At 41.4% G+C, this 923,705-nt stretch overlaps 10 protein-coding genes, 2 long non-coding RNA genes and 1 other non-coding gene across 35 annotated transcripts; 7 read left to right on the forward strand and 6 right to left on the reverse strand.

Annotated features, from left to right (window-relative positions):
• Positions 1–113,714: 113,714 nt before the first annotated feature.
• SPOCK1 (SPARC (osteonectin), cwcv and kazal like domains proteoglycan 1) lies at positions 113,715–519,360 on the forward strand. 2 transcript variants are annotated; one of them, XM_077924543.1, is made up of 12 exons: positions 113,715–114,008; positions 114,565–114,732; positions 239,699–239,744; positions 338,468–338,582; positions 381,386–381,518; positions 433,538–433,652; positions 489,743–489,859; positions 497,950–498,171; positions 506,447–506,509; positions 508,731–508,868; positions 510,831–510,911; positions 511,158–511,251. In XM_077924543.1, exons 1-11 carry the CDS (start codon positions 113,730–113,732, stop codon positions 510,905–510,907), a joined length of 1,473 nt encoding a protein of 490 aa, XP_077780669.1. In that variant the 5' UTR covers positions 113,715–113,729; the 3' UTR covers positions 510,908–510,911; positions 511,158–511,251. The 2 variants fall into 2 exon arrangements, with proteins under 2 accessions (XP_077780669.1, XP_028573933.2); XM_028718100.2 differs by lacking the exon at positions 510,831–510,911 and having other exon boundaries at positions 511,158–519,360.
• On the forward strand, positions 237,397–237,606 carry LOC114593093 (small nucleolar RNA U3). Its single transcript, XR_003705591.2, has one exon. It is a non-coding gene; the product is annotated as a small nucleolar RNA U3 (small nucleolar RNA).
• On the reverse strand, positions 514,355–615,495 carry LOC114591295 (uncharacterized). The gene is made up of 3 exons (XR_013391916.1): positions 614,488–615,495; positions 611,491–611,576; positions 514,355–514,414 (listed from the first exon to the last, which is right to left on the reverse strand). It is a non-coding gene; the product is annotated as an uncharacterized LOC114591295 (long non-coding RNA).
• Positions 615,496–621,809: 6,314 nt separating this feature from the next.
• Positions 621,810–666,927, reverse strand: KLHL3 (kelch like family member 3). Of its 7 annotated transcripts, XM_028718105.2 has the most exons (16): positions 666,782–666,927; positions 665,039–665,249; positions 653,731–653,844; positions 649,807–649,913; positions 645,931–646,052; positions 641,667–641,829; positions 639,561–639,670; positions 637,268–637,384; positions 635,949–636,098; positions 634,416–634,533; positions 633,383–633,580; positions 632,590–632,727; positions 630,943–631,071; positions 630,277–630,417; positions 628,849–628,992; positions 621,810–627,806 (listed from the first exon to the last, which is right to left on the reverse strand). In XM_028718105.2, exons 1-16 carry the CDS (start codon positions 666,894–666,896, stop codon positions 627,778–627,780), a joined length of 2,106 nt encoding a protein of 701 aa, XP_028573938.2. In that variant the 5' UTR covers positions 666,897–666,927; the 3' UTR covers positions 621,810–627,777. The 7 variants fall into 7 exon arrangements, with proteins under 7 accessions (XP_028573938.2, XP_077780670.1, XP_028573937.2 ...); XM_077924544.1 differs by lacking the exon at positions 666,782–666,927 and having other exon boundaries at positions 665,039–665,481; XM_028718104.2 differs by lacking the exon at positions 666,782–666,927 and having other exon boundaries at positions 632,626–632,727; positions 665,039–665,346.
• Positions 666,928–675,990: 9,063 nt separating this feature from the next.
• HNRNPA0 (heterogeneous nuclear ribonucleoprotein A0) lies at positions 675,991–678,632 on the reverse strand. The gene has a single exon (XM_028718109.2). It carries the CDS (start codon positions 678,320–678,322, stop codon positions 677,414–677,416), a length of 909 nt encoding a protein of 302 aa, XP_028573942.2. The 5' UTR covers positions 678,323–678,632; the 3' UTR covers positions 675,991–677,413.
• Positions 678,633–681,624: 2,992 nt separating this feature from the next.
• LOC114591299 (neuropeptide Y receptor type 6-like) lies at positions 681,625–696,351 on the forward strand. Of its 3 annotated transcripts, XM_028718112.2 has the most exons (4): positions 681,625–682,840; positions 686,184–686,239; positions 688,517–688,629; positions 691,510–696,351. In XM_028718112.2, the coding sequence occupies exon 4, from the start codon at positions 691,554–691,556 to the stop codon at positions 692,637–692,639; it is 1,086 nt and encodes a 361-aa protein (XP_028573945.2). In that variant the 5' UTR covers positions 681,625–682,840; positions 686,184–686,239; positions 688,517–688,629; positions 691,510–691,553; the 3' UTR covers positions 692,640–696,351. The 3 variants fall into 3 exon arrangements, with proteins under 3 accessions (XP_028573945.2, XP_028573947.2, XP_028573943.2); XM_028718114.2 differs by lacking the exon at positions 686,184–686,239; XM_028718110.2 differs by lacking the exon at positions 681,625–682,840 and having other exon boundaries at positions 682,849–686,239.
• Positions 696,352–733,847: 37,496 nt separating this feature from the next.
• On the reverse strand, positions 733,848–740,363 carry LOC114591302 (uncharacterized). The gene is made up of 3 exons (XR_003705230.2): positions 739,842–740,363; positions 736,474–736,574; positions 733,848–735,347 (listed from the first exon to the last, which is right to left on the reverse strand). It is a non-coding gene; the product is annotated as an uncharacterized LOC114591302 (long non-coding RNA).
• Positions 740,364–743,378: 3,015 nt separating this feature from the next.
• MYOT (myotilin) lies at positions 743,379–776,951 on the forward strand. Its single transcript, XM_077924547.1, is given in 18 exon segments — positions 743,379–743,524; positions 744,609–744,681; positions 744,784–744,922; positions 746,959–747,021; positions 747,752–747,893; positions 750,206–750,229; positions 751,264–751,383; positions 752,460–752,721; positions 761,541–761,661; positions 761,663–762,135; positions 765,104–765,260; positions 767,324–767,425; positions 770,753–770,802; positions 771,584–771,716; positions 773,602–773,809; positions 774,641–774,806; positions 775,534–775,667; positions 776,348–776,951. Coding segments are annotated over 18 exon segments (2,619 nt in total). The 5' UTR covers positions 743,379–743,448; the 3' UTR covers positions 776,524–776,951.
• A 4,301-nt stretch (positions 776,952–781,252) lies between these two features.
• PKD2L2 (polycystin 2 like 2, transient receptor potential cation channel) lies at positions 781,253–811,128 on the forward strand. 2 transcript variants are annotated; one of them, XM_028718126.2, is made up of 15 exons: positions 781,254–781,669; positions 782,640–782,741; positions 784,431–784,564; positions 787,211–787,467; positions 790,814–791,035; positions 792,001–792,229; positions 794,842–795,012; positions 796,061–796,242; positions 796,986–797,106; positions 800,067–800,168; positions 802,832–802,908; positions 804,089–804,143; positions 804,471–804,550; positions 805,628–805,748; positions 811,012–811,128. In XM_028718126.2, the coding sequence occupies exons 1-14, from the start codon at positions 781,618–781,620 to the stop codon at positions 805,728–805,730; spliced, it is 1,887 nt and encodes a 628-aa protein (XP_028573959.2). In that variant the 5' UTR covers positions 781,254–781,617; the 3' UTR covers positions 805,731–805,748; positions 811,012–811,128. The 2 variants fall into 2 exon arrangements, with proteins under 2 accessions (XP_077780676.1, XP_028573959.2); XM_077924550.1 differs by lacking the exon at positions 794,842–795,012 and having other exon boundaries at positions 781,253–781,669.
• On the reverse strand, positions 808,879–865,553 carry FAM13B (family with sequence similarity 13 member B). 6 transcript variants are annotated; one of them, XM_028718119.2, is made up of 25 exons: positions 865,276–865,552; positions 863,396–863,483; positions 851,437–851,542; positions 850,602–850,791; positions 848,510–848,722; positions 846,989–847,163; positions 845,734–845,875; positions 844,235–844,398; positions 837,680–837,721; positions 835,732–835,878; positions 834,898–835,024; positions 831,800–831,864; positions 830,771–830,825; positions 830,298–830,445; positions 827,444–827,509; positions 825,894–826,101; positions 818,347–818,479; positions 817,678–817,759; positions 816,657–816,886; positions 815,851–815,934; positions 814,509–814,604; positions 813,671–813,754; positions 813,352–813,524; positions 812,711–812,812; positions 808,879–811,208 (listed from the first exon to the last, which is right to left on the reverse strand). In XM_028718119.2, the coding sequence occupies exons 3-25, from the start codon at positions 851,452–851,454 to the stop codon at positions 811,091–811,093; spliced, it is 2,862 nt and encodes a 953-aa protein (XP_028573952.2). In that variant the 5' UTR covers positions 851,455–851,542; positions 863,396–863,483; positions 865,276–865,552; the 3' UTR covers positions 808,879–811,090. The 6 variants fall into 6 exon arrangements, with proteins under 6 accessions (XP_028573952.2, XP_077780675.1, XP_028573950.2 ...); XM_077924549.1 differs by having other exon boundaries at positions 851,376–851,542; positions 865,276–865,551; XM_028718117.2 differs by lacking the exon at positions 863,396–863,483.
• Positions 865,554–865,653: 100 nt separating this feature from the next.
• LOC114591306 (thymosin beta-12-like) lies at positions 865,654–879,916 on the forward strand. 5 transcript variants are annotated; one of them, XM_077924551.1, is made up of 3 exons: positions 865,654–866,099; positions 877,594–877,701; positions 879,540–879,916. In XM_077924551.1, exons 1-3 carry the CDS (start codon positions 865,955–865,957, stop codon positions 879,575–879,577), a joined length of 291 nt encoding a protein of 96 aa, XP_077780677.1. In that variant the 5' UTR covers positions 865,654–865,954; the 3' UTR covers positions 879,578–879,916. The 5 variants fall into 5 exon arrangements, with proteins under 5 accessions (XP_077780677.1, XP_077780682.1, XP_077780679.1 ...); XM_077924556.1 differs by lacking the exon at positions 865,654–866,099 and adding an exon at positions 868,531–868,867; XM_077924553.1 differs by lacking the exon at positions 865,654–866,099 and adding an exon at positions 876,698–876,804.
• Positions 879,917–888,603: 8,687 nt separating this feature from the next.
• On the forward strand, positions 888,604–897,726 carry WNT8A (Wnt family member 8A). The gene is made up of 6 exons (XM_028718131.2): positions 888,604–889,194; positions 889,313–889,346; positions 889,558–889,696; positions 891,261–891,386; positions 891,718–891,860; positions 894,370–897,726. Exons 1-6 carry the CDS (start codon positions 889,124–889,126, stop codon positions 894,937–894,939), a joined length of 1,083 nt encoding a protein of 360 aa, XP_028573964.1. The 5' UTR covers positions 888,604–889,123; the 3' UTR covers positions 894,940–897,726.
• Positions 897,727–908,702: 10,976 nt separating this feature from the next.
• Positions 908,703–918,699, reverse strand: NME5 (NME/NM23 family member 5). 4 transcript variants are annotated; one of them, XM_028718133.2, is made up of 6 exons: positions 918,541–918,696; positions 917,748–917,909; positions 914,208–914,413; positions 912,805–912,905; positions 909,699–909,817; positions 908,703–909,163 (listed from the first exon to the last, which is right to left on the reverse strand). In XM_028718133.2, the coding sequence occupies exons 2-6, from the start codon at positions 917,874–917,876 to the stop codon at positions 909,083–909,085; spliced, it is 636 nt and encodes a 211-aa protein (XP_028573966.1). In that variant the 5' UTR covers positions 917,877–917,909; positions 918,541–918,696; the 3' UTR covers positions 908,703–909,082. The 4 variants fall into 4 exon arrangements, with proteins under 4 accessions (XP_028573966.1, XP_028573968.1, XP_028573967.1 ...); XM_028718135.2 differs by lacking the exon at positions 918,541–918,696 and adding an exon at positions 918,294–918,533; XM_028718134.2 differs by lacking the exon at positions 918,541–918,696 and adding an exon at positions 918,237–918,533.
• Between the last annotated feature and the right edge of the window lie 5,006 nt (positions 918,700–923,705).

Raw genomic sequence — 923,705 nt, forward strand, 5'->3', positions numbered from 1 at the left:
AATTAGAAAGCAGCTTGCTGCATTTCAATGATGCTAAACATACATATTTCTTATCTGAATACGTATGACAGAAAATGTAACGCTATAAGACTGTCCAGATCTGTCCGTGGGGAGTCTGAGCAGAACTTTCTGAACATACTATCAGAGAATAAGAGTAGTCCACTTGAGAAACAGGCTGGTGGTATCCAACCCTAAACCAGAAACTGAAAAATTATCATAAAACAAGAAACAAAATCAAGGTCCAATATATATTCTGTAGTACCTAGGACAGCTCCCAAGCAGCAGACACCCTGCTCCAACAATTTCCAAAATCATCAAGAGCCCCTATGTCACCCATCATTCCAGCTCCAGGTTATAGTCTTTATTTGAGGAGCAAAGATCTTTATATAAGCCCTATATGAAGGCATCCCAACACCATGTTGACTGAACAAGCGGGGAGGGACAGAGGGATGACTACACTGCTTCTGCTTTCTGTGTCCTTGGAGTACAACAACGCCTCTTGCTAGCCTGCATGGAGGACGGAGAGATGCAGGTGTCTAGAAATGGCCAGCTTTTCCCTGACTGGAATGTACCCAACTGTACAAAGTTAAAAGGCCTATCCATTGCTCTGCCCACTCTGACAATGCCCATCACTGGCATTTGGTCCCCAGAAAGATGCTTGTGGCTCTTAGTCTGAAAAAAGCTTCCCTATTCCTGCATTAGATAAATGTGTGTAGATATGTTTATCAATGATGGGTAGCTCTGACATGGTGATAAATACCAGGGCCACAGCTGGAGACAGTGCCTGGTGGTTGGATCCAGCCTAGGCTATGCTTAGTTGTTATATTCTAATTTAGATTAGAATGGAAATGTGCACAATTAAAAAACTTTTCTGCTCACCTGCTGCTATCAAAAGCTGTCATTGGGAATGCTTTTGAAACCCAACCCCCCCCCCCCCAATAAAACCCCTTCGAAGAGGCTTTAAAGCAAATTCTCAAAGCAACACATTTCTGTGTTCTAGAGACTCTTCTATTAAGGAGATAATTGGTTGGGGGTTAAAGAGAAGAAGAATGTCTTATTCCTGCGGGAGTCTGCTGGCAGGTTTCATTTTAAATAACAGTCAACAACAACAAGGCTTCATGTTTGCCAGCTGCCTTGTAGAAAGAAAAAGACCCATCAAGATTGGTTGTTCTCACAGGAAAAAACAATGTTCTTTTGTTTTATACCCTAAAGTTGAATCAGATTGAAAGAAAAGAAAACGATTATGTTCCTGTCCTTCTTACCTGTCATAAGTTAGCAAAGAAAACAAAATTATGCTCATAGGTCAAAAAGGGAAGAGCAGGGGCCAAGCATGAGGCAAAACTGAAAATGACTAAACTAAAGACTAAGATATGTGCTGTACATAATGCTGTTCTCAGGCATGAAAGAGCAACAGGCTCTTATGGGACATATCCCTGAAATATTTTCTCTCACACACAACCCTCTTTTGCCATGGCAGTTGCACTTTTTACTCAACTCCACAGATTTTTACTTATTGTGCCCCATGCTAAGCTGGCTCACTGCATGCGTCAGGAGTTGGCTCCATCTTCTTCGCACACCATTGCAACAGGACAAAACGAGGAAGATGGGATTGTGTGCTAAAGATATCAGTCACAGTGATCCACAGTGTTCAGATCATTAACATTCACGCAACTTGCAGAATACATGGCCCTGTGGCTAAAAGTTACCGTGCTATGGGGTGGTGGTGTAGATAGTTGATGCGTACCAAAAGGTTGGTGAGAATAGCAGAGTTTAATATTGAAAACTCCACAATGTATTCCACAATGATTTATGAAGAAAGATGCATGGTATGGTATGGTATGGTATGGTATGGTATGGTATGGTATGGTAGCTAGATCAGTTCTCATGTTATACTGGGAGGCAGGCATCCACAGGTGAGTTCTCCTTGACTCATTTCAGAACTAGGCTTGACACACTGAACCCCAAATCCAGAATTCAGCCTCTATCCTGAAACCATCAATATAATGGGATCCAATGGCTGGTGCCAAATTGTCCCCTGCAGATCCTCCAGCCAACTCCTGCCCAAACAGTTTCTTCCATTCCACCTACATAAACTTTTCACTAGAGGCTTCTCTTTTCATCCCTCATTCCCAATCTGCCTATTTTGTAAGCTGCTTTGAGAACCTGATGGTCAAGAGGCAGGATATCTGTTATATAGGAAAGGGAAACATGAAATTCAAGGTGAAGAAGAAATTTTAGGGGAAATCCGTAATGCAGGCAAGCACTTCAGACTGGTTAAGTTTATATTTTGACCAAAGCAAATATGTATTTTGGTGATGTCACTACTTGCGCAAGGATAAAATTGCCCATTGGTTTCATCACTATCCCATCAGAATCTTATGAACTCCTGACAATGGAACAACTTATGCAATAGAGTGTAACTCATTGATGACAGTAATATAGTATAAATCTAACCCAGGGAGAACCAAATACGAAGCCAGGAACAGCACCGAGCCTAAAATATCAAGTGAAAGATCACCTCTGCCCATATATGCCTACCCAAACCTTCAGATCCTCTTCAGAGACCCTATTCCAGGTGTCCTGGCCAAGTGAATTTAGGTAAGTGGCTACCAAGGTGACCTGGAGAGGCTGACCTGGAGCCTTCTTAATTGTATTTTCAATGGCATGTGAGGATCTTTATATTTACCCAGGCTTTCTAATTGTGCTTTAATAGGAGGCTATTTAATGCCATCTCTGTAGTAATGAAAATATTTTATTGCCTTTTATTTCACAGGTTGGTTTGAATCATGAGATACTGCATTTTAGCACTGTTTTGTTTGAAGTCACCCCTCACGCTGCTTATTGATATGAGGCTATATAAATGAAATGATTAATAATGGTGATGATGATGATGATGATGATGTAACTAAGATATTAAAATATTGTGTTGGATTCAGATTTAGTCATGCTTAGAGTAATGCACTGACATCAATGATAGTTAAAGTAGTCATGACATGAAATCTGATCGAACCCACTATTCTTTTGGGAGGTTTTGTGCATTTATCTCAGTCTGCCAGTCAGTGAAATAAGCTCTGCTGATGTTGCTGCATTTGCTCTAAGAACGTCATTGTCCTAAATGGAATATATGCATCAATATTCATGGCATAATTTGAATCCTGTATTAAGCAGAAATTCAGTACTCAATTACGCAGAATAAATAATACTACCATTTTGCATATATTGTTGGCATAGCTAATTTGTCTCCTTCTGAGAATTTGCAATAAGATTATTATCCGAGCCTTCAGCTTCATGTAATATTTATTTACTGTTCCTTAGCCCTTTGTAAATCACAGGAATGGCAAACACATTTCAATACCAACATGACTTTATACAGTTGTCAGAGGGGGCACTAAAGAACAGTAAATCTACCAGTCACATACTATTTGTTCATGATTAATTCATATTTTTGTAATTCACAACATTCTTCTTAAAATTTCATGAGACTATAAGGCAAAGACAAATCATGTAATATTGTAGTGTGACTGTAAGATTGTTTTAAATACATATGAAACTGACATGTTTTTAGTCAGAGCAATCATTTTGAAAATCTGAGCTGTTGATTTAATTATTTTTATTTAATATTCTATTTGCCTCTGAGAGCTTTTCTATGACTTATAAAAGTTTAAAAGGTGCATATTTGAATGTTTTCAGGTTGTGTTGTGCTTTTTAAGCAAGTGCAACTTGGAGCTTTGATATGGAAGAGCAAATCTTCAGTTTGGCACATCAAAAGAACAGCAATGAAAGATGAGAGGGGTTTTTGGAGGCTTCCCTGGTTCAATAAAGTGAAAGCATTTAAATTGTGTACAATTTTTGCATTTTTATAAGTCATTGAAAAGTTTTCATATCATGTGGTTTTTATTTTTCTCTTCGTTAACACCTCATGTTTCTAAAAAAAGTCCTATGATGACATTGGCTAAAAACAAATTTGTGTCACATATCTTTCAAATTATCCAATGTATATTAGTAAAGATGTGCAAATTTGAGGACCAGAAGATGCTCAGGTTGAGATCTGACCACAAAATTGAATATTACTTAAGTCAGAATGTCTGCTGTACTCATGTCCATTGTCCCCCATGTGATTCAGAACCTTGATTGTGCAGGCTTCTGGAGCAAACTTCCCCACTTCTGATCTTCCTTCTCCATCATGTTGAAGATGGCAATGGATCAGAGATGGTACAGCGAGGGAGCACTGTCATATTCCATGCCCACGCCCCCCATGCATGAGGGGGAAGATGTGGATAAGGCAGGGGTAGACTTTGGTAATCTTCCATAATACGCACCCTGTGCAAGGTCAAAATTTGCCACCCCGAAATAGATCTTCTCAGTTATGGATCTCCTCAATTTTTGGCCCCCTCAGCTCAACACCCTGTGTGAAGGAATTGCCCACACCACCCTAAATCTGGCACAGGATAAGGTTATAGTCACGGTGATATCCAAGATGCAGTTATCAAGTATATGCCAGTAACTTCACAATAAAGCTGACTGCTTTATAGGCTGCAACCCAGTGCAAACTTATCTCAGAATAAACCCCATTCAAAACAATGGAACTCAGGCTGCAATCCAAAACCTGACAAGTCAATGCCAGGGCTTTGTGGATTAGTGGGGCTGCTGCCAAATCCTCAGCGCTGCCACTCACAGCGGCTTGGTTGGAAGGCAAAGGATCTGGAGATGATGCAGCAAGGGAGTCTGAATGAGGGCTGGTGCCTTCACATGACAGCAGTGGGGCTGAGGCTCCTCCCTGCCCCAACAGAGTTCTACCCACACTTGCAGCAGGATGAATGAGAATCTCTATGCTAGGGAAGTGATGCTGGGGCCACTCTATGGGCAGATGACTGCAACTATCAGCTGGGCTGGACTGAGGGACATCTTTGCCCAATCTAACCCAACAGCCTGGTACAATGAGGGTTTTAATGGAGTCCTAGTTCTGAGTAAAGGATTGCACTAAAGATATTTTTATATTTATTTATTGCCTTAATTATCCTTTCACTGAAAGCCCAGGAACAACATAAAAAAACCAAAACACGTCAAATAGAAGAATTAAGGATCAATTAATCTAAGAGTCTCAAAACCTGTAGCCTATCTACGGCCAAAATACAATAGGATGTGGACATGTCATTGCCAGTAAACTAGCCTTTCACAAAACTGTCTAATTTATAGGACATGGTGCGTCAGCAGCAATATTATATTTTGGCTGTGAAAGAGCTAATGGTGTTGAGGCTCTCCATTTAATCCATCCCTAACCCAGTTGATTAAAAGAACAGATGCACATTTAAACAATTAGAATTGGACTAAGGTCAGTGATGAATGGAGTGCTGCAATGAAGTCTCTTTGACTAAGCTAACGGATGCACACAGCCTTTGCGGTTAGTTATGCAAATTTCCAGAATTTAAAACTGTATTCTGGAAGGCCGCATTTCATCTGAATGGCTTCCTGGCCTGTGAGAAGCATTGCAGCACTAACTTAAGAGGGGAGGGAATCCCCACACATCAATAAGCAATATTGGTAGTCATAAACTTCCGAGCAGAGTTAATAAAAAGCCCTTTGTCCTCTCCAGTGGTTTTATTGTACAGCAAATGAGCATACTCTTTTGTTGCTCACAAAACAGACCATCTACATAAGTGTTCTATTTGAAATTCATGCACTTGGAACAGCTGGAATTGTGTGTGCATATGCCCAGATAGATACTCTGTCACAAATCAGCTCTTCATTGAGAAGTTGAGGGGCACTGCCCCTTATTATTAAATTACACAACCTCACACTTATCTCATTTCCTCACTAGATGGTTTTAGATAATCCTACAACTCTTCAGGCAATCCTAACTATCTATCATCTTTCTAATATTCAAATATATTTAAATATAATTATTTAACTGATTGATTAGTTAAAAGGCATATGATTAAGCATCTAGGCATTCTTAATCAGTTGACATATGCGAGAATTATTACCCATCTTGATGATGTACTAAAATATGCCAGATAATTTTTCAGAGTAAAGCTGCCTTTATATTTTACTTATTCGGGAATATAGCCATTTGTTTTTAAGCATTTAATTATCTTCTCATTGAAAGCTCAGTATTTGTAACAACATTTTAATGTATTTGTAACACGTTTCAGTGTTGAATCATGCATGAATTGGGCTTTCATTTATCAGCTCAGGGATCATCTTCTGTGGCTGTTAAGTACTGTACTTCCAAGTATGACTTTTCTACACCATTTCTTATTATCAGTGATGCCGTGGGAGGGGGGCACAGCTGCAGGGTGCTTTTTCAGAGCAGGAGGAATGCCATTATCTGCCAGAGAGCCCCACTACAATTTTTTATTGTTCTTCAGCTTTTGATAGCTTTTAGGCAATATCACGATGAACTCCTGCACTTCAAAATTTGCCACTACACCACTGATCATTATTGTGCATTTAAACATCACCTCCCCTCTTCCATTCCCCAAAGTATTCTTTGCAGAATAGACCGAACAGAAGGAAAGGTTTGGATTCATTTGCTGTGTCTTCTTTCAAACTATATTAAGAATTGGTGGATCAGATGTTGCATTTATCATGGATGTCATTGCAGGGCTGAATTGCAAAAGGCTCTTAAGCCACGTGCTTTATTGCTGATGTTGACTATGGGCTTTGGCAACAATCATTCCATAAAAATTAAAATAAATGTAATTTTGTAAGCTGGTCAGAAAAAGGTCACATATTTCAAGTAGCTAATTGGCATTCCATCCTATTTTATTTATTTATTAAATTTATACCCCACGCTCCCTCCCAAAGGAGGGCCCTGGGCTGCATTTAGCATGGTCGACAAATCTCTGGTGATGACTCCTTTATTAAAATTAGCAGTAATAAAAAAGACAAGCATTGAAGGATATCCATTAGAATCATTTTGAGAGGAAGGAAAGGCCATTTCATCTTCATATCCTTAGGAATTAAAAGGCAAATCCATGTTCTGTCTGGCAGAGCCCTGACTGAGTTGGACAAGCAGTAAATCTGGCTGAGACTCAGGCTGGCAGACTTGAAGCAGCCAGATGAGAAAACAGGTCCAGGACTTGGTCTTTCCTCTTACAATAAGTTGTTCAAACAGATACTCTATTTTAAAGTCTGAAGCTGTCAAGATCCAGGTGTAGCCTCTAATCCTGTCACCTGGCAAGCGCTGAGTCAGCCAATGGCAGCAGGGGTAGAGGAATGGGGTGCAGTGGGTGTGGGCCACCCCAGGTGTCACCACTGAGGGGGTGACAAAATGCCAGGCGGCACTCACCACGGAGCCTGCAGCGCACCTGAGCCATGTGTCTCTCCTGGGAGAGACATGGTGGCTTGGGCATGCACAGCCTCCGCACTGCCCAAACAGTCTGCCGGCTACCTACCCCACCCAGCTGTAGGGCAGCTGAGTAGGAGGAGGCAGGCAGACTCTGGAGGCCCTGCAGTGTGCCCCACCCCTATGGGCGTCTCACCCCAGGCGCCCGAGCGGCTTCCTCTGCCACTGAATGGCAACTCTCGCTTCTGGCCAGGTGCGTGGATGATGACCAGCTAGAGAAAATAAGATCCTAGTGGCTCCACCTTCTTGAGATCTGCTATTGTGAGCAGTGAATAAAGTGCTTAAATCTGCCTGCCACTAAATAATATGTACAGTGGAACCTTGGTTGTCGAACGTTTTGGCTTTTGAGTGCCGACAACCCAGAAGTAAATGCTTACATTTTCAAATGTGCATCGGAATTCAAATGGCTTCCAAGGCATATTTTTAAAGAAATGCAGAAGAAGAGTTTGGATTTGATATCCTGCTTTATCACTACCCGAAGGAGTCTTGAAGCGGCTAACAATCTCCTTACCCTTCCTCCCCCACAACAAACACTCTGTGAGGTGAGTGAGGCTGAGAGACTTCAAAGAAGTGTGACTAGCCCAAGGTCACCCAGCAGCTGCATGTGGAGGAGCGGAGACGTGAACCCGGTTCACCAGATTACGAATCTACCGCTCTTAACCACTAAACCACACTGGCTCCCCAGAGCAAGACTGGGGAACCTCAGCCCCAAGAAAGTTGCCCATGAGGGCATGTGACCCTTGAAAAAGGTTCCCCAGTCCCTCTGCAGAAGGAGTCAGGACCAGTTGTCATGAATTTAGCCTGGGATCAGAGTAGGAGTGAACAGAAACTAAAGCACTGGCACCAGTTTTCAAAAGTGTTTATACATTTTTATACATTCTAGAGCTATCAGTCAAACAGCACATTCACACATGCCCTGCAGCAATATAGTAACCAAAGGTAGTTGCTCTGACTAATGAGTGGCCAGCCTAGTAGTACATAGAGATGGTGCAACAGGAGAATGTTGAAACTTCCCACTGCCCCTTTGGGTGCTGCAGAGATCTTCACCCAAAGATTGCTCTGCCTTCAAAGTTCTTGCACTTTCAGCTCAGTCTTATATCATGTCGCACAGTCATGAAAATTTGAGTTAATTCCTTTTAAAGCCATCCAGAGTTGGTTGCCATCACCGCATCTTGTGAGAGCTGAGTCCACATGTTCACTTCTTTTTATCTATCCTGTATCTGAGACTTTAGGTCAAGCTGGTTTCTCATTGCTCCACTTGACTTTCCTCTGTCACATATGGCTTGGCTTACTTGTTTTGTCTTTGAGAGCCATTTGTTTCATAAGCACCTTCTGTGGAGAACCTGCTCCCTCTTGTGGTATAGTGTACTATGGCTTTGGATTGTGTACATTCATTGGCAAGGGCTCGTGGATGTCAGAGAAGACTTTGTCTTTGGTGCTTGAGAGACTTTCATGTTCCTTCCAGAAGGTAGATCCAGTCCTCAGAGGCACTTTATCTACAAACTGCATTCAAATTTCTGGTGGCCATCTGTCAAATGTTTTCTTCATCCCTGCTTTAAAATATGAATATCTTCTATGAAAAATTTGATTGCAGTTTTCAAATCACTTATGCCAAGAAAGTATTTTGACTGATTTTCCCCTAGCTTGATTAATCCAGGGGCTGGTAGCCTTGAAATGTTGGCCTAGAGGCACGGCAGAGATCCGTGAATTACTGGTGGCTCATCAGTAATTCACTGCATGCCAGCCTTAGGTTGCTATACTAAGAAGTAATCATTGCTTTTACCTCTAGGAAGATGGAGTGCTGCTGTAAGAAATGCTGGAGGTAAGTAGGAAACCTCAGGCCATGACAGATGGCAAGCATGCAGCATAGAAAGTAATTTACTCCAGGAAAATGCTGTGCACAGTGTAATGTGTGTGTGTACAAGCTCTTGGTCCAACAAATGCAATTATGATTATGTTAAGAAAAATGACAATAACTAGACAAAGATCATACTGCCTACCAAGGAATCAATCTAACTCAGACAAAAACCTTTCAGTTCACTTCAGTGGGCATTTTAATCATCTTCAGGCATTAGCAGTGCATTCCAAATATAAGCCCAGATGTTAAAGTGCATCCTACAGAAGGAGGGCTCCGATAACATAAGAATATAAAGAGGAGTAAGATTTCACAGGGGGGAAAGGATGGTTAGTGAAGTATTCTGGAGACAGAAGCTGAAAGGCTAGAGTCCTAGTGGCTTGTGGAATATTGACTTGCCATCTTCACAGTTTAATGAAAAACAGTGACCTAGTGATGCCCTCAAAACACAAATATGCTCAAATATTTCAACATCAGTCACAATTACCAATTATATGAAACAATGAGCGGATAGGCTAAAAGGGGTTGTCCCAGACTATTTGATTCTCATTGTACTGCAGATCTATTAAGTGTAAAAGAGATGCAGGTGCCATTTATGGGCATTTGTAAGTGTGTGTGTGTGTGTGTGTGTGTGTGTGTGTGTGTGTGTGTTAGTGAAATTAAATGCATATCCAAGCAACATTTGTACATTTAAACTCAATAGAAGAATAGAAGGACTACCTTGTATCACCCCCCCCCAAAAAAAGTGGCAGGTGAACCACCCTCTTTTTACCAGATGTTCATATGGAGGGAGGAGGAGAGAGAGAGAGAGAGAGAGAGAGAGAGAGAGAGAGAGAGAGAGAGAGAGAGAGATCAATATATCACACACAATACCCAAAGTTAGAAAACCAGCATGAGTGTTTTGGGACTGAGATTTAAACTAAGGATTTCTTTAATTCATTGTAGTCTCTGAAATGGTTGCAAGACTCTTTGATTGCAAAACCTTTTATTTGAACTCCAATGCTTTGTAGAAACTAATTGGCACTAATTAGTGTGATCCTTTTATCTTACTCCAACCAACACAAATACTCTTCCCTCTTCAGCAGTACTATAAGGGACTAAGGAAGAGGGGCCCATTCATCCATACTGTCTTTAAGGACTACTGTTGTTGTTGTTGTTGTTGTTGTTGTTGTTCTTGTCAAAATAAATTTCAATGCAGTTACTAAAGTCCTAGAGCCTCTTGATTAAATGCTTCAGCAAACAGAAGCTGTATTTCCCATAGCCAGAAGCGACACTGCCTTGTTGTGTACCTTTGAATTTATTGATCTGAATTGGCATTTTGAAATTGTTGCTTCCAGAAATACTTCCCTCTCCATGCTATAAATCTGTGCGGATTCTAGGATATTGAACTTCAAACCACCAGGTTGAAACACAAGGATTTTGCTTTCTATATGCCACAACCTTTCCTATATTTTCCTGGTATGTCTGACTCTGTTAACAATACAGTGGTACCTCAGGTTACAAACACTTTGGGTTACAGACTCCGCTAACCCGGAGTTAAGGACTTTACCTCAGGATGAGAACAGAAATGGCGCGGCGGAGCGGCGGCAGCAGGAGGCCCCATTAGCAATAGTGGTACCTCAGGTTAAGAATGGTTTTCAGGTTAAGAAGAGACCTCTGGAACGAATTAAGTTCATAACCAGAGGTACCACTGCATTGTGATTTTACACTAATACATAAAATATCAAGTATAGTAATCCTAGTTGTGGTGTTCCCAGCAGTGCCCCCGAGGCTCCATGCCCAGTGCGAGCAAACTAGTCACACTTACCTAAATCCACCTCTGTCCCTCTCAGGTCAGATCCTGCTAGAACCAACCCAAGCAAGAAAACTGCAGATGGGGTACAGATGGAATCAATGTACTTCCACAGCAGGATCAGCCCTGAAACTTTGTGTGCTTTGGTGCACTCTGAGTCTTCATTGACTCACAAAACATATGTGTTATAATCAATGTGCAATACCATTGCAGCTATTTAGAGAATGGGGGCCACTTGCTTAATCTTGTCCATATGACAGACAATGCTAGCAGTTGGCTGGGTCAGGCATTGAGGACCATATTGCATTAGGAACTCCAGCTTGTACAGAGTTACAATGGTACCTCGTGTTGCATAACCTCCAGGTTACTGAATCTTTGGGTTACTGCCGCGGCAAACCCGGAAGTAGGTTTGCTGGGATATAACGCCGAGGCCTTGTGTCTTCCCCCAATGCAGCATCACCCGGGATTCTTCACTCTGGTCTCCCGTCATGCTGATGTGACCCATATCCTCCTGTGTCATGAGCACACAACCAGCAGAGTCCAAAATAGAAACGTTAGCCTTGAGGTGTAACATCTAATCCTTATTTATTGTAACAAAATCAAACATAACAGTACAAACAGTACAAAATAAACATGGCTCCTCTTTCTCTCTCTTCCTGGGAGAGAACGCTGAAACAAAGCATCACTGTGAGAGAACAGTGGGAGGAAGGGAGCAAACAGCGTATCTCCCTTTCCGCTTCTATAGCTTTAACAATCAGCAGCTGTAATGCATTACATACAGACACGTGATCCAACAATCCTATATCTGCAGCATAGTGAGGGGTGAAATTCTAACAGGGTTCGCACGTGTGCTGAAGCGGTCCTCTGGTTACGAAATTTTCAGGATACAGCCAGGTCCCTGGAACGGATCCCATTCATAACCGGAGGTACCACTGTGTTTAAATTATCCTGACCAGCTAACCTGCCTCTTCCTCTTCCTCAGATTGGAAGGACATATGTCCACAGTAATAATAATAATAATAATAATAATAATAATAATAATAATAATAATAATACCCCACCCATCTGGCTGGGTTTCCCCAGACACTCTGGGCGGCTCCCAATCGAATATTAAAAACACAATACAGCATTAAATATTAAAAACTTCCCTAAACAGGACTGCCTTCAGATATCTTTTAAAAGTAGGATAGTTGTTTATTTCCTTGACATCTGATGGGAGGGTGTTCCACTGGGAGGGTGTCACTACCAAGAAGGCCCTCTGCCTGGTTCCCTGTAACCTCATTTCTCGCAGTGAGGGAACCACCAGAAGGCCCTCAGTGCTGGTTCTCAGTGTACAGGCTGAACAATGGAGGTGGAGACACTCCTTCAGGTATACAGGACTGAAGCCTTTTAGGGTCATATTAGGTTACCTGCAATTAACTAAAAAGCAGAAAAATAAACTCTAGTTGGAAGCGATCCACACATGTCTTTTTCCTCATATTCTTTCTCTCTCTGGTGTAAAAACATGCATTAAATACTTAAGTATCTGTAATGCAGGCTAATATCAGCTATATATTTTTAAAAATCCCCATTTTACAGATTGAGAACTGAGGTTGAGAAATACCCGTTCGCCTAACTCTTCAACAGATGTTTCAATTCTGGCAGTTTAATCAAAGTCTGCCCAGCAGTTTTAAACAGTCTGGTATATAGTAAACAATCCATTTGTGCTGCTTCACTGAGTCAAGTGCAATTTTTGAACCTCTGTTCTTAGCATTTCAAGACCTTGTCTAGGAGCAGGGAACATTTACGTAAGAAGGGCATCATTGTTCCTTTGTGCAACCTTTAAAGAAATCTGCAGTGGTTTTTATCATTATTGCTTCATGGAACTCGGCTTTCTGAAACCATTTAGCGGCTCAGAGTTATGGCAACTCCAGATCTTTCAAGGAAAAGTGAATCAGGAAGGGAATGGCATTTTCTTTAGAGTTGGCAGCAAGTTTTCCCAAGCCACTTCCAATGAAAAAAATCAGGGGCTCATAAAAAAATCTGCCTGAAATGGCCATCTTAAAAAAGAAATCTTGAGCCAAAGTGGAATTCCCAATTTATCTCCAATTCCATTCTCACAGCCATCACCCTCCCGATTGCTTTCTTTGGTAATCTCAGTCCCCAAAGCATCCCCTTCCTCTCTCTTCTCTTACCTGGCAAGCATACGAAGTAAAGAGGAGGGATGTTTGGTCTTTCCCTCTGGCATTCTCATTACCACCATGCCTGGGCACAGCAAAGGGGTCTATGGGACACAGTAGTAGCCCTTGAGAGAGAAATAACTGCCATGACTCATACTTTGCACCCTGGTGTGTTGTTCATGGTGATGAGGAACAAAAGAATAGAAAGGGAAGTGGAGAGTATTTCAAGAAGTGGGGTTGGCATAAGAGGCGTCTTGAAGACAAGATAGTAGTGTGCCATTTTTCCAAGTCTCCAAATAGCTAGGTAAAACAAGTCTGAGTTCTTTTTCAATATTATTATTTTTTTGGGGGGGGGGGGCGGGGAGCTCTGGTCATTTTCAACTTTCTCTGAGGTGAGTGGGAAAGCTCTCACCCATGTCTAATTTTCTTGCCATTTCAGTTCAGCAAAGTCTTCCACCACTATCTCCTGACAGCTTCGGGCTTTTAAATACCAATGTGAAGGCATTGTGAAATTGTCGTTTATAGTTTTCTAATCCTTGCTGTTCTAGGAAAAGCCTGACTGATATAGAATGAAGAGCAGGCCTGTCTATGAAGTCCTGTTGCACATATTTGCCACTAATGAGACAGTAAATGTTTCCATCGGTCTTGACATATAATGAGCCTATTTAGTCCAGCACCCTGTTCTCACAGTGACTAACCAGATGTCTGTGGGAAGTTTGAAAGCTAGACATGAGTGCCACAGGGTTCTCTCCTTCTGCAGTTTCCAGCATCCATGGAGGCAGAGAATAGCCACTATGGCTAGTAACCACTGATAGCCTTATCCTCCATGGATTTGCCCAATTATCTTTTAAAGCCATCCAAATTGGTGGCCACCCCTATCTCTTGTGGGAGAGAATTACATAGTTTAGCTATGTGTTATGTATGGTATGGCATGTGATCTTCTAACCAAGGCAACAAGGAACTGAGCCAAAGTCTTCTCTCTGGCTAATATAGAATAATGCTTTGCTATCTTCTTCCTCCCATTTTAGTTCATTGGGAAATAGTGAAATTAATCTTTCTTTCAAGTTTATTTTAATGGATGTCAGTTGTTAAGCTTAATGATCTGAAATTACCTGAATCCCTGGAAGAAGTCCCATATGGGACAGTGCTAGGTACCTATGCATTGCCATTTACATGGTAAGACCGGATTCCCCCAGCTCACCGAAATAAATACACAAACACAAGAATATTGGGTTAATGGGATAAATAAAGCCACAACTTTATTGGTTACAGATGTGAGCGGTTTGGCTTAGGCAATTAGGTGAAGCAAGACTATAAACCAGGCATGTTGAAAGTCTGTTTTGGGGGCCTAATCCGCCCCACTGGTTGGTTTAATCTGGCCCCTGTGGCAGTTTATTTCCTGGGGTAAAATCCTAAAAAAACTCAACAACTTTAATCCTTAAAAAGGTCAACAACTTTGGTTGGCCCTTTGGTTGGCCCTCACAGCCCTTCACTTCATCAAATCTGGCCCTCTTTGAAAAAACTTTGGACACCACTGCTATAAACTGTCTCCTGCCTGACTGCAGGAAGTCTCTTTTAGCGTCAACCACCAGAAAGGGGGGGGGGGAGTCCTATGATTTAAGAAGAGGAAGAAGAGTTTGGATTTGATATCCCGCTTTATCACTCCCCTTCAGGAGTCTCAAAGCAGCTAACATTCACCTTTCCCTTCCTCCCCCACAACAAACACTCTGTGAGGTGAGTGGGGCTGAGAGACTTCAGAGAAGTGTGACTAGCCCAAGGTCACCTAGCAGCTGCATGTGGAGGAGCGGAGACGCGAACCCAGTTCCCCAGATTATGAGTCCACCGCTCTTAACCACTACGCCACACTGGCTTTCTGATTTACATCAGTTGATCCCCCGCCCCGCCCCGCCCCCGCCCCCATCACCGCTGGGGTCGTGGTATGGCCCTAGCCCACGCCCAGGCTTCTGACAGGAACCATACCCCCAGATCCCTTTAACGGGATACCCATGACATGGAGGGGCAGGCGGAGGCAACAACCTCCCCTCCCATAATAAGGCTTACCTTAGAAAGTTGTGATGATTGCTACTAGGTAGGCGAAAACCAAATGGCGTGCCAATTTTGCCAAGTGGAAAAATTCCTACCTGGCCCCAACAAACAGGCAACTCACATAAGTCATAGCAAGGCCAATAGTCAAACCAAGCAAGAAAAGAGGGTGGGTGGGCTGGGAGATCCTGAACTGGAAGCAGTGGAGGCCGTCTCCCCAGCTGCGCCACGGTTCAATCATGGGTAGCCACGCCCCCAGGCAGCCCGATTGGCTGGCCGGGAACGTGATGCAGCCTGGGATGCCGCTGACGTGGGCTGCGTACCTCCACCCACAGCCGAGTCGCAGGAAGGCCCCAGATTCCCACCCGCAAAGCAGCCCTCCAAAGAGGGAGAGCTGACTTATCTCAACCTCCAGGCTATTAGAAATGTTTCTGTATGTTCCTTATTTACTCTAACATCTTCAGATGACAGCAGTTCACTTACAAAACCCTCTATAATGACTGTGGGTGGTTGTGTAAAAGATTGAATCTTTGTGCAGTGTTTTGTTTCCTTTCTTACCAAAACTATTTTTAAAAAAGCAATGTTTGCTTTTTTAAAGCGACTGAAAGATTGTAGTTTAAAAAGAAGTGAGGGGGCTATATTGATCCTGTTGGAATCAGAGACCTGTTGACCTCTGTAATGTGCTTATTGGGCATCTTGATACTTTTCTTAATTGCCTCACAGAATGTGATGAAGTGGTGTGGTACTAGTAAAGAGAGGATTCAAATCTACAGCCTCGGTTTTCTGAAATAAAGATGTACATTAAGGGTCATTTTCCTTAGTTATTTCTGGCATTCTTAAAAAAGATACCATTATAATGAGTCAAATTTAAAAGGCTGGTTCAGCTGGACTTCTGGGGGAGACTTCAGTGTGATTGGCAGTAATGAGAAAGCTCTTCATAGGAGCTGCTCTTTTTCCTTCCTCAGAGCACAGTTCTTCTGACAAGGGAAGAAATATTCAGTGTGACACAACATGCCTCAATGTGGCTGTTACTGAGTGTGATCACACATCTCCATGTGGTTGTCACTGCTGCTTAATGTCCAGAAAATGACCAGTTATGGCTGAGTGTCTACATCTGAACTGGAAGCCTTTCCCCAAATTTCTAATGGGTGATGAGGGATATGCCCTTTGAACTTCTTAAGATACATTTTCGCTTTCTATTATTTTATTGCATATTCTCCAAGCTAAAGCCTTCCAACTATCTTGAACAGAAAGGAGGAGAAGACTCTGCCATTTACTTTTCATTTGCCAACACAGCCTCGCCAAGGTGCTGTGTATTAGAAGGAGCTACTGTAAACTTGATTCCCAAACCTACAAATAATGTGTGTGTATGTGCTTTTAATGGGAGCAGCCATTTTTGTTTCTTTGTTTCGGTGCAAAATACGTTTTGCACCAAGAAGGGGCACAACAATTCCTTGAATCAATCAATCTTAAACTTATTTCAATCTGCAGGTGGTGTGGTTTTAATTTCATTGTGGCTTTTACTAGTCATGAAGACTATTTGTGTCTGCTGTGTCAGAGGTCATGTGCCACTGAATATCAGTTACTGGGGATCATGAATGGTGAAGTGTTGTTATGCTTGTTTCCTGCTTGTGGACTTCACATAGGCATCTGGTTGGCCACTATGAAAAAAGGTGGCTGGACCAGATGGGCCTCTGGTCTGATCCAACACGGCTTGTCTTACGTTTATTGACTGACTTAAATATTTCACCCACCCAGTGGCGTAGCATGGGGGGTGCAGGGGGGCCAGCCGCACCGGGCGCAACATCTGGGGGGCGCGCTCACACTCGCAGCTCTCTGCCCGAGTGTTAAAATCCATGGGTTAGGGGGTGCAAATTACTTGCCTTGCCCCGGGTGCTGACAACCCATGCTACGCCACTGCACCCACCCACCCACACTCACACATACAGATCTGTACAGATTTGCCATTCATGTCTTAGGGTCATATATTTATTATTTCTGGATATGCCTGGATTGGGAACTTTGTAAAATGTCCCCCCACCTCACTACCATGTACTCTCTCCTCCTCAGTTTCTCTCTGTCCTCTTGTCCTTGATTCTTTCTTCCTCACTTTCCATTAACTTATTTTACACCTTTTTCCCACATTTGCTTCTTACCAGAGTGCTAAACCAATGACTTGCACCTCCAAGTCAATATTCTGAGCCACCCCATTTGAAGGGACCCATGAGTGCACCCATGAGGAATGTTTAATGGGGGCTTGCAATCTCAATGAGCTACCAGCAATTCCACGTCTCAATAAGGATAGTCATACATAAACATAAAGTAAGAATGCTAATAGAATTTGCCTTTTTGGGTGAGGGGTCTTTAATCATGATGCCACACAGAGCCCACTAATATCCAATCTGTGTCAGTTAGCTGCAAGCCTTTTTGGTTTCAAAATTCTGGTCTTCAGGAAAAATAATAATCAAAAACCAAAAATAAAAAGGTGGCAAAAGCTTTTAGCAATGTGGTCCCTACAGAGAGTGACCCAATGACATCAAAGATAGTAAACAGGAAGAGAGGTTTGCCCATCCTTAGAAATAAGCCTCTAAAGCATTTAACTGCCACAAGTCATTTGAGAATGATGGCCTTACCTTTTACATGTCCTTCAAAGTTAAAGGTTTCAAATCTAAGAAGTAGAACTTTGCTTCAAAGTACTTGACAAAGAGCACGTAGCTAGAGGCAGAACACACAGGTCTATGCTTATCTCCTCACATCTTCATTTAACAGATCAAAGGGTCAGTGATGGAGGGCTGGCACAGTGTATGACTCCAGGGCAGGAGTGGGGAGCCTGTAGACCTCCATCTATTGATAGTCTAAAATTCAGATCAGCCCAGATGAGCATAGTCAATGGTCAGGGATGAGGCACATTGGACTCCAGCAACATCTGAAAGGCCAAGGGTCCCCCACCCTTGCTCTAGAGCAGGGTTTCCCAAACTTGGGTCTCCAGCTGTTGTTGGACTACAACTCCCATCATCCCTACCTAGCAGGACTGGTCAGGGATGATGAAAATTGTAGTCCAACAGCAGCCAAAAAACCCCAAGTTTGAGAAACCCTGCTCTAGAGCCATACAGTGGTACCTCGAGTTACAGACGCTTCAGGTTACAGATGCTTCAGGTTACAGACTCCACTAACCCAGAAATAGTACCTCGGGTTAAGAAGTTTGCTTCAGGATGAGAACAGAAATCGCATGGCAGTGGCGCAGGAGGCCCCATTAGCTAAAGTGGTACCTCTGGTTAAGAACAGTTTCAGGTTAAGAAGGGACCTCCAGAACTAATTAAGTTCTTAACCCGAGGTACCACTGTAATAATATTGGAGTGTATTGTACAAGTCAGAAGTTGTGGAAGAGGGTCCATCTGTGTGAGGGATACAGCTACTCACGCTTTCTGAAGCAATATACTTCCAACAGTTCAGATTATAATTGTACTGGTGGGTACCATCACAAAAAGCAGTACACAAGGACCATCACATCTCTCTTTCTCGTTCTCTCTCTCTTTCTCTCTCTCTCTCTCTCTCTCTCTCTTCTGCCCATGGCAGCCACTTGGTGCTAGTACTCACAGTCCTTTCAACAAGATATGAGCAAGGATGCCCAAAGGATTTCCTGGGCCCAGTACACTTTGTTTGGATCAGCCCCCTGCCCTGTCCAGCAACCTATTGCCAGCCCATTGTGACCCAGACCACAGGACTGACTCAGGCTCTATCCACTGATGTCAAAATATCTCTCATCACAGGATGGGGAAAGATGCCTTAAACCCCACATTACTCTCTGTTAATTTTCCACTCTTTTCTTGGAAACTCTTGCTCTTTTTTCTGGGTGGACAATGGTATGAGTTGTTTTCAGAGCATTTTCTCTCTGCATCCTCTTGTTCTTTCCCTTTGACAGTATTCACTGGGAGAGCATTTACATGGTGGACAGGCTGCAGACATGCCAACAAAGAATCTCTAAAAAGATAGTGAAAGTATCCTATTTATCTCTAAAAACCATGGAACAAAGAAAAGGGAAGGATAGATCTAAAAGACACTACAATTAATGGTGTTTGAACTAACTTCACAAATGCTACTTTGGAGAGCTAAAGGATGTATGATTCTTGTAATCCCACACTGCTACAGCTATACCTCTGATTAGAAGCAGCACAGCCTTTCTTCTTCTAATCCCTTTTTTAATAATCAGAACAGTCTCAATTCATCCTACAATAAAGTACAGAGTGTTAACACATTGCCCAGCTCTACAGGGAACCTTCCCATGAGGAAAGTGGACTTCTGCCACATGCACACACACAGGCACAGAGAGAGAGAGATTTCTCCAAGGACAGACCTTCAAAGCAACATTCTAGCAAAGCAATGGAGAAATGCTACATTGCTGTTCTAGATGACGTGTATTTAAAGGGTTGGCCCTGGAGAAACTTGAAGGGGGCAAAATAAATGCCCTGGGCCGAGGGAAGCTTGTGCTTTGAAAAGACTTCTCTTCAACTCAGCCAGGGACAAATAGCAACAAATACAGTGGTGCCTCAGGTTACAGATGCTACAGGTTACAGACGCTTCAGGTTACAGACTCCACTAACCCAGAAATGGTATCTCAGGTTAATAACTTTGCATCAGGATGAGAACAGAAATCATGTAGCGGCGGCGCAGTGGCAGCAGGAGGCCCCATTAGCTAAAGTGGTACTTCAGGTTAAGAACAGTTTCAGGTTAAGAACGGACCTCCGGAACGAATTAAGTTCTTAACCCGAGGTACTACTGTAGAGAAAACCCAGTAAAGGTGTAACCTCCTGAAAGTGAAAGAGGAAATGGTTCCCATTCTGTTGTGAGTGGACTGACATAGCAAAACTGTTTATTCCCCAGTTGCGTTCAGACCTTAGCTATTGAATAGAAGGAGAATATGAACCTCAGATTCATTTTGTATGTGAGTATTCTTGACTAGAGTGGAAAAGGACAATCAATTAAACTAATTTTAGGCAAGAAGATAGAATGGAAATTCTTAAAATAAAGATTTAGAGTGTAATAAGAGCCTGTCTGGACTCTTGATAAAATCATGAGATTCTCAGATCACATCGTGCAAAATGAAATGAGCTCAGCAATAAAGGAATTTGACTGCTAATCTGAGCCCTTCAGACTGAATGGGATGTGCTGTCTTGGCCACAGAGAGATGTGGGACAGTGGATGGCTCTGAATTTCCAAACCTTTCCAGTTGTCCTGATTTAAGATCCAAAGAAGTTCACATCAGGCTGCTTAGGCTTTATTCAAAGCCTCACATTATCACAAAACATTACCCATAAACACAATCAAAATAATGTTATCCAGATCCATAACTATCAATATTGGGCTGTACTCAATGTGAGACCTACTCAAAGTACACCCATTGAAGTTAATGAACACGACTAACCTAGCTCATTAATTTCAGTGGGTCTGTGGTGGGAAAACTTAGATGGAATCAACTTACTATTGCTACTCTGAAGTAAGCAAGGGATATTTATAGATGACCCCAATATTATTATTTTTGAAATCGATAACAGGGTCCAACAACTAATTACATATCCTTGTTCACTATGTTATTAACACTAGAATATGCATTGCATGTTTAACAGTGTGTCAATCAAAGGTCCACAAATCAAATGATCAGAAGGAAGCTAGAGTATAACAATTCAATAACAAGGGTAATGAAAAGAATGTACGAAGGAAAATAAATCAGGCCATTCCTCTGCATTAGTTTTTTTTTAAATGTAGGGTACAATCTAGTCCCTTCTGTGTATCTAACAATAGACTATGCAAGCAAGTGCAGAATCATGTTCCTGATAGAAACCTCAAAGGCTAGCAAACAATATAGCAGACCCAAAATGCAGGTGCACAAATAGCTCCCTTTGGTCTTGTTGTTGGGTCTTTTGTATTTTGCCTCAGCTGCCCTTTTGACATCCTCTGGGGTGTTTCTGATCATAGCCGGTCTTATCTGCCGGCTGCTAGGCAAAAGGAGATGCTAGTTTGTTTTCTAAAAGTCACCCAAAGATTTCAAAATGGCCTGTTTTCAGCATTGTACTCCTGGCCTCCACTGCAAATCCCCTCAGCTGCATTTTGAGGCTATATAAAAATGTCATGCTGGGTCATACAAATGGGTCACCTTAGTTGACATTTTAGTGTTGGTAAAGAGAGGAGACTAGCCTCAACCTATTTGGGAATCTAGATGCTCTCCTTGGAAGTCCTGAACCTCATTTCAAGATATGGAATTGTTGAGGTTGCATATTAGCAAATGTTACTTTGAATATTCCTACTATGAAAACTAAATGGCCTTGATGATTCCTGGCTCAAATGAAGCTGCATCTATGGACAGTGGCAAATCAGCTGCTTCAGGGTGGTTCACCTCAATTTGCCTTCATACACTCTGAATTCCCTTCTTAATATATGGACAAAACTTTTGTCTCTCTGGAAAACATATTCCGAAAAGAAGTTTAGGCACACACATTTCTGAAGAAAGCAGCTGTTTTCATTGTGGGGAAAGGCTCCATTGAAAGGCTCTATTCAGCAATTCTCCAGCCACCTGTAATGCCAAACTCTCGTTACAACCACCCAAATAAAATAGACCAATCAGCCTTATTCAGGTAAGATTCAATTTTGTTTCTTCATTTTTCTTCATGAAGCAAGGTCTCCTTTTATTTAAGTAGAATAGCAAGAAATCATTGCTTGTTTGCCACAAAAGAGCCATGGCTTTAGCAAAATCGTATCATTTTTTAAACAAATCATTAAATTCAGGTTTTCAAAGGTGAGAGTTCTTTTTTGGCACAGACTGTTAGAAAGTAACTGTTGCATGCTTATTATTTTTTTAAAAGGTTATGATTATTCAGAATTGGGTTTGTGTCATGGCTACTTGGAGATCCAGGTTGCCAGGAAACTCAAAAAGAAGCAAGCAAGCAAATCAAATTAAGTGACTTTGGATCCAGACTAGCTGATCTGAGAAGGGACAAATTCATTTACAGAAGAGTCTTCAACACATTGGAAGCACCTCATATTTGTAAAGTAGTGGGGAAATTTTCCCAGATTCCCCCTACTCCCTGCAGCCGCTCCCTGACACCAACTACCAATGAAATAAACAAAAAACTATGAACTGAAGTGCTGATTAATGAGTGGCAGGGAGCTGCCTGGATTGCATTAGCAGATGGTTTTTGCATGCCCAAGAGCCCAGGGCACTTTGGAGCCTTGAGTTAGTGAGGTTCCTTTGACAGTGTCAAGAAGCTGAGCCTTTATTGCTACAGGCCCAGTCCTGTGGAATGTTCCTTCTGATGCTGATGCATTGACATGGCCGCCAATGTGTTTCCTGAAGAAATGACAATTCACCTCAACTCAAGGTCTTGTCTTGATTGTCTTGAATAGCAATCAGTACTAAAATCAAGAGAGGCTATGCTCGAGAAATATGAACGACATGGAAGTGATTAAAGTGTTTGTCAGTTTCCAGGAGAGCCTCCTTCACTTTCCTTCCCATGGTTATGGTTCCCAACAGCTATTATTTGCCAGATCTTCGTTTTCTTTCTTTACAGTGTAATCCACAACATGCTCACTATCCAGTAACTTATTCAATATATTACCGTGAGACACAATTCCTACAAAGTGATAATTCCTACAAGATGACTGTTATTGAAGTGATAGTTGTGCCTATGAACAGAAAAGTAGAATCTCAGACCGAATTTGGAAAAGTGGAAGTAACCTTTGATATTTCATTGTCTCAGTCCTATAGATCCAATATTTCAAGAAGATGAGTGTCAGACTAAGCTAAGAAAAAGGTTCTTCTCCTTCCCAATGCTGAAAGATGTACAAGTCAGGATGACTTCAGGTGCCCGGGGCTAAGTGCCATCACCATGTGCGTTATGTCATCATGCTCCCTGGCATGCACATGCATGTCATCACACTGATGTCACTCACACATGCTGGGGGCACGATGATAGTTGCACGGACACCAGGGGGTGTGCATGTGCAGCCACACCACACTTTGTGGGCGCCCTGTCCTCTCATTTAAAATGTTGTGGAAGCCACAGCACCCAGGGCTCTTGGGACCAGGTGCCTATGGTCACAGCCTTGGATTCAAACAGAGATCTGGCATCTCTCTCTCTCTCTTTCTGTTTTTCCAGTCTGCTACTTTTGCATCTAAGGATGTGGGTGGCACTGTGGTCCAAACTACAGAGCCTAGGGCTTGCTGATCGGAAGGTTGGAGGTTCGAATCCCTGCAACAGGGTGAGCTCCCATTGCTCAGTCCCTGTTCCTGTCAACCTAGCAGTTCGAAACCACATCAAAGTGCAAGTAGATGTTGTTGTTGTTTAGTCGTTTAGTCGTGTCCGACTCTTCGTGACCCCATGGACCAGAGCACGCCAGGCACCCCTGTCTTCCACTGCCTCCCGCAGTCTGATCAAACCCATGCTGGTAGCTTCGAGAACACCATCCAACCATCTCATTCTCTGTCATCCCCTTCTCCTTGTGACCTCCATCTTTCCCAACATCAGGGTCTTTTCCAGGGAGTCTTCTCTTCTCATGAAGTGGCCAAAGTATTGGAGCCTCAGCTTCACGATCTGTCCTTCCAGTGAGCACTCAGGGCTTTCCTTAAGAATGGATAGGTTTGATCTTCTTGCAGTCCATGGGACTCTCAAGAGTCTCCTCCAGCATCATAATTCAAAAACATCAATTCTTCGGCGATCAGCCTTCTTTATGGTCCAGTTCTCACTTCCATACATCACTACTGGGAAAACCATAGCTTTAACTATATGGACCTTTGTTGGCAAGGTGATGTCTCTACTTTTTAAAATGCTGTCTAGGTTTAAAAATGCTTTTTAAAATGCTTTTTAAAATGCAAGTAGATACCAGGGATTAAATGCATCTGGCACCCACAAACTCATAATGTGTAACTATAATCCTCAAATGGCCTCTGGTGGGTTTTTTGGGTTTTTTATGTAACCAAACTTTTGAGCCAGACTTCATACTAATGATGATTAATACATTAATAAGTGCACACAATAGCTGGAGGCAAATCATTGGTGCAAAGAAAAGGACAGAACTGTGGGTGACGTTTGCTGTTAACATCTTTCATGTCATGTGTATTCATGTTTGACTCCAAAACAACCCCCCAACCAAACACACACACACACTCCAGTGTAGCATTCTTTCATACTGCAGTACATAAGTTAGAATCAAAAAGCAGGAATGAACAAAAAGGTAATCAATTACCCCACCACACAGATTCCATACATCAGAAGTATTAGAGGTAAGTAACATATTTCTGCAAACAATAAACAAGAGTAAACACTGCATTCCATTCCAAAGTGCCCAACGAGCAGATTCCTCCATCAAAGTTGAGGAAGTGAGTCAATGAGTCATGCCACATTGTACAGAAGGAAACAAAGTCTCTTGAAAGATCTCAAAAGCCCACTGCACAGTAGCTTTCTGTGCTGCTGCCCCTGCTCCGTGAAATAGCATTTCTGACAAGATATGGTGGGTACAGTGGTACCTCAGGTTAAGTACTTAATTCGTTCTGGGGGTCCTGAAACTGTTCTTAACCTGAAGCACCACTTTAGCTAATGGGGCCTCCTGCTGCTGCCACGCCGCCAGAGCACAATTTCTGTTCTCATCCTGAAGCAAAGTTCTTAACGGGAAGCACTATTTCTGGGTTAGCAGAAAGGTGGAAAAATTAAAATGTACTATTTATATAATTTGAGAACGCATGAAATTAAAACTTTTCTAAACATAAGTCTGTGTTTAAGTTATCTTAGGCAGCCTCTCTCTTCTAGGCAGGGAAACACAAATATTACTTATGGGGTTAAATTGGGGAGCCATGAGTCATTCAACTAAATGGAATGCCTCATGTTGGAGCAGGAGAAGAAGGCATCCCATGAAGATTTAAAAGATCTTTATAATATCACTTTTAAAGAGGTTCAAGATGAGTGATGTCTTACCAGGTTCATCCTCTTCACTTCCCACCATGGCGGGGGCAAGCTCGGCCACTGGCTGTGGCTATGAGAGAAACAAAAAACTTTGGGGGTGTTAATGCTGTGAACCCCTCCATCGTAGGCTAAGGTTGTGTGTGTGTGTGTGTGTGTGTGTGTGTGTGTGTGTGTAAATAAACCATATATCATAAAGACATCACATTATTCACTCTGCCATATTTCCAAACCCCTGAAATTTCACACCACTTAAGAGACTGGGATGACGTGAAACAATATGACACATTGTCTAGAATTCTTCAAAGTTTACACAGTAGATTTTAATGCATATTAGAGCCAGAACATAATGGGGGGGAAAGGGGGGGTGGCATGACTGATTGACTTTAAGACATTCTTAGATGGATATTTGAACCACCTTATAATTTAGGGGAGGGGGGATATTAGGGGAAATACCCAGAAATTGACAGTGAATTTTATAATTGTAGTGTGTTCGTTGTTTACACAGGGAATATTCAATATGGGATTTAACATCTGCATTCTAATGTACTACAGTACTTAATGCAGAAGTATTAAAGCTGCAATCACACACACACACACACACACACACACACACACACACCCCTGGCAGTAGATACCACTTAATGCAATAGGGATTACTTTTGCTAGTGAGTATAGGATTGTAACTGAAGCCTCACGATAGGCAAGCTCTCTCTGGTTTACTTCAGTTTTCAGGCAATCTGAGGCTTGGAAAATGACAACCCAGCTCCCACCAGCTATCCCCATCCCCCCAAACACCCCTGTTATCCTTTACTTGCTCAATGCAAGCAGGAGTGGATATTTAGTTCTCCTGAGGGCTACTGCAATTATGCATTTTGATACAGGTGAGTGCTGAATTCATGGACTTGTCAAGCTCATTTGAGGAGGAAAAAAATTACCAGCATCTCTAGTTTAGCCTTTTGCCTACACATAACAGCTTCCAATATATTCCACCTAGATCCATTTTTGGCCACTAAAAGGATTGATAATGTTATTTGGGGGCAGGGGGGAGAGGAAAGAACTAATTTATAATGTATTTTAGCTTGGCTCAGCACAGAGAGATGCTGTATTTCAGAGAAATAGAAATGAAAGAAGGAGAAAGTTGTGAAGGCTGAGATAAGCCTAAAGGAAATAGTTATGGTTTCTTGCACAAATAGTACTTTGCCCCTATTCAGAACAATAACAACACTCTTTTCATAGGTCGCAGCAAAAGATCAGCCGAAAAGGCTTAACAAAGACATGTGCCATGATGCTTCCAATTTTAATAAAACCAACTGAAGTTTTTCTTTATCTTTTTTAAATAACTAAAAGAATGTAGCCAGTAGATGTTATCAAGCAAAAATCTGGAGTATTCTGTACAAACAGAACTCCTTGAAAATTTATTTCCTATAACTATAAGTATGCAATATATATAATATATTTATAGTATTATATTCTATTTATATTTTATTTATAGTATAGTATCTTTTTAATAAGAATAAAGAGAAATAATTGGACAGTAGGGATATAACATTTATATACGCTGCAATGAATATTCAAAATGAGATTAACTGCAGACATGAGGGCATATTAGGATTCCAGATGAATGCCAAAAATTATAGAGTTACACTAACAAATGTCGGCAGCAGACAATGACCTTTAGGTGATATGCACATTCACTGATCTTTCAGTGCTATATCTTTGGGCATTTCCCAGATAGATAAATGATAGCCAGTACTTCCTAATGATGGTTGACCTTGTCTATATTTCACTTGAAAATATATATTGGCTTATGTCTAAAGGGGTCTCATGTGAGAAGAAAAGCATATCTGCTTGTGCCTGGTTCCCCCATCAAATTTCCTCTTCCTCCTGTAGCTTCAGTGCCCCATCCCACACCACCCCAGAGGACTTTGCAAGCAACTGAACTCAGGACTTAGCAAGGACCTTATAGGCAAAGAACATTCTCTGGGCTCAGAGGATGAAAACTACTTGCAACATCTGATAATACTATGTATGTACATAATGTGTATGTGTTGGCCTACTAGAGATAACTCTGCTAAACAGATGTTTCCTTTGGTGAGCTTAGCCACTTCACTGAGCACCCAACAGAGGTCCACTCAATCTTCTCTCGATCCAACTCACAATTAGCAATTTTTTATATGTTAGTGCATGGCATGCTATGACAGAATTTGAGTATCAGGCAAGTAGCCAGGCAACAGAAAGCTGTTCTTCAGATTCATAACCCCCTGCCTAGCCCAATATGGTCCCATGTTATTAATAACTCATTCTCATGCAATGAGCTACATCATTTGTGGACATAGTCACATTTATTTAGGTGAACTAATCTGGTCCCTGAAACAGCTTACAAATTCATAAAACAGATGCAAATATGTTTGAAAACCAATTAAAATAAACCAAGTTGACGACTGATTTAGGCTGATGGTGACTAAAATGCTTTTCACTTACTGGAGCATAAAGAAATGGCAACCACACTATGAAGTGATATGAGAAGCACTCATTGACTTTCAGGTAAGCGTGCTCTCAAAAACATAGCCTTACAAGAAAAGTGCATGCAAAGTATGGCAGTTCTTAAAATATGAAAAATTTGCAATCTTTTCTATTTTGCTTGCTGTGGGAAGAAAATTATAATTAAATTGAAAAAGAAAAGATTGATTCCCTGCCACATTGCATTTACAGTGTAATAGTTCTGCAAGCCTCTCAAGTCTTCTAGGCCATATGTAAACAAAATCCATTGAAATGCAAGCCTGATGAATCAAAAACATCAGGTTATAGCATCCACATTAAGGAACATCCCACTAGTAATTACCCTGCCCCTGCCCTTTCTCTTCCTGCCCTGCCTATAGATACATAGAATAGGGGAAGACGTGCAGGCAAAATGAATACGAAGGGGCTTTGCCTAAGCTTCTCTGATCAGACTGAGCTAAGATTAGAGATTGCAGAGCTCTCTCACTTGAGCAGCTCAGGCATTTGCCAGAGCTGTGTGCTGCAGGTTAGCTTAGGAGTTTCATAGTCCCTCAGAAAAATAAGCCTTTGGATGCTTTTGCACAGCTACCTCTCAGCTGTGATTTGTCTCCAGAACTTGGATGGAAAACAGAGGCTCACCATTCATTTTCAGGCAATCTGTAAAGCTGTGAAAGGTTCACTTTCACTGACTATACAAATGACAGCAGAAAAACCAAAACTCACCTGAGTTGTAACCATCACCTTCATTTCAAAATACAGAGGGAAATAAGTTAATATACTGGGAAGAACTTGTATGGGGTGGCCGCTGTGGTACCCTCCAGCTGTGCTGAACTGCCAGTCCCATAGCCCCAGCCAGCATAGCCCATGGTCAAGGATAATGAGTGTTGTAGTCCCAGCAACATCTGGAGAGCATCACCATAGACTTGTAGAGTTGGAAGGCACCACAGGAATCTGTAGCCCAACACAGGGCTCGAACCTGTGACCTTGAGATTAAGACTTTCATGCTCTACCGAATGAGCTATCCCAGGCGTGCCTATCACTCTATCTCTCTCTTAGCTTAGAAATACTAGAATGAAGTAAGGGTGGGTTAGTTGGTTAGGACATCATTGTTTGACCACTATTTATTAAAATATTCCTTTCATGTATCAAAGTATTATTCATCATTTAAAACAATGACAAATATATACACCATAACAGCACAGCAGTAAGAGAAATAACTAGCAAGATAGTTCATGATCAAGGGTCTGCAAATGGCTGGGTAAGAATAAAAACGTCCCCAGTTTCTGACAGAAACACATCGCTAGAGGTAAAAAAAAAAAAAAAAAAAAAAAAAGGTAAAGGACCCCTGGACGGTTAAGTCCAATCAAAGGCGACTATGGGGTGCAGCGCTCATCTCGCTTCAGGCTGAAAGAGCCGGCATTTGTCCACAGACAGCTTTCTGGGTCATGTGGCCAGCATGACTAAACCGCTTCTGGTGCAACGGAACACCATGATGGAAGTCAGAGCGCACAGAAACACTGTTTACTTTCCTGGTGTGCTTTCAAACTGCTAGGTTGGCAGAAGCTGGGACAGAGCAAAGGGAGCTCACCACCGTCACATGGATTCAAACCGCTGACCTTCTTATAGGCAAGCCCAAGAGGCTCAGCGGTTTAGATCTACATCGCCAGAAGGTTCTCACTTAGACCTGTGTTTTGGCGAGGAAGTTATATTTTCATAGAATAGTGGGCCTGCATAGTATCCACAACTGGTACCTAGCATTTTAGGATTAGAACCACTTGTAAGATTCAGCCCCAAACATAAAACCTTTGACTTTGCAAATAACCTCTTTGCAAATATATATATATATGGTAAAGGTAAAGGTACCCCTGCCCGTACGGGCCAGTCGTGTCCGACTCTGGGGTTGCGTGCTCATCTCGCTCTAGAGGCCGTGAGCCAGCGCCGTCTGAAGACACTTCCGAGTCACGTGGCCAGCATGACGAAGCTACAGCTGGTGAGCCAGCACCAGCGCAGCACACGGAAACACCGTTTACCTTCCTGCTATAAAGCGGTCCCTATTAATCTACTTGCAGTTAAGAGTGTTTTCAAACTGCTAGGTGGGCAGGAGCTGGGACCGAATGGCGGGAGCTCACCCCGCCGCGGGTATTCGAACCGCCGACCATACGATCGGCAAGTCCTAGGCACTGAGGTTTTACCCACAGTGCCACCCGCGTCCCTATATATATATATACTGATCACACACACATACACATACTGCTGGGTATATATGGATTGGAGAAAAATATATTTAGAATGACAAGTCTCAGAAAAGCCATACTTTTGGTATTTTATAGGAGAATGCTAATTCATAGTTTATAGGGAAGAAAATTAGGCACTAAAATAATTTTGCTGAAAAGAAAATATGCACGGCCAAAAATATAATTCACAATACTTTTGCCAACAAACGTATTACAGACAACAGTACTATGCCAAAACCATTTAAACGCCACTCAGTTCAAAGCCAAGCAAAAACTCATGATGTGTTTAATTTGCCAGAAATTTAATGAGCCAATACCGGAAGCTAATATTATCTATTTAAAAATAGAGAAACGGTCATAGTGGCAGGGGCCCTACCACTGAGTTGAGAGTCCTCTCTCTAATAAAACATGGTGACTTTATCAGACTGTCACCTGGAGGCAGCCATTTCATTAAGTACCTCAGGGGAAGAAAAGGGAAGCAGGGCTTGTTCCACCAGCTTTGTTGAAAGAACAGCTCCATCAGACACCTCCTACCCCAGAACCCCTGTGCCAGTGTGTCTTTAAAAAAAAATTAAAAAATCTGTAAGTTTCAGGCAGGGACTGTCTTGTTTTAATTATGTGTAAACCACTCAGGGAGCCCTTTTTGGCTGATGAGTGGGGCACAAATGCTCTACATAAACAAATATTTCCAGGAGTTGAAGCTCAAATAATTTTTATGATAACTGAAAGGAACCATCTGCAGGGAATGGAGTGGAATGCTGTCAGATTTATATTTTTCCACTTTTAAAATTCAACATTAATTTTTTTATTTAAAAAACCTGCACATTTTCTTGGAATAATGCCCACACATCTTCTTGGTGTACTAGTACATAAAACACTCAGACATGCACAATGCAATAGTTCCCCCCCACACACACACACACATTATCTATAGCCTATTCTGAGGAGACAATCCTAGTAGGGTTGAGCCCAAACTACTCACTGTTTTCCATGAGCAAGTTTGAAATAAGCACCATTCTTTGCACAATTCTCTCTTGTCTAGAAGGTGCTGGCTTGTTTAGGGAACACTGCTTCCACTTTGAATTGATTTTATTTACTATTGAACGATATCAGCATATTTGTTGTTGTTGTTGTTTAGTCGTTTAGTCGTGTCCGACTCTTCGTGACCCCATGGATCAGAGCACGCCAGGCACTCCTGTCTTCCACCGCCTCCCGCAGTTTGGTCAGGCTCATGTTTGTAGCTTCAAGAACACTATCCAACCATCTCATCCTCTGTCATCCCCTTCTCCTTGTGCCCTCCATCTTTCCCAACATCAGGGTCTTTTCCAGGGAGTCTTCTCTTCTCATGAGGTGGCCAAAGTATTGGAGCCTCAACTTCACGATCTGTCCTTCCAGTGAGCACTCAGGGCTGATTTCCTTAAGAATGGATGCGTTTGATCTTCTTGCAGTCCATGGGACTCTCAAGAGTCTCCTCCAGCACCATAATTCAAAAGCATCAATTCTACGGCGATCAGCCTTCTTGATGGTCCAGCTCTCACTTCCATACATCAGCATATACTCAAATCTAACTGGCTAGGTAATGCCATGATATCATCAAGTTCACCACACAATGCCTGATTGCCTGGGATCACCCATGTAAGTAATGTAAGGAGGAGAAAGAATACATGGCTTGGGGAAATGGTGTCTAAGGCAGAAGAAGTGTTTCATGTGGATTTGGAAGATAGCAAACTGATGATCTGGCCAGCAAGGAGAGGGCCTCTCTACCTATGAGCACCATATTGTCCCTTGTCTTCAGTCTGCTGAAGCAGGACATTAGTTGGTGGAGAGGAAACTGTGAGGAACTGAACACCATCCTTTATCCCCAGCTCCACAGAGAAGGTAAGGCATGACCATGAGAGTGGAGAGATGGGCAAATCTGCCATTATACGTTTCTCATTTTCTTCCAGTCTTAAGTTCAGTTCTCCACATTTCTGCATCAATCCACTTTAGCAATAACAATAACAATTTATTATTTCTATCCCGCCCATCTGGCTGGGTTTCCCCAGCCACTCTGGACAGCTTTCAACAGAACATTAAAAACAGAATAAAACTTCAAACATTAAAAACTTCCCTAAACAAGGCTGCCTTCAGATGTCTTTAAAAACCATACAAGTCCTCATGAGAATTTGTTAGCATTTTAGTGCAAATCTATGCCTATATTCTCATATTTGTATGCCGTTTTGCCCAATATACACACTTTTTGAAGCAATTTCCCCCTAATGTAATGGATTTTGTACATTATTTCCACTCATATGTGCATTCCCCTAATAAACACTTTATTGCATAAATTATTATGCTGGAAAACTGTATCACAAAATTTGGAAAACTGAATTTTGAAGGCTCACTATGTTTCAGTTTGCACATTGTTTCAGAAAGCACAGATTAGGTAGGTTTGTCTTAAACTCATAACCAAGCTGAAGGAGGAAAGGAGAAATGTGGGCGGGGAACTTACAAGAGGAAGGGGAGATGAACTGGAAGAAGGGGGAAGAGGCTAGGTGAGGAAAGGTGTCAGTGGGAACAGGCAAGAGAAGGATATAGTCCTTGTTTGTCATTATTAATGAACATGAATTCCTGTCACTTGATTCTTAATCCTTAGCTGTAACGCAGATAATCTTCAACTAGGAAGCAAATTCAGCTGGGCAATGTGCTCCGACAATAATTAGACAAGATATCACAGACTTAATTATGTCTGGTCCCAGATTCTCTTTAATGTTTAAACATAAAATATACTTTTAGACAGAACATTTTATCTGTGTTACTTTTGGGGTTACTCCCAATTCCAACTTTCAAAAAGACCTAAAGGGCAACACTAAAAGCAAGAAACATGACCATAGAACTTATTTGGAAAATAGTACATTTGCTACTGCTGCTGCTGCTGCCTCTTGCAAAGCAAACTGCATGGTCAAAGAGCAGGCGTTATGGATAATTAGTGTAAAACCAGAATGCTATTTTTGCCAAAGGCTCTTCAGGGTAATTAACCCCCTTGGGGCACTTTAAATTTGAAAGCTATCTTTGCTCGCAACACTGTGTGTGTGAGCGTCTGTGTGCACAAACGCATAGACACACTTGGGGGTGTGAAACTGCTTGCTGTGCTCACCAACTGCCCTGGCATTTCCCCTATTAATCCCCCACAGTTTCCTCATCCCATTGCAAGCTACTAAACATGCTATTCATTTCCCCAACCCCATTTCTGAAGCCACTTCTCTCATCTGTCCTGCAATCCTAAATGGCCTCGGTCCCGTATACCTGAAGGAGCGTCTCCACCCCCGTCGTTCAGCCCGACACTGAGATCTGGAATGGATTCCGTTCGACTTCCAAGGTACGACTGTATTTATTTATTTATTTTAAGAAACCTCCTGTGAAGCAACTTATTTCCTTTTATCTTTGGGCTTTTGTGCGTCATCAAGTACACAAGTTATCCAGATAATATTTATAGTACTCTCCAGGTGAGAAAATGATTTTTGGCGAGCCTTAGGAAAAGAAACCCAGCAAGAAAGATGCAAGCAAACGCTTGATGTTTTGCTGTAAAAGCTTTCAATTACTTTGTTTGTGAGGCATAAAGTTTCAGAAATGTAGATTTATGAAGAGCAACAGCCAACAGTCATGCTAGAGCATTTAATTTCATTTAGAGATTTGATGAAGGAAGGTGAACAGAGTAACACAAACAACCACTACGTTTATTGTGATATATGTGGCATTATCTTTCTATGGCATTAAGAAACATGACCTACCTGAAAATCCATTCTAATCCCTAAACTGATATCCCTAGTCACCCTTTAACTGTATCCTGTGCAATAATTTCTTCTGTACCACTGCATTTATTTGTAGAGGGAGGGCAGGAGCTCAGTGGCATGCAAGATGTCTCAGGTACAATCCCTGGCATCTCTAGGTCACTTCTGCCTGAACTCTGGAGGAGCCGCTGTCACTCAGTGGAGACAGTACTGAGAGCAGTGCTTGGAAAAGTCATTTTTAATAGCAGCTGGGACTCGTTCCAGTTCACCCTGTGCAAAAAAGGAACTAGCTCCAGTTTGTCCTTTTTGTAAAATGAGCATGTTTATCCAAATGTTCTCCTTAAGCTTATAAAAAGTTCATCCTTGGCCAACTTATGTTGCTTCAGCTTTTAAAGGACACCAGAGTTTTTAACAGGCTTCCCTATCTACTCAGAAGTAAGTGCTATTGAATTCAGTGGGCCTAACTCCCAGGTAAGTGGTTTTAGGATTGCAGCCTTAGCAAAGGGATCAGAAGGTGGATTGCAGCAATGATCCACCTCCTCTTTCAAATAGTATAATCTTATGTGGCTGGCATTTTGAACAGTACAGTACTGTAGTTCATTACTAACACTTGAACATATGTAACGACCCCCTTTGATGGGGCACTTCTGGTGGTTCTCCAGGGCCCTGAGGTTTGGTAGGCATCTACTACGGATTGAGCCTTCAGTGTAAGTGCCCCAGTCTGCTTACAGCTTTGGTGGGGACTGTCCTTGCTTTCTTCCAGACATTTTCTGAAAACTCCACTGTTTAGGGAGGCCTTCACAATATGGCTTTTTCTTTAAACAAAACAGTACCCATTGATGGTTGCAATTATGTTTTATGGATATTTATAGACTGTTTTATTGTATTTCTTTTTTTAATAATCATTTTTATTAAGTTTTCCATTTTAACAATCCAATCCAATCACATTAATTATTCCAAATTATACAAATATATATCATAAAGTCCAAATGTTTTGCCAAATAATAATTTTTTTGTTGGGGGTTCCCATACTTCGAGTTCAGTGGGGTGCAATCATCTCATATTTCTGCTGCTTTTAGTGTTCACCACAGTCCTATCTTTCAATCTTCTTGTTATTATCCTTCTTCTTCTTTAATAGCCTCTGAGATGTTTCCACAGGCGAGTTAAACTAAACAATATTATGCTTCTGTGTGAACCTTGTATGACTCTCCCTTTATTTTATAGCTGGTAAGTCTTTTGTTTGCAATAAATCCTCACACGCTGGTATTTATACCGAATCCATCCAAAAGTCCTCCTCGGGTGGCAGACGCCATCTTTTCTCAATACCGATGAAATAGAATCTAGGCGTTTGCTCATTAATTTTCTCAGAGAAGTTGCACCATACATTAGCCTTTCCAGGGGAGGTTTGCCAAATTGAACTTGAAATGCAAACATAATAACAAAGTAGTAACTCGCCTCCCCCTGTGACTATCAATCTTTGCAACATAGTCTGTCTCATAATGGCGGATCCCGATTAAATACTGCAGCACAGGATAGCCTTTTATCTAGACTGTTTTATTGTATTTCACTTGTTGCCATCTGCCTTGTTATATTTTACGAAAGAGAGGATTGTAAATTTTCAAATGAACAAATGTCCTGTGCCTTGCAAACTATGTAGATGTGGGCAATACAATAAAATAACACACACACACACACACACACACACACACACACATACCCCATTCCTTTGAAAGCAGACACAGATCCTATTTAGTTGATTAGTTATGGGGGAGGGGAATTGTAAAAGTACAACTTTCAACTAAAACATTCATGAGCTTAAGACAAAGATAGGCAACGTGGTCCCCTTCAGCTGTCATTGGGCTCACAAGTCCCACCAGCTCCAGCCAGTATGGCCAGAGGCCAGAAATGGGAGTTAGCTCCACCTACCTGTTGATTTAGGGCCCAAAAAGTGCCCTCACTAAACTTGTTAGAAATGAAAAGCCACCCCTTCAAAAACATTTTTAATGCGGCTGAAGAAAGAGATAATATTCATGGCACATCCTGCCATCCATGTTTTCAGGGAAGAAAAACAGAAAAAGTTGAGGTCACATCTGTTCTTTCTCTTGGCAGATATTCTGTCAAAGTATACCGCAGCTGAGGGGAATTCTTCACACTGAAATCAAATTAAAACTGGCTTTGTGATGGTTTGTTCCCCTCCCCTGCTTTCATTTTTCTTTCTTTGCTTTATATGTTTCCAGATTTGGGAGGGATTTTTCTCCCCCTTTTTACAGCATCCTGGAAGTTATCCAAGGAAGAGAGTGCTACATTACTTCATAACCATTTCTTCATTTGCTCACTAGCTGATTCCTCACCCTACACACATGCCCTACATATCTGACCCTCATCGATCATGTAGGAAGCAGATGGGTGCCTTGACAAGTATATTCTTTATCACCAGGTGAAATGGACATTGATCTATCTATAAGCAGTTCTCCAAAAGGAACACTCCACGAATGGGGGCCCACAAAATCTATTTGCAGATACAGAAGGAAATACAGTAACTGCTGCCTGAAGCCGGGAGGCTGAGCTAGAAACAGAGAAGGCAAAATCTGAAGCAAGATACAAAACCCAAGAATCTGCTATTAGTCTGCAAACTCCATTGTCACCTGTTTAGATCCAAGGGGAGATTTTGGGGGGGGGGTGCATCTCATAATTGGCAGCTAGGAACAGCTTTTTAAAAAGTCTCCTTCGTGTTTATTTCAGAGGGTATTATGGGAATTTGGTGGATTTTGAGAATTATGCAATTTTGGTACAGCTGACAGGTTCAGTGTGGTCAGGAAAGGAGATAAGCAAAGGTTATCCTCTCAGACTTCTGTATAGTGTAGAGCCATTAATACGACTGACTTCTTATGGAAGACCAGAGCAAGAGGCTATGGGGAAAGTTGGTCTTTAGCCCTGGCAAACACAATTAAAACTGACATGCAGCGTACATTAGTAATGCAGGATCTTCTTCAGTAAAAGAATAAAAGCTTTACTGAATTAAAATAAACTTGTTTGCAAATAACAGCATAGTGAACAGAAGGTTAAACTAGCTTCAGAGCATACACAGAGTTACTGAGTCACACAGAGTCTCCATTGAGCACAGGCTCCACCTACAGACAAACACACACTGACAGACTGACTGACTGAGTCTGCCTGCAAGCAAATACAATACTTATACAGAGAATGAGTCATCCTCAAGATGAGTCACAATGATTCAGCATGCTAAATGATTCTGCAGCTTTTCAGCATTTCACAACATTTCTAGACTCCTTTACTGCTTCTGCTCTCAAATACCTTTGTCACATGACAAAAACATCTTAATAATAATAATCATCATCATCCTCTGGCTGGGTTTCCCCTCTAGGCGGCTCCCAACAGAATACTAAAAACACGCTAACCAGCGAAACCAACGAAAGCGAACCAGGACATGTCTGAGCCTAGGTTAACCCCTGTTGGATATTTGCTCATAATAGAATTAGCCTAAGCGTGGAGTTCCCTTGGGCCATGTCACAGTACTTGCTTGGAATATGTTCATGAAAAATGTGGAAGTACCACTGAAAGCCAATTCTTTTAAAACCTACAAGTGTATCACACATCAGGAGGAAATCAGCACAGTTCACCTTCCTTTTTTCCAGGCGTGATGGAGAATGTGGCCTGTTTGATTTGAAATTAATACAAAGCAACAGCACTAGCTGAATAAGTTATATATCTAAACTGCTGGATCTTCTAGCACCCCCAAATGGAATCTTGAAACAGCTGCATGGAGCTAGGTTTATCAGCAAACTCATCTCCTTCAGCATATAGGAATGAACAACATATTCACTCCTATTCATATTATTTCCTCTCTCAAAATGCACAGATGCCTACACATATGCACATGTATTGAAAATTGCATATACATCTTATAAAATCACAGGGGTATTGAAAAAATGTTTTGTTGAAAGGTAAAGTTTCATATCAACCCTCTTTGACTTCAATACAACACTTTCCTGTTGTGACTGTCACTGAGTCACTCCTTCTCAGACAAAGCTAATATTATATCTTACCTGAAAATAAGGTGATTGGAAAAGTGTTCTCTACTGAACTTTGTTTTTATGTCTTCAAGGTTATAAACAGGAACTGCAACAAATTATTGCCGTGCATCTCCGGATCTACGGAGGACTTCTGCTCTTCAAGGCACATATGCATATCTAAAGTAGGAATAAACTACTACCTTTTCTTCCCTTGTATGGCCTCGTTTCACTTCCAAATTGATAGGCATTCAACCACCTGAGGTCGTTATTAGAAGGAATGATATACAGTTTATGAACTGCGGGTTTTTGTATTAGAATCTTATTTTTTTAATGTTTTATATGATTTTTTAAAATGATATCGTGTAGTTATGTTTCTTTTAAAAAATGTAAGCCACTTGTAGACCTTGGTAGCATGTTTGGTGATGTGCAACATCTGAAAATCGGAAGGCTTTGCTTTAATCGCCACTGTTGGGCTATGTAAATGGCTTTAGTCCACTTGGGAATCTGGTCCCAATAAAGCAGAACAGCAAGCTTGCAATTGTCTCACTTCACTGTTTTACAACACAATATCTTTACCCGTCATCATTCTGCAGGTTTTATTTACTTATTTGTAACTAAGAAATTTATTAAACAACAATAATGGGGAAGGTCCAAATTAACATTAGTGGACAAGTTGGGGAGTTGGCATTACTGCACAACCAGAACTGTAATAGTACAAAACAGTATACAATAGGTTAACACTTTTGCCAACCCCAGGTGCTACTTTGATTTCGCTGTTGCACTGCCATAGGAACAGGGCTTCATCTAACAGACTGGGTCTTGCGCTCGTGAGTTGCCACAGTTGGATCTCTAAATGATGATGATGGTGATGATGATGATGTCTGGGCAAAAGCATCTTCACTCACACACTAGAGTTGGAATAAGTATAAAATAAATACATCAATTCAAGAATACACAGAAAGGAACATGAATGGAACATGTCCAGATTATTAGCTGCCCATCCAGAAACCTGCCTTACTTAGTGAAAGGAACATGCTAATTTATGCTACATGTTAGCAAATATTCCTCAAATGCATTCATATCATTTTATTCTTACGCAGAGATACAGCTTGCAAGGGGAAGCTACTTTCATTCTGGAAAGCCGAAGGGATGAGAGTACATAACTATGCTATAGATTAAAGTCAATATTAGTCACAATCTTGTAAATGCACATAGATCCCATGAGGATGAAGAGTAAAGCAGAGGAAAAGATTTTAAAGGTTCTGTTCAGTCATGGGTATTTGAAACCCAGGAGTCTTATGTGTTTGCTTCAACAGATTGACTGCTGGTGTTTAAATAACCTTGTGGTTCATTTATTGAGGGGGAGGGGGAACAAGAAATGTCAGGAATGGCTGAAACTGGCACAGCATATATATGTATCTTTTTCAGCTTCAGTTGACTAGTCCACATCCAGTCTATCACTACCTCTACACACAACAGTGCAACATCTGCACAGCCCCACACAGCAAACCAATCGCACTGATTATCCCTTCCTGTGGTTTTGTATAGATGTTAACCAGTAGAGGAGACAACGCTATAGTGCAATTGCCACGGAGCTAAGCAGGAGTCTCCCATTGACACTGTCCAGAGCAGAGTGAAGCAAAACCAGCAATATCACCAAGATACCATGGTCAGCATGACCAAAAGCTGGTATGAAATCAAGGAGAATAAACTGCCATGATCCATGGGGATTCCTACCACCAGTTAAGAGTCCAGTCATGAATAGATCAGTTGCTTCTCATTCCCCTAGTTGGTCAGGAAAGCACAACGTGGATGTTTGAGGCTGAACACCTAATGTCCTATACTTGGCTTCAAGTGACAAGAAAGGAGATTCCAGCTAAACACATGGAAAAACTTTCTGACAGTAAGAGCTGTTCGACAGTGGAGCAGACTCCCACAAGAGGTGGTGGACTCACCTTCCTTGGAAGTTTTTAAGCAGAGGTTGAATAACCATCTTTATGGATGCTTTACCTGTGATTTCTGCACTGCAGGGGATTGGACTAGATGACCCTTGGGTCCCTTCCAACTCTATGATTCCATGAACCTCTGGCCTACCTGGCAGCAAGTCAGTATGTCAAGTCCCCAGTCCAGGGTCAATCCACGGCTGCAAAGTCCCGCAGAGATTCTGGAGCATCCAAGCTGAGGTCCCTCAACATGGGCAGTTGAGCAGACACAGCATTCAGCTCTGCTGCCCTTTTATACTTTGCATACTGATTGCAGCATCTGGGCTCAACGTGGCATGTGACCCTCACCTGTCCAAGCCAACTGGGAAATCACACACCTCCTCCCAAAGCTTGCCAGCCCCACCTGGCCAGGATTGTGGGCCCTTGCCTGCCTCTGCCTCCTAGGGAGCACCTCCCGCTGCTCCTTACGCCTTAGCGTCTGTTGTGTTCAGAGAGAAAGTGCCCCTCTGGCACTGGTGATGAGTCCTGCTGCTCTGGTTCCTGTGCACTGACCCCCATCCCCTTGTCATCCTCTGTCACCCTGTACTTCCTACACCAACCTTCCTATCCCCAGCTTGCCCCAGTCCCAGCTACACCCCTCCCAGCTAACCTCCTCTTCCTCCTCCCCCCTGTTCTGCCAGTTCATGACATCCAAGTTGTACTAGCAAAGGCCTGGTGCAACTAACTGAGTTTTATTTTTTATTTTTTTATAATGCTTTTTATTAACTTTTAATTAGAGCATGCACACACATGACACTTAAGAAACAAACTAAAAAAACACACACAAAACATCCATTCATTCCACTAAGTGGGGGTTGGGTCCTCGAACCACAAACTGTTTCTTTCTCATTTCATCATTTCTACCCTTCTCCATATACTATGCTTGTAGACCATAATTTATTTTGCCAAAATTACTCAAAACAAGTCCAGGTTTTCATTTGGAGGCACTGTTTTTTAAAGTAATCTCTGCATTCTTTTTGAAATTTTTGGTTAGGCTGTCCCCTAATTGCATCCGTCATTTTTGCCAGTTCAAGAAAATCAAATAGCCTGTCTTGCCACTCTTTTTTTGTTGGTACTGTTTCACTTTTCCAAATTCTTGCAATTAATATTCTTGCTGCCGATGATGCGTAAAGGAAGATTCTCTTATTTTCATTTCGGATATCTGAGTCTAATATGCCCAATAAAAAGGGCTTCTTGGTGTGTGTTTTTATAAAAGTTTGTTTAAATATTATTTTTTCCATAAACAGTGTCCCAGAAGCTCTTAATTTTGTAGCAGGTCCACCACATATGAAATAGCATCCCTTCTGCTTGGTTACCCCTCCAGCACATTTTAGATCTTGTTTTGTACATTTTGAATATTTTGCTAGGTGTCGTATACCACCTATAAAACATTTTTAGGAAATTTTCCTTTATCGAGTGCAACTGACTGAGTTTTATAGCAGGTCGTCATTGACTAGAAACCCCATCTCTTGGTGGGGCCTCCTGGGCAGTTAAAGGGCTGGTGCCTATTTCTGTCGCTTCTTTGAGCTGATGGAATTTCTGGCTGTGGGATCTTCACTCAAGGTTCTGCTAAACCTTCAAGGAGTCTGAGGACCAGCCTCAGAATCTGATGACAGATGGGCTCCACCTCCTTGTGGGGACGCATTGCAGGCCAGCCAGCAAGCCTCCCCCTTAGCATGGGAGGCAGGACTGTGTCCCACCTTACACTGGGGAAGCCCGGCCACACCAGATAGCCAAGCTAATCAGGCGTCTTGGCGGCGTGGCCAGGGCCAACTTAAACCATTGTGCGATGCTGAATCTCCCCTTTTCAGCCTCACGCAGGCATTGGAATAGCAAGGGGGGGAGGTGCAGCCATCACCTGCCCCTCCGTGCTCAAGGGTATTCCGTTAAAGGAATCCTGGAGTGTGGATCTCGTCCAAAGCCTGGGGAGGGGCTAGGGCCATGCCAGGACCCCATCGGGAACCTGGGGGATGCTCAATCCACATTGGCGGGGCTCCCCCTACTGGTGATTTACCCTTACCAGACTCCCTGCAAGGCAGGCAGGAGTCAGATATAGTCTGCTGAAGCCAATGCCTAAATTTTGCCCATTAACATTAACCTAAAATTCTGTGTCCTTGTGTCTTTATTCTCATGGGGGTGCCTTGGGGCTTTGACACACAACTATCTTCTGCATGTTCAGAGGAGGGGAGGTGGGCAAAAAGCAGCATTTTGATTCATATAAACCAATATATTAACAGTACAGTGCATATTCTACCAGCACCAAATATTGTATTTTATTTATATATTCAATTTCCTTTTGCAGCCATTTTAAGAGTGACCCTAAAATGTATTCTGATCATATTTATCAAATTTGTTCGTGACTTTTGTTTTCTCGTAGTCAAACAAGGACATTTCTCTAACAAATTCTCCACAAAACATTTTGTATTGCACAGGGTTTTGCTGCCCTCTCGTGTTGGGAATTAGTTTGGAGATGTTTCATGCTAGAAACGCATTCCAGTGGAGAATTGGGGCTTCTCTGCAAATACATCTTAAAGCCACTCACTCCCATTGCACTTTTTTCCAAAGTTCTACTGCGATTTTTGCAAATATGTGGTGCCAGTGTCCCATCACTTTGGGAGAAACAAATTTTGAGGACTCAGAAAATTGTGGCTGCATCTAGAAAGGGAATAGACAGCTAACTAGCTACTTGCCACTCTTTATTCTCTTCCCCCCATACAACTGTCATAGTAGATTCTGCTTTCTGAGAATCAGAAGGAAGAAATCGGGGAATATAACTCTTAATGAAGAGGAGTGAAACTAAGCAAAGTCACGTAGAGTGCACTTCATTTAGCAGCTGATATTAGTGGGCAGTGGAAGGGGGAACTTCAGATTTACATGCACACAGAGTTGCTGCCTCTATTGTCTTGCACTTCAACATGGATCATGTAGTTTTCAAACTACTGCCCTATTCATGCATTACTCACATGTAGCATATTCGTGTGGTGAAACGGGAGTGCTGCTGGTCCACTCCCAAATTTGTGCACCTGAGCTAGCCATGCTTCCCAATAGCCACATGGATCTTTAAAAAAAAGCTATTAAAAAACCATTATACTGTATAGCGCTAAATGCAATTTTCAATTGACTGCTGTACACTGCCACCTGCTATCACATTTTTATAACACATTTATAACGTTATAACTCACCAGTATAGATTAGTCCACTGAGTGCAGATGGCTGCGCATACATGGAACTCCACTTGACTGAGATACTCAGTCACACTAACCTCCTACTAATATGTAGACCTCCATAAGTAAGCAGTTGCTCACACACAGGAAATCCTTGAAAGTCATTCAGCATGAAGTCACTGGAAGGCAAGACTAGCTTGGGGTGTGATGTCAGGGATACGGACAACAGAACTACCCCACATCAACACCCTGCGTGTAAATAATATGTGGATAGGACAGTCATTCAGACACATACATGATTTGGTGGCAAAAATGAACATTTTTGTCCTATGAATGATAATATCACATGAGATCATTCTGTGGGGAATAGAGATGATTTCATGTGAATGGAAGAAAACTGCAAGATACAGATGGCATGGCACAGATGTCAGCAGAACGCAAATTATTTTGCATGAAAAGCTTAAACTTTTGGTATTCTAAGAATTATGCTGCAAACCTATCAGGTGAATGCATTATGGTGGGAGGGTTTCTTCACTTTATTTTACTTCTATTGAAAGACAGAAAGGATGGGAGATGGTTCAGTTGCTAAATTTTATTAGGCCAGATGGGGCACTATTTCTTCATAGCTAAAGATTTGTCAAATCCCTATTTATATTTTATACATAAAATATAAAACATTTGCAATATGGGAATCCACAACTGTTTGCTAGATTGCATTGCTTTAAACTATGTAATTTGAGTCCCCTCTCTCTCTCTCTCTATATATATATATATAGTCAGTACAACAGGGTGATATGTCTTTTGAAATTGATATTTCCCTCTAAGACAAGCATGTAGTCAGTGTTTATGTAGCACCACTGAATAAAAATATACTAACTAAATTTTTTTTTCTTTCCCACCATCCCATTGCAAGAACGGCTATTTTTAGGCTTCTCAATCTTCAGGTGTGCAAAGAACATTATTTCACTTCTGTAGACACTGCCGCAAATTGACTGCTGACTCATAAAGATGCATGGTTCAGCCCAAATCTCATCTTATTCCTCTTAGTAGTTACTGCATGCCATTAACTGGGGTAATATGACTCTCACAAAATTGCACTGCATTGCTTTTGTATTTGGGGACAAAAGGGAAGGTTGTGATGGGGAAAGAATAAGGGATCAGGGAGATAGTTCCACCAGTGCAAGCAGAAATGCCCTGGTGGAATGATTTCCTTAGTGCTATGTTGAATGCAACCATTAGCTTCTTAGCCTTTATAATTATGTACTAATAGCTAATAGGTATGTACTAAAAGGGACACGGGTGGCGCTGTGGTCTAAACCACTGAGCCAACCTAGCAGTTCGAAAGCATGCCAGTACAAGTAGATAAATAGGTACAGCTGCAGCGGAAAGTTAAATCGCGTTTCCGCGCGCTCTGGTTTTCATCGTGGTGTTCCATTGCGCCAGAAGTGGTTTAGTCATGCTGCCCACATGATCCGGAAAACTCTCTGTGGACAAACACTGGCTCCCTTGGCCTGAAAGCAAGATGAGCACCACAACCCCATAGTTGCCTTTGACTGGACTTAACTGTCCAGGAGGGACGTGGGTGGCGCTGTGGGTTAAACCACAGAGCCTAGGACTTGTCGATCAGAAGGTCGCCGGTTCAAATCCCCGCCATGGGGTGAGCTCCCGTTGCTCAGTCCCTGCTCCTGCCAACCTAGCAGTTTGTAGATAAATAGGTCCAGCGGGAAGGTAAACACCGTTTCTGTGCGCTGCTCTGGTTCGCCAGAAGCGGCTTAGTCATGCTGGCCACATGACCCGGAAGCTGTACGCTGGCTTCCTCGGCCAGTAAAGCGAGATGAGCACCCCAACCCCAGAGCTGGTTGCAACTGGACCTAATGGTCAGGGGTCCCTTTACCTTTACCTATGTACTAAATGCTCCAAGATAGCCAACAACCATGAAAGCCATCAGCAAGCAAGCAGTTAAACTGCACAGTCTAATATGGCAATCTCTTCACTTGACACAACACAATGCTACTAACATATCATCATTGTAATATGTCACTTGAAGCATTAACAATTCCACTTTAAAAAAGAGACCCTACGGCATCCATATACTTTGTCCCATTGTCTACATATTGTTTTTTCCACACCCATTTAAAATAAGTACAATGTATTGCTGTGTCACGAAACTTTGAAAACCTTTTCCCGATGTGCTTTATCGACTCCTGTCCCTGATTGTTACTCATTGTTAGCAGTCCTGTCATGGCTATTAAATGATTGGGCTGATCCTCTTGGCTTACATTAAGTTAGCACTTAAGATCAATGAAACGTCTTGATAATTAATCACTTCAACAATGAGAACCACTGTCAAATTAAGCTTTAATCTCTTACAGCTCGAGCCTCGTAGTCCTCAGCACTCTTAGCTGCCACTCTTCACACACAATTTCATTGTCTTCAAATTAAAATCTTTATCCTTTCCAGGCACAGTAAAGTTCAACTATCTTCAATCACTTCAATTTTCGTGATAAATTAGGCCAGAATCCTTGTTTCGAAAATGTCAGCCTATTCAAATATCCCTGTATTTTAAAATAAATAAATAATAAAAACTCCCCTCAAGGGTATATGTAAGACAGTGGACAAAGATTTTGAAAACCTGGGTTCAAGGCTTACCTCAGCTAAGCTTTTATTGTGCAGCCTTGAGGGAATTGCTATTTCACAGTCTTAGTCCCACATCTCTAAAATTGGAATTATTATCCTCACAAATAGGGTAAAACTCTTTGCATAATAATGCCACAATATTGAACATGTTTAGTTGGAATAGAAAGAACTTTATTTCAATTAAACCTTATTTCATGCTAGTACTATATAAAGTACAATACTACAATTTGTACATTAACAGTACAATCTTTACTATACAAAGTTATTTCAGCACTGTCTCTCTAATCCAATTATATCCTAGTCTTCCATAGCTGTCAAGTGTCCCTTATTTGAAGGGACAGTCCCTTATTCCAGCGCCATGTCCCACTGCTGTCCCTTACAGATGGATGTCCCTTAAATGTCCCTTAAATGATGTCCCTTAAATTTCAAAGGAAGCAGCTCCTCTCCCTCCCTCCCTGCCGGCCAGGGAGGAGGGAGGCTCCAACTGTGTTGCTTGGTGTGTTGCTCACCCAATAAGAAGTCTAATAACGACTGGGGGGTGGAGCTTGCATGCCTTGTGTGTGGCTAGTTAATGCAAGCTGAGGGGTTTTTTGAATGCTGGACGCCATTTTGTTCCACATGCTGCTGCAAACCTTGCAGTGCAAAGCCAGGCCACGGAGCCATCTTAAGTTGAGGCTGCATAGGCCTTGTGGTGCATGTGATTCAGATTCTATTCAGTTGAACCTCTGGTTACAAAGTTGGTTGGACAGTGTTCTCGAAGCTACCAGCATGAGTTTGACCAGACTGCAGGAAGATTGGAGTGCCTGGAACAGGTGAGGCTGCAGGTCCCTTATTTTGGCTGCTGGTCCCTTATTTTCAAGGCTGCTGGTCCCTTATTTTCAAATCTGCAAGTTGACAGCTATGGTCTTCTGTGTAACAATCATGTTCTGGGTGGCTTTAAACTTAAAGCAAGAACAGTAACACAACATTTTGAATTCACATAATTCCTTTATTCACAACAGCTGCACTGCTTGCCTGTTTATTTCTGGGACCAATTCAAGGTGCTCACATTGGTGTTTAAAACCCTAAGTGACTTAGGCCCCAAATATCTGAAGGAGCACCTCCTTGCCTTCAGGAGCACTTTAATTTTGCTTTGGGTTTCAGGTGCATTCTGGGGAAGGGCATTTTGGCTGAAATTCTGAAGGGGAAGGGGGGGAAACTTTGGGATTTGGCTTTGGGGTGTGGCTTTTTACCTTGCCTTTTTCATGAGAAAAACTTTGGGATTTGGCTTTGGAGTGTGGCTTTTTACTGCTCCCCTTGCCTTTTTCATTTCTTATTTTTGTATCTCTACTGCAGTATAGTGACACTAGCAGAGCTCTAGTCACTGCTGCCACACTCACGGTAGGAGTCAAAGTTCTGCTGCTGCCATCCTCCCACCAACTCAAACAGCTGTAGAACAGCAGAAACAAGGGCTCTGGGCAGCCTTTTGAGCAAGTGTCAAGACGCCTAAGCATCTTAAAAGCTTTTATTCCTTTCTGCCTTAACTGTTGGGTACTTGTGAGAGAGGCAAAGGGAGTATAGCTTCTCTGAGAGACCAAATCACAGCAGAGAAGCTGGGGACCACACAATTGAGCTCTGTGGCCTCAGCAGGCTCCCCCCTCCTAGCTGATATCCACGGCAATGCAGCAGTAGAAAGAGTTTGCGTGCGCCTCATTGAAATGGATTGGAAATATTCCTTTACTTGAAGAAACTGAAGTGATACTAAACTTCCCCATGGGAGCATTGGGGGGAGATTATTTCACAGGGGAAGGATCTCATGCATTCTGAAAACTTGTGGGGGGGCAAGGAAAGGGGGGAAGTGCAGGGGGAGGGGGTCAGTTCCGGTACAGTGGTACCTCGGGTTACAGATGCTTCAGGTTACAGACGCTTCAGGTTACAGACTCCGCTAACCCAGAAATAGTACCTTGGGTTAAGAACTTTGCTTCAGAATGAGAACAGAAATCATGTGGCAGCGGTGCAGTGGCAGCAGGAGGCCCCATTTGCTAAAGTAGTGCTTCAGGTTAAGAACAGTTTCAGGTTAGGAATGGACCTCCGGAACGAATTAAGTACTTAACCCAAGGTACCACTGTACTTTTTCCAGGAACAAATGCTGCAGCTACCAGTCTGTTTTCCACTGTGAGAGGGTGATTTAGATTACAGAAAGATGTAGAAGAGGACTAAACGGTTTCACTTTCCTTCCCAGTGACCCTGCCTACATCCAGTTTGAGTCTTCCTGCTATCTCTTATACATTATATCAGAAAGTCCTGGATCGCCAGCATAATACCCTGAGACTGGAAAATTATGTATTGCCAAGGGAGTTCATGACTGAGATCAGATTAGAGGAAGCTCACAGCTCAGAACGCCGCATATCAGCTGTCCTGTGAATCTGAGTTTATCTGATATGGCTTTTCTCTATACATACCAAATTCAAAATTGATTGATTCATGTGCAAAAGTGTGTGGTTTGTCTTCCATCTCGAGACTCAAGTGATTTGGAGGTCAAACTGCTATCTTCCTTTAAACAAATGAAGTTTAGTATGATAATGTAATTTATTTCTTTGTCCAATCCAGTTTGCCTCCTGGGCGTTGAATTCTTCACCCACACGTAGCACCATTCTTATTCAACTTCTGCCACTTTTATTTAAATCACCTAAATGGAAGAAGCACAAAGGAAGTTAACGGTGTCTGTTAACTCAATGAATTCAACACCAGCTCCCTTGAAGGAATTCTGGATAGACAGAGTGGAATGGAATTGTAGGGGGAACCTACAAATGTGGGAAAACCTACAAGCTACATTCTGACCTCAGTTTCCTACAACATGGGGATTGGGGAAGGGTGCAGGGGTGGAACATCTGCTTGGCAAACAGAAGGACCCAAGTTCAATCCCTGGTATCTCTAGATACTGCTGTAAGAAATTACTGCCTGAAACCTGGAGAGCCACTGCCAGTCAGGGTAGACAAGTATTGGTGGCACTGTGGTCTAAACCACTGAGCCTCTTGGGCTTGCCAATCAGAAGGTCAGTGGTTTGAATTCCCGCAACGGGGTGAGCTCCTATTGCTTTGTCCCAGCTCCTGCCAACCTACCAGTTCAAAAGCACGCCAGTGCAAGTAGATAAATAGGTACCGCTGCAGCGGGAAGGTAAACGGTGTTTCCGTGTGCTCTCTAGAAAGCTGCCTGTGGACAAACGCCAGCTCCCTTAGCCTGAAAGCGAGATGAGTGCCACAACCCCATGGTTGCCTTTGACTGGACTTAACCGTCCAGGAGTCCTTTACCTTTGACCATTTTTTTAAATAAGGCAGCTTTCTATGATCCTACTATATTAAACATTTCTCAGATTCCTGTAGTGAGCATGGTTATTTTCAAATACCAATTTCACCATGTTTTTATTTTCAAAATTGCTGTTTAACGAGCCATCTAATGATCATCCTGAACCATATGAGGAGTGGTGTGCTGACACAAAATGCCCTCGTGTGGAGCAAATAGCTTCTGTTTCATGAGGGCACGTTCTATAGGCAAGCACTAATGAAACAGAACAGCAGAGGGCACTGTCAATCCATAGTTAGGAGCCATTTATGCTAAGTTGATTTGGCTGGTCTTTCTCAACAAAGCTAGAAGCTTAAGATTTTCCCCAATTAAAAGTATCTTAGGTTGCATTTGCAGCAAACTGGAGTGATAGCAACAGGCTTTCATTATGTGTTCAGCAAACCTTCAAACCTTCATCTGTCTATGGTTTGTCCAGGGGCTTGCAGAGCTGAAGCAGTCCAGGTAAACATTCTGCAATCGGAACACATTTCTGACCTTCAAAATACCTGAGAATTCATGGCATCCGATTCCTCAGAGAGGCATTAAAATTGTTCAACTGACACCCTGAATGCTGAAATCAGGTTTTGATGCTTCAGTATTTGCATTTTTATGCTGCAGCTGGGAGTAAGGTGAGAGGTGTTATTATACAGGTGCAATGACACAGTAAGCAGAAAATATATCACTGCTTTCATCAGATTTTGCACATAACATTACAAGCACACACACACATACACCTCTGGTCTAAAAAGATTTGAAAAACTATGCACAAGCCAATGCAAGTAACAAGCATTAAGGATTCCGGATGTGGTGTATCTGATAGGAAAGAGGATGTGACTAAAAGTCAGAAACACCAGAGAAACAGAGGCTACTGGAGCTTTTCCTTTGCCTGATTGGATCTGGATTTGCATTTTGTTTTAGGGGAACCCAGTTTCACTTGAAAATATCCGATGCTAGCTGGACTGTACAAAACTGACTTGTAGATATGGAGGTCTCAGATTTCCCACCCCCACCCCAGCCTTTGTTGCCAGGCTAGAGAAATAAGAAACTGGTCAAGAGGGCAGGCATAGGAGAACAATTAGCAGTAAGCTACTACTTGGTGGGGACACAGGTGGCGCTGTGGGTTAAACAACAGAGCCTCTTGGGCTTGCCGATTGGAAGGTCGCGGTTCAAATCCCCGCAACGGGTTGAGCTCCTGTTTCTCCGCCCCTGCTCCTGCCAACCTAGCAGTTTGAAACCACATCAAAGTGCAAGTAGATAAATAGGTACCACTCCGGCGGGAAGGTAAACAGCGTTTCCGGGCGCTGCTCTGGTTCACCAGAAGCGGCTTAGTCATGCTAGCCACATGACCCGGAAGCTGTCTGAGGACAAACGCTGGTTCCCTCAGCTACTAAAGTGAGATGAGCGCCGCAACCCCAAAATCATCCGCGACTGGACCTAATGGTCCCTTTACCTTTACCTTTACCTTGTCTTGGTAACCTAATTATAGCCATGTGACCTTGGGGAAAGGGCCACTGGGTCCTCCATTGGCAGTGACATCCATTGATGTGGAGGGGGCAGGGGCAGGAAATCACACAGGCCATGGGGTAAGCTATACCAGACATAGAAGATAGGCTAGTGGCCCGACACAAGGCTGCCATCTTCAGCAGCAGCCGCACAGCCATTTCACCCAACTGCACCAAGGTGGTTATTGTATGGATGTCACAGAAAGTGATATAGGATCTCTCCATTTGCATTTTCTTCCTGCAGTGTCCACTGGTGGGTATTAAAATCCTATAAATCATAGCAACATTTTTTTTGAAAAAAGCCACTTCAGTTTTAACTCACATATACCATATTTAACAAGAACCCTGTCATAAGCTCGTATTTATGGATGTAGTCAATAAAAATCAGTTGGACGTAATTGATAGCTCTACATTCTTATTGTGTTTAAATTATGCAATTATCAATCCTGGCCTCTGGGTTGCTATTAAAATGTGCATAGTAAATGGAGGAGCTGCATATCATGTTGCCGTGTCTTTCCTTGACAGAAGAGCAGAACACTGAAACAAATGGATTTAGTGTGGCTATTTTCCCCTTGCTACTGCCTCCCGCAAAGGGAGAAGGAAAGTAATGCTGTTGGCCAGGCTTTTGTTCTCTATGATAAAAGTTTAGCAGCTACCAAATTCTGCTGAGTTTAATGTCTTTGCTCCCTGCCTGAGCTATTATACAGATCTGAATTCCATTATTAAATATTTTTTTGTGCAGCTAAGGGGGCAGGGAGGGAAATGTGGACCCAGGCTGGCATTAGCCATATCTCAGGTAGGCTTGGCCTATCCCATCGTGCAAAGCCTGAAAACGGCTAGTGAATTGGCTGAGATAATCTTAGTGGTCACTAATAAGACTTATTAGGAACCATCCCACTGATTTTTATGGCTTGGATCCAGGCTTGTTCTTCTATTGACAGAAGGGTATTTGAGCCAGCAGAGACTCCAACTGAGAGAAAGGTAAAGGAGTTTGCCACACGCACTTCCTATCTCTCGCATATTCCAGAAGAACCCTCAGCCTCCAGAGCAGAGGTGTGATGAGGCTGAAGGAAGAAAGAGTTATCGACAAAAATCACTTCTACCCTTCCATGAGAGGGAACATCCCATGAGCTGATCTCTGGATCCAAGCCTGCATTTTTTAAAAATATTTTGTGCATTTTCTATCTGGCTATTGTACACAGCACTGAAAATAATAATAATAATAATAATAATAATAATAATAATAATAATAATAATAATAATAATTTATTATTTATACCCCGCCCATCTGGCTGAGTTTCCCCAACCACTCTGGGCGGCTCCCAATCAAGTGTTAAAAACAGTACAGCATTACATATTAAAAACTTCCCTGAACAGGGCTGCCTTAAGATGTCTTCTGAATGTCAGGTAATTGTTTATCTCTTTGACATCTGATGGGAGGGCGTTCCACAGGGCGGGCGCCACTACCGAGAAGGCCCTCTGTGTGGTTCCCTGTTGATAAATATTTATAAAACCAGGATGCAAATGGTGGAAGAGTTGAACTCAAGGGATTAGAGCAGGCATAGGCAAACTTGGGCCTCCAGAGGTTTTGGGACTACAACTCCCATGATCCCTAGCTAACAGGATGATGGGAATTGTAGTCCCAAAACATCTGGAGGGCCGAGTTTGCCTATGCCTGGATTAGAGCATGAGACATACAGCAGTAGATGCACTTCATTGTCCTCCTTCCTGCATGGAGTTTGTTCTCTGAGTGTCAGAACAGAATTCACTTCCTGGGGAAGCATAACTTTACCACAGTCCTAGTTTGTTTAAAATGCTTAGGGCTCGGAATGCCTCCCAACAGGCCTACTCTTTGACACACAACTGTAAAAAATGAGGGACCAGAAAATGTGACTGTGAAAGAACAGTTATCCCTGCCTTGCCTAATATTTATTTTATGTGGTTTTCATAATGTATCAATTGCCTCGTCAAAAATACTGCCCCAATAAAATACGTAAAACCTATACGATGAAACATAATAAAACCAGACAAAAACAACTGAGTATATTCTCATAAAGGAGCTCTTAGCCCAAATACCTGCCTAAAGAGGAAAGTATTCATCATTTACCTAAAAAGAAACTGGCTCAGGTGGGCCTCATTGGAAGAAACTGCCAGAGAAAAAAAGGCAGGTAACCTGCTGTCACGGAGGAGCAATATTTCCATTGTCCTGCCTGCAGTGAGCCCAGCTTCTGGTATGTCACTGTAGTGCAGATAATGCTGGTTTGCTTGTAGGTGGCATCTTCTAGTTCTTTACTACCCTGATTTTGATGTAGAACATTGCTTACATGTTTTTTTAAAAAAAGTGAAATTTTCAGTGCAAAATCTGAATTCCTGCAAAGTTTATTGTTCCACTTCTAAATATTATCAAGGACGTGCAGTGACTTCAGACAAAGCTGAAGCAGGGTGTTTCGGAGTGTTTCTTGGTCTGTCTGAGGTAAAGGTACAATGTGCACTTCATCATGCATTTGACACCAAAAAAGAAAATGCTACAGACAAATGTCTGCGCAAAGCAAAACTGGTATCTCTAAGGTTACCATATAAGGGAGACACGGGAGGGGGGTGTAGAACAAATGCTCTTCTGAGAAGAGGGCAAATTCTGTTGTAACTGACAGGTCAATTTTATAATCAGAGGGGATGATTTACCCAGACTCTTCAATCCCAATGCTTTGGGGAAGGGATGTTGATGGAAATAAAACAGCCTCTTGTTCACTTTGCAGAGTTCTGCTGCAGCCTTTTGTTAACCACTCATCATTCCAATCTAGTTCCTTATTTATAACCCATTTTCTTCCAAATAGTTTTTTTAAAAAAAAAAAATTGACAGATTCCTAATCTAGGAAGAACTTCTTTCATGTCTGCTGTTTTCATAACAATGGGAGAGAGTGAGTGATTCCATTTTTAACCCCCCAAAGAGAGGCTGACGTGAGCCATTTTCTGAAGTACCAAATCAGAGTCCTTGCCAGATCTTGTGGTCATTGCACATCCCTATTATTCTTCTGTAGGTTTGCTCTGCCCCACATTCTACTTTGCCTGTCTTCTATTTTACATGGAGAATCCTTTTTTTTTTTTTTTTGCCAGATATTCAGATTCACACTCTCACACCAAAGAAGCCCAAGCTGAAACAGGCAAGGACCGAGTGAGAATTCACCTGGCAACTGCCATTTGCTTCTCTGGCCTTGCTCACATTGCACATATGACTGCATAGGAATGCACAGCCTTGCTTGTCTCGGCTGTATGAGCATTCTTGCAGATTACTGTATCTGGAATGAAGCTATCAAGAAAAAAACAACAAGTGGCACTTTTAAGTATTAGATTAGGTTGATCTTCTGATTGCTCAACTTGTATATAAATTATAAAATATTTTAAAAGAGCAATATTAAGTCTAGAAATCACAGTTGTTTCATTGTTCACTTGCAGTTTTGGCTTTTTTTATGAAAAAGAAAAACATGGACTGAGCTCAATCTTTATGTATTGCACTAGGTAATAAGAGATGGAAGTGAAGGGTAGATATGCAAAGGAAGGAAGCTTTCTCTTCTGCAGTACCAATGGCAAAGGAGAGATAGAACCATCCTCCTCTTTGTTTTTTATATAGTCATGTATGTTAGATCCACTACAGTGGTACCTCGGGTTAAGTACTTAATTCATTCCGGAGATCCGCACTTAACCTGAAACTGTTCTTAACCTGAAGCACCACTTTAGCTAATGGGGCCTCCTGCTGCTGCCGTGCCGCCGGAGCACGATTTCTGTTCTCAACCTGAAGCAAAGTTCTTAACCTGAGGAACTATTTCTGGGTTAGCAGAGTCTGTAACCTGAAGTGTATGTAACCTGAAGCGTATGTAACCTGAGGTACCACTGTATATGGTGCATTGCTCTCTTAAACTAGCTGATCTGATCCCTCCCTCACTATACCCAGGCACGCAGCCCTGCACTGCAAAAATAAACACAAAAATAAACACGCACAAAACAGGCTAACAGAATGTCTAGTAGAAAGCTTGAGAATGATGATGCTTCCAGACACTAGGGTTACAGTTTCTGCACTGCGCTACATACACTTCATCCCACATGTATTATTTGGGGATCTGCAGATCAGATATTTCAATGGTCTATTGAAGCATTTCCCTTCCGTCACTGTTCTTCAGATGCTCTGCCCACATAGAAACTGTCGTGAAGTAGTGGTCCTGTGAGCAAGTATCGCTGGGTGGGGCCCCTCAGGCAGGTGGTAACAATTAGTTCCCCAAGTGGGAGCATGTGATGGGGATGGCTGGTTGCTAGCATTCCCCAGCCCCTATAAATCTTCAAGTTAACCTGCCAGGAGAGGCAGAGAACACGCCGTGCTTTAGACTTGCTGTTTGATGTTCCGTAGCTGGTGCCAAAGAAGAAGCCAGGAAAGTCTGGTAACCCGTTTGGTGCCTGCGTGTGATTGATTAGTAGCTTGGAGGGAAGACTCGGGAAAGCGACCTCCTTCTTGACAGAAACTTCTAAATCTTTCTTTCTTCTGAGAAAGCTATGTGATAAGGAATTTCTAGTCATATATACCACAAGTCTTCTTTGAAACCTTTTGTATGTTTTCTTTAGCTTAGCAGCATTGAACAATAATATGGAAGCATACAAATTTCTTTAACAGATCTGACTTGTTGAGTCCACTGAATATAGATGTTTCCAACAGCAACCAATACAGTTTCTGTATATAATGTGTAGAGTTTAGAATGCGAAAAACATGTACACAATTAATGTTTTATTGGGAGATGCCAGTATTTGTACATAAAAGGAAAAAGCACAGCAGTTGAAGACTAAAAGACAATGGGAGCGCATTGTCAATATATCTTTAGCTTCACATGTTTTGTTTTTGTCTATTGTCTCTTCAAGGAAGATGCAGTCACATAGAAGAATGCAAAGTAATTTTATTAAAAGCCTTTCAAAACAGTGTAAGGCTCCATTTCATTCAGTAAATAATCAAGTAGTCCATACGTTCATTTTGCAATAATAGAATGTAGCTTAATACTGTCTTTTGAAGTCTATCGGAGCTGCGTATGCTGTTAATCCATAGGAGGTTGTGGACTCTCATTCCTTGGAGGTGATTAAGCAAAGGTTGGATGGCCATCTATCATGGATGCTTTAGTTAAGATTCCTGCATTGCAGAGGGTTGGACTAGATCAGTGTTTCCCAACCTTGGGCCTCCAGCTGTTTTTGAACTACAATTCCCATCATCCCTGACCACTGGTCTTGCTAGCTAGGGATGATGGGAGTTGTAGTCCAAAAACAGCTAGAGGCCCAAGGTTGGGAAACACTGGACTAGATGACCATGATTAAATGATTCAAACAGTTTAGATTGGGGCTGCCATACGTGCAGACATTACCGAGATTTCCAAGGCAGAATTGATGTTCAGGGGTGATTTCCAAAAGGCAGCGCTTTGTCCTGGGGTTTATCTAAGAAAAGCTCAACAATTTTGGGGCTGCTCTGGTTTTTACTTAGTTCAGCTTCCATTTCCTGAATTTGCAGGTAGAAATTGACCTAGCCCAGAAACACCTGTTTTCCTATTAATCATTTAGAAGCATGAACATCAAATACTTCTGGCTTAATTAGTTCAGGGATCTGAATTTATTACCATATGAATCCATATATACTTCTTCACAGATTGATATTACTTGGCAAAAGTAGCAGAATGGGACAGCATGAAACATTGATTGAGGACTGTTCAGCTGTCACCGTCATTAAAAAATAAAATCTCAGCACGAAGACTGGGATAATATCTTACTCTTCAAATGATCTGAGAGTCAACAAGGACCATTACTGTAACATACAGACATGTGAATCAGTATCCTTGTCGCATCTGTCTAGCTAACTGCCTCTACCCTGCTGCACCTTGCTTCATAAAATAAACACAAAGAGGAAATTAACCAGCAAAAAGTATTGTAGCCCCTTAAAGACTGTGACCTAAATAGAGGTGGGCACACTTGAGCCATTGTTTTCAATGGGCTTAAGCATGGGATAACTCTGTGTTGGATTTAAGCCAGAGACTTAACCACAAATTAACTACAACATATTCAGGACTGGTGATGGAAGTGAGAGCTGGACCATAAAGAAGGCTGGTCGCTGAAAAATTGATACTTTTGAATTATGGTGCTGGAGGAGACTCTTGAAAGTCCCATGGACTGCAAGAAGATCAAACCTATCCATTCTGAAGGAAATCAGCCCTGAGTGCTCACTGGAAGGACAGATTGTGAAGCTGAGGCTCCAATACTTTGGCCACCTCATGAGAAGAGAAGACTCCCTGGAAAAGACCCTGATGTTGGGAAAGATGGAGGGCACAAGGAGAAGGGGACGACAGAGGATGAGATGGTTGGACAATGTTCTCAAAGCTACCAGCATGAGTTTGACCAAACCGCGGGAGGCAGTGGAAGACAGGACTGCCTGGCATGCTCTGGTCCATGGGATCATGAAGAGTCGGGCACGACTAAACAATAAGAACAACATTCAGGACTGGTGAAGTTTTGGGTGCAGAGGGCTCCTGCTGCTCACACATCTACTTGGCGGAGCCTTCCTCTAGCATACAGAGCTGCTAGCTCCTTCCCTTGATGGACAGCTCCTCTCCATTGGTAGAGCAGTACAGCTTCCACTGGCTCCTCAGCCTCTGGCCAGCTACTGAATAACTTGGTAACAAATTTATTATGACATAAGCTTCCAAGTCCAGAACACCAGAGGAGTATGTTTTTCAGGCTGCAAAATTGTTGGCCTGCCTGGCCAAGGAGTTAGTGATGCTATGTCCAGCTTTTGTCATATTGCAGACCACTAGTGGGAGAATCGCTCATTTGAATGCTCCCCTCTTTATTAGATTTTTTAAAAGTAAAGTATGCTACAAGAGTATTCAATATAATATCCTTTAAAAAAAACCATTAAAAGTATTGTTTTTCTTAACATTTTAAATGTTGATGTTCTCTTATTTTCTAATTTATGTGCATGAATATATATATATAGAGAGAGAGAGAGAGATACAGTTTTATCCCTGAAGTCTAAAGCATTACTGTCTAATTCATGGGATCCTGATGATTCTACATCTTGCTCTGTGAGTCAAAACACGTATTATAGTTGGCATGAAGATACCATCAAGAATGGCTTCTCCGTTTTGCCTGCCTGGTCCATAACATTTGAACATACTGACTGCCTGAATTGCTCTCATGATATTCTGAATTTATATGAAGCCCAAGCTACTAGCTGGAACATGAAATACTGCCAGACAAACTAGCAAGGGCTACTCAGAATGATATATTCTTCAAGTGGGGGAGGGACCTTTATAAAAGCAGTTCAAAAATTATAGCAATAAAAATGGAGCAGTTTAAAAGTTAATCTGAAATTTTGCACAATATAAGCAAGCAACTGCAGTGATACCAAGTGCTCAGCTTCCACATCTCCGGCTGATGAAGTCGAATGCTCCAGTGGGATTCCTGGACCAGCCCATCTATTTTTCTCTGTTTAATTTAGTTTAGCCTTTGCTGAGCAGACAATTGTTCATTACAGAATTAGACAGCAAACTGATTTAATGTCATATCCCACTGAGCAAGCAACTGAGTGAAGAAATTACTTAAGGCAGGCAAAGAGCCTAGCATTTGAACAAGTTGGTGTTGTTCAGCAAAGGTCAACTTAAAATTGCCAGAGGCCTCTCAGTGGTTTTCCTGAACTGCATGTGAGACAACTACATTGAAAACGAACCCAAGTTTGTAGCTCTGTTGATAAATCGTGCCTAGGATTGCCAACGTTTTCTTGGCATGGCTGCTATACCTTTAACAAGCAGAAATTCACCAGGTTAAGTTTTCCGACTGCTACCCCTACACACTGGAAATCTTTTGCTTACCACAGAGCCATTAAATGCACAAACACCCTGTTAGGAAAGAAGTACCTTATTATGCTTTTTTTGGTAGTTGCCTCCCCAGGGTTGATGTAAACAAATCATTATAAATGGCAGAATTGTAAAAAGCTTCCATTTTGCATCTCCATTTCTCTCTTTTGTCCAAGCTGAAGGCCATTTAAGAACTCTACTGGTTATCATCTGACGGGCAGCAGACTCTGTATGGCATGTGTACTGGACTCTTGAGTGGCATCCTGTCTCATTCTTTGGACTTGCCCTGTGGCGCACTTGCAAAAAGGTTGGCCAGCTCCACAGATGTATGTCAAATATCTCCTAGGACTACAGCTGTTAAAGGCAAGGGAGATCACCGTTCGAGGCCAGATCTGACACCTCTAGAATAAAAAATATATGGTCAGTTCCCCAGGGTTCATGTAAACAAATCAGTATCAATGACAGAACTGAAAAAGCTTCAGCTTTGCATTTCAGTTCTACCTTCTGGTCTCTCTGAATTCATAAATTGTGAATCCCATTGGCCACAATCTGGCAGCAAGAAATTCTGCTGAACACTCTTAGTTGGAAATAAACTGCACCCAATAACTGAAAATAATTTTAAGCGGCCAGTTGGAGCCTGGAACTCACAGCACTGATGCATTTTGTAATTTCAACATTTTGGGCCAAATCCATACATGAGCCACTAGCTATCTAATTTTATGCGTGTATATATTTGAAATATTTATATCCCACATTTTAATTTCAAGAAAATTCATGAAGTAGGTTCTTTAAGAACACAGCAAAGAAAGGTCTAACATTCAATAAAATGCAAACTCTGTTAATTGAGCAACCTGGCAGAACACAGCACAAGAGAATAACAATAATAACATCAACTATTCATCTACATACCAGACAAAGACATTTGACTTGGCACTGAACACTTTATAGGTTAGGCACCAGAGCTACTGTTTCTGAAGCCGGTGTTCCCCAGTTTGACATCACTGCCAAACAACATCTCATAGGATCAGAGAATTGTAGAGTTGGAAGGGATAATGAGGATCATTTAGCCCAACCCCCTGCAAATCAGGAATATGCAGCTGTCCCATATGGGGATTGAATTTGCAACCTTGGCATTATCAGTACCATGCTCTAACCAACTGAGCTATTCAGGTCTTAACTGGGCAGGTTCATACATGAGAAAGTATTCCTTTAAATGCCTAGCTCTCAAGCAGTAAAGAGCTTTTCATATCAAAACCAGCACTTTGTATTGTACCAGAAACACACAGGTAACCACTGAGGATCTTTTCACATGATTAAGATATGTTCCACGTGAATAGTTCGAGTCAATATTATTTCCACAATATTTTGCATCAATTGGCATTTTAGCAGACTTTGGGCATCCCCATGGAACATGCACTGCAGTAATCTATTTGCATGGATAAGTCATCAGCAAGGGCATGGATAATTAATCCTGCTATCTCTATCCTGGAGGGGTTATGCTAGCGAAAGGTGCTTTGTATATCACAAATGTCATCTGGCAATCTAAAGTAAGGGCTGGACCTAACAACTGTGAACAGTTCAAGCTGTTAACCTGCTCTTTGAAGAAGAGCACAGACTCATCCATTATAGGATGAATGCCAACTCCCTGGTCAGAAAAGTCAACCACTGAAACAGACATCTGGAGCTTCAGGTTATTCACCCTCATCCAGTCCATTACTGACCCCTGCTCAGAACAGATCTGAACCATTGCTTCTGTGAACATTTGTGTACATATGCTTTAGCAAAATGTGCCCCAGGATCCCCTTGTTGTTTCTGCTGTTTCTGCTGGGTTTTGTGTATTTCTTCCATGTCTGGGGCTTGGTGACACAAAAGACTCACCCCTGGCTCAGCCTGTGCATATTGGGTCTCTCTGTGTCCACATGGCATGCAGCCACTTCCAGCAGTTTTTCCAGGGGCACTGCTAGCCTTGTACTTCATAGCAGCATAATGCAAGTATAGGATTGCTCTGTCTATTATCTTAAATGAATGTGGAATATTATTATCTGAGGCTAAGATCTAAGCAAATGTACACATTGAAAAATATGTGCGCACAGACAAAAATGCACCTGCACTTTTGCAAACAAATATTATGATGCTGATAGTCATTTTTGACAACATGGAAATATACACAGAAATAACAGGGAAAGTCTGTCGGATTGCAAGAATATACAAAGATGATCTTGACTATCAATAACCTTCCCTATCAAAAGATTATAGCAGTTAGTGAAACTAGGAAGAGGTTCTACATTATGTACAACCTACATAAAGGGATTTAATTGATGTCATATTTTACTAGGAAATATAAATCGACAGATTAAACATTTATGTCCATTAAGCAAATTTTTTGTATTGTGCTCAGCGGCATGCCAGGCTTTGGTAGAGGATGCAATGGGAGTCAATTTCTACAACAGTATGATATATGATGTTTACAGTAGTATGAACAGGAAATGAATTAATAAAGGAGTCTAGGGGTTTGGATTTTAAAATTTAACAGAAGGGCAAATTTGTCTCAAGCTTTGCCTTGCAAAGTAGAACACAGCAGTTGCTCTAAGACATATCAGTTCCGGCATGGCATATGCAAAAGCCCACATGGCTATCACGAATCTCACAGACCATTTTGTTTGATTGTAATTGCATGAAAACCAATATAGGAGTACATCAGCATAAAATTGAATTAGTGCCATGGTAAATCACAGACATTTCTAGGTGCATGCATTGGTGATTAGACAAATTTTTGCTGCCTCTAATGGTAGTGATAAAAAAGAAAGTCTTGTTCTTAGAACCCAACTGTGCACAAGCTCCTAGTAAAAGGAAAGATAATAGACTTCAATTAAAAATTTAAACAGATTTCTTATTTAATGCAAACCATCTGGTACATGATAATACATGCAACGTGTCTGGAGATAGAAGAGATGGACTGGGCCAGATTCTACAGAAGCATTCCAACCACTTACTTTACCTCCCAGTTTTACTGTGCAAGAACATTAGACTAAAGCTGTGCTAAATACTTTGGGAATAAGTGGGGCATGTGGTGCGAGTTCTCTGGAAAGGGCTAAGTCAAAGTCTATTATGGTTCAGCCTTGTCTCAAACCCCAATCACCATGTAAAACAGGAATGGAGAACTTGTGACCCTCCAGATTTCATTGGACTTCATCTCTCATCCTCCCTGACCATTGGCCTTACTAGCTAGGGCTGATGGGAATCGGAGTCCAACAACATCTGGAAGGCCATAAATTCCCAAACCCTGATGAAAAGCTTAATTACATTGCTATATTTCTTTCCACGCTTAAGTCACTTTCTATATACTGATGTATATTTCATCAGTGATAGAGTTTAGAAATGTGATTCCTTTGTGAACACAGTTTATTTGTGCCAGGCAAATAAATAAGAATCACTCCTGTTATGTTGGCATGAGAGCAAGGGTCACATCGATTTTAGCCTGGGTTTGTGGAGGGTGAGGATTATCTCCTGCTGTAGTGATTATTTCATACTGGATGTGCTCCCAATTTTGTTTTAAAGACATTTGTTTTGCGTGTTGAGGTCCACCAAAACCCCCCCTTCCCAAAAACTCACACATCACACATAATTTTTGTTTAAGGTTTTTGGCATAATTTTTTTGGCCACAACTTTATTTAAATACAAATTGAGAGTGGTTGCTTAGGCATTGGTTATGACTATCTGTCACCCCCCCGCCTTGGGTGACAGCACTGACTCCCTAGTCAGTCCCGGAGGAACAAGGGACAGAGTCAGCTGGAGCTGCGTCACAGACCCTCAGCTACTCCGCGCTTGTCCCTTGAAGCTTACGCGGCCCGCACCCTGCCGTCAGGGTTTGGACGAAGGGGATGGTAAGCTTCAGAATTCCTTTAACGGAATACCCGCCAGCAGCAGCATTGGAGGGGCAGGCCCAGCCAATCCGTACCCCTCCACCAAGCAATTTTTAACCAATGCCTAACCGCCAACCTTACAAGTTGTGACGATTTGCTAAGCAGTAGGCAAAACCCAAAAGGCACGCACTAATCAGCCGATTGGAAAAATTCCTACTGGGCCCCCGCACCAAGGCGGACGACCCCATGACAGGCAGAGCAAGGTCAAAGCGCAAGCCCAAGCAAGGGAGGGCGGGCGGGAGATCCGGTGTCCACAGCAAAAGAGAAAGAGAAAGCTGTGGACCCTGCTTATAAAGCCTTTGATCCCACCCCTAAATTGGCAACATCCAAATTGCCCTAGTAACAGCCACCTCAATCTGCTCCCAGGCCTCTGGTCATCCAAGGCCTGTTCACTAACTTAGGGTTTTGTTCGGCCCCAACCGCAACACGTGCTCTCTTTTGATGTGAACACGCTTTGCGTGTTGAGGTCCACCAAAACCCCCCCTTCCCAAAAACTCACACATCACACATAATTTTTGTTTAAGGTTTTTGGCATAATTTTTTTGGCCACAACTTTATTTAAATACAAATTGAGAGTGGTTGCTTAGGCATTGGTTATGACTATCTGTCACCCCCCCGCCTTGGGTGACAGCACTGACTCCCTAGTCAGTCCCGGAGGAACAAGGGACAGAGTCAGCTGGAGCTGCGTCACAGACCCTCAGCTACTCCGCGCTTGTCCCTTGAAGCTTACGCGGCCCGCACCCTGCCGTCAGGGTTTGGACGAAGGGGATGGTAAGCTTCAGAATTCCTTTAACGGAATACCCGCCAGCAGCAGCATTGGAGGGGCAGGCCCAGCCAATCCGTACCCCTCCACCAAGCAATTTTTAACCCATGCCTAACCGCCATTCGAGCCCTTACGCTCGCCGCCAACCACTCACAAATCAAGCCACACCCTCAACTTGGACACCAAAGCATCCAACCATGCATCATTCCCCACTGGCGAGAGATGAACCCCGTCATCCCTATAAAACTCAGTCGCCCGGAATGAAATACGAGGGTGAGGGATGATGAACCCGCCCAGGTTCACCACCAGCTTGCTCGCTGCGGAATTAATCCGCTTCCTTGCACGTTCCGTGGCAGCAGGGCAAGGACTACCTCGCCAAATGCGGCGTTGCAAAAGCTGTGACCAGATTAACTTAGAAGTCGGCACCAGTGCCGCCAGCTCCCCCAAGTCCTGTAAGATGGCTGTGCGCAGCCCGTAGCAGGAAGAGGAAACCATATCATTCTCCCCGAGCTGCACCACGATCGCCGAAGGAGGGCCGAACTGGAGGACACGCCCTCGCATGAGAGGTAAAAATTCTCTCCACCGCATCCCCCTTCTGGAGATCCAGGACACAGATACGTGCTGCGGGAATCCCAGGCCTTCGCCCCGTCCGGACTGGCGAGCTCTGTCCGCAGCCCAGTGCACAATACTGTGCCCTACTACCCAGATGTGGATAGCAGCCCGACCTAGGGTAAAACACACATATGTAAGTACACAAGAACTCATTTCCGCACATAGACCTTGAACGCGTCCGATCTCCATCGACCCAGGTCCTTAATCCTTTTAACCGACAAACCCCAGTGGGCAGCGGTCGTGGCAGCTCCAATCCTAAAGGAGTGAGGGGCAAACTCCGAAGCTGGGAGGCCGCAAGCCGCAACAGCTTTTCGTAACACACTGGTAAACTGGTGTCTCGCCAGCGGGCGGCCATTTTCGTGAACGAAAAGGGGGCCTTCACCGCCGGGACGCAAGGCTAAGTACCTGGTAAGGTCTTTTACTGGGCAAGGGCCGCTTCCACCAGTTGCAGGGAGCGTAATAAAGGCACCCCTCCCCAATTGGTCCGTCTTTGAGTTCCTGACGTTAACCTGCAGGTCACGTGAAGACACGCTAACGTCCTGTATCAGCAAGCCCCTCGAGCCTCCGTCCCGCTTAGGCTCGAGAACCACTTCACCGACCCTTAGGGCCCCAAAGAAGGCTAATGAAAATGCTGCCGAGAATAGCCGAGCTTCAAATTTGGACCAGCAGATGCTCCGCAGTTTTGCGCGCATTTGCGCCAGCAATCCAAATGTAATGGGGCGTCTGGGAATGGGCCTGGCAGGAGTGAGACGCCCCCATCCCTCCAAGGCCCTACGGACTACAAACTTCTGACATGGGTCTTTGTTAAAATAAGCCTTGCTAAAAAAGGAAATCGCTGCTGAGTGCAGACGAAGGGTCCTAGCCGCACGACGCATCTGGAACAAATGCGCCAGATACCGGAGCACCTGAGAGGTGGAATGGGAGTGGATCACTTCCCCAATAGACTGCCCATTAAACAATAAGAAGTCAGCCCAGGCCTTCTCATAGGACCTCAAGGTAGAGGGTGCAACAGATGCAGCTACTCCCTGTAAAACTAAATTCTGCCAAGGTTCCAGAGATGATCCGGGAAAATTTCCGGACGGTCTCGAGCCACTGGCACCAGGGACCTGAATCGCTGCATCTGAAAACGGGACAGAGCATCGGCAATCTCGTTAGAAATTCCCGGGACAAAACGAGCTGAAAATACAATATTAAAACGCAAGCAATGCAACACGAAGGCCCGTAGGAGGGCCGAAACCCTGGGGGAGCGTGAAGACTGCTTGGCCAGTACATTCACCACCGCCTGGTTATCAGTCCAGAAACAGATACGATGATCCCTGAAATGCTCGACCCACAGGTGCACTGCCACTACGATGGGAAAAAACTCAAGAAAAGTTAGATCCCTAGTAATAGCCTGCCCCTGCCAGGCGGGCGGCCAGCGCTCAGCGCACCATCTGCCGTCCCAATACAACCCAAAACCCAAAGACCCAGCAGCATCAGAATGTACCTGGAAGTCGTTGTGCAGGTTCAATGTGTCCTGCCACAAGGACACCCCATTGAAGTCCTCCAGAAACTCCAACCAGATATGAAGGTCAGCCCGTACCTGACTAGGAAGGCGTACCCTATGATGCGGGGCCTGCAACCCCGAGGTAAGTTTGGCTAATCGGGAGCAAAATGGTCGTCCGGGGGAGACCACCCTACACGCAAAATTTAGATGGCCCAGCAACGACTGGAGCTGCCGCAAGGTAACCTTTTTTAAGGGCAGAAGATCGTGAATAACCTCTTTCAACTTGATTATCTTCTCAGGCGGCAAGCTAGAAGTTTGCGCCACAGTATCTAACAAGATACCCAAATAAGTCAACTGCGTGGAAGGACCCTCGGTCTTCCCAGCGGCTAACGGGACGCCCAGATCTTCCGTTAAGGAAGCAAAGGCCTGCAATAACGCCACGCAGTCCCCTGTATTGTCTGCCGAGGCGACCAAAAAATCATCGAGGTAATGCGTGACTCCGCCCAGTCCGGTCTTTACACGCAAGGCCCAGTCTAAAAATGAACTGAAACACTCAAAAGCCGCACAGGCCACCGAGCAGCCCATGGGCATGGCCTTATCAAAATAGAATCCACCCTCAAACTGAAATCCCAGCAACCAAAAATCGTCGGGATGAATCGGCAGCAGCCGGAAAGCCGATTCTATGTCGCATTTTGCCAGTAAAGCGCCCCTCCCAAATTTCCGTATCATCTTGATCGCGTGATCAAGAGAAGCATATTTCACCGAACAAAGCTCCGGGGGAATCACGTCATTTACTGACGTGCCTGTAGGATGAGAGAGATTATGGATTAGGCGGAATTCCCCCGGAGCTTTTTTGGGAACCATGCCCAAAGGTGAAATGTGGAAATTGGGAAAAGGCGGAGCGGCAAAAGGACCGGCCATGCGACGCAAAGCCAATTCTTTCTCTATTTTTCTGCGTGCTACTTCTGGCATGTCCCTGATCGACTTCTGATTTGCCGGGTTCCTGGCCATTGGGGTGGAAACTACCGGGATTCTAAAGCCTGCGGAGAAACCCTCACGCAGATAAGACGCCGCTTTGGTGTCCGGGTAGGACTCCAACAATGATAGCAACGGTTGCAACCGCACTGGGGTGTAAGCTAAGGAGGATAAAACACTACTTTCCTGCTCCGGCAGCGGGGGCCTGGGCGGCTGTTTTCGGAGGCTGCTGGGAGCCCCCCCCCTTTCGAAAGGGCCGGCGACCCCCTGCGCACGTGGATGCGGGATGATTCCCAGAGCACCTGTCGCACGCATGCACGTATTTACAAGGGTGCCTTGAGCAAGTACCCTTATTAAAATCCCAGCAGAACTGCTTGCGGCCCAACCTAGCCGGGGCGGGCCGAAACTTCTGCGGATCAGGCAGCTTCTTGTCAATACGAGGGGCCACATAAGTGGTCCATACGTCCAAATCTTTCCGATCCCAGCGGGCTGTGGGGATCTTGGCGGCCCTACGTCTGAAGTTCTGATCGTAAGACAGCGCAGCGGTCTCACCGGCCATCGTAAAAGCCGAACGGACGATGGACAGGTATACCCACAGGTGCAGGGATCGCCTAGGATAAGCTGCCGACACAACTCCAGCAAAAACCTGGAAGCTATCTAACCACCTTTCAAAAGTCCTGTCTGCTTTTGGCAGGACCGACCGCTTCTTGGACACCGGCAGGCCCTTGTCCAAGGGCTCCTGACCTTCGAGCGGGGGGGCAAGGCTGAAAATATCGACATAGCGGCCATCCAGGATTCGGGACCGCAGTTTGGCAGACAGGTGGGCCCCGGGGATGATGTCCCTGGCTGAATTGGTGGAGACTTTTACGTCAGGCACCAATGCCCCGTCAAGGCAATCCTGAACTGCCCCATACTTGGCCCTATGGGAGTTGGCCCTCCGCTCCCACACCCATTTTGGGAGCCCAGAGGTCTCGCCAAACCCCCAATATAGCTTAAGCGACGCTTCCTCATCGCTACTGGAACTATGCGAGGAGGTACCTGAGGAAGAGGATGAGGTGCCTCTATGTCTCTTCTTGGCACGCCTCTTGGAGCTCCTCTTGCGGCGACGCATCCCGCCAGTCGATGACCTTGGAGGAAGGGGAAGGCTATCCTCCACCGAGGATTCCGAAAAGTCAGCCTGTTGCACCGCACCTGGGGTCGACTGACAAGAAATAGACTGTGAATGGCGAGGCGCTCGCAACCCCGCTACCGGAGACCGCGGAGGCGAACCCCCAATGCGGTCCCGAGCTGTTCCCCTCCGGCTGGCCCCCACCCTGGAACGGCTACGACCCCTTGCCGCAGTAACCTGCAACGCAGGCAGGACCGGGGTGCGTGCTGTTTGGCTACCACGCAACAACCCCCCGGCTAACGACGTTCCTGCCTCATCTTCGCTAGATGACGCCGCCGGAGACGAGGCGCCTAAGGTAGGACTCAATATTGCAGAAGATGGTGATGGGGTAGGGGAGCGACGGAGCAGACCATCCATCTCGGACTCCACCCTCGCCAAGGCCTCTGGGTCACCCGCCAGGCTGTTGACCATGGACTGGATGCGCTGTAGAGACTGGGCAGGGCGCGGTGAGCGCAGCGCCTGCGATGGGCCTTTTATGGGCCGCTTTGCAGCAATAGCAGGGCCAGACTTCTTCGTTGCCTTCTTTGGCGCCATTCCTGCTGAAGCTTGAACAGAAAATCAATTACAGGAAGGGTTAAATCCGGACCGACTAAGTAGCCTAATTGAAGGTAAGAGAAGAATAGAAATAGATATGTGTATATATATATATATATATATATATATATATATATATATATTTAAATAAAATTAACAATAATAATAAATTAATAAAGGTTACAACGCTGGAAAAAGAATTAATCAAAGGAATTAAGGAGAATCAGCAGGTACGGTAATAGCCCCAACGCCGCAGGCGTAACAACAGGGCTTATGCCAATATAGGTACAGAAGCTCCTAACAGCAGGCAAGCAGGCACCCTGCAATACCAAAACCGCCACTAGAGGTCACTGTGGAGCGAATTCACAAATTACAGGCAAACCCTGCAGTTACACCTTCTGGCCACCAGCGGCCACTACTGAGCTGGAAAGCTCACTGGAAGGAGCCAGGGGGTCAGGAGGAAAATGGCGTTCGCGCCAATTCAAACCCCAGAAATGGAGGGCCTCTGCCCACCAAGGGGACCGGAGGCAGGCCAGCAGGGCCTAGACCGCTCCAAGCCCCCAAGGCCCTCACAGCCCCACGCACCCCCGCACTGCCTGTGCTGGATGGGGGGGGGGCGCACCGGCGCACCGGCTGAAGCGGGAGCCCGGGGGAAGCCGCCGAGGCCGCGCAGGCCCGAACTAGGCCGCCGCAGGCCCGATCCCCGCGCCGCGAGGAAGCAGCGCGGAGCTGCAGGCCCAGCCGGGCCCAAAGGTAAGGCAGGGGCGGCAACGCGGTTAAACCCACCCCCAGCCGGGCCGAACCCGGCCGCGGCACGCAGGCCCCCGGCGCCGCCGCCCGAGGCGGCCCGCGCCGCGCCGGCAGCCGGAGCGGGCCCCCGGGGAGCAGAAAACCCGCGGACCGGGGCCGCAACTAGCCGGCGCCCGCAGGCCCGGGGTCAAAGGCGGCCGCGGACCGCAGGCCCCGACCAGGCCGCAGCGGGCCGCGGGCGATCCCGCGCCGCCGAAGGCGGCAGCGACGCGGCGCGGTAGGCCCGGAGAGGCCCGCAGGCAGAAAGCGCGGTGGGGAGCAGCCGGGGACGCAGTGAGGCCCCCCGCCGGCCGGGCCCAGCTCGGGAGAGAGCCCCCCCAACTCCGGCACCGGCCCTTGGCCGGGCGGAGCAGCGGACGCCCCCACAGGCCCCGGGCACCGTGGTCCACGGGTCAGGGCCGGGAGCCTCTGCCCAAGGCCAGGGAGGCCGTCCAGATAACCGGGCCCCAACCAAGCCGGGCCCTGCGGGGAGGCCTAGGGGAAAATTCCACCCTCCCGCCCGGGCTAACGGCTCAGCCGAGAGCGGGCCGTAAGCCGCCCAGGACCGGGAGGTCCTGCGCCCCCCCCACCGGCGTCCCGAGGGCCACAAGGAGGAGGTAAGGGAGTATAATGAAAGGAGAGATCAAATTAATTACCCTGGAATAGCTAAGGGGATAAATCAAAAAAGGGGGGAGGAAAGAGAAAGAAGGGAAAATTGGTTATACGACCAAGGTCTCTTGCTGGTTCACTCCGGTGCTAGAGATAGATCCGGTGTCCACAGCAAAAGAGAAAGAGAAAGCTGTGGACCCTGCTTATAAAGCCTTTGATCCCACCCCTAAATTGGCAACATCCAAATTGCCCTAGTAACAGCCACCTCAATCTGCTCCCAGGCCTCTGGTCATCCAAGGCCTGTTCACTAACTTAGGGTTTTGTTCGGCCCCAACCGCAACACGTGCTCTCTTTTGATGTGAACACGCTTTGTTAGCAGTTATTTACACTGATTCAGAAATGTAATACAGGGGAACATAAGGGAGGCAATTTTTGGATTTTGCAGGGCAGTAGCAATGGTGCTATCTGCCAAAGCACCAGGATAATGGATGGGTCCTCCTTACTCTGGCAAGTGAGTGAGGTGATAATGAAGCTTTCACATGTTCTGCTGTTTGTGATGCATATTGGTTGAGATACATTAGCATAGAGGAAGCCAGACAATGAGAACAAAACAATATACAAACAGAGGCTGGGTACCTATTTCATTTTATTTTATGTTCCTACTTCATGCTAATAGTTTAAATTGCACATCTATTTGATGGGATACTAGGAAAGGTCATGACCCTTTGAATTATAGCTAAGCAAATGTTTGAGTTCCACACAATCTAGGTTTCTCTAACCTTGAGACTAATGGGTGGAAATGTGTTTACTTATGGCTGCAGTGCCTCAGGCATTGGAATATTCCTTCATCAGGTCTCTAGGATGGCCAATTATTTTATTTTATTTATTTATTTTATTTTGTTAGTTAGTTTCGTTAGTATGTTAGTTAGTATACTGCCCTTCATCTGAAGATCACATGGTGGTTTACAACATAAAACTACAAAATGGTAGGGTATAACAACAACAACAACAACAACAACAACAACAGACCAATAAACCAAAAAAACCCCTCCGACAAACACATTTAAAAGGCCATAGATTGCTTAACCAGCTCAAGGCCTGGATACAGAGAAACATTTTTGCCTGACACCAATTAGTATGCACACCTTGCTGATGTGATTGCATTAGGAATGACAGGGGGGAAGACACCTTCATAGTCAGGATGCCTCATGTATCTTTGCATAATGCCCAAGGGTTACTGCTATGTTCTATGCTAATGGACAGCAGACAGGATACACTCCTGCTTGCTCCTGCCCTGGGTTTCTAAGTCCAAGATGAAATGGAGATTTTAGCAGCCAAGGTATTGTATAGATACTTAAAATGAGAGCAAGGTTGCGCCTCTAGGTAACATGTTAGATAACACAACTTTTTCTCACTATAACATGTTAGAAAGAACATTATACTTTCACTGGCCAGTCACACTTCAGAAGTTTTCTTTTTGACATTTGTATTCTGCCCCTTGTCAATCCAGTCCTTAAAGGGTTAAATGATATGGTCACGCTGGACCTGAGATGACCAAAGCCTTAGACCTCACATGCAAGCAAACCCTAGGCTCAGATTGTGTCTGGGAACATGCTTTTCAAACAAAGAAGCTATGAATGCTAAGTATGAGCTTGTGGTGAAAAATCACACTGTGGTTTGATATGCATAGATGTTGCGTGCAGTGAAGCTACTGAGAAGCAGCAGAGGTTATTTGGTTAAGACCTAGCAGGTGCAGGTAAGGAGACAACTGAGATAAAAAACAACTCAGAAGCTGTTAAAAGACAGTGGGGCAAGAATGTCTTTAACTTGACAGTGCCATGCCACAACACAAATGATCTTATGTTCAAAGAACAATGACAAGGCTGGCGACAAGACATGTCATCAGAGGCTCAACAACAATAAGGGTTATATAAGGGTTTTTTGTTGGTTTGAAGGTTTTTGCCAAAAAATAAAGCAAGATATCTAAGCCAACATCAATGCATTTTGTTTTGACTTTGTTCAGCGGACACAAAGTAAGGGGACACTTTTCTGCAGAATAAAAGTCACCAATTGTTGTCCGCCTGCCAGCCACTATGGTACTGGTTGCTCAGTACCATAAATGTCATGATGGTGTGAAGGAAAGATGGGTCTGTTATGGTCCCGGTTGGATTTTGATTTGTATTGGAATACCCATACGATTCATGAGCTTTGGAGCAGTCTCCTTTGTGCAGTTCTAATGTGACTAATGACAGTAATATTACCTGGCCAGTTTTACTCCAAGCATCTCTGCAAGCTTTGTGCCCTGTAAATTTTACTTTTATGGCATTTCATGCTTCTACACATTGCCGCCAGAGCTACCTGCAGCATTTATTGCTTTAACAACATTTTCAAACACTCTGCCAGAAACTAATTGGCTTTCAATGTCACAAAGTAAACATGGCAAAGGCAAGTTAAGGAACATCAATGTCTAACAAATAAGCAGACAGATGCATGGATCCAGAAAAACCACAGTGACATTTAATCATATTAGAAAGAAAGAAAGAAAGAAAGAAAGAAAGAAAGAAAGAAAGAAAGAAGGCCTATCATTTGCTAAGTGTAAAGGTACACTGTGGAGTTGACTCAGCTCATATTGAGGGTTCCAACAGGGGCAACTTTGAAACTATAGAAGTCGTTTTCTCAAGAGACAGTGGTGGCAACCAACCTAGATGGATTTCAAAGAAGATAAGATAAATTCATGGTGGAGAGGGCTAGGCTCTGCCTCCACAGTTGAATACCAATTGCTGGGAACCACAAGAAGGGGGGGGTGCTCTTGAATCCTGCTTGCAGGTTTCTCACAGTCATCTAGTTGGCCACTGTAAGAACACTGCAATGAACAGGCAAATGTTCCATATGGGGATTGAACATGCAACCTAGGCAATATCAGCACCATGCCCTAACCAATTTAGCTACCAACCGAGAAACATGCACATACAGTGGTACCTCAGGTTACATACGCTTCAGGTTACAGACTCCACTAACCCAGAAATAGTGCTTCCCGTTAAGAACTTTGCTTCAGGATGAGAACAGAAATTGTGCGGCAGCAACAGGAGGCCCCATTAGCTAAAGTGATGCTTCAGGTTAAGAACAGTTTCAGGTTAAGTACAGACCTCCAGAACGAATTAAGTACTTAACCGGAGGTACCACTGTATACACACACACACACACACACACACACACACACACACACACACACAAGCAAAGCTGGATGGCCACTTACAGATCACCAAAATACGTCAAAGACAGCGTATACACAGAGATACATATTGAGAAATAATTTCTATATTTTAAATATAAAAACAAGGCATCTCGCTATGTTGTGACTAGGTTGCCTGGGTTCCTGCTCAGCCTGCTTGCTGTGACTTCCAGCTCCCTGCCACTCTTCCTTCTCACGGTTCTTTATCTTTAAAACAGACTTCGACCAGAGAGCCCTTTAAAGAGAAGAACTCCTTCAAAGAGAAGACTGTCCTCTTTAAAGTAGGATATATGACCATCCTAATTTAAAGCATGCAGTTCTAACTGGGGAAACTGCCACTGTGACAGACAAGGTCTGAAAAGCTACATTAAGAAAGGCTAGCAGGTGACAATGGGGAATAGTATGCTGCCTTGGAGCAGAGGAGCAGAGTTCACATTCGCAGAATGGGGCTATTCCATCTGCAGTTCTTGGCCCTCTCCCATCCCCAATCTTTGTAGTGAGGAAGGGAGGAAGGGACAGTTTTATCATTTATTTAAAACTCTTCGCTTTCACCAAAAGAGGAGAAGCTTCAGAAGCCAGAGGTTTACTGGGAAATTTCAGCTACCAAAAAAGAAAAAACTTCAAAAAAAACTTGGAGGAGATTTCAAGTTAACTTAACAGACCAAACTGACTTCTATCTAAGCATGTTGTATATTTTGTGTAGGCTTTTCGTAACATGTCAAGCAGTGGCGTAGCGTGGGTTGTCAGCACCCGGGGCAAGGCAAGTAATTTGCGCCCCCTAACCCGTGGATTTGCACCCCCTAACCCGTGGATTTGCGCCCCCTAACCAATGGATTTGCCCTAACCCCAGATGTTGCGCCCGGTGCGGCCCGCCCCCCCTGCACCCCCCCACGCTACGCCACTGATGTCAAGACATCATTATGTGTTATTGGGCAAAAATCCGCTGCCACAAATGGAGGGGGAAACCACCCTGCTTTTTGATACTTACCAATCCTAAGTGATGAACTTGGACAAACATTCTGTAACAAAGGTTTGTGATATTAAATTAACTTTATTTTTCAAATAACTAATCACTCGATCAGCAAATTCTAGGGGAGTCGAAGTGGATGAAGGAAGGAAAGAAAACAGGTAGTTCACAGCTTGCTACCTGTGACAGCCAATAATGTGGTATATTGGGAAATAAGAAGCTGAACAATGGCTGAGTGGCCTAGATGCCTTTAGCATTGGGTGCTTGGAAGAGGAGGCATGGATATGGTGATGCCAATGCCATGCAGGTATGAAGATGCTAACAGATCAGTAGCATCTAAAGCAGGTCTGAAGTTCATTCTGGCTTATGCCAGCCGGAAAACAGTGCATGGTGTTAGCCTAGTAGCTGTCATTCCACTGCCACCATCTCCTGCCACCTGTTAGAAAGGGTATTGGTCTTCCTAGCTGCTGTCTAGCAGCAGTAGTCTCTTACTTTCTACTGAACCATGTATGGGCTCCTGCCGCTTGCCAGTTTCACAGAAGAATGACTAACACCAAGCCTAGAAATGCAATCTGCTTGTCCATCCTACATCCTACTTTCTAAAGTTGCTCTGAGAGTCAAAGTAGCTGGTGACAGAGGCTGCCATTAGAACAAGGCCCACCATTGTGTTCACCAAGTTCTAATTTGTAGAATGTTAAAAATTAATTTGGCAGATTTATCTGTTCAGCTGTATTTTGTACATGAACTACAGTGGCTGGTGGATGATGCAAATAATTATCTTTATATCAAGATGGAATATGCAGTCTGTAATGTGTGTGTGTGTTTAAAAACTATGGTCTCTACATATGGAATGTAAAATTATTTTAAAATGCTTTATAGATGGAACTGTTTTTAAATGTTCGTACACTTTTCTTCTTTTGTGGTTGTAATTGTTTTATAACTTGCTATTTTATTATTGTAGGGACGCGGGTGGCGCTGTGGGTAAAACCTCAGCGCCTAGGACTTGTCGATCGTCAGGTCGGCGGTTCGAATCCCCGCGGCGGGGTGTGCTCCCGTCGTTCGGTCCCAGCACCTGCCAACCTAGCAGTTCGAAAGCACCCCGGGGTGCAAGTAGATAAATAGGGACCGCTTACTAGTGGGAAGGTAAACGGCGTTTCCGTGTGCTGCGCTGGCTCGCCAGATGCAGCTTGTCACGCTGGCCACGTGACCCGGAAGTGTCTGCGGACGGTGCTGGCCCCCGGCCTCTTAAGTGAGATGGGCGCACAACCCTAGAGTCGGACACGACTGGCCCGCACGGGCAGGGGTACCTTTACTTTTACCTTATTTTATTATTGTAGTCAACCCTGGAACTTTACAGTAAAGGACAGGAGAAGAAGAAGAGTTTGGATTTGATATCCTGCCTTTCACTCTCCTTCAGGAGTCTCAAAGCGGCTAACAATCTCCTTTCCCTTCCTCCCCCACAACAAACACTCTGTGAGGTGAGTGGGGCTGAGAGACTTCAGAGAAGTGTGACTGGCCCAAGGTCACCCAGCAGCTGCATGTGGAGGAGCGGAGACACGAACCCAGTTCACCAGATTATGAGTCCACTGCTCTTAACCACTACACCACACTGGCTCTCTAATCTAATCTAATAAGAGAAATAAACAAATACATACATACATACATACATACATACATACATACATACATGCAAACATTCATACATACATAAAAAATCTGAGGAAAAGATCAGTTACGGAGATATAGAGTGCAAGAAAGGAGGGGCCATGATGAAAATGGGGCTAGGAAAATTATTTTGAAGGACCTAGGCACATAAGGGACTTTGTAGTGAGGGGAGAAAGGGAGAGTTTTGATCATTTATTTAAAACTCTTCACTTTCACCTTTCCTTGGTGGGGAACAAAAATAAAATCAGAAATTAGCATTTAAGATATCCCTTACAAACACTAGAACACTAACACTTTAAATCAACAGCAGAAACAGCAGCAGCAATAAAAATAAATAAAAAATATGCAAAGTTCCAGAGACAGTTAAAGTCATTTTCATAAAATTTATGACCCAAAGGCCTTCAGAGGTTGTGTGTGTGTGTGACAGTTTGATTTGTGAGCTGTTGTAGGATTTCCTAAATTAAACATGGTATATAAATGGACCTAATAAAATAAATAATGAATAATAAAATGGAAACTTTTTCACTGATTTATGAAAGGCCATTAGAGAGGAGGCAAGGTGGACAATTGAATAGACAACTACTTTGAGAAGGGCTGTAGTTCAGGGGCAGAAGGCCCCAAGTTCAATCCATGGCATAGCCAGGTAGGGCTGGAGAGACCCCTAACATAAAAGCCTGGAGAGCCATCATCAGCCAGTGTCAACAATACTGAAGTAGATGGACCAATGAAGCTTGCACCTTAAAGAACTGCAGAGTTCAGAACATTCAGCTAGGTGATGTGTCTTCTGTAACAGAAAAGGCCATGCCTCTAAAATTCTTCTTTCTGTGCAAATGCAGAAGCCGTCTCTGCCAGAGGGTGCATCTGTAAGAAAACCCTAAGAGACCCAAGAGGATAGTGTGTAAATGGACAGGGATTCATAAACTGATTTGAAGCCAAAGCTACCAAACAGTGAGGCACAGCAAATCCAGAGTCTGGGAAAATCCTTAAGCAGGATGTTTAATTGCTGTGGACCCATAGATGGGCTCTTAACCACATGGGAAGCCATTTGTGTGAAAAGATTTTCCATGTTGCGTCTTTCACCATCAAAACTATCTGAAAAGGAAGACATTTGCTGGCATGGGAGAGCAGTTCAGTGGTACCTCGGGTTAAGTACTTAATTCATTCCGGAGGTCTGTTCTTAACCTGAAACTGTTCTTAACCTGAAGCACCACTTTAGCTTATGGGGCCTCCCCCTGCCGCCGCGCCGCCAGAGCACAATTTCTGTTCTCATCCTGAAGCAAAGTTCTTAACCTGAAGCACTATTTCTGGGTTAGCGGAGTCTGTAACCTGAAGCATATGTAACCTGAGGTACCACTGTACCTTCAAATAAATTGTTTCCCAAACGGTCAGAAAGACACCCAGTTTGGGTACCAGTGTAACACAGGGATACATCACAACTGTTTGCTCTTGTTTTATTCCACAGTTTCAAGTTCCCCTGCTGAATATGTCTGGTTAAGCATTTCCAAATCACAGTAGGATAAATGCTGCTGCAACTGTTTTAATTCTTGTAATTTTCAGTAGATTACAGCTAGTAGCAAATAATTGTAGTTACTGTACTGCAATACTACAATTTCATGTTCCAGCTAGCAGTGTTGTTAACATTGGCTTTATTATATACCCTGTATTCTTGTGCAGTCTCCGAAAATCTAATAGTAAAACAAAAATCCCAGGAAGGCACATACATTTCTATAAAGCATCGGCAAAAGCACAATACGGCATGAAAACCTTCACCTGAGATGCTCTTAATACACGTGAGAACCATGATTTATTTAAAAAATCTAGTTTGAAAAGCTTTATAAACAGATACATTTATTTTTTTTACAAAAAGAAGTGGGCAGCTCATTTCTATAGTGCATTTGTGACTACTTTACTGTCATAACTGCAAGCTAGTGTATATTCTATACTTAGTAAACAGTGTCAAGAGTCATGACGTAGTCAAGATGATACAGGTATGTTTAGATCAATTGTACAACCAGTCACAATGCTGGGCCTGAACAACTTCCCTGCCAACTGCACAAGGGAAGCGCAATCCATACCCATATCCTTCCTTGGAGGTTTTTAAGCAGAGGTTGGATGGCCATCTGTCATGGATGCTTTAGTTGAGATGCCTGCATTGCAGGAGGTTGGACCCCATGACCCTTTGTGTCCCTTCCAACTCTAAGATTCCATGATTCTATGAAGTATCACAATCATGGGGAAGGGCTGTAACTCCCATTGTAGAGCACTTGCTTTGTATATAAAAGGTTCCAGGTTCAATGTCTGGTATCTCCAGGTAGAAGTGGGAAAGATACCTTTTCTCTGAAACTCTGGAGAGCAGCTGATGGTCTGTGTGGAAGTGCTAACCTAGATGGATCAATGGTCTGACATAGTACAAGGCAGCTTTTGATGTTTCCTAGTTCAAATCCATATCCCCGTAGGCTATGTAATTTCATTTTCTTAACTGGAATAGCTGCTTACAGTTAGCATTCCCAATACTACTCAAAACTGACATATATTGGCATCTACATAATTGAAATAAGTGTTTTGCAACAGTTCGTTTCAGAATTCAGTATAGTAGCTGTGTTGAAGCCGCAAACACAACAAAGGCAGAAACATCACGACACCATCAAATGCAAGAATGCGGCGTGCATTTGATGACATAGGGCCTTGCCCGCAAAAAGATTGTGGTTAAATACATTTGCTTGTCTTTAATATGCCACTGATTGGTACTAAAGGGGGAAAATGGGTGAAGGTATCACACAAATCCTTATCACTGAAGAAAAGGTAGAAAAGGTATGTGTGGAGGGTCACATCCAGTCAAAGCAGTGGGATTTGGTGGAAATGGAAGAGCTCAGATGGCATGAGCTGCTATCTCCTGGTGTCAGATTTACACATTCAAATGATGTGTGCAGATTACAGATAACAATACCTAACCAGCATCAATGGCCATCAGAGTTGGGATTTGGAACTTCTTATTTCCACAAACTTAGCAAAATAATTTTTTTCTGCTCAAGGTAGTCCAAAGCTTCATGAAAATAGAATTTTTTAATTAATTTACTTGTCATAGAATGCTTTTCATCACATCCCGATCACTAGTGGTTTCCAATATATTCATAAAACACAATTAAGATTATCACAATTTATAACAAAAACAGTGCAGTCACTTCTAAAATCTGGTGCATGCTAAACAAGTCTTTCAAAAGCCTGTTAGAATATTTATGTTTTTACTTGGTGGTGGGAAAATGGCAATGTGGTGCTTATCTGTGCTGCCAGGAAGACGGAATTTCACAGTTGGTGTGTCAGAGAGAAACTATGCTGTACTGTGAATGCTGTACTGTGTACCTGCTGTCACCCAACCACCACCAAGCTCAGATTGCAAGTTGGCTGATATGGGAACAGGCACTTCATCAAGCATCTCAGCTCAGGGCTTTATAGGTTAACATGAATACTTTAAATTTGGCCATGCAATGTATAGGCAGCCGGTGCATGTCCTGAAAAATGGGTGTCATATGTAGTGCTGGATCAACCAGTACTCTAGTGGCAGCATTCTACATTAGGCTCCATTTTTTAGACCATCTTCAAAAGAATCGGGGGAGCAGGTTTATGGAGGTTATAACACACTCACACTTCCTGGATTTACTCACTTTTTTCTAAACAAAAGAGGCCCAATTGTTGTTATCGTCCCTCGTAGAGATCACCTGTTAGTCACATGACATCATAGCAAGATTGATGGATTTGGTAGGTTTGGACTTGGGAACTCCATAAGCTGTAATATAACAGTGTTTCAAAGGGGTGTGATTCATGAGAGGGCCGTGCTTTGCTGATACAGTCATGATTTTCACCTTCCTCATGGCAGTAACAACCAACCAAGTTGGGCAAACAAATGTGGGACAAGAATGCCATCTGACTAATACCAATTGTGCCTGTTTCTGATGGAGAAGACTTGTGGCTAATCACAGTAGGTGTAAAGCTTTTTGACCAGGAACAGAGCAGTACCAGGTATAGTTAGGTATATGGCCTGTGATTTGCACAATACAAAACTTACACAAATATATATATGCACATAAGTGTGCACTTTTATCAGGTATCCAGTTCCAATTTCAGATAATGTATTGTCTAGGCTTGTAAACATTTATTAGAGGTACATTAAGTAGGTAGGAATTTTAGTTGGGATTCTGAAATGTAGCCTGTTATTCAGAATACATGAATCTGCTGTATAAAACAGTGAGAAGATGGCATTTTGCATGGTTTTTACCTGCCATTTTCCTATTAATTCTAGGCTGCTGGGTTGCTTTTCTGGTTCCCTTTGCCTGAAATAAATATGCTATGAGATTTTCTTCCAGGCTGCAGGTATTTGTATGCTCAATCACGTCTAGGGAGAGCAATTATTCCTAAATATGGTAATAGGCTCTGTGAAAAAAGCTTCAAATAGAGGAATTGTGCCCTCTTTTTTTGCTGGTTACACACAAAAGAGGTTAGGAAGAGGAAAAATTACATTTCACACTCTGTAATTTTGTTAAGTGTTGCCAAAAGCAAAAGCCTTTAGCAGTTTAATACTAAACCAAAATTAACCTTATTTATGGCAGTTTTAAATTAAGTAATTTGAGGAGAAGGTTCTTGTGTGATACATCCCTGAAAGCACTGTACCAAATGTTCTTCTGTTGGTCAAAAGTGGTGGATGAATATCTATCCAACAAACAGCACTGCATTATATGAAACAGATCTTTTCCCATTCCTGTTTGCTGACATAGTTCCCCTATCTGTTGCCTCTTTAGTACCATCTATTTCTTCTAATCACTGGGCCTTCTTTGTCACAGAATAGTTACATGAGTGAGCAAAGCCAACGGGGACTATGCAGTAAGTAGGACAGTCATCATGCTGTGTGGCCATCTCAACATCAAGCCAATTGAGAACAAGTGTGATCCTTCCTGAATCAGTTACATGTGTAATCCAGTCCATTAGGGATCACACAATGAACAGGACGATGTCACAACACTATACAGTGGTACCTCGGTTTTCAAACAGCCCTGTTAAAAAACTATTCGGTATACGAACTCTGCAAAACCGGAAGTAGGTGTTAGCGAACTTTACCTCGGTCTATGAATGGAAGCCGAACGGTGGAAGGGCACCGGCGGCGGGAGGCCTCATTAGGGAAAGCGTGCCTTGGTTTAAGAACGGCTTTGGTTTAAGAACGGACTGCCAGAATGGATTAAGTTCGTAAACCGAGGTACCACTGTACAGCTAATCACATTTCAATAAAGCACAATTCTGAGGGCAACACGGCCAATACAGAGTTAGGGCAATGCTTCCTGAGTATCTGGAACATTTTCCTCTCTTTTGTCACATGAAAAAAATTACTGAAAAGGGGGACTTTTTATTATATCAAAAGTGTTCACAAAAGTGCCTTCCCTTTTCATCATGGTTCTTTGTTTTGAGCTGGTCTTCATCTGAACACAGCTCACATAAAACTTTTATTTATATGCATGTTTATTGAGATCTAAATAATGAATTAATATTGCTCTGCAAAATGCATATTTTCTGTAAATTCATATGATCCTTTTCTAGGGTTTCATATTTGGGGCTTGACAAAGTTCAACTCAGATTTTGTCTTCATTTCCAGAGACTTTCCCTTCATATCATTTGATCATATTGTTTGATTTCCTTCATAACCCTTGATATTGTTTTCAAATTCTTTTTCTCTGTGTTATTTATTTCTCTCATGCTGCTGAATCAAACACATCCTCTTATGCATTAAGCTGAGGTGCTTGAACAAACTGGGCCAGAGTGAAAGTTGTCTATTATGTAGAAGAAAGCCCATCATCTTGTTCAGTACAGCTGTAAATCTGCATAACTGGCAGCACAAAACAAGGAAGCTAACTCTACCCAAAGATGGAAGGGGAGGTTAAATTCATTGGCAAATGAGCTTGGTGTTTCTTCTCCTACAGATGGGTAACCTGACGCAGAATCTTTTAAAGGCATTTGGCTCCAATCACAGTGCAAGGCAGTGGTATAACTGTGAAAAAACTCTTTAGCAACAAAACCACAAGCTTGGTGGGCATACATTAGAGTGCCCTTTCAGCGGTGGTTCCACTTTTGTAGAAATAAACTCCAAATGCTATCAGACAAACCACATCCTTGTGAATTTTTTGAGTGGGCCATGAAAACATACTTGTTTTATTGAATTAGCACTGTTAGCCACATCAACCATAATTTAGTGTAAAGGTAGAATACAAATATAATACATTTTTAAAAAATTACCACAATGTCTCCAGGAATTGTAGTTTAGTTTCACATATCCTTTACTACCCCATAGGGCCAGCCATGCTTAGAGTTCTTGGTAAATTCAGTGATTCTCCCTGCCCCATAAATACACTTGGGAACCAAAAGCATCTGTGTAGGATAGAAGAACCCTGGGAAATCCAGGGCCATCTTAAGCATATGCAGCGCCGGGGTGCAAAGATTCGCCCAGCACACACACACCCCACTCCCGGTTGCCCAGTCCCAGGCACGTCAGCGTCTTGCTGGCTCAGTAGCCCCCGAACTCACGGCACAGAGCCGCCCGCAGCAGAAGAGCCCGCCATGGCGCTCTTCCCCAGACTCTACTCTCAGGCTCCGGACTCTCAGCTCTCAAGTAGCTACACATCAGCCTCAAAATCTTACTGACTGAGAGGATCTGCAAAGAGGAGTGGGACAAAATACCTCCTGAGATGTGTTCAAATCTGGTGGCCACCTACAAGAAACGTCTGACCTCTGCAATTGCCAACAATTGTTTTGCCACCAAGTACTAAGTCATCTTTTGCAAAGGGATCAAATACTTATTTCACTCATGCCACTGAAATGAACAGGACTTGCATTCAAGTCATCTGAATATACAAACCACCTAAATTTGAGAATTGGGCTTAAATATAACTTGGTGCCACTGAAGTCTTTGATATTAAGGTGATATAGAAGCTAGTGGATCTATAAGGCAACTGGCCTTGCTATTTATGTGTGTCTCAAAAACATACTGATTAAATAGATGAAACGATTTGGAAGAGAGTATTTGACAATTGCTGCCGAACACTGTAAAAGACTGCATCCAGGAAATCTGTTGCCAAAGGTACTGCAGCATTCTATCAATATCCTGGGATCCAATTTCTATTATTGTTAGAACTGTTTTTCCGTGTTATCCTAACTACACACTGGTGAAGCAAGCGTTGGTACTAGACTATGAGACTGATGTTTTTTGAGAAAATGTCCCTGGTTCCCTTTATCAAAGGGAGAAATGTTAAAGCAAATGTTAAAAACCATACAGTTATTCAGATTCTTTAATATGGAAGAAACCCATGAAAGCTTTCAGTTTGGTAGAAAGCTATCTATAGATTAGACTTGGCAGTAAAACTTCTCTAATAACTGAGGATATATTGGTCAGTTCCACATTTTATTGTCCTTACATTCATAAGCTGGCACCAGAGTCCTTTTACTTAAATGTCTGGACTAATGGATCAGTCCAATTAATGTTTTTATTCTCCTTGAAGGGCAGGCTAATAACAATTAGATTGCTTTATTCCTAAAAGACAAATTGAGATCTGCAATGTGCCTCTATATAGTCATAAACAAAATGTCTGATGTCATCACCTTAAATATCGGGAAAGAGAGACATTGGCGTCTATTGTAGCTCTTTTTGAAACTAGCTAGCATTTCCTTATGTTAACTGAACCCTTCTACAGTAATAGGTATTAATTCAGCAATGCCTATTGTTCGAGACAGGCTTGATTAACTGTCAAATCCCATGCTGCTGATACCAAGTCCGAGGCTCCTTTCTCTGACAGTTGAGCTCTTAACTTTTAAGATGAATGGAAAGTTTAAGAGATGACTTCATGTACCTACCTCGGGACCAAGAGCTGGAAATGGATATTTTTTCTTGCTAAGAGCCAGCCAATAGCATAGCTGTGGAGCAAGAGGCCACTCCATCTGACTTCAAATGACACAACAGAAAATGTCTCTGAACATTTAAAGTACTATTTGGACTCAAAAGACATACTCAGTATCCTAGAGAGACTAATTTAATTGCCCTCTGCTGATCTACTGAAAATGCCTTAGCCTGGGAAAATCACATTCTAGCCTCTGAGGCTTCATGTATATTCTTTTTTTAAAAAAAAATATCCATGCAATATCAAAGGAAATGCCCAAAAGAATATATATTCTGAGCATGCGTTTGCTAATATCAGATTTTTCTGAACAGGATGCAGAAATTGCTAGGTGAATGTTCTGGGCTTGCATTAGACGAGAGGTCACATAAAATGATGGGTTCCTTCAGCCTTAAAAAATCTATGAATACATTTATCTAAGGTTCCTTGCAATTTATATTCATGGTGAAATTTTCCCAGAGTCCGGTTTTGATTCAAAGGGGCCATTTTCACAGTTACAATGTGATTTAGCAACAAGAGGCACTTAGGCTTCCTACGTAAGGTTATATCAGGTAAGAAATTGTATGCTGCGTCTTAGCATTTATGTCTTTTTCAGCACAATCCCATCATACATGTGTTTATTTGGAAGTAAGCTCAGAGTTCATTCAAACTTACTGCCTAGTACCACAGTCTTAGACACATTGTAGCACATCCTGAACAAACCCCTAATGTATCTGAAGAAATCCTTTCAAGTGTTATTTTTATCGGCTTGTGATTTATTTTTTTCCTTATTGGGACCGCTGAGGGTGTCACCAGTTGCTGTAATCAAACCATTATTATTTTATTTTCAAGTTCCTATTCTAGTTCAAGTCAGACATATACTTTCAGAGAGTGATTCACCATTATGTTCTGTTTTGGGAAACAATAAAGATTCGGTCACGTTTGGCTTGACTCCCTGACAATGTGAGCAGCTGAGGAATATTGACTTCCACAAGAATATATTATTCACAGAAAGATGACAAAAGAAGGGCAGCTGAACCAAGAAATTCACAATGGAAATGGACTCAGATGGAAAACTGTGACACCTAGGATAACCCCAGATTCTGACTCTTACCCACAGCATACTGCAAATACTTCACCCCACACTCATGGGAGGTGATGCCAAAGGGGATCGTCCTCTGTGGTGGCACAACAATACGCCAGCTCAGCCTGGTTCATGTTTGTATTAAAAATTAAGAAGAAAAGTTTATTATATGTATAATGTGTGAAGTATCATGTATGTGATATAATATATAGATTCTAAGGATTGCAAGGCTGCTGGAGAAGGGAAAGTATTGAACAAAGAATATCACTTATATTGTTACATTTGGGAACTCCACTATGCTACTCCTTAAGATGGTTAACCTAGCACCCACATGACTTTAAAGAATTATTTATAATGCCATTTTGGTAGCAATTTAGATTTGCTTTATGTAAATATACGTACGATAACAAAAGTTACTGCAAAATATGTCCCATCTATTCAAAGTTTAATAAATGAAGGTCTGTTCATCATCTTATGAAATATCCAATAGAATACACTTTTTTCATATTATTGCTAAAATTAAATCAATTTTCCCAACTATGTTTTACAGTGCCCTAGATTAGAAATTTCTATAGAATTTTTTGACATTCAAATAGCGGGAGACAAAAGAAAATAGCAAGTGACTTGTCCTTGGAACCAAACATAAGGCTGCAAATAATAGCCTTTATTGTCTTTCTGTATTCAGACATCACCTTCCAGTAATTTACCAGAATCATTACTCACTGGATGAATCATTAGCTATTGGAGAAATGTTGGAAAGTGTCATATATTAAAAGACAAATTTATAAGTTAGAAACAGAGCTTTAGGATATCTGAAAATGTAATCAACATAGATTGAAGATATGTAATGTCATATATTGTTACAGCAAAAACTTCACATCTAATCTGATTTTAAAACAAACAATTTCTCATCCTAAAGAATAAGTATGGTCAGTATAGTCATGTGACCTGAGAACCCAGCTTAAGTTAAATTGGCAAAAAGGGTGGTGTGATGTTTAAAGGTTTGTTTTCCCTCTGTCAGACTTATGCTGGCTTAGCTACCAGTAACCCTGTGAGAAAATGGAGTTTGGATCTGGTGTATTTTTGCCTTGGCTTAAATAACTTTATATAGGTATAAGTATAGTGTACAGGATATCCCTGTATTATAAAACTTGACTACTTCAGTAACCATTTTTTTAAAAAATCTGATGATCAGCTGGTTAGTCTTTTGCTGTCAGCAATCACTGGATGCATTTCATTTGTTCAAACTGCTAGGCTATTCCAACTGTTTTACAAATTAATGTGGATTTCCATTGCCACTTTTTATGTAGCAAAGTGATTACAGTCATCACAATGTGAAAAATCCACTTGCCAGCAGGGATGTGATGAGATTATCAGTGTGCTTAGACAGACCCTTTGTTCAAAATTCATCTTAGTGTGTGTTTGCACAGTCAATTTTGACAATAAAGGGCACATTGAAGTGAATTATCCCTAGCACACTTTAAGTTTATTGTGGATGTGCCCTTGTCTTCTGCAAATAGATTTTATGTTCTTATGCAGGAAGTTATTCTGTAAGGTCCTTTATTCTATTTAGTCCATTTTATAGACTGCCCTGTGAGGGCTCTGAGAAGTTGATAATAAAACAAAATAATTAAATGATGTGGTCAGTCTTATATTTAGTTGGATTTTGAAGCAACTTATTTTTATGTTTAAGTTTATGGTTGAAATATAATTATGGCATGTTTTCATAAGAAAGCAGCTTAACCATACTAGAATGACAGTGGGGGAATTGTCACCAGCTGACTTTTTCCTGGACAAAATAATTATGTGAAGCTAGTCTTATACAGTACACCATAGGAGTGCTTCACATATCTATCATCCAGAAAGCTCCTCCACAGACTTACCATCAAGGCAAGTGCATGATGGAACATGTGACACAGAGCACCTGTATTTCACAGGCCTTTCACCACTAAGGGTAAAGTAGTGAGGGATCAGGAATCCACCATATGGACGCATGCATGCATGCATGTATGTATGTATGTATGTATGTAGCTACCATTCTACTTATGGAACACTTATTAGAGGGAAAGCTCCTGCACATTCTCACTAACAGAAGTTGGCCAAATTAGAGTTTCCAGCTTGCCGACTTTGTCTCTCAAACTGTTGAAAAGATAATTCCTTGCAATTGCTTTCCTGCACGAAGTGACATTTGTCAAATTTAGGTAATGTGACAGCATAGTTGCACCAGTCTCCAAGCTGTATTGTTCTTTAGATGCTGTTCTTTAGATGCCCATTCCCACCATCTCCTACAGCTAGCATTGTTTCTGAGATTTAGTTATCTCCTGGACATTAAATATGGACAGCTGGCTCTGCCCTGAATATATTCTCATGATAACATCCATGGATCTTCTATATGTGCATGTTGACTTGCCAGTTGTTATTCTGATTCACCAAGGTGCATGTTTTTGGCAGAACATATGTCTGGAATACAGATGTTGACACCTGCTGAATCAGGCTGACAGCACATCTAGTCCAGCATCCTGTTCTCACAGTGGCCAACCAGATGACTGTGAGAAGCCTGCAAGCAGGACCTGAGCACAAGAGCCCTCTCCCCTCCTGCCATTCCCAGCAACTGGTATTCAGAGGCATATAGCCATTAAATTATGGTGCTGGAGGAGACTCTTGAGAGTCCCATGGACTGCAAGAAGATCAAACCTATCCATTCTTAAGGAAATCAGCCCTGAGTGCTCACTGGAAGGACAGATCCTGAAGCTGAGGCTCCAATACTTTGGCCACCTCATGAGAAGAGAAGACTCCCTGGAAAAGACCCTGATGTTGGGAAAGATTGAGGTCACAAGGAGAAGGGGACGACAGAGGATGAGATGGTTGGATAGTGTTCTCAAAGCTACCAGCATGAGTCTGACCAAACTGCGGGAGGCAGTGGAAGACAGGAGTGCCTGACGTCCATGGGGTCACGAAGAGTCGGACATGACTAAATGACTAAACAACAACAATAGTCATTAACAGTGGAGACAGAACAAAGCCATCACGACCACTAGCCATTGATAGCACTGCCCTCCATGAATTTGTCAAATCCTCTTTTAAAGCCTCCAGGTTGATGGCCATCATCACTGCCTCCTGTGGGAGTGTGTGGAGAAGTAATTTCTCTCTTTTTTTGTCCTGAACCTTTCAACATTCAGCTTCATTGGACGCTCACTAGTTCTTGTGTTGTGAGAGAGGGAGAAAAGCTTTTCTCTATCCACTTTCTCCATGCCATGCATATAATTTTCTATCATGCCACCTCTTACGCACCTTTGCTCTAAGCTAAAAAGTTGCTAACACTGTAGCAATTCATCATAGGAGAGTTGCTCCATCCCTTTGATCATTTTTGCCATCCTTTTCTAGAAGATAATGTAATAAGTTGAAGAAATAAAATGCTTAAGAGAAAACTGGCAAAAGAATGACTGGAGGAGAGGTCCAGTGTTCCAGAGAAAGGGATGGTGAAGCTACTGCGTAAGGTAGTACACTTGTACACTGGGGCCTCTGTGGGAAGCCCATGCAATAGTAATGCAGGTGGGTAGATTGCCTGTGCAAATTGTTTGATAAATATTGTACAGCTCTCAAGCTTTCTGGGGGCAAAAGGAAAGGAGCTACAGCTGTAGAAGCTCAAGAGAGGTTCGAGAGAGCTCAAGATGCCCAGCAGCAAATTTCTGCAGGAGAAGAGCAGATAGACAAATGCTAGACAAAGAAAAGGACGCTTATTGTGTCAGAATCAGTTGTGAAAGTATATGATAACAGGGATTAAAGAGCATCTTATGAAAGCACAATGTGTTGCTGGGGAATTGGAGCAGCAGAATGAGAGTCTGCTCAAACAAGTTTCTCAGATTGCTGGACTAAAGGAATTAGTTACGGAGTTAACACATGAAAAGCATGTTCCATCTCCCCCGTGTTCTTGTGAGCAGGGAAGGAAGAAAATGGAACAGCATTGTAAAATTGTAAGATGTTTGTTTAACTGGGATTTTATTAAATATGAACAATTCCTTGAATTTAAGAATTTGAGGGGTTAGAGTGTATCTTTTTCAGCTTATATGGACACTTCAGTCCAATTAGAGAAATTGGGTATATTGGAAAAATTAATATATCAATATGCATTAACTGAATGGCCTAAAGTAATAGGTTTGTTCAACATAATGGATGTATCAGTTTGCAGTCAAAAGGAATGAGGGTATTGTCCATGTCATAAATCACATTATCTCTAGCCTAAGTAAGAATCTAGAACACTTATTGGTGGCTCTGGAAAATGATCTGTCTCCAACATTTTTGAAATATATCCCAGTTGGATAAAAATAAGTATACTGGATGGAATAATGTATCTGCTTCTCAGTATCAGTCTGCGCATGAAAAAGCCGTGTGATTTCTTTCTTTCTTTTTATTCAGATGCATTAACATTGGCTGGGGCAAAAAGAGCACCCTACTGGCAAAAATCAAAATATTTCCTGGAATATTTTATTCCCCAGTCTCTTTATTGGTTTTCAAAAAATAAAACTCTTTCTTCACACTTAGACCTGCACCACTGGAGTTTTTTGTTAGAAAGAAAAATTACCCAGACTCATGGCATTGGCTGGGACAAAAAACAGATCCCCACATGTAAAATTCAATTGGTTTACTTCCTCCCTCCGCCTTTTTTTTTTTGGGGGGGGGGGGTCCCTGTACAGAATGATAACTGAAAACAGTAAGTGGCTGAAATGTAGAGACATTGCTTGTTACTGGACAGGACTATACTGTGAATCTACTACTTCTCTGTCAATTCCAAAACAAGAAGTGCACTCGGGTGTAATTTCACCCTCAAAGGTCTGAGCCAGGGTATTAAAGAGCTGAGTTAAATGATAATAAATAATAATAATAATAATAATAATAATAATAATAATAGGAAGTGCAGAAAGGAAATTGATCCTCTGTCAAGTGATCCCAAGTATGCACTCTTGCTTAAGTACATAAGACAAAAGTACCATGCTGTGTCAGGGCAAGGACCACCTACTACAGTATAGTGTTCTATAGTGAAACCAACAGGTACAAGACTGTCCTTTGGGAACTGGTCTTCTGCTAGATATTGGTCTGCCTTCTACCCACCTACTCTTTAACTGGCCAACTAAAGACCCCCCCAACAGTGCTGTGTCTGTTTTTGTATTCGTGCCAAGCAGAACCTTCTGACTAATCATCAGGTTCTTCCAGTGATTCTAAATCCTTGTTGGTCCATAACTAAGGACCATTGATTCTGAAAAGAGTGGTCACTAAAAGACTTGCCTCAATTTGGCAATTTTCCTGGCCTCCATTAAAGCAGGATTTTACCGTTAACTTCCACACACACAAAAACTGTGTTGAAAACCTTAGCTGCTTCTCGGAAGACCGCATCTTTTTGTTTGCTTCTAGCTTCAGTCAAAAGTAAACTGCCAGTTTATCATCTCACAAAGTTAACCCTTGATAACAGTATATTGTTGTTATTGCTTATTGCCTCACAATCTAATTGTTTCTTCAAAGCATGAATCGGAGGTTCAGACACAAGGAAGGAAAGGAAAAGTTGGATTTTCACCATAATATACAGAGAGAAGGGACGCGGGTGGCGCTGTGGGTAAAAGCCTCAGCGCCTAGGGCTTGCCGATCGAAAGGTCGGTGGTTCGAATCCCCGCAGCGGGGTGTACTCCCGTTGTTCGGTCCCAGCGCCTGCCAACCTAGCAGTTCAAAAGCACCCCCGGTGCAAGTAGATAAATAGGGACCGCTTTCTAGCGGGAAGGTAAACGGCGTTTCCGTGTGCGGCTCTGGCTCGCCAGAGCAGCAATGTCACGCTGGCCACGTGACCCGGAAGTGTCTCCGGACAGCGCTGGCCCCCGGCCTCTTGAGTGAGATGGGCGCACAACCCTAGAGTCTGTCAAGACTGGCCCGTACGGGCAGGGGTACCTTTACCTTTACTATACAGAGAGAAGTTGAGTGAGGACTTGGTAAGAAAGAGAGAAATCTAAGATAAAGTCAAGACCTCTTCTCTAGTCAGTGAGATATATGGGCATTGTCAATGAAGAAGGTCTTTTCCCACACACAGTGTTGTTTCCCACAGGCATCTGGGTGGCCACTGTGAGAATAGCATACTGGACTAGATGGGCCATTAGCCTGATTCTGCAGACTTGTCTTGTGTTCTTAACCAGAACTTGTGTTCTATTTTATAGAAGCCAAGAAGATACATCATAGGAACATAGATATCCAATACTATAAATGCCTACTCAGAACTCAGTCTCATTGTTTTTTCATTGTAACTTACTCCTGGGATTTGACCCTTTCTTAAATTATTATTAGGATGCAAGCACCAAATATTGAGAGCCACAGTCTCTGCTAAGATCAGAAATGGGCAAAATAAAACCAAGTGGCATTTCACATCCTGTCGCAATACAAGTGCAGCTTTAATATGTAGCTTGATATATAACACTGATGGACATAAGAAAGGTAATATATTCTCAGACCTATCTCTTTCTTTTTCATTTAATAGTAATAAATGGAAGTGAATTTAGTACTACTTAGTTTACAAGTCACATTTAAATGTATCTTCTGAGAACTACTTTCCTATGAAGAATGGAACATTTCATGGTTTTTCCCTTAAAAACCAGGAGATTAATTTTCAGCAGTCGGTGTAGGAAAATGTACAGATGGTTCCTTTCAATTACACACAAAAGCAGTATTTTCCTCTCAACTGCTCTAAACTTTTATACAGGTGTATCTCAGATGAGAAATGACAATTCTATGCATTACTTTCAGTCCACATTTTTGAATTCTGGGCCTGAGTGACCTCTAAAATCAGAAAAAAAGGTCAAAACTCTTGCATGAGGTTTCTATTCTTTTTTTGCTCAAGTCTGCATTCATACATCCTTAAAGAAAAGCTTTTCAGGTATTGTGAAGTCTACAGCAAGGCTTTTCTGTGTTTGTAAAGACAGCCATAAAACTGTAGGGGGCAGAGATTGAGGCACTATCCCTTGATTTATAGCTTCATTCTTTTCACACAAAGCTCACCTCACTTAAACATAAAAAATGAAATAAAAATCAAGTTATTGTTTAGAGAGCTAGCAAGCGATGGATAATAAGGAAAGCATGTGGTAGGACACAAAACATATTATTGCAGTGTTTCTCCAGCTTCAAAACAATAACAGTTCTGGTTCAGGAACCAACCAATCTGAAATGGGAGCCTTGTAGCAAAGTTTGGGGTTCACAGATGACACCAATGGAAGTTGGTCCATTTGGGCAGGTGCGATACTGTCCCCCCAACGTCAGTCTTCCCTCAGCAATCCCCGACCCACCTGCCTTCTTTCTTACAATGAGTCCAAGAGGTGACACTGCATGCAAGCTTCCTCCTCCTTAGTCTTGGTGTTGTCATTGTGGAACTCAACAAAGAGGAGGATGGGCCTAGGGGACTAGAACTGGCTCTTTCTATCATTTTCTCTGACTCCACCTACTGTTGCTGTCCCTTGTGGCCTTCCACCTTAGTTGTTAAATGGGCACCAGTCGCCACTGGAGGACATTCCCCCCCCCTTCATTTCCAGCCTCCTGAACCCTTCCAGTTATGTGCTATGTAGCGGTAAAGGCCTTAAGATTGGAGTCGCCAGCTCTGAACCTGACTGCTTTATTGTAACTTAACTGGAGGGGAGTAGTGAGAAGATTTTTAAACTCATGGTGTGAGGGATTCAGGGCAGTATCCTGCTAAATAAAGGCACAAGACTTTGACTTGCACTATGAGACTTTCAACCCTTCTCCTCTGCTTGTGTGCCCCCTGCACCATCTCTGGAGGGCTGAGGAGTTCTCCCTGGTCCAATTCCCCCTGTCAAATTATTGGCTTCATTGCCCTCCACACACTGTGTGCTGAAATTTTGCAGCAAGAAATCTTCTCTGTTTGTATAGATCCTGGCATGATTTAGAACCCTGTTTCCTCTGCCACATGATCAGGAGAGGATACCTGAACTTGCCTAGCTTCTAGTTTCTTTAGAATATTTTTCCTGCAGGGCAGGTGAGATCTTTCCATTTTTTTAAAAAAAAACAGGGAAATCCAAGATAGGATAGGATAGTTCCTATCTTTGGCATTCACGGCGAATCAGTAAGTTGCCTCACCAGACATTGCGGTGAATAGCATCAGGTACTGGACTGATTTCACTCATCCAATCAAGTCAAAGCGGAAGAACTGATGTAAAGTCTGAAAACAATGAGAAAGACAGCATTCATTATGAGTGCTGTTATATTCAGCTTGCTCTGAAATTAACATTTCCATGGAGAATACAGCAAAGGCATTCTACAGAACCAGTACAGTATAAAGAACCAGTACACAACCCACAGAAGCAAGGAAACAGTATAACTTAAAGGATACAACATTTGGTCCTCAACTGCAGCAAAGTGATCTCCTTCCCAGGGCAACTTGCAATTCAAGAACAGACTGGTATGGTAACAGTTAATGTTGATGCAGCAAAGGAAGCTGGAAGTTGGAAACAAAATCTGTGCCAGGGGTGGGGGGGGGGGTGAGGAATAGAGTGGAAGTCCATAAAAGAGATTTTGTTTAAGAGAAAACATCAAGCTGTACAAATGATAACTAAACAAATACCAGATGGTGGATGCATACGACTGGATTTGCTTTTTCTTTCCCTAAGATTTGTGGTCATTGTTTCAACAGGAATATTATGAATGTTTTCAGTACAAGCTTTGTGCATATCTGACAGCATTATCTGATGAGACTCTGACATCACAAACAAACCAGTGTGCTCATTAGCACCAATAAGTTGTCATTCAGAGGACAATTAACTGTGCTTTAGCTAGAGGTGTCTTTCTGCATATAATTGCAGAGACTAAGAATGATAATTGCTATGACATGAATGTAATGTAACTTACATGCCAAGAAGATAGAACAGTGCACCCCTCTGTCTCTGGCCATTTAAGTCAGTTATTACAGTGCTAGGGTATTCACTCTGGTACTGCCCATTCACCAGGATCTACGGACCAGGACTTCCTGCTTCTTCCTTTGCCTGTGCAGCATCCAGAGTGTGAGCCTTTTCTGCCCTGGCCTCAAGCCTTTGGAATCCCCCCTAGTCCATTGTTCCAGTTCTCTAGTCGATTACATTTTACTTTGATATTATTTAAGAAAATGTATGATGGCTAAGCTTTCTTTTGAGCAAAGGGACCATAATGTTTTCTTACTGTGTCTAGCAAGAAGATTCTTTATAATCAGATGTTATGAGAAATGAGGTGCCTTCAGTAATAGTAATAATAATAATAAATAATAATAATAATAATAATAATAATAATAATTTTTATTTATACCCCGCCCTCCCCAGCCAAGGCCGGGCTCAGGGCAGCTAAGAAGCAATAATAAAAACAAGTTGAATGAATACAACTTAAATACAACAATTAAAATATTTAAACATTAAAATATTAAAATGCAGCCTCATCACAGGAGGAGAAAGGAAAAAGGAAAAAGAAAGAGGGGGAGGGAATCAAATTGGCTCCAAGCCCAAGGCCAGGTGGAACAACTCTGTCTTACAGGCCCTGCGGAAAGAAATCAGATCCTGCAGGGCCCTGGTCTCATGAGGCAGAGCGTTCCATCAGTGTTGAAAAGGCCCTGGCTCTGGTTGAAGCTAATCTAACTTCCTTAGGGCCCGGGACCACTAGGGTGTTGCTATTTATGGACCTTGAGCCTCTCCGTGGGGCATACCGGGAGAGGCAGTCCCGTAGGTACGAGGGTCCTAGGCCGTAGAGGTTGGTCAGTTAGGGAAATGGGGCAGTGCCCTGCCAGCCTCAGTCTGCCCCCAGTGAATCCAGTGGGTAGAACTGCCTATCAACTTTCCTTCCTCTTTTAGTCTCAGAGTTGCTCTTGTAGAATCCAGTAGTGAGGAGGTTGGGGACAAAGATAATATTAGTTGGCTCTGTCCATCATTGGTGGTGCTTGTCACTGGCTCTGGCTCCACCTACAATTTGGATTTCTTGCTTTACACCCCAACAGTCTCAGTAGGCATCAACCACCACTGGGTGCCTTTAAGGATTTATTAGATCAAACACCAGAGCTTTAGCTGTTTCTAGCCCGTACCAAACACATTTGGTACTCTGCCTCAAAAATCTCAAAAACACAGTGATAATAAACTCTTACACTAACAGGGAAACAGGGAATTTTCAAAAGGCAACCAGTGGAGAAACCCACATCAATAGCTATAGATCAGCTGTAGAAATGGGTTGCATCACGTCACAGTGCTAGTGAGTATAAATCTGGATTAGAACTGCAAAGTATGCAAAACTGGGCCAAGGGATGTATAGGGCTGACGTTGCTATTTGCTACTAATTGCTACCATTATGCAGTGTTGAGAAGGGCATAGAAAACAGACGTACTTTGGAAATGAGTCAAGAGACTTGTGAGAGAAAATATGGATCCACCCTTCCTTCCAGCCCCCACCTGCAACAATATTAAGAAGACGAGCATTAAAATAGTTGCCAACCAGCTCACATGCAAATATCCAAATTACTCTAATTGGAATGGCATTCTAGAAGAGTGTAATGACTCCCTGAATTGGATGTACTTAGGCCTAATAGTCACAAGCCGCAAACGAGCTGGCAAATTTGTGTCTGCTAGTGGACACTCAATGACTAAACTTAAATAAATAAAAACCCTGCACATGGACAATTAGATACCAAGGAGAAGTGTTCTATCCTAATATTAAAAATAGTCCAGTAGCACCTTAGAGACCAAGTTTGTTATAGGTATAAGCTTTTGTGTGCATGCACACTTCTTCAGATACCTAGTCTTCCCTCAGACATACCAATGCCGGATTTCGCCCCACCTTGGAAACATTTAATCATCGCCACACCTGTATCTGAAATGGTACAGTCCACATGCAGAGCTCACACTAACATGCACATCACTAGCCCTGTGAGCAGCTTTCAGCAGTATACATTGCAGCCCCTATCCAGCTGAGGGTTATATATGCATGGAAGTAGGCCTTGGTGTATGTGTGGGAATGCTATTGGCATTCAGTTCCCCTGCCATGGTTCAGCAGCTGGAAACATGTGTTTTTAGCCCTTTTTAAAAAGTGGAACTCTCGCTAATTGGGTGTTCTGGGAAGATGGATTCCATCTCTCTCATTGCCCCTTCTTTACCAAACAGCTAATTGGTGGGATTCTAACCTATAAAAAAAATAAGAAAGGCTGCCTGCTCTGGTTTGTGAGTGCTACATTGGATTGAAGTTATAAAGTACAAGTGCATATGTGTGTACTAAATGGAAGAAGATATCATCCTTGGAGAACAGTTCACATATCTTTTTTTTTTTAAAGAAAAGCTCTCGGAATCAGAGACTCTATTTCTTTTTATTTTTCTATTTTCATGTTTTTCCATGATGTACAATTACATTGCCAGTAATATGCCCATCATTGTGATTCATGAGACATGTCTGGAGGCAGGGCTTTTTAGTTCAATGATCCCTGTGCTGCTGCTCTAAATCCATTCAGGGGGCAGAGGAAAGCTACTTCTAAGTTAAAATCAAAACCATCAGGAGATCAGAACAAGAATCTCTTACATAACAGATAGTTTGACAGTAACATGTCCAATTAATGTGAAAGTTACTTGAGAACTATATTTCTTGACTGGGGCCATACATTATTGGTTATTTCTTTTTGTGTGGCTATGGCACATTTCTGCAGGAAAAAGAAAAGAAAAGAAAAGAAAAGAAAAGGGAAATTGAAGGCTCCAGAGGCAGGTTGAATAAAATAACTTCCTGGGACACTTTTTCTCCCAGTCATAGTAAATAACATCCCGGACATTTTTCAATGTTCATTTTTCAATTAGTGCTGCATAGCAATGGTTGTGTACAGAATTGTACAGAAAGACGAGCAATTTCATATAAAGTTTCAAAGGGTGGCACAAGGTAGGCCTGAAAAAGTTTGCTTACCAGCTTGTTTAGATTCCTTCTGTTACAAAGGTCTTCCAATAACAGAGCAGAGACTATTCACCTTTTAGGTTCATATGTAGAGCGGGAGGGGGGACAATTGCAGCACTGTTTGTTCTTGTTGGTTTGCAGGATTGTATGTGTTGTGTCCATCAACCATGTCAACGCAAAATCCTGTTTATTTTGAAACAAGCTGGTGATTCCCCAAACTGAGAAAGGTCATGTTTTCCTGTGGGAAACAAAAGGGAAATCTCCAAGTTAATTCAAATTATAAAGAATGATATATGTATACCGGGGGGGGTGTTAAGAAAAAATGATCTCTATATAATAAAATTGTAAGGATGTTGTCAGAACTAAAGCATGAAAGCAGAAGAACAGGAAGGGACCCCGGGTAAGCAGTGTAGGTGTTGGGTAGCCCAGCTAAGCGGCAGAATGAACCCTTTATTTGTACACACACCTTCTCTGGCAGAAAAAGACAGGTAATTTTGAGGTACATATGTATATAGTTTTATTGCTACAAATTGTCTGATTATGAAATGCTAATTAATTAACTGGCAAGGATCATAACATGGATAGTCAAGCTGTAGTGTGGGTGCCATTTTGTAATGCTGCACTGTGAGTTGGGAAGGCCGCTCCCTCTTTAGGCTGATTCCACCTGGCCCAGGGGGCGGGGCCCAGACTGACTCACCATCGCAACAGCTTAAGAGGCCTCAAGAGGCATCGGGATACCACTGCTGCTGCTGCACTGTGAGTTGGGAAGGCCGCTCCCTCCTTAGGCTGATTCCACCTGGCAATTTTAAAATGTTTTATAGGGGGATTTACTTTTTACTTTGTCGTACCACCGTGAACGGTGGTTTTTATTGATGTATTTTTATTGATGTATTTTTATTTGTTCCGTTGTATTTTGGTTTGGGGTTGTATATTGAGTGGGGTGGGGATTTGTTTTGTTGGTACAATTGTTTTTGGTCTGTTTCATTTTCTATTTTGTAAATGGAGGTTGGGATTGCTACCGTAGTGGGGCGAGGGAGGTATGGCGGTGGGGGCAGATGTCATAGGCGAAGGGGATCGAGATACGGATATGCTCGTACCTCTTCCAATCTGCGCCCCATCCCGAGGGACGAAGGTAGGGTGAGCAAGGATTACTCACCTCCGTCACTGGTGTTGTACAATGCCAGGTCTATAGGCAACAAAACCGCCACCCTGCGAGATTTCTTCATCTCGCAGCGGGCCGACCTGGCTTGTGTGATGGAGACCTGGGTGCGCGAAGGGGATACTGTTACCTTACGAGAGATGGCGCCCCCGGGTTTCTCCGTCCTCCACCAGTCGCGGACTGTGGGCCGGGGGGGAGGGGTGGCATTATTAATCCGAGAAGACTGTTCTTTCAGGGCTCTACCATCGCCATCGATCCCCGGCATTTAATGTGTTGGCCTAGTGTGGGGCTCCGAGGTGAGCTTGGCTGTCTGGCTGGTGTACCGGCCACCTAGCGCACCAGCAGCCACCCTGTCAGGCCTGCTGGAGGCGGTGGCCGGCTGGGCATTGGAGTTCCCTAACCTATTGGTATTGGGGGACTTCAACATCCATGCTGATGCCATTCCCTCCTCACAGGCACTGGACCTGGTGTCTTCCATGGCGACACTAGGGCTCTCCCAGTTTGTGTCGGGCCCCACACATCAAGCAGGCCACACGCTGGATTTTATCTTTGGCGCCGGTATAGATGTGATCATGTCTCCTGCAATGAAGGTGCCATGGTCTGATCACTACGCACTGAAAGCCAGGATTGATTTTCCACCCCCACCCTGCTTAGGTGGTGAGCCAATTTGGGCTCGCCCGCAGAGGCTGATGGACCCTGATAGATTCCGTCAGGCCTTGCGGGACCTTGATCCCCCTGGCGACTCATTGACTGAGCTTGTTGAGGGCTGGAATACCCAGCTCCTAGCAGCCATCGATGAGATCGCACCTAGGCGCCCTCTGCGACCCCGCAGAAACCGGGCTCCCTGGTTTACCGAGGAGCTTCGGAAAATGAAGCGGGACCTCAGACGGCTAGAGCGAGTATGGCGGGGTGCCCGTGACGGAGCCTCAAGAACATCTTATAGGGTTTTTATGAAAACCTACGAGATGGCAGTGAAAGCCGCTAAGAAGTCCTACTTCTCGGCCTCCATTGCCTCCGCTAGCTCTCGCCCGGCGCAATTATTTAGTATAATTAGGTCTTTAATGTCCCTTGAAGGACAGCCAAATTTAAATAACAATTCGACACACAGCTGTGAGGCATTTGCGAGCTTTTTTGCGGAGAAGGTCCTGTTGCTCCGCCATGACCTCCCTGCCAATTTGGATACAATAAAGGAACTGGAGGCCCCTCGACTGTCCTCGGGTCCAGTATTGGACCACTTTGACCGGATATCCCCAGCCGATGTGGACAGACTCCTCCAAGCTGGAAAGCCCACCACCTGTCCTCTGGACCCATGCCCGTCTTGGCTGATTAGAGCGTGTCCAGACGAGGTGCGGGCCCCCCTGGGTGATATCATCAATTTGTCCCTTGGCACCGGGATATTCCCAGGGGAACTGAAGGAGGCAGTGGTGCGTCCACTCTTAAAGAAAACATCATTAGATCCTCTAGATCTATCCAATTACCGCCCGGTTTCAAATCTTCCATTCCTGGGTAAGGTGATTGAGAGAGCGGTTGCTGAACAGCTTGGTAGGTTTCTGGATGAAACATCGGCTCTCGATCCATTCCAGTCTGGCTTCCGCGCTGGTCATGGGACCGAGACGGCTCTGGTCGCCCTAACAGATGATCTCCGTAGGCAGCTGGATCGAGGCGGGTCAGGGCTGCTGATTCTTCTAGACCTGTCAGCAGCCTTCGACATGGTCGATCACGAACTCCTGGACCACCGCCTTGCCGACGTGGGGATCCAGGGCACAGTCCTTCAATGGCTGCGCTCGTTTCTCTCTGGTCGGGGACAGAGGGTGGCGCTTGGGGGGGGAATTGTCATCGCGCCACTCCTTGGTGTGTGGAGTGCCTCAGGGTGCGATTCTCTCCCCGATGCTTTTTAACATCTTTATGCGCCCCCTCGCCCAGCTTGTCCGGAGTTTTGGGCTGGGCTGCCATCAGTATGCCGATGACACCCAACTCTATCTGTTGATGGACGGCCACCCTGACTCGGCCCCAGATACACTGACCAGATGTCTGGAAGCTGTGGCTGGATGGTTACGTGGGAGCCGGTTGAAGTTAAATCCTTCGAAGACAGAGGTCCTTTGGCTGGGACGGAGTGATATGGGATTGAGGGGGCAACTCCCATCTCTTGCGGGGGTGCAATTAGTGCCAACATCATCCGTTAAGAGTTTGGGTGTAATCTTCGATACCTCCCTCTCTATGGAGGCGCAGATTACAGCTATAACAAAGGCGGCATTTTTTCATCTCCGCCAAGCTAAGCAGTTGGCTCCTTATCTCTCTCGCCCTGACCTAGCCACTGTGATCCACGCGACGGTCACCTCCAGACTGGATTATTGTAACTCGCTCTACGTGGGGCTGCCCTTGAGACTGACCCAGAAACTCCAGCGGGTGCAGAATGCCGCGGCGAGACTCCTTATGGGGTCTTCGCTGCGAGATCATATCCATCCGGTATTATACCAGCTGCACTGGCTCCCGCTGGAGTACAGGATCAGGTTTAAGGTGCTGGTTTTAACCTTTAAAGCCCTATACGGCCTAGGACCCTCGTACCTACGGGACCGCCTCTCCTGGTATGTCCCACAGAGAAATCTACGGTCTGCAAATAAAAACATCCTAAAGATCCCAGGCCACAAAGAGGTTAGGCTGGCCTCAACTAGAGCCAGGGCCTTCTCGGTCGCGGCTCCAATCTGGTGGAATGCTCTGTCACAAGAGACTAGGGCCCTGCAGGACCTGACATCCTTCCGCAGGGCCTGCAAGACAGAGCTGTTCCACCAGGCCTTTGGTCAGGGCGCAGCCTCACCCCCTCCTCTGGCAATTGGCAATATGCACAGAATTTGGCTTGATGGTTGCCATTAATTTGATTTTAATTTAATTTGATTTAATTAATTTTATAATGAATGTTTTAGAATGTCGGATTATTTTGATTGTTGTTAGCCGCCCTGAGCCCAGCTTCGGCTGGGGAGGGCGGGATATAAATAAAATTTATTATTATTATTATTATTATTATTATTATTATTATTATTATTATAGGCACAGACTGAAAGAAAACATCCTCTTCTGTGGGAGCACACCTTTCTATTAAGAAGCTAGGTATGTAGCTTGGCACATCTTTTGGAGCATGTTTGTTTGGCCAGAAAAAAATACAGGTTTATATAGCTGATTACCTCATAAACACTGGTTTGTTCCCTTGGGATGTAACAACAGAAAAAGAATACTTAATTCTTTGAACAACCAATTTAATATGCCAGTTTCAGATAAAAATTCTATATACAATACATTTCCGGCTTTTGAGGGTTTTATTTTGCAGCCACTACTATATTTCCACAGCCCTCTGTTTCCTTTGCTTTTCATGCCAACATGTCTAAATTTCATCAGGATTTAGTATTTTAAAACCGTGCCTTCTAATCATGTCTCATCTTCCTTGTATTGTAATAGATGGTACATGCTGATCGCCATGCCTTCCGCAAATTAAGATTTCCAGCTTTTGAGCCCTCCAGATTTTGTTTGTGGCATTTTGATTGGCTCATCAGTATTCCTAAGCCTTTTAGACTGTCTTTGTTTCTCACTCTTTGTGGCCAAGTTTTCCGTTGCGAGGGACAAAAACAGCAATGGGAAATGGCTCTGGTAATCACAATACTGTTACTTCTTTTTCTTGATTTAGCTCATTGCGAAGTCTATCACAATAGCAGCGTTGCTGAATTCAAAACTAATGGTGGGCTCTCAGCCTCACCTGAAGAGATCCTCATCTCACAGTAATTGACATTCTCAGCACCTGCGTTCAGCATGGTGGCACAACTGGTGTGGTATTCTGGCATATTTATTTATTTTAAACATTTATATCCCACCTGTCCTCACACAGAGTTCCAGGTGGCTAACAAAGGCAAGTTAAATCAAATAGGAGTGAAACAAAAAAAATGGACAAAAACAACAGAGGGGGAAATGTAAACACAAAATAAAAAGTAAAATCAAATACGGTTATTAAAACAATTTCATCAAGCAGTTTCAGCAAGGTAAAACAATTCAGTGCAGAAACTGAAAAACCATTTTTTTCTATGAAGGGAAGCTTTTGACAACCCAAGAGAAGACCATGAAAGAAGGAGGGAAGGGAAGCCTCCCTAGGAAGGGAGTTCCAAAGCCTGGGATGGTAAACTGAAAAGGCCCCCTTCCTAATCCCAAGTATGCATACTTCAGGTATAGACAACAGAACATCCAATGAAGATCTCAATAGACAAGTGGCAGGATCATATTGGAGTTGGGCTTTTGAATTAACCACACACAGTCCCCTTAATGATAGTCCAGGCTCCTCGGTCTCTCTCTGCCTTTGGACTAGGACAAACCTTGTTGCAGACTCGTGTTTTTAAAGTCCTGCCAGGGAGCAACATATATAAGCCTGTTATGTTGTCAGCTTTGTGCAGACCTGAAGTTCAGCAGACCACACAATGCAGACCTGAAGTTCAGCAGACCACACAATACGAATGTTTGTCATTGCCCTTTTGATGATGTCTGTCAATCCTTTGCAGAATCTTGGAGGAGCAAATGACTAACAGTAAGATCCGAGCCACATATTGTTCTGGGTTAGTGTTAAAATATTATTAGTGCATCACCTAGAGAATGTAATATATGTGTGGCATCTAATAAATATTAAAGAAATTAGTGTGTAAGAGAACAAATGGACCTTGACGGGCCAAGCAGTGAAGAATAGCATCTACTAAATATTTTTGAAAGTGGTTTGTCTGTTTGTCCATCTGTTCTCAATAGGTTCAGCTGCCTCTCGAGAGATCATTCAAAACTCAGGGTTCCTGTGGTGGTGGTTTTCATCCATACTGGGCAGTAGGCCACCATTTTGGCTCAAAGGGACTTGATAAGAGCCAACAAACTGAAGCTCAATCCAGATAAGTCTAAGGCACTGTTAGTGGTTGGTTCCCTAGACTGGATAGATGGGGAGGTGGCCTGTTCTTGGTGAGGTTACACTCCCTCTGAAGGAAGGAGTATGTAGTTTGGGTGTGCTCCTAGATCCTTTACTGTTGCTTGAGGCTCAGGTGGCCTCGGTGTTGCGGAGTGCCTTACATCAGCTTTGGCTGTGCCCTTAACTGAACAGGGATAGACAGTTTGAGCATGTTATACTGATCCTGTCCTGACTGCACTGGCTGCCAATTACCATATTTTTCCGTGTATAAGACTAGGGGTTTTTTTTTTAACCAAAAAAATAGGTTTGAAATTGGGGCCCGTCTTATACACGGGTAGTGCTGGGGGGATGTTTTCTTAATTTGGAGTCCCCCAAAATAGAGGGCGTCTTATACACGGGGGAGTCTTATACACCGCAAAATATGGTAGTTTCCAGGTTTTGACCTATAAGCCTTTAAATAGCTCAGGTACTGCCTCTCCCCACATGAGAACAAGTCCTTTCTGTGGTGGCTCTCCATTTGTGGATTGCTCTCCTCAGGGCGGCTTACCTGGCACCTTCATTACATATATTTAGGCACCAAGTAAAAAAGGATCTCTATAACCTGGCTTTTGGATAATTAATCTGTGGCCTTTTAAATTTGTTTGTGGGAGGGGTACTATTGGTTTGTTTTTGTTTTTATGTATTCTGTGTTATCTTTTTGTATTTTTATATTGTGAAGTGCCTTGTGATCTTTGAATGAATGGCAGTATATAACTTTAATAAGTAAAATAAATCTTTTTGGGTGTGACTTGGGTGTTTTCTTGGCATTATGGACCCAAACTGCACCAATTTGGATGCTTCTGAAGATATTGGTTTGACATGAAATGATGCAACTCTGCCAATTTGGACGCCTCTCAAGAGGGTTCCTGTTGTAGAGGCAACAATATTTGTCTATGTTTGGATGCTGGCTGCCATTTCAAAGCAAGATGGCAGACTGAAATGTGACTTTGGTGTAACTTCACCCAATTTGGCATGACAGTAACAAACAAGGTTTCCCAAGGTGGAGGAGGCATTTTTTGACTACATTCTGGAAGCTGTTGGATGCACTGGGCTTGGCGTGTGTGTGTGTGTGTGTGTGTGTGTGTGTGCATAGCCAACACACACCCCATTTCACATTTTGAATGTTGGAAATCCACATTTAGAATGCTGTAAATGCAGTAGCTGGAGCGTGGAGTTTAAAAATCACAACGTTTTGGGGTTCTTCTCATTCCCAGGCAGTGCCGGGTACTTCCTATTAGTAAGAATATAAAAGGAACCGCGCTGGATCAGACCACGGATCCAGCTCCAAAACCCTGTTGCTCACAATAACCAACAAGAATCCTCTCCGAAGCCCACAGGCAGAATGTGAAGCTGATTGCCTTCTCCTATGTTACTTCCCAGTAGCTGATATTCAGGGGCGTATTGTGTCTGAAACTGGAAGGTGCCTGAAACCAGTGATACTAGTAACCACTGATTGACTGCAGTGCTAATTCAGCAAGAAATATGGATATGTGCAGAACCCCACTTTTAAACCTGTCTGTCAAAGTAAATGGATTCAAACTGTCTGGCACCCTAAACCTGAACACAAACAGAAAATGTTTTTGTAGGATTTTGAAGTGTGTGATTTGCCCCTCCTCTTGCAAGCGGCCTCATGAACATGCAGTGACACAAATCCACAGTTTATATGTTCCAGACTGCTCCTTGTTGGATCATAGCAGGTTGGTCCACAATTGTTGCTAATCATTATAATTCTGAATTATTATTTTTTAAAAAATAAAATAAAAATCAACTTTAGTATTTCATTACTAAATAACCTGCCATGGTAGAAATGATAAAACAAGAACAACAACAACAACAACAACAACAACAACAACAACAACAACAACCACCACCAGTATATCAGAAAAGTCCTTTGGAAATAGGCACTGATTTATTCTTTCTTTCTTTCTTTTTTTAAGTAAGCATCACATCTTCAAGAGGAGCAATCATAATTTATCCTATCCTACCTACCCAAGGTACAATGAAATACAGTGAGATACTGGGGAAGATGCTCACAAATGTTAAGTGATGGATGAAAATAATGGGAACAATTTAACAAGACTGACTCAGATAGAAACTGGAAAGGGATGCAATTCAAGTCACAAAAGGACTTGAAAAAATAGGCTGGATTTCTTTAAAAAAAACTTAGGGTGGCATTCACCTAACAAACCCCATCAGCAGAATGCCTTCAGGGAACAGATATCAGCCAATTGATTAGAAACGGCAGAAATAACTAAACTCAGTGGTGTGTACAGTATGAACAATGGAAAAGATATTATGAGTTCAGTGTCTGACATACATTAGATCAAAGTGCCTTCAATGAAATTATAAATTAGATTAGTATTATAGCTGTTTGAACTTCTCAGGGGGGGATACTACTTTTACTTTTATTTATTGTTAGTATTGCTGAAATGTTGGTTAAAGAATGTTTGTTTCACAAGTACAATGAACCAGGTAATATCCAAATCATAAACCTTTCCTAAGAAAAGAAACAACAACTTTGTTTTTAAGTAGTTCAAATATTAGATTTTCTCAACCAGACAATCATAATTCATGACAAACAAGCAAAGCAAGTGATGTAAATGTACTATTCAAATACTTAAATTTGCTTAATAGCTAATGCAAGACGAGTTTTCTTAAGTGTTGCTTAGCAATGGATTAAGATACTTCATTCAGCATATTAAGGCAGGTTTGGGATAATAAAATTGTCTCCAAAAGAAAATAGTTTTTAAGGAGTTGTTCTTTAGTACTTGGATATAAGTTTTATTTATTATCCATTGCACCATAGCTTGTAAGTACTCCTGGATCCAACGCTGTCATGGGAGACTCAAGTAGCCTTGGAGCTAAGTGTTGACTTCCAGCAACAGCCCCTTTTGCACAGAGATGACTTGACCCCTGTAGTCCATGCACTGGTAACCTTCAGACTGAACAGTTACAATGTGCTCACCTTGGGCTTGCCCTTGAAAATGATTTAGAAATCAAAATGCAGCAGCAGCAGAAGAAGAAGAGTTTGGACTTGATATCCCGCCTTTCACTCCCCTTAAGAAGTCTCAAAGTGGCCAACAATCTCCTTTCCCTTCCTCTTCCACAACAAACACTCTTTGAGGTGAGTGGGGCTGAGAGACTTCAAAGAAGTGTGACTGGCCCAAGGTCACCCAGCAGCTGCATGTGGAGGAGCGGGGAAGTGAACTGGGTTCCCCAGATTACGAGTCCACCACTCTAACCACTACACCACACTGGCCTCCCACTGGAATCCCAGCCAGATTCCATTTAGAACTGATATAGCTGCACTGGTTGCCATTTTGTTTCTGGGCCCAATCCAATGTACTCACATTTGTGTTTAAAACCCTAAACAACAAATATCTGAAAGACCATATCCATCCATATCGACCTTCACAGATATTAAGAGTCACAGAGGCTGTTCTCTTGGTAACTCCACCACCCTCAGTGTGGGGAGTGGCAGTAAGGGAGAGGGCATCTAGATGATGCATCTAGCATCTTTATGGTACAGCTTCTGCCATATGCTGGAGACACACCTCTTTACTTTGGGCTTTGACATTTCGAGTATTTTGTTCTGTGGGTCTCCCACCCCTTTTGCTGCATTAACATTGTTCTGTTCCACTTGTTCCAATGGTTTTGTGTGATTTATAACTTATAACTGTATTTTCTATGCTGTAACTTATGGTGAAAGGTGGGTAAGAAATCTTTAAGCCCTTTTCAAGCTTCTGGGGTATTTTACATTCAAGAAGCATATAAATTTTATGAAATAAACAAATAAAATTGTAGTGTGTTTTTTAAAAAAATAATGATTGTTTTATGTAAGCTTGTAAGCTGCCTTGTGAGGATTATGCAGTGTCCTAAAAATATGTAAATAAATTAAGTATAGGCTTGATGTAACATATAGTTTGTCCCTGGAGGATAGAAGAGGCTTCCACTGACCTCCTACTTCAGAGATTGGGACCCTGGACCCATCTGAAGTTTGATGGTCTGGGATGATGGTAGTCATAGTTCAACCACCTCTGGAGGGTCTCGGCTTCCCCATCCCTGTCCTATGGTGACAGCTCCCTCACATGCATGGCTATGCCCGCATGGGGATCGTTTTACATGACTGTAATTTTAATTGAACCAAAAGCAACTCACCAAAGTGATTAATAGATTGTCTGGCACACACAAGCGTGCACAGACACCACCAACCAAATAAAACTTAGAATCTGCAAGCGTAAATCTATTCAGCAATTTCAAGTCTCTTAAATATTCATTAGAATGGATGCCAAGCTCAACCCGTGAAGGTGATAAGTGCTTTGGGAAACTGTCCAGTGAGAGGTGGGGATGGGTTGCGATGAGTTCTGTTATGTATAGGAATCCCTCAGAAATCAATTAAATCGTCCTAAAAAGGGCACTCAAATGAACCAGAGAGGCAAACCAACAAAGTAAAGTTACAGAGCAAGAGGCTGGTGTGTGGGAAAAGCTAAAGAAAAGGAAGGATGATCATATATGGAAGACATTAACTTCTCCTTCCTCTGCCACTGCTTCTGTAACATGTACTAGATAAATAGGGCAGAGCTCTTCAGCATCAGTGTTTTTTTTTAATGGTATTGGGGAGACAAACATACTCTGAGAAGAGGAATGAATGGTAGCAGCCCTTCCATATCCTCCACCTGTTTTCCATACCCCTTGCACTGTTCAGAAGCTTATTTAGTATGCTGGAATAGTGCCATCCATCCTAGAACAGCAAAAGGGCTCATGCCACACTGCTCTGGCAGAAGGAGAAGGTGCTACTTTGCACTGTTACTGAGGTTGTGTCACACAAGATGCTCTGCTTGAAACTTTGGCCAGCCACTCCCAGTCAATGTAGATAATATTGAGCTAGACGTGCCAATAGTCTGACTCAGTAAAAGACAACCTCTTGTGTGCCTATGTTTCAGTGTCTATTGAAATCATCTGAACAAATTAATCAGGGCTAACCTAAGAGCCCATTGATTTTAACGGATCAGGGCCAGTATCTTTAAGCCACTGATTTTGCTTGGTTTCTATGTGGGCTGGTTGAAAAAAAAGTTAAGTACTGCTCTTGATGTCAACAGGAGGTTTAGGATTAAACTATATGGTATGTTGGACCTTTGTGTTTAGAGTTCACATCATATATTCCTTTTTCTTAAAACCGGCACTAGAGGGTCAATTCAGATTAGGCTCACCAGCTGAAGCTGATTGAAGGCACTCAGTGCCACTGAGGCCCCAAGAGCCCCAAGCAGCCATTCCCCTACACCAAGGCCCTAATCCAGATGAGTAGGGAGAGCCAGTGTGGTGTAGTGGTTAAGAGCGGTAGTCTCGTAATCTGGGGAACTGGGTTCACATCTCCGCTCTTCCACATGCAGCTGCTGGGTGACCTTGGGCCAGTCACACTTCTCTGAAGTCTCTCAGCCCCACTCACCTCACAGAGTGTTTGTTGTGGGGGAGGAAGGGAAAAGAGATTGTTAGCCGCTTTGAGACTCCTGAAGGGGACTGAAAGGCGGGATATCAAATCCAAACTCTTCTTCTTCTTCTTCTTCTTCTTCTTCTTCTTCTTCTTCTTCTTCTTCTTCTTCTTCTAGGGGAATTTGTGGGTGATTTTACAGAAATGAGATTACTTTGGGAGCTCTAAAGTCAGAACAATGTTACATGTAGTAGTCCATTGAATACATGCTCTAATGCTAATCAATGGGAATTCATGGTATTTAAGGTTTGGGTTTGGAATTATGCCATTTGATCAGTTTTGTCTCATTAATTGCCAAATGATGATCTGACACTGACCATGCCATGGCAAAAGCTTCATTTGGAAATGCCATATAGTAAGAGTCTATATAGACTCCGCTGAAGATAGTTAATTTTAATACAATCATTTCATTCATCTTGATATGCATTATTATGCACAATTCATTTTATCTTGGTTTATGCTATTTCTGATGAATGATGATCAACTTAAATGACAACACACTTTTTCAGTTCTGCTCAAATTACAGCTGTTGCTGGATTGGGATGACATTGCCAGGATATCACTGTAGGGCTTACATCGCTATGAGCAAACTATTTCCACATGCCATACATTTCTAAAAGTGATGTCTCCTGTTGGTACTGATGAGATTCATTAGTAAGCTCATAGGGATCAATGGTGTACTCCCTTAACATCTAGTCTGACTCATATCAATAAGACTTTCACAGATGTTCTTTATTGGTTGTACCCTGTTGTATCAACAAAAGAGCACTTTTTTGCTTTGAAAAAGTTGCACAGAAATTTGGCAACAATTTACATTCATTTATAACAACCTTTGCATGGTTTCCAACTTTTCCTCCCCAGTGCCCCACCCCCCCACCCCCGCCGCATGCACCCAGCCAACACCTGTGTTGACTTCAAGCTTGGCAGCTGCAGTAAAGTCTTAAATTGGATTTTTTTCCTCAGGTTATTATAACTAATTAAGGCTAATGAACTGTTTGCAGAATCTGCTAATTTGGTGGAGTCCAATTTTGCTGCTCCTATTAAAGTCAATGGGATTTCTCCCACTGGGCCATTGGGAGTATGCAATTTCAATACGATAGTATCTCTTACTGCTGAGTACAGGGAAAATCTGCAAAGTCTAATATATGGTCAGTGGTTCTCTGTTCTGTTAGCACGTTACTTTTCATGCCAAGTGCCATTTTTCTTTAGTTCTCCTTTAATTGTGTGGATATGGCAGACTCTTGACAAGATCCATGTCCTTCGACTGTAAAATATCCTTGCACAGCCATATGGGACTGAAAGCATGCCTGTCTTAACATTGTGGAAGCTATGAATTAAGTCCTTTTCACTGCCTGCTGCTTTGTTTAAAATGTGCTTCCAACTTCAGAGCAACAGACAGATAGGGGAAGAATTGCAGCTCAGTGAAATGTGGAAGACCATCTAAGAAACATTTCATTGCCTCATAATCATTTCCAGTAGGGGATAAATGAGCTTTTCTGTATTGCTCTGCATCACAGCTAACAATGCTGAAGTTGCAGTCTTGGAATGGGTGTGGGGTGGAACCATAGTATATGAATTCGTGCAAATGTCACAAATGGAATATCTACGCCCTGTAGTCCTGAGATCCAATGATGTGTGCATGTAAATAATGTGTGCATGTAGGTTAAAGTACTGTGGGGCGGGGGGCTAGAGCTAATTTTTTTGTGTTATTTCAGAAGTGTTTTCATTGCTAAAGAAACAACTCACTTTTAAAACCAAATACTAGCGTGTCTGTTTAGAAGTGCAAACTACTACAATGAAAACAATTACAGTAATGGAACTGTAGCAGAATATGTGGATCTCTCTGCTCTACTTGCACAATCACTTTTTTGAGTCCTGGTATGGTACTTATTTTTTGTTTTTGTGTTGGTGGTAGATTGGGGGGGGGACCCCAAACATAATTTGGCCCAAATGCCATATTTATTTGGTTGTGAATCTTAGCCTGGGACAAACAACCCTCTCCTGGCACCAACGAGCAGAAAAAAGCATGCCTTGCTGTGGTGCATTTCCAATGTCCAGAAGGGGTGTGAAACAGCTTCATGAATTGTGTACATTTCCTACCCATAAATTACATTCCCCATAACAGGAATGCTCCTTGAAGACCTGAAGACATTACAAAAGTCACTACCCATTCCCCCACCCCAGAAAGTGTTATTCTTACTGTCTTTCCTTTTCAACAACTGCATTTCATGGAATTACAGTCATGTCTGACTCCCGAAGAGTCAGATACGACTAAACAACAACATTTCATGGAATTGTATTTCATGGAATATTAGTTTCAGCAGCCTGCCACTCTATTATGATATAAGTAAGAATCATGATAGTCCCCTGCCAACAGGAATTAGGTAGGATTAGGGCTGTATTAAGCAGACATTTTATCCCTTTAGGGGGCATATAAAAGGCCATGGTGATTATCAGCCGGTTGAAGGTGCAAGTGGAAAGATTTTCCAAGGAGGCATTGCTTCCTGGCCCTTCAGTCTTGCAAGTGGCCAAGGCAAAAGAATGAAATGAGGAAGTTCAACCTTCTCCCCATTTAGACCCAGACTTTGGGAACATGCCCTCCTCCCAAATCTTTTACTCACTGAACACCCATCCTTGAACATTGCTTTTCATATGTGCCTTTCATATTTGATACTCTGATATAAATCTCTGAGTGGTGCAAGATTCCAAAGGTTCTAGGCACTTACCTAGGATTTGTGTTTCCTTTTGGATTGAGGCCCAGAGGAGATTTTGGCATCTTTGTGATATATGGTTTTTTTTAACATCTATATATACAACCCGAGCCTACGATGGAGGGGTTCACAGCAAGGTCTTGTTTCTTGGATTCAAACAGAAATCAAATGTTGCTCTGAGTCTTTCTCGGAGCTTTACTTCTAGGTCACATCACTCCCACACCCAACTCCAAACTCTGGCTTTGTCTGTTGAGGGAGCAGCCATTTGTCATCTCCTACCAGAGTCCCTTTATCCCCCATCACCTCACCAGAAAGCTATGACTACAGGGTACAATGAGTGCCCTGTTCAATGCCTCCCCCCTCCTGTCACAACACTCTTCCTGCAACTCTCTTTTGTGCTTCCAGCCCCTCCAGCATTGTTGTAGCTACTTTCAGTAACTACAGAGAAAATGGCACATGCTAATCTAAAAATTGAAACTATCTACAATATACAAGAAGGGAATATACATTGCTGTGCACCCCCTGAATTATAATTATGTTTCAGTTAGAGCTTTGGTTGGTGGTAAATATATTATTAAATCTACAGGCAAGGGTTTATATTTTTTTACTGCTACTGTAAGTAATAAACAGCTGTGATATACTGCAGCTGTTGAAGGATGTGAAACACTGTCAAAGATTAAACCTAGAATTGCACACTTAGTAGGATCAAAACGGATTAGAAGCATTTGAAATATGGAATTATGGCATAATTAGGCAAATGGGAACACATCTTTCTTGTGCAAACATAATCCATGTTGCAATGTTCAGAATATACAAGCGAAGCACAAAACTGTTTGGTAAACTTGATAACTACAGTAGAACAGTAGGGTTTCCAGTACCTTGAAGGTTATGTTTATATGTCACCCCCAGAATTTGCACCCTTTAAAAGTCCCAAGCCGATTATTTCATTAATTGCCCACATGTGGCTCAGATCTATTTTCCACCTCCACAATTCAAATGCGATGTATTGCATTAGGCTTATGTGGATCAATGCCACCGTCCTGCTCATCCCTTCTTTTCTTGAAGTAAATATCATATTACACACCTTGTTTAAACTTCAGAGCTTCTGGGACTGGGTGAGGCCTGGAGCCACTCATGCTAGAGGGCATAACAGCAGGTGTGTAAGCAACTCCCATAGCTGCAGCTGTCATTGCCATGCTTTGCCACAACCCTACCTTGCCTTTGTTGGAGCAACAGAATATGTTTGCATGGGTGTGACTGTACAGCACAGGAGAACAGAATTAGATTGGGATCTACTTGGCATTTTCAACTTTCAAATTGGGACTATACAGCTTGGGACAAGGATCACCTCTGATATGCCCAATCAACAGCTTCAATGTGTACGTGAGAGCATCCTGCAGATACCATCTTTGTAGGAGGTCTATTCCTCACAGTATAGGAATTGGGTCCTTGGTGTTCTGGCACCTACCCTTTGGAATTCCCTCCTGTTAAATATTAGACAGCAGCCTCCTCTGTTGTCTTTTGACTTTCCTCTTCAGAAGAAATTGTTCCCAGTCTGCACCAGTAATGGAAGTATGTTTAAATGCATTACCATTTGCATATTTGCCACCCTGATCTTCCTTGGGAAGAAGGGTGAGATATAAATTTAACTATAAACAATGTTTTCAACAATGGATCCAGGTGCACAGCCTGGGAGTCATTTTGGACTCACAGTTGTCCATGGAGGCACAGGTCAGTTCTGTGCCCAGGGTCTACCAGCTCCATCTGGTATGCCAGATGAAACCCTACCTGCCAGCAGACTGTCTTGCCAGCATGTTACATGCTCTGGTTATCTCCCGCTTGGACTACTGCAATGTGCTCTACATGGGGCTACCTTTGAAGGTGACCCAGAAACTACAATTAATCCAGAATGCATCTGCTAGATGTGTGACTGGGAGCGGCCGTCGGGACCATATAACACTGGTCTTAAAGGATCTACATTAACTCCCGGTACATCTCCAAGCACAATTCAAAGTGTTGGTACTGACCTCTAAGCCCCAAAAGACCTCAGCCCAGTATACCTGAAGAAGTGTCTCCACCCCCATTGTTCAGCCCGGACACTGAGGTCCAGTGCCGAGGGCCTTCTGGTGGTTCCCTCACTGTGAGAATTGAGGTTGCAGGGAACCAGGCAGAGGGCCTTCTCGGTAGTGGTGCCCACCCTGTGGAGAACCCTCCCATCAGATGTCAAGGAAATAAACTACTATCTAACTTTTAGAAGACATCTGAAGACAGTCCTGTTTAGGGAAGTTTTTTTAAAAATATTTGATGTTTTATCATGTTTCTAATATTCTGTTGGGAGCCACCCATTCAGATGGGTGGCATACAAATAATAAAATTATTATGAATTACTATTACCCTCCTCCCAGCTTCATTGCTGAAATAAAGGCTTGGGGAGTGTATTTTGTGGGTAGAAAGACTCGATCACTTGTGATACTGAAAACAAAACCCTGGTATGTGTACAGAGACACCCTATTCCTCAATTCTAAATATATGTGAGAGCTGGACCATAAAGAAGGCTGATGCTTTTGAATTATGGTGCTGGAGGAGACTCTTGAGAGTCCCATGGACCGCAAGAAGATCAAACGCATCCATTCTGAAGGAAATCAGCCCTGAGTGCTCACTGGAAGGACAGATCGTGAAGCTGAGGCTCCAATACTTTGGCCACCTCATGAGGAGAGAAGACTCCCTGGAAAAGACTCTGATGTTGGGAAAGATGGAGGGCACAAGGAGAAGGGGACGGCAGAGGACGAGATGGTTGGACAGTGTTCTCGAAGCTACAAACATGAGTCTGACCAAACTGCGGGAGGCAGTGGAAGACAGGAGTGCCTGGCGTGCTCTGGTCCATGGGGTCACGAAGAGTCGGACACGACTAAATGACTAAACAACAACAACAAATATATGTTCAGTCCCTGCTTGGTGCCTTGCTCCAGTTCATGGAGTTAATATGTCTGTCTCAAAATAGATCCCACAAGCCCTAATTCTGCTTATCATTGCTATAGAGCAATGTATCCCAACCTTGGGTTGCCAGCTGTCTTTGGACTACAACTCCCATCATCCCCAGCTAGCAGGACCAGTGGTCAGGGATGATGGGAACTGTAGTCCCAAAACAGCTGGAGCCCCAAGGTTGGGGAAACTCTGCTATAGAGAAATCACACCCACTGCTTTTTTCAGCCCTCAGTTCCTGCACTTCTCAGGTGGGTGCTATTTTGCCATTACAAGGGAATGTGTGACTTCCGGCACCTCTTTTTCTAGAACAATAGCACCGACCACACGAATGCAAGTCTCCCATGCAGGTGCTGAGCTCAACCGCTTAGGCCCCCAAAGTATTTTGGGTCCTCAACACAGAGCTTCTGCAAACCAACTTCGTGGCAACTAGACCTCAACGACACACACCTGCATTTACAAGCCCCAAGCCTTGAGAGTCTGACCCCTGGGGCAAGAGTGTTGCAAGACGCAGAGACGGTTAAAGAAGCTCTGCTGTTGCACACAGTACTTTTGCGTTGACGAGGCAGCGAGCAGAGAAAGTGCCAACATTTTCGCCAGCGGACGCCTCTGCAAAGGAGCTAGCTAGGCCCCGGGATGCAGCCCAGCCGGGAGGAGCCGGCTCCTTTCCTCCTCCGCCAGCCGCCGCCGCCATTCCACCGATCGGTCAGCAAGCGGCGCCAGATTTCGATGATTCACGCCGAGCCGGCGAGGAGGCACGCGCGCACACACCGCCCGACACTTACACAAGCGCACACAAAGCGGCTGGGCGAAGCTGGAGCGGGGCTCCGACGCCGAGCCAGCGGGGAACGGCGGTGCAAAGCTAGGCGGAACGGGTGGCAGCGCGCGGAGGACGGCAAAGCCCTCTGGCCGAAGGTGAGTGCGCCTGGAATAGCTCGGCAGGGAAACTTGCAGGCTGCTTCTCGCGCCGCCCTCGAAAGGTACCCGCGTCTCCCTCAGAGCGTCCTTTGCTTCCCTCAGCCCGAGGGGCGGCTGCTTTCCTTTGGGGAGGAGGCGCAGGGAGGTGCTCCCAAGGTAGGTCAAGCCCGTGAGGAGAATCCCTACTTCTGCCACTCAAACTTTCCCGGGAACCCGCCGCCCTCCTCTCCCGGTAGGACTGCTGCTGCTGCTGCCTTGGCAGTTTTGGTTCCATCTCCAGGTTCCTCTGACGGAGCGCCCTGTGCGGTGGAGCTGCTCAGGAGACCATCAGCTGCGTCTCCCATCAAATGCGTGGCTCACCCGCCTCCCTTGCCCCTCCTAGAGCTATTAAGCCGCTGTGTTTTGAACGCTTGCCTTTTTCTTTTTCTTGTGGACTGATTGACTGAGACAGGTATTTGTCCCTGTTCTCCCCCCCCCCCCCACCACCTCCTCACCACCTTTCTTCTCTTCCTGCTTTCTCCCTCTCCCAACCACCCCGCACCCCGTTTTGCAGATGCATAGGATATTGGCCATAGTTGTTTGGTGTTTTCTGCAAGTGGAAGGCAGGCATCCAGAAATCATCCCCGGGAGCAGCAACAATGGCAATTTCTTGGACAATGACAAATGGCTGAGCACTGTTTCCCAATACGACAAAGATAAATATTGGAATAAGTTCAGAGATGTAAGTACTCCTGCTTTCCCCCCTCCAAGCTGGTCCTTAGAGACCCCCCCCCCTTGCTAGGGTCTGTCTGATGGTTCAGGTGTGTTGTTTCGGTGGGGTCAGAGGGATGGGTATATCTTTCAGTATATGTCAATGGTTGCTGTAGATTTGGAAGAAGATCCTCATCCTTTAAGATCAGCCGTGTTTCCGTCTTCTTACTATTAGTATTCTGTATATGTTTGGTTAAGGACTCATTTTCTTGGTCTTCAGTTTTTCCTTAGGGCATAACTTTCAGAGAACTTTCTGTGTGCCTGTGTTAAGAGATTAGTTGCTGTTAAATGCAACCTTCTGGGGGGGGGGGGGGAGGATGCGAAACTATTTACCCACTCAAGCCACAAGGTGGTAAACACCTGAAGCTCTCTTCATGCACATGTGGCAGGAGACCAAAGCAGAAGATTCTATTATCTCAGTTCTGCTCTCAGGGGTATTTGTTATGGTGTCTGTATTTCTCTGCCTTGGCATACTAAACATTCAGGAATGATTTCAGCTAACGTTGTTACTCCAGTTTATGGATTGTGCTGAAACTTCATGCATTTGTATGGGCAGGGAAAATGTATTTCATAAGCAAAACTTTAGGGGAAATGAACACTTCGAGAAACAATTCCATTGTGGTTAACTGCCCCAGGATCAGTAAGGGGGGGGGATGTAATGGCTTTGTTACTAAGGCTAGGTATTTGAGAAGCTTCATGTAACCCATTTAGAAATGTCTAAAGGAATATTGTGGTAAGCTATTAACAGATACCATTCCATTCCCTTGCAGTTGGTATAAGCAAGGGCATTCTGCCAAGTGGATTGTAGGGAGATGGCTGGGAAGAATTGGTCACCTGGTATTCTAAAAACAATGAGGCAGATTCACCGCAACATTTATCTGCTTATGTCAGGCCTTATGGGAAAAATAAGACCAGATTCTTAAAAAGATGGCATTTACTTGACTATGACTATTGCAATCTGTTATTTACTGCAAGCAGTTCTCCAATTGAGTAAAGCCTCAGTTCAGTCCCATGGATGCTATTTTCATTTTTATTCAACTTCCTTATATATATTAAACAAAATTCTAAGTATGCATTGAACCATCAGTGATAAATGTATCTAAGCTGGAGGAGGTGTTATGATTCAGTTAATGTTTCTGACTGAAGGAGGATTGATCTTTCTGGTCAGAAGTCAACAGGAATTTTGCTATTGAGTCTAGTGGGTTTGACTTGCAACCTTTTTAAGAATTTTATTTAATGAGTGGCCTTCTGCAGTCTCTGAGCGGATTCTCCAGGAGATGGCAAAAGATTCTCCACATCTGCTCATTTCAAACCATCACTATGCTTGGCCTGTGGTTGCTAACTGGCAAGGGGGAAGTGTGGTCTTTATCTGCCCCCTTAAGAAAGGTTTTATGTGCAGAAAAGAGAAAATTATACTTTCCATGGTATGAAACTAAATATATTTAGCAGTATGTAGGAAGCAGCAAGAGATAGCAGTATAGCTAATGGACTAAGTCCAAAAGTTGGCAGCCCTTTGCTTAGCACACATCAAGTATACTAGTAAGGAATACAGGTTTATTTTGCAGAAAATATGGGGAAGGAGATAAGTAAGGTGTGTAACACATGGATGCTACATTTATCAGTTTACATATTTATTGACCATCCATTAACAGCACTCTTGGAGTGGCTTGCAGGTGGTTCAAAACAACCTAACATTTAAAGAAGTTATAACACAAACACCAGTACGGAAACCAGCACAAAGCATTTGAAAAATATTCCTTCCACATACTTGATAAATCAGCCTTGCAAATAAGTCCACAGCAGTTCCTAGTCTATTAACCTACCTGCTCAATAATGCCATATAAGTAATTATTTTATGGCATAACCATAACCTTCCAGGGTGAGGGGTTGGATGGGGGTTATTCCAATTAAGGGCTTATCCACTCTTGTCCTGCTCCTCCTCCCACCCTCCAGGGGAAACTGCTCTTTAGTGCTCAGTTGGAGTAAATGGCAATTTGGTTTTTCTCTGGATTGAGACTTGTTTGGTTTTAGCACTAAAGAGCTGATTTTTCTCTGTGAAAGGAGTAGAGCAAGGGGAAAACCACTCAGATGTATGCCTAGAAAGTGCGGGTCAAACAGAAAACTGCTTGGACCAGTCCTTTCTAGGCATGGGACAAGTAGAAGTACAATGGAATGAGTAGAAGTGTGAATGAGCACTTCACTAACAAAATTATTACCTACTTGATCATCTTGTCGCAATTTTTATTTGCCATAGCATAGGTGAATAGGCAGGTGGACTAGTCTTGATGAAACTTTCTAGTTACTACATTTTATGTATTCCCACTGTGATTTTTGAAGACCAAAAAATAGTAATTTACATAAGCACATTTAAGAGTTGGTACGGTTTAGTGGATGCGAGTGAGCTGGGAAGTTGACCTGATTGGGTTCAACTCATTGTTTAGATTGGATTTGGATGTTTGAATTTTTCTTTTAAGTAAAATTACAAACTGATTTTTGAAGTTTCCTCTGTTTTCAAAGTGGTTTGTTGTAAGCTGGCCGAGAAACACAAACACAAAATGCATTTTGCTTTGCATCTCATTTTTTAAATATATCTTTCATTATTCTTCTCCACACCTCGTAGAGGAGTATGCAGTAGTTTTGGCTGTTTGATTGGTCCAGTATGCTGTGCTTGAAGAGAGCTATTTATTTAATATGACCCATTTTCCTCAGAGATGAAAGGAGGTAGCAGAGGCATACTCTACTATGACATTTGGGCCATTGAAATGAGCATTACCCGGAGCAGCTCTAACTCATGTCATTGGGCCTAGCACACCAGAAAACTCGTAGATTGTTTCTTAGAATGTCAGGAGAAGATTGCTCACCAGTCATCATCCTTCTTCTTGAAGAGAAGTGCACATTACTCAAATTCTGCATGGCATATATCTTTAAAAGGAGATTTGAGTACCTCAACTCTGGCAGTAGTAATGCTGTCAAAAGATTATTTATCAAAAGACAGGAAAACATTAGGGTTTAGTATGTAGGTGAATGGCCCTGTGTGTACTAAATCTTAAAACCGCATAAGTAATTAACAATCATGCTTCTTTCATGACTTGGATATTTGGTGTTTTGAGCTACCATTTGGGGAATTCACTTCGTCAGAATAAGAAACTTAAGTTGCCAAACTAGATGTGCTGGGAGGTGTTTTTGCTTCAGTGAATGCCCTTCCATGAAAACATATGTTTTTCCCGATCCTATGAGCCAGCACATTTGCTTACCTCTGCCCTCAAGGCAACGAAATGTACTTTGGTGCAATAGAAGAGAAAGGAAGAGCAAGCCATCTCAGATCCCTGTGGAACGTTGCTTCCCCCTCAGGAACGGTTAACTAAATTTCATAAGGGATGTTTACACATTGAATTCAGCTAGTGTACAATCTCAGTATGCAGATTGTTGAGCTGTAGACTTGTTCATGCAGTTATTTGCATGTAATGCTTAACAAGTGCACAGTCTCTGTACCTGGGTAAATAATACCTGCACAAACCAACAGGCTGCACACTCTTTTACTTAAATGCTTGTGCATGTGTAGAAAAGGCTTTTACCTGGGTTCAGGGTAACATGTGAACAAACCCATGGCTTACCATTATCCACTTAAAGTCATAGCCATCTCTTTTTACTATCCTTTTAGTCTAGGCCTGTGAATTTTAATTATCCCACCACAATTGCAGTACTGTAAATAAAACCACAGTTTCTAAAATAGCACCAGGGTTCCAGTATGAGTTGTAATATATGATGCATTATGCCTGAGCAGGGAACTGCAACAAAAGTAGGGGCCAGGGGTTATGAAAGCTGGTTCCTCTCCAAGCATCCCTGTCCCCAACCTTGAGGAGGAAGGTCTGAAGGGTGTTTCTATCATCAGTGCACACACACACACACACACACACACACACACACACTTCCTTCTCAGAAATAAAGGGAGGACTCTCTCACCAGATAGCAGGATGTGCATTGGCTTTTCTTCTCTTGTGTCTTAAAGGCATTTTGTCATTAGATTGGGGAGTCTACTTCAATTGCCTGGGCTCCACCATACCTCTGTCTTGCCTCAGCATTCTAGGATGAAAACATTGGTATCCAGCAAGGAGGATGTTAATAAAAACATACATATCCTGCAAGAGGATATTGGCTAAGAGGGCAGTTTAGCACAGCACTACACCTCACCCCCAACCCCCCATCGCCAGCTAGAATCCAGAGCTTTCCACTTCCCCAGACTGGCACTTTGTGTTAACTTCCCCTGTTTGGATCAGTGGACTTTTCTTCTAGGATATGGAGAAGGAATGGTGTTTGTTGCCACTTTTTTTTAGTTTAGAGTGAATGTGATCCACTTCCATTGAGTTCCAGACCCTCCAAGTGTCCCTATTTTCCAGGGACAGTGCCGGATTTACAGAAGCCAACCCGGTTTCTTATTTGATCCTGGAATGTCCTGCTTTTCCTTAGGACATCCCTATTTCCATCAGAGAAATGTTGGAGGGTCTGGAGTTCTGGTGGATCAGAATAAAAAATACCCTTCCATGCCAAAATTTAGCAGAGCAGAACCCATTCATACTTTCAAGAGAGAGCATCATGTTTTATTTTGAAGGCCACTTCCTTGAATATAATAACTCAGTGGTCAGCAATCCAAATCAGATACATTTGGCTTCAAAATAGGAGAGCAACTCATGGCAGGAAATCTAAATTAATAGTACAGCAATGCTTTAGCAGGAGTGATAATAGGCTTCTCCATTTGTTTTGTGCTCATAAATCAGTATTTGATAAATCAATTTGGAATAATGAATTTTAATCCAAGGAACACATATTCTGCAACTTGTGTATGCAAGAGCTAAGAAAATATTTAGACAGAGAATATTTCTAGCTTCCAAATATATATATATAAAAATTGGGGAGTCTTAGAGCATGCATTAAGAAAGGTGTCATGGTCAGTGCAAAACTGAAAAGCTTGAGTGATAACAGCAGAAACCTTGCAAATGTGTCAGTTTAGTCACATGTATTCAAATATTTGAAGATAAAATAGTCTAGGTTTGTATTTGCTTTATAATGCTCATATAGAATAAAGAATATGTTTGGCACAAGTTTTTAACCCAGTAATCATTAGCAGTGAAGATGTAAATGACCCACTGAGATCATTAGAAATGTTTTATTTTTAAAGCAGTTGGATTGTAGCCACAGAGGTCCAAGCAGTCAAATGATTATGTATTATGCCTGCATATAGATATTTTTCATATCTGTATTTCCTGCTGCTAGGTTATTGACATGCCAAAAAAAGTGTTTCTTCATATTGCAATGTTTGAAAGTAGAAAATACATTGGGTGCAATGGCTTTCAGGGAGCTTTCTTTTATACAATGAGAAATGTTGAACTGAATTATGAACAATTACAGTTATAGAACTGGACAGGGTTATCTCTGTATTTGCCAGTATGTTTTTAAGGTAGTTTTCATCAGCTTGGGCTGCATTTTAAAAAATTATGCCCATGTTTCAAATTTGTCTGTCATCTTAGAAAAAAAGTTATAGTTTGCTTTCTGGATGTTGGTTATAGGTACCAAAAATAGCCAAGCTGCAGGGAACTATAATGATGTTGAGATCATGCTATCTTCATGTTGTGGATGGAGAAAGAAAAAGAAATATTTCAGCTTTTGGTGAATTGTTGGGTAAAATAAAATGAAGAAACTTGACAACCTTTATATGGAAGATGGATGCCTTCGAGGATGATAAGGGGCAAATGGGCAAATTAGATCTTAGCCAGATGTGCTTGAGATGTGAATTGTTTTTAGATTGATGAAATCCTAAACCCTTGTTAAATAAGCAGCCTCTGGGCAAAATTCTCTTTTTCAGTAACATTGGCAAAACCTAAACAGAAATGAAACAGTATTGCCAAAAGCACTTCTGTGTATCTCCTCATTAAAAAGTTGGTAAGAGACAAAACAGGTTTGGAAAACAGACCCACATTCTAGTATACAACAGTGTAGCTGTGGGTTTGTATAGCTATAAAAGAGTCAGCTTTTGAAAGTACACTACTCTATTGGGACTTGATGTTGCCCTCCTGCCATGTATTTGTGAAGAGACCATTTGATGTAGCAGCTGCAATATTAGGTTCAAGTATGAGAAACTTAAATTCATATCCCTGGAGAGCAATGAAGTTCCAGTGATGGTTATAATAAGTCACTTTCTTATTCTAAGGTCCTTTCTGGTCTTTTAAAGAGGCCCTGATACTGTCTAGTTTTGTGGAAAAGAAGCTTCCCACCCTTCAGGGCCATCTACACTGCTGCCCCTCTTCTGGGTAGATGTTCTGCCTCCCTTACAACTGTACATAGAGAATAAATCAGACTGATAACCTCTTGCTGAACATATAATCCCATGTCATCCTGGTTTCTCTTTTCCTCTGCTCCCTTTGCTGACCTTTGTTCTTAATTTAGATTGTAAGTTCCTTGGGGCAGGAACCTGCCATCTTCATTTGTTACTCTGTAATGCTCCATGAAAAAAGCAGGTGGCAAAATATTATAGAACCAAGAAGGTAATATGAGGCTGGGGCTTAGTGCAGCTTGGGGACATCCCCAAGCTGTGCTAGTTCCCACTTTGCATGATCCATTGACCCCTAGCTGAGAGGAGAAGTGATGGCATTATTACTTCCTAACTTTGCTGAATGCATCGTAACATATAAAACAGGTATAGCAAAACAAGGGAATGCCTGCAGGCTGAGCTGGTTTCCGCCTTGCATGTGACGGGGCTTGATTTTTCTGTAGATTATCGGAGGTGGGGTAAATTTAGAGATCAGTTCAGAACCCAGAACTAACATCCGGAGGGATTCAAGGAACCAGAGTAGAAATTTCAGTAAATGGGATGCGGAAAGGGAAAGCAGTACATCATAAAAATTAAAAACCAAGCACTGCAAGCATTTGAGATGTTAGCATCCATCTGTCTTGAGAGACAATGGGGTGTGCCTCCGGGGGTGAACTCCAACTGCTATGTTAGCAGCACCAAAGTGACCTCCCTGTTGTGCAAGCCTGGGCAGTGTGTATGGAGGTCCTGGGCTGGTGTCCAAAGGAAAGCAGAGCAATAAGTTTGGCACCAACTTGGCTGCAGGAGAAGGAGACATACAAGGTGCCATCCAACTGTTTTAGGGACTCTACTCCAGATTTGTGTAGGGTTTACTCCTTAGCCTTTTCTTCTCCTGAAGATATCCAGGAAGGCAGCAAAGGTTTAGGATCAGAATTTTCCTTCTCTTAGAAGGGCTACCTTCCCAGGCTGACAAGCTTCATCTCCCCTCCCTTCCCTCTACAGTCCATGCAGAAATTGACTGTTGGACCCACTGTTGATCTAAGCTGCTCAATCTTCCAGAGCCTGTTTTCACATTCATGGGAAGTCCATAACTCGCTGAGGGTTTGAGATCCATCGGCTACCCTCACCTGGTTTAGCCAACTTGTTTAAGCCCTTTCCTGGGGTGTAGGTGTGTTGAATGGTGATAGCTTCTAGAAGACACAAGTGAGATCTGAGTGCAGGGTGAGTACCAAAGGTGGACAAACTACCCCAGAAAGAGCACGATGTGTCCCCTACCACACGTACTACCTCTCCCCTAACCATCCCATAAACCCCATAGTTTATGAACATGCCTGATCTCATCTCAACTTGCAAGCTAAGCAGGGTGCTTGGATGGGAGAAAACCTGAGAATACTGGGTGCTGTATGCTTTTATCTCATGAAATGTATGTGTTATATAATCTTGTTAATTAATTTGATCTAGTTTAAAATGACCTAATAACAAAGTTACTGTTTGTCCAGGATGATATAAAGCAGAATTTGGTATGCTACCTATACTTTTCAAGATCTCGTATAGTTAGCATACCAAACACTGCATATCTAATTTATTTTTTATATATACCCCTTCTCTCAATTATTTCCCAGACATTATACTCACCATGTTGTTAACCAGTGTATCTAAACCTTGATTTCAGTTTTACCAAATTACTTGCCCCTTAAATTCCTGAATATTGTCACTTCTTTGTTATTGCTTGAAGAACTTTGTTCTGCCAGTCTGACATTTAAAAAACTGAATGTTCATTTGAGCAGGGTTGCTATTCCTTAGTGGGATTCAAGGGCAAGTGGCATTTTAAGAGGCAGCTTATAGTTAAAATAATTCCTAAAGTTGTGCAGCTGAGGCTTTGTCAGGGAGGCATCTTGGGTTAGTAGACCAGTCTTTTATCTGTAACCTAAGCTGTTTGGTTTGTAATCCATTGTCGCAGAAAATCAGTCTCATTAAATGGGCGCAAGTGACTTAAATTAATTTGTGGAATCCTATTCATATCTACTCAGAAGTAAGTACTACTGAGTTCAGTTGAACCTACTACTCTTAGGTAAGTGTATAGTATTGCAGCCTTAGTTTCCTTAATGATCTACAGTAAGCATCATAAATTCACCCCGCTCCTTCAACATATTGAGCCCTTCCTCTGTGTTTTCTCAGAATGCACACATTTTAACATGGGTATGAAAACTTTTTCTTCAGTATTTCTCCCAGGCTAGGACTCTGGAGAGTAAGAGAGCAGATGATAGATGTATAAAAATGTCCTTGGTAGTGTAAACACTGAAGTCAGTTCAACTGTCTCCTTGTTTGGTGTGCTTGCTATATGCTTGTAGCGGGGCAAGAAGAGGACAGCGAAAAACTTTTGAGAGGCATTTGCAATAATATTGTGTTGTATCCAACTAAACTATTATATGCCCAGAACAACTTTTGCAAGGGCAGTGGAACTATCCCTCTGTCTCTTGCCCCTTCATTCCCCAAAAAATTCTCTCTGCAGTTTTACCCAACCTATGGAGCAGACTTAGAGTCCAGGGGGAGCAGAGGGAGGGGGTGTTCTTTTGTGCTTGCAGAAGTCATTCTGTGCACAAAATGATTTAGTTTGGATATAAGCCAACATTATCACGGCACTATTGGGCAATATGTATTTATATACAATCTTACGTTTTTGGCCTGCTGTCTGAAATTGTCCTGTAAATAATTTGAGATTGCGATGAAAACCACAAATCTCTATTTTGTTAGTTTGGGGATATGTTCTTACAGAAGGTTCCACAGCAAACTCTTAGTAGCACCTTTTTTGCTAACAGAAGCACATGAATAATCCCCACACAATCAAGATTTTATAACTTGGGTATCCCAAGTGATAGCCAGCTTTCCCAAACCTATTATACTCAGAACATCCTGACCTGTATAAGAATTCTATTACTTTTCTAGTGCTCTCATATGTACCAGGATGCAATATACTGTCTCTTAGATTTCATTGAAGCTTTGCAAAGCTTATTCATTGTGCTATGCAAACACTTTGGTGTAGCTATGAGTAATAATCATAAAACATAGAAAAGAGATTGCCTTGTAAAGATAAGAAAATGAAAGATAATAACAAAATGAAATTGAGAATAACATTTTCAGTGGAGGTGTGCATTCCGTCTTCCAAATGTAATTGTATTAGACTTGGGAAACCTTGTTTCATGCATGCTTATCCAACTTTCTTCTCTTCCTCAACATAAGAAAAAATAATAGTTACGGTGAAAACTGGGACCTCCTGTTATAACACCTAGGGGGGAACCTTGTGACCCAGAGTGTATTTGTAAATCCACCTAGGCTTCTTGGAGCTTGGGTTTTAATTCTCATGTAGATAAAGTTCCCATACTGTGGTTTAACTATGCTCAGTGGAAACAAAACAATGCCAAACCAAAACTAATGAATCTGGACTGCTTTCACCAACCGTAGATAAGATTAAGCTCAATTTAAAGTTTGGATGACGTGCTAAATTGTGGTAAATCTAAATGGAAAAAGAAGCTCTTGAATTCATTGCCGCATGGCAGTTGTTGTCCATCACATCACGCTGACGTTTAAGCTTCATTCTCGATAGATGAAATCAGATATAATTACATTTTTGTAATTTTATCACTGTATTATATGTTCATACTTTTTGGAGAGGGTTAAAGATGCATTTCATTATTGTGCACATGTTAGTAGTACTTTACTATTTTTTATTTTTTTTTGCTATTTCCAAATTCTAAGTTCAAATGTGGATTTGCAAATCCTTCTTTCTCTTATCAATATGACCTAGGCCTCCGTAGCTTCTGAGTGCTATCCAACTAACATGTCCCATCAGTGCAAGAATGTCCCTTTCTGCAATGGAATTTCCCTTTCACTCCTTGCAAGCCTCACACCCTTGCCAAAGCTGTTCTGGAGGGTAAGGGGTAGCAAGAAAAACAGAAGATTGCAAAATTTGAACCTGAGAGTCTTCTGCATGCAAACCATGTTCTCAGTGGCTGAGCTATATGCACCCCCTGCAATGAACTACTGTCCCAGTTGAAACTGAACTGACAGCTTCTCATTTCTAAGGCATACTTTCTTGATTAGGGACATTCCCATGGAATTCTGTATTAAACCTGAATATTTGCTCAATATTTTAACAGCAAGGCTTATTTTTATTATCTGATCCTTTGTAAGCTTAATATCACAGATGTATCAACCTGATGCCTTGCCATCCTCATTGTTCTGTCCTCATCTGCTGCTTTTTATATAATTGGCCACAGAGGACCTTGTTTTAGCTTTCTGCTCTCCATTATGCTTATCATGCTATTATTGAATGACTTTCAAGGTAAAGTCTTGTACAGGTTTTCTCGCCCTTCAAAGAGAACTGTTGGTTTCATCATTTAGTTGTTATAGAGCATATAGAGTTCAGCTTTATATAGTTGGTACATAGAAGTAGTTTTAAAAGCTGCTTACCTTGTCATCCACCAAGGTGAGCATGACTAGCTAGTTAGTTGTCCCTCAGGTTTCATGCAGTTAGTTGTCACTCAGGTTTCATGCAGTTAGTTGTCACTCAGGTTTCATGCAGTTAGTTGTCACTCAGGTTTCATAAGCCTGACTCATTTAAACTTAGAAGTCAGGCATTTAGAATTTCTGTTCCCATGCTGTGGGACACTGTTCCAGTAGACATTCAGCAAGCATCCTCACAGCTGACTTTCAGGTGTTTTTTTGATGACCTTTCTTTATGCCAACAGGCCTAATTGTTTGTTTAAATTTTCTTAAGTCAGGCTTAATGACTTAATGATATTTTGTATTGTTTTCATAGTTTATGTTCCATTGTATTTGTGATTGCTGTGCACTGCCTTGACATTTTATGAATGGCAAGTTTTAACTATTTCTTGTTTTTGATGCCTGCATGAGACCATGGAAACAGGTCAAACACCCAACAGGTCATGATACATAGCTATTGGGATGCATTTGGCTTCATTCCATACCTCAAATTGAAGAATAGGGTACTAGGAATTGCATCCAAGAGAAGGAAAAATATCTGCATAGCATATTCTAAGGCCCAGCTGCTACAAGCTGAATTTTGCATATATAATTAATGCTGATATGCATTAATTCTTTCTGTAATCTGTAGGTGATCATTATAAAGCGCTTTGATCATAAGATGTACCTTTTAAATAATATGTATTGAATCATTAGTTTTAATTTCAGTACATGCTTTTACAGTACAGTATATTGGCCAATTAAAACTTGTCCTGGAAAACTAGAGCTTTTTCACTTTTTCACTTCTGTAATAAAGTACTGGATGATCACTGGAAAAGCAGTGTGTAGTATTATTATCCCATGTGTCTTTGTAATTATAGGTGTGGAAGTGGTTTCCTTTTTTTGTGTGGTGTACAACGTAATCATCAATGAGCAAATACCTGCAAAATAACTAATTTTCTTCAAATCTTCAACACTTAAACCAGGCATTTCATTTCACACAGCATGAGGATCACCTGATCTAATCTTTAATAGTTTTCCTCCAGTTCTTACGTATTCCATACTGAAGTTCAGTGAAGTGGACACACTGTATTTATTAGTTTTAAACTGCAGTTTAAGATTGCAAACCACAAATAGCTCATTCTGGAATGATCCCAAGGAGTTAATTTGGAATACACCATAGAAGAAATATATTGTCATTGTGCCTTCCAAGTGACATTTAGTTTGATCTCCCTTGTGTTTCTGAAAAATGTGAAACCTTACAGGGACTACTCTCCTTATTTCTACCTGTCCCAAAACTGAAACATCAGCAGGAGATGTACAAAACCATGCTAATCAAACCAACCCACTTGCAGATGTAGACTGACTAGTTTATGCCTAACTCTCCTAACATCTGTGTCTACTGCACAAACTGTTATGTTGGCATTCAGTAAGTCCAGTTGCTTTCATCTGCAGTTTTATTTCTCTACAGATGGAATAGGATGCTTTGCTAACATTTTAGATCCACAGTTGTATATAACTCAGTGCTGAGCTTTCACAATGATGATTATTCCAAATTTTGTAGAAACCACTAAATTTGAAGGAGAGCTGTGTGTGTCATAAATTAGTTTTCTACATTTAACTTTATAGCCATGTGTAGGCGTCCTGTGCAGTTACTTGGACACATTACTACATATACAAAACTTAAGAATGTACTATTAACAATAACTCATAATTTCCCCTTTTTCAGTGATGGGTGGCATAAACATGTTTTAAATAACTAGAAATTATCTAAATTAGAAGTTTTTGAATACAAACATTTCTATTAACTGTTGCTACTTCACCACCCTCTTATAAATTATTGTGTTTGTGCCCTTAAAAATGTATGTTGGTCCCTTTACCATATATTTTCTTTTAAAGAACTTGAATTTTTCAATAATGCACCCTTTTTCCTGCCTGGTTTTGATGCCACAAGGAGCTGTCCAGTGCTGAATAATTCTACAAGCACCTCATTGAGTTACTGAGGAAAGCCAGATTGTACAGGGTGAGTCTTTTTAAAAGAGGCCCCGTGGAACATGTGTACTCTGTATCCACTGGGCCTCTTTTAAAGGACTCACCCCGTATTACCAGAAGAGTGCTTTAATGTAACCCAGTCACTGACTCCTAGGTATAATTAGCATTGTCCTTGGTATCCCCCACTCCACTACCATGTAGGAGCGCCTTAAGCAATATTTTGCTGAATGCATGTCAAACACCGCATTTTTATCATGTCGTCTCTCCCTAGGAGAGCTGCACAACAACAAACAACTTTAATATTAGTCCCCTCTCATTCTGTCTTGCCTGTCTAGGCTTCACTTTAAATGGAGAACTGCAAGTCCATTTGTGGAAGGAGCACATGTTAAATTACTTAACATTTTTGCTGAGGTAATGGCAAAAGTTTGTTACATTCGTAATCAGAAATGGAACAGATGGCAAAGTCCTAGTTTTACCCACTAAACATTCCAATAATACATACTTAGTTTACGTTGCTTAGGTTTATACAAAGACAAAGCAGTGCTTTAAAACAGATACAAAGTACTAAAAGAAATACTTTTGGCTAATTGACTGAGCAAGCCAGATCAATGTGCATAAAATATACTGCCTTGTATAAACCACCGTACTGGCAGGGTGATGAGAATTCACACTGTGAGGGTGGGAGTGGAGAAGCAGTAAGGATATAGATGCTGAGGGCCAGGATCTAAGAAGCATTGGGAGGGACAGAGGTATTCAAAGCAGAATAACTCATCTTGTCAACTTCCAGTTGTTTTTCTTCACAATTGTGACAACTAGAAAATTGAGCAACCCAGATTTTATTTAGCTAACTTTTACTGTATTTGCTTATTGGAAAGTGATCCTTTTTTGTCAATTTTGAAATTCTTAACAGTTTCAGAGAAATTGGGATTGTATATCTGATGTTAAAAACATGTTAATAGTGCCATTATTTGGCCAACCTCTAGCCAAAAGTTGTTACTTTTGTGTAATGCAGAATAGCAAAAGTTTTCAGCTTGGTCTTGATTTATCAGTGATATATTATAATGTGTCTACTTCCTCCTTTTGGGAAAACAGAAACATTTATTCTCATCTTTCCTGTTTTCACATTAGCTCTTTAAAGCCAGGAAATGTGTGAAGGAGTTCTGTAAGCATTTCACAGTGATACTAGTTCTACATAGAAAGCCAGAGGGCAAAACAAAGTGGTTTCTTTTGGTCCATGTAATCTACTTAGAAAGCAGTTGTACCCTTACGGGCACAATCACAAGGGTCCATGTGAGCTACTGTTCAGGAAGATAAGATTTTAGATGCAAAAGCTGTGTAGTGATTAGTTGTGAGATGGTCCTTTGTACAAATTTCAAATGGGGGAAAAATGAGTTTTTCCTCCCTTCTGTGTGAGAAGGAGAACCACTCTAAAGTACTCTATTTCTCTAATCTAACAGATATATTATTTTTATATCCTGAAGAGACTCGATGGATTATTGCATCCTGCCCTATATTGCCAGGATCAGTTGGTTTTATTTTTCCAATTTCTTCTTGGTTCACAATCAGATGGCTTCAAAAAAAGCCAAAGATAAACGACATTTTGGATGCTTATCTTGTAAGATAGCTTATATTTATCTTCAGGCTACAATGAATAGAGCATTCTGATAAACATAGCAGTCATGTTTTATACTGTGCTTTCATTCCTTGGACTTCTAAAGGAGAGAGAGAGAGAGAGAAATTTTGACAAAACAGGGACGGCATCTTCAGGTATATACAATTAGAACTTCTAAGTGTATAGTATATATTTCACTTCCAGATGAATAATATTTTCTGATGCATGCCTCTGTTCTGTATGTTGAACTGTAAATTTTGATGCTACATTGCAGACAACATCTTCTGTGTGCCACTAGTAATGTCCTGTATTTCTTCATAACCAGAATCACAAGAAATGCAGAAGCAGAAATATAAGAGTTACAGTGTTGGGCAGGAACAAAGTTATTCTATCTCCTAGGGCAAATTGTTAGAAATAGTGGTCAGGGATGGTGAGAGCCAGCAACATCTGGAGAGCATCAGTTGCCCTATCCTCCTTTTGTGGAATCAAAGTTAAAAATAAATACCACATACTTTAGACAGCAGCTGAGAAGTTCAGCTCAGCTTTAAGAGTTTTGTGAAGTCTTTTAAAGTAACAGTGCATGACAAATTGCTCTAGTTTTGCATGGTGTTCATTTTTGTCTTTTATAAACATATCAGTTTATTTTATTGAGCTTGCAGAACTGGTGAATAAGTGAACTGATTCTTCTTAATTCGCTTTTTGTGTAAGCATTAAAAATATGTTTGAAATAATAAGAAATAGCTGCTTAGATGTTTTATCACACTAGCTAGGCTCTCTATGAACACCAGAACTAAGCCTGTGAGCTAGTGACTTTTTTCATACCCACTCAATATAGGAATGGGCATATTTCTGCAGTATGGTAAGAGTAGCCCTAGATTGTATCCTACTAAATTAGTCGTGTTCATTAATTTCATTGTGTCTACTCTGAGTAGGATTTCTGAATTGCAAGGACTGTGTCTTGGAGTTTTCAATTGTTCGCTCTAGCCTGGGATCCTATGCACAGTAACAGCTAAGAGCAATTTCCAAGTAGGCATACAAGACTTGTGTTATAGCTACCCTCTTCTCAAACTTTTATTACTTGCTATTTTCTCATGAAGCATGAATGTTTACATGTTGAAATAGGGGTCCAAAGCTAGGGAACTAATATTGGCACAAGTACTATATGAATATATTGTATATATCATATAGTCCTAAGTGAAGCCAATCCCTGCCAAAAGAAGGGTTGGCAGTCAGAGTTGAATTTAAATTTGGTGTCAAATGCAAGCCCTGCTTTAAGCAGGAATCTTAGCAGCCCTACCTTGGTTTCAAGCCATGGCTGCAGTTGAAGAAAGGAAGAATCAGCAGTGCTCTTAGTGTTTGAAATTTGCCACCTGACATCTCATGACATCAGGTGATTAGGTGGCCCTGCCCACCTGTCAAAAGTGGCCTGTGGAGGGTGGGCCGGATCTCCCCTCTGACCTGTACACTGGCACCAAGGATTGATTCAGATATTCTTGAAATCACTTCTTCACATTTCCTTTTCTTACTACACAGATAGGCAGCTGTGAAGCACAACATCATCTCTTTCTTTTGGGTTATGTTAGCTAGAAGCGCATTTGGAGCAAAAAAATTGAAAAGCCTTTTCACATCTGAGTGTCCAACACAGAGTTCCTCTCGGCTATATACAGTCAGTTACAGACCTAGGAATTCCCAGTATCATGACCCTTTTATCGATCACCATACTTCATGTTATTAGTTTAGTCTGTTTGTGAACAAAGAACACTTTGCTAAAGGCTAGAAGGCAGGGTTTGTTTGAGAGTTGCTGAGAATATCAGGTTTTTTAAAAGCTGGCTTCCCATCTGAGTTCTTTTTCTTTCTGTGCTTTTACTTTGCTCTCTTCCTTCTTCAGACATTGACAAGGCCATCTGAGCTCATGTATCGCTGTGGGCTAGACTTTAAACTGCTTCATGAGTCAAGTACCTTCAAGTTAATAGTCGTTAACTTAAACGCCTTCTGCACTATTTGGGGAGACAGCATAATCGTTTCAACACACTTTTGGTCCTGTGGTAACCCTCAGTTGTACAATTGCATTCTAAATGTTTTCATTTGCTACTTTGCAACTCATCCAAGCTCTGAGCAACTTTAAACTTAGGGGACACATTTTCAAGCAATTTGTTGTCAAGTTCATACTTTAAGAGGGCAACCACTGCACTGAAATATTTTGAACTGTCTGCTGTTCTGGAACTTTCTTATACATTTAAATGGTCATTTCCCTTAAATCCAAAAATCAAGGTGGGTACTACAAATGGATGTAAATTGTGTTGCAGTCTGAGGAGGAAAGAATAGTGCATTCCATATTCAGTCCCTATCTTTTAGTACAGAAGCAATCTCTACATGTATGTAACAGTGTACAACATGCTGATGGAGGTAAAGGGCAAGTCTGAAGTGAACTTGAGAATTAGATTAAAGTTTGCTTCAGATCTAGAAAATGGCTGAGAGAGTCTTCCTTGGTAGTGCATCATTTTAGTCCTGACTCCATGAGGCATAATACCATCTTCTGCCTCTGATTTATGCAGGCTAGTATGTAGGACTGTGCATGCTAACACCCTCCATAAGATGTGATTCCTCTGTAATTAATTATTACAGCTATTTGGAGATAGACTTTCTGACTTTTGATAGACCATTTACAGTTACAGAGCAGCATAAATGACTACAAATTGTTTTGGGTCCACCCAACCTGTTCTGTAACAATTAGTAGCTATCTCAACTTCATCCCAATTCAGCACAAATCAGTACAAGTTGACCTGATTTGGTTTGTGAGTTGGTCAAATCAGTTGCATAGCCACAAGACAATTGCCTGCATGTTTAGGGGTTGTTGTTGGGGGGGGGGTTGCGGGGGGGGGAGTAGGTGGCAATACTAACGTGGAATGGCAGGCAATGTGTCCAGTGCTAGGGGTAAGACCAAGGGTGCAGTCTCGCTCCTTAGTACTTGCATGGTGCCCCTTCATGTCTTTAATATATTTAGGGGCCTTCTGTGTTCTTATGGACAGATGACATTCTTATGCAACCTTTAATCGAATAAGATTCTAGGACAGTGTACAATACATGTAGATCACAAGCAGAAATCCAAATATCCTTTAAAGAAAACCCCAGAAAACATTGAGGCATTGCATATAGTTTAATAATGGATGTATAAATAATGTATAAAAACTTGTAAATCACATATACCTCTTCTGGGAGGGCATTCCAAAGCCAAGACACACCATTGAAAAGGATGTATAGAGGACTTAAGGATTTTATCCTTAAAACTAATTTTCTAATATTTAAGCTACTGTTATTGGCTATAAAGATCAAGAGAGACATCTTTAAAAGTGCACTATCCATCAGACTCAGATTAAACTCAGAGAGCTAGAGATGCAACAAATTAAATTGTAATTTATAAGCATCTGTAGCTGCCCTTTAGTTTTGCCCAGTTCTACCAGCACACCTGTCCTTCTAAGAGCAAAAGTCACTGGTTGACTTTCGTTTCACACCCACTCAATACCCTAAAGCAGGCTTGCCATTGCATCCATTTTCTTTTAGGCAAGTTCCTATAAATATTCAACAAAGGCCTCCAGTTCGTGTTAGCAAAAAACTGTCCCCCCTGGAATTCATATTACATTGTCTGGGGAACTTGCAGTGTGTTGTAAAGAACTCTGATGAGGATGAAGTTCAGGCTGCTAACTCAAAGGGAGAACCATCAGTATCATACTTGGGGACCTCCTGGCCACAATGCCACCTTCCTCTGATTCAGATAATGAAGACTCTGCAACACCTGTCTCCCCCACCCTCGCAGAAGTAAAGTACTGCAGATTAAAGCCCTTGAACCTCTCAACTCCTCTAGCAGGTTAGAGCCTACCACACTCCAGGTCTGGTCAGCCTACGCAAAGCTTCAGAATCTGTGTATCAAGCTTCATCTGCCATTTCCAGGCACTACTTGCTATAATGGAACTATCACTCACCTGTCACCGATGCAGTAAGAAGGACATGATTCATTGTGGATCCATTGAACTTTCTTTGATGCTTCCTTTCTGTGGGCATTCTACTAGGTGGTAATGATATGTGTATATTTCAGAATAAAGTTGATAATGAGAGAGAACACAAAAGGAAGCATTTGTTGTTCTAAAAGCATCAATCAAGAAAATATTAGGTGTAGCTTTTTAAATGCTCTAGGTAGCCTTGAAATAATTTGGAAGTTAATGATATATGCCAAATGCCAATATTACACAAGACCCACTTTTTATTTCTGAAGACAGAGAGGGAGAGTGATTGGCATCCTAATGAGAGTTGAGCTCTCTTATCTCTTGCAGCCCTGTGTACACTGCTGGAACTGGGACATATGCTTTAAAGAGATGTCTCATATTTTGAAGGACATTCCTGTTAGCAGAAAAACAGTGCACCATAAAATATTCTAGTTTCCTCTTATTTCAGAAAGCAGCTACTCTGTTGTAGCTCATCAAATATTTGTGCCATAGATATCCATGTTGTAAAATGTTTTGTTCACATTTTAAGCATTTAGCTCAACAATAAACCATGTCTGTATGAAAGGGAAGTGGCACCTGGTTGAACATTCCACAGGAATACTGAACCTGCAAGGGCTTGAACAAGTAAAATTCCAAAAGTGTATTCATAGTGCTGGTGAAGGTGGGTAGTTGTTGCCATCCTAGGTAATAGGATTGGTGCTGGAATTGTTGCTCTGGTAATCATTTTACATTCTTTCACCTGAGCAGAACCCTATTTAGAATATGTGTTATCAGCACTTTGTTGTTGGGGTGCAGCCTTTAAAAGGATTACCCCATAGCAATTTGGAAATGCCCTTCTTGAGCCTTTAGCTTTTGTAAAGTCAGCTGCGGTTCTGAAAATCCTAGATGAGGTCTTCCATTTCTATCCTATCCTATACTGTACTGTACTGCACTATACTATATATACATAGGAAAAAACCAAAGCAAGAAACAGTATATGTGAAATATGCTTTTATTGTATTATCTCTCTGTTTTCTAAGATGCCTTACTTTGTTTCCTAAGGTTCTACTGTTCTCTCTTAGAGGCATTTCAGTAGTTGACTTGAAAAAAAGAATCCTCTCTCCAAGAAAAACACCTTTCAGCTTGTTTACAGTGGGAGTTAATGGTTCTTAAACACACACACACACACACTTTCCCCCCTTTTTTGACTTCTTTTAAAATGAGCCAACATGGTAACATCAGTTGAGTCATTCTCTGAGTCACATAACTAATCTTTGTTAAGCAAAGCTATTTACAGTACTTGTTTTACAGTATTTGTCTCACTTGGCAAGAGCAGTAATAGGGCTCTTATTTAATGGCGCTTGGCAGTGGTTTTCAACCAGTGTGCTGTGGAACCGTGGGCTTCCTTGAATGATGGTCAGGGGTGCCACCGGCAACACTGACCTCTGTCTCTGGCAGGTGAGGGAGCCCAGCCAGCCAGTCCACCAGTCCTTGCTGTTGGGAAAGGACAGACAAGTCCCAGGCCCCTGTGGGACATTGTGAGGAGGCACCTTTCTTTGGGGTGGGAGGCATTTAAGTTTTTAAAGAATCCAAGAGAGCCCCTCGGAACTCTGCAGGCAGTGTTCTAGACACATTGAAAGGTCTATTGCATGGGTAGGCAAACTAAGGCCTGGGGGCCGGATCCAGCCCAATCACCTTCTGAATCTGGCCTGCGGACAGACCGGGAATCAGCGTGTTTTTACATGAGTAGAATGTGTCCTTTTATTTAAAATGCATCTCTGGGTTATTTGTGGGGCCTGCCTGGTGTTTTTACATGAGTAGAATGTGTGCTTTTATTTAAAATGCATCTCTGGGTTATTTGTGGGGTATAGGAATTTGTTCTTTTTCCCCCTTTTCAAAATATAGTCCGGTCCCCCACAAGGTCTGAGGGATAGTGGACCGGCCCCCTGCTGAAAAAGTTTGCAGATTCCTGGTCTATTGGGAAACTTGTAAAGGTCCATTCATTGATAAAAACAACCACTAGAAGGAAAGGCTGGTGTGAATTTTAAAGGAAAAATGCAAACAAGAACACACACTACTTGCCCACCTCTTAATTATTTTAAGGGAGGAAAGAAACAAATCTCCTCTCCCCCACCTTAAAGGACCATGGATGAAAATTTATCTGTTTTACTTCCCTGACAAAAAGATTATTGGCCTATTTGTCTGCAATTTGGCAGGCTTCATTGATTGGGGAAGGGTTCCTGTGTCCATAACTTTCACTGACTTTGGTCAAAATGTGGAAATGTATTAGCTATTTTTAGATTCCTCAATATACTGAATGGAAAAACACAGCTTGTCTTGTACAAACAGGCTCAGAACTGATGTGGAGACAGCATGGAGTGACTCAGAACCAGAATGGAATTTTTTAAAAGTACACAGGTGGAGGTCATATTGGGCATACTCCTAGTATACACAGTTTAGCAAAGGTGTGCTTACAAACTCTAATGCAACTCGCACTTCTTTAATTAGTCTTGGGCTGCACTTGATTATTTGGGTTTTTTACTAAGAGCAAAATGTGGATACCTGATTAAGATGCCATATGTACCAGTTTATGCAAATAACACCTCATGTGAACTGTTTTCAAAATTTTATCTCTCTTCACATAAAATTAAGTCAATGTTATTAAACCATTTATTTGAAATATGGCAAACCTTATGTGATACATTTTTAATTCTATGTTCATGTGATCAGAGTGGCTTAACATATAAAGACAGTCATTAAGAAAGTGGAGCTAGACTAGTAAATTTCTGATTGGCTACATTGGCCACTGACATCAGAGATGCAGCAGATCTCATGATTGGACCAAACACCCATTTTAGGATTTTCTAAGATGAAAGACATGCCTCTGAAGCTTTTACTGGTTTCAGATACGCCCCCCTCCTCTGAATAGGTGAGGCTTTACTCTGTCCTTGTGTTCCTGAAACCATCTGATCAGGAAACCAAGGATACTGTCTCTCAGAATCTCTCTTCTGCAAGGAATTTTGCACATGCACTGAAACCCAAAAGTCAACTGGAAAATGATGCCACAATTCTTTCCTTTTAACTTAAATGGGCTGAGAAGCCCTGTGGGGACTGGTCAATTCCATTTCGCTAAATATATCCCATGATGGCTTTTCTATGGACTGAAGTGTCACATATATTCAGTCCAGCAGCATTTCAGTGCACAAAAATGAGATATGGAGAACAACATGACTAGATCACAAGGCATCCTAGAATGAACCGATTGAAAAATATTACTTATTACTGAGTAATTCTAAAGTCAGAAAATGAAGCAAGTGGATATTTTTCTCACTGCAACATATTTCAAGGCAGCACACTGAAATGGTAATACATATTGGCCCTAAATAACCTGCTGTGGAAGTTTCCATAGTGCATTGCAAGATATATTCAGTCCTATTGTACGTGCATAGGATGAAGGCATTTTTAATGACTGAAGAAAGAGCTTGTTAGCTTTTTCACGAACTTTTTTGGGTGGTATATGAACATGCAGAGATCTGCTGCTGCACTGCTTTTGTTTTATTTGAACATATTATATGTAAAGTTATATTTCATCTGGTTGAAAAGTTGTGTGGAAAGAATGTGACAAACGGCAAGAACTGAGACATGGCTTTGAAACTGTGCTCTGCAACTTAAATGACAAGGGAGTTGAAGGTGTGCTAAAGGAGGATAGGGAGATTGCTGATAAGCTGAATGAATTCTCTGCACCTATCCTCACAGCAGAAGATATTAAACTGTTCAGGCTGTTAAAACAAAAAAGGGGGAGGGAAAGAAAAAAGAAATTGCAAAAGGAAAGGAACAGAGTGAATAGGTAGTAAAATGGCAAATGCTGTTCATTGTAAACAAGTGTAAAGTGATACATGTGCTTGGGGTTGGGGGGGTGTTAATTTCACATACAAACTCACAGGCTCTGAACTGATGACAACTGATGAAGAATGAGACCTTGGGTTTGTGGTGGATAGATAGATGAAGATGTTGACCATGTGTGTGCAGCTGCAAAAAGAAAAGGCAAAGTCCATGCTAGGAATCATTAGGAAAGTAATTAGAAATAAAACTGCCTGTATCTTAAGGGCCATTATACAAATCCATCGTTCAACTCCATTTCAAATACTGTGTACAGTTCTGATCACTTCTCCTCAAAAAGAATATTGTAGAGTTGGAAAAGGTTCACGAAAGAGTAACCAACAAGGGGATGGAGAAACTTCTCTGTGAGGAAAGGTTGGGGGCTTTGTAGTTTAGAGAAAAGGAGAATAAGAGTAAACAGATGTGTACAATATTTAGCATGACATGGAGAAAGTAGTAAGAGGAAACACTAGAACTCCTGGACATCCAGTGAAGCTGAGTGTTGGAAGATTAAAGACAGACAAAAGAAAGTACTTATTCATGCAGTGCCTAGTTAAACTGTAATTTGCTTCCACAAGAGGTAATGATGGTTTCCAAGCTGGATAACTTTAAAATATGATTCGACAAACTGATGGAGCATAAAGCTATCAGTGGCTGCTAGTCATGATACAGCCAGAGGAACATGCTTCTGAATGCAAGTTACTGGAAATGGAAGGGTGAAAGAGTACTGCTGTAGTCAGGTTCTGCTTCCAGGCTTCCCTTGGGTTTCTGGTTGGCCACTCTGAGAACAGAATGCTGGACCAGGCGGGCCTCTCACCTGATACAGCAGGGCTAGTCATATGTTCTTACTTGCCATGATTCCACTCTGAGCTGACCGATGTCTAAAAGAATATCTGGGTGAGGGAAGGGGAAATGGAAATATGAATATCCTAAATGTCAAATGCAATGTTTCATTTAGAATTCTGTGTATGTTCTGGAGTTAGTATAATCTGTATTAAACCCCAAATCAAGATTTTTGTCTCTATTGTGTGCATGTGCAAAGTCATACATTTTCAATGCTGAGAGCAAATTAATCAGAGCTCTCTCTTTTTTGGAGTTGAGGGAGAGAAGCATGTTTAAATAGGTTACTGAAAACATATTTCACTTGTTGTTCTTATTGAAAATATGATCAAACGATGAAAGGCCTTCCAACAAGCTTCATTTCGTTTTCTAGTTTTTCTCCAAGGAGCCCATATAATTAGTTCCTTTTTCTGTGTACAGATAGAAAGCTTTCCCCTGGAGCTTAAAATGCACTGTGTGTTATTTTATCCTGGGTAACAAGATACTGTTGCAATTCCTGTAAGCATAACATGAATGTAGCAGCTTATTAAAACAATACATAATATAATTTCATCTATTAAGAAACACAAGATAATTTATTGTTATTGCTGCCCTAGATGCAGTTAGGACAGCATGGAGCATTTATGGTCTCTGCTGGACAAGTGGGGGAAGTAGAATAAATCTTCACAACTGTTCATTTAATGGTCACAATCAATCATTTAACTGTTCTCCCAGATAAGGCCATTCTGGACCACAGCTGAGACTTGCATACACAAAGATATACCTAGAATCTGGCCACCATTAACTGTGAGAAATGTTATGAGTCATACATTGCCACAGAATTTGCTTCCTCTGATTTCTGGGTGCTGGGGGAGTAAAGAAATGCTGTTTATCATTTGACTGGGACTGCCCCTCTCTGTATGATAAGAGGGATCACGTGATTAGTTAAATCGGTTCTCTGTTCTTCATTGCCTTTTGATTCAATCCTTGGGACTTCAAGAAATGGTTATTATTTTTTAAATGTAACACTTGCAGACTTTTATCTATGCTTCTGGCTAGCATCTACTTTAAGCAGAGCCAACATTAATAGTAGACTGGTAGCAGAAGCACAGACTGCCAGACCCTGAAAAGAGACACAGAAGCCAGCAAACATCGCCACTCATTGCTGTCTTTGTTCTGCATTGTGCACATTATCAGACATATGCATAATGAAGTTGTTCCTCTCCTGCAAACAATAACAAGCAAAAGGGGACAGTGTGGTATGACAATGGCACTTTTAAATATAGGAGCCATCATCCTATGACTTTGCAATACATTCAGCCTCCTCTGTCAATTGAGAAGAAGGGAGAGGAGATGCTATGTTGGAAAACATCACTGCTTCCGTTCATGGGAGCCAAAGCAATCTTCAGCTGCAGAAATGAGAGGGAAAGTAAAATGTGCCACAACTGCCGCCAAAGTACTGGATGTAGCCCTGGCTGGGAACATAAAATGCAGCTGCTCTGCTCACTCGTCCGCCACATGGATTGCTGGGAAGTTTAAATAATCCCCTGGCTGGGCGTAATGTGTGGCAATCAGAGGTGATGAAACACTGAAGAGCCAGTTTCCAGATTCCTTCTCTGCACACTGAACCTAGAGTGCCAGTTCCTAGAAAGGGACACTTTTTAGAAGTAATAAATACAGGGAAAGAGGCCCCAAAGACCATACAAATCTGGAGCCAGTCCTCCATTTAAAGCTGTACCATTATAGTTTCTTATTTACAGTACCATTTGGGGCACATTATTAAAAAACGAGTACCTGTGTTTTCAAGTGTTGGATGCTGAGTGGCATTAACTAAGAGCACAACTGATGAATGTGCCATTCCCAGCTAGGCTCACATTTCTTCGTTCCCTGCCCCATTACGCTTTGTGTTTTTGTTTGTGGCTGACTTGGTATACAGCTGTCCATGGTCATTCAAGTGTGTGGTGAGCTTCTTCCTCCTTGGTGTAAATAGATAACGGCTAAACACAAGGGGACATGAGTGACACTTTCCATAACACAGTCCTGGGGTGTCATTTACACAGAAACAGTTTGCTTCATTTGAAGAAATCCTCTTACGGATTTTTTCTCTCTCCGCCTTTTGTCATGAAGAATGCTATGTGGCATTTGCTGATACATGACCCTGCATGACAGTGGAAATAACGTGCTGTCGGGTGTGATTAATAATGTGCTGCTAAGCTCTATACAATTAAATGTTGCTACTTAATGAAATATAGTTAAAACCTGAAGCCAAAATCTAACTACTTTTGTGAAATGCTTTCATGACTCGGTGTGTAAAATGTATAAAGAAAAAGCACATTTCAGCCCTAGAGAAAAGAATTTGCTAGTCCCTGGCTATGATGTCATCTATATTTTATGTTCCACCTTTAGGGATGCTACCTTTTGCATCAGCTTATAGCTAACTGAACTACAGTGTGTAGTGAGGCTGAAATTGATAGTGGTTGTGGCAGCTGGGTTAGTACCATATTTTGTATAGCAGCATTTCCTCAGCCAATGATGGGTAGAAGTGAGGCTATTGCAGCATCATGGCTACTACTAACTATGGAAAAGCCTCAGAATAATGGAGCTATAAACTTGGAAAGTGCATCTAGGAGTTCTCTAATTTACTCCTGCCCCCAAGTACAGGGTTGGCATTTATCGGGGTGAGTGTCTTTCAATACCCTATGTAAACCTAGTCAGCCCCAATTCAAGGCAGTAATACTGTCTGTTTTCAAGGCGTTCCACCAAAACACATCACATTATAGTAGATTGGAACAAGCTGAGGTAGATAGTAAAGTTAAGTAAGGTGTTAGCTAGGTATATGTGCCATTAAAGTTCAGGGTTTTTATACAAATTGCTAGTTTGTGGGATTAAGAATCCAGTGGGTGAGGTAGGGGGCATTTTAACCCTCTGCATTCTTCTTGGGCCCCAATTTGGATTGGCATTCATGGCTGCGATTTGTATTGGGGGTGGGGGCTCCCATTACTTAACATGTTTAAAATGTAACTTCTCTGAAACAGTAGATTTAGTGATGTGCAAATAAGAGTGCCTTTTCTTGCAGAAATATGAGTATTAGGGATTAAATGGATATCCCCAACTCTCTGGGTTGCAGCCATAGTTTTCAGAAGGTGTACAAGCATTTCTGTAATGGTCCCAGGACCCATTTATTTCTTCCATTGGACCACAATAACTCCTGCCTGCCAGGAGGTGCATTGTCTTTCTTGACTTTCTTGAGTGCCAAGTGAAAGAGTTTTTATTCTGATAACTTGATGAGGGTTTTTTCCTCTGCTGCTACTGCTGTTTGTAAGCCATATTTTTAAAAATGATTTTAGCAGACAGGCAAGACATAGATATCTTAATAAAAACTAGTATGAATTATATTTTAAAAACCTATGGAATATTTGGTCACCTGAAGAGTTGTCGTTTACAGAAAGTGCATGCGTTATTGGATTGGCATCTACAAATCTATTATATTGCAAGATAGCTAGCTTAGGAATGGAGACATGTATGCACGTGAAGTCATGCAATGGTTTTCTGTAGAAAAGAAATTCTAAACACTATGTAGCATTTGAAAGGCCAGTGTCTTTCCTAGTTGAAAACATTATCACAGGCAAAAAGTGTCAACACTGACCTTGCCATTCCTGTCTATTTTCCTTGGGGCACAAGGGTATGAGCACATTGGAAGGTGTAAATTAATGCTCCTAGCACATGCTGAAAGTTTAATGTAGGTCCCTGCCTCTGTATTTGGTAGATTCCTGAAAAGGCATAGTTAGTCAGCTTACGGCATGACCTCACTCCTACTGAAGCTAAAGGCAAATCTCCTACTGGCTTCAATGGTGTTGGATAAAGCCTGCAGAATTGATTTCCTATAGTGCCTGCGGTGCTCGGAGTTGTTAAAGAAGCTATAGAGTTTGGCACATTGTTCATGACTGCAATACTAAACATTTCTGAAACTCCCTATAAGAGAATCTCTTGCTTTGTGTTTTATGGCTTTCATGTAGAATTCTACTCTTGATGAAATTGCCTGAAATGGCCAGTAATTTTAATCAAGCAATTTAGTGTCAAATAGGCTGCGGCTTAATCCAGCATTCATTTCTGCGTGCATGCGCAAGCAGTCCATATAGGACTGATTTGGGATTTAACTTTAAAACTGTGGAAATAAAAAAGCTGCATCTTGCTGTTTAGGTTAACTTAGCAGTTGTAGAGTTTGCAAATGAATGATGGAACTGGTCATGTTCCTGTTGGGAAAAGGCTCAGCTGGTATATCAGATGCTCTGGGGGATTATTCATTGGATAATCCTGTCCAGTTGAAGATCTTGCCAGAACCCTGGTGTCACTATGGAATGATGAGATTAAATGTACAGTTGACACAATTGCTCCTGAATGTCTTCCCCGGTGCTGTGGTGCCAAAGTGGCTACTTGCCCCACCCTCTAGTCTCTGCTTCTCAATTTGTATTGTATTATTTTATGTACTGTGGCTTGCTGTTGTTTTATTGATTATAGTTTAGAAATTATTTATTGTAACTGTTGAGTGGATTTCTGTTTAACTTTTATATGTTGATATTATTATTTTATACTATTCTAATAATTGTTGAATGTTACTTTTTTGATGTAGGTTGCTTATTTTAAAGTTTTGTTTAATTATCACATTTTTGTATTGCATTAGATTGTTATAAGATGTACATTTTTTGTTTCTTCAGCTTGTAAACGGCCTTGAGTACTGTAAGATAGAAATACGGTATACAATTAACGATGGTGATGGTGATGGCAGTGCAGGCAGTGAAGAAGGCACATTTTGCAGTTTGCATTGCATCTTTTAGTAGCCGGCCAGTGAAGCTATTTCAGACTGTGCAGAGGTTATTGACTTGCAGTGTGGTGGAGGAACCTGTGGAGCATTCAAGGAACTACTGTGACCAACTGACTACAGGTTATTAGGATAAAAGTCACTTGACTTCAGAGGGGGAAAAGCTACCCCCTTCCTCGGGAAGATGGTTGAGAGGCTTGTAGTGGGGCAGCTACAGGCATTCTTGGAGGACACAAACCATCTAGACTCATTCCAATCTCAGTTTAGGCTGATGATACTTAGCTCTCTTTATCCATGTCGTCTGAATCAGGAGAGGCTGTGCAGACCCTGGACTAGTGCCTGGATGCAGCAATGAGATGACGGAGGAACAGCAAGCAGAATTCAAGCAATGCTTTAATGATACAAGCACATCTACCAATAGTGGGAATTTGACATAATTCTAGAATTGGTGTTCATATTTTTTAAAATTCCGTTTCATAGTCTAGTGAACTGCATCTCTGGTACTGTTCCTTCTTGCACAAGAAATTATTAACCACCTAGTTAGTTGTCACGCTCTAAAATATGACTGAATAGTAAATTATACTCCTGAGATTAAAAGACAACTTGATGTTCCACTTACACCCCTTCATGGGAAGCATTTTAAAAAAATGGTATAATAAGTTTTTAATCAAATACAGATTAACAGACATCTGAAAATGAATCTAGGGAGAGCCTTTAAAGTCACCTTCATTTTTAATGGAGCTTGGCTAACATTCAGCACCTTCTGTATACAACCAGAATAAGATAGGGAATGAATATTCAATTTAAGATTTATTTACATATAATTCCACTCAGATGGGATTTAGAATTGCTCAACCAGACACTCCTGTCAGATAGCAGCTAAAACCTGTCAGTCTCAGCTGTTTTGATTTGATGCCTCCATTTCCTAATCATGATGTGACTGTGCAGCAGTATGTGGAGTAGGATTTAAATTTTAGTGAGAAGGATTAAAAATTTGATTTTAACTTCAGGCAGCTGAAATCTTGCTTTATATCAAAATATTTGAAGCTAGCTTTCAAGCAAGATTTCTAGGAAGTGCCATGTATATGGAAACGTGATCCAGACCAGAGATCTACATAGATGATAAAAATCAGGTCAGAGATGTATCTAAATCTAGGCATACTTAATGAACCTGACATAGTACACGAAGGCAGGGATGGAGAACCAGTGAGTCTCCTGATGTTGTTGGACTCCAGCTCCCAGCAACCAAAGCTGTCATGGCCAGTGGTGAGGAATTGTGGAGGTTGTAGTCTGGCAGCATCTGGAGAGTCATAGGCTTCACATCTCTGCACTAGGGTTTCCATAACCAAGAGTGTGTCTGTACTCTAAATGCCCAGCTGTGTTCTGCAATGGCATCTGCTGGCTTGTTTCTTACCAGTTCCTCCACATGTTCTTTTCCCTGCCCCTTGAAATAAACAGAATGCTTATTTTTGTTGATGAGTTTTAGAACTCTTCTCTTCTGTCCTCCACACTCTGATTCAGGGAAAAACAAGCTGTTCTCGTTTATTATTGCTGACTATGTTCAGGGTAGGGGATGCGGGTGGCGCTGTGGGTTAAACCACAGAGCCTAGGACTTGCCGATCAGAAGGTCAGCGGTACAAATCCCCATGACAGGGTGAGCTCCCGTTGCTCAGTCCCTGCTCCTGCCAACCTAGGAGTTCAAAAGCACATCAAAGTGCAAGTAGATAAATAGGTACTGCTCCGGCGGGAAGGTAAACGGCGTTTCCGTGCACTGCTCTGGTTCACCAGAAGCGGCTTAGTCATGCTAGCCACATGACCCGGAAGCTGTCTGCGGACAAACACCGGCTCCCTCAGCCAATAAAGCGAGATGAGCGTGCAACCCCAGAGTCGGTCACGACTGGACCTAATGGTCAGGGGCCTCTTTACCTTTATGTTCAGGGTGTTCTTAACTGCTCCCCGCAGTGTGTTTTCTAGATGCAGTGATGGGAGTAGATATAGGTTGAGCACAGAGATTTCATGAGATCTGATGTTTCCAGCGCAGAATGTCATGGGAATAGCTGCTTGCAAGGATTTCCAACCCATTACCAGAAACAATGGTCAACTCAGTATGGTCCACATTTGGTTAGGAAAAGCAGCTCTCTTGTTCACTTCCCTCTCCTATCATGCTGCTACAAAATAGTTCTGGAAGAAAGAGGGCTAAGGTGAGCCTTGCAAGGGGAAGAGGAAGGAAGCTGGTTGTAATGAAGACTGAAAAGAGAACCGTTTGGAATGGACTAGGCAGGGGCAAACTTTGGTCTTTCAAATTTTCTGGCAACACACCTTAAGACTTACTGACTGAAGGATGCATAACTAACTCATCTGCAAAAGAAATGTGAATGTGTGTATGCATGTGTTCTACCCTTATTGTTGTATATGAAACTTATAAACAGTGTCATGGCTCAGCAAGGATACTAATAGTCATAAATTGTCCTGCTTTATATATTCTACATTATATTAAGTGTGCTGGACTGTGAATTCAACTCTTGCATGCATAGTAATCCACGTCAGCTCTTGGTAACAGCTGTCACTTGGTGGAAGAGATCCTTTCACCTCCCTTGTCTCTGATTTTGTGCTGATGAAGCACAATGTGCCAGCCATCTTAGCTGGGTGCATGCATGCAGCCCACTCCTGTGTCCAAACTTCTCTAGATCAGCCACATAGACTCCCTGTAAAGGTAAAGGTAAAGGTACCCCTGCCCATACGGGCCAGTCGTGTCCGACTCTAGGGTTGTGCGCTCATCTCACTTAAGAGGCTGGGAGCCAGTGCTGTCCGCAGACACTTCTGGGTCACGTGGCCAGCGTGACGAAGCTGCTCTGGCGAGCCAGCACCAGCACAGCACACGGAAACGCCATTTACCTTCCCGCTATAAAGCGGTACCTATTTATCTACTTGCACTTAGGGGTGTTTTCGAGCTGCTAGGTGGGCAGGAGCTGGGACCGAAAGACGGGAGCTCACGCCCCCACGGGGATTCGAACCGTCAACCATACGATTGGCAAGTCCTAGGCACTGAGGTTTTACCCACAGCGCCACCCGCGTTACAGTATGTAGTCGAGAAAATGAAATGAAGGGGACTGAGGAAGGAATGGTTTGGGTTTTTTTAACCCAAGTTGAAGGAATTATGAAATATGCCCAGGACCCCCCTGCTTTCTCGGGTCTTCAGGCACATTCCAGAAATAAGAGAGGTGGCATTGTATGCTCCATAATGTGCTCAGCCTATTCTTTACCCGTCTTCCATGTCTGAAAGCCTCCCATCATGCAGAGCAATATCAATAGCTGGAGGGCTCTAGAGTGGATGATGTAAAGTGACTTGAGATTTTCCCAAGCTGAGCTGAGACTCCCCAATCCCCACTCTCCGGAGTGCTACAAGGGCGATAATATCTGCTCAAGCCTGAAAATAGATTGAGGAATTCATTTCAGATGCCCCCATCTAATAAGAGATTCGTTAAAATAGAGTGAGTTGAATCCATTCTTCATAAAAGCTTTCTTGCAACAGAACCTAGTGATTCCACTCATCTGTAAGGTCATAGTAACATCACATACAAAATGGCGGGGGGGGGGAGTTTATATACTTCTTAATAGTGGTTAATTAACCCTGGAGAAAAAAATAATGTTGGCAATCCTATTGAGGGTACAAAAGCTAATCAAGTGAAATAATTTTCAAGTTGGTGATCTTAAAACTAGAACACAAATGTCCCTTCTCCTCTGGGTGATGATTTTATTTTTCTGCAAAGTTCCTTCTCCTTTTATTTTAGAGGTCATCAAGATTGGGTTTTAAAACCAACACACGGATCAGCAAATTCCCCATTTGGAACCTTCTGTCTGGAAGTGCTATCGGATCTATTTAATTAGGTTTCAGTACAACATCTGTAGCACCAGTAAATTCCAATAATTAAGCTCCATGATTTCTTCTGTATTATAAATGTCACTAAAATTGCTGTTGCAGAACAGATAATTTCTTTTTATAATTGGAATTTGTCATGAATTGTTTCCTCACTTACCGCTATTACAAGTTACAAATAATTCTATATAATTGGACTCCTTTTATTATTTTAGTTTATTTCCTTTTTGGTTTTGTATTTTAAATATATAATGCTTTTCTGTGTTCCTATCGTCCAATGTGCCCCCTTTCCTCTACTCTGTACAGCGTGTTGGTGAGCTGCCACATTAAGGCCTGCCTTGTAGATGAGCTAGAGTAGAATGGTTACTGCCACCTGGTGGTTGCTCTCTCCCAGTGTCCCAAAATATTTGCAACCTATCAGGAGTGGAATTAAGATCTTGGCTATTAAAATGGGTAAAACCTTTTTTGTGAACCGCCCTGAGACCTCCGGGTATAGGGCAGTATATAAAACAAACAAACAAAAACAAACAGACAGACAATTAAAACAGTTTATTATTGATATTTTGAGGAGGGGGGGACATGAAAAACATTGGTGCATGGTTGATTTCTCTTTTTTAGATTTGCATAATTGGAGCCAACATCTGTCATTCATGGACTAGGAAGCTTCCTTGTCAATAGCTCTCCAGAGTTTCAGACATGAGTCTTTCCCCCTGGAAATTGCAGAAATACATTTGGGAGTTTCTTCAAGCAAAGCATGCCCTCTACTGTTAAGCTATGCCCTTCCCCAGTGATTCGTATGATGTTGAAATCACAGTGCAGTCATCTGAGTTATTTCCTTTTGCCAAATGCAAAGAATACAAAGCAATTTCTGGTTCTTCTTTTTCTTATTACTCTTGCTGTTTTATGCTGCCCAATGGAACTAGAAGTTCTGCTTGTTTACCAATCCCTTTCCAGAGCCATTTTAGCTCATGGGGTGAGGAATGTATTTAGTGAAACACAGCAGTAGGTAAATCTGTGCGTTGAAATCAAATAATAGTAACTCCAGATGTAAGTTGAAGTCAACTAATATCATCTCCAGTCAGCATTACCAGTAGTCAGGAGTTGTAGTTCAGCACCATCTAAAGCAGCCTATTTCTAAACAACTGGGTCCCCAGATATTGTTGGACTACAACTCCCATCATCCCTAGCTAGCAGGACCAGTGGTCAGGGATGATGGGAATTGTAGATGACTGTATTAGGGGACTACAGAAATAAGGAAAAGAAAGGCATACAGGCAGGAAATGTGCAAATGGGTCCAGCAGCGGTTGGGGGCAGATGTAATTTCTGGAAAGATTGCGGCAGAACAAAGTAACAGTAAAGAGTCCAGGGTTCTATCTTATAATAATAATGGGCAGAAGCTTTCCAGAGTTTTAGATAGGAGCCTTTTACCCAACCGTCCAGGGACCGGACCTTGGAAGTTTTACAATGTGCTCTATGCTCTATGAGTGAGCTGTGGCCTTTGTTGCTAGATGAGGCACAAATCAAAGACTCTTTAAACAGATGGAGCCAGTCTTGTGATTACTCCCAATGCCTATGTGATATTTCTGCCACAAGTACATGTAAACTTTCTTCTAGGAGACTTTTCAGGACTGAAAAATGTATTTCGAGCATGGGATACAAGATTTCCCAGGATTTCCCTGGAGGGGCTGAACTCAGCACATTAAAACAATAGAATAGAACGAGAAATTCCATGGGGAAAGAGAGAGAATTGTAGCTTTTGAAGGGGCCTCATAGGTCATCTAGTGCAACCCTCTCCTGGCTCTACTGGTCCATGTGATAGTGCAACTGTACTCCTTTGTAAGACATTGGAATGCCAATGATGCCCAAAGGCTGAAAAAAATGACTTTTGCTATTTTTTATTTGAGCTTTCTCAATTTTGTGAGGATGGGTGTTATGATTAGATGATACAAATATGTAAACTAAATAAGTTGAAGCAATTGCTGTGATAGAAACTTAAGACCGAGTGTATCCAAATCTTAAATTAAGCTCTGTGTCTAGCAGTGCCAAGTCAGTAATACGCATTAAAAGAAAATATTGATCAGATCCTTTGATACGATATGTTACATTAAGATTTATGTTGGATTTTTTTCCTGGCAGGTTTCTATTAGTTCATTTTGCTGTGATAAGAACTTACACAAGACTGTGGCAAATAAAAAACACACCATCCAGATCAATAAAAGCATTAGTAATAAATGCAACTCTCCTGGGTGAGCTAATCCATTGCGCTACACCAAAATGAAGTGTTGGTTGGAATATATTGGCCAGAAAAAGCGCATTATAGACCAATCAATACAGAAGCCCTCCAGATGCATCAGCTTAACATTAAGTGCTATTATTGGCCTTAATAAAATATGTGATACTCTACAGTAAATACTGGGATAATGTGGTAGTAAAGCAGGTCTGAACTCTGGAAATCATTGTGCCTTAAACCTAGAGCTTATGATCTCCAGGAAAGTTAGGAGTGATCACTCCCTGCCTACAATGGTCAGTGGAATCAATGAAACGGAGGAAGGTTTGGCTGGGGTGGGTTCTGCTATGGATCCTGCTTTGAAAATCCGGAAGTATACAAAAGCAACAGTGGGTCTGATGCCAGCTAGGGATCAGCAGCTTTGAGTTGCTATGTGCTGAATGCTAAAAGTGCTGACACTAAGACATAATACATAATTCTAAGGGAGCCTACGGTGTGTGGTATGCATTCCTGTGTTAATAAGGTTAGTGATGTTATTAGGTGTTTGTGGTTGGGTGCCAGTTTAGTACCTGCCAGTATATATTTATGGCTTTTGACAGCATGGAGAAGAAGGCTCTTCTTAAGTTATTTCCCAGTTGCCCCTGAATAGCTTAGAAGAGTTAGATAATCTAATAGTTAAGATACCAAGAAGAATATATGTTCATCATTTGGCTGCTCTGCAATGTGTTGTCAGTTGTATAAGAAAAGACAGGAATAATCCTTTCTGCATGGTAATTTGCAGTCCTGCTATATTCTAGAACATATTTCTGCTGTGTGTTCCATTAGCAGTATCATTCAAGTATCACCTCAGTGCTTAATTGTAGCTCTTTATTTTAGCAGTCACATGCTGTTATTTGAACACAGTAATTATTTCCCAGTGGAGTATTGCTAATATAACAAATGCAATTTCTAAACAAATACAGTCAATATTTTTCATCTCCTTTACGAATTTTGTCACTGTCTAGATGAGGATAATCAAATTCTTTCAGAAACATCAAGATTACTGCTAGTTTATAATATAACTTCCATACCATGTAATGTTGCAAATCTTGCATTCCTCCAGATGGCATCCTGTTTTAAATTGCATTCAGGAAGCTGCTTCAGTAAACTCTCCAGGTTTTGTCAGCAGATCATAATTGTTGCTGTAATGGAAACTGCTCTTGGCTATTTTATAGTATTTTTGAATTTTTAAACTTGGAAATGGCTTTGAGACTTTTTTTCTATGAAAATGATGACTAAAATTGAATAAATAGAAATATAATCAACTCAAACTCTTTATTCTATTATTATTTACTTCTGCTGCAGTTTGCTTTTTGAGTCCAAGTGTATTATGGTAAGGTAAAAGGTAAAGGACCCCTGGATGCTTAGGTCCAGTCAAAGGCGACTATGGGGTTGCGGCATTCATCTCGCTTTCAGGCCAAGGGAGCCGGTGTTTGTCCACAGATAGTTTTCCAGGTCATGTGGCCGGCATGACTAAACCACTTCTGGTGCAAGAGAGCACTGTGACGGAAACCAAAGTGCACAGAAACGCCGTTTACCATCCTGCCGCAGTGGTACCTATTTATCTACTAAATTAGTGTGCTTTCAAACTGCTAGGCTGGCAGAAGCTGGGACAGAGCAGTGGGAACTCACCACCATCAAGCGAATTTGAACCTCTGACCTTCCAATAGGCAAGTCCAAGAGGCTCAAGTGGTTTAGACCACAGCTCTGAGCACAAACATTCCACCCATCATAATGGGAGGCATGTCACTAGAAATAAAGAGTTCTTTTATAGGCCATTTCAAGTAGACAGCGATGTCTGTTTAATTCAACTAAATGTAGAAATACTTTGCTATCCATGTTTCCTAATCAGACATTTAACAGCATTCTAGTCATAATTGAACTAAATAATCATATATGATCTTGGCAGGCAATTTTACTTTAACTGATGAATTTTGAGGAAAAGAAATTTGAGCCTCTGTAGTTGTTATCTGTGCAGGAAATGATCTGCAAGTGGTATGTAGTCCAGATTGCACCTTCATATGGGGGGGGGGAGAGAAGGGGGGGGAAAGAGAGAGAGAAGAGAACAAACATATGAGGCCAAGACTCACTAAAAACCATGGTTTGTGACTGCATCTAAACTGGGCCTAAATGTCCTATTTTGAATCTGTTAAGTAGTTAGAAAGGGTAAGCAGCTCAAAATCTGTCTTAGTATCAGATATAGCTGTTGGTTAATAGCTGCAGTGGATATGTAGCTTGCCATTTTTGGTATAGATGGACAGGAATGTTTCCCAGCTGCCTGATCTTTTGATGTTGAAATGTCATCCAGGAGCATTCTTCTCAAGCCTGTATGTGGGCTATTGGTTCAGCTTCACCTCCTGCCTTGAGTTTTTTATATCTACGTCTGAAATTGTCTCTAAAAATCTTTGGACCCTATTTATATGTATATAGTACGCTTATTGAGAAGTCAACTGCAATGCCATTTCACAAATGCAGGCGCACTGAAGAACAAATCTGAAATGGCTCCTACTTGCACTAACAGTTACTTAGTTTCCGTACTGTTTAAACTTGATCTTTGGCAACATATCAGGTCCTGGCCTCATTAGTATCTGACAGTGATGTATGTTGATACATATTGGTTTCTGTTGTATTTAGTGGGAAACATTTATGTTCTCACCCATGATCACTGAACTCTTGATATAAGAAGGGTTCTGGTGCTACTCCAGAGTCCACAGGATACACTGCCAGTGTGTTAATACACAGTATATGTTTCTTCAAATTAGAAGATAGCAGCTGCATTTGCAGCATGTCTGTTAACTTACCTAAGCATTGGGCATGGGTAATAACATTGTTTAAATTATTAAGCCTGAGGAAGTTGTGTTAAATAAATACATATCTTTCCTATGCCGATTTTACTTGAGAAGTATTGGAAACATTTTCAAATATGGTGTTCACATCTTTCTTATAGCCTGAAGTACGTCACATAAAGGTGACGTTAAGCAGAAGGCAGTGAGCCTTAGGATGGCTTCAAGATTAAAGAAATTAATTGCTTTTACAGAGGGTCATGACGTTGTTACACTTGATCAAAATATTCATGTACTAGAGGAGTATATGATTTTTATAATCTGGCTTTTGTACACTGTGGGGAAGCAGGGAAATGAGGGCAGCAACAACTGATGCAAACTCAACCTATGGTAGAGGACAAAAATAATATTTATGGAAGCATCACTACCATCATTATCTTCATCATCATCAGATTTATTTTAAAGAAAAACTGCTGAAAGCAGCTCTTAAGAACACTGAGGACGAAAAAGGAGGACCAGTTTCAGGAAGCTGAAGAGTATTTCAATTTTTAATAAACGCAAAACACTTTAGATTATTGAGATTGGTTCTCATTTATTTCTTTTGTCTTTCATATGTTTCATTTTTGCAAGCGTTTCTCAATCTATATTGTAGGTACATCAAAAATATAGTCATAAATACATAATTTCCACAAAAATAGCATTATACACCCACATTAGCAAACTATTCATATTAATAGCTAGGCACCTAATAATTTAAAAAGAGCCTACTGGATCAGACCAATGACCCATCTAGTGCATCAGCCAGATGTCTGTGGGTATCACCTCTAGCTGCAGTAGCTTCTTTTGTGGCTAGAGAAAGATGGGGCTATGATCTTCTAGTTCAGGTGAAAATGGGCAGGGACAAGGTCTTCAAGGACTCGGTACAAGTCACTATTGTGCATAATGTGTTTTGAGTACAGCATGCTCTTAACTGGAGGGAACTGCCGCTACTTTTCTCCAGAATCAGGAGCTGCTTCCCCTTCTGTGATAAATGCTTCCATAAGGCAAGGGGTGCTTCCATAAAAGAGTCTTTCAGCTCCACTGAGACTTTGCTTTTTCATAATTATCTGGAAAAAAATTAAAATATACACAGGATTTAATATAATGCCATATTACATATTTCCCCATAGCCAAGATCTTTCTATAATTACTCGAAAGTTTTCCATTCAACCACATTCCTCAAAACTTCAAATAAAAGACCAAGTTCCTCTAGAATAGCCCTTCATCACATATGTTCAAATGACCATTAATTGTTAATAGGAATATATAGTTTATGCTTGCTTTACTGTTCAATGTATTAACCAAGAACTGGCTTTAGATGACACTTCGGTTTTATTTGAAAAGCTGTGTAGTTCTAGAAATGGTTATTATACCTATTGTCGCCTTTTCCTCATCTCCAAAGTGATGACTCTGTGTATGTGCCACTGTATTCTGCTCTGGTCAGACCTCACCTGGAGTACTGTGTCCAGTTCTGGGCACCACAGTTCAAGAAGGACACTGACAAACTGGAACGTGTCCAGAGGAGGGCAACCAAAATGGTCAAAGGCCTGGAAACGATGCCTTATGAGGAACGGCTAAGGGCTGGGCATGTTTAGCCTGGAGAAGAGGAGGTTAAGGGGTGATATGATAGCCATGTTCAAATATATAAAAGGATGTCACATAGAGGAGGGAGAAAGGTTGTTTTCTGCTGCTCCAGAGAAGCGGACACGGAGCAATGGATCCAAACTACAAGAAAGAAGATTCCACCTAAACATTAGGAAGAACTTCCTGACAGTAAGAGCTGTTCGACAGTGGAATTTGCTGCCAAGGAGTGTGGTGGAGTCTCCTTCTTTGGAGGTCTTTAAGCAGAGGCTTGACAACCATATGTCAGGAGTGCTCTGATGGTGTTTCCTGCTTGGCAGGGGGTTGGACTCGATGGCCATTGTGGTTTATTCCAACTCTATGAGATTCTATGACTTACTGATTTTTAAAGAAATAAAGTGACAGCTCAGAATTTCAGGGGGTGGATTCCTATTAAAAAATTGGGTGAGGTATGGGTCAAAACCAAGCATAATTAATAAAATGTACCGTACATTTCTGCCTCCCCCCCCCATGTTGCAAATACTAGTATTGTGCCCAAAACCTGACCTCCAATTTTTTGAAAGTTTTCTCCCATCACCCCACAGTGAAAGAGGCTTTGTTTTTCCATTTCATTTACAGAGGGATTTCCAATCATTAGAATATCAGTGGAGATATACTGTATTTTTCCGTCTATAAGAAGCCCCCATGTATAAGACGTCCCATATTTTGAGGGACTCGGATTTAAGAAAATGGGGGGGGGGGAGATGTATCTGTGTATAAGACACCCCCTAATTTTTGACATTTTAAAGGAAAAAAACCTAGTCTTACACACTGAAAAATACGGTACTTTATTACAGTACAAGCAGGCCAGTGGTAGAGTGTGTGCATTTCTTATTCATTTATTTATGTTGCAGGATTATTTTTTGTTCCCAGCAGCATTGTCTCTGAATTTTTTTTCCTTTTGGTATTATCATCAACATCCAACAACCAACCAAGTTGTCAAAGTACTGGTATTTCTCTAATTTAACCGAAGTAACAGCCTGGCCCACACAACCAGGAACTGCATCCATCTGTTCGGGTTTTTTATTATTATTATTAATCTTGTAGAAATATTTTTATGATGCTGGCATAGAAAAGGAACAACAAAAATTTCATGTGGCTTTTCACCGATACAGGATTTGGAATAATTGTTCATCATTAAAATGTTGGTAGCAAAATGTCTGTTTATGGCGTTTGGCATCCACACTGTGTGTGTGCACATGCTCGGGAAGATTTCCAAAGCCAGATGCACAGGCCTCTGTGCACAAAGTCCCCTTGCATTCCTTTCTCTGAGTGTGGTGTTTGCGAGTGAAGCTCCTTTAAGGAACAAGGAGCAAAGGGGTGTGGAACAGCAGAAGCTGGAAGATTAATCGTGATGGAATTCTTTAGTATTAAAGCAAAATAAAACATTTGTCATTTGCTTACAAGTTCCTAGCTTTGTTCTTTAATACAAGGAACAACACAGTGCTGGAAGCTGGGTCATTTTTGCATCAGGGTTGGAATGTGTTTTTCATTTATAAGGGAGAACTGGAAGGGTCATAATCAGACACCCTCATGAGAGGGGTGCTTAAATGAGCTTTATAACCATAATTTGCATAATCATATCCCTTTTTCTAATCCTTGGTGATGCACCAAAACACAGACCGTACTTGCATTTCCCGCTGCTTCCCCATTCCATTCAGTACATTACAAGGCAGGGCCTGTGTATCTTTACCACTACCCTTTTGAGCTTTCATTACTTGCCTCTGTGTGTTCGTATTTAGAATGTTTTATATACGAATCTGACTTTTAAAATGCAAAAGCATGATTGATTGATTGATTGATTGATTGATTGATTGAAAGTAGTACTTCAGTGGACAGCAGAACAATACTTAAGCTTGACAAAAAAGTATTACTCTTATATGCTTGGCATAAGCACTGAACTTGTTATGTATTACTTTTGTGCCTTACATTTCAATGATTACAGTATGAGAGGTATTTTGTACAAGTTCAATGTGACAGCTGTGGCTGTAGCAGACTATGCTCTTTTGCTGACCCTCACAGATTTATGCCAGAAGCTGGTTAACTATGTTCTTGGATGAAGTAACGGCAAATCTTTGACCCACAGCCAAAACAATAGGTACTGTAGATTCAGAAAAATAACTTGGGGATGTTGCTTAGAATAAATGATTGTGTTGCATTAGATGTGCCAGTTTAAATATCAAGGGCTGCTTTAGTTTGTCTTCTCTCAGACTTCTTACTTTGTAGCAAACATCACTGTTATACAGCCTGTTTGTGATCCCTCCATTTCATAACCTTAATGTCATCGGGCCTGGCTGCCTGGTAATTTTATATCCCCAAGAGGAAGGATTAGACCAAATGCTCAGTGTTTCATTGAACTTATTCATATGGACTGCTGAAACAACCTTTCTCAACCTAGTTCCTTATAAATGTTTTGGACTGCATGCCCCATCCTCCTTGACAATCAACCTTGTTGACCAAGGTGGATGGGAATCTTAGTTCAAAGCATCTGGAAGGCACTAAGTTGTGGAAAGCTGGCCGGAAAGACTGAGTGCACATTTAAGCCTTCTTGATTGAGGAATCAGGAAAGGCTCCTGCTCACATGAAAACCTGTGTTTGATCAGCTCCTCATGCATAGGTTTCTTAACTGCAGATGTGGGAATCTGGGCAGGCCAGCAGTGCAGCATTTTCACCAGTGGTTATGTGGTGCACCCAAGGCTTTTTTTTCAGCTGGAACTCAGTTCTGGCACCTCTCAGATGGGCTCCATTGCCATTATAAGACAACAAGGGAGGCATTCAGGTGAGCTCCAGTACCTCTTTCTCTAGGAAAATAGCACTATTATACACACATGAAAGGAACTTGTGACATATGCAATTCTCTGTCAAGAAAAATGTAAGACAGCACAACATTTTGCAAGCTATTTTATGTCAAGCTTTACAGGATTTCAGACAGAAGTGTTTCCAAGTGCTGCCCGGAGGTGCTAGGAATTTAACCTGAGACCACCTGCATGCAAACCCTGTGTTCTGCCATTAGGCTAAGGCTCAAAAATTGAGAGCTTTTGCTGGCTCAGAGCTGAGTGCATCATCCAAGTGGGACTATGTCCATGGTGTGTTTATTTGACAAGTTATGTTCATGTCACTAGGGTAGATTTAAAAGGCATTTGTAAATAGATGCAAAGGAGGTGTGTTACAGCACACATGTTTTAATGGCTGTAGAGGAGCTCAAATCTGCTTGCCATATCTCAAAAGTATGCTGATATATTATTTTTATCAAATTTCTATCATTATAAAATATGAGACAAATGAAAATATATAAGTTATGCAATCTTGTTATATGTATATTTACTTGGAGGAAAGTCCCACAGAATACAATGGAGTACTCATTTTGCTTTGTTGCATTGTGTATTGAATGTGTCTGATTAAGGCAACTATCATTTTACCCTTGGAGAATCATCAGTCGAAGTTCATCGTATATCCAGTGCTCTTGATAGTTCTTTTTGATATTCTTTGCTTTGGTTTGCCAACATTTCAGGATCAGATGCTGCCATTTGCATAATAGATTGTATAGCTTTTTCCTCTCAATTGGCAGTTGCAAGCATCATTATGTCAAATGCCACTTAGTGGAGCTTAAAACTGATTTAGCATGATTGAAAGCCCAATCTTGATATCAAAGATGTGGATGTTTTTGTAAAATGGTATGCTGATATTGCTTTGGAAAATGAATTGAGGCACAATTTTTCAGTTTCTCAATTTGCTTATGGCAGTAAGTAGCAAATGACAATACTGTGCTCGATTCATTTTACAAAACTAAGTGTCATTTTATTATCATGTCTCATGTTTATTAAGCTACTGTTAATAAAGCCTGAACCATTTTGCAAACCCATTCATGCACTATTCAGGAAGCAAGCCTTCAAATGAGTCAGTAGGGCGTAAGACAGTCATTTGAAACAATGGTGATGTAAAGGTTTGTGTCTACTGGAATGCTTAAGCTTCGCTTGGTAAATGGAATTGCTAAGCATAGATTAGCTGCATACATAATAAACAGTAGATAAATTGTGTATGGATATTGAAGCAGGCATATTTAAACTATTCCTTTGTCTTCTCTCTGTGAAATCATACAGCCATTACATAGTAATGTATCTTGAGTCTCAGAACATTCTTCACACAAAATAATATCCATAAAAAGGAGCAGCCTTTTTTTTTTAAAAAAAAAGTCTAAGCTTTTAAACTTTTGAATGCTCAGTAAAACATTTTCTAATAGTCTGAGAATTCTCTTTGAGGCAAAGATGAATCTGTATGTTTTAAATCTGTTTTATAGTTTAACAACGTTAGCATTATATTCAAGATAAGAAAATCTTTTCAAATGCTTACTATATCTTTGTTGTGATGAAAAGGTTATATAGGCTCACTACCAACGTCTGGTGTACTCTGTGTTTAATTGTTTTGGGACAAGGCCTGCAACAAAAACATAGTTCTTCTGATTTTAAAGGAACATGCTAGCATTTCGCCCCCATACCAAGAAGGAAGACTCAAGACAACATGTTGGGTGGTTTTAAAAAAGCTTATGTTTTATAAAATACAATGAATTAGAAGATTTGCTGGTTAGCCAACTAACTAAATGCAGGCAGAGGAATCAACGATTACATGTGAGGAACGTATCCCTCATCCTCCAGTCATGTGAGCTACCAAATTATTTGCCCCCCCAGCCAAGGATTGGGAGAAGTTTCACCTTGCTAAGTGAAACTTCCATAATTAAAGTTCAACCTGTGCACCTGGGCCCTGCTGTCCATTGTTTACCATGGTGCGCAGGTCAGGCCCTAATGGCACCCCAAAGCCTCAGACTATTGAGTGATGACTGAAGGCTTCCCTTTATCCTCATAATGCCTAAGGTTGGCAGTGAATTAAGGTTTTACCTGCCTGCACTGAATTCCAAACAGCCAAATTTTGCCAGATCAACACATGGTGCTGTAGTGTGAAGTCTGTGAAAACAGGGAGACCAAATTGCTTATCAGGGGTTCCCCCAAAATTCCTACTCAGCCCCAGAAAAAAGGCATCTAGGCAAAGCTCACACTATAGAGGGAGGGAGGGTATTGCAAGGCAAAAAGAGAGGGAACAGGGAATGGAGCAGCCTTAAATGTCAGGCAGTTCTGGCCTTTCCCTCTGGGCACTCTGGCTGGCCCATGTAACTCACAACCCTCTCCCCGCAAGAGAAATCAATTTGAGACTCTCTTTGCCCCCACTGAGAACACTATGACCATACATGTTCTATTTGCCTGACTGCTGTCGTGTAAATGTTGGCTAAAGGTAAAGGTAAAGGTACCCCTGCCCATACGGGCCAGTCGTGTCCGACTCTAAGGTTGCATGCTCATCTCGCTCTAGAGGCCGTGAGCCGGCGCCGTCCGAAGACACTTCCGGGTCACGTGGCCAGCGTGACGAAGCTGCTCTGGCGAGCCAGCACCAGCGCAGCACACGGAAACACTGTTACCTTCCCGCTATAAAGTGGTCCCTATTTTCTTGCACCCGGGGGTGCTTTCGAACTGCTAGGTGGGCAGGAGCTGGGACCGAACAACAGGAGCTCACCCCGCCGCGGGGATTCGAACCGCCGACCATACGATCGGCAAGTCCTAGGCACTGAGGTTTTACCCACAGCGCCACCCGCGTCCCTAAATGTTGGCTACTGTGCTACAAATGGGGAAGTAATACATTTGCCAAATCCAAAGGTATAGAAGGTACAGAAAGTGTGTTTTGGGGGCTGTAGCTTTGACAAGCTACTTGTGCATTGCTCATTTGTTTCCACAGAGTTCTCCAACTGCATAAATCTCCTGGCTTGCAGAGATGAGCTCTTACCTACTTTGCTTCTCCCTGGTCTTTTTAGCTTAGCAAGCTTCAACTTAGTGTGTCATCCAAACACAGGATAGCGTTTAATCTCTCACCTCATTGCCCATGGTCTTATAGCCTGATCATAGTGGTTCCTTTGTCATTTGAAGGTGTCCTTATACTCTCACCACATGGTTGTCCTTGGAGATTGGCATCCTTAACCTGAGAAGCAATAGATACAGGATTTACAGGGACAGGTAAATAATTGGTTGGTTTTATTGGAGGAAGGGCAGGCTACAAGTGTAGTAAAGCAATTTCTTCTCAAGCTATAGTTTGTGATCTGTCTAGTTGGTAAATCCCATCAGATTATCTGATGGACCTGATAGCAGGCTGAGTGCAAAGAACAGCCAAGAGGTCCATACTTTTCTATCTGCAGTTCTTGTCTATCAGTGCCTCCAATCCATTTTGGATGTCATTTGCAAACAAGGAGAAAAGGGAGGGGAAGCAAACTGTACACATTTATTGGAAACCGAACCACATTTATTGGTTCTGCTCCATACTTTCCAGTCATTACAGAAAATTTCAGATGATGCTGTTACCTAGTGATATATTTTACATCCCTATCAATCTGTGCCGGGGTGACTAACCTGTGGCCTTTCAGGTGTTCCTGGTCCACAGCTCCCATCATCCCTGACTGTTTGTTGGTCATGCTGGATGGGGCTGATGTGAGTCTGACTCCAAAAAGTATGAGGGTGGGGGCACAGGTTAGCCACCCTTGATCTATGCAAATGAGACACATAGAGCTGTCTTGTTACTGCACAGTTTTGGAACTCAGTGTTTCAGCTGTGGGTTGACTAGATGTTTTCTGCAACTTTTGAAGTGCTTTCATGTTTCCAAAGACATATATAGTAGATAGAGATACTATTGCACTCCACCCCAGTTTCTGTGCAGTGCAAGGTTCCAGGGATTCCAGGCATGCCTTCCCAGGGTTCGTGTTTTCTTTTGGGAATGAGGCACAGCAGAAAATGTAGTGTCTTTATGATATATGGTTTATTTACACATATATACAACCTGAGCTGATCATGGAGACACGTACAGTATTGATACTCTCAAGAGGGTCTTGCTTCTCCCATAGCTGCAGCCATGGATTCAGACAGACACCAACCATGGCTGTGACTCTCTGCAGCTGGCTTGACTTTTTCAGATTGCAAACACTTCCCCCTGGGTCACCTCACAGCTAACTCTGAAACTACTTTTAAACTCTGCTTTGTCTTCTTATCTAAACTATGAGTTGAGGGAGGGGCCCCTCCCATTTTCTATCTGGCACAGAGTCCTCTCTTTTTGGCTTTCCTAATGGCTCATTAACTTCCCTTTGTGTTTCTTAATGGCTTGTCTCCCATGTGATTTCCTGACACAGGGATCTGGCCTGGCTTATCCAGTTTTAACACTCTAAACATAAATTAAAGTCTGGCATTTACTTAATCCAGGAATTTAGGGTGTCTGGCACACAGAAACTCATATCAATACATACCATTTAGCCTTGGCCAATCACTGTGCCCCAGCAGCAAGTTTTACTGTAGTTTCACAAATATTCTTAAGATGTTTCAGAAAGTACTCAAGATTTCAGGTACTCCTTTGATACTGCAAACCTTAAAGGAGTGAAATTGTTCATAATCAAACAGTTTTCTGGGAGACAAATTTTCTAACGTGTTAAAGTTATGATTTACTTTTCAAAAACTATCCTAGTTGGAATTGAAGGGAGAGAGAGACAATCAATTGCAATGTTATGCCACCTTGTCAGCCTAAATTTCAATTTATACTAAGTTCCTTATTGCACTTGACTTGATTCATTAGTACTTTATCTATTGCTTCAGAGATATCTATGCATATGTCATCTGTGAAGTTCAGTGTTCTCACATGATATCTGGCAAGCTTTCATTTTGATAAAGGAAAAGGGCATTATTAAAATACGTTTCAAACTATGATTTGTCCATTTTAAAACGATCAGCTGCAAATCTGGTGATGCAAAGTAATTTGATATTGAACCTTGGACATTGCTTCCCAATATGCAAAAATTAAATGATTCTGTTCCAGGGCAAACTAACATCACCAAGAAAGAGAGATGAGTGAGTGCATAATTTATCATCCCTTCCTTTACCAAATATACTACTTACCACCTGTAGGTTAAGAATTCTCATGCTACATTAAATACCTTGGTCACGCAGGACCTTGTTTTGGTGTTGCAGCAAAAACTGCACAATCTACTCTTAAATTTGCCATTATGTATTTATTATTTACAAATTACAATTTTCAAAATATTAGTTTCTTTTATTTGCAGTTTCCAAAATGCACAGTGGCCTTTAATCTAGTCCACCCTTTCTCAACCTTGGGTCCCCAGCTATTGTTGGACTGCAACTCCCATCATCCCTGACCACTGATATTGCTAGTTTACAATGATGGGAGCTGTAGTCCAGCAGCATATGGGGACCCAAGGTTGAGAAATCTGCTCTAGCAACATCAGTAGAACTGAAGCTTACTTCCAAAGTTTCTTTCAAGTTCCTTTTGGCAAGCTGGTGCCAAACATATTGCTCTGCTTTCCTTTGGACCACATCTGTGAGGCCAAGAGGGGAGTTTTGTCTTCTCAGAAGCCCAGGACCTCCAAAGACATTGTCCAGGCTCATGCCCCAGAGTGGTCACTTTAGTGCTGCTAACACAGCAAAAACAATGCAGGAGGCCACAGTTATGAGTTACTGGTCAAATGCTTTATCACATTTCAGATTAAAATTGTATATGATGAATGTGGCAAATTTGTTGACTCTGAAGTAAGCATTGGTGTAGTGCCATGATTAAAGCAAACAAAATGTTGCAGGCTGACGTGTATGTTTTGGAAGGTTGCTTCCAATTTGCAGACCCTGGCTTACAGATTGGCAGTGTTATATCTGTCTCTTACCACAAACTATATTTCAGATTTTGCATTTTTTAAACTTCCCTTTTGAATAAGTCTTGTGTAATAAAATAAGAGGCATTTGCAGACACAGGCTCAGTGAGCCCGGGTTCACCAGGGTTTGGAGGTGTGAAGTTATCAGTAATGACCTGGGAATGAAATGGCCCCAACTTTTATTGATTACAGACAGTGGCGGAGGAACCCTCTCTGACATCCGAGGCGGCGCAGACCATACAGACTGTGCATGTGGCCTGCACGCTTACCATACAGGCTACGCATGCGCAGCAGCCCATATAGACTGTGGGCACCTTCCGCCACTCTACAGTCGTGGGGAGGCAGGGGCCATCTTGTCACCCCTCCCAGAGTGGCACCTGGGGCGGCCCGCCCCCCTTCCTACGCCACTGATTACAGATGTATGTAGACTTTGGTATAGGCAGCGGGTATGTATCCTGAATCAGTCCTATCCAGTTGTTGGTTGATTGCTCCATTAGGATCAATCCTGCTTTAAAGGATTTTCCCCCTGACATGGATCAAATGGGGCAAACCTGCCAGGCCATCACTTGGAAGAGTGTTATGACCCATTAGCCCCTGTCTGGGCCTTCAGACAGAAGTATCCCCATGGACCCTTTATGGCGCTGTGGGTAAAAGCCTCAGTGCCTAGGGCTTGCCAATCGAAAGGTCGGCAGTTCGAATCCCCGCGGCGGGGTGCGCTCCCGTCGTTCGGTCCCAGCGCCTGCCAACCTAGCAGTTCGAAAGCACTCCCGGGTGCAAGTAGATAAATAGGGACCGCTTACTAGCGGGAAGGTAAACGGTGTTTCCGTGTGCGGCTCTGGCTCACCAGAGCAGCGATGTCACGCTGGCCACGTGACCCGGAAGTGTCTCCGGACAGCACTGGCCCCCGGCCTCTTGAGTGAGATGGGCGCACAACCCTAGAGTCTGTCAAGACTGGCCCGTACGGGCAGGGGTACCTTTACCTTACCTTTAAAACCTTTGTTCCAATTTAACTAAGGATCCAACTTAGGCCTTTTCCTCCGAAAGCTGTGACAGTTGCTATGAGGTAGGCAAAACCCCCAGATAGGCCCAATTTATATGCAGGCAAATTCCTCCCTTGCCCTGAGTACAGCAACTGATTAATTCCACAGCATGATCATGCAACAGCACTCTCCGCTTACCTCCAGAGAGTGCACAGATATACAGAGTGGGCAGGTGGGATATATGGCAAAGATGCATACCTGAGTGGAAACAGGCTCCCACAGGTCTGTCTCCAAACACTATGCCCCCCCCCCAACCATCCCTGATCAGCCATCTCGAATTTGAACTTTTGGTGGGAAACCTCCATGACTAGCCAAGGCTGAAGACGCTATCAGTCATGCAGCAGAGGATCCTCAATTCTTCTGCAGCTGTGCTGGACTGCAACTGCCCCTCCAGTGTTTTTAAGCTGCTTGTTCTCAATGCACTGAGGCTGCCATTATGAAAAGCAAGTCAGTAAGAACCTTCCCATAACTTCTTCGTCTAGATTATCACTTCTCAAAGATACAGAAATCACTCTTTATTTCTGTTTGCCAGAAAACTTTGAGACATTACATTCTGTTTGCATTTCCAACAGATTGATTACAGTTGACAAGTGTTTGTGATTATCAGCTTAATCTAAAATGAACCTTCCTATCAAAATAACACAAAGGTAAATGCTCTGACAAAAAATAACTAAAATAGACACACAGCTTTGGCTTGGTTGCTCCAGGGGAATATGCCATGCATTGAAATTACGTTTCAAGAGAAAAGAATGATTGTGATAGGAATTTCATTATTATAGAACAGAACCTAATGGGTTTATACATGATGGGGAAATGCAATATCTTTCATCTAAAGGTGGGTGACTTTACCACATCAGCTAAATGTGAAAAAGATGCATGTTGTGAGGTTAAGCATCTTGATTATGGCAGTCTGTTTTGCAGATCTGAGAAAAAGCCAAATAATGAGTCCCTTACATCTGATTTATTTATTTTAAGCAATTCATTCTTGCTTGCTTGCTTGCTTTTTTCCTCTTTGTTTAGTCCTTGAGCTCTTTCTGAGCTTCCATATTTCTTAATTTCATGCCTTGTGATGACTCTTAGAAATTTGTTTTTTAAGTCACCCAGTTCATACGTTTACTGAGCTGGCAATAGTCTTTCTGTGTTGAAAGGACACGTACTCTCATTCCTCTCCACCAGTGCTTCCCAAAAGTTCCTCTTACAGGAACTGCAAGCTAGCTGCTGTTCAGGTCCAAATTAAGCAATTTCTATTTTGCATTTGGCCAATATGCTTTCAAGTCTGAATTCACAATAACCGCTGTATGGAATGGCTCCTGGCCAATATGTGTGTTTTATGGTGGTTTGTAGCAGTGTGAAAAAAGCAAGGTCCTGTTTGTGGTAGCATCTGCATAGCAACATGGCACCATTGGCTAATGCATCAGGCAGCCACAGAGCAACTGCAGTTAGAGCTAGATAGCTTATACTACAATGTAATGTATTTTAAACATACTGTACTTTTTCCTGTATACAAGGTTGGCTGCATTTTTGGAGTTGTTCTTGTGCTCGAAGAATAGCTTGGTTAATAACTGCAAAATATATGACACCCTCAACTTTGGGGTTCAATAAAGGGTCATTTTGACCCCACCCTTATTTTTGGCAAAACGCTTGTGGCTTTTAGGCTTCTAAGTCTGTATATGATCAGTTGAGCTGAGAAATACATATGGTACTTATGACCTTCTGGTTTTGCACTTTAGTATTCAAATGGTCAGGCTTCCGAGCTTTTATTGGTATCCACATAACTGAGAAATGTAATCTTTCAGGTTGCTAAATGTAAACAAGTTAATAAATCGAGGAACTGCAGGCTCAAGAACTATTCAGAGGAAGAAACATGTAACTAACTCTGTCTTCCTGCTTTGGAAAAATTGATTTCTCTAAAAAGTAGATGTCAGCAGATGGGCCACACAAATTAAATCCAGTTGAAACAAATCTACATTGATAATTATACAAATCCCATATAAATTAACCAGTGAATACTTTGTCTGCTTTATTTCCAAAGATATAATGGCATGCTGGATAACATTTTATCCTAATATCTTTTTTTAAAAAAGCATCTGTAAGGCCAGACCATGGAAGCTTGCCTCCAAACCCAAGTAATACAAATACAAGTGAGAGATTCAATGGCCTGTTCTTACTGCTGGAACATAAGAGTATACTGGGATATAACATTTGTGAAACTGAACTTTGTATAGTAGATATATTAAAAAATTCAGATGATTAATGCTGCTGTATTTGTTCAAACAAAATGCCATCTAGTCATTTTAATATTGTGAAGTGATTAAACACAGGATTCTGTTTTTTCTTTAACATGCTCTGTCTCCTATGTATATGAGTGGAAATTAAACAAAGAAAATGAACTTAAAAGAGATTTTTTAAAAACCAGTCCTATGAATATTCAAATAGGCAGACCAGAGAGAGAAAAATGAGCTGACTTGTTGGAGAAAGTCAGCATGTGGAAAAGGAACAACAGAGAGAAAACTGAAAAGGCAAACATTTCATTTAAATTTTTCTGTCATCTTACTCTGCCATCTAGGGAACCAGTAAGGCCAGCCTGGACAATTTCGATTTCCATGCCGCTGCTTGGCTCTAATTAGAGAGCTCCTTTTGGCTCACATTAGATTGGTTCAGAAATGAGACAAGCTATTTCCCTGAAAGTTGAGGCATGGCTCTGTTAGTTTCTGAAGAAATCTGAATTCACCAACTTATCCTGGGGGAAACCCTTCAAAGGAACCCTTGATGTAAAACAACAAAGATGCTTCTCAGTTGCTTTGCCCAAGGCAGGGGTTCCCAAAGTGTGCTCTGCCGACCACCCATGGTTTGTGAACTTCATTCAGGTGGTCCACGATGCGCTTGTAAAATTGTTGATGATGACAGGAGATGGCATATCCATCATAGTCTATGGAATTCAAATCTCCCTAAAATACAATATACAAAAAAATAAAAGCAGCAATATAAATACAATTTAAAACCATACAGCATCTTGCATAGTGCATTACAATTGATATACTGTAACAGGCACAAAAATAATTAAGTAGAGAAAGTTTATGAACCACTGGCCTGAGATTTTTGTATTAATTACTCCACTTTCAGAATAGATTCCAGATCAGTAAAAAAATAAATCCTCAGACAATCAGACTCACAGTGTAAGAGACATGGGGGAGAGAGAGAGAGAGAGAGAGAGAGAGAGAGAGAGAGAGAGAGAGAAACACTTTGTCACGTATTTTAAAAGTTACATTGTACAGCTGTACCATGGTTCTCAAGCACAATCCGTTCCGGAAGTCTGTTTGAATTCTGAAAATGTTCGAAAACCAAGGCACGGCTTCCAATTGCCTGCAGGACATTAGTGTTCCAAAGAACATTCGAAAACCAGAACACTCACTTCTGGGTTTTCAGTGTTCAGGAGCCAAAACATACGAGTACCATGGCGTTTGAGAACCAAGGTAGAACTGCATATAAGAGTTAGTTGGGATGGTTGGGAAAGTTGGTGGCTTTGAAAGTCACGTTAAAACTTCAGCTGCATGCTCTATGGGGTCCCACCAGGGCTCAGCAGTCCCCATCAGGGTTTGGGTACTGATACCTCTTCTGCGGTTTTGATTGGGGGCAGCTCTTCAAAGTATTTTGCTAGATAGAACAATGGAATGAGCCCAGGGGTGCCAACGTGAATAAAATATTTGAGGGGGACAAGTAAGCCTCACCCCTGCATAATCAATCACATGACACAGTGCAGGTACACCATTGGAATGGCAGTGCCTATCAATTGGGGGGGGAGGTGGCCCCCTCAAGGGGCGAAGGCTCTTCAGCCCCTAGGAGTTGGCTCTTTCGAATGAGGTTGCCCAGGAATGAAAACTGGAGTTGGAGGGTAAAAGCATGAGAGCATTGGGACATGAGCAGAAGGACAGTTTTGAGTCTATTAATTCTCATCAGCATTGCCAAGTCCCCAAACTTAGTTTCATCAGTGTTGCTTGTCATAATAAAGGTATCACCACCACCATATCCCCAAATAAACCAAGTTAGTGCAAGTTTCTGGTCCCATCACCTCCTGGCAAATAGAAGGGGAAGAAATGGAGGCAGTGAGAGATTTTACTTTCTTGGGTTCCATGATCACTGCAGATGGTGACAGCAGTCATGAAATTAAAAGACGCCTGCTTCTTGGGAGAAAAGCAATGACAAACCTAGACAGTATCTTAAAAAGCAGAGACATCACCTTGCCAACAAAGGTCCGTATAGTTAAAGCTATGGTTTTCCCAGTAGTCATGTATAGAAGTGAGAGCCGAACCCAAAGGGTGTTCATCAATGGTTCCTCTTCATCCTGGAGAAGAGTGACTAGTGGGGTGCCACAGGGTTCTGTCTTGGGCCCGATCTTATTCAACATCTTTATCAACGACTTGGATGATGGACTCAAGGGCATCCTGATCAAATTTGCAGATGACACCAAACTGGGAGGGGTGACTAACACCCCAGAGGACAGGATCACACTTCAAAACGACCTTGACACATTAGAGAACTGGGCCAAAACAAACAAGATGAATTTTAACAGGGAGAAATGTAAAGTATTGCACTTGGGCAAAAAAAATGAGAGGCACAAATACAAGATGGGGGACACCTGGCTTGAGAGCAGTACATGTGAAAAGGATCTAGGAGTCTTGGTTGACCACAAACTTGACATGAGCCAACAATGTGACGCGGCAGCTAAAAAAGCCAATGCAATTCTGGGCCTCATCAATAGGAGTATAGCATCTAGATCAAGGGAAGTAATAGTGCCACTGTATTCTGCTCTGGTCAGACCTCACCTGGAGTACTGTGTCCAGTTCTGGGCACCACAGTTCAAGAAGGACACTGACAAACTCGAACGTGTCCAGAGGAGGGCAACCAAAATGGTCAAAGGCCTGGAAACGATGCCTTATGAGGAACGGCTAAGGGAGCTGGGCATGTTTAGCCTGGAGAAGAGGAGGTTACGGGGTGATATGATAGCCATGTACAAATATATAAAAGGATGTCACATAGAGGAGGGAGAAAGGCTGTTTTCTGCTGCTCCAGAGAAGCGGACACGGAGCAATGGATCCAAACTACAAGAAAGAAGATTCCACCTAAACATTAGGAAGAACTTCCTGACAGTAAGAGCTGTTCGACAGTGGAATTTGCTGCCAAGGAGTGTGGTGGAGTCTCCTTCTTTGGAGGTCTTTAAGCAGAGGCTTGACAACCATATGTCAGGAGTGCTCTGATGGTGTTTCCTGCTTGGCAGGGGGTTGGACTCGATGGCCCTTGTGGTCTCTTCCAACTCTATGATTCTATGATTCTATGATTCTATGATTCATAAAGAAAGCTGATTGCTGAAGAATTGATGCTTTTGAATTATGGTGCTGGAGGAGACTCTTGAGAGTCCCATGGACTGCAAGAAGATCAAACCTATCCATCCTGAAGGAAATCAGCCCTGAGTGCTCACTGGAAGGACAGATCCTGAAGCTGAGGCTCCAATACTTTGGCCACCTCATGAGAAGAGAAGACTCCCTGAAAAAGACCCTGATGTTGGGAAAGATGAAGGGCACAAGGAGAAGGGGAAGACAGAGGACGAGATGGTTGGACAGTGTTCTCGAAGCTACCAGCATGAGTTTGACCAAGCTGCGGAAGGCAGTAGAAGACAGGAGTGCCTGGCGTGCTCTGGTCCATGGGGTGACGAAGAGTCGGACACGACTAAATGACTAAACAACAACAAGTGCAAGTTTTGCAAGCTCAGGGTGAATCAATTGATTGAATCTTAACAGCATATTAAATTGTGATGGTTAAAAGATACCTTCTGGTAGAGCATTCTTCTTTTATGAACCTAAATATTAGTTCTTTGTATGGAATCCCATTTTGTCCAACTCTGAGTAATATTCAGAATATTTTTTTGTGAGTTGGGGAGCTTCTTTCTTATGTGTTTCACAAATACTGGTCATCCAGAGCTCTGGATAGAAATCAGGATAAACTCTGAGAACTGTAGCAAATCACCCTGGCTTGCCCCCGCAGTTGAGGAGGTTGGCGCTGCGCAACATGCTGATGTGTCATGTGCATGCTGTGCAGTGTGTGAGCATGACATGAGTGTGTTGCACGGCTTTCAGGTATGTTGTGTGCATGTCACCATGGAATATCGAGGGGGCCCAGTCCCCTCCTTGAAAATTTCGGGGGGGGGGGAGCCCCTCAGAGTCCCCTAGATACCCCCTCCCTGAGTGTAACACATCTCTTCCAAAAACTCAGTTCTTCTTAATTGATATTGCTAATTTCACTCATACCTCTTTTTGCCAATCTCATCCACACCTCTTTTATCGCTTGTATTTCTTTGGCTCAAAGAAGTATGAGGCATTTTACAGGCTGTGTTGGATTATGACTTCAGGGAAGAAGTTTAACTTCCCTTCTAATTTGCATGCTTGCAGCTGCATCGGTTATAAGGCTTTCTAGGGCTTTGGATGTGACTTCAGGTCGGACAGAAAATGACTTGAACTGTTTAATTGAAAAAGGCCGAAATGTTCTTGTCTAGTTTTTCTGGTGCTACTTCCTTCTGTCCTTAGCTATAGCCCTTATTGCCCTTGCACCTGTTCCTGGTATCCACATTTTTTATTGTTGTGCAGCCGTATTTTTGGTACTTCATTTGATTTTGATTTTTGCGAGCCACTTCGGGTTTATTTTTGGAGAGAAGAAGGATATGATATAAAAAATAAAGTAAGGTTTTTTTTACAGCTATGCATATTCAAAACACGTCAGAGCACAGGAAGTAGCAGTCGTGCCTATAGGAATAAGTGCAGCAGGAGGAGACCAGGTGTCTGTTTAGGCTTTTTGGAAGTCTAAATATTAGAACACAGAAACAAATATTCCAGAGTTGAAAGCAAGTGCAGATGCTGGTGCTCATGCACAGCCAGCCTTGGATGTAAAACAAATGGGCAGCTACACTGTATTGCTTATGTCTGTACAGCTTGCTGATCCATTTTAATGCTGTGACTTCCTTTGTGTTCAATACATGCAGTGTTTGGATAGCTGTCAAGCAGATGACTGTAGTTCAGTTCTCTGCATGGTGAGTTTTCATTGTATCATGTTAACTCTTTGGAATTGTTTGGGTGACTAAGCTTACATCACACCGAGACCTACACAGATGTTTGCTGGAGACCTTTGTCCATGCTGTGGTTTTCTCAGCTGCTAAATATGAAGCAATTAGTACCGACCGATTCATGCTTTTTAAGTACTGCCTGAAAATTCAGTTAAGGGGGGATACATTTTGGGGGGAGTGTAAATCAGTGGTGCAGCAGCAGTTTTAATAAGGTCAGCTGTAATGTTACATGAATTGATCCAGAGGGGGTGGGAATTGTGTGAGTGACAATATGCATACTAAAAAGGGGGCTGTATAAATATTGTTGAATTCCAGAAAGGTTTTAACATGAATAAATTTCCATGAAAGAATACCTTGCATCTTCTCTGAATGAGGCTAGTGATTCAGCATCACAAGGCAGAAATAGATTTCTCTCTATATGCAAAATTTCCAGTAATCTGGACTTCAGCATTCTACATGCTTACTCTTAAGAAAGTAGACATCCTTAGAATTGTGCTTTAAGACATGACCAGAAGGGCAGGGTGGGGCTATACTGCATTGCATAATTGTAAAGCAGCATGCAGAAATCGAATTTTGAGAGAATCAATCTACAGCATTCATAGGAGGTGAAAACAATAGCTGGGCCTAGTGATTTTGAATTCAGTGTTGCTCCATTGACTTGAAGGAAATTGACAATATTTGGGGCCATTCATAGCTTGCGCTAAAGATTTGTGTCAACGCACCTAATGGTATTCATATTTTATTGTTGCTGATCAAGAATTATTTCTCACCTTCATTGTATTTCTTCTGATTTACAGCAGCATGCTAGTGTGTTCCATTCAGTATTGATCAGGCTTGTATCTCAGAACCCATAAACAAATTAAAATCCATTTGCAACCCACCAGCTATACCTAAGAAGTGCCATTGTGCAGCCCATAAGACAGGTGGCTCTGTCTTGCTGTGACACCGGCATTCTTCAAAAAGTTGTCCATTGTTGAGGCCACAGCCCCTCTTTCTCTGGGAAAGGTGAAATAGAAGCCTCATTACTATGGGACCCTACTATGTAGTTTTTTAACTGGGAAGTTAAAAAGAACTTAAATATGACCAAGTAAGTTCCTTCTTCAGCTAATGGGCATGTCACTCAATCATTCTCTTTGTCAAGTTGGCTAGATTTGTCACCCCAAAATGCCAGTCATTGTTATGATTCCTTCCTTTTAGTGTTTTTAGCCAATGAATGAAGAGGCTAGTCTCTCCCCCTTCTCCCTCTCTCATCCCCACCTTTGGATACCTATTGTTCCTGTAATGAAATTGTTGTGATTATCTCTTACATTGGAAGCTAGATTTTCTTTAGCAATTTAAATCAGTATACTTTGTGGCCACCAAATAATTTATGGATTTGGTTAGAAATGATCAGCTGGACTATTCTTTTCAAATAGGCTTTTAACCTCCAAGGGTAATGGAATTTACCTGTGTTTATGTTAGATAATGGTGCTGATTTCTTGTTTGTATTAATCTCTGCCTTCATGGTTGTGTTTAAAGGTAAAGGTAAAGGTACCCCTGCCCGTACGGGCCAGTCGTGTCTGACTCTAGGGTTGTGCGCCCATCTCACTTAAGAGGCCGGGGGCCAGCGCTATCCGGAAACACTTCCGGGTCACATGGCCAGCGTGACGAAGCTGCTCTGGCGAGCCTGCACCAGCGCAGCACACGGAAATGCCATTTACCTTCCCGCTAGAAAGCGGTACCTATTTATCTACTTGCACTTTAGGGGTGCTTTCGAAGTGCTAGGTGGGCAGGAGCTGGGACCACAGACAGGAGCTCACCCCGCCGTGGGGATTCGAACCGCCGACCATGCGATTGGCAAGCCCTAGGCGCTGAGGTTTTACCCACAGCGCCACCCGCGTCCCTCCACAGCGCCACCCGCGTCCCTTGTGTTTATTTTTAATTAATTCCCCACTTTAAGGAAGAATCTGAATCAAAAAGTAAGTAGACAATCCATAAAATAGCATTAACTGTTAAAGCCTTCACAGATATAAATACCTCAGCCAACCTATTTATTAGGAACATCAAAGATTAGGTGGTTGCCCATCGTATGTTCTATATGTGTTCTTTCTTGAATGAACAGAACCTCTGGATAGAGCAGGAACATTTTGCCAGTGTGTATTTTCCCCCAACTCACTTTAGCCTCCAATTCACAGGCTTTTTGTTTTCACCTCAAATAGCAAATGCCTGAGCTAAAGATCCACCTACATCTGTAATAAATAAAGCTATGGCCATTTTCAATCCAGATTGTATTTACTGGATTGAGGGGGCCCCACTCTGACTGCTATTGCAACCATCTTGCCCTGATAAGCTACGTTCTACAAGATGTGTCGTTTTAACGTTATGTTTCCTAACCTAGACTCCTTTGGGAGGAAAGGTGAGATACAAATTTAATAAATTTGGCACTAGCAAGACTCCCTTTCTCTGTGTCTCTCTGAGATACGGTTTGTTACTTTCAAACTTGTACCTTCCCGAATACACGAAACCAAGTTCTGAGTAAACCTGATATAGAAAGTTGCATGTTGAAATGAAAATGTGCAAGCCAAACTGCACCTAAGCTGCAGAGTTTCTGAATGCTTGTCACATGTCTACTTACTATTGGTTCCCAGTGGTCTAAACAGCCCACTGGATTCAGATGAATTGCTTACATTTTATTAAGTCTGGCAGTTCTGTATTTCACCATTGATTAGATGACCTAGGAGCACTGTAGGTTGTCGTCTGCGGATTGAAGAAGGATTGGCGCTGCCTGCCAAATTAGGCTGAATTGCTGGGAAATATCAATGTATGCTTCCAAGGATTTGACAGAAATTAATAAAGTCAAAAGTTTATTCAAGGTAGTCAGTAACATAATGAGAGCTATTTATTTTCTTTCAGTCTAAGCAAAGCAAGGCACTATTTTTATTGGTGTAAAAAGCAGCATTTAAAAGTGACTGTCGCTTATTGTGAGCACAGTGCAATAATAATAATAATAATAATAATAATAATAATAATAATAATAATACCCCATCCAGCTTGGTGGCAATAAACTAAGCTAAGCAATATATCCCTCTTTGGATGACCTGATACATTATTCCCATTAAGAATGGAGATTTCAGTACCTATATTGAAAAGAGAAAGAGCCCAAAGTGTAATGCCTCATTCTTCCCCATATAATGTTACCAGTGATCATGATGGAGCACATTTTTTTCTAAACAACTGTGCTATATGAAGTTAACATACCCTAGAACTGCTTGGCAACTTTGAAGAATATGAACTTGACCTGGCATAGTGATTTCTTTTAAAACTTGAGTCCTCTAACTGCATTAGTTAAGCACAGGATTCTTAACCAAAATGCCATATTTATTTTGTGGTTCGAGGACCCGACCCCCGCGAAGTAAAATGAAGACACAGGGACACGTGATATAAGGTTAATGGGCTAGAAAAAGGCCACAACTTTATTGATTACAGCAATGAAAAGGTATTGGCTTAGGCATTGGATCGCGAAACAAGTGGGTTTATTCACCAGGGGTTCATCACCTGTTGATGCTAATCCAACTATAGGCTCACCCCGATGTCACCGAGGGTCGTGCCATGGCCTCCCGCCAAGCAGGCTTCGGACGGAATACACGACCGCCAGATTCCTTTAACGGAATACCCCTATAAATTGAAGGCATAGGCGATGGCCACACCTAGCACTTCGACACACCACAACACATTATTCCAATGCCTAACCTACCCACCAATACCACCAAAAAGTTGTGACGATTGCTACGAGGTAGGCGAAAAAACCAAAAAGCCTAATGCCAAATGGAAAAACTCCTACCAGGCCCCCCGGGCAACCGGGGCGACCAACCTAAGGTCCATAGCAAGGCCAATGCCCTAAGCCCTAACTCAAAGGGAGTGGAGGGTGGGTGACTCGCACAGGACGACGAAGAGAAATGAGGCCGGAGGAGAGGCTGGCACTGCAGCATAAAGGCTGCTGGACACGCCCCCCCATGGCACCTGGTTGGACGGCCGCCGGGGGGGGGGGAGCGTGAGTGCCAGCCAGGTGAGCTGGAGGCAGGGGGCAACGCCCCCTGCTAGGAGCGGTGTTCGGGCTCCCGTCCACAACCACTCCCCTCTCTTTCAGGGAGGAGAGTCTTTCCTGTGCTCTGAAAGTAATATTACAGATTTGTTTAAAGCAATGGCCTAAACCCTGTTCCATTACTTACACACAGTAGCATCCACACTTTTAAAAAACCAAATGTTTCTGCAGTGGAAAATATTGGGACTCAGTCACCGAAACTGCATTTTCCAAAATTCACAGCTTCACTCATACAGTTAACAGACTCCCAAACCTGTTCCTATGGTAAAGGATCAGGTGTGAAATGCCTCTCTGCTATGCATAGCCTGTTGGCAATCTTTGAGGTCACCAACCTTGTGGGCCTGTGGGCACATGTAGCATTCTGAGAGAGAGGAATTGTGGGCATCCAACACATTTCACCCCCTCTTTCTCATGTAAGAATTAAGAGGCCCACTTGCCACCTCCACACACATACTGCACACAAGTGCATAATATTACACACACATGCAGCACACACCATGCATATACAGATGCAGACACACAAAACATGCATGCATTAACTAGACATACAGATATGCTTACTCAGTCCCATTCCCTACGCCCAAACAGGCTTTTAAAAAGTATTTTAGCTTTTTCAAGGCTAATGGGAGGGTGACCTTTCCCCCCCCCCCCAGCTTTAATCTCCACAACAACCCTCATAACAAATGTGAGCTTAATTGATGCTGGGGGGTTCAGTTCATATGGAGGGGTCTCATCTAAGGAGTCATGACTCCACCCCCCAAAACAACTCCTTTTCAGGGGGCCTTTTTTTGGGCACAGGTGGGGAGGGCACAGTCTCAGAATGCATCCTTTGCCACATTCTGGCATGAATCTTCAAGCCTATTTTCAGCAGGCAGGAAGGCAGGTGGAGAAGCACTAGGGTCCTCTCAGTGTGTGTATGTGTGTGTGCATGCCAACAAACTTCACAGAGGTGGTGTGTCCCCTTGCACCACTTGAGACAAAACAGGAAATGCTGCCCAGCTCTGCCACCACCACCACCGGCAATGTAGAAACAGCTTCAGCATCTCATGAGACCTTGCTGGAAATCAGCACTGAAGCCAGCACTGCTTCTATGCCACCAACAGATGTGGTCTGCAGGGGCACTGCCTCAGGGACTTCTGCTGCCCAAAATGGCTGCTTCAACCCACCTCATGGGTGAGCCAGGCCTGCAATTTTAATATCTGTCAGTAGGACTTGGGAGGTGCATGCATCTCAGAAAGAGACTTGGAAACCTTGTGATGCAAGAACCAGGTTCTAGGTTTTCATTTCTTTGACTATCATTTCAGGGATCATGGGGTTGGGGGGAGGTCTGTGTTGTGTGTGTGTGTTAAAGTGAATGTCAGTTCAGAAATGTGCCACCCACATTTTCCTGGGTCGCTTCTGCCCCCTGTTGACATCTGTCTGTCTTGGAGAACAACAATGGAGGAGTGTGCCTTTGGGGACTGAAGTCAAAGCTTCTGCCCCGCAACCTAATCTTACATTGCCCGCACCCTATCTTCCCACTGATGAGCTGAGTAGCAAGGGGACAGTGTGGGTCTTCATGAAAACAGCAGTCTATCCTACTTTTCACCACTGTCAGTTATTCCTTTGGCTGATGTGGCCAAGGATCAGCCTCTGGAACACTCAGCTGTAAGTTGTGAGTGATTTGCGCGGCACTTTGGGGATAAAGTTGCTCAGCTCCATAGTGTGTTAGATATCTTGAGTAAGCAATCAGTGTGCGGTACAACTTAATGTTTAGGCTGCAACAAACAAATGTTGATGCAGTCTAAATGGGAGAAAGCAGGTCTAAAGTACAGTGGTGCCTCGCAAGACGAAATTAATCCGTTCCGCGAGTCTCTTCGTCTTGCGGTTTTTTCATCTTCCAAAGCACGGCTATTAGCGGCTTAGCGGCGCTTAGCGGCTTTAAGAAAAAGGAAACAAACTCGCAAGAACTCGCAAGACGTTTCGTCTTGCGAAGCAAGCCCATAGGGAAATTCGTCTTGCGGAACGACTCAAAAAACGGAAAACCTTTTCGTCTAGCGAGTTTTTCGTCTTGCGAGGCATTCGTCTTGCGGGGCACCACTGTAGTGTTGTTTGGTTTTGTTGTTTTTTGGTGAAACCTAGGCTTATGCATGTTTACTCATAAGCTCCACTAAATTCAGTGGGGCATATTCACAGGTAAAAATTACAGCTTCTTGAAACTTCTTTCTAACTTTAAAAATACCACTTATTCAGTGTCCTTGAAATTACATGACCCATTTATTATTAATTTTATACATTCATTTCACACACACACACACCCCTGGGATTTCTTCCAATATAGATCTCATGCCATAGACTCCCCAGCTGACAGGCTGTAAATAGTCTTCCTTTGAGGCTAATTGGCTATGATAGACAATTTTTAACCATCCATTCCCAAAATGGAATCTTAAGAAGTAGTCCTCTATTATCTGTGTTCTGTATGCTTTGTGATAAGTTTGTCATGGGGAGAACTGACAAGAGTGCCTATTAAACTGAAGTTCAAAGTATAGAGATCCTTCATCTGATCCTGCAGTTCTTGAACATTTTAGCCAGGAGGTATAGGTACAAACCTTTTGCATTCTTCATTTTTTATCTTCCATGGCAAAGTTTCATTAAAGCAACTGGAAAGGTATATCAGAATTTTTCTATATCAAAATATGAAGGGGAAAAAACCCTAACCTCTTACAAGGGCTTGTAGCTTCTGCACAAAAAAATAATGGTATGATAAAAGGTGTCAGAACAGGCTGGCGCTAGAGTTGAAAGAGTGATTAGAAAATAGTAATTCTAATCTAAAGAATATTCAGCGTGTTCTGCAAAAGAGGCTGCAATGTAACGTGTATTACTTTTCATATCTTCAGGAGATATACCTGCATATAAAGTCAAGCTAACTTTATGGTGATCTTAACAGCCAGAATTAAAGCACGTTCAGGCCTGTGGTATGGAACACTGTGAAACAAGTGGTTCTGTGTTTCTATTCTGATATCCACATTAATTTTTACACAGTGAGAATGTATTGGGCATGAATATAAAATATTTGAATCATGCTATAGCGATTATAAAACGAGAGAAGGGGATTATTCTCTTATTGCCAGCAGAATAACTTTCAGCCACCACAGAATATCTCTCTCTGTTTGTGTGTAGCGATGTGTATAAATGGAGGGACCCAAGGTGTAAATCGAGAAACCCAAGGGAACATGCTTTGGGACCGCATTGTGGTGAAAAGTGGTTCGTTCGTGTGTGTGTGTGTGTGTGTGTGTGTGTGGAGTCTTTTGGTGCAGTCCTACTGGAAGCATTTTTCTGATTTGCTTATGTGTCAGCTATATGTGTTCTCTTGTTCCTTCTGTCATAGCAGGAAGAATCAACACTAGTCCTGCATATTATCTGAAGCTTGGTCCTTTTGATTTGTAGCATTGTGTGCTCCAGACATAAAGATTGTAGCTTATGCTCCCTGAGAGCTGCAACACTGCAGACTTCTGAGACAGTGTGTCTCCTCAGTGATAAACCCACAGACACTGTTGCCAGAAATTGACTGTTTTCTGATCCATAGTTCTCACAGAGATGGTAATCTTGTCTCTGGGCTGAACCACTTCAAGCTGCAGGTGAGACCTCAAGCAGAACTGGGACCATGAAGGGGCTTTAACTATTTGCCTATGCCTTGGTCCCAATCTGAATTGCAGGTGTTTCTGACAGCTTTTTACAGTTTGAGGAAAGTGTGAGATAAATCCAGCCTCATAAAACCAACATACTTAACTCTAATTAATGCATGAGGGGATTGAAACCATAGAGTATGCTGTCCTGAAAGATTTAGCTAAGTAACGCCTTTGGGAGGAAGGGCTGCCAAACTTTTTGTTCTCCTACTTTCCACAATTCTTTTTTTTCTACCATGTAACCAACCAGTAAGGCTGTCTGAACTGGTTGCTCCAAGCCCAGACCTCATGACTTTGGTAAGCCATCTTTGTATTTCTATACAAATAATTTAGAAACATTTACTAATTTTGAAACTAATTTACCAATTTTGAAACTAAGTTGTACTACCTGTCTTTTCTTGCTGCTATATGGAAAAGCACATGAATCTGATCTTTGCTTCGTTTGTAAGTACCAGTAAATCATAATTAACTTACCAAACATGTGGTCTCTTCTGATGCTAAGGGAAAGTGGGAAGCTTTGGAAGAAACTTAGAAGGGGATATTTTAAATGTCTAACAGCCTATATTTCCATGCTTTACTTTGCTGCATGTTTTGTGATTTTAAATCTTTGCTGGAGTTTCCTCACCAAAGAATACTTGTCCCAAACCTGGATTTAGGCACCCAGGGAATTCCCCTTTTGTTCTTTAACCAAATTCACTACTAAAAACCAACAGAAAGTTCCCATCAACGGAAGCTTTTATTCCATTGCAAATAGCCTAGATGCCCCCCCCCCCCGCCACACCACAATGTGGACCATGGATCAGAATCATGGTGTGGGCAGAGGTCTAAAGCCTCCTTTTAATAACCAGGGGGGGGGGATGCATGTCTTGGCTAAAGATGAGAATAAAGTTTAGTCTAGCATGGCCCTAAATTTCTTCTTCTTTGCCAGTTTTTGTATTTCTTCTCCTGGATTTCTGCAGTGTCCTTCTAGAACAACTTATGTAATATACTCTTATATATTGAAAATAAATTTAAAAATTATTTGTTTTCTGTGAGCCAGACAGTAGATGTTATTGATCACCAGAACTGATACCTCTGTGGTGGATTTCCTGGCTTTTACCCATTTTGTAGCATGAATTAGGGCTGCCCCATCATATTCGTGTCCATGTAACAGGGATTGGGACTCGTAAGAGGATGATAATTTCTACATTGGCTCTAGTCTAGACATTCCTGAGTTTGTGATAAATTGGAAAGTTACATGAGACCTGATTAGAGTCTCAGCCAATGAGTGTGAAACAAAATGGGTGAACAGAATGCAGTGTAATAATCTAGACAGAAATGTCAGATTCTGGGAATTACAGCAAAGCAATGTGATATTTATGTAGCGAGCATTTTACTTGTATCACTGGGCTGGATCAGCAAAATATTCTGGTCACATGATGTCTTTTGCAGCTTAACTTATGGGGGGCATGAGGAAGCTTTTTGTGTCTTCTGTCTTCTATGAAGCATAAGATATCTGCTTTGAAGCAAAAATTATATTGTATGAAAGTCTCTGTTGAAGATTCATTCAGGGATTTTCATGCAATTCATTAAAAATTCCAAAGGACCGAATGTAGGTAAAGACAGTAAGAGGCTTTTGTGATAATTATCAGGGGAAAGAATTTTAACATTATAATTAACTATGGTGTGATTTAAAATAATTTACATTTGGGTTGTGAATAAATGGTTCCAGTAGATGTACTTTACTATCCATTCTTTTTATTTGCATTTTCTCCCAAGAAAGAAGAGAGTAGAACATTTCATAATGGACTGAACTTGGAAATTGTAACATAGGTTTCTCCTAAAAGCTGGTAGTTTAACCATTAATTATAAAATTAGAGATTGAACTATCCTTTCTTCCTTTACTGTTTGCCTTCAGAGCTTTCTCTTCCTTTGTAGCGGGGGTATGCAGAGAAATAGCAGGTGGGAAAGTTGTCAACCTTTTCTTCACCTACCACTTCCCCCTCTCAAAGCACATAATAGTGACACTGAAAAAGCTCTGATTTATGTAGGTCAGACCTGGCCTGGATCATCTGTAATCTACCAAGCCAAAGGCAACTCACCAGCCTTGTACTGTGGCCTGTCAGGTGCTGGACCACTCAGTTGCTTGTCACCTGAGAGAGCTAGTAAAAACAGGAGGATTATCAAGCCCCAGCCTGCTTGCCCGGTGGGCTGCATTGGCCTTGGTATGCAAGCTTGTTACTGGTTAACCAAATTCTGAGAGAGTCAAAACACAAAGCAGAGTTATGCCTAACCAAATTATAATTCACGAAAAGCCTGGAAGAATAACAAAAAGTCTTAACTGCCCACCTAAAATATAAGTAAAAAGGAGAAGTCTAAATGTCAGTTAAATCTTAAAGCTCCCTTGAGTTTGATGTGAAGATAAAATAGATAGGCGGAGAAACAAATCACCAAGCTCAATAGCAATAGATTTATTTAGTGCCTCTTATACTCCCCTGCCTCCAAGGAGTTCAGGGATTGATAAATAATAAGCAAATAAGAATTATGCTGGATCAAGCCAAAGGCTGATCTGATTTGTCAGGTTTCTCACAGGAGACAACAGTAGGGCTTTAACTAGGGGTACAAATAAAGCCCTTCATGGGCAGCAGCATGGTGTTTGTAGGTGCTGGGTTGGTAGCCCCCAGACTACAGCCTCCCCTAAGATTGGCAGTGAGTGAACCCACTGGGGATCATTGGGGAGGCGTGCATGATTAGTAAAGAAAGAGGGACCTCAGCAGCCTATTCTCTAGACTGAACCATTCACTTGCTAAACTAAGCCAAGAGCTAATGTTTGAGGACAGAGGAAGAAAGCATTGAGAAAAACCAGCCATAAACACTGCTGTTATATAATAATATGTACCACTTCATTACTGTTCATTACTTTGAAATTATTTTTAAATTTAATATTGGAGCACCTTGAGCTCCCCCATCTTAAAAACACATTTTATGTTTGAATTTTCCACTATATCAATGACTTTATATTCATTATCTTTAAAGGGGGTGGGGATCATCGGGTTGTCTTTATTTTTCTTATGTATTTTGTGTTTTTCATATTGTGATTTTATGTTGTGAACTTCTCTGAGATCTACGGGTATAGGGTGGTATACAAATTTAATATAAAAAAATAGTAATAACAATAATCTCCTGTAACCATATGGATATGGTTTTTAATTCTTGCTTTTAAAAAAATTGAAGTTCAACTCAAGTTTGGGGGGAAATTGACAGTGTAATACTTTCCCAACTATATTTTCCACATAATTGGCAAAAATGACTGGCTTATTTGCTCTCCCCCTTCCTGTCCACTGATTTAGCAACAAATTATCAATATCTTCTCTGGGTTAGCTTTTCAGCTGACTGTGTATTTGCCTAATGTTGCAGTACAACTCAATTTTTTCTATCTGGAATTGTCAAGTATCTTAGTGATCCTGACACAATCCGGCCCACCTTAGTTATGCGCAAGGAGGGCTGGGTGCAGACGCCTTCAAATGGATGCCTGGTGCTTATCATGAAGGTCTGCATACCATAATAATGGCAGACCCTTCCATCCCACCCAGCGGGAAAGGGTGAGAATGACCTCGAAAGTTGTGTGAATGAGCTATATTGGAATTATTCCTATGAGAGATAGTCACATAAAACTTCATTATAGGATAGCAACGATTTCTAACTTAATATTGGAATACTTTGATTTGAGCATTGCGTAGAGCAAGCCATATCTCTCCAAAGGGGTTGAATTTCTTTTTATGCTAAACTTTTCAACATTAATTTTAACTTCAAAAGTGTCATTAAGGAAGTTGTAATCAAAGCTATGATTAAAGTACAGAAATAAAAGATGGTATCAAATATTGCTATGTTCGCATAGATGTTTCTATTTTAGTTATGAATATGTTTGATAGTAAATAGGGAGCAGGAGGCTCAGAATCCCTAGATGGGTCCCTAGATGGACATGATTTCAGTTTATGTTTAATGGACTTACATGCACATGGCCCCAGTCATGGGTAGTCCTGCTCTTCTCTTCATATCAAATATAATTTCCTTTTCACTGAGTAAGAAGATGCTATGGAGAAAGAAATCTGTTTTCCAAGAGTTCCCTCCCAGGTCATAATGATGCTGAAGGTAGTGTCACTGTTGTATTGTCATTGACCCTTTGAAATTGTAGTTGGTTTAACTTGCACCAACTATAACTGCAAATTCAGTGCTGACCACACGCCCATCACCATCTGCAAAGAAGAAGCAATTGCGATAAACAATCAGGAGAATTCATTAGCCCAAGTAAAGAAGATGCTTGGAAAAATAGTTTGTTTGATCAGTTAGTTCTGGTTGGTATATTACATATCTGTAAAAAAGAGTTTCATTCAATGTATGGGGTTGAATTTTTGCACCTATAAAGCAGCTGACTTGGGGCAGCTGGTCTGCTGAACTTTGTACATCTGTAAATTTTATTTAGGATACTGAGCCAGAGAAATGTTCTCCCCCCCCCCTTTTTTTTAAACATGGCACTTAGTAATACAGCTGAACATTATCAAAAAGGAAATTTTGTCCAAGTGTAGTACAGCAGACAACATTTTATTTGTTGGAGAAAGCTTCTCTTATAGAGATTTGGGTTGCTCAAACTATGTACAAAATAATATTAAGATTTCCCCCTTGATTAACATTGATTACCAAGAAATCATTACAGTGCCAGAGGCAGTTTTCTTACATTAATAACTATTTTATATTTAATCATTAAATATCTGCCTACAGGACAATGTGCTCACATACACCATTTATATGATGTAACAAACAATAGCTTTACACAAACATTTAAATCATGATTAGCTTTAAGCAGCTATTTCTATTATGTTCTGCCTTTGCTGGATGATTGTGTAATCTTAGTGGTGCCGTTCAGCAGCTTTACTCTAGATTTTACATTGGTGTAAACAAAGGAAGCAGTTGGTGCTGCTGTTTTGACACGGAAGTTTATAAGATTTGATAGGACAGCCCATCACAACTGTGAGACAATAGTAGTGTTGTCAAATATCTGAAGTCGATTTGTTTCCTTGTGTGATGCCAAAGGGCATGCTATCCAGTGGTATCTGCAACTATGTTAATGTTGGAGGGGTGTTGGTTACAAATGTCTCTCTTTTTTGTAATTTTTACTTGCGGTCATGTTTAGATGTCTTCCCTAGCTATTTAAAATCTATTGGGTTATATTCAATGCTAGTCCTGCTCATAGTAGACCCATTAATGTTAATCAACATGACTAATTTAGGTTCATTAATTTCAGTGGGTTTAATCAGAATAGAATTTAGTTGACTACAATCCCATTTTGACAACACTGTAGAGAACATTATTGCCCAAATAAGCATCTAGGGCTGGTAGGAAGCATAAGTATTGTTCGTAATTGTTCACAGATTACCTGGATAATGTTGAGTATGAAAATATCAGCCAGCATTACCAGCAGGCAGAGGTGTAAGAAATAGTAGTCAAGCCATATTTCGGATTTCTATAGGTTTTCACTTTCTCATCCAAGGCCTATCTCCCCTGGCTTAAATATATTTATCACTATAAATGATAGTGGGAAGCAGGTGGCGCTGTGGGTTAAAGCCTCAGCACCTAGGACTTGCCGATCGAAAGGTCGGCGGTTCGAATCCCTGCGGCGGGGTGCGCTCCTGTCGTTCGGTCCCAGCGCCTGCCAACCTAGCAGTTCGAAAGCACCTTCGGGTGCAAGTAGATAAATAGGGACCGCTTACTAGCGGGAAGGTAAACGGTGTTCCGTGTGCTGCGCTGGCTTGCCAGAGCAGCGATGTCACGCTGGCCACGTGACCCGGAAGTGTCTGCGGACAGCACTGGCTCCCGGCCTATAGAGTGAGATGAGCGCACAACCCTAGAGTCTGGCAAGACTGGCCCGTACGGGCAGGGGTACCTTTACCTTTTTATAAATGATAGTAAGAATACAACATAGCTGAAAACTATGGAAGGAAATGCTCTCTAAGAGAAAGCTGACAAGGAAAATACTTGATCCTATTGTGTGCCTGATCAGTCATTGGGAACAGAATAAGACCAAATTGGCCTAGGTTTGTTTTAAAATTGGATTAATTTGGGACATTTGTTCTCCATATTAATCTTATTTCAGGGGATCCTTTCTTGCACAGGATGTCTGCCAATCCCCGTGCTGTTTAACAATATCTAGTAATCATAGTATAAAAGCACGATAGTGGAATTGCTCAGAACCTGGGAATATGTGAGTATACAGATGAGAATTGGGGTTTTCCCCACATTCCTTAGGAACAACTGTCAAGAAATCAAGCTTCCACATCTTGGCCACTTGTATGGAGCTCTGTATAGCTGAGTATGCACTCTACAAGATCTGACCCTCAGGATTGTTTTGCAGCCATCAGTGGAATTCTATATCCAGTAAACAGTGATTGAATAAGATTTGACATTGTCCTTTGTGTTTGTGTAAACACACAGAAGGTCTGGAGATGTTGCACAGCAGGGGAGCTGAGCAAAATAATGCTGCCTGTTCAGGAATTATTATTATTTTTCAATATGAGGAAAACATCTGATTCTGACAGCTTGTCTTCTCATAAAAGGAACAGTCTAGAATGAGGCTACAGGGGCAGAGATGAAAAATCTCTTCCCACCTTGTGTGGGCAGAAGGGACATGGATGGACGTTCTGCCATGTCAAAAGTGGGATTTCCCTAAGAATCTATGCTGGGGCTGATGTTTTTGAACTTGTTCATAAATAAGGTTGCCAAGTTCACAAATCATGCTACAGAATCCAAGGCGGTTAGAATAAAAATAAGAAAAGATTGTTAAGAGCTCCAAAAGGATCTCTCCAAATTGGGTGAATGGCAATAAAATGGCAGGTTTTGGTCAGTGTAGCTGCACATTGAGAATGGTGAGGGGTGGTCTTCAATGCACATAGGCAGTGTAGGGTCTTCAGAAAAACTCAGTGAAAACATAAATCCAGCGTGTGACAGCTGTGAAAAGGCAAATCCAATCCAATCACTCATTAGGGAAGGAATTGAAAATAAAACTACCATTACCCTAATGATGTTATACAACTCTGTGTTGCAATGGCACTTGGAATATTGTCTACCATTTTTGCTCCCTCGTCTCAAAATGTACAGATGGAAAGGAACAATCAAAATAATCAGAGTGACTTCTATATGAGGAAAGCTTATAACTTTTAGGACTTTTTAGTTAGAAAAAGTGAGCGAGAGATGTATAGAACTATGCACAGTATGGATAAAGTGGGTAGAGAGATGTTTTTCTCCTTCCCATCCAATGAAGCTGAATCTTGGAATTTTCTTCACACAGAGTATAGATAACTAAAGTTATTCTTGATCACAAAATGCGGTGGTGGAATTATACAAGCTCATAGTAGATAACTTGACATCACACCGTGTGTTTTCTTGTCAGATGTTTCTAGGAGTGAGAGGAGGCAATCTGTGTTTGTTGCTTTCAGCGACAGCTGTGCATTCATCTTATTTTACTTCTGTGCATGAAACACAAAGTGCATGTACATCTGTGTGTACCTATCTGATGCTGTACATAGTTGCCAAAATCCTTAGTAGGGATGTTCACCCTTGTTTGAATGCTTTCCAGAAAGATTGATGTGAGTAGGGCTGTGTTGACCTGGCTATAAAGGCTAAGAACTTACCTTTGGGTCCAGTGAAGGGGAAAATGGCAACGGAAGTTGTGATTGGCATTCCCAGAGATCTGGTGGATCATGTTTTCCCACCAGGAATGGGATTGGGACAATCAGTCCCAAAATCTCCAGCAGTAAAACACTATTTACTTTTCTGCTCGGGAGAAGGGCACAGTTCCATCCCCTTTCTTATCACTTCCTCTCATAAGAGGGCCCTCTCCCCAGATGAAATTTTGTGAATAGCAGAATTTTTCTGCCAGGGATTCTGGGACTCGTAGTCCCAGTCCCATGTCTAGTGGTTTAAGCAGACTTTGGGAGTGCTCAACTCTGCCATTGCTTGGGAAGTGGAGTATGGCACAGCAGTGAAAAGGTCCTAAATGTTTAACTTACAAAACATGTGCAGCAGTGACTCCACAGGTTTCTATCAGACGCAGGGATAAAAGAATCCAATAAACTATTTGGATTCAACATCTTTTGTGTCTCCAGGACTTTTAAAAGATACTATTGATCTTTACCATCAGACACCCAGGCAATCAGTCATGTGCTGACAGTCACACATATGCAAACTAGAAGTTATCATATCTAGCAGTCTGCTCCCCAGAGAGATATTGATTTTGACTTGGTTTGGAGAGTTTTCCAAAGATACCCTAACAACTTTTCTTTTTTCATGCTGTAAATGATCTGTGTGGAAGGGACAAATATGCAGAGCTGGACAGCGCAATGCTTTCAGTGCTATCGACATGCTTGTAAAACCTCAGGCCCGGGAGGCTAGTTTAAAAGTGGTATTGATTTTTTTCAGGAAGGTTATTGAAGTCTTAAATGCTTAACTACATTCTTTCCATTCAATTATATTGAAATCACCAGTCTTAACAATTAGCCAAGTTGGTATTATTAGCTGTTGAGAAAGATTTATACTGAATCCACTGCACTGTCCTTCACATAACATCAATAGTATGTATATTTTAGCCAAAAGTGTTTCAAAGTATACCATCCAACCAGGGTAATGGTCTTAAAAGCAGCACAAAGAGCTCCCAATGTATTTTATTCTATAGCGTTCTAAAGCAGTTGCCTTGTGCACATTTCTTTCAGTTGAACAGAGTGCAGCTTCTGAGTAAACATGCATAGCACATGGCTTTAAATGGGAGTGTTCTTAAATGTAATGTTTTCAGCATAGTTGTGGTAACATGAAAGAAAAGAGAGTAATCTCTTGTTCATTCATCTTTCAGTATCATTAAGTATTCAAATGCATTCACTTTTGGATAAGGGACTGGAATATGAACTGCGGGTTATATTATATTAATTTAATCAAGCGAAAACGCCAGTGCCGTATTGATTTCAGTGGGCTTTGGGTGGCTCCTATCAAAAGTGACAATAATGAAAATGTGTCACTTTCTACAAGCAAGGATAATTAAGTGCTGTAAATCATTGCCAAGAAAGATTATCAACTCTTTGCATTGATTATTAGATGCCTGTTTATAAAAGATTAATTCAGCATTCAAACAGTACAAAAATTGAGTCTGCAGATATTGGCCGGGATTCAGTGCTCTCTGACCACCAGCACAAGGGCTGTTGCATTAGCATAAGGATGGAAGTAAAGGTTGTACAATATGAAATGCAGTTGCATTAGCAGAAGCTTGCTGCACAGCAACTTGAGCAAGTGGAAGTACTTGGAACTACAGCAGGACATCATGTTGGGCATAAGGTGCAGACCATTCCACTAGTGCAACTTGAAAGAAACATCAGTGGGTGAGGACAGTAGCTCTCAGAACTGGACCAGAATCTCCAGCATCCACACTCCTCCAGCCTGAGAGATCAAACAGCCATTCTCTGACCCTGCTGTTGTGTGGCCCAACTAAACTGTACTAGATTCTGTGCCATTGGGGTCAAATTCAATGACTGTTAAGGCAGTCAGTGTCTCATTAACCAAAGAAGCTTTGCTCATTGTGAGGAGCTGGCTAATCAGATGGAGTTGCAGCTTTATCTGAGGCTCAATCTAGGTTTGGTGTTGAAACCACATTCAATCCTGCTACCTGATGCTTCAGCCTGTCCTCTGCATTGCTTGCTGTGTCATTGTTTTGACTGACTCACATCAAACCGGGATTTGGCTTGGCTTGGCTTGCTTCTCTGGAAATTGAACCTTGTCATTCTCTACCTTGCCATGCTGGTTGTGCTGAATCCAAACCAGTCCATAGCCCTCACCACTAGAATCTCAAATGTCCAACTGAACCCCCCCACCCAATGCTGGTCTGAGGAGTCCCAAATGTTTCTAACCAACTTTATGCAACCAGCCATTCTCCCGATTTCTGGGAAGGGTGCTGCTTGGGGTGCTTCCTACCTTTTGGGGGGGGGGGTTGCTGCTGGTCACCTTTCCAGATGCTAGAAAAGGGTGGGGGGAAACACACACACAGAGAGATTTCAAAAGAAAATAAATCTATGAGAAAAGTATATGAACCATAAAACAGAGACATAATTTTGAGAAAGGCACCCCCTCCAATTCTACATACATATATACCCTGCTTAAAAACATGCAGACAGACTAACCTGTTTTATTTTAAGGGGTGATTAAGCAATTTTTCACATTATTGCTTATGAACTGTGATTCTAAAGCAGTATAATTTTTTCTGTGGGATTATTTTTCTTTTCCCCTTGGTATTTGGATATTGTAGATGTAGGTTTATTGTTTGTTCTCAAGTTGCTCTAAAAATACTCTTTTTTAATTAAAAAAATCCATATCAACAGCTATATAATCGCATTTGGCTCAGTTAGCTCAAAGTGAGAGCCAGATACAAACTATTTGAATTGAACTGTGGGTTTTGAAGCTACACTGATAAGGCTGGAGTTGCCTTCTATTAGAGGATGATAAATCATTCAGGAGAAATCTCAAGTTAGTTTAAACTAAGTCACGTAGGCAGTAGATTTGTTGTCAGAGAGAGAAGAGCTTATCACTAAAAGTGGGTTGAGAGCTGAAGCTAACTGTCTGCAAGTTGTAAAATGAAGCAGCAGCTCTTACAGTCCAAAACCTTGGAAAGAGAGGAAAATACAAAGTTTTTAAGCATGCCCTCAGTCTTTGAGGTTGTGGTGAAGCGTGTTATTTTCTCCTCTAATATGATATTCTCTGCAGGACAGCCGTAGCCCCAGGGAAACACACCAAACACTTAATAGAACTTAATCCTTGGAGAGTAGTTCAAGGTGGTGACACAATTCATTTTGCATTTTCTCCCCAATGATACATGGAAGTTTGTATGCTGCTAAAATTCATGCAGAGCTGTTTCTTTTTTTATTTTTTGCATTGTGACTGAAGGCATGATTCTGCAAAATGCTTGAGTTTCTCAGTAAACCTCTGTCTATAAGTTGTAGTGACATCTATAAAAGTAGCTGTGGGAGCCGAATTACAGGTTTTCCAGTGTGATACACTGCCTAATCCTGTATGGGCTTCTTGCTCTCGGGGGGGGGGGGGAAGGATAGATGATACACCACACATAAGCAGCAGCCTTACATATTCCACTTTAATCTGTTGCTCCTCCCATGATATGGGCTAAAACTCAACATGAGTATTCAATGTTACATATTTTGTTATAGTTATCCTGTTGTCATACTTATTCACTTAAATTGAAATAAACACAGCACTTCCACCATTTATTTATTTATTTATTTATTTGTATGTTAAATTTCTCACCTCCCTTTCAGCACAAGGTCCAAGGGCAGCTTACAACAATATAAGAATACAATATCATTTTTGTCAAACATGTCTGTCAGGGGCTCAGGAGCAGAGGCACAGGAAAGGGAGGAAATAGAGAGCGAGGGGGAGGAATCCGAAGGAAATGTTAGCGATGACAGCGGTCCGAGGTCTCTGAGTCTTTCCAGCAAATCAGAAGATTCACAGAAAGGGGCTCCCATGGTCAGAGCAAGGGGTGTGCCTAGGGGGACACCCCAGGAAGAAGGGGCCAGAGGGGACTCAGAGAGCAGCAGTTGGAAATCAGGACCAGCTTCCCCACCAGAGCGCAGTAGGGGGGAGGAGTCCCAGGTATCGGGACCAGGAGGCTCACCGCCAGCGGGAGGAGAGGAGTCAGGATTGGCCACGCCTCCATCGGAGAGCGAGGAAACGGTCAAGAGGAAGGTGGAAGGCTGGGCGCGCGCGCCAAGTTCAAATGTACAGGAGGGCGGCGCAGTTGGCAGCCCGGATAGGGAGGCAGGTCCCAAAGCCCGCCGAAAGGAGGGGGAGGAGTCAGGGGGGTCAGCGTCAGAAGAGTCCAGAAAGGAGGAGACCCCGGGGGGCAGAAGGACCCAGAGGAGAAAGAGACGGAAGAGGTGGAGTAAGGTTAGAGTCTTAAGCTGGTGTACAGGGGGTGGAGACTCAGATGGAGCTTCGCCGGTCTAGCCTCTAAGACGTAGAGCTGGGGCGCTGCGGCTTGGAAATGGAAACTGTACTTCAATAAAAACTTTTGTACATTACTACCGGCTAGCGTGGGTCCTCTGTGAGCTGGGACCTGGAGCCAGCTCTGACAATGTCTAAAATGTTCTGTTTCTTCCACACAATAGCAAATGCTTCCTGTCCCAAATTTCCGTCAGTGTTTTATAATCTCTGTACTTCTGATGGTGATCTTGCAGCTGCCAATATGAATGTTAATGTCTGGCAGGTATCCTCGCTGTGCTCTGCCAATCGTATTGCGGAAATACAGTGGTGCCTCGCAAGACGAAAATAATCCGTTCCGCGAGTCTCTTTGTCTAGCGGTTTTTTCGTCTTGCGAAGCAACCCTATTAGCGGCTTAGCGGCTTAGCGCTATTAGCGGTTTAGCGGCTTAGCGGCTATTAAAGGCTTAGCGGCTAAAAGGCTATTAGCGGCTTAGCGGCTTAGAAAGGGGGGGGGAGCGGAAAAAAATCGCAAGACTCGCAAGCCGTTTTCGTCTTGCGAAGCAAGCCCATAGGGAAAATCATCTTGCGAAGCAACTCAAAAACGGAAAACCCTTTCGTCTAGCGGGTTTTTTGTCTTGTGAGGCATTCGTCTTGCGGGGCACCACTGTAAGGTTTAAGCAGCTCTGGGACTATATGTAAATAGGTTTCCTTAAGTGCAGGAATGCTTGTCTGGTGTTGAATTTTACACCCCTTCTTCACTTGTTCAGTTGAGAGGATGGAATCATTTTGCTTAATTCCAGAGAAGGTCATTAGTTTCTTGTTAAACTTTGTTAGTCTGTTTTTATTTTGCTTTTTGCTATGGGGGGGGGGTTCTGTTTTTGAAAATGAAATTTCATTTTTAAATAAATGTTGTATTATAAGTACCTACTTCCAACAATGCAAGACTACAATATAAAAATCAGTTAAAACAAATTATATTAGATGAGTGTGTGTGTGTGTGTGTGTGTGTGTGTGTGTGTGTGTGTTTCAGCTGTCAAAGACCTAGGTAATGATTCACAAATTGTCCTGTGTGTGACTGAGTTCTGTTCTAAGCCAAGTGAAGAGTGCTGGGTGGGTGCTTCAAAGGAAGAGGCCATGGGCGTATCCACAGAACAATTTGAGAAGCCCTTAAACATGTACCTTGGAGTCCATATCTCTCTCATATCTAAATGGGCCAAACATTTATTACTATTTTTACAGCCTGGCATTATTCTCCTCCTAATGGTTAAACAATAAAACATGGGTTTGTCTGAGTTGCTAGGCTATACCTTGAGTGGAAAGCAGGCAGTATGGTGTATGTTTTAGTATTGTCACTATAGTATTACCCTAAAATATCAGGGCTCTAAAATGTGCAAGGAGCCTATACAGATTCAGCAGACTCTGCTGATGACGATTGCCCTCTAGTTCCTGGCTAGGGGATAGCAGTGGTGTCAGCAGGGTGAGTACTTGTCTGCACTTCCTTTTCCATGTAATGTTAATCACATGGATAAAGGGGCTCCGGAACATGGCTATTGTCTTCGGCTCTCAGTGGTTATCCTACTGTTAAAACGAGGAAGATAACTAGAACTGACCTTCTCTATGCCTTGCATTGTTTTAAGCTTATACTGTGCCACTTCTTATTCACCTCCTCACAAAATTGTCTTAACCTTTTAGAGCTTTTCTCATGTGGAAGACTTTCCATGCCTCCAGTTATTTTTGTTACCCTTGCCTGAACTTTCTCCAATTTGCCTCTTCCTCTCAGAAATGGTGTGACCAGAATTCAACACAGTACATTAATGTCAAGACTTATTAGTATAATCTTTTTTCCTTCCACTCAGTGTAGCAGAACACTATGGCTTGTTTCTGAAATCATTGTCTTTGTTTAAAATCAGAAGAAACGCCACCAAAGTCTGTTGAGTAAATCTGATGAAGGTGGGTTCAGTATCAGCTTCTTCTTGTCTTTAAATAAATAAAATCTGCCCCAAACTCTTCCTTAATATCATTGTCATGTGGAGTTAAGAATGTATCCTATTAAGGCTATAGGAACCACATATAATCTTATGTAAGTTTTTCTACCTAAGGCTTCCCTGTAAGTCCCATTGAAATCAAGGGGGCTTGCTTTTGATTATTTGTGTATCGGACATGCAGTGAATGGATCAGCCTACCTCTTTCACTAGTGGAAAATTTGCATTTGGTTGTCATTTGTGGGTAATTGTTTCATCTCACACACCGAATGTGCATTGATGAGTACAAGCCTAGATTTGGCCTTGCAAGTGTCCCATACCAGACTTTACCAATCTGGTGCCCTCCAGATTTTTGGGCTGCAAGTCCCATCAGCCCCAGTTCCATTCACCAAGCAGCTGAGAATGAGGACAACAATTTGAAGAGTAGATTGAGGAAGTATGTACTATGTAATAGAACCAGTCTTAATTCAGGTCCCATCAGTTTCATAACAAAGTCCCCTATAATATGCATTTACAGTGGTACCTCTGGTTAAATACTTAATTCGTTCCGGAGGTCCATTCTTCACCTGAAACTGTTCTTAACCTGAAGCACCACATTAGCTAATGGGCCTCCTGCTGCTGCTGCCGCACAATTTCTGTTCTCATCCTGAAGCAAAGTTCTTAACCCGAGGTACTATTTCTGGGTTAGTGGAGTCTGTAACCTGAAGCGTATGTAACCCGAGATACCACTGTATTTTCTACAATTCAAGCAATTCCATTTCCACGACAGCTCACATAATTTTATCAAAAGAATTAACATCAAAAGATGAAAATATATTAAAGCTCTGAAAGAGACAGCAGTATAAAAAAGCAGATTTTTTTTTTAAAAAAAATTCTTCCGAATAGTAAATGGCAACATCATTTATTTATTTATTTACAAAATATGTTTATGAATAAATTGTGATGCTTTGAAGAAATAGAGCTGTGTGTTATCAGTACGCTGATAACATTGTGCTCCTAAATTCTGACGGCTTCTAAATGCTTCATATAGATGTTAAATAGCATTGGCGACCAAATGTGCCCTCTGGAATCCCATAGCTCAAGTGCCCCCAATGAAATTCTCTGGACTTGCCCATGCAGATAGGAATGAAACTACTGCAGTGCAGTGCTTCCAAAACTCATCCCACACCATCAGTTCAGATGGAAACCATTGCCGGTGATATCAAAAGCTGCTGAGAGAGTAAGAGTAGCACACCCCTCTTGATTAAGGTCATCTATCTGGGCAAGCAAGACTCATTCAGTCCCAAACACAGCCCTGAACATAGGTTGAAGGGGGTCCAGTTGTTGCAAGAGTTGCTGAAAATGTACCATAACCCTCTAATATTTGATGGTTAGAGATGTTTAGAGAAGCTAGATCATTTTTTCTTGGCAATAGCACAGTTATCTATCTCTCTCCTCTTCCCCCCACGCAAGATGGTTATTATAATTATCACTATCATCATCACTGAAATAAACTTAAGATAGCAGAAGAGTACAGGTTGCCAAATGTATTTATGTGAAAATCAAATTTGGCCACACATTTTCATCCACACAAATGAATCCAAAAAAATCAAATCTCCACACAAGAGACTGTGTGCCTTTTATGCTCTGGTACCAACTTTGCAATAAGTTTTGAAACAAATGAGCCATGTGTGCAGAATTAAATTTGAGGTTCAGTTGCTTTAAAGCAAGCTCCTGACAGGGAGTGTTATTTGTTTTTTATAAGCTTTATTAATAAGTAATCTAATAAGTAATCTAAATGAACATTACAGTATTAATTCTCCAAAGTACCTAATGTGAAATTATTAAATACACCATAGCATTACTTTACAGTTATATATTTATAATATTTATTCTAGCAAATACAAGACTTGGTAATAATAATAAATACTTCAACTGATGACCAGCTTGTTCTTCATTTAATCTCCCTCCTTTTCCTGGATATTTCTTCACTGCAGAACATCATGTGTTGTCTATAGGATACTTGTGCATCCTGTATGCTAATAAGGTTCTTAAAACAATACTTGCAAAGTAGTTTTGATGTTAAGAGATTGCCTTTATTTCTAAACCATAGAAAAGAAGTTAACTTTAGCAGTGAAAAGTTTTTTCCCCAGACTCCTCCAAATAAAACATTAGTCTTTTATTCTGTGGTGGTGTAGAAGGATAATACTGTGATCATTCTACTAGGTAATAGACTTTATCATTACTGGAAGCCAGTTCTTTATAAATTCATTTATCAACTCCCTGCACCCTCAGAGCTTTCCCCTTCTTATATCTCTGGGAATTAAATTTAGTTATAGCTGTGGTAATATTGCTTTCCTCTGTACATCATTTTCTCATGGTGGGAGAAGATGTTTATTCAGTCAAATAAAAAAGTGGTTTTCTGGCAATACGGTCAAAATGCAATCACCAAAATAACTGTGTGATTGATGTGGATTCCAGTTCTAATATCTAAGGGACAATGAAGGCCTGTAGTGAGAACAGACGCAAAGCTTATTGTTCCATCTTTCTGACCTTTATGCTGAGATCCAGCACTCAAATGTCAGAAGGCTTGGAAAAGACCGTCGTCAGAGATTTTGCTTTATATTTTAGCTACATTTTCTACAGAAACGGTGGCAAGGGTGGATATGGACTTTTATATCCATTGGTATTGGTGCAATCCTTTCAGCTGAGGATGGATCAAGGTTTTATTGATTTGCCCTTGAGAATATGTGTCAGGAGTAGACCAACAGAGTGGAAATTAGTACACACTCTTCTTCATAGTCCTAGTCTTTGATCGCCTCTTAAAAAATCTAGGTTCCATTTCATTTCTCTATTTTTCTTAACATGATTTGTATGCAACTTAACCATCAAAGCCCTCTTACACGAAGCAATAAAAATAAATGTTAAAAGTATATGTTAAAAACAAGTTGACACGCCTGCCTCCCCCCAAAGAGAACCAGCAGTTGCATTCACGATGTATTTGGGAAAGTGGTTTCTGTCAGTCAATCTTTTCTCCATAGCCTTGGGCACCTTTCGAAATATTGTCATCAAACTTGGTACAAGGTTTCTTGAGCTATAGTCAAGGTCTTGAGCTATGATGTTGGATGCCAGCTGCCATTTTGAATCAAGATGACGGACTAAAATGTCACTTTGGCGTGACTTAGCCCATTTTTGGCTTAGGTTCAACCACCTCTTGTGTTATCACCAAACTCATCATGAGGGTTCCTGAGGTGGGGGGTAACAGACTATGTTTTTGTTGGAGTGCTGAGCACCGTTTTGAATCAAGATGGCAGACCAAAATGCAACTTTGGTGTGACTTTAGGCATAGGTTCGGCTGCCTCTTGAGATATCATCACCAAACTCAGCATGCGGATTCTTATGCTGGGGCTGGGGGTCTTCATTGATGTTTGGATGCCAGCCACGACTTTGAGACAAAATGAGACTTTGGCGTATCTTCACCCATTTTTCGGCATGATGGGTCCAAATTCACAAATTAAACTATGCATTTTTTAACAACATAGTTTTTGGTTTCTACAAATTCCTGGGCAATGCTGGGAACTCCCCACTAGTACATAAAAATAAATAAATTGCATGCTAATATATATGTCAAAACTTCATATCTGAGTGGACTTTTAATTGGGTTTTTAAAAAGTTTTATTAAGATTTTAGCTATTGTAATGAATGTCTATCAATAGGTACCTTCTATTAATTTGTGTAATCTTATAAAGCCAAACACGCGGCATGAGCACATCTATATTTCTTTTTTGTGTGTACTGGCACTTGCTGCCATTCACTTATGCTGAATTTTCAGCTCCCATTTTACTTCTTTTTTTCATGGAATTCTTTCATGGAATACCATTTAGTTCAACACTTTTAAACATGGGACGCAGGAAGCTCCCATAAAGATGCACCCTTGAAGTGTTTATAGGAATGAGCAACTTACAGACTCTGCCAAGTGTGCTAATAGCCCTTTGTTTGTTGTTAAGACACATTTTACAGTTCATTTGATTTTAAGTATTTCCTGAATAAAATGGCTTTTTTGACAGGTGTATAATAGAAATTCTTCTCATATACCTGAAGACAGGGCAGCTTTAAAATCATACCTCAAATTGACACTAAAGCAAAGAAATTATTTTCATACCTTTTTGACATGGCTTTTCACTTTGGAATTGAGTCAGCTACCTATAAGCATTCAATGAATTGATAAATTATTGCCATGCTATTACTGTCAGTCATTGCTTTCTGGTGCAGCTGCATATATAAAGATAAATGAGCGATTAAAACAGACTTGCTACTGCATTTGTGCTCTCGTGAAATATATTGTTTGTTACAGCTTTAGGATATCCGGCTTCAAAGTGCATTTCAGATTTTCTTGTCGCTTTCCCGAGTTCTTTATTTGAACTTGCTAGCTAGCCCTTTGTTTTCTACATCTTCCCAGATTGGCATACCAGCTAGGACATGAGTGGCCTTCAAAAAAATATGGCATAGCTTTTAACAAAAGTGTTCTTGTCTAGCACTCCAGCCAGCCATGCTGTCCTTTAGGAAATTCTATTACATGGTTTATGTTTTCTATTCCATCTAACACTAAACATTCTACAGTGGTACCTCGCAAGACGAATGCCTCGCAAGACGGAAAACTCGCAAGAAGAAAGAGTTTTCCGTTTTTCGAGGTGCTTCGCCAGGCGAATTTCCCTATGGGCTTGCTTCGCAAGAAGAAAGCCCATAGGGAAATCTCCGGGGACCTCTTTTAAAATGCTGGCGGTCGGGAGCAAAAACTTTCGCCCACCGCCGGCCTTCAGAAGAGGTCCTGACCTCTTCTGAAGGCCGGCGGGGGGCAAAAGTCTTTGCTCCCCCCCGCCCGCCTTCCCGGGACAGCAGAGACTTCTCCGCTGTCCCGGGCGATCTTAAAATGCTGGCGGGCGGCAGCGAAGCCTTCGCTGCCGACCCCCAGCATTTTAAAAGCCCCCGGGACAGCGGAGACTTCGCTGCCGCCCGCCAGCATTTTAAAATCGCCCCGGGACAGCGGAGGCTTCGCTGCCACCTGCCAGCATTTTAAAATCGCCCCGGGACAGCGGAGAAGTCCCCGCTGTCCCGGGGGCTTTTAAAATGCTGGCGGTCGGCAGCAAAGCCCTCCTGTCCCCGGAGCTTGCGGGGCGGGAGGTGGGGAGAAGGGCTTTTCTTCCCACCGCCAGCCTTCAGAACAGCCTTCTGAAGGCTGGCAGTGGGAAGAAAAGCCCTTGTCCCCCCCCCCAGCCTTCAGAAGAGGTCGGGGGACAGACTGTCCCCGGACCTGGTCTGAAGGCGGTTTCCATAGGAACGCATTGATTGATTTTCAATGCATTCCTATGGGAAACCATGCTTCGCAAGACAAAAAACTCGCAAGAAGAAAAAACTCGCGGAACGAATTAATTTCGTCTTGCGAGGTACTACTGTATATGCTAGTCAGCATGTTTTTGGGCTGTTCTTTGCTACCTAAGGTTTTTGTTAAAAAAAAAATTTCTGTACTTCTGAAAACACCTGGGTTCACACAACTCACTGATATATCCCTCCATCTCTAACTAATCCAGTTTTTGGTTCATTTTTGTCTGCACTCACTACCTGGGTTCTCTGTTGGAGAGAGTGATATTAAGCTGTTAAGCACAAGGTCCCCATTTCAAATCCAGTTGCTGTGTGCAAAGTCTTATTCAAATCACATACTCTCAGGTTCAACCCTCCCCACATACAATCTGTGAGGTAGGGGCTGTAACATATCTGCATTACTGTATGTAACTTAGATTAATTAAGTCATATCAGTCTAACAAATAATATTTATTAACAGGCCAATCAAATCACATTAATTCCAAATCACATTAGTTCCAAATTATACAGCCAGATTTTTAAAATTTTATTGGGGGTACCCATACTTCGAGCTCCGAAAGGGATCCAAACATCACTCTTGTTGTTGCTTTAATTACACAGTTCTGTCCAGTTCTGTCCAGATAGTCTCTTTGTTATTTTCCTCATCTTCTTGTTGTTATCATATATTCCTTTCTTTGTGATCTCTGATAATCTTCACAAGCGGGTTGAAAACAAACATATCCTGTGTGGATTTTACACTCTCCAAGAGCCATATCACATAAAGGACAGACACCATTTCCACACCTCCACAAAAAACATTCCCACAGTCTGTCCGTTGATTTTCACAGGCCCGCGAAACTGTATCTCAGGGGGCCCTGCCAGGTCAAATCCACATTCCGATAACCATACATTCACATTCCGATGACCATGGTCCTCCTCCCCCTCGTCCTCCTGTGAGCAGGCCTGTCTTAACAAATCTCCATTTGAAACTGCGTCACAAAGCTTTCTTTCCATCAAACGTTCCCACCAGTCCTCTCTTTGATCAGTAATTTATTTCCACACAGTTCTCAATCTCCTGCTTGTGATTAGTAATTTGCAATGATTCTTTCTCTCTGGGACGGAGGATTATTAGGTACTCACATAAGACAAAAAAAGAAAAGTTTTTCCTCCCCCCCCACCCCCGCTTTCTGTTTCGCTCCGACATACCGATCTTTTAATGATGAGTCTTCACTTGATTTATTGTCCAGCCCGTCGCTCTGCTCACAGAGATCCCATTAATCATCAGTCTTTACTTCCGATCTTCACTTGAAGTATGTGCATTTGCTTCTGTTTCCAATTATATATTTCGAGTTGATGCAAACCAGTGCGCGATCAGAGACAGTGTCCGGGAGAGCCAGACCCACCTAAGGGCTTCATGCCTAGTGCTCTCACCCCATTCTTTCGAATCTGGGGGTGAATTATGGGCACAGCAGGCAAGGCAGTCCCCCCCATTCCCTTGGGGGGTCAAGGGAGGCTGCATACTCCCAAAACAGCCTCTTAATTACCTCATGTGGGTCGGAGAGATGTTATTGTCGGCCATCTTCCAATGCGCCCCCTGGTGGCCCCCAAGTCATATCAGTCTAACTATTACTTTACCGCATAATCAAAGGTGGTAAACTCTGGTCATCAGGATTGGCACATTTTTTCTGACCTTGATTCCATTTAAGCCCATTAAGCTCTTCTCTATTTACTTCATACCAGAAAAAGCTTCATCTACTAAATTTCTGTGTGTCGTGCTACTTTTGAAGTCAGGCCAGTGAAATGTGTCTGGCCAGTAAATAAAATACTTTAGAAGCTTTTACACACTCAAGGGCTGTGGGGGCTAATGTAATGTACACTGATGCTGTCTAAGTTGACATTGAAACTCCATGGCAGATATTCTCCAAGAGGCTCCATGAGGATTTTCTCAGATACTTGAACTCACTGTGCTGACTGTATATATTCTCTTCAGCACAGGTTGGCAACAGGCCAGGAGTACTACTTTAATCATCAGTAAACATCTGCCCAGCATTACTTCTGGTACTTAATGTAGTAGATCCCATATTTCAAAATTACTTTGATATCATAAATCTGTGCCACAGTTTTTTCTTCCAGTTTATAAATACCATCTGTGATATTGGCACCTTAATTTGGATTCAGCTTAATTTCCTCACACAACTAATATAATCAGAATGTGATTAATAATAAGACATTAGGAATGATGATGCTTCCATTATTGCAATTATGTATTTGTCAGCATATATTAGTATCGAAAACTACATTGTTTTGTTTCTTATGTTTTCACCTGGCATTTTAAATAAAAAGGAGCAACTATTTAGAAATGTGCAGAAGAATATAACAGGCAATAACACCATTGGATCAGATGATTAAGTAATGTATGACTCAAAAATATATAAGAACTAAAAGACGGATGCTTTTACTTGACAGGTTTCAGAAGTGGAATATATTTCTGCTCCAAAATCTGAAGTGAAGCAGTGTGGAATATTGGTATTTTATTAACATACTAACTCATAACTGTCAGGTGTCTTTGAATAAGCAAACAAAAATGCACAGAAACTTAGAGAGTGGTCCTCGAATCTTATATAAATCATTGGAACTATTGTGAGGGAGAAATGGACTGTATTATGGTGAATACTTGTTGAAATTGACTGCTTTGAAAGTTAAAGTTATAGAAAGACTAGATTGAAGGCTAAGTTTGACTCATCCAAAATGATCAGCAAACTGAAATATCAGTCCTAGCTTAATCCATGTTCTGTCCTTGGGATTTGTCTGAAACTGAACATTTCCTTTCTCCATGGGTTTTGAGGTGACAGAATTGTTTACCAGAATTATGCCAGGATCTGTTTCATCAACAAAACCTCTGAGCAAGTGTGATGAAGTGATTAAAGTATTGGACTAAGTGGTGGGAGATCAGGGTTCAAATCCCCACTTAGCCATGAAGCTTGGTGGGTGACTACATCATTCATAGGGCAGGATTTGCCTAACAACTTCCAGGGCTTTGGCTTCTGCAGTGGTGCTCTCCCCTTTATTCCTGTTCAGGCAAACCCCCAGAACAGTGTGGTGATGGAGGGGGTGTTGTGCCATCTGGCGAGTTGCAATGCTTGTGCTGATGGGAAGTTCATCATAGCATCACATTGAAATCTACTCAGTCTCTCAGCCTAACCTTTTCTCACAGGGTTGTTAATGGAGAGGGAGATGAACCATGTCTACCACTTTGAACTCCTCTACAGACCTAAAAGCAGGTTTTGACTCCATTCCCAAGTTTAACCTTATTGTTGATAAAATACTTTTCTCTCTTATTAATGCTCTGCATAGTAATGTTGTCATTGTTACAGTTAATGAGCCAGGATTGGTGATATATGGTCAAACCACCTTGCCCCAGTGAGCAACCTGACCTCTGAATTCTGCACCAGCTGAAGTTTTCAAATCGTCTTCAGAGGCAGCCCCACGTATAACACATTGCAGTCAAGTAATGTAGAGAGTCCTAGAGTATAGACAACAGAAGTTAGGTTATCCCTGTACAGATAGGGGTGGAGCTGCGTTATCAGCCAAAGCTAATAAGAGGCACTCAGTGCCACCAAGGTCACTTTAGTCTGGAGCAATAGCAATGGATCCAGCAGTACCCCCAAGCTTCTTACCCGCTCCCTCAAAAGAAGTGTAACCCCATCAAGAGCAGGCAACCTCCCATCCATCAGCTCTCAGTAACCACCCATGAACAGTGCCTCAATCTTATCTAGATTGAGCTTCATTTTATTGGCTCTCATCCAGTCTGTTACTGAGGCAAGACAATGGTCCAGCACACCCACTGCCATACCTGCAGATGTAAAGATTCAGAGCTATGTGCCATCAGTGTGTTGCTGACACCATAGTCCAAAATGACCCCATTCAGCGGTTTCATGTAGATGTTAAACAGCATGGAGAATAAAATCAAACCCCGAGGAACCCCATATTGAAGGCTCCCTGGGGCTGAAGACCACTCCCCAAGTATCACCCTCTGGAAACAACTATCTAAGTAGGACTGGAACCACCACCAAGCGGTGCCACCAACCCCTAGTTTGGACAGCCGCTCCAGAAGGATATCGTGGCTGATGGTATCAAAAGCCACAGAGATGTCAATGAGAATTAAGAAGGACACATTTCCCCGTCTCTCTCCCAAGAGAGGTCAGCATACAGGGCAAACAAAGCAGTTTCTGTGCCCAAACCAAACCTAAACACCAATTGAAATGGATCTAGAAAATCAGTTTCCTCCAAAAGCACCAGGATCTTGCCCCCAATTCAGAACTTTGCCCAATAAGGTGAGATAGGCAACTGGCTGGTAATTACTTAGATTTTCCAAACCCAGGGAGGGTTTATTGAGGAGTGGCTTTACCTCTGCCTCCTTCAAACAGTTCTTATATACCTGGATATAAGAAACACAGATAGATGAGTATTTACACCAGGGCAGAATCCAACCCAGATTTTAACCCGGCACATTTTAAGCCCATAAGATTCAATTGCCAACATATAAGGGATGAATATATTTATTTACAGGTGGAACAAGTGTCCTGAATCAATCAACAGCTTTTACAACTGATTGTAGATTCACAAATAAAATAATAAGTAACATTTTTGGTGCAGTAAATTACAAAATCAAGCCAATTAAACAGAATGAAAGAACATGAAATAATCTGCTCTTTTGAAAACAGTTTGGTACAGTGTGAAATAACAAGGTGGATAAAACTGAAGGGGAACTGTGATACATGAAAGCCCATCAGTACATGAAATAGCAAGTCAGTTGATAGCATGTGCACATTATGCTGAAACTAAGTTGTAGTCTAACAGGAACGACACGTTCAGAATATCCTGCCATTACATATCCACTTTTTTGGATTAATGCCCTGAATTTGCAGCATCACACTTTAGCAAACTGAGAATTTCCATGGAAAAAATACTCATCCCTACCATACCTTTATTTGATAATGCCCCATGAGTGAGAGTTACATTGCCAACAGGATATTTAATCGTAGTACCTATTTACACTCAAAACTATAATCGGGATAGCACTTGTTTTTGATGTGTGTTTTCAAATCACATTGTCCCTAAAAATTAATTAATTAATTAATTCCTGGCTAGCACTTCAAAATATGCTCATATTTATAATAAATTTTATGGGCATATGGTATGTTTGAACAAGCAAATTGACAGCAGGTAGAGCCAGCCTCTTGGGAAATTGACATTCTTAGCACTCTCTTATCTACAAAGCGTGATTGCTTGGATGGTGATGCTGTCTGAAGATAAAATACACTACAGTACTGTGGGTAAACTAGCATGGGGAAATGTCTCAGCAAAAAAAGCCTAAAATAAGGAAGTGGGGATCCTTCTGAAATTATGTTATCTGGTTACCATTATTACCATTGTAACAAATGTTAAAGAAATCTGTACTCTGAAAAGGAGAGAGTTCCTCAGAATCACAGAGCTTATGTTTATTTCCTTTTCTTACCCTGCAGCAAAAATGCTTCGCCAATAAATTTTAGCACGTGAATGAACCAGCATTTTGAGTTGACTCTGGCATGACTGAATTACAAGGGGGAGCAATACTTTATTTTTTGATCAGCACTTAACCCATCACATTAAGTATAGTATGTTCTAAGAATGGTACGTTCAAAGTAATGGCAACAGCCTTGCTACTAACAAGCTTCATTCTGAACTCATTCATTTAACCCAGGGGTTGTCAACCTGGTCCCTACTGCTCACTAGTGGGTGTTTCAGGATTCTAGGTGGGCAGCATAGTTGTCAACCTTCCCTTTTTTTGTGGGAAATTCCCTTATTCTAGTGCCGTTTCCCGCTACTTCCCGCTGCTATCCCGGATTATTAGATATCCCGTAGACTGTCCCCGGGACCGGTGAGGCTGCTGATCCCTTATTTTCAAGGCTGCTGATCCCTTATTTTCAAATCTGAAAGTTGACAGCTATGGTGGGCGGTTGGGGGTTCTACGGCACAAGCTGAATCCTTCTTCCATCGAGCACTGGTGGGCGGTAAAGAAACTTTACCATCAAGAAAGATTCATTAGTGGGAGGTAGGTATAAAAAGGTTGACTACCCCTGATTTAACCCATTGTTAGATCCAAAGATCCAGGGATTCAAGTAAGGGGTGGATGAGTGGCAGATGTGGCTGGCAAATTCATTTCTTAGGCCCTAGCAGTCTTTATGTTTTCTTCAAATCTTGAAAGAGTAGCTATATGAAGCCTGCTTACGTTACTCTCTTACGCTACATAGAATGTGGTAGACATTCTATCTGGTGATTCTATAGCTCAGTGGCAGAGGTTATTTGCATGCATATGGTGGCAGTTAAAGGCTGCACAATACAAGGGCTATGCAAGTGGCAATGCTGCTAAAGAGTCATTATAAGGTGGTTTCATACCTTCGAGCCAAATACACATCTGGATTTTTGTCCCCAATTTTGTATGGAATGACCATCCACACTGGGCTAACTACATCTTTTGCTAATTTATCACTGGAAACCTTTTCCTTTTAACGTATGGGTGGGGGGGGGGGAAATGACCAGGTCCATGGTTTGATCCTTTTACCATGAATGAATAGTTATGTGAACAATTTAAAGGAGTTTTCATAGGGCTTCTGATTTATGTGCTGCTGCTGCTGCTTCAGCTCTAAGAAAGTATAATACCAACCCTCTCTGAGCATGCTGCATTTAATTTACTGGCTTATTTATTAATACAATTAGTTTTGTGTTAGTAATGACTAACTTGAGATGGATTCAGGTTGATACTAATTTCTAGATCAGGATAGCATAAGTTATGCATATTCAGTGCTACCACTCAGATCCAGATATTTGTATTAATAAATTCTCGCCGTGAGATAATTGGTTTGTAAAACATTTGATTCAACTAACAGTTCTGTATTCCAGGGTGAAGAGCTGCATTCAGTGTGTTTCTTTGCTCAGTACATTGGGTACATTATTTGAACAGGAAACTAAGGAAGATGCTTTTCACACAAAACTGAACTGTTAAATATCTTCATCCTTTTCGACTTGATTCAAAGTATGTAGGGATATTTTTGCATCCAACTATAAAAATGCAGACAAAACAACTTTTGGATGAAATATGTGTTCACGAACACATTGAAGTTAATGTTAATAAAAGAGATGGTAAAGGGATTAGGGAATCTATTGAGTAAGATCAACAATTAAAATTAATAGTGATTTGGCAGCCACAATCAAAGAACCCATTCACAGTTCAGTCAAAGTTCTCAATTTGTACTTATCACATCTAATCCTCTCATCCAGGTATATGAATGACTGGAACTTCGAGACATTAAACCGCTTGAGAAAATGACTCCAAAAAGATGGCATAATTTGGCTAAGAAATGGTTTGATTACTTTGGCTAAGGATCAGACTTTAGTAGTGAAGAAGGCAGAGAAGGTTGGAACGATTTTATTATTAGATAGAGAGGATTATTTTAAAGAGGTGTTTAGACATTTGCAGGATGATTCCTATTGTAAATTTATTACCGTTGATGCCACTAAACATATTTCTTCTATTATTACTACCATAGTGATTGAGGGGCACTATGAAAACACACATACATTTCTTCAAAATACACATCCTCATGAACCAGTTTTTTTATATTTTTCCCAAGATACATAAACCTGGCTTTCCACCACTGGGGCGCCCCATTGTTTCTGGATCTGATTCAGTATAACAGCCTTTGTCTCAATATGCCCCTTTGTTTTTATAATATCTTCATATATAAAAGACAGAAATATTTTTATAAATAAGGTATAGAGCCTGTACATTCCAGAAAATGCAATCCTTGTCTCTATGGACATTAATTCTTTATATACTAGCATTCCACATGATGAGGCCCATGCTTATTTTCTTTTAGAACTGATGGATATGATTCAAGAAAAAAGAATATATATATATATAATATCAGATTTACTTTCAGATTAGAGGATGGCCATGGGTTCATTTGCCCCAGTGTGGCCAATTTATTTCTGGCATTTTTTGGAAGATAATGTAATTTGTGTTCCTATTCATAATCCCTTCTGTGTTAATATTTTATTTTACAAATAGTGTATTGATGTTTTTTATTCCCTTTTTGTAAATGAATAGCTTGCAAGACTTTTAAAACTGAATCAACACCGTTCATATCAATCTAAAATTTTCCTTTCATTCAGATCAACATAGTATTTAATTTCTAATGATGCTGAGGTGTACAGACATCATAATCAATTATGAACTTTCATCAAGCCCACAGACAGGAACTCTCTCTTGGATTTCACATACTTTCATTCACTTCAGTGATGCGGAAATTTGCCTTATGGACAATAGCTTTGTCTTAATGTAACTCCTCTAAAGAAAGGGATTTTGCCACACACACAAAAACAAGATTTAAACCTCCTTCCCTCACTCTGTTGGCCTTAATTCCATTCCATGGCAAACATGCTTCAAAGCCCTCAGCTGTGTCTCCTCTAGAACGCAGCAAATGTCTAGGCATTTGTCTGGCAATTTAAATACCAAAAGCTGGTTCGCCCTTCCACTTCTCCTTTGTATGCTAAGCTTTACCAACTATATCATCCCTCTTCTAGTTTACCGCAAAGTAAATCAGTGGCTTTATGCTTGCTCTCTGTCTGTGAAATAATGTATCTCCTCTAATTTGTTTATCGTATAACATTTACTAATTCAATATTTATTTTGATGAATAATTGTTTAATAGGGATTTAATTGCTCACTTTCTGTATTTCTGTGACTACCACCACCTCAACCAAAGGACATTTCCATTACATGTGCAGGCCTTGGTTAGTTACTATGAGTGAACTATACAAAACACTGAGGGAAGGAAAATTCCAGTGCCAACAGAGTAAATTACACTGTGCTCCCACCATGCTGGGGCTGAGCTCAGAAATGATTAATGTAGTATAGATTTTGTACAGCAGGCCAGAAGGGGAAAGAAAATAATCCCTTCGTTCTCACCAGGAGTCACACCCCTCTGTTCGGTGTGTTCATCCACACTTTGACTGTCCAAAGGATACAAAACAAATGGAGAAAAGGATATTGATCACAATTCTGTTTAACTTCTGTTTAGGGAAGTTGACATTAAAGTTTCATTACGGAAAGTACTAGAACCACAGTTGCAGTCCTGCACATGTTTTTGTGTGTTGAATGTGCAAGTTGTGCATGTGGCCACTGTGTGGTTGATTTACGCCCAGGATGTGTAGATTTCAATCTGTTTTGTTATATATCACCAGATATATGGAAGATACACATTTCTTTAAGAAATCATTCCGCTTTGATTTTTTTTCTTTCCTTTTAAACTGTCTTCTATGTTACCAGTAATTCTACAGTAATAAGAGAAACACACACTCTCTTCCCTTACCCTAATCACATATTAACTAATACGGTTAGTCTTTGTCTAAACTTAAACCACAGATGTGGTGCATTTCTTAGTACATCCCACAGGACTGGGAAAGCTCATAAGACCCTGGGTATAAAGAAGACTGGGTGAGTGCAGGGGTTCAAAATTAGATTATGAGGTTTGCAGTAGTGTTGTCTGAGAACCATTGTGATGTAGTTGTATCTGTATCTAGTATAGTGCCAACTTGAAATGCCTTCCCCGGTTTTGTCGTTCCTATTCAAAAGCTGAGAAGATCAGTAGAGAAGGTAGATTTGGGCGTTTTTTCAGGAATCCTATAAAGTTGGGACAGGAGGTACTGCATTCACACCAGTTGGATTCAGGATGAAACAATGCTTTTTACCCTCATTCTGTGACTTTCTGAGGGGAGAACTGGGGGAGCTAGGCATTGCCATTACCAGAAAAAGGTAACACTAGTGGTATCTAAAAAGGGGAACCAGGGGGAGCAGTTGCATGAAATATTTCACCTTGCCTCCATTTTCATCCCTAAAGCTCCACTGTTGTTTAGCTCTAGTAATGATCCTAAGAGAAAGCAATGAGCTTTACCCCCCTTTTCTTGATATAATAATATAATAGAATTTATATTTTTCAAATACAATAGAAAGTGGGAAAAGATTAAAAACACTGCCAGCTCACATTAAGAATAAGAATAGTCTATGAATTCCAATTCATAGAATAGTAGATTACTATAAGCATCTTATATGTCCAAATAGGTATCTAAATGAGTTTGATTATTATAAGCCATGCTTTTGAACACAGAATTCTTACTGTCGTAATTTTAAATATTAAAATCTGTGAATAATAGTTTTTTAAAATAATTGTTTGACACTTAAATGTAACTCTTGCCAAACTTTTCCTACCAGATATTTTAGCAATTTCCCTATTTCTAGTAACATATGTGTGTTTTGTCTATCCAATAATGTATGGAACTGAATTATGTAACCTAAGATTATTTTGACAATGATCCACAATTTGTATTCTTTCTGTTCCTTGAGACAAATTGCCAAGTATAAAAAAAATCATTTCGGCTTTGTTGATTTTTTTATAAAAATAAAATGCACCAGAGTAAACACAACTTAATATAATACTGTTACATATTTCCAGTTCATTGCTTTCATTATTGAGAAATAAGCAACAAAGTAAAGCGTACACTGTAATCCTAATCAAAAGTGAAATCTTGAGTTTATTTTCAGATTCAATATTTCTGTTTAGCTTTCCACACAATGCATCTACATTCTTTGAGGAGTGGGGTGGGGTAAGCTAGAAGGGTCCCCCCCCACTCCCATCCATTACTGGTATCAGATTGCAATTTAAATGAATTGGGTTTATGGATGGCTGCAGAAACTGTCTTTATTCACACTCCATAAACATCCATCAGACACTCTGCAGAATTTTACTGCAGCAGTAGGGGAAGAGCTAATCAGAATCACCCAGTGGAATGTTATGATAGGAAAAAGAGAAGAATAGATTACATATTTATGTAGTCTCCAGAAATGCATTTGGACAGAGAGAGTGCTTATAATGTAGTCGGCACTTCCATTACACGGCCAGCCATCCTAAGCAATAATTTGTGAGCTAACTTCACTGGAGTTAGATGTGGGATATTTTATCTCAGGTGAAACTTCTGTTAAACTTGGGACATGGATTGTCCTGAACGTATTGAAGTTTTAATGAGTTTCCTCCATTATATTAAAAATACAATTTTAAGAAGGTGACATTTCATACTTGTAAAAATAAAGCAAGTTCTCTCCATCCGCTCTGCTGAAAGATCAGCTTCATCAGCCTTCTCCCTCAACTATCATCTACAGTAGTGATTCCATTAGACTGTAGGGAGGGGTGGCGCTGTGGTCTAAACCACTGAGCCACTTGGGCTTGCTGATCAGAAGGTCAGTGGTTTGAATCCATGTGACAGGATGAGCTCCCATTGCTCTGGTCCCAGCTCCTGCCAACCTAGCAGTTTAAAAGCACACCAGTGCAAGTAGATAAATAGGTACCGCTGCAACTGGAAGGTAAATGGCATTTCCGTGTGCTCTGGTTTCCGTCAGTGTTCCCTTGCACAAGAAGTGGTTTAGTCATGCTGGCTACATGACCCAGAAAGCTGTCTGTGGACAACCACTGGCTCCCTCGGCCTGAAAGCGAGATGAGCACCGCAACCCCATAGTCGCCTTTGACTGGACTTCAGGGGTCCTTTACCTTTTACCTTTTTAGGAGCGGGAGGGATATATGACTGTAGGACCCCTCCCTCAAATCTGATGAAACCTTTGGTTGTTCCTCTACTTCGAATACCTTCGTTTCAGGGACTTCCATTTCTCTCCCCCCCCCCCCCCCCTTCTCAATTCCCTTTTCCATTTGTGTTGTGTCTTTTACATCATAAACCTGAAAGAGGTAACTGCCTTTCTACTAAGATTTAAGAGTTGCTTTGGAAGCCTTTCTTAGATAAACAGCAGAATAAAGATGCTTGTTAAATAAAATAGATCAAGGAAGATTGTAGAATTTTATATTCAATTCAAAGAATATTGGGGAGAGAGAAATCTTTCCAATGTTTTTAAATATCCAAAGACTTAGTGTTAGTTCACACGTATGGCAATCCTTTCAAAAGTTATTATTTGTTACATTTCTTAGTCGCTTTAAAAACACACACACAAAGGGACCCCAAGTGACCTACAACAATAAAGTTTTCCTTCCCTGAACTGTTGTTTGAATGAATTTCAGAGGGATGAAGTAATATTTACACAGGTAGTATATATGCTGGTTTGTATACAGTATAAGAGGGATGCGGGTGGCGCTGTGGGTTAAACCACAGAGCCTAGGACTTGCTGATCAGAAGGTCGGCGGTTTGAATCCCCACAATGGAGTGAGCTCCCGTTGCTTGGTCCCTGCTCCTGCCAACCTAGCAGTTCGAAAGCACGTCAGAGTGCAAGTAGATAAATAGGTACTGCTCCAGCGGGAAGGTAAACGACGTTTCCGTGCACTGCTCTGGTTTGCCAGAAGCGGCTTAGTCATGCTGGCCACATGACGCGGAAGCTGTACGCCGGCTCCTTCGGCCAATAAAGCGAGATGAGCACCGCAACCCCAGAGTCAGCCACGACTGGACCTAATGGTCAGGGGTCCCTTTACCCTTTACCTTTTATACAGTATAAGACTGTGGTAATCCTTGCAGTTCTATCACAATAGAGGGAATTGGTGCAATCTTGTGTAATTGTGTATAACTACATAAGAGCATAAGAAGAGCTTGCTGGAGCCATCCAAAGGTCCACCTAGTCCAGTGCTCTGTTTTTCTCAGTGGCCAACCACATGATTCTTGGGAAGCCCACAAGTAGGACAAGAAGGCAATAGATGTCTCCTGTTCCTGCTCCTCAGCAACAGGTATCAGCTGCTTGATGATTACAAGTAGCCATCATGGTTAGAAGCCATTGTTAGATTTTCTTCCAAGGATTTATCTAATCCCATTTAAAAACTGTCTAAGGTACACACAACACACACACACACACACACACACACACACACATTGGAGAAATAGCTCTGCTTTTATGAAGGTCCCAGGTTCCATCCATGGCATCTCCGGGTGGGCTTGGAAGAAGCTCCCTGCCTAAAAGCCCGGAGAGGCAGTGCCAGTCAGTGTGGACAGTATTAAGCTGGATGGACCCAATGGTCTGTCTCAGTGTAAGGCAGTTTCCTATAAGCTGAAGAACACTTGCATGAAAGAAATTAAACAGTAGAGTCACATGTGAATTAGCCTTGAAGGAGGTTGGAATTCTATAATCCAATGACAGTTTAACAGGTGGCTTAATAATGATCCCCAGTGCTGCAGTCCTGAATTCAGTGAAACTTACTTCTGAGCAGACATGTATTTACATTTAAAAATCATTAAAACTTAAAAAAAACATGGAAGCTGAGGACAAATACATTATTTTTAGAATTGAAACAGGGAGTGTAACTTCACATGTGCTGATAAATTATGATCCTCCATCATTTTCAATCTTTTGATCAAGAGCTGTTTTATGTTGAAAAAGGATAATACTTTAGGCATATATAATTTTGTAAGTGATGTAGTCAGAAAAATTACCAACTTCCTTCCTTCCTGACATTGGGGGGGGGGGGGGGACAGAGCTGGCAGGGTTTTAAGAGAGTTGTGCCTTTTGATAACATAAATTTATCATGGATTTTTCAGTGAGTTTAGACCAAAGTAGTATTGATATTTATTCACACAATTAGCAGTTGCATCATTTTTGCATGTGAATGAATCATAGAATCATAGAGTTGGAAGAGACCACAAGGGCCATCGAGTCCAACCCCCTGAAGTAGCATCTGCCAAGGAGGCAGTGGTCCAGATCAGGTTCACAGGATAGGCTTTGACATTTTACCACACTCTCAGTCTTTACTGATCTGGATAAGCCCTCCCCAACCCAAGTTGTGTTAGGGAAACCAATCACATAATTGCTAATTGAGTGAATAATGTCAGGTCTAATTTGGCCCTAAGAAGTTGAGACGTAAACATGTTCAGCAAAGTTTGTCACCCTCAAAGACACAATCTAAACTATTAAGGGCGTGTTTTTTAAAGAAGTGTTGAGCTGGTGAATTCTTTTGTACTGCCAGGGAAGTTTTGCCACTGAACTAGATCAAAGTGGTGATATGTCAATGTTGCGTTTGTATTGGAAATCCTACCTTAATGGCATTGTAATTGAGTGCCTCTTGAAACTGCATATGCAGCTATCCAAATGTTACTGTTTACTTTTAGGATGACCCTGAGTAAGAAGACCATTTGCTAATTGGCTGAAAATATTGGCCAAGAGATTGACTTTTCTCAGATCTGAGGCTGCATCAGAGGGTGAGCATTGCTGTGTATAATTACCTCAGCAAGACAACATGCAGCTCAGGACACATGAAAATGAATTTGAGTTCACTTACCAATTTGCCCTTTTGACTGCCACAGAAAATTACATACAATTTGGCATGGCTGGTGGCCTTTTTAACAACATAAAATCGAAGTAGCAAAGACATTACTCTCCAGAATAGGAATTGCACTAACAAATACATAAAAACAAAAAGCTGAATGGCCATTAAGGCTCTAATGGGTACTGCTTTTCTTGGGGAGCCATCTGCATTTTAAGCCCCAGTTCAGGAGACCAGAAGCACACAAAAGCTAACTTGGCTGGCTAGAATTGTTGCAAATAGTCTCCTCAAACAGCAATAAAGGTAAAGGTAAAGGTACCCCTGCCCGTACGGGCCAGTCTTGACAGACTCTGGGGTTGTGCGCCCATCTCACTTAAGAGGCCGGGGGCCAGCGCTGTCCGAAGACACTTCCGGGTCACGTGGCCAGCGTGACAAAGCTGCATCTGGCGAGCCAGCGCAGCACATGGAAACGCCGTTTACCTTCCCGCCAGTAAGCGGTTCCTATTTATCTACTTGCACCCGGGGGTGCTTTCGAACTGCTAGGTTGGCAGGCGCTGGGACCGAGCAACGGGAGTGCACCCCGCCGCGGGGATTCGAACCGCCGACCTTTCGATTGGCAAGCCCTAGGCGCTGAGGCTTTTACCCACAGCGCCACCCACGTCCCTCAAACAGCAATAATCAGCTTGATCAGCTTGAAATAAAACAACAGCAGTAACTCTCATCACTGGTGTGGAATGGATAAAGATAATCCACATTCCTTGCATATCACATAACCCCTAAACTTCAAAATTTTCCAGTGGTTCCATACTTCTTGACTAGAAGTGCAAGCAGTAGCAGGTGGCATAGTGGGTTGGTGGCACTTGCCTGAGAGCTGAGTTGCTGCTGCTTACTGGGAAGAAGAATGGGAGGAGAAAGGCAGAGGTTGGCATGGCTGAAAAAGATGACCTGACACACTGGCTAGTATGCCTACACCACACTGACCTTCCTCCCTCCCCTCTCACCTCCCTCTCCTTCCCAGGAAGCAGCAGCGGTGTTACTATCAGGAGGCCCCCTCACCGTCCACTACTGAGTGTAGGTGAATCAGCCAGGTTATATGGAATAGCATTTAGAGGTCATGGAGGGGAAGGGGAGGGGAACACCCTCTTTGCAATGTTTATGGGACAGTTCAACTAAAGACCTAATTAGCTGATGAGAACTGACTGTTTTCTCTTGGCAAGCCCCTAATAGCACCATTTTATTCAGAAAGGCACAGAGTAATTTGACCAAAACAACTGCTGAGTGTCCATCCAGATTTCTCAGCAAATACTAATGATGCCATAATCTATGCTGCCCACATGCTGCTGCAATAGTTAAAGGCTCTGGTATTCCCATTCATAGTAGTTTATATGAAAACTGCTCCCACATCAAGATGCATTAACAAGTCAATATGCTCTTCAGCTTACTTTAAATTCCAGAAACACAGGTTGTTAGATCCCTGTGCAAACTCAAATCTGACAGTAGTTTTCTACTTTTGCACATTTAATCTTCCATCAATTTCACTGCTCTCTGAATATTTCATCCAAGCTGAAGACTTTATCGCACAAGGAGCCTGAGATAGCTTGATATTATCTCATGGGAACACCTCGCTATTGCCTGGTTTACATCAAAGTGCACTTGATGAGTATTATGCCTTTGACACTGTGCAAGAGCAAGGGACACAGCACAGTCCCTTGTGCAAGTTCAAAGAAGCTGAAGCCTTTGACTCTTCACACTGAATAATATGTACTAGCAGAACCTAGTTTTTTCTCCATTCCAGTACGCAACAACTTAGTTTCTCAATTTCAGATAAAGGTTTTCCAACCCACCAGTCAGAAATGCTTCAGCTGAGGTTACAGTTATCTCCAATCACAGAGAGCCTCAGACTTTTTTTGTTGTGCTGTCAAGCTAAGATATGTTGTTGTGTGGGGTGAGTGTTTGGCCAAGAGGATTTTGCTTCATTTTGCTCTTCTCTTACCTTCTCACATTCACAGTCATAGACATTTGCAAAATATACAATAATGTCACAGAGTCATGCTTTGAAAGCTCATCTTTTTTATCCAGCTGCTAGGACTATGGCAGCACTTTATATGCTATCTTAACTAACAGTGTGCCCACCTTATGTATGTTGCTATGAATATATTCTGCAGTGGGTTGTCCAGAGCCACAGGCCCAAAGGAGAGCCTGTTCGAGTGGTTTAGTACAAGGATACCAAAGAAGAATGCCAAAGACACCAAATTGACCAGTTCTAATGCTTCATTAACGAAAAGTGTGAATTTACAACACAGCATGCAAAGCCCTGCTTCTGTTATAGACTCAGGATGGACACAGAAGCAGTAGGACTCTTACATGTCTTAACCGCGAAGTGCTAATATATTAAGCATTACTTATACAAAAAGCAAGCTACATAAGCTGCTCCAGTAGCCCAGTTAACTCATGCCTGGAATAGAGGCCCCTCCCCAATTCTCATCCATCTCTTGGATAATGGAATAGCTGACAGGCAGGCAGCATGAGAAGCCTCTCCTTTCCCAACTAACTGAAGAAGCTACATCTAAAGTGGAGTCCATAGAAGCTCATGCTGTAAAGAATTTGTTAGTCTACTGGTGCGTCCAGACTGTTGCTGTTTTCAGGTGGAATTCAATCATGTACCAGCAAATTTAGTTTGTGCTATTATAGCTGGTTTGGCAGTCATCTTGCACAATCAATCTGCTTCCCACCATAACTAAAAGGAAAGGGATGGGGAAATATACGGGAAAGTGTGGGATAACAATTGCTTGATGCAATGTTATATAACTTCCCCACAAACAAATCAGAACAAATGCTCAAGTAAAAAGCTGGTGTCATCTGACTTCCTTGCAAACTATAGGGTTGTTGTTGGTTTTTGTTGTTTCCTATTTAATGCTCTAGAGTGCCACTTACAAATCATAAAATGGCAGTTCTGCAAATGGTCCCTATATGTAGCCTAAGCCATTTACAACAACTTACTCAAATAAACAAGTTAAAAATCAGATGGTACCTGACATTATTTGGCTTCTGGATTTTAGTGGTCTAAGGGTGATGGAGAAAATTAACATATATAGCTGAGCTGCAAGTTGAGAATGGAGACTGACTTAGTAGATAGGAAATGCAGAAAAATAAACTTTGTTATGCTGAGAAAGAGACGTCGCCTTTCCTATCCTACTCACATCCTCAGCCTTTACTTATGCCAGCCCACGCAACCTTATTTGCATTTCAAATATCTGGATGCACTAAAGGCAGCTAGACCTTCCAGCGTCACAAATGATGGGACATTTCAACTAGCAGGTTGCTGACAGCGAGTTCAGAAATTTCCTTTAAGGCTTTATTTACATTTGATTAATGCGCCTCACAGTTCTGACATGACAAGGAGTAGATCTCTTGGATCAGCTTTCAGGCTGTCAAGCTGAAACGGAAGCTTAGTGTTTTTCTTTCGGCATACTGCAGGTTCTTGCAAGTTTGGCTCTGCAATGATACTGTTAAATTTTGGGTCAGCACAGGAAAAAACGTACAGGGGAAAATTGGTGTATCCAAATTGGTCTTTCTTGTACAGTAGTAATATTCCAGGATATAACCCTGCTGCAAGGTTGCTGGCAGCTATCCGTGTTATTACAAGCTCATGCAGTTACAGAATTAAAACATTTTGCAGGTCAGGAACCTAGCAATGCCTTACTCCTGGTCAGACAACTTTCCTTTGATCCCAGCATTGTCTACTGGCTGGCAGTGGCTCTCCAGAGAATTAAGTAGAGGTCGTTCACACCACCTACCACCCAGTACAGTTAACTGGAGAGCCTAGGGATTGAATGCTGGGATGCTGTGCATGCAAAGTATGTGTTCTACCTCTGAGCTATGGTCCTTCCTGATTTAATATTACATTTAGAATGCAATTGAATGCTCTCAGATTATCCAAAGGAAATATCCGGCATTGTGTAAATTAAAGACAATTTTGTATCATTAGACTTTTTAAACTAAGAATGCATTGGAGGTTCTTACAATTCTTACTAACAAACGGTAAGATTTTTAAATGCCTGGTTCTTTTTTATTATTATGGATTGCTTTGGGAGGTCATCTTACCTGCAGGTGACTGCAGGCTCTCACTATTTTGTGGGCAGGATCTAAGTGCAAACTGGAAAGTTAGTTGCATAAAATTCCAATGGATTAATGCACTCTGTCACTCTAGAGCACAAATCTACTGGGGGCATGGAAAACTTTGCTGTAAGGAAGGTAATGGGAAAATGCACTGAAAAGTGTGGGATGAATGATTATTGAGAAGACATGCAAACGCTCATCCAGCAAATCGGGATGAAGGCTCATTGTTGTATAACCACCCTTTATACAAATAAAAATAAATGCTCCATAAAGACCAGACATAGGCTAGTCATTGCACAAACAAATCAGGATGATTGCTGAATAAACAGGTCATCTGGAACAGCCCACAGATACATGATTAAAAATAAAGTAGCATCACATTTCAATAGCATTCTGTAGTCTGCCAGGTTCAATTTCTAATGTGATCATTGCCTCTCCTTATGATTTAATTTCAGTTGCAGGGGCAGGGGGCTTATCAGCATATTTACATATACACTCCTGTCATCATGACGGGAAAATGAACAGAAAGCCCACGGCTGCTGCACTGATAGGCGTTGTCATTGAGAAGTTAAAGGGAGGGGAAAGGGTACCTGCTGTCCTCTGTGAAGGTAAATGCACCTGCCATATCCAAATCAGAGACCGATTTTCCACCACCCCTCTTAGGAGGAAATGAACCCCCACCCCTGTCTACTTTGCTGCAGCCCTAGTTTCATCTCTGCTATTCACAATCTTTCAGGTGGCAACTGTGCAATATGCAACCCCTGCTTAAGGCCAGAGAACTGTGTACAAATATGTACAAATATAAATGGGGGGGGGTCTAGAAATCTTATAGTTACCCTTTCCTGACTTAATAATTTCCAGAAATCTCAGGTACATGAAGTAGCATTTTGGTGTATTTGTTTGAACTTATTCTTGTGAGTAAGTCTTGGTAGAAATATCAAGATAATTTTCCCAATATTTCGTTTTCAGATTTGCAGCTTATTAGTCCATTCTTTGAAGGATGTTTGGAGATAACAATATGAATTATATCACTTTGAGTTAATCCCTGTTTTGTTTCTAGTGGGGAGAAAGTTCTTTATGATCATAAAATTGTATTGTGGAGGAGCAGAAATTAGCATATGTACAGATTAGCCTGCAAGATACATCAAGTCTCTCTGGTTTCCATCAAACTTCTATAAACATCTCAAGGGTTTGAAAAGCTTAAGAATATTAAGCCTGCAACTGCAAACTTTTAAACTTATCTGAATAGTATATTTCTGAAACTTTTTGAACTCATCCATATGAAATGCAGTGGGGACAATATGATACAAACATTTTCAGTTGTGAAGGACTAGTTGGCTCTAAGTAATTAATAGACACATTGTTACCCTTCATTTAGCTAGTTAAGTGTGTGACATCCTATTCTCATCTAGATCAGGATGGGCAGTTGAAGAAGTTAGGATGTAAATCAAGGGCTTACTATCTGTCCCTAGTCACTAGCTAGGCATCACTGTTCTGTCTAACCAAGAGGCCGTTTTCCATTCCCACATTGGCATAGCACTTCCTTATCCTAACATCCATCAAGTAAAGAAGCTGGAACTGGATACAACCAGCACACAGCACATTTGAAGGTTAAAGCAAGAGGTAGCCTAGTAGGTGGTCACCGGTTGGGCTACAGGTGGAGGTGGAAATTGTGGGAAGCAACCAGTAATTTATTTCCTATTGCTCGGAAGCCAAAAGAACACCTAGTAATTACTAGGCAGCTTGCACTCTACACTTACTTTCTCTAGATAGCCCCTGTCTGCTTTCTGAAATAAGCCTGCTCCTGGAAAAGAACTGGCTTTCTGATTCTGCCAGCTGTAACCTGTGTTGCAGTCAAGCGCCCGCGGGGGTGGGGGAGCCTTGCTTAGAAGCTTTGTGGTTGGCACTAGCAATGCACATAGGAATGGGCAGATATGTTTTGGTCTACATTAACCCATACATTCATAATCTGTGGTTTTTTAAAAACCACAGAGACATTTCTGTTAAAATATGTTTCAGCATATTTTCTCTCAAAATACACATCTCTAAATGTATTTTGATGCAGTTCCTGGCTAAGAAAATGTGTTGGAACATTTGTGAAGTGTGAAAACTAATGGATGGTGAAGTTCTGTTCCGCACTTCAGTCTGGCCCCTCAGATCATCATGGTTTCTAGAAAGTTCATCAAAGATCTCTAGTTTGCAGTGATGCTGTAACAGCTTCATTTGCACATTTATTTCCACCATGTTTGGAAGAGTTTATTTATCTATTACATTAATATCTCAGGATAGTGTGCATGAGTCTCCTTCCCCCTCAGCCATTTTTATCTTCACAACAGCTGTGTGAGGTAGGTCAGAGTGAGAGGCAGTGACTGGACCATGTATGGTGCATTATACCCCTTTAACAAATTGTCTTATTGGTGTGGCATTGACTTCCTCTGTGGTTCATTTCCTCAACTCCATTCTAGAAAGGAGTTCCTAACTGTGGTTACTCGTGACTATGATATATTGGGAGTAACATGCTGTTTGAAGTACAGTGGTACCTCAGGTTACATACGCTTCAGGTTACATACGCTTTAGGTTACAGACTCCGCTAACCCAGAAATAGTGCTTCAGGTTAAGAACTTTGCTTCAGGATGAGAACAGAAATCGTGCTCCGGCAGTGCGGCGGCAGCAGGAGGCCCCATTAGCTAAAGTGGTGCTTCAGGTTAAGAACAGTTTTAGGTTAAGAACGGACCTCCGGAACAAATTAAGTACTTAACCTGAGGTACCACTGTAATTGCATGGCAGGAGCTATATACATGGTCCTAGCGTGATGTAAGAGCAACCAGGAAGATTGTATTAACCACCCTGGTGAGAGAACATATGAAGTGTGTTTTAATAGGACAACTGCATATTAGTGTTTACTATGTTTTGCTAAAAATAGAAGAATCAATTGTTTCAAGCCCTAAGTGTAAGTTAACAGCTTATTAGAATTCCAGGCTTCTCATGTTTGACAAGTTCTGCTGCTGTTAAATATCACATTCTCACCTTTGGATTTTCAACAGCTGTTTTGGTTTGTTTGACACACCTCCCGATTTTCAATCTTTTTTGCAGGTAGTAACTATAATATCTCAAAAACAGGAAGACATTTCTGTCTTTATAACTTCAAGTTGAAAATTGCTTCTTGGTGATTTGGGAGCTCTATATTCTCTTGAGCAATAGCTATCTGGTTAGGAAGCCTTCTGAAATAATATTTTGTTTCATTTGATTTCCTTGTGTCAGAGGTCAGGCTATGCTGAGGAGAAAGGAAACACTGACCTTTTATCACTGAAACACAGAGGAATGTATTCTGGAAAGTTCAACAGAATGACATTTTTTTCTCTGTGATCAGACTTCATTGCTTGTCTGTACTGAATTAAAGAAATGTGCAACTTTTGTACAAGGAAGCTGTTTTTAGTTGTTGAAGAGCTAAATCTCCACTTTTGTTGCTGTTTGCTCTGTTTTTTTAAGTTTAATAATAATAAGAATAATAAGAATAGTTTATTATTTATACCCCGCCTATCTGGCTGGGTTTCCCCAGCCACTCTGGGTGGCTCCCAACACAATATTAGTAGTAGTAGTAGTAGTAGTAGTAGTAGTAATAGTAGTAGTAGTAGTAGTAGTAGTAATAGTAAATACTACTACTACTACTACTACTACTACTAATAATAATAATAATAATAATAATAATGTGATAAAACATCAAACATTAAAAAATTGCCTTCAGATGTCTTCTAAAAGTCAGGTGGTTGTTTGTGGGATTTTGGAGTAAGTATTTTGTATATTGTGAATACCATCCCTTTCCTGTGTCCCTTTGGTTTGCCGGGTTTTTATCTGGAGGTTTTGTGCTGCGTGATGGAGCAATGGGTGATGTGCCAGGGGAATTTGTGGGGATGGGGTTGGGGACAGTTTACCTACTTCTGTTTTCCATTCTTTAAGCATGGTCTGTGTGAACCTGTTTAGTGTTGTGGGAATTTTCTTTAGTTTGTTTGGGAGTTATGGGTATGCTGTGGTGCAGGTATTTTCAATTGTGTCCCTCTCCAGGTGTACCCATTGTTTTGTCTCGTCTTCTAGTATATACGGGATTATGTGGCGTACTTGGTTGAAGACTGACTCAGTTGTGGATCAATCTCATTGCTATGCCTTATTAACTAGGCTAATATAAAAATAGGTGAAATTAAGGAAGCTTTTTCTTTTTTAAAGAGCAAGAATTTATTATAAGGTTAAGTTAAATATATATATATAATTTGTCCATAGACTCTTTATTGGATGAGATAGTTTTTGTTGATTTCTCTTCATACCCTTGCACAGTCTCTAATGCTGATTAGGAGGGTTCATTCTTCATCTGGAACTGTTTGGGGCCACTGGGGAAAGAGGAATTGGTGAAAATTGATCTTCCTCCATTGTTGGTGCAAGTCTGCTAAGTGCAACGCTTGCTCCAACTTGATAAGACTCTCTTATGACTTGTTTTTTACCTGGGTAGATAATCTAACTATTCAGTAAAAAAAAGAAAGATAACAATACAAACAGAATATTGGGCTATACTTCCTATACAATGATGTGAAATCACATATATTTTTAAGTGGTTGATTTATTCCAGCCAACATGGTTCTGGACATTTTTGTCTTTACCCCATTACCCTGACATTTCTACACATACATTAACTGCATTCTGTTGATGGAATATCTGGGATGCTATTGTATTATTAATGGACGTATATGTGGGCACCGCCATTCCCAGTCTTGAATGAAGAAATGGGGTGTCCTTTTGACCCTGCTAACAATGGTACGAGCATTCATTCGGTTTTGTCCTGATCACTAACATGAAAAAGTGAAACTCCCTCCTTTATCTTCTTTCAGGAAGATAACAGGGAACAAAAAAACCCATGTTATGTCTACCACCCAAATGCAATGTTTGTCCATATTCAGAGGCCTAGCTAATCTCCTATCAAAATTGTGGTCTTGAGCATTAACCACTTAGCCAGTCATTTTCACACTGAATACAAATTGAATTGTCATTCAATAGCTGCAGCTCAAAGGATTGGGAATTACCTTTATACTCTGCAACGTAGAGCGCTCATGAGGAACAGACTATGATAAAAGTAGGTAGTCATATTCTACTCCCCTCTCCCCTCCCCAATAAAATTGAATCTGTCTCCACGGTAATTCTGCTCTGTGGATACTAACAACCTTTGCATTTGAGTCTCACTGCAATCATTATTGTAGTTTAGTGGTACATCCACTGAACCAGTATATTATGCTTTTTGTCTATTTATCTTATTTTTATTTCCTCTTTATTGACTATTCTAGCAAGCTCTTTCAAACTCAAACACTGTTCAAGCTTACAAAAAGTTTATCTTGGGAATATTATCGCTTCAAGCAGATGACACCATGCAATTTTATGGCTTATAACTTTTTGTCATTCATTATTAGTCTTCCCACACAGGTGCTACAACAGACACTGCTAATACATTTCAGTTATTTTCTGCCTTGCAATTTGAAAGTCCAGATACGTATCAGCAAGTGCGTATAAATATACTTTCGAACGTTTGGAGGCCAGTTCACTTAATTCACCTATCTGGAATTACATGTGGTAGATATTCGGATCAACTTCACACAGTTGGAACCATCAATTTCTACAAAGAATGATAATTTTTGATAGCGCACAGCCTAAAAATAATAAAAATAATGGTAACATAGGTGAAGTCAACAAGCCAGCATTACAGCGGCTGCAGTAGGCCAGTACAGTTCCAGGTGATCTAGAGCCAATCGTGATCACCTTTAGCCATTCTTGTTTCTCTTTAGACCTTGAAATATTGACATGGCCCTTATTTGTTTGACACAACCACAAGGTTTTGTGTTAGCCCAAGCTTCATCTAGATTCCTAAGGAGCATGGCTGGAGACTTCCTCAAAGGCCAGGGGTGATGGTACTGCATGAAAAACAAATTTAGCAGATTAAAAGAACTAGCATATTGATATATACTTCCTTTCCTCAATGTGATTGGGAACCTACTACCAAAAAAGATGGGAAAGTGCTTCTTCTGCCCATAATCACACATATTTATGTGAAGAGAGGCCTCCCTCTATTTTATGACAACTCACTGTGTGTGGGAGAAGAGGAGGAGTAGGGAATTGTGTACATGTGTTCACATGTTAGTTCTGGTGTCAGCTCTAGATGAATGGACAACAATATGGCAGGCATTAGTGGTACAACAACAACACATGAACTGTAAAGTACTTCATGGAATGAAACAAAAAATAGTGATTTCACACAATGATTCAAGATATAAAGCTTTGTCCTCACACTCTAGGATAAAAAGGTGTTCCTTCCTGTATGAGGTAAATTGCCTTTTGCCACAAAAGTGAATGTTAAGGAGTGAGGCTCAACTAGCATCCTTAAATAGACCAGCATGCTACCTTATGATTGGTTCTTCCACAAGATCCTGGTATCCCATTACCACATTCTTTGAGGCTGCTACTTAACTCTTTTGAGGGCAAGGAGACAGAACATTCTGTCATGCAGCATGTGAAAGTCTGTGTGGCTGTTAGTGTAAGAACACAAAGACTGAGGATGCATAAAAAGAAGGCATAAAGGGAACACATATACAGTGGTACCTCGGGTTAAGTACTTAATTCGTTCCGGAGGTCCGTACTTAACCTGAAACTGTTCTTAACCTGAAGCACCACTTTAGCTAATGGGGCCTCCTGCTGCTGCCGCGCCGCCAGAGCACGATTTCTGTTCTCATCCTGAAGCAAAGTTCTTAACCTGAAGCAGTATTTCTGGGTTAGCGGAGTCTGTAACCTGAAGCGTATGTAACCCAAGGTACCACTTTAGTAGCAGGAGAACCAGTATATTCAATTGGAAAAATAGAAAAATCTAATTAAAGGAAGTGTGTGTGTGTGTGTGTGTGTAAGAAATTAAGGCCACAAATAGAGATGTGGCAGAGTTTGGAAGCAGTGAAGTTTGGGAAAGAATCTGAGCAAAGAAACCAGTTGATATAAAACTTCAATAGTCTAAATAAGAACATGGTTTTAATTTACTCTTACAAGGCAAGATAATAAAAACACTAGCCTATTCCACTGAGTCCCCCCTTTCATATCTCTTATGGCTTCCCTTTATTTCTCCAGTAGGTATCAACCCCAACAGAAAGCAGTGGTCATGGGCTACAAGTGACTATGGTTCAGTCTCTTATCCAGTTAGTATGCTAGTCTGATTTCTAATCAGCAGCAGGAAGAAGTTTATTAACTGATTAGTTTCCTGACTCAGAGCAACCTAAGTATTCAAGTACCTTCATCAGATTTCTAATATCAGAGTTTTCTACTATCAGTGAAGCTCTGTATAATTATAAAATGTGTGGAGTAGTACTGAGTGACCATAGCTAAAGATCCTTGAATCAAATTTGCTTTGTGTACTATTCTACACGCAAAGTTCACATGTGAACCTGATACTAGTTGACTGTCATCTAGAATTCATAATGATCCAGCTATTGTTGGAAGTTTAAGATTGTAGTTTCCTGCTGGATAATTTGTTGCTGTTTATTGATGGAGGAGTTGGGTGGGCTATCTCTGTGCAAATTCCCATACCTTTTCGTTTAAATTATTGGCATGGTGTGCATGGTGTGTTCTTGTCTCTGACATGGCTATCAAAAAATAAAATGGATTCCGCTTGTGCTACTTGTATTAATACAGTAACATGGATTCATCTTGACCAATGTTTTACTGCTAAGCTTTCTGCTGGGAAGTTTTCAGGCATACAAGGAATCTAGGCATCTCACCTGCCAGAAGCAATAATTTCTGTGCAGATTTGTGTTAGGGGTGGCACTGTTCTACCTATTAATTTTGAGATGATGATAAGGTGATAATGACAGAACTTAGCATGATATTAAATTTGTGAATGGATGTAGAGAGGCATTAAAAGCTACCCAGCAAAGTCATCTAGACAGAGCAGTAATAATATTATCAAACTTTAGAGGAAAATAAGAGGAGGAAAGATATTTATTAAGTATATTTTCAGCCTTTTTGATGTGTTCCAGTGGTTGGTTACAATATAATTGCACAAGAACCATTCCAGACACTTAAAGATACACCATTGAAAGTTCAGTCATAAGAACTACCAGAAATGCAGTGATGGCATAAGTGAACAGACAAATGAATAGGTCCTTGCCTGGTGCCAAAATGCCAAAAGCATATATGATTCTAGGAGAGGTTATTCCAGAGTCAAAGTGTTACCACAGAGAAGTCCCAGGTGATGAACTGATGTATTTCCCCTCAGTGGTAGGACCCAGGCATGTTGATACAAGGAGAGGCATTCCTTCAGATATCTGGTTCCCAAACTGTTTGGGAACTTCATTCTGGAAGCAAACAGGCAGCCAATGTAGATCTGTCAGGATTGGTGTTATTGTTAGGATATTTCCGTTCCACCTTAAAAAGGGAGCAGGTTGTTGTGTCACAGCCTGCGTATTTCCTGTTCACAGGAAGTATATGTTTTGTATATGCTTTCGTTTTCTCTCTGTGCCTGAGACATTGAAGCAGGCAGTCATGTTTTTTCTTTGTTCTGACCAACGCTGAATAAACTTGTAAATATGCTCTCCTGAGTGCATCTTTCGCTATGCGAACTCTGCTGATAGAGCGTGCACGAGCTCTGGAATGTGGCAAGCTATTTCTGAGGCCTCGTGTCGCTAATTGACTGATACTGCGTATCTACGGGAGATCTACGGGAGATACAGGGGGTTGGACTCGATGGCCCTTGTGGTCTATTCCAACTCTATGATTCTATGATGGATCATCCAGCATCGGCGTGGGGGCATGATGGACTTTGTCTCCCTGGCAGTATCCCAACAGTTATATGATCCCACTTCTGAAAGAACTCGGGAGAAACAAAAGGAATTAAGGGTTGGTAGGGACATTGCCAATCGCATGGTCAGCAGTTCAAATCCCCGCGGCAGGGTGAGCTCCCGTCTTTCGGTCCCAGCTCCTGCCCACCTAGCAGTTTGAAAGCACCCCTAAATGCAAGTAGATAAATAGGTACCGCTTTATAGCGGGAAGGTAAACAGCGTTTCCGTATGCTGCGCTGGTGCCGGCTTGCCAGAGCAGCTTCATCACGCTGGCCACGTGACCCGGAAGTGTCTCCGGACAGCGCTGGCCCCCGGCCTCTTAAGTGAGATGGGCGCACAACCCTATAGTCGGATACGACTGGCCCGTACGGGCAGGGGTACCTTTACCTTTACCTTTTAGGGACAAGGACAGTAGTGATCATGAGACAGCATCACATGCTGGAAAGGTGCTGGTGAGTAGAATAGCAAGCAGTAACTTGGGGAGCTATTCATCTTGGAATAGATTGTTACCTGGCTATTGCATTAAAACCCTTGAAGCATTTTCACACACACCCTCCTTTCAGAGTACTGCCTTCTACACTTTCTCCTTCCAGAGCTGGCATTTTTTCAGGCTCTTCATCTTTCTTACAGTGTGTTCAGCACTGGCCAAGCTGAAAGCATAATTCATCACTGCCATTACAGAAGACAGTGAGCCTTGGTATTGTGAGAAAACATGAGTTCACACCTAATAACGGGCTAAAAAAGATTAAATGAGATTTCCATTCCAGGAGATGGAAAGATATAAATTTAATATTAAAAGCAATAAGTTAAGTTGGGAAATAAGATTCAGGAATAATTCAACAGCTACAAAAGTATTGTCTGATTATGTAGTTTTTATGAGCTATCAAAGTTAAGTATTCAAGCGACAGTAGCTATGGTGGCAGGGTTGTTGTTTTTCAGAGGAAAGCATTTCTAATTAAACATACTTGATAATAAGACTAATTCAGTAAGCATGATGAACTAAGCAGGGGAATTGATCATGTATCTATGATAGCCATGGCTGGCAGAATCAAAGTGGATTTGGCAAGCTTCTGCAATGAACTCGCTTCCAAAAATAAAAAATAAATATGGATTTATTTATTTTTGCTGTTAGGTCCTGTAAGCTCTCCACAGTCAAATCTCAATGAATATTCTATAAACAGTAGCCAGTTTATCACCTCCACACAAGCTTTGTGGAAACAAATCAGAAGGAATGCTGAAAGTGATCTAATTTGCAAAAGTGACAAATTATAGAAGGAAAGCAATGGTAAACTGTTACAGGAAAAACAACAAATATTCCCGTGATACTTTAAAAACTAACAAACATGTCATAGCAGTAGCATTAATGGGCCAGAAACAAGGGTGGGGGAGAAATTAGATTCAGTTTGCATTTAAAGGCGGACGTACCTAATTCACACTTAAGTGAACTGAAACATAGCCATCCTTTGAAATTCACACTTCTCCAAATTTTGCAGGGCACTTTTCCAACCCAAGTAATATGTACAACAATTCATATACTGGGGTAAAGAGTGCGTATAAATGCATATATTAGTGAAAGGGATGTGAAGAAATGTGTATAGTAGCAGAAATTCGCAATAAATTGTTGATGATTTTCACAAGGACTTTCCTAAAAAAGAAAGAAAGAAAACACAAACCAATGTGGAAATGTGGAGAGGTGAACCCAAGACTGGTAAAATGAAAAATTAGAAAGACTGAAATTGACAGAGTCACCCATCCCTAGCTGGAGCCTGTCATAATATGTCATAAGACTGTTGGCTGGTTAAGGAACTATATTCTAGATCAGAAAAGGTTGCCCGTCTTAGTTAAAGTTTGAAAATATGTTTTATATTGTTATTCAATGTGGGGGAAACACCCTACTAGTTTAATATGAAAGTTAAGTTTATCTCATGTTGGCTCAAGCTCTACAAGGCCAGGAAAGTGGAAGCTAAGGCTGATGTCTTAACAACAAACAACAACAACAACATTTAACTGCTAACCACATGGCATCTCATTTTCAGACTGGGAGGAAGCCTTTAAATGCCATTATGTTCAGTAGGCTAGCACAGACAAATCTGGTCCAGATCTGGAAGCTACCTTCACAATCCCAAAGCTCAGGCACATAACTGATAGAGGTATACTGGCTTCAGGACCACTTAGTCTCTCTTTCTTTCTCGCTGTTTCAGGATCAGTTAAAAATAAAGATTACACTTTAAAAACTAACAAACATGTCATGGCATATTTACTCAGTCTCTCATGCAACTAGTTAGTGCTTAGGATCCTTACAAGTACGGATACAGTAGCCCAGAAGTTTTTCCAGTTTATTGAAAGAAGCTGGAGGTAGGAGAGGAAAGAGACACCAGCAAGTCATTGCCTGTGTAAATGTGTGCAAGTGAATAGAAATGACCATCTGCATTCAGAAAGATTTAATTCTGGATAAGTCTGCTTAGGGTTGCACTTTATTCTTCTTATGTGAGATCTTATAGTTAAATTGCACAGTGAGAACAGTAGCTTGTATATCCTTGTGACTGTAAGAAGAAAGTATTGTGTGATCTAGCAATGCATTTGCTCATTCTGCCGCTGCCGCAGATCATATGTGAACACATCCTTCTTGCAAAGAGAACAAAAAGTAGCTTTGCAAAATAACAGTGTGCTTTGTGCTAGGGGAAAATGTCAAAAATCAGACAGAATGCTTGTCATCCTTATTTTGCGCCAAAAATGAAACTTACCATTTTGAAGTGTCTTCACCTTTTCTGTCCATCCTGGAGAAATATGCTCATTACTGTGTTGTTGCTTTTACTGTGTTGTTCCCTGTTTAGGGGAGTTTTTAATGTTTAATGCTGTATTTTGTTTTTAATATTCGATTGGAAGCTGCCCAGAGTGGCTGGGGAAACCCAGCCAGATGGGCAGGGGTATAAATAAATTATTATTATTATTATTGTTATTGTTATTGTTATTGTTATTGTTATTATTCCTTTTAATACATCATGTAGGAAATACCTCCAAAGGAGGAAAAAAAATCTTTTCCCCATGGTCTTCATGGCATCCATATTCATATGAGATCACTTTTTGCTACTTTACTTACTGGAGAAGTAAAAAGAGACAGGAAGAGTCTTGTGAGTAATGAATATTCACAAATTTTTGAATCCTGAAGAATTTTCAGGCAGAAGTGATCTGAGCGCTGTGGTGGACAAGGAGCAGCACATGCTTCGTATGCCAGGTTCAAAAGCCAACATCTCCTATTACAGCAAGTAGAGTTGGGAAAGATCCCTATCCTGGGACCCTGGAGATATAGACTATAAGCCTGACTCTGCATGCATCTTCATCTGATTAGATGACCATGAGTCCAATTCCTAAAAATCCCTGCATCAAATAACCATTCATTCCATGGTCTAGAGTCATTACCATTTTTAAGTCTGTTTCATATCATAAAACTGCTCTGATAGAACATAGATAGAACATAGATAGTGCTATATGTTTAGGTAAAGTGCATGACAATGGTACTGTATTGTTCAGAGTGTTGTATGATCTTTGATGAAGGAAAAATTAGGGCCAGATTCAACTAACACGTACTAACAGAAGTTAATGCAATAGACCTTTCCCCCTCTCTCCTCTCTTGCGCCCCCACAGCTCCCCCACATCTGCTTCAAAGGGTCAGAAGAATCCCAGAACAGCATGCAGGAGAAGGAGAGAGGAGATCGTCTCATTGGGCAAACATAAACGTTTGCACTGATGAGACAATCTCCTTTGCATTAGTCAGCTCCCCCTTTTAGGAGGGGTTGCTTTGCGGGTGGGAATCCGGGTCCTCGCAGCAACCCTGGAGTCATATATTGGTCACCTAGTTGTCGGGGCCGGGTATGAATTTTTCCACTTGGCAAAATTGGTTTTCGCCTACCTAGTAGCAATTGTCACAACTTTGTAAGGTTAGGTATTGGGTAAGCCTTATTATGGGAGGAGAGTCTGTTGCCTCCATCTGCCCCTTCTCGTTAAGGGGATCCCGTTAAAGGGATCTGGGGGTGTGGTTCCTGTCCAAAGCCTGGGCATGGGCTAGGGTCATGCCATGACCCCATCAGTGACCCTGGGGGTGCTCTTAATTTATGTACATCATAGGGCTCCCCCTTTCAGTGGTTGACCCTTAAGAGACTTCCTGCAGTCGGGCAGGAGTCAGGATATAGTCTTGCTTCACCCAATTGCCTAAGCCAAACCGCTCACATTTGTAACCAATAAAGTTGTGGCCTTATTTATCCCATTAACCCATATACTTGTGTTGGTGTATTTATTTTGGGGAGAGCTAGGGGGTCCAGGGCCTCGCCACACAATATTGTAGTCCATCCTTAAAGCTGAAATTTGTGTGCATTTTTAAATATTTGTCTATCACAAACAGCAGAAATTAGCTGGTCATTTATACAACTCCTTGAAAAACTTTCCACTTAGTGTTTTCAGTTATCTCCATTGAGGTAGAACACTTGTAACACTAAATGTCAAAATGAGATAAACTGGTTGTACTTGACTGGTATTTGTTTCCCTATAGATTTTAACCAGTGGGGCTTGTAGTTCTTTGTGGAACATAATTACAATTTGATTTATAATTTAACTTGCAGGGAACCATGACTTCTGGAGAGCACTCGTTTTATCTGATATTAATTATTCTCAAAATGATTAAGAGTTAAGCCAATAAAAGCAAAATTTTGAGTTGCTTCCATAATACAAAGCAAAAACTATGGACACATATTTCATTACTGGCCATTGTTACCCTTGTTACTTGCTCTGGGTAGGTCAATAGTGAATGAGGTTTTAATTTTATGTTCTTCTTTGATCTCATATATTTAGATATCATTCATGGGAAAACCAAGAAATTACAGGCCTGTTAAAGTCTGTCGTTACATTAGTGAAAGGCATTATAAAATCTCAAATTCTAAGTATATAGGCCTTGCTGAGGACAAATCAACATGGTTTCTGTAAAGAGCAGTTCTGCTTCATGAACATCTTTAGGGTTTTCTTAGAGAAGAAATGGCAGCCAGCAGCCACCAAAAGACCTAGGAGTGCCATGAACACGTTCTCCAAACAAGCAATGAGCCAATGGTGGTTCCAGGGAAGTTCTCATCCAACTAATCCCCCAGTTTTAAGCTCCTCTAGAAAATGGCTTTGGAAAGACACAATTTTCAGGGAAGATAGTATAGGTGAGAGGAGGGATACTTAACTCTTGCCCCATACATCACTTCTTCACCACAGTGGCTGTCTACCTAGCTAGGGTTCCCAACCCATGTCTTTGTTAGGGATATGTGAACACAGTCTTGCTCACCCCCAAAATCGATGAGAATTTTTAGGGTGTTGCTTTCGGATGTTGAAAGAAAAAAACCAATGCAAGAATGCTCAAGAGCATCAAATCTTATAAACCTTTAAAATCACCTTGACATCATAGCCTTAGGCTGTTCTGCAACTTGACTGGGCCTGAGAGGGTTTGTATATTGGACTGCTACAGCTGGGGATCCCATGCTATCCATAGTTTCTGCTTTGCAGAGGAGAAGTAGCCAAGGTTTGGACTGTCAGTTTCGCCTAGTTAGTGAAGAGACAAACATTTTATCTGCGGGAAGAGTCCATAATTTTAAAAGGCCTCGGAAATGAAGTATGTTAAAAAGGAAGAGGCTTAGAGGAATAGTCTGGTTAATTATTAGATCCCAAATAAGAGAGACTCAGTGTCATACTGTGCAGAAATGTATGATTTTTATCTTCATTGTTTAATAAAGTAAACAAAATTTATATATTTATAAACTTATGAAAAGCAAACATTTATACATATAGACACATTCAAATGCATACCCAAAGCATCTTCAAACTGATGACTCTACTAAAATTTCGTAAGCAACTGAGGTGCAGTAACCTCAGAGATCTTGATTCCCCCAGATCTGTACTGCTATCCAAAATCGTCCCTGCCATATATATTTTGCATTATCTTTTCATGTGCACAAGTAGTATCACCTGACTTCCAACTGCCTTGGCAAATGTATCAGCATGTCTTCAATTATTCCTTCTGCCAAAGGGTGGATGGAGGGATTACAAGAAATATCCCAATAGTATATGCAATCCATTCACTGTGGAAACCAACCTAATTGAATGAATATTCTCCACCTCCCAAGAGACAGGGCAGAAAATGATAGCTAGGAAAATTACAGTGTGCTTAGAAGGTTGAGAGACTAACCTCTCTTACTAGAACAGGCTCAACTGGGAAATCTCCATTTGAATTAACAGGGAAAATGTGTAATTTGCTGGTACTAGAGTTTGCTTTAAATGGGCATTAGACCTTGGGGAGATGTTTATGGTATAGGCTAGGTTGGTTTCAACAAGCAGCTGCTCCAACCTTTCTTTGATGTTGAGATAATTTTCAATATTACAAAGCAAGGACATCAAAAAGCACAGGTGTAACAAACAGCCTCAACAAAGATGGATGCTGGGTATTGTGAATGATATTATGTGTGTTCTACTAGATAAAGTTTTCACTGCACCCACACAGTAGAGGTCTACAGTTAACTGTTTGAGGTAGCATTCATGTTTTAACAACAGCAAGGTGTTGTATTTCCGTGAAAGCTACCCAGTGACAACTCACTTTCAACTCGGAGGTTCAAAGCTTGAGCAGGCATTTATGGAACAAAACTATTTTTTTATTTAATTACAGTCAATGAATGTTTAACATTTTCTGGTTTCAAAAGTGTGGCACAAAACTTAGTTTAAAATACAAACTCTTTACATAGGAACTTTTAAACAGCAGTCTTTTACAAACCAAGTCACAGGTAGACAACATCCCCCCCAAAGTCTATCAGTGTCCTAACCAGCAACACCCACTCATCCTTTTCTTGGATTTAACTTGCCCTCGGGGAATGAAAACTGGGTTGCCCTGCCTAGCTAACTGCATTCAGTTCTGATCCCAACTGTCCATACTGTTAGTCCCTCTCCCACTGAGAGTCAAATCCCTATCTTTGAGAGCCAATTCACTATCTGTCCCTCCTGACAGATACGCGCTAAGAAGACCGCTCAGACAGAAAGTCCCTATCTGCCTGTTAAACTGTCAGCAGCTCATTTAAATTCCACGCTCACTCTCCTGATTGGCTGATTGCCTCAGCTGCTATCACTGCTTCAGCTCCTATACTGTTATTGATCTACCTGGAAAGTAATGGTCAGCTGGCCTTGGTCTGCCGTTCCAGGACACTGATGCACAAAAGGCCATTTCTTGCCATTTACTTAATGCAAAATTAAGATTAGCATTTCAGTCCCCAAATATGAGAATGTATCGAGAGTAGTACACTCGCTCTAGAGCTCTTTTATTCATCTCATTGCTGCTAGATTAGTGTACAATGGATAACTGCAATTTATCCAACATTTATAGTCCTATTTAGCTAATGTTTTTGCTATTCATAACCTAAGCATTTTATGTAAGCTTCCTTTTTTTGACAAGTTTGCAAAACATCTGTGAAATGTGTTCCTATGTAATAAAGAGTTTACTTGCTTCAAGGAGTTTAATTATCAGGTTTATAAAGCAGAAGTTAAAAAAACAAGAATGAGATTCTGGGTGGAGTTGCATAAATTTGGAACTCATCAAAGTTAATCTGAGAAAGTAATTTTTTGTGATTTGATTTGACTTTACTTTGGTTGTGATCTCTATGTCTAGGATAGTTGCAGGAGAAGTTAAAGCTAATTTCACCCTTCACATGGTAAGGGGCAAAATACAGGCTGAAATCTTTTTAAGCAATCTATAAGCTGTTCCAGGGGCCTTTTTTAGATGAAGAGTGGAACAAACATTATTTTAATAAATGCTGATGGTGCTATGCCACTTGGTATGTGTACATTGAACATTATTAATGCTGCTACCCACGCCCACCTTCAAAGCTTTCACTCTGGTGTCTTACATTAGCAAGTATAATAATGTTCTGAAGACAAGTGTGTGAAATACAGGTGAAACTCGAAAAATTAGAATATCGTGGAAAAGTTCATTTATTTCAGTCATTCAATTTAAAAGGTGAAACTAATACAGTGGTACCTCGGGTTAAGTACTTAATTCGTTCCAGAGGTCCGTTCTTAACCTGAAACTGTTCTTAACCTGAAGCACCACTTTAGCTAATGGGGCCTCCTGCTGCCGCTGCGCTGCCGAAGCACGACTTCTGTTCTCACCCTGAAGCAAAGTTCTTAACCTGAAGCACTATTTCTGGGTTAGCGGAGTCTGTAACCTGAAGCGTATGTAAGCTGAAGCGTATGTAACCTGAGGTACCACTGTATATGAGATAGACTCATGACATGCAAAGTGAGATATGTCAAGCCTTTATTAGTTATAATTGTGATGATCATGGCGTACAGCTGATGAAAACCCCAAATTAACAATCTCAGAAAATTAGAATATTAAATGAAATCCGCAAAACAAGGATTTGCAAATAGAGCAATCCTTCCCAGCACCCAACACCCAAAAGCTGCTGAGAACTTTTGAAAGAAAACTGTCACTAATTGATGTGCAAAAGTCGAGAACGGAACTTAAGATTCGAAAAATGAGAAAGTGAAAGAAACAAAAATGGACAGATTCTCCTATCCCATGCTATGACTGAGCAAGAATGAGTACTGATGCCATAATGCACTTGGACTCAAAAAGCCAACTGCAGTAAAAGTAAGTCAAAATAGAATAAATAAGAAAAGAAGAGCTTGGGAAAGGTAGGCACCAAGAGTTTGGGTGTATTGATTGGAATGAGGAACACAAAAGAAACCTCCAGAGAATCCCACCAGAACTCTTCCTGCATCCTGCTCCTTAGAGACAGAACTTTCAAAAGAGAAAGAAACACTGAAGAGCAAAGCTCTTTATTTCATCAGCACCTCTTCTTCCCAAAGGACTGTGATTGAAGAGCACTGCTAAAATTATTCCCTCAGATTACAAAATAGATTTGTAATCTGGTTTGGAACCCTCCCTTTCACATTTCCCCCCTATAGTAAGCTTAAATACATAGTTTGACTTTTGAGCAGATGCACTGTAATTGTGTCTTTGACACCCACAACCCCAAAGCTTCAGGGGACATTGCTTTGGTTAAGGGCATGTTGGACAGATCCCGCTTCACCTTGAACAAAATTATTATCCCTCCAAAGCATTCTGCTTGGGATTCATCTGGATCCCTGCACACCACTAAGATTAACATATTCTTCATATAGCTGATTTATAACTATTGATATACTTAGTAGATAGCCTACAACTACTAATATTGTTTAAATTAAAGCTTGTTGCTGCATTGCAAACGTTTTAAAGAAAATTTTAAACATTTAAAAATTGTATGTTTCAATATATTACAATTTATTTCTTATTCCCAATGGTTTATAATCCTCTCACCTTGCTGGTTTCATTACATAAATGTTACATGTCTAAATAATATGTACTGTTGATGTAAAGGTAAAGAAAGGTAAAGGTGGTCTGTGGTCTAAACCACAGAGCCTAGGGCTTGCCAATCAGAAGGTCAGCGGTTGGAATCCCCGCAACGGGGTGAGCTCCTGTTGCTCGGTCCCAGGTCCTGCCAACCTAGCAGTTCGAAAGCATGTCAAAGTGCAAGTAGGTAAATAGGTACTGCTCTGGTGGGAAGGTAAACGGTGTTTCCGTGTGCTGCTCTGGTTCACCAGAAGCGGCTTTGTCATGCTTGCCACATGACCCGGAAGCTGTACGCCGGCTCCCTCGACCAATAAAGCGAGATGAGTGCCCAACCCCAGAGTCATCCGCGACTGGACTTAACGGTCAGGAGTCCCTTTACCTTTACTAGTCACTTGTACTAGTGAATTAAGATTCCAAATGCTCAGATGGGCAAAGACCCTACTGAGGCCACTACTGATCAGTTACTTTTAGGGAGTATAGTTCTAATAGTAATTAGCATTGGAGGGTTTTCTCCCTCCCCCTACCCTTTCTAACTTCACAAAACATAGGACTTAAAAAATTCAGGTCCAGGTTTATCCACAACTATGGCAAAATCATTCGACATATAACATTAAGAGCTCATGAAAGATAAGCTCATTTCTGTTTAGTTTGCCTATACTTGTCAAGCATGACATTTTATTACAGGTTGTTTTTTTTAATAGAATTTTCTTGCCTACAGAACTGTATATTTATTTAGGTAATGGAAATAGCTAGATGACTTGCATTGGAATTTAGAAAGTATACATGGATATTCTGATTTTAAATTTTGTCTTGCATCAAATGTATCTTTGAATTGTTGGGGGGGGGGACTGAAAAATGTTTGCATTCTTTCCCAATATGTAAATTCATTCTTTTATGTTTCCTCATTTATTATGCTTACGTCATCAGGAAGTTGAGGTATGTTTGCTTCTTCTTGTTAACAATTGAATACCTAAGAGGTACTGCATGGCATTTTATATACAGTCAACATTTTAAATAATGGTTTAGCCTCTTTGTTCCAAAACTTGTTCATTTTCTGGTCTCTGGTCTATGAAATAGACTGGAAAGTATTGAGCAATAGTTTGTTCTGTTTGGAAACTATATCAGGTGGTATTCCACTTAGCTTTCTTCAGAGTAGACCCACAGAAATGAGCAAAATGTAGCTGAATGCTGCCCATTAAACTTCTGTATTGTCATCCCTGGTTTAACATCTGGGTACAAAATGGCTCTAGGCAAATTGATCCAGTTGGGAAGGAAGATCAAACTGGTACAGGCATTTAATCACACAAACTTCACTAAGTGAGCGCACCTTGGACTTTTCCAGTGCTCAGTTAATAAAGCAGCAATAGCACAATAAATGTCGTTGTTAAACTTTATTTATTTAAAATATTTATAAAGTGTCTCCCATTAACATAGTATCACCACGTCAGTGTACAAGAAAGCATGTCGTTTTCTACATGCTAAAAGTTTATAGATCAGAGGTTTCTCTAAAAACAAAAACAAAACCCCCCACACTTCCCTTATCTATGTATTTCTCCCCCCCCACACACACACACAAACATGCTTTTATTCCTAAGAGACTTTGAGTTGTATTGAACATAGCATTAAAACTAAGGTTCCATCAGTGCCCCTCCTCCCCCTGTGTGCTCCCTAATTCTGTTGTTGGAGTTCCCCCAACTTTCCAGAGCAGAACTGGGGGTAGCATTATCATCACACTAGATGGAATCGTTGTGCTGCCTTTCCCTACAGTGCAGTGGGTTAAATGAATATGTTCCTCTCAATTTAGATAATGTAAGTAATGAATAGCTTGGGGAAGAAAAGACACTTAAGAAATACTAAAGCATTGTATTTTGTATAGGAACAAATTAAAAGCAATTAAGCTTAAAGCGGGGGTCAGGTCTAATAATACTTTTTGTGAGAGTGAAATATGCTTCTGCAAGTCATTTGTTCAGTTGAGCAGTAAAACTTCATAGTAGTGAATCCACTGCATTAGAAGAAGCTCTGGGATGCAGAAGCTGCTAAAATAAAATGGTGCTATTTTAGAATATGTACATTGAAAATATCTTCTTATTCTTAACTAGCTGTCATTTCCTGCTCCGTGTGATTAGATCAATTTCCCACTCCAGCTCACACTTTTTATATACCTCTCTGCCCTTTTGTAAACCGCTTTGAGGTTTTATTACAACCAGGAGATATGTAGATCTTATGGAAGGGGGGAAAACCCATTTGTATCACCTTCAAAATATGCCTAATGCCATATAAATTAGCAAGTTGCGCACAAATTAAGCAAGCTTTGTCTGTAGGCTTGCAATCTAACAAAAAGGCACGATGATATTAGGGAGGAAATGGAAGAACGGTATAAAGGGGTTGAAGAGCAGCAGTTGGGAGAAGCAAGAATGTAAAGGAGTTTTTACTTCAATGTAAAAGAGTCAGCTGTTAAATGGAAGAGCACTCCAGGGAACGAGAAATGGAAATAGGTGGGGAATAGAAAAAGTGTACTTAGGTTTAACTAGGAAATTGGTACCTTTAGAGTGAAGGCTTTAGGAAGAAGTGTGTATAGAAATAAGAGATGATAGAGAGGGGAAAAGATAATGCAAAATTATTTAAATACAAGTAGCTTAAAGCACTGATGAGAAGGAAGAGGAACCAAGTGACAGGAGCAGTATAACCAGAGTGGGGTTGGGAATTGCATGAGCTGAAAGGCAAGTAGAATATATTAGGCAGGTGGCAGAGTTGAATACAGACTATAGAATTTTGAGAGCAGAAACAGCAGTACCAACAAGAAGAATGCTACAATTTATCTGTGCAGAAAATGGAGGAAATAATAATGACCATGAATAAGTGCAGTCTACTTCATTTGGTAGTGAATGGTTTACCTTAAATGTTAAGACTTTGAAAGACCATGGACATATGGAGGAAATGAGAATGCCTAGATTTTAAGCTTGAGGAGAAAAAACAATATGAACACGCGCAAGAGAAAGTTCTGCATAAGAGGAAAAATCAGAAGCTCAATTTTGACCCAAATTAAGTTTGAGAAAATGGATATTATTCATATGAATACAAGGGTATCAGAAAACCGCAGGGGGTTGGAACATGAAAAGAAGAAATGGTTTGGGTGTAGGTGAGTATAGTTGCAACTCAATATAATGTGGTATGTGAGAGGAAATAAGCAGATAAAAGAGCTAAAAGGGTGAATGTCAGGGATGAAAAGAAAAGGGCCCAGTACTCAGTTCTTTCAGAAAGGATAAGAGGTGGTTAAGCAGAACCATTGTTAGAAACTCTGAAGTAATGACAAGAAAGTTACTGCTTAACTCCAATACTCAAGCAAGCAATGGAAGTGGGTCAGTCAGCTGGACTAGAGGCTAAAGAACCAGAAGCAGGAATACAGAGAAGAGATATTGCTGCAATAAGATTACTAGAAATAGAAGAGAGAGAGTGAAAAGAACTAAAACCAATTTGAAAACGACCTATGGAAAGACTATACTTTCTAGAATTATCTCTGTACTGTCAAACAAGGGCTGTAATCAAAACATTTGGCCAAGTGAACTGTGAGGAGCAAACCTTTTCTGAGCTGGAAGCAAGTGGGCAGTGTTGCATTCATCTAGCTGTTACTTGCTATTTTTTGACCCTTAAGCTTTTTTTTCCTCTAAGAGGGTTGGAGGAAGAGAAGATAGGCTGAGCGGCTTTAAAAAAAAAAAGTGACAACATTTGGAGGAGGGAAAGTAAGACATTGGAAAAGAGCAGTATCCTCAAGAAAGAGAGGAACAATGAGAGAGAGTGGGGAATGAGAATCAAACACTTTTTGTGTGTGTGTAACAAGGGTAGACTTACAGGAATGAAAAAGAGAACATATAGAGAATAATTGCAAATATGCAATAAAAAGGAATGCTAGGGCAATGGATGTCAGGAAGCAAGAGAAAATTGAGTGAGCGACATGAGTAGTAAAGTGGAAAGAGAGAATCATGAAAGACAAATATGAGTGAATAATCACAGAAAAAGAAGCAAATAAGGAAACCTCAGCCAATACAGGAGATGAGGAGGAGGAATGTAGATGGGGGTAAAGGGAATGGATTTTTAAAATCTGTTTTAAAATGCTTTCACCAAAAACTTCTGGAGGAAAGGATGAAAGGAGCAAGTGAAGAAGTTATACAATGTCCACAGCAGCAGGGGACTGAAATGGAGAGAGAGATGAAGAGAAGCTCTCAGAATCAATTGACTGAAGGTTGCAAAAGGGACAAGTAGCAATCATTTTGCTTCATTAAGAGATAATAATTTGTTTTTTTATTTGAACAAAATGATGTCCAATATTAGTGATACTCAGAGTAGGCTCACTGAAATGAATAGATTTTATAACTTAAATCCATACATTTCAGTGGGTCTACCCCAGAGTGTATTGGATATAATCCAAGATCACTAAAATTACCACGTGCAGTATGACTAGACAATAGCAAGGCAACTTTAATTCATTTTTTAAAATGTAGATAAATGTAGGGGATGGGTAATGTACTAAGGTTGACTAGTTAAATGGTTAAATTCAAGACAGCTCACTAAATCTTTTGCTTGTTAAGTAGTTGAAAATATTGGGTTTTTAAAATGTCATTTGCATGTCACCCTTCATGACTTCTTTATTACCCCAGAGTGCTTTACAGGAGAGGATTACCTAGTAAAAAAACAACAACAAACCTGTAGTATTTTTATCATCTCTAGCACAGAAATATGAGGCCTACTCCCAGTCAATTCTCTCCCATGCAGGATATGCACACCCAGGAAGAGCCATTTGCCATGCTTACAAAATCTGGTATTGTGAATTGGAATCCTGATTGTGCATCTTGAGGAGGAAGAGGAGACTTAGCTGATAGCAGCCAGTGTGTGGCCCTGTTGAGAAAGGAAGCAACCTCTGCCTCTGCTTGTCTTGTGCTCACTACTTGCACAATATTACAGTTCCTTATGCATAGCTCTTAAACAGATGCCTTACCACAAAGGCCAGTTTCACAGATTTCATTTGTAAATATGTTGCTAGTGCTGATTTCTACATGCCACAGACAGAGGAAAGGTCACTTACCACTAACGTGTGTTATGGGTAAAAGAACCTTTGCTATCAAATTTAGTCACTGCAATTCATAATGCCTTTGCTTTGAATATGAATATCAGCAAATTAAAAAGCCCAGCTGTAATATGAAGCATTATTACTTCCAGACTTTTCCTCTAACTCAGATATAACCCAAGTTAACCCTCTTCCTTTCCCAATCCATTCCAGGTATAAATTTTGGAGTGGAGTAAGGGAGAAAAGTGAGCTGGTTATGGGGAAGGATTTCAACTATGTCATTCTCCACATTATGTCATTGGGTGTGCGATGATATCCTGAAAAAGTTTGGGATTGCACTCAAAAATAACCAAGCTCTCTGCTGACTTTAAAAGAAAATTGGTTGGGCTAGAATGAGCCCAATTCCAAATGAAGCCAAGAGGAGTTTTCCCTTCACTGGTTAGGCTTCTTTGAAATTCCCTGGATATATACACAACCCTGGAGCCACTAAGATAGCACAGTATTTTGAAATATATCTTCATTTTCTGTGTTATATTTTGTGTGTATATGTTTGAAAGCAACATTTAAAAATTTTAAACTTTGTTTTATCTTGAGGCCAAACAGTAAATGGATTACAGAAAAAGAGTTTGCATGTTTGTTTAACAAAGAAATAAATAAAAGACTTGCCCAAAAGAATACCTACGTTTCATTTTAACAGTTTAACTGTTTTCACTCCTATTTTCTTCCCTTTAGGATGATTATTTCAGAAACTGGAATCCAAACAAGCCTTTTGATCAAGGTAAAAGAAATATTATATTCACTCTATAAAATTGCTTTGTTTTATAAGTATCAATATCCATATTGCTTGGTTTCCGAACAACATATCTTCACCTATTGGTTTAAAACAGCTACTGACAGGAGCAGCCAACCTGGCTTATTTCATAGAAATTGCTTACAAGGGTACCTGCACATTTTGCTTCACAACTTCCTTTTCCAGGAGTGCTAGAACATTAAAAACACTAAAGAAAGCAAATAAATCTTAGCATCTAGATGCTCTGCCGAGGAGCACCAGTGAAGGCCTTCACTGTTATCATAGTGACTGTAGGCGCTAGGTTGGTGACCCCAGATTAAACAATAAAGTTCCATTCATTCAACTATACGGTAGTCTCACTGAATTCATATTATTACAAAGGGCCAAAGTAGTTGCAACATGGAATTAGGATCTTCTGTGATACTTCTTTTACTCATTAGCAGCCCAGTGGGAATGCTTTGAAAACTGAGAAAGTGGTGCTTTGGAAGAGAGTGTCTAATTTACTGTTGTGCCTTTCCCCAATATAAATTACTTTCCCAAGAAGACTGGTGCTTCGCATGTTCTGTAAAGATCTCATTTTTCCCAGTAACCTTTCTATGATCTCTCATCTGTATTGGAATAGTGTTGTGAAAGTAAAAAAAATAATGCACAGCAAAAAACCATGCATATTTGTTATGTTTTGTGATTCTTTCACTTGTAATATCTTTAAATACATTTTGTTAAAGTTGCCAGTTTATGATGAAACAATTGTGCCAAACATGGCTTTAGAATTTCAGCAGCATCATCTGCTGTATTTTCATTTTTCTTGCTACATTTCTGTTCTTTTTCCTTTTCCCTTTTTTGTGTGCTTGTGTGCAAGAGATATTTTAGCTTGCTTCCTCATCTGAAAATAAAAGGTCACCGTAAACAATAGTGTAATGCTACCCCTGGAAAGACTGCTGTTAAATGCAATTTTTGTTTCATTGTGAGTGCAAAAAAATCTCCCACAGCAAAGAGTACACCCATCAAATGTGCTAAAGGAAAAGGTGTCAGAGCTGTCTTGCTCTCATGTGCAGTATACAGAAATAAAAGAGTCAGTGCTGTGATGCAGTACCATATGTTGGCAAGGAAATACTGGTAAAGCGTTGATGAAATCTATCACTCAAGAAAACAATGTTACCAAATGATGGAATCATTAACCTAGCAGACCAAAACTCACCTGCCTTGAGGAAAGTAAAATAGTAAAGGAATATCTAGCCTGCCATTACTCTATAAATTCATATAGCCCAATAATAACCTAGAATCATAGAATAGAATCATAGAATCATAGAGTTGGAAGAGACCACAAGGGCCATCGAGTCCAACCCCCTGCCAAGCAGGAAACACCATCAGAGCACTCCTGACATATGGTTGTCAAGCCTCTGCTTAAAGACCTCCAAAGAAGGAGACTCCACCACACTCCTTGGCAGCAAATTCCACTGTCGAACAGCTCTTACTGTCAGGAAGTTCTTCCTAATGTTTAGGTGGAATCTTCTTTCTTGTAGTTTGGATCCATTGCTCCGAGTCCGCTTCTCTGGAGCAGCAGAAAACAGCCTTTCTCCCTCCTCTATGTGACATCCTTTTATATATTTGTACATGGCTATCATATCACCCCGTAACCTCCTCTTCTCCAGGCTAAACATGCCCAGCTCCCTTAGCCGTTCCTCATAAGGCATCGTTTCCAGGCCTTTGACCATTTTGGTTGCCCTCCTCTGGACACGTTCGAGTTTGTCAGTGTCCTTCTTGAACTGTGGTGCCCAGAACTGGACACAGTACTCCAGGTGAGGTCTATAACCTGTCTATAACGGTAACATATGCCTGGATTTGTAAAGAATATAGAGCAGCACAGTATATTCATGATCCATTTCTAGTCAGATCAGTTTTGGTAAATCACAGATTCATGGAAGCCACAAGTACTTTAGGAAAGGTATTTAATAAATTCTGATTGGCTGGAGCACATAGAGATTCTACATGTGGGTAGTTTAGAAGTTTATCATAGCATCTAGAATTTCCAGAGTCTCTACAGCAGTTTCTCAAACTTTTAGATCATCCTCCCTCCTTAATGCCTGACTCTGGCTTCTGACCCTTTTATCTTTGTACTGTCATCTGTTGTACAGATGAACATGCCAAGATCCTTAGTTATAACCTCATTTATACGGCCTGTTGCTGCTGCTTGTGTTGATCTGTGGGATACTAATCTGAACACTGGCACTATAAGAGGAATAGAACATATCTCTAATCCTATCCATAAACTATAGTCAGGAAAATACCGTTAACCACAAAGTGACTACTCTCTCTAGCTCCCTTCTTCTCAAATCATATTAGGATGTTAGGAAAGTGGGGGTGCTTTCACAGCCCTTGCGTTCAGTCCTCTGTCAGGGATATATAATGCACCCAGGTCTTGGCTGGATGTCAGGAAGGCATTACTTGCTTAATGAACATACATATCCATGTTCTCTTCAAGGGGGAAACCACCATATTGAGAACCCCTTCTATACAGGGTTGTGCAGCAGATTCTTTCCAGATCTCATACGGAGAAGATAATAAGGCACATTAGCAGTCCTGCTGGGGTTGTACATATCAGTTTCTGCCAGTTGAGTAAAAAGCAAAGAATTTGCAACCATTCACCTGGAAAGTATAGTTTTAAGTGCATATTATAAACTGATGGGTACCACACCAGATTTCTAACAATGTGACGGCCACATTTCTCCCTTAGAACTTAACATTTCTGCTGCACCTAACAGCACGGCAGAAGAATACCATTCTGCACTGGTGTCCTGAAAACCCTTAAATAAGAAAAGAAAAAAGCTGCTTGAAATAGTTTTTCATTAAGACTCTGTTACTAGCAAGGAGAACATGTGGGACAATTAACCTTCCCTGGGTCTTGCCTCATTAAAATTTTAGCAGATGCTATTGATCATCTTTACACTGCATGGTGTCTACTGCAAACAAGCACTGCTGGCACTCTGGCATATATAAGAGGACAGCTTCCCAGGCTGGTGACCAGCATTATAAAGCATGCAGTTTTGTAAATTACTATGCAGTAACCAACCAGTTCCATTACAAATTTTAAAAATCCATGACATGTCACTGGCACATTACAGACAGATAGTATTCTCTTCCATATTTATTGCTGTATTATGTGATGTACATCACAGTAGTTACTGTCCAATATGTGTCTGATGAAGTGCTAAAAGTATCCTTGAGATCCAATCATTTCTACAAAAACAGCTGGAATGTGCTGTTGTTCTGCCCTGGAATTTATCTCCTGTGTGTTTCTGGATGCAACTTAAGAACAATCCACTCATGCAAGTTTCAGGTTTGCCACTACAGGAATACCAATGCAATACATCTCTGTTTGGATTAGATGTTCAACAGAATGTCTGTAGCCTACCTAAATCCCTCCTTAAGCCTTGTGTTTCCAGGATTTAAATTTGTTTTTTGTTTTTTTCCCCACTGTTGATTGGCAAAGGAATTACTTTCCTCTGTGGACATACAATGATTTGAATGTGCAATTCTTAATGCATAATTATCTCGTTCATGCAAAGAAGGTATTTGTGAAAAGGACTCGCCCATTTTCTAACCGGTACATAATCTCAAGCTTCCCGGCTGTATTATGTGGTGATTGAATGTGCGTGTGTAATGGTGATGTGTGTTGGGGTGAGTTCAGGAGGGCTCGGTTTCATTCTTTACTGAAATGTGACCATTTTATATAAGTAAGCCTTATGCTCCTGCATTGCATTGCTGGTTTTTATTGTCTTGTATTTCCTGGGATGCTAATGTATTTGTGCTCTTGGAATTCTAATGATGTCAAGTTCTCTCTCATATTTGTAATTGCCTTACTTTCAAGCTGCTAATCAGTTTGCTGTTATTGTGAACGCCACGTTTCCTCTCCAGGGCTTCTGAAGCTAGTCTGCACATTTTCTCCCCCTCTCTCTAAAAATCCAAAGCACAGCTATTGCACTCTGACATATAATCAGTGACCTGTTTAAAATTATTGATTTAAGCTGTTCAGAAATCAGACTTCATAAAGTGGGCAGTTTTAATACAGATAATTGACTCTTGGCAGTTAGGTCCTGTTACCTTAGGCCAAAATAAAGCAGGGCAGGGAATGATAGTGTTGTTGATACAATGCTACACAACATACACCTCTGTATGTCCTAATTGTTAAGAGATTCATGTCAAAGCCTCCATTGTTAGATGGGCCAAGTAATCCTTCTTCCATAGTTTCCCATCATCAGAATACCACTCTGTGAGCTCCAAGTACATGTGAAATGAAGTCAGAGAAAAGGGCCCCATGTCATGTGTCTTATATGGGGTTTTATATTGGTGGTAGTGTGCTGTGAGTGGGAGTTGTTATGCCATATCCTGTGCTCTGCCACGGCGATATTGGTAGGATGGAAGGTGACTGGAGGTGGCTACTTTGTTTTGGGAGGTAAATTCCTTACACCAGGTTGGCAGCTTATCTAAAGCTTTGCAGCCATGTTCTGGGTGCATAGAAGATTTTGCATAAGTGTGCTCTTACGCTGTCCCATCCACAGCTCACCCCAATTTCATCAACATACTTTCACTGGTGAAATAGCTCTGCAAGCAGAGTATTCTACAGGTATGTCAGAGGAGTTCTACTGGCAGATCTGTCAGGACAGTATCATATTTCGAGTTCCACCAGCATAATTAGGCTTCTGCCACTTCGCAATATACCTCTGCTGGTGGATCGGACTGCACCCTGAAAGTCTCACATAATTGATCAGTAATCAGCAGAAGTACGTAGTTCTAATATCAAAGTCTGGGTTCATTTTAATGCTGGGAAAGTGTATTTTTGACTGCTCGCTGTGACTAGGAAGTAGGATTGGGGGATAGGAATTGCACAGGTGGCAGGTTTGCCAACTTGAAGTCTTATTCCTGAATTTAAAGTGGAGGGGAGAAAGATATTGGCAGAACATGTTTATAGTCATAAAATGGAAGGGATTTATAGCCAACAATTAAGCTATTAAAATAACCATTAGGATTCTATTCTCCTCTGAGATTACAATATTGACTCACTTTTCTCCCCTTAGAGAATGCAGGAATTCTTTCACTTGATATGTGAGGACTTGACAGAGAATGAGAGAACAGGTACACAGGCAGGAGGATGAAAGAGAGATTTTTCTTCCACTCTTAGCCCCGTAGACTAACAATGGCACCCAGTAGAGATAGAGAAAACTCAAGGGTTGGAAGCTTAGAAGCCGCAACACTCTATGCTCTTTTGCTCTTGGACGTAACACATTCAGAATTAAAGATAGCTCCAGGGACTGGAAAAGAAACCAACAATCTGTACTTTGTCCAAAGCAGTTGTGGATTTGAGCCAAAAGAGAAGCGCACAATGGAGGTTTCTTCTGATATTATGGAACGTAGCAGTTACAAACAAATGCAGATGGCCCACACTTTCTCCATGCTTCCACATCTTTCCTTCTTCATTCAGAATAAAAGGTTCAGATTTATATTGTAAGCCACTCTGTGATCCGTGGTATAGAAATGAAATAAATAAATAACTTTTCCAAATGAGAATATGCCTGTACCTGCCCCTGAGAATGGAGGGAGAATGCAGAAGTTTGGCTTTGCATGATAAAAGAGAAGTGCAGGGTATTTGCACTCCTCTCTGCCTGCCACCCATGTCCCATGATGATGGAGGTTTACTGCCTGCTAAAATAAGGAAATATGTACATAGGCCACAAATGCACCCCTGATTGCCCATTGGCAGGAGGTGTGACTTCACTGTCTTATTTCTTGTTCCTAGAAGAGCAGCAAATACAGCTTAGCTGAAATACCACCGCTTGCCCTTCAAGTCATTCCAGAACTTGGGTGTTGTGTAAATGTACCATATATCCCAGTTGTGCAGCCTGAGCCCCCCCCCCCCCCGCCCCGCTTTTTTGCAAATAGTGTCCTTCCTGTCATTTTTACTATAGCTGTTCTGCTACTGCTCACTGAACTACATTATAGGGCCGGCTCTCAAACATAAATAAACCCATTAAACATGCTCTATGGACTTGAACAGTTCACCTTGTTACATTTGAGTCCTGATCCCTACAATTATTTCCTCTCTTTTTTAATAAGATGGTGTCAGATTTTAAAGAAAGAGCTGTAAAAGTGGTTGTATACCTTTGCTACATACTTCATAAGTACAAGAGAAAAAGTCAGTAGGTGTAGCATAACAGCAACATTTCAGTGTAATCACTATGAGCAACAACAATAATATATGTAGATTATAGAGTGTTTGGCTCTATAAATAATAATACAGACCTTTGCCCTATCCTCAATTCTCAATGCAGTAGAGGTGATAAAGGAAGAGGAGTTGAAGGTGAAGGTAAACAAGGGAAGGATATGTTTTAGTTCAGTTATAGGTACTTCAGCTTCACCACACTAGAGGATAAGAACTAAGAAGTTGTGCCAACAAAGTTGTTGTTAAGAATAATATTTATATCCTCCCCTTCCTCCTGAAGGAGCTCAATAAACACATCAGTGGTAGAACAATACAATAAAACAAAATGAAAACAATCCTTGATTAAAAACAATTAAATATATCTGTATAAAATAATTACAATACAGGTGCAAATCAGCATAAAGATCTCCATTTAAAAGGCTAGTTGAAAGAAGAAGGAGATTTTTTTATGAAGGATTGGAAGGAAGGATGTCCCATCAGAAATGTGTTCATTCTTATCAATGGTTAACTGTTGAAATGTTAAGTTAAAAGAACATATATCCAGCACAAGAAATCTTACATGCCACTGTAGCAGAGGTTCATTTAAATTCTTAACAGATTTGCAGAATCCTAGATATGCAAGCAGATGCTGTTAATTTTTCTGGTAATGTGCACCAATAAAGAATAAACATTGATAGCCTTAAAATCAGTGAACCAGTTTAGAATGGTTTATAATTTGTTTGCCATATGGCATTTTAAAAAGCATCATTACCCAAAAGGCAGAAACACTGGAAGTAATGGGATGCTTTTTGTACTGCAGAAATATGCTTTGAATTAAAAAATACTGGTCTCACTGAATGACCATTATTATTTCTAATAAGCAAGCAGATGGATACACTGAAAGAAGAAAACCTGTCTCGTAAATGAGACTATATCCAATTTCTCCAGAATGTTGGGTGCAAGAGATTATAGAACTGCCAGATATAATAGATGTAGGAGGTGCAAGTGTCATTCACCTATTTGGCAGGACCTTTCGAACTACATTTCCCATATGCTCCACGGCAGTTTCTGAAATTGCTCTAGTGAGGGTATACAAACATTTGTAATTAACCCCGAATAAGCAACCCAACCTCTCAAAGTTCACAGTTACATTAAAGCAAAATATCAACTTAAAAATGGCATGGTGCATGAATCTTCATTAATATCTTATTTCTGTATTGACTAAAAACCAAGGATAGCATAAATGAAAAGGCTTGATGTCACAATGGGTCTCAGTGGTTCAGCAGAATTGGCTGCTTTCATAAAGAGATCTCTGAGACCCAGGCTAGACATGATACTAATTCTGTGAGCGGTCTTGGGACTGAGGAAGGGGAAGTTTAAGTCTTTCCTTTCTTGCCATAGTCCTGACTCAGTGACCCAGTTTTGCAAGTAATGCTAATGCTGAGCCAAACCCTGTCTCAGAGTGAATGAACAAATGAGAGGCTTACAGAGTGATGTCACAGCTGCAGGACTCCTCCCCACAGTCTGCTACCACATGACCCAAAGCTAAACAATGGGTTGGCTTAGTGTTACTGAACCAGGCTTCACCAACATTAATTGCAGGGCTCCATCCCTTAAAAACAACTTAGAGTCAAACTAGGCATGGCAGTCGCTCAATTTACATGTAAAGCTAAGGTAGATCTTGTGCATACAGGCTCCCAGAGAGGAGATTATGACGCCTTTGCTGCTCCTCTGGTCCTCCTGCTGCTGTGAGCTAAGTCATAGCCATTAGTGTGTTACCTGAACCCAGGTTTGTGGTTTTGTCTTACACAGTCTTTGCTTGCCAGCTTTCTGTTTGATTGAATGCTGAACTCTAGAGGATGCATAGCCAATGTAGTACCCTCCAGATGCTGTTGAACTGCAACTCTCACCATCCCTGGCCATTGGTCATGCCGTCTGGGGCTGATGAGACTTACCGACTAACTACAGCATTTGAGCACATCGTTTCTGCTACTCCTGCTCTAGAGCCTCTACCCTTAAGGAAGACCAACCAGTTCCCAATACCAATATTCCAACTGATGAAAATCCTCATCCATTGTGTTTATGGTATTCTGATTAGATCCACTAAGTTTGTTTTGGTATAAGCTTCCGTGTGCAGGCACACTACTTCAGATACTTTCAGATGCTACTGGACAATTTTTTTTTTCTTTTCTCCGACTGCGTCAGATCAACATGGCTACCTACCTGATTAGATCCAACATCTTTGTATCCTTTTCATGGACAGCCACTCCTATTCTTTTTACCAGGCCAACTCGTAACTCCTTATTTCTTGCTATCTGATTTTCCACGCCCTGTCATCAAAAATTATTCATTGCCTTTTAGCTCTGTGTTTTGTGTAGGAAGCAAATTCCATCTATGCATTCAGGTCATTCTGTCTTCTTGTTCTCTCGTGTGTGGAAGAGAAGAAGTGGCTGGCAGACACTTTGCGCCCCGTTTGCGGCACCTAGAGCCTTAACCCTCTGTGCCTCTTGACACCCACAGCTAGGCAGTACAGCTGGTACTGCCTAAAAGGCCCAAGAATACCAAAACTGTTCAGATATTTAAAAGGCCAGTGGGCATGCAGTGTAGTAGATTATTCTCTCTTCCGGATATTGTCTTTTCCCCAAAAAAAGGGGGGGGGACTGTTCTCAGACACAGGTATACACTATAGTAGCTCATCCTTTCTATTTTCACATGATTCTTTTATCCAAGAAGGAAGGATAATCATCAGAGATATCCAAGCATCCTTCTGCACAGAAACTCCTTTATGCTTCAGCTGAAAAATAAGATTCATTCCTCTGCTCCCTTGTTCCATTGGTATGCTAGCTGGTTTCTGGGCAGCCTTATATAAACTGGTGCATGTGAGACAGCAATATGCCCACTGGTCCAAGGAAGAAATGTTTCCAAGAAGCACAATAAGGTATTTAGCATTGTATCAGCTGGGAGCCCCTGGCATCCGTGTACGATCATTAAAGCTTTTATCTACAAACACCTGAATGTAGATCAGTCCTTCCACTTTGCCATATGAAGTAAGAATAGGACCCACATCTTCCTAGTGTCTGACAGCTGAATTATGACCCACAAAATGGTTTCTCTCAGTACTTCTGGGGGGTGGGGGAGGGAGAGAAAGAGAAAGATGATGACTGGAGTTAATGAATATCCTTCCAGAAGGAGATAATGAGAGAATTGTGATGCAGGGTAAAATCATGGAACCTGCAATTATTTTTGAAGGCTTCAATTTTCGTTTAGCCCTAGCCAAGATGTGCTTTTTGAGAAGCCACTCATAAATCCATTTTCTGGAATTGTTTATTTCTGTATCTATTTTGCTCCCCATAAATGTGCAGTTTCCTAAAATCTTTCTGTTATTTCTGTTTCACTTGGCAGATTTTCTGTTTGGCCACTTATACCATTCCCCTCCCCCCAATACTCTGGGTTTTGACATTTATTAATAAGAGTGATTGCCCAATAAATCAGCTTTATTTTAATAGTGCTTGAATATGCAGAGAACAATAACTGAAACTGTGAATGAAATGAAGTACTTAGCATTAGAAAATATAGTTGGAATAGCTGTAGGCTCTGACAAACTACATATGAGCAAAATCTATAAGGATGTCTTCCTGTATTATTTAATTCTTCAGTACACCATATCAGAATGTCTCTGTGTTTGACTTGCCATCAGATTTGTAATTCAGTTTGACAGAGCAATCCTAACCCCAGCCAGGCAGCAGCAGGGTGTGACCAAGCAGCACAGCCTCTGCTGCATCCACCACTCTGCCGCTTACACTGGGGCTGGGGTAGAAGACAAGGCAGGCAAACCAGGAGCAGACACAGCAGCTGAGCCCAATGATGGCATGGGGTGGCAGAGGATCCAGCTCTGGAGCCAGGGGATCCTATGTTGCCTTCCAACATGCTCTGTTTGGGGGAATTCCTACAGGTTGCACACTAGGGAACAGAAGACAGCAGAGCTGTTTGGGGCTGGGTAGAGCAGGGGTCGGCAAAAATGTTTAGCCACGGGCCGGTCGACTGTCCCTTGTGGCGGTCCGGAGAAGCGGCACCAGTGGGGGGGTAGCTGGAAGAAGAGGCGACGGGGGCAAGTAGTCCTCTCCCCACCCCCCAGCCCCAGCCACTGCGCTTACCTTCCCTGGGGCTGCCGCCGCCGCCGCCGCTTCTCGTAGGTAGGCAGAGCGAGCTTGTCCGCTCCGCTCTCTGGGCCACAGGAGCACCAGGACGGCAGTGGCGGAGGGAAGATGAGCGGTGCGAAAGGGCTGGATCCGGAGAAGGGCTGCTTAAAATGGCACTCAGTCAGCTTAGCCCAGCCCCCTTCCTCCTCTAGGCAGGGTGGGGAGAAGGAAGGAGGGAGGAGGTGCCGCCGTGGTGTGGGAGGAGGAATGGAATGGCGCAAGAAAAAAAATGGCGCAGCCTGAACGAACAGAATCCCCACGCCGATCCACAGACAGTCCGTGGACCGGGTCCTGAAAGCAATTTGGCCTGATCCGGCCCACAGACCTTAGTTTGCTGACCCCTGGGGTAGAGGGAGATTTCCACCCCATCAAATCCTGTGATAGCAGGAAGCCATGAGTTTAATTTCATATGGTGGTGGGATAAAAAGTTGGGGGGAAATCAGGATCTATAGGGTCAGGTTCAAATGATGAATTTCAGCAGCAGAAGTCCACACAATGACTTCTGCTTGTGCAGTGGGGCTCCCCACCCCAGAGGTATAGGATTGCAATGTAAATATGTATTGTATACTGGTGAAAATTGAATTAAAGTTGCAATTAGGAAACATTAAGCACCAGTATTGAAACTGTCAGGCACCGGTATTTTGAGGAGTGTAATAATATTGCAAAGTATTATTGGCATCATCCAACCAAAGTTTATAAACAGCTTATGCTTAACCCTGTCATTGAAATTAATTGAAATTAAAAATGCTTAATTTTGGCTGTCTCAAGATTTATATATTCAGATGAGACACAAGATCTGTATAATTTGTGTTAACTTTCTGCTTTGATTTTTACATTCAATTTTCTGTGTGTGACCTTACTTAACCCAGAGTGTCTGTGTCTCAATTTGCTCATAATTAAAACAGAGGCTAATACTTAGGCTTGCACTCAGAAATAAAACACTGTGAAGTAAAATACTCCTGTTAAGTGGAGGGACATTATTTTAATGCTGTGCATATTTTTAGATTATAGATTCTGAAAATAGATGAAAAGCCTGATTAGAAACACAATGGTAATTTTAAATACCTAAATTGCCTTTGTGTCACACAGTATGGTGTGCTATAAAGATTTATTTTGATTTTTTATTTATTTACTGTCTACATTTTTTATTAGAACAATAAATGAAGAGGTGAAATGATTTGGATGGTGAGGGAGCCAACATTTCATTTAATATCATAACCTGGCAAAAATCCAGCCTGATCTTGATAGATTACCTTAGTCATTTAGTATGCCTTTCATTGCAAAATACACCATTACCACTTAAATAAATTTGCATTTTTTTTTCTTGAACTAACAATGAGAAAATAGCATTTTTTAAAGTATTTTTGGTGACAACTTCTGCAACTTTCATGTTGCAATAATTTGAAGTGTCCAAGGAAAAGAAAGGCAAACCAAGATTACAAGAAAAAGCTCGGATAACCCTTTCAACTATTAGACGTCCAGGTGCTATTTTAACACAGTGCAATTTGTTTTAATGCAAGCAGTAATGACGATAACTGCAAATCACTGCATCAAGAAGCTTTTAGAGACTGAGCGCATGAAACAGAGGTCAAATGTTCTATTTCCCGTTGTGAATTTTACATGAGTTTAATACATTGGCATTTTCAGTACTGAAACCTGTGAAATACTGGCCAATACTTCAAAGGCACAATCTAATAGAGCCTCATAAAAATTGGACTTTAAATGTGCAGATAATTTTCCTCTTATATTTTCATTTGCATGGACCACATTGCATGTGCAAATAAAGCGTTTCCCTGCTTTCACATTCATATAAATGTATCCATTGAAGTTTTGTCCTCTAATATGATCAGTGCAGTTAGTGTCTGGAACACAGAGGAGGGAAAGAATTGGCCGCTCCGACAGCATTAATGGTGATATCCGTCTTGCCCACAAAACAATGGAGACTGCCCGTCCAAACTAGGTGCGCATCTGCCCATTTCCCTACTCTCCTCTCATAGAGAAGTTGAGTTTGATGCCAGCAAATAACACTGTGGGTTCCCAGAAGAAGCAGAATCACCATGTTGGATAGAGGTACCTGGACTGGGAAACCACCGCTCCCACCCACCATAACTGGACAAAATACCAACATAAATCTACTGTCGCTTTGCTTCTTAAAGCTCCAGACAATACACAATTTTTGTAGAACATGCTTGATAAATTAAGAGTGTTGCCACAAATGTGTAGCATGGATAGATTGTGTAGTGCATTATAAATGAACTTTTGATCATATTATTACTTAAGAAAATGCAGTAAGTCACATTAAGTATTGCACTCAGTGGGGTATACAATTAGCTCAAAGTGGAGATTCATGATGTGTTTATCTTGCCATAGTTGCAAATATTTTTATTTTCAAAAAACAAATACACAATGGACTTCATCCTGTTCACAGGATAGGTGGCCAGCAGAAGAATTTCTTGCATGGAACTGCCTTCTTCTCATGTAACCCTATCTTCAAGTTATAAAGTAATGTGGCTGACAGTGAAATCTGTGTCATATTATATATTTAAGCTGTATTTAGAGCTAAGGGAAAGTTGGCAGTTCTCAGTAGTATATGGATTTTATGTCTTATAAGACTGTGGCTCAATACAACTTCAAAACAGACACTGCCTAAAATGTTTGTTTCAAAGCAGTGCATTTCCATTGTCTAGTACATATCAAAAGCAATGCACAATCTCCTCAGGATCTGATATGCAGTTGGTGACTCTTAAGAATGCTGGCCTGTGATGACAGTTGGAAGACCCTGGTGCATAATATAGAAGGGGCATTGCCCATAAGCTGTCCATCTTCTTTGATGATAGATAGCATCCTTTTAGATGCATTTTAATTCCATTTTCTCTGGTGGCTGAAGAATCTATTCCAAGATTGGCAAGCCCTGCCACAGTTTTTCCATCTGTGTATTTCATTGGAAAAACCATGAACAATGCTTTGCTTTCTTGTGCTCACTTCTGTGCTAAAACTGTAGGGGTAATTTCTCATCATAATTTTGAGTGCCAGCCCAGTGCCTGTAATGCCAGATGTTTCTGTTACTCGCCAGACTTTTCCACTCATTGGTGTCAAATTCTTTTAAGTCACTTTTACAAACATCCTTATATCAGTCAGAGCATTGAGGTCTGACTGGCTGGGCCTATGGCAGGTGTATAATTGCTTCAGAACATGCACAAAGTAGAGAGTTGTGAAACATCCCAGAGAAATTTCACTAGAAGACCAGCTTGCATACATCCTGTTGCTCCGCCATGACCTCCCCGCCAATTTCGATACAATAAAGGAACTGGAGGCCCCTCGACTGTCCTCGGGTCCAGTATTGGACCACTTTGACTGGATATCCCCAGCCGATGTGGACAGACTCCTCCGAGCTGGAAAGCCCACCACTTGTCCTCTCGACCCGTGCCCGTCCTGGCTGATTAGAGCGTGTCCAGACGAGGTGCGGGCCCCCCTGGGTGATATCATCAATTTGTCCCTTGGCACCGGGACATTCCCAGGGGAACTGAAGGAGGCAGTGGTGCGCCCGCTTTTAAAGAAAACATCATTAGATCCCTTAGATCTATCCAATTACCGCCCGGTTTCGAATCTTCCATTCCTGGGTAAGGTGATTGAGAGAGCGGTTGCGGAACAGCTTGGTAGGTTTCTGGATGAAACATCGGCTCTGGATCCATTCCAGTCTGGCTTCCGCGCTGGTCATGGGACCGAGACGGCTCTGGTCGCCTTAACAGATGATCTCCGTAGGCAGCTGGATCAAGGCGGGTCGGGGCTGCTGATTCTCCTAGACCTGTCAGCAGCCTTCGACATGGTCGATCACGAACTCCTGGACCACCGCCTTGCCGACGTGGGGATCCATGGCACAGCCCTTCAATGGCTGCGCTCGTTTCTCTCTGGTCGGGGACAGAGGGTGGCGCTTGGGGGGGAATTGTCATCCCGCCACTCCTTGGTGTGTGGAGTGCCTCAGGGTGCGATTCTCTCCCCGATGCTTTTTAACATCTTTATGCGCCCCCTTGCCCAGCTTGTCCGGAGTTTTGGGCTGGGCTGCCATCAGTATGCTGATGACACCCAACTCTATCTGTTGATGGATGGCCATCCTGACTCGGCCCCAGACACACTGATCAGATGCTTGGAAGCTGTGGCTGGATGGTTACGTGGGAGCCGGTTGAAGTTAAATCCTTCGAAGACAGAGGTCCTCTGGCTGGGACGGGACGATATGAGATTGAGGGGGCAACTCCCTTCTCTTGCGGGGGTGCAATTAGTGCCAGCACCGTCCGTTAAGAGTTTGGGTGTAATCTTCGATACCTCCCTCTCCATGGAGGCGCAGATTGCAGCTATAACAAAGGCGGCATTTTTTCATCTCCGCCAAGCTAAGCAGTTGGCTCCTTACCTCTCTCGCCCTGACCTAGCCACTGTGATCCACGCGACGGTCACCTCCAGACTGGATTATTGTAACTCGCTCTACGTGGGGCTGCCCTTGAGACTGACCCAGAAACTCCAGCGGGTGCAGAATGCCGCAGCGAGACTCCTTACGGGGTCTTCGCTGCGAGATCACATTCATCCGGTGCTATACCAGCTGCACTGGCTCCCGGTGGAGTACAGGATCAGGTTTAAGGTGCTGGTTTTAACCTTTAAAGCCCTATACGGCCTAGGACCCTCGTACCTACGGGACCGCCTCTCCTGGTATGCCCCACAGAGGAACTTACGGTCTTCAAATAAAAACATCTTGAAGGTCCCAGGCCACAGAGAGGTTAGGCTGGCCTCAACTAGAGCCAGAGCTTTTTCGACTGCGGCTCCAACCTGGTGGAATGCCCTGTCGCAAGAGACAAGGGCCCTGCAGGACTTGACATCTTTTCGCAGGGCCTGTAAGACAGAGCTGTTCCACCAGGCCTTTGGTCAGGGCGCAGCCTGACTCCCTCCTTTGGCAATCTCTACAAAGCTTTAGTCTATGGTTGCCATCAATTTGTATTTTAATTAATTTTTAGAATGTATTTATAATGTTGTACTGTTTTAGTGTTGTTAGCCGCCCTGAGCCCGGCTTCGGCTGGGGAGGGCGGGATATAAATAAAATTTATTATTATTATTATTATTATCTAGAATTGGCATAGTGAGTACTGTGTCAGATTACAAATCTTATATGGTTCCATTGACCTAAATTTACAGTACACAAATTGGGGCGTGTGAATCGTGTTTCATACTATGTGCTTTATCAGTGAAAGGGCTAGCAAGACATAATATTTGAGAAGCTTTGCCAGAAACAATGTTTTGCTGTATTTTTAGACCTTAAAAAATGAAACTGTATCAACAGTTTGGTGCCAGCCTTAATGAATTCCGTCTTTCTATATTGTTCTGCAGGCAACCCAACTTCTGAACTGCCAGGGCAAATGCTTGTGTTCTGGTCCGCCAGGTGTTCCAAAACCATTGTTTTTGTCGGAAGGCAAGGAAAAGCATACTGGTGAACTATGACTAAAAACATAAGAATCCTGTCAGTTCAGACCAGTGGCCCATCTAGTCCAGCATCCAGTTCTCTCATAGGCCAATAGGAAGCTTGGAAGCAGGAAATGAATGCAGTAATACTCTCCTCCACAATGGAGATTCATGGTTTTTAGAATATATTTGGTGTGGTGGTCTACAGTTGTGCAGGGTATTCTAAAAGCCCCAAAGTGTACATCTATTCATGTCACATGTGTGTACCCTGAAGTCTTGTAATATCTGAAGTTGCTTTAGGTCAGATTTGTATGATATTTTTACTGAAGTTTCTTTTCCTCCCTCACAACTCCTGTACACCCTCAATCCCAAAAGAGATTCACATCTCTAAATAGGTAATGTACTTTTATGGTATAGCCCATTCCTGCTTGCTAAAAATGCCCACATCAAAAATACTTTAGTGTGATTCAGGAAAGAAATGTGAGATTAATTTTGCAACATGTTCCTTTAGTGGACTTGCTCTTATTTTTTAAAGAAGTTTCAAATTCAGTATTAAAATATTCAATCATTGTTTCATTGTAAGACACTGAATAGTCTAAAGGCATATTCTTTACCTGACATAAAAAAATATTAGTAATAAGCTTTACTCGACTTTAGGTTTGTTTTGTTTCATTTTCCAAAGTGAGGAAATTGTATGATGGCTTTGAATAGGGATGTCACAAGATTTCAAAGAGAGGTGCTCTAATAGGCCATGCTTTTAATGTTCATAAGAAGATTGGGTCTGATTCATGGTCTACTGCTAGCTGGGCTCAATTCATTCCCTAGTACTAAGAATCACCACTGAGGACCCGCTTGGTCCACACAGGGCTATAACATTCTGCTGTCATTTACCTGTCAGGGATCCTGGGACAGAAAAGTTTCATACATGTTCAGCTGAGCATCTTTAGTTTTGAACAGCCTGAAGTGCTCTGGGTGCCTATACAGTGAAGTAATTTCTTCAAAGCCTAATATAATTCTTTGGGCAGTTTATTTTAGTTCACAAATGCTTTGTTTTGTTTTTGTTTTTGTTTTTATTATTTATTTTGATCTTGTATTTTTATGCTGTGAACCACCTTGAGATCTATGGATGAAGTAATAATAATAATTCATTCATGGATGGATGGGGATTCCTCATGGATCCAAACAGCCACCTGTAATCTCTGGGTCAAATACATTGTGACTGGTGAATCTTTTTCAGCCCAAAGGTCACAGTCCCTTCTCAAGGTCATCTGCCTGTGGTGGGTGAGGGCCAAAGGCAAAAGCGGGCAGAACAGTTAATGTAAATTTTAGTTTTCTGCAGTCGGTTGGCTTGAAGAAGAAGAAGAAGAAGAAGAGGAGGAGGAGGAGGAGGAGTTTGGATTTGATATCCCACCTTTCACTCCCCTTCAGGAGTCTCAAAGCAGCTAACATTCTCCTTTCCCTTCCTCCCCCACAACAAACACTCTGTGAGGTGAATGGGGCTGAGAGACTTCAGAGAAGTGTGACTGGCACAAGGTCACCCAGCAGCTGCATGTGGAGGAGCGGAGACGTGAACCCGGTTCCCCAGATTACGTGACTACCGCTCTTAACCACTACACCACACTGGCTCTCAATACATACACACACACCCTTTGTCTTTCACCCAGAGAAGCAAGAGGCATTCTGAGAGTTCAATTATATATTCCATCCAGGCAAAACCAGTTTGTGTCAGTGTGGGGTATGGCCTGGAGAGAATTCTGAGGGCCAGAGCTGAAGGTCTGCATTTGGCCCCTGGCCCTGAGGTTTCCCACCATTGAAATAAATGCTAAAGTACATGATACATCTGTATTAGTTACATTCAGGCTTTCTCATGTGTCAGTTTCTCAGATCAGATACACACAATCCCATTTTGTCAGTTTTCATTTGTTTGAATTACGAAACATCTAGTGATCTGCTTAAGAAAAACTGGTTAATCTTTAATTCACATTATTTTTCTCTAGTTGCCTAGTCCCGTTAGCTATTGTACTGGCAAAGCAGCTTATGCTTGAGAGTCATGGGTCGCCAACACAGTGGAATAGCTGGTGTCCTTACAGTGACACTTTCCCTCATATAGCTCCCAGGGCATATATTGAGCAGGTTAACCTTACAAAAAAGGATGCAGGTTGAACAAAGAGGTCACTGGAGCACTAAATCTTCATGCCATAGTTTCTTAGTCGTCTCCTTGCTCAGCAAAGACAGTACACACACTCTGCCATTCCTCAAAGGTTAATATTGTGCTGTACGTTCAAGACGTAAGACATGGCATTCAAAACAATTTTGAGAGCTAAGGTTTGGCTCAGATAGCACACCAGCTTGCTATCTAGACATGGAGGTCATATGCAAGCTTAGTGGCAATGGTATGCATTTAGCTGTACATATGTTCACAGTTTAAGTTAAAGGGCAGTCATTTGTGGTCATGACTAATGGTCTCAAAATAATAAGAAGTGCAATTTAAGGATGCTCAGTGTAGATCATTATTTTCTATCCACATTCACTGTCATGTTTTAAAGGCAATATTCACTTCAAAAAATGCTATAATTTAATGCACTGATGGTGATGCTGATTCAATTTTCTGCTTGTATAAATATCTTCCAAATCCCTTATTATGAAAGAACATGGTTGGCCCTAGGTATAAGAATTCTTTTTCTAATCACGGAAGCAACCAGAACTAATGATTTGGTAATGACTCTGTCATTTGATAAACTGATCAATCTGACCTCATATACTGTACCGTGCCATTGTGTGTGCATCAATTAGTAGAAGGCATTAAATAAGACAAGATCTGTTAGTACTAAGCAGGATTAAAGGATTATTTAATGGGAGAGAAGCAATGAGGGTGAAATTATTTCAAACAATGAAGAAACCAGCTTGCTGAAAGCTAGGAATTGTAGCAAAACGTTGGTGAAGGCAATGACTTGCTTAGGTTTGAAGACAAACCTAGTTTTGATTCACTCATGTGCAATACCTTTTCTTGTAAGAAAAACATAGCAAATTAATTTTGTTCATTAAAGTTGTAATGAAGAAAGTGTATGATCATCAGTGTGTAGCTGTCAGGGTGGTACGTTCCTCTCTTCACCGCAATCACCACTTCCACGAGGTGAGGTTTTATGGTCTTTATACACAAGTATTTACAAAAGTCATTACAAGCTCATCACCATCAGTCTGAGTCGGAGAGATCAGATACCCCCAATGATTTACGATTCCGTTTCCAGCATCTAAAGTGCGGAAACTTTACAACTCTTCTTTGACTGTGCCTCTTTTCCTCCTGCCTGGCTCCAGCAAATGTAAAACTCCCTACTCCCTCCAGCTCAGAGCTTAACCCTTGCGGTGCCTGCAAGACTGCTTGCTCATCTGCCACTTCTTCCTGCTTCTCTGCCTACACCAACTCCAACGCTTCTCTGCTGGGTCCTGCTTCCCCCCACTGGCGGAGGAAGAGGAGTGCAGGGGGAACACACCACCCCCGCAGCACGATCCCGGTGGGGTGCCATCGCGGCTGCCCCTCCCTCCACCTGTGCTGGGCACCACGCCCCCGCAGGTGGTGTGCCATGCCCCCAGGACGCGCACCACGCCCCAGGACTCACACCCCGCCCCGCCCCTGCCTGCTCTCCGCCCCCCCCAGTGCCAGAGCATAAAGCTCCGCCACTGCTTCCTCCTCCTCTGTACCCACACTTTCCTCTGCTGCTTCTGGCTCTTGCCAAATGCTCTCTTCCATGTCTGGGGGCTCTGGGAGCTCTGACTCAGCCCTGACAGTAGCAAATGAACTATTAACAGGAAAACATACTAACAGTGAATTCACCATTAAATTTACATCATACAGGTTTGATACACAGGGAAGAGATCATTTAATTTTACATTTGTTTGCGGACCATTGATTCACCTATGCCAACTTATATTCACATAGTGATAGTACAAGCATAATAAAGTGATATTTCTTAGCTGTGGTTACACACGTTTTTTCATCCAACTCTGCCCCAGAGCAACTGATCCCCTGCCAAGTTAACCATCATGGGGCAATTGAAATTCAAATTACCCCTGCTTTGTGCCATGCCTGGCTGCTGGACCTCACTGTTACCAGAACAACAAGGAGGTGCCAGCCTGGATTCTGTGCTTTATTCTGGCTGGATAAGCAGTGGCAGCAATGGAAGTAGCATGGTGAAGCCAGGCTGAGCCAGGCTGTCTGTCTTGGGCAGTCACACGCCTTCAGCCACTGTCGGGACATCCCAAAAAACTGCACTAGTAGTGGCCTTATACTGCTGCTGAAGGGTTGCATCAGAAGGAACAGGTGGAGAAATAATAACATGGCATCCCATTTGAGCAAAGGACTCAATCAACACATCCTTGGCATGGAGAAAGAAGAGGTGCAGGTGTGCATCAGTGTGTTCTGCGGCCAGGGACCTCAAACTCCCACAAGCACTTTCTAAAGGTCCCCTCTCATTGATCAGATACTTTAATTTCCTCTGGATTCATTACTTTAATGTGCAGCAAAGCTGGATCTTGTTTTGTATGGCTCATAGTTGCTGTGAGTAGCAGTTCAGGGGCAGATACTAATTCCTGAATCTCTGAGGAGATTAATGTTATAATATCCCATTGCTTAATCACGATGCATCTTACTGTGAACAGACATAATCCTGCCTATTTGGCAGGCTGGCTTCACATAACCATATTTCTTTCATTTGTTTTTCAGCTAAAGGTAAAAACAACTTCTACCGTTATTTAGGAAAAAGCTTAAGAATGTATTTCACTCAAGAGTGAGTAGCCTGACATAGGAAGGCCAACAAATAACTGCTTGAATTTTAGGAAGAAGTCTAGTTACTGTAAAAAGAACTGGGAAGAGAGGATTTTGTGTGTTTGTTTGTGTGTGTGCGCGCGCGTGTGTGTGTGTGTCCGTCTATCAGGAATGTTTTAGTTCCAGGTGCTAACTTGTGGCTCTCTGTATTTTGTTGGACTCTGAACTACAACTCTCATCGCCCCTGATCATTGGCCATGGGGTTGGAGTTGACATCTGGAGGAACAGAAGTTCCCCACCCACTTGACTGTTTACACCTTAAGCCTGAGATGAGAACCATGTGAATCACATTGTGCCTGGCTATTGGGCTTCTGTATTGCCATAGCAATAGTAAGCAGGAGTCCCTGGTAGACTACTTCACTAGCAACAGCAAAGGCATTATAGAGAAACAGAGCTGGGTGACTGGCAAGTCGTATCTTTTAGAGCCACCTGTGACACGCCTTTTGACCACTCTACCCCAGTTAAGAAAACTAGCTGTGAACCAAGAAGCACTTGTTTTAAATCTCATATTCAGTCACAAGCAAGGGCCCTGCCTTTGGAGAAGCAATGTTTCTCAGTTCCCTGTATGTAGTATGGAGATAGTAATACCGTACACATGTGGCAACTTATAAGGTTGTTTATAAAAATGACTGGTGCAATGTATGTAGAATACGGAGGGTCTCGACAGATTTAGCAACATTAAGACTGTTGAAGCAACCTAAAAGTGAGGAATAATAATGTTATAATATCCCATGGAAGCTAGAAACACTTGACCTGCATCTGTTTTACAATGATATAAATTAGAGCTGCACAAAATGGTCTGTTTTGATTGTTTGACCCTATGAAGGTAGGGAGCAGTAATATCCTCCTCCAAAAAAATCCTTTTTAAATGTGTGAATGTTTACCCCTTCCCCCCCAAAAGGTGTTTGCTGCCGTTGTTTCTCTTATCTGATGTTCCTTTTTCTTGGTTAGCATTTATTTCTCCTTATCAGAGTGATCTTGAAAGTCCTGAGGTCATGGAGTAAATGTCCTGGCTTTCAAGAATGCTGTTCAGCCAATGAGGTTTGGCTCTGTGCCAGCAACACAGAGGGCAAGTGAAGTTAGCTTAAAGAGAGGGCAAAACTGCCTGCACATGTATGAATCTGAGTAGTCAGGTTACTGACAAAAGAAAGAAAGACAAGAGAGTGAAAACAATGTTCTCTGAATAGTTTTCGGTACATCCCTCAACAATCCTTTCTAAAAAAACATTAAAGGGGAGGGCCGGTGTCTTTCAGTACTGGCTAATTTTTTTCTTCTTCTGAATGCTTCTCCTCCACTTCAGCTCAGCTGTGTATAGAGCAGCTTGGTCATATAAAGAAATCTGGTACTAAAGTACATTGGGACTTGTCATTTTGGAGTAACTAGTGATATAAACAAGCACTGGTTCTTCACATATTTAGAAGGCAATATATTTTCTAGGCCAACAGAGTATTAGCCTTTTGTTACTTGCAGTTGGATGTAACACAGTGCTTTGCCAGGGAAAAAAACCAATCTCCCAATGGAACTAATAAAACAAAGTGAAATAGCTTGAATATTATCACGCAGTTATGCTCTACTAGATACCTAGAAAAGCAATTAAAGGGACGCCATCAATGAGAGGACCCATTGGAATGAAAATGAAACCCAATATTACCATTGTTTACCTTAAGCTTCTCTGAACTGAAATTACTTTTTGTTGCTTCTGTATTCAGACACAATGACAAGAGCAATTTAATCTAATTTATGCCTTTTCAGAGGTTCCCGAAGGGAATGTTCTTGTTCCCAATCAGCCTTAGATTTATTCATCCATAATAATGAATAGTACTGTGGTCAAAAATGCATCAATTTTAATACTGTCTTTCATTTCCAAAGCGTGCCACTTAGAATTTTTTCCTCCAAGGCTTTCCTCCCTCTTTCTCACCACCATTTATGGCTTTATTGAAAGTCTTCCTGTAGAACGCAATGTATGTTTTTCATGAAACCGCCATTTAGTCCTGAAGTGAGTGATTTACATTCTATAAAAGGTTGCTGGTGTAAATAGCAGGCTCAATGGAATTAGAGTTGCAACTGAATTTAGCCTAAATGAAATACAGAGCTCCATCAAGACACAATTATTTCCCAAAATATGAAGTAACATGAGCTATATCTGTCCTACTTCAGAGGATTCAGACTCGCTTCTTTTGCACCTTTTAATTTGTTGGGGTCATTGTAGTGATAGAAACAAGAGATCTGATCCAGCCAACCCAATGAGGAAGAACATTCCTGTGCTTTTTATTTTCTTAACTTACTGGGTTTGCCAAAGATGAAGCACAGCAATTAAAGCTTTGGAAGAAGGCATTGACCCAAAGGAATTTTTCTGTATATTTTACAAGATCATGCAGACTTCAGATAACACAGACACATATTCCCAAGCAAGGATTCCTAACTGCACGGTGCTTGGAAGCAAAGGTAGCTTTAGTGCAATGTTTGCTGGGACTTGTTCCACTGTCACTTTAGAAAATGCAGAATTAGTTTATACATAGTGTAGACAACTGTGGAACTTTAAATATCCAGCCTTAATGCAAAATTGTAGATAGAGAACATCCGTTATGATTATGAACATTTAATATATTTCTATTAAGTAGTACTATACTGAAAATGGCTGGTGTATCTCTGAACGATTCATGAGTCTTGCCTTATCCAGTCATCATCTACTGGGACTTGGTCTTTTTGCCACATCTCAACATCAGGAGTGAATTGTATATTCAACCCTATTTCAGAGATGCAGCAGGGTTACCTGCCCTCATAGGATATATTTTGCATGCCAAGACTTTCCTCGTCTTGCCTCCTTTCAGTTTGGAGGCATGGTCACAGCCACCCAGAGACAACTTCCTTTCTGTTTCCACTGCCCAAGACAGAAATCTCAAAAGCTCTCTCTCTCTCTCTCTCTCTCTCTCTCTCTCTCTCTCTCTCTCTCCCCCCCCCCCTTTCATGTGGGGTCTGGGTAGAAGTCAGATCCAGCAGAATGAAAATAGATCATCTTGAATTTGTATGATTTCACACAGAGTCCGACCTCCCCCAAATCCACCATTAAATTAAAGTTTACGCTTGTAGATTGGGGGTGGGGCAGGGTTGTTGAGTGGACTGTTTATCTACCCGTTGCTAGTTCCTATTAATTTCCTCACTATTTCAGTTCCCACGTGGGAAGAGATTTAGTCTTTCCCCTCCCCCTTCATTGGAAAAAAACACAAAATAGTACCACTCCCCTAGAACAAATAAAAGATAAAACACTTTCAAAATCCTGAGTGAAGTTACATGTAATTTGGTCCTAAGGATTTGGACTACTGGACGTTTTGTACCTGTCTTCAGTAGAGAAGGCAATCTTGAATGTTATATCTTAGACACTAGGAATCACAAGTGACTTGTGTATTCTCTCTTCGCTTGTTTGTAGAATCACAAGCAGAACTTGTGCATCTTCCTCCCTCAGAGTACATTTTAATTCAGGTGATGAGCAAGAGCAGCAGCACACATTCCTGCTTGCCCTGCAGGAAGACAATACCCAAAGCTTCTCTGAGAATGAATTCTTTTGCCTGGGTACTAAAATGGAAACTATATTTTATGAAACAACTTTAAAAGAAATGAATGGTAGTGAAGGAGTAATAATAACACTCCTCAGTTTGCCTGTTGGTAGCTCTGCTGTGATATAGGTTTCCTTTTGTTTGTTAATTCCTGTAAAGTACTAGTTTGGGAAAGGTATCACTCCATCCTTGAACATGAGTTAAGAATTTGAGGTATGTACCAAGCAGTGTGCTGAAGTGGCATTGTTAGTGTCTGTAACATACCTCACAGATCTTTTGTGACGGTGAGCACAATCAAATTTTGTGCTATATAAATAATAAACAGTGGCAGTACAGAAAGGAGGCCTCTCTTCGAAATGCTCTTATAGAGCAGTCAAGTGTTGACTTGATCATCCTGAATTATTTACAGCCTGAAAGCCCGAAAACTGGAATCCAAAATCATACATAATGAAATTTAGCACAGAACTTGTTGATATATGTTTTGCATTTTGTGAACTGCAGCCCCCCCTTAGTAAAATAGGGTTGTGTGGTATTTTTCACCTGAGCACGTGCTTCAATATTTATTCTTGGTATGCTTTTTGTAATCAGACCTGCCAAATAAGTGTTGACACCCATAGAGTATCTGTTTAGTCCTAAAGGCAGTGCTCTCTCTCTCTCTCTCTCTCTCTCTCTCTCTGTGTGTGTGTGTGTGAGAGAGAGAGAGAGAGAGAGAGAACACTTTAATTTGTGGCTGCTACATAATGACATTTTGAAATATGCAGTGGCATTTCTGCTTGGTTGCTTCTCATCATTTTGTTTCCTTGACATGAAAAATAAAAGCTTACTAACTCTGGAAAGAATTAGCATGAAACGTGTCCATCAATCTCCATGAAGAAGCATTATGCTGTAGAATTATATTAACTTTGAAGTAAAGGTGGCATAATTGAACAGAAATGTGTGGAATCACTGATACCTGTATAATGAGAAATTCTCTTCAATACCATATTTGCTCTGTCCAAAATTTAATTAATTCTTACCTTGCATCTTTCTGTTGTTATACTTTTATTTTTTTATATAAAAAATACATCATTCCAATATATAAATGTTATATAAATGTTTTATGTTGTGAATAATTTTACTTTTTAGTATATTACACATTACTTCCTTTTTGGATAAGAGGGTCCAAATTTCCATATATTTTGGAAATGAATTTTAGATTATTAGAGTGGGACAAAAAAATTTCTCAACTAGTCTTTTATCTGATCTACCTTCCTGTTCTGGGAATCAGATATAGGAAAGGAAATAGAGCAATGGGAAAAGATTTGTAGCTCAGCATTTAAACTGACCATATGCATTATATTCCTTTATTTACTTCATATGTCAACAGAAACCTGTAAACAGTTTTCAAAGTCCAATGAAAGAAATCAGCATAAGAAACACAATTTCCACATTCTAAACCAAACAATTCTACAACTAGTTATAGTAATAACATTAATTATATATTAAGAATTGTACATTATTAGGTACAAACTAGAACTGTGAAGAAAAATTGTTTCTACCCAGAATTCATGAAACAGACAAGTAGAAATATTTATGTTGAATTTATCTAATTGAATTCTATTTCATTTAGAGGGCTCTTTGCTGGTTCTCCTTGGGCAAAAAGGGAGGTGCTAAAGATGACTTTCCTGAGGACATTGGCTAATAAGGAAAAGAGTAATAGCTAGGACCTTGCTCTTTCTGGTTGCCTAGGCAACACAAGAGAAGGTTACTCTCTGCAATTCGTGTGCAGTAGAACTGCAGGCTGCAGCAGGAAACTAAGTTTGTCAAAGGCATTTCAGACTCACAACCACAAGTGATTCTGAATCATACTTACTTGGGAGTTAGTGGATTTACATGTGAGTAAATATTGTTCCTGTTGTAGATTGGGGTTATTGGATGGATAGCACGGATGACCCATGTGTTGAAATTTTCACTTAGGTACAGTCATTCAACTAGCCAACTTTGGTTGACTTGGTTATAAGAAACTCTGAAATAAAAAATAATTGTTGTTAGAAATTCATTTTCTTCTTTTCTGATTCCTTTGCTTACAGTTTAAAATGCAATACTTTCTTGACAACTAAACTTTCAAACAGGAAGAAAGTGGTTTTGAGCACTTCTAGCCATGGTGGTAGTAAAAGAGATGGTTTGATTCCTAGGCACACTATTATTTTGAAACCTAAATAAATAAATAATATTGTAAAGCCAATTGGCTGGCAGTGAAGTTGATTACTCTGGAGGCTGTAATCTTGAGGTGACTGGTGTCCATTGGGACTGATAGGGTGGAAGGCAGGAGCCAATGTCAAGCAGAGCCAACTAATTCTAAACTTCTCCCCATCCTCCTCCCTGACAAGTTCCACAAGGGCAACACTGAAACACTGAAGGACAGAAGCTGAGAGGCAGTGCTGTTAACCTGGACTAGTTGCAAGCAGGTAGGCCAAGCCAGGTGGGGCTGACTGGCTGAGGAAAGACTGAGTATGTGGGGCAATGCCCCATTTTTCTTAATAGAGCAGCCTCCTGTGGCAGATTTCCTCAGTGAGATGGGAGCTAGGCAATATGACCAAGTCAGGTTGCTGGTTTTTATTATTATTATTATTATTATTATTATTATTATTATTATTATTATTACAGTGGTGCCTCGCAAGACGAAAAGAATCCGTTCCGCGATTCTCTTCGTCTAGCGGTTTTTTTGTCTTGCAAAGCAACCCCATTAGCAGCTAAGCGGATTAGCGCTATTAGCGGTTTAGCGGCTTAGCGGCTATTAAAGGCTTAGCGGCTAAAAGGCTATTAGCGGCTTAGCGGCTTAGAAAAAGGGGGGGGAGCGAAAAAAATCGCAAGACTCGCAAGACGTTTCCGTCTTGCGAAGCAAGCCCATAGGGAAATTCGTCTTGCGAAGCGCATCGCAAACGGAAAACCCTTTCGTCTAGCGGGTTTTCCATCTTGCGAGGCATTCGTCTTGCGGGGCACCACTGTATTATTACTATTATTATTATTATTATTATTATTATTATTATTATTATTATTATTTATACCCCACCCATCTGGCCAAGTTTCCCCAGCCACTCTGGGTGGCTCCCAATCAATTGTTAAAAACAATACAGCATTAAATATTAAAACTTCCCTAAACAGGGCTGCCTTCAGATGTCTTTTAAAAATAGGATAGCTGCTTGTTTCCTTTAACCTTTGTCAACTCCTGCCTACCTACCATTCAGGGGTGCTATATATGTGGTTTCATATCATATAAATCAGCAGCAAAGGTTCTTGATATTGGAGTTCCTTTGACAACTTATTCTATGATCTAGATGTAAACGAAAGGTGAGGTACAATGGAAACAAAAACTGTATTTTTATTAACAAATACTCAATGAGATATAAAGCTTGACATTTTCACTATTAAGGCACAGTGCTTATTTTTGATCACAAGTTGTCTTTCAGGTTTAAACAAGAACTTTTCTTATAAGTCTTCACAACAGAACTGTTGCTATTAAATCTGTTCCTTCCTAGAATGGCTGTCTGCTTTTACTTCCCTAGCCAGGCCCCATCTGCCAGTTCAACAGCTTTAACATCACACTCTCCTGATTGGTCGTTTCTCCTCCTTGCCATGATTGGCTAAGGGTCTCCAGGAGGACAACCCAATGGTCTGTTTGTCACCCTTCCATTTCGAGATGCCATATATCCTGCTAGTAATCCTTGTGAGTTGCTTCTAGCTAGCAAGTTTGTTGGTGAGCTGAGATTAGAATTTGGTTCATAGCTCATGTGCTTAACCACTGTGCACTGCCATTCCACAGCTTCACATTTCACTATAGCTAGATATAGTTCTTCATCCTTTTATTTATTATGTACAGTCCGTAAGTCAGTATTTCTGTGAAATACCAAGGTGATTAATTGTGGCGTAATTTATTGTCTACATCCAAATAGCATTACTGTATTGAAGCTTTTTCTGCAAAGGCATCACATTCTTAAGATACCAACTTCCATCTCATTGTCATTGGTTTTGAGAAGTATAGATGAATGGTGCCTTTATCCTAGTGCTGCATGGCCTATTGGAAGAGCTTGGGTGCTTCATCCATTTCAAGATCATGCTTGCGGGCTCATCTTCAGACGCAACTGTGTGTTAAAATTCATGAGAACTGCCTTTTAAGATTGGTTATGCCAAGAATGTGAATGCTGACTACTGTGCAAATAATTTGGAATGAAAGATTACTTAGCTTGACTATTACCAGCTTTGTTCCCATAAAAGGAGTGTATTTTATCTTAACAGATTGCCGGACAAATTGTTAGACTGATGAAAGCTTTTCCTGTAGGCAAGTGTGGAGTTTATATAAAATTTGTAAGGGCTATGAAATGTGGAGCAGCAAAATACTTTGCAACAAGCATATTGATGGCATGGCATATATACCTAACAGCGATCCCCAGAATAGAGAGTGAATTTGGGATTATAATTCATTTTAGGTTACTATGGGTTAAAGATTTCCCTCTAAACCCAGTGTAAAGAGAGAGAGCCTACTCTGACTATGAAAGCTATGTTCATAAGGTTAATTAGGGTGCAGTTGAAAGTGTGCTAACCTGCTGTCAACATTTGCAGACTGTCTTCAAACGAATTCACACAAGATTGGCCTAAAATAACCACATGACTCTATCATATTTCTGAATAGAACGAGATCTTCAGACTCATGGGTTAACCACAGAGTCTGTCAGAAGGGCAAGTGGTTTCATCATATGTCATGAAACTGTATATCAGGCTTCCTCAAACTCGGCCCTCCAGATGTTTTTGGCCTACAACTCCTATGATCCCTAGCTAGCAGGACCAGTGGTCAGGGATGATGGGAATTGTGGTCTCAAAACATCTGGAGGGCCGAGGTTAAGGAAGCCTGCTGCATATTACATGCATGTTAGTATATAAAGCCCGTGAGCACTTGGGACCAGTTTTCTCATGGGATTGCCTTATCCAATATAAGGGTAACCACTTTGATATGCAGAACTGACGCCTGTAAGAAATTGATAGCTACTGTTTAGCTACTGTTGATTTTAATCATCTTTTGAATATTTTTAATACAATTTTTTTCACTGTTTTTTTTTTAAAAAAAACAATAATTACATTTTATTTTATTGTAAACCATTTAGATTGAATTTATTTACAATGAAACAATTTAAAATTTTTGATAAATAAAATGAGAGAGGTAAATCAGGGACAGAGAGGAGAGAATCTTTAAGGGAGCTGCATCTGGAAAAGCTTGCACATGAAAAGTGTTGCATGCAGTATCTGGGAATCTGCTGAACATATCACACAGAGTAGAGGTCAATAGCCATTTATATTTGTGTTTGAAGCATCTAAGCAAGAAATGAATATATTTATAGATTAATGAGATTGGAAGCAGGCAGCCTGCTTGAACTATTCTTGTCTCCTGCATTTACAAGTGTCTTTGTGTATAAAATTGACTGAGCATGTGAATAGTGGATCAGGCTCTCTCTGGCTTACATGTGTTGGGTGTCATGTTTTCTCTAAGCCTAAGATGCACCGCTTTGGTTATTACCATTGTTAAAATGCTTATCAGCGATCATTCAACAATCATGTTTCATTCCAGCCCATGTGTGTCCTGGATGCTAAACACGGCTGGAACCAGGTTTGAGTCAGCAGTGAGGAGAAGCCTCAACCATTTTAATTTCCCACCATGCCTTGTAGGGTCATTAGACTGGATGCTCCGGGACACTGTGGAATTTTTTAATGATGGCTTAGAGACACCTGGCAAAAGGACCCAAGGACAGATTCAGTACCCCTGTTGGGATACTGGGGACCTGTCATCTGCCTGTGGATGCCAGTCTTCAGCAAACCTCCCCTGGGTCGCAGCTTATGTTCCTGCTACTACATCACTGAATGTGTATGTACCTTTCTACTTCACAGGGTGCCTTTCAGCTAGAGTTTATATACACCTGTAAAGTACTCTGGGTAGCAGGAATTGCTAAATGCAATTTGGGCTTATGTGAGCCTTCTGAACACAGCACTGGGAGCAAAATATTTATTTTGATGCCATGTAAAAACAACAACACATATTTTCAGGCTTTTAGCAGCTGGTGGATGAAGTCATTTCTGAGTTTGGATGCTGCTAATTATGAGCATTGTTTTAATGTTTATGTTTATTATGTATTACATCTTGTATTGCCTTATTCTGATGTAAACTGCCCTGTGATCATTCTGGTGAAGGGGAAAATAGAGATAAATTCAACATTGTGCTAAGTCAGTTGCTCTGTCAGGGCAAGCATTTCAGCTTGCCAGACAGAATGATCCCCCTCTCACCCTCTCACGACACACACCCCAAGCCAATTTGGGGGGGTGCAGGGGGCACGAGGGGGAGGACAGGGAAGCCCCCCTGTGCAAGCAGAAGTCCTACTGATGGGACTCATTAATTGAATCTGCCCATAAATAATATATAAATCAATCTATAGCTATGTGACATTCAAATTCCTCAGAATCTCTTCCTATTTTCACACAGATATCTGCATCTGCTCTGACTGACAGTAGCACTAAAGCCTTTGGAAGCATTTTATTTTATACATTATGTACAGTAAATCGGGGGTGTTGTTTTGTTTTGTCAGATTCAATCAAGGCTAATGGTATGTTATCTACTTCGCAAACTGGGAGAAGAGTCTCTTGATACTTGACTAAACAAATTGTTATGGAAATTGTTTGTATTCCCTGCCTGGGGTAATGTTCTTCTTCTCCTACTTGTACTAAGTAAATTTAGAGTGTTTTATAGAAAATGCAGAGGGAGGGGCATTTCTTTATGTTTTAAAATACCATACTATAGTAAGCAATTCATTCACAAATTACACAATGCTGCTTTCAATATTTCTACCAGGAGGTTTGCAGAGTGTTGTTTTTGTCTTTTGCAAATTTCACTTTCTGCAGTGAATGCCATTTGTGAGCTATTCTTCTGTTATTGTTGGGAGTATGAATTCCTTACTGAATGTATTGAGAAAGCTGCAGCCTTTCCATTTAACCGGGGTGAACAGAATGTTAATAGAATGATCTTTGGAACCATGTCTATCTATGATGAATCCATTAACCAGCTTATGCTGCAGAAAAAGAACTATAAATGCTATAACCTTGAGGGTTCTCACTGTTGTTGTTTTGTTTTTCCCCTTTCATATTTCTTTTCTCATAAAGGCTTAGAATACTATGCTTATTGTTGCCTGTTTGTTAACAGAAGTTAATGTTGCGTACAGTGTCAGTATTGCATGAATTACCTTCTAAAATGAAACATCAGCTGGGTAGATAGTTACCCAGAGAAATAGCAGAGGGGAATTCTCCATCACCACATAGTGGTGGTAGAAAAGTGAATAGACTGAAGTCCATGGGCTCACCCATGGAGCAATGAGAAAAGCACAGTATTGTTTGCCTAGAAGTAGTGCTTAGGAAAGGTTTGTTCCATTTATGTTTGGCAGAATTTCACAGAAGTAACTTAAGGCAGTATTGAGAAAGCCTTATGATTACTGACTTCTTTCCTTTAACCCACATACCATCTTGCCATAGTACAAATATTTTATTATTTTTAAAAAAGAACCTGTTATAGTTTTCATTGTGGTTTGGGAGCAGGGGTAGTTGAGTCAGGCTCTTGTCAAAGCTCATGGGTTTGCTTGCTCAGCAATCCTTCCAAATGCTTAGCTTTAGAAGTAGCAGTTGAAATGTGGGGGGAAAGTACATAATGAATTGCTACGGTCCTGATGTGGTATAATGGGACTGTACAACACCTGACTGCAGGTAGAAGGATTTTAATGTTTTCCCACATTTTACCTTTTTTTAAAAAAAAAAAAGCCCCCACCCCACCCAAAAATGGGGGCACGTATTTGTTATAGCACACGGTTGTAATTCTTAGTAGCTATGATAGCAAAGCAGGGAAAGTCATGGAGATCAGACTATCCTCAGCAGATTAGCCCTATTTTCTGAATCTTGACCCAAATCCATTGGAAATTCCATTGTTGTATTGCTTCAACCACAGACTGTAGAAAGATGAAAGTGTCTAGTGTTCCCTCTACAGCTGCATAGAGGGAAGGAGAATATTTTCTTTTAAAACTTTGCAGTGGGGAAACTCCCTCCTAAGACCTGTGCAAAATGCGCAGTAGTCCCCCCCACCCACCCTGTAATCCTTTTGTATTTCACATAGTTTACAGGCCCTCAGCAAAGGGTTTCTGCAGAGGGTACCTTTTCAGGTCTTTACTACAGGCAGATCAGTCATCCATATGTGATATGCATAATACAGGTCCATTCTCAGCACAGGAGGGAATTTGAGTAGCTAGATCCTCAGACACTTTTAACCAGATGTTAACACTACTCGTTCCTGAGCTTTAATTTTTTTCAAAACGGGGTGAAGAGTATCATAGTCTAGCTTTCCTGTGCTACTGCAAGCTGTCGATCACAACTCCTGCACTAATTGTTTTTTTAAAAACAAAAACCATCAGGGGGGAGGGAGCCCCACCTTTGGAAGACTGAGTGCTTTATAGATGTAGAAGCCAGTAAAATCTCAGGGACAACCTGAAATTCAGACCAATGTAGAAAGAAAAATCTGTGCTGTAGTTGCTGAAGGAGAATAATATTCCATTGCTATTTTTAAAACAAGTTAGGAGCGAAACGAGGCTTTATTTCACCCGCATGAAAGCCTCAGTTTGGTATACACACACACCTGGCACATTTGCGTACACACACACACACACACACACACACACAGAGGCTGGGAGCCTCAATGGCACCCTTCTGGAGCCTCCACCCAGAGCAAAAAACCTGGGTAGTCCCCCACCCCCAGTGATGGCACCATTTAAAATCTGATCATCTGGCTTTCCCAGGCACTTGACATTCACACTTGGTAATCAAAGTAAGCAAGAGACGAGTCATTGCCCATGTTGTTTTCCAAATAACAAGCATTCACGAATCCCTGTCTTATGGATGAATGGAAGTGTAACAATGATAATCTTTTTTGAGAAAAGTGTGAGGCAATATTCAGATTGCAAAATCACACATATTCGTTCAGAAGGAAACAAAAACAAGAGAAGGTTAATGTTAAATGGAGCTTTCTTGCCCATGCTTAATCAACAGACTTAAGACTTCCAGTCTCTATTCTGCCACCTTATTAAAGAGAGAGAAGAGGGGGGATTTCCTAGTTTCATTGCTAGATTATGGGACATTCAGCTTTTTAACCATTTTACATGTGTAATGGAGGAGAGATATTTCAACTTCCCAAATCTCAAAGCATATAAGAGCATTTACTTTTATCTCAGACTTCATAGTGGTTCCCCAATGTATGTATAAACAATTGTATAAACAATTGTCTATGTATAAGCAATTGTATTGTGTGTGTTAAATTATTACTAGTTTCTTGTTGGTACTATATAAGCACACAGAATATTTCGAATAACAGTTTTTTTAAAAAAAAGATTCTTGGTACAATCAGTGTGGGAAGTACTCTTGAAGCACCAATGTATTCTTGTGCATACATTGGATTGGGGAGAACATAGCATGGCATGGATGCTTATTCTTCAAGCAGGAGATGAAAAAGTGGGAACCACAGATTGAAGGTGCCAACAGAGAGTAGGGTGACAGCAAAAAGGGGACTGAAAATGAGTGACATAGGCTGTTTGGTAGAGAGATACAACTATATTAAATTAGACTAGAGCAGGCAGGGAAGGGAGGTCAGAAGCATATGCAATTCTGAGGAGTGAAACAATTGATCCATTAGTCATTTGAAATGGAAATTTTAGTTATGATAATTCCAGCTACTGTACATGTAGAATCAGAAGCTGAATGAAGGTTTGTCTCAATTTTGAAGGAACTAAAACTCATACAGTTCTGAATGTTTATGACACTGCCTTTTCAGGGGAGAAGTTTCCCAACAAAACAAAACTCTTTTCTATTACTTGGGTTGCACCTATTTCCCCTCTGATCTCCTGTTGTACAGTTGTGAGTGTGGAGCAAGAAACTAATTCCCATGATCAGAGCAGCAGGATATAGATCACATTGGGATATAGATTCCAACGCACATCATGTTCTGCACTGCATTGTTCTCAATAGAATCCATACAGTGGTACCTTGGGTTAAGTACTTAATTCGTTCTGGAGGTCCGTTCTTAACCTGAAACTGTTCTTAACCTGAAGCACCACTTTAGCTAATGGGGCCTCCCGCTGCTGCCGCGCCACCGGAGCACAATTTCTGTTCTCATCCTGAAGCAAAGTTCTTAACCCGAGGTACTATTTCTGGGTTAGCGGAGTCTGTAACCTGAAGTGTATGTAACCTGAAGCTTATGTAACCCGAGGTACCACTGTATTTGGATTTATTAATTTTATTCATTTCATAAAATTTATATGCTGCTTGATTGTAGAACAAAAACAACAACCCTCAAAGTGAATTACACAAAAACAAACATGATTCATGTTCCTGTTTAAGAAGTGTGGATCTAAGCCCCTTGACAGGGACACATCTTCCCCCTGGATGCCCACGTTTTATAGTTTCACAGTTTTCCAAGAGATGCAGAAAATCATCAAAAGGGACTTCTTAGAATGTACACAGAATGCTGCCATTCCATTTCTGGTCAACATTAATTAGAAATCATGTGCCACTCTGAAAAATCTGACTTCAAAGCTTTAAAAATATATCTCAGATTTGTATATTTTACAGTACGAACCTTAGAGAGCAGTGATATTTCCAAGCATGCCCCATTTTGCTGACAAATAGCATTAGGTAGCAATGGCTCTGGTAGAACATTTCAGTTTGCTGCTTGAAGATTTTAAGAAGTAATAGGAATAACAGTGGTTTGTCTTAATCTCTTTGATTTAATCTGATTCTGTTAAAATATGTTGTGCCATCAGTTGAGAATTATATGAGGAGATGAAATTCCAGTGTAAGGTTTGCAGATAGTAGTGTTACCGTTGAAACACGAAGGTGACCTTGGTCAAGTAAAAACTGCTGACAGGAGAAAAAATCCTTGATGTTGACAGTGATCTACAGGAACTCTTATTTAGAAGTTTTTATTTTTCCTTTTCTTTGGGGTAGCTGAGAGCAGTATTGCGCAAGAAGTGAATGTATTGGAACAGGTAGCCTTGAAATTTTATATAACCATACAAAGAAAATTAACTGCTCCAAGGGCACTGCAAATTTCAGGCTGGATGTGGAGTTTTTATCCAGTATGGGAGAATGTAAGCAACTCTTTCTTGGGTAAAGGCTTGTTTTAAAAAACAGAAAAAGCTTTTAGGTTCTGTCAGGGAACTGCCATCGGAAGGACAGGAGGTGCAAAGGCTCACTGAGGTTGAGAGAGACGCAGCAGCTGAAGAGGGAACCAGTAGGGGGAGAGGAGGAACTCCAAGGGAAAGTGAGTCGGAGGGATGGCTCAGAGACGCTTCCAGCGAAAACAGTGGGGAGGTCTCAGGACCTCCTATAGGGACACCCACTCCTCGCCGGAAACTGTCACGCCGAGAGTCCAGAAGACGTGTTTCCGTTAAGGAGCTTTTATGTTGGAAACGATTCCGAAAGCAACCACTTTCGGATTCTGCTAGCGACTGACGCAGCCATGCTGGAGGGGCTCCGTCACAGGCAGAGGTTTGAAAACCTGATCAAACTCTGAGGGACTTGCATTTTACGCACAAGCAGCTCATCATCCCATCACAGCAATCCGAAAGTCCTCGAAAGCCAGCTTGTGCAGGGAGAGGCATCATGAGCGACCCAGCCAGAACCGGAGGAGCAGGAGCAGCTGGAGGGGATCCAAGCCTGGAAGAAAGGTACAGGGCGTTGGAGATCCAGCTGGCGCTGCAAACGGCGAGGCTCGAGGAGAGGAGGGCTCAGGATGCAGAAAAGGGAAAGGAGAAAACCACCCCGCTCGCCAGAAAGGTGCCAGGATTGGTGCAGAAGTTTGGGGGGGATCCCAGGAACTATCATGCCTTTAGAACAGAGATGCAATATGCTCTCAACCTGCAGTTTGATGACTTCCCCGACGAGGAATCGCGAGTGGCTTTTGTGATTGGCCATCTCGAATCGGGAGCGAAGGACTGGGTTAGACCCCTGATGGCAGTGAATAATGAGATTCTAAAGGACACGAGGAAGTTTTTTCGCGCCATGGACCTGATGTTTTCCAGCGACATTGAGCAGGGAGTGGTGCGAAGGCAGTTAATGGCTTGCAAACAGGGGAGCCGATCTGTCCGTGAGTACTGGACTGAGTTTACCATGCTGATCCATAAGTTGGGGTGGGATCTATCGGCGGAACCCATCCAGATGCTTTTCGAAGAGGGGCTTTCTTCGGGGGTGAAAGATGAACTTTCCCGGGCGCCCAGGGCGGAGTCTATGGACCAGCTGACCAAATCAGCGCTGGCCATAGGAGCACGCCAGGAGGCGAGGGCTTTGGAAAAGCAGGAAGGAAAAGGGGAACGTTGGAGGGATTTCCGCATTCCAGACATTCCAGAGCCACCTTTCCCGCCGGCAGAGCCGATGGAAATTGGAACAGCGCGGGCGCACGCAGTTTCAAATCCCAGTGAAGGGCGGAAGAAGGAGGGGAAGAGCGCCAAGAAATGTTATCTCTGCCAACAGCCAGGTCACTTTGCCAGAGTCTGCCCACAAAGAAAGGAATGGCAAGGGATGGCAGGAGCTGTTGGGGAAAAAGAGGAGGAAGGCAAGGAGCAAGTAAAAGCCAACGCCTGGCTGCCACCGTCGGGGCACAGCAGCCAGGCCAAAGAGCAGTGAAAGTGCCCACGCCGGAACCTCCAAGACCTGCTTTAGTGATAGAGGTGTTACTAGAGCTGCCAAACGGACACCCACTAAAGATCAAGGCGCTTTTGGATTCAGGCAGCTCCTGTAATTTCATGAGTAAGGAGTTTGCAGCTGAGCACCAGATACAGACCATCCCTTTAAGTAACCCCTTGCAGGTGACCACGATTGACGGCAGAGAGCTGTTGGGAGGAGAAGTTAGCCAACAGACTGTCCTGATGATAATGAGGGTGGCAAGGCACACCGAACGGATAGCGTTTAACGTGGCCACCTTGGGAGGAGCTCCCATCATTTTGGGGATGAGCTGGCTGGCGCTACACGATCCGCTAGTGGGCTGGCATCAGAGGGTGGTCTCCTTTGGGTCAGCGCATTGCCTAGAACACTGCAAAGAGGGGATGGTTCCGGGAGGAGCCAGAGTCACCCTAGCCGGGATGGAAGTAACGGACAAAGGGAAGGTGCCCCCGCAATACGCAGATCTGAGCAACGTATTCAGCGAAAGGGAAGCAGACAAACTGCCACCGCATAGACCCTTTGACTGTCAAATGAATCTACTCCCTGGGGCCCAACTCCCAGTGGGCAAGCTGTACGCCATGTCAGAAAGGGAGATGCAGGAGTTGAGGGAGTTCATTGACAAAAACCTGAAACGAGGTTTCATCAGAGAGTCCCGAGCGGTGGGGGGCAGCCCAGTGTTTTTTGTGGACAAAAAAAACACAGATAAGCCGAGGCTTGTAGTGGACTTTAGGGCCCTGAATGCAGTGTCGGAACCCCTGGCTTTCCCTATGCCCCGAATTGATGACATTTTGACCAGGGTGAGGAAGGGAAAGATTTTTACAAAACTGGACCTGCGGGGGGCGTACAACCTGATACGCATAAGGAAGGGGGATGAATGGAAGACCACCATGTTCACCCCTTTGGGAGCCTTTGAATACCTCGTTATGCCCTTCGGTCTACAAGCAGGCTCGGCGTGCTTTCAAGCCTTTATGAACCACGTCCTGGGACCTTTGCTCTACAAGAATTGTGTGGCCTTTTTAGACGACGTGTTGGTATATTCGGAGGATGAGGAGCAGCATGTGAGGGACGTTCGAGAAGTGTTGGGCAGGCTGCAAGCCAATCAGCTGTGGGTGAAACTGGAGAAGTGTCAGTTTCATACCAAAGAGGTGGAATTCCTGGGGTACCGCTTGTCAGACAAGGGATTGGCAATGGATCCAGGCAAGGTCCAAGCGGTACTGGAATGGAAGACACCGAAGACCAAGAAGGATGTGCAAAGATTCCTGGGGTTTGGGAACTTCTATCGGAAGTTCATCAAGAACTTTGCCCACTTGACGGCGCCCATCACCGACTGCCTCAGCAGCAAGAAGAAATTTGTTTGGACGGCGGAGGCGGAGCGAGCATTTGAAGAACTGAAAAGGGCTTTCGCCTCGGAAGAACAACTTCTGCATGTGGATTTACGAAAACCCATGAGAGTGGAAACCGATGCGTCCGACCGGGCGGTAGGGGCGGTGCTTCTTCAACCGGGGAGGAGTACGTCGGAGTGGAGACCATGTGCCTTCTTCTCGCGGAAGCTGAATAAATCCGAGAGGAACTACACGGTGTATGACAGGGAACTACTCGCCATTCACGAAGCGTTCCGGAGGTGGAGACATTTATTAATTGGAGCACAACACAAGGTGCAAGTGTGCACCGACCACAAGAATTTAGAGTATTGGAGAACGGCTCGAGTCTTCAACCAACGACAAGTGAGATGGGCACAGGAATTCTCCAAATTCCACTTTGAAATTTGTTATGTGCCAGGCCCAGAAAACGTCAGGGCGGACGCTCTCTCACGCAAACCAGAGTATTTGGAGGGGGAGGGGGCAATCGAAGAGAGACATGTCATCCCTGAGGACCGCTGGGTGTGTGGGGCGGCGCTGGTGGGGCAACGAGAACTGGTAGAGGAAACGGAAAATGATGAATATGCCCAGGATAAGCTCAGAGGTCTCAGGGGGGAGGGCGAGAGCCCCGGAGGTTTTGAGGAAATAAATGGGGCATTGTATTACAAAGGGGCACTGTATATACCTGAAGGTGAATTGAGGGGGAGAGTACTCAAGCAGTTGCACGATAGCCCCACGGCGGGACATTTTGGGCAACACAAGACCATGTGGTTGGTTACCAGGGAATTTTGGTGGCCCAAGGTGAGGGAAGATGTAAGGGAGTATGTAAGAGGGTGTGACCAATGTCAGCGAGCCAAAGGGGAAAGAAGGGCGCCGGCAGGGTTATTAGAACCATTACCCACGCCAGAACGGCCTTGGGAAGCGGTATCGATAGATTTTATGACGGATCTGCCGAAGTCCAAGGGGAAAACAGCCATCATGGTAGTAGTAGACCTGTTAACTAAGATGTGCCACTTTGTAGCATGCTCACATGCAGTCACAGCGGAAGAAACCGCGAAGTTGTTTGTAGAACACATCTTTAGGTTGCACGGCGTCCCCTTGAGGGTGATCTCAGACAGGGGCAAACAATTTACTTCCAGGTTCTGGAGGAAGCTCATGAGCTTGCTGCACGTGGAAGTCAATTTTTCGACTGCCCGGCACCCTGAAACCAACGGGCAGGCGGAAAGAGCAAATGGCATCCTCCAACAATATCTGAGGTGTTATGTCAATGACAGAGAGAACGATTGGGTCGAAAAGTTGGCGCTGGCAGAATTTGCCTACAATAATGCGGAGAATGTGTCCACAGGGATGAGCCCCTTTTTGGCTAATTACGGGTGTCACCCCAGGGCATTTCCAGGGGATGGAGGGGAGAGATGGAGCGTCCCAGCGGCCGAACATTTTGTAGAAGAGATGGAAGCGATCCATCGTCAGCTCCAGCTCAACTTAGAAAGGGCCAAGGCACAATATAAGAAGCAGGCAGACAAGAACAGAAGGGAAGGTGAAACCATAAGGGTGGGGGATCAGGTGTGGCTGTCAACCCAAGGGTTGCCGTTCAAAGGGGGTTGTAAGAAATTGAGACCCAAAAGATTGGGACCCTTTGAGGTCATTCAGCAGGTCAACCCAGTGGCTTTCAAACTCCGGTTGCCCAACCACATGAAATTGCACCCAGTGTTCCACAGGTCGTTACTGTCACCGTACAGGGGGGGACGTGAAGGGGAGCACGCCAGGGAACCCGCCTTGGAAGAAAGGGAAAGCAGCAACCATGTAGCGGAAATCCTCGATTCCAGGTGGAAGGGAAATCAGGTGGAGTATTTGGTGGCGTGGGAAGGGGAACCGGAGTCAGAAAACACCTGGGTGACTGCAGGGGAGGTCAATGACGAGGTTTTAATAGAAATGTTCCACCAAAGATTCCTGAGGAAACCTCAGCCTGTAGCAAGGTTTAGGAGGGAGTATTTTGGCACCACCGACGAGGAAGAGGAACTGGAAGGATTCGCGGATTCGGAGTTGGAAGAGGGAATGGACTCCGATGACGAGGAGTACCGAGAGACCAGGGGCAGCAACAAGTGGAGGGAAGTGTTTGAGACTTCGGAAGATGAGGGAGGTTCTTTCAGGGGTTTTACCTCCTCACCGCCCATAGGGGAGGAGACGGGAGGGGGTGAAGGGGGCCCTGGAGGGGAGGTGGATGTCAGGGAACTGCCATCGGAAGGACAGGAGGTGCAAAGGTTCACTGAGGTTGAGAGAGACGCAGCAGCTGAAGAGGGAACCAGTAGGGGGAGAGGAGGAACTCCAAGGGAAAGTGAGTCGGAGGGATGGCTCAGAGACGCTTCCAGCGAAAACAGTGGGGAGGTCTCAGGACCTCCTATAGGGACACCCACTCCTCGCCGGAAACTGTCACGCCGAGAGTCCAGAAGACGTGTTTCCGTTAAGGAGCTTTTATGTTGGAAACGATTCCGAAAGCAACCACTTTCGGATTCTGCTAGCGACTGACGCAGCCATGCTGGAGGGGCTCCGTCACAGGCAGAGGTTTGAAAACCTGATCAAACTCTGAGGGACTTGCATTTTACGCACAAGCAGCTCATCATCCCATCACAGGTTCATTCAACTTTTTTATTGTGTAAACATCCTTGTACAAGTATTATTTTTACTTCAAGTGGATGGTTAATGTATCCTCTTTCTTAACAGTCACAAGATAAATTTGTTCTACTTGTTTGACATAGGAACATGCCTTACATTTGAAAAATGGGAGGGGCTTTTGGGCACTGTGACTAATATGATAAGTCAGTGTAAAGCAGGGATGCAATGTTAGTGGACTACAGCCTCCATTGTCTTTCACCACCAACCATGCTGGCTAGGACTGATGGGAGTTGGAGTCCAACAACAACTGTAGGGCCACAGGTTCTTTACCCCTCATGCTCATTTAATCATTTAAGCGACAGGAGACAGAAATACAGTTTTCTAGCTATATGCAGTTCATATCAACAACAACAACACTCAAGATTATAAAGTTGATAGATCTCCACAGTAAGATGCTAGAAATGTTAGATGGTGCCACAGTAATGGCATTTCCACCCCAGCCTGTCTCTGACAATACAAAATGCTAAATTGGCTCAGTATGACTTGCTAAGAAGATCACCCAACCTAACAAGGACCTAAAATTTTGAGAAGTGGAAGTAAGCCATTGTTCCTGTCCTTTGCCAGCTAAATGTGTTTTTTTTTGGGGGGGGGGACATTCTGTGAGGCAGTAGGAAATCCTAGTGCCTAATACTAGTTGGGGTTTTCCCTAGGTTTAATCAAAACAATGGTTTTTTTTGCAGTAGTGGACAATATTTGATAGTATCAGTAGCAGATGGTGTCTAACATGTAACAATTAGTAGCATCCTACAGCTGCTGGTGCCTTATATAAAACATGCAGCAGCATTCAGTATTTGACAAATCTGACACCTTGATCTAAACAGATTTTAGTAATATTTATATTGATAAAACGTGACTTTCAAATTTAGATGGCAAAGTTTGATTCTGAAATTCAAATGGAAAGGAAAACGTCGTAATTTGAAAAGCTGCTGCATTTTGAAATTTGGCATGTTTGTTTGTTTGTTTCCAAAATGCCTGTAACGGTGATGGAAGCACCAGCAGTCTCACAGTTGGCTTTGTAGCTGGGCTGCGAATTATTGCCTGGAAATTCATTTCTATAATATATACTATTTTAAGCATTGGCAGCTGTAACTACATTGTCCTGATTACAGTTTGCCACTGTTTATGACTTCTGTAACACCAAGAGCCTGCTGCTCTCTGTGCTGCTGCTTCCTTTCTTGTGTAGCTAGTGTGTGGACTGCAAAAGGAATCAGCATCTAGAACTGTCAGTTCAGTACAGCACTTTTCAGTAGTATTCACTTAATCAAACCCAGTGAAGTCTGGCTTCAGGAGGATGAATATGTCTCTCAAAGTGACAGTGTACTAAAATTCCTTTTCATATCCTGACAGCAGCATACATGATGGAGCAGAATTGAAAGGCACCCCCTGATGTTCTCTCCACTTCTGTCTTTTTCTTTTTCTTTTCTTTTTTTGAATTCATTTAATGTGTTCTGTTCTGATATTATAGCAATCTTTAATTTGTACCTGGTGTTGTTATAAACATAATTTCTCAGTATTCTTTGAAATGCCACTCAGATGAATCACAGAGGTTGCATTTTCTAATAAAGAGCCAAAGGTTTATATTTGCATACACAATATTGTAGCAAATGCTTTAAATGTGGAAATTGTAATGAGTAATCTTTTAGACCCCTGAATTAAGAGCCTGAAGCCCCAACCCTGAAATATTTACAAACTGAGATTGAATCATAACTTTCCTGCTGAAATCTTAAAGAGATTGAATCATAGTCTTTTCTTCCACCATATAGATTTGCAACAGTCATATTGTGGAAATTAATCACTGAAGCCCAAATCTTTAATCAATTCAGATATGTATGTGGATGCCCCATTGCATTGTATTGGGCTCCTCTGTGAATTATTGTTCAAACTCTAGCTCAAGTTCCAATCATATTTCTAATAGGTCATGGTTCTGAATCCATCACACATGCTCAGTATACAATGACTGAAATACATCTGAGCAAAAGAAGAATTCCTGACTTCTTTAGCCAGGCCCATCCAGCTTCCCCTGACTCATATGTCCTGCTAGTTTATCACCACCACAAAATGTGGTGCACAAGAAGAAGGAGTAAGATGACTTTTGGACACACATGTATAGAAAAAAGAAACTCTCCTTAATATAGAAAGTCAACCTTATGCAAATCTCCTTTGAGGGAGATACTGAAAATACAAAGAAATATCAAGTGTACACACGCATCAAATGCATGCACGATAGGGCTAAAAATACAGCAAGAGAATAAATGGCTCTATGAATATTGATGAATTGTCAACATTTGAAAGTTGCTGGACAAGTGGTTCAAAAGGAATAAGCCCACTAAACTGGAAATGCTTGTTTTAGATGTCTCATGCATATTCAATAACTAGATGTTTAATCAACTAATCAAAGCACTTCAGTAATTGAATGTTGATTGCCTGATGCACTAAGGGGGAAAGTCAGCTTTCCAACCATGGCTGAAGGTGGTCTAATAACTAATCATAGAAAGAGTTCTTTTTTAAAAAAAAAATTAGTTCTTACTTGTAATACAAATATTAACCTTCTAAAACACCATCCTCACCTATTGACTATTAATGTATTAATTTCCCCTGCTTTTTAGAGGTTCAGAAGTCACTCCTGCATTTGTATTATTGGGAAACAACACAGAAGCTTCATTACAAATGTAGAATCCCAGAAATAGGCATTCACAAAGTTTATGAATTGGGCAGAGAGACATCCAAAGCGGGATTGGGGGAGAGGGAACTGAAAGTTGATGAGTCCTACTTTGTATGCAGCAGTGGAACAGAAGGGAGTGTTGGGTGTTTTTCTTTCTCCCTTTTCCCGCAGGGTTTTCATTCTGGAATATTGCTTCTTTCATTGGAAACAATCCACCAACTCCTTTGGGTCTGTGCTCTTCTCCCAGCAGAGTTTGCGGGAATAATTTTTCAGGTTCCTGGCACTTGTGTCATGGGATCTCACAGGCTTCCATCTTGCCCCACCCCCCATTCCATTTAATCACAGTGTGAAGCCACCAGGAAGTGTTATCCAAAGCCTTGAAATAAAATATCAGCAGTATTCAGACAATACATAGATCTGTTTTTCCATGTTATCTAATGCAGTTGAAGCAATGAAAGGGTCAAATTGTTGACAGAGCTCAGTAGTGTTCTGGTGTGGGGAGGGCAATAAACAGAAGCTTAAACTTGATAAGACATGGACATTGTGAGTAGAAGCCAGGATTCATTTGTCTGGTAAGGAGGTGAGGTTCAGATGGGGCTGCACTTTCCTGTAAGATCAGGTTTACAGTTTAAGAATAATAATTGATCCAGCTCTATCACTAGAGACACAACTGTATTTGGTGGCAGTTTTTGCTTTTTTCCACCTTAGACTGGTAATCCTGCTGCAATTTCTTCTAGACAGGAATAGTCCGGTTAACAGTGTTCTAGTATCATCCCAATCAGACTAGTGCAATGTGTTGTGCCTGCAGTTACCCTTAAATACAGTTCAAAGGCTGCATTTAGTTCGAAATATGGCAGCTAGAATTCTAACTGGGATGGCTCCCTGGGAACATTCTACTTTATTTCTAAAATGAATTCAATGTTCTTGTTATATCCTTTAAAGTCCTTCATGGCTTGGAACCTAGAAACCTGAAGAGGTGTTCTCTCCCATATCAACCTGCACAAGAGATAAGATCTTCCACTGAGGCCCTTCTCAGGGTGTCACTGCCATAAGCAAATAGCAGCAAGAGCCTTTTTTTTCCCCGTTATAGAATTTTCTCCTCAGGGAAGTTAATCTGGTTACCTACATGGTGGTTGTTTGGGCACTAATTAATTTTTTTTTCCTTTTCCGAAACATTTTAAATGAAATGAAGTTTTTAGATGTCATGGATTAGAAAGCTACCATATATTTTGAACATTAAGGGTGGAATTCAGTATTAGTGTCTTATAAGTGTTTCTCCAAAAGCAATTGCAGACGGCACATGGGGTGGGGGTGGGGCGCCCTGTTGCGTAAGTGCAAGGCTTCCACTGACAGGGCTGGTTAGGTGAATCCCACTCTTCATAACTGGATCATAACCGTTGCCAGAATTGATTTAGAAGCTGTAGCGAAGTTGTGAAGTGTTTCAATTGGGGGGTTGTGATTGATTGGGTGTGTGCTTTCTTTTTATTGTAATTTCTTCTTTTGAACCAACTTAGGATGTATGGAGGTCTGTTTGTAAAAAGAGTGAGATACAAATATGTTTCATAAATAATTCCTTTTGATCCATATTATGCAGAGGCTCTAAAAGCTCATTTTAACCAAGCTTTTATGAGTAAGCTGGGCTTGCAGCAAACTGTGTGTGTGTGTGTGTGTGTGTGTGTGTGTGTGTGTGCGCAAAATATACATGCATATACAGTAAGTATTATACCCAAGGCCAACTTTTCTAACTGTTGTATTAGTTTTGGTATTGCTGGCTGAATTGAGTACACTATTGCATGCAGAAGTTTTCAATAATGCTTTGCATGCTAACAAGGGAAATATTAAAATTCCCATAAAAACAAATTGAAATATACTAATGTTGCATTTTTGATAAACATTAGAGCAAGGGAGCATGCAAAGTCAATTCAAAAACAGATCCATGCAGCAGGGGTCCCTTTTAATGTTATATAAGGGTGATGAGTGTGCATGATTTCTGCTGTGAGTACCTCGCTTGTGGGTGTGCTCAGGAAGACCTTAATGTTGTTTCTGTATTAACAAATATTCATCACTGGCATTTGCTGTTCAGGAATAATTATGCTTCCGTTCTTTGGGCGCTTTCAGAAATCACTGGTGAATCATGCTACATATTCCAGTGATGCTACCATATCTAAGGTGGAGGTTCAGACAGCCTAACAGTCTATCAACATTGGTTTGATTCTTTGACGAAACAAGCATTTAACAATAGGATCACAAGAAATAATCTAGCAATGCAATCATAACTCTGAAGGTGGGAATACACAAGAATATTACACAGTAATAGGGATCAAGATTTGTCACATGAATTAAAGTATGCTTTGTGTTAACTATGTAAACAGATGCTATCTTAGCCACTGCTTAGTGACACAAGTTTCAAAAAGCCCCCTGTTAGGAGCAGTAAACCAGTTATATCAAAGTTCCTCTCAAGAGAACACAATAAATATATTTATTACAGATCGGGGAGAATGTGGCCCTCCAATTGTTGCTGGACTTCAACTTCCATCCCTGACCATGCTGGCTGGGGCTGATGGGAGCTAGAATCCAGCAACATCTGGAAAGCCGTAAATTCGCCAGTCCTATTGAATTAGGACCAACTAAAATGTCACAAATTCACATTCTCTATAACTCCTCTAAAGGAGTGAGAAATTGATTACAATAGAAAATCCCAAAGCCTGTAACTGACTCAGAAACAGCATGGCCTCTGCAGGCAGCATGTGCTCTACTTGATAAGGTTCCATAGGAATGCCAGGCTGTCCTAGAATCATAGATTGTAGAGTTGGAAGGTATCCTAAGGGTCATCTAGTCCAGCCCCCATATAATGCAGGAATCTCAGCTAAAGCATCCATGGCAGATTACCATCCAACTTCTGCTTAGGAACATCCAAGGAAGGAGTCTACAAACTCCCATGGGAGACCGTTCCACTGTCTAACAGCTGTCCTGTATGAGGCAGCACTGATGTACGAACACACAAGGGCTAGCTAGAAAGTCACTCATGCATGCATAGAGATTTTTGTTTTAAAAAACTGACTATTTATTTTTGAGGAGGGTTGTTTCATAACCCATTGGGATAAACTGTTGACTCAGTGGGAGGTGGTTTAAGATCTGCACCTTCCAGAAACATTCCGTGTTTTAGCATATTTTGACTTTAAAAAAAACCAAACCAATTGTTCAGCATTTCAATATGACATTCAGTTTGTTTACTCCCCTTAGCAGCTTAGTGCACCAACTCTCTTCTGCCTTACATCTTCCTGCAACAAAATAACTCCCTTAAGGGAACAAAATATAAACCAGTCTTATTGTGAACATATATATGCAACACAGAGAGAATTCATCAAAGGCAGTAGGATTCAAAATATTTCTGTGAATATCTAGACACCCAAGACTCAGACACACAATGAAGACCTGTAATCACTCCTCTTAAGGGGGGGCATATTACAATCTGTGAAAATCTTCTGGGTTTTGAGCAAGGAAAGCAATAGTTTCTTTGGTATTTATAATAAGAAAAGAAGTTCATAGTAAGAAGACAATGCTCAAGAGCTGTGTGTGTGTGTGTGTGTGTGTGTGTGTCTGTGTGTGTGTGTGTGTACATGCACTTATTTATATATAGTGCCCTTGGTGCAACTTTACGTAGTTTCTTAAGCAGAAACACAAACAAGTCTCTGCCCTCAACCAGGGTATAATCTGAAACACAGAGACAATGGGGATAGAACCAAGGGTATGGAAGAGACACAAGGTTTGGAAAGCATTTTGAATACCACTCCTGTGTTTCTCATTCCTCCTGTAGACAAAAATAGGTATAGATATATCATAGAAGGACCTTTCCAAGTTCTCTCCAATCAGATTAATGCAGTTGGTGACATTTATATAGCACTTGAAAAATAGACAAATGTGCAAAGTTCTGATAGTTATCTTTTAATACAGCTATTTGCCCAAAAGGATCTACAAAGCAGGAAGAGAGTCCTGGAAGAGAGGGGGACTTAAAGAAACTTCCTGGTATTCAATTTTCACAGTTTTCTGAATTTTAGAGATAATTCCCTCCCCTGAAATAGCACTCTATGGCAGTAGCCTGTTTATCCCTTTTAAGTCACAGAACTTGTCATCTAATGTAATCATGGAGATATGTCTTGGGGCAGGATTTGTGCACCAAGGCCAAACTTGTGTTGCTGTAGTTTCCACTCCAGAGCCTTAAATTAAACAAGTTTGAGTCACGTTAAAGGATTCCAATGTAGCAAAATAAAATGAAATAAAATGAGGAGCATAAGAAAGAAAGACAGGTTTGGAGTGATTCAGGGTGTTTATTGCATAGACAAGAAGGAAAGCATTTCAGCTGGAGTAGAATTACTTGTCCAAAATTGCAGTAATACTGATGAAAAGTTTGAACTGGGTTGCAATTGCGGTGAGCTGACTGTGTTATCATTTAATCATTGTGGATTAAAACACACATATGTTCTTTTTTTCTCCCAACTGGTGGTCACAGCCAGGTGGAGATTTCATCAGGAGTCCCAGTTCAAGACAAGAGTTCAGGTTCAAAGTAGCACCATGGACAGCAATGAGTGACACTGAGATTAAATACAAGGAGAGTCAAATGTTGTTTCAGAAGCAGAAAGCTCTAGTTTGGGACTTAAATGTAGCTTGGTCTGGATTTGCCTCATCTGGAAGAAGACTCTTATAGTTAAAGAGGTCTTGTCTGATGTATTAGCCACTGGCTCTGATGGCATGGGAGAGTCTGTGGGGAGATGGGCTCCTCATGAGCTGGAGCTTCTAGAAAAGTGTGGTCAGCCAGGTCTGGTGCTGAAGGAAATAACCTCTCCATCTCAATCACCTCCTTGTGGAGAATCTTACTCCAGAGCCATGACAGTGTAGAACATACCAACCTTTCTCTATGCAGCCATGTACCTATGCATTATGGTTCTTATTGTTATTATTTAACAGTCTATATATATTTTTAGTGATCAAAATTTAATGGGAGTGAAATGTGAGCCTTTCATTAATGACAAATTATCTCCACTGTCATTTCCATTCTAGCTGTGGAGTATAAATTCCTTCTGTTCTGAGGAGGAGAGAGGAGTATTTATTGAATAAGCCAAAAAGGTTTCACGGCGTGTTTTACAGCTTTTTCCCCTCAGTTTCCCTCAGTTTATAGTTTCCCCCCTCAAATAGTATTCATTTTTACATGCTTCGCCTCTTCATTCCCACTGTATCTTACCTATTGCCTCCCTCATTATATTCCAGTAACATGTGGAAATACTAATAATTGTGTTGTTGTGACTCAGTAATATACATTGCCTATCAGCTGTAATTGTTTGTTTGGTGGTGGCATCTAGCATCTGTACAGTGCAACGCTATACATGTCTACCCAGAAGCACTCACATAAGCAAGTAACTGTAAGGAACTGACAGGACAGTGGGGAAGAGGAAGAGAGGTGTAGCCAGGTGAGGGGTGTAGCCAGGACTGGGACACACCAGGGCAAGCTGGAGATGGGGAAGAAGAAGTTGGTGTAAGGTTACCAGATTTTTTTCAATGAATCCGGGGACACTTTTCAACTTCAATTGATTTTGTATGGAGAGTGATTTGTAAATCCAGGGACTGTCCCTGGGAAATGGGGGCGTCTGGTAACCTTAAGTTGGTGTAGTAAAAGTACTCATGGGGTGACAGAGGATGATGACAGGATGGGGGTCAGTGCGCAGCAACCAGAGCAGCAGGACCCATCAGCAGAGCCAGAGGGGCCCCAGTCTCCATGAACACTCTGAAGTATGGGGGCAGTGGATAGGACACTTCAGGCAGCTGAGGCAGGCAAGGGCCCACAGCCCAGCTCCCTGTAATTCCTCAGCTGGAGTAGGCTTGGACAGGTAAGAGTCACGTGGCTCATCAAGCCCAGATGCTGCCATCAGCATGCAGAGTATAAAAGGGCAGCAGAGCTGAGGCGATGTGTCTGCTCACCTGCCCATGTTGATGGACCTCAGCCGGATGGTGCTTTGGTTTGGACTTTCAGACACGTGGATTGACCTTGAACTGGGCACTTGACTGACTGATTTGCTGCCAGGTAAGTCAGGGGTCCAGGACAACAAAAAAACTTCAACACTGGACCAGGAATGGTAAATCTCAAGTTCACATAACTGGACAGCCCTTTGGGTGTCTCCATTAGCCAAGACGTTAGTGTGTGTACATGTGTATTTGCCATCAATTACTGACTGCAAACATTTCAATAATAACACCCTTTGTTGTTCAAGATAGAATAAAATACCCCCCCCAAAAAAATCCCAACTGTTCTTTGTAAGAGATGAAATTGTGAAATTTGTGTGGGTGTGGGTGCCTGTGTCTGTCTGCCTTTCAGCATTCTTTGCTCAATGTATATTCATCTATACATCTAAACAATGCTTCATTAATCATAGATGGTCTAAATGTAGCGCTCCATTTTGTTGTTTCCCTTCTACTATGAGTGTCATTTATTTTCATTAAACTTTTATCTAAATGAAAAACTATCCTTTTTCATTTGTGGATAGTTGAGGAATTTATTTGTTCCAGTAAAACTAGTTTAAAAGGGAGAAATTATAACCCTGCTATTTCTTATTTTTATTAATATTTATTAATATTTGCATAGAGTTCCTATGCAACTGTCCTGCACAGTCTCTGACGTGCAAGATAGAGGCCATATTGTATGTTTGATTCACAGTCATATATCTACTCAGAAATAAGCCCCAATGAGTTAAATGGTATGTGTTAATAGGATTAGCTAGATGAGTGTTAATAGGATTGAAGCCTTTGAGTTGGCTCTCAGTGTGCCAGCATGCAAATAAGAGTTGCACATAAACACAAGACTTATTCACAAGAGCATAAGCTGAGGAGGAGCCATCGTCATGCATTTGTGACTTAATTGGCATTCTGCTTGTGTGAGTAAGCTGCACATGAGAACACTGCTGCCCTCTCTGTGTACCTTGGGAACTGAGTCTGGCTTAATTGAATTGATTCTGGCAATTGCAGAATAGTAAACTGTACCAAACCCTTTGAATACAAAAGAGCATTGTGCCTGTCAGAATAGTGAAGACTTATTTTCTGTTGTAGGGTAAAACTTCTATGTTGGTTTTTTTTGTGTCAATACTCACTGTTTCACACTACCCATCATATAATTCCCAGCTGAAATGGGAATTGAAGGTTTTATATTTGACCCATTTAGAATGGGCTTATAAGACAGCTGCAATGGAGGAGTGTGTCTTTGGAGGTGAAGTTAAAGCTGTTGGAAGGTTACAAGAGAGCCAGTGTGGTGTAGTGGTTAAGAGCGGTGGACTCGTAATCTGGTGAACCGGGTTCGCGTCCCCGCTCCTCCACATGCATCTGCTGGGTGACCTTGGGCTAGTCACACTACTCTGAAGTCTCTCAGCCTCACTCACCTCACAGAGTGTTTGTTGTGGGGGAGGAAGGGAAAGGAGATTGTTAGCCACTTTGAGACTCCTTAGGGTAGTGATCCCCTTCATGGGATATCAAATCCAAACTCTTCTTCTACAACACCTGCTTTGGCTGTAGAGACCGATACATCCTGTTGTGCTGCTGCAGATGCACCATGATGTTTTTTCTCTCTGTGCCCCTCCCAGCGGTCATTCCTCCTCTGGTCATTGCTGTGGTTACATGACCTGTCTCCAGGCATTGCAGTCATTTTCTTGACTGTTGGTTCAAAGGCTTTCTTCATGCCTTCATATATTTTGCAAGTGTTTCCTGTGTCAGCAGTGAGCTGAATGCTCTGGCACAGCTTTAGCCAGTAGTCATTGGCACACTGTCTGAAAACCTTCTTCTTCTTCTTCTTCTTCTTCTTCTTCTTCTTCTTCTTCTTCTTCTTCTTATTATTATTATTATTATTATTATTATTGGACTCATTGCATGTCTAGGGCTTGAAACAGCAACAGTACATTAAAAGCATGCATAATAATGACAATCGGCTGAATTTTTTGAAATGAAACCAAAGAAATATGAAAATCCAACTCTACCTGGTCAACTTAATCATAGGAACTAAAAGTCAGACACCCTCACCACCACTTTAGGAGAAGGCTAAGACTGATGTGGCCACATCTCCAGTAGATGATAATTTCAAAGCTGAGGGCCCACCACCCTTCACTGAAGTGTCCTAGATCTCCTAACAGTAAGTATGCTCAAGAAGGGTGCTCCTGGCAGAACGAAGATTGTGATGAGGAATTACTGCTCAGTCCTATGCAGTGTTGAGCAGACATAAGTCCATTGTAATACTAGAAATGTGTCTGCAAGTTGGAAGTTATATGGAAACCACTAAGTTCTTAATAGCGGGTCAACTTTATGGTGCTCTGTTTTTCTAAGGTTTAGTTGTTCAAACTGTTGACCCAAGAATTGCAGCCGTACAACATATTTCTTCTTTGTATTTTAAGATTTAAATAAGGAAGTACTCCGTGCACACACAGTCTAGTATAACTTATACACAAGCATACGAGCAGGCTGAAAAAGACAACAACAGACAGTTTGACATGCCTGTTTGCTTCTCTATTCCAGTATTTTAATCCTGCAACTAGATAATTGAAATTGGAGAGAGGGGAGCACACCAATGCTTGAGCTTTCTTCTTTTTATTTGTGTTACTTGACTGTAGGGCATAGTGGGAACAAATAGGGCCTCATACGCACTAAACATGATAGGACTCCAAAGTGCTAGGCAGGCAGCTACCCAACTAGGGTAGACTTCAATTAGCATGCATTATCCAGGGTTGTAAGAACTCTTCACTTTGGCAGGAGCTCAGACATTCTTTCTTTGCACTGGGAATTTGCTCATCTTTTTCAGAGACCGTTTAATGAGCTTTATTCAACACAACAATACAGAAAACAACTGTTCATGCTAGCTCATAAATAGATGGAAAACCAAGATACAACACAATAATTTTTTGGTTTTCATTTCCCCTTAGTTGAAATTATATTCCATTTAACTAAAATTACATCAGTAGGTAGAAAATATTTTGGACGAATGCAGAAACTAAGAAAATATGCATTTAGGTAAAATAAGTATTTAATCCAATTTAGAAAAGCAAACTTTCATGATATTTATACAGATTCCTTTCTACTTATTTTGTCTTTCCCCCCCCATGTCAATAGCTACAGGGTTAATGTGGTGTAGTTTTTAGAATGCCAGGGTAGGCTTGGTGGCACCTGGGTTCAAATCCCCACTCAGCTTGGAAGTCCATTGAGAAATCTTGAGCAAGTCATTCTCTCTCAGCCAAAACCTCCTTCAGCACAGTAGTTGTGATGATAAAATGAAGGGGCAGGAAAAGACTCATATAGACCACTTTGAGGTCTGTGAAAGAAAGGTGGGATAAAAAATATAAATAATAAAAATTAAAATAATGTACAGTGGTTCCTCGAGTTACAAACGCCTCAGGTTACAAACGCTTCAGGTTACAAATGCCACTAACCTGGAAGAGTTACCTCGAGTTGAGAACTTTGCCCCAGAATGAGAATGGAAATCGTGTGCCGGTGGTGCAGTGGCAGCAAGAGGCCCTATTAGTGAAAGCACGCCTCTAGTTAAGAACAGTTTCAGCTTAAGAACGGACCTCCGGAATGAATTAAGTTTGTAACTAGAGGTACCACTGTATGTTATATAAATACATCCATAATCTAGAAGTCTGAGAAATATATTTTATTTATCAACTTCTTGAGTAGCCTAAAGTCTTCACGGTACCACATTATTTTTTGATAAGTCCACTATATGATTTCTTTCCAAATTTTATATGGATGATGAGAAAACACCAGTTTTGTAATCTAATGAGTGCAGTCATGCCGCGGTACTTTTCTGAAAGATTTCGTTAAGTGATTATAATTCCTTGATCTGCCAATCTGCACATCAAAAGAATCTGCTTTGTTTAAATACTGTATCTACCAAGATTAATTTAACAGAACAGGTGAGGAAAGACACTCTACAATCTAGTAATTTTTAAAACTAGTTTGGGGGCCTGTGTTAAAATCTCCAACAGCCCCATTTTTATCTAATGCTAGATCAGCAGCTGCTGTGGCAGCAGAATCCCCAGATGAAAGGCAGAAGAGATAAAAGGAAAAAAAGAATGTTTATTAATTAACTTCAGTTATTTAATGGGCTACTCTTCCAATTCACTCTATCTAAAATTACTGGCATGTATTATGGTCTGCAGATGGGTCGACTGAGGGTGTGCATATGGCTGTGAATTTCTAGCACATAGATCATTATTTTGAGCATGTTGAATGACTGGATTCTGGGAATGGAATTGTCCACAGTTGTTTAATACAAAAAGGAACATAACGTGGTGCATTGCATGAATTGTTGCAATAATTCACATAAAGCTCTGTAAAGATTCACCTATACTTCTTTGTGTATAGGTGATCTGATTTGAAGAAAAAATACTCCCAAGTAGTAGTCATAGCCATAGTAGTAATATAATGCTTACCATTAGATATTGATAAAATAATAAAATAAAAAGTATAATAGTATGACAAATTCTTCACGCCACTGGTGCAAAATATCACATTTTAAAATCAGCCTATGTTTGCCACTCCCCTCTCTCTCTTCATTGCCTATGCAAAAGTTGAAGGAAGGGAACTCTGACACATTTTTTTTTCATTGATTATTCTTGGAAAATGAAAAGGAGACATTGACTCTGCCTCTGTATGCAAAATTGAGCCATTAATTCTTTTTATTATGTTTTATTTAAGATTTGGTGCTACCTTGACCTTGTGTTGGCCTTCTGTGTATAGAATTAATTGTATAAAGATCAAGTGCTTAGTTTACCTCATTTTAATTCAGAAGTAAACCAATATATCCAACCATTGCTATAAATATAGAAGGGCAGTGTAAAAAATCTGACAAGTATTGAAGAAGCACATACTTAGAAGCATTTTCTTCTAGAGAAGGTGTATAACAGGAACACAGGAAGCTGCCTTATATTGGGTTAGACCATTAGTTGTTGCACTCACAGAACAATTTCCATTTGAACAATTTCCTTTCCTGACCCCACCCCACCCCTTCAAATCTGCCCTAAGGGCTCCCCCAACCCCCCAGAGCAGATCTGAGGGTGTGTGGAAGGAGAAAAAGTAGAAGTTCTGTTGTGCAAATAGAAGTTGTTTGCAATTGCAGTGACTTAGTTGGATACAACTCTTAGGCCAGTGGGAATTTTTAAGTATGTGCAGAATTAGGCACCCCTGCTGCTGAGGGGTCACCAGGTTCATGGTATACATTGTTAACTAAGAGGATACCTTTGAAATGTGACTACAAACAATTAATTGATATTGTTGAATTCAAGTATTTTAATATCATTTATTCTACTCCCAAGTAAAGTCAATGGAGGCTGATCAGATAGAGTGGAGATCAGTAGCCTTCACTGGCAACCTGAGATGCCAGACTGAGATACCTTCCCCACTCCACCTTTTTTAAGTAAGTATTTTCCCCTTTTAGAAATAAAGTTGTGATGCACAACGTGCAGGCAACCTAAGCTGGGGGTTGCCAACCCAACTCAAGCAAAGGGATGAGTATAATTATTATTTTTGCTCTGCAGCCAGAGCACTTGCAGAGGTTGGAAGGCCCCAGTCACTTCCATCTCCCCTTGGCTATGATGTTAACTCCTCCCTTCTTTTCTGGAGGGAAGGATTTCCTTGGGCAATTTTTGCAGGACGAACATGGAGAAGAAAGAATTGGCAAATGTTGAGGGTGTGGGGGAGTGCTGAGGTTGGTCCACTTCTGTTTTGGCTACCCATGAAGAGAGGAGCTATGAAGGGCTTTGCCTGTCTTGTCTTCTCTTTGCTTTTCTGCCCATGGAAATGCTTATTGAAAAGTGGTTGGGGAGCTGGGAAGAGAAGCTTTCTTGTTGATGGAGAGGCTTTTTGAAAATCAGGAAGAAGTGTCAGGCCTCTTTTCCCTCCTCTTTGCTGCCCACATAATAGGGAATTGCTGGGCTAAATCCTGTATACCTAGTATGTTATCTTTACTTGCACAGTAATTTTTATAGAAATAGAGTAGCATTCAGAACTGATATCATCATGTGAAGTTTAAAACAGTAATCTACTGCTTCTTACCACTAAGTAGCTCACAGCTCAATCTGTCTCAGAAACCAATATACTGTAGCAAATATGGAAGTTCATTTTGCTTATCCTCAGCTTTCCTGCAGTACTAAAAATTAAGCTGACAAGGTAACAGCCGAGTTAGTCCTTTCCTTTGTTGGTTATTGGAATTAATGGCCTCAGTATTTTTTTCACAGGGTCTTCAGAACTGGCAGTATGCTTTTGCTCTGTGGGATTATCTTGTTCTGAACAGCTTGTTTAGCACTGATAATAGGTATGTGTGTCTACAGAGTTGCCACAGAGGTGGTAACGTGCCTCTTGGTTTTACAGAACCTACAGTGACTGGAGAACTTACTGGGAATGAACAACATTGTTGAACTATTGGTTCTGTGATTTCTTTTTGCTTTGGCAGTGTCTTGTCTGTGAGTGCAGACTCAAAACTGATGCCTGAGAAATGTACTTCCGCATTGCGGTTAGCAATTAACATTGTGTTGCCATTTAAACACAGCAAAAAAATTCAGAAAGTTGTGAAGTGGCTTCTGATTGCTCCTGCATGACATGACATGTTAGTGTTGTGTTCACTGTGGCTATCTGATGCTGTTCTACCCAATTGTGATCCTACTTTGCACCTCCAAGAAATTAGAAAGGAACTCCTAAATGTTAAGTAGGAGGCTGTTTGACTAACCCTAGGAAAATGCACGAGGTACTGGGTGAAAAGTGCAATATAAAAAAAATGTATGAAGTCAAATCAAATATTTATTGCCTGCTAGTAGCTAGGTGCTGTACATCACAAGACTTCACCAGTGAAGATCAGTGGTGCTACTAGAATTTATTAAACTCGTTGTGAAGCATCAACCTCATAGCATATGAAGGCTTCTGAAAAACTAGAAGGAAGCAATCCATCAAGCAAAGCTGCTGCTGCTCAACTTCCACCATGCAAGTTCAATTTAAAACTAATAGGACTTGTATGAAAATTGAAAGTTCAGTCCATCTTCCCCGGGGCTCCTAATGGTCTCCTGCCCAGAGACTGATCAGGCTGCTGCTGTGGAAATTTAGATGGCAAGCTTTTTGGATAGGAAACTGTTGTTTTATCTATATTACACTGTAAACCAAAATTTACAGTGATATAATAAGAACTCAGCATGGTTTGAGCATTTCTCCAAGCTTACCAACTGAGGTGGCTATGAAAAGATTGCCTTAGAAGGCCACTCGTAGACCATAGCACTTAGGCTCTTCTACCTCATCTGTGAGACATGATAGGCAAGAACTGAAATATATTGCAATACTGCAGAGAAGAGTTTGGATTTGATATCCCACTTTATCACTACCCTAAGAAGTCTCAAAGCAGCTAACAATCTCCTTTCCCTTCCTCCCCCACAACAAACTCTGTGAGGTGAGTGAGGCTGAGAGACTTCAGAGAAGTGTGACTAGCCCAAGGTCACCCAGCAGCTGCATGTGGAGGAGCAGGGACGCGAACCCAGTTCACCAGATTATGAGTCTACCGCTCTTAACCACTACACCACACTGGCAGAGGTATTCATCTCTCAAACAGACATTTTTTACTTACTTATGCACACATATGTTCTCTTTCACAGATTGTTGTAGTTTAGTCATTTAGTCATGTCCTACTCTTCATGACCCCATGGACCAGAGCACGCCAGGCAGTCCTGTCTTCCACTGCCTCCCGTAGTTTGGTCAAACTCACGTTGGTAGCTTCGAGAGCACTGTTCAACCATCTTGTTCTCTGTCATCCCCTTCTCCTTGTGCCCTCCATCTTTCCCAACATCAGGGTCTTTTCTAGGGAGTCTTCTCTTCTCATGAAGTGGCCAAAGTATTAGAGCCTCAGCTTCACGATCTGTCCTTCCAGTGAGCACTCAGGACTGATTTCCTTAAGAATGAATAGGTTTGATCTTCTTGCAGTCTATGGGACTCTCAAGAGTCTCCTCCAGCACCATAATTCAAAAGCATCAATTATTCGGCCATCAGCTTTCTTTGTGGTCCAGCTCTCACTTCCATACATCACTACTGGGAAAACCATAGCTTTAACTATACGGACCTTTGTCAGCAAGGTCATGTCTCTGCTTTTTAAGATCCTGCTAGGTTTGTCATTGCTTTTCTCCCAAGAAGCAGGCATCTTTTAATTTCACAACTGTTGTCACAGTCTGCAGTGATCATGGAGCCCAAGAAAGTAAAATCTCTCACTGCCTCCATTTCTTCCCCTTCTATTTGCCAGGAGGTGATGGGATGGGACCAGTGGCCATGATCTTTGTTTTTTTGATGTGGAGCTTCAGACCAAATTTTGCGCTCTCCTCTTTCATCCTCATTAAAAGGTTCTTTAATTCCTCCTCACTTTCTGCCATCAGAAAATATAGGCAGAGTACATATCTTCAGTGTTGTGCTGTAAATCAGAAACCCAAGCCATTAAAGGAAAGTCCAGCTCACCTTGTTTTGTAATAGTTTGGTGTTGACATTCTCATCTACTGTCCCCCCCCCCTTTCCGAATTACCATACTTTTACTGTACACACGTACACACATATATGTCTGTATATAAGTACTTCTTTAAAAAAAAAACATTTTTGTGGGTTTAAATGTGCTTTATCAGTAAGTTTATTCTGTAATCTGCTTAGGGAGTTTTGTGATTAACCAGTATATATATTTTCCTAAATAACATAAATAAATGTCAAGTTGTGAAGAGATGGGAAAAGGGAAATGACAACCAAAGCATAAGCCAAGAATTGCTTCTAAGCTGCTCTTGTGTCGCTGGTATGCATTATGGGAAGCGTAAGGAGGGGGCTTCGTCATGATTTGGAAGATTCAATTGTTTCATATCCATTATAGTTTCCAGTGTCCCTATCCACAGTGAAAGGTCAGAGCTGTTGTGTTTATCACAGAGACATTTCTTGATTCACATCAGGATTTCAGAATGCTCTGACAGACTAGTCCACCACATGACTTAAAGTAGTCTGGCAGTGCAGTGGGTTTTCTGGAAAGAAGAACACCAGTCTGCATGTTGCCTTACACAAGGAAATAGAACTACAATACACAATGTAGTCTGAATCCAGATTCTTATTTCTACGAGTTCTGTGCCTTGAAATAAACAGGAGCGTGCTCCAAAACCTGCATTACAGAAAGCTGGAGTGAAGCATCCAGGAGCCGGGAAGGCTAAATGATTGAAACCCTGAACAGAAACAATTTGTTGCAGTCCCACTTGCAATTTTGTAAAGTTCAATAATCCCAACTTTCATCACCTTGGCTCCTCAAGCCAAAACAAAACTCAACCTCATTATTTACTTTCCTCATAAGGAAGGGACTCCAACCCCTCAGTCATTTTGGTTTCCCTATTCTGAACCCTATATATCTCTTCAAAGATAAAATATATTGAATATATAAAGGCAGACATATACAGAGGAGAGAGGGGCAGGCAGACACAAAGTGCTTAGGGCTATGTTGTTGAGGTTGGTTTTTATTTAATGCTGTTAGTAGCCTTGTGAATTTTGTAAAGCAGGACACATGTTTTAGGAGGAAAGTATTTGTTTTAACGGCACTGGAATACATGTTGCTTTATTTTCAACATTACGTTCATCATTTTTCAGTGCCACGTCATACTGGGTTGGTGTCTGCAGTGAGCTCTGCTGCTTGGATAGCCACGGCCAGCTCAGATGCAACTGTGTGTATGTGGGAAGTTAGGTTTGTTTGGGGATTTTTGGTCTCAGTATTCTTCACTTAAACACACTGAATCTCATTTGTTTTATCCATTCACCCAATTTGGAAAGGTCATTTTGAAGCTCCTAACGTCACTTAGGGAATAAGCTGTAGCTCAGCAGGTACAGCATATGCTTTGAATGTAAAAGGTCCTAGATTCATTTCCTGGCATGTCCAGGTAGGACCAATGACTGTCTAGAATCATTGGGAGACACATAGACAGTACTGAACTGGAGGGGTCAATGGGTAGGACTCAGTGTAAGGCAGCTTCCCATGTTTTAAATATACTGAGAAAATTGTTGTCATCCACAGACTTGAGTGTCTCACTGCTCACCCCTGACTTGAGACAATTATGAACTGGTTGAACAGCGTCTGTCTCAATAAAGATTCTTGAAGGACACACTATATCAGCAAAGCAGATGATTCAGGGGATTAAAAGTCTCTCTTGAAACTGAATGTCAAAAGCCACATTTAAAAGTTTTCAGGGGTTGTATTCTGAAATGTTTGAGTCTGTGTGGACTTTCAAAATATTCCCTTTTAAGAGTTACTCTGGTGAAATCTGAATGATCTGAGAAAGAAAAAAGGAACTGTGTAACTGGGCAGATTTTTCATACGACAAGTTATTATCTTCTCTCTGCTTATGCAAATAGATAAATAAAAACCTGACATCCTCTGACAATATGAGAAAGTAAGCAGAAAATTCAGCTCTGATGTTGATGGTTAAACCTGGAATCAGAAGCTTAATGGAAACAGAAATGTATTGCACTTCTTTTATGATGACCTTTTCATAAGTCTAAAGTAAATGAAATACTCTTGCAAAATTAGGTATATGCTTTTCATTTGCAAGAAATAATGGAGGGAGATGCTTTGTCTCCTGTTAATAACTTTACTTCAGTCTCCATTGTGGAGAATTAATGGAACACCACCGCAAGTTAGGCGAAAGTACTTGATTGTATACAAGAAAGTGACAAGAGCTTTTCATAGGGTCAGTGTTTATTGAATGGAGAGCAGTATGCCTCAGCTTTACATATAGAACCATTCTTGGAAGCATTTAGAAATATTGTGGTTAATATCAAGCAATGTTGAAATTGTTTATACAACCGTTTACCACAGCCATTGTTATCTGTAGCTTTGACATGAGTGAGGCGTGTTTAGTTGCCTCGTGTATGTATTTAGAAAAGCATTTATATCCTGCCTATGGCCCTAATAATTGTAAGTATAAAAAACAGACAAGTCAAAAAGAGAAAATACCCTGGAGTCGGAGAGATGGTTACGAAACAATTTTAAAGAATTGAAATAGGAGGAAAATGGAGCCCACTTTGAAAGGAAGATGCATGGGGGACCAGTTTGACCCTGGGAAGCAAATAGCTCTTATAGGCCTCAGTGTCGGTGTAGCCAGTGTGGTGCCCTGCAGGTGTTGCTGCTCTACAGTTCCCATCATCCCTGACCATTTCCCATGCTTGCTGAGGCTGATGAAAGTTGAAATCCAGCAACATCTGAAGGGCAGCTAAAAGATAGGCTGCTCCAGTGGAAGAAATCAAGAATCTTGCCATAGGGGGAGTAGTAGGCAGGAAAGTATCTCTATATCAGTTTCACACTGTCTTTGTTGGGATGAAGGAGGAAAGGGGGAATTTCTGCCTGTCAGCCTTACAGGCCTGACAGGTTTTATGGCAAGCCTTAGCCTAGACATTTTTGATCCAAAGTCAAAGCCATGGTAGGAGTAGCAAGAAGAGGAAGAAATTGGGACGTCTTCCATAACTTGCGGCAGATGCAAAGAGCTTTGTGGGCTTGGCACACAGAAATGTGCACAAGGCAAGGCAACAGACAAAGAATCACTTCACAGAGAGACACAATTTGATTAGAACTTTGATTTGATCGCCATTGAAATCTGGGTAGAGGTTCTTTGCCAAGCAGCAAGAGTCATATAACAGACATGGAATTCTATTCAGAACAACACAAAGAAGAACACATCTCAAGGGGAATGTGTTGTTGATGTTAGAATTAAGTGGGTTGTAACTGCTAAGATAAGTTTATATTCAGAAGCAGCAGGGAGGGGAAAATGCAAACCCATCTTAGCTGGTACAGAAAAGAAATGCAAATGAGATGAAATGAATTGCCTTGAAAGATCTAGATTCCCCGTCCCCCCTCAAAAATAAATAAAAATATTGAATGTAGTTCTGATATGGCAAAGTGAATTTTGTTCCCTCCTCTACCCATGTAAGGGAAACACATTTTTTCTTTTTTCTTTAAAAAATATAAATGATCAGATGTAAGAAATGAAAGAGCGGAGCCAAACACTTCCTACATTTTACAGCCACATTTGTGGGAGCAATTTAGAAGCGGGTGGTGGACAAAATGGTAACAGTGAGAAGTTCTGTTTCCAGTGATTGGCAGCTGGTAGAAGACATCAGGGCATGATAGTGTGATGATGAGGCATAGCTCCCAGCAGTTTTTGAGTGGGAAATGACAACCACCTGAAGCAGTACTTCTTACTACCACTGTGCTACAGGCACAGTGTCCCCTTTTCTCCCTTATATCATCTCATTGGACTTCAGCCAATCTGGTATTCCTGCTAGTGCATTTGTGCCAGTGGCGGATCTTGGAGTCTCACATTTCAGTGGCACCCTGTGCGATGGCAAAATTCTGCACCCCTCTGCCTCTCATGCTCCATTCTAAAACATAGTTGTGGCATCCCCGGTGGTGCCCACAGTATGAATGACTATGCCTCTCTCCCTGTCCATCCTAGTATGCTTCAGTTACTCAGGTGGCTGGAGAGCATGTGTGTGGTGCTGCTGCAGCACACTATCTGCTTCTGTTTGGAAGCCTAAAAGGATGTTTATCTTTGCATAACTGGATGTGGGACAATGGCTTTAGGTAAAAGAGAAAACCTTGTCCCTTGCCTCTACTGATGGTCTGACTGGGGATGTTTTTGTCTAAGAAAAAACACGTTTATTAGTTAATGGAAAAATCATTTGATATGTGTGAATAGCTAATTATCTTTTTGCCTTTTATGTTTTTAATTTTTAATTTTTCTTATTTCCAAGACACTTGCAGCCATTAATAATTTAAGGAGTCTCTGTACAATTGTGGAGGCTTACCTGGCAGGGGGAATACGTAGGGTTGTGAGTTTGGCCTTCTGATTACTGTGAATGGATCTATCACTTTGTTTTTGCCTGAAGTATCACCTGATTGAGGCCTGCGTTTGACAAAAGAACTTGAATGTTCCATTAAGGGCTGTGGATGTCTCCTGAATGGGTTATTCACCTGCCAGAGCACAGTCTCAGCCCAGTGCTGTTGCAGTGTAGATTTCTGTGAGATCATATAAAAGCAGTTTCAAGTTTGGAGATGGGGGGAATGGTAGTTGATTAAGCCTGAATCGTTTTAGGGTTCAATGTTCCTTGTGCCCTCCCTTTCTCAGTGGAGATCTGTCTATCAAAATCAAATGATTTTTATTTATTTAGAATAATTTTTAATTTAGATCCCTAAGCTGTGTATAGAAAAACAAAAGAAAAGAATTCTCACCAGTATACAAGCAAAAAAATTAAAATCATGTATATATCTAATAAAACAAGTATGCTGAATTTAGAAAATTCAGTGGCAGTGGCAGGGCATATGTTTTGTATGTAGAAAGCTCAAGCCCCAGTCCTTAGAATTTCAAGGTCCATTGGTTTTATTCTTCTTATGTTCATCATATCGGTGCTATTTTCTCCTCATAAACAAGTTTATGCACATTTGGTTAACGTACACATTTTTTGCAAACAATTTATCCTAATATAATGCAAATTGTACATTGTTTTCATCAATCTTCATTTTGTGCATACTTTTAACTAATATATGCATTTTCCTAATCATTGGTTGGTTGGACAACTGCACAGCAAGATTTAGATAAGTGTGAACTTTGAAGGATGGTTATAATTCAGTTTTTGTATTGTTTCAGAATCCCCGCAGCGGGGTGCGCTCCTGTTGTTCGGTCCCAGCGCCTGCCAACCTAGCAGTTCGAAAGCACTCCCGGGTGCAAGTAGATAAATAGGGACCGCTTACTAGCGGGAAGGTAAACGGCGTTTCCGTGTGCGGCTCTGGCTCGCCAGAGCAGCGATGTCACGCTGGCCACGTGACCCGGAAGTGTCTCCGGACAGCACTGGCCCCCGGCCTCTTAAGTGAGATGGGCGCACAACCCTAGAGTCTATCAAGACTGGCCCGTACGGGCAGGGGTACCTTTACCTTTACTATTGTTTCAGAAATTGTGAATTTGATAAATTCAGCTTTGAATGCAAACTGAATCAAATCTATCCCCCATCCCTAGCTGGCACCCATGTCACTCTTACCAATATACGAGCAGCAGCACCATTTTTTAAAATCCAAAAATCACTGTCTAGAGGGGTCAGCAAACTTTTTCAGCGGGGGGCCGGTCCACTGTCCCTCAGACCTTGTGGGGGACCAGACTATTTTTTTTTGGGGGGGGGGAATGAATGAATTCCTATGCCCCACAAATAACTCAGAGATGCATTTTAAATAAAAGCACACATTCTACTCACATTCTACTCTACTCACACGCTAATTCCCGGACTGTCTGCGGGCCAGATTTAGAAGGCTATTGGGCTGGATCCAGCCCCCAGGCCTTAGTTTGCCTACCCACGACTTGGTAGAAAACTCTAGAAAACTAGACCAGGGCTCATAATTAGGCCCAGCATTGGTCCCAATTTGGCCCACAAGACCATTTCCCCCAAACAATGCCGATCTGTTCCATAGCTGATGTCATTTGTGGTTTCAGGTGTGGTGCAAGTATGGATCCAGCTACAGGGGAAACGTCAAGAGCTTATAATGAGCTCCCAAGTCTTCTCAGCAAATAGGGCTTGTTCCGGTGTCAATTAGCTGACTGGCACTGACAGTGAGCCCCACTGGGACCAACTGTTCTAGGGAGTGTCCCATTGGGAACTCCGAGTAAAGACAAGGAGACTCAGTGTAGGTACCGAACTGCAGTCAGTGAGTCCCTTTGAAGGCACACTTCCATTATCAATGCTGTGAGTTCTGCTTTTTCTGTTTGCAGGCATGGTTTGCACTTTGAAGGTGTGTGTGAATCCAAGCCATGGCTGCAAATAGACTTCAAAAGGACTCATTGGATCCGTAGATCAGCTGAGCAGTGCTTCCAGTGATCTCCTTTGAAGACACACTTCCCAACCCAAGCTAATAGATAGATATTAGTATTATGTGACACTGATACTGGTATTAGTGACAAACGCTGTTGGGGGTTTTTTTAAGTCCCAAGGTGAGTTTGAAAATACTCTCCAGTTACAGTGGTACCTCGGGTTAAGTATTTAATTCATTCCGGAGGTCTGTACTTAACCTGAAACTGTTCTTGACCTGAAGCACCACTTTAGCTAATGGGGCCTCCTGCTGCTGCCGCGCCGCTGGAGCATGATTTCTGCTCTCATCCTGAAGCAAAGTTCTTAACCTGAAGCACTATTTCAGGGTTAGTGGAGTCTGTAACCTGAAGTGTATATAACCTGAAGTGTATGTAACCCGAGGTACCACTGTACAACAATAATTACCCCCACCACAACAGATTTGATGCTTAATTCCTTAAGACTATGTATGGGAGTTGAAGCCTATTTTTCCTAATGTAGATAGGATTAATAATATTTCCCATCTTTTTAATAGGTAATGGATAAATTCAGTATTTTTATTTGGCATGCATATTACTGCAACGTGCAAAAATAATTTCCTCAGCAAAATGCCTGTCATAAAGCAATATGTCTGCTTTAATAGCTAGGCCATGTAAAGTTTGTAAGACAGAACATTTCTGAACCAAGGGAAAGAGAAAGATGAATGCTGGAAATCTGAATACAGATGTGAAATGTGAATTTTTCAAATGTAATTTTAAAGTTTTTATTATTATTACCATCCATACTCATCTCTGGCATTAAATACGTGTGTCACTGTGTAGTCATAGTAGCATTAATATTTAAAGCATCAGGTTTTTTTAAAAGCTGCTTTACTGCTGCAGAAAATGTCTACTACAAGTGGTACCTCTGGTTAAGAACTTAATTCGTTCAGAAGGTCTGTTCTTAACCTGAAACTGTTCTTAACCTGAGGTACCACTTTAGCTATGGGGCCTCCCGCTGCCGCCGTGCTGCCGCCGTGCAATTTCTGTTCTCATTCTGAAGCAAAGTTCTTAACCCGACTCTTCTGGGTTAGTAGAGTCTGTAACCTGAAGCATCTGTAACCTGAAGCGTCTGTAACCCAAGGTACCACTGTACTGTTGTACAAGCCCCCATACAAATTAGCAGTTAGTATCTCACTGGTGAGGAATGACACTTTCTCTCCTCAGATGTTTTCCAATGACTATTTCCTCACTTTGGCTGGGGAAGGTACAGACAATATCCACAACTAAACTTTGGCATTGTAGGAAAGATTCTCTCCTGCTTTTCCTTTTAACCTGTGGTTGTTGGCTGACTGGAATTGTAGCATTTGCTGCTTGACTGGCAGAGCAAGACACAAAGTATGATTTGAAATTGCTTCACAGTACATATCTGTAATTAATCAGTGGAGGGCTCTGAGCTCAGGAGTCCAGTCAGCATCTCCTTTAAGATTTACTGTGTCACATTCAGAGCGCTATTCATATCTCTGGAGGAAAACAAAGGTTCATCACACAGTCTCTTACATACCTACACCTCTCTGCACACTATAGCAAAGCAAATAGGTTGAAACTGGGCGCACATGGGGTTGGAAGAAGGCATCAAATCCTGCTCTGAGCTGTATTCGTTACAACTGGGGCTGTTTCCATTCTGCTGAAGTTTAGTTTCTGCCAAATAGTTCCCATGCACTTTGGTTTTTCATCTCACTTCCCACTGTTAAAAATATATTATGCAACTAGTTACATGATTTGCATTACTTACATTCATTTCATTTAAAATAAAACATGAAAACAATGTTTCTAAAAGTCATTAATTACCTTTCTTGCAGACTTAGAAACCCCCCAAAGTTCTTTCTTTTGGAATTCTCTGTAATCGTGGGAGCCTGGGCCGGGTGGTTAGAAAAGAAAATTTGAAGAATAGATATAAAGCCAAGGACTGAAAAGTTGAAGTAAAGGAACAGAAGACAAAGGGGAAATATGAGCAATCAGGGACGTGGATGAAATTGTACTTTAAGGTCAGAGTCCCACTCATGTCTAAGAAATGGGAAAGTCAAAAGAGCCTTTTAGTCAAGACATGTTATGCAGCCACCTTGCTCAAACTATGCAAATGTGGGCCTGGACACTGAGAAGCTGCCTTGGAACCCAATATATGCTACCTTCATTGTGGAAAAAAGGAAGTTTATACATGTACTAAGTCAGTGAAGAAACCTCCCACGCAATTAGGTATGTCCTGGGACTATTTTGTGAAACTGCTTTCCACATGGTGCAGGCATGATTCTAGGGTTGCGTAAGCAGAACCACAGCTCTAGATGAACTGATCAGCAGGTGACAGGGCAGAGATATCCACCGGAGATCCTGGAAAGGTGGTTTTAAATGTTTTAAAACTGTAGTGGTTTTATCTGTTTTTATAACGATGTGCTACTGTTGTAGCCTGTCATAGGGCCTTAAGGTGAAGGGCAGGTAAGAAATCATATATATAAATAAATATAGCTATCAACAATTTTGTGTGCGTTTTTCATTCCTTATGACAATGAACCAATCCAAGGGAAGAAACCCCCTTACCAACATTATCTAAACTGCAAGGTAAATGAAATGCCTATAAATTCCTTGTCTCCACCGTAGAGGTAATACAGCCAACCTCTCTATAATTGGATTCACTTCATGGCAGCAGAGATAGCACAGAAATTTTGTTAGTATTTACCTTTGACTTATCAGCTAATGCATATTAATACAGGAACTGACTGAACTCATCCTGATTTTTCTTTTCTCCTTTAGGCCTTATTTCATTATCAGTGAGTTTCACTGGCACTGCTTTAGTAAATGTTCTTCTGATGCCTTTACAGAATATTATATATCAACTCCACTCTGTCAGTATAGTTTTGGCGTTTGTTTAACAGAGGCTTCCAATAGCTAGGCTCTGATTTGATTTCCACCTTCTAGTTTACCCTGTCATTAATAGGTAATGGAATAAGAAACAATTATCCCTGATGACTGATGATATGATAAATGAAGGTAAGTTCACACAACTAATTATCACGTGTTAGTTTATCAATTATACAGTGGTCAATGAACAGTTGCCCTCTCGCTTCCACTCTTTTTTTCCAATATAAATTTAGAAGCGCAGAGAGATTCATACTGGGCAAAAGGAATACATGCAGATAGTACATTCTTCTGGCAAAACAAGTGGGATAATGAAGCCTTCTATTGTATTTCAAGAAATCTAAGCAATTTTTTCTTTTCAAGAGAGGGCAAGGATAGAACGAAATATATTGCACCCCTCCTGGTCTCCTTTGCAAATTATCAGTGAGCAATCTGAAAGCTCTTTTTTAAAGGCTAAGATAATTTCATCTAAGTGTGTTATTGAAATGCCAGTTTCCATTACCAGCAGCAGTCCTGCCCAGAAACATTGTGAAGGGTATTTTAGCATGTAATAGCACAGGTGTTTTAGCTTCTTAAATTTGCCTTTTAAATTGCATGAAACTGGATAGCATCAAATCTTTAGGGCTGTATCTGCACCCTTCATTTCTGAAATTCAGTACTTCACATGTTGCTACAGCGCACTATTTACTGTGCATTATCAGCATTAAACGCAGCATAGTTTCACTACCATTTTCAAAAAGAGGACCTAGGTGTAAAGAATAACTGATTCCAAAGTGATAATTCTAATCTGTAATACAGAAGGCTCGTTGGAGGCTAGAAAACTTGCATTGTTGCCCTAAAGCTTTTCCCTTTACAAAAACAAACAGCCACCTTTCACTGGGAATGGTATTTCCTTACATCTGAATCCATACGCTTCCTAGCCTGGTCTTGTATCTTTTTGCAGTCATTGTGTAGAATGTCAAAACAGGCATGGGGAGAAACATGTGCCCGTTGAAAAGCACATGTTTTTCATGCAGAAACTCCCATGTTCAGTTTCTGGCATCTTAACGAAAGGAATCAGGTAGGAGGTAATGGGAATGACCTCTGCCAAAGATCCTAGAGAGAGGCACCACCAGGGTAGATGGCCAAGAAATCTGACCTAGCATAAGAGGGTCAGAAAGATTTGAAGGCTGTGATTTGGTGAATATATTCTGAGGCTGGTTATGATTGTGTACATAGCATTTCAACTCCATGGTAATTGGTAACATGTTGGTAATGAAATGCGTGTACACAGTGGTTGTTCAGCAAGTATCTGGGGTGAGTAGCTATTGTGTGAGCAGCTTAAGACACAGAAATGATAACACTGCGTACCCTCAGTTTGCAGGTGCTTAGGACAGCTGCAGACAGGAGAATATTTTTCCAGCATCAACCAAAAAAATTATGATGGAAAGATGCTCTGCAGCCTAGAAATTCTATTAATAAAATGTAATACAACAGCAAGAACATATGGTACAATAAAGTATATTTCTTTTCCCAAATAAAGTTCTAGAGCACAGGTTAATACTTTATAACTTTCACCTTTTAAATATTTAGCTGATACGATTCTTCATATTTCAAATGAATTTATCGCTAGTCAGTATGCTAAGCCCTTTTATGATACATGTGGAATGCAAAAGCCTAAGATGTATGATGTAAAGAAAATGTTAACACGCTGTTAATTAAGGCCGGATCTTGAAGAGGGGCTGAATGTCTCTCCGCTGTTTCAGTGGGAACCAAAGGTGCTCTGGACATTCTCCAGCCTGACACTGAGCTGCCTGGAAATGAAAGTTCAATTTATATTAATGAGGAAAATTGTTCTTTGTGCAGTACATCAAGATGATAATCTGTAATTTATAGAATACACTGTGGGCAGGAGCATACAAATTTGAGGGCTATCAAGATAGCCGCCTGTCTCTCCATAGTAGTGGCTGGAAAGTGCAGGGTGGGGGAAGCTTATTGACAGAAGTTATATCCCATTAACAACTTCGGCTACGTGCCCGTATCCTTTTATTGCTTTTAATTTTCCTGATGTAGTCTGATAGCATTCAGCAGAATCAGACCAGGACAATTTCCAAATCACTTTCTCTGGCTTGAAAGCACACGTTGAGAGCTCACTGCACTGTGAAGGACATGTTGGGAGCTCAGCCTTTTTTATATTAATGTCAGCGTACAAACTAATCAAATGTTGGTATCGAATCTTGTCTGCGCTGGCTTGCTCACCTGCCCTGTTGCTTCTGCTGCCCATGCTGCCTTCTTTGGCAAGGAAGCAAAGCAGCAGCAGGCCTGCTATTTAGCTACCTTTTTGGTCCGTTGAGGAAACTATGTTTGTGTTCTCAAGTCTGGAAAATGTCTAGCCTGAAGCCTGGCGAACAAAAACATGCAAGCAAACTAAGCAAGGCCTCCTCCCATATACAGCACCTTATCATGAGCCGAGGCTAACCAGAGACTTTAATGCAAGTGTTTTGTGGCTTTGTAGTAATGGGGAGGAGGATTGCCAATTCTGCACATCAAGGTCTTGCATATTTCAACAATATTGTACCCCTTATCATTATTTCGTTGTCTGTTTCCCCCTCACACACACTTTGGGTCACAGCAATGGTTATCACTATAGCTGTGGCTGCTGGTAAAGAGGAACAGATTCTATCTAATGCTGTTCCACTTGTGCCACAGACTTCCACCTGTGCAATGTAAGTTTTCCCTCCTCTGCAGCTCCCGTTGTCACCACCATACACCCTCAAAATATGCTTCAGAGTGTTGGGGGACCCTCCTGGGAGATTTGGGGGGTACAGGAGTGTTGGGAGAGCGCTCCGGGCTATCTGCAGCCTCCCCCCCCCCACCTGGATCTCCAAGCATCCTCCAGTGAGCATAGCCCTGGAAAAGGCATCCAGTGATTTATGCACACTAGCCTTCTGGCTGAGCACAGCAAGAAGAATGAAGCATTGTAGTTCTAAACTACTATTTATTTAGACTATATTGCACAGACAGGGAATCAAGGTGCTCTCTCTCATCCAGCTCTGAGAGAGAACAGGCAAAAGTGAAAGTACAACACAAAGTACATACAGATAGGACTATATCCAGTTCTCACGCTTCCTCTCAGACAGACCGTGTGATTTCCACTAATCACAAAATGCAGCCTCGGCGGAGTGAAATTGCTAACATCTTCCCCCATTTCAAGTAACCGATGCTGCGTAGGCTAACGCACCAGTAAGTGAAGTTAACATACAGTTGTCATACATATAGTATACCCCTGTAGTACCCGTTCCACCTTTGGAACTCCCTGCGACCAGATTGGTCTTGAGTTTGACCTCCTTGCACCTCTGGTTTCCTCCCTTCCATGGTCCTAGAGCCTTAGCTAACGAGAACAGGGAAGGAAAGAGAAGTCTTGTTGTGTGAGTGGAACTCTGTACACATAGCTTTAAATGCAGCCCAAAGATATGAGAAATCCAGGTTCAAAACTTTTTCACTCTATAAAGGTTCACAGAAGAAATCTGGATCAGTTCATTGTGTTGCAGCCTAAAAAGCCTGCTCTGTGCTTCAAATTGTAGCTAGCATGTGCAGGCAAATACTAGGCACCATAAACTTTGTGGAGATGTAGAATATAGAAATAGTTGTAACACTAGTCATATTAATAGTAGTATGCGACTAATCATTTCCATTTGCTGCATGTACTGGGAGCAGTTAGAAGTCCATACGGGCTAGGTGTATCTATGGCTGCAACGTAACTGAAGTTCCCAAACCTATATTAGTCTCCTACTTCATAAAGTCATCATGAGCAGCAAATGAGCAAAAGCTATGTTAATGGAACCCACCCTGAGTCCTTGGAATAGTGTGGGAAAGAAATTTAAATAAGGTATAAGTAACAGTCAGGTTTACAGACTCTTGATTGTATGTTGGGTCTGTGAAGTGGTTTCAAGTGAATCACAGCTACTTGTGCAATCAGATAGGATGTTTCTTAGCGTTCTAAGGTCTTATGTGACTTGGATATATGCAATGAAAACAAAAGGTGTTGAATGCTGTTCACAAAAGTGCAGCGCAATAAGCATACCCCAAGCTTTCGAAGTATTAGAGATAGGGAGTGAAGGTCAATCAACTCACTTTGCATGATCAGTTATGTTCCTCCAGTACTCTTCTTCTAATGGTTGAAGCACTTTCAGTTTTCCCCGTCTTTGTCTTCCCATTTTGAAATGGTGACTCACCCGCTAGGTTGGTGGAGCACAGTATGTACGGCCCTAAACCATTTACAAATGACAAGACATATGTTGGTGGCTGTTTAATTATCCTATTTCTGTGTTGCTCATTGGAGATTTGCCTTAGGAATTTTAGTTATTTCTGTTAGATGAACTGATATTTCACCTTTCCTGAGGGCCTTTATAGGCTGTCATATTGTTTGGTGCTGTCACTTTGCATTGCATTAACTGTCCTGCTCTAATTTCCAGTCCTATCAAATTGCTAACCCCCGTCTCCTCCCCACTGTGCACATCTCCTTGGCAATATCAGTAAGCCCTTTTAAGGCTGGCTATAAACAGCCATGTTTTGGGACTACTTAGCTCTGAATAACATTTCCAGAACTGTACACTGCAGAGGCTGCTGTTTTCTGTTTTACGTTGCTGCCTGCAACATATAAAACCTTAAAATAGATAACCTGTTGCCCTGAAAAGTAGGGAAGTGAAGGGATTCATTTAATTTTGAAGATCACTAGACTAGCATACAAAAGGATTAAGTCTGTGTGGGAGTATACCTGTACAATAGCCGTACACAATAGGAAAAAGGTCAAAACCAGCCAGCATAATTGATCAGCGCAGTCAGTGAAATCAGCACATAATTGTTTATTAACATGTTGAGAGTTTAACAAGTACCCACTGGAAAAGCTCTCAGAATCTTTCATTTGGTTATACATAGTAGTTGGGGAACGGGGAGGGTAGGAAGAGATCAGACCAGTTCAAAACACTATTATCTGGCTCTGAACACTACTTACATAACTTAACATTAAAAAGTAACAAAATAATGTTTTTCTTCTTCCCCATCTTGTTTTAATTCAAAGTCAGTGGTCCCCTCGGGGCAGATGTCAAGGTCCACACTTTGCAGAATGAACAGGAAAGCATCCAGTAGCACCAGGCAAGGCACACCACATTTTGAACTAACATGTATTAGCATCTAAAGAGCCCCCGCTTCCCCATAAAACCATAAAATCCAGAGTCTAAAATTACCTAAGTACACCATATTCAAATTGTACTGAAATCTGTATTCCTAGCATTTACATTCCTTTGGGACTCTCCATACTAAATTGTTCATCATTCCACCCCCCTCAAGTAGCTGCATTCAACTTACATATAACCCTCTTCTGAAGAAACACTTTTAACACTTCAGTTTTAAAAACACAGTGTGAAAGTGGATCTCTCCTCTGTGTTCTGTGCTTCGCTTGTTCCCTTTTGAGATCATGGTAATACTTGGCAGGAATCAGCATTGCGTGCACAAGATTTAGCATCAAATCAATAATGCAGAAATATTCTTACACTGGAAATTAAGTAGCTTGTTTAGTAACCTCATGCATGCAGAGTTTTCTGCCCACCTACCACAGTATATAATTCTCATCTGAAGAAACAGCTCAGGTTTGCACCATGTTCCTCAAGCCTCATGTGAACCATGCACAGACTCAGCATCAGCACCCAGCACAGTCAGACTAATGCAGTTGTCTACATGTTCTGGGGCAGTGGCCCACAGTGGCTCCCACCTGGGCTGGTGACAGCCTCTTTTTAATGAACAAAATTTTAATTGACCCAGGATTTAGCAAAAGTATTTGGCAAGTCAACTACAGACTCTGTGGCTATCTTTTCCTTTCCAATGCCTCTAGGTCACACCCCGAATATGTAGCGCGTGGCAGTGATTCTCCACTGCTGACCAGTCTGTGCTGACCATACCCACCACGAGGCAAAGAAACAGCTAAAGATGCCTTGCCATCTCCACCTCCAGTGGAGAAGAGGTGCAAGGACCAGAGGATGATGGTAGGAGCCTTAACACCGCTTCTGGGCAAGCTGGACAGGAGGGAAACACGCCCTTGCCATTGCCCATCCTGTGCAGTAGTTTGGGGCGCAGAGAGGGGAGGAGATGTTTGTGGGTAACGAAACTCTTATGTTGGGGGAGGTCCAAAAAAAGACCACTCCCGGATTCTGCTATCGATTTAGCCAGACATGAGCTTTGGGGCTCTTCACTGTAAATAGTTAGCACCAAAATAAAGCCTGTAAAACACAGGTCGGAGTCCTGCCTAGTTACTCTAGAGCAACTGCAACAGCCCCCTGATAATGCCACAGGGTCCACAATGGTGGCACTCCTGCATCCTTGTTGCCAAAAAGCCTCTGCAATGATATTCTATATGGTTGGCTTACCTCCAAATCCCTTCATAAGTGTGACTCTGTTTTCATGCCACAATACAACAGAAAGCTCTATAGAGCCTGCGCTTTTACTCAGCTCACAAACAAGAGTCCCCAAGGAAGTGCATCTTCCTAGGTGATGTGTGAGAAGATATTTTCATAAAAGTTGGAAGATACTCATGGCAGATAAAGTTTGCAATGTTCAATCTCACTTGGAGAAGAAGCATCTAGGGAAATCTTTGTTATAAGAACCATGTTCTTGAAATGCTTAACCCCAAATAATTATCTAGATATTTAGACAGTTCGTCACTAGCTGTAGGTTGTGTTTGAAAAGCATTTCACAGTCTTTATGGTAGATAAATACACTCACATGATGTTAACAAAACAAGAAAGGGGTAATAAAGCAGTCCTTTGGTCAGAATGTATGCCTTCTGTCACCTTATTTTTTGGATTGAGAGTATACCACAGAATCTTCCTAGCTAACACCAGTCTCTTCTTGGAAATAGACAAATGACTCTAAAGTGACTGTGTTGTTGGAGAGTCTATTATATTTGCTAAGAAGTGTGGTTCCCCAGCTGACAATTCACCTTGCATTATAGACTATAGGTACTGTCGTAATCTTGTGGATGATGAGAAAAAAACAAAGCATGGAGATTTGTGGCTCATTTTAAAAACTACAGGGCATGAAATTGATACTCTTATGAGGAACAGAGAAAATCCCTCATTAGCTTCTGTATGTCGGTGCAAAGCTTACAGTGGCTTTATTGTTTACTGATGTGTTGGTGGGGTTTTTTTATGCATCTTCACAGTCACACTCTTAGACATTCCACAAGGAGCAATACTTGTGAAGGATTGACATTTCTCCTTGTTGTGGTTCGCAAATGGTTTAATTTTGTTTTTATGCAAGCAATAAACATGGTGGGAGAATGATCATTACATAAATAGTTCCATTGAACACTTACCAGGTCAGAACCTCCAGAGACTTGTTTTACAGTGAAAATGTTTACACTACAGACCACAGGCGACTAAAGAGGAGTCCTTGCATTTCAGATGGCCTAAACATATTGAGGTTAATCAGAATGTCCTGGCTTTACATGCCAATAAAGTGGCATGAACAGTTTGTGGATCAAGTGCTTAAATTCTGAAGCAATGCTTTAAATATATCTTCCGGGTTGTCCACTCAGACATACATTCATAGCTCATATTAAACCCTAGTGCTCATTCTGAAACATAGTAGAAATTGTGACCCAGGATTGCAACCTGTCTTGGATGGGGTTGTGCTCTCTCTGAAATATCAGGTTTGCAGTTTTGGAGTGCTTCTGGATCCCACATTGCTCCTGAATGGCCCAATGGCTGCTGAGGCTAGGGGTGCCTTTACCAAAGCACAGCCAGTGCGCCAGACGCATCCCTTTCTTGGGAAATCAGATCTGATGCATGGTTACATATGCCTTACTAATATCTAGGTTAGGTTACTGCAACACACTATCCATGGCCCAGCCCCTGAAAAGTTCAAAAAGTGGCAGTCTGCATAGCCGTTATCACACCAGTCTTGTTACAGTTGGGCTGGCTGGTGGTTCATTTCCATGCTGAATTCAGAGTGCTGCTTATTACCTACAAAGCCTTGAATGGCTTGGGAGTGAGGTGTTTAAAGGACCACCTCTTCCCACATAGACTTTCCCATCATTTGTGATCAGAATTGTAGTCCAGCAACACCTGGAGGGAGCAACCTGTGCCCTAATTGCACCTGTCACTACTAGATTCAATAGAATCTAGTATTTATTTCTGAACACTCAAGTCGTTGCTAGGATTTCTTTTTGAAGATGAAGACAAGAACTATACTTAAAAGTAAACCTGGGATTCTGAAGGTTCAGGCAGAGATCTCAAGGATTGTTGCTGCTTCTTCATCAAAATGGTTCTTGTAATCACCCCACAATCCTTAGTTGATTTCTGTGCAACAGAAGTGGCGCCTGTATAATGTGTGTGTGTGCCTGCACATAAAAGATATACGTAGTTAAAATGTGGGCCATGCCAGAAGCGGTGAGAGTGTTTAGTTCTGTTGCACTAAACAAAATTCAAAGACAGTTTGTTGAATTCTATAGACCAATAAGGATTTAAAATTATTGATTGCACTGAAAGATTCATATGATTCAACTCCAAGACTTGTGAATGTTGATTTTCCCTCTCCCAGTGGCTCAGATTATTCCAAGATAAGATTAATGAACATACCTATGTTGGGCCCAGAATTTAACGGGTGTTTTCCAAGTGTTGCCTTCAAGTACTTGCAGAAGCTTCACAGATTTTGTGTGACCTTGGAGAAAATGCTTGCAAAACACTGATGTGCCTATTGAATTCAATGGAAAGAGACAGTGGTCTCCACTAATTTCAGTAGGCAAATTTAAAGAAGTGGCATGGCCACGAATAACTGTACCACCCCTCTTTCACTTAGAATTTTTAGGAGTAGGACTGCTCCTTGCATTTCACCATCCATTTTCAGCCATGGAGCATGCTTAAACCTGCCTTTTGAAATCTGTATATTGATTTAAACAAACTGGCATGCCTGGAAGCAGCTGGTGGGAGGAAAATAGCAAACAGACAAACCCAAAGATGATCATGTCACAAGGCTCTTCATTGTCAGGTCGCTGCACCCACCACCAGCCATATTTTTGGAGCTGCAATCTTAAAATCATTTGCGCCTTTGTGTATCTATCAATTTCAATCTGAGAGCACTGCAGCTGCAAAATCAGCTGCTATGGGGTAAAAAGAAATATCCCAAGGGGGTCTTCGGTGGTGGGTTGCTTTTTTCTTTGCACCTGGTGTTCTCACAGCTACAGGCTTTGCAGCTCTAGGGCCAAAGGTGCTGGCAGGCATTGTCAGCAGTCTTGATCTTAGGCTGCAAAAGGCAGCCAACCCCAGCGCAGCCTTGGGGAAGGGGAGACTGGCCCACGATGGAGCGCAAGCAAAGAATAGATAAGCAATTTCTCTGCCTCTGATTACAAAAGACTTTGAGAGCAGCACCGTTGTTGGAAAATGGAATAGCATTTTTTAAAAATCTTGAGAGATCCTTCCACTGACTATCTGTGAAGCTATCTTTACAGCAGAGAACAATGAAATCAAGAAAAATAAAACTATCATATATTATTGCTATTTTTGAAAATACCTCAGGAAATAAGCCTAAAGCTCCAAACTGACCACAATGGAGAGTAAAATTGGGCTGCAGGACCAATTGGCATGCTGTCTCAAACCCCAGAATAGAACCCCACCCCATAGGCACATCATGAAAGAGGGGATGCTGAGATCTTCCTTCTCCTTCAAAATGAGGGATTTCTCCCTTGTATTATATAAGGTGGTTATTCTTGCTGTACACCTATTAGTAGGAATGGTGTACAGACCCAAGTCTGTTCTATCTTATTTCTTCATGTGTTCTAACTCAAGACTGCCTGTTCTATTCTATTCTATTCTATTCTATTCTATTCTAATAGATAATATCAGCTGTTGAGAGGAATGAGTAGCACATGGAGCTCCTCCCATTGTACATTTTGAAAATAGTGTAGCATTTTCCCCTGGGAATTATGGGATCTGATGACATCCCATTTCTCCCAAGGAGATTGTACAGAAAACAAGCATGACTACTCACACAGCTTTATGTGGGCTGTTTCCCAGTACAATCTTCCTGGGTATCGTGGGACGTCATCAGGACCGATTGCTCCCAGGGGTAATTGTTGCATTATTTTCAACAACCATAATCCATGGTGGCTGGTGGCTGGTGGGGCTTGTAGTGCATAAGACAGGGGGACTTATGAGGCTGCTGGTTCAGGCTAATGAACCATCTGGTCCAGCATCTTGTTCCCACAGTGGCCACCCAGATGCCAATTGGAAGCATGCAAGCAGGACTAAAACACATCAGCACTCTCCCATCCTGCAGTTTGTGGCCAACAATAAGTGGAGCCAGAGCCAGTAATAAGTGCAACCACAGCTAAGGATGGGCTGAGCAGACTAATTCTTATTTTCTCCCCATCCTGCTTCTTGCTGAATTCTACAATGGCAAAGAGCCCTTTTGGGTGACTGGTTTTATCTGGCGAGAGGTGGCCATTAGACAACCTCATCATGCAGTCCATCAGGAGTGTGGATTCTGAGGTGGACCTACATCCAATCTACATATTGGTCTGGATGGTACAGGTGAGATGAGTCTGCTGAGGAAACTGAGCTCACCAATTTCCAGCCCCATCCCTACCTATAAGAGTGCTATAATGCAAGATCGGTCTTTGGAGGCTTTCTGGCTGCCCTAAAATGACTCAGAGCATTAGTCTATTTAGCTCAATACTCTTTACACACTGAATGATAGTGCCTATTCAGGGTTTCAGATAGGAGTTTTCCACAGCCTGAGCTGGAGATGCTAGAGATGGAACCCAGGGCCTCTTGTGTGCATGTGCTTTGCCACTGAGCTGTGGTTCTTCTCCTTACTGTGTTTAATAGAACAGAAAACATCAGTTAAAATGTCCATGAGTAGCATATACAACCTTTGATTTTTAAAGTCATCTCTTAAATTGTAAAATATGGGGATATTTATATCAAAATATATATTACCTGTAGAAGTTCATTTGGGGTTCTGGTTCATTTGTTTTAAATGAGTTGATTGTCCTGATCAAATGTTACATTATTTTCTGTCTGACAGATTTCTGTCTATCAATTATATCACAATGGCATGTTAGCTCTACAAGGTCTGTATTTTAGTACAGTGATTTCTCTAAAAAGTGACCGAAAATGAACCTGGAGAAGCAAGTTTCATCCCTGAAGAAACTGGATTTTTTTTACCCAGTATATTTTTTTTATTTATTCCTATATGCATACAAGTCACAAGCATAATAACGGCAGCACTTTGGCCATGTATAATAGCTGCTTTAGAAAATGTCATTAGAAACGTATGGTGCAAACTTTGAGCAGAAGTAGTGGGGTGGTGAAGATTCTGTGCTCCATCTATGAAGAGAGAGATCCATAGCATCCTATCTCCACAAACAGAAAAAGTAATGCTTCTGAGGAGAGGAGAGTGCTGTTGTGCTCAGTTGTTGCTCATGGATTTTCCATAGGCACCTAGTTGGCCACTGTGAGAATGGGATACTGGACTAGATGGAGCAGTGGGTTGATCCAGCAAGCTCTTCTTATGTTCTTAACCCCTTAGCTGCCACTCAGCCTCACCCCCTGGAAGCATAGGCTTGCTCCCTAAAATATAAGTTCTGTTTAGACAAAGTTCAGATCCACCTTATAGGCCCAGGTTATTAAAGAATGAATCTAGATAAAACAGTGGTGCCTGGGTGATTTAATTTTTTTGTGGGGAAGATCATCCTCTGGCTCAAAGATCAGCATTATTCATTTCACAAAATGTACCTTGGATTCAGATACATTCCTTGGCCGTAAGAGTATTTTTTATATGTCACTGGAATAATTTGACTCATCGTGGGACTTCCAGTTGTGTCCTATGTGGAGTACTGCATATGCCTAAATCAATTGAAATGTATGTGCTTGCACATGCCTAACTCTGTATGGAATTGAGTGGTAGTTCTGCTGCATCATGCTAGAGAGAAAGAGACCGGGATGTGTGAATCATTTCTTCATTCATGAAGATTTCTAAAGGATGCTCTTATTTCCATATAAAAGAAACATGATTAATCTTTGAAATTTCCCCTCTCATTTTTGCATTTGGTTTTCTCAGTGAAGACTAAAATTAACATAATGTGGAAACAAGTCTTTAATTGTTGATAAAGGAAATAAAATGCTTCCCCACATTTCCTTGGTAACAGGCAGAAAGCTATGATGAATTATCATGGCTCTGAGCTCTGCAGGGGTTTCTCAGCTGTTTTGTATAATTTCTTTATCAGTAACTGGCCCTGGTAACAGAAACTTGGCTTTTATATGTGGTAGCATGGCAAAAGGTGCTCTGTGAGAACTCAGGTATCCTACAGGTAGGCATTATTTCTCTTATTTTAAATGTGGGAGGAAATGAGAGGCAGCAGTCCTAAACCATACAATGGAAGAAGAGAAGCAGAACTTTGAATGGATATTCTGCCACAGTGAACTAATACTTTATTTCTAACAGTTCTGTCTTATATTCTCTGCCAATGTGGGGGTTGGTAGAGGCAAAGTAGCTTGTTGTGTACATACTGAGATCCAAAGGACAAAAATAAAATCAGGTTTGATGCCCACTTAACCTAGCAGTTTGAAAGCACACCAGTGCAAGTAGATAAATAGGTATCGTTGTGGCAGGAAGATAAACAGCGTTTCTGTGTGCTCTTGCTTCCATCATGGTGTCCCGTTGCATCAGAAGCAGTTTAGTCATGCTGGCCACATGACCCAGAAAGCTGTCTGTGGGCAAACGCCGGCTCCCTCAGCCTGAAAGCAAGATGAGCACTGCACCCCATAGTTTGCTTTGATTGGACTTAACCATCCAGGGGTCCTTACCTTTACTAGGGAGGGAAATCAGTGATCTCTAGAGACAAAGGAGAGTGGACTATAAAGTCATTGAACCCACCTCCAGATTCAAGGACGTACTTGGAAATGTAGGTATATAACATTAAAGTGGATTAAAGTGTTTTGTTGCCCTAGCGCAAGAAATCCACTTTAAAAAAGAAACAAACCTTTTTGCATTTAGGAAAGTGACAAGGAATTGCTTTGAGAAGCAATGGATGAACAAATGATCAATACAAAGCCATAGAAACACCACACAAGCTAATGAGGATGGATGCTAATTGTCATATACACGCCCCACAACAAAGTGGAACAAAAGCTCAGTAAAGACCAGATATGGTCTAACCTCCTCAAGCAAATCAGGATGAATGTTTAATAAATAAGTCACCGGGAGAAACATTGAGTCTAGATACATAACTTCCTTCCTAAGTCAACCGCTGTTCTCTTCCCATTTCTTTTCTGGCAAATTGGCTGGATACTTCCCCATTTGAAGCCCCATCCTCTCTTTTGTACTATTTCCTTGCTAGTCAGATTGAGCCGGTTCTTCACTCAGTTTCTGTGTTGGGTTCTCTGGAGATTTCCCCGCTCCCGGTGAGGCCGCATACCTTACAAGAGACTTGTGCTGCATATTTATGGCATAGACAAAAAGTAACAGTTCAAGATGCTTTCCCTGCCCAGTGAGACTAGAAGCTCTCCTATACTGCTTTCCCAAGAGGACTGAGTAACCGCCTCTATTAGATGCTAACAAGGTGAAAAGCATGTGAAGACCACCAATTTTGTTCTCACTATTTAGTTGGAAGGAGGGGGCCAGAACCAGAAAAGCACCATTGAAAGAAGGTGAAATATTACAGTTGCCCTGGATGTAGTTGAAAATATAACACAACCTATCATTATACCTAATTGCTTTTGTAATTCTGAGTGTGTTTTGGATGTATAAGATTGATTCCCTGAATGGAAATTACAGGCACAGTAATAACTATACCACATAGCTTGTCAACTCCCTATGCAATTCCACTCCGCATATGTGACTCAGCCTTTAGGGATATGAATTTTCAAAAGCTCATAGGGACTGTGGTGTTTACAAGGAAACAGCCTTATTATTCCTGCTGAAGTTCAGATTCATAAGCTTGATAATTTGTTGCTTAATTTTCAGCAAATCATAATGGGCTCAGGTTTATTAATGAGGGCTCTCCCCCCCCCCCCCGGGAGACATAGTCTGCATGCAAATCTGAAAATTAAACATTCATGTGGTTCATATGTTTTCAGTAGATATAACGATATAAATGGCTACTGCAGAGCTATATTGTAGCTCTGGTTAGGATCTCTTATTTAAGAATGACAAAGAAACTATATAACCAAAGTAATTTATTCCAGTTACAGTGTATTATAACATGAAACTTGCAAGCACCTGAATGCAGCTCATTTGAATGCCTGCTAGCACCTCCCACACTCTCTCTTATTTAAGAACAATGAAAAAAATGATATAACCCAAGTAATTTGCTCAAGTATTGCAACATGAAACTTGTAAACTCCTGAAAGCGCCTTATTTGAATGTCTGCTAGCTCATCCCACACTACATTTTAAAATTTACCAGATATGGATGCAGACATGAACAGCTAAGTAGCAGCAGCAGCAGCCTTTCCCTGCCCTTCCCACCCTTAACCTTTTTAGACATCTAGTGTTATAAAGAATTATCCGCAACTTGAAAGTTTGCACACTGTCTTATGACATTTCTGTTCCTTCCCTGTATGGGGTTGGGGAGGGGGGCACATTTGCCACACTCTCCACCCCTGAAAGAAGGAGAGATGAACTCTTCCACAGGAGTGACGTGAGCAACCGCGTAGGGGTGATTTGCCCTATAGAAGAGAAGTAGAGATCAGACTACAGTGGTACCTTGGGTTAAGAACTTAATTCGTTCTGGAGGTCCATTCTTAACCTGAAACTGTTCTTAACCTGAGGTACCACTTTACTAATGGGGCCTCCCGCTGTTGCCGTGCCGCCGCCATGCAATTTCTGTTCTCATCCTGAAGCAAAGTTCTTAACCCGAGGTACTATTTCTGGGTTAGCGGAGTCTGTAACCTGAAGCATCTGTAACCTTGAGGTACCACTGTATTTAAGCCCGCTCCACCACATGTTCTCCCCTCTTCTCACTGAGTCAGGTTAGGGAGCGTGTGTTAGTGTTTGGCCCAATCTAGGCCAATGCCTAAGCCTTACTCTCCTCTCTCCCTATTTTGAACATTATCTTATGACATTTTGATTGGCCTAATAAAGGTATGGATCTAATGCTGCTTTGGGGGAGATTTCTTATGGGCCAGCATGTCTACCATTGTTCTTAGTATAATATAGCTTAGTCAGGCATTGCAATCTTAGTTGTCTAGTTACATAGGTTCCATCTCACACCAAAGATTGTGGGTGCCCACAACGTCAACTTTGCCCATTGACTTTGAGGGGGCCTAGTCCCCACCAGGTATTATTGTGGGTGCTGAAGCACCCACGGCCCCCTGGAGTTGGCTCCAGTGTCTGATTAGGATTGTGTCATGGCTGGGAATCTCAAAAGACCTTTTGTTAGCTCATGTCTCCTAATAATCATTGAAGTTGCTAATTGAAGAATGGTACCGCAGTCTGACCAAATGTAGGTACATGTAACTCGTTCGGTTTTCAAAGGAAGCTCAAGCATGTGCTTTAATCTCTAGCATTTATATCAGTGGGGTTTAGAAGCACAAAACTTTGGTCAGACCATGCCCTGCGCATCATATTTAATGGAGCATCAGAAGCATATAATTATCATAACTGTCTTCAGCAACATTGTGGAGTGTTCTCAAATGATTTTTATTATGACTGATGAAGTGGAGCCTAGCCCATGGAAGCTTATGCTACAATACAAATGCTAGTCTCTTAAATTCCATGGGATTCTATGTTGTTATTAGGGTTGCTTCTCATATTAGCCCTAGTCCAGGCATCTGCACATACAGCTATCAAAGAAAGTGGTCTGCTCTGAAAGCCCTTGGTGTGTAGGGAAAGGTCTGAATTAATATTTGCCAACTTAAACTGATAGCTGTTGCTCAAGGCTACGGTCTTCTAGAACACTGGTCTTCAGCTAGTGGATTGGGACTCGCCATTTTGTGGCCTGCTCCAAGGTGGGTTGTAACAAGAACACTACCACCATGCAGATGTATGGTAAAATATTACAAAATTGGTCTCCAAATGCATGTTTGTTTGTTTGTTTGTTTGTTTGTTCAGAAAGTCCTAGTTCCTGGGTGTGAAAAAGTTCAAGATACCTGTTCTAGAGGATGCATATGTGGAGCTCATTTAGCTCAGATGGCAACATGTCAGTCCTGAATTCTGGAGGTAGGGTTATGGTATTTAGTGTATTCCACATATTCCACATGGTACCCTGTTGCATGCAAGACACAATGAAGCAACATGATTCTACACAGAGCCCTCCTTCTGGGCATGAAGTGATATGGCAAGCTTTTAAAAACATGGGTGTACCCTTGAGAATCATATCTTAAAATATGAAAATGAAGCTCATGGAGAAATAGACAAACTGGTATGAAAAGGCTCTGACATGAGGAACAGGCTTAAACTCCAGCCTTTTAAGTAATTCCTCATTTGTATTCTCCATACTTTGCAGAGTTAATAATTGGGTAAACAGCCAACCACTGACCTTGTTTCAAATCTATTTAGTTTCAAACAGAGTTTGGCCTTGAGCTTATCAGGACATGTGGCATAGCTGCCATAGAGGGAGAAGCATCCAAGAACAAATTAACTCTCACAGACAGCAACTGGGACTTAAGGGACCAAGATGCTACAGATGTCAGATTATAGATTATTAGTCTAAAAAGAATGGTCTTTGCATCCATTCGTTAAATGTTTGCATTTCAAACCTCATCCTTGTTGCATCCTTTAGTTTTAAAGCTAAAATATACTTCAATAGATGCTATTGTATTTCTTTGTTACATTTTCAAAAAGTAGCATTTCCAACTAACTTGATAGTTGCAGTACAGTGATTTAATAGTCAAATTAAGGCAGCAATTCTGTTCAGCCTAACAAGGGAGTATGACCTATTTGACTTATTTATTAGTAAACATGAATAGGGTGGGGCTGTATGACTTTTTTCTACTGTTTTTGCTCTTTTCGTGTAAATCTGTTTCACATAATCTGTTAACCATCTTGGAACACTGAAGGGGCAAGGTTTGTACAATTAAACAACAAGACAGCTGCAGAGAAAGCAGGATCCATCACTTACCCATCAACCTCTGACAAATACATGGGGTTTTAGCCAATGCTGTGTGAACAGAGTTCCGCTTGAGCAATCGGACTTCCTCTCCTTGTGTGTCCCTGAATCCTGCTCTGGAGGGTCTCCCAGCCCCCTGAAGCAGTTTTTGAGGGTGCACAGATGAAGGGGAAGTCCCGTGGCACAAGCAGGTCTGCTGTGCAAGTGAAATAGTAGCATTGGATTGCAACCCACTGAATGTAGATACCTTCAAAGCAGAAATCAGGCCATCCAATTGTTTTCAAAGTTCTGTTCTGAAAGTTGGGCTCTTTTCAACGGCTTGACATCATACGCCACTGGTTTGGTGATTCATGTCTTGTTATTGGAGACAAGGAACTTGTTTCATTTTATCCAGGTGCACTTACATACAATGTGTTTCCTCTGAGCCTTGTTCGCTACTTCTCTGTTTTGACATGCTGATTAATTTTCAGGATGTGAGGAAGATGTGACTCTTCATGAGATAAACTGAAGTGTGTGCCACACATTGATGTACTTAGACAAAAAAGGACCACAATTTTGCAAGGTGCATGTATTCTCAGTAAGTCCATAGATTGCTTGGACGTCCCCGTAAGGATGTCATTTGCATTCTTGAAAACATTAATATTATTAATGCACATAAATGTTCATATCAGCGTGAAATTCAGGACCATATATTTGTCATATTCATTGGTGTTTATCTCAGGCATCCAGCCTGGTGTTTTATAGCCATCACCTTTTATAGCTGCCTCTCATATACCTTTTATCAAACAGACTGTTATTACTTAGGTTTCTTATCACAGTTGGGAAGCAAATCTGCCCAGTCCTTTTACAGTATCTTTAGCGTGGATATCCATCAGCACCTTCATACTTCAACAGTGAAAGGTTATTTTGGAAATGCCAATGTAAATAAAATAAGTGCATTTTTCCTCTCTTTCTTACTGTTCATATGCTATACTTTATGTAAAACAAAGCACGCTGCAGAAAATGAGTAACCCAACAACTTAGTCTGTCTATGTTGCATTCAACATACTGCTGGGTCAGGGTCCCATTAGCCAAAGGATTACTGCTAGTGCAAAGGGACTTCTCCCTTTCCTCCCTCCACATGCCCCCTAATTCTGTTCTAAGGGTTCCTCCAACCCTCCAGAGCAGATTTGGGGGACGTATGAGGTATGTGCAGCAAGAGGGAGGAGTCTCATTGGACTAGCAATACTCCTTGTGCTAACAGGACAACTTAGTTGCATACCACCTTCTATTTTATTTTTATTTTTTACAATGTGAAGTTTACTTACTTGAAATTAATTCCTTCGTGTGTTCTGAAGCATTCATATCCATGATCATACATTAGCTGGATCCATTTCTATATGCAAATGACTATAAGCAATAATGGGCTGGAGAGTGTTAATCAGAGCCTCTCCCTTTACAGTAAGTGGTACCTCGGGTTACATACGCTTCAGGTTACAGACTCCGCTAACCCAGAAATATTACCTTGGGTTAAGAACTTTGCTTCAGGATAAGAACAGAAATCGTGCTCCGGTGGTGCGGCGGCAGCGGGAGGCCCCATTAGCTAAAGTGGTGCTTCATGTTAAGAACAGTTTCAGGTTAAGAACGGACCTCCGGAACAAATTAAGTACTTAACCTCAGGTACCACTGTATATGTGCTGCAGGAGGGGCACTGAGAATTTCTTTTACTAATGAAGCAGGATGGTTTATACCAGGATTTGTAGAAGGAACATACAAAAACTTACTTATATGCAACTTATTTTTTCCTCTAATTGGTGCTACTAAATAGCATTTTGTAAAAAAAAAAAAAGAAACCACTATATACTGTGACATTGCTATTGAGATCTTTAGATTACTTCTTCATCAAGCTCCATGTAAACTGTAATCAAGGCCAGTGGCGTAGCGTGGGTTGTCAGCACCCGGGGCAAGGCAAGTAATTTGCGCCCCCTCTGCCCTAGGGGAGAGAGCTGCGAGTGCGAGCGCCCCCCCCCCCCAGATATTGCGCCCGGTGCGGCCGGCCCCCCCTGCACCCCCCACGCTACGCCACTGATCAAGGCAATGTCTTGACTTACTAAAAGGCATTAAAACATGTTTGAATAACTAACTATTGACTGCATTGCTGAATGCTTGTTAGGACAAAGGATTAATGGTTTGGTCTTAAGGGTTCTGTTCCCTCTTTGTCACTGGCAATGCTATATGTAGGTCTTGCTCCCAAGAAGGTTATAACATTGGATTTTAATAGCATTTTAATTGGGCATTTCCTCTTTTTTTATCATTGTCCTTCCAAAGATGTCAGGATTCATTTGGCTATAAATACAAATAGACTGGACAGGGGGACATTTTTCTCAAGACCGCCAGTATTCTGATCAGCTTTTATTTTTTCACCAAGGCAATGTAAACTTTTCCTAAATCAGCTTCTGTGGAGCACCTACCCAAACAAAGGGGAGTTGTTTAAGAGCTTTTATAGGGACTGGGACCCCATATATTTGGCTAGTTTGGGGTACATGCCTTTGCAACTCTAGTGACTGACATTTTCAGACTCTGCTGATATTACTTGTTTTCAGACTGTATTTTTATTTCACACACAGCTTTTCCTGGTTGCCTGAGTACTTTGGGACACAATAAGCCACACAGATAACTAATATATTGTTCACAGATTCCAGACTAGATTGAGGGGAAACTTGAGCCAAACAGCCCTTGACAGACATGTGATTCGCCATAAGTAAATAATAATAAATAGTGTCTGTTTCTTTCCCATTTTTAGAGACTGTTTCTCAGTGACAGGGATTTTCTCACCTACTTATTCTTGTTAACTCATAAGGTGTCCATTTGCATTAGTTGCTCTATGTGGGCAAGATGGCAATATACACAATGCAGATCTGTACTGTAGGGCAGGGATGGGAACCTCAAGTCCTGGCGCCAAATGCAGCCCCAAATCCAGTTTTGTGAACCCCCAGGCCACAATCTTCATTGACCCTGCTCTGTGGCCTCCTTGGGTACGTTTCTAATCATGCTTCTTGCTTGCCTCAAGAGGGGAGATGTGGGGCAACTGTAGAAACCTCTTTGCATGGCTGGAAGATAGCCTGCTGCACCAAGCTGTAAGTCACACCCCCATTGCCCCATCACCTGAAAATAAGGGTGTGGTGCCAAGGAGATAGACAATCACATCGTGCATCCATAGCAGCAACCAGATGAGAAATGACTGCTGGGAGGAGCATGGGGAAGAAACACTGTGGTGCGTCTGCAGCAGCACAACCATCATCTGCCCCAGCTGTAACAAAACATGTCTCTCCCGCATTAGTCTTTACAGCCACAGCAGGTGCTGGAACCATCCAACAGCTTGACCTCACCCCCAAATGTACACTCCTCCATTGTCTCTCGAGACCGACAAATGCCAACGAAGGGTGTGGTGCCAAGCCCCACCCGTTCAGACACACCACCTACAACGTTCTAAATACATTAGATGTTTCCACAAGTACAGGAGACTCCCACTTCAGATCTTCATCCTTCAGCTTGTGGAGGGCTATGATGTGCTGTAGTGTGCATGTGATTTTCAATCCCTAAATAGAACTAGAGTAAAAGCTGAAAGCTAGTTGTGAGCACTGGGCGTGAGCGCTGAGACACACTGGGTATGTGGGTGACGCTGTGGTCTAAACCACTTAGCCTCTTGGGCTTGCTGATCAGAAGGTTGGCGGTTTGAATCCCCGCAATGGAGTGAGCTCCCATTGCTCTGTCCCAGCTCCTGCCAACCTAGCAGTTCAAAAGCACACCAGTGCAAGTAGATAAATAGATACTGCTGTGGCGGGAAGGTAAATGGTGTTTCTGTGCGCTCTGGCTTCCATCACGGTGTTCCGTTGCACCAGAAGTCATTTAGTCATGCTGGCCACATGACCTGGAAAGCTGTCTGTGGACAAACGCCAGCTCCCTCAGCCTCAAGCAAGATGAACTCCGCACTCCATAGTCGCCTTTGACTGGACTTAACCATCCACGGGTCCGTTACCTTTACCTTTTTTTTTTACCTTGGGGGTCTGATATGAGGTAGCAGGTCTGGTGCCTACTGGGAGTGAGTATGCTGCTTGCTTCCACTTAATTTCTAGTTGTATATTTATTAATAAATCAGTTATTACAAAAAATGCCATAAGCTCCTGATAATATTTTCTCCAAAAAGGAGGCCAAACCCGAGGAGTGTTGCTCCTGGAACATCTCAGAGCTCAGGGAAATAGGGAGTGTGTAACATTATTTTCCTTCAGTCATTTCTGAACAGATGTTCTTTCTTTGTCTTACACCAATAACAATTTCAAAGGGATTATTTGAGGCAACTCTTCTTGACATTTCATTATATAAAAGTCCTTTTGCTTTGGAGTGATCATGCTAGTTACAGTAGGGCAATATTGAAAACAGAGAGTGTTTACATAATGCCATATTACCTTTGATTGCCGGCTTTTAAAGAAAAGCTATACTGTATCGTTGTGAGCTGGATGGATTTTCTTAATAAAAGGATGGCTGTGAAGCAAAATCAAGTTCATAAATCATCTTGCAAGTGTGTTATAAAGTTCCGTAGAATTGTGCCTCTATCGCAGAAAGCTTTTGGGAGTATTTATTTGTTATCACCCTCACATGTATGAAGAATAGATTTGCTGTGTTGTGTGTTTAAAACATATCCTAGAGCTACAATATACTCTTAATATGCGAGCCCTCCAAAGGATTTCTACTATCTTGACTTTCTCTCAGGTCTTATGTCTGTCTTTATAGCAGCTATATATAAGCATGAAATATAATGGGAAAGTAGTTCAAGCACTGTTGTTAGCTCTTTGTCCAGCAATGATTTGTATTAAGTTACTCATTTTGCAATAGGTAAGGGACAAAGCAGCCTGTATTATTCATAGCAAAATGTTCTGCTCTCTGGATCATAAGAAGGCAAGACAAGTAGGGGTCTGAAATGCAGCTCGCATTGTGTGTGTATGTATGTGTTTCTATTTATTTATTTATTTATTTATTTATATACCTACCTATAACAAATTCTGGTTGGTAGTTTGTTAAGGACCTAGTACGGTTGTTGGCGTTTACTTCCCAATTATTTCGATAGCTCTGAGAACGAGCTGCAGAGGATTTATAGATTTAATAAGGGGCTTAGAAAGCTATGAATAACAAAAGGTCAGCTGGAAAACACTGAAAGAAGATGCTCTCCCTGCATTTCACCCTTTAATACTTGAAGCCAGAAATTTGCTTGGATAGCTTGGCTTTGGACAGGAATTTGAAACACTGTACATAGATGGAAGAATCTTTTAATCTTGCCTTGGGTTTAGCTGACCTTTTGCCTGCCTTTCAGCCAGTGTGGCCTCTCAGCAGGTTTTGGTAGCCATAGAAACTCTATATCAAGTGAGTTGTTGACCTTGATTTAAACTTGCTCCCAACCATGACATTCCTGTGAAATGTTCTTAATTCCTCTCATCTGTTGTGAAAATTTGTATTGTTTCATCTTGGTCAACTTAGTGAAATTTCACAGGCCTGGCAAACTCTTTATGTTCCCACCAAAGAAAAAGAAAGTTCACATTTTCAGGGGAGGTGTTATTTTTATTCTTTTAATTCCTTTTCTGCCCTGCCACTAGCACCCTACACAAATATATTTTATAACCCATTTTATGACCCACTGTGTGTGTGCATGTAAACCAGGCATAGGCAAACTTGGCCCTCCAGGTGTTTTGGGACTACAACTCCCATCATCCTTGGCCACTGGTCCTGTTAGCTAGGGACGATGGGAGTTGTAGTCCCAAAACAGCTGGAGGGCCGAGTTTGCCTATGCTTGGTGTACACAGACACACACAAACACCCTGATACCAGCTGAATGACATATGTATGGGAAAGATTTGTACAACTGGCACTACCCATATGGTGCCGGTTCTTTAAACATTACCACAGAGCTTTGGGATGAAGCTATGGAAGGGTGGCTGCTACATAAGTTCTGAATCACAAAAGGGCACCAAAAAAACAATTCTCAAGCCAAGAGAGAATACACATTTTAATATTCTGAGCTCCTTCCATACTGAGCAGAAGAAAAGTATTAAAAAACCACAGTTGTAACAGACTCCTGTTGGTTGAAGGAAATATTAACTGACTCAAGGATGCAGTCAAAACCAGCTCCCCAGGAGAGCAATTTCTTCAAGATTTGGGGGGCGGGACCCCATGAAGGGCTTCATACTACCTCACAATTCATGTACAGTTCATGTACAATTCATGTACAGTTTCTTAAACTGTGGGTTGCCCTCTCCCTGCACACAGCACTTGCACACATATATAAGATTGGATCCAATATACAAGCAGAATGGATATTTGCTCATGCCACAGCATTTTGCCTTTCTTGCCTCCTCCTCCCCTGCAGCCTCCCATCTTGGGGAACACTCTGGGCAGATTCCGGGGGCAAGAATGTCTGCAGAAGGGAGGAGGATAAGGTGAAATCCCATTGCACAAGCAGAACACTGAATCCAGCCTTTAGTTTACTCCTGGAGCACTTACAGTATCGCTCATGTGAGAGCGCATTAAAAGGAGTCAGTCGCAGGTTAAGGACTCTGTAGACCAGTTGCTTGTTCACGTGACACACAGCACAAGTATTTTGCTTCACTGCATTTTTTTTTATTTTTTTTTACTGAAAATGTTGCTGTATTTCACGAGCAAGCAGAAAATAAGCATGTAATCGTAGCCAAGCAAACCTGTGTGTTTAAAAATCAGTAGGCACAATTCAAATCTCCTACTGGGGCCTCATAAAAAACATAAAAACTTTACAAGGTAAATGTGTCTTTCCAAAACGAGCTGTCGTTTTTAGTAAAAAGTGAGGTGCATACCTTATTTATTTATTTATTTATTTTATTCAAATCAATGGTTATATTCCCATTAAAGAATCTGCATGAAATGATCAGTCACATGCCTTGACTCCAGGCCTACTTATGCAAGCAAACGAAAATTGGATTGGGAATGACTCAGCTTCTGATGGAAACAGACTGCTCTTCTGAAGAAAACACCACATCGTATACTGAGTGAATATAGAACAGTCTGTGCATTCCTCCATTTTGCAAACATATGTCCTTATGTTTCTCTGTCAGTTTTAGTGAGAATCACCCACAGAGAGAGAGACAGCTTACAATAATTTCTAAACACTGCAGGAATCTTCTGCTCGGATATTAGATTATATATTACACCCTGTTGTCTCTCAGAATTGTTTCTACAAATTATGTATCTTGACGTGGTAGATGCAACTCCAGCATATAGGTATGGCGGCTTCTTTGATACCAGCATACAAATGAAGGGTGGATGGGTGTGGAAACGTTGCCTTGTTTGAATTCTGTGGAAATGAATTAATAAATTCTGAGTCACGGTGGTAAAGGGCGCTTCCTTTGAGTGGCGTGGCAAAATTTTGACTATTCTTTCATAAAACTGAAGCGCAGCAAGGAAACTATCCATGTAACATCACCACTGTGAGCTGCTGTACCACCTTATTATAGCACTTATTTGCATTTCTCTTGCCAGGTCTTCATGAATAAATCCTTCATGCTCTTGTCTTCCTTCCTTCTCTTCTTCTTATGCGCCGAGATTTGCAACTGTTCGCTTCAAAGCTTTCACGTTCAACGCTTTAGGACACAAAGAACTGTGATGACAAAATACAGGATTTGTTTCTCTTTAATCTTTTTCCCATGGGTTGCCTTCCCCTACAGATGATGAGCATCTGCTCCTAGAAACTGATTAATGGCACATGATCCATCATTAACATATTTCAGAAAATGTCTCTTATACTGTTCACAAGGCAGATGGGATTGAGGTGTTGTCTCTTAAAAGAGTGACCTAGCGTAATCCTTTAAGGTGCTAAAGAAGTACTATCAGTCCTAGGAAGTGTTCAATGCTCAAATAATCAGAAAGAAAATACCACCTTTTGGTTTTTGTGCAACCCAAGTTAGTGGAGCTAAGTACCATGGTGGTATGACAGTTTGGGGTTTTTTTTTCTTATTCTGGCTAAGCAATGGGTAAGCCAATATGGTGCCCTCCATAAATTGTTGAACTACAATTTCTGTTATTCCTGATCATTGGCTTGGTGGGAGCTGGAGTCTAGCCATATCATTCCTAACAATGAGGAGAATCAGAAGTTCATTTGCTTACCATGATAATGATATGGAAATTATTTATGATTCAAGTACATAAGTAAGTTATAGCTCTCTAGTTCATTCTGCATAGGCCCAAGTACTTTGCTACTTTGAATATAAAGAAATCTGTCCTAAACTACAGTGATACTTTGGGTTACATACACTTCAGGTTACAGATTCCGCTAACCCAGAAATAGTACCTTGGGTTAAGAAATTTGCTTCAGGATGAGAACAGAAATCATGCTCCGGCGGTGTGGCGGCAGCAGGAGGCCCCCATTAGCTAATGTGGTGCTTCAGGTTAAGAGCAGTTCCAGGTTAAGAACGGACCTCCAGAACGAATTAAGTACTTAACCTGAGGTACCACTGTATAGGTGAAGCATTTTTTATTTGGCTAATTTTTAGCTATTGTTCTTTCTATCCATGAGAGGAGACAAGTGATAAATTTGAATGTTGCTATGCAGCAATGAATCTGAAGTGCTGTGATGAGTCAGCAACGGAGGGTTTTGTTTCCAAACTCTTCTTACAGCTAAGCTGAACCTGTGTTTACAAGTTCCTTCAAATTATACATAAATGTTTCCTTAATGGAAACTAATGGAAGGTTGGCACTTAACCCCATAATGAACTTCTGATCCACCTTCTCATTACCTTCTCCTACAGACTTAATTGTATTAAGGTGCCAAAACTATTGACACTTTTTAAAATGTTTATTTTGAAGACTTCCAGTGACTTGTGCTAAATGTACCATATTCAGTACACTTGAACCAGTTGTGCTCAGTTTACCCAGCCTACATTTCAAAGGGGTGTTAATGCAGAACACTATTGTAGTTCTAAATACCTGAGCCAACACTGAGCAGCTACAATACTCAGCTCTGGGGGAGGGGACTGAGGAAATTGCTAATTGTGAGACAGTCATCTGCAAAGTTAATATTGGTGATAACTGAGCTGAAATGCGGAACAAACAAAGGTTCCAGTGATTGTTTCTTAGGTAACTATTCCAGAATAGCTGCAGACTTTGCTAATGTGCATATGAATGTGGAACTTGGGGGCCGCTCTAGTAAGTGCCTTTTCTTATAAAAGCAATGTGTGCATTTGTGCTTGTGTATATATTTCAGATTTTTCACATGTGTATTTATTTATGCACATACTTTCTCCACCATTTTATGTGCCCACTCCAGGTGCCTTGACTCAAATGCTTCCATTTTGCCTCCCTGGGAAGGAAAGCTAATAGAGATGTAGCTAACCAGGCAGATCAAAGTTTAAAAATTTCCCACTGAAATGCTCCACTGATGGACAAGTGTGTGGCCCCTGTCACTATTCAGCTAGTATGGGACCTCCTCAGATCATAAATTCCAAGCCTTTCTCCTGTTCTAACCAAAGCCCTTTTGAATTGGCCATTAGAGTCCTGAAAAATTAAATGACACTATACCATAAGTACCATAAATCCCACTGCAACCTAGACAGTGGGAAATAGCTCTCCTATTTCAGAACATCAGGCCTATTGGATCATGCCATCTAGTTTAGCACCCTGTTCTCACAGTGGTCAATCAGATGCCCATGGGAAGCACGCAGGCAGCGCCTTTGTTTTCTGTAACTCTTGATTAAGCACCAAAACACACACTTCTCCTGTATTTGTGCAGCCAATATTCACAGGACTGGAACCCAGACAAAAATGGATCTAGATAACCCCATCTTTTCTAAAATCATCTACAGCTGAGCCACATGATGAGGCACTTCATTCAAATAAATCTTGACTGGCCAGTAGTTGGCCATATGAGAAGAGTCCACTGTTTTAACTGGTTGAACCATTTCTTCCTTCAGTGCTGGCATTTTCTCCATCCACCCATTCTATTCTGTCTTGGCAAAGCTGGGCAAGTGTTGAGAATGCAAGTCATCATACTTCCTAAGGACAACAAAACAGTTATCTCTGTTTAAAATAGATCCTGAACAACAGGGCAAGCAGACTCTTCAGATAGCAGACATTGGGCCACAGACAGCTGCTCGTGTCCCATCTCTGACACTTCTCCCAATTGAATTGTGCAAGCTCTGAAGAGTGATTTGTGTTGAGATGCAGCAACGAGCCTTCTTTGCTGATGGGCAATCATTTTGCTGCACCGCTGCATCAGGAGTGATTCAGTGAGATCCAGTCATGCGTGATAGCGAGACAAATTAAAAATTCCCCACCCCAGTGAAGTCTGACATTAAGGACACAAGGTTCAGAGCAGTAAATTATGCAAATAGGTAATGGGTAACCTCCTTTGTGGGTGGTGTATTTTGGGCTCACAGGAGCAATTATTCAGTGCAATCCAGTGCATGTCTACACAGAAGTAAGTCCCACTGAGTTAAATTAAGATTATTCCAAAGCAAAAGGGTAAGCCTGCCTTGAACATAGTGGGACTTAATTCTGAGTAAGCATGTTTAGGTTAGCACTGTCAATTACTAGATTTATTCCTTAACAGCACCTTACCTTGTGTATTATTGCTTTGGATTGACAGTTTAAACAGTTCATCCTGATGGGTTCTTCTAGAAATTGGGGGGGGGGGGCAGGGTTTGCATGCGTAAACAGCAACAATATACAAGATAGTGATTATGACAAAGTAACTGATTATGTACATTTTACACTATCAGCTGATTGTTGGCACTTGCAATGCCTGACTTGATAGCATGCCTTCAAAGACCATTTGCAGCCACAGTTTGTTCTCCAGCTAACTCTGCAATTGGAAATGAAAAACATCTGTTAGATGGCATAGTTTGAGTTCAAGCCACACCTGAAAATGGAGTACTTTCCTATCTCTTTGCAGATATGGTTTAAATGCAAACCTGCAAACAGACTTCAAAGGGGTCCTGTGCAATTAGTGTTAATCAGCTCCAATGGTGCTGAGAGCAACCTCCTTTGAAGTTGCCACCTGACACCAGGCTTTGACAAATGGGAGGGCCCGCTCTCCTATCAAATTTGCTATTGGGGGAGGTAAGGATCCAGCCCACCAGCCAGGCCCAACTCCACTTCTTTGTGAGCAAAGTTGTTTGTAACCCAAATTTCTGGTCTTTCACCTTCTATTTTACATTGCCTGTCACGCCTCATTTCCAATGCTACCTGAATTTTGAGTATCTGGTGTATTGTGTCAATATGACTTTAAGACTTTCTGCTGAAACCTGCTTGATGTAGATATTTACTAAAGGGCTAAAAATGAGGTAGAAAAGGGAAGATATTAGTAAAGGATGGAATGGCATCTTTCTGAGCGGTGGCAGAATGAAACTTGGCTTGAGAATGGTTACTGCATGAGATTTGGCTCCAGAACATTTCTCACAGGGTCAGATGATCAAAGTCTCAAATGGTTTCATTCCTCTTTCTATCCACTACTAATTTATCCTTGTCAGACATAATTTATCCCTGTGCCTCATAAGCATACATCTGAGAGCATGCAGTTTTCCCCTTAAGGATAGATGAAAGCCAATGTGAGGAACTCATTCACCTCTGTGAAATGCTGTGAATATGTATCATAGGTGGCAAAGTGCAGCTATTCTGCATATTAAATTGACATGTAATTAGATTAATTGGTGTGACTCTTCTGGGATGCCATGCCATGGCTAATATGTATGTGGTACTTCTTCTGAAATACTATTTGCACAGTTTTAGAGCGACAGAAAAGCATTTCTAAAATTTATTGGAAGATGGCTCTCAGTTAATCAGAACATGAATTTATGCACTCTTTATGGCTCAGCAGATATATTTACTCAGAAATCTATATAGAATGTCAGAAAGAGTTAAAGATTTCAGTGTAGCACTTAATGTGGGGAAACACATTCTAAAATGCTTGAAAGTGAGACAAACCATTTCCATGCCATGAATCCCATTTTTCCAAATAATAAATTGTATTGAAAAATGTAGTAGAAACTTAGAAATATTACTGTATTTACAATAGTTCTCACCTCAACAATGAAGCTTTAGAAGGCCATGGAGGGCGGACTCTCGGGCCCTCTCCTCTTTTTTACAACAGAGGGACAACAATACTGACCTTTCAAACATTATTATTCTAAAGATAAATGAAGTAATAAAATGTCAATTGCTTCACGCTGCACAATTTCACTAAATAACATGAATGGGAAGCAGGACCATACTGCTGTCTCTCATTGAGTGAGCAGCCCAAAGCCTAATAGAACATGCAGCACGTTAAGCCTTCTACACTAGACAGCGGTTTGGGAGGGTGGCAGAACAACCACCAATGCCTGCTTGCAGACCACCCGTCACCCACTTGTCCACTGCCCACCCACGGCTGCAATTCAAATGAAAGCCAGGTGCAAGCCCATGGACTTCATCCTACATAACTTCATTCAGCAGGTGAGGAGGAAGCAGCAACACACCTGCTGACATCAGCACACCTGCTGGCTGTGTCTTCCAGTGTCCAGACATTTGTCCAGGAGGTGATAAGAGTTTCGGAATGCACTGAGGAGTCTTTCATACATTCAGCCATGCATTCATAGACTTACACTGACAGTGAACACATGGACATTGGAGGCAGAGCATGCAAGAAGGATGCCGTGCGCGCCTGGTGCATTCAGTATCCACACAGGATGAGTGTATTTGAAGCAGCTTGGATAGAAATTGGTCCAATAATAATACTGCCCTTGAGTTTCAGGCACTTCCCTTCTTCTACCCTTCTGTTATGTTCACATATTCATGCTGCATACACAAAAGGTTTATCATAAGCTAAATGGGACATTTTCATAGGAGCCCCATCTAATTGTTGGCAGAACATCAGTGGGCTGCTTACAGTCCCTCGAGATCTTTTTTTGGATGTGAAAAGGTTTTAATCCTTGTGTCCTGGCAAAATTCCAGATTTGTAATTATTTTTCTTTCTGTGGAATTAAAAAGACAGCCTGCAGTTTAACCACGATATGACATTTATTAATTCCTTTGAATCTACATCCTGGATCGGTGCTGCCTTGCTCTGCCGAGATGGGTACCCAGGTGTAATTGTATTTAACTGGCAAATGGAGCGTCATCCGCATGTGTGTACAGAGAACTTCAAAGGTTCTTTTGGATTCTTTGTGAGTTAATGTTTAAAGGTGTGATTGCTGCAATAATGATAGTATCTCTATTCTACACTAGTATTTGCATGTCACGCTGGCACTAGCTAGATCTGGCATGCTGTGTTTTTGTTGATTTTAGAATTATGCTGAATACAAGAAATCACACATTGTAGTAATACAAGATTGCTTCTATTATATGGGGCTGAGCAATCACTACATGTCCTGCTGCACAGTAGCAATCATTAAGTAGTTGGCTGTACAATTGTTATTTCAATAGATAACTGTGGCATTTTGCTACGGTCCAGAGTTCCATGCATGATAGACTGGTGATATTCTAAGCAGTATTCTTCTTTTTAAAAAATATAGAGTGATCTATCTAAAAATAGTTTTAAAAATCTATTAGGTTGTGGATGTTAAAATCAAAGGAACAATGCATAATGGATACAGAAAGCAGTTTTTCATGCCAAATATTTTGGAGTCCAGGGAGAATTGTTATTCGGCACCTAGTTTTTCATGCAACCTGTTTTTGTTTCTGTTCCTCACCCTGAGCAGTAGGGAACCACTACTTTTTTATTTATTTATTTATCATATCAATTGCTATTGGCTCTGTACTTATCTATGATCTAATAATAAATAGTTATGTCCCACTTAAATGGTGGCATGGGGAGGCAAGAGGTGGATTCATCCAGCTGTGTACAGTTCTGTGATTCTGCAGATCCAAGCAAAAGTCTATGTAACTAGCAAAAAAACCTGTGATGTTGCAGTGGTTAGAACACAGGGCCTGGATAACAGATCTATGTAGCTTTGAATCCTAATTGGATGGCTATAAAGTACATTGGACTGTATCTGAGCATAATCTTTCTTGCAGAGTGGTGAAGATAAATGGGGTAAACATTTTTACACTGAAAAGTGTTTCCTCATGAGATGCTTGGCTCATTATTTTGGCTAATGAGGGAAGTAAGATAATTTTCTAAACTATTTCTTTGTATCTTGCTTTTAATAGCTCTTGATCCTTCCAAAGACCCATGCTTGAAGGTAAAGTGCAGCCCACATAAAGTGTGTGTCACTCATGACTACGAGACAGCCATTTGTGTAAGTCGCAAACAACTGGTACACAGGTAAGAATGTTGTGATTTATAGTTTCAATTAAACAGCTCTGATTGGTTTTCAGAATATTCTGGGAGCTGAACCTATCAGTGTCCTGATGTACTACATAGCCAATGTCACTGAGAGGAAATGAAGCTCCTGATTTGGGAGAGAGAGGAAAGAAGGAAGAAGGGAGGCTTCCCCATAATTGAGACAATCAGATGGTTCCAGTCTTGATAGGTTGTGTGGGTGGTTTCATTTTCTTGTAGCAAAACAGGAAGAATTGGCTTGGTTGCTTGAACCACAGGGGCCCAGTCCTTCTCTCCCTCGACACTGTTCACCCTGCACAGTAGGCAAACACTATTTGCAACTCTCAGAAAATTATCATGTTTTTTGCAAGGGTCAAAAGGACCAGTGAAAAGTCTCCTCGGTGCCACCACTGTGAGTTCAGGTCTAATTGCAAGTGTATGAGAAAGAGGCTTCTGAGAATAATATAAAATATAGAATAATATAGAAGATAAAATGTAAGGATGTCCATGTGTTACAAGAACTCGATCCTGACAGTATTAAGTATCCAGCAATTTGTCTCTTATATTGACTCAATGCTGCTGAAGCCTTTGTTATGGACCAAAGAGGCAAATAGTGCGAACGTGTGTGCGTGTATGCATCTGCGTATGTTTTAAAGATCTGGACAAGTTCCCAGATAAAACATCTGTCCTCCTACATTGCAAATCAAGGCCTTCTGTTGAGTAGAGAGGCAGCAGGCAGCACTGACAACTGCATTTATCCCAAAGAAGTGGAGCTAATCTTTCTTTCTTTCTTAAAAAAAAAATCTAATTCCACTAGTTAGTTAGCTCCCTGTGGCAAATAGAAGCTGCAAAGTCATTTCTCCCATGCATGCTAAACTATAGTCGCTTCCCTCCTAATCTACAGGGTGTTCCATCCAACTGTGCCTAAAAGGAAAATTTAGGAAGGGAAGATACTAATCATTGCAATAATTTCTTATCCTTGACCACTTTAAAGAGATGAAGTAGCATTTGGGGCGTTCTGTCTCCTTTTTAGGCTTTCTGGATGGGTTTTAACAGTGTGTTATTTTTAGTTTTTTCCTTCCTGTGTGTGTATATATATATATGTACACACACACATATATAGACACCATTTGCATTTTCTTTTAAGATTTGTTGAACATAAAGTCTATAAAATTGAACAATGTGTCATTAATCTTTTTTTAAAAATCACCTATACATACCCATGCTTCACTCTTTTATGTTCATGCTTTACCAGAATGTTAATTAAGAGCTGACTTGCGTCCAAGCACTCATTTGGGGGCAGTTTTTCCATGTCTGACCCTTTCCTTTTTATAGCCAAGACAAGGTGAAATGGCGCATGATTCTTGAGGCATTCCTCATTTAATTCTGAGCAACATACAAATGAGTAGCTATTTATGGTTTTTATATTTATATTTATATTTTATTAAATTTGTATCCACACTTCATCCAAAGCTCTCAGGGCAATTCACAGCATTAAAATACAATATCAAAACACAAAACACATAAGAAAAACAAGAAGAGAAACAAAGTAAACCCCGCTGCCACCATCATACTCACATATACACACATGAAAGAGGCTGGTTGAAAAGGCACTTTTTTGCCTGGCACCTTAAAGGTGTATAATGAAGGTGGCAGGTGAGCCTCCCTCAGGAGAGCATTCCACAAGTAGGGAGCTAATGCAAAAAAGTCCTGTTCTCATGTAGCCACCTTCTAGACCTCTCATGGAGGAGGCACACAAAGAAGGGCCTCCAATGGTGATCCAGGTCAGTCCATAGGGGGAGAGGCAGTCAATCCAGCTGGATGCTTGCAGAAGCCCAGCAGCAGGACTCGTCAATTGTCTTCTCCCATTGTTGTTTCCCAGGAACAGTTATTCAATGGTATAATGAAGCTGGAAGTTCCACATAGCTATCTTGAGCCATAGCTACAGATAGATGCATCCTCCATCAACCTGTCTAATCCACATTTAAAGGCATTTACCACATCTGTGGAAGCAAATTCCTTAGGTTCATAGGCATTGTGTGAAGAAATACTTTAAATGTCCTAAATCTTTGTTTCAATCTATTAAAGCAGTGGTTTTTAACCAGTGTGCCGTGGCACCCTGGGGTGCCTTGAATGTTGGTCGGGGTGCTGCAGGCAACACTGGCCTCTGTCCCTCTTTCCTTCCATCCCTACATTGATGCTGTCTCACGTCTCTGCCTCCCAAAACCTTGCACAGCTGTTTGTTGCAGCAACCCTGGCTACAAACTCCCCAGGCGAATGGTGTCTCTGAGGGTGCTTCCCAGGCCCCTGTGGGGCAGTGTGAGAATGCACCTCTCTTTGTGGCAGGGGCGGCAGCTCAGAGACAAGGAGTGTTAGCTGGACTGCCAAGGAGAGGGGAAAAGAGAGGAGGCTGAGGGAACACTGCACAAGGAAGGGTTCAAAAAGGGTTGAGGGGCTGCCAGCTCTGCAGACAGGGGGTGACATAACTGGGCTCCTGAGCCCCACAGGGGTGCCACAGAATATATGTAGTTGGTCAAGGAAACCGTGGACCCAAAAAGGTTGAAAGCCTCTGTATTAAAGCACTATTGGAACTGCATTCAAACAACCAGGTAGGATGCCGAACCTCCTTCTCTTCCTTTGCATGTTTGGGAAGGAGCTTAGAAGCTTCCCCTTCTAGCTGTAGTAAATAATACTTGGCTTAGTTCTCTTAATGTAGCAAACTATGGTTAGCGCAAACCATAGTTTCCCCTCAATCCAGGATCCCATACCCGGATCAAACCATGATTTGCCATACTGCCTTGAGAGCTAACTATGTTCTGTGCAAATTGCAATTAGCTGTATTTGGACAAAATTGTAAATTTATTGTTCGCTGAGGCATCTAAACTCTCATCACCTGTGAAGGAAGAGTAGGCAAGTGCCTGCAAGCCCAAATCTTACTGCTGCACATTATTATACCGACAAACTATGATTCGTTATTACATCCAAATTGAGCCTCTAACTTCTACACCCCAAGGGAAAACTTGAGAGTGGCTCTGTATCCCTTCGGGAGAGCTTTTGAGGCTGAGCAGTACAGGAAGTGATATTCCCAGAGAAGGGCTGAAGTTCAGTGTTACAGCATGTGTCTTGCATACAGAGAGCCCCTTGTTCATTCCCTGATATCTCCAGATAGGCCTGAAAAAGTTTTTCTGTCTCAAACCCTGGAGAACTGCTGTGAGTAGCTAAGCGTAGACAGTCATGAGCTAGATGTATCAATGTTCCTATTCATTTCCGTTAAACCTGTACATACTTCTTTTTCATCCACTGTGTATGGGAATGTTGTAATTCTAGTTACACCAACAAAGGCTGGAGCTTCCCTTGCCTGTGGAGACATTCTATAAATTTCAGTGGCTCAAAAGAAAACAATTCTGTAAACTACTGTTATTGGGATGTGTTTGCCAATGTACAGTTTCTCTAGCTACACTCCAAGTTACAAGAAAAAGGAGAGTGCTCATAACTACATTTTTATTTATACTGCTATGTTTTGAGATTTAGAGCTCTTTAAACTTTTGTTGCTGTAGAGTTGGTTTTAGAACCCAAAGAGAACATTCAAATATTGGATTCATCCCTTATGGGGGAAAATATCATCAGATTTCTTTGTAGCTGGGGAAGAGTGGAGAGAATATATTCTGGTTTCATTAAATGAACATATGAGCAGTAACCAGTAAGCATTCTTCCTCTCCGGTCTATCTTATAATACTTCCTAATTTACATGAAATTTGCACATGTACTGGAAGTGCAATGCAGGCCAGGACTGACTTCAGCATTTTAAAAGTTCTTCTTTTATATTTATAATAAATTCCTTGCAGTAGGTTCCATACTTTACCATTAGTACTCACCAATTGTACATTTAAAAGTATCTGATTATGGTTTATATGATCAGGAGAAAGTTGATCTGGAGGTCAAGGAAAAATGTATTACCAGACATGAAAAGAAAAGAAGAGAAACATATTGAAAAGCAGAAAGATGTATAAAGCACTGAATCTTTTGCCTATTTTACAAGATGGCTAGACAATTTATTACTATGCACTGGAGCTTCAAAGTTTATGACAAAGAAATAATAGCCAGCTAGAAATATCAAATATTTTGGTTCTTTCTCTGCTTATGGAAAATTGCAATAACATGTCTGTTGGGTAGGTTCTGTTTGGACCTATTTTGCAGCAGTTTTGTTCAGTCAAATGCCCTTGAGAATTTTATTTTTAAAATACAAGAAATGGTGTCTGCAATTGCCCCATTTGAAAGTATGTCATTGGTTGAATTTTAACTGTTACAGATATAGTATGTTAGTTGTTGTACATTTCTGCATTGAGACATGAATGAGTTCAATAGTAGGCAACGTTGAAGGTGTTATTTGAACCAGATTGTTGATTTCCTTTAGAAAAATACTGCTAGTGGAGACACCCTTTTATCAGTTCACTTCCAGAACAGCTGTAGATACATATGCTGCTGGTCTGGATTCCTACACACTTTTTGGGGGAAGTGAAATTTATTTCTAAGTAAAAGTATTTAGATTCCAAATTTAAGAATTTGTTTGAATTTTCTGATATTCCTTAATATTATCTGAGCTGTGCTTCACAATGTTTCCAGCAGGAGTGGGCAGAAGGTAGATCAGTTTGTAGATTTCTGGGAGATTTGAAGTCACTCAACAAGGATTTCTGACTCCAAAATGTCTAACAACTGAAACATTTTTATTCCAAATTAGAAATGTTTTTATTCCAAACATTTATTCCAAATGAAATGAAGAAAGCTTTGGGGGAAACCTAGAATGGATTTTTGTGTGAAAGGGCCATGAGCTCAGTTCTGGTACTGAAGACAAATTCTTCAGAGGTGCCCTGTTCCTTACTTCTAAGCCACTGTTTTGTTTTACTTGGCTTCAGCTGGTTTCAGCCTGGGGTCCTGGGGAAAAATAAAGTAGATCCCACAAGCAAGAAGTCCACTCACCCCTGACTTACAGTGTAATTGCCTTTTATTGTCTAAAAGTCCCTTTTCCCCAAGTCTAATGTGTTATCTTTCTATCTGTGTCTGAATGCTTTAGCTTATGCCGGGGCAACTGGGGAGTCCTTTAGGATGCAAGCCTCAAATCTACTTTTCTTTCATCTTAAAAAAAATAAAAATGTCTCTGGCAATTAGGAAGTCATTTCACTGTTGTACTGTGGTACAGTTCTACTGCATTGCAACAATATGACTGAACAAACATCCATGTTTTACAGATTTGGTAGCAAAATGCAGTACATGCCCCAATATGAATGTTTGTGATTTCTAAATAGTTGTAGCAGGTCTGTGGAAAGATGGCACTTCGTTGTGCAAGATCTTTCACTATTAGGGCTGCTTTGTGGAACATTAGCCAGTGTCCTGTGCTGTAGCAAACCAGAACTTTCTATCCTAAGCAGGGTGGGCAAGACTTTGTATGGGGGAACTAGATGAGAAACAGTAAGTTGGGCAATTCTTTAAGTGGGAGGCCATGTGCAATTAAGCCTCACCATTGTGAATAATCACAATCTTTTCATAAGGGGAGAGATGTGTATGTTGTTACCAAGTATTCATTTTACATGTGCCCCATGCCTCTTGGCTCAAGAAATCGCAATACTTAACCGGAAAGCTTGCAAAGCAGAAGCACAAACACCCAGGGCAAGAAAGCTTCCCTTGGCATTTAATGACCTTGATGAAATTGATCAATGGAATGCACACAGTGGGTATGCAAGCCAATGCCTTTCTCTACTGCCTAATCTCTGGCCAAATTAAGCCACCCCTGATATTTCCCAGTTTACAGTATAAGCTTAGCACTGGGGCTTACTTGCAGGTAAGTGGGTTTGTAGTCTTGGTCATCTTCAATTCCTGAAGGAGGAAATGGCATGCACCAGCGCCACTGGAAGGCACATGAGTACCAAGTAGCATGTGGGTCATTCCACATCATTACAGCGAGGTCATGTCACCCTCCATCTCGGATGTTGATGAAATTTGGTGTACACCCTTCCCATATGGTTGAAAGAAACCCCCTTAATTTTTTTCCCCTCTATCTCAAATGGTTTTAATTTTATAGCACTTCAAAGTTTCATTAAATCTGTGTTGTCTGTCACTCTTGAGAACTTCGGCACAAGATAACCTTGTGTACATTTTATTTATTTATTTCTCCATAACCAATGATGATCACGTTTCATCAAAATCTGAGATGGTGGGTGACAAAACCCTTGTTTTTTGCATTGATTTGATGTGGAATACCCATTAAGGATAGGATCCTCCGCTGTAAGTAGGTACATTGAATCATTTCTACACCACAACATTCCTTTGCCCTCAGCAAGAAAGCAATAACCATTTGGTGTACATAACTTTCGGGCCTCCCAGTACCATAGATTCTCCTCTTCCTTTGTTCTGGGTAAATTCCTCTCCTTATGTAGTCTAAGCTTTAAAACTTCTCTTCTTTGAGTCTTCAGCATAGAGACTATGAGGGATCTCCACAGATTTTTTCCCCAGTCTTAGTCAGCCTGCCTCCCCCTCCTAGTTTTCTCCACAGTATCTCTTCTTCCTTTTTGTTGCTCTATGTTCTGTTCACTTTGGGCCTGAATTCTTCTCTCTAAGCCTTCATCAAGGGATGTTCTAGTTTTCTTTTACCCACTGTCTCTTTCCTCCTCTATTCCTCTAAGCAAGTTAAGCCAAGCCTGCTCCCAACCAGCACTGTTTAAGTCTAACCTCTAACTCCAGTTTAACTCCTTGCATGCCTGCCTGGTGTCTCTTGCCCTCGTTGCACCATTTGTTTTAGACCCTTTCCTCTACTGGCTTCTGAAGTTAAACCTGAGATTGCTGCTCTAATTTTAAGCTGCCAGCATATCCATTCTTTTCCTTCTGAAATAGTTTGCATACCAATCAATCTTTTTTCTAATGTTGTAATACATTTCTACATTATTTAATTCCAAACACTGAATTATTGTCTGGCTGATAAATCTCCCTGATGCTAGGGTGTTTGGAAGTGCCAGAAATAAAACTGCTAGCACATTTTGCAAAGCTAAGCAGGGTCTGGTATGGTTTCAAATTGGATGGTGGGCCACCGTGTTGAGATTCCTGCATTGCAAGGGGTTGGACCAGATGACCTTCTGGGGTCCTTCCAGCTCTCCAATTCTATGATTCTGTGTTTCTAATGTTAATGTAAGTGTAATTTGCCCTATTGTACATCCAAAGATATATGTATCTGTTGAGTGTAGTATGCTTTGGATTCCATGTACATGTGTAGAAAGGACACGTGATAACGTCTGTGCATATGCACTTTTGCAAAAAAAAAAAACCAGTTACGATATTTTTCCCTGTATAAGATGCCCCCATGTATAAGATGACCCCCTATTTTTTGAGCCCAAAATTAAGAAATAAATAATCGCAACATTCCATGTATAAGATGACCCCCAATTTTAAACTTTTCGACAGTGGAATTTGCTGCCAAGGAGTGTGGTGGAGTCTCCTTCTTTGGAGGTCTTTAAGCAGAGGCTTGACAACCATATGTCAGGAGTGCTCTGATGGTGTTTCCTGCTTGGCAGGGGGTTGAACTCGATGGCCCTTGTGGTCTATTCTAACTCTATGATTCTATGATTCTATGAAACTTTAAAAAATTGGAGGGAAATATAGTCTTATACAGTAGTAGCTCGGGTTACATACGCTTCAGGTTACATATGCTTCAAGTTACACACACCACTAAGCCAGCAATAGTGCTTCAGGTTAAGAACTTTGCTTCAGGATGAGAACAGAAATCGTGCTCCGGTGGCACGGCAGCAGCAGGAGGCCCCATTAGCTAAAGTGGTGCTTCAGGTTAAGAACAGTTTCAGGTTAAGCACGGACCTCCAAAATGAATTAAGTACTTAACCCGAGGTACCACTGTACATGGAAAAATGCAGTATGTGCTTTTATGGGAGCAGGTAACAAGGTGCAGTAATGATCTGAACTCACTTGTGAACCAACAAATAAGAAAACCCTACCCTCATGAAAATCCCTGACCCTAGAGATGTAGTGCCAGTTTTGACAAGAATAATAAGGAAGATTTTACCCATCATTGCACTTAAAAATCTCTGTTGATTATCCCAAAATATCCTAGAAAGAATATAGGTCAGTAGTTGGAGCACTTCAGTGTTTTGCTTCCAATAAGCATTCTCCCTTCTTCTTCATTCAAGCTCTTACTTGTCCGGCTATCTTCCCTAGCCATTATCTTAATATTAATCTTAACAGTTTGCCCATTTCAGAACTCAGTAGATAGTTGTCATGTTATCAGTGTGTTGTTAACTGTAGCTGAGAAATCCACAAAACTGGTTCTTTGATTTGAATGCTTTTTGTCTTTCCCCCTGTTTTTGTCTTATTATCATCAAGCTCTTAAGAGCGGAAAAGGGCAATGTGAACTCCTTTCACACTGGGGACATCACTGTAAATTAGTTGTAAGTAGATGGTTGTCATAAGTGTCTTCCTTTGGACAAATCTTGAGAGACCACTACTAAAGAGCAATAAAAAGGTTATGCTAGTAAATATATGCTAAGATTCTTTTAGTGCATCCTTTCTGCTTAGGGAGAGAATTAAGATTACACATACTGCAATAACTCTGACATTTTCTTGACTGATGAATGCTTCGTTGAGCAACCTTCATGTTTCATTACTGCATGGTTTGACTACATTATTATTATTAATCATTTCAAAATAAACATCACCCATCACACCTATCAGTTTCCAGCATGGGCAAAAAGTGATACAAAGGCAGTCATGACATAATCTTGAAGGTTCTCACCATTTTAAATTGCACCAATTCCCTGTATACCCAACTCTGCATTTCTTGGCTGTAAAAACAACAGCTGTCCAGCGTGACTCTTCCTTAAACTAGAGACCAGACGTGATGCTCTAAGGCAAGGTTGAAAGAAGCATTGTACAAGGCCTAGCAGAAAAGCTCCAGGCAAAGGCATTCCTTTTCGCCCAGCCCTTTGGCAGATTTAACAGTCTATGGCCTTTTTAATGTGTTGTGGGGTGTTATTGTTTTGTCATTGTTGTTGTCTTATGTATTTTGTGTTTTTATACTGTAAACCACCCTGTGAAGGTTGGCATATAAGTTTAATAAATAATAATAGAAAGAAAGGTATTGGTATATTAGGCACCATTATACACTCCAATTATTTGACTTCCACCAGCATTCAAGCCAGTTGCATTTTGTACCAGCTGTGGATTCTGAACCATCTTAATGATGATGTTGTTGTTGTTGTTGTTTAGTCGTTTAGTCGTGTCCGACTCTCCGTGACCCCATGGACCAGAGCACGCCAGGCACCTCTGTCCTCCACTACCTCCCGCAGTTTGGTCAAACTCATGCTGGTAACCTCGAAAACACTATCCAACCATCTCAAAGTGCATTGTGGTAGTCCAGCATAAAAGTAACCAGGGCATGTATAACTGTGCAAGATCCACTTTCTCTAAAGAAAGTCACCATTGGTGAAACAGCATAAGGCTCTGATACAAGGTACCTCTGTCTCCCAGTTTCCTAGTTCTTTCCTCAGCTAGACTATCAAAACTTATCTTGAGGGTCACAAAAATGTAACTGATTCCACTATGTCAATTGTCAGCTTTGACCCATTGGGTCAATTGACTAAAATGTTTCCAGCAAGAAGAGGGCTTCCATAATTCCATGGTTCGTTGTGATAGGGACATGCTGCCTAAAATTCCCCATAATGTTTTTAACATATTGATAGTTGTAACAGTTGTGAGTGGCATGGGGGAGTGTTGTCACTCACCTGCCCTCCTGTTGGCTGCATTGCTGCTGCTGACCAGAAGCAAGGAGTAGGAGCAAGGTGGCAGTGAGGTTGGCGTGGTAGTGCAAATGCACCACCACTATGCCAGCCTCCCCACCATCTCACCCTAGCCTCTCTACTTCCCAGTAAGCAACAGCAGCATGAATGTCCAGAGGTCAGGTGAGCATCATGCTACCCACTACTGAGTTATGATAACTGTGATGTAGCTGGCAGTGATGCTGAACACAACTATTTATTTTTATTGTTTATCCATGACTAAAATTGGCTGAGCAATTCACTCAAAAAGAAATTGTTATTTAATGTTCACAAATGACCACCAATGTTGCTTCAATCATTTTTTATTTATACAATAATCTACTTACGAGAGTTTCTAAATTTATTGCTTTCCCCCCTGTAAAGCCTCGGGACATGAATGTGTTGAGCAGGAAAGTCTTTTTAGTGCTAATAAAAGGCATGCTTTTATAATATTGAAATTGAAGTTTACAGGGAAGGGATTTTTATTAAAGCCTTTCTTCAATTCCTAACATCCATACTATATTGGTGGGAAAGTGTTAAACGTACAGCCTTTTAAATTACTATCTTTGGGCAGATGATATTACAAACTCCTGTAGCAGTATAAATTATGAACACAAAATATTTCATTCATATGAAATATGCAGATTACCCTCTTTAAAATATTGCAGTTCCTTTCAAGGTGGTCAGTATATAAAACCTTTTCTGCAGCTTTTTATCCATTATGAATTAGGAGTTTTCTTCTCATATCATGTTAAACATAATCAGATGGTAACAGACCTTGATTTCCTTTTTTTAAAGTGGAATCTACAGAGGAGTGTTTTTATCTTTTTAACCACTTTGGAAAGGTCATTCTTCCTTTCTACACACAGGCCTAATTTGCCCAACTGTTTCGTAAATTCATTCACAAACCATAACATGTGTGAAGTACCAACAATGGAATCTTGAACATTCTACATACCTATTGTTGGAACATCTTCCATTAATTTCTGGAAGGCTTACTTCTCCTCTGAGGTATGGTTGGTGGTATCTCTCTTTGCTTTTTGACACCAACCGAAAGTATGTTAGTTCAATCAGGGATTTATGGAATTGTTTAGTGTCCAGACTAAAGCACTAAGATGTATTTTAGTGGTTCTTGCTCCTCTGATCTGTCCCCCCCCCTCCATTTTATTCTATGATGGTCCTGTTGCTAATATCCCTTTTAACTGAAAGGTGATAGAGGGGGAGGTTCAGCACATGGGAATGGGTGTGCATGTTGTACTCCTTAAAGTTCAAACCTGCACCTAAACAGATGACCAAATCTAACAGGGGCATGGCAAAATTATGTGTGTTTTGATATGGGAAAGGCAGATCAATACTCCATTCCTATAGCCATCTTCCCTGCATTTACCAAACAGCTGAACATACCAATTATGAATTTGCCCTCACTTGAGATCACGTGTTCAAGTATCCCCAAAGCTAAGTTGGTAGTGATCCAAATACAAAAAGGAACATAACAAGATCTATGTGTGTCCTGATGTTTCAGATTCCCCATGTCTCCAAAGCAGCTGTTGTCATTGCCTGATATACTGCCCCCAAATTCAGGGGTGGGTGGGGGTTTAAAAACTGATTCCAACACAATAAACAGAGATTTGTGTTACCAAACAACAACAAAGCTGTAGTGAAGTATATCCATGCAAAGGATCATTGACATCAAAGGCTCAAAACATAGATACCTTTAACACTGCACATTCAAAGGTCATGAGGCTTTCGACAGGCCAAGCAGGAGTCAATTTAGGCTTCAGTCCTGTAAACACATACCTGAAATGAAGCACTGCCAAACTAAATGGGACTTACTTCTGAGTAGACATATGTAGGACTGTGCTGTCAAGTGTTGTAACACTAAATAATTTAGTGCAGACCCGGAGCTGTTGGACATGCAGAGATGCAAATGAGAGTCTCCTTCTCGGAAGGTGGGTAATTGTGCTGCATCTGGAATGATTGAATGACCCAGTTATAGTTTATGCAGAGACGTGGTACAGCTTCCCCTGTCAGTGGGGTCTTATTTTATTTATTTATTGCAGGATACTAGCAGTTTTCTAACAGTAGAGCAGAGGAACAACTGGCTTAAACATAGGAAAATCCCAACAATGAATGCTTTATAAAGAACGTGGATTAAGCAGGGGTGGCCCAGCCCTTTTCACCACCTTAGGTGAAATGGGAAGCTGCCATACACATCACCACCACAGCCTTGCTTATTGGGGTTGTGCTGTGGCAACAGTAGCTTCCGGTGAGATCTCACAAGAGAAGATCTCACTGGAAGCCACAGCAGCAGCTGTGCAACCCCAATGGTAGCAGAGGTGGGCAGGAGCAGTCTTCTATCCAGCTTTGCTTGCCAATTATTTGCTCTTTTAAGTCTTGCTGTGGTCCTGATGCAAATTCCACCCACCTACAATCTGCTACTTACATTACGAGAAAAGCTTCATTGATGCGTACTGTGACTTCGCTCCTGATGCAAGTAGCAGCTACTAGGGGATTTTTTTTTTATGGAGACCATATTGTAGAAGTTAAGCTCCCCCTCTCCATTCCTTGTGGTTCTATTGCTTCTCTTCCAATACCATGCTTTAAAAATCTTTGCCTTAATTGCAGTCACACTCTTTTTAAAGTGAGTTTTCACAATGTAATCTGATTCCAAGAGAAGTATCATCCAGCAATCACCAAACATTTCTGCTTTTAAGTATGAGGAAAGGATGTGTGTACATTGAGTGGTTAATGTGCATAACAACCGGTCATTGTGCACATTCCCCAGGCCCCTATGCATAATGACTGGAGAATGTACAAAATATATTCACATTCTGCAAGGCCGGTTGGAGAGTCTGTACAGAATTCCCTCTTGATGGTCAGACCATGAGTCCTGGTGAATGTGCACAATGACTGGTTGTTATGCATATTAATCGCTCAACTTACTTTCCTACTAACACACATATTCCTCTGGGGTTGGCAGTGTGGCACCCTCCAGAAGTTACTGGATTCCAGTTCCTGTAAACCCCAGTCAGACTCAGGGAAGATGAAATCCAAAAGCAACTGGATTGTTTGTTTGTGCACACACACATTCTACAAAGCTCATGGTAAAATCCTGAGTTGTCAATACTAAAATAAAAGGATTTAATGCAACAACATTTTTCTGTTTGACATATGTGGTCTTACCACATTTATCTTCTAATCTGTTACTTCCTAGTACTTTCATTTTTCAGTTTCCTCTCATCTCCTTTTCAATTAATAAGCCTGCAATTGCCTGCTTAGCATTCTGCCAAAACTCATCACGAGTTCAACCCACAGATTTTCAATTTAGTCATTTTCTATCAGATTAATTTGACCAATGAACCATGAATGACATTATTTATGGGCATCAGCCATATAAGTGCAGTCTCTTTCAGGCTCTGAGCTTATGGGTTATATTAATGCTGGTCTAAGATTAAACCACATGGATTTGCTTGTTTAAAATAGATGCACTGATATGCCATTGTTTTAGTTATAAATTATTTCCAAAAAGGTCACTAATCAGGTCTGCACCATGGTCAAAGAAATGCACCATGTTTCACATTTAGGAGAAATAGATAGTTTCATACTGTGAAGTCAAAGAATGTTGAACATAAACTTTACAGGATCATGTGTGCCCTTTTTAGCTCCTTGGGGCGATAAGACACTGCTGTCCTGATAATTTCAATGCTAACCTCTTGCCATCTGCAGCAGTGGCCATGAAACAGAGCTAGCCAGAGGGCCGTCCTCCCGTCCTCAGTAAGCTACTGCAGCAACAACAGGTAGGGTGCAAGAACCCTCTGTTCTACAACCTCTGCACCTTGCGGTACAGTTATTCAATATGTATTTTCATGCTTATGTAGTTTGCTGCCACCGCCTGTTGATCTGTATGCACAAAGCAGCTCACAACATATCAAATGAAGAGCAATAACAATTTCAAAAAACATATTAAGAGCAATTACAATTAATCATAATGCCAATAGTGCATCGATGTGTGTAACATTCTGTAAAGCAATACCTACTTTAACAGGCTGAAATTAAACAGGGGAGAACATAAAACCTAATAGAGGAATAAAAGCAACAGCACAGATGGTCCAAAATAACTTCATACCACTAGGCATTCCACAAAGGTTCACAATTAGCTGACCTGTGTTAGATGGCACTTTTCCGCTCTTTCACCAGCCATCTCTTCTACCAGTTCATTCCCCATTTCTTACTGGGGGAATAAATATTACTCCTCCCCCCCCCTCTCAAGCCCCACATAGACTCAGTTTTGTTATTGCTCAATCTCTCTTATTTACTTTGCTAGTTAATTAGCTGGGTGAGTCCTTATTCTCTGAGCTTCCAAAGTAGTTTGTAGAAAGAGTAGGTCACAAATTATCATATGTAATCAATGGGTGTGTGCGTGTAAAATATATAGGTGGGTGATGAGCATTTCTGTCTTCTCTCTGTCACCAGATATCATATCTTTATCTTATCCATACAGGAAACCTACTACTTGCTTATTTTCCCCCCTTTTGCTTCAAACCTAGCCAAAGAAACTTTTAAGATTGTTTTTAACTTTTCTTGCAAGCCTGAATTCATTCTGAGCTTTGGTCTGCCTGACCTTCTCCTTGCAACTGTTGGCTACTCATGTATACTCTTCCTTCATGATTTCCCCTTTCTTCCATTTCTTATACATGCCCTTATTAAAGCTCAGCTCATTTGTGAGCTCCTTATGCAGCCACACTGGTTTTTTTAGATGCCTCCCACTTTTCTTTCTTGCCGGAATTGTCTGTATTTGTGCCTACAATATTTTGCCTTTAGGAAGTTCCCATCCATCTTGGACTTCCCTTTCTTTGAGTATTTCTGATCAGGGGCTCTCACCTAGAAGTTCCTTAAGCTTGTTGAAATCAGGCTCCTTGAACTCCAAAGTGCATGTCCAACTACACTTAGCTTTCCATTGCTTCTGTATCATGAAACACAAGAGGACACAATCACTTCCTCCCAAATTTTATGGTACTTCTACCTTATCAATCAGTTCTTCCCTATTGGTGAGGAGCAGGTCCAAGAGAAATGATACTCTTGTTCCTTCTTTTACCACCTAGGAAATGAAAATGTCAGTGTGGTAATTGAAGAATTTGTTGGTCCTTACATTCCTGGCAGAGTATGAGTTCTAGTCCCTGACACTACAGCAGCTCTCTCCCAGGCCGTGTCTCTTGGTTCTAAGCACAGCATGAGGCAGCACTCTGGGCCTCCCCCCCAATTTCCTCTGCTAAACACCCTCGCAGATATCCCTGTTTACAAGTCCTGTTCATGATCTCCCATAGGATCAAAATCTGTGAGCTACCCTTTCTGATAGTTGCAGCTAAACTACTTTGAAAGCTCAGCAGAGGAGTCTTGATGATTATGAGCTGCTGTTTGGAAGTGGGTGGGAGGGGAGAAGCCTGGTGGATGCCCAAGGAGCTGCTGTGCAGACCCTTTCTTAGTGAAACAATAATTGGTTCCATGGCATCTAGAAACATGCCTGAGAATGCTTAGTGATGTGCCCATTGGGGCCATTTTGTAGATTGGTTCCCACAGGACACTTCATTGTCTTCACAGTAAATACTCTCTGACAGTTCATCTTGGAGTCCCTTTGATTTTGTCACCATCTAACCTGCCTAGGAGCTGGGGACTTTGCAAAGAAATGACTGCATCCCTATAGTGTAACAATAAGTGTCAACATGACCCTATACAACCTGCCTTTAAACAAGTGTGTGTGTGTGTGCGCGCGCGCGTGTGCGCTATTCCTACTGCTAGAGGCTTTTGTAGTTATGTGCAATTTTGTATTGATGCGTTCCTTGTTGAAATGGAAAATAAGCTACTCCATTACTGTGTTCTTCAATGGGGTCCAGCTGTTTTCCCTGTGATGAATAGCATGGTTTATATATATTAATTACACATATTCATTTAAAGAAAATACACATTTCTGTGTGATACCTTATTCTACAACTCCCTTGCATTTAAGAAAGTGCTTTTGTCTCCCAACAGCTGCCATCAGGAAATCAGTCATTTTGAAACTAATCTGAGCCCAAACAAAACTAGTTTTCTTGTTTCCTAAAGTATTTGCCTTTTCATTTTTTTGTTTTGTTTTGTGTACTCACTATGACTAAGAAAAACAACAATGATTGGTGTAGTTGTGTGTTTTTTTTGGGGGGGAGCACATTTATAAACCAGCCTGAAGACACTTAAGTCTTAAAATTACACTCTTAAAATGCATTTTGTTTCAGCTTGATGCCTGTGGCTTGGTTGGTAGTAGCCAAGGAAAATGCAATAGGATTTAAAGGCATAAAGGGTGATAAGAGTTGCAGAACTGGTTTATCATGTATCTATTGAGAACAAGATTTTGAAAAGCAACCATGGCAAAATGACAGCTCGAGGAGAAGCACTGGAAAACCATGATTATTGGTCAAATTACACGTAGGTCCTACTATCCAAATGCTCATTATATGAAAATTCACTTATCTAAACACAAGGAATTAGTACCTAAACCTCACTATACACACAGCAGATTCAGCTATCTAAACAGCCGGACCTGTGTGTAGTGCTGTAAACTAATAAGGAGCCTTAAACAAGCCTTCCTTTTTTTGTGTTTTGCTGGTGTGCAGCAGCTGTTTTGCCAGAAACAATAGTGGGAGGGAGGGAAGGAAGAGACCAATAAAAGAGCATTTTTTCACTTTATTGCTTGCCTTTTGCAAGGTTTCAGAGCATTTTCCTGGGGTTTCCTGGGGTTTCCTCATCATTTTGGGCTCAAAGTTCCATGGTCAGGAACACATTAGAAATTTCTCCATAGGAACCAATGGAAATTGTCAACTCGTTGTGCAAACGCTTTTCTAACAATCACATTCCAGCCATGCAAAAATACTGAATGAAGGCCTAGAGGAGGCCAAAGTAGGATGTGGCCTGGGGAGAATCCTAAGGACCAGATCAAGGCACTTGGAGGGCCTCATTTGGCTCTCAGGGCTGACCCCCGTTGTTAACCATTCAAAATCTGTGTGAGTACTTTATATGAATGGTGTTTGAATGGTTGCATGTGATGATACAACGAGCTGCATTTAACAGTAATATGCTAATTTGATGCAACTATTTGTTTGAATGTATCCTAAAAGGATGTTTAAAAGTTTATTTTTAATATACTTTAGTTCAGCCATACTGGGGCTAGTCAAACTCAATCGACAATACCCAGCACAGCTGAATTCCAGGAGCTTTAGGATAATTAGAAAACTTCCCCAGGAAAAATACAACATGTCCTTTGTTCCCAGTTGCAACTCTTTCTTTCCTATTGTACACATAAATGTATGGTATTTACTTGTGTACATTGCAGTGTCTCCTTTATTTCGTTCACTTGCATAGAAAAGCTCAGCCAAAGCCTTGAGAAAGAAATATTGTCTCCTGACCCCACAAGATGCAAGGAATTAAGATAGCTGTGAGCCAGACTGGATGTGCATTAATAGGCTGCTGGTTGATCACTATGTCCCTGTTTTGCAAGCTACTCGTGTGTGCACGAATAGCTTGCAGAATGCAGACCATGTTGTAGCATATTGCAATACTACAATGTATTATCAAGAGATACTCCAAATGAGAATTGCGGTTTTCTTCCAAAACTGAACTTTTAATGATTTGCCATGATACCTTTGTTCTGTTGAGCCTATCATAGTTTATACCATAACAACAAGAAGAAAATCCTAATAAAGACATTACATATCTAGGATGGCAGTTTGGAGTGTTGTCTTGTTAATTTACTTGACCTCTATCATTCGGCTTTTGATTACCAGACAACCTATCTTCTTTCATTAACAATCTCCCCCCCCCCCCACAAATCCTGAATAATTACCTGTTATCAGTAGTTACCATCAACTACCAGGGACTAATTAATGTCAGGAGTAAGTCAGGGTGTTTAATTCATTCTAGAATTGTATTTTATGCCAATTCACTGGGTGTCAAAAAGATTGCTTAAGAACTTTCGGTACTAAGTTACATTACTCCCACTAGTAGCACAGTAGTGGGACTTCACAATGCCTAGAGATGTCAAATGATGATGCAAGCAACATTTGACTTTCTGAATGATTTCCTATGCCCAACTCTTTTTGCACCTTAATACTTGTTTTGCTTTTGATGCTTGGGTTTTCCATTTGCAGCCATCTAGTTCTACAAGAAGTCTGTTGTTGTTTGTTGTTTAGTCATTTAGTCGTGTCTGACTCTTCGTGACCACATGGACCAGAGCACGCCAGGCACTCCTGTCTTCCACTGCCTCCCGCAGCTTGGTCAAACTCATGCTGGTAGCTTCGAGAACACTGTCCAACCATCTCGTCCTCTGTCATCCCCTTCTCCTTGTGCCTTCAATCTTCCCCAACATCAGGGTCTTTTCCAGGGAGTCTTCTCATGAGGTGGCCAAAGTATTGGAGCCTCAGCTTCAGGATCTGTCCTTCCAGTGAGCACTCAGGGCTGATTTCCTTCAGAATGGATGGGTTTGATCTTCTTGCAGTCCATGGGACTCTCAATAGTCTCCTCCAGCACCATAATTCAAAAGCATCAATTCTTCGGTGAGCAGCCTTCTTTATGGTCCAGCTCTCACTTCCATACATCACTACTGGGAAAACCATAGCTTTAACTATACGGACCTTTGTCGGCAAGGTGAAGTCTCTGCTTTTTAAGATGCTATCTAGGTTTGACAAGAAGTCTAAAAGATGTCTTTTATTTTATATTATTATGCTTCTTACATTGTACATACTTCATACATTTACCAAGATGCTGCTGTCGCTGAACTTACAGTTGTCCACAGGGATATTTCCAGCAGCTGATTACAGGTGCCCTGTATCAAATGCTTCTGAGCAGAACAAGGTGAACATAGCCCTAGATGCAGCCTGCTGCAATCCATGAGAGCAAAGTTGTATTTACTCCGGTCCTTCTAACTGATGCCTTCCCCTTCCATTGCCCCAAGGTGATAAAACTTACCTTCACCCAGGCAAAGGGGATTGCCCAGTTTTACTTTCACATTGAGAAAGTGTCTGAGACTCCCAAACACCAGCATCCCCACTGGGAAAGAGAAGCTGCTTGTGCCCAGGACTACACATGCTGGGAGCTGAAGTTCCAGTTCTCCACCACATCAGTAAGAAACTGATGCACTGCATCTGTCTCCTCCTTCACCTGCCCATATGTACATTTCTTTAGAGAGAGTTGGAAGCAACACAAGTGCTGTTGCTACTTCTTTTGCCTTTGGGTGATTTGGGTTTCCTTTGGGCAAATGCAGAGGTGATGGTGCAGTCCTAGTGCTCTAGTCTTTAAAGTTAAGGGTGTGTAGTAAACCAAGAACAAGTGTTACAGATTGTGATCATCAGTAGTTTTGCATTTACATGTGTGGCATGTAATGTGGTTTATATATTTATTCCATTTCTACTTCCCTTTCAATGCAGAAGGATCTCCAAAGCAGCTTAACGCGACAATTAGAAATACTGCTATGCTATTCACAGTCATTAAAATCACTTCAAAACACAAATTCCAAAACCTGTAAAATGAAGGGTTGTTTTTTTTAAAAAAAAAGCAGAGGTGTCCACTAAGTGCACCAACCCACTATGCATGAAGTAGAAATGTTGTCATCCTCCACAACACCTGGATAGCTTCGCAGGTGCTCTTAACCAGGGAGTTTTACAGATAAGGGGGAGCCATTTAAAAAACTCTGTTGCTTGTAGCTACCTTCTGAGGTACAGAAACCTGACACAAATAAAATAAGATATTATTGGTTGGCCATTAATATAGTGGGAGATTTGTACAGAACTTATTTGGCACTTAAACGATTAAAATTAGTGAATTTCAGAGCCTGCCAGAAAAAGACAAAAGCGCACTGAAAAGTGGAGGCTCTTTTTGAAAATAAGAAAAATGAAAGCAAAACTAAGCAGATTGTTTTGTCTTGGCTCTAGCATTAATGCCAAAGATATAATGAGATAATAAATTGCTGCAGAATTTGAGCTATATATAGAACAGAAAGAGCTACTCTAATCCAGAATGCAGCAGCCAAACTGGTGACTGGGAACGGCCGCCGAGACCATATAACACCGGTCTTGAAAGACCTACATTGGCTCCCAGTACGTTTCCGAGCACAATTCAAAGTGTTGGTGCTGACCTTTAAAGCCCTAAACGGCCTCGGTCCAGTATACCTGAAGGAGCGTCTCCACCTCCATCGTTCTACCCGGACACTGAGGTCCAGCACCGAGGGCCTTCTGGCGGTTCCCTCACTGCGAGAAGCCAAGTTACAGGGAACCAGGCAGAGGGCCTTCTCGGTAGTGGCGCCCTCCCTGTGGAACGCCCTCCCACCAGATGTCAAAGAGAACAACAACTACCAGACTTTTAGAAGACATCTGAAGGCAGCCCTGTTTAGGGAAGCTTTTAATGTTTGATGTATCACAGTATTTTAATATTCTTTTGGAAGCCGCCCAGAGTGGCTGGGGAAACCCAGCCAGATGGGCGGGGTATAAATAATAAATTATTATTATTATTACTTGAACTTCGTCAGTCTGCAAATGGACTAAAATAAAGCTCTGAGGGAACACAGAAGATACAGCAAGTTGTAAGACAGCACATGTTGGAAGAGCTACCTGAGTGACAGGAAGACAAAAACCACAGAGAGGAACAAGACAGGTCCAGGGGGTGACATTTGTATAAAAATGTTCAGTCAAGATAACTACGATATTTTTTTGTGCAGCAGAATGGATCAAGTCATGCCTTTTGTGACAACATTCCAACTCATGTCCCTCCTCACCCATCCCCTATTGCCCGTGGTTTCTATTAATGATCAAGGCTAAATACGTGTTGGAGTTCCTTTTTAGCTTACGACTGAAGGGCACTGAACTATACAAGTAAATATAAGAAAGAGAAACCACCTTCCTTCAGACATCAAAGACTTATCCTGTGTCTTGGAAGTCCTGTGCAAGTTTCAGAGGAATTATTGGCATAGTCTAACCCTTAGGGAGAAGTCTTCACAACATTGGTATTTAGGCTATTCTAACTTGCTCAGGTAATCAGGCGACATTTTGAGAGGACATAAAAGTATTATTTTTCCTAGGAGAATTTGAGCAAATTATTTCTGAAAAGGAAAATGAACACGCAGCAAAGTTTCCCAAAAAGCTAGTCAAAACTCACTACAAATAAAAAAGAGAGATGTTTTCATGGAGCCCAACTCTGAGCTTCTTTCTTAAGCTGAAAAAAATTCCAGAGGCAGTTTATAGAGATCAGCTCTTTCCCTCAGGTTTACAATCTAAACAGCATGAAACAAAAGAAAAGGACTTTAGAAGGTAGGATAAAATGTTTAATACATGGCATTTGATTGCAAGATCATTATAAAAAATGTTTAGAACATAATTTTAGAGAATTTGCAAAATTATATATTTTGTACTAGTATCACATCACAACAAGTTATAATCTGACATCTGTATACACACACACACACACACACACACACACACACACAACCTAAACACAGTTTCTTTAATGTAAATATACTGAGTGATCTAGCATCAGTCTTACTCATTGTAGACCCATTGAGAGCAATGGACTTCATTGAAGTGGGTATTTTCTAAGTATGAGTAGCACTGGATATCACCCATAGTTCATTTTGAGAATTGAATTACATTTTACTTTTTTAAAAATGGGATAAGTGGGCTGTTCTCAATGTAGCGCTACATTAATGTTCCATCAGCACAAAGATTTTTGCTTGCACAATGTAACATTCCTTCCCTCTCCTTCCCTGCATGCCTCCTAAATCTGTTCCAGGAATCCCACAACACCCTGGAGCTGATCTGGAGCGAGCATGGGGTGCAGAGAGCAGGGAAATCCCATGCATAAGCAAAAAGTATTGTGCTGATGGGATGGGTTAGTTGAATGCCACCCTATGTTTATTTAAAAAAATAAAATATTACATGCAACTTTCCCAACATTTTTCCAAAACAGCTTACAGTGGTACCTCAGGTTACATACGCTTCAGGTTACAGACTCCGCTAACCCAGAAATAGTGCTTCAGGTTAAGAACTTTGCTTCAGGATGAGAACAGAAATCATGCTCCTGCGGCGCGGCAGCAGCAGGAGGCCCCATTAGCTAAAGTGGTGCTTCAGGTTAAGAACAGTTTCAGGTTAAGTACGGACCTCCGGAATGAATTAAGTACTTAACCTGAGGTACAACTGTACTTGGCACACAGGGAGAGAAATGCAGTTGTACCTCTGTGTGGAAATAATATATATTTTTGGTAGTGGACAGAAATTGTTTTTCAAATATCCTTATTGTTTAGTGTTCTGTAGCTTCTTGAGAATGCAGTGTTTGCCTCTTTAAGGCAAAGTGTCAGAAAAGGCAAGCATTGGCTAGGACTTATTTAAGCTCATTATTTGTTTCACAGTGGTCTGCGAGGGTGCCAGATATTATGCAGCACATATGAAATGAAATATTTGGTTTCTTTCTCTTAAGAGCTAAGAGCACTTTTGTTTCCTAATTGTTCTGGGATTCCAAAACCCCTTTCCAGTTTAATTCATGCCAAAATTTATAATTCCTGAAAGTAGCTGGGGGAATTTTTCACATGTGCCCTTTACCTTAATCAAAAAATGTGTTGTGTGAGATTTTTGTAAGCTTTATTCCTTTTTTTAAAAACTGCATTGGTGAAATTGTGCAAATGATATGTATCTCCATCTCCATTATTTTGGGTTTTGTATTGCTTTGTTTTAGCGGAGGGAAGAATAGGCTTTGTTTGGTGGGCTTGGCTTTTATAAAATCTTACTTTGAAACAACTTCTGTAACCATCCCTGATTAAGGATCACCTTGTCAGTCCATTGGAAGGTCTTGAATAGGGATGGAATTTTCTGAAAATCTCGATGTCAAGCTGATTCACACTGATTTATTTATTTTTAATTCTTTAAATGGGGAAATGAGCGTGCTGTGGGCCAAAATTCTAAATGCATTTGTAGATTGCCCAGTATTATTCATATTGATTCTAATGTAAGGGTAAAACAGAACAGCCGTCTCTGGCCAAATGGCCAAGAATGTACTAGCAACAAGGGCAAGTCTTCGACAGAGATGTATTCTAGTTGCCTTATGGTGTTTGGGAGTTCAACTCCTTTCTCCCTGACTGTTGGCCCTACTGGCAAGGGCTGATGGAAGTTGGAATCCAAAACATCTGGGTGCCTTATGGGGACGACTGCCTAGTTTTTGGTATGCAGTGGTGGTGTTTTAAGCCAGCAAAAAAAACAAAGCTTCCAAGAAGCAAAGTACTATCCAAAACCTTTAACAAAGTTGTTGCTTATGCTTTTGTGGCAGCAAGAATATGTTTACACTTTGTAATGGCGTACAGTGCCTCAGGTTACAGACGCTTCAGGTTACAGACTCCGCTAACCCAGAAATAGTACCTCAGGTTAAGAACTTTGCTTCAGGATGGGAACAGAAATCGTGCAGCGGTGGCATGGCAGCAGCAGGAGGCCCCATTAGCTAAAGTGGTACCTCAGGTTAAGAACAGTTTCAGGTTAAGAATGTACCTCCAGAGCAAATTAAGTTCTTAACCCGAGGTACCGCTGTATATGGTAACTATTCATAATAATAAGTAACTATAATAACTTACAATTTTATGCGCTGCATTTTGTATATTTGGCTACATCATGGCTGATAGGTTAGACCAGTATTCATTTACAATGGTACCTCGGTTTTTGAACGTCTCCGTTGAAAAACATTTCGGTTTTCGAACGCCGTGAACCCAGAAGTAAATGCTTCGGTTTTTTAACATGCCTCGGAAGTCGAACATGCCACACGGCTTCCGCTGAGTGCAAGATCCTGAGGCCTAGCTGTCAGCTATTGAGTTTTCAGTTTTTGAACGTTTCAGAACTCAAATGGTCTTCCAAAACAGATTACATTCGAAAACCGAGGTTGTGGGCTTCTTTGGTTCCTGATGATGGTGGTTGTAAGCTACCACTTAGTGATAGGAGCTGGGAAATACAGTGTGCCCATGCGCCCCTCCATGGGACATAATGTTCAAATCACACTGTTATGAAATGCCCCTGGTCAAATTATTGCAGACTGGTAGAGTTAAAACAGAGCACTTTGACTTTAAATATTAACATTTCTCCCATCCCGCAGGTTCTTCTGAAATTCTAAGCTCCCCTTGCTATTTTTTCTACATTTTTGTTTTTGAAATTTTCATTAATGTTAGTATAAAAATAGCAACAAAAAGAAAACAGATTGTATTTTTTTAAATGTATGAAGTCCAGGAAGGTTGTGAAACTGTGTTGTATGTTCAGTAGATCGCAATGGTACAAAAGAAAACAAGGCTTTTTCCCCCCAGAGTGGGGGCGGGGGTGTTGGGCCAGTGCCCCTTTAATATTTCCGTTTATCTGAGTATGCATGATACAGATCAGAAATAATTAATAATAATAATAATAATACAAATCAGAAGAAAAGATATTGCATGGAATGGTAATATTATGATCCTTTGAGCAAAGTAACATCCTTTTGAACAGAAAAAGTTTTTAAAGAGTCCAAAGCCAGCAATATACCAGCTGCTCCCATGACCTTCAAACAGCCTAGTTTCAGTCCAGAAAACAGCACCATTGGCAGGATGCAATAACTAGAAGGGTGTTTACATTAGAAAAATGGGCTCATAACACAGCAAGTCAGCACTGTGATAATAATTACTTGTCAAATGTTTATCTGGATAGCTACTTCCTTAACAATTGTAAAACCTTGAAGATAGATGAATAGCCCCATTTGGCCTTGCTTGCTGAGGAGTGCTGATGCTGAAGGATGATGATACCCTGCTTGCTAATACTATCGGAAATGTTTTAGTTCTTCTACTGGGAGGTCTGGGTGGCAAAGTTTCAATGAGCAGCAGGTGGGAGGAGGGTGTGGGTGCTAGTTGACTCCACAAGCTGACATAGATGCTTTTATTGTGCTGTATTTTGAAAGATGTAGAGAGCTGGATGTTGTCCTGACAGGAATGAGATGGAATGGTCCCCGTGGGGCTGGAAGTGCTCATTGACAGCAGTAGGGAGGAAACGATCACCCTTCCTCAAGGAATGCCCAAAGCAGTGCTTAATTCAAAGCGTATATAAATTTAATAAATAACTAAACATAAATAAAAAGCATGGCAATTTGGTTCTATTTGCACAACCCTGTTAATTTTTTCTTACTTACACTTTGCAAGAACCAAAAGCCTTTTTTTTATAATCTAACCTTAGCATAGCTCTGTTGGACTGAATTACAGTGGTACCTCGGGTTACATATGCTTCAGGTTACAGACGCTTCAGGTTACAGACTCCACTAACCCAGAAATAGTACCTCGGGTTAAGAACTTTGCTTCAGGATGAGAACAGAAATTGTGCTCCCGCGGCACAACGGCAGCGGGAGGCCCCATTAGCTAAAGTGGTGCTTCAGGTTAAGAACAATTTCAGGTTAAGAACGGACCTCCGGAACGAATTAAGTACTTAACCCGAGGTACCACTGTATATCTAGATTTTAAATGTGCTTTAGCAGCTGTGCCTGATGCTCTATCACCTATGAAGTAGGAAGCATGAGTAAAGTCCCATTTAGAAGTGTCTTCTCTAAGTAATCATTATGTGGGCACATGGCTTCTGAAATGCTCAGCTCTCCAAGTAGCCCACTGGGGTGGAGGAGCTCAGAAACTGAAAAGGTTCTGCACCCATGCCTTAGGTCTTTAGGGATACACTAGACAAGGGCACAACTCTCTTCCTTCCCTCACTTCAGAAGTCATCTAAAATGCATTTCCCCCCCTGCTGTTCTTCACTCCTACAAGTCTCATAGCTGAGTCTGGCCTTTACATAACCTTACCTGTTGAGAGAATGCCTGTGTTAAATACTGTTATAGCCCTATTAGACAAACAGGTGTGATTTCACTGCTATTTAAGAGCTTTCAGTAGAAGTGGATTTGGACCATCTATTGAGGCACAAACAGAACAACCAGAGCGATAATCAGGGGTCTTCTCTTGTCAAGGCTGTTCTCAGTCATTGTGTATACTCAACAGCAAGCCAACAGGCCTGCAGTTTATTATTTCAGATGTTTCTGAGAGAAAACCAAGGGAGTAAAAGCAATCACTTGCCTGAAAGCGTGTAAAATGGCAAAATCATTAATTTCATTCAAATCACAGAAATACCATTCAAATCTTCTATGCTGATGGTGAAACAGCAAGACAAATCCTCCCATTTTTGTTATTATTCTTTGCAAATGTATATAATCCAGGTGGGAAATGACTAATTTGTGCCATTCACTTTACAGTGTTAAATGAAGGGTTTATGTTTCATTCAAAATCATGCTTTATTGCTCACAAACAGAATACAGGTGGAGATTATTTTTTCCTCATGAAATGATATCTGTGCAGAGGGCTCTTACAGCAGCTGTGGATCTATGCTGCATTTATTTAAAAATTTAGAAGACTATTAGAATGTGCCTTACCCCCCACTGCATCAGTAAATGTGCAGAACAGTGATGTAAGACGAGAACATAGCTTTGACATTTATCCGAGCAAATTCAGAATCTATCATTTCCTCTGTTGAAATCGCAAGAAACCTCTTACACAAGGTAAAGGCAAAAAGAGGCCAGGGACTAGTGGTTCTCCTGTTATGATAATAAGTTCCTTTCCAGGAGAGAAGAACACTGTGTGCACAAGGAGCAGACACGTTAAACAAACAAACAAAAAACATTGCTGTTTTTTTAACTATGAATCATTTCACTGGCAGTGAAATATTTGAATTCTACTTTGACTCTCAAAATATTTTAGTAGAAGTAAATATTTAGTGGCAGTTTTGCTCAATTTTTATTTATTTTTTTACAATTCTCTCATTTGCTTTTATACACAAAGGGTGCCATCCTGTCCACACTTGCATGGGAGTAAGTCCCACTGAACTCAATAGGACTTACTTCTGAGAAGACATTCATTTTCTTTTTTTATCAAACCCTGCCCTTTGTTGTAACCTGCCCTGGGGTCTACAAACAAGGAACACAAAATTATTAAATATTAAAAGGAGTTGAAATAAACTTTCCTTGACCAGCAGTCTGTGGCCCAGGCATGTACTGTATCAAAAGCATGTCAAAAGACCCACCTTTTCAGTTTCTATCTAGAGCTAAGCCGGGTTTATACCAACCAAATGTCCCTGGCAGATATGTTCCAAAACTGGGGTGCTATAACTAAGAAGGCCCTGTGTTGAGTTATAGCTCATCAAGCGTCTCTCACAGATGGCACTGCCATCAAGGCCTTATCATCAAGTTATGGGGTGGTTGATACAGGGAGAAGCTGCCTCATAAGTAACTGAGTCCTAAGCCGTGTAATACTGTACAGCATTTTATAGACTAAAAGTAGTGTTATGCCACTAAATTTGCCCTGCTTTGTGCTTTTCCTCAATCAAATGAGACAAGGAATTGCATTTGAATTGATAATTCTATGTGTGTATACACACACACACACACACACACACACACACTGAGTGGAATGCAGAATTTTGTTCTATTTACCTTACATTCAAGGTTGTCATGGAGTGTTTGTGACTAATGACCTTTCTTTCGTTCTATAAACCTCCACGCGGTAGCCTTCTTGGGTGCTTGCATTTCCTGAGGAAATCCCAGGAAATCCTCAGCTGGGTTTTCACATAAGCACAGGAAAGCAGGAAGGCTGCCAACTGTGTTCCTAACAGTTGTTCTTTATTATTTTTTAAATAAAGCCATTTTACTTTTAAGTGAAGCCTTTTCTTACTAGAAATCAGTGTGGGAAGATAGTTTATAGAGGTTAAAAGAAAATCAATCGGCATACAAGATCAATTGGTATCCAGCATCCCATGCTTCAGTTAAAGCCCAGGGAAAGATGCCATGAGGTAACCCCTCCCATGAAGCTTTTTCCATTCAGGGATATTGGGCACCTGGGGAGGCTGCAGAATGGTGGGGTAATGTTTAATGGAAACATTAAACATTGCCCATGGCCACTTTGCAACAATAAAAGTCAGCTCAACCCTGTACCCACCAAAATTCTGAAGAAATTCAAAGGAAATTTGAAATCATCCCGAGACAGAGGGAGAAAATTTGAAGTCTCTTCCGCAGGGGAATTGATGATGATGTTGATGATGGAGAAACTGGACAAGATGTTTCAATACAGCACTAACTATAAAACATTGAATTGGGCTCAATTGGCAGTGAGTGCAAATGTTGTGGCACTGCATGTGTGCTCTTTGAAACTCTTTACCACTTATATTCCCATTGTTTGTACAGTGGTACCTCTGGTTAAGTACTTAATTCGTTCCGGAGCTTCGTACTTAACCTGAAATTGTTCTTAACCTGAAGCACCAATTTAGCTAATGGGGCCTCCTGCTGCTGCTGTGCCACCGGAGCATGATTTCTGTTCTCATCCTGAAACAAAGTTCTTAACCTGAAGCACTATTTCTGGGTTAGCGGAGTCTGTAACCTGAAGCGTATGTAAACCCAAGGTACCACTGTACTTTGAGTAAGCATGCATCAATAGGTCACATGTGTCAATATTATTTTCATTGATTTTAGCTTGGATAAAATATTGGAACAGGTGTGGAATCAACATAGGACATTATTTATATATTTAGACTTTTCCAGCATTGGTACATTTTTTCAGAATTGTGGCTATAAAATAGTTTTGATTGTTGAACTGGTTTTGCTACTCTGGTTTCCTGCATACTTAAAGTTTTGGCCAACTACAGTACATTGTTCCGCGGGGGTTCCCCCCCCCCCCCCCTTTTTGATATTCTTTAAATTCCCCATCATTTTAAGTTTAGGAATAGAGCAATAGCCCGTCCTTCAACATTTCACTTTGCTGAAGGCCAGAGAGACCAAACCAGGTTCACGTCTGTCTCTTGGAACAAAAGAAGCTGATTGCAGAGGTGTCACCAACTGGTGCAACCCTCTGGCCAAACCGGAGTAATTCATAAGCTACTTAATTCACAAAGTTGAATGCCAATGCTAAATGCACTGTCTGTAGTCTGAATCCCTTTTTTAAAAAGAAATCTTTTAAAAAGAAATCTTAATAACCATTTTTAGAAATAGATTTACTTGTCTTCCACAGTAATCCCAAAGTCAAAATAGCTTTGCAGTTTGTTCACTTTGATTCCACGTTAATCACTTGTTACGTTTTAAAGGTCAATATGTAACTACTACTATTACATCTCAGAACACTAAAAAAGGCTTTGTTTACACATATTAGAATTAGACTCACTTAATATTTAAGTGTTCCTTTTTAAGGCAGATTGAATTCTTTTAAAAAAAGCCAATGTAATTACAATTTTAACCCCCTTAATTGCTGCTTCAATTACTGATTTGGCTATTTTGAATCACCAGCAGCATAATAAAGAAAGTGGAAAGGTTGTCTGTGGATATTGTTTGTCATTTAAAATTATAGTATAATGGCTCAGCTCTTCTGTATCAGAGTCATTATGTTGAGGATGAAATTATTTTGCTTGTTAAAGCTTAATAGGCTCGTGTTACATGATAAGCTGTTTTCTAGAACACATGCACTTGGTTTTGTTTGTTTGTTCATTCCATATTCCATATAAAGGCATTCTATGTAAAAAAAACTGCAAGTCTCTACTTGTGGGCAGATTTCAAGCCTGCTACTGAATAAATTATAAACATCATACAGAATAGATTGTCTGAAGTGTTGGTCTGGAATTTTAAAGATGTTTTCTTCATCTTTTCTTGAACGAAATCTTAGTCTGGACCTAAGCTGAAGCACAGTCAGTTTCTTCCCTTGTTAGACAAAATGAAAGAACATATCAAAGAACAGAAAATTGCATATTAAGAGCATGGTTTTATTTTATAATTTTTTCTGCTACCTGCTTAGCTGGAAATCTTGGGGGAAGTGCTCTTGTGGTCAAATCCTCCTTGTGAGTTTCCCACATGCATCCAGTTGGTGACTGTTAGAACAGGTTTCTGGAGTAAATAGACCATTGGCCTAAGCAGGCATGCTCTTCTCATGTTCTTACCCCAGTTGGATCTCTCTTGCAATAATCCTGCTTTTTAACTGAGTAGGTGTCAGGAGTAATGTTTATTTCAGTATTTTGGGGTAGATCTGGAACTGAAATAGATAGTCAGCTATCTAATTTTCCTTACCCATTTACCTCCTGGGTTGCCATGCTAAGGATGAGGGATATGGAAGTCCAAAGGGCTCCTAGAACACCATATGTCTGGTCAAATGATGTGCACTGTGGAAGAGAAAGGAACCCATACCCACTTGGCCCCTGCCCATTCAATAGGCTGAGATCATTTGCAACTGGGAGTTCACTGGGAGTTCAGACGAGGTAGAAGAAGGTCCAGCTCCAGCAGCTGCACAGAAATCTGGACATAAAAATAATTATCTGCTTGACTGTTTGTGCATGAATTGAGCAGATAATGTGAATAAATTCTGTGAATGTTGCCATCACGTCTGGCTTGATGATTAAGTCAACATACATGAAAATGCCCCATCATCTTGAATGTGGAGTCATGTAATCTGTCAATCACCATTTCATTTGTGATTGCTGAACTCATTTGAAATTTCTCCAGTGTGAAATGACTTCTCCTTAGGTTTTTTTGTAAATAAATAAAAGACAGGTTAGAAAGCTTCATGGATAGAACAGACGGGAGAAAGAAACTAGAAGTACTGTCTTTGCTGGGGCAAAGCAAGCTGTTAAAACAGTTCCCTTACTCCTTTAAACTGCAAAGGGAGTAGTGTTTCAGCAGCTTGGGTCCTAGGAGTGTGGTAAGCAGGGGTGGACCACCCCGTATGACCACCTGAGGTATAATGGGAATGTGCTCCCCCTTGCCCACCACCCACTACCACACACCACCTCACCTGCCACCCTGCCCTGCCTGCCCCACCACTTCTACTACTGCTGGAATGCCCCCCTCTTGCTGAACTTGCCAAGAGGGGGGCATTCGGCAAGACTTTGCTGCTCATCTTCTCCACCCCAGAGGTGGAGAAAATGAGTGGCAAGGCCACATGCTGGAGTGCCTCCCTCTTGCTAAACTCTGTGTGAGGACAGCTGTTCTAGCAGCACTGGAAGTGGTGGAAAGGGCTGGGTACCACCTCTTGCACTTTTGCCACCTGAGGCAACTGCTTCTCCCCACTTCGTGGGTGGGCCAGCTCTGGTGGGGGAGGATATAGAAGATAGATGCAATGGGAACTGCCTTGTACCATGTCAAGCCATTGGCTTTCCAGGGATTGAGGCAAGATTCTTTCCTAGCTCTACTGTATGTTCCTGGGGGTGAACCTGAGACCTTTTGCATAGTAAGCACATGTTATACCACTGAGCTGCAGCCCTTTAACTCTAGGCTTTGAGCGTGTCTGCTTAAATGCATGCTTTCTCTGTGATCAATTCCCTCTTACACTTTGGTAGAACCACTTCCTTCCATGATTACCTGCTGAGCTGCCAAGCTAAGATCTGTCTGCCAACTTTTCTCTGCCATTAGTACTCACAGGCCTCTGCACATTTTGTGGATAAAATATATCTGCATACCTGGGAGGCCCCATGATATGTATAGATCTCCTTTCTTCTCATTCCCTCCTTTTTGCAGCCAGCTTATTGTCACATGGTATTTCCTCTTTGAAAACATGGGGTGTGATTGTGATCTGCATGCAGTATACCTGTTCAACACTATATCCTCTTTCAGAGATACTAGGCACCTCAGAGTCCTTTATCCCATTTCCAGCTGGGTGAAAACACCCACAGCAGAAATCTCAGGCACTGCCTTAGTTCTTAACTGCTATACCTTATTATATTCTTTGTTGATTAGTAGGAAGGTGGTAAAGGTATAGCACCCCATCAAAATATTCATGAATTTGAAAATAAATTGCATGGAGATAAAGGTTCGTATGTTTCTAGTTGCTCTTGAAACTTCCCCACCTCTTCCCCCCCCCCCTGCATATTGCAAACATTTCCCCACTGAATAGAAAATGCTTTCCTTCACTATTCACTGCTGAGCCTGCTGCGGAATTACAGTAGATTCTTTCAACTGTGGATCTTAAAGCAAGGATTACAGGCTGTTAAGTTTTTCAGCAAAATAGAACTTCATTTGCCTTGGCCCAAGATGTTTCAACACATTTATTCATAAGCGGGATGATTGGCATACCAAAGTAGAGTCACAGTGTGTATTTGCCCTTCCATTGAGAAGAGATTTGCAGTGTCAATTTAACTGTAGCCGACATTTCAGTCGAGGTTTTAATTTGTTTGTTTGGGATTTTGAATTGCTGTTAGGGGTTATACTCTTGAAAAGCATCCCTCCCCCCCAAAAATATTTTTATTCTTGCTCCATAAAGAAGAGTATTCACTTATTCGGTTCAGCAGCTGGTATGGTGTACCTTCCATACTCTTCCCATCAGAAATGTTGTTGTTGTTTAGTCGTTTAGTCGTGTCCGACTCTTCGTGACCCCATGGACCAGAGCACGCCAGGCACCTCTGTCCTCCACTACCTCCGCAGTTTGGTCAAACTCATGCTGGTAACCTCAAAAACACTATCCAACCATCTCGTCCTCTGTCGCCCCCTTCTCCTTGTGCCCTCCATCTTTCCCAGCATCAGTGTCTTCTCCAGGGAGTCTTCTCTTCTCATGAGGTGGCCAAAGTACTGGAGCCTCAGCTTCACGATCTGTCAGAAAATAGATCCCATCATTTCAGAAAACTATATTAACACAATTAGAGTCAACCACAATGAAGTAAACTGCGTCTAACATACTTTGACTTGTGAGTCGAGGCCCCGTCCCCCACTTTATGATGAAATAGGACACATGGACACCAGTATTTTAGGTTAATGGGCTAAAAATGGCCACAACTTTATTGGTTACAGAATGTGAGTAGTATTGGCTTAGGCACTGAATCTGAACAGACTACATTTGACTCCTGCCCACTCTGCAGGGAGTCACACAAGAGTTAACAACCTGTAGGGGGAGCCTGTTGATGCAAATCAACTGGAAGCTTTCCCCTAGAGTCACCGGAGGGTCGTGCCATGGCCCTAGCCACCACCTGGGCATCAGACAGGAACCATGACCAACAGATTCCTTTAACAGAGCACCCATAAAGGGGAGGGGTAGGTGATGGCCACAGCCTCCCCTCCAACACACAATGCATTTTCCAATGCCTAACCACCTAACCTTACAAAGTTGTGACAATTTGCTACGAGGTAGGCAAAAAACCAAATGGCTGTTGCCAATCTGCCAAGTGGGGGGGGGGATCCTACCAGGCCCCTTCAACAGGCGACCAACCGAGGTCCCATAGCAAGGTCAGGTGTGGAATGCACGAGAACAGAGGGAGGGAGATCCATGTGTGCAGGAAACAAATAGGCTGAGCCACAGTCCCGCGCTCGTTTAAGAGCGGCAAACCATGCCCCCCCCCCAGCCAGCCGTATTGGCTGGCTGTGGGCCTGACACAGGCCAGGGACTCTCTGTGATGCAGTGGGCCATCCACGCCCACTGCGAAGCGTGGGAAGCGAGACCCGCTCACAACCTCTCCCCTCGGGGAAGAGGAGAGGCTTTGTTGGCTAAAGTTTACCTAATTGACTTCAGAAAGAGTGGTTTAACTGTCAGAATCAAAAAATGTAAGTGTGTTTTTACTTTGGAAACACAAACTGTTGTATGTTACTAAGGGCATTCTTGTTGCGTAATGTAAACTCAGCTGGATCTGGCCTGCCAAACCACAGGAAGTGGTCCCACAGCTTTATCTCCAGATCTGATTGGGAGATAACATTTTAGAGTGATCTCTAAGTAGCAGACAGAGTGCTTTATCTCTCAGTTGGATAGGGAGATAAAAGATCCCTTTAGAGAGGTGCCTTCTAAGAGTAAATCCCATACACAGCCTTCCTCGTCCTCAGCATCTTCAATATCCATATCTTTGCCAGACATCTGAGTTATCACAGAATTGTAGCCCCTCTCTTGCAGGGCACCTGACTGTGGCAAGCCAACTGGGCACATTGAGACTGCTTCCCCCACCCTGGCCAAATTACAGCATAGCGCCTGGTCTTTATTAGTTGCCCAAGGACTAGTAAAATTCTACCTTCATTGAGAGAGGATGAAGGTATCAGGATATGCCTTAATTTTTCTTTCAAGAACTAATGTTCGCTTTTGAGGCAGCTGTGAAGAGGGCATCCCAAGTCACAAGCCCTTTGCATTGTTTCTTTATTCTCTGTAAACTGCAGGGGCAGATCTTCAAATTTAGTGTTCGACAGTGGAATTTGCTGCCAAGGAGTGTGGTGGAGTCTCCTTCTTTGGAGGTCTTTAAGCAGAGGCTTGACAACCATATGTCAGGAGTGCTCTGATGGTGTTTCCTGCTTGGCAGGGGGTTGGACTCGATGGCCCTTGTGGTCTATTCCAACTCTATGATTCTATGATTCTAGTGAACCACTCAAACCACTCAAAATGACTCTTAAAACTGTATTTCTAAATGACAAGAGGGCCAGAGGAGCAGAAAAATGTTATTAGCACTAAGATTCATCTCCTATTAAAGGCTACTCCTGAAAATGCCTCTCATATGAGTGTGAATGGGAAATAGCATGAGGTTTCAGCTGGGGTGTGACGAGAACCTATGTAGAGACAGAACTAATTAAACTATCAGTGAAAATACACCAAATTATTTCAGATAGACTGAAGTCAGGTTTTTATTGTTTTGATTATATTGTGATAAATCAAAAATTACAATGGAGGTGCACCCATAATAAATTGAAGAATTAGCATGTAGCATAACAAAGCTGTCAGGTTCTGGCATATGAATGAGAAGGCGTCATCAGAATGCACTACTACTGGCTTGCCAGTGATGGGGTAGACAACAATGCTATGCTGTTTTAAAAAGAAAAAGGCCAAAGCTTTATTTGGTTGTATAATGTTATGTGTGTGAAAGAGAGAGAGTAAGAGAGCGCTCCTACCAGTTACCTGCAACTGTATTGCAGAGGTGAAAGGAGGCACACTCTGCCCCCTGCCAACAGATTGGTGACATAGGACCACAGACAGACCACATCCTTGTATTTCAGGAAGAACATCATGGCAAAGGGAAGACCAAACTAGTCGTATCCATTGTGGCTTGAAGCTCCCATGGAAGGAGCAGCCTTGGCCCAGTATACCTGAAGAAGTGTCTCCACCCCCATCGTTCAACCCAGACACTGAGGTCCATCTCCAAGGGCCTTCTGGTGGTTCCCTCACAGCGAGAAGTGAAGTTACAGGGAACCAGGCAGAGGGCCTTCTTGGTAGTGGGGCCCACCCTGTGGAATGCCCGCTCATCATATGTCAAGGAACTGGGATGAGTAGTACTGGTGGCACAACCCTGACCCTTTAGTTATTTTCTCTGGATAGGTTGTCTGCACAAGGCTACTGAACCAATGGCTTGTGCTGCTGAAGCAAAACAGTGAAGAAGCTTCTAGGATCGACAAAAGCCATGGGATGCAGTTCAAGCAGGAAAGGAACCATGCTTCACACCTGCTGGAGTGGCACATATTTATTTAAATCTTTGTTTTACAGCACCAGTCATGAAAATTCATAGAGGGGGAAAACAATAAAAACAACATTCAGTAAACCAAAACAAATTACATCAATAAATCAGTGAAAGCAACAGTCCCAGTAAACGGCCACTAAAATAAGCACAACTACCCTGAAAGTAAATAGTGTTAAAGATGAAAGGTCCTCTGAAAAGGGACAGCCTTCAACTGCCCCAAAAAAAAAAAAACCTAGCAGGGAGGAGACTAAATGAATCTCTTTTGGAGGATACTTCTAGAGCATTGGGGCTGATCCTTCTAGACTCCCCATAAAATGTTGCTAAGTTGATCCCAGAGAACACAAAACGAAGAAGAGATAAGAAAAGCATGCTTGCTTCTTAATTAGGTTTTCACAGCCATAACCACTGCATGCTGACTCTAAATGTTTACATTGTTTTTATCAATCTGCAATGCCATGGGTACATCCTTGCAATGAGTGTGAAACTAATATGGAGAAGTTTTGGGTGGGAGAAACCTAAGTTAAAATCCTCATCCCTTCCCTGCCAAATTGCATGTTATAGCAGATCTTGAGCTGTAGCCATAAATGGCTGGCCAATGCCATGTTCTTCACTGTTGCATTTCAGTGTTATTACATCATCTCAACATTAATTTACCAGCCTCTCGTCAGCAGTAGCCAACAAACTGGAGAACTGGGGCAGGGCAATGCAATATGTGACAATGGGAAGACTTGGGGTAAATGTTGGGTTCATTTGCCCCTGTTTGCTGTAATATGCTCACTGAGGTAACTTGGGGCCCAACCCTACATCCCATAGTCACCAAGAAGTAAAAGATGCCTCTTAAGTGTTTTAAAAGTGGGTGAGAAGTAAATTGTTCAGCGTGAGTAATTGCACTTATCAATTGGTATTTCCCTAACTAACCTTTGCTTGTTTCTCCTTACACTCACATAGCCATTATTTCCTCCTATTTTTGGCATGCTGCTAGCTGGCTTCTTTTTGTTGTCGTTTGCTTTGGGGTTGCAAAAAAGCCTACGATTCAGCAGCACAGGCTTTTCTCACATACTTTCTTCCAAGATCCATTAACCACTCCCCCACCACAGTTTGACATAATAGGAAATCCAGCTGTGCAGGTGGGAAAGGAGGAAAGACAAAAGAACTCTGGGGAAATGGGCAGCAGAAGACCTAGTTGTTGAGTCTCTCAATCAATAAATGTAAAGATATAGCAACAATTTCCAGGTTGTAACTGACAACCCTAGTTACACTTTCTGAACTACAGCTAATTAGGTCTTGGTCCAATAAATCATTTTAAAACATACATTTTTGCACAATGTGTCTCTCTGTTTCATGTCCACATAGTAAATTATTATAGGTATGAAAATGTTACAGGCATTAACATTGTTACAGGCATTAACATTTTCCAGCAATCCTACATGAATTCTATTTACTACCAAGAACAGCCATAACTTGAACACTATCTCTTTAGAGAGACGTACAGCAAGAACCCTTCTATGGGTGTTTAAAATCTAGTCTTTTTAAACCTGTGAGATAATATGAATGCTGCATAGGTGATAACATCCCCAGGCAGGCAGAAATAAGATAATAAAAAATATTTTTTTCTGTCTGGGTTCTGAATGCTGGCAGGTCATACTTTTGACTCAAAGCACATACGCTTCTGGAACTGAGCAAGACAGAGAGATAAAGTTAAAACGAACACACGTCTCTGTCAAGCTGAAAAGACAAAACGTTCATAATAGAAGCCACTTAAAAGATTTGCAATGTATTTTTTTCTTTTAAAACCCTGTTATTAATAAATTGAAGTTGCTTATCAGACCATTTCTAACAGCTAGAAGAAAGTGAAATCTTGAGAAAAGCCAGTTTAGCTGATAACCATATTTTATACTTTATTTTAAATCTGAAGGTTTTTAGGGTTGAGAGCTGTTTTTCTGCCACCAAGTACTAAGTATAGATTTGGTGGTGGTGGTTTTTTACCTTTTCACTTCAAAATGATCTGATTTGTATATTGAATATTTTATGAACTTGTGGAAGAGGGCTGTGCAGTATTTCTGCTGAGAAGTTCTGGGTAAAATGACTAGTGGGTTGAGTGTGGAAATTAATACCTCACATTTGCATTTGCTATATCTTAACATAACCTAAGCCCAACTTATGTTGTGTGTTGGTCTTTTGGTCTAAAAGCCCAATAGGGAATGCAATCCAGGCTGTTAGAGCATTTGGCAGGCTTCTATGTGATATAAAAGTTAAAACAACGATATATTTTTAGATGATCAATTCAGACTCACGTCATAAAACTAGCACCTGCTATGCAAATTGTTCCCCTCGGGAAGTTGGCACTCTTATTTTTCCTCTTCCATAGCCAGTCCTCATTCAGCAACATTTCCCTCGCATTTTCAACTATAGAGCATGCCATAATAATATCCATCCTTGATTATTCTTTGGCATCTACGGAGCCGCATTAGCAATCACATTGATGGATTAAGTGGAACACATGAATGAAGAAGCAGACAATATTAACTAATTGCAGTTGTTGAGTAGATGGGAAAGAGATGGATGTGGCGTAGTAGGACTCAATCGATCATCAGCTTGAAGGAACAAGTAGAAGGTTATGACCCCTCATGGTTGGACTTTTTGAAACAAAAGCAATGTTGAACACCTCAGGGACTAAATGCCTCTTTCAACTGGTTTCTAGTTTTAGGGCTCTTCCAGACAAGTTGCTCATTGAGCATTCATTCCTCTTTGGTTACTTAGAGGTAATATGACATTGCTGTCATCCCACACTTTCCAGTTCATTTTCCTGTCACTTTTCTTACCACAGAAATGTTGTTGTATGCAAGAGGGCCAAATTTGCTTTAATTGCACAACTGAAATTTGCTGGCAGAGTACTGAATATCATCTACAAAAGAGTATAGTCTGAAAGAAGCCTTAGACTATGTTTGGAAGTTAGCACTTTCACAGCATGTGTTCAACCAAATAGCAACAAACATGTTGCTTTAAAAAAAACCAAAAAACCATGCAAAGCATGACACTGCTCAGTAGCCATCTAACCAGGGCATTTCATTAGAATAGAAGATGAACTTGAATGCCACCTTTTGAAATGTTCAAGTTAATTGGCAACTTAATAATCTGCAACCACAGCAACTAAAATTTATTTTTTTTAACCAACCCATAAGATGGAGTTGTTGATTTCTTCTTGCAAGATTCTGTACAGAAAAACATATGTGCAAGTTACACAAGGGGACTGTGTGTGGGTTGCACATATGGCTTGCAAACTTTTCTTCCCCCTAATGCTCCTGCTCCTGTGATCTCAGGTCCCTGGTAGTCACAGCTTCTTGTGCTTTTGCCTCCTAGCTATGATTATATGGCATGGTTTTTAAGATACTTAATTTTTTGCAAGCATTCTTTCGTGCAAAGATGTAGACATATTGTAATATTTGGGTAGCATCACTGTGAGCTTTATGAATTTGGACCCACCCGATTTCACAAATCATTTGCAGAAATTTTAATATGTATACCTCACCCTTTTTGGTTCAATCCAGAGTATTTTACTATTCACCTATCTTAATTAATGAGGAGTTAGTTTGTTAAGGAAAGTGAACGCATTCTAGAAGATTAACACTGCTATATACTGACAGAACTGGTTTTTGATACCAAGGCTTTGATTGCAGGCTTCTCTGTCTCTCTCTCTTTTTGGTTGGCTTTTTTATTTTATGATATCGTGATGGGGTTGCTTCTGTAGATGCAAGCTTCCTAATAGTGCTATTTATCACTGTGACAAAGGCTCAAGCAGAAGAAAGCTTTAACTGAAATGAAAGAATAGCATTTTTATTATTTTAGCAGCTGAGTGTGATATTACAAGAGAGTTTGAATTGTGCAGCAAATTGCAAACTGAGGCAAAATTGCTTTAAAGAGCATCCATATGTGTTTTCTAAACCATGATAAAGGCATTCGGTGATGTTTTAAAATGTTTTCCTTGTCTCGGCTAAACTGCTCTGATGTGCTTTCATATTAGGGCAAAGCAGTGGGATTACTATTTCTTCCAGATGCTTGAGGTAGAATTTATATATTGTTATGAAATCTAGAAAGCCAATAACACATGGAGCTACTTCACACATGATATTTACAGTCCCTCAATCATGGTTAAAGGGGTGGGCCATTAGACCTTGGGAGGCCCTCTGTCCTTACTAGAGCATATTCCCTCCATATGCCCTCCTATCCTTACCCTTGATTAGGTGTAATGTTAGCCAGGGCTTACTCTTAAGTAGGATTCAGGTTCATTATTTCTATTTTTTAACACAAAAACAAAGGGCTGATTTTTTACGAAAGGGTATGAGACATACAAATGGACCCTGAATGGGCGTGTCGTAAAACAAGTTAGTAATTGAAAATACTTGAGAATTACTTTTCAGTCCACTCTGTCCTGGTCACTTTGAATTCAAAATATTGCATTGAGTGCATGGACTATTCCAGTGGCGTTGCTGAGGTTCTGCTGTGCAAAGGATGGTGAGCATATACTTTTAGTTTGAAGGTGCCCCCAAAATGAAGGAATTACCAAAACTATGTACATAATCCAGGTGTGCATATTAGGAATCAATCAATCAATCAATCAATCACAAAAGAGGAGAGGACACAAACTATTTTTTTGAGATCTTTGGTGCCCCAGCAGTATAGGCTTTTTCTATATTCGTCCTCAACAGATTATGACTGGCTTTTTTCTTGATAGCTCAACTTGCTCCTGGATTCAGCGACAAAGTCAACACCATCTTCTGTCACTTGGGTTAGAAAAAGCAACCAGCTACATTAAAGAGGCTTCTAACTTGCAAAATTTGTCAAGTCTGACATATTGGGGGTGGGTTTTTTTCACCACTGTCCTTTAGAACCTAAAAGAGATAATTGATTTGCTAGGTATTTAGCAATTTTGAATATCCCTAGGTAACAGAAGAGCATTTCCATGTGCTGGTTCAGTGCTTTGCTATCAGCATTTAGGGTCAATTTGCCAGGCTTGCCTTGGCACTTGACAGTTTGTCCCTTGCAAAAACAGCTCAATTGAAACAATAGCTCATGTCCTCCTATACTGTAACTTTTATACAAAGATACCAATCTGAGCTAAAGCTTTTAGAAGGAATGACTATAGCAGGCACCAAATTGACAATAGACATTATCTCTATTTATAACTCTTTCTGATTATTCATGGATTTTCTTATACTCTCATGTTAAAAGGTGCATGCATGCATGTATTGTCTTGATAACTGTATGTACTGTATTTGATGTTATGATTTGTAGACCAGATATACTGAAAGCGATCATAGAAAAGCACAACCTAAAACAATATAACATTTAGTAACCTTAATAATACTTAACTAGCACAACTATGCAAAATATAAATGAATCTTAAAAACAGAGTTGGCGTTACCCTTGACAATTATTTAAAAGGCTTCTATCAGGAATGCCAGTCCTATTTTTTAGGTGTTTATATTTAATTTTTAGATATAAATATAATATTTTTAAACAGACATTTATATGGCACTTTGTTCATTGAATGCCCTTTAAATTTAATTCCATAAATCATGCAGTGGTTGATTTTTCTTATTTCTCTTGGGCAGGATTGGTAGCCAGCTTCAGAACAATGGTTTCAAATCCTGTGTAATGCTAAATTCTGCTTGGCACCAAGACATTGTGGATATGCTTGTATGCTAAGAAGGGATACAATTTTATTTAGTTGACCGTGATAATTTGATGGACTGTAAAATAGCAAATGTACAAAACTACTAAAACAGAGGAATCTTAGTATTGTGCAACTGCAACAGATCGGAGGGTGGGCACAATGTCAGTGGACATTGGACTGCCAAGTGTCAAATTTTATTTTATCCATGGTGTTATTCACTCCTGTATGAAAAAGGAGGCCATAGTTCTCATGGTGATTCAGGGGTAGCAGCGGCTTTCAATATCACAATATAGAATCTAAAATCCGACAAGTTAAAAAAGACCCTAGATCTGAAACCCCATAATATAACAGTTAAAGTACTGAAGAGAAGAAGTGAGAACATCAATGACACAGTCAAGATAGCCATTCATTTTTGAAGTTTCAGATATCCAGAGCATATCCACATTGCAGGCTTTTCAATAGCTTTAAAAATGTTCATAATCCAAAAATGGGCACATTGCAACGCACAAGGAAATGTGAACATTGTAGTAGACAAAGTCATAGGAGTGACCTCAGCTGTGCATTGCCCCATTTTAGAATATTTCCTATGAGATTAAAAAAAAAAAACCAGCTTAACAATATATTCCTTAAATAGCAGGCCACTGGAAACAGAAATATAAAATCATAGTATCTAGCTCACTCATCAACTGACTGAGCTTCTCCGTACATACCAACTTTAATATTAAGCTAGTTGTCAACATTGGTTATACTGAATGGGGTTTTCTTGTTACTTTTCATTTTAGAAGAATCCCTAAAATAGTTTAAAAACATATAAAGCTACATTGTAAGGCTGTCTTCCTAGCTGAGTATTAGCAGCCCTGACTGGCAACTGCAATCCAGGGTGTCAGGCAAAAGTCTTTTCTCACCCTACCTGATGATGCCAGAATTCAAATATGGTGCTTTCTGCATGCATGTCCTCTAATAACATGTTAGGGAGAATGCTAGACAAAAAATGCTTCCACTTAAAATTGTAGCTCTCTATGCATAATCTGTTTCGGACGCGGGTGGCGCTGTGGGTTAAACCACAGAGCCTAGGACTTGCCAATCAGAAGGTCAGTGGTTTTAATCCCTGCGATGGGGTGAGCTCCCATTGCTCGGTCCCTGCTCCTGCCAACCTAGCAGTTCGAAAGCACATCAAAGTGCAAGTAGATAAATAGGTACCACTCCGGCGGGAAGGTAAACGGCATTTCCGTGTGCTGCTCTGGTTTGCCAGAAGTGGCTTAGTCATGCTGGCCACATGACCTGGAAGCTGTACGCCAGCTCCCTCGGCCAATAAAGCGAGATGACCGCCGCAACCCCAGAGTCTGCCATGACTGGACCTAATGGTCAGGGGTCCCTTTACCTTTACCTATGCATAATCTTAGCTTCACTTTCCCATTCAGTACATCAATCTCTTATCTAAAACATATAAAATACATTCTGGATATCCCTATCATCCACATTGTTATTACTGTACCTTAAATTATTGTTGTTGTTGTTGTTGCTGGTGGTGCTTTTTTGTTATTATATGCTGTTTTTATGCTATTGCTAGTTTTCATGTTTATGATTTACTTCTGTCTCCTATGGCTTTTATTGTTTTTCTCATACAACCAATAACAGTAATCATTTTGTTATATAACTATTGGAAATAAACAATATTGCTTTGCCAACAATTATAAATTCACCCTTTAGCTGGCCCTGAAATGTGCTTAGGCAGAATTAGATCCAAAAGGATTCCATGCACAAAATTTAGATTGTTTTCAGGCTTTGATTTGGCAGAGACTTGTCTTAGTTGTCTATCACATTCACACAGACCCCCACCTTCTCTTCCAGCCTTCGGCAAAAGAAAGGAAACCTTCCCCAGAGGCACTGGAATGGACCAGCTAATTTAGTAAAATGCAAGCCATGCCCTCTGATGCATGCCAGTGCGGTTTGTGGCTCCAATGGACATACTTACACAACAAAGGTAATGACAAAAGCGCTTCTGTCGTAATTCGGGCATTTGCAAAAGTACCATTTAGGAATGTGAGCTTTCAAACCCAAGCCGTTTAATGAAACATGTAAGACTGTGAGTAAGGAAGGCTGTTACCCTGATGCTCCTCATGTCAACTGAAAGTGCCAGTAGTTCAAGAGAGTTCCTCTACACCCCAGACTGGAAAGTGAAAGGGGGTCCACATTTAGAAGCATTTTTTAACGGTATTGTAAGATTGCCAGATTGGATGCCAAACTTCCTGCACAATGGAAATAACGTGGATCTTGTGTTTAGAGTGTGCAGAAAAAGCAGTAACAATTGATTGAAGACACCTGTTATGTGAATCTGTGGCTTTATGTTTCCCTATATTTCCTTTTCTTTATGGTGTAGCATAACGCATTAAAATGAACGATGTGCACTGCATTTATATCACTCAATGCATGGTTGTTAGAGAGTAAAAACCTTGGTGGGAAGTGTAACATTTGACTTTATAGTGAAAATATAATTCACTTGGTGTGCTGCATAGGTCATATATATATTCTAAACCAGTACACCAAAGACATAGCTAAAACACTAAAGGATTTCCACATCTGAGAGCAGATAATGCAGTCAGTGGATATTTTTTATTGGCCTGATTATTAACGCCTTAGGTGTTGATTTGGTTAAAAAAAAATCACCTCCTTAGTCATGTTTAATTCAAGTGTTGATACCTCACTTTTTAAGTGGAATTAAGATTTTCATGTTTTGTTCTTTGCGGTGTACTATGTTGGATTAATCATTTATTCATACATTCATTGCTATAGACATATAATATACCCTATTCACAAAGGTTTTGCTTGGATATGATACTTTATGATAACAAGTCTGAAAACATAAATATAAAGAAGAAAAGATAAAATGCATCAGTATATACCATATAAAAAGTGCCCCAAAGGGCTGTAACTGTGGTGACCTAACTCACTTTAATGTATATTTAGCTCCTACATTGTATTAGCAAGTACCCAGGTGATAAAAATTGCATGATCCATGCACCAAGGATTTATCATCAATATCAAGATAGAGAAGTTTGGCTTCAATTGTGTAAAGGAGATGCCGTAACAGAATCAAGCGGATGCAGTAGGTGAGGGTGTGAGAAGAAATGTGGGTTAGAATGAATATATAGTGATGGGGGTGGTTACCATGCGGCGTGGTCTGTGTCCGGTCCAAGGCTGAAGCGGGGTCCAAGGCAGGGAGTCGGGCATGGTCAGGAACTCTGGCAGAAAGCAGGACAGGGTGCCGGCAGGAACAGGTAACCAACGATGTTGCTCCCGCAATCTGGGACTGGGCTGACTGGCCTTTATCTCCTCTGAGGCATAGGGCAGCCCCGGTCCACAGGTGACTCGCCTCTCCTGGCCTGGAGGCGATCACTCCTCCTGCGAGAACTTAGTTCCCTCCGCCTCTCTGCCCTAAGCCTCTGCAGCTCAGGAGAGGCTGGAGGGTTACTGGACCCAGAGACAACCTCACCTTCCCCTACCGGGGCTGGGAGAGGAGCACCTGCAGGCAATGGGTACTCGATCACCTCCGGAGCCAGAGCGGATTCAGCTGGTGTCTGCTCCTGAGGATCCAGCACAGGTGAGGGCCCTTCAGATTCAAGCCCCTGCCCTGGCTCAGCCTGCCCTGGAGGCGGGGACTCCTTTACAGGCTGGGATTCCTCAGGTTCAGCCTCTGAATCCAATTCCCAGGCCATCACACAGAGCCAGAGAGGAGCAGAGCTAGGGGAAAAAACCTTAGTTTTTGAATTAAATGCGGAACATGACAACTTGTGGAACATGACAAAGAGGCAATTTGACAATTGTGGAGAAGCTGAGTTATCCATAGTGATAAGACAGACTAATTTTGCCAAGATATGCTCAATCAAGCACCAGAGGGCAAGGTGTATATTGGGAAGTTTCATTGGCTGAGCTAGCACTTGGCTGTCCATCTAGGTTAGATGGCAAAATAACATCTGTGAGCTGTGTGCACATGTGTGAATGTTTCCAAAATATTAGAGAATATTTAATCATATATAACGAGATAATCCCAGAGTAACAATGAATTATTGTACTTGAATATGTGTTCTACATTTAAGGGAGCAGTCATAGCTTGGTGATATAGCGCACTCTTTTTATAGGTTCAGTTCCTAATATCCTCAGTGCCGGATTAAACCCTGGGGAGGCCCCTGGGCAGTCGAAATCTCGGGGGGGGGGGGGGCTTGCAAATTATATCTGAATACTTTTTGTAATTTTATTTCAAGAGCAAATAAATATTATTCTGATCCATTGTTGCAGAGCCCCTAATAGGCCCATAGGCCAGTGCCTACTCTACCTATTTGGTAATCTGGCAATGAATATCCCCAGCCAAAAGTATGTCCAGTACCAGGACTGGAAAATGTCTTTTCCAGCAAACCATGAGAGTTTCTGTCTGTCTGGGGAGGCTGTTCTGAGCTCAATGGACCATTGGTGTGAGTAAGACAGCTCCATATGAACCAGCACTTGCTTTCATATGGCACTTATGTATGCACCAACTAGATTCTCTGTTACTGATTCCTTTAAGTCTTCTTTCAAAAATACATTTCCATTCTCTTGTGATTATCTTGCTCTTCCATGCTCTTCTTAGCCACTTAGAATATGCTCAGATAAAACAAAATGGGATTGACTTGATAAATCCATGGTAAATGCCTTTTATTGTATATTCAGTCAATCTGTTCCACTGGCTTATCATGCCTTTACTGCATGATTTAGGCTGAGCCCCAGATCTTTCAGAAGCCCCTTTGATTATTTATCACTACATCCAAATACTTTTTTGATCCACAGCCATTGATATTGTTAGTTCACTAACCTTCTCTGGCTCAGTTTTGATTCTGCTAGTTATAATGAAGACGTCTAATGCCTCCTGCTGTTGCCTATAGCTGTCTGGGAAAGGCAGGCTCTTCCACCCCTCATTCCACTTTGAAAGAGATCTAGGTAAAATCAGTGTGTGGATAGGAGGCCAGCATCTCACCCATTGGCATCATTTCCTCCTTACCTCCTATATTAGGTGCATAGACTTGACAAGGTACATGTGCAATTATACCCAGCATGCTTGCAAGGTAGAGATTTCACAGGGTATAGATTTTCCATGCACCTTGTACATACATATGCTCTATTTGAAGAAACATGTGGAAGGTGGGGTCAAGAATAAATAATTAATAATTAATAATTAATTAGTGTTTGGTGATTGGTGATTAGTAATCCCACCACACCCATCTGATTAGGTTGCCCCAGCTATCTCCCAACTCCCCACATATTCATTCTACTGTGTTTTTATCTGTACAGGACTTAAGTCTTTTAATAATGTGTTTAAAGAATAATGTCCTATAATTCCCATTTCAGTGGTTTGTGGTCCCCACAAGGATTGTAAGGAAACTTATTTTGACACCAGTTTCTGGAAAATGCGGCATGGATGACTCTGTTTATTTCCCCCCAGTAGTGTACTATACGCCTTCCCATATGCTGGGCAATTATAGTTTCATTGGCTTTCATTTTAATCAAGTCCAGAATTCTTCTGCTATTGCTATTTTTTTCCTCCTTCTGTTGCATGTTTCTAGCAGGTTTGCTTGAAAATTTGGGTTGAAGTTTCTGCAGGTGACAGTTATAATGAATAGCAATTTCTCAAAGGATATGTCAATCACAGCTACCAAACACAGGATTCTTTAGACCTTTATACTACAAGGAAGTGGTCCATTGTCAGAGTGCTTTCTTGTAATAGTACTTTGTTACAAATGATGCAAAACAAACATGTATCAGGTTTCACAGCTTGACTTGGGTAACATTAAAAATCTCTGACTCCAGTTTGTTGTTTCTTTCAATATAAACTTTTCATCACTCACCCAAAATAAGTAGTATTTTTGTGCAGCACTTCTCTTGAAACCAGTTCTTTCACATGTTTATTAGTAAATCATAACAAAGTCTTAGATTCTCCAAAAAAATGAGCTAAAAGTCAGAATAGAATAAGAAAATTTATAAGAAATAATAATGCATACAAAAGACTTCGCGGTTTGCTTGTTCGGAGATTTCTAAACCACCTCTGAGGGTGTGTGGCCCTCACAAAGCACTGTACAACATTCTGCCACAAAAATATATGATATAAAACCATCTGAATAAAGCAATGTTTCAGCCGCGTTGTTTAAAACATGATACTACATAAAAACCACTGTTCCATTCCAAGTGACAGCTCAGCAGTATAAGGCAAAAGTTTATGTTCAGGCAAGCCGAACCAAGTAAGGAATAGTAGGGCAAGACTATTCACTGGCACCCCGGTACCGGTCAAGAGTCTATCTGATCCAGAACTCACAATTGCCCCTAGGCAACCTGAAGTGCCTCAAATCATTGATGTCTCACTTGGGCTTTGCATAATACCTACATCCACATGTTGCAGCCTGTCTTGATCCCTAATTCTTCTCATATTCCACTGCATTTCTATGGTACAACTTATAAATTTTGTAAATATGCAGATATATGGGGATGAGAATGTTATATCTACCACCACCTCAAGTAGGAGGGAAATCTTAGAATCATAGAATCATAGAGTTGGAATAGACCACAAGGGTCATCGAGTCCAACCCCCTGCCAAGCAGGAAACAATCTTTTGAAGTAGAATGCCTGCTTACACTCATAGAGGATTCCCTCACAATTTAAAACCCAGTTTTCCAGTGTTCTAAATGTGTGTGGAGCCTCCATATGCACAGCAGTTTCTCTGCATCAGAAAATGACCCTCCAACTCATGGAGAGTGATCTGAGGAGTGACAGAGAGGTAGAGCATGTTCCTATAGTGTTTACGGAACTCATTCAAAGGATGTCTGAAGTGTGCTCATGTGTCTGAGATTCTGTGCAACAGACAAACTCCAGCTCTCTTCCCAGACACAGGGCGGCAGCAGAGTTTGATGAATTGTCCCGGACTTCATTCTGAATTTCAGAGACCTGTCCCATGATCCTACCCCATAGGGCAGGCCAGGGTTCTTGCAACCACAACATCTTGATTAGCAACCAATGATCTCTGTATGTACATTTTGGTCATTGCACAAATTTTCCATTTTCTGGGTGCATAATTTGGTCCTTTTAGTTTTGTGGAAACCTTAGTACGCCATAGAAGCCAACTTCTACCCTTTGCTGTTTGAAAATTTCTGTGTTTGTAATGAGTAAATGGTTTACCAGGGCCATTCTCTAAGGAGAAATGTAAAACTGACAAGTGTAATGCAGGATTCCCCCCCCCACACACACACTCTAATGTTACCCACGTGGTTCTCAGCAGTGCCAGCTTTTATGGGCTTGGCATTTATTTCAGCTGTTTGACTTCACACAAGGTTTCATTTCCCAGGCAGTCTAAATTGTTTCAAGCAACTGCTGTGAAACTAAAGGTCAAGATTTAATGTCCTAGCAAATAAAACGTTGATGATTGTAAGTAATTATCAGGAAATTCTAATGCCTGCCCAAAATTTCAGGGAATGTTCTAGGCCTCAGCAAGCAAATGCCTTAATGAGCTTTACAAAATTCAGAACAGCAAAAGTGGCATTTGTGGATTATCATTGTTTTGAAATGTAACACAGAAGACACAATGCATCTGACATAATAGAGATAACACCGTCGTATCGTATAGCTTCCATGTGTATCTAGAGTGGAGAAAATTAGTTGTCCTCCAGAGGCCAAACTTATCAGAAGAGCTAAGAATTGGTGTCTTGGAACATGATTTGCAGGATCCCCTTTGTTGTCTGTTTGTTAGTCCCCACACCCCAGGAATATAATGTCAGAATGCATGAATATCCACAAATATAAAGGATTTATCCAAAACAAAGTTAACACAAACAAAAATCAGAAGGAAGACACCATGGGACATCATGCATCTCCAGGGTACGGTTTCAGCATTACATTTATTGCATCTATCTGAACTAGTCAGTTATTTCCCATAAAGGTGCTATAAAATCCAGTATACCCAAAACATCATTTTTTTGTGGAATCAGTCTCGGTTTTAAATCTAAGCACTACTTATTCTTCGTAGGACAATAAAACTGTGTGGTCCTTTTAAACTGGAATGCCAGTACATTACATGACGGAGTGGGTTTATGATAACCAAAGCCACTGTCAGATGAATATCAGCTCTTCGGTTGCTTTGGCTGTCCACAGCAGGGCAACCTTTTATAATAAATGGCCACAGTGTTTCTGTTTTCAAGCGCTCCCGTGGCTCCTACTGTGCTGTCAAAATTATTGCACAAACTGCAATCACACAACAAGCCACCACAGAGTCTCTTTCCAGTTTCAGCAAAGGTTGAATCTCACCAGCTTGCAGTTCTGTTGAAAGTTGTTGGCCAGAGGGGACAATGATATTTGTGAATTACTGTGTTCGTCCTTGTTCAAACACAGAGTACCTGGGCAGCTGCATGTAACCCAATTGTCAATAATGACGGCTGCATCCCAGCACATTCCCATTCGTCATTCTCTGGTAATGATGGATGGCGATGTTTGTACCATATTTTGTTGCTGTTGGTTGTTGCAGATTAACACCAGTAATAACATTTTGGCTTGCGGTTCACTCACTGGCAATCCAGCTTTTGTATCTGAAAATTGGATTTTGGATGCTTTCTGTCATGAAGCTGTAGAGCACACGGGTTGAGTACATAATAGCAAAACAAAACAAAATTCTGATGCCAGAGACTGACTTTATTTTGTACAATAATTATTATTTCAGAACATTTATGATAATTTTATAGAATTCTCCGCATTGAAAGTCTGGCACAAGTGTTAATTACAGTCTCATATAACGAACCAAAATCTGGACTTTGATATGCTACTCACAATAACAGTAGCAAGTCCTCCAAACCATTGGTGGCACCAGAGGGGGCGGAAATGATGGCTGCTCCCTGTGGTTATTTGAAGAACACTCAGATTTCACATACAAATTGTAACTGGATCATAAACTTGAAATTAAAAATAAGGCTGCCATTCTAAGCATGCTAAGTAAACAAGGCATATTTCACATTGGGGCAAAGTTTGTTCCATTCAGTTACCTTTTCACACACACACCCTTTCTGGTGCCACCATTCTCAATATTGTACCACAGTGTGGATTTCCAGTTCATTTGGATAATAAGGCACTGAGACTCTGCACTGAATGGAAACAATGTCTATTAATGATAATGGCAGTAAAATGGAATTGCCAACTCAATATAGCATTTGCCTGGAACAGCAGGAGATCCAGGGAAAGAGAATTTAGCATACATTCCTGCTGTGTATTGTATGATTCTCAAATCACATCCCATGATGCACGAGCTAGCAGGGTTCTAAATTCTAGAAGAGGAGGAAATTAAGAACTGCAAAGTATTCCTGGATTATCTCCATTTCCTGGACTTTGTTTGTGACAATATTGGGTGTACATCTTGGGTATAGCCTCTTTACTAAATTCATTTCAAGACGTTTTTATAGTTAAATGACACATTGTGGTTGTAGAGTTCACTTTAAAGAAAGTAATCTAAAAGATAAGAAATGTAACACAATGCAGTTTGTATTTTGTAGCTCTTTCCAAGCTACAACTTCTCCAGTACCCTTACAAACTTATGGCTATTCTTTAAAGAAGACATTCCCCTTTCCTCAACAACAAAACAAAAAAAAAAACCCATAAACATCTGTCGGCAGCAGTTCTATTCCATTCAGTGGAACCTACCCACCTATATCTGATATCACATTCAAAATTCATATTCTTGCACTTCTAAACAGACAGTGCACTAATTGTCAATTTGAAGATACCCAGGATCATAGCCCTATACATCTTTGAATTGTCAAGTTCTTAGTACACCGAAATCATAATTAAATTAATTAGACACTGGGGAAAGGCTGGGCGGCTTATTACTTCTCAGCTTGACCTTAAACACATTTTTTGTGGAAACGAAGACCTGGGCAAATGACATTAAAACTAGTGATGGTGAACATATGGAGTGTGAGAGCGGGGCTGTGCCTTCTGGCCCTTCTCCGAATCTCATGGTGTGGATCTTCTTTATGGACCGAATACACAAGTTGTATCCTATCACCTGCCCAGGGCTGATGCTTCAATGGAGCTTGTTTTTAAGGAATTGGATTTAGGATCAAAGCCTTTCCCTGCTTGTTGCAAGAATCATAAACCATACAACTGATGTTCAGGCAGAACTTTATCTTGTTCTCTGGCATCACACCAAGTACCAATTCATAGCATTTCCATCATACTCTTCACAAATGAATTACGCCAGCAAATATTCCAGGCCTCTAAAAGGAATATGTAAGCAATTAGTTAGCACTTTTTCCTGAGCAACACATTAAGCAGAATAACTGCGTAGCTGCCACTTTTACAGGATGTGTAATTAAGCTAGTTAATAAAGCAATTACCTGAACATGACGATGACTGTTCTTCACTAATCAGAAAATGAAAATAAGGGTAATCTTAAATTACCAAATACTTCCTCAGTGACTAACAGCCCTTTCAGTGATTGGAAGGTACACATAGGTATAATTATTGTGCCTCCAAGTATGTACATTGTTGTTTGGCAAATTTAATTAAATGATTGTAAACAAATTAATCCAATTATCAAGCCTCTTGTTTGAAAATAGGAACAAAAAAATGCCTACTGTTGTCATAGCACTCACTAATTCGGCAAGAAAATTGGAGGCAAGCAGTGTTTCCAGAAATTTGGGAGGGGAGACGATGCAGTAGTTGATGCCTTAGTGAACCAGTGAATTTGAATTTCTCTTTGCTTTATTGTATTCACCAATGGTCACCTCTACACTGTCACTATTTTATGAGAGGGATTTAGTCACATACCGGACATTTAGGTTTTCACAGTTAAGTGGCTTAGAATGTTTCTGGTGTTCTAGCACAACAAATCCACTTTAAAAAAAAACCTTATGGCAAAGAAAGCGACAGGAAATGAACTAAAAAGTGTGGAATAACTATTGATGGATGAGAAGTCACATAACCTCCAAGCAAACAGATCAGGTGGAATGTTCACTTAACAGGTTATCAGGACAAGCTATGCGTCTGCATATGTGACTCACTAACAATGGAGAACCTGCTTAGTCCATGATAGGCATTAATGGCCAGAATCAAAGGGAGATTGTGCTCCTGTATTTTTAATGGCGTGTAGAAGAGGGGAATTCCAGTAGTTGCAACTTTGCTCGCCCCAGGGGTGGATTTAGGGCTGTATGAACAGTGCACATGCACTGGACGCAGTCTCAAAGCCAGATAAGTGACTCACTGGGCTGGGCTTTGAGAAGGAGGCGTGAGGCTCTCACAAGGTCCTAGAGTCCTCCCCCTCCTTCCAAAAGCCAAGTTAGTGTTTTCCTGCCTTTGGGAAGGCAGCACAAGGATGGGGGGAGTGCGCCACTGCTTACCCAGCATGGCAGATGCATTTAGTACCTGTAGGAGTTTAGTGTTAGACAACTATTTGTATCTCTTTCTGCCAAAGTCACAACAGCCAAGTAAAGCTGCTTCTGTTCCTAGACTGTACTGTATCACCCAGTTTACAAAAAACACACCCATAAAGCAGACCTGGGAAGCAATGAACTGGTAGAATGCTCATACAGTGGTACCTCAGGTTACAGACTTAATTCGTTCCGGAGGTCTGTTCTTAACCCGAAACCATTCTTAACCTGAGGCGCGCTTTCGCTAATGGGGCCTCCTGCTGCCGCCGCAGCACGATTTCTATTCTCATCCTGGGGCAAAGTTCTCAACCCAAGGTACTACTTCCGGGTTAGCGGAGTTTGTAACCTGAAGTGTTTGTAACCCAAAGCATTTGTAACCTGAGGTGCCACTATATTTATTAATTATAACAGAAGATATTCAACCTGATTAGGCAAATTCAGAAAGCATGGGCAGGTGAGGTTCTGTGGAAATCTGGTAGGTGTCCTGCTCTGGCTCTAAAACACACAAGCAGAAGCTCTCTCTTATAAGGAAGGAAGGAATATTTACTCAGGCAGGTAAGAGTGCAGCTTAGCAGCAGACACATTGCTCAGGAATCATGGTTTAGGAGCTCAGGAGCAGGGCAAGAAGTTCTGAACTGGAAGAAAATGACAAAAATATCCTGACAAGTTTCCACACTCCATCTGCCAAGCTTTTAATGATGAGTGCTCACTCACCTTGTGGGGATATCAGGATTGCAAAGATGTACACATGCTCATAAACTTCAACCTTTACTGGCTGGTGGAACACAACGGTACGTAAGGGGTATCCACAGAACTTTTCTCAAGTTAGTTGCAACCCATCACCAGTGTGGAGGGGAAAAACCACACTCACTCCCTAATAACAGTGACATGTGACCAAAGGTGCAGTCAGTCAGTCAGTTTCAGATTAAAAACATCAAAGAGCAACTGTACCACTATAGAAGAAGTACAGAAAGGCCCTGACTTCTTAAGTCCCTCAGTGACACCAAGCTTTTTCCCTAAACATGATGTGCCTGCCTTTTTATTCTCACCACTCAGAACCCCCTATCAAATCACAAGGTTCTCAGAATTCCGATATCTCATGGGACTATAACTAAAGACCAATAAGTTGAAATGGAATGGCCACTGAATGATCTATCACACTTTGCCCTTTTTGGTTTCTACTGACCTCTTATCAAAATTGGGTTCCACAACTGTTCTAATGGAAAATCTGAAAAGATTCAGCCTCCTCTTTAGTAATTGTATCAGCCTAGCTGTTTCTTGCCAAACTGGCAACTGAAGAACCCCTATACAACATATCTCCTTTATTGAGGTGACTTATATGCTAACCATATAAGCATATGCTAACCAGTTTTTATATCATAATATTGTAACATTGACTTTTCTGCTCAAAATGACAGCATTCCACCTCACTAGGCATAGGGAATAAAATTTCCAGTTTAATGTCTATTCCTGATGGATCTCCACAGTGGATTTAAGGTGGATCTATTAGATCTAAGAGTCCATGAAAGTAAGCGGAACTTCATTATCTTAAAATATCCCAAATATAAGACCACTTGCCAGTTCAAATCTTTATTGTTTGTAGCAAACCTGCTTTATTTCCTCTTTGCATTCTTAGTATTTGTTTGCTTTAGTATGTAATAAAGATTTCAATTGCCCTTTTCTGAGGTCCCAGATGTCTTTCTGATTTTGTTGTTGTTAAGATTGGCGTTAAGGTTGAAATTGCCCAATATTTGAGATCAAGCTTGATCAAGGTAGCTGAAACTAAAGAGGAATCTCACTGGGATGATTAAGTCATGCTAGGCTTCCTTCTGTCAACTCTAGTTGCTCCTGTCTTAATGTAATAATCTAGTGTATGCTTCACATGTCATCCCCCTTCTCTTCAGCTTTCCTGGGCGGCTAACTCACAAAGATCAAAGACAGAGCACACTATTAATCCATTGAAAGATGGTTGAGGAAGTGCTGACACAGACAATAATAAACTATGCATTGCAACGTTTGACACTGTAAACAAACATCACCATCATCAGTGTAGCTGCTATAGCTTCCAAATAAATCTTGCAGCATTCCTTCAGGCTGTTTTTCACATCTGGATTATCGTGCTTATGTAGCATGATGAGTGTAATGGCACTCAGTAACCCAACTTCTCATTTGAATTGGACCAAATTATTGCTTTTGTTGTAACTGGAGCAGCTCCATCACCCCTTTAGCATCTCACCAGTTTATACCAGAAGCATGGAGAAGGCAAGTTCTTTTTCAAGTCATCCTGGAGAGAAGTGCCAGCCTCCCCCATGGCTACCAAACTGAGACCCAATAAGAGGCAGCTAACAGTGACCCAAATGAGGTCCAGCTGGGATGCAAGGACTAATAACAGGAAGTGCAGGTCCGTCCATTCAATTTGAAAGGTTCTACAGCATTATTGAAAATTGTTTCACCATATCTATATCTCTGTATCTATCTATTGATCGATCAATCAATCAATCAATCAATCAATAGTAGATAGATAGATAGATAGATAGATAGATAGATAGATAGATGATGGATAGATGATAGATAGATAGATAGATAGATAGATAGATAGATAGATGATAGATAGATAGATAGATGATAGATAGATAGACAGATGATAGATAGATGATAGATAGATAGATAGATAGATAGATAGATAGATGATAGATAGATAGATAGATAGATAGATAGATAGATAGATAGATGATAGATAGATAGATAGATAGATAGATAGATGATAGATAGATAGATAGATGATAGATAGATAGATAGATAGATATAGATGATAGATAGAGAGATAGATAGATATAGATAGATAGATAGATAGATAGATAGATAGATAGATAGATAGATGATAGAGATAGATAGATAGATAGATAGATAGATAGATAGATAGATAGATAGATGATAGATAGATAGATGATAGATAGATTAGATAGATAGATAGATTCGATAGATAGATAGATGATAGATAGATAGATAGATAGATGATAGATAGATAGATAGATAGATAGATAGATAGATAGATAGATGATAGATAGATGATAGATAGATAGATAGATAGATAGATAGATAGATGATAGATAGATAGATGATAGATAGATGATAGATAGATAGATAGATAGATAGATAGATAGATGATAGATAGATAGATGATAGATAGATGATAGATAGATGATAGATAGATAGATATAGATAGATAATAAATAAATCTACTGAAGTAATAAGCAGTAATATCCAATAAAACAAAGGGTTACTTGAGGATGGGATACGTTGGAAGAAGAAAAATATTACCGTACTGGTGAATGAAGCAAACTATAAGCTTCTAAATGCTAATGTGATAGTTAAATGGAGAGGATGGGGTAGCCCAGCATTATTAGTTTCCAAAACTGGGCTAAAATGCTTTGTAGTTGTGAGAAGATCTGTAGTTGTGATTTTTAGAAATATTTTACTTTCATGTTCGAAAGTGCCTCAGACATATGCATCTGGTTATATTAGGGGGCTATTATGTGAATTCTCGTCATTGCATAGTTTATATTGTTTCCTTTCCACTTCCTTTTCACCTGGCTTTTGAGTAATTGCTAAATTGGAAGGATTTTCACCCAAGGAACCAGTAAGATTCAGTGACATTCTTCCAATGTGTTTCCAGAAATTTAAAGAAGTAGCTCACTTTCTCCCTCAGATACAGTGGTGCCCCGCAAGACGAATGCCTCGCAAGACGGAAAACCCGCAAGACGAAAGGGTTTTCCGTTTGCGAGTTGCTTCGCAAGACGAATTTCCCTATGGGCTTGCTTCGCAAGAAGAAAGCCCATAGGGAAATCTCCGGGGACCTCTTTTAAATGCTGGCGGTGGGGAGCAAAGCCTTTCCCCCCCTCCAGCCTTCAGAAGAGGTCCAGGAAGGCCGGCAGGGGCCGAAAGGCTTTGCTCCCCACCCCCAGCATTTTAAAAGCAGTCCGGGATAGCAGGGAAGCGCTTCCCGCTATCGCGGACGGCTTTTGAAGGCAGGCGGGGGGGAGCAAAGACTTTCGCCCCCCGCCGGCCTACCCCTGCCTACCTTCCCGGGAAAGCGGAGAAAGGCAGCGCGTTTCTCCGCTGTCTCGGGAAGGTAGGCAGGGGGGAGCAAAGACTTTCGCCCCCCGCCGGCCTTCAGAAGAGGTCCAGGACCTCTTCTGAAGGCGGGCGGGGGGCGAAAGTCTTTGCTCCCCCCCACCTGCCTTCCCAGGGGATTTTAAATTGCCCCGGACAGCAGAGAAGTCCTCCGCTGTCCCGGGCGATTTTAAAATGCCGCCCGCCAGCATTTTAAGATCGCCCCGGACAGTGGAGAAGTCCCCCGCTGTCCCGGGGTTTTTTAAAATGCTGTGGGTGGGAAGAAAAGCCCTTGCCCCCCCCCCCCCCACAGCCTTCAGAAGAGGTGGGGGGACAGACTGTCCCCGGACCTGGTCTGAAGGCGGTTTCCATAGGAACGCATTAATTGATTTTCAATGCATTCCTATGGGAAACCGTGCTTCGCAAGACGAAAAACTCGCAAGAAGAAAAAACTTGCGGAACGAATTAATTTCGTCTTGCGAGGCACCACTGTACTCAGCTTAGATGTGAAAAATTCGGCAAATCCTGCAGCCAATTACAATAATGGAACTCTTTCCTATTTCCAGATATATATTTTAAACAAAAACTGATATTTTTGAAAAGCAGAAACATTGTTAGAGATGCCTGTGTTTTGTTTGGCATTTAATAAGTGTTTCATTTTATATGCTGAAGAGGGTCTCCCTACTCTCACACTCAACATGCAGTCTTTGGCAATGGAATTTCTGTTCTCTGTTGTGACTTATGATCCAAATAGTAAAAACTGACTGAGTGCAGACTTTCCCAGACATTTAGCATGATCTAGAAAAAGAATTCGCCATACAGAAGCAGGCTTCTTCTTATGCATCTCTTCCTAACTCAGAATGGGTATAAATAATATGCGTATTCAAATTATTGGAATACACATCTAAGTGTGAATGCCATCTATTCACATTTGCACTGCTTTTACTTGAGTGCACAGTTCAATGCTTATCACCATCATGGCAAAACTAGTTGTGTGTAAAATACCAATACTAAAGAGTGACTAGAGCAGATCAGGTGATAAACCTTTTTATTAAAAATAAGAAGTATGGAACTATCTAAATTCAGCATCTCCAGCCCCTTTGTATATGCACCTGGTGCTGATAAATTCAGGAGTTAATATGTGGCTAAGGAGGAAGGAAAATGGTGGGAGGAAAGATGGACGAGCCAACACAGGAAATTGATTAGTAGAGAGCCAATACAGTTCCTATTGATTAGTAGAGATCAAAGCTAGACACCTACAAAAACAAGAGATACGGTGGAAATTTTGAACTTTGTGTATTTTAATTGCAAAATGGAACAAAGCCAGAGTCTAGAGATGATTCTAAACCTAAATCTATGTCCTTTATCTGTTCATATATTGAACCCTGGCAGTAACTTGTCACAGGATAGTTAAAGAGGAAAAGGTGCCTTACGGCCAGTCCTTAGATGAGCCATTCATTTTAGTGCTGCCAGAGAGCTCTTGTCCAGATGATGTGTGTAGAAGTCTGGTTTTGCCTGCCATCTCAGTGTCTTCATAAAAAATCTGAAACACTGGAGCAATCTATTTAAAGAAAAACAAAGTTTTTGGAGCTATAGCAGCTACTCCATTTAGTAGAGAGTTTTGACCAATCCATCATCAAGCAGGAGGGCTGTGATCTTTGCCTTCCCTCTGCGCATTTCATACTATGGCATCCTGCAAGGATTGACAATATTATTAATGTATCATTATTTCATGCCTTGAGTATGGCTGTTGAAATAGTTTTCCTCTGAAGGGAAAAGGATCCCTTCTGTAACACACTGCTCAGCGATGACAGGTACCATTCAGCTCTCTCATCTTCACAACACCCCAATGCTAGCCTTTAAGTCCAACTCTGAATGTGGGTGTATGTGATAATACGAACTAAGCAGCCACCTGATCATTGATTCCTGGTGTTAGAGGAAAGCTTGTTTTCACTGGTTAGATGCTTATTGTCATTTATTTGCCAGGACTCTGCATACTCCTTGCATATGCATTGTGGTGGAATTAGGTACCTTTTCATCATTCCTTTCTTACTCCTTTTCAAGCCCTTTTGTTTGTGCAAAAATGCTTGGAGGTATAAATAAAATGTCTTGTGCGACTTTATAAAACAAGAAGTGTTTCTAGAGCTTAGCAGATAGCATTTCAGTGCCTTGCTGTACACATGACTAGTATTCTTCCATAACTCTTCTTGTGCTGTCTCACCTCCCAGCTACTTGATTCCCCATCTCTTTCCATTCTCTCCTCCCCAGTATCCCCTTCTACTCTTAACATCACCAAAATATGAACCCTAACAGACTTGTTAACATCACAATTAAAAAATTGTATTTACGCATTATTCATTCATTACTGTATCTATACCCCAACCTTTCCTACAAGATGCTCAAAGTTGAGTCCATAGTTCTCTTCATTTGATCCTCACAACAACCCTGTGGGGTAGGTTAGGTGACTGAGAGAATGACTGGCCCAGTGAGCTTCATGGATGGCATTATCCACAGAGGCAGCCATTACTCAAATAGGTATATCATAAGACAGGCATAGACAAACTCCGGGCCTCCAGATGTTTGGGACTACAATTCCCATCATCCCTGGCCACTGGTCCTGTTAGCTAGGGATGATGGGAATTTTAGGCCCAAACATCTGGAGGGCCAGAGTTTGCCTATGCTTGTCATAAGACACCGACCCAATTGCACCCTAATATTTAATCAGTGTCACTGATTAAATTCTAGTTAGTTCTGGCTAGGGAAAAAAGTCATGGGTTTTCCATGAAAGACATACCCAGATTTGGTTGCAGTTTGAAGTTACATTTTCCAGCTGCTTATTTTGGACTTCCCAAAGAAGGATGTAAGACCTAAGAGATCCCCTCATAGAAATTGCTTGCTGGAAGTTTGAAATTGCAATAAATTCATATCCCCTCTGTGAGCCTATGTTTTCTCCACTTTGTTTTGATGCTATAGCCTGTTTTCACTGCTCCTACTGTACCACTGAATGAGTAGATATGTTGACAAAGGCATGCATGCATGCATAAATGCACCCAGCATTGACATCATCATTGGATTGATGGACCAATATATCTGCAAAGCATTATATTGGAATTGTGGTCTTGTCTGACAGTTTCCCTTTAATTATTTGTCATGAGTTCCACCATCAAACTTTATGTAGCAACATGGGTTAAATTCTAATGACAGCATGTCTGTCAGCAAAGTGGAATGTACATAACCTTTTCCTGACCTTGTCTAACACATTATTTTCATGTTTTTTCCCCTTTGTTTTTTGTTTGTTTGTTTTTTGGTGTTAATGTTGCATAGACAAAGCAATTTATAGATTTTTCCCCCCTAGGGTGTTAAGGAATAGGTTTCTTACAGTTAGTTTTTCTTGTGTGGTTAAGATGTTTTGTCAGTTTATTGATCCCTGCTTTTTATTCATAAACCTTTTATTTTCAGAGGCAAGTACTTTTTCACAGTTGCCTGGTTTTAATTGTGATCAGGAAGCCACAGTATTTTGAAGACAGTTTTTCTAGTAAATTGCAAGCCATCATCTTTTTGTATTGAATTAAAAATTAGAGGACTGTAATACAAAAGGAATACCCATGATATTTTATGTGCAGTAACCATTGCTCTGCTTGCTGTGCATGTATTTTAGTGTTGTAACTGCCTATCAGAGTATTTGGACATCACAGGTGTGGAATTGAGGACTTCCGCAGGGCTAGAGAGGATCTCTGCCATCTCTACCAACACTAGCCAAGGATTGTACATCGCTGGCAGTAGAAAACAGCTCATATGCACAGCCCTTCACCAGGGAGGGCTGGAAGTTTGGATGTCTGAATAGAAGTAAATGAAACTTGGGCACACTTTTGACACCCCCAGGTTTTCTCTCACCTGACAATGCCATGGATTCATTGGGCAATGGACTCTGATGCACCTGAGTCCCCCCTTGCCACTTGGGAGGGGAACTCTGTTCCCATCCTTAGCAGCCCTGCTGGTTCATTGTGGATACCTACTGACATCTTAAATATATACCTGCTCTGTCTCGTTAGCATCATATCCGTGGGCAGTGCTGTTTTTCTAGAAAAAGAGGTGCCAGAGCTCACCATGAACTTCTCCCTTGTTCTCTTAGAATGACAATGGCGCCCACCTGAGAGCTGCTGGATCTGAGCTCCAGTGAACGCTTGCTGGAAAAAGCCCTTGGTAGCAAAGAAATGGCCATTAGGAAGAGACTTTGCATGGAAGCAGACTTGATCCTCACCCGATGCTTAAGTAAAAATGGCTGTAATTGAGGGCACAGGGTTGAATTGAATGCTGTCCTACTCAGAGAAGACTCGCTGAAATTTATAAACATGACTAACATTTCCCACTTCTACAATTTCCTTTTTGAGGGGAGACAATCAAAACAGCACACAGTATCAGTGGTGGACTTTGCGCCTTAACATTTCAGCAGCGTGCTCTGCAACACTAAAATGTGGTGACACCCCCACCCCCACCTCTCACCTTCTATTGCTCATCATTGTCTCAGTATCCCCTGCAGCACCATCTCAGCTCAGCGCCCAGTGTGGGCGAAAACTGGTCGTGCTCCCCTCAATCCGCCTCTGAAAGTATTCCAAATTTAGTCTCACTATGGATTTGCATAACAGCATTATGATACTGGCAGTTTTGTTTTCAGTCCTGTTCCTAATGATCCCTAACATGGAATTTGCCACAGCTGTTGCACACTGGGTCAACATCTTCACCTAGCTATCCATCACAGTGTTAGAATCTCTTCCCTGGATCCCATTAGCATATATGTGGAGTTTGGAATTTTGGGTGCCTTTGTGCATCATTTTGCATGCTTACATTGAATTGCATTTGCCCTTTAAGTGCCCATTCACCCAGTTTGGGAAGATCCTTTTGGAGCTCTTCACATTCACTTTTTGCTTGTTTTTCCCCACCCTGAACAATGCGGTGTTAGCAGCAAACGTGGCCATCTTTCTGCTCACTTGTAACACCTGGTTATTTAGGAACAAGTTAAAAAGCACAGGTCCTGATACTGCTCCTTGTTACCTCCCTCCATTGTGAGACATATTGCTCCTGCACAGTAGGAATAAGCAGTCATCCATCACTTTGTCGGATGGAACCATCCTCCTTCTCCTCCCCTCTTTTGGAGGTTTTCCTGACCTCCCCAGAAATCATTGTGGGGTGTGGGAGGGGAGGGGTGAAAGCCCCATTAGTGGGAGTCCTTGCACTGACTTCCACTAGTAGGGCTCAGTGGTTGAATTCTGCCCCCTGCTTCCAGTTCTTGAACTAGTTACTAATCTATAAGAGACCTGCCTTCTTATCTGCTAAGCTGATGAGTCTTTTGTGATGGAATATATGCAAAATATGAGATAGTGAAGATCATGGAAAACTCTTTTGGGAGAAGGATAATATCTCTGATGCTCACATGCTTTGCACAATGAAACCCTGACCTATTACCGCTAAATAAGCAGTATACTGTTATTGATAACAGGAATAATAGTGTTAGCAGTTCTGGAGTTTCTTGCATAGTATCTTCCCAAGCAGTTGTTGCTGTTGTTTTATCCACTTCATTTATCCACTGAACAGTATTACTGGCTGTTTCCCATAAACTTCACTCATGATGGCCTCTTTGGGTTTATTTGCCCAGTGGCAGTAAGAAATATTAGATATTTAGTGGGAGAGAAAGCATAATTATAGGATTTGTTTTGAAAGGCATGGAAGAGGTGTGCTCTGAATGACAGCAGGCAACGTGCTTCATAATAACCTTCTGCATTAAAATTACAGTAGTTGCACAGGGAGAAGAGGCATTGAATAGGCTGTGCCATGCTTACTTTGAATTAGCATGTCAGTAATGATGGATGGAGCAAACAAAAAAAATTGACCTGTCACGTTATGATTATGAGCCGGAAAGCCTTAAGGCATTTGTAATTGGCTCCAACCAGCAGTGTTAACAAAGAGGAATTGGAAAATGAGATTATTAGGGTGATATGATCTTCTTTACATTTTTAGTATGCAAAAAAGAAAGAAACTGCAAGCTACTTTTTTAAAAATGTAAGCCATAAGGCTCACAATTGCAAACTCTCATTCATTCCCTTGAAAAAATAGAAATAAAGGAATAGTGCCTTTTAAGCTGACAGTTTAGACCATGAAAAATACATGAGCTACTGGAAACTAAGACGCTGGGCCTTATTCTGAAACTGTATAGGAAGTTGGCCTAAACTTCTCTTTGCCCATACTAGGATTGATATGTGTTCATTTTTTCTATACATTATGCATCGTTCTCCAGAGGGTCTCTGTGGGTTTCAGTGTCAATGGAAATGACTGTTTTTCACTTGGTGAATTTTCAACATACAGCAAAGAAAGTAAATGTGTAATGCAATACATGCCCCCAATGCAAGAAATAAGCATTGATGTTAGAATTAGCATCATCACATTCCCTGCCTAAAATATTTCTTTTAAAAAATAGTCCATAAATATTGAGGGCTAGATTCAACTCCTCAGTTCCATTAGAGGAAGCCAGTTCAAGGATTCCTAGCAGCATAATAGGGCTTCCCTCCTCCTTCCTCTGCATGTCTCCTATGCGTCCCCCAAATCCACTCTGGAGGGTTGAGAGAACCCCCAGGACAGTACATAGGGGAAAGAAAAAAGAAATTGTTCCATTGAGAAAGCAGAAATCCCTTAAGCTCTACATTGAATTCTACCCTGACAGTGTATCATGCAGAAAAGAATAGAAACTAAGCTTTGGGCCACACTTGCGTGAAAGTATCTTGTACCAGGTGGCATTGACTTGCAGCCAATACTTCATTTGGGTACAGAATACTGTCAGGCAAAGTGCCCCCATGCCAATCATAGCAAATATATGCAGGAAAAAATATGGAACTGAGGTGGGCACCCCACAAGCTAGACATCATGTCTGCCATGTTTTTCATTCTAAACTAGGTCTTCTGTGCCATCAAAGTGGACATTTCTGTATGACATTTCTGTATGAGTTTCTTCAGAAGCCTGTTACAGGGACTGGACATGGGTGGCTAACCTGTGTCTCTCAAGATGTTGTTGGACTCCCAGCACCTATCAGAGCTAACCAGTATGACCAATGCTCAGGGATCATGGGAACTGGAGTTCAACAACTTATGAATGGCCACAGGTTGGTTTCACCTGCTTTAAAGTCTTGGCGTGGATTTTGTCTTTTTGTTGTTACAGTCTGCCTTGTTCTGGAATTTCCCCCTAGTTATAGATGTTCCTACAGCTGCAGCAACATTCCATGCAAACCAGCTGGAAGAGATAAATCTCAACACACACGCACTTTGTGACTATTGCCTAATTTCTGGGTAACTACAGACTCATTTGATTCAGATTCAGTAGGGAGAAGCTGATCCTAGATGCTATTGGTGCAGGAACAGTGGTCCACACAGCATTGTTACTTTCTGATAACAATCCATGCTGCTTGGCTGTACTTTCATAGCTTACTTGTAAATAAAAGCTTTACAGATCTTTTTTCTATTTGTAACTGAAGCTGCCCTCACCTCCTATATTGGAGCTGTTATTCCTCTCTGACAAAGGGGAGCTGCATGCAGGTTGCTTACTCCAGCACTTGATCTCTCTGCCACAGCAGACGTGAACTCAGTATGAGGCCGGTATGAGGAAGGTCATAAAAATGTGTTCTTGCTTCCCCACCTGTTTATCTGATGCAAACAAATGTATTTGTAGGAGCAAATTATTCACAGGGTTTGGAGGAATATGCAGAACAAAGATCTCTTCCCGCAGCAGCAGAACAATTCTCTCTTAAGAATATGTTCTTTAGAGCATCTTTGAGAGCCTAATCCAGGAAAGATGACATGAGGACTGTAACATACATATGTAGCATGCGCATCATCAAGCACTCTTGGGACTAGGTAGAAAAGCACTTAGGCTTGATTAAGCAGAGGAAAGGAATCTGTGCATTTGTGAGCCACTTAGCCTTACCTTTTCTTCCTATCAAGATAAAGCTCATTACCTCCACAGCATGCTGCCTCTCCATAGGTTTGGAATGATACTAGATAACTCCAGCAGCACAGCCAAGTGTTTTACATCACAAGCAAGTGCTGAAGCGGCATTTTCTGGCTCCTGAAGTTAGCAAATCTAAAAAGAAACACCAATAGGTCTCCCCAAGGGCAGCTACTGCCATTTCACACCAAAAGTAGCAATCTTTAAAAAATCAATAGGGTTTTCTTAAACACTGGAACAAAAATTGAATAGAAATATCCTTCAAGTTATTATTAATTTTATCCTTCAAATGTTTTATACTGCTGAACTGGTATTGCTGATGTCTCCTGTAGCCAGATTCCTTTTGTGGGGGGGTGGGCCAAGGAATTCAAGTGGGTTTTATAAAAGGGTTCTTAGCCTACATAGCAGCATTAAACTGAACAACGAAGCCAAAGCCAACAGATTTTAAGCAAGTCTTTCTTTAATTTATGGGTACATACTGATCCCTTTGGTGTGATTACTGTTGTAAATTAGATGAAGTGGAGAAAGGCAATTTTATGTTGATAATTCAAGTGTAAGCTAAGTTTTCCTATTGTCATTTGCACTGTGTGCTTTGCAATCTTGGGCTGGACGTTGGCTGGCTTAGCAACTCATCAGAAGAAGGTAGGATTCCATTCTCATTTTTCATTAGTTGGGTAATGGAATGCAATTTGGCACAGCTGGCAGCTTCTGCTAAAGAAACGTCCTGTATTAAATGAGAATGGTGTCAAAAGGCCAGAAAGAACTGCAGTGCTGTAACAGCTCTCTGCAGAGAAGCTTGCATGTTGTATTTTTCATATATTAATATTTATTACTGACTTCACATTACTCTGGTACCCAAATACTCAGCAAAAAATCACAGAGAGCTTTTCCCTCTCTTAACATCCCAGGAGCAAAGGGAACAAAACATATGAGCATCACCAGAATAATTAAGAGGTTAAAGGGAGGCCCTTTCAAGAGTATGAGGGCATTCCTCCTTTAATTTGATCATTCCTCAGGAGCACCTATATTTATTTCCAACTTAATGATTCTGCTTGGTGAACGAATATTGGTTTAAACAATTAATTGGGTTTGTATGCCAGCCATGCTTACCAAAGCCACAGTTCCAGCAGTAACAGTATCCCGGCTTTAAAAGATAATTAGGTTTTTTCAGCTATTGATCCCACCCTGGGCCTGCCAAGCTCTGCCTTTGACTGTCATATACCTCCAGATTTATACCTGCCTCCAGCTAGGAATGGATGAATCTGTCAATCCGGTAAGCCTTGCAGCCATGATCCATTCCCATATGGCCTGCTCAAATTCTCCTCAAAACCATTGCCCAGATCTGCCTCAGGAGACCAACAATGTGCAAATCTGCAGCAGTTTGCTGTGGAATTGCAAAGCAACAAGGGTGGCAATGAGATAGCATGCTGTTTCTATGAGAGCCTCTCTCCGCCAGTTACGGGGTGCTCTCCTCAAGGAAGTTTACCTGGTGCTCGCTCTGTCATTTGTCAGCAGCAGGCAAAAATATTTTTGTTTCCCCAAAGATTTAGGCTGTGTTAATGGTCCAGCTTCTGCTCCTCATTCATCAGTTGGGTAGGGGTGGCTATTCTGAGTTTTAGGTGATTTCAAATGAAAACATTTAGTATACGTTTATTGTTTTTACGGATATTTTATTCTGTAGTATTCTGTTTTACTTCTCATGTAAATCACGACGGGACTCCTTTTGGTTGTGTTAACTAAGCATAATAAACTAAAGTGATGAAGGTGACTCTACTACTTACCTTCTGGTTACTGAAATAGCTAGTAAGGGAAAGGCGTTTTTGGACCTATGTTCTACCTTAGTTCATTATTCATCTATGGAGAGTGATTTCCTCTGGATATTTTGAAGATTCCTGCTGTGTAAAGAGGAACTGACCTTTTGCCATCCACTTCAAGCTTCTCACAGAATCAGAGCTTGCAGTATTGCATGCTGGTGCCCTTGGCTAGGGCACAGACAAAGAGATCTTTGAGCAGACCTAAGCAATTTTCATCTCTCTCCCCCCACCCCACCTCAAACTGAAACAATAGGAAGAGAAGAGACAGGAGACTACTGAGATTATACAGCTTGAAGGTAGGCATGCCATCCAGAACTGCTTTAGTTGTTAATTTCATGCCTGTAGGCAGCAGCATTTTCTAAGTTGGTCTTGGTTGATTTAACCAGCTTGGATAGCACTCGTTGGCCACAAGCCTGCACCTTTGATGTGTGTGTTCTTTTTGTGACCAAGGGAATATTCACAATGGGTCCTCATTTGAAGCAAGATCCATCAAACATGTGAAACAGTATTTGAACTGAAGCATAGCTCTCCTTTCAAATTTGCACTCGGCTCAATTTCGGTATGCAGTTTGCCAGTCAATATTTACAAAAACGCATACATAGGAGGAAACTGCTTGCAGAAAAACGTGTACATCAATCAGAACTGCATCTAAAATGTGTCTCTTAACAACAACAAAATGCACTAAAATTATTGTTGGCATCCATCTGTCTTGAAAGACAATGGAAGAGTACACCTTTGCAGGTGAAGTCAAACTGTTGGAAGGTTGCAGCGCCTGCTGCGGCTGTAGAGACATATTTTGTTGCATCTGGGGCAGATGAAGGCTGCTGTTGTTTGCTGTTTGCAATAAAAGAATAATGTGTACATTAGTCAAAACCGCATCTTAAACCACTGAGAACTGAATTTGAGATCCAAAAAAATGAGAAACTGGGATAACTGAAATTGACAGATGCTTCTATCACTAGTCATCACCACAGGAAAAAAATATATTCCTACACATGTGGGATCTGAGCTTCAGTGATGGGCACATATTCCTTTAATACTGCTGTCTAAAACAGCACTCTTACTCTGTTCTCTTCTCTAAAACTCATTTTCTTCCTTTTTGTGTGCAGATAAATCAGAATCCTTCCACAGATAACTTGTTCAGCTCACATTACACCCACTTCACCAGCCATAAAAGAAAATGCCTTCTGTCAATATTTGTGCGTGTGTTTTAAATACGTAGACTTTTATGTAAATGAGTAAGTTTTAAGGCAATGTTGTAACTACATCATACATTCTGCCTATCTACAGCTCTCGTCCTTTTCATTACTTTGCTGAAAGTGCAGAGCATAATGCAAAAATAATTAAAAGAATCTCCTTAAATATCATCATGCAAATGTAGCTTGGCAGCAGCAGCGTTTTCTGTAAATGACGGAAATTACTGCAGAAAGCACAGACGTTGTTGCACGCAGTGACGGGGTTATTACTGAGACAAAATTGTCGCACACAGAAATGTTGTTCATTTTCATCTTATGTCTCTCTGAAATGTCTTGGAGCTGTACTTATTCTTGGACCTCAATTTAAAACTCAGGTTTACCAAAGGAAAAGGCTACATCTCATCTGTGGAATTTATTTCTACATTGACCTGTGCTATTGACCCTGCCAAATGGGTATCACAAATCCACTTTAACACTTTAGTTTTAGTGGAGCCGAGTGCTTGCTCTTGGTCTGGGGCAAAAGGTTGAAGGACTTTGTACAGTTCTTGAAAAGAGGTGTCCAAGCTGTTTTAAAAGGTTCTTTTATAGTTAAAGAAATGATCCTTCCTCATTTTCAAAGTCCTGCTAACGGTGCAGGTTGTAAGCACATCTGTAACAACAAAAACAACAGTCGTAGTCAGAGCCACAGTAGTAGTCATAGGGAAAAAGAAGCAGCAGCAAATATATACTAGTTTCCCTGCGGATTTCAAATGCTGCACATACATTATCTCACATCAACCCTCTGTTGCATACGAAAGAGACGGGGTTGAGAAACGGAGGTTCTTGCCAAAGGCAATCTAGTAAGTTTGTGGTTCATGTACGGTTGAAAGCACGGGCTTCCTGGCTCACAGCCACTGCAAATGCTGTTTGGGTTAGCAACTTTTAAAAGGAGGGGAGGTGGGAGTAGGGAGGTATATTTGAGATTTCCACCGCACTACATGAAAAGACTGAGGCCTGCACTAATTTGTTTCTCTGTACCTGAACTTTACCTACAAAAGTTCATGGTAGCTCCCAAACAAGAGCCTCAGCATATGCTAAAAGATAAACTAAAAGTAACTGATCACAGCAGACCAAGAGTTAAAACAGCAACAATAAAAATCAAGTGTTCAGTTTTTAAAAACAGCATTAGAAAGCCCTCCCAAGACAGCATTGCTGACCAGGGGGTGAAGTCAGATCTATAAGGAGGAAAGGCCTTAGTATCATAGAAGTGTAGGGTTGGACAGGGTCCCAGGGTCATCTCATCCAACCCCCTGTGATGCAGGAATCTCCGCTAAAGCAGCCATGACAGATGGCCATCCAAGCTCTGCTTAAAAACCTCCAAGGAAGGAAGAGTCCACAACTATCAGGAGGCTTGAGGCAACCAGAGTGGGGGAGTCTAAACACATCCAAATAAGGACTGATTATGACCCATAGTAATAGAACATTGTGTTTATTGAAAATGAAAACTGGGAGGCAACGGAAATGGAAGTGGTTGGCTGGAAGTAGCAAAGGGTGGCCACAGCAGCAAGGAGGCTGCAAAACTCTTGATCTGCTTGTCAGGGAGGCTGTTTGCGAGAACATGCAAGGAGCTCAGAGCTGGGTGAGGTGGAGAGTAGAAAGCTTTCTGTCTCTTCCTGCATTGTCCTTTTTGCCATTCTTCTTCATTTTCCTTCTCCAAAAGCAAGAAGCACAAGTAGGCAGAAGAAGAGACACGTGCATACAAAAATGTGTGAGAAAACCCATCTCATTTTCTGAATAGGTCATTTCCTGAGAAACTATTGTTTACATGTCCCCAGCTTTAGGAAAAGAGAGTTGCCCATAGAAATGAATGTGAAAATCCAAGATTTTAACATAGCTGAAATTAGACATCGGTGCATCTATCCCCCCACCCCACCCCAAAAAACACCTCCCAAGATGTAGCAGGAAAGATACGAGTTCCATGTATTTCTAAATCGGTTCTTATTTAGTGTGATGTTTTTTCCTTAAATAGCTTTGCTAATGCAAATTCCAAAGAAAATGCAGTTCAGTGTTTCCATATTGTAGGTTAGGGCATGCAGTGTAGTTCACACTGAATACTGCAGATCATGTGTGGAGTGCTTTATAACCACCCTTCAGAATCACCCATCTCTTTATGCTACACCCCGTGTAACATAAAAAAACATCTGGCGAGTACAAGACAGGGGAAGACTGGGACCTGGAGTGCTTAGAGAAAGGCGAGATTTGGTTGCTGAAAAATGAATTTGCTATTCACCAGAAACTGGCAACCCAACAAAATTTATTAAGACCAATATTACTAGAGTCAAAAGTATGCGTAACATTCATGAAGCTGCTCCCATTTCCCCTACTATGACCACATGCTAACATTTATAAAGATTGCTTTGCCTGTGAGTTAGTTTTAATGTAGTTGCAAGCAGAAGTTAGTAACTGAATATGATGTGTTGCTATTACTCCCTTTAACTGCCTCAGAAACTGCCCTGTTAAAGATAACATATACAGGGAGATAATTGATTGAATTAATTATGTGTAGGAATTACATGATTATGTGAGATAGCAACATCAGTACTATTTATTCGTTTTGAATACAGAATATCTGGAGCCATTAAATGACATATTGCATCAAGTTCTGTATTAATTTTTAATCTCATTTGTAGAGAGAAAGCACATACCTAGGACTGCATTAAATGCCACATAAAATTCAGTGGAGTACTTAAAGTCTGTGGTAGATCACGGTTTCGTATTGTTAATGGCCTTTACCCTGTAGATGTCAGATGTCCACTTTTTCTAAGGAAACCTAGTCTCTCATCCATAAGAGAACTGCTCACTGGAAATTCCAATTTTAAAGTCATCATGTGTAACATGTTTGAGGGAGACATGTCAAGGAGCAACATGGTGCCAAGAGGGGTTAAGCGCAGTTGTTGATGGAAGCATGAAATCTGACGATTGGGCATTTTTGTAGAACACACACACACAACCAATTTTGATTTGAAAGGAGCTGAAGTGAAAAAGCCATTTGAGCCTCTGCAGTCTGTTGGAATGAAACACAATCAGGTCACAATCAGGAGAAAGGATATCAGTTGCAGACTGCATTTTGCCTAGTTCCTATCTATAGTATCAAAATATTTCTTGTAAAGCCACACAAATGAAAGGCAAATGGCCAAAATCTATCATACCAAACCCTCTTCAGGAAAGTGCTCAGGTTTTTTTGTTTTTATTTCAATAGGTTTTGTGCAGGTAGCAACAACAAAACAACAACATAATAGGTTTCGTAATTCAGTACTAAAGTGTCTTTCGTTTCATTTTTTTTATTTGTAAGGCAAGGGTTATACTCTTCCCCTAAAAGTTGTCACATTTAATTTTTACCACTAATCTGGTACATCTGAGTATTTTGCAAAAGTGTGAGTCATTTTGCGGTATGTAAACCCTTCAGTGCCCCCGTCCCCATTGTTACAAGGTTTAGCTGCAGTTTTTCTAAAGAAATAATTATAGTCTAAAAACGTATAGATGAGAAACGTATTGTGCAATGTGATCTATAATTATTAGTGATGGAGGCAAAGTTCAAATTGGAAGAGCTTGGAATACAAACTCCCAGATCAAAATGCCTCAGCTAAACACCCTTTCAGATATTTTGCCTTTGTGTGGTAATCAATGTGTAACTAGGGCAAGCCACACTTCCTGTGTTGTGGACCATTCTGGCCTCATCCCAATACAGTGGTGCCTCGCAAGACGAAATTAATTCGTTCCGCAAGTTTTTTCATCTTGCGAGTTTTTCGTCTTGCGAAGCACGGTTTCCCATAGGAATGCATTGAAAATCAATTAATGCGTTCCTATGGAAACCGACTGAAGTACCTTCAGATATTCAGACGATGTCTGAATAGGGGAAATGTGCCTAGACATTCCCTCTTCATACATTGATGCTCAGTGTGTGGACATTGTCACCAGCTAGTTGGGCCCTGCTTGGGAATTGGTTACAAGCTTTTGTCAAAATTTCTGATACTGGCAAATATTTTATTCCGTTTATTACCTCAAGAGATGTAGATACAATTTGATTTTATAAAACAAACACCCCTCAAATATGAGCTGAGCTTAGATCCTTCCAGATCTAGTCCTGGGCCCACCAAGCTTTCTGACTGTCAGTCTTCCCCATTCCCCTTCTTTTCTCCCTACCTTACCTAGCAAAATCTTTCCTGATTCTCCTGCCCCTCTTTCTGGCTTTTAGAATGGAAAAAAGAGTTCTCATCCATTAGATATGATGGACATATACATGTATTAGCGCTATGTATATAAATCAATAGCATTCTACCCAAAATACACAAGGTTATAGAATTAGGAGGATGTCATGAAGAAACCAGATACAAGCACAGCAAAAGATATGCTTTGAGTGAAAGACACCTGGAGGCACTATCGGTGGTGTGTAAGTGCGTTGCTGATGGCTCCTTTGTGAAAGATAAGAAGAATCTGGTTTTAAAAGATTCTTTTGAATTCTTGGGGCAAGTCCTGCTAGTGGAGGCCTGTGCAATGGCTTCCACTTGCACAGTGGCACCCCCCCTTCCTCTGTGCACCCCATAAACTGTCTCTGGTGGGTCAGGAGAACCCCTGGAATAGTGTGCTTGTGGGGCAGGGAAAGGGGATCATTCCATCCGGCAAGCTGAAATACTTGTGCTGACAAAAAGGTTACCATACTGTTGCACTGAATTCTTTCCTTGAACCACATGTATCTCAGTAATGGTGTCAGTTGTACTATATCTTAATACAAGTTTTAAAACAAATGTGTTTTTTAATGCTTAAAGAGTTATCTTCCCAACAATTTTGTCACCATTCCAGGAACCCCTGCACGAGACCATGTGTGCCCATGTGCCCCCTGGGTTAAAAGCAAAACAAAACATTATTCTTCTTGAGTCCTGGGTGTCTACGATGTTACTAATATAACAGGAGCAATTTAATTTGCCCCAGATAAAATTCCACAGAATGGCAGAAAGTTTCCTGGAGTCATTAGAACAATTTATATAGTCTGCAAAAACTTTGGTGCCTACTTCATTTTTATGTAAATTCAGCATGTACGCTTTTCAGACTTTGGTTTCAATGGTTTCAAATGACACATTAGTTAGGGTTGCCATATTTCAAAAAGTAAAAACCAGAACACCCTGAAAATGTTTTTTACTGTCTATCTATCTATCTATCTATCTATCTATCTATCTATCTATGGACTTGCCTAAGATCCAGGACATATTCCCCCAGGACCTCAATTCCGCCTTTGAAATCCTGGATGTATGGCAGCCCTAACATTAGTTTGGTAGGACCTACACTCACTTTGTAGCCTTCTGGAAACCAGTTCTGTGTATAAAGAGGCACAGAACTGGCTGGCTAAAACTTCAGAACCTTTGAAAACTATGCGCCTTTAGCTATTTTTATTTTAAAGCTACAAACATCATGGTGTAGTGATACTTTGATCTTTGTCAAAGGCTTGCCAGCAGCTTCCCTTCATGCAGGAATTCTCATTATGTATCACAACGCGGGCTCTGGTTCAGCAAAGTGGTCCTTTGCGTGGACAGGCGGAGTCCCGAGATCCTGCACGGTCCCCCCGTCATGTGGAATAACGACTCAAGACAACGTGCTATGGGATTAAATTGGCCACAACTTTATTAACTTTCAACTGTGGGTAGACCTTGGCTCAGGCATTGGGCGTTCTCCCTCCCCGGTCCCCAGCCGGGGACCTAGGGAGCATCAGGGTTATCCAGTGGGGGGGGGGGATGGGCCGGCTCTGGAGAACATATGTTCAAGCCTGGTCTCCTTGCCAACGCTTCCCCCAGGTGGGATTGGACAACTGACTGAGGTAGGCGGAGACCTCCAGGTATCCCACCTGAGGGAAGGCAAAGCCAAGCCTCTGCTGTTGGAGCCGCTCCAGATCTAGGGGCTGCACGCGTCCACGCAAAGGGCGCCCCCCGTTTTAAGCGGGGAGCGGTCATTCAAAAGCTAGCAGGTGTGCTTCATACATAGTAGTCAAGATTTGGGTGTGCCAGGCAAAATGAGTCAATGCAGGAAAAACAATTAGACCAGAAATAATTAATCAGCGCAGCTGCTCAAGAAGTTCATCAGTCACAGATTGCCTTTGGAGCCAACCCTTTTAAAAGTGTATTCAGTGTTAAGGGTGATGTTGTGTGCAATTTTGTGCATCCTTTGAATCACATAGTGCACTTAATCTCCCAAATAATGTAAGCTGCTCCCCACCCCCACCCCCATGTTTTAGTTAAAGGGCAAGAGAGTTAAATGAGTAACAGACGACTTACATAAAACCTACAGAGTTTTCAGTCATTCTCAGTGCAAACAAAGACAAGAGAAGAATACCAAATGAGAGATAAACTGCAGAAAAAGTCAGTCTTGCATTTCAAAATGCATGTGGAATTCAAGCAGGCATTGAGCAAGACTTGGATAAAGAAGGGGGCACCTTTGGGCTGAATGCCAAACTCAGATGGTTCTCAATCAGGATATCAATTTCATGCAATATTTGTTGTTGGCTCAAGTAGTGGGCAGAATTCGTACACTGAAAAAAATTCATTCAAATTACGCTTCAGTTCTTTTATAACTTTTATGTTGGCAAAGCTTTGTAACAAATTTAAGCCTTACTTAATGTGTTACACATCATTGTCATATGTTTTCTATTTCTATTCCTTTTTTTTTTGTTTGCTTCTGCAGGTTAAAATAATCATGCACATTTACAGAATGGTGATTTGCATCCCTCCACATCTAATCTGACCTTGGTAATGGTACCTAACAGATATATGGCCATCGCCTGACTTCTGTTTGGGTTCAGCCTTATATGAGCACTGAATTGATTTTATGAATAAGGGCTTCTCTTTTATCTATTTCAAAGGTGGATGCATTTTCAAATGTTTACCTGACGTTTTATCTCACATATGCATAGTCGAAATTGTTTGTTTATGCTGTGTATGGGTGGAGAGCTTGAAACGTGAACCCCTTCTGCCTCCTGAAAAATCTGGCTAGTCAACATTATTAATTAATTTTTTTATGCGCATGCTTAAAAAGGATTTATGTTGGTTAACGTTGGTGGCATCAAACCTAAAGAAACAGAGAAGCCAGAGCAGCATAGTTTCACATGAGCAATTCAATACATTTTCCCCCTTGTATGCACCTTGCTGTGCATTACCTAGGCATGCCGGTCATTTAATGAACACTATCTGAACCACAATCATTTTTACCTAGGTAGATCTTTCAGCTTCTGTGATTTTGTATTTTGTGGGAGGGGTGTGTGAAACATTTGGCTATTGAAGTGAATTGACTTTGAATATGTAAATAGGCTCCCCAAACACACATATTGTCAGCATGAAGCATGCAAATGAGACCTGCATGTTCTCTTTCCGAGGCTTCCTAGGAGGTAAATATTTGTAAGAGTTGCCTTGTTTGCTTTATTTCATTCACATTTAGCAGCACAGTGTTTTATCTATACTAGAAGAACTGGCCTTTTCCACTTCAAGGCATCTATTAATATGTATGAAGTCATTGAACATCTTATTGCAATAAAACATTTTTAAACTTCTGAGCCTTGGAGTTCTTCAGCAGATAACATCTAAGTCCTACTAATAACTTTTTTGCTAATTCCCAACTGTTTCTAAATTGTACAGTAAAAGATATCACATGTGCAGACTGATATACAGGAGACTGGAAATATGTGGAGCCCAGAAAGCAGTAATTCTGATACAATGTTAATTTCTGACTAATTTAGACTGTATGTTGTACCACGATTATAATAGCCTCTCATTAGAAATGCTGTTAGGTACAGAGTCTCTGGGCAAATTTAGTGTCTTGACCCACAAGAAGAGAAAGGGTAGCAAAAATGAATTGCAGAAAGGCTTTACAGTGGTACCTAGGGTTACAGACGCTTCAGGTTACAGACTCCGCTAACCCAGAAATAGTACCTCGGGTTAAGAACTTTGCTTCAGGATGAGAACAGAAATTATGCAGCAGCAGCACAGCAGCAGGAGGAGGCCCCATTAGCTAAAGTGGTGCTTCAGGTTAAGAACAGTTTCAGGTTAAGAACGGACCTCCAGAACAAAATGTGGTGTAGTGGTTAAGAGAGCCAATGTGGTGTAGTGGTTAAGAGCGGTGGACTCGTAATCTGGTGAACTGGGTTCGCTTCCCCGCTCCTCCACCTGCAGCTGCTGGGTGACCTTGGGCCAGTCACACTTCTCTGAAGTCTCTCAGCCCCACTTACCTCACAGAGTGTTTGTTGGGGGGGGGGGAGGAGGTTGTGAGCCGCTTTGAGACTCCTTAGGGTAGTGATAAAGCAGAATATCAAATCCAATCCAAATCCAAATTAAGTTCTTAACCCGAGGTACCACTGTAGTTTAGCAAGGATGCATGTTGCAGAGTACCTTATAAGAGCAGTAGACATCATCAAACTTCTGGGAATCAATAATGTGCATTTCCAAACTCCGCAAATAGCTCTGACTCTTTAATCCTATCCTCTGTGTATTCAGACCCATGCAGACCTTAAAAACTGCTTGCCGTATGGCAGTGCAGAATTTAAGAAGAGACCTACAAACAAACACACCAGGCCCTCCAAAAACTACACATATACCGCCACCAACCTTGAGCTATGAAAAAAAAACCTTTTTGAGGCTTTCAGACTGATAAACAAGAAATGTGTAGTTGTCATTTATGTGTCAAATTGCCCAAAGAACACAAAGGCGTAGAGTGAACTAATGGCATGTCTTGTACAACCTTGACAAAAAGAAGGTTAATGAGAATTCTAAAAATATAATGTAAAAAATAATGTGCAATAATCCGAGTAGAGCCTACAGGGAACCAGAATAAGCCATAGTTCAACTTGCTTACAACTTTCATCACCTTTTGGGAAATATCCTTCAAATGCCACCGTATATCTTCTTTGAATGTATCATTTGGAAATATTCAGCTGTACCACACTGGAATTCTTCACCACAGAGATAAGAACAACAGCAGTAAAAATGAAATATTAAAAATGGAGACACTTACAAGATTCCTGGTATCTCTGCAAAATGTGGCTGTATGCACATTTAGTATTGTCGCCACATAGGACCAATAAAATGAAATTGTGCAATCTCAGTTAACATAAAACACTCCTTTTTGTTTTTTAATCTGATTCTCATAAACCTGCATAAAAGTAGTGGCTTGTGCCCACTGGAACTGGTAGGTCATTAGGAAGGAGACAAATAGCAGATGTCAATGACAGACAGAACCAACTAATTTTATCCCCATCTTCCTCCGTGGTGGTCTCTACAAATGGACTGGATGTAAGTAAGGAAGCAAACAGCAGAGGACTGGCTGCATTTGTCAAGGCAAAGCCCCATTTGTCCTAATGGACCACCCTCCACAGCTACTAATATAGGAAAGAATGATATCACTGTGGTGAAGGGGCAGGATTAAAAAAAACCCCAAAGCCAGGAATTGAGGCTGAACCAACAACAAATGGATTGGTTCATTCATGAAGTAGTAGAAACAGAGAGCAGAAGTGATCAAGGTCTGCATTCCAGAGAGGCCTATAGACCCGGGCATGGTCTATAGGCCTCTCTGGAACCACTGAGCCTCTTGGGCTTGCCAATCAGAAGGTCGGCAGTTCAAATCCCTCGACGGGTGAGCTCCGGTTGCTTTGTCCCAGCTCCTGCCAACCTAGCAGTTTGAAAGCATGCCAGTGCAATTAGATAAATAGGTACCACTGTAGTGGGAAGGTAAACGGCATTTCCATGCACTCTGGTTTCCATCACGGTGTTCCGTTGTGCCAGAAGCTGTTTAGTCATGCTGGCCACATGACCCAGAAAGCTGTCTGTGGACAAACGCCGGCTCCCTCAGCCTGAAAGCGAGATGAGCACCGCAACCCCATAGTTGTCTTTGACTGGACTTAACCGTCCAGGGGGCCTTTACCTTTAGACCTTTAGACCCAGAACAGGGACCCTGTGGCTGTCCAGGAGTTGCTGAACTGCAACTGCCATCATTCTGACCGTTGGTCATAATGGCTAGGGCTAATGGTGGGAGTTGGGAGTCCAACCCCATCCGGGAGTTGTGTGGGCAAGGTCTTCCTATCACTGCAGTAGACTTTTTACACATGTAGACTTCACACATGCAGATCCATTACACATACACATGTGTGCCTCCATCACAAAATGGGTGCATCAACAAGCACTGATTTGCTTCTAATGAAATGAAAGCTTGTGCCATAACCATTTGTTAGTCTAAGTGTTACGTGGCTCTCTCTTGTTTTGCCACAACAGACTAACCCAGCTGTCTTCTTGGAAATATCACAAAGCATCTCTGATCAACCGTGGAGCTTTAACATCACCTCAAACATCACAGTTCTAGACATTTAGCTCAGCATATAACATGTGAATATGATTACCATTTGAATATGATATTCAGCTTATCACATGAAAGTGTGTAGGTGTTTTCAGAGCTGGCCTTATTAAAGGGGTCGGATGGGGGGGAGTAGAGGGGTAAAGCATGTTTCTCCAGAATTTCCATATTAAGCATATGAAAATGTTGTAATTTTGGATGAAAAATGCAGTTAAGAAGTAAGCATGCTTCTCCTTTATTATATGATTTTGAACCTGCCTCTAATAAAAACAAAACAAGCTTCTCTAGATCAATTATCTGAAATCATTGTGAGTTGTACATCAATTTCATTATAGTACTTTAGAAGTTTTGGAAGTTTTGTGGCAGAGCCATCCATTCTGGCAAAGTTTTGCAAGGCGAGGATGGATCATAAAAAATCACAGAAAGGTGCTTTGCGATATATGGCCCATTTCACACAAGGGACATACGTCTCTTCTTTTGGGAGTTCAGCCGTGAAATAGCAGGAGATGTTCAGCTTGAAAAGTATATAAGAAATTGCCATTGAACTATTGGTTAATATTTTAGTTAGCGTGTTCTCAAACTGTGAAATAAAGGTTAGCGGTAGTCATTGTGTGGTTGTTCAATTAGAGGAACTCATCAAAAATAAGAAATTATTATGTAAATTACAAAATTGGGAAGATGCTAATATGAACATTTATACCCATATTTTTCTCCAAAATGCCTAAAGAGTAACCAGGGATTAAAGGGATCTCTACTAATTCTTATTTTTTCACACCTGTGCCCTGTTTGCCTTTCAAAAAGCTCAGAACACTTTGCATATGCCATCACGGCAGTCCTAGTAGTGCTCAGGGTCAAACTGCTTGCTTCTGAATACTAGTTAATGGGGAACATGAGTGAGGAGGTTCGAATGTGATGCTCACGCCTTGCTTGCAGGCTTCTATAGGCATTTGGTAGGCCACTGTGGGGACAGGATATTGCACTAAATCAGCTTTTGGTCTGGTCCAGTAGGGCTCCTCCTATGTTCTTAAGCATATTTTCACCAATTACACTTGTGCTTTCAGAACATTCAGACCCTGTATGCTACTAATCCTTAAAACCAGTGCTTTTTTCCCTTAAAAAAAATGTTTAGGGGTATTCTCGTTTTCCTACTCATATTGAAATACTGCCCATCAATGAGGCCAAACTTAGATTCACAAAATGTTTAGGGGTATGCATACCGCTGTATCCCCCCAGAAAAAAAGCTTAAAACGTTAGTTGATTTCACCACTCCATTGTTATGACTGGGATCTATGGCCTCCCCGCTTGCTAACAATGTTCTCCGCAACTGGTGTAGTGTTTTGTCTAAGACTTTGATCTTTGGTCAGATAAATTCCTGGTTCAGCTCTTCCTTCCACCAACCAATCTTTGGAAAGTTATTTTCTTTTAGCTTTACATCAGCAATATGGGGACAACAATTGTTGTTAGAATTGCTCTGAAGAATCTGAAGTGAGATAGATGATAGAGATAGATAGATAGATGATAGATAGATAGATAGATGATAGATAGATAGATAGATAGATGATAGATAGATGATAGATAGATAGATAGATAGATAATAGATAGATAGATAGATAGATAGATAGATAGATAGATAGATAGATAGATAGATAGATAGATGAATAGATGATAGATAGATGATATAGATAGATAGATAGATGATAGCTAGATAGATAGATAGATAGATAGATAGATAGATAGATAGATGATAGATAGATAGATAGATAGATGATAGATATAGATTGATAGATAGATAGATAGATGATAGATAGATAGATAGATAGATAGATAGATAGATAGATAGATAGATATAATAAGCATAGCAATTCTATTTTCTATCTACAGACTCTAGTTGCCTGCATATCTTTTCTATGAACCACCCTGAGACCTCCGGGTTTAAGGCGGTATATAAATTCAATAAATAGTAGTAGTAGTAGTAGTAGTAGTAGTAGTAGTAGTAATACCAATGCAACTCCAAACTATGTGTACCCGCAGGGAAAAAATTTAAAAAAACATACCGTATTTTTTGCTCTATAAGACTCACTTTTCCCTCCTAAAAAGTAAGGGGAAATGTGTGTGCGTCTTATGGAGCGAATGCAGGCTGCGCAGCTATCCCAGAAGCCAGAACAGCAAGAGGGATTGCTGCTTTCACTGTGCAGCGATCCCTCTTGCTGTTTTGGCTTCTGAGATTCAGAATTTTTTCTTCTTGTTTTTCTCCTCCAAAAACTAGGTGCATCTTGTGGTCTGGTGCATCTTATAGAGCAAAAAATACGGTATACTGTTGGGAGAATGTTGTTTTATTTTCTCTTCCAGTTGACACCTAAATCACTACTTAAGCAAGATTGGGTTTTCTACTTTTGTAAAATTGGTTTTTAGCAGGCACACAATTAATTTTAAAGATCAATGTATTTTTTAATTACCAGCTGTTTGTTTATGCCTAAAGCTAGTATAATTTAAAAACTGTTGATAAATGGGGGTCATGTAAAAGTGGACAAGGATTGATAACTCTGCCAACATCATTTGTATAGCTAAGACTTATACATAAAGTTACTGGACAAAGGAGTATTTAAGTGACATAGCATGGTGTACGTAAGTGATAAAACATGAGATAGTGATCAGAGGACTAACCAACTTAGGCTGCCCCACTAGCAAAAATTCTGTTATATGTAAGCTCCCATATGGGAGTGAATACAGTAGTCAAGGATGGCAGAAAAGGAATGCACATAGGTGGTCGAACTGTTTCTCGGGTATCTATTGACTAAAAATTAGACATGTAAACTTTTTGTGATGTAAAAGATGAAGTTCAAACTAATGAACAGTCTATGGAATGAGGTGGCCTTGCATTGCAATTAACAACCCCTGAAAGTAGTACAACTTGTGTGCTTCCTAAACACTAATTTCATATTGTAAGAAAAGATCAAATGAAGTATTTTCAGACTTAGCTAAAACCAATGCCATGAATATGGCAAAGGGGATTAGCTGTGGTTGTTTTGTTTTGGAACTAAAACAATTTGTAAAGCATTTCTCTATGGGTTTCAGTCACAACTCATCCATTTTTTTCCTCCCAGACATTTAGTGTAGACCCGTAATGTGTTGAACTGCATTTTGCTTGTTCTTGTTCTTTTTTGCAGATTTTAATATTGTGCAACATGAAGCAACTGGATGCATAAAAACTGACTCTTAGTGGAATGAAACATTGCCCAGATCCATTAGATATTATTCAAAACTTTACTTGCAGAACTTTCTTCAAATAATACATCCAAATAATACCATACAATATCAGTGTGCATGTTTGGCACTGGCTCATCATCTTATAAACAGACCTAGAAGCAAAGGTCTCTATCCTTACAGCCTCCATTTTGCCTGGAGCTGTATTCACTCTCAGAGAGTTTCATGTACAAAGCCTGGGAACAAAGACTAAAGGCAACTCCCTTGTTTGCCACAAACTTTAATTTTAAAACTGTTCATAGTTCAGCTTGTCAGCCTTTTCAGTAGTGGACAGCAGTATGGAGCAGCAGCACTTAACTGACCTCACAGTGGGTGGGTCACTGTTGCTTACCCAGAGGCACAGTGGGAGGAGCAAAGTGGTGGGGGAGGTCAGTGCTGTTAGAATGCAGCAGTAGAGCCAATATGACACTCCTGCTGGGGTGTTTGCACAGCACCAATCTCCCTGTGGCTCCTCCCACTCTCCCAGTAAGTGGCAGCAACTCTGCTGCCAGGAAGTCAAGTAAATGCCATCTGCTTTTGTGTGTCGTTTCATTGGCTGCCAGTAGTTTTATTCCATAACTGTTTACTCTGAATTAAATGTTGCTTGTTCAGTTATTTTTGTAAATACAGGGATTTTAAATGCATTGGATCGGCAAATAGATAAACTGACCTTGTTTTTAAACAATCTCTCCTATTAAATAGGCTGTGAAATGGAATACAGTCAGTTTCCAAGAGCATTTTGCACAAAAGATGTTCATTGAATGTGCTCAGAAAGTAACTTTTGCATTTCCCCTTGTCCTTGAAAGGGCATATTGCTCAACAGTATTTTGTGTGCTGGCTATTATTTCTGTCTGTGGTGCTTTTTATTAGAGTGGGAGGTTCTACTGGTATGGCACACCCAGAGTAAATACCTATCGGTGATCTTACAGCAACTGCTACAAGGTTTGTTTGTCTCCAGACATATGCCTCCCAAGACTGTATCCTTTCTATTTCAGCAGTGCATGCTTTACTTCAGGCACGGGGAGAACAGCTACAGGTTAACAAATTATGAAAGGTATTCCTGTTGGCATCCATCTGTCTCAAGAGACAATGGAGTGTGCCTCTGGGGGTGAAGCCAAATTGCTGCTTTAGCAGCACCAAAGTGACCTCCCCAGGGTGCAAGCCTAGGCAGTGTGTATGGGGATCTTGGACTGCCCAAATGCCCCACTGATGTTGTTCATTTAGGTATAGGTGTTAACTAAACTATCACCCTTGACTTTATTTGCCTATTATTGGTTCCATCAATGACAGACAATATTGTATGGGAGTGTAGGGCTCAGTAGTACAGTGAATACTTTCCATGCAGAGGAAGGACAGTTCAGTCTAGCATTACAATTTTTAAGAAAGCATATTGTGGTAGCAGGGGTAGCAAACATTGGTCTGACATCTTGGAGAGTTAGTAGCTGCTAGAATCAACATTACTTGCTAAGAAACCTGACTTATCTATTCAACCCTTGTCCAAAAACATAGCTTACTTTACTAACACCTCTGGGTAAAAAGTTGACCCCTTAGAAATAGCTTGTTCTCACTAATTGGAAAATGATCTCATGACTTGCACCTGTGCTGAGTCTTCAGCAACAATGGCAGTTAACTAATCAAAAGATACCTCAGCTGTGAGACAGAAGGCTCTCTCTAAAGTTTTGGAAGGTTACAGCTTGCTTGTACCTTGATTGGGTAGGAAGGCTTAGCTCAGTACCTAGGCCAAACTTTTTCTCTTCTTGTCTGGTGCCTCACACTTTGATTTCTGACACCTCTGGTTATGTTTCTGTGCGGTCCGTTGCTCTGAAAGGTTTATATTAGAGCCGGGTAAGTTATCTTTATTGGTTTTTGCTCAGTTTTGGCATTAACAAATGTACTCCTAACTATCTCTGTTTTCTCACTGGTACACAGTTTCTTTTTATGCTGCTTTTAAAAAATCATTTTAAATCCATATCTTCAACTCTTGTGTATTTTCTCAGTGAAGGCCTTGGCGCTGAGTCCAATTATCTTGGCCTCTTGGTCAAACTGCTACTGTGGAGCTTTTGTGGGCCTGAGGCTCAAGGACAGGAAGCCTGGTTTTTAGTTTGGGTAGCTGTGAATCTCAGCTGACATCTGGTAACATCTGGGAGCCTCCTGGCCCAAACTGTGTTTTACATTGCAGGGTTGATTCTTGATTCTGGTTACCTGGCAAATGAACAAGGGCTGGTTCCCAGGGTTTGGGGACCCCAGTAACCACACACACACACACACACACACACACACACACACACACACACTGCCTTTAAAGAGTATGATCTACACAGGCTTTTGCCTTGGAGAAACCAAACTGGTAATTAGAAATGTTAAAATAGACCACAGTCCGATAATAGCAAAGGAGTTTAAAGCAATATTTAAATGAAAGAAACCAAGTGCACTAGTTACCCATTATATAGTAATCAGTATGTTGGGAAAGAGAATAAGTACTCACATGTGAAAGTAGCAGAAGGCAGATTATTAGTCAGTTACATTATACAACCCACAGGAATCTGGTATGTGTTTTCAAGCAGGAAACATTGGCCCTTGTGTACATTCATTCTGCCTGAAGAAGTACCAGAAGATCATAAATAACAAAAGGGCATTTCTCTTCCTTAGAAGTGTGAGTTATGAAGTACAATTGCTGTTCACCTTTCACTGCTTGTTGAAAACTTATCCATTCACTCAAGCCTTTGTGTGGACTGATGCGATACATGTTTTAGAAATTGACTGCTGCTGCTTGTTAATGAAATAGTTGGCTGCCAGTTGTGCAAATATTTAGTTGAGTCCAGCCATTATGCTTTGTGTTTGTAAGGAGTCTTTGCCATCTTTTGTGTGGTTGCTTTCCAGTTATTTATAGCGTGTTATCATGTCCCCCTCAGTCCTCTTCTCTCATAAAAGGACTGTTGCCCACATTAAATGTTTTGTTTGCAGGTCATCCCAATGGGGGAAAAAACCCTGCTGAAAACTGAGAGGATGAGGAAAAATGTGATCGAAATGGTGAGCTGCTGCTCTCCTGCACAATGCTTGAGAGTGTGGTCAGACATTTGTATTACTGCGCTTTTGATCCCTGGCCTTCAAGCTGATAAAATCTAGCAGGAGGAGGTTGACTGGATGGATCCAGAATGGGTTCATGCCTTGCTATGGGAGGGAGTTTTGCCTACCACCTTGAAAGAGGTAGTGCAAACTCTCGTAAAGTGGTCCTCCATGGATCTGAAGGTTTTAGAAAACTGCCAGCCAATCTCTAATACTCTATTACTGAGCAAAGTTATTGAGAGGGTGGTGACCAGCCGGCTGCAGGTATGCCAGAAGGAAGTAGAGTATCTGGACCTATTTCAGTCTGGTCTTAGGTCTATTTTTGGCACTGAAACAGCATTGGTTGCCCTTTGCCAGTATATAGATGGGGAAGTACGACCCTGTTGGTTCTCCTTAATTGCGCCATGTGTTTTCATACCATTGACCATGGCAGCGTTCTGGACCATACCCAGCTGGGACAGCAGCTGTTCCACTTTGCCCGCCTGCCCAGGGACCTGGTCCCTGCAGTACTCTCTGCAGTCCTCTTCGCTTCTGTAGCAGCAGCAGTCCTCCAAGTGGGGGAGACAGCAGTCCCCCCAAGAGCCGCAGCAGCAGGAGTCTCTGGGTGGGGAAGTTGGCAGTCATCACTCCCAACAGCCACCACAGCAGCAGCAGGAGGAGGAGGAGGAGTTCTCTCTGGGTGGGGAAGACGGCAGTCCCCACCGAGGGGTTGCAGGGTCAGGTGGATGGAATCCAGGGCAGGCAGGCTTTATAACGCTGCCCCAGCAGCTGGACCATGACCAGCTGGAGCAGCAGCTGCTCCCACTTTGACTGCCTGCCCAGGGACCTGGTCCCTGCAGTACTCTCTGCAATCCTTTTCACTTCTGTAGCAGCAGGAAGGGTAGCATTTTAATGATGTGATGAGAACTGATATGTGAATTGATTTAACGTTCCCCAAATGTGATGGCAATAGCATGTTAGTCTATATAGCCTCCTTCTGAAGAGGCTGCCTGGCCCTGAATCAGTTTAATGCTTTGGTTAAAAAGCTTTATTAAGTACCTGCTGGATTTTTAAAATCTCCTTTGGACTGGCATATCCTTGCTGTTACTGTGCACACATTTTTATCATAAAACCAATGTGATTAACTGAACTTCTGAACATTTCTGCTTCTCCCAGAATGAGCTGATCCTCCAGCTATTGCTCAGGACAATTTATTTGGCATTAAAATAGCATTTTATGCTTGAGCAATCCATCTGCTGGGCCCAAAATTAGCTGATTCTGCTAGGTATAGATGAGCAGTTTTATAGCACTCCATGATTACATACTTGGTTTTCAGCCCTGCTGAAACTAGAACAACTGGATGTTTCAACCAGTCTGTCAATTGTGGGTCTACATGCCCCCACAATCACTAATGTAACAGAAGCCTGCAGAAATCCAGGCTTTCTTGTGAAATCAGGAGAGCACTTAAGGACATATATAGGAAACAATAAACAGTGCTCTCTAGGTTAAGTTAATGCCAAGCTCACAAAATTCAAATAGATTGCTGTTCAGACTAAAAACTACAGAGGGGAACAACTTAAATCACAACAAAACAATAGGTCCTACAGTTCAAAACTCTGTGAGATTGTTTGATTTTCTTTTACCTCATCACATGTTAAAACTAGAAAGTGTATTCCCAGAGAGTAAGGGGAAATTTCCATTCACCGCTAAGCCCACAACCTTTGTTTCTACCAAAAAAAGCAGGGGTGATATAAGGAAAACAGTAATTATTGTTGGTTCTGCACATTTCATAGCTGATAACCAGAAGTGTAGAGACTGTTGCAAAAGTGTTTAATCGTCCATTTATAACTGGAGTTGCAAGCATTCTGTTTGGAAACCACCATCCATTTCTTTGTGGTAGTTTGCATGATCCTGTGTCAGATTTCTGACCATAGCCAGAAGTGTAACAGGTTCAAGAGCTGTTGCTCCAGTTTCTCTCTGGATCATCTTATTGTTACAAATAACAACTTTGGAAGTGGCGCTGACTTGATTCTAAGAGTTCCTTAGCTCATCCATACACAGATGGCTGGTGGCAGCACAGGAAAACATGGCATTGGGAAAGGCAAGAGGCAAGAGTGGGCTTGTTCAAGAGCTGCAGTCACAGCCACAGCTTCTCACAGGTGCCATCAAGGCAGCAGCAGTAGAGCAAGTCAGGAGGTGGACTTCTCCAGATTTGTTTCTAGGAAGACTGCCTAGAGCCTTGCTCAGTAGACATTTCCATGGGGAGCATGGTGATAGTCAGGACCATGCACTCTGGCTCTGAACTCTTTGTTAGAAGGTATATGCAAATTGGTTCTGTACACAGTGTCAGCCTGTACACACAAAGGCTTTGTGAAGAAGTTCAGTTAAATTTGTAGAGGTCAGATCAGCAGACATGATTCACTAACACATTTTCATTATCAATTGTCATATGAAAATGTGTTTGTGTCTGTATATAGATACACACAGATGTGTACCTGTGCACACACACTCACACCCACTGCTGATCTGGTTAGGTATGTGCTAGTTGTGATAAGCCACCCCAGAAATTCAAAGCCTGGAAATGCTGTGCTCCAAGGCTTCTCCTGTCTTGCTGAAATCCAATTCCGTAAGTCATTTCCACCATCACCGCCCCCTACTTTTCCTCCATCTGCCCTGGAGACAGCATCTGTGAATCTATCAGCAGCCTATTTTAGGCAACAAGAAAGGCCATGACAATATGGTCACCTGCTGCCTCTTATTTGGTAGTGACAGCAATGCCTACACAGGTGTCCATGCCTCCAAGGGACCCATTCCTACAGATATTTTGGTGACTTCGGGGGGTGGGGCGGTTAGCGGAATTGTCTTCCCACCTAAAAAATGCACTCAGTTCATTGCCAAAGGATGTCTTTTGTCAATATGTACTGAGTCTCCTTTATGTGGAAGCTTTCCTAATGTATACTGTTTTCCTAGCTGCTTAAGAATTGCTAGACTGCAGTGTAAATATGCACTGAGAGGGAAGTTTTTAATGTGTATTCGTTTACACAACAGTCAATAATGGTCTTTCATGTCAATTTACATTTAGATGCTAGTAAAACTGGTATTTCTGACCTAATCAGCTGTAAAATCTGCTTCAAAGAGGCAAATAACATCCACTTTAGAAAGCAAATTTAACACCCGCATTTCCCAGATGGCTAAATACATATTTACACAATAGACTGTGAATGTTAATTAGGGGGTCTTGGCCAGACCACCATTGCCAGATTTAATGCCTATTAATATTAATGGCAGTGGTGCATATTCACCTAGAGAACAGTGTTCTTAATTAGAACAGTGACAATTCCAGCCCAATGGAGTTCCCTGGCTGAATGCTCCTTTAGTTACATGGATGTAAATCTCGTTTAATATATTTAATAAATGGGAATAGAATGCAGCATTTGGAAGACTCGTGCATATTTATTATTCATTGTTTACTCAATAATAAGTCTTTGAAGCTCTTTACATAATATAGCTAAAATACATTAAAATGCTAAAACATATACATTGCAGTTAAGGCAGCATGCTGGCCACCTCAAACCTGAGTTCAGAAACAGCAATAAATAAATAAAGAACTATATAACATGTGAAACATTTGTCAGTACTTTAAATAATGCATCATTCTCATGTTATAAAAAGTAGTCTTCACAAGTTCAAGTAGTAAACCTGACATGGGGAAAAACAGTACAGCAATTATAAAGAAACATTTCCCATTTGCAAGAGAGTGTTAAAAAAAAATCAGTGTTTTTAATTTCTGCATTATTTTTTAAAAAACAAGGAAACCACATTGTTTCTTGCAGCTATGTATTCCATGGCATCTTCCCCAGCCCCATTTAAGCCAGAAACATCAGAAGAGAAAGATTTATAATGGAAACATCGATAGAACTCTAGCAGACAGTGCTCAAATACATGTAAACAAAATCTCTTTCTAAAAGGGATGTCTGAATTCCAATTGATTCTAATTATCTGCTAAGAGACACAGAAAAGAAGGAAAGATTAGGGGAGGATGACAAACATCTCTATCCTGTAGTTTCAAAATTTCACAGCTTTTTCATGTAGCAGATGAGTAAAAGAAAGAATTTTTTTTTAAAATCATTAGTGTTTGCTGCTGATATATTAAGCACACAGAAAGAAGCCAATATATTGAAAGGAAACAGAAAAAAACCCATAAAACAAGTTGCATGTTGACACCATTCTTTTGTGAGATTTAAATAAGACATATGCTATAAAACACAAGCATGTTGTAGAACATTTTTAGTTTGAGGTTTGAAGTTGTGTTATTCTTGGCGTACCATTTAGGGAGAGGGCGGGAAGCTTAAATAATATTGAATTGAATAAATAACCTTTATTGATCATGCTCAGCAATCTTCTGGGCAACCCTAAGACATGAAAATGTAGACAAGGGAAAGTATAAAATTCAAATTTGACCCCATGGGCCTAGAGACATTATCAAGAGAGGGAAAGACTAAGCTGAATTCACATTCAAAGGAAGCAGCTACTGACTTCTTTTGGAGATAATGGCAGTCCGCTGGGGTCCTACAAAAGAGAGAAATATAAAATAGCGAGGAATAAATGTTTATGGTGTTACTTTATATTTCCCTTGAAATGTGAATATTTATGCAAAATGCATTGCTGTAGGTTTTCTGCAAATGAAAATTAAATCATCACACATGTAATGTGGAAGAATCTCAGGGGCCCACTTTAGCCAAAATACACTCTCTAACAACTTGCCACGCAGACTCAACTGTTAAACCTAGCACCAGAATTTTCAAGGGCTGATTTCTGTCATGTTCTCCCACCCCACATGTATTTTATTGTATCAATGTATATTTGGCAGCAAATACAGCAGATGATTTCCTCTTGTAGTAAAATGGTTTTGGAACACTTTGGTCTTTGGGGATCACTGTGAACAAATGTAGCTTAAAGCAGTACTGCATTTATCCATTGAAATGTGCCATAGGAGAAGTACGGCATCATTATGGAACTTCAGACAAAGACGTGTTAGCTATCACACTGGTATGAGGTCTATGGCTAGCTGTTTCTGTTTCTGTTCAAACATTGCCGTGAGTTCTATTGGAAAGAACAAGAATTATTCTGCCCGTTTTCTTCTTAAGTTGTAAAACAGGGGTTGTCAACATTTTGGGGCCATTGGGCACATTGAAACCACAGAATCTGTCAACTGGCATCAGACATACCCTGCAACCATGCACACACAGACTCATTGCAATAAAACTCCCAGACATGCACTTATTGCAACCACTGAAATACACACGCACACTGCAACTACACATACACTAACTCCCCCTCCCCCAGCAGTGGTGTGGATATTTTCATTCCCCCCCCCCAAAAAAAAACACCATAATGGGCATAGGATGATCTTCCTGGAGAGGGCAGGTGCGAAAGGGAGAATTACCGTCTTTTTCCATCTATAAGATGCCCCCTATTTGGGGGGTCTCAGATTTAAGAAAATGGGGGGAGATAGCCTAGAGTATAAGGTAAAGGTAAAGGTACCCCTGCCCGTACGAGCCAGTCTTGACAGACTCTAGGGTTGTGCGCCCATCTCATTCAAGAGGCCGGGGGCCAGCGCTGTCCGGAGACACTTCCGGGTCACGTGGCCAGCATGACGAAGCTGCATCTGGAGAGCCAGCGCAGCACGCGGAAATGCCGTTTACCTTCCTGCCAGTAAGCAGTCCCTATTTATCTACTTGCACCCGGGGGTGCTTTCGAACTGCTAGGTTGGCAGGCACTGGGACCGAACAACGGGAGTGCACCCCGCCGCGGGGATTCGAACCACCGACCTTTCGATCGGCAAGCCCTAGGTGCTGAGGCTTTTACCCACATCCTATTTTTGACATTCTTTTTAAGGAAAAGAACCTAGTCTTATACACGGAAAAATATGGTAATCCAGCAGCAAGGCCGCTCCACTTCCCTGTGGAGCGGTGTTGCAGGCAGGTCACATGCTATTACCGTGTACAGCGGGGCGTGTCAGTGCCATAGGGGAGTTCCAGCCGCATCACGCCCCCAGTCGAACAATCTGGTTGGCCGTGGGGCGTGGCTTACCTTATTTAAGCAGCCACATGGCCGGGGGATCTCCCTCTTGTTCCTCCTTCCTTCGCATCTGCTTAATGCTTAGGTCTCTAAAACCTGGTTCATGGGAGGGGAGGTTGTGACCATCACCTGCCCCTCCTCTTTAAGGGTATTCTGTTAAAGGGATCCGGGGGTGTGGCTGTCATCCGAAGCACGGGTATGGGTAGGGCCATGCCATGACCCCATTGGGGACCCTGGGGGAGCTCTCAGTTGATGTACATCAACAGGGCTCCCTCTACTGGTGGTTGACCCTTACTGGACTATCTGCATGGCAGGCAGGAATCGGATATAGTCGGTCAATTCTGGTGCCTAAGCCAATACCACTCCCATTCTGTAACCAATAAAGTTGTGGCCTTCATTAGCCCATTAACCTAAAATACTGGTGTCCATGTGTTTTATTATTCAACAAATGGGGGAGGGCCTTGACACACAATTCTCCTCCATGCACACTGCTACAGCAATTGGACTTGAAAAAGGGAAACATCAGTGGCAGACTTTGGGCTCTCAAATTTCAGCAGCACCTTATGCGACACTAAAATTTGTCCCTCTTGCTCCCTTCTACAGCGTTCTTGTGGCACCCCCTGCAGTGAGGTGCCCAGTGCTACTACATCATCCTAAAACTACCTCTGAAACCATTATAATATTTTTCTCAAGTCTAATTACAGAGGGGAGGAGTGAAGGGGGGAATTCAACCGGGGTGGGAGAGTTCATCATTCCCTTGCTGAAATTTCTCCTCCTTTGATGCAATTAGTCTTGAATGAGACCGTTATATATTGGCTCATGTTTATATCCTTCCCACAAAAGTTTTGTTTTTATCCTGACCTTTTATATCTTTTTTCTTGTTTTCTCTCCCCCTCCCCCCGAGAATGTCTTTGTCTTCCTCTTAAAATGCCTTGAGTAGCTTTGTTATTTTTAACATTCAAATATCCTTCTTCTTGTGAGTGGATTCCAGCATACCCCGTGATGTCCACTTTAGGGTAGTTGCGTGTGGTTCTGTTGTAGCCACACTTGTCAGAACCATGCAGGCAAGCAAAATATCACAAAGTATCTCCTGAACAAAGCCTCAAGCAGATAGCTGGCTGTGTCAGTGAATTTTCTAAATCTGAAGGACAGAATATCATAGGGAGTATGCAATCACCAGGGTCTTCTGAAGTTCAGAAAGAGCCCAGGAGATAATGTCATTGGTACAAAACGTTGTCAGAAGATAATGGTCTCCTGCTGCTAGATTAAAGCCTGGGAAGACTGAGCCCTCTTAGCAAAACTACACACAGGCAGAACCAAGCTACTGATGGTATTTTCAAAGTAGGAGGCATTTATCTTGTAACAACATCCTATTCCATTCACTCTGCTCTTTTGTTGTGGCAGAACAGAAAAGAACTGTGTCATTGTTGAGAATATGCCTTGCTGTTTTCTGATTGGTTCATCTTGCTTTCCAACCTTGCCATGATTCTTGGGCTGCTGTCCTAAGCATGCTTAAATGGATGCTTAAACCCCAATTTAAATCAATAAGGCTGCATCCTTAAACACATGTAAGTACTAAGGAGTAAGCCTGACTGAACACAATAGGACTGACTTCTGAGTATACCTATATGGGATTGCACTGTTATTACTGTCTTCCAAGCATTTTAATACTCTACCTTTCTATTTGCAAACACAAATTTATTTCATGTGAGGAACTCAATTCCTCTGAATATGATAAAACAAAAGGCATCTCTCAAACATATATCCTCTGCTCAGCTGAATTTTATTATCGAGAATGTGTAAATACAAACAACCAAATACCACTGCTTGAAAAGGAATAGCACTGGTGGTACTTTAGTTATTTACAGACTAAATAGGCAGGGCATAGTTGAGTTTGGCAAGGGGTGTTTTTTATATCCAATATCTCCACCTTACACCAAATATTTCAGCTCAGTGCTGATCTGTGCTCTAATCAATCAGCCATGCTCAAGAGTACAGTGGTGCCCGGCAAGACGAATGCCTTGCAAGGCGGAAAACCCGCTAGACGAAAGGGTTTTCCGTTTTTGAGTTGCTTCGCAAGACGATTTTCCCTATGGGCTTGCTTCGCAAGACGAAACGTCTTGCTAGTCTTGCGATTTCCCCCCCGCTTCCCTCCCCCTTTTTTCTAAGCCGCTAAGCCTTTAATAGCCGCTAAACCGCTAATAGCGCTAATCCGCTAAGCCGCTAATAGGGTTGCTTCGCAAGACGAAAAAACTGCTAGACGAAGAGAATCGCGGAACGGATTCTTTTCGTCTTGCGAGGCACCACTGTAGATTATTGTTATGCTTTATATACCGTTTTAACTTTCAGGAGCATTCGGTACTAAATCTACAGTATGCTGCGTTGAAACACTGGATCACTGATGAGCTCTCTTCCAGGGTCACCAGTCTGTAAAAATAACAGATTGTAACCTTTTAAATTTTGCACAAAAAGGAATATCCCATGACTCTCCTCAATGGAACCATCACACCTATTTATGTATTTCATAAGATTTATACTCTGCTTGTGTTCCTTTCTTTAAAAAAAAAAAAAAAACCAGTAAAAATCCATAAAAACAACTCTAAATCATTCAAAACAATTTATAGGATCAGAAATTGACTTCATTCTTTTTTTAAAAAAAATCAAACCAGAGCAATAATTAACAGCACAACCCTATGCATATTAGCTTGAGGTAAGCCACACTGAACACCGTGGAACTTATTTCTGAGTAAACATAGGATTGAGTTGTAATAATCTAAGCCTGAAATCCTATGCATACTTGCCTAGGAATAAGTTTCATTTAACTCCTTAGGACTACTTCTGAATGGATATGCATAGGATTGTGTTGTTAGACTCAATTTGGATTATCTTCCAAGTAAGGCAGTATTTTTTTATTACCACAAACTGGATTACACTTTGAAGATATGGATAGTAGAAGTACAGTGTTTCTGCTCATGAAGGAGTCCTAATGCTGGTATGTTAGGCTCAGACCAAGTCTTCCTCTACTTTTGTTCTAATCATCATCCTGACTTATTCATTGCCCCCAATCTTCAGTTTTTATATTAGGCTTGTTGTGTTAGGTCAAGACGATTGGCTAGCATGTGTTTTGTTTTGGTTTTTGCCTAATAGTATAACCTGTTAGTGGCTTTTATTAAAAGGGCTTTTTTGCCACATATGTTAGTCAGAGTGCCTTTTGCATATGCTCAGCATAAACCTGTTGTGAGGGAAGATTAAGTGGAAGGTGTTGAATGGAATGTTGGATGAAGTGAGAGTGAGTGACAGGCATATTTGGGTCGGTTAATAAATTATACTTTGTGGGTGTGAGAAAGCCATAAAAAGGACTGGGGAAAAGGAGAAGAGAGAGATATAACAGTGTATTTTCTTTCAATTTATTTATTTTATTTTAGGTTTTGTTGTTAAGGGTTAATGCATTCCATCAGTATAATGAAAAATCAGGGGGCAGTAGGTTCTACAAATTTTTTTGGTTTAAAAATGTCTCAACAAATATATTTGAAACTTGCCAGTACAAGAAATGAAGATTTGAGGACTCTCCGTTACAAATTTGGGGTAGAAAATATAAGAAATGGCTTATTCTGAATGAGTTAAAGGGTGTTTTTCTTCTACAGAATTTGCCGGGGTTGTTCTCCATAAAGATTTCTTCCTGTGCACTGTGTGCTTTGGAAAATGGGCTGCTGATTTAGGTCAAAAGGAATGTCTAGTATTTGCTTTTACCTATGAGTTCTGTAATATTAATTGTTATTAAAAATGCTTTTTCCTGGCCAGTGTTAGTCAATGGACCTGTTATTCCATTGTTGCTAAGCAGCAGTTTTTGGCCAATCTTAGCCTCTGAAGTACAAGATTCTCATAGAATAGGCCTCACTCTTGAAGAGCTTACAGGTCAGGTGAGCCAAGAGGTGAGATGTTAGGTGTGAAAGGACAGGGAGAAGAAATCACAAGAGATGAGTAAAAATAGTTTGTGAGGCATGGAGGAAGGGGAAATGTCTTTAAGGTGCACAGTGACTGGGTTTCTAACAGGCAGCTTAAAGGCCCTGAGGAGTCTTCACACAAAAAAGGAAAAGATTTAGGTGGTAACACTGTGCTGTATCTACTGAATTTCTTTGTTCTCCATTCCAGCTTTTAAAGACCAGCATTACCAGTGCTGGCCACCACCCACCCACCCTGCAAATTCAGGCCTTCTCCTGCACCTTCAATAACTATAGAATGTGCAGAAATTGGCTAGAGTGGTTGTAGGGCATGGACACCAGCATTGTACTAATTGCACTTGTAACACGAAGGTAGTGGTGAAGATGGAACTAACTACAGAACTATAGAATACCATACCATTTCAATCTTGCCTAAATTACACACCTGCAGCTTAGCAGTTGTAATTTCCTGACATTTTGGAGCTTGTGTAAAGATGGAAAGCCCTTAACACAACATATTAAAGCAAAATATTTTTCGTTTATTGAACAAACACTCAAAGCTGGAATTCTGCCATACCATGAAGAGGGAGAAGGAATCCCAGTGAAGTACAGTGATATGCTATTGGCCAGGCCCATGGATGATCTTTGGGAAATAAGCTCTTTAGGAAACAACTGCCACCTCAAAGGTCCTAACTATTTGGCAATGTGTAATTTCTCTCTCTCTTCCTCCCGCCTCCATCCACAATTGTTTTACCTCAAATGAAAGGCCCTTGTTTTGTTTTTGTTGCAATTACAGTGCAAGTTGGAGTTTCATGCGTGCACATCTGGCAAAAACATTGCAGCTCGCTGTGAAGGGCCTTGCCCATGCCTTCCAGGACAGGAAAGTCTAAAGCACAAGGCCGAGAAAACTGGTGAGTTGATCTGTTGACTTTGATATGAAATGTCTTTCTAATTACATTTGCTGTTGGTATGCTGTGCAGTCCAATCCATATTTACTCCGAAGAGAGATCCACTGAGTTCGGCGAGAGTTACTTTCAAGCATATGGCTGTTGGATTGCAATCTATGTGGTGGCAATAGAATTACAAGTCCTGGGGCTCTTTTGTTATGACTTGTGAAGAACGTGGAAAAGGCCTCTAGCCCAAGCTTTCTGGAATCCTAGATGAGTGATTTTTAAATATTGAATGGGTCACTGGAGCCTTGCAGTTGAATTGAAATGCTGCTGCAAGTTCATGTGAAGGGTAGTTCATCAGAAGAAGGTGGAAGGAATGTGTGTAACAGCTTCGTCAGTGTGGGAACCAAGGATTGGGCTGTGGAGAGAGAAAATGCAACTTCCTATTGGTAGAACCCTCTGCAGAAATTTTCTGACTTTTTTATAGCATTTGTCTTTGACTGGTGTTTTGGGACATCCTATACATGTCTAGAAGAAAGTCCTATTAAGTTCAGTGTGGAGCTTACTCTCATGTAAGTTCTGTAGTATAAGATTGCAGTCTGAAAGTGGGTTGCAGCACTATCACCATGCAAATAAATGTTTGAAAATTAGGAGGTGGGTCACCAAATGCATGTTTCAGCTAAAAGCAGCCCCTAAGTCTACTAAGAGTTAGGACTACTGTTCTGCATGAGTTCTAAGAACACTTCTTGTTTCTCAAACATTCAGTGTTTCTCACTTTGCGAGACGCCATCAACAGGTGTGTTAAAAAATGCTAACTGGGCAATCAGCAGAGTGGCTAGCCCAGAGACCATTGTAGCATTCCCAGCTGGTGGAATAGAAGAAAACAGAGTGTCCATGTCTATCCTAAGCCTTCACTTATTGCCACCTCCACCAATAGCCTCTGGTTTTCCTCTCTCACATCACTAATGAGCCCAATGAGGACACATGCCAGCCCTGTTTAGGTTTCTGAATCATTAACATGATGAGGGTTTGTGAGGATGAGCACACTGGCGAATGACCTATCATTGCCCCTTCGTCCTACATTAGTTCAAAGAATAACTTCTGGGTAAGGAGATTTTTCTACTCATGTAGGTTCCTTGTGTGATTCAGAACCCTGATTTTCCAAGATTCTAAATTGCGCACTGAAAATTGTAGAAAAGCAACCTATATCTAAAAGGATATCCTTATTGTATTGATATTTTTTATTGTTTTTTAGACCCAAGGAAGATGATATTATGCTGCAGCTATTGTTCTAAATAACAGCATTTAATTTGGCTGCTCCTCTTAAAGAATGCATCATTATTTCCCCTGCTCACCACATTTTATCAAATTTTGAGAAAGCATTTTCCATGGCATGGTCACCCAATATTACACATGTGTTTAGGAATCCCTGATGTGGCTGGGATAGTTTTGGAAAAAACCTCACTGATAAATTGCCACATTTTTATTTTCTTTTTTTCTTCTCTTAAACAAATACACATGCACACCCATTGCCTCACATTATCTGCTCTCTCTATGCCCTTTCACATGCCCTTATCAGAGGCTGTATCATATTAATAAATCTCCAGTGACATTTTAAGCTCACAATTTCATTCACATAACAGAATAAATTCTAATAACTGTTAGGTTGATAAATGCAATTTGACAGGATGTACGTATTCAGCAGGGCAAGCTTTTGTTTTGCTTGAATCTCTGATTAGTTAATTCTGCTGTGCAGAGCACATTGTGATGTGTTCACTCTCTTTCTGGAAACACAACTTCTCAAGTGATTGAGACAATAATTATTTTGGAGTTGGTTCTCTTAATGACCATCCTGTATGTTACTCTCATAATTAGTGCATGTGTGTAACTGATCTACCCATTTTTCCAATCACTGTACTGCTCTCTTATGTGGCCTGTGGCCAATGCAGGTGTCAAAATCCACACCCATGCTGTTTTCCAGGTACTTGAAGGAGGACAACCATATGTAGTCCAGTTCTAAGACTAAAATCAGGTTCCACCTAGCTAAACGGATTGGGCTTTAACTGATTGTCCCAAGGACTCAAAAGTGGCATGGATTGCTAGGCCAGCTCTTGTGGTAAATTGCAGTGGTAGAAATGAGGGCCTTCTTTCCACCCCTACTACAACCAATGTGTTCTGTTGATTCACCGATGCCTGTAAATAATTAAAGTTATGACCTAGTGATATTCCAAGACTGGGGCCTGCCTCTTTCTTGCCAATCACAATACAAGGGTGTTGCTTATCTCAGCCATCTCACAAAGGTGTCAGGTTTTCTTCTTCTGGCAACCAAGGTAGGCAGCAGTGACCAGAAGCAGATTGGCTAGTGGGATGGAGCTACAGCAATAGCCTCCCAGTAGCACTGTTGTGGCTCCCTACCAGAATGGAGATGGTGAAACAGTGAGTGGCACCAATTCAACACTCCTGCCACTATGCTCTCACAGCCCCAACCTCAGTTCTGCCTCGCTCTCCCTTCTTCCAGTAAGCAACAGCAATGCCACTGCTATGAGGCTTTTTCTCCTGCTACACCCACCTCTTGCAATGGAGGTGCCCACACAGATCAATATTGCTGCCTCTGCTGGCTAGGGAAAGCAGATGGCTGCTTCTTTTGAATAACTAAGAACTGTGGCAGTAAGAACTGTAACGAGCATCCTTATCTTTGAGAAGGGCCAGAAGGGCTCAGTGATGGAGTATCTGCTTTGCGTGCAGAGTGTCCCATATTAAATCTATGGCATCCATAGATAAAGCTGGGAAACGCAACTGCCTGAAACACTGTAGAACCACTGCCAGTCAGTGCAGACAATATTGAGCTAGATGGACCAATGGTCTGCTCATGGAGGATATATTTCTCTGGCCCAAACTGCTGGGATAAAAAAAAACTTGATGAGGTTATTGCTGGTGGTTGTGCAATTCCTGCATTCTAACATTGCCTTTGAGACCTAGCCTCTGCCCACTTGCAGTATCTCCCTGATCACACCCACCCACCCACTTATGCACAGAATATTTTATAATGTCTCTCCCTATAAAGCTAGCAATTTGGTGTCCTGCCTTCAGTTCTGTTATGTAATTAGCATGGTCCAGTTTGTGCTGAGGTAATGTAAATAGAAAGTCTCTCAGAGATTAATTTATTTTCTCTATAAGAGTGTCAGGTACAAAATTCCTTTAACTGAAATTTGCTGACAGGTTATGCAGTATTTCCATCACTTATGAGAAGCTGAATTTGTGAAATCTATTCAGACATGACCATATTGCTAAGCAGAAATAAAAGAAGGCAGTGCTGAAACCGGTGCTTCAATAGAGGGATGTTAGTGGGAAACTACTGAACAGAATTACAGTGCCAGGGTTCTGAGCAAAATGGAAGTATGCCTCACCAAACTGCTGCATAAGCTTTCTTAATCCATTTATATGAGTTAAATATATGTAATTTTAAACTTATAATTTCCAGGCTTCCACTTTGTTCTGCATATGTTCACTTAGTTGAGCACAATTATGATTCTAAGTTAAAAGTATAAAGAAACATTTTATCTCCAGGGTGCTATTAGATTAGTCTTAAAAAAAACACACCAAAAAATGCCATGTGAATGAAAAACACAGAGAGCAGTATCGGTGTGGCTTACCTGGGGTGGGATCTCAGATGATATTATTGGAAAATGTTTGCGATTTAAGCAACCACCATCTTACGGATCTTTCCCTTCTACTCAAAATTCTATTGTGCAATTTTATCCAACCCATGTGGCTTCTTAATTCATGTGTTTTTCTAGTGGCAAGAGATCCCACTATATGAAAGCAGCTAACACAACTCCCAGCAAGGCAAATGGGGCCTGACAGGTGTGCTTTGAAATAAAACATTGCTTTTAGTAACTTAGAGCATCTCCATGGAGCATCAGATCAAAGAGTCAGAGCTTCAAACTTAGGGGTGCAAAACAGCCTGATGGCCACCTTCCCATGGCCGCAGGCCAGTGGGGCAGCAACAGAGGCAAAAGTGGGCATAGGAAAGAATGTGAATCCTACCTTTGTACAGTAGGCTAGTTTCTATACACACTTACATACCCTTCTCTGTCCTCCAATCAGGCAAGCACATTCCACTTTCACCTTGATGAGAGGTCAGTGGCTCTGGTGGGAAGTGGCAGCAGGATTTGGCATCCTTATTTAGAATCTGAACGGATCCACCATCGCAACTTGTGGTATGGCACCTTGGCCATACCAAGTCTAGTGCTGATGGTGCTGCAGAGCTGGCAAGGACACCATGAACCTGACATGGAGCACCTGCAATCCACAAGTGCTTCCTGTTGCATGCCAAGGGGTGACAGGAATGGAGAAACAGGACCTTGGACAGTACCATTGCAGGCCATTACTGCTAACATTTGATGTGTGGTGCAGGAAATTCGGTGTAGCTCATTCATTTAGTCTGCAGCTTTCCTGGGAGTAAGGAAACCAGTATGCCCTGCATGAGACAAGATTATATAGCACTGGCCTGATTTAGCTGCAGAGACCCATACTATGAATGATTTGATTGGAGCTAAATTTGTAAAAATTATGCTGCACATCTTTCATGGGTCTCTTTCAGGATCTATTTTGCAAGCCCCATTGAGTTGAATGGAAGTGTATTAGCTGCAGTGCCTGATTGATTACAGTTCTGGTCTGAAGAAGGGTAAACTGGTCTAATAATTTCTTTAATAATAGCTCCCTGTTAACATCAGCACCCAGTATCACTAAGGCATTCACATCATAATAATCATTTCATTTGAATTATAAGATGGCAAGAAGGAAAATTAAAGGACGATTTGTCACTGTAATGATATATGCTCTCTGCATTGTCTGGTATTCTGCAGTAAAATCTTTGAAGAGACAAGCAAATTGTATTCTTTGGTCCCTGTGTTTTGAAAATTGGATTTTGCTCAGTTCTCCAAGAAGCAAAACCCTCATAGTGATGCTGTATTACAAATGGCATATTTTTTAAAGTGAAAGCAAATGTTTAATCCACATTCTCTGCCTGCCTGCCTGCTTGTGGCACACAAACTTTGAAGTTCATCAAAACATGGGGTCTGTGCTTCATTATTAACAACAGCACCAGGCCTTACAGTCTGTTCTGGTGACCATTTCCAACTCAGCTGTTGAAAGATAAAGTTTGATTTGTAATCAGCTCTTGTTAGCTGCCCTTTCAGACAGTGTGCCCCTGCTTCCTGCAACAAATTCAGTACAGGAAATATTTCCAGCAAGGCAAGGGAATGAATACTGAAGTCTAAAGCAAGAGTCTGTGGTCATTTAATAGTGTTGGAGAGGTTCTAGTCCAAGCCTATGTGCTAAGAGAGAGTTAATCACAGAGCAGTACTTGCCTCCCTATCTACCCACAAATCAGCACCACAGTGTGTTGCAGCGAGAGAAAATGGAATTGGGCAGGGTATCTCATGAGTGACAGTAAATATTATGGAGCTGGTCCAAAGTTCCTTGGTTGCTCTGATTTGGTATTCATTCATTTATTAAACTTTTTAAATTGCCCTTCAACCAAATGGATCCCAGGGCAATTAACAAGATGATAATGAGACACCAACTGGAAAAAAAAGTTAAACGAATTATTGAAACAACACTGCAAGATATAGCAGCAAACATAAAATGGAGCTTAAAATCCACAACCTTCACAACACTGGACATTCTAACCAGTTTTCATCAAAAGCCAAATGAACAGATGTGTCTTGATGCATTGTCAGAAGCCCAGGAAGAAGGAATTCCACAGCCAGAGTGCCACTACAGAGAAGGCCCTGTTCTGTGCAACCACATAAGGGACAATCCCTGCTGGTGAGAAGAGAAATGCCCCTTCTGCTGATCTCAGATCCAGATAGGGGAAGGTGTTGCATCAGATCCCAAACTAATGTGACCTTCTTAAATTGAGCCCAGTAGCATTTAGACAGCCAATGCAGATATATCAAAATAAATGTAACATGATTCCACACAGATGTGCTAGTCAGCATCCTTACAGAAGAATTATGCACTACCTGAAGTTTTTGGAATGTCCTCAACCCCACATAGAGCACGTTGCAGTAATCTGGATATTAGAGTGTTGAGTAAAGACTCCTCAGGTTTTCCAGACCCAGGGCCCACCTTATCACATTCGTGTCTCTAAGTCTTCTGCCATTATGGAAAAATGAGAGTTCTAGAGAGTTCTTCATGTGCTACTGGAGGGAAGCAGATGAGCATCACTGAATAAGTCTCTTACTGGCAGTGTTGCAGCTTCTGTTGAACTACTGTAATAGCAATTAAGCAACAGAATAAATTACTTTGCCATTGGTATGTTTGTTTTGTAAGGCTATGCAGTGGTGCCCCGCAAGACGAACGCCTCGCAAGACGGAAAACCCGCTAGACGAAAGGGTTTTCCGTTTTGGAGGCACTTCGCAAAACGAATTTCCCTATGGGCTTCCTTCGCAAGACGAAAGCCCATAGGGAAATCTCCGGGACAGCGGGGAAGCGCAGCGCGTCTTCCCCACTGTCCTTGGACCTCCTCCGAAGCCTGGCGGCGGGGCGGGGACACCTCCTCCCGCCGCCCGGCTTCGGAAGGCTGCTCCAAAGCCGGGCGGCGGGGCGGGAACACCTCCTCCCGCCACCCGGCTTCGGAAGGCTGCTCCGAAGCCGGGCGGCGGGGGGGGGGACACCTCCTCCCGCCGCCCGGCTTCAGAAGGCTGCTCCGAAGCCGGGCGGCGGGGGGGGGGGGGACACCTCCTCCCACCGCCCGGCTTTGGAAGGCTGCTCTGAAGCCAGGCGGCAGGGCGGGAACACCTCCTCCTGCCGCCCGGCTTCGGAAGGCTGCTCCGAAGCCGGGCGGCGGCGGGGGGAACACCTCCTCCCGCCGCCCGGCTTCGGAAGGATGCTCCGAAGCCTGGCGGGGGGGTGGAGAGGTTTTTTAAAAAACCCCGGGACAGCGGGGGACTTCTCCACTGTCCGGGGCGATTTTAAAATGCTGCCGGGCGGCAGTGCTGCCACCCGGCAGCATTTAAAAAAACCCGGGACAGCGGGTTTAAAATCGCCCCGGGCGGCGCGTTTCTCCGCTGTCCCGGAGGGCTTTTGAAGGCAGGCGGGGGTCGCAAAGACTTTCACCCCCCGCCCGCCTTCAGAAGAGGTCCTGGACCTCTTCTGAAGGCGGGCGGGGGGCGAAAGTCTTTGCTCCCCCCTGCCTGCCTTCCCAGGGGCTTTTAAATCGCCCCGGACAGCGGAGAAGCCCTCCGCTGTCCCGGGGCGATCTTAAAATGCTGGGGGTGGGAAGAAAAGCCCTTGTCCCCCCCCCCCAGCCTTCAGAAGAGGTCAGGGGACAGACTGTCCCCGGACCTGGTCTGAAGTCGGTTTCCATAGGAACGCATTAATTGATTTTCAATGCATTCCTATGGGAAACCGTGCTTCGCAAGACGAAAAACTCGCAAGAAGAAAAAACTTGCGGAACGAATTAATTTCGTCTTGCGAGGTACCACTGTAAAATTGGCACAATTGTAATTGGCACAAGTACAAAGCTACAGTTGTAGTTTTGCTGTTTTCATTTTCTTTTGTTTCTCACAACGTTTTATCAGAAGGGGAACAGAATGTGTATTACAATAAATTTCACAAGCATCTATTGTTATCACAACTTCAGTTTGAGGCACTAGGCAAAACTTTTTTTTTTTTAAGCTCTCAAGCTCTTAAATAAGTGACATTTCAGTTCCATAAAGTTAGCGTATAATACAAGAAGGGGCAATACTGTAAATTAAGCGATGACCCTTAAAGAAGAAACAGCTGGCAATCCCAAAGGAATTTACCTTGGCAAGTGCTGAATTTTAAAATGGCAGTCAGTGTACTCGGCAATCTGTTTTTATGCCCTTCTGTAACCTCTGCCACCAGACTAACCTATAACAGTACTTCCTATGTCTTTCTAACTTTGCGTTCTTTAGCGTGTCTAGGTGGTATTATACTATACTTTTTTAAAATACCAGTTTCTGTGTGTATTTCATTTGTCCATGGATATATGCAATAATTCAGCAACAGCAGTCTTTACGACATAACATTTATGTGACTACAGCAACAGCAGTAAGTGGCAATGGGGCAGTTTCCTCCATTGCACCTGAGGGCACCAGTTATGGGGGTGCAGGACAGGCCATGTGATACATACAGCTCTGTCCTCTGACAAGAGAGTACATCCAGGGGGTTCAGGAACAACATTCAGAGGGCAGTGCTTGCCACCTAGCATCTACTATCTGAGATGGTTCCTTACTCTGCCTAAAGGTAGGCCCAGTCCAGCACCTTCCTGTTTTAATTCATATCAGGAAAACGGGGGGAAAGAAGCATTTGGGCCATACAGGTCTATGGCATACCGATCTTCCAACTTCCTTTCTGAAAGTCCAGTCATTGTAGAATAATGCAGATACAGCTTATATTGACAACTTCCCCTCTAAATGTTACACGCTAAAGTGCACATCCTGTTCACAGTGGAGTGACTACCCTATTGTTTGTGCTCAACTACCTGTCTTCTCCTCTATTGAGTTGCAAGTCAGCTACATTTTATGAGCTAATCAATGACAGTTAACTCATTTCCATTCAATTTCAATGGAATTTCTTTAATCAGCATTATTTACCTAACATCCATCAGAATATAGTAAGTGGTTGTGCTGTATTTCAGAACCAAGAGAGAAAAAATTTCCCAGACATGAAATCGAAATGTCATGAGCTTGAATACTGCAGGATGACATAAACCTTTAGGACTTCTGCTCAGAAAACTTTGACAGCCCCTAGAACAACAGCTTTATCTTTCTTTTTTTAAGAAGGAATTATAGAAAGGAGGAAGAGGAGCCTCCAAGAATCTATACATTCAAGTAACCTACACCAACTCAAGCTAATTCCCCTTTCAATACCAATACTGTAGTGAAGAACTGTAAAGCAAATTTCTGAACAGCCAGTGCTTGGACCACAGTTTTAAATCAAAAGAGCTTTAATAATCAGTATGACTCAGTAACATGAGTGTTATGGCAGCCACCTGTCTTTCACTTCGAAATGCCACAAAACCTCTTAACCCCCACCCAACTTTCCTCATGAGTTTTGGAGATTTTGCCCTAAAGCCTCCCTAAAAGCTCCTATTAATAATGTATTTGAGTCATATCTTCAAAGGACACCCTACAGATTTAAACAGCGGCCCTTCTATTATACTGCTTTGGCATATGTGGGCTGTTCATGGCTTTCCAACTTTCTCTTTGCCTCACTTTTTTCCTTTTTTGGCTCACATTTGAACGTAATTGTTAGAGACTATGCAGAGACCTAAGAATAAAGCTCAAGGTCCTCAAAATTCTTATCGCTTCAGTGGGGTACATTTTATAAAAAATGGTTCCCAATTCCAGCACATTATTAATGCTCTTCATGCAGCTGTAACTTTGTCTGTGCCTGATGCGGCACTCACCGATATTATACCAAATTGTTGGCAGATCATAATGTTAATTTGAAAACAAATGCTTTAAATGCTCTTTCTCTAAGTATGTGCCATTGTAGATGTTTTATTCTGGAACGCTGGCTGCCTAATAAGCTTTATTGCGTTTCGAAGCATAAACCTGGAATTGATCCTACTCTTTGTAATGCTGTTTTTCCCAGAGGGGATATTAATACTTTACAAAAAGAAAATAAATTAAAATAGGTTTGTTTACTTTCAACAGCCCATCAAAGGAGCTGTTTCACTTGGTATGAACGGGATTGTCTTTTACACGAAGATGAAATAGAGAGCCAAAGTGTACTTTTCAGGGGCCATTTTGCATATTGAACTGTCTCAAAGTTATTCACAGTAAGTTATAAAACACTTATGTAAGACTAGACTAGGGGTGGACAAACCTGTCAGTCTGGGTTTTTCTCCATTCTCTCTCTCCCCCCCTCCCCCCAGTATTTGGGGTAAAAGCCTGTGTACTGCAATTTTGCCTGCTGTATATGTATTTTGTGGGCACTTTTCATTAATACAGTGGTACCTCGGGTCACAGACGCTTCAGGTTACAGACTCCGCTAACCCAGAAATAGTACCTCGGGTTAAGAACTTTGCTTCAGGATGAGAACAGAAATTACGTGGCTGTAGCGTGGCGGCAGCAGGAGGCCCCATTAGCTAAAGTGGTAACTCAGGTTAAGAACAGTTTCAGGTTAAGAATGGACCTCCAGAACGAATTAAGTTCTTAACCCCAGGTACCACTGTATACATTTTCAGTATGCATTGTTTGGGTGGAGGACTAGAAAACATGAAATTCAGAGCAATGTGAATTCAGGAACCAATGAAATAATAACAATAACAATAAAGCTGCTCTAGGGGTTCAACCAATTTCAGGGGGAGCAAGGCCACTGGGGGGGGGGAGAGAGAGGAGAAGTCTTTCTGCACTGGTGGAAATCTGTAAGCAGGTTTTAGATAGCAGGACTAGTTCATTGATTCCTGCCCATAATATTTAGATTGGGCTCAGAGTATTATTGAAGATTAATTTCAGAGTACAAGCTTTCATAATTAAAACAAACCTGACTATTCATATCACTTCACATGTTGCATGTTGCATAAAATGTTTGGAATGTGGCAAATCTGCTCTAGGAAATACATTATCATACTATTGGTGCACACTGCTCAAAGAGCATTAACTGGCTCTGACTCCATGTTGAGTGTACACTCAGTGGCAAATCTGGGTTCTCCTTTGCTTCTGTGAAAAATGGTCCCTCCCATACCTCCCAGAATTGCTTCACAATTGCTTTCTTCAAGGGTATGTTGTAGAAGGTTTTACAAGCAGAAAGTGGGAATGCAAAAACATAGTGTGTATTAAGTTATGTGTTCCTAGAGATACACTTGCAAAGAGGCAGGGTTGATTGTGTCTCCCTTCCAAAGGAACACTAGGCATTTACTTGACTTATTGGTAAAAGATTGGAGATTGTGTGTTCAAATACTTCAGATGATCCACTTTCCTGTAGGCTCCACTGAACTGTGATTCTGAAAAGGAAAAGGAAAAGGAAAAACACTGCCTGGTTAAACTGCAGGTGACAGTCTTCTCAATGACTCTGCTGATCAATGGAAGTAGTAGCAAGGAGTATTAAGCCTTTTTCTGTTTCAGTTGAGCCTTATTTGAGCAACAAGGTCTTCCTGATCCTTGTTGTTCCTGATCCTTGGTTATTCTTAAGTGATGACTCCTCTTTGATTCTGTCTCCTGATTTTTCCTACGGTTCTGATATGTCTCCTGATTTGTCTGCTGGCTCTGACTTGCTCTTCAGTTCTAACTCTTGGCTGGGCCCATGGCTCTTGGCAGACTGTATATGAAAGACAGTATATATCACATACCTGAGAACAGTGATGTTGCTGCTAGGATGTTATCAAATATTTTGGAAGAATGTGCATGCGTCCTGATAAACAACAACACCGAGGTTATATATAAGGACAGCTGAGATTCCCAGTTGTCACAGTTCCTACAATGTCCTTGGGAAGGTGTCATGGCCTTATGCTCCGGCCAGCGATTATTGTAATAGAATCAATATGATGGTAGAGACCTGAGCAGAAAGACTATTTAGAACAGATTTTATTAAAGCAAAGCATAACACTGTGATATGATAAATTTTAAAATCGTAAGTTTTGTAACTTTAAAAATAATTTATGCTGCATATACACTTTTTATGGCTCAGCATCTGTTCACATTATAACTGCTTCAACTCACAAAATTGGGGATAACAAATTCTGTACCGCTTAGGAGTTGACTGATCAGTGAGTTACTCCTATTGTCTCTCATAATGATGATATTTTGATGCCAGCTCATCTCAACACTGGAAGATTTGAATATTAAAATAATACACTGCCAGTTTGGGGGCACGATTCAACTTCATGAAGATGGAAGCAATTTTGATCCTTCAGCAAACAAAATGCCTTGTTAGGCCTCAGGATTTGACCTCCCCCCCAGAAATTTCTCAAATGATGAGATTGTAATTTACTTAAGCAAAGTTGATAATCATGAAACTTCTCAAAGGCATAACAAAGACAAGATTATCAATTGACTCTTCTTATCTCGTTGCCATTCATGGTTTTGTTAACAGTACACATACTGAGTAAGAAACATCATGGCAGCTGGCATGGAGAAGGACTATAAATTATGTCAGCCCACAGTACCACGCGAAACAAATGAAGACAAGTGAAACTAAATGATTCCAAGGGTTCATACAAACTTTACATTTGTCAATAAGTCTGAAGTTGTTATTTCAAGTAGTTTTAGATTTAGATTAGTTATGGTCAGAACAAGACGTCCAAGACGAACAAGACTGTTTTCTAGGAGAGGATCATTAACAAAACAATTCTATTGTCAGGAGCCAATCTGACATAGACTCTGAGACCATCTCATCCAAGGAAGAAGCTTGTGACTCCATAGAAAGCCCCAGAGAGCTCATTAAGCAGCTCAGTTCACCTTGTGTTATGGATACCTTGTCTGGGACCTGAAATAAGCCCCTACACCATGTCATGGGTCCAGAATTTCCCTTTTCATGCATGCACACAGGACCACAGGTGCTAAGATGGAGCACGCCTCCATCAGGAGCACGCCTGCCCTGGGCAGTGCAGGCATATTCTCCATCGCTGCCTATGACCAGAAAAAAATCCTAAGGAGGCGGACAACAATGCTGCAAAACAGTCCAGTAAGGACTGTGCATGCTCTGTGGGCAAAGAATGTCAATTGAGTATTGCCAGCTTTTGGGGGGGGGGGGCAGAAAACCATGGCGGAGGGGGATGGAATGAAGTGGCTGGAGCCCTTGACAGAACTGAAAGGAAGTATCCCCACACTGCAATTTTTTGTGGCAGCTCCCAGTTGCACTGCCAGATTCCAGTGTGCTAGATAACAAGAGTGTGCACAGCACAACAGATGCGAATAAAACTTAGTTCATATTATCTTAGTGATGTTAACTCATGGATATAGGCACAGAACCAATTTAAGAATAGAAAAGGAGCATACTGGAGCTGACATGCTAGTTGCCTGTTTCCAGGGGAGTAAAGTGGCCCCTTTGTTGTGGAGATTAATACGTACTATTCTAAGACATTGTTTGCATCTATTATTTCTGTTGGCTGGTTTTTGATCCCTAAAGTACTGGGATAAAAAATGCACTCTTCTTTGCTTGCGAGCACTTCCAAGCGCAACTGACAACAACATCCCAGTGAGTCGCTTATTTCAATTCTGGTATTTTAACTTAACTGAAGGAGTACCACAGCTAATGGAAATATTCCCCCAAGCCTTGGATTATTGTACACGCCAACTTAGCAGCCTCAGGCTCTGAAAATATGGTTTGAATAAAAAATAATATTTTAGGAGTTTTAATACAGGCAATGATTAGATGTGCCTTGCCCCAGCAAGCAGCTTCATAATTTTCAAGTCAATTTATTTTCCCTGATAGAAGGCTTTGAGTACTGTGTGAGACAGTTCTTCTAGCAATAGAAAAAAGCACAGAAAGATGGAAAACAATATGGACTCTGAAGCAGTGTCTGTAATGTTGCATGGATTATGCATGGAGCTTTGCCCTAGTGGGATATTATTGTAGAGATTTAAAACAATCCTTCATGCCCTTCAAAGAAAACTACTTTAATTCAGATTCTTTGCTCAGTGAGGTTCTCTGATGTTAAATCCGAAAGGAACATGTTTATCAACTGTTTTGGTGGGTGCAGAGGCAGGCCGGGGCCGGGAGGATGGTAGGGAAATGGCTGTTCCATTTTTCACTGAAAAGCAGTCTCATGTGTGAGAGCTTTTAAACCTTTATTTTGAATCTCTGGACACAATGCTAGAAGTAATGACAGAAAATAGTGCTTTTGGTGACTTATGCATGTGTGCCTACTCTATGGAATACTAATACATGCAGCATATAAGATATAATTAGCAGGGCTGCCTGGTTAATTAGTTTTAAAATGTATACAGTATATATGCATTTTTTAGTTTTGAAAAATGTATATATTGCTAATATATTCCCCCTTCCCTTTAGTTTTAATGTATCTATGTTGGGGGAATTGCAAGTTGCTTTGGGTTGCCCTGAGCAAGATAAAGCGACTAACAAATTTAATTAATAATAACGCATATATAAAACATTGATGAGCGAGTATAAAATCACAGTTAAATCTGAGAAAGATATAAAAGCAAACCTCTTGTGGGAGCTCTACAAACCTTTACATCAAACTTGCCCTTTCAGAAGAAAAGAGGGTAGCCATCCCTACTCCCCCAAGCGGTGAAATAAAATATGATAGTCAGTTTTCAAACAGCTTGTCAATCTCTCCTATACATACACAAGTTCGTTCTCTGCTTGAGAGATAACAGAACTAGATATGGTTCAGTCTGTCATATTCTGAGAAATTGCTGTTCGTCAGGCCCTCACACCTGAGGTGCTATCTCTGTTGTACTATCTAAGAGAAATATTTTTAGCTAACGATTCATCTCTGACTCTGGACTTCAGCTGCAGTAATGTGAGCAGAGGTGCCTGCTATACAAGGAGACCTGGTGTAACTAGTCTGAGAATCAGAGAGATTGCCAGATCATCACATTCAATCATTATGGCAGAATTGCTAAAGGATAAGACTAGGGAAGCAGACTTCACTTTTCTTCAGCTAATTCTTCACTCAGTACCATAGTACCGTTTACCTGACATAATGTTTTCCCTCTGCGGAAAAATAAAATAACAGAATGCAAATGAACATGAGGGAGGGATCTGTGATCTAGAGCAGGCATCCCCAACCTTCGGCCCTCCAGATGTTTTGGACTACAATTCCCATCATCCCTGACCACTGGTCCTGTTAGCTAGGAATCATGGGAGTTGTAGGCCAAAACATCTGGAGGACCACAGGTTGGGGGTGCCTGATCTAGAGGCTAGAGTGCTTCGTGATCTCTCCTTCAAATCCATGTGGATATTGTGCTCCTCCAGTGAAATGATTTTCCCAAAGAAGAAAAACATTTGAAACAGAATCAGTCCACAGAGAACGATTATATTCCCATGAGCAATGCCATGTGTTCTTAACAGCATAGCTACAGTGGGTACTTCTCCCTCTGAAAGAATCCCATGTGACACCAGCTCACCTGGGAGATGATGCTATGGAGCAATTGAACTTATAGCCTTGGAAAATAGCTGTTGTTGATTCTCAGAAAGCAGTGCTGCAAGTTTAAAGTTGTAGAGCAGGGCTGATGATTGTTACAATTGTGCACATACATCAGGTTATCCCTTTAAAAGTGTTTCTTCGTGAATAGCCTCCAAAAGATAGTTTCAAAAAGAAATATATGATCTATCAGCTCAGTGTACTTGGTGCAGATGTGTCATGTTTAGCAATTTACATTGAGCACAGCATATTCTTAGATTAATCTCTGTGTGTGTGTGTGAGAGAGAGAGAGAGGGGGGGGTCTCTAGGCTCGTCAGAATTGTGGGATAATTGCCATTTGTTTTTCTCCTTCACCTTTTTGCTCTTTTGAAAACAACTAGCATTCCGCAAGGGGATTTCAGTGATGAAAGGTGAAGTGAAGACTCCACTGGCAATTGGATATTTTGGCTTAGTAGAGTCATTGCTGCTTGAAAGAGAAATTGGCTTCCCTAGAGAACATGTGGGCAATAAAGAAATAAAGTCACAGATGAGTTTGTATAAGAGCACATAAAAACTCACCCCTTTTGTCATAGTCATCTATGTGGGGAAACAGAGAACTAAATGGCTCACTAGTAGCATGACCGTTATATTTGTTTAAGTCATTTTACAAATCCACACCTCTTTTAGAAGTGTTTATTTCCCTGAGGAGACAAGCAAAGGGTTCTGTCTTACAAGTCAAGTATGCCAGCCTGTAACAGGATTAAATGGAGCTTTGCTGTTGGACTGAAGTATGAAAAATGCCCTTAGCATTAGGTCAGGATGTGAGGAAGTACTCTGGAGAAATCAAGCTGACCTGGGGGCTACAATTTTAAGCCTTGCCAGAAGATGTCTGTTTGGGCTTTCAGGACTGCTTAAGGAAGTTACGGATCTAAAAATTCCCTTGGTGATTAGGTTAAATATGCCTTTGATAGTCCAACTGTTAATGTGCTAGTTTGTAGTAGCAAAATACTAGGTAGTTAACAATTCACAAAGATGTGATCCTGTCTTAATTATCCACTGGGTTGTCTGTTGGTGCCTATGGCTTTAAATGCTCCAAGGCATTTGTTGGATGCATGCTTTCCTGATCTACTGTGGGTCTTTTTTGCCCACCCCCATGGTCAGCAAGAACGTGTGAATGGGAAAGAGGATAGGCAAGAGCACTTGAACAGATCTGTCCCAGAAAATCTCAATGTTGAACTAACCCAGGGAAGCGTTTCGGATTCCCATCTTGCTCCCTGATTGGAACAAGAAGTGATTGTACATATTACCGTATTTTTCCGTGTATAAGACGAGCTTTTTTGACCCAAAAATGAGGTTCAATTTTTTTTTTTTAAAAAAAAAGATATTTATTAAAGTTTCCAAAGTATTACAAAAAGAAAAAAAAGAAAAAGTGAAAATACAAAATAAAAACAGTTAAAAACAATTCAATCTTTCCGTATCTTATCTTTCCTTTGCTTGTTTCCCAGACCTCCTCACACCTCCCTTTTTTGTATTCCAGTTCAATTTATTGGTTCAGCAAATCCTTTCCCTCTTTGTTTTTATCCTAATCTTTAATCTTAATATATTATAACTTTAGATTATCACCTGTTAACAATCCATTTTTGCACATTCCTTTATAACATTACTGCTAAAAACCACTTAACTTCAATCCAACATCATTCTAACATTCATTAATTTTGCAGTATTTCTGTAGATAGTCTTTAAATTTCTTCCACCAACTCTTCTCCATGGTCTTGGATTTTGAGGTTCAAAATTTAGGGTCGTCTTATACACGGGTAGTGCTGAGGGGGGACAGGTGAATGATTTTTTGGCACGAGCCCAAGATTGTAAGCAGCGATTGGCCACTTGATTGTTGGGGGGGATGCCGAAAATTACTCACCCACCAGAACGCAGCACACAACCGCTCATGTCGCTTACAATTGCCACTTCCAATCTTGGGCTCGCACTTAAAATCTCGGGCTCGCACTTCGTTCCAGCGGGTGAGCAATGTTCGGCATTTGCCACCTGATTGTTGGGGAGGGGGGGTGCCGAAAAGTGTTCACCCGCCAGAAATCAGCACACAACCGCTCGCGTCACAGCTGCCCGATCGCTGCCATTAGCCCTCCCAAATCCACTGCGGCAGTCAATAGACAGCTGCCCTTGTTGCAGCAAGCGGGAGCGTGATTGGCAGCTGCTGGCAGCGATCAGGCAGCTGATAGGTGCTTTCTACGACACGAGCTCCAAGTGACTGTGGAGGCCAATTCTGGATCCACACGTCCTTCCACAGTGGGGACATTCATTTTTGGGTGGGAGTTGATCACAGTGTGGATTTGCCAAGTGTGCCTTCCTCCTAGCACGTTTCTTCCTTGCGTCCTGAGTTCGAGTGTCTTCAAAGCCCATGACACCTTTGGTAAAGGCTGTTCTCCAACTGGAGCGCTCGCAGGCAAGTGTTTCCCAACTGTTGGTGTTTATACTACATTTTTTTAAAATCTGCCTTGAGACAGACTTTAAACATCTTTTGTTGACCATTACGCTTTCCATTTTTAAGTTCAGAATAGAGCAGTTGCTTTCGAAGACGATAATCAGGCATCCGCAGAACATGAGCAGTCCAATGAAGTTGATGTTGAAGAATCATTGCTTCAACACTGGTGATCTTTGCTTTTTCCAGTACAGTACACTGGTATTAGTTTGCCTGTCTTCCCATGTGATGTGTACAATTTTTCGGAGACACGGTTGATGGAATCTTTCGAGGAGTTGGAGATGGCATTTATAATGCAATGTTGAACACATTTTATTGTCTGCATGCAACATCCCACCCTCCTCCTCCTGGCCACTTCAGGCTCAGAAATTGTGTTGTTTCATGCCTGCACCCTACTCCACTCCACTTCCATGCTCCATCTCCCAGTGTTTTTGGTTTTGCAGTCACTGTGTTTTTTATGTACAATATATACATGGACTTTTGTATGTAATAAATCAGGCTTTTAAAAAAAGGAAGGAAGGAAAAAGAGAGAGAGAGAGAGACTGGATGTACAGGAGCAGCTGATGAGTAAGTTGTTGCTTGATAAAAAAGAAAACAGCAGTCCAGTGTGAGCAAAGTTTGATCACACCAGAAGCATTTGTGGCAAGAGAATGTGCTTTGAAGTGACAGCTGTGTTACTCAGCCATATTCAGGTGGTCTTGCCAATATTAAATTCATGGGTTTTGAAAGTACAAAATGGCACTATTTCCTTCAACGGGCTTTGTGAAGGAATGTAACTTTTCAGTTATTTCTTAATTCTGTTTTTGTTTGTAAAAATGGTTGTCTTCAGTTAGAGCAGGAGTGGGGAACCCCCAGGCCTCACTAGACCATATCTCTTCCCCCAGGCCACACCCCTCACTGGTCCAGATCTGCACCCTCTCAAGTGTTTTTGCCTGGCTAGAATGTGTTTTTGAACTAGGTGGATGGTGGAGAAGCTATCGGACATGAAAGTCATGCACAACATGTACTGAAAAGACTAGGTCACTCCTTTCCTGGGGAATCAAGCTAATCTGTCCATCCTCAGTGAATTTAACATGAGAGACTCCTATGCAAGAGTCAGAAGCCCCCCTTCAAATGAGCCCCACCATTTGGTCCCTCCCCAACTTCCCATCCCCACTGGCTCCATCCTTGCACATCGGGTAGAGAGTGTGAAGGGAAGAACATAAACATATTCAGTTGAATGTGCATTGGCTCCTCCATGCAGTTCAGAGCCCACTGTGATCAGGCCTCCCAGACAGATACAGTGTGATCTGGGTACCTCTTCAGACCTTCTGCCCAATGTATGAAGGTCTGAGGATGTTGATGGAGCTCCACTCCTCCTCACATACCTTCTTGGAATACAAAGTGAGGTTAACTTCTGAAATAGCCTGAAGCAGACTGCAGCAACAGTGGCTTATGACCCCAAACTATCAGAATGCACCAGGCGTTTAGAGCTCTTATTAGTTAGCTAACTCTGGCAATGCAATATTGTAATGTGGAAGGTGACCTTAGGAATTGCTATGATGGAGTGTGTCAGGTGCTGTAGTGCAACTATCTAACTAAGTATGGTTTTACCCTTGGGTTACATAGGCCTTCAAACATTGTATAATCAAATAATTGTATAATCAAACATTGTATAATCAAACCCATACAAATATCCAGTGTCATTTTTATGACTTATGGTTGAGGAAACTGTTTACTTGTCTATGCATTTATTTGTTATCTTTTTACCCTGCCTTTCCTCCCATTGGAGCCCCAGGTGGCATACATATTGTATAAAATATATAGTATTTGGAGGGTTGGTGCATGGATACAGATAACTGAGGTGTGTGTGTGTTGAGACAAAGAGACAAAGCAAATGCCATTCACAAGCTGCTGTGGGTACTGTATGCTAGAGGTATATAGGCACAATATATGTGGTTGCTCTGCTCTGAATAGTACTTTAGGTTTAGAAACCAAACTCCTTCCTTTTTGTTGGAGCTAATCAAGCCTAAACTGTCCCCAAAGGAGCCAAGCAAAAATGGAAATGAGAGAAAGGTGATTAGATGTTACCGTGATGGTGTACAACAAAAGCTGATAGCTATCAGAAGGAAGGATGGATATTCTGCCATCACTACTTCAGTACAACAATAAAGGAAATCACAGTGAGATCATATAATTATGTTGCTAATTATATTGTTTCTCATGTTAGCAACACAGAAATCTGTGCAACATAATGTATCCTGGATAAAGGAATTGACTTGGAAAGGAGCCAAATGCAGACAATATTATAGTCATGTTTTCTTTTTCCTCCTGCCACTTTTATTCTGTTTCTTTTCTTAGTACTATGAACCAGTTCACACATGAGAAGGCCCAGCCATGGGTGCCTTGGGAGTGTGCAGGTCCCCCACTGGGTTTGAAGCCGGGCCTACAGAGAGATGCCATTCAGATGAGTTGCTGCCTTCATATCAGATATAGATAGATACAGATATGCCCTGATTTTTGCAAACCAGGGTTTCTCATCAAGAATAAGTGCAGCTCCATGTATTTCACCCATGGTGTATATTGCTTTGCAAATGTACCACCTTTTAATATAATTTGAAATAAAGAAGGCATTCCAGAATGAGAAATTCTGAAACAATAACAAAACAGTAATACTGTAATATTGTGTTCTGTGAAGCTGTGTGTTCTCTGCCTGCCTGCCTGCCTGCCTGTCTTTCTCTCTCTCTCTCTCTCTCTCTCTCTGTGTGTGTGTGTGTGTGTGTGTGTGTGTGTGTGTGAGAGAGAGAGAGAGAGAGAGAGAGAGAGAGAGAGAGAGAGAGGCAGGCAGGCAGGCAGAACCTGACAAGTCGACCCAAAAACTCATTTGGTACCACCTCCCTTTTTCCTCAGTAAATGTCTGTGTAAGCCTCCAAAATTCTTCATTATGATATGGATAGTTAGATAGCAAAATGAATAAATTAATAAAGGCAACATGAAAGGAAAGAAGGAATTGCTGTACAGCTGTATTTTTAACCTTCCTGGAAGACCTGAATTTATGATCAGTATACTATCCAGTTAATGTAATGCAACAGGTGTGGGGAACCTTTGTTCCTGAACTACAACATCGTTGCCGGCCATTGGCCATGTTTTTTCTGGGACTGATGAAAGTTGTTGTTCAGCAAATTGGTTCCACTTCCAAGTGGGACCGGGTTGCTCTCGGGCCACCAAGTCCCACCCCCGCCTCAGCGTGGTGCGGGGTAGCGTCCCGTGTCACACTGAGGGTGTCCCGGCCATGCCATTGTTTTTTGGAGAATGCAGTAGAGATCTCAAGGCATCACCTGCAGGTCAGCAAATGTCCCCGCTTCCCACTATAGTAATACAAATAAATAAGTAGAAGCTTTGTGGTGGGTGCCCATGTTCAATGCTGCTGCTTCACATATGTATGCTTTTATGTGTGCATGAAGCCACAACAGTCTACACCAAGCATCCTGATTTTTAAGATGATCTGCTTGACGTGAATGTGAATGCCCATCATGCAAGTAAAGTTCAGGAAGCTGCAGAGTGAGTAAATAATGATGTGTGCTTAAGTTCCCTGGATGCTTATTATTTATCTATTTAATATGCTTTAAACAGCCTTTTGAATATGTAATCAGGGAAGCCAAAGAGAGATTAAGGGTGGACCTTTCCCCTTCTTTCTATGCATGTACATCAGGTCATTTTTTTTAGCACTTGCTCTGAAGCACTTATCCCACCCACACAGCTGTTGACCGTGGCACTGTTCACATTGGCAGTTACCTGGAGGTGATAAGAGAAGCATCCCTAATTATACCTGTCAAAGTGCATGAGGCTAAGAGTAATCTCAAAACACGTTCTAAAAGGATGAGGCCTTCCTGTGGCTATAATATGCACTCACCATTCAGTAAATAGCTGCCTTTGTGAATTAGGATGACATTCAAGATCCTCAATCTGCCCCTGAGCTGCCTCTCCCTCTTATTTTCCTTCTAACCCATTAAGACAGACGTTAAGCAGTTCTGAAATGCTGTGTGTGAAAAAAGGGCACACATTCTAGGAGCAAATTGCAGGGTGTCTTTATGACCTCAAAGGTTCACTGCTGTCTTTCTCTTTTCATCTCAGACATGAATGTCATCATTGTAGGGATTATGCTGGATGACAGATTTACCTGCTTAAATACAGAAATGCCGGGGGAAAGAAATAACAGCCTGTTTACCCATCAATTTAAAAGCAGAGTGTGTGGAGATTTGTACTTTATTTGAGCCAGATGTGAGGTTCCTACCTGTACATGATTTTTATTGAATGTTTATAATTCAGGAGCAATACCTATAAGTAAGTAGAAAAGAAAACCCAGTTTGAATGAAACTCTTCAGTGATTGTTTGTCTTGATTGTGTGACAAGTTTCAATCAATTGCCTTCAGTTCCAAAAATATGCTTTTGAGTTGGGGAGGCAATCAAGAGCAGTGACAAATGTGCTTCAGGGAGGGGGGGAATTTGTTTTGCAGGGTAAATAGTTGTGTAGAAAACATAATATTGCTTTGTTTACCAGCCCTGCTCCAAAAGCTGAAATTGCTGAGTAAGGGGATATCAGTTTATTTAGCATGTGGTCCATTCTCCAACACAAAAGTGTTTCCAGGGTAAAAAGAATCTAGGCTTCCCATACGTCAGGAAAATTCCTGATACGTCCCTGTTTTCAGGTGTAAAAATAGCGTCAGGGGGGAATTTTGGCGAATGGGCAAATTGTCAGGGAAAACCTGGATGTATGGGAACGTGATGGAAAAAGCAGCGGAAACAGCCCCCAAAACTTAAAATCACTATTTTGGGGAGAGGTTCCCCAAAAAAGCTCAAAAATTGGGGGGGGGGTCTTCCTAAAAAAAACAACCTCAACTTTTCGGGTGTCAGGAATTTTACTTCTGGAAAAAATGGCAACTCTATAGAATCAATAACATCAACATAAAATCTCATGCAACAACATAAACAGGACAGAGTAAGACCAGCGGGTTAAAACACAGATGATGAAATGACTCAGCAACGGTTTTAAGGGGGCAGAAATGACATCAGAAATGACATCTAAGGGGGCAGAAATGACATCAAAGTATGTGTCAGACACACATCCCTGGAGAGAGTGTTCCCTTAACAAGGCAATGGGGATGCTTCTTTTGGTGTTCCCCATCTTTCCCCCTGAAAATGCGCAAGGTATAATGCTGTTCTGAGGAATGCCGAGAGGATGTCCATCACTGTCATGAATAATAAGTAAAAAGGACTGCCCCCTGTCACCACAAATGATAAACCCGTCCCTAAATTTCAAAGAATTTTGCTCCCCAACCAAAAAAATAATCACCAGTTTCAGGGATTCCTGAATTCCCCTGCTTAGAAGTTCTTAAGGGAGAGCTTTTTTTCTGAATCCTAAGCCATATTCACCCCATGCATTTAAAGTATCATCATACCATTTCAACGAGTCATGGCTTTCCCCAAAGAATTCTGGGAGCTGTATTTTGTCAAGGATGCTGAGAGTTGATAGGAGACACCTATTCCTCTCACAGAGTGGTTTGATGATCAATCCATCTTCCCAGTGAACTCTGACAATTGTAGCTCTGTAAGGAGAATCGGGGCCTCCTAACAATTCTCAACAGCTTTAACAAATTACAGTTCCCAGAATTCTTTGAGGTAAACCATGACTGTTTAAAATTGGCATCATAAATGTGTGGTGTGAATGGGACCTTAATGTATATAATAAAGCTTGTAGCACAAGTGTGGTTAGGGATTGATGTTAGTCTTGTAAAGATTTGGTATTTCGATTGTACACTTTTCCACTTGTTTCCCTCAGACTGCTAAGGCTGGGGGGGAGGGGAATGACCAGGCAGTCAAACTGCAGAACCGTGAAAAGGTCATATAATGAAATGTATAATGTATTTAGTGCGTATTACGCAGCTGTCTTCCCCTGAATTTATGGAGGGTTTAAAAACCTCTTGCAACAAAGATCATAATGGGAACTGAAAATGCCACAACATAAATTGATTTTGTGCTAATGATTGTGACAAGAGTTGAAAATAAATGGATGCAAACATTACCTTTTACACTTAAAACCTGTCTTGAGACATTATGTAAATGTAATTGCATGGCCTGCTTCATATCGCTACTGCCCTAGCTTTAGAGATAGAGAGATATGCACACATACACACGTCTATGCAAAGAGATAGGGTGGGAAGAGATGGTTTTCTCATGGGTGTCTGTTTGGCCACAGTGAGAATACGATTCTGGACTAGATGGGCTGTTGACCTGATGCAGCAAATTCTTCTTATATTCTTATGGATTTATAACATCAAATCAAACAACTTGAAACTACTCACTCCTCTTACCAAGAGGATATAACATGCTTTGGTGTATGATGGAAGACTAAATTAAGAAGGCAAACTCAAGTCTCCTGTGGGCTCAAGATCCACGCATGAAAAAATTCGATAATATAGCTTTCCCCCATTCATTGCATGGAGCAAGTAGCAGACCGGTCAGTTGTGAGGATTATGAGATTGTGAGTGTGCATCTCCTTTGTCTATTTATTTTAGCAGTTTACTTCCTACTTCTTTCCAGGGTGGCTTACAAAGAGTTAAAATCACAATGTCTCAAGGCATTACTTGGGCTTAAAGCTTAAGTTGCTTGAGCTCATTATTTGAGCTCTGAACTCAATTGCAGAGAACAAAGGCTGTATGTGTGCAAAAGGGGGCCACCTCCCATTTCCTGAAATGCCTATGTGCACTGCCTGTATCTGTGTGTGTATAGGTGGGAAGCCCTATGACATTCTCCAAATGTGAATGCTGCACATCATCTCCTCACAAATAATGGTTAAGCAGTAGTGGGACATAAAGGCCTCTTTTTAAAATAATGTTAACCATTGATGAGATATAGATAGAGAGATACTTCAACTGTCTTCTAAGAGACAAACTAGTAAAAAGGTGAATGGTGAAGGTTAAACCTCGTGTGTGTGTGTGTGTGTGTGTGTGTGTGTGTGTGTGTGTGTACAGTGCTACCTCTGGTTAAGTACTTAATTCGTTCTGGAGGTCCGTTCTTAACCTGAAACTGTTCTTAACCTGAAGCACCACTTTAGCTAATGGGGCCTCCTGCTGCTGCTGCGCCGCCGCTGCACAATTTCTGTGCTCATCCTGAAGCAAAGTTCTTAACTCGAGCTACTATTTCTGGGTTAGCGGAGTCTGTAACCTGAAGTGTATGTAACGTGAAGCATATGTAACCCGAGGTACCACTGTATAGTCATACCTCGGGTTGAAGTAGCTTCGGGATGAATATTTTTGGGTTGCGCTCCGTGGCGACCCAGAAGTAACGGAGTGCGTTACATCCGGGTTTTGCCGCTCGCACATGCACAGATGCTCAAAATGCGCGGAAGCGGCAAAACGCAAGCCATGCACACGCAGACGCGTAGTCGCATCTTACGTTTACTTCAGGATGCGAAGGGGGCTCCGGAACGGATCCTGTTCATATCCAGAGGTACCATTTTGTGTGTGTGTGTGTGTGTGTGTGTGTGTGTGTAGATATAGATTGCGTAAGATATGCATATGGTCAGAATGAAAGCTTTCAAGCTTCAGCAGTAAGTGCCACATTCAATTTCTTATGTTCAGGGAAGAAATTGTTACAGGAGTGGTAATGATGGAACGGGAGGTGGGGGAGGGAAATATGACAGTTAGATGAAAATTACCACATTAAGATTTCCCCATATCTGCATTTTCAGCAGAACCCTTTGAAACTGAAACAACTAAATCATATGAAGAGCTATGGGATTTTAAGTTCTCTTGACTGTGCTGTGCTAATTGGAAGGCTTTATGAAAGAGAAAGGGAAATAGACCTATCTGGAAAATGAGCATACAGTATTGTTGAATAAATAAAAATGAATAAGGCACTGTTGCAGTAAATTTAAGGCCTTCTGCAAAAAAAGGGGGGGGTTGTCTTCTTTAGGCCAAAATGATGAGAAATCTTGTGCTACCACATGAAAACAAGTTCATAATCAATGCAAGCTTGAGTGCATGTGAATTCAGTTGCCTTATACTACATCAGCCACTGGTCCTTTTAGCCCAATGAAAGGGGTCTTTCCCATCATCTACGTCTTAAATCTTCTTTAACTGGAGATAGTAAAGGTAAAGGGACCCCTGTTGCGGCGCTCATCTCGCTTTATCGGCCGAGGGAGCCGCGTATAGCATCCGGGTCATGTGGCCAGCATGACTAAGCTACTTCTGACGAACCAGAGCAGCGCACAGAAATGCCGTTTACGTTCCCGCCGGAGTGGTACCTATTTATCTACTTGCACTTTGACGTGCTTTCGAACTGCTAGGTTGGCAGGAGCAGGGACCAAGCAATGGGAGCTCACCCCGTCGCGGGGATTTGAACCACCGACCTTCTGATCGGCAAGTCCTAGGCTCTGTGGTTTAACCCACAGCACCACCCGCATCCCTTAACTGGAGATACCTAGGATCAAATCTGTGAGCTTATGCATGCAAAGCATGAGCTGCCTCACTGAGCTAGAGCCCCTACTCTTTACTCTTAGAACGGTAGATGAAAACCCTTTCTAAGCATCTCAGTGCTAAGATTGGAGATAAGCATCTATCTGCTTTTTAACAGTAAAAGGTAGCATGTGGAGGCTCATTTCCAATTTTAGGCAGAGACCTATCTATGTGCTGTGGTTCCACAGCACTGCACTCAAGAGATAACCGCCTGCCTGCTCTTGGTGCTGTGGGACCACAGTGCTAAGTTCAGATATAACTCTCTGCTACTACTTTAGTGTCAAAGACCAGGCAGAGGCTTATCTCCAGTCTTGTCACTATAGTCCAACAGCACTAAGATTAGGGAGAAAAGCAATGCATCCCAGGCTTTGACCATAAAAGGCAGCATTGCCACCCATTCCTAAAGCTAAAAGGTAAAGGTAAAGGACCCCTGACAGTTAAGTCCAATTGCAAACGACTCTGGGGTTGCAGCGCTCATCTCGCTTTACTGGCTGAGGGAGCCGGCATTTGTCCACAGACAGTTTTTCCAGGTCATGTGACCAGCATGACTAAGCTGCTTCTGGCAAAACCAGAGCAGTGCACAGAAACACCATTTACCTTCCTGCCAGAGCGGTACCTATTTATCTGCTCGCACTTTGATGTGCTTTCAAACTGCTAGGTTGGCAGGAGCTGGGACTGAGCAATGGGAGTTCACCCCATCGCAGGGATTCAAACCGCCGACCTATCAGCAAGCCCTAGGCTCAGTGGTTTAGACCTAAAACTAGCAATGGCTAAAGAGCTGGAGAGGTAGCACAAGGCTAGCTTTTTGCCACTACTATCAGATGCTGCAAAAGGCCTGTGTGTCAACTTCCTAAGTGTATAAACAACTGAGAGGTTGAGGTGTGCTAAGTGTTATTATGTTTTAATCCGTAGAGCAACATTGTAAAATAAGACAGTATTGTTATTCTCTGTAATGCCAATAGGAGAACTGAGGCTGGGAGAGAGTGGCTTACCTGAGGCCATATAATGGGTTTGTAGCACAGGTAAGATTTAAACTAGAGACTTCCTGATCTGTAGCTCAGTCTCTTGCAGTGCAATCCTAAGTGTGTCTACTCAGATGTAAGTCCTATTAAATTCAGTGGGATTTTGTTGTTGTTGTTGTTTAGTCATTTAGTCGTGTCCGACTCTTCGTGACCCCATGGACCAGAGCACGCCAGGCACCTCTGTCCTCCACTACCTCCCGCAGTTTGGTCAAACTCATGCTGGTAACCTCGAAAACACTATCCAACCATCTCGTCCTCTGTTGCCCCCTTCTCCTTGTGCCCTCCATCTTTCCCAGCATCAGTGTCTTCTCCAGGGAGTCTTCTCTTCTCATGAGGTGGCCAAAGTACTGGAGCCTCAGCTTCACGATCTGTGAAGATCTTCACGATCTTCACGATCTGTGGGATCAGTGGGATTTACTTGCAGATAAATGGGGTTAGGATTGCAGCCTTAACCACTAGATGCAGCACAGCACACTACTATATTATTAAATTCTGAAAACATGCATTGCCTGAAAAATTGGTTTCTGTTCATGATAACATTATAGTGTCAGAATCATTATGCAATGAGGATGTAATGCACAATGATCCTATGCAACATTCATTTCCATGTGCACCCAACCCAAATACAGTACCATAATTTTAGTGGTAATTCTACGTGTTAAAATGTTAAAAAGACAATATCCCATATGAAGTTTTTCACTGCCTTCATTCTGAAGCTCACAGAGAAGCAGTCATCATTAGAGGTTTTTGACTAAGGCCAAGATGAGAACAACCTTAGATCAGAAACCAAAGAAACAGAGACCAGAAACAGAATAAGCACAGTGAAAAACATTTCTAAGTGGTGCCATATTATTCTTTATTTCCTCATTATTTTGCCATCTCCTTGAATTAAATTCATATTTCCCATAGGAATCATACCAATTTAAATAATCATTCCTTAGTTGAAGTCATGCAATTTCATCCTATTATTTTAATCCATTCATCTGATTACCAAAGTAGAGCTGATATTCAGTTTCCTTGTGTTACTACTGCAATCCAGTCACTAATCGGTGATGCCTGTGAAAGTGCTAATATTTTGCTCTATGAGATTGTAGCAGATAATTTGTTGTTCTGATTTTCATAGACAGATGAATATGATAAAAGGGTAACTTTCTCATAAAATGCCAGCATGTTTGATGCGGCAGACACATTTGACAAGTAAACAGGACACCTGATTTATAGTACACCATGTGGAACTTGCTGTGATTAGACTTTTAATGATGATAAAATGTTTGTGACTAAGACACAAGGAGGACAACCACATATTTTATTATAAACAAGAGCAAGCAGCAGAATCTGCCCACATCATGATATCTGTAGCAAGGCTTATTTTCTTCAACTAAGTTTACTCATTCAAGAAATAACATAACATGCTTAAAAGAAGACATTTTTATTGACATTTATCTTGCCTAGAAGATACCAGATTTCTCTATAAAGAATTCATCTCACATTGTGAGCTAGATAAAATAAATTAACATGAAGAGGTTTTAGTCAATGCATTATGCATTGCTCAGATCTGCAGCCAGAATGCCAGTTTATACTTTTGCTAGTGGAAGGGAAGCTCTTTGCTTCTTAAGTGACCCACATAAGAGACAGTACCCTCAGCAAACAAGCCTCAGCCGTGGTTTACACATACACAGTTGTACCTTGGTTCTTGAATTTAATCCATTCCAGGAGTCCCTTTTGACTCCCGAAATGGTTCAAAAACCAAGGTGCAGCTTCTGATTGCGTGGCAAGTCCCCTCCCCCATGTGAAATGAAGACACAGGAAACATTATTTAAGGTTAATGGGCATAAAAAGGCACAACTTTATTGATTACAGGAATAGGAAGGTATTGGCCTTGGGCAATGGCTCCTATCGACTCCGCGGCATGGAGACCGGGAAGGGTTATCCACAAGCTGTGGGGGTCCTGTTGAAGTACGCCAACTAGGATCCCACAGGTGTCACCGCTCGGGGGTGTGCCGGAGGCCCTTACCTCCCTAGGTTTCGGACAAGGCAACGCCCCCCGGAGTCCTCTACCGGACTACCCCTTTCATTGGGGGAAGGTGATGGCGCTTCCTTCCCCCCCTTCATTTGCATAACAATTACCCCTGCCAATGCCTAACCGCCAATACCGAGGAAGTTGTGACGTTTGCTACGAGGTAGGCGAAAAACCAAAAGGCTGGAAGTGCGCCAAATTGGAAAAAAATCCTACCAGGCCCCTTGCGGCGACCAACCGGAGTCCATAGCAAGGTCATAGCTAACTAAGCCTAAAGGGTGGGTGGGATGGGAAAACCGGTCAGCTGGAACGGGGCAAAGAGGGCGGACCCTGGTCATGCCTGGCCTTAAATGGGTGAGGCCGCGCCTCCCTAGCCCACCGATTGACGGGCAGGGCTGCAGGCATGCCCGGGGATTCCCTTGCTCTCGCGGGGGCAAAAGGCCAGCCCCCGCGTGTGTGGGAGGGGGTAGCCCACAACCCCCTCTCCTCTCCAGTTCGGAAATGGCTTTGGCTGCAGGAGCCACATCGGACGTTCAGTTTCCAAAAAACATTCACAAACCGGAACACTCACTTCTGGGTTTGCGACATTCGGGAGCCAATTTGTTTGACATCTAAGGCATTCAACTACCAAGGCTGTGTTAAAATGGATTGTAGCATGAGACTAAAAGTGGGGACTTTTGTTTTGGAATGCTCTCTTATTCCTTGCAAGAAGATGTAGATATCAGGGGCCTCTGTTGTAGCCATTTCCTTGTCCCTGCTGTGGTAGTTTACAATTTATAGACTGATGTTACTGTTAATGCAGGGACATATTTAGAAAAGTTATATCCTGCCTGAAGCCTAGTTTTGCTTTCCGCTCTGCCACCTCAGGACTCTACCACCTCATTCCAGAAATTGAGGGTCCCAATATAATACATATGCAGTTGACATGCAGCTGCTCTCTCTTTTTCTGGACCAGTGTATAAGGATAGTTCAGAAGTGAATGTGGACAAATTTAGGCTTAATCCAGACAAGTTAGAATTGCAGATACCAGGCAGAAGAGTGAGCTGTTGGGTAAGCTCTGTTCTTCCCTGCCTTTGCTCCATTATGAACACACATACCAGGCTCCAGTTTCAGAACAGATTCTTACTAGGGATTCCTTTCATTAACATATACTGGTGTGTGTTTTTCTGGAGACCTTAACATGTGGGACACAACCTGCCCAACTAGAAATATACTTTGCCCCTTCTGTGCCCTCCTTCCAGAACCGATCTTTTTTCCATGGTGCCACCACTACCTCCATCACTTTCTCCCTGGCTGTCTGGTATAGTCAAGGGAAGGACACCTATTTCTGCTGAAGGTGATGCCTGCTCTCAACTTAGGATAGGGGGTCCAGAAAAGTAGCCAAGGGAAACTAGCCTTGTCTCCTCTGGTGCCTCATCTCCCATTGCTTAATATAAAAATACAGCTGTTCATTGATTTCCCCATAATACTCACTGGGGAAGCATGAAACTTCAGTTTTCTGAACTGGGGTTCTAAATTGGACCTGCAGTGAAGTAGGCAGCCGTCAAAGTGGTTCAAGCCAAACTGAGCTGATTTCTGAATTGGGAGACCTAATCATATTTGTGGTTGGTACACACCCCAAATTCCTACCCCACCTCTAATAAATCACCCAAGCTTAGTTTTTTAAAAAAAATTAAAATCATCCCAGGACCTGGAATATCTGCTAAGTTACATGTTTGTTTGGCAGCCCCCTGTAAAAAAGAAAATCCATTAAAAGAAATATTAAAATATTGCTCTGCTCAGCATGTGGAAATAATGGCTTTCTGCCTGCTACCACAGCCAGCCAGTTGACTTTCTGCACAGCCAGGTAAAGAGGAAGGTAGTTATTTGTTTGTAAAAACAAAGGCTGGCCAATCCACACGCTGCACATCTGGACAGGAAGCGCTGTTAGTCTAACCACCAGGCAAATCAGGATGCATACTGAACAAACAGATTGTCTGGATGAGCCTTAAGTATTTTGACCATGACAAAGTGGATGTGTGGAGCATTTCCTGGCAGACACAGTTCTGTGGATCAGTAATAAACCTCTTATTGCCCAATTATCATGTACCAGTTGATCATTGGTATTCGCCAACTGCAAATACAGGATCTGAAAAAAAGCAAACCAGCTGTTGTCCTGCCAGAGTTTGTGCCAAGGATTGGAATACCATTCGCTTGGAGTCATCCCATGCCCATGTATAAAGCACCACACACTCTGGATTTGTTCCTCTCGCTTTTGGCCACATGAGAGGGGTGAGGGAGGCAAATACAGATGTAACTGGATAACAGGAATGCCACCTGTCAGGAAAACCATTTGAATGCACTGCTGCCATTTGTGTGGTTTGTTATTGGTCCAATTCCCTCCACACAAAAGCTTCAAGGGAGCAGGGAGACCTCTGTTTTTATAGTAAAATTTGAGCAACTGTAGTTAATTTCAGGCTTAGCTTCCCTAGCTTTATGCCAGTGTAGAGGTTCCAAGGAAATGAACTGTCAAATGTAATTTTTGTCTATCTCTTAAAGGGGGAAAAAAAGCTTGATGGAATTTTATGCTTATAGGATTAATCTGCCTAGCGGATCAGCCATACAACACAATTTTAATTACACTTACCATCCTTCACTGCATTCTTTCATTCTCTGGCTGAATCGTATCAGAGCGAAGGTCTGTGAGATGTGTTGAGGTCTGCTAAGCACCAAGTCTGAAAGTTTGCTTTGTCATTGTTTTAAATAAATAAAACTCACACTGGTGTTTTAGAGAGCAGTGGCAATTATATCAAAAGATGTTGCATATGTGGCAGACACAAGCTACATAAACTACTACATGTTTTCCTTTCCTGAGGGGGTTGAGGATACTGAAGAATCACTGGAGAACTTTCAGAAATGAATGACAACAAAGGAAGTGCAGAAGTGCTGAAGCAGACCAGAAGCATGTTATGGAAGATAATCATTGCCAGTTGTTCATTATGTATCATGCTATGGTTAAGTGAGTTTTATTGCCTTTATTTGCATTGTAACTAGAATTTTCCTGGTCGTCGCATGTCACTGCTGTATCTTTCCAGTATCTAAATGTAAATCTGTTCTAGCTGCCTTTATCAATTCAGTTTTTTTTTAAAAAAAACCCACATAGGAAACAAATGAAGACTTGTCACTTAAGATAACTATGAACTGACAAGTTTTTCTACACACATCATTTGCCATGTAAAATATTGAGGTGGCTACATTGCAGATGCCTCACTTAAATGCTGTTGCCTCATAAGCAGATAATTTTGTAACTTCATTTTACAACTGAACACACCCATACAAATACAATGACTTTTTTTTGTTCAAACTGAACTGAGAAAACATAGGCAAGGAGAATATTTATTTCTATGTAGTTGTGGTATTTCTGTCCTGCAACTTCTGTGCTGTGGTTTTTCCGCAGTCGGTACAATGTACACCATACATTCATAACATACATTTAATGCACATATAAAGTACATGAATTTCATTTAAAAAACCTGGAAACTGTAGTTTGTGAAGGGTGCTGGGAATCATAGCTATCTGAGGGGTAGACAACACTTCCCAGGCTTCCTTGCAGGAAGCCATCTTTGTTAAGTGTGCTTTAAATGTATTGTGTGGATATTAGGCCAATCCACACGGTTTTTCTCTGATCACATTAAGGCAATGTTGTATGTATGATAAGTTTGTTATTTCTCAATGTCCGTAGTGTAGAGTCTTTATGGGACCCCACCTAGAAAATTATGTCATCATAATATTTTATAGTGCCTTGGTTCGAATATACTGCTAGGATTTGCCTCATGTAGCGTCTGAGCATGCTGAAAACCTTTGTACGTGCTCAGTAGGGATGGTTGAAGCACCTGCCCTTACTCACAGGATAAGCAACCTGAAAAAGAAAATATTTAAGTTCTGCAAGTGGTTCTTCAGTATCCTTAACCCCCTCCAGAAAGGAAAACATGTAGTAGTTTGTGTTTGCCACATATGCAACTTCTTCATAAATAACTGCCACTGTTCTCTAAAACACCAGTGTGAAGATTTTAATCACCTGAAACAGGTGTATGCCTTGTCTAAGGTAACGTCTGACTGCAACTCCTAGTGATGCCTCTCCATGTACCAACTTTTCTCCTTGCCTAGTAATTTCAGTTCCCCATTTTTGCGGGACATCTGAGGTCGCATTCTGTGGTTCCCACTTCATGTACAAGAGTGCACTTGTATTTTTATATCAGCTCAGTACTTCTCCAAATTTGCCCTTTGCCCTGTATTCATCTGCCCCTAGTATCACTACTTATTTTCCCCCATTTTAGCTAAGTCTCCCCCCCCCCCAATCAGCAAGCTTGAACTTTGTTCTTCCTGGGCATCTTCCTTTGAAATCCAGTTTGTCCCTCTTGCCAACAGTTAAAAAGAATGTTTAAGATCAGAGTTTCAATATATCAAATAAAGCTTTCCAGAATAGGTAGGGGTCTTAGTGTCCTACATAAAGCATAGGATTATGAGAACTGAACAAAAGAAGAAATGTGTAAGGCTATAAAAGGTTTTTCTTCTGAATGGAAATCTTGGCATGTCATGTCCGAAACAAACTATACCAGTCCAAAGAAGGTCTAACTCTGTGGCATGCTTTACTGAGAGCTGTTCCATTGCACTCAATGGGATGCACTGTTGAGTACATGTGCTTAGGACTGCAGCCTTAGTCTTCCAATTTTATCTTTTAGGCAATCCTACTGTTTGCTTTTCCTGCTAAAATCCTCTTTCTTATCAGTGTGCCAGTTCTGCTCATTTTGCACACCATCTGGGGATCAATACTGAGTCCTAGTACAGCTTTTTTTTGCTGCTTAAAGCCGCCAGGAAGCTAATCTACAGGAACAGTCAAGGATTTCCTGAGACATAGAGGAATTCGTAGATGCCACTAAGGCTGCACAGGCTCGTGCTTATTTTATTTGTCTACAAATCTCTCTGTAGTTCTCAGCCATTGCTTTCAGAGATCATTTTTGATGCGTCATGAGCAGTGGACAGATGGTCTTTTCAAGTGCAGTGCCTAACACTTCATCAGGTCACGTTTCCAGTGATCTCATTGAGCCATGGGTTGCACAGTCTTTATTGCATCTCCCAGCATAGGAATTAAAGGAACTGGCTATTCATCCAGCTCTTGGGAAGCAATAGTGGAAATACTGTAACAGAGAGAAGGGCAAAGAGATCAGGACTGTACAACAACAACAATCATAATATTGTTTGTGCAGTGTAAAATAAAGAGATGTGTCATAAATGTGAAAAATAAATTTTGTAGAAGACGTTAAAAGCTTTTGTGAAGGTACACTCATATGTTCAGGTAAAATTACTTTTCCTTTTTTTAACTACATGCACTCTCTTGCCACCAGTAGCACCTTGGTTGCTTTGTTCTTTATTGCAGTGTGTACACAGCAGCCAGATGTGACATCTTTTCACATGTGCAATCCTTAGCGCTGTGAGAATTAAGACCCCTGATAAACTGGCCACAGAACTGCAGTGCTATATAAGCGAATTAGCATTTCAGACAGAATTTCATTCAGCCCTGCCAAAGTGGTGAGACCAGCATCCGAAACAAAAATTGGTTTACTGATGCCAGTCTCCAGTGAAGATATCTGACGTTGATCGCTCCTCGCCATGCCACCTGTCTGCTTCCTGTGTGCCTGGCTTCCCTTCTTTGGGAATCTCCCTTCAATGACCACTGAAAGGGGGAAGGCTGGCGAGGTGTAAACGGGAAGGTTGTATAAGCTGTGAGCCGATGGTGGTTAGCAAAGTTCAGGGGGTTCAATAGGAGTGGAAGGTAGAAAGGATTGATGGGCAATGTGAGCAGGGCCACATACATAAAGTGGCATCAGGTGGTTTATAAAATTGCATTGGCAAGTAATAGACGGGTGCCCGATCTCCCTCTAGGAGCGTGCAATCTAAACAAGACAATGGAAAAAAACAGAAGAGGGAAAAGAGACAAGGGTAATGAAGGGTGACTTGAATCTACTTCCTATACAGCACTCCTATACTCTTCAAAGTCCCATTGAACTGAGTAGTGCTTCTGAGTAGACATGGAGGGGTTAGAAGTGCAGAAATCAAAGACATTTGCAAACAGTTCTACATTCGTAGCTTCATTGCTTCCAAATATATCACCATTTCTGAAACCAGTAAAATGTTTTATTCGTAGCTGATTTCTCTGTATCTGTGTGGCTTTTTAGATTTGGGATTGCTGGCTTTTCTAAGAGAAGTGAATTTATAAATGCTGAATGGGAGAAGCCAGCTGCGAGAAGTCACAATTTTGTTTGTTTCTGAACTTTGTCACCCTGAGCAATCTGTCCATTTGGAGAGGGCAGGATACGAGGTAGATGGGTTATTTCCCTTTTATTCTTTCATAGCAAAAGGTCAGAGGACAACAGTTCTAAATGATAGGATGAGAAATGTCTCAATCTTCAGACCATTTTTCCAAAGTAATTTAAAAATGCTGCGCTCAAACTTCCATTGACTTTTATGGATTTTGTTTGATTTATGTAGACCTAGCTATTCATCTTCCACTCAGCTACTTTGCCCAGATTCTGACAGTGAACTTTTTTTACACTGGTCCCTTACATAATTAAGGAACAAGCCTGTTGTCTTCAGAACAGTGTGCAAAAAATATATTGTAGATATCAGTACAGTGGTACCTCAGGTTAAGAACTTAATTCATTCTGGAGGTCTGTTCTTAACCTGAAACTGTTCTTAACCTGAAGCACCACTTTAGCTAATGGGGGCCTCCTGCTGCCGCTGCGCTGCCACCGCACAATTTCTGTTCTCATCCTGAAGCAAAGTTCTTAACCCGAGGTACTATTTCTGGGTTAGCGGAGTCTGTAACCTGAAGCGTATGTAACTCGAGGTACCAATGTATAGCCTTCTCTTCCCTACCAAGCTCTGTCTGCAGTAGGCATGGTGCAGCATCATGGCTTGACCTTCATTTGAGGTTAGGGCCCACAAGCACCAGCTTATTCCTTTGCAACCACCACATGCATTCCCTACCCCCAGCCCTGCTCAGTTGCACATCCCCAAAATTCCTCCCACCTGCTCCACTCATAGAAGCCTCTCCTGTTAGCCACTGTACAATTAAATGAAAACCCAATGCATAGAAGCAATATACCTCTCAATACCAGGGGCTGTTTCCCTAGTCCCTGATTGTAGGTCTCCCAGACACCTTTAGAAATAATTGCAGTAATTTAAATAGAAACACAGCATATCTCACTGTGGTGACTTGTGGGTGTGTTCAGTGTGCTGACCAGGTCTTAACTGTTTGTGGGCAATTTCAAGGGCCCTGCTCACTCTTCTTCTGGCTCTTTATTAGTAAACCAGACTTGGACCTGACAACCCTTCAGATGTCAGAGGTGGGAACTACAAAGGTCAGTGGTGATGGATTACAGGTCCCATCATCACTAACCATTGGGTTCCTACATACAAATTTGCCATATGGCTGTACCCAGGATGGCCATGTGTCTTTATAGAGGACTGTCCTCTATTATTTGTTCTCTTATTTCAGGTATGATGAACCTGCACCCCCTACAGATGTTGTTAAAATTCCAACCCTAGCCCGTAGGGTCTATTATTAAAAATGATGAGAGCTATAGAGACACTGGTTTTCCATCCTTGTACTACAGACTTGCCAGAGAAGGGCTGACAAAATATTGAACTATGGAAGAACCCTAAGAAACTGGCTAGTATCTAGATCTAATAGAAAGAAAGGCAGACAAAGACTAGTATCATAACAGACTATGAGATTGCTAGTTGATACTAGTGTGTTTACATTCTGTGCACCAGTACATTGTTAAATTTGTCCTCCCCCCAATATTCAGCTAAATAACTATTTTGCTTCCACAATGTATACTCTATAGGTGTGTGTGGAGGATGATCCTAATGAGATCTGCTGACTGATTTTTTCAGTTTGCTGGCTTTTTCCATGAGTTAAGAATCAGGGGTCTCCAGCCACTGCCCTCCAAGCTGAAACCTTGTCAACATTATCATCACCATTATTGAGTCCCTTCTTCTTTCAACCCAGTTCACATAGTTGATGGAGCAAGGAAATGTTGTTTGCCTGCCCAGATGGGAATTAAAATTATTGAAGATACCACGCGGAGCTACTGTTTAGAATTTTCTGAATTTATACCAATTCCATATGATGAGGCAGCACCTCCCATCTGTGATCATCTGGCATGGCTGTTTGTTTGTTTTAATTATTGTTGCCTAGATGCCTCCCCCCCCCCCCAATAATTCATTCCAATACTTGAAGTGACAATCAGCTGACAGTTTAAGGTTCATGGAATGCAAACCCCATTATATTTGGTTTAAAGTGACAACTGACAGAAAATTGTATTGACAGGCCATGATAGAGTGTGATTTCCAAACAGGAAGCAGTCATCTTGAATTAATTAATGATAATATAAGTTAATTTGGAAATTTTGGTGGTTCACAGTTCCCTGTCGAAATGCTTATCTGATTTTGCTTGCAGCGGTTGACTTATTCTGAATGAGATGTTTTCTCTTATAATTAAACTAAGAGATGCTGACACTTAAAGAAGTGGTGTGTTAGTTGCTGTATCAGCACTATAAACACTATAACATTTTCTATTCTTGCCTTGCAAGGATGTGAGCTCTGTATTGGTAAAGTACATACCTCAAGGATTTCCAGTTTTGCCATCAGGTCTAACTTTACAGGTGTCTGTCTTTGCTGGGGGCTTTTAGCATCAGTAAGGCTCTATACATGTGTGGATTTTTGCTTCTTAAAGACCCATTAGAATCAGTGAAGCATCACAAAGCCTTAAAAAGCTGTTGGGTTGCTTAAATGTTAAAAGTAAAAAAGAAGAAGGTGTGCAGAGTGTTTGCTGTAGCAAGAAGTGCTAAATGAGAAAAGTGTAGACAGAAAGTATGTATACTCCAAAGAGGACTTTAAATGATCTATAGCATAGTATATAAATAAGACAAGTTAAGATCAGATGTCTCCCTTTCAAGACCTTTTTCCACTACGGTGCTATGTGTTGGTTTACTATAATGGCATTTGCTGTAAGTTTATAGCTGTCTCCAAAATTCTTTTATCATGATTTACATATACACTTCTTTTTCTTTGCTATTCTTCTACATCCCTCTTGAAAGGGGAATGAACTTTTGAAAGAGGTATGAATCACTGTTTTTCCCCTGATCCAGTGGTTCCTACAGAAGTCTGAGTGGAATCACTGTTTCAAAAAATAAGCAAGAATAAACTTTGGCAGGCTGCTTAACACTGAGCATGAACTTGTCTTCATCAAAACCAATCTACACTTATTTTATTTTGCTGTACAACAAAAGCCCACTCTAGGTTTCCTGACGTACATTAAGAAACTGATTCAGTCCCTGAGATGTGCTTATTTAGTAGTGCTGAAGTTCATCTGATCAATTAATGGATAATTTTTTAAATCTCAGTTGACAACCTGCTACAACTGTTCATTAACTAAGGATTTACTGCAGGGATTTTCAACTAGCACAAAGCTCTTCCCATATAGAGGAACCTCCAAGTACCTGGTGTGAAATCCCATGAACGAATGGAGAGGATTCTGTGCTACATGTATCTCAATTCATATGGGGTGCTAGCCAAGGTCTGTCCACCCTTACAGTTCCCCAGGCAAACAGAATGTTCCCTCCTACAACTTTATAGTAGTACTGGGAAAGATGGCGAATGGTGAAATTCTTCACAAGCTTCCAAAGAATCCTAGTGCTCCCTTGGAATACAGTTTGAAAGGCCATTTGCAGAAATGGTTACTTGTCTTCTATGAATCCCCATGTAACGATGTTACTCTTGATGGTAAGTAGCATCAGCCTGAGTCCTTTTGCTGCCTTAAGTGAACAAGATAGCTGTGGAACGCCCTCCCATCAGATGTCAAGGAAATAAACAACTATCTGACTTTTAGAAGACATCTGAAGACAGCCCTGTTTAGGAAGTTTTTAATGACTGATGTTTTAACATATTTTTAATATTTTGTTGGAAGCCGCCCAGAGTGGCTGGGGAAACCTAGCCAGATAGGTGGGATATAAATATATTATTATTATTATTATTATTATTATTATTATTATTATTATTATTATTATTTCCTTTCCCTTCCATATACAGACACCAATTCTACTGGCAGCCGAATCTGGCAATGGTTCAGCATCCATCACCACATTTGAAGGCAACAAACACTAGCTTCGGGAGCACAAGTTAAGCCATGTGACACACACAGCTCCAACACCCTCTTGTATTTTTCCCACTGCTTCACAGAGCACCTGCTCACTCAAAATAAATTCTACAATGCAGTGGTGATAGCACCAGCGTGCATCATGTGAACAGAGCAAAGCACGCACATGCACAATGCTTGGCCTGGAGTGGCTGCCTCTCTGCCTACTAACTGTTGAAATAATGAAAGTAGGCCAAACAGGTAGACAATTCTGGCCAGCAATAAGGGAGCATCGTTGCCACCAGGGCAGGAGGGTAGGAACAACCAGGGAGTGTCATGTCCCCAGAGATGGACTACTTCTTTTCAGAGGATAAGACCATGGCTTCAGAGGAGGTATCAGAGGGGAAGGCAATGTGTGTCACATTGAGCTCCTTGGAAGAAAGAGGGGATGTAAATGTAATATAAAATAAAACTTTGTTCGCTAATCATATTTTCTAAGCACTCACAATTCAGTTATTGCTACTTTATACTTCCAAACTAAGGGGAATTAATATTTCTAACCTGTCAAGTAGAACAAACATCATTTTACTTTCATAATAAACACAATATGAATAGAAAGGAAAGTCTGAACTCTGTAATAAAGTCCCACTTAAAGCCACAGTGTGTGATTTAGTTCTCACACGCTGAATACAGTGAGCAGTGGAAGAGGCAATCTGTGCCATTTAGAGTAAGAAATAACTGAAATGTTTTACCTAGGCATTAAGGTTTTTTAAAAATAATAATAATAATATGAAGCGGATAATTTGGTGTCATTACAAAAAGCAAAAAGGCTTCTTCCATTTAGGAAGTCCAGACACCTTAGAATTCCTGTGCCGGCTGTATTGTTCAGTTAATACACAGTGCAAATGTTGTACAACTTCTAATGCATTTCTTTTCTCCACGCCCCCCCCCCCAATAGCTGAAATATTATCATTTGGATCAAGGGAAACATTAAAGGCCGCTGGAATTTAGTAAACTGGACAAGCCTTAATTGGTTTAATAGGTAAATGTAATCCACTTTCGCAAGCAGGTTCTCTTTCATTTCTCTTACAGTTCTAGTGCTATTTTGTCTCCCCTAGCGTTTCTTCCGGCTGCTTTTAAAGCAATTTGTTCTTTAGATGGGGAAAAATACAGGGCAGTTTGGCATGCCATATCCACATCAGGACAATGTGCAGGCACCTTTTAAGCAGCAGGGACAGCATGTATGAGAGTAGCAGATGCTTCCCCCTTTTTACCTATGAAAAGGTAGAGGCTGTATGTGATTGTAAGAATATGCCTCTTGACTCTCTTTTTTTATGGTGTTTTGGCACCATTTGAAGACTTGGCTGTTTCTGCTGGTGTTTGACATACCTGGCCGAGACTATATTATCCCCCAAGGTATGTTTTTAGCTATTATGTCACCTTTAATAAATAAAAGCATATGGCTAGCAGGACGTGTGAGTATGGAAGACTCTTGTTTTTCTAAGTGTGTAAATGCAGTGAGATCCCCAGTCAGTCATGGCTAAGCTATCCAGTGCCAGGGGTGTTGTGACATGTTTTGCTCCCATCACAACAATGTCAAAGGGCACTGACTTTATGGCTGCCATTCACTCCTATTGAAAAACGTAAAGGGGAAGCATCAATAGTTTGAGAGGTAAAACTGTTCTCTTTTCTTCTCTCACCTGAGGCAACTGGCGGAGGTGATTTCCCCTCTAATGTATGGCACATCCTATTTGAACGATTAGGAATGCTTTTTCTAATCTTGGAAAAAGAACTGGGACCCATAGGAAGCATGCAGCTACAGCCCTTGAAACTACAGCCCCTCCCAACTGTGGCTAAATGCTCCTTTGATACACTGTGCCTTGTTCCATGTTGTAATGCTGGCTCATGAGAGGCTGCTAGGAAACTGTTTGCATGCCTTGGTGCGGGAGCTGGGCAAATCATGTTCTCTTCACTGAGAGCACGTGTTGCAGTGAGATCACCATAAACTGCCCTTTGGTTGCTGGGGCGGGTATGTTTGGATAGTCACAACTACCCGATTGGTTCCTCGGTTGCTGGGGCAGAATCTGGTCAATGGGATTTCACAAATAGTAGCCGGGGAGCCTCTTTTATACCACTGCACGTTGCGTTGAGCTTCCTCTTTTTCACACCCACCCTCCCTCCCTATATTTAGGGTTTTTCTGACCTTGCTGTGTCATTTGGTGTCATCTGTTTTGTAGCAGGGGCACGGTAGGAATTTTGCCATTTGGCGGATTGGCTGTTGCCTCTTGGTTTTTGCCTACCACGTAGCAAATCATCACAGCTTTGTAAGGTTTGCGGTTAGGCATTGGTTAAAGGTGTTCTTGGAGGGGGTGTGGCTTGGCTGTGGCCTGCCCCTCCAATTGTGGTGGCGTGGGTATTCCGTTAAAGGAATCCAGGGACTCGTCTTGCTTTTGCCTGACCCCTGAAAAGGTGATAGGGCCATGCGAGAGCCCCTGGGAGCATGTTGGGGTGATCTTGGTACTGCTCCCAGACCAATCGATCTCCCAGGGTGTTTACCCTTATTGACCTCTGTGCTGGCAGTTGTCAGTTCTTCTCCTGTCCTGGACAGGTTCAGATAGTTTGGAACCAATGCCTAAGCAAACCACTCACAGCCTGTAGTCAATAAAGTTGTGGCCAAAATTATGCCCAAAAAACTTAAACTAAAATTTGAGTCCTTTGTGTCTTTATTTGAGGGGGTTTTGGGGGGGTCTTAACACGTCATATCACTTCATAGCTCTTTTAGCCCTATAGCTCTATGAATCTGTTCCCAGCTTTGTGTTTCTACATTCTTGTGGGTCGTGCAGTGATGTTGTCAGAAAATGAAGATATTCTACCTCAATAGCCCCCTTTTCCACTGGTCCTCTAGTGCATTCTTTTCCCTGCTGTTGCTGAAAAGGTACAAATTGCAAACCATGTGGAACCCAAAAGCCAGTCAGTCAAGACTTTGAATTCCTTCAAGACTTCCTGTAATATAGTGTATTGGGTGAATAAATCTGATAAATGGAACTACCCAGGCTTAACATCACTTTAGATATACAGTGAAGTCTTATAAAAATCCACAATTATTTTTTTAAAAAAAACTGTTAAGTACATACACTGCATGTCACTAAGCTGTTAGCAGTTAAACAGCCTCGGCCGTAATGCTGATGATGTATGCATAATGTAAAAGTTTTATCTAGAGCTCAGAATCCTTCATTATAAAAAAATGCCTGGCTGGACCTTTTACAAGATTTGTTAATTACAAACACTTTGGGTGCATTGATCCATAACCACTCTGATGAAATAATTATTCAGAACAGTACCTATGAGGACTGACAGGAGACTGGCTTGAAGAACCACACACGATCTACATTTAAATGAGGGCTGTTGCCAAGCTCCCAGAACACTGCTCTTTGCTTGCATTTTCTTTCAATAACTACAGTTCCAACTATTTAATTTTCTCTAGAATGACTAACGTTTAAAGTGGATTAGTTGCTTTTGCTGAAACTGTCTTGAATCCATGGACAGTTCACACACACACACACACACAGAGAGAGAGAGAGAGAGAGAGAGAGAGAGAGAGAGATTTCTGGCTGTACAGTTACTTATTTGCCCTTCTGTAGATGAAAGCAGTTGTGCAAACATCAAAGGAATTGTTTGCTTTGTTGTTGGGATGGTGTGGGTTATGCTAGGGATGTAATGAGGTACATGTTTGGGCACCTTACATTTCCTTTCAATGCAGTTGTTCAACCAGTGGGGATATTGTAGTGCTTGGCTATCAAAAGTTAACTTACTATCCTGCTCCTTGACTTGTCAACTCTGTCAGACTTGCTAGAGGTCAGCTCAAAGTCTTGGTTCTAAAATGCTCCCTTTATTAATGGTGGAAGGCTCAACAGAGAGTTTGCTACAAGATGGTGAATACATACGTTGGCATAATAAAAATTTCCTTCCAGTAGCACCTTAGAGACCAACTAAGTTTGTTACTGGCATGAGCTTTCATGTGCATGCACACTTCTTCAGATACTTCTTCAGATATGTTGACATGTAAGTGTTCAAAGAACTCTGCACCATTGCAGTCAATAACATTAGCAGCTTAGCCAATTGCATACAATTGTGATTTTAAATTGGCCAGTGGAGATCCAGATTGTTGTAAGGAAAAATGGGGTGACTCTGTTCTTCCTCATTCCTGGAACATGGACAAATGGCTAAAATCACCACAGTAATGTTGAGGGTTGGTTGGTTGGTTGGTTGGTTACATTCAATAGGTATATTATATGAAATAAATAAAATATTTCATACTTCACATTTAGAGAGAGGACAGTTATAAGAACAGAGGTTAATTACCTCTTGCATACATGCTAGAACAGATAATAAGAACACAACACAGCACTAAGGTGTGTAGAAGGTGCTGTGCTATTCTTCTCAAAGTGAGACAACAAGGATTCTTTACCTAGTGTATTTGGCTGTTGTCTGATCTTTAAGTATAGGTGTACCTGAGAGTTCTAGGGAAATTATAGGAATTTAAGTGTCAGCTCAGTGACACTCGGGCATCTCTACATTTCATATAAGTTTACAACTCTCCTCAAATTTGTAACCTGTACTTGGACAAATCAGGTATCCCCTTGTGCATGCACTCTCCCTCTGATAGAATATATGGAATGGACCCTACTCTCTTTTGACTCCTCAAAACTAGCTTCTTTTAAAAAAAATCAGAACTTCTACATAGAAATAATAGGAAATTGAGGCATAGTTTGTGGAAATGTTCTAAGAAAAGAACAAACTATGGCTGGAGAAGACAATGGATTGGATCCAGACTTAGGCTGCAATTCTAACTTTACCTACTCATCCTGTGTTGCACAATGAGCTTCCATTCTATGTGTATGTTGACTAAAATGTATTAACAATGACTTCAACTTAGTTTTTTAATGACAAAAGCAATCCATTAAATAAATTAAATCTTGGAATCCAGAAAATCAGTGCTAGGCCCCTTTAATAGTAAGGAAAAAGAATACTGTTATTAAGACTTTTTCAGGATTTACATAACCGTTCTTATTGGTGCATGTGGCTGCCCATTTGCAGGATAGATTCACACTTTAGGGAATGTGATGGCCTAGACATAAAATTATGGTAATGATACGCAAGTAACAGTAGGTACTGCACCAGGTAGGAATTCTGATCTCCTCTGACATTTTGCTTTTTAATCTCCTCACCAGATGTCTACTTTGTTATTAGCCCACTAGCTGAGGATCGATTTGCTTGCTTTGGATGCCTGTTTTGTTAGGAATCCTGACAGCCAACCCACCTCCCAGGGCAACACTTCCTGAAGCTGTTTATTTTTCTGTCAGAATAATTTCCATGTCTGTGTAGCTATGGACTTAAAAAAAAATCAACTGTTTTAAATGAAAACATAGTATCTATGTAGATTCCTAATCAACAAGCTACTAGTCACTTCTCTGGTTCCTGGGAGAGAAAATCATTAGGTGATGATTTCATCATATTAATGTTCTTTGCACTGTGTGTCCTCTGCAGCCAGCATAGGCTTATGTTGTTCTTCCTTACATGATTGTAACATAGACACAACTGCAAGCAAACACAGGGGTCAGGATCCACCTTCCTTTGTACAGCACAATTATTATGGATATTTTGGGGCCTCAAAAGCAACTAAACCACTTAAAGGACACTTTCTGCGTCATCTTTCAAAGTCAGAGCAGGCATACCCTTTCAGCACAACCACATATCTCTGAAGATATGTGCAAAAGCATTATCAGAATTGCCACTAATACATTTGTCTCCGAGACAGTGTCCATGCATAGCAGAACATACCTAGACATGAAGTGTGCAGAGACAGAGGGTTGTTCCATGTGTTTTCAGAAATAATAATATTGTTTTATTATTTGTACCCCACCCATCTGACTGGGTTGCCCCAGAAGTGAGTGATGTGTTGTAGATCACCCCTCTCTTTGAAATGTTTTACGGAAGAGAGTTGTGATTTCAGCAGCTGGAAACCTCAAGCTGCAGCCCCCTTCTGCCTTAATTTAATTTGCCTTGATTTGAATGCAACCATGTCCCTACTGTTTGCATGTCCTGTCTTTGGGTACAGCATCAGAATCGTGCTTGCTTAGGAGCTGCTCTTCAAAGTGCCCTGCCAGCAGAAGCTTCATTCATTTCAATTTAGAAGGAACAGCAGGGTAGAGAGATTCTTTGTTCTTTCCATGGAGTTCTTTCCATTGCAGCTCACGAGGGAGCTGCGTTTTCTCCTCATTTGCACACACTCATTGCCTTTCTGTCAGGTTTTCAGAAAATTGCAGGGAGGATCCATTGGGACACCTCTAAATGCTGCCATCCCCATGATGCCCAAGAACACCTCATTTTCCTTTTGAAGTCTGTCTCTGTTTTCACATTTCAGAGTAATTCGCTGTATGACAACATTCTACTTTAATGAAGCCCTGGTGGTAGGAGACATGATAACATTCAGCAGGGAACATACAAATAAAAGCATAGAGGACGCACATAATATAAAATCAAAATCAGCTGGGCATGCAAAAAAGCTAATGGAGGAGAAAAACGGTTTTTGTAAGCATATGCTGACTTGCAACTGCCTCTTTTCATCTTGCTGGAGCCAAGTCGAATTAGATTTATGTCAGTTCAGCAAAGATCCCTTCTGGGCAGCAAATTGGGGAGGGGGAAAATACACACGTGTGTTGATTCTCATCTTAGTTGGCCACTTACATGTTGGATTCTTAAGACCTATTCCCAATTACACAGCTTCTGATCTGTAATACACATCTGCCTCCTTTCTAGTTAAGTATGATACCTTTATTCAGACTGTTCCAAGTTCTGAGTGATATTTCAACTAAATCACAAAGCAGGAAATTACTTAAAAATGACAATAATTCAGCATCCATAACCACATAGATCCTGAGACAATTACTAATGAGTCTAAGGAAAGAGAATAAGCATATGTAAAAGGGTGAGACTTTCAGGTTCCTTTAATTACCACATATATTATTAGAGAGAAATGAGTCTTTGTATATCTATATGTAATGCTGCATCACAATAAAAAGGGCATTTATCTTCACTGCATTCTTATTGAGGAATGCACCTGCATGTTCAAATAGTTACATATAACATTTGCTTCCAAGTTCTGTTTGCAGTCATCCGCATATTAACAAATAGCTTGGAAGCTGAGCTTTGAACAGCTAATCCTCTGTTATTCCAGTACTTAAGTTAAGCCAGCAATGGACAGACAACCTGTGACATTCCAGATACTATTGGATTCCAACTCATCCGAGCCCCATCCAGCATGGCCATTAGTTAGAAGTTGCCCACCCCTGCTTTAACCTTTGCTGTTTTATCTAGCAGTCCTCTTCCCTAATCCCAGATCTGTGGGAAGGTGGGAGCTGGCTGTCCTAAGGGAATGGTGCTGTGTGTGCTTCAATACATGCTTTCCTGCTAGAGTGCAGGCTTATAGACCAATGCTTGGATCCAAGGCCATCTACTGAGGTCTAGCTATGTAAATCAAGCCCATTCTTCTGGATGGAAATGCACCTAATAGGATTGGTAAACTCTGCTATGTTCCAGTATATCCCTATAAAAGTAGTGTGACAGTGTTTGAGGAAATGTTGGGGACTCCAACAGGGTTGCTGGTTCCAGTCTCAAGACAGATGGTTTACTTTATATTCCCTGATGAAGTGGGGAGCTCAACTGATTCAGATTTGTCTGTTCCTTTTTCATTTGTCCTTTCCTGAAGCCCATTGTTATTTCAAGCTGAGTAGAGAATAACCAAAAGGCCTGGGACAAATGGCCTTGGCAAGCAAGCAGTTGTATTTGGTGCCTGTGAAAGAACAAAGCTTTGATGAAATGGACATGTATGATATGGAAATGCAAATATTTTTTGCCTGTTCATTTGAGGATTATAGGGCTAACCTGCAATACCTAATTTACCCTGAGACTCAGATGAGAAAACAGTAGAACTCCATTGTGTGAGGGATTGCAGGCACATTTATTGTCTGAGAGGCTCCACGACTTCTTGTTGCCCGCTGGGTGAAACTTATGATTGGCAGGAGGCGGGTGGGCAAATGCTCTATTAACAGGTAGCCAGGGTTGGTTAGTTAGTTAGTTAGTTAGTTAGTTAGTTAGTTAGTTAGTTAGTTAGTTACAGGATTAGTTCACTCAAGAGACAAAAAAGGCTTATGTAGGCTCAGAGAGAGTGGAGCAAATTATATGTACCAGGATTAGAGGACAAGATTCTACTCTAGGATATGCAATTCTAAAGATGGAGAAATAATCATTCTTAACTCTTGTGTTTTTTTTTCCCCCATTGGGAAATACTTTCTGTCCCTTTAACACAAATTTTTCATAAGCCAGTTATCTTTTCTTATTTTAACACCTCCATGCATAGAAACCATAAACTACACCACCTTGAGATGCCTAAGGGAAGTTTATAGGTTGATTTAAAAGGGGCAAGAGTGGCTAACAAGAGAGGTGTACTACCTTTCCTCAGATGGCAGGGGCCCCAGAATGGCTGTGAGGTGGCTGTCACAGTGCCAAATGCAAGTTCTGCTGGGATTGGTTCCACTAGGCAGCTCCCAGTTGGAGCTCCTTTATGTGTGTGAGAGAGAGAGTCAAGTTCCCAGGGTGGAGATGCTGTTAGATCCATCCCTTACTCTAGATCAGGCATAGGCAAACTCGGCCCTCCAGATGTTTTGGGACTACAACTCCCATCATCCCTAGCTAACAGGACCAGTAGTCAAGGATGATGGGAATTGTAGTCTCAAAACATCTGGAGGGCCGAGTTTGCCTATGGCTGCTCTACATCATAGGTCTTCAACTAGTGGGTCATGGCCTGATCTGTGGTGGGTCACAACTGCAGTGCTACAACCAAACCAATATATTGCTAAAAACCTTAGTGAGTCCTCAAATGCATGCTTGGGCTGAAAGTTGGTCCTGGGTCTCAGAAGGCTGAATATTGCTGCTCTAGATGCCACCTGTGGCACAAAGTGCCTTTTCCCATCTTACAGTAGTACATAGCTGATGATCACTTTTGAAAAAAGAAAACCTGACCACTGTTATCCGCACCCTGTTCAAATCCAGATTAAACTACTACAGTGCATTCATGCCCTGAGCTGCCTTTGAAATTGGCTCAGAATATGGCAGCTAGATGGTTGGCAGGTGCTGGTAGCCAGTTAGAAACCACACCACTAGTTTTAAAAGAGTTGCGCTGGCTTCCTATCTGAACACAGCTCAGAATTTTCCTTTTAACCTGAAAAGCCCTATATAGCTTGGAACCCAGATTTCCAAAGGCCCATATGCTCATCTTTGAACCACATTCTCCAGAGCCCCCCCCCCCCGCTTTGTTCGAGGTGATAACTAGGGTGGTGACTTGAATAAAAGGCCTTTTTAGTGGTAGCAACTCAGCTCTACAATGCCCTCTCCAAGGTTTCTATCCAAACACCTACCTTCATCAATCTGAGGCACCAGGTTAAATTTAAAATAGTATGCAAATGTGGATTTTCATGCCAGTTGTTTTTAATGCACATTAATGCGGAATGTAATGGAAGAGATTTATGAATGAACACAGGAGAAAGTGATACAGATTGGAAATAAGATGATTCATCCCTTCCAGCTTGATCCAGTTTTCATGCTAATTTATTTAGATTTATATGTTAAGCATTGTGGTCATGAAATAAAATTACTTTGAAATTAAGCATGTCAATGCTCACATTAAAAAACCAACATCCTGTCTTTTCTATCTCACAGTTCTCCATCTTTCATTTATTTTCCTTTCTTGGCAAGTTGATTCAGTCTTTGCCAATTATTTTTTCCTGTGGTTTTTAAAATGATGCCTGCACACCACATACACATCTTAAAGGATCGGCAGATGACATGGATCTTCTCAATATGCGATGGGCTACAAGCCAATGCAGCTAACCCAGGAGTAAAGCATTATAATGCCATACGCATGATTACACATATTATACTAAGTAAACAGCTCAGATTAAAATAAATGATTTGGCTCCGTACAAGTACAGTTGATAATTTCATATTTGCTTACCTTTTTGCTAAGTAAATAAATAAGCACATCACAAGGAGACTTGCTTCATTTCCCATGGGTAGGTAATGAAAGAAACAAATTATGAAAACATCTAATTTTTAAAGGAATTAAAATAACAACAATAACCAGCTGGGATCTAATTAATTTCATATGTCAAACGTATTTGAGTAGAGCTGCATGAGTTTCATTCTGCAGTTTTATTCTTATGAGCTGCCACAGAATTCATCATTAGTTACATTGAATGAAAAACATTGAATGAAACCACAGCAGTGTGGTTTTTTTCACTGAGCCATACATGCAGAAAGGTCCCACTGAAATTCAGAAGTCTAGCTGAGAGGGCAGAAATGAGGGCAGAGAGAGTTTCTTGTGTTTCTCCTTCCTTTTCTGTTTTGTTTTGTTTTTCCAGTGGAAGGGAAATAAACTGCAACAATTCCTGGGCTGGGTTAGCATAGGTTTCTCCTTGGATTGAGAAGGAGTTGGATCCAAGTCCATCCCACCAGATCCTCCAAGTGTCCCTATTTTCCAGGGGTGTCCAATTTAGAGAAGCTGTCCTGGTTTCTGATTTGATCCCAGAATGTCCCACTTTTCCTTATGATGTCCCTATTTTCATTGGAGAAATTTTGACGGGTATGGCATTATTCAACCCCTGAGCCGTCTGAAGGCAATCCTGTATCGGGAAGTTTTTTAAATGTTTAACGTTTTATTATGTTTTTATATGTGTTGGAAGGTGCCCAGAGTGGCTGGGGCAACCTAATGATATGGGGGGGGGGTATAAATAGTAAAATGGGATTGTGGAATGGGATGTCCCTATTTCCATCGGAGAAATGTTGGAGGGTATGCAGCACGTCCCTTTTCCAGGCCTACCAACTCTGCTACTCTGATATCATTGGGGCTGCAAAGGTTTCTGCAGTGGTGGGGAGGGGAAAATCTGACATCAGTTCTCATTTGGGAGAGAGAGATCTGATGCTTCCTATGGAAGTTCATTACTTTCCTAACCAGTGGTGAAAACAAGAAAATAAAAAAATAGGGTGTGATGCAGAGAATCTAATATTGTCAACATTATTATCTCCATAGTCAGCCTGTGCTTACTTTCAACCAGTTCAGACTGTGCCTAGCCATTGTAAGCACCACACTCTTAGGATAATTTTTTCACTGCTTATTCCCAAACAAAGACCATGTCCATTTGCCCTCAATGCAAACTTCACCCATTTCAGGCTAAGCTGGGTGAGCTGGCTTTGATTCACAATGAAGAATACTGATTTGCCACAACATCACCTGGCAAGCTACCGTACTTGGAAGGCTACAAACAGAACAAAGAATCTCAACCCGTATTTTTCCACTAAATGAGTTCTGTTTCTGTTCTCCTTAATGTACAGGCAGATTGTTTTCATGGTCATTAGGATTACCTCAACTCTCCAAGGAAATCACTCTTATTGTATAGATTGCTGCAGAGTATTCATGTTAAGCTTTTGTTTCTTTTAAAGAAGCAGCCATTTCCCTGAGAAGCCCTACTTATGTGTAAAGTTTAAAATACTGTTTCAGTGAAATGTGACATTTACCATTATCTTAATCTCAGAAAGATTGGCAGGAGGGGAGTTGGGTGGCCTCTCTTGGCCTTGCTTTTTTTATATATATATTATATTTTTATTAGTTTTCAAATACAAAAACAAATTTATACATTCCATACATCTTAATTACATCTTACTTCTCTTTTTTTACTTCCCTCAATTTGTCTGCCATTCCTTCCTTTTGTTACCTTTTACACATTTCTGCCCTTTTAACCCTTTCCCCTCACAGAGCTTCCTTAAAGCTTACAAACGTAATTTTATTATCACTCAGTTTTTGCATATATTGGATAAACTTTTCCCAATCTTCTGTAAATCTTTGATCTCGTCGATTCCGGATCCTTCCTGTCATTCTGTCCAATTCTGCATAGTCCATCATTTTAGTTCTCCATTCTTCTATCGTAGGACTTTTCTGTCTATGCATTGATCCAAGGTTGTATGCAAGTGGGAGAGACTTGCGCCATACAAAGTGGGAATGTGAATTTTGCAGCATCCATGATCACATGTACAGAAACTACATGTGATGGTCAGATAAATGTGATAACTGGCACCAGTGAAAGGCACTGGGTTTTGTTAAGGCATTATGACATTTTTTCCCGTAATGTTAGATGAACTGCAACAGCCCATGGACACATGCAAGTAATTGCATAATGTTGCAATCATTGGGCGTCACATTTGCCTACTTCCCATTGGCACCAGTTGTATCTGTATACTCCTAGCTTCCTTATGGTTTGAATTTTTGTACACCCACAAGCTTTGCCCCAATCTGATGAGGTGTATCTTCTTTTTCCTCCCCATGTTGAGGCTTTGAATGAGAAAAAAGTGGTATTACAAAGCTCAAGAGTACGGTTGATTTGAAAAGGAAGACAGTGGAGAACGAAGGGAGAGAGGGTGGTTGGAATATGTGTGGGATCTGCATTGGCATAGGAATAAAAGGGGTCACTAGTGGAAGGAAAGTGGAAGGGAATGAATTCAGTTCAGCTAGCATTTAAAGGTGACCCTGCAACATTGGCATTTTCCAAAATGGCAAACTGAAGCACTGGCTTCCTTCAACGTTATCCCAATTCTGCAATGTCCTTGCTGCAGCTATCCTGTTTTTGCCGTGAAAATGACTGCTAAAACAAAACAAAAAACCCCAAACACTGCTTTCTTTATCCATTGCCAAAATTACAGGAGTCCTGACAGAATAAAAGGTAACCAATTAATTGGCAACAACAACAGCAACAAATAAAAAACCTCATATTTTCTCACTAGAATAAATTTTGCAACTTGTCAGTGAGGAGAACTTGTAGCATCACTACACTAGCATGCTAGAGAAAGCTACACAGAATTGCAGCCTGTTGTGCAGCTGTTGAAAGCAGAAGCACCATGCCAGAAAGGGAGAAACATCTGGCAAAGCATTACAGGTGGTATACAATAGAGAAGTATAATCTTCCTGCCCCGTATGCTAAAATAGTTTGCATCAGTCTCTGATTAGCTTCCAGATTTCTGGGCATCTGAGTAAGCTGAACTGCCAAAACTTTCAAGGTTCTCACAGAATTAATTAACACTTACATAGAAGCATCTGACATGAACTAGGAAAGTAGGCTATGGCACTGTGCTTCTCTCTGTGCATCTTTGAACGGCAGCCCTCTGTCTTTGTGCTATTTTATCTCTGAGCTTTGTTCTTTAAAAACCCTGTTTTATGTAAGCTCCACATCAGAATGCGTTTCCTCTGTTCGGCTGCTTTGGCAGGTCCTGCATTCATCTCACAGCTATTACTACGCATCTTGTTGTCTCCAGCTTTGTTTGCAGCACCAGGTGTAAATAAGTGACAGGAGGATCAGAGGTGGTTATCAGGACAGGCACTGTGCTTCTAGAAAGCTGGCCATTAAAACACCCAGAACATTGTGTATGATAACACTGGGGAACCACTTTGACATGAAATGTTTGTATCTAGAAAAATGTAGTTTCCCCAGCATTGAAGAATAACAGCCTTTTTCTTCTTCCCTCTACAGGCAGCAGGGGGGTGGGGGTGGGGACAGAGAACGTCAGTGTAAATACGCACATTTTCATAAAAGAGCTACTTGCTTGGTTTTATGAAATGTCAGCGGTGAATATTTGGTCTAATTAGGAAACCTGTTTCTAAAGTGTGTTCCCAGCTTCCCAACTGGCTTTAAATGGAATTTCTATTAGTACTGACCGGGGAGAAATATTGGAATGCAATCACATGTGCATGCACCCACCCACCACTGTGAGCATAACTCCCCATTTTCCTTTCCCCTCGACTCTCCCAAACCACAGATTCCTAAGGGAAGACATTATTCCACAATTTCAAATGCAAGTCCAATGGATGCTGCTGTAGTTGATGTTCTGTCGAGTATGTGATGAAAGGGTACCATGTATCTATAAAATCACCCCAATCTCTCTTTCCAGCTAAGGCTTTAATTTTCTTGGTCATTTATATATATTTTTTTCTGAAGGTAATCCAAACTTTCATTTCCATTGTGACATTTCTAAGTGTTCTAATTTTGGGCAACAAGTTGTCAAACTGCTACTTAAAGAAAAGCAATCAATTATTTGTATCTCAGCTTGACATTTTCATTTTTAAAGATTGTTACCAGTACTAAGGGTGGGGTGCAAATAACATTTGTTTTGTGATCAAACTTATTTCACCAACAGCATTTTTCCAAAATGGCTGTAATTTGCTGCAGGCCCATGGCATATGTCTATGTTCCAATCACTTTACACCCTCTCTAGCAAAGAGCAGAAATAGCTTCATTAATATGACTGCACCTCAAAGGTGTTAAATGCCATCTGTGTAGCAGCTTAAGAGTATTCTGTTTTATGAGCCTGGGCACTGAATTTAAGGGCTTTTTGCCCCACAGGCTCTGCCAATCTACCGCCTCAATTACTGTATCTAGATCAGATTCCCAAGTATGTTTCATCAAATTTGTTTGTCCTAATCGTATGTCACTAATGATTTTATAAATTATTGATTATGCATGTTTAGATTCTGTGTTAGTACTTAAAGTTAGATTTTCAAATTGTGTTAGAGTTCTGGATGCATACACAATAACTGTTGGATATGCTAGAAAGTGCACCAGCCTTAGGCTTACAGGCTCCCTCTTCCACTTTCCCTTTTCTTTCACATACCAATACAGTGGTACCTCAGGTTACATACGCTTCAGGTTACAGACTCCGCTAACCCAGAAATAGTGCTTCAGGTTAAGAACTTTGCTTCGGGATGAAAACAGAAATTGTGCTCCGGCGGCGCGGGGGCAGCAGGAGGCCCCATTAGCTAAAGTGGTGCTTCAGGTTAAGAACAGTTTCAGGTTAAGAACGGACCGTAATTTCCTCTCATTGAAACTTGAGACGGGGGAGTTTGAACAAACCAAAGTTTGGCCATGAGAACCAGGAAGTACAAAAATTGTGGTGCTTGGGGGGAGGGGAGAAATTACCTCTAAGTGTTTTCAGCAGCCCAGAGTTTTTCCAAAGGGTTTCAAGAAGTAAAACTGATGAGAAATGGGAAGTACTTTTTCATTATCAGCAGTTCAGCTTTTGGGAGGAAAGAATACTTCATGTCCTCAGATAATTCATTAATTAAGGTATTTTGCTCCTACGTGAAAGCAAACCAAGGAAGAGGAAGAATATAATAAATAAAATATAAGGTTGCATATGTTTCTGATAATAAAGAATAGAATGATGAATAATACATAGCCTTTTTGGTAATAAAAACAGCATTCTTGTTAAAATTGCATTTCCCTTCACTATAATTTGCCAATTTTACATGTTTATGTCTTTGGTTAAGAAAAAAAAAACACCTTTGCAGAACTTTGAGATCATGTAAGAACAGCAAGTCTTCATTTCTTATTCAGTAGATTTTGTAGAGCCCAGTTTATTTGCTGGTGACTTGAGAATGAGTGTGAAAGTTACCATGATCTAGTGAATAGAGCTGACCTAACCAATGTATGAGCCACCATAACCTGAATGTAGTCCACCAACCATATATAGTGGCCAACCAAGATGCCTGGACTCCTCCCACCAATTGTTTTTGTAGTCCCAGGCTGAGCATGTTTCACAAATGAGTCTATGTTCTCTTGCCTTCTGATATGATCTTCAGTTGTATTGGTTCATGCAATTGATTTTGCCTTTGCCTTTGATACACTGTCCTTCTGTTGGCCATCCCTGTCGTTTGTCATGCTCTTTTTTCTTCTCACAGTTTTAAACTCTAAGGTCTTTGCAGCAAAAAAAAGAACCTGTCGTGTCACTTAGCTTTATAAAGCACAGTGACATTCATGTGACTCTATCAGAGATAGTTGGAGGGGCTGTATTAAAATATGCAGTGAATGGGGATTCTCTGCTGTGGATTATTCTGTAAAGCATGTCCTATGCTACTAGAGAAAAACCTCCTTTTGTATCTGAAGAAAAGTTATTTAAATTTTAGAATGAGTTTATGACAAGAATGATAACATGGCTTCAATCTGTGAATTCAAACACTGAAGATAATGCAAACCTGGAACATTCTTTGTGTCAGGAAGCACTGTCTAATCCCCCCCCCCCGCCCCCGGTTAATAAATACTGGCTTCTGCTGGGCACTAATCTCTTGGCAGAAATTTATGAGGAAAAAATTAGATGTTTCCCAATAAAAATTTATAATGGAAGCAAGCAGTGTATGCTTTCATCCAGGTAAGATGAAGAAGCAGAGACACCCTTAAGAGGTTGCAAAGTCTTATTTGTCGTCAAATTGGAGAACATGACAGCTTCCATTAAAAGAAAGATTTCCTATTGCCATGACAATAGCTTTAAACTAAACCAAACAAGGGATATAAATTATTCTCAGGGTCTTGTTCTAATAGCAATGCTAGATGGCTTTCTTTTTTCCTATTGCTGTTTGATTGATGTTCTTTCTCAGAAGACCTAAAAGGTGACAACCAAAAAATTCCCACACATCTTGTGAGATGGATTTTTGTCTGGATTGTAAACCATAAATTGTCTCCCACTTAGGCAATATTCAAGTATAATAATAAATCTTGTCTTGCTGCCTTGAATTTTCTTGATAAACCCTTCGACCTGCTACTCCTTGTCTCTTTGTAATCTAAACGTCTTTGAATCAAAGTTTATTCTTCAAAAAACAGAAGAACAATAATCATCTTCTGTTAGGACATATGTAGCATGTTCTCACTAATTTAATTATTGTCATTTTCTTAACAGCTTGCACAGACAAGGAGCTGAGGACCCTTGCATCCCGCCTAAAAGATTGGTTTGGTGCTCTTCATGAAGATGCAAATCGTGTCATCAAGCCAACCAGCTCGGATTCAGCACAAGGCAGTAAGATGACAATCTAAAAATAAAGTTTGAGATAAGTTCACAAGTTCAGCAAGTCAACAATAACTGTAATGACAGCTAATGTGGAATCTTTCATTTAATTATGCTGTGGTACATTCTCCTGCTATTTCAAACCACCCATTATTTTGTTTTATTTTTCTTTATTTTTTGCATATAGAAACAGTATTTGAAATTTAATCACCATTTGCAGTCCGTCGAGTTGGGAAACTGTGAGGTAGCTAATGGACCATCTAGGGAAGAACTGTACCCTGCAATGCATTAAACAAATAGGATAAGACTTTGTTTAATTGAACCGGGGTTAGGAAAAATGGGGTAGACTCGCAAGGCTTACCAGGCATGGGCCGAATCACTCCCATGGAGATCCTCCATGCATCGGGCCAGCGCAGCGCGACACAAGAAATCACTTCTGCACATGCCCAGATGCCGAAACTTGCACCTGTGCAGAGGTGATTTTCAGCATCTGGGCATGCGTAGAAGCGATTTCCGGTGCCGCAGACATGCGCAGACGCAGTTTCCGGTGTCTGGGCTTGTGCAGAAGCGATTTCCAGAACCACAGAAGAGAGTCCCCATGCTGCGCTGTGCTACTTTAGCGCAGGGGGCGGCTCATGGGCTGCTTCCAGCCCATGGACCTTAGGTTGCTGACCTCTGGGGTAGAGCAACGGCTGTGACTCCTGCTGGATATCAGACAAAGGCCTAATGTTCTGTTTCCTACAGTGGCCAACCAAAGGCACATGGGGAACACACAAGCAGGACTGGGGGGAGTAAAGGGAACGGCCCTTGCCTGTTATTGTCCGCTAATAAGTAGTAGCTTGCTAGCTTGCTACCCACCCTTCAACAGGTCTTAACAATTTAAAATTCAGAAATTAAAAACAGGTAAAAGAAAATACAGCCGCAAGAACAGGGTGGGTCCTGAAAACATTCCTCTCTAGTTTAAAAGGCTATGATAAAGTTCTGGGTCTTCTATGTTCACAGAAAGCTGTTTAGGGAAGGTGTGAGACATACCACTGCAGGGAGTGAATTCCACAGCTTACAGAACCATCAAGCCTTGTAGACATTAATAGCCTCCCCCCCCCCACCATGAATTTGTCTAATAATCCCTCTTTTAAAGACATCTCAACTGGTGAGTGCTGTGATTTAAAAATGTGGTGGTTCTGTGGAGGAAGGGCACATAAGGGGGCTAAATACAGTCTCTTGCCTGAGGGCCCACAGAATCTTGCATCCAACAGGCGCTGTGTCAAGGCTTTGTGCAAGAGGAACAGGCCCTCTGCTGCCCTGCTGACTTTCCAGTGACTGACAGCATGCAGTAGGCAGGGAGCAGGGCGGGGGGGGGGGGAGAGAAAGGAGCTTTCTGTCAGTCCTGTTACTCCTTCCCTCTAGTGAGGGGTGGCAGAGTTTGCTGAAACTAAGTGAAATGTCAGCAGCCTCCCACCTGCTCTCAACAGAATTTGTCAAACTTGGGCAATTTTTCAATCTGTAGGTTAAAAATTCACAGCAGGCTTTGTGTGCTACAAATATTCCCACGGCAGGCACTAGATTGGAAACATAATTTTAACAGAATGCTTTTTTATCCATTTATTATTAAGCATGCAACCGCCTGTCTCTGAGCAAGAAACTGCAAGACCTTTTCTGTGTGAAAGTGCCTTTTTTCTTGGGTTAATGAGTATTTAGGGAGGGAGGGTGCAGACTGTAGGCAGGCCTAAGTGTTACCATGGAACAGCAGTCCTGAGAAGAAGCTATTGGTGTGTAACTATATCTGGCTTTCCCTACCATTTATTTTAATTATTTAAAAAGACAAACTGCATTTGTAATCTTTCATGAAAACCAAGAGGACACTAAAGATGTTCTTTTGGATAACCCAAGCCCCTTGAATAGTACACCTCTACAGTAATCCCACCCAGGAGCCTAGTAAATACTAAGTGCAGACTCCATGTTTGTGGACGGTAGCGCATCAGACTGCTTGTGGCAGAATAACAGAACTGAATGATCCTTAATATAAAACTTCCTGCTCACAAAAAAACTAGATATTGAAAGCACAATTGTGGATCCATCTTTTCCTTGGTCTACCAATTTGTATATGCAGAGGGCCCACCCCCAGGGAGAAATTCAGCTGTATGATTTCTTTGTCTGCAGTCTGAACTTGAGCAGAATGGACTTCCCACCCCAGTGCTGTTTGTGTGAATCAGGCATAAGTTTCCAGTGCTCGTGAATCTCCAGCCTTTCACCATTCTGCTTGCATTTTCCTCCACCGACATGTGATCACTTCATTGACATGAGCTGTCGGGTTATGCTTATAGAGCCATAAGAAGCACATGTTTTTTTCACTGCAATCTATTTTGAGTATTCCTCTGTGGTTTTAAAGCAACTTCCAAATGATTGGAAATGATGGCTAAGATTTCTCTGGATGCACCGCATCTGGAGAAGGTGTTCCACTGAATTTTTTTCCTGTGCTGCAGTTTGATAGGATGCTGCTGTAAGTTAACGAAAACCGAGGGGCTCAGGTTCATCTGCAGGCAAAAAGTAAAGATTATATTTTTCCTATTCATTCGTGAAATGGAAGTATTGGCACAGTTTTAAGTTTTAACTACTGTAATCTCATTCGCTGCCCACTTTGGGCAAAGCTCTTTTCTTTCTTATTTGCAAGCAACAGAAACAGATTTATTCAGAGCACCAGTGTTGTTGTTGTTTTGCAATTAGTACCTTTTCTAAAGTGAGGTGTTGTTGTTTTTTAAATGTCACTGGAAACTAGTTATTCTGTGCAGTGGAAGCCTATGCATGTTTTCTTGAAAGTAATTCCCACACTGTGTTCAGTGGGTTTAATGCCCTAAAAAGTGTGGTTAGGATCAAAGATGCAGCTAATTTAGCTTCAACAGCCCAATCTTAGAAATTAGAAATCAATTAAGTCTTAGGGATGGAGCCCAGAGATCCACCTACATGTATACAAGATAAAGCATTCACATGGCATATAAGCAAGTGTTGAGCACTGCATAGCTTTCTTTGAAAAAAATTATCCAGATTTGCCTTTTTGTCTCTCTTTTGGTTTGTTCATTCCACTAGTCCAACACAAACACAAGGCCCCAATATATATAAATTGATATTTTATTTTACCTGCAAACAATAATTCAGCATGTACAATTGTTACATAAGGCATAGAGAATGCAACTGTTCTTATCCATAGTTTTTCCCCCTACTAAATAGTTGTTTCCATCTAAGTTATAACATCCATATATATCCCATTCATTTAAGAGAACCCATAATTTGCACATTTTTTAAGATTAGATCAGTAGTTCTTCTAGTTCAGATGTGTATAATCAGTACACGGGTGTGTCCTCAGAAGCTCCACTGAACTATGGTCTGTACCCACAAATTTATGTGTATCTTTTTCTATATTGAATCTGGCTATTCCAAAACTATTTATTTTCATTTTTTGTATTTCATTAAGTCTGCTTCTGTCTAAACGGTGCATTGTGCCCAGTGTTTCAGTGTACAATTTTCTGTTTATTTTTTACGTGTGAAATGTGTAGGTGAAAAGGTTTTGAGACAATAAGAAGCCTTTTACAAATAGGTCACTTATTTGAATCTGTTCCAGAATCTGAAGTGATTGGAAGCTGGTGTCTCTTGTTACCAGCTGTCCAAGACAATGTTACATGTAATGACTTAAGCCCACTTTTGGTTGAGCAGGTGTTTTGAGTCCAAAGAATCCCCTTCTCAACAGGCACTAATTAATAACCTTTCTAGAATTGCCTGCAAATATATCGAGATACTGGAATGACCTAAAAAGCTAGCAAGACTTTTGATCTTTGGCCTCATTATTTGAGGCTGTGGGATGAAGGGAAAAAGTGAAAAAGACAAAGCTTTCTCAATGCAGGCGTGTTTGAGCTGTAGCATTGAATAGGTTTCTTGCTTACTTCCAGCCAACATTGTAGGAGAGGAGTAGAGAACAAAGTCAACATCATATTTTGAGTGAAAGAAGTATATTAAGCTTCCCAACACATATAAAGAAACCTAACATTCAGCACTGTTGTCGTCTTTACCCTACTTTTCTTGCACATCCATCTCCTACACTTCTGAAAACTGGCTGAGCACTGCCATGGAAAGGAAATATATCAATATGTAAAAGGGTTCCTCCTTTTACATATACCCCATTAATGTGTATGTGACTGTATGCATTTTGACAGCCTATATCTTATCAAATCATGGTTTTTTGTCATGACCCATCATTTGAGCAAACCTTTTTATGATCATTACACCAGTGATGTCAGAGGGATCTGTGTTAACAGTAGCATGCCCTTTAAAAAATATTCTTCGCTGAGTATCCTACAGAACTATGATTTAGATTTAAATAGATATTCCATTCCCTGCAAAAGAGGAGCAACTAACAATAGGCAGGTGCTCAACTTTCTCACTGAAATCAATGGGGAGCTTGGCTGGGTTATGTCCAATGTTTCTTTTGACCACTGTATTATACTGAAAATGTAAAGCTACAGGCGTAAAATTCAGAATTACAGTTAATTCATTATGTACATGTCAGTATTTAGGAGCTGGAGCAGGATTTGGGCTGGGTTTTTATCCCTCAGATGGAACAGTGCAGTGCTGCTTGTGGTAAAAGCAGTCTGGGTAAGAAACCACTGTAGCAAGACTTTTATAGTGTGGCAGTTTTGGTGAGGTGTTTTCCATTATCTTAGTTCAGGATAACAATGTCAAGGACAATAGAATTCCTATTATATATATTATTCACACCTTGGAGTTACACATATCCGTTTAAGCATAGGTTGAATGGTCATCTGCTGTGGATGCTTTTGCATTGCAGGAGGTTGGACTAGATGACCCTTCCAACTCTACAATTCTACGATTTTTATTTTTATTTCATTACATTTGTATCCCACTGTTCCTCAAAAGAGCGCAAGGTGGCATACGCAGTTCTCCTCCCCATTTTATCAAACCTGTGAGGTAGATTAGGCTGAGAGTGACGTATCAGATGTCTAAGAAAAGGTAATAGATTGATGTGATGATTTTTCTGTAGTTTCTTGAAAGTCACTGCTTTGAATAAATGTATGCCTCATTTTTTCCCTTAAAGGTTTACTTGTCTAGAAAGAGACAAGAAAGTGTACATAAGACTTGGCAATCTTGGACTTGATTGTTGACACGGGCATGTCAAGTAGTGATTCAATCAAAGCAACTTTTATTCAAAGGCAGTTTAAAGTGGAAATAAACACTTGCTGCCACATCTCAGCACCATAATATACTTGAAAGGCTTTGATCCCTCACTTCCTTGCTTTAACCTTTTAAACAGCAATAACTAGCTAGCTAAACTTTTCATAAGACTTCTTTAAATGCCTGCATATCAAAGTAGCACATTATTATTTTCTAGTAGAAGTCTTGAGAGAAAAATTTAGTAGCAAAGCTTCTGCCACTGTAATGGGAAACGCCAGACGTAATAGGTATAAAGCTGTAGAGTTTACCTAGAACCACCTTCACCACGTTTATATGAATGTACCCACTTTTCTTCAGCATAAAGGTCCTCCCATTTAAACTAGCATTTTGATTTGGTTGTCACGCATGCTGATCATTTCAGATGAAAAACCAGGGTCCCCCTGCTGCTGAGGGATGCACTCGGAGCTCTCTTCTGCTCTCTATTATCTGTACATTATCTGAATTAAAGGCATTTCTAAAACGCTTAATATCTAAACAGCTCCAAGTGATAAATAAAAATACAACATAAAAACAATGAAACTGTATCACAGAAACTGGAAACCAGTAAAAAGTTATTATAAAAAGGTGTAAAAACAGGAAAGAGCATCCCTGTGCAGGAACAATGGTAGAAAATGCCCTTTTTCAGGTCACTACCCTGTGATATTCTGTAGGCTGCAGTACCACAAGTAAAAATTCCCATGACAATCTAAATGATCTTACAGGTCTATACAGGGGCAGACAGGGTTTTTTTAAAAGAGATTCTTCAAATATCTAAAGGCTGTCACCTAGAAGATAGAGAAGCTTGTTTTCTCTTTCTTCGGAGGGTAAGACCCCAACCAATGGCTTCAAGTTACAAGAAAAGAGATTCTGACTAAACATCTGGAAGAACTTTCTGGTGGTAAGAGCTGTTCAACAGTGCAACCAACCCTCTTGGAGGTTTTTAAGCAGAGCTTGGATGGCCATCTGTCATGGATGAGATTCCTGCATTGCAGGGAGTTGGACTTGATTACCCTCGGGATCCCTTCCAACTCTACAATTCATATGATTCTATGAAGCCTCATTCCTCATGTATCAATTGTACCCTGTGCTACTGTAAGAGGAGACCGTGATCACTTAGCCTCCATTCAACACTTCTCAGTTTCTTCCGAAATTAAAGTATCATACATCATAATAATTTGTGATCACCAGGATCATAAGTACTTAATTTCACTCTGGGAACTCAGAGTCAACCAAGGAAATGAATAATGAATAACAATAGTAATTATGGCAATGATCTAAAATATGTGAAAGAAAAGCCCCTAGCCCATCTCTACAAAGCAAGGTACTGGAAAACTCAGACACTTGCTCTCAGGCCCCAGTCTCAGTTGTCTTTAGCTTGGAGGGAATTCGGTTTATCTTTTTGAAGTAGTGTGTAATAAAATAGCATTAATGTTTATATTACCTGAACACCTCTGATGATTCTTCAGTGTCACAGAGAACCTCCATCAAAGTTACACCTAAAGAGCTTTATTCCAGTGTGATGCCTTTCTGATCCTCCACTTAAAATAGCAGATAGACTTCAGTTCTATTCTAGGCTTTCATGACAGTTCAGTCTAAGAAGTCTCCATGCCACCCTCCCACCCCCCGCAGTTATGAAGCAGCTCATATAATGGGGAAATCTTCCTTTTATGCACCCTAAGGAAATGACAGCTGTTCAAAAAGAGAAGACATGTTCTTGAATGGATTGGTTGTAATATGTGGTAACCAATGTACGATTTGCCACCATCAAACCAGAGCTAGGTGCTAAAAATACATCTCAGAAGGGGAAATAGATAGAAGACACTGGGTATACAAACTTGACTTTCTGAGCATTGCAAACAAATCTTTGACAAATTATGTGTCTTGCTTAACTCTGGGAGAAGCTATAGCAAGATGAGGTGTGAGTGGGGAATCCAAATGAAAAAGTTGCTTCACACTATGAGTTGGAGGTGGGTTTCCGGGATTACAAGCAGAGATGCCAGGGTTCTTGGAGAAGGAGAAAGTCCTGTAATTGTTTTCCTGAATCAGAAGCTGCAAGCTGTTTTAAAAAAAGAAGAAGCTTTACCATAAAATACATGCAGACCAGGCTAATCGCTGCCATCAAAATGGGTTTGGAGAGCTAGTTGTTAACATGCAGAATGCAGCATTCAGAAGAGTGTATTGCAGAGAAGAAACATTCACAGAAAGAATTATATCATTTTAAGGAATGTGAGAGGAGACTATTAAGAAATTTAGTGGAGAAAAATGGGTATCTTTCATGATGTTTTCTGTTCTCTGATTCTAGGAAATTTGAGAATGAAGCAAATGTCTACTCCCGAGTCATTACAGTGCTGCTTCTCTTTAAGAGGGGAGGGTGCTCCCAGACCTTGTTATATATTCCCCCTGCCCCGCACATGTGCAGCACTTTGCATTGTACATTAATAGAATTGCTGTGAGTAGCTCTGGGACTAGGTTTTGGCTGAAAAGCAGGATAATATGTGCAGGATAATAAATAAATGTGCAAATGCACAGAGAGGGCAAAATTGAATTCTGAACGAAAACAGGCTTCAATGAACTGTGAACCACTTACCTTGCCTTTTCATTCACATTTGTGAAACAATAATGAATGGCTATGACTCAGAGTATTATCCATCTCTAAGGTTTACCCTGCTGTCTTTTAGCCCAACCATTTCATTCACACTGTTCTGAATTGGGATCATCATGTTCCATTTTCTTACAAGTCAAGAAGGAAAGGTTAATCTGAAATCAATTTTGCCCCAGTTATCTGCAAGACTGAAAACAGAGTCAATTAGCAGGGCTTCTTGTTTCCAAGAGAAATCTGTATGTTTTAGCTCAGTCTATGTTGTTTGCTCCTGCCTTTACAGGATTTGACACTAGCATATTACCAATCTGCAAGGATTCGTTGGGCTGGATGTTCAACAAACTGGATATGAACTATGACCTTCTCCTCGATCACTCAGAGATCAATGCCATTTATCTTGATAAATATGAGCCATGCATTAAACCGCTTTTCAACTCCTGTGACTCCTTCAAAGATGGAAAGCTTTCAAACAACGAATGGTGCTACTGCTTTCAGAAGCCTGGAGGTAAGTTACTAAATTTTGTACTAGAAAATTGACTCTGTGATTGCATGTTGATACTAAAATATTTATACAGGAAAACTAGCTCCCATGTAATATTAAAAGGCAAATGTATTATTAGGATTTGTATAAGGCACATCAACATACCTCACTCCTAATAAAGTTGGCATAGTTTTAAATTGATTAAATGAGGAGACATGCTTGATTTTCATACGGCAAACAACACTGATATTATTACCACTCCACTTACCCACTCCACTTACTTGTTACGTATTGAGTGGAATTCAGTTGAGTAGCATTAGATGGCTAGAAAATCCTGGGTGTGAAAATCCTAGCATCAAATAGACACTGACACCTAAAACGTTGAACCTGGTTACTGAACACAGCAGGAAGCAAGTTTCTTCTCCCATATTTACAAAACTTGGCCACTGCCACTTCCTTAGTCCCTGCTTCTCCAGACCAGTTAGTTCCCATGGATCCAAAATACTTTCATTGCCATGGCTTATAGTGCTCTCAGCCCTTTCAAGATAAATTGGAGGTGGGTTAGCAGCAGATCCAGTTGCTGCCATCCCCTTATCTTCTTTAAACCCTTCTAGCACTAGCGGAGGAAGAGGAGTGCGGGGGGAGCGCACTACTCCTGGCAGTGTGATCCCGGTGGGGTGCCATCATGGCTGCCCTCTCCACCCACGCTGGGCACCACACCCCCACAGGCTGCGCACCATACCCCCAGGATACACGCCAGCCCCGCCCCAGCCTGCTCTCTGCCCCCCCCCCCCGGTGCAGGAGCATGAAGCTCTGCCACTGCCTTCTAGGCCAGCTGTATCCCATCAGCAGTGGGCCCAGAAGCAGGTGGGCTTTTGCCACCTGTGACTTGGAAATGGCTCTTCCCCAAGTGGATGATTGGAGGGTTAGTCATTATTCTATGATTAATTTACTATTATGTACTTTGCTATGGTTTCTGCATAAGGATTGCCCTTCCCATTTCTTCACTCCCCAAACACAACTTTGTGTATGGATGCGTTTTTCTCTTTTCTTTGGGCAGTTTGTGTTTAATTCCATTTTTTATGAGATAATGAGAACAAGAGGAGAATGACTGGTAGTATTGTTTTGTTACTTTTAGCAATATCAGCCAGACAGTCCTCATTGCCTAGAAAGACAAGTTCTTCGACGTTTACTTTCCTCTTAGGTTCCTATTTTTTCTTGCTTCTCTTTTTCTGTTCCTCTCTTATAATTTGTTCATTCTTTTCTTTCCCAACATTTTAGTTTTCCTTTTAGAATAAATTTCTTTCTAATCCAGGCATCCTTTAGTTTGCCTTTTCCATGTAATTCTCTCCTTATCATTCTTATCTTTCCCATTTTATTATTCTTTGTCCACAATTTTTGTTGTTGCTTCCTTTAAACATCTTCCTTAGACCCAAGCTTCCTTCCTCCTCTATTACTTACAAGAGCAGACCATGATTGTGCATAACAGAAGCTATTCAATTAAGTGGGCTTAACTCCCATTAAAATTATCAAGTACATGATTTTATGTGAAGGCTGTAAACTTCTTGTATTTTTAAATGCACTCTTTTGGGCACTCTCATGCCTCCTCCATATCCATCTTTGGACCTGTTGAGAGGAATAGAGATCTTCCATTGTTATATCCGGTATACATTTTACACACAGTGTGGCAAGGTCTCGGTCTTCCTGCTCTTCTATCCCTTGCGGGTGTGGAGTAGAAGTTGGTGGCGTCATGTACGTGGCATCCATTTAAACACGCCAAAGTCTCTGTGTCCTCTTTTCCATATATAGGCCAAAGAGTCTAGATTAGGTTCATGGCCTCCTACTTGGTGGCTAAAAAATGCCTGTGAGGTTCCTTTCACATGGTGGCCTCCTTGTTCCATTGGCTAAGGAGCAGAGTGTGCCCTAGGAAATCTAGACTATGATCATGGTTTTCAATCTCAAAATTTGTTCTATTGGTATTAGCTTATTGCTTATGTCATTGCTTATAATGTGAAAATTAGTCGGACTTCCGGTCGGTGCCAGCGCTTAATGGCGGTCCTACCTCCGAGCTCCGGAGAAGGACTGCTCCGCAAGTTCGGGTCTTACCCGCTACGGCGAGTGGGGGACCCCTAAAATCTCAGGCGCGGAAGCCTGAGAGCAAGGAGACTCGGTGGGCACCTTTGCGCCCCCCGGTACTGTGAAAGAGCCTTTTTAAAGGCTCCGGAGCGGCATCGGGAGTGAGCGCGGTGCTGAGAGTCGCTACCCAGCCTGCGGAGTGAAGCCGCGTCGCCATTAGCGGAGAGCGCCGATTCCTTCCTGAAAAGAAAATCTGGACTGGATTCCCGTGAGTAAGAAGGGAAAAAAATCAGGAACCTTTAAAAATAGAAAATTTGGCTGAAAACGGGAGGGCAAAAAATAAGGAAGTCTGCCCCCCCCCCGGACTGCAGGAATTTAAAGCAACGAAAGACCTCGCTGCAGTTATTAGAAACTTAGTTGCGAACTGTCAAACCTGAGCTGTCAAAAGTATCTCTCCCCTCCAGATTGGCAGGAGAAGGGGGAAAAAAGACAGTCTTGTGAAGATACTTTTAATTTAAAGGGAAACAAAGTTTTTCACTGCTCTGATCCCCGGGACGACCTGCCAGGACTTAACACCGGGAAAACTGTTCTTTAAAATAACTCTGAAGTGGATATAGACTATACCTTAAATGGTGAAAAAATTTTAAGACATTTAAGATTTGAATGGGACTTTGTTACTGACATTGGACTAACCAAATTTAAATTGGAGAAAAAGTTTTACAACTTTAATGGCGGACTTGAGATTTTCTACATCCGGCTTTCTGTCTCTTTGTTGTTTCTAACTTGTTTCTAACTTGGAAACTTTTAACTGCTCCCTCTTGAGGGCTAAGAGGGAAAAATTGCAAAGTAACTGACTAATACTGGGATTTTCCATTGCAAGTTTTTCCTGTGAGAACGGCCTTGGGATATGAGTGGCACGGCAGAGGAGATAAGAACCAGATCTAAAGCTAAACTAACACAAAAGAAAAGAGGTTCAATCTCTGGCAACACAGTGCCTGCACCGGACAGTGTGACAGCAGCATCAATGGAATCTATGACACAGGCACTGCTTAAAATAAATCAATCCCTTGAGGCCTTAACAAAGCAATCTACAGAAAATTCAAAGAAATTAACAGAACTTACAACAAGATTGGATCTGAATACCACATCAGTGGCAACAAATACAGAATCTATAAATAGACTGATTCAGGAATCTTCAGAAACAAGGAAAATTGCAGAGAGTGCAAAATCTGTTGCAGGTGAGACACAGGAAAGACTTGTGCCGATTGAGAAAAAGGTGAATGAGCATGAAGCGGCCCTCTCCTTACTGGAATTACAACGGAAAGAACGAAATCTGAAATTTAGACAGGTTCCAGAGAAAGAAGAGGACAATCTGGCGGAATTTCTCACAGAGGCAATTCTGGAAAATTGGCAAGGAGATCTGGAGGAAGATGAAGTGGGGATAACAACTGCTTTCAGACTTGGTAGAAAGCAAAGCAAGAAGTCAAGGGATTGTCTGATTACCTTTAGAACCAAAGAGGAAAGAGACAAGATACTGAACCTTCACTATCAAAAAGCTTTGGTGATTGGAAACATTCAAGTCCAAATCTTTAAGGACATCCCTAAATACATCTTGGAAGTGAGGACTTTTTATAGAGACCTTGCCAATTTGCTGAGGAAGAACTTCATACCCTTCAGGTGGGAATTCCCACAGGGGTTGTCCTTTAACTACAAAGGGAAGAAAGTAAGAATAAGAACAGTACAGGAGAAAGAGTACTTTTTGGAGAGAAACCTAGAGGACCTACAGAAAGGTACGGTGGACCCGGCAAGAGAAGGACAAGGATTAACATCAGAAGGAGGAGGGCTAACGGACATTGCAAATCTATCATTTGGACTACCACAACCGCCAACTGAAGAGGAAGAAAAACTTGGAGCAGTCGGAGGATCAAACATCTAACAAACAAAATGTCTCTGCAACTTCTAAGTTGGAATTGCAACGGTTTGAACCATCCCAGAAAAAAACGACAGGTTTTCCACATTTTGAAAAGGGAACAACTGGATCTGATATGTCTACAGGAAACTCATATAACTAGAGCACACAGGAAATTGTTGGTGAACAAAAGATTGGGACAAGAATTTATATCTTCCGATAAAGTAAAAAAGAGAGGAGTAGTGATTTATGCAAAGGAAAAATTGGACCCAAAATTAAAATTTAAGGATGAAGAAGGAAGATATCTGGCAATTGAACTACAGATCCAGGGGGAAAAATATTTGATAATTGGAGTATATGCACCAAATGATGGGAAGGCAGAATTTTTCAAGAAGTTGCATGAGACCTTACTAGATTATCTCGACTGCAAAATAATAATGATGGGGGACATGAATGGAGTGGTTTCTACAAATATGGACAAGGCACAAAGACAGACAATATCTAAAGAAGGAAGATTACCAAAGACTTTCTTCGAGATGACGGAAAATATGGACTTGATTGACATCTGGAGAACAAAGAATCCTCTCGAGAGAGAGGGAACTTTTTTCTCGGAATCTAAAATGACATGGACGAGAATCGACCAAATCTGGGTATCTAGTGTGATGGCTACAAAGATTAAAAAAGTAGAAATCTGCCCAAAAACCTGCTCCGACCATAATGCCGTAAAGATGGAAATGAAAATGACAACAACTGGATCCTTTAGATGGAGAATGAATGACTCCCTATTTAGAGAGGAACAATTCTGTATAAAGGCCCTAAAGACATTGAAAGATTACTTCGAGATAAATTTGAGAACAAATGTGGAAAAAAGAACAATTTGGGACGCGAGTAAAGCCGTGATGAGAGGCTTCCTGATACAACAGAATTCAATCAAGAGGAAAAAGCAAAATGAAAGGAAAGAAAGAATCTTAGAAAAAATGAAGGAAGGAGAAAAGAAACTGAGGTCAAAACCAAAGTCTCAAGAAATTTTGAGAGAGATAAAACATTATCAGACGCAATATATGGAACTGACAAATCAAGAGATAGAATGGAAAATTAAACAAATGAGACAAAGGACTTTTGAGTCTGCAGACAAGTGTGGGAAGCTCCTTGCATGGCAATTGAAAAAGAGGCAAAAATTGAATACAGTTACTTGTTTGGAGATAGAGGGAAAGAATGTTCATAAGCCAAATGAGATAAGTAACTGTTTTCAAAGTTTTTTTAGGAAATTATACACACAAGGGCCAGTAAACGAACAAGAAATAGAAGAATTTCTTAAAAATTATGGACTACCGAAAATTCCAGAACAGGGTAAGTTGATTTTGAATGAGAAAATAACAGAACAGGAAATAGAGGAGGCCATTCAAAAGGCACAACTGGGAAAGTCTCCAGGACCAGATGGACTGATGGCTAGATATTATAAAGCTTTGAGAGAAGGTTTAGTGCAACCACTGAAAGAAGTTTGCAATGAAATATTGGAGGGGAAAAAGGCACCTGAAACGTGGAAAGAGGCCTTTATCTCACTTATACCAAAGACCGAGACTGAAAAGAACCAGGTTAAGAACTACCGCCCGATATCATTATTAAATGTGGATTACAAAATTTTTGCAGACATTTTAGCAAAAAGACTGAAGAAAGTATTGACAGGTGAGATTCATAAGGATCAATCTGGCTTTCTCCCGGGAAGACACATGTCTGACAATGTGAGGAACATAATAGACATTGTGGAACTGTTGGAAATGAACATTAACAGAAAAGCGGTTTTGATTTTTGTGGACGCGGAGAAAGCCTTTGACAATATTTGTTGGAGTTTTATGAAAAAGAATCTCCAAGGGATGGGGGTAGGCCAAGGTTTTGAAAATGGTATAAGTGCAATTTATTCTGAGCAGAAGGCAAAGCTAATTGTGAATAATGTGGTAACGGAAGAGATAGCTATAGAGAAAGGAACACGACAGGGATGCCCTATTTCCCCCCTACTTTTTATACTGGTTCTGGAGGTTTTGTTAAATATGATTAGAAAGGACCAGTTGGTTAAAGGAATTCAGGTCGGAGTGAGAGAGTATAAATTAAGGGCATTTGCAGATGACCTAGTTTTGACTTTGCAACAGCCAATCACTAGCACAAAAAGAGTTTTAGAACTGATCGAGATATTTGGTCAAGTTGCAGGATTTAAGTTGAACAAACAAAAATCTAAAGTCTTGGAAAAAAACCTAACAAATGAAGAAAAAGAGACATTCCAGAATGAAACAGGTTTGGAGATAGCAAAAAAAGTGAAGTACCTGGGGGTGAATTTGTCATCGAAAAATGTGAATCTTTTTAAAGACAATTATGATAAATGTTGGACAGAAGTTAAGAAAGATTTAGACATATGGTCAAGGCTGAAACTTTCCTTGTTAGGCAGAATTGCTGTTATCAAAATGAATGTATTGCCTAGAATGTTATTTCTGTTTCAGACATTACAAATAATAGACAAGATGGACTGTTTCAAGAGGTGGCAGAAAGACATATCGAAATTTGTTTGGCAGGGCAAAAAGCCAAGAATAAAATTTAAGACATTAACAGATGTGAAAGATAGAGGGGGTTTTGCCCTGCCGGACTTAAGACTTTACTATGAATCAGCAGCGTTTTGCTGGTTGAAAGATTGGCTGCTCCTCGAGAATACAGACATTTTGGATCTTGAAGGATTTGACAACAGATTTGGTTGGCATGCATATATATGGTATGACAAGGTAAAATTGCATAAAGGTTTTAAGAACCATATGGTGAGGAAAGCTCTGTATAATGTTTGGATTAAGTATAAAGACCTGTTTGAAAGTAGAACCCCCAGGTGGTTGTCACCAATGGAAGCAAAAGAGGTGGAAAAATTGAATATGGATTCTAATTGGCCTAAATATTGTGAAATTATAGAACAAGATGGTGAAAATGTAAAATTGCAGAGTTTTGAGAAACTGAAGTTTAAGGTGAGAGATTGGTTACATTATCGACAGATAAATGAAGTATTCAAACAGGACAGAAAGAAAGGCTTCCAAGTGGAGAAGTCAAAATTAGAAACAGAACTGTTAGAACCCAATACTAAAAATTTGTCAAGAGTGTACAACTTGCTGTTGAAATGGAATACTCAAGATGAAATGGTGAAATCTAATATGATTAAATGGGCACAGGATATTGGGCATGACATTGAACTTGCTGACTGGGAGCAGTTATGGACCACTGGTGTTAAATTTACGGCATGCAATGCCTTAAAAGAAAACATTATGAAAATGATCTACAGGTGGTACATGACTCCTGCTAAGTTAGCAAAGATCTATCATTTGCCCAACAACAAGTGTTGGAAGTGTAGTGAAACGGAGGGAACCTTCTATCACCTTTGGTGGACCTGCCCGAAGATTAAGGCTTTCTGGGAAATGATCTATAATGAAATAAAAAAAGTTCTGAAGAGAACGTTTGTTAAAAAACCAGAGGCCTTTCTCTTGGGTATGGTGGGCCAAATGGTGCCAAAGAAGGATAGGACATTTTTTATGTATGCCACTACAGCAGCAAGAATTCTTCTAGCAAAGTATTGGAAGACGCAAGATTTACCCACGTTGGAAGAATGGCAGACGAAGGTGATCGACTATATGGGACTGGCAGAGATGACTGGCAGAATTCGAGACCGGGGGAAAGAGGCGGTGGATGAAGATTGGAACAAATTTAAAGTTTATCTTAAAAACTGTTGTAATTTGGAAAATTAGGGGCTCAGAGTTACAAGAGATAAAGAACTACAGTTGTATTAATAACTAACTGAAGTTAAATACATGAAATATATTTAAGTTATGTTCAGAGGGTTGCTGAAAAATCTTGAAACAAGAATGCAGAAAAGGGGTGGTATGGGGAAGTCGTGTTTTTGTTTGTTTATGTTTATGTTTTTGTTTTGTCTCCTCTTTATTCATGGAAAACTAATAAAAATTTATTATAAAAAAAAAAAATAATGTGAAAATTAGTCTTTTAGCAAGCAGTAAATTAGCATCCTAGCTTTGGATCACGCTGGTGAAGGAAAGGAAAACTGTCTTAATAACCAAAATGGCCCCCAAACACACTTTTTAAGCAAAGCATGTTGTGAATTTTTTAATTAGTAAAGCTAATGGCATACATTTGTTCTGCAGTACAGTACAAGCATATGTGGTTCATTCATTCCCAGGTGTGCAATAGACTACCACTGCCTGTCAATTGCAAAGCTAATCATTAGAGAATCTGTCCCTTACCATCTGGAAACTACTCTCATGTATTTTGTTTTAGGTCTCCCTTGCCAGAATGAGATGAACAGAATTCAAAAGCTGGGCAAGGGGAAAAGCCTGATGGGTAAGTTCAGTTACTTGCCACTCACTCATTTAAGCTGCTAATTAAAGCTTCTGTTATTACTGTGACGTTACATGCTGTAATAGGGTCCCAACTGTGTGCTTGTGCCACTTCAGGAACTCATATAAATAACAGAACATCAGCCTGTGCTAAATGTGTTCCATGACTTGGCATACTAGGTAACATTATGCAGAACAGAGGCTGTCTGTCTACTGAAATCTCAAATCAGTGCCATTAAATTGACACAGCACATAGATTTATTTCTTTATTGTTTGACAAATCCAAAGTAAGAAATAGGCTTATTGGATCTTCCCCTCCCCTAAAGTATAAATTGCACTTTTAAATGTGCTGTAATGATACACATATTAAGGTAATTTTGGTATGTTGAGCACATAATGCCATTGGGAAGTTGAAGAATTCATCTGTTAAACTGTAGGTGTATAATACTAACAGCTTTGGACACTATGGGCTTAAATCTGTGAATTTCAGCGCATTTCTCTTCCACATTAAATAATTCATAATTGAAAGCAAATAATACTTCCAATAATGCACAGTGAAATTAATACAAACATCATTATAAAGCAGCAATACTGAAATGCATACATAAATTGAAAACCATGCAAGTAGAAAAGGAAAGAAAAATCATTATGACACACAGGATATGTGCGGAGAGGCAGCATTTGTACTTTTTAATGCCTTGAAGTATCTGCACAAATATACTTTGCCTGGGGATTCTTATTGAAGGTGAAGGAAACATAGCGTGGCAGGGCAAGTTCCCCCTCCCTTCAAGAATATTGTTTTCAAGTACTCCCCTCCCCCAGGACACATTTGGAGGTAGTAATAACCCTGATCTGTGGAGAGAAGGTAGGTTTTGCTTTTATTCCGTTGTGCTCCTAAGAACAACCCGTTTACCCTTGTACTACATAGCTCAATGGACTCCTTTAAGGACTGAGTTGGTGCCATGTACCTATATGTTCCTGCTTCCTTATATGAAAGTATTCCTCCCACAAAACAGAACTTAACAATGAAAATAGTGTAGAAAGGTATTCCATTGCTGTTACTAGGAAGCTACATTAAGCCCATGGGGCATTCCCATTATTCATGAGATCAAATTTATTAATCCATATAGCCCAGGGGCAAACTTTCTTAATGGTCATTTGCAACAAATTGGTAGACGAGTAATTAATGTATGCATGATGTGATACCTAAATGAACTGCAGTTATAGCTGTTGTGACTCCTGCACCTGGGCTCCTCACACTACCATGAGGAAGATAACAATGAGGAGGAAATAATTTTTGCTGAGATACTCATCCCCTTCCCTTGGGCCATCCTGACCTGAGGATGTAGCTCTTCCGCATTCCTTCCACAGTACAGGTCAGCACCTGCAAAATCAGACAAGGTCCCTTTAAATCACCACAGCCAACTCCTCAGAAAGATGGGCCAATGGCTGCTAATGCCAGTGTACATAACGCCTCAGATATTCCTCATCCATGTGAAATGGAGTAAAATAGCCCTTTTGACGTTATGTGTGCACATTGCAGAGATGCATTGATCTACAGTACTGGTGAAGGAAGCCTTTTATTTATTTTGAGTAGTAAATCAAGTACCGGTAGTATCTCTCCAACAAAGGTGCTAGGTATTTTCTCAGATATAGCCAGACCCAGCAAAAGTCTGCTCTTCTGTGCCTGTAACAGAAGCAAACAGTAGATGATGGAAACTGCTATATAAAACCCGTGCTCAATATTCTTCTAACTGATCTTCAAGTAGACGTGATTTGTTTTAAATTTATGCAAGTACATTTGCACTGAATCCGTTGAAGCTGATGGCAGAAATATCAGCTTTTGTGAGAGAGGAACAGAGAGCCACAATGATAAACAGAACCAGTTGTTGTCACTGCACTTCTTATAAAATGAAGGCACTTTAGGGTTGTTGTTGTTTTTCTTTATTTCAAGATAACAATTTGAATTGCAGCCCTTTTGCACCCTCACAATCTCTTCTAAATGCTATTTGTGTGGAAGAACCTTACTGACAAAAGAACTGATGGTGGTGGGCGGGGGGGGGGGAGAGAGAGAGAAACAGTATGCCTGACCATTTCAACCTGCTGTGCAAACAGTCAAAGAAAGCCCTCCTTGAACGTCAGGGCCAGACAAATGCAAGTTTATCTTCCTGCTTAGCTCTACAAGTATTTGTATTATTGACAAGGGCACCATTTGCTATCCCTAGGAACTTTCATTCCGCGGTGCAATGAGGAAGGATATTACAAAGCAACTCAGTGTCATGGAAGTACTGGGCAATGTTGGTGTGTTGATAAGTATGGAAATGAGATAGCTGGCTCAAGGAAGCAAGGGACTGTTAGCTGTGGTGAGTAATGGCATGCTTTTCTCAGATAAAATAAGAATGAGTGTTGTGAGAGCCCTTGCCTGCTGCTGCAAGCCTGACTGTGAGTCTACAGAATGGCAAAAAGAGAAACCTATTAGCCATCATGACAAGAATCTTCAGGCCTTCATGTTTATAATACAAATGTGCTCATACAAGTAAGCTCTCTTCCTGAGTATGTGTGACAATACGAAATTGGCAAAAGCATTTGATGTTTTCTTTTCACCAGCTTACAAACTGCAGTAGTTTGCACTGCAAAAAAAAATAATAATACACTGGTTAGGAAGTTATTGCAGGCTGATCATTTAAAAATCCAAAATTTAAAAATCCACATGTTGCTCCCTGGAACAGAAAGCACAAAATTAAGGAGTCCTGTTCATCAGGGCTGCCTTTTGAAAGAAAGACTTAACCCCATGGAGGTTTAATCTGAACAAACAATTGCTGCTGAAATTACCCCACAAGGAGCACATGTACACATAATATAAGTGTGTGCCGTATGTGGCAATCGCTACAGCTCTTCTAGTGGAGAAAATGAGTTTATAATGAAACATCTTGGCATAAGAAAAATGTCTTTTTGGAACTTTTAAAAGCCAAGTGCTACAAACATGTAGGGATGGAGGAGAATTACATTTGGTCTGCATTTCTAAGTGAACTGACCGAATTTGTACCTCCAGGAGAACTAATAGACAGGTCATAATGTAATAAGACTTCAGATTTTGCAGTTCTCTGAATTTTGCAATGCTGTTCAGCTCAAAACAACCCAAATGGATTTTTATAATGCATATTTTTAGGTAAGTTTCTTTAGAAATGTGTACATTGAGATAAAATGCATATTTAAATATGAATATGGATTTTTGTACAATTTAAAAACAACAACAACAACAACCCTACAGACAAATGCAGAAGCAGGATAAAATAGAGTTAATGGAAATGTGGAATTGATGTGGAGCGGAAATGGGCAGATTCATCCAGTTTTGATAACCCTAATTTTGATAGCCATAGTCTTAATTTGAAGCCCTGAAGTTCCTATAAATAAAAGTTCCAGGCGTGACATTTCATCTTCAGAATTCAAGCACTGAAAACAATTCTAGTGGTATGCTCTTCCTTCCCAAAAATGCTAGAGAAAAGAAAGGTAGTAGCATTCTAACTTCCTTTTGAGAACCCTTTACACATCCAATTGTCTACAAGAGAAGGGATATATGTGTAACTGCCATGAGACTCCTTTGTACTTCAAAGAATTATGGGGCTCATTACAGAGGCAGAGCACATTTCAAAGGGGCACAGCACAGAACCAGACCTGAATAGTTCCTCATGAGCCCCATAGCACATTCAGCACACCTCTACAGGTTCACAATGCAGGAGGAAATCGGCAGTGGTGGGAGCACCAAGGAACCCATTGTTTGAATGCCAAATTTGAAAAAAAAACAGTAGTAGACTCACAGGAGTATATAATGACATCAAAATAGCAAGGTGTCAGATTCAATAGCCTTATTACAACTTAAGACAACATTGCACATGAAAATTTGCCACCTAATCGCCTTTGGCTGCCCAGAAAGAACATTTATTGTCACCTATTAGCAACACCAAGCCTTTTATATATTGTATGTGTCTGGATTATTAATGCATTTGGATGACTTTGTATGATTTTTATTGTTTAAACTTATACCAATAAAGGTAAACAAAAAAAAATCAAAACACCGAGTTAAATGAACAAGTAAAGTGACAAGCAAATCAGCCTGGTTATTTTGAGGCAATAGAAATTTACCTTTCCAAATGTAACCCCTTATTTGTCTCAGCTGGCAGGGCCACTATGAGATTTTCTAGGCCAATTTACATTCCAACTTTTTCTGGACAATATCAGGACAGAAACAAAGATATCACTTGGTGATGTTTGTGGTGAGGTTTTTATGAGGTACGCAATTTACTGAGACCACCAACTCATTTCAGATCTCTTCGAACACTCATCAGATGGTGGTGTCTTTCAGTCACCATTGACCTGGAATGGATTTGAACCAACAATTTAGAGATGTAAGGTTCTGTCTTCAGCTATTGCTTCCTCCTGAAAACGTGTGGTTTTGTGGGTGTAGTAGAAGACTGTATATTACTCTGAGCACTTTACTGTGTAAAAATGTTTTATTTATTTATTTTATTTTAAAAAGGCAGGCATGTTAGGGGGGGGAGGGATGAATTAAATAGTTTAAATAATGAGAACACTGACATGTTTTGATAGAAAATTGGGCTTAAAGTATAACTGTGAATTCTTCCCGGTTGCAGAAGAGGAGCAAGAAACCTCGGGGGATTTCGGTAGTGGTGGATCAGTGATATTATTGGATGATCTGGAAGAGGAACATGAAGCAGCAAAAAAGGACCAAGAAGGGAAACAGAAGATCCATGTAAGAGCAGCTAATGATGATGATGAAGATGAAGATGACGACAAGGAGGATGAAATTGGCTATATATGGTAGTTCCCATAACTCTGAGGACTCATGTTTTGCACAATATCACAAGTCATTTCGTATCTCTGCAATGGTAACTGAAACATCAGGCATTGCATATGGAGCTCAATTTAAACCCGTTTGGGCATTCCAATATGCACACAGGTATCCCTTACAATTGAGCTTCCCTTTCACTTTACTGCTGGGCGTAACTCCACAAGCACAATGGAGATGAGCATGCAGAGCTGAACCTGACATTGAAGTGAACTGGGAAGACCTTTCACATCTGGGAGCTCCTTGCACATGTGGGACTTGGCACACTCATGTGCATTGGAGCTCTTGTGGCCAGCAAACTGCTGGATGGAAGCAATTATCTCTCCACTCAATTTAATTTAGTACACTGTGTTTAATTTGGAAGACAGCTTTCCCACCTGGCTAGCTATTTTTTGGCATAATTGTAAGCATTGTTCTATTTTACTGACATGGTGACTTTCATAGCTTAATCTGCTCACATGCGTCTTTTATAAAAATGGAATATGGAACATAGCAAGAGGGTCAGCACATCCAAGCACTGGGCTCTTCTGATGTTACCAGAACTAAAGTTTTCAATTACTTGATCTTTTTTAATTGTGCCATTTGTTGTTACTACTGTGGTTTTGCTACTTTAATGTTAAAAGCAGGTAGGGTTGGGGGTTTTTCTGTCTCGCCATCTGGAACTTGTTTGAAAATATCAAAATCGCCTTAACATTCTGATTTGGTCAACCACTGGCTTTAAGTCAGAAATAATTCCATTTTAGTTCCTCCTGGTTTTTCTTTAACATGGTTGGCAGAACCACTGTCTTATTTTAGCAGAACTCAATGAAAGTTCTCCCCCGCACCAGGAGTGCAGGATAAGATCTCAGATGACTGTTTAATCAAAATTAGTTCACTTTAAGTTAAGCATCATGATCTTGATGATTGGTATAGTATATGCACACAACTTTTAGCAAAGGAAACAAGCCTGGAATGGCCTTTCAAAACATGTGAAAAAGGAATGCTTTGCAAATGCATTTCTTTACAATCGTTTTTGCAGGCTTGCAAGTCTTGGATTTTGCTTTGATCAAGTTTGCACTAATGCTATGCAAGCTGCCTCTGCTTCCTGGATAGCATACACTGGTTTTGCTGAAAACGCTTTTTCTTCATTTACTCTAAATGAATCCTCATTTGGAAGTGCTGAAGCTGTCAGAGGCACTAACCATCAGCAGTAATAAGCTGTCTTCCCTTTATTTTAAATTGTTGATATTTATTTGCTCTGTTTTAAAAAAGAAAACATCTTTAGGCAGTTGCGTTTCTGGTTAATATCACTTCTGGTTAATATGACATGTAATACTTACACATATGAACCAGAAGAGAATGTGATTAAAATATTCCACATAGTTATATCTCCATAGCAGCATCTCATTGTTCCCCATTGCCAATTCAGTGTGGGGAAATGAATTTGCCATTGCAGACCTTTTATTATGTTAGCTGTCCACGCAAGGACAAAACATGATGAGCATCTATGATTGGTTGGGAGGGAAAAGATGGATTTGTAACAAGCCCCATCTTTTTCTCATTAAATGGAAGGAAATAAATGCCAGATAGGTCTTAAATTCTGCAAACACTAAGGACCATACCACTTTTGTTGATCAGGGCAATTATAGTGCTGTTATACCAGAACTGAACATGGCCTGTACACTTTAAAGAAAGCTTATATTTCTGTGAGAAAGTGCTAATTTTTTAGTGTGAATTTCTATACAGTTTTCAGGCGGCTGCACAATGGCATCTATCCTCAGACTATTGTTTGCTATGTGTGATACTCTCGTTTGTTTATGCCTTTTGCTTCTGGTGTGATGAAGTCTGGGGTTGCTGTTTTTTAACAATTCATTTTAACACAAGGTCTGGTTTGTTAATGAACCCTTCAAATAGTAATGCCAAATGTCATGATGTTAATATTACATTTCAGTTTGTTTTAATATTCCCAACAAGTGCATCCTAAATTTACTGGCTTTGTGAAATTATGATAATATCCAGCTGAGAAGTTACCTCCCAGATATACAGCCTTAGCCTGAAACCCTGAGCTCAATGGATTCCAGTAATTAAGTAAGTTGGTTGTCCTTTGACTTTTAAAGATGCCACTGCTACAATCCAGAAATGTACATCATACACACTTAAAAACTCTGCAGTTCCACTGAAGAAAATCCAAACAATTGCTTTGGCCTTTCTTCTTTAGCCATAGTGATGCAAATTGTGTCCTGTGCTGTTGTGCTTAAAGTAGGATCCAATGCCTGGTGAATGAAGCCATTGGGCTCTGCCCTAATTGCCAGTTGACCTCTATCCCAATCCTCATCGAGGAATGCACTGTCCATTCCTTGCTATTGTAAAAGGACATAGGCTGTCATGCAAGGGGGCTGTGGATGCCCTGCTCTTCCTCAGCTTTGCCCATCTCCAAGTAAAGCCATGTAGCTATCCTGAATAGGCCAGCTACAACACATTAAGGGGTAGGGAGCAGCTGCCGGTATACGACTACTCCACTCCTGTGAGCTACCATGTTCACAAAGCACCTCAGAGTATCAGCTAATGGCATTGTTATCCAGAGCTCACACTTGAAAGTAAGTTGCATGAGATTAATGGGGCTTTCTTCCAAATGAAAGTGATGTTAACCACTAAATGTTTTAAGAATATGGGTTTTCTGGGGTGCACTCTTAAGCTGTATTTGAACACTGGCTGGACTAGTATACAATAAAAGTCACCTACTGTAATACCATCCAATTAGAAGCTGCAACATAGCTATCATTTTCACCATACTGCTTACCTACTTAAATTAATAAAACCTGCAGAAGTCAAATTCACTGTGGTTGCAGAGAGAAGTGCTATTATCTTTTATATACTTACAGTAAAGTTTCCATTTAGCCTTTGTTCTTGCTACGCACGCAGAGCAGTGTGAATGCAGCTGCTTTCTGAAGAAGTCCATCATTGCTGGGGTGTGTGTGAAGATTGAAACCACATGGGTGAGGCCACTCACATGGGTCTTTCCCAACTGATCTGCCTTCTTCAGCTCCAAAGCATAGCCAAGTCCTATTGAAATCAATAAAAAGACTTAAATTAGCCATACCATACCTAACCTATTCTACTGATTTCAACAGGATACCGGACACATTTAATTTCTGGAGCAGGGACATTTTATTTATGTGAGTAAAAAACAACAACCCTGCAGATTAAATCTTAAAGTCAGTTGTGGTTAATCTTGTAATTAATCTCATTACACATAAACACACAAAAAAACCCATAATCCCTGCCTCCTCTGATGTTGCTTCTTTAGCAGCAATGCTTAATTGCTGGGCTCACTGTCTTAAACACTATGACTTTTGTTTATATGGGGTTTGTATGTATAAAAAATAACCAAAACAAAGTTTTTGGTTGTTTTTTCTTTTAAGAACCATTTCAAATTATTTCCCAGCAATTCCCCACTCCCAAGCAAACCCATGATAATATAGATTACTTCATACATATCAGTATAGAATTCATTAACGAAAGTGAAAATAGGCAATGTCCTTAGATTCAATAATTTCCCTGAGAGTTAGTACATTTAAAAATAAGCTCTTAAAGACAAATTAAACTCAGTTTTGTCTGCAGACTATAATCATTCTCTAAAATTCTTGCTATTTGATTTCCTGTTTGTCTGGAGAGAAAAATATTAAAATCAGAAAAGGGTGAGGTACAAAAATACCATTTATTATTGTAACTAAAGGTGGAAAACCTGAAGCAGCAGCAATTGGAGACACGCCTACAATTTTGTCAGATTCTCAATAGCATTTGAAGGAAAAACGAATCCTTTGTAGTAAAGCCCTTAGCAAAATATTAGAGCAATGCCAGAGAAGCAGAATGAAGTGGTGCCTTCAGAGGCAATGAAAAGTTGCAGTGTCATCTATTTCATGATGACTCCGTTTCACCTCCTGTTGAACCATTTGTCTCCCCCATTGCCCATGTAAGATTCAGGAACTCGGAAAAGATGGCGAAGCTACATGAAATTTGACCAAGCAAGTCTCAGAAGCCTTTTTGTTCCATTCTGCAACAGTGCAGAACTAACACAATCCAAAGCCACGACAGGTTCTCTTGAGTTCTCTATCAAGACACAGGATAAATGCTGTAATTCATTTCTCATTACATTTTCTGGGGGAGAAATAATAAATGTACCTACAATATTGGCTGACCAAGACATTAATAGGCCTCCTGTCCTCACCTCTGTGAAAATTACTTTGTTTATAACTTCTAATGGCTTTAACCTCTACCAGATAAAATATAATGGTTAATTTCTGCTATGCCATATAACAAGAACATACAATAGGTTATTTTATACAATAGTATATATAATTTTGATACAGTGCATCAGCAGTAGGCTCAATCAACAACAGTTTGGACCCAGCCTTATTGTGGATTTGTCTCGGAAAGTGCAGCTTTCCATCTCTATTTCATTTAAATCATTTTTTTAAATATCAGTAAGCTACATACAATTATCTACTAATCTTAGTGGCAGCTCCACATACTAAACTGCTAAAGTCCCCAGCTGTTGCTGGACTACATCTCCCATCAGTCCCTGCCAGCATGGCCAATGGTTGGGAATGATGGGAATTCCACCCAGCATATATATTTCCCAAGCTCATCAGATTCACCAGTTCCCTCACAACAAAATTAAATAGCTATGCACATTTATGAAGGGCTATGCTCTCCTATCCAAACATGAATAACCTTAATGTTACTTCAAGATGTTCTTGACGTTTATCTGAACAGAAAACAAGGCACAGCATATCTATTTGAGCTCAGAGGCTGGGGGAATATTGCTTTTCAATATACATTTGTATTAGACACTGTTTAAAAGTAATGCAAGAATCTAGTATAAAGGAAAGTAGAAAAGGTGGTTAACATGGGGGGGGGTGCTCACTTTCAGTTTGGCAACCCCAGCCTCCTTAATCCTTCCCCAGTTCAGTAGCTTGCCCTGCTGAACCAAAAATAAAATGTTAAAAGCTCAAGTGCAGACGTGGCTCTCACCTTAACATTATTTGGGAACATGAATTAGGCATGCCATATCACTACCAACTGGTGCTTGAACTGTGGAATACATGCCATGGTTCATCCTTACTACTTCTGGTGATGTATGCATTTCCACTTCTCAATATTAGTAATATAAAATGTGAATTCAAAGAGTTTACTTTTCCACCAGTGAGAAGGGTCATAAGAAACCAAATGTAACATAATCTAATACATTATGGATCAGAGCAGAGATTTACTTCATCTAAATCAGTGGCATTCAGTATGTGCATTTGATTACAGAATGTGGCCATAGTCAGCTCATGCTATATACTATTGCATGATATTTACCTTCATCTGATAAGTTAGGCTGAGAGCTTTGCACAACGTAAGTGAAAAAGCTCAAGTGCTTATTGAAAAAGAATCCTAAAATCAATGTCAAGGAAATGGTTGCATATTTCTACATATCAGAAACATCATTTGGAACAGCATCTTCATTTTTATGTTAGGGTGATCGTTTTGACTATTTTCACAAACTACAACTCAAAATAGTGTTGTTGTTTTTCAGTCAACCACTATGCAATAAACTTACTTTGTTAGTTCAACAAAACATCCAGTCTGCAATTCAGCATACATTATTCACAACGGTGTAATCCAATGTTGTGGGAGCAGGCCTCTGTTCAGACAGCAAGACTTCCCTTCCTCTCTTCCCACACCCATGTTCCCCCAAAATCTGCTCCAAAAGGAGATGGGAGGTGTGTATGATTTTATGCTGTGAACCGCCCTGAGATCTACAGGTACAGGGCAGAATACAAATTTAATAAATAATAATAATAATAACAGGTGACTATAGAGTGGGAGGAGCAAAAGTTGAAATCCTGTTGTGCAAGTGAACATCTGTTGGAGTCAGCCCAGTATCTTTTCAAGGATTATTAAATGACTTGAGTACTTATTTGAATACATGCTGTATCATTTTCAATTCTTCACAGCCCACTGACAAGGGACAGGTCTCATGACTATCCATGATTCAGGGGCATGTCAGGATTCTGGGAAATCTATGTATACTTCAGATCGTAACTTCCCTTAATGTGCCCCCAGCACAGCTCCAATTCACCTCTAGCACACACCCTTTTCAGCCCTACAGATCAGTAACATCAGTGGAGCAAGTACCATGGAAGTTTCTGCAATGGCAGAGAGGGTGCATCCAACATCAGTTCTCTCTCTCTCAGAGAAGAAGGTATGATGCCTCCCATGGGCCATGGTATCGCAGGGTTGATCTTGCTATTTAAGAAAACAAACAACCCTCGCCATAATTACGCCTGTTGGTTTTCTGGAAATGCCTATACAATAAAAAGGTTGATTTGAAAACAAATCTTGATAATCCAATGGAATTATTTTATAAACCCGCAAACCAAAATATCAACAACACTGGTTATCAGAATCTTTGTCAAATTCTTGGCCACCATATTTGTTCATAATTAATACAAAAGTCAACATGGTTAATGCAAGTATCATTATATTCATATTTCAGAGTTCTTATTGCTTTCTCCCCACCCCATTTCACAGCATGCCTCAAGAAAAAAAAGTGATACTCCAGATCATTAAAATGTTAAAGAAATAAGGCCTTTAATGCAGTATACAGTAGAGCCCCTGGCTCTTATATCCCACAGCAGAATTACCTATTCTATTTCTCCCTTATGACAATCTAAAGCTTTTAACTTGCCTACAGCTTGACTTAAATTTCTGATTCCATTGGAAGCTAAAATACTTCATTTCCTTCAAATTACTGACCTTCCAAAAAGTTATGGACAATGAAAAAAAAACCTCCAGCACCAAAAAAACCAAGGCTACTCTGCAGTCTTCAAGCCAATCATTCCCTGTATTTAAATGACTTTCAAGGAAGTAAGCTTTGAAGGATGCATCCTATTTTTTTCATGATACTTTACAAAATAATAATAATATTTTGGAGCCTTGTTAGGTTTTTGTATTGCGCTTCGGTGTGTTCTTTTTACAGATTTCACAAAAGGTAACATCTGTTCACTTCTAGCCTCCATTGTGCTTTGCATTCTTTCACACCTGATTTAAAACTACATTGTGTCCGCAATCCAGCACAGAATTAGGTGAGATAAACCCATTGATTTCAGTGGAGTTAAAATATAGCTAAAGGGCAATTCTATGCACACTAGAATATGTTGCATTGATTTAGTGGGACTTCCAAGTGAACGTACGTAGGATCAAACCGCCTCTGTGTTCAATTGTTGCCTGTGAGTTTATATCTAACAGTACTTCACATGCAACAGTCATATAAGAAGCAACACAATCTGCTAGTCAATACTTCAATATTAGAAATTTCATACCATTTTCTCCAGGTAGCAAATGACATAGAACACCAGCCAGCCAAAGTTAAGATGTTTAAGTCACACTGATGTTAGTTAATGGCAGTGTTAAGCATGTGGTTAATTTTCTCCCACTAAAATCAATGGGAACTCATTAAATTTGGCTGGATTGTGTCCACTAAATCTAGGGTCATTATTTGCAACAGACCACCAGAACTCCCAGTATTTGACTCTCTTTTTTTTTCATAGAAATTTGATGGCTTTCACTGCAGACTCTTCTTTCTGCCATTCAGTTTTCTTTTATTGCACAGACTGCTTTGTACTGTTAATACACATCAAAGAGCCCTTTCTACAGTAGGTGGTATTTGGTCTTTTTATACTTTTCTCAATGCTGCTGATGTCCGTTACTGTTTAATGTGTAGCGTTGTAAGGAGAGATCCAGATATTAAGTGTTTAAGTTTTATGTCCCTACTGTAGATGGAATGTACAATATCATAGTTAATTAGAGTAGCATAGTAAATTATGAATGCTTTTTCCCCCATGAAGATTTAAATGGAATGTGAACATGTTGCTGATTTCCTTGGTTAATTGTAAATGCTGAATTGTAGTACTAAGTAGTTGCATTTTTGTCTGTCTCAATAAATTTTAATTTGTCTGCGAGTCCCCATTGTCTGACTTCTGTTTTGTTAAATTTCTGGAATATGATGAAGTAGCACGTACCACTTTGTCTGGAGTGGTATGAAGTAAAGATAGGCAAGATCTGGACCAAACTACCCTCCGGGTTATAGCAATCCATGCCTCGCTTAACCTGGAAGACAGATGGAGACCCTGTTACTACCTCTGCTACAATTTGTTGGCACTTTGTGAAACTGAACATATCTACACTGGCCTTTATTTAACTATGCATACCAACATCACTAGAACTGCTCCATGCATGTAGCTCTGGTGAAACAGACTGGGGGAACTCCCTTATACTGAGTCAAACCATTAGTTTATCAAGCTCAGTACTGTGTATAATGACTGTTCTGGCAGCTTCTCTACCCACAAATAGGGCTGATAGTTTTCACATCCCTCTAGCTTATACGTAAGGCTTTCTTTAGCTGGACTGAAGTTAATGCCTTAAAAAAAAAAACACTTTAAGAATCCCCCACTAGGAAGATTAGCATTGCAAGGGAAAACCTATGCTGCATTACCAGCTTATAATGAAAATAGTATAACTAAAGTAAGCAATTTGTTTCTGGGTGTGGGTGCTGCAATGCACATGAACTGCACAGAATGACTTCACGATCTGTGCTGGAGAAAGCCAATTCCTCTCACCTGGAAATTAATTGCTAGTGGGTAAAACCCACCCACCTTGATTGATAAAAGGCATGTTATTCAAAGCAGGAGGAAAGGGCTCTAGCTCAAGTGTGTGATTTGCATGCAAAAGCTCACAGGTTCAGTTCCCTTGGCATATCCAAGTAAAGTTGGGAAAGTGTATGTCTATAACCCTAGGAAGCAATTGCCAACCTCTCTGAGGGTTCTCCCGATCCTCCAGAGTGGTGTGCATTCTTGGCTAAAAATTTTAAAGCTTGCTGACATCTTTCACATGGCGGCTTTTTCCCTCTTGCAGGTTTTTACAAGCCTCCTTTACAGGTTTCTAAGAGGTCTTACAATGTGAAGCTATCTAAAACACTGCCTGCAGAGTTCTGAAGAATTTGGGGAGCAACGTAGGATTAAAAAGAAAAGCTTAAATGAAATTTTGAACTTAAAGCACAATGATGGAGGTTTTTGTTTTTTTTTAACAACGAACAATTTAGATATCCTCTGTGCTCTGCAAGCAAAATTTTCAACAGCCTCACTTTTTGTAAAGTCCATGGACAAAGAGGTAATACAGGGAAATACAGAACAGTTTTGACACAGAAAAGTACAGAAACAGAACAATTGCTCTGGTCAGGCCCCAATCTGACCAAAAACTATCCAGCTGTCAATGGGTTTTACATGCATGCTCACCTACATGTACAGAGGAAAAATAGGTAAAACACATTTAAAGGTAAAGGTACCCCTGCCCGTACGGGCCAGTCTTGACAGACTCTAGGGTTGTGCGCCCATCTCACTCAAGAGGCCGAGGGCCAGCGCGGTCCGGAGACACTTCCGGGTCACGTGGCCAGCGTGACAAAGCTGCATCTGGCGAGCCAGCGCAGCACACGGAAACGCCGTTTACCTTCCCGCCAGTAAGCGGTCCCTATTTATCTACTTGCACCCGGGGGTGCTTTCGAACTGCTAGGTTGGCAGGCGCTGGGACCGAGCAACGGGAGTGCACCCCGCCGCGGGGATTCGAACCGCCGACCTTTCGATCGGCAAGCCCTAGGCGCTGAGGCTTTTACCCACAGCGCCACCCGCGTCCCCAAAAACATATTTACCTCCTATTAATAATTACAAAATATACCGTAACTGACTATTTATTTTGCTGGCTGTTAGTTTGTTTGAATATTTGAAATCATTTTATAAAATTGAAAAAACAAGTCTCAGCACTAAGCAGTTTAGATCTGTGGTGGGCACAGCAATGGGAAAGACAGGATTTATTGCAGGTCAGGCCAGCTCTGCAGCAACAGCCCCACTGCTTGCCAGCACCCACTTGATTCTGCTCCTCCTCAGAGAAGCCTGGCTTGCTGCCCACAGATCTTAGGTTGGCACAGCAGTGCTAGAAACATAAATTCCGGCAAGTAATGAAGAGCTACAGTGGCCTGGCTAGTAGTGTTGATAGCAGTGGTGGCAGTTGCAGGTAGGTAACAGGCTATTCGGCAGACCGTTTCATGGGTCCCTTGTGTGTGTTTATGTAGGAGACAAAGACTGAAGCCCTTTTCAAGAATTCTATACTTGCCTCAAACAAAACACGTGAGGGAGGAAGTGGAGACATGTGCCTAATTCCACTCCACCATTCTTTTGGTTGCCCTCCAATTCAGGGAGTGCACTACTTCTGCCCCTCTTTCATCATTCTGGAAAACCAGAGTTTTAAAGCATGTGGGGAGCTTTCATGAGTACAGGAGGCTCCCAACTTCAGAATTTTCTTCGTGATTTGGAGAATGACCTAAACAATGATGGAGGCAGACCTAACACACTCATCCCAACATGGTTGCCTTCCATATGTTTTGAACTACAACTCCTATTAGCCCGACTCAGCATGGCCAATGGTCAAGGATGCTGGGATTCGTAGCCCAAATATCTGGAGGTCACCACACTGATGACCTCTGCTATAGTCAGTCCTTGTTTCTTTCAGGTGGCTATTATCTTGATTTCATCACACTGGGATGTATTATAAGCACAAGATTAAAAATAAATATTACCTTCTTGTGAGCTTCATTGATAAAACTTAGCCATAAACTCACCTTCAGTTTTGTTCTTAGCTGTTTTTCAGCTGTTAGTAACAAAATTACATGTCAAATATATGTAAATTGCCAAACTGTAAGAGCATCCAAACTGCTCCCCAAAGCAAAAACCTGTCAAAGCTGTTCAAAATGTTTGTTATATTGTACTAAAGGGATTTGCTACTCTCACATTCTAGAATGATTCCAATGGAGAAGCCCAAACCACAACAATTGTGAGAACCTAATTAGGGATTAAATAAAGGTTCTTTCAAATACATATAGTGTATTTTGTTACAGGCACAGAGCCTTTAGGGGGGATTAAATGTTACACTAAGGCAAATTATTCTGTCAGGGCAAGAATTTGGGCTTGCCAGACAGAGTGATCCCCCCTTCTTCTCTGCCATGCTCTTCCAGCAGTTGTCCTCACCCCAATATTGGGGGGCACAGGGGCGCACCAGGAGGGGGAGAACTCATTAGTTGAATGCCATCCTTTGTCATGAAAAGTGATGGAAATATTGAGGTTAGTTATGCACACAAAAGCCAGCATCAAATGAGCAGTCTATACTGGTTGTCCATACCACCATACCACTAATTATATACTGGACAAAAACCACTATGGAATCAATACAAGTCCTCTGTGCTACATGCTGACTAATGTTTGCCACCTTCCACAGATGTTTTTGTTAAAAGAAAAAAATACACTTTGGGAGATGGTAACATGCATCTATCGTGTAAGGTCTAGTGTGCCTAATTAGCAATGCACTCATATACATGTCTACTCAGACGTAAGTCTCACTGAGTTCAAGTTAGTAAATATAGGACTGAGGCTTCGTTCACTTAAAGCAGCTGCATTAGAGAGACTAGCCAAAGCGCCAATCAATTCTTTCTCTACCAACTACTTTTCATGCAGAAACTAGCAAAAAGCGGCACTGATTGATTGGACATTGACAGAAGCAAAAGGAACTGACAGCACCTTTGCTTTTATTATGCAAGCTAAGTTATTTAAGGAGAGACGCCAAGGGCTAAATCAGACACTCGCCGGCTCGTGCCTGACATTTAGAAAAGCCCACAAGAAAGTTCCCTCATTCTTATTCTCGTCCTGAATGCTCTTCCAATACTTTTCCAAGCTGGGGTTTCCCTGAAGGAGCAGCATGCCTTAGCTTAACAAAATGCACTGATTATTTCCAGCTTGTCAGTCTGTAATTTGAATTTATTGTTTGTGGGTTTTATTTACAAATGCTCATTACTCTCCCATTTTCCTCATCTATCCTCTAAGTTCCCTTCCAGCTTTTTCAATTATTTCCCCATATTGTCAGTTTATCAATTATATCACTAAGATTCATTCTTGGTGAACACAATTTGTTCCTATTGCATGAATTTTGACAGCATGATTCATTCTGGAGCTCAGTATGGAATTCAAAGACATGGTGCTTTTAGAGCAAAACAAATATGCAGGAAACCTTTTGCCCCTGAATGAAACATGTTGGCAGGATACATCAGGGGGGAAACTGTCTACATTCACACCACACTTTAAAGCAACAGAAATAGAGTAATCTCTGATCATATTAATTTCATTGCCTTATCTAACTTCTTTTAGTGTAGTAGGGTTGTGGTTTGGTATGCAGCATTATGCTAAAGTGCCGAAGTCCCACAATCTATTTGCCACCCATCTCCAGGTGAAAAAGATAGAGAAAGCATCATCAGGCTCTTCAAGAGTTCAGAACATCTCCCCTTGAAGTATAGGAAAAGCATTTGGTTGGTTGGTTGGTTGGTTGGTTGGTTGGTTGGTTGGTTGGTTGGTTTTTTTAAATTTTGACAGACTAAGGGAGAACATAAACAGAAGTTTGAAAAATTAAGAACTGTAAAAATAATAGATTTCTTATTTTCTCTCAAACTACTACAACTTAGGGTCACTCAATGAAAATGAATCTCAGTCTTGACCTTACTGTCAACTTGTCAGTCTTATTTCATTTATTTTATAAATATGTGTGTTTTCCCTTCCAAAAGTTTAAAGCAGCTTGCAAAATATTTATTTAAAATCTATTGAAGATGAGAATACTCTTATCATTAAGACGAGTTACCAAAAAGAACCCAAACAGCTGTGGGAATGTGGCGAACTTGATTTACGGTTGGAAAAATGAGAAAATTGGGAAAATCAAGACCGACAGATTTGTCCACCTCTAGGGCAGAGCTAAAGTGCTCATCCCCACTGCCTCCTTCTCATGTGGTCATTTCTCATGTAGTTTTCACATGAAGGGAATATAATATAATATTATATATATATATATATATATATATATATTAGCATGTTCAGTTAACTAATGCAATTCAGTAGCACAAGATGTGACAATAACCTTTAACTTAAATTGCTCTTTTTAAAAAAAATTCATTTATAGGAGAAAGGTATTTCACTGGCTATTGGTGATTTAACCATTATAACTAAATGGAGCCACCAATGTCTGAATGGTAGATGCTGGGGACAGCCAAAAGAGTTCAGCTCTTCATCTGAGGATCACATTTACAAAATATTTATATTTATATTTATATTTACAAAAGTATATATAACAGTAACAAATAAAAACAATACCCACCCCCGAGTTTAAAAGTCCATAGGTTGTTTAATTAGCTAAATGCCTGGGAGAAGAGGGATGTTTTTGCCTAGCACCTAAAGATGGGCAACAAAGGCACCAGGTGAGCTTCCCTGCAAAGAACATCCCACAAATGGAACCACCACAGAAAAGGCCCATTTTCATATTGCCGCCTTCCAGACCTCTCACGGAAGAGGCACATGAAGAAAAGCCTCAAATGGTTATTACAGGGTCCAAGTTGGTTCATATGGGGGGAGGTGGTCCTCTGCTGTTTGACTTCAGTCCCCATTCCCTGGCCATGCTAGCGAGGGCTGATGGGAGTTGGAGTCAAACACCACATTGTCCATTCCTGGATTAGATGGACCTTAGCCTATACAAGCAAAACATGCTTCACTGGTAGCTTTGACAATGCTGTTATGCTTTCTAAGTTAAGTTTCTTGCATTATGACTTCGCTTACAAACTAACCCACACTTCTATAGTTCAGCTTTATTTCAGGTTACCAAAGTAACAGCTCCATAAGGTTTTACAGGGCTGAAAAATTATCCAAGCCTTGGAATTTCTTCAGATCAGATAAAGTTAAGATGAAGCGTGCTCCTTTGTTTAGTTATTCTCAATAAGGAACACCCAAGAAGATCTTTGTGTTTCATAACCAAGTGTTTTCTTTACAAAAGGAACACAAAAATGATGAGCTTCTCCTGCATACACACATTTTTTACATAGCTCTGGGTTTCAAGCGGGCTGATGACAGAAGTGCTTCCAAGCCTTGCATGTAACAACAACAATCTGACTTTTAGAATCTATCATTTCCTTTCCCTATATCATGGGGGTGTGTAGAACCTGGTAATTTGCAAGGATCAGGATGTGAAGGACTTTATCTTTCCCTGCTGCATTCATTTCCGCATTTCAAGTGGTTCAAGGCACGTGTTCTCTGCTTTTACACATTTATTTAGATGGTGTGCATTTCTCTATATAGATCTTTCCCCGCAACATTCATCCCAGGGCTGTGCAGTGTCTGCAGTTGATCTGGAGCTTGATGAAGCACAATAGGGAAAATCTTCAAAATGACTGTCGTACACGGCATCAGAGAAGCCATTTGTTAAGCTTTACATAAGGCTCTGGTCTCTCATGGCCAACTTTGATTGCTTTCCAGATGGGAATGAAAAAGTAACCATTGAAATTCTCAGAGAAAGGGTGGGGAACACTTCAAAGGGCTAGCCAGTAGCATTTTCCTCACTATTTCCTGATTCAAATCTGTCCTCGCCTCAAAGCTTCTCCTCTAGGTATTGCTGAAGAATGCTTCAAAACCTCTCTGTGTGCAAGCCCCTTTTATGTCCACAGAGCCTGAGCCAATGCAAGTCTTTGAAGATCACACTGCTTGGCTATTCAGAGGGAAATTGGGGGGAAATGTTTAAAAAATGAGAAAACAGGTGATCAGCTGCTCTTTGCATTCGCCCGTCTCGAACGACTTGGGAAATTCAAAAGGAAAGATAGAAATATACGGTTCTTTCCCAATTCTGTGACAGGCACAACCATATACAACCTGAGTGGCTGCTGCTATTGATTTTGTTAACATTTTAAGAGGTAAAACGCATTTGTTACTCTGTTTCTTGGCAAAAAAAAAAAGGCACACTGAACATTCAAATCCTGTTCACAACGCATCTAAAACAGAGCCTGCTTCTGACTGCTCAGCACATGTACGCATTAAAAAAAATTCCGTGTCAGCTATCGATATCTGATTTGGTCAATTTAAGTTTCATCTGCAGAGTCTGTAGTTGAAAATACATTGTTCAATCAGCGCACTGTAGTCACCAAAAGCATCAGCCCTGTCATCTCTCCACCGTAATGTTTAGTTCATAGCACTTAGAAGACCCAATGTGACATTACTGCAGCGAGTTTCCCTTTCTCTGCAAACAGTAGTCAATGAATTGGAACAAGGGCAGACAAGTTGGAGTGTGAGGTCACATCACACCATTTGCCGCTTCCTATATTACAGGGGAAACATGGAACTGGTGCTTACGGCAAGACCCATAACGCACAGCTGCATTTTCCACAACTACCAACCAACCATGTTCTCAAAACAATATTTTATGATGGTAACAAGCAATGGGGGAGTCATAAAATTCAACCCTGAGATTTATTTTACTTTTATTATGTTGAGTACATTCACTCCTACCTATGAAAATTCTTCTAAGGAAGGCAATATTTCAGAGGAAGAAGAAACAATTTTCTTTTGTGATCCATTCTGCATTCATGGTATGAAAAGTTCATTTTATACAAGAATCCATTTCTTGTGGCTGAGGACAGTGTCAAAATATGCTTAAAAAGACATATGGGAATGAGTAATAGAGGCAAACACATTTCTGAAAGAATTTTCAGGCAACACTAAGAACATTTTACTATGGAAACAATAAAGGAACTTTATGTCACTCTGAATTTTTGTTCAAAGGTAGAAAATTGAGAGGTAGGTACCATTTGGAATGGGTTTATTATATATCCCAATATAAGCAAATCTCCTTGCAAAATGGACATTTTTTCCAACTAAAAATGCAGTTTTAGAAAATAAAAGTTGAATATATGATATAAAACATTATAGTGTATCATATACTTGAAGGTACCCTGTAAAAACTAGTCTGGTTCATGAATTCCTAAGCTACATATTGTGTGTGTGTGTGTGTGTGTGTGTGTGTGTGTGTGTTTATGTTCACCAAATACTTGATTGTTCAGCTACTGCAAATCAAAGCTGCACAAACTACATGGATGCCCAGTTTGCACATAATCCTAAACCATTATTCAGTGTTATGAGGGTGAGCCTAGGGAAGTCTTGAGCTTGCATAATCCTCTATCCCTTATCCTCCTCCAGTGTTTCTGCAAGGAATAGATAGAAGATTCCTAATTCCTTTTTAGCTTAACCCCTGTTTAGCACTATGTCCACTAAACTGTGGTTAATCAACTATGGTTAGTGAAGACAAAATCTGCTTCCTAAAGGTGTTTATGAAGAAGAGGAATGCAGTTTCATGGTTTTATTTTTCCCTACGCAGGAGCAGTGACTACCTGTACAGCATTAGAGCAGTTGATGGACCCTCCTTACTCTGGCAAGAAAATGAGGCGATAATGAGGCATCTAAGATTTACTACAGTGTCTGACATATTTATATAAAGGAAGTCAGAAAATGAGGCCTATGGCTATCAGACAAATCTAATATAGAATATAAAATTGATCCAGCAAAATCTTTTAAACTCCATCTCCCTGCCATCCTAGAGGTGGGAGGCATAGAGGAAGAGAGTGCATGAGCTTGAAGCTTACCATAAGTCATCCTCATAATGCTAAGCCATTACATGCTGTAATGCAAACACTCAAGTGTTAGGCTGCACTTCTGCATCAAGCATGTCAATCATCTCACAGCATTACGCATCAGTGAAACAATTCTCATCTGATATTCTACATCTTGATCTTTTCTGTGAGGATTACCCTACTGAAAGACACCAGGACTTGTTATTTGAAATCATATGAACAAGGATTGTGCAAAGAACTAGTGGGCAAATGTTTGAAGAATGGGCAGGAGGCTCCTAGCACAAAGAAAGAATAATCCAAATAATCCAAAGCAGTGTAGCAGTGCAGTGGTGGCCAAACTCGGCCCTCCAGATGTTTTGGAACTACAATTCCCATCATCCCTGACCACTGGTTCTGTTAGCTAGGGATGATGGGAGTTGTAGTCCCAAAACATCTGGCGGGCCGAGTTTGGCCACCACTGATCCAAAGGGAAGGAAGGTGAAGAATAAAACAAGGCAGAGGTGCCAAATCCCAAAATCTGCTCTAGGGAAGTTGAATTCCCCTCCAAAAAAAAAAAAAAAATCCTTCTCAGTGGTTCCAACAGGAGAGAAAAAAATCAGTGTATCAGCTATATTCCCCCAGTTCATTCAGGGTACATGTCAAACATACATCCTGGAACACCTGGTTTTTGCCCTCCACACTATTGGAGCACTGATGGTGTGAAAGGAGAGCCACAGCAGCAGCAATCAAACTTCATGGGTGGATTTCCCTTTCTGCCTGTCAAAAAGTATCATAAGATTGTACCCCAACAATGTGATCCTGTGCATGTTCACTCAAAAAAAAAGTCTCACTGTGTTTGCTTCGTAGTAAGCATGTTGGGGAAGAGAGGCCAGGAAAGCCATTTCTTATCCCGTGTAATCTTTTTTACATGTCTTTATAGACAGGTTACAACCCAAACACTTAATGATTTTAAATGAAGTTCCATATGAAGAAATACAAAGCTTTCTAAATGCAGCTCAGTGGAGTATAACATTTTAAAATGATCACTGAATATATTTTACAGAATATCTGTTCAGAAGTACTGCAATCGAAGGATATACTTGGATATTACAAGCAATATTTGCACAGCATCCTAAGGTATTTTCACCCAACCATACTTGTGGTATCTTTCAGTCATCCACTGAATGTCCTAATGAATTGAATATATTTCTTCTGACTTGTGAAAAATAGGCGAAGACCGCTTGCTGATTTATCAAAACTAACTAAAAGAAAAATCCTAAATGGTTACTTAAAGGGGCACTTTTTTGTAATTAGCTGAATAAATGGGATGGAAGTTACTATAAACAACGGAAAAGTGTTTACCTAGACATCGGGAAAGTGCATATCAGCTCACTAATTGGCAGTCCCTTAAGACTATGATACAAACTTTGGGTATAAAATAATTTGCTTCATGCATCTCTTAATAAGTGAAGAAAACACAGATAAAGATCAGTTTCGTGGATATAGCCACACAGGGAATTGAGAAACCTAATTGCTATTTTCACATTCATTCCCCCCACCATTTCTGTTTCTTTCCAGTGACCTACTCCCAAAACAAACAGTTGAGTTTAATAACAGAGCACCAAAGGCTTCTTTCTCAGTCTGTCCCAGGAGGACGGTGTTTAACTTCTCACCTGATTGAAAATTACTACTGAAAATTAGTACTGAAAGCAGTATCCTCTAACTATGCAAAAATGATTCACAGCTAAACAGCAGCCTTCGGAGGAAAAACAGATGAGCTAAGTAGACAACAAGTTCACATATAGTGGTGTCATTGAAAGCACTGAGGGTAAAGGAAGACCCTGTTCTCTTAAACTGTTCATATCCCATCACTTCACTCCTTTAGCTCAATTAAAATTGGTGGGATGATAGACTGAAAAGTCCAAGAACATTAGGGAAGGGCTTCCAGGGCAAACCCCAGAAGTGTCACCACCCAGTTAGCCTGCAGGGCCAGTGTTTCCCCTGGCCAGAGGATGTGGCACTGCCTTCCTTGGACTCAAAGGACTCCATGGAGGACTCAGTGTGACCAGAGACTCCTCTGTTACATCACAGAAAAAACAAATTGAGGATGCTGGGCCCCTTTTAAGCAAGGCACTGTCCTCAAGAACGAGTGGGACTCATTATAAGTGGCGGTTGTGCTGGAGAGAGAGAGAGAGAGAGAGAGAGAGAGAGAGAGAGAGAGAGAGAGAGAGGTGCTGTGGTCTAAACCACTGAGCCTAGGGCTTGCTGATCGGAAGGTCTGCGGTTCGAAACCCCGCGACGGGGTGAGCTCCCATTGCTCGGTTCCTGCTCCTGCCAACCTAGCAGTTCGAAAGCACATCAAAGTGCAAGTAGATACATAGGTACCACTCCGGCGGGATGGTAAACAGGGTTTCCGTGCGCTACTCTGGTTCGCCAGAAGTGGCTTAGTCATGCTGGCCACATGACCCGGAAAAACTGTCTGCAGACAAACGTTGGCTCCCTTGGCCAGTAAAGCGAGATGAGCGCCGCAACCCCAGAGTCATTCACGACTGGACTTAACTGTCAGGGGTCCTTTACTTTTCATATATATATGTATATGACATGACTGAGGAGGTGCAGTTGTTCGCTGCTGAAGCAACATATGAGTTTTGTTTTCATAGACTACAGTCTAAGTACCTTCATTCAACTTGATTCAACCAATACCTAACCCACTCCTGTCTCAGTCTGCCCTGTACCCAACTTGAACCTCAGCCTGTACCCAGCCTGAGTTTTGCCTTGCCTCAGCACACAGCACAACAGCTAGCAATGATCCTGACTAAAATCCCCTCCCTTTGTGCTGCTATTAATCTTTGGTAGGTGAGTGGGGGAATGCTCCCACTGTTGCCACTGGGAGTCCCACCCGCCAGGTGCAAAGCAGTGCTTTGTATCCACAGGGTAGACTTCTGGTTCAGGATTGATCTAGGAGTTCCAGGAGACTCTTATGGGAGGACAGTCAGGGCAGTTCCACTAGGGTGGGATTATTACTCTAAAAGCAAATTATGGTTAAAAACATCTTATTTGAATATATTTAACAGGGAGGGATCTTCTCCCCTCCAGCTTCTCAGTCTTCATAATGGTTGGGGTATTTAAATACCACCTGATATTTAGTGACGTATGATTGTAGTCTGGTATACAGGTTTGCTGTTTTGATTTCATTCCGCAACCCTTTTTTTCCATTTTCTTTGTTACTTGCCTGTTTTCTCCTGTCTACACATTTTTGTATGAAAATTAAAATTCAATAAAAATGTTTTCATTTTTAAATCTAAAAACACTTTAAAACATTGTTTCAATATTAAGCAATTCCCATGAACATTGATCACTGCTAAGTTTGAGAGTTAAATAGAGTTGTGGACTATTTTAATCCAATTGATGGTGACCATCTGCAAAGAGTCACCTGCGAGTACAGCTCCTGCCTGCACAGCTAAATACTCGCTCCTTAGGCTACAGTTCCAAGTTCCTAAAGAGCAGAACCAAGCTGCTTGCATCCTTGCCAGTGCTGCAAGTAGCCCAGCAGAATGTTTGCAAAGGAATAATTATAGCTAATGCCAATTTCGACCTTTTGTTTGATCGTCCCAAAGGAAAGCTGTGTTAATAGGTGAGAATTGCATCTCAGCAGACATCAGAGTTGCCAGGGGGCTCAGGAGCAACAGGATTGTTTCAGCTGCCGGCTCTTGGTGATAAATGAGAACTGAGACAACTGCTAGGAGATTTGCAGCATATTGGCAACAACAAGCTGATCAGGAGTGACATCAGTATAGCTGTGGCACGGTGCCAGCACGCTACAAATCAGGCACATTTAGGCCTCTTCCTTTTTCTCAATTTGCCCACTGGGGAATGACAATTATTATGGCTAGCCAGGGTTTAGAATCATCCAACTTGCAATCAATAGTAAGTTATTGTATTGGCAGTTGCCCTGTGTTTGATGACAGCCTGACAACTTTCACAGCACTGACCTTAATGAATGGTCTCCGTGCAATGTCAAGTGGAAGCCAGAGAAGTGCCTTAGCCATGCTTTGCAGCAGGAGGATGATTATCATTTTCAAGTCATTTGAGAGACATAAAGGAGCAGAACAGAAAAGGGTTGTCAGGTAACTTATAGGAAGTCTATGGGGACCCACTCAAGAGCATTAAAATAAGGCTTCTTTCACCTTAGCGATCCTGACTTAAATGGGATGGTTATTGGCAAGTGAAAAGGTGGATGTTTCCCTCCCTTTCAGTGTGTAGTTCTATTTGTGAATATGGGACACACACACGTCACATAGATGTATTTTTGAAACTGGCTAGGAGGAGAGAGGGCTGTTGCTTGTGGGCTTCCCATAGGCATCTGGTTGGCGGCTGTGAGAACTAGATGCTGGGCTTAGATGAGCCTTTGGACTGATCCTGCAGGGTTCTTTTGTTCTTATGACTTGAGATTGTTATTATAGAAGGAAAGGAAGTTGGATTATTCTCTTTAATTTTTCTGTACAAAAGTAGCTGTCCTGTAGTTATTGGTGAGAACAAATGAATTTACAATACCACAAGTTAAGTAGATGACAGAGTTGTTTTACTGTTTGCAACTTTTGTCTATTTTAATACCTATAAAATACTGAAGCGAACTTCAGTTATAAGGTGGACTATCAACTGTATAAATAATAAAACACCTTCTAGCTAGCTGATTTTGTAAAGCTGAGCTGGGAGAAGGGAGCCAGGCTCTGATTTTTAGTTTAGGTGTTAAAGTTTAATAACACATTGTTTTAATGTAGGCAGGTTATGTTGAAACTAATATTTCTAATTGAAGTTACACCAAAACAATAAAAAAGTTTAAATGTTGTAAGTAGTAAAGGCATGGGCAACAGCTGATCTCCCGCCCTCTGACTCTCATTTGTAAGACGAGAGTGAAAAAGGAGTGGATTGTTTTGTGAGCTGCCCAGTGAACTCTTATTATGGGGCACCAACATAAATGCAGAAAAATGAACAGATAAATGGTATGCCTTGATCAAATCATCTTTCTAAACAACAACCTGGAATTGCTTCTATGGCTTAGGCCACTGGTTGCTTTTGACTCGTTTGCCGTGTTACACCCACTTGCTATGCACCTGCTAGATCCTTGCTACATACTGCCATGTGAATCAAAAGTTATGACCTGTAAACAGCATTAACCTTTTTTTCTGGCATTCATTCATTTCACTCCTTTGTTAATTAACTGGGGACGAATGGGAAGGGCATTGTTAAATACCCATGGGAAAAGGAGGGAGGGGATGGGCACAGGAAGGGAGAGGGGTGGCAAAATGGGCATGAGTGAAGGAGGCAGCATGATGGCACTTGAGGGCTGACGTACAGCCTTCTTGATGAACAGCCCACAAAAACCTGGAAGAGAAAAGCCCCAAGGCAAGCTACTAGTTTTATGGTGCAAAATGCTTCTCTAAGCTGTTTTCCTAAGATATACTTCCTCCCAAATGCTAAGAAGTTAAAATCAGCATCTAAAGATAAAGCCAAACTTTATAGAGATGCTCAACCTTGTTTAGAGAAAAATGAACCCGGATTTTGTACTTATCACCATGCTCGATAACAGCTTAATCCAAATACATTCAACCTAATCAAATTACTATCTCTGAAGGCTACAGGGATAAATTTACAGTGTTGGAATCCTATTTATACAGTGAAATCCTTTAAACTAAATAGCTGGGATTGGACAGGGTAGCTAATAAATGAAAATATGCTGTACCAAATAAAATATATAGCCTATTTCATCTGCCTTAACAAAACTTATTTAGCTGGTAGGTTCACTGGAGTATCAAAGGAGGCCTGGAAAGGTGAAATTAATCATGGAAAAGTGAAGTGTAGCAAGAGGCTTATCGAAATCTTGATGCTGTAAAAGTTGCTAGTGGGGTGTGATTTCTCTAATGAAAATTTCATTTGCATCAAGAGCTTAAACATGTTTTTGCACTTGATGTTAATATCACACATAAATGTGACTGGATGACACTGTTACAAAGCAAAGCCCACTCAATGTGCAGGGCAGTAGAAGAGGAGGATGATTAATACTGATGAATGCTGTTTTCCTGACTCTTAGAATCCAATTAAATTGCTGAAGTCCTGAAGGTGAAGAGAGAAAAAATGTCTAGTTTCGACAGCAATAGTTTCATATATCCATTAAAACTGAGGAGAAACAGCAACTTCTAAAGGAGGAAGGAGACACTTCTTTTACTCATCTTATTTAACCCAATCTCCAACCCTTGTGCCCAGGGCTACCTTCAACGTGGCATTTTTTGTTGTTTGCAACACAAGGGAGCATAATCTACACTTCCCTGTTCTTCTTCTTCTTGTTGTTGTTTAGTCATTTAGTTGTGTCCGACTCTTCGTGACCCCATGGACCAGAGCGCGCCAGGCACTTCTGTCTTCCACTGCCTCCCGCAGTTTGGTCAGACTCATGCTGGTAGCTTCGAGAACACTATCCAACAATCTCATCCTCTGTCGTCCCCTTCTCCTTGTGTCCTCCATCTTTCCCAACATCAGGGTCTTTTCCAGGGAGTCTTCTCTTCTCATGAGATGGCCAAAGTATTGGAGCCTCAGCTTCACAATCTGTCCTTCCAGTGAGCACTCAGGGCTGATTTCCTTCAGAATGGATGCGTTTGATCTTCTTGCAGTCCATGGGACTCTCAAGAGTCTCCTCCAGCACCATAAGTCAAAAGCATCAATTCTTCGGCGATCAGCCTTCTTTATGGTCCAGCTTTCACTTCCATACATCACTACTGGGAAAACCATAGCTTTTACTATACGGACCTTTGTTGGCAAGGTGATGTCTCTACTTTTTAAGATGCTGTCTAGGTTTGTCATTGCTTTTCTCCCAAGAAGCAGGCGTCTTTTAATTTCGTGGCTGCTGTCACCATCTGCAGTGATCATGGAGCCCAAGAAAGTAAAATCTCTCACTGCCTCCATTTCTTCCCCTTCTATTTGCCAGGAGGTGATGGGACCAGTGGCCATGATCTTCGTTTTTTTGATGTTTAGCTTCAGACCATATTTTGCGCTCTCCTCTTTCACTCTCAATAAAAGGTTCTTTAATTCCTCCTCACTTTCTGCCATCAAGGTTGTGTCATCTGCATATCTGTGACTGGATGTTTTTAGCCTGTTCTTAGCCTGTTCCCTGTTCTTAGCCTTAGCCAATAAGACGCATTTCCTTACCTATTTATCAGATTTGTGTTCCACTCTTTTTCCCCATTCCTCAGGGAACTATATATGGGGGTTATCCACAGTACCCTCAACCACTCTCTGAAAGTACTCATCTAAGGAAGTTCATGCAGCAGGGCAAACCTGAGTTTTGAACCCTATTCAAAATCTAGCATTCAATCCACTATACTTCACCAGCATTGAGAAACTCATCAGAACCCTCTATACAGATATAATCAGAACCAGCCTGTGAGTTGCTGTTTTCAGGCTCTGACATGGCTATGATATGGACAATTCCACCCCAGCAACATTTCCTACAACAATGTTTGAAGCTATCATATAAATGGTTGCTCCGGAGTAAGAAGGAATGAAGAAAGTCAGTTGTGCTCTTTGTCTGAAGCGTGTTTAATAAAACATGACCTGGAAGCTGTCTACAGACAAATGCCGGCTCCCTCGGCCTATAGAGCGAGATGAGCGCGCAACCCCAGAGTCGTCCACAACTGGACCTAACGGTCAGTGGTACCTTTACCTTTAAATGTTCTAGATAAGTGAAATAATAAACTCTTTGGTAACATTTTGTACTAAAATAGTTTTACTCTAGTTGTCCCAAGTAATTTCCCCCTGTTTCTGTTTGACGTTACATCCAGCTGAGCATCTGATGACACATTTTATAATTTACCTTTAAAAATCTTTTAATTGCCAGTTTCTCAAAATCCATTAAAGAGGCTCTCCATGTACCAGACTATATTTTAGTATTTATATAATCACTCCGCTGAAGGTACCTCCTTCCTATATTAGAAGGTCACTCAGTAAGACACTATTTCAGAAACTTCCTCTCTCCAGTATATCAGGTTTGGCTAATAAGAAAACTTAGTTATGACCTTTTAACTGTTTGTTAAATGTAACAAGAGGTCAGTAAAAGATATACAAATTTTGAAGACATTTTAAAATGTGTCCCTTACACCAGAAAGAGGGAACCTTTTTCCGGCTGAGGTCTGCACTACTTTGATCAGAACCTGCTGGTTGTCCACATTGCAGCAAAGTTGGCAAAGCCAGAACAAGTGGCAAAAGTAGAACCTAAACATGCATATGGATGCTTTCTCAATCTTACCCAAAGCTAAAAAGAACAGTGAGAAGAGATAAGACGACTGGCCGGGGTTCCTGACTACGGAGTAGAGGGCAAAGGCGTTACAGTACTTCTCTATGGTCTCCATATACTGTACTCAGATTTCTGAGCTAGCTATTTGCCACCATGGTCTCTTGGTGCTACAGTTTAAGTCAGGAAAAGCTGCTCCCAGCAATCCCAGATGGATTCTGACTTCCCAAAGAAATGCCACTGTTATTCGTATTTGGACCGCAGTCTGGATTTTGACTTCTGTTATATGACCATGGTGGATGGGGCAGAAACTGTACAAGTGTCTGGAAACCTGCTTCTATTTTATTACCAAGTTAATGGCACATTTGTTGAAAAACGGGTGGCCTATTTCATCTTTTTCTTCATGTTTCTGCTGCACTGCAAAAGTGAACCTTACTCATGAGATTATTGTGACCATATGAAATTCAGACAAATACGTATTTGAATATGGAACTGAAATTCATTGTTCCTACACTGCCTCCCTGTTTCATGCCACAACCACTTTCTCTTCCCCACCCCCTTTTCATTATGAAATAAACTTTTCCCATCTACACCTTAAGAAATGCTGATGCAAAGATTGTGATGGGGCAATAAAGCTTCTAAGCTTACAGAATGTTATCCTCTTCTGAATGATATGTATAGCTTGTTAAAAGTTGTTCCACCTCACTAAACATTGCTAATAATCAATTGCTATTTAATTAACCATTGACCAAATACATCTAAATTAAATATTTATTGGAGACACTTAATTTAAAGTGCAGACAATACTTTTTATTAATTAACTGTGGTTTAAATATCTGAATTTAGTATGCAAACATCCCTGTCTCCATCCCTTAGTATCCAAACATCCCTGTTTGGCTAGCATTGAACTGAGTTTGGTTGTACAGTATTATTACTATTCTTTGCAGCTGTTGTGAAGAAATTGGAACCAGAGTAAATGTTTCTCTTGCATAGCACTAAAAAGAAAAAGCTTCATTTGCTCTATTTGTGGCTTATATTGTTTTTATCACATCAAATCCTGCTTTCATCATTTATCACCCTTCTTTCCTAAGGCTGAAATCGGGTCTCCCACGTAACAGGTGGGGACACTTACAACTATACTAACATGAAGTTGTCTGAGTTGGGGGGTTGGAGAAGCAGCAATAACTGTACTCTCTCTAATTTTGTACTATGCAGCACTCCATAGCAGCCATTTTTTGACTGATGCCCACAACACTCTTTCAAAATGTGCCAACTAGTCCAAAAAGGTTGGTGATCCCTGATCTAATTATCTCATAATTCTGAGTACACACAAAGCCAATGCACACTCTGCCTACAAACCATCAATCTAGAAGTAGGCATAGTAGTGACGTTCTCCTCCAAAATTACAGATCAAATTCACACCCATCAGCAGTTTCCAAATTTAGCCCTGCCCATTCTCTATTACATATTTGCCCTCAAAAAAAAGAGGGGGGGAAAGACAGTGCTGTGGTTATAATTTAAGCAGACAGTCTGTTGGTCTTTACCTAACCTTTTCTGTTACCTGCGCTGAACTTTAGCTTATTATTTCCAATGCAATGGAATATATAAATAGAAGCTACTGTAAACCATAAGACTGTCTGGTTAGGCTTCAGATGAAGTATCTGGTTTGAAAACTTGTCTGTACCAATTAGAAAAAAGGAAAACAGTACCAGCTGGTGATCATGACCCTGGAACTTTCAAGGGAGACAACAGATGCCAAGTAAATGAAGCAAAACAAGGCAATATTCAGATTCCACGGAAGGTTCTAGAGGATGAAAAGGTCAAATACAATCACTATTAGGGCTGTGAAGAAGTCACACTTTATGAGACTTGCTTGATTGGTCAATTAAGTGATCATAATTGCCTAAATAGGTATATGAATAAAAAATAATAGTTAGTGAAGCAAAATTGTTTTAGGTGCATGTGTATCCTAGTGAGCAATGCCATCATTATCAATATACTGAGGCCAAAACCCCCACTATTTTTTGCCATATCAGATGGCAGCAAAGCTTGGGCAGTTACTGAGCACTGCTGTCCTTTCATATATGACTAGCAGCACAATCCTATGAATGTTTACTCAATCCTACTGAATTTGGTTAAATTTACTGCTAAGAACCTAAGCTGGGTTGCGTTAAGCTTAGGAGGTCACAAGTTGTACAGGGCTTCACACTTAGAACAAAAAGACAGTTTCATAAGGTTGTAATGATATAGGAAACCAGGTTTCACCGGACATCAATCAATCAATCAATCAATCAATCAGTCTTGCAGTTTGCCTTTGCACCATTAATTAAGCATTGCAGATTTCTTTTTTGTTTCTTTGCTGCCAATATCTATCAGAGACTAGCTTTGATTTTATGGTGCTCTGGGGATTTGCTCCATTGTTAGAGGGAAAAATCTCATGCTGCTGTTTATGATCATAGTCATAAAATAGTCCTTGATGGTTGTTGGGCAGCAGTAGCTGAAACAGAGTCTTTATAGCTCCCAATGAAATCTCAATATTTAGTCCGTCTGTTAGGTGGTAAAAACAGAAGTTGGTGCATCTTGCCTGAACACTTGAGGCTCTAATTATTGTATCCACTGCAATCAAGGTTTAACTGCAATCACAGCAGTGTTTGTGACATATTCATTAGATTGTGTATGCTACATTATAGTTACACCTTTTGGCTACATTATGTAATGTCACTGAAAGGTTCTCCAGACTCTACCAATGTCTTGGTCTATCTGCTGTAATGACAACCTTAAACCAGACTACCACCACCAAAAATGACATCATACAGCAGTGGAGGAAGTCACTCAGGCGCCTGAAGCGGTGCGCCCAGGGGCAGGGTGAGGGCGGGGTGAGCCACCCATAGGGGCAGGGCGCACCGTGGGGCCTCCAGAGTCTGCCTGCCTCCTCCCACTCAGTCACCCTACAGCTGTGGGGAGGCAGCAGGTGGTCCGTTGGGGCAGCGTGGAGCCTGCGCACGCCCAAGCCACCACATCTCTACCAGGAGAGATGTGTGGCTTGGGCGCGCTGCAGGCCCCGCAGTGAGTGCCGCCTGGCATTTTGTCACCCCCCTCAGTGGTGACACCGGGGCGGACAGCACCCAGCGCACCCCCCCTTCCTCCACCCCTGACTTCATATACAATTGAAGTATATGTTATTTAACATATATATCACACATATTAACAGGCAACCACTCTTATGACTATTTCAAGGCTTGCTTCCTCACTACTCATTTGCTAATTAATTTACATGTAAGTGAATATTCCAATGTCCCAATAACATTGAACCTAAGTTTGCCAAGAAAGAGTCAACGAGAGGAGAAACTGAAAACTATTTTGATAGCATACAACCAGGCAGGCAGCAATCTCAATTCTGGTACCATCTATTCCCACTTTTGACAAGCACTGAATTTTACTACCATGACCTTTGAATAAATCCAACTATGCGGCTCAGAAACTGTTAAGCTTTAAATTAGTATTATATGCTGAAATACAGAAGGATATTCATCCACACAAGTTGCACATTCACAACCAAAGGTGTTTCTGTCCCCCCCCCCCCCATTCTACACTTCCTTTTTTTAAAAAAAGCTGGCCTAACAAACTAGGTTTTTTCCTTTCTTTTCTTTTCTTAAAATTGTTTGGGAACTTTAGTTTTTGTTTTTAACCAGGGGTAAAGAGCACTCCAGGGATTCTGGGAAGAGTAGCTTTCAAAAGGAGAGCTGTGGAAAAATCTGGTGAGTGAAGGAACTTCTATTCATAACCCTCCATATCCTGTTGCACTAATTTAAGACTAATTAAACTCTGTTGCAAAAGAGACCATCTATTAAAAGCAGCTATGCACAATGCAGAAGCTCAAGAACCCAATTCTGTCACCTTGGTTCCCTCTCTTGATTAGAGGATAGTAAATAATTGGCTTTCTCCATTGCAAATAGTAAATCTGTAGGCCTGACACTTGGGGAGCAAAATCTAATCCTAGTACACCAGCATCCTTACAAAAGGAGAATCTGGATGAATAAAAAACGAGGAGGGGTATTCATTTTTCTGGAAGCTAGCAAAGGAATAAGCCACCTGCCTTTGCCATGAGGAATAGGACACAGAACACTTTTTTATTCTACAAGTTGATCACTCTCAGAAGCTGAAACCATAATAGCCTTTGTGTCATTATAAAAGCACTGCACATTCATGAAAAAGTGATTTGTGTTGGAAAGTAATCCAGAGTAAACTGAATTGAATATTTTATGGAAATTAACTAGGCTTAGAATTTTGATACATTTTGACTATGCAATTTCCCCCCTGTGTTGGAATCTCATGTACTTTAAATGATAGTTTAGCAAAAATGACAACCGAAAAGAATGATTTTCAAGAGTTATGACATGCAACAGAGCAGCAGTCATTGCCTACCTGCAAAACAGACCATTGAAGCCAAAGTGCACAGAACCTCCCATTAAAAAATACTATTTATATGAGTTTATGGGTTAAGGGAACTCGGGAATTTAAATGTTTCTCTTTCTTGAAGTGGGCAATTATTTTGCGCAGGTTGATGTAAGGCAGAACAAGCCACAGTGGAGCTCACTTTTGTATTTTTACAGCTTCAATTTCAAGTTGGTATCAGATGTACTAATCCCTTGGAAACTGCACATAAATCATTGCAATTCAATGAAAAGTAACAAAGAGTTTAAGAAAAAGCTCGAAAATATATTCTCCTAACAGTAGTGAATCGTGAAGGCAATTGAGAGAGAAAAATTGTCACTGGTGATGTGTGCAAAGTAATACAAAATGGTAGGAGGGGAGAACGTTAATTACAATCTATGGTGCAGACTGGGTCCAAAGGTTTCTGACATTCATCTATAAAATGCTTCCTCCAATCTTCAGTCTGGTCCTCCCAACATTATTCTATTCTATTCTTTTTTTTATTTAAGTTGTATACTGTCCGTCATATGAAGATCACAAGGCAATTCACAATATAAAACCACTCCTCCTCTCCATTACAGTGTGAATTCCTCCTCTTTCTTTCTCTCTCCCTCTCTCACCCCCGCCTCCCAGGATTTTAACAGAGAATTCTACCCAGCACTAACTATGTCCTGCATAACCTGGACTAAGCCAGAAAGTGATGGAATCATCTAAAATGAAGGTAAGACTCTGTTTTAAGAATTCCTGTAAAACAAAAAACAAAACAGATTTTGACTCTTTGGTTACCTTTCTGATGCCATCAGAAGCCGATTTGCCTATTGTGTAGAGAACATCCCTGCTTTCCAACTCTACAATTCTATGATTCAAACACCTCACCCAAAATCTTTTTAAAGGTGCCACTTAAAGCAAACAGTCTTCATCAGAGGAGAGAAATGATTCTCATCTCTCCCTTTGATCTTGAGGATCTGTCAATTTGTTCCCGTCAAGGTGTTGAAGGTGATATGGGTAAGGCATGCTCTATTTGCACAGAGCCATCCTCAGTACCCACCCAATGGTCAGAAAATCTGTTTCCACTGGATGGTGCAGAGAAGCCATCTCCTGCTGCAAGGAACTACAGTGGTAGCTCAAGTTAAGTACTTAATTCGTTCCAGAGGTCTGTACTTAACCTGAAACTGTTCTTAATCTGAAGCACCACTTTAGCTAATGGGGCCTCCTGCTGCTGCTGCGCCGCCGGAGCACGATTTCTGTTCTCATCCTGAAGCAAAGTGCTTAACCTGAAGCACTATTTCTGGGTTAATAGAGTCTGTAACCTGAAGCGTATGTAACCTGAAGCATATGTAACCCGAGGTACCACTGTATTATATTGCCAACAGAGACACTGGTGGCGCTGTAGTCTAAACCACTGAGCCTCCTGGGCTGCTGATCAGAAGGTCGGCAGTTCGAATCCCCGCAACGGGGTGAGCTCCCGTTGCTCTGTCTCAGCTTGCCAACCTAGCAGTTTGAAAGCACACCAGTGCAAGTAGATAAATAGTTAACGCTGTGGCGGGAAGGTAAACACCATTTCTATGCGCTCTGGCTTCCATCATGTTATACCATTGTGCAAGAAGAGGTTTAGTCATGCTAGCCACATGAGCTAGAAAGCTGTCTGCAGACAAACGCCTGCTCCCTCGGCCTGAAAAGTAAGATGAGTGCCACAACCCCAGTCGCCTTTGACCAGACTTAACCATCCAGGGGTCCTCTATCTTTACCTTTTTTACCTATATTACCAACACCCATCCATTGCTAAGTACACAAGATCCAACTGTGAGATCCCTAACCCCTGGCAATATTCACATCAGCTTTCCTTCATATCAGATTCACCAAATACTTGGTAAAATCAGATAGAGTGCAATTTTGAAAAATATTTCATTCACATGCCTGAACCCTGCATACCTTAACCATAACGTACCCTCTGAATCTCATAGGTACCAGGTTCCACCTTAGTTGGCCATTCAGAATCCCTGACTGGCCATGCACTGAAACATTTTATATAATCCTCTCAAAGACGACAAACCTGCACATGGATCTTTCTTCAAACTGCAGCTGTGCTGAAAACCATTGTCCCTTAATTCTTTGGGGAAGGGCCATAGTTCCATGATAAAGCATCTGCTTTGATTCAGAAAGTCCCCCATTTGCCCTCTGCCAGGTATAGCTGGAAAAAGACTTCTGCCTGCAACCCTAGAGAGCTACTACCAGTCAGTGTAGCCAATATTCAGCTAGATGATCCTATGGCCTAAGTATAAGGTAGCTTCCTATGTTTGTCTGTTTAGACCACTCCCCTTCCATGGGGGGGTGGAGTTGTGGGCGGGCATCCAAGATCTCACTGTGACCTGGCAGGGGACAGAGTGATGCCGCCCTCATCATCGGGACTCCCAGCCGCGTCATGTCCCCCGCTGACCAATCGGGTTAGCCGGGGGGGCATAGCCTGACAAAGTAGTTTCCTATGTTTGTTTGTTTACTTCAATTGACTTTCTACTCTGCTCCCTCTGCTAATGGTCTTCTCTACTTTCTTCTTTCTCTTATACAGTGGTACCTCGGGTTAAGTACTTAATTCGTTCCGGAGGTCCGTTCTTAACCTGAAACTGTTCTTAACCTGAAGCACCACTTTAGTTAATGGGGCTTCCTGCTGCCGCTGTGCCCCCGAAGCCCGATTTCTGTTCTTATCCTGAAGCAAAGTTCTTAACCTGAAGCACTATTTCTAGGTTAGCGGTGTGTGTAATCTGAAGCGAATGTAACCTGAAGCGTATGTAACCCGAGGTATCACTGTATGTAGGTCAGCAATGAAGGGTTTCTTTCAACATCTCCAACAGAGCATGTCAAGGGAAGAGAGGCATGCTCTCTCTTTTCCCTATTTGGCCACAGGCCTACAACTATGGATCTCAAGAAAAATAAACTCCCTGTTGTTTTGTTCATGTAGACATTGAACCTGCATTGTAGCAGGAAGCTTAGGGAAGTATGGTGGTGACATTCTAGAGAGCAGCAGAGAGGCATATTCTAGGCAACTGCAATAGGTTATCTTTAGGACATGCAATGCATGAGCTGCTACTGGGCGATACTGAGACAGAGAGCTTCTTGGGGAAAGTACCAACATAAGATGGCGGCTGAGGATAGAAAATTGGACCTCCAAGTCAATGAGCTTCAGTAATAAAGACAACTTCCTCATATTTCATATTTGAATGAAAATTACTCCACAGGTGGCTTCAGTGTTTTATTTTTCCATCCTAATTTGGTCAGATTCTTGTATCTTGGCACTTCAGTCTTTTACTGCAGATAATTTTCTACTAAATGAGGTTTTTGAATCTGAAACAAATACACCTCGCAAAGCAAATGCATCTCTTGTCGGTCTGCATGATAAATATTAAAATAAGCATTGTAACGGTTCATGCAGGGAATATTTATACAAGAATGCTGCAGATGTTGTAAAGCAATGGTAATTGCCAAATCAATCATTCTTAACCTTTTGTCTCAGACATTACATAACGCTTACGTTAAAGCTTGGCTTAATTTTTCAGGGTATAAGTGGTGCTGTAATCATAGCTATAACGTACAGGTTCACTGGAGCCTTCGTTTTAAATGTACCGTTGTCAGTTTACACAGAAATCTGACTATAAGCCATCTGTTGCTGAAACTGGTCATTATCAATTTTGTCAGTCTGTTACTAAGTTCTGCAGATGCTAACCAGTTGGAACCATTTGTTTGTGTCAAAAAGTAACAGTTCATTTTGAAGGAGAGAAAACTGGCATTATTGAAGAATACTTGCAATGTGCTCTTGACCTCAGCAGAGGTAGAGCAAACCAACTTATCAGAGTAACAGTCATTTGTGAAATAAGTATGCTAAAAGCAATGACTATTTGCATCTCACTTCCCTGCAAGGTCAACTTGAAGCTACTGAGTAACAATATTCTAGAAATTGACTTAATACTAGTTTTCTATTTCTGTAGACTGTGGCCTGCATTTCTGCACTGGATATAAGGGTTCCAAATTGGCCTTATGTTCTGAAGTCAAACTTGGTAATTCTAGCTGAATTTTTTGCCTTATACTTCCTCCCTTCACTGTGATTAGTTCACTCCCTCCCTCCCTCCCTCCCTCCCTCACGTCTCACACACACACACACACACACACACACACACACACACACCCCTTCCACAACCCACTGGTGCAATATGATCTACCACCTTTGGGGAATCATTATTTTAAAGTGTAGCATGTTGAAGGGGTAATATTTTAGTTTGCCATGAGCTAGCTCAATTTTATGGGAACATAAATGAAATAATGAATTTATTTGATGGATCTCACAGCAAATGTCAAAATTCAACAACTTACCCAGGAATCTATCTTCCTAAAGAATGGGTTCTAGTGCACTAACGGCGCATGCAGGTAATGTATTTAAAATAATAAAGCAGAATGGGGCCTATTATCACTGAAGGCTCATTCTTTTCCTTGAGTCTCTGTCATGCCATTATTTATTATTTTCCTAGTTCACGTACAGCTGCTCAAATTCACAGGAATAAAAGCCCTGTGCTCAGAGCACTGGTGAGACTGAAAGATATTCCCATGAACGTTCACTGAAAACAGAACAAAGAAATGAACATGATAATGATCAAATTTCAAATCGGATACACTGTTCAAACCACGGGGCTAGATACACTTCCATGACAACACTAACATGACAACAATAATATTTACTGCATGTAGCTTTCATAAATATCACAGCAACTAGTGAGCAGATTTTATCATCTAGTGCTGTGGTAGAGGATGAGGCTATTCAATTTTCCTGTTTAGTCATGCTCATGCACTCCATTTTGCATAGTACAGTGGTGCCTCGCAAGACGAAATTAATTCGTTCCGTGAGTTTTGTCGTCTTGCGATTTTTTTCGTCTTGCGAAGCACAGTGTTGGGAAAGTTTTGGAAAAGCTTCAAAAATCACCAAAGTCTTTAAAAACCTCAAAAAAGGCTACCACACCGCGTTCTATGAGTTGCTCCTCGAAGTCAAGTCGCAACTGTATTAACAGTGTTACGTCTTGCGAAGCAAGCCCATAGGGGAAATTGTCTTGCGAAGCAGCTCAAAAAACAAAAAACCCTTTCGTCTAGCGAGTTTTTTGTCTTGCGAGGTACCACTGTACTGGTAAACTTTTTCAGTTTTTTAATTATTATTTTTAATGGTGCAACAGTGCTTTCATAGACTACTGTCAAGATTATGTAGATATTGTATAGTCTGCTTCCTGCAAAAATATAAGTAAACTGGAATATTTATTATTTAAAAAATAATATTCAAGATTGCAGTTGGAATAAAATAATAATAATAATAATTTATTTATACCCCACCCATCTGGCTGGATTTCCCCAGTCACTCTGGGTGACTTCCAACAAAATATTAAAAATACAATAAAACATCAGACATTAAAAACTTCCCTAAACAGGGCTGCCTTCAGATGTCTTCTAAATGTCAGATAGTTCTTTATTTCCTTGACATCTGATGGGAGGGCATTCCACAAGGCGGGTGCCACTACCGAGAAGGCCCTCTGCCTGGTTCCCTGTAACTTCCATTTTTGCAGTGAGGGAACCGCCAGAAGGCCCTCAGAGCTGGACCTCGGTATCCGGGCTGATGGGGGTGGAAGGTAAGGAAATGGCCCCGACTATGAAATTTGCCACTTGAAGGAATTGCTTCACAGTGCATCATGGCATGGCTGGCCTTGGAGATAGAACCATCATTGCCCATACACTCTGAAAGCATCCTTAGAGATTATACAAATATATGCCAATCTCATCCAAAAGCAATCCCTGGAAGTTCAAACGGAATTAGTCTAACACCACTGCTGTTTAACTTTTATTATGTGCAAGTACTTATTGTTAACTTTGAGCTCCACATTTCTTTGTTCCTGCAAATATCGTAAAAATGAAAAGGAACAGTGTTACATAAAAGTACAAATCTGATCATATAAGCATTAACTCAGGGCATTTGGTGCACTGAGGAGAGATCCCAAGTGCTTCCTGGTTTAGTTTTCCAGAAACACAATTAGGTCTTCCAGGCTGGAACTTAAAAGATGTATAAGACCTGTGAGGGGCAAACTAATCATTGCTGGCTTCCCTCTCTCAATCTCTGCTTAGGAGTGGCAGGAGTGCGGTGCATTGTGCGCTTATTAAAGTACAAGGCCTTTGAAAAGATACAGGTCCCTTACCAAAGCAGCAGCCTGAGAATTCTAGCCACAATACTGGCACACAGGAGAGTTCCCCACACCCAGGGGTGGCATTCAAGGCTGTGTAGTTTTTATTACTTTGGGTTCCCATTTGACATACTGTGTTGGTTGCTTCATATTACCTGTAGGACCCTAAGCTTCTTCATGAAATAGTATTCTTCCTCTGCCGCTACACACTCTGCTGCAGAATATTTTAGAGATCAGGTCTGCATGAAGCCAATATGCTAATGTCATTTTGTTTCGGCCAACATTACCAGCAACAGAGGGTGAGGCAGCCTTTGCCAGTCCGGTGCACTCTATGTATTTTGGGCTAAAGTTCCCATCAGCACCAGCCAGCACAGCTGCAGCAGATGGGAGTTGTATACTTAACTATCTGGGATGCACCAGGCTGGCAACGACTGTGCTAACGGCCTCAGGAAATGGGGATAGAGGTTGAACAAGGCATGGAATTCAGCTTGCACACCAGATCCAATGACTCTAGTCACTGCAGAGAATACCCATAGTTTTGTGCTGTTATAAAGGGTTGCCAAGTCCCAAAGATTTTCTTTGACTCATTCTGATGCTTCCCTTCTTCCCCAGGTATCTGCTATGTGCTCTGCACACCTAACAATCAACTGGCAACCACAAATAAAGGTTGTCTGTCCAGAACTATCCATTTTTTTTCAAGGTTGGTTTGCTTATTAGTTTTTGGTTTTTTGTTCCAAAGCAATTTGAAAGTGACGGTACTAAAAACAGTAAGTTAACTATAGCCCTTAGTTTTACCCTAGCAAACCACAGATATCCCCCCCCCCACATGACATTGGAAAAGACATGTCTTAAAGCTATAACTTCACCATAAATAACAGCTGGAACAAAACCACCCTAAACTGCTATGTATATACTACACACAGGAGCTAAATTCATCTGTAGTAGAGCAGCCAAAATGAATGACAGATTTGATTCATACGCTCAGCGTGAAAGATGCACAATTAGATGTACAATGATGTTTCTAGCCAGGAGTAACGCAAATTCATATATATCTAGTGATGATGTCAATATATGCTTAGCAGGAGAGCAGGATGAACAACAAACATCTGAATGTTCATATACATCCAAGTGGATACTCTACTTGAACTAGATCTTATAAATCATAAAAACAATCTTTAAAATTTGTTTAGGGAGGAAATACAATAGAATCAGGAACCATCAACTCAATATTCATAACATTGTGCATGATTATCTGCATGGGAAATAGTTACAGATGGTTTTGTCTGCATTTGGGGACTGCATAATCTAAGGACGGTAAATCCTTCCCAATTATGGTTTAACTTTGACATATGCCACGTATGTCGCCTGCAAGCATGACTGATCCAGTCAAATTTTAATTACGGTACAACCTCATTTATTCCCCTTCCCTGAGGGACATTCAAGTCATTCAGATAACTAATAGTTCAGGTACGTGGGGCAGCTACTTTTGTAAGGCAACACTGGCATATGGTGCCTAAGGAAAACACAACGAATTTGGGCAAAACTGTTTCTGGTATATTTTGCATGTCGAAATTTACCTTTAATGTCATCACTCCAAATTTCTGTCTATTATTTCCTTAGTGGTCATGAACAACTTACTCTGAAGACCAGTTCTGAAAAATGTCACACTCCCAACAAATCTCAGTTGTACAGCAAAGCTTGATCTTATGCATGCTTTTACTTGCAAGTCCCACTAAGTTCAAGTGTGCATGCATAGGTGTCCAGGCCACTTAAAATACTGCATTTGTAGGTGTAAGCTTAAGATATGTCTACACTTAAAAACATAAAGTGCAATTGCAACAGGTATCATACGCTAGTCAGGGGGTTACGACTGGCTGCAGGTCCCTGATTAATGCACAGTCGGGGGCAAACCCCAAGTTTACATTCATATAATAGGTCATGGTTAGAATCAAAGCACGACAAAGCTCCAAAGAACTAACCACTTCCAATTAAGGCAGAAAACAACCCTTTTGAGAGGGTGCAGATAACATCTGTAAATAACTACTTACATAAGCAATCTAAAATTCATCTAAAATGGGGGTGCCCTGCTTTGGATACCTCATCTTAGGTTGGATACGTTTCTGCTAGCAGCAGGGCTGTTTTGCTCATGACACCTTCATACATAGTGCAAAACTCCTCCACAAATGAACCCTGAACATTTAGTTATTTCCTTGCCTTTGAAAGGCAAGTGAAGTTCTTAAATTCTACTAGCACAAAGTAACTAGGAATTTCAAATCTGAAGGCTAGAGATTTTTTTAATGGTTCTCTTCTTCTTTTGCTATAATTGGGTTGTTGGTCCTTAGCATTATTAATGTGTTTTAACATTCTTAATGCCTGGTCAATTCTTTGTGCATTTTATACTTTTTGGCTTTCTGCAAGTCAAAAAGAAACAATGACACACTTTTGGAGCCAGTAAGAGTTTCCATTTTGTTCCATTGGATCAGAATATGTCTCCGATTTCATTTGTGTGTCAAGGCAATTGTGTATTCTAAATAGGGCAACAGTAGACAGAAAACTCAGTGCATCTTCCCAAACGTGAGCAACGAAGAAAGCTAGTTAGCCTTGCTCCGTTACTCATCCTAATTAAAATATGTGTCAAGAGTCTCAATTGACTTTTCTGCTCTTTTCTCTAGATACGTCACACTCCTTCCCACAAGAACAGCACAGAATGTTGATGCTTTTCTATTCTGCTTAATTTCTGAAATAAAGGGCTGGAGGACAAAGGACGAAATAGTAGCTTTTAAACGCACAGCCTTTCACATGGACAGCCTTTCACCCAGATGATACTTTCTCTAATACCAGGTGTATGGAGGTTACTATATTAATGATTGACAAAAGGTGCTCTGTTCTTCTGGCGGTGGCCCAAATCCAGGAATTCCCAAATAACACAGATTAGCTTAACCCATTTCAATCTGATCTTTAACCTGGTTTCGGAACTAAATCTGCCTTGGTTGCCCTGGGTGATAACCTCTGCGAGAAATAGGTGAATGCATACCTGCTGATTCTCCTAGGGTTGCCATATCCCAAAAGTGAAAATCCAGACAAAGCTGTTGACTTTTGGGGAGGGGGTGAAGTTGTTGAGATTTTTTGGGAACATCTCCCCCCCCCCCAAAAAAAAAAAGTCTTTGGGCTTTGGGTGGATTTTTAAAGCATTTTTATTACAAAAATCACCCTAGTTGCTATATGTTCACCCAGACACCATTTTGACAGTCTGATTCCCGGACATGTCCAAGTAAACCCAGACGTTTGGCAGCCCTAGATTCTCCTAGACATTTTAGCAGCATTTGATACTATCCATCATGGAATCCTTCTAATTACCAGTCAGGAATGGTAGGAGGAGGCACCATGCTCCAATGGTTTTGCTCTTATCTAACAGGTCACTTTTAGAAATTGGGGCAGAAGAGGGGTTGCTTTGTATCATGATATTATGCTGCAACGTTCAGAGTTCTATTTTGTTTCCATGTTGTTTAACATTCATATGAATCTGCTGATGGAGTGAGGTGTCGTTAGTATACAAGTGGCACCCAATTCAATTTCTCCTTCTCACCTCATGCATACCAATCTCAATTCAAAAGGCATTGATCCCCCTCATTCCTTTATAGATCTATAAAGCTTTCAAATAGAGAAAGATAAGGAGGTAAGATCCAGTTTGACATCTGATCACCAGCAATGTTAGACGAGCACAATAAATTCATTAATCTAAAGGTGATGCGGCAAACAGTAATGCAGGAATGATTTTAATAAAGCTAAATAAAAATTGTGATTGTGGCCTAATGATAACTGGAGAAAATGAGAACTGTAAGAGGTTTGCACTCTTAGCTGACAAACCTGCTTTGTTTCTTGTATTCTTTTCTGCTGGTGACCACGATAAATACTCTTTCCTGAGTGCCAATTAATTCAAGTCACAAACATCTGCCCTGGATTCTTGTAGGTAATTAGAATTGCAGGTTATCAACAGGAAGCTGGTACCCACTGGCACTTCAGATAATTGTCTTTCAATATTAGCACATCTCTGTCTCCCACTAAAGGTCACTGTGCATTCAATCAAGCTACCTCCATTCTCCTGTTTCATTTGCTAAAGCAGCGGCAAAAGTTACTACCACTGTCACAGATATTCCAAAGAGTCAGTGGGAAAAAAGCTATGGGCATTGTAAGTCAGACACATGAGCAATGTAAGCTTTACAGCAGGTTGCTGTACTGGTTTTCTGAAATGGCTCGCTAGTTAATGAGAAAAACACTGAAGCCTAGTTAAATGCCCATGCACTTGAATTTAATTGGGGGGAAACCATATGGAGAAAATATATAATTATGATGGAGCAAAGCTACTGGTCATGCTCACCAGCATGTGGAATATTGGTAAAGCTGTTATTTCCCAGTGGACAAATTCTAAACATTCTTTTGCCTACTCTGTAAAGAGTAACTGCTTACCGTTACACTGAAGTTCATTTTTAAAACCGAACTAGAAACTGTTTGCATAAGAGCTTCAAAATTATGTTTCCTCCATCCGACATTTTAAAGAAAAAAATTTAAAAATTATCTACACAAAATACCAATCTTCTTCATAATAAAGCATAACCACATATTGGGAGGATGCAAATATGGCCAAAGATCATGCTTCAAATGAATGTTTAGTATTCATATACCATATCAAAGTGTTCTAAGTGCTGAACATACATTTACTTACTCATTTAAAAATAATAAAATGTATACCCCATCTTTCTAAGCAAATACCAGCTCAATGTAGGTTACAACAATTTCCGAATAAAAACCACCAAAAAATTTTAAAAATAAAAAAATAAAAAACCACAAAACAAATTAAAAGCAAAAAACAATGAGAGAAAAGTGCAGAAAAACAAAACCCACACTGTATAAAAAAGCCCATATCTTCAATACATGCTTTAAAGCAAGCAATGAAGAGCTAGATGCACCTTTCTGGGTGTGGCATCTCCTTCCAACTCTATGCAGTACACTAGTATTATCCCCATAATACAGATGAGGCAAGGCTGAGAGAGGTGCAAGCCCAGTGTCACCACCTGCTACCTCCAGGCACATGTTGCAGCCCCGGTGCCCAACAAGTGCCTTGGGCAGTTATGAACCACAAATTTAAATATTCCACAATACTCCAGAGCTTGAAGTCATCCACCATTGCCATGAAGGAAAGCTATGGGAAGAGGGGCACCAAAAAGTTACTGAGAACCCCCTCAGACCTGAGAGAGTGCCTTGTCTAAAACCACCTGAGTTCTTTATAGAGGCAACATTTAAACCAGAGACTTGGGGCTTATACCTCACACTCTCGGGACCAATTACATTTAACATTAATTGAATTCATGCCATTAACATGCACAGGTTTTGTTGTGAAAATAGCAGTAATGGGGAAGCCAAGCAGCAGTGGCCTGAAGAGGGCGGGAGAGTTTCCCCCTTTCCCCCCCACTTATATGATGCTGACTAAAAATCTCCCCCATGTCGTGGTTGTTTGCATAAGGAGAGAAGCCTTCATTGGTGCCAATAGATGCAAACAATTGTTGGGAGAAGGGGAGGCTTCTGATGCATACAGCAACTATGGATGCCATTTTCACTAAGATCATGTCAGGAGAAAAAGGGTTAAACTTAATCTCCTTGTTACTTGGTTCCCAGTGCTACTATCTGCATAATGAAAAACTTAATCACCTTCACCCAATTTAATGGCATGTCTTGCTTAGCTCTTAGCCACTTCATATACAGCAACACTAGCTCTCATCTGCAACTTAACATCTGTCCTTTGCAAAGCCTTAGACTTAGAATGCCCAGTCTTCAAAAATGGTGTTGCACTTCAAGGCAAGAGATTCCTACCAAAAAGGGATACAGGAATTACTGCTGTATCAGGTCAAAGCAGAATTACTGCTATATCAGGTCAAAAAGTCAGCTGTGGGGCAGGACAGACTCTGAGCTCTCACTTTATCAACAACCACAACCACCACAACATCTGTAGCCATTGTAGAACAATAATTAAGAAGCAAAATGTGCAGGCACCATTATAACCCATTGCATTGTGAAAAAGGAATCTGCTTCTACCTTTCAGTGTTTTAGCCAATGAGTGAAGTCAGAACAGTGATTGATTAGTGCTATAAAGGTAAGTATTAGAAGCACACACCCTAAGAAAAACTGCTTTGATTTTTCTGTACAATCAAGCAGTGAATAAATTTTATGATAAATCTAAAACAAAAGCTTTACTATGAACCAGGAAATCTGCAGAAAATAGAAAAGAAACACAGGTGAAAAACTACAAATTAACAGCTATGTTACCAACAGCATATGCTACCAATAGCATTCATAGACATCAGTTGTCTCATGGCAACTGCCTCCTCCCCCCACCCACCCCGCTAATTGACTACGAAAAATCCAACCTCTTTTTTTAAAAAAACTATGGCGCTCCTGGAAGGAGGGGGGAATCACCACCTACTGAATGAGAGATACTGTGAGCAACATTTGCTTTCAAGAAAAAAATCAATATTAACTTCATAGAGTTCAAAACTTTTAACCCCTCTCAGGTGCAGTCTTATAATCAATGGACTATTTGGGCCGCAGTGACCTTCACTAGGAACATGCTCAGTAGTCAGCACACTGTGCAAACTATCTATTACCTTGCTGCCTAATTAAAGCTTATGCCTTGTAATGTCACTGGATTTTCCCTCTGGCTGAGCAATATAGTACACAGTCCCCCTTTGGCAAAACGTTGTCTTGTTAGATGTTAGGTCAGGAGTCCAGGGCAGAATGTACACACTTGAACAAAGAGCAGATTTAAATTGTTACTGGAATTCAAAAGACACAAACTGTAGCCATAGATTCATAGGTTAATGCCCTCAATAGGAAATGGCAACTGTTTTGCCAGCTAACGAGAGACCTTTGTTTTATTTTGCAGTTTATACTATCATGCAAACTTATTGCCACTATTATGCTTTTAATAGCATCCTCCCATTTGCCACCAATAGGATTCTCTCCCACTATATAGTAAGTCTTTACCACCTTCAGACTATTTGTCAGCTCAGCCTTGGTTCAGCATGCATTGGCCAGGTTCAGTGCCAAAGGGTTATATTCCTTCATTTTGTACTGCACTCAATTCTGGCTGGAGCTCCCACTCAGAAACTCTCAGACCTCAATTTTGAGGTCTGGGTAGCAGACTCACGCACACTGCTGCTATGGCTAATCAACATTATTTATTCAAGTCAATAAACAGCAGCAGCATCAACAAGAGACTGGTAACTAGGACAAAACCATAAAGCTATAGACAACTCACCTCCTTCCAGTGTCCAAGTGTGCCAATGAAACTTTATGACCTCTTGCCTTACAGTTGATTCAAGAACACAGCTAGTGAAGCAAGGCCCCTTGCATGTTCCATGAAAATGCAAAAACTTGAGTGTTGCAATGTAAGTTCTCCAACAGGTGACAGCAATGAGCTGCAAATACTTCATCCAATCAAAGGCAGGTGGCTACAGAGAGGCTCCTGCAGTTCCTTATGTTCTTTGCCACTTCAGCCTTTAGGAAGTGCAAGCAAGACCCCAGATACTAGGGTGGATTACAAACCTCTCTGTCGGGTAGTAATTTCGGTCAAAAAGGATGAGTCCATTTACTAGTGACTTCAGCCAATAGAAACTGCAGCATAAGCTCTAGGTGGGTTAACAAATCCCTGCTTTTAGCATCCACCATAGCAATAGCTCAGCTCTTACACACCTGGTTATAACAAGGTCTAACAACAATCAACTAGCTCTTCAGCTTTTACTCTACCATGGGAAAGAGCAGTTCCCAACAGAAGTGTTTTTTGGGTAGCACAACTGGTTCGGCTGCACTGGGCACCGGCACTGCAGGGGGTGCTGCAGCAATGATGTAGAACGGAGCATGAGAGGTGAGGGGGCATGAATTTAAGCATCACACAGGGTGCTGCTGAAATTTGAGAGCCCAAAGTCCACCACTGTGCCCAATTTTAATTTACTTCTGTCCTCTCAGAGATACTTCCTTGACCACAGCTATACACCTGTATTCCTGGTGACATTGGGCTCAAGGTGAACCAGTCTGACTCTTCTTACTTTGTGAGGGTGGTTGTGGAGGAGCCCCCTACAAGCGTTGGTTGGTTAACATATACATACTTTTTCCAGGACACATCCTCTTTTTCATGGGTAGAGTCGTCATAAGGATCCATAGTTAAAAGCAGAAGTTGGTAAATATATCCTCTTTTTTGCTCTTCAAAATATGGCAACCCTTTCAACGATGCCTCTGGGATTCCTTACAACAAGCATGCACTACCATGCTCCACCACTGGGCAGCTGCACATATGCTACCTGCTCCTTCAGGCCAGGGGAAAGTTGCCTGGTGCTTCCTGGAGGAAGAGTGTTTCATTATTCAGTGCTCCCCCATGAAACAAAGCGAAACAAAACACTCCCTGAGATACTAAATCTCCCCGGTCTTGGCCGGGGAGGGTGGAGTATAAATAAAATTATTATTATTATTATTATTATTATTATTATTATTATTATTATTATTTTATTATTATTATTAAAAGGGTTCTAGACTAGCCTTTTCTGCAACATACTATTGTGTAGCCATTGTTTTTAATACATAGAGTGGTCATGTGCCTTATTGTGACCTAGTCCAAGTCTGACATGTCCTGGATGTATGCCAACGTGATGGAAAAAGCACAACAATTTGGGTTTGTTCCCCCCAAAAAAGCTCAAAATTTTTGGGGTCTCCTCAACAACTTTGCAGGTGTCAGTAATTTTACTTTATGAAATATGGCAACCCAAGTTTAAATAAAAAGGGGAAGCAGGGGCTTGAAATTGCCCATGAACTCTTAGTGCCTGGATGAAAACTGAGCAAGTATACAGCTTCTGGTATTCCCCATTATGGTGAGATATATTTTATTTCTTCTTAAATTATAGAAAGTGTAAAATTGCATCTATACATATAAATTAGCATATGCAAGCTTTATATAAACCCATGTCTTTTTTGTCCTCTTTTTTGCATTTCCTGTATTCTGAGGTACAAGTAACCACCCTATACCAATACCACCTGCAGTCTGAAACATGAATGTTTTTCCCATGTCATTTCATCTGCTGATTGCATAGACCAGGCCACACTCTTTCCTGTTGCTATCCTCTTTAAAACATCTATACCTAACATTGTTATTGCATCACAGAGCCACATAATTTCTGCAGGCATTGCAAAAGGACACAGTTCTGTATTTCTTGTGATCATATTATGAAAAATATATGTGGACTCATATCACAAACGAAGGGCAAATTTGGGGAAATGAAAAGCTATGTGTGGAACTCAAGGCAGTCAGGAAAGAAAAGCTGGCAATAGGCCTGGCTCTTGCATCAAAGCAGTTGTGTCATCAATGTCACAGAAAGGCAGGGGAAAACATTGGCACATGAATTACCAGGCACAGTCATATGTGATTTCTAATGTTTGCAGAAAGCTTTTGCTTTTGAATGTGTGGAACCACTACCACTATAAAGAAAAGTAAGAACACTACTAGTGGACAGGGCTAAGTAGATCGACCATTTGAAGTCAACCAGATCCAGTGTGCTGAATTTGACTTGTATCTCTTGCTCTGGAAAGCAGATCAATCTGTTTCAGAGTCATTCTGCATCTTTCCAATTTGACACATTATTTGGGACTGACTTAGATTTATTAAAAGTGAATCTCTGCCTTTCCCCCTTTCACTTCAATAGGGAATGCAATAACCGCAATAACTTTTTGCCTTTTCAAAGCGGATGAAATCTGGAGGCATAGCAGACCCGAATGAATTAAGTCTGCCAAATTGTATGTACTAGGTTTCCATGCAGGACACATTTAGAGTGTGGTTTAAAATAAAATAAAATAAAGATAAATGAAAAGTTGATAGCTTTTCTATTTTTTTGCCAGAATTTGATGCAGTGGTTATACCACAAGGCAGGTTTTACCATTTTGGGGTTGGTATAATGGGAATCAAAGTGGGTAGCAAAGACCATGGATTCCCATCAAAGACTGGGATGGGGAAACTATCACTCCCCCAAAAGTACCCTATTAGCCCAAGAGTCAGAGGGGTGTTCTGCTCCTCCCCATGGATATTTTAGGATACAATTGTGATCTATTGTCTTGCACAGAAGAAAGGAATGGTGGAAAAATAACACCTGCCCTCAACCCTCAAGTGTCATGCTATCCCAATGGTCACTAGTAGTGGGTGGACTTTGGCACCCAACCCACTGATTTTGGGGGGTGCATTGTAGATCTCCCCACTCTCTAGTATAGGGAATATCAGTTTTTAATCCCTCCCACAAAACACTGTGAGTGCAGTGCCATGGGAAAATAATTCAATGTGATTAAAATCTAGATCTTTCCACCAAAACAATAGATCTCCTCCCCCACCCCTTCTCCTCTGAAGTTCTGGGTGTTTCCCGAAGCAGCTTGGTTTAGTTTCTCAGGGGAGAAAGAAAAGGCATTGAGGTTCCTGGACAGCTTCGACAAAAAATTACCCTACTTTTGCATATTGCCTTTCAGAATGACACATAGTATTTCAGTGTCTCCTTTTTGCTCTGTCACCATTTTGCACCTGGTAAAGCCCTTCAGTTTTGCATTTATATTCTTCACGTGAAGATTTTCATCTTCTTCTCCCTCTCATATCAACTTACTCATGGAGGGCAGGAGAAGAGAGAATCCGACATAGGTCTGTGCTTTCCAAATTGTGAAAAGCAAAAAAGGACTTCAATTTTCTTATTTGGTTTCCTTCTGCCTCCCAAAATTGGTTCAAATGAATGTATCTAAAACGGTTGCCATGGAAACCAATGGACAAGACTTTGATTGTCTGGGGTGGCGTTTCATGCATTGCACCATGTCAAGAAGGAGGAAAACATTATCATTTGAGAGATGAAAGTGATTGGACGGGTAAAGAGGGAGAACACTTAGATCTTGCAGCAAAGCAGCCTGATGTGAAACCGTCATTTTACTCAAATCAGGGTATGCCACAGATTTTCACGCTGCTTACAAAATGACCATTCTGTGTCACCAGATGTAGAGAGGCAAAATAATAATCATGTTAACCCTCACTTGAGCACAATGACCCGGATTCCTGGCGCTTGGAGAATAATAATAATAATAATAATAAATTTTATTTATATCCCGCCCTCCCCAGCCGAAGCTGGGCTCAGGGCGGCTAACAACAATCAAATAACCAAATAGTTGAATAATCACACATTCTAAAATATATCATTATAAAAATTAATTAAAATCAAATTGATGGCAACCAAAATACTGTGAAGGTTGCCAGAGGAGGGGGGTCAGGCTGCGCCCCAACCAAAGGCCTGGTGGAACAACTCTGTCTTGCAGGCCCTGCGGAAAGATGTCAGGTCCCGCAGGGCCCTAGTCTCTTGTGACAGAGCATTCCACCAGATTGGAGCCACAGCCGAAAAGGCCCTGGCTCTAGTTGAGGCCAGCCTAACCTCTCTGAGGCCTGGGACCTTAAGGATGTTTTTATTTACCGACCGTAGGTTTCTCTGTGGGGCATACCAGGAGAGGCGGTCCCGAAGTGGTTCAAACCAAGTATTTATGTGGTCGGTGGCATAAACAGTAGGGTGGTTCATAAAAACTTTTTTTTTTTAATGCCTGCTCCAAAGGTCTTATCTTACTACACTAGGGATTATATAGCTATATGTGAAGTTTCATGCATATCAGTTAATATTTTGACCCTGCTCCACTAAATTGAAATTTCAGCCTTTATGACATAGGAAAACAGGCAAGTAAACAGCTATTTTCGCAGAGGAGGGTCAAGATATTAACTGATAGGCATGAAATTTCAGATATAGCTTTATAATCCCTAGTGTAGTAAGATAAGACCTTTGGAGCATGCATTTTCTAAAAAAAGTTTTTTTAAGAACCGCCCTAATAAACAGTGGCTTGTCACCATGGGGAAAGTAGAATTCAATGCATGGCATCTGTGAATTCAATACTCGTTTTTATCTTAAAGCTGTGAAATGGTTGCACCACACTTTCCCTGTTCCCATCCACAGCTCCTCTACTACAGAGCCAGTGTAGCCTAGCTTTTCTGCCTTCTACCAATGCTGAGCACATTTATGCCAGAACAGGGGGGAGGCACCAGCATACTTGCCAAATACTGTCCTTACAATGGGGCTGGAATTAGGCCTCCAAGTGACAAGAAAAGCCAAACTTCTTTTGTGCCCAAGATCCATAAGTTGAGTCACAATAAATAATCATCTATTTTTAAATAAAATTGTGTGTGCAAGCACATGCATACACATGCAGTACAAATTGCTAAGAGTCTGCTAATGACATTGGAAAGGCAGTGGTTAAGCTCAGTTGTATTTTAATAATAAGCACAGCTGTGTTAATTTCAAGCTCTGTTGGAAACACAAGAAAATCAATGTCTGACAGATAGTAAGGGGCATAGATAGGTCAGGAAAGATCCTTGCTTCTGGGAAGATTCTAGCAACAATGTGGAGCTAAAAATACAGTAGGATAATCAAAAGAAGCTATTTTGTAATGTTTTCTTCCCTCAAACTACTTTAAAAGAGGACACTGCAAATGTCACGACGCACTCACAGAAAGAGAGGTGAATAAATAAAATAGGTGCTAGCAAGGCGCAAGACCTTGTAAAATGGGTTTAATAGCTGGCTATCTCATATAGCTATCGTGAAAGTGAATACAATAAAGCACTTTGCTAATGGAAATCATAATGTTGCTCTAAACTCGGAGGGTGTTTTCCATTCACATCTGCTCTTCTACCCTATGGAAGGAATACAGGAAGAGGACAAAGGAGGGATTTGACTTCCAAGAACAAAAACCAGGTTCCACAAAGAAACTACATGATGGTGTGTCAAGGCCTAGATAAACTTTATAGACAAACCATCATTTGCATCAGCGCATACTTTGCATCAGCGCATACTTCACATACGCTTTCTTAGTAAAACGTACAACAGCTCTGAAAGGTGGGGTCAGTACCACAGATGAGAAGCTGAGAATGAGAAATGGCTGAACAACTGAAAACATTTTGCTCTTAGCCAGAGTAGCACTGCTTCTTTAAAACTTTCAAGCTTTCCTACTCACCCCAGAAAAGATTTAAACCTCTTCTTTCCCTTTTTGCAGAAGTCTAGCAGCAAGTTCTCTCTGCGAAAGCCAAAGGGAATAGGTTTGCTGTATTTGACAGGCATTACAATGAACAGGCCAAGCTGGGCATATTCCTAAATGGGGGGCTGTTGCATATTGCCATGCTATCAACCAAAGATGAGGGAAGGGAATACAATTCAGTTGAGATTTTTATGCAACTCTACATAATTTGCATTTTCTGAAACAATGCAGGAATTGAAATCCAGTTATCCTTTGAAATCGGCATTCTCCACACTTAGTAATACAGCTCTCCAATCAAATGTGTACAAAAAACTCTATATTCAGAGTAATAAAAATATATAAAGTGAAAACAGCATACAAAAATCCATGTTTACCTAGTCTTTCCCTGCATGTGGCCAATTCCAGAAAGCGTTGATGGGGGGGGGGGGGAGCCATGCAAGTAATGATAAAATGGAAGTTGCCTCAATTTCATAGACCTTCTAAGGAAGGATGTGGGATCCTAGGAAAAGGCAGAAGTGATCTCTTTTGTTTCATAAAATTTGCAGTCATGATAGGACTTTATCAACACATTGGAAATTTAATTCAAAGTCCACTGTAGCAGAAAAGAAGAACTGCAAGTCTTTTGAAAAGACAGGTTGAAACATCTGTACTTGGTGCTTTATCACACCTGTTGCACATTCAAAAATGTGCCTGCTTATGTAACATTAAGTGGGATTCTCTATAAACCTTGATTTGCTTAATACTACAACTGTGCACAATATGGCACAGAAGAATGGGGGGGGGGGGGATCAAGCTTGAAGAAATGTCCAAGTTAACTTTCAGATCTGACAGGTACACAAGGAGTTACTGCATTCCTACAGTGTACATTTTAATGCACTCTGAGGCAGCAATTCTTTATTTCGAAATGTTAGTTTGCTTTGGTATTGCAGCATCCATGTTCAGCATTTTAGACCAAGGCTAACTAGAGATAGAAGAATGCAGGCATAGGCATAACTAGTGCATTGAATGACGGGCAGCTAATTTACACCAATATAGATAAAAATGGAAATTAAGTCCAAAGCTACACCAACTACCAGTGTTTGAAACTCATACTGTGAAGGCTTGTGGGCGCATTGCCTTTTACATCCTGCTTCCATACCAAGAAGCATCTGCTATATGTGCTTTAATGCAGCTGCCAGCCCCTCTCTAATGAAGGGGAAATAGTAATTTTCTTATTCTCCCCCTGTCAGTCCCTGTTGCTATGCCAGGTGGCTGTGCAGCCATTGTCAGCTTGAGTCTTTAGTTCTTATGGCTTCTATCTCCAACTAGTCTTAGACTGGTAGACGTGACTGCACACATTGTGAAGTTAGCAAGAGACACTGAGTTCAGAACACTGGCTTTACACTTAGACTGACATATATAAAGTCTTATGGTATAAAGTTCCATCTAATTCTGCCCAATATAGCAAACTCCTAGTCAGGGTGGTCCAAACCTTCAGCCCACAGGGCTTTTCCTGCGGCCCTTAGAAACATTCAACAACAAAAATCTTAAAAGTCTTAAAAATCTAAGCCTGCTTATTGGTAACATTTTACATAAAATTTTATTAGAAGTTTTGATCTTGTGTCATACGTACACGCTCATTTACGGGGGGGGAGGGGAATACCAACGACAACAATTAGAAAAAATATATAACTATGATCATCTTTAGGATATGGAAGTTTAATTCAGTGCACGGCCTACAGGTTCTGTGTCACAGTACTCTTATGGCCCACTTGGTATGAAAAGTTGGACCGCCCTGTCCTAAGTGTTTATCTGTCCTTCATCCTTGGAAGTTAATCTTCAAAGCTTTGTGTAACAATGGTTTGTAATACATTGGTACCTCGGGTTAAGAACTTAATTCGTTCTGGAGGTCTGTTCTTAACCTGAAACTGAGGTACCTTAACCTGAGGTACCACTTTAGCTAATGGGGCCTCCCACTGCCGCCACGCAGCCGCTGCATGAGTTCTGTTCTCATCCTGAAGCAACGTTCTTAACCCAAGGTACTATTTCTGGGTTAGCGGAGTCTGTAACCTGAAGCGTCTGTAACCCGAGGTACCACTGTATAGTCCTATGCTCACATTAGATACACAACCTATTGTAGATGAGTTTGGGTTGCTCTCCCCCTGAAAGAGGTGGTATGTATGTCTGGGGATACTCTCGGATCCAACACTGTCTCTTGAGGGTGTAATTGGCCTCATTGCCAAGGAGCCCCTTCCCCCAGCTACAGCTGGTCCATTAGCTGTGATCATTCCTGGTTGTATTACTGTAATGCACTCCATGTGGGGCTGCCCTTGTAGATAGACTAGTACAAAGTGCACCTGTTAGGCTATAGAGTGGTGCAGCCTACTGGGATCATGTAACACCAATTCTGAAAGAGCTGCACTGGCTGCCAATATGCTAATGTAAGAACTGCTGGTAATGACCTACAAAGCTCTGTACAACTTAGGACCTATGCACCTTAAGGAGTGCATTTCCTCGTATCTACCCACCAATGTGTTGAGAAAGTTGAAGAAGACCCTTTTGGTTTTGCACAACCAGCTGAAATTCATTATGTAGTTACCCTCACTTCTGAGTTAGGCCTAGCGCCAAATCTTTGTTGCCAGCTGAAGACCTACTTATTCCTTTGTCGGGTTATTAATGCCTTGTGTGGTTTATTTTTTTCTGTTGTTATATGTATTGGCTTCTGTTCTGATTATCTGTACTTTTATTATTTATTTATTTATTTGCTGCATTTGTGTCCCGCTCTAAGAGTAGTTCACATACAACCAATTTAAAACAAGGTGGCCCCCTGTCCACAAGCTTAGAAACTAAACATGGCATAAAGAGAGAAGGGGAACAGGAAGAAAAGAGGGGAGTGTGGAGACAACTAAGGCACCAGTTCTTAAAGTTAAATATTGATCAGCTGGAAAGAGTTCAGGGGCAGGAGCTGTCTGACAGCGCTGGCCTTTCAGCAGAGATGATGAAATAAGCCCTATTCCTCACCTCTCCTGCTGAGGCGGTCATATTATTGCTCATACGTGTATACAGCTCCTTTTCATGTATCATCTTTTAGGATAACTGTTAGCAGTTTGCTTTGTGATAGGAGGTGAGCTAAAATTAGTTGCAGCCAGGCTAAAGTTCAATACGGATAAGTGCACCCTATCTCTAGGTAATCATGATAACAAGACATCAGCTCCCCTGTGGGAAATGTTAACTTAATTCTTTTAATCCCAATTAGCATGTCTACTCTCAAACCTGTCAACATGTCTAGAACTTGCTTCTCCAACTTATTCATTTTTAAAGGATAACCTGTGGCACTCTGGCTCCCAACTGAAGGCTGCATTCATCCTAACAGTTCACTTGCTTTTAACATGGAATTTCCCGTTGTAAATTATTGTCACAGTAGCATATACATTCATAGTTTTTTGGATAAATTGAGTTTATTTAATGGCCAGATTTACTAAAACTGCTTACATAAGCCTAGGCATTAAATTGCCTTTGTTTTGCAGGGAATTCAGATTTACTGTAGCCAAATGGTTTTGATGTATATAGGATCAATGGCCTCTGCTTAACCCACACTGGCTACAACATGGCTGATGGGACTAGCTTGAGATCAAAGTGTGAAGCGCAGTCTATAATTAAGCTCCTTGGCAGATCAATTAAAGACTAAAATACTGTTACACTCCACTCCAATATCCAAGCAGTGCAAGGTTCCAGGGTACCAGGCACGCTTAGCCAGGGTCTGTGTTTCCTTCTGGACACCAAGCACAGCAAAGGCTGGTGTCTTTATGATATATGGTTAATTTACACATATACACAACCTGAGCCTGTTGTGGGGAGGTTCCCAGAATTACAGGTCTCTTTCTTCTCTCATAGGTGAATGGCTGCCACACTGGATCCAAAAACTGCCAACACACGTAACTACTTTGCCTGTTTTTTCTTCTGCCTACCTCATCGCCTACTACAATTCTGCCACTCTCTCCTGGCACTCTGCTAATTGTTTCACATCTCAAGGAGGGGCTTTCCCCAATTGCTGTCCAGCCCAGAGGGTCTCTGTTGTTGTTGGCATCTGTCTGTCTTGAGAGACAATGGAGTGAACCTCCCAGGTGAAGTCAAACAGCTGCATTAGCAGCACAGAAGTGACCTCCTAAGAGCACAAAGCTGGACAGTCCAGGCATCAAGATAATAATAATGATGATGATGATGATGATAATTTATTGTTCATACCCTGCCCATCTGGCTGTGTTTCCCCAGCCACTCTGGGCAGCTTCCAACAAAAGATTAAAAATACATTAAAACATCAGTTATTAAAAACTTCCCTAAACAGGGCTGCCCTCAGATGTCTTCTAAACGTCAGTTGTTTATTTCCTTGACATCTGATGAGAGGGCGTTCCACAGGGTAGGTGCCACTACCGAGAAGGCCCTCTGCCTGGTTCCCTGTAACTTTGCTTCTCGCAATGAGGGAACCGCCAGAAGCCAGTCTGGCTTATTTTTTAGCATGGCTTATATTTTAACATAATAAATTCAATGTCTGACACCCAGGAATTAATGGGGTATCCACAATTAGAACGGGAGTCCAGCCACCTCAGAAACTTATAACAATATGATTGACTGATTAAACTCCAATTATTGAGAGATTCCAATGAGTTTAATGGGACTTACTCCCTAAAAGGGTCATGTAGGCTTGCCATCCCAAGCACACTTTAACATTTGTTGAATCTGAAAGACTTGCTTTTGGCTGGAATTGTGCCCGTTCACAGGAAACCACAAGGGTAAATACAGTGTTAAAAACTAAGGGAAAATGTCAGTTACATCTAGTGCTTTGCCCAAAAATCTTTTTTTACAATTCTCCATCAAATAATGATGAAAGTGCATTAGAAAAGAATTAAAGGCGAGAATAATTTTCATTGATATTCCTTCCCATGGGTGAGGGGAAGGGTATTTGGGATGCTTATCTTGCTTTTAAGCTGGCTTTTATATTTTGTCTCAGTCTTGGGTGGTTAGGAATTATTCCACTTAAAAAAAAATGAACTTGATTTCAGACCCAGCATTCCAACCACCCTAGCATCTCCACTACTGCCACTAAGTCATTTGAATTGTGTGGCCTTCAAAGTTGTTACGCATCTCTCTACCAGTTACCTTTCCAAGTTACCATCAGCAAGTGAATTGAAGAGGTTTTTATCCTTCGAGCAAAAAGTTCTTACACTCATAGCTCAGAGTTGAGACTAATTGGATCATCTAACTGGTCTGTGCTCTTTAATGAAACTACAGTATAATTACAGAATAGGGTAAAGCCATCAAATAAACTAATTAGGGGATCCATGAGCCAAGCAGCCCAAATAGATGGAGCTGACGAAGCAAATTCCTGTTTGCAAAATCAAACCAAGAAGTAGCAATTACTCATCCTGTTTTTCCTCAGCTGTGCAAAGGGCACTTTGAGTTAAAGATAGATAAATTCATTACTCCTATTAGTAAAATGAGAAAGAAAGCCAATACCATTGAAGAGAATTTGTTTGGGGCTTAGCCATATAGGAAGCTTTCATTATAATCACTATCAGTGAAAGGCTCCCAGCTGCTTCAACATCAAACCAGTTGAAATAGAGAGCGGCCAGCTTACTCAAGCCAAAAACCGGGTCCAGATCCCAGTTGCATTGCTGGGTTCCAAGTGAGAACAATTTCAAACAACATTAATTTCCTACATGGCAAACACCTGTGTATAGAAAAAGGAATGGTGACATTCAATGTTCCCATATGTCTATTGTTCTGTCTGTACACACAGTGAAATGGATGCATGTCTGATCCATAAATAACAATGAATATGTGTTACTCCTGCACAGAAGTGCTATCCATATAAAATAAACTTATAAAGATGTTTGCATGTACCTCAGATATCTCAAAGGCCTTACAGCGTTCTCTGTTTTGCCGAGAGTGCCACTTGCTCATAAGATTGTGTCCAAGAATGAAGCCTAACTATCAGAATCCACAGAAAGGTGAACGGCAAGGATACATAAAATAACATAACACAGTGTTGTTTAATTCAACACAAACATGAAAAATACATGAACTATACTTTTTTCCAGATGTTCAAGTTTCAGAAACAATAATGGTGCAGTTGTTACTTATTTGTTATGCAGAGTCTAGAAACATCCCCACCCCCTCCAGCCTGGTAATACTCCTCTATTCCAGGGAGCGGGTAATGCTGTGGTCTAAACCACTGAGCCTCTTGGGCTTGCTGATCAGAAGGTTGGTAGTTTGAATCTACACGAACTGGGTGAGCTCCCATTGCTCTGCCCCAGCTTCTGCCAACCTAGCAGTTCGAAAGCACACCAGTGCAAGTAGATAAATAGGTACCACTGCAGCGGGAAGGTAAATGTTTCTGTGCGCTCTGGCTTCCGTTATGACATTTTGTTGCGCCAGAAGTAGTTTAGTCATGCTGGCCACATGACCTGGAAAACTGTCTGTGGACAAACGCCGGCTCCCTCGGCCTGAAGCGAGATGAGCGCTGCACCCCATAGTTGCCTTTGAATGGACTTAACCATCTAGAGGTCCTTTACCTTTACCTTTACTCCTGTAGTAGAGTCATTGCATTTTTTCGCACTGGTTGCATTATATGGTGTACCTTGAGGAACTGCACTTTTCCTCCAAGCTGTGAAATCCATGCTCTATGAAATGAAATTGTGTAAGTTAACACAGGCACATAATTGCCATTGGCTACTGGTATCATCATTTCAAGAGCAAACTTCTGTATGTCAGCTTGAAAGGCAAGTTATGATTACCATACAAGCTAAAAAAAAGGTAAAGTTAAGTCCAGTCGCAAACGACTCAGGGTTTGCGGTACTCATCTCACTTTACTGGCCAAGGGAACTGGCGTTTGTCTACAGACAGTTTTTCCGGGTCATGTGGCCAGCATGACTAAGCCGCTTCTGGCGAAACCAGAGCAGCGCACGGAAACGCTGTTTACTTCCCACCGGAGCGGTACCTATTTATCTACTTGCACTTTGACATGCTTTCAAACTGCTAGGTAAAGGTAAAGGTAAAGGTAAAGGGGACCCCTGACCATTAGGTCCAGTTGTGCCCGACTCTGGGGTTGGGACGCTCATCTCGCTTTATTGGCCGAGGGAGCAGTGTACAGCTTCCAGGTCATGTGGCCAGCATGACTAAGCCACTTCTGGCAAACCAGAGCAGCGCAAGGAAAAGCCATTTTCCTTCCCGCCCGAGCGGTACCTGTTTATCTACTTGCACTTTTATGTGCTTTTGAACTGCTAGGTTGGCAGGAGCAGGGAGCAATGGGAGCTCACCCCGTCACGGGGATTCAAACAGCCGACCATCTGACTGCTAGGTACACCTACACAATTAAAGATGCGGGAGCCCTGCCCTGTTTTTCATCTGGCCACTACAAAGTAAGTCCTACTGTGTTCAATGGTGCTTACTGCCAAGTAAAGTGTTCAACAAAGTGTTTTATGTTCCTCAGGTTGGAATGCAACATAGCACCAAGCAGGTCATGTGTGCTCAGAACAAGGTCTGCTCATGCAACAAGACTTTTCACTTCTCTCTCCCCCCCACCCACCCCCCCCCCCGCACACATACACCCTAAAACCTGTTATGGAGCTTCCCCCGACCCTTCAGAGCAGATTTAGAAAGTGGGGTGGGGGGAGTTCTTTTGTATGAGTGGATGTCATTCAATGCATACAAAAACTTAGTTGAACCCTGCCCTTCCCTCCTTAGCCAATGTCCACTATCCTAAAGTGCTATCATAGAAATGGGTCATTTAGCCAGCATTGTTTTTTTGTTTTTTATAATGTTCAAAAAGCAAGAAGCTTTCCCACTCCACCAAATTAGTCCACCATTTCAGCAAACTTTGGTGTACTTGTAAAATTCATTGTTATGTGGTAGTTCCTGTTATGTGGTATACAAAGCTAACTTCAGAGTGATGGCCTCTGCAACTCAACACAAGTGCAAGAAGAAGCTGTCCAGAGTGTTATAATTTAAGAGGCAAAATATTATAGTGATAGTGTTTTTATATTGTAAACTGCCCTGTGATCCCCAGATGAATGGCAGTATAGAAATTTAACAACTAATTATTATTTTTATTGCTAGGTGATGAATAATTAACTGAAAGATTAATACAAACTTTCTATGATCATGCAGTTTTCATCTCAGATCCAGGAGTTCCCACCTTCCAGAGGTGTGTGATTTACACAGATTACCAACACTTTTGGCTCCTCTATAAACCCAAACATTAAAAATTACACTATCAGTTTTGTCACGAAAGAAGGCCTGCCCTATGGTATTGGCTTTCATGACTTGGCAAGGACACAACTTTGTTTTGATTTATTTATTGGTTGCATTTAGGCAGTATCCAAAGGGTAGTCTTTGTTTTCTGCTACCCTCCAGGCACTTACATTTGAAGTTTCTTTCATCAGTGATCCAAACTTTGTGCAGCAATACTTTTTTGCCTCCCAGTCATAAAATGCCTTTCAGAAGAAGGCAGCAGCTCCTAATGGATTTTCACACTGACTTCAGTATCTACAATGGCCACAATCCAATGCAACCTGTTGATTTCAAAGGGCTTAAGCATGCCTAACTCAGCACTGGATTGAAGCCAATACTCCTTTGGCAGATGTTATGGCATAACTATTATCCATTCTAACTCTTCATTTCTGGACAAGAAGCAAAACCCTACATGCAGATTCTCTTCACCTAAAACTTGCAATCATTTGTAATACTAGAAAAGAGCTCCTGTAACAATGTAGGCATTGTAGCAATTTATAATCGTTAGATAATAAATGTCATCACGTGCCGAGACGCTGCAAATTCCTGTCCCCACTGCCTATCAATTAGACTTTTGCTGCAAGGCTTTGTTAATCATGAGTACTGGCTCCCTTCTCCTACACTATCAAAAATGTTGGATGGGTTTTTTTGGCTAAGGACATAAAAACGTACAAGGACTGATGGGTGCCTAAGGACCTTCTGTTGATTTGCTTCTGTCATATACCCTATGCCTAATTTTTATGTAACTTATCTCATTATATCAGATGGCTCTGTAATCATGTTTAATTTTGGTTTACCCATGGTAGTTCAGTCTGGCTCCAGGCTTTTAATTACATTTTACCCTCTAAAGCCATTGATTCAGTCTAGACTTCAAAATATAATTTTCCTCAGCCCAATTCTTTTTGCTCAACATAACCTTTGATTTAGAAATCTGCACAGCAGAATTTTGCATGGCACTTTCAAGAGCCTGTCCTCTGTTAGATCAGAGGGTTGGCCCTTTGTAGAGCATGAATAGAAAGATGTAGAGATTAAAAATATGCTGGTAAGTAGCGAGCAGGATAAAAAGGAGAGAGGAACCCTGCTCTTTATTACTGAAAGAGAGGGGCAATATAAAAGCTTGCTGCACACTCTAATCCCCAAGAGAAAGCAGAGGCCTTGTCCAAATGTTAGCAGAGTACTTTTATTATAACTTGAACTTTCTAGTAGTATGCACACAGTACAGATGCACAGTATTCTAATCTCACATAAAGTAACCATGGTGCACACATGCCTGTTATATCACTTAACTCCATCTTATACTTGATGATTGGCAGCTGAAGGTGTGGATTGACTTTTACCATAGTAAATATGGTATTTCAGATTACCTAGACCAGCCTTCCTTCATCTGATGTCCTCCAGATGTTTTGGACTATAACTCTCATAAGTCCCAACCAGCATGACCAGTGGACAGGGATGATGGGAGTTGTAGTCCAACAGCATCTGGGGAAGGCTGAGCGAGGCTGATTTTAAAATTTCTCATTTTGGTCTATGATGGCTCAATCACACATCAAAGTTTTTATCTAATGATGGCAAAGTAAGTGATAAACTGGCATGTGTGAACCTGCCTGGAGTAGAAACAACCATTCTCCAACCAGAACACTACCCAAAAAAAAAAAAAATAAATCCTGAGTGTTCAAAAACTGCACAGTATCATCTGAACATTACTTTCTGTTTGTAGTGCTTCACACTTTGCTTTCTCTTGCTCTTTATGTGGAGTATGCAGTGGTAAAAGTGAACACAGATTGCTTCCCAGCCATGTGCAATCGGATCCAAACTATTGCAAGAGTTTTACTACTCCTACAACTACAATAAGCATTCCATGATATACACAGAGATGCATACCTAGGAGTTGGTCAGGTTGGCCCTATCAACAACACAGGCTAGGGGGAGGCACAAAAATTGCACCTCTCTTGGTGCTTTGGCAGAGCAATCTGGACATTGACGTGGGCTGTTGCAGCAGCCCTGCAGAGCCACCTCCACAGTTTGCCGGAAGCACTGGTGGCTAGTTTGTGCAGTGGGACTCTCCATGAAGACACCGCTACTTGGCCCTCCATTCTAGCGCGGCCACTGCTTGCTGCCCTCCACTCCCCCTGCTTGCCCCGAGAGCGGCCTTTCAGCATATGTGGTGATGGAGAAACATCAGATGAGGCTCTTAATTTACCACAGCCAAGTTGCTTTTCCCTGGCTTCTTTCCCCCCTTGACCAATTTCCGGTGTGCGCGCCGCTGCATGCTTACCCCAGAGAGTCAGGGCCGCTGTCTTAAGTGGAGCTTCCTTCCAAGTAAAGTGTGCACTGGGATGTAACCTCCAAGTTAGTGCCTTTCTGCTGGCACCTTGTTGGAACCAACAGAAAGACAAGCAAGGTATTGCCAGAGTACGTCTCATTGAACTCGATGAGATTTAGTTTTACGTAGACATTTTATAGGATTTGTGATGACTGAATTTCTGGAGATGGGGGGGTGCCACCAATACAGCTCCTAAGTATGCCTCTGTATACAGATTACGTGTAAGGGTAAGACATGGGAAATGTAATATATTAATAATATTAATAATAATTTATTTATTATTTATACCCCGCCCCCATCTGGCTGGGTTTCCCCAACCACTCTGGGCGGCTTCCAACAAACCACTAAAATATAATAACCTAAAAGCTTCCCTAAACAGTGCTGCCTTCAGATGTCTTCTAAAAGTTTGGTAGTTATTTTTCTCTTTGACATCTGGTGGGAGGGCGTTCCACAGGGCGGGTGCCACTACCGAGAAGGCCCTCTGCCTGGTTCCCTGTAACTTGGCTTCTCGCAGTGAGGGAACCACCAGAAGGCCCTCGGCGCTGGACCTCAGTGTCCGGGCAGAACAATAGAGGTGGAGATGCTCCTTCAGGTTTACTGGACCGAGGCCGTTTAGGACTTTAAAGGTCAGCACCAACACTTTGAATTGTGAATGTAAATGACAGTGTAATGCTAGAGCATGTCACAGTAACCTAGGAGGATGACTCCACTCATCATTATGGGCTTCTTCTGACCAGGAATGAGGGAGAAATTAAATCCAGTCTGCATCTAAAGGTGCACCTACTTAATTCACAATTTCCAAAACAATATGAGAAGGGAAATACAGTAATCTTTTGAAATTTGCACTTCTCCAGATTTTGCAGTGAAGTTCTCTAGACAAGTAGCATGTAAACAAAATGCATGTACTGGAGTAAAGTACCCATATATTGGTGTAAATAACATAGCAAGATACCTTATTTTAGGGAACATTGTTTTGCAAAAATGTGTCTATTGGACAACATTGCCTACACAGATGTGCATATTATAAGAAATTTACATTAAACAGCTGATGAATTTTCATAAAGACTTTAAAAATAAATTGCAAACTGGTGGGGAAATGAGAAGAACTGAACTTAAGACTGGAAAAAAGAGAAACTGAAAGGAGAAAAGGAGAAACTGAAAGAATCCAAAATTGGCAGATTCACCCTATCACTTCCTCTTTATACACCCAAGCCCACACTTCCTGGGTAGTTCTCTTCAGCACCTATCCCTGCTTTATTGTCTACAATCCAGGCATTGATTGCTAGCCCCTTTTGCCACATTTTCCCATACCACATCCCTCCTTTTCCCACAGTAGGACAATTATTATCACAGCCACAAACCAATAAAATGAGTGATGTGTTCCATCAGTGGCTGGTATGGCTTCTGTGACATGTTTGGTATGTTTCTGAAGCATAAACATACATGGGACAAGTTAAAAACCAATAAATGCTTGATCTCAGGTTGGAGCCCACTGCCAAGCAACAAATTTCTTTCCCTTCCTACTCTTCCATCTGCTCTTTTATGCCTTCCTCCTCACTTTCTCCTTTGCCACTCTCTCACTTTCTTTTGAAAAGTGTCATATGGTTTAGAATCCTAAGGATTTGGGGAGTTAAAATCCTAAGCCACTTATGTGTTTCCAGAAACTTCACCCCCATTGCCACTACATGAAAAGTTATCTTCTTTCCTTGAGCGCTCACCTATTCCTGCTGATTATTAGAATTTTTCATCCCTTTTCTGCTTGTACTGACAAATTGCTGTCTTTCAGAAAACTCATTTTCAACATTTTCCTTTGGTGCTACAATTTTCTTTCTCCTATTCTTCAAACTTTAATCAAACCCCTCTCAATCTTGCACACATCTTCTTCTCTAGCCCATATCCACGCGTTTCCTCCTAATTTTGAATCTTGCTACTCAATCAACTTCTATTTCATCTGCCCAGACAGACCATGAATCTGTAATTGTCACATTGCTGTGCACATTTTGTTTTATCATATAGTTCCCTCCACTTTTGGGCAAGCCTGTCAGTTCTCTTCTTTTCAGCCTCATCTTATATGGGCCTTAGCTGATTGATAACGCTTTGCAGTGATGGATAGCTCAATCATAACTCCATGCTTAAACCCTACTAATATACTTTAATTTTCAGCTCCAAAATATGGTGTAGTGCAAGTAAAATTCCATCTTGTTAAAGCTCCTGAGGCTGCATTAATCACAAGTGTGGCCCAATCATAGCAGTCTACTTTAGTTACAGCCTTGCTTTGTTCTGTTGCAATTAAAGTGGTCTACTATACTCGACAAGAAAGGGTCAGAGCAATGCAGTTATATCTCATTTGCCATTACACTATTTCCTCCCCTTAAAAAAAAAAAGCACATTGGCTTGGATCCAAAACTGGCAAAGAAAGGGAAGTAGGGAGCATGAGCACTGTTCCATGAATTCTTGAGGAAGATCTAGTGAAAGACTTCTCATGATACAATACCATAATCTAATCAAGGGCTGCATTACAGTACACAGTGTCAATGCCGGCTCTAGTGTGTGAATGCTAATGGGCCAAAGATGTTGAGGATTAGTTTGTGCAAAGTCTTACACAAGAGCTTGGGGTTTTTTTTGTGCAGCTGGAGGAATTCCTCCAGATTGGAGTCACTTGTCTCTCAGCCCAGTTCTTCCACGAGTAGAAGAGTATTATGGTCTCATGTATCAACCTAAATCTAAAACTAAATCACTAAAACTGTTGCAATGATTCTTGGGGTAGTCATTCCCTTCTTGTCCTTGCCATGCCTCTGTCAGAGGTTTCTCAGATGCCTCGATTGCACATCAAATTGAAAAGGAACAACTGAGAATATTTGCCATAGCAGCACTGAATACATTGAAAATAAGACAGGGTAGCAGTTCACCACATTTCATCCTAATTTCCTCAATTTTGTGGGAATGTTCAGGAGAGGATATATTGTTTATTAATATCCTTCCTAACTTGCACTAGCAAGTTCCTTTACTTAGCAGAGTGCATTCCCCTTTACACAGCAGAAAACTAGCTGCAAACTCGTGTGAGTTTCTTAAGACAATACGAAATTCAATCTGGCTTGTCTGGATTGAAATGTGTTCTAATATTTTCCTGGTAAGACCCCCTGAATCCCTCCTAAAAGAATAAAGACACCACAGTCTTATTCATAAGCAATAAAAAGAAAGTTTACTCAGGATCAGGCAGAGCGAAGGCAGGCTTAAGGCTTAAAGTTACAAACATATACAAACAGGTTTACCCCATATGTGGGTTGACCTAATGACTGCAGTCAGCAGTCCAGAAAGTTCACAGGACGAAAAGAAGATGAAAAAGAGAGGGGGGCAGCATGCCTTGGCCTTTTACTAGGTCTGGAAAGGTCATGCCCACCCACTAGTCACATGCAAAGAAAGATGCTCCAGGCCAGGAGGAACAGGAAGTTTCGACTGGCTGGACCAAACATTCCCTTGCATGTCCACTCTAGCAAAACAAGGAATGTTGTATTTGATTGCTCCCAGTGGATTACAACCCAAAAATTCTGCAAAAACAAAAAAACCCTCCCCTTTCAAAAGTCAAATAACACAAGTTCATTTTTAGTTTGATCATGAAATCCACTGCCTAGCTTTCTGAATGACAGTCCCCAAGCCCAGCACCGTGATTAAAAATTAAAATTTGTTCATCAAATATACTTTCAAATTATGCCTGTTGGAAGCAGATCTATTGTCATTTCATTACTTGAAAAAGAGAAGGCAGTATTTAAAAATATATAATTGGGAATTATATTTGATTGCAACTCAGTTCTATCTCAGTTGGCTAACTGGGAGGTGTTCCTGCCTGGTGTTGCTATGCAAAATACCAGGAGGCTGGTGGAAATCCTATAGCGCTCTCATTTTTAAAGCATGTGAAAAATACATTTTTTTCTTAGAATTTTGTTTGAATAATGCTTGTGATCAGAAACCATTGTGGATGTAGTGTATATTGATTTCAGTAAGGCTTTTGACAAAGTCCCCCCATGATGCAGAGAAGCTGGTGAAATGTGGACTGGACAATGTAACTTTTAGTGGATTTGTAGCTGGTGGACTGTTCATACCCAAAGAGTGCACACTAATGATTTCTTGTCATCATGGGGGAAAGTGACAAATGGGGTGGCAAAGGGTTCTGTCCTGGGCCCATTGTTGTTCAACATCTTTATAAAAGTCTTAGATGAAGCTGTTGAGGAGGTGCTCATCAAATTTGCAGATGGCACAAAAATGGGAGGGGTAGCCAATGTTGCAAAGATAGACTCAGTTTTCAAGTTGACCTAAACAGATTGGAGAACTGGGCCCAAACTAACAAAATGATTTTCATTAGGGACAAGCGTAAGGTTCTACACTTAGGCAGGAAGAACTAGCTGCACAAATATAAGATGGGGAACACATAAATTCAAATAACAACAACAACACTGGGTTTACCAGTAGTACATGTGAAAAAGATCTAGAGCTCTTAGTAGACCACAAACTTAATGCAAGTCAAAAGATAGATGCAGCAGTGCAAAAAAATCTAATGCTATTCTAGGCTGCATCAACAGAAGTATAGCGTCCAGGTCAAAGGAAGGGCATAGAACTGCTCTATTCTGCCACAATTTAAGAAGGATATGGACAAGCTGGAATGTGTGCATAGGAGACAAGATGATCAAGGGTCTGGAAAACAAGCCTTATGAGGAATGGTTGAATGAGTTGGGTATGTTTTGCCTGGTAAAGAGGAGACTGAGAGGACATATGATAGCCTAATAATAATAATAATAATAATTTATTTGTACCCCGCCTTCTATGCATGTTACTTTCACTTGGGCTAATGTGAAAGGAGAATTGGTATGTTATTATAAATGTGTTTACAGAATCTGCATGGATTCTACCAACTAGTATTTATACAGTTCTGAATCTTAATCTATAACTGATGGTAGGCTTTTGTAGTGTTTACGCATGAGTCATTCACTTCCCACATAAGATGTTTAAATGCAGCACTCTGTTCTAGGCATCACCAGAAGTTATTTTTTCATATATTAACTTAACACGGCCCACTTACTGATATTTCTTTACTTATCTGAAAGTTTTCAAGGCTGTGATTTAATCTTTTTTATTTCAAATATTTATTTTAAAGAACCACCTTGCTAATAACCCCAAAACAAATCTACCAAGGAAGGGGGGTGGGGAACCTTACATGTTGATTACTGCAAGGCCATTCTCTGACAGGCAGAACTTTATTTTTCATTTTTAACAATTCATCTTATGTCAATTGCTTAATATTGACTTTTTCTAGTTCCTTTGAGAATGATGACCTTGTTGCAGCCTGACAATGCCTGATTTGCAGCCTGATTTGTTATAAACCCTTTCTATCTTGCATAAATTGTGCTAAAGAGGAAAAAATGTATTTCCAATTTTAGTGCCAAATCCCCTCCCTTCCACCCCCCACCCCCCACCCCCACTTTTCCTCTCAATTTTAAACAGACTTTCATTACAAGGGCAAATTCAATCATGTTTGCTTCAAAAGGAAGGGGTCAGATCTCAGTAGTGGCTGTAACTCTTTGCATGCATTAATTTATTTTTAAAAATATTCCAGACTGCAAAGAGAAATTTTGTGAACATAAATATGAAGCTAGACATTAACTAAAAAACATTATTGTAATACCTTTGTACACTTGTTGGACTGTGGGGAACAATGCAACAAAACTAAGTTCCAACTAAGTCAAATTGAAACAAATTAAAAACAATGGAATGGAATTCAGTAGTAATTGACTTGTGTTGTGTTCCACTGAATTCAATAATAGTTATAAATATTTTTTTTACTGGGATGTGTCTGTGGTTTTCAACCTAGCTTTCACTTTCCTACACCTTTATAGCCTTTTCCTCTCACGAGTCCTTTAAACATACATACAACAGATTGTGTACTTAGAGATAAGCATAAGATGAAAAATTTCTCAAAGGGTTATAGTCAAAGTTAGTTCTACTCAGAGGAAGCCCATTAAAGTTAATGGAAATAAATAACTTGAATCAATTGATTTCAATAGGTCTACTCCGAGTAACATTTAATTGGGGAGGTGCATAGCACCAGACATCCCCCCGGCCCCCACCTTGCCACAGGAAAGGATGTGAGGGCCATACAATGGGGAAGGGAAATGCAGGAACTTCTCCCCACCCTACTCCTCCTCTATGCAGAGAGTATTAACTTGCATAATGGGCTTGCATAACAGAAAATGTAGTATGAATAAAAGGTAAAGGTACCCCTGCCCGTATGGGCCAGTCTTGACAGACTCTAGGGTTGTGCGCCCATCTCACTCAAGAGGCCGGGGGCCAGCGCTGTCCGGAGACACTTCCGGGTCACGTGGCCAGCATGACATCGCTGCTCTGGCGAGCCAGAGCTGCACACGGAAACACCATTTACCTTCCTGCTGGTAAGCGGTCCCTATTTATCTACTTGCACTCGGGGGTGCTTTCGAACTGCTAGGTTGGCAGGCGCTGGGACCGAACAACGGGAGCGCACCCCGCTGCGGGGATTCGAACTGCCGACCTTTCGATCAGCAAGCCCTAGGCTTTTACCCACAGCGCCACCCGCGTCCCACGTAGTATGAATACTGGGAAGCAAATCACTGCCATATTTTCCGCTTCAAAAGAAAAAAGGATTTTAAGGATACAGTGAATGAAGGGATACCAAAAGGTGTAAAACAAACAAAACAGCTTATGCTATAACCAATAAGTTAAAAACTAGTGTGGAGCTAGAGATCCTCAGTCATATCAGACTTAAAAGTTTCTCTTTGCCTACAGTTAAAGTCATCTTTCATCTGTAGTCCGTCCTTGTGTTCTTACTCTTCATGAAATGAGCTACTTTGGGAAAGACAGTGAGCTCCTGAGCTTGGACTAGATATCTATGTTTTAGATTTCACACATACACACACACCCTGCAAAAAAAATGTCCACATTACAACTTTAAGAAAGGGCAAAGAGAAAATAAATACTTTAGGGTGTGTTTAACTCCATTCTACTCTTGTTCCTGACCTTTAGATTTCCCTTGCTGTTGGGCACTCAAGAGAAAACATTTTAACTGGTTGTTATATAAATGACTAAGTGACTGGAAACTAATTGTGGAAAGAAATTTTATTATATTTTTATTTATTTGTTGCTGGTTGGTGGGTTGATTTTTCTGCCCAGAAACCCATAACACAAAGTTTAACTCTTCAAGGTTTGTTTGTTTTTCAAGGGGGAAAACAGGCTGTATACCCACAGGACCACTACAGTAATTATAGGGTGATTTTTTTTCATGAAAAATCCACCTTCAGACAGAAAAAGTCTTCAGCAAACAGACTTGGGGGGGGGGGGGCTCCGCCAGATGAGCCTTTTGTTGTGCACTCACCCTTCCAAATTCACTGAATTTTTCAGAGGGTCCTATTCTTAAATCACTCCTGTTCTTAAAATAAGCTGTCATTCCTTAAATGGAGATTTGTTGTCACAAATTAAAAAGACAATTTTAAAAATAAAATCCTGGTGGATGTAGAGCACAGCCCAGGCAAGGCAGTACACCCATTTGCCCCACCCTGGCTACAGGGCTGAGACTAGATAGTAGGGATCACTAAGGGAGAAGTATGAATAGAAGTAGGGCGTGAAAGTTAAAATGAAAAGGAATGTCTAATGATGAACTGAGCTCCCAACCTTCCTAAATTGGAAACAAATCTTTTCTGCAGTAAGAGATAAAGTTGGGGCTCGGGGGGGGGGGGGATCCTAAGCTCCAGCCACCACAAGCTTAGAGTAGAGGAATAGTATAACCAATAAAATTGACTAGCAGCAGAAGCTTGACAGATGAAAGAAAGCACTTATTCACATATTGCCCAATTAATTTGTGGAATTCATTCCAACAAGGATCTGGTGATGGTGCCTTGCTGAGATGGAGATTAATGCATGGGATAATAGGTTTATCAATGGTTGTTATCCATGACAACTAAATGGAGGATTCAGTTTACCTCTGAATACTAGTGAGAACCAAGGGTTAGTGCCTTCATGCCTGCTTGCGGGCTTTCTAGAGGCACTGTGGGAAACAAGTCCTTTCTCCGATCCAGCAGGGCTCTTCCCATCTTGCAATATGGTATTAAGCTACCTATCTCAAGTTCATATTCCATCAGCATTAATAAGTGTTCCTTCAGAAATACTATTCATACATACTCTCTCAAGCCATTACATAAAATCATCTTGTGCTATGTAAGAACAGAACACATAAATTCTAATCGCAGTCACAATTCCCCCTCAGTATTTGCTCAGCACTAAATCAACTCTTTATCTTTTCCCTTATTATTTTTCAGAATTGGCTCAAGTCAGAAAGCAAGAGAGAGAAAGGAAGGCACAGAATATTTTGAAATAAGCTCCAGCAATATATATTTTTTCTGAATTAACATGATTTAAGTTCTGCCTCTGGGCATTTAATTTCTACATAGAAATTAACTTCGTCAAAACTGTAGGGTGATTCAGACATAACAGCACACCATGGTTTGATATTAGTTGAACCAACAGTCAGGCATCTCAGGCTCACTTGCACACTTGCCCTATCCCCCTGTGGGGAGGCCAAGAGAACCCTGGGAACAGCAAATGGGAGGAAGAGAGGGGAAATCATTCTGTCTTACAAGCTAGAATGCTCACCCCAATGGAATGATGGCCTTAGGCTTAGCACAACAGTGAATTTCTCTCAGACTTTGCACAATTTTCTTTGCACACATTATTTTGAATGTATTTTGGAACAATTCACTCTACTCCACCCCAGGACTCCATGATCAGAAAGAACATATCTTAGTATCTGAACAGCAAACAGTGAGGGAAAAGTTATTTGAAAACAACTGAAAGCCAATTGAAATCTGAATTGCTTTTCTAGAGAAGACACTAAAAAGAAACACGTACACACGCTTCCCTGTACACATTCCATTTTGGCACTCAGTGTTATCTCTACAGGGACACATTATCACACAGACAAAGCTCCCTCTTTCCCAGAGATACCTTAGATTACCAAGATCATTTTATTTTCTGATAAAGCTTGACTCTAACAAGTAAAGCATATTTAATCTAGATTCCCAAACATGTTGCTATAAATAACCTGCAGTGCTGCTGTTTACAAAGAGATGTGATACTTCTACCACTTGTTCACTTTAATCTGAGCTGCTCTTTGCAGTTTAAATGGCTTTCCTAATTGAATTCTACTGACAGTCTACTTTTCATCATGATTCATATTGTAACAGTGCTCGAAAACATCCAGTGTTAAAAGAGTTTCCATCAATTCACACAACTGCACGGAAGGGAAAGAAAAAAGAGGGGTGGTTCAGGTGTCTCAGAAATGTTTGCTAGTTAATGATATCGGAAATTAAATTAAATACAGAGCGTCTCATGCAAAGCAGCTCATCTGAAAAAGTTCTCAAGGCCAATTCACAGATCCTTCACCAGTTCTAAGTACACACAATTGGTGCTTTTGCAGGAATCCATAACTAATTGGATTTATTTATGTATTGGGGAGACAGTTCAGGAAATTGGGAGGCTTGAAATCTGTAGTAGAGCTACTTAGCTATTTCCCTCGTCCTAATCAGTTTTAAACGTCACATAGGTGCCATGAATAATGGTAAGAACTGCAGCAGTTATTTCAGTAGGGCACGCCATCTCTATGGTCACAAAATGAAGCCCTTTGTACAGGTAGGTTCATTTTGCTAACAAATCTGAAGTCATTTTGGCTGCACTTGTTCCTGGTCAGCAGAAATGATTTGATTCAGAAACAATACGCAGAAGAGGCACTACATTTTCGCTTTAGTACCCTATCTAGTGAAGCATCACACCTATCTCCATTTGTTGTATCAATAGCAGTGGTGCCCTCTGGATAAAAAGCCGATGTTAGATCTCAGATGTGTTTTTATTATTGTGGGGATGCCACAGGAAACATATTGCTCAGCATGAATTTGGCATGTTAATGAAATCAGGCATACCCAGGCATATTACATAGTGCTCTTCTGTTCCACACAAAGATGCACATGATCTAGAAGCAGCCATGAATCGCAGAAAGCACAACTTTAAGACTAACACCCTAAGAAGTTAGCCCAGCGGCTTTAGTTTTGCTTGGACCCCATTGTTGCTTTCCCTTGCATGTGCATTTTCTCCTAAGTCTTGTTCATTTTACTAGTGTCTCCTGAGAGGCAAACGAGGATCCCATGGGTCGAATTCCTTCCCCACAAAGAAAATGTAGACAGATGGAAGAGGTCCCATGGGAATGTAATTAGGTCATTTAAGCAGTAAGTAAGAGTGGGGTGGCGGGGCTGTGAAAGAGAGAGAGAGAAATATAAAACAAATACAGTAAGTGTCAGAGACATTTCATAGCTTAATAAGAAAATGAATTCATTTTCATCTTTGCTTCACTCGGGTGATGCCCAACCACTGAATAGAAACATGAGGGTAAACCATCCGAGGCCAGTAGATTTGAACGATGATAATGGATGCAAAGAAATTTGCTTAAAACAGGGTTACCCTGGCTAGTTCTGGAAAAGCCTCCTCTACCTATCTGATTTGAAGCTGAAACATATTTTCAACGAGTAGATTTACAGCTGCACTGTATGCCTCAGACTGCAAGTAGGGCATTCCACCTGCATTGTACAGCAGTGCAGCACAACAACAGGTGAGGCTGCTGGTAGTGTTGTGTGGCTCTTGTTAGAATACCTGCTCTGTGACTGCAGTCATAAGATTGTTGTCTATCACATGACGGTGTATGTTTTGACTCCACAGAGTAGGAAGTGAAGAAGACAGGATGTTTGTGTTACTGTGTTCCGTGAAGTGGGACTATTGTCCTTTGTTTTTTTGCTCTTTGCTGTCTGATGCTAGAGAGAGAGGGAGCCACGTTGCAGTGCTCCGTATGTGTTTATATGTCAATAAAGTAGATTAGCCAAAATGCTGAGTTGCTGAGGTCTGTCACGCAAGCTGCAAAGACTCTGCGGATCCCTAAGTGTGCCGATGTCTGTTGGCATCGGTCGCCGTGATGTTTGGGCTGAAGAAAGCTAATGAAGCTCCCGAACAATTGACCAGTCAGGCATGTGTCTCTGCCGAGGTCCTACTAGAGTGTAGGACAAGCTCTTGACAGCTCTCAGTTCTGTTGATGGTGGCCTAGCAGCACCCATAACCATCACCATGTTTAGTATAATGAGCATCAAACATTTCCTGAGATGAAGGGATGGCAAAATATTTAACACTTGAAGAAATAATACTGTTGTTGGTTATGATCTGCATTGCTGACCTGATTATCCTGATATCTGGGATATGTATGTAATTGGTTTTGATGCAGCACTCATACAGTTCCCTATTGTTTGTATTTTCCCCCCAAAATATGGCTAAATTATTGAAATGGGTGGAATGTTACCAAGGTGAGATCCCATTTCCCCTGCTATTTTAGGGAGAACTCTACTGCACACATGCAACTCTTGCTATAACAATTCCTATAATACTTGAAGTCTAAATACAATCATGAGTGTTTTTCCACTGTGAATCACAAGGATCTTCAGATACCCAAGAGTTTTCTTGCCTTCAGGAAACACTTGGTGAGCTCTTCACTCAGATAAGTTTAAAACCCTTTTCAGCTTCAGAAACCTTCTGAGGTCTTGCTTCCCATTAATCCTCTATCATCAGTTGTGTAGGCAGCCTCTCCCTTTCGTCAGTTAACCCTTTCCCTCCTTGACTTGCCACTGGGGTGGCTAGCCCCAGAGCTGCTGCCTTTTCCTTCCTCCCAGGCTGTGTCCTAGGTCCCTGTGGCAAGGCTTGCTCATGGCTTTGCTCTCTTTCCTTTTTCTGCTACTCCTTCTCGGTCCTTGCTTCCTCTTTGTAACCACCTATCTAAATGTGCCACCTATCTTTATCCTCTATGTGGGACCAGAGGAGGAATGACTGCTGGGAGGAGCACAGAGAAAAAGAAATGCCACAGTGCACCTGTAGCAGCAAAACCAGGAACCTTCACCTGCCCCACCTACAATAAAACATCTCTCTCTCATATTGGTCTCTACAGCTGCAGCAGACACTGTAACTCTCCAACGGTTTGACTTTATCCTCAAACACATACTCTTCCATTGTCTCCCAAGACAGTCAGATGCCAACAACCACCTGGTCTAGAATAGTTGCAGATCACTACCAGTTCCTTTGCAATGCTAAACTTTTTTTAAAGGCAAAATCTCTTTGCTTTCCCCAATATAAAACTCCTATTTCCTTATGTTTTTGGCTCCTGGTGATCCTAGGGTTAGTGCAGATCTCAGTTATGACTATGACTCACCTGCTCCTCTCTCCTGATCACTCCCAAGCAACCAACAATTGCCTGCCAGGGTAGATTCACACCTTAAGCGACAGCTGTGGCTTGTCTCCCTTGTGAAGGGAAGGTTCATGTATCTAACCTTGTACTGAACACATTATGGAGCTGCATGTATTCTTGAGAATTTGGTGTCTTCTGCAAACACCAGTCTATAGGAAGCAAGCACAATTGCCACCTGAAGTGTGAAATGGCCTTTAGTGAGAATGATTTCCTTAAAAGAATTTATGCCTTACAGAAGCAGCATGGAGCTACACAGGATGAAGGAGTAGTTGAAGATACACACAATTATTGTCAGAATCTTCCCTTGTCCTTTTTCTCTCCTTAAGCTGAAGAATGCAGCTGTGACCACAACAGCTAAAGAGACACAGCTGCAGATTCTTTTAGAGAGGCAGCAAATGTAAGATAGGAAAGTGGGGGGGGGGGTTGTAAGATGTTAAATGTTATCTTTTTAAAAATCAATTAAAAAACTTAGTGCATGTAGTAAGATAAAATCAGATTTAATAATGCTCCATGAGCATCCTAGAGCAGACGTGAACAACTTATGAGCCCAGTTGTGATTCACAAAGTCAAATCCACTGGAAGTTTGACAGATCTATTTTTAGCTGCTTGCCTAGAACTCTGAAAAACAGAGGGGTTGTCAAGTACCTTTAGGGGAAAATATAAAATTAGTGAGCTTTATTCAGCTTTGTGAGTCCCAAGTTGTGCAGAAGAGTGGCCATGTGTCTTATGTTACAGAGGGCCATCCTCTATTTGAAGGGCTACTATTTTAAAAAAGCAGGGATCTTGAAGTTGCCCATCAGCTGCTAGGATGTGGACATCATACTGTGCAGGTTTACAGATTCCTTGGTCTGTCTTCCTCAATATGGTGACATATACTGTATTTCCAGTTTCTAAATTTGCTTCTATACATATAAATTTGCGTGAGCACATTTTAAACAAATCAATGTCCCTTTTTGGTGATATATTTTCTCTTTTTAAGCAATGTTGAAGTAACCAAACTATTGTGTAGTCCTACAAGATTACTGTGAAGCTGCTCTTAACAAATCACAAATAATATCTGGTGTTAGCGAGTAAGGTCTCATGCGTACTGTGATGATTAAGTGTTTTGTATGGAATGCATGCCACACTACCCAGGCTTGTGCCCCAGAGAGGCCACTTTGCTGCTGCTAATGCACCAAAAACAATGCAGGAGGCAGCAGTTGCAAGTTATCGGTCTCTGAGGTCACAGCAGGCACTGTGATTCTCCAGTGGTTTGACTTCACCCCTGGAGGCACACTCCATGGTCTCTTGAGACAGACAGACGTCAACGGCAAAGTATTAGGGTCTCAGTAACCAATGTTTTTATTTCTTCTTCTCCTGGATGGTTTAGGTTAGTTCAGTTTCAATGCTATTTTCAAGTAAGAATGGCTTTGCTAATGCAAACTATATCTATCATCTATCTATCTATCTATCTATCTATCTATCTATCTATCTATCTATCTACATATATATACATACATATATATATATATATATATATATATATATATATATATAATCTCCCACCCACTCTAGGCAGAGCCTGGAAGATCTCAAAAGCTATTCTCTTCCCATAACCATTATGTTTCAACAGGAGGCAGCAGCTGACTGTTGAATAAGGAAGTCTGCAATGGAACTGTGCAAACATAAAAGCAGTCAGTTCTTCCAAAAAAATAAACTTCTGCCACCTTATTTCAAAGGCCTGAACTCTAATGTGCCTTCACAGACTACTGAGGGAATTATATAAAAATGATACAGAACTAAGAAAGTCAAATTATTTTCCATGCTTTGATGTTTATGTGTTTTTTGCACTGCAGGGCACTTGTGAAATGTACAGGGAAAAGCTAGGAGAATGAGTGAATACTGCTCAAATAATTTGGGAGGATGGAACAGCGGAAAAGCCGCTTTGAACTCAGCCTGATGACATATCTTTTTAATCTTTCTGCTGTCACCTACCTATGCCATGAAAAAGTTGCTTTTACAGTGAACCTGGTTGTAAACACACAAATAAAACTCTGTAACACTTCTTCCTGCGAAATTAGAGGTGGGATACCTGTTCTCTTTCAAGGGTTTTGCAATCTCTCAAATTGGGGGGGCTGCACAAAAGTGGATGCCCCCTGGGCTCCTCTGAGAGGAGGGGCAAGGTATCAATTTAAATAAATTATCTAGTTAGAATAAAGGCTGCCATGGCGAACCCAGATTGAAACTCCAAATCCTATGTAGGTCAAATTCAGAAATAGGCTTCACTGGGCTTCATGGGACTTCTCTCAAAGAGGTATAACAAAGGATTTTTAAAATTATAATTATTTAGTATAATCAGCCAATACAGCAACTACTGCTGTAGAAAGCAAGTATAAGTAATTCCTTTTTTGGCTTTAGTGCAACACACACACTTTCTTTAATGACGCAACTTCTGTCTCTGTGAATTATAAGTTTGCACACCTGTGTGGTCTACTTTGAATTTTCTCATTTTCTTCTGTAACGATCTATAAAGAAGCATGGAATCGAGATAACATTCCTCCAAGGTATTCTGTTGTGGTGAAATTGCATTTTCCCAGCAATAAACTACATAATGCTGCTTGGAAAATGTTATTTTCCTCAGCACTCAGTACTAGGGTTTCTGTTTCAATAACAGGTGCTATGTGAATGGTGCCTGCATAAATATCAAACACACATTCTGGATAGTGCCCAGGATGAAACTAACATCAAACAGCACAACAGTCTTCAACCATACAATTTAAAAAAAAAAAATCTTCAGTGGTTTATTGTTCTTGTTGTATAGTACTCACATCTGAGGGCATTCATTTAGACCTTTAATTATAGCCCTTTTAAAGGCCTTAGCTTTAGCAAAACTATTTGCTCACTCACTGCACATAAATATGCCTGTCACATTTACTGCATTGTTTCCTGTTATCTCTTGATTTTTGAAGGCTGTACATACCCGTCTCCTGTTCTTATGTACATGTCTGTCCTGATGAAAAGAACAGCATTACAGGATGCTGTTCAAAGTAGTTGTCTGGCACCATTCTCCCCCTCCATTAATATCAAGTAGACCATTACCTGGTGCAATGATGTGACATTCTACATTTCCCTACCCCATACATACACGTGTGTGTGTGTGTGTGTGTGTGTGTGTGTGTGTGTGTGTGTTGCAACAAATTGTTTATCCAATCTATATCCTGTCTTATAGAGACTGATTGATCTAGTACTATGAGCTACCTGAAAGAGGATTGTGCAAATGAAAGCAATGAAGGTGTGCTTTGCAAACCATGTAGATAGAATCATAAGCTCCATCAGGCACCTGGAAATATTTCAAAGAGCTTTGAGGACATTATTCTCACAAATATTAAGAGGAAGCAATTACTCCAGTAAGATCTGATCATTTTCAGCCACAAGAGTGAAAGGTACACAGTATTGTAGGCTTCAGAATATAGATGGCACTGTAGCCATCCAAATAGGCGCTGCTGAAGGCCAATGGTATTTTTCCCCCTATGTGACTGATGGTCAAGTTATTTTTAAAAGAATAAAATATTAAGACATTCAAGGCTTTTATCTCTGAGCCTTGGAGACGGAAAGAAGGAATGCGAAAATAGGACGGTGACATGAGTTAGTCCCCAAATGTTCCTTGCATAAGAAACATGTCTTAAGAACACCAGTAGCACTTCTGCTGAGAAAAATGTCAGGACCCTCAGAGAGAGGCACAGGAAGGTCACATTGCACCTCACAAAGTCTTCACTAAGCACAATGTGCTATTTCCACCCCCACATGATCATCACCCACAATCATCACTAGGCTTTCAAATTGCATTATAAACATCTTGCTCTATGAGCCAATGGCTCCACATAATACTGATTTTTTTTAATAGCCTTATATGTTGTATTTCTTAAATTATTGGTATTATTATTAAAAATAAAAAGATTACAATAAATTGTAAACCTTATCCCTTTTTATAATTCTGTAAGATGTAACTAGTCCAAACCTTTACATATTCTTTCTAAATGTTCCTCTCGTTTCAATATATTATGAAAGATTAACAAGAGGAAATACCCCTGGTAGAAAGCATATATTTATGTGGAAATTGTTCACTTTCATTGTGTACTTTTTGATGTGTTTTATTGTTTGTTTAGGAATACTTTTGATATATTTCTAATTATGTAATTCTTTTCATGGCGTAAGCCACCTTGAGCATGGTTTTAACTCACGAAAGGCAGAATACAAAAAAAATTATGTAATGTAACATAATGTAATATGTTTCCTCCATATCACCCTCTTGCAAAACAGTGGAAGCAGCGTGAAGATTACATATCTGTCCATCCTTTTCATTATTCACTAATAGATGGGAAAGCACAGGATCTCCTATTGCGGAGGGGGGACAGACCAACTTTGATCCTCCAGACATTGCTGAACTACAACTCCCAACATCCCTAACCACTGGTCATGTTGGCTGTGACTGCTGGGAACTTGAGTCCACCAGTCTACAGGGCCATAGATCCCCCACCAGTGCCCTCTGACTCACATAATATTATAGGGTGTGGCACTGATATCCACAGACATTACAGCTTTGGCAAGCCTGAGGCATGCAAAAGATCATGTGATTGCACTGCCCTGTTCTTTCGAAAAACACTGCTGTGACCAGGAGAACAATTCATACAGCCCTAACCAGGAGCAGCAAAGTGCAGCTGAGTAAGGTGTTGTTTATCTTATTAAGGGCAAACAATTATTTGGTAAACCTCTGGAAGAAGGTCAGGCTTATATTAAACTGTTCTGAGCCTTCTGCTTACAAAGTATAGAGAGAGGTTGTTCTTTTGTTACAGGTGTTTTATGGACAATTGCTCATTTTCTGAATTGTTTGTGCACCTTTGTGTATGTTATGAATTCCTGGGTTGTTTTTTGTTTGTTCATTTGTTAATAAAATGAAATATAAAAAGAACCTGCACCCTCCGACTCTGTAATTGCAACACAGCACCGCACAACGCTCTGCAGTGTAGTGTGTGCCTTAGGAAAGGTGTGGTGATATTATCAAATTGTTTTCCCAAGTGGCCAGATGATGGGTGTGATTCAACTAAGTTGTTGCGTGTGCAGAACGAGGTCTGTTTGCACAGTGATATTTCGTGCCCCCCTCACTTGCACCCATAAATCTGCTTTGGGGGTTGAGGAACCCCCAGAACAAGTTTAGGGGTGCATAGGACAGGAGAGGGTGGAAACTCCCATTGCACGAGCAGACCTCGCTCCCCACACGCCTATTCAATATTGAATAGTTTTGCCTGGAACAACGAAGCCTGTGAACGTACGCTGCATCTCAAGCGAGCCAGACACTTACATGTGCACATACAATCCCTGTTCCTCCTTTGAAATGTAGCAGATCCTAAATATGACTGATGGAACAGAACAGCCATTCATTGAGTTGTTCCAGCGTTTAAATGAAGTTACAGTACCTGTTCAAAAACTACCTGCAGAATTCCAAATGCTTCTGCAGATGAAAGGCATGTGGGGAATTGTCAGGACAAAAGAACACATCAGATCAGTTCAGAGGGTAGCATTCTTGCCTCTGGGCTATAAAGATTGTAGGTTTCAAACACACACAAGCATTTAGATATCAGTCTATCACAAGGGCAAGTGGGGTGGGGGTAGGCAGGTGCCAGACGGATAGAAAGCAAAATATTTCATACAGAGCTCTACAGATGGGCTTGCCCACTTTCTTCCTTTCTGAAGGAAAGCTGTGGTCTTCAACATTCAATTCAAAATCCACTTCAGATTTTGAAACTTAAATGTGTTTTGTTCCTTAACCCTGCTAAATAGCAAAGGATTTTAAGCAAGGAGAGAGATAAAATCTCCTTTATCTCTCTTCTGACCTCAAGCAACAGGAGCTTCCCTGCTCTCCAGGCTCTGAAGCTACTACATGAATAAAATACTAAATGAGATGAATTAATGTATTAGTGCACATTCTCCTCAATGAGCATGCATGCACATACCACCTTGTCTATTGAGAATAATGAGACCTTACTTCCTGAACTTCCACTGTCCGAATTAAGGATGGTTATTTCATTGGACAGGACCTTTTCAGTACCTTGATTATAAAATCATTTCTGAGTTAGGGACACTATCCCCCTCCCCACCCCGATCCAGGTCAGTTCCTTGAGACTACAAAGTATTTTGTTCTGCCAAGATTATGGGCAGAGCTGATTGACTTTGTTCATGTTGTTTCTCAAATTGGCTTTATTAATGTCAATGTACATATTTTATAGTGCTATATTTTCCAGCATGAACAGTCTTCAATTGTCTCATTAAGTAGAAACAGGAAGTGTGGGTTTTTTTTACAAAAATAAACACATCAAAAACAAATGGTTTGCCTACAACTGCTATTCACTAGCCTTTAATTGTGGCCTCGGCCCAGTATACCTGAAGGAGCGTCTCCACCCCCATCATTCAGCCTGGACACTGAGGTTCACCTCCAAGGGTTTTCTGGAGGTTCCCGCACTGCAAGAAATAAAGTTACAGGGAACGAGGCAGAGGTGGTCACTACCTCCCTGTGGAATGCCCTCCCATCAGATATCAAGGTGATAAATAACTACATAATTTTTAGAAGACATCTGAAGGCAGCCCTGTATCTGGAAGTCTTTAACATTTGATGTTTTGTTATGTTTTTATATTCTGCTGGAAGCCACCCAGAGTGGCTGTGGAAACCCAGCCAGATGGATGGGGTATAAATAATAAAATTATTATTATTATAATTATTCCGAGTTTATGCTGGATCAGACTAAATGCTGGGTGATTCTAGGATGACAAAATTAACTTACCTCATTGCTGCGTCTTCAGTTTCCTCATGGAACTAATGCACCAGTCCACTCACTTAAACTAAATCTCATAGAGGAATATTCATCAATGTTTATTCATGTAGAATGTGCACACCACATTAGCCACAGTCCTATAAATAAACACACTTTCTCATGCACATCACATTAATCTTGATCCCATAAACAAATAGCCAGAGATTTCTATGAAGCCCCCTGTAGAAAAAATACTGTAGCAGAGGAAACATCTAGTCCATCTAACACATCTAGCTATAGAAGATGAAATCATATTATTTCACTTATTAGTTTATGATAGTAGGTTTACTGAGGGGAAACAAGAGTGGTTTTGTTTAAGGAGGATGCATACATTTAAGTACAATGATATTGATTTTTAGCATTGTTATGTTTTAATAGTTTGTGTTCCTGCCAAGAGCTTGGAACACAGCTTTTAAAAACAAATCCAAGTAAATAAAATTCACAATCACATGAGCAGAATCTGAATTCCTAGTTCACGCTGCAAAACAGTCCTTTACAAGATTAGGAAAAAAGTAGCATCATCTTGGAGTCACAAAGCATTACATCTGTTTACAGGTCACCCTGGAACACCCAAAATGCTTTAACTAACCAAATACAAAATAGGAATCAACTTGCCAGCAGCAGCTGAAAAGCTTTGGAATCGGCCTGAGTAGAAATTAGAAAATTATGAATAGACATCCCCTACACATAAATTCTTCAAACACAGCAAACATTTCAAAACTGGATTTGCAGATATTTTGATGTTAATGCTGGGAATTATCAGCACTGAAGAGAAATGCTGGTCTACCTATGTAGGAGATGCACAGAAGATGTAGCATTCAAAAGCAGGCACAGTCCTTCCCTCAAATATTCAATAAGAAATGTGGCTGTATATAATGGGGGGAGGGGGAGCGAAGCTTTGAAGGTCCACAGCAATTTCTTTCCACATGAGCACAGCCACCATGGAAGGGCTTTGATATCATCGTGACAATTTTGTTTCCAGGGCAGCTACAGAGCTATTTGTAGGGTTGAAGGGAACACCCCTACCGTTACACTGTTCTTAGATGTAAGAGCAGGTTATTTGAGAGAGAGGGGACTCGTAAGGGAAGCAGCTAGCCATCTCACATTATCAGAAAGTACAGGAAGGGAGGAGTAAAGCACTGACGCTATGATAGCCCAAACAGTTCTGTTGAACTGAAGCAAGGTTACTTTGCAAATAAAGGCCTGCTCACCAGCAAGGCAAGGAAGCTAGGAAATGGGCTTGAATGAAGAGCCATGTATAAATGACAAAGGCTGATCGCCATAGATCAGTCCATGGGACTCTCGAGAGTCTCCTCCAGCACCATAATTCAAAGGCATCAATTCTTCGGCGATCAGCCTTCTTTAAGGTCCAGCTCTCACTTCCATACATCACTATTGGGAAAACCATAGATTTAACTATACGGACCTTTGCCAGCAAGGTGATGTCTCTGCTTTTTAAGATGCTGTCCAGGTTTGTCATCGCTCTTCTCCCAAGAAGCAGGCGTCTTTTAATTTCATGACTGCTGCAGTGATCATGGAGCCCAAGAAAGTAAAATCTCTCACTGCCTCCATTTCTTCCCCTTCTATTTGCCAGGAGGTGATGGGACCAGTGGCTATGATCTTCGTTTTTTTGATGTTGAGCTTCAGACCATATTTTGCGCTCTCCTCTTTCACCCTCATTAAAAGGTTCTTTAATTCCTCCTCACTTTCTGCCATCAAGGTTGTGTCATCTGCATATCTGAGGTTGTTAATATTTCTTCCTGCAATCTTAATTCCGGTTTGGGATTCATCCAGTCCAGCCCAGCCTGTCGCATGATCACCAACAAAATAGTGTACCCAAAAAGTGCAGATAAGGCAAAAGTGTGCATAAAAATGCTTATATTAGTGAAAATAATATTTTATAATGCATTGTATGAAGGAAAAATGCTTTCAGAAATGTGGGTATTAGGCAAAATTACATACCAAACATTGTGTAGTAGGAGAAATTCACTCTAAAATGCTGCTGAATTTTCATAAGAATTTGTTTTAAATGCAAAAATATGGAAAGCTGAACTTGAGATTGGAAAACAGAGAAACTAACATTGACAGACTCATCCATCTCATCTACAGAGGAAGCCAGGAGTCTTAGAGACAAAGGAATAGAAACAGGGACAAACAGTATATTCCCAAGTGGTTGAGCTACTTCCAGATCACTTAGGAAACTGACATTTAGCACTGATTACTTTACTGTTAAAACTATGGATATTGTTTAGCTCATAACAGGGCTAATATTCCTACTCTGGGCAAGCTAAGATGCGTATAGAAAGTTGCTGCCCCTTCAGGGCTGGATTTGGGAGGAGAGGATGCTCCCAGGAATATGTGTCTAAGCTTGCAGAATGTAATCTTCATTTTCCAGTAGAGTCTCAACTCCCTACAGTGCAAGGCCATATGTGTTACTTACAGAGCATGACATCTTTCTTCTTAATAATGAATAATGACTGTAGCACAAGCATCACCTCACAGGTATCAATAGCTGTTTATTCCTGCCTCTGTGCATGCTGCCATTTAAGATTAATGTGTGTATTGTAGATTACTGCTCAGAGCTAACAGATAACTGAGCCCTGCTGAAGGTACTGGCCATCTCAAATCACATTTACAGCTAAGAAGAGATGGTTTAAATGAAACTACACAGGCAAAGCTTGTGAATACCTTGAAGTACAATAAAGTAAATGCTGGGGCAGGCTTCCTGTGGCTGGCATTTACAATATCTTATGGAATCCTGACTTCTACAGTGGGAACCATAACACTTTTGCAAGACATAAAGCCAGACTATATAAATTATTTGTGAACACTTCAGATTACATGCATAGACCTGGCATGCTTGGAATGTAGGATAGTGGACCTATTGGCAGGAGTGGGGCATCAAGGATCAGATATGATTATTTCTCCTTCTTTATATGTCCCAACAAAATAATTCTTGTTTCTCTTTTGGTGATACCTTGTCTTACAAACTGACACTTGTAAAGCTACATATAAATTGGTTCATTAACAAAATTGACCCGCTAGTCCCTATTTCTTACCTACTTTTCTCAGGAGGATAGAATTAAACCAAAATTAATTGTTCCATTAAAAACAACATGAAGAAACGTGAACCTGTATAACATTTCCTCTTTCACAGGTTCCCCTTGGGTTTACTTTTTATTAAATGGGTTGTCCTTAACTTTTCCATTAATTGACATGGCTTTTTGGTTACAACACTAAGCAATTGAGGCTGTTTTTTATATTTTTACTTGGTGGAACTGCAGTTCTAAAACGTTACTCCCTTCTAATGCCAGGACTTCTACAATACTTCTAAATTAAAAGGTGATTTAAAATATTTTCACTGCACCATGGTCTTATATTGAGAAACATCAATTTATTCACTGTATACCCAGAGTTGAGTCCCTATTAAAACCTTTTAAAATATCTTGGAACACTTGGATTTGGTTGCATGCAGAATCTGAGAAAGGCCCAGCAAAACATATCAAAATCTATTTAATTCCTTGATTTGTGAAATAGTAGCCTCCTCTCCAGCTGGGAAATTGAATCCAAGCCTGTCCGCCAAATTGGCCAATGGCAGGCAGGCTTAGTGGTGGGCGCCTCATAAGAGTGGGGTACAGATCATATCAGTTCATTTCAATTTAACATCCCTATAACTAGGTCAACTGGACTGAAACAAAGGAGCACTCACAATTAGAAAATGCATCTTACTGTTCTTTAGCCATGCAAAGGGAAGAAGAATTCCAAAACTTAGCCAGGCTGAGAGGAAGCATAAGTAGGTTTGTAATCATTCACCAAATTATACTTTGTATTCATGAAAAACACTTCAGGTAACCAGTCTGTCACATGCCCAGTGGAATCTGGGCTCAGAAAAACAGAGTCGAACAAAAGGTAAAGGTAAAGGTACCCCTGCCCGTACGGGCCAGTCTTGCCAGACTCTAGGGTTGTGCGCTCATCTCACTCTATAGGCCGGGAGCCAGTGCTGTCCGCAGACACTTGCGGGTCACGTGGCCAGCGTGACATCGCTGCTCTGGCAAGCCAGCGCAGCACACGGAACACCGTTTACCTTCCCGCTGGTAAGCGGTCGCTATTTATCTACTTGCACCCGAAGGTGCTTTCGAACTGCTAGGTTGGCAGGCGCTGGGACCGAACGACAGGAGCGCACCCCGCCGCAGGGATTCGAACCGCCAACCTTTCGATCGGCAAGTCCTAGGTGCTGAGGCTTTTAACCCACAGCGCCACCTGCGTCCCACGAGTCGAACAAGTTACTGTGTAAATTCATCTTCATACAGTATAGCATCATAAACCACCATTAGTGTGAGAATCAATTTCATAATGACCAGGAAAATATTGTAGACCAGATCATAAGAAGTTTCTGAAATGACATCAGGAGTCTTTGGAAACATAAAAGTTTCAGCTCTGCCCCAAACTACCAATTACTTTTTCTTTTTGAACTCTGTCAAAAAGATTGACCTCGAATATTCTACACAGCTTCAGTTAACTATGGATGGATTTATCACAGTTCTGCCGAGTGCATACAATCATGCCTTCTGTGCACTCAGATGGAGCTCTGAAAAGCCACACAAAGTTTCTATGAAAGACATGTAGCCATTAGTAAACACTTCATGTCCCCTACATTGATTTCTTTCTGAATCCATGACTTTAAAAAGCTAACCTATGCAACACATTTCAAAAACAAGACTGGCAGCTAAATGTTATAGCCATACTATACCAGCGAAAAACAAGTAAATTAATTTGTTTTTCCCCCAACAAGAAGATCCTTGCAGCTTTCAAAAATCTGTATCTAGGAAACAAATCTAGTGAAAGTTATCACTATGCTTACTTTCTCTCTACTTCAGACAGGAAGAAAAAATGCCCTGACCACTATGACTGCAGAAGCCCAAAACTATTCGGATCCTTTCCAGTCTGGGACATAAGTGGTTTTGGTCACCTTTGTGGACAACTGTGCCAGAATCTAGACGGAGGATTATGCTGTGGAACCTTGTTGAGATGTGACTTGGAGGTAATCATGGTAGCTCTGCTCCTCAGCAAAAGGTGGGCTGTATGAGGTAACTATTCAGTGGATTTGTAGCTGGTTGACTGACCGAACCCAAAGAGTGCTCACTAATGGTTCTTTGATAACACTGGGGGAAAGTGACAAATGGGGTGACAATGTCACGTCATACCTTTATTTCAGATTTCACACCCTATCCAGAATGTGCAACAAAATGGTGTTGCTAAGTATACAGTATACTAGTATAAAAGCATCTGCTCATTCAGAAGCCACAGCAAAAGAAAAGAGCATCAAGCCCCTGTTAAAAGTAAGCCTGATACATTTTCTACAAAACTGCCTCAAAAGCCAGTTTATCTTCTTCTGGCATTTGCTAAATCTAGCTCTTTAAAGTCTACATGCTTCATGTTTGCTAAACGAAACAACTCAGAATTCCATGCCTGCAACAAATACCAACATTTTCAACTGGAAAGTGATGAGGAACAGTCAATGCCATAATGTAAGGAAATACTACATGCTCAGTTAGTACCAATTAAGGAACACTCTGATACACAGAAAGATCTTTGTCTGTGTCCCTCTGGTCAAGGAGGGTCAACATTTACATCTTAGGGCTGTACTGAAGGAAAACAAAACAAATATGTTCCACCACTTAAAATCCAACACAGGTTATCACAGCAATCCAGAAATCTGTGTTTTCCGTGCCTGAGGGACTGCTCTGGGCTTAATTAGGTTTTGGTTTTACAAAAGCATCTGTTGCCTGTTGCACACTCTGCAAATCTGAGGGGACCACTACAGGCTTGGTATATGTTTTGTTTTTACAGAAAACAAAAACTTTATCAAGCCTTGAACAGCCCTATTGTCCCTGAGGCCTGCAATGCTGCATGTGCATGCAAATATAGAAGTAGTCAGAGAAAGCTGCACAATGGACAACAACAAAGTGAGCAATCTGAGGGAGCCTGAACAGTCTATATATTCCTGGGCAAGCATTCATCTTTCCCTTTTACTGCAGCCAATTAAACATCAGAAGTTTGGTTCCCAAGCAAAAATGGGGTGGGGGTGGGGAGCGGGGAAAACAACCTTTGGAAAAGAGAGAAAGAACTGCTGAACGTTACCAAGAACGATAAAAGTCTATCTAGGCATGAAATACATCCAAACAATGACACCATCCTTATCTTTGACTGAGTTGTAAAGGAAAGAAATTAGGTATACTAAAGACCTTCATTCGTAACATAAAAACCTTCTCTGTAAGCTAAAGCCTCTCAGCATTATCATTAGTCAAGATTCAGAATATAGTACTAACTTGATACAAATCAATAGTGCTTTCGGCAAAGCCAGGTGCTACTCCAGCATTCACGGAGCAGGCTTTCTTCCACTTTGTCCAATATAGTAAGGTACGCCAGAGTATTTGTAGCTATGCCAATTTCACAAAGTGGGACCATATCTAGGCTTTCTGCATGCTTACTTTGATAATCGAGCAGTGTAATGAACTGAGAGGCACTCCCAGCAGAGATGCAGTGCACCCCCCCTAATAAAAGCAGCTACCACCTGCTCCTTTGATTTCCATTACTTCCCAGGCAGAAGAGACTTAAAAGCTATGATAATTTATCTGAGAGGGGGGAAGTACTTTTAGCAAGCTCTCTGGTATGCTTAGGTGAGAACCCAATCCATACCTTTCCTCCTGTGTCTCCTTTCAGCATGGTCGAGTAGCTCAAGCATTGAGTGAAATCAATCCAAGCTAGGCAGATTCATCAACCCAAGGCTTCTCATTCAGGTAATTGCATTCAATGTTAAAATGTAAACAAGTAAAGACATGGTAGTTACATAAAAGAAAATAAAAAGTTGTTTATCCAACGAAAGCAATTTATTACAATCCTATTGTAGCTTGTTGTTGTTGTTGTTGTTTAGTCGTGTCCGACTCTTTGTGACCACATGGACCAGAGCACGCCAGGCACTCCTGTCTTCCACTGCCTCCCGCAGTTTGGTCAAACTCATGCTGGTAGCTTCGAGAACACTGTCCAACCCTCTCGTCCTCTGTCGTCCCCTTCTCCTTGTGCCCTCCATCTTTCCCAACATCAGGGTCTTTTCCAGGGAGTCTTCTCTTCTCAAGAGGTGGCCAAAGTATTGGAGCCTCAGCTTCATGATCTGTCTTCAGTGAGCACTCAGGGCTGATTTCCTTAAGAATGGATAGGTTTGATCTTCTTGCAGTCCATGGGACTCTCAAGAGTCTCCTCCAGCACCATAATTCAAAAGCATCAATTCTTCGGCGATCAGCCTTCTTTATGGTTCAGCTCTCACTTCCATACATCACTATTGGGAAAACCATAGCTTTAACTATACGGACCTTTGTCGGCAAGGTGATGTCTCTGCTTTTTAAGATGCTGTCTAGGTTTGTCATCGCTTTTCTCCCAAGAAGCAGGGGTCTTTTAATTTTGTGACTGCTGTCACCATCTAAATCCTAACTTAAAGCCTCCACTGAACGAGGGATGGGCTCAGGTCCTGTTCCTGAGACAAGATCTAGACTAGGAGTGGAGAACCTTTCCTCTCCAGGTGTTGTTGAAATGCAACTCCTATCATCCCTGGTCATTGGCCATGCTTACTGGAACTGATGGGAGTTGCAGTTTAGCAACATCAGGAAGGTGGAAGGTTTCCCACATCTGCTCAAGACAGTGAACAGAAATAAAGACACAAAAAAAGCATGGTGTGGTATCTAACATTTAATAATAATAATATTTTTTTTATTTATGCCCTGCCCTCCCCAACCAGGGCCAGGCTCAGGGAGGCTAGCACCAAATATGAATTACAATAAAACGTAATAGGGAAAACAACAACAACAACAAACAAACAGTTAATTAAAATACGGCTTAAAATACAGCTTAAAATACAGACTCATTTTAGTAATAGCCCGTAAATCAAGACCATAAAGGGAGGAAACATCAGATATTCACCCAAGCCAGCTATCCATGCTGGTCCTACATGGGCCAGCAAAAAAGCCAAGGGAAAATTTATATACCAAATCCCATATAAGGGGTCAGAGTGAGTCTAAGCCGAAGGCCAGGGGAAACAGCTCCATCTTGCAGGCCCTGCAGAAAGATGTCAAATCCCACAGGGCCATACAGTGGTACCTCTGCCTCTAGCAATATCGCAAACCAGACCATTCCATTGTGACCTGTGTGCAAAATCCCCGTCCATAACTATTACAAAACTAGTTCTGAAAGTTTGAGGAGCAATTTCCTTCTCTGTTACTAATAGATGGTTTGTTTTGTTTTGCATACAGCAATTTCAGGATTTTGGACTAAATTATCAAAACAGTGGATGCTTTGGATAGCAGCAAGAATTGTATATAGATAAACCCACCCACACACTGCTGCATACCTTAAATTAAAGAGTACAGTAAATCTATATTGTGCACTCTGATAACTCAGTAATCTAAAATACTTTCCCAAAAGCACACAGTTTATTATAATAACATCACTTCTGAAAGCTAAAGGTATTTTAAATGAAGCAAATAATGTTGGAACATGGCTGGCTCCAATCAGTAATGGCTGAAGATGAAAGTGGTGGCATGAAAGGTGCTGCAGAACAGGAGGCTATGATGGCTTCATAGCTGGGCAGGTAAAAGGGGGGTCTACAGTTTTATTTTTCTAGAAAAAGAGGTGCTGGAACTCACCATGAATGCCTCCCTTATTCTCTTACAATGGCAATGGTGCCCACTTGAGAGGTGCCAGAACTGAGTTCCAGTGAGTTCCAGCTTTGGATGTCTAGTAGTTTCAATGTCTGTGTGTGAGGGGTGCTGCAGAAAAGAAGGCGGATCAGAGGCATGGATGTGGGGTGAAGTTGAAAATGGGTGTAAAACAGGGCCGTAGAACAGAAGAGAGGTGTAGCTTCAGAAATACAGCTAGAAAGGTGAAAAGACAGCTTAGTAGTTGCATGGGTGGGGATGGGAGACTCTAGGGGATGAATGTGGAGTAGGGAGTGGCAAGAAGAATGAGCAGGGGCACAGCCAAGAGTCATGTATATGAATGATATACATCATGTATGCCCTCATATCTAGATTTACATAATCACCATGCTGCAACATGGTTGAAGTTAATTCCAAATAATGAATTGCTAATAAATTTTTCCCAAGTCTCAACCTCAATTATCAAATGAAGAGGCGAGGAAATATACTGCTTAAAACAACTACTGGAAGCCTTATTTGCTTTCTCTAACAGAGCAAGGAATATATCAAGAAGAGAAACTTTCCAACCAGAGGAAGGACAAGACAACCACATGCAGAATTGAGAATATATGCAGACTGAAAAAAACCTCAGGCCAGGAATAAGTGGGAGGGTTGAGAATCTTAAGTCCTTCTTGACAAATCAAAGTGGAACTATTAACTTTCCAGGAAATAACAGCACACAGTGTTCTGAAACTTTCAGCTCACACAACGAACATCTGCTCCAAACACTGATAGGAACAGGTGGGCAAATAACGTTGATGTGAATTATTCAAAACCAATTCAACCTGTGCTACTCTTGCAAATATCATGTGGGAGTGCTATAGAGGCAAGAACATTCTTGATTTCTTGAATAAATGAAATTTCATTTTCTATCAATGTAATTTATTTTACTGATTCACCTGGGACCACTTGATATGGAAGAGTGTCCTGCACAGACAGCACTTCCATGTTGAAAAACAGCACAAGCCACATATAGATTGTGGCATGTGTGTTGTATGTCTATCTGATTGCACTGCCACTCCCTGAAAAACTGACAAATGACTTCCCTGCTCATGTGCAGACAGAAAATCAGTGTGCACACAACTGCTGTGCAGGATGGTTACAGATGACGTACAAAGTCTTCAAACCTATCCCAATAGGAAATCAAACATGTCTGAAGTGGCACTTATCTTCACGGGGGAAACAAGATAAATAGACAAAAGTTATAGAAGTAAGGGTTTTCGGTAACTAAAGAGCCAAACAAATAGTTCCATGAGGTCATGGGCCCTTTAGACTTGTCCCCCTGCCTCTAAAAGTCAATGTGGAAAGTTGCTTTTGAAACTGAGGTTTCAAGAACAGTTTACAACAGTCTCCTGTTCAAAGAAGGGGAAAGTCATATCTACCATTAGATATGCACACACTTCTGGCTGACTCTGTAGTAGCTCTTTAGACACTGGTTTAAAAACATTCCTTAGAAATGACTTGCTTGTCCACTATAGACCAGTGTTTCCTTTTTGTTTCTTTGGCTTGTGTTTTTTCTTATCCATTTTCTTTCTCTTCCGACTCTTTCCAATTTCGCTGCACACACTGCCCCTGTGTGCTCCTGTGGTGGGCCTACCTACCCACCTAAAACAAAATTAATCTATTACAATGGTTTCAAGGCTGAAGTTGGAATTTTATTCACCATATTAACATTCAGAGCTATTACAGATGCTAAAACAGAAAACTCTGCTTGTTTAATTTTCCCACTTCAAACTAATTAAAATTGTAACCCAGAATCAGCTTAATTAATTTTAGCGTATCTGGCAACATTACTGCAGTGGCCTGGGGGAGTGGTACATCTCTTTTGCCCCAAACTGAGCTAACAAATATTCCAAACAAAAGCAAAACCTTAATAATGTTGACTTCATTACTGACATCTCAATCCAAATGTCAATGGAATTTGCAATGCTTAAAATCCTAATGGTAGTAAAGCTGAATAATTAGGCTTAGGTCATAAGGACATCATGTTAGAACGGTTGTTTCTAAATAATTAAGAACTAGTAAATAGAAATACTGGAACACCATTTAAAATGCAATTGTGTGCACATCTACTCAGAAACATGCCCTGAGTTAGACTTACTCCTAGGCTGGATCTATACACATCAAAAAAGTGATGCAGTTAAACGTGTTGTAAACTTCATGCAGAGAAATCCCGTTGGCGAAAGACAGGAACCCACAGCACCATCTGGCGTCACAGTGTTATAACGCATATAAAGTGCTTTATCTTTACGAATGTAGCTGAGTCCCTAGGTAAGTGTGCTGGAATGCAGTTTCAGGCTAAAGTCACTGCTATCCAAAAGCATAAACTATTATAGTTTTATTGCGGATGCTGAGCATCACCTTCTGCACCAACACAGTGTTGCCTAAACAATACTGAAGTTTGCTTTTTAAGCCTCCCAAAAATGTATTACTTTATAGATAATTGATTAAGACCACCATTAGTAAAAAAATATAAAATGTTTTATATTTGTGCAGGGAAGGCATATATAAAGGGTGATTTCAATATTAGCCATACCCACAGTAGACTCATTGAAATCAATGTCTGTTGGTTTTAATGGACTGACTCTGAGTATGACTCCGTTGGCTATAACCCAAAATTAAAACAGTCCAGCAATGTTGCGTGTTGTATTTATATCTGATAATCCTGACTTTAAGACTTCTAAAGCACAAAGTTTTTAAAATTAATTTCCACATAATCATATATTCTCATATATTGATATTAAAATAATATTTAAGGGGGGAACCTCGCCTCCTGTTTGAATAGTTTCAAATTTGAGAAACATGGTTGGTATTTGTTTATGAACTATATTCATACAAAAATGTTCCAGATTTTGAATTTTAAAAAAATAAAGCATGACAAATATATTATTTCTAATATATACGGTATATATTTCCTTGCTTCAATATGAAGCAGAGTTAGAAGAAGTGAAAGAGTTTATAGTGTGCTGGGCCCAAGATGTCAGTATCAATATTCATATGCATCTATGGGCATATTTATGAAACCTAGAACATAGTTACTCATTAAATATGAATATTAGAGAAAATTACTTCAAAATAGTATTTAAATGGTATGTTGCTCCAGCCAAGAAAAGCAAAATCAATTGCAGACATAGCACCTTTACTGAAATCTTTAAAATGGGCAGACATTTTCCATATGTGGTACATCCAGGGGTGTAGGAAGGGGTGGCGGTGGGGGCGGATCACCCCTGGTGCCTCCACTGAGGGGGTGACATTCGTCCTGTCGCCCGTGACTCCCAAGCCTACCCCGAGCCAGTGGTAAGGGGGGAGCTGCACCACTTTGCCGGCGGCATTCCCCCCTTCCCCATATGTTTTGACAGCTTGGGGGAGGCTTGGGATTCACGGGCGGGCGACGCACCGAATGTCCGCCCTTGTGGGCAGCTCGCTCCGTCCCTGGCTGCAGGGCCTGCACACCGCTCTGGGCACCTGAGCAGCTATCCTGCACCTGGGAGGGCACCCTCCATGCCATGCCCCCCCCCTCGGGAGCGAGCCTTGGGCAGCGTGGGCATATGCTCCGCCGCTGGGTACATCTATTCTTTAGCAAAAGCATATTGGAGGGAAATTATATATGTCACTAGAAAATATTTTAGGTTGTGTGATACCCTTGGACCCACTGTACTAATGTGACATAGACTGCAAAGCCAGAGAACTAATTTCTTATACGATACCTGTTGCAGTGATATATCCAATATTAGTGTGTCAAGAAAATGTAAGATCAATATTAAAATGAAAATAGGTACTAAACATGACTGTCCTTTCTCACCATTGTTTTTTTACTCATGCAATGGAGCCTCTAGCAACAGCAGTGAGGGAGGATTCAGAAACTGAGGGTTATGAAGTTTCTGGTGCACAACATAAAAATCAGTTTATTTGCAGATAATAGAGTTCTTTTGATTTCAGATCCAATCTCATCTATCACTAAGATTAAAACATTATTAACTCAGTACGAACATCTCTCTGGTTTCTCAGTCAGCTACTTTAAATCTGAATCCCTTTTTATAAATTTAGGAAAATGATATGTCTAAATGTAAGATATGTGCCAAATCAATTAAATATTTAGCAAATAACATTTCCAATTTTTTCATACATTATATCACATGAATTATAATCCAAGTATACAGAAATTGTGACCATACTTTTTATTATTAATTTTTATTGAGAATATTTCAGTTGAACAGAATAATTAAAAAAAATAAGAAAAAGAAAGAAAAGAAAAGGCGTATTACATCACTATATAGGCAAACAACAACAATTCCATATATGTTTGTCTGGTATATAAGTATGTAAATGTTATTATTATTCAAATAGATAGATGGTTATTTATAACCTACTATATTTTTTATAAACAAGTTCCAAATATCGTTATACTTGTCCAGACAAAGTTTATGTAAAATAAACTCCACTGTCTATTTTATGTAGTAAAAGGTAAAGGTAAAGGTACCCCTGCCCGTACGGGCCAGTCGTGTCCGACTCTGGGGTTGCGCGCCCATCTCGCTTAAGAGGCCGGGGGCCAGCGCTGTCCGGAGACACGTCCGGGTCACGTGGCCAGCGTGACGAAGCTGCTCTGGCGAGCCAGCACCAGCACAGCACACGGAAACGCCGTTTACCTTCCCGCTATAAAGCGGTACCTATTTATCTACTTGCACTTAAGAGTGCTTTCGAACTGCTAGGTGGGCAGGAGTAATCTGCAACAAATGTTTGAGCCCCATGCTGAAGGAGTGGTCAAATTGTTCTGATTCCCAAAGGGTTTCCTTTTTATTGAATAGCTGCAGGCATGATAGCATGGAGGAAGTAGCAGACTATCTGAGAAAAGCCATGAAACTACGTTGTCATAAGACTGGCTCTTCTTCACCCTGCTAGGCCTGTATGGTTTTCTCCCATAGTATCCCCTCCTATGAACAGATGCCAAATTTTGTTTGTTGACTGTTTTATACAGTTTTCTCTGTATGCTAATAAAGATTGGTTGATTGATTGATGTAAAATAAAAAATTCAGAGTGGTTTCAAAATGAAATGTACAAGCATTAAAAAAAAATCCTGAGTTGAAGGGGCTAGAAGTCTCAAGCAATGTCCATTTTAACTGAATGTAACAGCAAGTCACATCCTCACTTAATCACTGGGAAATGAGGATGCTATTGCCTAAATCATGAATAACTTGAAATAAAAATCCCATGAACACAACCCTTAGCTCACGGAGGAGTGGATGATAAAATTATCAACTTCCTAATCATTAATGCTGTTAATTGCATTGGATGTCGACTGGGTGCTTCTTGATATGTGTGTTTATTTTCTCCCTAATCTTTAGTCCCATTCTCATACCCGAAAGTTGTTCGCATTGTAACAGCAGGTGGTAATAAGGATGTTAGATTCAGCTGGCAAAAAACATAATGTGTGATGGAATAACTGCGTCACTTTCTGTATAAACTGGCAGCACAATCCTGTGGACTGTGCAGCTGTAACCAGCTCTAGTGTGACTTGCCCAGTTTCCAAGCATAAAAAGTTACCTGATTTAAGCCATTATAGCTAGTGTGTGCTATAATGTCCAATTAGCCACATGCCTCTGCCTCTACAGCATGGCAGTGTGTATACCAAAGCAGCCCCCTGGCTCTTTAGCAGAATGGATTGGAAAGCATGTCTCAGTAAATGCATTGGGTACTTGGAGATGTCACTCTTCAAATTCAGTCACTAAAATTACAGACAGCAGATTCCAAGGCTGAGGAGATGGTGGGGCAATGCCAGACTTAAGACAGCTGGCCCCTCATCATCCCTCCTGTTTCGGGAGGGGAGACAATCATTCAAATAATAGCTTCTTGGTGACTACTGTGACATCAGCCTTGTATGAATTTGCCTTGAAGTAATCTAAATAGAGAAAGTTCTGAAATACAACAGTATAAGGACAAGTTGACAGATATGAAGGAAGCAGGAACACAAGTCCCCACTGGGAAGTGGAAGAGTGGTAAAGACTGCAGACAGGGATAGGAGCAGGATGCACACCTGAAAGCAGCCCCTTTGTTCCCCATGTCCAAGCCCTTCATCAGGCTGCTTCTGGGGAGTCAGAAGCTGTGAGCAAATCCTGCTTCTATTACTGGGCTCAGGCAGCAAGCATTCCCTCAAAGAACTGCCTCATTGCTCTCCCTGGCCTTCCTGATTTTCCTCAACCAGCATTCAGGTTCTCTGTCTGCTTCCACACACAGAACCCGATTGACTTTACAAGGAGAACAGAGCATTACTTCCCATGCTCAGAAGAAACTGCAAACAATAACCAAGAAAGTGTAACTGAAACCCAAATTGACTTTCCCAAGTCCCAGATCTATTTAATTTCTGTGTAACATAAATTTATCGCACATTTTTGTTTAAACCTAGAGTTTCCAGTGAACCGATTTTTTTAAGCATGGCAGGATCCAGTCCACCTTCTCTTTGACATTCATTCCGTTGCATTTGGGGGATGAAAGTTGCTCTCTTGGAAAATGTTATAAAGATTACTATCGAGGCTGGTTTTATTCACTTTTTGTGTCAGTGGTCTGGAAAAAAAATATGTAGCAAGGTGATAAAGAAAAGGATAATGGCACAAAGTGGAGGGGCGAATCATTGTCAATTTAAGAGGCAATGGTAATAAACTTCAAAATGATTTGGGCCATGCAGGAGTAGGCTGGTAAATGATTTATGTGGTTCACTGGAGAAAAATGGAAGGTGATGATTTAGGATATAGTGTTTGTCACAGGATTGGTTTAGCAAAAAGTTTACTGGTGAAAAGGACAAAAGTCACTGCACACAGTTCTCAAAATGCATAGAAATAACCACTGCTTTGCTTTAAAACAATGCCTCCCTCTTTTGATTTTTGGTGCATGCAGTAAGTCATGCAAAAGCTTGATCCATAAAACAGTTGAGCCATCATGTTGCACTTAAGGAACTTTGGGGCTACAACAAAAAGTGGAACTTCTCAGAATAAAAATATGTATATTATATTGTTTGCAATTTAGGATAAATATGCCTTTCTACCATGTGTATCCATGGGCTGGGTAGCCACTGTGTATATCACTTCACAAGTCTAATATTCAAGACAAAGGAACTACCCCATCGTAATATGCACACATTTTCCTCTATGGAGATGACATCCATGAAGGGAAGTTAGTGGAAAAAACAGCTCTTAATCTCTGGATACAACCAGTTCAACTATAAGTATACCAACCCAAGTAGATCACAGCATCACTCTGTATTCATTGGATAAACTATACATAAGCACAAGAGTCTAATATGAAGCCTTATAAATCAATTAAACCATCTGACCTTCCTCAAATACAAAGAAATTTGGGTCCCATACCAGCAGTTAACTGGCACATATAAAGATACTGTATTGTTGAACTTATGAACTGGTTTCTGAATGAAATTTGCTGCTGTTCAATACTATTACAATAGAAATGTAATACTTCACAAGAAAGCACTGTATTTCTGTGCTGAATCTGGCCATTTCTGCAACTGCAGATAAAACTAGAGATATCCTGGGAGGAAAACCACGGAGGGCTCAAAAAGTCCACTACTGCAAAACCACTTCAGTTTATTTGGAGAAAATATGTTTTATTGGTGGTGGTAAAGGAAGTGACTTTTTGGAGAAGACAGCTAAATCATTGTGCTAAACCTGGCATGAAACATTTTATAGACAAGGGGCGTCCTGCCAGCCATGTACATAGTTACAAATGCTTGTTTTATTACTTTTCATTTAAATGTGTTATCTTTTCCTACCACAAAATGGTGCTTATTCCCAAGTCAATGTCTTTAGCATTAAGGCAGCAGAACCAAACTCCATTTTATTCCTGAAGTCATGCTACTGCTTTGCTTAGGTGAGCATAAAATATATGCACAAGCTCATAATACTTCCATTTTTATCAGGGTTGGTCAACTGTTTCTTTTGGCTTTTTGTTGTTACATAATTTACAAGTGCTTGTGATACGTAAGAAGAGAAATGTTAATTACATGTTTCACAAGTTAATCAATGCTGTCTAAAAAAAGAGCCCACTTTGATGGGGGATTTTTTTAAAAAAAATACCATTAAGTGCAAGGTCCAAGGTGCAGGGGCATTTGCCACAGGGTCATTAAGTTGGCCTACAATCAGTTTTAAACTAATACATTAATTCAATTGGGCTGAAAAGACAAGGAACATGATTCTGTGATTCACAACTATTTAAATCAGCATCCTTGAACTGAAGCAAGTTAACAACAACCAGCTAAATTCAAAGGGACTAGAACAGTTTAAATGTGTATAAGGCAACTGTAGGTGATTTGTGAATCACACTGTAAAACCCTACCAGCCACACACAAACAAAAAATACAAAAATAGGAGGAAGACCTGTGGGTGATGCGTAAATCAATCTCCAGATCCACTGACATGATGATTAATCCCACCCTGTCAAGGGTCAAATTCCCACAGCATGACATTTTTGATCACTGAGACTTCAAAACACATCTTTTTGAGGCTACATATCAAACCAAAAGCAGGAGTTTAAATCATTAACAGCACTGATTGGCTGGGGAGGCATTTTGAACCACTGAGTAAAACAAATTGTGTAATTGCAGGGACTCAAGAACCAATGAAACTATGCAAAAACGTACTGAATTAGGATGGATGTCGGAAGACTTGTCGTACGTTTCACCTGAGCCACACACCTCCAACTATATCCCCAACAATATGCATGGAAATAAGAAACCCACTTTACATGCAGATCTGCCAGCTCTCCTTATTTTTATACTTATCTCCAGAATTTATATATATCACCTTTTTGTCACGCAGTGTATCCGGCAGAACACCATGGGAGAAATACTAAATTTGAGAACTAACCTCTTGTGCTCCCACTTGAAAAACTGATTTCTCAGCTTCATCTTCGTTCTGGACAATTTCACTGTCACCAGAGTATCCAAATCCATCCGTTTATCAATTAGAGCAGAACTAAACTGAGCTCGTTAGATCAAAGTGAAGACTTTTGATATGCTGTTCAGCTTGCTGGTATTGCTGCACCTTGATGTGACCACACTACAACTTTCCCTGACCTGCGTACCTTTTTACTGACTGTCATTTGCCTGGATCAGTGGATATGAAATTTGGTCACATCACATATTTTGTATTAAGAAACCGTACCAGGGGAGAGAAGAAGTGATATAGAGCTTCTGTTTCAGATAGCTGGTGTGCATCTCCAGTGATTTCTGGTTCTTAGATAGTGTTGCCCTCAGATTTGGAGGGGAACCTTTCTGGGACCCCCATATGCTGCTGTTGTGGGGTGCCTCAGATGCTCGAAGCCTAGTTCTTCTCAGCTCTGCAATGGGGCTAGGCTACCCAGTTCTATCCCATGCCAATTGTGGTATTTCATAGTATTTCACCTTTTGTCACTGGGATCAGTATCTTGGCATATTCCAAGCATGGCCTGTTGTATGGCCCCCAGACAGAATTTCTAAATAGCTGGTCAATTTGTATTTGGTGGGGTTGGTAAAAGGGAGACCCCTAAGGACATATTTCAGTCTGGGTAAGATATTAATTTTAATGCTGTGAATCCCACCCAGTCCTGAAGAAGCTCTGCAAAAAGGAGACTATTAGCATTTAACTATTGTAACATATTTTGACCCTAAATTTATTCTTGACCGTGTTCAAGATTTATCACAGAAAAGGAAATATCCTAAAAACGTTGATCTGATAGCAAACAAAAAAGGCCTGTCACACGCACAGTATTCAAGATGCAGCTTTGTTCAGACATATTAAGCAAGCACAGCATGCACATGAAAGTACCTTCTCCCTATGATGTACATACACTTATGAATAAACATTTTTATTCTTGGCATGGGCACAATGATGCCAAAACATTTGAAGCCGCGATTAAGTATCTGCAGGCAGGCATCATGGATGCGCAGCATCTGCAGAATTAATCACGGGGAGCACAAATAAGGCTGAGAAGCTTACTGCCTCAAACAGATTTTTAAGAAGACTTCTTTATGCTTACTCTCTTACCGTGCTACATCAGGTTGGGGAATGGTGGGATGACCTAGGAATAGAGATGAAAGAACCAGCTTTTAGCTGTTCCTTGTCAGTTTCACTAATGCTCACAGTTCTGCCCCATTTTGTGTGTGTTTTTGTGTGTGTGTGTGTGTGTGTGTGTGTGTGTGTGTGTGTGTGTGAATTTTCTAAAAGAGTATGCACAAAAATATACACACAAGTTGTATGCATTTTGAACACATTTTTCACATAAAATACATGCTTTTGTGTACACTTTTGGGGACTGAAACTGCATCGTGAAATCAGGAACAGTGCATAATCTGACTGACAGCAAGCCTGCGCGGGTCATATTGGGTCCGCAGAAAAGTGGACCAAATGACCTGTCCATGCTGATCCCTACCCAGGAAGCCAAAGTCGAATGGAGCTGGGAACAAATCTGAAGCCAATACACGTGAGTTTTAAAAGGACTAAGCAATAGGAAATCTGAGTGGGGACACTGAAAAAGGGTTCAGACAGAAGCTGTAGAATAACTGCTTCTATGATTAAAGGTAAAGGTAAAGGTACCCCTGCCCGTACGGGCCAGTCTTGCCAGACTCTGGGGTTGTGCGCGCATCTCACTCAAGAGGCCGAGGGCCAGCGCTCTCCAGAGACACTTCCGGGTCACGTGGCCAGCGTGACATCGCTGCTCTGGCAAGGCAGAGCCGCACATGGAAACGCCGTTTACCTTCCCGCTAGTAAGCAGTCCCTATTTATCTACTTGCACCCGGGAGTGCTTTCGAACTGCTAGGTTGGCAGGCGCTGGGACCGAGCAACGGGAGCGCACCCCGCCGCGGGGATTCGAACCGCCGACCTTTCGATCGGCAAGCCCTAGGCGCTGAGGCTTTTACCCACAGCGCCACCCGCGTACCCGCTTCTATGATTACTGTCTTGTAAAAAATAAAAAGGAAGATCTGCCATTTTAGCATCACAACTCTAGATGTAGGGGACTTCGGTTTTCCTTACGCTTTGATCTTTGGCATGTCCTCATGATTTGTGATGTGAGCAAATAGGTCTTAGAGACAAGCCCAGAATTAGTCCCAACAATGTAAACTACAGAAATAACACTTCCGAACAGCTTTTTAGGCCCTCTTCTTCCCTTTGGCAAATGACTATATTGTTGAAATGGCGACAAGATCGCACTGGCCTATTTATTCTGAATGTTTATAAGTGATGCCAATAAAGGTTTGATGATGATGATGATGATGATTTTAGGCTCTAATTAGTGTCACTTAGCTGTTCATTATGAATTTCCAGAGTAGCCTTTGATGCAGAGCAATGTGGCATGTGCTAGCAGAAGACTATTCACCCAGCTGGTTTTGCCATCAGCTATCATGTTATGAAATAATAATAATAGTAATCCTATTATTCATAAATACAAAAACAACAGACTGAGAAACAGTTCCACATTGACACTAGAGTGATAAATTGACCATTTACTAAAAAAAAAAAAAAAAAATCCAGCAGGTGTAGCTATTGTGTACTGGTGCCATCTTGTGGTGGAGAGACAAGAGGCTAACAATTTTATACATACCTGTTCAGAAGTAAGTTCCAATAGACTTACTGTGTGTGTATGGACTGCAGCCTAAAGGCTCTACTGCCATCAAACAGGAAATAAAGAACTGTTCTTACTCTCTAGTTTTTAGTGGATGTCCATATCACTTGACCACTGGTTTCTAATGTCAAGTATTCCACAAAACCCATGTATAGTCATGGTCCTTTTTAAATGCATCACAATGGGAAAGAGATGTGGGCCTTTAATTGTCACAGTGATAGCAAATGTGTTCACCAGGCCTACAACACATGCATTCTTTGCTTGGCACCTCCTGTACTGCTGTGCAGTCAAAGCCACATTGACACACATTTACTATTCTCTTTTATGTATGGCGTATTTTAGTTGCTGTTTGATCTCATTTTCAGCTATCTCAGTTAAGGCTTAAAGCCAGTAACTGCTCATTTTAATGTTTACTACTCACATATGAGCGCTGTTCGCTGTAACTGCTAGCTTATGTTGGTCTGACTCCATTCTCAGTTGATTAACTTTAATTAGCATAACTCTCTATTTAATGTACAAAATTAATGCTTTAAATAATCTATATTTTAATCACAACTGATCATGTATATTTTGATTGGTCCAGGGGCCAGTGCTAGTTGCTGGCAGTGCCACATGTTCAGGGTGTGCTTGCACCAACATTTTGAAATTCTGTCCCTTTGGCAATTAGACAGGTGTCTTCTACTCTGTGTTGTAGACACATGTTGAAAAACCTCTCCTTTTAATCAGGACCCCAGCAGAATTGTTGCTTTTAGTTTGCAACCATTTCTATCTATAACACAATATTTTCATGATTTTTTTATATCTTATGTATTTTTATATGATCCAGTTCACTGCTTAGATGTATATTGAGTGGTTTATAATTTTTAAAAAATAAATACGTAAGAATTTATCTCCTAAACACATCTCCTATGTGTTCTTCTTATGTATGTCTTACTTAACAACTAACACTCCCATATCTTGAAGGATGTTGCTCTGTTGAAACAGACTGGTGTTTACTCTTGCCTACAAAGAGCGGCACTGAGTATTTTTCTTTTTCTGTGTAATATGTGCTATAATTAGTGATAAGCATAAAAAGGAGAGGGGGAGAAAATTCAACTAATGACATGTGACAGAACTTCCTTTCCCACTCCATTCCAGTACACCCTACTTGTCCACTGCAGCCAAGGTGCCCATAAGGCTCCACTGACAGTTCTGTGCTTGGTTGCCTTGCTTCCACCTGAGCTGAATTTCTGATTCACGTCAGAGGCACTTTTTCCAGTGCAACTAAAATCTGCACATTACTAGCCAAGCAGAACCACCAGCAACATGGTGCATCTTGCCTTTGGCTCCTACATGGCAGCTATTGTGACAGTTGCTTCATTCATAGGAGAAGACATGACAAAGATAAATGTGGAAAACTCACCCACTGTAGCACCAGCCTGTCCTTCTCATCTGCTACTCCAGAAGGCTTTTAACAGTAATTCAGAGCGAGGCAAAAAGGTCGGGTTTCTGTATATATAGATATAATGCCTTTCAGAAATAGGCTAGTTTGCTACACACACACAAACCATATATATCTATTCTGGTTAATATTTTCTTCCTGAGGATTTAAATTGGCAATGGTTTTTATTAATTGCTTGTGGGTACCTTTTATTGCATATAAATTTTAAAATGCCAGTATGGGAATCTGTCATACAACAGACTAGCTATAGCCACACTTGAAATTCGTGATGATCAGCCTCCAGGCACACCACTCATTTTGCTACTTATACCTTCATTATCAGTTGACTCATTAATCATAACCTTCGCTTGTAAGGCAGAGTGAATGGCCAGAGGCAGCACTTAAGAAGCTAGAAATCTCATGCTTATTTTGTTCAAACACAGAATTATAAAGAAACATCCATCCCATCACTACTATATATTGATTTTTTTAAAAAAGGATCACCACCAATTTTAAATATATATATTAAGACCAATTGATCCATTAATTTTATGGTTATTAAATCCCAATTCCATTTAGTTGTTAAGAGTAGGAGACATAATAAGCAAGCTACTCAAAAGAAGGAGGGAAGGTGCCTTATTTATAAATGATATACTCCGAATTCAAAAGAGATGCGGTGAAAAGGCATATGCAATAATATCACTCTCTTGCAACCCTGACAGACCTATACTGAGACAGTCTCAAAATAATAGCAATTGCCAGTCAATATGAATAAGTACCTTAGAGCTAAAGCAAGCACATAGATTCTACTCCTGTCAGTTTAAACTTTATTCACATTCATGTAGTGCAAAGCCCTAAAACTTGAATAGGTGATAGCACATAAATTACTAGGTGTCTACTTAGAGAAAGCTTCTTCCAGCCCATTTTCTACATATGTTTATCCAGAAATAAGTTGCACTGACTTCCACTAAGATTCCTCCCTAATACATCTGCATAGAATAAAGAGTTCTAGCACACAAAACGTATGTCTGGGTCACTTTTAGCAAATTTTGACTCATGTGTTTACAAAGGCTCTGGAATGACTAACAATTGTGCCATTTAACCTGTTAGTCCCAGATCCATGGAAGGAAGTTCTTTACAGTCTGCAAGTTCATACATATTCAGTGTCACTCTCTTTGTGATGTTTTCTCTCAACTTCCAATGCTGTACCCTTAACAAAGAAGTATTCCAAGGTCAAGCCTTGATGCCAATTAAGATTTGTTCATAGGATTTTTCTAAATTTCGGGGCTTTTTATTGAGAGTTCTTTCAAGGAAGCCAGTGGACAGCTGGTTAACCAACAATAACACAAAATGAGGAAATGGACATTGGTTTCTAGATTGATTGCTAAATATTTAATTGTCTTATCTCTGTTCTGCACAAACTGCAAACATTTATATTGCAGCCAAAAGTTTCCCCAGGAGAAGTCATAGCCAGAGACTTGTGGTTTTCATATTTATCCGTGACGTGCAATGCAAGTTCACAATGTCTGCATACATCACAGCTTCAAAACCATGGCTTTAGGAAGCTGTGCACATCGCGAATCTAGCATACAGTGCAGAATTGTAGTATCTTGAGAAACTCACACATTTCTAACCCCTACAGGAAAAAAGCTTGAGAGTACGTAGGCTTTAAAAATAACAATAGTAACCCCCCCTTCCCGTTCAACACAAATGATTTTCTAAACTGGACCCACTCTGGAGCATTCTTCCATCTTTTAAAAAGCTGCTAGGATGATTGATGCTGAGCTGTACACAAACACTTAGGATTGCTGCCTTTTTTCTGACACCTGCCTCCCAGGATTTCGCTCATAGCCTGTGGCCAAAGTGCTCCGTGGAGGAACGGAGCGAGAGGCATAGCAACTGCTTTCTCACTTGGTGCTTCAGGGGCATTTAAACTTTAAAGCATAAAAGCAGAGGAACATTCTCCGGATAAAGACTGGGTTGCCTCCCAGTTGCCTCCCATTTTCCTGACAAACTAGCTGTGTGCCATTAATTGGTGAGTGTGAGGCAGAAAAGCAGCTGTGCCTCCTTCTGGCATGGGGAAGTAGCTGGCCAATCCGCTCCTGCAAGGATCCTAACTGCCCTCAAGGCAGCTGTGGATGCCCTGCCCTCCTGGCCTGGCCCTTTTCACTTGCTCCGCACCCAGATCAGATTGACGCTGGGAGAAGCACTCCTCTTTATCTAAGGCAAGAAAGCCAGAACCACTGCTGAGGCTGGCTGTTAACTTTGAAAACTTGTGCCTGAGCTTGCTTTTCCCTTCTCCCTCCTGTTCCTTTTCCTTCCCATAACATGTATTTTTAGGCTGCGAAACACACTACTTCCCTCAACAAATTCTAGGCACTGCAGTTTTCCCCTCACAGGGTTACAATTTGCTGCAACCCTTAACAAACTACAGTGCCCAGATTCCTTTGAGGGAAATAATATATTTCAGGCGTGCTTTAAGGATATAGTATATATGGTCTGCCTTACTGCAGACCAACAAAACTAAGCCTGCGAGAATCAACAGGCTTCAATTCTTGCCTGACTCATTGCTATTTTTCTAGAAAAAGAGATGCCAAAATTCACCATGAGTGCCTCCTTTGTTCTCTTAGAATGGCAATGGTGCCCACCTGAGAGGTGCAGGAACTGAGTTCCGGTGAGTTCCAGCTGGAAAAAACCCGTGACCTGACTCAATTTACAAAACAATAAACTTGATTTGTCTATGCATCCACTCCAAACTTCCATGCCTGTTAAATAATACTGGCTGCTACTGAGTTTATTAAGCTATGCCACAGGAGACAGAAAAGTAGAACACAAACATACTTCTCACTGCAATTCTTACAACTGATCTCAAAATGGCCGCTGCCCCATGAGCTACCTTGCTGCACATACCCACTCACATAACATGTTGGTTCCTACTGTCATTACACCAGTTATCAAGGAAATAAATAAAATATTTACCAGTATTTAGCCTGCATAGAGAAGAGCATGCAGGGCCCACTACAGTGCTATACTCACCAACTAGTCAAGGCAACCAGTACTTCCTGTTTCCAGCAAAAATGTGATTGGTTGTCCCTTGTGCCTATCACAAAGTCAAATGTCACCTCCCAAAATTATGCCACACCTGCCAATTTTCAGCTCCTAAAATTAGTATCTCCCTCCCTTCCCTGTCCTGCATCTACATGTGTCGCCTGCAATTTGCAAATTAACAGTCCCACAGGTGGAGATGTCTGAATTTAATAGAGGTTGCTGCCCCTTGCCACAGAGTAGAATAAAAGAACACACACCAGCACGTCAAAAGCCCCATAATGGAAGGACTGGCCCCACTACAGCAAATAGTTCATTCTGCAAAAGCTGCATTAGTGGCACTCAGCAGGCTAAGCAGTTATTTAAAAGATTAATATTCACATCTGCAGACTATGAAGTTGTCATTATCACACAGTTTTTTTCCTATGGAGTTACAAGTTCTCTTGAGTCTAAGCAGTTCTCCATTCCTCAGCTGTTATGCATTTTTATTGTTCTGTGGGAACAAGCACACATACACACATTTCTCTGTAAATCACCACTTCATATAAATTGAGGCCATTAAGCTAATCTCCTGCTCATCATGAAACCTTTCCCTGTTTGATGGCCTATATTATTTTTATATGATATCATCAAGCAAATTATGTATTTTTAATCAGCTTGGTGGGTTTTTTTTTTCTTTTTTTGATAGAATTTGATATTCCAGACTTGAACGCAGGGGCATACCCTGTGTTACAATGATGCTACGGTACCCAATTTCCTCAGGAATCGTATGTTCTAATGACAAGACTGTGTTTATACATGACCACTTGGTTTGACAATACCTTTTTGCAGTCTCCTTTACTCTCCTCAGTTGTCCTGAGCATATGCAACAGGTATAGCTCCTGCTCATTTTAACTCCAATGCAGCCCCTCCAGATGTTGCTGAACTACAACTCCCATCATGCCTGACCATTAGCCATATTGGCTGGGGCTGACAAAAAAACATAGTCCAACATCTGGAGGGCCACAGGTTCTGCCCCACCCCCATTTTAGATGGCAAAGCAGAAATTGCAACAGTTTTAAGTTTTGGAAGCCTCATCTGTTGAACCTCTGGGTTATCATAAAGCTATTTCAGGTTACAGAAGCCTGACCAGAAAAAGGCATCGACACTAATCCATACTTATCTTTTGCCTCACGCTTTCTAGGCACAAGTCTGCACTTTAAAGCTTCATGTCTGAGCACTTATTTTATGTTATTTTTGGTCTGCCACTCACCCCAGGAAAACTCACTCTTTACTGCCAAATTGGAACAAATGACAATTTGAGTTTTCTGTGGATTACCATTTGCTTCAGTTCAACAGTAAAGAGTGGGTTGTTTTTTTATACTTTTGGCAGGGAGAGCACTAGGGGCAGGGGGAGCACTCAGACATGGTCAGTGCTTTTTTTCTGGGGGGGACGCAGGGGGATGCATACCCCTAAACATTTTGTGAATCTAAGTTTGGCCTTATTGAGGGAAAGTATTTCAATATGAGTAGGAAAATGAGAGTACCCCTAAACATTTTTTTTAGAAAAGAAGCACTGGACATGGTGCTTTAAAGCATGGGCCTATGCCTAGAAATGTGGCACAAAATTAAGTTTGGATGAGCCCTAACTCTGCCTCCTAGGAACACCAAGGCCATAGCAATATGATTAGAGTGATGGAAAACTATACTGTTGCTTCAAAGCTTTTAAAGAGGCAGAAGGCCCACCCATCTTCTGTAATGCAGCCATTTTCTGTCAAGAGCTTACATAAAATCAGTTCCTAACAGAGGGATAACTAGCTCTGTCATGGCTGGTTCCAAATTTTATGGGAATTCCTCATTTATTAGATGGCTTAGAGCAGTCTATCTGCTCTAAGCCATCTGGGGTTGATGAGAGACATAGCCCAAAACATCTGGAGGACTCCATGCTGAGGAAAGAAGCAGCTCTTAAACTGAGTTTGCCCATCACTCTTTAAAAATCCCATTCAACGACACAGAATCATTTAGGAAGTCACTTTCCACTGCTAAGGTGCTTTTCATTATGTTGAGTGTTCAATGCCGGTCAACAAATATTATGCACTGTAGCGTATTTGGAATAGAGAATGGCAATGCAGAGGTATGATATTGCTCCTGGCAACAGAAAACATTTCCAGGAAACTGAGACTGCAATGAAATGTTATCAAATTATTGCTGCAATTGCCCTTTTTCATGGATGAGCAATGGGTCGAGACCAATACCCAAGAGGCCAACAGCCTGAGGGAGTAGAACAAAAGCATGTGGAAGTCAGTTCTTAATGCCCCAGAGTTGAAGAACAAAAGGAGTAGATAGAGCACTTGCAGCCGGTCCTCAGTCCTTAGCTTTGAATGCCAGGATGGAAAGCCTTCCTAGGTCACATTAGCTATCAAATGCAAGCTATATTAAAAGAGAGGTAACCCCAAAGAACATTTGAGGTTTCCCTGGCTGGAAACGGGTCCCCAAGGAGGTGACAAATGCTCAAAAGGAATTTGACACAAGGCAGAAAACAACCTTTTTTTAATGGCAAGGGATACTCCGATCGTCCAGGGATTTGCTCTAATGACAGTTTACTTTCCTTTAGCAAAGACAAACATGTCAAGCAACTCCAATGAGGTAAAAGGCTGCAGTGCAGAAAGAATTCAGCTACCAGAAATGGAAGGCACAAAAATTCCTCAAACCAGAAGGCAGCCTAAAGTAACTTCCAGACGAAGAATATACGTACAGTATTGTCCTGGTTTGATTTCACACAATTTTCATTATATGTTACCATCAAGTGGTTGTTACCCCAATGATTCCTGTAGTTTTCCATCACTTTTCTCACTGCAGAAGGTCCAGGTGATTTGTTGCCATTTGCTCCATTTAGCCAGTGTTGTTCTTCATAAGGAACCTACTGTACTTTCTTTGTGGCAGGTTATGAAGGTGTGCTCTTGTTGTGCAAAGGGTATATACTGGCACCTGCACAACAGCTCAACTGTCTGGAAGGGCCCTTTTTAATACTTTGTTCTCCCTCCATTACCTCAGGCTTGATAAGTGTTTTCTTATGGTCTTACAGGAGTGTTTGTATTCTTTTAAAAAGCCCTGCCTGTTCTTCCAACTCTAGGAGATAATGAATTAAAATTTACCTTTAGGGTTGGTGGAGTCTACAGTGCTGTGGAGAATAGCTGCAACAATATTCAACTTCCCACTCATTTAGGTTGAAAGCCTAGACACTTACATGGGAACAAGTCTCATTGAACAAAATAGAGTTTACTTTCAAGTAAACATGCGTAGGGGGACGCAGGTGGCGCTGTGGGTTAAACCACAGAACCTAGGACTTGCCGATCAGGTTGGCAGTTCGAATCCCTGTGATGGGGTGAGCTCCTGTTGCTCAGTCCCAGATCCTGCCCACCTAGCAGCTGTAAAGCACGTCAAAGTGCAAGTAGATAAATAGATACCGCTCAGGCGGGAAGGTAAACGGGCGTTTCCATGCGCAGCTCTGGTTTGCCAGAAGCGGCTTAGTCATGCTGGAAGCTGTACGCCGGCTCCCTCGGCCAATAAAGCGAGATGAGCGCCACAACCTCAAAGTCGGTCGACTGGACCTAATGGTCAGGGGTCCCTTTACCTTTACCTAAACAGGTGTGAGATTGCTGTGTTACTGTGCTGGTGCTAAGTGGGAAATGTGGCACTGCAAAAATGATTGCTTTCATGTGGTCTATGTTGTAAGTACTGTAGAATGAGTAGTTCGCAAATTGTAAAACAAGTAATGTCTGACTAAACGCTTAAAAAAACAACCACACACATACATTATTCTGATAAAAAGAGCCCTGCTGGATCAGGCCAGTGGCCCATCGAGCCCAGCATCCTGTTCTCACAATTGCCAACCAGATGCCAACAAGAACCCCACAAGCAAAAAACAGCATTCTCCTGATCTGTGATTCCCAGCAACTGTTTTTTAAGAAAACAGGGATTGTGGTGAGGAAGAGTACCAAGCGGCAACTCGGCTCCTTCAGCTGCCATGGCAGCTATAAAAAAAGACAAGTAGCATGCCAGGGATAATTACAGTTCTGGTCAGCTCACCTCATAAAGAATATTGTAGAATTAGAAAATGCTCAGAAACGGGCAGCCAAAATAACCAAGGGACTTTTTAGTTTAGAGAAAAGGCAACTAAGAGGTTACACAATAGTTTATAAAATTCTGCATGGACTGGCGAAAGTGGAGAGAGTATTTCTTTCTCTCTCTGTTTCTCACAAGACTAAAAATTGTGAACATCCAATGAAGCTGAATGCTGGAAGATTTGGGAAAAATAAAAAAGTACTTCTTCACACAGCACATAGTTAAACTATGGAAATTGCTCTCCCACAGGAGGCAGTGGATGCAATTTGGACACCTTTAAGGGGACTGGACAAATTTATGGATACAGCAGTCAATGGCTACTAACCAGAATGGCTTGGTTCTGCCCCCACTGCAGGGCCAATATGCTTCTGAATACCAGTTGCTGATAATCACAGGTGAGCAGAGCCGTTTGGCATCTGGTGAGAACTGGATTTGGGACTGGGTGGGCCTTTAGCCTCATCTGGCATTCTCCTCTTGGTGGTATACTGTAGTATAAACTCCACTCTTTATAGGATTTACAGGAAAGGTGGTTACAAAGGTTATATGTGTGTTGATATTACTATTAATAGTTTTATCATAATGCATAGTGCAACCACAATGAAGTGCACCATCTGCTATGGTGATGACTTAAGTCTGACAATAGCAGGCATCCATTATTTTTAACATCTTGGTCTCCAGTCAAGGAATGAAATGGACTTTGGTCCCAACTTAGCCTATGGGACATGTAGGTAATAAACTGGTATTGTACATATATCTGTGCAACTCTACTAAGTGCTTCTCATATAATTCATGCTTTAAGTTAACTATGTGGCGTTAACACCAACTGGGGAAAACATAGCAAAAAAAATCTACTTGAACATGATAATTCTAGTGCACACCACTATTATTATGCTAACCCACAATTAGGAGAAAGATTAAAATTTGTGCAACTATTAGAACGGTATTTTGAGAAAGAGAATTTTAGTTACAGCAGCTGCTCTACACATTATTCTTCTTTGGGCTACAGTGACCTCCAGTGTCTGATTTTAGATGGCACTTTCTAAGGCCAAAGGCTTTCATCATTATTTTAGCACCCATTTTTTCCAACTGCCACTTATATACAAGAAAATGAAAGGATTCTCACTGGAGATGCTATACCCTTGGAATTTTAGACTGATTGCTTTCTAATTGAGGGTTCTGGAGCATACATTTATCAGCTGTTGGTTCTAATTGCTACATGCCCTCAAAACCAGAAAATTAATTAGACACAAATACACAGATGTAAAAAAGTACCTGAAGTGACACGTGGGAGAAATCAAGGGAGAATACTTTAGGAACTGCACTGTGCAGCACCTCGGTTGTTCAGATGCGCACAAATATTATATCAAACAACTTATCTGCCACTCTGTACTATAAGTGATAGAAAAGTCAATCAAAAAGCGAAGGTAGCCATGTGGGCTGATAGGGGGGGAAATCCAAAATCCGTATTAGGAAAACACCTTTATTAGGCCAACCAAAATGTCACAAAATAGCATCCAAAATTTCTAAGGCTAAATGGTAAACAAAGCAACCAAGGAGAAAAGGACAGAGTTTGAGTAGTGGTAAAACCATTAAATCTGTACCTTATAAATGTCTTGATAGAATATGGGACGTTGTGGTAGACATCAAAAATTTTATATTTATAACCTACAGCATTTTAGGTCTAATGTTCCTGTGGGAATTTCAATATCAGTGATGCATAAAAGAGCTTAGTACATGAATTGCATTTTTTTTTCAAAATGTGTGTTACTTCCCTTCCATCCCCTCCAGACATCATGTTGCTAAAGGAGTGGAGCAGTAGCCTCTAAAACATATGGGAAAGAATCAGATCCTCCTCCACATGGAAGAGAATGTTTTCTGGAAAATAATACCAGTCTTTTGTAATTCTCTACATTCCCTTAAAAAAATCCCATCTTTCTGACAGAATCCTACGCCCATCTGCTAAGTCCTAACCTAGCAACAATAAATCATTGGGACAGCAAAGCTCATATTGTCCATTCCCCTGCCAGTCCCAGGATTAGTGGGACACAGAACTATTTTCATCACTGAAAGAGAAAGAGGCTGCATTAGGATGCAACACTACACCATGCTTTAGCATTCCAAAAATGGGCCTTCTCCTGAATTGGGAATGGGGTGGGGATACATCCAAGTAAACATGCCCAGGATTGCACTGTAGGTGGTGGCATTTTCACATTAGGGAAACTTAAGTAAAGTCACTTGCATCTTAGTTGGCCTGCAGCCCTAACTAAAACAGGTTTACTGGGAAGTCAGCCCATTAAACACAGAAGGAATTGCTTCCAAATAAACTCACAAAGGATCAAAGTATTGGGTGATTTATACCATCCACCACCCTGGATATTTGTCTTACAGGGCTGGGGGACCTTTGGCCCTCCAGATGTTACTAGATGCTATGCCATCATCCCTGACCATTGATCATACTGTCCAGGGCCAACGAAAGTTGGCTTTTCAGATTTCAGGCTGCAACAAATCCTTTTAGGAAAAAGAAACACACAATGGCCAATTCCTCATCTCTGGAATTACATAAATCTGCTCAAGTCTGTCTTCCACCTACAAAGGAAGCTGTGTTTTGCCTAAGGATGGAGAAAGACCTGGGTTGTGCAACATGTTCATGCACACCAGCATTTTAGCTAACTAAAATTGGAACCATAGGACAGTACTGAGAAAAAATGCATCTTGGTAACCAATTTACATGACAAACTACCACTTTTATACAGCTTGTGTGATACTTCATATTAGTGACCACGTACATCCAGGTCACCATCTGAGCACCATTTGATGGGAAAGCGAGACACAAATTTAACAAAGAGGGGCACAGCAGGCCTGTGCTTGTCAACTACAACAAAAATCTTCAACAGATTTTTCTTTCCAAGTAAAATAAATTTGCCCAGGCCATGTGATAAGCAGTGCATCAAAAATCTCAGGATTTTTTTCAAGTGACTATCCATTGCCTGCTTAGATACATGCAGGTTTTGACTTGGTGTACACATGCAGAAAATAATTAGGATTATTGACAGTGAATCATTAATAATTCTATGGTTGTATTATTTTGGTCCTACATTTCCATTCACTGTAACTCCAAAACATTGGCAGAATCAGAATAAACACAAGATCAATTTCATTTGCTCAACTTTATTCCACCCAAATTCAATGTCCTTGAGAACAGATTTGACCTTTTGTTGTTAACATTATTGTGGAGTTTAAATTCTAGGTTTTGCTTCTGAAAAGAAACAGAATTGCATCACAAACCAGTTGGTCCCATGGCAGTAACCAGCAATTATAAGGAACTAACCAATAGATGTAATGTGAAGAATGATCTTAACGAAGGCTGCAATCCTACATACACTTACTTTCAAATAAGTTCCAATGAACAATGTGGGACTTGCTTTTGAATAAGTGTGCACAGGAGTGGGCTGTAAACCTAAGAAATATTAGCATTTTGAATTAATTTGTATATGGATCACAGCTACATTTTCTCAGTCTATTTTATTATTATTATTTTTTTAAAAAATCTGTGCATTCAAGGTGAACGCTGTTACAATCTTCTGTTAGCCTTAAAACATATTTTATACAATATATTTACAAATTAAACTTCTTAGCATTGTCACTACTGTACAAGAAAATAAAATAATTTAGGATCTCATGAAAAAAGGTTTACTGTATTCTTATGCCCACAATATATTAATCAAACAATGAGCTCATTCCACCATAGTTTGGTATTGCGTGCATGAGCAAAACCATCCCTGGGGCTTGCAGGGTCCCTCCTCCCCTTGCATGGTCAGCCCCAGTATGTAGAGGGAGTGCCGGAACACCAAGCCTGCACAGTCCCTGCCAGAACCAAGTGCCTTGGACAGGATCTCCAGCCAGTCTTACTAGCAGCTGGCTAGCAACTGTCAGAAAAGCTTCACCCAATGGGATTTCGCCCTTACCGGCTTCCAGTTGTCATAGTATCCAAACATGGCAAACTAGGATATGCTTCAAACATAAGTCTTGCCCAACCCTGAACAGGAAATCATCGTCCATGTAGGAGACACAGGGCTGTGCATGCCCCACACTCCCCAGTGTCCCCGTGTGCATCTTCTCCACCCTCTCTGTTACTGATCTTCCTGTTTATCTGAACCCTTTGACCACTGCTGACTTGAGCAGAAGTAGAAACCTCTGTGCAATCAGGAACCACGAGGGGGCTTCTATTTGTATTCAAGGAAATGCTGATAAAAGCCCCTTTCGGACCTCTCCTGATAAACACAGGAAGACTAAAGACTGAGCAAGAAGGGCCAGGACAGCATGTGACCTTGTGTCTCCTACAGGAGTGGACGTTTCCTGTTCAGACATAAAACGTGAGCAGGGCTACAGTTTGCCCATAAACCGGGGTCAAGCTGTGTCTTGAGACTGGGAAGTCAGTTTATGGAAGTCAGTTTAGAAACTATGCCAAACAAGGAGAGAAATACATGTACATATCTTGAAGCTAAGCTTGCTCATACACATGACACCAACCCATGGTTTCACACTGCATATAAAATGTCGCCACTATATTTTTCAGCAATGGAACATTTTGGCAAAGCTACCATTCTTACAGGGTTGACAGGCTATTCCCTTTTACTATTAAATAAAACCTATGAATGGCATGGCAATGTAACAGAATGGCTATATTTAAATAGTGCCATTTAAGAAAATTCAAAATTTCATATCATTCCAGATGCTTCAAATGTGAATCAACTTTAATTACACTGTATTATTCTATCTATTTGTCCTATGAGTTAATAGGGAGAATGAGCTAATAAGCTTTTGGACAAATATAGCTGCTCGGTTGATAAGCTTCCTAAAACAGAGTATTTTAAGTCATTGGTGTACAAATAGTGCAAAAAGTAAAACTTCAGGTTTTTGTGGCTTAGTTGTGCAATGCTAGCCACAAGTCACAGTTAAATATAAAATAGGATCCAGTTGAAATGAATTACTCGGGCAAACTTGCACACAAAATTCAAACAGTGCTAAAAGACTGGGGCAATAAAAATAGCTTCATTTCAGATTTTTGTAGAAACAGTGCAGTGCTGAATACCCCTAAAGATAATGCTTTTGGCTATATCCAAAAGCTGACTGTCTGGAAAACTCCTTTAATTTTTGAGACTGAAAAACAGGTTGAAGATATGCTACAAAAGCAATTTAAATGAGAAAGATGTGGGGGGGAGGTACCACAGGCATACTAGCAGTTTCCCTTTGATGTCATGCCAAATTACTTTTTAAGAATTTAAGTGCATGTGGGAGTTCTGTGATGGGAGTTTCTGGGAAAGGATGTCTGCAAAGCATTTGTCGTCACATGCAGAGCATGGATACGTCCAGGTTTTGGGCCTACACACAACTCTTATGGAAGGTCATCTTATCATCTCATCACAACCTGATAAGCCAGCTTCTGGATAAAAGATTGCCCAACATTTTAATCAAAGAGTATTTGTAGAAACAGATTTGTGAATTTTGGGTATCTCCGAACAGTGTCCAAGGAAAACCTGTAAAAGGAGTTAGAGGACAACCAAACCTATTACCATTATTCTGACTTTTAACATTTAGCTTCAGAACATTATGTTCAAGTATGAGCAAGACATACACACAGAGAGAGAAATACAGCAGTATTAGTACACAAATACTTTGTGCACTGTTTGTCCAGCCCAACAGTACAGAAAGTGAATCACAACTCAAAGTTCAAAAAAATGAATTCAATTGTTTTCTTATAAATCCAGCAATTTATGATGTTACTAATCATGGAAGAAACAATACACTGTTAATTAACATGAAGTCCAGAAGTGTCCTTTTCATAAAATCAAGAGAAGCCAAAGGATTTTCCCTTTTTCAAGCAAAAATATACAAGACACCATACACAAATGGCTGATGAGAACTGGGCCCATGGTGTAAGGATTAGACACTAATCATAATGCCACCAAAATCAAAGGAGATCCAAGAACTCTTCAGAATTATCTTACAAAAATAGCTGCATTAAAATTTGCAAGCTCTAAAGCTATTATTTTCAAGCCCTATAAAAAGGCAACCTTTGAAAGGATCTGGCTCAGATTATCGGCACAGTACAAATATTAAAAATGCACACACAATGCGAGATATTTCAAATGCGCTTTAAAGGGACTATTGCAGCTGGTTTATTATGTAGCAATAATATTGCATAGCTGGAAAATGAGGTCACTTGACTTGCACTAACTGCAAGTTTACACACAGAAGTGACATATACCATTTGCTAGAGGGTAAGTGACTGAGAGCAAGGCCATTTATGGTCCTGACTATTTATGAACACTAAGTACACCATTTTTTAAAATAATTTTTCCAGATGTTATATGGACATAGGTGCCATTTCGGAATGAATCATAGATCAGGTTAACTCAAAAATTCACTGCCTGTCAAGGGATATATATGACTGGCATACAGTTTTGGTGGTGAATGGAACAGAAAAATCAATTCATGTTCAGTACATGTGCATCTGTGTCTGACAACTGAGTCATCAAATGAGGTAAGGGTGTACTCTTAGTGCTTAAATGATCCTTCAACCAATATGAGAGGGCAAGATTTCATAGTATTTAAATGGCCTTAAGTGGTTTACACATTGCATTTCTTCATGTGGAGGTTGACGGAATAATCTTCTGCCTATTGAGTGATCTACATCTGCTATTGTGATTGAACAATGCAATCCTTTACATGTCTATTCAGAAGTAAGTTCTACTGAATTCAATGGAGATTGACCCCAGGTAAGTTGATATAGGGCTGTGGGGCCCTAAAGACTGCTGCTATCCTGTGGAGAATCTCCACAGTGCTCTCAAGACATTCAAAGCAAAGCTGCAGCCCAGAACTCATACAGAGAGAGACCAGGGGCTATATGTAGCAGACTAATATCCTCCACACAGAAAGAATAATGCATAAACAGGTCCTGAAGAGAGATTTCCTACCCCAACCCTGGAAGCAATTCATTGGCTGCTGGCTGCATTCTCAGAAATACAAAGGGTGAAACACATGTAGAAACTGCCATGTTCCTCTTTAAAATACTGAAGTGTTGAGCAAGCAACAACCAGGCTCACTTGTGTTTTGAAGAGTGATTATGCACCCTGTATGTGCATTCTTCAGGTGTATTTTGTACTATAGTATCTGTGCCAGAGTACAAAAGGTATCATGAGATGTAGCACTCTTTTAAGGAAATTGTCTTGTTTTTATATCCAATTAAGGGATGAAAGCCCTTGTCAAAAATAATAGAATCTTACCTTATTAACACTTGTTCAAAGCAAGTTCAGTTATATATTCTACTTCACTCTTGATATTTGGCAAGTGATAAAAAAGCTGTCTATCTACATAAGAAATAAGTTAAGTGCTCTTCGGGAAACACACACACACACACACACACACACACACACACACACCACCTTTAAAATGCACGTAGTAAGGGGTTGGAAGAGAAAGGAAGGATATACTTCCTTGTTAATATTTTGTGGCTGCTTTCCTTAGCATTACACATCCCAGAAGAGCTGGAAGTTACAAGAACACAAACTTTCTAGGAACAAAATAATTCTCAGTTGGATGATGACAGTGAACATAACAGAAGCTTGGAGGTTTTTAGATTTGAGTTGAGCCAATTAGCTAGACCCAGCTTTCCTTATTTCTCCCAAATCACTTCTCTCTCCCTTTTGGACTAAATGCTTAAAAGTTTGAGTAACTTCAGTACACAGCTATAATAAGGAAAACAAAGTGAATATTTGAAAGGTCAGCAGTTAGGGAAAATGGCTGGAAGAATTACCGTGCAATCCTATACATGTCTACTCAAAAGTAAGCTCCACTGAGTTCAACAGAGCTTACTCCAAGGTGATTATGCACAGCACTGCAGCCTTAACCAACTACATGATGGAAGCATAAGACACTTAAAGGTTTTTAAATCTTGGGCAACTTGTGGTATTTGGCCAAATGCAAGAGGTATATAGGGATGGGTGAAGTTCTAATCTAAACTTGGCTAGCATTTACTAGATTATTATTCTGGATAGAAGGCTGACCACCCAGTTTGTTATTCAGAAGTCCCATTTGCTCATGACAATATCATCCATGTACAATATCATCCTACAAGTCACTGTGCTGGATGCAGCTCTCCAAACCTGGCTGTAACCCTGGAATCCACTACTGAATCCCACCACCACCCTGGAAATCTGATGACATCCATAGTTGATGAATTTAAAATACTCTTCCATGGTACCCAGATGCCCTTTAAAAAGCAGGGTTTTCTGAATTGTTGGCAATAGTCAAGGCGACACTATGTTATGACTCCCCACCCCTTTCAATGTCAACTGTGGTCAGAATTAATTTTGAAATACCTTCCCCACCACCACCAGCCCGCCTCTAGAACCTTACATTTTAGTGCGGTTACTAGTCTTTGGGTAGTTCACGTATGCTTTTACCCTAGAGAAAGACGCTGCTTGGCTCATCCGACCACATATACAAAATAGGTTTGAAAATTGCAGTTCTACATCTAGGATAAAATTCATACAATGTACACATCCAGTGTCCTAAATAACACATTTACAGTAGTCAACTAGTGTATGTACATATGATGGGGGCAATATACCATATGAGCTAGAGCTCCCAGTCTTATTTATTCAGGTCTGGTTTCCTTTCGAGGGTTGTTTCAAAAATTCCAGTCTCAGTAGTAGATTTGTCTAAAAGGTTTGGTAAGTAAATAGAACATATTATAGTGTATATGCTACTTCAGTAGTGAAGTATTCCAAAATACCCTTTCTCCTGGTTACATGCCATAGAGATACATTTCCTTGCTCTTGAGAAATTCAGTTCAAACTCAAGTCTTGGCTGTACATAAAACAGCAGATTGCACCAAGAAAAACAAGCAACACCTCATTTCTGGAACATGTTCACAGCAAGACTTTTCACGTTGCTGCACTGCCCATTGCTGAGCAGAGGTTGATGGTCTTAGCACATACTTGTCATGCTAGGAGTGCAATATTAGTGTGGCAGTTAAGAGTCAGATTTCAGCATCTTCCAAAACCCACCAAGCAAGATGGTCATTATTTCTTGTCTTTGCAGTCACTTGAACATGTGTCACAATGGTTTATGGATCACAGCTACACCTACAAGGGAAGAAGGTACACAATGCATTAAATTTATATACCGCCCTTGATCCACAGATCTCAGGGTGGTTCACAACATAAAATTACACAAAACCACAAAATACATAGTAAAAATAAGAAAAAGAAACCAATAATCCCCCCTCCCACAGCACAATCAGCCCAAGGCTCAGTTGAAGAGAAACATTTTTACCTGCCACCTATAGGTATATAATGAAGGCACCAGGCAAGCCTCCCTGGGGAGAACATTCCACAAATGGGGAGCCACTGATGAAAAGGCCCATTCTCTTGTTGCCACTCTCCAGACCTCTTGTGGAGGAGGCACACAAAGAAGGGCCTCAGAGGATGATCTTAGAGTCTGGGAGGTTCATATGGAGAGAGGCAGTCCTTGAGGGATTTTGGTACTGTGCCATTTAAGGCTTTAAATGTCAAATTCAGCAAAACTAGGCCTGGAAACCAATTGGCAGCCAGTGGAGTCAGGCCAGAATTGGTGTAGTATGCTGAAACTGTCTTGCCCCTGTGAGCAACCCGGTCGCCAAATCCTGTGCTAGTTAAAGTTTCCAAACCATCTTCAGAGCCAGTCCTATGTATAACATGTTGCAATAATATAACCTAGAGGTTACCAGAGCATACACAGCAGCAGTTAGGCTGTTCCTGTCCAGATAGGGGTGTAGCTGGGCCACCATACAGATGATTTTTGGAGTAACCTTTTACCTACACTGGGACTTATAGAAAGCTCAAGATACACTTGGGGTACTGACTCTTTTCTGACCAGAGACTCTCTTGCCTGTAATGGCCACACAGCAGGTAGAATTTAAACAGATGCATCTTTGCCAGATGAACATCAGAGATAGGGAAATACCATCTGTTGGATTTCTGCATGCCAAGCAGTAGCACGTTAAAGGCCCAGGTTCCTTTTAGGAGTGGAATTTCTCTACCAGGAAAAAGTGTTGCTAACCCTGCCAAGAATCACAGCAGAGATTTGAAAAATGCGGATTCATCCAGCCCATCCTTCTGCTTCCACCTGGTTCAATGTACTGCTTACCTGCATAACTTCTTCCAGTGCTCATGTTTGTTGGTAATAATGTCCATTTATCAGTGACAGGATTATAGTATTCTACAGATGCCAAATTGCAAGAGCCATCATCTCCTCCAACCACATAGAGAAGACCGTTCACTGAACACACACCTATGGAGGAAAAAATGTGTTATTTTAAGTTTACATGGTTGTGGCATGACGGGAGAAGGAACTCTAGCATTCAGGCTGGATTCACTCCAGATCCTTCAGGAAGCCCCAAATAAAGTATGAACCATTGACACTGAAATTGTGCACTCTAATTGTACTCAGAAATAATATATCATTAATTTTCATAAGCTGTTCTTGTGGCAAGGTGAGAGGTATTTTTATAATATTTAGGAATGTGCAAAAAAATAGAAGTATTCATTTTTGTTAATAAGCACATAATTTGTTCAATGTTATCACATTCACATCAATGAGGGGGTTTAGTGGGGATAGGGGGTTACTTTGTCTTTTCTGTCACCTGAGTACAGGCAGTTGCCATTTCCCTTCCCCAGAACACTCCAGTATCAAAAGGGATTTGCGGAAAATAACATGAGGGATATTTGGAGATAGCACCAAGAGGACATCTGGAAAAAAGCATCCCCGAATTTATTATGTATTTGGACATCTCTTTAGATATCGTAACCAAATTTTGCGTGACTGTTCCTGAGATCAAGGAGGTTTCCATCTATGTTTGGATACAATTGTACACCATTTTGAAACAAGATGGCAGAATGAACTTTTTTAAAACAGCCCTCATTTTAACCACTGATTTAAGAACTACACTGATTTTTCTTGTTTCACAGAAATTACAAAGCAGCTAGCGACTGGCATATAGATAACAAATACCTTTTCCTGTTGGAATCTGCTTTGTAACAAATGAAAAATGAACCAAATTGGCTCCATTTGCAACCCTGTTTAAAGCACTGGGCACAATTCAAGGACTGGGCAGCAGGAACAGCGAGGATAGGGGATTAGGAGCTGTGCAGGGTATAAAAGACCACTGACCACTGGAGGTTGTATGAAATAAATGAAATACCCTTTTATTTCTATGCTTTCTGATGACAAAATCTGTTCCATACTTGAATGCTCTCTGTGAAGTCACGAGAGCAAGAAAAATGTTCTTGTAAAGAGAACAGAGGTTCTGGAATTCATAAACTCCCTCTGCTAAATTCCATATTCCTTGTTACTCACTACAGACACAGATGCATAAAACACACGCACCTTCAAGACTTCCTGGCTTATAAAGTATGGAGATGTAATTTTAAATACCTAGAACAGCAAGATACAGCTTATAAAACTGAGGTTTTTGCTTCAGTATTACTGTAAGCTTCTTTGAAAGGTTGCTTATACCTGAAGGGCAATATATATAAGTGTGCTGTGGTTGCTTGCAGGAAATTACAAAATAAATACCTGCATTTCTTCTACACATATTCATATCTGCCACTTGTTTCCATGTATTTGTTCCAGGATCATATACTTCCACACTTTTCCTCACCAAAGGGCCATCATGTCCCCCAGTAGCATACAGCTGTCCACTAAGTACACCAACACCTGCAAAACAAGAGGACAGCAACTCAGAGCATAAGTTACTCCTAAGCGGCTGTTTCATTCAACAACCCCATCATAAAAGTGAGCTAAATATTCAATGTAGGAGTTTTCCTCACATGTCCCAACACTGGGATCCCTCGCAGAAAGACAGTTCGTACCCTTATAAAGGCCTTTGCAGAGAATGCCTAAGACCCGAGGCAGATGTCTTGTTAGAATAAAGTTATAAACACAAACAGAAAAGTAGCCGGTCCCTGGTGGGCCCCCACAGCCAGCTTAGCCCTCCGAGGCCTGGAGCAAGTGTGCCTGGCCTGCCCCCAATCCTACACAGGCCTGCCTTTATACTACGATTACAGGCCTAGCATTTCAGAACAGTATGACAATACCGTATCATTAGTCTTATCACACATTGCCAGGAAAGGGGCAACATACATGGTACTATTTTCAAGAGCTCTTGTAACAAACTTAGGTACTGCTCAGGGATTTAGCTGTGACAACTACACAAGGAGGAAAAACAGCACAGTAAGGTACCTGCACCACTGCGGCGAGTACTCATATCCGACACATATGCCCACTCATTTGTAGCTGGATTATACTGTTCTACAGTACTAAGGCACTGACGTGATGCTCCATCGTAACCACCAACAGCATAGAGTTTACCTAGAAAAAATGAATATGCAGCACTGAACATCAACAGGAGCAGTTGGCAATATTAGCACTTCAGAACATTTCATCATTGATCATTTGTACCATGTCAATTACACAATCCTTTTGTGATAGCCGCCTACTAGCTTGATAAATACCTGTACGTATAACATGTTTCAGTTGACCTTCATCATGTATAGCAAATGCTCAGATCAACAAACACTTGCTAAGTGAGATGTTCTCAAGGACAGTTCGCTGCAGAAGGTTGTTCCATTATTTGCCATGTTACAAAACGGGTGAAAATGTACTTCTCCCTGATCCAGTGCAAATCTCTTTAAAACCCTGCTGTTTCTACCAAAGTTTCATTTGGGGAGAAGACCTTTTCGGCCATCCGTATTTAAAAATCCAACAAAAAACCCCTGGAAATAGGGAAAGTGTCATACCAAGCTTCCACAGTGAAATATAGAAAACCATTTAGCAGGGGAAATACTTAGGTAAGGATAGTTGGGATGACTTCTCTGAGGGCATAGAAAAAAGGAGGTTTAAAATCATTGTCAGAACTTACAGAGTATGAAAAATTCCCAAATTCCTGACACACCTTGCACATCTCCCAGTTTCAGAAGATGTGAAACATCTACTTCCCACAAGATGGAGACACAGAGCCACGGAAAAAGCCATTGATAGTCCTTCCAGTTCTCTTCACACTGAGTGTAATGAAGTAGCTCTCACTCAGTTCATTAAATTTTGTATTGTGAATAATAACAATTTTATTATTTATACCCCACCCATCTGGGTTTCCACAGCCACTCTGGTTGGCGGATCATATCGAGTGGCACATGGAAAACCAGTGTAAGGCAGGAGCGGGGGAATCTGGGGTCCAGGGACTCAAGGACCCTAAATGGCCCTCAGGACTCTTCCTAGGTGACATCTGCTGCTAGCCCTACTCTGCACCCACTCAAAATGCATTTGTCAAGGTGGAATTTTTCCTTAAACTGTGACAATGCCTCTTGCTTGCCTGGATGGAGAGATATGGGGGTGTAAGGAGAAAAATCTGGAAAGGTAAGGGTCACATCTATTGCCCAACCTACCAGTAGCATACAACCCCCCCAAGATAGTCCATAAGAATGTGGTGCTTGGCATTGGGCCGAAAAATATTCCTGACTCCTGGTTTAGGACCTAGGCAGAACTGTGAGATTGACATTGCTGAAACTTACAGAATTCAGTGATTTTATGGGTGAGGCATACTCGGCATCAGTGCAGACTAGACAGACTAGGTTTTGTCCCTCCTCCCAGTGCCTTGATACCTGCCAGGCCAGATGACAAAACACTAAGATAAACTTCCCAACGCAGTAGAGAAGGGGGGGGACCCCACAACTTAACAACTAAGTGTGTCTCAATCACTAGTGTACTCAAGCCTGTTCCCATTCAAGATGGGAGAGTGATTTGTGGAACACACAGTGTAGTCCGACAATGTTAACTGCCTTAATTTTTTGTCTTTAAAAAAGTGCTTGCTGCTAGGCTATCACACTTAACTGTGCTGCTGCGGCCAATACAGCAGTTTGCTTTTACCTTCCACGACCCCAACTCCAACGCTGCTTCTTCTTGTGTTCATAGGTGCCACAAAAAACCACTCATTGGTCTTATAGTTATATGCTTCCACAGATGCAAGACCTATTTTTGAAAATAATATTAAGGCAAGTTTTCTACATCCTTAATTTAGCAGAGTAAAATCCCTCCTTTGTCACAGTTACCATCCTGACTTAATTTTTCCAGGCAATACTTTTGTCTTAATCTTTCCAAGACAAAAAGGGGAAAGGAAGCAGGTTGAGACTACTTCAGGATCAGGAACTGGACACTAAACCCAATACTAATAATTTTACACTGAGAATCTGTATCTCAAAATACCACCCCAGTTCTCATCACTTGTGATTATTCAACAACCATGCACTGAAAAAATGACTGGGAAGTGCAACCCACCCAATAATTTTTTCCATCCACTGCAGAAAACTACGCCAGACATAATAAAACAGGTTGTAACAAAGGTTTTTGTTTTGTTGTTTTATAATAATAATAATAATAATAATAATAATAATAATAATAATAATAAATTTTATTTATATCCCACCCTCCCCAGCCGAAGCCGGGCTCAGGGCGGCTAACAACAATCAAATAATCAAACAGTCAAATAATCACACATATAAAGAAGAAGATTTGAAATGTAGCATCAGGAGCACTGAATTCAAAGGAAGTTCTACAGTTCTTGTAAAGTGTTTAAGAGCGAAGATATGAACAGCATTCACCCAGTTTTGTTTGTTTAGCAATCTACCTGTGCTTCCATCAAATCCACCAACAGCATAGAGGAGTTCATTTAGCACAGCTGCCCCTAAAGTGCTTCGTCTTTCTTGCATGCTGGCTATTGATGTCCACAAGTCTTTCACTCCATCATATACATCTACTGTTCGGACTCGTAAAGAGCCATTAAAACCTCCCACAGCATAGACTTTGCCTGCCATGAATACCACCCCTGTTAAAAACAAATTGGGAGACAGAAAAATGGAAGGCAGGTCACGCCTATAGGACAATTATTTTCTTTCTCTTTTTCCTACCAGAACTTCAGGAAGGTCACCAAGCAATATTCCAGTATGGTAACAACTACATATGGAACCTGTAAAGTTTGAATGCTGCTTGTTTCGTGAATCAAGTCTATGAGAGGGTAAGCCTGGCATTGGCATGGAATCTCTCTATTCAATGATCCATGAGAAAAGCAAGCTTTCAAATGTTATGGCTTCATATGGCACCATTACCATAGTGAAGCATTTCACTATTTCATACATTACATAAAAAAGGCTGGGTTTGCCAACAAATGTACGCTCAAACAAGGGGAATAGAGCACAATATCTGACATCACGTTTGTTGCACTCATGCTATGTATGTTCAGCTTACACAAAAGTATTGATATGTGAAATGGCTCTTGCTGGCTGCTGAAGTACATGAGACTGTTATTATTGGGTGGAATTCAACAGAGAGCTGAGGAGATTGTTCTATCAAAACAAGCATAACTGCCTGCCAACTAACATAGCAAAAGCTGCCGAGAGACCAAGCAGAATCAATGGGGTTGCACTCCCCCTGTCTCTCTCCCGACAAAGGCCATCATACAGGGTGACAGAGGTATGTTCCATGCCAAAACCAGGCCTAAAAACCAACTGAAATGGAAGAGAGCCTGGCTCTGTTAACAGAGAAGGGCAAACTCTAATGTTTTACTGTATAGCCTAAAATTCAACTGAATATATAAAATCCGTCCTAAATAATTTTTGTGATTATGACTGAGGCTATTTCTTTTTAATAGGGAAAATATTTACCTGCTCTACATCTCCGAGAAGGAAGTTCAGCAACTTGATCCCATCGCTCCTCCTCAAAATCATAACACTCTACACTCCGAATGGCTTTAGGTGCTTGGCCACCAACCACCATCATTACCTTGGTAGGAAGGGAGAAAAGTTATCATCAGAGCATTTTCAACAGCAAACAGAAATCCTTGATCTTATTTGGGGCCTTCAATGGCAATAGGACACTATCAGCTATGTGAGAACTTACCCAAGAAAAAAAAGCAGAGTTTACTTCAGATGCATGAGAAGTTGGCATTTGAATGATATTGAACTTGGAAGTGTAGTCAATACATTATTGGATAAAATACTGATTGAAGCCTTTGGGCAAAGCCTATGTACTCTAGCTTTCACAGATTATCTAGCTTCCTTTGCAAAAGGTAATTAGTTCAGATCCCAGAAGAGCTACATTTTAATAAAAGCATGTGATAACAGCCTAGCAATGATATGAAAATTCTAAGAACAATGAAAACGCTGGTGGTGCTTAGTATCAAGAGAGACTAGTTTCAACAAAGGGAGATTATAATTCCCATGATAATGAGGGGGAGGGGGAATTACTTGAACAAGCATTTAATGGCTCTGTGTTTGCTTAGATTATATATACATACACAGTGCTTTTTTCCTTGAAAAATGTTTAGGGGTACTCTCATTTTCCTACTCATATTGAAATACTGCCCCTTAATGAGGACAAACTTAGATCCATAAAATGTTTAGGCGTATGCATAACCTTGCGTCCCCACAGGCAAAAAAACACTGTACACGTACACACACACACACACACACACACACACACACAGTGTATGTGTGCATAAACCTAGCTGCATTCAAAATGGCAAAGTTTTCAAAACACATGCACATACTAAAACCATAGTGCTCCTTTACTGGCTGTTTGCTTTGGGCACCACTTTAACCCAACATCCCAACACCATCTGGGATATAACAACACACAACAACAGAGCAAACTTTCCCTTTTTGCCTCTGACTGGCATTTCTCCATGCAGTAGTGTGGCAGAGCCAAGTTTATGGAACAGTGGCTGATTGCAACGGGTTCTGAATCAGCTTTAATAGAAAAACTAGAATAGGAGTAGCAGTAGTTGTCAAAACATGAAACCGCAACATTTCTCTGTTTGGTAAGAAATTATTCTAGCAATGGTGTAAGAGGACTGTTGGTTTGCTAATAAACTTCTTCCATGGGTTGATTCACATATGCCCCAGTCAAAAAACAAAAACAAAACATGTACCACCATTACCACCTATAGGAACTTCAGCAAAGTTGAACCATTTACCCATGTCAAAGTGCGAAGTCTCTTTCCAACATGCTGACAATTTAATGGACATTCATGTGTGCAAAAGGGCAATGAACACTGTGTGCAGATATGTGTGCATACACCCAATCCTCCTTCAAGGGGGAATGACCATGCAATTCTAACCACTGTGCATATGGCCATCCATGTAAAGGGGGCATGTGACCATCATCTTGGGTATTTCAGCAAGAAAAAAATAGCTTACCTTTGGCAGACTGACTGGGGTCCTTGGTTTTGTTCTAGGATTCTTTATCAACTGCCGTTGATCCAGAGGAAGCAAGTGGTATTTCATGGCCTCAATAAGGAAATCTTTACATGTGTTATTGTTCTTGATTAAAGCTTCTTCTTCAACTGTCTGAAGACACCAACAAAGATATTAGTACAATGGCTATTATCAGACTTCTTAAAAAGTGTCATTAGCAGGCCGCTGTAATGCTCATTCATGATTTCAGTGCAGCAGCAGAAATAAAACCCCAAACTGCTTCTTCCACATCATTATCCCATTCCCCTATTTCACTCACTACAATATTATCTACTTCAACTGTGCAGTAATGCTTGTGTTCTGTTAAACTGTGCAAGCTTAGTATAAATGTTTTGATTAGTGCATAACTACAGCAATCCCATCTTAAAATATTTACAACACTACTTAATACAAGCTCCAGAAGACAAGGAACTATGAGATCCTATAACTTGGGAGACCAAAGCTTTGAGATATAACACACACACACACACACACACACACACACACACCCCACACACCCCACACAGTGGCAGCAATCCAAAACCTCACATGTTTGGGGCTCAAGTCACAATCCAGAAAAGACAGAGTTTCACAAATGCATAGGGCTCCTTCTCCTTTAGAAGTCAACAATGCAAAAGGCTGTGTTTTGAATGTTCAGCTGCATAATTGAACTGTGACTAAGATTAATTTGCACTAGCAGTTCCAGACGTAGTAATTTAAGGAATCAAAACATTCACACAACTTCAGAAACCGACAGTAATGAAACGACAAGGAGATATGCATGCTTGTGTGTCAGCAGCTCCAATCCCCAGGTTCTTTTTAAAAATTTGGAATCATTTTTTAAAAGAAAAAAAACCACAGTTCTGTGAAAAGAAAAGCTTGGAAATAACTATAGTGCGCATGTAGATACTAAACAAAGAGAATGGCCATCTTCGCATAAACTGGCAGTACTTTTCTCCAGTGCTTCCCCACTTGATCTATCAGTGAAGCAAGCTCAACAATGTACCTGCTAAAGACAAATATCCCAAATTTCTATATTATCAGGACACAAAAGTGACAGCTTTACACTGCACCAGTTTTTATGGACAAGGTTAGCTCTCATTCTCTGCCCAGCAGAACCTTCAAGTGAAAAGGAGATTCAGAACATGTTTATCTGCTAGGATGGCACACACATAATTATGAAGGCTATCCAAGGTTCTTTTGATTGATGGCAAGCCACAAACAAGCAGCCCAAGCGTGTATTATTAAACTTTTAGTGCTGTAGATATTAGAAGAACACTAACCTGTACAAGGTAATCTCTGGGCAAGAGAGGGAGGCGGACATGTTCCATCAACTTAGCCATGTGTGCCAAGCGAGACTCTTTCTCATAATTTATCCAAGAAATGACAGCTTCAAACACCTGGAAAGAGCAATAAAACACCTGTCTTTAAAAAGGGACATAAACCGTTAAATCCAACCTCAAGCAGAGGTTCAGCAAGTATTGAAATAGGTTTGGAAAAACCAACTAAAGGTATTTTCAAAAGCAAGAAGATATGATAAAAAGATGGATTTAAAAAGAATCAAAACTGGCTTATTTTATTGTGATTGTATGACCAACAAACTTTGTATTAAATGTCTACTGTACAATCCCGACCACAAAGACTAGCTAATGCCATGAATATAAGTACTGCACAACTTAAATGCTGTTTTTTGTTGAGCTCAGTCCAATGCCCAACAACTTGAAATATGTGTTTCAACGGGAGTCTTTCATGACATGAACCTTCCAACTGAAAACATTTATGATACTCATGGGCATGAGAAGGAACATTCAAGAGAAAGGATGTTCTGATGACTTACTATGTAATGGAACACATAGGCCAGCTGGGACTTTTGGACTTAAGTGGTGATGGCATTTGTGCACATAAATGTGTTGGCACTTTTAAAAAACCGTATCATCTGGCCAATGTAAATTAGGGACGGGGCATTAAATTTAAAGTGGCGCTAATTGCATTCTATTCAGCTTGCTGTACTATCTACAGAAGGTTAATTAATTGCTCATTTAACTCTGTTTTAGAATTGGGAACTTTGACCTGTGTGTCGTCTCACCCCTTCAACTTAATTAGTGGCTGCTGAAGAACTGTCCTTCCTTTCCCCACTGCACAAGATACTTAGCTGCATTTAGGTGCTCTGTGACTTCATCTGCATCAAATCTTTCCTTAGGGTACAACAGTCATAACCTTGCTGGGTTACCAGATATCACATTCCTTTAATTTACACATTTTACCCTTTCCAGAATTCCACCTTTGCTCTTGACCACAAGAAGCAGAAGCTTTTAATCACAAATATGTACAAATTAAAGCTAATATATCATGGGGCAAATTTAATTTGGAACAAGCTATTAAAGGGACAGATTTTTATTTTATTTTTAAGAAGTACCATACTCACTTTATTTTAAACTATTGCTCAGTTTGCTGTTTTGCACTTGCACCAGAGTTATACTAAAGGCAGGTGATTCAGTCCTGCTGAACTGTAACCTGCCTGGAAACCATATGCAAGCTCTTTGAAAAGAGATCAGTGTGCAAGTGAAATAATAAAATAAACATTTAAAACTATTTCCGAAATCATTAAAAATAGACTGGAAGGAAAGAAACTTTTATTTTTATTTTACTTCTGACACTGAAGCTTTTATCTGTCTGTATAGTAGCATGCTAATACAACACAGTTCACTGTAAGACATCTTGTGTGTCTATACAAGACTTGTTCCCTGACAGTAACCAATATAAATGACTGTGGTTTATTGGAAATAAAACAAAACACAGTCTGTGGCTGGGATGTAAAACTAAGCCACTAAACATTCTTATGTGGGATAGGACTAAGCCATTTAGCATGTGGGAAGGGGCCAATGTATACAGCAGCCCTCATTGCTTACCTCCAAATAAGAGTGATCAATACAGTGGTACCTCTGGTTACGAACTTAATGTGTTCTGGAGGTCCATTCTTAACCTGAAACCGTTCTTAGCCTGAGGTACCACTTTAGCTAATGGGGCGTTCTGCTGCTGCTGCTGCCGCTGTGCGATTTCTGTTCTCATCCTGAGGTAAAGTCCTTAACCCGAGGTACTACTTCCGGGTTAGCGGAATCTGTAACCTGAACTGTTTGTAGCCTGAGGTACCACTGTATCAGAAAGTTTAAGTAATCACATAAAGTTTATTTAACTATGCTTAAAATGCTTTTTCCTATAGACCCCTGAGTGACAGGTGGTTCAGCATACTTGTTTGACTGTCTTGATCCAAGACAGCAGTTTCTAAACCAGGAACCTCCAGATACTGCTGGATTCCCATCAGCCCCAGCCAGCACAGCCAGTGGTCAACAGGAGACATAGTCCAACAACATCTGGAGGCCACAGGTTCTCCACTGTTGCTCTAGATACACATGGTTCTCCCAATGAAGCGCCACCTTAAATGTTATTAAAATGTGTCTATTACTGGAAATATTGGGGACTATCTGCTTCTAGTGCCCATATATTTTGTCATTCTTTTGCTGAAAACACTGCAATGTTGTTATATTTCTGCATCACAGACTGTGCAGCGGGCCAAACCTTTTCTTCTGATGAAACGGTTAGCTTGTCACTTGATATCAAACTGCAAACTTGGTCTAGGCTAAGGCTAAGGAATTCTTCACCAAGCATCACCTCAGGAAAATGCTGCTCTGTTCAAAACAACCAAAAGTTGAGAAAATGAAGGTTACAATGAGTCTAAAGAAGGGACTAGTAGAAGCAGTAAATTATATTGCAATTTTATGTTGTGAAATAATAAGAAGAATGACATAGCCTGCACAAAATTACCACAAGCAAGGAAAGAGGGACAACTCCACAGCCACAGTGATAAGCACAGTCTGCTGTTGTGCACATGAATCTCTGTATTCAAAAACAACAAGCCCATACCTTGGGGTAGCGCACATACATTGCTTGCCAAAGGTCACTCCTGTCTGAAACACTGCTGTCATAAGTGTTTGCAATTCTGTTATATGGATCAGTGGCCCTGGTTCAGTATAAAGCAGCTTTCCTATGGGCAGAAGCAATCAGAGTTGCCTATAATAGCCTGGGAAGCTGCCTGCTACAGAGGTGGAGTTCTCTATTAGCTATTGAAATGTCATCCCTGTATTTGCCAGCAGGTGGCCCTTGCAAAAACAAATCTCAGCCAAACCATGCACAATACACTGGTCTACAGGCCACCCTTTAGGGTAGAAATGTAGGAGTGCGATAATAATTTTGCAAAGGCAGAAACTTACACTTATGAGGCCCATGTCATTTACTTTAAGTCACTTTTTCAAAGGCGATTCTTTTTTCCTAGTAAGTGACCTCATCTGCTCCCTCTTACTCACTTTTAACATGCAGATATTTTGTTTGACCCAGTTAATGTATAGCCAAAGCACTTGGATAGCATTTTTTGAACGACTTTTCATTAACATTACATATGATGCTGAAGTAAAAGGGCTCATGAAGGCCAATAAAACAACAAAAGCAGCTCTTATAATTACCTAACAGCCAGATCTAAACTGAACGCAATACTTGCCTGGTTAAAGATTAAACAATTCTAAAAATCAAACCTTGAAGAGTGAGCCATTTGTCCCAGACACCAGTTTCTCCTTTGCTTATTATGCTGCAAGCAAGTGACTGAAAAGGTTTCATCTGGATTTGCAAGTAATTTGATTCTAGGGTGGCCATATTTGTACTACTTCCTAGAGGCCTGTCTTATAACTGAAATGTTGTCAGAGGACAGTCCTTTATTTGAAGGATGGTCTGGTACAAGTCTGATTTAAATAAAAGAGAATGGCGAGACCTTGAAGTTGCCCATCAATTGTTGGTGCCTGGATGCAGAGCAGGAACATTTGTCACCATCTTCCTCGTTATGAAGAAATACACTGTATTTCTATTTAAATTATAGTAATTATTTCTAAATTTGCATCTGTACATATACATTAGCATATGAAAATTTTAAATGACTGTCTTCTCCTGTTCCCTCTTTTGCAGTTACTCATTTCATCTATTTCTGGTGCTGCATTAAGTGGCTATCTTATTTAACACCTGCCATTTTCTAATCACTGTGTTTCTAAGCACAACTGCAAATGTCACTGTGAAGGCGGCTAACTGAAAGTAGGTCTAACGTCTCAGAGTGCAAGATCCTGCTTCACTGTAAGGAATTTTAAGCCTATGTGTTGGAAACACTTTATCTGAAGGCTATCAAAAATTTAACAGACAGCCAAAAGATGTTCCTGGGCTCTGTATTTCTGTCTTGCCCACTGGGCATAGATCCGATTCATATTGTGAAAATCAGTAACATTTTGAAAATCAGTAACATTTCCAAATAATAGAGGGTAGGCGACACATAACATTGCTGGTGCAGTCCTCCTGTATCCATCATGGATGCTACCAAAGGCAGTATAAAGTCCAGGATGAGCAGGTACATCAAACTATGGCTTTAGTAACATAGAAAATGTCGTTGCATCTCAGTACAAAACTGGAACCAGCAGCTGATTTTGAAAATGACAAAAATTCTAAGTATTTCTACCCTTTTACGTAGATTCAATCATCTGCTTCTCTGCCTCCTCCCTCATTCTTTGCTTATGAGGAAGCAAGCAGGAAATTGTCCTCCAGGCATCAATATTTCAAAACAAGAGACAACTTGGAGGCGTGTTTGTTCACCTGCATAGGCGTTAGCCTGTTGCAACAGTTCAGTGCAAGTATGCACATCTGCAAAGGCGCGAATACCAAGGCAATTCGTGGGATGGAGCTGAGATTGAAGAAAGTCACAACAGTTTTGTCGAACATCCATTAGCTGCAATAGGCTGGCTGCTGGTAACAAAACCTGAAAGGCAGAGGACAAAATGGCAGAGAATGAGCACTATACTTCGCCTTCTTGGATAAATATTCTGTTGCAACTTGCTACAGCACAGTTGAGGAAGAGACAACGAAGCCATTTCGGAGTCAGAGGACAGACTACACATGACCAAAAAGAGAGATCTCATGCAGGCAGTCATCCTTTTTGATATCTCCCTTTCCCTTCAAAGAGGATGAAGATGTGGGACAGAATTAATAGTTCTGATATGTACGTCATAGCAAATCCACCTAAAATTACAGGATTTCTCATAAAGATTAGTATATGGAGTAGGTGGTGTTCTTAAAAAAGAAGCTAGAATACACTGTGCTATTTTTACTTCTGCATTTTTGAAATTATCCCCCACTGAATAAATCATTGCTCATTACCTCATTCTTCACAGCATTTTGATTTTACCACTATGTTCAGGCCACGTCCCCCATTTGTTGTTTTTATACCACACTGTAAGTGTGCACGGCTTCCTTATGGTGTAGAAAGGGCTACATGTTATTGCCCTGCATGTTTTACAAGCCATGCTCTCCCCCAGAACATACATTACAAAGCTGATACAGCCTTTACCCTCAGGAGAAATTATATACAGTCATTGTAATGAGCAATAATTTAACATGTACAGTAGTTGCAGCCCTCTTGCTAATCATGAATACAAAGAATGTGGTCCTCAAGGTCAAAGAAGCCAGTCACCAATAGAAACTTTACATCTCCACACAAAAAAGCACTTCTTTATGAATGGCACTGGTACATCAGCACCTGCTGTCCAACTTCACTGTGAATCATTTTCCATTACAGGCAGCAAAGTGTTAGTATATCCAAAGGGCTCATACTGCTGAAAGAATCATATCTGTATGTGACATTCTGGTGATGTCAATGATATCTACAGTACTGAATGAAGGCAGATTGAGAAGATGGCCTGGGGCACTTACATTTGTTTATCTGCCAGGAAGACTCCTCACCAGCTTTAGCAATGAAAAAGCCGTTTTTTAAAAGGCAAGGCCCTTTTAAAAGCTAAACAGTATTAATGTCACTCTTTCCCTCACTGCTAAATATGCATTTACTCTGTTGGAATCAAGCAAACTCATAAGCAGGTCTCCAAGGAATGATCTAGAAAAGCATGGCAAATATCGTTAAAGACTTACCTTGCCATTACACTGTGTTGGCAAGAAGAAAACTGTGTTCATCCACTGCCTCAACTCACTTCATCCCAAAAGAACAGTAGTAAAACTGCAACGTGCCCTGGGGTGCATTCACTGTACTATTCCAGCAAGAAAAATCCAACCCAGCTGGATCACACAGGAATATTACAAATCAGTAACTTTTTCAGAGAATGCTAACCCCCAACAGGCAACAATAAAACACAGAAATTAATTAAGCTATGGGTTCTGGCTCCCAAACACTTTTGATTCCTAGCACAGATTAACTTAAATTAGCAAAAGGAAACTAGTAACAACTGTTTCTTTTTTCCAGCAATTTCCTAGAACTGCTTCGGTGTATTGGAATTCCACTAATATGATACAAGTTTCAGTGTAGTTTTTGAACAACAGTTCCAAGTAAAGGGCAAATTCACATCTATGCTAATTATCTGTGAACCACATAGCCCCGTTTCTTGCTACAAAGATGGCCTAGATTGCCTACCAGGGCAGTAGTTCAGGCTCATACTTACCCTCCTTTTCTTGTGCATTCCAATTCCCTTCCTCACTTTCCAGTTTGTGAGAACTGTCTCAAACAAGGTCTTTCCTGATCCACAGCACTGGACCCTGTTATTACTGAACACTTGTTTCTATCTGTTTTTATCATGCTGTGTTATTGTTTTTATATTGTAGGCCACTTTGAGAGCTTTAAACACTAAGCGGCCTGCATTGCAGGGGGTTGGAACAGTTAGAATTGTATAGCCGGAAGCGACCCTATGATTTAAAGGGCTTTCAAACAAGCATATAACAACTATAATGTTCCATGGCATACAAATCAGATCAACTATGGTTAACTACAAACCACAGTTTGCATCCAAACAAGAACTGGAAACCACAGATCAGACTGGGATTCTGGTTTGTATTAAAACTATGGCATACTACGATAACCATAGGTAAAGGTAAAGGTACCCCTGCCCGTACGGGCCAGTCTTGACAGACTCTAGGGTTGTGCGCTCATCTCACTCTAGAGGCCAGGAGCCAGCGCTGTCCGCAGACACTTCCGGGTCACGTGGCCAGCGTGATGAAGCCGCTCTGGCGAGCCAGAGCAGCACACGGAAACACTGTTTACCTTCCCGCTAGTAAGCGGCCCCTATTTATCTACTTGCACCCGGAGGTGCTTTCGAACTGCTAGGTTGGCAGGCGCTGGGACCGAGCAACGGGAGCGCACCCCGCCGCGGGGATTCGAACCGCTGACTATACGATCGGCAAGTCCTAGGCGCTGAGGTTTTACCCACAGCACCACCCGCGTCCCTCACGATAACCATAGTTTGCCTTATATTCTGATGAAATGGCAAACTAGGTACTGAGAACCAAACAAAGAGAAGGAATGTGCGAGCGCACAAAGAATGGTGCCAACATCCTTGGTTGTGATGTCTGAACAAGACCATCGCCCCTCGGCTTTGCCATTCCTTCCCCCCACCCCACCCCATATAAGAACAATAATAATTAACTTTTAAAATTCCACAGATTGCTTATTTACTGAATGTGAAATTCTTCAAACATTCTAAATTATTACATAAATGACTGGAGCCAAATGACTGCTGCTCTACAGCACTTGATACAATTATTCAGCCGTGACAGAAATTAAACTGGGTTGGGAATACGTGTATTAAATAGCAGAGCAGGGACCGCCTGGGACAAAGTGGCACTGGCCTGCAATGTTTCCACTAAAAATACACAAAGACAGGCAGCAGCATTATCCAATGGTGCAAATATCTAAGCGCATTACTTGTGAATCCACATGATCTTTCAGCAGCAGGCCTGTCCGTTAAAACAGAGTTCAGGACCTTCAACAATTATATCAGTGAAGCATTAAGCCATATCACTTTTCATGGGCCAAATCCAAATTATCAAAACACAGAAGACTGGCACTGATTTAAGTTAAAGTGCTTTGACCCAGGGTGCTTAACTTGTACCTAAGTGATTGTCATGATCTACATTATCTTCTTATAACCCACCAAGGAACATGAGAAACTGCCTCACCCCAAGTCATGACGAAGCCACTTTTGGCGAACCAGAGCAGTGCACGGAAATGCCGTTTACCTTCCCATCAGAGCGGTACCTATTTATCTACTTGCACTTGACGTGCTTTCGAACTGCTAGGTGGGCAGGAGCTGGGACCGAACAACAGGAGCTCACCCTGTCGCAGGGATTCGAACCGCCGAACTTCCGATCGGCAAGCCCTAGGCTCAGTGGTTTAGACCACAGTGCCACCCACATCCCAAACCATGAATATAAGCTCTTAAATTCTCTCCGACTCTACAATTGCAGTAGTGTAACATTACTGATTCCTGATTTTACATCAATGCTGTACAAAATCTTTTAAATGCACAATATTTATGCCCCTAGAATACTAAATCTAAGCAGAGACAGCTGGAGAATGGAGAAAAAAATATCACCAGTGTAATCACAGTATTTCCCACATATTATAGACTTACTCCTAAATGTGTGTAGAAAGCTACCTTAAACATCAAATTTGCCATTCAGTTACAATGTGACTACCCAGAAGATGCCCTCTTTAGGGAAGACGTGTAGAACATAATTTAATTTTATAAAGAAACATTGCAGAATTCTATTGCTGAACATAATGGTTGTAATGATGGTGATATGACCTGATTTCCAGGCACATCCTGAAAGATCTCTAACTTCAATTCCTAGGTAATCTTTTATTATTGGAGTCATTTTAATCTCACCTTTAAAAATGAAAAATTATGAAGGCAACTTACATAAGTAAAACACTAAAGCAAGTTCATCATAAAAACTATGTACAAGAAAAGGCAGAAAATCACTCATGGTAAGCCTTGGGAAATAATTTTTTTTAATTCAATTTATCGATCTCCCCAGGAAGGGAGCCACCACTAAAAAGGCACCTTTAAGCTCTCCTCACCTGAACATTTTCTTCTGTGACCTCTATCTCAGCGGTGTAGATGTAATCAATCAGCTTACTTAAGGTTAGTCCATCAACATCTTTGATCTCGATCTTCTTTGCTTTGCTTTCAGTCATATCTCCTGAAATTCAATTTTAAAAATAATTCCCCCCAAAAAATGTGGTTTGTGTTTCTATTTCCCCCACCCCACCCCCTTAGGTTCAACTGAGCACGTGAAGAAATTTCTACCTATCTGTCTTAACAAAAACAAAAATAATTTTAGCACATTCTAAACAGTGATCCCATTTCTAGATGTCTAAGAAATACTACCAAGTTTATGATTCCCACTTTCAAAATTACTTTTAAAAATCTGTTTGGCAAGTTAAGGCATCTCTGCTGCACAGCTTTGAGAACAGATAGCTACAGTTCATATAACTGAAAAGCCAATATTCTTTTCTTTTTTTAACAATATGTTTTAAAGCAGCTGGCCCTGTTTGATACTCTTCCATGAAGAAAGACAGAAATATTCTTTGTTCCCTTTTCTACATTCTTAAAAGGAACAGAAGCCAACAGGCTACTATCGTTATACTCACTCAATAGGATTGCTCTTCCTTTGAAGAAAACCTGTCTACAAAAGAAAGGAATTGGTAACTTGCATGTATCTTAAGATTCCATGCATTTATTTTGAAGTAGTACGTTCCACTGGAAAGTACGTCCATGTCTATATTCCGTGACATAGCCTTCAAATGGGAGGTCTGTATAAGGGACAGGCCAGAATATCTCGTGTCCACTGCAAGTTGTACCAAATGTATGTACTTTTGAATGGCTTTTCTCTTATGTGTGTGAAACAATAGAAGTTATTATGATGGAAGTTGCAAATTCAATTAATAGCTTTCTATTACAAGTTCTACTAGCATGATATTGTCAAGCTTCACAGTTCTACTCCTGTCTTAACCAAGTGGTAAGGATTCCCTACATTTGCTGACATGGCCAGGTGGTCACCTGCACTAGTGATCCAGGGCAATTGACATCTGAGGAGGGAAGGCACTCCTCCAACCTGCAGTGTTCTATGGCTGGAGTCATCTTCTGAGGTAGTGATGGGGAACCTGTGGCCCTCCAGATGTTGTTGCACTACAATTTCCATCACTCACCACTGGCCATGCTGGCTGGGTATGATGGGAGTTGAAGTCCAACAAGCTCTGGAGGTCCAAAGGTTTGCCATGTCTGTTTTAAGAAATACCATCCCCTGCTTTTTCATGTTGCAAAATACCAAGTGTTATTTATTTTTTTGAAAGATTGAAATACCCGTATCTCTCGTGGAGGAGGCACACATAGAAAGACCTCACATGATTATCACAGGGTCTGGATTGATTTATGAGGGGTTTGTCAGTCCTTGAAGTACTGCGGTCCTGAGCCATTTGAGGCTTTATAGGTCAAAACTATCACTTTGAATTGGGCCCAGAAACCAATTGGCAGCCAGTGTAGTCCAGCCAGGATCGGTGTAATATGCAAGCCAACTCAATGTATACAGTGTGATTGCTTAGTTGTGAAATATATATAGTCCTAGATGTAGGTAGCTGTTTGGGGCTGTAACAGAGGAGCTGCAATTGGTCCTCTTACTAAGATGAAAAATTTGCAATCTCTTATCATTTGCACAAGCTGCCACCCCATCCATGGAGGGAGCAGCTTGAGGGTGGGCGTTTGAGCTCATACTGAATTTATTTTTGCTGGCTCTTCTTTATAAGTGCTATAGAAAGAGAGAGCGCTGATGTCAGGCAAGGCTCTTTTGAGCTATTTGTGTATTTGATGTATTCGTACAATAGCTGAGTATCTCTAACTTTAGATCAGTTGTGCTTGAAAGCTTGAGACTAGGTTTTATTAAATTGTTGTATAATTTCCCCCCTTTTCTGTCATTTTATGCAGCTGAAGGTCAGAGGTCAGCAACTAAATCAGCACTGAACTGGCCTGTGGGCCAAACACTGAACTGAGGGGGTCACAGTTTTCCTCGATCTCATTCACTGGTGGAAGAAGTATGGTAATTGGAAAGGAACTGTTAGGGTGGCAGGCGCTGCCCTGTGGAACTGCCTACCAGTAGAGGTTCAGCAGGAACCATTCCTCCTTGCCTTTGGATGTCTTTCGTTTAGACAGGCCTCCTTAACATGAATTTCTTTTATTTTAACCAATTAGAATTTATTTATGCCTTTTCATTGATATTTCTGTTGATTTTGTTTTTATATGCGGTATTCCCCTTTGCTATTTTTGTTATGGAAGTACAGATTATGAATTCATAAATAAATGAACCCATAATAAAGCTGTCTCATACATGGTCTGAAAATTTGCCCATCTGGCCCACTGCAGTCTTCTCTGACTAGCAGTGGCTCTTCAGGGTCTCAGGCAAGAAGGAAGGCCTTTTCCTTCACTTGTTTAATTTAACTAGAGATCCCAGGGATGGAACCTTCTGGCTACAAAGTACATGCATTACTAGAATCTTTCCTCTTTTCCTGCCATCTTAGGCCAAGGAGGACTGTGAAGAGGCTGATGTTACAAGTTCATACTGGCATCTGTAGTGAGTATTAAAAGGGAGAAGAGATGAAATAGGGGCAATCACATGTGTCACTGCTTGGCAACTACATAAGCATCTTTTAACTTAGTTTATTGTTAATCAAGAAGCAGAAAGGGATAATGGCATGGTAGCAGGGCAACCACATGACTTTCACCTCCCCTGTCCTGCTGTTTTGAATTAAGATTAGTACAGAAGTGGTTGCCACTGGTGCACCTTAATTTAAAGTGACCCAGTGATGATTAGGATTAGGTCCCAACCTCTTCCATCTTCACTCTGGGGCCAGAAGGCGTCCTTAAAGAGCCAGATCCACCGACTGCTCACTAATTTAGGTCCTTACCTACATTTCACCTTCGCAGGAGTCAACCTGAACAAGTAGTATCAGCACAGCTATTAAAATGCAATTTAAACTAGCACCTTGCTACTTCTAAGGGCCAATTCTCACAAGACAAGCGTCTTACATGGAAGTGTTCTGATTTTTTAAAAAAGCAAAACCCTACATGGACCCCACATGTTGAATGTCACATGAGATGAGTACACAGATGTCTGTCTATTTTGCCACTCGCCACTTAAACAAGGAGGAAAGTAACTACAGTTTGCAACTGCAATAGTTCTTGCAAAAGCAGAAAATCCACACCTTACCTCAAAAGCAAGCTATCAGATGTAAAATATATTAATGATGCTATATACTTCCACAATTAAATTAATTACCAAACCATTTTCTGTAAAACAGTCATTCAAAAATCTGTGTTATTCCCCATGCAGTGTCTTTTGTTCTCTTGTAGCAAAATTCATAAGGACTAGTTCACATGTTAAAGCTGCTACATACAGAGGGTGAGACAAAGCAAAGAAAGAGAGGCAAAGTAAATGTGGTGGTGGTGTTTTTGCAGGAATCAGAGACAGCACTCAGGCTGAATCCCCACAAAATATCCCTCAAATCTCAGCCTCAGGCTCACCTACAAACCTGAGCCCAGGCCCATGGTAGCCTTAACCTGAAAATGGTCTCCATTATGGAGCTTACTCCGATCTTTGACATGCCTCACCAGTACAATCAAGTCTGGGATGAATGCTCCTAATGCTGGATACATTATCTGGAAAGGCACACAAATGGCTGTTTACATAGTAAATTATAAACCTCATGTTTACTTCCCCCCGCCCCCCATACAGAACACCTTTAAAAACAGTCACAGGCCTATACTCAAACCCTAATGGATACCAAATAGAACTAATCTGCATCTTAGAATCTGCACCCTACACTAGCACCCAACACATAGCTTGACTCCAAATATATTTTAATCAGCAAATAACAGTTATTTGCTCAAAGGCCCAAAGATACCTGTAAACATTGCACAGAAATACGGACTGCAGGCTGCCAGGACAATACGATGGGCTTCGATCTCAACATCTTCAGCAACAATCACCACATCACAGAGAAGCCGCTTGCTGTGAAGACACCAAAAAATCATGGTTTCAGAACGTGCTTCCAAACTGCGCTTTCTATATGCAGACTTGAAATGGTCTAGTTTCCTTGAATGACTCTTCTGCTATACAGCACTATTAAGGGGGATGAGGAGGTGTTTGCTGTAGCCTCTATAGGCAGCCCTCTGGAATATTCAGTTCATTTTTAATTAACAAACATGACAATTTAGCTAGATTTCAAGGTTATAGCCTCACAAATCTTATTTCAATATGTGGGTGAATTCAAGATCCAAGTGTTCAAACATACAAAGAACTGTTAAAAAAAAACCTCATCCATTTTGATGAATACTGAGCTGAATATATTTATATCTACAGCTTATGCAAAAGGTTTTTTTCCTCTGTAATTATGTGTAGGTGTCTTAAGACCAGTAATCCATTATTGGATGTCAAGTAATTTTTAAATAAATGGGAATAGCACGAAGAAACATCTTCGGAGGGGCTTTGTCTTTTATTCAAAGCAGTTGGTAACACAGCAGTAGCCTCATCAGTCTTGCATTGAGTCTCCTCCCTCTTCAAGCAGTTCCAAAAAAATTACCCCCAAAGAGAACATACACTTACCTCAGACCTCCTGCATTGTCCTCAAAACAGAGGCTAGACCACACACGAATGGTAGAGAACCAGTGCCCCCCCCACCAGATGATTCCCAACACTGCCATGCCTGCTACCAATAGGCCTGCTAGGAAGGAAGAGACCATTTGTGATGGCTGCCAAGAAGCAGATGTTGGCAACTTATTTCCCTCCCAGCCTTTCTAGTTTGTACATGTTCCCTGTACAAGGGGTTTGGAAAGGGACTTAGTGGGCAGCAGCAGCAAAGGCCACTGTAGCTCAAATTGTGCATTATCTGCTTGGGGAGGCCACACACAAAAAGGACTTGCCACTGGGATATCCCATGTGGAGAGGCAGCAGATACGGAGAATGAATAGTAAGAGCAGGCAACACAATAGAAAGGGGTAAGGAAACTCTCCTCCCTCCCATGCCCCATACACCCCCCACTGATCCCCTAAAATAGCATCCTAGCCACATAGCGTACGCTAGCCTCCAGCCACTAGGGTTCTTGCAGCACACAAGTGTAGCACACTACACAACAGCTAGGGAAAGGAGGGGACTCCACAGGTTAAGCTAAGAAGGAGGCCTCTTGCTGGCTTTCCGCTACCAAGGTCACCATGTCTGGACAAGGGCCACCTGTTCTCAGTCCATCCTCTGTGACAGTGAAGGCTGAAAGCACAGCTGCTATCACTGACACTAGCCAGTCCAGGAACTCCAAGCTAAATGGGAAGGTGGAAGCACCTGTTATTGACATAATACCTACCCACTATATACTTTACAGTGTGGGGAGGAGAGGAATGCAAGGGACTCTGCCTGAAATCTTATAAACTAAGGGACCCAATGCATTTGTGGCCGCTTGACCTCCTACAGGAATGGCCACTGGCTGACCCAGCAGAGATATGTATAGAGTAAAGTGCAGCTCCCCCCCCCTCCCGCTCGCCTGTCCCCAGTCATCATTAAGTTCTCACTGGTCCAGACTTGCCATGTGCGTAATATTGCCATGGAAATCAGCCTTTGCTAAAAACAACAGATTTAAGGCATTCAAGCAAATGCCACAATTTAGTTCTACTACAGCTCAGCAGCAGCAGGGAGCCAAAAGCATAAATCGGTAATAAGCACACAAGGAAAGAGACAACAGAGGCTTAAGGGCAGCTGTAGTCTTACATGTTCCAAAGGGCATCATGCACAAGAGAAGCCATTAGTTTCCACAAAGAGCAGCACTGTCATACGCTCCCCCATTATCCCCCACTGCACTCAAGTTACAAAAGGAATAAGCTAATATTATATCACTCCAAGTACATATTCCACATAACTTAGGCAGCCAAGTGCTCAGGCACATAAGCAACTTTACTCCAGACCCCTCCTGTTCTGTGACAGCAGACTAGAAGTAGAAGCTATCAGCCCCAAGATAACGGAGGGGGGGGGGAGAGGGGGTAGGACTCTTCACATAATGCTGATGCCCCTTTTGACATTACAGACATGATGCGGGGAGCTGCTGTTCCATGTGTTCATCTGATAGCATTGCCATAATGCTTAAAAGCACACCACCATTTGGATCATTATCAAGGAATTTTTGCCCAGCAATTTGGTGGCAAGCCTTTATGCATTGTAGCATCTGCAGCAATTCCACAGCCACCTCTGAAGAGTGCTATAGTCCTGTCATGGTCAGAGTGTGTTGCAATTCAAAAACAGTCATACCACTGAAGTCAAACGGAATCCGTTATGGAAGTCCATTCAACTTCCAAACTGTCCGGAAACCAAGGCGCAGCTTCCAATTGGCTGCAGGAAGGCAGCCAAAATGGCTGCCTTGAATTTATGTTTCCTAGGGGATCTGCATATAGTATACACCATATCATAGGCAATACAATAAGATTTTGCTGCACATGTTGATATGCACAAATCTGTTATGAGCCAATCAAAGTCAAGCACTTTTATGTATGAGAAACTAAATCTCATCGGATAGCGGGGAATAAATATCTGACCCACAAATAACTCTTTAATCTATCCTGGGCACAACAGAGACATTTTGGATTTATTTACTGCATCTCTAAATAATGTATGGCAGGCAGATATGTAATCAGATTAAGCTCAAGAAAAGATGACAAACTCAGACACACAGACCCCTATCTTAATTACATACATGATTATTGTTTACCCTAGAGCCAATTTTTATAGACAAATGTGGGGCCAATGATGGACTGAACAAGGAATTGTGGTATTTAAAACAAAATAGACTTAACAGTAGAATAACATAGGAACCTAAATAGGCTCTTTTAGCCAATATGAAATTTCTAACTGGTGTGCAAAAGGATTGGTAGTCAAACAGAAATCAATTTGCACTAACCATTTTTCTCTGCAATTAGGCGTAGGTGTTGTAATACGTGTAACACTAGATTATCACTTTTTAAATAGCTTTGATCTTCTGGAGATCTTGATTATGTGGTGATTTGCACCAAATGAAAAAGCACACCGAGCATTCTTTTTATTTAAAGAGAGATTCTTTTACTGTGAGAACATTTGAAAATGTTTAAGTGGGTTTATAAAAAAATATTTTGTTTTTAGCAAAGCAGCAACAAGCATGTTTGTGTAAAGGGAAGCAACAGCAAAGGCCTCCAAACATATAATACTATGCTTGCTTCTTTCTACTGAATAACCTGTCAGCTATCTTGATTTGTACTGAAAGTAGAATAATTCCAAGCCATTTCAAATATCATATTTATAATATGCTTGATATCCTCCTGTGGCTGACTTCAATATCACAGCACTCACACCAATAACGTCACAACAGTAACACTGGAGGCAGCAATGCTTCTGAATACCAGTTGCTAGAAACCACAGGAGAGGAGAATGTTCTTGTGTTCAAATCCTGCTTGACGGTTTCACCCACAAGGATCTGGTTGGCCACTGTGAGAACGGGATGCTGAACTATAGATAGGCCACTGGCCTGATCCAGCAGGCTCTTCATGTTCCTATGAAGTTTTGCATCAAGCGACTGATCTGAATAACGTAAGAACTTCCCACACTAGCATAAAAGCACCATCCATGTGGGAGAACTACCTGTGTGATCTGGGAGACCGACATGACACAGAACTTTGTATTTTGAGACACAACCCTGCTTCAAAGCAATGCTTGAATGGAACCTCTTTTTTACAAAGTAAATATGTAGCTTAGATGCCTCCTGTTCAAACTAACAAGCGGCAAGTGCATGACAATGCAAATTGAGCACATGAAGTACCTCCTTAGTTCATTCATGACTTTGAATGCCTTTCCCATGTGACAAGGATTGATGGTCACTGTTCGCTGGTCCTTATCTTCATCTTCCTCAAGTGGTTGGGGGGATCTCTTGATGCTAAAAACAAGGAGAGAAAGGAAGTTGATTTTTTTTTAAATTCTTAAGAAATAATGGAAAATATGACCCAATAACAATTCATGCAAAACTACTGGCATGCTCACTGACTGTGGTATCACAGTTTCATGGTTTTATCTGGCATTGGCAGCTGTCTCCACTATGTTCTGAAGTGTAACTAGAGCACCCTTTTAAGATCTCAGCTATGCTGTACATACCTTCTACACAACTATGTGAAATATGTGCTAGAGAGGCATGCACAAGTTTTCTTTCTGAACTGATACAAATATTTGTGGATCCTAGACTTGGGCATTTCACATTTCAAGTAAGACATATGCATATCTACCCACTTCTGAAAAAATTAAGAAAGGCAAATGGAAATTGATCATTTGGGTTTCAAACTACAACCGTCAGATTACAGTGGTTTTATCATTGATCTCTTATCTACTGAACACACACCCAAAAAAACTGTCAGCCCAATACTTTTTATTAAACCTAGAATAGGCAAGTGTATAAACTATTCTGCCCATTACCAAGACGCAGGAATAGTGTGAGTCACACATCCTTTTTCCATGCATCCAAGCACTGTGCAAAGGGGAACTTGCACATTTTCTCTGCAGGAGTCACTTATACATCCTCTATAGTTAACATGCAAAACAACCCAATTAATCCTTCTGCCCAAGACTGAAGGTCAGTTCATATTACCTTAAAAGGAATGAATGTAGGTGTACAGAATGAGTTTTTTTCACTACATGTCCAGTTCCTAATGTTTCAATAGATGTACATCTATTATGTGGGCACAAACAACTGTCAATGCGCAATGGAAATCAGGACTTAGTTAAGCAGTAAAACAAAATGCACAGCCACCTCACTATATGCCATAAAAATTAGTCCATGTGTCCTTTCTGTGTAATTTCATGGTCTTATGAACTGGACCTTACATAAAAGACCCAAAACCCTTGTTTAATTTAAAATGCATAAAGTTACTCAGAGTTAATGTATTTCCTTAATGTAAAAAAGGCAGGTTATAGATCTAAAGGCAATGGAAATAAACAAAATAATCTTGCCAAACCAGTTTCCCCTCTAAACAAAAAGACAAAACAAAACACATTCCCTAACAGCACTGCCAATACAGCTGTATGCAAATACTTCCGCAAAGGGCCTGAACCATTTCCTAAAGAGAGAGGCCCAATTTAAACATAACGCTGGGCAAGACAGAATTCAGCCATGGGGTGTTCCATACACCGGCTTCACATTTAAACTAGGCCATCAGCCCCTGCACATGCAAGCCACAGACCTCTGGTGTGGTAGAGTGTATGCACAAGGAAAGGCAACACAGTTCACAAAAAGTGCAGGTGAACAGAATGCTGCAGTAAAGTTTGCCTTACACACCCAACATATAGGTTAAATCAAGCTCGAGATTCCTTTGAAAACATTTTGTAGAATCCTTCTTGCTGTTCCAGATATATTTCTGCAAACCTTACTGTAGCTCTGTTTTTATCACCACCAGTATATATTGTTAGCAAAAAAAAAAGGCCCATGAAATACCAGGAAGGAGGCTGAGGTGAAAGGAATGTTCCAGTATCTTGCCTCATCCCTTTCTAGTACACTCTATCCCTTTCAGCCACCTCTTCATTCTCTCTCTCTCTCACACACACACACCATATTTTTCCATGTATAAGACTAGTTTTTACCAAAAAATTATGTTTAAAATTGGGGCTCGTCTTATACACAGGTAGTGCTGAGGGGTGTTTTCTTAATTTGGAGTCCCCAAAAACAGGGGACGTCATATACATGAGGGCATCTTATACACAGAAAAATATGGTGTGTGTGTGTGTGTGTACACACACACACACACACACACACACAGAGAGAGAGAGAGAGAGAGAGAGAGAGAGAGAGAAATATTCCTGTGGCACTCTCCTCCATCCACCCATCCAAACAAGCCTCTGGTTCTTTCCCACAATACAGTACTTTAGTCTTCTGTATAGGAATGAATAACAGTTACCTACTTATGTAGGGGGGGAAGTAGATGTATTGCTGGGCCAGTTATTATAGCAGAGGCTAAACCCTTTCTTAGCCCCTCATGTTCTGAAATATATAGAATCCATATTGCTCCTAACTTCACAGCCGTCTTCCTCAGTAATTCTAATGGAGGCCTGAGGCCTGTGTCCTTACTTGGGATCTCCAGTATAGCCCATGACAGTTAACAGACCTCACACCATCAGGGCTTCTCCTTAGCTGGAGAAAGAAAGCTTTACCTTCCAGTGACTGCTACCACACACCGCAACACCAGTTTCTTCCCCACTTCCATTTAAATTAGCTGCACAGCGGTCAACGAATATGGTACTTGGAATATGCCAGGATAGCATAGGCTACCAAGGCAAAATTGATGTGAATTGCAGAGGCAGAAATTCCCTTTGCTCCTGGGAAAACAAACATGGGTGATGGGAATGTTCAGGATGTTGGATTGAAGTGGTTGTTGTAGGAAGCAGTGCTGTGCAATAAATCGCCGTATCATTGAATACCGGTATTGAAATAACATCGTGGTAAGTGATAAGGTAATATACTGGTGAACAAAAGGTGCAGACTTAATAGCTTTGCTCTCTCCCTCCTAACCAATAAGAAATGATGACAAGTGCTAAGAGATGATGATAAACCCTCATACCTCTACATCAAAGCAATTAAGTTACTTGAGGAGGGGAAGTAGCAAGGTCAATGGGGGGTGGCACAGAGAGAGATCACGGCCTAGAAAGTACCCCAAAGTAAAGACAATAAAGACAACACTCGGAGGGCTACATTCAGTCCTAGGCCTGAGGGGTCATATCAAAAAATGTTGTCCTGTGAGCAAAAGGACTTCCACCAGCAAAACAGGATTTCCACTCCTGCACTAGAGGGTTGGGCAAGCCCTTGGAACAGACGGGGGGGGGGGTGCCGGGGGGGGGGGAAGTCCTTGTGCTAATTGGACAACTTTGCTAGACTCAAGTCATGGAACCCCACTCCTACTCTACAGAAAGAAAAGCTTTCCACCCTGGTTTATATGGTGGGAACAAGGACTGCTCAGGTGCTTGGAGAAATGAGAGGTAACTGAAAGACAAGGAGCATAGTGGCACAAATGTTGGGGCAGCACACTGGAGCTGAATGGCCAGTCGAAACCAGGGTGGTCCTGGCAACAATATTATTGGGGTGGACCCAATGCATCTGCTCAGAGAAGCGTTGGACCCCCTGAACCCATTTGAGTTTGACATGCCTAGAGTAGAGCAGGATAGAAGGTTGAAAGATTGTTGGCAACTGGCTAACAATTGCTTCTCACCCTGCTCTCTCTTTCCACAGTCACAATGTTTTAGAAACTTCAGAACTTACGTTCAGTTTCCTGCTCCACATTTCAGCCTCCACCACCAACCTGATTATTCCACAGCACTTTCACGGATGCAAGTATGTCCACTTTGAAATCACATTTGGAATTCCATTAAAACCAACAAACAAAATGTTTCCCCATGACCCAAGCTCCCTAGCAGCACTGCTGGCATATTTAAAATCAGCAATTTGGATATTAACATTCTGTGCTCTGTTTATATGCCTCTGATGTATAATAGTCCTGCTTGTTTTAAAGCCCTGCCACTTCACAAACAGCAAACCCTTCAGCTTTCATCCTTGGATCATACAGAGATACAACAGAATTAAACCTGATAAGAGTAACTGGGAAGTAGGAAAATCAGAGAAAGACACAAGCAAAGGTGGAATGGGCTGCCTCCTTTATAAGCTGGCGCTTTCTGTTCACAGGAACATTTAATTAATTAATTTCTCCTGGCATACTAGCAGTTCTTCCACAATATACTACTTTTGCACCCTAGCATACTACCTTACTTTCAGCACAAGGCTCTTCCTCCCATGCTGCCCGCCCAAGAGGAAACATGTATACTCACCAAACAGACCCCATGTTCTCTAGTCTTTTTGCCTCCAATCCTTACAAAGCCCACAGATACGTGCAGCTCTTCCTGCTTAATTTACATGCCAGCCAGCACATTGTGAAAGCTCAGTTCTACTGTTTGCCTGACAATTCACCCTTTCACGCCAGTGTTTGAGGACAGTGATGTAAAAGCCTTTTAAGACAGAGCAACACTCACTTTGGTGTTAGCAACTTTCTTTCTGCAGGGTTCCCCACCACACATGCAACCTATATGTGCATAGAAAAGTGCAGACAATGAGTGTACACAGGTCTTGCCACTGCATTGCCACTCCCACCCGCACCTTACCTTCATGACATGCAGGCATGTGAACAGTATTGTTGATTATGCTATTATAAATAGCAATGAAAATGGTGTTTGTAAGGCTGATCACTTGATATTGATGGTACTGCTAATATAAATGTGGAGGGGCAAAGGGGGTGTTGAGGCACATAATGAGTCATTAGAAAGTTGAACTGCTTTTACCCACTGAACAGAAACCCTGAAGATGATCTAGTAACACAGAAAGTATTGGGTGGTGCATTTACTTCTAGTTCTGCAGACAATAAAAAGCACCCAGGGACCTTGCCCCATTGGAGCACCTGCTGGTAAATGCACCAGAGTCTCTCCAGGGACTTATTTCTAAAGTTTACAAAATCAGATGTAACCATAATGTCCCTAGAAGAGCTGAGTACAGTGGTACCTCCGTTTGCAGACGGGATCCGTTCCGGAGGTCCAGCCGGATCCTGAGGTTTTTGCAACCGGAGAGACCGCTTCTGTGCATTCAGCAAAAACCCGGAGATATACTTCCGGGTTTGCCACTTACATATCCTGAAGTTTACGTAACCAGAGAGATACATAAGCGGAGGTACGACTGTATTATTTGGGAATATGACACAATGAATTTTGGCTGCATAACATTTATTTATTTAAGGGACGCGTGTGGCGCTGTGGGTAAAACCTCAGCACCTAGGACTTGCCGATCGTCAGGTCGGCGGTTCGAATGCCCGTGGCGGGGTGCGCTCCCGCTGCTCGGTCCCAGCGCCTGCCAACCTAGCAGTTCGAAAGCACCCCCGGGTGCAAGTAGATAAATAGGGACCGCTTACTAGCGGGAAGGTAAACGGCGTTTCCGTGTGCTGCGCTGGCTCACCAGATGCAGCTTGTCACGCTGGCCACGTGACCCGGAAGTGTCTGCGGACAGCGCTGGCTCCCGGCCTATAGAGTGAGATGAGCGCACAACCCTAGAGTCTGGCAAGGCTGGCCCGTACGGGCAGGGGTACCTTTACCTTTACCTAACCTTTATTAGATGGTTACGAGGATTCAAATAACAATTTGCAATAAATATAAAGGTATCCTGGTGGCAGTGAGGTGCTGGATATTTCTTGAAGGATTGTCATTAGAAACCTAGTATGAATTGGTTTGGACACTTGCTTTTGCTGAAAAGCCGATGTGTCAACTGAAAGCAGCCAAAAGACTAATGGACTGGGACTCATTCTGTGGTACACAGCACAGCTTTATTAAGCATCCTTCAGACGCAAAAAAGGCATTGGAGGGACTTGCTTGAATGATCAAGAAAACATACCACTGTCACTGCCTAACCTTATTACCCAGTCACACGCAGCTGATTTTTGTGGTGCAGTTTTGTTAAACATACAAGATACTCATTTTTCTTACAAGGTTTTAAATAAAAATTACAACCACCAAACAACTGCTATTGCTGAAATATTCCAGTCATTAATCACATTAGTTTTTCTTGCTCCTATACCCAGACTATCACATATAGTAAGTGATTCAACAATCATATGAATTTATGCTCATTTGTCACACACCTGGCAGCACACAGGGAGAGCAAGTCCTTTCCTACACATTTTAACATGAGTAGCATTGCTCCATGCACTATGAAGAATTGGTTTTGAACAACATTCCAGAAAGGAGATCACTACTGCTGTTGACAGCTCAACAATTTTCATCAGGACTTTCAAGTTAATACTATGGTCCTCAACATTTAATTCTTTCTGCATATTCCCACTGAAGAACTGCAAGTGGACTGTGCTACTGGGAAGACCATTGGGATTTGTCTTTGATCACTAGAATAGGCTTGAAACAGAAATATGATCACTGAAACAACAGAGAAGGCGGCACTGGGGGAAGAATACTTGCAAATAGCCATGAATATAGGGTATGGGGTGTAGAGAGAAAGAATCACTTCTTTTCAAGCAAAAATTAAATCTAAACAGCTTTTTGTTTAGCACTATTTAGATGCAATACTGCCATAAGATTTGATAAGACTAAGGCAACACTTTTATGCATTTTATGCAGCACTTTTTATGCATTCACTAGTTCTGACTGCATATTGGCCAGAAAGGGAATCTCATTGCTTGGGGTACGTGATCAGCTTTCCAAAATTTCAAAGACACTTTCAGCATCGAAAAGCAGAGACAGCTTGAGCAGCTTTTTGGCAAAGTCAACTGGTACTTTGTACCAATGCACAATCATAACAGTGAACGCATGTCAGTGAGAAGGGAAAGACATGTAGAGGAACCCAACACTTTCCGTGGATAACAGATGCCTTGAGACAGCACACATAGCACACATGCCATCTACCAGGCTATCCCTGTAGGGAGGCAGTCGCTAGTGAAGGTACTCCCCATCTGTCAGCATGGGCCTGGAGTCAAGAGCAACATGGAGTTGTAGAAACCACATGAGATTAGTCTTCCACAGTCTCGGAATTGCTTCCATGAATGCATTAACTATGGCTGCAAGACAGCCTGTTCTGGCAACTGCTCCCATCAAAAATATGAACTGCAATGGACATCTACGTGCTCAGAAATAAATCGTTACATGGCCCAAGTACTGTAAATAGTTCCTTGCAGGGTGTCTATCATTAGTGGTGGTGTTCAGCATGCAATATGAGAGTCCCTACAGCAGGATTTCCGCAGACTGATGCTATTAAGTTGTTGTGGATGACAACCCCTGCTGTCAGAGATGATGGAAGTTGTAGTCCAAAACATCTGGAGAAGGCTTCCCAATAGGGTTTCAGACTGATCTAAAGATAGAAGTTAAAAGTGATTAAGGAGGTTCATCCCTGCTATTCTCACTCCTCCTTCCTCTAATTATTCCACTGTCAAAATTCAGTTTGCAACCTTGTTAGGGCTTGAAATCCTCACCTTGAGCTCACCAGGTGACCTAAAGGAAGACACTCTCTCTCTCTCTCTCTCTCTCTCTCTCTCTCTCTCTCTCTCTCTTTCTCTCTCTCCCACAACCAGCGATTTGGGGATAACACTACTTTCCTACCTTACAGGGGAATTTAAAGTTTACAAGACAGTGGGTGTGCAACACTCTGATTACTCAAGAGGGATTCGATGTTTTAGCAGTATTACACACATTGGTTATAATTAGCATTTCTAGTATCATCAGTCATCGTCACCACCACTGTCATTCCTACATCCAGGCAACTGAACTCAGCTCCAACAATTTCAGCAAAGTAGCAATGCTTGGAGCTCTGGGGTTTCCAATACTTTTTTGCATCCCGGTTACTACAAGAAAGGAAATGAATGCATCCCTTCCAGTCATCCCACTCCCTTTCCTGCCTCTAATGCCATTCATTTCTCACAAGTTGAAGCAAGAAAGAAAGTCTAACATGCAGTCCACCCCCCCATACCCTGATGTATATTTTTCTTCAAGTCAGTGCCCCTAAATTAAGTGGAACTTCATTCCCAATAACTTTGTTCAAATGTTTGTTCTCTGTGTACTAGGAACAGGCTGGGGGTTCTGTTAGTGCTGCCCAACCATCACCTGAGCAGTCCAAGGTTGCACAGAACTTGGTGCTCAGGATCGTATTTTTATGCATAGCTGTATTCTATTATAACTTCTTATGCGAACCAAGCAGATACATATTTCTATGAAGACTGCTGAACAACTACCTTTAATAATATATCCACAGCTACCCCAGCTATGGCCCCATGAAACAGCTCCTGGTTCTACTGTGACAGCTGCCTGCAACTTAGTCTATTAAATGTGGTTGTCTCTCATTCTGAAACCCCATATACAGTTTATAACAAAGCTGATTCCTTCTCACAAATTTCTCTCATCACAAACAACTGGGCAAAGTCCTCAGATTCCAAACTCATAGCAACTCCAGTGGGAGGTCAAAGCTCTCAAAGAATCTAGGAGCAGGTGTGTACATCAAGATAACCAGTGCACAGGGAATGAGGCTGAGCTACTGATAGTGTACAGTAAGTTCACAGTTGAAAGCCCCCTTCTCTCCCTCTCTCTGCAATTATTGGAGAGATGTACAGATATACCATAAATGTGTGTTGACACAAAGGATAAGAGACCAGTAGACTGTGGGTAGAATAAACCGTTTTGCCGATATGGTTTTGCAATAGGCCCTGGATGGATCTCACCACAATCTTTAGCACATGCCAGGAAAATGAGTTCTGAAGGAAAGAGAGAGAGACCATCTTGCAAGCCTGACAATGTTCACTTATTCCTCCCCAAACACTGGGTATCAAACACAGCAAAGTGCTTCCTCGTGATACATTCCCACACTGACATGGGATTTATTTAGAATATTTAGATACCACTCAGTAGCAAAATATTATACTTTTGGGGGGGGGAAGGCATGTTACAGTAAAGAAATATAGGTGAATACAGTCGTACCTTGTATCCCGAACGCCTTGGTACTCGGACATTTTGGCTCCCGAGCGCCACAAACCCAGAAGTGACTTTTCTGGTTTGCAAACATTCTTTGGAACCAGAACATCTGATGGGGCTTCTGATTGGCTGCAGGAGCTTCCTGCAGCCAATCAGAAGCTGTGCTTGGGTTTCCCAAAGTTTTGGAAGTCAAACGAACTTCCGGAAAAGATTCCGTTTGACTTCCAAGGTATGACTGTACTGAAACCACATGACTGAGCTTATTCACACAGGTCTTCCAAATAACGCACACAGACACTCCATGAGGCTGAAAGACAACAGTGAATGGAAAATGTCTACATGACCATAGTAACACATGTGGGTGCAGTTATTTGGACATATAGTGCAGCTCAGTGAAAATACACCATAAGGAACAAGCTCTGACACAGCTCTGGACATATGAAAGTGGGATGTTCCACTGATTTCAATGAGGCATTGGATCTCAAACTTTAGAAAGAAGTATCTGAAGCAGCATTCCATCACAAACCAATAGCAGCAAAAAGTTAAATCATACTATACTATGGGAAGGAACTGCATCTCATGTTTCTACTGCTTCCATATGCAGCAGAGCCTCAACTTTTTTCCCTTTTCTGAAGGCATCCAGTTCACAATGTGCAGAGGAAGTGCTCTGCACATCCTGTTTTTCCAAGAAAGCAAAACTAAGTATTCTTTCCATAATTGTTTCACACAGTTCAAATCCCCTCACAATGCAGGAAAAACACATTTCTATTTTGTAAAGTGGAAAACACTGCTACACCCTCTCACCGTGTTCCAAGTATTATGTTTTATAATCTTAGTTAAGCATCACGGATATTGTAAATGAACAATACAAGACAAGGCCCTTCTATTATGTGTACTGTACCTATTATTGTTTGCCTTTTCGTGTGCTATGTTACAGGTCACTGGTGGTACTGGTTTTGTCTCTGCTTTAGAAGGAGACATAGGCATTATCTCCACAATGGATCTGTAAATGTTCTACACTCATGTTGGTTTAAGTGTCTAAAATACTGCCAGACTGGTTAAGATTTAAAAGATCTGAAATAAGCAACCAAAAGCGAGGAAACCGTGCTTAGTATCGTTTTGGCAGTTACTACCAAACTGTAAACGCTGGCTCACTTTGCATGTCTTTCCTTATATAATTAACTGTTATTTACATTTCTTTATGGAGAGGAAGTCTATCATGTGACCAGAATCACATCACAAGATCAATCACTGTGTTGATCAACCACAGTGATGGGCCGATCACATGACGTCCTGCATATCAGGGAGCCACAGGTAGATCACACACAGCCATTATCTGTCTGCACATGCCAAAAGCCCCCCCACACACACACACACACAACCTCATACCCCAAAATAAGTCAAATCAGCAACTGTGACAAAAAAAAAACCTGCAGCAAGCAATAGTTACTAACATGCCACAACAGGAGACCAGATTGTGTGAATCAACCCTGTGTTACTTTACTAAAAATTCTAATGTTTCCATAGCAACTGTTTGGGCTCCTACAAGCACACTTCCTGTACTTTTTTTTTTTTTTTTTTTTAGTTTTATTAAATCCAAACAAGTTAGCCTTTCACCTATGTAATTGCTGTGCCAAGGAACGAAGCGGGCATGTATTTGCGGATTAGAAAGTGAATTCCAGAACAGCTGAAAAAGGGGGGGGGGGGATAAATTAAAAGGGAAAGCGGAGTTCAAGCTGGAGCCAGCAGACCTGAATTTAATCACTGCTCCTGCATTCTTAATGTGTGGCCCGGCTACTGCCTGCTGTTCACAAGTCAGACTTCTCACTTAATCACATAGTTGTATTCTATTGTGCAAACGAAGCAGATATAGAATTCTATCAAGCAGATATGAGGATTACCACCTTTTTTATGTGGTTATTAAACTCAAAACAATTAAGTTAAAAGCCTGGCCCGATCGAGGAGGAATGGTTGCTCTCAAAACGACGATTGCCTCCTTCAAGTAGCAAAGACTCTTAAAACTGCACAACCACAGGGCGCCCCAGGTCAGCCGCTTGCAAAGCGATTTTCAAGTCTGAAAAACACGCCGAAAAGAAGCGGAAGGAGGGAGGCAGGGACGGAGGGAGGGAGGAAGAGAGAGAGAATTTCAAACCAGGGCCATCGGAGGCAGGAAGTAGGGAAGGGAGAGAGAATCTGGAAAAGTGATGAAGGATTCGGCAATGAATGAGACCGAGGTGGGGAGGGGAGGGGAGGGGAGGGGAGGGAGAGAGCTCGCACTGTGCAAACATCACACATCTCCAAAATACAAATAACAAGACAGCCTGCCAGCGAGCAGGAGGACTGACGATCCTTTGGGCCACGACAAACAAACGCACGCAAATGAACCGCGCCACGCGGAAGGTTATTGCAGCAGCTAACTTTGGGAGTGATGCTAAATGGATCCGGCAAGGCTGTCCTCCCATGGGGATCGATCGGCCCACCGGAAAGCTCGGCATAACCTGCCACCCCTTCCCTACGCAAACACAAAGGCGCCTGCACTCTTCCAGTCGCGGACAAACACACACTTAATTCCCTCCCCTCCGACCCGCACAAACCTCTCGTCGTCCATTGTGCGCAGCCGGAGTGGAGCTTGAACTCTGCATGCACCCTCGTCTCCTGGCCTCGGGCAACGCCGCCGCCGCGTCTCCCACCGTTGTCCTCCTTGATCGGGGCGCAGCGAGCCGGCCGAATCAGTCAGCGCCTGTGATTCAGCATGGCTGCAGTCGGCTCCCCTCCTTCCCTCCGCGGAGCTGCTTCCTCTCGCTCCTAAAGCAACAGCAGCAGAGCTTAGCGTTGCAGCAGCAAACAGAACACTCCCTACCCAGAGCTCCCCGCTGCTGCTGCTGCTCTTGCTGCTGCTCTTGCCTCGGCAGCCCACTCCCTTCTGCCTCGCCTCCTCCCGCTCCAAGCTTGCTACTCTACTAGTCTCCTGGCAACAGCAGCTGTGGGCATAGGTACATTTGCACCGCCCCAGATGCTGCATTTGCACAGTGCATCCTCGGGGCCTTTTTTTATTTTAAACACACACTTGGCAAATGCAAGAGAAATCACGTGCTCTTCTCCTGATCTGGTAATTCACCCTGCTCCCAGAACTGACCCTTTTTTTGGATCCCTTTTCTCTCTTTTTTTTCCCTACAGGATGCATTTACATTGCATCACTTACCTATCTGGATTTTGATCCCGTCCTGTTCTAAAGTCCCCCAGCAAAGGGAGCCACCTACTTAACACATAGGTAAAAGGCCGGTGAAAAGAGGAAATATTAACATCCAATGACACCAACCCTAGAATTAAAAAGTATTTCAGAGTGGGCGAGGGCAAACTGATGCAAGTATTAGAATGCAAAGCTACTGCCCACCCTTTCATCATCTGAACCACTGGCTAGGCTCTCCTCTTGCAGCCGCAGAAAAACATCCTGGGAAATCTAGGCTGTATTCCTAAACTAAAAAGCATTCCCCACTGAACTTGGAGCATGCAGGTGACCAAGTTCCCAGTGGGATTTGACTCACCCTTAAATGCCATACAAAGCTCAAACACACTTGCTGAGTTATCACTTTTCTTGTAGTCACTGCAGCAGGGATCAAACCTGCAGATTCCCGTTGCAAGTGTGTTCTTACCTTCACTAGTTTGCCTGTTTTCTATCTTATTGAATAGTTCTGTTTCTGTTTATTTATTTATAAATGTAATAATCCTCATTATTGAATTTGTATACTGCCCTTCATCTGAATATCACAGGGTGGTTCAAAATATAAACATACAACATAACACAAAATATGTAATCAAACAAAAGCAATAACCACCACACCGCCTGGTTGAAGAGGAACATTTTCACCTGGTGCCTAAAGTATGTAATGAAGGAGCCAGGCAAAACTCCCTGGGGGGAGCATTCCACAAATGGGGAGCCACCGCAGAAAAGGCCTGCTCTTGTTTTGCCACCCTCCAGACCTCTCGTGGAGGAGGCACACAAAGAAGGACCTCACATGATTATCACAGCGTCTGGATTGATTTATGTGGAGTGAGGAGGTTCTTGAAGTATTGCGGTCCTAAGCCGTTTGAGGCTTTATAGGTCAAAAACATCACTTTGAATTGGACCCAGAAACTAATTGGCAGCCAGGGCAGTCCAGCCAGGATCGATGTAATATGCCCCCGTGATTTCAAAAAGAACTATTCAATCAAAATCAAAAATTTCATAACCCATTATATATTAACCAAACAACTACACAGCTCTGTCTTTGCAGTATATTTTATATATTGTCACACAAACACGCAAATGTAAGCAGTTTTCTGAAATATTTGAATACCTGTCTGCTGAAGGACCAAACAGCCTGTTTTTTCATCTGTCCTATACATTTCCACTCCTACAAAGAGAAAATGGAATATGTCAGAGGAACACTGTTGGTTTGCCAAGACAAACATAGAGTAGTAGTGGGTAAGAGTGAGCTTCTGAATCCTTGGTTATAACTAAGTGATCTTAGCCAGGTTCCAGTTTCTCAGCCTGTTTACCATATGAAAAATGGTTAATTTCCATTAGCGGTCAAGGTACTTCTTTTGCCAACAGAATACAAATGTATTGCTTCCCTGAAAACTTACATATAACATGAGTCCATTCTCTTGCCAACAACAGGCTTTTTCCCCCCCTAGGTGTGCTTTTCCTGCAGTTTGTCCACTTTATTGCTGTCCGCCTGAAACCATTCAGCAATTTAATTTTTGTCCATGTTGCATTCCAGCTATAATGTGCTGTTGTTGTTTAGTCGTTTAGTCGTGTCCGACTCTTCGTGACCCCATGGACCAGAGCACGCCAGGCACTTCTGTCTTCCACTGCCTCCCGCAGTTTGGTCAGGCTCATGTTTGTAGCTTCGAGAACACTATCCAACCATCTCATCCTCTGTCGTCCCCTTCTCCTTGTGCCCTCCATCTTTCCCAACATCAGGGTCTTTTCCAGGGAGCCTTCTCTTCTCATGAGGTGGCCAAAGTATTGGAGCCTCAACTTCACGATCTGTCCTTCCAGTGAGCACTCAAGTCTGATTTCCTTAAGAATGGATGCGTTTGATCTTCTTGCAGTCCATGGGACTCTCAAGAGTCTCCTCCAGCACCATAATTCAAAAGCATCAATTCTTCGGCGATCAGCCTTCTTTATGGTCCAGCTCTCATAATGTGCTACAATGTGCAGAAATAATGTTTATTTAAGCATTTATTATTGATACTACATGCTGCTTGTATCTTGGACTCTCCACCACACCTGTTAGAAACCAAGGGCAAGCGGACTACAATCTTAGCATGCATTTATAGAACTTGCACATGACAAAACAGGTCATGCCCAAATACGTATTGGACAAAGCATTTCAGCAAGGTATTAAAAGTATCCTTTGTCTACTTCCAAACTCCCTTCAAAGCTGAACCAGTGGAAGTTGTTTTTGCTAGAATTCCCATGCACTGCCCTTCCCTATTAGCGCTGCTATAATTCTAAATGTACTTATTTTGATGCTCCCATTGAAATTTCTAGTTAATATTTTTAGAGTCAACGTTTTAAGCTAGCAAGTAATTTGGAAAGCTGTTTGAGAGGACGAGTGGAACTTCCTTATCATCTCCTATGTTTAATTTAAAAGAACTCCTAAGGATAACTTTCTTTCCAATGGGTTTTCCCCCCGTTTTGGACAAGAATTCAACAAGCAAAACATTTTGTTAAACAGAAATAGTGATAGCACACAATTAAATACACATGAGTTATCCAAGGTGGGGAGAATGGCAGCAGGGAGACATTGACTGTACAGTGGTACCTCGGGTTACAAACACCTTGCGTTACAGACTCCACTAACCCAGAAGTAGTACCTTGGGTTAAGAACTTTACCTCAGGATGAGAACAGAAATCGTGCGGTGGCGGCGCAGCGGGAGGCCCCATTAGCTAAAGTGGTACCTCAGGTTAAGAACGGTTTCAGGTTAAGAATGGACCTCCGGAACAAATTAAGTTTGTAACCAGCGGTGTTGTTGTTTAGTCATTTAGTCGTTTCCGACTCTTCGTGACCCCATGAATCAGAGCATGCCAGGCAGTCCTGTCTTCCACTGCCTCTCGCAGTTTGGTCAAACTCATGTTAGTAGCTTCGAGAACACTGTTCAACAATGTCGTCCTCTGTCGTCCCCTTCTCCTTGTGCTCTCAATCTTTCCCAACATCAGGGTCTTTTCCAGGGAGTCTTCTCTTCTCATGAGGTGGCCAAAGTACTGCCTTGTCATGGCGAAGGGGCTTGTATAATTCAGAGAAGCTATGAGCTGTGCTGTGCAGGGCCACCAAAGACAGACAGGTCATAGTGGAGAGTTTTGACTAAACGTGATCCACCTGGAGCAGGAACAGGCAAGTCACTCCAGGATCCCTGCCAAGAAAACTCCATGGACAAAAACAACCAGAGGTACCACTATACAATTAAGCAGGGTAGAAAAGAAACCACATTTTGCAAACTGTTAAACTCCTCAAAATATGAGGTGTGGATGATGGCTGTTGAGCAAGGACTCTAGGCTCTTATTAATTCCTCCTTGTCCTATGAGACATAAGAGTGCCCCATAAATTCTCTACGTTCAAATTAATCACAGCCACATAGAAGTGTTACTGTACTGAGGTTGATTTCAGCGTGGATAAAATGACCCTTTCAGCACATGCCTGATGGAACATAAAGTACAGTGGCATCCACCACTCACATTTGAAACTTTGGAATAATGTTTTCCCATAAAACTCTGTGAGACATGGGTATGTAGGGGAAACTTACTGAGGGGGCCTGTATTCACATGTTTCTTATGAAAAACTAACAAAAACATTTTTTAAAAAACATGGATAGTATGCTTAATGCCTTGGAGAACTTACAAGGAGAGGCAGACCTAAATGTTAACTGAAAGCTTCCATAGTATAAGGGTGTGAGAGATTATTTATGAGTCCTACATACATCACTCCAATACTGCCAACTGCAGCTCTGTGCCTTAAAAGCTGCAAGTACCTCTTCTCCCATTTCTGCAGTCCTAGATAGATGCAAAAACACTCTGCCATACATCTATTTCCACAAGTTGAACCCAGTGTGCCCCTGTTTTGGATTCTAGCCAACCATGTCCTCATTTGAAAGAGTCTATAACAGTTCCCATCCCAACTTTTCCAATTTCCCTCCAACAGTTGGCAAGCTCAGGGCTTGGAAGGTTGTTTTGAGGGGATTTCACCATTTTAAGTAATTTTACCCTTAACAATTATTCACACTTCTGCAAACCTTAGGGTTCTTGTAGCCTGTTGATACCTCCTTCTTGTGCATGGCTGGTGTAGTTTTGGACACACAAGGAGTGACACACAAGAGTCACTGTTAAGTTTCCACAAGGCCTTGCAACAAAATGTTGCACAATATCCCTGGAGTTTGCTACCTGTAGCTGAAGGGCTTGAAAACTAGAAGCCGCATCTAAGACTGGGTAACTGATCTGGCCTGGGCTTTTCACCATGTGCAGAAACTGTTTTTGAACATTTAAAAGGGAAACCATTCTGTACCAAAATCAATGGAGCATGAGGGTTTTAAATGCAATTCAGTGCTTGACTTGGCCTGGGAGAAAGTCTGACCTTGACTGCAACTCAAGCATGGAGGGTTTTTGTGTGGGAATCCAAACCCACTTCACAACTACCGTAGTCTGCAACATTAACAGTGGACTGCAGTGCCAGGGATACTGTAAACTACTCTCAGGAATGAGGCACAGCAGCAAACTACACTGCAGTTTTATATTGCCCTTAGCTCAACCTGCACTTTGGAGATAAAATCAATGAGTGCTGCATTTGCTTTGGAATCTCTCTCTCTGTGTGTGTGTGTGTGTGCGTGTGTGTATTTTCACACTAATTAAGAACTAAGTTCAAGATACTTTGGGGTAGGTTTTTTTCGGAGGGAAGCAAGGTTGGATAGACATGCTGGTGCCCAATCCCAGCTAAATTTAAATCCTATGTATCTCCATTGACTTTTCTGGCCAGCCCTGGAGCATTTTAAAACAGGTAACCTGATTTGCAGCAGAAAGCAGTGTGTCTCCTCCAACCGCTCCATTCCATTTCTGCCACCGTCTGGTTTTCCAGGTGCTCCCCCATCAGTATTCCATACCCACTGAGAACATGCTTCATGGGGCTATTGAGGGGTGGGGGTGGGCAAGGGTGTTATAAAGAAGCTTTGTACTTAAGAACTCAGTATTACACTCAGCCTGCAGCTACCTCCTTTTGGTTTGTGGGCTCTACCGTTTTCGCCACATAAGTGCAGGCACTCTCCCCTAAAGATCAAAAGAGAGAAAATAAGATCATTTTTAAGTGAAGGGCATCATCATCAAAAGTATAAAACCCTCTCAAAAATCTTACCCTAGCAACCCTAATCAAGACAGTATAAAGGACCTCTTAGCTTTCATAAATTAATTCACATGGAGACTGATCTTCTTCTGGAACCTCTGTAATCCTGGCTCTGACACTGTGTGTTGGAATCACTAGCAATCCAAATCTTCAGATTTGCTGTGCCAGCAAATGAATGCTTAGTATTATCACACTAGCGCCAAGGATTGAGATTTAGGCAGAGTAAGCTTGAAGTAGAAAGAAAATTGGCATTTATTGCTTACATTATTCAGCCACTTGATTTCTCTCTTGAAATCATTCACACAAACCTAGCATTCTGAGGACTAATCCTAAGGCTGCCAGCACGCTAATCCACTTGCAGCACAAAAATATAGTTTCTCTCAACCTGTAATTGTTCATGTTTGTCCTCACATGTCCTTCTAGATCCTGCTGACCACAAGGATGGGTGTGGTTATTTGATACACATTTGAAAACCTTCCCCTTGGTAAGGTTATGGGTGGCTGTGATGACATGTTTTCAACGTACATATTGGTTTTTTCCCTTGGCCTTATTTATGTGGGAATTTGTTTTTGTTTGTAAGTTCCATTAGGTTGCCTTGGGCAAGATAAATCAACTAATGGATTTAACAAGTAAATAAGTAAGTAGTTTATCCACACCTTTTCCTCCTTGCACACTCCCTTAGTAATGGAGGAGGAAGTGGTGATTGTGATCTTGGTATACACCCATTTGTGTCATTGGGCAGTAGTGGATACACCCCCATTGTCAGGACTGCCTACATGTGTTTTCAAAGCGATATCGAATAGGATCAGGCCAAAATGACTTTTTAGTTGAAAAATGAAACAATTGTCTCAAGAAGTGCTTCTTAGAGGCAAAAAAATATGCATCAGATCTAAATTATGTGTGGACTATTTTACAACTATTGTTTCTACTGATTCTAGAATAAAATAGCCCTAGGCTACAGAAGTACACACATTTTGGACTGCACTGAACAGACACTTATTTCTGAGTATAAAGACACGCAATTGTAAACCTGGCTATTTTAAAAAGAGATACCAAGTTTGAAAAAGAATTTACAACATGGAATAGATAACCCTCTGGGTCCCTTCCAACTCTACAATTCTATAGGTTTTAATTCATTCATGCAATCTCTAAGTTGGTCAATATAGACTTCGTGTATTTCTACACATTCTTTTTTCAGACATTATAAAATTGTCATTCTTCTCAAGCAGTTGGTCATAGGCAGCTAGAGGCTGCTTTGGATCAGAATTTGACCTCACAGGTATCTATTTATATGACTGAAGTCTATGGGTCAACATTTCTTTGTGACATATTTGTATTTTGAAAATCAATCACTACACCCTAGTGCAGCTAATATTCACTCTACGCAACGGCCATTTAGGAGCTGAACAAAATATAAACAGATCTATAAACTCTTGCATGTTGTAATCCATTGACCTATTTTTTATGTGCAGCTGCTTTATGAATACTTTGTAAGTGTTGAAAGTCATAATTTTCCAGCATTCTTGCATAGCCCAAATTACGGAAGAGGTTAAAGATCAAATATTATTCTATAGGATTATTTGGACTGAGTAGCGCCAAGATCAGATCAGTTGTTCCCCTGGTTGCTCATCGGTTAATGATTGTTTTATGCTGCACAGCAGTGCAGGTAGAGTTGTGCTTTCACAGGTAATTTTTGGATAAACTTATGCAAAGCTGACTTTCATTGGAGGTCTCTTGGTCCCATATGTTTGCTTCTTTTAAATGAACTCGGACTAGAACTCACCTTTCCCTGCAGATCTATGCCCTCAGAAATTATTAAAACTGATAGTAAACCAGATGCTTTTCCAGGCAGTTGAGGTACTTGTATGAATAAGCACCACACAACTGAGCAATTATAATTAATCCCAAGTAATTCTTTAGCATTTTCAGCAGTTAGGAACAATGTTAAATTTGGTAAGATCTATGAGACAGAGCATTAAAAAGGTCAGTTAGTTGTAGAAACAGTCAATTCAAGTCCACCATTGCTGATGACCTTAAGTAACTTAGTATCTCTCAGCTTAATCTCTGATATTTGATCTCATGGCTCCTTCACCAATGAAAATCCCTATGTAATGAACATACATGTGCAAAACACCATCAAGTTTAGGATAAAAAAAACCTGTTAGTTATTTATACCAAACACTGAGAACAAGCTTAGTTATTAAGCGTTCCTCTCATTTGCTTTTATAAGCACACACTACATGTGAACACCATCTTAAATTGTTGTTAATGTTATATATAAAATGTGAATACTCAGAAGAGGCACTGTTAACCATATGTGATAAATAGTATGTTGACTTCAAAGTTTAATCTCATAGCTCATTTAGATGTATGTTGTATAAATTATTTCTAATACACCTGCTTACTAAAATTTCAATTTCTGAACTAAAACCATACCTTTCCTTCAGGGTAGCATGACAAGATGTATGGGATTACAGCATCTTGCATGAAATGTGTCACAATCTGCATTGTTGACCGAGAGCTTTTCAGCATATCTATCCCAAGAAAGCTGGGGGGAGGGTTCAAGGTCCCTCTTCCATTCATGTAAACATGTAAGAGACAAAATTGAGACTCCAGGGCTAGATCTAATCCAAAGAAAACACAGAGGATCTATGGAGAAACAGTCTGCCAACATATGAAGCAGCCAGAGCGGCGAAGACAAGACAATGCACAAAGACCACCAAATATCAAAAGTTTAAATGTAGAAACTAAATTGTAGAATTTAAGCGCACAAGTTGTTTCAAGCCAACATATTCACATCAAACTTAATTTTGCCTGTGTTCATTTCCTTTCATATACAGCTGATATATGATGGGGGAGAGAAAGCAGGCATCTCTAGACACAATGATGATTCTAATTGACCAGATAGTAGGCAGTGAATTATGAGGCTAAAAATAAAAGCACAGGGTTGAAATTTATTTCCACTTCACCAAGTTAATCACTCATTAGACCGACTGTTCAAACTCATGAGCAACTAAGCTTCCAGCCCTCATTTCATCAAACCCCCCACTCTTATCTTTAAATGTGACATCTCAGTGAACATTAAAACAAGCAGGTTTCCAATTTTGTGATCCCACATATAAAACACAGGTTAAGGTAAACTACTACCATTATTAATCCTGTCAGGAACCATACCAGAATATTGGGTCTCCAATACTGTACTCTTATGTAGGTATCAGTTACTGCAAAGGGGGTGGGATCAGAGTACTATAGTTGCTTCTTTCATCCAATGTATTCACCGTATCTGGCACGTGTATAATTAGAACAAACCACTATAGAATTTAGACAGCAGTTAGAAATTGCCCAAGAATGTTAACATACTGCACTTGATTTTAATTAGACCTAGACCTACATTACATGTATTGGAGCTTGGCACACAGCTTCTGTTCTTAAACTCTGCCAAGAAAACTGCCCGTTTTAGGGAAACTCAGTTGAACTCAGGGAAACTTGTGAGATGACACAAGATACACTGGTCTTAACAGTACAGTACTGAATTGTAAAGTATTAGATCATTTGTACATTTCTCCATATACAGGAATGCTTTAGTTTCAGGTCTCAGAAGTGCTGGTAGTCAACCTATTGAAATTGAAACTGGCCTTTTTTTGCATCAGGCACTTTCAGCCTTCAGCTTTTACTGTTTACACTCTCTTACAGCAGATCACTTGAAAGTATGCAACGGCAGCTAAAGAAAACTTTATGGGCAGCATACACCCATTTTTATAACTGTTAACAGTGGTATACCACCAGCATTTTCCTTTTAGGAGGAATATACATAATCATGCTGCAGCTTATAAACAATAAAGCTTTAGTGCTAAAGACTAGACTACCAAAGTATTACACATAGGAGCATGAAGGGACTAGCACCATATATAGTCACTACCAGAGATGTTACCACCACTGGTTTGGTATTCACTCCTTTAAGAGTCTGATCACAATATTCCCATTATCAGATGCTGTAATATTGCATCAGGTACAGTTTTAATTCCTTTAGACATGCAGACTCGAGCATTACTACCCAACTACTGAAAATATGACTGGCAAAGGGGATCCAAAATGCCACCCACTACATGTTGTGTTTGTAAAAGGCATTCCCAGTTCCTCATTGGATTGTTCTCACCTTTCATTCTTGGCATCTTCAGCATTTTCCTAATATTAAGTCCATAACTTACTAAGTTTTGGATGCCAACTTTTCTTTTAAGCCTTTAAAAAGGAGAGATCAGACCACCACAATTACAGACAGAAGCTATACAAAAAAGCCGTTCTAGGCATTTTGTCGGAACACTCAGAGGTCAGCCCTATCTGCATGACCTTTCTTATCTTCCTGTAAGGAAGAACAAAACATTGAGAATACCTAATATTTTAAAAAGTGGAGCCCGTTTTGCTTTAAGGTTTCTTAGCCCATTTTTCCGAGACAGCATAACTGTTTCTAACTGCCTTTCAGAGGACTGAGTTTTGGGTTTTTTTATATTAAATAAAGAAAAACACACTGCTGTGAAAGACCTGCATACAGAACATGTAGTAATTGATAAAAAATATTATTCTGCTATAGGTGCAGAATGTGGGTATTATGCATTCTTAGTGTTTTGTGAAGGAAAAGCATTAACATACTATAAAAAAATGTTTAAGAATTGATGTCTCACTGCTTTTTAAGTTGGTAACTTAACACATGGTAACTGACCAGCAATTGACCTGTGTGCTTTTATGCATCTAAACCAAGAGTTAGCAAGTCAAGCCAGTTTATTGTTGTACACTCACTTGATGTAACTGTTTGTACTTCTAGAGCAAACTACATCAACTAATGAAACATGTTATTTCAGATGTCTTCAACTGAATAAGTAGCCATGAACTTTCTCCAAGGCAATAACCAATGCAAAACTACTTCAACCACTATAAAAACCTAGTAGAAATTACTAACTCAACCTTGCAGTAAATCTTTAATAAAAGCCTTTCTGAAAGCTTTTTTGACCAAATACCATCTAGCTTGTTTCAGGAGCTAAGTCCTATGTAAAAGTTTGAGCCAGCAGTTTAAAAGCAAAGTAGTTTAGAGAAGGCCGTAAGACTTTGGTTGAAGTCTGAATATTTTTAAAACAGGAACATTTTAGCCATTTCATACATACTCACTGAAGCATGTGAAGAATTCAATTCTTTATTTGCAATAATCCATAACTAGTCTATATTTCTATTGAGGAAGGCAGTTTCTCTCTAGAACATTGCTAATAGAACAACAAACTTCAATTCTACTGTGTGAAAGGGCTACAAATACATCAAGCAGACTACAGAGATTTTGATTTACAACTGGCACCTAGGTTACTGGCTCATTTATCAATCACCTAGCACAAAATTTGAAGACTGGGCAATTTAATTATTTAATCAATAAATTTACTTATGGGTATGTCAGATGTATTTCTTTTCAGCCAATGTCCAGGATTTAGTTGGCATGCAGATTTGACCTTTGCAATTTAAAGGACTAAGTGTCTATAGATTTGAGAGCAGTTTTGGTCTGTTGTAGTAAAGCTTATAGCAATGGTCAACTATTCTGCCAGCAGGTGGTGCTCTACAAGATTCTTGGCTCCTTTAATAAGAACAAGACAGAATTCAGTTGAAATGACTTCACTATGCAAACAAAGTACTTTTAACAGAAGAGAAAGCATCCTCCCCTATAATGGGTCGTTTACAGGCAAGCCAATAAATAACACAATGTGAAACTGAGCAATCTGAAAATTTGAACACTTATATGAAAAAGCACATGCTCTAAATGTGTCAGAACGACATATGTTGATGGAGAACAACCTGTACAAAAAACAGACTAACTGTGTCAGCAAGGCAACTGCCCAATTACAAAACAGTGGATGTACAATAAAGTATTTTAACTGACTACATCCACCCGTGGGCATTTCAAAAATTGGTGCATATCTCTTAAGTATTAAATCCAATCTAGTGGGGCAGCAAAAAAGTTGAGACCTTTACTAGAAACACATGTAGAAATCTGAGCAGAAATAACTTGTTCGACTAAAAAAGCCTTTGCTTGAACTGTATGGAATGAACCCTAGGAAAAAAGACATGTAAAGGTCAATGAACACAATGATTTATTTAAAAAATAAAAATGTAAAAACCATTTCTCTCCCCCCTCCCCCTTTACAGCCACGGGAGCAGAGCAGATTTTGTAGAAAAAAATGTGTAGGTATCCAAGTCCTTACAAAGTTAATTCCCCTTTCCCGCCCAACCCCAAATAAACAAAAATTAAAACGGTATCTTATTCCTAGTATAAAAACGACCAATGTCCAAGCAATAAAAAAATAGAGTCCATCAATGACTAACACAAAATCGTTGTGTGTGAGGCCCAGTCCATCTTCGGAAAGAAGTGAAACAGGCAGCAGAGCGACTCCAACAAGAATAATTCGAGAGCAGCTCCGCATCACGGAAGCCTTTTCGTACGGAGGTGCCCCCTTAGGGCGAAGAGTAGGGGAACTATTAAGAACCTGGCCCGGTACAACAGAGGGCATACTCCATGCAGACAAAACCGACACCCCCAGAACAGTAATGGGCATTTCCCGCTTAGAAGGAGCCGCCGTAACCTCCCCCGCCATAACCGCCTCTGTATGGTCCACTGTTACTGCGGGGGCCCCAGCCGCCGCCCCCTCCGCCGCCGCTCTTCATGGGGCCGTAGGAAGACTGGTGCTGGCTGTAGCTGCCGAAGCCGCCGTACCCGTTGCCGTAATCGCCGCCGCCGGCTCCTCCACCGTATGAGCCGCCTCCGTAGGATCCGTAGCCCCCGCCGCCTCCTCCTCCGCCGTAGCCACCATAACTGTTATAGCCGCCGCCGCCTCCTTTGGAGAGCCCGTTGTGGTCCCGGTTGCCTCCGCCTCCCCTTCCTCGCCCCCGTCCGCCCCAGCTCGACCTGGAGGAGCCCCCGCCGCCTCCGCCCTGGATGTCTTCCTTAGGCACGGCCTTCTTGACCTCCACGCGGTGGCCCTGGATGGGATGGAACTTGACCACAGCGGCCTTGTCGGCGGCGTCGTGGTTCTGGAAGTAGACGAAGCCGAAGCCGCGCTTCTTGCCGCTCTGCTTGTTGGAGATGATCTCGGCTTTCTCCACGGGGCCGAACTGGCTGAAGTGCTCCACCAGGTCGTTCTCGCCCAGGTCCCCCTTAAGGCCTCCGACGAAGAGCTTCTTCACCTTCGCATGCGCCCCCGGCCGGGCCGAGTCCTCGCGGGAGACGGCCCGCTTCAGCTCCACGGCGTTGCCGTCCACCGCGTGCGGAGAAGCTGCCATGGCGGCGTCGGCCTCCTCGACCGCCGAGTACGTGACGAAGCCGAAGCATCGGGAGCGCTTGGTCTGCGGGTTCAGCACCACCACGCAGTCAGTCAGGGTCCCGTAGGCCGCGAAGTGCTCCCGCAGCCCGGCCTCCGTCGTCTGCACGTTCAGCCCGCCAATGAACAGCTTACATAGCTGGGAGTTCTCCATGCCGGAGCCGCGGCCCGCCACACGCCGCCTCCTCCTCGCCGCTGCCGCCGGTAGGGGGCAGCTGCAGCCTACCAGTACACCGGCGGGTGCGCTACGAGGTCCGTTCGGAGGGCCACCCGAAGGCCTAGGCTTCCACCGGTAGAGAACGGGGAAAAAAGGGGGTGGGGAAAAGGAAAACGCACAAAATGGCGGCTTCCACTCCTCCTTAGGCGCGCTCGCAGCCGGCGACTGAGGCCCACACACAAAGGAAACGGCGGGTGGCCACGCCCACCTTGGAAGCGCGAGGCACGCCCCCACCCTCCGTTTCCCCTTGTGCCAAATGAGGCAAAGAAGAACCGTCGCCGTCTTTTGCGTCACTTTGTTGAATGACAGCTCTGAGAGCCAATCGGGAGGGGTTCTTTGTTTTGGGGTTTTTTGATTTTTTTTACCACCACAAGGTTTTGCCGGGGAAGGGGGAGCTTTTTAAAAGTAAGCTGCTGAAAAGGCCCGTGAGTGACATCCCAAAGCACCTATCGCGTTCCGATCTGAAGACGGCCTCGTGTCGAAGGGGAAGCAGGGAAGAGAGAGAAGCCGCGCGGTAATACGGCGGCGTTCAAAGCCAACAGCCAATGGGCATTCCCGCTTGCTAGCGCGCGCTCTTTCCCTCTGGGGCCCCTGCCGGTTGGGGGCGGGTAGAGAGCGCAGAACTCGTTTGAAAAGCTGAGCGAGTGCAACCAACGACGCCTCGTTCTCGGCAGCATCGAAGAGGCGAGGTTATAACGGTGCCGTTGAAGCGAATGCATCGGGTACAGGTTTCCACGTGGAAATCTGTACACCATGTTCTTCGTTTCTGACGGCGCTTCTGCTAACTGCTGGCTTATGTGTACGCGTGTCCTCACACGTACACACACCGCGTGTGCGGTGCAAACAGGTTTTGGCTGAAGCTTAAGTTCATAAAGAAGAGCCTGCTAGGTCAGGCCCACCCGGTCCAGCAAACTGTTCTCAACAGTGGCTGAACCAGTTGCCCGTGGGAAACCTGCAGCAAGCAGGATTCGAGCACAAGAGCACTCGCCCCTCCTATTTCCTGCAACAAGCATTAGTGCCTCTCGTCATGGAGACAGCATAGGCACCGTAGCTAGTCATCATGGATAGCCTTCTAATCCCCTATTAAAGCCATTCAAGTTGATGGTCATCACTGCCTCTAACTTCTCCCTAGGAAATAAGAGGAGGAAAGCTGCCTTTGTACTGGAGCGTCTTAATATACTGTAATGCCTAAAGTTAGATGTGTCCAATCTGCCAGAAAACTGCAAAGTGCACAAACACAGCAGTAGGATTAAAACCTATGTGACTGCTCTGGGGATTTCAGAGCACTGAGGATGACAAAAAGCCTGCCTGGGTGTCAGTAAAATTTACATAAACCTAAAGCATCCCTTTACACTGTATTATACCTTGCTGTTTAAAAGGATCCTGGGATGGCATTGATTGATTGGTCGCTTACATCCTCCCAACCAATTCCATCCCTAGAGTTTAGACTCTAGGGCTGAAAGGAAGCCAGAAGCAGTTTTATTTGGTTCCTGGCAGCTTAACTCCCAGTTACAGCTGTTGCAACAGCGAAGCTTGTGCAAAGCTATCTGCAGTCAGCATTCCATGGTAGCATGATGACAGTGTTCATTTGCAGCCTTCAGCTGTTTTGGGGTGGATCTGGAGTGTATTTTTAAAAAACTCCCCTCCCCCATGCCCTGGATTCCCCCACTCTACAGGAATGCAAGGAGAACCTGTCCTCATTTGGGTGCCCAGTGGATCACTAAACACATCCCACTGTATGAGAAGAGTAATGTTTCAGCTCTTTGTCCAAAATGATAAAAATAGCCCATGACAATATAATGCTAATGACTGAACAATTTAGAATCATCAGCAAACTTGGCCACCTCACTGCTGCTCACTCTACCCCTAGATCATTTATGAACAAGTTAAAAAGTACAGGTCTCAATACCGATCCCTGAGGGACACTTTTTACTCTCCATTCAGAGAACTATCCATTTATTCCTATTCTTCTTGCATCCTAACTAATTCCTGATCCACAAGAGGACCACTCTTATTCTTTGACTGCTAAACTTACTTTAGGAGCCTTTGGTGAGTCTTCTACAGTTTGGCACACCTTATGGAAACACCACATCCTGTAAATGCACAAATATTTGAAAAACATTTTCATAAGTTTGTTATAAGAAAATGTTCAGAAGTATATATGGTACTTTGATGTTCATCTCTCACTGATTTACTGGTTAGCTATAGATCTCGTGAAAATATCTTCCTGACTGAGGTTTAGAGTTTGGAAGTTTGAACCATTGAATTATTTTGCCACCTGATTTTATACACACCCCCCCCCTTTAATTGCTGGAGGTTTGGGGGTGGGGGAAAGAAACCTTTAAAAATAAACGTACAGTACGTAGGTTTGCAATTATTCTACCATCTTTTCTTTTTCTTCTTTTCTTTTTTAAAAAAGAGCCTGTCAGACATTTAAAAAAAGCATCACAAATACCATTTTGCAGCCACATGGTGGCAGAGCAGTATAAAATATCAGTATGATCAGTATGCATTCATGAAGATGGATCAAAGATGTAACCAGCTTTTAGTAGTAGAACTGGAACACTTCGCTTTTTTAATTCCCGCTTGTGCCAGGGGTATGTCAGAAAGAATTTCCAACAGTATTCTATGTCACACACATAAATGATTGCAACACAGCTCTGCATCACAACTGGAATCCACCATACAGTCTGGTACTATATTCCCAGCAATACCAGTGTGTTTGCACAGTCTCCAATGAGGCATTTGTGTGACAGTATTTCTCAACAGAAATCGATAAACTGCATGGATAAGTCGCTTGGAGACTATAGGTGACTATTGCTGAATTACAACTTATTACCAAACTGAAAACTATGGAGAGACCTGGTCTGAATAGAGATATTGGACTCTTGTCTCATTACACATGCTAAAGCTATTTTTGGTCATCTGCATACTATCCCTTGCTTTTTCCTGTAGGACTAATTGCAGTCGTTAACAGTCGTCAACAGGTTTACCATACCCATTGAGCCAATCACCCATCTCCTACTACCCTTCTGAGAAATACCCCACCCCACCCTCCCACTATATATAAGGGTCTGGTGACTTCTGCTTCAGTGTATCTGAAGAAGTGTGCATGCACATGAAAGCTTATACCAGAACAGACTTAGTTGGTCTACAAGGTGCCACTGGACATTTTATTTTTATTTTTATTTTGACCTCAGATTCTGCTTATCAGTTCAGGATGGCAAAGTTTCCTACCTCGTTTTCCCAAAATGTCCTGGGGCAGGCACAAGTAAGTACAAGAAAAATGCAGGTACAAAACAGTACATTATAAATACTTCAAAAATGCAGTATCTTCATATTCCTGAGTAAAGTTAGATACACAAAATAACTGATAAATATGCATTTATTTTACCAAAAACAATAAACCCCACATAGTGATTGAATGGAATCTCAAACCAGCCCATGTGTGTGTGTGTGATGCTGCAGGATACCCCAAGGGACTAGGGTCACAGCTATAGGAGATAAGGCTTATCTAAAGTACTCACCAACACAGGCAGGATTTGGATGCAGCACAGTCCAAACAAACCAAGGTTAAGCACAGAGTATCAATCTAAGTCCATACATGAGCCAGAGACAGATATAGGCAACACTCCAAGATCAATATCACTGGGAGTTCAGACAAGGTACACCAAAAGAAAGGCAACTAAGAACCAAATATCGTATGTTGCTTTCAAGACTCAAGAATGAGGTCTTACATACTCTGACCTCCTAAACCACACCTTAAGCACACTGAAGGCACATCAGAGGTTGCTTACTCATGAGCAAGCCCCACCTCGCCCTCACTCACAATTAGACTGACAACTCTGGTTTCGGATCCAAAGCATTTGGTGCCGGCCACCTTCCATCCTGACAACTCCAGGAGTTCATCAGGTTTCAACCCAGAGGACTCCTCAAGGGGATCTTCAACACTGGGTTATGGGAGGGGATTGCCTGCTCTTCAGGGTCCTTGACCTGTGATGTATCTGGTTCATCCTCTGAGGACTCAGTGTCTGGTACTAGGTCAGGGCTAGGCATGACAATGAACATGTTGGCCCATATAGTCTGCCTTCAACCTTCATAAGCATTTAGTCAATGAGCTGTAATTGAGTTGTTTGGATAGTCTTTAAACTCCTTTGAAGAGAAGGCACAAATTGTTGCTGCTGTTGCTGCTGCTGCTCTTCAGGCAATTATCTCAAAACAGAAAATAAATTCATCTTAATCTGAGGTGTAAAAATAATATAATGTAGGAGACAGTCAGATCTGCATTGTTGCGCCATGAGGCAGGAACACTGTCGGCCCTACCATTTGGTCAAGTGAGGCAGTTGCAGGTGCAGGGGCGCAGCAGGAACTCCTACAGCCCCCTCCCCCAGCCGTTCTCCATTGTTGAAGATCAGAGCCTGTCAGGCATCTCCTAAACTAGTCTGCTGCCCTCAGGTAGATTTGAGCGTATGGTCCTGTTGTTAGTGCTAAAGTAATATTCAACTGCCCATCCAGTCAGTTTCTGTACATGAAATGATGAGTAAGAAGGTGACATTTTGTCAGACAGTAAAGTATCTTGTTCTGGGCCTGGCTACTAATGTTGACAGAACTATGGGCAGGGCCTCTCCCACAGATCTTGTCACAAGACGGAAGGTGATAGGAAAGCTGGTCCTTCAGTCACTTGGGCCATAAGCCATATAGGACACATGCCCAATCCTACATTGCAAACAGTGGCTAAGGGGGTCGTGCCTACCTTGATTGTCTACGCTTTGCTTCTTTCCCCACACTACCACCTCCTAGGATATGAGAGCCCAGAGGAAGCAGTAGCAGATACTGAGCTCTGTGCACCTTCTCTTCCTCTTAGAGCTACAGGAGACTAAGATCTAGGGGATCCACCTGCAGTGTAATTCATAAACATTTCTACCAATGACACAGGCCGATTCAAGACATTTTCCTGCCTGAGATGGAACAGTAAAAGAACCCCAGGCAAAGTACATAGCGCACAAAGACTGAGGATTATTGACTTTTCTGTTTTTCTGGGAAATAGTAGGCAGAGGTAACCCTAAGGAACCTCTCATTTAGCAACTGTCTATGCTGAGAGGAGGGTGTCTGGGAAATGACACAAAATGAGGCCTGATCTTATCCAGGCCAAGTCTAAGTGCTAGATAACCATCAGTTGTTCAATTGTTTTAATGGTGGATGGTATGAATAAACTGAACATTAGATAAAAAGAGTCAAGAATAGATTTCTGTTGACAGAAGAAATCTCTAGCTGGCCCCTGAATGTTACTGGAGATAATGGTGTGTTTTTCTGTCCTCTAGAACAAAGTTATTGAATGGGAGGATCAGAGTAAAGGATGAATACCCACACACTTTAGCTAAAATCTCCAACTAAGAAGTTTGGTGTTGAAGAGAAGCCATATTGCATGGTTCAAGTCTGATTAAGTTTTATATTGTTACTGCCTTTAATCTGGGCATTCCATTATCAGTTGTTACATGAAGAGGAAATGGAAAATCAGGACCATACTGCTGAGGTTTCCTGCTTTATGAAAGACAAATTCACCTTTGCTATACTGTCTTTGGGTCTAACACTTGGCATGGATTCTATTTAGCAAGACTTTATCTGCAATATGCTCTTAATTCTTTCTTATCAGATTATAGTGATTATAAAGTTAGCTCCCTAATGAAGCGTGGCTATGGCCCCATTCAGCAATCTATCTGTGTTTACCCAGTGCTAAAGGCTCGTTGGATGTCGCTTTTACTCACCAATTAAAAATGCCAAGGATATTCAAATAACCCAAACATAATTCTGCTATTCATTAACCTTTTTTGCAAACAGACTTAATATGGGGGGGGGGGTATTTTAGTGCTATTTTTGTTAGTAGTCCCATAAATGCTAAGAATTGCATATCAAGATTAATTACTTATTTAAACAACCATAAGGTCCTGGTCTAACTATATTGACTGGTAGCCAAGTTACTCCTTTGGAAAACTGAATATAGGTGACAACCATCACTGATCAGCAAATATTCACAGGACAATAAGAATGTAAGAAAGAGCCCTTCTGGACCAACCCAAACGACCCATCTAGCACAACATCCTGTTTTCACAGTGACCTGATCAAGGATACAGCCCAACAACAGCACTACCACCCACAAAAACTGGTGATCTTTATATATATAAATTATTCCCCAGATGCAGTTTTGGGTTGCAGGTAAGTTCCAAAGCTGAAGGCTACTTCCCCCAATGCCATATTCATTCTTAAATAAAGAATGAGATGCTGCTGAATATAAGAGGCAGGGGCAAAACATTTAATCCCATCTCTGTAGACTATGCAATGTAGAAGTCCACTCATGTACCCTTTCCCTAACCCTTCCTAGCTTTTTAGTACCATCTGTACCCTATGGTTGGAGAGGAAGTGATAAGTACAGTGGTACCTCGGGTTACAGACGCTTCAGGTTACAGACGCTTCAGATTACAGACTCCGCTAACCCAGAAATAGTACCTCGGGTTAAGAACTTTGTTTCAGGATGAGAACAGAAATCTTGCAGCGGCAGCGGGAGGCTCCATTAGCTAAAGTGGTACCTCAGGTTAAGAACAGTTTCAGGTTAAGAACGGACCTCCAGAACGAATTAAGTTCTTAACCTGAGGTACCACTGTACCTCACACATGTCTAAAGGGGGAAAGGACACAACTATGCTTCCTTTCATTATGTCCATGATGAGAGGTATACATTAAAATATTTAACATTGTATAGCGGCACCCTCTACTCATAGGGCCATTAGGTGTGGTAAACATAAAATAAATGAGGAATCCTATTTTGGTGTCAGTCCCTACTATATGTAATATGCATAATACATATGTGTAATAAATATGACTAGCTTCCCATTTCAAACTGTACAATTTTAATAACATCAATAAGATCTAATATCACAACTAATGCAATAACTGAGCTGTGCAATCTCAGCCTGTCCATGAACTCAATCTACTCTTGCCCCTCCCCCGTACCTTCAATACCCAAATAGTGATGTTTACTGACATTACAGGGTTGTTGTAGAATTACCGAGAGTTGTTTGTGAAGCAATCTTGCTATACTGTATATGTCCTAAGTTTTATTAGCTTGTCTCTTGAATATTAGTGTCTGTGATTCTAGACATTCTAGACAGCAAAACAGTCACTGCATATATACCACACTGCTCAAAAAACAGTGGCAAAAATTCCAGTTAATTTGAACAGTTTACACATAACAATAAAAAGCTTAGAGTGGAAAAACAACCATGGTTTTAATTGTGCACCACCAATGTCTCAGAAGAATAAAAGCCCAATCTCTCATCAACACAGTATATTGTATATTCCCCATATTTTAACACTGCCACATTTTACAATGGACCAATAAGCCAAATGTAAATATTTACACATGTGAAATCCAGCATGGATTTTTTTTTTAAGTAAGCAAACATTCTGTGGAATAGATAACTGCAAATCAGGTTGCAAGATAATGCCTGAAAAAAACATTAATAGAAAAAGTGGTCCCCATGACTACTGGCCTCTCCTACTCGCTGCCTCCTTATTGGTTTCTCTCTAGAGCTTGCCTTACTTCTTAGTTTCTCTCTCAGAGCAGTGGCTCTTGACTGTGGTGATTTCAGTTCTCGGAAAAGCTCAGAGCATCAGTTTGCTTCAGAAGACCGTGAACCAAAGGGGCTTTGCCTTTGATTGTAGTTAAAAGGGTCAAAATACCTCTGATTCCTTTCCAAGCAAAATGTATGTCGGCTGATTTTGTCAATATTTAATATGAAAAGGGAAAGAAGACTGGTCAAAGCAAGGGAGAGGAAGTGTTGTGTGGATTTTCCAAAAGGTAAGAAGTTGGGGCATTCATAAGACTTTGTTATTTTTTCTCTTTTACTTGCCTTGTGGCCAGGATCCAACCCTCCTGTGCGTGAGTGGCTGCTGCTGGGAAGGCGAGGTGAAAAAGTCCCGATACACAAGTGGGGCTTTATGTTCAGCACCATTTTGGATCCTTGTAATTGATCCCAGTCTTATACAGATGTGTAGTTTGAAGTACCTTCCCTCCCCGCTCCGATGTCTAGAATTTAAGATTTCATATTATTTCATTTGAAATCTTACATTGGTCATTTTGGGGAGGTGATATCTGATCCTAAATAATTAAGAGTTCAACTTTAGAAAGCAATTGTGCATGAGAATGAGAATGAATTGATTACCCGAATTTTATGTTCATGTGATGTAATAACTATATTTTAACAGCTGCTTGAATTAAAGCTGGGTGGCAAATAACTTTTTCTCTTGTATCAAAATAAAAAACATTGTCCATGTGAATCTTTATGGAAAGGAATCATTCATTAATGCTATATTTATGAGGAATACTCTGTGTATTCCACATACAGAATACAGTACTTGACAGTAGATACCGCAGTATGTAATCATCCTTGGTATGAACATAGAATGTTGGTTTCTATCATCAGTTTTCATAAAACTAAAATGGAAATAATAATACTGATTGCATAATGCATTGTGTGAAGAGAGACTAGAGATTGAAAAAGGGCTTCTCTGCTCCCTACATTGTTTGGATCAGGTATCTTCAACCTTTTCAGTCGCAGGAGCCACTTCTAACCCAAACATGCATCTGGGGACCTGTTTCTTAATCTTTTATTATATAGTAAAAGTGGTAGTGCTTCTGTTGCAACCATTCTTGGATCAGGCTGCAACCCACAAGACCCTTTGCACATCCCTGATACAGTTTTGCACCTTAGTTTTCAGCACACAGGTCGTCAGAAAATTCTGCTGCTTTTGGTTTTTCACTCTCAATGCCTTCTTCTACTGAGTTCTGTGGTTCCGGGACTGCATACTTGGGAAACTGCTTATTCCCGAGGAATCTTGGTAAAGTTCCATTCTAGCATTACTTTGAAGTAAATAAATAGTTTCAGTATTGTAGCTCCTGGCCACACTCCTACAATGTGGGTTGGGAACATATAAGGTGCTATACTCCACCTCTCTCCATCTCACACACACACACACACACACACACACACACACACACACACAGTCTCTCACTAACACATACATTTTTATTTTTCAGAATTCCTATTATATACCAAAAAGTAATAAAATGATATATATGCAAGGTAAAAAAAAAAAAAAGAAAGTCAGAAGCTAGAAACAGAGCATGTAAAGATAATTTTTAATAATTAAAGTAACAACAACTGATATGATGGAAGCAGCATTGTAAAGAAATTTTAATTTCATGACTTCTGGTATAATGAATAAAAGTAATAAAGGAAAACCAGATATCACAATTTTATTATTGAGAAAGTATTTCTATTTCCATTTTGTTACGTTTGCTGGGCTTTGTAGATACCTCTCCCCAACAAAAGTCACTGTCTGTTTAATATGTGAATTTTCTTGCATGTCATAAATCTGAATGTGCTTGGTAACACTGAAACTTAGGTACAAAATACCAGCTTAAAACACAGACTGGCCTTTCCCCCCCTTCTTAATTCAGATTTAAGCTGGTTTGAAAACACATCAAAAAGCAGTATTTCATAAGAAACAACATGATATATAGGGATTGTAGCTAATATCGTGTGTATGCCACTTCCCAAGCTAGTACTGTAGCGGATTCCAAGCTAGCACACTGGATGCAGAGTAAATAGGACTGTGTACACAGCCTCAGCTAAAAACAAAGCACCCACCTGCAGAAAGTCTTTGGTTTAACACCTGGCAGCTGATAACTTGGTTTACAGTACAGCAGCTGCACCTCTGCATTCACGCAGTGGAGGAGATCCTGGTTTCATCCCTCCCCTTTTACCCCCTAACTATCCACGGTTTATGTGTTAACAGTGTTATCCACCTTTTAAGAGTTCTTTTGTGCCGTATATTCCAACCCTAAAGTCAAAGATTATTGCACTCCAGCTCTGCCTAATTGTGCTCACCCACACTTTTAAGAGAAAAGTGCTATGAAGAAAAATCCTAGAAGCAGTACAGCCATTAAAAAGTACTGAGGCACATCTGACTAAATGGAATTTACTCCATGAAAGCTTATGTGACCATAAAAAAAACACATTACAGATAAGAATGACTGTCTGTGTAATTTGTGTTTCCTCTTAAATTTATACAGCTTGCAGCTTCCTCATCTCGGCTTTACCTTGTAACAGCAGGATACTCATTGACAGAGGCAAAGACTCATTGATCCTGGCTTACATTTCAGTGTCACTTCATTAATGGACCACGGTGAGTTATATTTTGGCAATTCAGAGGAAATGCCGGTGTATCAAGGCTCTGGAGACTCTGAAAAGTTTTGCTTTAACAGTGAAAGATGGGCAAATGAGAATTTATTGGGCTACATTCCTCCTTAGGTTTGGTAGCACAAACTCACATTGTGAAGAAACGTGCTGAAGCCTAAATCCAAAACAATGAGCCAACACACTGAGCTGAGTTTTTGCCTGAATATACGTGGGGCTTCTGGAGGGAGAAGAGAAATCTCTAGACCACACTTTTCCCATATATTTTCCTGGGCTAGCCAGGTGTTATCTGCCTACATATTGCACTTGCAGGCCTCCAACATCCTCTGTACTTAGATGCTGACCCCTTTGTCCATCCACTCTCACTTCTGAAACTCAACTTTAAAACTGATAATTTGATAGGTGTCTTTATGTGTCCATACTAACTACCTGGAGAAACACTCTCTCCCATGCACCTCTCATCCCTGATCTGGTGAGGCCAGCTGTAATTGATAAAGTATTGTTGTATCAATATGGCTCGATATTGAATTATGGTTTTAATGCTTTTATTGAATCTTATGGTTTAAATGTGCATGTCGTAAACCACCCTGAGATCTTAATTGACAAAGGGCAGTTAGTAGGTAAATAATGCCAATGAACTCACTAGCCACATTAAGCATCACATCATTCATCTACAGCAGTGTTTCCCAACCGGTGTTCCGCGGCACACTAGTGTGCCGCGAGACGTTGCCTGGTGTGCCGCGAGATGTTGCCTGGAGGGAGGCGGGCGAGTCGGGCGGCGAGAGGCGGGGCGGCGGCGGCGAGGAGAGGCCGCCCAGCGCGGGGCTCTCGCCGTCTGCCTGCCTGGCTGCCTGCGTGGCGCTGACGTCACGGGGCTGTAACGTGCCCCACATAGGCACACGCGGGGCGGCGAGCGAGCTCCCTCCCACATCCCATCGCCGCTCGCTTCGGCCGGCCTACTGGGCTGTCGCAGGTGGAAGGCCTGCGCATGCGCGAGGTTTTCGCGCCTTCGGGATTCCCTTCACACCTTCCTCCTCCCGGGTCCTTGAGAGCGCGGGAAGCGGCAGCGCGAGACCGGCGTTGAGCCTGGTAGGTATTGCGCTTGCCAAGGCAGTCATTTGGGAAATGAAAACTTGCAAAGCAAGCAACCAGTTCAATCTGAAGTACGTGTATGCTTAATATCCTGTATCTGAAACCTGTTCTGCCCCCTCCCCCACACTTGGTGCCATTTTCATCTACACATGCAGCAGAGTAAGTTGACCCAGAATAGTACCAATTCAGATGGCAGGTGGGAGAATGACAGTGCTGAATGCTTTCCCATGTAGAACAGTCCCTGCAAATAAAAACCTAGCATATTTGGAAGAGGGATGCTAGCCTAACCATTACTATTTTTTTATTTTTTTTTACATAAGTAAAAAGTGACCTTTCCCCATCTGGCATGGTGGTGTGCCTCGAGATTTTTTTCATGAAACAAGTGTGCCTTTGCCCAAAAAAGGTTGGGAAACACTGATCTACAGGACCTTTTTAGGATTTAGCACTTGGAGGTGCAAGACAGCATATGAATATGAAACCCCTTTGCAAAATGTCAGGGTGAAACTGGATTTTTATTTTTATTTTGGATTTAAAGAACAAGAGTTAGAATTTTGCACTCTAAATGATCTGAATAGAAAAACAATTATATGGGTTAAACAAATAAGCATCAAAGATCTTCATTTGTGTACTTTATTCTGATCGGTGTGTGTGTGCGCGTGTGTAGAATACGGATATTGCTGTTAGGCACTGAGACAACAGGGAGGCAGCAGTATGGCACTGAGTTGCAATCCTAAACATACATACTAGAAAGTAGGTCACATTGATTCTTAACGCACTTACTTCTAGTAAACATGCTTAGAATTGGACTGTTGAGATCTGATTCAGCCGTTCCAGCACATATGCAGGGATGATTATCCCTTCAATGTCAGGAACACTCCCATACACACACACGCGCGCGCACACACACACACACGCACGCACGCACACACACACACACACACACACACACACCTGTTGCCTGTGCAAAACTGTCAACAACAGTAAAGTAAATCCGGTGTATCAGCTCACAAGGAGCTCAGTGTATGAACTGGAACTAAACACCGCTTTATCTAGGGCAACTGATAGGATGTAAAGGTAAAGGTAAAGGTACCCCTGCCCGTACGGGCCAGTCTTGCCAGACTCTAGGGTTGTGCGCTCATCTCACTCTATAGGCCGGGAGCCGGTGCTGTCCGCAGACACTTCCGGGTCACGTGGCCAGCATGACATCGCTGCTCTGGCGAGCCAGAGCCACACACGGAAACACCGTTTACCTTCCCGCTAGTAAGCGGTCCCTATTTATCTACTTGCACCCGGGGGTGCTTTCGAACTGCTAGGTTGGCAGGCGCTGGGACCGAATGACAGGAGCGCACCCCGCCGCAGGGATTCGAACCGCCGACCTTTCGATCAGCAAGTCCTAGGTGCTGAGGCTTTAACCCACAGCGCCACCTGCGTCCCCGATAGGATGTAGGTTCAGTCTTTAAGTCTATGAGCTTAAAGATAGCAGTGTCATTTTTCAAAATCCAAGTTTGCAGTTTGGGAGAAAAACAAGAAATTATGCCCCCAAAAGGTTAATCTCAACAGTGTGTAGTTGAGTGCATGTCCACTCCCAACACATGTATGTTCAAAATTCATCCAGGGTCATATATCACCAGGAAATAGTTCTCAAAGGGTTTGTTTTTCTTGAAGTATTCCTGCTGCTGAGACACTCCAAAAAAGCAATTAAATGAAGCAAAGGACATTGGAAAAGAGTGTGTGTGGTGGTGGGGACTTTCCATCTAAATTATGTTTGTGATTTCAGGGGTGTTTCATGAAGGATAAAACAAAAACATTCAAGAGCCTGGCATGGATCCGTCTGCTGCAAACAGCAGTAAGTTGCAGCTTTCACACTTTGAATCCTGCTTGCCGTCTATTCCTGCAATCTTCTTGCTCATCACAGCTTACGCTGTAGTCATGCTGGTGGGGCTCCTTGGCAACCTTTGCCTAATTATTATCATCAGGAAACAGAAAGAAAGCCAGAATGTCACCAACATTTTGATCGCCAACCTCTCCCTATCTGACATCTTCGTTTGTGTCATGTGCATCCCTTTCACTGTTGCGTACACTTTGATGGATTACTGGGTGTTTGGAGAAGCCATGTGTAAAATATCTAATTTTGTACAAAGTATGTCTGTCACTGCCTCTACATTCTCACTTGTGTTAATTGCTGTCGAGAGGTATCAGTTAATAGTAAACCCGCGAGGTTGGAAGCCTAGAATTTCACATGCATTTTGGGGAATTATCTTCATTTGGGCCTTTTCTATAGTACTGTCAACTCCTTTTTTTTTATTCCACCAAGTCACCGATGAGCCCTTTAGAAACCTTTCTTCCCACAGTGATATTTATATGAACAAAGTTGTCTGTGTTGAGGTATGGCCATCCCTTGAGGAGAGGCGTAGCTTTACCACAACAATGTTAGTTTTCCAGTACTTCTTACCACTAGTTTTTATTTTCATCTGTTACATGAAGATATTTGTGTGCCTTCAGAAGAGGAAAGGTAAAGTGGATAAGATAAGGGAGAATGAGGTCAGACTAAATGAGAGTAAAAGGATTAATATTATGTTGATTTCAATTGTTGCAACCTTTGGGGCATGTTGGTTACCGCTGTACATATTTAACATTGTGTTTGACTGGAACCACGAGGCCCTGATCAACTGCCACCATAATGTGGTCTTTACTTTGTGTCACTTGGTAGCCATGATTTCGACGTGTGTCAATCCAATCTTCTATGGATTCCTCAACAAGAATTTTCAGAAAGATTTGGCTAGTCTGCTTCACAATTTCAAATGCTATGAATCTCAAGGGTTGTTTGAGAACATCGCCCTTTCAACTCTGAACACCGATGTGTCAAAGGGATCCTTTAAGCTGAACAACATGCCTTCGAATATCTGAAATGGGCAACCTTTGAATCATTTACATGTCTTTGTCATGAATTACTGTACTGCCAAGTTACTCTTATATGGAAGTGTGGCCTTCTAGCTCTTGTCAGCAAAGTCCTGTTCTCAAAGTGAAATCAAAAGCCTACCTGAATATTAATGTATCATTCAAATGAATAAAACAAATTGGATTAATAATATTTATTAACACCCCCATATTTATTAAAGACCTTTACAGGAGCTTCCAATGTTGCAGTGCTAGAAAACTGGAAGTGTGGGAAGGAAAATCTGGAAAAGGAGGTACCGTTTGGATTGGAAGATGATGCAATATCCTGTGTGGGCTGTACCACCTGCGTTTTCCTCATGGTTCTCCTGGTCTGCCTGAATCAGTACTTCTGACAAAGGCCCCTTGACTACCTTAACATAATACCAATAATTAATATCTTAAGCAACTGACTCTTATTGTCTGAACTCACAAGATAATCGCCTTCTAAGAATTCCTTATGTGAAGCCATTTCCCTTTCTTTTCCCTTACTGTGCCCCCCCCCCCACTCTGTTCTCAAATCTGCTCTGGAAGGTGGAGGGAACCTAGAACAGATTTAGGGAGTGCGTGGGGGAGGTGGGGACGGGAATCCCATTGCACAGCAGAAACCATACTGCTCACTATGCACATTCAACTACTATGTTGAATACAACCCATCATCTGTCCACTGATGCACTAGGTAATATGTCATTCTGACAGGTGCTGGATTGTATGAAACTCAATAACTGTGCATGCAGGACAACTTCTGTGAGTGCAATGGAACTTGCTCTCTACCCCCCAACACACTCCCTTTCCCAAATCTGCTATGGCTTCCCCCCCAACGCTCTGAGTCCCATCAGTGGGAGCCCAGCACAAGGATCTATAGCTGGGATAGCTTTGTCAGTTTGAGCACCACCTTGGGCAAAGGATTCCTACATTGCAGGGGGGTTGGACTAGATGCCCCTTGTGGTCCCATCCAACTCTACAATTCTGTTATTCTATGCTTCTCCCCACTCTCCCTCATCACATGATGGATTAAAACCCCTGAATAATGCTTGCATATGGTAGAAATTGCCTGCCCACCTAGCAGTTTGAAAGCACATCAAAGTGCAAGCAGATAAATAGGTACTTCCAGCGGGAAGGTAAACGGCGTTTCCGTGCGCTGCTCTGGTTTCGCCAGAAGCAGCTTAGTCATGCTGGCCACATGACCCGGAAAAACTGTCTGCAGACAAACGTCAGCTCCCTCGGCCAGTAAAGCGAGATGAGCGCCACAACCCCAGAGTTGTTCGCAACTGGACTTAGCTGTCAGGGGTTTACCTTTATGGTAGAAATGTTTGAATACGTATCCTCAATCCTGAAATGCAATGAATATGTGTTCTGACCACTTCCACCACACTTTGCAATGTATGTCTGCCTCTAGTCTGACCACTATTGTTGAAAACAATGTAAGGAATGATCAGGGTTCTTTTCTTTTCAATTAAGGTAATTCTGTTATTTCATTCATAGACATGGTTGTTGTATTTTTCTATGCTGCTTCCTATGTCCTGAATAGCAGCCTGACATGCAAAATTAAAGAAGATAAAGAGATGGGGGGATTTTACATCCTAAATGTCTGCATGTCAAGATTTTACATCCTAAATGTCTGCATGTCATTCAGGATACAGGGAAAGGATGATGACCTGAAATCCTATTGACAGAACTGTTGCCCTATTGATATAACTCAATAGCATATCACTGATTTCTCTGGCATTTGCTTTCAAATAAGTACACCTAGGATTGCAGACTGGGAGAATTTATGTTATGTTTCATCCTATAATAAAATACAGGAACTTGTAAGAGAAGTTCATTTTCCTGCAACACTTCATCGTTTTTAATGTAAAAAGCCTACCTGTGCTGCCCTCGGGCAGGGTGTAAAACTGCACCAATATCTTTCATCTGCAGCTGAATTGCTGTATCTTTGAATGCCCACATTCTTTTCTAAAAAGGAATACATGCTTTTCCACCTTTGTTTGAAAACATGAATGTGACAGAAACGTTTCCAAAACAGCCATTAGTTTAAGACAGATAGATTGGAGCCAGCCACAAGAAGCTATCCTGTTTACAAGGCAAAGACAGGTTTGAACTGCTTAAAAGATCATGAATCCAATGGAACTCTGAAGAGAGAAATCCAGTTAAAGTGAAACCATACAGAACATTTCAGACTAATACAGAGTGAAAAAAGAATCTAATAACATGAACACTTGATACCTGAGTGCAAACTATATTTCTATGAAAAGCAGCTGCCTCATCTAACCTCTGTGTGACTTCAGACTGGTTTTATTGACAAATAATGGTACAGTAATCGTATCTGTGGTAATGTACATTTGACTGGAACTGTTTAGATGTCATTTCTATTTATGATTCTCACAACATGTTTCAACTGTGGGGAACTGTTGGTATTTACATCTATTTTTTTGTATACCAAATGTTGTACAACTTTATATTAGTCTTGTGGTTTCGAGTGCTAAATTTTGTATGCCACTGTGAGCCATATAAATATTCACTCTGAAATATATCAATTATATCAAAATAACATAAAGATTGCCTTGCTAAGGATGTTCAAAGATTCATAAATGCCAGGACTATGACCAGGCTCCAAAGAAGTAACTGCGCTACTCTTTAGGGCTCCAAGTAAGCTTCCCACTGCAGGCCTAAGCATGTTTACTCAAATCAGCTGATGGAATGAAAGCCGTATATCTCACCTGGGAGGTTCAACATGAAATGAGGGAAAGGCACAGGAGGAAGCAAGACTGGCTGGCATTCAGCCTTAAATATATTTACTTGCAAATCAGTTGACAAGTTTGTGTGCTTAAGGTCACAGCCCGAAGACCAAAGAGTGTATAGTTATAATTATAGCTGTCCATTATTTACCAGTAATATTTACTAAGTGAGAGATAGAGCAGGGTTGGGGAAACTGTGGCCCTCCATAAACTATACTTGTTGCATCAGTCCCACTCAACATGGCCAGTGGTCAAGGACGATGAGGGTTGTCATCCGACACTTTCAAGATAGCAACAGGTTCCCTATACCTGTGCTAGAAATGTGGAAACAGAGCTGACCGTCTCTTTAAGACCCACTCACACTCCCATTTATCCTGTGATTTCAAGTCACAGGTCTGAGAGGATTGGTTTTTTTGGTCCCACTGCTTTCCCTGGGAAAATCTGCTGTTTACTGCTGAACTGGGAAAACGTTAATCCGCAGAAAACTTAGAGATGGAATTTTAACCCCTTTCAGACCTGTGACTTGAAATCATAGGACAAAGTGTGGACGGGCCCCTGGTTTCAGGGCCCTTTTAATTTGGGAGGTGTTAAAGCCTGGAAGTGAAAAGAAGGAGTATATCCATTGTAGCACCTTTGGATATATTAGAAAGATTTTTAATATCTATCTCCTGCAAGTTTTGCTTGCTTTTGTTCAGTACAACTTTAATGGATAGGATTGCTTATGACTATCAGTGGTCGTTAGTTATGTAATGAGCACATATGATAGCAGCATTACTAATGTGTATTTTCATTGTGTTAGCTTGCTGCTGTGTTATTGACAGAAGGTAAAAGCAGAGTGAAAAAAATGTCTGCCTATTGCGCAAATGCATTATATGCTCCTGCTCTGGGAAGCTCATTGTTAAACATTTCAAATTACATTAAGTCCAAATAAATTTCCAAGTTTCAAATCCTGCCTCTCCAGCTGACTGTGTGTTTTACTCCTGACTTGCAGAAACTCGGAAGTTTCGCTTGTGGCCACAGAGGATCCTGCTCCATTGCTATCACACATTCTAAATGAGACTCGCACTGTTTTCAGGTGGGATTCGATCACACATTAGCAAATTCAGATCGCACAATTGAAGCTGATATGGTGCTGTTGCATAACAAATCCACTTCTCTGCAAAACGGGACTGTTTTCATCTTAAGAAACGTGTGGGGAAATGCACTGGAAAATGTGGGGTAACATTTGCCTGTTGCAATGTCATTTAACCTCCCTATGAACAAATCCAGATGGGTGCTCAATAACCAGGTCCTCTGGAAGCAATGTGAGTTAAACCAAGAGTGCCTTCTTAACAACCAAGCTTGTACCACTCACACAGTCTTTCTCAATGCCTTCTGCTATTATTCATCCATTTATTTATTTCATAAAATTTATACACTGCTTGATTGTAAAACACCTCAAGGAGGTTTACAAGAAAATAAAACAATAAAATCAAGAAGAATTTACAACCCAGATTACAATTATCTCAACTTTCTAAGCCTCTGGGTAAAGGTAAAGGGACCCCTGATCTTAGGTCCAGTCGCGAACGACTCTGGGGTTGCAGCTCTCATCTCACTTTATTGGCTGAGGGAGCCAGAATCCAGCTTCTGGGTCATGTGGCCAGCATGACTAAGCCGCTTCTGGTGAACCAGAGCAGTGCATGAAAACACCATTTACCTTCCCGCCGGAGCAGTACCTATTTATCTACTTGCACTTTGACGTGCTTTCAACTGCTAGGTGGGAAGGAGCTGGGACCGAACAACGGGAGCTCACCCCATTGCGGGGATTCGAACTGCCGACCTTCTGATCGGCAAGCCCTAGGCTCTGTGGTTTAGACCACAGCGCCATCTGCGTCCCTAAGCCTCTGGGTAGGTTTGTCTAAACAATAAAGTTTTTAGCAGGCTCTAAAAAGAGTGCAGGGGGACGCGGGTGGCGCTGTGGGTAAAACCTCAGTGCCTAGGACTTGCCGATCGTACGGTCGGCGGTTCAAATCCCCGCGGCGGGGTGAGCTCCCGTCGTTCGGTCCCAGCTCCTGCCCACCTAGCAGTTCGAAAGCACACTTAAGTGCAAGTAGATAAATAGGGACCGCTTTATAGCGGGAAGGTAAACGGCGTTTCCGTGTGCTGCGCTGGTGCTGGCTCGCCAGCTGCAGCTTCGTCACGCTGGCAACATGACCCGGAAGTGTCTTCGGACTGCGCCGGCTCACGGCCTCTAGAGCGAGATGATCACGCAACCCCAGAGTCAGACACGACTGGCCCGTACGGGCAGGGGTACCTTTACCTTTACCTTAAAAAGAGTGCAGTGAAGGCACCAAGGCATTAACACCTTGAAATGCAGTGAGGTGCCCCTCACCCCGCTGCCTTTCAAGTTGTATTTCCACATGGCTGTGTACACCAGAGAGGGGGCAGAAATGTCTTCAAACATTAAGGCTACAATCCTAAACACTAACTAGAGAGTAAGAGCCATTGAACTCAGTTAAACTGGCTTCATTCTGAGCATACAAACATTTGTTCATTCTGTTAGGCAGCAATCCCATCAGCAGTTATCTGTATTCAAGTCCAGCTGAACTCAGGAGGACACTTGCTTCCAAGCAGGATTAGAAATGTAGGCAGTAGGAGTCTGAGGGCCAAATTAGACATGGCATTACATGTATGCACTTAGCATGCCCACTTTTTCTCTTCTATACAACAGTGATTGGGATTGGGACCATAGCACATAGAGAGGAGAGGTTAACTTTTCCTCTCACCTTCCCAGTTCCATTTAAATTTCCCCCAATCTGCTATGAGTTGCAGGAGGGAAACTTCCACTGGCATTTCCTGGGTCAGATAATTTCTATAGTACCTTGAACCCAAATAATCAACCTTTTAGGAATTAAACACAAGATGTCATGTAGCTCTTATCTGGTAAAACAGGCACTGGCTCAACAGTGGGAATAACACTTCCTAGTAAGCAAGTTTTAAAAGATGGTCACAACAAGATTGTGGTGATCTTACTTTGGTGGTTGATACACATTGTTTCTGGAAACTTTGGAATTATTAGTTGTGCGGATGTTTTGTATTTTTAAAAAATGTATTGTTTTTATTGTTCTCTTGTTTGTTGCTGTGGCTTCCTTTGGAAGGAATGGCGGGATAATATAATAGTAGTAGTAGTAGTAGTAGTAGTAATTATTTATTTATTTATTTATTTATACCCCGCCCATCTGGCTGAGTTTCTCCAGCCACTCTGGGCGGCTTCCAATCAAGTGTTAAAAACAATACAGCATTAAATATTAAAAACTTCCCTAAACAGGGCTGCCTTCAGATGTCTTTTAAAAATAGGATAGCTGCTTATTTCCTTGACATCTGATGGGAGGGCGTTCTACAGGACGGGCACCACTACCGAGGAGGCCGTCTGGTTCCCTGTAACCTCACTTCTCGCAATGAGGGAGCCACCAGAAGGCCCTCAGCGCTGGATCTCAGTGTCCGGGCTGAACAATGAGGGTGGAGACGCTCCTTCAGGTATACAGGACTGAGGCCGCTTAGGGCTTTAAAGGTCAGCACCAACACTTTGAATTGTGCTCGGAAACGTACTGGGAGCCAATGCAGTGTTATGTGGTCCCAGCGGCCACTCCCAGTCAGCAGTCTAGCTGCCGCATTCTGGATAAATTGCAGTTTCCGGGTCACCCTCAAAGGTAGCCCCACATAGAGTGCATTGCAGTAATCCAAGCAGGAGATAACTAGAGCATGCACTACTCTGGCGAGACAGTCCGCGGGCAGGTAGGGTCTCAGCCTGCGTACCAGATGGAGCTGGTAGACAGCTGCCCTGGACACAGAATTAACCTGCCCCTCCATGGAGAGCTGTGAGTCCAAAATGACTCCCAGGCTGCACACCTGGTCCTTCAGGGACACAGTAGCCCCATTTAGGACCAGGGAGTCCCCCACCCCCTGTCCCCCCAAAACAGTACTTCTGTCTTGTCAGGATTCAACCTCAATCTGTTAGCCGCCATCCATCCTCCAACTGCCTCCAGGCACTCACAGAGGACATTCACCGCCATCATTGGTTCTGATTTAAAAGAGAGGTAGGTAATAACACCAACAACAATAATAATGGAGGAGGAATTCAATGTGCATTTCAGTTTGCTAGGCTCAGCAACCCCCTCTCTCCTTCCCCCATGCACTGTTCTGAGAGTTCTCCCACACACACCTAAGCCAATTTTGGGGAGCATGGAGGGCAGACAGGGGTGAGGGGGAAAGCCCTGTTCAGCATGCAGAAATCTTTGCTCAGGGTTTCCACTGATGAGACTCATTGGGTGAATCCCACTCCATAACAATATCACCCTACTCAGGCCTCACACTCACATGTAAGTAGAACACATGAGTGGAGGCAGTAAGTATAAGTATTCTACATCTGGGGCTACTTATCTGCCATCCATAATTGAAGGGAATCCATCTGCAGTGCAGACGGAGCCTCTTGTATTTGTGGAGACACTCCGATCCCACCAGGATGTAGAATGGTGTTTTTCTGGGGTTCTGCTTTGGGTCCACACTCATGTGTTCTACATACTCATAAGTATAATGCCAGATTAGTGCTAGTGCCTCATCCATGTGCCAAAACCACTCAATTCTAACCATCTAGCCAGCCCTGCAGGTAGGATTTCTGGGAATGCTAGGCATCCTTCCTCAATTTTAAGCATACTACCAAACTACCTAAATTTGGCACCCAGGACTGCATGACTCCATTTCCCAACATTTTCAGAAGGTACTTGTGTCAGCTTTTTGCCACAAACACTGCAAAGAATCTTGTGCCACCTTAAATACTAGCGCACAGGTTTTGTAACAGATACACATACGCCCAAGAGACTCAGTGGTTTAGACCACAGCGCCACCCATGTCCCTTTATGTGTTCTAAGTACAGTACAGTACCGGTACTCAAGGGATACTTTTAAAAGGGATATAAACTTTGTTTCACCACAGAAATGAGAGTGAGAAATTAAGGGTCAACAAACCAATCTTTGTGCTTTTATAACCTGAAAATCAGATATTTTTTTTCAACTGAGCATTTATTTAGCCTCCTGAACTAGTATTGTGCTTTTTGGACAGCAGCAGTTAATTTGATTTTTGGGTTGTGGTAACATATAAGGCATTCATACTGCGGCTGCTAATTCAATTTCCTGAAAGGTAAGAGGCACACATACAACAGTTCTGTATTCTTGAAAATTTAATTTGATGCTCCAAAATATTTTTTAATAAGATTTGACACAATAGTTTGTCCTTGGGTTATCAGACATTCAGAATATCACACAGCTGAGTGACCTCAGTTTCCTTTTCCTGTACCATTCCAAACTTAGGCTGACACAACTTGTGCCTACAAAGTTTTCCTCTCAGTAGGCTTTACAGCTACAAATCCAATTTTTCCTCAGAAGTCTGCCTCAACATGCCTGACCTTCACTGCAATGTGTCAGTCATTGCATAGTATATTGACAGCACCGTCTCCTTATCTTTTGGTTCAGTTCCCCCACAGGGAATCCAGCTGTGAACATAACAGAATGACTCAAAAATAAAGACAAAAAAATTATTAAATGAGGGATTATGGATTATGCAACTGATATATAAACCAGCCATTTATGTAATTAGGGATGGTGGGTGAAGCAAGAAGGAAGTGATTTAATGTCTTGAAAACCAGGAGGGGGGGGCAAGGTGGGGATGATAGTCTGTAGTAGCAAAAGTGACAACGGGACTACTTGAGACACCATAAAAACTAACTTTTGTTCCAACAAACATTTGTAGGTCCACTTCTCAGACTTTATTAAATTTATCTAGTCAGAAGAGTACCTTTAATGCAGCCTAATGGCTTTGCACATAGTGCCACTTACCCAGTGGGATTTTCTGTACTTTTTATTTAAACAGGAGATAGGACGCTATGTTGCAAAACATGCATTATACAGGGTGAGAGTGATCTGCTCTCCCAGGAACATAACCTAACCCCCCTCAGGCTGCAAGAACTCAGTGCATTATTATTTTGAAGCTGGCCTGAGTATCTAGACATCCTTATATACTGAACATATGTATATACATATTCGGTCCCATAAACCTTACACAATTTCGTATTTCAAATACTGTAATGATAATTCAATCAGGCTGTGAAATATGAGCTGATATCCTGAACAAATCACAGAATCATAGAGTTGTAGAGTTGGAAGGGACCCGAGGGTCATCTAGTCCAACCCCCTACAATGCAGGAATCTCAGCTAAAGCTCCCATGACAGATGACCATGCAACCTCTGCTTAAAAACCTACAATAAAGGAGAGTCCACAACCTTCTGAGGGAGTCTGTTTGACTGTTGAACTGCTCGGAAATCCCAGATATCCTGCAAGTGCTTAACTTAGCACCAAAGGATTCCAGAAGACTACCATTGAACATAATTATGGTGGGAGAATCTGGGGCAAATGAAGTCCTGTGATAATGTTGAGCCTTAATGGACTGGTGCCTGCAGGTAACATTATACCTACCTAGCAAGATGCAAAGCAAATTTATCAGAAGTATCATTTGTTTGATTATTCTAAGTATTATAATAATAAAGAGTTGTTATTTTTATATTGGCCTTCAGTTATATTTCCAAGACGATTTTACAAAAAAAACCAACGACAACTCAAATGGAAATACAAGGTATAGAAAAGGCAAAATTCACAAACTAATAAAGGCAGCACAAGTGTGAAAGTCGTATGCTGACCATAGAAATGTTTGGCCTTTGAGGCTCCAACATTGGTGCAAAAACAAACAAAGTGTTTTCAAGCAGTATAAAAAATGAGCATGTATGAATTATACATTTTAATGTACCATACAGTGAAAGAACAGAGCTCTTATGTAAACAGCTGTGACTGGTCAATGGAATGCTTTCCCTCGGTATTTCATAATAAAGGCTGTTCTGACTCAAATATTATTTTCCTTTGGGAGCCCAGGAACTCACATTATTATTTTTGAAGAAAAGGCTGCTTTAAAAAAGAAGAAGAAGAAAAGAAGAACTGCAGCAGTGGACAGATTGCTTCTTAATAAGGCTTGATCATTTGAGCCCCTGGAGCAACTTCTTTCAATACAGCTGCTAGCTTCCCTGTTCCACTCCTACTACGTATTCCAAAAAGAAAAAGAAAAGAAAAGCCAAACTATCAGTTATTTCTTTTCTCCCAGGAGGTTAAGTAGGACACATTGTGGCTGTGCAGGCAGAGTGGGAGGGCAGCAAAGCCTTTGGTGTTACCTGTAAAAATGCGGATTGTTTAAATCCTACTGAAATCAATGGGATGTGAAGAACCACAGACCTAGCAACAAGTCCCATTGTCATAAGGTCTCCATTTGCTTCCCTCTGCCCCCATTTTAGCATGAATGAACAGAAACCTGTAAAACAAATAATGAAATACAAAACGACATTCAGCTTATCTTATACACAAGGCTACAGAAGATGGAGAAGCACTCTGAGGTGATATGGTGTGTGGTGGAGTGAAGGGAAGGGTGGAGTTTGAGGGTAAGTATCCCAGATGCAAACGGCTTGTGGTGGGGGCAGTATCCTATCCTATCCTATCCTATCCTATCCTATCCTATCCTATCCTATCCTATCCTACAGAGGTGTTGTTGAAAGGATAAAGTGAGATAATTACAGTACTTCATGTACCTCCTTGGCATCTTTGAGGAGAGGCAGAATGCAAGCAGGGCTGGCATGCTGAGCCACCTGCTGAGGCCCACACCCACTGCTGAGCCCCATAGCCTCCCAGCCTCCTTGTGGCACTGCCTGTTCACCTGGCCCTTCTGCAATGATAAGCGTCAGGAGACTGAACAGCCAACACCAGTCCTGTTGCACGCTCCCTCTGCAAGGTTCTGCAGATTGCATCCAGAAACAGAGGGCAAGTGGGTGGGCAACAGTGACTGTAGGAAGAAGGAGGGAGGCCCACTGACGCCACCTTGTGTGAGCCTCTTCCCTTCAAAAACCAGGAAGTGCCCAAATCTGAACGTACCATCATAGTACTGTAATGGAGGAACAGTCCAAGTCTACACAAAATGCTACACAGAAACCCCAGTCTGCCTTGCTACATATCTGGAATTAGTGGGGTGTGCTTTTGGACCAGAGATTTGATCTGCTGAGCAGATATGAACATCAGCACCTCTCCACTGAGTAAATTCAGTGTCTCGTCCACAGACCTGCAATCCCTTGGTGCATCTGTTTTTAATCTTCTTATTACTTTTTCTCCACCCCCTCTCCTTTAAAAGAGGTTATTAATGAAATTGTGTCTTTGTTCAAAGCTACACTTTTTTCTGAAAGACAAACCTTTGAAACATGTATTCAGTTGTTCCCAAGCAAACCTACAGCTTTCTGCTTGGTGTTGCAGATTTATGTTTTCTGTGAAACATTTTTAAACCCTTCTTATCAAACCATTAATACATAGATTTAGGTAGGTAGCCATGTTGGTCTGACACAGTCGAAATATATAAAAATATATATTAAAAAATGTCCAGTAGCACCTTAGAGACCAACTAAGTTTGTTCTTGGTATAAGCTTTTGTGTGCATGCACACTTCTTCAGATACCTAATTCATACATAATTCATCTGTCTCTTTCTGGCTATGTCCTTAAATATTTCCCATGAGCACACAAAGTTACATTATACCAGCTGCCTAGCACCCAACCTGGTGCCCCGGCCTAAAACTCCCATCATCCCCTGACAGCACATTTGTGCTAGCTGAGGCAGACAGGAGTTGCATTCAAAAACATGTGGACAGCATCAGGCTGGGGAAGACTGGTCAAGTGTCCCAGCTAACTCCAAAGGCAGCAGCTCTTCACAATCTTGGACTGAACTGTTTCTCCACCTCCTGTAATAATAATAATTGTTTTTATTGTTACCCTGTCCATCTGACTGGGCTGCCCAAGCCACTCTGATATCCTTTAGCTAGAAAGTGAACTTGAGACTCATGTAGTCACACTGTAAGTTCTATCACTAAGTTATCACAGGGTGATAGATAGCTTAGTGATAAAACTTTAGAAAATCCTGTACCAATGGTATTTAACAACTCCATACAAAGTTGGATGTACCCAACAGCAGAACTTTAACTGCTAGAAATGCAATGTACGCCAAGCAGATTTTAAGCATCTATTTGGGCACTGCCTTTTTTATGTTCAATAATCTAGATTTACTGGAGCACAGCCTGTAATTTTATTGCAGAAATAATTAGATAGTCATTGCCATAAAGTTGCAAAATATTACCATGAAATTATTTAAAAGACAGGAAGTCTTGGGAGTACAGCATTATTAAATTTAGTCTCTGTTGCTAAAGCTTGGGACAGGGAAGACAGCACCTCAAGTTTCAGAAAGGTTTTAAAATATCCAGGGAATTGTAACATTGACTAAATTGACATATGCAGAACGGCAACAGATTTCTTTGAATGATGGGTTTTAAAAAAATATATTCTGGAAGGACTATGCACCATGATTTGGTTAAAACTGAGGTAAGCAAAGGGGTGGTTTTTCTGCATTTCACTAAGGGTCCCCTACTTGTTCCACTATAATCTGAGTACTGGTTGATCTAGACTGTAGGTGTCAGAAATACTGAAACATGCCGATACTTCAAATTATACAGCTGACTGGATATCTATTCCTTTGGAGCTGAGTCAGGTATGTTTGGCTGTGCTGGAAAGTTTTAGATTTTATTTGAGGGAAATCACATGTTCTTCCATTTAAGACAACCCACTGCATATTCAAAACATAGTCTTAGCCAAATAAAAATTGACCTCATAATTACTCTGATGTGTTTCAGTTGTAAGGGCCAGCTACAGGACCTTGCACATTTGCTGTAAATCCAGTTATCTCTGTGGGAACTACTTCAGAGAGTAAACATGTACGGGATTGTGTTGCATTTCTCACAGCAGAACGCACTTTCTAGGCTGCACAGTTTCTTGCGGTCCATCATGTTAACTGCATTGCTTCCAGGTGAACAGCAGGCCATATAATCAATTGACTTGCCTTGGTCAAGGCAGTTAGACAGTGTGGACTTTGATACAACCATTGATTGCAATGTGGGTGTACAGGCTATTCGGCATTCAGATGATATTTGCTTAATTATTCACGTTAGAAAGTCATTCTTAATACCAGATGGTTGATAGACACAGGCAATTAAAACGCCAGGTAGCAGAGATATGCTGGAAACTTTCCTCTTTAAACAGAAGAACCAGCATGCCTACTCACTTTTTCAGATCTCTCATGCAATCTCCAAACCGAATGTCTATTTTCTCAAAAGTTGGTTGGCTTTGTTCAGAGGCATTTTATGGAGTAACCAGGGAATCCACTGATTTAGTGTCTGTGACAAAGAATGTCATTTGCAAAGTAACTCTTTCCCATTATTTGCACGTTCCACAATTCCATAGGCTCATATCTTATCTACTGTTTAGCAACAGGGTCATTTTGTTCCTTTTTAGTAGCAATAGTGAAGGGGGGGGGGGAAACATTATTTTCCCTCCGAGATGAAATTGTACAAATTGTGCTCAGGGTACTTTGAAAAAGGAGGTTTAAATACACACACTAGATAGAAGCTTCTTGCAAGAAAGACATTTGCTGTTATACTGGTTTTTCAGGGCAGGGGGAATGCAACAGCTCTTTGATTAGAATGAGACAATTGTACAAGATGCCATTTCCCTGTAGCATAGCTGAACTGAAAAGTAATAGTCAATCAAACATTTCACTTCCACCAGAATAAAATGTAGCACCAAATTATATGAGATTTTGGCAGCCCCATGATAGGATAGGGTCACTGTCAGATTTGTAGAAAGCAGCCAAACCCTTCTTTTACCTACTTACCCCCATCCCCTGCAAAACCTGACTTTTAAATCTGTTTTCTCTTAGAGGAGCTCTGTGACAAAAAAAAGCAGCTTTCAAAGGCTATTTGGGTGAGGGAACATTGGTGGGGCAGGGTTCAGCTCCGCCAGTTTCAGACTTGGATGTACATTGTTGTTCAACCAAGGCTATCACAGTGTCTTGCATCATGCTCCTCCTCTTATTATTCTGATCACTAGTAAAATTGGGTTATGCACTTTGCCTTTGGAATGTGAAAGTTATTTAAAATGCCATCTGTCAGTGTATTTTCAGGCCAGCTGTCCTTGCAGAACTCATACCTACATATGGACCATTACATACAGAGGAAGTAAAACAGACTGCACATGTTTCAAACAGATTCAACCCAAATGTACCTATTCATCTCAAGAATCAGTCTCTGGTAAACGAACAAAGAACAAACAAAAAACAGTTCCACAAGGTTACCACAGTTCTACCAGCTGTGAATAGTGCTAACAAGATAGATCTCAACGCTGTTGCCGAGAAATTCAAAGGTTTTTAAAGAGCCTTTTTGAAGTGATACGGTGATGATTGAACAAGTACGGTAAATGCACAACTATTCATGTGGTACTTAAAAAATAATAATAAAGCTAGACATCCCACCTGAAGCAGAGGTAAGAAGGGCAAGACTTACGCTGAGCCAACAACACAAACCTATGCCTCCTGTTTCCTACTGCCTTGTTCTTTCACACTGAGCTACCAAGCTGGTCACAATGTGGTCATTCCCCTCACAAAAACTGAAATACATGTGTGTACCCCAGTGAAGCCCAGTGAAGGTAACCTATGGCCCTCCAGGTGTTGTCAGACCCCAACTCCCACCAGCCCCAGCTTGCAAGCCCAACAGTCAGAAATGCTGGGAGTTTCAGCCCAGCAGCGTCTGGAGAGCCACAGCTTAGCTGCTGCTGCTGCTGCTGCTGCTGCTGCTGCTGTAGCCAAAGCTATGTGCAAACCTCCAAACCATTGGTTCATGGAGGACTGCTCTGAGAGAGCCACTGCCGGCTGTTACTGACAGCCCATGTGATTCTGTGTGAGGTGGGCTCCTTGATGCCAAATTGGCATGTCCATCATTGTTAGGTATCATTTAGTGCTAATATGGAAGCTTTGCCATGTATTGGAAGCTTATTTCAGTGGCGCTCTGGTCAAACTACCCACACTCGACTGTGTATGCTGTTGGTGTCTATATGGCAATTTTCCTAACTAAGCAAGTATGTGTCATCTACATCGGGAATAACCAAGGTGGTGTCCTCCAGATGTCGTGGACAGCAACTCACATCAGCTCTAGCTAGCATGACCAATGATCAGGGATAATGGGAGTTAACAACTTCTGGGGGCACCACATTAACTACCTCTGACATACATTGGACAGGATTCACCTAATGAGTCCCATCAGTGGAGGTCCTGCACAATGATATAGAGCTGGGAAAGCTCTGTCAATACAGCATGAGATTCTTAATCTCAGAGTCGCCGGCAAAAGATTCCTGCACTGCAGAAGATTGGATTAGATGACCCTCATGGTTCCTTCCAACTCTACAATTCTATGATTTTATTACTTCTGCTTCTCCAAAAGGACTCCACACACACGTGCCCCATGTCCCCTGAAATTGGCTCAGAGGGTTCAGGAGAACCCCCAGAAGAGTGCACAGGGAGAGGAAATCATTCTGTTTGGCAAGCTGAAATGCATGTGTTGATGCAACAGGTAGAAGCAATGTTGAATTCCTCCCATTATCTCCATAATGTAAAGAGGCTGATATTATTATCTTTTTATTACAAATAGGAACTAAGGTCATAAATAGATGATAACTTAATAACATGATAAGCACTGTTTTCTGTTGATAAAGAAAAGCAAATGGCATCTTTGGAGGCAAATAGTAACTTAGGTAGGACTTCTGGCAGAAAAATGTCACAGAGGGGCGCATCATTCATAAACCAGTAACATAAATCTCCATTGCTACATATTGAGTGTGCATTTCAGCGGTTGAACATACAGCTTTATGGCCATGCTGTAGTGTAGTGCTTATGCGACTGTGAATAAAAGGTGGCTGGGCTCATCGTCCCAGGGTTTGGGGGGGGGGAGGTGACAAAACTGATTTCCAATATGTGCCCCCCTTTATTTCCATTAAAAGTCTTTGAGTCTGTGCTCTGAGTAGTGACACCAGGGACCTAGAAGGTGCAGGGCTTGTCAGTCCAACCCCTGCACAGACTCATCAGGGCTGACCTTAAGGCAATTTGAACAATTTGGGCCAAATTGGGCTCTGTGGGCTGCTCCTAAGGGGGCCTCCACACCAGGGCAATCTAGGTGGATTTTATTTATATCTATGAGATTTTGAAGACTTTGGCTGTGAACTGGGGCCCTACAAAAAAAACACCTAAAGTTGGGCCCCACTTCTTCAAATTGGGCCCCCACTGGCTAGCCCTGAGTCTCATAGTTGCATGGCTTGAGTTTCCCTGCCCTTGCATGAAGTCTTGGGTTTCCAATTTTGGGAGAGGGGACACTGCGACACAGGGGAGATGGCAGGCTGGCGAGGCCCCCTAGATTTAGAGGCCCAAGTTGCCCTGGCCTCACATGAAGTATTAGGTTTGCAATTTTTGGAGAGGGGAGGTTGCCTGCTGGGGAACAGGCAGACTGGCGAGGCTCCCTAGATTTAGAGGCCCTAGGATTCAGCCTACTTAGCCTATACATAAATCTGGCACTGGCTATATCCTATACAGGAGCAGGGCCGTCTTAACCGTTGGCACTACGGGTGCACAGCACCAGGGCACTGGGCTCTCAGGGACACCAGGCCGAGAGTCCAGGGCCAAGCGTTGGAGTCCGGGGAAGAGCCACCGACAGTCGAGTGGAGCAGTGCCTGTCGGAGTGGCTCTTTTGCTGCAGGCGGCTCTTCCCCGGGCTCCAATGCTCGCCCCAAACTCGCGCCGAGCCACAGAAGAACCCACGGTGCTCCAACAGGCTCGGCTCTGCTCAGCTGTTAGCTCTTGCCCCAGCTGCATGGCAGCTAACTGTTTTGGCACCGTGCCCAGAGCGCTGTGTGACATGGTGGGACCCGCCGCGTGCCGATAGCACCAAAGGCAGCAACAAAACCCAACGAACAGGAGCACATGGATCCTGTCCAGAGATGTTGCCGCCGATGCCGCTTGCATTCCCCATTGTTCTGCACTGGCACCCCACGTTGGACGGCGCTGGGAGCATGTGCCAACAGCGGAATAGCCAGCAAAGGAACCTGCAGCTTGGTGTATGCAACAGGATGCGTTGCACAGTGCCCACAACGTTACACGACACTTCGAGTGCTGCGTGCACAGCCGAAACAGTTAACCACCATGCGGGGGGGAGGCAGCGGGCGGACAGTGTGGCGACTGTGCATGCTGCCCGACATTTTGTCCCCCCCCCAGCATGAAACCCGCACCCCCCTTCCTACGACCCTGTGCGTGGGGCGCTGGCACCCCTTTTGTTTGGTGCTGTGAGTCCCTGTGTCCCACAACCGTTCTAAAGGTAAACAACTATTTCCTTAAAAAAAGCCAACAACTTTGGGGTCCCCCCCTAAAAAAAGGTCAACAACTCTGGGCAACCTAGGGGCGCCAGGTGGATCTTTGCACCCCAGTGCTACATATGCTTAAGATGGCCCTGTGAATGAGCTCAGTGGAAGGCAGTTCTCTCCTCCTGTTCTCCGTTGAAGTTTTGGTCTTCTTGGTTCTTGAGCCTTCCGGTCAGTTTTGTCATTTCGGCATAGTCCAACAGCTTGGTTTGCCATTCCTTTCTGGTAGGGGCTTTGTCTTCTTTCCATCTCTGGGCTAGTAGCATCCACATTGCTGTTGTCACATACATGAAAAGTCTTTTCTGTTCCTTTGGAATGTCGGTACCTACAATTCCTAATAAAAGGCTTCTTGGTTTGTTTGTTTGTTTGTTTTTACAAAAGTTATTTTAAACATTCCCCCCCCCCCATTCATTATAACGGTAAGTGTGTGTGTGTGTGTGTGCGCGCGCGCACATGCGCACGCGCACTTGGCATATTTTTCCGTGTATAAGATGGTAATTTTCCTATAGAAATAATAGGCAAAAATTGTGGGTCGTCTTATACACAGACAGCAGAGGAGGGACGGGCGATTGGTGGCAGCAGCCAGTAGGAGATTGTCGGCGGTGATTGGGCGTGTGATTGGTTGCTGTGGCAAGGCCTGCTGACAATTAGCTGTGGCTGCGGCAATTGGGCGGGCTATTTATGGCAACGGCTAGGCATGCGTGCAATCGGCTGTGGTTGCGCCGAGTGTGCAGGTGGGCTTTTTGTGTAGAGCGTTCTGATGATAGTTGGCTGCAGTAATGTATGTGATTTGCATTGTAGAATGATTTGCGTTGGTGACCCCCATCAAAGAAGCTCAACAACTCTTGGCAATCTCCCCCCTCCAATTTTTTTGTTGCGGTCCAAAAAAATACAGGTCGTCTTATACATGGATGCATGTTATACACAGAAAAATACAGTGATTCTTTGTTGTGTGTCTAAGATCTGAACTGGAATCCAACCAGAACTTTTCCCCTTTAGGTCAAAAAATGAGCTCTGCAAATCTTGCCATGATGAGTAGACATACCTCTTTCTATTTGAGGAGATCAAAGTTCCACATCCTTGCATTTGAGTGCCAGACTTGCTCGTTCTGTAGCTTCTGCATTGTGAGAACGCAGAGATATTAAGCAGAAGTTGTCGTGTTTCAAACCCACCCAGCTCTTAACAATAACAAGCTGCTTCTCAAACTGGAGCACTAGTAATCCGGTGGTATGTTCCGTTTGGGAAAGTTGATAAAGTGGATTCTAAATGCTCCATTAGGGGATTATTTACAGTTTTCCATCTTTGCAAGCATTTCAGTTAACGTGTGTTAATGAACCTTGGCTCTGCATCTTGTGAGCGCCCCTTCTTAAGCATTTATTCGCTTGGCAATGAGAATGGAAAATACCAGCAGCAGTCTTAGGATGAAAAATGTCCAACATTTTGCTGATGCAGTGTGTGTGGAGGTGTAGTGGTAAATGTACACAAGTTATAGGCTCATGCTGCAGGGATCCTCCATAAAAACCATCCAGTTAACATTTCAAAGAAGCAATTAACTGTGGTGAGAGATAAATTTCAGCCTTATGTCAACACAATTCTCTTCCTCATTACTAATATACACGATCTCTTTATTTAATGAGATTTGGAAGGCTAAAACAATAAATGTCCTCAATACTTTTTCCTAGTAGGTCAGCTAGTTCTTGACGGGGTCCGAACACATCCTTTTCCCTCTTCTCTCCACCCAAAAAATTCATTAGCATACTGCCCAAGATGTCATGTTTAAAGCACTAGCCATCCATTAGTAGGATGAGAGAGGAAATCTTATGCATACAACCATGGTCTTTTTCTGTACTTGTGACATCCTTGACAATGCCAGCTTCTATGGTCTGGATCCAGAGGAATATCTTTAGACAGTTCTAAACTGTATATATAATACTGAATTAAATAAAGTCAGGTTTGGGTTATTGCAACCTCAACACCTACTGTGGGGTAAGATAACAGTTAACATAGGGGAAGGTCCCCAACAGTATAACAGACAAAATCGCAGGAACCTCCAAAACAATGAAAAGCTGATTAAAAGTGCCTTATATGTGGCTTCCAGTTTCCACCTGCACCAGGAATGGAGGTCTCCCTTGACACTGCAGGGAGAGACAGACAGAGATAAGCAAAGAATGATGCGGAAAACTCATTCTTTGAATTCCTCTCTGGGTGGGAGAGAAACGGGCTCTCACCTGCAGAGTGCCCTGTGGTCTGGCACTCACTTCCCTATAGAATGCAAGGGCAAGCAAAGGCACTGGGTGCATGGAGCACTCTGACTGTCGCAACACACACACACCCAATCCATTCCTGGAAGTAGAGGATATCCTGCTAATTGGACTTTAACTGGAGTAAAGTACAGGCGCGTGCTAGTGGTGAAGAGAAGACAAATTGCGGAACACCTCGGCTACAAGGATTTAAAGGTTGAGATAAGGTTTCATTCGGTGCCAGAGTTGGCGAGGGGAGGGGAGTCTACGGTTGTTGTTTTTAAAGTGTAGCTGAGATCTATCCAAGGTGTTGCCAAATTTGCTTGTTTGCCTTTTGGGCTTTGGGATTTGCCTGACCTTGCTTACTGCACTTATCCTCTTTTTCGTTCTGACCCTTGCCTTGCTGGAACTTGCTTTTGTTTCCTGGAACTGGAGCTAGCAATATGTGACTTGAAAGTCTTTCCCCTTAAGATTAATAAAGGAATGCCTCCAGACTCACAAAAAAGAATATGAGTCTATGTATCCACTGTTATTGTCCTGCTGGTGATTTTCTCCCATTGTTGATTAAACTTATTTTCCAGATGAGCTTCTATTAAAATACAGAATATTTTTTAGAAGATTGCTTCTATTTATTTTTTATTTATAATTATTATTTCAAATTTAGTCTTCAAGGTTCCATTCCTGTCCCTTAGGTTTGTTGCATGTAGTTCCTCAACAGAAAATCCCAGAACCATGGAATGTTATTATTGTCTATCCTTAATCTAATTTCATTTAAGCTCAAGCAGCTGCCACCCTGTATAACCACATTAAATCTTGTTAAGCCATGTTTTATCCAATTACTTTAAAACCAAGATATAACAAATTCATGATTACATATGAAAACAAAGTTAGCAATGATATTCTGTAGCCAGAAGTGTTTCTTTTTTAACGTGCAAAACTCTAAAAAAAAAATGCTATAAAATGGTTTTCATGTAGAATTATACTAAGCAAATTATATACTTGGTTATAAAATCATGGTAAAAGAATGAAAACAAAATCTTGCTCTTAAATTCACCATGGTTTAGTCATATATGCTGTTAATCATGGCTGCATTCAGACATCATCATCATCATCATTTTATTACAGTACCTTGGTTTACGAACTTAATCCATTCCAGAAGTCCGTTCTTAAACCAAAACCATTCTTAAACCAAGGCGCACTTTCCCTAATGAGGCCTCCCACTGCCGGTGCCCTTCCACCGTTCTGATTCCGTTCTTAGACCAAGGCAAAGTTCTCAAACCAATACACTATTTCCAGTTTTGCGGAGTTTGTAAACCAAATCGTTCTTAAAATGGACTGTTCTTAAACCGAGGTACCCCTCTCATCTGGCTGGGTTTCCGCAGCCACTCTGGGCAGCTTCCAGCAGAATAGTGAAAGCATGATAAAATATCAAACATTAAAAACTTCCCTAAACAGGGCTGCCTTCGGATGTCTTAACCTGAAGACATCTGATAATGATGGCCATTTGTCATGGATGCTTTAGGTAAGATTCCTGCATTGCAGGGGGTTGGACTAGATGACCCTTGGTTCTCTTCCAACTCTAAAATTCCATGATTCTATGATTCTACCATTACATAAATTATCTAGAGGAACCTTAGGCTTGTGTGCTGCCCCTCCCCTCCTCCAGCATGGCCACAAGATCAGAAGCTTTCAGTCCTATTTTAACTAACCAGTTCAGCATTATGTCCAAACCTGGAAACAAAGCAATGCCAGATCTTAGTTTATAAAGGCAATGAACCACAGTTTAGGGTTCAGATGTAATGTTTAACTGTGGTTGATTGAAAATAATTTGGATCAGGGATATAGGAGAGCAAGGATTAAACCCATCCTCGTCCCATACTATGGTCCCAGTCCAAGCCAAACCAACTTCCAGCTTATTAGTAAAGTAAATTATGTGGAGGGACCCAATTGTCAAAGTCACCTTTGTCACTCAATCTTGGAGGGGGGAAATGGTTCCCTTGCATTTTATTTCATGGATGAAGAGCTTGTGGCACTTCGTACAGTATGTTGGACTACAACTTCTGTCATCCCTGAGCACTGGCTCTACAAGCTGCTGGGAGTTGGAACCCAAGAACACCTAGAAAGCCAAAGGCTCACCATGTCTACTATAAAGAAAAATACATTCTGAAAGGCATTGGCATACTTCTATGTCTACTGAGAAGCAAGGACCATTTTGTTCAGTGGGGTGTACTCACAGGTAAGTAGGTGTAGCAGTGCTTCCTAGGACACAGGATGGACTGCTTTGTGGCATAGGCACAGGGGCAGAAGCATTGCAAAGAGGGAATAAGAGAATATTTGCTTTTACCTGGTTTTTTGTTTGTTTTTTTTACTTACGGTTTTTATTGTCTTATTCTTTTTGTAAACTGTTTTGGGGTTTTTTCTTATTATAATCAAGCAGTATATAAAAGCTGTGAATAGAGAATAAGTGCACTTCTTCAGTGAAATAGGCCTGCTATTTAGACAGGCTACGGAGTCCTATCATTAGGCAGAGTGAGGCGGCTGTCTCAGGCCGTAGTTGTGGAGGAGAGAGCAGCAGCAGCCATTCCCCTGCTCTGCACCCTGTAAACTCTCACATCATGAACGCTGAAGTGAGATTCTACTTCCAGTCCAGTCAGTTTCTGTATCTTGGACTAGTGTTGGCACCATCTTGTCCTTCACTTCAGACAACAAAACCTCTTGGGCCATCCAAGGGTCTGCCAGGGTTGTTTTAGGTGTAGGGCACGGTGCCTGGGATCTGGGCTTTGTGACCATTCAGTTTGTGACTCCATGGCTAAAAAAAGCCATTGGGAAACTCAGTGGGCCTTATATCTGAGAAAACAAACACTCGGGATACTAATCAGGCAGAGCAAACCCTAACCATGGCTGGGAAACAGCAGGGAGAAGGTGGATGGGGACACTCTCCCCTCCCGATTTATCACTGAGGGGTCCAAGGAGCAACCCCCTCAGTGAATCCTCAGGGGTTTGGATTCACTTTATGCCCGAGTGCCATTAAACACATAGAAACAGGGCCTATTAAAGAAGAAGCTGCCAACCCTACTCATTGTAATTCTCAGGGGGGGGGGGGATGGTAAGGCATGAAGGAAAGCAGGACACCAACTTTGCTGCTGCTAACTGACTATGTGCACAAATTGTCTGAGCACTCCTGGAGTCAGGTAATCTAAACAACATGACTCCATGAAAAAGAAGGATTCATTTATGGAACCTCCTGGTGAGAGTTCTACCCCTGAAAAAGTGGCCTGCCAAAAAAAGATTTTTTTTAAAAAGAAAAGAAAAAAAGCCAAGCACATGTACATTAGTTTTCCCTGGTTTTTCTGTCAGTGGGTGGGGGTGGGAGGAAACAACAGGAACCCCAAGCAAATCATGCATTTTACAAGAGGCAGAAAAACTTTGCTGTGCTCTATTAATGGTCAGATGTTCCTTGGATGGCATCTGCATAGCTTAGCATCTTCTGCTTAGCATCTCCAAAGCCAGAGCAAGCCACACAAAGTTATACACCAAGGGTTGCTTTAATCTTGGATAACTGCTCAGCTCAACTCTGTCCCATGAGATGGCTTAAAGAACACAACAGTTAAAACTTGCTGATGTACAAACCAATAGTCATCAGAGGGCAGAATTCAGCTGCTGCTTGCACAGATTGATTCCACTCATGCAACAGGACTTTCCTCCCTCTCTGCCCTCTGTGCTGCCTAAATCCGCTCTGGAGAATTGGGGGAAATCCCAGAACAGATTTAGGGGGGAGGCAGGGGAAGGAGGAGGGGAAATCTAATTGCACAAGCTCACCTCGTTCCCTGGACATATATCCCACTTAGTGGTACACTGAATTCCACCCAGAGTCATCTCTGTGATCTCAAGATACGTTTTCTGTGTTCACCCTTAGTGGCAGAATTGTTTGTGTTTGTGCAGTAGGAACATTCGTATTTGGGGTGCCTTCATGTTCTAGGAATTGCTTGGAGCAAAGTAAAACAATTCAACTACTGCAAGCAATTTTGCACATGGACAGATATTGCAGCATAGGAGCAAGAACAGATTTGATGCATTCACAGGATGGGCCTTTGGCAAATAATGGCAGATGGGTTATATGGCCAGTGAATGCATACAGTAATGCTTAATCTCCATGTCCGGGAGGTAAGTCAGTTACCTGCTCCAGATTGGTTTGCACTCTCTTTGAAGGAACAGGTATATAGTCTGGGGCTGCTCCTGGGTCTGTCTTTGTCATCTGATGCACAGGTGGCCTCAGTGGCTAGGAGTGACTTTTACTAGCATCAGCTGGTAAAACAACTGCAGTCATTCTTGGACCAAAATAGTTTGGCCATGGTAATCTTGGCACTGGTAACCTCAAGAATTTATTACTGCAACACGCTCTATGTTGGGTTTCCCTTGGGCTTAACCTAGAAGCTGCAGCTAAATTGTTGACTGGGGCACCCCAATGACACCATATAACACCTCTGCTGAGGGAGCCGCACTGTCTGCCAGTATCCCACCCCCTGCAGCTCAAGGTTTTATATTTAGTATTTAAAGCCCCACACAGCTTGGGACCAGGATATCTAAGGGACCAATATATTCCTGCCGGGCAACAGCAGCCCTCAGGTGGGGAGCTGCTGAGAGTACCATATGCTCCTGTGATGCACTTAGCCTGTACTAGGGACTTTAGTGTTTTAGCTGCAGCTCTCTGGAATCAATTACCAGCCAAAATCAGATAGCCACGTAGCATGATGTTTAGGTACCTACTGAATAAATTTTTGTTTAACAAGGCTTTCCTGGAACATCAATTTTATGTCTGAAGATTTTTTTAGAGTTTACTGTTTAGAGTTTATTGTTTTTAGAGTTTGCTGAATTGATTTTATTATTTTCAGAGCTTGAGCTTTTGTTTTTTATTCTTTTTTTATCTTGTACACAGCTTTGATGGCCCTACAGATTTGTTTATTATCATATTGCAGGGGGTTGGACATTATGACTTGGAGTCCCTTCCAACTCCACAATTCTACGATATTATATTGTATTGTATTATATTATATTATATTATATTATATTATATTATATTATATTATATTATATTATAATATTCAGCATCACCAGGAAAATAACAAGAAAAGGGAATAAAGGGAAATCTAAATACTGAAAAGAAGAAAGCAACACAAGGAGGAATAATGTCTGCAGGAAAACCAAGCCTACCAACTTGGTAGATGGAGATTTAATAGCTGTGACAAGTTGGCAATTCTGTTATGATATCATTAAGGCTGCTTTGGGAGGCCTTGATTGTGATAAAGAAGAAACAGGAAGGGAGGGCAATAAAAGGTGGTGGCAATGTAAAATCATTAAAAAGGCCTGGGAGAAGATATACAAAGATTGGAAAGGACTGTGGAAAATGACTGTTGTTAAAAAAAATGAAGTTATAATATTGAGATGTACAGGTTTTGTTGGACTTATTGATTGGAAGACTTTGTTCCTGTACTCAAGTGTGGATGCCAGGCCAAGCCCAGCCAGCCCCTACAGAAGGAAGAAGCCTCTGCCAAAGAAGATAAAGCAGACTGGCAAAATAAACTATTGAATTACACAGGACAAACTAGTTAACTTGAAACCCAAAAAAGAAAGAAAGAAAGAAAGAAAGAAAGAAAGAAAGAAAGAAAGAGGACTTTGAATTTTTAAAAAAGGGATAAATGTTGAATGTATAGCTTTAAAGTTTTGTGTATAGATTTCTACATTATTATGACTTTCAATACTCACATGTAATAAGATGAAATAAATTTAAAATTGAAATATTAAGAGTATAAGGTTTCAGTACGTGCGTGAACAAATATTAAGCATTGAAACCAAGAAGGGGAAGTGAGGGAAGTCAACCAAAATCATGGTTTAAAAATTTGTTGATGGTGTTCTTGTTGTTACTTTTGGAAAATTTAATAAATTGTTATTTTAAAAAAAATGATATCATTAAGGCTGCCATCCTAGTCACATTTACATGGGAGTAAGCCCCACTGAACTCAACAGGGCTTCCTTCTGCATGGACATGCATAGAACTGCCATGAAAGTTAACAGAAATCATACTTTTCTCTGATACATACTGGAAGTTGCAGAACCTCTTTGTCAGTAGCTGACTACCTTTCTTCTATTTTCAAAGGATAGATATTATTTTTTGGTGCATGAGTCAATACAGTATGTTGAAACATAAACTCTGAGGCCTGCTGGCCAAGGGAGACTTCAAGATCTCTAAAGGCCCCCACCCCCTGGCAGTGTGGAAGTTCAGAGAATAATAAACATGTAATAAAGGTATAGGGATGAAGTAGAATCGGATTGAAGTAGATTGAAGTAGAGTTGAACCATGTCGATTGAATTCATGGGTGGAAGTTTGCTGCCACCTGCTGCTTAAACATAAGAAAAAAACGTCCAGATTTGTATAGTACTTTGTTGTAATAAGAGATCCACCAATTAATGTGTTTCATAATAAACCACAGTGAAAATATCGGTGCACTTTCTGGGGTGTTAATGCTGTGAGCCCCTCCATCATAGGCTCGGGTTGTATATATGTATAAATGAACCATATATCACAAAGACACTACAATCTTCGCTGTCCCTCATTCCAAGGAAACCAAACCCTGAGTAAGTGCCTGGAACTCCTGGAATCTCACACAGTTTGGAGATTGGGGTGGCATGCAACAATATTATACAAGACTAATCTGGAAGACAGAGGGAACCTGTGGCCTTCCAGAGGTTGTTGGACTATGACTTTCATCACCCTTGACAATTGGGCCTTGCCAGCTGGGGCTGATGAATATTGGACTCCAATCACACTGGGAGGGCACCAGTGCTATTCTAGAAAAAGAGGTACCAGAACTCGCCATGAACGCCTCCCTTGTTCTCTTATAATGGCAATGGCGCCCACCTGAGAGGTGCCAGAACTGAGTTTCGGTTGGGAAAAAAAAAAGCCTTGGAGGGCACCAGAGTCCCCACAACTGATGAAGAAGTATAGAAGCTCTATGCTTTCTCACACTTCTCTCCAGGTAATAATGATAACAGACATTTTTCATAATCACCACAGCAAATTGATGTACATCCCAAGCCTATACATGCTTACTCAGAAGCATCAATGAGTTTGACAGAATTTATTCTCAAATAGCTGTTGCATTTGACTGCAGTCATATTTTATTAATGGAGTGAGCATTCATAAACAGCGGGTTTAAAAACAGAGAGAGAGAATAAATTATCTCTTGATTATTTCTACTAAGAAACCTTGAAACATTTGATTGAGGGAACACAAATGTGTTTTCACAGACATAAGCAGAGAGAGAGAGAGAGAGAGAGAGAGAGAGTGAGAGAGAGAGAGTGTGCAGCTGTTGGATTGGATCCCACACATTCAGGAGCGGTTTTGCAAGGCCTAAAAACGGAAACTCTGCCTGTCAAGAAGCTAAATTTATTTGATCTCGATTGAGTCAGAAGCAGTTTGGAGCCTGTGAAGTAAATGTAATCTGATGAAGACTTTCATGCTTTCATCAAGCTTTTACATTTCTTCCTCATTTTCTCAATTTTGCCTCAAAAATAGAGGTAAAATTGATGCAGGGCTAACAGAGGAATAAAATAGAGCTGAAGTACATGCTGAAGAACCTCAGGTGACTGGGAGGAATCCCCATGTTCATGAGGCCAATACAAAACAAAAACAACAACAAAGTGCACACTGGGACTATCCTGTTTACTTTTCTGCCCCAGTGAAAGTGCATGGGAAACTCCTATCATGTTTATGTGACTGGGATGCAAACCTCTCTTGCTGAGGGCGGATGGAGGCAGCAGAGGTGGAGGCAGCTACCTGAGGGCCTCAGCAGAGCAAAGGTACGTGAGGGGAGTGAAATTGCACCGCAGGAGAAGGAAGAACCATAAGGAAACAACACTTAAGGTCAGAGGGATGCTAACAGAAAGAGAGGTAGAAATAAAGCAGAGGATTAGACAAATTCATGCAGGGTAGCCCTATCAGGGGCTACAGGCTATGATGGCTATCTCCTACCTTCACTGTTGGAGGCAGCATGCTTCCCGTTGCTGGAAACCATGGGAAGGGAGAGGGCTCTTGAGAAGGTCCTGTTTGCCAGTTTCTCACAAGCATCTGGTTGGCCACTGAGAGACCAGGATGCTGAACCAGAAGGGCCATTGGCTTGATCCAACAGGCTGTTCTTATGTACTTAAATAAACTAGGCCTACCAAGGAGCAAGTGTGTGTGGAGAGTGGGTAAGAAGATGGACATCCTTTTATTTTATTTCACACACACACACACACACACACACACACACACACACACACACCTACCTTGCCTATACAGAATTGCCTTCAGATGGCTCGGGGGTCAGGTAACTCCATATGCTCCAACATTCCTCCAATGAAAATAGGGACATCCTAAGGAAAAGTGGGACATTCCAGGATCAAATCAGAAACTGGGACGGCTTCTCTAAATCAGGACATCCCTGGATGAGAAGCAGAAAACTGCCAATGGCTGGGGAAAATAGTTGTTAATAAAGACACACTCTGGAGTGCTGGATTTTGTCCATCGTTTCAAGCTAGGGTGGTTAGTCCTTTTGACTTTGGGTGGTGTAACTTTTCATTTTACAAATTAAGCCCTGAAATTCATGCTCATTGATGAGGCATTTAATAGGGGCATATATTTAATTGAATTAAGATATGAATCATAGAGGGGGAAACAGGCTCAATGCTGAGGTATATCAGTGAATGCTATCTTCAGTTGCATTAACTCCCAAGATTTGTATTTCAATAAACTTCCATTGGTTTCAGTGAGGGGAATAAATCTTGATTGGAACCCATCTTGATTGAGGCGCCTAAAATTTAAGAATTCCATCAGTGAACTTGTTTGGAAGGAGTACAGGGAGATTTCCAAAATCTTTATGCATCCAGCAGCTTTCATCATGTCACAAAGGATTAAAAATGCAAGGGATTTCAGTGCACTAAGTAAATGGGAGCATCTTATAATATACAACAACAGGCGATCTAAAGGGAAGTCTTCTGGAATAATCCAAACCAGGTGCAAATAATGACAAGGTATTCCCCCCCCCCCCCCGGTAATGATTTTCACACAAAGTGACAGGAGACACCACAAGTGTGGGGGCAATTCTACGATTTTCTTTTTAAAAACTTCACCAGTGGAACTTTTGGTCTTCACATAAGTAATCAGAGACAATCCTGATAAAGCAATGTGGCTCATTGGTTCCAATGGATAAATTTAAAAATGTATATAACATGAGCAGGCATACATCTGGCAAGATCATGCCCAAGGTCATTGTGTTCAGGTATCAAAAGGTGCCTGGACAGGACAGAAATGTCATACAACCTGTTCAGCAGCTTTAGGCTTACTGGCTTTGATCAGTAAACAATAGGGTTGCCATAATTTCTTTCAGTCTTAAGTTCAGTTCTCTACATTTCCAAATCAGTTTGTGATTTATGTTTTTTAAGTCCTCATGAAAATTCACCAGCATTTTGGTGTGGTACATGTTTACTGAGATACATGTTACACTTCAACCTAACAGAACAATTTCCCCCTCTATTATTATGCATTGTGTATGTTATTTTCACTAATAAATATATTTTTATGCACATCCTACCCCAGTACATGCATTTTGTATGCATTATTTGGCCGGAGAACTGCACTGTAAAATTAATAGAATTTCAGGTTTCAAAGGATGACTGTGTTTTGGTTCACCTAGTGCTTTGGAAAGGTAAGTTTTACCTTTAAATGCTGATTGGATCAAATTGTTCCCCCATCCCTAACTGTTAGTCTTGGTCCACAGCTTACTCTGTCCCTCTTACATCTTCTGGAACCTGGAAGGTAAGGGGACAGGTTTGTTTCACAGTCTCAGGGCCAAGCCTTGGATGTCCAGATGCAGCCTCGAGGACCAGTAAACATTATGCATCAAACTGGAAACACCAAAGCATGAGAGGTAAAATTTGTCAAAGCAAATCTGCCCGAAAACTAATTCTCACTAGTGTAAATAGAAATGGATTGAGAGCATGCAAGCAAGCAGAGGAAGGATATTTCTCATGTTGTAAATATTGGAAAGAAAGTGTTGCTATTGTCCAGTGTATTTTGCATAGATGGTTATGGGACTGAGAACTGAAGGAAAACATTTAAATGCACCATGTTGATGGATATTATAGCTGAATAACCCGGCAGCATTTCTGTGGACTGGCAAGTATCCAAACATGTCCCAAGACTCCTCAGATTAGCAGTCGGCACTCATACACATCTTGGGGTGTCTAGATGACAACAGGAAATATAGAATCAGAATCAGAACTTTATTAGCAAAGCCAACAGGCCACAGCTATGCAAGAATTAAAAATAAAATAAAATAAGAATAAAAGGAGGATAGGAACAAGCAGAAGGAGGTCCGTCAGATGAACAAGTCTGTCACTCAGATGGTGGCCCTCAATTTCACAGCTCTCTCGATGTACCTCGCGACCTTCTCTGTTGTCTGACTATCCGTATCAGACAAGAGAGAAAACAGTATAATGTCTTGTGAACGGCCGGGGTTGGGGAGAATGAGTGGAGTAATAATCTCATTCCTTAGGTCTTTGTAAAGGGGGCAGGATAGGAGGACGTGGGACACTGTTTCCGTGTTACCATCTCTACATGGGCAGAGTCGTTTTTCAAATGGAGTCTTTTGGTAACGACCTTCGAGTACGGCAGAGGGAAGAACATCCCATCTAGCCAATGTAAAGGCACGTCTGTATTTTGGGATGGTTAATTTAAACAAATATGAAGCTGGAAAGTCAAAATGGGAAGGGGGAAAGTAGGTATACCATGGGCACAGTTTCTTTAAGATAGTCAGGTTGTTTTGCCGTTCAATGTCTTTCAGGCGCTGGCCTATTAGACTCTTTGCTTTAATGAGGCCCATTGATAGTAGGGATTGCGAATGCAGACCGCATGTAAGGAGTTTTTGATGCACAGTTTTGAACCACATGCTTTTATGAGGGTCTTGCATTACTAGAGGCAGTAGACCGGGTGGATTTAGATTAAGACGAAGCCAATAGTTGAGTGTTCTTTGCCAGGTCTGAGTTTCTACAGATGGAAGGCAGGCCTCGAGTCGTAAAGCTGCGTTTGGAACACAGGAGGGGACGCCGAATATCTGCCTTAGGAATTTAGACTGAACAGTTTCAAGACTGGAGCAGTGGTTCCCCGTCCAGATTTGTGCCCCATACAGTAACTGCGCCAGAGGTTTTGCTTGAAAGACTTCAAAGGCTGCTGGGATGTATCTGCCCCCCTCCGTGTAAAAGAAGCGCGACAGCATCTTAATACTTTGAGCTGCTTTTTCTTTGGCATATTTTTGATGGACATCCCAGGACCCGGTCGACTGGAAAACGATACCCAGATATGCCTTAAACTTATGAGTAAGGAAATATATTAGATAGATGAGAATCCTTGAACTTTAGCATCACCTGGGAATGTATAAAGCAGCAAATTACTTGAGAGGCTGCTAGAAAGCATGCCTGTTGGATCATTCAGTGAGCTGGGAGGATTTCCTGAAGAAGCAAAGGTGTTAGTGTGACAACCAGGCTCAGGGGGTTAGAACTTTGACAGAGCATAGACTGAAATTTCCACCAGGCAATTAATGCTTTTGGTCATGGAAACTGTATAACAGATGTGAGGAACCAGTAGTCTTCCAGATACAACTTCCTTGGCCCAGTATACCTGAAGGAGCATCTCCACCCCCATCATTCAGCCCAGACACTGAGGTCCAGCTCCGAAGGCCTTCTGGCAGTTCCCTCACTGCAAGAAGTGAGGTTACAGGGAACCAGGCAGAGGGCCTTCTCGGTAGTGGCCCCCACCCTGTGGAACGCCCTTCCATCAGATATAAACAACTAATCTGACTTTTATAAGACATCTGAAGGCAGCCTTGTTTAGGGAAGTTTTTAATGTTTGCTGTTTTACCATGTTTTTAATATTCTGTTGGAAGCTGCCCAGAGTGGTTGGGGAGACCCAGCCAGATGGGTGGGGCATAAGTAATAAATTATTATTATTATAGCTCCCATCACCCCTGACTATTAGCCACGCTGATGAGAGTTGGGAATCCAACAACATATGGAGTCCACTGTATGAAGCTCCTATATTCTGGAAATCAATCTCATATTAACCCTAGGCTCACAATTTTTGTCTTTACCCCATCATATGAACTCAGGAAGCTGCCTTATATTGAATCAGACTGTTGGCCCATTTGGCTTAGTACTGTCTACACAGACATCTCTCCAGGATTTCAGATAGGGGTCTCTGCTAGCCCTACCTGGAGATGCTGGGAATTGAACCTGGAGCTTTCTGCATGCAAAGCAGATGCTCTGCCGCTAAGCTACATTACCTATTGCTCTACGCATCCCCACTGTTTCCTGGCCAGGGTTAGGATTGTTTGGTTATTAACCCTGTGCTAGTTTCCTATGATACTTGTTTGGTTTTAGAGCCTGCGACAGAAACGATTGGTGAGGGCCATCCTAGCCGCTGCTTTTGGGCCCATCACTGGATTTAGTCCTGTAGAAGTGTAAGGTTTCTAACAGGAATATTTATTGACCTTGAAATAAGGTTCCAAAGGATGACTCTACATTAGGAGCCAGGTTAAGGGCATGGTAAGGGTCACATGAAAGCAATTAACCAAATGGATGGGAGAGACAAAATCTGAAGTCTAAAGAAGTTAAGGATCAGTTTGTGGAAGGGGAGTTTATCAGTAAAAAGACTGGCTATTGAATGGTGGTGGAATTCTAGACGTGAGTTAAATAATAGAAACTGAGTAGGCATTCATAATACACTGCTGTGGGTTTTTGTTTTTTTAACTATCCTTGCATTGATGGCTGTCCTGCTCATGTTAATATAATAGAGCATGGGATATGGCGTAACTCCCCACCAGTCATAGCATACCAGCCCCAGTTTATCAACCCCATACACTGTGGGGTGGATGTCAAATGCTTCCTCCTGGGTGTCTTCGCTGCTGCTGCTCCTGCTTCGTGGCCACCCTCCATCTGTTTCCCCTAGGTGAGGGCTCTGCAGTTGTCCTGATCTTTCCATCAGGGGTGTATGGAACTATTTTCTGCTTGGGGCAGAAATTATATATATATATATATATATATATATATATATATATATATATAATTTTTCATTAATAACAATCCAATAGAGGCCACATTAATACAATACCAAATCATACCACATCATAATACAATAAAAAAGCCAATTAATCAGTTCCGAATTCAATGTTGCTGGATGACTTCCCGTGTTCCAGTTATCAGGAGTTGATGTTATCCCTTGGCCCTGTTCCAGTTTCTCTTAATTAGTCCAAATACAACAATTCCGATCTTAATCCTTTGTTTTAGCAGCCACTGGTGTGGTGACTTTCATTCGTATTTAATAAATCCATATCCATTAACTTGCAGAGGGAATTTATATGACGCAGTTATCTGTGTGAAATATTTGTTTACCTTCTTATTTTCCTTCATGTTGTAATCAATCAATTCTCTTCAACATTGCCCCTCACCCGAGAACTCATTTCTTAGTAAGCCATAATTTCTCCATTTTGCCTCTCCAAAACCGAAAGTGCTCTACCATCCAGTAGCAACTCCTGGCTTGCTTCCAGCATTTGTCTCCTTTGACCCAACCTTCTAATGAGCTAGTGTCTCGCCAAAACCACAATAAATCAGAATTAGAGCTCTCTTTAGTAGGCAATGCCACAAGTCATCACAGTATTTCACACAGTCTATTCTTTCAAGCCCTGCCAACCTAGCAGTTAGTAAGCACATCAAAGTGTAAGTAGATAAATAGGTACCGCTCCAGCGGGAAGGTAAACGGCATTTCCGTGCACTTCTCTGGATTTGCTAGAAGCTGCTTAGTCATGCTGGCCACATGACCCAGAAAAACTGTCTGCGGACAAACGTCGGCTCCCTCGGCCAGTAAAGCGAGACGAGCGCTGCAACCCCAGAGTCGTTCACGATTGGATTTAACTGTCAGGGGTCCTTTACCTTTTTATTCTTTCAAGCACTCCATAAAGAAAATTATAAGTTCTTGTTGAATCCCATATATAATTGTATATCCCATATATGAATCCCATATATAATTGTAATTCATTCAGTGAAGACTTGCCGACTCATAGCACAGCAAATATAATGTAAATATAATGTGAAAAGAGAAAAAGGTTCCTCTTCCCTTACGTAGCTTTCCAGTTACGATGAGAGTCCTCTCCAGATCAAAACCTTGGCACTCAGTGGCTGATTCATTTAGCAGGTTATCTTTCTCCTTCATCCAGAACATGTCTGTTTCTTAAGTCCAAAATTCAGATCCTTCTTAAACGAAACAGAAGTACCTCCGCTCATGGCGACCGCATTGGGGAGTTTCCAATATGTACAGTGCTATGCACTCTGCATCCCTGCCTCCGCTTTCCATCAGAACAAGAGGTAGTTATCGGATGATCCATAAGTGAAAGTTGTAAGGATAATTACTCCCAGATTATCCCTAATTAACTGCACGGCTGGCATCCTCTATCGTGGGATCCACTGTTGGCAGCACTGGAAGTCGTCTCATTGGGGGACTTTGGGCCAGTGATCCCAGGAGCGTGCAGGTATTAATTTGTGTCTCTCCAACCGTACCAGTAGGCAACCCATTTCAGTAAACAATATATGATGATAATAGGAGGGGGAATGTCCCAGTGTGGATCTGAACCAATGATTCCGTGATCAGATGTGTTTGTGCATTATTAGAATGGAGCTTTAGCATTGGCCACTGCCTTTACTTGCTTCTGTGCATTTCTTGCATATTAGGACCACATGGGACTCCACCTCAGTCTTCATGGATTGGCTGCTTCCATGTCCATGTGGCATGTGGGCTTCATTGCTGGTCCAACCACTGATTGGTGGGCTGCAACAGTGTCTCCAGGGATGCTGGGGACATAACATTTTCTGTATTTTCTGTTTTTCATTTTCCCACCTGGGATGAGCACACAGTGGATACGGTGACCATCCCACAAGTGTAGGGACAGCGTAACTCCAGACCCAAAGGAATGTGAGTAGAGGATTGCTGTGCCCATAGAGAAGCTGAGCAGGGCTGCGGCAGACTCTTAGTGAAGACCCATGACCTTCCGACTTCAAATGAAGCCGGTAGATGAGTTCATTGTGCAGGTATTTACACACGTATCCATGCAATCCCCCTGCCCAGTGGCAATACACACAGAGACCCTCCAGAAGGAAGATATACATTTTTATACATTTTACATTTTTAATATTTTAACATTTAATATTTATCAACCCCTTGCAGTTGGTTAACATTCTTTAAATGGGTGATATTTCCAAAAGATGTTGATAGGTAATCTTCTCGTGAAGCCAAGGCAATCAAGAAGAGGAGGGGATGGGGGAGAACCTCAAGTATCCAGACTCTAGGCCAGCTGCTTTGCTTCTTCTTCTTACCCTGTGAAAAGTTTGAAATTGTTTGAATAGTTGTGTGTCCCGTCCCCCCCCGCCGCCCCCTTGCCATCCTTGCATTCAAGCCCATGTCAAAAGTTCACTGTGTAATTATGATGCCAAGAGGTGAATAATAGTTGGAATTCCTTGTATCAGACTACCCTGCCACAGGATCTGAGTGAATCCTGTTGACTTCAATTACTGCCCAGGAAAGAGGATGGGTCTTCGAAGGGAAGCACACATTCTTCTAAGCTCTTCAGGCATAAGAAATTATTCAAGAGGCAACGGCACCCCCAAACAAGCAGCTGCAGCTCACACTTGACATATGCGGGTCATACCCAGTAGTGACAAATGTTGGTGTAAAGTTACTGATGATTTGCACACCGGCTGGGAAGCATGTAATTTAGCCCGCCGTGGTAATTTAGGAAGTCATAAACTGGTGGTGTTTGAATAGGGCAGATGAGTGGAGTGACGGGGTGTCGTAGGTTAGGGTAGCCCACTGAATGCAAGACCGGAAAACAACCAGTCGTGAAAGTGAGTGGGTACAGGTTGGTAGGGCCAGTGGGGGAGATGCAGGCGCATACCCCTAAACATTTTGTGAATCTAAGTTTGGCCTTATTGAGGGACAGTATTTCAATTATGAGTAGGAAAATGAACGTGCCCCTAAACATTTTTTGGGGGGGGAGCACGGGGACAGTGTATCTACATATGGGTTAAAGATTATGTGTGTCACAGGAACCTGGCAGGATGAGAGAGTGGCTATAAGCTTGAAAAGTCTCTGGGAAGTTTTCACACTGTTCTCAGAATGCTGGCAAAGGATATGGTGGGGGAAATGCTTACTTTTTAAAAAGAGAGATGCTGTGACTTAGGCCTGGATGGAAGCCATGCCATCTGTCTTGGAATATATTAATTCTATGTCTAAAAGGGGCTGGACTGCAGTTGCTAAGGGCAGAAGGAAAAGGTTATCTCTCTACGCTAGTTCGGAGCTACTTTTCTTTATTCCTTTGCGTCGGTCTTTCTAATCAAAGATGACTAGGAGTGATGCTAAATTCCTTAGTGTAGAGGAGTATGTGTGGGTGTGTAAAACCCACAACATCAGTAATGTTCAGAGGAGGTTCTATGCACTCTACTTAACACCACTGAAAGTAGCGTCAGTAACTTTTACTTTTTACTGAATCGATCGAAAATGTAACAGGTTTTTTTTATACTTTGTGAACCACTTAGGAGCCTATTTTGGCATTAAGTAGCATAAATGATAAAAACCATCACCCTCATCATCATCATAGAACTGTAGTGTTGGAAGGGACCACAAGGGTCATCTAGTCCAACCCCCTGCAAGGCAGGATCTTTTTGCCCAACATGAGGCTTGAACCCACGATCCTGAGATTAAGAGTCTACTGCTCTACTGACTGAGCTATCCCAGGGATATTATATTGCACATCTTTTTTCAGAGCAAGTTATTTTTACTTTTATTGCATCCCAACTCTGGATAGAAATATGAACTGTTTAACAGAAACAAATGCAGGTAAGGTACTCCGTTACCTAGTCCACAAATGTGTTAATTGTCTTTACCATTGAGCTAAATGACCCTTGTGGTGCCTTCCAACCCTTCAGTTCTAATTATTATTATTATTATTATTATTATTATTATTATTATTATTATACTCTGCAGCAGGCATGAAGAACCTGTGGCCCTCCAGATGTTGTTGGACTACAGGTCCCATGATTCCTGACCACTGGCCATGCTGGTTGGGGCTGGTTGGAACTGGAGTCCAGCAATATATTGAGGGCTACATGTTTCCCATTCCTGTCCTGCAGGTCAATACCAGGGATAAAGAATTCTGGGAGATTTTAGCTGTTCTATGCTTGGGACCTAAGCTTTGCTCTGCACACATCTTTGATCTGAGCACTAGCTGAACATTACCACCACATTAAAATGGGACATAAAGCTCTTTAAAAAGCAGCGTCTCCACCCAACCGCAGTCAAGTACCGGCAGGGGTGGACTTTGGTAATACGGTGCCCAGAGTGAGGATGAAATTTGGCGCACCCTTCCCCCCCCCCATTTATTATTTTCACAGCAAATCCTTTTGGAACTATTATTTGTTAAAGAGCCGCCCCCCTCTCACCTTCCATTCTGCACATGCACTCAATTGTATTACAGTGGTACCTCAGGTTACAAACACCTCGGGTTACAAACACTTCGGGTTACAGACTCCACTAACCCGGAAGTAGTACTTCAGGTTAAGAACTTTGCCCCAGGAATTGTGTGGTGGCGGCAGTGGGAGGCCCCATTAGCTAAAGTGGTACAGGTTAAGAACGGCTTCAGGTTAAGAACGGACCTCCAAAATGAATTAAGTTCGTAACCAGAGGTACCACTGTACTTTGCACTCCCTTGGCTCAGTGCCCTGTAAGGGGAGGGGGCATTTGTACCACCCTAAATCTGGCGCTGGAAAGTTAGGGTGGGGAGAAGGGCTGCCTTTTATTTTGCACATAATTACCTGTGTAAAGCAAAAGGCATTATTTCCATCAACTACCAGAGCTGGATTGGTTAGGGGGCTGTGGAAATGCCAATGGTGTGTTTTGTTTTATGTGCCTGCATCAGCATGGGCATTTGTGTGAGAAAGTGTATGTATGTGTGTGAGAGAGAGAGCAGTGAAAGAGAGGGAGAGGGTGCTTTGTGCCTGAAAGTCTCTTGTGTGCGCGTGCACTATCTATGTGGTGAATGTGCATGTATGGTAGGTGTATATGGTCTGCAAATGGAGTGTGCATTTATGTCTATGCATATGTACATGCATTGGCCACACTCACTGCTGGCATGCAGCCATTGGAGGGGTGGCTGACCATTAATGCGGCTCTCAAGTCGGGAAATGTTAGCCACCCCTGATCTACAACATAAATCAGCTGATTTTTTAAATTATTACTTTTTGTGGGAGTTGAAAGGCTCAATACACACTCAGTGACCATTTATTGCTGTGGAAAGAAGCACAGAGGATACTAAGGCTGCAATTTGTTGCTCTGATTAGTTCAAGTGAAAATGTTGATTCTTCTGCTCTTGTGCACATCACATAAGTGTGATATCTCTCTGTCCCATTTTGGAATGGTTTATGGGGTTTTTTAATTGCAGTGATTTTTATTTGTTTTAAAACCATATTTTTTCTGTTTGTCGTAACCCACCCTGGGATCGACCTCATGGTGAAGTGTGAGTTATAAATCTTATACATACATACATACATACATACATACATACATACATTCTTACATGTTAATACTGATTGCTGATGAATACTTTTTTATTTGTACAGTAGTTTAATTCCAGCATTGTAAGGGTTAATCTGGTAGGTTTGCTTTCACTTTAATTCTTTGATGAGCCTTTAGCTTACAGCTGCGTTGAGCCTGAGTGTATGTATTTGTGTGTGTGTATCTGTATATAGTCTTGGAGTAATCCAGTTGCTCTAGAGGGTTGGTTTTTTTGGAGAAGCATTTAAGAAACCAATTTTTTTTGGTAAGTTTAAAGGCTTCAGTGTGCAAACTGGTTGCTATTTTATTTGCTTTAAAAAGTGGCTTTGCAATCTGTTTCTAGTTATACGGCTTCAAGAAAGTTTATAATTATATATTTGTTTATATATTTTATCATATATAAATTATAGCAATAGCAAATATAGTGTGTGTGTGTGTGTGTGTGTGTGTGTGTGTGTGTGTGTGTACACGTGTATATATACACATTATATTTACTACCACTATAATTTCTTTTAGGTATTTATGCTTATAAAGAGCTATAATTATAACTTTGTTGGTTTTACAATGAGAACATGGTGAGTCATCCTATACATGGTGACTATGAGAGTAAGCTCCATTGAGTTACAGGGACTTGCTTCCTAGTCAGCTGATTATGTCTGATGGCTGTCTTGCAACAATTCCATTATTAAGGAAGAGGCTTCTGGAACATATGTCAGAAAACAAAGGCAAAGGAACAATGGCTTTTCCAAAGCCTCTGAGCCCAAGACTTTGACTGAGGCATGTTCTGAATGCAGGTACATATCTATCAGTCTATGAAGTGACTGCACACACCTCCCAGTACTTTTGTCATCAGCAGCTGCTGCTTAACGACAGTCATATCTCATTTCCTCAGAATGCATTTGAGGTCGTGCACAATGGCATCATCGGAGTCCTTCAGTCTGTAACAGGACTCCATTTCTGAAGATTTAGACCTAATGAATAAGTTGTCACTGTGGCCTGGCTGTTGTGAAAAAAACAAAAAAACATTTCTGCATGGTTTGGGCAGCACCCTATTTTTGGTAGTGTATGGACACATCACCCACATAGGTTGGTTAAACCGTGTCAGCTGGCATGGAAAGGAAGCAGGGTGAGGCTTCCTGCATGTGTACATTTACTGTACAAATGTGTGTGTAGTTAGGTTATGTGGGGTTTTTTGGAAGCTGTCTCATGAACTGAGTCTTTGGGTGAGTTAGGCTCTTGGGAAGTTCTGCTTAGGGTGACTGGTGATCGGCAGTGACAAAGACAACTTTATTTTCAGACAGCAGAGGTATTCCAGGTTGCAAAAAGCCTCGTGACACTGGAAAGGCCTCATCCAGAGGTTGAATTCCTTCTTACCCTTCTTCTGCCATGGTCTTCAGTTGAGGGAACCATATTAACACCAGTATTGAAATTACTGATGTAACCAGTGCTTTTTTTAAAGGGGGTACTCAAGTGTACACAGTACTGGCACCTCTTTTTGCTGTTGTTAAAAAGTGTGGCACTTCCTTCAACAATTTCATGGTGGGTACCTATTTTTCTAGAAAAAAAGCAATGGATGTAACTGACCTTTAAATTTTGTGTTGACTCCCAAGCTTTCTACTTGGGTGGGCTAGTGGTCTGGAAGAATAACATAAATTAAGGCTGCAATCCTAGACACTTAGCCAAGGAGGGACTTAACTTCTGAGTTAAGGATAACACTGTAAAGCTCTCTGAACTGTTTCCAACTTTTGCTTTGTGTGCCAGTCAATTCTAAACTTAGCTTTAACTGTCTTCTTGTTGTATTGTACATTTCTAGACACATTCTTGTCCAAGAATTAGATATGTTTAATATTAAATGCTAATGTATTGAGGTGTCACTGGTAGTTGTGCACAGTAGTGCTGTGAAAACAATGTTCAATTTCATGTTCAGATAAACAATTTTTTTTTTAAGCAGGAATTCAGGCTCAATTAAATGACTCGATATGCTTTCTCTATTTCCTGGAGGAAGCAAATAAATGCAGAATGGTGTGACATACTTATCTACATTTAAGTCATTTCTGTTCCTCTTAAAATAGAGACTGCCTTGAAATTTCCTTAGCTGCTGGTGTTACACATGCATGTGCTGATGTCATGCAATTTGTTTACAGACCTTGTTACCCAGAGGTTAGTATACGAATTAGCTCAACAACCACTTTCTGGCAGTGACAGTTCAGGCCCTGGTGTTCTACCTAGTAATCTTGAGTCAGCTGACAAAAAGACAGAAATCTGAGCATACCCTGAGATCACTTCCTCAATTTATCCCTAAGTGATTAGTGTGACACCCAGTAGCTCAAGGGTCTACCAACGGCTTAGCCTCCGCTCATGGAAGGCCACCCTTTGAAAACTTTTGCGGTGCGATTTGCATGCAACATTTTCCAAGGAGATTGATGAGTCTCAGCAGGGACACTCAGGTTTGAACAGTAGAGTCCTTTCTGGAAGATTGTATGACCAGAATTTTTTTGTATTTGTTTTTACTGCTTATACAAACACAAACAGGTATGTAAAAACAGCATGTCATTTAACCATCGGGCGAAAAAAATTAAAAATCTGATCACAGCTTTGTGACTACAATGCTAAGCCCTGACAGTGCTTTGGGGTGTTGTACACCTTTTGTGTTTTGTAATAAGGAGGTTGCATTGCTCTTTGTTTGTTTTTCAGGTGGAATGGCAGCACGTTAAAAAACCAAAGCACAGCTTCCAGGCTTTCGCTTTCAGCTGGAAGAAAGACCTCTGCTTTAGCCCTGCACTGGAGCTGCTTGACAGGCCAGTAGATTTATGCACCATCAGCTGCTTCTATATTAAATGCTACACACATAGTTAAAATTAGAAGTTAATCAGATCAGGTTTCCAAGAGTGTATTCTGCTATACATCCCTCAGACAGGCCGGATCCATGGCCTGGGCTTCCTAGCGCTAATGGATAGATTGTCTGGCAGGAACTCTGCTATTCCGTTAATCCAAAAAATCCGCATCCACTTGCTATCAAAACACCTAATTATGTTTGTGGTATATTTTCAGGCACTGCTGCACTCCTCTAGGAAAGAACTCGCAAAGAAGCAGCACTCTGCAAAAGGCAAAGTGTAAACATGCAATTTGCTTTTATAAAAGATAGTATATTTTACTGTGGATTTAGTGGCCAGAAAGACAGTGTATAAAAATTCAGAGGTGTGTTGTTGTTGTTGTTGTTGTTGTTGTTTTGGGGGGAAGGTAATGGGAGGAAGACAGCAGATGATGTACAAGCCCAACCTATACAACAACAGGATAGCCATGATTCGTTGTTAAGGTAAAGGTACCCCTGCCCGTACGGGCCAGTCTTGCCAGACTCTAGGGTTGTGCGCCCATCTCACTCAAGAGGCCGAGGGCCAGCGCTGTCCAGAGACACTTCCGGGTCACGTGGCCAGCGTGACAAAGCTGCATCTGGCGAGCCAGCGCAGCACATGGAAATGCCGTTTACCTTCCCGCCAGTAAGCGGTCCCTATTTATCTACTTGCACCTGGGGGTGCTTTCGAACTGCTAGGTTGGCAGGCGCTGGGACCGAGCAACGGGAGCGCACCCCACTGCGGGGATTCGAACCGCCGACCTTTCGATCGGCAAGCCCTAGGCGCTGAGGCTTTTACCCACAGCGCCACCCGCGTCCATGATTCGTTGTTGTTCTCTTGCAAATGCCATATCGGTTCTGGACTTTTACTTTCAGGAATCAGTATGAAGAAGAACAAATACATAGATCACACTCACCTTCATTTTAATTGGGCAGCCATTTGTTCATCTTTGATTCTGAATATTTCAACCTCTTAGCTGAGTAATGATGCCCACAGAAAACTTGCATCCACAGGGTAAACATCGGTTCAGTGTAGCCCTCCATATGCTGCAGCACACTGTCCATTATATACTCCAATCCATTTATCATGGTTCTTACTGGTGCCTATCCTTCATTATTTGAGCCCCATGGGATGATTGATCAATTCCGATTTTATTAGTTTTTTTTGAAATATGTGCTTGTGAAGAATACATCTAAATTCAGCACTGCATCCTCTAAATTTGCAGTGTTTGGTGTATTTTATATTCTCTTTGAATCATTAGATTGTCTCTGCTTGAAAGTGCATGGGTTTGGCAAGATTGCATTATTCTTCCATTTTAGTGGCTTTAAGTTGACCTGTGATAAATCCTTGTTTTCTCAAGTTGCAATGTTTTCCCATTTGAGGACAGCTGAATAAGTTGTCTAAGTGTCTGAGAAATTAGGTTTTGGACTTATTTAATGAGAAGTGAGATAAACCATTTGTCATGAGAGCACATTATGGCAGTGAATTTCACCAAGTGCACAGCTAAACATTATTTGTAGACAATTTCCTGTCCAAAAGTGTGCTAGCCCTTCCAAGGCAGTCAGCTAAGGTAGGAAACAATGACCTGTGCTCTCATACAATCTGCAATAGGAGCACTGTATTAACAAAGTACTCTGCGATTACAACCTTAAGAAATAGTCTGTTACAAGATGCTGAAAAACATATCTCTGTATGCATCAGTGGCTCCCTGTTGCACTTTGTAGAATGATTACAAGTGTTTGCTTCACATTCAGCCATTTTCACAGATCTGTGAAAAGATGGATAGTATTACTGCAATGTGCTGTGTGCAGTGCCACTCTTGAAGACTTCTTAGAAGCCACAGCAGGTGCGGCTTGCTCCAGTTTAGCAAGTGTTTGCTGTTAGGACCATATCCATATTACTCAATTTCTACAAAAAGAAGAGACTCTGGCTTCCTACCTGCTTCCGGGTGCAGTTAAAGCTGACATTCCATTAGAAAGCCCTACATGGCTTGAGTTGTAACTCTTGTAAATCCTTGCTCTTGGTGAGCTAAACTAACGATGGGGGGGGGGGGGATGTAGCTGAAGCTTTTGCAATATAAGGGCTGAAGTTTGATTTGTACAGTCATTGTATGAATTGGTTTACCAAACTGTATATGACAGGGATTGGTGATTACCAAGTAGGGAGGTGGAGCCTACAAGTGGGTTGCAATAAGGCTTTTGTAAAGGTATAAAGGTAAAGGTACCCCTGCCCGTACGGGCCAGTCTTGACAGACTCTAGGGTTGTGCGCCCATCTCACTTAAGAGGCCAGGGGCCAGCGCTGTCCGGAGACACTTCCGGGTCACGTGGCCAGCGTGACATCGCTGCTCTGGCCAGCGCAGCACACGGAAACGCCGTTTACCTTCCCGCTAGTAAGCGGTCCCTTTTTATCTACTTGCACCCGGGGGTGCTTTCGAACTGCTAGGTTGGCAGGCGCTGGGACCGAACAACGGGAGCGCACCGCGCCGCGGGGATTCGAACCGCCGACCTTTCAATCGGCAAGCCCTAGGCGCTGAGGCTTTTACCCACAGCGCCACCCGCGTCCTTGTACTCGAGAACAAATGGTTCAGAGCAGCAGCTACTAGGTCAGGTGATGAGATTACTAGACCTTCAGTCCCTCACCAAAAACCATTTTGTTCTTGGAACAAAAATGTTTTGATTTGTGGCTCAGGCTGGATCATAGGAAGATGCCAGTATTCCAAATTAGACCATTGGCCCATCTAGCCCTGTATGCCCACACTGACTAGCAGCAACTCTCCAGCGTTTCAGACAGGGAGTTTTCCCCAATCCTTCCTGGTGAAGGCAGCGGCCAAACCTGGGAATTCTTGCATGCAAATCATGCCTTCCACCACTGAGCGACACCCCCAAGAATGTACCTGTGTCCTGCTGAGAATAATATATTTCCTCTTGCACAAATTGACAAAGTTTGTTATTTGACAGGGTTATCCACAAGTGCTAGGAGTAGCGGCTGCCAGATCTGTAGAACAGAAACTAGAACATTCAGGTGGGACCTGCACTAAAACGTTTCACTGAACAGCACTCCTGTTCAAGATGTCAGCAAGCCACATGCTTTTCCAGAGTACTGTACATTTCTCCAACACCACTGCCCAGCAGACATTCATTATGGCCTCTTAACGCATACAGTTTTCTTTGGGCTGTTCTGGGATTCGCACCCCACCCCCTTGGGTTTTTTAGTACTTCTGCAAAAACTTTGTTTCCCTTAGGCCTGCTGATATCTCCCTCTTGAGCATGGTTATACCAGGTCTGTTGCTTGGAGAATGAGTTTTGCTATTAGTATATATGATTTGGTGCCAATGGAAGCTTGCCTTCTGATGCAAATAGCTGTCATCAGGACCATGGAAGGAGAATGGTTGAACTCTCCCTCCTCACTCAGTCCCATTTCTGTTCTCTCTCTCTTCCCACCTCCTGCCTCAGGCCAGCTGCTAATCAAACTTTTTAAAAGCATGCACATTAACTGCATTCACACAGTGTTGTGTCATTTCAGACTATAGAATTGTAGAAGAGCAGGAGCCACAATGTTTGTGTCAAATAGTAATTCAGGGCTGCTTGTGGGACAGCTAAAGACTACCTCATCCCAGGATAGCAAAAGTACTGAATCATGCTCATAACCAATGTCCACAATCTTAGCAATGTCTCCTTGAGTTACATGTTGGCCTTTATATGGATGGACACACCCAGGGAGTGGGATTCTCCCCCCCCCACCCCCACTTCTAAGGTGACTTTAGACCTAGCGCTTGGCAATGGGTTCTTAAAGTAGCAAATAAGGGTTTTCCCCCCAAACTATTTATTTCAGATTTCAAAGTACTTTTGAGCAGTTGCATAGCCCTGTGAAAGTTTCCTCAACACTTAAAAGATTCTCTGAGAGACCAAGCAAAACCTGTTTCTGATGACATTTTGAGGATGGCCAGTTTGTGTGGAATTTCTGAAATGTTTATAAAGAGCACAGAACTAGGAAATACCTTTTTATGGCAGTAAGAAAGAACAAAATGCAGGTATTAAAAACAAAAAGCCAGCACAATTAAGGAATCAGTGGCTTTAGAAAAGAAATTGCACACAGAGAATGGACTGTTCCTAACCAAATATCTTTATTTTAGCTTCAAGGGTGCAGACATCTTTAAAAGGCACAATTCAAATTGTACTAAATAAATGCTAAGTTAATTTTTCTCTCATCCTCTATTTGGCTTGCAACTGAGCTGTTCTGACTGGATGTTGACTTTTAAATACCCCTCTGCCCTGTTAGCACAGATTTCTTGGCATTTCTTCTCTTCTCCCTGTCATAACTTAATGTGGGCATATATCCCCTACATAGTCACCCACAAAAGAACATGTTCCAGGGATTTTCTTGCATCCTTGGGGAACCCACCGACTTTCATTAATTTTTAGAGAAGCTGCTCAGGGAACAAGCATGGAGCAGTTACTTTCAAAGGGGTTGCTGACAGATGAGCAAATGAAAATAGCTGGAGGAGTAGAGATCAAATTAAGAACTCCATAGTCTCAGAACAAACAAAAAAAGCCCCATGGATCCAAGTGTCTGTTATTGCCTTGCATTAGTGGTTAATTGACTAAAAGAAGTCCTGAAAACCATAGAAGCCATGCAGGGGAAAGGCACAGATAAGTATCTATCACACCCTCTGGGGCCAGTGATCTCCAGTCCTTAATTCCAGGTATGTGAGATCTAGCTAAGAATATGCAGTGATGAGGAAGATACCTTACAAATTTGTCCCTGTTTTCCTAATCTGGATTGTTTTGTTAACGTACAACTAGCTGAACTGAAAACATACTGAAAGTCTACTTGCCTTTCTCCTGGGTGCCAAGTAAGGCCATCTATTTTCCATTTTGTTCCCTTAATCCTCTCCACGTTTAAAAATCTCAAATCCAAGAGAGATTTTATCTTGCATTCCTTTTTTAAAAAAAATGTGGAGAGCCCAACCAAGTTAGTTTTGAGTTAGTACAGTCATGTACCTACCTCTGAGCTCCAACTTCTTACTGGGCCTCTGGATGCATCACAATACAACTCAAGAATCTGGAGAAGAGGAAGCAGCTACAGGCGCTTTTCACATAAAGTTCTTCATAGGTGCTAGTACTGGTGGAAATATGACTGGCAATATCATGTCTGACACCACCAGCAGGCAAATGATGATGATGATCAAGGAAACAGTAAAGGGCCACCATGAAAAAATTCCCTTGGATTTTTGCTATTGTTGAATGGCTTTAACAGATCTGCCAAAAGGTAAATCTTTGCCACTAGGAGGCTCTGCAAGAATAGCTTCTTAGGAAACATAATTCTTTACTAAACAACTAAGATCTGAGGGCGGAGAGGAGAACTATCCTCCCTGAGTTACATACTATTGTTTCTGTATTAATTCCATTTTGGTATATGGTTATTTCCCTGCCCCGCCCCCTTGTCACTGGATGTCTTCCAACAGCGGTTAATTTCCTCTGAATGGGAACAAACATTCTGCAGGAATGTGGTTTCTAGTGACAGATTAGCCTTATAACACTCTAAGTCTATGTTGTGTAGTTTTCCTACCTAGAAACATAGTGTTGGAAGGAGCCACTAGGGTCATCTAGTCCAACCCCTGCAATGCAGGAATCTTTTGCCCAACATGGGGCTCAAACCCATGACTCTGAGGTTAAAAATCTCATTCTCTACCAACCGATCTATCAAAATTGCCAGTGCTTAGCTCTCAAATATCACAAGCCTTCTCATGGGATTAGCAGTACAAGTAATGACATGTTTTTAGCTGGCATCTCTATTATATGCTATGTCTTCTTCAAAGGCAAAATATCCAGGAGCCTTTTAAAAAAGCTGGATCTGTTCTTAAATGCTACCAAATACATTTTTAAAGGCTTTGTAAAAGTTGGGACCTACAAACCTCATGCACTGAATGCTTACTGGGCTTTCTACATCTCTATGCTGTATACAGGAGTCTCTTGTGACTAGCATTTAGCACGTTTTAGAAATTCATTTGAGAACGTTAATTCTCTTCCTTCTTGTCACCTGTCATGTTGGCTCAGATGATCACATTAAGCTTTTACTTCCTTGCTCTATATATTCCTGTTCATCTGTAAAAAAAAATACCAGATGCGCAAATTCTGTAAGAAAATCCTCTTACAGAATTGATTGCCATAGGATATTGTGATGTCTCTTAGCTGACCCCTACTGCTGATTCAGAACTTCTTCAGGGCTACATTTGATTGGGGAAAGACAAAACTCTCTTACCTTAGCAGCCTTGTTGGAATCCAAACTCAGAATAATAAGACCAACCACAAATAAAATGACAGAAAAATGCATAATTAAAATAGATAATTCAGTTAAAAAATGCAGCTTTTAGTTCATATTTGTTCTGCATCATCAGTGACCGGAACTAATATACCACCATTACGTAAAATATGAAAAATAACATGGCAACAGCAGCCAGACTTCAATTTTGTGTTTTCTCAATGCACTGGAGGCAACTACCTTGCATTTTGCGATTTAAACAAACATGCAAAGTGAAAGACATACAATCAGAGGACTAAGTTCATGTTGTGTAAAAGTCTATAGCAAAACTCCCATTTGATTTGATTGGTTTTAGGTGAACCACTCATCTGTTAATGAATGCCTTTGTTCCTTCTCAGTTTTACAGTCATGATATATCAAATTCATGAGATAGTAACATTTATGTTACTAAATAGCCCATGGATCTTTGGGAAAGTGGGTCTTTTAAAACATCCCTTTGTTTCTAAACGTGTGTCACTAATCTTTCCAAGTAAAATATGAAGTATTTTAATTAAAAATCAAAATTCCTTGTAGATTCTCTCATTGTTGGTAAATAAACAAGGAGATTTTAGAAAAGTGACTTGTCTCTTTGGGTGAATTAAGGAATAGCCATGTTACTGTTGAACTACTGTACTTGTAACTCCCTAACTCAGCCTTGAGGCATCTAAAATTGAACCACAGGCAGCACTTCTATCATATTGCTTCTCCAAAAGCATCCTTATTCATTCATCTCCTGTGTCCATTCAAACCTGGAAAGGGATGTAAAGGTAATGTGCATAAAACAAAATGTAAGAACCCAAATAGAATTTTAAAGCACTGTACACCATAGATGTTCAGCATGCAGACAATCCTGTTAAAATAGCAATTCAATGAGATTTTTGAATGTGGTTTGCATAATTCATCATATCCATAGTTAGTGGAATACTTTACAGATAGACCATGTTTATTTAACAGCACAAGACACACCCATGCATTAGAATGAATCCTGTCTTACCTCTTTACCAGGGGGTTTCAGATATTCCTTTTCCCACCCCCACCCTTCACCCAAATGAGTTTATTTCAAAATCTACCAGAAGAAATGTTAGTTGCTACAACAGATTTAATAGTCTGTCTACTTTTCAGATCTCTGGCAAAGTGCTTCATGAAGCCTTCATAATATTTTCCTAACCCTCTCTGTATTACATCTGTCCCTGTCCTGGAGACAGCATAATTGTGCAAACATCTCAGCTATTCAGGTAGTCGTCATTATTGTTTGTGTCAACAGCATGATTGGTATGTACCTTATTATAATCTTGGTGTTGGGTTGCAAAGGTCCTCCTCTCTTCATCTGGCTGAGTCTAATTCCGTCATCTTCACTAAGATCTAAAGTTACACCAAGTAAAGGTTGCCATTTACGTGGAACACTGAGGTTGCTAAAATGACTCCCTTAGGTACAGTCTATGCTATTTCTTCTTCCAAGGACACAGTCAGGACAATGCAGAGGTTTTTGCCAAAGCAAATTAGAAACTCTTGATGTACAGATACGTGGAGTAAAGCACCAGTTTTGTTTCTCCTTACCAGTTATGAATATGTCGTACTGTTACATTGATGAAGCTGTTCTTGAGTAATGTGAAATTATTCAAATGTGATCTTAGCTTCTTGGGTCAATTGGTAGCAGGATGATTCAACCTTGCATCATCACATTTTTGACAAATCTGATTGTTAAAATTAATCACCAAAGTTTCCTGGTAAGCTACACCCTGTCCCATAAGTGTAGAGTACCCAATGGAGACTGAAATGCCCAGTACAAGGTTAGTTATATTACAAGTGTGCTAAAGTGTCTGTGGAATTGAGTTCTTTAGGGTGGCAAGGAAATTGGTTCATTGTGATCTCTCATCTGGGTTATCTGAGAGTGTTCCCTTAGCTCAGAATCTTCTTAAACTAGAATAGATCTGAATTGTAGAGAGCCTTATGAGCTTTTACACCAGTTGATGTATCCAATACAGCGGTACCTCGGTTTACGAACTTAATCCGTTCCGGAAGTCCTTAAACCGAAACCATTCTTAAACCAAGGTGCACTTTCCCTAATGAGGCCTCCCGCCGCCTTTGCCCTTCCACCATTCGGATTCCGTTCTTAGACCGAGGTAAAGTTCACAAACTGGGACACTACTTCCGGTTTTGCGGAGTTCATAAACTGAATAGTTTGTAAACAGGGCTGTTCTTAAACTGAGGTACCACTGTAAGTCCTACTCAGACCAGACCCAATGAAATTAATGTACCTAAGTTAGACCTGTCTATCTATTTCACTGGGTCTGTTCTAAATAGGACCAACACTGGAAACAACACCCAATTTTGATATTTTATTAAATTATTCATAAACTGTCCTCTATCCAATGATTTCACTGTGGAGCATTTTATTGGAATTTGCACGCAGCAAAAAAGTGAAAGAAGAAAACATGTCTTTGGAATGTTGTAACATTCTAAAATTTGGGACGCGGGTGGCGCTGTGGGTTAAAGCCTCAGCGCCTAGGACTTGCCGATTGAAAGGTCGGCGGTTCGAATCCCCACTGCGGGGTGCGCTCCCGTCGTTCGGTCCCAGCGCCTGCCAACCTAGCAGTTCGAAAGCACCTTCGGGTGCAAGTAGATAAATAGGGACCACTTACCAGCGGGAAGGTAAACAGCGTTCCGTGTGCTGCGCTGGCTCGCCAGATGCAGCTTGTCACGCTGGCCACGTGACCCGGAAGTGTCTGCGGACAGCGCTGGCTCCCGGCCTATAGAGTGAGATGAGCGCACAACCCTAGAGTCTGGCAAGACTGGCCCGTACGGGCAGGGGTACCTTTACCTTAACATTCTAAAATAAAGTCAAGATCCAGCTCTTCATTTCTGGTTTCAATGGGTCTTGCAATTTCTAAGGTTATTGTCATTTTAAGATATTCATCACCATTTTCTTTTATTCAGGCTGCAGTGCTAAGGACCCTTATTTCCAGGAGGTAAAATCCACTTCCTGAAGCAGTAAATGCTATTTGAGAAGTTCAAAGAAATAACTAAGAACATCTTAAGGAAAAAGTAGCCCCAAAGTAGACTTTGAAAATTGAGCTATAAACATTTCCATTTAAACCTTATCATGTAACATCCCATATTACATGGTAATAATGTAATCCTGACATGCCTTCCTATTTAGCATGTTTCTCTATTATTATTATTAAACCCGTCTTTTCTCTCTTGCATTTGTTTCTTGATTACTTTGGTTATCTTCCTATTGTTATTGTTAATCTCCAGTTTTTACTTTTAAATTCTTGCTTTCTTTAGTTTTGCTCAGCTAGGGCAGTTTCTACTTTCGAAATTATTTACTTTCTTAACGATACTGAGACTGTTCATTTTATTTCTGTTCCATACCTAGTAGTTATTATTATTTTTATAAATAACTGGTTGTTGTTGTTGTTGTTATTTCTATTTATTTGTTTGTCATCTTTATATCCCACCTTTCCTCTAAAGAGCTCAAGGTGGTGTACACAGTTCTGTCCCTCCTCATTTACTCTCCACAACAACCCTGTGAGGTAGGTTAGACTGAGAGGCAGTGACTGGCCCAATGTCACCCAGTGAGCTTCATGGCTGCGTGGAGTATTCAAGCTTTGGTCTACCAGGTCCTGGGGCAACCCAGGCAGGTGGGTTGGGAATAATAATAATAATAATAATAATAATAATAATAATAATAATACCTACACATACACACACACCCAGTGAGATCTGTAATGACAAATCTTTACATGGCCAAGAGTGGCATCACTGCAGTCAGGGAGTAGTGCAAACTCCCGGCAATACTGTGCCACACTGAACTTATCTATTTAAAGAGCTAACAATTGCACAGAGGAGGAGAGAGTGAGGTCACTTCTACACCCAAAACATTTAAAGCACACTTAACAGTTGTGGCTTCCCCACAAAGACTCTTGGGAACTGTAGTTTAAGGGTGCTGAGAGTTGCTTATTGCTTTATTTATATATTATATTTGTATCCCACCCTTCTTCCCAAAGGAGCCTGCAGCAGCAAACAGCAAGATGTTAAAACAGTACAATTTAAAATCAAATAAAAAAACTCACACATTTAAAACAGTTGCTTTGAAGCTCCTTCCAGAGCTGCAATCCCCAGTGCCCTTAACAAACTTTAGTTATTGGGATTCTTTGGGGGAAGCTATGACTGTTTCAAGTGGTATAAGAGCGCTTTAAATGTATGGTGTGGATGTGACCGCAGGCAGAGAACTGGATCTAGAGCTGCCAAGCCTAAATTTAGGGCTCTTCCTACAATGCATGTTTGCTGCAGGATTTGCAGTACAATCAGGGGCAGCTTTTCCTGTCCCTGCAAGACACTTTGGCAGGGATGGGGGCCAAATGTTTCCTGCCAGCTGCACAAATATTACTAGCCATGGTTAAGTCTAGATATCTGTCTTGGTCCAGAATTCTTGGAGGTTGCCTGCGGTTATAAGAATAACATATGATTAAAAAAGCTTAATCTCTAGAGGACCTTTCAAAAAGTTGAAGAGGCTGCAGCATTGTATTTTCACTTATGTTTTCATCCAGAGGTGATACTGCTAGAATTGTGATAGTGCCGTCCTTTCCATGGCATGCTGTCTGCCTGACATTCAGTTTTCACCATCCCAATCTATTAAACTTGCTCATTGGTTCCCCTCAGGGCGAGGGAAGATAAAGTGAATTATGTTTAACATACAAGCCTGATTGATCTTGTTTCCTCTAGGTTTACAAGGAAATCCTGACCAAGCTCTTCTCTGTGAGTGTCAGCATACTGGCTGGGCCAGAGGAATGTCACAGTAAGTGAAGAGGTTCTCCATTGTATGCATAATCACCCAATAAAAACGTATGTCCATCGCCCAGTAAGCTGTGCTTGTTTCTCCTGCCCTCAATACACTTAGGACCGAGCGGAAAACCTCCAGCCTGTCACTGACCATTGGATCACCAGCCAGTGGAGAGTTTAGCAGCAGCAGCAGCAGCAGCAAAGCATGTCGCAGTTATTCCACTTTAATTCAGCCGTTATCCACTGACCCTCAAAGAGTAGGTTAAACACTTCCTGTTCCCTTTGCATTAATTTTGGCAAAACGTAGAATCCTGCATTGAAATTCCAGTTTGTCTGCATTGGTTTATTTCTCCCCCCATTTAAAACATGTCTGGCTGGGGTTGGGGTTTTTTGTTTTTTTGGCATCTATCAATGAGAGGATTAGAAGCAGTCATGTGGCTACCCTGGAGCTTAGCCATTTGTCATATTCTTCCAAAGACATTTAAGAAAGGACAGTTGGATCAAAGCAGCTACTTAGTATAGAGATGGAGAATTCAAAACATCCAGGGATTTAAATGCCTTTCAAGTTGTTGGGGGAAAGTGTGGGGAGAGATTACATAGGTTTCTTTTTATAAGATTCTGCTAAAGTAAAAAAGCAAATATATTATCAGTGGTAGAATTTTTTGTACACTATATAGGCAGTTTCAGGCAGCGCCTATGGAATTGGCTTTCTTGTAAAGAAGTTTTAGAGACATAAATATCTCTTTACAAATGTACAAGTTGTGAATGCAGACAAGCACAAATGTACAAGTTGTGAATGCAGACAAGCACGCAGGTACCACAAATCCTGAAAGGAGCATGGAGTCTCCCAAAAACAAACATAGCATGCCTAGGGTTGGAAGCTTGTTCTTTCCAACTCCCATCCATGTATGTGTTGTTCACAAGTTAGTATCCACCAGCCATCAAAAGCAACTGAAGGTTCTTCTAGCCATTAATGACCATTGAATAAACTCATTTAGCAAAAAGCTAAAGAAAATATATTTGTTGACACAGGTGCATCCATATGTCCAAATCTACAGCAATCAGCATAATTTGCCAATGTTTCCTTCCTTATTTCAATAGTCGATAGGAAGAAATCAGTTGTAAAAATGTAAAATATTCTGATGACTTGGTTCTTCATCTGTCAAAGGCAAGAGTTCCTGCTTATTCCAGAATCCCAAATTTCTATATTGCAGCTGAAATACTTTCCAAAAGGCAGATTTCCCCAACTGGTGTCCATCAGATGTTTTACTGGCTGGGGCTGATGGTAGTTGTAGTCCAAAACATTTGGAGGGTACCAAGTCAAGGAAGCATATCTAGAAGCTGTGGACACTTAAGTACCAAGGACTAGGTCTGGTTTACATGTTAACAGTCATAATATGATGGTTACCACATAATTGACTATTCCTGTTCAGCAGCTCACAGTGCAAGCTAGTTGATTTCAATAAGCGATGAGAAGAACCCCATGCCATGCAGGGTTGTGTGCCGCCACAACTCCCCGTTACCATGACCCTGTGAGAATCCCAGGCTGCTGACCTCTTATGATGGGACAAGCAGATGAGCTACGTGACTTGTTCGAATTAATAGCATTACATTGGCATATCTAGGACACACATCTAAAACTTCAAGTGGAGATGCCTTAAAACAGTGATGGCCAAACTTGGCCCTCCAGCTGTTTTGGGACTACAATTCCCATTATCCCTGACCACTGGTTCTGTTAGCTAGGGATGATGGGAGTTGTAGTCCCAAAACAGCTGGAGGGCCAAGGCATCACTGCCTTAAAACCATAACTCATTCATTTTCTTCCATAAAACTTCCATTTTTCTTTTTTCTAATAAGGGATTTTTTTCTATTTTTTATTTTTTGGTATGGAGAGCATAAATCATTATTATCAGAAGAGAACTGTATCATAGATAACCTAGTGTGCAAACTCCAGATAAAGTTCTTAGAAGTTATTTTTTCCTTTTGTCAGAAGTGAACAATATGCAGCTTCCCTGGAAATAATAATAATAATAATAATAATAATAATAATAATAATAATAATAATAATTATTTTTATTTATTTATTTATTTATTTATTTATTTATTTATTTATTTATACCCCGCCCATCTGGCCACTCTGGGCGGCTTCCAACAAAACACTAAAATACAATAACCTATTAAACATTAAAAGCTTCCCTAAACAGAGCTGCCTTCAGATGTCTTCTAAAAGTTTGGTAGTTATTTTTCTCTTTGACATCTGGTGGGAGTAATATATCTTTTTTTTAACATACAGATGCAAAACCCATCAAAAAACCAGACTGGATCCACATATGAAGCTGCCCCTGTATTTATAAAGGTAAGTAGCATAATCTAGAAAGCAGCAGATTGTAGCTAAAGGTGCTGTGGCAGGAGTGGAAAGCATTTCTGCTCACAGGAGGCAGGTTGCTAAATCTCCCTCCCAGGATTTGATTGCTATACAGTGGTACCTCGGGTTACAGACACTTCAGGTTACAGGTGCTTCAGGTTACAGACTCCACTAACCCAGAAATAGTACCTCGGGTTAAGAACTTTACTTCAGGATGAGAACAGAAATCATGCGGTGGCAGCGGGAGGCCCCATTAGCTAAAGTGGTACCTCAGGTTAAGAACAGTTTCAGGTTAAGAACGGACCTCCAGAATGAATTAAGTTCTTAACCCGAGGTACCACTGTATAGGAAATGGAATGCTGGGCTAGACATCCTTTGCAGGGCTTTTGTGTTAATCTGCTTCCCCTTGGAATCTACCTCCAGATGTTCCCTCTTGCTCAGTGATATCTCTTTGAAATATTCTCCATATTTCAAAAAGTGAAAATCCACAACTGCAGCTAGAGGTTTTATTTAAGTGGTATACAAATTCTTTTAAATAATACTGTTCATTTCCTCTTTATTTTGACAATCTCTATACAGCTGAATTACAAAAATCTCTAAGCAGTGTACAAGAAAATAAAAATCCAGTTCCAAACTGTTGATCCCCAGTTTCTCTCTAAGCAAAGTAAGTGTGGGGAAGTCTTATGTCATGCATATTTACAGTACTTTTTAACTCCTTCAGGGTCTTCAAAACATTAGCACTACCAACGGCCAGCTAGTGGTTTTTGAATGTCGAATACGGGCATCACCCACTCTTCAAGTTCACTGGTACAGAGAGCACAATCAAATAATCGATTCTGCAGACTTCCGAATATTGAGAAAAAGTAGGTTTCCTGATTTTTAAGAAAACTTCTGTATCTACTACCCAAATTTCCAATTTCAATTTATAAAAGAAAAAAGATTGTTTCTATCCGTGGAATTTAACAAATCTAAACAAGCTGTAATCTGCAAAAATGTCTCAAGTTTGTGTACAGTGTTCAGCAAATCCTGTTGAAGTCAATGAGACTTAAGCAGCCAATAGTTGAATAGCACGGCAAACCTAACAATTAAATATCTACTTGCTGAGCAAAATGCAGTTAAATATTACAAGCTTCTACCATGAAACATGCAGTCTGATACAACACGTTTACTCAGATCTCATTGATGTTTCAAGGAAAATACGCTATTGGATTAATATATGTATGACTGCATTATAACCAGGTGTTTATGGGGTTGTGTGACTGCTGCTGAACTGCATCTCTCCTGTTGGTGTCCATGGTAACATCTAGTAAAAGAAATACATGACTGTCCTGTTCAGCATTTCCCCATTATCTGCAAGTACCAGCCAATGAATGGGAACAGGGAAAGAGGCATGCTGAGCCAATGCCTTTTCATGTGTTTTCTTTTGCTAAGGAGAGTTTAGATGATATTGGGAAGAGACATGTGGATTGGCAGCAGCCAGATGTCTGCATAATATCTAGTTAGCCCCTAAAAAGCTTTTATATTGGCCTTTTGGTAATGGAGCTTTCAAATGTGTGGCCCATGGACTTAGGCTGTGTACATGTGACATTTTATTCTAGAATCAGTGGAGACTATTTGTTTTTTTCTACATAGTCCACACACAATCTAGATTTTTTTGCCCTTGAAAAGCACTTCTTAAGAAACCAGTTTATTTCTGAAAATAAAAGCTCACTGCAGATTTAGTCTGCATTACCTCATAGTGTGTCCATTTGGAACAAGATCAAAATAGATACAGGTGGTCTTGAGTCTTGGCAGCAGGTGTGTGTGTCCACAGGTGCCCAACATTGTAAGTAGTGTATAGTAAGATTGCAATCACCACTTCAAGGGGAAGGTTTTCAAACACATATCATGTACCCTCTTTGGACAACAAGATCTGAAATCAATCTAGATTAAGGTTACCAGATTGTTTTCAATGAATCTGGGGACACTTTTCAATGGATTTTGTATGGGGACTGCCCCCGGGAAACAGGGATGTCTGGTAACCTTAATCTAGATTAAAAGCATGTGGAGGACAAGCATGTCTAATTCCAGACTGAGAGAAACTACATTTTTATGCTGCAAATGAATTAATGTGCCCACACATTCTTGATTTCTAGTTAATTAAGACAGAAATGAAGAAAATTGCTCAAGCAAAATTATATGCAAATGTCTCCTTCTACTATAGATACATATGTAAAATAACAATTAAACTATTGTGTATTCCTGTTGTTTTGGGGCCTAATGCTAGCTTAGGGTTGACAGAAAACTAATTTTGCTCTACAGCCTCATGGAAGGCCAACAGGTCTAGTAATGCTGGCAAGGAAATAAGTGCTTAGTTGTATCTTAAGGTTCACAGCTTGTGTCTTTCAGATCTTAATTTTCAGTAGGCTTCACTAAACTATTAAGATCAATAGTCTTTCCATTGATTGAAATGCAGTACAGATTGCACTCTTGGCATAATTTGATTGAAACCTAAGGTCAAAACCTAATAGTATTGACTATTGTTAAAGTGTTTGATGAAGTGGCTTTGTCCCAAACCGTACAGGAAAATATTTGATATGCAGTATATGCTGAGGCACTGGAGATCAGTACTGAATAAGAGCAGCAATTTAACCTCTGCTCTGTGCTTTTCCCAGACTTCAAGCACGCTCTCTCAGTTTCAGCTCTTTTCCAACAATGCATCCCTCCTCCAGCCCACCTGCTGGAGGTAAAAACAGGTGGGACCGTGCAACCCTGGGGAAAGGAAGTGGGACAGTCATTAAAATGAGAACAAATGGGTTGTATTGGATGACAAGTAGCACAGATTATAAACTGATAAGAAGGCTATTATGAAATGCTAAGCCTGCATGGCATTTCAAACTGCATCAGTACCAGAATCAAGCCTCATCTCGTATGTCCCTCATATTAAATGACATTCCTCATACATCTTCAAGAGGCTCCAGTGACAGATGCGTTTTTCATCAGTGGGACTATCGGTATAGTATATTTATTAGGTTATGTATCTTGCAACAGTATTTACTAGAGTCATTAGAAACCTGTGTATTCAGCTTGTTGAACAGCTCTTACTGCTAGGAACTTTGTCCTGAGCATAACAATTAAGCCATTGTCCACACTGATGTTCGCTCTCTCTGTCTGTCTCTCTTTGTGTGTGTTTCAGAGGCTTGTTCATCCCTGACCCCTGGTAAGTAATTCTAAAGGACTAGGCGGGAACTAGTTGCTGAAAACCAGGCACATCCAACAACTAGTGACCCCAGATGAGAATGTGCACCCAGTCAGTACAATGAGGCTTAGCTGAGCGCAGCAATACAGAAGTGTCCCTGCATCAGTTACAACATGCACAGAATCTGCTTTGGTGTGCAGATATTTCTTGCTGCATCTGAGAGATATTGCTCAGCAAGCTGTATGCTGTATCATCAGTAAGAAATTCTGCGGCCTTCTGTGTAAAAGTGACACAACAGCAAGCTACAAAGTGCACATAATACTCAATTTCTTATATGTCTGTAGCCTAGCTGTACTAGTAAAGAGGTGTGTTGGTGTCTAGCTCAATGCTTTGAAGACAGTCCCATTTAATTACCCATTAATATTAAATTAATTACTTAATTTAATTACTTGAATTAGTTTACTCCCATGTAAGTATACCTTGAATTGCAGTGGTATTTGTACACAGAATCTAATAATTTGTGTCATCCCTTCACAGCTGTTTTAATGAAGGCAAACCACGTTCTACATTCACCAGCCTGCATTTGTATGGTGGCCTCCTGGGTTCAGTTCTCAAAGCTTGAATGGGGTTAACGTTTGCAGAGGCTTACGTTTAGATTAAACACATGTATTCTTGCTGTTTTAAAGGCTCTGCAGTTGCTATTTGATTAGACCTTGCCTATTCATTTTATTTTGTCATAATTTGAGTTTGTTTAAAATCGTGAATTGTTTTTTGCGAACTGCCTTGGGAAAGTAGTCTTATTGAATATAGTGAACAAAGTGACAACAGAATCTGCTTCAAATTTAGAAGAATAAAACATGCCTTAATTGCCAGAATAAACCATGAACTTCGATAGTGCTGCCTTTTTACCCGAGAAGTACTTTATTTCCAGCAATAAAATCTCAGTTCTATGGAAAATTAGGTCAATTCCCACTGGTAGTATGGGAGAAATGGTAATATAGCTATGTTTAAAAATTCATTTTTAAGTGTCTCATTCAGCTATTTCCTCCTTCCAGAGGAAGTTTGCACCTTAGTGATTACAGAAGCATTTCCTGAAGATTCTGGAATATTTAAATGCATTGCTGAAAATGAGTTTGGTGCAGTAGCCTCCAGTGCATACCTTTTTGTTTCCCAAGGTAATTGCAGTTTCTTCGCCCTCTCAGTTTTGGTGGGAGGGTAGGATGCTGTTTCTTCTCTGGAAGGATGACTTCTATTTCCCACTCGTGCAAAACAGCGTTAATTAAGCCTGCAATAGCTTGTTTCCAGCTGTGCAGCAGAGCAAAATGATCAGACTATATATACACAATCTGAAAGCTAAAAATGATTGTTTTTAAATATATCTAGTGAAGCTTTAGACACACAACTTGCCTGGTCTAAAAACACTTTCTGAAAACTGAGTGCCTAGAACACGGGTAGGCAAACTAAGGCCTGGGGGCCGGATCCAGCCCAATCGCCTTCTAAATCTGGCCCACGGTCTGGGAATCAGCGTGTTTTTACATGAGTAAAATGTGTGCTTTTATTTAAAATGCATCACTGGGTTATATGTGGGGTATAGGAATTTGTTCTTTTTTCAAAATATAGTCTGGTCCCCCACAAGGTCTGAGGGACAGTGGACCGGCCCCGTGCTGAAAAAGTTTGCTGACCCCTGGCCTAGAGAATTAACGGAGGGCGTGTTAAGCAATTAACATTATAAAAGCTAAGCAAGCCTTGCATTGCTCAGTGCTGATAGCCTTGGACTTCCATGCAAGTTGTTCTGAACTTCCCAAAGAATAATACGTATACTTTGCTTTCATTAACTAAATCTAAATCAAGGCATATCAATGGAGATTTGTTTGGTGCAATTCAAAGACAGTACAAGACGCTTCTGTATTTCTTTACAGTCCCTAACGTTCTCTTTTTTTATTCCTTTAAAAGCCTGCTCTTATTATTGGTTCTGGGTTCTGTAATGGATTCCACAAGGATTCCCATCCTTAGTTTCTCTTTTCAGATAAGAACTGTCAGTTTATAAATAGTTTTAGTTGTTTTAGTTTCACTCAAAATATGCAAATCCTTTTCACCAAGAAGATACGGTGGAATTTCCCTGATGAGTAAAGAGATTAGAGAGAGAGTTACAATATGGCTGTTTAGAAATCGCTTTCCCACCCCAAACTAGACAATAATACAATGGTGTGAGTCAGTGCTTTTGGTTTTATATCTAAATTGTGCTTTTCAGGAACAGAGGAGATTGAAGGATTTGAAGTGGCTCCCTCACTGTCAGCTACACCAGCCACAATGAACGTCCTCTCTACACCAAACAGCCAATGTGTAGGAATGGGAAGTGATGTAGACAACAAACCTTCCAGTGTTACACTACAAAAGTCTTCTGGCTCATCAAGTCCAGAGGAACCTGCAGGTTCCTGGTGGCGAAACTATGGTGATGAGAGCAAGGATTTTAGTGACATTTATGAAGAAACTTCAGATAACTCATATCATAGGTAAGTAAAAGCAAAGATTCTAATGACTCTTCTACTCAACTGTAGGAACTGCTTCCACTATAAATCACTGCAAACAATACCCTCCCCCTCCAAAAAATTACCCCAGATCTATAGGATATGAATGGATTTTGGAAGCAGTTTCTGGTTTGCCTGCAGACAAATTGACCTTCTAGTCTAGCCATGCAATTGCAGAGGCAGCTAGCTTTATATGCTCACAGACATTTTACTTTGGATGAGTTAGCCACAAAAGTCAGGCAGGTTGTTGAATACAGACCGTTTAATTCAGTGGTAGGGTACAGCACAATAATGGTAAGCACAGCTGCAAACATTTTTATCTGGCCACAAATTTTCCAAAATATGACTCAAATTAAAACTAATTTTTGCTCTCTGAGGTTAAAAGATCAGCACTGTAGCAAAAAGAAAGAAAAAGAAAAACCATAGAAAATTATTGTCTATACATAAAACTAAAATAAATACCTGAACCCATGTCAAGTTCACTTGAGAACTAACACTTCATTGAGATAATATATTTGCCTCAAGAATGACCGTTTCCTGTGATAAAAAGCAATGAGTAGTTCAGTTGAGTGGAATATCCTATTTTTATATTTGGTAATCAACATTTTAAAAACAATTACCTGTTCTGAATGTACCACTACAAATGAGTCAAGAGTTCCCAGTGGAATGATTTACACCTCTATAAAATTAATTTCAATAGCATGGCTACCTATAAATTAGAAATTAAAAGAAACTTTCTTTTATTTTTGGTGACACCAAATTTTGATTTGGTTCTTAAAACCAATTTGGTTTTTCTATCTAACATCGTATCGTCTCAGGGTGGCTTACAAAATAATAAAACAGGAAGACAGCACTATGATAAGACTTATTTCAATGAAACTTATAAAAGCAGTATAAAATACGGAACTACAACCTGGGCTCTTCACTTGCCCAAAGAACCACAACTCGTGCTCTTCACTTGCAATAGCAACATACTTCCTAATAATCTCCCAAACCCCCTGGCAAACATGAGTTTTCACCTGACACCAAAATTCCAATGCCAGACATGACTCTAGGAAGAGGATATTCTCTTGCTAGGGTGCCACCACAAAGAATGCCCTATCCCATGTCACCACATAATGCACTTCAGCTGAGTGGTAGATCAATGAGAAGGGCCTCCACTCCAGAACTAAAATAATGGGCAGGCTGATGCAGGGAGAGGCATTATTCAGTTGTTTAGATCCTAAGATGTTTAGAACTTTGTGGGTATACACCATCTCCTTGAATTCCACCTTCACCTTCTTCTTCTCTTCTTTGGCAATCACTCGTAGCAGCTGAGTAAGATTGTCTTCCATAAACAGGGTTTTAACAATGAATCCATAAGTGACTGTGGAGGCCAGTTCTGGATCCACACGTCCTTCCACAGTGGGAACATTGGTTCCGGGCGGGAGTTGATCACGGTGTAGATTTGCCAAGCATGCCTTCCTCCTAGCACGTTTCTCCCTTGCATCCTGAGTTTGAGTGTCTTCAAAGCCCATGACACCTTTGGTAAAGGCTGTTCTCCAATTGGAGCGCTCGCAGGCCACTGTTTCCAAATTGTTAGTGTTTATACAACATTTTTTAAAATTTGGCTTGAGACAGTCTTTAAACCTCTTTTGTTGACCACCAGCATTACGCTTTCCATTTTTCAGTTTGGAATAGAGTAGTTGCTTTGGAAGACGGTAATCAGGCATCCACACAACATGACCAGTCCAATGAAGCTGATGTTGAAGAATCATTGCTTCAACACTGGTAATCTTTGCTTCTTCCAGTACACTGTTATTAGTTTGTTTGTCTTCCCAAGTGATGTGTAAATTTTTTTGGAGACACCGTTGATGGAATCTTTCAAGGAGTTGGAGATGGCGTTTATAAGTGGTCCATGTTTCACAAGCATACAGTAAGGTTGGTAGGCAGCCAGTAATAAATTGTCCAGATCATAAAGAAGGTATATCTAGGTCTAGTATAACGTTGTGAAATATTTAAGCCTGTAAATTCGTGTGCTTCGGACTGGCAAAATACATTATGCATTAATCCATATGTGGGATGTTATTGGAATTCTTCACAAGCCTAATTCCAAGGGAAATGATTAAATAAGGGAAATTACAAGGGAGATAACTGAATAAGTCTCCAGTCCTATATACTTACCTGGGAGAAAGTCCCACTGAACTTAATAAGACTGACTTCTGAGTTTTGTAGGGTCTTCTGGCTCCTTAACAGATTTATTGTGTGCCATAGCTAATGTTGTAATAAGCCTTTAAGGAACTATGAGACTCTTTAGAATTTCAGAAATCCAGAGTTGTAGAATGTCCTAATTCCTTATGATACCTGAAAGTACAACCAGATCTCTCATGAGGTGGCCATCATATGATCATAGTAGTAGTGGTTGTTTTCTGTCTCTGGCATAAAGATGTTTTGGGCCAGGCTTTATTTTCTAGTTTCAACATTGTGATGGCAAGTTCAGGATGACTTTTTACAGGGTTGTTTTTAGAAGAGGTAGATACTGGAGTCTTGTATTTCTGTATTAATCTTTATTTACACATCAGAGCATACAGGCTTTATGAAGCTGATGGTTATACTACAGTTTCCTTCTATGCCTGCTAATTCTGACTTTTGACTGAAAAGGCTTGGTTTCAGTTACATAGCCAGTTTCCTTTCATAATCACTATTTTCTTTAGGTGGAATTTTATGCTAATCGGTACCCAATTAATGCTTGCTTGATAGAATGAGTGTCCAAAGTGAGCTTAATTTTACATTTCTAATCAGAACCTTAATGCAGTAGTTTTCTCTGTAAAAGATAAACAATCCCAAAAGGAAGTGGGTACTTTTGGTTTACACATTTAAACTTTTTCCTTCCCTACCAATATAGATCAAAGCAATACTGCATTAACATATTCTTTTGAACTGCAAATTCAGTGAATTTAGGGTGTAACATTGGAACTGTTATTTGTAGTGGAAATTGGGGGAATAAACCTTTAGCTTTTTGGCTGACCTCAGTTACAGACAATTTCTCGTTCCTGTTTGTTCCCGGATGGAACTTCTCACCTCCTCCAGTTGTAGCACAGAAGTTGTTATTCTTCTGTAGCTCAAAGCAAGCAGCTCAAAGCATGCAATGTGAAACTGCAGATTAAATGGCCTAAACCTAACATGTTTATTCAGAAGCAAAGCCCAGTGATTTTCAGTTGGCTTTACTTTCATGTTAGCATGCTTAGGTATGCAGCCCAAGATAGAACTTTTGGACAGGAAGTGAACATGCTTTACTACAGTGGAGAATGTATTGGATAATGCATGGAAAGTGATATTTGTGACCGGGTTGCATTTGGACCCAGTCCAAAGGTAAAGGGACCCCTGACCGTTAGGTCCAGTTGTGTACGACTCTGGGGTTGTGGCGCTCATCTCGCTTTACTGGCCGAGGGAGCTGGCGTACAGCTTCCGGGTCATGTGGTCAGTGTGACTAAGCCACTTCTGGGGAACCAGAGCAGTGCACGGAAACGCTGTTTACCTTCCCAACGGAGCAGTACCTTTTTATCTACTTGCACTTTGACGTGCTTTCGAACTGCTAGGTTGGCAGGAGCAAGGACCAAGCAACAGGACCTCACCCCGTCGCAGGGATTCAAACCTTCTGATTGGCAAGCCCTAGGCTCTGTGGTTTAGACCACAGCACCACCCGTGTGTCTAAACCCAGTTTAGTGCACCCTAAAACAAGGCTGGGGAACCTGTGGTCCTCCGATGGCATTGGACTCCCAGCTCCCACCAATCCTTACCATTGGCCGTGCTGCATGGTACTGGTGGGGAGTCCAATGACAACTGGAGGGCCAACGGGTTTCTCAGAAGCCAGGCACTATATTGTAAAGGCTGCCAGTTTCCATACAAGCTTTGTTTCTTATGATTTGTGGTTGCACAGCTGGACTTTTGTCACTCCAGCATCATATTAGTGGGATGCTCTTCCTAAAGAGGTCTGCACACCCACCTCAATGCCAATGAGCAAACTTAATGATACAGAAAAGCCTTTGGGGTTATTTGAACTAGGATGAACAATCACGATGGCTTCTATGGCTTTTTGCTGGCATTTATTTTGTTTTTACCAGTTGTATGGATTTTAAATCAAGTTGTTTGCAAGCTGCTTTGGTCATCCCCCTCCCAAAAGGTGGACTATAAACGTTTTATTAAATTAATAAACAATGCAAGACTTGGAATGCCTTCTAAGCACTGTTTATGAAAAATACTTCTGAGCTCTATATACTGTATATATGTAGCCATATCTGGAGACCTCAGTGCACATGCCACTAAAAAATAGGTTGGCCTTTAACAGGGGCATTCTGAAAATGTTAAATCGGGGGCATTCTGTGCAAGTCTGGATTATAACGGTGCAGTCGAACCCCTTTAAAGGAGTTCAAGATTTGCGTGCAAATCTCTACTCTGAAACCTAGGCTGGAACTTTTCCAAGGAGGAAGGGAAGAAGCATCGCCGCCTGTGTATTGTGAAGGAAATCCGAGACTAGATGCCCAGAGAAGAAGAAAAATCACAAGCCTCTGGCCGTTTTCATTTTTTCGGCGCCTAAAACAAGGTGGTTGTGTGAATTGGGTGGGAAAGCGAGGCTTTCTTTCACGTCCCTCCACCATAAGCTAAGCATCCAGACACCTCGTCGGTTGGAACCGTCTGCCGAGACTCCCTGCGAGGGAGGAAGGTCAGAGGGGTGCTTGAACAAAAGGAGCGCCAGCAGGGCTAGGTTGGAAATCTGATCGGGTGCGACACAATCTCCCCTTGTCTCCGCTTCAGAATCAAAGTCCCTTCGACGGCTGGAATGGGGGTGTGTTTTATTTCGAAGGGGCTGCTCAATTTGGGAGAAGGGCTAATCCAGCGCACTAGTTTATTCTGCCTCGTTAAACTCTTCTTCACTTCTTCACCTTCGCGCCTATCTTTCCACAGACAGGTGGAGCAGCTTCAGGTCGTCCCTTCTCTTAGCTGGCTGAGCCAACCCGCTTTGCAAACGAAATGCCCAGTTAGATCATAATTTTAGCTTTTCCTCCAGAGCCGGGCTTTGGTTCGGAAAGTTCACCCGGTTCAGCACCGCTGTTCTCTTGGAAGAGGCCCGCTGAAGTTGGAGCCAGAGGATCATGTGCAAAATTTAGGCGCAGTTGGCAACCGCAGAGCATCCGGGTGCGCAGGAATGGTAACGCTCCCGAGGATGCCCTTGGGGCGGTGGGATTAGTTCGAGGCTATTCCGGGCTCGGTAGGCTGTGAGCTGCAATTTGCTTTGAATTGTAGTCGCGGTGAAGATCGGTGGGCGTCTTTTCCCCGTGGGTAGGGGGGCCTTCAGTGAGATGGCCGGTACTGCAGCCTCAATCGATGAATGAAAAGTTGTGTTCGCAGTTAGGAGCACTTCTCTTGCAAATGTGTTATTTTTTCTTTCTGTTTTAAGGGAGCCTTTCTCGCCAAACTTACTTTATTTCAGTCTGTCCTCCCCCAAATCCACGTGCTATATATACGGACATGTTAAAAGTTACGCTTGCTCCCAGTAGGACATTTTTCCTTGCTTTGCTTTCTCCCTTCCCAGTATCGTTGCCCGCGCAGGCGCCATGGGCGGGGAGGGGGGCAGCTGCCCCCCATCAAGTAAATAAATAAATAAAAATTACTAACTAAACTAACTGACCAATTGCATCGCAGATAATTCGGTTCTGCCCCCCCCAAAACGCAAGGCCTCCCCACCCCCAATAAATCTTGGCTACGTCCATGACAGGCGCCCCCGACCAAGAGACTTGTGCAACGGTTTTAAAGTGGCAGGCGGTCTTTTCACGCCTACTCGGGAGTAAGCCTGATTGAATCCCTTGGGGTTTACAAGAATAAATATGCACGATATATCGGCTTGCCTAACAGAATCGCTCGGCAGCCTGTGTCCTACCTAACGAGAGATGACCGTGGTAGGGCGGGGGACTTTTATTCTGACACCTTAGCCTGGGTAGGTGGACAAGCGGGCACATCGGATGTCATTATTTGGCAGCAGATAAAAGTCACTGGTCTTATTAATACTAAGCAGAGAGCTACTATGATTGTAGTCTGTGTTAGTGAATGGCTGGCTTCCCCCACCAGCACTGGTTAAAAACACCTCAGGTGATACCATCTTTTGACAACAGGTAAGACTCTTTTGTTCCTCCCCTCCCGCCTTGCTTTTAAACCTCTGGAGCGGTAAGTGCGCCGCTTTAAAGGCTCCCGAGTGCTTAGCATGCAAGCATTGCGTTAGGCTGCAAAAAGTGCATCTTGTAGAGAGTTAAGACCCACAGAGCCCAGCGAGAGTTTTGAGTAAAAACTCGTTTAAGACCTCGCTGTTAATAATGGATGCGAGGTGCAGTGGAACCTTCTCTTTTAAGATGAGTTGAAAAGGGAACGTTTTGTATTTGTGCTCAGTAGGATATGTGTAAATAGCAAAGTCAATTATATTAGGATCTCACCGGCTCAGTTTGTTTTGGGGTCTAGGGGACACCTTGCAAGCTTTATAGCAGGGGTGGAGAGGAAGGGTAGGTGTTTTAGGGTGGTGGTGTAGTATTAAAGTGTTCAGCCTTCTTCGCCATGCCGACTTGAAGGTGATTTTGTCTTGCATTCCTGAAATATTTAAAGAGGAAGAAGTGGGAGACTTGTTGCTTTTCATAATTATTTACTTAGGGTTGCATCTTCTTTTAAATATCGAAAGGAAAAGGCTTTATACAGCACACACCCCTCCCCTTAATAATTTGATCTCACTGGGGAATGTATGACCTCATGGAACCTTCTTTAGGTTCTCCTGTGAAAGGAAGACAATGTACTGTATTTATACACACACAAATATATATAGCAAAACAGCTGATCTGAGACTCCGCAGGGGGAAGCAGCTGCTGTGCTGGTAGTTTTTGATTTGGAAAAATAGCTGATGGAGAAAGGGTTAAGTAGCTCTCCCCTCTACTCCTATTCAATCTTCCTCCTAGAGGTCTTTTCACTTAAAAAAAAACCCAGTGGCATGCATGAGATTTGGGGAGCTTGCAGACAGGTGCTTGTGGGATGGGTGCTCTTGATGTATGCATTTTTTGTGGTTTCCACATAACATGGTTGGTATAAGAATGACAGCCTGTATGCTTCCCCCAACCTCATCAGGATTTACCCTGTCTGGGTTTAAAATATATCTATATATCTAATTATGTTTTCTAAAAAATTGTCAACAACTCAATACAAATCCCTGTCTGGAAGCACCTATGGGGTCTGCTGTACAGGTGGATTTTCCCAGTAACACATTAAATTGTTGGTTGTATTGATTTAAGTATTCCCCATAAGCAACTTCCTGAATTTTTGCTCAGTTTAAAAAAATAAAACTTTTTCTTTATCTATAGCTTACAGTTTGCATATGAAGAGTCATGTTAACAGGAATTGTTGCTAACTAAATCTGTAAATGCTTGCTTCTTGTAACATCCATATGAGCATGTGCCTGAGGGTGGCTATGACTGCTAGTTCGGACAGAAAATTAATTGGGTGAACATAATCTCTTGTATAAGGTTTATCTTTTGTGGGTTGCAAAAAGTTGTGGTTAATTAGGTAATTCTAATCTATAAATCTTACATAATTAAAGTTGTTTCTGCATATTTGCTGCTCACTGATTTTGGTAGTTCTTTATAAATTGTTGATAAATCTGAAAGTGAGGTCTGAACTTTTAATTTCCCAGATGACCCACTAGCTTCCAAGGAACTACCTGGAATGACTACTTGGCTTTAATTATTATTATTATTTTTATTTATTTATTTATTTATTTATTTATTTATTTATTTATTTATTAATTAATTATACCCCGCCCATCCGGCTGGGTTTTCCCAGCCACTCTGGGTGGCTAAATTTATTTAGTTGTGTATATAAATTTCTGTCGGTTTAGCACAAGCCAGAAAAAGGCAATCTCACTCACCCAATTAATTTCAGTGGGACATCAACAAAACATTTTCTGGTTAGAACTTGTATCCATAGTTGTAAAATTACAGCATAAAGAAATCTTGGTTGTTGAGAAGGCTAACAGTGAGGAGCCATGTTTTGTTAACCCTAATATACTAGTATATTCTGTAACTTTTTTTTAATGAATTCAAGTCAATTTATGTGAGATGCATTAGAGCAGCTCATATACTTTTAGTGTTCTCGGCTTTGAAAAAAATTAATTTTTTTCCTGATCTGCTTATGCTTTCTTCTGACACACAGCAGCTAGAAGCATCCCCTTTAATGAATACAAGATTGGTGCTTGTTCATTGTACATACCTTTCACACAAGTTGTGAAGCCTCCATGGAAAATTAGTGTTAACGTTCTATAATTATAGGTCATTTATGGAACCAACGTTTTGCTTTGTTTTGGGGGTCTCCAGTAGTTGACCGCTACATTGTAATCATTTATTTAATGGGCTAGTATCTTTTAGTGGTAGCTATAGGGGTAATCCAACAAAAGTAACTCATTGAGTTCCATTGATTTCAGTGGGTGAGAGGTTTTAGGATGTTTGTAATCAACATGTAAATTAATATGTAGTAATACTGTGTACTAAAGCAAGTGTATTCACTATTGTATTTTGGAGAGCTGAACTTTCAAAAGCTTGTAAAGCGGAAAACTTTTTGAGTTAGCAGGGGGAAAAAGAGGTTAGACAGGTATACCTCCAGGATACTTTAGGTACAAGACATTATGTTTTGTCAGGGTTGGGCAACCATTGGAACCTTCCAGTCTGATAAGTCTACATGACCTTTTGCTAGTCATTGTGGCATGCCATTTATTTTTTATTTGTATTGTTTTCCTAAAGGAATTGCCATCATCAAGACAGCCACACTCTGCTGAGGCAGGGATTCTGTTCCACCCAGGAACCTAGCCGAGAAAGGCCACAAAATTTATCAGCTTATTCTTTCCAGCCACCAACCCAAAGCCCTTTTTTCACCTTCTAAAGCACAGGACAATTGTGAAATCTTCCCCATGAGTGTCAGTAACCTCCCATCCGTGTCCTCTATGTATCAACCAAGCATGTTTAACTATGAGCGTCCAAAACATTTTATCCAGTCTCAAAATACATATCAAGGGAAACCACAGCCTCCAGGACCAGAAACCTCTACTACGCTTCCAAGCAGGCAAACCAAACAGTCTTCCATTCTAATCCAGCCTTGTAATCCTAATGAGAAGAAGTTTTCTTCCTCTTCATCGCTGAGCTCGCCAATCTCACTCTCCTCACCTTCATATAGTGCTTCATTTCCCGTAACACCTGCATCTGCACAGTCTCCTGCTAGCTCCTCATCTGGGCAGAGGATTTCATCCATGCATAACCAGTCCCCTGCGGCATTCCTTTGCTCCGTGTTGCCCTCCCACTTTGATTATAATAGCCAAGGTCCTTCCTCAGTGGAGTCAAAGTAAGTATGTTCTTTCCCTTTGAAGTATGTGTATGTATGGCTCTTGAAAACCCTTGGCCTGTTTCATCCTGTGCTCCCATGTACTGTACTCAGCTTCAAGTGTTGACTCTGGAGACAGGAGGGGAAACCAGGAATGGCAACCTTGAGAAGTGCCCTTCATTTTGCAAAGTCTGCTTTTGCTTTTCTAAATGCCAAGGGATGGGAGGTATGAGACATGAGACTTCCCAGAGCTTAGCATAAGAGAAGGCAGGACATGGTTGAAAAATAAAAGTAGTTGCAGAATGTCCCATTCTGTTTTTTAGTTGGATACTTAAACCAGGCCCCAAATGCATGATTATATCTGTGCTCTTCACCTCAGTCTCCCCACCCTGGCCTCCTGGTTGGCATATGACAAAAGCCATATCTGTTAACGGATCCTTTTTAAAGACAGGATAAATTATCTTAAGCCAGATACGTATCCCTTACATTTTTCCAGGTTTTAAACATGAATTGTGGCTCTGTCTTTTTGTGAAAATAGGTGGGGGGACTGCTTGACTGATTTATATGTTGATTGACTTTAGTAGGGCAACCCCCACTAAGCAAATTTGCTACAATCCTAAGCCTGCCAACCTAGCAGTTCGAAAGCACCCCCGGGTGCAAGTAGATAAATAGGGACCGCTTACTTGCGGGAAGGTAAACGGCGTTTCCGTGTGCAGCTCTGGCTCGCCAGAGCAGCGATGTCACGCTGGCCACGTGACCCGGAAGTGTCTCCGGACAGCGCTGGCCCCCGGCCTCTTGAGTGAGATGGGCGCACAACCCCAGAGTCTGTCAAGACTGGCCCGTACGGGCAGGGGTACCTTTACCTTTTAAGCGGACCCAAGTCCAGTTGAACTCAATATTTACTTCTGGGTAAAACATGCTTAGAACTGTACTGTTAAATCATAACCAAAGTTAGTCTTTCACTGTGTTTCAGTTTCGCCAGAAGCGGCTTAGTCATGCTGGCCACATGACCTGGAAACTGTAGGCCGGCTCCCTCAGCCAGTAAAGCGAGATGAGCGCCGCAACCCCAGAGTAGTTCACGACTGGACTTAACTGTCGGGATCCTTTTTTTTACTCCCCACTGAGGATGTCTTGGATTTCAGCCCTAGTAATAATTCCTCGCAGAGTAGGAATTATCAAGCCAAGCAAATTACACGAAACAAGTGGAATTTTTCCCTGGGTACAATCTATCCCTCAGTGGAAATATCTCCTGCTGCTCTCCAGTATATTATGGTTTTGATAATGTATATTTAGAGCAGACAAATATATAACACAGAAAATATATTGTGGGAAATTGAAGAATGAAAACTCTCCCCCTGCTACCCTTAAATTCTTTGAAATGTTTTATTGACAGTTAGCTTTCTTGAAAAACGAGCTTCATACCAATTAGGATAAGTGTTTTGTTCCCAGAATAAAGGACAACTCTTGGTAGTGCCCAGACAGAACGCAATGTTCCACCTTCCTTGTCTCTCCAAACAACCCTTTCTTGCTGTGCTGTGAAAAGCTGTGGCATTCATATTCTGCATAATATCTGAAGGGCACAAAGGAGCGCCAATGGCAGGAGTGTTTCCTAATCATAATAGGGCTGAAATGCAGGTGCTACAAAGGCAAGAATTTGTCTGTAAGGGTTACACATTCCTGCATTAGCCAGCATAATACACGATACGTATAAAATACTTTGCATTCCTTTAATGCTTTTCATTGTAAAATTGCTAAACATTTTGCCATTATTTAAGTTCTCAGAGGTGGATAACCCTAAGTATGCATACCTGGAATCAAGTTCTATTGCAATCAGTAGGACGGAATTGCAAGTAAATGTGTACAGGAGTTGAGTGTGAGACAACAGACAGAAGACCCAGTGGTGTGGACTGTTTGGGGGAGGAGCATGCAAATATAGTAGAATCAGGATTCCAGGTGTTGGTGAATCCTGCTGTGAAATTATTAGGAGAGAATTGCCAAGAAGATCTGAACTAAAAATGCCAAAAAAATCAGGGCTCACAGATTAATTGAGAGCTAATCCTGAGTCTTCCTTCATAAAATAAAAGATACTCTTGCAATTATCTGTTCAGAGACAGATTCCTTGTGTCTCAGTCTTAAAAATAAATCAAAAGTTCAATTTTGGCCGTACCGGATGTCTTGTTGGCACATGACTTAGCTCTCTTTTCTATAAAAAATAGTCCTAGGTTGCAGAAAATTCTTAACCTGAGGTACTAATTTAGCTAATGGGGCTTCCCACTGCTGCTGCGCTGCCGGTGCACGAATTCTGTTCTCATCCTGGGGCAAATTTCTTAACCCGAGATACTACTTCCGGGTTAGTGGAGTTCATAACCCGAAGTGTTTGTAACCCAAAGCATTTGTAACCCGAGGTACCCTGTACTCAATGTATGTACCTATTGAGGCAACATTCAGTATATGTATCTATTAGTGTTAAGTAGCTTGGAGAATGCCCAGAAAATAAGGGGGGGACCAATAGCTTGTGCCTTCTTCCAAACATCAATTATAATATGAGGTCAAATATGTGGCAGGTGCCATTGCCACACAGTCAACTGCATAAGCCTTATTCACATCTTACTTTCATGTAGCATGTTACTGTGATTACTTTAGAACTGGGTCTAAATTGCCAGTTGTTTGGATCACACATACCTGCGACATGTGAGCAGGAACATGTGTGTTTGGCTTTCACCTCAGACAACCATGAGCAGCACGTGGTTGTTTGAGGAAGGAGACACCACATCAGAAGTGTGGCTAAAAGCACAGCCCCATTTGAAAGTAGTTGCAGTAATATCCTGTGCATGAGTAACATGTGACTATGGCTACCAGTGTGTCTACATATGGTGTTGATGTTGTCTTCTGGCACAACAACTGAGTAGCAACACAAACTTCTAATGGAGTAGTATGTCTTGTATCCAGCTCTAAATAGCTACCAATTTCACCTTTCCCCTTAAATTAGCAGTTATTCGAAGCCTATGTACAAGAAGCAAACCAGCAGCACCAAACCAGTGCAGAAGACATCTGACAGAGAGATACAAGGAACGAAAGACGCCCTCATTCAAGACTTGGAAAGGAAACTACGATGTAAAGACAGCCTTCTCCATAACGGGAACCAAGTAAGAGATGTATATTATCTGGCAGAGTGGAACTTGCAAGTTAAGTGACTGAGCTGGATGGCTCTGAGCTTAGTTACCGTGCAGTTTGTGCATCTTAAGCCAGGCATAGCCAATGTGGGGCCCTCTCTCTTAACTCCTATCAGTCCAAGCCAATATGGCTCATGTTTTACTAAAACATGAGGGCACCATGTTGTCTCCACTGCCTTAAACCAATTTAATTAGCTATAGCCCGTCTCTAAAACTTATTTGATGTGTGATCAAATATTTATTTCATGAATTTTATATATTAAAAACATGGAAAAAAATCAGCAATAAACTAAAAATGGATTACAAGATACACCAGTATACTACACGTCTGGGGAGGCTTGTCTAATAAATATGATTTTAGCAAGTTCTAAAACAGTATGTTGAAGACACCTGCCTGATGTCAGTAGGCAGGGAGTTCCAAGTGTAGGTGATGCCACACTAAAAGATTGATTTCTTACAAATGCAGAATCGATATTATGTGACACCTTTAACACCTGTAATGTATGTTGAAACTGCCATTCAAACTGTGTCAATTGAGAAAGACATTCTCTAGATTAATTTAGAAGTACTTTTAATACTAAAGACAATCATTTCAGAATTGGGAATGATTTCACTGAAGTGCTGTCCTCCAGAGCTATTGAGCTCTGGCAACAGAGTGGCTTCTTGGAGATAAATTGGCCCTTGAGTCACCAGTGCTTAATTTCTGATCAAGTGCCATTTATGGATGTAATCCTGTAATTTACACTTGATGCCAAAGCCATAACCTGATCAAAGTCAAAGCTAAAATCCTATGGCAAGGATGTGCGAGAGATTAGTTCAACCACCAGGATCTCAACCATCAGAGTATGTCAGACAATTAACTACAAGGGTCCCGCTGAAAATGTCACTTCTGTGTTGAGTTTTCCCCTGATGTCAACATCAGCTTACCCTGTATATGTCATTAATATATGTTTTTCCATAGCAGTCATCTAGGAGAAGGTGAAAGTAGCAAGCACATTATGATTGAACTGGATTGACACTGGGTACATTGAATTAGACATTGAAAGAGGAGGAGAAGGAACTCCACACAAGGCTGTTACTTGCCACAGTAACCCCATGGTTTTACCCTGCTTACACCTATTTAAAAGAAGTGGTGTTGCACTTCCTGCATCTTGTCCCAAAGGGCAATGGATTTGAGATCTGAACCTTCGCACCCATTGAGCTTGCACAGAACACTTGTAGTACACTAGCTTATTATTGCTCTTGTTTTATGTATTGGCCCAGGCTGACTCTATCTCAAATGAGTTAAAGTTTCTATTTAACTTCCCAGATCAAGTATTTTATAGTTTATTCATTCATCAGGTAGCTTGAATTGTGTAACAACCATACAGTACTCTCAAGCAGTGTGTGTGTGGATATCTGCCTGGATCAGCTGTATGTTTAGTGATAAAGTCCAGTCAGAGTCGATTGGGGTGCAGTGCTCATCTCGCTTCAGGCCGAGGGAGCCGGCATTTGTCCATAGATAGCTTTCCAGGTCCTGTGGCCAGCATGACTAAACTGCTTCTGGCACAACGGGACACCGTGATGGAAGCCAGAGCGCACGGAAACGCCGTTTACCTTCCTACCGCAGCTGTACCTATTTATCTACTTGCACTGGTGTGCTTTCAAACTGCTAGGTTGGCAGGAGCTGGGACAGGAGGTTGAACTGCCGACCTTCCAATCAACAAGCCCAAGAGGCTCAGTGGTTTAGACCACAGCGCCACCCACATACCTGTTTTGTAATAAGTCCTCCCTTGGCCCAAGCCCTGAGAGACGTGCATGCGGAATGGAATCCAGAGCTAGTTTTATTCTTGTTAATGTGTCTCTTCCTTGGTTCTCCTGACTGCAGTGAAGAGATCCCCTGAGTAAATCAAGTATTGAAGTACTAGGAGTTCATGGGCTTGTCTTGCAGTTAATCTCTTCTTGTAGTTAGCTCTGTTATATTGAATAGGAATTAGAAGTTCAAACAGCATTAAACAGCCTTTTCTAACTAACCGTTTCTTTTGTTCTGTGTTTAGCGTTTAAGCTACGAGGAGAGAATGGCTCGCAGGTTACTTGGACCAGAAAATGCTGCATCTGTGTTTGAACCACAGAGTGAAGAAAATGTACAGGATGCACAAGTAAGGTTTTTTTAAAAAAATGTTCACAGTCCAGAACATAAATTGGGATTTGCAAAAATAAAATAGGACTGGGGGTTGGTATCATAACCGATAATAGTCATTTTTGTTCCTCCTGTCATCCATACGACCTAGGAGAATTTTTTTTCTGAACATCATTCAAGGGATGGATATTAGGATTCTTCATATGAGGAATAAAGATACATTCCCTTGCCCAAGACAAGACATGGATTAGGTAACACTTGTGTCCTCCCTCCATAGTTTCCCATGTTACCATGGTAACATAAGGATAAGGCCACTTCACAAATGGCTCGTCATGCTTCACTGCAATATGCATAATAAATGCATATTCATAATAATAAAGACATATGCAGGTTAAATGTAAGAAAGGAGGAATACTTGTAGCCATCTGTGGGTTCCCATGCTGTCATGACCCGCACCATGAGATGATTACTTCAGCTGACACATATAGTTGGCTTGTATAATGACTAGCACACCTACCTTGCTTCTAGAATTTGCACCGGATAGTGATTCCTTACTGTGTAGAAAATGCTAAATGGTCACCTGGAAGATCCAACAAAGCTGTCAGACCTCTTGTCTTTCACCATGAGGTGATTTCTCTCCCACACCAAATTCTTGTGACTCAAACATAATTATAAAATAAATCCCAAGTGTTGCTGTATGTAATAGTACAGCAAAATTTTGATCCAGTTCACTGTGGCAGATGTTCATAGTGTATTGCTGCTCAGATGTGGCCACAGTGGCTTTCCATAGCCAACAGGACACAGGAAGAAGTGGAGTGATGGGAAGAGAGCACACAGAGCCAAGGAAGCTGTAGGAGTGATGCAGAACACAGCATGCAGAAGGATGATGGTGAGCACTGTATCACTGAGCATCCTAAGTGCAGATGCTTCTCTTTTTCAATGGAACAATTGAGCCGGGAAATGCACTTCCCCTCTGCTGTTGGAACAGTGGGATCTGACTGAGGCCCCATATACACTACCCATTTAAAGCAGTATTGTGCCACTTTAAATAATTTTGTTGTTTCCAAAAGAATCCTGGGAAGAGTGGTTTGTTAAGAGCTTCGAGAGTTGCTGGGTGACCCCTATTCCCCTCACTGAGCTACAATCTTCAAATTAATTTAACAGTCAGTGCCTCTTCTCAGGGAACTTGGACAATTGAAGCTCTGTGAGGAGAAATAGAGGTCTCTTTTAATAGCTCTCAGGACCCTTAAAAAACTACACTTCCCAGGGTTCTTCGGAGGAAGCCATGACCGTGACACACCACGGAGGAAGTGGTGTGATGCAGATGGGGCCTGAGACAAAGGCTGAACTTGGCCCCACATTACCAGGATTTGCTCCATTGATGTATAGAAAAAGTAGAAAAAATGGGGGGAAATGATTGGGGGAACTATATCTGTGGCCACGGTTAAATCCCAGGTTGAGAATTTATTTTCTAGTATGCTTTTTCCTAGCTGCTGCTGCTGTCAGTGGCCTCTTCAGCTACTGGATTTACGATTTATTGATGGTTGATTAGGATTTTAACTGGCCCAGCTTACTCCCAGTACAGGACAGAGTGGTATGGCAATTAAATAGGGAGAGGGATGGGAGACAAGGCTTTTACTTAAGGTTTTGGTAGGGTAACAGGTTAAAACAGTGGGGGTGGGGGGGAAGGGAACCAAATTTTACATTTAAGTAGCTAAGATAAGATAAAATAGAGAAATGCATCCAGCTGTATCTATACTAGACGTTTTCCTTACCAAGACAATACTTATCAATTTGCATCTCCAATTTCCACTTCAGGATCACTTTTTGATTTTTTCTTCCACTCCTTTCTGCTGCAGTATCCACCTGCTCCCTAACACTTTTCATTATTCCAACTCCCTTAATAGTGTTTTCAGCCCTCTTCTATCTCCTTGCAGCTGTTCAACTCTTCAGGTTTTTATCTCTCTGTCTTCCCAACTTTCTGACTGATTTCCCTTCTTCTTGGAGTTTAATGGTGTTGAAAGGCTGTAGGAGAGTCTCTGTTACCACCACACTAGTCATAGTGTTATTGCACCTCAGTTATAATTGTTTAAAATCCTTATATCTCTCAAAAACCTCCATAAAGTCTCTTAACACTGGACCCTGAAGACAAATTTGCAATGCCAAGTCATTATGTTTATGACAGGTACCCTATTTTGAACATAACTTATATAAAAGATATCTCAAAGAAAAGCTTTTAAACACAAGGAGGAGCGTTTTAGTTAAGTGTCTATTTCTTCTTTAATTTCTAGGTTGCTAGGGGAACCTTTAACTTACAGTATCCCACTGTACAAAATTCTCTGAGCAAAACATCCCCTTGTACTTTTAACCTGCCTGTGAGCTTTTGACTCTCCCATGCACAAGAGAGTTTAAAGTGAAAAGGACCATTTTATAAACATCAGTTCGAAATAGCTAGAAGTCCTATTTCTTCACAATGTAAAATATTGTCAGATATCTTCTGAAAATGCTAGCCGATAGCTCATTGGTGTAGCAAAATAAAAATACCCATGTTAGATAGTTCATGAGCTTACTCTGGTGTAAAGGTTCTCTTGACTGCTAAACCAGTGTTCCAAAATGCAACTATCAGATGTGAAGAACTTGACACAGTGTTAATATCGTACTGTGTTGGATATACAAATACTTAGAACTGTTAGTGCTGCACTTCCTATAATTAACTGTCCTCATTGCTAAAATGGCAGGAATACCACTGTGCCTGAATTATACCTTGTATTGAATTCAATTACATCTGTTCTTTAAAATGCTAAGATGAGTTGGGTTAGTGAGGGAAAAATAAAATAAAATCCCAGTTGCTCTTATAAAGCCTGTGTGATTTGGTTCTAGCGCTGTGACCTAACAGGGAAAATATTTTCCAGCTTAAGATGTGCTGATTGCCATTGGTACCCTTTTATGAGTGTGCACAACAGTGTGCTCTTGCCAATACTTGACTTCTATTCCTGTTCAGCTGAAGGACACTGTGTCCCTAGCTCTCATTTCAGATACTCCAGTGGGATAATAGTCCCCCCACCCCACCCCACAACAAAGGTGACATGTTTGCCAAAATAGTTTGGACCAATGGAAAGAATTGTGTCATTCCTCTTGCGCATGACTCTGGCTCACATTTGTGACTGCTGATTATCATGACTTTAGGGGATCAATTTCTTTTATAGTCTGCATTAGAAAGTGCTTGTGGTTTTAAATGAGCAGTTTGTTTCTCCAGAAAGATTTAAGCTGTAGGATGTTCAATTGAGAGTCCATCATATGTGTTCATGATTAAAGCAGTGATCATTACCTCTTCTGATTTTTGCAGCAGCAGAACTTGGAAAGCACACGACTGCACGTTCCTTCAGCACAAGCAAGGTACATGTTATGCGCACATTAAGCTGCAAAGGTGTATGCTAATGACATGAGATCTGATCCACACTGCATACACTGGTTGTGTGAACTGTTACCGATAGTGGCCCTAGAGCAAGGGTAGCCATCATAGTGCCCTTTGGATGTTCTTGGACTACAGCTCCCATCAGACCCAGCTAGCATGGCCAATAAAAAGGGATGATGGGAGCTGTAGTTGAGCAACATCTGAAGAGCACCACATTGGCTACCTTTCCCCATGGTTTGAGAGCCTTGGGCAAGAGAGTCCTTTGGAGTCCCTTAAAGGTATGAAAGCAAGTCAGGCATCCACATCATCTGGTCCAGCTGCTTGCCACGTGGAAGGTCTGAAGTGGGAAGCCTGCTCATAATCATATGAAGTTGAATGCCCAATGGGGACAGAGTTTTTAAATCATACACTTCAGCGCATATGATTGATTCTAAGTTCGGGAAAACATGTATTATAAACAATGTAGTTCAGTCTTCCTTTAAGGGGAAACTGTGTAAGGCACAAGATACCACATTAAATACCATGAGGCCAAAGATGGGAGTCATCCTATGAAATATGCATGAGTTATTCTCTTCAACAGTCCCAGATAGTTTATTGCCATAATGAAACTGCAAAACTAGAAATACAATTTTGCCTCTTTGGAAACTTAGCGTCACCAGGCTATCGTGCAATGGAACTATTAACACATACTTACTGTGGGTGTGTAGGGGGAGAAAGATTATTATAGGAATACTTTATTGCCTTGTTGATGTGCCCTTTTAGGAGCAGGCCATCTTCAAGAGGGGAGAGGAATGAGCAAGGGTCAATCCAGGAGAAATTTTTTCAACCACGTTTTGTACAAGTGCCTGAAGACATAACAGTTGAAGAAGGAAGATTTTGCAGGATTGATTTCAAGGTAATGTATGATTTCAAGCCACTTTCAGCACAGCTGTCCCTCCTAATAGATTTAAGCAGTTCTTTTTTTCTGGGGGGACGCGGGGGTACGCATACCCCTAAACATTTCGTGAATCTTTGTACTTTTGTCCATTTACTGTATTTATTTTTCCCGATTTGAACTATAAAATAGTGATTTTCTTGAGTCAAAATAAGAGTACTCCTAAACGATTTTTTAGAAGAAAAAAAAGCACTGGATTTAAGAATTGCCTTGTTGGACCAGACCATGGTCCATTTTGTTCAGTGTTCTGTTTCCAGCTATGGTCAGTCCCATGGTTCCTAGAAGCTCACAAGTGGGGCACAGAGGTAATATCCTTCTGTTTTTGTTTTACCCAAACCTCTGAAGCTTTGGAGGTATATTCAGTGGCGTAGCGTGGGTTGTCAGCACCCGGGGCGATCTCTGGCCTGTGTCACCTGCCGCCGCTGCCAGCTTCTTCTTGCTGCTGCCTGGTCTGGTCTGGTGTGGTTCTCTCCCGCGCTCAGCGCCACGCTGGGCGGCCGCTGCACTGTCCCTCCCCCAGATAGTCCCTCACTCTCTCTCCGCACTGCATGCCTGGCAACCCCCTCCACAGTGGACGGCGACCCGGCGGCTCGGATCGGATTCGCACAGCCAGCACTGCAGTGAGAGAGAGTGAGTGAGCCAGGTAGGGGCAGAGAGCTGCGAGCGCACCCCCCCCCCAGATGTTGCGCCCGGTGCGGCCGGCCCCCCCTGCACCCCCCACGCTACGCCACTGGGTATATTGCCTCTGATCATGGAAACAGGATTAAACCTACATCCTCCATGAATTCATCAAATCTCTCTGTAGCCATCTAAGTCGCTGGCCACCACTGTATCTTCTGCTAACATATTCTGAAAGTCAATTATGAAATTCCAGTAAGAGGAATTTAGGGTATGATTGGAAACCTTCCTGGGCTGCCTGATCAGCCACTGCCACAAGGCAAGGCATTTTTAAAGAAACATATTAACACTGCAAAAATGTGGAGCAGTGTATCTTCTGTAAACCGAGTGCATACTGTGGTTTGGTTTGTGCTGTGCCTGGTAATCTTCACAGAAATGAGAGTCTAGGGACAATTTGCTAGTGTTCTTGTGACCTCCCCCCTGCGCTGCCTTTTTTGTGCTTGCATGTTGACAAAATCTGATAATGGGCAGAAAGGTCTGAAGTTTTGCAGGCCACTGAGCATTGCCCCAGTTATCCCTTGTGACCTAGTTTTGTGTCATACAATTTCTTTCACACAGCCAATGTTGCACCACTATGTGTTGTATGTATTTTTATAGCACAGACCCATTTTGTGAATAGAAACCACTCCTTGTCTTGTTTTTGTTATTTTGTTAAACTATGACATTTATATATGACAATACTAGAGTCTTTTGTAGACCATGTGGTATGAACGTAGCTCTTGTTTCTGCTTTACAGTTGTACCTTGGAAGTCGAACGGAATCTGTTCCGGCAGTCCGTTCAATTTCCAAAACGTTCGAAAACCAAATTGCGGCTTCTGATTGGCTGCAGGAAGCTCCTGCAACTGATCAGAAGCTGCGGAAGCCCCATTGGACATTCAGGTTCCAAAAGAACATTTGCAAACCGGAACAATCGGGAGCCGAAACGTCCAATTTCCAGGGCGTTTGACAACCAAGGTACAACTGTATATGTTGCAAAACTGCAACCCAGAATAACATGTACTACACAAGTCAGTCACAATTTGTGCAGTGATTCTGCATATATAGATAGAGTATCAAATGAACACTCATTGATGTTCCCATGCAGACTTGCCGTTTGGCATGAATTACAGTACCACAATATCTTTATCTGACACTACCCCCTTAGTATCTATTGTCTTTCCCCTTGTAGGTCAGCGGCCTCCCAACTCCAGATGTGGCATGGTACCTAAACGGAAGATTAGTTCACCCAGATGACTTCCATAAAATGATCGTATCTGAAAAAGGCTTCCACTCATTCATTTTTGAAGTTGTCAGGGTCTATGATGCTGGAACATGGGAGTGTGTGGCTTTCAATCGTGCTGGAGAAGCTTCCTTTACAGTAAAGCTAGATGTCATTGGTATGAGAGAGCTTTGTCTATTTGGAAACAAATTTTTGTTTCTTTACTTCAGCTGGTGCATTCTGTTACAAATATCATTTCCTTATGTGCTCTTCATTAAAGGCTGTAGAAGAAAAGAAATTTTCTGGTTCAAGATGTCAGAATTTTAAATGATCATGACATAAAGTCATACCTTGTGTGCATGACTTTCTAACAATGAAATTTCTAAATGTTATCTAGTGACAGGATTTCTCATTCCACTGAAAGTGGGAAGCCACTACTTAGCCTCAATATATGAGTTTGAGAGCTGTTCTTCTACCCCTACTCTTTTGGGTACAACACCAAATGAAGTGTAGAGCTGGCATGGATGCACAGCCATTGATACTAAAATAAATAGGAAGACTATGTTCATAGCAGGGCTTCTGGATACGAAGTGAGTTCACCACTGATGCAAGCATGTGTGTCATACATCGCACTGTCCAGGATATATCTTTCATTTGTAGCGAAAGAGGGAAACCCCAAGCAATTGAGGGGGGAAAGCTGCAAGCAAAGAGATAGAAGAAACTGTTTAACATCCTAAATTAAAAAAATATTAAACATCAAGTCCTTCAGCAAGAGACTTCAAAATGCAGAAGCCTAGGTCCTTAGTTCTGCTGTGTCCACTTGCCTTCTACTTTCTGTTAGCTTATGTGTTTTTGAAATTACCAGATGAAGGACCTGATAAATATGCTGGATTATAAATGCATTTGGGATATTAAAAATGGTTTTGTTTTTATTTGCATTCACTTTTAGTCTGTTATGGCTGTAAGGTGTCTATTTTTGTCTTTTTTTTTTATCCAAACTTTTATCTAGCACGAGAACACCGGAAAGCCCCAACATTCATCTTTAAACCTCAAAGCACAAGAGTTTATGAGGGGGATTCGGCCAGACTTGAATGCCAAGTGTCTGCTATCCCCCCACCACAAATATACTGGAAGAGAAATAATGAAATGGTACAATTCAATACAGACAGAATCAGGTAGGTATCTGCATCATGATGGGCCTCTCAGCTATTCAGGAGTCAAGTTGAATCAAATACTATTGGTGGGTCTAGTTTAAAGGTTTACAAACTGATATGTGGTGTTTTTGGCTCCAAGCATTGGGGAAAACGGAATTGCTATGATTTTCAGCTTCATCACTCTTCTACAAAAAAAGTGTTGTTCAGAAGACTGTATTATAGTCTGCAGTGTGGGAGAGCATTTTTGCTTTAAGCAGTCTTGAGCTAGATGTGGACTAGATGTTGAATGTGGAGAAGGGGCCCTCCAAAGTGACTGCATAATGGAAATTTGCAAAATATTAGAAACTGTTAGGACCTGAAAAGTGGGAGGGGATCTGCAAGATGAGGACTTGCTTACATGGCCTGATACTACGCTCAGCTCAAGGGCATTGCTGGACAGTATCTATAGCACCCCCTGGGTATGGTCTAAAGGGACATGAGACCGCCATCTTGTTGAAGCTAAGTAGGCCTGCCCAGGATCTGGGTGGATGACCTCCTGGAAAACACATTCATGCTGCTTTGAGTTCCATGATGGAAGAAAGGCAAAACATAAATATCAGCAAATTTATATATGCAGCTGAATATAGGTCTGTGTCTTTAAAATACCTGGCAATACTTAACAAGAATGATTTTCATGAAGTATATTAGTCTTAAGGTAGGAGAGGGGACTGTAATCTTCAATTTTTTTGTCATTTTTCTCTTTTCCTAGTATGTTTCATGATACCTCTGGGAAGGTTTGCTTGCTGATCCACAATGTAAATAAGAAAGATGCTGGTTGGTACACAGTATCTGCTGTCAACGAGGCAGGAGTGGCAACATGCCATGCCAGATTGGACGTGGCTAGTAAGTACTTCTTCTTTTTCTTCTTCTACATATATGAATGTTACTACCCCCCCCCCCAAAAAAATACGTGAACCTAGGCCAATTGAAACGCGGGTGGCGCTGTGGGTTAAACCAGAGCCTAGGACTTGCTGATCAGAAGGTCGGCGGTTCGAATCCCCGCAACGGGGTGAGCTCCCGTTGCTCGGTCCCTGCTCCTGCCAACCTAGCAGTTTGAAAGCGTGTCAAAGTGCAAGTAGATAAATAGGTACCGTTCCGGCGGGAAGGTAAACGGCGTTCCATGCGCTGCTCTGGTTCACCAGAAGCGGCTTAGTCATGCTGGCCACATGACCTGGAAGCTGTATGCTGGCTCCCTTGGCCAATAAAGCGAGATGAGCGCCGCAACCCCAGAGTCGGTCACGACTGGACCTAATGGTCAGGGGTCCCTTTACCTTTACTTAATTTTGCATACAGTTGGACAGAAGATGTGAAAGATGGAAGGTATTGATGCACCAAGTATATGAACCTGTTTAATTGGTATCATTGCCTAAACTCCCTTTATGTGTCTTGGATGTAGCACAGATGATCTAGCAAGCTGAAATAGGGCGACTTACTTGATTGGACTGTATCCCGCTTTTCTCTCCCCCACTTTTTAAACAAAGTAATCTGAATTACTTCTCTTTGCTCTCTAAAATCTATTTCAGCTCACACATACAAGCCAGTTCCAAACCCCAAACCACTGAAGGTTCGACCAACTTTTAGCAAATACTTGGCACTCAATGGTAAAGGTCTAGATGTGAAACAAGCTTTCTTCCCGGATGAAGGAGAGTTTCAGCGTATGGCAGCACAGTCTGGACTCTATGAGAGCGATGAACTTTAACTGGCAACAGGGAAGAAACTTTCACTCCTGCAACAGACGTTTATGAACAGCACATGCAGTTAAGGGGTTATTGCGCTGATAAGCAAACATACCTAATATATTTTTATTTATTATTTAACTCCTGCTCTTAGTTCTGCTGTTGTGATTATACTAAGTCTGATTTTTATAAATGTGTGTGACTGTAGCAAGAAGGAGACCCAAATGTTTGTATTTTTAATTTTAAAGGCCAAGAATCAAGGCCAGTGGATGATCATGAAAGTGTAGATGGTTTGAATGCATCTAGATTCAGTCACAATACTTTTATTTGTACTGCTTTGTTAATACCATGCCCCATAGTATTATAATTTTCTGCTGCCTGGCTATTAAACATAACTTGAGTGCTTTTAATGAAAGTTTTATGTCTGATGCAAATAAAATTTTAAATATAAGACTTGTCATGTGCTTTATCCTTATAAGTTTTGTGAGTTGTTGCTGTTTTATTATTATGTGAGCTTTGGCTATTCTCTATTACAGAAATTCTCAACAAAATTGTCATAAACAGTACTTGACTAAAGAAAATTGTCATTAGTATTTGGTTTAAAGCCAGACAAAGAAGAGAGTATAAAAATAAATCTGAAGGAACTGCACAACTACTGTCAGGCCATAAACAGTACAGTATGTTGAATATTTATTTAATTTGTATTCTGCATTTCCAAAAGCACTCAGGCTGGCAAATATCAAAATGTGAAACAGTGCAATTTAAAATAAAATAGAAAGAACATAAAAAATATTTAAGATAAAGTAATATTTAAGAGAAAATAATGATATAATAATATTAAAAACATTTTAAAAATTCAGCATTGCACATTCCATTTGCTCTTATGAACCAATATTTTGATGCTGCATTTTAGGGTATGTTGGCTAGTTTCACTGGCCTGGTTTTGCTGCAGTGCCATGCTGAGCTAAGTCATGGTTGGCTTAGCATGTCCAAACCTGGGCTCATATTCTCCCTGGGGAAGAGCAAAGTTGCCATGGTCTCATCTCTGAGTGCTCATGGATTTTAAGAATTAGTCCGCTGGATAGCAGAACTTCAGACATAAGGAAAGTAGACAATGGAAGAGTTTTCAACTCCCCCAGTATCTTGCTTTTGCTTTTTGAGAACCCTACTAGCTTCCCTTAAAAATGCTAAACTAGGCCTACAGCCACACCACCCTGAATGCACCCGATCCCGTCTGATCTTGGAAGTTAAGCAGGGTCGGGCCTGGTTAGTACTTGGATGGGGGAAATGCTAAAATAGTTAACTAAAGTGCAGGTTTCACTGTAATTAATGAGTTTTGACAGACTGAAGTAAAGGCAGCTTCCTGCAGATTGTGAAAGCAAAGTCTAGGTGATTTAAAACCCTTGCATTTAGGCTATAATAACTTGCAAGACATTGAATGTACTGCTGCATGACACCTTCAGTCTCCCAGCTGTGGGGTTCCAGATGCTCACCCCAGGGTTCATGTTTCCTTTTGGAAATGAGGCCCAGCAGACACTGTGGTGTCTTTAGGATATAAGGTTTATTTACACAAATACAGCCTGAGCCTATGATGGAGGGGTTCACAGCATTAGCACTCGAAGAGGGTCTTGCTTCTCCGATAGGTGCAGATTTGGATTCAAACAGACATCAAACATCCTGCACTTATCCTCTCTCCAGCTTGCTACCTTTACCAGACTGCATCCTTTTCCCTCCAGCTAACGTCCAAGCCAACTCTAAAGACTCTACTTCAGACTCTGGCTTTGTCTTGTAACTAACTCCCATTTGCCATTTGGCACAGAGCACCCTCTCTTTGGCGTTCCTAATGGCTCATCAGCTTCCTTTTGTTCTGGCTTATATTTTAAAATACTGGACCCAGGAATTTGGGGGAATTTGGTACCCACAAACTCATAATACTACAAATACCATGAGCTTTCAGAATCTTTTTATTTTATGGATTGTGCGACGTGGTTTGTAAGAAACACTTGAAGTAGCATCGTTCTAGGTACTCCCTAGGCTGAGCTGCTCTTAAATCCCCCTTCCATGTGCCGAGTCATAGATTCCTTGGAGTGGAATATCTCTAATAGTTAACCATTAACATGAATAATAAGAAAAATTTTGTGAGATACACAGGCTGAGACTTTTAGGACTTTTCTCAGCTATTTCATAATTGGGCCCCAGCAACGTGGTTCTTGCAGCTCCATTCCATCTCTGCCCTCCCTCCATTGGTCAGCCATCTGTGCCCATGGAGCATACCCATAGGCAGTGTTGGGGTTCTTTCTGCTCCATTTCGGTCTCCTCACTCCTGTTTCTGTAGGTGGAGGACACAGCTGCACTGAATTATTTAGTTGCTCCATTGATGTCCACAGACAGGTCTCTTCTGGGCCTGGAGGCAATGAAAACTATCTTGTGTGAACCAAGAAGTGACATGCAGGAAATGAGATGCTTCTTTCTACAGTTTTTATATACAGTATTTCTCTGTTCCCATCAAGAGTCTCTCAACATTCTATGCCACTGAATTAATGGAATGAGTTGGTTTGTTCCTGGTGGGGTGGAGGTAAGGAATCCACACAGGGTTTTTCTGCCAATTTTTCTGTACTTATTTATACCTTGGGGTTAGTCTGTACCTGCCAATATTTCTCAGTATTTCGTGTGTTGGGTGTGGTTTTGGCTGCATAAGCATGAGCACAGGAAGACTCAATATAGAATATAAGGTAAAGGTACCCCTGCCCGTACGGGCCAGTCTTGACAGACTCTAGGGTTGTGCGCTCATCTCACTCTATAGGCCAGGAGCCAGCGCTGTCCGCAGACACTTCCGGGTCACGTGGCCAGCGTGACAAGCTGCATCTGGTGAGCCAGCGCAGCACACGAAACACTGTTTACCTTCCCGCTGGTAAGCGGTCCCTATTTATCTACTTGCACCCGGGGGTGCTTTCGAACTGCTAGGTTGGCAGGCGCTGGGATTGAACGACGGGAGCGCACCCTGCCGCAGGGATTCGAACCGTCGACCATGCGATCGGCAAGTCCTAGGCGCTGAGATTTTACCCACAGCGCCACCCATGTCCCTCAATATAGAATATAGATAATAATTTATCATATATTGTATATTGCATGGCATACAACATAATCATAACGCTATATAATCCATGAAAACAAAGTACATTTCTAAAAAAAATTGCAACCAATGCTTAAAGCAAGGAAAGTCTAGCAAAAAGCATAAAAAGCTATACATTAAAACTAGCGACAATAAAGATCGGTGTTACACATTAAAAGCCCAACCATGTAATAACTTACATTATACTGTATGTTTTTAGTTTTAAAAGTGTAAAGTGGGATTATACATCCAAGAAATAACGTATGACAATTCAAAAATAGTTTAAAAGTTCATGCAGGTTCTGTGTGCACCTGTTTAGTATCAGGGTGCCTCAGTCATTGTGATTGTGTGTCTAACTAGAGGCATCTTAATCTCTGAAGCACAGAAGCAATGTGTATCAGAAGCAATGTGCTGGAAAAGGTGGGGTGACAAAATGGATATGCTGTCCAGTGACTTTGTTCCACACAAATTCATACAGGCAAGAGAAATATGCTTTGGGTTTCTATAGGGCAGATTTCCACATTTTAAAAAATCTGTCATTGCAGATCGGGCCAACTAAGGAATCCAGGTGCATGAAGAAATATCTGACATGAGGCTGGAAACTAGTTTCAGACTTCATGGGTATGCAAAACCCTGCTGGAAAATGGCAATTGTAGTAGGATGCTGTGACTCAGATATTTATTTCTGATTTATGACTGCTCACAGGGATGCTGGGACATTCCATCTGGAGATATTTTCAAACAACTAATCCTTTCCCACCTGATCTTACTTATGAACTTGCTCTATTAAAGTTATTTCTGTCTTCAGTAAGAAGTGGTTTCTGAATATTTAAAAACCCAAAATTACAGAGAGAAGACAGGAATCAGCAAGAAACACCTTATAATATGATATAATATGAAATAATATGAAATAATATGATGCATATTATTATACTTTATAAAGATAATAATATAATATTTTAGAGATCAATGGCATGATTTGAAACATCCACATCAATTAACCTCCCAATATTACTGGCAGGATAAAGCTCTTCCAAATTCAGAACTTTCCAGACAGGTTGATTAAACATAGTATGCCGTCAAATAATAGTTGCTGGGAATCACAAGTGAGGAATGTGTTGTTGCGTTCGTGTCTTACTTTGTGACCTTCTCACAGAGATATTGTTGGCCACTATTGAAAACAGGATGCTGGACAATGACAGGGCTTTCAATCCATAAGAAGATCCAGCAGACCTCTTTTTATACAGTATTATTAAAGCAGGCTTGGGCTTCTGTAATTTTATATTGAGAAGAGGGGATTTTGGCAGGTGGAGCTGCTGGTTTTAGATGTGACCAGCTCCACTTTGGAAATCCACACAATTCCCAAGGCTGTAACCTTAACTTATGCTTTCTTCCTCGAACGAGTCCCATTCAGCAACATGAGGCTGACTTCCGAGCACCTGATATGCAAAAAGGTAGAAGGAGCCTCGGCCACCTGTGCACTTGGCGAGCTACCTTAACTGCAAAATGAAGTTTATACCGAATGTTATATTTGAGAGCCAATGTGGACCTGGGAAAAACCAGTGTTCAAATCCCCACTTGGGCATGAAGCTCACTGGGTGACCTTGGGCCAGTCACTAACCTACCTCACAGGGTCGTCGTGTGGATTAAATGAGGAGGGCAGAGCAATCCCGCTCAGAAGTATGCTTCCTATTTTTCCATGGGCTTACTCTCAGGGTGGCAGGTTTATTTCCCCACGGGAGTGATGGGTTAAGGGGGTAGCATTAGTATGTCTGCATCCCCAGCTGTAATCCATCTTTGTGGGGCGGAACTTGTGGTGGGAGCCCGCCTGCCCGACGGGGCACCTTGGCGCGGTAAAGCGAAGGCGCGTCGCGTGTAGAGAAGCAGCCTCTACCCCGCCAAGGCCAGAGCTGGCCCGTTCGTTACTTCGAACCCGGCGCGGGGCGGGGGCGAGGCAAGCGCCCCGCGAGGAGAAGCGGCTCCTCTTCTCCCTCCCGAGAGTCGCCATGGCTGTGTCCACCCAGGACTCGTCCGTCCTAGAGCGGCGAAGCAGTTTCGGTAAGTAGTAATGGCTGCTGGGGCAGAGAGCGCAACTGTCGGGGAGAGGGCCGAACTAGGCCTCTGCTTGCTGGCTCAGCGTCTTGGCTGGTCTCTCCCCACGTTGCCTCTAGTCAGGGCCACAGGCCGCCCAGTCTTTAGTTTCAGGGCGACAGTGCCATTCCCACTACTTCCTATTCCCTGCCGAATGATAATACAGTACTTATTCTTCTTATGATGGAAGGCTTGGAAGAGGGAGGAGGAGGAGACGCCTCCCAAGCTAGGCCTGAGGACCTGGAGTAAAAAAACAAATAAACCAGAAATGCCGCTGCTGTTCAAAACGTAGGTACCACTTCGACGACGCCAACCCCCCACCCCAAACCATTTCCCCTCAGTCCCATTGCTGGCAACGTGGCTTGACAAGGTGTCGGCATACCCTCCATCCCCACACAATCAAATTCCTACATTTTGTATGAGGAGCTTAAGGAAACAAGTACGTAGAGACTGGTTGGATTGCACCAAATGGCATTTGGTTCCTAGCAGGAATAGCCAGGCAGATGCTACTGGCAATTCAGAAGCAGGCCATGCAGGCGCTCCTGTTTAACTCAGTGAGGGTTTCTCCTAGGAAAGTGCAGCTAGGCTTGCCATGCATTTTAAAGTACATGATTCCCCTCAAATAATTCTGGGAACTGTAGTTTGTTAAGGGTGCTAGGCACTGCAGCTCTGTGCAAGGTAAACTACAGTTTCTAGGTTTCGGGGGGTCGGGGGTGTATTTTAAATGTATGGCACATAGATACCCTTACTTGCATTCAGCGCTATCAGAAGCTAGTTGATATATTTAAGTTTACATCTGTCTTTTACCACAGTCTACAGATAATTGAATATTCATTTTTCTTGCAACGTAGAAGCGTGCTTTTGTTTGGTTGGGTTTGATCATTCATAGTTTTTCACATTTTCTTTGTGTTCTTTCTGAAAACTTCATATTTTATAGGGAGTATTAAACCTCGTCTGACTCATAGCAGAGAACTTGAAATGAGAACTACCTTTCAAGAGCTACTGATTTACATAATTTTCCTTACAGATCTATGTATATGTAAGTCATGGGGAAAGGGGGATTGTTGACATGCAAATTCTGCTCCCCCCAAAAAAACATTTCATGAGGTGCAAATAATGAATTACTTGGTTTGCAAGCCCTATGCAACTTGAAAATGGTATAAATGTAGGGTGGGGGGGGGAATCTTAGGCCTGGGAGTTGAAGGGGTTCCTCAAAGCTTCTCTACCCAGCCCTGGGAACTCTGTCCAGACTACAGTCCTCACTGGATGAGTTTCACAACCTACTTGAACTGTTCTTGAACTGTGTCTTTTAAGTGTGATAATGCCACTTGTTTGCCTAGGACGATGATGGAGGTGTGGATGTGGGTGACGGTGGTGTAGAAACCTCTATTGTGTAGCTGGAATTTAGCCTATTGTACAACATCACATCTGTTGCTCTGCCCCTATTTGTTTTTGGCCCAACCTAACACTGACATTTGACCCCTGGATGGTTGCCCATAGCCTAACTCATACACATGCAAAATAACTCCTTTACAGCTGGTAAGTGGCTATGTAAATGAGGTTTAGAGCTTGGTATATCAGGAGAATGCTGTGGCGATAGTGTACAGTGGTATATCAGGTGAAGAACTTAATTCGTTCTGGAGGTCTGTTCTTAACCTGAAACTGTTCTTAACCTGAAATACCACTTTAGCTAATGGGTCCAGCCGCTGCTGCTGCTGCTGCGTGATTTCTGTTCTCATCCTGAAGCAAAGTTCTTAACCCAAGGTACTATTTCTGGGTTAGCGGAGTCTGTAACCTGAAGCGTCTGTAACCCGAGGTACCACTGTCAGAAGGTCAGCAGTTTGAATCCCCGCGATGGGGTGAGGTCCTGTTGCTTGGTCCCTGCTCCTGTCAACCTAGCGGTTCGAAAGCACAAAGTGCAAGTAGATAAACAGGTACCGCTTCGGCGGAAAGGTAAACAGTGTTTCCGTGCACTTCTCTGGTTTGCCAGAAGCGGCTTAGTCATGCTGGCCACACGACCCGGAAGCTGTACGCCAGCTCCCTCAGCCAGTAAAGCAAGATGAGCGCTGCAGCCCCAGAGTCGTCCACGACTGGACCTAATGGTCAGGGGTCCCTTTACCTTTAACTGACTGAAAGCAAAGAGTGCTTGCTAATGGTTCCTCTCATCGGGGGGGGGGGAATGACAAGTGGGCCCATTGTTGTTCAATATCTTTATAAATGACTTGGATGAAAGTGTTGAGGGGATGCTAATCAAATTTGCAGATGATACCAAACTAGGAGGGGTAGCCAATCCTGCTGAGGACAGAATCAGGATTCAATATGAGCTTAAAAGATTGGAGAACAGGGCCAAAACTAACAAAATGAAGTTCACTTTAAATTTAGTCCCCCAGAATACATGGGGGCATCTTATACACAGAAAAATACGGTAACTGACGTGATAACTGCCTATTTGATTTTTCTGACCTATTACTAAGACTCCAGTATTTTTGTTTTGGGGTCCTGCTAATAAACATTAGGTGTTTGATGTTTCCTAATATGAAGTCTTTAAGCAGAGGCTTGACAGCCATATGTCAGGAGTGCTCTGATGGTGTTTCCTGCTTGGCAGGGGGTTGGACTCGATGGCCCTTGTGGTCTCTTCCAACTCTATGATTCTATGATTCTATGATTCTAAGTGTCTTCCCATTTCTCTTTGTTGCTTAGGATTTTATCCTGATTTCTTTCTTTTTAGTGACATTTGGAATGGTGAGCACAGATATGTATTACCTGAACAAAGTTATGGCAGATCTCTTTCTAGAAACCCCTCTGTCAGATAACGATCGTACAGACTTCAAGTCTATGAGCAGCATTGCTGACTTTTGGCAGGTAAAGGTTGTTGTTTTTTAAATAAGAAAAACATAACTTGTGAATAATAATAGTTAACCTGATTTTTGGCACAAAACTATGTTGGTATAGACACATGGTTTCTGTAATCTGCTACTGTCCTATCACCACTAGACTGTTTCACACTATAAAGTTAAGGGGAGGTTTGGGTACCCTCAGAAACATGCCTAAATTGCTGGGAAAGAGTTTGGGGAAAATACATCAAGAGATATGAAGCGGTAAAGTTGGGGACTTGACTTTTTAATTTTTTTGGCATTAAGTCCTGCCAGGTAGCAGAACTTAAATGAGTTACTTACTCTACTTTTTATCTTGTTGTCATCACAATTTGTTGCTCTCTGGGATTAACACCATATTTTACCTTGGCACAGTGATAATCGATTTTGGATTACTTTATATTTATGTAGTACTTTTCCTAAGTGTTCCAAGCACTTAGTGTACATGAATGTTTATTATCTTAGTAATCCTTACAACAGCCCTGTACAGTGGTACCTCTGGTTACAAACTTAATTCGTTCCAGAGGTGCGTTCTTAAACTGAAACCGTTCTTATCCTGAGGCATGCATTCGCTAATGGGGCCTCCTGGTGCACATGCGTGCTAAAGGCGCACAATTTCTGTTCACATCCTGGGGCAAAGTTCGCAACCTGGAGCAGCTACTTCCGGGTTAGCAGAGCTCGTAATCTGAAGCCTTCGTAACCAGAGGTACCACTGTAATATAAAACCTTGTGATATGTTGTATGCAAATGGGATGACTTCTTGGGAAGAGGTGTTCAAACCTTACACCTGCTTTTTGGATAGCTGCCACACGCTCATATTATTATTATTATTATTATTACTATTTATTAAATTTATATACTGCCCTGTACCTTCAAGGCAGTTTACAACATAAAATTACAATAAAACATAAATATTAATAATAATAATAATAATAATAATAATAATAATAGACAACCCAATAATCCCCCCTTCCACAACACATTTAAAGGGCATTAGATGTCAATTAGCCAAAGGCCTGGTTAAAGAGGAACACTTTTTCCTGGCATGTAAAGGTGTATAATGAAGGCGCCAGCCAAACCTCCTTGGGGAGAGTATTCCACAAATGGGGAGCCACTGTGGAAAAAGCTAATTATCATGTTGTCACCCTCCATACCTCTTGTGGAGGAGGCACACAAAGAAGGGCCTAAGACGAAATGATTTCAGGGTCTGGGTAGGTTCATATGGAGAGAGGTGGTCCTTGAGTTATTGCGGACCTGAGCCATTTAAGGTTTTATAGGTCTAAACCAGCACTTTAAATTAGGCCCGGAAACTAATTGGTAATCAGTTCACTCAGACCAGGATTGCTGTAATATGCTCAAACTGTTTTGCCCTGGTAAGCAGCCTGGCCGCTGAAGTTTTTGAATCATCTTTAGAGGCAGCTCTACATATAACATGCTGCTTCATCCTTATGAATTTACCTAACCTAGAGGTTACCAGAGCATAGACAACAGTAGTTAAGCTGTCCCTGTCGGGATAAGGGCACAGCTGAGGCACCAGCCGAAGCTGATGTCACGTGATAAAGTGCTTTACAACAACCTTCACCTGAGGTCTGTAATGCTTATGTCTGGTGCCGAGATGAATCTGGTGTCATTAATTTCTGTGAAGAAAGATGCAGTTTAAGTAATCAGTAATATGTTATTGTTTCACAGTTTGTTATAGTTTAGAGTTTACTGTGGATAACAAAAAGATGCTGAACACAACCCAACAGCTGCTGTGCAAATGCAGGGCCTCTGGTTTTACATAAATCTATGCGTGAACAGAACATTATTGATGTGTTCTGTGTGCATGAGGCACATCCCTTAACAGAAGACATCAAGAGGTGTCTGCATTTATAGTATTTTAGACCATCACCAGTGTTTTTAGTGGAATTCAGTGTGCCATTATAAAGAATTAATATTGAAAGACCTATGGCTTTGTTTGTGCATTACGTAGAATCATGAGTTGTTTCACTTCCAACAAACCATGATCTGTAAGCAAGATTTGTTATTTGCTTACGTAAAGGGCTGTCCAAGGCATTTTGCAAAGGACAAAGACTCCCCTCCCCAAGCCCTTTACATGTACAGAAGCTGTGTGGAACACTCAGCTCTTGATTTCCAAAAGGGAAGAATAACCAGAAGACTCAGGAGAAATGGTTGGGGCAGCAGGTGCTGCCACCTGCAATATTTGCTTTCTGTGATGATTGCCTCATTTTGCCTATCAGTTTGGTTAAACTAAACAAACCTTGACACCTGGTTTCATACATAATAGTAAGCTAAGGATCTTGGTTTATTTCTTCAATGTTCTAGCAAGGAGGAGCAAAGCAGCTCAGATTGGCACATTCACAGTAAACTATTAACTGTGATTGACCAGGATAGGTGAAGTGACCCTAGACCTCTTAATCTGCCAAGTGAAATCAATTGGTTGTTTTTTATAGTAGTCCAAATAAGATGTAAAAAACAAACAAAATAGATAAACATTTTATAAGGCCATTGTGCCTCCTAGATTCCCAGGTGTAACAGTGGGTTTTCAAATAATATTTGATTCCAAGTAAACGAGTTTCAGATGCTGAATTTCTTCTGGTAAGAGTTTATTTTCTGCTTATTTCATGCAATGTAGTTTATAGAAGGACCACTTCTGGATGGCCTTGATTGGGGCACTTCGTACAACAACGATTCCACAACCGATGAAAGAAACACCACACTAATCTACTATGAGAATTTACTGTTAGGAGTACCTCGAATTCGACAACTAAAAGTCCGTAACAACACGTGTTCTATCTATCCCTCTTTCCGGGCATTTATGAAAGAATGTTATGGTAAATATCAGTATTTACATGAGGATAGACAATCATTTGGCTTTAAGAATGCCTCTGAGTAAGTATCGTGACATTTTATTTTCCTTGCTCCTTCTGACTGTATCTGAACATACTGTACACATACTTTAGCAAAATAAGTTTAATAGTGAGATTTGGCTTCCTTAGGGAGCACTGAGAAATTCTGTTATTAATGCATTTGTACTGTAAATAAATGAAACAATATGTGTCAAGGGGCTGAAGTAGTGGCACCCTGCTGATTTGCACCTACATCAGCTTGTGCCGTATAAGGGTGAATCAAATGCTGCCTGAGTTTAGACAATATTTGCACGAGCCTTGTGCCTATGCTACCCCTTCCCGCCTTCAGTGCTTCTAGATTGGAATTTATTGTGGAATTGGTGTTGTTCATTGTTTTTGCATGGTTCACGCAACATCATAATAAAAATGCCAGTCCATTTCCCCTTACTGTGGAAACTCTGAAGTAAAAAGGAGCCAGTATGCACCTACAGTCACTGCTGGTATGGAACACATTAGCACATATTTTTGGCACGTAGTTTGTCATATGCGGCCCCCTACTTCTGTTTGCTTCTCATTCAAGTACAATCTAGCCTTTTTGCTTCTGGTGGCCACAATGATGTGACTGTGACTGTTTCCACCAATTGCTGCATGCAGAAGGCATGTTCACAGTTCATATATCAGAGACCTCTGTATTAAAAATAAAATTTGGCTCATCAGGAGTTCTGCTAAATCTTTTAGCCAGCTGTTCACCACATGAGTAAAAAGAAGTAAGAGTGGGAGGATCACGGGGCCCCATGGCCGCTAATGGGTGTCTGTGGCTCTTGTGGAAACCCTGCCAACCAGCGCAAAGAATGGCCATGGCTATTACAAATTGATGATACCAAACTGGGCCCAACTTGCTTTTAAAAAAAGACAATGTTGTGTTAAACTTTCTACAAGTTGTCCAGGAACAAACATTAACCTCAGTGACCTAGAATTTCATGGTTCCTGCCTAGATCCCTTAAATATAATTGTTTCAGTGGTACCATATTAGTATTAAAGCTTCCGGGCAACAACAACAACAACAACAATTTATTTATTACGGCCATGGGCCCGTACAGGAAAAAACATAAATAACAGCTTGTGCACGTGGGGGGAAAAAACAAAAAAAAAAAAAAAAAAAAAAAACAGCCGCTAAAACGCCACTATAACAATAAAATACTATAAGATGGAATGGCATCCTACGCCTTAATTAGCTTGTAGTGCTCCTTGGCGTCGCTTTTGGGTAAGGACCGCGACCAGGAACCTAGCCACTTTCAGGGTCGTATGGGTATCCTTATCCTGCAAGATTTGGGCAAGGTGGAATTTTGGAGGGGTACCCTCTAGTTTCTGTATGATTGATCCCAGCAAATTTGCCCGTGGCACATTGAACAAGGGGCAAGAGACCATAATGTGCTGGAGCGACTCCGGCGTCACCTTATCACATTCGCACATGGCGGGGACTTGGCCCTTTGAGAATCTATGTCTCAGGACATTGGAGGGGAAAATGTTAAACCTCGCTTTGGTGAAGGCCAGTCTATGGGCAACAGTCGAAAGGGAGGAGAGGTATGATGGAACGCAGTAAGTTAAAGTGATACCAATGTTCTGGGGCGAACAAACACCTCCCCCCAGCATATAATTTCGCTGTAAGTCGATGTCATCCAGTCTTTGGCGGATCAGTCTTTGAGCTGTGATTCCGGGCTAAGATGATAATAAAGGAAAATGAAAGCAAGAGAATGCATGACACCTGAATGCAGCCACATCAGATTGATTTTTTTGGTGTGTGTGTGCTAGTTTCATTCCCCCCATCTATAATCCACCATTTTGCCCATGGTGAAACATACCAGTTATACTTCTTTGTATGTTCTTCCTGCAGTTTTGTTTTGTTTTTTTAAGAGGAAGGTATGCGTTTGCACAGATACAGAAATAACTGCATGCATGTCTAGAATGGAAATGAGCTGTAGACGGTGAGGGAGGAGTGACTGAGAGGAAGGAGAAGACAAAATTACAGATACATCCCATCAACTTTCACCTATTAGTGTGGATAGCAACCAACAGAATAATTGCATATTAAGATTAAAAAAAGGGGAATGTATGGAAACTAATCTGCCAGTTGCACTCACAAGAAAATTAGGTCTGTGTGAGTCCCTTGCTTCTCAGTGTACCAGGATTGAAGACTCCCTGGGTTTATTAATCATGATTTTCAATTACATCAAAGTCAGAAAAGTATGGTTACCAGGGCTGGAACAAACTTAAGATTTGAAACAAACTTTGAACCATGGTTTCACAGACTGGTTTATTCTAGTACTGGTAAACATAGTTTAGTTTTACCCAGAGTAGATGCATTGAAATTAATGGACCTAACTTAGTAATGTTCATTAATTTCAGGGGGTCTACTTTGAGTAAAACTTAGTTGAATGCCACCCCAGTTTCTGAAGATTTATTTTAAATTACCCCAGATAATAGACATTTGTTTTATGTTTTTAAAATGTTTGCTAAATAACCTTTGTTAATATTATTTGTAAAATTGTTTTGGTATTGTCTTAGGTTGCCACCCATTTCAAGCATATAAATTAATAGGTGAGGTATTCATTTATTTAACAACACAGTATAGCCCCTGTGCATTGTGGGAAGACTATAGGTTTCAACACAAAATAATTGCTCTGTATCCCCTGCCACACATTCATAGGCATATGTGTAGTTAGCCCAACAGGCTGTTATGGGAAATGGCATGCCTCTACACATCTTCCATTTCCCAACCCAGTTCTTCTGCTCTTCTTGACCATACCATCTTGGTGCACTGCCTGTATGTACAACTGGAGTTATGCCTTTACCTTTGAAGCACATTCAAAGCACATTGTTTCCCTCAAGGAATTCTGGGCTCTGCAGCTTACCCCTCACAGAGTTACAATTTCCAGCAACTCTTAACAAACTACAGTGTCCAGAATTCTTTGAGGGAAAGAATGTGCTTTGTACTGTATACAAAGCCCACAAAAAAAGAATTAAGGCTGTATACCAAAGTAGACAAGATGTCATCCATGGAATTTTGCATTCATGTGATTGAATATTTAAAAGTAAATAGCAGGATGGGATAGGGGATGGGACCATCTGGATTGGGAGCCTGGTGAGAAGGGGAACTTTAACCCTTCACCCGCCTTGCCCTGATCTAGATGATCTAGATGGTGGGAGAAAACTGGTACGAATGAGATTTTTGTTTCCACTGTGAATAGCAAGTGTGCAGTTTTCAATTAACTATTTCTGTTAAAAAGGCACTGGAAAGCTAAGAGTGATTGAAGAAATCCTTGGGGAGTAAATGGGGGGGGGAATGCTTTCTGTAAACTGAAGTGCCTCAATTCCTTTCTTTCCTACAGGTGGCATTATTCCACTTCTAAATCACTCTCCCCATGGCATTGGGGCCTTATTGGGCTATACAGTAGTGGAGGATTTATGTTCACCTTGCCCAAGTCAAAGGCAGAAAGTGCAGCAAAACTTGCTTTCCTCAAGAAGCACAACTGGATCACCAGAGGAACAAGGGTTATCTTCATTGACTTTTCAATGTATAATGCCAATGTAAACCTCTTCTGTGTGGTCAGGTGAGCTCTTCTGTTTGCTGTTCTTCAAATTCAGTTTTCAAGATAAAGTAATTGCATTACCAGTCCTGTTGATAAAGTAATAATGGCATGTTCTACTCTGTTGCTGAATGGACGAATCTCACCCTGTGCTGGCTACTTAAAATTGTGATACATCTACTACGCAAATCAAATCCTTCTTCTTTCCACTCCTTCCAGTTGCTGCTGGTTTAGCATACAAACTCTTCTAGCCCTTGACTTTTGCTTTGCCTTTTCAGGCATTAAATCTAGGGTGCCACCACTGCATGGACTGTATCTCATTTCATTTCCTAAAAGTTCCACTGATGCCAGAGTTTGAAATCTTGACTGAATGCTATAGAGCAGCAGCTTTTTTTTTTTAATCCACAAAACCGAAACATGTTCAAAACTTGTCAAGAAACAAAACCCTCATTATATCTAGAGCAGAAGTGGCTAGCTTTTCTTGGTTCAATAGCTACTTACATCCTTAGACATCCCTCTAGGTGCATGCTAGTGGTGATTGTGACCAAAAGTGGGTATGTACATCCTATACTCACACAAGCACAGAATGCATTTGTGCACGCTCACATAGGTATAGAGCCCTCGCTGATCTACTGAGGAATGGAGTTATTGCACCTTCCCTGCTCATCAAATGAAGTGGAAGGGTGTGATATGCATCTTCAACAGGGCACTGGACTGGACCAAGGGGTTTAAATCTCTTGGCCCACTGCAGTTCATGCCTGTTTATATTTTTTATTCCTTTGCCACCACTATCAAAATCTGTGGGGTCTTGGGGGCCAGAAAAACTTGCTTAGGGGACTACATCAGCCCCCCAAGCCAGAGGTTAGCTTTAACTGATCGAGAGGTAATAATAGTTCAGGGGCCTTTGAAATTACCCCAGGTGAGCTTTGCAGTTTGGAATCAGTCTTATGTGTTACCGGATAGCATCCTCCTTTACTTTCATTTCACAGGCTCATTGTGGAATTTCCTGCAACAGGTGGTGCAATCCCCTCCTGGCAGTTCCACTCTGTAAAGCTTCTCAGATACGTCAGCTATTACGATTATTTCCTGGCCTCTTGTGAAGTCATTTTTTGTCTTTTCATCTTCACTTTCACCATCCAAGAAGTTTTAAAATTAAAGAAACAGAAAAAGGACTATTTTAGAGATGCCTGGAACTGGCTGGATGTGTTACTGCTCCTGGTAAGTCTCAGAAATTACAGAAAAGGAAATATGACAGAAACCATATTGCGGTGTGGGGACAGGATGCTTTCCATTATGCCACTAGAGAGAGCTGGGAATACTGGGAAGAGGGGTAGATGTTCCTTGGGCAAGGAACATTCACAGCTTCAAATTTAGTATGTTTCTGCCCCTTGAGAAACATGGCAGTTAACTGTGTTTTATAGATGGCAATTCTTTTCTGAAAACCAGGCCAAAGCAGTCAAAATGCAAGGCTCACGATCAATGTGTGCATTCAGTGTTGTCTGGCCATCCACAACTTAGCTTGTATATGATTTACAGTAAGCATACCTGTAATCAGTATAATTTTGATTCCATGCTTTCCTTAAAGTAAAGGTTTGAAAAAGTTCTTAGTGTTTTATTTTTCCACAATTACATAAGAACCTGGCTACATTGAATTGATTATATTCAGAGTGGTCCTGTATTTATGTTGAATGCAGAGGCATGGATTGCAGTCCCTGTTCAGTCTTGGTTTCCTTGGGTGCCACTAGATCAGTCAGATATAATGTTAAACTTTGGCTTTTCATTAGAAGAATGAGCCAAGAGCCTCAGGGCTCATGTGTTCCCTTTTCCTCCAGATTTTGGTTCCATTATTCACTAGCTAAGGTTTAGTGTTATGTCAAAAACTGAAATTTACCTATGATTTAATGCAGTGCTTTTTTCTGGGGGTACGCAGGGGGTACACATACCCCAAAACATTTTGTGAATCTAAGTTTCGCCTCATTGAGGGGCAGTATTTCAGTATGAGTAGGAAAATTAAGAGTACCTCTAAACAATTTTTTATAGAAAAAAAGCACTGGTTTACTGAAAGAAACTAACTTCAAACTTTTGTTTATTAAGGTGGCTCCTTTCAAATACCATAGCTAAGTTCAACCATAGTTCAGGCATAATGCTAAACTGCAGCTAATTAAAAATTGAAGGGAAAGCTTTCAATTGTCTCTTTGCAGTCTGCTCTCACCCATTTATGATGAAAAAGCAGGAATTATAGGACAGATATCACCTTTCTTTTGGGAGGAAAATTGATACCTAAATTAGGAACAAGCTTGTCTGATACCTCTTTTGGGCCTTTAGCAGGGATAGGATTATTTCTTGTTTTCTGCTGTCTACTACTCCCTAGTAATTGGGGTACAGGGAAAAGAGAGTTCCCTGATCCCCACCCATCCAAATATTTTTTATTTATTAAATTTCCATACCACCCTTCATCTGAAGATTACAGGGCGGATTACAATATAAAAATGCAAAAATACATAACATAGTAACAAACAAATATAGTACCCCTCCACACAGTTTAAAAGGCCATAAATTGTATAATTAGCTAAAGGCTAGGAGAAGAGAAACGTTTTTTCTTGGCACCTTTAGATACCTAAAGGGGAGAGCCACCACAGAGAAGGAGCCCTCTTGGCCTCTCATGGAAGAAATGTCTCAGTTGATGATTGCAGTGTCTGGGTTGGTTCATGTGGGGAGAGGGGTGCAAACTTCCCATCCTCAAAAAGCCTGTTGTGTCATGGCAAGAATTTTGCGGTCCTCAAAAGGCGACATCAGATGGATAAAGAATGGCAGCTCTATAACAATAGCTAAAGAAGCAGGGTCCCTATCTTTTTTCCACCGAAAAGGTTTCCACTTTATCATTTTAATGGCCTGTCGGTATTTTGGGGCATTCCAGGTGACAGCAGAGCTTTAAGAAAGAGACAGATGCAGAGATAGAAAGAGAGACAGAGAAGGGATGTGAAAATCTAGTTCAGAAGGTGGAGACTTTTTCAGCAGTATCTGGATAAAGGCAAATCATTATGTCATCATCCTGTCAGCACAGGGAGAGGGGCTGTTTTCAGTCTCTGAGGTTGCTACACAAACACGTAAATACATTTGCTTGCAAACTGTAATAATTACAACAGCAATTCTTAATCCTCATTTTGTATGTAAATAAATGAAATTCTGGGACTCGTACTGAAATCTGAGGGAAACTCACCCCACACAGAATCTTTTTAGGGGAAACTATGCTAAGCTAGTAATAAAACTTAAATGAGTTCTTCATGTACCCTAAAACATTCCATTTCAGGTGACAACTATAAAATGATTTAAGATGTGATTATTCCATGCCTGAAGAAAAATATTAATGTTACCCTCATGGTGAAGAAGAGCATGAGTTATGGTGTTTCATAAAATAAAATGCTCCTCATATAGATACTCAGATACCCAGAGGGCCTTCTCGGTAGTGGCACCCGCCCTGTGGAATGCCCTCCCATCAGATGTCAAAGAAATTAACAACTATCTGACGTTTAGAAGACGGCCCTGTTTAGGAAATTTTTAATGATTGATGTTTTAATGTATTTTTACTCCTTTGTTGGAAGCCGCCCAGAGTGGCTGGAGAGGCCCAGCCAGATGGGTGGGGTATAAATGATAAATTATTTATTTATTTATTTATTTACTCCCTACATACATTTTAATGCATATTTGGCTTATAGGCAGATATGGTTGACCTCTCGTAGCCCTTTATCAATCAACTTCCTTAAGATATGAAGAATATATCAGAAAAATATAAATTGTAACCTCACAAACATTTGCTTTTTTCCCTCCAGTTGTCTGTTTTTGCTATTTTCTTCAATGTTTACCGAACTATTGAAGTGTCCAGGTTGATGGAAAGTCTGCTCTCCAATTCAGAAGCTTATCCAGACTTTAATTTCCTTTCATTCTGGCAGACCCGTTACAATAATATGATTTCGGTGAATGTATTTTTTGCATGGATAAAGGTACTGCTGCTCACATTAATATATTGACAATGTTTTATTTTCATACTTCTCACAGAAAATTTTCAAATTTTCTCTTAGAGATTTTAAAGAGCTATCTGAAAAATGTTTGCATAGGTGTTTATAGATCTGTTCCTCTTTCCTCCACATTCATAATCTCTGTAAGGCTTATCCCTTAGGGGGCTGTAGTACATTATTTGTCAGGGAGACCCTCAAAAATGCCACTTTAGTAACATCCACTGTTATGTTCTTTATCAGCCTTCTAAAATTGCAGCCTACTTAAAAGTATAGGAGTGGGGAAAGCTGTTGTGTAGTATTATGGGCTGCTAATGTGACCATGAAATGACTTGCATTGCTTTAAAAAAAGGGGTTAACTTTTCACTAATTTTCCATTAATCAAGGCTGGTCATACAGTCACACTTGCCCTAGCAGTTACTCCAAATTCCAAATATGTCCGTTGGCCCAAAAAGATTAGAACACCCTGTTCTTGTGTAATGTTCAGAAGGGAATTTCCATTGAGAGAATGTCATGTTCCAGTTAAATAAAGAGCTTGTGCATTTCCCACATTTATTTTCCCTTTTGAACTTAAACTGGAAGTGCCGTAAGAGAAAGTCCCCATCACTTGTTCTTGTTTTACAGTTTTAGTTAGGTTACCAGAGTAGCATGGAATCTCACACTAGGGACCAATGTAATGTTTGAAATTGGGCTTAAAGGTCCATGGTTCAGTACGTCCAATACTGATTATTTTAATTTATATAAAGAGTTATATAGAATCTCCAGCAGAAATCCTTCCTCTGGAAAAGGGAACTGTGTGAGCACTGGAAATGATCTATAAGCGCTAGAAGAATGGGATATAATTTTTTATAAAAATTCAAAATAATATGTCTTTTATAAAGAACTTCATTTCTCTAGTTATTTCATTTCAGGCTCACCTGAATATTCATCCGGTTTAGTATTGATTTCCTGCCAAATTTAAGCAGGTAACTTTTAGCCCCTTCTGTTGGCTTGGTCTTTGTCCCACCACAATGTATCCTGTTCTGTTTTCTTCCAGATATTTAAATACATAAGCTTTAACAAGACCATGACCCAGCTGTCTTCCACTCTATCCCGCTGCGCTAAAGATATCATCGGATTTGCCATCATGTTCTTTATCATCTTCTTTGCATACGCACAGTTGGGTTACCTGGTCTTCGGGTCTCAAGTGGACGAATTTTCCACTTTTCAGAATTGCATGTATGGAGTCTTCCAGATTGTCTTCATATAGTTCTGTGGTTAGTTAGAGCAGCATTTTCTTAAGTGAAATGCTAAGAGTGCCTGAGATGTTTGATAATGGCATGTTGTGGGATACCTGAGCTGCCTGGTAAAAGTATATAGCTGGAATGGGCAATGATGGCATAGCAGATCTTGACTGGGTGGGCAAAGTGTCCCATTTACTCACAGCCATTTTAAAGGAGCTCACACATGAAACAACAATATATCACCAAAACCCTCCCTCTTCAGTTCTCATCCAGGCACAGGGAGACATGGTGACTTTGGATAAAGATTTCTGCATGCAGGGCACAAAGTGGATTGTTACCTAAGCCAGCCTTTCTCAACCTGGTGCCCTCCAGATGTTTTGGACTAGATGCTTTGACCCCAGCCAGCATGGCCAATGGTCAGGGATGATGGGAGCTCTCGTCCAAATCATCTGGAGGGCATCAGTTTGAGCAAGGCTGCTCTAAACTTTTATGTCTAAATTGTTTTGCTACTATACACTCTTTGGGAGCTATGCTGAGGTGCAAGGTAAAAATCTTAACAATAATAGAGTCAGCTAGTCACTATAGAAATAGGTTTGAAAGCTCAGAACATATAATCTATGGAAGCCAGTGGTTGATATTTTAAAACTGAGTATAAGCTGTATCATAAGATTTAACTCAATATAAATTGTAGAAGAATATTGTATACTGACCGTTTCTATGTTTTTTCTCCCTCTCAAGTTTTACCCAATTTCGCATCGTGCTTGGAGATTTTAACTTTGCCGAAATAGAGCATGCAAATCGAATTCTTGGGCCAATTTACTTCATCACATTTGTGTTCTTTGTGTTCTTCGTACTGCTGGTAAGTAGTATTTTAGATAATTCCAATTAAATACAAATACAAATAATTAAATAAGTAAGTAAGTAAGTAAGTAAATATACAAAGTAATTAAATCTCTGTATTTGGGCTGGTGTCAGAGTAATAAAACGTAGTACACATGTTCATAGTTTTATGGGACAGTGTTTAAATGATCATATATTGGCTTAATATGCTGAGATATCAATGTGCCTTTTGTTAGCAGAGTCAAGTACTGTTCTTTTCAATTTGCAGTGCAAACAAATAAACCAGGAAAGCTTCAATTAACCATATTCCAAGCCACAATTTGAAGTTGTTTTAATACTGTGGTTTGTTCTCAAGCTGGTAACCATAGTTTCATGGCTTAGATAAAACTGGCAATTATGGTTAATTAGAGACTTTCCAGTTTAATCATGGCTTGTGCAAAGGGAAGAGTGAAAGCTTGGTGTGCAAGCAAAAGTCATGCTTATATCTTTGCTTATTAAGCTGAAAGACTATTGTTATATATATTTCACCAAAGTTGTCATATTTTAATGCAAACCATGAGCACCAGAAAACTGACAACGAAAACAACAACAGTATAATCCTATGCATGTCTTATTTGGAAGTAAGTCCCACTGAGTTCAGTGAGACCCACTTCCAGGTAATTGTGTACAGCAGGGTTGGGAATTGTGTGGCCCTCCAGGTGGTGTTCAGTTCCCTTTGGGCCCTAGAACTATGTAATAACAACAACAACAACAACAACAGTTGTTGTTGTTGTTGTTGTTGTTGTTATTATTATTATTATTATTATTATTATTATTATTATTATTATTGATATGCTTCCCATCTGACCGGGTTGCCCCAGCCACTCTGGGCAGCTTCCAGCAAATTAAAACATTAGACACAGTAAAACATCAGACATTGAAAGTTTCCCTATACAGGGCTGCCTTCATATGCCTTCTAAAAGTCAGATAGTTTACCGTATATCCTATAGAATTGGCCTGAGACCACTCACTTACAGAAGTGCAATATGGTCTACCTTCTGCTGGAATTTCTTTTGAGAGATACATTTGTAAAGCACTGAGGCATGACTTTAAATTATTCTGCTGTTTAAGCATTCAGGGCTGACACTTACTTCAGCAGTTCTTGCAGTGCTAAGCTTAGTAATGGTTTGTTAATGAGTCAGGGAAAAAGGAGATGTGGCAAGGAAGCAGGGATGCAACAAGAGGGAGATGGAGAGATGGTAGACTGCAAATGTTGTGGAGCAAGGAGCTAATTTTAGAAAGGCTTACCATTCTTATTTGTCTGTTCCCTCAGGTTTAGAGGGTAAAGTTAGAGAACTTGAGGTGGGGCATGAGTTTTCTTTTTTTATACTTTGCTTTGATTATGTTGCCCTGCCAATTTACTGTGATGAACCTTCAATACTGAATAACAGAGCCAGGTTGCTTATATAAAAGTAGGCATGGTTATAAAATGTAGGTGCACATTTTCATATTTGCCACTGGGATGTTGGAAGATGAGAAAACTAAATCATTCGGTCATCCCAACCTTATTTTTCCCAAATAGAGGTTTGTAAACATGGGATGCTTTTGTTAAGGCTGCAGTCTTATGAAGTAAGCCCAGCCTTTGCTTACATCATAGAATCATAGAATAGAATCATAGAATCATAAGAGTTGGAATAGACCACAAGGGCCATCGAGTCCAACCCCCTGCCAAGCAGGAAACACCATCAGAGCACTCCTGACATATGGTTGTCAAGCCTCTGCTTAAAGACCTCCAAAGAAGGAGACTCCACCACACTCCTTGGCAGCAAATTCCACTGTCAAACAGCTCTTACTGTCAGGAAGTTCTTCCTAATGTTTAGGTGGAACATCAGTGCTGCATCATTTCCCCATTATCTTTTGAAATCTGACCTACCCACTTTCCTATTCCTGTGCATACCTGGGGGTCTTTTTGCACACTGATAGCACACAACTTTACTTGTAAGCCAATTCACAGCCTATGTTGAGGGGCAGGTTCAAGCACTCAGTCTGTCATCATGATGAGCTGCAGTGTGACATATTTAATTGGAGGTGGTTAAGCACAGTAGAATAGGGGACGCAGGTGGTGCTGTGGTCTAAACCACAGAGCCTAGGGCTTGCCGATCAGAAGGTCGGCGGTTCGAATCCCCACGACGGGGTGAGCTCCCATTGTTCGGTCCCAGCTCCTGCCAACCTAGCAGTTCGAAAGCATGTCAGAGTGCAAGTAGATAAATAGGTACCGCTCTGGCAGGATGGTAAACGGTGTTTCTGTGCGCTGCTCTGGTTCCCCAGAAGTGGCTTAGACATGCTGGCCACATGACCCGGAAGCTGTCTGCAGACAAACACCGGCTCCCTTGGCCTGTAAAGCGAGATGAGCACCGCAACCCCAGAGTCGTTTGCGACTGGACCTAACAGTCAGGGGTACCTTTACCTTTAAGCACAGTAGAATACAGAATGGAATCTTCTCACCAGTAAGACACCCCTGCCCCTCATTTCAAGTGGCATGGACAATGTATCTTGTAGTAGTCATCCAAACATAATGAGGAAAATTGCAATCAAGTTTGATTTGTACCTCATTATTAAGGTACTAAACATGACACAAAATTTGGAAGTAAAATCCTCATCAAGGATGCTGACCAGCAATTGATGTGATGCCCTAGGACAAACTGAGAAAAAAATAGTAGGTGTCGTCAACATCTTAATATTGGGACATTGGAAGTTGTAAAATTAATAAAAACTGCTATTAGTATTGGTTGGTGAGTTGTCTTCTATTATGAATGCACTAATTTTTCTTATTCACTACATCTTGCAGATATTGTTGACTCTAATTGCTGCTCTATTGTATTGACTAATCTGGCATCATTGCTTTTGACCATAATGGATCAGATTAAATAACCATTGAGACCCCTGTCTGTAAGTTCAGCCTCTGATTTTGTGACTCAAAATTCTTTCTCTTTTGCACAGAACATGTTCTTGGCAATCATTAATGACACATACTCTGAAGTGAAAGCTGATTTTTCAGTCATCCCAAGCAGAGAATTTGAGATCAGTGATCTTATTAGACAGGTAAGCACCTATAGGTGTTTGTTCATATTACCATTGTCAGCAACAAAATAATGGTTGCTTGTTAATCATATATTGGCTTAGTAAGATGAGATGTGAAGAAGCTTCATTTTGTACCTGCTGCTCCTTTTGTTAGAGCAAGTAAACAAGACAGGAAATCTTTCCATCTCATCCTGACTGGAAAATTAATGGTTAATGGTTTCAGGACGAACAAGTATATTAAGACTCGTATAATGGTTTGGAGTAGCTTAATATCCTGGCTTGTTCCAAACCTATCATGAGGACAAAATGGGAAATTATAGTTAATGGAAAATTTCCTGGCTTATTTTCTGTTCACACAAAGGGAAGAGCTAAGTGGTTATGTGCGTGATCAAAAGCTTGTTCATATGTCAGCTTAATCACGTGACTATTTTAATCATAGATAATAGAATCTATAATGGGTAGTTACTGACTACTTGCTTTATTCATAAAGTCCTTTAAAGGATCAACCCGGTACTACTTTACTATAGTTCCAGTTAATTGAGATGCAATTCACTTGGCTTCAATGGGTCTGCGGTTCCATAGACAATGAATGGGGTTTTGTCACCTCATTGTTTGGGTTGCATCTCCTAATCAAGGAGTCATTTCTGGTTGGCTGCATTTGTGAGGCTAGGAAAAATAAGAAAGTCACCACATGATTCCAACCTGATCTTCGTATTTAGGGGCTCAACCATCCCTACATTGGGATTATGTGGTACATCTTTTGTGACTTGTGAAAACTCCTTGCATCACTTTATATTACCCATGTCTTCTTTTTGAGCATATGGTATTTTTAAGCAGGTTACTAGCAATGCCCCATTTGGTTGTGCAGAGTCTGGTGATAGGGAGAAACATGTGTTTGGTGTGGCTGATGAATATGTAAATCTAGTTTAATTGAGAATCTCATGTGAGATTGGCTTATTTAAGAGCAGGGGTTTTTATCAGCCCCCCAAGTCGCTGTTATTTATTATTCATTTGCCAGGTGTATAGTTGCAGTCACTGCATATTCAGAAACTACAAACACTTTCTGCCTCATGCTTGTGTAGACACCTTGTTCAAAGCCTGATTAATCCCAAATTCACCACTGTAACATACTACCTAATTTAGCTTCCGTTGACTTTTTTTCTTATCCTTATTCTTGGGATTTTGAAGAAAGGCTGCTTTATTTTAAGCAACCGAGCATCTAGAGGATGAAAAGAGAGTGCAGAAATACACATCCTGTGATAGGATGTTCAAGTGACAGGTGTCATAATTTCTAACATCTTGAAATAAAAGCATTCCCTCATTTTTAAAAGCCAAGGATTGCTTATTGCTCAGATATGATCATGGGGAAAATATTAAGGAGGCTCATTTATAAAAGATACCATGGATATTTCCAGTACATAGAACTCCCACCCAAGTTTATTAAAGCTGTTTTTCACAGCCCAGCCTCTATTTAGCACTGAATGTATTGAGACAATGGTTTTTAATAAATACATACAACAACTAAAATCTGTGAGGACAGTTACAAGAATGGTTGCCAACTTTTTATTCCACCCCCCCATACAATTTTATTAAAGTTTTTCCATAATACAATAAAAGAAAAGAAAGTAATTAAATAAAAACAATAACAATAAAAGAAAGATAAAAGAAAATGCAGAGTCCTCTCTCAAAGGTAGCTCTTAACCCTCACATAGGAAGAGGTAGACTTTCCCAGCTCTCACCAGGGAGCTTTCGTTTTTTCTCCTATTTTCTCACCCTGGCAGATCTTCCCTTCCCTGCCTCTCATTCAGGGTCCTTCACAGCACCATCCATCACCAAGAATGGTTTCCAAGGTTTTCCCCCTGATGTTTCAATTGTGTGTGTTTTTACCCAGTATGCCGCTTAAAATTAATCTCCAGAATCACTTATAAAGAGTACCACTTTTTTTCGCTTCTGTTTTCTTCCTCACAAGAAATTTGTGTGTTCTAAGTTGTGCTGGAGACAGATCTGAGTAAGTGTTACCTTTCATAGTTTAAAAATAGACGAGAAGAGGCAGCTTGCTTGTTTGGCACAGTAGCCAAAGATGGTGCATACTGAAATAGTTTTGCATTCACCAGAGCTGCATCCAATTTAAGGGGACAATTCTCTGTCCCTGGAATGGCATCCCAGTGGCTATAGAATTTTATAGCTTTGACTGTATCTGGGCAGAGCAGGACTTCAACTATTCCTCCTCCAACAGTAGAAATCTTTGATCCAGGAAAATCTTTGCATCCTCTGAACCCAAATCCTTTCTGTTCCCCTGCTATGTGCCCAGGATGGGTTTGGGGAAATATGTCAGCCCTCCAACCAGTCCCATCGTTTCTACCCTCACCAGCACAAAACGGTTGTTACTCAGGATTTGATGGGTCTATGTTGCCCCTTCTCAGTGGTTTCCTCTGCCCATCTGCCTAATACATCAGCATTCCCTCTTAAGACTCATACATACTGCAAACTTTGAGGCTCCAGCATCATTTTCAGCTTTCACTCTTTCCCCACTCAGTTTTGCTTAACATCCATTTGAAAAAGTTTCTGACAACTCAGAAGCTTATTCACTATTTTGTGACATTTCAGTGAGATATAATGAATATATTGCCAAACTATGGTTTTGGGATATCCACCTAACAGTGCTTTCTTTATATTATACTTAGAGTTACAATAAAGCTCTAGTCAAACTCAAACTGAAGAGGCAGACATCACAGACAGAAGACTTGTATGGAGTAAGCAGGTAGAAATCACATGCGCACCTCAGTTTTCAAAACCTTGAAACCCAAAAAGTATTTGCTATGTCAGCTGTGTTTTTCAAGCTTGCAATCAAATCTAATACACTATCAAATCTAATGTGCTAATTTTCATGACGTAATTAGGCCAAAAAAGGTGTGCATTACATTCAAGTAAATACAGTATATATCCCATATACTATTTAGATAGAAAGAAGGCTCACAAGAGAATTCCGTTGCTGTTGCAGCATATGGTAGAATCCATGTTCTGTTGCAGTCAAATGACAAAACTGATTACAGTGCTGCTAGACTGCATGTTAAAGTTTTGAAATAAGGGGGTAGGGAATCTACTCCGTCCTGTCACATGTAAATTTAATGTCAATCAATCTAGACGTTTCCTGAAATGTATAGCCATTGCCATCCTATGTCTGTTCTTATCTCTTGGTTGAATATGTGTTATTGAAAGTAGTGTTTTCTTTCTACCACATCTTACCACTTTCTTGGCTGCTGTATGCGAGGGGCAGGGAAATGCTGAACGGCAATAATAATCATGTCATGCATCTTCTTTAACTAGATATAATTGTGATGTGGGAGGAGATGTGGTTGAGCAGTGGGGATAACTTTTTAGGACCCTAAAGTTATGGAGCTTTGTTCAGTCATCCTTTAACATTAATTGACTGATTAACTGCATTCAGGCTTTTTGGGAAGAAGTGGGGACTTAATTCTTTTCACACAAAATAAGATCTACATTTTACACCAGGTTCCATTTTGTAGTTTGCTGACATCAGTTTCACTCAAAGCTGTTTCATAGCAGCGAGGAACCTCTGGCCCACAAAGGCTGTTTCTGAGCTGGTGTTGCCCACCTCTTACTCCCCTGAAGTCATATGATGTGAGGTGTGGGACTGATAAAGCCATGAATGCCAAGGGACTGTCGGGAGAGCACACTAAGGTGTGTGTTCCTAATTGCTCCTTTCCTGTGGGACTTGCATTTAATGCTGTATGCGAGCACTGCTGCCTTTTACAGGGATCCGATCACCCAACATCATAAGATATTGGATGATTGGCCTATAGTGTGTTGGCCACTGCTTGATCCAGCCTACTGGACCAAAGTGGTTCCCCACCCTTGCTGTATCAGGAAGTGGTCATAATATGGACTGTAATTGTGTACTGTGTTTTATTGCATGACAGAAGCTCCAGGACAGATGCGAATAAGAGCCTCTCCAGAATTGGTAGTTTGGACAAGGTAAGATTCTTCTGTTCTAAAAACGTGATGCTGAATTCTGCACACAAGACTACGGACACATTCCCCCTTTTTGGCTGTGCTCTGGTAGAATCTAGCATTCATCTGACCCTGCACACATTCTTTTCTTCAGGTAGTGTGTGTTTGTATGGATCAGTAATAGGAACGTGTTTTAAGGACAGAAAATGCCTAGTCCTTTCTTCTTTTATTTTATACTACTGCACTTTGTATAATGCGACTTGAGAATGTGAGCAATGCAACACGTGTACATGGGAAAGTGACTTAATGATGGCTGTTTTTCTTTGTGTAAACAATATCGTGTCTCTACAGGATGTTTCCAGGAAACGGAAATCTTACGGTAGCTCATCCGCAGGACTTCAGAATGCAGTTTCTTACACTGAATTTCAAAGGTATGCTGCTTAGTGTCATAGTCACTGTTGTCTTCAACCCTTTCAGACTGGGAGTCATGTTCAGGCCAAACGTATTGGAGACCCACTTATTAAGCCCCCCCCCCCCCCCCCGAGGAAATGCTGCTCTTGTGACCCAGCTGAGTTCAGGAGGGGAGAGTGCTCTTGTGCTTGAATCCTGTTTGTGGGTTTCCCACAGGCAACTGCTTGGCCACTGTGAGAACAGGATGCTGAGCTGGATAGGCCATTGTCCTTAGCCAGCAGAAACTTCTGATGTTCCTACATCAGATAGTAATCCAGTAATGGGGTCATGATACACCAGCTGAAAACTAATGTATGAAGAGAGAGTGTGATCCTCATTTGGATAGTTTCCCACTCCAAGCAACTTTTTTATTTATTCGTTTTAAAAAACATTCTCCTGGTGGGATCATCTGCACTACCCAGTTGGAACTCCATAATGCAGCTGATCCCTGCCCAAGCAGGGCTGCCTCAACGCTTCTCAAAAGCACTGTTTCACATAGCCGCCGCCACCCCATTTAAAGGAGATGGTGGGCAGCTGCTTCAAACAGTGCTTCTCCTTTCAGAGGTCCATGGGAAGTTGATCTTTCTCAAAGGTAGCTACTTCCAAAAGTAGCTGCTTTCTTTAGCTGCACATACTTTGTTCCCAGGAAGGAACAAGTGCACCCAAACAGCCCTTTTCTGATTTGGGAAGTGGAAATGGGCTGCAGGGACGGCGTCAAAGAGTAGCACTGGGAAGGAGAAGTGGCTTCCATTGGACAGAAACCTATTCCCCCGCAAGACACACTCCTACTGCCCATCAGCTCATGGGTGGGAGAGCACCTTGCTCCAGCAAAGGAACCACCAAGAGCCCACATTAAGCTCCCAATTGTTATTTTGAAGCCCCACCCTCCACCTAACATCATGTAGGATCTCAGGTATAGGGCAGGTGGGTGTGGCTTCCCCAAAATGGCTAGTTGAGCCAAATGAGGAGGCCTGGCAGGCTAAAGATGATTCTAAAGCCCCACAGATGCGTTTTCTGTTTGTATGTTTTGTTGGGTTTTAATTTTTTCCTTGTTCTAGACTTTCCAGATATACAGCAGAAATGGAGAAACAACTGAAAGAAGTGACCTATAAGCTTGACATGCTTATGAATGCTGCTCCTAAAACCACAGTCTCACCATGAAAGCTACAGTAGGGAAAGGTAAGAGGAGAGAGCAGATTTTACAATTGGGACCCAGTCTGACTGAAACCTTAGATGCAACTTCTTATGCCTTTCAGAAACAAGGTTGCCCAACTCAGTATTTGTATAGCTGCAGCACTGGGAAAACGTTCTAGACTCTAGAATGTAGATGTTGAAAGGAATCCTTCCCCAGCTTATGCATTACCCCCTCCATTCAAGTGGTGTGCCAGTTGCTTGGCCGAACACCACATAGATTCTGAGAAAAAGCTACTTCATAAAGTTAAAAAAAGGAAAGTTCCAACCAACCAAAGTCTAAAGATGGGGTTGCCCAGGAGCTCTGATTGCTTGCCTCCTACTACTAAATGTAAGACAGAAGAGCTGCTTTTGGCATAACTTCTTTTGTCAACAGTAGCTTAACAGGAAGTGAGAACTGTAGGCATGTTACATAGCCATGAACATGCACTGAACACCTCCACCTACTGTTTTATTATGTGGCTGTTTGGGGGCACTGTACTTAAACCCAGGCAATCAGGTTGCAGCTGTGGGAAAACACATAAGAATAGAAATGTTTTAAAAGATAAGGCAAAAGTGTTTTCCTTCATTCTTTAGAGCAGCATTAGAGGGGCAAAGAATAAATCTCAATTTGGAACTGCTGGGAGCAGGCTGTCAAATGTTATAGGATACTAAATAAAGTTGTTTAGTTTTGTATCTATTGTATTCTATATTCCGAAGCCAGTTTGGAAAAAAATGATATATTATATATCCCAATCCAGAAAAGGCAATTGCCACATACTTATCAGAAACCATGGACATACCTTAGAATCCCCAAGATCCCACTCCCCAAATTCATCCTTTAATTGATTTTATTTCTGGATGTAAGAATTAAACAATTTTTAAAAGTGTAGAATTGCTAATGGGAAAGTCTTTTGGAAGGCAGTATTTAGAATTGCTGTTCCCACCACACCCATGTTTATATGTTGCCCCCCAGAGGGTTGACCATGGTGGCTGGCCTTCAGCACAAAAAAAGGTTAAGCCTGCCATAGATACACATCTGAATGTACCTTCAAATAAAAATGTTACTTTCAACAGGACACATTCATTGCACAGTTCATCACCCCCATGTCAGTGCAGCTCCAGGTTTGTGTCTGCTTCCCACTGAAAGTAACTGAGTACTTTGTGTGTGTGTGTGTGTCCCCAATGGTGAAGTGATCTGATTTACACTCCCATCTAGTGTTTTGTGGACCAGGGTAAGACTGGAGAAGTCAGCTTCTAAAGATAATGGTGATATTTATTTTGTTTTGCATTTGCTACATTGTTCTGAAAGCTCAAGTAATTTAAAAGTGGATAAATAATGTAAGACAATTTTCATCATTTAGAATATCCTATTTACTTCAGTAACCAAATGTCACCTGAAAAATAATGCCTCCGGATAACATTCAGGCTTGAAATTTTATCCCCAGGGAAAGAAGGCACATAGCCGTAATACAGTCACTGAGAATACCCTTCTCTGTGCCCTTGCTGGTAGTGCCAAGAGGATGCTCTCAGGTACTTGTAACGGTAGCAGGGAGGTGTTAAGTATGAAACAGTGCACTGTGCACTAAAAAAAGTCTGTGTCAATACCACTTATTTCCTGTGACTGGTATGAATTAAGGAAATTTACAAACATTTACTCCTTGCAATTAATTCTGCTCCTATAGATGAGGATGCTCAGAGCTGTGGAGGGGAAAAGTAGAGGGTTTTTAGTGCATTAGCATTAAGGCCATTTTGCATCAGAAACTTACTTCTAGCAACCATCTCCCAAGCTTACATTTGCTCATGGAAAAGGACTTTCTTCTGGCAACAGCCAGGTCCCATTTTTAAAAGTGTGAGCAGCTGAAAACCATGGTTAACAATAAAGGAACCCTGGAAGGCTAGTATACATACATGGATGAGACCCTCCCTTTAACAGGTACTGCTAAATTCTACACCCAATCAGCATCTTGTTTTTAGTTCTTGAGGGATTTTTTTTTAATCCTATGTTTCCCAAAGCTCTTGCAACTGCCCCATCATTTTAGATGGATCAGTTGTTTTTACTGCAAGCGATATTTCTTTGTGGATCAACAGAGGGCTCCAAGAAGGATGTGTTGCCTGCCTTGCAGCTCAGAAACACAAAACTGCACTTCAATGCTGTTTTCTTGAACAGCAGAGAATGGATCTCTGTCAAGTATTACAACATATAACAAAAGGTGCATACAGTGGTGCCTCGCAAGACGAAATTAATCCGTTCCGCGAGTCTCTTCGTCTTGCGGTTTTTTTGTCTTGCGAAGCACGGCTATTAGCGGCTTAGCGGCTTTAAGAAAAAGGAAACAAACTCGCAAGACGTTTCGTCTTGCGAAGCAAGCCCATAGGGAAATTCGTCTTGCGGAACGACAAAAAACGGAAAACCCTTTCGTCTAGCGAGTTTTTCGTCTTGCGAGGCATTCGTCTTGCGGGGCACCACTGTAATAGCAATAACAAGAACTTGTTAAGCAACAGTCTAATATGAATGTTAATGGGGAAAACCAGACCAAAAAATCAGGTGGGAAGGAAGGACCTGCTGGCAGGAGTACCCCCCGATACTGCCCCATACCCTTGAGACAGAGAAGAAAAACTGCACAGCTCGCCAAAACAGGGTGGATCTTGGAACACCCTATATATACATCCACAAAGAAATTAGGTTAACAAATTCAGATGTGGAAAAAATCAGGTCTGTAGAACACAAGAATAACCTTGCTGAACGTTCTAGAAGTATAATATAATAAACTGCATCCAGTCGGCAGCACTGTAAAAATTAGAAGAGTGTGCACAATGAATATATTTATTTATTTATTTATTTATGGGTCACCTTTCAACCTGAAGGCCTTTAAAGCAGCTTACAATGTAACAAGATAAAAAACACAAGTACATGCTTGTTTCTGGTGAAACTGCAACTACCACCAGTTCTGAGACTGTAAGCCAGGACTACATGTTAAAGCCAAACAGTAGAATTATAGGCAACAGCACACAGGATTAAAACAAACAATTGTTAAAACCTTGTTTAAACGCCCTAGAGTCAATTAGGAGAAACAACACATGTTCCACACACACACACACACACACACACACACACACACACCACAAACACACAATGGAGTATGACAATAAAAGATCCTTTTATTATAAAAATCTATACAATGAAATGCCAGACATAGCAATCATTTATATCTGGTTTATTTATATATATATATTTATATATCTATATATCCACATATAGTTTTTACTTATACCAAAGTAAAACTATGTTATATCACAAAATGCCTAACACTACCATTTATTGCTCAATAAGATGGCACAACACACACTCTTAGCATAACTGATGCCATGCTAGCTACGATACTGAACAAACAGCCAAACACTGCATAACACACAAAAGCAGCTGTTAATTCTGAAGTGGAACCAGTCTGATCACTCACTTTATAAAAATATTGGAATCATATAGATTTAAGCATTATAAAGGAGGAATATATTATTTAAAACATTTAAATAGTGCATATTGACATTTTGCATGTGGTATATAAAACATTCATGTACAACACTGTACAGTACACATAAGTTTCAATGTTTGGGTGCACCTGTGTCTGCAGATTGATAGAAAACAAAGTGAAGTGTACATTGCACAATGGAGCTGAATAAAAGCCACAGATGATCTCCAGATTAATTTCCAAACTTGTAATTCACTACTAAAAAAACCCTTCTAGTTGTATAAAAAGGCAAAGCATTTGAATATAATCTCATTTCAGTGCTCTTGGGTTCCAAAATTACATGCCTATAATCACAGTAAAAATAGAGAGACATAGCAAACAGGCAAGTATGGAGTATTGAAAATCTACTTTCTATCTATTCCATGTTAACACACTGACCTGATGAATTACATGCTAGCCACTTATTTCACAGACATTCATTTTTTGGTCTTTCAAAAAGCAATGAGAATCAATATCTGTGTTGACATTAGCTGTTCATAACACATGCAGCAAATAGGCACATACAAAAACATGGCCACAGTACAAAAGATATCAAAAATGTGCCAATTTCAACATTTAGGGCTCAGTCCAGTTGTGCCACAGATGCAGCACCCACATGCAAAGAAATCCCATGACACTGCCCTGTTCCTCCCCGTTCAGTGTGCACACACTGGCACTCAATTCATCAAACCATTTTTAAGGGCCTGAGGTACAGTGTCTGCACACATGCCATAAAGACAGGTGGTAAAACGGAGTCTCTGACCTTTGATAATCTCTCTATGTGCAGACTGTATGTCCACAGTAGGCTTGGATAGAGCCTTTCAGACTGCAGATTTAAGTGGGGGGCGGGGAGGGATTGAGAAGAACCATTAAAGGCTACTGTCATCTATACTAGGCAAAATAAACATCACAAAAATGTTTCAATTCTGAAGCTTCATCATGCAATAACCATATGATATCTGCTTATTGCCACAAACAAATCACTTTTCCTTCCATTTTTACAACAGTGACATAGCAGAGAGGCTTTTCTCAAACTGTGTGTCTACCTTGAATCCATCACACTAATGATTTTATTTTAGCCCTTGGTAAGATATGCTTATTTCAGATACAACAGAGCTGAGCACAGACACTTTCTCATACAAAGGTAAGATGCAATATCCATTTGAGATCACACACTAAATCACCATCAGCTGATAAATTGATAAATTAACAGTAATGCAAGTCTTGTAGGCAATATGTGATATAAATGTTCAGGTTTTTCCAAGTTTTAAAAATACAACAAGCAAGGTCACTTTCTGGTTTGTCCATTGTAATCTGAAACTGAAGACCAAGGAGCTTTAAGTTGCAAATATCTACAGACCATAAACCATTCTACCGTATGAAAAATGTCATTTGAAATCAAACAGAGTTATTCTGCAGCGGTCCTCTGAAAGGCATTTCAGTTCAATTTGGTGTTGAAAAACACAGTTGTGTTCTTAAATTTGCTGCCATTGTTCCCCAGCATAAAAAGGCAACAGAGGGAGTTCAGTACAACACTAACAAATGCAGATGAAACGAAGTTAGAAGGTCCAGAGTTTCTGAATGGTTCTAGTTCTACAGTCTTTTGGGAGGAAGAGGCATTTTTAATTAAAAGAAACAAGGAAAATGTTTTCTAAAGTTGGACAGAGCAGTCTTTTTTTAAGTTTTTTGTTAGCTTTCTAGATAGGACCTACTTGCCTTTCAAATGTGGCACCATAAAATGTACAAAAACTGCATTCTTTCAACAGCGCAAGACAAAAGTGAACACCTAACAGTACTATGGACATCATAAGAAAACAACCTTTCACTATTATGAAGAAACTTAATTTATTTTGAAGAATCTTGTTTGCTGATAAGGACTTCAAGAAGCCGCAGTTTGGCTTTAACTTTCTTGTACTCTCTGTACTCATCAAGCATGGGAGCACGATCTTCTTTCTGAACATTTCTGGAAAAATAAAGCCAATGCAACATTTAACAATTCTGACCAATTTTGTTGGTTTGAAATAGATTGGGGATGCATGCAGGCTAGAGGCGTTTCATGTTATACTGGTGAACTGGAGGTGGTGCATCTGTCATCCTTGACCCTGTGCTTCATTCTAAGCATTTTTAGGCAAAAGCTTGTATTTTCTGAAGTAAGTACAAACATCAATTCATGGAAGGAACCTAGTAATCAGAGATATAGTGCTTCTGAACATGGAGGTTACATTTCTATCAAAGGTAAAATAATAGCATGTGGTAACAATTTAAAGAAGTAACAAGAAAAGGAAACACATCTGCAGCACTCTACTCATAACAGTGCACATTTCATTTTATCTGATGTTCTCAAGGTTTTACAAATTGTCTATAAAAAGTTAACAACTTTGTGGGGTTTTTTTTTAAAGGTTAAAAACCCATTTAAATGAGTAAGAGTAGCCAAGCCCGTTCACATTCCACCCAAATCAGTGCAAAAATGTTACAGGGTGGAATTCAAACTAGTGCTAATTGCATTGTAAGCACAAACATTTCTGCTTGCCTAATCGAACTGTCTCCTCGGTTTGCATGCTGTTCTGGGGCTTCTTTCAATCTCCCCAGAACTGGCGGGGGGGGGGGGAGAAAGGGGAGAAAAATATATTGTGCTGTCTCCTACTAGCATAGCTATTTAGTTGAATCCAGTACATAACGTTTAACAAGGCTGCATTGTCGTCATAGCAAAGTTGAGAGATGCCGTGGACAGTAATATTGAAGTTCTATTATGCTACATTTCTCAGTATCTTTATGGAATGTAATGACTTATTTGATTGGCGAGCATTATGTGTAATGAATTTGAAGCCCCCTCCAGCTTCTTTCACAGAACCTATTTCTTGCTGAATTGGGGTAAAAATCCAATGGGAATTGGTAGAATCCAATGGGAAACGTGTACTAAATTTTATAATTTATTTTAATTGGCTATATTTATACAAATATTCATTTAAACCAAATAGTGTGCCTGATGATCCTACTAAAATAGATGAACATTAGAGGCCACATTTGCAAAATCCAATCAAGGGACCCACTGTTAACCAATGTTTCCTGTTGCAAGTAAACATAGAAGCTATGTGTTTCCAAACCTATAAGCTACGGCTTCCAAACAAGCCAGGGTATAAATCTATGGTTTAAAGTTGGTTTACGAATCCTGGTTTGTTTGAAAGTCTTAAACCAGAGTTCCCAGTTTGCACCTAGTGTAAAGCTATAGTTAACTGTGGATTCCTTGTTTTCCCACTTGTACAAAGGGCTGCATGCAATTGCATAAAGCAAGTGTATCCTGGCTTAGTAAGAGTCATGTGAACGGCGTCAGTGTTACGTTGTCATTTTCAACACTGTACATTACTAACATAACTAATGCCTTCACCAACAAACACAATTGCATATTTGTCTCATCTTCATTATGAGTAAACTTCTGGGCCTACAATCATTGTATATTCTACTAACCTTCCATTCTGCTGATAAAACCCTTCTTCAAATTCCCGTAGAGTTTTGCGCAATTTCTTTTTTTCAGCTCTGGCTTTCCAAAGTTGCTCCAATAATTCAGGCCTACAACATTATAAAAAAAATGCATAGGGTAATCAAAACCATCATGGATATTCCACCCATCAACAAAGCAATAATATCAATGCCCCTTGCGCAGCATTTTCCAGGTGCCTGACAGCCGGCTGCAGCACTGAGTATAGCATAGCTGCTTTCTGCATTCATCAGCTATGCAATCAAGTTCACCATAGGGGAATGGATTGGCTGTGTGATGATGTTTCCCATGGGGAACTCGGTCACACAGCTGATCCAACTGCACCTCTGCTTGCCCCACACCTGATGTGGTTTTGGGAGAACAGCCTCTCGGGTCAAACTGGGATCAGAGCTGGGCCAGATCTGGCCCATGGGATCCTCTGATTTAAACAATTAAGTAAGTAAAATGATTTGGCTGACCTGTTACAGGAGGACATTGCAAATGAAAACCCTTCACTGCTCCACCTCACACCCCATCATGATCCACAAGTGTTTTAAAAAAATAACAATCAGCTGTTTTGATTACAAAACTACATTTGTTGTGTGGTGCTCACATGGTCGCATTTACGTACATGGAAGCTGCACGTGTACTCGACAGACGAAGCTCTCGAGTCAATTTCTCTTGACTTTCTTCAACATCAGATTCTGAGTTTTCAACTGGACTAGTAGTAATAGACTGCGTTTGGGTGTTAGTTTTTAAGAGATCAGTGAACTCTGATGACACATCACCATCTTCCTCCTCTTCCTGAAAAATAATAAAATTGTTGTTCAAACATGCATTACGTATTTCAACTATCTGAGATGTGTGTATTAATGTGAAATGCTGCAGTTAAACTCAAGTGTACACTATAGGCCCTTATGGGACCTCTTGTCTTTGGATAGATAAAATACCTTGATTTCTTCAAAGAAGTGGGCTGTTTCTCCTTCAATGATAGGTTGTAACATCTGACCTCGTCTTTTGGTTGATGGTGAGCCCTAAAATATATGTCACAATATGTTACACAATATACAAGAAATCTATTATTTTGTTCAACTTACGTTTTGGTTGAGTACAGCATCATTTTATATTTTGCACTATGTTGGCTAAACAGCACATTCAACCCTAGACAACTTTTATCTTCAGGCATTTGTTCCCAGCATAAAGCGAGAACAGTAAATCTTACATGCAAACCAATGCCCAATTCTCAACTACTGCACAGGAAGCTTTACAGTGTGCAGTGTGTCTAGAGAAAGATCACCATGTTAAAAAATGGTAGTCATTTCAGACAAATATTGATTTGATGTAGACAAATAGACACATTTAACATTTGCTACAGCTGAGAAACTAAATAACATCTTAAGAACTGCTGAGAGTTGGAACTAGTTTCATTACCTGATAATTGTTATTATCCTACCCTTCCAAAGTAGCCGTGGGTAGTAACCACCAAAGTAATAAAAACATTTTAAAAAAATAAACTGAATACATATTCAAAACATTTAAAAATGAAAAGCTCTAAAAAATTTAAAGGCATTAATAATTTGCAAATCCAAAACTAGGAGACCATATGAAAACAAGATTAAGGATTAAAAAAATTCACTATCTAGTGTTTCACTACCTAACTTGGGAACACCTGTTTTGAGCATAAGGGCTAGTCCAGAAGGGAGACATCTAGCAAGATGAATACTCATTGTTGAGGCAAGTACACACCAATCAGTTGGAAAATGTATGAAACACTGATTAACTACTTACAAGGATGGGAGTAATGCTCGCTCGAGTTAACATTTGTTTCACAAGCCTGTATCTGTCATAGAGAGGTTTAACAACATGCCTTTCTTCTTTGGAGACCTGAGTGAAAGCAGAAATGGGTTATCTAACACTCAAAACAAAACAGGGTATCTTCACCACTAAGGATCACATGATGTCAGAGTCTCCTTGCTCATTAGTTGTCCTGAAGTAGTCCAGTTGATATGCAATGCTAAGCCATGATTTAGCACTATGTGGACATGTTTCCAGCAGCCTGAGCAAAGTACCGGCTTGCAACACTTTCCTCTTCCCACACGGTGGGAGTAGGGCTTCTGCCAACTTTTGTTTTACTTTAAACTATTTTGGCCTGTCATTAGATATGATCCTGTTTTAAAACAATGACTGTGTTCACACATAAAACAAGTGCAGTCCACTCCCTGGCCTAGTCAGTTTTTACATCTGTGATTTTAATTTGGAGCTGTGAGGTCCATAAGCACAGTGCTCATACACACAAACCACAATAAGCCAGGAAGTCTAGCTTATCATTATGAACAAATGTGGCCAATTATGAGTTGCTAAACAAGCCAACTTTGATCCATGGGTTGGTTATAGAGCTGGCTTGTTTAACAGATTATTGTTTAAATCAGGGTTTGTGGTTCATACACGATGCTAAGCAGTGGTTATTTGGCAGCAAAATTTAACTCAGCAAAAGCTTTCCTCCCAGTCACATGGGAACCCAACACTTCACTCAGGCTAATGGAGTTTCGTCCTCATAGTGCTTCCCCCATAGTTTATCATAACAAGTAAACATGAGCATTATCTGGTGATGCTTCAAATAGCTGGAGAATACCAAAACTCTGCAAGTTCACAATTTAGGTGTGGACAATAAGTAATTACAGAAAAATAAAGCTTTCCAATACTGGTAATTTTGCATCTTGCTACTGAATGTGAATTCTGTAGAAAGTGTGTACTTTGCAATGTTTTACACAGGAATGTACAGAGGCCTGACTAATCTCCCTACAGTGCCAGAAGAAGGGTTATTTATCTGTTATTTATTTATACCAAATACTAAAGCAGTGAACTGAAAACAAATATACAATAGAATATCAGCTCAGAATAGTTCTTCCCTCCTCGGTGTTAACAGTGTTTCAAGAGCTACCCTTTGAATCTTATTTTGCAGCTCATTCTTTGAGCCTCTACATGGCACACATTCAATCTATATGCTATCTTAAGAATCATTTGGTAATCATAAAATATGAGAATTATTTGAGGCAGGTGTTCAGTGATATTTCATAACCACATTAACTGTGTATTAAATAATTGCAGAGAATGAAATAATGAATATTACCGGTCGTCCATGCTGACTTTCATAGTACAAGAGACTTTTTTGGAGAGACGTTTTTTCTTCTACCAGATCATCCTTCGTCATTTTCTGTAACAAGAGAGAAAAGTGTCTTACTCTAAATCTGCTCTGTAAGCTTCCTTCTGAAGCTAAAATTATAAAAGATAAGACAGCTATACTGAATATATTTTATACATATATGGCCCAAAAGCTCCAAAGAGTTCAAAACTCAAATAATGGCACCTGCTGCATGAAGCTTCTCCTACTGTCAGGAAACTGTACCCTAATACCAAATGACAACTCTTACTCCATATGTGCATTTGAGACTTTGCAATAGTTTGTGCAAGTGTCTGCTTATAAAATTAAAATACAGTGAATGATTACTGTAATCTAGTGCTGCAGCTGACTCTCATCTTGTGTGAGGGTTACGTGGCCTTGGGTTTGGCATGCAAAGCCAAAATCATTAATAGTCAAGACAGCCCTTTAAAAAACTCTCCCAAGGCCACTGAAGACTCTGACCACCTCCGTAATCTCTCCAAAAGCTGCATGTGCTCTCCCAAGTCCACTACAGCCTCTCCATGCAGCTCCGAATACTTTCCCAGAGTGAGTGCTATGATGGGTGGGATTGCCGGCATCCCCCCTGCCCCTCCCCTTTTTGGACAAGCATGTTAAGCTACGATTGCACAACTTAAATGTGCCTAAGTTGCAAGTCGACTGCCTTAGGAAATTTGCAAGTGCTGTAAAATAAGCTGAACTGTACTATTTTCATCTATTCAAGTGCAACAATACAAGTACAAAATAGGCATATATACCTTTATATCTTCTGGAAGGCAGCTTTCAATTCGTTTTTCCTTCAGCCTTTTAAAAATGAGTTCAACTGTGGCCTCCTTGGTAGGCTTCCTTTCTTTCTGTGCAACCCGGTGGTCATCTTCATTTTCTTCATCTTCATGATCCAAAGATGAGCCAAAGCTTTTTGGAAGAGTGTTACTTCGTGGCCGTGTCTGAGGTATGAATTCTCCATCTGAGCTTTTGTGCTTTGCATCTGTATTCAAGAAAGAATACCAAACCCAAAGTCAAAGTCACTTTGCAATTATTACTGTTCAATTACTTGAGACAACACAGAAACAAGAAACTTATTCATTCATATACAGTGGTACCTCGGGTTAAGTACTTACCGTATTTTTCGCCCTGTAGGGCGCACCGGCCCATAGGGCGCACCTAGTTTTTTTTTTTTTGGGGGGGGGGGATAAAGAAAAACAAATTTATTTTTCCCCCAGGCGCAGGGCTGGAGTGGGGGAAGCCCGAGCTTCCCCCGACCCCAGCCCCCAGAACAAGCTGCTGTCCGCAAGCCTTGGGAGCCCGTGGGCTCCCAAGGCTTGCAGATAGCTTCCTGAAGCCTGGAGAGCGAGAGGGGTCGGTGAACACCGACCCCTCTTGCTCTCCACGTTCAGCGAAAGCCTGCATTTGCCCCATAGGACGCACACACAGTTCCCCTTCGTTTTTGGAGGGGGAAAAGTGTGTCCTATAGGGCGAAAAATACGGTAATTCATTCTGAAAGTCCGTTCTTAACCTGAAACTGTTCTTAACCTGAAGACCAATTTAGCAAATGGGGCCTCCTGCTGCTGTCGCGTTGCCAGAGCCCGATTTCTGTTCTTATCCTGAAGCAAAGTTCTTTACCTGAAGCACTATTTCTGGGTTAGCAGAGTGTGTAAACTGCAGCGTATTTAACCCGAGGTACCACTGTATAATGACTGAAAAATGAGTCACCCTTCTCTCCAGTAAGGTCCAATGAAAGGTGTGAAAGCCCAAGAAGATAAAACACAAAATTCTTACCTTTTATTTGCTTTTTCAATTTGGTAAGCTCTGTCATCCACTTTAAAACCTTTGGATTTGCTGCAATATCAGAATACGACGGCTGAAAAGAGATATGTATAGCATTAGGATTCTCAGAAATCAAACACACACTGAATTTAACTGGGTTGACTTCTTCATTGGAAGAGTTCTCCATGCCCCTTGCTGGACAAAGTAAGTAATAGCAGCAAAATCTGGGCTTGTGTTTTTCATACACCCGAGCATGCAACTTCTTTGGTCAGAGAATTAAGAACCTAAGAATTACCATGCTGGATCAAGCCGTCTAGTCCTGCCCAACCCCAATAGATTTTTTGGGATACAATTGAGACCTTTTCACTGACTACAATACAGTGGTACCTCGGGTTAAGTACTTAATTCGTTCTGGAGGTCTGTTCTTAACCTGAAGCTGTTCTTAACCTGAAGCACCACTTTAGCTAATGGGGCCTCCTGCTACCGCCGGAACACGATTTGTGTTCTCATCCTGAAGCAAAGTTCTTAACCTGAGGTAATATTTCTGTGTTAGCGGAGTCTGTAACCTGAAGCGTATGTAACCCGAGGTACCACTGTACAGGAATACATAGAGCCATGTGAAAAACAAAACTTTTAATTTTGGGAATGCTAGCTAGCTACCAATGTGTAACAGCAGCTTACCTTGAAATTTTTGTCTTTTTCAAACTGCTCCTCAAACTGCCTTATTTTTTTCTGCAGCTTTTTGACTAGCTGATAAGGAGTCTTGTCTTCCCTTCTGTCATCCTTAGAACTATTAAATGATGCTCTTCGGGTTCTGGATTTAAAGGGCAAGGTTTTAGATACTGAATACACATATTGTAAAATGCACAACACTGGAAAACAGCGAGCAGGTGTACATTTATATTTCTATCACAAAGGCCAGAACAAAAATAGTCTCACCTGTTAACTTCTCTCACACAACATTGTCACTAATCCTCACTAAAGCTGCATTTTGCTCAGATGAGAACATGGCAGGTGAAAAAGCTGTCAGTCAAGTGCTTGAGTCACTCATAAGGGCCACCCCTTCCTCTTGCCACAAGGTGATTGATATCTTCCAAAAGCTGTAAACCATAACATCTAAAAAACTATTAAACCGTTGCAAACCCTCCTCTATGGGAAAAGTACAGCTCTTTCACACTACAACTTAAAAGGTATCTGGTAAAAGCAGTAACAGAAAAAGATGTATTCTCTCTGACACCATTATCAAATTGTTTAGAATGCAGGGATTAATGGAACACGATCTTAAAAGCTCATTTCAATGATTATATTCACAATAGCATTGTTACTTAGCTCAGTTGAATAAAAGCTAACAATTCAGATTCGGAGCCAACAACTCCTACAAGTGCTGAATTCTATGCATGATTTTAGGATTCTTGGTTTCAAAGCATCAGATGAAGAACTGGAAATCAAACTGGCAGGATATTCCTGACAAAGTTTTATAGCTTTTCCATGCCTTTTTCTTAATGTATTCTATTTCTTCCCTCCTTGTAGTGATGTGACCTGCAACAGCTACCCCATTTTAAAGGGTGTATTAGATGTTCTCTACAGCCAGACGACAAAAAGACACTAAGATTTGGAGCTTATGCTAGCTAAAAGCAAACACTAAGGGCTGGATTCAACTAATGCATCCCGCAGCAGAAACCTGCACATGGACTTTCACTAGAGCAATGGGGCTTTCCCCCCTTCGCCACACACTCTCCCAAATTGACTCGGGAGGGGTTGGAACTTCTCGAGTAGCACAGATTTCACCTCAGTGTTGTCAACAATTCACTCTTCCTATTTTGCCTTCTTTTAGACTATTTTACTCTCTGAATAACATTCTGATCAATATTCTGCCGGAAAAAGTTAATCTCTCTTTACAGTCTCAAATTCAAATGGTGCACTTGAAAAGTGAAAACATTGGAAGCTCATAAAAACAGGAAGAGAGCAAAAAAGAAAGAAAGTCAACACTGATGAAAATAAGTATCACTCATCTCAGAACCATGAAGATATGCATATAAATATACAATTTTTTTGTCGCTGGGTAACCTGAAAATTGAAGTTTTTCTCCCTAAAACCTGTGTTTGTTTTGTACCTTTGGTACAGCCTTTCCCCTTCCAGACATAAGAAAAAATTCTCTAATGCACCTTAGCTACTAATTCTTTATTGCACAAGTCTGCCCACCTGGTATATATTTACTCATTATGTGGTATGCCGAAGCATTATGAATGTTACAAAGTTCAGTTTTGGGAGGAAGGAGAAGCCAAGGCTTAAGACTATCTTAAGACTATTTTGTCCCAATGCACCTGTAGAAATGGAACATCAGAACAGATCATTAGCTTCAAAGATGGTATTATGGCTGCCAGAAAAGCCACACTGAAACGAAATGGATAAGTCACAGGTTGAAACAGAGAGTAAAGAAAGAGCTACGAGTAGAGGTGCCCCTCTGCCGATCCTTCGGACCCCCTGGGAAACTCAACAAACCTGTTGTACCTAGAACTGGGTGCAGAGAGTGCAGCTGAATGGGACACAGCTGGTGGCAGCCTGCTGAAGTACCATCCATCTTGGGATTACCCATAAAAAGCAAGACTAGAGAGAGAGAGAGACTACAGTCATGACTGCTGTTTCTAGGAACTCTTCTTGCTGTGAAACTTTTGTGGGTCAGCTGAGTGTTTGTTTGGACCCTGGGTGAAAACCCAGAGGATGAGAGGGAGGGTGTGTCAGAAGGAAAATGAACTGATACTGATTTACAGTGGTACCCCGCAAGACGAATGCCTCGCAAGACGGAAAACCCGCAAGACGAAAGGGTTTTCTGTTTTGGAGGCGCTTCGCAAGACGAATTTCCCTATGGGCTTGCTTCGCAAGACGAAAGCCCATAGGGAAATCTCCGGGGACCTGTTTTAAATTGCTGGCGGTCGGGAGCAAAGACTTTCGCCCACAGCCGGCCTTCAGAAGAGGTCCTGGACCTCTTCTGAAGGCTGGCGGGGGGCAAAAGTCTTTGCTCCCCCCCCGCCTGCCTTCCCGGGACAGCGGAGACTTCTCCGCTGCCCCGGGCGATCTTAAAATGCTGGCGCGCGGGAGCGAACGCTTCGCTCCCGACCCCCAGCATTTTAAAATCTTTGGGCGAGTGTCTGCAAGCCTCGTGCGCCCGGCAGGAGGTCCCGCCGGGTGCGCGAGGCTTGGGGCGGCAGCCTGTCACCCGAAGCACGGGGAGCCCTCCGGAGGGCTTCCCCTGCTTCGGGCGAGTGCCTGCAAGCCTCGCGCACCCGGCAGGAGGTCCCGCCGGGTGCGCGAGGCTTGGGGCGGCAGCCTGTCACCCGAAGCACGGGGAGCCCTTCGGAGGGCTTCCCCTGCTTCGGGCGAGTGTCTGCAAGCCTCGCGCACCCGGCAGGAGGTCCCGCCGGGTGCGCGAGGCTTGGGGCTGCAGCCTGTCACCCGAAGCACGGGGAGCCCTTCGGAGAGCTCCCCTTGCTTTGGGTGAGTGCCTGCAAGCCTCGCGCGCCCGGCAGGAGGTCCCGCCGGGTGCGCGAGGCTTGGGGCGGCAGCCTGTCACCCGAAGCACGGGGAGCCCTTCGGAGGGCTTCCCCTGCTTCGGGCGAGTGTCTGCAAGCCTCGCGCACCTGGCAGGAGGTCCCACCGGGTGCGCGAGGCTTGGGGCGGCAGCCTGTCACCCGAAGCACGGGGAGCCCTCCGGAGGGCTTCCCCTGCTTCGGGCGAGTGTCTGCAAGCCTCGCGCACCCGGCAGGAGGTCCCGCCGGGTGCGCGAGGCTTGGGGCGGCAGCCTGTCACCCGAAGCACGGGGAGCCCTTCGGAGAGCTCCCCTTGCTTTGGGCGAGTGCCTGCAAGCCTCGCGCGCCCGGCAGGAGGTCCCGCCGGGTGCGCGAGGCTTGGGGCGGCAGCCTGTCACCCGAAGCACGGGGAGCCCTTCGGAGGGCTTCCCCTGCTTCGGGCGAGTGTCTGCAAGCCTCGCGCACCTGGCAGGAGGTCCCACCGGGTGCGCGAGGCTTGGGGCGGCAGCCTGTCACCCGAAGCACGGGGAGCCCTCCGGAGGGCTTCCCCTGCTTCGGGCGAGTGTCTGCAAGCCTCGCGCACCCGGCAGGAGGTCCCGCCGGGTGCGCGAGGCTTGGGGCGGCAGCCTGTCACCCGAAGCACGGGGAGCCCTCCGGAGGGCTTCCCCTGCTTCGGGCGAGTGTCTGCAAGCCTCGCGCACCCGGCAGGAGGTCCCGCCGGGTGCGCGAGGCTTGGGGCGGCAGCCTGTCACCCGAAGCACGGGGAGCCCTCCGGAGGGCTTCCCCTGCTTCGGGCGAGTGTCTGCAAGCCTCGCGCACCCGGCAGGAGGTCCCGCCGGGTGCGCGAGGCTTGGGGCGGCAGCCTGTCACCCGAAGCACGGGGAGCCCTCCGGAGGGCTTCCCCTGCTTCGGGCGAGTGCCTGCAAGCCTCGCGCACCCGGCAGGAGGTCCCGCCGGGTGCGCGAGGCTTGGGGCGGCAGCCTGTCACCCGAAGCACGGGGAGCCCTCCGGAGGGCTTCCCCTGCTTCGGGCGAGTGCCTGCAAGCCTCGCGCACCCGGCAGGAGGTCCCGCCGGGTGCGCGAGGCTTGGGGCGGCAGCCTGTCACCCGAAGCACGGGGAGCCCTCCGGAAGGCTTCCCCTGCTTCGGGCGAGTGTCTGCAAGCCTCGCGCACCCGGCAGGAGGTCCCGCCGGGTGCGCGAGGCTTGGGGCGGCAGCCTGTCACCCGAAGCACGGGGAGCCCTCCGGAGGGCTTCCCCTGCTTCGGGCGAGTGCCTGCAAGCCTCGCGCACCCGGCAGGAGGTCCCGCCGGGTGCGCGAGGCTTGGGGCGGCAGCCTGTCACCCGAAGCACGGGGAGCCCTTCGGAGAGCTCCCCTTGCTTTGGGCGAGTGCCTGCAAGCCTCGCGCGCCCGGCAGGAGGTCCCGCCGGGTGCGCGAGGCTTGGGGCGGCAGCCTGTCGCCCGAAGCACGGGGAGCCCTTCGGAGAGCTCCCCTTGCTTTGGGCGAGAAGTCTCTGCTGCCCCGGGCGATCTTAAAATGTTGGCGGGTGGGAGCGAAGCGTTCGCTCCCGCCCCCCAGCATTTTAAAATCTCCCCGGGACAGCAGAGACTTCGCTCCCGCCCGCCAGCATTTTAAAATCGCCCCGGGACAGCAGGGGCTTTTAAAATGCTGGCGGTCGGCAGCAAAGCCCTCCTGTCCCCGGAGCTTGCGGGGCGGGAGGTGGGAAGAAGGGCTTTTTTTCCCACCGCCAGCCTTCAGAACAGCCTTCTGAAGGCTGGCAGTGGGAAAAAAGCCCTTGTCCCCCCCCCCCCAGCCTTCAGAAGAGGTCGGGGAACAGACTGTCCCCGGACCTGGTCTGAAGGTGGTTTCCCTAGGAACGCATTAATTGATTTTCAATGCATTCCTATGGGAAACCGTGCATCGCAAGACGAAAAACTCGCAAGAAGAAAAAACTTGCGGAACGAATTAATTTCGTCTTGCGAGGCACCACTGTATATACATTAGTAACTGTGTTAATGTAATGTTTTTATACGTAACTATTTTTGTAACAATTTGTTTTAGTTGTCTGTTGTTGCTTCAGTTGTCTGTAAACCGCTTAGAGATATTTTAAATATATTAAGCAGTACAGAAATTAAATAATCATCAAATAACCAGCAATAGGATACCTATGAATCTAATGAATAGGCACTTGAAGAAAAATGTCACTGCTAATCATACCATGATTTGTGATGATCTCAGGATCAAGATGGTAACAACTCTAAATGTATCAAAGACTCATCTGGTGCCTACAACATAGGATGAAACAAGATTTTCTGCAGCCGGGGCAGTTAAGTCCAGGGAAGTGAAAGTAGTACTATTTTAAATTTGGACAACTGACGACATGCTGTGATCCAGGCAGATTAAGAAGTTATTTCTTACTGAACACCACAAATACCGCTCCATGCACCATGGTACCATATGAGACATAAGCTCCAAGTATTTTGTTAAGACGCGGGGGGGGGGGGGGGGGAGACCTGACAAGGTTTGAGTCAAAGGTTGTGTAGAAAATGGGAGACAGATGCCAGGTGGTCCATGCTGATGCAAAGTACACATTGTTAAACTTAGTCTCAGAAGACATATTTGCATGGGGTCAAAAGTAAAAGGCAGCAGAGAAAAAGATACAGAACAAGTGTATCATCATGCAAGATCTCCGAAGCCTGAATTCCCTAGCACCTGCTTAGCAAAATGAGTAACAACTATGCATTTAAAAAAGAAAAACAAATGGACATCACCATTTCTCCATAGATTTTCCCAGACCTCTACTGCTCTGAGACAAAACCAACCAATTTCCGTTTTAATTAAAGTCAAGGGACCTTATTGCTGTAAACACCAAGATGAAGGCTCTACATATGTAGGTGCTATAGGTCTATGGTCTGCCTGGCTCCAACAAATGTGCTTAAGAAGCAGTGAAGAATGGTAGTGAAATATACAAGTACACAGGGAAATGAGATCTGGAGAATGACAAACAATTTAGCTAACACTGGAAAAGAAAAGAAAAAAAAAGCTGACATGTTAGGAAACAACCAGTGTTCTGTAAGTTCAACAACTATGGACTGTATCTAAATTTCTCTCCACCACCCCAATTCATCACCAAAATTTGTTGCAGGGGGTCCCTCTGTCTGGAGATGGTTTTGAAGATGACAGTGGGGAGGAAAAGGGCAAATCCCAATTTGTGAGTGTAAGTCTGTTCCATTCATGCAACAGCAGTGCTAGACACAACCCTTAACACTTTTTGCAGCTATAAACATGTTTAGGAGTACTGAAGTCAGTTGTAGCAATGTAGAACGAAGAAAGCTTGTGGCAAGAAGATGGTTCAGGCTCGCATGAGGCTTAAAGCCTTGACTGAGTATGCTTTCCACTCATTGTTCTTCCACTTCAGAAAAAAATTTAAAAACTTTGTAGTGACAATGGTTGGTTTATGTATAATTTTCATAACCAGAAAAGTATTCTTTTATAACAATGCTCAATAACTAACATGATTCAGAACTCAGGGCAAGGCAAGTCTCCATCATTAAAATGATATAACATTTTGCCTATTATGGGTGGGTTCAGTGTACTCTAGAATGCCTCCCTCTACAATCACAGTGTTAAATCTGCTTTACATTAGCTGGAAACAGGTGGGAAATCCATACACACTAAAAGTCAGACTAGATAGCATCACAACAATGACCATGTAAGCATAAATGGATTGGATCCAGACTTAGTTATGAACAGAAGACCAGCTCTGCTGGATCAGGCCAAAGCCCATCAAGTCCAGCATCCTGTTCTCACAGTGGCCAACCAAATGCCTATGGAAAGCTGAAAAGGAGGACCTGCCTGCAGCAGCACTCTCCCCACTTGCGATTCTCAGCTGCAAGTACTGAAAGGCATTATGCCGTCACCGGGGGGAATAAAGCCATCATAGTTAGTAGCCACTGATAGCCTTATTATCTATAAATTGGTCTAATCCCTTTCAAAGCCATCCAAGTTTGGCAGCAAAAATCAGTTTATGCACCGTATAAAGAGGGACAGGATGGACCTGCGTACTAGTGTTATGAGAGAAGATGAAAAACATCTTCATGTCCACTTTCTGTACACTTTGGGTGGAATTCAATGTTGCTCTATGGCGAGCTGCTGCCTGCCCGATGGAACAATCAATCAGCCCCTCTCCTTTCCCCAATGTGCTGTTCTAGGAGTTCTCCTGACACCCCCCAGGTGAGGGGGAGGGGGAGAACTCTACTGCGCAAGCAAAATCCCTTGTACAGGCTTTGCAATGACAGATTAGGTGAAGACCACCCCATGTTATCTTATACACCTCTATTGTGTCCCACCTTACTTCTCAATGAAAAAGACCAAAATGCTCTAACCTTTCCTTGTAGTTACAACTTTGACTAGACCCATTGGATCCAGTAGGGCTTAAGTTAGTCCTGATTAGATTTCAATGAGCAATGAGCATATTCAATGGATCCAAATTAAAATCAGGTTTGAGATTTCTACATACTAGGTACAGAAGTCTCCCAAGGCTGCAATGCAGGAAGATGGACTAGATGACACTTGGGGTCCCTTCTAACTCTACAATTCTATCTCAGCTTTTACACCAAAACACCTCTTTTCTAAAGCGAACTGACTCCAAACATCAGAATTTGATCTTGTGTAGCTTAGTTGTGAGCATTAACTACCTACCTAACAAAAGAAAGTGCTTTAGATGAAGAATCTGCTTTTTCTGGATCATGCAGAAAACGCTGGCTTTGTCCAAAATCCAAACTCCGATGTGACAATATGGGATGACTGTCTTCTTCCAGAGGATGATTCATTCTTCCAGCTTGTGGAGAAAGCTGAGCTTCTCCAGATTCACTCTCTTCCTGCCAAGATTTAAAAGCAGGAAACGGCTCTACAAAAGACAATGAAATAAAAAGCAAATGGCACTTAGGTATTATAGGGTCACAAGAAAACCAAGTGTGCATTAAATAGTATGCTTATACACAAAATGAATAGTGAAATGCACTGGAAAGCTACATGTCATAAAGCAAGCAAAAAAGAAATAGCCCAATACACCCAAAATACATATACAACAATATTCATGAGTGTATACAACTTATGCATTTTTCTAAATAGTTAGCATGCATTACTTTAAAAAGTTGTACAATTCTGCACAACAAATTATATACAGTGTGCATTTTAGATAACACAACAAAGCCAGTGTGATGTTTAATCCACTGGCAGCAGATATTTTCTGTAAAAGCAATAAAAGGCACACCGAAATAGTTCAAGTGCAAAATTAAGTGCATTGATCCATCTACATGAAGATAATGAATACAATCTTTTACAACTCTTAGGTTGCAATCCTATATATGCTTGACTAAGAGAAAGTCCCATTAAACTCAACAGGGCTTACTTCTAAGTAGACATGTATAGGACTGTACTGTTAGAAAACAAAACAAAATCAACTATGCTTCAGTATATAAAGAGTTCTGACTTCCTTCATGTGTTGATATATAGGATTAGTTCACTAGTTTTAGAGCGATGCTGAAGGAGCATAAATTGTTTTCAAACATGAAAAAAAGAACAGAATAAAATTCCAAATTTGAGGGGGAAATGATTTGTTGATATGTTTTATAAAACAATTTCTGCTTTAAAGGAACTGAAAGATTAAGTAAGGGATCCCAGGAAATAAAATCCTTGTTAATGTCCCTTAAAAATTTGTATCTACATCTCTCTTAAGGGCTTTTTAGCTGTCTGCTTAGCTGCTATCAGGATAAGTATAGTCACCATAATTTCCAGTGCAATTCTTCTACTTGAATGCTAAGTTCAAAGAATATGGAATGGCAACACAACAAAATGCTGACTGACCCACTTGTACCTGCTTCCCACCGAGTACAAAAATGCCTTTAAGGAATCACCGTCTTGAAATAAAAGATGCTGGGTTTAAAAAACACAAACCAAGCATGTCCTCATGTTGTGAGCATATTAAGCTGCCCTATGCATTGGTTGTCCATCTAGCAGATTAATAACCACTCTGACTGGTAGCAGCTCTCCAAGGTCTCAAGCAGAGGTATTTCCCAGCCCTGCTGGTTGGAATGCTTTAACTGAACCTGGAACCTGATGCATGCAATGCATGTGCCTCTGTAAGTAAGTTATGGCTCTTCAGAAGGCAGCAGGTAAAGGGGTAATTTGAAAGCAACCATAACCATGAAAAAATGTAGATAACTGAATGTATGGCGAGCCATACTTACCCTCCCCTTCTGTCTGCAGATGCATTGTTTTGAAATCAATGAGGGGAAAAGTGATAGGGCATGGTGCTAATAAATGAAAAAATGGCAAAAAATACTGAAGTGAACACATCGCACAGTTAGAACAAACCATACATAACATGTAGGAAGTACAGCACAAGGAAAGTCTTCCAACTGAGCGGGCCAGGTGTGAGCACTCCATTCCCAATGATGTGGGACAGTTGAAGGTGCCCAGCACCACTCAAGATTAGGCCCGTTATTAATTAAAAGCCTTTCCAGAAGGGTTGGATCAGAGGTGACAAACAAAAAGCCACATGCTTTCCCATGTTTTAGCAAAACACGTTTTTAAAGGAGGAGGATTTCCACACAAGACAGTTTTTGCTCATATTTTTAAAGACAGCAAGAGCAATTCAAAATGCAGGGAAATAATTAAAATTATTTGTGCACTCAACACATGCATTTGTTTAATTAGAATGATAAATGTTAATACTGGTTGAAGCAGATTTTTTTAATCACAACATACTAAGCAGGTCTCACTCTGCAAACCAATGAAGTAGACCAGGATCCCACAGGCTTACACAGGAAATCGAACTAGTCTAACATAAAAAGTTTAGCATACTAGAATTCTAATTGATTTCGAGAGAACAGAGAATGACCAGATTTAGTCCAGGGTCCAAAGGACCACGCAAGACCTTCCAAGCGCACAAAGGAGGTACAGAGTACAGCAGCAAACAGAGTAAGAAGTCCTACTTGCCACATTTTTTCTTCTAAAAGCAACCTGAGAAGCTGTCATTCCTACCATCTAAACAAAGGACTGCTGTTGCTTTTAAAGCAGATATTTGGGCACAAAATATACTTCTTATGCTTGGATTCAGGGGAAAAATGGGGATGGAAGCTATCACCTATGTGGGAAGTAATTCCATGTTGGATTAATATTGGTACACATCCACACACTGGCTCAGCTACATGGTTTGGTATGTGTACCTTCCTCCAATATTCCTTCATGCTCAAAGCAGTTCCTGGCTTTCAGCATAAAGTTTACCCTTACATCCAGACGAGCAAACAACCGTTTGTGTTTTTTCTGCAAATTAGGATCAAATGCTAATTTATTGGACAAGTGCAAATCATAGTTTTCCATATGGTTTCCTGAAAACAATGAAGTCCTTAATTACCATATTTTTCGCTCTATAAGACGCACCAGACCACAAGACGCACCTAGTTTTTGGAGGAGGAAAACAAGAAAAAAAAATACTCTGAATCTCGGAAGCCAGAACAGGAAGAGGGATCGCTGCACAGTGAAAGCAGCAATCCCTCTTGCTGTTCTGGCTTCTGGGATAGCTGTGCAGCCTAAATTCACTCCATAAGACACACACGCATTTCCCCTTACTTTTTAGGAGAGAAAAAGTGAGTCTTATAGAGCAAAAAATACGGTACTCTAAATGTATTTGGAGAAGGTGGAAGAGGGAGTGCAAAAGCCAGAGAGACTCCTTCCAGGGTCATTCTCATAGTGCCAAATTATGGCTTGGTGTTACATCTGATGCAATAGCATTCAAACTTTTTGTAATACAAAAAAAATTAACCGAAGACTGAAAGTTTCATGTCTGTGTTCCTGGTGTCCAGGTAGTTACCTTTCCCATTCTATAAGGAACTCCCAACAATTTTTATTTACTCATTAGTGTAAAAAGAATAGCCCTAAATGCCTGATACTACATAAGAACACCAGGTTGATTTTTAAATTATACACAAAACAATATCTATACCTCAAATGGATATTAATATTGAGGTTAGCTGAATTACAAGTATTCAAATTTGTTATACAACAGGGAGGTACTTGCTTCATAAATAAGCACTAACACTACATTGCCATTGTATATCATTTAGGGCTGCATTTTGTACCAAAGTTAAAAACTGTGGCTACGAAGTCCCTGCTGGTTTGGCCATTATATGGCCGACATGCTCCTTTCTTGTAGGAAAGGGAAGAAGAGAGGTGTGAATACTGCTTAGCCAAGGCACTCAGGGCACCTCAGGAGCACAGCATTCAAGGAAGCTTCCACTCATTTCCCACAGTATAGTATGGCCCTCTGGTTGCTGCTTGGGCTCAGGTGTTCTAGGCACCTCATATGCAACTGCTCCCATTTCTGCTGCTGTGTTCAGGAGAGCTCAGGGTTGTGCTCAGGTCCTGCTTGTGGGCTGCACATAGGCACCTGGATGGCTACGGTGATTACAGGATGCTAAACTAGAAGGGCTTCTGGTCTGGTCCAGCAGGACTTTTCTTATGTTCTTAGGCTCCATGGCAATAAACGATGGTGGGAAGGTGGTGGGGCGATTGCTGATTTGACCCTGTGAGCTTGGCACAGACAACCTTCAGTCATTGTCCCAATCCTTGACCTGGAGAGGCATGAAGGATTCACTGCATAATTTCTAGGATGATCCCCGCCTACCTTGTAGCTTAAAGATTTGGTAGTGGATTAGGCAGAGGGTTGCAGTATACTTGCAATGCCAGCTATATACGGAGTTCTATACAAGACAGATACTCTAAAAAGGTGGCTCACTGGAAGCACACACATGTTGTACAGGAATGTTAAAAGCATATGAATACTTTTTAAGGGCTTGAATAAGCATTAGGTTGCTTTGCTTTCGGATATGTTTAGGATAAACTGAGTGGCGGCCTCAACGTAACTCAATGTAACTATCATTCTTGCCATCTATTTTCTCTTCACACTTATTCCAAACAGAAACTAGTTCATTTCTTAAAATGCTATGAAATCATCCAAAAATTAATGGAAAACAAATGCAAGCTTCTGAAAAGTTTCAGAATTACTCTGTTCTTCGAAAGTATCAAAGGATTCAGAATTACCTTCCCATCTGTCACCACCATTCACATTCTTCAAGTCAAGATGTGGTACAGGGACACACAATGTTGCTTCGGGAGCATTGTTATTTCTGTTTTTCAGTTCTTCCAACTCATTTTTGACACTTGGGTCACAAACTTTGCTAATAAAACCCTGTAAATAAACATCACAGTTATTCTAATCACTCTACAATGGAGTTAACAAGTTTCAGTCTCCAGCAAAAAACAAACAAACCAAAAATAAAAAACCCTCTGAATTAATTTCACAGTGTTTTTCTGTCTAGAAGATCTATGAATGTGAATATAACTAAACATTATGCCAATGAACTCCACACACATAAGCAACCCCCCCCCCATAAGCAACCACTCTGGCACAAAGGAAACACGAGACTCTTAGGGAGAGTGCACATTTAAGTAAGCAAGCATGTTTAACATTAAGGCCTAGCTTTACAAGGAAAAATAAAGAAACAATTTCTTACCAGAATCACGTGTGAAGTCATTTTGTCGCCATCATCAAATGATGTACAATCTTGCCTATAAACAGAGTCTTATTATTGTTTGAGCAGATTATTACTTCAAAGCATCTGTGAAGACAATTTATTCTTTTATACCACACATATAGGCTCAATTCAGACATCACACTAAACCATGGTTTGTGCCAATCATGATTCAGAACCCCAATGAACAGTTTAAGCTTCCAAACAATCAAGCAAACGATCAATTAGAGATACTTGTCTGCTTTCAATTTTCATCTGCCCAACACTCTCATCTCTAGATGTAGTAGCCTTGGAAGGTGGATCAATAGCAGTAGCCACAGCTATTGTTCGTCAATTCAGAGGTCATGCGAAATCATAATTAGCAAAAACCATGGTTTGGAAACCCACTAAAAATGGCTTTCAGTTCTAGTTTGTCAACTGATTGCAAACCATGGTTTGTCAATTCAGACATCATGCGAAACCATAGTTAACTTCCTTAACCATGATTTATCTGAATTGAGCCAGAATGTATAGCAGGAAATTGGCTAGAGGAGACACTTGGGGTCAGAGCCACAAGACCTTCTGATACATTAATAACTGCAAGTACAAGAACTGAGTTAACAGAAAGGCAAAAGGTTGCTAGGCCAGATAACAGACTTAAATTAAATTATTATTAACTTGACTGGCTTTCCCATTTCCCTACTCTAATAAAACAATTAATTATCACAAAAACCTGGACACCTAAGCAGTCCACATAAAATAGAAAATAAGGGTGCTGGTAGTATCAACACTGTTTTTAAAAGCAAATGACTTTAAAGTCTAAACTTGGATAAAATAACTGCCAATTTTTCTCCATTGTTCTAACAACAAATAGAAGTACTCATGCCAGTCAAATCACTTCTGGATGATAACTCAATTTTTAAAAGATTTTATCTGAACAAAAATTATTCAGCATTCACAAAGCTGATGCTAGAAATGCAAACTGTTACATCCCCCCCCCCCCCACGCTCTCATTTGTACTAAAATACATACTTATCTCCAACAGACTCTTTAGCGTCTTCTGTTCCATCACATGGCCGCAATAATATGCCTGCTTCCTATTTAGGAAAAAACACAGACTTCAGCATGATACTTCAGACTGAAACACCGACATCTTATTTTAAAAAAATTAAACCAAACTTAATGTTTTATCTGTGGTCGACCTGAATATACATTCAGTTCCTTAACTTTGTACAAATGTGGCCAAACCACAATTTATTAGAAAACATTAATATAACACAAATAGACTGTTCATTTTTAGCCCTCTTCTTATATCTAGAAAACAGATTTTTTCATAAGGGGCTACTGACACATATTAATTGCAGATTTGAGGCCCAGAGATCTGAACAAAACAATAATGACAAACATGATGAGGACTTGTCCTCAGCTTATGTAAAATGACTCATCAGTTGGACACACTAAAAGGTACAATTAATCCTTGTTACTAAATAAAGCAGCGACAAGGATAAAATGAGATGCTTGCTGCTGGCAGCAAGCACTCATACTATGTAAAGCAACAACAGAGGAACACATACTTTTACTCATTAGTAACAATATCAGATTTATAGATGTGAATTTTACTGACAACACTTATTTCTGCTATAATGCATTTTCTGAGCTCCCTAATCCCAACTACATATAACAAGTTGGAAACTGCTGAGAGTCATGAAGTATTTCTTTTTCAGACATGTAGCTAGAACTGCCAGTAGCCTAAACTAAACTTATCACAGCTTGTTCAGTCCCTGTTGACATTTTGAAAAGTGATTAAGGAATTCATACATCCTACCAAATTCAGCGCCAAGCAGCTGTCCAGATTGCTAATGCAGCCTCCCAACTGCACCCCTCAAATCCCTCCAAAGGGACTGAGCAGGCTTCAGACTGTTTACATCTAAATGATCTTCCTCTTTTGACTCTTAATTTTATTTCTCTCCTTTTCCTCTGCTATGTCCCTTGTGTCAGTATCTAAACTTCAAGCCCCTTTTGGCAAGAACCTATCTTCTCCTTTGTGAGGTTTCATATACATTGATGACACAAAAACAACAACTCAATATAATTTGTTTCCCCCTATTTTTGTGGGTTCTGGACTATCTATGTGGAACTTATGCCCAATGCCGAGATCCTACATTGATTCAGTTTGTGGGTATTCCTTGTGAAGGTGCTAACTGTGCAATATGATGAGCTCAATTTAATAATATATGGGGGATCGAGAGAGAGCTTAAAGAATCTGGAGAGAAACATTCTGTTATGCAGAGCAATATTTGGGCTTTATTGTTTCAAACAAACCATATTTATAATTTACAAATTTGTTGAATTTGGATGACACAACAAGCTGTGGTTAAATAAAAAACAGAAGCCAAAGCTTCTCCTCTTCATGGTCATGTTGAAAGAGAGGGAGTGGGGTTGTGAGATCCCAAGGGAAGGCTACATTTGTTCCTGTCACAATAATTATGACTGTCCAAATACTGTGTAACATTGATGTGGCAAATTAACTTTCAAATATTTCAAAATACAGTACATTTGCAACTATTTGGTACAAGAGTGCAATCATTTTGCCAACCACAGCGAAACAACACTACAGAACAAAGCTTCTAATTCCTATTGCTTTTCACTAGCCTCAGTTTCCACCATTTTCTGCAACAAGTGAAAAGGTGAAAAGTATTTGTGAATATACACTACAAATGAGCAAATGAAAGGAGCTGAGAAGCTTGTTTCATGCCAAACTTCCATTTTTTGAAGTTCATGAAGTGTAGTGGAAATACACCAGAAGATCCATGTTATTTTGAGGAGACATGGTTGGCCTGGCACAATTACCGTATTTTTCGCCCTATAGCACGCACCGTCCCATAAGGCGCACCTAGTTTTTTTGGGGGGAAATAAAGGGGGAGAAATTATTTTCCCCCCAGCCCCCAAACAGGCAGCTCTCTGCAAGCAGTGGGAGCGCTCCCGCTGCTTGCGGAGAGGTCCGCGAAGCCTGGACGCGCTGAGCTGAGCGCAGGCTTCAGCATGCAGTCAACTCTCCGCAAGCAGCGGGAGCCCAGCTCTGGGCTCCCGCTGCTTGCGGAGAGGTGTGCAAAGCCTAGAGAGCGTGAGGGGTCGGTGCGCACCGACCCCTCTCGCTCTCCAGGCTTCAGCGAAAGCCTGCATTCGCCCCATAAGACACACACACATTTCCCCTTCATTTTTGGAGGGGGGAAAGTGCGTCCTATAGGGCGAAAAATACGGTAGTCCTTCATGTCATCATAGAGGCTACCAGAGAACAGGCACTCTCTATTTCTCTTAGCCTCTAGGCTGGTAGCAAGTGATGTTATTGCTGAATCATGCTGACTTGTCTTCTTTCCCAGACTGAAGTGCTAATGTGGGGAGCATCCCCTGATTAGAGATAATACAGCTGTGGTACATCAAAAGGACCTCAGAGTTAATTTCATTGCTTAGCTGTTGGTTTGTCTGATGGCACATACCCAGACCATAAGACCCATGGTGCTAGGTCTGGATAGTTAAACAATCGCACCTCATGCCACATTACTTAGGACAGATAGGATAAAAACCCTGAAGTTGGACCCAGGAAGTGAGCTTTGGCGCAAACCTGAAAGCTTTCTTGACCCATTGACTAGCTTGGGGTCTCTCCGCTGCTGTATCTTTGGAGCTCTAAGCAGATGAATGGGGGTGTTATCTGCTTGCTTGTTTTGCCATTAACTCTTATGAATAAATTGCCATAAATCTTAGACTTCCTCACAACCCGTGTTTACTTCCAAAAAAGAAACCCCTTGCACTTGGCAAAGCATGAAGCTTTAAGTAAAATTTCCAAGAAATAAACTGGAGAAACTAGGGAAATAAAATCAAGTACTTCTACTGTACTGCTGCCGCAAGAACTTTTGTTAGTAGATGGGATATCAAAACTGCAAGTTACAAACAAAAACAAATAAAATAGCTTATTGGGATGGAGTTGAACAAAATATAGGTTCAGGACACCTACTTTTTCCAATGTTGCTAAAAAACATGCGCAGTATAGTTCTATGCACATTTACTAAGAAGCAAATTCCACAGAATATTGTGATATAAGATGCACAAAGCATACTTCTGTGCTACATTACCTGATAATTTTCCTTTTCCTCAGACACAGGCTGCATAACTTCATTGTCTAAATTAGTGCAATCCACAGCTTCAGAGCAGTCACCAAGATTCTCACCATCTTTAGTAATATTCTTTTCAGTGTCACCCCTAATATAAAAACAAATATATATATATATATATTAAAATGCTGCAATTATTAGAAGTTAAAAAATAATAATGCTGGGAAAATCCTGGGGTACAATTAGGTTAGAAGACGTTCACAAGTCAAACTACTTTCAGGGGGGAAAAGGGGTTATTTAAAGGATCATTAATATATCTAAATTGTCTCCTCTGGCACAATTCTTTATTTACTATTAGTTATAGGTAGTGCTTTTTTTCTTTAAAAATGTTTATGCCTACTCTCATTTTGACTCAAGAAAATCACCATTTTATAGTTCAAATTGAGAAAAATAAATACAGTAAATGGACAAAAGTACGAACATTCACACAATATTTAGGGGTATGCGTATCCCTGCATCCCCCCCACCAAAAAAGCACCGGTTACAGGTATCGCTCTTGGGGGAAACCTGTATTGCTCCTGTCAAGTACACGCACAGACAGCAGATAATGGAATAGGCTTCCAGGGCTGCCTTCACACAGTAATCAAGGAAATTCAACTACTAAGTTGTTTGGATCAGCAGTGGCAATACTTATAACACAGAGCTTAGTTACACAAAAGGCCAAAATAGTGCTCTGCCACGTAACAGTTGTATTTTTATTTACTCACCGCCAGTTTATATAACATGATGTTGCTATATAAAAAAATAGTAAAATATAACAGTAAAATATAATCCAGTAGTAAACTGTCGGCTTACTGGTTGTTAGATCCTTCATCCCCCTTAATATTTGCTTCTTGGCACACCATTTGGTGGTGGTGTAAATTCTTGAGATCTTGATCTATGCTGCTCTGCAGATCAAAGAGATGTTGTTCCACAGCTGCTCTAATTGTTCTTTCCAAGATGCTTTAAAAAAAAGAAGAAGTTATGTTTTAGTAGCAATCTAAATTATCCAAATGGTATATTCTCATTTCCTAATTCTGTACCAAGCAGGCAGAGCACAAAAAAATAAAGCAGACTTGAAAACCGGAGTGCTCAGCACTCATGTTCATGCACGCACACACACAGTCACATCTTTCAATTCACTATAATCAATTTACTTAAAACTGAATTGTATTAACTTTTTGCAAGACTACTCATCTAAAGAGCTTGGGCAAGTAACAAACACAGCTATCAAATAGTAAATCCAAAATATATTCTCAACAGATTATTCATTAGATTGTCAAGAGGATATTTTCCACCACATTGTGGTGTCATTTGGGTATTTTAAGTCTTATGAAAACCTACTCTACTATACATTAAGAAGGTAATATAACTCACATAACTAAGTCTCTTATGCATTAGATTTCCAATAGGTTGTGGTTTCTAGATTTCTGGCCGGCTGGGCTTTCTATAACGCATAAACTCCAGCTTAAGGTGCTATTGTTTCAGGACTTTCCTGATTAACACTGGTTAGGTTTCCTAACGCAGATGATGATAATAATAATAATAATAATAATAATAATAATAATAATAATAATAATAATTTTTATTTATACCCCGCCCTCCCCAGCCAAGGCCGGGCTCAGGGCGGCTAAAAAGCAGTAATAAAAACAAGTTGAATGAATACAACTTAAAAACAAGATTAAAATACAACATTAAATTACTGAAACAATAAAATATTAAAATGCAGCCTCAACACAGGAGAAAGGAAAAAGGAAAAAGAAAGAGGGGGAGGGAATCGAATTGGCTCCAAGCCAAAGGCCAGATGGAACAACTCTGTCTTACAGGCCCTGCGGAAAGAAATCAGATCCTGCAGGGCCCTGCTCTCATGAGGCAGAGCGTTCCACCAGGTTGGAGCCAGTGTTGAAAAGGCCCTGGCTCTGGTTGAAGCTAATCTAACTTCCTTAGGGCCCGGGACCACTAGGGTGTTGCTATTTATGGACCTTGAGGCTCTCCGTGGGGCATACCGGGAGAGGGAGTCCCGTAGGTACAAGGGTCCTAGGCCATGATGAGAGGTGTCAATTTTAATATGGACATCTGCCTACTTATATGTTTTTTATTCTAGAACTGTCAGCTACATCTGACCCAATAATGCTACTTGTAAAATTAGCAACATGGACTCAAGTTCACTCAAAATACGCCTGTTGCCTCAAACCACCTTGGTTGTTGGGCTCAGGTGTTGTTATGTCATGAAATCTCTTGAGGGCTCAGAGTAAAGGTATCAGCAACATAACAGTGCAGTTAGTGTGGAACTGAATGGTCAATTAGGTAGGAAGAAATGTTTCGAAATGGTACATAGAGAGTCAACACTGGCAAAATAAGAGAAAACAGAGGCAAGAGTCCTCAGAAGTGAAGTAAGGAGGAGACATAGGATGGCACAGCTGAAGTTGGAAAGCTAGGCTGAGAAATAAGCACACGAAGTATTGTGGCATATAGAGGCTTAAAAGAAAAAGGTGCAATAGAGTAAGAAAAAGGGAAAATTGGAGGGGGAAATAACTCAAAGGTTATGGACTGTTAGAAAAGGTAGTGAATAAGTAGGGTTATCTGGAGTATCAAGAAATATGAAGGGGGGATTTAATATATGGACTTTAAGTAGCCATTCAATTCTTAGCTAGAGGTGTCTCTTTATACTGAATAAACTAATGCACAAACAGTGCAACGCTTCCATAACAGAACACAGTCCAATTAAGAGTATTTTTGATTCCTTTGGGGAATTTATACTTACTCTGCAGAGGCTGGCAAGATGCTTAAGGGAGAGAGATGAGCACTGAAATGAAAGAGAAATAATGGTCTCCCTTTGCCACGTAACATTTCAACATCAAACAGGGGTTCTGGATTAAACCTAATAGCATTTTTCAGAATTGTACATATTCCATCTTTAAAAAATATAAATCAGGTGTCACCAACCTTTTTGGGCCCATGATCACATTTGGAGTGCACTAAGGTCACCCCCCCTTGCTGCTTGTCTGCCTCCCTCTCCCAGCCAGAAAGAAAGTGCACACTTTGCCATAGGGTTTGGTTAAAGGTCAGAATTAAAATGCACCCCTTCTGAATTTGTCTGATTTTACACAGGGTCTACAGGTCCAGAGCTTGCCAGCACCACAAAAACATTTACTGAAGATACAGATCCTCATGGATCTTCATGGGTTTAACATAGGTTGACAACAGTGCTATCAAAACCTCACAGAACAAATCTATAGACAGAGAGCTGACCTATGATTTGATGTTCCTTAAGGGCTTCTCTCATAAAAATTAAGAGGCTTAATTAAGAATGTAGAGTTTTGTTTGTTCTTCATTTTTAAGTAGACTGATATAAAGCAGAGATTGCAATAAGGCAGGCATCCCCAAACTTGGCCCTCCAGCTGTTTTGGGACTACAACTCCCATCATCCCTGACCACTGATCCTGTTAGCTAGGGGTGATGGGAGTTGTAGTCCCAAAACAGCTGGAGGGCCAAGTTCGGGGATGCCTGCAATAAGGCATCATCTGATGTCTCTCAAAGAAGGTGAGCTGCTACTTGTCAGAAGGTTCAGTGACCAAGCTTAAAAACAAATACTGTACAGCTGATAAAGCATTTCAGTGTCGAGTCACTTTAATTCCCTTGGCATAATAGGGTCCATGTTTTGTAACCCTGTCTCATGTTTAACCATTGTGTCCATGCTATAATAAATAGTTCAAGTCACTACCTTCCACACATTCACCTACCTGTGGTTTTACTTTGGTTTTATTTTAAGGCTGGTTTTGTTTGACAGTGATCTGTAATTGTATTTGGTCTACGCATAGTGTCATCAGATCCTGTTTGATAGCACTATTTTGCAGAATTTTGTATAACCTCTCTTTTAAAATTAATTTTTTTTAATAATAAAAAAGAGGAGTTGGTGTGTTATCCACACTTATTGTCTTCATTCACTATACAAAGAATGAATTCATTTTCTGAGGGTGCGTTCTTATGTAACCACAACAGTATCATCCACATGAGAGGTAGGTAGGCTCATGGCAACCCCAAAGATGTGCAGAAAAATAAAAGCTCTTAAAAAAAGAACTTAAGAGGGGGGGGTATCAAAAACAGCCCAACAAGAATGAAAATCTAGTGAGAATGGAATGGTAATTGATTGCTGTCGGAAGTGGGGGGCATGGCATGGGTGAAGGGCACTCTATGGTGCAATATTTTGTCGCAGGTCACACTTGTTAGGTTGTGCTACCTAGCAGTGACAGGAGGCAGAATCTTAAAAAATGGCATTTTGCCATATTTACAATTTAAGTCCAGAGGGAGCTTGGACATGGGACAATTTTGCTGGATACAGCCCTCAACAATTGGTGGAGGGGGTATGTTACCAGAGGACTTGAAGAGCATGTCTTAGCTGTTGTGTCTTTAATAAATGAGATAATTAGTAAAATTCAGGAGTGTAATACATAAATGTTTATAGCTTAGGTTCCATCTCTCCCTGCACCTCCTAACTATAAATCCTATGAATGTTTTCTTATGCAGAAGTCAGTCCCACTGAATTTAATAGAGCTTACTTTCATGTAGGTATACAAAAAACTGCTGCCTTAGTTTGTGGAATAGCTACAACTTAAGAAGCATTATAACTGAAATGAAAAGGAAGGTGGAAAATATGCTGTTAGCAAAGATATTAATACTCTTAAAAATGCAACTCTTTGGGACATTATGGGATCTATAAAGGATGGATCCAGAATGTAAAAAATCTGGTTTTATCCTGAATCCTGAATATAGGCTATAAAGGGGGGGGGGGGGTGTTACACATATATAGCTTTTCCAAACTTTGTGGGCAGAAAGCTTCACTGAACTTGAAAACCTAAATCTGAAATGCTGGCACATACCAGAATAGTTTTAAGATGGCAAAAGTCCTTCACTTTTGTAATAAAAATTTATTAGACAGGGAAATTAAAAGTATGTATATTATTCACTAGATGGACGCGGGTGGTGCTGTGGGTTAAACCACTGAGCCTAGGGCTTGCCGATCGGAAGGCCGGCAGTTCAAATCCCTGCGACGGGGTGAGCTCCCGTTGTTCGGTCCCTGCTCCTGCCAACCTAGCAGTTTGAAAGCACATCAAAGTGCAAGTAGATAAATAGGTACCACTCCAACGGGAAGGTAAACGGCGTTTCCGTGCGCTGCTCTGGTTCGCCAGAAGCGGCTTTGTCATGCTGGCCACATGACCCGGAAACTGTCTGCAGACAAACGCCGGCTCCCTCGGCCTGTAAAGCGAGATGAGCGCCACAACTCCAGAGTCGTCCGCGACTGGACCTAACAATCAGGGGTCCCTTTACCTATATTATGCACTAAAACCCACATTTTCACAACATTTGTTGTTTTCAACCAGAAAAGGTGAAAGTTAAATAAATATTTAAACTTTTAATAAAAGGGCAGAAGGCTGAAACCTCAGTGTACTGCTCTCTCTAAGCCACTAGAAACCAGATTTTCACAAGGGCTTGTAAAAGGCAGCAATTCTGAATGTTCTCTTCCAATCTCTCCAAACTGGAGTCTTTAGAAAGCTGATAGGACAAAAAGAATTGGCGATTACCTTCAAGAGTTTGAGATGGGTGGCAAAGGGAGGCTTAAAGTCTTAGCAGGAAAGTATACAGTTCTTTTGGAGAAAGCTGTGGTCAGCCCTAAGCATATGACAGTGCACAATGGGGCTCACCCAGGGATTACTATATGAAAGCATTATCAAGTCAGTAATTTAACAGCAACTACCTAATCAACTCTTTGCAGTATTTATATTGGAACAAATAATATGGATCATTTTCTACTCTATTCCCAACAAAGTGGCTGGAAATATCAGTGACTGCTCCTTCTTCCCAATTTATAACATATCAGTGTGTTATGTATAAAGTACTTCTTAAACATGGTAAGATACTTACAATTTCTTCATATTTGGGGTGGGGCAAGAGGAGGGAGAAAATAGTTGATCCTGAGTTTGATATTTGCTTTAAAAATAAACTATTTTTAAAGTAAATTATTTGCATTCTATTTCCTGGAGTTTTACAAGTTATTGTTATTGTGACTAAAGCCATCAAACTCAGTGATTTTGTTTCACATCACAATACTACTCTATACTACTTATCTTGTTACTAAGCTAACCTATTCTGCTTTTGCTAACCAGCTGTTTATTTCAGAACTGGTACATTTAGAGTAGCTAATATAACATTTCATTTTTTGTACATTTAATATGAACAAACCCTTAACCACAAAATGCTTTAGTTTAATGCCATTTTTTCTCTCAGCTGATTACACTGTATGCTTAGTTACCACCAATGGTATTAGTAACTGATGAGCTACAGGACAGTAATTCCTGATGGCAAAATGTGAGGGAAATTAAAAGTAAGAAATTATAAATGAAAAACAATTAAAAATATGCTCCAGCCAACATTAAACAGTATGCCATTTATTAAGTAATTACTATATAGCATATTTCAAATGCTATATATATTACAACTTTCGTTTAAGCCACAAATTCCAAGAAGCAGAGAGAAAACAAAAAGGGAATTATAATGAAGAACAATCCTTATTTGTAGGAATTCAAATTTTGTGTTCTGAAACATCAAATCATAATAGGCATGCTGCTAGACTAATCAACACCAGAACCAAAATATTCTAAAATTTTCCTCTTCCTATTACATTTTCTTCTCTCTCACCCCCCAGCACCTCTACTTATGCAATGCAGTGAAGATTCTCAGAAAAACAAGTGTATTGAAAAAGCACTATTTCAAAGACTAAGGAATCCTATTACTAGTTCAAAGTCCCTCTAATCAGTTTAGCAGGATTTGATAAGATGCTACGCAGCACATAAATGTATTATGCATCCTATCAGTGCCCCTCCAAACATTTGTATTTCAAACAGCAGCATCATTTGGGTTGACTGCTGATGAAGAATGACGCAGCAAGATACCAGCATAAACATTTTAAGGGCAAAGCACTTTGGATTTTCTTAAGCACTGTCATTTTTAGTAACAAAAATAAGCAATTAAGAAAATATTCACAAGCTGACTTTATATAGCTTATTATTACATGCAAATTGTTTTATAGTGCAGTGTATGCCTTCAAAAATATTTGTGTTTAGCTTCTAAAAAGTTAAGTCAGTCTTATCAAACTATCATTTCAAGTTGATTTACCTGTGCAGTAGAACTTTGTAAGCCATTCTGATTATTTTTGCTATTCCAAATGAGCATTTCATGTAAAAACACTTCATTTGAAAAACTATACAGTATGGCAATCTCTGTTTACTATCCATTCTGCTTGCTTGATCTCAATAGCTGCCTGTAAGATGGCACTATTGGAGTGCTGCACTAAGCCCTGCAGTCTACATAGAAATAGACTGCAACATGAGGTCACTACTGACAATAAGCTGCCCAATCAACATTTTAGCTCTAGTATGCTTTTCATTCTATTACTTCTTGGTGCAAGATAGTGGATCATAAGGACTTTTGACCAGATTAGCACCCACTTCCTCAGTATGATCGACACATTGAAAAGAAACTAGAGAATATTCAGAGGAAATAATATGATATGGGATATATATATGAACCAATAGATAAAAAGAAAAAAGAAAAACCCTGAGTGGAGTTATCCTAATTTTAGCTTTTCTCCACCATGTTTATTAAAGAGTCCTTGATGATATAGCTGCACAGAATAATGGGAGAACTAACAATATGCTCAAAATGCAAGAGAGCTAGCTTAAGTAGTTAACAGGAGAAAAGTTCTTAAAAGTAAGCAGCAGTGGGCTATGAAACATGTTTATCACAACAAATACTCCAGCTGTTTTAGAGGAGGATGAGCACCGGTTCAGAATTATTTAGGTACAGGAAATGCTGTCCATGCAGGATTTATATAATATTAAGGTATACAGAATTCTTCCGGAACACGGGAATTCAGATTCTCCTTTTGTTAAAGCATTTAACAGTATCAATGAAAAAGTGATTATCTAACTCAATCATAATTTTTACATTACACAAAATTATTCAAGCTGGAAAACTAAGCTTTCAGAGAAAGGGAGACCATGAGCCACAGCCAAAAGCAGCAATACAAATGTCAAAATAAAGACCACAAAAAGCCTCCACCTTCAACTTCACAATGGAATGCTTATTCTGAAATCAATCACAGCATAATTATTATAGAAAGTGGGTAGTTATGCAGTTTTGCAGGTTTTTATCATACCTTACTCACATCATTACTAAAAAAACTGCTACAGCAATGCGCTTCAAAAAGTAATGACCAGACTACAACTGGCATCAGGATTAAGTCCCAGGTTTGTATGCTCCCTCTTCTCCTTGCTCAGATTCCCTGACTTGGTTCGAGACAACACTCCTGCTGTTACCATAGCTTTCCTGGCTTAAATATATGTGCAAACCAAACTTGGCCCACAAGCCTCTATTGAAAAACAGTTTGATGTGATTTTTAAACCTAAATTTGTCCATTTGTTGTTGTTTTTTTAAAGTCATTACAGTTGTAAAAAACTTGTGTTCAGAAAATTTTCTGAAAAAGGTTTGTGACATAGTTACTCTCTGAAGGAAGCAGACCCCACCCCCTGCCCCATTTAGCAGACTAGACACTCAATACACACTTGCCACTGCAGCAACTGCTTGATTTTCTAAGGACACAAGGCCCATACAATGGCTCCAATACGGGAAAAGAAGCAAGGACTAGATATGAAAGAGGAATATGGGTTGTAACAATACAGGAAGAAGATGTGGGAAAAGAGCAAGTATTATGGAAATGGTATAAAGCTAGAGAGGATTAGTTGTGTGGGATACTACATAACAATCATATGATGAAATCCAGTAGGTTTGGCATTATTTTGACCTCATCTTAAATTTATGCGTTATTTCTAGTATTTTATTTCCTTAAAACAAAAAAACTTCTCTTTTACCATGAAGCCCCACTACATGCAAATTGAAATTTCACAAAATTCTATTTTCATTCAGATGGAGTTTCTACATCTTGCACTTGTGTTCACTAAGTCAGTAAAATCCATGTTAATTATAATATTCTTTTTCTTCTAGAATATATAATGTCCATTTCCACTCAAATAGTTTTTTAAAATATATAGAACATAATACAGACATGAGGGAGGTCTAGGCACATATCTACTCCTAACTTAAATCAATATAATATAGAATGGCTAAATGAACTGGGCCTGCTGAATTCTTTGGTACTGATTGAATCAAAAGCACAACAAAACGTGAAACATAAGCAGATATTAAAGTAGTCAGGAAGCAGCACATAATCTAGGGATGGTGTCCATACTAGGAACCTTCATACCTTGTTGATGCTGAAACGCTACATGACTCCAAGATGCTCTCCATCATTTCTTGGGGCTCCATCTCCTGCCTGTATTCTGGGTCCTCCATGTTTTCTTCTTCTTCTTCTGGCAGCTCTTCAGACTGTTCAAGCTTTATATCTTCTTCATCCAACAGATCATTTATCTTTAAAAACACACACCAAGTGAGACCATGATTTCTTAGAAAGACAGATTATTAAATTCCAAAAGTGTGAGAAGTGTGCTCTAAAAATAAAGTTGCTTAAGCTTTTTAGCAGGCATTTTCTGATTCAGATCTCAGCACCAACATAGAAAACAAGGCCAGCCACTAGATATATTTTCTAAACAGACGTTTTCCACTATAGCCATATCACCTACTGTCAAAGCCCATATATGAGGTAGTTTCAATCAGCTAAGATATTCAATTTTAAACTATTGTACAGCTAGAAAAGAAGCACTAACTCCCCATTATGGGATTAAGACCACTGGGACATGTAACCCATTGGATAGCCATGTTCTCAGGCAGTAATCTTTCTACCTACCCCATTTTTAACTGGTATGCCTGTGATTTAATGAAAAGTGGTTTCAGAGCCAAAACTACACTTGTGCAGACAACCGAGCAGTGATTTGCTTAGCTTGGCTGGCTAAAGCAACCCTATATAAAAACTAACCTAAGATTTACTTGTTGCCACATCACTGTAGGAGACAAATTCAATTCCTCATTTATTACAAAATAACTCTAGTCCTTAGTTAGACTGAACCACCAAATAATTTTCTTTGTTCAACTCCATTCTCCAGGGTGCATGGGCAAGAATAAAGGGCAAGAAAAAACTGCAGATAGGTGGAGTTTACATTGATGAACATGCTGTAGAAGTTCTAAAAAGAGGCCCTAACATCAAAGCACAAGTGTAGTTTTAGCTCTGAATACCCTGTCTTTAGAATCTAGATCACTGCACTAATATTTTAACTTTCCCAAAGAAATAACTTTGTTTTCTCAAGTCTAAGCCATAATAAACATGATTACAATTCCTTAACAATACACAACAGAGGTAGTCAACATGGTGCCCTCCAGATTTTGTACTACTGCCCTAGGCATACCTAACCATCAGCTATGCTAGCTGGAGCTGATGGGACTTGGGAGTCCAACAATATCTGAAGGGCACCAAAAATTTGCTTCACAGGGTCAAGTGACTCTAGTGAATACAATACCTAGCAGAACACATATCCCTTCCCCAGAACTTTAATTTGTGTCACAGTCTGGAGAAGATTAGAAACAGGAGTCTTTACCAAGCAGCAGCCAACCAACAATTTCTTCCAAGTTCTTTACAAATGTCAGAGGATCTGGGGGAGGGGAAGGTTTTGGCTGCAACCGCATATAAACTGCTGACTGGTAAACCAAACCACTGTAAGCAGACTCTTACCTATAATCTATTATGAAGTTTCTCTAGGCTTTTTTAATAGCAAAGTCTTTTATTAAAATGAAGCTGTACACAATTCTTACCTGCTCGGTTACTGAACTTAAATCATTAGATGAAAAATCTTCCTCTTCATTTTCAAAGAGTTCATCATAATTCTCTAACAGTCCCGCCATTATTCTGCTAACAAGTTCTTGCTCCTTCAGATCCTCCACATCTGTGTAAATGCTGACAAGAAAGGCCAAAACTAAGTTTATGATTTCTGAAACTAATTCCTCAAAGGTTATTAATATGTTCCTACAAGGGGCTTTGGGTTGGAGATCCTCAAGGACATAAAATAAATGTCTGTGCACATACTGAAACTGTACATCCTTCATTGCTGGCCACTTAATTATTTAATTCATTTCGTATACTGCCCTCTACCCACAGGTCTCAGGACGGTTCACAAGATAAAGACACAATATAAAAACACAAAACACACAATAAAAATAAAAAGAAGAATAAGCCCAACCCATAGGAAAGGCCAGGCGAAGTCTGCACTGTTGGGCGCCGCTGCCTAAAGACACCCACATCCACCAGGTTAGCCCTCCTCAAGGAAAATGCCGGGCAGGGAAGCTGTTTGGCAACACTGTCTGAAGGTTTAACAGCTCCTGTTTGACAGAGCCTTTAATACCTTTGACACACAGCTGCTGCACAATCGCCACCTTCCTCCCAACTTTGGAGCTGGCACTGCTTAAATAAGACCTGCCCAACTCTTCAGCTTCAAAGTTGGAAGGCTGGCCACATGTCAAGCTCACCAGAAGGTGGCATCACAGTTGCTGTGGCATGCTGAGTAAATATGTTGAGCATCCAATGCGACATGAGGAACTATGCATAGAAGCACAAATGGTGGTAGGTCCAATAAGTGGAAGCAAACATCATAATCTTGGGATGGCAACCACAAATAAAATTAGGTTTTTGGGAATTTAATTTGATTTGATCGTACAGGAGTAAAATCAGCTTCTTATAGCTTTATATAATTATCCACTTCACAACACATGCAGGCAGGATTAATACTATAAATATTAAATGGACTAAAGATCAAGCAAACAGCTGTTAAATTAGGATAAACTTTTTTTATTTTAAATACTAGAATTCAGGAAGTTTTTGGAAACATTCAACTTTGGTTTAATCATTTTCAATGGTATTTTATGTTGTTACAGCAGCAAGGAATAAAAAAATACTGCATTCAAGGAAAACAAGCTTACTGAAGAGTGATAGCAGCTAAAGTTAGAACAAAAATGCATGTTTACTGCAAAGTCACATTCAAAGTAGCCAACATGTTCACATTATCTAACTTACTGAAAGATATCAGGACCAAAAACTGCAGCTAGAGAACTTGCAGACCAAATCTCTTCATGATGCGTTGCTACATTAGCTAAAAATCTACACAGAAACTTTAACAAACTGTAATTAAGAGGCGGAAGCTGCTGCAAGAGAAACCTCAACTTTCTTCCAAATTCATCTTCATTAAAATCTGTAAAATGTGACAGAAGTATTGTTAATAAATGCTAATATGACTTTCAACATTTAACAAGACAAATTTAACTTCAGTAGTACAAATGTGTAACCAATATGATAAAAAGGTTCCACCTGATTCATTGGAAATGCTCAGGTTTTTGTTTTTTTAAAAGGTTCAAAACTTGAACTTACAAGTTTCATATTAAGAGCACATTTCCTCACATTTTGTACTTTTTCGATTCCCAATCGATTTGATATTTCAGTAAGCCCCTAGGCATTCCTGCACTGCTAGCCACCTATTCCTTGTGAAATTTCAGCATTATTCTTTGACACAGTTTACAGTAAGACAAACCTATGGCATAGTGCAAATGAGCAGGTTCTTGAACAGATCAACGAGGATTTTCTGCTCCTCAAGACCAGCTCATGCTGTATGCCAAGCCATGGTTTGGCTTAGCACTACGTCCAACACCAAGCTCAATCCAGATAAGCCGCAAACTGTAGTCAAGGTTTGCTCTATGGCTTACTGCTTGTGATTTATCGGGGCAGAGGGAGAATAAACCACAAACATGGGTTCAGGGATAACACTAAGACAAACCATGGCTTAGATCGTAACAGCAGGACCAGAGGAGCAGCAAAGCAGTCACAAACTTCTCTCTGGGAGCCCAGATAGTTCATTTGTGCATTTGTGGTAAGTCATAGTTTAGGTTAGCATTATGCATGAACTGTGTTTGCTGAACTGTAGTTCTGATGGAGTGTTCCAATAACCACTCTATGTCCTGGGCAAAATAGAATCTAGAATGACAAACCTGGATATCCAGTCTTTTCCTTAATGTCTTAAACCTTTCTTTAATTTTATCTAATAAATTTGGTGGATTTTTGTAATTGTCACAGACCCAGTTTGAATGAACACAGAAGCTATGCACCAAGGGAGAGAGGGATGTACCAATCAAACTTGCTGAACATCTCCATCTTGCCTCCAGACCTGCCATAATATTTTTGTGTATTGAGTGAATTTAATATCAACACACACAAAACTGAACTACATGGCTGTTAACCTACATAAAACCCAGAAATCAACTACATGACTCAGTTATGGATGTTGGATTATGCATCATGCTATAGCAAATATTCTGTTTGCACACTGATTAACTGGTAAGCCAGAGGCGGAACAAATGCATGCTGGTAATCTGGTTCTGCTCCGTGACCACATGTAGCTTCTAAGATCATTCAAACCAGATCAAATTTCCCAATAATCTTCATATAAATGTGGGGTTTCATACAGAAGAAACCCACAGCCATCCTAAAGTTTTGATATGATTATTTATTGAAGCTATTCAATCCTTAATAAAAGTATTCCAATACCTTGAGAAAGTTGTATCAAATGCATATGTAGAGTGCTAGGAATAACTGGTTCTGGAAGTGCTTGAAGAAAAAATCTAAGAAGACTAATAGCTGAAGGTACATCCGCTTCTTTAACCAGATCCACATCTTCTCCATTGTCGTATCTTTGCCGAAGCCACTCCACTGTTTCTGCATTTCCATTGACTTGAAAAAGTCCTTCTTGCTCTAGACCTCCTTAAGTTAGAATGAAAATACAAAATTCAGTACAACTGCTTATTTCAAAAAGTGCATATCTTACAGCATTAAGTGTGATCCTGTGTGAAAGACGGAAAATATTTTTATTTTTTAAAAATAAAACTTACTGTAGTGCTCCCCACTCAATTACACTATTGATGTATGATATCTGATATAGCTATAACCCCCATATTAATTGATTAATCACTTTCATAATATCATGAAGTTCCACATACGGTGCAGAGAAAGGGGAGTGCTCAGGAGAGCCTTTCATGCCCTTTCCTAGCTCAACAGCTGCGCAACTGCAGTGTTGCCAGTTGGGTCTTACTATCTGGTAGTTGATATCACCACTCACCCTTTCACTCTTGCAGCCCTCATGGGAGGGGATCTGGGCTGTGCCAAAGCAATTACTTTTACAGAGGCTCTAAGCCAGTGCACCCTGCACTCCTTGATCTGACCTGTTCACAACCTGATGGGGCAAGCAGAGCTAACTTCGAGATGTGTTATCTTACTCTGGAGATCAAAGCAGCTTGCTCATTTCCCCTTAAGACACCCTTATCTTCCTAAGGCCCAGGAACTCTGAGACCAATGCACCTTGAATTTCACAGGCAGTTCCCTCAGAGTGTAAAGGCAGCTCATTCTCCCAAAGTCTTTCCCACAGATGGAAAAACATGCTTGTCTCTTAGGACTCTGATCCTAAACTTTCAGTAGCATAAATTCCAAGTGTTTAGACACATGGGGATTCTAGAATCCTGAAGGTGGCAAACATTATTAGAAATAAAAGATAGGAAAAGGCAGGAAGAATGTCAAAACAGAACACAAAATAAATCAGAGCACTTTGGCTCTAAAACTGACTAATCCCAGCCTATTCACTACAATATAGTGATTCTGGTCTACTCACAAGGGGGCTGGTCTGCTTCCTGGTAGTATGGGGGACCCAGTCTAGACCCTGGTGGTAGGAGGGACACAAGCTGCAAGAGCAGCTCAGCTGTTAAAGACTCTATCCCTCCCCTTTGGAGGGAATGGCAGATAATTAGTCAAGTGGGTCATATCTCCCAGGTAGATAAGCATTTGCATAGAACTGACAGGAAATATGTAACAGGATGGTTTAGAGAAACAAAGCGGGAAGACCAATGTCTGTCTTCACTCTGCTGACTGTACTTCAAGTCTTATTTACAGATGTGAGCAGCTTCCTATGGATTGGTCAGTTTTCAGATACCACTTGGGAAAACTAGATTAGTGTCTATAATTATATTTGCAGTGCTTTATTATTACCTCATTTCTTGTGTGACCTATGAATGGGGGAAGGGCTGTAGCTCAGTGGTGCAGCACATGCTTCACATACAAAAGATACTTGGTTCAATCCCTGGCAGCTCCAGGAAGGGCTAGGAAAGCTTCCCTATCTGAAACCCTGGACAACCACTGCCTGTCAGTGCACGCAATATTGGGCTAGATCAGCAATTCCAAATTAGCTAAGTACTGCAGACTCCCTGTTTTTCAAAAGCCAAGCAATGGACCCCCTACTTTTGGGTGGGTTACTTGGACTCCCTGGGGTCTGAGAAACACCAACTGGGATCCACTGGGCTAGATGGACCAATCCAGTATGAGGAAGCTTCATAGGTTCCTAGAGTCCCTCCAAACAAAAACTGATAAAAAGAGATGGCACCAGCCACCACCTCAAGATGCACTTTGATGTCAGTGAAAATGTGTTTTTAAATGGATCAAACAGGGCTGCAGGACAGGGTACGATACCGTTCACTTTCATAAAGTATAAGGATGGAAATCTAAGTTCATAAACTCAAAGCAAGTTTACAAATGAAAAATATTGATAGTTCCAGACTTTAAGTCTGTAGTTAAGGCACAGCATGATGATACATACCATGTTCCTCAATATAGTCCACAACATGGCGGACTATGAATGGAACTTCACTGCCTGGCTGTCCTTCCTGCTGGAGTTCATCGAGTGGAATTCCAAATATTTTGTTAGTGAGAACAGAGTTGCAGTTACTCAAAGAAGGGGAGGAGCTCTTCCTCATATCTTTATGCAGCCCAATATCAAAGCTGTCTTCCTGTAAAATACAGGTGCCTTGCATTGAACTCCAACATTAAATATCGATTCACACATAAAAATACATCAGTTAATGAATAAACTTTAGCAGAAACTAGAACCCCAGCTATGAATCCCACACAAACTATCTTCCTTAAAAAAAAGATTTACTCTAAACCCAGAATGTGATAAAACTGAAACAGAATAACCACACAAGGATTATAGTTCCTGCAAAACAAAGATATATAAAACTGGCAACAACAGCTGCTAGAATTATTGCAAATAATAAGCAGATTTAATCACGTGGTGAGCCTGCTAAAAGCCCCAAAATGCTGAAATACAGTAGAAACTGTCATTTTTTTTAATTAAAAAGTGTGTCACTTCAATGGATCAACTGTTTGTCAACTTAATTATATGCCAATTGTACTATACTGTATCGATTGGTTACTACCAGACTAGTTTACACCAGGCATTAGAAATGGGTATTACTCCTAAACAAGAGCAGCTGAACAGATTGCGGAAAATTTGGTTTGGCCAAAATAAACCATACTTTAAACTATGGTTCTAATAATTTCTTAAAAGAAAAAGAAAGTTGAGAAAACCTACCTCAGAGCACTTACACACCTACGTTTACAAAATATTTTCTACGCCAGCTACCCTTACTGACCAAGCATTCTTTTGTCATTTATGGCTGCTTGAGGTTATGGCAGAAGATCAGCCTGTAGTTCCTCATTGAAGAAGAGCAGAACTCGATCAGTACCTCAGCTGTTAATCTGGAAAACAAAAAGAAGCATTTAAGTACTCTAAATTGTGTGATTATTTAAAGAGCAATGTATAGAGGCTGGGGCAGGGGGAGAAGAAGAGTCCATGGCGGAGCTACTGCCATTTCCCATAGCCTGCGTCGCTCGATGCAACAAGGGCAAAAGGTGGAAAGCAGGTGTCTCATTCCGTAATTTCTTTCTCCCCTCCCTTTGACCACAAATTTAATTATTTCATTCCATCATGAATCACCTCCTGAAATATAATTTGAAGCAATTTAAAAATAAAAACACCAACAAAAACCATTATAACAATTTCATACATAAAACAATTGAGAGACTTCAGGACTGGGATATTTTTAGGGTGTATCAGAGGAACAAGGGAGGCTGAGGTTCTGTGGATCCAAAGTCTGTGTCTGACAGGTCCAGTCTCCCCACCCCCGACAGAGCGCAAGTGCTTTCCACCAAACAGGGATCACACAACAGGCCTTCCTCACCGCTGACAGAGTAACAATTCAGCTACATCCAATGGCCCCAAGACACCCTCCTAGAGAGCATACAGGTTGCTTCAATATTTTATTTTTAAATGTCTCGGAACAAAGTTTAAAAAATGTGAATACTAGATCATATTATGTGTTTGACTATCAGAAATTAGGTGATTTAATAGTCTGATCAAATCTCCAGACAGACTGATCTGCAAGCACAATTCTCACAAAATTTCCATTCAGTCCACCCCAATTTCACTCCAAGGTAAATAATGTAGACATGCTGCTGCTGTGGCATTGTAACAAATGCATAAGTTCTTGTACTCATGCAGACAATGACCTGTTTCAAATGCAGTGCTAAACCATGGTTTAGTGATGGACAAGCTTGCACAAGTCTGAGGCTCACATACTCTCCTGTCCTTTGTGCATGCAAGGAGGAAACTGAAAGTCTGTTTTAGAACTAACTCCAGTTCTAGTATTTCAAGTTCATGCAACTGTAGTTTGTTCTTAATACATTTAGTTAACAAATTGGGATATCAAATCCATAAATAACCGATCTAAGATATGGAAACTGTCCTCATGAAGATGGTTAAAAATCATCTTTAAAAATGATGTCTTAAATTTTGTTTAAATTTCAACTATAGGAAGTACGCAACTATTGTAAAACAAAATATACATTTTAAATGCTATAATTACAGTATTTAAAACCCTACATGTTAAACCCTTAAGTTATTTTAAACTCCAACTTAATCGACATTAAAAGCAGCTAAGATTTTCAGAAATTACACAAGATAAAATCAAATTACACAAGATAAAATCAGAAATGCATCCATAAATTGTTTTTTAAAATTATTTTTAAAAATTGGAGGCAGCATAAAAACCTGTTAATATTAATCTTGCTCAAATAAAACAGTCTTGGCAAGATGGTGCAAAGTCAAAAGAAGAAGCCACACAAACCACCCATGCAAGTTCACTCCACAACTGGGCCACAGAAAAACCACAGACATCAATATACATACATCCATAAACACCATGCCGTTTAGGGCTTCATAGATAATAACCAGAACCTCAAATTGTGCTTCGAAATATTCTAAAGCAGACACCATATACTCACACGCATGTATTCCCGTAAGCAACCTAGCTGGAGTATTCAGGACCACCTGAGGCTTACAGAGATTCTTCAAAAGCAGCCCTATGTAGAGAGTGCTACAGAAATACAATTTCAATGTAGCTGAGCTGTGCGTCATCAAGACAAATGGGGAAGGGCCATAGTTCAGTGGAAGAGCATCTTCATTGCACGTAGAAGTTGCCAAGATCAATCCCTGGCATTTCCAGTTAAGGCTGGGAATGTCCCGTTTTAAACCATGGTGAACCTTTGCCAGTTGGTGTAAAGAACACTGAGCAAGACGGACCAATATTCCTATGATCTGACTAGAAATGAGTCAAATGGAAAGCTACTTTAATGTCACCTTTTTCATGGGGATTTACACTTAAATGACACTGGTCATGAGACCTACTTAATAGCCTACAGATAATGTAGTTACAAAGTTTTAAGTACAATGTTTGTTGCTAACAATTATCTTTAATCTGATAGTAACATTTACAAGCATGAAACCATTTCTTAGATTATCAAGGTTCCTAGAATTACTAGACTTTGTATGTCTTACATTAAATAATGTAGTTATCATATACACAAAATCCTTTTTAAAAAGCCACTTACTGAGTTTCTTCTTTGAGTCCAGCATAAGCCAAAAATGGAATCCAAAGTGGAACTATATATCCTTCTTGTAATGGAAGGACCTGCTAGGAGCTCAGGGCAATGACTACCCACCCTGAGGTGGATTGAGGTTACTTAAGAGATAATGATTTGCCCAAGGCCACTCAGGGTTGAAAACATATCAAAGAGCAAAACTGTGCCCATTGCACCACAATGGTTCCTGCTAAAGTTACGTAAGGAAAAAAATTAATGAGCTGTAATCTTGGAAACAGTTGTGGAATGGAGAACATGTTCTCTGATACAGACAGCAAGATCTCTAGTACTTGTGAGGAGGCAGTTCCCACCTGCTTCAGCTGTCCATGATGGAACTCACTTAACTTGTTCTAATATTTGTTAATTATCCCTACTGACTCATATAGAACAAGGTAAATAGACTGCAATCCTATACCATACTGAACTCAATAAGACTCACTTCTGAGTAGACAGGTTAGGATTGTACCATAAATTACCCCCAGTATCAGGGGGATTTAATCTCCATCAGCATTTTGGTAAATCGAACAGGTGTATAAAAAACTACTATTGCTGTGATATGAATTCCAACTCAAATCCCATCCCTCAAAGAACATTTTCACATAGTTCTATAACTATGCTCTAAATAATTCTGTATAGTAAAAAATATAATACAGACCATATGATGGGTTGGATCCAGACCTGTGGTTCTGCAAACACAAGGATTCTCCCATTTGCAAAAGCAAGGCAGATCGATCAGAGGTTTCTGCTCCACAAACTGGATGCTCTTACAGGCAATTTTCACCTAATCCCCCTCTCACTTGCAGACCACCTGCCATGCTGTTCCAAAGGGACTTCTAACTCACCAGAGGAGATATTCAGGGGCACTGCATCTGGAGAAATTGGCAATAATTGTTTCTCTCATTCCCACCTCATTTCCAGTCACTGAACTCCTCTCCATGGACACACCCCTATCTAGTGCGAGTTGAGGTTAGATCCACGTTAACAATCAGATTCGATATATAATTCAAATCTGTTAACAATCAGATTTGGTATAATGCAGGACAAAGGATCTCTTTAAACTAACAATTTCATCAGTATTTTTATCAGACATGTTATTGGCCCTCAGAGGGGTATACATGCAGTTTTAGAGATGCTAAAACTTTTGTAAGATGTTTGAATAGTGCAACAGACTGTTCTTCATGTGGCCTCTTAGGAGTAAAAGGACTGGGCTATGCAAATAGCAACTGGCTCATTTTCAAGTGGCACTAGCTGAATTATCTCGAACCAAATAGCTACACTGAAATCCTCAAAACAGTTGGGGGGTACACACATGTAGAACATGCTTCCTGTCACAGGTATCAGACCTTCAAGTAGAATGAGTGTGTATGCTGTAAGCGCAGCTTAACAAAGTACCATCTGTCACAATGAACAGTTCAGAGGGGCAAAACAAAGTATTGTAAAATCAGTTCACCCAAAAGCTGAAAATCACACATTAATCAGCTATGCTATTCCTCCTTTAACCCTACTTATGTCACCTACATCAAGCCTTCTACTATTTACCAAACTCACATTTTGGTCTGGTGGGTAGCTGGCCATTAAGTGAACATGTCAAGACACAACAAGGGAAATGCCATAGTCTAATGGTAGTCTAATGCTTTGTGTGCAGAAAATTCAAGCCTCAGCATCTCCAGGTAGGGCTGGAGAAGACCCCTGTCTGAAGCACTGGAGAGCCACTTACAGTGGCTTACAGTGTAAATCATGCGTTTACACCAAAACCAAAACTGGGCTTTACAAGTAGATCAGATCCTTAATTTTGCCACACATACCCCCATGGTCCAACCTTGACAGGTGAGCAAGAACACCCACCAATTACATGATGTCATAATTACAGCTAGTGACTGACACCTGTCAAAGTTCAAAAGAGGCCATTATAATTAATCAGCTGATCAGCAATTAAAACAACTTTCTTTGAAGACATGCTTTCAGTGCCAATCATCTGACTGGGACTGGGAATGCACTTTAGAGAAGTTTGCTGTAACTTCTGATCAGCTAACTGGTAGATACAAAGAGCTCATTTGATGCTTCTGCAGAGGGCTGAATGCTCATATAAACAGAACATTTCCCCCTCTGCAGAGAAAGTGGTTTGGATTCAAAGTGCTTCCTCCAACTCTCTTGGCAGTTACAGTTGATCTTAGCTGATTGACAGTTGTACAGGGCTCTCCCCAAACCACAACAATCACCTTATCATGTGCTTGCAGAGAGTTCTGCACTTTGCTTAGAAGCCCTGACAATCAACTAATTTTATCTGTCCTATACCTGGTGTCATATATGAAGTCAGGTGCAGGGCAAGTGGGCAATAAATAGTAGAACAGTGTCACAAATTGTAAGGCACAGGAATTTGTAAGGTCCTACTTAAATTGCCATGTGTAGGTCAAGTGGGCATAGCTTGACCAAAACTGCCTGGCATGCCAAGTGGGGAGTGGTTTCCCAACCCCTTGTATAGTCAATACTGAACTATATGGGCTGACCTGGTATAAGGCAGCTTTCTATGTTCCTTTGTAGAGTTCCCTCCCTTCTTCCTTAATTGGCTGGGGCTTCAAATCACGTATAGGAAAAGGGACAAGGCATAACTATTGAGCCTTCACAAAGAATATATTGAGCTATCTACCAACTAAGTAATGTGGATATTCTTTTTCCCACTGCATTAAAAATATTGCTCTGCTCCTGATCACTGTTGCAGGAAAGTTCTGGTGCACAGTCGCCAAAACAAACATGGAATTTAGGGCTCCTGCAAGCACATAGTAGGAAAAACAGAAATCCATAATTTTTGTAGTCCATTCAACGTAGTACAAGCAGACTTCCACTCACACAACAGAACTTCCATTTCCTTGGCTCTCCCCATACGCCACCAAAATCTGCTCTGGAGTGCCCAATCCTTTGGAGTCTATCTTGAGAACATACAAAGGGAGCTGGTGGGCACAGGCTAGGAAGAGAAAGTTACATTGCACAAACTTAAGTTTATTACACAAGTTGAACTGCAGCTTTGGATACAGCCCATCACAGCTTGAATGGAATCATGGACAAACGAAAGTTATTTCAGTTATTTATATTCTACCTTTCAGGATACAAACCTTCTGAGGCAACTTACAAGAATCATCAATCTACTTTTTAAATTTATCTTTCCCCAAACACAATATTTGGGTCATTAGGGGCAAATTTAGAGCAAATAATTCCATCTAGAAACAAAACCTAACATTATCATATTAACTAAAAAATGCCCAGTAACTACATTGTACCTCAGTCAAAACAGCTAATAGGTGACAAGTAATTCTGTGTGACAGTTAATTGTATGCACAAACACAGTTGCAGGAGTCATGAATTTAATAAAGCGTGCATAATGTTTCAATATAAAGTCAGTAAACTTATGCAACATTATATCCTGAAAACAGAACAGTTTAACATTTAACAATTATTAAAGAGTGCTAGTTTTTAGAGGGATCTTTCATTGTTCCACCACTACAAAAAAGCAAATTTTAAGTTAATTCAAGTCGCTCATTCTCATTAGCTCCATAATCACAATTCAACACATAAAACTTCGCCATAACATGTCATGAATGCACATTCCATCATGATTCAGAGTGGGGGGTGTATTCAAAAAATCTGTATACTTATTCTAATTAGGAAAATTTACAGCACACTTCTATGCAAGTTTACTTGGAAGAGATCACACTGTGTTCAATGAGATGTGCTCTTTAGCAAGTGCATTTAACTACTGGAAGTGCAAACTACTAGAAGTCAATTCAGATATATGTCAATGAAAATGCCAGTATAAGATCCAAAGAAGCCAGCAATTAAGCAAACTGATAATCATTGTAGCCAGCAAACATGTTTCCTACTTACATTTAGAAGATCTACCTGCACGAGGAAGATAGTATACAAAACTGGGAAAAGACAGTGAAAACCTAGAAGCAATAATCTACACCTTCAGTATTTAATCTGCCTTACTTATATCATCATTTTATTAATTATCCAGAGTCCAATACAGTTTTAAAAATGTGGACTGTGTAGTATTTATATTTGAAAGGCTAAAGAGTATGTCAAAAGGAATAGATTATAGGATCATAACCAAAGTATTTCAACTCTCATTCCTTCCAAAGCCTTATTTCTAAATATACATACATTAGTAATTCCTCAATGTTTAATCATGTTTTCAAAATAATAGCCAAGATATTTCTTATATTAAAGAGCTCCCCCTACAGGCAACACGTCCCATATATGGAACCTTGCAGCATCAGCCTATGCCTGCATCACTTCTGTAGAAGCACTTTGTAACAGAAAAATAAGGTTGCAGTGCTTTGTCATTCTTTGTAAGCCTGTTGCACTTCCAAAAAAGTGTGAAAGCACTTGTTCAGAATTCAAGTCACACACATTCATTGAAAGGAGTAATCATCCGATTTCTGAAGAAACTGCTAAAGTCGAGTAAACTGTTAAAACAGAAATCTATTAAAAGCCTAATTTCCCACTCAAATTTACATTAGTGTATACCAAAAAGCAGCATTAACAGAACAGTATTTTGCAAAATACAGTATTTTGCAGTGGAAGACAGAGGTGCCTGGTGTGCTCTGGTCCATGGGGTCACGAAGAGTCCGACACGGCTAAACGACTAAACAACAACATTTTGCAAAAGTGAGGAGTGCTTGATGGAAAAAAATAAGGGCTTTTCAGTGAAATACAACATATAAATAAATAGGAGCACAGCGTAACCTAAACTGGGCAAAAGAGTTTGTAAGGTCCTACTTAAATTTGTAATTAATTGCCGAACATTTTAACATTGAAGTATTCCAGATGGTTTTATTTCACAGAATGTACATTTTGGGATCCTGATTTCTGACAAGACCAAAGACCTATGCACTAGCTAATGAACAAGCAAGCAATAAATGAGTTAATTTTGCTTTTAAACAAGGTTATTTAACAACAGATGAAAGAATAGGGATAATCCCAAAGTTTATCAACTTTATTACAAAAAACTCAACAACATGTACTACAGTTGGGAACTATGATTCTGTTCTGCCCAGGGTTCACTGAACTAGTACCCAGAATGCCACCGAATATATCACAAAGAGGCATACATGAGTATGGAACTAGATTCACTCACTGTGAGACCTCCCCCACCCGGAACAGCCCCTAAACCTGTTCTAGGGATTCCTCCAATCCTCCAAAGCAGATTTAGGGAATGCAGCACACACGGGGTGAGGGCTGGGGTCTTACTGTGAGAGCAAACCTAGTTCCCCACGCACAGCAACTTAGCTGAATCCTACAAAGTAGAACTTATTTCTAGGGAGCACAGAAATTCAGCTGGAAAGGAGGGAAACTGTTCAGAGTCCTGGTATATATGTAAAAAAAATTGAATGAGAAAAAATTGTTAAAAGCTTTAGTTTTTCGTACTTCCCATAATAACAGAACAAGATTTTCTACCACAATTTTCTACCTTGTAACTTAGAAGGTACACTTCCCTATAGAAGTGGAAGAGAACCCTAGAGAGCCAGTTACAGTGTACACCAGGGGTTGTCAACCTGGTCCCTACCGCCCACTAGTGGGCATTTCAGGATTCTAGGTGGGTGATTGGGGGTTCTATGGCACAAGCTGAATTCTCCTTCCATCAAGCACTGGTGGGCGGTAAAGAAATTTTATCATCAAGAAAGATGCATTAGTGGGCAGTAGGTATAAAAAGGTTGGCTACCCCTGGTGTACACCAACCATACTGAGCTAGATGGAGCAATGGTCTAAGTATAAGGCTGCTTCCTATATTCCCTATGTAGAATTGCTCGTGAATGACAGTAGCTAAGGTTATTTGTCAGACTCAACCTCTAGTGGAGTTACAAGTTAAATTATTATTAGGCTCCACCACTCATAAATATATCTCTTCTTGCACCAGATGCCCATGATTGCTGCTTCCCTTCTGTTTCCACAAGGCAACAAAAACATTAGAAGCTTCCTATCCAGCTTCAAGATCATTACAGACTTCACTGTATAAAAGTGGCAGGGACAAGCAACCCCCAAATTGGCTGCATTTTCTCATTATGAACTGTGCATTTCTCTTATTCTCTACCCAAAGGGTGATGCTGAAAGTATTCAGATGTGTGCCATAATACCTCAGAATCACTTCATCAAATTACTGCAGAGCTGTAGCAATAAATACGAAGCTTTAAAGTCACATCATATGCATTACCATCATATCACTTCAGTAGTGTGCTATATAATACATATCCACTGTGATTTCTTATCAATGAACATATACATAAATTAGGAATTCTCCAGGATATACAGACAGACATTTCCTCCTCCTAATTACTAGTACTTATCACTATATGATAAGGATTTGCAGTCTTGGGAACTCAAATGAAAGAGTGAACTAACCAAAAACAGAAAGAAAGTTAGGAAGAAAGAGGAACAGGACCAAGCCGTTATAAAACCAACATGCATGTAAAAAATTAATAATGGTAGAGTCTCCAAAGAAATGAGAGGCCAAATGAAATTTCAAGCAACCCAAATGCAACAATGTCACAAAAACCAGAATAGAGGAGATCATAACTGAAAACGATCCCTTCTAAAAGTGAAGATGACAAAGAATACATTCATGCTACATTACTTAAGATCAGAAAAGGAAGCAGATGAATGTCTTGGATTTCATTTGTTGGTTAAAAGAAAGAAAATAAAGAGACAGTATTGATGGACAGTTGAAGAATAGTGTGGATAACTCGGTGGAAAAGAGGACTGCACCTTGAATAGTTGTGTAGAAGAGGAAAGTTCAGCCAGTGTAGCTCATATGCAAACTATGCCGGTTGAAATTCCCTCTTCTACACAACTATTCAAGGTACAAGAGGGCTTATCTACTCTTCCACCTGGGCAGCCTAGCACAATAGCTATGAACTACTAGAACAAGCAAAAAATTAAGTACCGGTAATTCAAAGGGAAAATAGACGTTATTACAAAGCTGAAATTCCTAACCAGACTTGCATCATCTCTGGTTTAAGATGGTTTGAGAAAACAGCACATTAAGTACACTGGAATGTCACTAATGTGTAAAGTAATATTATGAAAGTCTAACATTTATATTTCATAGAATTATTAAGTCTTTAGGCCATCATTATAGAATCATAAACTGTAAATTGGAAGTGATGCAGAGGGTCATCTAGTCCAACCCCCTGCAATGCAGGAATCCTGCCCACAGCCATCCCTGGGTGGTAGTTCTCAAATTTCAGCAGCGCCCTGTGCAACACCCAAATTTCCCCCTTCCTTTCTACGTAGTATTTGTGGAACCCCCTGCAACACCCCCGAGGCTCTGTGCCTAGTGCAACCAAATCAGTCACACTCCCCTAATCTGCCTCTGATGGATGGACTCACACCACCAACCAACCTTCAAGTTTGAAGAACTTCAAATAACCTTTTATTGGTAGAAAAACACATGCTATGGTCTTTGTTACCTTAAGCAATTGCTACCCCGCCATCTCTCATCAATCTCTCTCTTTAAACAACTATGCATGCAGGTTTTACACATTTTTGTCAATTGCAGGCATGAAAACTATGCCTGCCTTGAAATATCATATGAAAAAAGCACAAACTGTCTTTCAATACCAACCTTGTATGACTCATGCCTACATTAGCTACAGCAAGCTTTTATATGACAATCCTACAAATGTCTATTCAGCAGTAATTTCAATGTGGCTTAGTCCAAGGTTAAAAGGTATAGGAATGCAACCATCATTGTTCTACCAGTGTATGATGGTTATAAAAGATATTACAGTGGACGCTCGGGTTGCGAACGTGATCTGTGCGGGAAGCACGTTCGCAACCCGCAGCGTTCGCAACCCACAGCGGCACGTCTGTGCACATGTGGGTTGCAATTCGATGCTTCTGCACATGCGCCAAAACCCAGAAGTAACCCGTTCCAGTACTTCCAGGTTTGGCATGGTGCACAACCCAAAATCATGCAACCCGAAGCGTCTGTAACCCGAGGTATGACTGTACTTTAGATACGACAGGACTTCAAAGTATATTTCAATATTAAGTATAGACAATGCGGTTGGTGCTGTGGTCTAAACCAATGAGCCATTTGGGCTTGCCAATTGGAAGGTCAGCAGTTCAAATCTGCATGACAGGGTGAGCTCCCGTTGCTCTGTTCCAGCTTCTGCCAACCTAGCATTTTGAAAGCACACCAGTGCAAGTAGATAAATACTGCTGCGGCTGGAAGGTAGTGTTTCTATGCACTCCGGCTTCCGTCACGGTGTTCCATTGTGCCAGAAGCGGGGTTTTTTCATGCTGGCCATATGACCTGGAAAGCTGACTGTGGGCAAAGCCCAGGTCCCTCAGTCTCAAGCGAGATGAGCACCACACTCCATAGTTGCCTTTGACCGGACTTAAGCATCCAGGGGTTCTTTACCTTTACCATAGATAACTGGATATCAAACATATATGTATCAAATGATACTGTATTGAACTATGTGTGATAAAGCTTACTAGCTTATTAAGGTTTATCATTACTGTTGAATATATTCAGGGTTTTGCAAAATACGGTACTGAGACATATTCTCATCATTATGCAGGTTTAAATCAAAGTGCATATGAAATAAACAAGATGGAAACTTTTCTGCTTTTAAATAATGTTTTGCTGAGGACATGCCCAGTCTGAAGCACATGCTTCAAATTAGAGGCCATTAACACAAGCATCCATGTAACAGCAAGCCATGGGTAATGTAGAGAAAATATTAAATCTTTTGGCCTTTACTGCCTTTCTTGCACCTCAAATTACAATTTCATGCAGTTATTGTTCCCAGTAGCTTCTATATTACTTGACAGAAGTATGCTTTTATTAAATTCTGATTTCATTTTTAAATATGGGGCTATAATCAACAAAGTCACTGCACAAAGGGAATAAATTTTGTTCATGCAACTGAACTTTCCCATGTGCCCCACCACCACCTGTAAGCCCACCCTGGGAGCTCCCCCATCTCACTTGAGCATATTTGTGGGTCGGGGTACAGAAGCATGTGGGTAAAGGAGAGAGAAAGTTACTGGATTCAACCCTAGATTATTTTTAATGAAACAATATTGAAACACCACTTTTTATAAACAAAAATTATTATTCACCCCACCCAGAAACAAGTATTTTCTCATTAACTATTAGTATTAATAAAATACTGTGATGTGGTGGTTAGAGTTTAGCTTAAATGAGGAGAACCATGTAAGACACCTTGAGCTCCCTGCAGGAAAGGTGGGATATAAATGCAAAAAATAAAAATGTCAATCTCAGAATCAATTTCCCATGCATTTCTGGGTAGAATTTTGGGCACATAATTATAGCAGACACAACTGCCGCAGGTTTGTGGTTTTATGCTGGTGGTTTATGTAGGAAACATTTCAAGTGCAGATTCATTCACTCATACATCTTTAAATATGCATCTGGGAACATGCTTGATGTAACTACATGACAAAGTCAGACCAAATGCAGGGGTTCCAGAGAATCTACCACAGTTGATGTCAGCATCCTTTTTTTCTTCGTCTATTTTTAGGTCTAGAACTGATAAAACAAAAGTTGGGTGAGGTGGCTGCAGCTGCTGCCACCAGCACCTTCTACACTACCCCCAAATGCCCTACCTTACTGATCTTCAACGGGTGGGTCGGGACCCACTACCAGGTCATAGCTTCTCTAAGGTGAGTCACAGCAGCAGCAGCAGGAGCAGCACTATACAAATATATGGTTAAATAAATTAAGAAATGGGTTCCCACATGCGTGTTTGGGTTTTAATTATTGTTAGCTTTATTAAATGTATTACCCATCATTCGACAGCAGGTCCCAGGCTGGGTTACAACAATTTAAATTTAAAATGTGTCCCATCTAAAAAACCTGAATACAACCACCCTATCCTGATGTACACTACATCAGGGTTCAGATGCATTTTGTGGAAATGAAGTTAGTGGCAACTGCTTCAGCCAAGTTGCCTAGCACTTCTCTACTCAAAGGTGGACAAAGGGCCTATCAAGGGAGCTAGAGCTGCATTGCACCTGTTCCCACTACTGACCACCCATCCATCTCTCTGAACCAAGCTTGCTATGGGTGTCCAAACTTTACACATTTGCTGCTTCAAACACCCAGCAGTCTATTTTAACTGGGTATGAAGCATAAACTGAAAACTCCAAATATGCTGTCCTTGGTGGTAGAGAAAAGCACAAACAGGTGGAATATTTACACCCGAGATATCAGGTGGACATATTTTGCCTACAGAAGGGATTAAAGTACTTTTAAGCTTCCCAACCTAAGGTAACAACAATTTGCCTACCAAAGAAATAATTCTGCATCGGGATGCATCCTAGGGGATAAAGTTTAAGTACTGTGCTAGCCAGCCTGCTGAGACTTACTATCCTTTCATTCAACCTGTCAATGCACTGTCAAACATACCCAATAGTTCTTTGCAGATAAAAAGGTAAGTAAAGGTGGAAAAACTAATATACCCTTATTGGTCTCATTAGGAAACTCCAGATATGCCCTTGTGAAGTTTGAGGTTCCATGAGAGCTTAACTAAGTTATCTTTGGATTTGTGCATTGGGAAGTTTTCCAGGAGGTCAGATTGACAAGTGACTCAGGGGCTGGGACACCTTCAACTTGTAGCACATTTCTTCCACTGAATCACACAGGGCTATTTTGTTCTAGTGAACCTTTCTGTGCTGCACCTGCTCTCTGTTTATGACACCTGATCTGAATCACACAGCTTCATCTACACAGCCTGATAAGCAGCACATGGGGGCTTGACGAAATGGAAGCTTTGATCCTTTGAATCCTAGCATTTTACTTCCAGGAGGGAAGTAGCCTCTGTCCTATTTCTGGGGTTGGAGATCTCGGAGAACACATTCAAACGATGCTTAGGATTAGGAACATCACATTCCAAAAGCTGGTTGCTAATTTATTCACGTTACTGACGTCTCCAAATTGCTTTCTGTACCCATTGAGTGTGAAGAGACACACCGTTACCCGAGTCCACTGTAACCAAATAGCCAATCGCCCTTTTTAAAAGAGATGCACCGCCACCCATACGTGCAGTTACGCTTTGACCAAGTTATCACGATTTCATTGCGGGAGGTGTGTGTGAAGAATCATCACTCCCGCTTCCTCAACAGTCTAACCCTCAAGGACGATCGCATCACCCCCTCCAAAAAATGGGGGGGGGGCATAACCGCCAACTCCTGCTCTTCTGACCCCGAACCATTTCCTGCCCTCGCCAAAGCCGGTCACGTTCAGACCTACCAGACAACCTACCTGCAGATTTACCCCCCCCCCAAACCCATCGCCTTTTTCCAGCATCTAGGTCTCCCACCCCTTCCAATCCATACGAGACCTCCTCCTTCGCCTGCAGTCCTCCTCCACCCCCAGCAACAAATGCAGTTCCCATCCCCCAAAAAATAAAAATAAAAACCTTCCCGTCCCCCCCCCTTTCGCCAGCCACTGCCCTGACGCGCATGCGCGATGGCGGCTCCCTCACCGTTGCCGGGTGACTCTCCCCTCGGCCCTCAGTTTCAGCAGCAGCAGGTTCCTCCGACTCTTTCCGTTCGAGGGCCCGGCTTGGCTGGGCCTGGCTCGGCTCCACAGAGCTGGCTCTCCGGCGGCGGCGGCGGCAGCCGAGGGTAACGAGCGTGAAGCTGCCGTCCCGGTCCCGGCCCCGCCCCTCGAGGCCACACAAATACAGAAGATCTGGCGCGCGGCAGAGGCAGCCTCAGTCTCCGTAGCTGAAGCTTCTCCACTGACGGACTCTTCAACTGTAATGAGCAGAAAGCGGCAGACCAGGAAAGGAAGTGACGCGCGCCTGATTGACAGGGAGCGGCGCGCGGGCATCGCCCCTCCGCTTAGTTCCTACCACTGCTCCCCCCACCCCACAACCCATCGGCAGGAAGTGACGTGATATAACGAGGGAGGCGCTCATAAAGGAGCTCTCAGGGAGAGGCAGAGGGAGGTAGATGGAAGCCGCGAAGAGGGAGGGAGGTGAGAGAGGGGCGTATAAGCCCTGTGGTTGGCTTTCCCCCACCCGACCCCCTGTCAAATGTTTCCTTTCAGCCTAGCAGGCGGAAATCCAACCACTGTAGGTTTCCGCGAGGGGGAAAGTGTCACCTGTTGAATTAACAGAAGTCTTACTGGATCGTGCCCATATTCTCCGCAGCAATTAAATGCAGAAGCTTGCACTTCCCTATTTAGATATTCACAGCTGTCAACAGGGATTAGATTCCACACATCGGTCTCCCCCCAAAAAAAAGAAGAAGAAGGGAAATAGGGGATATCATAAAATCCAACTTCTGACCACTGTGATTGCAAGTATGAACTACGTAAATCCATGTATTTAAAGCCGTTTGTACTCTACTGTTTTCAGGTAAATGGCTCCCAGTGTGGCTTACACATCAGTTCAAAAAGCAAGATGGCCCCCGCCTTCAGGTCTGCCGTCTGAAAAAGACATGGCACAAGAGGGGAAAGGGATGGGGAGGGAAGAGGAAAACAAGCGCACACCCATTTTTAAAGTTACTTGTAAAACTTTTTAAAGCAACCTGCTGGGATGGAAACAGTTCAGGAAGAGAAGGTCTCTCAGCTGTCAGAGACAATGGAGTGGCCTGGCTGCCCTTGTTTCACTCTACTGCAGCCTGTGGAGTGGTTGCTATTCACAAACAATTGGAGGAAAGCAAAAGGGAGACCCAGGAGCTGTCAGGTGATTAATTACACTCTACAGTAACTAACATCTACCAAGTGGCTACCCCTGTGAGGGTAGTGTTGTCACATTTTCCAGAAGTATCAGGCTGTGGGTAGCCCTCGGATTTTTAGGTGGAAATGAGCAAAACCCATAGATCTGCTGAGTTAAACTGGAAGGGCATATTTATTCCTGAGCCTCCATGGGATCTTTCTATCTGGCAAGAAGTCACAGATTTGCTTGTGAAGTAGTCTAGGTGGACAGGAACCTCATGCTGGCCAAGGTACAATCATTGTCTTAGCACACTCCTTTACCTTCTCTCAGCTGGAAAAGATTTTGGGTCTCCCAGGAATTACAAGGAGAGCAAAAAGGTGCATATTTTTGTCAGGACACCAGCACTCTCTCCTTCTCATGTTCACACAGGAATCATACCTTAGCAAACCACACTGCAGATGGGATCTATGCTTTCTTAACCGTAATAACATATGAGTAATAAAGCATAGATCCCATCTGCACCTCCTTTAAGCCCAGGTCCCCATACATCTCTAAAAGTGACTGCTTTGCCTTTAAAACAGCCGTTATAAGGAGAAAAGTTTGGGGGGATGCTATGTTAAATTCTTCAGAGGAGCAAACCCTTATCTGATAAAATTATTAAAACCAATAATTCTAACTCTAATGTATTTTACCACACCATGGTTTTTGTTTTTTAATCTGTGAGTTTTCTTTGCAACAGTAAGTTGGTCGTATCACCCTGAGTCTGTAATCTTAGCTGAGGACTTTCTAACTCTTGAAAGCTTAGCATTATCCTTATTTTTCAAATTTTGATCCAGTAATCCTAGAGAGGAAACAGAGAGCAGTGACTAAGGTTTTCTGGAAACTAATGAATCAAAATTTGATTGATTTGGTATCCATTCATTATGTTACTAATTTATTTAATGAAACAATTTTTAGAAATTGGTGTGTGTGTGTAAGCAAAATTAAAGTACCCGAAAATTTTCCACCCCACATCACTGATGGAAAACAGTAGTTGATCTGAGAAAGAAAGGAGGAAGAAGGAAATGGCAGGTTAATTTACACCACTATCCTTTGTTGTTTAGTCGTTTAGTCATGTCCGACTCTTCGTGACCCCATGGACCAGAGCACGCCAGAGCACGTCTTCCACCGCCTCCCGCAGTTTGGTCAGGCTCATGTTTGTAGCTTCAAGAACACTATCCAACCATCTCGTCCTCTGTCGTCCCCTTCTCCTTTCCCAACATCAGGGTCTTTTCCAGGGAGTCTTCTCTTCTCATGAGGTGGCCAAAGTATTGGAGCCTCAACTTCACGATCTGTCCTTCCAGTGAGCACTCAGGGCTGATTTCCTTAAGAATGGATGCGTTTGATCTTCTTGCAGTTCATGGGACTCTCAAGAGTCTCCTCCAGCACCATAATTCAAAAGCATCAATTCTTCGGCGATCAGCCTTCTTGATGGTCCAGCTCTCACTTCCATACATCACACCACTATCCTAAAAACACTTAAAAGTAAATACCATTGACATCCCTGGAGTTTACTTTCAAGTAGCAGTTTTGGCATGTTGGAAGTTAATGTTTCATTAATTTTATGTAATTGCTCCTAAAACTGCATGTCTGCACTGAGCCATATGTTGTGATTTCAGATTCTTGTGTGTGTTTATAGGAAGGGCTATCTTGTTGCTATAAGCAACTGTTAAGAGCATTTCAATGATCAAACTTCTAGGAAGCCAACACAACTAACTTCGTTATGAATCTGCTTGCTGCATTTATATACAGGTCCCTTCTGCCAAGGCACTCAATACAGTACTGTTTACAATTTAACATACCAAGAAAAAAAGAAAGATACAAAACATAAAACTACAGGATTGTCTCATGTCATCAGTGGCCTCTTTTATGAGAGCCTGAGCTGTCTTGCTTCCACTCAGGTCATACAAGTCTTGTAACATTATGATAACTGTTGAGAGGTTCACTGATAATGTCAGAGTTCTGCTGGGTTATTCAGGTCTGTAAGGGCCACAAACATCTGCAATTGTGACATGAAAGCTGGCAGCATTAACCCTGCCATATGGGAATCCCTTGCATATGTCTGCAATGCCTGGAGACAGACAGGTTGTTCATCCATAGCAGTGATCAGAGGAGGAATGACCGGTGGGAGGAGTGCAGAAACGGCATGATGCACCTGTAGCAGCAAAACTGGACACTTTCATCAGCCACACCTGCAATAAAACATGTTTCTCCTGCCTTAGTTTCTACAGCTGCAGCAAGTGCTGTAACTCTACAATGGTTTGACTTTACTCCTGAAGGCTTACTCTTCCATTGTCTCCCGAGGCAGATAGGATGCCAACAAACAACAAAGGGCTACACGTGACATGCATGTCACACATGTCCCTGTAAGGTAAACTCAGTTCATTTGCTGCAGCCACATAGTACACATGTTAACGTGCAAAGTGGTCCAACTTTGCCATCTGTATAAGGTATAGGAGACTTCTCTGACATGGCACAGTTTGGGGAAGGAAGACTAATTGTAGAAGAAGAATGCCGGAGATAGTTCATCTGGTAGAGCATGAGACACTTAATTGCAGGGTCATGGGTTCAAGCCCCACATTGGGCAAAAGATTCCTGCATTGCAGGGGGTTGGACAAGATGACCCTCAGGGTCCCTTTCAACTCTACAGTTCTCTGGTTCTATGAATGTATTGTTGGTTGTGGTTTTTCTTGCTGTGGGAGCTTTCTTTCTTTGTTGAAGAGCTGGGTAAATATTAGAAAGAGCCAAGTAGCGAAGGCCCATAACCTGCAACCTTGATATGCAAGGTCGGTAAAGGTAAAGGGACCCCTGACCATTACGTCCAGTCATGACTGACTCTGGGGTTGCAGCACTCATCTCGCTTTACTGGCCGAGGGAGCCGGCGTACAGCTTCCGGGTCATGTGGCCAGCATGACTAAGCTGCTTCTGGCGAACCAGAGCAGCGCACGGAAATGCCATTTACCTTCTTGCCGGAGCGGTACCTATTTATCTACTTGCACTTGACATGCTTTCGAATTGCAAGGTAGGCAGGAACAGGGACCAAGCAATGGGAGCTCATCCCATCACGGGGATTTGAACCGCCGACCTGATCGGCAAGTCCTAGGCTCTGTGGTTTAACCCACAGCGCCACCCGTACATTGCTGTTAAAGACCTTCTATTTCTCACTAGGTGTTTGAAACAGGTTCCGTAGTGGCCTTTTACTTTGAATGTAGCACATCCTAGTTTTCTTTTGTTTTAAATTTCTGATTGCTTCTATTCCTTTAAATCGCAAACGGGTTTCTCAGCCATTGGGGTTACTAAAGTAAGAAAAATACGGTGGTGCTGACCACATCCTTCCTTTGTTTACTGTAAGGAAGAAAAAAAGAAAACCCTGGCACACCTCAGTTCTACCAAACTGGATGGGCTGAGGGTGGAGTGGACTTTGATTTGACTTAAGGATGACTGCCAGAGACAAGCAGCCATCTGCACTAGAGCTTCCGCCTCAAGACAAAGGGTCTACAGTTTTAACTCAAGCAAATCCAGATTGGTAGTGGCAAGAACGGGAACTGGAGGACAAAGGTCAGCAACGTGGAGCAACATGACCCACACGCTGCCCCTTCTACACGCCCACGATTCATTGTCTTCTTGTCTGGGAACCTGTTTCTGTTCTCAAGATGAGATATTTTTGCTGGCAACAAAAGGGAACAAAAGACACAAGAAGGAATAAGATCCTTTCTTGGAAGATGTTCTTCTTGTTCTGTTTTCCTTGTCTCCATGCTAAAATCTTGCAAAGCAAGCTAACAATAAATGCAGGCATGACAGGAATTCATTTTGTATCCAGGAGGTACAGAGACCTTTTTGTTTTCTATGTGAGTTAATATAGACTCTTGATGGACTAGTCCCAATTTTATTGTTTTTTGAAGATACACATTTCCTCTAAGGGTTTCAGTCCTCAGGAATACACACACACACACACCCCACAATAGTTGTGAATATAAAATGCTTTCCCCTCCTATCAAGTGGGATTGTTATTCCAAGGCAGCACTAATGTGATTATAAAATCACTTGTATCAGCTTATTGGTTCAGGTACTTTGATCTACCAGAGTGTCTGTTCGGCTAAAAACCCCATTAGAAGGCTTCTACCTGATCCATGTAGTTCTATATGTCTTTTCCTGCTTTTGCATCCATTATCTATCATACTGCCGATCTTCTCGCTATTTTTATTTAAAATATTTTTAAACATCACAATAACAAAACCTAAAAAGGAGAGCTGTACACAATATTGTGTAGGACTACTGACTGGTATACTGATTAGGAAAATGACTGTAGTGTTCTATTTTTCCTTTGTTCTTTTTGCTACTGAAAATAAAGTAGCAAAGTCCGCTATGAGGGTGAGGAGGCACTTGGCTGAGTGCTGAAATACTGTATCCCCTATTTCTGAGACCTCTCCTTAGCTGCCTGTTGACCAGTTTCCTCATTTGATGCCCTTCAAAACCTTCCCCTTGCATTTGTAAACTACGGTAACAGTTTTCCTCTTTGTTTCAGTCAAAGCATTTCCTCATGATTATCAGCACAATCACATGATTGATATTGATTGTATAAATCCTAACCATGTGATCATAAAAGCTGGTGCTCAAGGACATACTTCATTTTAACTCAGCAGCGACCGGGTATCTTTAGATAGGGAGCCTTTTGCCTCGATCCACAATGTGTTGGCTGCATGTACTAGATGCCAGCTGACAATTTAAACTAGATTCATATCTCAGTGTAACTAGCAGAAAAATTGGTTGGCATCTGTCTGTCTTGGGAGACAATAGAGGAGGAGCAGAAAAATTACGTACCACTTCATTAAACTTTACTTTGTTTCTTAGGAACTATAGAGTCACATTTTGGGTTGGCAGACTTTAACCTTCATCCCTCTGAAGCAGATAAATTCATAGCACATTTCTTTGTCCAGCAGAATATCTGTTCAGATATTGCCTTCCTTGTGGCTAATAAAATACCACTGCAATTCATGCTGATGAACTTAGTGTAAGGAGCTGCCCTAGAGAGGCTAAATAATCCATAAATGTTTTCATTGTTTTACATGGTGTTTTAAATTTAATTTAAGTGCGAACCGCATTGAGAGGGCTGCTGGCCCTGAAAAGCAGCATAAAAATGCCTACATTATATAAATAATTGGGGCTTTTTTTCAGCTGGAATTCGCCAGAACTCAGTTCCAGCACCTCTCACATGGGTGCCCTAGTCATTATAAGAGAACAAGGTAGGTGTTCGTGGTGAGTTCCGGTACCTCCTTTTCTAGAAAAATAGCACTGTATAATAAACAACCTCAATGCTAGAGTGTCAGATCTGACTGCAGGTCTTGTGAACATAAAGAGAGGTTTTCCTGCTCCCTAATCTTGTATCCAAAGTCAGCTCGTTTAAAGTGTTTTTCTAAACTTGCATAAGCATTAGTTGTCAACTGCCACCACAGCAAATAGGCCTTAACACCCAATAAAACTTTTCTTACCATCTGCTAAGCATTGGGGTTGGGGGCACTTCAGTTCCTCTTATTAAACCAAAATATTCATTTACCAGTAGCATGTTTTAGCACATAGGTAGGTAAGTGTGCAGCATCAAACCCACAGACACATTAATATATCAAGTATTTGATATAATAAAATGCTATATCAAGCATATTGATTTATTACATAAAGTATTTTTAAGCATTTACGTGACTTGAGTTACCCAAGCTACTACAGTGTGACTCTGGCCAAACCATGTGCCGTCTATGCAGACCTCAAAAGAAGAGGAGGATGTGAAACTACCTGTTCCCATTTGTTAAAACTTAATTTGAGCACATGAACCAAACAGCTTAAAAGATAGCAGGAGCTTGTGAGAAGCTAGTCATGGAAATATATGCTAGGGAGAAATTTCCAGTTTCTCATGCAAATGAAAAGTAATGTGGCTCTAAGAGTGGAAATCAACATAGTGTTCATAGGTCTGCACACAGGGTACAATTTTGCTCACAGAAACACTATCAAAGCTTCTGGAAATTCTAGCTCTCTGTGAGTGTTTAGGCTGTGTTAGGAAAAGGAAAAATGTTGATTGCATCCAAACAAATCTCAGTTCTAATTGCTGCTCCTTAAGATGAAATATATCTACTTAGTTCAAATACTACCTACGTTAACTTGTATAACTTTGCAACATGCTTTTGTATTTCCCTAATGTGTCAACAGAAAACCTACAGTTTCCATCATCACAGTGTTTTAGCCTAATATAACCGAGGAAACAACCTTTATTGATAACTCTTCATGTCATACAGAGGAGAAATCCAGGTATCTCCCTCCTGTTCATTATATGTAAGTGATTATAAATGGTTTAGTAATTCATTTGTGTATGGATTTTAAGTGGATTACAAATCCCAGTGACGACTTTGCCTCCATATCTACTGAAATGACCCTGTCACGGGACCAAACAACATTGGAAGCTCATTCTTGTGTACATTTTCTAATGGTATATTTGACATTGCCTTCTGCATTTTTTTAAGGACAGACCAGACTGTCTACGCAAGGAAATTAATGAACACAGATCAGACATAAATGATGGGAACATCCAGAACCAATGAGATACCATTTCAATCTTCCTAGCCATTCTTTAGCGAATTTAAAAGTTTCGTATGCCAACAAAGCAGTTTCACCAAAGTGTCAGGGTTTTTGATTTTATGGTTTAGAATTGCTTTTATTTTGAATTACATCTAGTGGGCACCATAATCTTGTCAGTGTTTAGGACCTCTAGCAGTCTTAATCCAGCCCTGAGAATGGGTGTGTGTGTGTGAAGCTGCAGAGTTGTAATACATCTTTTACACTATCAGACTTGGACTCATTCAAGACAGGGAGCAGCTAGCTGAACAGATAAGGCAACTGCCTTTAGGTGTTTATACTGTTCTGCTTTTCATTTTGCTGTTGCCAGTTCATAACTTACTGGGAATGGGTCACACCCATTTTGTCTGCACCTTTTAATCCTTTGAATTAACTTTATTTGCATCTGTGCTTTTTATAGTAAAGATACACACCTGCATTGGTGGGCCTTCTGGCTCATTTTGTAATAACACTCTCTTCACTCACCCTCCTGCTTCATCTGTCTGATTTGGAGGGCAAGTGCAAATGATAGTTTACTTTATGATGCGCTGGCAAATCGTGCTTTGTCGTGAAAGGAAGAAAACTGGAGTGAACAAGAGAAGGAACAAGAGAAGGAAGGAGAGAGCCTGAGACCACGTTAAATGTCAAACTCTAGTATGGCATTACACGTGAACCAAGCCTTTGTCTTTCATGCTATAACTGAAATACATTTATCTGGTTAAATTTAAACCTAATAACTGCAGTCAAAAACAAGCATATTTGGTCTCACAGGTGGGCCATCAGAATGCAGATACAGTCATATGTACCTTTCAGATTCTAACAACAGCAAGCCAGGATTTACTGGATTTCTGTACAAGACTGTTCACTTGTAAAATTGTTACAAGCAACTATTAACTTTCCTACTGCAGTAACTTGCCATACTTGGTCCTTCCACGCCACACATAATAGAAACACTACAGCATGGCAATGCATTGCAGTAACACCTTTTTGCTAGCAGATGCTGTGATGTTAATGGTTCCCTCTTATTCCCTAGTAGTTGTAACAGCTAGGCAAGGAAATACATGGGTCTGAAAATGCAGAGCTTTAAAATGAATATTGTGCCTATGGGGTTCCTATTACTTATGTACTCCTACAACCTATAGCAGAAGGCCAAAGGGAGAGTGGGTTTGTGGATGATTGCTAGTCACGAAAATTTTGGTTCCTGTGACCCAGCCCTCCTTTGACTAAGGCCAGCTTCCTCATTTCCATATTACAAACAGAAAGCAAGAGGGGGAAGTGTTGGTGGCTGCCCTTTGACCAGGGCGGGCTATCTTAAATAAAAGCATCTTACATCATTGAGTTAAATAACCAGGGGAAAGCATGTTTAAACCACTTATTTAAATCAAGTTCCCCATTTTCAGTTCCACCTATTTCATATCTAACTTTTATAAGGTCAACACAGAAAGGGGAGCTGGGAGTACATTGTGGATCGGACAAACGCATAAGGTACATTGCACAGAAAGCATATTGTACCAAGAGAACAGTGTCCATTCATAGAATTGTAGAGTTGGAAGTTACCCCCCAAGGGTTGTCTAGTCCAACCCCCTGCAATGCAGGAATCTCAACTAAAGCATCCATGGCAGATGGCCATCCAAACTCTGCTTAAAAACCTCCAGTGAAGGAGAGCCCACCACCTCCCAAGAAAGTGCGTTCCACTGTCGAACAACTCCTACTGTCAGAAAATTCTTCCTGGTGTTTAGTTGGAATCTTCTTTCTTTTAACTTGAATCAATTGGTTCAGGTCCTAGCCTCCAGAGCAGGAGAAAACAAGCTTTCTCCATGTGACAGCCCTTGAGATAGTGAAGATGGCTATCATATTTCCTCTCAGTCTCCTCCTTACCAGGCTAAACATACCCAGCAGCAGTTTGACTTCAGCCCCAGAGGCACACTCCATGGTCTCTCAACAACAAACGTCCATTAAATATTTGCTTAGGAAATGTATGCAGGAACCAGCTCCAGGAATGGAGACAAGGTCTCCATATGGGAGCAGGAATCTTCTGTACATAGGAAACGGGACCCCAGCATGGGCTATTTATTTCATTTGTACCTCACTTTTTCTCCAGTGGGCTCAAGGTAGTAGATATGCCCCCCCCCCCCCCGATTTTATTCTCGCAACAATTCTATAAGGAAGGTTAGTCTGAGACTCTTGCATTGGTCCAGGATTGCCTAGTAAGCTTCATTGTCTGAGTGAAGATTTGACTCTAGGACTCCAAAGTCTAAGACTCTAACCAGTACGCTACACTAGCTCTCCAATGCCTACTGTAACAGGCAGTGCCAGTGGTAGAAGGATTCACTCTAGGGTTAGGGAATATGAGAACCCCCTCCTGCAATCATTGACACACCCCAGGTGGGTGTTGTTGTAATAAAAGCAAGCTGTAAGTGTTCTTCTTTCTTGCTTATTTCATCACATTCTGACCATCTTGACCTCCCACCCAGGGGCGGAGGAAGGGGGTGCGGTGGGTGCGGTCCGCCTGGGTGTCACCACTGAGGGCGGTGACAAAATGCCAGGCGGCACTCACCACAGGGCCTGCAGCGTGCCCGAGCCACGCCTCAGTGGCTTGGGCGTGTACAGGCTCCATGCTGCCCAAAAGGTCCGCCCGCTGCCTCCCCCCCCCAACTGTAGGGTGGCTAAGTGGGAGGAGGCATGCAGACTCTGGAGGCCCCGCGGTGCGCCCCACCCCTATAGGCGTCTTCCCTTTCCCTGGGCGTGCCGCCCCAGGCACCCGAGCGGCTTCCTCCACCGCTGCTCCCACCCCCCAGCCTCAAGAACAATTGAAAGGCCCCTGCCTCTAATTTCGGGGGGGGGGGAATACTGCATTTTAGCCCACTGCCACATTATGGGTTGAGATGTAGAGCATATCCATTGATTTGAGTGCATCATCCCTGAGTATGACTTAGCTGGTGGTCACCCTATGTAAAGAAGGGCTTCCCCCATCTACTAATCTGTGTCTGCTCTCCAGTACTCCTCAACGGCTAGGGCAGGTCTGCCCCCTTTATACCCATACAGTGGTACCTCAGGTTACATATGCTTCAGGTTACATACGCTTCAGGCTACAGACTCTGCTAACCCAGAAATAGTACCTCGGGTTAAGAATTTTGCTTCAGGATGATAACAGAAATCGTGCTCCGGCGGCACGGTGGCAGCAGGAGGCCCCATTAGCTAAAGTGGTGCTTCAGGTTAAGAACAGTTTCAGGTTAAGAACGGACCTCCGGAACGAATTAAGTACTTAACCCGAGGTACCACTGTATATCTATATATCTATAGCCCCTTTGTTGGACAGTTCTTACTGTGGAGCCGTTCACTTTCACTAATGAGCAAGATGGATATGCCTGATTCTCCCCATCTCACCCCACCCCCATATAATTAGTTATTAAGATGCTGGTTCAATACATGGCGAAAGCGAAGATAAAACAGAGCTTTCTGCTTTTTCGTTATGCAGGGTGATATCCCACCCCCCACCCCCCGCCAATCCTGTCCCCACTCCTGGCTATTCCCAGGCTGCTCTGTGAATTAATCTGTTGTCGTTTGCAGAGCCACACTAGCAGCAATCTTATCAATATTAATTCAGTTGGGCTGAGATGGGGAGGAGGAGGGATTTTAGTATGACCTTTCCAAGCCCATGCTGGCTCAGACGGTCAAAAAGCAGCTGAAGAGAGAGAAGCAGGGCAGGTAATGGCATGTGGCTTTAGTATCTTTTCTGCCATCGTAATCCAAAACAGCAATAAAATCATATCACTTTTCACAGTCAGTATGAAAGAGCATATTGTGTTGGTAATCTTTGGGCTGGATTAATTCCTGGCTGAAACACCCTCACCCTCAGGGTGTGTTGTGTGTGTCCTCTGTTTCTGTAAGAGAAAACCACCGGCAACCAGCACAAAGGAAGCTGAAATAGGTGAAGTGTTTTAATGGCAGAATGTTTATTTAATCAAAATCATTCTGCATGAAGTGCGGTGAGCAGTGAAGAGGGTGAGAGGGAACAAAGCCATCCACACCTGTCATTCTATTGTTGAGCACAATTGTTCACAGTACCTAATTCAGACGTTTGCTTTGTCGTTGTATTCTGTTAGAAAGGAACTGGGGTGTTTTGATCTCATTACAAATGATATCCCTTGAATAGGTTTGTAAAATTATTGTTGATTGTTAAAGGATATTCTAGAAAATAATTAAGGCTGTCAGAAATCTGACTGTTGTGCATTAGCGCTGTGCTTTTTCATATTCATTTTTGTTATTTGTTTGCTCCAAGATGAAATACAATAGCTTTCTGCCCTTATTTATTGTTTTCTGTTGGTGCTTAAATGCATAAATAATTTCTGGCATCTTGTGATGCAAAACCTGTGATGCAAGCCGGATTTAACAAAGAAAAACTGATCCAGATTTTTTTTTTTAATGTGTTATGTGTGGTTTGTAATGTGCACTTCACTAACGAAGCTGAGGGTGTGTTTCTCCTTTCTTTGTCAGGGTCCATCATGTCTGACAAACCAGATTTTGCAGAAATTGAAACATTTGACAAAACCAAACTGAAAAAAACTGAAACCAGAGAAAAAAATCCACTGCCCACCAAGGAAAGTAAGTAAATTTAATTCAGCCTGGATGTACAATTAATAATTTGCTAAATGTGCATAATAAATAAATACCGGTACTCAGAGAGCCAATAGTCCTAGTTCCTCAGGAATAACACTTTTAAGTAATTATTAATTTGGATTTGTTATCTGCATGCACTTAACTAATTTAATTGGCCAATATAAATAATAGCTATTGTGTCTTTTAAACTGTGTGCACTGTTTGCTAAAGGAGATAATATAAAATGGACTTTGTGCAAGTTATTTTACCGGTATGTCCAGAAGCATGATAATAATATAGATTTCAAATCTAAAGTTTCCTTTAATAAATCACCATAGAGGCAGACATGTTGGACAGTTACAGGATGCCTACACAAAGGATGCTGTGAAATTATATAGCCTGACAGCTTTATTGTGTCATTAAAACTTACACCAGTATTCCACTACAATAAATCTGCCAGTTTTTCAAGTGATACAAAACTCTTTTATTTTTGTATTTAATAAAAAGTACACCATTTAATAAAAAGTACACCTTATTATTATATGAGACAATTACACTCCAAGGTTGCTTAGTGCTGCCCTCTTCCGGATTGTATCTATCACATCTACTGTATAGTATTTGATGAAGTAAACTCCTGCCGACATTTATGCCGCAATCAGTTTTTTAGGTAGTGCAAGACTGTTTGTTGTTGTTGCTGCTGCTCTTTGAGAATTTAACAAATGTAGAATTAATCAGGTTATATATTATCCCTGTTTTACTAGTGTAAAAATCAGAGTTTTAATTTTGTTCTGTAGCAGTAGTCAGCAAAAGGATTAAACCCCAGGCCTTCAGAGCTGCTTGCATGACATTTAGGAGAAAGCTGATCTAATCTCTCCTTAGTATATGAGGCTTTTAAAAAAGGCATTTGATATAGATTGCTGGCTCATCTGTTGGTAAGAATGTCTCTTTAGCCATTCAGTTTGTGATACAGCCAGTGCTTTTTTTCTGGGGGTACGCATACCCCTAAACATTTTGTGAAATCTAAGTTTGGCCTCATTGAGAGGCAGTATTTCAATATGAGTAGGAAAATGAGAGTGCCCCTAAACATTTTTTTTTTTAGAAAAAAAATCACTGGATACAGGCATAGACCCTTGTGCCCAATACTATTTTGGGGGAAGTTGCTATAATTCTTAAGGGCAGACCTGCACTGGATCTACCCTTTATAGCAGGGTAGGGGAACCTGTGACAACATGGTGCTCTCTAGACATTGTTGGACTACAGCTCCCATCATCCCTGATGGTTGGCCATACTGGCTGTGGCCGACATACACAGTTGACATTATATATGATGCATATTTATGTACATCACAATGGAGAATATTAGGTCCTGGTTATTTATAACAGAGGCAAATAACAAGAGGTCCAGCACGGCAGATTTTTGCAATGCTTGGAAACTACCACTAGCATAGCCCAGCATAACATAAATCCTCACTGCATTGCCCACCTATAAGTAAGACCATCAGAGCAGGGACTTTGCGCTCAAGGCCAGCAGCCCAGTTAATACAGCAAGCCGGAGGGCTCGCCACATTTCAAATAGGCTAACATCAACCATCATTCTCTAAATGCATAGGCTTCTATTCCTGCAAAACTCACCAAGATTCCCAGCCACCGCCCTCCATCCCCAGTAATATTTGATTCAGTAGAGATTGTACAGTTATTAATGACAGCAGTCTGTGGACAGAATTTGTTTTGACAAATTGGTGGTGAAGAAGAGGTTATTCTTTGATAAGTGCTTAAAAAAAACACACAAGGTGCTTTACAAGTGTCCAATGTTGGCAAACGAGATTTCTCTTGTTTTCTTGGCAGCCATTGAACAAGAAAAGAAAAGCAAAAACACACCCTGAAGTTGGACCAGAAGATATGGCCAATATATCCTGCTGTGGGGTTTTAAGTTCTAAGTTTTTTAACTTTGCTATTCATTGACTTGGCTCAGCTTTTCTTCTTCATTTTCAAAGCCCTTTTTTTTCTTTATTGGTGAAGCAGAGACTTTTTCAAGCAAGTGCTCTGAAATCAATCAAATCTGATTTTTATAATTCCCCAAAGGGACTGCAATCCTGTGTCCAATGTACATATGACAATTTGTCAAAGATGTACACTTTCACTGTCTGTCAATAGAAAATATTATTTTCATATAGTACCCTCTGTAGAACCTCACAATAAACCACTTTTATGTGTTACCCTTATTAAGTATTGAAATACGCTGGCACAAAAGAGTTCCACATCCAGAAAAGCCTATCTGTGAATGCTCTCAGAAATAAGATGTAACTATTGGGCCACAGTTAAATATCAAATTTACAGGGAAATATCTCTTGTGGGAAGGGATCTTAAAAGATAAAATGAATTAAGGTTTGTTTATATAATCATTTATCAGAAAGTATAGTCACTGCATTATGATATCCTTTGCCTTTTCTTTTTTTTACCAAAGTGAAACTTTTGTATGTCCCACATGGTCAGATTCCTACTTAAATATGAACCAGACGGCTTTGCCTTCCGATAGATAATAATAGAAGCTTAATTCATATTTTATTCTTCTTTGTTACATGGTACATGAAAAACTTATTTTCTGATACCTTTTTTGACATACCTCTACTTAGAAGCCCTAGAACCAAAGGCCATTCGATGAAACTGAATGGTGAGAGATTGAGAACATACAAAAGGACGTATTTCTTCACAGGACATATAATTAAAACTTACGGAATTCAGTGCCAACAGCTTTAGCCACAAGAGGGAGGGGTAGAGCTTGCAGTACTAAACTGCTCCACAAGAGGGTAGTTAGCCATCATCCTAATCATCCAAGGTGTTTTCCAAACCACGTTTTAGGAATGGAAGAGAAAATATATACTGTTTCCAAACCTGGAGTGGAGATTGGATTCTTCTACGGGGTGGAGAATAAGGCCTGGTGGCCAAGAACTTCTGGCTGGCAGATTGTGACCTTTCTTTACTAAGAAGTGAGAGAGAGAGAGCAAGCAAGCAAGCAAGCATGCATGCATAGAACCTAGAAAGCACAAGCCACTTAAAAATTAAATATTATTATCTGTAAAACAGTTAAAATAAGCCACATACATTCCTTGGCCTTACTTGTGCCGTGTGGATGTGGAATTCCAGGGTTCGTGTACATTCTGTTTCAAATGCAACAGAAATGATTCATCTGCACATAGCTCAAGAGCAACTGCTTTGCTTGCAGAATGCCCCAGGATTAATCCTTGGCATCTAGAAGCGTGGCTGGGAAAGATCCAAGTTTAAAACTTTGGGAAGCCACTGCCAGGCAGTGTACCGGGTATCTTTAACAGCTGCCCCCCCACCCGATCAAGTAAAACAATAGAAATACTTAACTAACTGACCAATCACATCAGTTCTGCCCCCCAAAAGTCCTGTCCCCCTAACAAAAATCCTGGCTTTGCCCATGGTCCAACCCCCTCCAATGCAGGAATCTCAACATATGGTTCCCCATCCAATTTGAAACTATACCTGCTTAATATTTTTGCAAATGTTCTAGTAGTTTTATTACTACACCACTAGGATGGTTATCAACACACTTCTGCACCCTTTCCTGAAAATCATCTATAAATTAAGGCTGTTCTCAAGTTAGGAGAATATAAATTTCAGTCTTAGACACACAACCACTCTTCCTCAGATGACCTGTGCAGATCAGTATTGCCCCTTCCCTACTTATCAAATAATCCATCTGATGACATGGGAGGAGCAATTTGTTCCCTTGCTGAACTCCATGGAGAGGTTTAAATCTCTAGGCTGAGTCCAGCTCCACTATGGTAATTGTAATACAAATTGCCTTCTCCTCACTCATCAGATTGATTGATGAGGGAGGAGGGGGCAATTTACATCATCAGGGTGTTGGACTGTGCCTACTTTTTTGCGTCTGTCACTAACAAAATTGGTGGGGTTTAGGGGGATCTTTAAAAAAAGAAGAAGTGAGTGATGGGGCTGATTAGCAGCTGGGCTTCTGGTTAGCCATCACTGCTGCTGAAGGAATTTGGTAAATATGGTGCATATGATTTCCACAAGGAATTTCACACAGAAGTCACTGGGGTAGCAGCATTGCAGAGGAATGTGCCCAGATTTTATCAGTTAGGCCACTTATCTGCTTATTGCAACCTTCTCGAGAAAAGAGAGGATGTCCAGTTTGGAAAAGCATAAAGGGGATATCTGCCAGTCAGTTGGTCAGATTTTTATTTTTATTTATTTATTTATTTATTTTTGTAATAAAGGGGGTGTCCTTCACATTGTCTAAAACAATAACATTCTTGGGTTTAATGTTAGTAGTGTCCTGCTAACATTACCTAGGTTGATGGCTATCTGACCCTAGGCTATAGACTGCCACCTATCAGACGCCCTACTATGATGAATGTTTAACATAATTCAATTTGCACACTAGATACCTCTTATCATAAAGCTTCAGTCCATCCCCAAAGGTTCAGCCCAAAGCTGCAAATTCCTGCTGATAACATTTCTATAGAAAGCTTCTTTGGGGACCTAAGACTGCTGGGACAAACAAAGATAAGTCATGTGTTACTCATGGTCACAGAACTAAAGGCATTTCATTGTACAGCAGGTATAATTGTGGAGAAAGACACATTCAGTTTCATTTTTTTGCATATAATGTATGGGAGATTTGAAGGATACTTGTTAGAAAGGAAGGAGACAGTAAGACTTCCACCTGCCCTGTTAGGCTTGCCAGCTCTCCCAAACTCTGCATCTAAGAAGTAACTTCCCTTCCAATTGATTTAACACTGTAGTATTATAAACTGGGATAGGAGAGATAAAGATATCTCAAGTACCTCAACCGGTATTATAGCCTTGAGCTGCAGTTGTTGTTTGTGCCATCTGCAACAACCCTCCTAGTACCAGGTCTGCTATTTGAACTGCAAGAGAGCAGTAACATAGGAGTCAGCAGTCATTCTAAATCCACAGCATCTGCAAACACCTGGAATCTGGATATCCTGGTGCCAATAAATTAATCACAAGAAAATACATTGGGAGTGGATGCAAATATCTCAGATCAGAAGTCCAGCCTTTGGAAAGCTATTTGAAAGTTCCAATGATTGTTCTGAACTCTGTTTTGACATAATGTTTTGAACTAGCTATATATTCTGATAGGAGATGGGTGAAATATTTCATGCCACATATTTGCACACCTTCTAGATCAGGGGTGGAGGGCCTGTGGCCCTCCTTCAATATTGAACTACAGTTCCTATCATCCCCAGTAATTGGTCATGCTAGCAAGTGTGAGAGAATCAAAGAATATCTGGAGGACCACCTTGCCCCTGTCTTGCATCCTCTGAGGCTTGGGTGTGGAGGGATTCCATTCATGAGATTGTCTGCTAACAAGTTGTGTTTAAATGCCCTATTCAACAAAGCAATTTCATCTATAAACATCCAGCGGGAGTCTCTCAGTCAAAAGAAGCATCATACTAATTGAGAAGGAAATGTTCACTGTAGCAAAAATCTACAGGAAGGGGGGGCGGGGAGGAGAGCAGGTATAATTCTCACTATTTATGTAAAATTAGGTTTCCAACATGTGTTTCAAGCTGGTGGTCTTCAGGGTCCATATAATTACACATCATTAATAAAATTAATTACACCTCACCACTATATTTTGTGAGCAAACTATATATATATGAGAAACACAAACAAACAAAAAATGGATAATGTTAAAAGGATAGTACTGAATGTAGGGTTGATTACAGTGCAATTCTATAATATCTGCCAAGAAGGAAGCCCCACTGAGTCCAGCAGGAACTCCTCTCAGGTAAGTGGATATGGGAACACATATTGAGTGCCTTTAAATGGGAAGATAGCACATTGCTCTTGAATGTCTTCAGATAGTCATCTCCAATTAATATATGTGACTACAAGTGGTTAAGTTGAAAACAAAACAGTGCAGGGAAATGAGTCATCCAAGAAACCTCCCCCACCCGGTTGTGAGTTTCTGTATACAGTACAAATAAAGTATATGGCATCACACGTAGGGGATGTATTCTGGCCTCCCATGGAGAGCAATGCAGATGAACACAATAAAGAAAGGCCTTGTTATAGGTCTTTAAGGAAGGGGAGAATCTTTCTAATTACCCAGGTGTTGTTGTTGTTATTGCAGAGCTTTGCAATGTAGGATCTGATGCCTGGGCAAGGGAGCAAAAGTTGGATTTTTTGGAGGCGTTACCTGCTATATATATATAATTTTCAAATGTTCCTCTCCACTTTTCACACATTTGCGCCATAGCGGAATAGTTGTAACTATCATTCTATTCAGTTTCTGCCAACTATCCCAACCGCATATCCCTGACACAGTGAGACTGCCACCTTGGACACACTTATCTGGGAGTACCTTCTATTGGAATTATTTTGATTTTATGAGTAAACCTTGATAGAATGCGGTTTCTCATGGCTGCATGTAGTTTCATCATTTTTTCTTTTTCTTATAGTTTTTTAAATTGTTTGATTATAGGAAACAATTAATATTCCAAAATAGCATATACAGTACAACATGAACACAACTAAACAGTATAGCTGCATATAACAATTCCTTATAAAATCAAATCCGAGGTGCAGGTAAGGAGAAAGATCTCTATGTTATATTTTTCCATTTAGGCAATACAGTACAGGGGACTACCCTGTAAAACCTATTATCTCCCAACTTCTGACTGCTGTTATACTTTCACCACTTTTTATTGACTTTGGGATAAGGCCAGTATAGAACCTCACTGCCCCTAATCCTGTAGGAACCAGATGCCAATACCATAAATATAGCTAGATCCATGGGATACCAACACATAGAATACATCACCCAAGATGATGTGATGACCACAGGCTTCATTCATTCATTTAGCTAGGCAGGCAGTGCTTGTGAGCCATTCAATAACAATAAAAAGGTAAAGGTACCCCTGCCCGTACGGGCCAGTCTTGACAGACTCTAGGGTTGTGCGCCCATCTCACTCAAGAGGCCGGGGGCCAGCGCTGTCCGGAGACACTTCCGGGTCACGTGGCCAGCGTGACATCGCTGCTCTGGCGAGCCAGAGCCGCACACGGAAACACCGTTTACCTTCCTGCTGGTAAGCGGTCCCTATTTATCTACTTGCACCCGGGAGTGCTTTCGAACTGCTAGGTTGGCAGGCGCTGGGACTGAACAACGGGAGCGCACCCCACTGCGGGGATTCGAACCGCTGACCTTTCGATCAGCAAGCCCTAGGCGATGAGGCTTTTACCCACAGCGCCACCCGCGTCCCACTTTCAATAACAATACTGGCTTACAATAACAAACCACAAGGGGTGGGGGAGAGACATTAAAATAATTAATAAATGGCTGTAAAGGGGGGTAAGGTAAACTCCCAGAAGACAACTCTGTCAAAAGAGGTTAGCCATGACAACTCAGAATACCATATGCAGTCTTACTCCAAGCACTCCTGAGGCATATGGCTGAAAACAGAGTGCTTGGGTTCTTGGTCTGATCCAGCAGGATAAGGATTCTTGTTATTTTCTTACCTTTTGTCTAATTCTGCTGTACAGAATCTTCAAGTTCCATGGTAACTTTCAGGTTTGTTTTTTTAATTGCCTTCTTTACTGACATCCACCAAACTATTAAAGATCAATTCAGGACTGCAGTTGGGGAAATAAATGCAGTACTGTACACAATAGCAGCAGGTGCTTCTGCTGTATTGTTGGGGACTCTAAAGCGGGAGTGGGGAACATGTGGCCCGCCAAATGTGGAGGTTTCATTTGACTTAGAACAATAACATTATCATCCTAGTCAAAGGATGAGGAACCTGTGGTCCTCCAGATGTTGTTGGACTCCACTTTCATTCAACCCTATCCAGCATGGCCAATGGTCAGGGATTATGGGATTATAGGAGCTGTAGTTCAGCTACATCAGGAGGGCCTCAGGTTCTCTACCCCTGTCCTAGTCAGTAGGCTGCTTTTCAGTAGATATAGGGTTAGGTTTGCCCCGTTAAGAAGACAATTTCATAATCCTGTTGCCACCTTTTCCCTGGCAGAGAACTACTGCTTTTTCAGTGCTGCACCACAGGAATAAATTCAACAGTTGAAGCCTCCACTACTTCCCTACATGCTAGGAAAAGCAACTCATTGCATTGCCCAACAACATTGTGAGAATGAGAGGTGGGCTCCCTCTTCACTACCAAAAACAAACTATCCTTTCCCTCCAAGGGCTTCCCATTGCTGCTAATCACTTCATCATCGCAGGGCTGTGAAAAGCCCAGATTGCAACGAGATTAATTTACCAAAAACAGTTAACATTTTTATCAGAGGAGTCAGCTACATTCCACTGAAAGTGTCTGAAATGCAACCAGGACTGACGGGTTTCCAATGAAATCTGACACTCTGCAAAACTTACCTGGCTTCAGGCTATGAAGAATGTCGGCATTATTGCTAGTCTTCTCAGTTTAGTACTGTTTATATATCGCCTTTCTTCTGCAATGGAAATCTAGGCAGCATACATGGTGTTTCCTGGTGGTCAACTATCCAGGTACTGATCAGACCCGAACATGCTGAGCTTCCTTGAATTCCTGGGTTCAGATTCTTACACAGCCCTGGGGAATCATAGAATTGTAGAGTTGGAAGGGACCCTGAGGATCATCTAGTCCAACCCCCTGCAGTGCAGGAATATTCAGTTGAACACGTGGCCCTTCTGATGCTGGGTACCACAATGGCCACGGTGGATGTGCCTGATGGGAATTGGAGTCCAGCAACATATTGAGGGTCATAAGTTCTCAATCCTTGATGCAGACTGAGTACTAAGATAGATGATCCAATGGGTCTGGATTTATCTACAGAAGCTTCCTAGGCACCTAATTTAGAAGTCTTAAGTCTTCATAAAGATATATTATCAGAGTGCGCCTGCAGCTATGAATTTCTGACACAATTTACTATTCAAGTACTTAGTGATTAGGTAATTGTTTTTGGCAAAATGCAATGGACGAACACAAACAGAACATAAAGATTAGATAGATAAGGATTTCAGACTTTTAAAACAAATTTTTTTTTAAGGTGCTAAATAATGACTTTTATGCGAAAACCCTCTTCAGATTTGCCAGCCATGTTCCCATCAAGCTCTTTATTATAAACAGGCCCTTTCCCGGGCTCTCTGGAAGGAGAGCTATCTTCCCAGGATGTTAATGATTAAGAGAGTGACTCCAGCCAGAGTTTTGTCTTCCCTGCAGGAATACATTCACTCTGTGAAAGCTCTGGGCTCATTAAGAGGTATTTTGCATTCATTACATTCTCACTAGCCCACTGTTTTAATCCTCTGGTTGCAAATGTTTGTTTGCAGCTTTGCCAGACTGGCTCCAGGTTTCCCTTTCACATGATCTTGGGTGATGATAAGTTCCTTCTATTGCTTGCTAATAAACTTGGAGTCAAGGGGGAAATTGTCTTTCAGAGGGAAGGAGCCCTGGGCCTGCCCTGGCCATGTGGCTTATGCTGCAGTATGGAACTGGCTACCAAAACAGCTGGTGAAATGTTTCAGTGATGCCTTGTTTCATAGGCAAGGAATTTTACACTCTGTGTATGTTTATGTGTATATGTATGTTTTCATATTTATATCCCACCTTTCCTCCAAGAAGGTCAAGGTGGTATACATAGTTCCCCTCCTTCCCATTTTACCTCACAACAATCCTGTGAGGTAGGTTAAACTGAGAGATACTGACTGGCCCATGGTCACCCAGTGAGCTTCATGGCTGGTTTCATATTATGAGAAGTGGTGTCTTCTGTTTCACAAAAGTTGTACTTTTTTTTTGCAGAGAGATTCCTTGAGAACAATTTTAATTGCAGATACTTGAACCACTTTTTCTGGAGTTATTTAATGGAGTTTGGTTATGTTATTCCAGAGTAAATTGTTTTAGGAGTTCAGCCAAGTGGTACTAGTCCTGGGTTCATTAGCTCAGTTAGTGATCTTGGAAAAATAATTATTGGTATCATTTTTTCATCCATAAAGTGGGAATTAAAGTCATCTGCCTCACAGAATGATTAAGAAAATAAACAGGTGAGTGAAATATTAATTGTTTTTAGAAAATCAAATGAATGTTGCCCTAACTATAGGATGGGCATTGCGTCTCATACAAATCATGTCGGATGGAAACTTAAGAACAGAGGTGAACTTTATCATAGTTATACTGGCATAGGGAACCAAAAATGGGATTTATCCTGCAAAATACTCAGAAAAGCAGATTGTCACTAAGCTTTTCACCAAATAGTCTTTCAGGAGTTAGATCCACTGAACAAAGGAGCACTTGCTTCTGAGCAAACATGCATAGGCTTCCACTCTAAAATGAATCCCCCCCCCCAATGCCAAATGATGTTCCCACTCACAGCTTACCATAGGCCCAGAAGACAGTGTTCTGTGGCAGCTGGAAAGCTAATCTATTGCATGATGAGCTTAATAAATACTTTCCTTTTGCATATGCTAGAGAAAAGTCCATTGACAATTCCCAGTCACTTCTGCTTTAGATGTTTGTATGCAAGGGAAGATTCCCTGAAATTGCCAGGGTCTCTATTCTGCTTGTCCAAAGTCAAGTTATAAAGAATGGATGGGCTTTTGTGCAAAAAAGTACAATCACCAGCTTTTATTTTCTGGAAGGAACCTGTTGCCTTAAACTACTGCATGCTGAGGAGAAACTAATTGGGTAAAAGCAGGATTGCCAAAGTGCCTGGCCAAAGCTGGTACTGATACTTTTGAAAGTTCTAAGCCTTAGAATCTGCTGCTGCTTGTTTTTGGTTTTTTTAAAAAATCCTCAAGTCTATGGCCAAATCCACAGCACATTAACTGTGGGATGGCTCCCGCAATGGCTATTGGGACTTCATTGGAGTCATCAAGCATTGTAGCCATTCTTCCCCCAGAGAGAGAAAAAATAAAAATAAAATAAAATAATAGATCGTAATTTTGGGGGAATGGCAGAAGAGATGGTGGTGAGAGACCTTGGCTAAGGAAGGGGAGGTGTTTGTTTGTTTTAAAAGAGAAAGCAAGTGCACTTCAGCTAAAGTCAAAAGCCCCCTTAATTGAATTAAAAGTTCTCTATTGTTAGGCAAGTTTGCCCTTCTTCAGAATCACTACAGAGATTCAGATGGCAACTGCCTCCCGGCCTTTTGAAGTGCACCATCAGGCGGTTCCTTTGCTATCTTTTCAACCATTGGATCAGAAGCTCTTTTATCATTGGGCAGCAAATAGACGCCCTTCAGGAGCCCAGCTTATAAATAACTTGGGATTTTGGTTGCTGTAACTTTCTTTATTCTGGATTATCTCTCATTTGGCATAGAAAAAAAGGATCTTAGCTGTGTGTCCTCCTCCCCGCTCCTATCTAGAAAAAGCCTATGTTGTCTGGGGGGGAAAGCTTTTGGATCTGCTAGTGGAATACAGAGTCACCATGAAGAGGGGCACCTTTGCCATCCTTACTGTTATTGGAATTTACGGAGAGATCTTCAGGATATCAGCATGGTAGGAGCTCAAGCCTCACTGCTACTAGGTGGTTCGCACCCACTTCAAAAAAGGATGGCCTTAAAATTCTGTTCAATGAGGTGTTTTATTGTTGTTTTTCTCTCTTTCCCTCCTTCAGGTCCGTGAACAACTTTTTGATGTCAGGAACCCAGGTAATTCCCACCCACCCCTTTTCAATATTGTGAGTTTAAATAGCTTTCAATGTAGTCTGCTTGAATGAAGTAACCACATCTGCTGATACAAAGCTTGTGCAGAATGGAGGGGAACTGGATAGAAACGGACTGTTTCAAGGATGTTTAGGGGGTTTTTTGAGAGAGAGAAAAAATAAACACCTCACTTCACCTCTTTTTTGGTCTGTTAAAGGCATATTTGACATATTCGTCCAGTGTGGCTGCTGGTGCCCTACGTGGAATTGAAGAGTGTAAGTACCAGTTTGCCTGGGAGCGTTGGAATTGTCCTGAGAGCACCCTGCAACTCTCCACTCACAATAAGCTGAGAAGTGGTAAGTGGATTTCTGCATGTCCTTTCCTACAGTCAGGTCTGTCTGGGTTCTGTGGTGGGCAATTTCTAATGAGGAAATGTGGGCTTGTTGGCAATGTCAGGCTTTGATCCTGGAATGTGTGAAGAAATGAACAGACGAAAATGCTTTTGGAACACATTCAGAGTTGGGGTTTTCAAATGAATACATTATCATTTATTGCGTCTCGTCTCACCCTTCTAAGGAGATAAGGCTGGGGCACAAAGTTCTTTTGCACTCCTTTCACCTTTCACAACAACAACAACCTTGTGAGGTAGGTTAGACTGAAAGTGAGCAACTGGCCAAAGGTCACCTAGTGAGCTTCGTGGCTGAGTGGAAATTGGAAGTAAAGTTTCTTCAGCTCTTTTCTCACAGTCTAACCACCATCAACCTGGCTCTCATTTCCATCACCACTGAAGAACAGGGAAAGTGCTTCCAGATCAGGGGGTACTTTTTCCCGAGAGACCTCTCCCTCTCAAAAAATAACACATGGGATTTACCCAAGAACATATCTATATATTTTAAAGCTACAATCTCTCTTCCTATTTTTCTTGTTTGGAAAAAAGTTAAACTCTCTTACAAAATGCAAATGGAAGGAATCCATCTCCAGAATAAGAAGAGCTAAACAAACAAAACAAAACTGCTGTGTTTTTAGATGATTTCTGATATTTTATTATTTATTGTTATTTCATTTTATAATGTATGTCATTTTAGTTTTAACATACTGTTTTAAGGCCCATGTGTTTGCCGTCCTGGACTTCTTTAGGAGGAGGTGTGGGATATAAATTCAATAATACATTAAATGGATGGGTGCAATTCTATGCCAGTCTACTCAGAAGTATATCCCATTGAATTCAATGAGATGTACTCCAAGATAAGAAGGTATAGGATTGAAGCTTCAACAGTAATACAAGAATAAGTGAACTTGTTTCAGCTCCAGCTTTCTGAAAATAATTACCAGCTGAAGTACCTAGTACTGTATCTTCATATTTAGGTGGCTACATTTTTGTTTAAGACATTTTTGTTTAAGAATGGTTTTATTGTTTTTAGTTTGAGTCTGTATCTTTGGTATTTTATCGTATTGCACACAGCTTCTGTAGCTTTTAACTATAAAGTGATATATAAACCTGCGAAATAAATAAATATTAGCAGCAGCAGCTTTATTTGCCAAGAGCTTTTAGAACAGTACCTTCTCTGTACTTTCGCCAAACAGGCATGCCAACTTTGTATGATATGACTCTAAAGCAAGATAGTTTACCAGCCCAATAGCTGGGATATAAAAATTGTGATCATAGACTTTTTTGTTTCTGTGTTAAATGATTGTATATATTCCATAATGCTCTGATGCTAGTGATACACAGACCATGTTTAGTGCAGAAAAATAAAACCTGACCTTATGCTTAGTGTCAAGTATTATATATCAATGCTCATGTTATAGTGGATTTATAAAAGGGATCTAGAGACCAGGAAAGAGTAGAAGAAGAAATGTAGGGGACAATTTTGGCCTTTTCTTTTCTTTTCTCCTGATGCTGACTGGTCCTTCTTTCAGCTACCAGGGAGACGTCTTTTGTTCATGCCATTAGCTCAGCTGGTGTAATGTACACTCTTACCAGGAACTGCAGCATGGGAGAATTTGAAAACTGTGGCTGCGATAACTCAAGAAAGGGACATGCAGGTGAGACCTCATCTTGGTGGGCATAATTCTGGAATGAGTTCATTACGTATTGCTTTGCTTTTCACACTTCTAGGTGGCAGAATCTCCATTTCCGCGCTTTGTGCCAGCTGTTTTTGGTTGCTAAATCTGGCTTCCCAATAGCAAGAAAGATACAATTCAAACTAAATTATAATTAAAATATATTTCTTAGCCCCTACTTTCATTCCAGTCCAAACCTGGCTATTACCCGTTTCCCTGTTTCTTCTGTGATACCTCCATGTGCTCAAACCCATTTCTGTTGGAAGATTCATACCAGAACAGTTTGCAAATTATGCTATTTTTGTCCCCCCAGGTGGAAAAGGATGGGTTTGGGGAGGCTGCAGTGACAATGTAGAATTTGGTGAAAGAATTGCCAAAAAATTTGTGGATGCTTTGGAGACAGCACATGATACCAGAGCTTCAATGAATTTGCACAATAATGAAGCAGGGAGACTGGTAAGTGAGAAAATATGTAGTCTTCATTTGAAAAATACTTCTTTTAGAATGTGTAAATGGCCAAAGAGAAGAGTGACCTCAGAGTCGCCCCTTCAGGCTGTCCTTTTCTGAATAAGCTGACTGACTCACTGATTTCATGGGCTGACTGGAAATAAGGGTTGCTCAATACTGAATGCGGGCAGTCACCTTATCAGGCCCTCAGGGTGAATTCCTGATTAATTTTACCTGCTTCTTGTTTTCTGAAATAGAGATGGGGCATACCTAATTGTTTTAAGCAGGATGGAGAAACTACCACTTCAGTGGGTTACTTTAAAAACAAAACAAAAAAACCCTTACAATTGTATTCATTTGTATTCGGTTGCAACAAAACAAGAAAATAGTAAAAATGTATTTATTTATTTCATAAAATTTATAGACCGATTGATTGTAAAAAAACGCACACCCTTAGAGCAGTTGACAAAAACTAGAGACAGTAAAATCAAGAAAAATGTACAACCCCACTTTAAAACGTACCAAAGTTAAAATGCTGAAACAGATTAAAATCACCTTGTTTTCTAAGCATCTGGATTGGTTTGTCTAAATAGGAATGTTTTTAGCAAGCACCGAAAAGAGTGCAGGTCTCAATAGGCAGGTAGTTCCACACTGTAGGTGCTGCCACACTAAGCAGTCAAGTTCTTACAAATGTGGAACGGGTATTATGTAGCACCTGTAGTAGTGCCAATTTGGTTGAAGCGGTCGAGGAATGGCATAGGTATGGTAAAGTGATCTCATAGGTAAACTGGTTCCAAGTTAAGAGTTTTATATACTAAGAGCAGTGGGGGGTTTTTCCTAAAAAAATTAATGGGTACACTCATTCTGCACTAACTGCAGATTCCAGATTAAGCACAAGGGGAGCCCCACATAGAGTGAATTGCAGTAATGCAGTAGAGTGCATTGAAGTAACCAATGCATGAACTATTGTGGCAAGGCTTTCCTGGTCCAAGAATGGCCATAGCTGTCGAACCAGCTGCAGTTGGTAAAAGGCACTTGTAGCCATGAGGCTACCTGAGCCTCCAGCGACAGAGCTGGATGCAGAAGCACCCTGAAATTGCTCCTTCAGGAGACAAGCAACCCCACCTAGGGTAGAAAACTGAACACAAAAAACAAAAATATACACTTTGATTCTATCTATATGGCTACCAGACCCGTAATCGGCTGAGCTAAATTGTTGTCTGTTCTCTGTTAGGTGGATCAGTTTTCTGTTCTAGGCTCTCTGGACGTGGTTCAACCTAGTGGCTTGGACAAGTCTCATCATGACTCCTCCTCACTCTGTTTCAAAACAAGGGAACGTTTTTACACAAGGGTGATCAGTTCTGTTTGATTAGTGTGATGCAACTGAAATTTGAAAGAAGCAAATTTCTGGTTTAATCTCTGTTGATATATAACATGACTTTAAACAATTTGTTCTGTTAAGCACATTTTTGGGTGCAATGAAGATTAACCTCTTAGGCAAAGGACTAGCATCCTATACATTCCTGATAGAAGCATGCCAGTCTTGAGTATCTTCTGGACTGAAAATTCAAGCTGCAATTCTATGCCTACCGGGGAGTAAGCCCCACTGAACACAGAGGAATGATTTTTGAGGAACATGCATTGGATTGGATGGCATGCTGCTTCCATCTAAAACAACTCCACATAATTAGGAAATTTAGCTCCTGGAAAATAAATACTTTTAAGATGTAGGAAAATAACTTTTAAGATGTAGGAAAGCTTCTGATAGCATTATTCCAAATCTTGGTCACCGAGGCCCAGTGTTGGCATTCATCATGGTGGGCTCAACATGGTTATCACTGGTCAGCAGCTTCCTTAATTAAGAAATAAATATTAAAAGCTTTTAATGGCATGGTGCTAAACCCAGGGCTATAAATGGAAGCACATTTTGCACAGGCTGCAGGTGCTATTAACTTAATTTCCCCAGAATTACTACTATATTGGGGTCTAGGGGCATTCTGGGTAAATTAAGCCCTGATGGGAAGGAAGACAGTTGCTGTTTATCATGCACTTTATACCTGTCTAAATTCCCTCTCCCACACAACTTTTTAAAATGTGAGCAGTGCTTTTTTCTAGACTTTTTAATAACAAAAAAGAGGTTTTGATACTGCGTACCCTTGAGTACCCCCTGGAAAAAAACCTGCACTGGGTCCTCTTTTGCTTGCAATAAGGTGTCCTCCAGATGTTATTTGACTCCCCATCAGCCACAGCCAGGAATGATGGGAGCTAGAGTCCAGCAACATGCGAAGGGCACCTGTTGGCTTCTCTCCTACTAAGGGCAAATGAAGACGGCCACTATTACAGCTGCCTTGCCTGGTGCTTCTCTTCTCTGTGTCTCACTAAATGTTATGGCCCACATCCTCTCTCTGCCCCTTGCAATGTACATCAGTGTGGAACTGGGGGGTGGGCACAGAGGGCACATTTCTCAGGCTCATTCCAGACTTGGTGTTCTTAATTGTTCTCTTGTCTCTCACCCAAGGCTGTAAAAGCAACCATGAAGAAGGTTTGCAAATGTCACGGGGTCTCAGGGAGCTGCAGCATCCAAACCTGTTGGCTGCAGCTTTCAGATTTTCGAGAGATTGGAAATTACCTGAAAATCAAATACCGCCAGGCTCAGAAGCTGGAGACAGACAAGAAGAGAATGAGAGCGGCAAACAGTGCAGACAGTCGTGGAGTCACACTCGAGACCTTCAGCACCCTGCTATCCGGTGAACTTGTCTACTTGGAGGACTCTTCTGACTACTGTGTCAAAAACATGACCTTGGGCCTCCGCGGCACTGAAGGACGAGAATGCCTGCAAGGCGGTACAAACCTGTCCCAGTGGGAGAAGCGGAGCTGTAAAAGGCTCTGTTCAGAGTGTGGGTTGAAAACGGAGGCTAGGCAGACAGAAACAGTCACCAACTGCAACTGCAAGTTCATCTGGTGTTGCACCGTGAAATGTGAACAGTGCAAAGAAGTAGTCACCAAACATTACTGCTCCAGACAAGACAGCTCTTCCTCCAATAACACTCGGAGGCGAAACAAAGGACGCAAATCAGCAGCTGTCTAACTACTACCTATGACAGCCTTCCAGCGAACTGTTAAATGATCACATTTCAGGCATACAGTATTTTTTTACTTGGAGTATCCAGAAAAGTTTTATATATTTGGACCATGCTTACCCAAGTCCCTCCCCCACCCCCCTTATTCTGGACACATCTTCAATTTGACCAATATTTGGAACAAAACTGGTGCTCATTTAACGTATTTGTGCCGCTCCCCACCCCCCACAATAATATACTCCACGCTACTTCTGCTTCAGGTACCTATTTCCCTACTCTCACACAATTTAGAGCAATATTCTGCCCTATAAGGCACCTCAATATTATAAGGATCTGTGGTCCAGGCTGGAAACTGGGATTTTTGAGTGTTTTAACTTTTCTCTGGTGTGTAAGGGGGACAGGCTGTTGGAATAAGATAGCCACATATCCCATACCTTCCAGGAATCCACGTGCATACGCAAAAAATAATAAAACTAGGAACCCCCAGAACCAGGCCCCCACAAGGAGGAAAGTGGCGCAAGGGCTCTGGCAGGGACCTAGAGCCCTTCCCCCACTTCCCAAAGCCCAGTGGGAGCTAAAGCCTGAGAGCCCTCACACTGCCTTCCGAAAGCTGGGGATCACAGCTTTGCACAGGTGGGGTGAGGGGAATATATAAATTGAGAGTGGATTTCTGCTGCTCTCCATTTATTTATTTATTTATTTATCCCCCTCCCTCCCCAAACAAAGCTGCGATCGCGTAAGTTAAACAAGCGTAAGATGCAAGTTACCTATATGCTCCTTAAGCTTAGACTGTATACTTCCAAGGTTTTCCAGTTTACTTCTAAAGCTTCATAGTTAGCTGTAAGTGCACTTGTAGTCACTTTATTGTCTGTTTCTGGTTAAAAAGCCTTCCTTTTTAGAAGTACCAAATGCAAAGGTATGAAGTCCAGATTTTAATATTGTCAAAGCTAAATTTGTAGAACAAATTTTCCCAGGTCCGGTTTACAAAGTCAGGGGAAATCATTTGCCATTATTATGGAAATGCCTGATGGTTCTCTTGTGTGCAGCTTGGTTCCCATTAATATTTTCTCATGTGGTTGCAGTAGCACAGCTGCTTGTGTGTATGGAAATCTGAACGTGTGAACTGTTGCACAGTGATTTTCACACCCACCATGTGATGAGATCATGACGGAATTAAGTTATGTGGGATCTAAAGCAATAGGGACTTAATGGCCATTGTGTTTTCAACAAGGTAGGTTTTTGCGTGTGCAAGTTATTGCATGTATACAATGTATGTACCTCAGCCCTTCAGGCAACCCAGTTGCATGCAAATTCCACCAAAATAACACTTGATGGAGAAATATGGGTTGTCTGAATCCTTACAACATACACTATGTTTATTCTTGAATGTATCTAATGGAATTCACAGGAAAGTGTAAAGAGTCGGCTTCTTTGTAATGCTGCATGTGCATCGATTGTAAATATATATATATTTTTAGAATGTGAAACATATGCACTTTTTGATGTGAGGAATTTAGAGTCCCTAGTTCTCCCTGAGGTGGGGGTAGAATACATGTCTGGGCTAAACCACTTCACACTGCATGTGGTGTTGAGGCCTGCATGGCAGAATATCTCTTCATACCAAAAACATTAATTTCACACAGAAAACAATCTCATAGAAAAAGGTTCACATGCAGACTTCGTTCAAAATACTAGTTTTCTGTATGCAAGCTGTGTTTCTGTATGGAGAAGTGTTCAGTCAGAGGAGCTCCTACCCAGGGTCTGAAGTGGTATGGGAAAGATCCAGTTTTACCACCTCACTTGAAAATAAGCCATATTTCCCCCCAGTTAGAATACACCTACTTTCTCCAACCACCACAAGGGTGGCTTTGTGGACAATATTATGCTTTACCGTCAATGCATTTTAAGTGTACTTTTCACAAAGTCATTGCAGTGGATAACCAAGCAACTTTTAATTCTCTGTTTCTGGGCGAAATGCTGTGCTTTGGTGTCCTTTGCCACCTAAAATCACAATAAATTCAACAGCTATCAATTTGGTGCACTTTGGTAGCTGATCAACGTGTCCTGTTTTGAAGAGATTGTTATAAGACAAGTGAAGCTGAGGCTTATTCTGCATATTATTTTGCAATAAACCCTTTTTAAAAAATAAAACGAATGTTTTCTTTTTAATTTTGATTTTTTTTAAAAAAGCTGCTTAAAGTCTCTGTGTGTGCCATGTGGAGATAGCTATATACCTATGCACACACAATAATGCTACCTTAAAAAGAAGCGGGGGTGAAGAGGGTTGCTATGGCTTGGATAGCAGCCCACAAAATTAAGCCAGACAGTGACTCTCAACAGTCCCTTTTTCTTTAGGATATAAATTGGGCAGAATACTAGATTGCAAACATTGGCCCAGTAAAAGTAAATTTCCCTTGTCGCTTTAATTTGTCTATTGTCTAATGTTCTTCAAACAATGCCGGCTCCAATTGTGTTTGATGTGGTAAACATCAGGGCTTGTTGCAAAATTCTTTATTCTAAGGAACAAGATTAACCCTTTGAACTGGAGAGTATAAGTGAAAACTTGGAGGCAGTTGTGAATGTATCTGTGGGCTCCCTGCTGTTTGCTCCTATAAACAACCTGAAGACATGCATGCCTGGGAGGGCAAGAGGAGACACTGGCTTCAGCCAAATTGGCCTCTTGATTAAATGTGTATTCCAGATCTCTTCCTGGATTCAGCTGATTATTTTGGTGCCTCAAGAGGCTATTTCCCCCCACAAGGTTTATTAGCCATTTGCCGTGTTAGATATTTGGTAGATGAGCTGTGTCAAAGAACAGCTAACTTGGCTAGTTCTCAATTCCTACCTTCCCCCTTGGGATGCCAGATATTTTAAAGCAGGTCTGACCACATGGCCCCAAAGGATGATAACCAATGGGTGCATTCTGCTATTGACTCCATTATATTATATATTTCTAAAATTTTAATCCAGTGCAAGGTTGTCACGTGGCTATTAGTTACCAGTTGCTGGAAACCAGGCTCAGATTCTGCTGGAGGGCTTCCCAAAGGCATCTGGTTGGCCACTGTAAGAACAGGATGCTGGACAAGAGGGGCCTTTGGCCTGATCCAGCAGGCTCTTCTTCTTTTCTGACTGCTGAACATACTTTTCGACAATTTTGAGTCCAGCATTCTGTTGTCATTTCCATCAACCATCAACCTTGGTACACGCTAAGGGTTACAGATGTTGCCATGGCTAATGCTTCAAGCTTCAGAGACTGTATGATAAAAAGTATGCTGCTTACTTTCAAATGGCTGCATGTCGTAATTGAACTATATCGTGAGAGGGATACAACCTGAGCCTGTAACCACATTGTGGAGACAGGAGGGCCACTGTGGGAACAGGGATAGCCCCAGCATTACAACTTCTCTCCTGGGCTTGACTGGGAATGTGTGTGTGTTACGCAGCTGCGTTTCCTCTGGTGGTTATTATCCCAAGGTAATTTTAAAGACCAACAGATGGATAATTATCTTAGAATATAGTTTAGGTTACATTACTCTTCAAGGTAAAACCAATGGTGAAACCTAAATTTTCACCTTACTCATGTGAGCAGAGATGGGCAAACAGCAAATTAAAGGTTTATATTAATATCAGAGAAAGTGATTACAGGAATATTTCCTCGGGATATCTGTGATATTTGCAAGTGATCATAGGGGACCATTGCCACTATTTGCTTAAGAAGGGCAGGCAAGCTGAATGTACCGTGGCAGCTGCCTCTTCTCTTATATCCCTAGCCATCTATATGGACCATTGGTTGGGGAAAACAGAAGTACACCTGATTAACAATCCACAATTTAACTAAAGAAACACCAGAAGATTAATTTCTGCTGTCAGCAAAGCATCCTGTTATATTCATTCTAGGTTTGTTCCTTGGTGCCAATGACACACTAATGATGGGTTGTTGCGTTGTTGTTTTTACCCGTCTTAGAATAGAGACAGAAGAATGTATTTATTTTTACACCATTCATTTCCTGCATTTCCACATGGGGTTAGCAGTTGTATGAAGTGAATATTATGGCTCCCAATGCAAAGGCTCTCCATCACTCAAGCTGACATCTCCTCTTGAGGAGAATAAGTGACCTTTTCATATGCAGCTTAACTAGCCGGTCACACCACAACTAAATTGGGAAAAGCCATGGGTCACATCAATTCCTGGAGGCCTTAAAAACAAAAGTGAGAGGCTCTTTTCAACTTGCAAAAAAACAAAACAAAACAAAGAAAAACCTCCCTTAACATTACAAAGTTAGAGGGTTGTAATTGCCATTTCTGATAGCCTCTTTTCCAGCATGAGCAGAGGCAGGTGCACAACACAAAATGGTGGCTAGGGGGTAATTATCAGCTGTGCAGGATTTTCAAAGCAGTCCAATAAAAGTTTGATGATGCCCAGAATTAAACTCAAATGAGGATGTGGATCAGGGCTGACCAGATAGCTGAACTTAAAAGAAAGCGATATAAGAGTCCCTTTCAGAGGCATTTGAAAATATGCAGTGAAAACAGATGATGGAGGAATGGGATTTGGGTGCATTAGTTCCAGCTTCTGGGTCAACTTCAAAGGCAGCCCTACATAGAATGGATTGCAGTAAGCCAATCTGAAGGTTACCAGCATGTGGATAGCAGTGGTCAGGCTATCCAAGTCCAAGAAATGGCCATAGGTGTCATATAAGCCAAAGCACTCCTAGCCACTGAGGGCACCTGGACTTTTAGTGAGAGAAATGGATCCAGGTAATTAACCACTTATTGGGGCTTGGGAACCATCCCACTCCCAGAAGGCTTCTGTCCTGTCAGGATTCAGATTCAATTTGTTGGTTCTAATCTAATCTACCAATGAATCCAAGCACCAGGCCAGGGTTTGCATTGCCCCTTCCAGATCACTCATTAAAGATAAACAGAGCTAGGTATCATCAACAAAAGGAAGACACGTTACCCCAAGTCTCCCAATAACCACTCCTAATGATTCTATATAGATGATAAATAGCACTGGGGACAGTAGTACCCTTTGGCTCCCCACAGCACAACTGCCTCGGGTCCGAACTATAATCACCCAATGTTATTCTCTGAAATTGACTCTGGACTGGACTAGGTAAAGGTAAAGGTACCCCTGACCATCAGGTCCAGTCGCGACCGACTCTTGGGTTGCGCGCTCATCTCGCTCAAGAGGCTGGGAGCCGGCGCTTCTCCGCAGACAGCTTCCAGGTCACGTGGCCAGTGTGACTAAGCCGCTTCTGGCGAACCAGCGCAGCACACGGAAACGCCGTTTACCTTCCCGCTGGAGAGCGCCCCCTATTTATCTACGTGTACTTTTGGGGTGCTTTCGAACTGCTAGGTTGGCAGGAGCTGGGACCGAGCAACGGGAGCTCACCCCGTCGGGGGGATTCGAACCGCCGACCTTTTGATCAGCAAGTCCTAGGCACTGGTTTAACCCACAGCGCCACCCGCGTCCCCCCTGGACTGGACTGGACTAATACAAGACAGTGGCTTGAGCAAGTTCAGGAGGATACCTTGATCAAGGATATCAAAAGGTGCTGAGAGATCAAGTAAGAATAAGAGGGACACAGTCCTCCTGTCCTTCTCCTCATAAAAGTCATCCATCAGAGCAAGGAAGGTCAATTCCATGTCTCTCCCTCCTCAAACACCTATTCCCAAGCACATGTTGTAAGAAATAATTTATTAGTTCTTAGTTCTTTCTTACTTTTCATAGGTGTGTCTGGAAGGCAGAGGGGCAGGGTAATGTGAGGAAATGGGTGAACATGTCTTGCATGCTATTGGACAGTCTAGGCTTTGGACCAAACTTGCATCAAGAAAGCTCTGCTTCTATGCATCACCAGATAACATACAGGAGTTTTTCTATGGTTCTTTCAAGATTCTTTCCTGCTTAATTCAACAACATAAAGCACTTGAAATTTGCACTGCTGGCAAATGAATATGGGCCCATTTACAATGGACATAATACTCCAGGCCAACGATATTTGAATCCGGATTTCAAACATGACAAAGTTTGGAAGGAACAAATCAGATTCAAGGTAAATCGCCCCTGCTATCTTTTAAATGTGCAGCCATCAGCTGATGGGGTGTATGCTACCTTTCAGTGTACTTAATCAGGAGCAAGAAAGAGACCAAGAGAGATACTGCAGCTTTATCTCATTATATCACCAGAGAACCATCACAAATCACTGTATGATTCCTTCTCTGACAGTTGGAAGCACTAAATTGTGCCTCTGTTATCCAGAACTCCCTAAACTTACAAATACAGGCCAGAAACTTTAAAGAGAAAGATAGTGTAAATCATTCTAGAGGAGGTCTACAAAAAGCTTAAGACTTCCTGGCCTGTAATAGTAATAATAATAATAAAGGGTCACTTAACAATGAGGAATCTAGTTTACAGCATCCCTCTGGGAGAGATTGCCAAAGATAAGGGTGGTGGTGGTGGTTATGGAATTTCCCTCAACTTTGGCAGCACTGACGAAGATTAAAATCAGGAGGTAAAATGTTTTTAAAATAGAGCAATAATCCAGAGAGAGAGAGAGAGTGAGAGTGCCAGAGCTGGGATAGATTCAGAAAATACAACATACTCCACCTGTTGATGTTGAGTGCTCTCTAATTTTCATTTCCCCTTTGCTCCCATAGAACCCTCTTTTAAGGGATTAGCTCTCACTGAGGCAGTCAGTCTGTATCTGGGTGGGCTGTACCACTTCAGACTCATTGCCTGTGGGAAGCTCCCACGTTCAAATTAGGAAAATCATTCACCCTTGCAAAGTGGAATATCAAGAAGGGCTCTAGGTTAGATTGAGTGCCTCACATGCTAGTTTTCTATCTCAAGCTTTATTCTGCATGAAGTACATTCTGGACACAGGCTTACCCCCTCAGTGAGAACTAGGCCTAGCCACCCTTAAAGAGCAGTGGCGTAGCGTGGGGGGTGCAGGGGGGGCCGGCCGCACCGGGCGCAACATCTGGGGTTAGGGCAAATCCACAGGTTAGGGGGCGCAAATCCACGGGTTAGGGGGCGCAAATTACTTGCCTTGCCCCGGGTGCTGACAACCCACGCTACGCCACTGTTAAAGAGTGCAGAAAGCCCAGGCATTTCTGTTCATTGTTTTTTTTAAGACAATAGCCCTGTTCAGAGAGGGCACAATTTTGATTGTGGTGGCCCCTTCTATAAACCCAGCAACCACATGCTTATGTGTTAACCATGGTTTACTTCTGCAGTGAGCAAATAGTCCAGTACAGTGGTACCTCTGGTTACAGACGCTTCAGGTTACAGACTCCGCTAACCCAGAAATAGTACCTCAGGTTAAGAACTTTGCTTCAGGATGAAAACAGAAATCGTGCAGCGGCAGTGCAGCGGCAGCAGGAGGCCCCATTAGCTAAAGTGGTACCTCAGGTTAAGAACAGTTTCAGGTTAAGAACGGACCTCCAGAACGAATTAAGTTCTTAACCTGAGGTACCACTGTATTTGTAATTGTTCTTCTAACCCAGGCTTCCTCAACCTCAGCCCTCCAAATGTTTTGAGACTACAATTCACATCATCCCTGACCGCTGGTCCTGCTAGCTGGGGATCATGGGAGTTGTAGGCCAAAAACATCTGGAGGGCCGAGGTCAAGGAAGCCTGTTCTAAACTGTTACTGAGTCCAGTTTTCTTAGCAGTCTATTAGCATGTTTTGGAACACATTATGCAGACTTTATTTTCAACAGAGCTTGGTTGATACCCACGCAGTGCAGAAACAGGCTTCTCAGGATGGGCAATATGTTTCATTCAAATTAATTTCTTTCTAAACAGCAGCAGCAGCAACAACAACAACAACAACAACCATAAATTACTTGAAAACTATCAGACTGATTCTAAATGTATGACCCTGAAGAGCTATCATTTTATATGTGCATAGTACCATAGGAAATTAAATGAGAAGTTGCTTCCTCAGCCCTTTGCACTCCTTCAGATTTGAGATGATGGCACTATTCAAGGCAAGCAGTAAGGTGCCTGTTCACTATTTGCAACACAAAGCCATGCATGGTCAAAACTCTGTTGGCCATTTTCACATATTTACATAGAAAACCCTAGAGGAAAATATACCATGGGATACCCTAGTTTGGCATAACTCGTTAGGAACTGAATTAGCTCGCAATAACCTAACCAATTAGCAGGGTTACCAGACGCAAATTAAAAAATAAGATTCCATGGCCTTTGCTCCTGTGTTTTTCACAACAACCTGACACAATGACATTTATCAGATTGCTTTGTCCACAGTTCCCTTTCTTCCGCAGGAGAGCAATGGCTGGCTATGGCTTTTGGTCCCTGTTGTCTTACGAGTCTGGCAAATGGCCAACAGCATCTATTGCGCCAGAAGACAAGAGTGACATACAGCAGGAACAATACAACTCTTACATGGGAACAACCCTTAAAGGTAAAGGGACCCCTGACCATTAGGTCCAGTCATGGCCGACTCTGGGGTTGCGGTGCTCATCTCGCTTTATTGGTCGAGGGAGCCGGCGTACAGCTTCCGGGTCATGTGGCCAGTATGACTAAGCCGCTTCTGGCGAACCAGAGCAGTGCACGGAAATGCCGTTTACCTTCCCACCAGAGTGGTACCTATTTATCTACTTGCACTTTGACATGCTTTTGAACTGCTAGGTTGGCAGGAGCAGGGACCGAGCAACGGGAGCTCACCCCGTCACGGGGATTTGAACCACTAACCTTCTGATCAGCAAGCCCTAGGCTCTGTGGTTTAACCCACAGCGCCACCCACGTTCCATGGGAACAACCCTTACATGGGAACAACTTTCAGAGCCATGATAGTACAGCAAAAAAAACCAAGAAGTCCTATAGCACCTTAAAGAGCAACACATTTACATTCCACTTGATTACAGTAGATGTATACTTGCAGGAGAGTAAGTTGAACTGAAATTGGTGGACCTCACTTCCAAGTAAACAGGGACACACAGATAAGTGCCAAGGCCTGGGCACTTGACCTGGTTATGCAACTGTCCATTGGCACTGAGCGTGGAAAGGGCAGTTATAGGCAAGTATTAGAATCTGAATATAGTTATTATTCTATTTTGTACAGAATATAAAATGCTGTGGGGTTGTTGTTTTTTGCTATCTAAACATGTAATACATTTTATATTTACAAGATACTTAATCCAACAAGAGGACAGAAAATTGGCTGAGAAACAAAAAGAGCAAATATATTATCTGAAGAGCCAAAATATTATCTCAGCTGATATCAAACAAGCAAGTGAGAGCCAGAGCTTGATGGCAAATTGATTAGCCAAAATCTTATGCAAATTTTGAATTCTAGCCAAGCCCCGTCCTAGTCTTGATATTCCAATTCAGAAGAAGGAACATCCATGTACATTCTTTGGGGATTTTGAAATTCTAGAACATGGCATTTTTAAAATAAAACACTCCCACACAAAACATAGGATATCAGGGCACCTTAGAGAAAATGAATTGGTTTTTAACAGAATAAGCTGACCCTCAACATTTTTGCATAATGCAAGCCTATAAATTTGAAATAATTATCTGCCAAAATGTTCCTTCTTATAAGGATGTATATATTAGAATAGCCCCAGTATATGCAGGCCTTACTCATTTACATTTCAGTAGAAACCGATGGCATTTTCTCCATCATGCAAGGATTTTGGGGTACTATCGTTGGCCTTATGTCCACGTAAGCACATAAACTGGCTCCAATCCTATGCATACTTGCCTGAAGGTATGCCCCAATGAACACAGCGTAGCTTATTTCTGTATAAGCGTGCACTGTACTGCATTAGTAAAATGCCAGCAGAAATCGTTCTACAGTTGCGCTTAGTTTTATTCGTGGCCATAGTGAAAGAGACATTGCGAAACTAGTTTTCAGGCAGGTGCCGTGAAGAGCAGAAATAGGCCTTCCACATTTTAGCAGTTTGGTCTGTGGCTATGCCTTTCACAGTTTGTTTGCTAAATTAGGTATTATAAAAATAGCTGGTGTGATTGAGAGGATGTGTTAATCTCCGTGGCTTTACCATTTCCCTGTAATGACTGTTTTATGTTGGGTACATGGTAAAATGTTTTATGGTGCAGGCAGGAGATTTATTCACATACATATGCTAAAGGTTCCTTGGAATGTTCTCACATAGAGAGCAAAGAGCCCTCAGCACAGAAACGAGATGCATTCAAAATATTGCTGTCATTTGTACTCCCAACACAAATGCCACCCAGCAAGAAGGAACTATTACAATCCATAAACAAATGTCAACTAGTCCAAATAAATGCAGCTTCTAGCTTCTGTTTATTTACTTACTTAAACAAATTATATTGCTCCTCCCTCCTTCCAATTGTTAAGGACAGAATAGTAAACATATTGTGGCAAATAACTCTCTCTTCCCACAAAATGCATCACTATATATTTAAAATAAAACAAAAAGGAATGCACTATAGAATCACAGATTTGCAGAGATGGAAGGGATTCTGAAGGTCATCTAGTCCAACCCCCTGCAATGCAGGAATCTCAACTAGATTATCCATGACAGATGGCCATCCAACCTCTGCTTAAAAACCTCCAAGGAAGAAGATTCCATCACCTTTCGTGGGAGTCTGTTCCACTGTCAAGCAGCTCTTATTGTCAGAATGTTCTTCCTAATGCTTAGTGGGAATCTCGTTTCTTGTAATTTGAATCCACCAGTAGTTTTCCGACCATTTTCTAATAGTCAACAACTGAATTCACTATATAGCAGATGCATCCTATTTCTATTCAGATTGATGGCGTGTTTGGTGCTGACCTCAATGGGAAGTGATTGACACTTTGCAGGAATGTTGCTTTTCTTTCATTGCTTCTATGCTTACTCAAAACTCAAATGGTTTGGGTAATATCTTTGATTTGATGAGCTTGTAACTGAAGTTACTCAAGCCAAACATTTATGTGACACAAGACATAATCTGAACTACATATGAGGTTCTACATATTTACCGAGAGTTCCACTGAGTACATTGGGGTTTTACGCCACATGTACCATTCTTAACAGTGCAATCTACTAAGAAGCAAGACCCACTGAATGTAATGGGATTACTGACAGGTAAGTGAAGACCCGATTACAGCCTATTTTTTCTGTGTCCAATGCAGTAACCCTTCATGAAATTACTACCCCGGGACATCTTTTTTACACTGCCATTCTGCAAGGGGGAAATTCATGCCATAAAACTGGAGACATTTTCAACCCTTTAATGTTCTCATGATGAGAGGTATCATTCCCCCATTTGTCTGCAAGCTGTTCTTCCCGCCCACTTGCCATTAACTGCTGCCACAATGCTGAGAAGAGCAACAAGGGACTTCCCTCTGAGTTGATGGTAGTGTCACTCTATCATGAGCTAGCAGGGGGTAGTACCACAGCAATTTGGTCAGCAGCCATTCTCTAGGACGCAATACTTATCAATCACATCTCTGATGTGTTTGGGACTCCAGGGGGCTGGATACTTTTCTGGTGAAGAGGCAGTAACAGAGAGCTCAGAACACTGGAGGAAGCCACTCTACATATGCACATATACAGGCATGATTTGTTGTACTATGATCCTGTTTCAAGAGAAGAGGATTTCTCTTTCTGTTAACAGAACAGCAGTTTCTGGGTTACCCTTGCAGCTTATACCCAGAACAAACTTAGTTGGTCTCGAAGGTGCTACTGGACATTTAAAAAAAATTTTTTTTTTACTTTAGCAGCATTATGTGAGGGTCTGCAAGTCTATGTATTTGAGCTGACATTTGCAAATAAACAACATCAAAGTGCAAAAATGATTCAGTATGGTTTTCTAAAATATTCTCATGCTGTAGACACAATGCCAGGTGTGTATGTGGATGCACATTTCACACCTGAAATGTTCAGACTAGTAGGCAGACACTACAGCCCTCTTTGTAGCCAAAAGCATCTCTACCTAGATCTTATACTCCCCACTTCTCTAGGTCTGCCACCCATCAGTAGAATAAAGCAGTTTATATTCCTTGCTCTGGAACAGCAAGTTCAACAAAACCAAAGTCTTCTGATTACAGATAGGTAGCCGTGTTGGTCTGCCATAGTCAAAACAAAAAAATATTCCTTCCAGTAGCACCTTAAAGACCAACTAAGTTAGTTCTTGGTATGAGCTTTCGTGTGCATGCACACGAAAGCTCATACCAAAGTCTTCTGAGTTTGGCTCTTCAGTGTGTATCTGAAGAAGTGTGCATGCACACGAAAGCTCATACCAAAGTCTTCTGAGTTTGGCTCTACTAGAGAGCATCAACTCCCCAAACCTTGGTTTGAAAAGCAGAAGAGTTGGTGTCCTTAATCTGCTCCTTTCATGTCAGCTACTTTACTCAATTAATTTATTACAATGCAATGGCCAATCTGCAATTCTAATCCTTAAAGGGTGTGTGTGTCAAGATTAGCCAATTTAGGATCCTAATCTCTAAAGGGTGGCCAAGATTAACGACTACTGTACGGGAACTCAGGAGATAAGTGCTATTAAATGGGTCAATGGATTTTCCCCCAGAAAGTGTTATTGATAACTATAGCCTAGGAATTTAATTTCCCGAGTTTGGCTTCTTTACACAGTTTGATAATAAAATGTACAGTGCTTTGAGCTCCTTGGGGAACGGGACATAGATAAAAGAATGAATGGGTGATTTAATAAATAAACACAATCAAATTAACAGCCACAGCCCCCAGGTCCAGATGTTGAGATGACCCCTTAGGCTTTCTGAGTTGCATAGAAGCCTTAATTTAATCAGGTGTAGCTTTTCCCATCATGATGAAATAGTGATTAGAAGTCACACCTTGAGGAATGTTCTCTTGTTGCATCACTTAAAGGAACTGGATTCCAGTGAAGGTCATGACTTAGTGCTCCTATTATCCTAGGCTGAGATGGGAATTTCATGTAAACTGTGAGTTGTTTCCTTTGTGCATTATAATTAGGTGCTTTTGTTATGTTATTTGAGTTCCATACCTGCAGACATGGCTGATCTAGCAGACATCTCTACTAATGGGAGATGGAAGACCATTTTTACAGATTCATGGTTCGTTCATTTTCTTTCTTTCTCTCTCTCTCTCTCTCTCTCTCTCTCTCTAAGCTCTAAATAGGCAAGGGGCGCTCCTTATATCTATGGCTATTAATAAACATTGGGATGTCCAAAAAAGCAATAAAGATGACACAGGTGGCTTCAGTGGGGAGGAGGAATTGAAGAAAAATAATCAACCTCCCCATTTCATTAGCAAAGCTGTCTTCCTGGATCTGGGAGTATAAGGGCACAATTGGATTTAACCCATATATTTTAGATTGGTGTAAATATATAAGAAATTTCAGTTGAAAATAGTCATTAGAGTGTTTGTGTACAAGGCCTACTGCACAGATAGCATAGGAGGCTTGAATATATTGTGATATATACATAATTTGTTTTAAAGCAAGTGTATAAACAGCAGCTATGTGCTCCCATCTTTAGAAGAATATTTCTTTTTTTGAGTAACAGAAAATTGATTGTAAAACTTCAGGAATGACATCAATGGAAGATTCAATTCTAGATTTTTGCAGGTCATCAGAGACTAAAATTAAACAGAGGAACTACTTTGGGTGGAAAGAGTTCTCCTGGGTCCAATCAAGGGCCCATCTAGGACAGTCTCCTGTTTTCCACAGTGGCCAACCATATGCCTTGAGGAAAGCAACAAACTGGGCAGGGGGTGGGCAGTAGCTCTGCTCTGTTATTTCTTTGAATAAACATATTTGACTTTGAATAAGCACTGGGACTCAAGATGTTATTGCACAAATTGTTGGTCAAGTGTAACATCTGCAAAGAGCTGTACAAATTGAAACAAGAACTTGTTGATATATAAATGTATAAATGAAAAGAAGTCACCTCTCAGCTGATCGCAAACCCAAAAGCAATTGTGGGTAATTTACTTTAACCCAACTCTTACATTATTTGACATCCATTGTTTGCTACAAATGGTTCTTTATTCAAGTTCCAAATATAGATTTATTTATATACTATTTTCAAACTATTTCATGTTAATATTAATAAGAAATGCAAAAGACAGTAGTCGGCAAAATCTAAATAATTATGTTTTTAACTGACAGTCTCTCAAGAGTTTCAACATCTTACAATTGACTTTTCCTCCTTAAGGTTCCTCTATTATCACATTATGTCGCAATTTAGGTGTGTTGGGATTATGTTCAATTAGCCAATCAGCCAGCCATGTCTATAGAAGAAAAAAGAAGAAACAGGTTATCTTCAATTACATTTTCATATGAACAAAAGTTTTGATTGGAAGAATTCAAGTCCTGCATCTCTGCATATCGAATCTCACTCAGAATGAACCCAATTTACCCAGTTTCCCTAAATAATTCCCATTTCCTCAACTGATTCTTAATAGGGGAACTCTTCTTAAAACCAATACACTTTGCTTCCAATGATTCTCATCTTTGTTTTTGTTTTTTTAATGAACCTGTTTGTCTGAGGAGTTGAGGAAGGAGGCAGGCAGTCTAGACTGCTCCTTACATGCAAAGAATAATTGATCATGGGTATTCTGGCTTAATGGATCCAGACTAAATATGCAGATAGAGAAGTACTGCTCTTATCTGCTGTCAATTTTTCTTTTGCATTCCCATTCTTGATACCACAAGGGCCGGCTCCTCATAGGCAGTGGGGGTGGAATTAGGTTCCCCCCCCCCACATGAACCCGAGGCCATCAGTTGTGTTCTAGGCTTGACAGTGGCAGTCATTGTGATACATACAAAAGGATCTGCTGGTTTCCTCTTGCACAGTTCCGTAAGTCCTTTCAGCAGGGTGGGGGTGACATAAAGGCTCAGGTAATCCTTAGCAGCTTGCCCGACTGGGATTGGTTCAATAATCACTAGGAAAAGGAATTACATATTTTACTGCCAACGTATTGAACAAGATTCAGCTAAAGAGCCCCGCTAGTGGAAACCTGTGGCAAGCACTTCTGCTAGCACAAGAAGACTTCTTCCTTCTTTCCCTGCTCCACAAAGTGGCTCTGGAACAGCCTGAGGTGGCAGATCACTCCACCAGGCAAGGAGAAATGCTTGTGCTGACAGAGAAATCAGCTTAGCACAATGTTGAATTCCTCCCACAGATATAAAACTATATATTACCTTCAAATGTTGAACCTATTTTATGCTTGTTCTCTATAGCAGCTAAGCTATTTTGTTTCTCACAAAACAATGCAGAGAACAGATACAGTGTGTTGCTCCCAATGTCATTCAGCACGAAACTTTACTGAATTCATTGGCTCATCACCTAATGAAGTTGTTCTACAGAAACAAATAATAACAGCTGACCTTGGGATAGTGGTGGGGAAAGCTATCCTAAGCCACCCCTAATTCATTAGATAATGAACAAAGGCATTTCTAGATGGTCAGTTTCTAACATGATAAATGTGTAGTTAGTACTCACTGGCTATATGAGATCCTGGTATTTTCTTTCAAATGGTTCAGATTATGTTCCCCTGTCCCCAGACCCTGTTCAGATAACAAGACTGGAAGTAGACCTCATGCTCATAGAGTGTAATGTCTGAATTAGAAGAGCCCATCCTAAGAGGCCTGCTGGTTTAGACCAAAGTCTAGCATCCTGTTCTCACAACTGCCAGCCAGATGTCCATGGGAGCTCACAGCAGGACCTGAGTGTTAAGAGTATTCTCTTCTCTTGTGACCCCCAGAAACTGGTACTCAGAGGCGTACTGCTTTCAACAGTGGAGGACAATAGCCATCATGGTTAGTAGACATTGATCGCTTTATCGTCTGTCAATTTGTCTAATCTTTTGAGAGCTGTCCAATCTCGTGGCCACTGCTTCATCTTGTGGGAGAATTCCCTAGTTTAACTATGCACTGTGTGAAGGACTTTATTTCATCTGTCATGAATCTTCCAACATTGCTTTGTTGGAGGACCCCAAATTCTAGTATTACGAGTGGGACAAACTTCTCTCCATCTACTTTCTCCACACCACATATAATCCCATGCACCTCTATCATGTTCCACCCTTTTTCTAAACTCATTAAATCCCCAAATGTTGTAAGCTTTCCAGGCTCTTGAATTGTCTGCCCCTTTCTGAAGCTTTTCCACTTCTATGGCATCCTTTTCGAGGTAAGGCAAGTAGAAGTGTACAGATGTGATCACACCACAGATTTGTATGATGGCTTTATCATACTGGCAAGCTTATTTTCAGTCCCTTTTCCAATATTCCTATGCACATTGGGTCTCACTCCTGGTCAGTCACCACCAGTTCAGACCCCATGAGCTATATGTGGTATTAATCCCGCCCCCTTATATGCATCACTTGTTTACATTGAATTGCATTTGCCATTTACCACACATTCACTCAGTTTGCAGAGTTCCTTTCGGAGCGCTTCTTGATGGCTTTCTGTTTTAACCATGCCAAACAATTTGGTATCATCAGCAAACTTGGCACCTTGCTGCTCACCTCTAACTCTAGTTCGTTTGTGAATAAAATAACAACACAGTTCCCCATACCAATCCTTGAGGGCTCCATTTTCTACTGTTTATCTTATCTCCAGTGCTATTTATTATTTACATGAAGCCGTTGGGAGCGGTCATTGGGAGTTTGGGGGCAAGGTGTCATCAGTATGATGATGACATTTAGCTCTATTTCTCCATAATATCTTAATCAGGAGAGGCCTTGTAGGCCCTGGGCCATTGCCTGATTACAGTGGTGAAATGGATGAGGAAAAATAAGCTGAGCCTGAATCCTGGCAAGACCGAGGCACTGTGGCTGAGCAGTTCCTCACTATCCTGCCATTTCAAGAACCTCAATATAGTTTTCCTGTTGAATGTGAAAATAACTGAAAATCTGGTTGTTAACATTCATCTAAACAAAAACTGCAAAGCTTCAGGTAGCATGAACACAGCACATGGATAAACCCTAGATTTGTTTATCTTATTAAAAGACCTTAAGGCTAAAGGAGTCATAAGGGCTGATTCTTCAGCACACTGTTGATACAGGACAAAGCTGATTGGGGTTATCTACTTTGGAACTTGTATCAAAGGGAAGGATTAACATATAATCTATCCAATTTATAAGAGAAAACGTATTTTGTCTCCAGGGGAGTTGCTAGCGCCAGCCACATGAAAGACTTCTTCTATTCTATGGGACATCTTTCAAAAATGCTTGGATCATAAACATTGTCTGACATACACAAACCGTATCAGATTTGAGAAGCTCAGAAATTACAAAAATGCTGTAGAGCCGACAAAGCCAATATAGGGCTTCCAGATGTTGTTGGACTTCAACTCCCATCAACCCCAGCCAGCATGACAAAAGGTCAAGAATGATGGGAGGTGTAGTTCAGAAACATGTTGGCTACTTCTTCCACAAAAGGTCAAATATAATCCTTTGCTTGCTTACAAAAAAACCAAGCAGACACACATATGCAGCAAGGCACATCATTTTGCAGTATGGCTTTGCAAAGGGATGGGAAACTTGTGGCCCTGTGGGACTCCAGGTTCCATCACTCCTGACTGGTGGCTAGGCCTGGGCAATGTATTGATACATCGCCTGGGACTGGTATGAGGGGCAGAATGTGATGGCGGCTTCACTCACCGGTATATTGTGAGTGAAACCACTGCCGCTCCTGAGTCCCTCTGCCACCAGCGCCCTGAGGGAAAAACAAGCTGTAGCGGTGGCTGTTTCACCAGCAATATACCGCTGAGTGAAACCGCCATCCCAACTCTTCCCTCATACCAGTGCAGAGGGAGAAACAAGCTGCCCTAAAAGGTAGACTATATTTGAATGAGGCAGGTGTGGAGGGAGAGAACAGATGGTTTTCCTCTATGTAATGCTAATTCTAGATGGCAATAATTATGTACCTTCAGGAAACATGAACCGGATCTCTCTTTCAGCTGAGGAAAAGCTGGTACTGCCATGAAGTCCATTCCTTAGATCATCTGTCCCATAAATTGCTCTTAAGCTACAAACCATAGAGACATGTTAATATATTCAGTCACTGGTACAATAATAAACTGCTAATTAACATGTTTAATTGGGTTTTTAATATACAAAATAACTTGGTCTATTAAATTGAAAAAATGTGCATAAAAATAGTAAGTCACATATATAACATAAAGGTTGCCTCTCGTACTTCACTCCATTATTACTCTGCTCCTTTCTCCAAGAGCAATCAACCTATAGATGTATCCTAAATTGAAGAAGTATAGGTGGCACAGACTGGTTGGGCTGACTGTATCTAGGCCTTACATGCCTGGATTTGCTAAATATGTTTGATCTGGAAGTCGAGAGGCAGCTGGGATACGGTAGAACCAAGGTTCTTGATGGAGGGGAGCCATGCCTGTAGAATACCCCCTCCCTCTGCCAGTAGAAAACCATTTGCCTGGTACAGACATCCCAATGGGCAAAGGTTACATCTGTTGCCAAAGTGCCTGGCAGAATGCCCCTGGAAGGGTATGCAAGCAGGAGGAGGGGTGTGCTTGGTCACATCAAAGCCCCACTCAAAGCCAAAACTAGGTGGATTCTTTGCCAATGAAAGGGCTGGCAGAAGTGGAAACAATGGGCAGGCCTGATTTGGGAATAACCGACCCCACCCTTGCTGACAATAGGATGGGAGTGCTCTTGAATGCAGCAGAGCACTGTGGCCAATCAATGCACAGTGGCACATAAACCCTGGATATATAAACCCTTCATGTATCCAATGCATAGCTACAAACACAAACGGTGGTGTGTGGGTGGCCGCAGGAAGTGTGGTGACTGTGCTCTTGGAATCCTGTTGTGGCTATGTGCTTTGTTTATGGTGTCACCCTGAAGCACGTGAGACATGCATGTGTTGCTGATTGACGCAGTTGTGTTGGATGCGGCGGGCATGCTTGCTGGGTGGTGTGTTTAGATTGGCGGCTGCTGGTGGAATTGCTATGGATGTCATGGACACGTCTTTGTGGCATCTACTGAACTTTGGGGCTTTCCCCTGGCTATGGCCCCAGCAGCTAACAGGGTTAGGAGGTAGTGGTGTTTGCACTGGCAGTTTGTCAGTGGTCACACTGCATGATGGAGTCCCATAATCTGATTTGCTCTGCTTGTAAACCTTAAAAAATGAATTTGCGATAAGCTGGCCTTGTGAATTATTTTGAACTTCACTGTCACAACCCTACACTCATTTTGTAAAAGAACGGTTATAACACTGAAAATATTACGTCCATTAACTTCAGCTGGACTATTTGGGGGTAGGTGGTTCGTAAGTCCTGTGAATGGAGTACTTTACCTGTCAGGAAAATTTTCCCTGGCTACTATGGTATTTGAGGGCCCAAGCAGGTCCTTCCAATATGAGATACCATTATGCCGAGCGAGAACCATCGCAACTAAAGGTCCAGAACTCATATAAGATGTTAAGTTAGGAAAGAACATTTTTCCATACTGTTCAACATAGAAGTTGCTACACTGCTCTGGGCTTAGTTGGAGCTTTCGTTTCTGGAAGAAAAAAAAGAGAAAGAGAGAGAGAGAGAGGGAGGGAGGGAGGGAAAGAGAAATAGCTCCTTATAACCATTGTTCCAAGATAATAAAGCACTACAGTTAGCATTAACATATCTTATTACTTAAGTATTGGGTTTATAGGGTGCTAGCGGAGGGGTAGTACCTCTCATGGGGGACACATCATGTTTCTTCTGGGATAGTTTGTCCCCCTTTGGTCCTCACCCTGCACTCAGCTCTCACCTGTGGCTCCTAGAAACTGTCAGCATGCAACTGCAGCCACATCATGGAAAATGACTTCGATTAGCTGGCTAATCCATGTGAGAACAACTGATGGGTCAAAAAACCCTTGGTGAGTTAGGGACTTCCCCTGCATGTAAAGACAGGCTCTGGCAGATTGAGCAGGTGGGATCAACACAACAGTAATGAAGGCACATGCTGTAGAGGGAAGTCAGGGCTCGTCTACCTGGTAAGGTAGCCCATCTAGGAAAAGGAAAACTCTGATTCTAAACCTAATCTGCCTTTTGCTATATGTTTGGGAGAAATCCAGAGTGGAGACTCTAAGATGGTGAGATGGTGCCTTGTATGTCTTCTTCTGGCAATTCCTGCAGCCAAGCTGGTGCCAAACATATTGCTCTGTTTTCCGTTGGACTACATCAGCAAGGCCGAGAGGGGGTCTTGTCTGGGCAGCCCAGGACCTCCATACACGCTCTGCAGGCTGGCACCCCAGGGAGGTCACTTGGGTGCTGCTAACGCAGCAGTTTGATTTCAATTGTGGAGGTGCACTCTCAAGACAGACAAATGGCGGCAAGCATTGGTCTTTATTTTCCAGCAATCTCTTTTCCAGAGCCAGGCCTACAAGTGAGGAGACCACCTCTGGCAACATGAGGGGAAGCAGTGGCCTCCTGGCTGTTCATCCTAAGCTCCCCAAGCCATTCCCCTCTGACAGAGTTGCGTATGCTATGCGACTTGTTGCACGGCCCCCTAAACTAGCCTGAAGTGTTGGGGAAGATGCTATCCCTTCACAATTGTGAAAGTAAGATTCAGCTGCCAGTCCAGTCAGTTGCCAGTACATGGAATGGGGAACAGATGCTTTCTTGTCCTTACCCTAGGCAGCAAAAGGCCCTGCTGTCCCAATACTTCTACAGTACAGCCTGATACCTGCCCTAGGCTCAAAAGTGAAGGGAGGAAAGAAAAATGCAGACAAGACTGTGCTTGAGATCTTGATCAATGGACGCCACCTGGAGTTCAATGGAGGAATTACCAATGATCCAGTTTTGGGCCTTTAATACTATTGATGTTGATCACGGGGTGCTAGTGACCTTGGCAACAGGACTGGATTATTCCCACCTCTCCCCTGCCATATCCCTGCATGGTTCCCTTTCATGTTTACTATGTTTGGCCTGAACCACACAAGCTGTTCCACATGAAAAGCAATTTCTGTGAAGCAGCTCCCTACATGGTTGTGGCAATTACCCTATTTTATCACATCACCACAAATTCTCTTTTTCAAGCATTTGTGGACCTACTTCATACAACTATCCTGCAGCAAGTTTCATGCAGTTGCACTTCTAAGCAGCTAAGCCACATGGTGCTGGTATAAATCAGCCCAATATGAGGCAATTTGGTAAGCCTGTTTGGAAATATGGAGTCCGATGCCACCAGTAAGTTGATGAATGATGATACCCAGATCTCTTTCTTTTTCCTCTAAAAGATAGAGCACCTGCTTTCCACAGTGAAAGTGCAAGGTTCAGTCCTTGGCATCTCCAGGTAGGGTTAAAAAAGACACTCATGACTGAAACCCTGGAGAACCACTGTCACTCGGTGTTGAAAGTTCTGAGCTAAGTGGGCCAGTGGTCTAACTTGTCATAAGGCAGCTTCTTAGGTCTCATCTGAGGTCTTAGGAGGATCTGTAAGCAGATGTGGTTGGAGTTTTCCCCAACATCAGATTTTCTATAGAAAGGGTCAATCCATTCTCAATATTCACATTATCTGATACAAATCAAACATATTAATTCAACTCAGCTCACTTGGCTCATGGTAAGTTTTCTTTTCTTTGTAATAAAGCATATTACTGTTCAAATTTTGTGCTAGTATAACAAGTGAAATTTACTGAGAAGAAATATTTTGGGAAGAACAATGATTAACTACTTGTTTGCAAAACTGAAACTGCATGTTTTTTCTTAAAACCAAGACTATAGCTATGCAATAGCGACATCAAGTGGCCAGTTTCAAACATTAGTTTGTTATTGCAATACAGTACTTCCCCTATGGAAGCAGCATTAAGTTTTAGCAGTCTTAGCCAACAGCAAACATCTGCCAACACATTTGAACAACAAAAATATTTGTTATGATAGTGTGTGAATGATGGTGTATAATGAGTCTGAACTGGTGTTCACCTATTTTGAGTTAGAGTACTGTGAGGCAGAAGAATGTTAATTTGACATGACAGGTGCTTATTGTGGGATAGGTGCTGCTGGTGCATGCACGTTTTTTTGCTGCATCTGCACAATGTCTGGGGTATCAAAGTCCTAGCCCATATCTTGCACACACACCCATTTAATTTGGTTTCATCATTTCTACAGAAAATCCAATGTTAAAAAAAAGAACTGATGCCAATAACCTGTTTGTTATATCTGAACAATTTGTTTAAGTCACTGCCTTGAAGAAACCATAAAACTCTGGAGGTAGTGGAGAAAACCAGGTACAGTGGTACCTTGGTTTACGAACTTAATCCATTCCGGAAGTCCGTTCTTAAACCAAAGTGTTCTTAAACCAAGGCGTGCTTTCTCACAGCAGCGGGGGACTCAATTTACACTCATCAGGAAGCGGAACATGTTCTGCTTCCAAGGCAAAGTTCACAAACCAAAACACCTACTTCTGGTTTTGCATCGTTCTTAACCCAAGTTGTTCATAAACTAAGCTGTTCTTAAACCAAGGTACCACTGTACTGGCTTCAGCTGGCAGGGCCGCCTATCACTCACTGCTGCGCAGGAAGGATCCTGACTTTTGATATTTTCATTGTTATTGTATTAATGCATTTTCACTGATGTTTCTTATAAGTCACCTGCAAAAGTTATATCCTGCAAGGCAAGATACAAATACATAATATGAATAAACAAATAAACAAAAGCATATTCTAAGTATACAGTGTTCTACTTGAACACAAAAATATTTGTTTATTATAGAGATTATAGAGACTGCTTGGTATGACTAGCAGATCAAAAGCATAATTTTAAATCAGGGCAAGGACCTTGTAATTATATTATTTGCTAATTTTAAACACACTTCGATTTACACTTGACTACATGAAACGTCTTTCTTTTCAGGTTACCTGAACAATGGTGAATCCAGATCTGAGAATTATATCTTCTATTTCTTCTTCTTTGTTGATGATATCTGGTTTAATGATGGCCAGGGTTCTTTCAACATAAATCTGAGGATCGGGCATTAATGCCTGCATCTTGGCAGTTAAAATCCAAGTCCTCTTCTCTCACTGAAATGATAACATATGTTACGGCCGCTACATTTTACTCTCTAGCCAGGAGGGTGAATTAATATTCATCTGGCCACTTCTGGGTAATTACAGCACTCCCAAAATTACATTCTCCCCCGCCAACCTGTCTGAACACACAACCCGATCCTACGTGCGCATTTACTTGGAAGTAAACCCTGCTCAATCCCAGTAGGTCTGGGGCTCCTGCCTCAATGCTGCCGCTCTTTTAATGGTTTTGTGAGCAGCTGCTTAACAGCCAGAGACCACCCGGCTCCCCTCGCCGAGTTACAGAGCTGCAAAAAAAAGGTCACCTGCAATCTTACTCGCCTCTGTGCATAACAAGCTGCCCATTGTGGATCCAGACCCAATCCTATGCATGCTCACTTGGGAATAAATCCCGCTATATTGGGGGCAGAGCGGGGCTACTTCTTGGTTACGATGCGCAAGATTTATTTTCTCTCTCTCTCTCTCTCTCTCTCTCCTTTGTCCCCTCTTCCCCTAGTGATCGTCTCGCCCATCGTTGCTCCTCCAAGCTGCCTGGACCCGTCCATTGTGAGAACGAGGTAGCAACCCTCCCCTCCTCTGGTCACCCTGCCCCGAGGGCCAAAATGAGCAAGCTGGATGATCTCACCCCGTTATGAGGTCCCAGAGTCCCTCCTCCTCCACGCAGACGTCACTCCGACCCGCGAGGAGTCCCCTCTACGCGCTGACTGATTAGCCCAAGGAACCCCAGGCTCGGTTGCCGGGCAACAGAAGAAACCCAAGCTAAAGCCAGCACCTACGGCGGCCGACAAGGCCAGTTTGCGTCGTTCTCCTTTGACAGGCAAATGTGGTTGGAGCGACGGGCGGCCGGCCGGCCGTAACGGATGGAAGGACTGGGCGAGTGGGATCAGTATCTGCTTAGTGCGGCCGCGTTTGTAAGAACTCGATCGTTTAGCGTGGGGGCCCCGACATGTTGAAACTCCCTGCCAGGGTTTTTCAATGTGTTCTTTTCCGAAGCCATCGTTATTTAGACAAGTTTGGACAGATGTTTAGAAAATTTGTATGGGTTTTAATTTGTTTTAGCCCATTCTGCTGCTCCCTCGGCCAATAAAGCGAGATGAGCGCCGCAACCCCAGAGTCGTCCGCCACTGGACCTAACGGTCAGGGGTCCCTTTACCTTTACCTATTGCTTTCTGCATGTTTTAAATTATGGTTGTAGTGATAATTTTTTGGTAAACCACTTGCAGGTAGTTTCCCTCCCCCTACAATCAGTCTGTATACAAAGGTAAAGGGACCCCTGACCATTAGGTCCAGTCGTGACTGGCTCTGGGATTGCGGCACTCATCTCGCTTTATTGGCCGAGGGCGCCAGCGTACAGCTTCCGGGTCATGTGGCCGGCATGACTAAGCCGCTTCTGGTGAACCGGAGCAGCGCACAGAAACGCCGTTTACCTTCCCACCGGAGTGGTACCTATTTATCTACTTGCACTTTTGATGTGCTTTCGAACTGCTAGGTTGGCAGGAGCAGGGACCGAGCAACGGGAGCTCACCCCGTCACGGGGGTTCAAACCACCAACCTTCTGATCAGCAAGTCCTTTTTGTGAAATAATAATGAAATAGGTAACTGCAACATCGGTATGCAAAGGTCCTTGCTGTTCAGACCAAGCAGGGCTACTGGGAGAGATCCCTGCCTGCAGACCCTGGAGAGCTGCTGCTTTTCAATGTAGACAATACAGTACTGAGCTAGATGGCCCCAATGGTCTGATGCGGTATAAGGCAGTTCCTCAGGATCCTAACAGCTGCAGCAACAATAGTCCATGTACATGGCACTTTATAAACAATGAGAGCATAGATCAGTCTTCCTCAACCTTTGGCCTACAACTCCCATGATCCCTAGCTAGCAGGTCAGGGATGATGGGAATTGTAGTCTCAAAACATCTGGCGGGCCGAGGTTGAGGAAGCATGGCATAGATCCTTGTCCCTAGTGTGTATGCAGCCTAAGCTTTGTTTTCTTTCTGCCTGTTTAAAGTTTTTTTTTTACCCTGTTCTTCAGCTGAAAAAAGGCTGCCAGAACAACATATTAATTATATATCACTTTTCATCACCAAGTGACCCCAAAGCAGTTTGCATTTTAAAAATATTCAATACATTTATATGGGGCTTAATTATTTTATTTGCATTTCTAAGTGGTGCACGTAAAAAAAAATATCCATGGAAAATGGGAAAATAAAGCAGTTAAAATATCATCATCAAATACTACCTGTTCATAATATTAGTAATAAGAGTCCCTGCTCTCAGGCTTGCAGTCTGACAGCAAAAGGAAAAGGGAGGAGACACTGGGAGCAGGGAAGCAAGTTGAGGCACTTTTTTGTTACAGAATTATGGTGGCCATGTGTCCTTCAAATGGAGGGCAGTCTTCTATTTGAAGGTGTCTTGTTTTTTTGAGGTGGCGTTCGGTCCAAGCCTAGTGTAATGAGCCATAAAAAGGGAAATTAACAGTTCAACAGTTAGCACTTGGACAGCAGAATGAGCTGTCAGATCACCTGGCACACAGCTCTAATCATAGCCTTCCTCACAATGATGAGATGTACTGTATTTATAGTTAAATTAATCATTTCTAAATTTGCATCTATTACTATTAATTAGTACTGTATATGCAATTTTTATGCAAACATATGTTCCTCTTTTGTACTTTTTGGTTATTCGTTCCTCTTTTTTGGAATTGCATATAAGTGACCACTCTATACAACACCACAGCTCAGTTGTAGAGCATCTCCCTTGCATGCAGGGAGGTCCCCAATTCAATCCCCAGCATCTCCAGGTGGGGCTAGAAAAAGCCCCTGCGCCAAACCCTGGAGAGATGCTGTCAGTCAGAGTAGACAAGTCAGCGAGATGGACAGTTGCTTTTGTAGAGTTCTTGTAGTGACCAGCTGGAATGTAAAGAGCTCAAGGAAAGAAGGAGCCTAAAGCAGCTGGCCTTTCAGTAGAGCAAATGAAGATGTTCTGCAGTCCCATCTCTGTCTTATAGCTGTGTATAAGTTATCCTGTTGTGAATACCAGATGCTGATAGTTCAAGCTGAATTATGTTTTATCTGTTTACCATGTTTTGTCCATGCTCAGGCCTGAGTCCAGGAGCATGCCCAAACTATAAACCTGTGACTTCAGGTGGAGTGTTACTCCCATCCAGCACATGCTGGATTCCTTGTTCTGCTTTCCAGCTGACCATAGCACTTAGTCTTATGTGGATGAAGTTGCAGTTTGTTCACCTTCATCCATTCCATTACTGATGTCAGATACCAGTTTAGAACCGAGACAGCTTCCTTGGATTTAGGAGCTGGGTGTCATTAGAATTTTCATGTGAATGTTAAGTAGTATGGGGACAGAAGAGAACCCTGAGGGACCCTGCAGACCAACAAGCAAGGTGTTGAACATGTCTGTGGGAAGCCACAAGCAGGATCTGAGCACAGTATCTCTCTCTCTACAGTTTCTAGCAACTGGTATTCAGAATTCTACAACTCTGTCTCTAATGGTGGAGGTAGAACATAGTTATTGTGGCTGGTAGCCACTGATAAAAGGTAAAGGTAAAGGGACCCCTGACTATTAGATCCAGTCGTGGCTGACTCTGGGGTTGCAGTGCTCATCTCGCTTTATTGGCTGAGGGAGCTGGCGTACAGCTTCCAGGTCATGTGGCCAGCATGACTAAGCCGCTTCTGGCGAACCAGAGAAGCTCACGGAAACGCCGTTTACCTTCCCGCCGGAGCGGTACCTATTTATCTACTTGTGCTTTGATGTGCTTTCAAACTGCTAGGTTTGCAGGAGTAGGGACCGAGCAACAGGAGCTTACCCTGTTGCGGGGATTCGAATCGCTAACCTTCTGATCGGCAAGTCCTAGGCTCTGTGGTTTAACCCACAGCGCCACCCGCGTCCCTGGTAGCCACTGATAGCCTTTGTCTAAATCTCTTTTAAAAGCAAATAAGGTGATGGTCACTACTGCCTCTTATGGGAGACAATTAGTTTAACGAAGTGCTGTGTGTTTATTGTCTACAACATTGTGGTATTACTGGATTGTTGTTGTTTTTTACTTTTAGATCCATTTCAAGAGTGCTGAGGCTAGAAAGATGGATTGATTTTTTTGTTTAAATAGCAAACCAAAGGCTGCACACTTGGGCACACTAATTTCAGAACTGAGTTCAATGGGGCTTACTCCCAGGTAAGAGGCATAGGACTGCATATTGAGCATGTCATTTGTCTGTTACAGCCCAAAACTTACACATACTTACCGGTACTTGAAAGTAACTTATATAAAGATCAAGGGGAGCTACTCCCTAGTAATTGTGCATGAGGCATTGTAGCCTTCAGAATTTTTTGCTTTTGCAAAAAGTACTGTAAATCCCAAGTTCAATATACAACTGAACTTGCTTCCAAGTAAATGTGCATAGGATTGCAGTCTTGCTTACCAGCAATTGAAAATTATCTAAATGTACATCTCATTACAAGCGGGCATATCCTCTAACATTTGGCCCACAAGGATATTTATACAATTCCTCCTTGCAGCCAGAAGAAACAGGAAGTGGTTGGGACATCTATGTTCTGTACTGATCTGTCAGATGCCTTAATTTATACTAATCTAATAAGCAGTTAACTGCATACCATGTATTCCATTGTTTCACAAATTATTCCAAATTATGTTTACTCAGCAGTGATACTGATTTCAGTGGAACTTATTTCCCAGTAAGTTATTTATTGTCCCATCAGCCACAGATTTTCTCCATAAAAACAAGTATCGACATATTGCATACTACTGGCAAAGTATTTGTCACAATCTGAAGCTCAATTTTAATTTTGGCCATACAAGTCACAGGGAGACATTGATTTTTGGAGAGAATGTAAAGCCACTGCAGTCAGGTGAAAACAATTTGTCCCTTTCCCCAAAACTGGTATCACTAAAGAACCAGTCGCCTCTTCCCTAGCTAGCTAACCTCAGTTATAATTTGACAGGTTTTTAGAAAAAAGGGCTTGAAGCTAACAGGCAGTTTAACTGAATGAGCTTGCTAACACTAACATTCTAAGTACCTGTGTGCTTACACATATTTCAGAATAGTCTTACAGGAATATTTCTTCGAAGTGCTATTCTTTGCATACACACATTCTTCATGTCCATTGTTCTTTGCTTCCTTACCAGTTCTACAGCAAATATAGATTTGCTCACAGCAGGACACCTACCTGTGAAAAAGTGGGAGACAGGAATGTCTTGCTGAGTTGATGGTTGCAGATGCTGTTTGCAGCAGAGACACCCCCCTTCCCCCTAGAGCTAAATAAATAGAACCTGGAGTCCTGCGTAGTTTCTGGCTTTGTGGAGACAATGTGTTATAAGAAAGATGTTAGGCTGACTGAAGGAAATAAGAGCAGGAAAGGAGGATAGGGCAGGGCAGGCTATGAGGTGTGAGAAAAATAAACAGGGATAAGAATGGCTTTTCTGAGGCAGAATAATAATTATTTGTTTATTTATTTTCAAAGCGGAGCCCAAGTGCTCTTCAAAACGTTTTATATGGGCTATAAGCATGTTATGTGCGAAAGCATTTTATATATGTAACATTTGACCTAGTCAGTCAAAAGGACTTCATATTGCTCAGCAAGATAGAACGCTCACTTAAGCTTCACAAGATGATTGTTTTCTTCAATGAGAACATGTGTGGCACCATCCAATATGATGGCTCATCCTCAGATGCCTTGCCTATAAAGAGCAGTGTGAAACAGAGCTGTGTTCTCACCTCAACTCTTTTTGGCATATTCTTCTCCCTGATGCTCTCATATG

This window comes from Podarcis muralis, chromosome 2 (assembly GCF_964188315.1).
Source record: "Podarcis muralis chromosome 2, rPodMur119.hap1.1, whole genome shotgun sequence".
NCBI classification, from domain to species: Eukaryota; Metazoa; Chordata; class Lepidosauria; order Squamata; family Lacertidae; genus Podarcis; species Podarcis muralis.

Coding starts and splice junctions, on each gene's coding strand:
- SPOCK1 (XM_028718100.2), top strand. CDS start 113,730: ATGCAGCCCAGCCGGGAGGAGCCGGCTCCTTTCCTCCTCCGCCAGCCG. Junction 114,733..239,698: donor ATTGGAATAAGTTCAGAGAT/GTAAGTACTCCT, acceptor TCTTCCCTTTAG/GATGATTATTTCAGAAACTG. Junction 338,583..381,385: donor CGCAAACAACTGGTACACAG/GTAAGAATGTTG, acceptor CTTCTCTTCCAG/CCTTCGGCAAAAGAAAGGAA.
- KLHL3 (XM_077924544.1), bottom strand. CDS start 665,466: ATGCAGCATCTGGGGCGGTGCAAATGTACCTATGCCCACAGCTGCTGT. Junction 632,728..633,382: donor TGGATTTGATGGAAGCACAG/GTAGATTGCTAA, acceptor TTTCAAAAATAG/GTCTTGCATCTGTGGAAGCA. Junction 627,807..628,848: donor CACTGGAAGAAGTTATGCAG/GTAAGCAGTACA, acceptor CTTCCCTTGTAG/GTGTAGCTGTGATCCATAAA.
- HNRNPA0 (XM_028718109.2), bottom strand. CDS start 678,322: ATGGAGAACTCCCAGCTATGTAAGCTGTTCATTGGCGGGCTGAACGTG.
- LOC114591299 (XM_028718112.2), top strand. CDS start 691,554: ATGGATCCGTCTGCTGCAAACAGCAGTAAGTTGCAGCTTTCACACTTT.
- PKD2L2 (XM_028718126.2), top strand. CDS start 781,618: ATGGCTGTGTCCACCCAGGACTCGTCCGTCCTAGAGCGGCGAAGCAGT. Junction 782,742..784,430: donor CCTTACAGATCTATGTATAT/GTAAGTCATGGG, acceptor CTTTCTTTTTAG/TGACATTTGGAATGGTGAGC. Junction 800,169..802,831: donor TCAGTGATCTTATTAGACAG/GTAAGCACCTAT, acceptor TATTATACTTAG/AGTTACAATAAAGCTCTAGT.
- FAM13B (XM_028718117.2), bottom strand. Junction 844,399..845,733: donor TAAGTTCAGTAACCGAGCAG/GTAAGAATTGTG, acceptor GTGTTTTTAAAG/ATAAATGATCTGTTGGATGA. Junction 835,025..835,731: donor GATGAAGGATCTAACAACCA/GTAAGCCGACAG, acceptor TTTTTATATTAG/GGGTGACACTGAAAAGAATA.
- LOC114591306 (XM_077924551.1), top strand. CDS start 865,955: ATGCAGAAGCTTGCACTTCCCTATTTAGATATTCACAGCTGTCAACAG. Junction 866,100..877,593: donor TCTGACCACTGTGATTGCAA/GTATGAACTACG, acceptor TTTCTTTGTCAG/GGTCCATCATGTCTGACAAA. Junction 877,702..879,539: donor TCCACTGCCCACCAAGGAAA/GTAAGTAAATTT, acceptor TTTTCTTGGCAG/CCATTGAACAAGAAAAGAAA.
- WNT8A (XM_028718131.2), top strand. CDS start 889,124: ATGAAGAGGGGCACCTTTGCCATCCTTACTGTTATTGGAATTTACGGA. Junction 889,697..891,260: donor TCACAATAAGCTGAGAAGTG/GTAAGTGGATTT, acceptor TCCTTCTTTCAG/CTACCAGGGAGACGTCTTTT. Junction 891,861..894,369: donor ATAATGAAGCAGGGAGACTG/GTAAGTGAGAAA, acceptor CTCTCACCCAAG/GCTGTAAAAGCAACCATGAA.
- NME5 (XM_028718133.2), bottom strand. CDS start 917,876: ATGCAGGCATTAATGCCCGATCCTCAGATTTATGTTGAAAGAACCCTG. Junction 914,414..917,747: donor CTGGATTCACCATTGTTCAG/GTAACCTGAAAA, acceptor TTTTTCTTCCAG/AAACGAAAGCTCCAACTAAG. Junction 909,818..912,804: donor CCGGTTCATGTTTCCTGAAG/GTACATAATTAT, acceptor TCCTTTTCCTAG/TGATTATTGAACCAATCCCA.